At 43.1% G+C, this 1,153,433-nt stretch overlaps 2 protein-coding genes across 10 annotated transcripts; both read right to left on the reverse strand.

Annotated features, from left to right (window-relative positions):
- Nucleotides 1–116,533: 116,533 nt before the first annotated feature.
- Nucleotides 116,534–733,075, reverse strand: CHD7 (chromodomain helicase DNA binding protein 7). Of its 9 annotated transcripts, none has more exons than XM_033933452.1 (39): nucleotides 732,829–733,075; nucleotides 664,893–664,938; nucleotides 620,482–622,290; nucleotides 557,719–558,134; nucleotides 453,252–453,384; nucleotides 404,763–404,900; nucleotides 389,833–389,898; nucleotides 381,354–381,409; nucleotides 373,861–373,975; nucleotides 366,451–366,534; nucleotides 348,900–349,037; nucleotides 348,682–348,803; nucleotides 348,121–348,364; nucleotides 324,045–324,221; nucleotides 322,636–322,779; nucleotides 285,460–285,715; nucleotides 278,471–278,681; nucleotides 263,536–263,731; nucleotides 263,084–263,251; nucleotides 249,732–249,911; nucleotides 248,320–248,430; nucleotides 247,985–248,190; nucleotides 233,392–233,591; nucleotides 232,444–232,603; nucleotides 224,447–224,536; nucleotides 223,588–223,691; nucleotides 207,527–207,656; nucleotides 207,359–207,431; nucleotides 206,738–206,795; nucleotides 191,965–192,190; nucleotides 191,502–191,710; nucleotides 190,681–191,352; nucleotides 170,995–171,152; nucleotides 147,795–148,022; nucleotides 140,637–141,080; nucleotides 126,847–127,068; nucleotides 121,990–122,130; nucleotides 120,601–120,705; nucleotides 116,534–118,434 (listed from the first exon to the last, which is right to left on the reverse strand). In XM_033933452.1, exons 3-39 carry the CDS (start codon nucleotides 622,111–622,113, stop codon nucleotides 117,523–117,525), a joined length of 8,925 nt encoding a protein of 2,974 aa, XP_033789343.1. In that variant the 5' UTR covers nucleotides 622,114–622,290; nucleotides 664,893–664,938; nucleotides 732,829–733,075; the 3' UTR covers nucleotides 116,534–117,522. The 9 variants fall into 9 exon arrangements, with proteins under 9 accessions (XP_033789343.1, XP_033789338.1, XP_033789339.1 ...); XM_033933447.1 differs by having other exon boundaries at nucleotides 170,995–171,155; XM_033933448.1 differs by having other exon boundaries at nucleotides 117,523–118,434; nucleotides 170,995–171,155; nucleotides 732,833–733,075.
- A 187,257-nt stretch (nucleotides 733,076–920,332) lies between these two features.
- On the reverse strand, nucleotides 920,333–1,081,228 carry RAB2A (RAB2A, member RAS oncogene family). Its single transcript, XM_033933793.1, has 8 exons — nucleotides 1,080,924–1,081,228; nucleotides 1,065,406–1,065,477; nucleotides 1,038,439–1,038,506; nucleotides 1,030,272–1,030,354; nucleotides 1,006,822–1,006,914; nucleotides 997,394–997,505; nucleotides 943,759–943,827; nucleotides 920,333–921,625 (listed from the first exon to the last, which is right to left on the reverse strand). The coding sequence occupies exons 1-8, from the start codon at nucleotides 1,080,967–1,080,969 to the stop codon at nucleotides 921,533–921,535; spliced, it is 636 nt and encodes a 211-aa protein (XP_033789684.1). The 5' UTR covers nucleotides 1,080,970–1,081,228; the 3' UTR covers nucleotides 920,333–921,532.
- Between the last annotated feature and the right edge of the window lie 72,205 nt (nucleotides 1,081,229–1,153,433).

Consider the following 1,153,433-nt stretch of genomic DNA (forward strand, 5'->3'; position numbering starts at 1 on the left):
AACTGAAGATGATGTCAGATTTAATGTGTCGCTGGTTATTGTTGGCCAAGTAAGGATGCATGCTGGATGGGAATTAGAAGCAAATAATCTCTCAGTGACTGTTTATCCTTGAGGGATGGAAAAGGTAAATGCTGAGGAAAGGAGGAATCTGGGAAAGATAAGCCAGGATGAGAAGCAAGGGAATAGCATTTGGAGAGAGGAAAGGTGTGAGAAGGAGGGAAAAGCATAAGAAAGAGCCACTTTAGAGAAAGAAAGTGAGGGACTGGAAATGTGTAAATTATGTCTGGAAGGGGAGTGAGAGGATGAAAATCATCTAGAAAGAGGAAGAAAAAGGAATACCATCTGGAAGGAGGAAAGGAACAGGTATGACGAGGCAAAAAGTGGCTGTTTATAGGAAATGAAAAAGTGTAGAGGGAAAGAGTGCCTTGAATAATTATTTAATACTGGGGGAAAAAAACTATTAGATGTGATACCATTTAAAAAGTGTTTAAGGCTGTTTAAATCTCTGACCTAAACTACTCAACTAAGGGTTCCTTTTACTAAGCTGCGATAGCGGTTTTAGCGTGTGCTTAGCGCGCGCAGAATTGCCGCGTGCGCTAGATGCTAACGCCAGCATTGAGATGACGTTAGTTCTAGCCGCTTAGCACGTGGGGCAATTCTGCATGTGCTAAAAATGCTATTGCAGCTTAGTAAAAGGAGCCCTAAATATTGCTTTACTAAGAATATTTTATGAATGACTTATTTAAATGAAACATACTCAAAACACAAGTCCGACCCCCATCCTGAAATCTCCCAGTCCCTTCTTATTTTATTACCCTTCCACTGAGACTTGAATACACATAAGGCCTACACCAGGTAAGAGTGCATGAAAAATAACAATATATTTATGCACCCTCAATGCATAGAAATACTGCAATTTTCAAGAAAATAAAAAAAGCATTTCCTTCTGCTAAAGCACTGTTTTACCTATGGAAGTGTCTTTTAAAATTGCTTTTCCTGGAGCATGTTAGGATCCTGTTTGAATCCACATTATGTCCACATTGTTTTTTGTTTTCTCAGGGTTTCCGCAGCTGGCATCATGCTTTTTGCAGGTATCTGGGTCTCGCCGTGTCTTGTCAGATAAGACGGACATTTCAGCCATCATGCTGTGGCTTTCTTCAGGGTATGCTGTGAAGTCTGCAGTTTGTCTTTATATAGTAGGTCCTCAAACCCAATTGGTTGGAGATTGAGGTGAATGAGGCAGGAAAGTCTGTTGGTCATTTATTTGAATTTTGGTGGGAAAGTCAGTTGGTCAAAAATTTGAATTTTGGTGGTAAAAATCAGTTGGTCTTTTTTTCCCATTTTTTTTTGTTGTTGATATAATTAAGCAGATTATTTTATTTATAATATTTCTTTATTGAGCAAACCAGTACATACAAAACATAACAGAGTAAATGGACACCTGAATGGTGATTCTGAGGGATTAAAGGCTTGACTCCTGTTTCATTAAAAGGAACAGATCACTGTAGGGTAGCCTGCCCTTTGCATTGTGAATTGAATGGCCTGAAAAAGGACAATCGCCCATGCACCTATGCCAAAATTAATTTATTTTGTATTCATAGATATTACTTATAAAATCTTGGGTTTTAGGATCCAGTTCATGACAAAACCAATTTATTTAAATAATAATTTTCAAATCATTCAGTCGTAAGATACATCCTCTGCCTGCTCAGTGATGCTTTCAGTACTACAGTGCTCCCCTGCGAATTTGCAGTCCGCGGTTCGCGGTCCCGGTTATTCGCGGTATTTTCAAATCACAAAGGGGAGGCAGGAGAGAGCAGCCAAAGTGCCGGCGAGTGAAGGAAATCACTCGCTGTATGCTCCGACCGCCTCTTCATGTACTAAAGTCGGGCCTCACCAATCAGGAGCTGCTTTGACACAAAGCTCCTGATTGGTGAGGCCCGACTTTAGTACAGGAAGAGGCGGTTGGAGCATACCGCGAGTGATTTCCTTCACTCGCCGGCGCTCCGGCTGCCCTCTCCTGCCTCTCCAGCTGCCCTCTCCTGTCTCCCCTGCCTAAAAACCGTATTCGCGGTTTTTTCAACATTCGTGGGGTGTCTTGGAATGGAACCCCCGTGAATATCAGGGGAGTACTGAATATACCTGGTCCTGAGTTGGTTTTAAAAAAATATTTATTAACATTTATTAACACCTTAATTTATTAACATTTATTAATGTAGCTACCGTACTACATTATTAGTGCTATAATTTCTTCATATTTTCTGTAAATACATAAAGTATTCCACCATTCATGATATGAAACTTTAAAATTATTTTTCCAGTAAAGAAAATCATAAAATCAAATAATCTAGAATAGGTGGGGTGTACTGCAATATTAGTATCGGATGACTGAAGTATAACAATTTTCTAAGTTCTGGGAACAGATACAGCAAATACATTAGAGATAGTATCTCAGATTTGAGACCAGTATTGGGTTAAATTAGTACAGAAGAAGATCATTTGCGCCAATGTTCCAGGTAGCTTGTTGCAAGTCCAGCACATATCAGGTGTTTTCCGTGAAAGTTTTCCAAGTTTAGGAGTCCAGTAAACATCACTAATAATAAAACCCTAAGCGCGCATGCGCACTCCTACCTGCGTGATCCATGTTCTGTAGCTCCGTGGCTTCTTATGCACAGTAGAAGGAGTCAGCGGTAGTTTCTTCTGTGCATGCGGAGGCACATTATGTAGGGACGCATCGAGGTGACTCCCCCCTCCCGCCCTCACTCCATCTAACACAGCGCGGCCCGTGGTCTGGCCGGCTCCCTTACAATTCCTTTCTGAAGTTATTTTTAAGTTCAATGCTGCCGCCGCCGTGGCTCCTCTCACGAGCTGCACCTGCGTCGGAAGCCTCTCTGACATCATATCAGAGAGAAGGCTTCCGATGCAGACGCGGATTGTGAGAGGAGCCGCTGCGGCACCTTTAAACTCAAAAATAACTTCAGCAAGGGACTGTAAGGGAGCTGGCCAGAAACAAACAGAAATGCTGCTGCACAGGGAAGTGGAGCGGGAGGGAATGCTGCTGCACAGGGAAGTGGGGTGGGGGGAGGAAAATGCTGCTGCTGCTGCTGCACAGGGAAGGGGGGGAGGGAAATGCTGCTGGTGAGAAAAGGGGGCTGGGGCTGGAAGCTGAAAGGGAAAAGATGGGAGAAGGGGGCTGGGGGGGTGGGTAAAAATGGATTTGGAGCTGGGGCTGAAAATAGAGGACATGTGAGGGAAGGAGGCTTTACTAGCACCCGTTAATGTAACAGGCTTAAACACTAGTTATGTATAATAAAATAAGAAGATTGCTATAAAGCTGCAGATAAAGGAGGGCGAATAGATTTACGGTAGTCCAAAATTTTCCCCACTCTGAAGAGGTTAATTGCACGCCCTACTGCATATTCCAATAATGGTCAATCCCAGACCACTTTTTAGAAGCCTGAAGGATTTTATGCATAATGGACACTGATTTTGGTGATTATAAAAGAGAAACACAAATGGAGGTAATATGTGGATATTACCAGAGGAAATATGGATTTTAGTCCAAAATTGAGTTAAAAGAGACCATGTTGATATTTGTGAAGGATGTAATTCATATTTGGGCCTGTTTTTTTTAGTGTGGGTCAGTCTTGAAGTCTGTCATTATCTTGTGAGGTGATGTGTGAATAGACTGTGCTAAGTGGGGCTGACTGGATTACTACCCATCCTAGCACCTTGCCAGCTGAATGAGGAGCAGCATTGTTTGTTAGAAGAAATAATTATCCAATGAACAGGTTACAATTATATTTCACCGGTAATCTGACTGAAGAAAGCTTCTTCACATTCTCCTAATGAGGACGACCTGCCCAAGAGACCATTCTGCTTTGCTACAGCCTCGGCATATTTCACTCGGATGAGGTAATGGGCCTGCAGATGAGGTAACCTAGGGCCTGATTTACTAAGCTTTCCCCACCTTCCAAACTCCCCGTAGACACAGAGTGAGAGAAAAGCCTCAGTAAATCATGCCCTGCCCTGGAGCTGGAAGAGTTTACCATGTTATTGTTCCTGTAAACAGGGAGGTTGCTCCCCTAGGACTCTCGGAGACAGCTGGCTTCTGTTGTTGTCCACCCTCTGAGACTAGTAGAAGAGAAGGACCAGTGGGAGTTGCTTGGGACTAACACAGCATGTCTGGCCTTTTAAAGGGACCAGATCGCTGAGCCCTTGTCAGAATTACACACACCATGGTTCCCGAAATCATGAATGCAGATAATGGGGCTGACAAAAGAGGTACTACATGCATTGTATACTGCAGTTAAGCCTTGCCTTGCTTTGATAAGAAAACAATGAGACCCCCTAGACTTCCTATTACCAGCTCATAATCCCCAGTAATACCCTCTCTGGAGGGCATTGGATAGGTCTGTTTTTGCTTATTTTTGTTCTTCCCCTGATGGCACAGATCTATTAATGGTTTAACAAGTACCTGAATCCATCAGAGAGGCCTTCTTTCTTTTGCCTATTTTTAAATAATTACTCCAGATTTGATTTCATATACATATTTTAGATTTGAGCTGGCCATAGAAAACGTAAAATTGGCCAGAAATATACACAACCAGCAGACACGTCTTCTCAAATATTCATCTGTATATGTAAGCAGAATTTTTTTTTATTTGTTTTCAAAGCATTTGATAAGGCAACCAAATCAGTTTGGTTCTTTGTCTTGGTATTATTTTCCCTGTACACTGCTTCCAGGAAGCTTTGTGACTCTGGCAATCTTACTCTGTCTAAACCTGAGGCTGTCAGGTTCTACTTTGCTTTGCTGCTTCCAGAGACACATGACCTGTCCAAAAATGGCACCTTGTGGCACAGAGACATTTTCAGATTTATTTATTTTTAGTATTTATATACCACTTATAGCCTAACGTGGTTTACATTCAAGTACTCAAGCATTTTTCTCTATCTGTCCCTGTTGGGGGAAGAGTAAAAGCCCCTGGTAAGGACTGTAGCATTTTCGGAAGTACTACCTATCTGCAGAAAGGGAAGAACAGCTATCCTACAGACAACTGCAATATGTGACTCGGAACCTAATGTAAAAACAAAAAACATTTTAGATATACAGTCCCCGGGTTAAGAATGAGTTATGTTATTAAAATTGTTCTTAAGTAGGATTTGTATGTAACTCAGAACGTGTAGATTTTAAGATTCTTGCTGTTTACCTCTGCTCCTAGCTGACAAAAGGGCCAATGTTCCCTCTAAGGTACTTTTAGCTTTTCTTTTCTTTTTCCACCAGACCAATAACACACACACACTTCCCCACAGAGGATGAGGATATAGTTTTCCAGATAAATTATTTCATACTTAATGCTCAGGAATTATAGGGATATTCAGACATCCACCTCAGTACTGTAACTTGTGGTGGCAGAAATCTTCATTACTCCCAACCTGGTATTTATCGTTTTTTTGCTATTGTTATTTTCTATTTTGCTTTTTTCAACTCATATTTCTCTTATTCAATTTCTAGTTATTTCAATAAATAAATACTTCATAATAAATGCATTCCCATCAACATAACTGAATCTAAAGTGGGACTTAGCTTTTAAATTGTAGCTGTAGATATGTAATTTGTAGTTTATAGTTCTTATCTCCTTGCCGACGCGTTACGCAAATACTTCATCAGAACGGGGAGATCTCGATCTATCATTTCTATTTTCTTCTCATAGCCGCCAGCCTCTAAGGTACAGCATGAACAACCACACGCTATTCTTAATGTGGCCATGTAGTATTATTCCTGCATCTGCTGCAGATGTATAGGAGTCTATGCCACTGGAAATACTGCTCAGTCCCCTTCTTTGTCTGCCCTTGTCAGCATAAAAATTCACAACTTTCTCACAATGAATGAGATTGGTCTAAGCTCGCTTGTTGTGCAGGCACACAGTGGAGAGGAGATAGCTGAGGGGGGATAGGATACAGGTCAACAACATACTGAGTGCAATAGAGCGGCAACGTTCCTCCAACATCTGGAGGGCACCGGAAGTGAAAATCAAATGAAGCCATAACCACATTTGTAAGTACAAGTCGTACTTAAGTTGGACATTTGTAACTCAGGGACTGCTTGTATAGATGTGCAGGGGAACATACTTATTTATTTTATTTATATAACTTTGATCCTTAATACTTGACATGGCACAAGAGAGTGATTTTCAGAAAAAGCTCCCCCTGGCTCAATGTACTGTGCTACAGACACAAAGGCTGTAGCTGAAAGTCACATATAGGTAGGGTTGCCAGATTTTCCTATCAAAAAATCCGGTCCCCCTAGACCAGGGTTCCCAAAGTCCCTTCTTGAGGGTCGCAATCCAGTCGGGTTTTCAGGATTTCCCCAATGAATATGCACTGAAAGCAGTGCATGCACATAGATCTCATGCATATTCATTGGGGAAATCCTGAAAACCCGACTGGATTGCGGCCCTCAAGGAGGGACTTTGAGACCCCTGCCCTAGACCCAAGCCCAGGCCTGCCCAGTTCTGCCTATCCAACCCTAATCCCACCCCCAGTCCCGCCCTCACCCCGCCTGCTCTTGTCCATCGCTCCCTACTTTTGTCCACAAATCGCATTGGGTGGGGAAGTAGTCCGCACATGCACGGATGTCGTGTGATGACGTCGAACGTGCCCTTGACATCCGCATCTGCGCGGACTTCCTCCCTGCCTGATGTGATATGAGGAGGCTTTTCAAAACCCAGACAAAGTGCTGGGTTTTGAAAAGCCATCCAGACCTCCGGACAAGTCCTCAAAAAGAGGACATGTCCGGGGAACTCCGGACTTCTGGTAACCCTACATATAGGCCAGGGGGAGCTGTTTCATTACTTTTTTTTGATGAATGCCCTTTTTCAAATTTAAGATGTTTCAGGAAAGGGTTGCTCAATGCAATCCGCTAACTGAGGTGAAGAATGAGCTAGAACTATCCTCCCCCCCCCCACATACACACACACTCCTCCAAGGCACCCAAAACAGAAGGGCCTCTTCAGAGTTTCAGTCAGGGAGCAGGGGGTTCCCTCACTTAGAACACTGGTGGCTGCCTCAAGAATAAAAGAAAGCAATCTATGCTTCAACAACTGAGCAGTACACAACAAAACATTGTCATAAAGCAATGCACAGTCATCCATTTTGAAACTTAAGAAATGCAAACCTTATTATGACCTTTTGGAAATCAATTTGGGACCAAATTAATTCACTTCAGGGGTATTGCGGATCCAAGTGAGCTGAAGGACAGCTGCCAAATATCTTCCTATTCAAGGCCATAGCATAGAGTTACCAGATTTTCCATCTGGAAAATCCAGACCCCTGGACCCGCCCCATCCCACCCCAGTTCTGTCCTGTCACACCCCCAACCCCGCCCCTGCCCCTCCCCCCCACTACCTTCTCTCATTGGGCAGGACTCCTGCACATGTGCAGATGCGACTCAATGAAGTGCCTGGTTTTGAAAAGCCGTCCGGACCTCTGGACATGTCCTCAAAAGGAAGACATGTCCAGGGAAATCCAGACGTCTGGTAACCCTACCATAATACTGCTGATCGGTGTGTGAATTACATCCACCACTGCTTTCAAACTTTTTTTCTTGGGCATATCCTAAGGGAGGTGGGTATTTCCAAATAAATTCTCATCATCTATTGAGAAATGCCTTGTCCTTCAAGCATGCAGCTCTTCCCATCATTCGCTTCCCCTTTTCTGTCATACACTTGGGTAGAGAAGGAAAAGGGATTGCGACTTGTATACTGCCTTTTTGTAGTTACACAGTCACACATATACATATAGTTTACATATACTGTATTCAAGTACTTATTTTCCTGGGGCAATGGAGCATTAAATAACTTGCCTAGGGTCACAAAAAGTGGGCAGAGAATAGCAGAAAAAAAAGCCAGAATGATGAGGGCCAACCCAGAGGTCTCCAGGAGCCGCCATTGGCCCCCAGGACTTGCCCTATCCATATACCAAGAGGGAAAACTGAACAAGTTGGATTATTATAGTATAGAGCCCTGCGTAGAAACTCCATGCTAATTGAACGACTGGCCTCAGTCATAAACTCAGAATGTAGATAGTCTCTCACCAAGCACAGAATAAGTAACCAAGAACTGGAAATAGAAACACAGCATATAGACAAAATTAAACGGAAACCCAAAGAAGCCAGACTGCATGCAGAGAAACAGAAAAAGAAGCACTTCATCCTGTACTGTGCAAAATATAGAAAGCCCGTGTAAATTCCCAAAATGGACATGTTCTGATCTCTAAACTGAAAATAAACTTCTTTTTTTTCTACCTCTTTTCTCTGGCCATTTTCTTTTCTTATCGTGCTGGTCCTCGTCTATGGTTTCTCTTTTTACCCTGTTTTATCTTAGCTCTCTTTTTTAGGGTCTCCAGTCCACTTGTCACATCTTCGCCCCCTTCCTGTCTTCTTTATTTCCTCCCACCTTAGATATTGATATTTTCCTATCAGCTTTCTTCCATTTAGGGCGCCTTTTACTAAGGTGCACTAGGGCTTTTAGCGCACGCAGCAGATTTGCACGCGCTAACCCCCGCGCCACGCGGCTAGAGCTCACGCCAGCTTAACGCTGGCGTAAGCATGTAGCTCGCGCTATTCCACGCGTTAAAGCCCTAACGCAGCTTAGTAAAAGGAGCCCTTAGTTTCTCTTCCTATTCACTCTTCCTTCTTACTATACAGTCCTTAGTAATTAGAAATAAATATAAACAATTAATTTAGAAGACTAGCCAGCAGAAGCTAGCAAATGCACACTACATGGTCCTGCAATACTATCATCAACATTACACTGGACTTTGGGCATATTTATATGTTTCACAGACAAAGGAGTATCTGTGATTTTTTTTAATTAAAACAGAAAGGCTACTATCATCAAATTTCTCTCTTCAAAACACATTTTTCACTACACATCATTCCCTTCCCATGTATTACTGTGGCTTTCAGTAGGGCTAACTCCCTATAGACTAGAAGCTATTTTTCTCTATTTTTTCTAATACTTCTGGCTCACAAATTAACCCTTGCTTTACCCATGAACAGTAGGCTTAAATTCACATTTACACCTCAATCCTCTCTTTGTACTCCATCAACCTACAGCTTTCCAGTCCTTACCCCACCTCTCTCTCTAGCCTCTTATTCCTCAGTCTTCCACTAGCTCTGCCTCTGTGTCCAAAATCTCTTCCCCAAATTCACATCTCCAATTCTTCTCTCGCTCCCCCCCCGCCCCCACATCCAGTTTCTGCTTCTCTCTCCATTGCACATCCAGTATTTCTTTCCTGTTTCCCTCTCCCTACCCTATGTCCAGCATCTTCTCTCTCTCTCTCTTCCCTCAGTATCCAATATCTCTCCTCCATGTACAGCATTTCTCCTCTGTCTATGCCCTGTGTCCATCATTTTGCCTCTGCCTCCTTAGCTTAGCATTCAGATCCTTGTACGACATAGCGCTGAGCTACTTGACGGTCAAGATTCCTCTGTATGTGCTGAGCAGGTCCATCCGCTCCCAGGATGAAATACGCCTCAAAACACCCCCCGGCTGTGCCCTACAACTGCAAACCGCCAAACGACGTTCTTACTCCCACTTCATACCGAGCCACTGGAATCGACTGCCCCCGCAGATCAGATCCTTTGAACTTTAGGAAAGCAATAAAAACATACCTCTTCACCTAACTCCCCTGCCCATAACCAAGGGATTACGAAAAATGTATATTGGTACTAGGTTCCAGTATGTGCTGCGTTAGTATAAAAACTTGAATTGTAAATTCTTCCATGGTAACTATGGAAATTTAACCTGTAAATTGCACACTATGAGGCTCATAACTGAAATGGAAATGCATCTTAAAACTCGCCCAAGTAAGCACTTGGACGACCTAAAAGACAAGTTGACCAAGTGCCGATAACTGAAACGTCTTTTTAGACATATACAGGGACATTTTAGTTACAGAAATGCCTCTAAATGCTGCTGTGCGCCCAGAGTTGAAAGGGGCATTTTTGGAGGAGTGGTGATGGCAGGATTTAGGCAGGACATGGGCTGACTTAGACTCAGTCGTACTGCAGAGATAATCGAAAGTTTTATACAAGGCTGCATGGACGGAACTTATACGTAGTGACTTAGGTGATCTAAAACCAGGTCTAAGTGCCCAGAAGGTATCCAAAGTGACCAGATAACCACTGCAGACACAAAGTACAGACCCCCCACGTACTCCCCCAGTGATCACTGACCCCCTCACACCGCCATAAAAATCAGAATAAAAATGTACATACTTGTCTCCAGAACATCAGCACCTGCTTTAGGAAAGCCTAGTAGAGCTGCACAGAGGTCTCTTAAGTAGCCTGGGGGGATGGGCTAGTGAACCATAGAGAGAAGGACCCAGGCCTATAAGCCACTCTAACCACTACATTCATGGTGGAAAATGTGAGCCCACCAAAAAAACTCAAAACCTTACTGTACTGCCATATAAATGCCACCTGCAGCCATAAGAGCTATTGGGGTTATAGACAGATGGGTATAGGGGGTTTTGAGTTCACTGCTGTCTGGGTGGCATCACATTGCTGGTCCCTTCCACGTCCAAAAGGTCTTGTTCTGGGCATTTGGGAATTGGATGAATATTTGGACGAGAATGTGGTATAAAGATAGACATAGTGGTGGTCTGGACGATTTTTGAAAAAAGTATACTTTGGACATATTTTTCGAGAATGGACATTTGTGCCCTGCCGATGTGGGGTAACTATCACCCTATGTCCAAATCGGATTTAGACTTATGTTTTCTGTTCAAAATATTTTTATTTATTTCATAGATATAAAATAGAAAAAAATTCTTATTGTGATATGATGTACTGAAGGGAGCTGTCATTTGGTTTTTCTTGTTAGGCTTCCTAGACTTATGTTTTGATTATGCCCCTCCACATATATTGGTATTAATCTCTAAGGTGTGTCCTGTTAGAATAATAACTTGTATTGAAAAGACTTATAATGTAGGATAACTACCATCTTTCCCCGAAAATAAGACATACGCAAAAAATAAGCCCTAGTCAGGATTTGCCAGCAGCGCTCCCCCACCCCCACCCCCCACCGTGCAGCCATCCTTCCCTCCCATCTGAACCGCTGACCGCAAGGGAGCCCTACATACCAGTACCTCCCTCCAAATCAGCATCGGGCCAGCAGCACTCTAAACAGGCTGCTTTGGCCTTGTCCACCAGTGAATTCCCTCTGCCGCGTCACTGATGATGTCATATAAACCAGGCATGCACCAAATAAATACCAGGAAAAAAAAACCTTCCCCTATAACCTTTCCCTTCTTCCCCTTGAATTCTCCACTCCGTCTTTTGTGCCTTTGTGCATACGGATTGTGAAAAATTGCAGGCGGACCTTAGGAAATTGGAAGACTGGGTGTCCAAATGGCAGATGAATTTTTTTGTTTGTTTGTTTTTTTATTATAATTTGAATAATATATTATCCAATAATACAAAGGAAAAAAAGAGAATCTCCAAACAAAGTACATAATACATCGTACATAAATCCTTTTTAAGCCCACTAAAAGGGGAGACAGGATACTATATTCAACAAAAAAGGTAGAAGAAAAGATAAAGGAAATAATTCTCAGTTCACCTTCATGAACCTTGTATCATTCCTTACTATAATAGGGATGCTTTCCTCCTCTATATCTTACCGATGAAACATACAAATAAGAAAATTATACTTATTTTTGCTCACAAGCAACTAAGAATTGTTGTAATTGAATGGGATCCCAAAAAAATATATTCAACATCATGTAACTTAACTCACGCATTTACAAGGAAATTTCAAATAAAAAGATGCCTCTAGAGCCAGAACTCTTAAGTTCTAACCTCAGAAACTCTTTCCTTCTGAATTGAGTAGTTCTAGACAGAGACATCAGGAAAAATCCTGACTAAATCACCACAAAACTTGGTTAGCCTGTTTTTAAAGTAAAGTTTCATGTTTAACATTTTATCTATCTCACTCATGCATGTTATTACCAGGGTGGACCGACTCTGAATCACATCTTGAGTATCTTCCAAAAATTCAGTTAAATTAATTTCTGTTGTGACCAGATGGTCCACCTCTTGGGCAGATTCTTTTTTTTTTTTGAGGAACATAATAATAATAATTTATTGGAAAATTCTCCACATTGGGCAACCCCAGTATTTCTTTAAAAAAAATTTTTAACAAAATATCAGGTGATAACAAGTGAGTTATAGGGAAATTGACCAAGTGGAGATTTCTCGCTCTATGCATATTTTCCATGGATTCTATTTTACTCTATATATCACAGTAGAATCTTTAACAGCAGAGACTGAGACAGCTTGCAATGTATTACATCGAGCTTCCGTTACATTTAGACGTTTGTCCAAGGCAGATGAAATTTAATGTGGACAAATGCAAAGTGATGCACATTGGGAAGAATAACCTGAATCACAGTTACCAGATGCTAAGGTCCACCTTGGGGGTTAGCGCCCAAGAAAAGGATCTGGGTATCATTGTAGACAATACAATGAAACCTTCCGCCCAATGTGTGGCGGCGGCCAAAAAAGCAAACAGGATGCTAGGAATTATTTAAAAAGGGATAATTAAGAAGACTAAGAATGTTATAATGCTCCTGTATCGCTCCATGGTGCAACCTCATCTGGAATATTGCATTCAATTCTGGTCTCCTTAGCTCAAGAAAAATATAGTGGCACTAGAAAAGGTTCAAAGAAGAGCAACCAAGATGATAAAGGGGATGGGAACTCCTCTTGTATGAGGAAAGAGTAAAACAGTTAGGGGTCTTCAGCTTGGAAAAGAGACGGCTGAGGAGAGATATGATTGAAGTATACAAAATCCTGAGCGGAATAGAATGGGTACAAGTGGATCGATTTTTCGCTCCATCAAAAATTACAAAGACTAGCGGGCACTCAATGAAGTTACACGGAAATACTTTTAAAACCAATAGGAGGACATTTTTTTTTCACTCAGAGAATAGTTAAGCTCTGAAACGTGTTGCCAGAGAATGTGGTAAGAGCAGATAGCGTAGCTGGTTTTAAGAAAGGTTTGGACAAGTTCCTGGAGGAAAAATCCATAGTCTGTTATTGAGAAAGACATGGGGGAAGCCACTGCTTGCCCTGTTTCGGTAGCATGGAATATAGCTACACCTTGGGTTTTGGCCAGGTACTGGTGAGTTGGATTAGCCACAGTGGGAATGGACTACTGAGCTTGATGGACCATTGGTCTGACCCAGTAAGGCTATTCTTATGTTCTTAACTACACAGAAGTATGCATTTGATTCCACTGAAAAAGATACTCAACATGTACTGCAAAAACACTTATCAGCACAGTTCCATTATACTTTCAAAGAACCCCAAACTTCCTGGACATAAAACAGTTAAATCTACAATTTATAAATACCTAACTATAGAAATTCACCATATAAAGAAGTTCAAATTAAGCTCACCTTTTTGGGTTGCTTTTAAACGTTAATCCCCTAATCATGGGCTTGTTGATTTTAAACTGTAGGGCCTGTTTAGTAAATGTTAGCACAGGTGTTGTTGTGTGTAACTATTAACATGAAATTATGCCAATGGCTACTGCACACTAAGGGCTCCTTTTACTAAGCTGCGCTAGCGGTTTTAGCGTGCACGTAGCGCGCGCTAGACACTAACACCAGCATTGAGCTGGCGTTAGTTCTTGATGCGTAGCGCGAGGTTAGCACACACGGCAATGCAGCATGCGCTAAAAACGCTAGCATACCTTAGTAAAAGGAGCCCTAAAATCAGCTAGCACAGTAGAAACCTGTGGAGGGGCATAATCAAATGGAACGTCTAAGTCCGTTTTCGTCTAGGTCGCAAGTCGTCCAAAGTAAAAATCAGCCAAGGACACATTTTCGAAAAATACGTCCAAATTTTTTTTTGTTTCGAAAATCGTCTAAGTATACGTCCTGCCCATCTGATCATCCAAGTCGCTAAATCGTCCATCTTTATACCACATTTTCATCCAACTTTTCATCCAAGTCAAAAATACCTAGAACAAGCCCTGTTGGGCATGGGGAGGGGTCTGCAAAGTGATGGACTGCACACCCAGACATGGCACCTAAATAGTGGGGTACCTTACAGGGCACTGCTGTGAACTTCACAAAAAGGGTGCCATGTCTTCTCCTCACTACAGCTCCCTTATAGGTCATGGTGAGTCCCCCCCCCCAACCACCTCCAGGATCCCTTAGACCCACTTATCTACCACCACAATAGCCCTTTTGGCTGCAGGAGCCACTTATATGCCAGTACAAAAGGGTTTTGGGGGTGTATAGGGGAGTGCACATGTTTAAGTATCAATGCAGTGATTACAGGGGCTTATGGGCATGGATCCTCCTCTCCATGGGTCCCTAAGCCACCCCCAAGATGGCTTAAGCTGCTTCTGTGCTGGACGACTAAGCTTTCCTATGCCAGGCTGCCAGGTGATGATGGTCTGGAGGCTGAATTTTAAAGGTGTGATTACGATTTTTATGGAGTTGGGGGGATGGTGATCACTGGGGTAGTGAATGGGGGTCTACATTATGTGTTTGCAGTGCTTATCTGGTGACTTTAGGTGGGTTTTTATGACTTAGACCATGTTTTAAATGGTCTAAGTTACAACGTCCAAGTTCTGTTGATCCTGTGCTGTATAATTTTTGGTTATATATGCAGTACGACTAAGTCTAAGCCGGCCCACGTCCCACCCAACTCCCATCCTCGACACTCCTCCTGAAATGCCCCGTTTAGCTATGGTCATTCAGCGGCACTATGAAGGCCTAGGTCGTTTAGAAATACATTCAAAACCCGTTTTTATTATTGGCACTTGGACGTATTTTGACAATGTTCGTCCAAATGCCGACTTAGGCTGGTTTTTGGACGTTTTTCTCTTTCGATTAGTGTTTTATTGAGATATCTTTTAAATTGGCATCCTTTAAAAGTTGGAAATGAGAACAAAGTTGTTCTGAGTGAAAAATGAATTTTGTCTAAAAGAACAAAATGTTTCATAAGATAAATAGGTGCAATACCAAATAGTGTTTTATAGCATAAACAACCAAATTTGAATATTATTCTGGCTTCAACCGGTAACTAATGTTATTTCTTATAATACGGTGTAATATGTTCAAATTTCTTCAAACCAGATGGCAATGTGGTATCAGACTCTTGCAGCAGCTATGTCTACAATTTTGCTAAGAACCTGTTTATTAGGCTTCAGCCATGTGTGAAACAAATTTCCTCATGCTTTCATCTAATTTTCTTGCCCTATTCCTATGGAATAACTTCCCTGCTGATCTGCAAAATAGCTCCGCTCTGTCCCTCAAGTTCTCTTTTGCATCGTACTTGCCTAATCCGCCCACCAGCACTTGCTTTGCAGCATGTCATCTTGCCAAAATGTAAGGCAACTTAGCTAGGCAAGTGTACGCCATTTTCTTTTGTTCCTCAATCTTCCTTCCCCAACAATCTTTCCCTCTCTTCCATCCCTTCTTACTCCACTAGACTCTTCCTTCTCATTGTCCCCACTAGCACCGCTACCACTGGGCCAGGCTAGACCAGCCAGCAATAGGAAGACAGCAAAAGGGGATTCTGGAGTAGACAACTTAGAGGGAAATTGTAAAATTAGGTGTCCCCAATTAGCTGCTGAAGGGCACGTGATAGGAGCCTATTCTAGAACAGAACCTAAATGTCAAATCTTTTTTTTATTTATTATCTCTGGAAAAGAAAGTGACGTAATTGCAGGTAAACAACAAAAATTTTCAATGATTTACTCATGAAACAAAAGATATCCACAAAATGTGTATTCTAACTGAGGAATAAATTAGGACACCTGCAGAGATAATCGAATGTTTCACGAGACTTCCTGGATGAAACTTATATCCCCAGTGATCACTGACCCCCTCACACTGCCACAAATATCAGAATAAAAAAAAAATACATACCTGTCTCTGGAACATCAGCATGTGGTATAGGAAAGCCTAGTAGAGCTGCATACAAGTTCTAACCACTACATTCATGATGGAAAATATGAGTCCACCAAAACCTCCCAAACCCTACTCTACTTCCATATAGGTGCCACCTTCAGCCATAAGGACTATTGGGGTTTTAAACAGAAGGGTATAGTGTGTTTTGGGGGGCTCACCATAAGCTATAAGGGAGTTCTGGTGAGATGTCTATGTGGCACCCTTTTTGTGAAGTTCACAGCAATGCCCTGTAAGATGCCCCACTGCTCTGTTGACATGTCTGGATAACCAGTCCATCACAACGCCGGCTCCTCTTATGTCCAGATGGTCTTGTTCTGGGTGTTTGGAACTTAGACAAATTTTTGGTCAAAAATGTGGTATAAAGATAGATGTACTGGCGGTCTTGACGATCAATGGCCTGGACATCCAGATAGAAGATGATTTTTGAAAAAAAAATATTTTAGACATATTTTTGGAAAATGGACATTTTCCTCCCTGCCAACTAAGGGCGTCTAGCGCCATACGCCCGATTTGGACTTAGACGTATCTTTTGATTATGCCCCTCCACGTAACCTTGAGCTTTGCTTCAGGTACTTTAGATTTCAAGCTCGCTTGAGCAGGGAAATAGTTTGTGTACCTGAAGGTAACTTACCTCAAGCTCAGGTTGGTAAATCTTTTCACCTCCCCCCTCCCCCGGCTTTGGGAAAGTAAATTATTGTGCTGTTTTGGAAAGATAGAGGAAAGGGCTAATACTGAAAACTGAAATAAACGGCCAGCAAAGGAGAGCAAAAGATACAAGCTGTAATCTGATACATCAGTGAGGAACTACAGTAAGTAATTGTTGTATCCAGTAGGGGCAAAAAATACAATTTGCTAATGTCCACTGCTGGGAGAAGAATATACCACTATTGTTTACAATGTGGAGGGGCATTTTTGAAAAGGACATCCAAGTCTGACTTGGATGTTTCCTGCTAAATATCCAAAGATGTAAGCACAGAAACATCCATTTTCGAATGGGACGTCCAAATTTTTTTTTCTACATTTTGGCTGCCAAATACCTAGACCAGGGGTGTCAAAGTCCCTCCTCGAGGGCCGCAATCCAGTCAGGTTTTTAGGATTTCCCCAATGAATATGCATGAGATCTATTTGCATGCACTGTTTTCATTGTATGCTAATAGATCTCATGCACATTCTTTGGGGGAAATCCTGAAAACCCGACTGGATTTCGGCCCTCGAGGAGGGACTCTGTCACCCCTGGTCTAGACTGTAAGGATGTCTAAAATCATAGTTCCACCCCGATGGCAAAAGGGGCTAGCAAACAAGACACTGAGGACAAGTAACCTGGAAGAGCATGGCCAAGCGTCAGAATACCTTGGGTGATAGGAGGCAACCAGAAGTGGCCAGAAGGACCTTAGTCACCAGAAGTGGACAGGGAGATCCAAGTGACCAGTGGTGACTGGAAGTGATCAGAAGGACCTGAGTGGCCAGTAGTAGCTAGAAGGACCCAAGTGACTGGTGGTGACCAGAATTGATCAGGACTAAGAACAAGTGCTCAGAGTGAGAAAAGTGAAGTGGGAGTACAGGGTTGTAAGAGACCAATTTCAACAAACACATAAATGGTTTGGGTTGTTACACAGAAAGTCAGTTTATCAAGAATCTCAAAAACATACACAGGATGGAGGCTTGCTAATTTGTGGGACTTTACCAGGTACTTGTGACATGAACTAGCAACTGATAGAAACAGGATACTGGGTTAAACATATCCTTGATCTGGCCCTGCGCTGTCACCACAGAAAGGAAGTATATCAAAATTATCCATGAGTCCCTGCCACAAACAATGGGTGCTTTACAGAGCTTGTCAACTTGTACCTAAGGTATTATGAATACCTATAATCAATTCTGTGGTGCTATGCTCCAATACAGAGATCTTTGCTATGAATTAGAACTCTGCTGAGTCACACTTGTTCTAATTAGATATTTACATGTCTAAACGTGCCCAGATTCTTGTTAAGTACCCAGCTGATGCAAGATTATCAAATATGTAAAGTTTTTGGTCATAAGAACCATCAAGACTGTTCAGAAAGCATTCAGGAGGACATCAAAAGGTTGACCTCTAGTCTCTTTGGAGCCCAGCGTTCCATGAAAAGCAACAAGAGTAACATTGAAAGACATTGTTGTGGTTTTGCAAACCATAACATACAGGACACAACCAGTCATCTAGGATGGAGCTATCAACACATCAGCAACAGTGCTATCAGAATGGTATAAAAGGCATCAACTCAGCCCATCAACAACATCCAACCTGATTTCATCCTATCTGTCAGGGCAATAACAACTCGCAGATCTTTGTTGGAACATTATATATTGTCACAGCCAAGCTGTTCCCCAAGGGCAGACTTATTTTATCACAAAGACCATAAGTCAAGCTTTGTAATTGCTTTCCCTTGGGTAACAATCAGGTGGCCTAATTGAGTGCCATACGGAACTGTGTGTTTGTCTTAACTAAGACCCGATTACTTCCATATGGCATTTTAAAGAACTGATATTTACTTTCATTCTGTGGCATTCTAAATGTTTCACGTTACTCTTTGTTTCTGTCTTTATTCGTTTGTTTGTCCATTACTCTTGTAAATAGTTCTTTGTTCATGTCAATATATTTGTCTGTGTTTTTTTATTTATATCCTGTACAATCTAAGTATTCTCAGCAACTTCCTATGGGCAGAATGCAGCAGAAGAAAGACCCCCCACCATCCAGAGAGAGGCAGCTTTCAGCCCTCTCTGCTGCGGCCCACTGCAGTCTTGGGAGGACTGGTGGGTCGGAGAATGAGAAGCTGCAGCAACACCAGACCTGACATAGGGTAAGAGAGGAAAGGAGGCAGCTCTGGATATTTTGCCAGGATCACTCATAGTGGTGTAGTGAGGAAGGTTGCCGCCCAGGGTGGTGGCACCTGGCCGAACCGTGCGTCACCCCTACTCGTCGCCGCTGCTTGGACGTTCTTCCCCACTCTTCTCTGCTGCTTGGGCACCCACAACTCTTCCCCACCCCTGCGTACCTCTTGAAATATTCACCAGTGCGAACAGCAAGTATAAGATGCTGCTCAAGCAGGCGAACATTTAGAAAGGTATGCGGGGAGTTAGAGAGGTGCCAGCGTCGGTGCACTCCTGCTAAGACGGCACCCTAGGTGGTCCACCCCTCCTTACTCTGCTACTGATCACTCATTGATAACTATTGTCCTCCTACACATGTAAACAATGATTTTAGAAACCAATATGTACACCTGTGAACCTGCAGCATGCACATAGCTTTGAAGGGCCATGGTGTAAGGTGTGGTTTGGACAGGACCAAAAAGTATTCATGTACCGTGTTTCCACGAAAATAAGACCTATCCCGAAAATAAGCCCTAGCATGATTTTTTAAAGATGCTCCTAATATAAGCCCTATCCCCAAAATAAGCCCTGGTTATGATAATGTGGACTTGATAAATATCTTAATGTTTAGTATATATTTTACTTTGAAAAGTGTGTAATTACCTGTAAATTGTTATATTTCTGTAACAAATGAATAAATTTATAAATTAAAAAAAATACATAAATAAGCCCTGGTTAAGACTGACCCCCTAAGCCCCTCCCCCAATCTACCCCACCCCCAAAATGTCCCTGACACTCCCTGACTCCATCCCTGACACTAGTGCTGCCCGATTCGCTGAAAATTTTTGATTTGTTTATTCAGCAACCGCCGCCCCAGTGAGACCTGACATACCTCCACTCCGAGGCTTTCTTTTTTTTTAAAATTCTTTATTCATTTTCAAATTTACAATAAGTGTAACAATATATCCAAACAAATTAACAATAAATATAACACTTAATAATCATCAATGGTACAAATAATATGCTCTTATCTCCCACCCTTTCTTATCATATAATCAATACCTCATACAATATGTAACAATAAATTTACCCTCCCCTCCCCCCCTCACAATCAAACTTGTAAATTTAAGGGAAAAAAAATAAAGCAGCAGTGGCATCAGCGCTCTGAACAGGCTGCTTCATGGCCTTCCCTGCCGGGGCCTTCCCTCTGCCACCTCCCTGATGTCATCGTCAGTGACGCAGCAAAGGCAAGGCCCTGACGGGAAAGGCCGTGAAACAGCCTGTTCAGGGTGCTGCTGCTGTTTTTGGATGCCTCGGAAGTACGGAATGTCAGCCTCACTGTGAGAGGGTCGGTGGGGGTTTATGCTGCACAGGGGGATGGGTGAGAGGGGAGGAAAGATGCTGCACATGGGGTGGTGGAGAAAGGAAAGAGGAAGAATTGGGGTGGAGGAGAGGAAGGGAGAGATGATTGTTGTACATGAAAAAAAATAAGACATCCCCCCAAAATAGAGATAGAGCTTTTAAACTGAGATGTGGGGGAAAGCCGACAGTCACCCAGAAGCGGATGATTCGGTGTGAGGTATCCTTGGAGAATACTATTGAAACAGGATATTTAGGGAGTTCTGGTAGAGAGGTTCCAGTAATGGTGAAAGAAAGCCAGGAGGGTTTAAGAGGAAGGCAGAGTAAAAGACTCAAATTTTCCCTGTCTTCTCAGCACTATAGTGTAATAACACCAAGCACTGTCGAAACTAAGCAGAAAAACTTATCTGTGATCTAATCCAGCTATACCGCTGCTGCTTGTTTCACACACACCATTACCCTGACAGGGAATCCCCGTTTCGCCGGTCAAGGCTGCATCAGGGGATAAATGACCATACTCCAATTACAGCGCTCTCACACGCTGCAACAAACTTGGGTTAATCCACACCCGGTTTCAGGAAAAATGGTGCTGGTACACACAAACGCTCAGGCAGAGCCTCAAATCGAGGCAAAAAGACTCCTCCCTCATGAAGGGATTCGCCAATCAACTCTCAAAAAAAGGACGACCTAAGAATATTGTTAGTTCTTCAGGGAAGCTCATCTTCCACAACAAAAAACACTCCCACTTATAGCGATATAGTCAATCACAACTCAAGTAGGAGGGATACAACATAGTGGAAAATGTAAAAGCCCAACCCCCAAAAAACAGCTCTTTGAGAGTGCTTTCAACTCCTAACTCCTTTCATCTTGGGTTGTGCATCCCCAACCCTATATGTCAGGTCTGTCGGTCGAAGTTAGATTGCAAGCTCTTCCGAACAGGGACTGTCCATAAATGTCATACGCCTTTCAGCACTATATAAGTGATAAGTAGTAGTATGGTATTTATCTGCCTTCATATTTCTATGTTTCTAAGATTTGTCTTTGTACTGGAGCTCAGTAAATGAGGATCTCTATGTGTATAAGTAACCTGCCAGCATAATACCTTGCAAAACTATAGTGTTAAGCAGCCTCCCCAGACCACATGTGTTATCAGTGCTATTACATCTGGCTCCCGATGATAATGATTACACCCTTTCTGTGGCCAAAGCTACTAAAGATCATACATAAGACAGAGCACAACATAAGTAGGAGCAACCACAGGATGTGCATCACCAAGCTCGATTTTAAAATTACATGGCTTTAGCAAGCTACCTTGCAATTGGGTTGTTATTTTTAGGAAAGCACAAACTGAATACAGCAAAGTTAGTCCTGTATGAGTATGTGTGCTTCTCGTTGGCAAGATGATTGCAAAAAAATGTTTAGATGAAACAAAGCCACAGGCCAATATTATTTTATGAAAGCATGCAAGAAGAGGCAGGATTCCCATGAATTCCTACGATGAATGAAATATTATCATGTTATCATAGTTCTGTATCCTACTCAATCAACATTCTGAAGAACAGGCTTGGTGTTAGATGTGGTAGAAATGATTCCTTTAACTAAAATGGGAGATGTGGATTGTTTGGGGGGTGGGGGGTTGGTGAAACAGAGCATTAAAATTAAAAATAGTTCCCTGAGAGCCCATAACAGTCAGCAAATCCAAAGGTGCTGACCATAGTGAGTAGAATCTGACCCAGAAACTTAATGTCAAGTGTAATCCAGGTGCTAGCATTGAACATTCGGGTCTTCTCTGGCCAATATGCAGATCAGATAACTGGCTGGATACATATATTCTAGGCAACAATTTTATCGAATAGCTTTCTTAAGATAGTAGCAGTATTACTCATCACACAAAAATATCTTAAGATAACTACTTACAGACCTTGGCGTTACTGCTATGTGTATTTAGTTTTAAAGCACCAAGATCTTCATCGGTCTCAACTTATTCAAAATCTTCAAAAATGTTTTAAATTTACTTTCATCTTAAAGCATTTCACTTTAACCACTTTAACTATAGATAGTTTAAGTACTTGTCTTATTTGTAGCGTGGCTAGGGGATCTTCTCCGACATAGAATTATGTTTCGCCAAAGGCAGTTTCTAATTCTACTCGTTCTACCCACATATAAAAAGTCACATGGACATTTTATTATGTACATTGCATGATTACTTGTACATGATGTATCCGAGGTAGAATAATAAACATTCTTAGCCAGGTATTATCTTTATATTTGGGAGACAGGTTAAGGAAGAACTAAGAGCAGGGCAAAAAATTCTGTATAGTGATGATATTCAGCTGGTACAAATCATACATGTGAAGGGGTTTTTTTCTTTCGAAAATCGTCTAACTATACGTCCTGCCGATCTGATTGTCCAAGTCGCTAAAACGTCCATCTTTATACCACATTTTCGTCTAACTTTTTGTCCAAGTCTAAAACACCTAGAACAAACCCTGCTGGACGTGGGAGGGGTCTGCAAAGTGATAGACTGAACACCCAGACATGGAGTACTTTACAGGGCACTGCTGTGAACTTCACAAAAAGGGTGCCATGTCTTCTCCTTACTATAGCTCCCTTATAGGTCATGGTGAGCCCCCTAAACCACCTCCAGAATCCCATAGACCCACTTATCTACCACCCTAATAGCCCTTATGGCTGCAGGAGCCACTTATATGCCAGTCCAAAAGGGTTTTGGGGGTGTACAGGGGAGTGCACATGTTTAAGTATCCTCTCCATGGGTCCCTAACCCACCCTCAAGATAGCTTAAGCCTACTCTGTGCTGGACGACTAGGCTTTTCTATGCCAGGCGGCCAGTTGATGATGGTCTGGAGGCTGAATTTTAAAGGTGTGATTAATATTTTTATGGGGGTAGGTGTGGTCGGTGATCACTGGGGTAGTGTGTGGGGGTCTGTTTTATGTGTTTGCAGTGCTTATCTGGTGACTTTAGGTGGGTTTTTGTAACTTAGACCATGTTTTACATGGTCTAAGTCACAACGTCCAAGTTCCGTCGATCGTGGGCTATATATCTTTCGCTTATACATGTTGTACGACTAAGTCTAAGTCAGCCCACGTCCCGCCCAACTCCCGCCCTCGACATTCCTCCCGAAATGCCCCGTTTAGCTTTGGTCGTTCAGCAGCACTATGTAGGCCTAAGTCGTTTAGAAATATGTCCAAAACCCGTTTTTATTATTGGCACTTGGACGTATTTGGGAAATGTTCGTCCAAGTGCCGACTTAGGCCGGTTTTTGGATGTTTTTCTCTTTCGATTATGAGTCCCTTAGTTAAGGCCTGCTAAATAGCCATCCTAAACTAAACAGATGGGCTTTGATTTTATAAACAGCACCTAACGTCCAGGTGCCGATAAGCGCAACTGTCAATCATCTGCTAGGCACTGTTTCTAGAATCAGATCTGGCCTAAATGAATGCATTTAAGTCCTATCACGTCCAAAATCTGCCCAGAATCCGGCTCTAACCACACCTACTTTCTGGTAGGCGCCTCAGTCGACGCCTACCTCGTTAGGCGGTACACCGTCAAAATCACACCAGAATTTGGTGCGCTGACAATCCTGCAGTGACATTTGAGCGGAGGACATATGCATGCCACCGCTTCCACTTTCCATTAAGTGCTGTGAGGGGATGTGTAGGGGAACCCCCCAAGTACACTGAAAACTCCCATTTTTCTTTTTGTTTTCGCTATTGGGAAGTTTTCAGTGTAGGGGGTTCCCCCCCCCAACGGGAGCACAAGGACTTATAAATGTAGTGGGGGCTTCCCCCCTCACAGTGCTAACAGAAAGCCTTAAAAGCAGCAGAAGCGGCAGTGCACATATGTCCTGCGTGCAAATGTCTGTGTGGGATTGTTAGAAACATAGAAACATAGAAAAAAGCGGCAGAAAAGGGCTATAGCCCACCAAGTCTGCCCATTCCAAGTATCCCCCCCCTGAATTTACTCCCTTAAGGATCCCACAAGAGTATCCCATTTTTTCTTAAAATCCGTCACGCTGCTGGCCTTTATCACCTGGAGTGGGAGTCTGTTCCAATGATCTACCACTCTTTCGGTGAAGAAGTACTTCCTGGAGTCGCCATGAAACTTCCCTCCCCTGATTTTCAACGGATGCCCTCTGGTGGTCGAGGGTCCCATGAGCCAGAAGATATCATCTTCCGACTCGGCTGTGTCTGTGCATGGCCGTTTGGAGGAGGATGGGCAGGGGAGGACTTCAATGGCTGGGAGGGTGTAGATGGGCTGGAGTAAGTCTTAACAGAGATTTCGGCAGTTGGAACCCAAGCACAGTACCGGGTAAAGCTTTGGATTCTCGCCCAGAAATAGCTAAGAAGAAAAAAAAATAATAATAATAATTTAAATTGAATCAGGTTGGACAGACTTGATGGACCATTCGGGTCTTTATCTGCCGTCATCTACTATGTTACTATGTTACTATGTTACTATGTGATGTATTTATACGTTTCAATCATATCTCCCCATTCTCTTCTTTCCTCGAGTGAGTACAGTCGCAATTTCTTTAGTCTTTCTTCATACGTGAGATCCTTGAGCCCCATGACCATCCTGGTGGCCGTTCGCTGAACCGACTCGATCCTCAGCACGAACTTTCGGTAGTGTGGTATCCAAAACTGAACACAGTACTCCAAGTGTGGCCTCACCATGGCTCTGTACAACGGCATCATAACTTCAGGTCTCCTGCTGATGAAACTTCTGCAGATACACCCCAATATTTGTCTTGCCCTGGAGGAAGCCTTCTCCACTTGGTTGGCAACTTTCATGTCCTCGCTAATGATCACTCCTAGATCACATTCCTCCGTGGTCCTAACCAAGGTCTCACCATTTAGTACATAAGTTCTACGCGGGTTTCTCTTGCCCAAGTGCATTATCTTGCATTTTTTAGCATTGAAGGCTAGCTGCCAAGTATTTGACCATTGTTCCAGCAGCAGTAGGTCGTGTGTCATATTATCAGGTAAATAAGCATCTGCCTACTATGTTGCAAAGTTTGGTGTCGTCGGCGAACAGTGATACCCTTCCTCTAAGTCCTTGCGTCATATCTCTTATGAATAAGTTGAATAGAATAGGGCCCAGGACCGATCCCTGTGGTACTCCACTGATCACGTCCGACGCTTCGGATGGGGTACCGTTCACCACCACCTTCTGAAGTCTGCCGCTCAGCCAATCCCCAATCCATGTAGTTAGAATGTCTCCTAATCCTATCAATTTTAGCTTGTTCAGTAATCTTCGATGAGGGACGCTATCAAATGCTTTGCTGAAGTCCAAATATACCACGTCCAGTGACTCTCCCGCGTCCAGTTGTCTAGTAATCCAGTCAAAAAAGATAATCAGATTAGATTGGCATGATCTACCTTGGGTGAACCCGTGTTGGTGTGGATCACGTAGTTTTTCTTCATCTAGGATTGTGTCAATATGCTGTTTGATCAGCGTTTCTATGAGTTTACACACTATAGACGTGAGACTCACTGGTCTGTAGTTTGCTGCCTCTGTCCTGCAGCCCTTTTTGTGGAGTGGGATTACATTGGCGGTTTTCCAGTCCAAGGGGACCCTTCCTGTGCTTAGGGAAAGATTGAAAAGAACAGATAATGGTTCTGCCAGGATTTCTCTTAACTCCCTGAGCATTCTGGGGTGTAGGTTATCCGGTCCCATGGCTTTGTTTACTTTGAGTCTTGATAGTTCGTTGTAGACACTATTGGGCGTAAATTCGAAATCTTGAAATGGGTCTTTCTGGTTATCTCCTGTCTGAAGCTGAGGACCAGCTCCCGGTGCTTCGCGGGTGAATACTGAACAGAAGTATTGGTTTAGTAATTCTGCCTTCTCAGAGTCTGATTCTGCAAATTTACCGTCCGATTGCTTCAAGCGTACTATCCCATCTTTGTTTCTTTTCCTGTCACTGATATAGCTGAAGAAAGATTTATCCCCTTTCTTAATTTTCCGTGCTAGCTCTTCCTCCATTCGGAGTTTGGCCTCTCTGACTGCTGTTTTGACAGCTTTGGATCTGTCTAGATAGTCCTCTTTTGCCCCCTCTCTGCCTAAATGTTTGTAGGTGATAAATGCGTCTTTTTTCTGTTTAACTAGTTCTGAAATTTCTTTACTGAACCATTGGGGTCTTTTGTTTCTCCTACGTTTACTTACTGTCTTTATGTATCGGTCTGTTGCTTCATGTAGTATGGACTTCAGAGACGACCACATATCCTCCACGTTGTCAGTTTGTGCTTGTTTATGTAGTTCCTGATGGACAAAATCTCCCATTCGGTTGAAGTCTGTGCCTCTAAAGTTGAGAACCCTTGTTGCTGTGTTTGTTTTTGGGAATCCTTTTTTGAGGTTGAGCCATACCATATTATGGTCACTGGAGGCCAGTGTGTCTCCTACTGAGACTTCAGTGACACTATCTCCGTTGGTGAGGACCAAGTCTAGTAACGCCTGGTCCCTGGTGGGTTCCAATACAATTGCTTGAGACGTGTACCCTTTATGGAGTTTAATATTCTTTTGCTGCTACCCGTAGTCGCGGAGAGTGTGTTCCAATCTGCATCTGGCATGTTGAAGTCTCCTAGCATTACTGAGTCCCCGCGCAGTGTGATATTCTCTATGTCCTCGATTAATTCCATGTCTTTGTCCTCCTGTTGCCTGGGAGGTCTATATATCACACCAAGGTATAGGCATTTTTCATTCCCTCTGGCCAGATTCATCCAGAGGGATTCCCCAGTGTATCTAACATCTGTGATTCTGGTGGTTTTGATGCTTTCCTTAGTGTATAGCGCTACTCCTCCTCCCAATTTACCCACTCGGTCGCAACGAAGTAGGTTGTACCCTGGTATAACCATATCCCACCCATGTGATTCCGTGAACCAGGTTTCGGATATCGCTATCACATCAAGATCGGCGTTTGTTATCTCTGTCTCTAATTCTAGAATCTTATTGCCCAAGCTGTGTGCATTAATATACATAGCCCTCCATATCTGTGAAGAGTTTACCTTATTAGTTAGTGTGGCTCCTGAAAACTCAGTGATATTTCTCCCTGACTTATTGTGGGTATCATTGGTACTTACCTTAGACTTGGTAGTGTGAGTGCGACTTGCCTCCTCAGGGTGGTTTCTTACTGCTCTGGGATATAAGTATGTACCCTCCCCCAACTTACCTAGTTTAAAGCCCTATGGAGTAGGCGGGCCAGTCGATGTCCAAATACGTTTCTACCTTTTTTGGTTAGGTGGAGTCCGTCTGGTCCTTGTAGTCCCTGGAGCGTCTCGCCGTGGTTTAGGAATCCAAAGTTCATTTCTATGCACCATTCTCGAAGCCATTCGTTAGTCCGTCGAATACGCTCTTCTCTAGCTCTGCCTTTGTTTCTTACTGGAAGAATTGACGAAAAGACCACCTGGGCTCCTATCTGCTTCAACTTCTTTCCCAGCGCTCCAAAATCTCTGGGGATGTTCTCTGTGGTATTCCTAGCAGTGTCGTTTGTGCCTACATGAATGAGAAACATGGGAAAATGATTATTAGGTTTTAGAATTTTGTCTAGGTTAGTGGTAACATCCTGGATCCTGGCTCCAGGGAGACAGCAGACCTCTCTTGACTGCAAATTAGGCCTGCAAATCGGTCCCTCGGTGCCCCTTAGCATGGAGTCACCAATGACTACCACTCTTCGTTCCTTCCGAGGGGGCTGGTCTACATGCTCTGGATTTGACGTTGTCAGCTGGGTATCTTTGTGAGTCTCTTCTGCAATTTCCTCGGTGGTTCCATCCTGTAAGATCTTATATCTATTTCTTAGAGTTAGCTGTGGTATTGATGAACGGCTATCCTGTTGAAGAGAAAAAGAAGAAGAAGAAGAGAGTGAGAATGAGGTGGGTTTGTTTCGCTTGCCCGTAGAGGAGGTTACTAATTGCCAGGGGCCAGCATCTCCAATCATCTCCTGTACTCCAATCGTTGTGTTTAGTGCTGTAGGTTTGGGCGTGTCGAGAATGGACCTGTCGTGGGTTCTCTCTGTGATGTGTGACAGTTCCAGGATGGCGTCGTCGATGAAGGCCTCGTCATCCCTTATGCTCCTCAGGCGCGCTACCTCCTCCCTGAGGCTCAGTAGTTCCTGCAAGATATCCTCGCCTAGGTTTCCCAGCTCCTCTGTCTGCGTAGAGACTGTAGTGCCCTTTGAGAGGGGGGGGGGGGAAGGTCTCGGTCTGCACTGAGACCTCTGCCCTCTGAACCATGTTGCCCTCTGCCTTCTGTGTACAGACCTCGACCGTCCCCTGGGTCCCTCCGGATGCTGGAGTGTCGATCTTGATGGTAGCTTTGGTACTCCGTGTCCTCCCTGCCATTTCCAAGTTAGAGGAATTTAGTTCTGTAAAGAGAAAGATGAAGATAGAGATATTTAGTTCTGTAATGAGAAAGATGAAGATAGAGATATTAAAGATATCAGAAAGTTCAATTTTTATTTTTTTATATATATATATATATATATATATATATATATGGGGTCTGAGAGTGTAAGAAAGTGTATGGGCGTGAGAAGAAAGGATTGACTATCTGGCTGAGAGTGTAAGAAAGTGTATGGGTGCGAGAAGAAAGGAGGAAGAGTTGGCATGCCAAAGTCTGGCGCTCTTTTGACGGGTCACCCATTAGGCACTTACTAGATCACATGTGTCAAACACAAGGCACGCGGGCTGAATCTGGCCTGCCTGGCCTTTTTATGTGGCCCGCAGCAATGTTCTCGAACTGCCCCTTTTCACAGCCTAGCATGTCCTCCCTCCTGCGTCAGTCCGATGTTGCCGTCATGCCGAAAAGTCTGCTGGCTTTGGCAGTGTTGTCTGTGGCTCTCTCTCCTGCCTTCCATCCGCTGCGGTCCACCTGGGCAGAAACAGGAAGTTGCGTGTCATTGGAGACAGACGTGGCAGGTGAAAAGCAGGAGGGGGAGCCACATACACCACTGCTGAATTGCTGAGGCCTGCAGACTCCTCAGCGTGGCGGTGACATCGGACTGGCGCTGGAGGGAAAGCCACCGGACTGTGAGGAGAGAGGGACTGGCGCTGGAGGGAAAGGCATGCTGGGCTGTGAAGAAAGCGAGATGAAGGAAGAGAGGTTGGACCTGGGGTAGTTTGGAGAAAGAGGGAAAAAGATACTTGAAGGGAGAACCGTTGGGACGATAAAGGGAGAAATGGTGGACCTGGGGGGAAGGAGGGAGGCAGGGTGGCAGACAGGGGAGAGATGGGATGGGAGGCAGTTGGGAAGAAAAAGGGAGAGAAGTTGGATCTGGAGATGGAAAATTGGTAGGTAGCTGAAAATTTAAAAAGGAGAAGGATGAGAAAGAGGGTGAGATTTGAGTGGACAGAGGCAAAAAAGGAGAAAAATTGAAAGGGAATAATCAATATACAGTATTAGAGACAGGGACTGGAGCAAGAGAGGAGGAGAAAAAAATGGACAGCAGACACTGGAAAGAGAATTAGAAAATAGACAAAATCAGAAAGAGAAACTGGGACTAAAAGCAAAATGACCAAACAACAAAAGGTAGAAAAAATAATTTTATTTTCTATTTTGTGATTACTATATGTCAGATTTGAAATGTTAGACAGAGCTGGTGTTAGACAGCAAGCATGAACTAGGACCTAAAAGAGAAGAAAAGTCTTTTTTATTTATTTTGTAGCCGGCTTGGGGTTGGAGAGGTTGTATTCTTATACTTCTACTAAGACTAACCCCCTCCTTTGCTGGTGCGCAGCGTGGGTTTTGGCGGTGGCGGTGATTGATCCGATGCTCACATAAGTCTTGTGAGTGTCGGAGCTGGCGCTGGGGCCCATGCTGTGGCGTCGGCAAATGGGGTATCTTAATAAAAAATCTGGACTTAGCCTGTGTGTTAGATTGCGGCCCCTTATGTGATTTGAGTTTGACACCCCTGGACTAGACAATTTTTTGAATTGTTTTTTTTTTTTTATGGCACTATCAATTAATGGCACTGATTAAACTAAATTGATTAAGTTAGGTGCTGATCTGGGCACCTAACTTTAGGCATCTTTTAAAAAATCAGGGCCATAGTGCTGGTTTAGTCAATGCACTATTCAATATTCAGCACCAGTTCATATACAGTATATGGATTGTGATGCAGAATACTGTATATAGATTAAGTTAAAACACCAGTGTTTACCTTAAGCCGGTGACTGTGCTGGCTGAAAATATATCCCTATCTGTATGACTTATACTGCAAGATTGGCCCAAAGATGGGGGGTGAGAAAGCAAAATTGGCTCAGCACACCACAACCCCTTGAGCTGACTCTGTTCCAGGTACTCATCACCCATCATCCTATATAAAATTACCCTCAACCTGACAGGATAAAGTTGTGGTAGAGACTGACTACTCTTTAAATTAAAGTATGGAGATATACGACATCTAATCACACACAAAGCATCGATATATGAAAAAGCCATTTGCACTAAAAGCTTTCCCATCCCTGAGTGCCTCTGCAAAAGAACAGAGCAGCTTATTTGAATATTCATGGATCAAGTCGCTGAACTTCCACGGCTCAAGAACTTACCCAGCACGATGATCGGCAGTAATGGAAGGCTAACATGTATGAAAAAAGAAAAACAGAAGTATTCCCATGTATCCAATCTACCTTCTCTTTAATTGCTTAACATCTGCCTTGCTCATTAAAGACAGACAGTGACTGCTCAGATGGAAAGGGGCACCTTTGTATTACATGGAGGAATCAGAACTCAGCCCCCCTCCCCCCCCCCCCCAACCAATGCATGGATGCCCTGAGAGTTCAAATACTACCACAGAGCAGGCAAGCTCGGCAAGAGAAGGGGAGTTGGGACACGGAGACTCATCTGTCCAACGCATGAGTGCCAAGATCATCCTTCAAAAGGACACCACCTTGAACACAGAAAGAGAAAAGCAAACGGCAAACTGTCAGAGCGACACACGCACACCCTGCATTTCATATGCTCGGCGGCCAGGCAAAGACATCACTCACACGGCTCTCAGCTGAACAGTTCATACTTGGCATCAGTTTCTCTGAGAGCACCCCGCTTACAACGGTGGGATAAGGCGGACTATAAATATTTGAAAGAAATAAATGTGTTTGGGATGTGATGGATGCGGGTAGTGTGATGTGATTGAAGGAGCGATGCACTTCACGAAATTTTGTGTATAATTGTTGGAGTGACATGGCACAGATATGTATAATAGTGAATAAGGCAGGATCTTAACTGTCTAATGACACATCACAGTACTCACCCCTCTCCCCTAATTCTATAATCTTGCACATATATTTTCATGCTTAGCTTGCAAAACTGAGTGGTAGGTTATAGAATACTAACAATTATGCGCATAAGTTAATTGGTAAATTAGGGACTTATTGGTAATAATAGCCAATATTAGGTGATAATTAGAGTTAATTGGCTCTAATTTTGCAGTTGGATGAATCCCTGCACTAATCGGGGACGCATTCAATGTGAGTCACTGTTAAGGCCGGTTATTTTGCTGTTAACCTGGGTTATTAGTAATTAATGGCTCCTTTTACTAAGCTGCGTTAGGGCATTAATGCGCGGAATAGCGCGCGCTACAATGCCGCACACGGTAGACGCTAATACCGGCATTGAGCTGATGTTAGTTGTAGTCGCGTAGCTCGGGGTTAGCGCACGCTAATCTGCTGCGTGCGCTAACCCCGAGCTACGCGGCATTAGCGTCTACCGTGTGCGGCATTGTAGCGTGCGCTATTCCGCGCATTAATGCCCTAACGCAGCTTAGTAAAAGGAGCCCTAAGTCTGATCACATAAAATGGGACCTATTCTAAAATAGCATGAGTTAGTGGTAGCATAACCCATCTTAACAGTAGCCCACATTGATAATGTCCCCCCCCCCCCCTTGGTTGCTATTCTCGAAATTTTCTGATCAATATTCAAAATTATTTAACCGGCCAGAAACAGCCGCCGACTAGTTAAATCGCTTCTTCGGAGCGATCTACTAATTTTCAGAGACATTTAACCGGCTCTCTCTGCTTAAAACTAGTGGTTAGCACCTAAGCGAATGCTGGCTGTTTGGGGGGAGCTCCGGGGATGGAGTCGGCATTTGGCTGGTTAAGTACCAATATTCAGCACTTAACCGGATAGGGTAGCCATATAAATGGGACCACATAAAATACAGTCCTATCTTTATGCAGCAACCCATGGCCAGTTCAGTGCTGATTATCAGCTTAAGTTGCTATTAGGGGCATTTTCAAAACACTAAGACATTCAAAAATACGGGCATAAATTGTCACTTGGATGTCCTAATCGCCAAGATGTCCAAGTGACGATTTTCAAAACAGTCTTTCTGGATGTCTTGCAAGGCACCCTAGCAGCTGTGCATCGAAAGGAGGGGGCGTGTTGGAAACATGTTCTGGGTGGGTTTTGGGTGTGCTTAGACTTGGATGTCTTGCGGCGATAGTCAAACCTTTCCCAAAATGTCCTGGACGGAACATAGACGTTCTGAGCTAGACCTGTTTTAAAAGCGTCTAAGTGCCAAAAAGGTGCCCAAACTGATCAGATGGCCACTGGAGTGATTATGTTATGACCCCCCCCTCCCCCCATATTCCCCCAGTGGTCACTAACTACTGAAGAGATTAAGTTACAACCCTCTCACACTTCCTTAGTGGTCACTAACCCCCTCCCACCCAACAAAGATCTGAATGAAACATTATACTGTTATTTTCTTGATGCGGGTTTAGGTACGATACAATTTCACAAGGAGACAGGATAGTGCATCAGTTCTTGTTAAATAATAGACAGTGGTACTATTACTTAGTGTAACGGTTGAATTTTGAAGAAAAAAATTTTAATTTAATTTTTTATTTGATCATAGTTTAATCTCCTCCTGAGGAAGCCACTTTTGGTGAACCTTAGGTCTAAGTCAAGGAGCAGTCAAGCCATGCTTGAGGAGCAGTTGAGTCGCATCAACACTATCAGCACAAATCACTTTGCACCTTGAAGCATAAAAGAGGGGGAAAAAAAAGAGATATCCTGCCAGGCCACTATGTAGCAACAATGTACCAGTAAGACCAGTTACTTCAAATATAAAGATAAATGCTACTGTTTTTCAGTCTTATTCTTCAAGCCAGCGGAATTTAATTCCAATCTATAAGTAACTGTCATATTAAGACAACAATGATGGGACTGAAGAGTGTTATGATGGTCCCAAACTTGCTCTCTTAGCGGCACCATATTTGCAGTAGACAAGAGGCACTGAGCACTTTTCACATTTAATATAACCTTTTATTATCATCACTTTTAGAGTTTAATTTGAAAAGGAATATGCTGATTTAGTGATATTTATATGTTTTGAGCATATTAATTACTAGTTAGCCTTCCCTTCCTTTAAGGGAATTAAATCTGCTGGGAAGCTCAGTCGATCTTTTGTTTTCAAGTTTGTAGAGATCTGGAATGAACTTCCTGACTCCATTAGGCTTTTAGGCCAGCTGCAATTATTTCATAAATTCCTGAAAACTTTGTTGTTCTCACAATTTTTAAAAGGTTTAACTATAGCCTCAACAAAATGATAATATTATAGTTATTTTTCTTATGCTTTTCTTATGTGCTTTAGTTTTTAATTAGTTCTTCCTTCTCCTACGTTTTCTACTATGTACTCTAGTCTTAATTATATGTGAACCGAATCAAACTCCACTGGGAGATGACCCAGTATATAAACCAAAGATTAGATTAGATTATCCTCCTATTGGTATTTAGTTCTAGAACAACTGCACCTGGTATGGTAAAGTCTAGTAGAGCAGCATACAGGCAAACTAGACACATGCCTTACGCCCAAAAGTTTAGGGGGGCCCTGTCAGATATGCTCACAATCATGTTTGACTCTACTATCCCACAGGCATAAATGCAACCATATCTAAGAAACTAGAGCTGATGCGGTCTTTCCAATGCAATTTTCTGAATCAGCGCCCCAAATAACCCCAGGAAAAGGTCAAAAACCCCAAGGCACCAAGAAAAAAATTTATTTTTGTTGGTCTGTATAATGAAATAGAGGTTTCAGTATAGCCGCTGAGGCCATTTTTTTGAATCTATACCTAAATTTATTGTTGTCAATGAGGCAGGGAAAGCACAACCCACAAGGCAAAAAACAATACTGATTTGGTGCTCAAAAATAGGGACAGTGTCTCTAATGTCCGAATGGGTGCCCATTTGGGAAGTAGCAATCATCAAATGGTTTGGTTTAATATAACAGCTAAAGGGGAGGATGGCCACACAAGACCCAAAAGTCCTGGATTTCAAACATGCAGACTTTAATAGCATGGGGGAGCATCTGAAAAAAAGAGCTGACAGGATGGGAGGACCTAAGAGAAGTGGTCCAAGCTGAAAGGAGCAATAAAAATGGCTACTGACCTTTATGTGAGGAAAATAAATAAAAACAAGAGAGAAAGGAGACCGATATGGTTCTCCAAATTAGTGGCAGAGAAAATAAAGGCAAAAGAGTTGGTGTTCATGAAATATTAAAAAAAAACTCAAGAAGAGTACAGAAAGGAATACTAGATGACACTGAAAGAAGCCAAGAGAGAGATTCATCTTCAAGTGAAAGAGAAAATGCTAGAAATTAAAAAAGGAAGCAAAAATTTTTTCAGGAATATTAGTGAAAGGAGAAAGACAAAAATGGAATTGCAAGACTGAAAGAGGCTATGAACTGCTATATGGAGAGTGATAAGGAAAAAGCAAATATGCGAAACAAATACTTCTGGGTTCACGGAAGAAACCCCCAGAGAAAGACTGTGATTGGTGGGCAAAGTTACACGTGAGAGCAGAATGGATACTGCACCGTTCACAGACAAAAATGTTTATGAACAACTTGAAAAATTGAAGTTAGACAAAGCCATGAGACCGGACGGTATCTATACCAGGATATTGGGAGAGCTCTGAGAGGTTCTGGTGGGTCCTTTTAAAGATTTATTTAAGAAATCCTTAGAGACGGGAGAGGTTCTGTGGGACTGGAGAAGAGCGGATGTGGTCCCTTTTCACAAAAGTGGTCATAGAGATAAAGCGGGAAACTACAGGCCAGTAAGCCTCACTTCAGTTACTGGAAAAATAATTGAAGCGTTGCTGAAGGAAAGGATAGTGAATTTTTTAGAATCTAATGAATTACAAGATCCAAGGCAACATGGTTTTACTAAAGGTAAATTGTGCCAAATGAATTTGATTGAAATCTTTGACTGGGCGACCAGAAAATTGGATCGAGGATGTGCGCTAGATGTATTTTACTTAGATTTCAGCAAAGCCTTTGACATGGTTCCTCATAGGAGGCTCTTGAATAAAGACAGATGGAAGTTAGGGCCCAAAGTAGTGAATTGGATTAAAAACTGGTTGCCAGGCAGACGCCAGAGGGTGGTGATTAATGGAATTTGGTCAGAGGAGGGAAAGGTGATTAGCGGTGTGCCTCAAGGATCGGTGCTAAGTGCAAAGTGATGTATTTGGGGAGTCAAAATCTGAGGGAGCAATATGTGCTGGGAGGTGAGAGGCTAATGTGTGCAGACGGGGAGAGGGACCTTGGGGTGATCGTGTCTGAGGATCTGAAGGTGAAGAAAAAGTGTGATAAGGTGGTGGCTGTAGCCAGGATGCATGGCTATATAGAAAAAGGAGTAACCAGCAGAAAAGGGAGGTGTTGATGCCCCTGTACAGATTGTTGGTGAGGCCACATTTGGAGTATTGAGTTCAGTTTTGGAGGCTGTATCTGGTCAAGGATATAAGAAGGCTTGAAGCGGTCCAGAGGAAGACAACGAAAATGGTATGGAGTCTGAGCCAAAAGAAGTACGAGAGGAAACTGGAAGACCTGAATATGTATACTCTGGAGGAGAGAAGGGGCAGGGAAGATATAAAACAGACATTTAAATACTTTCAAAAAATAATATAGGACCAAATCTTTTCCAGAGAAAGGAAAATGGTAAAACTAGAGGGTACCTAAAACAAAGAAATTGACCCTTGGAGATCCACAGAGCAGAAAATCCAAGAGAAACAAAAACACTGAGGAGTGACAATGTTCCTGAAATGGACTTTATTCAAAATTTAAAAGTTCCAAAAGTCAACATGAACAATCCACCTTAAGGATCTAGTCCGCTGAGAGCGTAGGACCCAACACGATTCATGTTTCGACAAGATAGTCTTCTTCAGGGGGCCGTGATACTTCTATGGTAGTAGATACGTGGAATAACTAATCAATCCAAAAGCAACAATTGTGTGGAAATTCACAGAGAACGCGCTGTATAAACCATAAGCAATAAAGAATTTGCAGGAGCCAGTCAAGAAGCCGAGCAGCGCCAAAGCAGCTCCTGCTCGGTGTCGCTCAGCGGCTGAAGAAACCAGAACTCGCGGCAGCTATCGACCAACCGGGTTAGCAATAGGGCAGGAGCGCGGAAAGCTCACTCCTGCCCACTGAACCTCTGGACCACAAGGGATCGGCAGATCAGGTACAATGGACAGGGCAGGGAGGGGGACAGGGTGTAGAGTCTGGGACCCCCCATTTTTGGTCCCCCAAATCCCTGTTTATATTCGAATATATACAGTAGCTTCGATGGCAACGCCAGTAGTTGGAACCTAAGGACAGTATCGGGTAGACTTTACAGTCTATAACTCAGAAATATCAAAGAAAAATGGTCAATTTAACCCTTTAATTGGCAAATGATGAAACAGCTGTTTTACATAACTTCATGTTCAACAAGAGCAACAGTACCAAGTAACAGACATTTGGAGATGCAGATCTCCCACAAGAGCCATAGAAGACACATGTTGCTTCTGAGCAACAATGCCAAATAAAGGGTTAAAGTAATCATGAATTTATAATGCATGTAACAAATGGGCAGACTGGATGGACAGTTCAGGTCTTTATCTGCTGACATTTACTATGTTACTCAGGTTACTTTTCTGGAAGTTGTAGGGGTTAGTGAAAGGTCAGAAAGAATTCCTTCTATCCCAGTGGAACTGCTGCACAGGCAAAACCTTAGCATTCTCCACACTGGCTTGAAAGAGAATGGCTTTTGCAAATGATAAAGCATTCCACAGTTCAAAAGATAGCCTGCTAGCTTTCCCTTTACTAATGACCTTCTGACAGTACATGGATTCTGCATAATGCTGATCCTTAAGCACTTTAAATTGCCTCCAAGCCTCTTTTTTTATGGGACTTCCTCTTTGCTTGCTTATTCACTTTGATGACACAACAAGTCTCCTTGAATTCCCGAATTTGCTACATTAGGCATGGTTTCTTTCAAATAGGTTTTCAAAGAGAAATCTTGAGAAAATCAGCATTACTCTTTCAAATTTACATTGTTTCCTTTGGAATCTGAAATATGTTTTCAAATCGAGCTGTTCGAAACCTTTGGGAACTGTCATTTTAAAAATAAGAAGTGAGGTTTTGTGCTGTAAATGGATCACTACTGTCTGAAACCACAGTGACTGTGGTTTAACTTAATATGGCCATTTTTAAACCACACTGGTATCCTACTCTGTAGCTTTTCAGCTCATAGTTCATTACGAGAGGCCTGAGGGAGCCATGATGGGATGAGAGTTGCCTCGGAAGCGCTAAGCAAAATAAAATGAAAGTGGGGAATATACCAATAGAAAAAACTTTTGTGTGAAAAACATTCACAAATATAACCCAACCTTTTGTTAAAAAAATATTTTGTATGGTCATCATAGAGAACAAGATTATTATAATGGATTCATCAAAGCTATGAAACAGTTTTATCTTAATCATCGCACAGAAATGTTTAAAGTACTGATGTGTCTGTACAAAAAAAATACATAACAAAACAAATTACTTATCTGGAAAATCTTTCAAATGAAGTACATGCTCATATATACCCCATAGCAGATGCCATCAAACTAGAAATATGAAGTCCTCAAAAAAGACCATGTTTTGCATATATAGCTTCTTTTAGGAGGTCCTGATAATATAGTTTAATTATAAATCAGAGTTAAAATGAAAACAAGAATAATAATACCCTCTAATTCAACACTAACACTGACCTAGCTGATAAAACAAAAGAAGGCCAGCCTAATAAATCATGACATACCGATAATCACCTCAATGCAGTCAATCAGCTACGTGGCAAAAAAGCAGCCAATCAGTTCAGACTGAATGCCACCAATACAATTTGTCCAAATTACATCTGCATTTATAAATATACTTGCCATTCAATATCCCAGTTGGGACTTTTGGGGGCAGTAGGCTGCCACATATAAATTCAGCATTGTTCTTTAAGTGGGGAAGCAACAGAGAACAGCAAACAGGGCACCTAGTGTAAAATGAAAAGGGTCCAAGCAGATAAGAGAAGCCTGCACTCAGGGACTAAACTGAGAAATTTTAAAAGACATGAAGCAAAAGGACATCAAAAGTTAAAAAAAAAAATAATGGGCTTAATATTCAAAGGATATATGCTTTGAGGCCCTTTTACTAAAGGTTAACACACACTAATGGAACTAGCGTGCACTAAATGCTAAGAAGCCCAAAGGTATATACAGTATTCCCCCGAAATTCACGGGGGTTCCGTTCCAGGAAGCCCCGCGAATTTTGAAAAACCGCAAATATGATTTTTCAGCTGATCGAAGGCAGGAGAGGGCAGCTGGGGTGCCGGCAGGTGCTTAAATTGTACTTACGAAGCTGGGAAGATTTTCTGACTGCCTCTTCCTGGTACTAAAGTCATGGTTACACCAATCAGGAGCTGCTTTGATACGCCAGATAGCATGTCAAAGCAGCTCCTGATTGGTGTAACCATGACTTTAGTACCAGTAAGAGGCAGGCAGAAAATACTGCGAATTACTGAGTCCGTGATTTGCGGGGGTTTAGCGTACACATTAACCCCCCTCTTCTAGTAAACCGCGCTAGCGGTTTCAGTGCAGGGATCCACGCTGAATGGCCCACGCTGCTCCCGATACTCATAGAGTTCTTATGAGCGTCGGGAGCAGCGCATGTAATTCAGCACAGATCCCGGCGCTAAAACCCCTAGCGCGGTTTAGTAGAAGAGGCCCTAAGCTTTAGTTTTTTCAAGTTTCAAGTTTATTATAGCTTGATATACCACTTTAAATACCAAAGCGGTTTACATCATACAAAATTTTAAAAAGCAAAAAAGAGAATAATTAAAAACAGGGGGAAGGACATATTTAGACACAAAAATTCAGTTGGCAAGACATGAAGTAGGAGGAGGGAAATGGGAAGGGTTACAATTCTTAAAATAAAATGAGGAGGTAATGGACAATATGGAAAAGGAAAAGACTCAAACGAACCCTTTCATCTAAATCTCCAATGCATCCTTAAAGAGACATAGCAAATGAGGTTTAACGTGGATAAGTGTAAGGTGATGCATGTTGGTAACAAAAATCTTATACACGAATACAGAATGTCCGGTGCACTACTCATAGAGACCCCCCAGAAAAGGGACTTGGGAGTACTGGTCAACAAGTTGATGGAAGCCGTCTGCACAATGCGCAGCGACGGGGAAAGGGCCAACAAAATGCTAGGAATGATTAAGAAGGGGCTCACAAACAGATCAGAGAAGGTTATCATGCCGCTGTACCGGGCCATGGTATGCCCTCATCTGGAATACTGCGTCCATCACTGGTCGCCGTACATGAAGAAGGACACAGTACTACTCGAAAGGGTCCAGAGAAGAGCGACTAAAATGGTCAAGGGGCTGGAGGAGTTGCCATACAGTGAGAGATTAGAAAAACTGGGCCTCTTCTCCCTTGAAAAGGGGAGACTGAGAGGGGACATGTTCGAAACATTCAAGATAATGAAGGGAATAGACTTAGTAGACATAGACAGATTGTTTACCCTCTCCAAGGTAGGGAGAACGAGAGGGCACTCTCTAAAGTTAAAAGAGGATAGATTCTGTACAAATGTAAGGCAGTTCTTCTTCACCCAGAGAGTGGTGGAAAACTAGAATGCTCTTCCAGAGGCTGTTATAGGGGAAAACACCCTCCAGGGATTCAAGACAAAGTTAGATAAGTTACTGCTGAACCAGAACGTACGCAGGTAAGGCTAGACTCAGTTAGGGCACTGGTCTTTGACCTAAGGGCCGCCGCAGGAGCAGACTGCTGGGCATGATGGACTACTGGTCTGACCCAGCAGCAGCAATTCTTATGTTCTTATGAAATGGTTAGAATTAGTCTCCCGTCTTAGAGTTATTGGGAGGGTATTCCATAATGTCAGTGTAACTATACTGTAGAATAATCGGACCCCCACCCCCACCCCTTCCCCGTACCTGAATGTTGGCCAGACGGACAGGTGCCAAGCCCGCCCGTCCAGCAGGCCAGCCGGGTCCTGAATGGGGCCAGATTGGCCCAGGTGGAAGAAACCCCACCCACAGGTGGGGCCTGAAGCGCCTGGGGCAATCAGACATCAGATTCAAATATCAGGGAATTTGTGGGGGTGCGGAGAGGAGGGCGCAGGGAAAGCGCCATTACCCCAGGCGCCTCTTCCCTTTACTACGCCACTGAAGCCCAGTATCCTGTTTCCAACAAAGGCCAACCCAGGTACCTAGCTAGATCCCAAGTAGCAAAACAGATTGTATGCTACTTATCCTAGGAATAAGCAGTGGATTTCCCTAAGCCATTTCAATAATGGCCTATGGACTTCTCTTTTAGGAAATTATCCAAGTCTTTTTAAAACCCCGCCAAGGTAACTGATCTCGCCACATTCTCCGGCAACAAATTCCAGAGTTTAATTACACATTGTGTGAAGAAATATTTTCTCTTGTTTGTTTTAAATCTACTACTTAGTAGCTTCATCGCATGCTCCCTAGTCCTAGTATTTTTGGAAAGAGTAAACAAGTGATTCTCTTCTACCCACTCCATGCCATTCAGTACTGTGCTCAAAAGGAAATTGTCCTGTCCTTTTTATCACCCTTCTTTGTCACCCTTCTTTCTCTGTACCTTTTCTAATTCCGCTATATCCTTTTTGAGATATAATGACCAGAATTGCACACAGTTTTGGTGGTGTGGTCGTATTATGGAGCGATACAAGGGCATTGAATATTCCTGAAACGTACATATCTTCTGGCTCCACCCTTGCTCCCCCTCTCCCCCCCCCCCGGACTGTCCCATCACTGCCCAGATTGTTGTGGTCAGACTAGATATTTATGACGCTTCCCATTTAAATGCTGCTCAGCATCAGCAGATGATTTGCTCAGCATGGTTTATCCAGGCAGGGCATTTTCAATAGGATGTCTAAGTCTGATTTTGGACATTTTCGGAAAGATGTCCAGAAATCCAGCAGAGAAAATGTTCATTTTCAAAACAACAAGACGTCTATCTTTTCTTTTCTTTTTTTTAATGACTTATCAAGACATTTTGGCCCCTAGTTCATCTATCTTTTCTGGCCATTTTCGAATACAAAGATGTCCAAATGAAAAACAAGCTATTGGGACATCCAATCAGCCAGCATTTTTACTGGCCACACAGTTGAGCAGAACAGAGGGGCACTCTAGGGGGTACTGCAGTGAATGTCACATTAAAAAATCCCAGGTACACAGGTCACTATAACTTGCTTATATTGTATGGTGAGCCCTCCTTAATTCACCCAAAACTTACTTTATCTACCTGTACAGTAGCCCTTATGCCTGCAGGTATAATCTATTTATTTATTCAATTTTTTATACCGTTCTCCCGGGAGAGTTCAGAATGGTTTACATGAGTTTATTCAGGTACTCAAGCATTTTTCCCTGTCTGTCCCGGCGAGCTCACAATATATCTAATGTACCTTTTGTAGGTATAGTAGGCTTTGGGTGTGTTTTAGGAGGGCTCACCATACAATATAAGCAGATTATAGTGACATATGTAACTGGGACTTTGTATGTGCTGTTCACTGCAGTACCCCTTAGAATGCCCCTCTGCTCTGCTGTGCTCAGCTGTCTATGTGGCCATCTAAAGCTATAACACAGGTTGGAATGTACTGGCTTTTTTCACATCTTTGGGTGGTGGGAGTGGATTGGTGCCCACCAGGAGAGTAAGTGGGGGTGATGTCTTAATCCCTGGTCCGTTTTTGTGCTTTTTGACCCGTATTTGTTTTTGAAACAGGTCTAGCCCCAAATGTTTAAAAGAACATAAGAATAGCTTCACTAGGGCAGACCAATGGTCCATCAAGCCCAGTAGCCCGTTCTCATGGTGGCCAATCCAAGTCCCTATTATATGGCCAAAGACCCAATAAATCTCCCCGTTAAGAAAAATATATACTGGACGGTGGAGTGGTGTATCTGAGGTTTTTGATGCATTTGAATGTAGAGAAATGAATGAAATGCTTGAATTGAATTGAATGAAATCTTGCAGCATCTTAGAGTAAAAAAAACTTCAAGACCGATCCAGGGCAAGCACTGGTTTCCCGCATGTCTTTCTCAATAACAGACTATGGATTTTTCCTCCAGGAAATTGTCCAAACCTTTCATAAAACCAGCTACGCTATCCGCTCTTACCACAACCTCTGGCAACTCATTCCAGAGCTTAACTATTTTCTTGAGTGAAAAAATATTTCCTCCTATTGGTTTTAAAAGCATTTCCCTGTAACTTTGAGTGTCCCCTAGTTTTTGTAATTTTCGACAAAGTGAAAAATCGATCCACTTTTACTCATTCTACTCCATTCAGGATTTTGTAGACTTCAATCATATCTTCCCTCAGCCGTCTCTTTTCCAAGCTGAAGTCTTTCCTCATACGAGAGAAATTCCATCCCCTTTTTCATCTTGGTCGCTCGTCTTTGAACCTTTTCTAGTGTCGCTATATCTTTCTTGAGATAAAGAAACCAGAATTGAATGCAATACTCCAGATGAGATTGCACCATGGAGTGATATAGAGGCATTATAACATTCGTAGTCTTAACCATCCTTTTAAAATAATTCCTAGCATCTTTTTTGGCTGCTTCCACACATTAGGCGAAAGGTTTCATCGTATTGTCTACAATGACACCCAGATTCTTTTCTTGGACGCTAACCCCCAAAGTGAATCCTAGCAACTGGTAACTGTGATTTTGGTTATTCTTCCTAATATGCATCAATTTGCATTTGTCTACATTAAATTTAATCTGCTACTTGGATGCCCAGTCTTCCAATTTCCTAAGGTCTGCTTGCAATTTTTCAGAATTTGCATGCATTTTAACAACTTTGAACAGTTTAGTGCCATCTGCAAATTTAATCACCTCACTCATCGTTTCAATTTCCAGATCATTTATAAATAAGTGAAATAGTACTGGTACCAGTACAGATCCCTGCGGCACTCCACTGTTTACTCTCCTCCACAACTGGACTTTGTCACCTATCCATGACTCTTTAATATTCTCAGCAGCCCTAAATGGTGCTCTGGACATTTTGTTAAAAGTTTTGATTATACCTGCAGAATGTCCAAGTCTTAGGCCCGCCAAAACATGCCTCTAACATGCCCCCTTAAAATTTAGATGCATTGGAAATAGAACAACCAAAAAGACGTCTAGAAAGTCAGTTTCGAAAATAGTCACTTAGATGTTTTTAAGATGTCCAAGTGCCAGTTTATGCTGTCTTTTGGACATCTATCTTTTTTGAAAATGAGTCTCCTAAGATTAGTTGAAAATAGGTCACAAATTTATGAGCCTAGAAAAGGAACATAAATTTAGGAGCTCAGCTTTTTTTAACTATCAGGCCCAATACTAGCACATTATACAGGGCTGGTGTTAGATATGCTGGGGCCCAGGGTAAAAATTAAGGAGGGGCCCCCAGTTGCTCTCCAGGGGGCCTCCGTGGGCCAGGATGTCCTTCTTTTCTCCTTACCCTGTTCTGAAGCCCCCTCCTTCTCTTTTCTCCTTACCCTGTTCTGAAGCCCCCCTCATCTGCAAAGGGGTCACTGGTGCAGCATCGATTATCTAGCGTTGCTCCTGGATTCCTCAGCACTGTTTGCCGCAGCACTCAGTCCAAGCAGAAACAGGAAGTTGCATCAGAGGGAGTGGACCATGGCAGGGGAACAATGGTGAGGAATCCACAAGCAGCGCTAGAGAATCACTGCCATGCCAGCGACCCCTTTGCATTTTAAAAGGTATGGGGTAGGAAGAAGGAAAGAACATCCTGACCCATGGGAACCCCCTGAAGCTGTGAGACCCAGGGCAGTTTCCCTGTTTGCCATCCCCCCCTAACTCCAGCCCTTATATTATACAAGGAATAGTAAAAAGAGGAAAAGTTGTTTCTACAAGGAGAGCTTCAGAATGAGAAGAAAGGGAAGGGGAGGAGAATCAGGATAGAAAGGCAAAGAAGTAGTTCTAAAATTCTGCTCATCTGTCTGTGACTCCTTTTACTAAGGTGCGCTAATGGATTTAACACACACTAATGATTGGTATGTGCTAAATGCTGGTTGCGCAAAGGAGCTTTTGCACTCTTTCAGTGCTGTTTGCTGGAGGGCCGGTGTCCAGCACTGAAACCTTTTTGTTCACTTCAGAATTACAGTTTACGAGTACCGCGGTTTACGAGGGTTTTGCAAGACGAGCAAAACATTTGTAAAATGTGCGACTCGTAAACCGAGCTTGATTCGCTATATGAGCGTGTCCCAAAGTAAAGCATCCCGCATCCCCCTCTCCATACCATGCAATGCACGCACACCGACTGCAGATTTTCTTTCTGATTCTCTTCCACTTCAGTTTTGCCTTTTAGGGTGTCCAACTTGCTGCCCCGTGTGGCCCGCTCGAGGGCAATGCGTTTGTTCCCTCTGCTGCCCCTGGATGATTGCCTTCTTGCCGGCTCCCTCCTCCTTGTTGTGGTGTTCGCTCGGGGCCATGGGCGTCAGCTCCTACATGCCTCCTGCGGCTGGCCCGGAGACACTCCCTCTGACGTTGCGACGTCAGAGGGAGGGCTTCGGGGTTGGCCTCGGGGGCCACGTGGGAACCGCTGCCTGCGGCTTAGAATGAGCACTGTGGCAAGAAGGAGAAGAAAGCCGGCATGAAGGTAGGCACCCGCAGCACAGGGAGGGCTTCCGGGTCAGCCGCGGGGGGGGCACGTGGGAACTGCTGCCCGTGGCTATGAACGAGCTCTGCAGCAAGAAAGAGGAGAAAGCCGGCATGAAGGTAGGCACCCACGGCACAAAACGAACGAGGCCCCAGTGAGGTTGTTCGGCTGTGGAAAGAGCCCCAGTTCTGTTATGTTTATGTCAGTCGCTGGCAGCAGTAGCAACGAATTGTCCGAGTCTTCGTTATATCCTATGGGGAGCTTTGCTTTGATAAACGAGCAGTTTGGATTACCAGCATGCTCCTGGAACGGATCATGCTCGTAAACCAAGGTACCACTGTACTTGTTTTATGGTTTCTATTTCCATTTGGTTCTACGTACACCTAGTACAATTTGCAGTTACGACCCCTGAGGAAGGAGTGTTTCTTCGAAACAGGGACCGTGTCAGGTCCCAGCGTTTTTCAAAAGAACCATTAGTTGGAAACAACATTTGTTGACGTTTAATCAAATTCCTGACTTCAGTACATCATCTCGGCAGTTTCCTTTTTGTTTTTGCTAAACGCTAGGAAGCCCATTTTAGTCCTATCGGCATCTTAGCATTTAATGCACGCTAAATCTGTTGCGCACCGTAGTAAAAGGAGCCCTATACTTTGTCATGACTGCTGTTTTTGAAGTGAAGATTGTGTCTATTTTGCATTGTTAAAGCAGGTTTTTAATTTATTCCAGTTTAGGTCCTGGGCTCAGTTCCTCCCTTTCCACCAGGATTCTTCATTGTCCTTTGAGTGTCCTATTGGCAGGTCTTTTGCAGTTTTCCCCCCCATTTGAAACGGCAGGCCCCCTTGCAAATCTCTTTTGTGCAGTGCCCCCGGGGCCACCCTCACACCCCGGGCGAGAGGTTAGCGGCACAGAAATTCAGACAATGTCTGGCAACATTTGCCATTAGTCTTTGTGCAATTAGAAAAAAACCCTCTAATTTTAGAATATACCTAAAACAAAAAATGTGCAGTGTGTGATCTTCATAAAGGCCGATTACTTAAATGACCAGAAATATTGAAGCTGAAGTAAATGGAAGTACTTTTGAGCACATCGCCGCTTTTTCCCTACTCCCACTGTTCTGTCAGCTTTCCTTTCTCAGGAGAAGCAATGAGCTGTAGAAGACAGGAGAAACAGCTGTGCACTCCAAAGCCATTCCTCCCGCTCTCCCTGTGCTTTCGCCTGGCACAAGCTGTTCTTAAACAGACAATTGCTGAGATGAAGAACGGCCGAGCAGCATGACAGAAGGGAGAAGGAAGTGCAGGTAAAAAGTGGACAATGCTTTTATCAAGGGCCTCCTGTCCCTCCTCACATGTTTCTTTCAGTCTGAGGCTGCCTCCAGTGTAGAGAATGACACAGGGACAAATTTATCCCCTGCAGGAACTCAATTTCCCCATCCGATTCCCGTGAGTTTTGATGCTGTCCCTGTCCCTGCCCCATTCCTGCAAGCTCTGCCTTAATTGCACAAGCCTAGAACACTAATGATTTTAAACATAGCATAACGATATACCTGTATACCGCAGCTAGCTCTCAGTTCTGTGCAGTTAACGGAATAGAGATACCGGACGTCCACACCTGAAACAGGCTCCACAAGATCATCCTGACAAAACAAAATTTTTCCTAGCCACCCCCAAGGAAAAAATCAAAAACACCACAATACAGCTGAAAGGAATGACCTTCCCCCTAGAACCCACCTTAAAAATACTGGGAGTCATCCTAGACAAAAACTTATCATTAGAAAACAACACAGACCACATCGTCAGGAAATGTTTCATGGTACTTTGGAAACTCCGTACCATAAAAAAAAAAAATTCTTCAATGACACCTCCTTCCGCCTACTAGTACAATCCTCCATTCTCAGCATCCTGGACTACTGCAACATTATCTATCTGAGCGCCACAAAGAAAACCACCAAGAGACTAAAAACGATCCAAAACACCGCCATTCGCCTCATCTATGGCCTGAAGAAATGGGAACACATCACCCCATACTACAACCAACTTCACTGGCTGCAATTCGATGCCAGAGTTCTTTTCAAATTCGCATGCATATGCTACAAATCGATAAATGGTCTTTCGCCAAGATACATCACTCCCCACTTAAATCTTCACTGCACCTACAAGAAATCCCGCAGAATTCAGCTATTCGCATTCCCTTCGCCAAAGCATTGTCAACTCAAAAGATTCCTAGATAAAACACTCGCCTTCCAAGCAGCCAAGATGAACCCATGGCTATCCCAAATGATACTCGAGGCCCCCACCTACCTCGACTTCAGAAAATCACTCAAAACCTACCTTTTCAGCAAACAAGACCCTTAACCGACCCTTCAGATAATCTCAGGGCCCCCTACCAACTCTTCTCCTTCACGAGAGCTCCTATCTCCCCCTGCTTCTCCTACCCACTTCCTTCCTCATCCACCAAGTCTGACCAAATCCGTTCTAAATCCGATAAATTCGTTGTAATTAACTCTGCCCTCTTCATCTACGAAGTTGGCTAACTTGTTGTAAATTTCCTTTTCATCTGCCAATTTTTGGCTACAGTTGTTGTTAACCCGATAAATTTGTTGTAAATCTACAAGTTCATGTGGATCCTAATCTAACTTAATGTAAACCGCCTAGAACTCGCTGGGTATGGCGGTATATAAGAATAAAATTATTATTATTATTATTATTATTATCCTCCTACTTCATTTGAATTGGCTCAATATTTTCACTCAAACCTGCACAATCTGACATCAGGAAGCTGACGTCAGAGAGAAGGCTTTTGGGTCAGCCATGCATGTGGAGCCACTGCCACTTCGCTGCAACAAGTGCTGCTGAAGGCAGGAAAGAGCAGTCCAGCTGGACGGCCCTGGCACGAGCAAGTAAGGGAGAGAGGGGACATGATCTGGGACAAAGGGAGAAAGGAGGGGGGAGGAAGGAGCGCATTGGGACATGGGAGGGGCACGATTTTGGGACAAAGGCTGGGGGGCACGAACTCAGGACAGAGAAGGAAGGAAGGGGGCATGAACTTGGGACACAAGGGAAGGATGAAGGGGGCACTAACTTGGGATATAGGAGGGAGGGAATAGAAAGGGAGAATTGTTGGTCATGGGGGTGTGAGTGAGAGGGAAAGAGATGGTGCACATGGGGAAAGGAAGTAAGGAAAATTGGGAATAGAGAGAGAGAGAGAGGAGTGAGGTAGAGATGCATAGGGAATAGAAGGATGAGAGGGAGAAATGTTGCATATGGTGGTGGAGAGGGAACAGAGGAACAGATTGAAGGGGATGCAAGGGGGAGGAAGAGATGGAGTGATGGAGGGAGAGATGTGGCATGGTGCTGGAAAGGAGTGATAGAAGGAGAAATGGCCATGGGGCTGGTGGACAGTGGTGAAAAATGCTGCACATGATCCAGGGGATGAGAGGAAGAAATGTTGGATGTGACAGTAGAGATGCACCCTGGATCTCTCTCTCGCTCTCTCTCTCTCTGTTTCACCCCTCCCTTAGAAGCAAGGGAGGGAATGAAAGAAAGATAGATGGACAGTGAGAGAGAGGGAGATATGTTGCCAATAGGTGTGGAGGAGAGAGGAAGAAAATTTGGAATCATGGAGGGACAGAGAGAGATGTTAATTTAATAATGTATTTTTAATGGGTATAATTAATGGGCAGACTGGATGGACCATTCAAGTCTTTATCTGCCGTCATTTACTATGTTACTATGGTTGGAGGAGAAGAAGCATGCAGGAGGCAGAAAGAAAGAAATATTAGATGCCCAGTCAAGAGGAAGTGCAACCAGAGACTCATGAAATCACCAGACAACAAAGGTAGGAAAAATGATTTTATTTTCAATTTAGTGATCAAAATAGGTCGGTTTTGAGAATTTATATCTGCTGTCTATATTTTGTACTAAATTTGTCTATTTTTCTATAGTTGTTACTGAGGTGACATTGCATATTTTAAAGTCATCTGCCAGTGTCATAGTGAGGGAGGTTGGCACCTGGGGTGGTGGTGCCCGGTATCGCTGTGCTATGTGCCCCCCATTCTTTCCTGCCACCCTGCCTCCTCTTCCTCACTGCTTGGGCACCCTCTCCCCACCGCTTGAGCACCCCCCATCCCTGCGTACCTTTTGAAATGCACGCCTGTGCGAGCAGCATCTCCCACCTGTTGATTACGCCACCGTTGGCTCTCTTCTGATGTCACATCCTGGTCCCGCAACCAGGAAGTGACATCAGGACAAACCCAATGCAAGCAGCAAGTACAAGATGCTGTTCAAGCCAGCAAACATTTAAAGAGGTTTGTAGAGGAGTGGAGAGGAGGAGAGGCGCCAGTGACCTCCCCCAAGACAGCACCCCCCCCTTTACTATCCCACTACTTGAAACTATAGGGTCTTTTAACTAGACTGTGCTAAAATGTGGCTAGTGCTATTTCCACTTTTTGCAAGGTGGTAAAATAGCCCCATTAATGGCCACCCACTAATTTCTCCATTAGCGCTTGGCCATGACCTATTTTCTAGGTGGTAAAGGCTTACCTACTAATCCTGGCCTGCACTAATTGGTTAGCCTGTAGTGGTGTAGCTGTGCTAACCAATTAGTGTAGAACATGCCTGCTCTTCATTTCCAAACATGACCCTAGCGCTTAAAAACACATTTCATTTTTCAGCATCATTTTGAAATATTGGTGCTTGATGCTGTCCTCTTCCTTCATCTCTCCTCTCCTCAGCATCCTGACCCTTGCGGCATGCTTACTGTTGTGGCCCTTTCTATCAGCCTGGTTCTTCAGGATGCCGAATCTTATGAGATCTTGCAGCACTGCACTTTTACTTGCTTGGACAACCTGTTCGAGAATGACGCGATGACAAATTTTTCCCCGTTCCCACTGGAACTCATTTTCCCGTCCCGAAGAGTTCTTTTCCTGCCCCATTCCTGCAAGCTCTGTCCTCATCTGCACAAGCCTCAAATAGTTTAAAATCATAAGTGTTCGAGGCTTGTGCGGTTAAGGCAGAGCTTACAGGAATGTAGCAGGGACAGTGCCAAAACTCGCAGGGATGCGACAGGGAAATTGAGTTCCTGGGGGGCCAGGGAAAAATTTGTCCCCGTGTCATTCTCTACAACCTGTACACTGTGGCAGGACCATAATGCCTTCTAATTTGCCATGGCTATGTGCGTAGAAGGGCAGTGTTCACATGTGTGCTAATGTATATAGCATCCAGCCTGCACATGCATCAGCTATTAGACAGATAGATAAATACTTTATGCTTTATAATCATATAATAAATGTTATCAGGTATGTCTTACTGTTCAAGACTGTCATAGGCAACACTTGGCTAATCAAAGTTTCTCACCTTAATCCACTCATCGTACCTAAGACCAAACCTGAATCTAGTTGTTCTCATAGGTAGCGGAACACTGCTTGGTTTGGGGGAGGGTCCCAGGAGCGACACCCTAGCTCCGCGGAATCCTAAGGTGCAGCCTGTCCCCAGCTCCTGACTCCCCACCCACCTCCTCCCGGCGCTGTACTTTTAAATCTTCAGGCAGCCACTACGCAGTGTGAGCGAGCAGGTTTGCCCCTGGAAGTAGAATGAAGTGCTCCGGGGCAGGCTTGCTCACTGACACTGCGCGGCAGCTGCCGGAAGATTTAAAATTAGAACACCAGGAAGCGGGTGGGCACCAATCTTTGGGGAGGCCATGGCCCCTGTGGCCTCCCCCGTTCTGACGCCTATGGACTTTCTCCTACAACAGTGATCTTGTGGTGATATAGGGTCGGAGCAACCTTTGATGTCCTTGTTGTCATTTCAGCAAGGAATATGTCTTTCAAATTTTGTCAGGATAGCAAAATGATGAGCTCAAGTTGAAAGTCTTGGGGGTGGGAGGAGGAGGAAGTAATTAAAAATGTAAGAGCGTCAGTGCTGAGTTTAAGATGTATTTTTTTTGTAATTACCCTTTCACCTTTCCATCGGACAGCATGTGTATACTAAGTAGACATGTCTTAGCAGTACTGCTCTCGGGGGTCTTCAGATCAAGCTGAACATTGTGGGCAGTGCTGTGCGGCAGGGAGGTTGAAATGCATCCATTTCCAGGGAGGTTACTTTGCCTCAGTTTGTGATAACATATTTTATACACAGAAAGTAAAATTGTATTCATTTTATTTCAGGGTTGGGTTTTTTGGGGCTTTCTATATTTTCGCTGTTTGCTTTGTGATAAAGAGGGGAAGTAGCAGGTGGGAAAGAAGAAGAGATGCCTATGTAACCCAAACCGTGATTGGTAGGGAAACCATCATAAATTATGGATCTCTAACAGCTGCCTCCAGCTCGTCATGTGTTCAGTCTGTCTCCATTGTCCTTTTCTAGGTTGGAGATGGGGGGAGAGAGGAGGGGGAAGGAGGGAGGGGAAGCAAAACCAGTTTGAAATATACAGGATGAACATCATTGCTTGGGATCTCAGTGGCTACCCAAACAGAGCGGTGCTTTCCAGTACAAATACTCTATTGGAAACCAAATGTTTCATGTAACTGATACTGGCTCCCATGAATAGAGAAGCGCTTGTCCGGGGAGGATGGGGAAAAAGAAGAATAATGGGGGAGGGGGGGTTCAGGCGATGTTTGGTACTAGTGAGAGCTCTCGCTGCTGTGGCAGGAACAGACACTCTCCAGGAGAACAAGGCCAGCTATTGTTCCAGTGCACACTGGTTTGAAAGATAAAGAGGATGAAATTGTTTCTCTTCATTCACCACAGCCTTCATGCTGGAGCCACTTATACTCAGTATTTACGAACTATAGGGGATCAAAAGACAAAATGTTCTTTGGTCATTATCTTGCTTTCAAAGCAAACATACTGTGCCCTACCTTATTATTCTTGCCCAAATTTAAAGGGGCAGTATGTATTTCAAATGGAGGGGAGCGGGAGAAAGTGGAAGTTTGGCAACCACAAAATAAAACACAGACATTTGTTCGAGGGTTTGACACCATCATCCAACACAGAATACTAAAGGCGTAACTGAAGAACACGGAGAAACAAGCAGCAAACGTGTGGGAAAAAACACTTTGGGGGTCTGAGATTCATGAGTAGGATCCAAGCTATGAGCCGAGATATCCTCTTGGCCTTTTGGCTTAGACTGGGAACCTGGGTGTTTAAGGCCTTGTACCTGCCACCCCCTTCCCTCTGGTGGGTCCATGATAATGATACAACTGTACAACTATTGCTAAAACAGAAGACGTAAAAGCCCAATTTTTCATAGAACTGCTTAGAATAAGAAATGTCCAATTTGGGACTTTCAAAATAAGCAAGGTGTTTTACAAAAGACTCACTGAACATAGAGCCTTCTGTAACATTCCTTTAAGGCAAAATGTTTATTTGGTGGTACATACAGTAAAAATAGTCATTTTACAAAAATGCATCCTCAAAAGAAGAACAGCACCACCAGGCAGATGCTAGCATTTCCATGAGCAGACAATGGACACGTGTAAGTGTTAGATTTCACAAAACTGGATGCCCATGGTTAGCTAATTGAGGAATCAAGCTACAAAACACTAAATTTTTCACTTTTTTTCAGGTAGTTTTAAATACCAGAAAGGTAAGCATAATGGTTCTCTCAATTATGTCGCCAACATCTGAGTCCAAATGATCAGCTAGCTCACATTTGTGACTCAGAGCTGGTATAAATAAATGCCAGTGAATGCAAATGACAAAATAGCAAATCAATGCATACTTTTCAGCAATATATCACAAAAACTTACTTATGGTGAAGTGGGTAACTAAATGAATTCCAATAAAAAAAAACCACCACTTTAAGATCGCAAGACAACTGACCTAGCACTGGTCTAAAACTGGAAGCCCTGAGGAAGCAGCGCTATAGCCGCGAAATGTTGGCAGCATTAAGGACCTCGATAGAAAGATTAAGATCTACACAAGTTAAATTTGTTTAAGTTACACAAGTTCACAAGTTAAATTTGTTAAAAATCTTAAGTCCTACAAATAGACATGTCATTAGACCCAAATTCTGTAACCAGCGCCTAAAGTTAGGCACCTATTTGGGAGGCGCCCAACTAGATAGGCGCCTATCTAAATTGAATAACAAGCTCAATTAAGCTTTTTAATCAGCACCGATTGAAACATAGGCGCCTATCAAGAAAGCGCGATTCTATAACAAGGTGCCTCTAAAAATTTAGGCGCTATGCATGTTAGGTGTGGACGTGGCTACGTGTTAGGCGCCTTCTTACATAATCACTGCTCTTAAGCGTGCTTAAGCACTTGCATGGGCGCCTAACTTTTAGTTGTGCCTAGACCTGGCCTATTTAATGAGCGCCTCCAAAATAGGTGCCGCTCAGCGTGATTTACTAAACAGCACCCAATTTTACTTGAATCGCGTTGAACAGTGCCTATAGCGGCGCTTCTTATAGAATTTACCCTTAAGTCACTACTGATGAAAGTTTTTTTGCTGATGATGTGGGCAGAGGAGGTAGAGCGTTAATAAACTCAACCACAAGACCTGAGGCTTTTTCTTTCATCAGCTAGAGACTCTGAGCCCCTTAAAGTGGTGTTTTTTTTAGATTGGAATTACTTTTCAGCAGTGCATTTTTTTCTAGCAAAAAAGGTGTCGTACTCAAATACCAGGCCATTCTTCAGGGGTGGACTGATCACTGAGGGACCCACCCCACACTAGCCAGCCCCCTATAAGTAGCCACAGAATACATGAAAAGACAGCTCTAAGGGCTTGATTCTCAATACAGCGTCCTGATTGTAGATGGCGGTAGCATCCTACCGCCATCTAATGGACCGATCGGGACACACTTTTTTTTTTTAAAAACTCAATGCGGAAAATGACGCCTGTAATGTAGACATCTGACTTACGCCTATTGAAACACCTAGGCATGCCTACGGATGCCTAGGTGCTTCCATAAGTGCAAGTCAAACCAAAAATGTAGGTCTATAAAACATTGGTTTACATTTAAGGCATCTGGACAAAAAATAATCTGGACACAGCGATCAGCACGTGGTAGGCACTCGTTTTGCAGGTACCTACCACAGTGGGTGCTGTTTTCAGAATCAGGCTCTAGGCAGCAAATTCTATAAATGGTGTCCCATTTGTAGATAGTGGTAGGTGTCCTACCGCTGTCTAACCTGCCAAACAGAATGCACGTTTAAAAAAAAAAAAAAAAAACATCCTGAAGCAGGCTGCCTATATTGTACACATCTTCACAAGCCTAGGGAGGCACATAGAGCCGCCTAAGCTCACCCAAGGCTAGGCGTGGGCATGATTTTGCCCAGACATGGCCTTAGGTGAGCTTAGGTAGCCCTAGGAGTCTTCCTAGAGCAGTGATAGGCGACTGAAATGTAGGCCAGCAAAATGCTGGCCAACATTTCAAATAGATGTGGCCGTTGAACTGATCATGGCAAGGGAATCTACCTGCTGTGATCAGTTTAGTGGCCACAGAAGGGAGCCCGTTCCTCCCCCCCCCCCACACACACACACAAAGATTACTGGCAGGAAGGATATCTAGTCTCTTCCACTGGAATTCCCGAACATCCTACCACTCCCCCCCCCCCCCCGAAAGTCTGCGGCAGAAGGAGTGCCCAATTCCTCCTGCTGCCACCCCCCAAAGATCCCCCGGCAGGAAGGATGTCCAGTCCCTCCTGCTGGAAAACCCCCAAGCAGGATGAGTGCCCAGTCCCTCCTGCCAGAACTCCCCACTGAAGATCATCAGTAGGAGGGATGCCTAGTTCCTCCTGCCAGAACCCCCCCATGGGAGTGACCTAAGGGATCTGGCCAATCAGCATCTTAGTCCACTCCCAGCGCATCCCAGAATGCACTGGGAGAGAAGCCTAAGATTCCAGTTGACCCAGGTACCTAAGGCCCCTGCTATGGGAGGGGCCTTAAGCGCCTGGGCCAATCAGGGCCTTAGGTCCCTCCCTGGTGCATCCCACAATGCACTGGGAAGAGGCATACCACTATTCAGTAGAGGCAGGCCTGCCGGCCGGAGGGAGAAAGCTTCCCTCCTGCCAGCCAAATTAAAAGAGATACTGTGGGTTCGGGAGGGTTGGGGTGCATGCTCTTCAGCGGGGTTCCAGCAGGAGGGACTGGGCATCCCTCCTGCCAGGGGATGTCTTGGGGTGGGGGGTTTCCGGCAGGAGGGAGTTGGTATCCCACCTGCCAGAGGATGTCTTGGGGAGGTGACAGCAGGAGGAATTGGGCACTCCTTCTGCCGCGGACATTTAGGGGGTCCAGCAGGAGGGACTGAACATCCCTCCTGATATTGGTCTTCGTGAGGGGCTGGGTTCCCTGCCATGGCCGCTAAACTGATCTCAGCAAAGAGATTACCTTGCCATGATCAGCTCAGCAGCAACCTGATTTTCTAACCGGTGCCTATGACATGAATGCCAATTAGAGAATCGTGGTGTTAGTCGGGCTTAGGCATCTGTCGTGAAGACGGACACAATTCCATATAGGACGCCAGTGTATGATTCTCAAAAGCTGCTTAGGCGGCTTCTGAGACCAGGCATCCTACACGGAATCCAGCCCTAGGTGTGCAGAGCCTGAGCTCTTTTATTAATTCTTGGGGATCCATGGGTCATTTTTATCAAGGAATGGAAAAGATGCCGTACTCAGTACCCCCTCAAATGAAACCCTGCTTTTCAGGTCCACATCAGAACTTTTACACATGTAAGCTTGCTATTTACATGTACGCTTGTCGCACATTCTTCTAGAGTAGCTTCCTAAACATACTCAAGAAAAGCAAAAACCTACAAGCCAGAATGCAGACTGTTTTCTATTATATAAAATGTTTTCTTCAACTAAAGACAGGGGAAAAACTCCATTTGGGGGAAAACATGTTTAAGGAAAATTCTGAGCAAAATTGCCCAATGTACATTTTGTAAAATTCATAAATAATGTACCTTTGGGGGAAAAAATTCTGGGAGTCACACTAGACCGACATTTAACAGTAGCAGAAGACACGAACTTAGTGGTACAAAAATGCTTTTTTACATAGTGAAATTAAGAACCATAAGAAAATATTTTGATCCTTTATTGTTCAGACTATTGGTGCAGGCATTAGTTTTATCTATTTTAGACTATTGTAACGCCATCTATTTAGGAGCACCCAAAAAAATTCTAAGGAAATTAAGGATAATTCAGAATACAGCTGTTCGATTGATTTTTGGTTTAAAAAAGAACAACCATATTAGTCCTTATTATCGTTTACTTCATTGGCTGCCTTTGGAGGCAAGAGTATTATTCAAATTTTCCTGTATCTGCTTTAAGCCGATATCGGGACTGTCTCCAGCTTACCTTTTTCCTCATTTTGTGTTGCATAGACCATCAAGAGAAACTAGAAACTTCTACTTATTTGCTTATCCAAAAATTAATGGGTGTAGATATAAGACCTTCTTAGATAGGATCCTAGCATTTCAAGCTGGTAGGCAACAATCTTGGTTAGGTAAATGTATTTAGCAAGCTATGTTATCCTATTGCAGTTTTCGGAAATTAAGACCACTTTGTTCGATAAGTTTATTACTTGGTGAGTTTTATTATTGAAATTCTATTTTACAAATATTTGCATTTTTTACTGTATTATTGTATTTCACTGATTGTCCAGTTCTTTGTAGTGTAAACCGCCTAGAACTCTTGGTTAAGGCAATATAAAAGAATAAAGTTATTAGAAGTATTTTCTTTTCCTGTGGATAAGGACTTGTATACTGTACTTACACAACCACATTCAAAGTAGTTTACATACAGTTACTCAAGCATTTTATATTTCTGTCCTGGTGGGCTCAAAATCTATCTAATATACCTGGGGCAGTGGAGGATTAAGACTCGGCTTGCCTAGGGTCACAAGGAGCAGCACAGGGTTTGAATCTACAGCCTCACCCACAACCTCAGGGTGCTGAGGCTTTAGCTGTAACCACTGCACCACACTCTTCCATTCTTGAAGTAACAGGAAAATAAGGGGCCCTTTTACTAAAGCTTAGGCATGCTAACAGATATTAGCGTGTGCTAAGCGCCACATGACCCATAGCTATAGAATAGGAGCGCACTAAGCTTTATTAGAAAAGGCCTCTAATTCTTGGGTAAAAGACACACTATTTTCATGTTGCACAAGCAGGCTTTTGGTCTTATTTTTGCCTGATTAGTAAATTGGCCCTGTCCCCAACTACTACAAATAAAGTCATTTCTCAATACCAGTTTCTCCTCCTTATCTGCTTTCTGACCTACTAACAAAGTTACTCTAGAATCCAAGGACTGCTGTTTCTTTGCACAAGGTTCCACTATAGGTGTCTCCTTAATACAGTTCAAAAAGAAGCATCCGAGAACCATTTCAGCACATACAGTAACTGCTGAGATGGCAAATGAATCAGTGCAGCTCTTTTCTTGCCAGGGCTCCACTGTCTTCCAGTAGATTCAAGATGGCTGACTTGGCAAATGGTCTCTGTTTGATTCCCAAGAGCCAGAATATTTGAAAACTGGAAAATATTTGTCAAACGTTCATTCAGATATGTTTTCACAACACTTGAATGATTGCCAGTTTTTTCCCTAGTTATGAGATGCACAAGAGTTGACTGATTAGTATATGACACTGCAGACATATCATTTGTTTCTTTAGTCCTTTGCCCAGAAAATTGTTACATAAATTATATCAAATAAACAAAATAAGAATTTAAAAAAAATCTTTATTTGAGTGTGCTCCCTTTAACAAACAGATCTATACATTTTTAATCTAATACTTTTTTGAAGCCAGTAGCCTCACAGGTGTTCCTGAATAATTCATTCATTTCAAATGCCATAACTCAACTAATAGTCAGTGGCATAGCTAGAGGGGTAAAAAGATCACAATGGGGCTGATATTCAGAGTGATTTAAGTGGGTCACTTAAATCACCTATCGGCAGCCATTTGCCAATATTCAGCAGCATTAAACTGGCCAGTGCTGCTGAATATCAACTCTGACCAGCTCAAAAAGGTGGGTCAGACAGGTGCAGGCTGGGGTCAGTGCGGGGGAGGGGGAAGACTTATGTGGGAATTGATGATATTCAGCTGGTTATAACTAGCATAAGCTGTCCTAAATTCACCCACTTATCTTATACAGGCCTCAGCTGAATATCATCTTGGGGCTTGCATAAGTAATTTTATGGGCTTTAAAAAAAATCTCCCGTGCCCTCTCCTGCCTCCTAACAATGCTCCGCCTCCTCCTCTCCCTCCTCAAACTCTGCCCATGTCAAAGTCCCCCTCTTCGCCTGCCCATACCTCTCCAATATGTAGGTAGGCCACCCCGGGACTACCAGCACACCTGTGGTCCAGCACAGGTCTTCGGGGCCAGGAGTGTAGCCCCCTTGCAATGGCCTTTCAAAATGGCTGCCACAACCCAAGAGTGCCCAGGTGACAGAAAGCCAGTGATGCTAGCAGTATTCAAATCCACTTTTCAAGCCCACTTTTTTGAAGATGCTTTCAACTCTTAACTCCCACTCACTGTCAGATATGAGTACATATACCCAGCATATCATTCCTTCTACCAGAAACTCCCCAACCTTGAGATGTCCTGTCTGTCTGTCCAAATTAGATTGTAAGCTCTTGTGAGCAAGGACCGTTTTTTGAATGTTAAATGTACAGCACTGCATCCTTTCAGTGCTATAGAAATGATAAATAGTAGTAGTAGATGTACCTGCCCTAACAGACAACAGCAGGAACAGAGTAGCCTAGTGTTTAGAGCAACAGCTTCAATCCCCTGAGGTTGTGGGTTCAAATCTTCCACTGTTCCTTGTGACCCTGGGCAATTCACTCAATCCTCTATTACCCCAGGGTATGTTAGATAGATTGTGAGCCAACCAGGACAGATAGGGAAAATGCTTGAGTACCCGATTATAAACTGCTTAGATAACCTTAATAGGCAGATACCTATTATAGTAAAATGACCTGACATATATCCCATCTACTGATAGTCCAGGCACATCTCAGGGTCGAAGGAAATATATAATATATACTATTCTAGGGTTCCTGAGGATTCTAGCACACATTCCTAGATCCCAATTACAAGGACCTGTGCCTTAGTCTCTAAGTCTTTCAGTTTCCAAAATAGCACAGATTTGAAGTTTAAGAGGAATTCTAAAGAACCGTATTGCACTGCTCCCCACAGTAACAGGCCATTTGACTTAAAGAAACTGTGTGTATCACCTACTACCCTTATTACTGCACTGCATACGCCTTTCTGCGCTATAGAAATGATTTGGATTTTTGAGAGTGAAGTTGAAATTGCATTTTGTTTATTATTGTGCATTTATTAGGGTTACCATATGGCTCCGGATAAAAGAGGCCAGATTGAGACATCCGGGTTTTACTTCCACTGAAAGCAATGGAAGTAAAACCCAGATGCCTCAATCCGTCTGCCTTTTTCTGGAGCCATATGGTAACCCTAGCCATTGAGCCTACTGCCTCTGTCACATTGTGACTTTAGTAAATGGTCAAAAAGTGACTTTAGTAAAAGGTTCAGAACAATAAAATTAGTGTTATCTGAGTTATTGGGTGAATGGATATATAAGTCTGAGAGGAACTGCTCATTTGGTCTCCTGTGTAAGCCAAGCCTGACCCTTGTCCCAAACTAATAAATATTATTTATATGCAGGATTACTCACCATCCAGGCACCAGCTAGGCAACTACTTTAGGGCCTCTTTTACCAGGCCGCTGTAGCAATGCTTCCATAGTAAATGCACCAAAGTCCATTCAATTCCTACGGGCTTCAATGCACTTAACGCAGAAGCATCACTTCCCCTGTTATACTGTACCTACAAGTGAAGAAGTCAGTGTGGTCAGTGGCTTCAAGTACTTTGAAAGCCATCACATGAAGATTTCAATATAAATGTCATTCCTACAGCTAGCTGGCAAATGAAGAATTTGGTGCTCATGAAAGTGTGAGAAAAAAGGTGTAAAGGTTTTAATGTGTTGACAGCAGGTGTCCCCAATTGTTTTCCTCTGATTTTCTTCAATTTTGGATTTTTTTTATAAAGCATACAATATTCCCACACTAAAACACTAGCATTTTTTTCTCCCTCCATCCCACTCCATTGACTTTTTTTCAACTTTGCAACCTTGATAGGAAACAGAGAGTGGGAGTAAATGGACAATACTTGGACTGGAAAAGCATCACGAGTGGAGTGCCGCATGGTTCGGTGCTCTTCAACATATTTATAAACGACCTGTAAATTGGTACGAAGAGTGAGGTGATTAAATTTGCAGATGATACGAAGTTATTCAGAGTAGTGAAGATGCAGGAGGATTGCGAAGACCTGCAACATGACATAAATACGCTCAAAAAATGGGCCGCGACATGGCAAATGAGGTTTAACGTGGATAAGTGTAAGGTGATGCATGTCGGTAACAAAAATCTTATTCACAAATACAGTATGTCCGGTGAAGTACTTGGAGAGACCCCCCTCCCCCCGAAAGAGACTTAGGAGTATGGGTCGACAAGTCAATGAAGCCATCTGCGCAATGTGCGGTGGCAGCAAAAAGGGTGAACAGAATGCTAGGAATGATTAAGAAGGAGATCACGAACAGATCGGAGAAGGTTATCATGCACAGCATGCCCTCACCTGGAATACTGTGTCCAGCACTGGTCGCTGTACATGAAGAAGGACACAGTACTACTCAAAAGGGTCCAGAGAAGAGCGACTAAAATGGTTAATGGTTTGGAGGAGTTGCCGTACAGTGAGAGATTAGAGAAGCTGGGCCTATTCTCCCTTGAAAAGAGGAGACTGAGAGGGGACATGATCGAAACATTCAAGATAATGAAGAGAATAGATTTAGTAGATAAAGACAGGTTGTTTACCCTCTCCAAGGTAGATAGAACAAGAAGGCACTCTTTAAAGTTAAAAGGGGATAGATTCCGTACAAACTGGAACGCTCTTCCAGAGACTGTTATAGGGGAAAACACCCTCCAGGGATTCAAGACAAAGTTAGACAAGTTCCTACTGAACCAGAACTTACGCAGGCAAGGCTAGTGTCAGTTAGGGCATTGGTCTTTGACCTAAGAGCCACCGCGTGGTCTGACCCAGCAGCGGCAATTCTTATGTTCTTATCTTAAAATTCTTAAGCAAGTTTCTCTCCCTTCCCTCTGCTTCCCTCCCCCAAGGTCCAGCATCTCTCCCCCTCCCCGTCTGGCACTTTGTCATCCGTTCCCCACCCCACAGGAGTCAGTCACATCTTCATTTACCCCATACTCATCCTGTGTAGGTCCAGCACCTGTTCATCCCCCCCACCCACCCCGCTAAGTGGATCAGTCAGCTCTTCCCCCCCCTAAAGCCTGAACAACCAAAAAGTTGGAACTCTTCATTCCCTCCCCACGCGGGTCCAGTACCTCGTCACCATTCCTTCCCCTACAAGTATACAAATGCACATGGCAGGTCACTGGCACAAGCAGCAGCAAATACAAGCTGTTTTTGGGTCTGCCCTGCCAGGGCCTTTCCTGTCCTGCATCCTGCCCATGAAGCAACTTCTTATAGGCGGGGTTGGCCTGGAGACAGCCTGTATTTAGTGCTGCCTATGCTGGTGACCCGCCATTACCAGCAGGGGAATGGATAATGAAGAAGTGTTGTTGGACCCATGGGAGGCAGGAATGAAGGAGTACCAGACTTGTGTGTAGAGATAATGGAACAATGCCAGAATTTCAGGGATGACAAGTTTATTCATTTCCCCTGCAGTAGGGGGCAATTCATTTGAGGGAGCAATGTGCTCCTCAACTCCCTTCCCTCCAAACTACACCCATGGTTACAGAATACAACTTTGGCATAAACCCACATATCATTATTCTGTGCATTTATATGTGTAAGGCATGAACAAATGTTAAGTGCTTGGTTTATACAATTGCATTTCAGAAGAAGCCCAAGGCCTGCTATGCACAAAGACCCCCCACCCTCCCAGCTAATTTCAGCATCTAGTATAACAGGGTGAAAGGTGGGAGGTGGGCAGGGCAGGGTCATGTGACCTCTTTTTTTGACTTCACAAATATGGTAACCCTAGCTCTGACACACAGCAGGCAACTGAGCCTGAACTTCTCCCAAGGGACCAGGCTAATCCAAAACTGCTGCCTCTCATCTGGAAGAAGAAAATCCAGGTCCCCTAGTAAGATATAAACTAGAACCCTTCAGAGAGGATGTGGTCTTTATCTGTAAAGAAGAACTGCTATGAGGAGCAGAAACAAATTAAGGCCATGGATGACGTTGTAACAGGGTTGCCCTAGCCTTGAAGATAGAATGCCAACTATATGCCAACTTTGACAGATCTTGCTTCAACGTACCTTCCATCAGAATACCTGTGCCTGCTAACCAGTTCTTCTACCGTTCACTGCAGATATGTTAATACCCATTTGTGACTTTAGGCTTTCTTTTCATAGATTCTGCAAAGCATGTGTTCTTAGTCACATTCTCTATATGTTGTAAGTTATTGATCCTATAGCTTTGTGTTTTGATCCTATAGGGTAGCATGTTATTGACTCTGTAATGTACGTATCTCTGTTCCTGAAAATGTTGTGTATGTATCCTTGTAACTTGTTCTAGGCTGCTGGGGAGGATGGACTATAAAGAATAAATAAATATGGCATTCCTAGCACATGGGAAGGGCTTACCTTAAACAGAAGTAGGTTGATTTGGAGCTCCAGCAGCTTGCCTTTAAAGATTTCTTTGTTCTTTTTTTCTGGAGACTGTACTTACAGTGAGGGGAAGGAGTGTAGCCCCCCAAAAAGCTGGTTGTTCTGGTCCTGGAGAAGGCAGCCAGTCTTAAACCATGAGTTTATACTTTGGGGCTGTTTCAAGATTTGCTCAGAAAGAAATAAAGGAACATTTTATAGATAGGATTTTTTTAAAAAACTGCATTGGGGGAAAGGGTGCTGTGCTTAAGTTAGAGGAGGTTTCAAGGTTTTATAAAAATTTGATGGTAATCAATTATCTAATTTCTAAGCGAGTTTACAGAACTTGAAACTTTGAGGAGCAAGCTTCGAATCAAGGCCAAGACAGCTCTTCAGTACAAGTACTTCAATGGCCCCTCCCCTACTTCAGCTGAACACTGCTTCTGGGGTGTGTCTAGTAGCAGCGCGGTGGGGGGGAGTGACAATATACAAACATCCTCTATCATTCACACACACTTACCCTCTTCCACAGAGCCCACACAGTAACTTGTTTATATATCTTTTCAACTCATTTACAAACCTCATCCATTCACAATCATAAACCCACACAGATTATCATATGGCTCCACAAAAACGGAGGATGGAAGTAAGGAGGACAAGTAGAGATATCTGGGTTTTATTTCCATTGCTTTCAATGGAAGTAAAACTCGAATGTCTCAATCCGTCCTCCTTTTTCTGGAGCCATATGGTAAGAACATAAGAATAGCCTTACTGGGTCAGACCAAAGGTCCATCAAGCCCAGTAGCTCGTTCTCACAGTGGCCAATCCAGGTTATTAGTACCTGGCCAAAACCCAAAGAGTAGCAACATTCCATGTTACCGATCCAGTGGCTTGCCCTATGTTTTTCTCAATAGCAGACTATGGATTTTTCCTCCAGGAACTTGTCCAAACCTTTCTTAAAACCAGCTACGCTATCCGCTCTTACCACAACCTCTGGCAATGTGTTCAAGAGGTCAACTATTGTCTCAGTGAAAAAATATATTTCCTCCTATTGGTTTTAAAAGTAGTCAAACCTCAGTTTGCGAGTAAAGCGGTTTGCAGTGTTTTGCAAGACAAGCAAAACATTTTTGCAAATCGTGACTTGCAAAACGAGCATTGACTGGATTTGCGAGTCCCCCCGCCCGCGAACCGGCATCACCCACAAACGCCGCCCCCCCTTATGAACACCCCGTCCCCCCGCGCAAACCAGCATCCCCCGCCCATCCAAACTGAAGGCTTACCCCTAATCTGGCACCGGCATGCATCACAGGAGGTGCCAGTGCCCAAAGATCGTGCTGCTTGCTGGACTGGGCCTTGAGCATCTGCGCATGCTCAAGGCCTTCTGGCTGCCGCCTCTCTCCGAGATTCTCAGAGAGAACGAGAGCCAGAAGGCCTTGAGCATGCGCAGATGCTCAAGGCCCAGTCCAGGAAGAGGCAGGATCTTCAGGCACCGGCATCTCCTGTGGGTTGGTGCTGTATGCAGATTGGGGGGTAAGCCTTCAGTTTGGGCGGGCAGGGGATGCCGGTTCGCGTGGGGGGGGCAGGTATTCGCAAGGGGGGGCGATGCCGGTTTGCAAGGGCGGCATTTGTGGGTGGGGGGGTGATGCCAGTTTGTGGGGGGGATGTGGAAGCGCACCAGTGGCCTCAGGGGAGGGGGGTCTTTTGGGAATGTGGTGGGGTGGGGTGGGGTGGAGCAGCACCAGTGGCCGTGGGGAGGGGAGGTGGAACGAATCAAATGAGTTTTCCTTACTTCTTTTGGGGAAACTCGCTTTGGTATACAAGTAATTAGGTTTACGAGCATGCTTCTGGAACAAATTATGCTCATAAACCAAGGTTTCACTGTATTTCCCTGTGATTTTGGGGGGTGATTTCAATGTCGCCTAAGACGCTTCCCTGGACAAATCTCACTCGCCTAGTGGGGGGGGGGGGGAGGGTGGCTGAGGCTAGAGGTCTCCCCCAGTTGTATCAACTTTTGGATCTCTTGGATGTTTGGAGACTCTTGCACCCAAGGGTATGGGATTATATCCATCTCTCCCGCACTCCCGCCACTCAATCTCGTATTGACTACCTATTGCGTTCGCGTTCTCTCTTTTCTAGGGTACGACGAGTGGAGATTGGGCCTTATGCGATCTCAGATCATGCCTGGGTGTGGATGGACTGAGACTCGGGGGAGGGGCATCATCCACCAGGCTACCGGGCTTATCCTTTATGGCTCCAGGATGATCCTAACTTTTTGCCCTATCATATGAAGGCATGGAAGGATTATCAATTCCATAATTGTCAACATGTGGAGGACTCGGTTTTATACTGGGAGGCGGCAAAGGCGGTTCTCTGGGGGGTTATTATTAGTTATCTACGTAGAGTTCGGAAGGCGCAAGATAGGGAGTTGTTTCGTTTGTCGAGACATTCTGACGAGAGCGCAGCGTGCTTTTGGTCTTTACCCTACCCCGAGTAATAAACAGAATTTGCTCTCTTTGCAGACGGCAATCAATGAGATCCTACATTAATGGGCTTCTAAGTCGCTTGCTTATTATAAATACTATTTCTATGTTCATGGAAATAAAGGGGGGAAACTTTTGGCCCGTTTGGTCTCACAGAGGAAGAGCCACAAGAAGATTCTGCACCTTTCTACTGCCGAGTCCGTTCGGGTCACTAGTGATACTGCCATCTTTGATTTCGACATTTCTATGCAACTCTTTATGCTCCATCTACAGATTTGGGTCTCCCTGGGGAATTCTATTTAAAGGGACTTGCTCTCCCCTGTCTTACTGAGAAACAGAATGCCCGGCTGAATGCGCCTGCTGAGACCAGTGAGGTGGAACTCTTAATCACACAAAGTTCTACTCTGAAAGCTCCAGGGGTCGATGATTATAGAGCCAAATTCTATAAAACTCTAAATTCTGAAATTGTGTTGCCGCTTGCTAATATGTTTAATGTGATGATCAGTGCTGAAGCTATGCCCGAACACCTTAATGTGGCTCAGATCATAGTTCTTCTGAAACCCGGGAGAGATCCTACTATCCCAGAATCCTATAGACCTATCTCACTACTTTTAGCAAAGATCCTGGCTAATCGATTGGCACGGTTTATGCCACTTCTCCTTCACGAGTCTCAGATCGATTTTGTTCAGGGTCACTCAGTGGCGAAAACATGCGGAAAATTTTGACGTCCCTGGACTATAGCTCTAGGGTTGAGTTGCCTTCTATACTTATTATTTTCAACGCTGAAAGGTGGCGACCGCGTTCAATGGGACTATTTGTTTGCTACTTTGACTAAATATGGCATTCAGGGCCTTTTTGGCTCAGCAATCCGTGCACTCTATGCTACTCCCCAGGCTGCTATGTGGGTTAATGATTGTAGATCCTCTCTATTTGAGATTCATATCAGAACCCGTCAGGGGTGTCCTCTGTTCCCTTTATTGTTCATATTGGCGCTTGACCCGCTTCTCCGTGATTTTTATTTGAACCCGGCTATCAAGGGTGTTCAGCTGGGGACTAAGAGCTTTCGTGGACGATCTTTTGGCTCTTTTGATTGGCCCTTATCACTGTTTGCAGGCTCTTTTGGAAACTATTAGAGAATATGGAGACTACGCCGGCTTCTGTTTGAATCTGGTCAAGTCGGAGGCCTTACCTTCCTCCCCAGCCTTGAAGGTTCAGTGGGGCGCTTCCTTTCCTCTACAATGGGCCCCGAGCTCCTTTCAATATCTGGGGGTCTATCTTTCGGCCTCCACGACTCAGCTTTATTTACTCAATATTTCTAGACTTTTGGTTGATATTAGGGTCCAGCTTGAGGTCTGGGGTGACCTCCCTCTGACACTGATGGGCCGTATCGCCTTAATACACATGGTGGTTTTCCCATGTTGGTTGTATGTGTTACAGTCTTTGCCACTTCGTTTGTTGAAGAGGGATCTTACGTGTTTGCACCGTTTATTATCGCGTTTCTGCTAGAATTCACATAAGCCGAAAGTTTGCTTTCAATATTTGGTGGGTGGCTGGACACAGTGGGGCCTTGGACTCCCTGATTTTGGCCTTTACAATGAAGCATGGTTACTTTGACATCTGATAGATTGGCTGCTGGGTGAACAACAGTATACTCTTTTGGATTTTGAATGTGCTTTCTATGCCCCTCATTCTTTGTCTAGCCTCTTACATTTGCCTACTAAGGAGCTTCCCGCTGAGTTCTGTGCGTGTGTTCTTTTGAAATCCATGCGCGCGGTATGGGGGAGCTTGATCGGTAGATTGGGACGGGACCGCCATCAACTACCTCTTCGTGGGAACTTGGTCTTTCAGTCAGGCCGGGATAATCCTGCTTTTCTTAGCTGAGATGCTCGCAGAATCAGTCTCGTGGAACATCTGTTGATTGCGGAAGGTTGTTTGAAACCCCTTGTTGCTTTTGGGGATCGCTTGGGTGGGTGCTGGGGTGATACTTTTGCCTATTGTCAAGTTAAACATTATATTATCTCTCTTCCACAGGACCAGCTCGCACAGCCGATGGGCAAGCGCCTTTGAGCTTTTTTTGAAGGGGTGGCGGCTCATTTTACTTCGGTGTCAGTGTTGTATGGGGACTTTTGGAGTTTAATGGCCCCAAGGATATCTCACGGATTCAAGGGAGCTGGGGTCATGAACTTCACAGGCATCTTACCCATTCAAATATTCTGAGTGCCCTGGATTATACAAGTTTTTTGACAGTCTATAGTTCATTATTTCCGGGGCTTATTTTTGAGACCAATTATGGGTACGGTGGAGCATTTGGTCCTTAACCTGCCTGGGCTTTCCGTGCCTTCCTAAGGGGGGGTCCCCTATAGTGTCGTAAGGTGTGTCTTCTTACTCGCAAATGCATTTTGCAATCCTGGAATGTTTCCGAGCCTCCCTCTTTTTGGACCTGGAGAGCTTTGGTGCATAATTTAGCCACGTGGGAGGCCCAAGAGGCAGTTGGTCGCCCTCATCGCCAGCATCGTTTTCTGCTTGTGTGGGGAGTCTATTTGGATTCCTTATCTCCTAGAGATTGTAGTCTCCTTTTGAATCCTCTTGCTTAGCCTTGTTGATGTACATTGCACTCACACCTGGGATCGATCACTGTAGCCTTTTCTTTTTTTGGTTGGGGGGGGGATTTTTACTGTAGCTGCCAAGAGCCACCAAAGCACGGGCTTTGGCATATTAGAGATCTGTTGGTTGTTTTCTGTAAGTTTCTTGGGAAGGGGTGATTCTGTTCAGGGCTTGTGCTACTTGGGGAAGGTTCAGGGGAGGGGACAGGGGTTTTCTACTCTTGTTCTCTCAAAATAACACGACAAATTTTATATTGTTGGATGTTACTTCCTTTGACTTTGTTGTATTCTTTGTTGTTTCCCAGTAACTTCATCGAGTTTCCCCTAGTCTTTGTAATTTTTGATAGAGTGAAAAATCGATCCACTTGTATCCGTTCTTTTCCACTCAGGATTTTGTAGACTTCAATCATATCTCCCCTTTGCCGTCTCTTTTCCAGGCTGAAGCCTTTCCTCATACGAGATGAGTTCCATCCCCTTTATCATCTTGGTCGCTCTTCTTTGAACCTTTTCTAGTGCCACTATATCCTTCTTGAGATAACCCTAACTTGCCAAACACACACACATACCTCCTACTTACTCATGTGCACTCTGAAACAAATCTGACCCAGCCTCTATTTACAGTACACCTATGTACACAACCCACACATAACCCCAGAAACTCTACACCCAGACACCACAACACCCACCTCCCACCCCAATGTAACCGCTCCACTTAGCATTTTCACTGGTACTCAATAAAGTATAGTAAATTGTTATTAAATGTCCCATTTGGGCAAGAGAACCAAGATAAATTCTCAGTCAGAATAATAACTGTACGTTAATGGCCTCACAGTAAAGAATATTGCGCAATCAATATATGAATAAAATATACTGCATTCAGTCAAGGATCTCTTCAAGAAAAAAAAGGTTGATGCTATTTTAAATAACTCTGCTAGCACTAGCTAGCAATGGGACCTTCAAGGTGTCTGACATAGGTTGTTAGTCCCTGTGATATTGCAGCATGATACATAAATCGAAGCCTTAAAATCTGCAACAGAACACTGAGAACGAGTTTTGTTTTTCAGACAATTTCAAATTCCCTTCTTACCAACCTTAGCCATATGCTTCTAAACACTTCTTTCTTTAAAAACTGCTGACTGTATAAATCCTAATATTTCTGTACAAAATTGTAGGGTGGTCCTTTTCTATTATTTTCCTTTTTTTTGTCGGAAGATACTGGGGTGCGGCTAGTAATTAAAGCAGGTGTAAGAATGTTCACTAGGTCCAAGACTGAACTCTTAATGTGACAGAAATATATTGTGCACTGTAACCAGTTTCTCCTGATTATTAACCTTGAGCAAGGCAACCTATAAATCATCGCTGAAACAGCTGGTGTTCAGTATTGCCCCAAAGGTGTATGATTACAATCGTCTTATATATATCTCAGTATGCAGACATGAAAAATTCATTGAAGGGCCTAGTGTTGTAGGACGTATTGTAATGAATTTTCACAAAAACATAGATCATGCTTAAAACAGGTGCTTGCTTATTATAATGTACCCATTTATATCTTTTTCCAGTCCCTTACCCATCGCTCAGCCATTTTATCTTGAAGCCAGGCATGATACTTCTCAATTATATGTGAAGCCCTATTCTGAATAGGACATCTTGGTTGGGGGAAAGGATGTCCAACATTTACCCCCTCTCCCTTTTACAAAACTGTAGCATGGTTTTTAGCGCCGGCTGCTGCGGTGACAGCTCTGATGCTCATAGGAATTTTAGGAGCGTCGGAGCGCTTACCGCTGTTACGGTTTTGTAAAAGAGGGGGGGGGGGGTCAGACTTAGGGTTCCTTTTACTAAGCTGTGCCTAGGCATTAACACACAGAATAGCGCGCGCTACAGTGCCGCATGTGCTAGATGCTAACGCCAGCATTGAGCTGGTGTTAGTTCTAGCCGCGTAGCGTGAGGTTAGCGTGCGCTAATCTGCTGCGTGTGCTAAAAACGCTAGCGCGCCTTAGTAAAAGGAGCCCTTAGAGCTGCATTTCACCAAAAGCTTGCTGAATGTACAGACTTCTGTGAATTTATGTACACTCATCTCCCCAAAATCCAGTTGGAAAAAAATTGTGCCAGGAAATACACAAGTAAGTGGGAGTCACAGGAAAGAAACAGGTCGTCGCATACCTTTGTAATTATTGGTATTTTACACCACTTGCACTAAACTAAAGCTTAATTTTGTATATGGAGTCATCATTCTGAGAAGGATCGACTCGGTTTACAGCAACTAAATAAACAGGGAATGATTTACAAATGATAAATAGAAGATAATAGCAAAATTTCAAAAGAATTAATTTTCAAAATGTTTGGCAAATAGAGTAGTTTTTAAAGATTTACGGAAAAATTGAAACGAACTGGAACTCCTTAAAAAAAAAAAAAAGGGGGGGGGGAGATCATTCCAGAGTTGAGAGAGTTTAAAGACCAAAGATTGACTGAAGATCTTGACTCCTTTAATCCCTTTTTTAGAAGGAAGGGAGAGTTTAAATTGTTGGATACCTCTTGCAAAGTAGAATCGGTAAACATTTCAAAGTAAGAGGATTAAAGGTACCATGTAGAATTTTAAAAGAAATACAAGCGCATTTAAATTGAATTCTAAAATAAACCGGGAGCCAATGAAGACTCTGAAGCAAAGGGGTCACATGGTCAAATTTACGTTTTCCAAAAATCAGCTTCGCAGTGGTATTCTGAATTGATTGTAATCTATGAAGACAAATTTTTGTAATGCCGAGGTAGATAGCGTTACAGTAATCAAGACGTGATAATATAATTGGTTGAACTAAGAGATGTACAGAGATGTGCTGGTTTGTTAGCACTTTCACATGTATTTGTTCTCATTGTGCTCCTAGTACTGAATGTCATGTACTGAAAGATGTGTTTCCAGTCCCCACAGTTTACAGCAGCCTCAAGTGTCTTTTTTTTTTTTTTTTTCAGGGGCCTATATGGCTACCAGGAGGTAATGCAACTTCTCATAGGACGGAGCCTTCTCCCGGTCTGTCTTATGCTTGCAAATGAGGGTACCCATTACAGATGGGGTGGGGGGGAAACATTGGCTAGATCAGGGCTGCCCAAGTCCAGTCCTCGAGATCTACTGGCAGGCCAGGTTTTCAGGATATCCACCATAAACATGCATGAGAGAGATTTGCATACCAAGAAGGCAGTGCAGGCAAATCTCTCTCATGCATATTTATGGTGGATATCCTGAAAACCTGGCCTGTCAGTAGATCTCGAGGACCGGACTTGGGCACCCCCGGGCTAGATCATGCTGCAGCAAGAAGAGGTCTGGGAGAGCATCTAGGTAGGAGATCCTCACAAGGTAAAGCCTTATTTATTTATTGAAGTAGCTTTGCGATGGTATGTTAGTAGTGGATTTGAATTTTGGTGTAAATCACTTGAAGATCTCATAAGAACATAACAGTTGCCATACTGGGACAGACCGACGGTCCAAGCCCAGTATCCTGTTTCCAAGAGTGGCCATCCCAGGTCACAAGTACCTAGCAAGATCCCAAGGAATAAAAGGGGGAGAGTGTGGCACAGTGGTTAAAACCAAGCTGCTTCTGGGCAAGTCACCTAATCTTCCCATTGCCCCAGGTACAATAGAGAGAATGTGAGCACACCAGGCAGACAGGGAAAAATGCTTGAGTAACTGAATAAATTCATATACAGTGGTGCCTCACACAACGAACTTAATTCGTTCCAGGAGCAAGTTTGTTATGCGAAAAGTTCGTTATGTGAAACGCGTTTTCCCATAACAATACATGTTAAAAAAAATAATTCGTTCTGTAGCATAAAATATGCTAAGATGACATAAAAAAAGATAAATTTTTGGTTATTATTTTTATTTAGATACATCTAAAACATAATTGTTTTTTAAAACAACACACATTTTTTAAATTTAAAGACAGACTAAGTAGAGTCTAATTTTACAGTGAGAGAGGGCAGAGTCTCAGCGGCAAAAACTGGGACTTAACTGTTCATTTTTTTTTTTTTCTACCGTGTTTCCCCGATGATAAGGCAGGGCCATCAAATAAGACAGCCCCCCCTTTTTAGAATAAAATGTAAAATAAGGCACCCCCCCCGCAAATAAGCCACCCACCGATACCTGCGCTTACCCGAATCGGGTGGTACGGTGGGTGACTCCGTGTGGTCCCTGGCACCCCCGACACGATCGGGGCAAGAGGGAGCTCAAGCCCTCTTGCCCCCCCGACTCCCCGACACGATCGGGGCAAAAGGGAGCTCAAGCCCTCTTGCCCCCCCGACTCCCCGACACGATCGGGGCAAAAGGGAGCCCAAGCCCTCTTGCCCCGCCGATTCCCCAACTCCCCGACAATATCGGGCCAGGAGGGAGCCCAAGTCCTCCTGGCCACGGCGACCCCCTAACCCCACCCTGCACTACATTACGGGCAGGAGGGATCCCAGGCCCTCCTGCCCTCGACGCAAACCCCCCTCCCCCCAACGACCGCCCCCCCCAAGAACCTCCGACCGCCGCTCCAGCCGACCCGCGACCCCCCTGGCCAACCCCCACGACACCCCCAACCCCCTTCCCCGTACCTTTCTGTAGTTGGCCAGACAGACGGGAGCCAAACCCGCCTGTCCGGCAGGCAGCCAACGACGGAATGAGGCCGGATTGGCCCATCCGTCCCAAAGCTCCGCCTACTGGTGGGGCCTAAGGCGCCTGGGCCAATCAGAATAGGCCCGGGAGCCTTAGGTCCCTCCTGGGGGCAGGGCCTGAGGCACATGGTCGGGTTGGGCCCATGTGCCTCAGGCCCCGCCCCCAGGAGGGACCTAAGGCTCCCGGGCCTATTCTGATTGGCCCAGGCGCCTTAGGCCCCACCAGTAGGCGGAGCTTTGGGACGGATGGGCCAATCCGGCCTCATTCCGTCGTTGGCTGCCTGCCGGACAGGCGGGTTTGGCTCCCGTCTGTCCGGCCAACTACAGAAAGGTACGGGGAAGGGGGTTGGGGGTGTAATGGGGGTCGGCCAGGGGGGTCGCGGGTCAGCTGGGGGGGCGGTCGGAGGTTCTTGGGGGGGGGGCGGTCGTTGGGGGGAGGGAGGGTTTGCGTCGAGGGCAGGAGGGCCTGGGATCCCTCCTGCCCGTAATGTAGTGCAGGGTGGGGTTAGGGGGTCGCCGTGGCCAGGAGGACTTGGGCTCCCTCCTGGCCCGATATTGTCGGGGAGTTGGGGAATCGGCGGGGCAAGAGGGCTTGGGCTCCTTTTTGCCCCGATCGTGTCGGGGAGTCGGGGGGGCAAGAGGGAGCCAGGCGGAGAGAGGGCAGTTAAGCGCAGTGCCTGCGCGGAAGGATGCAGCTCGGGCGACTTCGTTGTGTGAAACGAAGTTCGTTGTAGGGAGCAAGACATAAAGTTCGTTGTGTGAAGCGTTCGCTGTGCGAGGCGTTCGTTATGCGAGGCACCACTGTAAACTGTTCTGAGCTCCCTTTGGAGAACAGTATAGAAAAGTGAATAAATAAAACAGATTTTGTGCTGGTTGTCCTAGGAATAAACAATAGAATACCCCATTCCATCATAAAGTATATTAACACTATAACAGGAATACTATTGAGTTTTTATTTTATGTGGCAATCTACACTGCATTTGGAGTTTATTTATTGGCACACCATGTAGGTAAATAGTCAATCCTATGGAGTAGGACATGGGTTTCTTTTTGGCACTGTGGTTACAATGTATGGCTATAGTTGTGACACTAATTGTTGGGCCTGCAAGGCCATAACTAGGAATGTATTTCTTAATTCTATTATATATCAGATGCCACTCCCAGCTGTGAGCTATTTCTTTACTCAATGTGTAATTAAACTCTGGAATTCATTGCCTGAGAATGTGGTGAAAAGAAGTTAGCTTAGCAGGGTTTAAAAAAGGTTTGGCTAATTTCCTAAAGCATAAACCCATAAGCCATTATTAGCAGTGCTGTACAGTAGTGATAAGTATTCAGGTAGAATATTTTCCAAAGACCTGACAATCTAAATTAGTACCTGAGGCAATGGGCAATAGTGGCTCGATCCAGTTCGTAAGTGGTGTCAGTGGCAAAAGTGGAATTAAAACTTACATTTTCTAGGTTCTCAGCCCATAATTCTTGCCACCACCAGGCTACTTCCTCTGCCTGCTACAAAGTATATTTGTTTATTTATATTTGCTAAAAATGCCTTCTTTACAAAAAGTAAGTCAAAGCGTTATACAATAAAGAGGAAGGAAAGAGGAAAAGAACTCCATTATATGAAAGAAAGGTTTCTACACAATCATACTTAAAAGACAATAACGTATTTAAAATGTTCCAGATTGAAGTCACTTGTTGAGCCGTCCTCTCATCACATGCACTCTATGCTCACTCTTGCCTGGGATTCAGGCTAGTAAACTGAAAAGCATTCATGAAAAGCTTGGCAAAACAAGTGGGTGTTTAATCGTGGATGATGCAAACAGAGAAAACTGAAGACAGAAGCTTTCTTGAATTCAGATATACAGTCAAACCTTGGTTTGTGAGCATAATTGGTTCGGAAACCATGCTTGTAATCCAAAACACTCGTATATTAAAGTGAATTTTCCCCATAAGAAATAATGGAAACTCAGACGATTCGTTCCACAACCCAAAACCTTTAATACAAATTCTATATGTACTCGTATTACAAGACTTGGCTCGTTTAGAACTGTCACTACACTCTTGCAGCATCAGAGAGAGAAGAACCATCGGCTCAGTTGTGATGTGTGTATACTGTATAGCAGTGGTCTCAAACTCAAACCCTTTGCAGGGCCACATTTTGAATTTGTAGGTACTTGGAGGGCCGCAGAAAAAATAGTTAATGTCTTATTAAAGAAATGACAATTTTGCATGAGGTAAAACTCTTTATAGTTTATAAATCTTCCTCTCCCCCCCCCCCTGAAGGCCTGTATGTTCCTCCCTTCTTTGCAGCGTCCTCCAGCTTCCCCCCTGGCCTCCCGGTCTTAGTTTCAGTTAATTACCGCAGCCTGCAGAGAAGATCGCCGGTGCTGTAACGTTCCTTGCAAGCTGCCATTGGCCTTCGAAGCACATTCCCTCTGCCGCGGTCCTGCCGCTCTTCTGACTTCAGGGTCAGGATCGCGACAGAGGGAACATGCTGCTGAGAACGACGGCAGCCTGCAAGGATCGCTACAGCACCGACGAATCTCTCTGCAGGCTGCGGTAATTATCTGAAGGTAAGAGCGGGAGGCCAGGGTGGAAGCCGGAGGACTCTGCAAAGAATGGGCAGCACTAGTACAGACAGCACTAATACAGACTGCGGGCCACAAAATAGTACCTGGCGGGCCGCATGTGGCCCCCGAGCCGCGAGTTTGAGACCACTGCTGTATAGTATGTACTTGTATTGCATGACCTTGCTTATTTAGAACAGTCACTACACTCTTGCAGTGTCAGAGAGAGAAGAACTATCGGCTCAGTTGTGATGTGTGTATATTGTATAGTATGTACTTGTATTGCATGACCTTGCTTATTTAGAACAGTCACTACACTCTTGCAGCGTCGGAAAGAGAAAAACCATCGGCTCAGTTGTGATGTGTGTATACTATACATACTTGTATTGCAAGATATTGCTTGTATATTAAGTTAAAATTTAATAAAATGTTTTGCTTGTCTTGCAAAACACTTGTAAACCAAATTACTTGCAATCCAAGGTTTTACTGTACTTTTTTTTTCCACTGGGGAGCCATTCCACACATAAAAGACAATGCCATGTGTGTCACCCTAATCCTTTTCCTATAGGAATTTCCACTTCTGAAGGGGCCTGAGGGCCCTTATATATTTTTCCCAGGCCCTCTGGAGGACTCCAGGTTTACCTGCTGTAACAGACAAGGGAGGACCTCATGAATGAACAAAAACGTGACAATCGTGGAGGCTGCATTTATGCCACATGACTGACATACAGATCAGTGATGCTATCAATTAACAAGAAGTGAGGGAACAATTTCCATGGTGTGGGAAACAATGCTCTTTGCCTTCACAATGTTGGCACACATTCACCAAGTTCTGTAAGAATAACTATGTGTGTATGCTCTATATTTTGGTATACCTCAGTGTGTGCATGATTTGGGATTAGGTGCTACATGCAAATTGTGGCTCATGATGGGAGTACAAGGTCGTATCTTTCATTATGAATGACCTGATCAAGACATTTTCTGTTGTCCCTCCCAGTTCCAGGAAGATCTTTGTTTCCCATTTCTTCATGTTGCTAAAATCATCTGTAGTACCTGAAGATTGGAGGGGGGCCAATGTTACGTCAATTTTTTAAAAGGGTTCCAGGGGAGATTCGGGGAATTATAGACCGGTAAGCTTGACCTCAGTGCCGGGCAAAATAGTGGAAACAATTATAAAAAACAAAATTGTGGAACATGTAGACATCATGGGTTCAGCCGAAGGAGGTCTTGCCTCACCAATTTGCTTGACTTCTTTGAAGGTGTGAATAAACATGTGGATAAAGGCGAGCCGGTTGATATAGTGTATCTAAATTTCCAGAAAGCTTTTGATAAAGTTTCTCATGAGAGGCTCCGGAGAAAATAAGAGAGTCATGGGATAAGAAGCAATATTCAATTGTGGATTAAGAATTGGTTATCAGACAGAAAACAAAGGGTAGGGTTAAATGATGTAGTATCTGATGGAAAGCTGCCTGAGTTTTCACGACTGCAACAAAAATTTGGTATTGCTAAAACTCAAAGTTATAGCTGGTTGCAGTTGAAGCAGGCCATTCAGGAGGGGGTTCCCTGACTGGAAAAATCTTAAATATCAGTATAGTTTGCCGTTCCTGTGCTTCCAGGCAGATTTCCTGGGTCACCAGGCCACTCAGTGGTATAAATTAATATCAGGATTTTTGAATAAGAAACCATAGACTGGTCTTCGTGACATTTGGAGCATTGAGATAAAGCAACAGATTACTGCATCTCAATGGCCACGAATTTGGACTTGGAGGATGAAATGTACGGTGTCTGGATCTATGACACAACCTCAAATTATGAGACACTAAAAGAAAGTCCCCAAGGGTCTTCTATATATGATATGATATGATGCTTATAGTCTGCCAACTCCCAATAACTATTGTAGGTTCAATCTGGATTAACAAAAAAAGATTCTAATCAAAAATTACAAATATGACTTCTGAAACTTTTCTGAAAAGCTACTTGTTTGATCTGAGACGTGCACCTTCAGAGCACATGTAATAGTGAGTAAGGCTATTACAGCCTATGAGCAAAATAAGAAGGGGGGGACCTGAAAAACTATTTTTGAAGGTTTCTGCTACACCCTGTAATCTAATCTAATCTAGTCTTCAATTTATATACCGGGTCATCTCCCATCGGAGCTCGACTCAGTTCACATGTGATTAAAACTAGAGCACATAAGAAAGAGAGCATATAAGGCGAGTGAGGTGATAAAATTTGCGGACGATACAAAGTTATTCCGAATAATGAGAACACAGAAGGATTGCGAAGACTTACAATGAGACATAAACATGCTCGAGGAATGGGTCGTAAAAGGGCAAATGAGATTCAATGTGGATAAGTGCAAGGTGATGCATGTCGGTTATAAAAATCTTATATACGAATACAGGATATCTGGTGCAGTACTCGGAGAGACCCCCCAGGAAAGAGACTTGGGAGTACTTGTAGACAAGTCAATGAAGCCGTCCACACAATGCACAGAATGCTAGGAATGATTAAGAAGGGGATCACAAAAAGATCGGAGATGGTTATCATGCCGCTATACCGGGCCATGGTGCACCCCCACCTGGAATACTGCATCCAACACTGGTCACCGTACATGAAAAAGGATATAGTACTACTCGAAAGGATCCAGAGAAGAGCGACAAAAATTGTTAAGGGACTGGAGGAGTTGCTGTACAGTGAGAGGCTAGAGAAACTGTGCCTCTTCTCCCTTGAAAAGATGAGACTGAGAGGGGACATGATTGAAACATTCAAGATAATGAAGGGAATAGACTTAGTAGCGAAAGAGAGATTGTTCACCTTCTCAAAGGTGGAGAGAACAAGAGGGCACTCTCTAAAGTTAAAAGGGGATAGATTCCGTACAAACCTAAGGAAGTTCTTCACTCAGAGAGTGGTAGAAATTTGGAATGCTCCTCCAGAGGCTGTTATAGGGGAAAGCACCCTCCAGGGATTCAAGACAAGGTTAGACAAGTTACTGCTGAACCAGAATGTATGCAGGTAAGGCTAGACTCAAATAGGGCACTGGTCTTTGACCTAAGGGCCATCATGTGAGCGGACTGCTGGGCACAATAGACCACTGGTCTGACCCAGCAGCGGCAATTCTTATGTTCTTGATGGCTGCATTCAAAAAACAGGCAATGACAGGTCGCGGCCTGGGGTCCCCGTGGCATATATTGCCGATTTTGTGTATACTCTCCACCACAGCACGTGTACCTCCCAGCTCCAGGCCCACCTTCTCCAGCAGCTACTGCTCCACTATGGCCTACAGCTCAGCATCGCGGATTGTTTCAGGCAGGCCAATAATGCGCATATTGTTTCTGAGCCCTCTATTCTCCTGGACTTCCAAGCATGCAGTAAGTGTGGCACATTGAGTCTCGAGGGCCTAAACGTGGGAAGCAGCTCGGCCAGCCTAGTCCTCCTGCTCTAACAGCCTGTGCTTCAGCTGAGAGATCTGTAAACCCTGTCTTTCCACGCAGTCTTTAATTTCATCCACTGTCCCGCCATTGATATGTGCCAATTAAACACGCACAGTTGCTGCAGAAACACTGAAGAAGCACTGGGCACTAAAGATCACAGATTCACCGGTGCATAGCGACAAAAAAAGAGGTTTAAAGCGGGGGAGTGATGGAGCTCGGGCAGTGAGCCACCATTCAGCTATGTGTCATCACGTGACCCCCGGGACATCTCAGCTTTCTGACAAATTTATTTTTCTGAAACTAAAAGCTGTACATTTAAATAGCTGTCCCACTAGAATGGAATCAATTTCCTAGCCCAGTTAGGTTTCTAACAGAGAGTAACAGAAAGGCAACTAAAGGCCCTCTTGTGTTCACAAACATTTTCTTGATTAATGGTCATAGTAGCTGAGCATTTGTTGAGATGAGCTATGAGCATGTAGTTTGCTTTGTGGTGGTTATGCCTAGCTGTATTTGAGGCTTAGCTCCAGATTTTGGGGTCATTTTTGCTATGCATGTGATGTCATGATAATTTGCATTTCTAAGTTGTCCTCTCCAATTGTCCTGGGCACTGGCTAAGCTCTTTGAGTAGGGTACCCTGACCATGATGTACCAAACCAAGTTCAGTTTTTCAGGCTGGGCATAGGCCAGGGCCAGACTAACTCCAATAGGCCAAAGGGTCCCTTCCTCTGGTACCAGTTCATTTTACCCAGTCTTTTCTCAGTTGAAATAAATTAAGTCGAAACTGATAAAAATTCACAATGTTAGCTGTACTTGAAAATCTGGGTTGTATTTACAAACTTCCAAAACTATTTACAAAAGGCACACAAAACAAATCTTCAGTCATGGTTCTAGCATTTGTCCTTTCAATAAATCCCTCTTCATGTTCCCAGTCTCCACTCAGCTATTCCTTTTATTGTCTGAGAGAAACCACTCAGGGTCCCACCCTCGTTCCATAGAGTGGGGCCACTTCTTCCCCGCCATGCTTAAACCCTCAATCTGGACTCTGCAATAAGCAGAGTTCTATGCACTCTTTTTCCAAGCTGAGATTGGTATTCACTTAGTCTTTCTCTGTCCCCTCCTGACAAATCCTTTAGTTCAAGGCAGTAGCGTAACTTGCAAGATGGGAGTCCAGGGCAGAGCACCCCATTGTCTGGCCACAACACACCCTGTGTGTGGCTGTCTGTTCTGCCAGTACCCTGCCCTGGAGCAGGAAACTGACATCAGAGGAAGTGGGGATCAGTGGAGAAGATGGCCACACACAGGCATAGACCTTTGACCACTCCAGCACTCCCAGCCTCCCTGCACCTGTGGTAGATACCCTATCCCTACCCCATCCTTGGTATGTGACTGGTATTTACCGAAGAGGATATACACAGCATACCGGAACCCATCAGGCTATATGCTGGAAGTGAAAACGGGAAACTGACAAGGTTAATGGTCAGTTTAGAAGAGGTATGCAGGCAGATTGATAGGCTCAAGAGCGATAAATCCCTGGGACCGGATGGCATACATCTGAGGATCATCAAGGAACTGAAAGGGACCATAGCTGAACTGCTTCAACTAATAGCCAATCTGTTGATCAAAACGGGAAAGATTCCGGAGAACTGGAAGGTGGTGAATGTTATGCCGATCTTCAAAAAAGGTTCAAGAGGAGACCCGGGAAACTACAGACCGGTGAGTCTGACCTCAGTACCGGGAAAGATGGTGGAGGTGCTGATAAAGGACCGCCTCATTGATCACCTTGACGGACAAGGTCTGATGAGGACCAGCCAGCATGGTTTCAGCAAAGGCAGATCTTGTTTGACAAACTTGTTGCACTTCTTCGAGGGAGTGAACAGGCAGATAGACAAGGGTGACCCGGTCGACATTGTATATCTGGATTTTCAGAATGCGTTTGACAAGGTTCCGCATGAACGACTACTTCAGAAAATTGTGAGCCATGGAATCGAGGGTGAAATACTCATGTGGATTAAAAACTGGCTGGAACATAGGAAACAGAGTGGAGGTAAATGGACAATACTTGGACTGGAAGAGCATCACCAGTGGGGTGCCGCAGAGCTCGGTGCGTGGACCCGTGCTCTTCAACATCTTTATAAATGATCTGGACATAGGTACAACGAGCGAGGTGATTAAATTTGCGGACGATACAAAGTTTTTCAGAGTAGTGAAGACGCAGGGGGGTTGCGAAGATCTGCAATGTGACATAATCAGGCTCGAGGAGTGGGCATCGACATGGCAGATGAGGTTCAACATGGACAAGTGTAAAGTGATGCATGTTGGTAACAAAAATCTCATGCACGAATGCAGGATGTCCGGGGCAGTACTTGAAGAGACCTCCCAGGAAAGGGACTTAGGAGTTCTGATCAACAAGTCGATGAAGCCATCCGCGCAATGTTCAGCGGCAGAGAAAAGGGCGAACAGAATGCTAGGAATGATTAAGAAGGGGACCACAAACAGATTGGAGAAGGTTATCATACCACTGTACTGGGCCATAGTGCACCCTCACCTGGAGTACTGCGTACAGCACTGGCCGCCGTACATGAAGAAGGACACAGTACTACTCGAGAGGGTCCAGAGAAGAGCGACTAAGATGGTTAAGGGGTTGGAGGAGCTGCCGTACAGCAAAAGATTAGAGAAACTGGGCCTCTTCTCCCTCGAACAGAGGAGATTGAGAGGGGACATGATCGAAACATTCAAGGTACTGAAGGGGATAGATTTAGTAGATAAGGATAGGTTGTTCACCCTCTCCAAGGTAGGGAGAACGAGAGGGCACTCTCTAAAACTGAAAGGGGACAGATTCCGTACAAACATAAGGAAGTTCTTCTTCACCCAGAGAGTGGTAGAAAACTGGAATGCTCTTCCGGAGTCTGTCGTAGGAGAAAATACCCTCCAGGGATTCAAGACAAAGTTAGACGTTCCTGCTGAACAAGAACGTACGCTGATAGGGCTAGTCTCAGTTAGGATGCTGGTCTTTGACCAGAGGGCCGCCATGTGAGTGAACTGCTGGGCATGATGGACCACTGGTCTGATCCAGCAGCGGCAATTCTTATGTTCAAGGTCTCCTTGGATCTGTCCTTTGTGAGCCACTCCTCAGCCCAGGGCCACTTCTTTCCTGCCAAGCTGAATTTACAATTCACAGTTTTGCCTCTGTCAATCCCACTCTTATCCTCATTCCACAGACTGTTGACACTTCCAGGAGTCCCCTTCAGTACTCAGGCTCTGGCAGGAGTGAGGATAAATCCCTGCTTCTTTTCATTATGCCTCCTTCAGGCTGGGTCCTCTAACTCCACCCACTTTAGTGACTTCCAGAAGAATCTCCCACCTCCTGCTCTGCAGCTGAGGCATTCTTCTAGAGGGGGGGGTGTCACATTAGCTTATTGAAAATTTTGTGTAAGTTGCTTTATTATAGGATGATTTTATGTATTGTGTATGGTTTTATTTTATTTATCAGAGTATTTTCTTCTTGATTTTACATATGTTTCTTTTGTCCTCCACCCAGATACTTGATAGGCAGATAACACACGTCTTAAATAAATAAATAAATAAATAAATATTAGTATGTCTCGCTGATCTTTTAATTACATTATATCCTTCATCTGGAGATACCCAAAGTTCCTGACTTTTTAACTAATGAATGCTTTAGAACAGAGAGCCTCAAGTGAATTAGGGACAATTATTGCTAATGATTTAAAGTGGCAGTAAATAATGCATTAAGGCAGCTGTTATGTATGAAAGCAACAGTTCTAGATATTTATTTCAATTTTTCAGTTTCTTTTCTTAACTGGGAAGTGGGATTGCAGAAAGCTGACAGTCTTACCATATGGGAACTAAAGGCACTGCCCCTTCTTACAATACAGCTCCGACTGGGGGTGTTGGGGGGGGAACCCGCTCACTTTACTTAATACTGTTCGCGCTGCCGTTGGGGGTGTGTGGGGGGTGCAACCCCCCATATTATACAGAAAATTTAACTTTTTCCTAAAAAAATCAGGAAAAAGTTAAGTTTACTCTATAGTGGGAAGTTCCAACCCCCCAAGCACCCCCAATAGCAGCGTGAACACTATTAAGTAAACGCCCCACCCCCCCACATCCCCCGTTGGAGCTTTTTAAAATTAACTTTTCCAGTGGCGCGCTGCCATCTTGCGCCCAATTGTCTGGGCTCAAATGTCGGCACGGCTTTGTCCCACACGCGAATGACTGTGAACAGTAAGAATAGATAAGCTTGAGCTTGAAGGAACACAATATTATTCCAGAGAGAAGGAGCAGTCACAGAAAAAATAGAAGATCTCATAGTGTTTATATATTTTAGTGACGGAACAGAGAAAAGATTTTGAGCTGATGATCAAAGCGGAAGTGGTAGTTGGTTCCAGCATTTTGCTAATTGATATTGGATGGATAAAGTAATTTGCCTGGTAGGCTGTATATTGTTGTATGCTGGCAATTTTAAATGGAAAAGACTGCTGGTGAATTCAGTGGCATAGCGAGGGTGAGTGGCGCCTGGGGCAGTGGCGCCCCTCCCACGCCCCTTTCCCTATACCTTTTTAATGTTGGCTTGAGCAGCCACCAACTTACTATCCGCGTCGACTTCGGCGTTCTCTCTGACGCCACGTCCTAGGCACGGGCATCAAGTTGGTGGCTGCTCACACCAAAGTTAAAGAGGTGTGGAGGAAGGGAAGGGGCGTGCATGCGGCAGGGGGAGGAGAGGAGAAGGGGTGCTGGCACCACAAGCAAGATGGTGCCTGGTTTGGATGCCCCCTTTCCCCCCCCTTACTATGCCACTGGGTGAATTATCCTGGTGTTGGATGGTCAATTCTGTTAGGTAGTTGGGGGCGTTGCCTGTCAGGATCTTAAAAGAGGTGATGCCTAATTTAAACTTGATCCTTGTGATTATGGGCAGCCAATGTAGTTTCATATAGTAGAGCTATAGGTGTTCTGATTTCCATAATCTGTGTATATGAGTCTTACTGTTGCATTTTGAACTAGTTGTAGACGTGATAGCAATATTTTAGAGCAAAGAACTAGTGTTACAGGAGTCTAGTTGAGATAGGATTAGGGATTGCAATAAGTTTCAGAAATCCTCTGTTTCAAAGTATTTTTTGATGGATATTAGCTTTCTCATCACAAGGAAAGATTGTTTTATTTTTGATTGTCCGTGGTGGCTATCAATTTCTACTTCTAAGATTTGGAATTGTAGTTCTAATGGAAAGTCTGTGTCATCTACTGTAATCCTTGAAGTGTAGAGTGGATTAGTTGAGGGTCCTAGCCAAATGAATTTGGTTTTGTTCTTATTTACTTTGAGGCGGTAGGTTGAGATCCAGTTTTCTACGATGTGGACACGTTTTTGGACAGTGCTGAGGGTGCTGGCTAATGCAGCCATTACAGGTAGCATGATTATGTTGTCTGCAAAGGTGAAATGTTTTATTTGTGCAAGATCTAGGTTGACTCCCAAGAATTGCATCAGAAGGTTGAACACTGATGGTGGAAGTGGGGATTCTTGGGGTACCGTGCTGGGAGGATGTCAGCTGTCAGAAAGTTCACCATCCTTATGTATAGCATAGTGCCAAGTGGTTAGGAAGCCTTGGAACCAGGAGAGGTCTGGGCTGCTAAATCCAAAATCGCTGAAGATCTCGGACACTTGATAAAAGTCTACTAGGTCAAATGCATTGATTAGATTGAATTGAATTCTAATTGCACTGTGAACCTTGATTAGTAGTTTGCTGTACTTTACTAGTGCTGCGATCACTATCTCTGTGCTGTGATTTTTCCTGAATCCCAGTTGTGATATTGAAGCAAAGTATAGCCTTACCCCTCATAGGGTGAACACTGCCTTACTTTACCCATAAATTTTGTGGTCGTCTGTCACTCAGTGCTTCCCTAAGAAGAACAAAGTACATAAAAATAGGGGGGGGGATAATTGGAAAACAATAAATAGGTTTTGCAATGCAAGGAAAACAAATCTACAATTAATTATTATAAATGATCACTGAAGGACTCAAAACCACAGGACTTGAGGAGCTTAATTAAGATGGCCGCCTGAACTCGTTCAGCAGAATGCACACGAGCCTTTTTCCTTACCTATGGTGAACCTGGGCCGCAACAATTAACCAGCCCGATGGACGCGTTCGTCGAGCATGGGCCTGGAGGAGATCCGGGTGAAAAGTCCTCGGCGCGAGGTGGGGGCATATTGGAGAGCCCCAGCACCTCTTTCGAGGAGACCAGTCTCTCGCTGGAGGAGCGTAATACTCCGGTGCAGCCACTCCCCCAACGAGTGCAGCAGGAAGTGGGGAATGAGGGGAGCATAACAGCAACCTCCAAGAGCTGCGAAGAAGATCAAGAAGAAGAACTGCGATTAGGAGACTGTCAACTGCTTCATTTTTACAACCGACGCCGCGAGGCAAACTAAGTCTGGCAGAGGAAATAATGACCTGAAATTTACCTATACTATGGCACCCTTGGAAAAGCCTACAGTAATTGACTTAAATTCTATATGGGAAGCAATTGCCACATTACAGCTTTCCTGGGGACTTAATTTCAAATGTTTTCCACTCATTGTTCTGCTATATTAACTGAGACATTAACTTTGCAACAAAAGGTGGACAAATTAGAGAAAAAAAATCAACTGAACAAGAAAAAAAATTGGAAATTCTTGGAACACAAAATCAGCTCCTAATGAAAGAAAATGGTAATATTAATTTCAAGATGGAAATTTTGGAAAATATCACACGGAGACAAAATTTAAGGTTGATTAATTTTCCTAAATTAACAACTACTTCACCAATAGATATGTTTAAACAATATCTTTCAGAGATTCTGAAAATCCCACAGAACTCTTTTCCATCTATTTCTAAAATTTATATTTCCTTGGGAAAAAGAAAACTCTGGAAGATCACCAGGAACCGGAATTAGATCTATTGGACTTGACAAACTTAATAGAAAAATCAGACTCAGAATAGATTACGTTTGCTACATTATTTGTGCAATTAGCCTTAGATTCAGATAGAGATTGGTTATTGAAGCTGTTTTTTTAAATACAAAGATGTCTTGTTTCTGAATCAAAAAATAAGAATGTACCCAGATGTATCTAAATTAACGCAAAAAAGGAGGAAACAATTTTTGCTTTTGAGACCCCAGGTTTTGAAACTGGGAGCTACCTTTGTATTAAGGTTCCCTTGCAAATGTTTGATTAATTTCAAGGGTGCCAGATACATAAGAACATAAGAATTGCCATATCCGGATCAGACCCTAGGTCCACCAAGTCCGGCGATCTGCGCACGCGGAGGCCCCGCCAGGTGTACCCTGGCATAGTTTTAATCCCCATATCACTCAAAGCTTCTCATAAGGAGATGTACATCTAGCTTACCCTTAAATCCTAGAACGGTGGATTCCGCAATTACCTCTTCTGGGGGAGCATTCCAGGTGTCCACCACTCGTTGCGTGAAGCAGAACTTCCCGATATTTGTCCTGAACTTGTCCCCCCTTAGCTTCAGTCCATGTCCTCTTAACCGTGTCACATTGGACATTGTAAATAATTTTTTTTCCTGCTCTATTTTGTAGATTCCTTTCAGTATTTTGAAAGTCTTGATCATATCCCCTCGCAGTCTCCTCTTCTCAAGGGAGAACAATCCCAGTCTCTTAAGTCATTCCTCGTATTCCAAGTTCTCCATACCTTTATACACTTTTTTTTATTCTACACAGCTGACGAGATTTATCCTAGAAAATGAGGTGAAGTCTGCAAGTACCCCTGTCAATATTCAGGAATGAATGCTCAAAGAAGTTTAGTTTAGATCCACTTCAGGCTACCATTATTTTCCTTAATAATTGAATATGAATTATATTGAATATGAAAATTATATTTAATATGAATAATTATAGAATTTCAAGTGATGTATTTAAGTTAAAATGATGTTACTTTTTGTTACACTTGATATAAGTTATAAAAATGAATAAAGAATATAAAAAAAAAATTGAGGGAATAAAATAGTCTTCGATTTTTATGAAACTCCTCCTTTATATTATTGTGGACTATCAAAAAGTTGAAATTTATCTAATTTACCTTGTTGCTATATTTCCTTTTTACTGATATTAGCTGGATACTGTTGATTTCATATGATTATTATTGTCATAAAAAATTGAAACTTAATAAAGATTTAAAGTAAGATAAATGATCACTGAAGACATATTGGATTGTTTTAAAGTTTTCTTATATATAGGAGATACAAATTTCTTGGTTCTCTCTTTTTTTCATGTTAATTTAATATCTTCCATGTTTCTGTAACAAGTGTAATCTTGTGCTATGTTTATTGGAAAATGAATGAATTAATAATTTTTTTAAAAAAATTCTCTTATATATTTTTTTCTCTAGAAACCCTCACTGAATCCATCTTACAAATCTAAATACATGAAACAATATCAGATAAGTATTATATTATTCTGTTTTTCTCTCAGATATGCACTTTTATTTCTAAAAGTTTTTCTTTGTTAAAGAGCTGATTCTTTGTACTTTCTTTTTTCTCATTGCAGGAAACCAAGGATAAAAAAGTCACAAAGCTCAGGAAAGTATACATGTATAGTCCTTTTTATTTTCTTACTTCTTTTTCTCTAATTTTCTCTCTTGTAGCCTGTAGTGCACTTCTCTTGGTAATTCCGTTTTCCACTTTTCTTTCATTGGAGCTCATATCCTGTATTCGTCTTTCCTTTGGGTACTTACTACCTATTCTCTAAATAACTCAAAAAACGAAACCTGCCTCACTAAATTCCCATTTGCCTACCTGTCTAAATAAATAATAATAATAATAGTCCCTTCTAAAAACCTCCCAAACCTCAGTTTCAAATTTGTATACAGAAATAATTTTCTTTTAAAAGGTAAGTACACACCAAGCTTCAATTAATATTAAATTCAGCCAGGCAGCTTAATAATTACAGTATATTTAAAGGTTGTCACAAAACTCTGCCAGGATTGCATATACCTCATTCATTGAAAATCCACAGAAAATTATTATATTAGTCTATTAGGAACTCCAATTAAAACCAACACCCAACAGTTTAGTACAAAGCTTAGAACCCTCACATACACTTCATCAGGGTCATTACACTCTGTGAACCCTGAACATTAAACTAAATGCTGTCACACTTTGCTGAATCTTACCAAAATTCAGTTAAATTATGGATACCATTTAACAAGCCGCTAGAGCATCTAAAGATCCCATCCAACTGCCTAACTTGGCAGAGAGAGAGAGAGCTATGCTGTCCAGAATTCCACAGGTGACATATGCAGCTCTGAATCCTTAAAGTTACAGAGACGGGCTAGTCTCCCCTCAGATAATTCTAAACATTTTCTTTCTGTTTTTTTCCCCTGATAACTTTTAATCAACTTTTAATTACGGTGGTACCTTGGAATCTAAACTTAATCCATTCCAGAACTCAGTTCGAGTTCCGAAACGTTCGAGTTCCAAGACAATTTTTCCCATTGAAAACAATAGAAACGGCATTAATCCGTTCCTGGGTCATAAAAAAACTCTACAAGATCAGGCCTACCTGGCACAAACAGCAAGATCGGGACCCCTAGCAGCAGAGGCAGCAAGATCAGGATCCCCAGCAGCAGAGGCAGCAAGATCGGGATCCCCAGCGGCAAGACAGCAAGATTGGGACACCCAGGTGTTGGCCCACTCCTGCCGGACTCACCCCAACTCGCATGCTCCCCCTGAGGCCACAAGCGCTGCTATCACCTCCTCCCCTCCCCCCCCCTCCCCCCCACTGACCGGCCCTGTCCTTACCTGTGCGCCACCGGTGTTAGAAAGTGCCTGCCACTGGTTTTCTGCTAGGCTGCTGCTGGTCTTTGAGCATCGGCGCATGCTCAAGGCCTTCTGGATCTCACCCTCTAGGCCCAGCAGCAGCCTAGCAGAAAACCAGCGGCAGGCACTTTCTAACACTGGTGGCACATGGGTAAGGACAGGGCTGGTCAGTGGGGGGGTGGAGGGGGAGAAGGCGATCGCGAAGGGATGGAGCAGCGCAGTGGCCTCGAGGGGAGCAATACTGCCGGTTCCTGGGGTTGGTGCAGGACATTCAGATTCCAAAGCAGAGTTCGGATTCTGGGGCAAAATTTGCTTGAAGATTTAGTTCAGATTCCAAGTTGTTCAAGTTCTTGGGCGTTCGGATTCTGAGGTAACATAGAAACATAGAAACATAGAAAAATGATGGCAGAAAAGGGCTACAGCCCATCAAGTCTGCCCACTCTACTGACCCATCCCATTAAGTTTGAGTGCTGATGACTTAGTTCCCTAGCTCGACCCTCGCAGGGATCCCACGTGGATGTCCCTCTATTCTTAAAGTCGAGCACGCTGGTGGCCTTGATCACCTGCATCGGAAGTTTGTTCCAATGATCCACCACCCTCTCTGTGAAGAAGTACTTCCTGGTGTCACCACTAAATTTCCCTCCTCTGAGTTTAAGCGGGTGCCCCCTTGTGACCGAGGGCCCCTTGGGAATGAATATGTCGTTTTCCACCTCGACATGACCTGTGACGTATTTAAATGTCTCAATCATGTCACCCCTTTCCCTGCGCTCCTCTAGAGTATAGAGCTGCAGTTTGCCCAGTCTTTCTTCGTATGAGAGACCCTTGAGTCCGGAGACCATTCTAGTGGCCATCCGCTGGACCGACTCGGCTCAAAGCACATCTTTATGGTAATGTGGCCTCCAGAATTGCACACAGTACTCCAGATGAGGTCTCACCATGGTTCTGTAAAGTGGCATTATGACTTCAGGTTTGCGGCTGACGAAGCTTCTCTTGATACATCCCATCATTTGCCTTGCCTTGGATGAGGTCTTCTCTACTTGTTTGGCAGCCTTCATGTCTGCACTGATGATTACTCCCAAGTCCCGTTCTTCTGAAGTCCTAGCTAGTGCTTCTCCATTCAAGGTGTATGTTCTGCATGGATTTCTGCTGCCGAGATGCATGACCTTACACTTCTTAGCGTTGAAGCCCAGCTGCCATGTCAAGGACCAGTTTTCCAATGTGATCAGATCCTGCGTCATCCTATCCTTGAGATTGTTTTCACAGATATTACACAGATATTACACAGATATTACACAGTTTGGCGTCGTCGGTGAACAGTGCTACTTTACCCTGAAGCCCCCGGGTCAAGTCCCTTATGAATATGTTGAAAAGGGATGGTCCCAGGACTGATCCTTGCGGCACTCCGCTAGACACCTCCGATGTCTCAGAAAGGGTGCCGTTGACCACCACCCTCTGAAGTCTTCCACTCAGCCAATCATTGACCCATGCAGTTAGTTTCTCACCCAACCCCATCGATTTCATCTTGTTTAATAGTCTACGGTGCGGGACACTGTCAAAAGCGTTACTGAAATCCAAGTACACTATGTCCAGAGACTCTCCCGAGTCTATCTTTCCTGTCACCCAGTCAAAGAAGCTGATAAGATTGGATTGGCATGACCTGCCCCTAATGAATCCATGTTGACAGGGATCCCTCAGATTTCCCTCATCCAATATCGTGTCTAATTTACCTTTAAGTAGAGTTTCCATGAGTTTACACACTATTGATGTGAGACTCACTGGCCTGTAATTCGCAGCCTCTGCTCTGCAACCCTTTTTGTGCAGAGGAACAACGTTGGCTGTTTTCCAGTCCAGGGGGACTCTCCCCGTACTTAGGGAGAGATTGAAGAGCATGGCTAACGGTTTTGCCAGAACATCGCATAGCTCTCTGAGCACTCTTGGGTGCAAATTGTCCGGTCCCATGGCTTTGTTCACCTTGAGTCTTGACAGTTCTCTGTAAACATCAGCTGATGTGAACTCAAACTTCTGAAATGGGTCTTCCACACTTTGCTTTGCTTCCAGCCGTGGCCCGTGCCCTGGTGCCTCGCAGGTGAAGACTGAACAGAAGTAATCATTCAGTAGTTTGGCTTTATCGGAATCTGTTTCCACATAGTTCCCTTCTGGCGTTCTAAGGCGTACTATCCCGTTTGCGTTCTTTTTCCTGTCGCTAATGTACCTGAAGAAGGATTTGTCCCCTTTCTTAATGTTCTTCGCCAGAGTTTCTTCCATTCGAAATTTTGCCTCCCTGACTGCTGTTTTGACCGCTGCAGACTTTGTCCTGTATTCAATGTTTGCTTCTTTTTCCCCCGTGCGTTTGTATGAGGTACCACTGTATTTGTAACCACTGGTTACATTAGTAATCCTTTTATCATTTTGGCTACTGGCCAATAATTGGTCACATCAGAAGGGTTGAGTTTTGGGTTCTTGGGAATGTGCGTTAAGATAATTCCTCTTCCTGATTTGGAGTAAAGACTTTTTTACGTGATAGTTGAGCTATTGGGTTATATTTCCTATGGTTGTTGGGCTAGCTGTTTTGATCAGGTAAGGTGGGCTGGTGTAGAAACTGCAGTATGCTTTGGAATATTTTAGGAGAAGCCATTTTGTAACTTTGACTCTAATCTCTTCAAACTCATTCCAAGATATGTATGCTGTTGTTTCCATAGGTGGTGGTGTTGTGGTGGGTCTAACTGGACTGGTGGGGGGGGGCATAGCTGGTCTTGTGTGGCTTGAATCTTTGTTTTAAAATAGCTAGTTCTGAGGCTGTTAGAATAGAGGAGTTGTCATCATTTGTGCTCTTGTTCATGTTGGTTCGGTTATTTAATATTGAGAACAGTTTGTTGATTTTAAGATTCTATTGTGTTGATCTGTTTAGAGTAGTACTCTTTCTTCTTTTGCGTCAGTAGAGATGTATATTCTAGGATTTTCTGGCACAACTTAGTCATGTTTACATCAATAGTGCTCAGCTTGTTGGCAAGCTCTTTTCAGGAACATAAGTGCTGAGTCAAATCACTTCTCTGATGATCTTTGGATTCTTTTGCTGTATTTGAGTGGGGCTAGTTTGTTTAGAATTTGTTCACTGATCATTTTCCAATAGTCCAGGAAGAACAAATAGTAATGTGTTATTTATTTCATTCCACGAACACGCCTTCCTCAGGGGTCCAATGGTTTGCAACCTCACATATAAAGAATTGGACTGAAAACAGTCTATTGTCTTTAAACATGTGAGCAAAGAATGCCGCAGACAAGCTGAAGTAGCAAAAAAATGCTATATTCAGTTTTTTTTTACAGAGGTCAAAGCAGATGACTTTAAAATATGCAATTAGTAACAACTATGGAAAAATAGACAAATATAGAACAAAATATATACAGCAGATATAAATTCACAAAACTGACACATTTTGATCACTAAATTGAAAATAATATTATTTTTCCTACCTTTGTTGTCTGATGATTTCATGAGTCTCTGGTTGCAATTCCTTCTGACTGTGCATCCAATATTTTTCTTTCTACCTCCTGCATGTGTCCTCTCCTCCGGACCCCATTCCCTTCCCCAATCAATATCTCTCTCTCTCTTTTTCTGTCCCTCCATGAGTCCAAGTTTTCTTCCTCTCTCCTCCACCCCTATTGGCAATGTCTCCCTCTCTCTCTCACTGTCCATCTGTCTTGAGAAATCCATCCCCTCTACTGCCACATCCAACATTTCTCCCTCTCTCAACCCCCAGATCATGTGCAGCATTTTTTACCACTGCCCACTAGCCACATGCCCATTTCTCCCATCATTATGTCCAACATTCCTCCCCCTTACATCCCCTTCATTCTGCCCTTTCCATCACCATATCCAACATTTCTCCCTCTCATCCTTCTATTCCCCACACATGTCTACCTCACTCCTCTCTCTATATGCCCAATTTTCCTTTCTTCCTTTCCCCATGTGCACCATCTCTCACACACACTCATGCCCATCAATTCTCCCTTTCTATTCCGTCCCTTCTGTGTCCAGTGCTCATGCCCCTTCCCTTTCTTCTGTGTTGAATTAGTGTCCCCTCCCCATCCCTGCCTTCTAGCTTTGTCTCAAAATTAAGTTGCATGCCGGGGATCCCTGCCTGTCCCGCCTGCCTGCGCTCCCCCCCCTGAAACCGACCCATCCACAGAAGCCACAGGCACCACTAGGATCCCTGCGTGCCCCGCCCCTCCCCCAAAGCTGACCCAGCCACAGAAGCCTTAGGCACTGCCGGGGATCCCTGCCGGCCTGCTGCACACACCCCACCCTCAAAGCTGACCCTGTTACTTCATTGAAGCCAGAGTCGCTCCATCCTTTCCCAGCAGCAACTCAGCAGTGACGGTGTGTGCAGCAATTCAAACGCTGCACATGGCTGGCTCATAAGCCTTCCTTCTGACATCAATTCTGATGGAGCAAATGTTCCGGGTCAGCTACGAAGTGTGTGAGTCACTGCCTGCGTTCCTACATGGAGTGCTGCTGGGAAAGGAGGGAGCACGGAGTGCTGCTGGGCTGGAGGTTGAAGTCTCCTATGATGAAAGTGGAGTCATATTGTACCATGGTTCTTTAGATGATGTCTGAGAACTGTGGTTCAGCTTCTAGTCACTTTCCAGGAAGGATGTAGAATAATATTCAGCAGAAGGGGTGTTGCGAAGTCACTGTTTATTTTTACCATTAGTAGCTCTAGTGAGGTGAGAGATATAGATTCCATGATTTTGATGTACAAAAATTATTTGTGCAGTATCTCCAGGCTGCCGCCCCTGTGACCAGTTCTTGATAGCTAGGTGAATTTGTAATCTACTGGACAGAGTAGCTGTAATCTGGGGTCATCTTGAATTGGTATCCATGTTTCAGTTAGGAATAGAAAGACGGGTTATAATTCATCCAGCAAATCTTTTATGATTTCAGTCTTGTTGACCACTGATCTCGTGTTAACATATCCACATGGGATTGAGGTGAATACAACTTCATTAGGAATGGTTGGGATTCTTATTAGGTTGCCCGGGTTTCTCATAGAGATGTGATTGTGGCGTGGTTTTGGTATCGTACTGGGTCAGGAACGGTTGAGTGGAAGGTGACAGAGGGTAGTGGCCAATGGAGATTGCTTTGAGAAAAGGGATGTCGTATGCCTCAAGGTTAAGTTCTTGGTCTATTCTTTTTAACATTTTTGTAAGCAATATTGTAGAAGGGCTATTTGGCATGATTTGCCTCTTTGCAGAAGATACTAAAATTTGCAATAGAGTAGATACCCCTGATGATATGGATAACATGAGGAAGAACTAGTTAAGCTTGAGGAATGATCTAAAATTTAATACTAAGAAATACAAGGTCATACATTTGGGCTGCAAAAAAAATGAGAAAATAGTGCAGTTTAGGAGGGTAAAGAACTTTTGTGCACCTAAGGGACTGGGACTTAGATGTGATAGTATATGATGATTTTAAGGTGGCCAAACAGGTTGAAAAGGTGGCGGCAAAAACTAGAAGGATGCATAGGGAGAGAAATGTCCAGTAGGAAAAAGGTGTTATGCCCCTGTATAAGACTCTGGTGAGACCTCACCTTCAAAAAGATATAAACAGGATGGAATTGGTCCAGAGGAAGGTTACTAAAATGGTCGGTGGTCTACGTCATAAGGCATATGGGGACAAACTCAAAGATCTCAATATGAATACTTTAGAGGAAAGGTGGGAGAGGGGAGATATGATAAGAAATGTTTAAATATCTATGTAGGCAAAAAAACTAAGAACCTAGAATTGCTGAAAGCCCTTATGGCAATATACTGTACTAGAAAAAAATCAACAATCAATATGGGGAGAGTAAGACCCCTCACCATAGGGTACCCAATTGAGGAAGAGTAGTACAAAACCACAACGATATATAACGAAACTAAGATATATTATAAGAAAGAGACCTCAGTACTGAGGAACTGTAATAAATCAAATTTCTAACAGTATACCCCGGTCTGACAACTCATATATGTTCAACCTCTAAAGCCTAAATGAGTTTGCCCCATACATCATAATGTCTCTTCCTATATGTGACACTAATAAGTGGAAAAAAAAATCAACATAATTGTGTTATTTTGTATATATTGTCCACTCTCTTAAATTTTCTATTGGCTGCAAAAGTAATTTGCAAAACACAATTAAAAAAATGTCAAAATATCAGACTTGTTTATCTTGAAAGTCTGATATTTGGATATTTTGGATCACAGCAGGGGTATTTCTCTGCCCAATCAGCTGAGCAGGCAGGACTCCCCAAAGTCAGGACTTTGGAGAGCACTGCTGGCTCAGCTGATCGGGGATAACTTCCCCACCGCAATCAGTTTATGGCTGCTGTAGCCTGAGTTTAGGATCCCACAGTGGTATATATAGGTGACTGAAATGTAGGCCTGGGTTTTCCGGGCCTCAATTTCAGGTGCTTATCTTGGCTGAATTTAGGCGTGATTCTGTAACCAGCACTGTTGTGTGATTGACACATGATCGGTGGCTACTTTTTTGGCAGCCACTCCATTGGTGCTGGTTACAGAATCTGGCCCTTACTGATCAGGTCAGTCAGACAGGAAGGCAAAACAATTAGCTATGCTGGGCTTGCTTGTTCTTATGTACTGTATGCTCACTGACTGGTAATCCAAATGGCAGATGAAATTTAATGTGGATAAATGCAAAGGGATGCACATTGGGAAGAATAGCCCAAATCATAGTTACCAGATGCTAGGGTCCACCTTGGGGATCAGCGATTTGGGTGTCATTGTAGACGATACACTGAAACTTTCTGCCCATGAGTGATTGCGGACAAAAAAGCAAACAAGAAGCTAGAAAGGGGATGGTAAACTTGACTAAGAATGTTATAATGTCTCTTTATCACTCCGTGGTGCTATGTTACCTTGATTATTGCATTCAATTCTTGTCGCCTTATCTCAAAAAAGATAGAGTGGAACTAGGAAAGGTTCAAAGAAGAGTGAAAAAGATGATAAAAGGGTTGGAACTCCTCTTGTATGAGGAAAGACTAAAGAGGTTAGGGCTCTTCTGCTTGAAAAAGAGACTGCTAATTAAAATCTACAAAATCCTGAGTGGTGTAGAACGGGTACAATTGGATCGATTTTTAACTTCATCAAAAATTACAAAGACTAGGATACATTCAAAGAAGTTACAGGAAGATACTTTTAAAACCAATAGGAGGAAATATTTTTTCACTCAGAGAATAGTTAAGCTCTGGAATGCATTACCAGAGGATGTGGTATGAGCGGTTAACATAACTGGTTTAAAAAAAAAATGGTTTGGACAAATTACTGGATGAAAAGTCCATAGTCTGCTATTGAGATAGACATGGGAGAAACCACTGCTTGCCCTGGATTGGTAGCATTGATTGGTAGCATGGAATGTTGCTACTTTTTGGGGTTTTGCCAGGTACTTGTGACCTGGATTGGCCACCATGAAGACAGGATATTGAGCTAGATGGACCATTGGTCTGACCCAGTATGGCTATTCTTATGTTCTTAACACAGTGGTAGTTATGGTTTTAGTGCCCAATTTTGTGGGCAAACTATGCAAAAATAAATTTAGCATATGAACTACCCGTGCGCAAAGTCTTGCATAGATACCAGCACACAGCACATTTATATCCATGCTAATGTAGTTATTCAGTACAGATGCAGAGAAGTGTTAAGTAAAGCAAAAGGTTGAGTCAGGATTTGGTGCCTGTTTCTTCTCTTTACTGTGAGCATATAAAAATTAAAAACTTTTTCTCCATCTCATAAAGAGCATGGGCAAAAAGGAAAAAAAAAAAAATTAGAGCTGTGTGCTGGAACAAAGAGCAAAGTGCATTGTTTGTATTGTGGTTCATTTTGTAACTGCAGTTGCTTCTTACTTTCGAGCTCATGCAAAAAGCATTATAGTGGGTTTAACCTGTTTTTACCAACGGTTGTACTTCCTTGGCAATGTAGAAATGGTTTCAGAGCAGTTGTTAACTCACACGGAAACCATTACCGCAGACTGCATTAAAATGCGTGTTAGTGTGGTCATTAAGTATTCCCCATTCATGCAAAAAAAAGTTTCTGGCACATGTTATATACAAGGAATCATTTTGCTAGACGTTGGCTAAATAGAAGGGTTGGTTGAGAAACATGAGTGTTCAGCAGTATCCCTTCCACTACAAACCACCTACACTGCTCTCGATTTGGTTTCTGCAGTAGCACCCATCAATTGTAAAAAAATTTTTAAAAACTGCCTGGTAGTCTAGTCATCCCCCACCTGACCCAAATCCCCTTCCCCTGATATTACAAACTTCCCCTAGTAGTCTATACAGTGCTAACCCGTGAATTCGCAGTCGGTGGTTCATGGTCCCAGTCATTTGACACACAGCTCCTGATTGGTAAGGCCTGACTTTAATACAGGAAGAGGCAGTTGGAGCATACAGCGAATGATTTCCTTCACTCGCCGGCGCTACGGCTGCTCTCTCCTGCCTCTCCCACTGCCCTCTCCAGTCTCCCCCACGAAAACCGTATTTGTGGTTTTTCAAGATTCGCGGGGGTTCCTGGAACAGAACCCCTGCGAATATCGGGGGAATACTGTATCTGTGTCTACATCTATCTAATATAATAAAACCCTAAGCCACGCATGCGCACTCTTACCTGCGTGCTCCTGTTTTCCGTGCGCTGTTGGTCCCCGCAGGTAGGACTAAGCATGCGCGGCTTAGGATTTTGTTGGCTTCAGGAGGCTCTTAGTGTCTGCAGGCTGCGGCAGAGGGCAGATGCAAGGTAAGGGGTGCTGCTAGACAGGGGAAGAGACAGGGGGAGAGAAAAAGGAACGGAGGCCTACTGCTGGATGGGGGAGCAGGAAAGAGGTGCTAGGGGGGAAGAAAAAGGAAGGGAGGCCTACTGCTGGACAGGGGGACAGGAAAGAGGTGCTGCTGGACAGGGTGAGGATTAAAAAAGGGAGAAGGGGAGCAGTGAAGGGGTGGTGGTGGATAAGGGGAGCAGTGAAGAGGTGGTGGTGGACACAGGGAAGGTAAAAGGAAGGGAGAATGGGTGGACAGCCAACGAAAAAGAAAGACAGAAATACAGAAAGCGGCTAAGGAGAGAGAAAGCGGCTAAAGAGAGAGAGAGAGAAAGAAATAAAGACACACACACATAAATATATTCTAGCACCCGTTAATGTAACGGGCTATAAGACTAGTGTCCTTATATTCTGCTATCCTCTTGAGTGCCAATACAGTTACAAAACAAGAATAAAATTGTACACTTGTTAACCGAGTAACCATAAGTTCAACAAATTAACAGTAAACACGATCCAGGGAATAGAATAAGTTAATTAGTCAAATGCTTGGAAAACAGATAGGTCTTCAGCTGTGTTCTAAAATGTTTACAAGAGCACGCTGTGAGCAACAGTGTTCGAAATTCTTTATTGTGAAAAGCCGCCTGAAACGCTAAAGTATGATTAAGAAATTTCTTGCTTCTGCAACCCTGTACAGAAGGGAACTTAAACAGGGCATGGGTTTTTCTACTGTGTTTGTATGAAGCTATAGAAAATCTATTTACCAAGTAAAGGGGGGCTGTACCGTATAAAGCAGGGGTGTCAAAGTCCCTCCTCGAGGGCCGGAATCCAGTCGGGTTTTCTGGATTTCCCCAATGAATATGCATTGAAAGCAGTGCATGCAAATAGATCTCATGCAGATTCATTGGGGAAATCCTGAAAACCCGACTGGATTCTGGCCCTCGAGGACCGACTTTGACACCTGTGGTATAAAGCCTTAAAACAGAAACAACCCAGCTTAAACAACACCTGTGCATCCGTAGGCAGCCAGACAATAGAACGATGTGACATGGTCATATTTCTTCAAACCATAGAGCAGTCTAACCGCTGTGTTCTGTATTAATACAAGTCTCACTAGTTCTTTTTTGGTGTTACAATAGTCGAGAAGACTCAGTAATAATGATTGAACCAGTAATCTAAAGGCAGTAAATTCAAAATAAGATCTGATTGTCTGTAGTCTCCATAAGGTAAAATAGTCTTTCCAGTTGATTTTCTCAAAAAATGTAAGTCTCCCTCCAACTTAGGAATCAAGGAAACTCTTATATCTTGGCATCCCAAGTCCTCTAAATTTTCTTCACACTTCTACCTCTAACCCTCTGTTGTAGTTCCTTCCTATTTCTCCTACTGTAAACCGCGCCGAGCTCTACGAACATGGAGATGATGTGGTATACAAACCTAAGGATTAGATTAGATTAGCTTTTACATACTACTGCATCTATCTGAATTTTCATAGTAAGATGCTGATCTAAAACAACTCTTAATATTTTAAGTAGTCAGAACATTCTTTGGAAGCTAAAAAAGAAAGGTAAACTAATTTATTAAATATATTTTTTTAAAAAGATGAGCTTTCAACAATTTACAAACTATGGGATAAACTAATAGTCTGAATTTGTTTAGGTAAGACATTTCTATACCTGAGATACTTGATATTCAAATCTGCTTGAAAAGAATTACCTTTGATCTCAAACCCCTGGGATTGGGGAATTGCAAAGCGAAACAAATTTCTTAACGCTGTAGATCTTACTCTAGATCAGGGGTGTCAAACTCAATTACATAAGGGGCTGAAATCTAAAACACGCTGGCCAAATTTTTTATTAAGATACTTAGGGCTCCTTTTACGAAGGCGCGTTAGGGCTTTAACGCGCAGAATTGCATGCACTAAAATGCCATGTGCACTAGCCACTACCACCTCCTCTTGAGCAGGTGGTAGTTTTTTGGCTAACGAGCCCTATAGTGCACGCTAATCCAGTGCAGGCGCTAAAAATGCTAGCACACCTTCGTAAAAGGAGCCCTTAGTCTTAGTAGAAGTAAGATCATTCCTTACCCTGAGACACCATATCACACACCTCCTCGTGCATTAATCAGGTTATGAAAATAACAGGAAGCACAAAACAAACTATAAGCAAAACACGAGGCTGCACGGTCAGGTGCTTGAACATGAGAGGTCCCTAGTAAACACCGAGACCCTAGGCATTTACTCAAACTGTCTTAGGGCACTGCTTATCAATCCAAGCAACCATAATGCACCTATGGAGATTTCCTCAGGCAGTTTTGAAACCCCATCTGGGATCCTGACCCACAGTTTGGGTAGTTCTACCTTCGGGCCACATATGCTAAAAGTGTCTCTGTAGAATTCTTAAGAAAGAAAATGGTTCCCACCCCTTCTCCTGGTTTCAGTGTTGTTATTACAGTCCCTCAGTTATTAAAAACCAAAAGATCTCTTGCATCTGTAGTTAAAGGGCTTGCAGCTTTGAATGCCGGGCCTGAACTGGAAAAGTGAGGCTGAGAGGCTGCTGCTTCCCGCGGGAAACTTGTGCTCTCAAACACACGCCCCGGAGCCTTTCAAACCAGGACACTTTTATTGCACCTCTCCCATAATTTGATCCCTTCACATCACAACACACCAGGGATTGTGGGAGGTGTAGTCTCCACAGGGCCAGAACATTAAACAAATCTCATGAAACTAAGTACCGCCAGGCTAGTAAGGCACCATGTGACGCAACTCAAGCATTGGAAGCGGAGGCAGGGAGCAGTGTGCAAAGCAGGGAGGATCCGGCACACTCACCACCACAGGCCACATATAACATCCAGGCAGGCCGGATTCGGCCCATGGCTCTTATGTTTGACATTTATGTTTTAGATGCTGACCAGGGAACAACTATTATTGATTCTTGGAAGATAGTGACAACACTCAATGTAATAGACTATGTTGGCATAGCCTTGGAGCAGTACAAATACAGTGAAGATGATATGGGTTCAAACGTACACTTTATGAGTCCATGAAAGATATTGAGATCTGTTTTTCTCCACATTATCTTTTATTATTATTTATTAAGTCTCAGTTATGTGTGTTTGAATGGTGTTCCCAACCATACTTAACATTTTCATTTAACATAGTATTTTACAGCTATGTCCATATAGATTTTTTTGTGTTATCTTGGACAATGAGACATTGCATATGGGAGTGGAATGAAAAAATGCCATGGAGGAGTAGGGAGTGGAGAAAGATCTAGGATAGAAGGGAGTGAGGATGCTGTACAATGGAAGGGAGAGAAGAGAGAAATGCTGGACCATAGTAGGAGGAACCAATGGACAGCAACCACTTGAAGAATAATTTGCAGGGACAGGAAAGCAGAAAAAGAGAGAAACGGAAACCAGCTTGATGGAAAAATAAATCTTCAGACAACAAAGGTACAAAAAGGAATTTATTGACAAATATGTTAGCTTTGAGAAATGTATAGAACAGATGTCTTTGTAATGTGTATCAAAAAAGGAAATGCATTTCCAGTTTTATTTCTCCAGTATGAAGTACTTGTTTTGGTTGGTGGGGATCCCCAAACACCACCAGCTGAAGATCTCCTCCAAAAGGTGGCCAGAACTTACCTCCACCAAGCATAGCAGTTGGTGGAAGCATCTGTGACTCAGGGACGCTGCTGCTGCTGCCTGCCAAGCTTGGCAAAAGCAACACCCAACCACCTTCAGAGGAAGTTCTCAGATGAAATAGCTTGAGGGTCCTCAGTAGCAGGCGTATTTATATTTTATATTTACATTAGAGGCTCTGGCAGAGACCCATTTACAAAGTATGTATTCTTCCCAATTAATATTTCCAAATTAATAAAGCATCTTTGCTTATTTATAAATGGGTCTCTCTACAAGAGCCTTTAATGCAGTTGTATAATTAAATGAAATAACTACTTCTGAAGTTTATGGGGATGGATTCAAATTCCAGTGGGGACAGGTTTGAATTCTGTCCCTACACAATTCTCCACAGCACCTCTGTTTCGATTCCCAGCCGATTGCTTAGCTTACTCCGTGGGATATCAGCATCTTCTTTGTTGTTTTCATGAACATCAATTAAAATAAACAATTATAGTCAAGATTACCACAAAGCAGTCTTTGCAGTAATCTTGATTGTTTACATTCAATACCATAAATACAAGTTTCAATTTGTATGTCAGTACCTGCATGAGCAATTGGCATTATATGGACTTTACACATTTTTTAGATTTGAATTTTTATGTCAATACATTCTCATTGCTTCGCAGCTCCTCTGACATAAAGAGATGGTTTGTTCCATCTTTTTGTTTTTGGACTCACCATACATATACAAAAATGGTATCAATGAATGTAAACAAATTATTTTAATAAGTCAAGATTACCACAAAGCTATATATTTGCAGTAGTCATAATTGTATAATTAACTTTTATTTACAATCATTGATAGTATTTTTGTAGGTGTATTTATATATCTCATTAATCTATGTAATTAATAGTATACATTATGTATGTTTATCACAGACTAATCCCCTGTTACAGCCACTTGGGTGAAGCATGGCCATGTCAGGTTTCTGTTTTTAGAAAGCAGTTGCTTACCATAACAGGGACAGTAGGCTGATATTCTCACATATAGGTGATGCCATCCATGGAGCCCAGTATAGACAGTGTAAAAGTATATTGTCACTTTAAGCTTTACAAAGCTTTAAGACTGCCCGCACCATGCATGAGTGCTTTCCCGCCCAACACCATCACACGAGGTAATCAGTTCTATGCCAAGTGAAGAAGCCAGCCAGGGGAGGTGGGTGGGATGTGAGAATATCTGCCTGCTGTCCCCAGATAACGCCTGTTATGGTAAGTAACTGTGCTTTATCCCAGGAGAAGCAGGCAGCATTTTCACATATGGGACTCCCAAGTTTACAAAATGGGATAGGAGTGAGTGTTGGCCTCTAAATAAAACACCAAGGGGAAGGTCTCCGCTCAAAAGGCATATATGCTGTCCTATTCAAGAAGGCAGAGCAAGGGAAGAAAAGAACAAGAATAATAAGAAGCATACAACCCATCCTCCAAGAGAGGAAAAGGTATGAAGGTAAGAATAAGAACATGAAGGGACGCTCTAACAAGAAGAGATGACCTCAGAATGGCAGGCAAGTCTGAGTTTAATGAGAAAGATGCCAGGACTGGAGAAAAGTAGAAAGGGTAAGAGAAAAAATGGCACATATAGCAGTGCCAAATGAGCAAATCCCAGAAAGCCATTCATTTCCTCTTGAGAAGACTAGAAATGAGGAAAAAATAAAAAATTGGAAAAAGAAAGACAGGATGGTTCCCGTTGAATAGACTAAATGTTGTAGGATGAAACTGGGAACAAAAGCATAGAAAAAGAAAGAAATTATATACTATGGTATTAGCAGAGAACTGAAAAGAAAGACTGATTGAAGATTTGTCATTTATGAACAGTTCTGCCAGGAGTCTGTGAGAGAGCTCTGGAATGTCTTGTAAGGAGAACAGAGCTAATGGAAAAAACCCAGAGGAGAAGCAGTTCTTCTCATAATATATGTTGAAAAGAAAACAAAGGAGAACTAGTTGAGAGAGGACTGAATCAACAGTAAACTGGAAATAGACAGCATGAAATGCTCCCATTAAAGCCGTAAGGTTTGAAAATGTTACAGCGCAGAATAAATGAATTTTGTAAAACATATGTGAAAATTCAAGCTGGATTTGAACCCAGGTCTTCACAGTCCGACAGTCCTGTTAATCATTAGGATACCTCTCTGCTGTGAAATATCAGGCTATAGATTGTACTGAGAGAAACAGAGTATAGAGCTCAGACATCGGAATGCTAATAAAGAGAAATAGAACTTTTTCCCTTGAAAGAAATGGTAACCAAGAATGTGACTGCCATCAGAAGAGGAATACAGTATAGTCCAGAATGACCAGATGGCTGGAAAATTAGTTATGAAGATGAGACAGAAAAAGGCATAGCCCTTGGGATGGGAACCTGAACCTTGGAGATTTGATCCCAATAACAGAACTTTATGTCCGAGTGAAGTTTTAGAAATGGATAGACAGAAGAAATTCTACATGACTTAAGCGTGATCACAGGAGAAGCTCGGTGTCTGAACTCGCAACCCAAGGTGCTGAGGTTCAAGTCCTCAATATTGCACATTACTGTCATTAAGAACATAAGAATTGCCGCAGCTGGGTCAGACCAGTGGTCCATCATGCTCAGCAGTCCACTCACGTGGCAGCCCTTTGGCCAAAGACCAGTGTCCTGAGACTAGCTTTACCTATGTGTGCATTAGAGGGTGCTTCAGAAAAGGTTGTATAGAAGCGAGAGAGGTGGTCAAGGTCATCAAAGTATGTAGGTAGCTGTGAAGAATTAGAAAAGTTATAAAAACCTGACAATCGTAAGGGAAATTTAAATGCTACTAGGATTAGAGCTCAAATCCATAGGACCACATTTCAATGAGATGAACACCTAAACCATTTCACTATACTAATGGCTGTGGTGAAGGGAGAATGGGGTCATAACCAAATGAAGAAGAAAAATATAGTTGTGATGGCATATGAAGGCCAGTAATGGAAAGAAAGTATGCTATGTGTTTTAAGAATAGAAAACAGCACCACTGAAATTAAAATCCAACATAGCAGTCATTGGAAATTTGGAAAAAGAAGTACATAGGAATAATTAATTGGGCAGTTTTGAAATGTTAAGTTATTGCCCAGAATTACAAGGCGCTGCAATGGGAGTTGAACTCAGAACCACTATTCCACTGTCATCTTGAAGCTGGAAATCACACACTATTAGTCACAGAGTCAGAATATATTGTGTTATGTGATTCTTTATGATTTTTAGAGGTCCTTTTCTGAGAGCCGATGGCTGGATTATGTCCTATTTAGTAGTTTCCCCATTCTGCCTTGAAAAAGAGTTCGAAACGCGTTGGCGTTGAGGGGATTTAATGCAAGGCTGAAAACTAAGTACATTTAATTGAATGACTAAAGAATAACTAAGAAAAATATGTAATTATATGATTGCATATGAATATTGAGCGGAGGTGCCATAGGGTAATATGAGGAAGTAACTCTTTCAAACTATGTTGTTTGTAGGGCAATCTGATATCCCTAAGGACCTCTAAAAATCATAAAGAATCACATAACACAATATATGCTGACTCTGTGACTAATAGTGTGTGATTTACGCTTGAGTATATAGAAAGAAGAATACTATTATAAGATGGATCTTGAAGATGGGACATTAGATCCTTTGTTATTCTGTTGTCCATTGATACTTGCTTTTTGGAAATCAATATGGGGTCAAATAAATAGTTTGTTAGATAATCCGGTGGCATTATCTTATGATACTGTATTGTTTGGCATGTCAATGAGGGCTAAGAGCCAAATATCCTCTAATAATAATAAGCTTCTACTTATTATGACAGGGGTTGCCATACAACAGATTACGAATTGGAAAAATTGGGATAGGCTGAATTATAGCTTTTGGTGGAACTCTTTGTGTCACATATTTAAAATGGAAAGGGTAATTGCCATGCAGCAGGGGAATTTTAAGAAATTTCAGGTTATTTGGGAGCCATTAACAAGATACTGTAAAGATTGAAATTACTGCATAGAATATTTTTTTTTTTCCTTTTGTTCAAACACGTCCAGGGTGGGGTGGGTGGGAATATTTTATGATTTCTTATGCTTATGAATAATTGTTGGGTATAAGGGAGGGGGGATATTTGATACAAGTTAGAATTTGATGCTATATTAAGTGATGTTAAAGTATAAAATAACTGTATTTTATGTTACTCTTATTGTGAGTTTTAAAAATGAATAAAGATTTTTTTTTTTTTATTTAAAGAACCTCAGGGTGGTGAGGCACCTAGTCTAAGCACTAGACCACTATTCCACTGAATGCATGGCAGGTTGTAAGTATGTACATAGATAGGTCAGAGAAAAAGTCAAAGGCCCAAATAGCCATGACAGGGAAAAAAATACTCCAGTATTCTAGTGTGTCACAGAAACTGTACCAAAAATTGGATCTTGCTGAAGTTTCCAGAGAAAGGAGCGCCATAGCAAAAGTAATGAAGGGGTCAGCAAGGAAGAATAGAATGAGGAAAAGCAATGGATAAAAAACTCAACTGACCTGAAAGGAGAAAAGTGCCAGTGAGGGCATGATGTAATTTGAGACATGCATAGAGTCACAAGAAGTAGGACCCAGATGAATAGGGGCAGCTCCAACAGTGAGGCACACCACTCTTCTGGGGTGAGGTTGTTTTTTTTAAAGAGAGTAGTAAAAAAAAAAAAAAAAAAATTGTGAATAATGGTGGCTATACTTAATAATAGTGAGCCATGAAGCAGAAGAATATGTAACAGACAGAGAAAAGAACTGAACTGTAAATAACGTAATAGCCATTCCTGATAGAAAATAGAAGAGGAATGGAGAAAACTGAGACGATAGCAGTATGACATGCGACATAATAGACCAAAATAAATACGAGACTTGAAAAGTGACTATCATCCTTAATAGGATGTGGTAGTGGCCTCCTACTCTGCTATAGACACTACCACACCCCAAGTTCATTAGAATAATGAAGGAATTGAAATTTTCTATTTTTTTTTTTTTTTAGGGGAGTATATAGAAACCTCAATAAAATATGGAGAACATAATATTGATCTATTTGATAAAGATAGTAACATGGTGGCATCAGTCTGATTTTGAAGAGAGAGGAAAGTACCTGCAGATGCACAGTGATAGGGAGAGATATGTTCTGGCCAAAAAACATAACATCTGTGACAAATAGGGAAGAGGCAATGTACGACTCTCCTAGAGAGATTCATTGATATTCAATGGCTCAATGAGGTGTGCTGTAGGCCACAAAACTTTTAAAGAGAAAAGTCGTGTGGAGCATGCAGAAAGTTGTGAGCAGTCGTAGCAGAGAACTTGAAAAACAAAGTAAGCCACTTATAGGTGCTACACCAGAGTAGAGACCGTTGCCCAATGGATGAGAAGATCCAAACTAAACAGTCTCCACACCTTGAGTGGAGCCCTCAGTACAGCACCTTGACATGGTGAGAAACCATATTTTATGATGGGTAGAAAAATCATCTTTACAAGTTCTACTCTCTGATGGATTCTCGGTGGAAGCGGATATAAAGAAGCAGCAGAGGTGTTTTATGATTAGTAAGCTGTACACCGATGAATGAACACCTCTGACGTACAGGATTGTTCAACTATGAAAAAATCTATAGCCACAGTGGAGTCTATGTAGCCGACTGAAGCCTGGAGATTCTAACAGGTGAAGAAATGGAATATGCTGTTTAAAACCAGCCAAATTTTGTATGAGCTGTTTGAGATAAAATAACAGTAGTTGAAATGGAGAATTCTGTTAGCCAACATATAGGACTGGGAAAGACAGCATCCAACCATAACCTTAGTCCAGCCGTCAAGTCCTGGCGGTGTAGTGGCATAGATGCTGGAGACTTCCAAGTGAATTTAATCAGCAAAGATTAATGAAAAGGGAATGGTGGCATAGTGGTTAGAGCTACAGTCTCAGCATCCTAAGGTTGTGGGTTCAAACCCCTCAATGCTCCTTGTGACCCTGGGCAAGTCACTTAATCCTCCGCTGCCCTAGGTACATTAGATTGTGAGCCCACTGGGACAGATAGGGAAAATGCTTGAAGTACCTGTATGTAAACCCCTTTGAATCCCTTTTCCAGCATTCAGGATGCCTGCAGAACAAAATAAATTGGATTGATACGAGTACAATTCAGAAGATAAGGCCTCTGTAAGACAGCGACTACTGGCATGCACTAAGCTAGGATTTAGTGTTGTGGTTCCTGAATCAAGTTGTTGCTTATACATAAGGGGGATTGAACAAACACCATAACATAGAACATGTGTTGTCTGCACTGGCAATCCTCATGTGAGGATCTGCACAGGCTGGGCCTTGCCACACTGATACATAGGTATACATGTCTGTAACAGAAGAGCTTCAGGAAACTGATTGTGCATTGCCACCAAGATGGCTTACCTGTTACAAGGACCACAGCTGAGGTATAGCACTATGAGGTAGTTATTGCATTGTGGAAGCACTAATTTTTTTATTACACTATTTTTGCAATTGAGAATGAGACTGAAGTACCTCACTGGATTCTCAAACAGGTGTGGTAAAAGGAGTAAACTTATTTTCTTAAAAAAAAAGGAACTGAAATTAATAAAATACTGAGATTGCAATATACAAAAACTTTTTGAGCCAGCTTTGTTTCAATTTCATTCAGCAGAGCCACCCCCCCCCCAAAACAAAACAAAACCCCCCAAAACAAGAGAGATGAGAAGTCCACCACCACCACCACCACCACACACAGGACAGACCATAAATAACTTTCCAATTAGTTCTGAGCTCTATGAGAGCTGTTGCAGCCTAACACTGTCAAATGCTTCACACACTGTACCCAACTGACTTCTACTTATCATGAAAATCAATAAAATTTTAGGAGGTAAGAGGCTAATCACAGAGGATGACTAGTTACAAAGAAAAGGCAGAGACATCATTGAGGTCCAAAGCAATGAAGTGAAAATTAGGAAGACTACACCAATATTCTGTCTTCCTCATAAGAGACTACTGGAAAATAAGGGGGAAAAAACCCCCCTTACTTTATGATAGTCCTCCTGTTAAACAGCTTTTATATGTAAAAAAAAAAAAACCCCAAAACCCATGCACTTGTGAATTATATCTGCTGAAGAAACAAATCTTTATTTTTCAATGGAAAAGTCATTCTAAAAAATGAGACTGCTTACCTGTGTGTGTGTGTGGGGGGGGGGGGGGGAGGAGTGGGGAGGGTTCTTTTTCAGAAAGATTTGATGTATTTAAAATTGAGAATTGTAGATTATGCAGGTAATACAACTAAACATACATAATAAAATACTAACAAAAGAAAAACCAGACAACACACATGCATACATACAAACTAACACACTCACAAGCATTCATTATAGGCTACAACAAAAGTATGAACAGTGAAAAGTGTACTGTCACTAACTTCTAGTCTTGACACCACCCATGCCATTCATGCTCAAGTGCCTTCCTGCCCAACATCAGCTTGCAGGACCATCAGTTAAATAAAAAAGCTAAGAAGTCAACTAGGGGAGGTGGGAGAGTTGTGAGAATATCTGCCTGCTGTCCCTGGATAACACCTGTTACAGGTAGATAATTGTGCTTTATCCCAGGACAAGCAAGCAGCATATTCTCGCAGATGGGACTTCCTAGCTATTTTGAAAGGGATGGAGGGAAGTTGGCACTTATACAGAGAATACATTTTGTAGAACTGCTTGGCTGAACAGAGAATAAATTTTGTAGAACTGCTTGGCTAAACCAACTATCCCATCTGGAATGAATCTCCAGACAATAATAGGATGTGAAAGTAAGTATTGAGGACCAATTGGCTGCTTTACAAATGTTCTCAATATGAGTGGAACAGAGAAATGCAACTGAGGCTGCCATTACTCTAACTTTTTGTGCTGTGACACGACCTTCCAACAGTAGCCCAGCCCGAGCATAGCAGAAGGAGATACAATCCACCAACCATATAAATTGTTCTCTTGGTAAAAGGAGTTTCTAACCAGGAAGATGAGCAGGGCACAGAAGTTTATCTTGTTTGGCCGAATCTGTAGGCTGAAAGGTGGGCAGATGAAGCTCCTGATTAACATAGAAGGCAGAAATCACCTTCGGAAAGAAGGAACCATCTGAAGTGAAACACCTGACTCTGTGAAACGGAGAAATGGATCCCTGCAAGACAGGGCCTTCAATTCAGAGATCCTTCTTGCCAAGACTATGGCAACAAAAAATGCTGACTTGAAAATAAGGTCTAGCAGGGTAGTTTCCAAAAGAGGCTCGTCAGGAGCACAGGCCAAACCCTTCAAGACCACCTTGAGGTACCAAAACAGGAACAGTCTGTGCAGTGGGGGAGTCTCAGCCTGAGAGGCCCTTCAAAAACTGAATGATGTCTAAGTTAGAAGCCAGAGATTGAAAGCCACTCTGAGTCTGCACTTTGAGAGATGAGACTGCAAGTCCCTTTTCAAGGCCAGCTTGCAGGAAGGTAAGGATCTCCGGAATGAGATCTTTCTCTGGTTCCACCTGCTCCTTGGCTCATCATAACTGGAAGATCTTCCAGGTTTTAGCATAAGCAACAACCATTACTGGTTCTTGGCCCTGAGAGTCATAATCACAAACCTCCAAATAATCTTTTCAAATCAAGGCCATATGCTCAAGAGCCATGCTGTAAGGCCAAAACGTTGCGGGTTCTCAATTGGAACCAGGCCTTGACTGAGAAGTCCCAGATGAACAGGCAACTTTGTGGGTATGCCTCTCTGTAGATGCACCAGGTTGGGTCCAGTCCAGGACCACCAGGATCACTAGACCATGATGGGTCGCTCTCCTACAGATGATCCGACCCACCATGGCCCACAGTGGAAACACACAAGCAGCTTTTTGGGCCAAGGATGGACTAGGGCATCCATCCCTTTACTTTCCTCCTTGACTCTGTCTGTAGAAGTGGGCTGCTTTCGTATTCTTGGTCATGGCCATGAGATTCATGCTGTTTGCTCCAAGTATGGACTATGAGGGAAAATGCCTTTTGAGATAGAGACCACTATCTAGGGTCCAGGGTCTGCTGGCTGAGAAAGCTAGCCTGTACGTTCTCTACTCCTGTCACGTGGGCTGCTGAGAGAGCCTGCAAGTGAAGTTCTGTCCACAGGAACAGCATCTGAACCTCCAAGGAAAGGGCCGCATTTCTGGTGACCCTAATTGTTTACATAAGACATTGTGGTTGTGGTGTCTGAAAACACTCTGACTTGCTTTCCCTGTCAGGAAAGAGTGCAACTGTAGAAAGGCCAACCGAATGGCTCTCGGTTCCAGACAATTGATGGACCACTTACTCTAGAAATGGTGACTGTAGCAGAGGGCCCCCCAGCTGAGCCTGGCATCAGTCATCAGGGTCACCTATGCATCAATTCAGCGTGGCATGCCCCTCACCAAGTTTGCCCTTTGGAGCCACCAATGCAAGTTGTGCCTCTCCTCCGCCATCCAGGAGAGCCACATCTGGAAGGAGTGATGTTGTGGAGACCATCTTGATAGAAGGGAGTGCTGAAGGGGGTGCATATGAGCTCTCACCTAGGGCATCACTTCCAAAGAGGCTGCCATCGAGCCCAGCACCTGCAGATACTGCCAGGCCTTGTGGCTCAGAAGGGTCAAGATCACAAGGACCTACAACCTGAGCTTCTGTTTACATGGCTTGGAAAGAAAACCACGGCCCTGTGTCCAAGAGGACTTCCAGTTATGCTAAACATTGAGTCAGTTGAAGATGACTTTTCTGAAAGTTGTCTATCCAGACTCACCACCTGCTGGACCATGCGCTCACAGTCTGTCAGTGAGGGGGGCCCTGATCAACCAATTGCCCAGGTAAGGATTCACCTGGACCCCCCATTCAGCGAAGGTAAGCCGCTACAACCACCATCACCTGCATCAATAAAAACTGTTTGAATCTAAAAGGTGTGGAGATCCGTGGCCAAACTGAAGGGGAGCGCTACAAACTGGAAGTGGCATTGATGCATATGAAATCTGAGAAGTTTATTAAAAATTTATCCCGCCTTTTCAAAATTACAAAGCAGCTTTACAACAATAAAAAGCAAAAACAGGGTAATATAGACACATTAAAATTAATAGCTAATTAATATCCATAAAGACAAGTACAAAGTCTCACAAATCAAATTGACACGTAAGGAAAAGGGTAAAACTGCAATAAGTTGGGAGATAAGAATTAAGGATGTGAAGTTATGTCTCTGTCAAATCCAGAGAGACAAGAAATTCTCCTGGAGCTACGTTTCTATGTGAAAGCAGGGGGGGGGGGGAGGGGGAGAGGGACACTTTCAGGGTCTAATTTACAGATTTCAAATCCAGATCACCATCATCTGTCGCCATACCTGTTCCTTGGATACTGGACCCCGAAATGGATCCCACATCATCTACCATCACAGAAGAGCCCAGTGAAAACAAAGGCATGGAAAGAGACTTCCAATTATCCCAATCCTACTCTGAAGGGTCACTGACACTAGGAGCCAGTGTGGTATGAGACAGGGACACCTGTTTGGGAGAAGGATCCCCTTCAGGAGGAGTATGCGTGCCCATAGGCAGCACAGTGTTTCCCAGTCCTGCTAAATAGTCTTTCTATAAAAGGCTGACAAAAATCTAAGAAGTCTTGCATTGGGGGACCTGAGGCTCCTTGCAAAACTCCAGACTGGAGAAGAGAAGATGCACTTGCATTTCACCCCATCGCTGCTCGGTTCATCTGAGCAGGATCTCTTCCCCTTTGACCAGTTCTTCTGGGATTGCGGGGGTTACAAGGCTTTGGAAGACTGACTGCAGACTGAGCCCAAACCTCCTGCCCCTTCCTCCCATGGCACATGAAACATGGCCGCTCCTCAAATGGCAACTCTGTGCAACTGATGCAGGAACTGGGACTAGAAAGGCCTGGGCCCTCCAGCAGAGGCAGTCACTTGCAAAAATGAGTTTTGAAGCAGAAAAAAGTTAAATCAGATTGCTAAAAATCCAAGATGGTCACCGAAAAAAAATCACAACAACAACAGGCCATTGGAGCTACATGCAAAAATTTTAAAAATAGAGGAGAGGACCTGAGTACTAGCCCCAGAAACCACTAAAACTCCACATTTCAACCTCCCCCCCCCCCATGTTCCCCATAGGAAATAATGGGAGAACTCACTGTGACTTCAGGTGCCTGTTTGAATCAGCCTGGCTGCAGGGAAAGGATTTCTGACTCAAAAAATGCTCAGATCCTTAACTGCTGAAGGAAATCTGGCTGCTGGCTGACTGGACCACAATCACCGACTCCCAACCCTGGTATTCCTCACAGAGTGATGGGGGAAGAAATTACACAGCTGGCTCCCTGATATCCCTAGGGTTCTTAATCAGGGGCCACACAGCTGTGCTCAAGCCTCTGAACGAATCAGCAGGTGAGCCGCTTCCAGGGGGATGGACTCCATGCCCTGCCTCCCAGGAGGATGGACCCCCAAGCTCCTGAAGAGACCCAAAGCAGGCTGGCTCCACAGGAACTTTGAGAGATTGGTTCTGGGAGCAGCAATCCTTCCACATGGGACTGCATCCTTTCACCAGCGGAGTATATCTGAGCAATGGACCCATGAGCACTGAAGTATAAAGAACTTCAAAAATCCGATGGAAAAAAAATGAAAATAAAGGAAAAACCAGAGCAGAGCAAAACACACTTTCTGAGTTTGCTTGCAGAAGGAAGAACTGAGGAAGTTGCTGTGTTTCACTGCAGAAGGGGAGGAGTTTCTAAGCTCTTAAAGGGATATCATTCTGCAGTTTGTGTGAAATGGGAATCAACAGCAAAAAGTATGGACTCCTGTGTATCCGCAATAGAAACACCCCTTAAAAAAAATGGTGCAGGAGGAATTATTTTTTTTCATTCTAGTCTTGTGTCCAGGCTGCTGACAGATATCCACTAAACCTCAAGGGATTGGAGGACCTCTCTGATGAAGAATGGGCCAGAGGGGTAATTCAGGCCATTAGTCTGTTTTATCGTCATATCCTAGAATGGGTGAAATGCCTTGTGGTGGCAATGCATGAGAAATTCAAACAAGTTTAGTTAAGAATGTAAAAGGGGTATGAGCCAATTTGCATCTCTCAGCAAAATATCACAGCGAACATAAAAGTCTTAAAAATTTAGGGGATCCTTTACTTCTCTTAGTGCACACTAACCTTTAGTAAAAAATAAAGCTCCTTAATTTGTAATAAAATCTGATGAGTTTCCTGATCCTTCCAGGAAGTGTCTCATTCTCAACAAGCGAGGTATCTTTTCTAAGAAACATTAAAAGTAGTAACTCTCAACAGGTTTTAACTAAGGGCCTCCTTTTACAAAGCCGCGGTAGTGATTACTACACGGCAAATGCACTTAAGCCCACAGGAATTGAATGAAGTTTGGTGCACTTGCCACAGGGGAATTACTACTGCAGCTTTGTAAAAGGAGCCCTAAATCTTTCCTTTAGCAAACTTGCAGCTGTCACGCCTGTCATGTCTCTCTTCTAATTAAATCACATTAGCTTCCAAAAACCAATAGAATCACTTATAAAATCTTACTACTCACATTCAGAACAAAAATCTTACATTCTCCGGGATTCATTGATAGGTTAATTATTCTGTATTGCTCTCCCATAATTCTCCAATCTAGTAATCAACATCTCCTAAATATCTCTTCTTTACATCAACTCTTCTATGATACAACCAGAAAAAAAGATTTTCTCAGTCATAGCTCCAACTTTTTGGAACTCTCTACCTCTATATCTACAAGCAGAGACCCATAATGACAAATTTAAAACAAACTTAAAAACATTCTTATTTAAGGATGCTTATGATCCGTAATTCTCACACTTTAATGACGAAGAAAGAACATATCCCTCCCTTATTTGTTCTACTATCCTATCACAAAATGTATTTCACCCCCCTTTCCCATACATGACGATGTATTTTGTCACTGTCTATGTTATAGTTATGTCATCCTGATTTTAAAATTTTATACTCTAGCTTTGTACACTGCTTAGACAACTTTTTAAGTGGTATATCAAATTTTAAACTTGAAAAAACTTGAAGCTTGCACTATATTTTTTTGTCATAGAAAGAAATAGTATACCGTATTTTTCGCTCCATAAGACACACTTTTTTCCACCAAAAAAAGTGAGCGGAAATAAGGGTGCGTCTTATGAAGTGAATATACAAAAAGAAAAAAACAAAACAAAACACCCCAGCGGTACCTTTAAATGTTGGAGGTTGGTGAATGGCTGCCTGCTGCTTGTCGGGGCCCGCAGCGTACAAGCCTGGGCCCGGACACTTCTCTAATTGGGCAGGTCGCTGGTGCTTTGCTGGGCTGCTGCCTGCTGATTACCAGCACGTCGGGGCTAGCGGCGCACAAGCACGCTGCTGCGTGTGCAGGTGCCACTTCTGAATGGCTGCTCAGTTCTACCACTAGACCACCAGAGGGGGGGGGGCAGGATAGAAAGCCTGGCAGGGAGGGAGGACAGCATGCAGAACCTAGCAGGGAGAATTTAGTTCAGAATGTTTTTCCCTTGTTTTCCTCCTCTAAATCTAGGGTGCATCTTATGGTCGGGTGCATCTTATGGAGTGAAAAATACGGTAATTATAAGACTTGGATTTCTTAATTTCTGAAAGCATGTCCAAAGTTAAATCTATATTTATTTTATTTTATTGTTGAAAAACAGTAAGCCGGTTTTACATTTTTACAGCACAAGCACTGAAATGCTGTAAAGTTTTAGGATTTTTTGAGAAAAAAAGCTTATGCTGATTTTGTTTACAGTAAAGCTGCAAATGGCAGCATATATAAGAAGAAAATAAACCATTCAGTCTGTTCTCTACAGGTTTACTCACCAACTCTTGATTTAGGGTGCTTCTATATTAAAAAAAACAAAAAACTTTTACAACATTTAGGTCACTATATATCAGAACAAGAGAGGGAATAGTTAGGGAAGGGAACTCTGTATGTTCATTTATTAAAGCAAAGCTGTAATATCTTAAACATATCAAATATGTAACAAAGACAAATTTCAAACTTGAATTTTAAAACAAGTATCCCTAAAATATTTCATTACTGTAGGAATGTACATTGTGAACACACATTCAGTTTATTGGGGCCTAAAAATTTTAAATGTGTTTAAATCTCATTAGGAAGTCCATCAGGGCTAGGGTACTGCTGTGTATAAAAGGGGGTATTGCTGAATAGGGAAATAATATAACCATCAGAATTTATCCATGTTACAACCAGATGCTGTGGTTATTATAATGCTATTCCTAGTATATGGATGCGTTAGCATGCGCTAAAACAGCTAGCGCACCTTAGTAAAAAGAGGGGGGTCATATTTCTAAACTTGTTTAGGCACCTACAAATAAGGTTTTCTTTCTGGCTAAGTCTATTTTCAAGTGCTGTTTAAAAATGTACTAAAAATGTCTAAAAATCATTAAAGAATGAATACTATGACTTTTTAGGTAAGTGCCACCAAGCTATTATTTCCGCTTTAAAATCTGTGCATCCTTTAGCAATTGGAAAAAAAAAATAATTTATAACTTCAGGTAAAAAACAAAAACACTGTACTAATAAACATCCCACCTCGTCAAATAAAGTGCAGAATATCCATAGACACTTTCGTTTTTATACATTCAGAACTCAGCAGATGTAAGAAATGACCATAAGCAGCTAACTACAGCTTATTTTCTTTCTATGTTGAATTCCCTTGTCACTCATGTTCCTTCTAAGTGGAGCACATGAGCAATTGCTCATACATTCTAGGAGCGTTGCTCACAGATTTTACATGGTCGTTCATAAAAATACTTGTAAATCTGTTTTTTAGAACTTGTCACTCAGACACACAAAAAAAATTTGCACACACCTTGCAATCCTTACGAGGGCATATTGCTCATCGCTATCATGCTATTGAGATATTCCTTCAGGATACCTATTTATTTGTTCTAGACAAGTGGAATGCTCGGGAATAAAGTATTTAAAAAAAAAAAAAAAAATCCCTGCTAGGGTAAAATCCTATGGATGTTCAAACTTGCAAGTAGTATTCTTTACACAAACCAAATTTGTGCTAGAGCAGCCCCTGTTTTGTGTCCAGACATGATGAGCACATGGATTCTTGCCCAGAAATAGCTAAGAAGAAAAATTTAAATTGAATCAGGTTGGGCAGACTGGATGGACCATTCGGGTCTTTATCTGCCGTCATCTACTATGTTACTAAAAAAACAGTGATCTTATGCTACTGCATTTTCTCAAATATCAAAAGGGTATAAAATCAATAGGTGTACAGAAGAGCTTTCCAAACCAGAATATCAGTTTTCATTTTATGGCAGCTGTTTGGCACAATGGTGGCTGGCAGCACAAATACTAGTTTGCTGGATATAAGAATCTGCAAGCTGTGCCTGCCAGAGTGCATTATTGTACCACTGAACCATAGATATGTACGGTAACTTCAATATTGTGCATTGTAAAACTTTTCTTTTGCTTTTGTCGTTTAGCTTGCCATAATATAGTTTCTTCTCCACTAGTTACAGTAAGCTACACTGTAATAAAAATCAATGCAAAGACATTCAATAGCACAGCAGTAAAAGAAAAACCAAAGAAAGCATAGCTAACACCATAGAAGAGGATATGATCAAGAAAGCATACAAAAGCCATAATACTGTATTTGCTTCTATTGTGAATACAAAATATAAAGGAGTGAACACCAGGCGTGAATTTGGTCTCCCTAGACACATCTACATTTCCCTAATTACATCACTGCATATCATGGGTCACTTTTATTAAAAGCATCATTACTACAGTTGTCAGCAATTTACATCTTATCTTACATGATAGCAGTTTCCAAAAGAAAAAAAAAAATAGACATCACAAAAAAATTACATTTACAAAGTCATGTGTGTAAACTTCAAGGTTAGTTTAGAATTGAGGTAATGCTGTTTAGCTTTGTGGCTAAAGTAACAAAGTCCTTTAATAAAAATAAAAAAAAAGGTACCTGATTTATTTTTAAATTTAATTTTTGTTTCCACCAGTGCATTACAAGATGAGACAATTAAACTGTAGGGTTTTTATCATTCTGTAACAACAAACTTAGCAGTGGGTTAATATTTTTTTTTAAAAAAAGGTACTCTTCACATTCAACAGCTGCCTTATTATTGCTGTGTCTCAGAACAGAGACATTCACACTATCATGGAGAGATTGTCAGTGGGTGTACATAGGTGGGTGGGTGCGTGCGCGTGTGTACAGTAAAAAAAAAACCAACAAAAAAAAAACCGAGCACGTGTGATATGTAATGAAAAAATTTCATCTTGACTTTCACAGCAAACAAACAAAATAAAAACGAATTAAATATATAACTTCATACTTCCTTTCAGCAGCATTTTTTCTTCTATTTGCGCCACTTGTTTTTATGATTATGAATTGCTGCTTTTAATACCAATGGTACCAAATGAAAAACAAAACAAAAACAGCAGCGCATTATGCAAATTTCCTTAAAAACACATGATCAGCTCCCAGATTTCATCTCTCCCAGGGATAATAAATAATGCACTGCACAATACTTAATGACCAAGATACCTTTTGACACATTTGTATAACATGACTTGGACATTTTTTTTCTTTTTCTTTTTTTTTTTGCTACACTATGTTACAGAACAGCTTATAAAAACTAGGTATGGACATTTACTGTGAGTGTAAACAGTAGGACTACCACTTGTCAAAAGTTTAAAACACTTCAACTGTAACTGGTACTTGTTATTCATCATTTTCATTGTTGTCTATTTCATCCCCACCATTAAGTGAGTCTAATTCTTCACCCTGTGCTATTTCATCTTCTAAAATGGATGAATCTGCAGTTTTATCAAGGCTTTCCTCTGCATCACTGCCTTCCACAGTCTCTTCCTCCTTGAGGGAGGATTGCTCAGCTTTGTCAGCAACCTTCTCTTCACCGGAGCCCATTGCATTCTGAAGCCCTGCTAGTGCTGGGAAACCAGGCAGTGTCAATCCTCCTAGTCCTGGAGGTAGAAACATGGATGGATAGAACAGGCCTGGAGCCATGGTGGACAGTAGGAAAGGATTAAAGGCCAGAGGGTTTGTGGGCAATCCAGTAGCAGCAGTAATAGATCCACTTGCAGAGTCAGTAGCAGAAACAGTGTCTGTGCTTTGCTCAGAGTCTTTAGTTTCATTTTCATTTCTCTTCTCATCCAATTTTGAAGTGCCATCTTCAGTTTCTCCTTGGCTGGAAGCTGTAGTGGCATTTCCAGCAGCAGCTGTCAGTGGGTTATTCAACAAACTACCTAGTCCAAACATGCTGGGCAATCCTGCCATACCTGGCAGCATAAGAGGCAGCATGGCAGCTGGATTTTTAGAATCGCCTCCAGCAGCAGCAGCTGTTGTAAGTCCGGGAGGGAAGCCCATTAGACCTGCAAGTTGCAAAGATTGCAGATTCTGGAGATTTTGAAGGCTTGCAAGATCCATTCCAGCAAATAAGCTGTTCATCAGTAGTGGATTGATTCCTGAAGTGGAGGCAGCAGCAGCAGCAGCAGCAGCTGCTGCTGCTGCTTTGGCAATTTCACTTTTTGGCCTTCTTCCTCTCCTGCTTGCACCTTCTTCTCTCACAACTGGTCCTGTGAGAAGGCGGTCAAACATGGACTCGGGAACAAAACCCTGTTCATAAGGAAACAATATTTGCTATACTGTGAATCCAGTATTTCATTTACCAAGCATTATTTATGTTATATAATTCTATGTATTAGAGTTTTAGGTAAACATAAGCATGAACCAAAAGATCCTGTAGAATATTTGTTTTTGCTATATAAAAGTAAACACATCGTTTATTACAGTGTATTTCAAACTATGTGCCGGGGCACACTAGTGTGCCTCCTGAGATTCCAAGTGTGCCGCAGCACACTGAGGAGGAAGAGAGGCACCTGCCAGCTGACTTGCCTACGCGGTACGGTGCAAGCACTGCATAGTGCTACCCAATTCGCTGAAGGCCTGCATGTTTCCCCCTTCTCTCTAGCGTCCTCCGGCTTCCCCCTGGCCTCACCTTTAAAGCTAATTGTGGCAGCCTGCAGAGGATCACCAGTGCTATAGCGAACCTAGTAGGCTGTTGTTGGCCTCCGCAGCACGTTCCCTCTACTGCGGTCCCGCCCCTCCTCTGTTGTCAGGGACAGGACCCTAGCAGAGGGTACATGCTGCGGAGGCTGACAGCAGCCTGCTAGGTTTGCTACAGCACCGGCGATCCTCTGCAGGCTGCCATAATTAGCTTTAAAGGTGAGACTGGAAGGCCAGAGGGGAAGCTGGAGGACACTAGAGAGAAGGGGGAAACATGCAGCCTTCGGGGGGGGAAGGGGGCCCTGGTGTAGAAGTACATGGAGGGAGGGAGGGAAGGGGGGGTCCAAAGAGATGTGCATATGCCGGACTGAAGGTGGGGTGGGGGAAGGGAAGGAAGGAAGGAAAGAAAATTGTTGTAGGAATAGTGAGAGTGATGAGAGAGGGAGAAATGGACATGGGGAGGAGGAGAGGGAGAAATGGTGCATAGGGAGAGAGCATGTTGGGTTGGGGGGTGGGAAGGAGGAATGTCACTCGAGGGAAGAGGCAAGGAGAGAGAAAGCATGCAGGAGGCAGAAAGTGTTGGACTCATGGACAGGGCGAGATGGATGGGGAAGACAGAAAGGAGGGAAGGAGAAATGTCATACTCGGGGGAAGGGGAAGAGGGCAGAGAGTTAAAAGTTGGACTCATGGAGAGAATTTGGTTGGGGAAGAGAAGGAGGCCTGGAGAAGCAGCATGCAGGAGGAATAGAGAAAGAAATGTTGGACTGGTGGAAAGGAGGGAGAAATGTTGGACTGGGAGGGGGGCCAGAAAGGAAGAAGGGAAGGGAGATGGACTGCAGGGGGCAGAAAGGAGGAAGGAAGAGCAAAATGTTACACTGGGGGGGGGGGGGGGAGGAGAGAGATGACTAAAGAAAGGGAGAGATACCAGACCAGGGAATGAAAGGGAAGGAGGGTGTCTCGTAGCACTATAGAAATAATAATAATAGTACTAGTTGTAGTAGTAGAGAGATGCCAGATTATGGGGAAGGAGAGGACAGAGATGCCAGACTGGGAAAGGGGGAAAGGAAGGAGAGAGGTGTTAGACAAATGGGGGGGGGGGGGAAGGAAGGAGATGTCAGACCATGGAAATGGGGAAGGAAGGAGAGAGAGATAGGAAGGAAAAGGAAGAAATGGAAAAGTAGATTTTGAGAGGAAAGCAGAAAAATGAAAAAATTGAATGTTAAGTTAATGCCAAAGATGGATGCAAGGCAGTTAACCTTTCACACTTTATTGCCAGCAGTGTCAAACTGCAGTTCTGGAGGAGCACAAAGCAGACAGCTTTTCCGATGATTCTTAAAAATGTATACAATATATATTTTCATGCACTGCCTCAATTGGATGTAATTATACCTCATGAATAATTAGACATTTTGAAAACCTGATTGATGTGAACCACTTCAGGGCCTCTTGCTTGGTTAGTATAGTCTCACTGTAATAATGTTTTACTCTTCTGGATAGTAGGCATACCTCTTGAATGATAATCTCAGCCTCGGATACTCTGAGAAGCAGAAACCAAGCTTGCAATTGAACACTTGCACTGACTAGAGACTGGTGCCAAACACTGCATAAGTTGCCTAGCCAGCTTTGAGAAGTGTTACAAGGTTAAACCTCCCAAGGCTGACAGATGGTGAATCTTTCCTTAAGTGTAATTGATTTTGTGCAAGAAAGCAATGCCCAGTGTTTAGACTTGCTCTTAGGATGATGAAAAAAAGTCTTAATTCCTGCCACACAACTTACAGATTGCTTCACAATATCTGTCCAATCTGGAGCCACAGCATATTCAGGATTTTCCTCCAGCCACCTTGGAAGGTCCTTCATTGGAGGAGCCATAGCTCCTCCCATCTAATGAAAAAAAAACACAATAACCCTTAACACAGATCATAAAAATAGTAATTTTTAAAAAAACCTCCAGAAATCTTGCACATTAAAAATAAATTAGAAAATCAACATTTCCTCATATTAGAAGTCCTTTTGAGAGACAATAATATAAACTTGTGTAGGGACATAATTGAAAGGAACGTCTAAGTCCGTTTTCGTCCAAGTCGCAAGTCATCCAAAGTAAATAACAGCTTAGGACACATTTTCGAAAAATACGTCCAAATATTTTTTTTTTTTTTCAAAAATCGGCCAAGTATACGTCCTGCCGATCTGATTGTCCAAGTCGTTAAATCGTCCATCTTTATACCACATTTTCGTCCAACTTTTCGTCCAAGTCAAAAACGCCTAGAACAAGCCCTGTTGGACGTGGGAGGGGTCTGCAAAGTGATGGACTGAACACCCAGACATGGCACCTAAATAGTGGGGTACCTTACAGGGCACAAAAAGGGTGCCATTTCTTCATCTCACTACAGCTCCCTTATAGGTCATGGTGAGCTCCCCAAACTACCTCGAGAATCCCCTAGACCCACTTATCTACCACCCCAATAGCCCTTATGGCTGCAGGAGCCACTTATATGCTAGTAAAAAAGGGTTTTGGGGGTGTATAGGGGACTGCACATGTTTCAATATCAATGCAGTGATTACAGGGGCTTATGGGCATGGGTCCTCCTCTCCATGGGTCCCTAACCCACCCCCAAGACGGCTTAAGACGTCTCTGTGCAGCACGACTAGGCTTTCCTATGCCAGGCTGCCAGGTGATGATGTTCTGGAGGCACAATTTTCAAGTTGTGATTAATATTTTTATGAGGGGGGGGTCAGTGATCACTGGGATAGTGTGTGGGGGTCTGTATTATATGTTTGCAGTGCTTATCTGGTCACTTTAGGTGGATTTTTGTGACTTAGACCATGTTTTAAATGGTCTAAGTCACAACATCCAAGTTCCGTCGATCCTATGCTGTATAACTTTCGGTTATACATGCAGTACGACTAAATCTAAGCCTGCCCACATCCCGCCCTGGACACTCCTCCTGACACGCCCCATTTAGCTATGGTTGTTCAGCGGCACTATGAAGGCCTAGGTTGTTTATAAATACGTCCAAAACCCGGTTTTATTATCGGCACTTGGATGTTTTTGACTGATGATCGTCCACGTGCCGACTTAGGCCGGTTTTTGGACGTTTTTCTCTTTCGATTATGAGCCCCTTATTGTTTAAGAATGCAAGCAGAAGTGATAAAAATGAACACTACCTTCTTTCCATTTCTTTTATTAACAACCGGCACCCTCTCCTCACCAGTCAGGGTGTTAATATCCAGTTTATTAGGATTTCGACATCTGTGTCGTTTCTGCTTCGGCTTCTGAAATGGGGAGAACAGCACATCCGCACTCTTCTATAAAAGAAAGTAAGGTAGCTATCATTTGACAACTATTCAAGTCAAGCAAAATGCAAACCTAATGTTGTAAACAGTTAGATCACTGTCAAACCCAGTCCAAATGCATTCCTTTGATGTGGTGGTCCTTTCAGCAGCAGCTCAAACTGCTTATCATATAACCCTATGGTATAACAGCTGCTCATCAAGGCTTCCAGTTTATCTCTTAGTACATAATTTTTAAAGCCTGATATTGCAGAGTATATTAACAGTGACAAATGTAAAAAGAAAATACAATTTACCCAACAAGTAAAACAAAATAAAATGAATCCAACCAGTAATAATGGTTTTAGTTTAGTTTAATTTTAGCTTGTTTTAAAGAAAGATTACGTTCTTACCTCGTTAATCTTCTTTCTAGTAGATAGACACTCCATTCCTGAACCTGTGGGTAGTCTCCCCTTCTCGTGAGAATTCTTGTAGGGAGCTTCATTAGCATTTTTTTGCTCCACCTCCAATCCTTCTGGGCAGTCCTTCAATTCCTGAGTTTGTGTCAAAGCAGATGGTCAGCCCTGGAGAGGAAATAGAATAGGAAGGGGTACAGGGAAACTTCCCGAGAGACAAGTCTGTTCTGCTCATATCATTAAACATATAACAGGTAAACAAACTTAACCATTTACAATACATAAGGTGAAAAACAAGTCACCAACTTGAGTGCTACCTGCACTAAGAGTGTGGGAGTTTTTATAGATCTCCCCCCCCCAAGATTCTTCAACAAGGCAGTCATGTCCTCTATCCTTGTCAAGGCTGGACAAAGGAAAGAAACAAGATGTCTGGATTCCCCTGCACCTCTGAGGCAGTAAGCAGGCAAATGAACATCTGACAGGACAGGCTTCAGGAATTAAGTGTCTATCTACTAAAGAGAAGATTAACGAGGTAAAAACCTAATCTTTTCTTTTAATACGACAGATACTCCATTCTTGAACCTGTGGAACATATCAAAGCAGTCCCCCAAGTTTAGGATGGAACAAATGAATCTGCTGTCAGAACTGAAGATCCAAAAGCTGTTTGGCCACCAGGTCCACTCTGTGAAACTTCGTGAACATATGGAAAGAAAACTAACTGGCAACTGTACAGATTTCTTTCGGATGAAGATTCCATCCATGAGGAGCTATGCTTCTGGTAGAGTGTGCCTTTACTGATATAGGCAAACATTTTCTACTTCCAATCTAGGCTGAAGAAATATCCATACGGATCCATCTTGAAATGGTGGCTTTCAAGGCTGGAAAACCTTTACAGGCACCTTCAGCCAATAAGAACAGATGATCTAACAATCAAAATTAATTTGTAACTCCTAGATTCCACAGTAAGAGTCTGCACACATCCAGTTTCAACACCTGATCACTCTTTCTTGACCCAAATAATAATATTCTTTTATAGCGCCATAACCAGTAGTTCTAGGCGGTTTACACAGAAGAGAAACTGCATAGTCAGCGAGAGTACAATCACACAATAAATACACTAGTTATAGTCTTAAAAACTCCTAAGTTAGGTAATAAATTTGTCAAACAAAGTAGTCTTAACTAATTTTCGGAAAGAACAATAAGGCAATTTATTCAAGGTTGCCTTGGGGGAAGAATACCCCTGTTCCATGTAGCCCTTGTTAATCATGTAAGCTTCAAACATCATATTGATGAATTCATATTGATGAATCCAGATGGCCCCTGCAGACGCTCTTGAGCTCCTTTCTGGGGTTTGACAGCCGCATCATGGCTGCGTTTTACCAGGGACACCCTTAAACTGCTTCCAGTTTAAATCTGGACTTTTCCCCTCACACTTGGACCATATGGGCACTAACACCCCTCAGAGGGACTAGATGAGGCTAAGCCAGTGGCTCCCACTCCCCCTCATGTGCTGCACGGCACATGGAACAAGGACAATCTTCAGATGGCCATCCACTTCAAACTTGTCATGAATCCAAGGTATCCTGGCCTGAGGAGTCCATCACACTTGTTTTTAAGCAAAACTGAGGTGTTTTAAGGCAGATTGGAAATCCAAGATGGCCAATGTGGTGGTGATTTTAGCACTAAAAATGGCCCAGGGAAGCTAAACAGGGGCTTAAAAAATAGTGATTTTAGGATTTTAGAGGTGGGGGAACCTCTAGCTCTTCTAACCATAGAACCTAAAAAAATTAAAAAACCATCAATTTTAAAGCAACTCCCCCCCCCCTCCAATTTTATTTGTCAGGCTGTACCATGCTATGTGCTGGGAGATGCAAGTGTGAAAACTGCAAACAGCTTACAGGCAGAACCTCTGCCTCAACAAGCCTGGAATCTGGACTGCTTGTGACTTCTGACTGCCTCTTGGGCCCAAAAAAAATGACTGGAGACCTCAACCCCCACCAATCATATGCATGCAAATGTGGGGAGGAACACAGTTGGCCCCCAATCCTGGAAAACATACTATGGAGCCATTCATCCTGTACTCAAGCCCACTGTGGATGAACCTGGGGTGAGCTTGCTCCCAAGGGATCCCAAACCTTTATTGTAGGCTATCCAAGTGGGTGCACTGCAAAGCAGTCTGGGGCGGGAAATAATTTGTCCCCATGTCTTTCTCTACGTCTAACCTTTGGAATACAATATGGATTGAGATGATCTTTCAAGTCACTTTGGAAATTTTCAGATCTTGGTAAAGGAGGTAATAAAAGAATCTCTTGCTTGTGATTCAGAATCTAAAGTGCATAAAAGATAAACTATTGGATCCTAGTAAGAATATGTCTCTCTTCATGCAGGGGTTACTCCTATACACTAAGAAACCTGCATTGTGGCCTGGCCCTGTGTTACACTTGGAAGATCCTTGCAGTACCACTGAACATCTAGCGGAAGTAGGCACACTGATGGGGAGGACTCATATGTTCCTGTTATGAGCATGAGAGCTGATGCCAAAGGCTTTCCTTCTAGAAGCTAAGTAGAAGGTTATGTTACAATCAGTGAACACGATGATGTTTGTGCTGGACAGAAAAATCCTGCCCCTTCAAGACTCAAACTTCAGTCATTCCATAGGAGAGTAGAGACTACGTTCAGAGGATGATCTATTTGAACTCAGAGTCAATTTTTGTGCAGAAATCAATAATCACTATTTCTTCACAAGCTGGAACCTCCTTTCTGTTTCATAATGGTTATGAACTCAATATAGTATTTTTGGACTTCCAGAGACATCATTCTGCAGTGCTTGCATTCAGTTTTATTAAGATCTGAGCCCATACAGATGAGACCTAGAATAGGTGTCAAATTTTTGGACCTTCTTCTATTCTGAGGACTTTGACAAAATCCTGACTTGGTTTGTATTGTGTTCCAGGGGAAGATGAAACCCTCCCAAAATAAATGTAACACAATTTTCTTTTGACAATGGCAAAAGACAGAAAAACTCTTGAAAAATCAAAGCTTTATTTTTACATCCATTCAGCAGACTGGAAAAAAAAAACAACTGAGGGGACCAAGATTGCTGCACATGCATGTTTAGAATTTTACATTAATTCTGAGCTCTGTGATAGCTGTTCAATTCTGGCACCATGCGATCACATAACTCAACTATATACTTGATTATACATTGCTTGTCCATGCTGAAAACATTTAGCATGTTCCAGTCACTTATAAAAGGATTATGCCTTTACACCTCAATTTGTGTGTCTAAAAGAACTATTCATCCTCTTTCTAAAATACCCTTGTCTTTTCTGAAATTATTATATCCTGGTAAGCATAGAAGCTAACTTCTCACAGTAATTGGGAGTGCTAAACCCTATAAAAATTACCCCTCCCCGGACACAATCAAGGAGTATGATCAATAGTGGAGGTACTCAAGCACCTACAGTTCTGGCTACTATGCTAGTAGGGTACCTCCCTGTCCTGCTCACTGAATTGTGATTCACCAGGTAGAATCCTCCTCCTCTCATTGGTGCTCCCTATCATCCTGGACAAGTCACTTTACCCTTCATTGCCACAGGTAACACAGCAACTCTAAGTACTCTGGGACAGGGAATTAACAACTTTACCTCAATTTGTATCTCATGCTGAAAATCCAAAGTGTGCAGGCTGGCTATGAGGCAACAGGAAGGGGGAGTACTGCCTCAAATTATTGTAGTGTGTCAGGAAATATCAGCTTCAAATCATTAATTTGGATTTGAGCTATACATGTATGGCATGCCTAATTATACAGCCTTTATTATTACTCTATTTCCCCCTCTACAAAGAAATAAAATCTTATCAAAGCAATAATCAATTTCAGCCACAACTATCATCAGTTTTTAAACAAACATAAATTTAAAAAATATTGACAGTATTAAAATTTAACAGCTTTTGAATTTTTCTGTAAATACTTCCTTTACATTGTAATTGATAGACTGATTCCTTTTAGCACTGGAACAGAAGCATGGAGGAAAAATAAGTGCAATATTCTCTCCAGCCTGTTTGAGTTTCAGTGCATTTCTTTTAACAAATATTGCAACTTGTCTCCTAATGTATTTCTTCCCCCTGTTTTAAAATAAATGATATAAATATCCCCCAACAAACTTGCTCCACACCAAGTACAGCTGAGCTAAATGTAGCCATCCAGATGCTAGCATAATCTGACAATCTGACAAGCCTCTCTTTGTATCAAACCAAGGTTAAACTGCTCCCCCCCCCAGCGAACCATATTATATAGTGTCCATGCAAAAACTTTAGCAAAACCCTCTATACTTACTGGTACATAACTCGGCATATCAATAGTGTAAGAAGGATGTAATTTAAGCCATTCTACTAAATCCTTGTTTTTAGGGGCCTCCTCTCCCACAAGCCTGGTCCTATCTTCTAAATTAATTACTGGGATGCGGGTGTCTGGGTCCAGCTGTCCAGGAGATGGAATGTTTCTTGTTGGTGGGGTCTCTAGATCATCTTCAAAGGCTTTGGTCACTTCAGCATCCTCCTATAAAAATTAGTGTTATGAGTCTTCATTTAAAAGAAAAATGTAATAGCTTTAACTTGACATCAGGAGAAATGATTGCTAAACACACAGCAATGTAAAAGTTTTCAAAACAGTTACCAAATATTTCAAAAAGTTACCAAATATTCTACTGGATCTTATAGGGTGAAGCAGAAAAAGTGCTCAACAAATGTTACCACAGTGCCTAGAAAACACACCATAGCACCCAGGATTTTGCAGGATACACAGGGAGGAGCCTAAGACACCTAAGACCAGGAGAGGGGCCTTAGGCATCTGAGCCAATCAAGTTCTTAGGCCCTGCCTTGTACATCCAAGGATGCACTGTGAAAGGGAAGGCCTGCCATTTTGGAGTGGTGGGCCTGAAAGCAGGAGGGACTGGGCATCCCTTCTGCTATCATCTTAATATACAGGTACAAGGGTGGTTCGGGATGTACAGGGGTGGTTAGGGGGGCTTCCGGTGGAAGGAGGGAGTTGGAAGCTCTCCTGCCAATTTTTTTGTAATGTCAGGAACGAGAAGGGAGAGGGATTAGGGGGTCCTGGTGGTGGTGGTGGGGGGGTCAGAGAGGTGAGGAGAGAGGTCAGATTGGGGGGTCCTGGTGGGAGTTCAGTTGGGAGGGTCATGGCAGCAGTCGAGAGTGGGCTTCCCTCCTGCTGATTTTTATTGAAGTATAGGGAGGAAGGTACTATGGGGGAGGGGGTCACATCGGCAAGAGGGAGTGGGCATCCCTCCTGCCTCTATTTTAGTTCTGGGATCATTGGGGGTGGGGGGACAGTCATCATGGGGGGGGGGGCTTGGCTGACTTTTTTTTTTTTAATGGGGACAGATATTGTGCATGTGTAACACACGCAAAATCTGTGCCATTAAAAAAAGAAAAAGCCCCAACTGCTGAGTGGCAGGAGGCTGCTTTGGGGCTTCCACAGTCACTCAGCTGTTCCGGCTTCTCCAAACCAGATCTGCACATGTTGGGAGAGCTGGTTTCTAAGTGAGCGATCAGATGGGATTATGACTGCCCTCTGCAAAACTCATCTGCATGGGCAGCCGTATGAACATCGATCACTGTTTAGAAATCGGGCAAAAAACAAAACAAAACCCCACAGTGACCAGCATGGTCTTAGTGACTGGGAATCTAGCACAGAGACTGGAGACAGATCAAAGGTATATATGGGGATAAAGTGGGTGAAAATGGGTATGGTGAGAAATGGAAACTAGTGGGGAGCTGGGCCAAACTAACAGATAAAGCAAAGATACAATCACTTCAGGCACTACTATCACAGAAGTGCTAGTTGTGTGTTCTTGCTGGTACCTGACAACAAATACTAACAACACATAAGATGTAGAATTTGAAAATTACCTAAATTAGGCCCTAAAGAAACTATGACAGAACTCTGAAAGCAGCTTCCCAAACTGCCCTCCTCCCCAATTCAACTTTGTTGGAGCAGGTGGTGAAGGCAGAGGGTTTGAGGCAAGAACTAGCAGCTGAGAGCTGTTTTTGGCCTGGCTACTACATCCAAGGAATAATTGTCAAGGCCTGCTTTAGACAACTCTTATACAGTCTATTCTTATTATTTGTAGTTGTGTGGTTCCCGAAAATGTTTGTGAACCACAAAATCACAATAACCTCAAAACCACGGAAACTGAATAGTGGATCCTATTAGGAAAACAGGGTTAGGTTGCTGTATGGGATAACACTTGAAGTACCTGTAATTTACTATCCGGATGCTTGGAGGCCATATCTGGAATCAAAGTCCGACTGTGAGATGAAAGTGAAAGCAAAAAAGCTGTTTTTTAAGGACCGGTCCACAAATATGTGAACACAGCAATGCGATTGGGGTATATTGATCGCAGTGGATTTAGACGGATTAAGTAGTAGTCGGTTAAATTATAACCATGTGGAGGTATCATGCAAACAGGACTTTAAAGAGCAAAGATCAGGAGAGAAAGTGCGGACAGGAGCAATCAGGAGAATGTCATACACATAATAGGTTGAAATACATGTAACTGAACAAGCAATGTCAAGGAGCTGAGCTCAAGAAAATATTGGAAGAAAAGTAGAAATAGCATTGAGCTCTGAGGGATGCCACACTGAAGTAGTAATAAGGAAGAGTGAGAAGATGGAATACAAATAAATAGATCACAGATGAAAAGAACTGAATTAATTTAAGACTGTTCCCAAAAGCATACAGATTAAAAGTAGAGGAAAGATCTAAGGAAATGACCATTGCAAAGCTGCCTCCATCAAGAATACTGTGGAGTTCATTGAGTAAGCCAAAGGATATGATAACAGCAGTTAACGTAGATGGGTTTAAAAAAGATTAGGTCATGTTCCTGGAGGGAAAGTCCATAGTCTGCTATTGAGAAAGATATGGAGTAAGCCAATGCTTACCCTGTGATCAGTAGTATAGAATGCTGACACTATTTGGGTTTTTGCCTGGTATTTATGACTTGGATTGGCCACTGTGGAAACAGGATACCACTAGATGGACCATTGGTCTAACCCAAATGGGCTATTTTTATGTTCTTAATTAAGTGTTTCAGTGCTATGACCAGGGTGGAAACCAGACTGTCATGGGTAAAGGAATTCAAATGTTCCATGTAATTAGGAAAAATTATATGTTCCAAAATTTTTTGATATAAAAGGGAGATTAGAAACTGGTCTTTGGTTAGATAGAACTACAGTCAAATGGGAGCATGCCCTATATAATGGGAAGGCCTTCAAAGACTTCCAAAGTCTCTTAAGAATGTGATTCCCATCTGCCACTTCCACTTGAAACATTGCTGAGGTAACCACAGTCCTTACCTCAGCCCTTACCACAGAGGTCTTTTCCCCTCCTGAGCCCAAATTCTTCCCTCTTCTCTGGGGAGTTTTCCTTAAAGCTGAACAATGAGGGGAGCTCTTAGGGCTCCTTTTCTCCCAGCACCCACAGGTCCTCCAAGGAAGATACAGATGGCTGTAGGGCCTTATCCCCTACTGAGCCACTGCTATCGCCTCTACATTTTGAGAATGTGCACAGTAGTCTCAGGCATCCTATCTCCTGGGGATCCTCCATGGCCATGGGGGTAGGGAGGGATTTGAGACATCTGCTGTGGGGAGAAAATCCCTGCTGAGACCTGCTTGATAACATTCTGAAATGGCTTTCAGTAAGTGTGATGCCACTCAATATTGGGACATCAGCTGGGGAAAACAAACCCCATCTGGAGTCTCTCATGTTGTCCACATTCTAATGTCCAAGTCAAAATGGCCGCTGGTCCTGACAAAGATGAAAATGCCATGTGGACTGTGATGCAATGAGAGAGCACCACAGATTTTGTTGGTATGATCCTGGAAGTCAAGGCTCCATCACATATAGTGCAAAAGGAATAGACAATGCTCCTTACCACCAGCTTCCGCAGTCATCACACCACTTGTAGCTTACTGAGAAAACACTCCCCTTGACTAGTCCCACTGGAGCCTGAGTCACAGCTCTTCACTACTGATGAACACCCTGTCCAGTAGTATTACACAACAGGCAGATGCTCACATGATAGCACCCTCCTTTTAAAAAAAATAACTTTCTCTTGCAGCCAGGAAAAAGTCAAAGCTTCTCCCCCCCCTCTTTATGTTGTAAACTCAGAAATGGTGTAGCTGTTCGTGTGTGTAAGGTGGGGAGGGGGGAAGCAAGCAGAGTACACACATTCCACCCCTACCCTCCATATTGGCAGGGGTCCTATGAAAATTTCTGCAAGACCACTGTGCTGAGCACAAGCTCTTAGGCCAGGCTAGAGTCAGGGCTCAGGAGAAGAAAAGACCTCTGTGTATGACTGAGGTAAGGACTGTGGCACAAACCCAAGAGCAGACAGCCAAAGGACTCGACTGCATAGAGCACAGGCCATGTACTACAACCTGGGAGTCAAGCCTGCTATAACAGCCCAACTTATACCATCTCCTAGAAGTATTGACATGCTGAAGGCTGCCAGCCTGTAAAGGCCTTTATACCGGAGATATCACTGGAAGAGATCAGTTTTCTACCTCCATCTGCTGGTAAAGAGAGACAACCCATTTGCATGGACTGCCCTAGAAGGATGAAAAAGCACAGTTACTTACCTTAACAGGTGTTATCCAGGGACAGCAGGCAGATATTCTCACATATAGGTGACGTCATCAACGGAGCCCGGATGCGGAAGCCTAGCAAGCAGACTTGCTTGTAGAAACTAGAAGTTTCGAGTCATCTGCACCGCGCATGCATGAGTGCCTTCCCGCCCAGCGCAGGGCGAGTCTCCTCAGTTCAGATAGCTAGCAGAGAAGCCAACCAGGGGAGGTGGGTGGGTTGTGGGAATAGCTGCCTGCTGTCCCTGGATAACCCCTTACCCGACCCTTGCCCGCTAAGATCTCTTTTTTCATACCTTTACTTCCTGCTCACCGTACTTCCTGCTCACCCTTATATTGTACCTGTTCCATGCTTACATATATTAATTTTATCTGTATCCGCTGATTGTACCCATTCGCTGATTGTCCAGCCCTTCTTTATTGTAAACCACCTCGAACTACTACGGCTTTGGCGGTATATAAGAAATAAAATTATTATTATTATTATTCTCACATATGGGTGACCTCCAAACTAACCAGAATGGGATGGTGGGAGCGTTGGCAACTTAGGAGAATAAATTTTGCAATACTCTCTCTGGCCAAAATGGCCATCCCGTCTGGAGAAAGTATCCAGACAATAGTGAGAAGTTAAAGTATGAACCGAGGACCAAGTAGCAGCTTTGCAAATTTTCTCAATAGGTGTAGATCTGAGGAAAGCTACTGAAGCTTCCATTGCTCTGACTTTATGGGCTGTGATTCGACTCTGTAGTTATAATCCAGTCTGGGCATAGCAGAAAGAGATACAAGCAGCCATCCAGTTGGAGATGGTAAGCTTAGATTGGATGTCCCAACTTGTTTGGATCGAAAGAAACAAAAAGTTGAGGAGCAGTTCTGTGTGGTTTGGTGCGTTCCAAGTAGAAGGCCAAAGCATGCTTACAGTCCAGAGTATGAAGAGCTGATTTTCCAGGGTGAGAATGAGGCCTTGGGAAAAACACTGGAAGAACAATGGATTGGTTGAGATGAAATTCTGAAACCACTTTAGGTAGGAATTTAGGATGAGTATGAAGGACCACCTTGTCATGATGGAAAGTGAAAGGTGGATCAGCAACTAAAGCTTGCAGCTCACTGACTCTTCGAGCAGATGTGAGGGCAATGAGAAACACCACTTTCTAAGTGAGATACTTCAGATGAACCGTAGACATTGATTCATATGGAGGCTTCATCAAGTGAGCAAGAACCACATTGAGATCCCAAACTATTGGAGGCGGTTTGAGAAGAGGTTTGACAATGAAAAGTCCTTTCATGAATCTGGAAACCACCGGATGAGCAGAGAGGCTGAGATGGGCTGAGATGGATTCGGATCGATGTAGACTTGAGGCCAGAGATGGATAAGTGCAAAAGATAATCTAGCACAGAAGATAAGGAGGAATGTTGAGGCTCCTTATCGCGAGAGATGCACCACGTAGAAAATCTAGTCCATTTTTGGTGGTAGCACTGTCTAGTGGTAGGCTTTCTAGAAACCACTAAAATGTCTCTTACAGGTTGAGAAAACTGAAGAGGTACCAAGCTGTCAGGTGTAGAGACTGCAGGTTAAGATGAAGTAGAGATACTTGACACTGTGTAAGCAGAGACGGAAAAACTGGCTGAAGATATGGCTCCCTGCTGCTGAGCTGAAGTAGGAGCACCAAGGTTGTCTCAGCCACCGAGGAGCAATCAGAATCATGGTGGCATGATCGTTCTTCAACTTGACAAGGGTCTTGAGAATGAGAGGGAACGGAAGGAATGCCTGTAATGCGCTCCCGAGAGAGGTGGTGGAGAGTAAAACTGTGACTGAGTTCAAAGAAGCGTGGTATGAACACAGAGGATTTAGAATCAGAAAATAATATTAAATATTGAGCTGGGGCCGGTGATGGGCAGACTTGCGCGGTCTGTGTCTGTATGTGGCCGTTTGGTGGAGGATGGGCTGGGGAGGGCTTCAATGGCTGGGAGGGTTTAGATGGGCTGGAGTGAGTTTTAACAGAGATTTCGGCAGTTGGAACCCAAGCACAGTACCGGATAAAGCTTTGGATTCTTGCCCAGAAATAGCTAAGAAGAAAAAATTAAAAAATTTTAATTGAATCAGGTTGGGCAGACTGGATGGACCATTCGGGTCTTTATCTGCCGTCATCTACTATGTTAGGAAGAGATTCATCCATTCCAGTAGGAAAGCATCTGCCTCGAGGCGATGAGGAGAATATAGCCTGGAGCAGAACTGAGGCAGTTTGTGGTTGTGGGGAGCTGCAAAGAGATCTATCTGAGGTGTTCCCTACTGTGAAAAAATGTGATGTAGAGGCGAGGAATGGAGTGTCCATTTGTGAGATTGTAGAAGACGATTCAAGTTGTCTGCTAAGCAATTGTTCGCCCCTTGGATGTAGATGGCTTTGAGAAAGGTGTTGTGATGGATTGTCCAGACCCAAACCTTCAGAGCTTCCAAAGGGAGGAAGATCCTGTCCCTCCCTGTTTATTGACATAGTACATAGCAATTTGGTTGTCCGTCCTAATGAGGATTACCTAGTCGTGAAAAAAATGTTGAAAAGCTTTGAGAGCATTGAAGATTGCTCTGAGTTCCAACAGAATGATGTGACACCGACGATCCGTACTGGTCCAGTGGCCTTGAGTATGGAGACCATCGAGATGAGCACCCCAAGCATAGGTCGAGGGATCTGTTGTGAGGACCTTCTGATGGGGGGGCGGTTGAAACAGTAAGCCTCTGGAGAGATTGGAAGAGAGCATCCACCAGTGGAGAGACTGCTTCAAGGAAGGAGTGACTGCAATGTGTTGAGAAAGTGGGTCGCAAGCTTGCTCCACTGAGTTGCCAGGCTCCACTGAGGAATTCTGATGTGAAGTCTGGCAAAAGGAGTCACGTGTACTGTGGAGGCCATGTGACCTAGTAGTATCATCATGTGTCTTGTTGAGATTGAAGAGCGGGAAGACACTGCATGACAGAGTTGAAGGAGAGCTTCCAGATGTTGTTGCGGAAGGAATGCTGAGTTGGATAGTGTCCAGAACAGCTCCGATGAATTGTAGGTTCTGAGAGGACTGAAGTTGAGATTTGGGAAAATTGATTTTGAACCACGTAGTCCATTGGGTTGCTACAATAACCCCCTGAGATGTGGAATCCTTGATGAGCCAGTCGTCTAGGTAGGGAAACACCTGAAGACCATGGTTCCTTAGAGCTGATGCTACCACTACTAGGCACTTGGTGAACACTCTGGGAGATGAAGTCAGGCCAAAGGGTAGCACTCTGTATTGATAATGCAGATTCCCCACCCGAAATCTGAGATATTGACGGGAGGCCGGATGAATGGGAATATGAGTATAAGCCTCCTTGAGATCCAGAGAGCATAACCAGTCATTCTAATCTAGAAGGGGATAAAGGGATACCAGGGACAACATGCAAAATTTTTCTTTGACTAAAAATTTGTTGAGAGCCCTGAGATCCAGAATGGGTCGCAGATCACCAGTCTTCTTCGGAACAAGGAAATAACGGGAGCAAAACCCCCTGTTCTGCTGCTCCAAATGAACTGGTTCGATGGCATGGAGACGAAGCAGAGCTTGAGCTTCCTGAAGAAGAAGGGCGGTCTGGGATGGACTGGAAGGATACTCTCTTGGAGGAAGCTCTGGTGGAACCTGAGTGAAATGAAGAGAGTATCCTTCCCTGATGATTGACAGCACCCAGAGGTCGGATGTAATTATCTCCCATCGGTGATAAAAATGATGGAGATGACCTCCAATGGGGGAAGAGATGACAGAGACATAATGGTGGAGGTTATGCTCTGTATTAAACAGTCAAAAGGCTGCGCAGCCTTAGGTGCAGCAGAAGGTTGAGATTTCTGTTGCTTCTGATTCTGCTGTTTCTTGGGAGGCGGACAAGTGTAAGGAGCCGCTATCAGAGCAAAATGCCTCTGGAAAATAGGAGGACGGTGCGCAGGCTTGGCAGGAGCTGGTTTAGGCTTTGGTCTGACAATAGAAGCAAAGGTTGTTGTTTTTTTTTAATTCATTTATCATTATTTCAACAAAATAAGCTTATTGAACAAACAAAAGCTTTGCCAAATTAAAATATACAAAGAAAATAGAATGCTCATTCAAAATTCAAATACATACTAACTTTTGAATAGTCCACATTAGAGAGAGAAACGATTCACATTCATTGGGAATGAAAAAAAAAATAAAGAGCTAAAATAACAAAATCAAATGGTAGCTCGCTGTCTTCATTTTAAATCAGACCAGTAAATTGGAGTCAATTGGAACTCTGCATTGTCACTCCCTTCCCTTCCAAAAAATACTGCAATTGGGAAGGCTCATAAAAAACGTAAGTATTCTGATCCAAGTAAATAACACATTTACAAGGAAAACGCAACTGAAATTTTGCCCCCAAAGTTTTAACATTCTCTTTCAGTTCCAGGAATCTTTTCCTCCTTGCTTGAGTTGTTCTTGAGACATCAGAAAATAAAGAAATTTTCCCATCCATAAAGGAGACTTCTTTCAACCTAAAGAATAGGCAAATAAGCGCTTCTTTATCTTGAACAAATACAAACGTCCCAAGAAGCGTTGTTCGAAATACAACTTCTCCCTCTGAGGTTTCCAAAATTCTAGATATACTGATAGAGCTTAAATCCACATTAGATTTAACAGCTTCTGAGGAGGAAGGCTTTTTAACAGAACCAGTATAAAATATATTTTATGTAGAGGAGGAAGCCCTTCTTCGGGGTATTTGAAAACTTCTTTCAGAAATTTATAGAACAAATCTTTGCAAAGGATTTTTCATGTTCAGATAATTTCTTGATGGCAGCCTCGATAGATTCACCAAAGAGGTCATTGCCTGCACAAGGAATATTAGCCAAGCGGTCCTGAAGATTGAGGTCCATGTCTATGGTAAGAAGCCAGGCTAGGCGGTGCATTGCTACAGAACAAGCAGTCACCCAGGCAGACAACTCAAATACATCATAATTAGACTGGAGAAGATGTAATCTGAGTTGTGACAGAGTAGCTATGACTTCTTGAAATTCGAAGTGCTTTTGTGTATCTAAATAACTGAGAAATTTTAGAAGAAGATCAATGAGGAACTTGAAATAAATGACAAAATGAAAATTATAATTGAGGACTTTAGAGGACATCATGGAATTTTAGTAAAGGCGACGTCCAAACTTGACCATGGTTTTCCCTTCCCTTCCTGGAGGAACAGTAGCATAAACTCTGGAAGGATGGGATCTCTTCAAGGATGACTCTACAAGCAGGTACTGATGAGACAACTGCAAATTCTCAAATCCTTTGCAATGTAGAGTTTTATACCTGGAGTCCAACTTGCCTGGAATAGCGGGAATTGCATAAGGAGTCTCCAGGCAGCGTGTAAAAGTCTGAGACAAGAGCTTATGAAGGGAAGCTTAAGTGACTCTGCAGGAGGTTGAGGCAAATGAATGACTTCGAGGTACTCCTTAGAGTATTTAGAACCAGCATCTAACTGAAGGTCTAAGTCAGCAGCCAGCTGACGAAGAAAAGAAGAGAAAGAGAGCTGATCCGTTAATTTTAATGCCTTGCCTTGAGAGGGGCTCGAGGACTTCGAGGCAGCCTGGGTCGAAGATGAAGCTTCGGCAGAAAAATAATCATGAAAAGAATAAGGAGACTTGGATGAAGCAATAGAAGCCGCTGAGTCCTCGAGGTCTGGAAGCAGAGACCTCGATCGAGGAGTCGGAGGTTTAGTAGAGCTGGAAGGTGTCGATCAAGGCTTAGTTGAAGAAGGATGCTCCTTAGAAGAAGAACTATGCCTGCAGGTATGCCTCAAGGTAGATCTCGATTGACGACAAGAATGGTGCCTGGAAGCAGGTCTTGAAGATCGAGGAGACTTGGCTTCGGAGATGGAAGCAGACGTTGCCACCAAGGAATGGATAGGGCTAGAAGCTGTGGATCGAAGCTCAGGAGGCTTGGTGGAGGAATCTCGAGGCACTCCCAAAGACTCTGCTCCTTGTATAGAGTGTGAGGATTCCTATCGAGGCACTTGCAAAAAATCTACTCCTTGCTTCGAGTGCATAGATGCCAGACCAGACACTCGCTAAGACTCTGCCCCCTGCATAGAGTGTGTAGCTTCAGCCAGAGGCATAAGAAGAGGCTCGACCTCGCGGGAGTCTGCAAAATGCCTAGGTTGGATTAGAGTAGCTAGCTTCGGTCCCATATTAGTTAGGAATTGAATGAACTGCTTCTCTAACATGGTCTGGAAAGAAACCGGCAAGGATGGAGCAGCTTCTGAAACCGGACTACCTGCTTTGGTTGGAGGTTCCAAAGTGGCAGTGGAAATGTGCTTCGACTTGGAAGTCTTAGCAACCTTGATGACCACCGCTGGAACTTTCTGCTGAGCCATCTGACCTGAGGAACCAGGGGAAGATACAGCAGGTGTACTCGAAGCAAGAGCCGACGCAAACGAGGAAGGCTTGATGATGCTCGAGGTCAGAATCGTGGAGGCAGGTATACCCTCGGTAGAAGGTGGACTCGAGGCTGCTTTCGAAGACGAGGGTGTAACTGAAGAGTCCATCTCAAAAAGCTTCTCCACTAAAATTTGACGACATTTAGGGGCACGAGGTTGAAGAGTAGCACAGTGCTCGCACGACTTCAGTTGATGGCCCGGCCCAAGGCAGTTGAGGCACCGACGGTATGGGTCCATGAGGGAAATCACACACTGGCTACACTTCTTGAAGCCCGTTGCTGGTCGGGACATAGAAGGAAAAATAGCCGCCGCAAAGTCGAAACCCCTGGGCTGCGACTGGGCGGTCTGCCCCTCCAGTCGACTGGAAGAAATGAAATTTTTTTAAAAAAAATTAGAAATAAAAGAAACAAAAGAACACAGCGATTTGTGAAGAAAACTAACACAAACCGCGGTGAGAGAAGGCAAGAAGTAAGAAAGTTAAACACAGAGAGTCAAAGACAGACTTCTCAGCTCTGCGGAAAACTGAGAACTGAGGAGACTCGCCCTGCACTGGGCGGGAAGGCACTAGCGCATTTGCGATGCAGTTGACTCAAAACTTCTAGTTTCTACAAGCAAGTCTGCTTGCGAGGCTTTCGCATCCGGGCTTTGTCGATGATGTCACCCATATGTGAGAATAGGCTGCCTGCTTGTCCTGGGATAAAGAATTATACTTGATCGAAGAATGACAACTTCCCCTGGGCTGCAGCTGGGCGGCCTGCCCCTCCAGTTGACCGGAAGAAATGAAATTTTTTTAAATAAAATTAGAAATAAAAGAAACAAAAGAACACAGCGATTCGTGAAGAAAACTAACACAAACCGCAGTGAGAGAAGGCATGAAGTAAGAAAGTTAAACGCAGAGAGTCAAAGACAGACTTCTCGGCTCTGCGGCAAACTGAGAACTGAGGAGTCTCCTCCCTACACTGGGCGGGAAGGCCAGCGCGCATTCGCGATGCGGTTGACTCAAAACTTCTAGTTTCTACAAGCAAGTCTGCTTGTGAGGCTTCCGCATCCGGAATTGTCGATGACGTCACCCATATGTGAGAATAGGCTGCCTGCTTGTCCTGGGATAAAGAATTATGCTATCACCTACACTATTCAATATATACATAGCTTCCCTCAGCTACTACCTGGATAATCATGGCATAATTTCATACAGCTACGCAGATGACATCACTATTCTCCTACCCTTCGACCAACCAGAATCCATCATGACAAGCACAATACAAAAAACACTCGAATCAGTTGCAATTTGGATGACAGAGCACAAATTAAAACTTAACCCTGACAAAACAAATTTCATCCTACTAGAAAATAACAAAACTCCAACATTAACTAATCTTGTAATAAATTTGTTCTCATACCCACTACAACCTACACTAAAATTGCTTGGAATCATAATTGACAGAGGCTGCAATATGCAACCCCAAATTAACAAAATAATAAAGGCATCGTTTATGACCATGAGAAATCTAAGAAAAATCCGCACATTCTTCGAAAAGAAGCAATTCCTTCTATTGGTACAATCTCTTATCCTTGGGATGATAGACTACTGCAACATACTATACCTACCATGTCCCGCGACCATGATAAGGCAACTGCAGACAATACAGAATATAGCCCTAAGACTTGTCTATTCACTAAAAAAATATGACCATATCACAGAGGCATACCATGACTCGCACTTGCTTCCAATAGAAGCGAGAGTGCACTTCAAATTCTACTGCTTACTTTACAAGGCTATCAACGGAGAAAGCCCAACCTACTGGAACAACCGACTAAATCAATCCTCCTCAACCAGACACAGAAGAACCCACTCACTATTCTCTCATTCATCATCCAAAAATGTCAAACGAAAAAAACTTTATGACAACCTAATAGCCTCCAAAGCAGCTAAACTGGACAGACAAATCACCACCCTGTTATCTTCAACTACAAACTACAACATCTTCAAGAGAGATACTAAAACCATACTCTTCAAAAAACACATAAAACCTATCCAGCATGACTAATCCCACCCCAACATCCAACACTCTCTATACCCTTAGTACTTTCTAATATTCTTCTATTTACCTAATGTTATCTAAAACCACATAATTCACCTCATTCTTATCTCCTAAAGACTTCTACTTCCAGTTGGTAACTCTTTACCCGTTTTTTTTTTTTTTATTACCTTAAAAATTTTATATCGCTTATTCTATTCTTTCAAATTTTGAATGTAATTCTTGTTTTTAATTTGAATGTAATCCGCCTTGAACCGCAAGGTAATGGCGGAATAGAAATCACTAATGTAATGTAATGATCGAAGAATGACAACTTCCATGGCCAGTTCCTTTATTAACAAATAAAAATACTGTATTTGTACACCTTTCCAATTTTAGCTCAGGTTTATTTACAGCAGTTTTTTTGGTCAAATATAGCATATCCCTTCTCCAATGTACATATATGTACAGAAGCAATTGGAGATAAAACACGATTCACCCAAGATCTCAAGAAGGGTCAATGAGTTAAGCTACTCCTTCCTCAAATGAGGTTGAGATGATGACTATGCCAGAATGTTTGCAGCAGATAATGTGGGCTTGCAAAGTAAACGAGTGATTAGAGCAATATAATCTGTGATTTAAAAAAACACATTTAGCTTGTATGTTTACCATTTACTTTATAGCCCTAGCAAGTCACTTACACTGCCTACAATGAAACTTGAAGACTGTAAGCTCTTCATAAAACAGATGCTCATCGGGTGATTCTTTTTGTGCAGTGCTGTAAACATTGCTGGTGCCAGATAAATTAATGTATTACAGACACCACTGAAGATGACAAGCTGTTACAAACCTGCCTAGACTTGTTTGAAAATACTTTACAATCATAAAAGGCTTCAAAAATCTGTGTTGGTTATTGTAGGTAGCACTTTATTTTTTGATGGAATAGATGGTTTGTGAAATAATGTTAAAAGTAGTATAATTCAATGTTAGATAATATTTTGTTCAACTTACTGTAGTCAATGATATCCGTTTGTTGCTCATGAACAGCACATCAAGCCCTTCTACATTTTTCCTTCTTCCTCGCCTTCTCTTCATAGGAGGTTCTCCATCAATTAAAGAACCATTCAGCAGATGCCTTGTGGGTGTGCGAGACAGACCTGCTTGTAGCAGCTCCATTTGAGTTTTAAAGGCATCCGACACTGGTGTGGAAACATTAGGCAAGATAAACTTGGGAGTAACAGATATAAAATTTGAGGTAGAACTTGTTACTTCTCTAGAGGCTTTTGATAAATCCACAACTTTTTCTTGTCCATTTTCTGAGACCACCTGAGACTCTCGCAGCTGAGCAACCATCTCCATAAGATTCCTCCTCTTAGCAGCTCTTTCAGCCTCAATTTCAATCTTCCTTCTCCTCCTCCTCCGCTGCCGTGGAACTGTTAGAGTGAGTGCATTTTCCTAGAGAAAAATGTGTTTATTGTTATTGAGATATTATAAATGTATTGAGATATTATAAATATTGAGATATAACTGTAATATTTAAAAATATATTTCATTTACAACTTTATGCAGTACTTATAATCAAAGTGTATGTACAATCTCAAAGTATTAGGAAAATGAAAGATACATCCAAATCCAATCCAGGAATTCCAGAAAAGGGAAGTCGTTGAGTCATAGATGACAGGCAGAAGGAAAAAAGTAGGATCAAATACATCAAAGACTACACCAGAGGAGGTTCAATGAGATGAAATTGGATGCTTATTCCAAGTGTATACAAGGAGGGGAGGTTAACAACTGAAATATTCAGCAACAGATATTAGTACATTATAGTGAATACAGTTTCTGTGTTTATGAGTCTTTAAAATTAGATGAAGATGGAGCTACTAAAATTAGTTTCATGCAGCCTTCTCTCTTCCAGCAGATTTGGCATGAGAATTTCAATATAGCACTTACAGTGATCTAGACCTTCAAGAGCAAGGATTTTGTGGGTTCACTCTTTCTTGGAGCTCCATTGGACCAGGTGGAGAGCCAGCCTTTAGGTAAAGGGTACAAAAACTGACTAGCTCAGATTCCTTCCCTCTGTTCCTCAGAGCCTATTTCCCTCATTCAGCTTTTGAGAATATGTATGTGTGCAGGATGGTCTGAAGAGTACAGGGATAACACTAACACCTGATTAAATTTAAACAAAAAACAAAGGAGAGTTGGATTTAGTAGAAGCAGGCCTAGAGGATGGAAGGTTTTCCAAGGTGTAGTGGTGTTAAATAAGTAGCAACTCTTTAGAAAGGAACAGCAAGCTGCACCACAAAATGTTACAGCAGACTGAGAATAGCAGTGCTGCTCAGCCTGAAGAAGTTGACACTCAGGTCTTGCCATGGAAGACCTCTGCTGCCAATCTGAGCAGCACAGGGCAACAACATAAAACAGCTTGGAAGAGTTTCCTGCCATAAAGAACAAAGGCAGAAGGGGATTTTTTTTCTGGGTTGGGAAGACACACTGCCTTTCTGCTTTATGGCAGCAGGAGAAAGGTCTGGTGTAAAAGGAAGCCACTCTATGGCATGGGAACAAGATACTATAAGAATGCCTCTCCTGTCTTTCATGGGCACTGGGGACAAGTTGATTCCCAAGGTAAGGTTCTTAGGTGTGGTGGGATAGTTCTGGGCATCCTTCTCTCCAGAGATAGTATTATTAATGCATTGGGCATTCTGTATAATGGGGTCTCCCCCTGGTCTATAAGCACACTGTAGATCAACTGAGAGTCTAGAGAACACTATGGGCAAGATAATGTCCCATGAATATCTAGAGGATAATTCCCTGGTTTCAGCAATTTCTCAGGAATCACTGAGGGACACTCCTGTAGAAAAAAGTGACCTCCTTAGAAATAGAGTTTGCTGTGGGAGTGGACCCCGATTTTTGAGAGTTCTATCCTTGATTATGCAAGCCTTGGTTAACATGGGGATATCAGAGGAGTGAATGGCTAGTAGAGACTGCACTCTCTAAGGGTATTGCACTGGAAGAGATCAGAAAGGGATTTCTGATCACACAGGGCAAAAAAGGTAACCATCAAAATGGAGTGGAAGATGTAGGATTGTGGGCTGAAGGCGGGAAGATCTGTGAATAGAATGTATCCCATATCCATTGAGGAAGAGACATTCCAGTTGCCTAAGGTATATGGCTTGGTTTTAGCATGGTATTAACTGCAACAGGATTGACCTCTGTCTCTGTGGAGAGAGTAGTGACTTAAAAAACCTGCAGAGCAGGCACAGAGCAGCAATCCTTTGAGGTTTCTGCCACGGCTGCTTTGAAAATGCATCTTGTTGCATTCATCTATGGAGATTGACACCAGCCCCCTTCCTCTCTCCTACTATTTATTCTTTTCTTCCCAACTTCTGCTCTCTTCTCTTTCCTGGCCATAACTGTAGCTATTTTCATTTCTGAACACAGTTTGTTAACCATTTGATCATTTTTATTGAAAAGTAGTATATTAAGAGCTTAACAAACAAACATGTGGCAGCATGGAGAGGTTACATGACTAGAGTCTTTGAACTGGATGCAAAAACTCCCACAGGAGATATAGTAGAGCCATCAGCAGATTTGAAAAATATGATGCAATTGGAATTGGGCTTGGCCCTCTTGGCAGACATGCTATGTGTGTTATGTTGGCAAAGAAAGTAGCAATGACTGACAATTGAAACTGTAATAGAAAGGATGAATCTTTGGATGCAGCAATTTAAATTAAAGCTTAATTCTGACAAAACAAAATTTTTTGTAGCATCCCTTAGTAATATCACTCATGAACCTTCTATTAAAATTCATTTAACATTTTACAAAAGTCACCCTACGATTAAAATATTAGGAATCATTTTAGATCAACATCTCAATGAAAAGTCAGATAGAAGCCGTTGTACGTAAAAGTTATTTTACTTTATGGAGATTGCGAACAATTAGGCCTTACTTTTAATTTTCTGCTTTTAAGCTACTGGTTCAATCACTTTTACTGAGTCTCCTTGATTACTATAATATCGTTTACTTATCAGTCACTAAGAAAGAGCTATCAAGACTATCATTAATTCAAAATACAGCAGTTAGACTGATTAACGGATTGAAAAAAATATGACCATGTAACGCCGTTTTATTATGAACTTCATTGGTTGCCTATGGAGGCTCGGATTTTGTTTAAGCTGGGCTGTTTTTGTTATAAGGTTCTTTATGGCTCAGCCCCAATCTATCTGACTGATAGCTTCATTATAGCCATACATAAAATTAGTAGAAAAACACATACTTTGTTTAATTTCCCGCCCGCAAAAGGTTATAAAAGTAAGAAATTCCTTAATCATGTTCCAGCATTCCAGGCAGCTTCTCATGAAAAGGAATTTCATTCATTGCTGCTTTCCACTGATTCTTACAAACATTTCAGGAAAAAATTGAAAACCTATTTTTTCCTTAAATATTTAACTAATTAATCCATTCTTTCTAAGTAATATGTTATAATTAATAATTTTTTTTAAACCGGAAAGAACTTTTGGTAATGCGGTTAACAAGTACATTATAATGTAATGTAATTCAGAGGTTATTGTGGTTCTGTTTACAAGACATGCCTAAGCAAACTTGCTTTTTAGGACAAGCTTCTGTTTAGGAAGACTTGGGTGAGCTGAAAATTCCTAGGCCCCAGAAGGTTAAACAGAGGACTACTGGGTCCTTTTCAGGTAGGAGCCACCAGAGGAATTTCTGCAAGTGTCAGCCAGGGAAGCTTTGCAAAAAGATTAGTTCCCAAGTAGGAGTTACTAGAAGAGGTGGTAGAGAGAATGGATCCATGAACTTTTGGGGGGCCCATATTTTGGTGACACGTATAAACATGTGGCTACAAGCAAATGGCTACTGCAGTTCCATCAAAGATGGGCTAAAGTCACTGCAGACCAGTGGGTCTTGGAATTGTAAGGAATGGTTATATATTCTGAATTTAAATATCAGCTTTCTGTTGGCTTTATAATTACCCTTCCTACCAATCTAAAAAGAGGAAGTAGTGATGGCAAAGCTGCAACAACTGAAGCAGATAGATGTGGTGTTACTGATGTTGCTGAAGGACTGGGGCCGAGGTCAATATTCTATTTGTTTTGTGGTCTCCAGAGAGGAACCCTTTAAGTCCTAAGATTTTACATGGAAACTGTGATTTGTAGTGGCAGTGGTAAGAAAAGGTGAGTTTGATGCCCCTCTATTTTAAGTTTGTACCTGCACATTTCCATCAGGGTAAAGCATAATAGCTTTCTAAAGCTTGCTGTTCTAGAAGAGTAATTCCAATTTTGAGATGGCTACTGCCTCAAGTTGATGATGGTGGTAATTGCTGCTGTGGTCTTTCACAAAGGGGCAATATTAGTAAAGTCTGCAAAGAAAAGCTGGACAGTGACCTCCATTGTTATCGCTCTGCTGCAGGAGTAACTTAATAGTAGGATTAATACTATGTATATTTTAAATACTTTCTAGTAGTTTTCTGATCTATAAAACATTTAGATTTAAAGAAATGAATTTGCTACATTTGTAGTGATTTTTCTCTGGCACTTTATATTATTTTATTTAGGGGTCAATCCTTGAAACAACCCTAGTGAAACGTGGATCTATGTCAGAGCCCCGTACAGCTATGAATTTAAGATGTTATTAAACTAATTATAAGTGAAATGGAATTAAATTATATCTGAAATTATATTTAAAAGAAAAAGTACATAGTTAAAAATCAGAGGTGGTCGGAGTCTGACCAATGAGAAGGCTAGCTACATTGAAGTCTGCACTAGAGAATGACACGGTGACAAAATTCATCACCGTTCCCGTCCCTGCGGATAACTGCAGAAAACCATCTTCATGTCATTCTTTAAGGAGAGAGGGAAGAATCAGAGTATAATTGGGCACAACCACTGACCCGCAAGCTTTGCTTTGAAGAATGTTGGTGTAGAAGGACTGAGGTTGAAATAGACACTAGAAAATGACATGGGATTATTTCCCGCGGTTATCCACGGGGACAGGAACGGTGATGAATTTTGTCACTGTATCATTCTCTAGTCTGCACCATCTTTGAATGATAAAATATTAACTCTAGGGAGGAGCTTAGGCAAGATGGCGTCTTGAAGTCTCCGCAGTAACGCCGTTGTGCTAATAACTGCAATATGGTGAAAACGAAATCAAAGACCCGGGTTTTTCCATCTGAGCCTGGGTCAGGGAATTTACCTGGTTCGATGGATCGTTTTGTGGAGCATGGATCCTTGGCAGTACCGGAGGAAAATGCTTCGGCGGGAGGAAGGATTGCCAGACCTCATTTGAAGCTATCAGCTTCTCTCCGGAAGTTCGAAGCTCTCCGACGCAGCTGCAATTGCACTCGTCACCAGACGAGGCGCCGAGGAGCGAGAGCGAGGAGTCTCTGCTTGGTGGTAGTGGCCGATGGAAGGATTCCATGGCCTCAGCAGAGCCTCTGTCACCATCCTTTGCATCGAAAAGGAACAGCTCAACATTGGAGGTAGATGGGAAAGAGGAACTACCTGCTATTCCTTCAAATATGGACTCTGTGAGTAGAGAACTTTCGGGTTTGCAAGCTCCATTAACTTTGTTATCGAAACCGGCTGTAGTAAATTTGGACACTATTTGGGACGCGATAGGAGCGTTATTACAGGCATTGGGTAACCAAATACAACAAATTTCTTCCCAATGTAAAGAGATACTGACTGATTCGACTGAAATAAAAGGAAAAATTAAAGTTCTGGAGAATAAAGTTAGTGAACAAAATAATTGTTTAGAAATAGTAGAGGCCCAAGGACATACTTGGATTAAAGACAGTGGGAATATCCACTATAAATTAGAGACTATGGAAAATATTGTCAGATGACATAATTTAAGGATGATAAACTTTTCTAAAATGATATCTATACCAGCAATTGACATGTTTAAGAGATATCTATCTGAAGTGTTAAAAGTTCCAGAAACCTCATACCCACCGATCTCAAAAATATACTATATCCCCTCGGGGAAGAAGAAAAGTTCACCAGCCCAGCAAGGTCTATCAGTAGACAGTCTGGACTTAACAAATTTCCTTGAAAGATCGGAAGTTGAGGCAGTTGTTCCAGCAACATTGTTAATTCAATTGGCATTGGACTCTGACAGGGAATGGCTACAGAAATTATTTTTCAAGTATCAGAAAGTTTTATTTTTAAATCATAAAATTAGCATGTACCCTGATGTAGCTAGGGTTACCCAAAAGAAGAAATGACAATTTTTATTGTTACGTCCTCAAGTACTACAGTTGGATGCTAAGTTTTTCCTAAGATACCCCTCTAAATGTTTAATTATATTTCAGGGTGTAAGATATGTGTTTTTCGAACCCAATTAATTGTCTAAGTTTGTTTTTGGAAAAGCGGTGGTAGTCTCAAGTATTCCCCTCAATGTTCAACCAAGTACTTCGAAATAATTAAGAAGGATCCACAATAGGTGCCGTTTTTTTTTTCTTTCCTTAATAGTTAATCATATGAAAATTAAATCTGTTTTATTTTAGGACTCCTTCAACTTTGTGGACTAAATAAGAAAGTGATAATTAGAAGGTATTTCCTGTATATTTCTTTTCTTTGGAATATTTTGTACCTTGTTTTCTTAATGATATGTTTATTTCATCATGTAAAATTTAAATTTCAATAAAAATTCAAAATATATATAAAATAAAATGGACTCTATTGATCTTTTGAAAGTATTTGAAAGTGCTTGACTTTATTGAAGCTACTGTGCTGGAGAAAATAAAGAATTTTGAATACTTGCTAAGAATTCTTCTTGAAATAAGGAATATAGAAGTGAAGACTATTTACAGGATATTGTATTTAAGACAGAACATGAAAATGTGTAAAGTCCTTTGCAGGGCACTATATAGGGATTAAATTTTCTCTCCCTAGTCCTAAGTAGAGCAATACTCTAGAGGCTAGAACATATAGACAAGGTTCAAATTATGCTGCTCCTTGTGATGCTGGGCAAGTCATTTCCTTCTACTGCCTCAGATACAGCTTAGATTGTAAGGCTACCTGACAGGAAAATTTGTGCATTTGCTTGTATGTCACCTTTTGTATTTGAGAAAGGCAAGTATTTAAATCTCAAATCCAAGCTCCCAAACTCTCACACATACACCAAAGTTATAAGATGAGTGTATCATGCCTTTGATAACTGAGGAGATGCAGTAATGTCCTCACTGCCACTGAAGTTGCCTTGACCGACTAAGGAGAGCTCTGCAAAGCTTCTTTTCGGTAAGGGACTGTCCACAGTAGCTGGTGTATATCCAGGGATGAGCCCTTGGAAATCAAACATCTGGCGCCTATTTATTGGCCACTTTCCTTTCAATACAGTTTCACAGATGTTGTCTAACCGGTTGATCATTACTCGGTCCTGTGAAAAGAAAAGACAAATAATGATTTTTTTTTTATAATCTGGAGCTAATTATTCAATTAACATGTTTCAGTGCCACTGCTGAATGTTTACAGAAGCCTAGAACTGGCTTAACTACAAACTAAAATGAGAGCAAAATAGGCTGGATATGGGTGACTGGAGAGTGGCAGATTCTCGTGTTAACTTGTTTACATGCAAAATAGTCAATTATAAGGGTATATAATATTTACAAGAAAACTCCTCCAGTATTTTTTTAATACAACAAAATGAGAACATTTTCATCCTTCTGAGCGATCATTCATACTTGGAAGCAGGAAAAGAAAAATTTCTGCTTTTAGCATCCACAGCTCTGATGCCTCAGATCAAAACAGAATGGATCTGAAGTTCTGTCCCAGAAAGTGTGTCCTCATTAGTGTCACTGCTGATGTTCATCAGCATGAAACCTAGAGATATTTATTGAATGTCAGTTTTTATTCTTATTTTATATGGACATTCAGTTGAGGACGGGCTGGGGAGGGTTTTGATGGCTGGGATGGTTAAGATGGGCTGGAGTGAGCTTTGATGGAGACTCCAGTAGATGGAACCTAAGCACACTACTGGACAGGGCTCTGAGTTTCTGGCCCAGAAATATCTAAGAAAAAGGACCATTTAACTAAATTAGTTTATGAAGCATGTATGGTTGGGCTGGATGGACCACTTAGGTCTTTATCTGCCATCATTTACTATGTTACTATTCCACACCTATCAACATATCAGATTGCAACAAAGTATGCATAAATATACACACACACAAAAAACAACCCCTAATTTAAAAACTTGGACACTAGCAGTGACTTATTAAGGGGGGGGGGGGAGTGCCCCAGGTACCATCTTGGTGGGAGCACAGGCATCTTTCCTCCTCTCTAACACCCAAACCTCTTTGTTTCTTTCGCTGGCCTTGGCTCACCCTCTGAAGTCATTTCCTCATCCAGGACCAGCATCAGAAGGAGAGCTGAGGCCAGCAAAGAGCCAGAGAGGTATGGGAGGGGAAAGGAAAGTGCGTATGCATGGCAGCAGGGGGAGGGGGTGGGCGAAGAGGGTGCAAGGCACCGTCACCCTGTGCGCCTCCTACCCTCACTATGCCACTGGACACTAGACTCCATAGCCCCCCCCCCAACTAACTATGAATTTTTTAAAGTTTATTTATCGAGTTTAAAAAAATTTAATTCTTGATAATTGTTAACATTTACAGTCTTGGTTTGAGTGCATTCTATTTTGAAATGCACTGGAAACTGCCCACTTTACTAGTGTACAGAGAACAGAATCCAAAAGTCACTAGCAGATAGCAACATTTCCTAAGTTATCCAACCCACAGAACTATCATCAATTAAAAAGAGAAAGGGGGCATAAAGGATCATTTATACAGAATCTAATTCAATAAAAATTTTTACACATTGTCTGACTACATTGTTGTAATTAATTTATTGTTTCTAAAAGCCCATTTTTTATCATACAAATAGGAACCCTTTTGTGACAACACACTTACCCTAATATATGAATTAAGAGGCTGAAGTATCATAAAGGATGCATTGTTCTCAGTAAAGAGACCTCCTATAACCTGGATGTTATTTCAAGTCTTCATCCTGAATGCATGTAGTGCAATCATTTACTTCAAACATCCTTCCTACCTCAAATGTTGTGTATTAATTTATTAATTTAATTAAAAAACTATGCATTAACTAAGAGTATACACCTATCTTTTGTTTAATTAACAAATCTATGTATTATTAATTTAATTTTAATGTCCAAACTTTATTCAAATTTATTCAACCTACTGATATAATAGTAAATTTAATTATGATATCTAAACCTAAAATCAATTTATTCAATTCATCAAATATATTTCCATGTGTTAAAGAAGAACAGTGTAAAAGAAACAGATCACACTCATATAGAACAGTTACTTACCCATAACAAGTGTTAACTGAGAACAACAGGCAGTTATTCTCATGTGGGTGACATCATCCACGGAGCCTGATATAGACAGTGCTAAAGTGCACTGTCACTTTAAAAAATATTCACAGTCTTGAGACTGCCCATATTGCACATGCACCAGTAACTTCCCACGTGACATTGGCTCATAAAATATTATGAAGCCAACTAGGGGAGGTGGGAGGGTTATCCTTGGATAACACGTTACAGGTAAGTAATTGTGCTTTATCCTAGGACAAACAGGCAGCATATTCTCACATGTGGGACTCCTTAGCTGAAATTAATATTTTTTATTTAAGTATTTATATACCACTTACAGTCTAAGTGGTTTACATTCTGGTATTCAAGTATTTTTTCCCATCTGTCTGGGTGGGCTCACACTCTACCTAATGTACCTGGGGCAATGGGGGATTAAGTGACTTGCCCAGGGTCACAAGGAACAGCATGGGATTTGATCCCACAACCTCAGGGTGCTGAGGCTGTAGCTCCAACCACTACACCACACACTCCCCTGGAGGGTAAGTTGGATTCTAAGTGGAGAATACATTTTCGAGAACTGCTTGGCTGAACTGATTATTCCATCTGGAATGATTCTCCAAACAGTAATGGGATATGAATGTATGACTGAAGGACCAAATGACTGCTTTACATATGTCCTCAATGGGAGTGGAGCATAGGTGAGCTACTGAAGCTGCCATTGCTTTGACTTTAGGTGCAGTGACCCAACTTTCAAGTGACAATCTAGCCCAACTATAGCAAAAGGAGATACAGTCTGCCAGCCATATGACTATGGTTATTTTGGTGACAGGAGTTCCAAGTCTGTTTGGATCGAATGAGAGAAATAGCTAAGTGAAAGTCCTGTGAGGTTTGGTGCAATGCAGATAAGCCAGAGCTCGTTTACAGTCCAATAAATGGAGTACAACTTCACCAGGTCTTGGAAAAAAGGAGGACAATAGATTTGTTTAGATGAAAGTCACCTGGAAAGTAATCATCTTAGTATGCATCACATCTGCAGACCGAGCTAGTGAACTTCAAACATTTGTTTTAGACCCACCTTATACAACTTTCTACCATGATAGAGTGGTTCTTCGCACTCATCCCAAGTTTCTCCCAAAAGTAGTCTCTGACTGTCATCTAAAACAATCTAACCAGTCTTTTTTCCAAGACCTGGTGAAGCTGTACTGCATACATTGGACTGGTTTCCCCAACTAGTGGAATTGGAGGAAAAGCATACAGAAACTTGTTTGTCCAGTTGAGAAGGAAGGCATTGGACTCCAGGCTGCTGGGAGAGTAGATTCTGGATCACAAGACTGGGAGCTTGTGGTTGTGGAGGGGAAGCAATAAGATCCACTTCCGGAGTTCCCCAATTTTCAAATATTTGTTATAACACAGTCGAGTTGAGAGACCATTTGAGATGGTAGTAGGAGTCTGCTTAACTTGTCTACTAGGACATTCTGTTTCCCAGCAAGATAGACAGCTTTGAGAAATATGTTGTGCAGGATTTCCCAGGACCAGATTTCTCTTTCTTCTTGAGACCCTGTGCCTCTGTTTGTTGACATAGTACACATGGCTACTTGGTTGTCTGCTCAAATAAGTACAACTTGATTGAGGTGGTGATCCTGGAACATGTGAAGAGTATTGTGGATTGCTTGAAGCTTGAGGAGATTGATGTGGAGAGTTTTCTCTTGAGAATTCCATTTGTCCTGAGTATGTAGAACGTTGAGATGGGCTCCCAACCCAGCATGGAAGAATCTATTGTCAATATCTTGTGATGGTTTGGAGTGTGGAAGAGAAGATCTCTGGAGAGATTGGTTGCTAATATCCACCCATTGAAAGGACTGGCGAAGAGATGGGTACTTGTATTTGTTGGGATAACTGATCGATGGATGGAACAACAGAGTCCTTTGAGAGATCTTGAGATGCAGGTGAACAAATAGAACTACAAGCACTGTGGAAGCCATGTGTCCTGGAAGCTGCATTATATGACATGTTGTGAGACACTGAAGAGATCAGACTTTTTGACAAATATTAATCAGATTGTTGAGCCTCTGTTGTGGTAGAAACACTCGAAACTGAGTTGCATCTAGGAAAGCTCCTATAAACTCTAGAGTTTGAGTAGTCTGTAGATGGGATTTCTGATAGCTGACTTCAAATCCTAGGAGTTCTAAAAGTTGTACTATTGGTAAGTCTGAAGAGGTGTTGGGGCCTTGATGAATCAGTCATCTAGAATTTAGAGGATGACATGGTGACAAAATTTGTTCCCACCCCCACAGTTAACTACAGGAAACCATCCCCATGTCATTCTTTAAGGAGAGAGGGAATAATCAGAGTATGAACGAGCACAACCATTGACCCTCAAGTCTTGCATTGAAGAATGCTGGTATAGAAGGACTGAGGTTGAGATAGACACTAAAGTATGACTCGGGATGGTTTCTCGTGGGGACGGGGATAGGGGAAAACATGTAGACCACAGGAGCAGAGGCATGCAGCTACTACCACAAGCATTTTGTGAACACTCTGGGTGCCGATGCCAGTCCAAATGGAAACACCTTGTATTGGAAATGCCACTCGAAAACATAGATATTTCCTGTGTAATGACAGGAATATGTGTATAAGCTTCTGTGAGATCTAGAGAGCAAAGCTAGTTCTTCTGCAACAGTGGTAAAAGGGCCGCCCCAGAGAGAGCATTTGAAACTTCTCCTTCACTAGATATTTGTTGAGAGCTTGGAGGTCCAAAATTGGACGGAGACCTCCATTTTTTTTATATGAAGAAATAGCTTGAGAAGAACCTTCAGTCCCTCTCCTGAGGAGGTACCTGTTCAATGGCATTGAGTTGGAGGAGAGTCTTGATGAAGGATAGCTTCTTGATGAGAATTGAAAGATGACTCTCTTGGAGGATGATGTGGAGGTTTGTTTGGGGACCCAAAGTGCATAACCCTGTCTCACTGCATCGAAGACTCAACTGTCTGTTATGATGTGGGCCCAGTGATGATAGAAATGTGTGAGTTAACCTCCTATAGGAAGGGTCTGTGATGGGGTCCTGGCTAAGCTCCCTAGAACGGAGTCAAAACAATGACCGAGATTTCTGCTGAGATTAGGGATTGTGATTTTTCCTTCGAGGAAGAGAAGGGTCTGAAGGGATGCCATAAGAGTCTCCATCAGATTGGTCTCTATGATGTTAGGAGTGTATGGACAGATCAAAAATTTAAGAAACTGCTGAAAACAACTCTGTTTGTGGAGATATTCTCTTGATTGAATTATGGTTCTGACTGTAAATGCTTCAGATATGTTTATCTACAGTATGTTTGTGTTAGTTATATGCTGATTATGGTTTTTTTTAATGTAAACCACTTAGGTTAGCAATTTAAAAAAATAAATAATGATCAATGTCATATCTCAGAAATGAAGAATGCCTGGAATGATGTCAAGGTTATTTGCTTGCATCGTGAAGTGGAACGAGGAGGACTGCCTCAAGAAGTGCTTTGAGATGCTCTTTGTGTTTAACCTAGAGTGCTCAGAGAATGATGAAGAACTGTGCTTCCTGGATGATCTTCTAGGTACTAATCAGTGCCAATGTGGAGTTCGAGATCTGTCTCTAGATGGCAGCTGGGAGCTATGCTCACACTGGACTGGTACCGAAGCAGTAGAGACAGGTACCTGCATCGGTTGCTTGTGTAATAGTTCAACCAGCTCCTTTTATAGGATTTGTTGGATCAGATCCTGCAAGGGGAGCGCAGGTACCAGAGTAGTAAGTGGTACCAAGGGTGCAGAATGTACTTGGTGTCGAGGCGTTGGTGATCTCGAAGTTGAGGCATGCTTCTGAGGAGACACCAGTTGAAGAGATGAAGATTGGGGCTTGATGTGCCATCCCTTTGTATGCGTCGATGGTGTGGACACATGAGATGACACCGAGATATGCCTTGGGGAAGAAAGATGCTTATGCTTCTTAGCTTTTTTTGTGTACCTCTCTTATGAAGGCTGTGAAGGTGGGGATGTCATGTGAAGGGTACAACCGGTACCAAAGCCGATGTCAAGGATGTCAAGGCACACCGGTGTCTGAAGCAGCAGCCATACTTGGGTATTCCTGATGTTGACCCGAAAAGTTTATCAAACTGGAGTTAGTGAACTCTGAGGGACCGCTTCTGGAAAGCAGAGTAGCATGTGTAAGAATCTGGTTGGAGTTGGGGACCAAGGCACTGAAGAGACAAATTGGGCAGATCAGTGACTGAAATAGTCTGGTTACACTGAATGCACCACTTAAATCCACTTGGAGCCCTGGACATGGAGGGAAACACCGCTGCAGCTAGATTGAAGGACTCAATGGTCCCTGGGAGGTCAAGTGAAAGTCAACCCGAAAAAAGCTCAACACTCTCAGCTGGAAAACAGGCGGCATGATGCTGAAAGGCCTAAATTGGAAAAAAATTTGAAAAATAAAACCAAATTGTGTAGAAAAAGAAAATATGATGAAAACAAAATTGCTGAAAAGAGTGGGAAGGCAAAAAATATGGAAAAGTCCAACACACTTGGAGAGATTCCAAGAAACACAAGGGCAAATTTTATAAGAAGCGCCCAAAAGTTAGGCGCAGAAGTAGGCACTGTTCAGCATGATTCAAATAAAATTGGGTGCTGTTTAATGAATCACGCTGAGTGACACCTATTTTAGAGGCATCCAAGAAATAGCCCAGTTCTAGGCACTATATAAGCGCTTTAGGTGCCTATATAAGCGCTTAAGCACGTTTAAGTGCAGCGATTCTGTAACAAGGCGTCTAACATGTAGCCATGCCCATGCCTAATGTGCATAATTCCTATTTTTTTGAAAGCTGCCTACGTTTTTAGAGGTGCCTTATTGCAGAATTGCTCTTTCTTGATAGGCACCTAAGTTTCAATTATTGCTAATTAAAAAGCTTGATTGAGCTTGTTGATCTATTTAGACAGGTGCCTGATCCAAAACACCGCTGTTCGCCTAATATTCGGCTTGAAAAAATGGGACCATGTCACCCCTTTCTACCACAAACTTCACTGGCTACCACTTGAATCCAGAGTCCTATTTAAATTCGCCTGTTTCTGCTACAAAACAGTCTTCGGCCTAGCCCCACACTACATTAACCCACACTTCATCCTGAATCACAGAAACAAGAACTCCCGCAGAATCCAGTTATTTGCTTTCCCCTCCCTAAAACTCTGCCACTCCAATAAATTATCCGACAAAACCCTCGCCTTCCAGGCCGCCAAGCTAAACCCATGGATAACCCAATTAATCCTCGAGGCTCCAAACTACCTCAGCTTTAGAAAACTACTCAAAACACACCTCTTCCAATGCCACGATACTTAAAGGTCCCCCCAAAGATCCCTCAATACCCCCCCTCCCACTCTCCCCTTGCCCTCCCCCCTCCCCCCTACCCCTTTTCCCCAATGTCTTCCTCTCCGCTGTCTGCATCCCTGCTTACACCAACACCCAACTCTATGCAATTCTGTTCAATCATTACTTAACTGTTCACAACTATGCTTAATTAATGTAACGATGCATGTTCAATTATTACTTACTATACATAACAATGTTTAACTAATGTAACGATGCATGTAATTATACTCAATCAATGTAAATCCGCTCAACTAATTCATAACCGCATGTAATCCTTGTTTAACTAATGTGAACCGCCTAGAACTCACTGGGTATGGCGGTATACAAGAATAAAGTTATTATTATTATTATTATCTAGATTAGCACCTCTGAAATAGGTGCCTAACATTAGGTGCCGGCTACCGAATTTGGGCCACAGCTTCTTAGCTCCGCGGAAAACTAAGAACTGATGGTCTTGCGAGCCTACGTCGGGCGGGAAGACACCAGCACAAGCACAGTACAGGCAGTCTTGAGACTTTGAATATTTTTTTAAGTGACATACACTTTAACACAGTCCATACCAGGTTCCGTTGATGACATCACTCATGTTAGAATATGTTGCCTGCTTGTCCTAAGATAATATCCCATTACCTCAAGTGTTTATTAAAGCAAGCATTTAGCTTGTGCCTTTTTCCAAGGCATATTACCTAGATTCCGAGATCTTCAGGGCAGGAACTTATTAGTAACATAGTAAATGACAGCAGATAAAGACCTGAACGGTCCATCCAGTCTGCTTGCTACTGTCCTTAGGTTCCAACTACTGGAGTTACCATCAAAGCCCACTCCAGCCTATCTAAAAAACATCTTGTCATTTGCAGGATACAGATCATAAAAGTCTGCCTAGTGCTGTCCTCATGTTCCAAATTACTGGAATTCCCATCATAGCTTTTCCCAGCTCATCCTAAGCTGAACTGCCATATACAGGATACAGACCATGCAAGTCTGCCCAGTATCAACCTTAGTTCTTCAATTTATACCATTCATTTTCTAATTAGAGATCCTCTGTGTTCATCCCATGTTTTTAAAAAAATTCTGCCACCATATTCATTTCCATCATCTCCCTCGGAAGGGCATTCTAGGCATCAACCACCTTCTCCGTGAAAAATAATTTTTTAACATTACTCCTAAGTCTATCACTTCAATCCATGCCCTCTAGTTTAACCATTTTCCCTTCTCTGGAAAAGATTTGTTCCTATATTAATATCTTTCAAGTATTTATTGTATAATTTTTTTCTCCAACAGTACTGGTGTACAACACTATATAAAATAATGAAATAATATCTACATTTATATATGTATAAGAACACAAGGATACATGCTGGGTCCATCAAGCCCAGCACTGTTTTCTCCAAAAATGACCATTCTGGATTAATTGGACATACTGAGTAGATCTTAATGGAGAAATCCATTCCCTGTTGCTTACTCCTATGCATATCTACTTGGCTTATAATTAAGGGACCTGTCCTCTAGAAATGTATATGAATCCCAAGTTCAGCTATACTATTAACTCTGGCCACATGATCTTAAGCCAGTTTTCACAAACAGTCTTGAACGCTCAAGGCTATTTGGAAACTGACCATCCAAACTGACTTCGCAGGTCCTTGAATGTCAATTTTAAATATGCCTTGATAAAAAAAAAAACAGATAGTGATAGCCAATTTATTAATTTTGAGAAACATTAATTTTGAAAATGAAAGAAAGAACATTTAATGGCTATAATTTTATGGCTTTGCTATTCTTTGTTTTTGTTGGAAGTTTGGCCTGAAGGAAAGAGGGAGTAATTAAGTCGTACTAATTTGTTTTCCATGAATTCTTCACATGTGTGAGTTTATACTCCCCTACCAGCAGATGAAAATAAGAATTGCTGGTTTGATGACATCATCCTATAAGAGGGCCTGTAAAGCCCTCTCTCTCCCAGTATTCCTATACCAAAGTCAAAACATTCTACAACTATACCACCATAAAGCAAGCAACCCAACCTCATCTTCGCCTAAACTGTACAGAACCACTCTCCTATGCAGGAAAAATAACCTGATCTGAAAACATGAGGTAAAGGACTGAAGACCCTTCGATAATGCAGACAGGCAAGAAACAGACTGAAGAGCATCAAGAGATGGGTTCTGGACTGGTATGAATGAATTCAATGGAGGCAAATTAGAAAATCTAATTTTCTATCCTTTATCATCCTTCCAGACTAGATCAGATATGTTGGATATTCCCAAACCATTCTTCTGCTGGGTGGGATATTGACAGGTCTGTTTAACATGATCACGCCCAAAGGCTGCATCACTCTTAGTCTGCAAGTCAAAATCATAATCATAATGTTTTGCATGCTTCACATGAAGCTTTACACATATGCTGATTGGATGGAGTGGCGGAGTAGCCCAATGGTTAGTGCAGTGGGCTAACTACTTGGGGAACTGGGTTTGATTCCCACTGTGACTCCTGGGCAAATCATTTAACCCTCCATTGTCCCAGGTACAAAAACAGATTGTGAACCCACTGGGGACAGAGAAATTACCTCAGAAAGGCAGTATACTAAATCCTTGACCTGCGTTTACTCCTTTAATCCAACGAGCAATTGGGCCTTGGAAGTTGCTTCTCTTGACTTTTGACCACTGAATAAAACACTAATTGATTTGGTCTGCAGGACAATAAGAAAGGAGAAATTAAATCTTGCCTTCTATTTTGCTTTCCTTGTGATCTTGAGCAAGTTACTTAACCCTCCAATGCCTCAAGTACAGACAGACTGTAAGCCCTCAGGGCAAAGAAAAATACCTACTCTACCTGAATGACGCTTGCCTTGAGCTACAACTAAAGGAAAAAAAAAAAAAAAGATATGAGCTAAAAATTAAAAAAACGGATCAGACCAGCAAAAGGCTATGGTCACATTCAACTATTGCAGCAGAATTCAGACATCCAACACATGCAACTTTCCTATCTCTGATCTCTCAAAAGGATGGCAGTGGAGAAGCAGCTTAACAGTTAGTACAGTTATCTGTGAACCAGGGCTCAAATTCTACTGATCCTCCTTGTGATCTTGGGCAAGTCACTTAACTTTCCACTGTCTCAGGTACAAACTTAGATTGTAAGTCTTCAAGGGAGAAATATTTACTACACCTGAATGTAACTTGCATGGAACTGTAATGGGGTGTATGACCCATCATAGGAAGTGAGCACCCTGGAGGGAAAAATCCTCAGGAATAGACCAGCGCGGGCATCAACAGGTGATTGAAGTTAGTCCCCTGGTCCATCTGTATAGTTTGGTCTGTCCCAGTATGGCAATTCTTATATTCTTATGTAGCTTAACAGATAATTGATGAAAGTATCGGTTTAGTTTTATTTATAGGCTCTTCAGCCAATTAGGAAGAGGACATTACTTTGGTAGGATTTTTTTCTATTTTATCTTCTCTTTCATCAGGTGCAAGTACTTCTGAAACCACTATATGACTAGGAAACTGTGTTGCCAAACCTGTTGCTCAGGTCAGACCTTCTGTATCTGTGCAGATATAAGGTGTTACCCAAGCAGAGAGGGTGGTTTCATGTGCAAGCTGATTCAGGAAGTAAAGGAACAGAGAGGAGGTGGAAAGATTGAGAAGCATCCCGCAAGAATGAGAGATACATTAATGATTCCTCAAATATTTCCAGCAGTGAGGAAGAAGAGGCCATGCTGAGGGAGAACAGCTGAACTCAGATTATAGGACCCTGCAGGATCAATGCTGTGACTTTACTTGCCCTTGAACTGAAGAAATGGTTTGCAGCCCTGGAAGTGGAGGAGATGAGAGAATACAAGGGAGAGGAAGGACCAATGCTCAAAATTCCCAAAGTTGCTGGATCTATGACCACTAGGAGGTGAAAGGTAGAGGTGGTTGGTGATTCCCTTCTGAGGGGTAGAGAGGTGTCCATCTACTGAATAGACATGATGTCCCAGGTATGCTTTCTGTCTGGTGCCAAAATTCAAGATGTTATAGAAAGCTTGCCGACTCTCATCCAACCTAATCCAAGTTTCCAAGTTTATCTAAAATTTGATTAAATTGTTTTTTCTGAATTTAAAAGCAATGTACAATAAAAATAGGGGAGACAAACAATTTATTAGGGAAACACTGACTTACTTTGGACAAGAGGAAAGTAATGAGAGGAACTACAATCAATATAGGAAAGAGAATGAAGAAGGGATAAGACATAGAGGAATTACATCGAAGGTGCCTTGCCTGTATTGTGTTGATGTCAACTGAATCTGGGTTGATAGTTATTTAAAGGTGTCCCTGAATAGGTAACTTTTTAATTTCCTTTTAAACTTGTCAAGGGTTTTTTCTTCCCTTACCTGGGCCGGTAGTAAGTTCCAAATTTGAGGAGCTGTAACTAAGAAAAGCGTGTTACACTATGTTAATTGTTCTCAAGGATGATATTGTGAGAAGATTTTTATCCTCTGATCTTAATAAAGTACTGTACAGATATTTAAGGTTCATTTAATAAAATACTGCTAGTTTTTTTATACAAAGTATCTTTTTATCAATGTATCATTGCCGAGTGTGAAAACAAAAGTTACAGCTCCATTACGCAAAAATTGTAGCAAAGTTAAATAAAAAAACTGCTTTACGTAATCAGTGGCTTTGGGTGAGCCCAGGATGGGCTTAAAAAAATTTTTTTTTAATGATTTTCTGATCAAGCACAATCAAATTCAAGGGAAAAACTTCACTTCACACAGTTTTTCCAACTTTAGGCTTTCCTGGACAACCCCAACATTCTATCATGGGGAGTGAGGACCCTGGAGGGAAAACCCATTAGCAACAAACCTGCACAGGCATTAACAGGGGTTTCAAATTAGTCCCCTGGCATCTATACAGTTGGGGTGAAGAACAAGACCCTGTGTTAGGAGGTTGTAGCTTAACAGAGAGAGATACATAGGAGATGGCAGGGGGATTATCTTGATATAATTCCCCAAGTTGGATAGCAAGCTAGAACTATTCATTAGTTGATTGGACAGAAGCATTAGTATCTCATTTGTTGACAGATTAAGCCAGGGCAAGGGGGGAGGTGGTCTCTTATGTCCAGACAGAGCAAGAGAACAAGATGTGGTGAAAACCCCCCCTCAAGGGCTCTAACAAAGTGATAGATAGTTCATTGAAAACCCTGAGCTCACCCTGATTGAGAAAGGGGTTTTCAGTAGAGACTGTGAACCCGGCTGAGCCCAATAGTTGGGAGGTCAATCTCTCCTGCTTACATAGGGGATTTTAGAGCAAGGGTTGTTTTTATCAAGAATTACAGTTGACTGTGAATGGACACACGGCCCAAACTTTTGGATGGATGGCAGATCGTAGGTTGATATTCAACTCACACCTTCAGGTGGGTGTTAATGGCACCTCAGGGAAGGGGGGATTGGTGTGTGTATGTGTGTGTGGGGAGGGGGAGTTGTGTCAGGAACTGCTACTGAAAAGGAGGGAACTAAATACAAATCTCTCCAGTGAACCAATTGATTAGAAACATAGAAAAATGACGGCAGAAAAGGGCCATAGCCCATCTAGTCTGCCCACACTAAAGATCCCCTTCCCTAAATTTATTCTCCCAGATATCCTGTATCTCATCAAGTCTGCCTATTCTGATGACTCTCCCCCCACTATTACCCTCTTAGAGATCCCACATGCGCATCCCATTTATTCTTAAAATCTGGCACGCTGCTGGCCTTGACCACCTGCACAGGAAGTCTATTCCAATGATCAACCACTCTTTCGGTGAAGAAATACTTCCTGAAGTCGCCATGAAATTTCCCGCCCCTGATTTTTAGCGTATGCCCCCTTGTGGCCGAGGGTTCTTTAAGAAAGAAAATATCATCTTCCTCCTTGATACGACCGGTGATATACTTAAATGTCTCAATCATGTCTCCCCTCTCCCTACGTTCCTCGAGAGAGTACAGCCGCAATTTATTCAGCCTCTCTTCATATGAGAGATCCTTGAGCCCTGAGACCATCCTAGTGGCCATACGCTGAACCGACTCGACTCTCAGTACATCTTTACGGTAGTGCGGCCTCCAGAATTGCACACAGTATTCCAGATGAGGTCTCACCATGGTTCTGTATGGCATAATGACCTCAGGCTTTCGGCTGACGAAACTTCTACAGATACATCCCAACATTTGTCTAGCCTTGGATGAAGCCTTCTCCACTTGATTGGCAGCTTTCAGGTCTTCACTAATGATTACTCCTAAATCGCGCTCTGCTGTGGTCCTAGCTAAGGTCTCACCATTTAGGGTGTAATTCCTGCACGGATTTCTGCTGCCAAGGTGCATGACCTTACATTTCTTAGCATTAAAGTTAAGTTGCCAAGTCGAGGACCAACGTTCCAACAAGAGTAAGTCTTGTGTCATACCTTCGGGCAAAGTGCTATTACCTACTATGTTACACAGTTTGGCGTTATCTGCGAATAATGTTATTTTACCTTGAAGCCCCTGAGCCAGGTCTCCTACGAATATGTTGAAAAGAATCGGGCCCAACACCGAGCCCTGCGGCACTCCACTGGCTACTACCAATGTTTTGGAGAGGGTGCCATTAACCATCACCCTCTGAAGTCTACCACTTAGCCAGTCGTTGACTCATGCAGTTAGTGTTTCTCCTAATCCCATTGATTTCATCTTGCTTAATAACCTACGGTGTGGAACGCTATCAAAAGCTTTACTGAAGTCCAAGTACACGACATCTAAGGACTCTCCCAAATCCAGTTTTCTGGTGACCCAATCAAAGAAGGTAATTAAATTGGATTGGCAGGACCTACCCTTGGTAAATCCGTGTTGGTGGGGATCCCGTAGATTCTCTTTGCTCAGAATCATATCTATTTCATGTTTAATTAGCGTTTCCATGAGTTACTCACTATCGATGTGAGACTCACCGGTCTGTAATTTGCAGCTTCTGTCCTGCAACCCTTTTTGTGCAGTGGAGTGACGTTGGCCGTTTTCCAGTCTAAGGGTACTCTTCCCGTAGTTAGGGAGAGATTGAAGAGCACGGATAACGGTTCTGCTAGGACAACACACAACTCTCTGAGCACCCTGGGGTGTAGATTGTCCGGTCCCATGGCCTTGTTCACCTTGAGTCTTGATAATTCATGGTAGACATCGCTGGGTGTAAATTCGAAATTCCGAAATGGGTCGTCCGAGCTTTGCCTTTTCTTCAACTGTGGACCGGACTCCGGAGCCTCGCAGGTGAAGACTGAGCAGAAGTATTCATTTAGAAGTTCTGCTTTATCGGAATCTGATTCTACATAATTCCCTTCTGGTTTTCTAAGGCGTACTATCCCGTCTGTGTTTCTTTTTCTGTCGCTAACATACCTGAAGAAGGATTTGTCTCCTTTCTTAATGTTCTTTGCTAGATTTTCCTCTATTCGAAGTTTGGCCTCTCTGACTGTCGTTTTGACTGCTTTAGACCTGGCTATATAGTCTGCTTTAGCCTACCTTGTCCCAGATTGTTTGTAGGAAATAAATGCTTTTTTCTTACTTTTGACGAGGTCCGAGATCTCCGTAGTGAACCATTGGGGTCTGTTGTTTCTTCGTCGTTTGCTCACTGTTTTTATGTAGTGGTTCATTGCTTCGTGAAGGATAGATTTCAGGGTTGACCACATCGCCTCCACGTCCTCGGTTTCAGCTTGGTTATGCAGTGCCCCATGGACGAAATCTGCCATGAGTTTGAAGTCAGTGCCCCGAAAGTTGAGTACCTTTGTTAACGTGTTCGATCTAGTGTAACCTTTCCTGAGGTTGAACCACACAAATTTCACCCTGGACAAAAAGGATGACACTGGCCTGATTGTCATTCCATATTCTGATATTACCAGGAATGATTCTTTATGTGAAAGCCTGCAATTTTGAAATCCTCTGTGCCAAACCAATGACTGTAAAGAATGCCTTTCTAAGGGGGAAGATTCTTGAGTGTCACATCTCCTTCAGAGGCTTAAAGGGCAGCTTCCCTATCTCCCTAAGAATCAAACTAGAACATAAAGATATGAGCATATTACTCCATATCTCCGCAACTACATTGGCTGCAAGTTGTATTTAGAATTCAATACAAAGCAATTATGTTATATCACCAATTTTTATATAGTAAGATCCCTGAATTTTTTAAGAGTTTGATGTCTGGTATCAACTATTCAGATCATCGCGTTCTGAAAGTTCAGCATTGCTGAAAACGAAGGCTAATCCTACATATGTGGAAATGAATGCCATGACTTTCACATGTGCAGGAGTTAAGTTGTGGAATAGCCTTGTTGGTCAAATTCAAAAATGTAGACAGGAACTCATTTAGGAAAATGTTAAACACACAACTATTTGTAGATGCATTTCTTTGAGCAATTGACCTTATGTAAAGATTGAATCTGTCTGTTTTTGTTCCTATCTTGTTCTGGTTTTTTATAATATTTTATGTATGTAACTTTTTGTAAACCGTTTTGGAAAAAAATGGTATAGAAATTTTAAAAATAAATAAACAGATCCAAAGAGGCACTAAAGGCCTTCTGGGAAGTCAGACATGCATACCATATTATGACAGGCTGCTAAGGATCAGCAGTTCACCTGTCCTCACAAACAGGCAAAGGCTGATACCTAAAAAATGAGGGAACTTAGGATCAGCCCAAAATTTTCCTGTAGAATAACCAAAATCAATGCCACAAATGGTGAAAACTCCTGTTCCTGGCATCATGATTAATATCTTCCTTGCTTTAATAATGGAGGCTGATCTTTTCCTGGCTTGCAGGACAAATCAATATAAACTTTAATGAGTAGCTCCTCTTCCTCATGTACATCATTTCAAGAGCCAGGCTATAAGGATCAGCCCCTCTACCAGACACACTCTTGTTCATTACAAACTTTAGTGTCTTCGACACACAAAAATATCATGACCTGATCCAGTCTGAAGCCACAAGGATAACCAGTTTGGAATGGTTCTTGATCCTCTGGAGAACCTTGACTAACACAAGCTATTAGGAGAGGGGGAAGAAGGAGAGACAGATGACCATCCCAAAGCCAAGGCTGCATTAAAGTGTCCAATCCTGAAGACCTTGGTTCTTGTCTCTAGCTAAGAAAGCTGAAAATTATAGAATTCCCTCAGATGGAATCAAGTCATACAAGGGCTGACTTCTCTCCTACCACTTCACTAAACAATGAAAGAAAAGGCCGAGTTCATTAACTGCCATTCTCCTAGATTCAGGGTTTCTGCTCAGAAAATGTATCTGAATATTTTCATCATTGCAATATGGGTCAGCAAGAGAGCTGAAAAATTCTACTCCATCCAAACTAGAAGGAACTTCATTTCTCCATCTACCTGACAACTAGGGGGTCTCCCCTTACAGCTTCATGTGTGTCATTCATCACATTATTAGAGGAACCCCAAGAAGACTCCTTTGAACCATGCGCATAAATGCCAGGACAGTAATCTGTATCACTCTTGCCTCTAAACAATTTATCATCCCTCCTTCCTCCGGGGTGGACTATAAAGCCCTATGAAACTTTACAATAAAAATATTTTCTTCTACAACTTGTCATGACCATGACTAATACAGGAATATCCATGTTCAGGTGACATCATCCATCAGGCAAGGCTAGACCTACCTTTCCCTCAGAAAAGCAGCCACCTTGTCAAGAAGCCTTGAGACCATGCAAACCACCAAACAGCAGTACCCTCTGAAGACATCTTATATAGGCTTCAACAGGATTAGGATCCAAGCTCACAGCTGCTTAGGTCAAGACTTGAAGATAGTTCCAGGACCTGAGGCTCTCTTCAGGTGGAGCAATTTACACATTGAAATTGCAATTTGAGGGGACTCTCCTGTGTTAGAAAAAAATCGCTCCCCTCTCTCTGTATCAAAAAATAACTTCCCCCAGATATACCTGAAGCATTCAGCTTGCTTATGGATAAGGTAACCCATACCTATCTCCAACTTTAGAAGGAATTAAATCAAAATGGAATGTTTGGTTTACAAAATCTTAGGTCATTGTCCTGAGGAACTAACCACTCTGCTCAGTTTGTTAGGTTCTAATATTGATCACTGCAATATATTTACCTATACTTAGGTTTTCCCTCTGTTAAAAATGTTAAATTTAAGATTTTGGAGTTTTTTTTACAAATTCTTTTATGTATCAATCTGTGAAATTTTGGAATTATTTACCCCAGGAGATTCATTGGCATTCATGTTATTTTCTTTTTCATAGGTTACCAAAATTATATTTGTTTTTAAAATATTTAAAAATTTTCTAAAATTTTATTTTATATTGTATAGTACTGATTATTGTATCAGTATCTTTGTTATCCCGCTCTGAACGTCTAAAGAGGGATAAAGTGAGTAATAAGTCCTCTAACCTAACATAACTCTGGCAGTTGTTGCTCAAATTTCTGCTACTTACTATGCTCAGATCAACAAATCAGGATAGATCCTCCCGCTCCCCTCCCCCAACTAACAACCCTTAAGGAGAAAGCTACCCTCAATTTTAAAAATGTCTGTGAAACTGTAACCAGCCCAAAATTTACCCCTCAAAATTTAAAGTGGCCTCCTGGAACCACAATTATCAGGAACCACTGATGAATCGCCCTGCTAGGAATGTGGAGGGAAGCCTCAGAGTTTTAAAAATGCCAGGAACTCTCTTTGAATACAGCAAACCATTATCAAGCAAAGTTCTCTATCCAAAAATGTAGAATTTGGAGGTCTCTATTTCCTGTTTCGGAAGAAATATTCCGCAGCATAGTACTAGGTTGCTCTTCAATGAAGGCTCTTGACAAAGTATCCAAAGGCAAGGAAATAACACTCCAAACGAAAATCAGACTTGTCCATGCACTCATTTTCTCAGTGATTAATTACGGAAGTGAAAGCTGGACACGAAGGAAACAAGACAAAAAGAAGATTGACTCTTTTGAGCTTTTGTGCTGAAGAAGGATTTTATGTGTGCCATGGACTGCCAGAAGAACTAGCAAGTCAATTCTGGAAGAGATCAAACTGGCTATTTATTTGATTGGTTTTATATCCCATCCTCCTGAAGAGCTCAGAACTGCTATTGTATGATACTCAAAGACCAAATGATGAAGTTATGACTGTCTTATTTTGGTCACATTGTCAGAAGAGAAAAATCATTGGAGAATAACATTATGTTTTGGAAGATCGAAGGAACCAGGTGAAAAGGGCAACCTGCAATCAGATGGCTGGACATGTTGAAAACAACAATAGGGATGACGCTGGAGGACCTTACCAGCCTAGCACAAAACCAGCCTTTTTTTTGATCTGTAATTCATCAAGTTGCTAGGCTCGAACATGAGTTGATGGCACCTATTTCCTGTTTCAAGTCCAAAATGGCCCCACACCGTGCCTTCTTTCTTGATATGAAAAATAAATGGCATATATAGCACCACTAATTCCATCTGAAACAGATGCTCCAGCTTCTCTTTGGCTGCCTTTTTGGTTAGAGGAGGGGGAGAAACTGATGAGGAAACTCCATGAAAATTAAATAAAATCTTCAGAAATATTTGCCCAGCTTTTCATTTGTGGCACAAATCTTCCACTGCTGCACCTGAGTGGCAGAATCTTCAGGCTGTGCAGTGTTTGCCATGTTCAGCCTACACTGACATAGCCTGACCTAGTGCTACACTACTCCCCAAGTAATCGCTGCCTCCTACTCACATTTGGCACTATAAGACAAGTGTCCCTCCCCCAGGCTGCTTTTGTCTTATTTTTGTTTTCTTTAATTTTACTATCAATAAACACCCTTCCCTTACTGTCTCTGATCCCCTTCTACCTCTGTCAAATGTAAGAGGAAACTAGAGGTACACTGGAAGTTCTCAGGAACAGAAAGGTAGGCAAGGGAAAAAGAGCTGGGTCCCAAACCACAGTTTGTTTCCCCTGGGCCTAGAATATTTATTTATTTTAAAAAATTATATCCCACACCATCTCTAAGTATGAGTGGGTTACAACAATATATCCACAATAAAATAGAAACATTTCAACAATACAAAAAAAAAAAAAAAACCCCAGCCTGGACCAAAGTTCTCCTTCATAGTCCTGATGTTCACTGTGTGTATGTAGGGGGTGGGGGGAGGGAAATGGTCCCCTTCAGTTGCCCTTAAGGATTTCTGCTGCCTCATGTCCTACGCTGTCGCTTCAAATTTGACTCACCACAAACTAACCAAGGTTGGAGAAACAGTTTTATCAGTTTGGTGAGGCTTGAGATTTCACACCAGCCAATAAATGTATTCATCCACCCGACAGCTGTTTGGTGAAATATGACCATGTCAGCAACCTTGTTTAGACATGGGAGTTAAGTGTGGCAAATAAAGATGGTTTTTCATATGGTCTGCTTCTCTTCTGTTTTTGATATTAATGGAATCATAATAGGTTTCTTTTTTTACTTGGGACAATGAAGGGTTATGTGAATTGTCCTGGATCATAAGGAGCCATAGTGGAAATCGAACTTTGTTCCTCATTTAAATATTCCTCCACCTCAAACAATTATGTATATATTGTCAGATGTCAGCCCAGTGGTTCTGTCTCCATTTTCTGGTAGAGGAGTGTAAATCTGCACAATGAAGAAGGGTTTAGTTTTGTCCAGTGCCTCAAATCTGATTTTTGTTTTTGGTGTTTGGAAAGGGAATGATACAGGAAGCATTCTTGATGCTGTAACTTTTTGTGTGGTCTATGTTTTTATGGTAGACTTTTTTTCTGGGGAATTTATCATTAGTTTATTTCATAAAGAATGCACACCATGAGGATAGTAGTAGAAAACTCACCCCCCACCCCGGTAAATAGTGTATTTTGGTAAACAGATAGCACATTCCTTTAAATCAATTATCTACCTTGCTATACTGTACATTATACAGTAGAAGTCCAAAAATCCAGACTGCTCTGGATTTTCAGATTCTCAGGCAGTACTTTTAAAATTCAAATGTAATGATTAAAGAAGAGATGAACAAGTCAATTTTGTTGATTTATTCACTAATAAAAATAGAATGCTTGAATTTTTACAGGGAAATATACAAGAAACTTAGAATATTATGTCTCAATGAGATACACAGACCATATTAAGAGTCATAGAAAACAGGTATTTTACTGTAAAATTTGTTTTAAATGTTCATTTTTTTTTTACTGTAAAAGCTCCAGCATCACCGCATCTCTCTCTTTCCCCAAGAGTCCGGATTGCAATTTTAGAGTCTGTTTTCTCAGATGGTTTGGATTTTTGTATTTGTACTGTATCATGAACACAAAATTAACATTTGCACTGAATGAGCCCTATTTAGTAATCATTTTTCTTCAGCACTCAGAGGGAAGACCTGACAGCCATGGAAGGCATTTCTTTCTGGTTCATATAACTGTTTATTGCTGATATCCTCCGCCATCTAAAATCCTCATGTGCTCACTCTTTTCTGCTGGCTCTTCAACATTTGGAGCCACATGCTGTACCCATTTCTCCAGCAATTTTAGCCAATCACTGTGATACTACTACTAATCTTTTCTATAACACTATATCCAAATGTGGATTATGGGTAATGTGCAGTGTGTCTGAAGAGCTGCATAAAGCTAAGTCAGCAGTACCTGCCTCACCTAAAAATACTGTATTTATTGTGCAAAGGAATAAGGGCTAGATTCACTAAGCAAACCAATCATGTACCGATCAGTTTGCGACCCCTTTGCGACCCGATTTCCCTCCGACCCGATTCACTAACCTATGTCCCAATCATCCTCTGATCCATGCATGCAAATGAGGAGGAACGACATTGAAATGATGGCAGGCAGTGATTTACAAACAAAAACCCTGCAACACTGACTGGGCTGGCCGATCACAAACAAGCAACTGTTGGGGACCAGTCGTTCACTACTTTCCGACTGCCATCTCGTGCTCTGCCTGCTGTCTATCCCGACTTTCCAGCTCTCTGCCCCCGACTCTCCTGTTCTCTCTGCCACGATGTTCTCCTGCTGCCCTGCTCTGCCCCGAATCTGCTCTCCTGCTCCTTGCCTCGACTGCCTTTCTCTCTGCCCCCGAATCTGCTCTCCTGCTCCTTAAGCCCCGACTTTCTGCCTTTTTCTCTGCCCCCAAATCTGCTCTCCTGCTCCTTGCCCCAACTCGCTGCCTTTTTCTCCTGCTGCCCTGCTCTGCCCCGCCCCAAATCTCCTCTCCTGCCGCCCCAAATCTCCTGCACGGCTTTCTGCCCCAAGCACTGCCCTGCCTTCCCCTGCAGTGCGAGCCCATGGTTTTAACCCGCGGGTTTAAAGCGGGTTAAAACCATGGGCTCGCTGGGCTAGTAAAAGTAAAAAAAAAAGTTGTGGCTCTTAGATGCATGCACAGACCATCTTCAGATGGTCTGCGCTTGCGTCAGGATCGCACACTAATGATCCGTGTGGTCGGAGGGGGGCATTCCTCCGATTGCCCTCGTTTTAATTTGTTTGGTGAACTGGTTAGGCCTGCACGGATTGGCCATGGAGAGTCAGGTTAGTGAATCTAGCCCTAAGTCTCTATGGCTGCAATCATGACTGAATTTCAGAACCTTCAGGATTTGAATAAAGACAAAAATGGCAAGCACTTCCCCCATACATAGGAATATTAAATTAATTATTTTTTTAAAATTGATATCCAGATCCATTCAGCTTCAGTGACTGGCTGCCTGCATCTTTAACACATGCTTCATTGTTCACATGCTTTGAGCATCAACACATGTATGTGAGGTATGCCTAAATGCCAATGTATTTGTATTGAAGACTTCCTGTGAATGATACTGGTTAATAATTCTGTTTGTTTTGAGTTTTTTTGCAGTACTTTTAAGTTGGACAAAAAATGTCTTTGAATGTTAACTGGTTTCCCTCAAGCAATTGAAGCAAAACACAGCAAGATGTTGATGGCCTAAGATTCCTTGGAAAACATGTTTAAAGTTTGACAGTGTGAATTTTATAAGCATTTTAATTTGATTTTGATGAACTATTATTTTCTTTTGTAGTACACCTTAATCATCACTTAAAAGTCCATCTATCACTATATGAGTTCTTTTTACATTTTTACAGTGATTAAACTCACCATTGACAGAAGCTTTGATTCCAGGTCAGGGACTGCTACCAGCACAGGTTATGGGCACAACTACATATATTTTTCAAATTTAATTTATAGTTTATTTGAAAAATAGTATAAAGTCTTAATCTTGAGGTGTTTTTAATAAAATTTATAGATGATAAAATTAAGCCAAAAATTGGTTTAAAACAATTTTAATGACCCAAAATATCCAGGAATTTATGGGTGAAAATCAGGTCAAAAAGTAAAAATGGAGGTTCTTAGTATTTTTTTTATATTACAGTATTTGTAATTTTTTAAATTTTACTCTGTTTATATGCTTGTAACTCTGAATGGCTTTTGCATTGTATTTAATTTATCATTCTTTCTGGATCCAAAAGACAAGGGCATGTAAATCAAAAATAGAAACAGAAAAACAAAGGCAAAACTTGTTTTCGGATATTTAAATTTACTGAAAATGTATAAATGTAATAATATGAATATGTATTTGTCAGATCTTTCCTAACAAATTGTATACAATGTAATAAATCAGAGCTCTAAAGTGTTGACCAAGGGGAAAAAAGGCAGACACTCAATGCTGCACCAACCTTGGGCCAAAATGAAAAGGCGAAAGTCCTTTCATGAAGCATCTGAGCTAGCGACTGGTCTCCATCCTCCAAGTAAAATCCATCACGGGTTTCATCTCGGGCAGTGCTCAAGGATGCATTGCTTTCTTCATCAAAATTCTTACCTTGAGAAACAGTCCCTGCTGAGGAACAGATCACTAGGCATTAATACACAGAGACCCATTCACCACAACCAAGGCTGAGGAATTGCTGCCAACAGATTTAGAGGAAAATGGCTCAAAATTAGGATGTGTCTACTAAGGGAAACAAATATTTGATAAGTAAGACAGCTAACAAAAAAAACGTACAGGTGGCATATTCTTACAAATACTTCAAATTCCTGCATCACACAAGACCAATTACACACAGACAAGAATCAAACAAGTTATGGCGGTTATAACAGAAGCTCTATTCTTATTCTGGACCAGAAGAGGTGCTGTGCAAGGGCTTCCAGGGACAGAAAGATTTTCACTGGTAAGAATTTGCTAGGAAATTGCTTTTAAACTTGGAAAAGGTAGATCTAAAATTAAACAGGTAAGCTCAAGGACTTTATTTTAAATATATTACTCACTTAACAAAGAAGTTTAAAGGATAGTTTTTCTTTGCACATAAAGCACAGTTACTTACCGTAACAGTTGTTATCCAGGGACAGCAGGCAGCTATTCTCACATATGGATGACGTCATCCACAGAGCCCGGATGTGGACAGCCTTGCAAGCATACTTGCTTGTAGAAAACTTCAGAAGTTTCAAGTCAGCCGCACCGCGCATACGCGAGTGCCTTCCCGCACAGCACAGGGCGAGTCTCCTCAGTTCAGATAGCTAGCAGAGAAGCCAACCAGGGGAGGTGGGTGGGTTGTGAGAATAGCTACCTGCTGTCCCTGGATAACAACTGTTACAGTAAGTAACTGTGCTTTATTCCAGGACAAGTAGGCAGCCTATTCTCACATATGGGTGCCTCCAAGCTAACCAGAATGGGATGGTGGGAGCGTTGGCAACTTAGGAGAATAAATTTTGTAATACTCTCTGGCCAAAATGCCATCCTGTCTGGAGAAAACATCCAGACAATAGTGAGAGATGAAAGTATAAACCGAGGACCAGGTGGCAGCTTTACAAATTTCCTCAATAGGAGTGGATCTGAGGAAAGCTACTGAGGAAAGCTCTGACTTTATGGGCTGTGACTCAACTCTGTAGATGTAATCCAGCCTGGGCATAGCAAACAGATATACAAGCAGCCATCCAGTTGGAGATGGTATGTTTAGAGATTGGATATCCCAACTTGTTTGGATCGAAGGAGACAAAATGTTGAGGAGCAGTTCTGTGTGGTTTGGTGCACTCCAAGTAGAAGGCCAAAGCACATTTAGTCCAGAGTATCAAGAGCTGATTCTCCAGGGTGAGAATGAAGCTTTGGAAAAAACACTGGAAGAACAATGGATTAATTGAGATGAAATTCTGAAACCACTTTAGGTAAGAATTTAGGATGAGTACGAAGGAGCACCTTGTCATGATGGAACAGAGTGAAAGGTGGATCAGCAACTAAAGCTTGCAGCTCACTGACTCTTCTAGCAGATGTGAGAGCAATGAGAAAGACCACTTTCCAAGTGAGATATATCAGATGAGCCGTAGACATTGGTTCAGATAGAGGCTTCATCAATTGAGCAAGAACAACATTGAGATCCCAAACCACTGGAGGCGGTTTGAAAGGAGGTTTAATATTGAAAAGTCCTTTCATAAATTTGGAAACCACCGGATGAGCAGATAGGGGTTTCCCTTCAATAGGCTGGTGGAAAGCCACAATTGCAATGAGATGGACTCGGATCGATGTAGACTTGAGGCCAGAGGTCGATAAGTTCAAAAGATAATCCAGAACAGAAGATAAGGAGGAATCTTTAGGCGCCTTATCATGAGAGATGCACCACGTGGCGAATCTAGTCCATTTTTGATGGTAGCATTGTCTAGTGGTAGGCTTTCTAGAAGCCTCTAAGATGTCTCTTAAAGGCTAAGAAAACTGAAGAGGAGTTATGTTGAAAGGTACTAAGCTGTCAGGTGCAGAGACTGCATGTTGGGATGAAGTAGGGATCCTTGACTGTGTAAGCAAAGACGGAAAAACTGGTAGAAGGTATGGCTCCCTGCTGCTGAGTTGAAGTAGAAGGGAGTACCAAGGTTGGCTCGGCCACCGAGGAGCTATCAGAATCATGGTGGCAAGATCGTTCTTCAACTTGACAAGAGTTTGAGAATGAGAGAGAATGGAGGGAATGCATCCAGTAGAAAAGCATCTGCCTCGAGGTGATGAGGAGAATATATCCTGGAGCAGAACTGAGGCAGTTTGTGGTTGTGGGGAGATGCAAAGAGATCTATCTTAGGAGTTCTCCACTGCGAAAATATGTGATGAAGAGGTGAGGAATTGAGTGTCCATTCGTGAGGTTGCAGAAGACGACTCAATTTGTCTACCAAACAGTTTTTCACCCCTTGGATGTAGAGAGCTTTCAGGAAGGTGTTGTGGAGGATTGCCCAGTCCCAAACCTTCAGACCTTCTTGACAAAGGGAGGAAGATCCTGTCCCTCCATTTGTTGCCATAGTACATGGCGACTTGGTTGTCTGTCCAAATGAGGACTACCTGGTCGTGAAGATGTTGAAAAGCTTTGAGAGCATTGAAGATCGCTCTGAATTCCAGCAGATTGATGTGACATTGATGATCCATACTAGTCCAGTGGCCTTGAGTACAGAGACCATCGAGATGAGCCCCCCAAGCGTAGGTCGAGGAATCTATCGTGAGGACCTTCTGATGAGCGGGCGTTTGAAACAGCAAGCCTCTGGAGAGATTGGAAGAGAGCATCCATCAGCGTAGAGACTGTCTCAATGAAGGAGTGACTGTAATGTGTTGAGAGAGTGGTTTGCAAACCTGCATCCACTGAGATGCCAGGGTCCACTGAGGAATTCTAAGGTGAAGTCTGGCAAAAGGAGTCACATGCACTGTGGAGGCCATGTGTCCTAGGAGGACCATCATGTGTCTCACTGAGATTGAAGAGCGGGAAGACACTGCATGACAGAGTTGAAGAAGAGCATCCAGATGTTGTTGAGGAAGGAATGCTCTGAGTTGGATAGTGTCTAGAACAGCTCCGATGAACTCCAGATTCTGAGAGGGCTGAAGTTGGGATTTGGGGAAGTTGATTTCGAATCCCAAGCTTTGTAGGAACCACGTAGTCCATTGGGTAGCTACAATAACCCCCTGAGATGTTGAATCTTTGATGAGCCAGTTGTCTAGATAGGGAAACAACTGAAGACCATGGTTCCTTAGAGCTGCTGCTACCACCACCAGGCACTTGGTGAACACTCTGGGAGATGAAGCCAGGCCGAAAGCTAGCACTCTGTATAGGTAATTCAGATTAGCCACCCGAAATCTGAGGTACTGACAGGAGGTTGGATGAATGGGGATGTAAATATAAGCCTCCTTGAGATATAGAGAACGTAACCAATTGTTCTGATCTAGAAGGGGGTAAAGGGACGCCAGGGACAACATGCAAAATTTTTCTTTGACTAGAAATTTGTTGAGAGCCCTCAGATCCAGAATGGGTCGCAGAGCGCCCATCTTCTTTGGAACTAGAAAGTAACGGGAGTAAAACCCTCTGCGCTGCTGTTCCAGAGGAACTTCCTCGATGGCACGGAGACGAAGCAGAGCTATAGCTTCCTGAAGAAGAAGGGAGGTCTGGGATGGATTGGAAGGATACTCTCTTGGAGGAAGCTCTGGTGGAACCTAAATGAAATGAAGAGAGTATCCTTCCCTGATTATGGACAACACCCAGAGGTCGGATGTAATGGTCTCCTATCGATGGTAAAAATGATGGAGATGACCTCCTATGGGGGGAAGGGAGGACAGAGGCAGAACGATGGAGGTTATGCTCTGTTTTAAACAGTCAAAAAGGCTGCGCAGCCTTAGGTGCAGCAGAAGGCTGAAGTTTCTATTGCTTCTGCTGCTGTTGTTTCTTGGGAGGTGCTCGAGTGTAAGGAGCCGCCCTTGGAGTATAAAAAAAGCGCCTCTGGAAAACTGGAGTAGGGCATGAAGGTTTTGTAGTAGCTGGCTTTGGCTTTGGTTTGACAATGGAAGCAAAAAACCTTTCGTGTTCAGACAATATCTTAATGGCAGCCTCTATAGATTCATCAAAGAGGTCATTGCCCTCACAAGGAATGTTGGCCAGATGGTCCTGAAGATTAGGATCCATGTCAATGGTGCGAAGCTAGGCCAAGCATTGCATGGCTACAGAGAAAGCAATGGCCCTAGAAGACAGTTCAAAGGCATCATAAGATGACTGGAGAAGATGCAATCTGAGTTGTGACAGAGTAGCAGTGACTTCTTGGAATTCGAAATGCCTATGTTGATCCAGGTTCTGGAGAAAGCCTGGAAGAATATCAATGAGGAACTTGAGATAAGTAACAAAGATAAAATTGTTGTTGAGGACTTTGGAGGACATGATAGCATTTTGATAAAGACGACGTCCAAACTTGTCCATGGTCTTACCCTCTCTTCCAGGAGGAACTGTAGCATAGACCCTGGAAGGATGGGTTCTGTTCAAAGAGGACTCCACAAGGAGGGATTGATGAGATAACTGTGAATTCTCAAACCCTTTGTAATGTAGAGTTCTATACCTCGAGTCCAACTTGCCTGGAACAGCAGGTATAGCATAAGGAGTCTCCAGACATCGTTTGAAAGTTTGAGACAAAAGCTTATGAAGAGGAAGCTTAAGTGATTCCACAGGAGGTTGAGGCAGATGCATGGCCTCAAGATACTCCTTAGAGTATTTAGAGCCAGCATCTAATTGAATTTCCAGGTCATCAGCCATCCGACGAAGGAAGGAAGAGCAGGAGAGCTGATCCGCCAGGGCCTTGCCTCGAAAAGGACTCGATGACCTGGAGGCACCTCGAGTGGAGAACAAAGGCGAAGCCTCTCTGGAGAAGTGGCAATCCAAAGAATATGGAGACTTGGAAGAGGCTGATTTTTCTGGGTCTCCAAATGGCAACCTCGATCGAGGAGTTGGAGGCCTCGAAGAGCTGGAAGGTCTGGAATGAGGTCTAGATGAGGAAGGCTGCTCTTTGGAAGGAGACCTGCGCCTCAATGAGGGCCTCAATCGACGACGAGAGTGATGCCTGGAAGCAGGCCTTGAGTAGGATCGAGGAGACTTTGCCCTATGTATGGAAACAGGCAATGTCGCTGGTGAATGAATAGGGCTAAAAGCTGTAGATGGAAACTCAATGGTTTGGATCGAGGAATCTCGAAGCACTCCCAAAGACTCTGCTCCTTGTATGGAGTGTGAGGATTCCTGTCGAGACACTCACAAAGAACTACTCCTTGCTTCGAGTATGTAGATGCCAGACCAGACACTTGCAAAGACTCTGCTCCTTGCATAGAGTGTTAAGCTTCAGCTCGAGGCACAGGCAGGGACTCAACCTCGCGGGAGACTGCTGATTGCCCAGGCTGGATTACAGGAGGTATTGTTGAGGCAGAACCATATTTGCTCAGTAATTGAATAAATTGCTGCTCCAACATGGTCCGGAGAGAAGCCTGCAAATGTGGACCGCGTCTGAAACTGGACCACTTGCTGAGGCTATAGGCTTTGACTTGGAGGTCTTGGAGAGCTTGAGGACCACCTCCGGAACCTTCTGCTTAGGTATCTGACCTGAAGGGGACTCAGGGGAAGATAAAGCAGGTGTACTCGAGGCTAAAGATGATCCAAATGAGGAGAGTCTGATGAGACTCGAAGTCGGAGTCGTGGAAGGAGGAGGACCCTCGCTAGAAGGTGGGACCGAGGCAGCACTCGAGGTCAAGGGTGTCACTGAAGAGTCCATCCTGAAGAGTCTTTCCACTAAAACACGATGACATTTAAGGGCTCAAGGTTGAAGAATAGCATAGTGCTCGCATGACTTAGGACTATGGTCTGGCCTGTGGCACCAGCGGTGTGGGTCCGTGACAGAAATCGCACGCTGGCACTGGCTACACTTTTTGAAGCCCATTACTGTCCAGGACATAGGAGGGAAGATAGCTGCTGCGAAGTCGAAGCTCGGAGGCTGTGGCCTGCCCCGCCAGTCAGTTAACGAAGAAAAATAAAATAAAGTCTTCTTTTTGTAAAAAAATAAAGAAAGTAAAAGAAATAAGGAACACAGCGATTCGTGACTAAAAAGAACACAAACTCCTGTGAGAGAAGGCACAAAGTGAACAAAGTTCAGCGCAGAACATCAAAGTACAGACTTCTCGGCTCCGTGGAAAACTGAGAACTGAGGAGACTCGTCCTGTGCTGGGCAGGAAGGCACTCGTGCATGCACGGTGCGGCTGACTCGAAACTTCTGAAGTTTTCTACAAGCTAGTATGCTTGTGAGGCTGTCCGTATCTGGGCTCCGTGGATGACATCACCCATATGTGAGAATAGGCTGCCTGCTTGTCCTGAGATAAAGTCTCTTACAGTTCACAGGCTAGCTTTTAAGTGGGCTATTTTAAAGTTACTATAGTATCAGTATACAGCACAGCTAACAGGCACAGGAAGCCTCAGTTTAGACTTTAATTCCCACCCACCTACCCCAACTCTCATGCATCCTGGCCTGATCTATTTAGTTTAAGGGCCTATAAATCAGTAATTAGCTCTTAGAAATAGTTTACTTAGATCCACACAGGGGAACCTACTAACATTAAAAAATAACAATAAAAACAAAATATTAGTTTAGCCCAACATATAACTAGCAATCTAAGGGGATTTTAGTTTACACAGTCCCACTCCCTTAGCAACTTAAGAAATCACTATTATTAAAATGTAGGCTGCAGTCCAGCAGCGAAATGGGGGCTATCTATTCTTTTGCACTAACATAGAAACATAGAAAGATGACGGCAGAAAAGGGCTATAGCCCACCAAGTCTGCCCACTCTACTGACCCTCCCTATCAAGTCTGAGTGTCTTATTAGGCCTCTGTAGGGATCCCACGTAGATGTCCCATTTATTCTTAAAGTCAAGCACGCTGTTGGCCTTGGCTCCTGCTCCGGAAGCTTATTCCAGTGCCCCACCACTCTTTCCGTGAAGAAATACTTCCTAAGGTCACCCCTAAATTTCCCTCCTCTGAGTTTGAGCGGATGCCCTCTTGTGGCCGAGGGTCCCCTGAGTAGGAAGGTGTCATCTTCTACCTCGACACGACCCGTGATGTATTTAAACGTTTCAATCATGTCTCCCCTCTCCCTGCGTTCCTCCAGAGTGTAGAGCTGCAGTTTGTTCAGTTTCTCTTCGTACGAGAGACCCTTGAGCCCCGAGATATTCCTAGTGGCCATCCGCTGAACCGACTCGACTCTAAGCACATCTTTGTGGTAATGTGGCCTCCAGAACTGCACACAGTACTCCAGGTGAGGTCTCACCATGGTTCTATACAGTGGCATTATGACCTCAGGTTTCCTGCTTACGAAACTTCTATTGATACATCCCATCATTTGTCTTGCCTTGGATGATGCTTTTTCCACCTGATTTGCAACCTTCATGTCTGCACTGATGATCACTCCCAAGTCTCGCTCTACTGTCGTCCTAGCCAACGTTTCTCCATTTAAGATGTAGGTTTTGCACGGATTCCTGCTACCGAGGTGCATGACCTTACATTTCTTGGCGTTGAAGCCCAGCTGCCAAGTTGCGGACCAGCTCTCCAACGTAAGCAGGTCCTACGTCATACAATCCTGCAAATTATTTTCCCTTACTATATTGCATATTTTGGCGTCATCGGCGAATAATGTTACTTTACCCTGAAGCCCTCGTGTCAAGTCCCTTATGAATATGTTAAAAAGGAGTGGACCCAGGACTGAGCCCTGCGGGATTCCGCTGGTCATTTCCGATGTTTCAGAGAAGGTGCCGTTGACCACCACCCTTTGAAGTCTACCACTCAGCCAATCTTTGACCCAAGTAGTTAGCGTCTCACCTATCCCCATTGATTTCATCTTGCTTAAAAGCCTGCGGTGTGGGACACTGTCAAAAGCTTTACTAAAATCCAAGTACACTATGTCCAGAGACTCCCCGGAGTCCAGCTTCATTGTTACCCAATCAAAGAAGCTGATGAGATTAGATTGGCATGACCTGCCCCTAGTGAATCCATGTTGATTGGGATCCCTCAGATTCCCCTCCTCCAAGATCATGTCTAACTTGCGTTTAAGTAGTGTTTCCATGAGTTTACACACTATCGATGTGAGACTCACTGGTCTGTAATTCGCAGCCTCTGCTCTGCAACCCTTTTTGTGCAGAGGAACGACGTTAGCTGTTTTCCAGTCCAGTGGGACTCTCCCCGTCCGTAGGGAAAGATTGAAGAGCATGGCTAATGGCTCTGCCAGGACTCCGCACAGCTCTTGAGCACTCTTGGGTGCACTTTGTCTGGTCCCATGGCTTTGCTCACCTTGAGTCTTGCCAGTTCGCTGTAAACGTCAGCTGGTGTGAACTCAAAGTTCTGAAATGGGTCTTCCACGCTTGGTTTTGCTGCCAGCTGAGGTCCGTGTCCAGGTGCCTCTCAGGTAAAGACTGAGCAGAAGTATTCATTCAGTAGATTGGCTTTGTCGGAGTCCGCTTCTGCATAATTCCCATCCGGGGTTCTAAGGCGTACTATTCCGCTGGTGTTCTTTTTCCTATCATTAATATACCTGAAGAAGGATTTGTCCTCTTTTTTAATGTTCTTTGCTAGATTTTCTTCCACTCGTAGTTTGGCCTTCCTAACTGCTGTTTTGACCGCTGCAGACCTGGTCCTGTATTGACTGTTAGCTTCTCCTTTCCCCGTATGTTTGTATGAAAGAAATGCTCTTTTTTTGTCCTTGATGAGGTGCGAGATTTCATCCGTGAACCATTGAAGTTTCTTGTTTCTTTGTTGTTTATTTACCGATTTTATGTAATGGACAGTTGCCTCCTGTAGGGTCAGTTTCAGGGATGACCACATAGCTTCCGCATTATCAGTTTCCTCCTGATCCTGTAGCGTTTGCGGGATGAAATCTCCCATGCGTGCGAAGTCCGTGCCCCGGAATTTGAGTACCCTCGTTAAATGTCACATGGTTGATTATTTCCAAGTTGTTGAGAAGTTTTATGTGCGTTTTTGGTGCAGAGAGCTCCTAGCACTCAAGGAACGAGTCCAACTTCTGAAGGCTAGCACAGCAGACAAACAGGTTTATAGTGGAGGCCTACAGGGACATAGTAGCGAAATGCCATCTCGAGTCTGGCCACCTCTGTGCTGCCATGGAGGAGAAAGGTCTTCTGAAGGGAGAACATCGGCAGGAAGTGATCCTATAGGCAGGACCTGCAATCCAGGGGATACAATATCCTTTTACACAGAGAATGCTTCTCCAGGGGCTTCTGCCCAGGAGGGAAGGGTTAGGATTAGAGAATGATACAGGGACAAATTTTTCTCCATCCCATCCCCATGAGCTGTTTTCCTGTCTCTGCCCCATTCCTGCGAGCTCCATCCTCATCTGCACAAGCCTCAAACACTTTAAAATCATAAGTGTTTGAGGCTTGTGCTGTTAAGGCATAGCTTACAGGAATGGTACAGGGACAGGATGGGGAAATGAGTTCCTCTGGGGACGAGAACAAATTTGTTCCAGTGTCATTCTCTAGTTAGGACAGCCATTGCAGGTGGAAATTCCATCATTAGGCATGTAGATACCTAGGTAGCTGGTGGACATAAAGATCACTTGGTCACTTGCTTGCCTGGTGAGATAGTGGCAGACCTCACAATCACCTAGATAATTTTAGACAGTTGTGGGGAGAAGCCTGCTGTTTTGATACATGGGGGTACCACTAACATAGGAAAATGTGGGACTGAGGTTTTGGACGCTCAATATAGGCTCTTAGGTAGGAAGCTGAAATCCAGAACCTCCAGGGTAGCTTTTTCAGAAGTGCTCCCCTTTCCATGCACAGAACACAGAGTATGGAGCAGTGGTTACAGCTACAGCCTCAGCACCCTGAGATTGTGGGTTCAAAACCCATGCTGCTCCTTGTGACCCTGGGCAGTTCACTTAATTCTCTACTGCCCCAGGTACATTAGACAGACTGTGAGCCTGCCAGGACAGATAGGAAAAAATGCTAGAGTATCTGAGCTCCTTTAGGAGGATGGGCTAAAAAAATTGAATAAACATATGGATGAGGTAATGGTGCAGAGAGGAGAGTTTTAGATTTGTTAGAACTGGTCAACATTCTGGGCTCTACCTTAACTAGGGTGGAATCAGGCTGCTGAAATCAATGTTTAAAAAGAAGACAGAGCAGTTTCTAAACTACGTGTAGAAACAGAGGTTAGGCTGATAGTCACTCAAAAGAGCATGATTCGGAGCAAGTTATTTTTAAAACAGGGCAGATAGTGAGGTTGCAATAGAGACTGTAGTAGATCAGGTGTCTTTAAAACACAGAGCAGACAGATTTTAAAGATTGAAAATTATCAATGTCAACTGTCAATGTCAACTGTGAATAGGAACCAAAAACATTGTTTGAAGTATTTGTATGCAAATGCAAGAAGCCTAAGTAACAATGTGGGAGAGTTATAATACACTATATGAAAAGATAGATATAATAGGCATCTTTGAGACCTGGTAGAAGGAAGATTACCAGGGTACAAATTATATCATAGTAATAGGGTAGATTGGAATTGGTAAAAGCGTAACATTAAGGAGGGCCTTGAATTGAATAGACTAAAAATTCTATAAGACAACATATACCTTGGATTCCCTATGGATAGAAATTCCATATGTAAAGGGGGAAAGAATAGTGATAGGAGTGCACTACTGTCCACCTGGCCAGAAAGATCTTGCAATTCATAAAAGACAACTTAGTAAGCAGAACACAGATGGCGCCACCGTTCCACTAAACCAGGCATGTCCAACTTCGAACAGGTCATGATCTACTTTTTCCGGCCAAAAGTGCCGGTGATCTACCACCGTGAAAATTAAGTTTCAAATTAAATTTTAACCCAATAAAGTTGGAGGATTTCCCCCTCCCCATTTTTAATGAACCTTCTGTCATTTACTTAGATGTGATCAGCTGTTAAGCAAATTAAGCAAAAACTAAACAGAGACGAAGATTCAGTAAGAACTGCGAGGGGAAATGGAAAGTACAGTATCATTTTTCTTTAACTTTTATTTGTGTTAAATTTAGGTCAAGTATTGATCCAGGCTGATCTTGCACAATCTTTAATATTTCGCTCTTGCTCATCAGTGAGACGTCTGAGCCTGCATTTCATCCACCAGCTTTTTGAAGTTGGGTGATTATTGCATGAGGGCCAGTCTAAGGGAATCCTGGAAATGTTCATTTGTCATGTTAGAATGTTGTGTGCTCTGTCATTTTCAGATAGGAAAATGCAGATTTACACAAATAAGTTGAACCGAAACAGGAGTGTACATCTTCACTGCATCTTCTCAAGTTGGGATATCTGTTTCTAGGCACTAGCTTCCAAAATGATTCTTGCTCAGGACGGGTCTTGAGAAAAATGGTCATTTTTAAGGGTTAATATTTCATTTTCAAGAGTTGGCTTGTTCAATGAGTAATTTTTACTGATAGAAGCTGCAATTTCTTCAATGTCCACATTTACTTTGAATGGGTATGACAAGTACTCCACAACTGTTCAATTTTTGGGAAGTCACAGAATCTATTTTCAAATTCCTGGATAACAGAACAGATTTCTGTCACATACTTCTCGTTCTGAAAAACAAAATTTAGATATTGTTCCAGAAGGTCCTGCGTATTAGGAAAATGATCAAAAGTGTTGTTTGCAAGGTCAGTCATCATTAGTTCAAATTTGCTCTTGTAGGAAAAACTACTCATTATCTCGCCAATGAATTTGTTTTACCTTGTAGTTCAAGGTTCATATCACTTAGTTCGCCTGTAAAGTCAGCAAGAAATGCCAGATCACATAACCACTCCTCATCTTCCAACTCTGCTTAGTCATCTCCCCTCTCCTTCAAAAAACTTATTTCATTCAGCAAATCACAAAATCTTTGCAGAAATTTGTGCCTACTTAGCCACCTTACATCTGTGTGCAAAATGATTTCCGCTGCCCCTTCATCAAAAGTAAGATTGAAAAGCTGTCTCTGAAGTGATCTTCCACGAACTGAATTTACAATTTTTAAAGTGATGTCCATGACAGTCTTTGTATTGAGTCTCTTGCTTGCCAAAGCTTGCTGATGAATGATGCAGTGGTAAGAAAGGAAATCTGGGAATTCGTCATGCTGTCTACAAAGGACCATGAAAGCCTTAACCTCACCTGTCATTGCTCTTGCTCCATCAGTAGTGATGGAAACAAGTCTATGCAATAGAATATTACACTGTCACAAAAGAATGGAAAGAACTGAATATTTCCTGACTGGTAGTTCTCCCTTTTAAAGAAATCATTCCAAGTAGTTCTTCTTTAACACTGAAGTCTTCAAAAACCATCCGGATAAAGACTAGTAACTGGGCTATGTCTCTTATGTCTGTAGATTCATCCAGTTAGAGTGAGAAAGTAACATATTTTGAAACATCCTCCAACAATTGTTCAGTTGTGTCTCCATACATCTTTTCTATTCGCCGCATGATGGTGTTTCTTGAGAATTGTACATCTTGAATAGCAGCTATGATCGCTTTCTTATTTTTAAATCCTTCAAAAAGATTGTCAGCTGTTTAAAGAAAACAATCTTTTACAAATTCCTCTTCAGTGAAAGGTCTGCATTTCTTTGTGATCAGGTTGCTGACCTTGAAGGATGCTATAGTTGCATTGACCGAATGTGACCTTAGCTTCACCATCAACTGTTGCTGAGTAGCAAATTTCGATTTAAGTTATTTAAGCTTCAGTTTACGAATTTCACTTTTGGGTGGAAAATCAGCATCAAACTTATTGCTATGCAGAGCCTTATTTTGGGCAAGGATACTGGAGCATCACAAATTAGAAAACAATACTTGTCTTTCACCATGATGAAGAAGTAGTTCATTTCCCATTCATAATGAAAGTGGTAGGTTTTGCTCTTCTTTGGAACACTCATCTACGTTATACTGGGATGGCTGGATGTAAGAAGGCCAAATCTGCTAAGTTAGTATAAACACTGGCTGAATCTGGTCCAAAACTGTCACTGTCCCATAGTATTAAAGATCAACAGGATCTGAAGATCTCTGGATGATATGCAATACAAGGACTGGAGATGCAAAAACCACACATGCAGTTCTAAAAGTAAAAATAAGAATTCATCATACTGGCACCAATAATCAAATATCACCAAACAATCAGAAAAAAACCCTCAAACACCTGTCCAGCAAACCAGATAAAATAAAATACCGCCAAACCAGTTCAAATACCACCACACGCGATTTAATAAATTCTGCACATAGGCCCTGATTCTCCAAAGTGCATCCCGATTTAGGCGTCCTACAGCTGTCTAATCAGCCAATTGGGATGCACGTTTTTAAAAAAAAAATGCTCCCCAGGCAAGCCTGAAGGCGCCTCCGGGAGCCTAGGGAGACCCGCAAGATGCCTAAGCTCGTCTAAGGGTCTTAGGCTGAACCTAGGCGGCCCTACGCGTCTCCCTAGTAGAGAAGAAGCTTAAAATGTAGGCCAGCAAAATGTTGGCCTACATTGTAAGTAGACGCGGCCGCTATACTTATCGCCAGTCACAACAGGGTTTGGATGGGGGACGCCCAGGGTAAGCTACAAACCTAGCCTACAAACTCCACTTAAGAATTAAAGGGCGCTCTCAGTGTGAACCATCAGCAATGGGAGCAGAAGCTCCGATACTTCACTTCTGGGTTGAGGCGGGAAGCCTCCACCACCACACCATCATTGAGCCCCCTATGTGTATATGATGAAAAACACCTGCAATAAGGCCCTAAATAAATAATACAATCTAAGCAACCCCGTGAGCAAATCAAACTCAAACGGTGGGATTATAACCTGAGCGACCCCCACACAAACCCTGCCAGCCGAAACCCGCCAAGCTAGAAATGAAGCAATAAAGGACAATATCAACAAATGCTCAAATACAATCACAAATAATACTTATCTGAACCAAACTACCACGAATGAAAACACCAGGAGCCAAAGTTCAACCACGCTGGTTTCGGGGAGGAGCCCTTCTTCAGGAACCTAGCCCCCGACCAAAAACCAAAAAACAAAGAAAAAATGCAAAAACGCGAAGCGGGACGGCTGGAGGGAGGGAGCCGTCCCGCTTCGCGTTTTTGCATTTTTTCTTTGTTTTTTGGTTGGGGGCTAGGTTCCTGAAGAAGGGCTCCTCCCCGAAACCAGCGTGGTTGAACTTTGGCTCCTGGCATTTTCATTCGTGGTAGTTTGGTTCAGATAAGTATTATTTGTGATTGTATTTGAGCATTTGTTGATATTGTCCTTTATTGCTTCATTTCTAGCTTGGCGGGTTTCGGCTGGCAGGATTTGTGTGGGGGTCGCTCAGGTTATAATCCCACCGTTTGAGTTTGATTTGCTCACGGGGTTGCTTAGATTGTATTATTTATTTAGGGCCTTATTGCAGGTGTTTTTCATCATATACACATAGGGGGCTCAATGATGGTGTGGTGGTGGAGGCTTCCCGCCTCAACCCAGAAGTGAAGTATCGGAGCTTCTGCTCCCATTGCTGATGGTTCACACTGAGAGCGCCCTTTAATTCTTAAGTGGAGTTTGTAGGCTAGGTTTGTAGCTTACCCTGGGCGTCCCCCATCCAAACCCTGTTGTGACTGGTTGTGCCTTTTTGTTGTTACTATTTCAGGATTTTTGGCATATATATTGAGTGTAGTGTTGTGTGTGCTATACTTATCGCGGCAAGGGATCTCTCTGCCACTATAAGTATAGCGGGCCACGGCCCCCTGACCAGGAGGGTGCCCAAATCCTCTGCCCGAAGACGCACCCCCCCCCGACACTACCGACCGCCCCCCCCCGACATTACCGATCTCCCCCCCCGACAATATCGATAGCTGGCAGGAGGGTGCCCAATCCCTCCTGCCCGAAGACGCACCCCCCCCCCCCGATACTACCGACCGCCCCCCCGACAATATCAATAGCTGGCAGGAGGGTGCCCAATCCCTCCTGTCCGAAGATGCACCCCCCCGGCGCTAACAACCCCCAAACCTCCACTCCACCAAACCTGTTCTTAGATGGGTCTTGCACGTCTTGAGCCAGCAGGCACGCCTCGTCGAAATGAAGCGGGCCCGCCCCTTCCCGGCCCATCCCGCCGAAGCCTAAGGCCTGATTGGCCCAGGCTCTAGAAGCCTGGACCAATCAGGCCTTAGGCATAGCGGGTCCGCCCATCCCCACTAAGTCTAAGGTCTGATTGGCCAATGTGGAGCCAAGTGGGGATGGCAATCTACCTCTGACCCTTCTGTGATCTACAGGTAGATCGTGATCTACCTGTTGGACATACATGCACTAAACCATTGTTTTTGGCCCCTAAATCACTTACCCATCACGAATAAAATTTAAAACTTCATGCATCATATACCAAATAATTAATGGAAACTCAGCGGCTCCACTCATCCAACTCTTCTCAAATGCATGGTCTACCTCACACAGAACCCTTAACAGGATACTACTGAACCTCCCTTCAACAAAGAATCTCCAATACAAGCAAATTTTTCACTCGATGCTCACCTTTCTTGGAGTGAAAACCTGGAATGACCTTGCTGAAATAACCAGAACAGAACCCAACTAAACCACATTCTGGAAAAAAAATGAAAACCAACCTCTTTGACACTTAAACTTCTCAGATCTTCCCTTGCCCCATGTTTCCCCTTTTCTCCTTCCCTACTCTCTTCACTCCCTCTCTCTTTTCTTTGTAAGTCACCTTGAGCCTGCTTAGGTTTGTGCGATGCAGAAATAAAAGATTAGATTAGATTACACATTCCTACAAACAGGCAATAATGGTAGCCAAACAAAAATATTACACAATCAAAATTTTAAAAAAGCACCAAACACAGCCATTCTATACAAAACTCTTAAATCACTCAATACAAATCACTCAGCCCATATTTCGTTAGACCAATTACCTACCACTCAAGAACTGGCAAATCATTTTTATGGGAAAATGCATATGTTGATAAACACCCTGCAAACCCCTGCCCTCAGTCACTATCACCCTGCAAACTCGCCAACCCTGTTACTTCCTTGCAGCTTCTTATCGAGCTTCTGACCTCCATCTCTTGTGGAATTTCAAATACTCTTAGGCCAATTACTTCCTCTAATAACCCCATTCTTACTCCACTCCTTAAAACAATCCTTAACCTCATTACTTCCTTACATTTTTTGGATGATAACTACTAGCCTTTCAACAGGCACATGTCCGCAACCTTGGAAAGTAGCTACCTTGCAAACTATTGCCCAGTTGTTAATCTTCACTTCCTAGCCAAGGTCATGGAGGCCACTGTTCATATACAATTACTTGATTTCATTACCAAAACTAATATTCCTCATCCACATCAAACTGTTTTCAAAAGGCACCGTAATAGTGAAACTGCCTTACTTGGCATCACCACTTTAATCTTTAGGGTCTTTGATAAACCTAAAACTGTACTGATGCTATCTCTTGACTTATCTGAAGCATTTGATCTTATAGATCATGAAAATATTCATTATGTGTTTCAGTTGGTGGAGGATGATCAAGTCCTTTGCTCAGCTGACAGATGACTTTGGTCTTCTATCTACTGATGGATTTGCTTAAATGCAGATTCATCATTACCTCACCTCCCTGTCATCTTGCCATTTAACGGCTTCTTGTCAGGAGTTGTTGTCTACGGCATTCACCATTGGCTCCCAGCTACCCATTCCGCTTAAATTTCATCATTGCCACCTGAAAGATGAGTCCCCTTTGCTTGACCACTCTAGATTGTGAGATGCCTGGGCTCGTGATCTAAACATTATATTGCCTGATGATGTGATATTACAAGCTGTTAGAAAATTGTATGCTTTTCGTAACTATACTATCTTTTGGGAACAACATTATAAGTTGGTCTTAAGTTTGTACATCTCTCCTAAGAGGGCTTATCTTTCTGGCTTTTGAGTGTCGGCTGCCTGTCTTAAATGTCACTTAAAGCCGTTGTTGTAATGACCACTAGTGTTTGTTTATATTAATCCAGCCACTTTAGTCAACCAAGATATCCTCCTTAAATATATGCGGTCTGGATATATCCGCATATATTTAAGGAGGATGTCTTAAATGTCAGGCACCTCAGGCTGGCTTGGGACATATGTTTTGGACCTGTCCTATTATTAGGTCTTTTTGGGAAGCCATATTTTTGTTTGTGGAGTGATTCTGGCACGTTACTATACAACGCTCTCCGTTGTTTCTTTTTGGTGCTTCTCTGCATTATTTTCCCCGAAGAAGGGGGACTGCTGCTTTCCTTGTGGCTCTGAAATGCATTCTGCTCAAGTGGCTGGAAGTGGAGGCGCCTGATTACTCCCTTTGGCGGTGTTGTATGATCACGCTCCTGAGCGTGGGAATGAGGGGATGTGCTGGATTTTTCCTCTCTCCAAGGTCGCTCTTTTCAGCACATTTGGGAGCCCTTTTGGAACACTATGGCTCCCCTGGCACATAGCCGCTTACTAAACTGCTTATATTTTGTTTCTTGCTCTCCCTTTGTGTCTCTGGATGAGTTTTTGTACCTGTCTTCACAAATGGTTAATTTTATTGTCTGTAGCCCAAAGGAGGATCGGGGGGGGGGGGGGGGAGGGAAGGGTTCGCTTGGGGGGTTGGTGTTAGAGTTGTATGGTAATTTCTATGCCAAAATGTGAGCTTGTTCTTTGTATTCTATTATGCTCTTGTCTTTCCTTGTTGAGCTCAATAAAAATATATTTGACAATAGTCGTGAAAATATAAGAATAGCCTTACTGGGTTAGACCAGTGACCCATCTAGCCCAGTAGCTCATCCTCACAGTGGCCAATCCAGGTCACTAGTACCTGGAAAAAATCCAAATAATAGAAACATTCCATGCTACCAATCCAGGGCAAGAAGTGGCTTCCCCCATGTCTGTCTCAATAACAGATTATGGACTTTTCCTCCAGGAAATTGTCCAAACCTTTCTCATAACCAGCTCACAATTAAAAAAAAAAAAAACAACCTAAAACAAAAGCAAAAATAAAATAAATCCCCCCAAATTACAAAAAGCTGTAGTGAGACATACCAGCAACCTCTGGATCTCTGCTCTAGCTCTCAAGTAGCTGCTTTAATTATTAGGCTATTCCTCCACATGGATATGTGTGGCCTTTTTATAATATGAATGTTCCTCAACTGCCACAAAGACATCCACATCCCTCATTTTGCCCCATTCACAAATTGGACATTTCAGTTTGTAAAATGGATTTTCATGCTGGATGTTCCAGCTCATGGATGTCCATCTCACATATATTTTAAACAGGCTAAAGCATGTTCTAAAACACACATGAGATGGGCATCTATGCATGATGTAGATCCGGATGTCCTTTTTAAAATGCTGCTCTACATGTTTTACAGATAGCATACTAAGGTATGGAAGGAAGAGATCAAAGTTCATGCCCAGTCCTTTTTCTTCATTATTTATCCATCCTATGATTTCTTGAAGCTTTCAAATATCTTCTTCTGCTATAGTATTACATGTTAAAGCATACCAAAGAGCTCTTAGAGATGGATGACTAACTTCATAGCTTTTCTTTTCTATTATTGGAAAACGAGTCCCCTCTTGGTTCTAGATTTGGATCAGTGGTGTAGCAAGGGTAAGAGGCGCCCATGGAGGTGGCATCCCCTGCCCTGTCAGTTCATGCCAGTGCAAGCAGCTTCTCCAGCCTGCTGTTCGCACCTGTGTTGGCTTGCCCTGTGACATTACTTCCTCGCCCTGTGACCAGGAAGTGATTTCAGAGGGGAGCCAGGCCAGAGAAGTTGCTCATGCTGGTGAAGATTTAAAGAGGTATGGGGGGAGAAGGAAATGAGGGCAGAGAGGTGCTGGCATCCCAACCAAGATGGCACCCAGGGTAGTCTGTCCCCCCCCTTTACTACAGCACTGGTTTGGATATAGAAATCCATCACCTCTGGGCTCAGCCTATACTGTTCTTTCTCCCATACAATGTAAAATGAAATACAGCATTGTATCTGTTTTCATTAAGGTCCCTATCAATGCTTAGTGTGCAATACCAGTTATTATGTGTTATCTACTGCAAAGTCCATTGTGTTAAATGTGTTTTGGACACACACTATTTGATAACATTATACTCTGTGCTAAGTCTTGTTAAATAGGGGCCCAAGTTATCAAAAATGCATAACCAAGTATATAACTGGAAAATAAAGAGAAGCAAATAAAACAAGCCAAATCAAACATATCCCAGATCAGTGCTTCTCAACCCAGTCTTTAAGACACACCTAGTCCCATCAGGTTTTCAGATTATCCACAATGAATATGCATGAAAAAATTTTCATGCATTGCTTCCTCGGTATGTAAACCTCTCACATACAATACATATTCATTGTGGAGATCCTGAAAACCTTATGTGACTAGCTCTGCTTCAAGGACTGATTAGAATCTAGGGCAACCCAATCAATACAGAATATATTCTATTATATAGCCGATGACTTGTATTTGCTTGTTCTAAGCAGACTATTCACTTCTATATGTGGATTTCATTCTAAAGAACATTACAAAAGGAGATCACCACAATACTTATAGCAGCTTATGTAAAAATATTTATATTGCTAACTTTACCTTCAGCTTGCGATGACTCTTCAGATTTGTCATCATCATCAAGTCTGTCTTCATCATCCTCTTCTGAACCCTTTTCAGAAAGGTATTTTGGACCTGGATCTGGAGTCATTACCACATCTTGTGTCTCACTTTTCAAGGCAACCACTTCATGTTTACTTTCTTGTTTAATTTTTTCTGAAATATTTCTCTCTTTTCCTTCCTCTTCTTTGAGTTTCTCTTTTACCTCCAAATCCTCAGACTGCTGAGTCATAGTTTCTTCCTGTTCTATAGTTTTTTCTTCCTGAATTGATGCCAATGGAACAACAGGAGTTGGGCTACAGACTGGGCCTGATGGATTTAGCAAAGGCACACTACCATGCTGCGCAGCACCTCGGTTTTGAGCAAAGCTTTTATGTGCATCTAAAAAGCAGAGATCAGGATCATTAAGGATGTGGTAATCAGTTCTACTGACTCCATGTTTAGCAGCACCAATCAGCAGGTCCCTGTCATGTTTGCCACTCTCCCACCATTCTGGCAGATCCAGGCTTGCCTGACACAGTTTTAGTCTCTCAGCTAGTTGAGGGTGCCGCAGAACCTGTTCTCGGATCTTCCGTAATAGCTCTATGCGGTATAGGGTTCTAGAGGCACGTTCTTCAGTGATTGGTTCAATCATAGTGGAAAGATCAGAGAATTCTGTGAGCAATACAAAAAAGAGTTTATATTAAAGATACTGGCCTTTATGCAAACAGACACTGAAAAAGTGACATCTGAATTAAACAATCAATCCTTGCATTTTCCTGCACTAAATGTTAACAAGAGGTTTTCCTAGTGATGAAATGTACCTTCATCCCTTTTAGTTGACATGCAGCATACTTGCTTGCACATGGTGACAAAACAGTTGAAATATTTCTCCAAACTCTCATCTGATTTCTTGTCAAGTCTAGCAAAAGCTCTGAACTGATTCCAGTCAAAATGCTGACTAACTGGATCAACAATAACCCCAAATGTTGATACCACACGATAAAAATCTGCTTCTTCTCTCCTTGTCCATCTGAAAGAGGTAGTAAGGGAACAGAAAAGAAATTTAGGTAAATCAACTATTGTTTAAAAAAAAAAAAAAAGAAGAAAAAGATGGCATGGCTCAAATATCTGAAAAATCTGCACTGTTATTAAAAAAAAGAAGAACTTTAAGCACAAAGAACACATTTGTAGCATATAATTTTTAACTCCTACAGTCAGAGCAATTTGGGGAGGGGTGAGGAGAGGCATAAGGTTGGAATAAAGTTGTAATTGGCTCAAACTCACTTTTGGCGCTTTTCTGTTATTATTGCTTCCCTTTCTGCCTCCAGTGCTCTAACTTCCTCTCGAGGTCGTCTCCTCCTCCGGTCAGTCTTCATTAAGGCTTCCTGTCTCATCTGCTGCCTCTTATAGCTGCGCTGGTAAGCAGTAATAAGTCGGCGTAGACGAGTTGTCAGTGTTGAAGTGTTAGGCCAATAGAGTTGTCCTATCTCAGCACTATCACTCTGCTTGCCTACAAAAGCAATGGGCAAAAGGATGAGAGGGACAAATATAATAATCCTAAAGGATTTTAGGAGTACTGTCAGTGCACTTTATCCTAAAATGAGGATTACAATCCTATCAGAGGAAAAAAATGTAAAACAGGTATATTCAGATCAGATGCTCCTGTAAAGATAGTCTACTTGACCAAGCAAAGGAAAATAGTACTAAGAATAATATGGTTTCTTTAGATGATACAACAAGGATGCTAATAATTGATGTCCCTTTTTGTTTCATTCCTGAATAGTTTTACATTTTAAAAGCTCCACCTCCTTATAACATAACAACATAAGAATTGCCACTGTTGGGTCAGACCAGTGGTCATCATGCCCAGCAGTCCGCTCATGCAGCGGCCCTCTGGTCAAAGACCAGCGCCCTAACTGAGACCAGCCCTATCAGCATACGTCCTTGTTCAGCAGGAACTTGTCTAACTTTGTCTTGAATCCCTGGAGGGTGTTTTCCCCTATGACAGACTCTGGAAGAGCGTTCCAGTTTTCTACCATTCTCTGTGTGAAGAAGAACTTCTTTACATTTGTACAGAATCTATCCTCTTTTAACTTTAGATAGTGCCCTCTCGTTCTCTCTACCTTGGAGAGGGTGAACAACCTGTCCTTATCTACTAAGTCTATCCCTTTCAGTACCTTGAATGTTTCGATCATGTCCCCTCTAAATCTCCTCTGTTCAAGGGAGAAGAGGCCCAGTTTCTCTAATCTTTCGCTGTAAGGCAGCTCCTCCAACCCCTTAACCCTTAGCTTTTTCCCATGGCTATAAATATCTATAGAATCAAGGCACTGCAGATTTTCACTAGACCTCCATAAAGATTCTTGATATATATAAAACATTAAAACATCAAATGCCACAATTATAAAAAATAAAATTGTGGAACACGTAGACATACATGATTTAATGAGACGGAGTCAGCATGAGTTCAGCCGAGGAAGATCTTGCTTCACAAATTTGCTTGACTTCTTTGAAGGTGTGAATAAACATGTAGATAAAAGTGAGCCGGTTGATATAGTGTATCTAGATTTTCAGAAAGTTTTTGATAAAGTTCCTCACGAGAGGCTCCTGAGAAAATTGAAGTGTCATGAGATAGGTGGCAAAATTCAGTTGTAGATTAGGAACTGTTATCGGATAGAAAACAGAGGGTAGGGTTAAATGGTCATTTTTCTCAATGGAGTTGAGTAAACAGTGGAATGCCGCAGGGGTCTGTACTAGGACCGGTGCTATTTAACTTATTTATATGAGATGATCTGGAAATTGGAATAAGCGAGGTGATTACATTTGCAGATGACAGTAAACTGTTCAAAGTTGTTAAAACACATGCTGATTGTAAAAAATTACAGGCGGACCTTAGGAAATTGGAAGACTGGGTGTCCAAATGGCAGATGAAATTTAATGTGAACAAATGCAAAGTGATGCACATTGGGAAGAATAACCTGAATCACAGTTACTGGATGCTAGGGTCCACCTTGGGGATTAGCACCCAAGAAAAGCACAGTGTGATGAAACCTTCCACCCAATGTGTTGCGGTGGCCAAGAAAGGAAACAGGATGCTGGGAATTATTTAAAAAGGGATGGTTAACAAGACTAAAAATGTTATAATGCCCCTGTATTGCTCCATGGTGCGACATCATCTGGTCTCCTTATCTCAAGAAAGATATACTGGCGCTAGAAAAGGTTCAAAGAAAAGTGATCAAGATGATAAAGGGGATGGAACTTCTTTCATATGAGGAAAGACTAAAACGGTTAGGGCTCTTCAGTTTGGAAAAGAGATGGCTGAGGGGAGATATGTTTGAATTCTACAAAATCCTGAGTACAATGGGTACAAGTGTACAATGGGTACAAGTGGATTGATTTTTCACTCCATCAAAAATTACAAAGACTAGGGGACCCTTGATGAAGTTACAGGGAAATACTTTTAAAACTAATAGAAGGACATTTTTTTCACTCAGAGAATAGTTGATAATAATAATAATAATTTTATTTCTTATATACCGCTATACCATAAGTTCAAAGCGGTTTACAACAAGATACATACAGTCAGAGCATGAGATGTAAGGGAAAAAAACAAGTCGAACTGGGATACAATTACAATGGAAGAGAACCGAGTTGGTTTGAATCTAAAGGATGTATATAGTCAAAGATTAAGATACAAGGGGAAAACAATTTGGGTTGGAATACCATTACAAAATAGGAAAAGCATGAGTTAGTCTAAGATCTAGAGATTTGGGGATTGGGAAGAGGATAGCTGAGGGGGATTGCCCAAGGTTGTGGTAAGAGTGGCTAGCGTAGCTGGTTTTAAGAAAGGTTTGGACAAATTCCTGGAGGAAAAAGTCATAGTCTGTTATTGAGAAAGACATGGGGGAAGCCACTGCTTGCCCTGAATCGGTAGCATGGAATATTGCTACTCCTTGGGTTTTGGCCAGGTATTAGTGTCCTTGTGCAGCACCATAATTTAACACTCCAGAAGATGAAATAAGATAACTTACTAAATGTCTCTAGTACCACTGCATCTCTCTTCTAGATTACTTTCAAAGGGGGTAATTTTATAAAGCATTTCCATGTATAAAGAAGGTTTTACATACAAAAAAGACTGTTAGAAAGTTTACATTGGCTCACAGAATCAACAGTTCAGTAAAAAAGCTAAGAAACCAACTACAGAAGGCAGATGGGTTGTAAGAATATATGCCTGCTGTTCTCTGAGAAAACCTGCTAAAGATAAGTAACTTCGCTTTCTCCAATTAAAAGCAGGCATAAGTTCTCACATGTAGAATTCCCAAGCTGCCAGGATCATGTCTCTAGAATAGGTTTTAACACTGAATAAGCATAAGCCTGGCAAAACTCAATTGGGCTCAGATAGAGAAAAAATTCTGTAGAACTGCTTATCCAAACCAACTCTCTTTTCTGGAGTTATGCTTCAAACAATAATGAGAAGTAAAGGTATGGATTGAGGCCCAAGTGGCCACTTTGCAGATATCTTCAGTAGATGCAGAGCAGAAATGAGCTACAGAGGCAGCCACAGCTTGTACAGTGTGGAATTGTTACACGGCCTTGGAGCGTCAGTCTAGTCTGAGTATACGTAAAAGACATACAGTCCACTAGACGAGTGGAGATGAATCTTTTGGAAACAGCAACCCCTAGCCTATTAGGGTCAAAGGGAGGACTTTTTGTGAGGTTTAGTTCAGCGAGCATGCTTGCAGTCCAAAGTGTGAAGGACTGTTTCTCCGGGATGAGTATGTAGCTCTAAAAAGAAAACAGGCAAAACGACAGATTAGGGAGGAATTTGGAATGTGTTCATAGGACTACCCTATTTTGATAGAATCTTGTGTAGAGAGGATCTGGAACAAAAGTCTGAAATTCCCTCACATGGTGTGCAGATGAGAGAAATATAAGGAAAATGAGTTTTGAAGAATAAAATGTAAGCAGTTCAAAGGAAGAACAGAAAAAACCACAATGAAATCCCAAGCAACAGATGGAGGCTTGAGAGGTAGGTTTATGCAAATTTAAGGGACCAATGATAGCTTGCATTAAAACTATATTGATAAGATTAGTTCTAAAGTCATAATAGCTGCAAGCACTTGAGGTAACCTTTCCCCATAATATGCTATATACCAGAATGGTTGCTAAGATATACAATTGAGTTATCAAATGTAAGGAGAAGCAATGAGGGAGGAAGTGACATCATCAGCAAAGATGGCTGCCTGACCTCAAGGTTCTGTCTTCTGGCCACAATAATTCCCCCCAAAAGCTGATTTTTGCTTGTCCCCTGCTTCCCCTGGGGTTGTCAATGGCCCCTGCATTTCATGGCATCGAAAAAAAAGGATGGAGGGAGACCACCAAAAGTGCCATATGCCTGAAAAATTCTTCAAGTGTCTTACGCGCACAGTTAGGCTGCAGGATGAAGGCAGGGAACAGACCTGTGAATCAGTATTCACCGCAGAAGCTGCCTGCAGGGCCTCTGATACTAGTGGAGGAGTTATGAAGCCCCTTGAGTAGCACCTTCGATTTAGTCGATCATACCATCCTAATTGACTGTTTGGAGTCAATTGGTCTCTCTGGCAATATGTTAAAATGGTTTTGAGGCTTCTTGACTACATGTTCGTACCGAGTCTACAGCGATAACAATCTATCCACCAGCTAGGTAAACTCATGTGGAGTCCCGCAGGGCTCCTCCCTATCCCCCACTCTATTCAACATTTACCTAGCTCCTTTGGGGAATCTACTGCAAAGCTTAAAAGTCAAATTTTATATCTATGCTGACGACATCACCATAATTCTTCCCCTAACAAGCCTGACTTCTGAGACCAAGAATCACCTGGCATTAACTTTAAAGCAAATTGAATCATGGATGGCCGAATTCAAACTCAAACTCAACTCAGAAAAAACCAAATTCTTCCTGGCAAGTCTGAATGACAAAATAAAAGATACTTCAATTTCCTTAAACGGTCAGATCTTTCCTATTGCTGACTCCATAAAAATTCTGGGAGTGACGCTGGACTGCTACCTTACTTTTGATGTTCACACTGAGATACTGGTTAGAAAAGGCTTCTCGGCACTGTGGAAACTAAGAACCATCAGAAAGTACTTTGATGCAGCATCATTCTGTTTACTGGTGCAATCTTCCATTTTAAGTTTGCTAGACTACTGCAACATCATTTATCTAGGGTCCTTCAAGAAAACCATCCAAAGACTCTGAATCATACAAAATTCGGCAGTTCGACTGATTTTTGGTATAAAAAAATGGGAACATATAACCCCCTTCTACCAAGAACTTCACTGGCTGCCCCTGGAAGCAAGAGTGTTGTTCAAATATGCCTGTCTATGTTTCAAATCCATTCAAGCCCTGGCCCCCATTTACCTGGTTTCCCACTTCAACTTGGACTATTCCACCAGGCCTACTCACAGGGTACATATGTTTAGCCACCCAATATTAAAGGCCTGCCGATATAAGAGATATCTGGACAGATCTCTTGCTTTCCAGGCAGGCCAACAGAATGGTTGGCTGGGCAACATCATTAAGCACGCCTCATCCTATCTTAACTTTAGAAAACTAGTTAAAACAAACCTCTTCAATCGCTTTGTAACCAAGAACTCTTAATGCCTTACCATGAACGCTTCCTACACGTACTCGTTGCCTCTACTCTATGCTTAACACTTGACTTACTCCCACTCTACTTGTAACCGCCCTTCTCCATTTGTACTCGACGACGTCTTTGTAATTTCTTTTCGCTGATTGTCCAGCTCTTCTTGTTGTAAACCGCCTCAAACTACCATGGCTTTTGCGGTATATAAGAATAAAATTATTATTATTATTAAATAAGGCAGATCTCCGTTCCGGATCTACAACTATATAATTTGGCTTGCCTCCTTCGTCATGTGGGAGATTGGTATAATGCAATGGCCCATTTTTCTTCTTTGGAGATGGAACGTGCCTATTGTGCTCCTTTAAATCTCTTTTATGTGCTTCAGGCCCAACTGCAATTGCTTCCTGGCCATATTCGCTCCACTGGAATTTTTCAAACAGCTCTGGTCTGTTGAAAGGATCTTGCCAAATTGGGGGGATTTGACCCTCAATGTAGCAGTCTTTTGCCACTCTGGGATACTGGAGCCTTTCATCCTAGAATGGACTCTGCAGTTTTTAGGCAATGGGATATGTGCATTTTCACACTTCTTCATCAAGTTCTGACGGAGGAGGGTAGGTTACGTCTGTTGGGTTTTTTCAGTGGAGAAAAGGATTCTTGGCCAGAATTGTTTACCTATTGACAACTTGAGGTTCTTGCCCTGTGCCTCTCTTTCGGACACTATGGTTCAATGCTTAGAAGACTTGTTCTCTCTAGAGCAGTGGTCTCAAACTCATGGCCCGGGAGCCACATGCGGTCCGCCAGGTACTATGTTGAGGCCCTCGGTGTGTTTATCATAATCACAAAAGTAAAATAAAACAGTTTGTCTCTTTAGCTATAAATTATAATATTATTAAGACTTAGCCAAAAGGAAAGATTTATAAACTATAAAGAGTTTTATCTCATGAAAAATTGTCATTTCTTTAATAAGACATTAACTATTTTTTTCTGAGGCCCTCCAAGTACCTACAAATCCAAAAGGTGGCCCTGAAAAGGGTTTGAGTCTGAGACCACTGCTCTAGAGGAAGTGGTTCAGTTGTCTATTTCCCTGCTTTATAAAAAAAATTGGTTCAGAAGTTGCCCCCACGGTCACTTTTGGAGCTGCTGGATAGATGGTCTGCTGACTTGGGAGCGGTTTTACCCGTGGGTGAATTTCATTGTCTTATCCGTTTATTTTATTTTTTTTTTATAACATTTTGAAATTAATTACAAGAACAACTGTTAAGGAAATACAGAAGTAAATTGTAAGAATAAAAACAACAGGAAAAGAAAATTACATCTTTCTTAGACCCCCCAACAACGACCTTGGAGGGGGGCTCAGGGAAAATAATAAGTAGATTATCAATTTTCAAATATAATTAAACAGGAATGGCATAACAGGATATCCCGCTATCATATTTAACTGTTCTGTAACATTAGACACTTCAAGTTACCAGCCTCTTCATATCTATAAATGCTTTTAGTTGTTCTGGAGTAAACAATACATATTTTAAACCTAAGGGCTCCTTTTACTATGCTGCGATAGCTATTTTAAGCGCATGCAGCATTTTAGCGCGCGCTAAACCCGCACTATGCGGCTAGAACCAACGCCAGATCAATGCGTCTTGTGTGTGAAATTCAGCGTGCACTAAAACCGCTATCGCAGCTTAGTAAAAGGAGCCCTAAGTATTTTACCAAGCACTTACAAAGATAAGACAAAGGGATCACATCTGGTCTCATTGCAAGAAATAATTTTCTACGATCTTGGGTTTGTCTAATCACATCTGGAAATATCCAGATTTTTTTTACCATAATATAACTTCTGAGAATTCCGAAAAAACAACCTAAAGATATTATTAACATCCTGCTCAAATACAAAGGACACCAATAAGGTTGCTCTTTCAGAAGTTTCTGTAATAGTTGATTCCAATATGTCTGTAATATTTAAAAGTAATTCATCTGAATTATTTTGTAAATTCTCTGAAGTGGATCCCATTTCTTTTTTCACCGGCAAATTCAAATAGATAGGGTTAATAGGAGGTATATTTTCAGGTGAAAAACCTAATCAAATATTTTCTAAGCAATTCAATAGGAGTCACATTCAGAGAACCTGGAATGACCTTATTGAAACGAACATAACAGAACCCAACTATACCACATTCCGGAAAAAACTGAAAACCAGCCTCTTTGACACTTGAACATCTCAGATCTTTCCTTGCCCAAATGTTCCCCTTTTCTCCTCCCCTTCCCTCTTCACTCCTCTCTCTTCTCTTTGTAAGTCGCCTTGAGCCTGCTTAGGTATTGTGCGATGCAGAAATAGAAGATTAGATTTGATTAGAGATTTAGGAAAATACAAATCTCAAATTCAATCTGTGGTTGTAATTCTCAAGTTGTTCAATCTTTCGATTAAGTATAACTTTTTCTTTTATTAATCCAATTGTTTCTTCTTGCAGTTTATCAGTTCTGTCTGCAACATTCTTCATCTGTAGAGAAAATTCATCCCTTGTCCCATCTAATTTCTTCCCCAGAGCAGTTACAGTACTTACTAAAGTTGAAACTTCATTAGATCTGGCAACTGAAGTGTTCAGTGTCTGGAGAGCTTCCCAAATGCTCTCCAGTGTTATTGCCTTCGGTTTTTCAAGCCGGGTGATAGTATCTACTACCACTCCCAGCTCTCTCTGCTCCTTCTCAGCCAAGTCGCCCTTGCCGGGATCCACCATCAGTGCTGTGATGGGAGCAGGACAAAGCAGAGGTACAGAACCCAGAGGGAATAGGGAGATGTTAAAACCCAGGTCCATATCTTCTGCGTCTCCTTCTGCCAAGGTTACAGCAGACTGACCTCCGGATACTTGCGGGATTGAAGCAAAACCAAACTCTCTGATGGAACGCTGAGCAGGTGAGAAGGTTCTGGCTGCCAAGGGATCAGGCGGAATGCTTCCCTTTCTTTTTGAATGTGGCATTTTGTAAGGAAACAAAGATGCTCAGAGTCAAAGTCGGAAGCATTTCACTACACTGCCACCATCTTGGACCGCCCCCGGCAACTTGTCTTATCCGTTTAATTCCCACTTGGATGGTATCTGCAGAATTATGGGAATGTCAATTCCATATAATGTATTGAGCTTATGTCTCACAACAACAACTTTATTTAATGGGCGGGGTTTCCTCTGATCTTTGTGGACAATGTAAGGAGGCTTCCAATACTTTTATACATTCACTTTGGTATTGTCCTAAAATAACTGGCTATTGGAAGGAGATTCTTAGCTACTTGGGGGATATTTTACGTCAATCCCTTACTCTTCTTCTTGATGGGATACTGCTGGGGCAGGTGTGAACTCTGCAGGTTAGGAGGCGGGAAGCCCAGCATTGGGTCCTGAAAGCTTCTTCAATTTGGGACCCAGGCGGAGGCTCTCTCTTTTTGGCACTGGAGAAATCACTTACATACACTGCTGCTTTTTTAATTTCGGGCTTTGAACTTAATTTTTAATTTTAATTTATTTATTCAATTTTCTATACCGTTCTCCCAGGGGAGCTCAGAACGGTTTTACATGCATTTATTCAGGTACTCAAGCAGTTTTAAATGCTTTAAACATGCCTTTAAATGCTCTAAACATTTTTACTCCATTTGAGGTCCATATATTCATAGGCTGTCTCCACGTACAAGCAGTTATTTTCTCAATAAGCTGGGAGAGGCTGTCATGCATTCCTCTCCTGCTTTATTTTTGCCTCATATACCTGGGACCTGATAGTTGGGGTAGGGTGAGAGTGCTATGGGATGGGAGGAAGGGGGCAGGGAGGTGGGATCGGGGGGAAATTAAGGTGTATTTGAGGGGGGAGGCAGGAGGTAGTTGTTTGTGTTCCTGCACATGTCTGGGGGTCATTTAGAAGTATTTGGTGAACAGTAGGAGGGGGAAGGGAAGAACCAAGGGGGGTGCTATGTTTGCTATTGTAAAACTTGATGATGATACTCTGTCTCATCTTGTTATGCTGTTTTCTGATTGAAGTGCTATGCACGCTCTTGGTTTCCATCTTTGTTTGTAACGGTTAATAAATAGAAAATTGTTTGAACTAAGGCAGATCTCCAGGAATTGCTGACAGAGGTTAAGACGGAGATCTCCACAGTGATGACCCAGGTTAAAGACCTGGCTAAAATCGGGTCCTTAATTAACAGTGTAGTTTTGGATGGCCGCCTGTGAGAAGTTGGCAACTGGGGCTCAGCAAGGCTTAGAGGAAGTGAGGTCTGAGTTGCATGACCTGATTGATAAAATTGAGGATCATGAAAATTGGGCCCACCGAATAATCTACAGATTTGGGGAGTCCAAGATATGAATGAGTACAAAGATGCGAGAGAAGTAATGACCAACCTGGCCAGATAGCTGATGAAGGACAACAACCTGGACCCTGACATCAAGAGAGCTCATAGAGCTCTGGGGCTTAAGACATCAGATGGGCCCTACGATATTGTTGTCTGTCTTCAGAGTTTTGTCATCAAAGAGTGACTCCTCCGCAGAGCTAGGGACCTTGGACGAGGCAGGGGTGCCCTCTTTCCCTGATTCTTTTTTCCTTGGTTGTGGAGCTCCCCTGGCCTAACGTGGGCAGTAGAATCCCAATATGGTAGGCATCCAGACCCCCAGGGGGAATTATAAGATCAGCCTATTTACTGATGATATTTTACTTTGACAGAACCTGAAAGGTCTTTGAAGGCGGTTGAGGAGGAATTGTTGTATTACGGTAGACTATCAGGATTTCGGGTGACCATGACCAAATCAGAGTTGTTAAATGTTACTTTCTCCCCAGATCATAAGAGGGCCCTGCGTCATCTATTTCTCTTCCATTAGGTGAAAGATGCTATGCGTTATTTGGGAATTCATTTAGGCTCTCCTTTCCTTCGCCTCTATGACTTAAATTATGTACCGACTTTTTGGAAAAATGGTGAAGAACTGAATACTTGGAAAAGGGTTTTCTTCTCATGGCTTGGTAGGATCGAGGTGGGCAAGATGATGATTTTACCCCAACTTCTATTTCTCTTTCAAACACTCATGATTTGGGTAGATAGGGGAAGGTGCTTGAGCCTATGCAACGACAGCTCTTTGCCTGTGTGTGGGCCTGCAAGCACCCGAGGATCTGTGGGAGGGTATTGTGTCTACGCAAACAGCTGGATGGCCTGGCTATGCCACCTCATTTGAAATACTATCAGGTGGCCCAGCTGTGGACGCTTCTAGAGTGGAAGGTTCAAACCTGAAAGCCCTGGGTAGCTATCAAACAGGGCGGGGATGATTTGATTCCCCTACTGCATTTGACTTGGCTTCCAGGTGGTAGGAAGTATATGGGGGTCTGGAAGTTGTGGCGACCGCCCTGTGGGTCTGGTACTTTGTGGAGTGTCTGGCACTGTAAGGGACACGACACTCTTGGTATACTCCACTTTGGTTTAATCTCAAATTTGTTCCAGGTGATAGAGCAGGGGTCTTTCGTAGGTGGGAACTTAAGGGGTTGGTCTGTGTGGGGCAATTTATTGATATGGCTGGGCGGAAGGTGCAACCCCTTTGGGGACCTCCAGAAGTATGGCTTGAATCTTAGTGACTTGTTTCTCTACCTCCAGGTGAAGGACTATATCCAGTGAGCGGGGATCTTGAGAGAACTCACTGGGGGGGAAATTGAATTTGAGAAGCTGTTGGGCCCCGAGGTGAAAAAAAGGCATGATTTCCACTATACTGTATATATGCCCGCCTCAATAGTAGATCTGATGTGTCCCTGAAATATATGTCTGCCTGGGAAGTGGATTTGGGAATGACATGCAAGCCTATGTTGGGTGGGCACTCGCTCATGCGCGGTAAGGGCAGTCACAAAATTTTAAAAACTTAAAGTGGTGATACACTTTTAATACTGTCCACACTGGGGCTCCTTGGATGATGTCACCCACATGTGAGAATATGCTGCTTACATGTCCTGGTATAATGGGAGTTACACTAGACTTGAACTTAACCTTTAACACACATCACTTCATTAGTGAAAATTTTTTTCTTTAAGATGAGACAACTGAGGACAATTAGACCAGCCCTGATCCAGTCCAGTTTCAAGTAGCACAATCTGTCCTAATACCATACGTTGGCTATTGCAAGTCATTATATTGTGGCATTACAGAAAAAGAACACAAGAGACTACAACTACTACAAAACATAGCTATAAGACTAATTCTCAAAAGGAATCGATATGAGAGGGCAAGTCTACTATTAGAACAACTGCACTGGCTGCTGATGAAAAAGCAAATCCAGTTCAAGATAGCCTGCATGGTAAGCAAAGTGATCTATAGAGAAAACTCAGAAGTACTAACTTCTGATATTAAAGTCCCACACTTCTCCTTCAATTCACGTGTATCGCAATGCTTCAAACTATCCTTTCCTCAACAAGTTTGGTGAAAGATGATATTTGAGGTTACCTTTGAAAACCAAGGATTTCGCATTTGGAACAAACTACCAGAGGTGTACATCAGGGCTCAGCGCTCCTTTTCAATATTTGCATGGCCACTATAAGTCAATTGTTTCCATCATTGATGGTTGATTATTGAATATATGCAGATGAAATTATCTTTTTTTTCCCAGTAGATTCATGGGGAAAGGAATTGGAAAAGGTTTTGAATAACTATATGGAAAATATTGTTGAATGGATGGGAGAGTGAGACGATGCTGATAAGACAGAACTGATATTTGTTGGGAAGGTTGATCAAGATGGGTAGCCAAAGGAAATAAAGGTGATGGATGAAGTCCTTTCAGTGAGACAGTCAATGACAATCTTAGGAGTTACACTTGACTCAGGTTTAACAATGAATCATCAAGTGGCTAAGACTATGCAGACATGTTTAGCACAAATACACTTATTGTATCGAGTAAAATCAATATTGGCCCCTTTTGACTTCCACACTGTGGTGCAGGCAATGGTCTTGTCGAGGTTCAACTACTGCAATGTCCTGTATCTTGGAGTGATTAAGACAAGGTACAAGGCATTGCAAGTGGTACTAAATGCTGCAGCCAGATTGATTACAGGAGCACCAAAATAGGCTCATATTACACCTTACCTTTGACAATATAAGACTGTTATGATTTGTCATCAATTTTTGTATGGAGTAATTCAAGAGTGTTTTAAGGATAGGATGACTGTATCACCCCAAAAGAGCTTTGCACTCTGAAAATTCTGCTCTGCTGAGGGGCAACGTTAATCCAAAAGTTGTAGAAACTAGTGTAAGGACTTTTTGTTGTGTCTGGGTAAAACTATGGAATTTGCTAGTAGGACAGTTAAGGAAATGTGCTGACAGAAGAACTTTTAGAAAACTTTTAAAAACCCAATTGTTTGTTACTGCTTTTTTATAGGGTTTGATTTATTGTGCATCCAATTTGGATGTTTTATTTGTCTTTTGTATTGTTTTAAGAATTACCGTATTTTTCACTCCATACGACACACCCTAGATTTAGAGGAGGAAAAACCAAGAAAAAATATTCTGAACCAAATTGTGCCTCTGAACCCAGCCCCCTAGAAAAATAAATATACTGCAGCAGACAGATTTTGATTACTAAATTGAAATCCTGCCTTTGTTGTCTGGTGATTTCTGGTTGCATTAGATAGTTTTTTCTTTCTTTCTTTCCTTCCTTACTTCCTCAGGCCCAACAATTGTCTCTTTCTATTCCCTCCCTCCTTCTTTCCTACGTCCTGAGTTCTTTCCCCTTTCTCCTCACTGCCTTCCAGCCTTTGTCCTTCCTCCCTACCACAACAAAGCCTGCCTGCCTTCCTCCCTCCCTCCCTCCCATCCACACCGAAGTCTGCCTCCCTCCCGCACCAAAGTCTGCCTGCCTTCCTTCCTTCCTGCTGCGCCGATTCCTCCTCCCTGGTCTGCCGCTCGCCCACTGCTGCCTCAACTCCACAAAGGGAAGGACTGGCGGCATGCAATTGGGCTCACAAGCCTTCCCCCAACATCAATTCTGACATTGGAGATAAGATCCGGGCCAGCGTTGGGGCAAGACTTGTGGGCCCAATTGCATGCCGCTGGCCCTTCTCTTCATTTCCTGCGGCAGCGAGCGGGTACGAGGGCAGTGAGCAGCACCAGCCATGGTGGGAGGCCGATGAGCAGCAGCAGAATGCCAGGGGGGGGGGGGGTGTATTCGCTCCATAAGACGCACCCCCTTTTTGGGGGTGGAAAAAGTGCGTCTTATGGAGCGAAAAATACAGTATGTATGTTTAATTTATGTAAACTGCCAAGGGTTAGATGGTATAGAAATTTTAAAAATAAATAAATACCTACCTAAGAAAACCTACCTTGACTTCTGGAAGCAACTTAAGACATATCTCTTCTCTCTATAGCCACTTTCTATCCTTCATCTTTTAACAACCACTCCTTCCTTCTAGCAATATAACTCTAAGAACTTGATCTAAATCTTATTGTAAATCGCATAGATTCCTTGCAGAAAATATAAGACACTGCTTTGTATTGTATACAACTGGGCAATATTTTAGGAGCTTATTTTATGCAAAGCATATAAGTACCCATTGCCTTTATAAAATAGATGCTTTTTAAAAAATGTTTTTGGCACCCTGTTATGAAATTACCTTCAAAAATCTAATTGCATTACAGAAGGGCCTAAAGGCTGGATTCTATAAAGTGCAGGATGCTAATCAACTGATAGGCACCCTTTATAGAATCCCACCAATTGGCACCTAGGCATGCTTAGGCATTGCTAAGCATCCTAGAGGTAGGCGCCAGTATATCAGGCCAGGTTTTACTTGGCCTAATTTAACAGTGCCTAACTCAGATGCTTAGCGATGCCTAAGTCAACCACACCTATTGTCCACCCCTAACAACGCCTACTTTTCAGATAGGCATCATTAGGTGTTGGAGGGCGCCCTGACAAGCGTCGTTAGGTATCCTAAGAATTCGGTGCTAAACTCTTAATTGTTAATTTAATTTTTTCGATTGGCTGAAAACTGGTGCAGTCAGTTACCACACCAATTTAAAAAAAAAAAAGTTGCACTTGGATTCTGAAGTTAGGTGTTCTTGATTCGGGCACCTAATATAGGTGTCCTATAGAATCAGGCCCTAAGTGTGTGATATATCAGAGTAAGCCGGAACTACCACTACCACAAATTTATGAGCACAGAGTTCACCACCATAGCACAAACCCCAAAGACTTCAATCTGTCCCCTCTCTGAATACCCCTGTCCCTTCCCAGTGTACCTCACCCCTGTGCATATGGGTATCTCTTGGCTCACCATTACCCAGAACTTCATTATTCATACCCATCTCCGAGCATAATATTCAAGAAAGGATGTGAACACTACTACTCCAGGAAAACCTCACCATGTCTCAATAGTTCAGAAAATGAAACAAATCCAGTTTTCCTAGGCCTACACATCTTTTCACAACCCTGAAGCCTTACCTGAGACATCCATTTCCATGACCTCCTCTTTATCTTCTAGTGGAGAGTTTGCAAATTCCTACAGAAAAAAATATATATATTTTGACATTATGTTTTTGTGTTTATTTTCCTAAAAGTAAAACTGCAAAAATGATCAGTAAGACTTTAGTGAAAATGCAAGTAGAGTCCAACTGATTCAGTCAAGGTCCTACATATTTACAAAAAATTCTTAGTGGTTCTTGGTTTTGATATTTTGGTGTGGTCTCATTTGCATTTTTAATTTCATCAGTACTACCTGCACTAGCTTCTCTAATTACAAGTATCTTACTTTTTGTTCTTCATAGTTTATTGGATTATAATACAGGCACTATGAATGCTATATTGCATTATGGCTCTTTTTCAGCCTGAAGTGGCCCTCATATGAGCATACACTAAACTTTTATTTTGATGTCCAAGATTTATAACTATATTTAATAGATTTAGTTTGCAACTTCTGTTTTTGAACCAATTTGTACTTTTGTTTCTGACAATAACAATCCTTCCATAACAACTTTAAAAATTATGCATAACTTTCGGTCTCAATCACAGCATATATATGTGCAAACAGGAAGATATAGGAGGAGTAGAACATTCAAAACTTACATCAATTTCATCTTTAAATGTGATTCTGGCTGGCTTATATTCTGGATCTTCATCTTCCCGATCAAATTCTCCCCTATACAATTGCAATTATGAAGATTAACCACCATAACAGAGCAACAATACTAGAAATCACCCACCATGAACTCTCCATCCCTCTGCCAATCTTACCCATCACCACCATCTGCTAGAATATCTGTTCCCCTCTGCTCAGCTGCTATAGCCTTCGCATCAGGCATTCCAGCCCTTTCCAAAAAACACAAGGTAGGGTCAGCTCTGATAGAATTGTACTTCTCATAACCTGGAAAAAAAAGAAAACAAAATGCAATACACTTCCCTGTTATGGACAGTATATAGACAAAACATATAAACTGCAGTAAATGTGCTACATTTTCACTAGGGGAAAGCAAAGTTAACGTTTGTTTCTTTATCCTCAAACTATGGCAAATTTGTTTTAAGGAATCAACATATCTGAAATGACATCTTGTCATGTTATCTAGCCAGATTCTCTCTTTAGTGTTGTACAAGTCACCTTTTGCAGTCTCTGATATACTGGCTCTCAACCCTACTCTCTTAGGATAGTCACAATAACCATTTATGAAATATCATCATATGCCGAGCCATTCTGGATATCTTGAAATTTAGACTGGCTGTGAAACTGTGACGTAGATACAGATAGACCTGGGTGGGTAGAGACCCATCCAGCAATGGTGCCTCACTCTCCCCTCTTCCTTTAGCAGCCTGGCATCTGCCCCCTCTCTGAATTCTTCCATTCCTTCCCTGTGTACCTCAGAGGTATCTCAGCAGCTGCAGCAATTCATTTTGCTGCTTGCACCAGCCCCCATAGGCTTCCTGTTTCCTCACTGGTGGTATGCAGCAGACAGAAGCCAGCAGGAGCTGGTGCAGGCAGCAAAGAATCGCTGCAGCTACCAAGATACCTCTGAGGTACACTGGGAAGGATAGAGGGAAAGCTGAGCTAGAAAGGGTGAGTGATCTAGCTACACCACTGCTGTGCAAGCCCCAAGGACAGGGTTTGGTTAAGAGGTTTTCAAAATCCAACTGAATATATATTTACTTTGTATCCTCCTACAGTAGCTACTTGCTTGACTTTTGTGGGCAACAAACGGGTCATCACATGCAAAACCAAGTTCTTAGACCATGTATGTGTATGAAAATGTATTAGATATATATATTCATAACAAATATCCTTAAATAAAAGGTAGGTACACAGCTGACAGGAGCAGGACTTCCAGAAAGCAAGGTTCAAGGTTTATTAACATTTGATTTATCGCTGAATCTGTTTACAAAGCGATGTACAATATAAAACATAAAATATAGATATACAATATTAAAACTCAATAACATTAGTTTAGGACAGGACAAACTTGAGGCGGAGGGAAAGAAAGGGAAAAGATTACATTTGTCTTAGTTAGGAAAACAAAAAGGGAAAAAACATAAGGGAAAGGGTTGGATTAAAAATTAAAATGCTAAGAAAAATAAAAAAATTAAAAATTAATAGCATCTTTAAAAAGGTGTGTTTTCAAAGATTTTTAAAAAGAATGTAAATCTCTTTCAATTGCAATAAATTGAGGAAGAGAATTCCACCATTGTGGGCCCATGACAGAGAACATATCTGCTCTTCTTGTTCCTATTGTTTTCAAAGAGGGTATGACTAATAAATTTTGGGAAGATGATCTTAAAGAGTGAGAGGGATTATATGGAATTTACATTCTTGCTATAAACTGAGGTTCATTGTAAATTAAAGTTTTGAATGTAAGCAGTAAAACCTTGTATAAAATACGATGGCTTATAGGAAGCCAATGGGCATCGATTAATAAAGGAGTAACGTGGTCAAATTTCTTTGCATTGTAAATCAATTTAATAGCGGTATTTTGGATAATTTGAAGACGTCGTTTTTCTTTTTGAGTGATATTAATTAATAGAGAATTACAATAATCGATCTTTGTTATAACTAAAGAATGGATGAGAATGTTACGGGATTTAGGTTCCAAAAATTTAGCGATGGATCTTATTAGTCGCAATTTGTAAAAACAAGATTTAACTATATTATTGATATGTTCATGGAAAATCAGTTTATCATCGATTATGACTCCCAGAATTTTTAGATTATGAACAATCTCTATGGGATTATTGTTTAGGATAAATGGGGTTTTGAGAGTTAAATCGTTTTTCCAATTAAAGATCATAATTTTTGTTTTATTGATAATTAACGCCAATTTATTCAAGTTTAGCCAATTATGTACTAAATCAAGTTTTTTATTTATAGACAGTATGTCTTCCTGGTTTTCGGGATCAAAAGGGAACATTAATTGGATATCATCAGCGTAAGAAAAGGCGGTAAAACCAATAGATTGACAAAGACTCAACAATGGGGAAATAAAAATATTAAATAAGAGTGGTGATAAAATAGAACCTTGAGGGATGCCGAAGGATGTAGAGTAGGGAGTGGAGTATTCATTATTAAACTTAACTGAAGAGACTCGATTAGAAAGGTAAGAAGTGAACCAGTCAAGGACTTGATCGCAAATGCCTATTGACTCGAGTCGACTGAGTAAGAGATCATGATCGACTGTATCGAAAGCGGCAGATATATCCAATGAAAATAGAGCGACCGACTTATGATGATCAAGAAAATATTGGATGTTATTTGTTAAGCCGATCATGGAATATTCAGTATTATGATATTTACGGAAGCCAGTTTGGTTAGGGTGCAGAACATTTGTTGTTTCAATGAAGTCAGATACTTGGCATTCGACAAGATACCACACGCAAGGCTCATGAGGAAACTACAAAGACATGGAATAAAAGGGGATATACTAAGATGGATAGGCAAATGGCTGGAGAACAGATTGCAGAGGGTGAGCATAAATGGGAAGTTCTCCGACTGGGAGAAGGTGACGAGCGGCGTGCCCCAGGGATCAGTTCTTGGGCCCATCTTGTTCAATATCTACATAAATGACCTAGAAGAGGAAACAACAAGTAACATAATCAAGTTTGCAGATGACACAAAACTATGTCGGGCAGTTGGGTCGCAAATAGACAGTGATGCACTTCAAAGAGATTTGAACCAACTGGAGAAATGGGCGGAAAAGTGGCAGATGAAATTTAATATAGAAAAATGCAAAGTGATGCAGGCAAAACAAAGAACAAGAATATAAAATGTTAGGTGTAACATTGGGCAAGAGCGAACAAGAAAGGGACCTGGGGGTACTGATAGACAGGACCCTGAAGCCGTCGGCTCAATGTGCAGCGGCGGCAAAGAAAGCAAACAGGATGTTGGGCATGATAAAGAAGGGCATCACGAGTAGATCGGCGGATGTCATAATGCCGCTTTATAGAGCAATGGTCAGACCACACTTGGAATACTGTGTCCAACACTGGTCTCCCTACCTAAAGAAGGATATAACCCTACTAGAGAGGGTGCAGAGACGAGCCACAAAACTAATAGAAGGTATGAAGAATTTGAGTTACGAAGAACGCCTCGAAAAACTGGGATTGTTTACCCTCCAGAAGAGAAGGCTGCGAGGAGATATGATAGAGACTTTTAAAATACTAAAAGGTTTCGACAAAATGGAGCCAGAATCTTCGTTATTCACATTGTCAACAGTGACTCGAACAAGAGGTCATGGACTAAAACTTAGGGGAGGCAGACTCAGGACTAATATCCAGAAGTTCTACTTCACACAGCGAGTGGTGGACGCCTGGAATGCTCTCCCGGAGGAGGTTGTGACAGAGACCACCATTCTGGGATTCAAGGGCAAGTTGGATGCACATCTTCTTGCAAATCACATTGAGGAACAAGGGTGAACAAGGTGTCCATTAGAGAACACCTAGCTTGGCCTCCGCGTGTGCGGGTCGCCGGACTAGATGGACCTAGGGTCTGATCCGGTGAAGGCATTTCTTATGTTCTTATGAGAAGAGAATAACATGGTGACTGTTTCTTGCAGCTAGCCGCGGGTAACCCACAGGAATGGAGGGGGGGAGGGAGAAATCAATTGGCTGCCACGGGTATGGTGACAAGGGCATTCACCGCCCCCTAGAGCAGTAAATGGCCTTGTCCCCGCAGTAAAGAATATGCCATGAGTTGCCTCCCTTCTTACCCTTCCCGGTCAGCAGTCACCCTTGTGATTGCAGCAGCAGCACCCCTCATGGATCCAATAGCCCTCACACCTTCCCTGACTCCGCAAACACCGGTGGCAACCCCCCCCCCCACACACACACACACAACAAATCCGCGACTCTCCTGCATCGGCCCCTCCCACCTCCCCAGCCTACCAGAAAGCTTCCTGCACAAGCAGCGCTGCTCCAGGAAACTTCTTGCTGCCAAGTCCTTCCTTACAATATAACTTCGGTGGCAAGAAGGTTCCCAGAGTAGCGCTGCTTGTGCAGGTAGCTTCCAACTGGCTGGTAAGCTGGGGCTGGTGAGACAGAAGGGGCCGACGCAGGAAAGTCACGGGTTTGTTGTGTTTTTTTCTTTAGCCACCAGCTTTCAGGGAGGGAGGGTGTGAGGGCTGTTGGATCCACGATAGGGAGGGAGGGGTCTGCTGGACTTGCGGGGGGGGGGGGGAGGGAGCTGCTCCCACACCTGCGGAGGGAGAGGTTTGCTGGAGCTGCTGGATGGCTGGAGCTGAAGGGAAGGGAGATAGTTACTGGATCTGGTCTGGAGATTGGATGAGAAGGGAAACAGGTGCTGGGCCCATGTGGTGGGTGGGGACAGGTGCTGGGCCCATGTGGTTGGTGGCACAGAGCTGGAGTGAAGGAAGATGTGCCAGACACATACCTGGGCGCTGAAGAGAGGGGGTAGAGGTTTAGACCCTTGGGAATGGGGCTAGAGGGAAGGGAAACAGATGCAGTACCTGCAGGGAGGAAGAGAAAGGAAAGAGAGAGAGAAAAGCTGAACCAAGAGAATGGAGTGAGTAAAATATTGAACATAGTAGAGGGAGGGAGGAAAGAGTGTGAGACACACATTGGTGTAAGGGAGTAAGAGGGAAAAAGCTAGACACAGGGAGATATACAAAAATAGGAGAGATGGTGTGCGTGGATAGGAGCATAGGAACAGGGACAAAAAAGGGGAATGCTGCATGGGGGTGGTATATGAACACACAGGGGTAATGCTAGACATGGGAGGGCATATGGATACAGAGAGAAGATGACTAGACATGGGGGAGAATAAGAATGCAGAAGGAAGATGCTGGGCAGGGGCACATAGAGGAGTTATACTATAAACAGGGAGGGGATCATAGAATGGAGAGATGATGAAGGCAAGGAGATGGGCACAGGGGAAATACTAGAAAGGGATGTATAGGAAACATAGAGAAGGGAGACGCTGAACATAGGGAATAATATATACACAAAGACAGAAGATGGATAGTGAGCATGGAGAAAAAAGAAATGACAAATGGTTAGGAGACCTGGCAAGTGAGTTGAGAAGATAAAAGAAAACGGAGACCAGCACCTGAGATCAACATGATTTGAAGAATAAAATGATGAGATAATAAAAGGTAGAAAAAATAATTTTATTTTCTATTTTGTGATTAGGATATATCAGATTTGAAATAAGCATCCTGCTTGAGCTAGTGTTTCAAGTTTCAAGTTTCAAGTTTATTTATTCTTGATGAATCGCCTATTTAAATTGCTAGGCGATGTACAATAATAATAACATATATTAATAAATGAAACAAGTACAATGTTAATGGTGACATAAAAACAAATTTGTTGTTAGTTAAAATTTAACACACTTAACAAACTGAGTGTAGACATAAGTTTAAAATAATTTTGTGGGTAAGACATACAAGACATGTGTGGTTAAGAGGGGGAATAGTTACAATTTTTGATAGAAGAGAAGAAAAAACATAAAAGGGAAGAACAAAAAGGGAGGTTATAATAGCTGTTTTTAAAAAAAAAAAAAAATAAAATAAAATAAAAAAATAAAAAACCAGGTAACGGTTAAAAAATAATCGATTTTTCTTTGTCCTAAGATCCATACGCATCTTTAAAGAGAAAGGTTTTTAACGTTTTTTTAAACAGTGTTAGGTCTTTTAGTTCTCTAATGTATTGTGGTAAAAGATTCCATGAATGTGGGGCCATAACTGAGAACATGTCTTGTCTTCTAGTTCCTATCATTTTAATTGAAGGCACGGAAAGAAGATTAAATGAAGATGAACGAAGTGATCGTGTTGTACTATATGGAATAAGCCATCTGTTAATAAATTGGGGTTCATTGAAGTTTAAGGCTTTAAACACCAAAAGCAGTAATTTAAAGGTGATACGATGGCTTATAGGAAGACATAACTGGGGACTGCAAAGCCCAGGCTGTGCTTCTTTAGCTTCCAGCTGGCTTAGGGCTCTCTCTGACCAGGGGGTAGTTGCCCTAACACTATTCCTGCCATGTGTGACTCAAATATTCTGTTAGCTTGATTTTTCTATGTAGCATAGCATTCTGTAGTAATTTGACTTTAGTTTTCTCGATAGTGGAGGGAATATTTGTAAGGGGGAGGAGAATGGAGACAGGGGCTTTGTTGATACTTGCTCCGTATTATTTGTGGTTTATAAAATGACAATTGTAATAAAGTAAGTTCAGTATAAAATCATAATTATTTGAGGCTTGTGTGGACGGGTTCAAATTGTTTGTGGGGACAGAGACTGAGCTCACAGGGATGGGGTGGGGACGGGGTCAAATTTTTTCCCCACATCATTTTCTAGTACTGAGTACCAGCACCTTTTTCATTACTCGATGACCCATGGTCCCCAAGTATTTATAAAAAATCTCTGGTTCTGAACACTCAGTGCTGCCTTTTCATATATTCTGTGGCTGGTTGCAGGTAGCCTGGCTACTGTGGGATGGGTCCTTCAGTAATCATCCCACTCCTGAACAATGGCCTGGTATTTGAGTATTAGTACCTATTTTGATTTAAAAAAAAAATACACTGGACAAGAGAGACATGAAGCTGAGTCAACCAACAGAATCTATCCCAGAAACTACTGAAGAGAAGTTAAGGCACTGAGAACAGCCAGTGGATTTTTCTTTTCCTTTTTAAGTCAGTTCACTTTTTCAGGAGTAGGTCAAGGTGAGTTACATTGGGATATGCTAGTTACTACCCTATCCCTGGAGGATTTACAATCTAAGTTTATACTTGAGGCAATTAAGGGTTAAGAGACTTGTCCAAAATCATAAGGAGAATCTTAGAGACACTGCAAAACTACATTTAAAATTCAGAAGACTGGTAGTGCTAAATCTCATGTACATCTGGAAAGTGCAAAAGTGGCATTGTGAAACTCAAAGGTGAAGAGGAGGCATATGTAGAAGCTGATAAAGAAAAGACCAAATTGGTTTACAGATATTTCTGTTCTGTGTTCATAGCTGAAGCGCTGGGAGTGGGACCGCAGAAAATAAACATGAATAAGGATGGAGGAGTAATAAACCCTGATCGATTTTCAGACGGTGTGTTCATGAGGAGCTAGCTAAAATAAAGTTAGACAAAGCAATGGGGCCGGATGATGTACATCCTAGGGTGTTGAAGGAACTTATGGAAGTTCTGGTAGCTGCGCTGACTGACCTTTTCATCGAGTCCCTAGAGTCAGGCGTGGTACCAAAGGGCTGGCGAAGGGCAGATGTGGTCCCTCTAAAAAAGTGGAAGTAAGGAAGAAGTAAGGAATATAGGCCGGTAAATCTGACTTCTGTGGTAAGCAAATTAATGGAAACACTTTTAAAACAGAGACTGGTCAGGTTTCTGGAATCTTGTGGATAACAGAACCGAGGCAACATGGATTCACAAGAAGTAGGTCTTGTCAGACAAATCTTATCAATTTCTTTGACTGGGTGACCAGAGAATTGGATAGAGAATGTGTGCTAGAAGTGGTGTATTTAGATTTTAGCAAAGCCTTTGACAGTGTTTCACACAGACGTCTAATAAATAAATTGAGTGCCCTCGGGATGGGTACCAGATTGACGGGCTGGATCAAGAACTGGTTGAGTGCAAGGTGACAGAGATTAGTGATCACTGGAGGTCACTCTGAGGACAGGGATGCTACCAGTGGTGTGCCTTAAGGTTCTGTTCTTGGGCCTGTTCTTTTTAACATTTTTATAAACAATATTGCTGAAGGGCTGTCGGGTAAGATTTGTCTCTTTGCGGATGATACAAAAATCTACAATAGAGTAGATATGCCGGATGGTGGGAATAACATGAAGAAAGACCTGGCGAAGTTTGAAGAATGGTCTGAAATTTGGCAGCAAAAATTTAATGCTAAGAAATGCAAGGTCATGCATTTGGGCTGCAAAAACCCAAGGGAACAGTGCAGATTAGGAAGTGAAGATCTTATGTGCACAACAGAAGAGTGAGACTTGGGTATGATTGTATGTGATGATCTTAAGGTGGCCAAACAGGTTGAAAAAGTGACAGCGAAAGCTAGAAGGATGCTAGGTTGCATAGGGAGAGTTATGGCTAGTAGGAAAAAGGAGCTATTTATGCCTCTGTATAAGACTTTGGTGAGACCTCATTTAGAATATTATGTACAATTCTGGAGGCTGCACCTTCAAAAAGATATAAAAAGGATGAAGTCGGTCCAGAAGAAGGCTACTAAAATGGTATGTGGTCTTCATCATAAAGCGTATGGGGACAGACTTAAAGATCTCAATCTGTATAATTTGGAGGAAAGGCAGGAGAGGGGAGATATGATAGAGATGTTTAAATACCTACATAATGTAAATGCGCATGAGTCAAGTCTCTCTAATCTGAAAGGAAACTCTGCAATGAGAGGGCATAGGATGAAGTTGAGGTGATAGGCTCCGGAGTAATCTGACTGTAACCTCTTTGCTGATTGTCCAGCGCTTCTTGCTGTAAACCGCCTCGAACTTCTATGGCTTTGGCGGTATATAAGAATAAAAATTATTATTTATTATTATTAATCTAAGGAAATACTTTTTTACAGAAAGGGTAGTAGATCCATGGAACAGTCTCCCAGAAGAGGTGTGGAGACAGGCACTGTGTCTGAATTCAAAAGGGCCTGGGAAAGGCAAGTGGGATCTCCTTGAGAGAGAAGGAGATAATGGTTACTACTGATGGGCAGACTAGATGGGCCATTTGGCCTTTATCTGCCATCAAGTTTCTATGTACATTTTAGCAATATTCACACCATAGTCATCTGAAGACCAAGAGGAGGATAGAAAGCTGGCAGAGGTGATCAGAACTGAAATCTGGCAAATGACTAGCTCATCTGAGGCACCTGTATGTGTCTAAGCTGGCTTATATGAGGGCACCATGCAAGTGTGTATACAATTCAGGCATGAGTTTTGCAAATCTGTACCAAGATCAGCACAGATGGCCTGCAAGTTTAGAGTATGTTTGTGGCATTCTGACAGAATTTTAGAGCCAGTGAGGTGGTATTTAGAACAGCCAGTGTGCCAGCAGCCTCCCCATAGCTAGGCTACAGATGACCCTTATACTTGCAAATCAAACATTGTATATTTTGTACCAACCTCTAACTTGCAAAAATGCCAAATACTGTAGCATTAAGGGCAGCATTTGGATAAGCAGAATTAACACTTGTGGGACACCTGCTGACTATTATCCGATGCTGCTTATCCACATTGGAACTAACTTGGTACCCCTCCGAATGGATCAAAAGTGACTTTGTGGTTCTGTAAGAGAAGGTGAAGTAGTCAGATGTGCAGGTGGTAGTTTCATCCATCCTCCCTGTTGAGGGTAAAGGCCAGGGCAGAGAATCTTGCATCCTGGAGATGAATGCATGGCTACATGGATGATGTCATCGAGAGCATTTTGGCTACCTGGACATGGGATGATTATACAAGGACAGCTGAGCAGGGATGGTGTGCATCTATCAAAGAAGGGAAGAACTATCTTTGGCAGCAGGCTGGCTAATCTACTGAAGGTTTTAAGAAAGATTTGGACAAGTTCCTGGAGGAAAAGTCCATAGTCTGTTATTGAGAAAGACATGGGGGAAGCCAGTGCTTGCCCTATATTGGTAGCATGGAATATTGCTACACCTTGGGTTTTGGCCAGGTACTAGTGACCTGGATTGGCTACCGTGAGAAAAGGCTACTGGGCTTGATGAACCATTGGTCTGACCCAGTAAGACTATTCTTATGTTCTTATGATGGGGCAGGGTGGTCAAAGCTCCCAGGTGAATATAAGCCCTCAGGTAAGTAAATCACTAATACCTCTACACGGATGGGAAAAGAGGGCAATGTCTGGAAAGCAGTATATACGTACTAATGCTCGAAGTATGGTAAACAAGATTCTGGATCTAGAAGCTGTGATGGAAGAAGATGAGTTGGATATAGTGGTGATCACGGAGAACCATGACTGGGATGTAGTTATACTAGGCTATAATCTGTTCAGGAAAGACAGGGTAGGTAGAAATGGAGGGGGAGTAGCATTATATGTTAAAGATCAAATTAAAGCCACACAATTACAGGATCTGCAGGGCAAAGAAGAAGCACTGTGGATCAATTTGGAAAGAGAAAATGATGAATATATTTACATTGGTGTGATATACAGGCCTCATTCACAGACGGAAGAAGTGGACATAGATTTAATAGTAGACATTCAGAATATATCTAAAGAAGGAAAAGTTTTACTAATGGGTGATTTTATCATGCTGGATGTTGATTGGGGTATCCCTATTGCGGGGTCTTCTAGAAGTAGGGAGATCCTGGATTTTCTACAAGAACTGTTCTAGCAGTTGGTAATGGAACCCACGAGGGATGGGGTCATACTGGACTTAGTGCTTACAAACAGGGAAAGTGTTTCTGATGTTACAGTGGGTGATCATCTGGCATCCAGTGATCACTGCATGATATGGTTTAGAAAGGTATAGAGAGGGTTCATTCAAAAGCAAAGGTTCTAGACTTTAAAAAAAAATAACTTTGTTCGAATGGGGGATTACGTCAAGGAATTGTTGTCTGGTAAAAGGGGAAGACAAAGACTTTTAAAAAGATATATTAGCGATTGAAAGCAGTGTAAAAGTGGCATTCTGAGACTCAAAGGTGAAGGGAAACTTAAAAGCCATCTTTTTAAGGACGCCTTCTCGATATAGCTTTGAACCCAACCATTGATCTTTGTAAGACACAAAAGTTATTCTCTTATCTTTCCTAAACCCCCCTTCTTGTTCTTACCTTGAGTGTTATCTTTTCTTTCAACAAATGTAGTTTCTCCCCGCCTAACCCAATGTTCCTGTACATTTGGTAAACCCAAAACAATGTTTATGTATTTTATCATTGTTTAGTTTTTATTTTTGTATTTCGACTAGAAACCTTGGAATAGGTGATTATATAAAATTTTAATAAAACTTGAAACTTGATGTAGAAGCTGATAAAGAAAAGGCTGAATTGCTTAACAAATATTTCTGTTCTGTGTTGACGACTGAACTGCCAGGAGCAGGACTGCAGAAGACAAACAAGAATAGGGATGGATGAGTGGTAGACCCTGATGGATTTTCAGAGGGTTGTGTTTCTGAGGAGCTAGCTAAATTAAAGGTAGACAAAGTGATGAGGTTAGATGGTGTACATCCAAGGGTGCTGAAGGAACTTAGGGAAGTTCTGATGGCGCTGCTGACTGACCTTTTCAATAAGTCACTCAAGGCAGGAGTGATACCGGAGGACTAGAGAAGGGCGGAGGTGGTCCCTCTACACAAAAGTGGAAGTAAGGAAGAAGTAGGAAATTATAGGCCGGTAAGTTTGACTTCTGTGGTAAGCAAATTAATGGAAACGCTTTTAAAACAGAGAATGGTCAAGTTTCTGGAATCCTGTGGATTACAGGACTGGAGGCAATATGGATTCACAAGAAGTAGGTCTTGTCAGACAAATCTGATCAATTTCTTTGACTGGGTGACCAGAGAATTGGAGATATTGGTTACAGAATTATAACACCATTTGAAGTGCGTATGAAATTCAGAATAATTCTCAAAATGGCAACCCCAATTGACCTCTAGGATATAACTTTATTCCATGAATTATAAATCTCCTGCACATGTCTCTTCACCAAGGTGGGGGGGGGGGGAGGGGGAGGAGGGATGAGATATATTAGGTATTATAGCTTATTTTTCTTAGCATCGGTTGTGAAATAAGATATGAAATGAGTTAATGTATTGTTTTGTACACAATTGTATAACTAAGATTGTTTTAATTGCATTATTTTCAATAAATAAAAAAAAAACAAAAAAAAACAAAAGTGGAAGTAAGGAAGAAGTAGGGAATTATTGGCTGGTAAGTCTGACTTGTGTGGTAAGCAAATTAATGGAAAAAACAAAAGGAATTGACCCCAAAATATCCATTGCAAATGCAAGCAGTGTCTCACTTCCGGTTCACCACACAATTTTTCCCACGTACTCACCTTTATAGGACCCCCAGGGACCCCTGAAGAAGACTTTATTTGTCGAAACGCAGACCGTGTTGGGTCCTGTATCCCTAGCGGACTAGGTCCTTTAAGGCTCTTATGTGGATGATTTACTTTTATGTGGATGGAATTATTTTATGTGGATGATTTTAGTGTACCTTTGGAACTTTGATACTTTCAAATAAAGTCCATTTGGAAACATCGTCACTCCACAGAGTTTTTTTTATTTTCTAAGCAAATTAATGGAAACACTTTTAAACAGATAATGGTCAAGTTTCTGGAATCCTGTGGATTACAGTACCAGAGGCAACATGGATTCATTAGAGGTAGGTCTTATCAGACAAATCTGATCAATTTCTTTGACTGGGTGACCAGAGAATTGGATAGAGGATGTGTGCTAGATGTGGTGTATTTAGATTTTAGCAAAGCCTTTGACAGTGTTCCACACAGATGTCTAATAAATAAACTGAGTGCCCTCAGGATAGGTCCCAAAGTGACAGGCTGGGTCAAGAACTGGTTGAGTGCAAGGTGACAGAGATTAGTGATCACTGGAGATCACTCTGAGGAAAGGGATGCTACCAGTGGTGTGCCTTAAGGTTCTGTTCTTGGGCCTGTTCTTTTTAACATTTTTATAAACAATATTGCTGAAGGGCTGTCGGGTAAGATTTGTCTCTTTGCGGATGATATAAAAATCTGCAATAGAGTAGACACCCAGGATGTTGTGAAAAACTTGAAGACCAACCTGGCGGAGCTTGAAGAATGTTCTGATATCTGACAGCTAAAACCTAATACTAAGAAATGCAAGGACATGAATTTGGACTGCAAAAACCCAAGGGAATGGTACAGATTAGTGGGTGAAAAACTTATGTGCAGGACAGAAGAGCAGGACTTGGATGTGATTGTATGTGATGATCTTAAGATAGCCAAACAGGTTGTAAAGATGATGGCAAAAACTGGAAGGATGCTAGGATGCATAGGGAGAGGTATGGCCAGTAGGAAAAAGGAGGTATTGATGCCCTTGTATAAGACTTTGGTGAGACCTCATTTAGAATACTGTGTACAATTCTGGAGGCAGCACTTTCAAAAATATATAAAAATGATGGAGTCGGCCCAGAGGAAGGCTACTAAAATGGCATGTGGTCTTCGTCATAAGGCGTATGAGGACAGACTTAAAGATCTTAATCTGTATACTTTGGAGGAAAGGCGGGAGAGGGGAGATATGATAGAAACGTTTAAATTTATTTATTTATTTTATTACTTATATACCTCTTATATCTTAAGTGGTTTACATTCAGGTACTTTATCATATTTCCCTATTTGTCCAAGTAGGCTCAAACTCTATCTAGTGTACCTGGGGCAATGAAGGGATTAAGTGACTTGCCCAGGGTCAAAAGGAGCAGCGAGGGATTTGAACCCACAGTCTCAGGGTGCTGAGGCAGTAGCTCTAACCCCTGCACCACACACTCCCTACATAATGTAAATGCGCATGAGTCGAGTCTCTTTCATTTGAAAGGAAGCTCTGGATGAAGTTAAAAGGTGATAGGCTCATGAGTAATCCAAAGAAATAGTTTTTTACAGAAAGGGTGGTAGATGCATTGAACAGTCTCCCAGAAGAGGTGGTAGAGACAGAGATTTTGTCTGAATTCAAGAAAGCCTAGGATAGGCACGTGGAATCTCTTAGAGAGAGGAAGAGATAATGGTTACTGCGTATGGGCAGACTGGATGGGCCACTTGGCCTTTATCTGCCATCAAGTTTACTAGGCTTTACAGATCACAATGCATATATTCCTATGCAAACCACAAAAATAGAAGTACAGTAGAACATCAATTATCCAGACTAACCTCAGCAGAGAGCAGTCCAGATAATCAAAAATCTTGATGATTGGACATTATTTTTTTGCTTTTAATAATTGTTTAAAAAAAATACCGTCAGCGCCCCCCCCCCCCCCGACAAGAAAAGGAAGCATCCACCTTTCCTCTCCGAACCAACCCCCTCCCGAACCCAGAAGAAAGACCCCAGGCCTACCTTGTTTCCTTACTGGTCTAATAGTACGCTGGGGCAGAAGCGATTCCCACTTGCTACTGCCCATGCTCTTTCAGTGATGAAAATAGCTGCCAAGACTTCCAGTAGCAGTCTCATGAGGCTATGAGTAGCCTCGCAAGACTGCCGCTGGAAGTCTTGGCAGCTATTTTCATCACTGAAAGAGCATGGGCAGAAGCGAATGGGAGTCACTCCTGCCCCAGTGTGCTGCTAGACAACAAGGGAAACAAGGTAGGCCTGGTATCCTTCCTCTGGGTCCAAGAGGGGGGTTGATGGTGTCTGTTCGAAGAGGGAGGGAGAATGCTCTCTTTTCTTGTAGGATTGCTGATGGTGGGGAAAGTCTCCAGTTTCGGGCAGGGGTGGGTGGGTGGGGGGTTGAGGCTAGTTTGATGGCAGAAGCAGAGGAGGAACATTAGTGGGAGGGAAAGTGATAGGAATGGTACTTCAGGGGAACTCAAATATAAACTGAAATCCCTGAAGCAATCTGGACAATTGGATATCCAGATAATCAGCTTCTATAAAATCAGATCTACAGAAATACATCCTAAGTATAATACAGCTTAACACCTAATATTTACTCATGTAAGTTGTATGCTACATTAAAATCCAAATAAAAATTTGTAAAGAAACCTAACGAATTTACCATCTTACTGTCTTGACATTTTTCAAGTAAATTTTCAACCCCTCCCCCTCACGATCCCTTAAAGATTATTATCACAGGGGTTCCAGATCTTCTTTTTTGAACCTCAGTATTAATTGGGACATGGAAAAATTGAAACCAATATTTTAATTAGCTCCTTTATGACCTCTATATTTCTGCATTCAGTCCATGGCATCTACTTCAGTGCGTCTACCTAGCTTCAATACTGTTAGCGCCTGTTACCCCTATCTCATCACTAGACTGTATGTGGGTTACATATAAAGCCTTCAAACCTGTCCTGGGCATTAAATTTAGGATGATTTGCGTCAGTAAGACCACTCCTCTTCAGCTTTTTTGTTTTTTTGTTTGTTTTTAACTGGCCAAAACTATATAGAAAATGGCAGGTTCCAACAGTGCATACAGGAAAATGATTTTTTTTTTTAAATAAATAAGACTAGTCACTCCTGAGCTAAGTCCATGTAAATTGGAGCAGGCCTGTACAAGAGAGAATAGCACAATTCAGTTAGGGTCTATAGAACACACTACTCTCCTAACTGCCATAGAGCCTCAAGCCAAACTGTAATCATGAAAGGTTTTAAAAGCCATCATTCTCCCCTTTAGTCAGGCTGGGCTGTTGAGAATACCTTGGCGACCTCTGGAGAATTGGGATTATAATCAGGAATCGCTCACTGTATATATCATGCCAACTCTGCATCCCCAGCCTTTTCAAAGTTAACAAGGCTGCATCCTACTCAAGGGAGCCGGGGGTTCTCAGTGCTGACATTTGTGAAATATTGCTTGGAACAAAGCCCAGGAGGCACTTGTACAGATTAATAGCAGAGGTTAAGCCCACCATCCACTTTGACACTGGTTGGCAGGGAGTTAGTGAGTAAAACAGCACTGGAAGCAAAGTTTTATAGAGATATATATTGCTACTTGGTTATTATAATAAACAAAATATGGCCATGTTTTATTTACAGCCAGGAAAAAAAAATATTTTCTTCCTACATATTAAGCAAACATGTAAAAACAGCATCTGATATTGAAAGCTCATCTTCACTCTAGCACAGTGCAGCAGAAACCAATAGCTCTTCTCTATTTCAATATATATGAAACACTTAGATCCAAGCATAAAAATCATACAACATATCTGTTCTCACATTGAGCTGTCACATACCATGTTTAAAGATGCCAATTAAAAGGGATTTATCTGCTTCTCTGTCCCACCAGGCCGTAGGAACCTCAGCATGAAAAGGTTCGGGTATCCAAATATCCACCTCACTGCAGAGACAATTGTGTTAGTGCATGTAGCCAACTTACTCCAGATACCTCCTTTAAACTTCCGGAGAGAAGCACGGAAGAAGAGAGCAAAAGGAAAGTGAAAACTGCTTTCTGGGATGGTAGAAGAAGGATAGGTATTTTATATCCTGTAAATTTAACATGCCATATTATTTTGAATTATTCCTATGAAGGCACCTTAAATTTCTATATCTCCAAAAGGCAAAAATCCAGCCAAATGGTGGCATTCTATTTTAAATATCCTTTCCAACAGTAGAAAAATCTATCATGCCAATTTACACTAATGGCCTCTTATATTAATCTGCACTAGCAGTTTCTAGTGCGGGGAGCCGTGCTGAATGGCCCATGCTGCTCCCGACGCTCATAGAGTTCCTATGAGCGTTGGGAGCAGCGCAGACCATTCAGCATGCCTCTCCACACTAGAAACTGCTAGCGCAGTTTAATAGAAGAGGCCCCAAGTGTAGTTAATACTGTAGCAAATTTTGGGAAAAAAATTAAGACATATGTACAGATATATACATTAAACAAAAATAAAGAAAAAATATTTGGCCAATTCAGAAGACTAATCTTAAACAAAGCCTTCTCCCACCATACAACCATATCCCCAAACCAGTTCATAGATAACATGAAAGCAGATGAAGGAATATGAAATCCTTCTTAGGGCAGCATGCAACAGCAGAGCCAAATGACAGCGCTCACTATGATTAGGAAGAGAATAAATCTGCATTTTCACCAACCTTGAGTCGGCACCCTCTAAGATTCTTTCTGCCTGGTCCCCTATGACTTCTTGTCTTAGGTAATACAGCATGCGGACACGCAGCAGGACCCTGAAGAGTAAAGACGAAGTTGGGGTGGGAGGAGGGTGAAAAAAGTTCTCAACTTCAAGACTGTTTGCCAACAGTAACTTTTGGCAGCTGCTGCTGTTCATCCATCATCCTGCCAAGGCTGATTAGCCATGCTGTATGGTAGGCTTGAAGCATGACAGATGGTGGCACATAATCACCTCTGTGTGGTGCTTTCTGCTGGCTTCCAACAGGCCTGCCTGGCAACCACTTATACTGCACAGAGCGCGCCTGGGTTCAGCCCAGCCCAGGCACATTTATTTAGTCCTACCTAGCACAGCTTGTGAAGTTCAGACACGTACCACACCACTGCCTCTGAAGTATTGAAGCAAGTTTGTAAACAACTGAGCAGATGGCTTTCAGTAACTGTTCTGCTTCATTATCTCATAAAATTTCCTCAGCTGCTGCCTTAATGCCATTTTTGGAAGCGCATCAGAAGTTATAAGAATAAACAAGATATAAAACCTGGTTTTACTACCTTGCAATAAACCCTCAATATGGAATGCCAAAGGAGGAGAAGGAAGGGGGAGACAAAGGTTCTTTGGCCCAGATCAAACAAAACTTTTTTGCTTCCATCTCCCCCAAATCTCTCCATTGCCCAGGAATGGTAAATCTACCCCACTTCCATACTTACTATGTATATGCAGTAGAAGTTTTAAGAGGTAAGTGAACTAGGAATTATTAAACAAAATAGGAAGAATATTCAGAATATTCTCTTAAGTTAGACATGATTCCAGACACTCTGTGGACTAGTTCAAGCCCTTAAGCAGCAGCAGGCAATGAATATCCCCAATGTTTGATATGCACAAAGAGTATACTAGATAAACTGTGATCTAAGAACACATGTTTATGTGCTGGGATTTATCAACCACTTTTATGAAGAGATTCACCTAAAGCGGTGTGTTACCCAGCAAGTGCAACCTCCATCCCTTAAGAGATTACATAGTGAAGTGGCACAACACCACTTCTGCAATGCACACTTCATATTATGTGCCACACACTAGGCTATCCTTTGTATTTACAGCATCACTCTCGACTTTACCACTCTGTCTTTATTCAGGCAGGAGACAATTTGAGGTTGTGGGTGGACATTTTAATATATTTGCTATTAAGCTGGGAGAAAGCACGGTTACTTACATAACAGGTGTTATCCTGAGACAGCAGACAGATATTCTCACATGTGGGTGACTTCATCCACGGAGCCCGGTACAGCCAGTGAAAAGTGCACTGGCACTTTAAGAGTTCATAAGCTTTAAGAATGCCCGCATCGCACTTGCATGAGTGCCTTCCTGCCTGACGAGGGCTCGTGGTACCTCAGTTCCATAAGAAGCTAACTAGGGGAGGTGGGAGGAATGTGAGAATATCTGCCTGCCATCTCTGGCTAACACCTGTTATGGTAAGTAACTGTACTTTATCCTAGGACAAGTAGGAAGCATATTCTCACATGTGGGACACCCTAGCTTACCGCAATGGGATGGAGGAAGAATTGGCCAATAAGAAGAAGAAAATAGATTCTGTAATACTACTTGAGACCATCTCATCTGGAATAGGATTCTAGACAGTAGTGAGATGTGAAAAGTGGAGGACCAAGTGGCTGCTTTGCAAATTTCATCAATGGGAGTGGATCGTATGAAAGCCACTGAGGCCGTTATCACTTGAACTTTGTGTGCCATAACACAACCCTCAAGTTCAACCCAGCCCGAGCATAGCAGATGGAAATACAGGCTGCTAGCCATGTGGAAATAGTTCTCTTGGTGACTGGTCGGCCCAGTTTGTTGGGATCAAAGGAGATGAACAGTTGAAATGAAGTCATGTGTGGTTTAGTCCTTTGAAGGCAGTGTGCCAAGACATGCTTACAGTCCAATGTATGAAGTGCTGCTTCTCCCAGATGAGAATGAGGCTTTAGAAAGAAGACTGGAAGCACAATAGGATTGATTCAGATGAAATTCTGTGACAACTTTTGGAAGGAATTTAGGATGAGTGCATAGAACCACCTTGTCATAGTGAAATACTACATATGGTGGGATGGAAACCAATGCTTGAAGTTCACTAACTCGATGAGCAGAAGTGACTGTGATCAAGAAAACTACTTTCTAATGAGGAACTTGAGATGAATAGATGCTAGTGGCTCAAATGGTGGCTTCATCAACTTGGTAAGGACTATATTAAGATTCCAGACAACTGGAGGCAGTTTCAGCAGAGGTTTGGAGTTGAAAAGAGCTTTCAAAAACCTAGAAACCAGAGTGGCCAGAGGTTTATCATTGACAGGAGCACTAATAGCACAGAGATGTACTCTGACCAAAGTGGTTTTTAGGTCAGAAATGGAAAGCTGGAGAAGGCAATTCAAAACTGAAGAAAGTGAATATGAAGGTTCTGGGTGATGAAGAGAACAACAGGAGGTAACGTGCCCACCTCTGTTGATAGCATTGCTGGGTAGATGGTTTTCTGGATGCAGCAATAATGGCTTGAACAGGATCAGAGATGAAAAATCTGTTGAAGTTACATCAAAAGGTACCAAGCTGTCAAGTGTAGAGACTTCAAATTGGGATGTAACATGGATTCGTGACTCTGTGTGAGTAGAGATGGAAAGATCTGTAATGGAATCGGATCCTTGACAATCAGCTGAAGTAGAAGAGAGAACCAAGGTTGTCTGGGCCACCGAGGAGCTATCAGGATCATGTGGCTGATTCTCTCTTGAGTTTAGCCAAGGTCTTCAGAATGAGAGGGATTGATGGAAATGCATTTAAGAATTTGTTCATCCAATCCAGAAGAAATGCATCTGCCTCGAGACGTTGTGGAAAGTATTGTCTGGAGCAAAGTTGAGGCAGCTTGTGATTGAGGAGAGATGCAAACAGGTCTATGTGAGGAGTTACCATAACTGGAAGATGTGATGGAGTACTTTGGAGTTGAGAGTCCACTTGTGTGGCTGGAGAAATCTGCTGAGCTTGTCAGCCAGAATATTCTGTTTCCCCTGAACATAAACAGTATAGCCTTTAGAAACATGTTGCGAGGAATTGCCTAATCCCAGAAGCATTGGACTTCTTGACATAGAAGAAGAGAGCCCGTACTGCCTTGTTTGATGTAATACATTGCAACTTGGTTGGCCATTCGAACTAGATCAATTTGATTTCATAAGAATATTCTGAAAAGTGACAAGAGCCTTTTGAATGGCTTTTAATTTCTTGAAGGTTGATATGCAATGATTTTTCTTGCGAATTCCAATAACCTTGTGTCTTGAGGCCATCCAGGTGAACACCCCAAGCATCTGTGGTGAGAACTATTTGATGTGGAGAAACTTGAAAAAAGAGACCCCTGGAAAGATTGACAGGGTTCATCCACCACTGAAGATATTTTTGAAGTGATGAAGTGAGCTTGATCTTCTTGGATAAGGGGTCGGAGGCTTGAGACCACTGAGGCACCCTGAGATGTAGTCAAGCGAAGGGGGTAATGTGGACTGTGGACACCATGTGACCTATAAGTCTCATCATCTTTCTGGCTGGCAGTGTTTGCAAAGTGGAGACTTGATCACAAAGATGAAAGATGTTGTCTTGTCTCTGTTGAGGAGGATAAGCTCGTAAATGATTGGTATCTAGTATGACTCCTATAAATTGGAGATATTGAGAGGGCTGTAGCTGAGACTTTGGAAAGTTGACTTTGAATCCGAGCTATTGAAGAAGATCTATGGCCTTTTGGTTGCTAAGCAAATTGCCTGAGGAGATGTGGCTTTTATTAGCTAGTCGTCTAGATAGGGAAACACTTGGAAACCATAAGACAGGAGTGTTGCTGCTATAACCACCAGATATTTTGTGAAAACTCTTGGAGAGGACGCTAGTTCAAAAGGGAGAACTTTGTATTGGTAATGCTGATGAGCTATTCGGAAGCAGAGAAATTTCCTGTAGTCTGGATGAATGGAGATGCGCATATATGCCTCTTGGAAGTCTACAGAACATAGCCATTCATTTTGATCTAGAAGGAGATATAATGTCACAAGGGATAACATGTGGAACTTTTCCCTGATGAGATATTTGTTGAGATTTTGGAGGTCGAGAATTGAGCATAGACTTTCCGTCTTCTTTGGAATTAGAAAATACCTGAAATAGAACCCTTGGTTTTTCTGAGTAGGAGGAACTCTCTCTAAGGCATTGAGTTGTAGCAAAGTGTCTATTTCCTGAAGAAGGGACGCCTGCTGAGAGTAAGAGAGGACTCTCTTGAAGGGTAGTTTGGAGGAATGGATTCAAAATGAAGAGCATACCCCTCCTCTAAGATTTTTAAGACCTACGTATCATTGGTTATGAGAGTCCATTGTGGGTAAAAAGATTGAAGACGACTTCTGATGGGAAGAGGAAGAGGCTGTAAAGGTATTGTGTGGTCTATGACCTTTGGAAGCAGGTCAAAAAGAATGAGCTGGATTTGAGTCGTGAATGTTTGTTGCTTTTCAGATTTTTGCTGCCTCTGTTTCTTCTGAGGTGGTGGTTTGACTGAAGAAGAAGCAGGATACCATCTCTTATAAGTATAAGAAGATGATTTCTGAGCAGGCTTAGTGGATTGGAACACCTTGGTTTTGTTAAGAGTATTCCAACTCTGTTCACGCAGAGTAAGCTTTTGTGTGGCAGACTACTTTTTCTCCAAAAAGCTCTTCTCCTGTACATGGAATGTTGCCAAGCTGTCTTGTTGACTGATGTCCATATCGAAGATTCATAACCAGGCCAGGTGCCTCATAGCTATGTCAGGATGTCAGTTTGAACGCGTCAAAAGCAGTGTGAGCTATGCACTTTCTGGTTTGCAGCAGGGCATGAGTAATGTGTTTGAACTCAGGAAGATGAGCTGGTGGAATCTACTGCTCAAAAACCGATATCAATTTCACTAACTGCTTGAAATAAAAGGACATGAAAAAACTGTAGGGAGTGTGTGGTGCAGGGGTTAGAGCTACAGTCTCAACACCCTGAGGTTAAGGGTTCAAATCCCTCGCTGCTCCTTGCGACCCTGGGCAAGTCACTTAATCCCCTTATTACCCCAGGTACACTAGAAAGAGTTTGAGCCCAATGGGACAGATAGGGAAATATGATAAAGTATCTGAATGTAAACCACTTAGGATATAAGTGGTATATAAATAAAATAAAATAATCTGTTGGATAGCATTGAATTTTAATATAATCGATAACAAAACTTGTCCATAGTTCTGTCTTCACAACTTGGAGGAGCTGTTGCTCTGGAACTAAATGACATTTTAAGAGTGGATTCTAAGAGCAACAATTGATATTGGAGCTGTGGTTTATCAAACCCTGGACATGCAATAATCCTTTATAGCAAGTCCAGCTTCCTAGGAGCAATAGACTCTGATAGTGAAGTCTCCCATTTTTTTTTTTTTTTAGAAGAGACTACTTCAAAAGACTGTGAAGTAGCAATTTCAAAAGCTCTTTGGGGGCTCATCAAAGTCTAATGCCTCCAGCAAGTCAGCTCTAGGTTCAATGTCTTCTTCTAATTTTATAGGACGCTCCTTACTCCATTGCCTGAGTGATCATCTCCTAGGTGATGGTGGAGATGGTTCTGAAGGTATTCCATACAACTCAGGTGCTGATAAATTAGTCTCCCATTCTGTGTCACTATGATCTGGAAGTAAATCAGAGTACTGATCAAGATTTGGAGAATCTCTGCGATGACAACCTAAAGCTGAAGATGGAGATCGTGCAGTGATGATCTAGCCAATGCATACTTCGAGGTGGAATATTTAGATGGAAAACGTCGATGTTTAGAAAATCGTTGATGCTTCGATGTTTTGAAGAAGCTTTCCGGTGTCTCGATGAAGACCTTCAATGCCTTGATGCAGAATCTCGATGTGCTGAAGGACGTCAATGCCTCAATGTTGACTGATGTTCCAATGAAGATGATTGCTGGTGTAGGGAAAGAGAGCGTTGATGCCTTCAAGAAGCAGAATGACGCTCCAAGGGCAAGCGTTGACAACTTCAGGAATGTCAATACGAAGCAGAGCGACATTTAGGAGCAGACTCCAACATAGCACCTTGTGGCCTGTGAGAGCTACGCTTGAGCTGGGCTGGGCTAGTACTGGTGAGGTCAGTGTAGACCAGTGGTCTCAAACTTGAGGCCCGGGGGGCCACGTGCGGCTTTCCAGGTACTATTTTGAGGGCCTTGGTATGTTTATCATAATCACAAAAGCAAAATAAAACAGTTTCTTGATCATATGTCTCTTTAGCTATAAATTACAATACAGTATTATTATTAAGACTTAGCCAAAAGGAAAGATTTATAAATAAAGAGTTTTACCTCATGCAAAATTTCTTTAATAAGACATTAACTATTATTTTTCTGAGGTCCTCCAAGTACCTACAAATCCAAAATGTGGCTTTGCAAAGGGTTTGAGTTTGAGACCACTGGTGTGGACACTGGCATGGAGATTAGTTTGAACATGTCTCCAATCTCTCTGTGCAGAAAGTCATCGACCCTGGATCGAATATCTTGCACTGATATCTGAGACTGAGGGGGTATCAATGGTACAGCAGGATATCTAGGGGTGGGAGACTTCGAAAAGGATGCATGCCCCATAGGAGACACAGCCTGTACTGAAGGAGAACACCGGTGTCGAGGCTTGGCCTTCGTCGAGGGACTCGATGCTGAAGAGGCATTTGATGCCGGCTAGGAAGTGGTCGGCTTCTTAGCAGGCTTACCAGAGGCAGGAATGGCCGATGCCGGCACCGTCAGTATCAAGGATTGAGACTTTCCTCCATAAGTGAACCGAAAATCTTTTCCTTCTGAAGCTGACGGGCCTTCAACAAACACTTCTGAAAGGTAGGATGATGAATGCAGGAGTCCACCCGATGTTCAGGCCCTAAACACTGGATACACCAGTTGTGCAGGTTGGCAATGGAAATATGCCATGGACACCGACAGCACTTTTTAAACCTGCTCGATGATTGACATGGACAAGAAAATTTGAGCGGCTAAGTTAAACTCAATTTTTGAAAGAAAAAACCACCACCCAAAACGAGACGCCAGACCTCAAAGAGGACTAAGAAAAAAATAACGAACCAAAATAAGTTTTTAGGGGCTTTGTGTTTTTTTTAAACTAAACAAAAAAATACGAACAAAACAAAACTTCAAAGAAAAAAGTTGTGAAACTATATTTCACATACGATTGCGCTGAGGGAAGGCAATGCAGCACTAGAAAACATCACTTCTTCACTCTGCAGAAAACCGCGCGCCGTTGTCTTGTGGTGTGGTGCATGTACACCACACCACATGCAGTCTAAAAGCTTATTAATTCTTAAAGTGTCGGTGCACTATTCAATGTCTGTACTGGGCTCCATGGATATGAAAAATCTGAAAAGCAACAAACATTCACGACTACATCACCTACATGTGAGAATATGCTGTCTGCTTGTCCTAGCATAAATGATAGTATGGATGATTAATATAAGGGCTATAGTATATGATTATATATATATATATATGTGTGTGTGTGTATATATATATAAAGATTTACTACATATGAGTATAGCAAGCAGGCAAATCCCTCAGATTCTTTTTAAAAAGGACAATTACTGAGGGGCAAAACAAGCATTTGAAAATATTATCTACACCACACCCCTCAAAGTAACAAAATACCATCTATAGTGTTCAAAATATTTGAACACCTACACTAAAATGCTTCTTAGCATTTATCAATTCAAACCTGAATTGGATTCTTCTTCCAGTTTATGTATGTATGTATGTATGTATGTGTGTGTGTGTGTGTGTGTGTGTGTGTGTATGTATATATATATATATATATATATATATATATATATATATATATATATATATATATATATATATAAATAAATCAAAGCAACATAAGAGAACAAATTATTTAGAATATGATTGTGCAATCTACTTACTTGTTACAGTGATGTTTGAGGTGTTTCTTGTAGCTGTCTTCTTGGAATAAGGTGTCTGGGTTGCAGCTTGTCAGCCAGTCTGCATGTTGCAGCATGGGCTGAGCACTCTGTATTTTCACCTTCTTTCCTTTTCTCCCCCGGGGCACTGGAGCAGAGAGTCCTGCCAATAAATAAAACAGAATGTTAAAAAAAGAGGATAAACTTGAATTTTATGCTACGTATGATTTCCTTCCTTAGACTAGAACTTATCTTCATCGATGTCAGGAAACAACTTTGGTTTCCATGATCTCTGGCATAAATATCTGGTGACTATTGGCTCAAATTCTACCATGGTCAGGCTCAGATTTTCATCTATTAGAGATGTAGACATTATAATTTCGGAATTTCTCTCTCTACACAAATGTACAGAAAACTTCCTAGTTGAAACAACAACATTGCTACTACTGCATTTTTTCTTACATACCCTCAGGATTCAAACATTGATTATTTTTCTTAACAGTTTTACAAGCCATGTCCCTCCCCAACGTTTCTCATTCTCTCACTGCATTTTATCCTGTCACCATTTTCCCATTCTAAGTAGAAACACCCCCCCTCCCTTGACTCCTCACACCATAACCCTCATCACTGCTGATTTTCTTTTCAAGTTCTATTCAACTTTTCTTATAACTACTCAAAAGGCTGATTTCCTGAATATCTATAATGAAAACTGATGTGAGGTTTTGCAAATATTTGGATGAAGAATCAGGTTGTTGTCGATATTTTGGTTTTATTGAAAACCAGACCTGATTTTTCTTCATTCTCCAGTTTTATTGGTGACTTGACTTAGCAAGTACAATTCACCAGTTACTGCTGATACTCTAGAACACAAGTGACAGGTGTACCACTACAACTGGAACAGATTCTTTTGAGTTCTCATTGACTACACTGTACTGTTATCACCAGCCCCACCTGAGTGGTTAAGCAAGGCACGTGTCTGCCCGTCTTCTGTTGGTGTGATGAGATCCCAGATGAAACGTTTGATATTTTCATCCCCTTTGTAATGGTTCAGACAGTAAACCAGGATGGCACGACAGATGGTTTCTACATCCTGTTCAGTTAGTTGCCGTTTGAAGCGCCCATGAGAGAGTATGTCTGTCCATCGACCCCAGCTGACAAAAGACCAGTATTTAATGAATTCTGAGATCCAAGAATAGTATTTATTCTTCCCTGTATTGGAAAGGCTTTAAAACATGCTACTTAAGTAAATTTCCAGCATTTTATAATATACAGTATAGAAAATTATCTTCCTGCTCCCATTTATGAGAAAAATTCCCAAGTTTCTTATAAGATTAAAATGCAGATCAGACTTTATGTGTGAGACTTAGAATTACTAAGTGAGGCAATTTCTGTAAAACATGGTTTGAAGTACTGACCCCTCTGTACTACAGTCAGATTTGGCTTTCAGGATTCTCACAATTAACATTCATTATATTTGTTAACATTAGTCTGCAAACTACATATACCAAAATACAGAAATTATTCTGAAAACCAAACCAGGCCTGTTAGTTTAGGACTACCATCTTGGAAGCCCAGATTAGATGTATTCCAAGTATCTGTAAAGGTGGAAACAAGAGCAAACAGCATCCAGCATGATTAAAAAGAGGCTACTAGAGCCAAAAGAACATCTTTGAAGAACTGGAAAAAGGATCCAAATGATTAGAGATGTTAGATCCAAATGATTAGAGTTGTTAGTTAGATGCAAAGCATTGATAAAGGTGGTTAAAAGAGAATTTGAAGCAAAATCTCATAGCAATAACATTTTTGTGTATATCAGAAGTAGAAACCTGTAAGGGAATCTATGGGACTATTAGATTATAGAGGCAAAAGAAACACTCAAGGAAGACAAAGAAACAGCTTAGAGATTGAATTATTTACTTATGTCTTTACTGCAGAAGATGTAAAAGATTTACCTTAACAAGAAATGGTTTTCAAAGGTGACAATGCGGAGGAGACGATGAACCTAGAAAATATACTGGTGAACCTAGAAGATGTACTCAGCCAAATTGACCAATTAAAGAATAGTAAATCACCTGGACTGGATGGTATGCATCACAGGGAACTGAGAGAACTCAAACATGAAATTGCTAATCTGCTCTTAGTGATCTGTAACCAGTTAAAAATGTCCATAGTACCTGAATATTGGAGGGTAGCCAATGTAACACCAATTTTTAAAAAGAGTTCCAAGGTGACCCGGGAAATTATGGACCAGTACACCTGACTTTAGTGCTGGGCAAAGTAGTTGAAACTATTGTAAATAATAAAATTACTGAACACATAGACAAACATGGTCAGCAAAGCCAAATTATGCTTCACCAATTTGCTTCATTTCTTTAATGGCATGAACATACGTGTGGATAAAGGTAAGCCAGTTGATGCAGTATCTAGATTTTAGAAAGCTTTTGACAAAGTCCCTCATGAGAGAGTCTTGAGAAAATTTAAAAAGTCATGGAACAGGAGGCAACATTCTATTGTAGATTAGAAATTGGTTAATGGATTGAAAACAGAGTGTAGTGTTAAACGGCTATTTTTCTCAGTGGAGGAGGGTGAAAAGTGGAGTACCAAAGGGATCTGTTCTGGGAATGGTGCTAATTATCATATTTATAATGATCTGGAAATTGGGAAGACAAGTGAGGTGATTAAATTTACATATGACACAAAACTATTCAAAGTTCTCAAAACATATGAGGACTGTGAAAAATTGCAGGAAGATCTTAGGAAATTGGAAGACTGGGCCTCCAAATGGCAGATGAAATTCAATGAAGACAAATGAAAAAAATGATGCATATTGGGAAGAATAATTCAAATAATAGTTACTTGATGCTAGCCATCTTAGGCGTTAGCATCCAAGAAAAAGATCTATGTGTCACAGACAATACTTTGAAATCTACTGCTGAGTGTGAGGCAGAAGTCAAAAAAGCAAACAGGATGTTAGGACTCATTAGGAAAGAGAATGAAAATAAGACAAAGATTATTATAAAGCCTCTGTATTGTTCTATGGTGTGATCTCACCTTGAGTATTATGTCTCTTTTTCAAGCTGAAGAGCCCTAATCTTTTTAGTCTTTGCTCATATGAGAGGAGTTCCATCCCCTTTATCATCTTGGTCGTTCTTCTTTGAACTTTTCTAGCACCACTGTATCTTTCTTGAGATAAGGAGACCAGAACTGAACGTAATACTCCAGATGAGGTTGCACCATGGAGCCATACAGGGACATTATAACATACTTAGTCTTGTTAACCATTCTTTTTTAAAATAATTCCTAAAATCCTGTTTGCTTTTTTGGCTGCCGCCACACATTGGGCGGAAGGTTTCATCGTATTGTCTATGATGACACCCAGATCTTTTTCTTGGGTCCTAACCCCAAGGAAGATCCTAGCATCCGGTAACTGTGATTTGGGCTATTCTTTCCAAAGTACATCACTTTACATTTGTTCACATTAAATTTCATCTGCCAATTGGACGGCCAGTCTTTCAATTTCCTAAGGTCTGCCTTTCTGTAATATTAAGCCTATTTCTGCACAATATATTCTTTATGCAATCACTCTTGGCTGTCATTGTCATTAATTTCACTTCCTACTGAACCTCACGAGAGCATTGAACCCGGAACCTGGCGGATTATAAGGCCACCACCTTCATATTGGGGGCTTGTCTGCTGCAACTCCCCCTTGCAAAACCTTACATTTTGGGAGCTGTCCCAGTTCCTTAAGAAGATTTTCAGCTAGGTAAGTAGAATTTTATTTTTCCTGTATGCACTGTGCATTAGGTATGATTATATACTATACAGACAAGGTGAGAAATGGTATTTTACACTCATAAGTCCTTGTGCAGTTTTGATTGATGATTGGTTATAGACAGAGTGAGATAGGAATCAAAAGACCTTGTGCATTCCTTAAATTGGATGAAAAGTTCCATGCATTCTGGGTTTTATACTTGGTGAGATTTTCCTTATCAAAAGGCTCTGTATTAATCTTTGATTTTTATTTTACCTGTGCCTGCTTCAAGGTGGTTTGCATTTTATGATTTGCTGTTATAGGCTAGTCAAAATGTGTTACATGTAAGAAAATTTTATTTAATATTTGAGCTGCTCTGAAGAGAAAGCTAGAGAATCTGACTGTTTTGGATGTGGTACGAACTTAAACAGTCACTCAATTAAGACATCTCACATGTGTACTAACAACTTTACTTTTTGTAACTTTGTGCTTTTAATTCTATTTCCTGTCAGTCCCTGCCCTGATGAAGGACCAGTTCAGATTGGGCTGGAACTGGCAGCTGGCAACTTTGTTCTTCTAACAAATTTCCTATATTTTTCCTGCTAAACTTCTGCCTGTGGATTTCAGGTATTATGTTCAAATCTGTTTTATTATGAATACAAAACAACAAAGAAGACAACAAAGTCAAAGGAATGAACTTCCAACAATACAAAGGTTGTCACGTTGTTTTGGGAGAACAAGAGAACCCCCCCACCCCCGTCCCCTGAACCCTACCCAAGCAGCAACAACCCAAACAAACCCTCCCCCTTTCCCACGAAGCATACAGATGACAACCAACAAACTCTGATATGCCAAAGGCCCTTGTTCTGGTGGCTCTTGGCAGCCGCAGTAAGAAGCCCCCCTCCCCAACAAACAAATAAACAACAAAACAAAACAGAACAGAACAAAAAAAAAAAGGAAAGGCCTGCGATGACCGATCCCGGGAATGAGTGCGATGGACCTCAACAAGGCTAAGCAAGAGGATTCAAAAGGAGATTGCGACCTCGAGGAGATAAGGAATCCAAATAAACTCCCCATACAATCAAAAAGCGACGCTGGCGACAAGGGCGCCCAATTGCCTCTCTGGCCTCCCACGTGGCTAAAGAATGCACCAGAGCTCTCCAGGTCTAAAAAGAGGGAAGCTCAGAAACAGTCCAGGATTGCAAAATGCATTTGCAAGCAAGAAGACACACCTTACAACACCAGAGGGGACCTCCCCCCCCCCCCTTAGGAAGGCCATGAAAAGCTCCAGGCTAATCAAGGACCAACTGCTCTACGGTACCCACAATTGGTCTCAAAAATAAACCTCGGAAGTAATGAACTATGCCAAAAAGCTTGTATAGTCCAACAATCCCAAAAGGAATGAGTTAAAGTATTGGAATTCTGGCCACATTTCAGGCAGAGGGGAGAGTCAATACCTCCTATTTTATGCAATTGGACTTGAGTATAATAGACCCTATAGTTTTCAAAGTGGAGGCATAAGTGCAGTCTTTCTGCTGGTGCCTATCACACTTTGCCTCCATTTTTCTACCTATCACTAAAGTCTCCCTCCTCCAAGTGGGAGCATTTCAAACTCAAAGGCTACACATTTAGATAGGGTCATTTTTATAAATATATAAGCAAGGCCCACGTACCAAAGCAGACTTCTGCAGCCTCAAATATGGATGCTTTCGATTTTAAAGAACTCATAGCAATTGTACAGACATATTTTGAGAGAAATGGAGGTCCATATGAAGGTGATTTTCCAAAAAGCACATGGTACAATATTCAAAAACAAATGGTTAATCATTCTCAGAAAGAAAACAAATAAACAAAAGTGCCTTTTCATCCAAGGTCTATGTAGAGGACTCATTAGCATCAGACAAAAAAATAATGACTTGGCCACTCAGTGCCATTATTTATCCACGAACTTAGATGAGACACAAATTAATATATCCATGCTACGAACCCAAATTGTTCAAGCTACAAATTCCTTTTTAGCTGTAAATGAACAATTAGAAGAGGCTAAGGCAGAATTGAAATATTTGAAATTCAAATGTGCCTCACAGGGACAGGTTCATGCTGTCTCCTCACAGATTTCGCCCTCTGCACCTGTGGCAAGTCCACCATATAAGATATGTAGTCAATTTATAGAGAAACAGAACACAGAGACAGCTCAGGGCCCAAAAGGAAGAATTAGAAAGAGAGAAAATTAAATGGGAGCAGGATAGACATACAATGCAGTTAGAATTGGACAAAGAGTGATTTGACAGCCAGGAAAAACAGTACTAGCGCATAGGGATGTTTTGACTCTCTGTGTCCAAATACCAAGGTGACTCAGGCCTTCACAGACCTGCCCGACTCCTTTCACACATTTCTGACATAATTTTTCTTTTTTGTAATATAATCAGTACATAGTTATGGTCTCTCGAGTGCCATAATAGTTGTGTGTAGCACACAAAAAAAGGTCTCTCTTTTGAATGTTCTATTAAGTGTATGAATATTGTCTCTCTTTTGCCATACATATACCAGGTAAATGCATTGCCATACTCAGTACAGGCAACATGGTCTCTCTTTCTATCTCTCCTTTGGATCACCTCACTGGGGTTCAGCCGTTGGATACCTGGACCCCTTTCAAGCCGGTGTATCCCTCCCTGTACGTGCAGACACCATTTCATTCCAAGGGTGAACTTTACCAAAGAGACCAACAGCTCCTGTGCAGACATCATTTCATTCCAAGTATGCACCTCATCAGTTTAAAGAGACTGACAGCTCCTGCTGGACTAATTCATCTTTCTGCTCCCTGACTGCAAAGCTCTCCTACTCTTCTACATCCTCACATATGTTGTATTACCTCGGAGATGGATATTTTTATTTTCAGCTGTTCTTTCCACAAAATGTTTCCTGTTTGTTGGATCCCCAGGTACATGACAGTACCTTCCTACGAACACTTTGCTGTACAGTTCAAGCTATTTACTGAATACCTGGTGTAGTCATTCACCTCTATCCTCCATCACTATTAATGGGATAACCTATTCCACACCTCTGGTAACCAATGATACTATGGACATTCCAGACTTTATTGAGGTGCTTGGACTGATTCTACTCAATATGTTTGTAAGCAACATTGCTGAAGGGTTAGAAAGGTTAGCCTTTTTGCGGATGATACCAAGATTTGTAACAGAGTGGACACCCCAGAGGGAGTGAAAAACATGAAAAAGGATCTGCACAAGTTCAAAGAATGGTCTAATGTCTGGCAAATAAAATTCAATGCAAAGAAGTATAGAGTAAAATTCAATGCAAAGAAGTGCAGAGTGATGCATTTGGGGGATAGAAATCCAAGGGAACTGTATATGCTGGGAGGTGAGAGGCTGATAAGACCAGATGGAGAGAGGAACCTTGGAGTGATTGTGTCTGAAGATCTAAAGGCATCTAAACAGTGTGATAAGGCTGTGGCTGTAGCCATAAGGATGCTAGGCTGTATAAAAAGAGGAGACCGGATTGTTTATTAATAAGTTATACTACTTGAATGGGACAAAGAAGACAGACAGACTAATTCCATCTACCATTCCTGTAAGTATCACACCTTCCTTATCAATTAAGCTTACCATTGTTTCAAACAGTTTCCAAATTATGAACAGAAAGATACTGGGAAATACAGTAGATTCTATTTTTAGAATAAGATTTCAACCTATAAAATCCTCCTCTCTTGACCCCCCCCCCCCCCCCATTCTCTCTCTCTCTCTGTCTCTTCTTTTTGCCCTTACAGCACCTATTCAGGAACCTGTCTTTTCTCTCACATTCATAAGAGCACAGAAGCACCTACATAATAGAATATCTTTAAGTATCTTTCTTATAAATATAGAATATCTTTATGTATCTTTCTGTAATATTAAGCCTATTTCTGCACAATATATCCTTTATGCAATCACTCTTGGCTGTCATTGTCATAAATTTCACTTCCTACTGAACCTCATGAGGGCATTGAACCTGGGACCTGGTGGACTGTAAGGTCACCATCTTACATATTGGGGGCTTGTCTGCTGCAAAACCCCTCTACAAAACCTTACAGTTACTTTAAATTTTTGGGTATTCTGCTTGCCCCCTCTACTTCCCAATTATACCATCTAAATGTAGAGAGGTTGTTGACAAAATCAGACAACCAACTAAAACAGCTGGAAAGAAATCCCTCTATCTTTGATAAGGTGAATTGGACTTGTCGAAATGATTGTGTTTCTACAATGGCTTTACACATTACATACCCTACCACTTCAATTGACTGCAGTGCAGGCAACACAACCGATTAGTCTCTAAGTTTTGCTGGGCTGGAAAAAAACTGAAAGTCCAATTTCATTATTTGATGTGAGGCTGGTCACATGGTGGTTTGGGATTGCCCAATCTAAAGTACTATAATATACATTGTTCTTTGAGACACTTGAGAGATTGGATATATCATTGGTAGCACTTCATATCAATGACAATGCTCCATATCAAGTCAAACACTTCTGCAACTTAAAAAAGGGCAACTTCCACAATATTTGCAGGAAAACTTGATCTTGAATGGTATGTGGGTGGCATGGGAAGTCCTGGTGTGGAAACTAGGCAGAAATCCCTTAGTCACAGATCAGCTTACAATAAGATGTAACCTGACCTTTATAATGGGATTGGAGAGCTCCACCTTTAAAAGTTAGGCATTGAGGGGTTTTCAGAAAATAGAACACATTTTAAATGAGGAAGGTGTTCTCCTAGCATTTGAGCAGTTAAGGCAACAAAGGGGGCTTAAAGGGGGAGATTTGCTTGCTTATTGGCAACTGAAACAGCATATTCTCTAGATTAACACTCATTAGAATTAAAGACTGAAGAACGTCTTCAGGCATTCTTTGATGACAGACGGCAGAAGGTTTGTCTGACAGTCAGTATCATGGTGCAACTCAAATGTGAATTCCCAAGTCTTACATCATGTGCACTTCCTTTGACTCCTATGAGTTACAACAAGGTGTGCATTATACCTTCTTTAATAGTCGCACCCTGAAGCGCTTAGGTTTGCTGAGCACTTTTTAAAAAAAAATTTTGCAGCAAACATTTTTTAGCAGATGACCTCCTACCTGGTTCAATATAAGAATGGAACCCCTCAATAGTGTTGATGTCAGAAATTGATAGAGAACTCTCCTTGTTTGAATGGAGTTCTGGTAAAGGTAGAGTATATCCTTAGTCCACCCCAGTCAAGCTAATCACTGAGTGAACCTCCAGTGAATGTGGATGGAGGTTGTAGGGCATTGATTAGGCTTTGTAGGATGTGCCAATAAGTTGAATGAACTTTTATTAAGTAGGAGTCTGAGATGTTTGAGAACGTTGGCTTCCAGGGCGCTTTGGAACCAGAGCTGTGGAAGACTTTGATGGCATAGTGTAGCGCCCTTTACACAATGTAGTCGACTGCTTAAGGTCATGTGACTTGGAGGCTGAGGGAGAGGTCATACAATAACCTTTACTTGTGATCTTCTGTGATCTTCTGTTTTTTCAATGTGATCACGAAAAGTCTGTCTTCCATGCAAGGGGAATTAGCAAGGCGGTCCTGAACAGCGAGTTCCAAGCCTGACTCATGAAGCCACGTTTGTCGTCTCATTGCAGTGGACAAGGCTGATGCTCTGGAAGTTACACCAAAAGCATCAAAGATTGATCTTGACATGAATGTCCTGGTGTCAAGGAGATCATGCAAAGTTTGGTAAAAGTCAGGAAGCTGGTTTACAGGAATGAATTGTTCAAAATTAGAGAAGCATTGAACTAAGTGCTTAAAATAGAATGTAATATAGAAAGCATAGTTGAGGATGTGACTAGTAAGCATTGTATTTTGAAATAGCTTATGACCAAACTTATCCAAAGTATGACTTCCCGTACTTGGAGGTGTAGTAGCATATGATTTGAAGCTCGACAGATTCCACCAGAAGAGATTGATGTTGCAATTGTGGCCTTTTAAAGCCAAGATATGACTACACCCTGTAAAGGGAATCCATTTTGGAAGGAACCACTGGTATATGCAGAGGGTGGTCTCCCAGTTTTTCAACATGAAGCCCGATATAAGTTCATGGATTGGGAATTTTTAAACATTCCCTTGGGAGCTGCTCAAAGTCAAGTGCATCAATAAGTGCAGCTTTTGGCTCTGGCTTAGATTCCGTATGCACATAAAGAGTATGACCCATTTACCTTATGAACATGGCGAAGGAAAGGTTCTCTGGTGGTGACCTACGTCTAGGTGGAGGAGGAGATGCATCAGACAAAATGTCCATAGGCCTTGTAAAAACTATTCCTCCAGAAGGAGGAGCAGTGCAGTATGGTGGCTACGGTACCGATGATAGCGCTAGGATGGATTCCTTACTCTCCGACATCGATGAGGAGGAAGTGCTCCGATGATGGGACCTGGAACTGCATCAAGGAGGAGACTGAGATGTGGTATCCTTAGGCCTCATAGAGCCATGCTCGGGCTGGGCCGGTACCGGAGGAATCAATGCAGCAGTTTGCTTCAATTGGCCTCAAAGCATCGCTGCTAGCTCCTGTTGAAGCAGCTCTTGCATTTGCTGCTGATTAGTAGGATGCAGTACCATGGATGGTACTAATAGTACAGGGTGCCAAAGTGTTGGTGACCTCAATGTCGAGGTGCGCTTCAGAGGTGAAACTTCCTGTAATGATGGATAGCAAGACTGCTGTTGATGCCATTTGGCATGTACCTTATTCGAAGCTATAGATGCCGGTGTCGTTTGGCAAGGTGAGGCATGTAAATCCTTCTTAGCCTGTTTACTTGATGGTGTCAGCATCAGTACCGAGGCAGCTGACATCAAATGATGCAGCGAATGTGGTAGTGACTTCAACGCTGTGTCAACATTGGGTGTTGAGGACATCTGTGATGAATCTTGGGGTTTAAAAAGTTTCTCCTGTTGCAGATGTCGAGCCTACAAAGAACATTTTTGTAACTTTAAAAAATGTTGACAAGAGTCTACCCGGTGCTCACGACCAAAACACTGAAGACATCAATTGTGTGGATCAGTGACTAATATGGCCCTATTACACCGAGAACATTTCTTGAAGCCAGAAGGTTTTATTATCGAGGGAAAAAACATCGATGCGAGATTGAAGGAATCAATTTTTCCTCCGAAGGTCGAGTGATTTCACGACCGAAAGTGTCAACAGCGCTGGTGGGAAAACCAGCTGAATTAGGGCTGAAGGCCCAAAAACAAAAAAGTAAAAAAATTTCAGAGTCCAAGAAAATAAAGTAATATCAAAGAATAAGAAATTAATGAAGAAAATCAATACAAAAAAGGAAATAAAGTAGCTCAACTGGAGAGACTCCAACGTCACGTCATCTTAATTCCACGGAAAACTAAGAACTGATGGTCCTGCGAGCCAACATCAGGTGGGAAGGTGCTCGTGCATGTGCAGTATAAGTAGTCTTGAAATCGGACTCTGTAGATGTCACCCATCTGTGAGAATATGCTACTTGCTTGTCCTGGGATAATAGGCTTTTCATGAATTGAACTATCAAGGTATGCACAGATAAAGGCTTCTTGTTGAGGAGTGAGTGGAATGCACTGATAGCACTGAGATGAACTCTTGAGTTGGTTTTTAAACCAGAATTAGATAAAGAAGGTAGTCTAATATTGATGGAAGTGAGCAGGTGACAAATTCTAGAGAATGCAATGCACACCAGGAAGAAAATCATGTCCACTTAAAGCAGTAACAGTGCTGAGTAGAAAGTTTTCTAGAGGCTTCTATGACAGCAGATACTGCAACCAAGAGGCAACATGAGTTTACAGTACATGTTTAGAGAAACTATGCTGTTAGAGTTAATGAGTGTGGGGCTGGAGATGAAGGATAGATCCCTCGTTCTGAGTGAGTAGTGTTAGAAACAGTTGCAGTTTCCATGGTTTCTTGGCTGTGAGCTCTAGGAGTGGAAATCAAATCTGATGCGATAGAGGCGTCATTAGAGTCATGGTGCCCCAATCCTAGTGAAATTTGAGAAGTTTTCCCTATGAAAGGGATTGGAGGAAATGTGTAAAATGGAAGTCATTCATTGTACCGAGGGGGAAGTGAAGAGATTTATGTCCATTTTCCTCCAATGAGAGAAGATCTGACACAAAACAGACATGTTGAGAGACCATTCGTGAGACTGAAGTCTGCTGAGTCTGTAAGCCAGAATACTGTTTCCCCGCTAAATAAACCTCTCTGAGAAGTATTCCACGAGCAGATGCCCAAGTTCAAATGTTTATTGCTTCTATACAAAGGGTGTGAGTTCTTGTAGAACATAGCAACTTGGTTGTCTGTACGAACAAACTCTACCTGTTGAAGCAGATGGTCCTAAAATGCCTTGAGAGCATTTCCAAGTGCCCATAACTTGAGACTAATGTGTATGGTTTGTTCGTGGTGAGATATGCCCTGAGACCATCTAGATGAGCCCCCCCCCCCTCAAACCTATCATATAAGCATCTATGGCTAAATTTTTTTGATGCTAAGGAGGATGGAAAAGCAGACCTTGTATTAAAGAGTTGAAGAGTGTGCCGTAGGTCCATGGTTACATGTATTGGAGCAGAGAGAGATCCCGTGGCTTGGAACCACTGCGTTGATAAAGCTCACTGTGGGATCCTGAAGTGAAGGCATGCAAACTGGGTCACATGAATTGTCTATGCCACAGTTCTTCAACTGCCGGTCCGCGGACCGGTGTCAGTCCACAGAAATTACTCTCGGTCCGCGCAGGACCGGCAAGATCGAGGAGCTGTAGTTCGCGTTGGCCCAGAGAGATAACGGGGAGCCTACGACAGCCATGCTTTCTCCCCTCCCAGCGGCTCTCCTTACTTACAAGCGCAGCGATTCAGGAAGGAAGCCTTGGAGCTTTTGCTGAGTCAGCCGCCTCTGATGATGCAACTTCCACTTTCCTCAGAGGTGGTGCGACCCAACAAAGTACCCGAGGCTGCCTTACTGAATCGCAGCGCTGGCAAGTAAGGAGTTGCTGGGAGGGGAGAAAGCTGCTGGGCATGGAAAAAAAGGAACAGCTGCTACTGGACCTGGAGAGGGAGAAGGAAAGATGCTGCTGGGAAGGGAGGAGGGAAAGGAGTCTGGGAAGCTGCTGGGCAAGGGGAAAAAAGGGACAGCTGCTACTGGACCTGGAGAGGGAGGAGAGATGCTGCTGGGAGGGGAGGAGGGATAGGAAAGGGAAGAGAGTTACTGCTGGACAGGGGGAGGAGGGAAGGGAGAAGAAAAAAGGAAGGAAACATTTCTCTGCTAACCCCCTTTCCAGCATCAATGTCTCTCTACTTTCTCATTCCTCTCTCTCCCCTTTCCTCATCTGATCTCTCCATTCCACACTGACCCCTCTTCCCCTCCTGTAATCTCCCTGCCAGCTGATTCCTTCTCCCTTCCCTCCTCCCTCTATCTAACATTAACTCTCTTCCCATCCCTTTCCCTCCTCCCCTCCCAGCAGCATCTCTCCTTCTTCTCCCCTCCCTCCTCCCTCTATCCAACATTAACTCTCTTCCCATTCCTTTCCCTCCTCCCCTCCCAGCAGCATCTCTCCTTCTAACTCCCTCCAAGTCCAGTAACAGCTCTCCCTTTATCCAGCAGCTTCCCAGCCTCCTATAGTGGCTTCCTCCCCTTCCAGCAGCTCTGAGTACTTACCTGCAGGAAGTTGCCGGTAAATCACTGCCCTGGCAAGTAGGAGAGCTGGTGGGAGGGGAGACAGCCACTGTAAAGGCTCCCCAGGATCTTGCTCGCACACGCTGACCCTCTCCCTCCGCCTGAACCTGTATCTGCAGCTCTCTCCATTCTACTTGCAAATTCTCCGCAGCCCTCTTCAGCAACTCGGCAGGGGCGGTGATCAAGACAGGTTGCCAACATCGGGACCTTCACTCTCTGAGTCCCGCCTATTTTGTTTTAACTTCCTGTTTCCTCAAAGTTGAAGCGAGTCGTATCAATAGTCTCTGCTTGGCCGGTATGACTAGACTCAATACCTTAGTGGTCTGAGACATCATCTGGGAAGCTGGTGACTTCTTAGCTGGCTTACCTGACAGAGCAATAGCCTATGACACCGGCATGGAAGGAGGTACCTCAAACGATGGTGATTTCTTCAACGTTGATGGTTTGGACGGTGTCAATGGTACCTGTGAGCCCTCCATGAATAAGGCGGCTTTTAATAGAACTCTTCTGTAGTGTCGAACAGTGCATACAAGACTCCACGTGATGGTCTGGGCCAAGGCACTGAATACACCACTTATGTGGGTCTGTTAAATTGTGCGCTGGCACATGTCACACTTTTTGAAACCAGTCAACGGACAGAACACGGAAGGGAAAATCGCCTCACCCATTGAAAGTCGAAGGATAAGGCGAAAACGAAGGCCCCGCTGTAAGAAAAACCAGCAAAGAAAAAGTAAAAGAAAAAAGTAATTTATTCTTTTTTTACGTTTTATTAAGAATATAAGATAAAGAATAAAAGAAAAGACAAAAAAACATGCAAGCGGGAAGGCAAAAAAAAAATCCGCAGAATGTTTCACACATGACTTCGTAGCACCACGGATAACTGAGAATTGAGGAGCCGCATACCTACGTCGGGCGGGAAGGCACTCACGCATGTGCGGTTAGTCGCGAACTTTCTAAAGTTCTTACAGTGCAAGAGAGCTTTAGCAGCTGTCCATACCAGGGCTCCATGGATGATATCACCCACATGTGAGAATATGCTGCCTGCTTGTCCTGGGATAACCTGTTTACAGCGCTGCCTATGCTGACAGGCTGCCGCTGCTGCTTCAGGTAAGTGAGGGGGATCCAGGAGGCCAGACCCATGTGGAAGGAGAGGGGGGGCAGACCTGGGGTGGAGGTGGACCAGAAGTGTGTGCTTGGAGAGGTCCCAGTAGGTCCAGGGAGATAGATGTTATGGATGCTGGACCCATACATGTGTGTGGGGAGAAAGTAACCCAGACCAGAAAAGAGGGTGGGAAGGGAAGAACAGATTCTGGACCTACAAGTGGGGTGGGGGGATGATAGAGGGAGAGTGAGGTAGGAAGAGAGACAAAATTATTTTTAGAGTAACTCTCAAGCAACCAGAAACTGCAGTTATCTGGCATCTACCAATTCCCATGGGTGCCGGATAATAGTTTACTGTACTAATGCTAGTGTAGCTACTGACCAAACATCCAGCCTTATATATCATCTAATTATGTGAGCAACTGAATTTCCATCAGAACTCCTGGTTTTTAAATGTGCTTGCAGTCCTCTTAACAGATCCAGTTACTATCTAGTACAACTTTTGTTTAAACACCTTTTCTTCCAGGTTCTCCAGCCTGCCAGACACATCTTGCTACATATTTCAACTTGGACTTTTAGCTATGACCACCATACCATATCCCCACTAAATCCATTACCCAAATTCTCCACTCCCTTCATGAATGTCTTACTACCAAATTTACTAACTAATAGGACAGCTACCACATTTAGTAAGTTGGAATCTACTATTCTCCAAGGAACTGCCCTAGTTCTGACTTTATTTTGGTACATTTAATGTAATTCAAAATGGCATAAAAAGTAGGACTACAAATGCATTATATTGTCAGTACAGGAGTGACCAAAAATATGCATGAGCATTGATTAAAATTTAATATCTTAGTTCACATATTAGCATGACATGCATGGGGTATATCCTCCAAGAAAATCCATCCTCTGATGGTAGTTCTTACAAATAATAACCTACAAAAAAGGGCTCACAACTATATTCCAAATTACAAATGGAATTACTCTACTGACCCATAAACTAATAGGTTTTTTTCAACCCTGAAGCACTCGCTCCTTGCATAGCCCTGTGATTTGTCTTGGGGGCGACGTGGCTTGATACTTGGTTTTTCCTCTGAGTCACTTTCCAGATCAGAAAATTCCATCAGCTCATCCTCCTTCACAGCACTGTAGAGTCTGGTCTGCTTTCTTACCCGTGGTGTGTCAATAACCAGGTTATTCTGCATAGGATAATGAAATAGTTCATAATCTTTCCCGTTTGTAAAAAAAATAAAAATAAACCTCCCTCCCAAATGCACACACATCCCACATCAAATAAATAGTAAAGGAGCTTTTAATGCTGTCCTCACCCTGCCATTTAAAGCATCAATGTCCAACTCTGCCTTCTTAGCCCACTTTTGCCAGAAATTTGGGTCATCCAGGGAAATGTCAGTTCTGTTTCCAGATGAAACAAAGCTGGCCTGGAAAATGGGAAAACAAAAAGCCACGAGTCAAATTCATCCCCTTTTTATTATAGAATACACAATATTATAGAATACACTATGCATTTTAAACATTTCTCCCATGGTTACTATTGCATTGCAGAATGCATATGTCATCAAGAACATAATGCAAGGATACAGGAAAAATGTATCAACTTAAAAGGAGACTCACACCAAAAACAAATAGGGGCCACTGCAAGTAGAAGAGAGTCTACCAATGACATCTATAAGGAGCTGGAGGAATACAATACTAGAAAATCACAACTTCCTCTTGCCCGTGAACACTGTGGCTGTTACAACTGTTTTGGCCCAGTGTTTCCTGCAGCTTTGTTCCTGATATCTGGAGGGTGACTGCAGCAGCTTGCTGCAGTTGGTGGGTCACCACTGACAGGTGGTTACCCTTGGAAATTTCTTTAGGAGCACCTGAGGGCAATTAAGAGCATGTCTGGGTGTGAGATATCTGCTGGAACAGATACTCAAGAGCATGCCTTGCTTTTTTTTGTAGGAGAATTCACTATGTAAGTTTGGCACATGGTTTTATTTTTGGTTGTGGAAGATTGCTTTATTAATTGCTCACTGATATGAAATTCTCAGCAAGTTCCAACAAACATACAGTATATGATCAAGCTATATAAAATGCAAGACAGCCTTCTCAAAAATGCATTTTCTTTCTTCCTTTTTTTTGTTTTTTGTAAAATCAAGAAAAGCAAACATTAAAGTGATAGAAACAACACATTCCATTTATTTTGGTCTATAACTTCCTGTTTTTCTATGAAAGTGAGCAAGTGTTGGAGACAAGAATGTAATCTGTTGTATTTAATCATACACACGTTTATTTTTTACATTGCAAATGATTTAAATTACAAATGTTAAATGTTAAGGTAAAAATGTTTGAAATGCTTTAAATTAAGGAAGATTCATTGTGGCTTCTGTCTGCCATATTTGAATCTCTTTGGTATCCATATCCTTTCTAAGACATGCCAGACATACTGGTAACTCACACACAGAAAACAGCAACCCTAAACAAAATTCTCACAGAAACAAAGATGCAGCAGCCTTTAAATTTCATTACTAAGTTCATGTAGGATATCAAATTATTGCCTATGTTTTCTCCTTTGCTTTGTGCTACATGTTTAAATTCTGCTATCCAGTGCATTATATTATGATCCCAAGTGCATCATATCATGAGGTACAGTTGTAGTCAAGCATGCAAGAAATTACAGTATCTTCAACATTTCTATAGCACATCAAGCACAAATACAAGCCAGTTTGCATGTTACCTTAGCAAAAGTTGAACCCTTCCCTTCAGACTCTATAGTAATGGTGTGAGTCCGTCTTAGAAGAATCTGATCAATGTCCTCTTCACAAAATTTGGACCCTTCATCTTCTTCATCCATAAGAGCACCATAGGCTCCTTTTCGTAGAAGATCTTCTATTTCTTTCTTGGAAAGCTGCTGTACCTTACAAACACAGAACCCCCAACCCCAAAAAAATTACTATCAAACACATTAAAAAAATAAATACAAATTTAAAAAAAACATGGAGAAGGAAGAGATTTTCCAAGGCTGATAATTTTATCAATTTTGAGATTTATGAAAGAGTACACACACTATTTTTACAGCCAAAATATAAACTAAAGAGAGGACAATAGATTTTTGGGGGCTGAGGGAGAGAGAAGGAACAATTTTCTTTATTCTATGAAATCTAATACTGACAGCATAAGAACATAAGAAGTTGCCTCCGCTGAGGCAGACCAGAGGTCCATCTTGCCCAGCGGTCCGCTCCCGCGGCGGCCCATCAGGCCTAATTGCCTGAACAGTGTCCCTGACTAATTTTATAACTGCCTCTAATCCTCTAATCTTATCCCTATAACCTACCTCTACTCCTATCTGTACCCCTCAATCTCTTTGTCTTCCAGATACCTATCCAAACCTTCTTTGAAGCCCTGTAGCATGCTCCTGCTTATTACATCTTCCGGTAACGCGTTCCATGTCTTTCATTTTATTGTGTATTTTTTTCAGTAATCACTATTTTCACAAGGAACTGCCATAAGTTTTCCTTTCTAATACATTCGTTTCACTTCCATTGCTCAAGTGCCACCAACAGTTCAAGTTTTAAGGATATCCCTAATGAATGGAAAATTTTCTTGCCTGCCACCTTCATGGTATTCAAATCTCTCTTGTGCATATTCATTATTGATATCCTGGAAATCTAACCTATTGGCAGCCCTCAAAGGACTGTGAGTGAAGACCAGGATCTAGCAAGTAGTTCATATGTGGACATCATTTTTTATAGCCAATCCAATAAATTAATATCCACAATTGAGAGCCAATTGTCTTTTCTTTCTTTCTTTTTTTTCTGGAAGAGGGCACTAAGTGAGTAGGAAAGATTTTCTCTCTAATGCTGTAATCATCAAGGCTTGCTGTAAGTACCGCAGGTACACTCTTGAATAGAGCTGTTCAATCATTACATTATGAAGCAATTTCAAACCTTACACTAATGTTAAAAGGGAGCACTTTTCCCTTTGAAACTGCTCATACACATGCTAATTTGGTTTTATTTGCAGAATACTAGCTCTGTATAAGCTTATATTCTTTTGAAACTGCAAGAATATTTGCATCAAGTGGTAATCACGTAGCAATCCTACTCACAGAAAGCTTATTCTGTATGTCTTCGGCTTCTGTGGTAGATGGAGACGCGGGATCAGAGTCGTCCTGCAAGTCAGAATCCTGTAACAATGAGGGAAACCGGTGCTTGGAGCGGTACCGTTCTGGTATCGGGGTCTCGGAGTGTTTCCTTTTACGAGAGACCTTACCAGAATTAACAGTCATCCTGTCTGAGTGTCTGGATGAAGAGATGTGATGCTGGGCAGATGGAGACCAGTATCAAGAAGAACGATGCTTCGATGCCAGGGTTGCAGAACTGGATCGGCGTGTGCCTTCCTTGTGTCGCACCGATGGATTATCGACGGTGCCTGTGGTCGGTGCCATGATATGCTCAGGCTGGACCAACACCAGAAAAGTCAGCGTCGGGAGCAATAGGTGGAACTGGTCCCTGAGATCCTCTCAAAGCAAAGCATCAAGCTTTTTCTTCAGAGTAAGCAATGGTACTGGAGGCTTCGTCGCTGGTACCTTAGGTGCTGTGACACGTTCCAGCGAAGATGATGCCGATGTTGAGGTACTCCTTGATAAAGGAATTGGTCACTTCCGGGACTTGTGCAAGGTCAGCATGACTTGGCTCGATGCCTTTGTGACCTGCGTCCCTTATAGAAGGGAAAGGCTTCTTAGCTGGCTTACCCAAGGGTATGGTGTATTGCCTCTACCGGTGTCGAAGTCTTTGGTGTCAGCGCCTTCAATATCGACGGTGTCGATGCAGGCTCTCCTTCCATGACGACACCAAAAAGCTTCTCCTGTTGCAAAATGCGATTTTTAATAGTCCTCTTTTGCAAGGATGAGCAGTGCTTGCATGTTTACACACGATATTCGGGACCCAAACACTACAGGCACCAGCTGTGAGGGTCCATTAGTGAAATAGCGCAGGCACAGCGACCGCACCTTTAGAGACCCATCATCGGGCAGGACATGGATGGGAATACAGCCTCAGCGAGATTGAACTCGTTGACTGAGGAGGACGAGTTGGCCCCGCAGGGCCAAAACATGCAGATGGCAAAAAGAAATGAACTTTAAAAAAAAAAAAAAACTTTTATTTTAAAATGAAAAGGAAAAAAAATGAAAGAAATTATGACAGGAAAAATCCAAAACCGCGAGAGTGGGAAGGCAAAAAAGGATCAACAGCTGTTGAAACACGACTTCTTAGTTCCACGGAAACTAAGAAACTGAGGGACCATGCACCTACGTCAGGCAGGAAGGCACTCACGTATGCACGGTGCGGGTTATCGCGAACTTTCTGAAAGTCTTAAAATGGCGATGCACTTTTTTTTTTTCAGTTCAAATGTTTTAGCATTTTTAAAGTGTCTGTATCGGGGCTCTGTTGGTGACGTCACCCACATGTGAGAATATGATGCCTGCTTGTCCTAGGATAATACAACTAATGGCATTACAATAGGCAGATACCAACTTTAATTTTGGTGGCACCAAGCCCTTGAGTAATTTGTCTATTTTTTTTTGTTTGTTTGTTTGTTTCTAAAGGCAGCCTAAAACTGAAAGAAATTGACCTAAGAGGCTGGAGTTGGATTCTAATACTCAAAGAAATTTTGAAAGATTGACTAGCCAAACTTGCTGTCAACGTATGAAGCTCTGTTCCATTCAGTAGTGGGATATGAATGAAAGAACTGATGTCCATGTTGAAACTCTGCAAATCTCCATGGAAGGTTGCCTCATGATGGGGGGCGGAGGGCAGGAAACAGATGCCTTGACTGGGAGATGGGACCTGGGTTGTGAGGAGAAAATAAACATAGGATGGTCACTAGAGAGAGATGCTTTGGGTGGGTGAGAGAAGCAGGCATTCGGTGGGCAGGTAGAAGAGTGAGAGAACAGCAGACAGGATGGATAGGTGGGAGGTGAAGGTTCAGAAGTGAACAAAGAGGTGCCAGAAAAAAGGAAGAGATGCTGGAAATAGAGAATAGAAAAACAAAGAAGGAAGATGGTGACCATGGATGAAGGGGATAAATTGTGACAGTGGTGGGGAGAGAAGGAAAGAAATGGTGAACCATGGATGGAGGGAAGTGAAAAGATGAGGCCCATGGAGGGGAGGGGAGATGGCACATGGACCGAATGGTATACATCCCAGAGTGCTAACAGAATTGAAAAATAAACTTGCAGAGCTATTGTTAGTAATTTTTCTTTGAAAACCAGCATAGTACCGGAAGATTGGAGGGCGGTGAACATGATGCTGATTTTTAAAAAAGGTTCTAGAGGTGATCTGGGAAATTATAGACCAGTGAGTCTGACGTCGGTGCCGGGCAAAATGGAATAGACCATAGGCAGCAGAATGTTTTTTTGTTGGGGGGGGGGGGGTCTGCAAGCTCCGCCCCAGACCCCGCCCCCATATTAGTACTATTGTAATTGTAATACCATTTTTTCCATTCATTTTTCAAATATACACACACAATATAATCTTATTAACAATACATAATGGTTAACCACAAAATTAAACTATGCAAAGCACATTGTATGTTTCTCAACATTCATTCCTACCAGAACACCTGGCCTTTGTCACACATGCAGAACACAGATAATCCCTATGCAAATAGAGGATCACAAACTAAAAGTACTAATATATACAAATAAAACCCTAAGATGCAAGACTGCATGCAGTACAACCCCCAGAGAAATAGAAACAAATGCATTTCTTCCTGAACAGTGCAAAATATAGACAGATGTAATTTTTCAAAACTGACACAATTCAATCACTAAATTGAAAATACAATCATTTTCCTTACCTTTGTTGCCTGGTGATTTTGTTTTTTAAACCATCTTTCTCAGTCTCTGGCGGCACTTCCTTCTGTCTTTGCTCTTAACTGTGTATCCAGGGCCACCTTATCCATTTGCTATTTTTCTCTCCTTCACTTTCTGCCAAACATCCATCTTGAGCATTAACTTTTAACATTCAACTTTCTTCCATTTTTCTGCTTTCTTCTCAAAATCTACTCTTCCATGCCTTCCCTTCCATTATATCCATGTGTACCATCTCCTTCCTCTTTCTTTTCCACTACTCACATCTATCCATAAGAAGCATTTCTTCTTATCTCTTCCCTGTCACACCCATTACAGTGCACCATCTCCTCCCTCTGTCTCCTCTTCCCCTCCATCCCTATGCACCATCTCATCCCTCTCCCATGGTCAGACATCTCTGTAGTCCACCTTCCCCCCCTCCTTACCATAGCCTGGAATTTCTCTCATCTCCCATAGTCTGGCATCTCTCTCTCCTTCCCTCTCTCTTCCAGAGGTCTAACATCTCTCTCCTCTCTGCGGTCTGGCATCTCTCTCTCTCTCCTTCCCATTCCAGTGGTCTGACATCTCTCCCTTCTTTGGGTCATCTCTCCTCCCTCTTAGTGTAACATTTCTCCCTCCCTCTTCTCCACCATTATGTCAACAATTCTCCCTCTTTCCTCCATATACATCATCTCTCTTTCCCTTTCCCTCTCACGCCACACACCTATGTACAACACTTCTCCGTTCCTTCCCCCCCACCCCTACCTGCAGCATTTATTTCTCTCCTTTCCCACTACTCTACCTGTGCAGCATCTCTCTTTTCCTCCTTTCCTAACCCCCCGGCCCGTGCATTTGTCCTTCCCAACCCTCTCCCAGTACGTGCAGTATCTGTCTTTCCCAACCCCCTGAGCATCCTTCCTGCCTTCCCAATGCCTTCCACCCTATACCCAGCCTCTCCCTGCCAGGCTCTGCACCCAACCCCCTCCTCCCTCCCTCCCTTGTCAGGCCCTGAACCCAGCCCCCCTCCCTCCCCATCAGGCACTGCATCCAGTCCTCTTCCCTCCCCTGTCATGCTCTTCACCCAGCCCCCTTCCTTCCCTCCCTCCTTGCTTCCCTCCCTCCCCTGTCAGACTCTGCACCTAGACCTCTGTCAGACTTCACATAGCCTCCTTCCTTACTTCCCTCCCAACCCCTGTCAGGCTCTTCACCCAGCCCCCTCCTTCCTTCCCTCACATCCCCTGTCAGGCTCTTCACCCAGCCCCATTCCATCCTTCCCTCCCAACTCCTGTCAGGTTCTGCACCTAGCCCCCTGTCAATCTTCACCCAGCCCCCTTCCCTCCTAACCCCTGTCAGGCTCTTCACCCAGCCGCCTTCCTCCCCTCCCTCCCCTGTCAGACTCTGCACTCAGCCCCCTGTCAGACTATACCCAGCCCCCTTCCTAACTTCCCTCCCAACCCCTATCAGGCTCTTCACTCAGCCCCCTGTCAGGCTCTTTACCCAGCCCCCTTCTTTCCTTCCCTCACATCCCGTCAGGCTCTTCACCCAGCCCCCTTCCATCCTTCCCTCCCTCCCTTGTCAGGCCCTGCACTTAGCCCCCCTCCCTCCCCATCAGGTACTACATCCAGTCCTCTTCCCTCCCCTGTCATGCTCTTCACCCAGCCCCCTTCCTTCCTTCCCTCCCAACCCCTATCAGGCTCTTCACTCAGCCCCCTGTCAGGCTCTTTACCCAGCCCCCTTCTTTACTTCCCTCACGTCCCGTCAGGCTCTTCACTAAGCCCCCTTCCATCCTTCCCTCCCTCCCTTGTCAGGCCCTGCACTTAGCCCCCCTCCCTCCCCATCAGGTACTACATCCAGTCCTCTTCCCTCCCCTGTCAGACTTCACCCAGCCCCCTTCCCTCCCTCCCTCCTAACCCCCTGTCAGGCTCTTCACCCAGTCCCCTTCCTTTCCTCCCTCCCCTGTCAAACTCTGCACCCAGCCCCCTGTCAGACTTCACCCAGCCCCCTTCCTTCCTTCCCTCCCAACTCCTGTCAGGCTCTTCACCCAGCTCCCTTCCTTCCTCGCCTCACATCCCCTGTCAGGCTCTTCACCCAGCCCCCTTCCATCCTTCACTCCCAACCCCTGTCAGGCTCTGCACCCAGCTCCCTTCCCTCCCAAACTCTGTCAGGCTCTTCACCCAGCTCCCTTCCTTCCTTCCCTCCCAACCCCTGTTAGGTTCTTCACCCAGTCCCCTTCCTTCTCAGGCTCTGCAGTGTACCCTGCCCCATCCTCCTACCTCCTCCTAGTCGGTGGCAGCTGATTTCTTCTACTGCTGAGTGGCAACCAGCAGGAGCATGCTTTGGCACTGCCTGCTCGGCGCTCAGCGGCTTCTTTGATTGGTTCACGAGAATTCATGGGAGCCAATCAATCAAAGAAGCCGCTGAGTGCCGAGCAGGCAGCACCAAAGCACACTCATGCTGGTTGCCATTCAGTGGCAGAAGAAATCAGCTGCCATCATCTGGGTTAGCAGCAGACAGGAGCGTGGATCAAATTTTTGGGGAGACCATGGCCCCTGTGCCCACCCACCCCGTTCCAGCGCCTATGGTAGAGATTATTATAAAGATCAAAATGACAGAACATATACATAAGCATGGATTAATGAGAGAAAGCCAATATGGTTTTAGAAGGGAAATCTTGCCTCACCAGTCTACTGCATTTCTTTGAAGGGGTGAATGAACATGTGGATAAAGGTGAACTCGTTGATATTATGTATGTGGATTTTCAAAAGCCATTTGACAAAGTATCTCATGAAAGATTTCTGATGAAATTAGAAAGTCATGGGATAGGAGGTAATGTTCTGTTATGGATTAAGAACTGGTTGAAAGACAGGAAACAGAGTGGGTTTACATAGTCAATATTCTCAGTGGAGAAGGGTACATAGGGGGTTCCCCAGGGGTCTGTGTTGGAGTGCTGGTATATGAGCCCTCAAAAGACGTTATAACAAGTCTTTCCGGTTTAGCCGGCAGTTGATCACATGCTCATAAATTAATACCGACTATAGCAAATGGTGACAGCCCAGTGATCACCTTAACAGCCCATCATTAAACAGATTTATTTTCATTGACTTTTACTACAGAATAATGTCCGTTAAATTTATAATGTTTTACGCAGGTTTCAAGCTTTTACATCAGTAAGCATTCATATCTATTTGATCATTTTTATTTTTCTAATTTTGTTTATACCATTTGTTTATTTAGATTTTGATTGTTTCACCATAAGGTATGTTGGAATATGCTTTTTTCATTTTTACAATCTTCTCTTTTTCCTTCAAAATGTTGTCTAAGAGCTTTTTATGTACATTTTTAATGTATAGAGGTTATTTGAAAACACAGTGCTTTGTATTGCGGATAAGGTATTAACACCTCAATCCATAGACTTTTGAAAAAAATGTTAGGATTTGATTTGGCTTTCTTTCTCCAGAACTCCAAATGTGATATTCACTTTTTATACTAGAACACATGTAGCATGTAATAATTATTCATTACAATATGTTTTTTGCATTATTAGTTTTAGTTTATTACATTATGGTTTGCACAATAATGGTACATTCATAAGACTTCTATGTTCATATCTCAAAGGTACCATGGTTTTATTAAGGTTTTCCCATATGTTACAATGTACTAAGTATGTAACCATTATTAAACATAGGATGTTTTGTGGTTACAATATTGCAATATAAGTTCATTTGTTTGACACTGTTTTTGATTAAAAATCAATAAAGAATTTAAAAAAAAAATAAGTTCATGCTTATCATTTTATGTCTTACAATTTCCATGTGCCCATTTTTCAACATGAGTTGTGACTAAAATTATGCTTTTCCTGTAGCAACATGTGTCATGTGTTTTCATAACCATTTTCAAATTTATTCAAGTATTAGACAATTGTTTTATGCTACAGGTATATCCCCCCATGGGTATTTGTTCCCCTCTTGCCTTCTCCCTTTTCACCCCTCTTCTCTCCCCTTCCCCTTTTTCTCTTTTCCCCTCCTTCCACTTCCACTCCTCCATACCCCACCTCTCCCCCATATCCATTCCCGACCATCCACCCTACCCACCCTTCCCTATACCTCTCCCCATTCACTTCCCCTTCCCCTCCTCCACCTCTTTTTTCCATATCTTTCCCAACTTCTTCTGATGAGATGTTTATAATTATTTTATTCTTTAAACATATGTAGTCTTTTTAAATCTTGGTATATATATATTTAATATATTAATATGATGTTTTTGATGTTTTATATAAACGATGTCTCATTATTTTAATATTTTATTATAATTTTTAATTTTGTAATTATATATGGGTTTTAAAAAATTATTTTATGTTATTTTATTATTTATTTTATTAATTTATTTATTTAAATTATTTATTTTATTAATTATTTTTTGTATACTCTCAGCTGAAATTATATGTACTGGCCCTGCTGGATTTGGTTGACATGAGACACTGGTTGTATTGACTTATAAATAATACTATCTTCCCGCTTATTAACTGTAATATGTACAACTAGTCTGTTTCATGTTTAAGTTATCTTTTGTATATTTGCATATATGTATATTTGCATATTTATAATAATTATTTGTATACTTTGTATATTTATTGTGAAAAATGTAATTAAAAAAAAAAAATTATTTTATGTTGTAGACCCTGAGGCAGGCCTCATGGCCGAAACATTTCTGTGTCGGGTCTTGAGTGAATAAAAGGATTGAGTACCATAGGTCGCCTCTTTTGTTTTTCTTTATAGAGCAGACTCCAACACTAGAGACTGATGTTGCAAGCTGAGGATTATCAAAACCAGGACAAGTCTGTATTCTATAGAGTCTAGTTTATCGGGAGCCACTCGGATGGTAAGAGGTGTCTCTCAGTTTCTAAAGAGATCATCTTTCATGAATGTATGAAGAGAACTCTGATGCACTCTTTAGGCCATTCCTCATAGTCTTAAGAGTTCCATTAACTCTGCACAGAGCTCCTCCTCAGACTCCATCCTAAAAGGGAGAGCCTGATCAATCTGGCATATAGAACTTGTGAAAAAGTAGCTTTCAGCTGAAGATCTACGACATGGAGGAGGTGGAGAAGGATCATATGGCATAGTAACAAATATAGTAAATGACAGCAGATAAAGACATGTACGGTCCATCCAGTCTGCCCTATAATTACATGCATTATAATTTCATATTGAATTGTCTTTTTTCTTTGTTTCCTCTGGGCCACAGTCCTTAGAAGTCCACCCAGTACTGTCCTGAGGTTCTAACTACTGAAGCTATTGCTGAAGCTCACTCGAGCCTATCCAAATCATTTACTTTGCAGGATTCAGACCTTGAAAATTTGCCCATTCATATTCTAGTTAGACATCCTCTGTATTCATCCCACGCTTTTTTGAATTTCGTTACCATATTCCTCTCCACCTCCCTTGGGAGAGCATTCCAGGTATCTACCACCCTCTCCATGAAAAATAATTTTCTAACATTACTCCTAAGTCTACCACCCCTCAACCTCAATTTATGTTCTCTAGTTTTACCAATTTTCTTTCTCAAGAAAAGATTTGGACTTATATTAATACCTTTCAAATATGTAAATATCTATCATATCACCCTTGTTCCTCCTCTCCTCCTAGAGTATACGTGTTGAGGTTCTCTAGTCTCTTCTCATACCATTTTCATAGCTTTCCACTGGACTGCTTCAAGTCTTCTTATATCCTGTGGCTTTCAAAACTGAACAAAATACTCCAAGTGGGGCCTCACCAATGACCTGTACAGGGTTATCAACACCTCCTTTCTTCTGCTGGTTAAACATCTCTCTATGTAACCTAGCATCCTCCTGGCTACAGCTACCACCTTGTCACACTACTTTGTCGCCTTCAGATCCTCAGACACTATCACCCCAAGGTTCCTTGCCCTGTCCATGCATATCAGCCTTTCATCTCCCAGCTGTAGTAGGATTTATGGTTCACTCAGCAGTTTTATAAACACGTTACGTCTCTGTTAAGTTGTCTAGGGAAAACCATAACCTCTTATCCAGGTCCAAATATCATGGTCTATTTATACGACACAAAACCCAGGCTAATGAGAAATATCTTTATTATGAAAATAGAAAAATATAATTCACAAGCCAGCTGCAAAATCTAAATATTGTTCACAAAATATCTGATTACACAAATGAAACTCAGTACCTAATTATCACAATCTAATCGTTAGACAATTAAGTATTTTTACTTGTTAAACACACACTACACAATTCCTTATAATAAAAATCCCTGATTAGCAACTGATTATATTATCACCAATGGAGCTTTTCAACCCTTATCCTTTATCACAAGTGATCCTTATCTAACCCAGCTGTTAAGAGTGTAAATTCCGTAATCTCACCTTAGGATCAGCCGCTCAGGCGAAATTAGGTGGAAGGGAAAACTTCTTGGTAGCTTTGGAAGACGTCAGGAATCTTGTTGTTAAGGGTACACGTGTTGACAATCCTTGATGAGGCTATAAATCATCCGCAAACAAGTCCCGTTCCGTGCTGAGTTCAGAGCCGTTTTAAAAGTCTGAATTTCTCTCTCTTAGGCAGAGATTCACAGGAGGTAACTTACAGGTCTAATTATTGAAAGAAAAAGTTTACATATAGAACATCTGTGAGAAGATCTGAGCTTCCTCGCACCTTATCACAGACTAACTAATTAATTAATTAGCCCTCTTTCTTGTATCTCATCAGATGACCTCCTCGGACCAATCCAGAAACAAAACTTGGATGAATAGCCTTTCTGTGGAAAGTATCATATAGGTTGGTAGACCCAGGGCCGTTAGACAGATAAGAACAGGATAATTTCTTCAAGATTCACACTGTCCCATTATGAAAGCACAGATAGATGTCCTTGCATAGCAACATTCTGGTACATACCCATAATGCATCAGGCAGAAACAGCAAAGCTGTGTACTTCTTTCTTCATGCTGGAAAAATCTCTTGTTCAGCAGAAAGATATCTTGAGAATGGTTCAGGCTGTGATGACATCAGAGAGGCCTAACCCACAGGTGTGAATACGGAAATATCCGTACACAGCACATAAACCTCCCTCAGATTTCTGCTCCCCAAATGCATCACTCTGCACTTCTTTGCATTGAATTTTAGTTGCCAGACCATTCTTCCAACTTTTGCAGATCCTTTTTCATGTTTTCCACTCTCTCCGGGGTGTCCACTGTAAGATTCAACTGAAGAGAAACCAGGAAGGTCATGATGGGAACGTGGTGAGAGATCGGAATCAGTTTCATTGAAGTATTTTCTTGTAGCAGTCAAGAGTTGACCGTGAGTCAAGAGTTGAAAATGTGTCAAGGGGAATCATGCTCTCTGGATGATGCAGCATGCATCCAGCATCTCTAGGGTGTTGATGCTCAACATTGAGGAGTCTTGGAGCATTTCACGGATCACTTCAATAAATCCTCATACTGGGCTAAGGCTTGTGCAGAGGACTCAGGAGCCTGGGTATGTTGTGACTGCAGTAGCCCTGCAAGCTCTTGCTGAAGCAACGCTCAAAGCTGCTACTATATCAATGGCACCAGTACCAATGTATGCTTGTGACAGAATATTTATAAGCTCTTATTTAAATTAACAATTTTTTCCAATCTTCTAGAAAATGGAATAAAATGTACTATAGATGGTATATAAACTATATAAGATCTATGGAACTGATTCTGAGCTATGCTGGCGCCAATGTGGCCACAAGGGAAACTTCAGACATATGTGGTAGTCCTGTCCGGTTATAAAAATTTATTGGCAGAAAGTAGGGCAACTTCTGGTTACCATAACACAGAAACATTGAATGCCCCAGTGCCTGTATATTCAGTAGAAGAGCATAAATTGGCAGCCTTATTTACAGCAGTGCACCTGGTACTCGCAACTAATTGGAAGTGCAAAGAGGAGCCTGATCTGCAATAGATATGTAATAAAATGGACTATTTGCAGCTAATGTCCAAATTGACTGCCATGAGATGTAGCGCATTATGAATATACCATAAAACCTGGGACGTATATATCACCTGGATAGGTGCAGGACCACTGATCTGTGGAACGATATTGCTAAATGGGCTTAATATCATTTGCTTATGGTTTTATCTCTGATTGGGAGAAGGAGGGTTAATATGCTCTGCGTGTGTTGGTCTTATTTCAGTATGATAAGATGTAATTGGTCACTGATATTCTTATTAAGCTGACCAACTTAAGCAAGCATTTTCAATAAACTTTTGGAAATTTAAAAAAAAGAGAAGGCGCTTGTGACACTGAGTGTCAAGGCATTGGGGACCTTGATGTCCGAGGCATACCTCTGAGCAGACATTAGCTGGAAGAATAGCAAGTGATTCTCTCTGCAGTAACACTTTGACTGCATCAAGGTAGTCGAAAACTGGGAAGATGCCAAGGCAGGTCTGGTAGTAGACATGCTTGTGTTTCCTAGCTTGCTTGCACTGTATCGACTCGGTACAATGACAGTCAGTGCAGGCATTGATGTTGGTATCACTTGCACGTCAGGTTCAGAATCCCCAGCCGTGGTCGATGTTCCCAATGTGGTACCAAAGTACTCTTTGAATTGTAGCTTGCAGGCCTTGAGTGATGAGAGCAGAGGGTGCAAGAAATGTCTTGACACTCAGGACCAAGACAAGGAACACACCAGTTGTGTAGATCAGTGCCTGAAATGGTCCTGTTGCACCAAGTGCACATCTTGAAACAATTAGGCGCTTTTGACATCGAGTTAAACCGCCAACAGAAAGTCAAAGGCCTCAAGCAGAACTCAAACCAAAAATGATCCGATGTTCCTGGAACGGAAAAGGCTTGAAGGAGCCTAAAAACAAATAAATCAAAAAAACTTGAGAAAACTCCAACTAGAAGTGAAAAAACTGAAAGAAAACAAAAAAAGAAAAAGTTGACACCCAAAAAAGGCAAAATTTGACACACTGAGAACTCTGAAACGCAGCTTATCAGCTTTGTGCAAAAACTAACTGCAGGTCCTGCAAGCTGACATCAGGTGAGAAGGCACCATTCATGTGTGTGGTATAGGCAATCCTTAAAACTGAAAGTAACCATACACATTTGGACTGTATGTACCAGGTTCCTTGAATGACATCACCCATATGTGAGAATATATATCTGTTTGTCCTTGGAGAAATAGCTATATCCCAGGGCAGAAGCTCAAGAAAAACATGCCATGAATTGTTCTTTTTATTCTCACCCCATTTGTAGCATTCTCTCTTCCACTCATGGACTGCAGCACAGCTTTATCCAGACCAAGCTTTAAGCTAGCCTTGTCAAACATTTCCCTTTCATAAGAATTCCTGGTTATCAGCCTGTAGATTTTCACTGCTTTGCTCTGTCCTATTCTATGACATCGAGCTTGAGCCTACAAACAGATATCACAAATGTAAAAATCACCTACGTAGAAAATCTATTGTACCTACAACTGGGAGGTTGGGGGGAGAAGACAAACAGGAATTCTGGCTTCTAGTACTGTTATCATATTAAGTTACATAGAAATCTTAGCTGAAAAGATTTTCAAAAATCATACATTAAATTATATCCTAGAATTTAGGCTTCTGGGACACCAAACACTAAAACTCTTCTCAAATTTTCTCAGAATTTAGCTTAACAGTAAAGCATGAAGCAAAACAGGAAAAAAAAGTTTACCTGAAGGTCATTTTGGGGGTTCCAATCTGAATCAAAGATAATGCAGGTATCAGCAGCAGTAAGATTAATGCCCAAGCCTCCCGCCCTTGTACATAGTAGGAAGACAAATCTATCCGAATCTGGTCTTGAGAATCTGTCAATAGCTGCCTGACGAAGATTGCCCCTTACTCTGCCATCAATGCGTTCATATGGGTACCTGAAATAAAGGACCATGACAACAGGCATTGACACCACTTTGCAAGATACATTTCACAGGCTTCCAAAATTTACCCACTATTTCTCTCCTCTAAAAGCACGTCCATGCCACCAGGGGAGCCCCAGCAAAATGATGGATTTACCTAACCACAGGTCAAAGAACAGAAACAAATTTTAACCTACATTTACAAAACACATAAAGCATGAGCAGAACTGAATTCCTCCTACCTTTCTGTTTTACGGAAAGCAAAGATGCAAATGGAAGAAAAATAGCTGACACGGTAAAACGGGGAGACAAGACATTTTTTAGATATATTAGTGATAGGAAGAAGTGCAAAAGTGGCATTGTGAGACTCAAAAGTGAAGGGGAGGAATATGTAGAAGCTGATAAAGAAAAGGCTGAATTGCTTAACAAATATTTCTGTTCTGTGTTCACGGCTGAAGCGCCAAGAGTGGGATCTCAGAAGACAAACGTGAATAAGGATGGAGGAGTAATTTTATTTATTTATTTATTTAAAAATTTATATACCATTCAAAACTAAACGGGTTACATAATTTACATACACAGTATTTAAAATGAAGACATAATAAAAGCAAATACATGATAAAATAGACGTGTAATAAAATAAATATACATACAATAGACCCTGATCGATTTTCAGAGGGTTGTGTTCGTGTGCAGCTAGCTAAAATAAAGGTAGACAAAGCAATGGGGCCGGATGGTGTACATCTGAGGGTGCTGAAGAACTTAGGGAAGTTCTAGTAGCTCTGCTGACTGACTTTTTCAATGAGTCTCTAGAGTCGGGGGTGGTACCTGAGGATTGGAGAAGGCCGGATGTGGTCCCTCTTCACAAAAGTGGAAGTAAGGAAGAAGTAGGGAATTATAGGCCGGTAAGTCTGACTTCTGTGGTAAGCAAATTAATGGAATCGCTTTTAAAACAGAGAATGGCCAAGTTTCTGGAATCCTGAGGATTACAGGACTGGAGGCAACATGGATTCACTAGCGGTAGGTCTTGCCAGGCAGGCAAATGGAACGATTGGCTTAGTAACATTATCACGCTCTCCTCATCCTACTTTAATTTTAGAAAACTGGTAAAAACGAGTTTGTTCAATCGATTTGTAAACTAAGATTCTATACTGCTCTGCTTATTCAACCAGTAACCCTAAAAACTATATAGTTTTCCAATTCTTTCATTATGTAAGATTGTATTGTTGACTTTGATTGTAACCTCTTCGCTGATTGTCCAGCGCTTCTTGCTGCAAATCGCCTCGAACTTCCATGGCTTTGGTGGTATATAAAAATAAAATTATTATTATTATTATTATCAGACAAATCTGATCAATTTCTTTGACTGGGTGACCAGAGAATTGGATAGAGGATGTGCGCTAGAAAGTTCTGTTCTTGGGCCTGTTCTTTTTAACATTTTTATAAATGATACTGCTGAAGGGTTGTCCAGTAAGTTTTGCCTCTTTGTGGATGATACCAAAATCTGAAATAGAGTAGATACCCAGGATGGTGTGAATAACATAAAGAAAGACCTGGCGAAGCTAGAAGAATGGTCTAAAATTTGGCAGCTAAAATTTAATGATAAGAAATGCAAGGTCATGCATTTGGGCTGCAAAAACCAGAGGGAACGGTACAGTTTAGGGGGTGGAGAACATATGAGCACGATGGAAGAGAGGAACTTGGGTGTGATTGTATGTGATGATCTTAAGATGGCTAAACAGGTTGAAAAAGTGACAGTGCAAACTAGAAGGATGCTAGGTTGCATATGGCTAGTAGGAAAAAGGAGGTATTGATGCCTCTGTATAAGACTCTGTTGAGAACTCTTTTAGAATATTGTGTACAATTCTGGAGGCCGCACTTTCAAAAAGATATAAAAAGGATGGAGTCGGCCCACAGGAAGGCTACTAAAATAGTGTGTGTTCTTCTTGATAAGTCGTATGGGGACAGACTTTAAGATCTCAATCTGTATACTTTGGAGGAAAGGCGGGAGAGGAGAGATATGATAGAGTTGTTTAAATACCTACATAATATAAATGTGCATGAGTCAAGTGTCTTTCATTTGAAAGGAAACTGCAATGAGAGGGCATAGGATGAAGTTAAGAGGTGATAGATTCTGGAGTAATCTGAGGAAATACTTTTTACGGAAAGGGTGGTAGATGCTTATAACAGTCTCCCGGAAGAGGTGGTAGAAATAGAGACTGTGTCTGAATTCAAGAGGGCCTGGAATAGGCACTTGGGATCTCTCAGAGAGAGAAAGAGATAATGATTACTGTGGTTGGCCAGACTAGACGGACCATTTGGCCTTTATCTGCCATCATGTTTCTATGTTTTCACTCCAAGGAAGTGAATCCCTTTACTGGTTCCATGAAAAACTACAGATGTCTATATGACTTATCTACTTGATCTTCCATCTTTATAGCCACACTCCACCAGGAAAAATGTATACATAAATGGGAGGTGATTCTATAAACATTGGCCAAATTTGGGCACTAAAATGCAGGATGCCGAGTATGAATTCTATATCATCTGGTCACACAGATTCCATTATAGAACAGAGCATAAGCTGGCATTTGATTTGCTAATATTTAGGTGCTATTAATTATGCCAGGGGTACCTAACCATTGGGCCATGGGTGTGCTGAACCGGGCTGCACAGAAATTTTTATTTTATTTATATTACAGGCAGTCCCCGGGTTTTGACTGGCTCCCTCCTCCCAGCTGTACTTCTATTCACAAAATCACAAGCAGCGGCTGTTGGCCATGTGTAGGAACTGCGGCCATGGCTTTGTGAAGAGAAGTGTGGCTGGAACGAGGGAGCCAGCCAGAACAGGTAAAACACATATGGGAGGGAGGCATGAACTTGGGACACAGAATAGAAGGAGGGAAGAATGAAGAGGAACATGTTCAGACATGAGCGGTGAGGTGCATTGGGACACAGAAGGGAGGGATCACAAACTTTGGACACAGGATGGAAAAAAGGAAGGCAGAAGGGAGTGGGCATGAACTTGAGAAACAGAATGGAGGGGAGCATGAACTTGGGACATAGGATGGAAGAATGGAGGGAGGGAAAGAGATGCTGAGGTGGGGGGAGGGAATAGAAAGGGAGAATTGTTGGGCATGAGTGTCTGAGTGAGAGGGAAAAAGATGGGGAAATGAAGAAAGAAAAATTTTGGGGCATAGGACTGTAGTTGCAGGGAAACATGCTCAGGGCTCCCACTGATTCTGCATTATGGTAAGTTTTATTAATATATTGTACATATTACAATATAATAATAAAGTGCATAATATAAAATATAATAATTACATTTACATTATATATGTAATAATTAGATTATAGATTATGCATTTTATTATGTGCTTTAATTTCACACACACACACACACCCCCACGGTCCATGCAAAAACTGTTTTGCATGAAACCGGTCCCTGGTGCAATAAAGGTTGGGGACCACTGACTTATGTCATGTAAAAGACAAGCATAAACGTTAGGCATGTAATTTATAAAATAATGCAAGTTGCACACTAAAGTGCAACATTTATGTGCTGTGTGGGACCTATCCACATGCCACCCTCATGTACACCCCTTTGCAGTTGCGTGCTAAGCTTGTAGTATACCTCTTAGCACCCATTTGGCACTTACAATTATATTTGTAACATTTATACACTAAGTGTCCGCATGTTATAATCTTAGCATGCAAACAGTGCTTACATTTAGGTGCTAAGATTATAGAATTAAGGCGATACTGTTACACAGATACCTCCTGGGCCATGACATTTCTATTTGCCAACCTACTACTGGTGACAGATTTCACCAGTAGTGGGGTGGCAACAAGAAATGTCACACTCATTCAATCATAAATGATTGGCCAGTCCAATGGTCTCACCTCCTCCACAGCCTATTAAGTATGAAGGAGTAGCAGGGCACTTGAAGTGCTTATTGTTTCTCCCTCCTATAGCTCATTATCACCATGGTCTTTGCTCAAGAGCAGGGGTGTCAAACTCAATCACATAAAGGGCCGAAATCTGAAAAAAAGGCTAAGTCGGGGGCCAAATTTTTAATTAAGATACTTAGGGGTCCTTTTATTAAGGTATGCTAACCGATTTAGCGCACGGTAAATGTGCACCTTAATAAAAGGACCCCTAAGTGACTAAGGCTTAGTCTTAGCAGAAATATAGGGTTACGTCTCCCACCCCACACGGCTCTGTGATGTAAACAAAATAAATATTGTAATCACAAAACAGAAAATAAAATTATTTTTTCTACCTTTTGTAGGTCCCAGGCTCTGGTTGTCTTCTGATAACTCGCTTGCCAGGGTCTCCTGCCCATTTGTCGTTTTCTTCTTTCTCCGTGCTAACCATCCATCTTCCATTTCTGTCCTCCCCTTCCGTTTCCCTTCCCTCCCTCGGAGATCTGGCATCCTTCCTTTTTTCGTGTCCATATCCACAGCTGCAGCAATGGACCCTCACCATCCCCAGATCCACCATCTGTCCTTTTCTCAACTACCCTTTCATCCAGCATCTCTCCCTCCTTCCCCACCACCCCAGGGTCCACTATCTCTCCGTTTCTCTTCCCAACTACTCTCCTATTCAGTATCTCTATTCCCCCCTCCACACCATCCCTTGTGTCCAACTTCTCTCCCTTTCTGTTTCTTCCCTCCCTCCCTCCATCCCTTTGCCCACCATCTCTCTCTCTCTCTCCTCTGCTTTATTTCTTACCCACCCCACCCTCCACTCAGTCCAGCATACGCACATATGGACCCCTCCTTCTCTCCCTCCAGGTACTTCTACACTAGGGCCTGCCCCCGTCCTGAAGGCCTGCATGTTTTCCTCCCTTCTTCTTCCTGGTCTCACCTTTAAGTTTGGCCCGCCATTCCTACCCTCCCTCCATCCCAGCTTCCTGATCTCCTCTGACCCGCCGGCACGAACCACTGCCACTGCTACTCTTCACTCGCGTCTGCCTTCGCCTGGTTTCCTCTTCAAAGCAGCCTGCTGAGGATTGCTGGCCAGTTGTAGCGAATCTCGCAGGCCGCTGTCGTCCTCGGTAGCACGTTCCCTCTGATGTGGTCCCGCCCCTCCTCTGACGTACGGGATCACGTCAGAGGGAACGTGCTACCAAGGTCAACAGTGGCCTGCAAGGTTAGCTAGAGCCGGCCAGCGATCCTCAGCAGGCTGCTTTGAAGAGGAGATCAGGCGAAGGCAGACGTGAGTGAAGAGCAGCAGCGGCAGCGGTTCGTGCTGGCAGGCCAGATTTAGTATAAAGTTGAAAATGTCTGGCGGGCCAATTTTTAACACACCGTGGGCTAGATTTGGCCCACGGGTCATAGTTTGACATGTCTGCTCAAGAGCAAGGAAACAGAGGGGCAGCCAGCAGACTTGTGTCTTCCAGAGAACTGAAGGAGAAGACAAACCCAAAGGAAAGTGGAATGAAGGACATATATCTGGGGCTCTGTGCCACTGCAGGCAGGATAAGCTGGAACAGAAGGAAAAGTGAAGAACATAAGTAGATAGGAAAAAGAAGCTACCTTTCTTTCTTTGGGACATCTAACTGCATATTGAGATGTCGGGCATACCATGTATCTAGAAACACTATAGAATTATATGTTTCTTTTCTATTATTTCCTTCATGTATAAACAAAGGTATGAAAGAACATCCTTGCATAGCCAGTAAAATATTTCCTTCTGCAAGCTAATACAGAAAGAAGCACATGAATTGGTGCTAGAAATAATGGTGCTGGGTCCGCTTGATAACAGTGATCATAACATGATCAGATTTTATATAATTCCTGGAATAAATCCACACAAGAAATGCAATACAATAGCATTTAACTTTAAAAAAGGAGACTATGATAACATGAGAACAATGGTTTTAAAAAAAACAACAACCTTAGAAGAGAAGCTGCAAAAGTCAAAAATTTATATCAGGTGTGGATGTTATTCAAAAATACCATCTTGGAAGCCCAGTCTAGATATAATTCATGTATTAAAAAAGGAAGAATGAACACCAAATGGTAGCCGGCATGGTTAATGAGTGAGGTGAAGGAAGCTATTAGAGCTAAAAAGAGAATCCTTCAAAAAGTGGAAGAAGGACCTGACTGAAAATAATTGTACACTGCACAAGGAATGTCAAGTCAAATACAAGGCGAAGAAACCTTGAAAAGAAGATTGCACTGGAAGCAAAAACACAACAAAAATATTTTAAAAGTATATTAAAAATAAAAAGTTGGGAAAAGAATCAGTTGAACCACTAGACGATCGAGGGGTAAAATGGGCTCTCAGGGAAGATAAGGTCATAGTGGACAGATTAAATTAATTCTTTGCTTTGGTGTGCGCCGAGGAAGATATGGGGGAGATACTAGGGCCAGAAAGGTATTCAATGATGATCCAGAGAAACTCAAACAAATCTCTAACATTGGAAGACATAATGAGCCAATTTCACAAACTGAACAGTAGCAAATCACCTGAATCGGATGGTATATATCCCAGAGTGCTGATAGAATTGAAAAGTGAGCTTGCAGAGCTATTGTTAGTAATTTATAATTTATCCTTAAAATCCAGCATAGCATTGGAAGACTGGAGGGTGGCTAACATGACACAGTTTTAAAAAGGGTTCCAGAGGTAATCTGGGAAATTATAATCAGTGAATGACATCAGTGCTAGGCAAAATGATAGACTATTATAAAGAACAAAATGACAGAACATATACATGAGCATGAATTAATTAGAGAAAGCCAGCATGGATTTAGTCTAGGGGAATTTTGCCTCACCAATCTGCTGAATTTCATTGAAGAGGTGAATGAACATGTGGACAAAGGTGAGCCGGTTTATATTGTTTATTTGGATTTTCAAAAGGCATTTGACAAAGTACATCATGAAACACTTCTGAGGAAATTAGAACATCGTGGAATAGGAGGTAATGTCCTATTAATGATTAAGAATTGGTTGAAAGACAGGAAACAGAGTATGTTTAAGTGGTCAATATTCTCAATGGAGAAGGGTACCATATATAGTCAAATATAAACCGATCCAAATATAAATCAAGGTAACATTTCCACACCCCCAAACCCCCCCCCAAAAAAAAACAAAAACAAAAAAAGGTTGACTCAAATATAAACAGAGATTAGAAATTTGGGTATGTGTCATTTGTCAGGGATCATGCCATAATCAGTAATTTTTCAGCTGGGTCGTTTTGAGTCCAAAAAAATTGAAAGAGAGCTACCAAATATCTTCCAACTTGGGGCCACGACACCAACCAAGGATTCTGGACTTTTATCCCCATTAGAACCTGGCCTCAACCACATATGCAGAAAACAGAGAAAAAACACCCCTCTTCAAATATGAAACCCACAAAGAACATTAATGTACACAAACGAAACCCTAAATGCCAGATTCTGCATACATTACACCAAAAGAAAAGAAATGCATTTATTCCAGAAAAGTCCAAATATAAAAACAGATGTAAATTTTCAAAATTGACATATTTCAATCACTAAGTTCAAAATAACATTTTTCCTACCTTTATCTGGTGATTTTATTTTTCTGATCATCTTGTTCCATCTGTGCTCTTAACTCTGTTTCCAAGGTCTCCCCTTATGCACATCCATCCATCTTTGGCACTGATTTTCATATTCTGTTTTCTTCCATTTTTCTGCCTCCATCCCAGATCTATCTCTCTTTCCAACTCTTACCCTCCATCTCTCTCCTCTCTCCCCCTTTCATCCGTCCACGTGTACCATCTCTTTCCTGGTTTCTCTTCTCTCTAACTTCCATCCGTCCATGTGCACCATCTCTTTCCTCTTCTTCCACTTCCCTCCATTCATGTGCATCATCTATTCCCTCCATCCGTGTGCCATTTCCTTTCTCTTTCTTCTTGCCTTGCCCTCCCCTCCATGCACCACCATCTCTTTCTTTTCCCCTCCATCCATATGCCTCCATTCCTCTACTCTCTACGCCCTCCCATTCAGCATCTCTTCTTTCTTCCTTCCTCTCCCCGGTTCCACCAAATGCTGTCCCCACCTGGTTCCAAAGCCCCCCTCACCTCGAAAACTACAAGGGGATTGCCAGCACAGCAGTGATCCTCTTTCGCTGCCCATGGCCTCCTCTGCACGGTTCCTTTGCTGTGGTCTGCTCAATTGGAAGCAGGAAGTTGCTTCAGAGGGGGATGACTGCAACAAACAAACAGTACAGAGGTGGCCACAAGTGGCGCTGGAGAATATAGGCTTAGGCACTTCTATCCTCTACTACCCGCTACCCCTTGCCTCAGACTTACATCTGCTCTTATGGTTCTGCTCAGAAGTGGACGCCAATGCACTGTGTAGAGCTGATGTGGGGCCTTGAGCATCTGCACATGCTCAAGGCTTACTGGATTCTCTTAAGAAACCTGGAGAGGGCGGGAACCAGCAGGCCCTTGAGCATGCACAGATGCACAAGGCCCCTTTCCAGCCCAGTAGTAGATTTAAAACAAACTGGAGATACTGGCCTCTCTTAATATCTTAATTCACTCTTTAGTCATTTCTCATCTTGATTACTATAATTCTCTTTACCAAGTTATTTGTCAAAATGAAATGATATCTACAAGTAATACAAAACACAGCCGTAAAACTTTTATATAAGGCAAAAAAATATGATCATGTTACTCCTCCTTTTATAGACACTCATTGGTTACCCATTACCCATCACTTAACATTTAAGATTTTACTTTTTACATTTACATCAAGACTAGAACATTTTCCGGCTTTCATCGACAGACTACTACTGCCATACATTTCTCCAAGGACATTACACTCCAATCATCAGAATTTCTTATCTAACCCTTCGTAAGGTCACACAACTCGTAAATCCATCTTCTCTGTTTTCAGACCATCTCTGTGGAACCCTATGCCTTAAATCTTTCTTGTTAAAGAATGCAATGCTTGAGAAAAATAAATAAATCAAGACTGGAACAATTTTAAAACATTTCCCCTCCACTCTTTTTTCTTTTCAAATTATATTGTACTTCTCCCTCATCCCTTATGTATCCTGTTGTTTGATTTTTAGGTTTTCCCTTAATGTCTTTGAAAATATACTTTCTTATTATAAACCACTCAGACTGCTGATGGGCGGTATATCAAATTAAAAAAAAACTTGAAACTTAATTAAACTCTGGAATTTGTTGCCGGAGAATGTGGTGAAATCAATTAGCAAAGCAGGGTTTTAAAAAAAGGTTTGGATAATTTTCTAAAAGAGAAGTCCATAGGCCATTATTGAGATGGATTAGGGAAATCCACTGCTTATTCCTTGGATAAAGAGATTAGGTTCTTACCTTGCTAATATCTTTTCTAGAAAACAGGTGTGTCATTCTGGACAAAGTGGGTAATCTCCCTATGGCTGTGAACCCTTGCAGAAGGAATCCACTCTGGATTTTTAATGTAATCCTCCTGCTTCACTAAGAGCTCTACTGCTACCTATAGTTAGTCCCCAAGCAAGCAAGTCCCTTCCAAGATTAAGTGAAGTAGGGATATGAGAAAACTCCACCAAATAACAAATCTGCTCTGCTCAAACAAGGTAATATAAGAACTATGACCAATTAAACAGAGTAACAAACATGCTAGCAGAAACATCAAAGGAGCTCAAATACTACCCCCAAAAATACTAGTAATAGACTGCTCTTCAATGCCCAAAGGGCTGACTGGCCTACAAGTGACAGACTTGGAGTAAACTATTTTTAAAGATACAGAAGGCAAGCGCAGGAAATAAAAGGAAGGACTGGGGTCCAGAATAACACACCTATCTACTAGAAAAGATATCAGCAAAGTAAGAACCTAATTTCTTTTTCTAGTGCAACAGGAAGAGCTGACGCTGGCATGACAGTAGCTTGAGGGTTGCTGCTCCCGCCAGGACTTGGGAGTACTGGTTGACACGTTGATGAAGCCGTCCGCTCAATGTGCGGCAGCGGCAAAAAGGGCGAACAGGAGCTAGGAATGATTAAGAAGGGGATCACGAACAGATCGGAGAAGGTTATCATGCCGCTGTACCGGGCCATGGTACGACCCCCACCTGGAATACTGCATCCAGCACTGGTCGTCATACTTGAAGAAGGACCACAGTACTACTCGAAAGAGTCCAGAGAAGAGTGACTAAAATGGTTAAGGGGCTGGAGGAGTTGTCATACAGTGAGAGGTTAGAGAAATTGAGCCTCTTTTCCCTTGAAAAGAGAATGAGAGGGGACATGATTGAAACATTCAAGATAATGAAGAGTATAGACTTGGTAGTTAAAGACAGGTTGTTCACCCTCTCCAAGGTAGGGAGAATGAGATGGCTCTCTCTAAAGTTAAAAGGGGATAGATTCCATACGAACATAAGGAAGTTCTTCTTCACCCAGAGAGAGGTGGAAAACAGGAACGCTCTTCTGGAGGCTGTCATAGGGGAAAACACCCTCCAGGGATTCAAGACAAAGTTAGACAAGTTCCTGCTGAACAAGAACGTGCGCTGGTATGGCTAGTCTCAGTTAGGGCACTGGTCTTTGACCAGAGGGCCGCCGCGTGAGCAGACTGCTGGGCACGATGGACTGCTGGTCTGACCCAGCAGTGGCAATTCTTATGTATGTTACAGCCATTCTAGACAAGTGGGATGTACAAAAGTAGTCCCAGAAATCTAGGGTGGGATGATTGCATCGGCACGTAGCACTGCGTACCCAAAGGCAGAGTCCTCCCACTCTTTAAAAGTTAGCAAATGTATGTAGAGTGGACCAAGTTGTCACCCTACAAATCTTCCCAGAAGAGACTGCCCTAGATTCGGCCCACAATGAAGCCATACTTCAGATTGAAAGCACCTTAACGGAAACAGGGGACTGTTTCCTACAAACAAAATATGATGATGAAATGGCCCTCCGAATCCCCCTGGAAATCATGGCCTTAGAAGCTGGCGTACCTTGCCTAGCTAGATTAGTCAGCACATAAAGATGGTCAGAGAGCCTAAACTTGCAGGTGACCTCCAGATATCTCAAAAACACTCTTCTCACATTCAACATCTTTAAAACCAGGTTCTGTTTCTTGGAACCTGTAGACAGGAATGCTGGGAATCGAACTCCTTGACTGACATGAAATGCCAAAACTACCTTCAACAGGAAGGAAGGACTCCAGTGTCAGACCTAAGGAATGGCTCTCCACAAGAAAGAGTTTGGAGCTCCAAGCCCCATTTCGCCAAGATCACAGCCACCAGAAAAAACTGTTTTGAGCGTCAAATCCATTAGTGACACTTCCTTCAGCAGCTTGAACTGAGCTTGGCTGAGATCCCTAAAACCATGGTAAGATCCAACAAAGGGAATGAGGCCTGGTCTGGAGGTCTACTGTGTAGTGCACCCTTCAAAAAGCCAGCACAGATTTGCAGTCTCGAGCCCTAAATCAGAGCCTACAACTAGGACTCGAAAAACAACTTTGTCAAGACCAGCTTGGAGGAAAGCCAACAGCACAGAAATCAGAACTGAAAATGGCTCCACCTTCTCCTGGGCACTCCAATGCTGGAAAGTCTGGCATGCCTTAGCAAAGGCTGAGACAAGAATTGGTTTCTCAGACTGGAGGAGAGTGGCAACGACCACATCTGAGTACCCCTTACGCACTAACTCTTCGTATTCAAGAGCCATGCCTTAAGAACAAAGTGATCCAGATCTTCTAAGAACCCTGGACAAGAAGATCTGGATGCAACTGTAGCCCGAGACTGGGACCCATCCAATGACACACCAGATCTGTGTAACATGGTCTGCATGGCCACTTTGGAGCTATGAGAATGACCGTTTCCCGATGACTTGCAATCCTTTGAAGGATTTGACCATTCAAGGACCATGGGGGAAAGATGTGCAAAAGTACACTCTGCAGCCATGGCTGGACCAGAGTGCCAGACCCATGTTTACGAGCTTGCATCCTGGAGTGAATAACATGTCTGTCTTTTTGTTCTTTGCCATAGCCATGAGGTCGAATTGTATCCGACCCCAGCGGCAAACAATGGCTTGGAATGCTGTCTGACAATGTCCACACTCCTGGATCCAAGGTCTCTCTGCTGAGGAAATTGGCTTGGACAATATCCACTCCCACTACGTGCACTGCCAAGAGTGCCTGCATATGACATTCCACCCAGGGAAGAGCAATTGGGCCTCCAGGAACAGATGGGTACTTTTGGTGCCTCCCTGGTGATTGAAATAGGCTACTGCAATAGCATTATCCAGAGGCTCTAGGTCTGCCTTCAGGTAGGGTCTTGAGTCAACGGTCTACCACACATGACCTGACATAAGATCCTCAGACCCTTTTCTAAAGACAAATATCCCTTAAAAGGAAGTCTGCTGAGAGTAGCTTTGGAAGTGGAATTCCCAGCCCATTGTCTGATCCAGAGCATTCTGCAGGCAGAGATCAAATAAGCTGAAGCAGCATTCATGGCATTAATGTCATGGAGAGCATCTAAAACATAATCAAGTACAGACAAGAGGAGTTGAGGTACAAGCTATTTGCCCTCGCGCTCCAGAGTTCACAGCCTGGAAAGATAGGCATGTGTTTTTGACTCCAAAGTCAATGCCTTGAAAAGCTCTTGAGAACTATATCCACTCGGTGATCCTGAATATCTTTGAGCACCATATCACCCTCCCTCGGAAGAGAGGTGCACTAAGTAATCTGTGCAACCCAGGAGTTCACCTGAGGCTGAGTAAACAGCTACTGGCACTCCTGTGCCATAGGATACAGCTGAGATATGCTCTCACTACCTTGATAGACCCCTCTAGAGAACCCCCACTGCTCTGTAACTAAGATATTAACATCAGGATACCAAGGAAATGTAGAAGACTTATTCTTCACTCCACTCACAAGGGAGGAAGAAGTAGAGGGGACCAGCTGAGAGTTCAAATTTAGCTATTTTAGGGACTCAGAAATGAGATCCAGCAGAGCCGAGGGTTTGAATAGGCATCAAGCCACAATCATCTACAGGATCCAGAACCACTATGGGATCCCAAGTGCTAGACTGTGGTCCTGCATCCCCCGATAGATTTGGCGCATCTTGAGACAGTAAAGAAATTGTGAGTCCCATCATCAGAAAGAACTCCCAAACCCTGACTAGTGGTAGATGACAAGGCAAAATCACCCTGAGAGGCCTTACCCTCACATAAGGTGCCATAAGTGCTGCTATCTTTTGCTTTGTCAGGATGGCTTTCCTGAAAAGCTTTCCACATCAAATTGAGGGCTTCAGGGGAAAAAATCATAATAGCAGATGACTTTAATTCATGTCTCTCGGGCTCTGCAGCATCCGCACTCTTCCGCGTAGAACTGCCACTGTTTCTGGGTCAAAAAAAGATCTGAACCAATGGGATAGCCACTCGTTCCTCGGCCCAAGAACGTAAAGCCGGACACTCTCACCTCTCCTTCCCATGCAGTGCACATGTGATGCAAGTATGCTCCTCTGGCACAAATTTGGGCATTCATGGCATGAATTAAGGGCAAAAGAGCCCCAGGACTCCATTCCCACCAGTTTTGAGGCAAAACGAGAAGTTTTGGAGCTGCAGGAAACTTTTTTTAAAAAAAGATTGCTAAATCCAATATGGCCACCAGCTGAATTAGGGCACCCAAAAACGCTCAAAAAACGGCAAAATAAAACATAAAAACTGGTGAATTTAGGATTTTAAGGATGGGGAACCATAGGGGAACAAGTACAAAACACCAAATTCTTGATTTTCCGATTCTCCCCGATGCACCTCATAGGCTGTAACAGCTTTACTCATTGTGACCTGTGCTGGCAACATGCTGCAGCCTGCCTTAGTCCTCAATAGTAGCTAGAAAAGGAGAAGACATCACTGCCTAATGAAGAACATTCTCTAATGCTGGATCTTTGGGATGCCAGTCGGATACGGTGTCTAACTGAGCCTTCTACCCGCAAAAGACCGACAGATACGCAAAACTGGGAGGGAGAGGCGAAAACATAGCTGGCACCCTGCAAGACACTGCTGAGTCTCCTACGGATGCCTGTCAACCTGCGCTCAAACCCCTGCCAAGCAGTAGGTGAGCAACACTAATCGGGGATGGCCCCAAGCTCCAAAAACACTTCTGCAGGCTGGCTAACAGGTACCACAGGGGATTGGCCTGTTAGCTGCTTCTTCTCCACACAGGCAGAGCTGAACCCTGGAATTAGGAAGCTCTGAGCACTGAAAACTGAAAAATAGGCAAAAAAGAACAACTAAAAAGGAGAATAGAACAGAACCACTTCTTCCGGCTTGCATGCAAAAGGAAAAACTGTAGACAGCAGTAGAGCTCTCAGTTAAGCAGGAGGGTTACATAAAAAAATCAGGAGTGAATTCCTTCTGCAAGGGCTTGTGACCATGGGGAGATTACCCGCTTGTCCAGAATGACATACCTATTGCACTAGAAAATCTGTTTTACTCCTTGGGATCTTGCCAGGTACTTGTAACCTGGATTGGCCATGGTTGGAAACAGTATATTGGGCTTGATGGATCATCTGTCTATCCCAATATGGCAGTTCTTAAGTAAAGAAAGGGAAGCCAGATTCATCAGGAGCATCAATTTAAAAATTAAATAATACAAACAGGAAAGGCATGTTACTATGATTTACAGTTTCAAGCTGACAATTTCTCATTCTTTCTGGAATGAAATGTTTTGGTGGCCGTGTTAGTCTACTCTTCAGCATAACGTCTAAAAATAAAACAAAAACAAAGGAAAAAGATAATACCTTTTTTATTGGACTAACAATGTGGGTACTGTTTCCCTCACCTTCTTTGAACAAGGTAGTCTTCCAAGATGTCCAAACACCGCACCATCTGTGAGAAGATAAGTACCCTGTGCCCACCAGCCTTTAATTTGGGCAGCAGCTTGTCAATCAGCACAAGCTTGCCAGCAGCCTGAATCATAGCCTGGAGCTGAAAATCTGGAAGATCTGTGTTGTGCATTTCTTTGAACTCTTCCAAAATTTTCTCTTCAGCACCTGCAGAGATTGGACAGACTTGAAGTGTGCATTGGAAGGTATTTAAAAAAAAATTCTGTTACTGACCCAATGTGCTTGTGCAAACATATGTTAAGCATTAGGCTGATGCAGTACCATAAAATACCACAAACACTGAAACATACACACATGAGGAATCAAAATCCATGAGCACAGAAAGAGGCAAAGCCCTATCTGAATTATTTTCTAAAGAAATGAAAATCTTTCATAACCAATGAAAGTCTACCACAGTAAACTAAAGGAAATAAAAAACAGCTCTGGTAAATAGAACTGGGTCAAACGGGAAGATTCTCAAACCTTAACCCTTCTGTACACACCTTGGTTCATTTTGACCCCAGCCTGACTTCTTTGCTTAGTTGCTTACTTATAAATTGTAATTTTGATTTCAAATTCCAGGTACCTTTTCAGTAGTAACAGACAATACGTTTCCTGTCGTTTATGATAAATAGAGCTTTTTAATTTTTATGTTTTAACCTAGTTTAACGTGAGTATACTGATTATACACGCCTGGGGCCAGATCGACCCCCACAGGTTTATGAAGGCAACATTGTCAGCAATAGAATACAGCAATGAAAAAAGTCATAATGTATCACCAAATCTCCAAAGTAATGCCCATCAAATGAGATAAGAGAAGTTGAAAATGTGTGAAAATATTTTGTTAGGTTTTGCTGTAAAAGAAACACTGCTAACAGCCATTTTTACAACATTTGTACAGTGAGTGTGTTGAATAAGAGAAGAAACATTTTTGAAACATTACCGGAACTTCACCGGTTGTGCTGTAGGCCTAAATATACATTTTATTTAACATAAATGTTTCACGTGAGTGCCATCACAATGAGAATTTGCTAAATTATTAAACTGAAGCAACTTTCAGTGCTTATAGGCAATGGGGTCAAAATGATCCCAGGTGTGTAAAGTTGTCGATAATTTAACGTATGCATGGAAGAGTTAAGCATGTCTAATGTGCTCGCTAAACCAATTCCAGACGGTTTAGTGTGCATGTATTTTAGCGGCGAAATACCAAACATATTACTGTGGTCTTTTCTGAATTTCCTAGCAATCTCTGATTCTGCCATGCAAATATAGTACAACAAGGTCATTAATATTAAAATAAGTACTCCAATCGATTCTCTATCATCATCGAGTGTTTCCCTAATCACATTCTCCCACATTTGTGGCCAAAATTGCTGACAGGTCTAAGCTGACATAGCCTTACTTTCTGATCAATGCCTGAGCGCCTGGGCCAATCAAAGCCTTAGGCTCCTTCATGACTGCACTGGGAAGGGGCAGGCCCACCATTTTGTAAGAGGCAGGCCTGCTTGTCTTACTGGATAAGCATTCCTCTGGCTGGACTTTATCAATAAAGTAGGGGGAGCAGAGGGGGGGTGTCATCAGAGGGGCAGGAGGAGTTGGGCAATGGGGGGAGGGAGTGGACATCCTTCCAACTGTGAGGCGTGAAAGCAGAGTAGGTAGTAGTGTCAAAGAATTGTGTGATGCCACGGGAGGAAGTGGGCATGGCTGCGATGGGGGGAGGGTAGTAGTGTTGGGGGATTGTGTGACGTGGGAGGAGGGAGTGGGCATCCCTCCCACTGCCAGGAGTGGGTGTCCAGACTTGTGCGAATACAGTGGGAGAGCGAGGCATCTCTCCTGTTGATCTTCGATTTGGTTTTTGTTTTTTTATATGCGGGTATATTCTGTGCTTATGCTATGTAAACATCTGTGAAACTCATTTGCATGTGGGGTCTTTGGAAAATGACTCGTCTTTTTATAATTTTTTCAGAAGGCGTTTGACAAGGTTCCGCATGAACAACCACTTTGGAAAAATTGTGAGCCATGGAATCGAGGATGAAATACTCACATGGATTAAAAACTGGCTGGCGGATAGGAAACAGAGAGTGGGGTTAAATGGACAAAACTCGGACTGGAAAAGCATCACAAGTTGAGTGCCGCAGGGTTCGGTGCTTTGACCCATGCTCTTCAACATATTTATAAACGACCTGGAAATTGGTACGACGAGTGAAGTGATTAAATTTGCAGATGATACGAAGCTATTCAGAGTATTGAAAACACAGGAGGATTTCAAAGACTTGCAACGTGACAAAGACGCTCGAGAAATGGCCCACGACATGGCAAATGAGGTTCAATGTGGATAAGTGTAAGGTGATGCATGTCGGTAACAAAAATTTTATACACGAATAAAGGATGTCCAGGCGGTACTTGGAGAGACCCCCCCAGGAAAGAAACTTGGGAGTACTAGTTGACAAGTCGATAAAGCCGTCCGTGTAATGAATGGCGGAAGCGAAAAGGGCGAACAGAATGCTAGGAATGATTAAGAAGGGGATCACGAACAAATCGGAGAAGGTTATCATGCCGCTGTACTGGGCCATGGTATGCCCTCACCTGGAATACTGCATCCAGTACTGGTTGCCGTACATGAAGAAGGACACGGTACTACTCGAAAGGGTCCAGAGAAAAGTGATTAAAATGGTTAGGGGGCTGGAGGAGCTGCTTAGAGAAACTGGGGCTCTTCTCCCTTGAAAAGAGAAGACTGAGAGGAGACATGATAGAAACATTCAAGTTACTGAAGGGAATATACTTAGTAGATAAAGACAGGTTATTCACCCTTTTCAAGGTAGGGAGAATGAGAGGGCACTCTCTAAAGTTAAAAGGGGATAGATTTCGTACAAATGTGAGGAAGTTCTTCTTCACCCAGAGAGTGGTGGAAAACTGGAATGCTCTTCCGGAGGCTGTTATAGGGGCAGGGAATTTAATAGCTCTTTGCCTGCTCCATTCCTTAAATCTTTTTAGCCTGCTCTGTTCATTTTCCCTTGACCCAGTGTTATATTTCCCATCGCTCCCTAGTGAGCTCCAATGCACTCTTCCCTAGCTAGTTGCCATTCCATTTAGGTTTGGCTCACACATCACTTTACTGATTCCCAATTTTTACTCTCCTCAATAGGCGAGACTACCTTTTCTTTGTAGATTAAACTCATCTTCAGTTTGAGACTTCCCATTGACCACAAGCTTGGATCACTTCCCTGCTCTTCTTTCCTTGGCTCCAGGCACATTCCTATTTTCTAGGACTGCTTCTTCATTCCCTTTTGCACTGCAGCACATCCCCTAGCACTCACAGATTCCACACCAATTGCCTGAAAAGTCCACATCAGATTCTTTGCCACATGCTCACCCTGAGCTCTGGATCGCAGTTTAAAAACTTAAAGATACATGCTGAGTGCGATAACATGTTGTAGCAGCTCAGGGCATAGGAATGTTCCGGGCTGCCTGCAGTATATTGCTCCAGTGGCCAAGGAACAAGCGACCAGCTCAAAGAGCTAAGTTGAGAGATTGGAGGTGGTTGAAGAGTTTTACCAAGAGCATAGAGGAATGCAAGGATTCAGCATTTAAGCAAGAAGAAAGCCAGAAAGCCAAACCAAAAAACACACAAGTTTGTGAGACAGCATGTCCCTTCTCCCTTACTACCAAACAATGTCAAAGGTCTCCTGCTATCTCTTTCTGCTGTTGAGTTACTTCTTTAGGAATATTATTTTTTAATTTTTGTGAATGGGGTCAGTGCTACTCTCCATTTCCCTCAGTTGAATCTCTGACAATATCAGAGTTGCCAAGAAAAATTAAGTTTTAAAATGGAGATTTTCAGTTCATGGTCCTTCCATAACCTCTTCCCCTTTCCCCATTCTTATTTATTCCCAATGACTACAAGTTTGGAAGAAAAGAAAAGATATCAGAAGCAACCCAAAACTTACCCATAAGAACAAAAGAATAGCTTTACTGGGTCAGACCAACGGTCCGTCAAGCTCAGTAGTCCATTCTCACGGTAGCCAATCCAGGTACTTGGCTAAAACCCAAACAGTAGCAACATTCTATGCTACTGATCCATGGCAAGCAGTAGCTTGCCCCATGTCTTTCTCAATAACAGACTATGGACTTTTCCTCCAGAAAATTGTTCAAACCCTTTTTAAAACCAGCTGCACTATCCGTTCTTACCACACCCTCTGGCAATGCGTTCCAGAGCTTAACTATTCTCTGAGTGAAAAAATATTTCCCCCTACAAGGGGTCCAAAGAGACTCAGACTAATAATACAAGTCACCCAAAATAAAAACAATGTTAATGGTCAGCTGCTATCTTTGATATATTATCTCAGATTGTATGCACAATTTGATAACTTTATGTAATATATATAAATTATTATAGCATATATAATTCTTTGTAACATGTTTAACTCTATACAGAATTCTACCGTGTTTCCCTGAAAATAAGACCTACCCTGAAAATAAGCCCTAGTCGCTGGCAGCAGCGCTTCCCCTGCCCCTCCCCGCTGCCCCTTCCATCTCTCCCCCGCCAACCGCGAGACCACAATACTTTGTAACAAACAGCCACGTTGGCAGCAATATAGACAGACTGCTTTGTGGGCTTCTCTCGGGCGTTCCATGTGCTGTGTTGCTGATGACATCAGTGATGTGGCAGAGGAACGCCCGGACGGGAGAAAGCCGTGGGGATGGGAGGGAGGGATAAAAGCTACAAGGGTTCTGCTGCACAAATGATGGAAGGGAGGGAGGGATAGAAGCTGCAAGGGTTCTGCTGCCCAAGGGATGGCAAGGAGGGATAGAAAGATACTGCACAAGGGGATGGGTAAGAGGGAAGGAAAGATGCTGCACATGTGGAGGAGAGAAAGGAAATAGGAAGAATTGGGATGGAGGAGAGGAAAGGAGAGATGATCATTGTATATGAAAAAAATAAAACCTACCCCAAAAATAAGACCTAGTGCCTTTTTCGGCCCCAAATTAATATAAGACAGTATCTTATTTTCAGGGAAACACGATATGTAACAATATGCTGCTTGTAATCTGCATAGAACTCTAATTAAGGAGGATTCAGTGGAATATAAGATTATTCACGTCTGTCCCCGGCAAGATGGTTGAAGCACTGATCAAGGATAGCATGGTCCGGCACTTGGACGCACACGACTTGATGAAACCCAGTCAACACGGATTCAGGAAAGGGAAATCATGTTTGACGAATTTACTCCAATTTTTTGAGACCGTGAACGAGCAAATTGATAGTGGGAAGCCGGTGGACATAATATACTTGGACTTCCAGAAAGCGTTCGACAAAGTTCCACACGAAAGACTTCTCAGGAAACTACAAAGCCATGGCATAGAGGGGGATATACAAAGATGGATAGGCAAATGGCTGGAAAACCGAAAGCAGAGAGTGGGCATAAATGGGAAGTTCTCCGACTGGGAGAAAGTGACTAGTGGTGTACCCCAGGGCTCGGTACTTGGGCCGATCCTTTTTAATATTTATATAAATGATCTGGAGGAAGGAACATCCAGTGAGATCATCAAGTTTGCAGACGATACAAAACTATGCCGGGTGATCAGATCGCAGGAGGATAGAGAGAAACTCCAGAGCGACTTGTGTCGGTTAGAAACACGGGCGGAGAAATGGCAGATGAAGTTCAATGTGGAGAAATGCAAGGTAATGCATTTAGGCAATAAAAATAAGGAATACGAGTATACAATGTCAGGTGCAACTCTGGGGAAGAGTGAACAAGAAAAGGACCTGGGTGTACTGATAGATAGGACCCTGAAGCCGTCGGCACAATGTGCGGCAGCGGCAAAGAAGGCAAATAGAATGTTGGGCATGATAAAGAAAGGAATCTCGAGTAGATCGGAGAAAGTTATAATGCCGCTTTATAGGGCAATGGTCAGACCACACTTGGAATACTGCGTCCAACATTGGTCTCCCTACCTAAAGAAGGATATAAAACTGCTGGAGAGGGTGCAGAGACGAGCAACAAAACTGGTGAAGGGTATGGAGAAACTGGAATACGAGGACAGACTTATAACACTAGGATTATTCTCCCTTGAGAAAAGGAGACTGCGTGGGGATATGATCGAGACCTTCAAAATACTGAAAGGAATCGACAAAATAGAGCAGAGAAGATTATTTACATTGTCCAATTTGACACGGACTAGAGGACATGTAATGAAGCTAAGGGGGGACAGGTTCAGGACTAATGTCAGGAAGTTCTGCTTCACTCAGAGAGTGGTTGACACCTGGAATGCCCTCCCAGATGAGATTATTGCGGAATCGACCGTCCTAGGCTTCAAGAGCAAACTAGATGCATATCTCCTTAAGAGAGGCATGTAAGGATATGGTGGACTATAAATTACGACAGGTGTACACCTGGCAGGGCCTCCGCGTGTGCGGATCGCCGGACTTGATGGACCGAAGGTCTGATCCGGAGATGGCATTTCTTATGTTCTTAACATAACAAATCCCAGAGAAGGGGAAACCAAACTTGCCTCAGTCAAAAAAAGAGTTGGGAGTTTCCTGTGAGCAGAACTGGAGGATATATACATAAAAGAAAACTCTTCTCCAGCCTAGGAGGAAGAATTTAAAAAACTATGCTGCCCAAAAAGCATGCAAATTAATATACCAGTTTTTTCTCTATCTCACCCACTCTAACCTTAATCTAAAGACATCTCATGATCACACTACCAAGAGGAGCTTTCTGTTCAAATTTTAATTTTGCTATTCACCAGGGACGAATATCATCCCTGAAATTAACAGAAAAACATCTTTCACTTTCTTCATGGAGTCACCATCAGATCCATCTTGATCACCTAATTTCATGTTTATCATACTAGCCATCATTATGTGGGCCAGATAACAAAAATGTTTATGAGGCAATAGAAATACCAGACCTTACTTTAAGGAACAGGAAGTAGGACCTACCATTTATCAAGTATGGATGATTACAGCACTTTCTTAGTTCCATCATAGTATTCAAAAGGTTAGGTACATTAGCTTGGCCACCACCTTTGGAGAGGAATGCAAAGTTCTTCTCCAGGATAGCACGATAATATTTCTTTTGAATATTCGTGAGCTCCACCTCGATAATGGTTTCTTCTTTTGGGGCCAGATTCTTTTCTACATCTTCTTTCAGGCGTCTCAGCATCATTGGCTTTAGAATGCCTTGGAGCTTTTGTACCTAGAAAGCAGATCTTCATTAACTAAATTGATTAAGCAATCCTTATAGAATTCTCTTTCATGCACTATTACTTCTAAAACTATTACAGCAAGATTATTAGGTCAATATAAGGCATTTATCAGACTACATTTGTAGTACCAAGTTCAGACATCGGCACCCCATCCTCAATAAGACCATTCAAACAGGGTTGAGTCATTAAGGAAATAACAAATTGAAATTTGTGAAAACAAATTGATATTTGTATAGTACTACCAGATGAGAGCAAAGCATTAAAGGGACATACAGAAGACAGTCTATGCTTTTTGTACATACAAACAAGGAACACAGTAAAATATATAGTATGGGGTCTAGTTAAAACAGTGGGACTAGCGACAGGAAGTGAGGTCTCTTGAGAAAGCTTAAGAGCTAAGATAGCAGGTACAAGATGAGGGCTGCCCTACCTAATTAAGCAATTATTCAGGAAAGGATTATCATTGGACACAATCTATGTAAGATAACATGTTGAAAGATTATACAGATTGGGGTTACCAACCAAAAAAACTGGAGAACAGATTAGGTTGTTACCTCGATAATCTTCTTTCCAATAGAAAAGCACATGAGTTCTGTAGCTGTGGGTAGTGTATCTTCACCTGTGAGGTATACAGAAGGCATCTACATTTTGAACTCCACTTTGTGCATCATCAGGTACTGCCCTCTTTCCTCAGTTTGTACCAAAGCAGAAATAACCCCTGAAAGAGGAGAAACAGGGAGGTGCATGGGAAACCTCCCTGATGTCAAACTTTTGCTCTGCAAGAAAACACAACTCATTAACAAGTGCAACGTAGCATCATAAAGGTGGAACAAAAACCACCTGAGTGCAACCAGCATTAGCACTTGTTCGGCTCTGACTGTCAAGATCAATCCTGTACAGACACTCCTGTCTCTTTGAAACCACAGCTTCATATGGTTTCATCTTGCATGAGTGCGATAAAACAAGCCTCTGCAGTCACATACCTGTTTGAGGCTAAAAGCAGATTACCCTGAAAACTGATAGGGCAGGCTTCAGGGTTCATGTGCTTTTCTACTGGAAAGAATATTATCAAGGTAAGAATCTAATCTTTCATTCCAGTGTAAAACGCACATGAGTCCTGAACCCCTGGGATGAATCTAAGCAGTTCCTCGAGCTTAGGGTGGGATAGAAGAACCTGCTGCTAGCACCGCAGACCCAAAAGTGAAGTCCCTTTGTGCTGCCATTCCAACCTGTAAGACTTAGCAAATGTATGTAGAGTGGACCACGTAGCTATCCTACAAATCTCGGGCAAAACCATTCTGGACTCCACATTTCTGGTGGAATGTGCTTTCAAGGAAATTGGTGGACGTTTACCACATCCTATGTAAGCAGAGGAAATTGCTGACATATCCATATGACAATCTAGGGCTTTGAGGACAGCCTTCCTCTGCATCCAGAGACCATTAAAAGAAAGAAAAGATCTGACAACTAAAAATCATTTGTCACCTCTAGGTGACTCTTATGACTTCTATCCATGCTAGTATTTTGTCCTGCTTCTTTACACCTGTGGCATGGAATGCTGGTAGTTGATCTTCATGATTCATATGGAACATCGACACCACCTTTGGAAGAAGGGAGGAAATCATATGCAGGGACACTCCTGGCTCCTGAGGAATGGTTCCCTGCAAGACAAGGCAACACCAAACAGAAAATCTAACTGAAAAGCAGTAAGGTGACAAAACGAAGAACAAAGAATGAAAACTGCAGTAGTGATGTACAGGAGGTCAAGACTTTATTCATAAAAAACATAAAACAGTTTGTTTCCAAAAGGACTGATAGGACCGGACCCTACACGGTCTGTGTTTCTGTGAAACACTCCTTCCTCAGGGGTCCTAATGTGAATAAATGAAGAGTAGTGTACAGATATATGTATAAATGACTCTGGTGACAGCAAGAAGTCAACCATTTTAATCAAATTCACATCGATTAATACATTCAAGTAGACACACAATGTTTAGATTATTTATGTTTGTTCAATATTTCAATATTTCATTCATGATTATTTAAAAATTATTTCATATTATTCTAATTAAATTCATACTGGTCAAATATTCAAATACACATATTAATGTTTATTGAGCTTTTTCACACCATGTAATCACATCCAATTTATATGGGTATGCACTCACATTGTTTTCACACTTTTATTTCACCTCATATAAACTTTTTAAAATATTTTCATTGCCATCTCAACACTAAAAGTCCAACACATCATCCACAGATTGGAATGCATATCACTCACCTCTCCTCTCTCTAGTTATTTCCCTTACACTACCCTTAAAATCATGCATATGCTTAAAATTGTCTTTATACATTCATTCAGTCTCCTTTATATCCGTAGAACCACTCTCCACATTGTTCTTTATTATTCACTCACCATTATTAACCTTTCAACAAGGTGCCTTCACCTCATAATGTTCTTTTTATAACACATATAGCAGTGCACTAACAGCTATCCACTAATAAGCCTTACCATCACTTATCTATTTACAAGCCTGCCCTTCTCTCATGGTCTCTATTTTTTTTCACCAAAACATTCTCACAAAGTTTTTTCCACATTGTGTCTTCTTCACATTACACAGCTTTTGTATATTTTCAAACACCAGGCCTCGGGTCTTTTTCACGTTTTCAGCAGTGCATTAATGGCTCTCCATTAATAAGCCTTACTACTCTCCATTAATAAGCCTTACTCTCCATTAATAAGCCTTTCATCCACTTACAAAACTGTTCATTTCTTATTTTTTTTCTTTAGCTATTATTATTATTATTTTTTCCATACTTCTTTTCAAAAACTAGTGTTCTTTTTAGTTCCTTTAAGTTTTTAATTTTTAATACTTTGTGGTTCTCATATCGAGGTCTGGTACTCTTTTGACATCATTACACATCCCTTCCTTTCTTTTAAATACTGTTTTCCCGTGGCGTTCTTCCCTTAGCCTTTCGGCCTTGTATCACGTTGGAGTATTAACGGTTAATCACTGATAAGTTCAATACCCTTATTTTTCTTTTTACTTCACTGAATCCTTTTTTACAACTGTTATTTATAATATAGTAGTCTGTTTAGTTTATTCATTCTCTAAGCTTATTATGCTTTACAAACCCCACTTTAATACCACAGGTTTCCTTACGGTATCACGTCCTTTTCTCCCCCTATCCTTTTGATTCATTTTTTATTTTCTTTCTTTTGGTATGCACTGCACTATAAGTTGATTTCAAATGTCATAATATGATTAAATATATCATTACACACTTTATCGTCACAAGGCTATTTTCCTGTTATTTTAAAGCTTCACTGTAACTTTCTCTTTCATATGTTATACACAGACCGGCTTTTAGCTATCACAGTTTGCCTGCCTAGCTCCTTTTTATTTTATTTTTTTTTCAATTTCTTTTTAACTGCATTTCATCATTGTGATCCCGATATACTTACTTATTTTTTTCTAATTTGTTTTGTATGTCAATGCTCATTCACATATACAGTACACTGTTTTTCCACTAAACCTTATTTTCTTTGTTTGCTAAATACATATTTGTTCTAGCTGTTTCCAGTTTTTATTCAGTTGTTATCCACAAGGTCACACTGTTCTGATAAGTGTTAGGTATGTATTTTTTATAAACATTTTACACTCTTTTCTTTTCTGCATCCCACATTTGGTTTTTGGAATTTATCTTGTACACATCCCATCACTTTTACCATTAGGTCCACATATCTATTAATTTCATATTGATGCTCACTATCACTTGCATTCTCTTATTTTAAATTCCAAATATTAAGCCAGATTAAACATTAATTTCACAAAAATGTTAATTATCACGCTCTATATCGAATCACTTTAAATATTAATTTATATAATGCTGACCATTACATTATATCCTTGCACATGAATGTTTTACTTTTCCAGTATCCTTAAATTCTTGCTGTTACCAGAGTCATTTATACATATACCTTTACACTACTCTTTAGTGCTGCTCGATTCACGATTCGAATCGGTTCACCGATTCACTTCGTGTGAATCGATTCGAATCAATTTAAATTTAAAAAAAAAAAAAACCGGCTTCCCGATTCAGACCCTCTCCCCTCGCCCCCTAAAGTAGGAGCGGCAGCACTGCTCTTGCTGGCTGGCCGCTGCCGCACCTGTTTTAGAGGGCGAGGAGGAAGGATCAGTCGGGAAGTGCTGCAGTCCGGCTTCCCTCCTGGCCTCCCCTCCGAAAGACTGCCCCCCCGAAGGACTGTCCCCCGAAAGACTGTGCACCCCCCCCCCCGGGAAGGCCTCCGTGTTGCTCCTGGCCTCCCCGAACCGTTTACCTCATTGCTGGAGCCTGCAGCCGAAGGTCGCGGTTACAGCATCTTTGTGCTCTGAGCTGTTTCCTCTGCTGCGGTCCCGCCCTCCTCTGATGTCAGAGGCAGGATCGCAGTGGAGGAAACAGCTCAGAGCACAAAGACACTGTAACCGCGATCTTCGGCTGCAGGCTCCAGCAATGAGGTAAACGGTTCGGGGAGGCCAGGAGCTACACGGAGGCCTTCCCGGGGGGGGGAGGTGCACATTCTTTGGGGGGGGGGCAGTCCTTCGGGGGGGCAGTCCTTCAGGGGGTGGGACAGGCCTTGGTGGGTGCAGGCAGTCAAAGGGGGAACAGGCCTTTAAGGGGGGGACAGGCCTTCAAAGGGGGGACAGGCCAGGGATGGTGGCATAGGCCTTCAGGGGGGACAGACAGACCTTCGGGGGGCAGTCTTTGAGGGGTTCAGGCCTTGAGGGGTGCAGGCCTTTAAGGGGGGTGCAGACTTTTAAGGGGGGGGGACAGGCCTTCAAAGAGGGGACAGGCCAGGGATTGTGGTATAGGCCTTCAGTGGGAACAGGCAGGCTTTCAAGGGGGGGAACAGGCCTTCAGGGATGGGGGTACAGGCCTTCGGGGGGGACAAATCTTCAGGGGAGGGGGCCCTGGTGTAGAAGTACACGGAGGGAGGGAAGGGGGTTTCAAAGAGACGTTCATATGCCAGACTTTGGGAGGAAGAAATAATGGAGGAGGAGGGAGAAAGATGATGGACAATGGGATTTAGGGAGGGAAGGAACAGAAAGGGAGAGAAGTTGGACACAAGGGATGGTGTGGAGGGGGGGGATAGAGATACTGGACAGGAGGGTAGTTGGGAAAAGAAGGAGAGATGGTGGACCCTGGGGTGATGGGGAAGGAGGGAGAGATGCTGGATGTAAGGGTAGTTAAGAAAAGGTGGATCTGTGGATGGAGATGAAAAAAAAGAAATATGCCAGACCTCCGGAGGAGGGAAGGGAAACGGAAGGTGAGGACAGAGATGGAAGATGGATGGTTAGCATGGAGAAAGAAGAAAGAAGGAGACCCTGGCAAGCAAGTTAACAGAAGACATCAAGAGCCTGGGACCAAGAAGATTTGAATAATGACCACACAACAAAAGGTAGAAAAATTAATTTTATTTTCCATTTTGTGATTACAATATGTCAGATTTGAAACGTGTATCCTGCCAGAGCTGGTGTTAGACCGCAAATGTGGGCTAGGATTTAAGAGAGAGAGGAAAAGTGTTTTTTGCTTGTTTATTTTGTTTACACCACAGCAGCAGTGTGGTTAGGAGAAGGCAAAGGGGGTGAAGAAGCTATAAAATAAACCCACCAGGATGTTTGAAAAAACACCCAATTGGGCAAGAAAATAGAATCGAAAAACCAATTCAGTAGGCTGAATCAAATCGAAATTTTTTTCCTAAATCGGGCAGCACTACTACTCTTCATTTATTCACATTAGGACCCCTGAGGAAGGAGTGTTTCTCCGAAACATGGACCGTGTCGGGTCCGGTCCTATTAGTCCTTTTGGAAACAAACTATTTTATGTTTTTTATGAATAAAGTCTTGGCATCCTGTATATCACCACTGCAGTTTTCATTCTTTGTTCCCTGCATGACAAGGCTTGAAGCTCTGAAATTCTTCTAGTGGAAATGATTACTACCAGGAAAACCATCAGCGTGGCCTCCTGTAGGGGCTCACATGTGGCCTTACTTAAGATCTTGGAACCAAATAGGAGAAAACTGCCTTCACACCAGTGAACAGCAAATACAACAACTGGTCACCTTTGTTGTTGTATTTGCTGCCTTAAGGTTCCATAAAGGACAAGTTTGACGCACAGGCGGACACTCCCTTCAGAAACCTGAAAATATCCGGGTGAGAGGCCAAGGAACCTCTCTCTAATCGAGCTCAAAAATAAGACAGACTGGTCACCTGGACTTTTAAGGAACTAACTGCCAAGTCCTTCTCTAGACCTTGCTGAAAGAATGAAAAAATTGCTGCTATTGGAGCCCTAACCAGCTCTATCTGCTGTTCCGAACACCAGTATTGAAATAATTTCCAGGCTTTCAGCTGCTACTGTGGCTGGTTTATTGGAGTGAATGTGGCTATTATCACCTCTGAGTACCCATTTTGTACTAAGGGCGTGTGCTCAAGAGCCATGCCCTAAGTCCAAAGCGTTCCAGATTCTCTACGGTGATTGGGCCCTGCAAGAGCAGCGTCAAATGAAGAAGGAATCTCAGACGTTGGTCTCTTTGCAGCCGGACTAGATCTGCGTACAATGTGCAATGCAGCCAATCTGGAGCCACAAGGATCACCAGCCATTGATGGCGTCACTATCCTTCAGATGAAAGCCAAGGTAGGAACACATACAAGAGATCCCTGGCAGGCCAAGGTAGAACTATTGTGTACACCAGTGCTTCCCTGCTTGCTCCTTCACTTAAGTATTATATGTTTGTCAACTGAGAAAGTCAGCCTGAACATTCCTTACTCCTGCTAAATATGCTGACAAGATGGCTAGCAGATGGTTCTCTGCCCAGCAAAATAATAGCTTGGCCTCCAATTTTTAACGGTGCACTCTTGCTGCCTCCATGTCTGTTGATATATGCCACTGCTGTGGCATTGTTCAAGATGACTGACTGCTTTCCTTTTCAGTCTCCTTGAAGGCTCGTAATGCCATTTGAATGGCTCTCAGTTCCAGTCTGTTGATGAACCTTATTCTCTATGAAGGCTCCCAGCAGCCCTGTGCCGGATGACCTCCACAATGACCTCCCCCATGTAGAGGCAATCTTTTGGACAGTGTTTCTGGCCTTAGCCACCATCAAAAACTATGATGGGCTTCCATTGTCCACGCCAAGGGAATTTCTAGAGAATCCAACTGTGGCGACTAGTGGGATAAAGTGCCCTGGAGAGGTTTAAGAACATAAGAATAGCCTTACTGGATCAGAACAATGGTCCATCAAGCCCGGTAGTCTAGGATTGTTACTGTAGCCAATCCAGGTCACTAGTACCTGGCCAAAACCTAAGGAATAGCAACATTCCATGCTACCGATCCAGGGCAAGCATGGCTTCCCCCATGACTTTCGCAATAACAGACTATGGACTTTTTTTCCAGGAAATTGTCCAAACCTTTCTTAAAACCAGATACGATGGTACTAGTACCCGTGGTACTAGCTCTATGGTCGCCATCATCGACCCCCAATACCTGTAGATAATGCCACACTGAGGGGGCTGGCATTGCCATAATTTCTAAAATCTGTTGTCTCAACTTTTGCTGCCAAGCCTCTGGAAGGAAGACAAGGCCCACTGCTATGTTGGATACAATCCTCAGATACTCCAGGGTTTGAGAGGTGGACTATTTGCACCACTGCCTTATGGCCCTCTTCTTGGGACGACACTCAGATGAGCCAGTCATCCAAGTATGGATGCACTTGAATCCTGGCTCTGTGCAAATATGCTGCTGCCACCACCATTATTTTGGTAAACATGTGTGGCACTGTTGCTAGTCCAAATTGGAGTGCTGAGAATTGAAAATGTTTCTCCAGCTCATGGAATCTGGAAACCTTTTGTGAGCTGGAAAAATGGGAATATGCAAGTAAGCCTCTGTCAGATCCAAAGAGGTTATGTATTTCCCTAGAGTAATAAGGCAATAACTGATCTTACTGTCTCCATATGCAACTTGCTTTTTAGGCTGCATTGAGTGACTAGAGATCCAGAATCGGTCTCCAGTCGTTCAAATCTTTCTTTGGCATGATGACGTAATAGAGTATCTGCCTGAGCCCGATTCGGCATCCGAGACTTCTTCCACTGCTCGGATCTGTAGCAGCCATTTCACCATTGCTCATACCCTAGCTGCTTTCTCTGGCCTCCCTACTGGGGAGTTTATGAAAAAAATTTCGAGGTGGCTGAAAAAATTTGAGCTTGTATTCCTCTCAAATGATGTCCAGCACCCACTGGTCCATGCAAATTCATTCCTAGGCCTCCCAATAATCCGCCAGTCTTCCCCCTTTAAAGGGAAGATCGGAAAGAGATTTGGCATTATTGGGACTTTTTGGGGTTGGACGCTGAATGGGTACCTGATATGGAGTTTCTGCCAGAGGCAAAAAACCTCTGCCTAGACCCTGGAAATGACCTCTGAGAACAGAAGTTCGTCGAAGACTGCCGAAGCTGCCTGTAGCCTTGAAAGGAGCCACAACATGTCTCTTGAGGCACATGTTGCTTAATATCCGAGACTTATGATGCCTGTCCATCACACTGGTCATGAAGTTGTGGGTAGTTTGCTCAACATGGCTTTAGAAGCCAAATCTCCCGCCATTGTTTGATTCAAAGCATCCTGCAGGCAGATGCTTTGGATCACTTTGCTTGTGCCTCAAAACACATCATACATGTTGTCTGTGACATAATTCACCCTCAACAGAACCGCTCAGGGTAGGCACGTGCCTCTGAAACTTGAGCCTGGTGCAGCATTCTAAGGCATGTGCATCTCAAGAAGGAAGCCACTGTTTCTGCCTTAAGACCCAAAGCAAAGGCCTCAAATTATCTTTTGAGAATCAGATCCAGTCTGCAGTCCTGTGCATCCTTCAAAACCAAGCCACCTTCACTGGGAAGAGAAGTACGCTTTGTGACCTGTGCCACCAAAGAATCCACCTTGGGTGGCATGAACAAACAATTCTCCAGAGGGGGGGGGGGGGGGGGAGGAGGGGGAATGCAACCAGAACCCACAAGATCTCCCTACCAGTACGAAGCCCAAATACAGTCTGCGCTCATACAGTTCAGTTAAAACCCAGTGAGCAGACTCCCAAGGGCCGAACCCTGAGTTGATCCAAGTGATAGGCAGGCTGATCAGACAGGTGCCTTGCAGCAAGGGTAGCCAGCCCAGCTAGAGACCTTAGAACACTGAATCTGCAGCTTCTCTCAGGAAGAGCTGTCCCAGAATTACTGGGAATCTCTATAGCACTCAAAGCCTCTAAGAAAAAAAATGTCAGATAATATACGAAAACAAGAAATTTAGTAGGGAAGATGAAAAGACACCTTCTAACTCGCTTGCAAAAGGAAGATACTGAGGAGAGAAAGCATAGCCCGGTGATGCAGGGAGATGGAGTTGAAAAAGTAGATGATGCCTTCTGTATAGCACTACCTACAGCTTCAGGACTCATGTGCTTTTTGCACTGGAACTAATATTACAGTGGTGCCTCGCATAAAGAACGCCTCGCACAGCGAACGCTGCACACAACGAACTTCATGTCATGATTCATACAACGAACTTCGTTTCACACAACGAAGTCGCCCGAGCTTCCACGATCGCTGCCGATGTATTGCATCCTTCCGCGCAGGCACTGCAGGCAGTTGTTAGTCACTGCGCTTAACTTAAGCACGTATCGCGGCAATCGTTCTTCATTACGAATTAAATCACGCACGCACGTATCACGGCAGTCGTCCTTTTAAGATAAACTCAATATTTTTTATATATCATGGCTTCTAAAAAAAGCAGGAAGGTGATTTCTGTTGAAATGAAACGGGAAATAATTAGAAGGAGTGAATGTGGGGTAAAACAGTGTGACCTCGTCAAAGAGTTTGGCCTCAGCAAGACCACCATTTTCACCATTTTGACAAATTAATCTTTTTTTATGTCATCTTAGCATATTTTATGCTGCAGAACGAATAATTTTTTTAACATGTATTGTTATGGGAAAACGCGTTTCACATAACAAACTTTTCGCATAACAAACTTGCTCCTGGAACGAATTAAGTTCGTTGTGTGAGGCACCACTGTATATGTAATGTTTCAGAAGGCACTGCAGTCTGAAGACTACAGAAAGCTTGCAGGTCATCCTTTTACCAAATAACAATGAAAAAATCATCTAATTTTATCTGTGTCTCTTAGTTCAGCACAGAGCTTAGATTAATAGTTATATGTTTATGTTTATTGTTTAGGCTTGATAAACTGAATTAGCAGTCTAGCAGATCAATATTGTTTACAAAAGGTAGAAAAATAAAAAATTAGCAATGAAAAGAAAGTCAAATAGAAAGAAAAGTTAAAACAGTTAAAACAACAAGTGCGGAAGTATGTAAAGCACAAGTCACATAATACAGTGTGTAATTCTGGTAGCTGTATCTCAAAAAAGGTAGCAAAATTAGAAAAGGTACCGAGAAGAGCGACAAAAACTGATAAAAGGAATGGGATGAATTCCCTATGAGGAAAGGTTAAAGCTGCTAGGGTTCTTCAGCTTGGAAAAGAGATGGCTTAGGGGTAGTATGATATAGGTCTATAAAATACTAAGTGGAATGGAAAAGGTAAACGTGAATTGCTTGTTTACTCTTTCTAAAAATACTAGGACTAGGGGGCATGCCATGAAGCTACTAAGTAGTACATTTAAAACAGACCGGGAAAAATATTTCTTCACACATCGTGTAATTAAACTCTGGAATTTGTTGCCGGCGAATGTGGTGAAAACCAGTTAGCTTAGCAGAGTTTAAAAAAAAAAAAAAAGTTTGGATAATTTCCTAAAATTGAAGTTCATAAGCCATTACTGAGATGGCTTGAGGAAATTCATTACTTATTCCTAAGATAAGCAGCATAAAATCTGTTTTACTACTTGGGATTGATACTTGTCACCTGTATTAGCCATTGCTTCAAGCAGGATACTAGGCTTGATGGACCTTCATAAGAGCATAAGAATTGTTGCTGCTAGGTCAGGCCAGTGGTCCATCGTGCCCAGCAGTCCGCTCCCGCAGAGACCAGTGCCCTAACTGAGACCAGCCCTACTTGCGTACATTCTGGTTGTCTTGAATCCCTGGAGGGTGTTTTTCCCTATAACAGCCTCTGGAAGTGTATTCCAGTTTTCTACCACCCTCTGGGTGAAGAAGAACTTCCTTATGTTTGTACAGAATCTATCCCCTTTTAACTTTAGAGAGTGCTCTCTCATTCTCCCTACCTTGGAGAGGGTGAACAACCTGTCTTTATCTACTAAGTCTATTCCCTTCAGTATCTTGAATGTTTCTATCATGTCCCCTCTTTTCAAGGGAGAAGAGGCCCAATTCTCTAATCTCTCACTGTACGTTCCTCCAGCCCCTTTACCATTTTAGTCGCTCTTCTCTGGACCCTTTTGAGTAGTACCGTGTTCTTCTTCATGTACGGCGACCAGTGCTGGACACAGAATTCCAGGTGAGGGCGTACCATGGCCCGGTACAGCGGCATGATAACCTTCTCTGATCTGTTCGTGATCCCCTTCTTAATCATTCCTAGCATTCAGTCTGTCCCAGTATGGCAATTTTGTTATTATATAATTCATTCCAACCTCCTGGCATAAGAGCATATCATCATCCAAACCGGGGCAGACTGATGGTCCATCTAGCCCAGTATCCTGCTTCCAGCAATGGTCAATACAGGGAAAATCCCAAATAGTAGCAAGATTCCATCCTACCAAATCCCATGGACAGGCGTGACTTTCCCCATGGCTAGCTCAATAACAGACTATGGACTTTCCCTCCATGAACTTGTCCAAACCCCAATTATGTTACCCACTGTTACCACATCCTCTGAAAACAAATTCTGAAGCTTAACTATTTGTTGAATAAAAAAATATTTCCTCCTATTTGCATTGAAAGTATCATCATACAAAAGTCATTAAGTGTCTTCTAATCTTAATATTTTTACAAAGAATAGTCAATTCATGTTTATACATTCTATACCGCTCAGGATTTTATACTTTTCATAGCCCACCCCAAAATGTTTTTCCTCTTAACTGAAGAGTCCTAACCTCTGAAGCCTTTCATGATATGAGAGTTCCATCTTCTTAATCATTTTGGAAGCTGTTCATTGAAACTCTTCTAATTCCACTGTATATCTTTTGAGATATGGTGACCAGAACTGCACATAATATTCCAGGTGAGGTCACACCATGGAGCATACAGAGGCATTATACCATTCTTTGTCTTGTTTCCAGCCCTTTCCTAATAATTCCTAGCATTCTATTTTGTTTTGTTTTAGCTTCTACCACACACTAAGTGGAAGGTTTCAGCATATTGTCCACAATGACAATCCTAAGGTAGTGTTGTTCTTAAATAGCCACAGATACACCTGGTTATTGTTGTAGTCTCTATCATCTCTTTTAAAATTTAATTTTTTTTAATTTAAAAGAGATGAGAAAGACTACAACAATCCTAAGGTAAAATATAACATCAGATAGCTATGATCTGGATTATTTTTCCCAATGCGAATCACTGAGTGTCCACATTAACTTTCATCTGCCATTTGGATGCACAGTCTTCCAGTTTCCTAAGGCCTTCCTGAAATTTTTCAGTTTGCATGAGTTTAACCACTTTGAATAGTTTTGTCTCATCTGCAAATTTTATTCACCTTACTCGTTCTCATTTCTAGATCATTTACAATTTTTAAATAGCATCAGTTCCAATACAGATTTCTGGGGCATGCCACTATTCACCCTCCTCCACCGAGAGAAATGGCCATTTAACCATACCCTCAGAAGTTGATTCTCTAAAGTCACCGTGCATTTAACGATGATGCACGGATTTCACCCCGATTATAAAAATGGCTCACCATTGTTTTTTCCGTGCTTTCTAGCAGCCTCCGATTGCACTATGCAAATGTAGTACAATTAGGTCACTAATATTAAAACTCTAGTCCAACAAGGTCATTAATATTAAAATTACCTCTCCAGGCAATTCTTAAAAAGGAACACCCCTCCATTTATAAGGAATCGAGGCTGATATTTACTGGCAGGTATTTACTGAGCTGTTGAAGCTTTACTTTCCTGTTACATAGAAACATAGAAATAGACGGCAGATAAGGGCCACGGCCCATCTAGTCTGCCCACCGCAATGACCCTTCCCCACCTAACTCAGTGAATAGATCCCACGTATCTATCCCATTTGGCCTTAAAATCAGCCACGCTGCTGGCCTCAGTGACCTGAAGTGGAAGATTATTCCAGCGGTCAACCACTCTTTCAGTGAAAAAGAATTTCCTGGTGTCACTGTGCAGTTTCCCTCCCCTGATTTTCCACGGGTGCCCCCTGGTTGCCGTGGGACCCTTGAGAAGGAAGATATCTTCCTCCACTTCGATGCGACCCGTGAGATACTTGAACGTCTCGATCATGTCTCCCCTCTCTCTGCGTTCCTTGAGTGAGTAGAGCTGTAACTTATCCAGCCTTTCCTCGTAAGGGAGATCCTTGAGACCCGCGATCATCCGGGTTGCCATTCTCTGGACCGACTCTAGTCTCAGCACATCTTTTCGGTAATGCGGCCTCCAAAATTGCACACAGTACTCCAGGTGTGGTCTCACCATGGATCTATACAATGGCATAATGACCTCAGGCTTACGGCTGACGAAACTCCTGCGTATGCAACCTATGATTTGCCTTGCTTTGGAGGAAGCTTGCTCCTCTTGATTGGCAGCCTTCATGTCCACACTGATGATCACTCCTAGGTCACGCTCTGCTTCAGTTCTTGTTAGGATCTCGCCATTTAGGGTGTAAATCTTGCATGGATTTTGGCTGCCCAGGTGCATGACTTTGCATTTTTTGGCATTGAAGCTGAGTTGCCAGGACCTAGACCAGCGCTCCAGTAGTAGTAAGTCGTGCATCATGTTGTCGGGCATTGAATTTTTGTCTGTTGTACTCTTGGCCACTACATTGCTTAGTTTGGCGTCATCAGCGAATAATGTTATTTTACCTCGGAGACCTTCTGCCAAGTCTCTTATGTATATGTTGAACAGGATCGGGCCCAGGACGGAGCCTTGTGGCACTCCACTGATTACCTCCGTCATTTCGGAGGAGGTGCCATTCACCATTACCCTCTGAAGCCTACCCTCAAGCCAGTTCCCAATCCATTTCGTCAACGTGTCGCCCAATCCTATAGAACTCATCTTGCTCAGCAACCTGCGGTGTGGTACGCTATCGAATGCTTTGCTGAAGTCCAGGTATACGATGTCCAGGGACTCCCCAACATCCAGCTTTCTCGTCACCCAGTCAAAGAAGCCGATCAGGTTAGATTTGCAGGATCTCCCCTTAGTAAATCCATGTTGACGGGGATCACGTAGATTCTCCTCGGTCATGATCGTATCCAAGTGGCGTTTGATTAGAGTTTCCATTAGTTTGCTCACTATTGATGTGAGACTCACCGGTCTGTAGTTTGCTGTTTCCATTTTGGAGCCTTTCTTATGAAGTGGAATGACGTTAGCCATTTTCCAGTCCAACGGGACGTGACCTGTACTAAGGGAGAGATTGAAGAGCGCGGATAGCGGTTCCGCCAGGACATCACACAACTCCCTGAGCACCCTGGGGTGTAGGTTGTCAGGCCTCATTGCCTTGTTAACCTTGAGCTTTGACAGCTTGCAGTAGACACTGCTGGGCATAAACTCGAAATTACTAAATGGATCAGCTGAGTCAACCCTTGTCTGCAGCTGAGGACCAAGTCCCGGCACCTCGTGGGTGAAGACTGAGCAGAAGTATTCATTTAACAGTTGGGCTTTTTCCGAGTCCGTTTCTGCATAGTCTCCCTCTGGTTTCCTGAGGCGTACTATCCCACCTGAGTTCTTGTTCCTGTCACTGATATACCTGAAAAAGGATTTATCTCCTCTCTTTATGTTCCTTGCTAAAGACTCCTCCATTTGGAATTTGGCCTCCCTAACTGCTGTTTTGACTGCTTTTGACTTGGCCAGATAGATTTCCCTGGAGTCCTGTTTCCCTGATTGTTTGTAAGAGATGAATGCTTTTTTCTTCTCCTTGATGAGGTCCGAGATCTCCGCAGAGAACCATTGTGGCTTATTGTTCCTACTCCGTTTACTTACCGATTTAACATAGCGGTTTGTTGCTTCCTGTATGGTGGCTTTCATAGTTGCCTACTTCTAGGGAGATATACAATATTATTCTGTGATGATTAATATATCTCTACTTATTATTATCACAGCTCTTATAAATAAATACTAATAAATATAATAATATTATTATAGTGAAGTGTTCAGACCAATACCCGTGAATTCTGTGGTCTCACCGAACTGGGGTACTTTGGGACCATCATAACACTTCTCTTGTCCCTTTGCCAGCCTCCTTCATATATATATATCTCTTTCAATGAGTCTTATTGTGTATACTTATATAAAATATCAAAGTACACTTATCTTGATGACTACTTCTTTAGGTCTGGCCTCTTTCTCCTTAGTATCCAGCTTCGGTGAGATTAAAGTGCTTAATTCTTAAAGTGCTTGTGCTAATAATGCTTGCTGTTATCATCCGTGCATGTTAAAATTGAACTAAAGCCCGGCCCCCCGACTCGAGTTTCGGGTCCTTCGTCAGGAGGGGTCCCTGTTAAAAACACAAATTTAATTACAACCTAATTAAAACTTATGAATCTACACGGTACTAAATCTTTATATATTAGTTTGAAATTCTCTTTACTTGTCTCTTGGACTTAACTATTAAATTCACACATTTTAACGTACCTATTCAGCTTACTTCTTCTGGGTGACCTACGAAAAGAGCACGCTGAGGATTTACTTTTTGCTTGCCTTTTATATCCTCCATATTGTTTTTTAGTCCCACCCCCTATAGTCACTGAATTCCAACCGGATGTGACGTATCGATCTTATTCTACGATTACAAATTTAGCCAATCTGTTTCTGAATTAAGACCATATGGATGCATAGTATTTTTATTGAAGATGAGTCGTTGTTCTTTCTGCAGCAAGCTCTTTGTGATATCCCCTTCTTGAAAATCTAAATGTATCAAGACCGTATATTTTAGGTCCTCCAGAGAGTGCGATTTTTGTAGCCAATGGGCTACTAATGGGGCAGTAATTCTTTCTTTTCTAATATTACTCAGATGTTCAGTTATTCTTGTTTTTATCATTCGACTGGTCTGACCAATATATGGGAGGCCACATGGACACACTATGTAATACACTACTCCCTTTGACTCACAATTTGTATCTGTTGATAATACGAATTTTTCTTTGGAGGCTGGAAATAACACAAAGGATTGCTGCAGAACATATTTACATAAGCAACAATGTCCACATGGTTTATGTGGAGGCAAAGAGTTATTTTTGAATTTCTTGTTACCCTTCTTGTATTTCAACATTTCCCCCAGGTTCTGGGATCTTGAAAAAGCAAATTTCGGTTTTTCTATTAAAGCTGGATAATATTGGACTATAGGCCAGTGTTTTAATATGATCTGTTTGATTGCATTACTATTGTTTGAGTATGGCAATACACAAACAGTATGCTGTTCTTTAATTTTGGTTTTTGGTTGCATTAACCAGGATCTTTGGCAAAACTTCGCCCGTTTCCATGCTCTCAATTACTTTCCTGGGATATCCTCGATCTAAAAATTTTTTATACATTATCTCTGCTTGTTTGTCAAAGTCTTGTGTGTTCGAACAAATCCGTTTTAAACGCAAAAATTGCCCTGTTGGTATACTATTTTTTAAAATCCGTGGATGGTAGCTCTGATATTGGAGGAGATTATTACGATCCGATGGTTTTTTGTGTAGACTGGTAGATATCTCATTATTCTGAATGAAAATTTTTATATCCAAAAAGGACATCTGATTTTTATCTATATTATATGTAAATTTAATATTCTGATTTTTTTGATTCATTTCCTCTAAAAACTCTTTCAATATGTCTTGGTTCCCAGTCCACACAAAAAACACATCGTCTATGAATCTCCTCCAACATCTTACATAGCGAAAGTGGTTGGATCTGTACACAAACGTCTTCTCAAACTCTGTCATGTAAAGACAGGCTATGGTCGGGGCTACCGTAGCCCCCATAGCAACCCCTTTAATTTGATGGTACACTATATCTTCAAATTGAAAATAGTTATCAAAAATAACTATTTCTGCTAGCTTTTCTAGCATTTTTTTCTTTAAATTTGAAATTTGCAATTTTGGTATGTAATTCTTCACTATTGAATAGGCTCCTGATTGGGGGACGTTTGTGTACAAAGCCACCACATCCGCTGTGACTAAAATAGTGCCTTCCTGGAGGGGATGTTGAAATACATTATCTATTGTTTGCAAAAAATGCATGGAATCCCTTATATATGATTTTGCTTTTGTTACATATTGTTTTAAATACCCATCTAAATATTTTGATAAGGGTTCCAAAATGGATCCTATCCCGGCTACTATTGGTCTGCCGGGTGGGTCTGTACTAGATTTGTGCACTTTTGGAATAAAATATATTCTAGGAGTTTTAGGGTATTCATTAGTCAAAAATCTAAATTCTTTCAAACTGATAATATCTTCTCTCTTTGCCTCCTGTAGTATATTATCTATTTTTTGTTTTATGTCTGTAGTCGGGTTCTGTATTAATATCTTATAATACGACTCATCTGTCAATTGGTGTAATGCTTCCTGTTTATATTTGACATAATCTTGAATGACTATTCCGCCACCTTTATCTGCCCTATGTATGATTATAGATTGATCTGTTTGTAAATCTTGTATTATCTTTTTTTGTTGATATGTAAGATTAGATTTTAATCTTCTATTTTGCGACTCTAAATTCTTTACATCCCTCATTACCAAGTGTTCAAATGTCGTTATTAGAGGGTCTGGGGGTCCCGGTGGTAACCAGGAAGATTTATATGTAATTCCTTCTGGAAGAGATGCTTTCTTGGGAGTCTTGGAAAAAAACCTTTAATCTTAACGTTCTAAACAGTCTATGTAGATTGGTATATGTATCGAATCCGTCATACTTAGTGCTGGGAACGAATGACAGGCCCTTCGATAGAATTTCTCGTTCTTGTTTATTTAATCTACGTGATGATAGGTTAAAGATCCCTTCATTCATTGTGGGATCCCCTTCTTCGGTTTGTTGGAACTTCTTGTGCCTATTTTGGGCACTTCCTGTATGGGCGGTTCCATAGGAAGAATTCTTAAAAAAGAATCTGACAAGATGTTAACTTCTCCCTTTTTAGGGGGTATTTTGGCCGGTATATATGCAGTGTTTTCATTTTCTGATGATGAATCGCTCGTGGAATATCAGAGCTACCATCCACGGATTTTAAAAAATAGTATACCAACAGGGCAATTTTTGCGTTTAAAACGGATTTGTTCGAACACACAAGACTTTGACAAACAAGCAGAGATAATGTATAAAAAAATTTTAGATCGAGGATATCCCAGGAAAGTAATTAAGAGAGCATAGAAACGGGCGAAGTTTTGCCAAAGATCCTGGTTAATGCAACCAAAAACCAAAATTAAAGAACAGTATACTGTTTGTGTATTGCCATACTCAAACAATAGTAATGCAATCAAACAGATCATATTAAAACACTGGCCTATAGTCCAATATTATCCAGCTTTAATAGAAAAACCGAAATTTGCTTTTTCAAGATCCCAGAACCTGGGGGAAATGTTGAAATACAAGAAGGGTAACAAGAAATTCAAAAATAACTCTTTGCCTCCACATAAACCATGTGGACATTGTCGCTTATGTAAATATGTTCTGCAGCAATCCTTTGTGTTATTTCCAGCCTCCAAAGAAAAATTCGTATTATCAACAGATACAAATTGTGAGTCAAAGGGAGTAGTGTATTACATAGTGTGTCCATGTGGCCTCCCATATATTGGTCAGACCAGGTACGTTAGATAGATTGTGAGCCCACCGGGACAGAGAGGGAAAAATGCTTGAATACCTGATTGTAAAAACCGCTTAGATAACCTTGATAGGCGGTATATAAAATCCTAATAAACTTGTAAACTTGTAAACTTGAATGATAAAAACAAGAATAACTGAACATCTGAGTAATATTAGAAAAGAAAGAATTACTGCCCCATTAGTAGCCCATTGGCTACAAAAATCGCACTCTCTGGAGGACCTAAAATATACGGTCTTGATACATTTAGATTTTCAAGAAGGGGATATCACAAAGAGCTTGCTGCAGAAAGAACAACGACTCATCTTCAATAAAAATACTATGCATCCATATGGTCTTAATTCAGAAACAGAATGGCTAAATTTGTAATCGTAGAATAAGATCGATACGTCACATCCGGTTGGAATTCAGTGACTATAGGGGGTGGGACTAAAAAACAATATGGAGGATATAAAAGGCAAGCAAAAAGTAAATCCTCAGCGTGCTCTTTTCGTAGGTCACCCAGAAGAAGTAAGCCGAATAGGTACGTTAAAATGTGTGAATTTAATAGTTAAGTCCAAGAGACAAGTAAAGAGAATTTCAAACTAATATATAAAGATTTAGTACCGTGTAGATTCATAAGTTTTAATTAGGTTGTAATTAAATTTGTGTTTTTAACAGGGACCCCTCCTGACGAAGGACCCGAAACTCGAGTCGGGGGGCCGGGCTTTAGTTCAATTTTAATATGCACGGATGATAACAGCAAGCACTATTAGCACAAGCACTTTAAGAATTAAGCACTTTAATCTCACCGAAGCTGGATACTAAGGAGAAAGAGGCCAGACCTAAAGAAGTAGTCATCAAGATAAGTGTACTTTGATATTTTATATAAGTATACACAATAAGACTCATTGAAAGAGATATATATATATATGAAGGAGGCTGGCAAAGGGACAAGAGAAGTGTTATGATGGTCCCAAAGTACCCCAGTTCGGTGAGACCACAGAATTCACGGGTATTGGTCTGAACACTTCACTATAATAATATTATTATATTTATTAGTATTTATTTATAAGAGCTGTGATAATAATAAGTAGGGCTTTCATAGTTGACCACATTTCTTCCACGCTATCGGTTTCTGCTTGGCTTTGTAGCACCTGGTGAACGAAGTCTCCCATTTCTTTGAAGTTTGTGTCCTTGAATTTAAGGACCTTGGTCAGTGTGGTAGATTTAGTGAAACCTTTTCTGAGATTGAGCCATACCATGTTGTGGTCGCTGGAGGCCAATGTGTCGCCCACCGAGACCTCTGTGACACTTTCTCCATTGGTAAGTATCAGGTCTAGGATTGCCTGATCCCTTGTTGGTTCCAACACCAGTTGCCTTAGTCTTGCTCCCTTCAAGGAGTTTAATAGCCTCCTGCTGCTGCCTGAAGCAGAGGAAAGCATGACCCAATCCACATCAGGCATGTTGAAGTCACCTAACAATACTGTGTCCCCACGCAAGGTGATATTCTCTATATCTCCGATTAATTCCATATCTTGGTCATCCTGTTGTCTTGGGGGTCTGTATACTATGCCAAGATACAGGCATTTGTCCTTCCCTCTGGCCAAATTTACCCAAAGGGATTCCCCAGTGTATTGTACATCTGTGATTCTGGTGACTTTAATGTCATCTTTAGTATATAATGCTACACCTCCTCCCATTTTTCCCTCCCTGTCCCGGCGAAGCAAGTTGTAACCCGGTATGACCATGTCCCACCCGTGGGAGTCTGTGAGCCAGGTCTCAGATATCGCCACCACATCCAAGTCGGCATTTGTCATTTCTGTTTCCAGTTCCAGGATCTTGTTTCCCAGACTGTGGGCGTTGACGTACATAGCCCTCCATGTTGTATGTTTGTTATGTCTCAGTGGGGACATTCCTGCTAAAGCAACTAGGCCACCTTTAGCATTATTTGCATGTCCCGTACTCTTCCTAGACCCAGAGCTGCAACGTGCACCTTTCCCGGACTCCCCATACCCAGAACTACAGTTTATGCCTAACCCAGACTCAGAATTGTGTGTACCCCTGTGGGGGTATTCCCTCTTGAGCAACTTGACTTCCTATAATACAGTTTGCAGTGTGTATTCTGTCGCTGGACCCAGGATTACAATGTGTACTTCTCCTAGTCCCAGAATCACAATGTGCACCCCTCCTAGATCCAGAATTACAATTTGAACTCCCCTTAGACCCAGATTTACAATGTGTACTCCCCTTATTCCCAGCATAACAATGTGACCCAGAATTATAATGTGACCCTGAATTATAGTGTTTACTTACTTTAGTCTCCCTTACTTTAGTCTCAAGAAGAAATTGGTAGCTTAGCTCGTCAAGTAGGTTGTTTGTGCCAGTACCCTCCCCCAACTTACCTAGTTTAAAGCCTTGTGAAGTAGGCGGGCTAAGCTGAGAGTGCCTGAGAGCTGATTGGCTCAAGCACTGATAGGAAAATAAAGCAACTTAGATCTGGCACTAGCCCTGATTCCTTGTAGCCCAAAGAAAGCCTGGTAGTCTAGTGCCTCCCCCCACTCCAATTGGAAGATTGGCAGGAGGGATGGCTTTTTTTTTTAATGGGCACAACTGTTGTGTGTGCACAGCACACACACAAGAGCTGCGCACATAACACTCCCACCCCCGACAGCCTCCCTACCACACAAGCCTTGCAGTCTAGGGGGCCATCCCCTCAACCTTCCTCCAGCAGCAAGATTCCCCCCCCTGACAGTCTCCCACAGCCCCCCCCCCCCCACCATACAAGCCTCATGGTCTAATGGGCTTCTTCCTCGCCCGAACCCCTCTTTTACCTTTTTTAGAAATCTGGCATAAGGGAAGCTCTTCAAAACAGGGCCTGTTTGGTGCACCTTGGGATGCACTGGGAGGGAGGGGTCTAAGACTCCAATTGGCCCAGGTGCCTAAGGCCCCTCCCATAAGAGGGGTCTTAGGTGTCTGGGCCAATCAAGGCCTTAGGCCCCTCCCCAGTGCATCCCAGGATGTACCAGGAAGAGGAACAACCACCATTTTGAAGAGATGGGTCTGGCAATTTGAGGGAGGGAGCTCCCCTCCTGCTTGTCTTCTAAAAAGGTACGAATGGGTTTGGAGAGGAGTGTTGGCCCACTAGACCACCAGGCTTGTGTGGTGGGAAACTGTCGGGAGGGGTCGGGGGGAAGCTTGCTGTTGGAGGGAGTTACAGGCGCAGTTTGTGTGTGTGCTGTGCACACACAACAGCTGTGTCCATTAAAAAAAGCAGCCCCTGATCTCCTTGCTTGTCAGTTCAGGAAATGAGAGAAGAGTCTGCTTTTTTTTATTTTTTTTTGACAGGCAGGAGTTGGAGCTGTACTACCAATTTTTTTTTCTGAGCACAGCTTATCCCCTCCCTTTCAGGCGATTTTCTGCACATATAGCATGCATATAATTTGCATGCTATGTGCTGAGAATCGCCAGTAAAACAAAATTGCTCCCCCCACAATTGTATTTTTTTTACCATGGTGTTAGAGCTTAAGAGAATCTGCCCCTCAGTTTTCTATTCCTTAACAAGCTCCTAATCCATATATTCCATTCACTGTTCCCTCTGAATGGGAGTCCTCCAACTACACTGCTGCCAGTGGGGATTGGGTTGTCAATCACTAGGGACACCGTCAATATATAAATGAGGCAACCAATTCACTAGTGAATGTATAGTTGAGGGTAGACCAAATCACTTATGCATCAAGAAAAAGGGTCACTCCTCTATTAAACCTTCAAAAGCTGAATACCAAATGGATTTAATATACCTTATGGCAAATATTACTGAGCTGTTGAAGCTTTACTTTCCTGTCAGAGCTTGAGCCCTAACTGGCTCAGGCACTGACAGGAAAATAAAGCAACTCAGATCTGCCACCAGCCCTGATAATATGCTCACATAATATGCCACCAGCCCAGGTAATATGCTCAGACTTGAAGGCAAAAACAAAGGGCGAACCTCAAGAATATTGCCTTACCACCCAGTCATCGAATATGTTTTGAATAATGTCAAAAATCTTATGTTTGCTGTAAAAAAACAGTGAACGATTTTCATATAAATCATATGCTTAGGAGGCACAGCACTTATCTTTATCAATGGTTCCGACAGATAGAGCCCATTTCGTTCCTGCATTAGGGAACCGGAAAGTAAATTTAATCTGCTGGTAAAGGTGGTGTTCATCTCTGAAAGCATAAAAATTTTTACATTAATTGAAAATGCTCAAATTGTGCTTAAATAACTCATTCACAAAATCACCAAATAATTTTTAGAAAACTGTTATAGGCTAAAGGAAGGGTACCTGCTAGGATTTTAACGGCAACTTCATGAGTGTTCTTCCATGCTCAACAGCAAAAGAACGCCGCCGTTGAACTTCAAATACCAGGAAATGGAACCTATATCATCACAACCCAATGTGATAACGTCGGAACACAAAGCACTCACGAGAAAGGGAACAACAAACTTGTGAAAATTTTTTTAAAAAGCAAAAACAAAACCTGTTTAGGCTTTCTTAAAATGAAACGGCTGAACTACACCGTCGCTGTGAATTGTCAGTGGAAGTGCCCACGTCATCACAACCCAACTTAAACTAATCAAAGAGCAGATTGTCATTGAGGATAGGAAAAAAGAATGAAAAAAATAGAACAAAATCACTGCAAAGCACTACAGAAAAGCCCTCCACTCGATTTCATTGTTTAAATCTTCAAGGTGTAGGAAGCCTAATTTAAAAATCCAACGTTGCTCTCTGATGCATAACTGTTCTGCTGCATTCCTGCCCCCAGGGCAAGGTAAGTACTTCCAGCACTGAAAATTTCAGAGATCACACCAAATGTTGGTTATCACACCAATGCTGGGCCAATCGGGCTTCTAACACTTAAGTCTACTCAGATGCTCCCCAATGCGAACTTGGATACTTCTTGTGGTCTGTCCCACATATATTTTGTCGCAAGGGCACCGAACTAATTATCCCTTGCCTATCTCCCTTTCCCTTCCCCTCCCCCCATGCAACAGTTACTGGATCTTTTTTGTAATTATCACTGGTTTACCATATAATTGCTAACTAACTCTCTGCACCTACAATGTATAAATCGCCCTGAACTGTCTTCTTGATATGCTGTAACCTCGATGTTAACTTCGCTGTAACCTTGATGTAACTTCACTGTTAATGTACAGTCTCTTATCCTGTAAACCGCTCTGAACTGTTTTGTGGTATTGCGGTATACAAAAATAAAGTTATTATTATTATTATTATTATAATGTAGACAACCCCACTAGTTTGACAATTGGAGATAACACTACTGCATCTTTTGATTACCCATCCAGGTATATGCATTTGATGCAATGGTGTGCTGAATTGGCATACTTTGAACTTGCCACTTTGCACATGTTGCATGTCCCAAACTTACTGGAGAACTGGTCATGCTGCTGGAGCTAAATGGAGCTTTCATTAGATGGTGTCTTAGATTATGTCCTTTGGAGTAAGCAAACCGAGGTGGCTGTTGAAACATTGAATGATACTGTAACACACTCCAATGTGAATTGATAATTTGCTTAATTTTTAAAGCATTATGAGAGTAAGGCAATACACATACCATTGAGGATTCCATGGATTTAGCAGTAGATTGCAACAGAATGTCATGCTGAGAATAGAGGGCTCTCTTATATGCCTTCCTGATCACAGTTGTTGGGTACCCCCTCGCCGTAAAATGACTGATCATTTCGAGTGCAGGGCTTTTCTGTAGCGCTTTGAAGTGATTTTGTTCTATTTTTTGCAGCGATTTTGTTCCATTTTTTCATCCTTCTTCCTATCCTCTATGAAATTATGCTCTTTGATGAGTTTAAGTTTTGACAGCTCCAACGTCATCGTGTTGGATCATGATGACATGGGTACTTCCATTGGCAATTCACAGCGGCGATGTAGTTCAGCCGTTTTCATTTTAAGAAAGCCTAAACAGGGAAGTTGCTGTTCATGTGCTTTTTGTTTTTTAAAAAATTTTCACAAGTTTACTGTTCCCTTTCTGGTGAGTGCTTTGCGTTCCGACATCATCACGTTGGATCGTGATGACGTGGGCTCTATTTCCTGTTATTTGAAGTTCAGCGGCAGTGGTTTTTTGCCGTTAAGCTTGGAAGAACACTCATGTTATGAAGTTGTCATTAAAATCCTAGCAGGTACCCTTTCTTTAGCCTATAACGGTTTTCTAAAAATTATTCGGTGATTTTGTGAATGACTTGTTTAAGCACAATTTGAGCATTTTCAATTAATGTAAAAATTTTTATGCTTTCAGAGACAAACACCACCTTTACCAGCTGATTAAATTTACTTTCCGGTTCCCTAACGCAGGAACAAAACGGGCTCTGTCCGTCGGAACCATTGACAAAGATAAGTGCTGTGCCTCCTAAGCATATGATTTATATGAAAATCATTGACCTTTTTTTACAGCAAACATAAGATTTTTGACATTAATCAAAACATATGCGATGACTGGGTGGTGAGGCAATATCCTTGGGGTTCACCCCTTGTTTTTACCTTCAAGTCTCTGAGCATATTACCTTTTGAAATATTTGCCATATGGTATATTAAATCCATTTGGTATTCAGCTTTTGAAGGTTTAATAGAGCAATCACTAGGGACAGGCAGGTTCCCTGGGGTTCGACTGAGCTTGCCTGTTCCTAGTTACTGAAAATGCCAAAGAAGCAGCACCTCTCCACTGGCAGGACTGTAGTGGAAGACATCAGCTCACCTTAGAGCAACGGAGATTCCATGACACTTTAATTTTCTCTGGAGTCTCTCATGAGGGATTTTGTCAAAAGCTTTCTGAAAATCTAGACACATTATATTAACCTGCTCACTTTTATCCACATGTTTATTTCAAGCTTTCAAAGAAATGAACAAATTAGTGAGGCAAGACTTCCCTTGGATGACTCTGCCCCATTAAACCATGTTTGTCTGTGTATTCAGTAATTGTATTCTTTATAACAGTTTCCACTATTTTGCTTGCTTGCTTGCATGTTTGTGTGTATTATATTACAGTACTCCTCCGATATTCACGGGGGTTCCCGCGAATGTTAAAAAAATGCAAATACGGTTTTTAGCAGGGGAGACAGGAGAGGGTAGTCGAAGTGCCGGCAAATGAAGGAAATCAACTGCGGTATGCTGCGACCACCTCTTCCTGTACTAAAGTAGGGCCTCACCAATCAGGAGCTGCGTGTCAAAGCAGCTCCTGATTGGTGAGGCCCGTCTTTAGTACAGGAAGAGGCGGTCGGAGCATACTGAGAGTGATTTCCTTCACTTGCTGGCGCTCCGGCTGCCCTCTCCTGCCTGGTCATTCGCAGTCGGAAAATACCTTGAAAGACCGGGACCGCAAATCGCAGACCGCGAATTTGCGGGGGAGCACTGTATTAGATTTGTAAACTGCTTTTTGGTTATCTAAAAAATTCTTGCAGTTGTTGTAGGATGACTTTTTCCAGGATCTTTGATAAGAATGAAAGATTTGAAACTGGTCTAAAACTGCTTGGTTGATCGGGAGTCTGCACCAGGTCAGACCATGACCAGTTTCCAACTCAAAGGAAGGTCTCTAGACTTTAGGGCTTCACTGATTAGAGGAAGAATCGATTTTAGGAAGACTTCTTTAACCGATAGCAGATTTGTTGGGCAAAGGTCTAGGGTTGAGCCTGAGGGGTGTCGACTGTTTTGTTCAAGTCAGCATAAGATATTGTTTTAAAATGACTGATGGTATCGGTCCCTGAACTAGTACCCAGTGGTGTCGGTAGGAGCATTTTGCAATGATTTGACATTCAAGTCTAGGCTAGAGTGGATTTTGTGTATTTTCTCATGGAAATAGGTGGATAATTTTGTTTGTAGGGAAACGGTAAAGAAATTTTTTTGTTAGAGCAAAGAAACTTCTAGATCTATTTGGAGCCTTTAGTAATAAGTTGGAGTAGTAAGTCTTTTTTTCTTCAAGGGTAGCTGATTTGTAGTCTTCTAGCAGATTTTTTGAAAGGGATTTCTCTTTGTGGTTTCTCGTTTTATGCCATGTTTTTTCAGCTTTCCTCACCTCTTTTTTTCAACTTCAGGTTTTTGGTGAACCATGGAGATGATTTCTGATATGTTGATTTGATTACCTTTGCTTTTACCAGCTACTCCTTTGTGCCATGCTGAGGTTGCCTCTTCCAGGGAGTTTCTCATAGGTTCCAATTCTTTAGTTAGTTTGGAAATGCCAAGAGAAAAGAACTCGGGGTTGACTGAGTCAGGATTGAGAATTGTTTTGACTTGGGATTTGTCCTTATACATGATTGGCTTGACTGACTAGGAGATCAAATGTGATGAGGTAGTGGTCAGACCATGATACTGGGATATTAGTGAAGTTAGTCAATTTTTGGCCTTGTAGAAGGGCATCTAGGATGAAAATCAGGTCTAATATGTTACTTGAGGACAGTGTGGGAGAACTCACCATCTGGGAGAAGCCTAAATCCGATAGTATTTATTGTAAAGTCTTGCAGTGCTCCTGTAATTACAGGATAGTTTTGAAAATTAAAATCCACTAGGACAATTATCTGTTTGTGGGATACCACCAGCTTACTGGTGATAGCTAGTAGCTCTTCTAGAGTGCTCATAGCTGAATAGGGTACACAGTAGATTAAAACAAAGATTAATTTTTTGTCATGGCCTACTGAGAAGATAACACTTTCACAAAAAAGAAATCAATGTCAACTATGAATGTAGGCAGAGCTGCTTTAGTTCAAAGGAGAAAGTTCAAACTGAACTGGAGGAAAAGCCTCAGACATAAGCCCTCCCACCACCACAATGGTGGATAGAGGTGGTAGGGTGGTAACCTCACTGGCAAAAACCTCCGTTTTACTCCCAAAATAGAAAGCTATAAGCAGGGCTGTCTATGCGTGGTAGATAGAAGAAAAAACTTTCCACTTATCTCTGTTGATCGGTACACCGACGATGGCCAGCGTTTCACTAACTTGCTGCCTCAGGGTGTATCAAAGTCCGATCAAAACTAGGGCCAGAAAAGAAAATTACATCAATATACTGGACTTAAGCAAGACTTCACGAATTACTTACGAAGCCACTATGACATACCTTATAAGCAGGACGCCGTAACCTCTCATCTGATCAAAAAGATGGCTGCACCATAACTGTACCGGGTTTTGAACTCCCGGGGAATGATGTCAAACCCTGGAAGTGGTTGTGCTGTAAAAATGCTGACTGAGTTACTGACAAAGAAACTGACAAAAAGAAAGGATATTGCGGTCTGAAAAGAAAACTTACTGCTGAAGATAGTTTGTCATGTAATTTTATTTTTATTTTTATATTATATGTTGATTTTATTATTTTCATTTTTAATTTTTAAATTTACTATATCTCAAGCAAAAAGGGAAAAGTGACAATTTGATCTTGATACGAAACTTGATACGAAACTTGATACTGAAAAGTAATTTAGACACTGACACCTTTGACAAAGAACTAGCTGACACACAGAAAAAGATTGATTCTTTCAGAAGTAATCTTCAAAAGAATAAAATTCAAAAATTCAAAAGAGACGAGGAAGACTACACTAAAAAAAGAGTATATCCCTGGTTAACCAATCCACCAAAACAAAAACGAAGAGAATTTGAATCCTCAGACACGTCAGAAGGGGGATCTATATCCAATTCAGAAGAGGATTTTTTAGAACAGGACAATACCGGAGGAACAGGACAGAACAAAACAAAAGGAAAACAAAGAGGGCGGACCACGAAACAACCCATTACACGAGCACAACGAGACAAGTCGAACAGGACAAAGAACAAGTAGTATTCAATCTTTCCTCATATACTTTGAATCAAACTGAAATTTCAGTTTTGTCCCGCGGTCTCACATTTGTCCCAGTCCAGCCTCTACAAACTTTCAAATTACGAATTGACATAGAAAAGTTCTTTAGAAAGCTTCACCTTAAAGAATATTTTTCTGAACATTCCTTTAATAGCACTGACGATTCTGTCATCAGCAAGAAATCTACTTGGACTCCTCCGACATCTCCTAGTCCCCATTTGATGTTATACAAGGAATTAGTTATTAGAGATGTGAAGAAATTTACCAACAGAAGAAGGAAGAGATATCAATCATATAATTTATCACGTGAAGAATTCATAGCGTTAAAGCAACTTAGAACAAACCGTCAGATTAGAATTTGTAGGGCGGATAAAGGGGGAGGTATTGTGGTTCTAGACATGGTTAAATACAAGGCTGAAGTGTTCAGGCTATTAAATGTATCTACAGATTATAGAGAGCTTAATGTAGATCCCACCCCTAGTTTAGCCCTAGAAATACAATCTCTGACATATTTTGCTTTAGAGAGTGGTTTTTTGACCAAGAAGGAGTATGAATATTTAAATGTGGCAAATCCAAGGATCCCTGTATTCTATGCCCTACCAAAGATTCATAAGGACATAGAAAACCCCCCAGGGCGACCTATCGTATCCAGCAGAGGGTCCATTCTCGAACCCTTTTCCTCTTTTGTTGATATGTTTCTTCGACCCATAGTAACTAAAGGATTCTCATATTTACGTGACTCTTCTCAATTCCTAACAAAACTTTTAGAAATTACTAATCCAGATGACATAACTTTTTTTGTCACGCTTGATGTGAAATCATTATACACCATCATCCCTCAGGATGAAGCCATTATTATTGTGGAGGAATTTTTTCAAAACGACATGAGTAACAGCAGAATCCCTATTCATCTCATAACACAATTTTTGACTTTGGCCATGAAAAAAAATTATTTTAGATTTCAAGATAAATTCTTTCAACAGATTTCGGGAGTAGCCATGGGGGCGACCATGGCACCCTCAGTTGCCAACCTTTTCATGCAGAAGTTTGAGAACGTGTGGATTAAGAACAACCCCTTTTCAGACAAGATTCTTACATGGCTACGCTTTATTGATGACATCTTTGTCATCTGGATAGGTTCTAGAGAAGAACTAAACCAATTTTACATTTGGTTAAATTCGAGACATCAAAAAGTAGAATTTAGCATGGAGTGTCATTCAGATTCTATATTTTTTCTGGATGCAAGTGTCTCTAAAGAAAAAAGTTCCATTCAGACTACAGTCCATAGAAAAAGTACAGACAGGAACACATTTCTCAGTTTCTCCAGCAACCATCCTACAGCACTGAAACGAAGTTTGCCGACGTCACAGTTCTTTCTGTACAGACGTCTATGCTCAGACATTTCAGACTACAAATCCAAAAGCAAGCAATTGTACACCCGGCTAAAGAACAGAGGGTATCCTTCAACTGTATTGAAGAAAGCCTACAAAAGGGCAAAGTTTATAAACAGAGACCTTTTATTTCTCCCTAGAGATAATGATAATGAGCTTATGGAGAATATTGTTACATGCGTTTTAGAATACTCCCCCAACATCAATGGCATTACAAGGATCTTACGTCACCACTGGGATGTAATGGAATTGCATCCAACATTCAGTGACACCCATCTAAGGATGGCATATTCCCGCCAAAAGAATTTTAAATAACTTTTGAGCCCATCCGATCTCACAGAGCCACACTCAACCATTGCTCAATCCGCTGGCCATTTCAAATGTGGTAAATGTTCCACCTGTCAAATAACACAGGAACTTAGAGACTTTTTTGTTCATCCAAGTTCAGGTCAATCTTTCAAGCTAAAACACACAACTTCATGCAACTCGATCTTTGTGGTTTATGTTTTTATTTGCCCTTGTCCTAAAATCTACGTGGGCCAGACCACTCGCCCTTTTAGAACACGGGTCACGGAGCACAAAAATTGTATTCGGAACAATAGACTCCAAGCTCCTATGGTCACACACTGTTTGGAACATAACCATTTATTTACTGATTTGCAATGTTGTGTGATTGATCAAATTATTGACAGTTGCTTTGACTGACAACAGTGACTTATGCGGGCTGAACAAGCATGGATTTATAAACTGAACAGCGAGGAACCGAATGGGCTCAATCAAAAACTAGAGTGGAATGTTTTCTTCTGATCGTTTTCTTTTGGTCCTTCTGACTTTTTACTGTTGGATTGTAATGCGGTGTCTGTCAGATATTGTCACTTTTCCCTTTTTGCTTGAGATATAGTAAATTTAAAAATTAAAAATGAAAACATTAAAAATGAAAATAATAAAATCAACATATAATATAAAAATAAAATTACATGACAAACTATCTTCAGCAGTAAGTTTTCTTTTCAGACCGCAATATCCTTTCTTTTTGTCAGTTTCTTTGTCAGTAACTCAGTCAGCATTTTTACAGCACAACCACTTCCGGGGTTTGACGTCATTCCCCAGGAGTTCATAACCCGGTACAGTTATGGTGCAGCCATCTTTTTGATCAGATGAGAGGTTACGGCGTCCTGCTTATAAGGTATGTCATAGTGGCTTCGTAAGTAATTCGTGAAGTCTTGCTTAAGTCCAGTATATTGATGTAATTTTCTTTTCTGGCCCTAGTTTTGATCGGACTTTGATACACCCTGAGGCAGCAAGTTAGTGAAACGCTGGCCATCGTTGGTGTACCGATCAACAGAGATAAGTGGAAAGTTTTCTCTTCTATCTACCACGCATAGACAGCCCTGCTTATAGCTTTCTATTTTGGGAGTAAAACGGAGGTTTTTGCAAGTGAGGTTACCACCTCTATCCACCATTGTGGTGGTGGGAGGGCTTTTGTCTGAGGCTTTTCCTCCAGTTCAGTTTGAACTTTCTCCTTTGACTAAAGCAGCTCTGCCTACATTCATAGTTGACATTGATTTCTTTTTTGTGAAAGTGTGTTCTATTATATTATTGATTTTTCACATATCCGAGTATTTTGTGCTACTGAGAAGATAAGACATTCTATGGCATGTAATACTACAGAATTGATAAGTCGAGGGTTTATAGTGGATCTAATAATGGCACCTACCTCTCTGTTTTTTTTTGTCAGGACGGGAGCAGGCAAGTGCTTGATATCCAGTTTGGCATAACATACTCAGAGTAGCACCGTCATTATCTTTTAACCATGTTTCTGTGATCGGAAAACTATCCAACTTTTTATCTGTAAGGGCATCTGTTAAGAGTGATATCTTTTTTATTCACTGATCTGGCATTAACCATAGCAGCTCATAATGTGCATGCTAGAGGACTTAAGGGTATGGTAGGGATTTTTTGGACCACAAGCTAGCCCTGGCTTTAGTTATATTCCAGCGGAGATTGTTCCCTAGGTCTTCATATTTACCCTGACATGTGATTATTGGAATGAGAAAGCACATGGAATGAAGCTACTCTTTGGGTTTTTGCCAGGTGCTAGTGACCTGGATTGGCCACTGTGAGAATGGGCTACTGGGAAAGCACATGGAAGCATGGAATGTTGCCACTCTTTGGGTTTTTGCTAGATACTAGTGACCTGGATTGGTCACCGTGAGAAAGGGCTACTGGGCATGATGAAGCATTGGTCTGATCCAGTAAGGCTATTCTTATGTTTTTAAGTCCAATAATTAGGAAAATTACCTTTTGTTCTGTTGTATGGTGTAGTCTCTAAGAGAGCTTGAGCATAGTGTCCAGCTTGGTCCTCCTTGGTGGGGCCCTTCAGTGGGGGACCTCATGCTTGGCAGCCCTTTAAAGGGCTGAATAGTAGGGCAGGAGATCTGCTGTGGGAGAGGCAGAGTTTCCCACTGAAGAAAATCGTTACAGTGCAGTAAGGGAGGACAATTAGGCCTCCCTTCCCCCTCACTGTGCTGAGCTGTGATCCCACACCAGTTTGCTAGGCCCTTTAAAGGGCTGAAGAGGAGGGCAGGAGATCTGCTTTGGGAGGGGGCAAGGTTTCCCACCAAAGAAAGTCATTCCAGTGCAGTGAGAGGGGGATTTATTTCTAAAATCTCTAGACCACCTAACTAAGCGGTTAACAATTAAAACATTCATAATAGTGCAAGGACAGTACAGTTACAAATGCATTCAGTTACATCACAATCATATAGTAATTTAGTCCACTTAAGTCATGTAAAAAGCTCAACAGATATATGTATTATCCATCCCCACTGAATAGGGTGCGGTAATCACAATTCAGGTTTCTTATCAAATATGCCTACTAGCAAAGTTTCAGAGGAATGCCTCCACATACAGTTGTGTCTTCAACATCTTTCTAAACTGGTAATGGTCAGAACAGGTCCTCAGAATGCCAGGGAGGGAATTCCATAATTTTAACCACGCCACAGACAACAATGTCATTATGGATTTGGCATACCGAACAGTTTTCTCCTTCATGGAAGTCAGTCTCATAGTACCCTCAGACCTCGGATTCCTCCTCAGCTGGTATGCTACCCACAGAGATTGAAAGTTCAATGGAACAAATCCATACTCTGATGTATTACTGACAACATTTTATAACAAACCCTTTGTGCCACTGGAAGCCAGTGCAGCTGTTTTAGCACAGGGGTAATATGTTTTCTGCATGAGATTCCCCAAATCAGCCTCTCAGTAGATTTCATCCCCTCACTCTGCTGGGCTGTCTATGGTACTTTGTGTGTCTAAGTGCTTTGAAAATGAGCATCATTGTGGGCATGAAGATAAAAATTACATTAGTTACATTAAGGAAAATTGGAATTTTAATTGTACAGAACTAGATCATCATGCAGTTTGCTGTTATGTAACTAGATTGCACTTTGAATCAACTTATTCAGACAGGCCACAAATATGTCACGACTTTCACAGTATAACACTCCCAATATGACCCTACTCAGTGGCCCAAGAGAGCTACTTGGAGGGCTATTCCTTCATTGCCATTTTAGGCCGGTGGCCTAACTTAGGCCAAGAACCATCTTCTTCCCATTTGCAGCATCTTGAAATTTTATAAGCTGTTTGAACTCTAACAAGGTCATCTTTACCAGAGCTGGGCCCCTTGCTTCCCCAGTAGAGTATGTGGAGGAGACATCATCAGCAGATCTTATAACATAACTTTATTCTTCTATACCGCCATAATCAAACAATTTCTAGGCGGTTTGCACAGAAGAAGACTGGACAATCAGTGAAATACAGATAATTAAAATACAAGTTTTTTAAATATGTTCAATGTAAAATTTTGATTAACAGTAATATCCACATTTAGGACATTTTGGACAATTCTTGCCTAAACCTCATCTTTATGGCATGATTTGTGGTTCTATCTGACATGGGCATGCAGGCTTCATGATTCTGCTATGTGACCGAAGAATGCCCTTGCAATATGAGCACCGATTTGTCCGTGGGGAGGACCCTCGGCTGAGGAGGAAAGAGAAGGGGGCACATTTTAGTTAGACAAAGAAAGCTGCTGGAGTAGTTTGGGGCTTGAATTTATACAACCTAGTGTAAACTGGCCCACAAGTTTATCAAGAAGTCTCCTCGTGCAGTGCTACTTGGGAGAGCGTGAGAGACTGTCTGAATTCACAGAGCAAGGAACTTTTTCTCTGAAAGACCAACAAAAGACTTACAGCTGGCATTTATCATCTTGCAAGACCTGGTACATCAGCAGTGCAGTGATCCATCTAAGACTAGCAGAACATGGGAACACCTCTGGCTAACTGCCTGAGAAGAGAAATTCTTCACATTCTGTGGAGATGCCCCTCTACCAACTAATGGTGAGAGCAGGAATTTTTTCTACTGTTCAGCTGGTTACATAGGAATATACGGCAGTTGCCTAAAAAGGAAAGGTTCATGGGACGTGGTAATTAGTTCAGTGATAAACCTTAGCTGTGTGCTTTTCTGTCTCTAGGAAAACTGTTTCTTTATTCATATTCTGTGTCTGATCCCGATTTGCTAAGTGTTTGCGCATGTTGTCTAGCAGTGCTATAAGTATACCTATATTTTTATGCATGTATCGAATTCTTAACATTGTTGTATGCCCAAATTTTAGTTTTCTATGATATGCTAAAATTCTGAATAAAAGCATTATTTTCATCACTTGGTGTGACTTATCCAAGTGAATAAGGAAGCAAAACGTTTATTCTCTTGCTTTGTAATTTAGTGCTTTTCCCTAGACACGAGAGCCATATAACTTAGGACTAATTGCTTATAATTAGTTTATAGCACTAATTACTACTCCTACATACTGCATGTATTAACTTTCTCCAACAGCTTTTTCACAATTATGTTGAAGGCAATTTTATATCACAGATCACCTAAATATAAAAGGCAAAGCTATTTTATAAAGACATATAGGGCCAATGGTGCTCATTTTCAAAGCACTTAGACACACAAAGTTCCATAGAAACCTATGGTACTTTGTGTGTCTAAATGAGTCCCATTGTGTCTTTATAAAACACCAGTACAAATTCTGAATATGTATAAGTGTACACATGCATTTTATAAACATACATAAATTGTAATTCTGCCTGTGCTCCAAACTCTATCCCTGAATATTCCTATACCCGTCACACACAAAAATTATTAATGTTTTATGCAGAGAAGCTTTGAAATGGTACAAATTAATACATGATTATCTTTTCAGAAAACCCAAAACAAGTTTACGGGATATCTGGAGTATGGAAATAAAACAAAATATATCTGCTACTCAATGGCCCCGAATTTGACTCGAAGGGTGCATTGTACAGCATCTATGAGACAAACTGTACTTCCATTATATAGAATATTTTGGACACCGGTAAGATTGCAAAAACTTGATAATACAAAATCTAATAGATGCTGGCATTGCTATCTTGAAACGGGGACATTGGATCACTTATATTATTGTCCATTGATATTTAATTTCTGGAAATTTATTTGGGACAAAATCAATTTTGTTTTAGGGGTCTCTATTCCATTATCATATGATGTGATTCTATTTGGGACATCCCTGAGGCCTAAAAGCATAATTGATGATAATAAAGATAGGCTTCTTCTTATAATGACTGGAATGGGCATATAACTGATTACTAGAAATTGGAAAAATTGGGATCGTCTAAACTTTACATTTTGGTGGAAACACTCTGCTTATATTACCGGTAAGAAAAACTGTTAGCAGAGCAATCAGGAGAAACTAAGAAATTTAAAGTCCATTGGATTCATTTGTAAAATACCTTAAGGTTTAGTTAGTTAACTACCAGATTCAATTTATCTTTATTATTCTCCACATACATCCAGGATGGGAGGGAGGGGGGAGGGAGGGTTGGGTAAATTGATTATTCATGATTAAGCAATGCTGTTTACTGATTATTGAATGTTTAAATGTTGCACTTCTTATTTGCTGTATAAAATCAATAAAATGAAAAAAATATTAAGCAAAAATGGCATATCACCAAATGCATACAGAATATGTGAAAAATCAATGTATCATCCCTTCCCCATGCCTGAATTCCCCAATTACACATATATTTTTCAATGCAAAACACTTATCTTAGGCATACACATTTACACACAAACTAGCAAACAAAACAACAGAAAAATATACATTTTAAAGAAAATAAGTTAAACACTCCTCCTGCAGTCAACAGAACACATCTCAAGTATTATAATGCCTTTTTACATGACTGCAAACCAGTCATGTAATAACTTTTGGGATGTGGTCACTAATGGCCTACTGTGTAAAGGACAAATATATCACCATCTGCGACTCCTATATGGCCCCTTCACCACTATTTAACAGAACAAATCCCACCTCTTATCCACTCAAGCTATTTTTTCTAGCTTTGAATTATAAATTGAAAATGAAGATTTGCAGCATATAACACACAACTTCCTCATGCATATTCTTCAGCTTCTTATCTTACAAATCCAAAGAAATTTATCCTGAACTATTTCAGTAATAGTTTAGCTAAGTACCTATTACTAATTAGAACATACTTTTTACACAACTATTTACAAGCCTGAATCAATCATTTCCTACAACACACTTCTTGCTACAAAAAGGTCCAGAGTCACAGTCAGCCTTGCCATTCACTAGCTAATTTTATCATGTTTGGGTTAAATTCACCTGTTCTTCTGTTTTCAGATCACCAAACTCTTGCATGAAGGTACTTTCTGAAGGGAAGCGGCCTGGTTCCAAGAAATTAAGCAAACTAAAAAGCTCTTCTACGGTGTTCTGTAAAGGGGTACCAGTCAACAGTACTTTGTGTTCCTGAAATAAAGAATTTGTATACATACATTAAGATATGTCAAACAAGTGGACAGAACAAATCTTAAAATTCTGAATGCATTAAACAGTACTGCACAAATGCATCCCAAGTCTTACAGCTTGAGATGAATTAATTTTAATCTTACCATGCTAATGTAATTTTAAAAGTTTTTTTGTAATATCGCTGTCTGTATACAGTCTCTTCCTCTTTAAACCGCTCTGAACTGTTTGTGGTATTGCGGTATATAAAAATAAAGTTGTTATTATTATTATTAATTCTACTAACAAAGGTGATACTATCTCTGCATGCCTGTTCAGAAACAGTTGCCTCTGGCACCTCCTTTCCACTATGTCAAAGAGAATAGCAGCACTGCCCTCAATGGAACAGAAGCTCTAAAGCAGGGGTGTCCAACCTTTTGGCTTCCCTGGGCCGCATTGGCCAAAAAAAATGTTTCTGAGGCCACACAAACGCACAAATGTTGCAGCAAGACAGAGGAGGGAGCCGGCAAGATGGTAAACACCCGGGGGCAGCAGAGGAAAACACAGCCTCGCTCTCAACCGGGGCCACACAAAATACTTCACGGGGCCGCAGGTTGGACACCCCTGCTCTAAAGGGAGGGGTTCAGTGGAATGGGAAATGCAAGGGGGCTTACTGGGCCACCAAGCACATGACATGTGAGCAGCAGAAAAGAATCCAGAGTCCACAACAGTTTGTTGTTGTTCAAGAGACAAGTTGGGGGTCATGGTGCCACTTGCAACACCAGGGATCTTGGGCTATCTAAGGTGAAAAGTTGCAAATCACCTCAGATGATTTCTATGCTCTTACACAAATAGTATATATAAAAATAAAGTGCTAAATATTGTTTTTTTTGTGCAAAACACAAATTGAGTTCAATTTCATTCAGCATTTTGCATGTCTGCTGCACTATCCTTGATCTTCTAGGGCTATAAATTCTCACTGCTATCAGGAATAAGATTAGTATGGGAAAATCAGGAGTAAACCACTGCGCTAAAGGATAGTGCAGCTTACTGCAGTTGGGCATTTGAGGGCTAGTGGCAGCATATTCAAGTAGCAGAGGTGTTTCCCTCTTTTTGAAATAGCTGAAGGGTGAGAGTAAGGAGGGAGAAATCTGGGCCAATGCCTCAAGAGAGCACCATTTAAAACATTGAAGTGTCATTTAGACAACCTTATCCTGGAACAAAAATTCAAGCAAGCAGAAATCCCATTTCCCTTTAAAATGCAACAGCAACAAAACAAGGACACTGACCAAGCCCATCATTTTAAGCCCCTCCAGCAGCTTGCAGTTGCGATTCTTCAGCCTATGTGCCTCATCAATCACCACACAACGCCATGGAATGTTACGCAGTTCAGGGCAGTCTGTCAAAATCATTTCAAACGTAGTGATGATGGAATGGAACTTGTAGGACCCCTTTATCGGACGCCCCTTAGTAAAGCAAAAAAAACCCAAAACAAAAACATTAAATACTCCAATTATTCAAATGCCATATACTATTTTGCATCCAGTGACTGGCTAAAAAATGCAATTATACCTTCCTACTGAGATTTTATCCAAATTACAGCAAATTATTATTCTGGTAAAATGGAGTTGCTTACCTGTAACAGAGATTCTCCACGGACAGCAGAGGAATGCAGCCACACCACGGTGACATCATGCTGACACTGTGTGCTGGAGAGCTCTCTTATAACAAAAAAAATCGTTAATGACTTTTCTGTTTCTGCATGTAAGTTTCTGTGCTGTCACATGGTCTCGCCCATCTTTATTCTATTCCAGAGTAGCACTGCCAAATGACACCCCCCTCCCTTGATTCTATTCCAGAGCAAAAGATATTAACAAGAGAGAGATTACGTCCTTACCTTGATAATATCCTTTCCAGGTGTGTCATTCTAGACAAGCGGGCTATCTCCCCATGGTCGTGAGCCATATACAGAAGGAATCCACTATGGATTTTTTTCTGGTTCCCTCTTACTTCACAAGGTGCGCTACTGCCACCTGCAGTTAGTACCCAAGTACTGAAGAACTCCATTGACATTATGTAACAGACAAAAATGGGAAATTTCTCCAAACAACTCAACTGTTCTGCTTAAACATAATAACACTTGAACACTGAACTAACAAGTTAACAGCCAACAGAAGCATCAAAGGAGCTTAGGTAGTACCCCTGTAGACACTAAAATATATTATATGGAATTCTTCAGGGCTCAATGAGCTGACTGGCATCCAAGATACCTCTTGGAGAAGCAGAAACAGAATGAGATTGCTCTAGCTTCCGCCCACAACAAAGCTACACTTCTAGTCAAATGCGCCTTCATGGAAACAGGAGACTGCTTCCCATAGACAATGTAGACTAACTAAACAGCCTTATGAATCCATCTGGATATCATGGCCTTGGAAGTGGGCACGCACTTGTAGCCAAATGAGTCTGCACAAACAGATGGTTAGCGAGCCTAAACTCATTGGTGACCTCTAAATAGCAGAGAAACATTTTTCCCATGTCTAACTTCTTCAAAATGTGGTCCTGTTTCCTAGAACCTATAGTTTGGAAGACAGATAAACGGACCTCCTGATTAACATGAAATGTTGAAACCACCTTCAGCAGAAAAGAAGAAACATTGCAGAGGGAAAGGCTCTTTACAAGATAGAGCTTGGAGCTCCGAGTCAGCTGCTTCCAGACAGCTTGGAGCTCTGAGACAGCTGCTGCCAGGAAAATCGCCTTTAGCATCAAGTTCAAAAGAGAAACGTCTTCCAGAGGCTCGAACAAAGCCTTCTAGAGGCCTTTGAGAATCACATTAAGGTCCCATGAAGGGAATGGTGGGTTGATCAGTGGTCTAATGTGGAGAGCACCCTTCAGAAATCTGACGGTCTGGATGAGACACTAGCATAGGTCTATAGTCCAGAGCTCTAAAATGACAGATCCAAGCGACTTGGACACGAAGTGAAGCCACGGTGAGGCCCTTGTCAAGGTTCACTGGGAGAAAAGTCAACACCACTGAAACTGGAGCTGAAAACAGCTCCACACATTCTTAGGTGCACCAATGCTGGAAAGTTCTCCACAGCTTTATGTAGGCAGAAACTGTAGTTGACTTCTTACACTTGAGAAGGGTGGCAATGACCATGTCTGAATACCCTTTGGGCTCTAATGCCTCACGTTCAATAGCCATGTTGTAAGAGCAAAGCGATCTGGATCCTCCATTCACATCAAACCCTGTGAATGCAGGTCTGAATGCACCTGCAACCGGAGAGCATGGCCTGTTTGAAGATGCAAACAAAGAAAAAACTGCAGACAAGAGTACAAGATGTCGGCTGGGTTTATTTAAACAAATATATAATGCAGCTAATGTCATCACCTTTATACAAACCTTTATACAAACTCATCTGCAGTTTTTTTTCTTTGTTTGTTTTGATTGCGCTTTACTGCAGACAGATTTGGATTGTGCTTTTATTTCTGTTTGAAGATGCATCAGATCTGCGAACCAAGGCCTGCAAGGCCAATCTGGAGCCACCAGAATTACTCTTCCCTGATGAACTGCGATCCATTGAACTTGGTTTATCATGGGCCAGGGAGGAAATACGTATAACAGGATGTCCTGAGGCCAAGGCTGGACTAGCCTGTCTAGATTCTTGATGCCAGGTTCAAATCTTCAGCTGAAGAAATGGACTGCTTTCTTGTTTTTCGCCGTAATCATTAGGTCGAATTGGGGATGACCCCACCACTAGACAATGGACTGATACGCTGCCAGTGATAGCATCCACTTGCCCAGATCCAAGGTCTGTCTGCTGAAGAAGTCAGCCTGAACATTGTCCATGCCCACAACATACGCTACTGTCAGCCCCTGAAGATATTGCTCTGCCCAGTGAAAGAGCATGCGGGCCTCTAGACACAGAAATGCACTTTTTGTGCCTCCTTGCTGATTTGACATTCACCACCACTGTCACATTGTTGGAGAAGACTCTGACCACTTAACCCTAGCCTAGAGAGTCTTCTGTAATTTCTTCAGGGACACTCGGATTGCACACAGTTCCAGCCTCTTGATCGACCACCTTTTCTGAGAGGGCGTCCAACATCCCTTAAGTGGTCGTCAGTTACAATGGGCTCCCTAGCCCAGGAGATTGGCATCGGTCATTACAACTACCTAGGAATCGATCTGCAGAGGTATGCCCTTGGAAAGGGACTGAGGACGAATCCACCAGTCCATACTGGCATGAGCCTCCAATGTCCATGGCAGAGACTTCTGCAAAGCGTCCGTATGATGAGACCAGAGAGAAAGCAACACCTTCTAGAGAGGATGCATGTGGACTCTCACCCAAGGCACTACATCTATTGTAGCCGCCATGAACCCCAGGACTTGAAGATAGTCCCACACCAATGGGGCAGACTTGGTCAAGAGACTAGAAATTTGGGATCACAGCTTCAATCTGTGTGTCACTGGTAGAAAGATTCAGCTGGTCACCATGTCGAATAAGACTCCCAAATGCACCAGGGATTGAATCGACATCAAATTGCTCTTTTGGTAACTCACAAGCCCAGCCCAGATCCTCCAGGACTTGGATCACCTGATCCACCGTGAGCTGACCCTCGGACAATGAGGGGGATCCGATGCAAACTCATGGAAACACTAATCAAACGTAAATTAGACGCAATCTTGGATGAGGAGAATCTACGGGATCCCAGTCAACACGGATTCACCAAGGGTAGGTCCTGCCAATCCAATCTCATCACCTTCTTTGACTGGATAACAAAACAGCTAGACTTGGGAGAATCCGTGGACATCATATACCTAGACTTCAGCAAAGCTTTCGATAGTGTCCCGCATCGCAGGACACATGGGTCAATGACTGGCTGAGTGGCAGACTTCAGAGGGTGGTAGTTAACGGTACCCTCTCTAAAACATCGGAGGTGACCAGTGGAGTACCGCAGGGCTCAGTCTTGGTCCCACTCCTTTTCAACATATTCATAGGGGACCTAACTCAGGGGCTTCAAGGTAAGATAACGTTATTCGCTGACGACGCCAAGCTATGCAATATAGTGAGAGACGGCAATTCACCCGATAGTATGACACAGGACCTACATTTGTTGGAGCTTTGGTCCTCGACCTGGCAGCTGGGCTTCAACACTAAGAAATGCAAGATCATGCACCTCGGCAGCAGAAATCCGTGCAGAACTTACACCTTGAATGGTGAGACCTTAGCTAGAACTTCAACAGAACGAGACTTGAGAGTGATCAGACATGAAAACTGCTGATCATGTGGAGAAGGCTTCATCTAAGGTAAGACAGTTGTTAGGTTGCATCCGCAGGAGTTTCGTCAGCCGGAAGCCTGAAGTCATAATGCCATTATACAGAACCATGGTGAGACCTCATTTGGAATACTGTGTGCAATTCTGCAGGCCACACTACCGAAAAGATGTGCTGAGAGTAGAGTCGGTGCAACGGATGGCCACCAGGATGGTCTCGAGACTCAAGGATCTATCGTATGAGGAAAGGCTGAAAAATGTGCGGCTGTACTCACTCGAGGAACGTAGGGAGAGAAGAGACATGATCGAGACGTTTAAGTATATTACCGGCCATATCGAGATGGAAGAAGAGATTCTCTTTCTCAAAGGACCCTCAGCCACAAGAGGGCATCCGCTCAAACTCAGGGGTGGGAAATTTCATGGCGACACCAGGAAATATTTCTTCACCGAGAGAGTGGTTGATCCTTGGAATGAGCTCCCGGTGCAGGTGATCGAGGCAAAAAGCGTGCAAGAATTTAAGAGCAAATGGGATGCCCATGTGGGATCCCTTAGAGGGTTAAGCCAAGGGAACCTGTCACCAGGAGTGGAATCCCTAGGATAGTAGACTGGGGGTGGGTCAATAGAGTGGGCAGACCTGATGGGCTATGGCCCTTATCTGCCATCATCTTCTATGTTTCTAACCAGTCATCCAGGTAGGGATGTGCCCACAGTTCCATCTTGTGCTGGTGAGCTGCCCTCACAACTCTCACTTTGGTGAAGGTGCAAGGAACTGTTGCCAGCCCAAAGAGTAGATAATGATTTCTCAGAATATGAAATCTGAGAAACTTCCTGTGCTCTGGGAAAATAGGGATATGCAAGTAGGCCACTGTCAGATATAGAAAGGCTAGGATCTCTACCAGCTTCACCACTGCTATGACAGATCAAACCACTTCCATGCGAAAGCGCAGAACTCAGTGCTGCATTGACGTAAGGTCCAGGATGGGTCTCCAATTGTCGGAGGCTTTCTTTGGAACGATAAAGTATATGGAGTATCTGTCTGAGTCCGAGTGTTCGGGTGGCACCGGCTCTATAGCGTGAACTTTTTCTGCCTTTTCTGGGCGACCTCCAGGAGAATCCACAAACCAGTCCATCAGAGGCCAGGCAAATTCAAGCTTGTAGCTGGAATGAATGATGTCCAGTACTCAGCGGTCAGATGAAATCTGACTCCAGGCCTGCAGAAACTCTGAGACCAAAATGCAGAGGGACCTCCCTCAGCCTGGCATCACTGTGACTTCATGGAAGATGGAGCAACTTAAGAAGCGGAGGCCTGGTTGTGCCTGGGACCAGAAAACCTCTGCCTGTATCCCTGGGAGAATCTTTGTGACGTGGAATTGGAATACTGACAAAATCACCTGGAGCCACGAAAATTAAAGTGCCCTGATCCTCTCTAGAGGATCTAGGTTTGCTATCAGACGGGGCAACGGTCCACCACATAATTCATGAAATCAATCAGGCCCTTGCCAAATAACAGTTGCCCCTTAAAAGAGAGTCTGGCAGAGTAGCTTTAGATGTAGTCACCTGCCCATTGTCTGATCCAGATCATTGTGCGCACAGAAATAGAATAAGCTGATGCCTTACCTAGGACATGAATAATGTCATACGGGGCATCAGCTACATAAACCACATCAGATAAAAAGTTGAATGAGGTTCATCACCCTCGTTCTCCAAAGTACAGAGTCTGGACAGACAATCACCTGTGACAAAGGACGCCGCCAAGGCAGCTTTGACTTCCAAAGCCACTGCCTCAAAAAATCTCCTATGAACTACATCCTTTCGGCAGTCCTGCATGTCCTTAAGCACCACTCCACCTTCACTGGGCAGGGAGGTGCGTTTAGTGACCTGTGCAACCAGGAAATCCACTTTAGGCTGACTAAGAAGCTGCTGACATAGTAACATAGTAAATGACAGCAGATAAAGACCTGAAGGTCCATCCAGTCTGCCCATTATTTATACTCATTAAAAATACATGATTAAATTAACTTGTCTTTTCTGGGTTATAGACTGTAAAGTCCACCTGGTATTATCCTAGGTTCCAAATGCTGAAGTTGCTGTCCAAGCTCACTCCAGCCTATCCAACCATCCTATATGCAGGATATCTACCATAAAGTCTGGCTAGTAACATCCTCATGTTCCAAGTTAGTGGAGTTCCCATCGATGCCCTCTCCAGCCCAATCCTATACCAAATCATCATACAGTAGAACCTTGGTTTACGAGCATAATTCGTTCCAGAAGTATGCTCGTAAACCAAATTGCTCGTATATCAAAGCGAGTTTCCCCATAGGAAGTAAGGGAAACTCGCTTTGATTCATTCCACCTTCTCCTCCACCCCCCCCCCGAGGCTACTGGCGCTGCTCCATCCCCTCCCCCTTGAGGCCACCGATGCTGCTCCATACCCCTCCCCACGATCCTACATCCCCCCCTGAGCACCGCAACGACATCGCTTACCCCGATTGGGCACCGGCACCAGCACCAATGCACAAGAGGTGCCGGTGCTCGAAGATCCTCCCTCTTCTGGCCTGGGCTGGGCTGGGCAGTGTGACGAAGATTCTCCCTCTTCCCTGTGCTGGGCTGGACTGGGCTTTGAGCATTTGCGCATGCTCAAAGTCTTCTGGTTTCGCTCTCTCTGAGATTCTGAATCTGAGAATCTTGGAGAGAGCGAGACCAGAAGGGAGGCTCTTGAGAGTTCGTTCCGGAGAGTCCCACTGCTCCAAGATCATAGGAGGACATAGGAGGAGCCGGCTGAGTGGCTAAATCCAACTCACGCAGAGATTTTGAAATAAGATCTGGCAAGGATTTATTCTTAAATGCAGAACCATGGGATTGTCCCCTGGTTCAAGCGCCAAAGCATTATCTAAAGTGCCTATATACAGTACTGGGCCACCTGCCACATGAGGGGCATCCCCCAAAATAAGGGATCAGCAAAATGATCATCATCATCCTTATCTCCGGGATAGAGGTCTCCCATGTCCTGAACAGCAACAGATTGGGTAGAAGACGTGTCTTGTGAGACCATAGGATAGGCGTGTCTTGTGAAACCATAGGATAGACATGCAGGAAATAACCCACTTGTCTAGAATGACACACCTATTGCTGATGAAACAAAACTGAAGCGCAGGAGAAGTTCGGCTCTCATGAAAGACCTTCCACAAAAATTTCAGAAAGTCAGAGAAGGCATTCTGATTAGGGAGCGCTGAGTCACCCTGAGATTATTCTGCATTGCATTTCTTGGGCAGCGGGGCATCTGCATCCTTATGAACAGAACAGTTACTATTTCCAGGCCCTGAATACAGATATGGCCGCTCCTATGAGCTAGCTGCCTTTGCGCAGCATGTGGCACAAAGATGCTCCTGAGGCACACATTTTGCACAATCCTGGCATGTATTTGGGGTAGCAGAGCCCAAGGATGCCATCCCAACAAGTTTTGAGGCAAAAATTGAAGTTCTGGAAATGCAGGGAACTTTTGAAATAAAGATTGCTAAAATTCCAAGATGGCCACCATCAAGAAATCCTCGCCTAAATTGCAATTTAAACAAGCTAACCAAAGTGTGGAGGGGGGGGGGACGACCCAGGGGCACATACAAGAACCCTCAAACCCTCAACAACCTATATTTCGTACCCCCCTCCCCCCGATTCACCTCAGAGGCTGTAACAGCCTTACTCACTGTGACCTGTGCTGGCAATGTGCTAAAGCCTACCTCAGCTCTATTATAGTAGCTGGAAATGAGAAGAATCAATGCCTCAATCTGGAAATGCATCTCCATTGCTGATCTTTGGGTTGCCTAACCGCACCTCCACTCCTGTGGACCGATGGGCGTGCAAACAAAGAAGGGGGGGAAACGAAAATGCAGCTGGTACTCTGCTGAGCCTCCTATGAATGCCAAACAGCCTGCTCTTGAACCCCTGCAAAGCAGTAGGTGAGGATAAAAAGCGAGGATGGCACCGAACTCCAAAAATGCTTGTGCAGACGGGAAAACAGGTACCACCAAGGATTGGCCTGTCAGCTACAGACCAGAGTCTGCTTCTTCTCCACACAGGCAGAGCTGGAATCAAGGTGAAAGCTCCAAGCACTGAAAATATCAAGTAAAGGTTTAAAAAAATACAGAATAAAATAATGAGAGAGAAAACAAACACTCCTTCTGGCTCACATGCAGAAGAGAAAAACTGCAGGTGGCAGTAGAGTTACTAGTGAAGGAGGGATGCCGAAAAAAACCTGGAGTGGATTCCTTCTGCATATGACTCGCAGCCCTGGGCAGATAACCTGCTTGTCCAGAATGACAAACCTAGTGCACTGGAACAGGTATTTGAAGATCAGATTTCAGCTGCTGTCTGCCGTCGAATATGGACACCGGATGTGTTTTTCCTTAAATGTTTCTTCTCTTTCTTTAAAGATTGTAGTACATCCCCCTTACCTTCTGTACCAGTTATTTATTTATACGTATATACTTTGTATTTAATTGTATAAAACTGTTTTGTTTTGTCCCCTGTTTTTAAAATGTTTTACGCATTGAAGTGTATTTGACATTGCGTGTACAACAAACCTTAATAAAACTTGAAACATGTTTTGTTTTTATTTTTCCCTATTCACTGAATCTTATTTATTTTGATTTCTTTTGAGTTCCATCCTGCAACAAATATTCCTTTGCTGGGGAACTCCCATAGTGGATCTCTCTGCTTCTCCAAAAAAAAAAAAAAATGCCAAACGCACCACATTTTGCTCTTTCAAGCCATAGCAAGGGATGCTTTCTCAATTCATTGGGGGCATAGACTTCTCTATGCCTTTCCACTGTTTCCTCTCATTTCCAGAGTACTTCAGAAAGTTACCAGAGACAAGGCTCTTGTCATTCTCATTGCTCCTCGTTGGCCCAGACAAATCTGGTATCCACTCCTGCTGGACCTTCTGGACACCTCCCCATTTCACCTGGGACACCATCCATCTCTTCTCTCTCAGCAGAACGGTCAACTACTACATCCAAATCTCCGCAGACTCAGTTTGACAGCCTAGAAATTAAAAGTTTGCTCCAACTCATCTCCCATTTTCTTAACCTGTGAAGACATTTCTTCTTGCAGCAAGGCATCCTTCCACTAGAAAATCTTACCAATCTAAATGGAAATGATTTTCCATCTGGGCGCAGGATCCTTTTCACTGTCCAGTTGAATATATTTTATCATATCTTCTACATTTATCAAATTCTGGTCTCAAATCCAAATTCTGTCAGATTTCATCTAGCAGCTATCTCAGCCTACCATACTTTGGTGCAAAGTAAACCAGTTTCCCATCAACCTCTCATTTCTCGTTTCATGAGAGGTCTCACTAATCTTAGGCCTCCATTACAAGACCCTCCTCCAGCGTGGAACCTGAATTTGTTTTTAGATCAATTAATGCAGACCCGTTTTAAGCTATTAGGATCTGCTTCTCTTACATTTCTTAAATGGAAGACAGCCTTTCTCACAGCTTTAACTTCATCCAGAAGAGTTAGTGAACTTCAAACACTAGTCATGTATTATCTTTATCTCCAATTTTTTCCTAATAGAGTACAATTACGAACTCATCCCAAATTCCTGCTTAAAGTTGTCACGGATTTTCATCTGAATCAAACTATAACTTTGCCATCGTGTTTTCCTCCTCCGCATTCCTCTCCAGCAAAGCAATCTCTCCACACGTTAGACTTTAGAAGAACATTACTTTTTTACCTCAAGGCAACTGATCAATTACGCCAAACAAACCAGCTCTTCATTTCCTACAATCCATCTACCCAAGAAAAACTGGTATCAAAAAGAGCTCTTGGAGAGCACAATGCATCAATTTCTGCTACACAAGAGCATACCTCCAACCACCTGGTTCAATTGGGGCCCATAAAGTATGAGCTACAGCTTCTTCCATTGTAAATTTAAAGTCCATTCCCATTCAGGATATCTATAGGGCTGCAACGTGCCCTCAGTAAATACCTTTACGAAGCACTATTGCATGGATCAGAGCTTAGCACAAGATGTACATTTTGGTCACTCAGTCTTACGGAACTTGTTTGCACTATGACTCTTTTTACCACCTACCATCTACTTCTTCAGCTTGGGACTCACCAACAAGCATGCCTATATATCCCCTGCTTGTCTCTAGAGAAAACAAGGTTGCTTACCTGTAACAGGTGTTCGTAGACAGCAGGGGAATGCAGCCACACTTGCCCGCCCTCCATCCCCTTGACTCAAATTCTGCTCATTGCTAGAGATAAATCTGACAGGCTGAGGGGAAGGGCACATGCCCAGTAAGCTCAAGCTCAAAAGCTTACCTAGCTTGGGGAGAGCACTAGCACTCAAGTTCAGTCAGAGGACTTCACCAACAAGTGTGGTTGCATTCCCCTGCGGTTTACAGAGAACATCTGTTACTGGTAAGCAACTTTGCTTTCTCTCATTTATAATATGGTAAAATTTGAAGGGGAACTTTTTGATTCATAGAGAGTACATTGTGGGGTTTCCTCAGAGATCTCCACTTCCTCCAGTTATGTTTAATATTTTAATGTTGACTGTGTAGGATTAAGATTTGTAAAGGCTAAATATAAATAAATTGTTGAAAGGAAATCATTAGGAAATTAAACAATGGAATAGCTTCTTCTCTCTCTTTTGGATGGTAGTGTTTCACAGGTGGCTGTATGTGTTTCAAATTTAATCCCTATATTTACTTCATGGATATTTATTAGCACTAAAGAAAATAAGTAGAAAGATCTACTGGGGGGAAGAAACTTAAAATAAAGATAATTATCTTTATGGTGCCTGGAATCAGGTTATAATGACACTATGTTTATTATAGCATCTGCAGGATTGGGTGTTGGGTTTGGAAGATTTCAGGCCGATATCCAGAGAATTGGACTCTTTGCTCTGTGGCATTTTCACTCTTTATTGCACATAGACACCAAATCAAACCTCATAATGAGACCAAGCATTTTCTTGAGGCCCATGAGATCCCTGGAAAGATTTGTTGGTGAACTGACATCAAAACCTCTGTAGCAGTGACCTTTTGCCTCTAAGAAGGAATGTGGAATCTAGCCCAGGCTTAGACAAGATGTTATTTTGAAGATGGAAAGAGCTGGGTATCTTCTTGGTGGAACACTTACTCAGGGAGGATGGACATATTTATTCTTTTGAGGATCTACAAGAAAGATTATCTCTAAGGCAAGAAAATTATTTTGCATATATACACCTTTGACATTACTTGATGGGGCTAGATCGACAAGAGCTGCACTCTCTCTTGGGCAACATATTAAGGGCTTTTTTGAAGGGGAATGCACTAGGTAGGAAGTCAGTCTCAGGTCTTCATAGAACACTGTGCACTCTGGTACCTTGTAAGGATTATGGCCCTCTTAAAGAAGCCTGATTTAGGGATTTGGGACATCAGATGGAATGCGTAGACTTTCAGAAATTAATCAGGGAGGTCCTCAGGACAGTATTTGGTGCTGAACTGCAGGAATGTCAATATTGGGTTTTACTTAGGGCCGTGTCTCTCAAACTGTGTGTCATGGCACAGTGGTGTGCCTCGAAGAGATTCCAAGTATGCCACAAGAGAGTCCCAAATTTTTTATTATAAAATTCCCTTCATAAGTATACACTAGAATAGAAGATATGTACATCACGTGCACAAGAGTCTGTCAGTATTATGAGTGTCTGTGTGCTAAGGATACAACCGCCCAGACAATAATCATTTTTTGACATGATTGGTCCTTGAAAACTTAGGACAAGTAATTTTAGTTTTATTTTTTCATGCAATAGTTTTCCTAACTTGAGCAACAAAGAAATCAAGGCTTTGATATTGTTTCGATCTTCCTATCTTTGCAAACTTGAAGTTTCAGCTCTGACAGAAATTAAATTTAAAAAAAAGAGAGAGAACGACTGCAGATAGTGCATGATGAAATGTGTGTTTGCTTATCAATTATCAAGCCGTGTTTTGAATTAATTGGCACAACAACAAAAAATAAGCACATCCATCGCATGGATCTGCAACTCTATTTTATCTACTTTAGTTTCACCGTTGTTACAATTACTCATACATAGCTTATTGCATGTGTTATAGTAATAATAATAACTTTATTGTTTTATACCGCCATCACCAGTAGTTCTGGGCGGTTTACACCAAGAGAAGCTGTACAATCAGCGAGAGTAAAATCATATAGAATATACTAGTTACAGTTAGGTAATGAATTTGTTAAACAAAGTAGTCTTAACTGATTTTCGAAAAGAACAATAAGACATAGCATGATGGATACATTCTCCTAACCAGGATTGCAATTTGCCTGGTTACATAGAAAAATAGAATATGACGGCAGAAAAGGGCCATCGGTCCAACAAGTCTGCACACTCTAAGAACCTTCCCCCCTAAGCACTTCCTTGAAATGAGCCTACATGCTTATCCCATTTTTTCTTAAAATCAAGCACGTTGCTGGCCTCAATTACCTGAAGTGGAAGATTATTCCAGCGATCAACCACCCTTTCGGTAAAGAAATACTTCCTAGTGTCATCATGAAATCTCCCACCCTTGATTTTTAACGGATGCCCACTTGCTGCCGTAGGTCCTGTAAGGAAAAAGATGTCTTCTTCTACCTCAATACGGCCAGTAACATATTTGAACGTCTCTATCATGTCTCCCCTCTCTCTGCGTTCCTCGAGAGAGTATAGCTGTAACTTACCCAGACGTTCTTCATATGGGAGATCCTTGAGGCCCGAGACCATCCTAGTGGCCATTCGCTGAACCGACTCCATTCTCCATTGATAACGTGGCCTCCAAAACTGAACACAATATTCCAGATGAGGTCTTACCATGGACATGTAAAATGGCATTATAACTTCGGGCTTCTGGCTGACAAAACTTCTACGGATGCAACCCAGCATTTGTCTAGCCTTGGATGATGCTTTCTCTACTTGATTGGCAGTCTTCATATCTTCACTGATGAATACGCCTAGGTCCCGTTCTGCAACAGTTCTTGCTAAGGTCTTACCATTCAGGGTGTAAGTTCCGCTGCCAAGGTGCATAACCTTACACTTTTTGGCATTAAAATTCAGTTGCCAAGTTGCAGACCATTGTTCTAGTAAGGGTAGGTCCTGCGTCATAGTGTCTGGCACGGTGCTTTTGCCCACTATGTTGCACAGTTTAACATCATCGGCAAATAATGCAATTTTACCTCGAAGTACCTGAGGCAGGTACCGTACAAAGATGTTATATAGGATTGGACCCAAGACCGAGCCCTGCGGCACTCCACTGATCACTTCCGATGTTTTGGAGGGAGTACCATTGACCACCACCCTCTAGAGTCTTCCACTGAGTCAGTCTTTAACCCATGCAGTCAATGTTTCTCCTAGTTCCAATGAACTCATCTTGTTCAATAACCTGCGGTGTGGGTCACTATCAAAAGCCTTACTGAAGTCCAAATACACAACATCCAGGGACTCTCCCATATCTAGCTTTTTTGTTACCCAGTCAAAGTAGCTGATTAGATTGGATTGGCAGGATCTTCCCTTTGTACTCAAAGTCAAACCTTTTGGACTGATATTAATGGATATTTAGGAAAAATATTGGAATGTTTTACACCATATACAGTACTTGGAAAGGAGTAATACAGATAAGTCCCTGGGTTAAGAACACCCAACTTACATCGAACTTGTACTTATGAACTGGGGTCTGAATCTCCCTTCCTGTGCCAATGCACCCCTCTTTCTCCCTTCGTCTCAACGTGATCATCTTCACTTCCATGTCCCAATGCGCCCCTCATCGTCCCCTATGCCTCCCTCCCTCCTCTGGCCGGCTCCCTCCACCCAGCCACTTCTCTTCACAAAGTTGTAAGCGGTGGCTCCTAAATGCTGCCAATGGCTAAGTCAGAAGCCTTCTCTCTAGGCTTCCGGGTCAGCCATAGGCCACATGCAGGAACTGCGACCATGGCTTTGTGAAGAGAAGTACAGCTGGGAAGAGGTATACAACTGCGGGAGGGAGGCACAAACTTGGGACACAGAATAGAGGGAGGAAAGATGAAGAGCGGTTGTTGGGACATGAGAGAGCAGGCACGTTGGGACACAGAAGGAAGGAAGCGAGTACAAACTTCGGACAAAGGACAGGAAGAAGGAAGGCAGGAGGGAGGGGGCATGAGCTTGGGCCATAGGTATGGAAGAATGAAGGCAGTGAGGGGAAAGATGCTGAAGTGGGGGAGGGAACAGAAAGGGAGAATTGTTGGGCATGGGTGAGTGAGGGAAAGATGGTGCACATGGGGAAATGAAGAGGAGAATTGTTGGGCATAGGGATAGGACCGTCTAGTTAAGGGGTAGGAAATTCTGGTCCTCAAGAGCCACAGGCAGGTCAGGTTTTCAGGATATCCACAATGAATATGTATGAGATGGATTTGCATGCACTGCCTCCTTGAGATGCAAATCTATCTCATGCATATTTATTGCATATATCCTGAAAATCTGACCTGCCTGTGGCTCTCAAGGACCGGAATTGCCCACCCCTGGTCTAGTTGCAGGGAAACACGCTCAGGGCCCCCACTGATTCTGTATTAATATACTGTATATATTATAATCTAATAAATAGAAATAAAGTGCTTAATATAAAATGTAATTAAATTTACATTATATATACACTATTTAGATTATATATTATACACTTTTATTGATTATGTGCTTGAATCCCTCCCCCACCCCAGTTTGTGGAAAAATGGCCTTGCATGAAACCAGTCCCTGGTGCAAAAATGGTTGGGAGTCGCTACCTTAAAGAGAAGGGGCAAACACATTAATCCAGAGGCAGTAGGTTGGAATTTTTAAAAAACCCACCCAAACTACCCCAGAAAAAAAAAGTGCTTTGGAGGGGCAGCACAGAGAAAAATATATTGTTTATGGGGGGGAGGGGGGAGGACAGCAGAGAGGGCATGCTGTGTCTAAGGGTTAGATTCACTAAGCCCACCAATTAAGTTCCAACTACTTAGTGACCCCTTTACAACCCAATTTCCCTCCGATCCGATTCACTAACCTCTTTTCCAATCATCCTCCGATCCACACATGCAAATGAGGGGGAACGGCATTCAAATGTAGGCAGGAAGCGATTCACTAAAAAAACATGAGTGACACCGACTGGGTTGACTGATCCAAAAATAAGCGACTGCCGAGGACCAGTCGCTCAGGTCCTTTCCGACTGCCCTGCCTTCTGCGGTCCTGCTCTCTGCCCCATCTGCTCTCAGCCCGATCTCCTGCTCTTTGCCCCATCTGCTCTATTCCCCATAGTGCAAGCCCGTGGTTTTAACCCTCGGATTTAAAGTGGGTTAAAACCATGGGCTCACAAAAAAAAAGTAAAAAGCTCTGCTGGGCACAGAGGGCCAGCGCATGCGCAGACCATCCACAGATGGTCTGTGGATGCATCGGGATCACTATTCAACGATCCCTGCAGTCAGTTGGGGACATAAGAACATAAGAAGTTGCCTCCGCTGGGTCAGAACAGGGGTCCATCGCACCCAGCGGTCCGCTCCCGCGGCGGCCCATCAGGTCCATGACCTGTAAGTGATCCTTTGTCTAAGAACCTTTAATCCCCATGTTTCTTCTGTCTATACCCTTCATGATCTTATCTCTACCTCTATCGATATCCCTCAATCCCCGTATCCTTCAGGAACTTGTCCAATCCCTCTTTGAATCCCCTTAATGTACTCTGTCCTATCACATCCTCCGGAAGCGCATTCCAGGTGTCCACCACCCTCTGATTGAAGAAAAATTTCCTAGCATTGGTTCTAAACCTGTCCCCTTTCAGTTTCTCCGAGTGCCCCCTCGTTCTTTTAGTTCCCAATAGGATGAAGAATCTGTCCCTTTCCACCTTTTCTATGCCTTTCATAATCTTGTAAGTCTCTATCATGTCTCCTCTGAGTGTTCACTTTTCTAGGGTGAAGAGCTCCAGCCTTTCTAGCCTCTCTGCGTATGAAAGATTTTCCATACCTTTTATCATTTTGTCGCTCTTCTCTGAACCCTCTCAAGTATCTCCATTCCCTTCTTTAGGTATGGTGACCTATATTGGACACAGTACTCCAGTTGTGGTCGTACCATCGCACGGTATAGCGGCATGATGACTTCCTTCGTTCTGGTCATAATACCCTTCTTAATAATACCCAACATTCTGTTTGCCTTCTTCAAGGCTGCTGCGCATTGTGCAGTTGACTTCATTGTTGTGTCCACCAGTACACCCAAGTCTCTTTCAAGGTTACTTCCCTCTAATACTAATCCCCCCATTTGGTAGCTGAACATCGGGATCTTTTTCCCTATATGCATGACCTTGCATTTCCTTACATTGAAGTTCATCTGCCATTTATTCGCCCACTCTTCCAGTTTGTTTAAGTCCCTTTGTAGGTCCTCACACATGATTCCGATCGCCCTCATTTGCATGAGGGCGATTTGTGAATCAGCCCCACGGACACAGATCGGATTTGATCCATGCCCTTAGTGAATCTAGCCCTAAGTGTATGGAGAGTAGAGAGAGGGAATACTGGATCTGTATGGTAGGGATCAAGTGAGGCAGGGAGGACATGCTAGCAAGAACTCCCTATGTGTGTCCAAGAGGAAGACCTATTGGTTGAGGAGGGGGGTCAAATTTGGTTGTGCATGGTTTTCGACTTATACATAGGTCACACCAATTTTGGCCAATTTTAGTCCCAAAATTACCCTTGACTTATACATGAGATCAACTTATAATCAAGTATATGGTACATGATCTTATATAAACAGATCTTTACAGGTTGTCATATTTACATATCCCTCCAATACAGGAGATAACATTCAAGACAATACTGAATCTGTTGTTTCCTATCAGGCAGCCCAAAATCGAAATTCTCTTCCTCCAAGTTAAACAAGTCAGTCAGTAGCCTTTTCAGAACAATTAAAAACTTCACTTCAAAAGTTGCTAATATTTAGTAGTTATATTTTATTAAGATTCATTCATTGATTTGAATGTTTCAAAACTTCACTTCAAAAGTTGCTAATATTTAGTAGTTATATTTTATTAAGATTCATTCATTGATTTGAATGTTTCTTTTATTGATTTTTTTTATATCTAAGAAAGGATATTGTGATTTTCCTAGTAAATAGCTCACATTTTGTTTTGCAATCTGCCCTAGACCAATTAACTCGAAAGTAGCAGACGATACAATAAGGGGCTCATGATTTAAAAAAAAAAAAAAAAAAAAATGTTCAAAGAGTAGCCTAAGTCAGTACTTGGACGATCAAAAAGACAGGCTAAATATAAATAAATTGTTGAAAGGAAACCATTAGGAAATTAAACAATGGAATAGCTTCTGCTCTCTCTTTTGGATGGTAGTGTTTCACAGGTGGCTATATGTGTTTCAAATTTAATCCCTATATTTACTTCATGGATATTTATTAGCACTAAAGAAAATAAGTAGAAAGATCTACTGGGGGGAAAGAAACCTAAAATAAAGATAATTATCTTTATGGTGCCTGGAATCAGGTTATAATGACACTATGTTTAATATAACATCTGCAGGATGTGGCACAGGGAAAGCCCCGACGGGAGAAGGCCGCTGCCAATGCTGCTATTTGGAGGGAGGTATGTCGGTCTCATGGTGGGAGGATCGGCGTTGTTCAGCTGTGCGGGGGGGATGGTAGGGAGGGGATAGAAAAATGCTGCAGAGGAAAGGCACAAGGGGGTGGGTGAGAGGGGAGGAAAGATGCTGTAAATGTAGGAGAGAGAAAGAAAAGAGGATTGGGGTGGAGGAGAGGAAGGGAGAGATGATCATTGTATATGAAAAAAATAAGACTTCCCCTGAAAATAAGCCATAGTGCATTTTTTGGACTCAAAATTAATATAAGACACTGTCTTATTTTGGGGGAAACATGGTAGTTGCACAAAGTCACCATGAAGGAGGGACTGATGACAGCTCCAGTTCCCCACTCTACTGGACCACCAAGGCAGTACTGGAGGCCCACGGTGGGTCCAGAAAGGGGGGCAGACTGTCTGTCTGCACAACTGAACCACCAGGGCAGTACTGCAGGCCTGCAGTGGGTCTGGGAGGGGGGGGGGGCTGTTCAAGGAAGGAGGGCAGATTGGCTGGCTGTTTGGCTGCAGAGCAGGCTGACAGGACACCAGGGAAGGGAGGAGGAGGTCACTTCTGCCCTGTACCGGTACTTGAATATAAACCACCGGTTTATATTTGAGTAGACCTTTTTTCCTCTTTTTTTTGGGGGGGGTGGGGAAATGTTACCTAAGTTTATTTTCGGATCGGTTTACAGTATATTCGAGTATATAAAGTATATGTTGTGATACAGGAGGTTAAAAAAATTAGGTTTTTACCTTAATAATCTTCTTTCTTGTAGATGTGTATAGTAGACCTGAACACCTAGGGTTATGAGAGAATGACACGGGGACAAATTTGTCCCCGTCCCCACAGGAACTCAATTTCCCCATCCCCGTGAGTTTTGTCACTTTCACTGCCCCATTCCTGTAAGCTCTGCTTTAATCACACAAGCCTTGAACACTTATGATTTTAAAGTGTTTGAGGCTTGTGCAGAAGAGGATGAAGCTTGCAGAAATGGGGGAGGGACAGGAAAAGAACTTGCGGGGACAGGACAGGAAAATGAGTTCCTGCAGGGACAGGGAAAAATGTGTCCCTGTGTCATTTTCTATTATGCATACCAACCCTCAAGTTGTTTGCAGAATGATATCACTCATCTTTCAATTCCACCTCTTTCCCAGTAGGCTTGCTCCTGCTCCCTTAGTTTGTACAAAAGCAGTCAAGAACCACTGTAATAAAAGACATACCCTGAAGGAGGGCAATGGGGAAAAATCCCCCACACTATACTTCTGTTCTGCTCTGAAACAAGTAAAATATTATCAAAATTATACAAAACTGCATGCAACCGGCACGGACATTTAAGGAGCTCTTAGCTACTTGCACGTCTTGCTAAGAAGCAAAATCTCAGACTTGGTATCTCTTTTTCTTTTCAAGCTTAGCTGAGAGGCAGAAAAATTATTCAGTCAGACATAAGACTGAAATTGAAACCAAAGGCAGGTGATGCCCCTCCATAGAGTGGAGCTTCAGGACTAAGACACCCCTCCCTCAACCGTAAGGGCTAGCATCGATCGTCAATATCTCCCAGGAGGGTATATGGAGTGCCATGTCCTTTGAGAGGGAAGCTGTTCCTCGCATCTGGTGTCTATGAATGCAGTGGCTAAAATGAGTCTGCCTGAGGAGACCAGTGAATAGGAGAGTCTTGAAGTGGTCTCATGTGTGCCCAAGGGACCACCTCTAAGGCTGCTGCCATCGACCACAGGACCTGTAGATAATATCACACCATCAGAGCCAGATCAGGTCAGATATCTGTTTCTAGAGTTTCTGTCTACATGGCTCTGGAAGAAAAACCTGGCCTATAACTGTGTTGAACAGAACTCCGAGGTACTCCACGCATTGGGTCAGTTCTGACTTCTTGAAGTTGATTGTCCATCCCAAGTCCTGAAGGAGTTGGACCACTCTCGAGACTGCCAGTTTGCCCTATTCCTTGGATGGGACCCTGATCAGCCAATGTTCTAAATATGGATATACTTGGATCTGTGCCTTGCGCAGGTACGCTGCTATCACCACCATCATCTTGGTAAAGGTGTGAGGTGCCGCAAGGCCAAAGAGGAGAGCGGAAAATTGGAAATACTGTTCCAGTACATGGAACCACAAGTACCTCCTGTGAGCCAGAAAAATCGGAATAGGCCTTTATCAAATCAAGGGAGGCAAGAAATTCTCCAAGTGCCACCGCCGCAATGACCAAATGAAGTCTCCATGAGGAAGTGCAGTACTTTCAGCAAAGCACTGACCAACTGAAGGTCCAGAATTGGCCTCCACTCATCTGAGCCTTTCTTTGGTACTATGACATATATGGAGCATCTGCCCAAGCCCGAGTCTTTATCCGGAACTGTCTCTGTGGCATGGAAATTCAAGAGCTTTTACACCATTGCCCAGATTCTGAGCGCTCTCTCCAGCTATCTGGCCAGCCAGGAAATCTAGAAGAACTCAGTCTTGTAACATTCTAGAACAACCTCCATGATCCAATGATCTGCACTTATCTGTGCCCAGTGCTACACTCAATGTCATTTCTTCAGGAGCACTGGTGGATCCTGGTAATTTAAATAAGCATTCCACAACAGGCTCACAAAATCCAGGATGAAGCCTTGCACAGGAGGTCTCAATGCCCCCAGCAGGAACTCTCTGAAGGTCCTCCTGGGCTCTATGGCATTCATGCATCTGCACTTAGCCAATTCTCATTCAGAGGGCTCTGGATCAAATTTCCTGTGGATCCCCAGCCCTGGAAGACACAGAGGAGGCAGAGCCTAAGGCCCGTGGCACACATATGCTCATTAGCCAACCATCCTACACAAACTTGGCATGACACAGGGATAGAAAGGTCTGAGGAGTTCATCCTTATCAATTTTAAGCAAAATCAAGGGGTTTGGAGGGAGACGGAGGCTTTAAAAAAATCCAGACGGCTGCCACCAACAAATTTGTGCCAAAAACTACAGGAGAAAGGGTTTTAGAGGGGGGGGTCCTAGCTCTGGCCCAGAAACCCTCTAATTTCACCTTTCAGATCCCTCCTTGATTTTCTCCTTAGGCTATAATAGCCTTACATACTGTGCCATGTGGTGCCTGCCTGCCTCAGTTCAGAAGTGCAGCTGGAACAAATGGAGAAGAACTCTGCCTCACAAACTCAAACCATGAACTTGGTCTTCGGGCTGCCAGTCAGACCGATGTCAGATTGAGCCTCAATCCTTGGAAACTCTCTCACCGCGAAGGGGGGATGACCACGGAGTTGGCCTGATATTAATCCTGGCCAAACCGGAAAGGAGCCAAACAGCCTGTGCTCGAGCTCCTGACAAATCAGGGATGCCACAGTAGGAGAAAGGAGCCACAATGCCCAAGTAGTAGTCTGGACAAGACATCCTAAGTGCCATTGTATACCTTTTATTTCTTATTTCAAAGAGCTATCAGCTGCTGCTCTCTCCCATTCAAGGGATGACCCCCGAGCTCCAAATATATTATAGCAGGTTGGCTAGACAGATGTCCCTGAGGGCTTATCCTGATAGAAACAGACTTCCGCCTTCAGGAAAGGGAACTATGATGCCATGAGACAAATGGTAAAAACAAAACTCAAGAACAGCTCCAGAAAGGCACAGACGGTGGACCAAGCCTGGACCTTATTCAAGGACACGGTGAGCAAAGGCAAAACTGGTATATACCCAGATTTAGAAAAGGGTGCAGAAAGAATTGAGCAAAAGACCCAGCATGGCTAACCAATAAAGTTAAGAAGGTGATAGGAGATAAGAAAAAATCCTTCAGGACATGGAAAAAGGATAAAACCGGGGAAAATTGGAAAGAGCACAGGAAACATCAAAAAGAATGTAACCGCGTGATCAGAATAGCAAAGAGAGAGTATGAAGAGAGACTTGCAAAGGAGGCACGGAATTTTAAACCATTCTTTCGATATGTGAAAGGGAAACAACCGGCGAGGGAGGAGGTGGGACCCCTGGATGAGGGTGACAGGAAGGGAGTGGTAAAGGAGGAAAAGGAGGTGGCGGACAGATTAAACACGTTCTGCCACTTAGAACTTAGGGTATAGCGGTATATAAGAAATAAAATTATTATTATTATTATTCTCGTCAGTCTTCACGAAAGAGGACACATCCAATGTGCCAGAACCGGAAAAATTCTTCAAGGGGGACCAAGAGGAAAAATTATCGTGCTTGGAGGTAAGCCTCGAAGACGCACTCAAAAAGATAGATAGGCTAAAAACTGACAAATCTCCTGGCCCAGACGGAATCCACCCAAGAATACTAAAAGAGCTTAGAGTTGAAATAGCGGAGTTACTGCAGCAGATTTGCAACCTATCCTTGAGAACAGGGGTAATCCCGGAAGACTGGAGGATAGCGAATGTTACACCTATCTTCAAGAAGGGATCCAGAGGCGACCAAGGGAATTATAGACCGGTCAGCTTGACCTCGATTTCGGGGAAGATGGCTGAATCATTGATCAAGGACAGTATCAATGAGCATATAGAGAAAAATAAGCTGATGAGAACAAGCCAGCATGGTTTCTGTCCTGGAAGATCTTGCCAAACGAACCTACTGCACTTCTTTGAGGGGATAAGCGAACATTTGGACAAAGGTGACCCCATAAACATAGTATACCTGGACTTCCAGAAAGCCTTCGACAAGGTACCTCACAAGCGTCTGTTAAGGAAACTGTGGAACCACGGGGTGGAAGGGGACATACACAGATGAATCAAAAACTGGCTGGCGGACAGGAAACAGAGGGTAGGAGTAAAGGGACACTATTCTGACTGGAAAGGGGTCACGAGTGGAGTCCCACAAGGGTCAGTGCTGGGACCACTGCTATTCAATATATTTATTAATGACTTGGAAACAGGGACAAAGTGCGAAGTTATAAAATTTGCGGATGACACAAAACTCTCCGGTAAGGTTAGATCTGTAGAGGAATATAAAGAACTTCAAAGGGACCTGAACAAACTGAGTGAGTGGGCAAATAAATGGCAGATGAGCTTTAATGTAGAGAAATGCAAAGTCATGCACATAGGGAAAGGAAACCCGATGTACAACTACACGATGAGGGGGGAGGATATTGGGGGAAGGCAACCTAGAAAAGGACTTGGGGGTTTTGGTGGATATAACAATGAAACCGGCGGCACAATGTGCAGCGGCCTCGAAAAAGGCGAACAGAATGTTGGGAATTATCAAAAAAGGTATCACTACCAGAACCAAGGAAGTTATCCTCCCGCTGTATAAGGCGATGGTGCGACCCCATCTGGAGTACTGCGTTCAGTACTGGTCGCCGTACCTTAAGAAGGATATGGCGATACTCGAGAGGGTCCAGAGAAGAGCAACAAAAATGATAAAGGGCTTGGAAAACCTTTCATATGCTGAGAGGCTGGAGAAGCTGGGGCTCTTTTCCCTGGAAAAGCGGAGACTTAGAGGGGATATGATAGAAACTTATAAGATCATGAAGGATATAGAGAAGGTAGAGAGGGACAGATTCTTCAGACTGGTGGGGGCAACAAAAACAAGAGGGCACTCAAAAAAATTGAAGGGAGATAGGTTCAGAACAAATGCTAGGAAGTTCTTCTTCACTCAGAGGGTGGTGGACACCTGGAATGCGCTTCCAGAGGAGGTGGTAGAGCAGAGTACGACTTTGGGTTTCAAAATGGGATTGGACAAGTTCCTGAGGGAAAAGGGGATTGAGGGATACAATTAGAGGGTTACTATACAGTAATACATCACTTACAGGTCATTGACCTGAGGGGCCGCCGCATGAGCGGACTGCTGGGCATGATGGACCTATGGTCTGACTCGGCAGAGGCAGTGCTTATGTGCTTATGTGAGTCTGTCTTCTCTCAGGCAGAGTTCCTAACAAGAGAAAACCTCTAGGCACCGAGCCTTGAATTTAAACAAGAAAAAACCTGAAAATAAAACAGCAGATCAGAAACACATCTGAGCATCTTGCTTGCAGAAGAAAATTGAGAGGCAGATGCAAGCCTACTTGGAAGGAGGCAGAGTTGAAAGATGAGTGATATTCTGCAAGCAAGGACTACTATACATTGCACTGGAAGTAACTGTTAGGAGCTAATAACATACTACAAAGGCTGGAGATTCTGAACATTATGCAAACCTGAAAACTATGATGGTAAGTGATCTCAGGTAATGGCTGATTAGCAAAATTATGATCCCAAAGCCACCATCCTTGTATCAACCAGAAAATATATACATGAAATATATTCCTCAAAAAGCAATTCAGTAATTTGTTTAAACCAGAACTGGCAAACATCTAAGACTCCTCTGTTTGTAATCCATTACTTCTTTCACAGACTATCACATGGCCACACATAAAAGCTGAATATACTCAGCTATCCAGAATACTTACTGCTGATGCTACTGAAATAAGGCTTTAACATCTTAGTTGTCAAAAAAGCCTTCTGGTTGTTGATTCTTTCTATCCAACCCCAATCACTGGCAGCAAAGTATTGCATTATTTTTACCTGTGAATCTTTGAAGTACATTTCATATGTTTGAATGGTCCGACGGCTAGCTTGACTCCCATGATACACAACCACATTCAACTCGGTCCAAGTGCGGAATTCTCTTTCCCAGTTTGGAATTGTGGACAGAGGAGCAATTACCAGAAAAGGACCATGGATTCCCTTCAAATATATCTCATAGAGAAATGTAATGGACTGGATAGTTTTTCCTAATCCCATTTCATCTGCCAAAATGCAGTTGCGCCTGAAATCAGAAAGACATTAAAAAGTTACCCAAGCATGCAGAAGAAATGGATTCCTTTACTTGCACAATTTCCAGAGACACCACTTCAGACAATGAAACAAGATCTTTAGTGAGAACAACTAACAGAACACAGCAGGAAAGCCTCAAAGATACTGTTCTATACTAAGCCACATAACCACCAATATGAATAACAAAAGTTATTTTAAATGTTAATTTTGGTTCTGAATGACTGGTAAATTCCAAACAATTAAACTAGGTTATATAGTAAAGCTAGAAAAATTCCCAAAACAACTGCCAAAAGTAAAAAGTTTACATACGTGTTGTACCAATTGAATAGAAGCCAGTTCACTCCCTCCAACTGGTATTCCCTGAGTTTGTTATTGTTTTTATACTCCCTGGAACTCTCTGATTTCTTCCACTCATCAGCAGGAGGTCGTTCCTGTTTCAAATACAGTCAATTCCATTAGTTGTTTCCAAAAAACAAATTACTCTACTATTTTCAAATCAAGTACTGTTTACTGTTACCAATTCTTACCACATGTTGCGTTGCTGGTTCTCTAGACTTCAGATTCTCAAATTCTTCAATCTTAACTTGATCTATATCTTGCTTCAGTTCCCAAGTGCTGTCTTCATAGGGAAGTGAGCACCATTTTACCAAATAATGAGTCACAGGCTACATTTTAAATGAAAGAACAGTAATTTCAGAAAAAGTAAAAAAATAAAATCCATCATTATGCTGCTTCGCCACATAGGTAATTTTGAAGTACAGCTTTTTAGAAATATTTTACATGCATATGCCAATAGGAATAAGTTAACTTATTAGGTTGTTTCCTAACATCTAAACATCAACGTTTTTAGTGCAAAGTTTGATTTGTTAGCTGTAGAGGCCAACAAACTGCCTTTTTTTAGTTTCAGACAAAACTAAAACTGTCACTAAAACTGTCTGAAAGCTTTTGGCCTAAACCAAAATTACAGCTGAAAATCATCACCTGGTTACAGCCAAATCTGAAAACTCAAGTTCAGTTATGTAAATATAAACAAGTGAGGGCCACTATTAAGAGCTTACAGTTTGCATCTGTCTTCTAAACCAGTGGTCTCAAACGCGTGGCCCAGGGGCCACATGCGGCCCACCAGGTACTATTTTGAGGCCCTCGGTAAGTTTATCATAAACACAAAAGTAAAATAAAACAGTTTCTTGATCATATGTCTCTTTAGCTATAAATGACAATATTATTATTAAGACTTAGCCAAAAGGAAAGATTTATAAACTATAAAGAGTTTTACCTCATGCAAAATTGTCATTTCTTTAATAAGACATTAACTATTTTGTTTCTGAGGCCCTTCAAGTACCTACAAATCCAAAATGTGGCTCTGCAAAGGGTTTGAGTTTGAGACCACTGTTCTAAACCTACAGTATCGAAGCCAGAATATAATTATGTAAATAATGAATGGAGAATTATGTCTTATCTGATAATTTTCTTTTCTTTAGTAAGCAACACTGTTCTGAACCAGTGGGTGTTAACCCTTCCTGCCAGCTAGCAGAGGTACAATAAAATGAATTCTGCCAGTGACATCACCAGCATAAGCTACAGTGATCCCTGTAACAATCCAGTATGCATCTGCACAAGCAGCAGAAGTTATCTTTTTAATGCACCCATTTCCCATCAACCACTGCAGCTGCAATAATCAAGCAAGCAAACCATCACAGAGTGACACTTCTTACTAGTGCTGCCCGATTCACAATTCGAATTGGTTCACCGATTCACTTCGGGTGAATCGATTCAAATCGGTTCAAAAAAACAAAAAACAAAAACGGCTTCCCTATTCGCACCTGCTTTAGAAGGCAAGGGGGGAGGGTCATTCGGGAAGTGCTGCTGTCGGCTTCCCCCTGGCTTCCCCACACTATTTACCTTCCAGCCGGAACAGCCTGCAAGCAAGATCGCAGTGTTAGTGATCTTAGTACCGCTTCGGAGCTGGTTCCTCCATCGCAGTCCTGCCCCTCCTCTGACGTCAGAGAAGGGGCAGCACCGCAACTGAGTAACCATCTCCGAAGCGGTACTAAGATCGCTAACACTGCGATCTTGCTTGAAGGCTGTTCCGGCTGGAAGGTAAACAGTGTGGGGAGGCCAGGGGGGGAAGCGGAAGGCCAGGGGGGTGGAAGCCGGACACCGGGGGGAGGGGGAAGAGTGAGCAGTCCTTCGGGGTGGGACAGGCAGGAAGGCCTTCAAATGGGTGGGACAGGCTTTCAAGGGGAGACAAGCCTTCAAGGGGGGGAGGCAGGCCTTCAAAGGGGGGACAGGTCTTCAAGGGGGGGGATGGGCCTTTAAGGGGGGACAGGCAGGCCTTCAGGGGTAGGATAGGCTTTCAAGGGGGGACAAGCCTTCAAAGGGGGGAGGCAGGCCTTCAAAGGGGGAGGACAGGTCTTCAAGGGGGGAAAGGCCTTTAGGGGGAACAGGCAGGCCTTCAGGGCTGGGATAGGCTTTCAAGGTGGGGACAAGCCTTCAAGGGGGGAGGTAGGCCTTCAAAGGGGGACAGGCAGGCCTTCAGGGATGGGATAGGTCTTTAAGGGGGGGAACAAGCCTTCAAGGGGGGAACAAGCCTTCAAGGGGGGAGGCAGGCCTTCAAGGGGGTACAGACCTTCAAGGGGGGACGGACCTTCAGGGGAGGGGGGCCCTGGTATAGAAGTACACGGAGGGAGGGAAGGGGGAGGTTCAAAGAGATGTGCATTTGCTGGACTTTGGGGAGGAAGAAATGGGTCTGAATATAGAGGAGAGGGAGCGAGGAAGAGAGATGATGGACAATGGGATTTAGGGAGGGAAGGAACAGAAAGGGAGAGAACTTGGACGCAAGGGATGGTGTGGAGGGGGGATAGAGATACTGGATAAGAGGGTATTTGGGAAAAGAAAGGGAGAGATGGTGGACCCTGGGGTGGTGGGGAAGGAAGGAGAGATGCTGGATGAAAGGGTAGTTAAGAAAAGGTGGATCTGTGGAGGGAGATGAAAAAAAGGAAAGATGCTAGACCTCCTGGGGAGGGAAGAGAAATGGAAGGGGAGGACAGAGATGGAAGATGGATGGTTAGAACAGAGAAAGAAGAAAGGAGGAGACCCTGGCAAGCAAGTTATCAGAAGATAACCAGAGCTTGAGACCAACAAAATTTGAATAATGACCAGACAACAAAAGGTAGAAAAACTAATTTGATTTTCTGTTTTGTGATTACAATGTGTCAGATTTGAAATGTGTATCCTGCCAGAGCTGGTGTTAGACCGCAAACGTGAGCTAGGATTTAACAGAGAGAGGAAAAGTCTTTTTTGTTTGTTTACACCACAGCGCCAGTGTGGTTAGGAGAAGGCAAAGGGGGGGTGAAGAGGCTGTAAAATAAACCCACCAGGTGTTTGAAAAAAACAACACCACCATCCAATTGGGCAGGAAAATCAAATTGAATCGAAAAACCAATTCAATAGGCTGAATCAAATTGAATCAAAATTTTTTTCCTGAATCGTTCAGCACTACTTCTTACCTTACATATACCAGGATATAGCCAAATCAAGGGAGCCTGTATGGCTGTCAATCATAAAATGAATCCTTTTTATTTATTTTTTGGGGGGAGGGGGAGGAGGTTGCACTACAAAGGAAGCACAGAGCACACCAAGAACCCTGGGGCTAGGTTTTCAGAACATTGTCGCTAACTAAAGAAAAAAAAATTAAGACAGACAATTTCTACTTTCTTAGCATTAGCTCTACTGTTCTGAACCAATGGGATGTACCGAAGCAGATCTACGGGGCGGAGGAAGACCCCTGAATAACCACTCTGTCAAAAACTGAATGGGCTCTGCCTAGCAAGTCGTCTATAGTGCTTAGCAAAGTAATGAAGCAACAATAGTCACTGACCTGCAGATCTATTATTCTTCTTCTATTCATACACTTTATATACCACCCTGCACACGTAGTTTGAGAGTTGTTTATAAATCAACTAGTTTTACATAGCTAGACAGGTGTCCCTAAGGGCTTATCCTGCTAGAAGCAGACTTCCGCCATGTGAGTCTGTCTTCTCTGAATAATATGTAAAAGGGAAATATCCCTGAATAATATGTAAAAAGGAAATATCCTATAAGAAATATACTATCTGGGCTCTGCCCAGCAAGCGGCTTCAACCCTAGTAGGGTAGGGCTTAGAGCCCAAGGCACTGGATGATTTTTGCTGAAAGCAGACTCAATAGCCACTTGAATCCACCTCACAATGGAAGCCTTTGAGGCCACTTGGTCCTAACAAGAAGCATGGAAAGATACAAAAAGGTGGTATGAGAAACGAAACTCATTTGTCTCCTCCAAAAACCTGAGCAGCATCCACCAGGCATCCATCTTGTGAAGCCTCCAATCCTCTGCCAACGATCCCTGAGACACAAAGGAGGGCAAATAAACCTCCTGATGCACATGGAAAGGAGACACCACCTTCGGGAGAAAGAATGGTACCATGAGCAAGGGCACAGAATCCTCTGAGAAGGAGAGATAGGGATCCCGACATGACAAGATCTGCAATTCTGAAACTCTCCTAGCAGAGATGACGACCACCAATTCTTGATGGAAGCCAAGCACTGGGGCTCAAACTGAACCTAAGACAGCACCTAGAAGACTAGACTGAGGTCCCAAGAAAGATGAAGAAGGAGTGCAGATACACCACCCCCTTCAGAAACTGGAGCTACCTGTCTAGGCAAAGCCAGAGATGTCTTACACCTTCCCTTAAATCTGGACAAATTAGCCTCTTGGACCCTTAAGGAGCTCAAGACTATCTCCTGCTACAAAAAAACCTAGAACATTAGGAACTTGAGTTCTTCAGGGAGATAAGGGCTGTTCCCTGCACCAGAATACAAATAAACACAGTTTAGTAGGGTTTAAAAAAAGGTTTGGATAATTTCGTAAAACAAAAATCCATAAGCTAATATATTACATGTCTTCTATTCTGTCAATACCTTTCGGTTCTAAGCGGATTACAAAAGAATTGGTCTGGGCATACCCAGTGAGATTATAAAATAGATAATTAGAAGATTACAAGATAGATAATTAGAAGAAGCATTAGGATCTGGTGATATATTGAGAAGGTTAGTTTGACTTGACAAATTTCCTGAATAATTTGGTTTTTAATTCTCTCCTGAAGATTTTGTAGTTGGATGTTGTGATCAGCAGGTTAGAGATGTGGTGGTCTAGTTTCGCTGCTTGGGTGGCTATAGGCTGTCACACATTTTCCTTGGCTGAATGTGTTGTTCCTGATTAGGCGATTGTTTAGATAGATTGGTCCATCGCCATTCGGGGCTCTGAATAGTGTACAGTAGAATTTGTATATGCGTGCTTTTACAGGGAGTCAAGTGTGTGTCTTGGAAGGCAGTGGTAATGTGGTCATATATTTTCAATGAGTATATCAGTCTGAGGGCTGAATTTTGCACAGTTTGTAATTGTTTTATCATGTTGGCAGGGCATGACAGGTATAGGATGTTACAGTAGTCTAGAACTAGGGACTGGACCAGGAGTCTGAATTGTTTTTTGTCAAAGTATTTTCGGATTTGTCTTAAGTTGCACATGATTGTGAAGGCTTTCTGGAATGTTTTGTCTATCATTATTCCCAGCAGTTTTAGATTGGGTTGCAAGGGGTATGTGATAGAGTTTATTTCAAAGTTTGTTATGATTGGGGTTTTGTTTTGTTTTTGTGAGAAGTAGGAATTTAATTTTGTCTTGGTTCAGCTTTAGTTTGTGGTCTTTCATTCATTCTGTCACTGTTTCTAGTGTTATTGTAGTATGTTTGTTGTATTGGAGGTATGTTGGTCGAAAGGAAGGAGTATGGTGATGTCTTCTGCGTAGCTGTATGAAGTTATGCCTAGTTTGTCCAGGCAAGCACCGAGTGTGGCTTTGTAGAGATTGAAGAGTGTTGGAGATAGAGGAGAGCTTTGGGGGACTCCGCAGTGGTTGGTCCAGGAATTCAAATTTTCTTTGTTTGTTTTATCTCTATCTCCTGGATTGAAGGAATCCTTGAAACCATGTGTAAACTCTACCTGTGATTCCTACTGCTTCCATTGAATATTAAGATAGACTTGGGGAAAATCCACTGGTTACTCTTTGGGATCTTGCCAGGTACTTGTGACCTGGATTGGTCACTGAAGGAAACAGGATATGGGCTTGAAAAACTTTCAGTCTGTCTCAATAGGGCAATTCTTATGTTCTTATGACTTCCTGGAGCGAAGCAGGGTAGAAGCCACTGCAGGGGAGAAACCTGTGCTCCTCTAAATGTTGCCTCTAAATGACTATACTGTAAGCCAAAAGAGATATGGATCTTCCATCCCTACCAGTCCTTGCCAGAGCAGACCCCAACCTTGGTCAGCAGATGCTAGAGATCTGCAAACCAAGGTCTGTGAGACCAATCTGACACCACCAGCAAGACCAGATGAGGATGACTTGCTGTCCTGAGCAACAAGCAGCCAATGAGAGGCCATGGAGTGAAGATATTAGGGAGGTTCCCAAATGGCTGGGTCCCTCCTGTTATTGGCTCTGAATGCCATCAACTCAAACTGGAGGCGGCCCCCAGTAGTCCATAATGAGCTGGAAGGCCTAAAGCCACAGCTCCCATTCTCCTTGATCCAGAAAAGAGTAACTGAGATAGTCTACCTGCACACTGCAATATATACCACTGAAATAGCCTGTGGCATCTCTGCCAACAGATTTGCTTCCTCCAGAGCTTCTGCCAGACTCCCAATTCCACTCTGCTTGGTGATGAATGTCGCCACCATGGCAGAATCAGACATCACTCAGACCATGGTCCCTTCCAAGAGCTGATGATATTCCTGCAGAACCAGACGAACCTTCCGGGTCTCCAGGAAGTTTATGTTTTTATTAACATTTGATATACCGCTTAAGCATATTACAGATCTAAGCAGTTTACAATAAAATATAGGTACTTAGAACTTCCCTAACTGTCCTGAAGGCTCACAATCTAGCCAAAGTACCCGAGTAAACAATTATTAAAATAGAAAATATCATAAGCTGACCTCGCTAATTAGAGAGTTGCACGGGGACAGAAACCCCATCCGTCCCTACCCATCCCCCCATAAAAGTTCCCCGTCCCCATAAAAAGCAGCAACCACCTCTGACAGTTTTGATCTTTTTGTAAGTCCTAGTTTATTAAAACCAGTGTATCTCAAACTGTGTGCCTCCTGAGATTCCAAGTGTGCCGCAGCACATCGAGGAGGAAGAGAGGCGCCTGCCAGCTGACTTCCTGATGTAATACATGGCGAGCGCTGCCCGATTCGCCGAAGGCCTGCATGTTTCCCCCTTCTCTCTAGCATCCTCCGGCTTCCCCCCTGGCCTCCCGATATCATCTTTAAAGCTAATTACAGCAGCCTGCAGAGGATAGCCAGTAAGTAAAATGATTTTATTTTCAATATAGTGATTGAAATGTGTCAGTTTAGTGAATCTGCTATATATATTGTGTATATATGAAAAATGAATGGAAAAAATGCAATTAGTACAGGGGATGGGATCTAAGGCAGAGCTTGGGTGAGACTAGGGAGGTCTGTGGTTGGGGTACTCAGTTGATATTTGTTAGACTTAGGGGGATAAGTTGATGGGTCAAGACGCCTTGACAAGGTGCCCTATACCACACACCCAAGATAGTGAGCTCCCCAACTTAGATTTGCATCCGTGGTGATCAACATCCACTGAGGAGGAACCAGAAGGACCTCTCTCAAAAAGGTCACTAGACTGCCATCAGGCCAGACTAATCCTTGCCCAGGGCATAAGCAGGAGCAAACAATGAAGTACCGAGAGGCTGGTGACCACCAGAATAATAGGGCCCACTGTAGAAAGCACATGGCACTGCCTCCAGAGTTGTAACCATGGAGCCCAGAAGCTGCAAATAAATTTTGTCTCTGAGATAGCAAAAAAGGTGGTTTATACACAACTTTCATTTTGCAGAACAAATTTTAGCATTTGATCCTCATCAGTCAGGTTTCTGCCCTCACTATAGTACAGAAACCATTCTTACTGCAGTACTCAGTGAGGTCCTTTCATATTTGGATCAAGAGTAGATCACTCTTGCAGTATCTCTAGATTTAACAGTGGCTTTCAACCTAATTAATCACTCTCTTCTATTATCTCATCTGTCTTCCTGGGTATATCAGGAACCTTGATTCTTGGCTTGGTTCTCTTCTTTTCTAATAAATCAGTCATAAGAACATAAGCAATGCCTCTGCTGGGTCAGACCTGAGATTCATCATGCCCAGCAGTCCGCTCACGCGGCGGCCCAACAGGTCCAGGACCTGTGCAGAAATCCTCTATTTATACCCTTCTATCCTCTTTTCCAGCAGGAAACTGCCCAATCCTTTCTTAAATCCCAGTACCGTACTCTGCCCTATTACATTCTCTGGAAGTGCATTCCAGGTGTCCACCACACGTTGGGTAAAGAAGAACTTCCTAGCATTTGTTTTGAATCTGTCCCCTTTCAACTTTTCCAGATGCCCTCTTGTTCTTTTATTTTTTGAAAGTGTGAAGAATCTGTCCCTCTCTGCAGTCTTTTACAGTTTCCACTTTACTTGAGAAATCTACTACCAAACATCTGAACTATGATGTACCTCAAGGATCAATCTTATCACCATCTCTATTCAATCTTTTTCTAAATCCTTTGGCACTACTAATTCAAGAGGTTGGAATATCATTTCATATATCCATAGATGATTTTCTGCTTTTTTATACTGATTTTCACAATCTTGACATTACACCACTTCAGAACTGTCTAATTTGTCTATATCAGGGGTAGGCAATTCTGGTCTTCGAGAGCCACAGGAAGGTCAGGTTTTCAGGGTATCCACAATAAATATGCATGAGATAGATTTGCATCTCAAAGAGGCAGTGCATGCAAATCCATGTCAAATTGCATTGAGGGATGGGGGTGCTGCACAAGGGGATGGGAGGGAGGGATGGATAAGCTGCTGCACAGGGAGATAGGAGGGATGGATGAATGGAAAGCTGCTGCACAGAGGGATGGAAGGGAGGGATGGATAAGCTGCTGCACAGAGGTAGAGAGAAAGAATTATTGGACATGGGTTGGAAGAGATGAAAGGAGAGATACAATAGAGGCATAATGAGGTGAGGGAGAAATTCTGCATATGGTGGAGGAGAGGGAGACATGCATGGAGAAGAGAGGAAGAAGTGTTGGACATAGGGTAGAGGGAAGGAGAGATAGAGCCCTGGCCTCAGAATCCCCACATTGATACGAACCAGAAATCACCTTTTCAAGAAAAACCCCCAAAAAGTCAACCACGATTCTCTAAAGCCCTTGCCCCCTGCCAACCTTCCCAACGCTGCCTCTGACTCTCTCACCCCAGTCCTGACACTTTATTGCAATGCCAGATCCGCATGCAACAAGACCCAAATCTTGAAGGACCTTCTTGACGATCTCGACCCTGGATTCCTGTGCATCACGGAATCATGGATCGCCAAAGACGATCTATTTACACAAAACAAACTCCTCCCCCACGGTTACCAAGGTCTCTTCTCTCCCAGATCCAATTGAAAAGGAGGCGGACTGGCACTCCTCTATAAATCTTTCTTTGATGTCCAGCTCCTCGAGAAGGGCAGTCACGCCTCTCTAGAATATATGCTTGCCTCATTCAACGATGAACTCTGCACTCACCCACTGGGTATCCTGTTACTATACCGCCCACCTACTCCTTGGATCAACTCCTCCAATCTCGTCTTTGAGGCCATAACAAACGCCTTCCTTAAATTTCAAAGACTACTGATCGTTGGTGATATTAATCTCCACCTTGACGATACCATCATCAAGGACACGATTGAATTTAACAACTTCCTTACCTCTCTAGGTTTCCCCCCACCTGCCTCTTCTCCAACCCATGAAAAGGGGCACACACTAGACTTCACCAATTTCCTTGATCTTACCACTTTCAAAACTTCAACCGACGACACTCGCTGGGAATAAGTCCCTTGGTCTGACCACTTCTTAGGGGCTACCTGTCTCCCAATCCTAAGCCTACAGATTCTGAATCCAATTGGCACAACTGGATCTCCCTCTCCGAATCTACCACTCCCTTGCTCCAATATCACATGATGCACCGGGAGGCTCGCATTCACCATAAGAGAAGGCCTGGAGCAGGAGGAACTGAGCACCCCTCCTGCTCCCAACTTTTCAAAGGTGCGGGGATGGGGGTGTACCAGGGGATGAGTCGGTTCGGGGGAATGTCAGCGGGGGGGGGGGGGGGTTCCGATGGCTGGAGGGAATTGGCAGCCCTCCTGCCATTAGTTTGTTGGCGGTCAGCGGGCGGGCGGGTCATCTGGTGGCAGGAGAGAGTTGGCAACCCTCCTGCCATATCTAAGTTTGGGGGGGTTCGGTGGGGGGTGCCGATGGCAGGAGGGAGTGGGAATCCCTCCTGCCGTTTGTTTGTGGAGGGAGGAGGAAGGAGCACTGATGGCAGGGGGGAGTCAGCATCCCTCCTGCCATTCTTTTTTAGAGTGGTGGGGGGAGGAAGGGAGCCCTGACAGTAGTGAAGCCCTGACAGCAGTGACAGCTTCTCCTGTAACTACTGTCAGGGCTCTGCCCCAACTCAATCGTCCATTGAGCAATTGAGTCGGGGAGTTTGCATGCAAAAGATTTGCATTTCTTTGCAAATAATTTGCATGCAAACTTAATAGTGAATCAATCGCTGCTGGAAAATTGGCCAGAGAATTGGCCAACAGCGATTGAGTCGCTATTGTTAGTGAATCTAGGCCTAAATACACTTTTTGATAGATGCGTCAAATATAAAAAACATAATGCAAACATTACGAAAACTTGTGGTATAAAAATTGCATGTAAAAGACAAAAAAAGTTACCTAATGCCCCCACTCAGGCATAGGCAATCCAAAAAGACAGATAACACCAATAGAGCAAAGAACTCCAGAACCAACACCCCTTTTTACACACAAAAATGGCAACATGCACATTTAAACTCATCCTAGTCCTACTACTGCTCTCCCTACTCATAGAGAAATGGAAAACTGCAGGATACCACACACATTCTATACCCAATCCTCACAACACACAGACTGGTTCAACCCAACAGGAAAGTCCAAACCCCCAGAACCCTGACACCTTGTCCATCATCCAACTACGAAAACATTCTCACAATCTGGGGAAAAAGACCCCCAACAAAACCTAAGACAAGACCACAAAAACTTCAAACACCTTCCAGTACACTAATCAATACACTAACTACTCACCCTCTCATAAAATTCACATCAATAGCATGCGCATTTATGAATATACGATCTATCAACCCAAAGACAGAACTAATCAAAGACTGGCTGATCAAAGATAATCTAGGTTGCCTCTTCCTAGCCGAAACCTGGCTCACTTCTGACTCAGACCCTAGCATTACTGAATTCTGCCCAAACGGATACAAACTAAAGCTAGTATGTAGAGAAAAGAGAAGAGGAGGAGGTCTAGCAATCATTGTAAAAAACAACTTCAACATTAAAGTCCTAGCCATGCACTCCACCCCCCATCTAGACCTTCTAGCCTGCCAACTTTCTGACAACACTCTCACAGGAACTCTGAACTGCCTTCCCTGCTATGTCACACCAGGAAAATGGAACACCTCTAAACAAGAACTCGAAGAATTTATCCTCCAGCATTCCCTCTCCTCCACACATAACCTGATCCTAGGAGACATCAATCTCCACTTAGAAGACCACACCTCCAAACAAGTAGCGGACATTCTTTCATACCTCAACATCCTATCTTACCAGATACTCAATCCCGAACCCAAGCATGAAAAGGGCCATCAACTTGATATAGCCGCTTACACTTCCCCCAACCTTAACACACAAAACATCCACATCACCAACGGCTCATGGCATCCCACCTTATGGTCTGACCATTACAAGTACACCTTCACAATTAACTGGGTGCAGAATAACAACAAACCCACGCCACACACAACAAGCTTCAAGTCCAGAAAGAAAATCGAACCTACCACATTCTGGGACACAGTAGACCCAGAAATAGACTTAAACAATCCCAAAGGATTCATAAACACCTGGTGCTCCACAAGTGAATCCGCTTTAAACAAATTAGCACCACTAAAAACAAAAAATAAAATATGCAGACCATCAGACAAATGGTTTGACGCCGAACTCCTACACCTAAAAAGACAATGCAGACAATTAGAAAGGACATGGAAAAAACAGAAACAAGACCACACCAAAACAGAATGGAGACACCAAATCAAACAATACAAAATCAAACTGAAGGAAAAAAGAACAGACTACTACTCCAAACTCATTGGCACCGATAAACCGGACACAAAAAAACTTTTCAACCTTGTCAGAAATCTCATTGATACCAAACCCCACCTCGCCACCCTAGGAAACCAAACTCCAACAGCCTCCCAACTAGCGGACCATTTCAAACACAAAATCATCACAATCAGATCCACATTCAACAACTCTCGAAACATCTTAGAAGAGATACTAACAAAACCCACAAAAGACGAAGCCACCTCAGCAGATAGGATCTGGACCGACTTCCCAACAACACAATGGTCAGACCTAGACCGGCTGTACAAAAAATACAGCAAATCTTCATGTGATTTGAACAATTGTCCTCCTTATCTACTATCTACAGCGTCCACTAAATTCACAGCTGGTCTCACGCTATGGCTGCAAACCACCCTAAGGGAAGGTCAGTTCCCTCCGGAACTTGGCGAAATCATAATTACTCCCATACTAAAAGACCCCAAAGGCCCAATAGACAGCCCAACAAATTATAGACCAATCGCTTCTATACCTCTATACGTCAAACTCATAGAGGGTCTAGTAGCACAATATCTTGCCAATTACCTAGAAGACCACCACATCCTACACCCTACTCAATCCGGATTCAGAACCAATCACAGTACTGAAACACTTCTGGTTTCCCTACTAGACATAACCCGTCAGCACCTCAGCAAAGGAAATAAGTTACTAATCATCCAACTTGATCTTTCAGCAGCATTCGACTTAGTTGACCATTCCATACTACTCCAGATACTAGATGCCATAGGAATATCAGGTAATGTTCTCAACTGGTTCCAAGGATTCCTCAAAACAAGATCATACAGAGTCAAGTCAAATGATCTTCTATCCGACTCATGGTCAAACCCCTGCGGAGTTCCACAAGGATCCCCTCTATCGCCCATACTTTTCAACATCTTCATAGCATCCCTAGGCACGGCCCTAAATGCCCTAAACATTACATCCTTCAGCTACGCGGATGATATAACCATCCTCCTCCCCTTCGACATCCAAGACCCCACCTCCAACGGATGCCTGAAAACAACATTGGAAACTGTAGAAAAATGGATGACGAACCACAAGTTAAAACTGAATGCGGAGAAAACCAAATTCCTATTACTAGAGAAGGAACAAAAACCATCCCTAACAGAACTAGATGTAAACACAATCAAATATCCAATACAGAATACTCTCAAAATTCTGGGATACACCTAGACAGAAGCTGCACAATGCAAACACAAATACACAAAACCATAAAAAAAGCATTCTTCACCATGTGAAACCTAAGAAAAATAAGATAATTCTTTTCCAAAGAACACTTCAAGATCATTGTACAATCCCTCATACTCAGCTCCTTAGATTACTGCAACAGCCTCTACCTACCTTGCCCAAATACTATGATAAAACAACTACAGACCGTTCAGAACACAGCTATCAGACTCATCTACTCGCTCAGCAAATTCGACCACGTCACACCCGCCTATGTAGACTCTCACTGGCTTCCGATAAAAGCAAGAACTCAATTCAAACTCTACTGCTTACTTTTCAAAGTAACCCATGGTATGGCCCCCAATTACCTGAACAACCGTCTTTGCCACTACCGACTACCCAGATCAAGAAGAACTCAGAATCTTTTCACCTTCCCCCCTCATAATGGTACCCGACGTAAGAAACTTTACGACAGCCTTCTAGCAACTCAGGCAGCGAAAATTGACCCCACCATCACCAAACTGATGATCAAAACAACAGACATCAAAGCGTTTCAGAAAGAAATCAAAACATTTATTTTCAAAAAACACGTCCTTACTTAATATTCCCCTCCCCAATCGCACATGCACTCTCCCCAGCAAATAACAAACTAGTCATCCCCTTGAACCTCATTTACCAAAAATATCCAAACTCCTAAATAAGCATCTCCCTTAGGAATCCATTTAACCTTCTCCTAAATAAGCATCTCCCTTAGGTATCCACTTAACTGATTCCTTCAAAGTTAGGTACCTTTCTTCAGTTGCCTATATTGTTTTCCCCACTGAACCTTGCAACTACTTGAACTCTGTCAAGTTATTCTATCGATAAATCCAGATATCTTATACTTGCATTTCAATACCACAACCTGTAATTTACTTAAATCGTTGTAATGTAATTCTCTCGGTAATGTCCTGATCTCTTTTAATTGTAATCTGCTTAGAACCGCAAGGCACAGGCGGAATAGAAATCACAAATGTAATGTAAATGTGTGCGTGAAAGGTATAATGCATGTGTCAAATATAAGAATTGCAATGTGAACATAGTGTGAACCTATGTGATAAGAATCACCAGTAAAAAACAAGAGATTATCTGGGAACAAAAAATGTGAATATGAGAGGCAGACAGACTTCAAAAAACGCTGTGATTGATAAATAGGGTTGCAAACTAATAAGTAATGAGCAAATAATAAAGTTGTGAAAACACAAACAAAAAAACTATTTGGTCACAAAAGAAAACAAAGAGTAATGTGGGCAGCCCAAAGATCTATAAAAGCGCAAACTAGGAGACACCAAAACATTAATGACTGACTAAATGAAAAGGAAAAAGAAAAAAAAGCCATGGTGTACACAAGTGAGAACAAAAGATATAAAATCCTGAAAAACTGATAAAGAAAAAGGACCCTGATAAGCACTAAGGCATCCAATCTAAGGGCTAGATTCACTAAGCAAACTGATCGTGTACCGATTGGTTTGCGATCCAATTTTACTCCGGCCCGATTCACTTACCTCTCTGCTGATCCAATTCCAATCCGCGCATGCAACTGAGGGGAACGGCATGCAAAGTAGGCAGGGACGTGATTCGCTAAACAAATCTCACAAACCAACTGGGCTGGCCGATCAACACAAGAAGCTACTGCTGGGGACCAGTCGCAAATGTCCTTTCTCACTCTCCAGCTCCATTGCCGCCCAATCTCGCTGCCTTTACTCTACAGAAGCCCTGGGGCCAGATTATGGGGGAGAGCAGTGGCTGTTGGCCGCATTCCTTTTAGTTTAGGGATTGTTTAGCTCCTCTCACCGCCCTGCTCTCTGTCCATCTCCTACCTTTCAGCCCTGACTTTCAGCCTCGCCGCCCCGACTCTCCTCTTGCCACCCTGCTCTCTGCTCTGAATCCAAATTCCCCTTGCTCTCTGCCACCCAGACTGATCTCTGCTGCCCAAACTCTCCTGCTCTCAGTGCAAGCCTGCGTGTTTAAAGCGGGGCTGCACTACACAGTGCACTGCAGGGAAGGTGGCAGAGAGCAGGAGAGTCAGGGCCAGTGAGTTAGCCTTTTAAAGAGGGTGCATATCATCTACAGGGAAAGTAGATGGTCTGTGCATGCATCAGGATTGCACACTAGCAATCCGTGTGGACGGAGGGACATTCCTTCGATCGCCCTCATTTTAATTTTATTGTTTTGGGAATTGATCGGGCCTGTATGGATCGGGCATGGAGAGTCAGGTAAGTGAATCTAGCCCTAAGTAGTTAATGAGCCAATTAAGGGTCTTAACAAGCGATAATTGGTACTTAGGCGTCCGAAGGACGTAGATGCAGCCACAATTTCATGGATACCCATGTTTAAAACTCGCACCTAACTCAATAGGCCTGGGTTTGGATAGGGCGTGGTTTGGGCAATGACTCAATTTGGGCATTCTTTGATTCATTTACATAACACTGAGCGAGCTAGGGCATCCATATCATGCCTATATTGTAGGCGACTGAAAACCAGATCTACTTTTGAGCTTAGTTTGGACTTCAAATAGGTCTGAGTTCTATGGACGGAACTTAGGCATAGTTTGGACGTCCTTAATGCGATCTGCGAAATAGCTCTCTGGGTTTTAATTTTTGCTTTAAGCTGCTCAAAATACATTTAATAAGGCACCACATAAACTGAGCACATCAAAACAGATATATTGCATGCAAAACCTATTTTGTGGACAAATAGCAATGTTATTTGCTAATTAGAGGAAAAGATCCATTAACTGAAGTACAGCACATGAAAAACATAGCTTTAGTTTTCTTGCTACCCTTTTTTCTGACTAAACAGTGCTCCAATCAGCTCATTCTTGAAAGCAAAGAAAGCACATGACAAAAATATATAGACTGCATACATAACTTCATTTGCAAAGCTTAAAACCAGAAAAAAAAACCAGATACAGACCTTATGGCTTCTACTTCATTGCAAATGGAGGTTTGCAGCTGCACAATGGTGACCTCATTGTAAGATCATCAAGGTGCACTTTTACAAGGTAGAATGCCACAATTAAAATATGTGCTGGGGAGCTGGTTGGGATTTGAACTTATGACCTCTGGAATTGGAGCACAGGGCTTTTATTTATTGAGCTATAGCAGCTTCCAGGCAGGTGTCTCTAATTGCCCTGTGATATGACAGCACAGGGATTCCAAGGTATGTTTCCTGTAGAATTTTCAGTCCATTCGATTCAAGGCCCTCCTTAACATATAACGCTATGTCTCCACCAATTCAATCCATCCTATCACGGTGATATAATTTGTATCCTGGTATGATAGTGTTCCATTGGTTATCTTCATTCCACCATGTCTCAGAGATGCCTATTATATCTTTTCATTTAGAGAAATATATTCTAACTCTCCCATCTTGTTTCTTTGGCTTCTGGCATTTGCATTCAAACATCTCAAACAATGTTTATTGTATCTGTCACTGGCAGAAGTCAAATTTCTCTACCTTCACTTGCTGGTAGGAAGGGATAACATCTATTGGATCAGAACAGTAGAGCAGATGCTAACAGACTTTTACCTCCAAGCAAAATAGCCTCCATAAACATGGACTACAACTAATTAAAACTGACATTAAAAGCCACAGTGCTTTTACAGTGGCTGGCTTTGCACCACTCTCAGAGTGGCAGCTGATGTCATAACTCCTCAGAGAGACTAATTCCTGAGGAACTTATTTTCCTGCTAAAAGTTTCTATTGAAAGCATTTATTTGGAGCACTCTATTTTCCATATAAACTACTGCGCAAAATCAGGGCAGGAGTGATGTCCTAGTCATGGCAGCCATTTTGAAAGCAGTTGGGATAGGCAAAAATAACTGGGAACAGCTCCTGTCCTAACTATACCCCTAGACCTTCAAGGATTGTATGATAGGCTTGGTGAAGCCTATGGAGGAGGGGGGGGGGGTAACTCTTATCCAAGTGAGAGGGAGGGGAACAAAGCACATATTTTTGGCTTTCACTTAAACACATGGTCATGTTCAGCCCCAAAACATGGATAAAAATTAAAGTAACGTTTTGGCAGAAACCAAAATCTTGCAAAAAAAAAAAAAAAAGGATTCTGGGTTAGTTTCAGTGCTGAAACCGAAATTCAATTGGCCTCTAATTAGCTGAAGCATTTCATTTTCACAAAAATTTCATTGGGCTATGAAGCCTGTTTGCTTGATCATCAATATCTCTCAGCATTTAAAGGATATAATCAAGAGGTTTAAAGGAAACTTTTAAAACCTGTCAAATACTAACCCCAGAAGAGTTAAGAAAGATTATAGCTATGGTCAGGTTACTGGAAATGAGATCAATGTTTTTAGAACACCACCTTACACAATGACATAACGTAGCCTATAGCTAAGATTTACTATGACTTTGTCTGCTCATACAAAACACAAACCTTGCTTGAAATCAGCAGGTGGATTCTCTTTGCTCTTCATTTCATCATTTTGCACATCTTCTCATAGATTTTTTCCTCATGAATGACGAATCACTAACATTTAAAAGAAAAAAAATAGCTGTGCACTTTTTCCTTACCTCACCATTATCATCAGTGCTCTGAGCAACATCCAGAATTCGATCAACTTCCACATAATCAGGATTAAAGAGCTCATCTTCAATCTGTTGGGGGAGGGGCAATTAAAAATAAAGAGCTGTAAACAACACCTGATCTTTTATTCCCTCTTCCCTGATAGGGTTTATATTCAGCATAAAGAGGTTATGTACTTACCCTGGTAAGCTCTTTTCCAGTAGATAGGTGAGACATTCTAGACAATAGGGTTATTTCCCCCATACTCGCATGCTCTGCAGAAGAAATCCGGATTTTTCACTCTGCCTCTGTAGTACTTCACTAAACAGTTTAGCGCCCTCTACAGTCAGTACCCATGCACCGACAGGCAACTATGTGAAGCAGAGGCACCTGTAATAACAGGCTACACAAAGTGTTCTGCTGAAAGTAAGGAAACAATACCATTAACCGCCAACACAGGCTCCAAAGGAGTGCAGCACAACTCCCCAAGAAAAGAAACATATAAATAAATTCTTCCCAGCCCATAAGGGCTGAGAGGCCTCTAAGGAGCAGCTTGGAGAATCATAAGCAGACTGAAACATCCACTCTGCAAAATTTGGAAACGTGGGGAGAAAAGACAATGTTGCTGCCCCACAAATCTCCTCAGGAGAAACAGATCCAGCTTTGGACCATGAAGAAGCCACACTCCTGGTAGAAAGCACCTTGCTGGAAACAGGGGAATGTTTCCTAGAAAGAATGTAGATTGACAAAATGCCTATACGGATCCATATGGATATCATGGCCCTAGAAGCGCTTAATCGAATGAGTCAGCACAAACAGATGGCCAGAGGAAAAATTCATGAATGACCTCCCATCCATGTAGGAGAACCCTGCGCACGTCCAGAGACTACAACAGGCGGTCCCGAGTCGAGGAACCTGTCGGCAGAAAGACAAGCAAACACACTGCCCGCTCAATATGAAAAGCCGAAACAGCCTAGAGCAGGGGTGCCCACACTTTTTTGGCTTGCGAGGTACTTTTAAAATGACCAAATCAAAATGATCTACCAACAATAAAAAAAATCATTTATATTCGGGGGGTTTTTCAAAGAGGTCAAGGCAGATGACTTTAAAATTTGCAATGTCACCTCAGTAACAACTACCGTGTTTCCCCGATGGTAAGACACTGTCTTATTTTTTTTGGAAGGCCAAAATATGCTCTAGGGCTTATTTTCGGGGGGATGCCTTATTTACCCTTTCATGTCCCCTCTGTATCTCTATCCTTATTCAGTAGGTCCTGCTTACCCTTTCTCTTCTTTGTGTCACTATCTCCATTTTCAGCTTTCCCCCCTTTTCCTTTGTTACTGCACCCTGTAGCTAGAATCTTTCCACCCTCCCTCCACTCCGGCCCAGCCCAGTATGAAATATTTCCTTTTGTTTCCCTCCCCTCTCTCTCTTCTGCTCCCTCACCCACGAGTCCTGCATCTGGCCCTCTCCCTTCTACCTGCACCTGGCAACACCCCCCTGCTCCGCGGCTCTCTTCAGCAACTTGTCAGCAGCGGTGATCAAGACAAGCTGTCGACATCGAGGCCTTCCCTCTACGAGTCCCGCCTTTGTGGAAAAAGGAAGTTGAAACAAGCGGGACTCGCAGAGGGTAGGCCCCGACGTCAGAAGCTTGTGTCGATCGCTGCTGCTGAGTTGCCGAAGAGAGCCGCGGAGCAGGGGATGTGGCCGGAAGCAGGTAGAAGGGAGAGGGAGATAGGAAGGCTGTAGATCTCTGGAGCATGACACCGACCCCGGCCAGGATGATTTCTTTTTCAGGCGTGCATCTTACAAGTCCGGCGTCGCGGCGGGAAATAGCCATGCTGAGCAGTGAGCTCAGCACTACACAGATGAAAGCCTTGCTTGCTGATTGGTCCGGCGGCACGGCCGCCGGACCAATCAGCAAGCAAGGCTTTCATCTGTGTACGTGCTGAGCTCACTGCTCAGCATGGCTATTTCCCGCCGCGACGCCGGACTTGTAAGTTGCATGCCTGCGTGACACACTACCGGAGCCACGGCAAAGGTGGAAAAGAGCCGCATGCGGCTCTGGAGCCGCGGGTTGCCGACCCCCGCGGTAGACGGAGGGACCACACGGAGTCATCCACCGTACCACCCGATTCGGGTAAGCGCAGGTATCGGTGGGTGGCTTATTTGCGGGGGGGGGTGCCTTATTTTACAATTTTTTCTAAAAAGGGGGGGCTGTCTTATTTGATGGCCCTGCCTTATCATCGGGGAAACACGGTATACAAAAATAGACAAATATACCCCCTCCCTTTTTACTAAACCGCAATAGCGGTTTTTAGCGCAGGGAGCTGCGCTGAATGCCCTACCCTGCTCTCGACACTCATAGGCTCCTTGCGCTAAAATCCGCTACTGCGGTTTAGTAAAAGGGGGCCATACTGCAAAATATAGACAGCAGACATAAATTTTCAAAACGGACACATTTTGATCACTAAATTGAAAATAAAATTTCATATTTCCTACCTTTGTTATCTGCTGATTTCATGAGTCTCTGGTTGCACTTAATTCTTCTGGACTGTGCATCCAATATTTCTTTCCGTCTTTCTGCCTCCTGCATGCTTTGTCTCCTCCAGACCTCATTTCATTCCCCAACCAACATCTGTGTCCTTCCACGAGTCCAACTTTTTCTTCCTCTCTCCCTGCCCCCTCCCCTTTCTTTCATTCTGTCTCCCTGCCCCTTTCTTTCTTTCATTTTCTCTGTCTTTCTGTCTCCTTGCCCCTTTCTTACTTTCTTTCTCTCTCTGTCTTTCTTTCTGTCTCCCTGTCTTTTCTGTCTCCCTGTTCTGTCTCCCTGTCTGCCTCACTGTTCTGCCTCCCTGTTCTGCCTCCATGTCTTTTCTGTCTCCCTGTCTTTCTTTCTTTCTCCCCAAGCAACTGCTGGGGCTGTCATTTGAGAACAGGCCCCAAAGCTACCGCCGACTTCTGGGAACACCACCGACTTCTGGGCCCCCAAGCTATCGCAGATGCCGCCATTGCCGAGTTTTTCATTTTCCGACACTACAACAGGCCAGCAGCCTTCTCCCTAACGTAAATTCTGATGTTGGAGAGGAAGTTCCGGGCCAGCCAGGCAGCGATTAGCTGGCCCGGAACTTCCTCTCTGACGTCAGAAACAATGCAACACCACAACACCACAAAAACAGTAATACATGTCCTCTAATATTGCGCAAAATATAAAGACAGTAGATGTAAATTTGAAAAAACTGATTCATAACAATCACCACTTTACAAATTAACAAATAAAAATAAAACAACTAATGAGAAATAAGAAAATACTATTTTATTGGACTAATCCCCAGAAGCTCGGTCCCCATCCCCACAAACCACCTGATTCCATCCACACAAGCCTTGAATTGTTTTATATTGAACTTATTATATTAAAGTATAAAAAGAAACAATATTCTGTACAATTGTCAATTTATAAATCAGCGTCTTCTCCCCACTCTCTCTTCCCCATTTCCCTTCAGCGTCCTCAGCCCACTCTCTCTCCACTTTCCTTCAGCGCACGCACATAAAAACAAGCAAGTAATTTTATATCATTTTCATTCTTTTCATTCATAGAAATTAAGGTCTAAATAATGCCAGTCACATAACAAAAATTATTTTACAAAAATAATTCCCTGCACAGTCAAGCCTGCAAGGATTACTAGATGTCTTTTAGCAGCTCCCCTCCCTCCCTCCCCCTTACCTCCGTGGCCAAGTCAAAATGATCTACCAACAATAAAATTTTAAAAATACAAAGCAGACTGTACGCAGAGAAAATGTTAATTATCATTTATATTCCGCGGGTTTTCAAAAAGGTCAAGGCAGATGACTTTATGCAATGTCACCTCAGTAACAACTATACAAAAATAGACAAATATACCCCCTCCCTTTTTACTAAACCGCGATGGCGTTTTTTAGTGCAGGGAGCTGCACTGAATGCCCCACACCGCTCTTGACGCTCATAGGCTCCCTGCACTAAAAACCGCTATTGCAGTTTAGTAAAAGGGGGCCATAGTACAAAATATAGACAGCATATATAAATTCTCAAAACGGACACATTTTGATTACTAAATTGAAAATAAAATCATTTTTCCTACCTTTGTTTGGTAATTTCATCAGTCTCTGGTTGCACTTTATTCTTCTGACTGTGCATCCAATATTTATTCCCTTCTTTCAGCCACCTGTATGCTTCCTCTCCTCCAGACCTCATTCCCTCCTCCAACTTTTTCTTTGTTTCATCCTGCCCCCTTCTTTCTTTCTCTCTCCATGCCCCCTTTCTTTCTGTATGTCTGTCTTTCTCTCTCTCTCTCTCTCCGTGCCCTATTTCTTTCTTTTAACCTGCCTCCTTCTTTCTTTCTCTCGCTCCATACCCCATTTTTTTCTTTCTTTCTTTGTTTCACCCTGCCCCCTTTCTTTCTTTCTGGCTCCCTGTCCCCCCACCCCCTTTCTTTCTTTCTCCCTTTCTCCCTGCCCTCCCCCATGCCACCGCCATTGGGAAACATGCTGCTGCCACTGCGGAAAGGCTGCCACTGGCCATTGGGAACAGGCCGGCGCCGAGTTCGCCCTGCTTCTCTTCCCCGCGAGGCCGACCAACTCTCGCTGCCAGACATCAATTCTAACGTACGAGAGGACGTTCCAGGCCAGCCAGGCAGCAATTGGCTGACCCAGAACGTCCTCTCCGACGTCAGAATTGACATCAAGCGGCAAGACTTGGTCGGCCCTGCGGAGAAGAGAAGCAGGGTGAACTCGATGCCGGCCTGTTCCCGATGGCCAGTGGCAGCCTTTCCCCGGCGGTAGCCTATTCCCCGGATTGTGGCAGCTGTGCACCCCCTTGGGGTGTGCACCCAGGGCGGACCTTCCCCCCCCCCCTCCCTTGGTACGCCACTGCAGGAAGGATCAAGCAGAAAGAGCTCCAAATTTACTTCAAACGCAAAAATACCCACAAAGGGGACAAAACTACATTGAATTTAAGAGAATAAAATGGGGAGAGCAGAACACACAGCTGCAGCCATGCATGCAGAAGGAAAGACTGTAGAGGGCGCTAAACTGATCAGTGAAGTACTATAGAAGCAGAGCGAAAAATCCAGAATGGATTCCTTCTGCAGAGATGCGAGTATGGGGAAATAACCCTATTGTCTAGAATGTCTCACCTATTGCACTGGAAATATTAATATTTTGGTTCAGTGCAACATCAAAATTCTATTCAACAAATTTAAGTATATTAATTGAAATGCTACAATTTAGCAGGACTGCTCTCTCTGTGAGGGAAGAAGACTTCAGACTTTGTTAACTAGGCCTCTTAATTGCCAAGTGAAACCTTTTACTGTTTAAGAATATTTTAAATGAAGTGTGAAATTACAATTCACTAATGAGCAATTGAAAATGGGCTTAAGGCATGCCACACAGCATTCTTGAGAGATACAGCTTGCAATAAAGAAATTAGAGCAGTGTACATTAAGTGCTGTTTTATATTATTAAGTAATTATTTGACTGCTTTTTAAACAAGATTCAAAAGGATGTCAATTTTGTAAATGGAAAGCACATAATTCTTGGAAAACTGAAGGTTGCTTCAGTGTATTCTGAAAACTAAGGGAACCTAATACAGTGGTACCTCGGTTTACGAGTGCACCAGTTTGCGAGTGTTTGCAAGACGAGCAAAATATTTGCAAAATCGGCGCCTCAGAAACCGAGCGTGCCTCGATTTGCGAGCGGCGCCCCCTGCGATCCGGCACCCTCCCCCTGCGATCCGGCACCCTCCCCCCCGCGATCAGGCACCCTCTCCCCTGCGATCCGGCCCCCCCCTGCTGCGATTGGGCACCCCCCCGCCGCTTCTTACTGTCATCGGCCTCCTCTTCTTGCTGGGCCTTGAGCATCTGCGCATGCTCAAGGCCCAGCAAGAAGAGGAGGCCGATCTTCGGGCACTGGCACCAACGCATAGGACATGCCGGTGCCCAGATGACAGTAAGAAGCGGCGGGGGGGGTGCCCAATCGCGGCGGGGCATGCCCAATCGCGGCGAGGGGGTGCCGGATTGCGGGGGGGGGGGGGGTGCCGGACCACAGGGGGGGGGCCTTCGAGGGAAGTAATGCCGGTTCTCATGGGGGGGGGAATAGAACAGCGCCGCTGTTCTCATGGAGATGGGAACGTATCAAAGCGAGTTTCCATTATTTCCTATGGGGAAACTCGCTTTGATAAACGAGCATTTTGGATTACAAGCATGCTCCTGGAACGGATTATGCTCATAATCCAAGGTACCACTGTATTTGCTCCTAACTCTTTACTGCCCTCCACATGACTGGAGAAGTAAATAGGAAAGTAAAAACCAGTCAATTTATTTTTCCTTTTTTAATATTAAAAACAAAAAATTCATATGGTGCAGTATTTAAAGCTACAGCCTCAGCACCCTGAGGCTATGGAGTTTTAAACCCACGCTGCTCCTTGTGACCCTGGGCAAATTACCTAATCCCCCCATTGCCCCAGGTACATTATATAGATTGTGAGCCTGCCGGGACAGACAGGGAGCAATGCTTGAGTACCTGAATAAATTCATGTAAACTGTTCTGAGCTTCCCTGGGAGAATGGTATTGAAAACTGAATTAATAAATTCTCAAACTGCAGTCAGGTAAAGCTCACTTAAATTGATTGCTTCCTCCCTAAATAAAAATCTTCACAAAGGCTCAAAATACCAGCCTTTGACTTACTCCTCTCTTGAGAGGTGTTACATAGAAACAGAGAAACATGAAGGCAGATAAAGGCCAAATGGCCCATCCAGTCTATCCATCCACAGCATCCACTACCCATCTCCTCTCCCTAAAAGATCCCATGTGCCTGTCCCACATTTCTTAAATTCAGACTCTGTCTTTGTCCCCCACTACCTCTACTGGGAGACTATTCCATGCATTTACCTCCCTTTCTGTTCATGAGATCTTAAATATGCAAACAGACAAATATTACCATTGAAATCTCAAAACTTATAAATGTGATTTTTCATTAAAATCTTGAAATATAACACCATTTTCTACTGTTATCACCACTTTTTTGATCTTAAAAATATTTGGATATAATATGAAAGACTTATGAATGGTAACTCTGGTAATAAATGGGCAGTTTGTGCAAAACATTTTGACAGTATCAACATCTCTTCCCTATCCGACAAAATAAAAGCAAAAAAGATTTGTAGACTCTTTAATGGTCAAAAGGAAAAGAAAACAATAGCAAGTAAGTAGAGGGCTGAGAAACCTCTTGTTTACACATAATTTTAACAATTACAGTAACCATTTTCTACATGTAAAAAACACCTGCAAGCACAACTTAAATGCTCCAAAAGGTTCTATATATTGACATTTGAAAGAATTTTACATAGAAATTCTAAGTTTTCCATATGATCCAAATACCATACCTCTGAAAGGAATTTGTTTTGACCCTGCTTTGCTTTGTATCGTTTAATCTTTTGATGTATTCTCTTGTCCTTCCCCAATTCTTCTACAGTTGCCCAGTGACAATGAAGAAAAGAGCTTAAGACAATTAGAAAAATAAAAACATTAATCCTCAGTATTGTGTTAACCTCTGAGAATACTAACAAGCAACTCCTGTAATAATAATAATAATAATTTATTGTTTATATACCGCTAAAGCCAAGGTAGTTTGAGGCGGTTTACAATAAAGAAGAGCTGGACATACAGCGAAAAAAAACAATGAAGTCTTTGAGTACATGAATGTTTGTACAGAGTAAGGTAACATTGTAGGGGGGGTTTACAATAAGAGTAAGTCGAGGCGATTTACAATAGGAAGAGCAGGTCGTACAGTGTGGTGTAAGCAGTGAAGGCTTTGGGACTTCTTGGTCAATAGGAAGTAGATCGAGGCGATTTACAAAGAAGGGTAGGTAATACAGTGTGGGATAAGCAGTGAAGACTTTAGGAATTCTTGGTCACAAATCAGTTGAACAGGTTGGTTTTAATTAGTTTTCTGAAGTTGAGGTAGGATGAGGAGTGCATGATGGTGCTGCTTAGCCAGTCGTTCTGTAGACTTGCTTGGAAGGCAAGGGTTCTGACAAGGAATCTTTTGTATCGGCAGGTTTTTATTGTAGGGTGGCTGAACATGCGTATTCTGCGTGTAGGCCTGGTGGAGCAGTCTAGTTTGAAGTGGGAGACCAGGTACAGAGGGGCCAAACTGAGAATGGATTTGAAACAGAGCCAGGCAAATTTGAACAACACTCTTGCCTCCAGGGGCACCAGTGGAGTTTTTGGTAGTAGGGGGTTATGTGGTCCCATTTCTTTAGGCCAAAAATCAGTCGCACTGCTAAGTTTTGTATGATTCTAAGTCTTTGAGTGGTTTTCTTGAGTGACCCCAGATAAATAATATTGCAATAGTCAAGTAGGTTTAAGATGGAGGATTGCACCAGTAAGCGGAATGATGTTGTGTCGAAGTACTTTCTGATGGTTCTAAGTTTCCATAGTGTCGAGAAGTCTTTTCTGATTAGAAGCTCTGAGTGCATATCTAGGGTGAGATAGCGGTCCAGTGTCCCTCCTAGGATTTTTATGGTATCGACAATAGGGAAGTTCTGTCCATTCAGGGTTATTGTGGTAAAGAGGCAATTGCTGTAATGTTACCATGCTACTATGTAAAATCAGTATAAGAGGAAAAACAGAGCTACTATTTCTTGGGGAAGGGGGGGGGGGAGAAGGAGAAAGGGTAAATCCCTTTCCACATTTCTTGAGATTAAAAAAAAAAAGAAGAGATTATGTACTTACCCTGGTAAGCTCTTTTCCAGTAGATAGGTGTGAGATTCTAGACAGCTGGGTTATTTCCCCATACCTGCATGCTGCAGAAGGAATCCACTCCGGATTTTTCACTCAGCCTGTGGTGTACTTACTTCACTGTGCAGTTTAGCACCTTCTACAATTAGTACCCAAGCACAGAGGAACACCCAAATATATGTGAAGTAGAGGCACCTATAGCAACAGGCTAAACAAATTGATCTGCTCAAAAGTAACTAAATAGTACCATTAAACGTCAACACAAGCTTCAAAGGAGCTCAGAAACTACTCCCCAATAAAGGAAACATATATACAAAGTCTTCCAAGCCCTCAAGGGCTGACAGGTATCCAAGAATCAGCTTGGAAAAGCATAAACAGACTGAATACTATAAGCAGGCACAGGAAGAACAGTGCGGGGAGTCTAGAATGTCTCACCTATCTACAGGAAAAGAGCTTACTAGGGTAAGTACATAATCTCTTTTTCCAGTGCAATAGGTGAGACATTCTAGACATCTGGGATGTACAAAAATAGTCCCCCAAATAACTAGGGTGGGCTTGCTGCGCCGGCCCTTAGGACTGAGGACCTGAAACCAAGAACTGTCTTGCAGCTACATCCACACTGTAGAACTTGTCAAACGTGTGAAGATAAGACCACGTTGCCACCCTGCAAATCACCTCAGGAGAAACAGATCTAGCTTCAGCCCATGAAGAAGCCATACTCCTGGTAGACTGCGCCTTGACGGAAACAAGGGACTATTTCCCAGAAACAGTGTAGGTTGGCAAAATGGCCTTATGGATCCATCTGGAAATCATGGCTTTAGAAGCAGGAGCACCTCACTTAACTGAATGAATCAGCAAAAGCAAATGGTCAGAGATACGAAACTTTGGTAACCTCCAAATATCACAGAACAACTCTGCACACATCTTCAAAAGGCAATCCTCTGTCCTGGAACCTGTAGACTTAAAAAGGCAGGCACACACACTTCCTTAACAACATAGAAATCCCAAACCACAGCAGGTCGGCTTGTTTTGGCATTTGCCTGGAAACAACCGGCATTTCGAGTATTGTTGACTAAAGAAGAATGGCAACCAGAAAATGGTCTTGAGTATCAAATCCAAGAGAGAAGCATTTCGAAAGGGTACATAAAGAACCTTGGTAAGGCTAGATGGCACCAGGTTAAGGTCCCAGGAAGGGCAAAACTGCTTATCTGGCAGTCTGACATGAAGAGCCCCCTTCAGAAAATCAGCAACATCAGGATGAGACATCTACAAGGACCGACGCTCCTGGGATCTAAAAACAAGAGAGAGCACCAGGCCACCTGGACCCAAAGATAAGTCACAGAGAAGTCTTTATCAAGACCACTTGGACCTGCAGAGAAACTACAGTACAGCCTTTATTCAAACCAGCCTAAGAAAGGTGAGATTGGAACTGAATATGGATCCACTGGTTTTGGGCGCACCAATGTTGGAAGGCATTCCATGCCTTAGCTTAAGCTGACATCAAGGACGACTTCTTAGATTTGAGAAGAGTATCAACAACCAGGGCAGAAAGAAGGACTCAAGAGTCCACTCGCAATTTGTATCAACAATTCTTCAATCCAGACCATCGACAAGATAAAAATTCTCGGCGTAATCTTAGATAACAAACTAAACTATCACGACCAAATTAATTCTGTCGTCAAAAGCTGTTTCCACAAGTTGCGTACGATTAGATCTTTGGTCAATTTTTTAGATGCTTCTTCCTTGAACACTAATACTTTCGCTGATAATATCAAAACTGGATTATTGCAACACACTTTACAAAGGCATCATACAAAAGGAAATTAGAAAATTACAAATAATACAAAATACTGCAATAAAAATTATCACAGAAAAAGAAAATTTGATCACGTCACACCTTTATTTAAAAGCGCGCATTGGCTCCTTATCAATCACAGAATTACCTATAAACAGGAATTAATTACATTTAAAGTCCTATTATTCAAAGCTCCACTATTCCTAGACAGAGTCGTCATCTTAAAAATTCTAGGAGTGACTCTTGACTGCAACCTTACCTTCGAAACTCACACCGACCTTCTGGTCAGAAAAGGCTTCTCCACCTTATGGAAGCTAAGATCCATCAGAAAGTACTTCGACGCTTCCTCATTCTGCTTACTTGTGCAATCCTCCATCTTAAGTCTACTCGATTACTGCAATATCATCTACCTGGGATCTTTCAAAAAAACCACTCAAAGATTGCAGATCATCCAAAATTCGGCAATCCGACTGATCTTTGGACTAAAAAAATGGGAACACCTAACTCCCTACTACCAAAAACTCCACTGGCTACCCTTGGAAGCAAGAGTGCAATTCAAGTTTGCCTGTTTCTGTTTCAAATCCATCCTTGGTTTGGCCCCCCTATTCTTGGTACCCCATTTTATCCTAGACCGCTCATCCAAACGCACTCGCAGAACCCACCTGTTTAGCCATCCAACTATAAAGGCCTGCCGCTACAAAAGATATCTAAATAGAACTCTCGCCTTCCAAGCAGGTCAGCTTAATAATTGGCTGGCCGACATTATCTCAAGCGCTTCATCCTACCTAAACTTCAGGAAACTACTAAAAACTAATCTATTTACCCGATTTATATCCTAAGACCTCTATGCCCAACCTATGGCCTCTTTTTACCACACCGTATCCTGCTTACCCTTTTAAACTGTATCTTCATCTGCTGATGGTACCCCCTCTGTTTTACCTATATGCCATATTCACTGACTGTACCCCCTCTGTTTTACCTATATGCATATATTCACTGACTATACCCCCTTTGTTTACAAACATTCTTGGATTGAACTTTACACAGACTGTCTTGCCCTTCTTTGTTGTACCTATTTTCTCAGATTGTACCATATTCGCTGATTGTCCAGTCTTTCTTCGTTGTAAACCGCCTCGAACTACTATGGCTTTGGTGGTATATAAGAAATAAATTATTATTATTATTATTATCCTGTATAATCCCTTCCGTACCTTATGATCCGTGGATAAAAATCTTCTCATAATCCCATCCTTACGAACTATAAACACTAGGCAAAACACACTTTTCTCAGTTACTGCTCCCCAAACCTGGAACCTATTACCAGCCCTGGTAAGGGAAGAAAAATTCCTTTAATAGTTCAAATAAAAGTTAAAAAGCTACCTATATAGTGATGCTTTTAATTTATTTGGTTTTGTAATTGTTTATTTATAACAAAGAACCTCAGACCACCACAGCAGTGGGAGGGCTGGGAGGGAGGGATCCCTTGGCCAACGAGGGAGCTCTGTTTAGTTAGTCTGCTAAGCAAGGCTGAACATGTAGACCCATCTTTCGCAGTTAAGCCACCCCTACCATCATCACCTTGGTGAAGGTCAGAGGCGCTGTCGGCAGCCCAAAGGGCAGGGCCAAGAACTGGCAATGCTGTTCCCAGAACATGAAACTACAGAAATTTGCGGTGGGCCAGAAAAATGGGAATGCACAATTATGCTTCTATTGCACTAACTGAAGAGAAAATCCAGAATAGGCCTCCAATCGTCTGAGCCTGAGTCCGAGAGGTTGGTTGGAAATGGCTCTATAGGCTGAACATCTAGCCAGTGCTGAATGGTTGCTTGAACTCTGAACACTTAATCTGGCCACCCCAAAGAAGAATCCACAAACCAATCTGACAGGCCTGACAAATTCCAGCATGTAGCCTAACCGAAAATTGTGCAAGACCCACTGGCCTGATGTGAGGCACATCCAAGCAGGAAGAAATGCTGAGAGATGCCCCTCCCCCCTATCCACAGAGCAGCATCCTTCAGTTTGTTGGCCTCATGTCTTTCTGGTAAGGGGTGCAGAATGGGAGGTGAAAGGCTAGGAATACCTGTAGCCCTCATACTATCATCAGGAGCTCTGTGAAAATCTATGCGACATGACGCTTATGGTCTGGAGTGCCATGAGCCATGAAAATTAGAATGACCAAAACCCCAAGAGGGCTTGAGTCCACTATCAGGTATGGACTTAGGGCAATGTTCTATCACAAGATCCATGTCATCATCCAGGCCTTTGCCAAGCAACAAGTGCCCCTTAAAAGGTAGCCTAGCTAATATCACCTTTAAAGTGGAATCACCAGTCCACTATCTGATCCAGAGCAATCGTCGGGCCGAGAGCAAATATGCTGATACTTTTGCCAAAGCTCTCAAGATGTCATAGAAGGCATCCACCATATAATCTGGTCCAGCCATCAGATGTTGAAGAGGGGAAACCACCATTGCACTTTCCAGTGTGTGCCACCAAGAGAGATAGGTGCGTGCCACAAAGATGTCACCAAAGTAGCTTTGATACCTAAAGTAGCTGAATCAAAAGGTTTCCTGAGGACCGCAGGCATATGGCAGTTTTGCATATCCTTCAACACTACACCACCCCCACTGGGGAGAGGGGTCTGCTTGGTCATCTGCACCACCAAAGAAGCCACCTGGGCTGACTCAAAAGTTGCTGACACTCTTGTGCCAGAGGAAACAAGCATGACAAAGCTCCAGAAATTTGCAGAGCATCCTCTGGAGAGTCAAACTGCTCCGCGACCAGAATACCCATATCCAGATGTCAGTGCACACCACAAAGCCAGGAGGAAGAAATGGACAGAGCTGGCAGAGGAACGAAGTTCAATTCCTACAAAAACTCAACAATAAGGTCCAGCAGAGCTGAAAACTGAAATAAGCTCAGAAGCGTAGAATCCACACCAGGATTCAAGACCCCTGGATTTAAGACCGCAGATCCAGCATACAATCCCTGATTTCCCGTTCTGGGAAGCAATGAACCAACAAACAAGGGATCGGACTTTTTATCTTCAGCAACCAGAGTATTTATATACCCTAGTTAGAATTCTGAGATCCATCCAAGATAATAGGCTGGTTCTTCCTTCAGTCAACAGGGCAAAATGGGAATCAACAAGAAATAAGACTTTATATTTCATTGGTCCTCAATTATGGAATCATTTACCACATGAATTGAGGTTGGAGGTAAATATGCAAGCATTCAAGACTAGACTAAAAACATTTTATTTTTGTGAGGCATTTGGTAAAGATTCTTCATTATCAGAGATAATTCATATATATTGAGGGGAAAGGGTCTTTGCAATGTGAATCCTGTGATTTTAATGGCTAAAAGACATTTAGGTTTATTTTCGGTTATATAGTGTGGTATTTGTGTGTGAATGTAATTTATTTCTTCTTTAAAAGTCTTGAGGTCTGTCCTATTTTAATTGGAGTTCTTTTCTACATTTTATAGATATTGTAAACCGCTTGGACCTGTCATATGAATGAGCGGTATAACAAGTTTTAATAAAACATAAGAGACATAACCTCTGGATCCCTCAGAACAGGATCAGAGAGTGCAACAGCTGCAAAAGACTGAGGCGAGGATGTGCCCAAAGGCATCATGCCTCTCTTCCTCGCTGGCATCTTGCAGCAGTCTGTGACACACTGATCTACCTCTACAGTCAGCACTGCTAATCTTTATCCAATTTATCAGCTTTTAGATATATACTGCTCCTGAATTTAAAGCACCCACAGGCTTCTTAGTGGCATTGGACACAAGAAGTGCATTATAAGTTTGCTATGTAATCAAGAAGGGAAAATATTTGGATATCTCTTTTTTAATTTAAAAAAAAATATTTTCTGTTTCCAGAAGCAACATGCATTTTTAAATGACAGCCTATACACTGATGGAAGACTACATAAAACAAATAGAGTACAAAACCATGAAATGCCTCTAATATCAAAGAACCTAGTTTTAACTGATAAGAGTTTTTATGGAAGCTTGTCTAAAATGTATCAATATACCCACTTGTTGGCTTTTCCTTCATTTATACTTTGATAAAATTATTAAAAGATGAATCACAGTGCCAGTATTTTCCTTAATTGAGAAATAAGCATTTGTTTATAAAGCCATCAGTTCAAACAGATTAACAAACTATCAGCTTCAAAGCACAAGTCTGAAATGATATAAGGTCAACTTGACTAAAAATTGCCTACACCTCCTATAAGGAAATGGAAGCAATCCATTGATAAATGTTGCCTGTATTTTATTTCCTAGTAGGGCAAAGCTGAAAAGAACTGGGGTCAGTATATATTACAATTCACTTACAAGTTTTTGTATTTTACATAGAACTCCTCTACTTCCGCTTCTTCTCCAGACTCCATCTACAACAAAATCACATTAGGTGATACAAGATGTTTAAAAAGTATTCATCAGGATATTAAATTCTTGAGTATTCCCTTCTATTAAAACAAAGAATATTCACAAAAGGTAACAGGATATAGAAAGGAAAAAGAAAAAATAAGTGTCTTAGTGGAGGCTGAGAAAGAATGGGCAAGGAGTCTCTTGCATCACCTTTCCTGCAGAAAGGCTCTGCTTACTAAATCATCACGGTTATGAATCATTTTAACTCCTCCTTAACCACATGCATTTTCATTCACATCAGCCTGACCTCGACTGGCTTTCTGCCAAACCACAGTATTAAGCAGACACCAAGTGTACCATTTTCTCAGGCAGCAGCCAATTAGTAACTGTATCCCTGAATGCCTTATGCATTACTGTTGGCTAGTTATTGATAACTTTACATTATGGGGCTTAAGTGATAATAAGTACATCCCCATATAGTTAGCATATATATACTGTATATAACTATATACTGTATAAACAGAACCTCTTGTAGTAGGATTTTAGCACACCATGTCAACGTGTGCCATAGAATCAACGTGGGAAAGAAAAAATGCCACTTGTTAACACAGATATTTATCTCTCGTCTTAAATGAAGTGAAGGCTTGAATATAACTAAAACCTCTAAAGCACCCCAGCCATATAATTAAAAAATAAAAAATAAAAAAAATCTGTGCTATACAAAAAAAACCACACTCATGGTAATTATGTTTTTGTCTTTTTTTTAGGTGGTAGGACCATCATAAGGGCCAGCAAGTCATGTCCAATATATGCAGCAACTTCACTTACTGCTGCTTCTATAGCTATTTATTTATTTACTAGTGTTTAAGCCCGTTACATTAACAGGTGCTAGAATAGATGTGTAGACTTAAAAGACCACAAAATCTACTGAACACTTACCTTGTGAGCTTTAATATCCTTTGTATGGTTGATTTCCAGACTTTAAACAGTTTTCTGAATTTTAAGTATTTTTTTTTTAATTTGTTGTTGGATGCTATGGGCCTCAAAAATTGTTTGCTTTTCCCATTTTTCCAGCAGACCTCTGTACCACTCACACATCCCAATCAAGTTGCCTCTGCCGGAGGGGCATGTAGCTGCAATTAAAAATTCCAAAATGCCTCACAAATCTCCTCATCTCGTGTGATCCTTCTCTCCCGCACCAATCTCAATGGCACTATTTTCTTCCAAAATGCTCCCCCTCCCCAACTAACTATTCATACAAACATGTAGACCGACGCCTCAGTTACCCCAAACTCCCCTCATCTAAACATAACACACACTTTCGAGACAACCCAAGAAACCCTGACTAACCCAAGGGTCTAAAAGGAATGTCTGGTGCTCAGATTGCTTCCATGCTTGGTTGTTATATTATACTGTGCATGTGGAGGCACGGAGGCATGGAGTTTCAAAGTGTGGATGGGCAACTAAGGGTTTTATTATTATTGTTATGAAGATTAAGAAAATTTGGTTTTTGCTTTATTTAATGTCATATATCTATAAAATTTCCTTATACACAATATTCCTTGTGAATATTCTGTTGAATTTGGTAATAGTTTTGCTGGCACTATTTTTTTAGGCACATTGAGTGCTGGCACTGGGTTGTTGGTTTTTTGGCACTCTGAGTGCTGGCACTGGTTTCTTAGGCACACTGACTGCTGACACTGGTATTTTAGGGACACTGAGTGCTGGCATTGTTTTTTTAGGCACACTGACAGCTGACAGGTTTTTTTAGGCACACTGAGTGCCGGCATTGGTTTTTTTAGGCACACTGAGTGCTGGCATTGTTTTTTTTAGGCACACTGGCAGCTGACACTGGTTTTTTTAGGCACACTGAGTGCTGGCACTGGTTTCTTAGGCACACTGAGTGCTGGCACTATTTTTTTTAGGCACACTGACTGCTGGCACTGTTGTTATTTTTAGGCAAAGCAAGATCATTCCTTGCCCTCTACCAAGCACACCCCTCCCCCCAAAGCAAAGCAAGATCACTCCCTGGCCCCCTCTCCAGCACTTCCTCTTTACCCAAACCAATGCAAGATCAGTCACTGCTCCCCCAGCACACTCCCTTTTCCCCAAACCAAAGCAAAATTGCTCCCTGCTCCAAGCACACAGCTTTTGGCTTATCTGAGAAGTCTCCCATTTTTTGAAGCAGCTCTGGCAGGGTCCAATGCAGGATCCTTGTAGCGAAAGGGAAACCGCCGTAGGCTCCTTAGTCAACTGGAGGAAACAGCCGCATGCAAACCGCCACGGGTGCTAGAATAGATGTGTAGACTTAGGCATTTCTTTCTTTCTTTCCGTCTCTCTCCCTGGCCCCTTGTCTGTCTTTCTCTCTGTCTCTCTCCTTGGCCACTATCTGTCTGTCTGTCTTTCTTTCTGTCTCTCTCTCCTTGGTCGCTATCTTTCTTTCTTTCTGTCAGTCTGTCTCTCTCTCTCGCTCTCTCCTTGGCCACTGTCTGTCTTTCTTTCTGTCTCTCTTTCCTTGGCCGCTGTATTTCTTTCTTTCTTTCTCTCTCTCCTTGGCTGCTGTCTGTCTTTCTTTCTGTCTGTCTGTCTTTCTTTCTGTCTGTCTCTCTCTCTCCTTGGCCGCTGTCTGTCTGTCTTTCTTTCTGTCTCTATTTCTCCTTGGCTGCTGTCTGTCTGTCTTTCTCTCTCGTACCTACCTTGTTAAAATGAAGCAGCTCTGGCAAGGTCTGACGCAGGCTCGTTGTGTAGATAGGAAACCGCCGCACACAAATCTCTGCAGGCTCCAGCTGGAGGAAGCTTGAGGAAACCGCCGCACGTGCCGCAAACCGCCACCGCATGTGCTGCACGCTGTATTGTGCAAGTCTGACATGGAAGCATGGATCACGGAGGCAGGGATCATGGTGTTTGAAGTGTGCATGCGCGCTTAGGGTTTTATTATGATAGATTCAATTTTCTATACTGTTCTTCCAAGGGAGCTCAGGACAGTTTACATTAATTTATTCAGGTACTCAAGTACTTTTTCCCTGTCTGCCCTGGCAGGCTCACAATCTATCTAATGTACCTGGGGCAATGGGGGGATTAAGTGACTTGCCCAGGATCACAAGGAGCACCATGGGTTTGAACCCACAACCTCAGGGTGCTGAGGCTGTAGCTTTTACCACTCTCCCCCTTAACCGCTACCACACTCTTCCAGCATACAAAGATGAACACACATTTATAAGAATTACCATGAGTTATTTTTTCAATACCACAGGGGTTTCTTTGAGAGGGGTGTGATTTATTATATGGCTGGAGTACTTTAGAGGTTTTTCTGACTTATGTTAACAGGCAAGTTATGGAAAGAAAACTTTTTAAAGAATCAAATGGAGGTCCCGATTCACAAAACAGCCCACCGCGTGTTTTTCCCCTCGATCACTCATTTTCCTACCTGGCCATACAAATTTATAAAACCCCATGAAAATAGCCAAGCAATTGATTCACTGACATTTGCTTGGCTATTTTGCATCAGATTTTATAATTCTAAAACCTGCGTAGACCTGTCGGTAACTGTGTTACCAACAGGTCTGCCTGGGTTTTTTTCTCCCATGGCACAGATATTTTGTGTGTATTACACACGCAAATTATCTGCCCCATTAAAAAAAATATGAAAAAAATCCCCCACTGCTCGTAATGACCCTCCCCCAACAATTGCTCCCCACCCCAAAACAAACGACAACCCACAAATGGCAGGAGGGATGCCCACTCCCTCCTGCCATCGGCCCCACCCCTGCGCCAAAACAAATGGCCAACCAGGGACTTCCTTAGGCTCCTTTCTAAGGAAGTCACTGATTGGCTCAGGTGCTTCAGGCCCCTCCCAAGGGAGGAGCATGAGGCATCTGGGCCAATCAGGGCACTAGGCCCCTCCACATGCATCACATGATGCACCGGGGAGGGGCCCTAAGGCCCACTGGCGTAGCAGGCCTTGTGGAGGAGCAGGAAGTGTTTGTGTTTCCTCCTGCTCCCAACGCAAGGTATGGACACCGGGGAGGATTGGCCACTGTGAGAACGAGCAACTGGGCTTGATGGACCATTGGTCTGACCCAGTAAGGCTATTCTTATGTTCTAAGAATTTCCTAACATTACTCTTGAGTCTACCATCTCTTAACCTCAGATTATACCCTCTGGTTTTTACCATTTTCCTTTCTCTGAAAAAGATTTTGTTCTACATTAATACCTTTCAAGTATTTGAACGTCTGTGTTGGGACTGCGAGGTGCATGTCCAGAATCTAGAAGTAAAATTTCACCGCCACCTGGGGAGCCGCGAGTACTGGGACTGCGAGGCGCACGTACCAAACTGGGGGTGGCCACCTAAAGCTTGAGCTCCGCGGGACCCGGCATTCATTTTGAGAAAAATCACGCTATTGGCTTGTGGCCAGCCTTCGGAGGAGAAGAGAGCAATTTAGAAGAGCAGCCCACTGGGGTGGTATGCCAGATGGCTTACCTGCTTGGGATTTAAACAAGTTTTGCTTATTGTGCTTCCCCTCACGGCCCTATGGCGGAAACACCACGTGGATGCTGGACGGTTTGCCTGCTCGGGATTTAACAAATCTGGAAGGCTCAGCGGGAAAACTCTCCAATTTTTAAAAATCTCCCTTGGATACACCATTCTTTTCTATCTGCTGCCAGTGAGTCTGAGGAACCCCTTGGGAATGGGAGAGCACTCCACCACTCACCGACGCTACAGCCGCTGAGCCAGCTGGAAGGCTCAGCGAGTAACCTGTCCAATCTTAAAAATCTCCCACTTTCCTTTGGCTCTGTCATTTTTTTTCTACCTGCTGCAGGTGCGACTGAGGATCTCCCCGGGCGTGGGAGAGCACTCCACCCCTCTCTGACGCTACAGCCGTTGAGCCACCTGGAAGGCTTAGCGACAAAACCCCTCCAATTTTAAAAATCTCCCACTTTCCTTTGGCTCTGCCTTTCTTTCTACCGGCTGCTGGTGCGACTGAGGATCCCCTCGGGCATGGGAGAACATTCCGCCCCTTACCAACGCTACAGCTGCTGAGCCAGCTGGAAGGCTCAGCGAAAAACCCCTCCAATTTAAAAAACCTCCCACTTTCCTTTGGCTCTGCCTTTCTTTCTACCAGCTGCTGGTGCGACTAAAGATCCCCTCGGGCGTGGGAGAGCACTCTGCCCCCACGCTACAACCGCTGAGCCAGTTGGAAGGCTCAGCAGAAAACCCTCTCCAACTTTAAAAAATCTTCCACTTTCCTTCGGCTCTGCCATTTTCTTCTACCTGCTGCCGGTGCAACTAAGGATCCCCTCGGGCATGGGAGAGCACTCCGCCCTTCACCGATGCTACAGCTGCTGAGCCAGTTGGAAGACTCAGCGGGAAACCTTTCTAATTTAAAAATAAAAATCTCTCACAATGAAATCTATACTACAAAAACATACACAAGCTTTCCTACTGATTACCCTGCTCCTAACCAACTGGAAGGTGGCAGCATACAACATCTCCCCAATACCAACTATTTCAAATACTAACAGAATTCACCACCCAGCTAAACGTATCAGAGGGGACAGACACATAAACTATCAAACCTGCATTCATCACCCCTTCACATCAACAGAGAGTAGAAGACCAACAAACCCTTACAAGACCAAACCACAACCTCACAACTACAAACAGTACAAAACACAGCTCTAAGACTTAGCTACTCACTGAGGAAATATGACCACATCACAGTGGCATACCTCGACTCACACTGGCTCCCAATACAAGCAAGAATACATTTCAAATTCTACTGCCTACTATTACGGAGATAGCCCAGCCTACTGGTACAACCAACTAAATCAAACCACAATAACCAGAGATAGGAGAACCCACGAACCATTCACGCACCCTCCAATCAAAAACGTCAAACGAAAAAAAATGTACAATGCCCTCCTAGCCACCCAAGCAGCAAAACTAGACCACCAACTCTCCAACTTACTGATATTGACCGCAGACTACAAAACCTTCAGAAAATAAATAAAAACCCTGCTATTCAAAAACTCCATAATGACAAACTAAGCAAGATCCATCTCAAGTCCCATTTGCAATCCACTTCACCCTTTAGCACCTACGAAAATGTCCAGACAACTCCTAATATACTCCTAAATGTCATGACAACTCATATGTAATCCGCCTTGAATCACAAGGTAATGGCGGAATAGAAATCACTAATGTAATGTAATGTAATCTCCCCTGTCCCTCCTTTCCTCTCTAGGGTATACATATTCATGGCTTCCAGTCTCTCCTCATACATCTTCTGGCACAAACCTCCTACCATTTTAGTCGCCTTCCTCTGGACCACTTCAAGTCTTCTTATTTCTTTGGGGATAGAGGGGTACACCTGGAATGCGCTTCCAGAGGATGTAATAGGGCAGAGTATGGTACTGGGGTTTAAGAAAGGATTGGACAATTTCCTGCTGGAAAAGGGGATAGAGGGGTATAGATAGAGGATTATTGCACAGGTCCTGGACCTGTTGGGCCACCGCGTGAGGTGACTGCTGAGCACGATGGACCTCTGGTCTGACCCAGCAGAGGCACTTCTTATGTTCTTATACGGTCTCCAAAATTGAACACAATACTCCAAATTGGGCCTTACCATGGACTTGTACAGGGGCATCAACACCTTCTTTCTTCTACTGGTCACGCCTATCTCTATACAGTCTAGCATCCTTCTAGCAACAGCCACCGCCTTGTTACACTGTTTCTTTGCCTTTAGATCTTCAGACACTATCACCCCAAGGTCCCTCTCCACATCTGTGCATATCAGCTTCTCAACTCCCAGCACATATGGCTCCTTCCAATTTCTAATCCCCAAATGCATTATTCTGCACTTCTTTGCATTGAATTTTAGTTGCCAGATATTAGACCATTCCTCTAACTTTTGCAGATCCTCTTTCATGTTTTCCAGTCCCTCCTCAGTGTCTACTCTGTTACGAATTTTGGTATCATCCTCATAGAGGCAAACCTTTCCTTCTAACCCTTCGGCAATATCACTCACAACTATGTTGAACAGGATCGGCCCCAGCACCAATCCCTGAGGGACTCCACTATTCACCTTTCCCTCCTCCGAGCGAATTACATTAACCACCACCCTCTGGCATTTGTTCATCAACCAGTTTCTAATCCAGTTTACCACTTTGGGTCCTAACTGCAGCCGGTCAAGTTTGTTCAAAAGCCTTCTATGAGGAACCATGTCAAAGACCTCATCTTGTAACATATATGTTGGTCATGCGGTAAGTCCAGTGATAAAAATAAGAACAGGTTCTTTTGAGGTACGAGATATCCGGCACAACTCCAAATCAATAATCACTAAACCAATATAGCAAGAGAAGACTTCATTAGCTCAACAAATATCAACCCTTCCTACTAAAAGTATTATAAGGTTGATATACCACAAATAAAGGATTTGAGCACCATAAAGTCTTGAATATAAACCAAGACGATATTTCCTCCCCCTCCCACCAAAAAAAGGTGGGGGGATGTCAACATGAATATAAACCGAGGGTTTGTATTCCAGCATTCCTCCCCTTACTTCCATTTCCTAGGTTAGCTGACATTCCCTTCCTCCTGTGTTAGCTAATGTTGACACAAAAAGGATTGCAGCATGCCAGCTTCTGTCCTCAAAACTTTGTTTCGAAGGTAGCAGGAGCCAAGTAGGTCTTGAACATGAACAGATGATTGCAGTCAGCTAGTTAGTGCACGGTCTTGACCCTTATTTCAGCGTTAGCAGACTTGGAAAAAGAAGGTAAGGGAAGGAATGCTGGACACCATGGGGGAGGGGAGGTTCAAACAGTGGCGTAGTGAGGGAGGGTGGTGCCCCTACACTTCTGCACCACTTGGGTGCCTCCCTCCCCCCGGCGTATCTTTTGAAATGCTCACTGGCGCAAGAAGCATCTTCCACCTGCTACCCGTGCTGGAGTCTGCTCCCTTTTCAAGTCCCATCCTGATCCTGCAACCAGGAGGTCATGTCAGAAGGGAGCCGATGCCGGCTGGCGTGAGCAGAAAGTGGAAGATGCTGCTTACGCCAGCAAACCTTTAAAGAGGTAGGCAGGGTTGGGGGGTCGGAGAAGGAAGAGGAAGAGGTATGCTGGCACCCCCTGCGAAGACAGCACATGGGGCGGTTCACCCCCCTCCCTTACTAAGCCACTGGGCCCAAATATAAACCAAGATGCAATTTTTGATGGGTTTTTTGTTTGGGGGGGGGTACAAAAACTCCTAGTTTATATTCAAGTATATATGCTATGCATTAACTGTTAGGACACTATTCATAAAATACCATTGAGGGATCCTCCAGAATTTATCATGCCTTAAGAAATTAAGAGGTTCAACCTAATTTCAAATCTAAATACAATCATTAAAATGACTGAACCTCCAGAGGGCTCAAAATGTCTTTTTTGTTTAGACAAGCAATACCTGTTTCTTGGTCATACGGCTACTAATGATTTTCTCGACAACAGGGCCTTCAGCATCAATTGCTTCCTGCGAAAATAATTAAGGAAAAAAGAAGAAGAATGTTTATTTTCCTTTTACTCCCAGGATCAATTTTAGTATTTTATATCAACAATATTCCATTATATAAAGACCTTTGGTAAAGAACTGTTGAAAGGTCACTTTGGTCAGCCACAAAACTTAGAGACTTGAAGAAAGCGACAGGTATATTTAATTCAGCATATGCGGACCCCTGAGCCCCCAAGCTGGCAGCTTCAGAAGTCCCGAAACCAGGAAGTTACAGTGATATTTATACAATTTTCTGGCTATACAACTGATTGCTAGAAAAAACTTCTCACGTGTTACTTTTCTTAACAATCATTGGTCCTTAACAGGTCATTTATCTAAGCCCTGCAGTCTTTCTGTTACATGTCCAGGAGGGCGGAATACAATATTGTGTATGCTGAGATAACCATAAGAAGCTAAAACGCCCAGCTAAAACACCTAGTGTAGGCAGGCTAGAACATGAGATAAGTCAGGTCTGCAATTAAACATAATTCAGCATTTTATTAAAGAGAAAACTTAGTTCAAGACTCAAGAAAACCAGTCCCAGACTCATTCACTGTAATACAGTAAATCATAGACACAATGAACTGAAAACACATTTTGTGTTCTAACTTTTGGTACTCTGACAACAGTCTTAACATTTCTCTTCACTTTGAAACTGCTTTGTTATATGCTGCTACTTCATTCTCAAACTTAAAGGAGATAAGAAAGAAAAAACAAATAAACAGCTACGTCAACGTTGTTTGTGAGAAAGAAAGGCCATGAAATTTATCTTGCATAACATGATTTAGAAAATATCCTTTACAGAACCTAGAGAACAACAAAATATAAAAATGTACTATAAGCATGAACAACCTACCAAAACATTGGACATTTCATATAAGTACCCACTGAGATTTCAGCATGGACAGACAAGACAGACAGACTACTTGAAAATTTGGAGTTTGCAATTCAGCTATAAAAAAAAAAAATAAGCTGCTCTCTAGGATTGATGTACTCAATGTATATGAGAGCCATTTTTATGGATTATAATTTTGTATAGACTTTCTTTTTTTATATAATTCTTTATTAATTTTCAAGTCAAGTTCTAAAGTGCATTAGAATTTACATACAAGTATCATAAACAGCACTTACATTCAATCAATAACAATACAAACTATATTTCCTCCCATTTCCTTCCACTATATCCAATCAAGATAGAATACAAAATATATTTCCCCCCCACCCTCCCAGGATGTATGTGCAAATCAAATAGAAAATAAAGGCACTATACAATTAATCAGAGTTAACAAAATTTGTTAATGAACCCCATGTTGTTTTAAATAATTTATTATGACCCAATATATCTGAATTAATTTTTTCATATCTATAACATAAACATAAAGTTTCCCACCAAAGGGAAAAATTAAGCCTGTCCCAATTTTTCCAATTCTTGGTAATCATTTGCAAGGTAATCCCAGTCACAATAATTAAAAGCCTGTTTTTAAATTTATCTAATGGAGGTTTAGTTTTCAACAATGAACCACAGATTACTACATCGTAGGACAATGGAATCGATATTTCCAGAATCAAATTAATTTGTCCCCATATTGATTTCTAAAAGTTGAGTATCAATGGACAATAGAACAACAGATGATCCAGTGTCCCTATTTCAAGATGACAGTGCCAGCATCTATTAGACTTTGAACTATCTAACTTTTGCAAACGAACAGGGGTCCAAAAGATTCTATGTAACAAAAAGAACCAAGTTTGTCTCATAGATGCTGACGCTGTACATATCATCCTCCAAGTCCAAATCCGTGTCCACTGAGTAGCAGAAATCTGCTGCTTTATCTCAATGCTCCAAATGTCTTTTAGGCTTTTTATTCAAATATTCAGATATTAATTTGTACCACTTAGCAGCCTGATGCCCTTGCAAATCTGTCTTGAAACACAGGCCCGGCAAGGTATACTAATTTTTTAAGTTACGCCAATCAGGGAACCCCTTTTGAATGGCCTGCTTCAACTGCAACCATTTATAAGCTTGACTTTGAAATGCTGAATGATTGTTGAAGTTGTAATAAATTTAGCATTTTCCCATTTGAGATCACATCATCTAAAGTACGTATGCCTGCCTGCAGCCAATGCTTCCAGAGGATTTTAGATTCGCCGATTTGTATCTTGGAATTTAATCACAGAGATTGGCATTGACACGTGGATTGTTATATTGGAGTAGGTGATAAATTATTAATAAATTTTAATGTTTTCCAGGTAGAAAAAAGAATACTATTGTCGTCGTATATTCTAGGCAACTTGATACTCAAAATATGGCTCAGACGTAATGGGGACATGAGATGAAACTCTAATGGGATTAGGTGAAACACTTACAGCATGGGTTCACGATTGGCTGAGTGGTAGACTTCAGAGGGTGGTTGTTAATGGTACCATCTCTAAAACGTCGGAGGTAGCCAGTGGGGTGCCGCAGAGCTCGGTCTTGGGCCCGATCCTGTTCAACATATTTGTAAGAGACATGACTCAAGGGCTTCAAGGTAAAATAACATTATTCGCTGATGATGCCAAACTATGTAATATTGTAAATAACAGCAATCTGTCCGACAGCATAACGCAAGACCTGCTTTTGTTGGAACAGTGGTCCTCGACCTGGCAGCTTAGCTTCAACGCTAACAAATGCAAGGTCATGCACCTTGGCAACAATAATCCGTGCAGAACATACACATTGAATGGAGAAATCTTAGCAAGGACTGCCGCAGAACGGGATTTGGGGGTGATCATCAGCGAAGACATGAAAACGGCCAAACAAGTGGAGAAGGCTTCATCTAGGGCTAGGCAAATGCTGGGTTGTATCCGGAGAAGTTTTGTTAGTCGGAAGCCCGACGTCCTAATGCCTTTGTACAGAACCATGGTGAGGCCTCATCTGGAGTACTGCGTACAATTCTGGAGGTCGCATTACCGCAAAGATGTGCTGAGAATCGAGTCGATACAGCGAATGGCCACTAAGATGGTCTCGGGGCTCAAAGATCTATCATACAAAGAAAGGCTGAGCGAATTGCGGCTATACTCTCTCGAAGAACGTAGGGAGAGAGGGGAAACCGTGTCGAGCTCCATACTCATGGAGATGATGCGGTATATAAACTTAAGGTTTAGATTAGATTAGATTAGACATGATTGAGACGTTTAAGTATGTCACTGGTCGCATCAAGGTAGAAGATGATGTTTTCCTTCTTAGGGGACCCTCGGCCACAAGAGAACACCCGCTGAAAATAAAGGGCGGGAAGTTTCATGGCGACACCAGGAAGTACTTCTTCACTGAAAGAGTGGTGGACAGCTGGAATAAGCTCCCAGTACAGGTGGTTGAGGCCAGCAGCGTGCCAGTTTTTAAGAACAGTTGGGATGCGCATGTCGGATCTCTACGAGGGAAAAGGTCATCAGAGAGCGATTAACTAGGGGGGTGGGTCAATGGAGTGGGCAGACTCGATGGGCCTTGGCCCTTTTCTGCCGTCACTTTCTATGTTTCTAATATCAGCCAGTCCGGTAGATTCTCCATGAGTTCAGGAAGGATCCAATACATACCCTGCCACAATATGAAGGCTTGATGATATCTATAAAAATTTGGATCATTTACCCCCCACCCTCACCGATTATGAATTTTGCAGATATAAGGCTATTTTAGCAGTTTTACCCAGCCAAATAAATTTTGTAAGAATCCCATTCAATTTTTTAAAAAAGGATCCTTGAAAATAAACTGGCAACATACTCATTTGGTAGCAAACTACAGGCAAAATCATCATTTTGATGGTTTGGACTCTACCCCTCCAAGAAAGATGTAATGGGTTCCAATGCTCACACATTTCTTTGACTTTCGATAATAAGGATTTTTCATTTACTATCATTGTATCTTCCAATGTTCTTTGGATCATAATACCCAAATATTTTGTACCCTCTTCCTTCCAAAGGAATGGGAATGGATCAAATAAGCCTTTTACACAATGCACATTTAATGGAAGAACCTCTGATTTGCTCCAATTTATTTTGTAACCAGAAAATTTGCCAAATCAACCAATCAATTCCAGTAAATATGGGATGGTAGATTCAGGATTCTTCAAATGAAGCAAGATATCATCTGCATAGGCCAAAATCTTTTATTCTCAACCTGCATATGAAATTCCCTGTACACTTCTCCCTCCGTATTCGCTGTGATAGGGGATTAACAGAACCGCAAATACAGAAAAACTGTGAATAACTTTTTCATATGTTATTTGCTGTTTTCTATTAAAAACCTTTGTGAATGTGGTGTAACCATGAATAACAAGGTGGGAGACCTGGTCTCTTCCTCAAGGAGAGGCAAAACACGGTGAAGAAAGTGCTAGGAATCAGCAATTTTTCTCTGTAAATGCTTGGAATCAGTGATTTCTCTATACAAGCTGATGTAATTTGGGGGAGGAGCCAGCAAGCTAAAAACTGTGAATAATCGAAACCTCGAATGCTGAAACCGTGAATACAGAGGGAGAAGTGTATCTCCTTTGCCTGCTGAATGGACAACAAGGGTCCCAAAACAATATCAAAAAGCAAAGAGATAAGGGACATCCTTGTCTAACTCCCCTCTTCAGACAAAAACGCTCTGAAAATGTATTACTGTATTTTTCGCTCCATAAGACGCACCTGACCATAAGACGCACCCTAGATTTAGAGAAGGAAAACAAGAAAAAAAATATTCTGAATCAAATTCTCACTGCCAGGCTCTGCACTCAACCCCACACTCCTTGCCAGGCTCTGCACCCTGACCCCCCTCCCTGCCAGACTCTGTATCCTGTCCCCCCTCTGGTGGTCTAGTGTTAGGCCAGGACAGGGCAAGCTGGGACAGGGCAGACCCGGACAGGGCACAGGGTAAGCCGGGACAGGGTACAGGTCAGGCAGGGACAGGGCAGGCAGGTTAGTAGAAGGCAGGCAGGCCTAGTGACCTGGTGGCAGGCAGGAACCCCCAGCAGGCCACTAGGCCTGCCTGCCACTAGGCACACCAAGACAGGCAGGCAGGCCTAGTGGCAGGCAGGCAGGGCTCCCCTAGCAGGGCCCCCCAATAGCACCCCCACACCGAGACAGGCAGGCAGGCAGGACCCCCCTCCTTACCTCAATTCCACGGTAATACCTCCCACGGTCCAGCGCTGTAGGGAAGGAGATTTCAGCTTCCTGCCCTTTCATCCAGCTGACTCCCGAGCGTGAGTCAGCTGGAGGAAAGGGCAGGATGAAGTCAGCCGGAGGAAGGGCGTGGAAGAGAGATGTTGCTGCTTCACCGGCTCTTTCCCAGTTCTGATGTCGACGGGAGTCCTCGCGTTTCAAGGAAGGCAGTGGCAGTATTTAACCTCTGCACCATCAGAGGTCCTTCTCTCTTTTCTACAGCGCCGCTGGAGCTGAAAACTTTTTTTTTGTCTGCTGTGGTGGTTTTATACTGCCTTCCCCCGTTGGTGCCAAAATCAGGGAGCTGAAGAGATGTGCTTCAGCAACTCTTCCTCCGTGCCGGCGTGGAGCGGTGCTGAGGGTAAGCTTGTAGACAGCTGAAAGCTCCTGCCCTACATCGCTGGACCACAGAAGGAATTAAGGTCCGGGGAGGGGTTGGGTATACGCTCTATAAGATGCACCCTTATTTCCAACTAATTTTTTTTGGGGGGAAGTGTGTCTTATAGAGCGAAAAATACGGTATTAATATATATGGCCTCTTTTACAAAGCTGTGCTAGCTGCTGTGCTGCGCTAATGGCCCCAAAGCCCATAGAGACTTAAAGGGCTTCAGGGCTGTTGCTGCGTGGCTTTGTAAAAGAGGCTGATAATCTGGCAGAAGAGGAATTATACAAGGTTTGAATCATTTGAATAAATCTGGTCCTATTCCAAACCAATCCATTGCTTGATACATGAAAGTCCATTCTATACAATCAAAGGCCTTCTCTGCATCTAAAGAAACAGAGAAGGCCTGATTATTCATTGTTTTTGCTAAATTTAGCATATGATATGCCAATCTAGTATTATTTGAAGAATGTCTTTGAGCAACAAAACCCGTTTGGTGCAAACCAATCATATAAGGGAGAGCCTTGGCTAGTCTTAGAGCCAATAATTTAGCCAGAATTTTCCCATCCACATTAATTAAAGAAATAGGCCTGTAGTTTGAAACCAACATGGTATCTCGGTTTTGCTTTGGCAAAACAATAGTTAACGATTCTACCATAGTACCTGACTTACAACCCTTAGTCAGTTGTGATTGATAAAATTTAAAAGATGAGGTAATAGTAAATTTTGAAAAGATTTAAAAATCTCCACTGTGAAACCATCACTACCTAGAGTGGATCCAGCTATGAGAGATTTCAATGCTGACTGGAGTTCTGTACATGATATAGGCGCAAGTTTTTCTTTCACTTACTCAGGAATTTTTGGCCCATTAATTAAGTTTAAAAATTCTCTTCGTTCAATTTCTTTATTTGAATAAAGCTCAGAATATAAGGCTTTATAATAATCCCAAAACTCCAATATGGGTATGAATTTTACCTTTTTCATTTTTAATAGCCACAATCTTTACTTTTCTTTTTTTTTTTTTTTGTTTTAAGATAATTAGCCAATAATCTTTCAGCTTTATTCGAGTTTCCATAATACAGAGCCTGCTGAGAAAACAAATCTTTCCTAGCCAAATGTGAGGAAATCTCATTATATTTAGCTTTCCACATAAGAACATAAGCAATGCCTCCGCTGGGTCAGACCTGAGGTCCATCGCGCCCAGCAGTCCGCTCACGCGGCGGCCCAACAGGTCCAAGACCTGCGCAGTAATCCTCTATCTATACCCCTCTATCCCCTTTTCCAGCAGGAAATTGTCCAATCCTTTCTTAAACCCCAGTACAGTACTCTGCCCTATAACATCCTCTGGAAGCGCATTCCAGGTGTCCACCGCACGTTGGGTAAAGAAGAACTTTCTAGCATTCGTTTTGAATCTGTCCCCTTTCAACTTTTTGAATGCCCTCTTGTTTTTTTATTTTCTGAAAGTTTGAAGAATCTATCCTTTTCTACTCTCTCTATGCCCTTCATGATCCTGTAAGTCTCTATCATATCCCCTCTAAGTCTCCTCTTCTCCAGGGAAAAGAGACCCAGTTTCTCCAATCTCTCAGCGTATGAAAGGTTTTTCATCCCCTTAATCAGACGTGTTGCTCTCCTCTGAACTCTCTCGAGTAACGCCATATCCTTCTTAAGGTATGGTGACCAATATTGGACGCAGTACTCCAGATGCAGACGCACCATTGCCCGGTACAGCGTCAGGATAACTTCTTTCGTTCTGGTTTTAATACCCTTCTTGATTATACCTAGCATTCTATTCGCTCTCTTAGCGGCTGCTGTGCACTGTGCCGTCGGCTTCATTGTCATGTCCACTATTACCCCCAAGTCCCTTTCTTGGGTACTCTCATTCATTAACATCCCTCCCATCGTATAATTGTACCTCGAGTTTCTGCTTCCCACATGCAATACTTTACACTTCTCAACATTGAACTTCATCTGCCATCTCGCTGCCCATTCCCCTAGTTTGTCCAAGTCCCTTTGCAAATCTTCGCAGTCCTCCTTTGTTCGAGCTCCACTAAATAGTTTGGTGTCGTCCGCAAATTTTATTATCTCACACTTCGTTCCTGTTTCTAGATCATTTATGAATATATTAAAAAGCAGCGGCCCAAGCACCGAGCCTTGCGGAACACCACTCGTGACCTTCCTTCAGTCTGAGTAGTGGCCCTTCACCCCTACCCTCTGTTTCCTACCCTCTAACCAGGTTCTGATCCATCTATGCACATCTCCGTCCACCCCATGGTTCTTCAGTTTCCGGAGTAGACGTTCATGAGGCCCTTGTCAAAGGCTTTCTGGAAATCTAGGTATATGATATCTATGGGGTCTCCTCTGTCCATCTGTTTGTTAATTCCCTCGAAGAAGTGCAATAAGTTAGTCAGGCATGATCTCCCCCTGCAGAAATCATGTTGGCTGGTTATCAGAAGTTCGTTTTTTTTCAAAATGTTCATCGATGTTTTCTTTTATCAGTGCTATCAGGGCTTGCAAAGTATTTTGTTCCCATTTCAAGACCAATTGTGACTCTAAAGTTAAAATAATTTGTTCCAAATTGGAAAATTCTAATTTTAGTAATTTCCTAATATGCGCCGAATATGAAATTATCCTCTCATTGTAGCTTTGACAGCATCCCAAATAGTTTCCAAAGAGATTTCCTCTGAGCTGTTGAATTGAAAATATTCATTCATTTTCATTTGAATTTCCTCAAGAAAGTTTGAATCTGCAAGCAATGTATTATTAAACCTCCAAACAGGTCTATTAGAATCTGCTTCGATAAACTGATAATCTATCCAAATTCCAGCATGATCCGACAAAAGAATCGGATCTATGCTGGATTTGGTTACCTGATTAATCAAATGGTCCGAAACAAAAAAAATAATAAATTCGTGAAAATGATTTATAAACTTGAGAGCAAAACAAAAATTTTCGAGCATTGAAATGAAAAATCCGCCATATATCCTTTAATCTACATATATGTACCAAATTGTCCAGACCTAATGATTTTAATTGTCTACTCGGTTGTTTATTTATAATTGGATCCATGACAGCACTGAAATCTCCGGTTACAATTAAATTAGTCGTAGCCAGTGACAGAATTGTTTGTTGGAGTTTTTTTAAAGAAATGTGCCTGATTAGTATTTAGGGCGTACATATTAAAAAGCATCAGGGTATCTTTTCCTGAAGTCATACTAATATAGAGCTATCTACCCAATGGATTAGCTCTAAAGTTATCAAAGTTAGCAGAGACAGTCTTGTTAATCAGGATTGCCACACCTGCTTTTTTACCTACTGCTGGGGCAAAAACCCCCAATGTTTTACCTATCCTTTCTCCAATTTGGCTGCCTCAATAGCGGACAGATGAGTTTCCTGAATGATTGAGTCCATTTACGTTTAAATAGTATAGTTTTAAAGCCATTCTCTTTTACCTATGAGTACTATCAAATGGAAATATAGCATTCTTTTTGCCAAAATTAAAACTAATTGTGCCACACACATCCAGAATCCTAAACTAAAATCCTCCCTCCCTCCCCTAATCCATCCCATTAAGTATCTCATAAACTTGGGTGCGCGCATACCAACTAGCAACTACCATCCTCCCCTAGGTACCCTAAAACTTCCCCAAAATTAATCCTCCCTATTTAATAATTAATATTAACTAAATTGTGATTTCCAATTATTACACTATCACACAATTCCAATAATGTTATTAAAAATTGAATACTCAACTGAACAGTATACAATATAAATCATTTAGCCCCTCTAGCAGTGAAATAAAATAATTCATGAAACAATACCCTGCTTTGACCTTAAAGTAGTATCACATTCGATGTACATTTGATATAAAATTATTACTTCATTTAAAATAATAAATTACATCCTTGAAAAAGGAAATTATCTCAGGAACCACTATAACCACCCTAGATAATATGTATAAACTTATCAAATAAATAAAATTAAAACCTCAGTTGGTATCATAACTTAATTAAATATACTGACAGGTCCAAGCTTTCATAAAAATTTATGCTACCTACTATTAAGAGATATATAATAACATTCAATTAATTATTCCTTTGTTAATATATTCAATCACACCGAAACCGATCACAATACCATAACAATTAACTCTTTTACTTTCCAATCATAACTATCCTAAAACACTCCCATCCCAAATAACACTATACCTATTTGTCCATTCATACAACCAATTACCACTACTATTCATCCATGTATCCCACAGCATTTTAAATCAAAGCCTTATTTACATATAATCCTTTTCCCCCATGTTCAGCCTGTCAACAAATCTACAGCTTGCATAGACTTTCAAAAAAGATTCCTGTACCTTGCACAGTCCACTATGCAGTCCTTTCTTTATTTTTGGTGTTCACCTTTTACTGCTGATCCGTTAGGCTTTTCTTTGTTTTGCCTTGTATATTAATGGCATGCAGGTTACTGCCATTCTTGTTTGTGCATGAGCAGTGCAACATAACAAAACAAAAAGACGACCCAATATTCCACAGCGAAAACAATCCAATGATAGAAACAGAAGACTGTGGAAGTGGATGTTCTGAAAGATGATTTCTTAGCTCTTCACAGTAAAATCATAAAAATACAAATATAAGTCTAAGTTTGTGGTACATATGTGATTGTCCAACTGGACCCTACACAGTCCGTGTTTCGGTGAACAAGCCTTCCTCAAGGATCCGGATGATATAGAATACACAGATGTACATGTCTTTGAGCAGATGGCTTTGAGACAAACAAAGTGGAGAAAAAAATCACAACTTTATGGATAACATCTGTTACAGGTAACTGTGCTTTATCCCAGGACAAGCAAGAAACATATTCTCATATGGGTGAGCTCCATGCTAACCAGAATGGGATAGGGGGAAGATTGGCCTTTAAGAAAACAAATTTTGCAATAGTGCTTGGCCGAAGTGCCCATCCCATCTGGAAAAAGATTCCAGACAGTAATGAGAGGTGAAAGTTTGAACCGAGGACCAAGTAGCAGCTTTACAGATCTCAATAGGGGTAGAGGGGAGAAAAGCTACTGAAGCTGCCATAACTCAAACTTTATGGGCTGTGACACAACTCCCCAGCCTGAGCATAACAGAATGAGATGCACATAGCCAACCAATTGGAAATTGTTCTCTTAGAAACAGGATGACCTAACTTGCTAGGATCAAAGGAGACAAAAAGTTGAAGAGATATTTTAAGTGGCTTTGTCCTGTTGAGATAGTAAGCCAATGCCCGCTTACAATCCAGAGTATGAAGAGCCGTTTCTCCTGAATGAGAGTGAGGCTTAGGAAAAAATACTGGAAGAACAATTGATTGAGATGAAATTAAGTGACGATCTTAGGAAGGAACTTTGGATGAGTGTGAAGCACAGCCGTGTCTTGGTGGAACACTGTAAATGATGAGGGATCTGAGATCTAAAATAGGTCGGAGACCTCCTGTCTTCTTTGGGACTACAAAATAACGGGAGTAAAACCCCTGGTTTGGATGATCCGCAGGAACCTTCTCAATAGCATTGAGGAGGAGAAGGGAATCAATTTCCTGAAGAAGGAGGGAGGACTGATGAGGGTTCAAAGCAGACTCTCTTGGAGGATGATCTTGAGGAACAGTGAGAAAATGAAGAGAGTAACCCTCTCGAATGATCTGTAGAACCCAGAGGTCTGAGGTGATTAACTCCCAACGATGGAAATAAAGTTGAAGATGACCCCCAATTGGCTGAGGGAGGGGCTGATTTAATGGGATTGAACTATGCTCTCAAGCAGCCCGTCAAAAAGACTGGGCCAATTCAGCTGGAGCAGACACTTGAGGTTTCTGAGGGAGTTACTGCTTCTGTTTCTTCTGTTGTGGCCGGGACAGAGCAGGTTTGGCCAAAAATCACCTCTGATATGAAGAGGAGGGCTTGAATGGTCTTGATGTGGCAGGCTTGGATTTAGGTTTAAGCAAAGCATTCCAATATTTTTCGTGGGCTGAGAGCTTTTTACTCTGGTGGTTTGGGATCTCAATGTGGTTCTTGCTAAATTGGTGAAGCCTCCATTTGAACCAATGCCCAAAGCTCATCTCAAATTCCTTACTTGGAAAGTTATCTCTCTCATTTCTCTCACTTCAAACAGAAGAGTCGGTGAACTTAAGCGCTAGTGGCAGATCCACCATTTACAGTGTTCCACCATGACAAGGTTCTGCTTCACACTCATCTGAAGTTCTCCATTGAGTCTCCAAACATGCCAGTAACCCTGAGCCAGGCTAATCTCCTCATGGTCAGACATAGAAGAAGCCCTAGAAGGCAACTTAAAGGCATCATAAGCAGACTGAACCATGTACTGCCTTAATTGAGTGAGGGTGCGAACAATGTGCCAGAAATCTTTCACTCAGTGAGATGGAAGATATTTTTGAAAGGCAGGTAATTGCTTTACTAGATGTTTCAGGTAGCATGTGAAATAGCAATTGTAATTAATGACTCAATTCACCAACATGGAGTTTTGGTAAAGATGTCTCCCAAACCTGTCAAAGTATGTCCCTCTCGACCTGGCAGGACTGAGGCATAAACTTTGGACGGGGTAGACTTTTTCAATGTAGACTCTACCACCAAAGACTGATGAGACAGTTGGTTTGACAAAACTGGGACTGGGAATAATACAGTAGAGAGTCCTGTTTCCTAGGAGCAACAGGAACAGAGAGAGGAGATTCCCAATTTTTATGAAGGGTTTCTCTCAGGATCCCATGCAAAGGAAGTTTAGTAAGTTCCTTAGGAGGTTGATCATAGTCCATGGTTTCCACAAATTTGGCACTATATTTGGAATCTGCCTCCAGCTTGACAGATAGTTCCTTATCCAACTGTCTAATGAAATGTGTGAAGGATGGTCTCTCCATAGGGGATGTCTCTCTAGGAGGAGTCTTAGATGGAGATTGTGGCTCAGGAGAGTCATAAGTCTCTGTGGTTGAATGAGAAACGTCAATATTGGAATCCATTTGAAGATCAGAGTCATTGAGCAGTGACGGAGAATGATACTACACTTGGTCCAATGAGGAAGGCGATGCAGGATGTTTACATTTCTCTGAACATTTAGAAGCAACACGTTTGGACTTACAAGAACACTTGCTGGACTGAAAACGTCAAGGAGAAGAAGAGTGATACTTCAACAAACTGGAACTGTGTCTGGAGGCACGATGCTTCAATGCATGGCTGTTTGATGACCGGTGTCGAGAGCCATCATGGTGAATTGAAGAAGCAGTGGTGGTACCGGCATCCCGTGTGGTGTGACACTCAGGCTGGGCCAGTACCAGGGGAGTCAGTGTTGGGGTAATGAGTTGAAACATATCCCCATACTTTGTGGCTTCATCGCCGGTACCAACGGTGCTATGACTCATTCCAGAGGATGACTTAGATGACGATGTACCCCTTGATTTGGAAACAAGTCGCATAGGGGGTCTTCGCTTGGTCAGCATGACTGGACTCAATGCCATAATGACCTGCAACACCGTCTGGGAAGCTGGTGGGTTTTTAGCTGGCTTACCAGAAGGAGTGATGACTTGCGATACCAGAGTTGATGTCAGTGCATCGGACATCGTCGGTATCTTCGACATCTATGCATGCAATGCATCCACTCCCTCCATGCTGACACCGAACAACTTCTCTTGTTGTAGAATACAGCTCTTTATGGTGTGCTTCTGAAGAGCAGAACAGCGTGTGTAAGACTCTAAGCGATGTTCCGGGCCAAGGCACTATATATACCAGTTGTGGGGATTGGTGATGGAAATTGTCCTTTGGCACCTGCCATACTTTTAAAACCCCATTAGCGGGTGAGACATGGACAAGAAAACCACCTCAGCCAAACTGAACTCAATTGCTGAGGTAAAAAGGAGGCCCCACCATCAGATCACCTGAAGGTGAAAACGGAGGAGAAAAAATTCTCCCAAGTTATCTTTTTTTTTTTTTTTTTAGAGAAAAGGTAAATGAAAAGAAAGAAAGAAAATAAACGAGTGAGCGGGGAAGCAAGGGCTGAAAACTAAAGGAACGTTCAAGAGCACGACTTCTTAGCTCCGTGGAAAACTATGAACTGAGGAGCCATGCACTTACATCAGATGGGAAGACACTCGCGCATGAGCGGTGTGGTCAGTTGCAAACCTTCTAAAGTTCTTAAAGTGCCAAACTTTGAATACAGGCTGTCCAGTTGGGTGCACTGCCAAGCAGTCAACCCCCTGGAAACAGTCTCTCCACCTTAGTCTGCAATCTCCCGCAGCCAGAGCTGTCCCCCAAGGGGATCCTCTACAGCACAAAAAATAAATCACACAAAGTAGTGAGAACATACTGAAGTTAAAGAAAAATAAACACAAACAGAAAAAACTAGCTCCTATTGTTTCAGCTTGTAGAAAGACAACTGGAAGTTGGGAGAGCAGTTCCAGCTGGGAAGAGAGGAGGAGCAAGACTATGCAAATGAAGCTTCCTATAAGAGATCTCGTAAAATAGGACCAACTATCCAAGAGTTCAGGAATAGAGTGGGGTAGTACAAGAAAGACCTTTTCTTTCTCTGTCCCTTAAAGCCAGGACCTAGTAGTAAATCTCACACATCCATTAATTTAAGGAAAAACAACAATGCAAAACAGCTGCTAACAAGAAAGAACATTTTTACTCAGTCACAGGTAAGCATACCCACTATTACTGTTTTACAAACCCACCCATTTAGCTACTGGAAATCACACAATTGATCACCAAGCTTAACATGGACAAAATTGACATATATAAATTAAAACACATATGCTTACACATTTGATTATGAGTTAGGAAAACAAATACTACAGAGAAAGAATAGAAAACAAAACAAGATATAATTAATCATTTCCACAATAATACATACAAGTTTTGCAAAAACTGTTTTGTCATTTACGTTCCACAAATAATGGTGTGTGCCCACTGTGTAGTATAGGACAGTAATCTCATACCAGGGTTCTTACATAACTGAACAGCAGGGGAAACATTTTAAGTAGTTTATTAAAGCCAGTTTATTAAAGTTTATTTGGAAGCAATTTGGGAGTATACTTTGTATAGAATCTATCTACTCCACAAAAGAGAGTCATATTTACCACAGATTGAGAGGTGAGGTTGGGGTGAAAGCCAAGGTTTACATTTCAATGCATGGTGTTGAATTTGTATGATCTCCAGACACAGAATACACACACTTCACAACTAAGCTGGGTTTCATTCAATGGGGGAGATAATTTTTCATCAAAATTCAAGTTATCATATTTTTTAGAAGGAACTAACCTGCTGCTCTGACTGTGACATATTTGAAGGAGATTCTCTTCCAACAGCATCTGCATCATCTGCTTCCTCATCAGAAATCTTGAACTCCAAATCTTCAGTGTAGCGCTTTCTCTTAACCTGCCTGCTGGAGCGTCTCTTCTGGAAATTTCAAATTAACATTCTTTATAAGATTAAAAGTTCAATCTGCTGAACCATCACACTGAAATATTTCATGTTTTAGTTTTAAAAGCGCAAAAAAGCTAAGTTAGCAGGTGTTCGCTGAGGACAGCAAATATATATTCTCATATGTGGGTGACATCATCCACATATGAGACATTAGATACATAACAAGTGCACTGTTACTTTAAATTTTTAAGACAATGCCTGGATTGCACGTATACTGGTGTTCCCTCACCTGACGTCGGCTCATGAGATCATCAGTTCAGTAAAAAACTAAGTAGTCAACTAGGAGAGATAGATGGGTTGTGAGAATATATACCTACTGTCCTCTGAGAACTCCTGCTACAGGTAAGTAACTTTGCTTTCTCTGAGGATAAAGCTGGTTATTCTCATACATAGGACTCCCAAGCTGCCAGGATCATGACTGTGGAGAAAAATCAATTTATATATAAACATGAGCCTGGCAAAACTAAAAAGGGTTGGTTGGCATTTAGGTATTAAACATTTTGCAGAACTGCGTGTCCAAACCGGCTGTCTCTTCTAGAGTTTCGCTCTAAACAGTAGTGAGAGGTAAAAGTATGAACTGAGGATCAAGTGTCTGCTTTGCATTTGTCTTCAACAGCTGTAGAGCAGAAATGAGCTACTGGCAGCCACAGCATCAGCCCAGTTTGAATATATGTGAAGGAGAGATGGTTCTCTTGATAACTAGAACTCTGAGTCTGTTAGGATCACAAGCAAGAAAAAGTTGGAAGGATTTTCTGAGGTTTAGTCTGTTCTAGGTAGTACACTAGAGCACATTTGCAGTCCAAGGTACGTAGAGCTGCTTCGCCTGGATGGGAATATAGTTTTGAGAAGAACACCTGTGCAGACGGCATAATGATCATGCTACCTTTAAAGGCTGCATTAGCCAACACCCTCGTCAAAAAATGTGTCCACGTCATAGAAAACTGGACCTCAACCCACCACCTCAAACTAAATAAGAGCAAAACCAAGTTCCTTTGGCTAGGACTCTCAACTGACCCACGCTACACACTAAGAGCTCCTTTTACTAAGCTGTGATAGCATTTTTAGCGCGCGCTAAACCCACGCTACGTGGCTAGAACCAACACCAGCTTAATGCTGGCGTTAAGGACTAGCGTGTGCAGCAATTCAGCGTGCGCTAAAACCGCTATTGCAGCTTAGTAAAAGGAGTCCTAAGGATTACCGTAGACAGACTTTCCATTAGAATTATAATCCCAAATCTTAGTAGTAATTGATAACCACCCATCCATGAAGAACCACATATAATCAATAATGAAACAATCTTTCCTTCTGATGAGAAAGCTAAGATCCATAAGAAAATACTTCAAAACAGAGGCTTTCTGAATTTTAGTCCAATCCCTAATCCTATCTTGACTAGACTACTGAAATGTAATACTTGTTTTTTGTTCTAAAACATTACTATTGTGCCTACAACTAGTTCAAAATGCAGCAGTAAGACTCATATATGGCCTATGGTAATCAGAGCACCTACAGCCCTATTATATGAAACTACAATGGCTGCCCATAACCGCAAGGATCAAGTTTAATTAGGCATCACTGCCTTTAAGATCCTGAGAGTGAATGCCCTGCCTACCTAACAGAGTTGGCCATCCTACTCCAGGGTGCCTCCAACAGATATTCCACCATCTTTTCCACTTAAAATTCCTAGCAAGCAACAATATAAAGTCTACCAGGCAAATACCTTATCTATCCAATATCAATTAGCAAAATGCTGGAACAAACTACCACTTACACTACAATCCTGTCACTACTATCTCAGGTTCAAAAAACTTTAAAAGCATTTCACAGAAAGGGTGATGGATGGCTGGAATGCCCTCCTGAAGGGTAGCAGTGGAGAGGAAACTGGTGACGGAATTCAAAAAGGCATGAGATTTAAACAGAGGATCTCTAATTAGAAAATTAATGTTATAAGTTGAAGCCTGCATGAGAGTCGCTCTGCCTCCCCCCCCCCCCCTCCCAATGTCTTCCAGACATGCTGCCATCACTGATAGGCTCGGGGATCTTCAGGACAGCGTCACCACCACAGGAGCTGCCCCAACAAACCTGAATTGCCATTGGAGGAGCGAAGCAAGTTGCGGCCATCATGGGGAAAATCACTTCACACACACACCCTCACTCCCCTCCCCCCCTCATGTCCTCTAAGCATGCCGCCATTTAGGGCAGCACACCATCTAAAGCACAAGCCAAAGGCATGTTTCTTAACGCAGTTCTCGGCACAACCCTAAGTCAACCAAAACCTCGACCACCAATAAGGTAACTCTCTCTAACCTTCTGTCACTTAAAACTAAAAACAATCTCTACCACAAACTTAAATCCTGGTTCTCCTGCACAGCCAGCTTCCTGCTGAACAAATCTTACCTCTCCTATACCTTGTTAGCCTAATTGAAGTCCAGTCCACAGCTACCACAAACTGGACCATATCCCCATGATGCACCACCAAGCAAGGACCCAAACCCCAAAGCTCTACCTCCACATCATGGGAAAGCCACCCTCATCACCAATATCCCATTCCCGTTCTCAATTTCAAGTGTGAGACCAACAAAAACCCATTTAAGACAACCCCCTTTTAGAAACCATGCAGACTTAAGATATATACCAAATATCCATTAGCCAACACAAGAAACAACCTCCAACCATATCCTCTGTATGTACAACACTAAGTCTGAAGTCAACAAACCGTTTTTCTTAAAGAGCTGATCCTATTCCTAACCAACAACTTTGGGCTCAACATCACTGAAACCTGGCTAAAAGCCCCTAAAAGTCCTAAACTGCCCCACCTCTGCCTGCAGGGATATAGTATCATGCACATTTGCAGGAAGAACAGGCAAGGTGTTGGTTTAGCCATTGTTTATAAAAAGCTTCTTCAATATTACCTTGATTGACTCCGCTACCCACTCTGACCTCAAATATATAACATGCAAACTCAAGAGACAAGCCTAATACCACCACCATCATCATCTGCGTCTTACTGACATCATCATCTGCGTCCTCCTGGACCTTACTCAAGCCACAATACTCACTTTCAAGAAATTATCTCGAGTCTATTCTGCCAATACACCAGACTGCTCATACTCAGAGACATAAACCTTCCCTTTGAAGCTTCTGATAACAATGACATCTACTACTTCAAAACACTTCTTGAAGACTGCCAAATACTGTATATACTTGAATATAAGCTGATATTTTTGGGGCAAAAAAAGGGGGTCTCAGCTTGTATTCAAGTCAGCATCTACTCCCCACCCCCAACCCAGACCTGTTGCAGGCCTCCACTAGGCCTGCTGCAAGACCTGGTGGTCCAGCAGTGGGCCAAGACAGAAGGGATCCCTCCCACCTCCTGTCCTGGCCAACTGTGATGACCTCCCATCTCCCCTGTGTACCTTAGAAATCCCTGGTAGTTGAGCAGTGGGTCAGAGCAGGAGCGGTCTTCCTGTGCTCCTGCCCCTTGCTGAGTTGCTAGATGAATGGCTGCTGCATTACTATTCAAACTTCAAAACCTTCTGCAAAATCTTACACATCCCTACATGGAAACTCCATCTTGCCACTCATAAATCTATTAATTTCCTCATGGTCCACCTCGACCAGAAATCTCAGTAAACTTCTGATGAACTCTCTCACAACAAAAGGCCTCGATTACAAATGTATTTTCAACACTATGTTTATGTACATCGGAATAAAAGACATGGAACAACCTCCCAACAGCCATCAGATCTGAACCAAACAACCTCGCATTCTGAAAAAATATTAAAGACTTCTCTCTTCAACACCATATTCAATACAGAAAATGACCCTTGAGCCTTCAAAATACCTTTCAACCTCAATGATGCTGTATACACTGACAATCACACAACCTTGAACTATGAGTTACCTCCTCATTCTACCTAGCAGCACCACTCTAACAATACTTGTTTATCTCTTCCTGTTTTGTACCATTTCTCAAGCTGTATTGTAATGTATCTTCTGTAGCATCCTTAAACTGTACAAAATTGTATCTCATTAAATTGTACTGCAAGTCGCCTTGAACCTACTTAGGCACAGTTTGACCCATAAAGCACAGTTACTTACTGTAACAGGTGTTATCCAAGGACAGCAGGCAGATATTCTCACATGTGGGTGATGTCATCCATGGAGCCCCAATACAGAGAGCTTTAAAAGTACATTGCCACTTTAAGACCTTGAGAAAGTTCATGAACTGCCCGGCACATGCACAAGTGCCTTCCTGCCTGACGTAGGCTCGCAGTACTTCAGTTCCATAAGCAAGCTAAGAAGCCAACCCGGGGAGGTGTGTGGGTTGTGAAAATATCTGTCTGCTGTCCTAGATAACACCTGTTAAGTTAAGTAACTGTGCTTTATCCCAGGACAAGCAGGCAGCATATTCTCACATGTGTGAATCCCTAGCTTACTAGAATGGGATGGAGGGAGTGTTGGCCATTAAGAAAATTAATTTTGCAATACTGCTTGGCCAAAGTGACCATCTCGTCTGGAAAAAGATTCCAGACAGAAGTGAAGAAAATAAGAAGAAACACAAGCACTGGCAAGTTAGATGCAAAGCATTGATAAAGACAGCTATGAAGAGAAACTTGCAAAAGAGGCAAAAACTCATAGCAATTTTTTTTAGGTTCATCAGAAGCAGAAAACCTGTGAGTGAATCTGTGGAACTGTTGGATGATCAAGGAGCGAAAGGGGCGCTCAGGGAGGATAAGGCCACAGCGGAAAGACTGAATGAATTCTTTGCTTCGGTCTTTACGGAAGGAGATCTACCTGTACTGGAAATGGTTTTCAAGGGTGATGATGCGGAGGAACTGAAAGAAATCTCAGTGAATCTGAAAGATGTACTGAGCCAAATCGACAAGTTAAAAAGTGATAAATCGCCAGGACCGGAAGGTATACATCCCAGGGTACTAAAAGAACTCAAACATGAAATTGCTGACCTACTGTTAGTGATCTGTAACCTGTCGCTAAAATTGTCTGTAGTACCTGAAGATTGGAGGGTGGCCAATGTTATGCTGATTTTTAAAAAGGGCTCCAGGGGAGATCTGGGAAATCACAGACTGGTAAGCCTCACTTCAGTGCCGGGCAAAATAGTAGAAATAATTATAAAAAATAAAATTGTGGAACACGTAGACAAACATGATTTAATGAGACGGAGTCAGCATGGATTCAGCCAAGGGAGATCTTGCCTCACAAATTTGCTTGACTTCTTTGAAGGTGTGAATAAACATGTGGATAAAGGTGAGCCAGTTGATATTGTGCATCTAGATTTTCAGAAAGTTTTTGATAAAGTTCCTCATGAGAGGCTCCTGAGAAAATTGAAGTGTCATGGGATAGGTGGCAAAGTTCCGTTGTGGATTAGAAATTGATTATCAGATAGAAAACAGAGGGTAGGGTTAAATGGTCATTTTTCTCAATGGAATAGAGTGCCGCAGAGGTCTGTACTGGGACCGGTGCTATTTAACTTATTTATAAATGATCTAAAAATTGGAACAACGAGTGAGGTGATTAAATTTACAGATGACACTAGACTGTTCAAAGCTATTGAAACGCATGCAGATTGTGAAAAATTGCAGGCAGACCTTAGGAAATTGGAAGACTGGGCGTCCAAATGGCAGATGAAATTTAATGTGGACAAATGCAAAGTGATGCACATTGGGAAGAATAACCTGAATCACAGTTACCGGATGCTAGGGTCCACCTTGGTGGTTAGCACCCAAGAAAAGGATCTGGGTATCATTGTAGACAATGCGATGAAACCTTCTGCCTAATGTGCCAAAAAAGCAAACAGGATGCTGGGAATTATTAAAAAAGGGATGGTTAACAAGACTAAAAATGTCATAATGCCCCTGTATCGCTCCATGGGCAACCTCACCTGCAGTATTGCGTTCAGTTCTGGTCTCCTTATCTCAAGAAAGTTATAGTGGCACTAGAAAAGGTTCAAAGAAGAGCGACCAAGATGGTAAAGAGGATGCAATGCCTCTCATATGAGGAAAGACTAAAACGGTTAGGGCTCTTCAGCTTGGAAAAGAGACAGCTGAGGGGAGATAGGATTGAAGTCTACAAAATCCTGAGTGGAGTATAACGGGTACAAGTGGATTGATTTTTCATTCTGTCAAAAATTACAAAGACTAGGGGACACACGATGAAGTTACAGCAGGGGTCTCAAAGTCCTTTCTTGGCAATGTGTTCCAGAGCTTAACTATTCTGTGAGTGAAAAAAATTTCCTCCTATTGGTTTTAAAAGTATTTCCCTGTAACTCAGGGATCTCAAAGTCCCTCCTTCGGGGCCGCAATCCAGTCGGGTTTTCAGGATTTCCCCAATGAATATGCATGAGATCTATGTGCATGCACTGCTTTCAATGCATATCCATTGGAATATCTTGCATGCTGGCATTCAAACTTGGAAAAGATTATTTCATTGCATTTCTTTTTTTTTTAGCTCAGCAAAATAAGTTAAGGTTTCAAACAAAAAGTGCATTAGACTAGATCAGTATTTTAGGTTGCATTTCAGGGCATACGATCAGATTAGGGCACAAATAGCTGTTGAGGAAAGACTCTGTTTGGTGTTAGTTCCATCTTGCCCACCCAAGGCAGAACTTTTTGATTTATAGACTCTTCAGCCAACCAAGAAAAGGGCATTGCTTTGTTAGGATTTTTCTGCTCTTTCTTTTTTCTTTCAAGTGTAAGTACTTCTGCAACCAAAGTATGGCTGGGACACATTGTGTCACCAAAGCTGGTGCTCAGGTTACAGCTTCTGTCTCTATGCAGCCAGAAAATGTTATCCAGGCAGAGGGATTGGTTCCATGTGCAAGCTGTCTTCAGCTTGAATCCCTCATGAAGGAAGTAAAGGAACTGAGAGGGAAGGTGGCAAGACTGAGACACATCTATGAGAATGAGAGGTACATCGATGAAATGGTTCATGAGGTGTCAAAGATTTCCAGCTAAGATTATGGAATCCTGCAAGATTGGTACTATGACTCCACCCATCCTTGAACTGAAGAACCGGTATCCTGCCCTGGAAATGGGAGAAATAAGAGCATCTCAGGGGCAAGAAGGACCAAAGCTTGAAATCCCAAAAATTACTGGATCCGTGATCACTAGGAGGCGTAAGGTAGTTGTGGTTGGCAATTCCCTTCTGAGGGGTACAGAAGCATCCATCTGCAGACCAAACATGATGTCCTGGGAGGTATGATGTCTGCCTGGTGCTAAAATCCAAGATGTTACAGAAAGTTCGTTGACGCTTATCAAGCCTGATGACTATTATCCGATGCTTCTCATCTACATTGGCACTAATAATATTACCAGATATCCCTGAGAACATATTGAAAGTCATTTGTGGCTCTGGGAGAGAACATAAAGCAGTCAGGTATGCAGCTGGTATTCTTGTACATCCTCCCTGTTGAGAGTAGAGGCCAGGGCAGAGAAGCATGTATTCTATAGATCAGGGTTTCTCAACCTGCAGTACGCTTACCCTATGGGGTATGCGGACCACCTGTTGGGGGTATGCGGGCTGACCGCCGCTTGCCCCCGCCCGATTTAATTATCCCCCACTGGGAAGGGAAGGGCCAGGCGCATGCAGCGATTGCACAGTGCTGGCCCACAAGCCTTTCCTCCAAAGTCCAGGCCAGCCAATCGGAGTTAGAGTTGATGTCAGAGCCGGGTGCGGAGGATGGAGGAGGGTGGCCAGATGGGGCAGTGGCGGTGCTCTCGCTGAAGAGTAGGAGGCGGTGCAGTTGCTGTGCCTACTGGGGGAGGGCAGTGAGCGAGAGCAGCAGGAAGTCACATAGAGTCTGCCGCAGCCCCAGTGTGGGAGAGTTTGCCACCATGTCAGCCTCTACCGCGAAGTGTATGGGGAACCAGCAGTGCAAGTTTACTGGTGAACAGCTACCACCTTGAGCGTTCTTCTTTTTTGAGGTGGAACTGTCATCCCTTCCCCTCCCCTCTGCTTCTTCGGATAGAGCGGGACAGGTGCAGGCTTTGCCTAAAATTCCTAACATATAAGTCCTTGGCCTGAGATGAGAGGGACCCTTGGGAAGGGAATGAGAGGCTGCGAGAAGAGATTTTTGGGGCAGGGACCCTTGGGGCTGAGAAGGTAAAGAGGTTGGTAGATTAGGGGACTCGGGTTGGTGGCACTGGGGGACAGAAAAAGGGATGAGGCAGGAAGGCAGGGGAGGAAAGAAACTGGTAGATGGGGGAGGATCCTTGGGGCAAAGCAGGGGGAAAACTAGATGGGGAGGGGGGCAGAGGAAAGGGATAAAGCTGGCGTATGGAGGGTGTTTTGGCAGACGAAAGGAAGAGAGCCTGCTAGGGATGGGGTTTCAGGCTCCAAAGTTGGGGGAGGGAGACAGTCATGGCATGGAGCTCTGAAATGTGTGGAGGGAGGTAGAAAATGGGCCCCTGGAGTCCACTATACCGGTATGATACCGGAGAAGGTTCTGCTGGACAAAACAGAAGCTTTTCCTGTGGGTCTGTCTCATTTTGGCAGGACTACTAAAAGAGCATCCTCTTGGCTCCTCCCCCCAGCATTTTCTCTGTGGAATTCCATTAGGAAAACTTTGGCATGCAGCCGGAAAGAATAGTTAAAAATAGCACAGCAGGCCACAAATAGTCACCAGGTTAGTACCTAACTTTCCAAATATCTGGCCTAAAAGCTTTTAATTATTAGTGTGGTATATTTTATGTCTGATTTTTGAAACTGGTCTTTGCTTCCAGTGTGCTTTGTGTTTTTTTTTAATTTTGTGGTTACCATTATGTATTAATAAGATTATATTGTGTGTATATGAAAAATGGATGGAAGAAATTGCATTCCAATTAGTATTATTATTATGGGGGTGGAGTCAGGGGCGGGATTTGGGCAGGTTTGGGGTGAAGTTTGGGCAGGGGTACTCGGTTGGTATTTGTTAGGTTTAGGGGGTACTTGGATTGAAAAGGTTGAGAAACACTGCTACAGATGAATGCATGGCTAGGTGGATGATATCGGCGAGAATATGTTGGCTTCCTGGACTACAGGATGATTTTCCAAGGGTTGCTGAACAGAGATGGTACGCTTCTATCAAAGAAGGGAAGAAGTGTCTTCGGCAGAAGGCTGGCTAATCTACTGAAGAGGGCTTTAAACTAGAAGCGATGGGGCAAGGTGATCAAAGCCCTCGGGTGAGTATAAGCCATCAGTTAAGTAAATCACTGAATATCTCTACAAAGATGGTAAAGGGGGCAATGTCTGGAAAGAAGTACAGTGGAAAGAAGTAAATGCACGTTGGTTAAGCGCATGCTTCGGTTATCTGCAGCATACCATGGTCCAGGTTTTTTTACATTAAAGTCAATGGATGTAAACTCTGGATACTTGCAATTCCAATAAGCACCCAATCCGCTTATGTTAACTGATGTTATAGGTCCCACCTCTATTAGTTCAAGTTGCGTTCACTCCGGTTAAAAGCAATCACGTTCTTACGTGGATGAGCCACGTGTTTCGGAACAGCAGTCTAGGCCTGGCCTGGTGTTTGAAGTTTCAGAACTGCACCATGGCTTTGCATGAACAAAAATCATTGTCTTTGGCTGAACGTGTCCACCATGCTGGACAAAATTCATTGTCTTTGGCTGAACATGTCCATGTCTTAAAGAGACTTGACCAACGGGAGAGTCAGGTCTCTATTGCAAAACATTACAGCGTTCCATTCTAGCCAGATTTCTCAGATTTAAAGAAAAAAGCAAGCCATATTGAAAGACTGGCAAAACAACAGCAATTCTACCAGAAAACGGAAATGATTTGGGAAGGCTGGAGATATTGAACAGGTGTTGCTGCGATGGTTTGCTGAAGCTAGAAGTTGACAACTGCCAATCAGTGGGCCTCTGCTGATGGAGAAAACAGCACAGCTATCTAAAGACCTGGGCGTAGAAGACTTCAGAGCAACAAACAGATGGTTGGAGAGGTGGAAAGTTCGTAACAGCATAAAATTTAAGAAGCAGCATGGTGAAAAACAACACACGGATGAGTTTGGTGCAAAAAGATGAGCCATGGTTGTGTTGCTATCAGTCAATGAACTTCTTCTACTAAAAAGACAATGCAGACAATTAGAAAGAAAATGGAGGAAAAACAGTCAAGACTCCACAAGAGCAACATGGAGAAAACTGAACTGAGAATAGAAAAAAAAAAAATCTAAAGAAAAACGAAAAATATACTACACAAACCAAATAGGAGAAGAAACCCAAGACACGAAAAAACTATTCTAACTACTAAAAGAACTCACAGACACCAAACCCTACCTGACAAGCAACAATGTCCCCACACCCACAGCCACAATCTTAGCAACGTTCTTCAAAGACAAAATCGCAACCATAAGATCCACCTTCAATGGAACACCTATGCACCTAGAAGAGATCACAACACCCTCCATAGAAATAGAAGCAGTTGCAGCAGACAGAACATGGTCCAACTTCTCACCAATACTATGGTCAGCCTTCAACAAATTCTACAACAAATATAGCCATGCAACTTGCGACCTCAACCACTGCCCCCCATACCTATTGAAAGCCTCCAGTACACTATTTCGCACCCTACTCTTGCAATGGATGCAAACCCTACTAACTGATGGCCTTTTCCCACAAGATCTCAGCGAAATCATCATCACTCCAATCCTGAAAGACCCCAAAGGAGAAACAGACCAACCATCCAACTACAGACCAATAGCCTCAATACCACTTTATGTCAAGCTAATGGAAGGACTCGTAGCCAAAGTCCTAAACTCATACCTAGAGAATCACAACCTACTCCACCCAACACAATCAGGCTTCAGAACCAACCACAGCACTGAGGGCCTGATTCTCTAAAAGTGTGTCCCGATTTTAGGCAGCTGTAGGCGTCCTACAGCTGTCTAATCAGCCAATCGGGATGCACGTTTTTTTTTTAAAAATGCTCCCCAGGCAGGCCGCCTATATTGAAGGCGAGGCCCGCAAGACACCTAGGCCCTGATTCTGAATAGGACGCCCGGGAGAGGCGTCCTATTCAGAATCGGCCTAAACTAAACCCCGATTCTGTAACCGGCATCCATGTTACAGACGCGGGTTAGAGAAACGGGTTAGATTAGATACGGCCCGCTACACATATCGCGGCAAGGGATCTCTCTGCCGCTATAAGTATAGCAGGCCGCGGCCCCCTGACCAGGAGGGTGCCCAAACCCTCTGCCCGAAGACGCACCCCCCCCACTACCGACCGCCCCCCTCCCCCCGACAATATCGATAGCTGGCAGGAGGGTGCCCAATCCCTCCTGCCCGAAGACGCACCCCCCCGGCGCTAACCCCCCCCCAAACCTCCACTCCACCAAACCTGTTCTTAGAAGGGTCTTGCACGTCTTGAGCCGGCAGGCACGCCTCGTCGAAATGAAGCGGGCCCGCCCCTTCCCGGCCCATCCCACCGAAGCCTAAGGCCTGATTGGCCCAGGCTCTAGAAGCCTGGACCAATCAGGCCTTAGGCATAGCGGGTCCGCCCATCCCCACTAAGTCTAAGGTCTGATTGGCCAGAGGGTTTGGGCACCCTGGTCAGGGGGCCGCGGCCCGCTATACTTATAGCGGCAGAGAGATCCCTTGCCGCGATAAGTATAGCGGCCGCGTCTATTTACAATGTAGGCCAGCATTTTTCTGGCCTACATTTTAAGCTTCTCCTCTACTAGGGAGACGCGTAGGGCCGCCTAGGTTCAGCCTAAGGCCCGCCTAAGGCCCTTAGACGAGCTTAGGCATCTTGCGGGTCTCCCTAGGCTCCCGGAGGTGCCTTCAGGCTTGCCTGGGGAGCATTTTTTTTAAAAAAACGTGCATCCCGATTGGCTGATTAGACAGCTGTAGGATGCCTAAAATCGGGATGCACTTTGGAGAATCAGGGCCTGAGACTCTACTTGGCTCACTCATGGACACCGCCAGACAACACCTCAGCACAAGCAAAAAATTGCTAATTATCCAACTAGATCTCTTCGCAGCCTTTGACCTGGTAGACCATAACATCCTTCTACAGATACTGCAATCAATAGGAATCAGTGGTAAGGTACTATCGTGTTTTAAAGGATTCCTAAAATCCAGAACATATAGAGTTAAAACAAACAAAGAAAACTCTGAGCCATGGGCTAATCCCTGCGGAGTACCCCAAGGATCACCTCTTTCTCCCACACTCTTCAACCTATACATTGCCTTCCTCAGCTCCTACCTAGACAAACAAGGTCTAACCTCCTACAGCTATGCAGACGACATCACCATTCTCCTTCCATTCGATCAACCAACACCATCCATGACAGACAAAATACACAGAACACTTGAAACAATAGCAACTTGGATGAAAGACCACAAACTAAAACTAAATCCGGATAAAACAAACTTCATCCTACTCGAAATTAACAAAACTCCAACCGTAACAAGCCTTGTCATAAACTCTACAACATACCACATCCAACCCACTTTAAAACTTCAGGAGTACTAATAGACAGAGGCTGTACAATGCAGCCACAAATCAACTATGCAAAAACTATAGCTATTAATATGAACAACCTATCTACTTTCAATAAGACTTGGCAGAGAGTACTAGATTTTTGTAACATTCCTCACATTTGACTTGTAATATTATCTGACATAATTGAAGATACTCACAATATTATTCACTAGTATTTTAGCCCGTTACATTTACGGGTGCTAGCTGTCTGTATTTCTTCCCCCCCCAACTTCCCCGTGCAACAGCCACAGCAGCATTCCCTCCCCCTCCATGTCCCTGTGCAGTAGCATTTCCCCCCCACCCTACTTCCCTGTACAGCAGCATTTTGATCCCCCCCACTTCCCTGTGCAGCAGCCACAGCAGCAACATTCCCTCCTCCCACACCACTTCCCTGTGCAGCAGTAGCATTTCCCTTAACCCCCCTTCCCTTCCCGCGGTTCTGCCCCTACGCACACACACTACCCTGTGCAGCAGCAGCATTTCCCAGCCTTCCCTGTGCAGAAGCAGCATTTCCCCCACATACACACACACTTCCCTGTGCAGCAGCAGCATTTTCCACCCTTCCCTGTGCAGCAGCAGCATTTCCCTGCCTTCCCTGTGCAGAAGCAGCATTCCCCCCCCCACACACACACACACACTTCCCTGTGCAGAAGCAGCATTTCCCGGCCTTCCCTGTGCAGAAGCAGCATTTCCCCACCACACACACACTTCCCTGTGCAGCATCAGCATTTCCCCTACACACATACACTTCCCTGTGCAGCAGCAGCATTTCCCGGTCTTTCCTGTGCAGCAGCAGCATTTTCCCCCGCACCCTTCCCAGACGCCGCGTTGAAATTGATAGAAAAGCGCTGCACCGCACTACCGCTGGCTTCGGCATCTTCTATCCACTGCGGCCAACCCTAGCGGAAACAGGAAGTAGTCAGAGAGGGCGGGCCACAGTGGACAGAAGACGGCGAGGCCAGCGTTAGCGCAGTGCAGCGCTTTTCTCTTAATTTAAACGCGGGTGAGCCAGCCAGAAGAAGGAGGCTTTGGCGGTGGTGGTTTTGGCGGTGAGTGAAGGTGAGAGGGGGGGAGTCACCGGCTGTGCTATGTGTCACCGAGTTGCCTAGCTGCCACATCCGCACTCCTGCTGGCCACGGACCTACTGATCACAGATCACAGAAGCACGCAGGTAAGTGCGCATGCACGGCTAGGGTTTTATTATATAGGATTTTTACCATGCTAGGCTACTGTATAACATTAAGCACTTCTTCTTACTACTGCAAGACTGAAAATGTTTTTCCTTATTTCTTATTGGTTGAATTTTTGTGTTTTGTTTATTGAAAACTTCAATAAATATTATTGAACAAAAAAAAAAAAAAATCATTTGCAGTCATGAGAAACCTGAGGCAAATCAGAAAATTCTTCGACAGAAAACAATTCCAACTCTTGGTACAATCCCTAATCCTAGGTCTAATAGACTACTGCAACATATTATAACTCCCATGCACAGCAACCATGATAAAGCAATTACAAACAATACAAAACACAGCCCTAAGACTGGTCTACTCACTGAAGAAATATGACCACATCACAGAGGCATACCACGACTCACATTGGCTCCCAATACAAGCGAGAATACACTTCAAATTTTACTGCCTACTATTTAAAGCAATAAATGGAGAAAGCCAAGCCTATTGGAACAAACTACTAATTCAATCCACCTCAACCAGACATAGGAGAACCCATGCACCATTCACACACTCTCCAACCAAAAATGTCAAAAGAAAAAAACTGTACGACAACCTCCTAGCCACTCAAGCTGCAAAACTCGACCCACAACTCTACAACCTATTGACCAGAACCACAGACTACAAAACCTTCAAAAAAGAAAAGCCCTTCTTTTCATAAAACCGAACTAACACCTGCATCTACTACATATGAACTTCTCAGATGTAATCCTTAACAATTCAAAGAAATGTACAAACTATTCCCTAAACACTTCTAATATCCGGACAAACCATTTGTAATCCACCTTGAACCGCAAGGTAATGGCGGAATAGAAATCCTTAATGTAATGTAATGATATGAACCATGCAACATTTTCAACGCCAATGAGAAGGGCCTGTACTGGCGTGCCATCCGTGATGGAACATTGGCTTTCAAACGCAGCGAAACTGTTGGCTTCAAAGTGCCAAAGGAATGATTGACATTGCTGTTCAGTTGCAATATGGACGGTAGTGAAAAGCTTGAGCCACTGGTGATTGGGAAGAATCAAAATCCTCGGTGCTTCAAAAACATTAAATACCTGCCTGTTGAAAATGAAAGCAACAAAAACGCATGGATGACAGCGACACTGTGGATTGAATGGTTGCAGAAGCTTGACAATCTGATGAGAAGGCATAGGAGGCACATTGTAATGCTGTGTGATAACTGTGCAGCACACAGCAATGACGTACGACTAACCAACATCAAACTCATGTTTCTTCCGCCAAACACGACCTCTTTGATCTAACCAATGGCCAAGGGATAATCACAAACTTCAAATGTCATTACAGGTTGTTCGTCCTAAGATATGTGATGGAAGTGATTGATGCAAGCAAGGAATCCAGCCACCGAGCTGCTGAGCTCGCGAGAAAAATGGCAGTGCTCGACTCTCTTCACATGGTACGGGAGGCGTGGCGTCGAGTCTCATCATCATCGATTTCAAATTGCTATCGACGGGTGAGCTTCATTCATGCATCTGATGAGACAACTGAAGCTGACACTTTGTCCATTGAACTCCCAGTTGGACTCTTGCCACAAGAGTTTGAGCTGTATGTCGCCATTGACAACAATGTGCCCACATCATCTGACAGCACTAATTCTGATATCTGTACAGTCATAAAGGACACTGAAGACAACCAAAAGTCTGCTGAGGACGGAGATACTGCTGCTGTCATCATGACTAATGAAAAACCTGCAGAGACTATTTCCTTCTCAGACGCGCTGAAGTCCCTACACATGCTGCGTTGTTATCTGGAGATAAATGGATGTTATGACTATGGACAATTTTACAGCATGAGTAGTCAGATACACAGCCTGAATCGGGCAATCTGTGTGCAGAAAACAATGACTGATTATTTCAGTAGAATGTTGGTTTAAAAAAAGGTTTACAGTATATTGTATTAGACGGAACAGTGCTGTTTCTATAACTGAACCGTGTTAAATTGTATTCAGTGTGTTTTTTGCTGTTTAAAAGTTTTATTGCATTTGACTACAGCGTACTGTGATTTTTCATGACTATAAAGTGGTACTCCAATTAAGCGCACACTTCGTTTAAGCACACGTCGCAATCCGGTCCGGAGGCCTTGCACTTAAGCGGAGTTGACTGTATATACTAGTGATCAAACTATGGGAAACAAGAGTCTTGATTTAGAAGCTGTGATCAAAGAAGATGAGTTGGATAAAGTGGCCATCACGGAGACATAGTTCACAGAGACCCATGACTGGGATTGTAGTTATACTGGACTACAATCTGTTCAAAGAAAGACATGATAAGAAGAAAAGGAGGGGGGAGTAGTGTTACATGTTAAAGATCATATTAAAGCTACACAATTGCCAGAACTGCAGGGCAAGGAAGAGGCTAAATTTGGATAAATTTGTAAAGAGGGAATAGTAAATATATTTACAATGATGTGACATACAAGCCTCCTTCACAGACGGAACAAGTGGACAGAGATTTAATAGTAGACACTCAGAATATATCTAAAAAAGGGGTGATTTTACTAATAGGTGATTTTAACATGCTAGACGATGATTGGAGTATCCCTATTACAGAGTCTTGTAGAAGTAGGAGATCCCAAATTCTCTGCAAGGAGAACTGTTCCAGCAGTTGGTAATGGAACCCACATGGGATCATACTGGACTTAGTGCTTACAAACGGGGAAAGTGTTTCTGATGTTACCGTGGGTGATCATCTGGTATCCAATGATCACTGCATGGTACGGTTTAATATTAAGATGGGTATAGAGAGGGCTCATTCAAAAGTAAAAGTTGTAAACTTTAAAATAAACTTTGGTCAGATGGGGGATTGCGTAAAGAAACTGTTGTCTGGATGGGAATGTCTGGAAAGAGTAGAAATGCAGTGGACAAAACTGAAAGGAATTATTGTAAGGGTGACAAACAATTTTGTGAGTCAAGTAAGTAAAAGTAAGAGGAAAAAAAAGAAGGTCACTTTTGTTCTCAAAAGTAGTGGCTGAGAAGGTAAGGAATAAGAGGTTAGCTTTCAAAAACTAGAAAAAAATCGCAGGTAAAAATATCTGGAAAATTTAAAAAGAGGCTGGTTGAGTAGTTAGGAAAGCAAAATATACAAATGGAAGAAAACATAGCTGACAAGGTAAAACGGGGAGACAAGACTTTTTTAGATATATCAGTGATAGGAAAAAGAGCAAAAGTGGCATTGTGAGACTCAAAGGTGAAGGGGAAGAATATGTAGAGGCTGATAAAGAAAAGGCCTAATTGCTTAACAAATATTTCTGTTCTGTGTTCAAGGCTGAAGTGCCAGGAGCAGGACTGCAGAAGACAACGCGAATAGGGATGGAAGAATGGTAGCCCCTGATCGATTTTCAGAGGGTTATGTTAGTGAGTAGCTACCTAATTAAAGGTAGACAAAGGGATGGGGCCAGATGGTATACATCTGAGGGTGCTGAAGAAACTTAGGGAAGTTCTGGTGGCTCCGCTGACTAATCTTTTCAATGCTTCTCTAGAGTTGAGATGTGGTCCCTCTCCACAAAAGTGGAAATAAGGAAAAAGCTGGTAAGTCTGACTTCTGTGATAAGCAAATTAATGTAAATACTTTTAAAACAGAGAATAGTAAAGTTTCTGGAATCTGGTGGATTACAGAACCGGAGGCAACATGGATTCATTAAAGGTAGGTCTTGTCAGATAAATTTGATCAATTTCTTTCACTGAGTGACTAAAGAATTGGACAGAGGGAGTGCGCTAGATGTGGTGTATTTAGATTTTAGCAAAGCCTTTGACATTGTTTCACAAAGAAGTCTAATAAATAAACTGAGTGCCTTTGGGATGGGCCCCAAAGTGATGGGCTGGGAAGACGACAGATCAATGGAGTGGTCAATGGAGATCGCTCTGAGGAAAGTGATGTTCCCAGTGGTGTGCCTCAAGTTTTTGTTCTTGAGCCTGTTCCTTTTAACATTTTTATAAGTGATATTGTTGAAGGACTGTCGAATAAGATTTACTTCTTTGCGGATGATACCAAAATTTGCAAGAGTAGACATGCCGGATGATGTGAACAACATGAAGAAAGACCTACCGAAGCTTGAAGAATGGTCTGAAATGTAGCAGCTAAAATTTAATACTAATGCAAGGTCAAGCATTTGGGCTGCATAAACCTGAGGGAACAGTACAGTTTAGGGGGGATGAAGAACTTATGTGCATGATAGAAGAGTGGGACTTGGGTGTGATTGTATGTGATGATCTTAAGGTGGCCAAACAGGCTGAAAAGGTGACGGCAAAAGCTAGAAGGATGCTAGGGTGCATAGGGAGAGGTATTGCCAGTAGGGAAAAAAGAACTATTGATGCCCCTGTATAAAAAGTCTGATGAGGCTTCATGTAGAATATTGTGTGCAATTCTGGAGACCACATCTTCAAAAAGATATAAAAAGAATTGAGTCGGTCCAGAGTAAGGCTACTAAAATGGTGTGTGGTCTTAATCAAAAGACGAATGGGGATGGACTTAAAAATCTCAATCTGTATACTTTGGAGGAAAGGTGGGAGAGGGGGAGATATGATAGAGACATGTAAATACTTATGTGGTGTAAATGCACATGAGTCGAGTCTTTCATTTGAAAGGAAGCTCTGGCATGAGAGGGCATAGGATGAAGTTAAGAGGTGATAGGTTCAGGAGTAATCTAAAGAAATACTTTTTTACAGAAAGGTTAGTAGATGCATGGAACAGACTCCTGGAAGAGGTGGTGGAGACAGAGACTGTGTCTGAATTCAAGAAAGTGTGGGATTGACATGTAGGATCTTTTAGAGAGAGGAAGAAATAATGGTTACCGTGGATGGGTATACTGGATAGGCCATTTGGTCTTTATCTGCCATCATGTTATGTTTACATTGAACAACACTCTTGCCCTCCATCCCACTCAATTTGAATTCCACTCAAATCACAGCACAGAGGTTCTGTTATTGATGCTAACCACCAAAATCAAGCAATACTTGAGTGTAGGCCATCAGGCAATCCTCCTTCAATTTTATATATCGGTAGCCTTCGACTCAATCAACCACCAACTATCACTAGCCAAACTCAATGAAACAGGCATTGTAGGAAATGTTCTGAACAGGTTCAAAGACTTTCTACAAAACAGAAAATATCTTTTCTACAACGATGAAGTGTTTTCATAAAAACTATCAAGTGTTCTATGGCGTACCGCAAGGATCACTGTTATCGTCGATTCTTTAAGCTTTTCTTGAGCTTGCTAGGCCATATCAAATCCAACAACAATGAATGCATATTTTCATATGCACATTACATTCTTCAATTCATCCCAATTAATCAGGACTCTTAATGATACAAGGCTGATAATATCAAATGGAATAGACAAAATACACAAACAAAATAAAAAATAGGACTTAATGACCTAATCGTCAGAGAATCTCCTAAGCTCTCAGATGCCTGCACTGATTATTCAAGGTTTTTAAATCAGCTATTGCAGCAACAAGGTATCTTTCATCGAGCTGCGAGCTGCATTTGTAAACTTTTTTTTAAAGTGCTATATGCTGTGCCAACCAATAAAGTGCTGTATAACGTGCTACTTATTAAAATAACAATGAGCTATGATCTTAATGACCGGCACTTATCTTTTTGTTTCTGCTCTTGTGCAGTTACTGGTCTTCGTTGTTCCGTGCAGCTATTAACCCTACGGGCCCCATTTCACCTACTTATCGGCTTCTTCAGGGGTCTTCCAATATATATTGGAAGACCCCTGAAGAAGCCAATATATATATTGGAAGAAGACGATAAATATATTGGAAGAAGACGATATATATATTGGAAGACCCCTGAAGAAGACGATATATATATTGGAAGAAGCTTTTAAAATCCTACCCGGCATCCTCCCTCCTCTAATCCCTCCATCTTGGAACTCCCCAACAGGCCCACCCAAAAACTTAAACTTCCCCTCACTAAAAGGTATTCTCTTTGCGGGAAAATTGGGAAAATCTCTCTTCTTCAGAATTACAGGGCTTTGGAATAACCTTTCTACCCCACTGCGGACTCAGGTCTCCTTCCAACTATTACGTAAGCAACTGAAAACCAGTCTTTTCCCAAAACCTTACGCTCTCCTTCCCTCCTATACTCAATCCACCAAACTCAATGTGCTATTCTTTTCCTTTATTAAGCTCTTGTAAACCGTGCCGAGCTCTATATTCATGGAGAGGATGCGGTATTTAAACTTAAGGTTTAGTTTAGTTTAGATATCCTGCAAACAACGAAATGTTTGGATAGGCTGGATTGAGCTTGGATGGGAACTTCAGCATTTGGAACCTAGGACTTTACAGTCTTAAGGCCCAGAAATATCAAAGAAGAGACAAGTTAATTTAATTATGTATTTCTAACATATGGGCAGGTTGGATGGACCGTCCATTCAGGTCTTTATCTGCCATCATTTCCTATGTTACTTTACTATAAGAACTTACACTGGTTGCCAAAACTCATGTCACCTTCAAACTATCATGCATAATGTTCCAACTTTTCTATATGTAAAAACCGCTGAACCGCTCATAATCTTATTTATCAGTTTCTGGTCTACATCAACCAGAAAACTGAAATTGCTTCAAATACTCCTCCCGTCAATCAAAGGGATTAAATACAAACACATATTCGACTCTCTCTTCGTATATCTTGGCACCAAGATTTGGAACAACCTCCCAGCTGACATCAGGATGGAAACATTCTACAACAGATTCTGAAAAAAATTCAAAACAACTAACTTGAAATACCTAATGACACTAAACCTCACACTCTACTCTAGTGCTATACCAGTATAGTCATAGAATCTCCATTCTCTCTTCCTTATTTCTCCATTCATAATTCTACCCTCCTTAAACTGCTATAATGTAGCTATACATTCTGTAATTCCTTATATTGTAAGTCACCTTGAACCTGTTTAGGTATAGTGCGACTCAGAAACACTATGTCTCCATTTTAATGGGAAGAACGTCACCCTTTGCCTTATAAAGCCAGTAAAGAATGTGCTCTCTGGCGGAAACTTACACTTTTGAGGTGGAGAAGAATTGGAAGGTATGCATAAGAACATAAGAATTGCCATCTCCGGATCAGACCCTGGGTCCATCAAGTCCGGTGATCCGCACAAACGGAAGCCCGCCAGGTGTACCCTGTCATAGTTTTAGTCCCCATATCACTGTATGCTTCTCAAGGGAGATGTGCATCTAATTTACCCTTACCTGTATCACTCTATGCCACTCTTAAGGAGATGTGCATCTAGTTTACCATTAAATCCTAGAATGGTGGATTCTGCAATTACTTCCTCTGGCAGAGCATTCCAGGTGTCCACCACTCGCTGCGTGAAACAGAACTTCCTGATATTCGTCCTGGACCTGTCCCCCCTCAGCTTCAGTATATGTCCTCTTGTCCGTGTCACATTGGACATTGTAAATACCTGCTTTCCCTGCTCTATTTTGTCGAATCCTTTCAATATTTTGAAAGTCTCAATCAGATCCCCTCGCAGATCCTCTCGCAGTCTCCTCTTCTCAAGGGAGAACAAGTCGTTTCTCATAGTCCAGGTTCTCCATACATTTCACTAGCTTCGTTGCTCGTCTCTGCACCCTCTCTAGCAGTTTTATATCCTTTTTTGATGGTATGGAGACCAATGGACGCAGTATTCCAGGTGCGGTCTGACCATGGCTCTGTAGAGCGGTATTATAACTTTCTCTGATCTACTCGTAATTCCCTTCTTTATCGTGCCTAGCATTCTATTTGCTTTCTTCGCTGCCACACATTGCGCCAACAGTTTTAGGGTCCTATCTATCAGTACACCCAGGTCCTTTTCCTATTCGGTCTTTCCTAGAGTTTCACCTGACATACTATACTTGTGACCTTTTTTTCTGCCTAAATGCATCACTTTGCATTTTTCCACATTAAACTTCATCTGCCATTTATCTGCCCACTTCTCCAATTGATTCAAGTCACTCGGGAGTTCCTCGCTGTCCTTCTGCGATCTGATTGCCCAGCATAGCTTTGTGTCATCTGCAAATCTGATGATTTCATTGGATGTTCCTTCTTCTAGGTCATTTATGAAAATATTAAACAAGATGGGTCCAAGTACCGAGCCCTGGGGTACACCGCTAGTCACTTTTTACCATTCTGAGAACTTCCCATTTATGCCCACTCTCTGTTTTCTGTTCTCTAGCCATTTCCCTATCCATCTTAGTATATCTCCCTCTATTCCATGTCCTTGTAGTTTCATGAGAAGTCTTACATGTGGAACCTTGTCGAACGCTTTCTGAAAGTCCAAGTATGCAATATCCACCGGTTCTCCACTATCAATATGTCTGTTCACTGTCTCAAAAAATTTAAGTAGGTTCGTCAAACATGATTTCCCTTTCCTGAACCCATGTTGACTGGCTCTCATCAGGTCGTGTGTGTCTAGGTGCCGGACTATGCTATCTTTGATCAGTACCTCAACCATCTTTCAGGGACAGATGTGAGACTCACAGGTCTGTAGTTGCCTGGCACTCCTCTCGATCCTTTTTTAAATATCGGCATGACATTCGCTATCTTCCAGTCGTCCGGTATCTGTCCTGTTTTGATTGACAGGTTGGCAAGTTTTTGCAATTGTTCTCCGATTTCAAATTTCAATTCTTTTAGGACTCTCAGATGAATTCCGTCCGGTTCAGGAGATTTATCAATCTGGTGGTAAATCTGGTCCAAGTCCACTTCTACTGTGGTGAGGCTGTCCTGTACGACTCCCTTGAACACTTTCACTGTGTCAGGTATTGTTGTGGTGTCTTCCTTTGTAAAGACAGACGCAAAGAAGGAATTCAGTCTGTCTGCAATTTGTTTGTCATTCTTGATGCACCCTTTTCCTCCCAGGTCGTCCAGCGGTCCCCTTTTACGTATTTAAAAAAGGGCTTGAAATTTTTGGCCTCGCGCTATTTTCTCCTCGTAGACCTTTTTGGCAACCCTCACCACCTTGTGACATTTTTTTTGATCATCTCTATGTTTGTTCCAAGCTTCAGATGTTTTCGTGCATTTCCATGTCTTAAAGGAGTCCTTCTTTTCATTTATGGCTTCCTTCACCTCTTTGGTAATCCACGCCGGCTCTCTTTTGCCTTTGATTTTCTTTATTTTGGACATCCGCAGAATGTAGAGGCTTTATGCTTCCATGATAGTATTTTTCAGTAGGGACCATGCCTGTTCCACCGTTATGACTTTGCCCATCTTTTTCTTGATCCGTTTTTTCACCATGGCTCTCATGCTGTCGTATCTTCCCTTTTTAAAGTTTAAAGTCGTGGTTGAGGTTTTGGTACCTTTCCCTTTCCCGACATCAAGTTTGAAGTTGATCATGTTGTGATCGCTCGTCCCCAGCGAAACCGTGACTTCTACTTCCTTTGCAGGACCCGTAATGCCATTTAGGATCAAGTCCAAGGTGACGTTTCCTCTCGTCGGCTCTCCTACCATCTGCTCCAGAAAGCAGTCCCCTAGCACTTCCAGGAACTTTGCCTCCTTGCCACAGTTAGAGGTTCCCAGGTCCCAGTCTATCCCCGGGAAATTAAACAAGAATGTAAGACAGGTAATGTCATAATCTTGGGGGATTTCAATTTCCTCTATCATTTCCGAGTCTGTCTCCTCCCTCTGTACCGGCGGTCGGTAGTAAAGGCCAATCTTTATTTCAGCATCGTTGTGTCTGGGAAACCTGATCCAGAGGGATTCCAGCTTCTCTTTCTCTTCCGCCATAGTCTCTCTCACGGATTCTAATCCTTCCCAAACATATAGGGCAATACCTCCACCTTTTTGCCCCACTCTATCTTTTCTGTACAGTTTGTATCCCTGTAGTACTGTGTCCCATTTGTTTTCGTCATTCCACCATGTTTCTGTTATGCCAATGATTTCCAGTTCGTCGTTTTTTGCTATTGCTTCTAACTCTCCCATTTTGTTTCCCAAACTTCTAGTATTCATATACATGCATTTGAGTTCCCTTTGTGTTAACTTCTTGTACTTTCTAAGCTTAGCAGTATCTACTGTTTCTTCCACGGTATCCTTTTCTGCTGCTGTGTTGTCTCCCTCATTTGCTTTGTGGTCGACCCCTCCTGTGTCTTGAGTAGTTGTCTGTAATTCCTTCTATGGGGCATCCTGTCGCCAGGGCCATCGACTGGTGGTCGACTGTCGGCTTTTCCCTGTCCTTTAGTTTAAAGCAGGGATCTCAAAGTCCCTCCTTGAGGGCCGCAATCCAGTCGGGTTTTCAGGATTTCCATAATGAATATGCATGAGATCTATGTGCATGCACTGCTTTCAATGCATATTCATTGGGGAAATCCTGAAAACCTGACTGGATTGTGGCCCTCAAGGAGGGACTTTGAGATCCTTGTTTAAAGCCTTCTCTATGGCCCTCTTCATGTTGCCTGCCAGTACTCTTGCTCCTTCCTTGTTGAGGTGCAGTCCGTCTTTTCTGTAGTACTTGCTTTTTCCCCAGAACACCATCCAGTTGCGCATGAAGTCAAAGCCTTCCTCTTCGCACCATCGTCTCATCCAGGCGTTGATTGCTTGCAGTTCTCCTTGTCTCTTTGCATCCGCTCTTGGTACCGGGAGGATCTTGGAAAAGGTCACCTTCACCTCCATACGATTCTTTTTCTGACAAATTTGGCAGATCTTCAACGTTGTTTGAGATATCTGAATCGGACTCCTCAAAATACTCTCTTCCAGACAAATCTGGGAGTGTGCATCGAGGAGCACCGAGGCAGGGGTTGATGCTCTGACCCAGGAAATAGCGTTGCTGCCTATGACGACGCATGCTATAAATGAATCTATGCCATCCCTGATGCTCGACATCAAGCAAGAGTGTGTGGCCTCATCCTTTATCGATACCTCAGGGTGGGCTGACGCAGGTATGGATGCCTTTAAAACCTGTGTAGAGAGTTGCGCAGGGACAGAAATCCCACCTGTCCCTGCCAAAATCCCATCCATCCTCATGAGGAATCCCTACGTCCCTGCAAGAAATCCCCTCCGTCCCTACCCATCTATCTCCACATAAAAGTTACCTGTCCCCATAAAAAGCAGCAATTACTTCAGAAAGTTTTGATTTTTTTTAAGCCTTAATTTATTTAAACCAACAATAAAATACAATAATTTTTTTAACACCCCCCTCCTTTTTGTTAATACTCCCCTCCTCTCTATAAAAAAATATTTTTAGTAATAATCAATGAGTCACAAAGCAAGGATGCACCTAGGAAAAGGGAGCATCATAAACACTGCAGTGAGCATTAGAACATTAATATACCCATTGTTAAACTGAAGCCAAATTAATACAGATCGATCCTGCACAGACAACGCTAAAAGAAAACAGTCCTTTTCATACATACAGAACACAACCTCCCTACCCCTCACACTGGACCACTTGTTTCCTTGTCACCATCACCACACTCTCCCTACCACTGATCCTGTCACCATCATCTCTGTACCCCCTTATGCTGTTCATGTCACCAGATTCTCTCCCTTCCCCTTCACCCCATCCAGCCTACCACTTCACTCTCCCTACCTTTCTCTCTGCCCAAGGTGAAAGGCTATCATCTTGGCTGGCCTGTCTCCCACCTTATTCTCTAGCCTGTCATCCCATGACCATGTCACCATTGCCTCATTCTCCCTATCATTCATGATGGTCATCACCTGTCCCTTTTGCTAGTTCTCATATTAGCCATACTGCCTGTTAACTTGTCTCTGCTGTCTTGTGCCCCCCTCCTCTCCCTGTCACCTCACTCTCTCCCTTCATGTTAAATCTCACTCTTTCTTCTCCTCACCCTGGCCTGCCCATCACTTCCCTCTCCCTTCCCCCTAAGCTGTCCCCCACAATCCCAAGCCCACCCCTGCCTAACCTGTGAGCCAAATTGACTCTTTTCTCTTTCCTCCCCTACCTGTCACATGCATGCCAAGTCCCAGCACCCACCAAGCCTTTCCCCCTCCCTCACTAACTTGACCTCAGCAGCACTAGCCAGCTCCTGCCAAGTGATTTGGCAGGGGGAGTAGGCCCTCTCCCAGCCAGCCACCCCAGTGCCCAGGAGCTGCAGCCACCTTCACCACAGCAGTGGGGAGTGGTGCTGCCCGATTCGAATCGGTTCATCAATTCACTTCAGGTGAATCGATTCAAATTTTTTTAAAAAAATCAGTTCCCGATTCGGCTGACCCTCCCCCCTCGTTCCCTAAAGCAGGAGTGGCAGCGCTGCTCTTGCTGGCCGGCCGCTGCCGCAACTGCTTTAGAGGGTGAGGGGGGAGGGTCAGTCGGAAAGTGCTGCTATCCGGCTTCCCCCTGGCGTCCGTTTCCCTCCCCTGACATTCGACATTCGGCTTCCCCCCCCAGGCCTCCCCACACCGCATACCTTCGAGGAACAGCCTGCAGATAATATCATAAGTGTTCGAGGTTTGTGCAGTTAAAGCAGAGCTTACAGGAATGGGGCAGGGAAGAGATGGCGCCAAAACTCACGGGACAGGATGGGGAAATTGAGCTCCTGCAGGGACAGGGACAAATTTGTCCCCATGTCATTCTCTATTACCAACCACTTACATTGTTTGTATGTAAGGGAAATAAAAAAGGCAAGGAGTTTGCAGTTAAATACCAATATGAAATAAAGAAAAACCATATATGTGGTGATGAGCTGCCACAAAAAGACTAATGCAATATCTGATCATTTCTAACTTGCAAATCTGTAAACCCGACCTGTACCTTGATGATTTGTAGACCACTAGTATCTGAAGTAGAATTCTGCACAGAAATTAACACCTAATCTAGTATTAGACTGAAAAGTAAATACATTTAGTTTACTGTGAAGGGAAACTGGGACACTGGTGATGTGCAATTGTTTTCAAAGCAACAAACTGAAAACAAAGTGGGTCAGTAATGAGGCCAACTGTGTGCAGCTTACATTCATTCCTAGGATACAGATTTGCTTTATTATTTAGGTTTCTATATGGTGTCCTAACTGAGAGGGGACATAATCGAAACATTCAAGATATTGAAGGGAATTGACTTAGTAGAGAAAGAGATTGTTTACCCTCTCCAAGGTGAAGAGAATGAGAGGGCACTCGCTAAAGTTAAAAGGGGATGGATTCCGTACAAATGTAAGGAAGTTCTTCTTCACCCAGAGAATGGTAGAAATCTGGAATGCTCTTCCAGAGGCTGTTATAGGGGAAAGCACCAAGAAAAGGTTAGATAAGTTCCTACAGGACCTGAACATACACAGGTAAGGCTAGACTCAAATAGGGCACTGGTCTTTGACCTAAAGGCCGCCACATGAGCGGACTGCAGGGCACGATGGACCGCTGGTCTGACCCAGAAGTGGCAATTCTTATGTTCTTATATAGCACAAGATTAGAAACACCACAAAAGTTATATAGTAAATGGAGACAAAAACACCAATACAGAAAAATTAAAACAAACAGCATAGTAACTTACCTGTAACAGATGTTATGAGGACAGAAGGCAGATATTTTCACATGTTGGTGACATCACCCACGGAGCCCGGTACAGACAGTGTTAAAGTATACTGCCAGTTTGAAAATTTTTGAAGTCTCAAGACTGCCCGTAATGCACATGTGCCGGTGCCTTCCTGCCCAGCATTAGTTCACGGGACCATCAGTTCAGTAAAAAAGCTAAGAAGCCAACTGGGGAGGTGGGAGGGTTGTGAGAATATCTGCCTTCTGTTATAGATAAGTAACTGTGCTTTATCCCAGGACAAAAAGGCAGCATATTATCACATGTAGAACTCCCTAGCTATATTAAGTGGGATGAAGGGAAGTTGGCTGTTAAGTGGAGAATAAATTTTATATAACTGCTTGTCCAAACTGTCTATCCCACCTGGGATGATTCTCCAGAAAGTAGTGGGATATAAAAGTATGAATTGAGGGCCAAGTAGCTGTTTTATAGAAGTGAAATGTAAATGAGCTACTGACGTTGCCATTGGTCTCACTTTATGTGCGGTGATATGACTTTCCAGCAGCAGCCCAGTCCAAGCATAGCAGAAAGAGATACAGTCCAACAGCCATGGTTCTCTTAGTGACAGGAACTTACAGTCTGTTAAGATCAAATGACAGGCACAGCTGAGTAGAACTTTTGTGAGGTTTTGCTCTATGCAAGTTTACAGTCTAATACATGAAGTGCTGCTTCCCCAGGATAATGTGGTTTTGTAAAAAAAAGATGGGGAGAACTATGGCCTGGTTCAGATGAAATGCTGAGACGACCTTTGGAAGGAACTTAGGATGGGTTTGAAGATCTACTCTATTAAAGTAGAATGTGAATGGATGATCTGAAACTAGTGCCTTAAGTTCACTAACACGATGTGCAGATGTGATGCAGATTAAAAATGCTACCTTCCAAGTGAGGTGTTTCATAGATGAAGATGCCAATAGTTCAAAAGGGAAGCTTCATCAAAGCTGAAAGTATGACTTTATGATCCCAATCAACTGGGGGAGGCTTAATTGGTGGTTTAGTATGCAGAAGCCCTTTCATTAATCAGGAGATCAAAGAATGTACCCGATAGAAAGGTTTGGCAAATTTCCTAGAGGAAAAAGTTCATAGTATGTTATTGAGAAAGATATGGGCTTGCCCTGGATCGGTAGCATGGAATATTGCTACTCCTTGGGTTTTGGCCAGGTACTAGTGACCTGGATTGTCCACTGTGAGAACGGGCTACTGGGCTTGATGGACCATTGGTCTGACCCAGTAAGCCTATTCTTATGTTTTTATGATAGTACTTGTTTATCAAGAGGTATGTGAAAAGCGCTAAAAGCACTGAGATGAACTATGACTGAATTTGTTTTAAGGCCAAACTTTGACAGATGGAGGAGATAATTAATGACTGAAGGTAGAAGTCATGTGTCCAGTTGTGATTACACCAGAGTTTGAAATGAAATAGGTGGAAAGTTTTCTGGAAGCTTCAAGAATGGTTGACACAGGAACAGAAAAAGTAAAAGCATACACTCATTGAGAAAGATACACCATGCTGAGAGAGCCAGCGAACATAAATTAGAATGGAGAAGATATTCTTTTTTCTGTGTCAGCAAAGTTGGAAAGATTTGAAATGTGATGGGTTCCTTAACATTAAGTTGAAGGAGAATGAACCACGGTTGCTGGGTTCATCGAGGTGCTATGAAAATCATGGTGGGCTGTTCTTGGAGAAGTATGAACAGAGCTTTCAGAATGAGAGGTATTAGATGGAACACATATAGAAACTTGTTTGTCCAGTCAGGAGAAATGCATCCAACTCTAAGCGATTGGGAGTGTAGATCCTATAACAAAAACAGGGAAGATTGTGATTATGAAGGGAAGCAAAGAGATCTGTGGAGTTCCCCAATTGGCAAATATTTGATGAAATGATCTGCAGAGAAAATAAAAGAGGAGGTGGAATTGCCATCATAGCCAGAAACACCGTAAACCTAAAAATACAGGACAAAACAACCAACCCATATATAGATCTACTAGCCTTTCAACTTTCAAGCACTTCACTCAGAGGAACACTAACATGCATGCTCTGCTACATAACCCCAGGTAACTGGAACACAGCAAAACCAATATTTGAAGACTTTATATATCGAAACTCACTAACGACAACCTAGCGTTAGGAGACCTCAACCTCTACCTTGAAAACCAATCCTGCAAACAAGTAGAAACCTTACTATCATACCTCGAGGCGTTAACATACAAAATCCTAGACCGTCAACAAACACACGAAAAAGGACACCAACTCGACATCGCAGCCTACATGTCCCAACAACCCACACAAACGTCAAACGGAAAATGGAACCGTTCCCTCTGGTCAGATCACTACACTTACTCCTTCGAAATCAACTGGACCAACAACAAAAGCACTCTAATTACTCAAAAAATAACTTGCAACTCATGCAAACATATCGATTCCACTATATTCTGGACAAAGCAGATACCATAATTCAAGACTACACTCCCAAAGACTTCAAATCACTTCTAAGTACAGCAACCTTGGATGAACTAGCCCCAGAACAACCCAAAACCAGAATCCACAGAAAATCAGACAAGTGGTTCAACAATGAACTACTCCTACTCAAAATGCAATGCAGACAACTAGAAAGAAAATGGAGAAAAAGCAGCCAGGAATCCACAAAAACAGCATGGACAATAATGAACCAAAAATACAAACAAAAACTGAAAGAAAAAAAGAAAGACATACTACACAAAGCAAATAGGAGAAAGACCCCCAAGACAAAAAACTATTCCAGCTACTAAAAGATCTCACAGACACCACACCCTACCTAGCCAACAGCAACTCCCCCCTCCCTCAGCCACTCTCTTAGCCACATTCTTCAAAAACAAGATCGCAAACATCAGAGCTATGTTCAATGGAATTCTCACAAACATAGAAGAGATCTCACATCCCCACACAGAGAATCAGTTGCAGCAGATAGAACCTGGTCCCACTTCTCACCCATACAATGGTCAGACTTCAACAAACTATATAATAAATACAGCCATGCAGCCTATGACCTTAACCACCTCCCCCCATACCTATTGAAAACCTCAAGTACACTATTCCGCTCCCTGCTCCTACAATGGATACAATCTTTACTCAAAGATGGACTTTTCCCAAAAGACCTCGCAAAATCATCATAACTCCGATACTAAAAGACCCCAAACAACAACGGACCAACCATCCAACTACAGACCCATAGCCCGAATCCCACTGTACATCAAGCTGATGGAAGGCCTCGTAGCTAAAACCTTAACCTCATGTCTAGAAAACCACAACTTACTCCACCCCACACAGTCTGGCTTTAGAACCAACTACAGCACTGAGACCCTACTAGGAACACTCATGGACACAGCTAGACAACATCTCAGTACAGAGAAGAAAATCCTGATCTTACAACTAGACCTCTCCTCAGCCTTCGACCTGGTAGACCATGACATCCTCCTACAAACACTAGACTCCATAGGAATCTCAGGCAAGGTACTCTCATGGTTAAAAGGCTTCCTACAATCCAGAACCTAAAGAGTTAAAACAAAGAAAGAAAAATCAGAAACATGGTTCAACCCCTGTGGAGTTACCCAGGGATCACCTCTGTCTCCCACACTATTCAAGCTATACATAGCTTCCCTCAGCTCCTGCCTAGACAAACACGGCATAACCTCATACAGCTAAGCAGATGACATCACCATTCTCCTCCCCTTCGACCATCCAGAGCCCACCATGACAGGCACAATACACAGAACACTCGAAACAGTAGCAACATGGATGACAGAACACAAACTAAAACTTAACTCTGACAAAACAAACTTCATCCTCCTAGAAAACAGCAAAACTCCAACCTTAACAAACATAGTAAATAAACTCGATCTCATACCCCATTCAACCCATGCTAAAACTTCTTGGAGTACCGATTGACAGAGGCTGTACCATGCAAACTACAAATCAACAAAATAATAAAAGCATCATTCGCAACTATGAGAAACCTAAGACAAATTCGAAAATTCTTCGACAGGAAACAATTCCAACTTTTGGTACAATCTCTTATCCTTGGACTAATAGGCTACTGCAACATATTATACCTCCCCTGCCCAGCGGCCATGATAAAGCAACTACAAACAATACAAAATACAGCCCTAAGATTCATCTACTCATTGAAAAATATGACCACATCACAGAGGCATACCACGACTCACACTGGCTCCCAATACAAGCAAGAATACATTTCAAATTCTATTTCCTACTATTCAAAGCTATTAACGGAGACAGTCCATCCTACTGGAACAACCGACTAATTCAAGCCACCTCAACCAGACACAGGAGAACCCACTCACTATTCACACACCCACCAACCAAAAATGTCAAACGAAGAAAACTATATGACAATCTAATGGCCACCAGAGCAGCAAAACTAGACAGACAAATCACCAATCTGCTGTCTTCGACCACAGACTACAAAACCTTCAAAAAAGAAACTAAAACTCTACTCTTCAAAAAATACATAAAATCTATTTAGCATGACCAGTTCCTTCCCAAGCTCCACCTACCACAGTGTCTACTCCTATCAAATCTAAAATGTTCAAATTACCCAACATGTATTACCTTAATTTCTCGACAATTCTTATGTAATCTGCCTATTTATCTTGTAACTTCATGACAATTCTTATGTGATCCGCCTTGAACCACAAGGTAATGGCGGAATAGAAATCACTAATGTAATGTAATGTAATCTCTCATGAGGTTGTAGGAGTCTGCTCAACTTGTCTGCCAAAACATTCTCTTTTTCTGCCAGATAGACTGCCTGTAGGAAAATGTTTCAAGGAATCAAGTTTAAGTTTCAAGTTTATTAAAAAGCTTGTTATACCGCTTATATAAATTTCTAGGCGGTGTACAGCAATAATAAGAGAGAGAATCTTTAAAAATTACAAAACAATTTAGTATTAAAATATTAAAAACAAGACAGTGTTAATTAAAAAAACACACCAAAAAACCACATTGATAAAGAATAAGAAGTTTATTACATACAAATAGGAAAGAGGGAAGAACTACAATATTTAAATAAAGCACATTTAAGGGCAAAAACAGTGGGTAGGGAGAGAGACTGTCATCAGTTTAGTCCTGAAAAGGACAGTTTTATCCGAAAGCATCCTCAAATAATAAGGTTTTGAGTTTTACTTTAAATTGCTTTAGAGAAGATTCCATCCGCAAATGTAAAGGCAATGAGTTCCATAAAGTAGGAGCGGTAACAGCAAAATTATTAGATCTCAAAGTGTTCATCAATTTGAGAGATGGTACAACTAAAAGATTCTGTGATGTGGAACGAAGAGATTTAGCAGGATGATAGGGAATAAGGAGACGGTCAATAAATGCTGGTTGATTGAACGAACGAGTAGTAAAAGTTAATAATAAGATTTTGTAGCTAATTCGGTGTTCGACCGGTAACCAGTGAGTGTCAATCAAAAGGGGTGAAACATGATCATATTTCCTAGCACCATAAATGATTTTAATAGCAGTGTTTTGTACTATCTGGAGACGTCTTATTTCCTTTTTGGTAATGCCCTTATAGAGGGCATTACAGTAATCTATACAAGAGATGACTAAGGAATGAATTAGTGTATTCAGGGACGAGAGATCTAACAGTTTGGAAAGAGAGCGAATCATTCTGAGACGGTGGAAACATTTCTGAACCACCGTACTGATGTGATTATGGTAAGAGAATTTAGAGTCAAAGGTAACTCCTAAAAGTTTCAGGGTGGATACCACTTTGATTGGGAGAGATTCGAATTTCAAGGGGGCCTGGAGAGTTAGCCCTTCTGTAAAGGGGAAAATCATCAGTTTGGATTTATTAATGTTGAGTGATAGCATATTAGAATCAAGCCATAGTTTGATTTTTTCGAGTTTTAGATTGATTGAGGCAACTTCTCCAATGTTGTTCAAGTCGATAAGGTGTATTAGTTGTACATCGTCGGCATATGCGAAGGTGGTGAAGCCAATAGATTGGCCCACCGTCAGAAGAGGGGACAGAAGGATATTGAAGAGGAGTGGGGACAAAATAGATCCTTGAGGAATCCCGTATTTAGTAAAGGAAGGTTCAGAAGAATTGTTAAAGATAACCTTGGATGATCTGTTTGAAAAGTAAGAGGTAAACCATTCCATGACTTGACCTGTTATTCCTATTTCATGAATACGGGAAAGTAATAAGCTGTGATCAATAGTGTCAAAAGCAGAAGAGAGGTCTAGAGAGATAAGCAGGACTGAATGGTGGTGGTCAAGATGATAAAGTATTTTTGTAGTTAAGCCCAACAAGGAAAGTTTCGTAGAATGTTGAGGGCGAAAACCAGTTTGATAAGGGTGTAAGACTTTTGTTTTTTCAATGAAGTCTGAAAGTTGTTGAAACACAATCTTTTCAGTAAGCTTGGCTATGAATGGAATATTAGCTATTGGGCGATAGTTGGAAAGTTCCTGGGTACTAGATTTGTGATTCTCGACAGTTGGGAAAATGATTGTTTGTTTCCAAGCTTTAGGTATGTGGCCTGATGATAGGCTAGAGTTGACCAGATCTTTAACATATGGACCGAAAAAAGAAAAGAAACGTTTCAAGAGAAAGGGAGGAATAACTTCAAAAGTAGTTCCTTTTATATTAAGAGAGTTAAGACATCTTTGGATTTCCTGTAAGGATGGAAGAATGAAGCTAGAACATTTAGAGAAAGACAGATTAGAAGTTGTAGAATCGGTAAGGTCTGTGACAATGCTGGAGTTGGAAGTATGAGTGAAATTCTCCCGAATTCTTTGTACTTTGTCTGCAAAGTATATTGCAAGAGCTTGTGCCGACAGTGTTTGAGTAGTTTTATTTATTTCCTTTTTCTTTGATGTTAGAGATTTGACTATAGCAAATAGTGCAGAAGTATTTTTTGCTTTGTTAATTAGCTTGGAATAATATTCTTTTTTTGCCTTATTGATTTCGATCTTATAGTGGGTTGCGTGTTCCTTAAACTTATTAAGTTTGATGGATGTTTTATTTCGTCTCCATTTGCGTTCAAGGGAGCGTAGTTGTTTTTTAATAAGATTCAGACTGGTTGAATACCAGGGGTTTTTCAATGTTTGCGGGGAAAGTGTAAAAGTAGTTATAGGAGCAAGAGAATCTAGAAGTTTAGTGATGGCAAAATTCCATTCTGAAATTTTATCGTCAATAGAAAGACAGGACAGTCTATCTAGAGTGAGATCAAAGTTAGATGTAAGAGAACCAGCATCCAGTTTATTATAGTTCCTAGAAACAATTGTTTTAGGCTTTGGTTTTGAAGTGCTATCTATAGTTCGTTGTTGAAAAGAAACTAAGAAGTGGTCGGCCAAGGAACTTGTATAGTAGGAAAAACTTGAAAAGATCTAAAGAAAGATGCTTGGACAAGAACCATGTCCAGAGTGTGACCTGTGATGTGTGTAGAGTTATTTAATAGTGACCAGAGATCAAGATCTCGTAGAAAAGTGAGAATTTCTAAAGTAGAAGGGTTGCTAAGGTCATCAAAATGAATGTTAAAATCACCTAAGATGACGGGGTTGACAAAAAATCCAAAATGGTAGATTGAAGATGCGTAAGAGTTAGAACGCTAAGATATAAAAGCAGATACTCTTGTAGAGGGGAAGTTTTAAGCCTAACCTCCAGGTATTCCAATGTGCTTTTATTAGGAGAAAATTCAAAGACTGCTTGTAAAGTGAAACGATAAATAATAGCTAAACCACCTCCTTTTCTTCCCTGGCAATGATTGTATTGGTAGGTGAAGCCTGGTGGGCAAGAAAAGGTCAGGTAACATTCTTCCCCTTTAGATAACCAAGATTCAGTAATGAAGAAAAGATCAAAGTTGGAAGTGGCTACAGAGTCATGTATCAAGTGGTGTTTTGTTTTGAGAGATCTAGGATTGATGAGGCCTATTTTTAGGGCTTTCCTAGGAGTAAGTGCAAGTATATTATTGGTTTGTATTATAGTTAAGTTTACATGTTGTTGGAGAACAGAATTAGAAGTAGAGTAAGAAGTAGTCCCTAGGTGACGGCCCCAGTGTACGGGAATTTGGAGATGGGTTAGAGACATAACTGCCAGTAGATGGAGAAGAAATAGTAGGTTAAATCGGGGTAATTTAAAATTAAGCAAAAATAAAGGGGAGGCACACGAAGGAGCGCACTAAGGAGCCAGATCTGCTCCTTAAGCGCGCTCCTTTGGCGTGCGCTGCAAAAGGGGCAAATAAATAGTGCATGTACCGGCACGCTTTAGAGGTGGGCAGGGTCAGCAGCACCGCTGCTTCGCGGCGGCAGAAGTAGAGTTCGGTGTCAGCCTGAAAACAAAAAGCACAATTACAGGTCGCATACCAACAGCCACAAGGGCAGACAAACAGGAGCAGCAGGCAGCTAATGTGAGCTAAGTCCGGTGGGTTAGTGGAGGATAAGAACATCGGTAAGCGTGCGCCGCAAAAGGGGCAAATAAATAGTGCATGTTCCGGCACGCTTTAGAGGTGGGCGGGGTCAGCAGCGCCGCTGTTTCGCGGTGGCAGAAGTAGAGTTCAGTGTCGGCCAGCACGCTTTAGAGGTGGGCAGGGTCAGCAGCGCCACTGCTTTGCGGCGGCAGAAATATAGTTCAGTATCAGCCAGGACCAAGTTCAAGTTTCAAGTTTATTTGTTCTTGATGAATCGCCTATTTAAATTGCTAGGCGATGTACAATAAAATAACATGTAATAATAGATGAAACAAGTACAATATTAATGGTGACATAAAAAACAAATTTGTTAGTTAAAATTTAACACATTTAACAAACTGGGTGCAAACATAAATTTAAAATAATATGTGGGTAAAACATACAGGACCTGTGCGGTAGGAGGGGGAATAGTTACAATTTTTGATAGAAGAGAAGAAAAAAACATAAAAGGGAAAAACAAAAGGTGGGTTATAATAGCTGTTGTTTTAAAAAAATAAAAAAATAAAAAATAGAAAACTCGGTAATGAATAAAAACTAATCACTTTTTATTTGTCCTAAGATCCATACGCATCTTTAAAGAGAAAGGTTTTTAACATTTTTTTAAACATTGTTAGGTCTTTTAGTTCTCTAATACTGTATATTGTGGTAAAAGATTCCAAGAATGAGGGGCCATAACTGAGAACATGTCTTGTCTTCTAGTTCCTATCATTTTAATAGAAGGCACTGTAAGAAGATTAAAAGAAGATGAACGAAGTGAGCGTGTTGTGCTATATGGGATAAGCCATCTGTTAATAAATTGGGGTTCATTAAAATTTAACGCTTTGAACACCAAAAACAGTAATTTAAAGGTGATACGGTGGCTTATAGGAAGCCAATGAGATTTAATCAACAGAGGGGAAACGTGATCATATTTTTTAGCTTTGTAAATTAGTTTCACGGCGGTATTTTGTATAAGTTGCAGTCTTTTTTTTTCTTTTTGTGTTACATTTATAAGAAGAGAATTGCAGTAATCCAATTTAGTCATTATTAGGGAGTGAATGAGAATGTTAATGGATTCTGGCTGTAAGAATTTTGCAAGAGAGCGAATCAATCGAAGTTTGTAAAAACATGATTTAACGATATTGTTTATGTAGTTGTGATAAGAAAGCTTATCGTCAATCACAACACCCAATATTTTTAAAGAGGTAACCTGTTCTAAGTTAGTGTTATTAATAGCGATTGGAGAACTCAAAGTTATATTATTTTTCCAGGGGAAAAATATCGTTTTTGTTTTGTTAATGTTTAATGATAATTTATTTGTGGTTAGCCAATTTTTTATTGTTTCCAGTTTATTGTTAATAGCAACAATGTCATCATTACTATTTGGGTCCAATGGATGAATAAGCTGAATATCATCCGCATAGACGAAGGCTGTAAAACCTAGGGATTGTGCTATGTTTAGAAGTGGTGAAAGAAATATATTAAATAGCAGAGGAGATAATTTTGAGCCTTGAGGGATACCATACTCTAATGAATAACTTTTGGATGTGCTATTATTAAATCTAACGAAGGAAGACCAGACTTTTATTGCTTCCTGGAATAGAGGGAGAGATCCTTTTCCTCCTTGTTTGTTCACATAATACCTGGCTACTTGATTGTCTGTTCAAATGAGCACGACTTGGTTGAGGAGGCGATTCTGAAATGTGAGAAGATCAGTGTGAATTACTCGGACCTGATGGAGATTGATATGGAGAGATTTTTCGTGAGGCTCCCAGCTGGCCCGAGTGTGGAGGCCATCGAGTCTTCCAGCTGGCCTGAGTGTGGAGGCCATGAGGTTCTCTGAGATGTAGACAGGCAAAAGGAGTTACATAAACAGTTAATGCCATGTGGCCCAAACGACATATCATTTGACATGTAGTGATGGTCTGAGGAGAGGAGACTTTGCAGCAGATGCCAGTCAGAATGTGTAGTCTATTCTGTGGGAGATATGTACAAGCCTGAGTTGTGTATAGAACTGCCCCGATGAACTCTAAAGTCTGAAAGGGCTGGAAATGGGATTTTTCATACCTGATTGCAACTCCCAAGAGCTCTAGGAGATGTACTTTTGAGGAGCTAGCTAGAAAAACTGACTGCAGTGATGCAATCTTGATCAACCAGTCATCTAGATAAGGGAACACATGGAAGCTGCAACAATGGAATGCTGCATCAACTACTGTTAAACATTTTGTGAATACCCTGGGTGTTGATACTAGACCAAATGGAAGTACCTTGTACTGGAAGTATTGTGTTCTGACTTGAGATCCAGACAGTGAAATCAGTCATTCTTCTCCAGAGTGGTAATAAGGTTCCCAGAGAAACCATGCAAAATTTTTCTTTTAAGAGGTATTTGCTGAGAGCATGGACATCCAGAATTGGGCGGAGACCTACGAGCTTCTTTATAATGAGGAAACAATTGGAATAGAACCCTCAGTCCCTCTCCTGGAAAGGAATTTGTTCGATGGCATTGAGCTGGAGGAGGGCTAAGAGTTCTTGATGAAGTAGCATGTCTGATGAGAGTTGAAAACAGACCCTATGGAGGAGTGTTTGGAGGTGTTTGTTGGAGATGAAGAACATGACTTTGTCTTATTATGCTTCGAACCCATTGGTCTAGGACAGTGGTCTCAAACTCAAACCCTTTGCGGGGTCACATTTTGGATTTGTAGGTACTTGGAGGGCCGCAGAAAAAAATAGTTAATGTCTTATTAAAGAAATGACAATTTTGCATGAGGTTAAACTCTTTATAGTTTATAAAACTTTCCTTTAACAGTTTTACCTTATGCAAAATTGTCATTTCTTTAATAAGACATTAACTATTTTTTCTGCGGCCCTCCAAGTACTCTATTTTTTCTGCAGCACTCACATTTAAAGTTTAATATCTTTTCTTTCACAAAACTGGCACATTTCTATTACTAAATTGAAAATAAAATCATTTTCCTACCTTTGTTTGGTAATTTCATCAGTCTCTGTTTGCACTTTATTCTTCTGACTGTGCATCCAATATTTCTTCTCTTCTTTCAGCCTCCTGTATGCTTCCTCTCCTCCAGACCTCATTCCCTCCCCCAACTTTTTCTTTCTTTTTCTATGTCTGTCTTTCTCTGATTCCTTGTCCCATTTTTTGCTTTGTTTCTGGCTCCTTGTCTCCCCCCCCCTTCTTTCTTTTTTCCTTCTGGCTCCCTGTCCCCCCCCTTCTTTCTTTTTTCCTTCTGGCTCCCTGTCCCCCCCCCCCCTTCTTTCTTTTTTCCTTCTGGCTCCCTGCCCCCCCCTTCTTTCTTTCTTCCTTCCTGCCCTCCCCCATGCCACCGCCGCCGGGGAATAGGCTGCTGCTGGCGCCATCGGGAACAGGCCGAGATCTCCACGGGGACGACCAACTCTCACTGCCCGACGTCAATTCCAATGTCGGAAAGGACATTCCGGGCAGCCAGGCAGCGATTGGCTAGCCAGAACGTCCTCTCGACGTCAGAATTGAGGTCGGGCGGCGAGAGAAGCAGGGAGATCATAGAGCATGGTGCCGGCGGTGAGAAGGGAAGGGAAGCAGTTGGGCACCCCTGCTCTAGACGAGCTGCGAGCCGCACTATATGAAGAACAGTGGAGGGTGACCAGTTGTGCGGACCGCCCCCTCCTTGGTACGCCACTGGAGCAGCAGCGTGTCTTGCCGGCTCATTCCATTCAAAGCCGCGGGTGGCGGCTCCTTGCGAGATCTGCGCCTGCGTCTGAAGCCCTGATGTCAGAGAGGCTTCCGATGCAGGAGCGAATAGCGCAAGGAGCCGCCAACCCGCGGCTTTGAACGGAACGAACCGGCCAGACCCGCTGCTGCTCCAAAAGGAAGGAATTATCCAGTCCAGACTGCGGGCCGCAAATAAAACTTGGAGAGCCACATGTGGCCCGCGGGCCGCGTGTTTGAGACCGCTGGTCTAGGGCTATTATGGATCAACATTGATGAAAATGAATGAGGCAATGCCAATGGATAGAGTATGAGGTAGAGGTTGTTGAATGGTGGCTAAGTTCTCTGCAAGAAAGTCAAAAAGACTGCCGAGTATTTTCCTATGTCTGGTTGAGACTTCTGAGGCCTTTGTTGTTTAGATTGCCTTTGAGTAGGTGGTTTAGAGGTAGAAGCTGATGGTACTTATCTTAATTGAGAAGGATAAGAACAATGTTTAGGGACGTAGAAGCGCTTATTTGGCTGAGACTTGGTGGTTTTGGACACAGACAATATTGCCATGGAGTGCTCATGTCTGGTAATGATCTGGGTAGCTTCTTCTATCTTTTCTCCAAAAAGTTCATTTCCGATACCAGGGTTGGCAGCTAGATGTTCTTGCACATTAGAATCTAGATCAAATACTTGGAGCCATGCTTGCCTCCTCATAGCAACTGATAGAGTAGATGCTCTGGAAATATAATGTAATAATAATAACTTTATTTTGTATACCACAATACCATAAGCAGTTCAGAGCGGTTTACAGAGGAAGAGACTGTACACAGACAGCAATGTTACAGAAAATACTTTCAATTACATTAGTAAACCAAAAGTAATAAGGTATATCCAGAAGAATGTCAGAGATACAAGTATTTCGGAGATAAAACAGGCAGGAAGGAGTCAGAAAAATTTATCATCAAGAAGCATTGAAAACAGATCTGGCCATGTATTTTCTAATCTCAAACAGATTATGAGCAATATGTTGATAGTTGTCCAATTTGTTATGTGGAATAAATTGGTCATAATGTGGCTGTAAAGAGCAGGGGTGGCGCAGAGGACAGGTGCCAGCGCCCCCACCAAGATGGCATACAAAGCAAACTACCCCCCCCCCTTACTACGCAGCTGGCTCAGAATTCTGCTAGTTGGCATAGAATTTTGGAAGAATCTGCGAACAAACTTGTCGAGAGTCCTCCCTTCTCTTCCTGGGGGTGTGCTAGCATATGTTCCTGTATTACTGGTTCTCTTTAAAGCAGATTGTACCAGGAGGGACTGATGTTGAAGTTGTTGTTTATCAAAACCTGTACATGACTGAACTCTGTACATACTTACATGGGAGCCTCTCAGTTTTTAAACATTGCTTCTTTCATGTGCTTGTGAAAAGAAAGTTAACAACATTCTGGTGGAACTTGGTCAAAAATCAATTGTGTCTAAGAGCTCTGCTCTAGGTTCAGTCTCTGACTTCATCTTGATGGAGAGAGCCTGCCCAAATTCTCTGATGAATATTTAGAATGATAAATTCAGGAGGCAATGCCCTGTGGGGTGGTGGAGATGGGTCTGAGGAGATGCCATGTGATTCATCTGCTGAAAGACTTGGATACTCTGAAGAGGAATGCAAAGAAAGATCAGAATTAGTCTTCAATGCCTGGCATGGAAGTATGATGATGTCGAGACTGGTGTCAAGACAAATGTCGAGTACATGTGTGTCGAGGAGAATGTTGGGAAGTTCTAGAATCTATGTTCTTGAGATGAGCACAAAGAGGAGCTTCAATGCCTCGATGATAGACTTCCTCGATTTCAAGCACCGATGCTAGTGTGGAGTCCAAGGCCAGGCCTTGGATGGTCTCTTAGCACTCTGCTCAGACTGGGCTAGTACTGGTTGCACTATTGGCAGGGCTTGTACTGCCCGATCCTGCAACATTTCAGGCAATTCTTTTTGCAGAACTTCTCGTATTTGGTCCTGAAAAGAAAGCGCTAGTGCTGTGGATGTCATTGGTACAGAAACTGCAGGCAATATGGAGATATCAAGGCTTTTGTGACCTCAAGGATGAAACACCATATGCAAGGATGGCAATCTAACCTCCTGGCATTGGATGCTTTGAGTGCATGGAAAGATGCCGATGCATGCCTAGGTGTCGAGACATGTTTCAGAGGGGATGTATGCCTTTGCTTCTTAACTGTCTTACTGGCTGCCCTCAATGCCTGGAGCAATGGTGATATCAAGTGTGGAGTCGATTATCGGTGCTATCTTTGATGGGTACTACAGATCCCAGTATATCAGCATCAGAAGTGGTAGATATTCTCAATGCTCCAGATCCAAAATGTTTTTCAACTTGGAGCAGTCTTGCCTTCAGTGATCTTGGTGGTCAAGACCAAGACACTGAAGACACCAATTATGTGGGTCAGTGATTGAAATGGTCCTGTTGCACTGAGTGTATTGCTTGAAGCCACTGGAAGGCTTTGACATTGAGGGAAAAACTGCAAACACAAGATAAAAGGAATTTAGTGTCCAGGAAGGTTGAGTAATCCAGCACCTGAAAAAGTTTTCAAGCTGGGAGCATCAACTCAAGATTCAAAAGGTCAAAAGACCCAAAAATAAAATATTGAAAATAAAAATAAAAATCTTTAAAATAAACAAAAAAGGAAAGAAATAAACAGGAAAACTGAAGAAATTAAAAGTGGGAAGGCACAAAAAACAAACAAACCCCCCCCCCCCCAACTTTGGCAAGCTTTTGGAGGAGTTCCAAAAGAACACAGCTTCTCAGCTCTGCGGAAAACAAAACTGATCTTGCGAGCTGACGTTGGGCAGGAAGGCATCAGCGCATGTGCAGTACAGGCAGTCTTGAGACTTCAAAAAATATTTAAAGTGACAGTATACTTTAACATTGTCCGTATCAGGCTCCAAGGATGTCACTCACATGTAAAGATATGTTGCCTGCTTGTCCTGGGACAAAGCACAGTTACTTACCATAACAGGTGTTTTCCAGGGATAGCAGGCAGTTATTCTCACATATGGGTGATGTCATCGACGGAGCCCATATGCGGAAGGCTCACAAGAAGACTTGCTTGTAGAAACTAGAAGTTTCGAGTCAGCCGTACCATGCATGCGCGAGTGCCTTCCCGCCCAGCGCAGGACGAGTCTCCTCAGTTCAGATAGCTAGCAGAGAAGCCAACCAGGGGAGGCGGGTGGGTTGTGAGAATAGCTGCCTGCTGTCCCTGGATAACATCTGTTATGGTAAGTAACTGTGCTTTATCCCAGGACAAGCAGGTAGCCTATTCTCACATATGGGTGACCTCCAAGCTAACCAGAATGGGATGGTGGGAGTGTTGGCAACTAGGGGAATAAATTTTGTAATACTCTTTGGCCAAAATGGCCATCCCGTCTAGAGAAAGTATCCAGACAATAGTGAGAGGTGAAAGTATGAACCAAGGACCAAGTAGCAGCTTTGAAAATTTCCTCAATAGGTGTAGATCTGAGGAAATCTACTGAAGCTGCCATTGCTCTGACTTTATGGGCTGTGACTCGACTCTGTAGTTGTAATCCAGCCTGGGCATAGCAGAAAGATATGCAAGCAGCCATCCAGTTGGAGATAGTACGCTTAAGGATTGGATGTCCCAACTTGTTTGGATCGAAGGAGACAAAAAGTTGAGGAGCAGTTCTGTGTGGTTTGGTGCATTCCCAGTAGAAGGCCAAAGCATGCTTACAGTCCAAAGTATGAAGAGCTGATTCTCCAGGGTGAGAATGAGGCCTTGGGAAAAACACTGGAAGAACAATGGATTGGTTGAAATGAAATTCTGAAACCACTTTAGGTAGGAATTTAGGATGAGTACGAAGGACCACCTTGTCATGATGGAACACAGTGTAAGGTGGATCAGCAACTAAAGCTTGCAGCTCACTGACTCTTCGAGCAGATGTGAGAGCAATGAGAAACACCACTTTCCAAGTGAGATACTTCAGATGAGTCGAAGACATTGGTTCAAATGGAGGCTTCATCAATTGAGCAAGAACAACATTGAGATCCCAAACCACTGGAGGTGGTTTGAGAGGAGCTTTGACATTGAAAAGTCCTTTCATGAATCTGGAAACCACCGGATGAGCAGAGAGAGGTTTCCCTTCAATAGGCTGATGGAAAGCAGCAATTGCACTGAGATGGACTCGAATCAATGTAGACTTGAGGCCAGAGGTGGATAAGTGCAAAAGATAATCTAGCACAGAAGATAAGGAGGACTGTTGAGGCTCCTTATCGCTAGAGATGCACCACATAGAAAATCTAGTCCATTTTTGGTGGTAGCATTGTCTAGTGGTAGGCTTCCTCGAAGCCTCTAAAATATCTCTTACAGGTTGAGAAAACTGAAGAGGAGTTATGTTGAGAGGTACCAAGCTGTCAGGGGTAGAGGCTGCAGGTTGGGATGAAGCAGAGATCCCTGACTCTGTGTAAGCAGACACGGAAAAACTGGAGGAAGATATGGCTCCCTGCTGCTGAGTTGAAGTAGAAGGGAGAACCAAGGTTGTCTCGGCCACCGAGGAGCAATCAGAATCATGGTGGCATGAGAGTTCTTCAACTTGGCAAGAGTCTTGAGAATGAGAAGGAATGGAGGGAATGCATACAGGAAGCGATTCGTCATTCCAGTAGGAAAGCATCTGCCTCAAGACGATGAGGAGAATATATCCTGGAGTAGAACTGAGGCAGTTTGTGGTTATGGGGAGCTGCAAAGAGATCTATCTGAGGAATTCCCCACTGTGAAAAAATGTGATGTAGAGGCGAGGAATGGAGTGTCCATTCGTGAGGTTGCAGAAGACGACTCAAGTTGTTCGCTAAGCAATTTTTCACCCCTTGGATGTAGACAGCTTTTAGGAAGGTGTTGTGGCAGATTGCCCAGTCCCAAACCTTCAGAGCTTCTTGACAAAGGGAGGAAGATCCCGTCCCTCCCTGTTTGTTGACACAGTACATGGCAACTTGTACATGTCCGTCTGAATAAGTACGACCTGGTCATGTTGAAAAGCTTTGAGAGCGTTGAACATCGTTCTGAGTTCCAACAGATTGATGTAACACTGACGATCCACATTGGTACAGTGGCCTTGAGTACGGAGACCACGAGATAAGCGCCCCAAGTGTAGGTCGAGGAATCTGTTGTGAGGACCTTCTGATGGGGGGGGTTTGAAACAGTAAGCCTCTGGAGAGATTGGAAGAGAGCATCCACCAGCGGAGAGACTGTCTCAAGGAAGGAGTGACTACAATGTGTCGAGAAAGTGGGTCGCAAGCCTGCATTCACTGAGATGCCAGGGTCCACTGAGGAATTCTGAGGTGAAGTCTGGCAAAAGGAGTCACGTGTACTGTGGAGGCCATGTGACCTAGTAGCACCATCATGTGTCTTGCTAAGAATGAAGAGCGGGAAGACACTGCATGACAGAGTTGAAGGAGAGCTTCCAGACGTTGTTGCGGAAGGAATGCTCTGAGTTGGATAGTGTCTAGAACAGCTCCGATGAATTGTAGATTCTGAGAGGGCTGAAGTTGGGATTTGGGAAAGTTAATTTAAAATCCCAAACTTTGTAGGAACCACGTAGTCCTTTGGGTCACTACAATAACCCCCTGAGATGTGGAATCCTTTATGAGCCAGTCATCTAGGTAGGGAAACACCTGAAGACCATGGTTCCTTAGAGCTGCTGCTACCACTACCAGGCACTTGGTGAACACTCTGAGAGATGAAGCTAGGCCAAAGGGTAGCGCTCTGTACTGATAATGCAGATTCCCCACCCGAAATCTGAGATATTGATGGGAGGCCAGATGAAAGGGAATATGAGTATAAGCCTCCGTGAGATCCAGAGATCATAATCAGTCGTTCTGATCTAGAAGGGGATAAAGGGACGCCAGGGACAGCATGCAAAATTTTTCTTTGACTAGAAATTTGTTGAGAGCCCTGAGATCCAGAATGGGTCGCAGATCGCCCGTCTTCTTCGGAACAAGGAAGTAACGGGAGTAAAAACCCCTGTTCTGCTGTTCTAAAGGAACTGGTTCGATGGCATGGACACGAAGCAGAGCTTGAGCTTCCTGAAGAAGAAGGGCCGTCTGGGATGGACTGGAAGGATACTCTCTTGGAGGAAACTCAGATGGAACCTGATTGAAATGAAGAGAGTATCATTCCCTGATGATTGACAGCACCCAGATGTCGGATGTAATTATCTCCCATCGGTGATAAAAATGATGGAGACGACCTCCAATGGAGGGAAGAGAGGACAGAGACAGAACGGTGGCGGTTATGCTCTGTTTTAAACAGTCAAAAAGGCTGCGTAGCCTTAGGTGCAGCAGAAGGTTGAGATTTCTGTTGCTTCTGATTCTGCTGTTTTTTGAGAGGCAGAAGAGTGTAAGGAGCCGCTCTCGGAGCAAAACACCTCTGGAAAATTGGAGGAGGGTGTGTAGGCTTGACCGGATCTGGCTTAGGCTTTGGTCTGACAATAGAAGCAAAGGATTTTTTATGTTCAGACAATTTCTTGGCGGCTGCCTCGATAGATTAATCAAAGAGGACATTGCCTGCACAAGGAATATTAGGGTCCATGTCAATGGTGTGAAGCCAGGCTAGGCGGCGCACTGCTACAGAACAAGCAGTCGCCCTGGCGGATAACTCGAAAGTATCATAAGAAGATTGGAGTAGTTGTGACAGAGTAGCTATGACTTCTTGAAATTCAAAGTGCTTTTGAGTATCTAAATAGCTGAGAAATTTAGGAAGAAGATCAATGAATAACTTGAAATAAGTGACAAAATGAAAATTGTAATTGAGGACTTTGGAGGATATTGTGGCATTTTGGTAGAGGCGACGTCCAAACTTGTCCATGGTTTTCCCTTCCCTTCCAGGAGGAACGGTAGCATAAACCTTGGAAGAATGGGATCTTTTCAAGGAGGACTCCACAAGCAGGGACTGGTGAGACAATTGCGAATTCTCAAATCCTTTGCAATGTAGTTTTATACCTGGAGTCCAACTTGACTGGGACAGCAGGAATTGCATAAGGAGTCTGCAGACATCATGTAAAAGTCTGAGACAAAAGCTTGTGAAGAGAGAGCTTAAGTGATTCTGCAGGAGGTTGAGGAAGATGCATGACTTTGAGATACACCTTAGAGTATTTAGAACCAGCATCCAATTGAAGGTCCAGGTCAGCAGCCATTTGACGAAGAAAAGAAGAGAAAGATAGCTTATCCGCTAATGCCTTGCCTCGAGAAGGACCAAGGCAGCCTGGGTCAAAGATGAAGCTTTGGCAGGAAAATAGGCATCAAAAGAATAAGGAGACTTGGACGAAGCAATAGAAGCCGCTGAGTCCTCGAGGTCTGGAAGCGGGGACCTCAATCGAGGAGTTGGTGGTCTAGTAGAGCTGGAAGGTGTAGAGCGAGGCTTAGTTGAAGAAGGACGCTCTTTGGAAGAAGAGCTATGCCTTGAGGTATGCCTCGAGGAAAGTCTCGATCGCCGGTGAGATTGGTGCTTGGAAGCAGATTTTGAAGATCGAGGAGACTTCGCCCCGGAGATGTAAGCAGACGTTGCTACCAAGGAATGGATAGGGCTAGAAGCTGTGGATCGAAGCTCAGGAGGCTTGGTGGAGGAATCTCGAGGCACTCCCAAAGACTCTGCTCCTTGTATGGAGTGTGAGGATTCCTGTCGAGGCACTTGCAAAGAATCTGTTCCTTGCTTCGAGTGCACAGATGCCAGACCAGACACTTGCAGAGACTCAGCTCCCTGCATAGAGTGTGTAGCTTCAGCCGGAGGCATAGGAAGAGGCTCAACCTCGCTGGAGTCTGCAGAATGCCCAGGTTGGATTAGAGTAGCTAGCTTCGGTCCCATATCAGTTAGGAACTGAATAAATTGCTTCTCTAACATGGTCTGGAAAGAAGCCAGCAAGGATGGATCCGCGTCTGAAACCCGACCCCCTGCTTTGGCTGGAGGTTCCAAAGTGGCAGTGGAAATGTGCTTCGACATGGAAGTCTTAGCAACCTTGATTACTACCTCTGGAACTTTCTGCTGAGCTATCTGACCTGAGGACGCAGGGGAAGATACAGCAGGTGTACTCGAGGAAAGAGTCGCTGCAAACGAGGAAGGTTTGATGAGGCTCGAGGTCGGAGTCTTGGAGTCAGGAGGACCCTTGGTCGAAGGTGGAACCGAGGCCGCTTTCGAAGTCGAGGGTGTGGTTGAAGAATCCATCCCGAAAAGCTTCTCCACTAAAATCCGACGACATTTAAGGGCTTGAGGTTGAAGAGTAGCACAGCACTCGCATGACTTTGGTTGATGGTCTGGCCCAAGGCACTTGAGGCACCAACGGTGTGGGTCCATGAGGGAAATCGCACGCTGACACTGGCTACACTTCTAGAAGCCCTGTGCTGGCCGGGACATAGAAGGAAATATAGCTGCTGCAAAGTCAAAGCCCACGGGCTGCGGCCGAGCGGCCTGCCCTCCCAGTCGAACAGAAGAAATTAAATAAATTTTTTTTTTTTAAACTAGAAATAAATATAATAACACAGCGATTCATGAAGAAAATAAACACAAACCGCTGTGAAAGAAGGCACGAAGTAACAAAGTTAAACACAAAGAGTCAAAGACGGACTTCTCGGCTCCGCGGAAAACTGAGAACTGAGGAGACTCACCCTGCGCTAGGCAGGAAGGCACTCAAGCATGCGCGGTGCGGCTGACTCAAAACTTCTAGTTTCTACAAGCAAGTCTGCTTGCGAGGCTGTCCACATCTGGGCTCTGTGGATGACGTCACCCATATGTGAGAATAAGCTGCCTGCTTGTCCTGGGATAACAGTATTTTTCCTTTTGATTATCTTTAACCAGCAAAGGTAATACTTAACAGAGGACTGAAGGGGCATATTTATGTTTCCTGTAAAATCTTTAGGTTATGGTTATGGTAAAATCTTTAGGTTATGGCATTCTAAACAATCAAGGCTTGATGTTTGGAAAGAATGTCTTTACCTGAATTCCCTGATCATCTTCCTCTTCGGGAGAAACTGGTGGGGTCTTCTCTAAATCTGAATGTTCAGAACCTTCCAATTTCCCTTTGTTAGCCTTTTTCTTCAAAGCACTTGTTTCCAAATCAGGCTTATTACTGAAATGCAAATTGTTCCAATGAGTATTTTACATTTAAATATTGAACTGCTGTTCTAAAAGTTCCCCAGTAAACGCCAGTACAGCAAGTTTTATTCTTATTACATACCATACCACCTATTCCTTATTTTATGTTCTGCAAGTTAGAAATTTACATATAAATGACAATGAAAATGACTACACTCCTCTGTTTGCACAATATATGTGAACATAGAACTTAAAATGTGGCTATATTTGAAAACAGGTACACATTTTTGTGCGACATCACAAATTCACAGTGCTTACTGCAACTTCAGCAATAGGAGAAGAGTAAATTCAGACAGTTTTGCTGAACATATTTCTACATATGCCTGCATAACAGTAAGGACCACAGAATGACCATTTTGGATCAATAAAAAACCATGACTGCTCAGATCTGAATTGAACTCAGAAATTGGGTTAAACCATGTACAGATGTGCAGGAAAGATTTAGAATCCAAGGTACAAGAAACCAAACAGATGCAATTTCCCCCCCACCCCTACACTGAGTTGTCATCTAAAGTTTATTTAAGGATCCAACAAGGGTCATGTTTCAGCAGAACATCTGAATAAGGTCTATTAAGAAAACATTAAAATTATTAACAAATGTAAACTACAAAAAAAATGAAAAATTCTTATTTAGAAATTTAAAACTTAGAAGAAATTAGCCAAAGATATAGAAATAAATTTGAAAATATATAAATTTGAAACATCATAATGAATTCTTACTGGTACTCCTGGGGGTACCGATGTCAGAGCTATGCACTCTCTAGGTAGCCCAAAATTCAGTGATCAGAACTTTGTTTAGGCTGGGAAGACGTGAGCACATGACAGAGTGCTATGTGAGTTTGTATTAGTTGAGGTTAAAGCCCATGGAGGAATCCAGCAGGAAGGGGCAGCAAGGTCTTGCCAATGTCTGGAAGAGGTAAAGCACACTGAGGACACAGACCTGCGAACAGAGCAAAAACTCAAAAAGGGAAAGTCTGCAATCCTAGTGGGAGACTCAATCCTAAGGCAAGTAGATAGCCACATAGCAGGAGGGAGAGAGGATCAGCTAGTGACATACCTCCCAGGAGCAAGAACAAAAGACATCGTCGACAAAATTGAAAGGATCCTAGAAGGAGCAGAGACAGAAGAGACTGCAGTGATGATCCACATTGGGACAAATGATGTCAGCAGGAGAGACTACAACAGGAACGCACTGATCGAACAGTTCAAGATTCTGGGAAGGAAATTGAAGATGAAGACTCAGAAGATAGCATTTTCAGAGATCCTACCAGTACCGAGGGCAGATGTAAAGAGGCAGACGGAACTACAATCAATAAATGCATGGTGAGGAGATGGTGCGAGGAAGAGGGGTTCCACTTTGTGAGAAATTGGACAACGTTTTGGGGCAAGAACAAGCTCTTCAGGAGAGATGGACTACACCTGAGCACGGCGGGAACTAGACTTCTAGCAAACGTCAGGAGAGGAATAGAGCAGGCTTTAAACCAAGAAGAAGGGGAAAGCCGACAGTCGACCAGGTGTCGATGATTCGGAAGAAGGTATCCCGAGAAGATACTGAGTGGGAAAAATGCTGGGAAGACACAACGGACAAACAACAAGAGTTGACGGAACAAGAGGATAATAAAAAAAACGTAGCACAGGGGGAAGACAGAACGGGCAAAAAACAAGAATCGACAGGTCAAGAAGAGGATGATAAGAAGACCGAAGCACAGGAAAAAAAATGAAGACAAGAAAATACCAGGACTTAAATTGCATGTATACTAATGCAAGGAGCCTAAGGAACAAAATGGGAGAATTAGAAGTCATGGCCAAAAAAGAGAGCCTAGACATCATTGGGGTCTCTGAAACATGGTGGAATGAAGAAAAAAAATGGGACATAATACTGCCGGGGTACAAGCTCTAGCGCAAAGACAGGTCAGATCAGAAATGAGGAAGAATAGCCCTATACATAAAGGATAATATACACTTGACCAGAGTGGACACAGTGGCGACAACCGACAAATTGGAATCACTATGGGTTAAAATACCAGGAAGAAATGGATCCGAGATAAAGATGGGCCTGTACTATCGTCCACCTTGGCAAACCGAAGTAAACGATGAAGAAATGGAAGCTGAGATGAGGAGAGAAAGCACAGTTACTTACCGTAACAGGTGTTATCCAGGGACAGCAGGCATATATTCTCACATGTGGGTGACGTCATCTACGGAGCCCCGATGCGGAAGCATTTTCAAGCAAACTTGATTGAAGATTTAAGTTTGCTCTGCTGCTCCACGCATGCGTGCCTTCCTGCTCCACTAGGGGGCGCATCCCCTCGTGGTCTCCAGTTCACTTAACTAGCAAAGAAGCCAACCTCGGAGAGGTGGGCGGGTTGTGAGAATATATGCCTGCTGTCCCTGGATAACACCTGTTACGGTAAGTAACTGTGCTTTATCCCAGGACAAGCAGGCATGATATTCTCACATGTGGGTGGCCTCCAAGCTAACTGAAAAGGGATGGAGTTAAGTAGGCAATTTAAGCAAATAGATTTCGCAAAACCGATTGGCCGAATCGGCCATCGCTCCTGGACAGTGAGTCCAGACAGTAGTGGGAGGTGAAAGTATGAACCGAAGACCACGTGGCAGCCTTGCAGATTTCCTCGATAGGTGTGGACCTGAGGAACGCTACGGAGGCTGCCATCGCTCGGACCTTGTGTCCCGTTACTCGACCATGCAGCGCGAGACCAGCCTGAGCGTAGCAGAAGGAGATGCAATCGGTCAACCAGTTGGACAAGGTGCGCTTGGAAACTGGGTGACCTAACCGGTTTGGGTCGAATGACAAAAACAATTGCGGGACTTTCCGGTGTGGCTGAGTGCGTTAGAGGTAGAAGGCCAACGCTCTTTTACAGTCAAGAGTGTGGAGCGCCACCTCTCCGGGATGAGAGTGGGGCTTGGGAAAAAACACAGGCAAGACAATGGACTGATTGAGGTGAAAATCAGACACTACTTTAGGCAAGAACTTTGGATGAGTGCGGAGTACCACCTTGTCGTGATGGAATACCGTGAAGGGTGGGTCCGCTACCAGAGCCTGTAACTCACTAACCCGCCGAGCGGAAGTGAGCGCAAGCAGGAAAATTACCTTCCATGTGAGGAATTTTGGATGGCATTAGGGGCTCAAAGGGAGGTTTCATTAGTTGAGCCGGAACCACGTTGAGGTCCCAAACCACCGGAGGAGGTTTGAGAGGAGGGTGGGCATTCAGGAGACCCTTCATGAAGCGAGAGACTAAGGGATAGAGCGAGAGGGCTTTCCCTTCCAGGGGCTAGTGAAAGGCCGCAATCACACTGAGGTGTACTCGAATGGAGTTGGTCTTTAGGCCGGAGTGAGATAATTGAAATAAATAGTCAAGGACCAGAGGGACGGGGACCGACACCGGGACCTGGCTGTGGGAGGAGCACCAGGTTGAGAATCTGGTCCACTTTTGGGAGTAGCAGGTTCTCGTCGAGGTCTTTCTAGAGGCCTCCAGTATCTCCTTGACTGATTGAGACACGGGGAGAGAAGTCAGGGGGAAAGAAACTAAGCATTCAGATGAAGAGATTGAAGATTGGGATGTAACAGCGAACCCTGACCCTGTGATAGTAGAGAGGGAAACCGAGGCAGAGGCAGTGGATCTCTGACACTGAGTTGAAGTAGAAGGGAAAACCAAGGCTGGCGTGGCCAGCGAGGAGCAATCAGGATCAGGGTGGCTTGTACTGTTTTCAGGTGGACAAGCGTCCGCAGGATCAGAGGAAATGGTGGAAACGCGTACAGGAACCTTCCCTCCCAGTAGAGGAGGAAGGCGTTGGCCTCGAGCCGGTCCGGGGAGTACATCTGGGAGCAGAAGAGAGGCAGTTTGTGATTGTGGGGGGATGCGAACAGATCTATTTGGGGTGTCCCCCACTGTTCGAACACCCGTCGTAAGGTCTGAGAGTGCAGTGACCACTCGTGTGGCTGGAGGAGGCGGCTGAGTCTGTCCGCCAGATAGTTTTGTTCTCCTTGTATGTACACCGCTCGAAGGAAGGTGTTGTTGGAGATTGCCCATTTCCAGAGGCGCAGGGCTTCCCGGCAGAGGGGCCAAGACCCTGTTCCCCCTTGTTTGTTTACGTAGTACATTGCTACCTGGTTGTCGGTTCGGATGAGAACCACCCGGTCGTGGAGCAGATGTTGAAAAGCTACAGCTGCGAGATAGATGGCCCGAAGCTCTAGCACGTTGATGTGGCTGCGACGGTCCTCTGCTGACCACATCCCTTGAGTGCGTAGGCCATCCAGATGGGCTCCCCAAGCGTACTCCGATGAGTCCGTGGTGAGCACCTTGTTGTGTGGGGGGGCGAGGAAGAGCAAACCTTTGGAAAGATTTGAAGAGTCGGCCCACCAGCGGAGCGATCGTTGCAAGGAAGGAGTCACTGTCACGGGGCGATCGATCGAGTCCCGATCTTGACGCCATTGAGAGGCTAGGTTCCATTGAGGGATTCTCAGGTGGACACGGGCGAATGGTGTGACGTGGACGGTGGAGGCCATGTGGCCTAGTAGAGTCATCATCTGTCGAGCTGATACCGAGGATAGCAGTGAGATCCTTCGATTCAGATTTACTAACGCCTCTAGACGTGGAGGGGGGAGGAAGGAACGGAGGCGAACCGTGTCCAGCGTGGCCCCGATGAACTGCAGGGACTGCGAGGGGCTCAGTTGGGATTTTGGGAAGTTTACCTCGAACCTCAGACTCTGTAGGTAGATAAAAGTCTGTTGGGTCGCTGAGATAACCCCTTCCCTGGACGGGGCTTTGATCAGCCAGTCGTCCAGGTAGGGGAATACCTGAAGGCCCTGGGAGCGTAAGGCAGCTGCGACCACCACGAGGCACTTGGTGAAGACCCGGGGTGACGATGCTAGGCCGAAGGGGAGGACTCGGTATTGTAGGTGCAGGTCCCCTACTTGGAAACGCATGAACTTGCGGTGAGCGGGGTGCACTGGAACATGTGTGTACGCCTCCTTCAGATCGAGGGAGCAGAGCCAATCGCCTTTTTCGATCAGGGGGTAGAGGATCGGTAGGGAAAGCATCCAAAATTTTTCCCGTACCAGAAATTTGTTGAGTCGTCTCAAGTCTAGTATTGGGCGTAGGTCTCCCGTTTTCTTCGGTACCAGGAAGTAACGGGAGTAGAAGCCCTTCCCCCGTTGGTCGGGGGGAACCTCCTCCACTGCTCGCAGGCGAAGCAGATCTCGAGCTTCTGAGGTAGGGGTAGTAGCGTTCGGTTGGGAGGGCACTTCCCTGGGGGGCTGTCTGGGGGAATGGCTCGAAAGTTGAGAGAGTATCCTGATGAGATCACGCCAAGGACCCATGCGTCTGACGTGAGTTGTTCCCAGTGAGGGTAAAAAGCTCTGAGGCGGCCCCCGATAGGCAGGGAGCTTGGAACTCTGGCGGAGGGGGTCAGCCCCCTTCCGCGTATCCTGTCAAAAGGACGGGGATGGTTTGGTAGTTGTAGGTGGTTGGGATTTGGGTGGAGCCCGGTGATGGGCTTGCGGACGCCTGGGCGGAGGCCGGGAGAAGGCAGGAGTGGATTTTTGCGGGTAGCGGTGCGGAGGGGCCCTGAATGGCCTGGACACGGGTGGTTTTGGCTTTTGCCGGACAAGGGAGGCAAATGAGCGTTCGTGTTCAGAGAGGCGTTTTGTAGCCGCCTCGAAAGTGTCGTCAAACAGCTCTTTTCCCACGCAGGGGAGGTTAGCCAACTGGTCCTGTAAGTTGGGGTCCATGTCGACCAGGCGCAGCCAAGCTAGTTGGCGAATGGCGATAGCAAAGGCTGCCTCTCTGGAGGAGAGTTCGAAGCCATCGTAGGCCGCGTGGAATAGATGGAGGCGTAGGTTGGAGAGGGACTCTACAAGCAGGCTAAACGCTCCTTGGCGAGAGGCTGATAAGTCAGTTTCAAAGGTTCTCAGTAGTCCGATGAGGTGTTTGAGGTAGGATGTGAAGGTGAAAGTGTAGCTTTGCACCCTAGAGGCCATCATCGCATTTTGATATAGTCTCCTGCCGAACTTGTCCAGGGTTCGGCCTTCCTGACCTGGGGGGACCGTGGCTGAGACCCGGGAGGGGTGAGCCTTTTTCAGGGATGATTTTACCAGCAGCGACTGGTGGGAGAGCTGTGGTTGTTCAAACCCCGGGTAGGGTACCGTACGGTACTTGGCCTCCATTTTGGAGGGGACGGCTGTGACCATGTAGGGGGTCTCCAGGTTCCTGAAGAAAGCCTGTTGGAGTACCGGATTAGACGGTAAGCGAAGGGACTCTCTGGGCAGTGATGAAATGTCCAGCTCCGCTAGGTACTCCTTTGAGTATCTGGAGTCGGACTTGAGGTCTAAGTCCAAAGCGTGGCCCATGTCCTGGACAAAGCGAGTGAAGGATGGGCGGGATGTTCCCGAGGCCCCGTGTGGGGTCGGTGAACGAGACATCCGTCGGGTGGAGAAGGACGGGGAGGCTTCCCTCGAGTATCGAGGTTCCCGCTCCGATCCACGTTCCGAGACCGGGGAAGCACTGTGAAAGTGTTCCGGGATCGGGGATCTCCGACGTCTCGAGGAGCCCCTCGGAGACGATGCCGGGATTCGGGGTACCGATCGATGTCGAATCGGTGACCTCGACCCGGACTCCCTCGGTGAAAGCCTTACACCTCGGATTGGAGCCCCGGTCCGAGGGGGAGTTTGGAGGATGCGTGGGTTGGAGAGTGATAACTCCGCCACCCTGAGCTGTCCCGTACGAGGTGTAGGGGAACGGCCTCATAGAGTGGGGGAACTCCGGGCCTTCTTGGAGGTATGGCGGTTCGAGGTTTCTGTCGGTTTAGCACGACGTTTGCCCTGTGGCGGTCTGTGGAGGGAGAGCGCCTCGGGTGCCTCGGCGAGGAGTCAGAGGAGGATGAGATGTGGCGAAGCTTGCGCACTTTTCCCCGAGGTGGCTCGACGCGAGGCTCAGGCTGGTCTGGCACATGCGGGGTCGAGATCGAGGTCGGTTGTAGATGGGCCATTGCAGCGGACAGCTCCGACGAGATCATTGCTCGGAGTAGGTCCTGGAAGACAGGCACGGACAGCATCGAAGGCATGTCCACTGTCTCGGTGCACTCCACCGGGGGCGACCTCGTATCAGAGTATTCCCGTGTGGTGGAGGCACGGCCCAAAGGCTTGGAGGGCTTCACCGGGGCTGTAAGCATGGAGCTTCCGCCATGCGTCGCCGGTGTTCCCGAGGTTGGTTTCTTTGCTGGTAAAGAACCTGAAGAGGGAAGAGGGGACTTACCCAGAGCCGAGGCTTTCTGTTGTCTCGAGGACTTCGGAGTCGAGTCTCGAGGCGATGACGAGGTATTCGGGGCCGAGGTCAAGGCTGGGGCCGACCTCGAGGCCGAGGTAGAGGGTTGGTCTGGGGCGAAAAGATCCGCCATGCGGGCTTTCCTTCGATGGAGGGCCCGGTTCTGGAAGGTAGCGCACTGGGGGCAGGAGTCGGTTGGATGAGCGGCCCCCAGGCAGAGGATGCACCGACGATGCAGGTCTGTGATGGAAAGAAGCCACTCGCACCGGGTGCACTTCTTAAAGCCGGTCAAAGGCCGGGACATAGAATCGAAAGTGGCCGCGGCTCGAGTAGCCACGCAGCCACGGGGACCCGGAAGCCTCCGGGTCGGTCAAAAACGAAGCAGGAATCAAGTTGAAAAGGAAAAAATTCGCGCACAGCAACTTAATCGAGAAAAACAAGAAAAAATCGCGGTGCTAGAAGGCAGTTAGGGCAGAGCCTGAAAAAACACGACTTCTAGGCTCAGCGGAAAATTTTGAACTGGAGACCACGAGGGGATGCGCCCCCTAGTGGAGCAGGAAGGCACGCATGCGTGGAGCAGCAGAGCAAACTTAAATCTTCAATCAAGTTTGCTTGAAAATGCTTCCGCATCGGGGCTCCATATATGACGTCACCCACATGTGAGAATATCATGCCTGCTTGTCCTGGGATAATGCAAAAATGGTAACATCATTGTTATGGGAGACTTCAACTATCCCGGGATAGACTGGAGTCTTGGAAACTCAAAATGCGCTTAAGGAAACCGGATTCCTGGGGACTATTCAGGACTGATTCATGGAGCAGCTTGTCAGAGAACCGATGAGAGGGAATGCCACTCTGGACCTAATCCTCAATCGGCTAAGAGGACCTGCAAAGGAAGTGGAAGTAGTGGGACCATTAGGTAACAGCAATCACAATATGATCCAGTTCAAAGTTGAAGTAGGAATATCGAAGGGGAAGAGAACTTCAAGAAAGGAAACTACGAAGCGATGAGAGAAATGGTAAGAAAGAAACTTAGGAACAGCTCAAAGAAATCACAGACTGTGGAGCAAGCCTGATCTTTATTCAAGGACACGGTGAACGAAGTGCAAAATCTGGGTATCCCTACATTTAGAAAAGGATGCAAAAAGAACCGAACAAAAGACCCGGCGTGGATAACTAAATAAGTGAAGAAAGTAATAGGAGATAAGAAAAGATAATTCCGGATGTGGGAAAAGGACAAAAACGGGGAAAACTGGAAAGAGCACAGGAAGCATCAAAAGGAATGTCACCAAGTGGTTAGAAGAGCATAAAGAGAATACGAAGAGAAGCTAGCCAGGGAAGCATGAAATTTCAAACCGTTCTTCAGATATGTTAAAGGGAAGGAGCCAGCAAGGGAAGAGGTGGGACCGCTGGATGAAGGAGATAGAAAGGGAGTGGTGAAGGATGAAAAAGAAGTGGCGGATAGACTAAACATGTTCTTTTCATCAGTATTTACAAGAGAGGACACATCCAACGTGCAGGAACCTGAAAAGATCTTCAAAGGAGATCAAACAGAAAAATTAACATCCATGGAGGTAAGCCTTGAAGACGTACATAAGCAGATAGATAGATTAAAAACTGACAAATCTCCGGGCCCGGACGGAATCCTAAAGGAGGAAATAGCGGAACTACTACAGCAGGTTTGTAATCTATCCCTGAAAACAGGCGTGATCCCGGAGGATTGGAAGATAGATAATGTTACGCCTATTTTTAAAAAAGGATCGAGAGGTGACCCGGGGAACTATAGACCAGTAAGTCTGACTTTGGTTCCGGGGAAGATGGCGGAAGTGCTGATAAAAGACAGCATCGATGAGAATCTAGAAAGGAATAAACTGGTGAGAACAAGCCAACATGGCTTCTGCAAGGGAAGATCGTGCCTAACGAACTTATTGCACTTCTTCGAAGGAATTAACAAACAAATGGACAAAGGGGACCCCATTGACATCATATACTTTGATTTTCAAAAAGCCTTTGACAAAGTACCCCATGAATGCCTACTACAGAAACTGAAGAACCATGGGGTGGAAGGAGACATACATAGATGGATCAAAAATTGGTTGGCGGGAAGAAAGTAGAGGGTAGGAGTGAAGGGCCACTACTCAGACTGGAGAAGGGTCACGAGTGGAGTTCCACAGGAGTCGGTGCTTGAGGCGCTAATGTTCAATGTATTTATAAATGATTCTAGATCGAAGTGCGAAGTTAGAAAATTTGCAGATGACACCAAATTATTTAGTGGAGTTAGGACTAAAGAGGACTGCGAAGATTTACAAAGGGACCTGAACAAACTAGGAGAGTGGGCGAATAAATGGCAGATGAACTTTAACGTGGAGAAATGTAAAGTCTTGCATGTAGGAAACAGAAATCCGATGTACAGCTATACGATAGGAGGGCTGGTAATGGGTGAAAGTAGCTTAGAGAGAGACTTAGAGGTACTGGTGGACAAAACAATGAAGCTGTCGGCACAGTGCGCAGCAGCCTCTAAGAAGGCGAATAGAATGCTAGGCATAATCATAAGAACATAAGAATTGCCGCTGCTGGGTCAGTCCAGTGGTCCATCCTGCCCAGTAGTCCGCTCACGCGGTGGCCCTCAGGTCAAAGACCAGTACTCTAAATGAGTCCAGCCTCACCTGCTTATATTCCAGTTTTGCAAGAACTTGTCCAACTTTGTTTTGAAACCCTGAAGTGTGTTTTCCCCTATAACAGATTCCAGAAGAGCGGTCAAGAAAGGTATTACAACCAGAACGAAGGAAGTTATCCTGCCGTTGTATCTGGAGTACTGCGTCCAATATTGGTCGTCATACCTTAAGAAAGATATGGCAATACTCGAGAGGGTACAGAAAAGAGCGACGAGATTGATAAAAGGTATGGAAAAACTTTCTTATGCTGAAAGACTAGAGAAACTGGGGCTCTTTTCTCTAGAGAAGCGGAGGCTTAGAGGGGACATGATAGAGACTTACAAGATCATGAAGGGCATAGAGAATGTGGAGAGGGACAGATTCTTCAAACTTTTGAATACTACAAAAACGAGAGGGCATTCGAAAAAGTTAAGAGGGGACAGATTCAGAACCAATGCTAGGAAGTTCTACTTCACCCAAAGAGTGGTGGACACCTGGAACGCGCTTCCAGAGGGTGTGATAAGTCAGAGTAAGGTATTGGGGTTCAAGAAGGAATTAGATAATTTCCTGAAGGAAAAGGGGATAGAGGGGTACAGATAGAGGATTACTATACAGGTCCTGGACCTGATGGGCAGCCGCGTGAGCGGACTGCTGGGCATGATGGACCTCTGTTCTGACTGGGCAGAGGCACTGCTTATGTACTTTATGTTCATGGCCTCGAGTCCAGTATAGAAAGACCCCATGTTGATGATATGAGGATGAAAGTTCCCATGATCTGTGATCTAGGAACACCTGCTGAAGTAATCTTACTATTGATTCAATACACACACATTATGTGTTGCTCACATTTTCATATGAATTTCTGTCTATTGGAAGAAAAAATGTATCTCCAGTTCCAATTTCTCCTTGTCTGTTGGTGTAGACTAGACATGGCAAAATCTGGCCCGCCAGAAAATTACAAATTTGCAATTAAGCTAGCCTGCCAGCAGATATTTTTTTACCCAATCAGGTGCAAGCGCTGCATCAGCTGTAGGCTCAAGTGGCTTCCCAGTCTCACATTAAAGCAGCCTGCAGAGGATCGCCGGTCAGCCGTAGCAATCCTAGCAGGCTGCCATCGGCATCCACAGCATGTTCCCTCTGCCGCGGTCCCATACATCAGAGGAGGGGCGGGACCGTGGCAAAGGGAACGTGCTGTGGATGCCAATGACAGCCTGCTAGGATCGCTACAGCTGATCGGCGATCCTCTGCAGGCTACTTTAATGCGAGACCGGGAAGCCGAGAGGGAAGGAACAGAGGACCAAACCTTAGGCCAAAAGGAAAGATGCCAGAAGGGAGGGACGAAGAAAGAAGGAGACCCTGGCAAGCGAGTTATCAGAAGACAACCAGAGCCTAGGACCACTACATGATTTCAATAATGACCAGACAACAAAAGGTAGAAAAAATAATTTTATTTTCTGTTTTGTGATTACAATATGTCAGATTTGAAATGTGTATCCTGCCAGAGCTGGTGTTGGAAAGCAGGCGTGAACTAGGACCTAAAAGAGAGAGGAAAAGTCTTTTTATTTATTTTGTTTACATTACAGAGCCGGTGTGGGGTTGGAGAGGTTGTAATCCTATACTTCTACTAAGACTAAGGGGTCTTTTTATTAAGGTGCATATTTAGTGCATGCTAAATCAGTTAATGTACCTTAATAAAAGGACCCCTGAGAATCTTAATTAAAAATTTGGCCCCTGACTTAGCCTATGTTTTAGATTTTGGCCTCTTATGTGATTGAGTTTGATACCCCTGGTATAGACACTATCATAGCACTGTTAGATAGGACTCATCGATTTCTGAATTAGATTGGCAAGCAATAGTAGAGTTCTGCAAAACAGCTCTCAGCTTGATACAGTTGTTGACCACATCGCCTCAGCAAAAGTCCATTTGTCCTGTGCCATATGAAAACACTGAGCTCCCCAGCTGAACAAACTGAAGACAACACAAACTACTCCAGTTTATCCAATAAAGTCATCCTGGCTTTCACTTAAGTCATCCACAGGAGCTAACATACATACATTGCTGGAGTGGTTTTGCATGTGCTCTTGCCCAGGTCAAACATCCAGGATTACCACTGATGCCAGAACCTATATATAGTCCAATGCACAAGAATTCAGGGCTAAAGAGCAGGTTAATCTGCAACTGAAGTTTGCATTTCCTAATATTTGGAGAGGGTGGAACCTTGCCTGTCCAAAGTATCTAATCTGGACTCACAAGTACTCTAAAAACAGAGGTGGCAAAGTTGACCACCAAACCTATAGACTGTAAGAGATTCACTACATGGAGAGACCCTTGATAAGAAGACCCTTGACAAGAAGAAGTCAGGATCAATCAATAATCAAGATAAGAATGGATTGATTTATTTGCAGTGGAAAAATACTACTGCCAAGACAATGACCTTTGAAAGAGTCCTGAGAGCTATGACCAACCAGAAAAACATCACTGGAAGGGTAACGAGCAACCAGGACTGCAAAACATAGGAACCTCTGATGAGAAAGCTTGACTGGAACATGAAAGTAGATCTCTCTGAAGTCCAGAGGAGTGAGGATTCACTAGGTTAAACTTAAGCTATTACTGAATGAAGAGTTTCCGTTCTAAAGTGAGACACATAGAATAGGATGAAAGGAACCGCTCCTTTTCCTGGAAAACAAAAAATAGATTGTATACCTTTCAAGATCTCAATCACCCTTGAGAATTGGTGTTGCTGCATCTAGAATAAGCAAGGACTGCTAGGTGTATCTTAATGCTTTCTGTTTTGGAAAGGTTCTTCAAGGGGACTCTGAAAATGAATCAGCAAGGGAGGTGGGAAAATTCTGAAAATGTGACCACTGGTCCACAGTGATTCAGATCCTCTCATCGAGAAACCTGGCAGGAACCTGCCTATCAAGTTCCCCAATATATACAAATTCAACCTAACGTCAACTGAAAATTTTAAATGCATCTCATATCATAAAAGAGTTATCAGCAGTGACTTCACACAAGCACACAACCTTGTGGCTTGCTTGCACTCTTCAACGGCTCCTAGTATATCCACATTTCAACAAATTCACCTGTACACTGTGATGGCTAATGGATCATTTGTGATGAGAGACATTTTAAAATTTTCAACTGATGTTGGGTTGGATTTGTGATGTAGCCTTTACACAACAAGTTAATCATAGATTCCATCAAGGTCCCAAGGCATGGACCTAGATCCCATCATTGTTGGGTGGTGTATCTTTCACTGCTAATAAATATACGTTTTTTTAAAAAAAAGGACCTGGGCAAGGGAATTAAATAACTTGCCCTGTTCCTCTCATCTCCTTGAAAGGAAGACTACTTCTGTTGTAAACAAAGGCATTAGACGAGGTGGAATGGTCTGGTCTATAGCATTACATGTGCTGAAACAGCAATATGCTCTGAGCAAACTGAAAGAAAGGCCAAAGTTTATCCTCAGGTAAATGATGAGTCAAAGTCTCCCAAATCTTTCACCAATGTTGCCTTATTAAGGCAGAACATCAACACCATCTTGGGCAGAATGGCTGGAACCATCCATGGGGACACCCCCACTTCTGTAAACCACAGGAATGGGTCTAAACATGACAAGGCCTGAAGCTCAGAAACCCGATAAGCTGAGGCAATTGCTAGGAGAAAAAAACAACTTCAGCATCAGATCCTTGAGAGAAGCCCTTCAAGGGCTCGAAGAACCAAATTCAGATTCCACTGTGCACAACTCAGATAGAGGTGGCCAAAGTCAGCCTGCTCCTCTTAAGAACCGTACAATATCTGGATGTAAGGCCAAGGAAGAACATTATATCCAGCCTTGGAAACATGCAAACTCTGCTACCTGTAATTTTAGAGACCCAAGGCCAAACCCTTAACCAGAACACACTGAAGGAACATAAGAAAGTAAGACACTGAAGCCAAGAGTGAAGCTACTGCTACCTCAGCACACCAAACCCTAAATATCCTCCACAATCTAACGGAAGATGAGGAGATTAAGCATTTCCTACCATACAATAACATTGTAATAACCACATCCAAATATCCCTTTTGCCTTAGGCCCTCCCTCCCAGTGCATTCCAGGGGCCTTAAGCACCTGGACCAATCAGAGAGCTAGGCCCCTTCCTGGTGTATCCCAGGATGCATTGGGAAGGGGAAGCCTGCCATTTTGAAGAGGTGGGCTTGCAAGCAGGAAGGAGAGAGCATCCTTCCTGCTGGTCTTCAAAAAAAGGTACGAAAGGGCTTGGAGGTGGGGACGGCCCACTAGACTACCAAGCTTGTGTGGTGGGGGGCTTTTTTTAAAAAACAGGCATAGCTTTTGTGTGTGGGTTGTGCACATATACAACAGCTGTGCCCATAAAAAAAAAAATAGCCCCTTCTTTCCCTGCTTGCTAGTTCAGGAAGGGAGAGCAAGGGATGCTTTTTTTTTTTTTTTTTTTTGAACAGGTAGGCAAGCAGGAGGAACTGTGCTAGCATTTTTCTTCTGAGCACAGCTCTTCTTCCCCCCTTACTAGTGATTTTACACACACACATAGCATGCATATAATTTGCATATATCAACATCTGACATATTAAAATCACCTATTTGAAGTACTTCCCCTTTTACAGTTATATTTTCAATGTTTTCTATTAAATCTCTGACCACTTCTGTCTGCAAAAGAGGCCTGTATATCACACCAGTGTAAATACATTTTCCATTCCCTCTTTCCAAATTGACCCATAGTGCTTCTTCTTTACCCTGTTGATCTTGCAATTGTGTGGCTTTAATACGATCTATATAACGCCACTCCCCCTCTTTTTCCAATCCTGTCTTTCTTGAACAGATTATAGCCCAGGATAACTATATCCAAATTGGTGAACCACGTCTCCGTGATCGCCACTAAATATGGCCTATCTAGTCTGCCTATCCAAGCCATCTACTATCCCTTCATGTGTACTTATCCAAAGCTTTCTTGAATTCAAATACATTTTTTGTCTCCATCACCTCCACTGGGAGGCCATTCCATGCATTCACCACCCTTTCCTTGAAAAAGTATTTTCTGAGGTTTCTTCTTAGTCACCTTCATCCTATGATCCCTCATTCCAGAGCTTCCTTTCAATTGAAAGCAACTGGTCTCATGTGCATTTTGCCAAATAAGTATTTAAACTATCATATCTACCGTCCCACCTTTCCTCCAAAGTATACAGATGGAAATCTTTAAGTCTGTCCTCATACAATTTAGGACAAAAAAATTTTCCATTTTAGTAGTCTTCCTCTGGACCAATTCAATCCTGTTTACATTTTTTTTTAAAACATGTGGTCTCCAGAATTGTACACAATATTCTAAATGATGGCTCACCAGAGTATTATAGAAGGGTATCATTACCTACTTAAAGGAGAGCCATTGCCCTAATCCCTAGAGAACTCTGTCCTCTATGTTTGAAAGAAAAGTCCTCCTGAAGCTAAACACATGAATCTGGGAAATCTGGAGGCTCCTGAGCCCTCTTGAACAAATAAGCTTATTGAGAAGAAGCCCAAATTCAGGGGGAAATGGAGCAACGGGCTCCAGTGCTGGAAAGCAGAAAAACCGAATGAGAATCCTGACCTGCAAAAGGCATATTCTGAAGAGGCAGAAGGTGTGTACAGGAATCCAAAATGGCCAACCATTCCCAAGCTGCCTGAACTCACTCAAGCAAGTTCCTGCAATAACACTGAAGCTTCCCCTTCAAGTGCCAGAATCGCAGATGGAATTTGGGTCAGGGCTGTGCTCTCCATCAGCCACCTCCAGCTCTCTGTGTGGTGAAAGGAGACACACTGGTCACTATCTCAAAAAAGATATAGCAGTCTACAAAATCCTGAATGATTTAGAATGAGTACAAGTGGATCAATTTTTTACATCATCAAAAATTAAAGACTAGGGAACACTCAAAAGTTACAGGGAAATAAAAAGGACACGTGTCAGGCTCCCAATATACCTGAATTAGCCCACTTTTATGCTGTAGGGTGATTGTGGTTATCATGTGCAGCTGAAAGTTTAAAAAGTCTGCATGTGTAACACACAAGAAACCCCCAAAATGTACGCAAGCCTCCCAAGCCTCGAAGCAGCTACGAACCCCCTCCATCCCACCCAGAAGCAACAGCGTGGCAGCAGTCCTAAGCCCCAGAGCCCTCCTCCCTCATGCCCCTTAGTGGCAGCTGTGTTCTGCTGACCGCTGCACTTTGGGTAAGGAAGAAAGGGAGGGAGAGAGAGTGCAAGCAAAGGGGTTCATGGCTCAAGACCGCCACTTCCTTCTACTACTTCGGGGCTTGAGGGAGGAAGGAGGGTTTTCGGCTCAGGACCACCGCCATTCTGGTGCTTCAGGGTGGGAAGGAGATGGGAGGGAGAATTGAGACTGTGTTAGACAAGGTTTCTAGCACACTTTCCATTAACCAGAAAAACAGCTATCTGGTATCCACCAATCCCCATGGGTGCTGGATAGCTAAGATTCTACTGTATTTGTTTTGCAATGCAACCCTTATTGAAATATAAATTTGCTAAAAAGTGAGGATATCTTGTGTGCACGGACCATGATATACATATATTACAAGGCTAGAAAATGTATATGAAATAGGTGTTGCGCTGGTCATTGATGGCTTTACCACTACTGGTTTCCAAATGAACAAACCAGTATCCCCATCGCCATAGGGGCCACGCCCAATAGCCATGCAACAACAGTCGCTGGGATTCATTTCCACAGGCTCCCAAGCCTGTTTGTGGGTTTCTTTTCCACAGGATCCCAAGCCTGTTTACATTATGGTTTACCTTGAAAAAGGGATTACATTTATTTATTTAGATTTATATCCCATCCTCCTCAAAGAGCTCAGAATGGGTTACAGTTTGCATTAACAGTGTTACTGTATAGGATTTACATACAGTGTATTGCTTTATATCTTCACATAGGATTACTTACTGATGCTGGTGAAAGGTTGAGGGAGTGACTAGGAAAAAGGTAGGTTTTTACAGCTTTTCTAAAATTAAGAAGTCCTTTAAGGGCTCTGATATGAGGAGGTAGGTTGCTCCAGAGGTTTGGTAATAAACAGTAATAGGATTGTTTCCAGGCTGTCTGGAGTTAAAGGGAGTGTCCTGATGGTGTACATAGACGTATTTCATCTTTGAGCGTATTTCATCTTGGGAGCATAGAGAGGAAGTTTGTCTGAGAGTATTGGGTGTCATGTTGTAGAGCAGGGGTGCCCAATAGGTCGATCGCGATCGACCAGTAGCTCGCCAAGGCAAAGTGAGTCGATCATCCAGGACTCCCTTTGTCTTGGCGATCTATCGGGCCGATCAATCTTCCTCTCCCCGAAGTCAATTCTGCCGTCGGAGAGGAAGTTCGGGCCATCCAATCGCTGCCTGGCTGGACGGAACTTCCTCTCCGGCGGCAGAATTGACGTCGGGGAGAGGAAGATTGATCGGCCCGAAGCAGAGAGAGCATGGGGCGGCGTTGGCTTTGGGGCCAGTTATCCATTGGTGGCGTTTGGGTCCTGTTCCCCGATGGCAGCGGCAGTGGCTTGGGGAAGGGCACGGAGAAAGAAAGAAAGGGGGCAGGCAGGGAAACAGAAGGAAAGAAGAGAAACAAAAAAAAAGAAAGGGGGCATGAAGAGAGAAAGAAAGAAAGGTCAGGGAGAGAGAAAGAAAAAGTTTGGGGAGGGAATGAGGTGTGGAGGAGAGGAAGCATACAGGCTGAAAGAAAGATTGGATGCACAGTCAGAAGAAAAAAGTGTAACCAGAGGACTCATGAAATCACCAGACAAGGTAGGAAAAATTATTTTATTTTAAATTTAGTGATCAAAATGTGTCTGAATTTATATCTGCTGTCTATATTTTACAATATGGTCCCCTTTTACTAAACCGCAATAGTGGTTTTTAGCTCAGGGAGCCTATGAGCGTCAAGAGCAGCGCTGGGCATTCAGCGCAGCTCCCTGCGCTAAAAACTGCTATTGTGGTTTAATAAAAAGGGAGGGGGGTGGGTATTTGTCTATTTTTGTATGGTTGTTACTGAGGTTACAGTGCATAGAGTCATCTGCTTTGACCTCTTTGAAAAAAACCCGGAATAGGAATGATAATTAACAATTCTATGCGTACAGTGTGCGTTGTGTTTTTTAAAAAAATTTATTGTTGGTAGATCATTTTGACTTGGTCATTTTAAAAGTAGCTCGCGAATCAATAAAGTGTGGGCACCCCTGTTGTAGAGGGATTTATATGCCAACACTATGCCTTTGAAAATGCAGTGTTTGGTTATGAGCAGCCAATGGGCCGGTATCAGTGCTGAAGAGACTGGGTCATAGGTTTGTAGGTTTTTTCAGTAGTCTTATTGCTGCATTTTGAACTTGCTGTAGTAGTTTGTTGTTTTTTTACTGTAAGAATGTTTCATTCCTTTCTACTTTTTATCTACTTATCAACTTTCTATCTAGTTCTTTCATTCCCTAGCTCTCATTTCCCATTCATCTGCTTCCCATTACATTTCTATCCTCTATACTCACTGTCCTCCTTTCACTCATCTCCTTGACTCATCTACATAGACTCCTGCACATACCATATTTCCCAGAAAATAAGATTTACCCCGAAAATAAGCCCTAGCATGATTTTCGTGGTAGGTCTTAATGTAAGTCCTACCCCCGAAAATAATCCCTAGTCACCGGCAGCAGCAGTGTCGCCTGTCGCTGCGTAAACCCCCCCCCCCCCCGCCCTACTGACCCATCTCTCCCTCCCATCCAAACCGCGAGACAGGAATACTTTATAACAGCATCGTCAGCAATCTACACAGGCTGCTTCGCGGCCTTCTATCTCCCAGGCGTTCCTCTCCCACATCACTGATGATGTCATCAGCAATGCGGCAGATGAACGCCCAGGATAAAGAAGGCCGCAAAGCAGCCTGTATAGATTGCTGCCAACACTGTTATACAGTATTCCTGTCTCGCGGTTCAGATTGGAGGGAGAAATGGGTGAGGGGATGCGTGTGGCGGTGGGGGGATAGAAAGATGCTACACGGGGAATGGGAGGAAGGGAGGGATACAAGCTGCAAAGGATCTGTTGCACAGGCGGATGGGAGGGAGGGATAGAAAGGCACTGCACAAGGGGATGGGTGAGAGGGGAGGAAAGATGCTGCATATGTGGGGGAGAGAAAGGAAATAGGAAGAATTGGGGTGGAGGAGAGGAAGGGAGAGATGATCATTACATAAAAAAAAAAAAAGACATCCCCGAAAATAAGACCTAGTGCCTTTTTTGGGCCCCAAATTAATATGATAGTGTCTTATTTTCGGGGAAACACGGTAGATCCACCATTCCTAGTATATACCCCTCCTTGTCCTCAAATGTATGTCAAACAAAGGCAAGAGAGATGTCATAAAACAACCAAGGGGTACATTTATTAGCAAATAAATGCACTAGGACTTTTTGTGTTATCACAGAATTAATGTTCCAACTAGGATCCTGGTTTCGGCTATCTGGAATGCCTTCTTCAGGGGACTAAACAAGGGTCATTCCATGTCAAGTGGACCAGGAGTCCACGCTCGACCCCCTTGAAATCCAACCAAAGTTTACAGGGGTGTTGGCTATGGTCTCAAATGAAACTCTGCAAAATTTTTTGGATCTATCTCAATTTGGTCAGGAGCTAGGGGTGGTTGAACAAAAGCAATCAATCCACTCCCATGCCTCGTGTGACCTAAAATGCCAACTTTGCTTATGCACTGTGGCAGAAGGAAACTACCTAGGAGTCTGAAATTTTGCAGTTTGGTACAACACATTGGGGAAAGTTTCTGTGCCAAGTTTGGAATCTTTTGCAAATGTGCTTCTATTTCTACAGGTCAGCAAAGTAGGCAAAAAAATTCACGAACAATTTTTGGCAAAGTTTGACTCCTTACTGCTGCTGGTAGGTAAGTCACCTGAGGGTACAACTTTACCAGCAGACAACCATGAGGTACTTCCAAGATTTGCAATACGAGCCTTTATACTGAAATGAAGCTGAAGATATGACCATTCAAAAAATATGGCTTTATGCATTTATACAAATTTTCACTGTTTTTCAGATTCAAATATCTCTAATGTGTAGGTTTTTTCACCACTGATTCGAACAGAGACAATCTTTTTTGCCTGGGCATATTCTAGAGATTTCATCGTCTTCATAAAAATCCAAGACTTTCTGTGTAATCTGCTGAGTAAGCACTTTTCCTCTCTTTGTTGCTGGAACAGCAAGAATGCCACCCTGCTTTTTCAACTTCCTGGCCTTTTTAACCGTTCTTTTTGAAATGCCAAATTCCAAAGCAGTTTTCTCAATAGTTCAGCTGTGTGGAGCAAGAGTGAGAATTTGTATTTTCTCCCTATTACTAGATAGTTCCAACTTCTGCTACAATTCAGTCAATAGAAGGTCATAGTCAGAACACCTTTTACATTGGCCACTTTCTGGTTCTGCTTTGAAATCAGCTGGAGTTAAGTCAACAATAATTGCAATTTGGTCTTCAATTGCATTATGGGCTTAAGAGAGTTTGCGTTTAGCATAACTTAAGGAATTTTGCTTGCTAATCCGTTGAAACTAGAGGAGAGATTCCTAATGATGAAAAGCTGGCATTGAGGTTTTCAGATGCATTGGTAGGGTCATCACTGTCAGAATCAGACTTAGGGCTACTTAGATCTTGCAGTTTGACAAGCAAGTCTTGCCTCCATCTTGGGCAAAGCTTTTGGCCTGGTTTAAACTCGTGCTTTGTGATAGCTTTTAAATGATCAGCTGCAGGATGATCAATTGGGCGTAGACCTTTGATATTGCTGTGATTCTGTTTTCTGAACGGATTATAGCAGTTTTTCTGTAGAAATTCAAACTTCATCAGAATCAAGGCTTCATGATGAGTACAGATATTAGATTCCATAGACAAAGTAGAAAGCTCAGAGCGTCTTTTAATTAATTCTTGGACAGGCAAAGAGAAATCAGAAATAAATTTCAAGCAGCTTTCTCCAGAATAGAAGGTAGATAGTTTCTAGCACTCAGACTATCATAGATTCCAATAATGCAGGGCTCTAGCTTATTATTACTCTCTATAAGATAAGAGTCACCTAAAAATACAGAATAAAACTAAGTATGAGAACTCAATGAAAATAGAGCAAAGCAAGTTGTACATGTCAGCAAGTGTAGAGTAAGTTTCCAAAATCCACACAGGCATAGCCTAGTTAACTAGGGAAAGAACCAGATGCTGCACAGAAAGAACAGCTGGAAAGCAACACGCTAAAGGCAAGCTTTGTCAAATAATGAAGTCCTATGGTGTTATAAGGTCATGATGACCCTTAAAGCCAGACTTGTTCACACAGCCACTGTGCTGTGACAGTTGCAAGTCAGAACATGTTCGGAAAAGCTGCATGTATCAGACATACTACTACAGCTATGCGTACATTCTTGTGAATCACATGATTATGTGTTTGGGCTTCACACAAGTAAGTAGTTTTTGCAAGCCAATGCATGTTTTGACTGTCTTTTTGCATAAGTGCACAGTAAGTTTGTAAAATGCTGAGCATATTACGAGATAAGTATTTGTGGTTGGGAAAGCTTGGTTATGAGTTTTCAGATCAATATAGTTCCACTGCACATTCACAATGAAGTGCCAATGAACCTTTAACATAACATGTTTACGTAAGCAACTTTAAACCATCAATTCTCATCAAAGAAAGATCGGGTCCAAGATGAAACAGGATAGCTTCTGTAGCAAAAAACATGCTCTTTCAAATGATATTTTTTTAAAACCTACACATTAGAGATATTTGAATCTGAAAAACAGTGAAAATTTGCATAAATGCATAAAGCCATATTTTTTGGATGATCATATCTTCAGCATCACTTGACTGTAAAAGCTCATATTGCAAATCTTGGAAGTACCTCATGGTACATGTCTGCTGGTAAAGTTGTACCCTCAGCTGACTTACCTACCAGCAGCAGTATGGAGCCAAACTTTGCCAAAAATTTTTGTTTGTGAATTTTTGTGCCAATTTTGCTGACCTGTAGAAATGGAAGCACGTTCGCAAAAGATTTCAAACTTGGCACAAAAACTTGCCCCCAAGTGTTGTACCAAACTGTAAAACTTCAGACTCCTAGGTAGTATCCTTCTGCCACAGTGCTTAACCAAAGTTTGCATTTTAGGTCACACGAGGCATGGGAGTTGATCGATTGCTTTTGTTCAACCATCCCTAGCTCCTGACTAAATTGAGATAGATCCAAAAAATTTGCAGAGTTTCATTTGAGACCCTAGCCAACACCCCTGTAAACTTTGGTTGGATTTCAAGGGGGTCGAGCGTGGGCAGTTTCCAGTATTGGTCCACTTGACATGGAATGACCCACAAGTAAACAAGTACTGGCTTGTAAACGAACATACTCACAATTTTTTTGGGGGGATGCACACACTGTTAGTGATGCTGACATGCTTTGCAGCCTGTTTTAATTGTGATTACGTTCATTTACCGGTTTACTTGTTTAGTCCCTTGAAGAAGGCATTCCAGATAGCCGAAACTGGGATCCTAGTTGGGATATTCATTCTGTGATATCAAGTAAATGTATTAGGATTTTTTGTGTTAATAAATGTACCCCTTGGTTGTTTTATGACATCTTGCTTGCCTTTGTTTGTTTGACATATTTGAGGCAAGTCTTCCCTTTTCTTGTCTGTAAAATGTTTGGTAATAATGGGTTCAACAAGGCGTAGTTAAGCCTATCAATTCTGAGTATAAATCTATTTTAATACCTGGAAAATACGAATGGTACACAAATTTTATACATAGCAACTAACTGATAAACCCAGTGCTGCCTTCACTGGAGAACGATCAGCAAATGAAGTACAAAATATATAGTACCAATCACTAAACTCATTCACCACCAGAACCCCCCCCCCTCCCAGATATTACAATAATAGAACATTTAAAATCTTTGACAAGCATAAAATATCGATTTCAAATATGTTTATTGAAATTTTCATCAAATACAAAACGCAAGTAAACAATAAGAGTGATAAGAACAATGAGGCCGAAGCTGGACAAATCCTCGGTACATCATAACACCTTATGTAATGCAACAGTAAGAGGATCAGGTAGAAGCACCAGGCAGTCCAGGCAAGGGCAAAATGGCAACCTGGAGAGGAAAGAAAAGAAATGAAAGAGCAGAGAAGGAAGAAGAGAAAATTATGGAAGTAAGAAGAGAGCAAACAGTCAGAGATAATGGAAGAGGACAGTAAAGGGTCGGGCATCCCATACTACAATGAAGTAGTAGAGTAACGAAAGCGTGAGGAGTGTGGGTGAAGAGGCAGAGACGAGGAGAACATCAACAGCTATATAAAGATATAAGTAATAGGATCCCAAATCTTAGACACGATAAGTTGTCTATGAGAAAATTCAGCTGCTTTTAGTTCATAGGAATGTATCAGAAGTACAGTATTCCACCAAAAAGTAATATTAAGGGAGTCCGCAGATTTCCAGTTATGTAAAATCAGTTGTATTGTAATAGCAAGCAAGGTATTAAGTAGAGACCTTTGACAAGGGATAAGGCTATCTTCAATAACTAAAGCCCAGAAAATAAGGACATCCAGAGAGAAAGATGCTCGTATCGGTAAGAGTCGCTGAATGATGGGCCAGACCTGAGACCAAAAGGCAGTGAGAACAGGACATGCATAAATCATGTGGCGAAGGTCTCCTAGTTTGGAATGACAATGCCAACAAGTGTTGGAATCCCGGAGGCCCGCATGGAACAATCTGTTAGGAGTCCAAAAAGCCTTATATGACAGAAAATACATGGATTGGGAAAGGCTTTAGGAGGCTGTGGGGCGAATAATCTTGCAAAAGTAATAATCCCAGTCTTTGTCCGTACCACTCCATGTCATGTCCTGAGACCAAATATCTGTAGATTTTCGCGATCTGGGGAATAAGTAGGATTGCAGAGCCTTGTAGAAACAGGACATAGAGTGGCCTAGGAGTACACTTAAATGGGAGAGTGTCGAAAAGAGGGATGATTGAGGAAAGGCAAAGATTGAGGGTGAACATTTTTTTTCAAACAATGGGAGAGTTGGAGCCATCGAAAACATTCCAAAGGAGGGAGGGCAAATTTGTCCATAATCCGGGAAAAAGATAGAAGGGAATTATTTTCCATAACTTGATCAAGCGTCCAAATACCCTTATCAATCAATGTACACCAATGGATAGGACGGTTCCCAATTAAGAAATTGGAGTTATACCATAATGGAGAGGAAGTGGAATGTAACATCCTTCAGTTACGCAGACGACATAACTATCCTCCTCCCCTTCGAAACCCAAGACAACTCCGCAACTGGACACTTGGAAACAATACTGGACGAAGTAGAAAAATGGATGACAAACCACAAATTAAAACTAAACTCGGATAAAACCAAATTCTTAATGCTTGAAACGGACAAAATCCCATCCATAACAGACCTGGAAATCAAAACTACCAAATACCCAATCCAGACCTCCCTCAAAATCCTGGGAGTGCTGATAGATAGATGCTGCACTATGCAGACTCAAATCAACAAAACTACCCAAAAAGCATTCTTCACAATGCGCAACTTACGAAAAATAAGGAAATTCTTCGACAAAGAACACTACAGGATCATTGTTCAATCCCTGGTACTAGGACTTGTGGACTACTGCAATATCCTATATCTACCATGTCCTACAAAAATGATCAAAAAACTACAGACCATTCAGAACACGGCTCTCAGACTAATCTATTCCCTCGGAAAATATGACCACATAACTAACGCCTACCTAGACTCACATTGGCTACCGATTAGAGCCAGAATCCAATTCAAACTATACTGTCTAATCTTCAAAGTACTCAACGGTACAGCACCTGCCTATCTAATCGATCGCCTACACCGTAACCTTCCACCCAGAATAAGAAGAACACTGACACCATTCTCATACCCACCACTCAACGGCACTCATCGTAAAAAGCTTTACGATAACCTCATAGCAATGCATGCAGCAAAACTCGAACCCTCCATAACCAGATTGTTAACCTCAACATCTGACTTCAAAGCATTCCGCAAAGAAATCAAAACGCTACTTTTCAAAAAGCATATTCAAAACACCTAATCTCCTCTTCCACATACACCGACCAGGTTACCCACTCCCTGACACCATATCCTCAACCGACCAAAAAAAAATAAAAAAAAACCTAACTCATCCTACCGATTCATATTACCTACCAACGCCTGGAAAAAGATTTGATATGTAATGTAATATAACTGCTTTCATCCAATGTTACCAATGTTACCAAGTCTATACTCATTCTGTAACTATGTCTTACCCTAAATGTCACGTACCCTCCTGGAAATGTCCAGCTTCTTCTTATGTAATCCGCTTTGAACCGCAAGGTACAAGCAGAATAGAAATCACTAATGTAATGTAATGTAATGTAATATGATCGATTAGTGTGAGAGATGGAGTCAAAGTGATGTATGGCATGAACCGTGGCACTTATAGTGTCGAAGGTGATGGAGAAAACACAGAAGGAGGAGCGTAGGGCAAGCAAGATAGTGGAATAGGATGAACCAAATGTTGTTCTATAAGGACCCAGGCCGATTGATGGTTATCCAAAGAAGAAGCATGCAACCAAATGGAACTGTATCGAAGGAAAGCCGCTAGATGATAAAGAAAAAAATCCGAAAAGCACATTCCTCCATCCGATTTAGAGGATTTAAGTATTTTAAGGGCAATACGAGGGGTCGTTTTGCACCAGAGATAGTCAGATAGGTTACGTTCTATAGATTTGTAGAATGCCCTTGGAACAAGCTTAGGAAGCATAGAGAGATAATAGTTAACAATAGGAGCAATTGTCATTTTTATAGCCTCCAAGCGCCCCCACCATGAAAGAGAGAGGGGGGACCAGCGTCGTAAGAGCTTATTCACTTTAGAAGTGAGGGCAGTAAGATTAAGCGACATCATAGTATCTCTATCCTGATGAAAGAGGGTTCCAAGATATTTTAGAGAGGAATGAGCCCAACGGAAGGAAATAAGTCCACAGTCTGAAAGATACATGGCATTATTCAGAGGCAGAATTTCAGATTTATCCCCCGAATGAGATGAAAACGAGGAGACTACCTGGAGCAATACAGGAATAGAAGAAGCAATCTGTGAAAGAAATATAAGCAAATCGTCAGCATAAGCCAGGGTTTTAATTAGATGGGGACCAACAGGAATGCCAGCAATGTTCTGATGATGACGAATAGCAATGAGAAGAGGTTCAAGAGCTATGTTGAAAAGAAGAGGAGACAGTGGACAACCCTGATGGGTCCCCCTGTGAAGGAAAACGGGAGCGGAAAGAGAGTCATTAATACGTAACCTAGAGAAGGGTTTAGAATATAGCAATTGAACCCATCGAACAAAATCATCATCACAGCCAAACCAGCGAAGGGAGGCGAATAAATGAGTCCATTCCACCATGTCAAATGCCTTCTTCTCATTGAGAGAAATAGCTACCATAGGAGAAGAGGAAGAATGCGCAATATCTATAACTGCATGGAAGGTACGAGCATTATCACCAATAAAACGGTTTTTCATAAATCCAATTTGATCGGGATGAATAAGAGAGCCTAAAATTTTTTCTAATCTGGAGGAAAGAACTTTAGCTAAAATTTTACTATCCGTATTAAGAAGTGAGATTGATCTATAATTGGCAACTTTAGTTTCATCCCTATCAGCTTTGGGTAACACGATGATATGAGCTTCCACAAAAGAACCCTGATCATCAGGGGAAGAGAAGAGATAATCATACAACAATTTCAAAAAAGGTATTAACACTGTAGAGAGAATTTTATAGAGTTCTATGGGGTATCCATCGGGTCCAGGAGATTTATGTGAGGATAAAGAATGAATAGCATCCAAGATTTCGGATTCTGTAATTGAAGCGCCCAGGGCATCCATTTGAGAGGGAGACAAGGAAGGATGGGGAAGATCTTGAAAGAACTCAGGGGCAGAGGAAGAGGATGATAATAAGGAGGATGTATTTAGTTTCTCATAAAAGGCTGCAAAGAGTGCAGATATGGAGGCATCATCAATGACAGAAATACCATCGTCCCCCACAAGGGCAGCAACTTACGGTTAGCCAGATATTTGGCCAGATACCGACCCGATTTGTTGGCAGACATATAGGTGCCGGCTTTAGAAAGCAAGAAATCTTGTTGAGCTTTAGTCCAAGATAGAAGATTATAATCAACCTTTTTTTGTATTAACTCAGGAGAAGAATGCGGTAATAGGCCCTGAATTTGCTGGGATTCTAAAAGAAAGATGTCCTGCTCCAAAGTAGTCAAGGCAGAGGATTCGGCTTTCCTTTTCCACGTTGCATAGCTGAGAATTTCTCCCCTAAGGCTCACCTTGACAGCTTCCCAAATAGTATTAAAAGAGGACACAATCAATATTGTTTTGAAAAAAAGCAGAAATAAAGCTACAAATCTTTTCCAGCAAAGCAGATCTGAAAGGGAAGTATTCAAGCTCCAGTGACGCTTAGGACAAGTATGTTGAGCTTCAATATGTAGACCAATAGGAGCATGATCCGAGAGAATAATAGGATGTATTACCGAAGCCTGAACCATAGGAAGCAGCGATTTTGACATAAGAAAAAGTCAATTCTGGAGTAAGATCGATGCAGGGCAGAGTAAAAAGTAAAGGATTATTCCTCAGGATGTAGCAGTCTCCAAGGGTCGCAGAGACCCAGATCCTGGATAACGTGATGAAGTTCAGACCACATTTTCGAAATGCGGAACGGAGAAAGGGATTGTCTATCCAGAAGAACATCAAGGGGAAGATTGAAGTCGCCCCCCAATAATAGAGGGTGATCAGAGACTTCTAAGAGGTTCTCTCACAGGGAAATCATAAAGGAAGGCAAGAACACATTCAGGGCATAGACATTCACAATGGAAAGCATCAACGAGCCCAATTTAATAGTAGCCACTATCCATCTACCCTCTAAATCCGTAGACAGTCGCAGCAGATAGAACCTGGTCCCATTTCTCACCTATAGAATGGGCAGAGTTCAACAATCTTTATAATAAATACAGCCATGCAGCCTGTGACCTCAACCATTGCCCCCCATACCTACTGAAAAACTCAAGCATATTATTCCGTTCCCTACTTCTACAATGGATATACTCATCACTACTAGAGGGTTATTTCCCACAAGAACTTAGTGAAATCATAATAACTCCGATATTAAAGGACCCTAAAGGAGCAAAAGACCAACCATCCAATTACAGACCCATTGCCTCAATACCATTGTACATCAAACTGATGGAAGGTCTCGTAGTAAAAACTTTAGCCTCTTACCTAGAGAATCACAACATACTCCACCCCACACAATCGGGATTCAGAGCCAAATACAGCACGGAGACACTACTAGGAACACTAATGGACACTGCAAGACAACACCTCTGTACAGGCAAGAAAATCCTGCTGATACAACTAGACCTTTCTGCAGCCTTCGACTTGGTAGACCACGACATGCTTCTACAAACTCTCAATTCAATAGGAATCTTAGGCAAAGTACTTGCATGATTCAAAGGATTCCTACAATCAAGAACTTACAGAGTCAAAACAATGCAAGAAAAAATCAGAACCATGGTCCAACCCCTGTGGAGTTCCCCAAGGATCACCCTATCACCTTCACTATTCAATATATACATAGCCTCCCTCAGCTACTACCTAGATAATCATGGCATAATTTCATACAGCTACGCAGATGACATCACTATTCTCCTACCCTTCGACCAACCAGAACCCGTCATGACAAGCACAATACACAAAACTCTCGATTCAGTTGCAATTTGGATGACAGAGCACAAATTAAAAGTTAACCCTGACAAAACAAATTCATCCTACTAGAAAACAACAAAACTCCAACATTAACTAATCTTGTAATAAACTCGATCTCATACCCAATACAACCTACACTAAAATTGTTAGGAGTAACAATTGACAGAGGCTGCACCATGCAACCCCAAATTAACAAAATAATAAAGTCATTGTTCATGACCATGAGAAATCTAAGAAAAATCCGAACATTCTTCGAAAAGAAGCAATTTCTACTATTGGTACAATCTCTTATCCTTGGGATGATAGACTACTGCAACATACTATACCTACCTTGTCCTGCGACCATGATGAAGCAATTGCAGACAATACAGAATACAGCCCTGAGACTTGTCTATTTCCTAAAAAAATATGACCATATCACAGAGGCATACCATGACTCGCACTGGCTTCCAATAGAAGCGAGAGTGCACTTCAAATGCTACTGCTTACTTTACAAGGCTCTCAACGGAGAAAGCCCAACCTACTGGAATAACCGACTAAATCAATCCTTCTCAATCAGACACAGAAGATCCCAATCACTATTCACTCACTCATCATCCAAAGATAATAATAATAATAATAACTTTATTCTTATATACCGCCAGCAATCTTGCGACTTCTAGGCGGTTTACAATAAGAGAAACTGTAAATACAATAAAGGGAAACTGTACATATGACGAATTAAAGAGTATAGCAGTGTACATTTGATAACATTAATAATGTTAACGACAGTTTGTGTGCTGCAAGGCCGGGAGGTGCCTAGCTATTTATACAGAAATAGAAATGATCCGTAGATTGAATGTTCATAATTAGTGATTAGCGGTTAGGGTTACCAATTTACAAGTTCAGGTATGTGATTATGTTGCGAGGGGGGCTGATGTTCCGGGTCGTTACCTAGGTATTTCAAGAATAGGTAAGTTTTTAGGTGTTTCCTGAATTCTTCATAGTTGTTTGTGTACGCAATTAGTTTTTCTAGGTCTTTACCTATAGATACACAGGTTAAAATGCGGCAAATCGCCGGGCCCAGACGGGATCCACCCAAGGGTTCTGAAGGAACTAAAACAAGAAATAGCGGGCACAATCCAGCATGTTTGCAACCTATCCTTGAAAACTGGAGAGGTACCAGAGGACTGGAAACTGGCAAATGTCACACCTATCTTCAAGAAGGGATCGAGGGGTGACCCCGGGAACTACAGGCCGGTGAGCCTGACTTCAATTACAGGGAAGATGGTGGAAGCTATGATCATAAGAACATAAGAACATAAGAAGTTGCCTCCACTGGGTCAGACCAGAGGTCCATCTCGCCCAGCGGTCCGCACCCGCGGCGGCCCATCAGGTCCACGACCTGTGAAGTGGTTTCTGAATACCTCTACAACCTACCTCAAGTTCTATCTGTACCCCTCTATCCCCTTATCCTCCAGGAACCTATCCAAACCCTCCTTGAACCCTTGTACAGAGTTCTGGCCTATCACATCCTCTGGAAGTGCGTTCCATGTGTCCACCACCCTCTGGGTAAAAAAGAACTTCCTAGCATTTGTTCTAAACCTGTCCCCTTTCAATTTCTTCGAGTGACCCCTAGTGTTTGTGGCTCCCCACAGTTTGAAGAATCTGTCCTTATTTACTTTCTCTATGCCCTTTAGGATTTTGAAGGTTTCTATCATGTCCCCTCTAAGTCTCCTCTTCTCCAGGGAGAACAGACCCAGCATTTTTAACCTGTCAGCGTATGAAAAATTTTCCATACCTTTTATCAGTTTAGTCGCCCTCCTCTGCACTCCCTCGAGTACCGCCATGTCCTTCTTGTGGTACGGCGCCCAGTACTGCACACAGTACTCCAGGTGCGGGCGCACCATTGCGCGATATAGCGGCATGATGACTTCTTTCGTCCTGGTTGTGATACCCTTTTTGATGATGCCCAGCATTCTGTTTGCTTTCTTTGAGGCTGTCGCACACTGCGCCGATGGTTTCAGTGATGTGTCCACCATCACCCCCAGGTCCCTTTCAAGGTTACTCACCCCTAGTAGTGTTCCCCCCATTTTGTAGCCGAACATCGGGTTCTTTTTCCCTACATGCATGACCTTGCATTTCTGTACGTTAAAACTCATTTGCCACTTGTTTGCCCAGTCTTCCAGTCTCGTTAGGTCCCTTTGCAGGTCTTCACAGTCTTCCGTGTTTCTAACCCTGCTGCAGAGTTTGGTGTCATCAGCAAATTTGATAACCTCACATTTTGTCCCCGTCTCCAGATCGTTTATAAATATATTGAACAGTAGAGGTCCCAGCACCGACCCCTGCGGAACTCCGCTCGTGACCCATTGCCAGTCTGAGTATTGGCCTTTTATTCCAACCCTCTGTTTCCTGCCTGCCAACCAGTGTTTGATCCATCGGTAGATATCCCCTTGCACCCCGTGATTCCACAGCTTTTTATGTAGCCGTTCGTGAGGTACCTTGTCGAAGGCTTTTTGGAAGTCAAGGTAAATGATGTCTATGGATTCCCCCTTATCCATCTGGCTGTTTATTCCCTCAAAGAAGTGCAGCAAGTTCGTGAGGCACGACCTTCCCTTGCAGAAGCCATGCTGGCTCGCCTTCAGTTGTCCATTGTTTTCTATGTGTTCGCAGATTGCATCCTTTACCATTGCTTCCATCATCTTTCCCGGAACCGAGGTCAAGCTCACAGGCCTGTAGTTTCCCGGGTCACCCCTTGATCCCTTCTTGAAGATGGGCGTGACATTTGCTATTTTCCAGTCTTCTGCGAGCACATCGAGAGAAATGGCCTACTGAGAACAAGCCAGCACGGATTCTGTAAGGGAAGGTCATGCTTAACGAACCTTTTGTACTTCTTTGAGGGAATAAGCAGCCAGGTGGACAATGGGGAACCCATAGACATCATTTACCTCGATTTTCAAAAGGCTTTCGACAAGGTGCCACATGAAAGGCTGCTTGGGAAGCTGTGGAACCACGGGGTGGGAGGGGAAGTGCACAGATGGATCAAGCACTGGTTGTCGGGTAGACTGCAGAGGGTTGGAGTAAAGGGACAATATTCTGACTGGCAGGGAGTCACGAGCGGTGTGCCACAGGGATCGGTGCTGGGGCCGTTACTCTTCAACGTATTTATCAATGACCTGGAAAAGGAGGCAAAGTGCGAGGTTATAAAATTTGCAGACGATACCAAACTGTGCGGCAGAGTTAGATCCAGGGAGGAGTGTGAGGACCTGCAAAGGGACCTGGACAAGCTGGAAGACTGGGCAAACAAATGGCAAATGCGCTTTAACGTGGAAAAATGCAAGGTCATGCATATAGGGAAAAAGAACCCGTTGTTCAACTACAAATTGGGGGGTGGATTGCTGGGAGACAGCAGTCTAGAGAGAGACTTGGGTGTGCTGGTGGATGCATCACTGAAGCCATCTGCGCAGTGTGCAGCAGCCTCGAAAAAAGCCAACAGGATGCTGAGCATCATAAAGAGGGGCATAACAAACAGGACGCGGGAAGTCATCATGCCATTGTATCGAGCGATGGTGCGTCCACATCTGGAATACTGCGTTCAATATTGGTCGCCGTACCTCAAGAAGGACATGGCGGTACTTGAGAGAGTACAAAGGAGAGCAACAAAACTGGTAAGAGGGCTGGAACACTGCCCATACGCTGAGAGGTTGGATAGGCTGGGGCTCTTCTCTCTGGAAAAGAGGAGGCTCAGGGGAGATATGATAGAGACCTTCAGGATCATGAGGGGCATAGAGAGGGTGGATAGGGAAAGATTCTTCAGGCTGAAAGGGACAACAGGTACGAGAGGGCATTCGGAGAAACTGAAGGGAGATAGGTTCAAAACAAATGCAAGGAAGTTTTTTTTCACCCAAAGGGTCGTGGACACCTGGAATGCGCTACCGGAGGAAGTGATCAGGCAGAGTACGGTACAGGGATTCAAACAGGGATTGGACGGATTCCTGAAGGATAAAGGGATCGTGGGATACTGAGAGAGGTGCTGGGATGCAACATAGGTATAGAAAGCTAACCAGGTAATAAGTATAGAAACCCAACCAGCTCGTGCATGTGCAAGACCGAAGGGTTAGGACTTCGATGGGAAGATAGGACTCAATGGGAAACCAAGGTGGCAAGGGGGCCCCTTCTAGTGATTCAGACAGGTCGCGACCTGTTTGGGCCGTCGCGGGAGCGGACTGCTGGGCAGGATGGACCTATGGTCTGACCCGGCGGAGGCACTGCTTATGTTCTTATGAGTCTATGTGGTCTTTCATGGTTAGACTTTGGTCTAGTATTACTCCTAGAATCTTCATCGTTTGTTGAATGGGGTAGTTCAGATTGTTAATGTGTAATGATATTGTCGTGTTATGTGCGTGTGGCGTGGCTATGAAGAATTTAGTTTTATCTGGATTGAGCTTCAGTTTGAAATTTGTGGTCCATTGTTCCATCATGTTTAGCGCTTCAGTTGCTGTGGGGGTGATTTCGGAGGGAGACTCAGTAAACGGGATTATGATTGTGAAGTCGTCTGCATAGCTGAATACTTTTATGCCTCGCTGGGTTAGCTGCGTGCCTAGTGATGCTATATAGATGTCAAACGAAAAAAACTTTATGATAACCTAATAGCCTCTAAAGCAGCTAAACTGGACAGACAAATCACCACTCTGTTATCTTCGACTACAGACTACAAAGCCTTCAGGAGAGATATTAAAACCATACTCTTCAAAAAACACATAAAACCTATCCAGCACAACCAATCCCAACCCAATATCCAACACTCTATTTACCCTTAGATCTCTCTAATACTCTTTTTATCTACCAAATGTTATCAAAAACCCATAATTTCAACCAATTCTTATCTCCTAAAGACCTCCACTTCCCTTTGGTAACTCTTTACCCAATATATATTACCTTAAAAATTCTATGTCATCACTTATTCTATTCCTTCAAATTTTGAATGTAATTTTTGTTTTAGTTTGGATGTAATCCGCCTTGAACCGCAAGGTAATGGCGGAATAGAAATCACCAATGTAATGGAATGTAATAATTTGAACGTTTGTAGAGTTCCTAAATAAGATAGAAACACCCCTTTTCTTGTGTACAGCAGAAGAAAATATATGAACTCCATACCCCGGAATTTTGAGAAGGGAGCAATCTCTAGAATTGAGATGGGTTTCTTGTAATAAAAGAATGTCATAATTTTTGGATCTAAGATAGTCCATAATTTTTTTGCATTTAAGGGATTAATACCGTTGACATTCCATGAAGCAAATTTAAGGGACGTCATAGAGATACTGAGAGAAAGAAATAGTAGAAATGCTACAGCACAGGATGCCCGACCCGCTAAAGGTTACATCAGAACAGCAAGAGATACCGATATGAGAGCAAAGAAAATGATGAAAAAATCCTCTCCAGGAAGAGGAGGAGAAAAGAGGACAAACCAGATTGTCAAACAGATGATTGCGGAGCCAGAGAGGCCCACCTCCTAAACAAACATGAAAGTAGAATCAGTCTACATGGTATACAACATAGTATAACACCCAAGAACCGAAGCTCAGAGAGCACCAAGTAACAGTATAATAGCAGAGAAAAAATCTGAATGCATATTTAGCAAAATACGTTATAGCCAACAGACCGGCTTTCAACAAGTCTCACAAACAAGCAAAACAATGGAGAACTCGCAAACTTGAAAGAGCATGTCAGGTAAATACTGTCGTTGCAGAAAAGGAATACAGAACCCAGGAAATCAAAAAAAAAAATTTACTTTCTTCCTACACCTGGGAAGAGGGGTGTGAGGAACAGATCACATCCTTCAAAAGAAAAAACACTGCAGAGTAATAGGGGTGACATATGAAACAAAGGGGAAAAAAAACACACGTGCAACCCTTAGTCAGCACACCCACAAACCAGAATAGCAGATAGTAACAAGATGCCCATAGTACATATGAACATTGAAAGTACAAAGGAGAGTAATAGAAGTTATGCATCATAAAGAGTACATACCACCTATGCCATAGGAAAGAAAATACAAGGTGATAAAGTGTAATTAATAGGCATGAAATACATACAAAGTAAAAAAGGGAAAGACAATAATCAATCTATACACTTAAAAAATACATAACTGCATCAAATCTGGAATAAATATGAGGGAGAGGGAAAGATATATTCAATGAAATATGCAAGATTGTGAGTAAGGAGACATTTGAATTTCATATGGAGAGAGACCAGAGACAACCAACAGTAAAAAGAAGAAACAGCAGGGAAACTAGGAGAGAAAACTATGGACCAGATATAGAGGGAGATGACAGAAGAGACAAAAATCAGTAAAAGGGCAATATAGAGGCAAATCATTCATTTCATAGCATTGCAAAATATTAACAGTGAGAAAGCCCCCACAAACAATGAAGGGAACACATAGTATGTGTGTCCAGATGCAGTTCCAATGGTTCCTCAGTCCACCCCACCCCCACAATCACCACCCAGACATACACATACCACCATGCACACCACACACACCCCAACAGCCCCTCCCCCCTGCCCCAAATACAGATGCAACCCCCTAGGAGACAATCCCATAGTCTACCCCCCAACCAACTCCCCCTCCCCCACCAGAAGACCCCAAATCTGTATCCCCTCAAAAGCAGAACAAGAACAGAGCACAATAACCAGTCCCAACCACCAGCAGTATAATAGTGATCAGAGCCCAAGGTCCTGGAGCCCCCTAGACTGAGATGTCTTCTAAACAAAGATAACTACTCTGGTGCCCAGGATCCAAACCTTAGGCCTCATCCAGGAAGCCCTGAAACAAGATGGCTCACTTGAACTCCTTAAAGGCCATAACACTGGACCGCCAGGGAATGGAGCTATCCATGAAAGGCCCTAGCAGGCGATAGCAGGCTGGTACATTCCATACAGGCACTAGGTACAATGAACAGATCTCCAGGCCCTGCAGAAAGCAGAACCTGGCAATCAGGCACCCAAGCAGTCCACTAAAAAAGGACAGGAAGATCCACAAGTCCAGCTGACCAGGAACAGTAATCAAGTGGGAAGCCATTCCACAAAAGCTCAGGCCTCATCAGCCGTGACAAGGTTAGCAGTCTTACCGGCATGCCAGGCTTTCAGTTTGGCCAGAAAGATCAAGGCAAATTGAATGCCCTTGTTATGCAGGTCCGTGCAGAACGGGGCATGAGCTTGCGCTGGGCCGCTACTCGGACGGAGTAGTCATTGAATACCAGCACCTTGGATCCTTCGTATTTCAGGGCCCCCACCTTCTGGAACATCTTGGGGAGAAGCTTTGTCACGTCAGTTGGTATAACGGGCTATGGCCGTGCGTGCTTGCCCCTCACCCAACGGCTGTGCACCAATGCAGTGGGCCCGCTCACATTCAAAGTGCACCGTGCTATCAGCCTGACACAGTTTCTCTGGCAGCCACTTACTAAAGATCTTGTACAGGTCCTGGTCTATCACCGCCTCGGGCAGCCCCACTAGACAAAGGTTGTTGCGCCAGCTCCAATTCTCGTACTCCTCCAATTTGTCAGCAAGATCTGGTAGGTAGGCTGCATCATGTGACCCCTGGCCTCCAAAACTGAACACAATACTCCAAGTGCAACCTCACCAATGACCTATACAAGGGCATCAGCACCTCCCTCTTTCTGCTGCAGATGGAACAACAAGGTGGAGCCAAAGGATGGAGGAAACAAATTTTATTACAGAACCAAACACATCCTGTGTTTTGGCAAGTGCCTGCATCAGGGGTCAAATTGTTCATTAAAGCAGTACAGCACTTCCTATATAAAAACAACAGTATCAATTATTAGAACAAGATTTAGAGTACTGGCAATCAACGATCTCAAAGTCCAAATGTTGCTGGATAAAATGCTGTACTGCAATGACAAACAATTTTAACCCCTGAACAAACATTAGCTGTGCCCAGTCCTTTAATAAAATTTCCTTCCTCCATCCATTGGTTCTGCCTTGTTGATCCACCTGTGGCACACGTCACTGTCATTACTCTATGTTTGGTTTGTGTTCCTGTATCCCTCTGGTCTGCTTTGCAAAGTACAGGCAATTGGCAATCCTAGGACTCAAGATCATCGAAATCCCTCAGTCTTCCAGGGTGAGTTCTGGACTGGTCTAGTAGAACTCAAGTGAAGGAAATCAAGAAAAAACAATTTCACTTTTATCCTGATAGACCAACTTAAACCAATGGGATGCACCAAACCTTTATACTTGCAGGTTAGGAGGAAGACAACCCCCTCCAGAACTGCCCTACCAAAGGAACTGTTACCTCATATTCCAAGAATCAACCTTGCAAAGCCTGACAAAGGAATGTAGGGAGGACCATGACACAGCCTTACAAATCCTCCAGTTCTGCTGCTTTCACCTCAGGCCAGGGCACAGCAAGTGCCCTGGTGAAGTGGGCCCAAAAATCCTGATGAGCTCCTTTCCCCTTAAGAATATAGGCTGGCTCAGTCAAATTAATCTAGCACACAACTGAGGACTTTGAAGCTGCATGTACTCTTTGAGGACTATGAAACACAAAGAGATGATCTGATATCTGAAAAAGATTAGTCACTTCCAAGTGGTGCAGAAGCACTCAGTAAATGCACAGCTTATAGAGTGCCAAAAAGCTGTTAAGAAAAACCACCTTGTTGCTATGAAGAGAGAGAGATCATTTTGACAAAAAGGAAGAATCATCATTACACAAAAAATATCAGAAGAGAAGGGCAAAAAAGGGTCTCTAAAAGAGTGTAATATTAGCTCAGAAATCCTCTAAACTGAACAGCCAAAAGTGTAAAATCATAAGCATATAAGAGTTGCCATACTGGGAAAGACTGAAGATCCATCAAGTCCAGTATCTTGTTTCCAACAGTGGCCAATTCAGGTCTTAAGTATCTGGAAAGATCCCAAGGTGAAAAATAAATTTTATGCTGCTTATCCTTGGAATAATCATTGGATTTCCCCAAGTTCATCCTAATAATGGCTTATAGAATTTTGTTTCAGAAAATTATCCAGACCTTTTTTAAACCCTAAGCTAACTGCTTTCACCACATTTTCCAATACAAATTCCAGAGTTTAATTGCACTTTGTGTGAAAAAATATTTTCTCTTGTTTACTTTAAATCTACCACTTAGTAAGCTTCATTACATGCTCCTCAGTCCTAGTATTTTTGGAAAAAGTAAACAAGTGAGTCACATCTACCCATTCCACTCAATATTTTATAGACTTCCATCATATCTCCCCCAAGTCATCTCTTCTCCAGGCTGGTGAGTCCTAGCCACTTTAGCCTTTCCTTATAGAGAAGTAATCTCATCCCTTTTATCATTTTTCTCACCCTTCTCTGTACCTTTTCTAATTCTACTATTTTTTTTTTTTGAGATGTGGTGATCAGAATTGTACACATATTTGAGGTGTGGCCACACCATGGAGGGATCCAAGGGCATTATAACATTCTCATCTTTGTTTTCCATTCCTTTTCTGATAATTCCTTACATTCTATTTGCATTCTTAGTCTCTGCCGCACACTGAGCTGAGGGTATCAATGTATCCTCAATGATGACACTTAGATCCTTTTCCTGAACAGTGACTCCTAAAATGGAACCCTGCATCATGTAGCTATAATTTGGGTTTCTCTTTCCCACATGCATCACTTTGAACTTGCTCACATTAAACATCTGCCTTTTTTATGCCTAGTCTCACAAGGTTCTCTTGCAATTTTTCACAATTCGTTTGCAAGTTAACAACTTTGTGTCATCAGCAATCTCACAATTATTCCCATCTCTAGATCAATGATAAATATGTTAAGAAGCAGCAGTTCCAGCATAGACCCCTAGAGAATGCCACTATTTACCCTTCTCTATTGAGAATATTTACTATTTAACTCTACTCTGTCTTCTATCTTTTAGCCAGTTCTTAATCCAAACAGGACATTTACCTCTTTATCCCATGACTTTCTAATTTACCAGAAGACTTTCATGAGGTACTTTGTTAAATGCCTTTTGAAAACCCAAATACACAATATCAACCAGCTCACTTTTATCCACATATTTATTCACCCCTTCAAAGAAATGTAGTAGATTGGCAAGGCAAAATTTCCCTATATTAAATCCATGTTGGCTTTGTCTCATTAATCCAGGCTTATATACTGTATATGCTCTGTAATTTTGTTCTGTATAATAGTACCTACCATTTTACCCACCACCATCAGACTTATTGGTCTATAATTTCCTGGATCACTTTAGAAACCCTTTCTTAAAAAACTGGTATTACGTTGGCACCCTCCAGTCTTCCGGCATCATGCTGGATTTTAAAGGAGACTCGCTAGAGAGGCTAAAAGGGAGATCTGGTCAAAGTTGACAACACCAAGTTAAGGTATGAGGGTCATTTCATAAATAATACACACTATTTTTTTTTAATTTACATGGTGGTTGTTTTTTTTTCAAGTATTTCTTTACAATCCTTCAATAGAGTCTCCCTGCTTTGCAATGACTGAGTCCCAACATCCGGGAAGCTTCATTATTCCATCCAAGACACCGTTTTTATTCAGTTGCTGAATGGTTCGGGTACTGGCGGAAAAAAGCTCTTCTAGAGTTGAAAAACGATGTCCACGCATAGGTTGTTTCAACTTTGGAGAAAGGTCGAAGTCTGGTGGACTCATGTCTGGACTGTAGGGATCATGAGATAACACCTCCCAACCGTATTTGTGTAGTTTTTCAATGACGACATTCTCTATATGCAGGCGAGCGTTGTTGTGAAGAATGAGTGATCCAGCCAAGAACAATTGAGGTCGGGTTTCGTGCATTTTTCACAAAAAATCATGATAATACACTGCTGTGAAAGTTCTTCCGCTTGTCGAAATTTTTTTGGCCATGGGGAAAATGGAGCTCTCCAACTCATCATTGAAAAACTAAACAAATACAGTGCAGACATGAGTCCACCAGACTTCGACCTTTTTCCAAAGTTGAAACAACCTATGTATGGATATCATTCAGCATCTCTGGAAGAGGTGTCTGGTCGGGTCCACATAATACTAGAACCAGTTTTTGGATTTCTATCATTTTTTATGTTTATTATACCTGTTTTTATGATTTTATTTTTTTATTAAACTCCTGCACCTTGTACATTACACTGCAGTTTTGGCTTTGTTTTTTGCTTTGCATCTTCACCTGCAGTTCTTGTTGGGTTTTTTTTGTCTTCCCAGTTTACAAATGCAGAATGCATGTAAGCCTCCTGAATGGAGATGTGGACACAATAAACTCAAAATACAGGATTTGAAGTATACTGATTTTAGTAAAATGAGAGTACTGAAGAGTGAGCTATTGGGGATAGGGAGAATATAAGAAAAATGGAAAGACAAACTCAAAGGAGATGTAAAAATGGCAACAGAACTTTTATGTAAGGAAAGTCAATAAACGTAATTGGATTCTCTAAAAAGAGTAGCTGTAAAAAATAAAGGCCAGAGTTAGCATTAAAGGCATACAGAATGCCAGGAAAACAGAGAAAAGAATACAGAGAATAACTCGGAGAAGTGAGAAAAAATATAGCAGGCAAAAGCACAGGTAGAAGAAAAAATGGCTAAAGATGTAAAGAGAGGTCACAATAATTTTTTCCAAGTATATTGGAGAAAGGAGTAAAGCTAGAAATGGAATTGTGGGACTAGATGTTTAGAACTACTACGTAGAAAATGAAGAAAAAGGGGCATGCTAAATAAATACTTCTGTATTCATTGAAGAAAATCCTGATGAAAAGCCTCAGTTGGCTGACAAAGGTATATATGGAAATGGGCTATAGATAGCACACCAGTCACAGAAAAAAGTATTTACTAACAACCTGAAAACCAAAGTGGAGAAAGCTATGTAACTGGACAAGATATATCCTGAGATTCTGAGGGAGCTCACAGAGGTTCTTGCAAGTTCTCTTAAAGATTTAATATATTTTGGATATGGTAGAGATTTTGTAGGTATTGGAAAAGAGCAAATGTCTTCCTCCACAACAGTGGTAACACAAGTTAAACTACAGGCTGAAAAGCCTCACTTTGGTGGCTGAAAAAATAATAAAAGCTCTGCTAAAGTAAAGGATAGTGAACTTCCTGGAATCCAACTAGATCACACATGTCAAACACAAGACCCTGGGTCCAAATCCGGCCGCCTGATCATTTTATGTGGCCCTCGGTGACTGCGTTACATCTAAGTGCCTGGCTGTGCAGCCCCGGTCTCAGTGATGCTCCAAGCTCCTCACCATGAAGCCTCAGTACTCATTTGTAGGCATAAGGACCCAGTCCCAGTGTATAAGCTAGATTGGAGCAGGGCGCTCCACCGAAGTGCTTGACTTGATTTAATAGAAAATTTGGCCATCGACTTAGCCTGTGTTTTAGATTTTAGCCCCTTATGTGATTGAGTGTGACACCCCTGAACTAAATGAAAGATCAGAAAGATGGTTTTATCCAGGGAGAATCATCTCAAACAAATCTGAATGATTTCATTGAATGGGTAACAAGAACTGGATTGAGTATATGCACTAGAAGTAGTCTACTTGGATTTAAACAAAGCTTTTGATGGTTTTTCTTGGAAGACTCATAAATAGCTGGCCCAGACATTCTGTCCAATGTCAGAATTTTCGTCAGGGGTAAGACTTCTGGGTTGGTGGCGTGCAATCATTGCACCCACCTGGCCTTTCCCAGCAATTCGTTCCGTGCCGGCTCCCTCGACCCACTGCTTAGCCAGGAGTCCAAACCCCCCGCCACTGCTGCTTTGTTGATGTATCCTCACAGAGGCAGCAGCGGGAGGTAATTGAATTCAGCAGGTGGGCGGGCTTAGGGGGGGCAGAAGAGGACAAAGACTGGAAGGCAATGAGGGAAACATAGGAGGGAGGGAGGAAAGGACAATTGTTGGGCCTAAGGGGGGGGGGGGTGAAAGAGGACAAAGGCTGGAAGATAGTGAGGGGAACATAGGAGGAAGGAAGGAAAGGACAATTGTTGGGCCTGAGGAAGGAAAGAAAGAAATCACCAGAAAACCAAAGGTAGGAGAAATTATTGTATTTTCAATTTAGTGATCCAAATATGCCAGTTTTGAGAATTTATATCTGCTGTCTATATTTTGCACTATATTTGTCTATTTTTCTATAGTTGTTACTGAGGTGTCATTGCTTATTTAAAAAGTCATCTGCCTTGACATTTGTGCCCTGTCCCTGCCTACCACTAGACCACCAGAGGGGGGACAGGGTACAGAGCCTGGCAAGGAGTATGGGGTTGGGTGCAGAGCCTGGAAGGAGAATTTGGTTCAGAATATTTTTTTTCTTGTTTTCCTCCTCTAAATTTAGGGTGCATCTTATGGTCAGGTGTGTCTTATGGAACAAAAAATATGGTAAACATGGCAGACTGAAATTAGGACCGAAAGTAGAAACTGGTTCACTGACAGATGACATTCAGAAGAAAGAAATGTGCCTAGTGGAGTGCCTCAAGGATCTGTATTGGAGCCGATTCTAGGTTGAGAAGCACCGGTCTAATGTTTGGCAGTTGAAGTTTAATGTGAAGAAGTGCATAATGATGCTTTTGGGGGATAAAAATTCAAAGGACCTGTATATACTAGGGGGCAAGAAACTGATAGGCATGGATCAGGAGAGGGATTTTGGGATGATATGTGTCTGAGGATTTCAAAGCTGCAAAACAAGTTTGTAGCAAAATTATGTGAGATTGCACAGAGAGGAATAACCAGTAGGAAAAAGGAGGTGTTAATGCCCCTTTTCAAGTTGCTCATGAGGCCCAACTTGGAATACTGTGTTCTGTTCTGGAGGCCATATATCTTTTCCAAGAACATAAGAAAATTTGATGTGGTCCAGAGAAAAGTGACAAAAATAATATCAGGATTGCACCATGAGATATATGAGAAGAGATCTGAATATGTATACAGTACCCTTAAAGGAAGAAGGGAGTGAGAAGATATGATATGGACATCTAAATATTTGAACAGAATTAATCTACAACAAATCTTTTCCTGCAGCAGTAAAACTAGAGGGCAAACTGATGTTGCAAGGTGGTAGACTGAGGAGTAACTTCAGTGATGTATTTGGGGAGTAGAAATCTGAGAGAGCCATATATTCTGGGAGGTGAAAGGTTGATCCACACGGATGGGAGAGGGAACTTGGAATAATAGAGTCTGAAGATCTGAAGATGACAAAACAGTGTGAAGGTGGTATCTTTAGCCAGAATGATGCTAAGCTATATAGAGAGAGGTGCAATCTGCAGAAAGAGAGATATTGATACCCCTGTACAAGTCATTAGTAAGGCATCATTTAGAGCAGGGGTGCCCAACGCGTCGATCGCGATCGACAGGTCGCTCGCTCAGGCGACCCCAGTCGATCGCAGAACGGGTTCCCTTCTTCCCTTCTCTTTTTTCCCCTCCTGACTGGCCCGCTCCTGAATTCTGCTGCTGCCTCCGCTGCTCAACATTTAAAAAAAAAAACAAAAAAAGGCTTGGAGAACTTATGCTCCGGGGGCTAACATGTGCTTGTACCAGCTTCCCTCTGAAACCGGAAGTTATGTCCGGGGAGGGGGAGGGGGTAAGAAGGGAAGCCGGCACGCACATGTTAGAGCCCTGTTCGCGGGCTAAAGCGGGAGACAGGTCAGTGAAGCTTGCGATTTGCTCTTCTTGCTGCCAAGTCCTGCCTACTTTCTGTTTCCTCAAAGGCAGGACCCGGCAGCATTTTTCCCAAAATGTCGATCTTGGGCCGATCAGCCTTCCTCTTCCCGACCTCAATTGTGCCGTCGGAGAGGAAGTTCTGGCCAGCGGAACTTCCTCTTCGACGGCAAAATTGACGTCGGGGAGAGGAATGCTGGTGGGCCCGAAGCAAGGAGAGCTTGGCCGGCGGCGGGCGGCTTTGGAGGCCTGTTATCCGATGGCAGCGGCAGAAGCAGTGGCTTGTGGGTGGGCAGGGAGGGAGAAAGAGGGCAGGCAGGGAGACAGAAGGAAAGAAGAGAAACAGAAAAAAAGAATGGGGGCATGAAGAGAGAAAGAAAGAGAGGGCAAGGAGAGAAGAAGAAAACGTTGGGGGAGGGGAATGAGGTCAGGAGGAGAGGAAGCATAAAGGCTAAAAGAAGGGAAGAAAGATTGGATGCACAGTCAGAAGAAGAAAGTGCAACCAGAGACTCATGAAATCACCAGACAAGGTAGGAAAAATGATTTTATTTTAAATTTAGTGATCAAAATGTGTCTGAATTTATATCTGCTCTCTATATTTTACAATATGGTCCCCTTTTACTAAACCGCTATAGAGGTTTTTAGCGCAGGGAGCCTATGAGCGTCGAGCGCAGCACTGGGCATTCAGCGCAGCTCCCTGCGCTAAAAACTGCTATCGTGGTTTAGTAAAAAGGGAGGGGGTGGGTATTTGTCTATTTTTGTATGGTTGTTACTGAGGTGACAGTGCATAGAGTCATCTCCTTTGACCTCTTTGAAAAAACCCCAGAATAGGAATGATAATTAACAATTGTATGCGTACAGTGTGCGTTGTGTTTTTTTTTTTTAATTTTATTGTTGGTAGATCATTTTGACTTGGTCATTTTAAAAGTAGCTCGCAAGCCCAAAAAGTGTGGGCACCCCTGATTTAGAGTATTGTGTTCAGTTTTGGAGGCCGCATCTAGCTAAGGATATAAGACAATTTGAAGTGGTCCCAAGGAAGGTGACAAAAATGGTAGGGAGTTTGAGCCAAAAGACATATTTGAAAAGATATACTCTAGAGCAGGGGTGCCCACACTTTTTTGGCTTGCTAGCTACTTTTAAAATTACCAAGTCAAAATAATCTACCAAAATCCCCTAGGCCCTTGCCAAAAAGCATCTGCTCCTGAAAAGGAAGCCTGTTTAGTATAGAGGTAGCATCTCCTGCCCACTGAGCATCCATTGAGTGGAGACAGCATAGGCTGAGACCTTGCTCATAACTCTGATAAGATCATTCAGAGCATCAGCAATATAATTTACCCCAGAGGGGAGCTTCTGGGAATCTTCTCCATCTATCGGGTCATAGGCTTAAGACAGGCAAGTATAAAAGTGTGTGCTACAAAGGGAGATGTGAATGCCACCTTAATACCAAGGGCCAAAGCTTCAAATTGACACTTGAGGAGCAAGTCCACTTTGCAGTCCTGAGGATCTTTTAACATCACCCCTCCTTAACCAGGGAGGAAGGTTTATTTATTTAGTTTTATATCCCGTCCTCCTAGGAGCTCAGAACGGGTTACAGCAAAACATTTACAGTATTTGAAGGTACATGAAAAGGTACATTCACAATATCCATACTAAACTAGAGACATGAGGAAGACTCGTTTAGTGACCTGCGCCACCAGCAAATCCACTTTCGGCTGAACAGCCGCTGCAAATCTGGTGCCATTGGATACAGTTTGGCCATAGTTTTAGCAACTCAAAGGGATCCCTCTGGCAATTCCACATAGCGCAAAAATATAAAATCAAAATCCACTCTTATGCAGATGACATCCAGCTGCTCCTCCCCTTAGGCGAAAACCGGCCATCCCAAATTGCTAACCTCGAACTCTGCCTCACTGACATGAAAACTTGGATGTCAAACAACAAGCTTCAACTTAACGCCTCCAAAACCGAACTCCTATGGATCAGAAACAAAAACACCAAATACCTACGACCTACACTAACATGGGATTCCACTCGACTAACGGCAGCAGATCAAGTTCGCAGCCTGGGAGTAACCCTAGACGGACACCTATCCTTATCCAACCACATATCCCAAGTAGTCTCCACCTCCTTCTACTACCTTCGCCAACTGAAAAGGATCAAACCCTACATCTCCACACCAGACCTCGCCCAACTCCTATACGCATATGTCCTCTCCAGAATGGATTATTGTAACTCGCTATTTAACGGACTAACCAAAAATAATATCAAACGCCTCCAACGGGTCCAAAATGTAGCCATCCGCCTCCTACACAACCTCAACTACCGCGATTCCATCTCCCCGGCACTCCATGCTGAACACTGGCTCCCAATTAGCCAACGCTGTACTTTCAAAGCCCTGACAATTGCCCACAAGAGAATCTACTCCACCACCCCCTCCTACATAAAATCCAAGCTTCCCATTTACAACCCCACTCGCACCCTCCGCTCAAAGTCAGAGATACGCCTATGCGTCCCCCCCGGAAGATCCCTGCTCACAGAAACTGCCCACAAACGATCCTACAGCCACTTCATTCCACACCTCTGGAACCAACTCCCCCCCCAACTTAGACAACAGAACTCATTATTAACATTCCGTAAATCGGTAAAGACCCTCCTCTTCAATTAAAGATCTCCTCTGTCTCTCCCCCCCTTAGGCCCCACCCTCCACTCTCCTATCTCCTTCCCGAAATTCCAGTATGACCCTCTCTTACTCTATCCACTAACAAATTGCTTATAACTTTCCCTTAAATTAAACTACTGTATTTCCCCCTTCTCTCTCTCTGCTTACTCTCCCTGTATTTAATTCTCTCCAAAAACTATAAATCCAATCACTAAACCTGTTGTACCACTTATATGTCTAGTTACTCCCCACTGTGTATGTTCATTTGTAAACCGTTCTGAGCTATTGGGAGGACGGGATAAAAATCTAAATAAATTAAAAAAATAAAAATTCCCAGTGGTCAGTGACTAGCTTAGTGATGTCCGGATGTGAGGGGAAAAATGCAGTCGGAGTCATAGAACTGCTCATAACTAAGCATTGAGAAGAAGCCGACATGACTTCCAGCTTTAAACTCTTGCAGCAAGATGGAACTAATGATCAAAAGCAAGAGGCCCTGAACAACCGACAGACTGTAGGGTGTTCCCCTGATCCAGTATCATCATCACTACCTCATGACCACTGTCCTCCTGCAAAGGAATCAGACTCTGCCAGGAAAACTTCATCCTGGGACAAAAGTGGCATGGAATCAGACTTTCTATCCTCCCAGTCCATTACAGACTGAACTTCCTAGTCCAAATATGCCATCTCATTTGTCCAGGGCATCCGTCGCAGGGGAAACACCTATGTCACCGCTAACAATCACTCAGAACCCTTGGCAGTTTAAATAAGCATTCCACATAAGGCTTACAAAATCCAGCATGAAGCCTTGCACTATGGGACCTCAGACTCCAGCAGGGACCCCCGCCAGTCCAGGAGGGTTCTAAGTAATTGTTAACAGTGGCTCCTCTCTGGGGTAAATTACATTGCTAATACTCTGTATGATCTTATCAAAATTGTAAGCAAGGTCTCGGCCTATGCTGTCTCCGCCCAATGGGTGCTCAGTGGGCAGGAGATATTACCTCTAAAGCCCCCATGTGACTGTGCTTGGCCAATATAGATTTGGAGGGTCTTAGAAGGGGTCTCTTCCTCTGGGGACATGCCTCCTATAGATCACCAGCCCTGGAGGATTTGGAGGGCCTGAGCCCAAGGATCCCGTCTCCTCCCCCACATACTCCACCACGCATGGGACATGGACACTCCTTGGCTGGCCATCCAGCACAAATCTGGCATGATATAGGGTGAAAGGACCTGAGGAGTTTTTAAACAAAATCAAGGGTGTTTGAAGCAGATGGAAGCAAAATAAAACAAAGATAATTTAAAATACAAGATGGCCTCCACCAGGAAAATCATGACAAAAAAAGGCCCTTGGAGACACTGTCCCCCCCCTCCGATTTTCCCCATAGGCTTCAATAGCCTTACACACTGTGCCATGTGGATCCTGCCTGCTTCAGCTTAAGATTTTAACTGGAATCAATAGGAGAAGAAATCTGCCTCAGATTCACTGGATGAACTTGGTCTTCTGACTGTCAGTTGGGGAAGGATCATGTAGCTGGCCCAGCTGAACTGCGGAGGACACCCACACAACCTATGCTCAAACTCCTGACTGAATCATGGATGCGAGCAGCTACACGGGGAATGGCCCCTGAGCTTTATAAAATTCCAGTAGGCTGGCTAACTAGATATCCCCGAAGGGCTGATCATGCTAGCAGCAGACCTCTGTCGTGCGAGTCTGCGACTTCTCCCAGGCAGAGTTCCCACCATGTGGGAACCTCCGGGCACCAAACCTCCAAAGAACACTGAGCAAAAATATCCAAATATAATAAAAAACAGAGCCAATCAAAAACACTTCTGAGCAACATACTTGCAAAAAACCAACTGAAGGGGCAGGAGTAGCTCCCTGGGAAGAAGGAGGGGTTGGAAAACATGATTGACAGTTTTCTGCAAGCAACTTACTGGTTGGGATACAAGACCCTAACATTCAGGACCACTAGATACTTCACACTAGAACTCTCAAGAAAATGAATGGTATAAATTGAACTACGGCAGACTTGCATGGTCTATGCCCCATATTTGACTATTCAGTTTAGGATGGGCTGGAGAGGGCTTTGACGAGAACTCCAGTAATTTGGAAGATGAGGAAGGTGCTGGGCAGACTTTTACGGTCTGTATTCCACAAATGAAGAGATGGTATGGATAGGATAGAGTGAGCTTCGATTGCAACTCCAGTAGTTGGAACCAAAGGACAGTACTGGGCAGACTTCTATGGTCTTTGACCCAGTAATATATATTAAAAAAAGGCAATTCAATTTAATCATGAATTTATGGTGAGTATAACTATTGGGCAAACTGGATGGACCATCTGCCATCATTTATTATGTTACTTTTTCATGGAAAGAGTAGTGGATGCCTTGAATGCAGTGGAGATGATGGAAACAAAGTGATGTAATTACAAAATGTGTGGGAAGTGGATAGGGACAGATTCTTCAGACTGAAGGGAACAACAGGTACGAGGGGGCATTCAGAGAAACTGAAGGGAGATAGGTTCAAAACAAACGCAAGGAAGTTTTTTTTCACCCAAAGGGTCGTGGACACTTGGAATGCGCTACCGGAGGAAGTGATCAGGCAGAGTACAGTACAGGGATTCAAACAGGGATTGGACGGATTCCTGAAGGATAAAGGGATCATGGGATACTGAGGGAGGAGCTGGGATGTAACACAAGTATAGAAAGCTAACCAGGTAATGAGTATAGAAACCAAACCAGGTCGTGCATGTGCAAGACCGGAGGGTTAGGACTTCGATAGGAAGACAGGACTTAAATGAGAAACCAAGGTGGCAAGGGAGCCCCTTCTGGTGATACAGACAGGTCGTGACCTGTTTGGGCCGCCGCGGGAGCGGACTGCTGGGCAGGATGGACCTGTGGTCTGACCCGGCAGAGGCACTGCTTATGTTCTTATGTTCTAAGTGAGGTCTGTGCCCCATATATGGCAAGAAAGAAGGACGGATTAGAACAGACTCCTATAGCAACTCCAGTAATTGGGAAGTAGGGCCAGGACCAGGCCGACTTTTGCAGTCTGAGCCCTGAAAATGGCATGGAAAGATTAGAATCAAGTATGTGCATTTTATACCACATTCATATTGTATGGTATGATTGCAGGTACTGAATATCTGAGTGGGGGAGAAGACATCTTAAAGTGGAACTCAAGAGTTAAATAATATTAGTAATACTATTAGATCACTGACTTAGCATCATGCATTGATAATGAATGTGACTGTTGAGCAGACTGGATGGACAATGCAGATCTTTATATGCTATCATTTACTATGTTACTAAGTATGCTTTTGAGAAATTGTGAGAGGACAGAAACTTCATCTTATCTCCTGAGGAGATCACAAAGCACTGGGGCTCTTTCCAAACCCACAGGTTGCATTGATCCCTTTGAGATTCAAAATAGGCTGAAATGTCCCAATCTTCTTGAAGACAACAAAATAAATTACAAATTGCTTTGAACGTTCCCTCATCTAGTGATATATCAAGCATTTTGTAACACAGTGGATGAACACAGAGAGAAAATAGTCACACAAAAGTCCACAATACAAAGAAACTGTAAAAGGCTACAGATGGAGCAACGAAGCGAAGACACTTTCATATGGAATCACCTTTATTTGAAGATCTGACAGCTTGTATGTCAGTGAATGCAAGAGTCATAATCTCACAAGTCAGTGCACAAATCCTCCAACAGAAAATGCATATACTGTAATCACAACAATGAGTTTCAGAGAAATACATCCTGCATCATGCGCAGAGTAGTAACAGGATTTGCTTTTCCTGCTGGAAGATTTGTGCCCGATTTGCGTAGGCATTTGCCGAAACATGGGCTGTGTTGGGTCTTACAATAAAGGTTGCTTCCCTATGAAAGTGTCTTCACTTTGTTGTTCCATATGTGGCCTTTTACTCTTTCTTTTAAAGATAGTAGATGATGACAGATAAAGACTTGTACAGTCCATCATAGAAATCTGCCCGGCACAGGCTTTTCTTCCCAATTATTGGAGCTGCCAAACTGCTTCTCCCCCACCGAAAGGCAGGATTAGCATACCCAGATCCTGCCTAAACAGTCCCTCTCTTGCTAAGCTTGCTTGACCCCTCTGCTGACTTTTCTGAGGGTTCCTCCCCCAAAGAAAAGCAACTTTACTCCTTCAACAAGCAGTAGCAGCTGCCAACAGGGACACCTAAATTTTTTCCCACCAATGAGCAGAGGAGGGCCTGCACAAACAGTAATGGGCCCTGATAAAGAAGTGGCAGGGGGGATTTTCAATCATCAAAATCATAGTACAAATTTTGGCAGTAAGTCTCCTACAAGATTAATCACAAGGATAAGGCCCACAGCACAAAACTCTGGGAATCAGAACCAGAAGAAGAAAATCCTGCTGCACCAATCTAATTGCAGCATATGCTAGAGGCACAGAAGATTCCTGACTCCACCACTCCTTGTTTCATTGATATCACAATCTTCATACAATAAATGTAAAACCGCTTAGACTGACCCACAGAAAGACAACATATCAAATCCCATTACCTTACCTTATCTTCAATGTCTCTGCCTCCATCTGCAGGTAAGGAGACATATCCCCATATGTCTGGACTCGTCTAGGATAAGGAATTTGGGTTTCCTATGACAAAGGGTGTAAGGACTATAAACCATTCTCTTGACTGCATATTCTTAATTTTAACTTTTTGAATATATCTATATTTGTTCTTAAATACTGAAAGTGTTTCACTGACATGCCCTACAGCAAAACACAGCGAAGATGACCAATGGAGTTGCCAACTTTATTAATTCAATAGGACCTATTGAATTAATAAAATTGGGGTCCTATTGAATTAATAAAGTTGGCAACACCATTGTTCATCTTCACTGTGTTTTTCTGCATGCTTTATTCTGTGAAGGTGTTCTCTTCTGTTTGTTTTCACTGACATACCCAACATACTCTGCAAACTCCTATTTTAATGAATTTTGATTATTATTTTTAGGGCAGTAGAATGTGAAAAAGTACAAGGGCCTGAAGTCTTGCACATTCTTGGGCAACATTCTGGGGAAGGGGGAACCTACTCCAGAAAGATGAGCTTCACCGTAACCAGAGTGTAACCAGGCTGTTGGCATCAACATTTTAAAAAGGAGATACAGCTTTTAAATTAAAAACTGGGGGAAGGCTGACAGTCACTCAAAAGTGCATTGTTTCAGAACATGGTATCTTTAAAAGATATCACCAAAATAGGGAAGATAGGGCATCCCAAGAACTAGGTTGCAATAGAGACCATAGTTGAACAGGTGTCTTTAAATACAGAGCAGACAGATTTTAAAGATTGAAAGTTATCACTGCAAATGCCAGAAGCCTAAGAAACAAGGAGAGTCAGAATATATTGAACTAAATTAAAAGATAGATATAATGGGCATCTCCGAGACCTGTGGAAGGAAAATACTGTCATACCAGGGACGCGGCAGAGGAAATCAGGCCAGTAGAAGGACGCGAAGCAGCGTGTTTACTGTGCCTCGGACGCTGCTGGAGCCTGGAGGTTTGTGTTTGTCTCGCGGTTGGAGATTTGGCTGGGAGGGTCAACGGGGGTTTCGGGTGTGCCGGGTAGGGTCAGTGCCGGAGGGGAGAGTCACGGCGTGTTACCTGTCGCCGGTCGTTAGAATAGAACCTAAGCCGCATGCATATTCTTACCTGCCACGGACATACGGATCAGGGAACACGCAGGTAAGAGTGCGCATGTGCACTTAGCTTTTTATTATACTAGATTTGATATAATCTTAAGCTTACACAGGAAATCCAATGTGTTAGCAGTTAACTTTCAAAAAGGAGACTATGATAAAATGAGGAGAATGTTGTGTTTGTGTTTTTTCTACCAGAGGAGCAGCTACAAAACCAAAAATTTACATCAAGCACAATTGCTACTCAACAGCATCCTAGAAGCCAAACTAGATATATTTCATGTATTAAAAAAGGAGGAAGAAAGGCTAAATGACAGCCAGCATGGCCAAAAAGCAAAGTGAAGGAAGCTATTAAAGCTACAAGAAAAATTTTCAGAAGAAGAAGGATCTGACTGAAAATAACAGAAAGCTGCATAAAGAATGTCAAGTCAAACACAAAGCACTGATAAGGAAGGCAAATAATAATAATAATAATTTTATTCTTATATACCGCCAAAGCCGTAGTACTTCGAGGCGGTTTACAGCAAAGAGGGGCTGGACAATCAGCGAATAGGGACAATCAGCGAAATAGATACAATTTAAATAGGTAAGCAGGATATAGGTACAATATATAGATACAATGTATATAGGTAAGCAGGAAGGCATATGAGATCTTGGAAAACGAGAGGTTGGGCATAAGAGGTCTTAGGATCAGTTAAACAGGTTTGTTTTTAATAATTTTCTGAAATTTAGGTAGTATGAGGAGCGTGAGATAATATTGCCCAGCCAATCATTTAGTTGACCTGCTTGGAAGGCAAGTGTTCTGTTCAGGTATCTTTTGAAGTGGCAGGCCTTTAGTGTTGGATGGTTAAACAGATGAACTCTGCGTGTGGGTCTGGATGAACAATCTAAGATAAAATGGGGACCCAAGTATATGGGGGCCAAGCCAAGAATGGATTTGAAACAGAGGCAGGCAAACTTGAACTGCACTCTAGTTTCCAAGGGCAGCCAGTTTTCTATAGAGGCAAAAACATAGTAAAAACTTTAGGTATATTAGAAGCCAGTACAAGAAAAAGTTGAACTGTTAGATGAGCAAGGGATAGAAGAGGCACTCAGGAAAGAAAAGGCTATTATGGAGAGATTAAAGGAATTCTTTGATTCTGGTTTTCACCGAGGAAGATGTGGGAGAGATTTCAGTGTCAGAGAAACAAATCTGTTTAAACCGTGAAATGTAATTTATTAAAAAATTTATTACTTGCAAACATCCAACAATTCTGAGCGCGTAACAATAAAACATACTTAATGTAAATATCACAAACAAAACGTAATTAAACTGTCATTAGCAGCCATGCTCATCAATCATAAAAACACAAAACTGCATCATATAAGTAACGTTTTCCCAAACTCATTCACTTACAAAAAACATTTCTTAAACAGAGTTTTTAACCATTTTCCTGAACTGAAGTAGACCAGAAACACTTATTTCCAATGGCAATGCATTCCACAATATTACTCCCTGCACAATTTGACAGATTCAAGAGTAGCCTGGACCAAATGGTATATGTCTCAGAATACTGACAGAATTGAAAAATGAACTTGCAGAGCTATTGTAAGTAATACTGGAAGACTGGAGGGTAGCCAATGTAACACCAATTTTTAAAAAGGATTCCAGAACTGATCCCGGTTTCAGTGCTGGGCAAAATGGTAGAGACTACTATAGAGAACAAAATTACAAAGCTTATTGGTTAAAAGATAGAAAATAGAGTAGGGTTAGATCAGTGGTCTCAAAATCAAACCCTTTGCGGGGCCACATTTTGGATTTCTAGGTACTTGGAGGGCCGCAGAAAAAAGAGTTAATGCCTTATTAAAGAAATGACAATTTTGCATGAGTAAAACTCTTTATAGTTTACTAGCTGATGCCCCGGCGTTGCACGGGTATTTAATTATAGCAATAACACTGTAAATGGATTCAAATAAAGATACTTTATAGTGGTGAATGAAATTATTTTTTTACAGCTTAATAAAAAGTACAATATTCAAATTATAATGTGAAATATTTGACAAAATGAATACAATACAACTAACGCAAAACGTGATTATAAACAACAATTTTAGTTTCATCTCCTGGAGCAAGAACATATAAATTATTGGGTGAACCCAGCCTTGAGCAAGCAACATAGAGTTGTGGGCCGCGAGACCCCCAGAACATATCACCCCAGGTAGTGAGGGATGTGTAGACCAAGTTTCGTTCAAATCGGTCAAGCCGTTTTTGAATTACAGTGAGAAAGGCAGCTTTTTACATTTTTTCCATTGACATGAATGGGTGAAATCTGATTTTCTGTTTGTAGCTCCGCCCACGTGTGCAGGTGGGCCGCGAGACCCCCAGAACATATCACCCCAGGTAGTGAGGGATCTGCATACCAAGTTTCGTTCAAATCGGTCAAGCCGTTTTTGCATGATCACGGCACATACACACACACATACATACATATACACATACATACCTCCGATTTTATATATATATAGATAAAACTTTCCTTTAACAGTTAAAAGGAAAGATATATAAACTATAAAGAGTTTTACCTCATGCAAAATTGTCATTTCTTTAATAAGACATTAACTATTTTTTCTGCGGCCCTCCAAGTACTCTATTTTTTTCTGCTGTGACATCAGAGAGGCTTCCGATGCAGGAGTGGATAGCGCAAGGAGCCGCCAACCCGCGGCTTTGAGCGAACGAGCCGGCTGCTGCTCCAAAAGGAAGAGGATGGCCTCCAGACCACGGGCCGCAAATAAAACCTGGAGAGCCACATTCGGCCCGTGGGCCGCGTGTTTGAGACTGCTGAGTTAGATGGTCAGTATTCTCAATGGATAAGGACAGATAGATTCCCCAAGGATCTGTGCTGGGACCAATACTTTTAAATATATTTAAATGATCTAAAGATGGGAACAATTAATGAGATGATTAGTTTGCTGATAAGTTATTCAAAATTGTTAAATCAGAAGAGAATTGTGAAAAATTGCAAGAGGACCTTTCAAGACTCAGCAGAAGACATTTAATGTGAGCAAGTACAAAGTGATACATGTGGGAAAGAACCACCCAAATTATCGTTACATGGTATAAGGTACAACATTAGGAATCACCACTCAAGAAAAGGATCTAGGTGTCATCTTTGATGATTAAAAAAACAAACAAACAAACTGTGGATGTTCTGAAAGATGATTTATTATTCGCTCTTCACAGTAAAATACAAATATAAGTCTAAATATGTAGTACACATGTGATTGTCCAACCGGACCCTACACGGTCCGTGTTTCGGCGAAAGGTACACAGATAAAAATATGGACTAAAAGCAGTGTACATGTCTGAGGAGATAACCGAAAATATTGTCTCAAAGCCATTTTCGGTTATCTGCTCAAAGACGTGTACACTGCTTTTAGTCCATATTTTTATCTGTGTACACTATATCATCCAGAACCCTGAGGAAGTCATGTTCACGAAAACACGAAACGTGTAGGGTCCGGTTGGACAATCACATGTGTACTACATATTTAGACTTATATTTGTATTTTACTATGAAGAGTGAATAATAAATCATCTTTCAGAACATTCACATCCACAGTTTTTTTTTGTTTTTATCATTGGATTGTTCTAACTGTGGAATATCAGGTCTTCTTTTTGTTTTTGTTGTGTTGTCATCTTTGATGATACACTGAAACAGCTAAGATAGAAAATAGAATGTTAGGAATTATTTGAAAAGGAATGTAAAACAAAAATGTCATAATGACTTTGCATCGCTCCATGGTGCAACTACACCTTGAATATTTATTTATTTCAATTTCTACCCCATTGTCCCCAAAGAGCTCAGAAGGTGTCTCCTATGACCCCTGTAAACATACATAGTATACAGCAGGGGTGCCCACACTTTTTTGGCTTGCGAGCTACTTTTAAAATGACCAAGTCAAAATGATCTACCAACAATAAAATTTTAAAAAACACAAAGCACGCAGAGAAAATGTTAATCATCATGGGTTTTCAAAGAGGTCAAGGCAGATGACTTTATGCAATGTCACCTCAGTAACAACTATACAAAAATAGACAAATATTCCCCCTCCCTTTTTACTAAACTGCAATAGCGGTTTTTAGAGCAGGGAGCTGCGCTGAATGCCCTGCGCTGCTCTCGATGCTCATAGGCTCCCTGCGCTAAAAACCACTATTGCGGTTTAGTAAAAAGGGGTCATAGTGCAAATATATAGACAGCAGATATAAATTCTCAAAACGGACATATTTTGATCACTAAATTGAAAATAAAATCATTTTTCCTACCTTTGCTGTCTGGTGATTTCATGAGTCTCTGGTTTTACTTTATTCGTCTGACTGTGCATCCAATATTCCTTCCCTTCTTTCAGCCTGCTGTATGCTTTCAGACCTCATTCCCTCCGCCAACTTTTTCTTCCTCTCTCCCTGCCCCCTCCCTTTCCTTCTTTCTGCCTTCCTTTTTTTGTGTCTGTCTCTCTTCATGCCCTCTTTCTTTCTGTCTTCCTGTCCCCCTTCTTTCTTTTGTTTTCCCTTCTTTCTTTCTGTCTCCCTGCTCCCCCTTCTTTCTGCCTCCCAGCCTGCTCCCAAGCCACTGCTGCCGCCATCGGGGAACAGACCTCCAAACCACTGCCGCCTTCATGGAACAGGCCTCCAAACCACTACCGCCCCAAGCTCTTCCTGCTTCCCCACACAGAAGCATCAGGCTGACCAGATTTCCTCTCCCCGACGTCATTTCTGAAGTCAGAGAGGAAGTTCCGGGCCAGCCAGCCAGCAATTGGCTGGCCCAGAATTTCCTCTCCGACGTCAGAATTGATGTTGGGTGGGGAAAGTTGGTCGGCTCGGCACTTCTGAGTCGGGAAGCAAGTAGAACACGAAGGCAATGCAATCAACTCACGTTGCCTTCGCGATCTACCAGTCGATCGCGATCGACCTTTTGGGTACCCCTGGTATACAGTATAGTTAACAGGTTACAATTTACACTAGATTTGCCATAATTTCAGCACAAGTTTCCGATACAAGTTTTTTCCTAGCTAGACACATATTAAGAGTCTAATCCTATATAATAAAACTCTAAGCGCGCATGCGCACTTAGAGTTTTGTGATTCCTGGCTCCATGAGGTGTGCCTCTGTGCCGAATTTGATTTTCGAACATGGAGGCAGGCCAGAACACGGAGCAACTCCCCCCTCGCCGTCACTCACCGCCAGAGTGCCGCCTCACTGCTGCCGCTGATTCGGAGGGGGGGGGGCACAGGCGCACCTGCCAGCATCTTCTCACCCTCCTCACCCGCCCACCGCGGCTCCTCTCTCGAACCGCACCAGGCGGGGATCAAGAGAGGAGCTGCGGCGTCGGCTTTCAATTGAAACACAGACGGGCGGGCGGCCCGCAGACAGGAGGCTGCCGAAACCGGAAACGAAGCTTCCCGGGGGGGAGGGGACGGCAAGCGACAGCAAGGAGGGAGTGGGAGCCGGCCGCAGAGGCTGTCGGTGCCTGCAGGCCGCGGCGGCTTTAGGCAGATGTCGATGGAGGGTAGACAAAAAATAAAGGAGGTAAGGGTTGCTGCTGGACATGGGAAGAGGTGCTGATGGATGGGGGGGGCAAAAAAAGGAAGGGAGGCCTACTGCTGGACAGGGGGAACAGAAAAGAGGTACTGCTGGACAGGGGAAGAGGTGCTGATGGACCGGGGGAGGGGGCAAAAAAAGGAAGGGAGGCCTACTGCTGGACAGGGGGAACAGAAAAGAGGTACTGCTGGACAGGGGAAAAGGTGCTAATGGACAGGGAGGGGGCAAAAAAGGAAGGGAGGCCTACAGCCTGACAGGGGGAGCAAAAAAGAGGTGCTGATGGACAGGGGAAGAGGTACTGATGGACAGGGGGGCAGGAAAAGGAAGGGAGGCCTACTGCTGGACAGGGGGAACAGTAAAGAAGTTCTCTGGACAGGGGAAAAGGTGCAGCTGGACGGGGGGGGGGTAAAAAAAGGAAGGGAGGCCTACTGCTGGACAGGGGGGGAGTTAAAACAAGGGGAGAAGGGCTGCTGCTGGATAAGGGGACCAGTGAAGGGGTGGTGGTGGACACAGGGGAAGAAAAAGGAAGGGAGAATAGCTAGGGGGAGCAGGCAAGGGGTGGTGGTGCACAGCCGAGGAAAAAGAAAGACAGAAAGAAAGAAATACAGAAACAGGCTATGGAGAGAGAGAGAGAGAAAGAAATACAGACACACACACACACACACACACTCACTCACACTCTAGCACCCGTTAATGTAACGGGCTTAAAGACTAGTATACAATATACAGTTTACCAGTTACAATTTACCTTGGTTATTCTTACAGTGCAAGTTTTCCAGTACAAGTTTTATCCGAATTGATACACAGACAGCTTATAGGATGGATATGCCATAGTTATAATACAAGGTTTTACCTTATAAACTTTACTTATGTGACACATACCGGGTTCTGGTACCAATGTACATTTCTTTATAGTCCATCGGTCAATGGAAAGGGGGCTAAGTGAAGAGGTATATTTTTATTGCTTTCCTAAAGTTGAAGAGTCCTTCAAGGGATCTGATCTGCAGGGGCAGTCGATTCCAGCGGCTTGTTATGTAGTAGGAATAGGAACGTTGTTTGGTTTATTGCAGTTCCAGGAGACTACCAGGGGACGTTTTGAGGCACATTTCAGCCTGGGAGCGGAAAGACTGGTTTAGTATGTATGGAGGAAGCTTAGCTATCCTATAGCCTAGTGCCATGTTGAGCAAGGATTTGAACACTAGAATCAGGCCCTTGAAGACACGTTTAGCTACGGGCAGCCAGTGAGCCGATGTTAGAGCCTGTGAGACAGGGTTGCGGGCATGGAGGTTTTTTAGAAGCCTGATCACCACATTTTGAACACACTGAAGACGATGTACGCTCTTTGCCTGAGACTGTTGAATAGCAAATTGCAATAATCCATGCGGGAGAATACTAAGGCATAGAGTAGTTTGGCAGTTGGACTCTGAAAAGTAGTTCCTTATTTTTCAGAGTTGTCATAGGTAGTAATATGAGGGTAATGCTACCTGGGAGATATGGTCGGAAAATGACAAGTTGCCATCAAGGTGTATTCCTAGGCTGTGCCTCTTGGTCTTTCGCAGTTATAGTAGTCAAGTCCCAGCACAGCGAGGGACGGGCACAGTCGCAGCATTCTTTGCAGATCCAAAGGAGTTCTGTCTTGGAGGCGTTCAGTTTTAGTTTGTTGAATATTGTGTGCAATTCTCTGTTCCTTTTATAATTCTGATATATCTTTTTTGAGATGTGGTGACCAGATGGCAATAAAATGATAAAGAGGATGGATCAACTTCCCTATGAAGAAAGGCAAAAGCAGCTAGTGCTCTTCAACTTAAAGATATGGCTTGGGGATTAAGAGTGTTAGCCAATTATAGATTGGATTCAGGAGAGATATGACAGAGGTCTATAAAATACTGAGTAGAGTAGAACAGATAGACATAAATTGCATGTTTACTCTTTCCAAAAATACTAGGACTAGGGGGCATGCAATGAAACTACTAAATAGTAAATTTAAAACAAACTGGAGAACATATTTCTTTACTCAACTCAAACAAACTGTGGAATTCATTGCCAGAAAATGTAGTAAGAGCAGTTAGCTTAGCAGAGTTTAAAAAAGTGGTCGGATAGATCCCTAGAAGAAAAGTCCATAAGGCATTATTAAGATGGACTTGGAAAAATCCCCTGCTTATTTCTAAGTAGCAACATAAAATATGTTTTACTCTTTTGGGATCTTGCCAGATACTTCTGTCCTGGATTGGCCACTGTTGGAAACAGGATACTGGGCTTGATGGGCCTTCAGTCTGCCCAGTATGGTAATGCTTATGTCTTTTGCAAAGAAGTGTATTTACATAAGAACAGCTTTACTGGATCAGACCAATGGTCCACAGCCCAGTAACCTGTCCTCACAGTGGCCATCAGTACCTAGCAAAAACCCAAATAGTAATTCATTCAAGAGAAGCGTCTCCTTTTAAACATTTGTTTTAAATCACATCCACTCTTTTTTTTTAATTTCAAACTGCCAGCCCTTCAGTAACACACTACAGTAGTTTACGGGATATTCATAAAATTCATTTTAATGTTTACAAGATATTCTGGGTTACGCTCATTTATCATCTTTATATCTGCATTCTATTAGTCAAGTATAGGATATGAAGGCTCCATGCACAAAAATCAAGTGCATGCACAACTGCAGTTTACATAACATATACCTTCTTGAATACTGTATTCCAAGATGACTCCAAACTCCAGCACAATATACAATTATGCCAGAAAAAATCCTCCTAGATGCAAGAGAAGCAATAAAAAATGCACAATGTACTTAAGAAAAAAAAATGAATTGCTGAAACAGGGCATACTGCTAATTTAACACTCTGTAAAGCAAATCAATTTTAAATTTAAAAGAAAAATGCAAGCTCTCTCACTTTTTTTTAACCTACAATAACTGCAAAAAGAAATTAAGTGAATATTTTCTAAAACATTTGAGTTTTATTTTCAACTCTAAAAGACCCAGAATGAGCAGCAGCAACAGTCAGAAAAAAAACTCAAGTTTCCCAAAAAAAATAAAACCCCTCATGTTACACACAAGGGTACTCTTCCCAAATGTCCTTGTGTTTATCTTACACATGCCCAGAAGTCTCCCCTACCATGAGGCTCTATTTCCAGCATTTATTTCCGCTCTAACTGCCACAAATTATACAATGCTCCAGCTGAACACTGGGCCCCTTTCCTTTCATCTGCACGCCAAGAGCAATCAGATTACCGTGGTAACCAGTGGTCACATGACCAGCACCTGCTCTTTTGGCTGGATGCCACTGACTAAAGCCATCTGCTTCCCTCAATCAGCTTTCAAACATTTGCAACACCTGCGCTGCTGTGTTCTGTGGTTTCTTTTTATCAAATCAGTGCAAAAAGGAAAAACTTAAACCTCTCTCAAATTTGGTCAAATCAAAGTTTGGCCTTGGCAAGGGAACCTGAACCAATGCCAGGTACAAAAAGTTGACAAAGTGATGGTGCATCCTAACACTGGTGACCTCTGCAAACAGCATATACATTTTAGTGATATTGGGTGCCAAGTGCGTTGTCAGAAGGTCTGCAGCAGGCTTAAGCTTCCAAGGCCAGCACAGCTCACACTGGCTAAAAGGAAATGTGTGTACACATTACCAATTCTCTCTTCTCCTTCCAGATGCTGGCTATCCTTGTCCAAAGATGAACACCTCAAAATTGATCATCACACAAGGGAGGAAAGGAAGAAGAACTGACTGCCTGTTCTATGAGCTTAAGCTGAAAAGATCACAGATTTCTCCTCCTATGGCTTATACAAACTTACAGAAACAATCTCCTTAGCTTTGCCCTACCCTACATGCCAGATAGCTTATCAGATACACTTTAAATGAGTTGGACGATGTACCTATTGGCAGGAGGAAAAGTAGGATTTATGAAAGGACAGGAGACTGAAATAAGTAGCTGCTGGCTGGTTTAATTCTCTCCAATCCATCACCATCCCAGGAAAGAAAATTCCTTGCAACCAAAAACAATGTACAGTACATTCCATTCTTAAAAGATAAACAGGCACACTTCCTGGTGGTGACATCAGTTGACATTGCCATGTGGTGGAGCTTTCCTGACCCAAAAGAAAACCAAAACTTGATTGGGCATTCTGTTCTAGTCTATGATTTTTAATCTACCTTAATAGATTCAAGGCACAGTAAAGTCAAGAAGTCAGATATAACAGAAGAAATATAACATTAAATAAGAATAATATAAAAACCAAATCAGTTACTAGTCAAATCAGAAAAAAATAAGATTGGAATTATATTCCTATCCAAATTAGATAAATTCAGACTTTCATATCCTGTAATGGAAAGGAATGCTCCAACACTATGGCCTAGATTCTTAAAAAAAAACCATGGGCTGCTATCGCAGCCGTTCTAGTAGCAAATTTAAAAAAGCAAGTCATTCTCCAAAAAACACTCATGTAAATGAGGTTGGAGGAGAGTAGCGAAGACTCACTAAATTTGCATGTGCCCATATTCAATCTCTCCCGCTGCCTGCCAACATTCCCCCCTGCAGCGGGAGAGATGCCCATTCTCTCCCACTACCACACAAAACACTTCCTCTGCAGCAAGAGAGATGCCCATTCTCTCCCACTGCCACACAATACGCCTCCCTGCAGCTGGAGAGTTGCCCACTCTCTCCCGCTACCAAGCAAACCCCTCCCCCTGCAGCAAGAGAGATGCCCACTCTCTCCTGCTACCAAGTGAACCCCTCCCCCTGCAGTGGGAGATATGCCCACTCTCTCCCGCTATCAATCGAACACCTCCCCCTGCAGCGAGAGTTCTCTCCCGCTATCAATCGAACACCTCCCCCTGCAGCGAGAGAGATGCCCACTATCTCCAGCTACCATGCGAACCCAGGCAGCAGGAGAGATGCCTATTGAAGGGGCCTTAAACAAATTGGGCCAATCAGAGCCTCAGGCCTCTCCCCAGGATGCACCGGGGAGGGGAAGGCCCATTTTGGAAGAGGTAGGCCAGCTGGCCAGAGGGAGTAGGTATCCCTCTGGTCAGCCATCTAATCAAAGGTATGGGGAAAGGGGACAGAGGCAGGAGAGGGTGTTGTGATGCAGAAGGAGAGAATGGGCATCTCTCCCACTGCAGGGTGGGTGTTGTGTGGCAGCGGGAGAGAATGGGCATCTCTCCTGCTAGGGGCAGTGTCACTTCTCAAAATGGCTTTTCTAGCAGTCTCTGACACTGCCATGCTGGTGTTTTTAAACAGTGCTGTCACTGTCACTTGGACCAGTCATTGATTTTTGTCGCCAAAAGCTGACACCGCTCTTGGGGAACAGTGGATTCTTTCAAGTCGCTGAGCCAGAGTGCTCATTTTAATGTTGAAGAGCCCATTTGCATGTCAGTTTCGGAGACTGCTAGAAACCTCACTAAAAACAAAGATAAGCCGTTTTGATAATCTGCCGCTAAAATGCATGCAGGCTAAACTGTCGGAAAACAGTTTAGCAACAGCATTGAAATTTTGAGAGTCTGGGCCTATGTGTTTTAAATCATTCTTCATTGTTGGATATCCAAGGACTGAAATGAAACATAGCATGAATAAATGGAAATCTCAAACGCTGAATAAGGTTCAAAGATTTAAAAATAAGAGTAGCTATTTTGATTTTAATTTTAATATGTTGTTCCACAAGTAACTATTGCAAAATTTTCAACAATGGAAAAAAGCTTTTTCGTATCTACCTAACCCATAGTTCAGTCTAGCAGAGATATTTTGGAGCAGTTGCAATTTACACAAGAGATTCCTACTCAGCAGTGATAGCTTCTCCCCATCTCAGCATTTTTTTTTTTATCTGCATGGACAACAGGACACTTGCACTCTGCTTACCTCACTTAAAGTTAAATATTTTTACTTCTGGTAGCATAAGAAAGCATCCTCAAAACTTTTTTTTGTCACAGAATAAGATTTAACATCCAGGCTATATCCCCCATAAATCAGCAAACAGCTTTCTTTGCAGCTCTCCTGCCTGCCTGGGAACCACATCAACTCAAGCGGCAGTAAAACCCAGCAGTCTGCATAACAAAAAATTCTTCCTCCCACCCAACCTTTGCGACCATTGAGGGGAGCAAATATGAGCAAAAGCTTGCACTCATCAAATGAACAAAGCACAGAGAAACTTTATTTCAAATAAATAGCAATCAAGTAGTTCATATCAGTTCTGTAAACCTGCCAAACAAAAGACAAGTGACAGATTTCAATGGGAGACAAGGTTAGTAAAAACTAAAAAAAAGTCACTCTTTGGTAAATATGCCCTGGCTGTAACAGCCAGGAAGACTCCAAACTGTAGTTAAACTTGCTCAATACAGTACTTCTGCCAGGTATATTCTACATCTCTTAGATCAGATGACAATCACAGTGTATGTGGTTGCCTTTGATATACTCCATATGCACCCACTTCCATGGTATATCACGTAATAGAATCAAACATATCAGTCCCGATGCACCAGAATCCTTTATCGATGGGAATAAGACATTCTTTCCAATGGTGGACCCAGTCAGCAAACTTTTCTAGGATATCAGTTTCAGACCCCACATCATCAATTAGCTCTCACCCCTATTTTTGCCTCTAAGCTAGGCATCTTAGTCTCTGAGAGAGCGCTATATAACAATCAACTTGACCTCAGGGCTATCTGATATGCCCTCAAAGCATTTTTGCCTGGAATAAACAGCAAAATATTTCTCATTTGAACAGATAGCCAAGTAGCAATGCGCTATGTGAACAAACAAGGAAGGACAGGATACCTCAAACTCTAACAAGAAGTGATGTAAATATGATACCTTGTCCTGTCTTCAGCAATCAACATATCTTCCTGTGTTGCTTTCATATTCAACAGGCAGGCGTTTAATGTTTTTGAAGCACCGAGGATTTCGATTCTTCCCAATCACCAGTGGCTCGAGCTTTTCACTACCGTCCATATTGCAACTAAGCAGAAATGTCAATCTTTCCTTTGTTACCTTAAAGCCAACCGTTTTGCTGCATTTGAAAGCCAATGTTCCATCAGGGATGGCACGCCAGTACAGGCCCATCTCATCGGCATGAAAACGTCGCATGGTTCATATCCATCAATGACTGATGGCAACACTTCCATGACCCATCTTTCTGCACCAAACTCATCTTGTTTTTCGCCATGCTGCTTCTTAAAGTTTATGCTGTTATGAACTTTCCACCTCTCAAGCCATCCATTTGTTGCTTTGAAGTCTTCTACGCCCATTTCTTTGGATAGCTGTGCTGCTTCCTCCATCAGCAGAGGCCCACTGATTGGCAGTTGATGACTTCTATCTTCAGCAACCCTTCGCAGCAATGCTTGTTCAATGTCTCCAGCCTTCCCAATTCTTTTCTGTTTTCTGGTAGGATCGCTGCTGTTATGCCAGCCTTTCAATATGGCTTGCTTTTTTTTGTAAATCCAAGAAATCTGGCTAGGATGAATGCTGTAATGTTTTGCAATAGAGACCTGACTCTCCCGTTGGTCAAATCTCTTTAAGTCATCGATACGTTCAGCCAAAGACAATAACTTTTGTCCAGCATGGTAGACACATTCAGTCAAAGACAAAGATTTTTGTCCACTGGACACCATGGTGCAGGTTCCGAAAGTTCAAACACCTGGCCAGGCCTAGACTGCTGATCTGAAACACGTGGCTTATCCACGTGAGAACATGATTGCTTTTAACCAGAGTGAACATAACGTGAAAAAATAGAAGTGGGACCTATAACATCAGTGCGCATAAGCGGATTGTATGCTTATCAGAATTGCAATTATCCAGAGTTTACGTCCATTGACTTTAATGCAAAAAATAAATAAATAAATAAAACCCCAACAAAAAAACAGAACCATAGTGGTAGGCTGCGGATAACCGAAGCGTGTGCTTAACTGACGTGCACTTAGGTGGAGTTGACTGTATATAGAAAATGTGTCAAGACAAGGCTCAAATGATCCTCATAGCTCCTTAATGGCCCAGACAGGTTTGGTTTCTCTAAACTGTTCTCAAAGCAAATAAACTAATATATACTTCTAAGTCATCAACTAATGCTCCTAACAGCAACATGGGCAACTTCATCCCAACCTGCTCATACATTTTCTAATGGTGTGATTGAACAGAAAATGTTAGTTTGACTACCACCTTCTGCAGAAGTCCTCACTGTAGATCTTCCCCAGTTGCTATTAGGCTAAATGGAAAAGATTTGTTCAGTGTTCAAGACAACGGGCTTTGATGCCTTCTTTTGTCCAGTTCTACTAGTCCTAGTGTACCTTTTCTACCTGTCTCAGTCCAGACTTAAAATTAACTCAGTAAGTCTTCATGGTAGGTCATAATGGTGAAAAATGCTCTGAAGGTTGAACTCTTTCAACTAATCCTCTCGTATCCTATTTCACGATATTTCATTAAAATGCATCCACTGCTAAAGACACCTTCACTAACTAGGGACCTCATCATCTTTGTGCAACCTCCATTTGAACCTCCTGGTAGGGCATTTCACTTGGAAGACACCGTTGTTGGTTCCTCTAACCAGCCAGAAGAGTATGTGAACTTCAGGCACTGGTAAACCCCTTTAAGTTTTTTCAAGCAAGATAACCCTGTTACCCAAGTTCTTCCCCAAATTAACTTCAGAGTTCTATCTATCACACTATATTCTTTTACTCTGCCCCTCACATATCACCTACTGAAGAAACTTTGCATATGCTAAACTGCAGAAGATCACTTCTCTATTATTGCAACTAAACTGAATCAATTCCCTGTTCATCTAAATAGTAGTTTGCAACATTTTTCCATCCTAAAGCGTCAGCACAATGAAGGGAAGGAAGCCGATCGTCCCTCTCACTGCACCAAGACTCCATTTCAAACTTGCATCTTTGATGGGAAGCCCCGCCCCTTCTCCCCAGAGCCTGCCTGCTTATCTTCAGCCCTTTAAAGGGCTCGGGGCTCCAGCATTTTTCCACTCCAAAACTTCAGCACAGTTAGATAAAGGGAAACCAGATTACCCCCCCCCCCCTTCTCTTCAGCCCTTAAAGGGCTCTGGGCTCCAGCGTTTCAATTCTCTATCTTCAGCAGTGTCCCATCTCATAAAGCAAACTTCTTTCAGGAATCTGCTGCCAATCATATCAATCCGCTGATTTTAGCTTTACACTCTCTTGATTTCCCCCTAATTCAAGAGCTAACATGGCCGATGTAACAGGAAAGATCTTAGCCTTACTGGTCCTCTACTTACTAGGTACAAGAAGTCTGATATCAAGAGCTTTAGCATTTGAATCAATTCAAACTCACTTTACATGGGACAGAATCACCAGGTCTGACAAATCTTTGTGCCCCTCTCGCCACCTTCATGACTGCACGGAAATAGGCCCCTTTCCAATCCCTGTGGTTAACTCTTCCCACCGTCCCTTAAGACCAATGCACAGATGACTTCTCCTAAAAAACCTATGACTCTCAGAGCCTTTGGCTCCTCTAGATCATTACAAGCTATCTGGAGCTTACCTGAACATTCGTTCAGTCAGGAATAAGGCACAATTGGTCAAAGACTGGCTGGAAGAAACCCACCTGGATATTCTACTTCTAACTGAAACATGATTAATCTCCAACCAGGATATCATCATACTACTTTTAGACTACAAAATTATCCCTTTATCAAGAAATTAAAAAAGAGGAGGTGGTTTGAGTTCCAAGTGTTAGACTCCAAACTGACTACTGACCTGGAAATTCTCTCCTGTAAAATATCTAAAGAGGATTGCAAAGACAACTTGATCGTCACAATATTTTACATTCCCCCCAACAAATGGCATCTAGCAAAAGAGGAATTCTATGAATTCCTCCTTGCAAACTCAGTAGCCGGTATTTACAACTTTATAGCTGGAGATGTTAATTTACACCTCGAACAGGCAGACAATTCCAACGTAAACTTCCTTACATCATCAGGGTTTTCCAAACCATCCCCAGCTAAAACCCACCAGAAAGGTCACCACTTAGATCTGATCACATTTCTTTCTAATGTCCCAATGACTAAACTAAACTAAACCTTAAGCTTATATATCGCATCTTCTCTATAAAGACAGAGCTCGACACGGTTTACAAGAGTTTAAGAAAGGAAAATATGATAAGAATTAGTGGTTATATAGAGAGCAGTGGAATTTACATTTTTGAAAATAGCCATGTTTTCAGATGTTTTTGAAATAATAGGAAAGAGCCCAAATTACGCAGCTGGACAGGAAAGTTATTCCATAGCTCAGTAATTTTAAAGTAGAGAGATTTCCCTAATTTTCCAATATAGTTAATGCCTTTTAACGAGGGGAAAGATAATTTAAGTTTTTGGAAAGATCTGGTAAATATCAGGTCTCACAGAGTTCCAGGTGAAACCCGATCCAATACTCCCTGGTCGGACCATCTCTTATGCAATTTTGAATTATGCTGGATTAAAAGACAACCTAAAACGAAACCAAGGAACAACTTCAAAGAGAAAACTATTTGCACAAGAGGACAGCTAAACCCAGTAAAATTTTGGACACACTATGGAAAAATTATGTTCTTATTATGTTCTGTTAATTTTCTTTCCTTTAGACGCAGCAGATGAATCCAGAGACCAATGGGATAGCAAACATTTACCAGCAGGCGGAGATAGAGAAACTGAGTAACAGGTGGTCCTATTAACTGGCACTCATCCTGTATCTTCAGTATAGCTCCTTGCCCAAGCATCCATAACCATCAATAGGCATAGCATGTAAAAAACTTCTTTCCCATAACAAATCTCAAAAGGCAATAATACAGAATACAACCATCAATAATAACAAACTTCGAAAGTTGCAAAAGAAAAAACCCGACAGACAATATCCAGAAAGGATGGGGCTCTGGATTCATCTACTGCGTCTAAAGGAAAGAAAATTAACTGGTAAGAACATAATTTTTCCTTCCTTAGCAACAGCAGCAGATGAATCCAGAGACCAATGGGATGTAGCAAAGCAATCCTCAATCTGGGTGGGAAGCAAACACTGCCTCTGCAACAACCGAAGCACTAAACGCATCCACCGCATGCGCCCCCGCATCTAATCGGTAATGTTGAGATAAAGCACTCTCGGAAGACCAAGTAGCCACGAGACAAAACTCCTCCAAGGAAAAAACCTCTGGACCGAGTCCAAGAAGTAGCCATCGCTCTGGCGGAATGGTCATGAAGTTCTTTCACCAACCGCTTCCCTGCCATCAAGCAAGCGTAAATAATGTCCTCCTGGACCCATCGATGGAGGCTTTGGACGCCGCCATACGTTTGAGGCGCCCCTTGAAGAATACAAAAAGGTGATCTAAACCAGTGGTTCCCAACCCTGTCCTGGAGGAACACCAGGCCAATTGGGTTTTCAGGCTAGCCCTAATGAATATGCATGAAGCAAATTTGCATGCCTATCACTTCCATCATATGCAAATCTCTCTCATGCATATTCATTAGGGCTAGCCTGAAAACCCAATTGGCCTGGTGTTCCTCCAGGACAGGGTTGGGAATCACTGATCTAAACAACTAAAAGTCGTTAGAAACCTACCTCGTGGAGAACGCTACGCACTTTCAAAAAAATGGAGGTAAGAAAAGCACGTCTCCCTATTTCTCCTCCCAGGAAGAAGGAAGGAAAAGTGAGTGTCATAAAAGAAAAGATGACCCTCCTTAGAAAGAAATTGTGGTACCGTCCAAACTTACACCCCAGATTTTGTAAATCAGAAAAAGGAATCCCCGCCGAACAAGGCCTGCAACTCAGAAAACTGCCGAGCTGAAGCCATGGCCACAAGAAACCCCGCGTTCAACGGCACAGCCCTTTAGAGTCTCAAAAGACAAGGATGAAATGAAACCTTCAGTAAACTGCGAAGAAGTACCTTAAGACTGTACTCCAGACAGGGCTTTCTAACAGGTGTACGAATATACCGTACTCCATTTAGGAACTGAACTACATGAAGCTGAGAAGTAAGCGAAGAGCAATATACCTAGCTTTGTAACAAGCTAAGAATAGCACTTAAAGCTGAAGGGAATTGAACGCTAAGCCCTTGGCAATATACTTGTGCTAAAAAAGAACTCTGGAAGGGTGCAAATGTTTAGAAGTACCCAAGAAAGGAAAAACCTCCAAAAGGAAACAGAAGCCACAGGTGAAGACTTCTGTATCGCCTGGATAAGAAAAGAAACAACCTGCTTCGCATAACCCTTACACGTCAGCCATGACTTTTCAAAAGCTAGGTCATAATACCAAAGTAGTACGAATATCCATTTTGAACGGACCCTAGGTGAGCAAATTCGGAGATACCAGGAAACTCAACAGTCCGGCTGTCGAAAGACTCATCAGATCCGCATAGCAAGGATGGCGCTGCCAATCCAGAGATTCTAGTTTCAAGTTTCAAGTTTATTAGGATTTTATATACCGCCTATCAAGGTTATCTAAGCGGTTTTTACAATCAGGTACTCAAGCACTTTCCCTCTCTGACCTGGTGGGCTCACAATCTATCTAACGTACCCTGAAAGCGAGCTTGAGATGGCAAATCCAAGCCATCATCAGCCAGGGGAAAACACTGGAAAAAGAGAAACCAGAGGTGAGAAAGAAGCCACGCTGCTACCCCCTCTGACTCCCATTCCCTGTGCCCGCCGAAGAAGCTAGGAAGCTTAGAATTTCGAGACGACGCCATGAGGTCTAGTTCCAGGAGATCTCACTTCCATAAAAAGAGCTGGGATGCCTGAGCCAAAATTCTCAATATCCAGGATGTAGAAGATTACATTATTAATAACATTTACACTTTCTAGAGTGTACACAGCGCTGTACACTGTAACATACAATAAATGGGCCATGCTCAGATTTCACGGAGAGAAAATCTATCCAAACTCTTTTCCTGACCCATAAAATGATCTGCCAACAGAAGAGGAAGATGAGGGTCCACCCATTGAAGTAGAACCACAACTTTACCCACCAACTGAGTACATCACCTACTGCCCAGGCTGTAGAGAAATACCCCCATCATAATACTGACTGAAAAGACCTTCAGCGTCATTCCGGAAGAATGGTCTGAAGCTCCAGAAAGGTAGCCTGACCATGCTCCAGAGTAGAAGAATGAACAAGTACTGAGTCGCCCGGGATGTTTGGTGACCATGAGCTAGTCCAGCAAAAACCGAGGCATGCCTTTCAAAAGAGAAATCTCGTTGAGCCACCAAATCATACAGAGTGATGCTTGAGGAGCCTACCAAATAATTGGAGCACTGAGATACCGGGAACCACCGGAACAAAAGCAACTGCTGTAGCATTATAATGGGAAAGCAAGCCGAAGTTCCCAGTGGAGTCAGCAACATGGATCCTAGAACCTGTACAGAATCCATACTCTTGGTCATGGTGACCGAATTAGAATGCAAATCTGATACTGTGACCCATCGCCCTAGCCTCTGGGAAGAAACACATTTCTCTCCTATATGAATAAAAACATCTCCCCGATATACCTATAAATAGTACAGGAGAAAAGAGCGCTGTGCAAATTCAAAGATTCAAGTCCAAAGAACTGAGGAAAAGAAACCACCCTTTTCATGTCAGTCAAATGGCCCGACTGGAAGGCGTCCGAATCAAGCAGTCAGTCAAGAAGAAATTAGGTGAATCGCCTGGTAGTGCCAAAACGGTACCACTGCCCACATTTTCTAAAATGTTCGTGAAGCCTTGGGTAGGCAAAATGGCATGTGCCAAAACCGAAAGTGCTGCTTCAAGAGAGGCAAGCAAACCTAGTGCCGACTCGGAGTCCATAGTGAAAATGTAAATATTCTCCTAGTTTTTCTGCAGAAATGTATAACCCTGAGAAACTAATTCAGCAGAATGGAATCCAGCCTGCCCAATGCCCCCGTCTTGGGCACCATGCAGTAAGTGGAACAACGTCCCTTAGTTCCTGAAGAACTACAAGAACTGCCCTGAGGACCAGTAACACTTAAAAGGGAAACACAAAACATAGACACTCCAAGAACGAACCGGAAACCTGAGGAGGATGCAAAGTTGCAAGCATCCTGAAAAATGTTCACAGCCCCCTGACCTGACATTATAGCGTCTTCCCCCTCATGAGAAAGCCTGAAGAGTCATTGGAAGAAGTCAAGATCCTCTCAAAATGAAGTGCAGAAGGTCAGGGAACGGTAGGATGAGAACTGTAGGATCTGTAAGAAGAAAGAAATTCTCCTAGGAAAAATCAAGTTTCGCAATGTAAAGAGGAGTATACTGGAACCATAAAAACAGTACTAACTCCATGCAATGTGAGCGAAATACGTATGTCCTTTAAAGTGAATACGTACTAGACGCAATCAAGATGCTGCATCTACCGGCCTGTGGAAAACAGCATCCTAACAAGTATCAGACAGAGCTCACATCACTAATGAGAGCTTCAGGGATGAGGCTAACAGCCACATAGCGCGTGCTCCTATGCGAGTTTGACAGAATAGATAACTGGCTCCTGGGTTAGAAGGAGCTGTACAGCCTTTCCTGTCTGGTCAGAGGGTTCATCTAGCATGTGCCATGAGACAATAGTGACAGGAAAAACCAGCGTGATAAGCATGGAAATCTGAAGTCCAGGCCCCCTCAGAAATAGAGAAAGAGAGTCCTGGCCGCAGGAAGATGCGAAGTGTCATTATGCCCATAGAGACAGCCCGAACTTGGAAACTGTTTGTACTACCTTTAGGCATATATACTATGCCACTACTAGACACATGCAGCGCAGCACAGAGGCCCAAATAAGGACAGTTACCAACAGACAAAGGCTCAATCTGCAAGGACCCCAAGAGAGACAATGAGATACCCGTGTGAAATACAGGGCACTATCTTACTGCTTATCTCACTGTGCCGTGATTTGCCTTATGTCGACCCAGTCCAGAGACAAACCGAGACTGGGTGACCTAGCACAGGTCAGAGGCTCTCTGGTAATCCCCTTGAGTGCTAACACCAGAGTTTGATTAAACATGCATCTTCCTTCAAATGAATACAGCCAGAACACAGACATACACATATAAATCTGCCCAAGCTTGTCCCAAAGCTGGTGAAACACGTACAACTTGTCTGAACCGGAAAGGAGAGAAGCCGCAGCAAACCCTAATCAAAGTCAGCTGGAAAAAAACTACCCGAACGCTGCAGCTCTCCCGCCATCACCAGAGACCCAAGCGTGTGCCTTATTCTCACCAACACGTGGCCGCTGCATCAACGCTCCTAGAAACATAGTCGGATTGAAGCCCCACAAAATTTATCCTGCCGTGGCCTGCATAGAAAGAAAATCAGACTCGGGGAATAACTAGAACAGTGCGGTGCTTCCCACAGTGCCGGAAAAACATGTCCCATCTCCATCCCAGCACCTGCACAATCAGCTTGCACATAGCCGTGACAAACACCGACGAAAGAGAGCCTCGGAATAAACAGGACTACTACTGCTGCACTGAAACCCAACAAGGAGAACAAGTGCGAGCATGAAATCGCACCGCTACTGCCGCGCTGTAATCAACAAGGAAACCAAGCGCGTGCATGCAAAGGGTGGGAAAGTCCCGGCTCCCTCAATGGATTTCTAGTCATAAAACTTAGCCTCAATAAAATATCCATTCCTTAAACGTACTAAGACTCCCAAACAGAACCTGAAGCTCAAACAACAGTAAAAAACACATACATACTCACAAGCTTGTTGTTAGGGCCGGTTGAAGCCAGTAAGAGCTGGTTGTGCAACACTTAACAGAGCAGAATGTAGCAAATGTGGTCTCCCTTTTTTTTTTTTTAAACAAAGAAGGGAAAGAAGAAAAAAAATTGAGACCTAGTCAGGCCCTCTAGCGATGGAGGGGCCCAGGTGTAACCCCTAAAGCCGGCACTGTTCAGCCAGACACCCCTGTCTCACTGAAGAGAAACCTCAACAGAAGAAATAAAATTGCCATCTCTCTGAAGAGAAACCTCAACATGAGAAAATAACTATCCAGCCACAGCCAGAATCCAGGAGCTAGTTGAATAGTGACCATCACCTGCTGGGAAATAGAGCATACTGAAGATATAGGAGGAGTGCCAGCCAATAGGACCACTTGTTAATCAGTTTCTCTATCTCCGCCTGCTGGTAGATGTGTGCTATCCCATTGGTCTCTAGATTCATCTGCTGCTGTTGCTAAGGAAAGCCTAATTTCCAACCCAGCTTTTGACCCTAACTTCATTTTAGGATGGAAAACTTTACTGATCAGATCTTCCTCTCCTTCCGACTTCTGGTTCAATCACTAATCTTGAGCATCCTAGATTACTGCAATATTATATACCTAGGATCCTTTAAAAAAAAAACATCAAACGCCTAAGAATAGTTCAGAATGTTGCCATTCGCTTCATTTACAATCTCAAAAAATCATATCATGTAAGCCCTTATTACAAAAAATTGCACTGGCTGCCGATGGAGGCAAGGATCATCTTCAAATTTGCTTGCCTCTGCTTCAAAACCTTAACAGACTCTTCTCCAATCTACCTGTCGGATCACTTTGAACGTTCAGGCCCCACCTGCACACGTAATGCCCACCTGTTTGCCTTCCCATCCCTAAAGGGCTGTGTCTGCAAAAGATTCCTTGACAGATCTCTGGCATTCCAAGCAGGCAAATGGAATAAATGTCATACCACTCTCATTTCTAACTCACCCTCCTACCAAACTTTCAGGAAATCAATCAAAACCTATCTCTTTGATAAATTTCTCTGACTCTCTCCCTGCCTTGTAACCCTGCCTTGTATCTCCGACATGCCTCCGGATATCCTGACTTCTCCCGACTTGCTAAGTTAAGCTGATTGTCTTGTTTGTAACATTGCTGTCTATGTACAGTCTCTTACTCTGTTAACCGCTCTGAACTGTTATGGTACTGCAGTATACAAAAATAAAGTTATTATTATTATTATCTTAAACGACATAGCCCCTCTAAAAAAAATGTTTAAAAAAAGACAACGTTTTATCAGACAGCTGGTATGATACCGACTTAATGGTCTTAAAGTGAGAATTCCGCAAATTGGAAAGAATATGGTGTAAATCAGGGAAAGATGAGGATAGACTTACTCAGCGACTAAAGGTTGAAGAATACAAAATAGTCATGAACTTTTCAGAATAGTCAATTCTTTGCTTGATATTGAATTTCACAAACACTCCAATACAGACTCCCCACCCACTGCAGCAATTTTAGCTGACTTTTTCACTAAAAAAATCCACAATTTGAGATCGTCTCTTGCAGGTTCAAGCACAGAATTACCTATCACACTTACTGCCTTAGATAAAGAAGGTACAGCTGTTGACATGATCTGGAATCACTTTGAAAACCCAGACTGGAGTCACTTCCTCAAGCTATACTCATAATATGTAAAATCCAATTGCCTACTGGACAACTGCCCACCGACTAATATGAAAACAGCTATCTCCTTCAAGGCTGAACTTTTTAACTGGGTTTCTTGGTGCATTGCGTACCAGTAATTTCCTGGAGGAACTTGGCCATATCCTTGTGACTCCTATTGTCAAAAACCCAACGGAGTCCATTTCCTTGACGGCCAACTACACACCCATTGCCAACATACCATTCTATCTTAAACTAATAGAAGGTCTGGTTAACATCGATCTCACGAAATATTTAGAGAAGTTCAGCATTCTACATGATTCTCAATCTGGCTTCCATACAAATTAAAGCACTGAAACAGTTTTAGCCTCTATGACTGACCATCTTTTCTATTTGTTTTCCCGGGGAAAAAGCGCACTGGTACTGCAGTTCGACTTGAGCAGTGCCTTCGACCTTGTTGATCATGACATCCTGCTTAGGTGCCTTGATTACATCGGCATTTCCAGACAGGTACAAAATTGGTTCACAGGATTCCTAAAAAAATGTACTTACCAGGTCTACAGCAAAGGAATCTACTCTCAAGCTTTGTCCAATCCCTGCAGAGTGCCACAGGGCTCCCCACTCTCCCCCTCACTTTTCAATATCTACATGGCATCACTGGAAAATATGTTATCCGATTTAAAACTAAAATCGTACACATACGTGGATGACATAACAATTATTATTCTCATAACCTCATTGATCCAAGAGACAGAACAATTCATCTCATCTGTCCTTACCAAGGTAGAACATTAGACTTTGCATTCCAAATTAAAACTGAATCCCGAAAAAAGCAAGATTTTCTTGGCAAGTCCCAATAACAAAGATCGTGAACACCTCCTTGAGACTAAATGGATCAGACTACCCAATTAATCCTACAACCAAAATCCTTGGCATCACCCTGGACTGAAGCCTGACTTTTGAAGATCACACTAACGCTGAAGTCAAAAAATGCTTTTTCACTTTATGGAAATTTCGTACCATTAAACATTATTTTGATTTCTTCTCCTTTCGATTGCTGGTTCAATCCCTGCAATATTATATACTTGGGAATGGATCTCTCAAGAAAACCATCAAATGACTAAGAATTGTCCAAAATGCTGCAGTCCATCTCATTTATAGCCTCAAGAAATCAGACCATGTAAGCCTGTATTACAAAAAACGACACTGGCTGCCTGTGGAAGCAAGGGTCATTTTTAAGTTTGCTTGCCTTTGCTTCAAAATCATGACAGGTTAATCTCCAACCTATCTGTCTCGAATTCTCAGGCACAACTAATACACGCAGTACCTACTTGTTCGCTTTTCCATCCCTAAAAGGCTGTACCTACAAGAGATACCTCGATAGAACATTATCATTCCAAGCAAGCAAATGGAACAAATGTTTAACCAACTTCATCTCAAATGCACTTTTGTACCAAATGTTTAGGAAGTCAATCAAAACTTTTCTGACAAATTTCTCTGACCCTACTTTAACCTTGATGTACTTCCAAAACACTTCCAGATAAACTTGACTAAACTTAACATGCCAATGTAATTTTAAAAGTTCTCTGTAATGTCACTGTCTGTATACAGTCTCTTCCCCCTGTAAACCACTTAGAACTGTTTGTGGTATGGCGGTATATAAAAATAAAGTTATTATTATTATTATTAACCTGGCCCATCTCACTGAAATGTGCACTATATCCACTGGGTTTCAGATGGCATCAATTTCTGTTATTCTTAAATTGGAGAAGTTTCACCTTATAGGATCTGAGTCCATCGTCTCCTTGCAAAGATGACATCTACAGCCAACTTAAGAACCACCCCTCTCATTCTATCTCCTGGCACCTATTTGAAGCAGGAAATATATGTGTTGTGCGTAGCTATTCTACGAATATAACACAAAAAGACCAATAATTGGCAGTTATTTATGCAAATCGTAAGCACTATTCAACAACAGACACCAAAGTTGTTTAGCATATACTTATGAGAGAGTGTACACGTGGGGTGGAGCATGAATGGATGATAGGTGTGTCATCGAGTGACATGCACAATTTATATAATACTAACACAGCTGTGTATGCACACTTAAGAGGTACCATCTTACATGCTCAATGTCTTGGAATAATGAGCTGTCTACTAAAGGGCCTGTCACATCAGGAGTACCTTGGGGTCATTATTGTCACTAACCCTTTTTAATCTGTATTTGGTACCTCTAGCTAAGAAACTGGACTCCTGGAACATAAAATTCCATGTCTTTGCCGACAATATTCGCTTAGTATCTGTAGGGAAAAATCAAGAGGAAGTGATTTTTTATCTTAATGTTAAACTGACTGAGTAGTCTCACTGAATAACCAAAAACTATCTCATTCTGAATGCTGAGAAAAGTATTGCCATGTGGCTCTCTCACAATCATTCCGATCTAAGAACGATGCCCAAAATTGAAGGTAAAAGATTAAAGATCCAGCAAGAGATCACTACGTTAGGAGTACATTGCAACTCAGAAATAAGTTACAAACGTTAAATAAGCCATGTAGTGAAAATGTGTTTCTATCATTTAAGAATGCTATACCAGTTACAACCAGTCTAGACAAAGGAAAATCTTACAAAACTAACCCATGTCTTTATCACTAGTCAGTCGTTTAGACTATTGCAACACACTATTGCTGAGACTGAATAAGGCCAATGTATCTCACCTCCAACTTATTCAGAACACAGAACCGGACCACGCAATAATGATCATATAATACCAGTCTTGCTCAAATTATACTGGTTACCCATAACAAAAAGGATCACATTCAAACTGTTCTGCTTAATCTATAAAGCATGGCATCTCTCCTCTCCAGAGTACTTTCACTTTTTTGTGTAGAGGGGCCACATGTACTCTTCTCCAGTCCTCCAGTACCATTGCCGACTAGGATCTGAAGAACTGAAATGAGAGACAGAAAACCACAAACAAACATGAAAAAGAGAAAAAAAAAGTCTGCGAGTCCCTGGAGTGGACAGTGGTCCACAGAGCTCATATCTCTCTGTGAGGTATGAAAATCACTGTCTCTGGTGAACAGGACTGGTTTTAGACATTTGTGGGCCCAGGGCAGAAACTAAGAAGAGAGCCCCTCGGATCCCCTCAAAACCCATTGCTGTTCCTTGATTTATTTTGAACAAGTCACTTATTCCTCCATAGTGCTACTGACTAACATGCAATGGGAATTGAATGAGCTTCTTCACATTTAATCAGTAGCACAGCTTTGTAAAAGGAGCCCTTTGAATGCAAGCTCTCCATGAACAGGAAAGGCCAGATTCTGTAAAAGACGTCGAAAAGTTTTAACACCAAAGTACATTTTTACAATTTCTTGTTATACTTTCAGGCTAATGCAATTCATTCTTAGCCTAATTCTTAATATAGGCCTATTGCTCATGTTATACCTTGCTGGATATAGTGTGGGCATGTCCAAGCGTACATTCAGAGCAGGTTGCAAAACGTCCATGGAAATGATGCAGTCTGGGCATGCTTGTACTTGGGCATAATGGATGCTGCCTGAAATGGCTATATAAAAGCAGTTCACACATAGGGATAATCTTCATAACGTGTCTTTCAGTTCAGGTGTATTTTGATGCTTCAAAGTATTGTATTGTCTATGTAAGTTAATTAGGAAGCCAGTTAATTATTAATTGCTATGGGATGATTTGTGACAACAGAAATGTCTTGCTGATGTTGTAACAGCTTTGATACATTCTCTACATTTGTGGCATGGACACACTTAAGCCTCAAGTCTCGACTTGTTAAGAAAGCATATGAGCTGTACTTCGGTTGCAAGATTGGTGATCAAGACAAACCATGGGCGCCTCACATTTGTTTTGCAAGATGTGCCATCGATCTTAGAACTTGACTCCAGTGTACTTGGAAGTCAATGCCATTTGCTATCCCAATGAAATGGCATGAACAGAAGATTCATTTGACAGGCTGTTACTTCTGTCTGACAAATGTATTTGGGTTCTCTAGTAAAAATAAGAAATCAATTGAATACCTCAATCTTTCTTCATCCATGAGACCAATGCCTCACGATGACAATCTTCCGGTACCGAAACCACCAGAGAAATGGAGTTTAAATGAATTTGAAGTGTACCATCCAAGCACTAATATTGACATTGATCCTGATTTTGAACCATGTAGGTCTGGTGAGCCTCGTCATATAACACAGTCAGAATTATCAACTTGATCAGGGACTTAGATTTGGCAAAAGCAGAATTATTGGGTTTAAGACTGCAGGTATGAAAATTTCTGTCTTTCGAAGCCGCCAAGACTATTTAACAAATTTCTTTACACAGGTTGAAAACCTCTGTATCTGCATTGACATTAAAGGGTTGTTCCCAGCTTTAGGTTGTAAGCATGACCCACAGGAGCGGATTCATCAGTGTTTATCCTCAATGCTGTTTTGTTACACAATGGCAAAGTCTATCCATCAATAGCTATTGGCTATGCTGCACACATGAAAGATATAATCTTGTTAAAATGTTTATTTTATTTTTATTTTTCCTCTAACTCTACTTTTCACTTCTCTATTACCCTCCAGGTACTTTAGTTAGATTGTGAGCCTTCGGGACAGTAAGGGAATTTTCCAAGTACCTTTCTTATTTCTAATCTTAATGTATATTTTCTGTAAACCGCTTAGAACCTAACGGATGTAGCGGTATATAAGAAATAAATTACATTACATTACATTACATTACAGTACTTAGGGGAAAAAACTATCTAAATATTCACATGGAGCGTCTAAATATCTAAATATTCACATGGATAAACTATCTAAATATTCACATGGATCCTCACAAAAGGAACAGTTCAGTGTTAACAGTACCACGAGAAATCAGGTTAGATTCAACCAGGAATAGAGCTTTCTCTTATGCAGAACCACCCTCTTGAATTCTGTTCTGTCTGAGTTCCATGAAGGACTATCATATTACGCCTTTTGAAAACAACTGAAGACTATTTCACCAATATTAAAGACCTTAACTAATCACGCTCATAGGTCTCTTAGTATATTTTATCAGGACAGTAGATCCAATCAAAATTTCAAATATGTGTAACTGTACTGCTGATTTTAGATTATTATTTTGACAAACTTAGAATTTATAAACCACTTAATACACTGAGGGGCTCATAATCGAAAGAGAAAAATGTCCAAAAACCGGCCTAAGTCAGCACTTGCACTTATTTTGACAATGTTCATCCAAGTGCCGATAATAAAAACGGGTTTTGGATGTATTTCTAAACGACCTAGGCCTTCATAGTGCCGCTGAACAACCATCGCTAAACGGGGCGTTTCAGGAGGAGTGTCGAGGGCGGGAGTTGAGGGGACCTAGGCCGACTTAGATTTAGTCGTACTGCATGAATAACCGAAAGTTATACAGCACAGGATCGACGGAACTTGGACGTTGTGACTTAGACCATTTAAAACATGGTCTAAGTCACAAAAACCCACCTAAAGTGACCAAATAAGCACTGCAGAACAAACAAACCAAAAACTGCAGATTTTGTACACGATGCAGGCAGTCTTTATTGAGACAAGTTAATCTTTTGATTAAAAACCTTTAACCAGGTAAGGGACCCAACACGGTCCGTGTTTCGGACTAACCTTCGTCAGGGGTCCACTTTTGATAAAAGGGGAAAATTATCAAAAGAGAAAAGAGCCTTGGACAAGTAGCAATAGTTGACACGCTAGGAGGACCGTCAGAGTGGCATTTGAGAAAGTCATGAAAGACTTCTGAGGAAAACAGAAAGTCATGGGATAGGAGGATATTTATCAATGCTAGAGATAAGAATAACTAGTGAGATAATCAAACTTGCTGATGATACAAACCAAAAGAGGATTGTGAAAAATTGCAAGAGGACCTTGTAAGGTTGGGCATCAAAATGAAATATGACGTTTAATATGAGCAAGTGCAAAGTGATGCATGTGGGAAAGATGAACTCAAACTATAGCTACGTTCCACGTTAGGAGTCACTGCCAAGGAAAAGGATCTAGGTATCATCATACGTTGAAACTCTCAGCTCAATGTGCTGAAGCGGCTAAGAAAGCAAATAGAATGTTAGGAATTATCAGGAAAAGAATGGAAAACAAAGATGAAAATGTTATAATGTCCTTATATCTCTCTATGGCACAGCTGTACCTTCAATACTGTGTGCAGTTCTGGTCACCGTATCTCAAAAAAGATGTAGCTGAATTAGAACAGGTACAGAGAAGAGCAACGAAAATGATAAAAGGAATGGGATGACTTCCATATGAGGAAAGGCTAAAGCAGCTAGGGCTCTTCAGCTTGTAGAAGAGATGGCTCAGAGGTAATATGATAGAGGTCAATAAAATACTGAGTGGAGTGGAAAGGATAGATGTGAATTGCTTGTTTACTCTTTCTAAAAATCAGATAAAGCTACTAAGTAGTAGATTTAAAACAAACCAGAGAAAATATTTCTTCACACAACCTATAATTGAACTCTAGAATTTGTTGCTGGAGAATATGGTGAAATCAGTTAGCTTAGCAAGATTTAAGAAAGGTTTGGATTAATTCCTAAAAGGGAAGTCCAAAGGCCATTATTGAGATGGCTTGGAGAAATCCACTATATTCTTAGGATAAGAAGCATAAAATCTGTTTTATTACTTGGGATCTATTTAGGTACTTGGGACCAGGGTGGGCCACAGTTTGAAACAGGATACGGGGCTTGATGGACCTTTGGTCTGTCCCAGTATGGCAATTCTTATGTTCTTAGGTTAGGGTTAAATGGTCGGTTATTCCCCAGGGGTCTGTGCTGGAACCACTGCTTTTTAACATGATTATATATGTTCAAAAGATGGGAATAACTAGTGAGGTAATTAAATATGATGATGACTCACAGTTGTTCAACATTAAGAGAACCTTGTGAGACTGAGTATCAAAATGGCAGATGATGTTTATATGAACAAGTGCAAAATGATGCACGTGGGAAAGAGGAATTGAACTATAGCTAGATGATGCAAAGTTCCACATTAGGTATCACCACCCAGAAAAATGGTCTAAGTGTCATTGTTGATGATACAATGAAACTCTCTGCCCAGTATGCAGCTGCAGCTATGAAATAAGTAGAATGTTAGGAATTATCAAGAAATGAATGGAAAACAAAAATGAGAATGTTATGATGCCTTTGTAACGTTCCATGGTGGAACCATGCCTCGAATACTGTGTGCAATCTCAAAAAAGATGTAGCAGAATTAGAAAAGGCACAGAGAAGCGTGACAAAAATTATAAAAGGGAAGAAACAACTAGGGCTCTTCAGCTTGGAGAAGAGATGGCTCAGGAAAGGTACAATGGATGTTTATAAAATATTGAGTGGATTGGAATGGGTAGACATGAATCGTTTGTTTATCCTTTCCAAAACCACTAGGACTTGGGGTAATGCAATGAAGCTACTTAGTTGATTTTAAAACAAACCAAAGAAAATATTTCTTCACTCAATGTATACTCATAATTAAACTCTGGAATTTGTTTGCAGAAAGTATGGTAAAAACAGTTAGTAGGATTTTTAAAAAAGTTTGTTCATTTCCTAAAAGAAAAGTCCATAAGCCATTATTAAGATGGACTTGAGAAAATCCACTGCTTTTTTCTAGGATAAGCAGCATAAAATCTGTTTTAGTCTGTTCGGATTTGGCAAGGTACTTGTGACCTGGATTGCCTACTGCTAAAAGCAGGATATTTGGGTTTGACTGGCCTTCAGTCTTTCTCAGTATGACAACTCTTATGTTCTAACAGTCTGAAAATCATTCAAGTATACCCACTTCTATGCCTAAATTTTTCTTCTTCTGTGGTCCTACTCCCAGCCCTTCACCTGAAAAGAAATATCTGTTAAAGAGTTCAGCTTTATTTTCATTTGCTTTTACATATTTCTTCTCTAAATCCTAACTGTTCCAAATGAAGGTGTCATATACAGTAGAATCTGTTAACCAGTACTTGGTTAACCAGCACTCAGCACTCTCATTCAACTGGCAAAAAAAAAAGTCACTGGGGAGAGGGGGAAGCATCCCCCGAAGCACCAGCCAACACCAACAGCAGTCCTGAGCCGCAAACCCACCTCCCTCCCTCAAGCCCCGAAGCAGTAGAAGCAGCAGCAGTCCTGAGCCGCGAACCCCTGAAGCACCAGCACAGCAACACTCCTGAGCTGCAAAGCACCCCTCCCTCCCTCAAGTCCAAAAGCAACATAAGCAGGCAGTGGTCCTAAGCCACGAACCCCCTTGCTCCCTCCCTTCTCTTCCTTATCCGAAGGGGCAGTCAGTCAGCAGGAGGCAGCACTCAAAACAGGCTGCTCGTGGCCAGCCCTGACAGGGCCTTTCCTCTGACGCATCCAACAAGGAGAGAGATTGCAAATGATCATATTATTCCTAGAACATTTCAAACAGCAAATTAAATACAAACCGCTATATTTACAGTGCTAGAGGGTTTGTGATCTCTGCTATGTGCGTGATGTTGTGTCGGAGGAGGGAGTGCCTCGTTCTTTCCAGGATCTACAGGCGGAGGGTCTCTTGGAGGCTCAGGATTGGCTTTTCTATCGCCAGGTGTCTCATTATCTCCACTCAGTGGATGCTGCTACCTTGAACAAAGACTGGGCGTACGTAGTGTGTGAGACTTTGACTTTGTCCTGTCGGACTCGGATTAGTTTATCCTTCCATCAGGTCAGTTTGGGCTGCTTCGCGGCCCCTTGGGACCCTGAGGTGGTGGTGGCTGTGTGGAACCAGGATCTCTCCCCATCTGAACATATCACAGGCCAAGGGATTTGTCTTCTGATAAAACACCTTCCTCGACTGACTCATTCTGTGGTCCTGCAGGAGCAACACTTCAAGTTTCTTCTGCGACTGCACGTCTCCCCATTCCGGGCTTATGTTTCTGGATATGCCTCACATGCTCGGTGTCCTCGGTGCCAGTCCACTCCTGCAGGCTTGCTTCATATGTTCTGGTCGTGTGACCGTATTCAAACCTTCTGGTCTTTTGTAGCACTGTACCTGCAGTCTGCTCTGCGCAAACAGATTCCCTTGAGGGAAGACGTTGTGCTTTTTTTCTCAGGGGGCTCATTTAGGATTGTCTAGAGCAGTGTTTTTCAACCTTTTTTGGGCAAAGGCACACTTGTTTCATGAAAAAAATCACGAGGCACACCACCATTAGAAAATGTTAAAAAATTTAACTCTGTGCCTATATTGACTATATATAAAGTAATTCTCTTGAATAGGAATCAAATAAACACAGAGAAAGTATTTTATAATGCTGCCACCGCCAACAACACCATTGGCGGCGGTGGCACTCAAGTGGCTAAAGAGCCGCAGTTTGCCGGCCTAGGGACAACACTGGAGGGTGGCCAGCTGTGCACCCCCTTGGGACGTAAACCCGGGGTGGGGCAGACCGCACCCCCCCCCCACCCTGGTATGCCACTATCTGTACCTCACTCCCTCCCTATGACCAAAAATTCTCCTTTCTTCTATTCCCCGTGTACACAACCATCTCTTTCCCTCCCTTCCTCTCTCCAAAGTCCATGCCTTCTGTGTCCAAACACTCATTCCCTCCCCCACCTCAGCATCTCTTTCCCTCCCTTCCTCTCTCCCAAGTCCATTTCTTCTGTGTCCAAAAACGCATTCCCTCCCCCACCTCAGCATCTCTTTCCCTCCCTTCCTCTCTCCCAAGTCCATTTCTTCTGTGTCCAAAAACGCATTCCCTCCCCCACCTCAGCATCTCTTTCCCTCCCTTCCTCTCTCCCAAGTCCATTTCTTCTGTGTCCAAAAACGCATTTCCTCCCCCACCTTAGCATCTCTTTCCCTTCCTTCCTCTCTCCCAGGTTCATGCCTTGTGTCCAAAACGCACACCCTCCCCCCTTTTGTGTTCCGTGTTTGCCTCCCAGACCATCTTTGCAACTTTCTCAGCAAAACGAAGCTCAAGCCGCGAGGCTTGTCTTCTGCTTCCTGCCTGCACTGCCGCGCACAAATAGCCGAACGGAAGTATTCTCCGACGTCAGCGCTGACGTCGGAGGGTAGGCTTTGCTTAAGCCCTCCCTCCGACGTCAGCGCTGACATCGGGGAACGCTTGCGATCGGCTATATGTTAGCTGCAGGGCAGGCAGGAACAGAAGACGAGCCTCGCGGCTCGAGATGTATTGAACTCCGCGGGTTCCCCGTCCAGCTCTCTCCTGTCCACGTGGAGCGGACCGCCCCTCTCCCTAGACTGGTGGTACTGGCCTGATGGCGGCACACCAGGCAACATCTCGCGGCACACTAGTGTGCCGCGGAACAGCGGTTGAAAAACACTGGTCTAGAGGGGGCAACATGTTATTGCAAAAGGTTTCTTTGTTAGCCCGGAAGTGTATCCTTTTGTTGTGGTGCCAAGCAGATGTGCCTACCTTAACTATGTGGAGAAATGAATTGTTTACTCTGTTAAAATTTGAATACCTGAATGTTCGGAGGGGAGGTACTGGGCCCTGGAGGAAATTTAGGAGAATATGGGCTCCCGTTTGGGAGGGATTGTCCCCAAGAGCTCATAATTCTTTATTGAACTTTTGACACTGGAGTGTGTGAGGTGGGGGTGGGGATTCTGGTGGTATGGGGGGTTGGTTTTTGTGGGTCTTGCGTGAAGGACGACGTGAAGGACCTGACTGTTTCTGCTTTTTGTCTTATTCATTATGGTTGGTATGTTGTACTGCTTGATTTTGTATACTTGAAATAAAAAAACTTAATAAAAAATGATTGAAAAAAAATAAATAAATACTAACCGCTTTTAAGAAGCGATCCCCTCCCCTGATGTTATACCCTTCCCCCATCTTCCCTCCCTTTAAAATTGTTTTCTTTTTACAGATGTATTTATCAACTTTCCTTTTCCCCTTCATTCTCAAGCTCACGTTTGTACTTGTAATTTGTCCAATTAATGTTTACACTTCTCCCCCCCCTTTTTTTTTTTATAATAATTTACTTTTAACCTTTCATTGTAAACCTTTCATTGTAAACCGGCCAGATGTCTGTCGATGGTCGGTATATTAAAACTTAATAAACTTGAAACTTGAAAACAAAGCACGAGGGGAGATCTTTTTCAGCAGCCCATTGGTTAATACATTATAGTACTTGTAACCTGCCACATGCTTCAAAGATGTTCAAGTGCAGCTAACAAAAGAGAAAACTAGGAATTCATAGGAATAAACAAAAGACCAAATCAAAAAGTATTAGTCAATTCTTTTACAACAGAAATATATGAAATACAATTTTTATTTGTTTTAACCACTGCGCCACATTCTCCTCAGTAAAGGTGCTGGGAGAGGACTTCCAGAGAGGGAGAGAACTTCACTGGTGTTTGTTGGGAATTTGCTTTATATTTGGGGAAATAAAGAACTGGGTTTTTTAAGTTACTTTGCTTATTTAGCAAAGCCAATTCAGGGAATAGTTATTCTGCATTTAAAGTCTCTGTTACAATTCCACAGACTAGCATTTAAAGGTATCATTTTATAGTTTACCACAATATCAATTACAGAACACAGCTAATAGTCACAGAAACCTTCAGTTTAGAGATTAATTCCTTCCCATCCATCCCAAGTCTCATCTCTGATTTATAGGCTCTTGAACCAATTAGGAGGCTAGAAAGATAATTACAGCATCTCTGCCAGCCAGTAATTAGCTCTTAGAAATTGAGTCTACTTAGGTCCACAGAGGTAAACCTACAGCTACTAATAAATACTAAGTACTATATATGCTCCACTATATTGAGAAATTTAGTCCAAAAAATCCATTCAAAAACCCAGTCGGCTAATCTATAGGAAACATCTGTAAAAGCTTAAAAAAGTAAAACAAAAAAAAAACACAACCCCCCCCCAGTAATTCCGTCCCCACCCCCTGTCAGCAGCATTGCAATTCCCGCCCACTGGCCTTGTACCTTTAATTCTCAAATGCTTCCCATACAGCACAGCGCTACAGCAGTACACCATATTTTCCTTTATGCTGGGAAAAAAGCTCCTTTCCTCACCCCAGGAAGATTGTGACCAATGAGTTCCAAAAGGAACTGCAATTTCTCCTTCTCTCCTCTCTCTCAGCAGTGCTAGAGGGCAGATCCTTCTACTCTTCTTCCTGACCAGGGAACAATCTGACCAATCAGCACTAAAAGGGGTAGAGAACCAAGAAGAGACTGTACATCTTTCAAAAGGCTTAGCTCCCACTCAGCCTAAAATTCTACTCTTTCCTTTGTGATGTCATCAGTCTGTGCGGGGCAGGATGTATGGCGACTTGGAGCCAGTCCAGCAAAGACCGAGGCAAGCCAATGAAAGGAGTAATCTCGCTGAGCCACCAAATAACATTGAGCGATGCTTGAGGAGCCCACTAGAAACTACAAGCGCAGCCTTGAGACACAGGGAACCCCTGGAACAAAAGTGACTACAGCGTCCCCATGTGACAGCGAGCCGAAGTTCCCAGTGGAGTCACCCCCAAAGGTCCTAGAACCTGTACAGAATCCCATATTCTTTTTCTTGGTGACTGAAGAAGGCAAACCCGAGACTGTAATCTGGTGCTCCAGACTCTGGGAAGAAACACATTCCTACGGGAACAATATCCCTAGATAGTCCAATTAGTACAGGAGAAAAGAGCTCTTTGGAAACTTAAAGATACACACCCAAAGAATCAAAGAAAAGAAATCACCCAGGTGTGCCTGACAAATCTACCTTGCCGTAAGACAACCGAATCAAGAAGTCGTCTAAGAAAGAAAGAACCTGAAATACCTGGATGCGCCAAAACGCCACGACTGCCTACATTGTCTAAAATGTGCATGGAGCCGGGGCTAGTTCAAATGGCATCTGCCGAACTGATAGTGCTGTCAATGATGGCACAGCGAATACACCAGTGATATGACGGTCATATGGGGATATGGAAGTAGACCTCTGTGAGATCTGTAAAACACTCCCACTGTTGCCCCACTGCAATAATCGATCTTACAATTTACTTCCAGAAACATCTAACCTTGAAAAACTAATCAACTCAAATGAGATACAGCCCCTGACCGACCGATCCCCCCCTTTATGGACACTACGAAGAAAACTGAATAAATTCACTTGCCCCTTTGTTCTAGGGGAACAGGAACTACCGCCCCATGTTCCTCGAAGCCTTGAAGGGCACCTTGCACCCATATCACCTTAGGCTGCTCAATATACATTGAGCCCAATACACAGCAAGTCTCAGAAAGAATCAGGAAAGGGAGAAGAGTATTCAAAGTTGATCAGACATTCTCTCGTCTCCCCCTCTCCCCTCCCATAAGAAACCTAAAGTGTTGACAGACCCCACGCAAATGACGCACGGGAGGTCAGGGAACGGGCTGGACAAGAGATGCAAGTTCTGTATGAAAGAAAAGAACCGTCCTGAGCAAACTCCAGGTTTGCGGTGCAATAAAGAAGAGAAGGATAAGATAATGGCTAACCTGGACCGTACAGAATGAAATTCCAAAAAACAGGGTCGGGAGGGCTAGGAGGAAAAACAACTCCACAAAAGCCTCTCCCCGTTACTAACGGCTCTTAAAGTAAAGACACCTTAAGGGAAAAGTAGAAACAATACAGTGCCCCTAGGAAAAGTATACGTACCCGGATGTCTGAAAGATAAGACACCCATTCCAAAAGAGAAACTTCATGGAAGATTCAAACTGACATATAGCCCTGGTTCCCCCTTCTGAGAGTCGCCCGGTGCATCGCTGCAAGTTTAAATGAACCCTCGAACAACAGAGAAAAATAGGGGGGCTGAGCACCATACGTCAGGAGAAGATGGTAGCCTCATAAGTCTGATTAGTATCCTGTAAAACACAGGACCTTGCATCACTCCTGAAAACAATAAAACCTCGTCCTGCCTGTAGGAAAAGGCAATGCGCCACCCGGCTACCCCACTCCATCCTTAGAGTGCAGCCCACCAGGAAACCTAGCACTCAAGGCAAAAAATTATTTCTATAGCACTAGCAGACACCCGCAGCGCGGCCCTAAGGCGCAAAGAAGAGGAAAACAGACAAACTGCAGAAGCACCATACAGGGACCCCGGGAGAGAGGAGGATAGATCCGAACCAAGACCCGGATAACCCCCTGTTGCTGACCTCAGTCAGTGACAATTTGACTGCTGCCACCCCAGTGCAGGAACAAGCTGCAACCCAGGAGCCAAGCACACAATGTCACTCCCTCTCCAGCGCCCTCAGACCATTCAGGATGGCTCCCATGCCAGAAAAAGCAGATAGGCCCAAACAACAGCCTCGGGAGAGAGTCCAACTACCGCATTATCAGCAACTGCAACCCGCAGACGTGGCTATGTCCAGAAACCGGGAGATCACGGAATGCGCAGCGAGAGGTTAGATGCTGAAACAGACACCAAAGACACCGCGACGCTCCCGCCAGTGTCGGAACACAAACGCGAGCCTCCGGCCCACCAAAAGGCACTGGATCCACAAACAGTGACCAACTGTGCAAAGGAAACACAGCCGCAGGATACGCTGTGCAAATAGCAGCCTCAGCGACCAGGCCGTAACTGCCAGGATTCTCCCGCCCACGCATGAGGACAAGCTCGCACTCCCCGCGCGCGGGAAGGCACCGGCTCGTTCAACTGAGCCCAAAATACATATCTGGAGCCCTCCATCGAACATTTCCACACATTCCAAAATTTAACAAAGCTTAGCATTTGAGAAATAAATCATCTAATTGTTGAACCACACGACCACACAGCTGCAGTTTCCCAGAATTACAAAACATAACATCAACAACAAAACCCGCAGCTCTAAGACAACGTCAAAAACTAAACTCACAGCTCCAACACCACCAGAAAATATAACCCGCAGTTGTAACAGAAAAAAAAAATACTCACAACCTGGTTGACAGGGCTGGTAGAACCGATAGACACCGGTTGAGCCCACAGACAGGGCACAATCATATATAGCAAATGCGGTCTGTCTCTCTCTTTTTTTTTTTTTGTTGTTGTTGTTGTTGTAAGGGAAAGAAGAAAAAAACAGAGACCCAGTTAGACCCTCTATCACTGGAGGGAGGGTGAGGCAGGGACCTGGGTGGGCCCAGGTGTAACCCCTAAAGCCGGCACCATTCAGTCGGACACCCCTATCTCACTGAAGAGAAAAACACTCAACAGGAGAAATATAATGGTTGTCTCACTGAAGAGAAAACCTCCACAGGAGAAAAGCATGTCACAGCCACAGCCAGAATCCAGGAGCTGGTTGAATAGCGATCATCACCTACTGGGAGATAGAGCATACTGGAGAGGCAGGAGGAGTGCCAGCCAATAGGACCACCTGTTAATCAGTTTCTCTATATCCACCTGCTGGTAGTTGTGGGCTATCCCATTGGTCTCTGGATTCATCTGCTGCTGTTGCTAAGGAAAAAGGGGATATGAGGAAAAGTCAGAGACTAGCGGCTGCGCTGCGCTAACGGCCCCGAAGCCTATAGAGATTTCAAGGCTTTGGGGCTGTTGCCGCTAGCAAGGCTTTATAAAAGAGGCCGTAGGTCTCTGTAACTTGAAAAAGAAATGGCCGAGGGGAGATATGATAGAAGTCTATAAAATACTAAATGGAGAGAAAATGGTAGACGTGAACCACTTGTTTATTCTTTCCAAAAATACAAGAACTAGAGGGCACACAATGAAGCTACCAAGTAATAAATTTAGAACAAATCAGAGAAAATATTTCTTCACCAATGACATGGGGACAGAATCTGGCCCTGTGGTTAACCACGGGAAACCATCCCCGTGTTATTCTTTAAAGAGAGTGGGAAGAATCAGAGTATGAATGGGCACAGCCACTGACCTCAAGCCTTGCTGGTATAGAAGGACTGAGGTTGAGATAGACACTAAAGAATGACCATATGATTTTCCATGTTTATCCGAGGGGACAGGGAGAAATTCTGTCCCTGTGTCATCCTCAGACTCCATAAGCCATTACTGAGATGGACTTGGAAAAATGCACAACTGTTTTTCTTAGGATAATTTTATTTATTTAATTTTTTAGCCCGTCCTCTCCAAAGGAGCTCAGAACGAGATATAAAATCAGGTACTCAAGCATTTTTCTCTATCTGTCCCGGTGGGCTCACAGTCTATCTAATGTACCTGGGGCAGTAGAGAATTAAGGGATTAAGTGACTTGCCCAGGGTCACAAGGAGCAGTGCGGAGTTTGAACCCACAACCTCAGGGTGCTGAGGCTGAAGCTCTAACCACTACACTTTTGGTATATTGTCAAGTACTTGTGACCTGGATTGGCCAACTCTGGAGACAAGATTCCGAGCTTGATGGACCTTTGGTCTGTCCTAGTATAGGCAAGACTTATGTTCTCAATATGAAAAGTGTTTCACCATTATGCTGCCTGATACATTAATGTAAGCAAAATAGATCACCTTATTTTTACATCACTTCATCTCTTTTTTCACTTATCACATCACCAATGATTTGACCAATGACAAAATCACCGAAGCTAAAGCATTTGCCAAATAAGGAACTGGTCTGATGAAGCAGAAATAAATATTACCAAGCTAAGACAACAGTGCCAATTTATACGTAATATACAAGAACCAGCCCAATTGATTTAGGTCTTAAACAGTTGTCCTCGTCTTTGAAAATTCAGAAATACAGAATCTATCAATGTGCAATGTTTCTCAGGGTCCAAGTCCTTATTCTCCTTGAAGTTTTCAAGTCAACCTTAGCTCACCCATATCTGGTTAAGCCGCCACATTTTGGCATACAAAATCTCTGTGCAATAAACAGACTGTTAACCTGATTTGTTAATCTGAAGTATGTTTTTAATCCTAATAAAATACAGGTTTGTTTCTTTAGAAACCAATTTGAATTAACTAGCACTAACTTTGCTCTCATCTGGAAGTTATATACTTCCTAAATGCTAGCTACAATTTGAAAACCAGATTCAGATGTTTGGATACAATTCAAAACAGTTGTAAGAAATTTTATGTAACTAATAGCAAAATTGGCTTTCAATTTATTACCACCATCCCCCTATCTGTGCTTTAGTTTGAGCATTTATACACAATATATTTACAGGTCTGTTAGCTTCAGAGTTTCCAAATTTGCATTTATGAAAGGAGGGGAGTATAGAAAGGACACAGATAAGCACATAGTTGCAATCTGTATTGCTACCCTTTAACTGCCAGCCTGCAATTGAACTTTACAAAGCCTGTGAGAGCTCTTCAACCTCACTGCTACCGTGTTTCCCTGAAAATAGGCCCTATCCCAAAAATAAACCCTAGCATGATCTTCAGGGTGGGTCTTAATATAAGCCCAACCCCCAAAATAAGCCCTAGTCCCTGGATTTGCCGGCAGCAGTGCTTCCCCCCATGCAGCCGAACCCCCACTGACCCTCCCATCTTTCCATTTCTTCCTCCCGTCTGAACCCTGCCAACTGCGAAACCTACATACCTCCCTCCACAGAGCAGCATTGGCAGCACTCTACACAGGCTGCTTCATGGCCTTCCACCACTGGGGCATTCCTTCTGCCACATCACTGATGATGTCATCAGCAATGCGGCGTATGGAAGGCCACGAAGCAGCCTGTTTAGAGTGCTACCAATGCTGCTCTGTGGAGGGAGGTATGTAGGTTCGGATTGGAGGGAGAGAGGGAAAGGTCAGCGGGGGTTCAGCTGTGTAGTGGGGGGGGGGGGGAAGTAGGCTGTCCAAGGGTTCTGCTGCAGCTACACGAAAGGGAAGGATAGAAGCTAGGCAAGTGTTCTGCTGCACGAGGGATGGGAGGGAGGAATAGAAAGATGCTGTGCAGTGCACAGTGAAAGGGTTCTGCTGCACAGGGGGATGGGAGGGGAGGAAAGATGCTGCACATGGGGGGGGGGAGAGAAAGGAAAGATGAAAATTTGGGGTAGAAGAGAGGAAGGGAGAGATGATCATTGTACATGAAAAAATAAGACCTGGTGCTTTTTTTTGGCCCATGGGGAAACACGATAGCAAGTGACAGACTGTAAAATGTCATTGTTCTCTCTATGACTACATTCTTACATTAGTTCAATTAAGGCAGGAAGAACATGCAACAGTCCAAAATATAGTAGCCTTGATGGCTACAAGTAGTGCTACGAATGAGTAACTCCTGGGTGTAAAGTCCCAATGGTATAGCCTTTTGCTGAAGGATGTAGGACACCTTGATGGCTGTCTTAATCCACTGCACTATAAAGGACTTTAAAATCATGTCTCCTCTGCATGGACATTGAAACAAGATGAAAAGCCGATCCAGATTGTTACCCAGTATGGCAAGAGTTTTCTGCAAATTTTGAATTTATAATAATACTTCCAGGAAGATTCATAAGATCCCCCAACTATAAAGGTCAGGGAAAATATAATCCAACTCACATGAATCTGGATGTAGGATAAGGATGTTCTGCCACCACAGGTAGCCCTTACTCTAAATATCCTCCTTTTAGGATCAAGCTATAAGACAAAAGGAATCTGGGTTCTACATGACACTTGAGCCCTGCCTCAGCTGGTCCAATCCACCTGGAAGAAGGAAACCTGCAAGGCGGCAAACCAAGATCATGTACCAAGGTAAAGGCTGTCAAGGCCAGTTCAGGGCTACTAGGATAACAACAAACAGCTATTGGGCCACTCTCCAGAGAAATCTGATGAGGGGCCAGGATGTAAACATGTTATTGAGGCTCCAATTATGGATACAGCTGCACAAGGATATTGCTGCTGGTTAAGCTGATCTCCTTTTGCGACCAAAGAATAGTAGACATTTTATATTCAGCCATGACACCAGCAAATTTAGCATGGAGAACCCCAATGATCCACCTGATTCTCAAAGGCCACAGGACTCAGTTTCTACTCCCTCAGAGCGCTACAAGGTGCCACACAGCCCATCAACAAAGCTGGCCAGCTTTCAACACCACTCCAGGTTCTCATCTGTTATGTACTCTACCATAGTAGCACTGTCAAACATAGTGGCTTAGCAAATTCCCTTCACACTGACTCAGACTGTGACCAGAGGCCCTGAGTAAGCCAGCTGAGGCAATGAGCCCCCATTTCAAGAGGCTTACATCTGTGAGGCGAATCTCTTTCAATTGAGAGGAGGCTCTGGAATGAGGAGACAAAGTATGAAGGTGAAATAGCTTCAGAAAATACTGTCTCATGGAAACAGCGGTGAATGCTTGGAACGGCCTCCCATTAGAGGTGGTGGAAATGAAGAGTTTCTGAATTCAAGACAGCTTGGGACAAGTATGTTGAAACTGTAAGAGAGATGGGGGATAGTGGATAGCATGACTGGGTAGACTAGATAGGCCATATGGTATTCATCTACCTTAATTTATCCCTGTTTCTATGTGAACATTACTACCCAATTGGGAGGGTATAGAATAATCCCCTTGAAATATTGGGCTGGCTTGACCACCACACCAAGCTCTTCCAAAAACAGCCACGTAAAAGAAGCAGCACATTAAAATCCTGAGAATGACGAGTCCAACAAGGCAGCAGTGCCTTATGCAGATGGCATGTGGGCACTCACCCTAGATACCACCTCTAACATTGCCACAATGGACCCAAGTAACTGGAGGTGGACCCAAGTCAAAGGGGCTTACTGTACAAGAGATTCCCTGCTTGTGGTGGTGTGCTGCTACCACCATGATCCTAGAGAAGGTGTGGGATGCTGTGGCTAGAATGAAGAACACTGCCCTAAACTGAAAATGCCTGCTGAGAATACATCAATAATAATAATACTCTTAGCGCACATGCGCACTTCAATGTTTGTGGCTCCATGCGTCCGTCGCTCCGTGGCCGGCAGAGAAATTATACAGGGTAGCAGAAAGTTAGTAAAGTGTGCGTGAGCGTGCACGGCGCTTATGACGCGTGAGGTGCGCACGTTCCATTTTCTATGAGTGGCGGTTTACTTTACATCTGAAAACACACCTGTTCCTAAAGTATCTAGACAACTGATCTCTCTCCCCTCTATAGCGATTAACTTGTTCTATTGATCACTCTCTCCTCAAAAATGGATTTCCTGTCCTATTAACCCTCTTTCTTCCTCCCCTCTTAAAGTCAATCAATTTGTACCTTTGCTTAATCTTTGTAAACTGCATAGAACTTCACGGTATTGCGGTATATAAGCTGTTATTATTATTATTATTTACTTCTTCCAGCAGCGGTTATTTTGTGCCGGTGGCCGTTTGCTGCTTGATTTAAAAAAAAAAAAAAAAAAAGGTAGGTGGGAGAAGGCGCGCAATAATTTACATCCTTAATATTCCCCCGACATCACAGACCTCCATCGACATCCCCCTGACATCTCCATACACACGGAGAGGGGCCAAACAGACGGGACTGACAGAAAAAGTGGCAGTGAAAGACACAGAAGGACAGAGAGCCAAACAGACGGGACATTGACAGACTGACAGAAAAGGTGGCAGTGGAAGACACAGAAGGACAGGGAGCCAAACAGACGGAACATTGACAGACTGACAGAAAAGGTGGCAGTGAAAGACACACAGAAGGACAGGGAGCCAGGGAGAGAGATTGAAAGAAAAAAAAAAAAACAGACAGCTGACAAGGAGAGAGAAACACACAGAAAAAAAGACAGACATACAACGGCCAAGGAGACAGTCAGCAAAAAAAGACATACAGTGGCCAAGGAGACAGCAAAAAAAGACAGACAGCGGCCAAGGAGACAGTCAGCAAAAAAAGACAGACAGCGGCCAAGGAGACAGCAATAAAAGACAGACAGACATACAGTGGCCAAGGAAACAGACAGCAAAAAAAGTCAGACAGACAGCAGCCAAGGAGACAGTCAGCAAAAAAAGATATACTGTGGCCAAAAAAAACAGACAGCAGACAAGGAGAGAGACACAGAAAAAAAGACAGACATACAGTGGCCAAGGAGACAGACAGCAAAAAAAGACAGACAGACATACAGTGGCCAAGGGGAGAGACAGCAAAAAAAGACAGACAGACATACAGTGGCCAAGGAGAGAGACAGCAAAAAAAGACAGCTAAAATAATACATACAGTGGCCAAGGAGACAGACAGTAAAAAAAGACAGACATACAGCGGCCAAGGAGACACACAGAAAAAAAGACAGACAGACAGCAGCCAAGGAGACAGACCGAAATAAAGACAGACAGACAGCAGCCAAGGAGACAGACCGAAATAAAGACAGACAGACAGCAGCCAAGGAGACAGACCGAAATAAAGAAAGACAGACAGCAGCCAAGGAGACAGACCAAAATAAAGAAAGACAGACAGACAGCGGCCAAGCAGACACACAACACGGTAAGTTTTCAGTAAATATGTTTAACTGTTAAGTCTGCACATCTATTCTAGCACCCGTTAATCTAACGGGCTTAAACACTAGTAGCTATATAAAAGGGTTTTTGTGCCTTCCTGCTCACAATCTGCAGATAAGATTTTATAAGGTCCAGACAACTTAAAAACCTGATCAAAGCCATGACAGATCATGACGTCTCTGAGCAAAAGTGAAATTCTGATTCGTTTTAAATCTAAAACAGAATAGAATAATTTACCATTTTGAGGGATAAAGTGAATTGAACACTGGCTTAGAAACGTGGAGGGGCATAATTTTAAAAAAACGCCTATGTTCCTTTTTGGCCTAAGGCCCTAAACGCTGAAAGTAGCAGCAGGGAAAATGTCCATTCTCAAAAAAAATGTCCAAAATGAGGTGGGCTTTTTTTGAGAATAGCCTACCTCTACGTTCAGCTGTTTATATGCCCAGACTACCACTACATCTAAACTTACAACACATTATCAACCCAAATACAGTCTAAGCCCCAAATGCCCAAAACAAGACTTTTTAGGTGAAGGAGGGGCCAATCCTTCACCTAAAAGCTGGATTCTGTAACCGGCGTCTATCAAAAACAACACCGGTTACAGAATCCGCGAGCCCCCCCAACCCCCTTAAAATACAGGCAGGATGGATCGCAGGCCCTCCTGCCCACAACACACCCCCCATGAACGCCCCCGATCGTCTCCTCTGAACCCCGTGACCCTCACCCCCACCCCCTCCTTGACTTAAGAGAAGTTGGACGGACGGGTCCCAAGACCGTCCAACCAGCAGGCCCGCCATCCTCCGAATGGCAGGCCTTAGGGCGAACGGGCTTGGGACCCGTCCATCCAGCCAACTTCTCTTAAGTCAAGGGGGGCGTCAGGGGTGGTCGAAGGGTCGCGGGGTTTGGGGGGGGCGGTCGGGGAGGGGTTGTGGGCAGGAGGGCATGGGATCCCTCCTGCCCGTATTTTAGGGGAGGATGGGGGGTTGCCATGGGCAGGAAGGTTTGGGCTCCCTCCTGCCTGTATTTTAAGGGGGGCTCGCTGCAGCACACTAAACCTGGTGACCATGGCTCAGGGCATCTGGAAGTGCACAGATGTTGACACGATGATGTCATTCACTTGTGTGATGTCATCACGTCAATGACCACACATGTGCGAAGGCACTCCAGATCGGGCCCTGAGCCACCAGTGGGGGGTGCTGGAAGGGTAGAGGCATGGAAAGAATGAGAGGCACTGGCGCCAGCTGACTGCCTATAGGATGTTGCTCTCTTCCTCCCCATCTTACAGCACACCTGGAATCTCAAGTGGCACACAGTTTGTGATACACTGGTCTAGAGGGACACTATGGAAACTACGATTCAAACAGCAAGAACCCTACACATTACTAGTGGGGAAATTTGGCGTAAAATGAAAAATTTTGCACAAAAATTTGGAAATTCTATGCACAAGTAACACTGATCTCCAGGTTCCACCTTGCCCAGTTCTCTCACGCTCCAATTTAACTTCAGGTTCCATCTTCCCCACACATTCATTTCGTTCGAACCCTCTTCCTCCCAGCTTTCTCTGCCCCCTAGCTCTTTCTCTCCCTTTTTAGCCCCTAATCTTTATCTCTCTAAAATTATTTTTCTCTCTACCTCCGCATTACAGTGTTTTCCTCCCAGATAATATGACATAAACAAGCAGCTGTGCGTCAGACCACTTCTTCCTGTGCTGGCCTGGGCCCACTGCTTAGCTGAATCACGAGGAACTCTGTGCAACAGATAAGCCCAGGCCAGTAGAAGAGGAGGAAATGGTCTGATGCGCAGTCGCTTGTTTCTTCCTTATATCACGTGATTCAAGAAGACAGGGTAAATCATGGTGGGACAGGGGGATTTGTATGAGCAGTCTATGGATGTGTACTGCAAGGGGAAGGAGATCAGATACAAGATATTTTTTTGTTCTTTTCCCTTCCCTGTGCAGAATTCTGCATGGCAATTACAGGATTCTGCACAAATCTGCATTGTGCAGTGGTGCAGAATTACCCCAGGAGTAACCCATGAATAGGCAGCACTATAATTACTATACTGGACCCTAAAACCCAAAACATTTTTACAAGTAAAACAGAACAAGTGGAACTTCTACAGATCTCAACACAAACTATATGCAAACAAATATCACCCCTCAGTCATCTGACAACACAGATAGACCCTCAAATACAGAACAAGGGATCCCAAATTAGAGACAGAAATATGAAGACAAAAATTGAACTGGGACCCCAAGAAATTAAGATCTGCATATACTGCCACACTAGGAAACCAAAAATAAATGCAATTCCTTTTTGTACTTCTCCACGAAAGCTCTTTTCAATATTTCTCAGGGAAACTATTCACATTAACACTTTCATATACCCTGAGTTTCACACATTAATTGAAACCGCACAGACTTTAGAACCACAGAGACACAACTCCAGGCTCAATATACTCATTGCCCTAAGCTTTTAATGTGTCATCTTCTCATCGGTTCTATATAACATTTATATAAAGTGTTTTCAAACTTAATTTGGTACATAAGAAACACAGCTTTGTGGTCTTGAAAGCCAGGGTTAGAGCTAACATGTTTCGCTTCTCGCTTTTTCAAGGCTATTACCTTTTACACCATCAACATCTTTCTCAACCATCTCTTCCTTTTGTACTTAACATAATACAAATGGCTCCTTTTACAAAGCCGCGCTAATCCGGTGCGTGCGATAAAACCGCTAGCGCGGCTTTATAAAAGGACCCTATAAACATCTGCGATACAAAATTTTTAAGGCTAACATATTCTAGTTAATTCAAAATAAAGCACTTTTTTTCTACCTTTCTGTGTCTGGGCATTTTATTTATCCATCACATTGGTTCCAGTCTATCTTTTCCGCTTTCCTGTCTTCTGCTAATTCTGTTTTCAGCAGCTGCTGTACATTTATTTTTTCTCCTCTTGCCTCTTGTTTTGTTACATTCCTTCACTACACCTGTCTGACATATCGATCTTTCTTTTAAAGCTCTATCCTTCAGTTTTCTCTTTTCTGCCTCTATCTGCTCAAATTTCATCCTCTTGTTACATTTATTAATTTATATAAATTTAGATCCCATCCTCCCCAAAGAGCTCAGAACAGGTTAAAGTTTACATTCACAGTGGTACAATATAGGGTTTACTTACATACAGTGTGTTGTAATATATCTTCACCTAGGATTACTTTACTGATGCTGGTGAAGGGTTGAGGGAATGACTATGCAGAAAGGTAGGTTTTTATACCTTTTCTAAAGTTAAGAAATCCTCTCTGATATGAGGCGGTAGGCTGTTCCAGAGGTTTGGTAAGAAATGGGAATAGGATCATTTCCATGCTATCTGGATTTGGAGGAAGTGTCCTGATGGTGTATGTAGGTGTATTTCATCTTGGCAATGTATCGCTCTCTTTGGGGTGTAGAGAGGAAGTTTGTCTGAGAAGTATTTGGGTATAAGGTTGTAGAGGGATATATATACCAACACTAGGCCTTTGAAAATGCAGCGTTTGGTTATGGGCAGCCGATAACAGTGCTGTAGAGCAGTGTTTTTCAACCTTTTTTGGGCAAAGGCAGACTTGTTTCATGAAAAAAATCACGAGGCACACCACCATTAGAAAATGTTAAAAAATTTAACTCTGTGCCTATATTGACTATATATAAAGTAATTCTCTTGAATAGGAATCAAATAAACACAAAGAAAGTATTTTATAATTACTTTATTATGAAATATTAAATAAACAGAATAGTGAAAAATTATAAAATACTTTATTCAGTGCGAAACCTGGGCCTGTTTGGCTGAACACAAAGCTGATATTCTGGCTGGAATCGAAGAAAGACACACACGTAGCTCTTCGTCAACAGCTCTCAGTCTCTCTCTGTATTTGGTTTTTATAGCATACAAAAATAGACAAATATACCCTCCATCCTTTTTATTAAACCACAATAGCAGTTTTTAGCGCAGGGAGCTGCGCTGAATGCCCAGCGCTGCTCTTGACGCTCATAGGCTCCCTGCGCTAAAAACCACTATTGTGGTTTAGTAAAAGGTGACCATATTGTAAAATATAGACAGCAGATATAAATTCAGAACTGTGCATAGTAAGTGAAGGGAAGTTTTCATCTCTGGGAATTTACCCAGTTATTTGGGCAAATTCCTTTGAAAACTGTGGTAATACTGCCTCCACTTTGCTAAATTTAAAATAAAATCATTTTTCCTACCTTGTCTGGTGATTTCTGGTTGCACTTTCTTCTTCTGACTGTGCATCCAATCTTTCTTCCCTTCTATCAGCCTGTATGCTTTCTCTCCTCCACACCTCATTCCCTCCCCCAACTTTTTCTTCCTCTCTCCCTGACCTTTCTTTCTTTTTTTCTGTTTCTCTTCTTTCCTTCTGTTTCCCTGCCTGCCCCCTTTCTTTCTTTCTCCCTGCCGTTCCCCAAGCCACTGCCATCGGGGAACAGGACCCACCAATGGATAACAGGCCCCAAAGCCGACACCGACGCATGCTCTCCCTGACGTCAATTCTGCAATCGGAGAGGAAGTTCCGCCCAGCCAGGCAGCAATTGGCTGGCCCGAACTTCCTCTCCGACTGCAGAATTGACGTCGGGGAGAAGAAGACTTATCGGCTCGATAGATTAAATCGCCAAGACAAAGTGAGTCCTGGGTGATCGACTCACTTTGCCTTGGTGAGCTATTGGCGCCCCTGACTCGGGCCCCCTGTCAGCTCCGGTCCCCTGAATGCAGGACTGGTAGCACTGCCCTGATGGCGGCCCTGCGGCACACCAGGCAACATCTCGCGGCACACTAGTGTGCCGCGGAACAGCGGTTGAAAAACACTGCTGTAGAGACTTGTAGGTTTTTCAGTAGGGCTTGTAGATTTTTCAGTAGTTTTATTGCTACATTTTTAACTCGCTCAAGTCATTTGGTGTTTTTTGCTGTAAGAACGTTCAATTCCTTTTTACTTTTTATCTACTTATCAACTTTCTATCTCTTTCTCTCATTCCCTAGCTCTCACATTTCCCATTCCCATTCCCATTTATCTGCTGCCCATTACATTTCTACCATATTCACTGTTCTCCTCTCACTCATCTCCTTACCATCCCTCCTATAGACTCCTCCAATAGATCCGCCATTCCTAGTATATAGTATACCCTCCTGGTCCCTTGCTCCACCTTTGTAACCCAGCATTTACTCCCTCCCTCTCTCATATCCAACATATCTTTCTCTTCCCCTTCTATCCCTCAGTCCATCTCTCCTTCATCCTATCTTGCCCCCTCCCCTCCCCAGAGTTCATGTCACTATCCCGCTCCCTCAGCCCTCTCCCATCCAACTTTCCCTCTCCCTCCCCCAAGTCCATCTCTCCCTTCTTCCCTCCCTCAAGTCAACATCTTTACCTCTCTCCCTATCCTGACATATCATTCCCTTCTTTCTAGGGGTACTTGAACCCAATATCTATCCTTTCTGCCTCCTGTTTTCCACAGTCCAGCATTACAAACTTTCTCTCCCCACCCATGAGACTGTGATCTGGCACATACACCCCCCCCCTTCCATCCTCAAACCCTTAGCCACAGGTCTACCTTTAATTTGTTTCCAATGTTGCTAGGTGGTAGCATTAATTCACACATGCTGCCCTGCCCTTTCTGTTTCCGCTGGGCAGGCCACAGTAGAAAGTAATGTCAGAAACGGTAGGTCGCAGGGCAATGTAAGTGAATCACTGCCACCACCAGGCAACTTTTATGACACATTAAAGGTAAACACGGGGGGACGGGGTAGAATGGAAGAAGAGTTGTTGGGGAAGGAGTACGGTGAAGATAGTTGATATGCAATAAGACTGGCTGACAGCAAGATGCCACTCCCAGAAAAATGCCGCCTCTGTTGGCCTCATTATACGGCTGCTTCTTGGCAGGGTCCCCTTGAGGACTGCCACTAGATCACCATACATTGCACAAGCTCATTTCCGTCTTAGAGTAATGAGCACGAAACATGCTACATCAGCCCAATCTACACCATCTGCTGGAAGTAGAGAAACTGCTCAATTCCTGACATTAACAGTGATATCACTGAACGAGTTCAGTTTCTTTACCTCTGTCTGTTGGTAGGGGAACACAACCCATTTGCCTAAACTGATTTTGCAGGATACATTAAAACAAACAACAACAAAAAAAAGGATGTGTACTGTTTTGGGCATAATTCTCACATCATGGAGCCTGACCTCTCTTAAGTTTGAAATCCCTCCTCTCTCCCTCCCCTCCACCAACTCCCAAGTTTCTATCCTCCTCAGGCATGCCCTTTCTAGCAATATCCACATCCAATCATGTCCAGCTCTGTCTCGTCCCAACTTAGCTTAAACTCTGCTTTACTTTCCCCTAATAGGTTTAGCCCCTGGCCCTCTCTACCCCTTCTCCAGGGTGGACACCTTCCAGTTTTCTCTATGCCCTTACTCTTCTCCTCTTTCCATACTTTCCAGTACACTTTCTCCTCTGCATTTTTCCCTTCCCCCTCAAAAAACCCTATTTCTTTCTGTAGCTAAAGGTCTCCAACCCCCCACCCCAATCAGACATACCACCATCTCTCCATCTCCCCCCCACCCTCTCCCAAATTAACCCTTGGGCCTTTTTTAAAACTGGCAATAGCCTGACCACTCTCGAATTCTTGAGCTCATGGTCATTCCAAATAGGTCACAATTTACTAGTAATAGGTTAGCAATTTTTATGTTACAAGTTTTTCAGGATTCTTGGGCAAATACCATCTGGTCCTGGTGATTTGCAGCTCTTCTGTCACTTTTGTCTAAGTATACCCCCACCCCAACATCCTCTCTAGTAAAGCCCAAGGCAAAAAAATTATTTACCCTTCCCCCCCTTTTTACTAAGCTGTGTTAGAGGTATCTACAGGCCGAAGTGCTAAATGCTCTGACACTCATAGAATTCCTATGAACGTCGGAGCAGCATCAGAGCATTTAGCAGTCCGGGTCACAGTAGAAACCTCTACTGTGGATTAGTAAAAAAAAAAAAAAAAGGGAGGGGTAAATTTAGCTGCTATTACCTTTTCCCTCCTCAACACTCCATTCTCCTTTTACCCCACGGTTGTCTAGTGCTTCATCCTATTTAGGGTTACTGTATGGCTCCAGAAAAAGGAGGATGGATTAAGACATCCATGTTTTACTTCCATTGAAAACAATGGAAGTAAAACCCAAATGTCTCAATTGATCTTCCATCCTCCATCTATATATGGTAATCCTAAATCAATTCCCTCCTGGGCAGATTGTTTCAGAAGTACTTAATGTTTTCATTTCAATTTTTGCCTCTGTAGCAAGCCTTACTACTTTTCTACATTTAACTTGCCAGAACTTGTATTCATTTTTTTTTCTTAATTTGCTTTCCATTTTCTGAAGGAATCCTATTTGGTTTTCACTTCCTCTTCCATCTTACCAACAAAATGCTGACCTTTGACTCTTTTTTTTTTTTTTTTTTTTTTATACATGAATATATTTTATCTGGACTTCAAAAATGGTCTTTTTAATAACACAAGCAAAATAATCCAATGGGACTGCAGTAGTATATCAAACAACAAACAAAAAAGAAAACTGCAAAAATGATATACAAAGATGCCAAGTCTTTAATCAAAAAGCAAAACTTTACTTTAAACACAATACTTGGAACAATGAACAGTTTGCATTCAGAATATGGTCCAATTGTGTGGAAAACCAGGACCCGACACGGGGTCCTAAAAGGTATCAAACCCACTTTCAAGGGAAACATACGGATTACAACTGGATAACGAAACAATTTAGTGGACTGAAAAACGAGTCGGGTAAGCTCCTTCGAAATGCAATGTAGAAAGCCTCATGCAAACTTTTGTTCCTGGCAACTCCTTTTAGTTTGGGGGTTTTTTTTAAAACAATTTCTTTATTTTATCAGTCTACCTTTCAAAATTAAGCACTACTGCAATAGACTTTTCGATTCTAACCTCTAGCAATGACAAATTTGATTATTATTTCAATCAGTACTACTTAGCAGTACTTCTTTTTAACTAATAAATACCTTCCACCTGTCAGTCAAGACCAAATCTAGGGGAAACAAAGTTCATGCTCAATCTCTAAAGCAAGCTTTTTTTCATTGAAGGTTACAAATGGATTCCCTTTTTAGGATGACCATGCTAATTATTCAGATGTCTGAATGCGTATTGTCTAAGTGTGCATATTTTGTTTGGTTTTATGTAACCAACCTTGTAATCCAAGAATCCCCACTAAATTATTAAAAAAAAATAACCACTTCAAGCTTGAAACTCTTATAACACATTTTTAAGCTATACTTTAGGTATACTCCAACAAGACAACACAGTTACACTTAACACACTTACCCAATCTTTTTGCTGCTCTTGGATTTTGGTGTTGTGAGTTTTGCTTTCTTTTCCTTCGGCTCTTTGGGGACCTTAGGGGCTCTAGGAGCCTTTGGCTCCTTCTCCTTGGGTTCTTTTGACTCCCTGGGCTCTTTTGTCTTTGCTTTCTTTTTCTTCTTTTTCCCTTCCAAGGAACAATCCAATAAACTGCCAGAAAACTCTTGTTTGTCTGGAACACTAGGAAAACCCTCCTGACCAAACCCTTTGCTGCTACCCTCTACAGCAATATGATTGTTTTTCTTCTTCTTTTTTTTCTGAGGTGGCTGTTTCTCCGTTGAAAGCAGAAAATCTTCACTTTTCAATAGTGGGGCATTTGGACCACTAACTCTGGTCAGATCCGGCACTGGTTTGTCTAGAAAAGTTTCTGACGGAGAATGCTGAAATACACAAAGAGACAAAAACAACTAAGTCATAATATAAAAATAAAAAAATGCAATGGTCCAATTTTCAGCTATGCTGAGCCTAGAGAAAAAGGCATATAGGGAAGTTTATCTTTCACAGTCTACTTAGAACACTAAAGCAAAGACCCTACAACCACTGGTGGATTCTAGAATACTAAGCAGACTAACTGTAAATGTAATATAACTGGATAACTGCCAGCAAAAGAAGCAGATAAAACACAAATCACACTAAATATTTATGTTAGGTCGACTCCAATGCTATGTGCTGTCCTAGACTGTGGGCTCACATTTTGCTTTCACTCAATATATCCATTTTTTAGAATCAATGAGCAGAATGGAAATAGTGGAAAATAAAAGAAGGAAAAACAATGGCAAAAAAGCCTATACACAGACTGCACAGCTCTAGTCCCTTTAACTCAAAAGATCCTCTGTGTGTTTTAAAAAAAAAAAAATTTAGATATTACTACTATTACTACTTATTTCTATAGCACTATCAGACGTAAAATACCAACATTGTCTCAACTACATCCACTCAAAAGTTGGTCAATGTACCCACTACTCCCCCCCCTTTCTGTGTATTTAAAACACATTTAACTTCAACTTAGATTTTTGGTAGGGGAAGAATAGAAATTCTAATATAGTGGGTCGCATTAGATTGCTATAAAGGCCATAAATTCAGGACTAGAGCATTACTCTATCGCGCAGAGCTTTCGAGCAGGATTTTTCTCAGCCTTTGATCCACATTCTTTGACTTAGGATTCCTAGGGACCCCTGAGGAAGAAAGGGGCGTCGAAACACGGACTGTGTTGGGTCTATAGTTCCCATTTTATGGGTCCTAGACATTTTATTATGTGGATTTTATGACTGTATCTTCAATAAAGCCTGCATCTTGGACATCTTCTCCACAGCGTTTTTGTTTTTGGTTGCTCTTTGATTCTGTGGAGTATCAAGGATCAATTTCTGTTTGTTTGAATAAATTCAGGAGTAACAGAAAAAAACAAAACAAATGAAATTAAGGTAAATACCTTTTTTATTGGACTAAATGCATTTTTTGGATTAGTTTACAAAGGTAATACCACTTCTTCAGATCAGAAGTAATATAGGAAGCAATTACTTACAGAAAGGATGGTTTAATATCTATATAGATCAGACTCCCAATAAAGTTGGTGGAGATAATATAGAGTAAGAGTTCATGTACATGTATACTTGAATATAAACCAAAATTTTAGGGCCCAAAAATGGGGATCTTAGTTTATGTTTGAGTCTTCCTGACATTTCAGTCCCCCACCCCAGTGACTAAAATTGCTCCTACCTCCTTTTCTGATACCAATGCTATAAGCTGTGCAAGTGTGAGGCCGTAGCCCTTTCAGGACCAAGGGACATATTTGTCCCATAACTTTAAAATCCTATAAATTTTGATTGGGATAGTCTAAATTTGATATGTACGGATTCCATATGATACTGCCTTTATGTAAACAAACTGGTTCCGACATTCATTCATTAGCTTCGTTGCCAGATTGACAAGGAGATTCACTTGCCACACTGTCCATAAGCCAGAAGTGTGATTTAAAAAAAAAAAAAAATGATATTTCACAAAAAAAAAATCAATTTTTTGGCATCTGCAAGCCCTTTTTACCATAAAAATGTCGTCAAAACCACAAAAATTGGCCTACGATCCTTATGGTCCTGAAAGGGTTAAGCAAACTGTATATGTTCAAGGCAGTGTCTTTCAATTTTAGGAATTCCTTATGATGCAGCCGAGTTGGCTTTGCCACATCTGAAAAAATCTAGACTGGTTGACCACAAAACTGAACATCCTTCTTACGAAAATACATCTTAGGAATTATATTTTTTTTTTCCTGTTCAGTTGATAAAGTTACCAAAAGGGTATCCCTAGAAGCAATATCCTCTTGAGAGGTTTCAAAAAAGCAGTCAAATCTAAATTAATGGCTACTTTTATCTTGGGTTCCACTAACTACACCAGCTTGAGGTATAGAAACAATCAGAAAATAACATTTCCTCTACTTTATCTTATTGTAATGCCGCCTTACAGTATCTATGCATTATCTCAGGTGACAAAAGTTAACAAATAGGAAAACTCAGTATACGTATAGTCTTAACATGAAGACGATTCTTAAGAGATTTCAGTTGTCTAATAATCAAACTATCCTTAATAAAAGCAGTAGTGGCAGATTGTATATCCTATACTATAAAGAGAACAATAATTGTTATGTTTGCTGGAAATTTTATCTTGAAAACGGCTCTTAAGGATTTTGATGACATGGGGAGAGGTTACATTTTAGGGTACCAGAAAGCAATTTAGCTAGGTGTCAAGTTTTGGAAAATTCATGGGGAGAGGGTTCTTTTGGGGAAATGAACAAATATTTGGAGCAGCATCAGAATGAGGCTTGGAACACACTAAAACTGTTAGAGCACCAGAATGAGGTTTGGAATGCACGGAGAAAGTCTATTGGAACACCAGAATGCAGCTTGGAATGTACAAGACTGCTGGAGCTCCAGAGTGAGGTTTGAAAGGCCACTGGAGCACCAGCATGAGGCTTATAACACACTGAGAATGATTTCAACACACAATCTGAGGAAAAAGACAGGAGGGAAGTTTGGTAGATAAAACCATCAGGTTGGGCACTTGAAAAAAAAAACAACAACAAAAACACACACACAGTTCACAAACACAAAGGAGGGAACGCCACAACCTCAGGAAAATTAGGTTGGGCACTTCACACAAACACACAGGAGGGCAGTTCAATTCACAAACACGCAGGAAGAAGGAAAAATTATGTTCTTACCTGTTAATTTTCTTTCCCTTAGACGCAGCAGATGAATCCAGAGACCAATGGGATAGCTCACATCTACCAGCAGGCGGAGATAGAGAAACTGATTAACAGGTGGTCCTATTGGCTGGCACTCCTCCTGTTTATCTAGTATAGCTCCTTGCCCAAGCATCCGTAACCATCAATAGGCATAGCATGTAAAAAACTTCTTTCCCATAACAAATCTCAAAATGCAATAATACAGAAAACAACCTGCCATAATTACAAACTGCGAAAGTTGCAAAAGAAAAAACCCGACAGACAATATCCAGAAAGGATGGGGCTCTGGATTCATCTACTGCGTCTAAAGGAAAGAAAATTAACTGGTAAGAACATAATTTTTCCTTCCCTAGCAACAGCAGCAGATGAATCCAGAGACCAATGGGATGTAGCAAAGCAATCCTCAATCTGGGTGGGAAGCAAACGCCGCCTCAGCAAAAACCAAAGCACAAAACGCCCCTACCACATGCGCCCCCACATCCAAGCAGAAATGCGGAGAGAAAGCACTCTCGGAAGACCAATTAGCCGCGAGACAAATCTCCTCCAAGGAAAAAACCTCTGGGCCGAGCCCAAGAAGTAGCCATCGCTCCAGCGGAATGGTCATGAAGTTCTTTCGCCAACCGCTTCCCTGCCAGCAAGCAAGCATAAAGAATGTCCTCCTGGACCCATTGAGCGATGGAGGCTTCGGACGCCGCCATACGTTTGAGGCGTCCCTTGAAGAATACAAAAAGGAGATATAAACAACTAAAAGTCGTTAGAAACCGAGCTCGCAGAGAACGCTACGTACGTATCAAAAAATGCAGTGAATAAAAGCACTGCTCCCAATTTCTCCTCCCAGGAAGAAGGAAGGAAAAGCGAGCATGACATAAAAGAAAGGATGACACCCCCCTAGAAAGAAATAGTGGTACCATCCGAACTGATACCCCATATTTCGGAAATCAGAAATAGGAATCCCCGTTAAACAAGGCCTGCAATATAGAAAACTGCAGAGCTGAAGCCATGGCCACAAGAAACCCCATGTTCAACGGCACAGCCCTTTAGAGTCCCAAAAGACAAGGATGAAATGAAGCCTTCGGTAAACTGAGAAGAAGTACGTGAAGATTGTACTCCAAACCGAGCTTTTTAAGAGGCGCATGAATATACCGTACTCTGTTTAGGAACTGAACTACATGAAGCTGAGAAGTAAGCGAAGAGCAATATACCTAGCCCTTGTAACAAGCCAAGAATGGCACTAGATGCTGAACGGAATTGAAAGCTAAGCCCTCGGCAATACACTTGTGCCAAAAAGGAACTCTGGAGTGTTTCAAACGTTAAGAAGCACCCAAGAAAGGAAAAACCTCCAAAAGGAAGCAGAAGCCACAGGAAAAGACGTCCGTAGCACCCGGATAAGAGAAGAAACAACCTGCTTCGCATAACCCTTACACGTCAACCAAGATTTTTCAAAAAAACTAGGTCGTAATACTAAAGTAGTACAAATATCCATGTTGATCAGACCCTAGGCGAGCAAAGCCGGAGATACCAGGAAACTTCTTAGTCCGGCTGTCGAAAGACTCATCAAATCCACATAGTAAGGATGGTGCCGCCAATCCAGAGATTCTACAAATACTGTGCCCGGAAAGCGAGCTCGAGATGGCAAATCCAAGCCATCATCAGCCAGCGGAAAACACTGAAAAAGAGAAGGCAGAGGCGAGAAAGGAGCCATGCAGCTACACCCTCTAACTCCCACTTCCTGGGCCCGCCGAAGAAGCTAGGAAGCTTAGAATTGCGAGACAAGGCCATGAGGTCTAGGTCAAGGAGATCTCACGTCCATAAAAAGAGCTACAACGCTTGAGCCACAAATCTCAATATCCAGGATGCAGAAGATTACACTATTACTAACATGCACACTTTCCAGAGCGTACACAGCGCTGTACACTGTAACATATAAGAAATGGGCCATGCTCAGATTCCGCGGAGAGAAAGTCTATCCAAACTCTTATCCTGATCCATAAAAGGAGTCCACCCATTGAAGCAGACCAACTTCACCTGCCAACTGAGTACAACACCTACTGCCCAAGCTGTAGAGAAATACCCCCATCATAATACTGACCAAAAGGACCCTCAGCGGCAATCCGGAAGAATGATCTGAAGCTCCAGAAAGGTAGCCTGACCCTGCTCAAGAGTAGAAGAATGAACAAGTACTGAGTCGCCTCTGAAGACCAGACTCCTGGAGCTGAGGATGGAAGCCACCAAGCTCCCCAACCCGACAGCCCGGGATGGTCGGTGGTCATGAGCTAGTCCAGCAAAGACCGAGGCATGCCTTGAAAAGAGAAATCGCACTGAGCCACCAAATCATACAGAGCGATGCAGGAGGAGCATACCAAATAATTGGAGCCCTGAGATACCGAGAACCACCGGAACAAAAGCGACTGCTGTAGCGTAAGAAAGGGAAAGCAACCCGAAGTTCCCAGTGGAGTCAGCAATATGGATCACAGAAAATGTATAGAATCCCATACTCTTGGTCATGGTAAGCGAAGAAGAATACCAATCTGAGACCGAGACCTCACGCCCAAGTCTCCGGAAAGAAACACATGTCTCTCCTATATGAATAAAAACATTACCCCGATATACCTATAAATAGTACAGGAGAAAAGAGCGCTGTGCAAATTCGAAGATGCACATGTAAGGAACTGAGGAAAAGATACCACCCTTTTCGTGTCAGTCAAATGGCCCGACTGGAAGTCGTCCGAATCAAGCTGGCAGTCAAGAAGAAATTAGATGAATCGCCTGGTAGTGCCAAAATGGTACCACCGCCCACATCACCTAAAATGTTCGTGAAGCCTTGGGTAGGCTTTGGCATGTGCCAAAACTGAAAGCACTGCTCCAAGGGAGGCAGGCAAACCAAGTGCCGATTCGGAGTCCATAGAGAAAATGTAAATATACTACCATGTTGTCTGCAGAAATGTGTAACCCCGAGAAACTAATTCAGAAGAATGGGATCCAGCCTGCCCAATGCCCCCGTCTCGGGCACCATGCAGTAAGTGGAACAACGTCCCTTAGTTCCCGAAGAACTACAAGAACTGTCCTGAGGACCAGTAACACTGAAAAGGGAAACACAAAACATAGAGACTCCAAGAATGAACTGGAAACCTGAGGAGGATGCAAAGATGCAAGCATCCTGAAAAATCTTCACAGCCCCCTGACCTGACATTATAGCATCTTCTCCCTCATGAGAAAGCCTGAAGAGTCATTGAAAGAAGTCAAGATCCCCTCAGAATGAAGTGCAGAAGGTCAGGGAATGGCAGGATGAGACTGCAGGATCTGCAAGAAGATTCTCCTAGGAAAATTCAAGTTTCACAATGTAAAGAGGAATATACTGGAACCATGAAAACAGTACTAACCCCATGCAACATGAGCGAAATACATATGTCCTTTAAAATGAACACATACTACACTCATCAAGATGCTGCATCTACTGCCCCGTGGAAAACAACAGCATCCTTACAGGTATCAGACAAAGCTCACATCATTAATGAGAGCTTCAGGGATGAGGCTAACAGCCACATAGCGCGTGATCCTCCACGGGTTTGATAGAATAGGTAACTGGCTCCTGGTTAAAAGGAGCTGTACAGCCCTTCCTGTCTGGTCTGGGGGCCCGTCTAGCATGTGCCATGAGAAAATGGTGACAGGAGAAACCAGCGTGATAAGCATGGAAATCTGAAGTCCAGGCCCCCTCAGAAATGGAGAAAGAGAGTCCTGGCCGCAGGAAGATGCGCAGTGTCATTATGCCCATAGAGACAGCCCGAACTTGGAAACTGTTTGTACTACCTTTAGGCATATATATCCTGTGCCACTACTAGACACATGCAGCTCAGCACAGAGGCCCAAATAAGGACAGTTACCAACAGACAAAGGCTCAATCTGCAGGGACCCCAAGAGAGACAATGAGATACCTGTGTGAAATACAGGGCACTATCTTACTGCTGATCTCACCGTGCCGTGAGTTGCCGTATGTCGCCCCAGTCCGGAGACAAACCGAGACTGGGTGACCTAGCACAGGGCAGAGTCTCTCTGATAAACCCCTTGAGTGCTAACCCCAGAGTCTGATTAAACAAGCAGCTTCCTTCAAGGGAGTACAGCAGGAACACAGACATAGACATATAAAGCTGCCCAAGCTTGTCCCAAAGCTGGTGACACACATACAACTTGTCTGAACCGGAAAGGAGAGAAGCCCCGGCATACCCTGACCAAAGTCAGCTGAAAACAAACTACCGGAACACTGCAGCTCTCCCGCCATTGCCGGAGACCCAAGCGCACGCCGGATTCTCACTGACACGTGGCCGCTGCATCAACACTCCTAGAAACATAGTTGGATTCAAGCCCCTGCAAAATTTACCCTGCCGCGGCTTGCATAGAAATAAAATCAGACTCAGGGAATAACCAGAAGAACGGCCCACAGCGCCCGAAAAAGCATGTCCCATCTCATGCTGCTATAAACCGGCACCTGCACAATCAGCTGCACATGGCCATGACAAACACCGATGAAAGAGAGCCTCAGAATAAACAGGACTACTGCTGCATTGAAACCCAACAATGAGAACAAGTGCGAGCAAGAAATCGCACCGCTACTGTTGCGCTGTAACCAACAAGGAAACCAAGCGCGTGCATGCAAAGGGCGGGAAGTCCCAGCACCCTCCACGGATTTGTAGTCATAAAACTTAGCCTCAATAAAATATCCATGCCTTAAATGTACGATGACTCCCAAACAGAACCTGAAGTTCAAACAACCGTAAAAGCCAGACATACTCACAAGCTAGTTGTTAGGGCCGGTTGAAGCCAGTTTGCAGGAAAAGCATGGCAGAATGTAGCAACTGTGGCCTCTTTTTTTTTTTTACAGAGAAGGGAAAGAAGAAAAAAATTGAGACTCAGTCAGACCCTCTAGCAATGGAGGGAGGGTGAGGCAGGGACCTGGGAAGGCCCAGGTGTAACCCCTAAAGCCGGCACCGTTCAGCCGGACACCCCTGTCTCACCGAAGAGAAAATCTCAACAGGAGAAATAGCATTGCCAGCTCACTGAAGAGAAACCTCAACAGGAGAAACAGAATGGCAGTCTCACTGAAGAGAAACCTCAACAGGAGAAACAGAATGGCAGTCTCACTGAAGAGAAACCTCAACAGGAGAAACAGAATGGCAGTCTCGCTGAAGAGAAACCTCAACAGGAGAAAATAAAGTTCCAGCCACAGCCAGAATTCAGGAGCTAGTTGAATAGCGACCTTTTCCTGCTGGGAGATAGAGAATACTAGATAAACAGGAGGAGTGCCAGCCAATAGGACTACCTGTTAATCAGTTTCTCTATCTCCGCCTGCTGGTAGATGTGAGCTATCCCATTGGTCTCTGGATTCATCTGCTGCTGTTGCTAGGGAAAGTTAGGCTGATAAACCATGATTTCAACACCCACCCACCACCGTACAGCACATACGAGTCCATACCACAGTTCTACAGCAACTACCAACTACATCCCTTTTTATTCCAGTTTAAAATCCCTCAAAAACACAACATAATCATTGATCATATAAACTTTTGCCTAACATCTGCCGTATATACTCAAATATAAACCGATCTGAATATACACAGAGATATCCTTTTTTCCTCTTCAAAAAGGGGGGGAGGGAAAGGTTGACTCGAATATAAACCAGAGGTTAGAAATTTGGGTTATCATGGTGAGCCAATCTATAAAGAATGCTCACCTTCCCTCCCCATCAGCTATCTCCTAAGTCACTAAACATAATGCATATATTCCAAAATTAACATATTTACAAGGTCCTTACTTAGGAAAATGCAACTACAAGCAACCACAAACTTAAATAAATATAGATAAAAATCAAACTTCCTCAAGAAGCCATGGGGGTAATAATAAAAAAAAAAACAACGTCTAAAAAGTGTCCTAAGTGGCTACTTGGACGATCAAAAAGCCTGATCGTCCAAGTACCCATAATCAAAGCTGGTTTTTAGACGTATGTAAAACCAACTTAGGTCTTTCCCCTGCCTCTAGACGCACAGAGAGAAAAGCGGTGTGTTTAGAGGAGGGGAAAGGGCGGGCTGTGGGCGGGAGGTGGGCCGACCTACACCTAGGCGTACAACAGGTATAACCAAAACATTTTAGTCGGCACTTAGACAAAATAAAATCAGGTCTAAGTGCCGAAAAGGGGCCGCTGAGCTGATGGCCGCTGGCGCCATCAGTTCAGCGGCCCGACAACCTAACTATCGCGGCAGGAAAGATGCCTCATCTCCCCTACCGCGATGCCATCACTCTTCTACCCGAACTGCCGCGACCCGCGGCAGTTCGGGTAGAGGAGTGATGGCATCGCGGTAGGGAAGATGAGGCATCTCTCCTGCCGTGATGCAGCACTCCCCCCCCACACACACATCGGGGCAAGAGGGAGCCCAAGCCCTCTTGCCCCAGGCACCCGCGGCACCCCCGACACGATCGGGGCAAGAGGGAGCACAAGCCCTCTTGCCCCTCCGACTCCCCGACTCGTTCGGGCCAGGAGGGAGCCCAAGCCCTCCTGGCCCAGGCGACCCCCCCCCCCCCCCCGACGTTACTGTTCGGGCCACGAAGGAGCCCAAGCCCTCCTGGCCCAGGCGACCCCCCTACCCCCACCCCCCACTACATTACGGGCAGGAGGGATCCCAGGCCCTCCTGCCCTCTAGGAACCCCCCTCCCCCCCCCCAACGTCCGCCCCCCGAACCCCTGATCGGCCCCCCCGCCGACACGCAACCCCCGGCCGACCCCCACGACACCCCCACCTCCACCCCCCTTCCCCGTACCTTTTGTCAGATGGCCGGACAGATGGGTGCCCAAACCTGCCTGTCTGGCAGGCAGCCACCGGCAGAATGAGGCCCACAGGTGAGGCCTAAGGCGCCTGGACCAATCATAATAGGCCCGGGAGCCTTAGGCCCCTCCTGGGGGCGGGGCCTGAGGCACATGGGCCCAACCTCACCAAAAATATAACAGCTTGCATAATGAAACTCCAATCCTGGGCCTTCTCTGTACAAATGAAACTGAATGAGTCCAAAACAAAACTACTCTGGTTTGGCTCAAAATTAGATCAGTTACCCACGCTCATTGCACTACCTTCTGGTCCCACACTGCAGATCGAATTTTCAAGCAAAGTTTTGGGCATCATTATTGACGCTACACTTTCCTTTAATGACCATCTCAACTCTCTGGTAAAAAAATGTTTTTTTAGTCTTCATAAGTTGAGGAAAGTGAGATCCTACTTCCGCCAACAACATTTTGCTGTCCTAGTACAATCAATCATTCTTTCCAGACTGGACTATTGTAATTCCATCTAAATAAGTCTAACCAATACAAATCTTCAAAGACTTCAGCGGATCCAGAACAATGCGACTAGGTTGATCTTCGCACAAAGCAAATTTGACCATGTTTCCCCACTTCTATCAAAACTTCACTGGCTTCCGGTGATTTCTAGGATTCATTTTAAATGTACCTGCCTAATATTCAAGATCCTACATGGCATTCTTCCTCCCCTAATTCCACTATCCTGGAATTCTTTGAGACCTGACACTACCAGATCCACCCACAAACTCAAACTATGTTTCCCCTCGTTAAAAGGCATCATGTATGCAGGTAAATTAGGGAAATCCCTTTTCTTCAAATTCACTGAGATTTGGAATTAACTCCCTGCCCCGCTGTTGAACCTAGGCTCATTCCAATTATTCCAAAAGCATCTGAAAACCTGGCTTTTCTCCAAAACGTAAAGCTATCTATTTAAAATGTAAAGCTAGCTATCCTCCTCATAACCTCTAATTTCTTATTAAGTCCTTCCCCCATTTATTGAATTTACCTGTAAACCGTGCCGGGCTCTATCTTTATGGAGATGATGCGGTATACAAACTTAAGGTTTAGTTCAGTTTAGTCTGGGCTTTCACAATGGTATTTTTAAATAACATCCATGCTTGCAACTGATCCTTAACGCTTCTTTTTAACCATTTTCCTCATTTTATCATAGTTGCCCTTTTGAAAATTAAACGCCCCCTACAGTAGATTTCTTTTGCGATGTTACTCCCGGTATCAGCTCATATTTGATCACGTTATTATCACTGTCTCCCAGCGAACACTTGGAGAATTCAAGATGGCATTAGCCTAGTAGGATATATGAAGCTGCTCAGGGCTAACTCTTAATACTTTACCTAAAAATTGTTAACCCATTTCTCTTGTTTGGAGATGGCCCCAAAATAGGGAGTTATCCCACCGAGCCTCTTAAATGCCCCAACAGGAAGCAGCAGTTAATTTCTACATACTTTGCTTCTTCAAAGTCAGTGTCTCCATTTACTGAACTACTTGACAAGGAAGCTTTGGTTCATTATCTTCTGGATACATCTTCTGGATACATTCCAAATCTGAATACATGAAGCCATCCCTCTCTGCCATACATCAGATTTGAGCAGCTGCAGAGACTAGAATCCCTTAGTGTGAAACACTGTTGAGCCAATCAGAATGGAATCCAGTGGTGCTGTCGGCTCACTGTTTTGTCAACTGTTTCAAGTATTACAGTGTCTGGAGCACTAATTGGGAGCGAGGAGGTAGTAACTGCTGTGCCCGCACAGAGACAATATTCTGTAGTTGTAGTTACTGGGCCAAAAAAAGCAGTCCACATTTTGGAAGAATCCAGATCAAAGAGACAGGTTCCAGTATCAGTAATCAAACTTCACACAATCTGGTCTGCTCTGGTGCAGTTGGAGGTCTGTTTTTAAGACTTCTGAAAATCTTTCTTCAATATTTGAAAAGTTGGAAGTTAATATGAATAAACAGGAGATGAAGATAAAGTTAACAGAGAGAACTGAGAAAATGGAGCAAATTTTGGAACAATATGTGTTGTCTAATAACATGATACAGGACAACCCAATTTTTCATTATAGATTAGAAATTATAGAGAATAAAGAACATAAGAATAGCCTTACTGGATCAGACCAATGGTCCATCTAGCTCAGTATCCTGTCTTCACAGAGGCCAATCCAAGTCACAAGTACCTGGAAAAAAACCAAATAGTAGCAGCATACATTGCCACTGATCCAGGGCATGCAGTGGCTTCTCCCATATCTGTCTCAAAAGCAGTTTATAGACTTTTCCTCCAGGAACTTGTCCAAATCTTTTTTAAAATATTAACCGCTCTTACCACATCCTTTGGCAATGCATTCCAGAGCTTAACTATTCTCTGAGTGAAAAAAATATTTCCTCCTATTGGTTTTAAAAGTATTACTCTGTAACTTCATCGAGTATCCCCTAGTCTTTGTAAATCTTGATGCAGTAAAAAAATTGATCCACTTGTATCTATTCTACACCACTCAGGATTTTGTAAACTTTGATCATATCTCCCCTCAGCCATCTCTTTTCCAAGCTGAAGAGCCCTAACCTTTCTAGTCTTTCCTCATACGAGAGGAGATCCATCCCCTTGGTCGTTCTTTGAACATTTATAAGATAGATCATTGAATTTTAGATATTTGTGAACTTCCCAAACATAGCTTGGAAGTATCAAGGAACACTTTCAAGAATTTATTTTTTTTTTTGGGGGGGGAGAGATTTAAAATATTAAAACTTCATCCTCCTGGTTTGCCTTCCAACCTCTCCCATCGCACTTTTAGTGTTGGTGGGTCCTCTTCTGCTGCTACCCTTTAGCGGTTGGCGCACTCCAGGGTTCTATCTTAGGATCTCTTCTCTCTCTACACCTCTTCCTTCGGTGTCCTGATCTCCTCCTATGGCTTCCAGTATCACCTATATGCTGATAACTCCCAAATCTATCTCTCTACACCTGACATTTCACCTAAAGTCCAAAAAAAAGTTTCTGCCTGTTTGGCTGACATTGCTTAAATTAAAAGAAGTTTTAGAATTTGATATATGAAAACCCGATGAAAGAAAAACTGCTTACCTGCGTTTTGCTGTCTCAATGCTATTATTGAGCAGTGCAGGGATCTGAGGGTTTCATATGATCCTATATTGGCTGTTTCAGTCAAGATTTTCACAAGTTCGTGTTCTGTCATCTAAAACTAAACATGTCCAACACTGAGCTGCTCCTCTTTCCTCCTAAACCCTCTGCTCCTCCTCCTCTGTTCTCCATCTCCATACTATCATCATTCCAGTTTCCTCTGCGTGCAATGTCGGAGTCATCTTCAATTCCGATCTCTCATTTTCTGCGCACATCCAACAGACTGCTAAGGCCTGTCAGTTCTATCTTTACACCAAAAAGGGAGCCAAAAGAGGCCTCAATGACAAGACAATCAAGGCACAACAAAAGAGTCATGAGAAGATGTCAATAATTCAGCCACTGATGTGCAATTCAAAGTCCACTTTATTTATAGTAGCACTGCAAGGACTCGAAGACTCAACACTGACAGTGTTTCGGCATCTATGCCTTTGTCAAAAGTATCACATAAATAGAGCATTCAATACAGGTCAAATTTAGAAGCGAGCCATTGAGACTCTTGACTAAGGTATAAATGCCGAAAAACTGTCAGTGTCAAGTCTTTGAGTCCTCACAGTGTTACTATCAACGAAGTGAATTTTAAACTGCACACCCGTGGCTGAATTATTGACGACATCTCCTCATGATTCCTTTGTTGTGCTTCTAGCTCTACAATACTACCAGGACTCTTTTCCACACTCTCATAACCTAATGCTTAGATTACTGCAATCTACTTCTAACTGGTTTCCCACAGTGCCGCCTCTCCCCCCTGCAATCTGTGCAAAACTCTGCTGCACAACTCATCTTCTACAAACCTCACTACACCCATGTCACTCCTCTCCTTAATCACTTCACTGGCTCCCTATCCACCTTTGCATATAGTTCAAGCTCCTATTGCTGACCTACTAGTGAGTTCATTCTGTTGCCCCTCAATATCTCTCCTCTCTTTTTTTTCCTTATACACCTCCCAGAGAACTCCATTTCTCAGATAAGCTGCTCTTAGCTGTACCTTTCTCCTCCACTGCCAATTTCAGACTTCATTCCTTTCATCTTAGCTGCCCCTATGCCTGGAATAAATTACCTGTTTATCCACGATGCCCCTTCCCTTACCTTGTTTAAAAGCAGACTGAAAACCCACCTTTTTGATATAGCTTTCAATCCATAACCCTACTCCCTAATGCCCTCCAAACCAGCCAGCAGATTAACCGTTCCCCTTAGCTGTATCCTTGACATCCTGTTTGTTTGTCTTGTCTATTTAGGTTGCAAGCTCTTTCAAGCAGGGACTCTCTTCTTTATGACTCTGTACAGCGCTGCATACGTTTGGTAATACTTTTGAAATAATAGTAGTAGTAGTAGTAGTAAATGCTACTTTGTGCCTTTGAAATCTCAGCAGGTAAACACTGAAAAACCTACCATATATACTCGAATATAAACAAGATTTTAGGTCATATTTCCCTGCTAAAACTATAAACTGACCAGTACTTCTGCTTGAAAACAATCACTGCAGGTCTTCTGCACATCACAAATTTGAGTAATACAGTTCGTCTTCTTCATTATACTTAACAGAGCCTGGAAATTTTTTCAAATCGCCCAAATAGTACTTCAGAATACAAACAGAATATATTTGTATTTATTTATATCCCACCTTTCCCAAGGCGGGTCACAATAGAGTACATACACAAACAGAATCACATATAGTAGAACAAATTGAACATGAATAAAACATAGTAGCGATAATGTAAAGTGTCCTAAAATTACAAAGAGGCTACCAGAGCCTCGCATCAAAAAACTATAAATCAAGTCCCAGATTTCATCTTACAGAAGAGGTATTTTTTCAACATTTTATTAAAACTACTCAAACATTTGCTGTCATAAACATCCCGGAAGCTTATTCCAATCCCGAGGACCCACACATGAAAATATCCTAGCTCTAGACACAGCTAGCCACAACTGTTTCACTGTTGGACTATGTAGGTTATCATGAGTCACCGAGCACAACATGCACTGTGGTTCATATGACAGAATGCTATCCATCAAATGTTTCGGTGCCTTATTGTGTATACAAAGATACACCATGAATAGTAATTTATAAAAAATTTGATGCTCTAATTTTAACCAATACAAAGATATATAGCATTCTGTCACATGATCACTCTTTCTTAATCGAAACAGAGTTCGAACAATCGCATTCTGGGCTACCTGCAGCACACTCAGTGCTGATGCAGGTATATCCAGAAGCACTAAATTGCAGTAGTCTAAGCATGATAATACCACACTCTGCAAGACAGTCCTACACATAGAGGCAGACAAATATGGGTGCAAACTGTTCAACAGACACAATTTTAAAAATACCACTGCACATACATGCCCTCTGAACATTAGACACGAATCTAATAAAACCCCTAAATATTTTACCTCCGTCGATATTGCAACAGTAGTGCCTGATAGGTCGATTTTATCAGGAAGAGCATATCCCAATGAACGAACAAAACATATAATCTTTGTTTTCTGAACACTCCATTTCAATCTGTTACAATTCATCCAAATATTAGTCTCTATCACCCTCTGCAGCCACTGAACTGCCTTTCCAAAGTCCCCATCAATAGGGAACATAAACTGATCAACATCCACATAAAGCAGATACGAGACCTGCGTGGACCGCAGCAGTCTAGAGGAGTATGAGATAGAGTTTAAACAAAACAGCTGAGCCCTGCGGCACACCAGTGGTAACTTTCCGCCGGTGGGACAATACACCATCTACTAAAACTTCTCGCTGCCTATACTAAAACTACTCCAATTCCACAACCTTTCAGTCTATCAAGTAAAATAACATGATCCAACGTGTCAAACGCTGCCAGATAATCTCATTGTCAAGACCACTTCGTACTTCAACCAGCAATGACACCAGTAGGGTCTCAGTGCTGTGATGCTTCTGAAAAGTGTACTGGCAATCATCTAAAATTCCATGGTCCCGGAGATACTTATCCAGCTGCAAATACACAAGTCTCTCCAGAACCTTCCCCAAAAAGGGCAGTGAAGCTATAGGATGGAAATTACTGATCACATTATTTCCAAGTTTCTTATCTTTTATTAAAGGTTTTATAGTCGCAACTTTCAACAACTCCGGTAGCTCACCCTCTTGCAACATCAAGTTCATCATTAGTGTCACACTCGGTGCAATCCTATTCCCCAAACAAATGTCACCAGTGGAAATCATTGGATGACATGCGCCTATGATCTCACCAACAGTCGTTAACTCCACCTGTTCAAACATATCCCACCTTCCAACCACCACAAAATCCGCCCTCCAATCTGCTGTATTTGCAGGTATTGTCTGCACAGTCAGCGCAACCTTTCTTAAAAAGAACAGATTGTGAGTTAATCGGCAGAAAATGAACAAGACAGATTTTCCACAGCAGCATTTACACTTAACCGATTAACCACACTGAATAACTCATGAGGGTGGTTGACTACCCTGTTTATTTTTTCTCAAAAAAACCTTTGTTGCGCCATTGTTCCATAATCTTAAATTCCATCAACTTCACTTGATATCTCTCTCTCGCATCCTCAGATCTAACACTCCGCCAATCTCATTCAAGCTTCCTCAATTCCCTACAAAGATCCCTCAACTCAGGGGTCCACCACTGCTTATTTCTATGTCCATCCCGTACTACTACTTCATGCATGGGCGCTATCATTTTCATCGTAGTCTGTAACGAAAGCAGCCAGTCATCTAACGCAGCCTTGGGACTGCTCATTTCAAGCCTGCTCAAACATGGTTCCCATTACCACCATAAGACAACCCCATCAATATATGATCTAACACACCTCACAGTTCTCACCTTTTTGTTTTGCCCACAGTGTCTCAGTCAAACTCCATATCAACCATTAAAAGGGAATGATCAGTCCAAGGCTAAAATTCAATTTGCAAACTGCTAACCTCCACTAGCTCCTGTGGAGTAAAAACAGATCTAACATATTACCCGTGTGTGTGTGTGTGTATATATATATATATATATATATATATATATATATATATATATATATATATATATATACACACACACACACATATATATATATACACACACACACACACACATATATATACACACACACACACACATATATATATATACACACACACACACACATATATATATATATATACATACACACACATACACACACACACACATATATATATATATATACATACACACACATACACACACACACACATATATATATATATATACATACACACACACACACATACACACATATATATATATATATATATATATATATATACATACACACACACACACATATATATATATATATATATATATATATATATACATACACACACACACACATATATATATATATATACACCTCCAAGCAAAATATCAAAATATCCTCTGCACCTATGTACTTCAGCTGATGAAAAGCTAAAAGCCACAGTGCTTTTATGATAGCCGATACTGCATCACAACATTTGGAGCGACAGCTGATGTATGGTCACAGAGAGGCGAATTCTTAAGGAACCTATATCCCAAATTTACATTCCAGCTAAACTTTTTGTATCAAAAACATTTATTTGGAGCACTCTGTATACCATAAAAACTACTGTGCTAGATCATAACTGCATTAGAGTAGCTCCCCCTCCCAACTACCTTATTATCCTTGGTAGTCTAATAGTGTAGTCAGAGCAGGAGTGATCCCCCATTACTCTTACCATGTCACTTCTACTCTCAAAACAGCTGATACGACTTCTTGTTGCAGTCTTAATGGCGTAATGTTTAGAGCTATAGCCTCAGAAGAACTCTGAGGTTGTAAGTTCAGACCATGTGCTGCTTCTTGTGACCCTGGGAAAATCATTTAATCCTCCATTGCCCCAAGTACATCAGATAGACTGTGAGCCCACAGATAGGGAAAATACTTGACAGATAGGGAAAATACTTGACAGATAGGGAAAATACTTGACAGATAGGGAAAATACTTGAAGTACCTGTAAGTAAACTGCTTTGAGTATGGTTATAAAACTACAAAAAGGGGGTATACAAGTCCCAATTCTTTTCCCTTCAAGATTGGGAAGAGAAAGAAATAGGACAAAGCACATATTTTTGTCACAAATTTTCAGCTTCCACCAAAAATGCACGGTCTGTTTCAGTCATAACTGAAACCACAGCTTTAGCTCTACAGCCAGAAACTTGGCAGAAAATTGATTGGGCTAGTTATGTCATCGTAAACAAAACTTGGTCGGTCTCTAGTTTAAATATCCATTCATTGCTCACTGACTGCGCATTAACATACAGTACCTGTAAACATAGCACTACACCCAACTATTATTGCAACTGACTTCTGTTATGAGGACAAAATGCTACCATAAACCATCCCCCTCCTACCTAGGCCATTTCCTGTTAACCCAACACAAGAATTATTCAAAGCACCAGTTCTTCTTATTTGTTCCCAACCAGACAAGCAACAAAACAATCAATACAACAAAACGCACAAAAACAGGAATTTTTTTTTCTGAATTTACTACTTGCTTCAATGGAACGTGCCATCAAGTTTAGCACATTTACCTGCATTGGAAATAATTCAATATGCAAGTCTCTTCCATGAAATTGCATGGAAATTAAAATAAATTGCATTTTGTCCACACCAACACAAATATTAAATAAGGAAGAAAATGCAATGTGAAAAAAAAAATGTACATGAATTCAAGTTAAAAAAAATAAAAAACAGCAAAGTAGAGTAAGATTGGCACACATTACACTGGGACTCAGTTTTCATCACTGCAGAATACCACTTTTTTTTAAAATCATTTTTATTAAGGAGTCAACAAGAGAAACAAGCGAAGTACATGGATAAAATAGCAAATAGAGGCAGCAACAGAGAAGAATACAATGTTCAACGACAAAAGCACTTAGCACATCAATAAGACGCAGAGATATCCAAGAGCAAGAACAGTCCGTTTCTCTCATCAGCTCCATAAATTTTCAATATAGTATACCCACCCCAGGAGTCCCCTGCTCGAGGGACAGCACTCACACCGCACTAGTCAAACCAGCCATACCCGCAAACATACACCACGCACACACCCTATTCAGTCACTTCCTACCCCAATTCTGGAAACCAGAGTTAACCGTAGGAATACCTTCCACAGGGCCAAATAGGCCAGCACCTCAGGGTTGGAGGAACGTTTATGATAGCAAAGCTCAAAACGTGCCAGCTCGATCATCTGATGAAACCAGCAATCCAAAGGGATAGGCCCTGCTTGAGTCCAATATTGTAATATCAGGCGTTTAACCGTCAACAAAGTCAGATAAATAAATAGCCTCTGAGGGACAGTGAGGCTTTGCTCTTCCAACAAGGTCTGGTCATCAAGAAGCAACGTTTTGTAATCCCACTCTATAGTGCGCTGCAGAACTAAGCGAAGCTGCGCAAAGGAGAAGTTCCATAGGGAGAGCTCAGGACACTCCAAAAAGGAATGCAGGAACGTCCCAGGAGCCCCTCTGCATTTGGTACACACAGACTTCTCCCACAAACCCAGGCGAGCACCTCGTTCTTTAGTGATGTAAGCCCGGTGAAGGATTTTAAATTGGGTTTCCTGCCAAGCCGCGGATTTCACAAATACATGCAAGATTTGAAAAAGTTCCAAAAAGGATTCAGGAGTGTACTGTGTAGCCAGATCCCGGTTCCATTTATCGTGTAACAAGGTCAGATGCCCCTGAGAAGCAGAAGAACGAACCACCCTGTACCAGACCGAAAGAGAACTCAGAGCAGCCGGTACACACACCATACTGCAAACAAAGACTCTAATAGTAATGGCGAGCTTGTAAATAGGCAAAGAATTGAGTTTTGGGAATGTCCCACTTGTCCTAAAATTGGGCAAAAGAATCAAAAAACCCCGAAGCCCTGTCCAGCATATGAGAAAAAGTCAAGGCCCCCTTTGAAGCCCAAGCAGCAAATGGGGAACGGCCTAGTCCCGGGGGAAAGCTGGGATTACCCTGAAGTTGCAAAAAGGGAGAAGCCCATGGAGATCGAGCCTGCGCCCGACGCCATCACCACCAAGCCTGGCAAAAAGGACGCAAAAACAGCAATTTGGATGGCAATGCTCCCCCTACACCACTAGGTGCATGCACAAGATTCAAAAAAGTAAAGGGTGCACACCAACCTGCCATCCATCCCAACGGGGAGAATCTAGCCACCCCCGTCACCCCCTCATGGACAAAGCACATTAGAGCCGCCACATTATACGCACGAACATCAGGGAGACCCAGGCCCCCCTCCGTCTTAATAAGTGTCAGCTTCACATAAGCAATACGCGCCACTCAATGGCACCAAAGAAACGCGGAGAAGAGAGATCAAAGTTTGTAGATATCTCGCTGCAACACTCAGAAGGGTACCGTTTGTAGAGGATATAACAATTTAGGCAATAGGATCATTTTAATCAACGCCGCCCTCCCCAATAGGGACAGTGGGAGATCCCGCAGAATACCACTTTTACTTCTATCAAGGTGGTGTAACACTATAGTCCAGAGGCTAGCAGAAGCCCAAAATTCCCTAAACAGGTTGAGGATGACAAAATTGGGTCACATGATCTATGTTGATTTCCCCCACGTTTGATTATTGAAAAGTAAAGAAAACAGTTAGCAAAGCTATAACATAAAGTGGCACTCCTCATGAGAGATTAGTGTGGGAAAAGAATAAGGCCTAGAAGAGAATGTCAGAACAGCTGCTGTAGTGAATACACCACTCTTTCCTTAGGTATCATGGGTATAAAAGAACATTTACTAATGTGTTTGTAAATGCAGCAGGAGAGGTTAATCCAAATGCCTGCACGTGTCAACATGTCTGCATCAAGTTCTGATTATGGAGCTCTGATTCAGAGGAAAATGTTCCAGACTGTGCTAACCACAGTATAATCAACTGTAACACAATTATCCTGGAGGATCAGCTTACAACTACCAGTAACCCAAAAAAATCATATTTACATACAACCAATTCAAAATCTGTAGTTTTAGGAAACTCTGATCACAGGTGCGGCTCTTCAATTAGGTGAGTAAAACTGTACACACATAGGGTAGAGGTTCTGCCCTGTGCATTCAAGCCAATTCTGCCTTGTATATTAAGCCACATTCAAAATATTTTTCAAAAGGCTTTAGGGGAGTTGAGCAACGAGCTCTAGAAGTGCTACAGTAGGCTTTCTACTTATACTTAAGTCTAGTTGCTGCTCTTGGTGTGACTGAGTACATTTTTCCAATTTGTGAAGTTCCCTTCTTATGATTTGTTTTAAATTGTAGACCTCTTCAAACTGCTAGTCAGAAGATGGCAGTATAGCAAGCTATAAATAAATTAAATGAAAAATTCAAGAGAGAAAAGTATTGCTACTTATAAACTGGTATAGCAAACCAGTTCCCAATCAAGGAAGACCCACCAGATTCTCATGGCCCCCCTGCATCAATCCAGGTATGGACATGAGGAAATGAAAAAGTTCCTTTCATTATATTTTTTTCCAAGCAGCTATATTCTACTGACAGGGGAATAAAGGTTTGCTTAAGCAGCCACCCAAACTTTCTTATGCTGCCTAATGTTGTAGTGTACCCCGTCCCCTCAGGGGGATGAGGGCCTGGGGAGATGAGGACTTGAGCCTAGTGCCTCCACAAGCTATCACCTGTGGAAGATTGATGTGGCTTTAAAAATAAAAACAAAAAAACTTTTGGGCCCCTTATTAAGTGATGTGGCCAGTTTACCAGTAAACACAATTGTGGATCATTGGAATACTATTTTGACACAGGCCATAGATTGTATTGATCCTGTGCAAATAATTAAGATCAAACAAATGACTGAAGCTTTACCCTGGTTTAATGCTGGGTTGAGGAAATAAAGGCATGAATTGAGCTAAGAAGAGTGAGTGTTGAGAGAAAAAAAAGATAGTGATAACCAATAGTTTGCAAGTTCAATCTCAGAACTGCTTCTTGTGACCCTGGGCAAGTCGCTTAATCCATTGCCCCAGGTATATCAGTCAGATTGTGAGCCTATCGGGACAGATAAGGAGAAATACTTGAGTATCTGAATGTAAACCACTAGGCTATAAGTGGTATATAAATACTAAATATAAAAAATATTGGTTAAGAAATATGGACAGCTTTGTTGTTCCTCTGCTGACCATATCGGTTAACAAAAGTCTGAAACGTGGTTATTTTCCTGATGAATTGAAAATGGCCGCAGTGTGTCCAAAATTAAAAATCCCAGTCTTGGGTTAGTCTCCTTATAATTTCCATCCTGTCACATCATTACCAATCTCTTGGCTAGAGAAATCAGCATTTGGACATTATAATGATTAATTTATCACAAACTAAATGTTTGGATTCATTTCAGTACAGATTCCAGAAGGAACATAACACTGAAAGGTTATTAGCTGCTACAGATGGAAAATATATAAAGGACTGAATCAGCATGTAAGTTATTTACTGGTATTCCTAGATATTTTTGCAGAGTTTGATAACCTTGATCAACAGATATTGCTGAAAGGATTAAAAGTGGTATTAGAGGAATGATAAGATTGGTTTGTCTCTTATCCTGCTAATAGGAAACAAGTGTTAAGTGGATAACCCTTTTTTCTTGTTTAAGGATAGTTACTACTGGAGTACCACAGGAATTGGCATTCTTAAGCATATTGTTTAATTTGTATTTGCCACCATTATGCTGAATTCTTCAAACATTTGGGTTATCCTATCATATGTGGATGATATCCAATTTTTCTACTGGCAATACCTATTATCCCTGAAGTAGTTACCCAGTTGCAGAATATTTTTTATGCGATATCATTATAGATAACAGAAAATAGATTGACTGAGTGTTTCAAAGACTGAATTGTTGCTGGTTTCACGGAATCCCACAAAACCTATCAGGTATCCCAATTGCAGTCTGTCGTAAAGTAAAAACTCTAGATGTAATACTAGATACTGACTTGTCCTTTGATCACAGATTCAATCAGTAATTTCAAGCTTATTTTTTAAACTACAATTACTAAATTACATTTGCTAATTCCTCAAAAAGATTTTCAAAATGTTCTACAGTACATTGATGATAAATGGACTTGATTATTGTAATGTTGAGTATGTGGGATTGCAGTCAACACATTCAATCTTTGCAAGTAGTTCAAAACTCTACAATCCGCCTTTTATCCGACTTGTCTATATATGATCTTATGTCTCCTTATCTGATGAGATTGTGTTGGCTATCTATAGCAGATCATATTAGATTCAAATTGACACAAGAATGAACATCAAGCAATTGAAAGAAGCTGTGGAAAATAGGGAAGCATGGTGAGGACTGGCCTACAGGGTATCCAAGGTTCAGACACGACTGAATGGATAGTAGTAGTAGTACTAAACTATTCAAAGTTTATTTATGTATTTAAAACATTATTAACCCGCCTTTATCCAAGGCAGCTCACAAGTTTCCATACATAGTAAAATCAACATTTTAAAAGGAGACATATATCATTGTATCTTCAGCAGGACTACTTCTGAGCAATTATCAAGTAATATCATTCTTCAATTTAGTGCACAACTTTCCAATAAAACATAACTCAAAAGAAGCTTTATATTTACTTTAAAAAAGCTTGGACAAACAGATGGGTTTTAAGCAATTTCCTGAACTGCAGAAGACTTCCACAAAAACATAACGTTCCGGGCAAAGCATTCCACATTGATGGTCCGGCTATAGAAAACCAGGAACTCTTAGTTCGTACACAATGAGTATTATTGTCTCTTTTTGTGTCCAACAACCTGTGATTCTCAGATCTCAACTTCCATGGTAGAATGTACAACATCAACATTTTTTCAGATAGTATGTAGATTGTGAAAAATTGCAGGCAGACCTTAGGAAACTGGAAGACTGGGCATCCAGTGGCAGATGAAATTTAATGTGGACAAATGCAAAGTGATGCACATTGGGATGAATAACCCAAATCATAATTGCCAGAAGCTAGGGTCCACCTTGGGGGTTAGCACCCAAGAAAGAGATCTGGGTGTCACTGTAGACAATACGATGAAACCTTCTGCCCAATGTGCGGCGGAAGCCAAAAATGCAAACAAGATACTAGGAATTTAAAAAAGAGATGGTTAACAAAACAAAGAATATTATAATGCCCCTGTATCGCTCCATAGTGCGACCTCACCTGGAGCATTGCATTTAATTCTGGTCACCTTATCTCAAGACATAGAGGAACTAGAAAAGGTTCAAAGAAGAGCGACCAAGATGATAACATAAGAACATAAGAATTGCCGCTGCTGGGTCAGACCAGTGGTCCATCGCACCCAGCAATCTGCTCACATGGCGGACCTCTGGTCAAAGACCAGCGCCCTGAGACTAGTCCTACCTGCGTACGTTCTGGTTCAGGGGATGGAACTTCTCACGTATGAGGAAAGACTAAAAAGGTTAGGGCTCTTCAGCATGGAACAGAGATGGCAGAGGGGAGATTTGACTGAAGTCTACAAAATCCTGAGTGGTATAGAACGGGTACAAGTGTCTTAAATAATGGCTATTTCAAAAATATTTCTTATAATCTGGTGTATGGAAAGCATGTTATATTTTTATATCTTCCCTAGCTATAGTTAGGCTATTTTAATTTTGTTTTCTACATCAGACTTTAAACATAAAACCTCTGGTCACTAACGCTTCCGAATATGAACAAATCGGTTCCCGACCAAAAACTTCACAAAAATTTTGCACCTGGTCACAACCACAGAATCGGGTGCCGATCAAACACAGCCCTGCCCATTTTCTTTTGTTTGCGTATATGTACCTAACAAAGACACACATGTATAGTCTCACCTTGTAATCAATCAGTCTCGGTAAGACATGCGTTCATTCGCTGTGAACGCTCTGTGCTGTATTTTGTTTGTTTTTACATTAATTTTGCAATTAAGCATGGCCTCTAAGCATGGGAAAAGTTGACAACAGACGAACTCGCTGAACTCCAACATGAGCAGCATAAGGTGCTCACTGAGGAGCAGTCATGAGAGGAAGAAAGTGAAAAGGATGAGATTAGAAGTGATTTGTTAAAAACCGTCATAGAAAAATGGAATGAGTGCCAGGATTTCTTTGAGAAGAGCCATCCCAACAAAATTGTCACAAACAGAGTAATGAACATGATGAACGATCACATCGTCTCTCATTTCCATAAAGTTTTGATGCGCAGGAAAAGACAAGTCACATTAAATCGGGTATTGGTGAATTCTGGTTCACCAGCTAAACGGATAAAATAAGGAGAAACCCTTGACTCAGAAGAAATCACAAGAGAAAACACCTGAAGGAGAATGTCCCACCATTGCAGAGCCGGACTCTCCCTTCAAACAGTAGCCTCCCCCAACCCCCACTCATCTTCCTCCATACTTCCTTCATGCCAGAAGTCAACTCATGCAAGGTTAGCTTTCTTTGTTCAAGGTTTTTACATTTAGAAACATAGCAACATGATGGCAGATAAAGGCCAAATGTCCTGTCTAGTCTGCCCATCTGCAGTAACCATTATCTCTTTCTCTCTCTGAGAGATCCCACATGCCTATTCCAAGCCCTTTTGAATTCAGACACAGTCTATGTCTCCATCACTTCTTCTGGGAGACTATTCCATGCATCTACCACCCTTTCTGTAAAAAAGTATTTCCTTAGGTTACTTCAGAGCCTATCACCTCTTAACTTCATCCTATGCCCTCTCATTGCAGAGTTTCCTTTCAAATTAGTTTACTATTACACTGTGCATTCTATGGTATGAGTATAATTAACTATTTTTGTGCTTAAAAATCTTTTTTAAAAAACAATATTTACATACAGTTTGTAGGGTCTGGAGTGGACTAATTGTATTTACATACAATCCAAAGGGGAAATTAGGTTCGGGTCACAACCAAATCAGGTTGCGACCAAAGTTTTGGAACTAATTATGGTCACGACAAGAGGTACCGCTGTACGTAGACAATAAAGTAAGTGCTATTGGTATTCTACCTGGAAAGGAGTGCAAGAGTAACCCAAAGGTTAGTGCAGTGGGCTAAGAACCTGGGGAATTCGGTTTGATTCTCACTGCAGCTCTTTGTGACTCTTGGCAAGTCACTTAACCCTACACTGACCCAGGTATAAAAGTTAAATATTGTTAGTCCATTAAGGGCAGAAAAGTAGATGCATATAATAAATGTCAACCGCTTTAACCAACACAGAAAGGCAGTATAATCAAATCCTGTAAAATACAAACATAGCCAAGCATTGTGGTGCTAGGGACAAAGAGAGTGTTGCAATCTTGCTATTGGTGAGGAGTGATATATACAAAACATGAAGCCCATTAATTTTCTTAACATAACCACAGGCCTCCCTCAATGAGCACAAAAAAAATGTGCCTAACGCAGCTTAAAAGTGTATGGCGAGATAAAACTTAGAGAGCTGCCATACTAGAACAGATCAAAAGTCTATCAAGCCCAGTATTCCGTTTCCAACATTAGCCAACCTGCATTACAAGTACCTGGCAAGATCCCAAAGAGCAAAACAAATTTTGTGCTGCTTATCCTAGGAATAAACAATGGATTTCCCCAAGTCCATCTTAATAAAGATTTATGGACTTTTGTATTAGGAAATTATCCAAACCTTTTTTAAACCCTGCCAGCATAATTACATGTTAAGTGATGAAATATTTTCTTGAGTTTGTTTTAAATCTACTACTTAGTAGCTTCATTGCATGTCCCCTAGTCTTAGTATTTTTTGAAATATAAACATGCGATTCACATCTACCTGTTTCAATCCACTCAATATTTTATAGACCTCTATTTTATCTCTCCCTTGTGACAACTCTTCTCCAGGCTGAAAAGCCCAAGCCACATTAGCCTTTCCTCATAGGGAAGTCGTCCCACCTCTTATTTTTGACACCCTTCTCTGTACCTTTTCTACATCTTTTTGAAATGAGGCAACCAGAGTTACACACAGTATTTGAGATGCAGCCACACCATGGAGCGACACAGGGGCATTATAACATTTTTATCTGTTTTCCATTCCTTTCTTGATAATTCTTAACAATCTACTGCTTTCTTAGCCACTGCAGCACATTGAGCTGAGGGTTTCATCATATCCTCAACAATGACACCTAGATCCTTTTCCTGGGTGGTAACTTCTAATGTAATACCCTGCATCATGTAGCTATAGTTCAGGTTCCTCTTTCCCACATGTGTCACTTTATACTTGCCCACGTTAAATGTCATCTGTCATTTTGACACCCAGTCTTCCAAGGTCCTCTTGCAATTTTTCACAATTCTCTTATTTTAACAACTTTGAACAATTTTGTGTTATCAGCAAATTTAATCATCTCACTAGTTATTCCCATCTCTAGATCAACAATAAATATGTTAAAAAGCAGCAGTTCCAGCACAGACTCTTAAGGAGCCCGCACCATTTACCCTTCTCCACAGGGAATATAGACCATGTAACCCTATTCTCTGTTTTCTATCTTTCAACCAGTTCTTAATCCATTATAGAATTATTACCTCCTATCCCATGGATGCGCTCAGGTGTCCTGTGGTAACTGCAAAATTAGTGCATGCTAAACTGGGTGCCCCCAAAAATTTGTACTGTATTTTTAAGTGTATGTCAGGGGATGGAAAGTGGGCATTCCTATGCTAAACAGTGCACAATGTGGACATGCTAACCAGGGCTGTGGAGTCAGACAATTTTGGGTATCTGATAAGTGGGTACAAGAAACTGAGGAGCTGGAAGATTTATCTACTGACTCCACAGCCCTGGTGCTAACAGTCCGAAGAGTCCGTGGTCAGGACCTTGCGATGCGGAGGAACGAGAAAGAGCAAACCCCCGGAAAGATTGGAAGAGATGGTCCACCAACGGAGCGAGCGTCTCAAGGAAGGAGTCACAGTTATAGGGGAGGAGACTGGGTCCCGATCCTGACGCCACTGGGAGGCCAAGGTCCACTGAGGAAGCCTCAGGTACAAACGGGCGAACGGAGTGACATGGACCGTCGACGCCATGTGGCCGAGCAGAATCATCATGCGCTGCGCCGAAACTGAGGGCAGCAACGAAACCTGGCGACTCAATCGAAGCAGGACCTCCAGCCGTGGCGGGGGGAGGAACGAACGGAGGCGAACCGTGTCCAGCACGGCCCCGATAAACTGAAGGGATTGAGCCGGGCACAACTGAGACTTGGGGAAGTTCACTTCGAACCCCAGACGTTGAAGGAAGATGATAGTCTGTCGGGTCGCTGAAATAACCCCTTCCTTGGAGGACGCCTTGATCAGCCAATCGTCCAGGTAGGGAAACACCTGCAGCCCCCGAGATCTCAGGGCTGCCGCGACCACCACCATACACTTCGGGAAGACTCGAGGGGACGAAGCCAGTCCAAAGGGGAGGACCCGATACTGGAGGTGCAACTCCCCCAACCTGGAACCTGAGGAACTTGCGGAAGGCGGGATGCACCGGAACATGAGTATATGCTTCCTTCAGGTCCAGGGAGCACATCCAGTCCCCCGATTCTAACAGAGGGTACAGGACTGGAAGGGACAACATACGGAACTTCTCCCGGACAAGGAACTTGTTGAGCCTCCGGAGGTCCAGAATGGGGCGTAAGTCCCCTGTCTTCTTCGGGACCAAAAAGTAACGGGAGTAAAACCCCCGTCCCCTTTGGTTCGGGGGCACGGGCTCCACCGCCCGAAGGCTCAACAAGGACCTGGCTTCCGACAGGAGAAGAGGAAGCTGGTCTCGACAGCCAAGAGAAGCCCCCGGCGGATGTTCTGGCGGCATGGCTAAGAAGTTTAGCGAGTAACCCTCGGAGATGATCCGGAGCACCCAAGTGTCCGACGTGATCTCGGCCCAGGCTGGAAGAAAGGCCTGCAATCGGCCCCCGATAGGAAGGGGGTCCTTTGACAGTGCGGAGGGGGCCCGCCCCCAACCGCGTATCACGTCAAAAAGACGGAGCCGGTTTAGATCCCCCTTGCGCCTGAGGCTTTGGTTGGGACGCTCTGCCCTGCTGAGGGGGACGCCGGGGCGGAGGCCTCGAGAAAGCCGGCGTCGACTTCTGCGGGTATCGCCGCGGAGGAGGTCTAAACGGCTTCTGCGGCGGGGCCCGGGGTTTAGGACGGACCAATGAGGCGATAGAGCGCTCATGTTCAGACAAGCGTTTGGTCGCCGCCTCCAAGGACTCATCGAACAACTCGGAGCCAACACATGGAAGATTGGCCAGACGTTCTTGCAAGTTCGGGTCCATATCCAGGGTACGAAGCCATGCGAGACGGCGCATCGCCACCGCAAAGGCGGATACACGAGAGGCCAACTCAAACGCATCGTAAACTGCGTGAAAAAGGTAGAGACGCAGCTGAGACAAATTGGCCATAAAGGTACCAAAATCCCCCTTATGGGAATCCGGCATGACCCCATAATACCTGGGCAACGCTTTCACCATCTGCCTTAAATAGAATGAGAAGGTGAATGCGTAATTAAGGACCCTGGCAGCCATCATGGAGTTGGAATAAAGGCGACGACCAAACTTGTCCAGGGTCCGTCCCTCCCGCCCGGGGGGGACCGCAGCAGAGACCCTAGAAGGCTGAGACTTCTTCAACGGCGACTCCACCAGCAACGACTGGTGGGACAGCTGTGCCTTATCGAAGCCTTTGCAAGGGACTGTGCGGTACTTAGACTCCATCTTTGATGGAACCGCTGTGACTGTAAGAGGGGAGTCCAAGTTCCTCAGGAAGGTCTGGTGGAGAACCTTGTTGAGAGGCAGCCGAGGACTCTCTCTGGGGGGAGAGGGCAAATCCTGCTCCTCCAAAAATTCCTTCGTGTATTGCGACCCTGATGCCAGATCAAGGTCCAAAGCCCTCCCCATATCAAGCACAAATCTCGAAAAGGAGGAGGGCTTCGAAGGCGGAGAGGGAGATCGAGAAGCCCTCGTCGCCAGGAAGGAAGGGGAGGCCTCACGGGAGTAACGAGGTTCCTTACCCGTGCCAGACCCCGAACCCCAAGAAGCCGCACCAAGCGACCTCGACGGGGTCGGGGACCGCCCATGCCCCGAGGAACCCCTGCGGGAAGTCCCCGGGGTATGGGGCACCGAGGCACGCCCCTTCCGTCTCGGCGAAGAGTCCCTCGAGCACTCAACCTCGGAGGAACGGAAAAGCCTCGTATTATCGAGGCGGAGCTCGGAGACCCGTAGGGTCTCTGCCCCGGTCGGCGAGGAGCGAACGCGTCGTCGAGGAGAGGCCCGTTGACGTTTGGGCTTCCTTGACCGACGCTTCGCCCGAGGCCGACCCGAGGGCGAGGAGCCCCGGGAGGACCTCGACGAGGACGAAGAGGAAGAGATCCTCCGAACCCTCCGCACCTTGTCCCGAGGCCGCACGCTCCGCTCAGGCTGGTCAACCGAGGTCGAGGGCAAGGTCGGGGCCGAGGCCGAAGCCCCCCCGGGGGCCGAAGTCGAGGGTACCGAGACCGAGGCAGCCGACGCCGGGGCAGCCGAAGGCGGCTGGAGGTGCGCGAGGGCACCGGACAGCTCCGAGGTAATGAGCGCACGGAGTAAGTCCTGAAAGGCGGGAATCCCCATCATAGTCGGCAGATCCGGGGCCGGCGGGTGCTCCCTCGAGGGCGACCTCGGTCTCGAGTATTCCCGCGGGACACCCAACTTCGACGCTCGGGGCGGGGCCGAGGACGACCCACCCGCCCCCGTCGATGAGCCCTAGGATGGCTTCTTCGAGGCTGGAACAGAAGAAGGAAGTGAGGACTTACCCGTCGTCGACTTCGAGGTCGAGGACACAGGCTTCGACGAAGCGGGCTGTCGGGGCAAGGTCGAGGGAGTCGAGGCCGAGGTCAAGGCCGGGGCCGAAGCCGAGGCCGACGTCGAGGCCTTCCCCGCCACGGGGTCCACAGCAAAGAGCTCTGCCATACGAGCGTGATGGCGTCGGAGGGCCCTTTGCTGAAAAGTAGAGCACCGAGTGCAGGAGTCGGTCGGGTGCTCAGGACCCAGACAAAGTAAGCACCACCGGTGGGGATCGGTGATCGAAAGAAGTCGATCGCACCGGGTGCACTTTTTAAAGCCCGTCAAGGGACGGGACATGGACACAAAAAACGGCCGGGAACGAACGAGGTCCCGCGGCCGCGACTACCGGGAGCCCCCGGAGCCGAAAGAAAAATCTTTTTTTTTTTTTTTTTTTACGAAAACCTAAACACAAACAAAAATAAAAAAAACAAAGTAAGCACAGCGACCGAGAAAGAAACACTCAGCCGCGATGTCAGAAGGCAAAATAGAAGAGCACAAATTCCACAGGGTTTCTGGCTCCGCGGAAAAGACTGAACTGAGGACCACGAGGTGGGGATGCACCCTCTAGTGGGCAAGAAGGCATGACATGCGTGGTGCAGCATAGCAAACTTGAAACTTCAATCAAGTTTGCTTGAAAAGCTGTCCGCGCTGGGGCTCCGTAGATGACGTCACCCACATGTGAGAATATCATGCCTGCTTGTCCTGGGATAATGTTCAGTACTTTATCTCAGAAAAGGCAGTTCTGCAAATATAGTAGCCAGTTTAGTTTTCGAGAAATCCACAATGAATATACATGAGAAATTTTCATACACTGTAGGCAACTCTCTCATATGCATATTCATTGTGGATATCCTGAAACCCCCAACTAGCTTGGTGTGTCCAGAGGACTGGATTAAGAGCCCCCTGCATTAGAAGAATACTTCTAATCACATGTATACCACATATCCTCACCACTTAAGAGAACACAAAACAAATATTGAAAACACAAACCCCAAGAAGCCAGAGTCTCCTGGAAAATAAGAATTTCCAACCAAAATGTGCAAAACATGAAGATAAACAACCCATAGCCCAAAGATGACAAAATAGACAGGAAAACCTATAATCCTGGGGAAAACAGCAGTCATGTGTCATATCCTGCTTAAGACGAACATTATCAGAAGCAATAAAATTCTTTCATTTTTTCTACTTAAAGTCTTTCCCTGTACCACTTCCTATTGTTTTAGCAACAAACATGCAAATGTCTCATGCTTGACAAACCAGAATTTCAAAATACATACAAAATGGAACTTCTGACCTTCCCAAACATCAGTACTGTATAGGTCGGCTATTTAGAGAACAGCAGCCATAAGATTATAGGCACATTACCAAATTTATATCAGCCATAAAAAAATAGAAATCATCCCACCGAGATACTGTATCATCCCTGCACGGGCGTAGGGAAGAAAAGCAAACAGGAAGGAATAAAGTGTCAAAAGGACAGCAGTCACATTAGGCTAGAAACTGTACATGTTGCAGAGTGCATTTCAGTCATGGAAAAAGATGAGGGAACATCAGGATACAGGAAGTGTCATGAAAGTCAATTTCCTTAACAGCTGATGCAAACAGTAACATCTCAACAAGAAATGTACTGGCTAGTCCAAGGCTAGAGCTTAGAAAAGCAATTGGGAATGGGTAAGTTAAGGAGGAAGAGAAGCTATAGTCTCTGAAGTTCACATCAAATACTAAAGTACAGTAGACTCTCAGTTATCCGGCACCCATGGGGATTAGTAGATGCTGGATAAATGTAGTTTCTGGTTGCTTGAGAGTTACCATTAAAAATAGTTTTGTCTCCCTTCTCACCTCACCTTTCTGATCTGAGTCACTCTCTTTTCCTCTATCATCCCACTAACCCCACTTGTAGGTCCAGCATCTGTTCCTCCCTTCCCACCCTCCTTTCTGGTCCGAGTCTCTCTCTCTCCCCCCTTCTCTTCCCCTCCCATTTATGGGTCCAGCATCCATCCATATCCCTCCCCTTCACCCTGAAGGTTCAGCATCCATGTCTCTTCCTCCCCCCCACATACACACTTTTGGTCCACCTTCCCCCCTGGGTCTGCCCTCTCTCCGCACGGATAGAGCCAGTATCTCTTACCTGCAGCTCTCCCGAAGTAGCAGCGCTGTAAACAGACAGCTTGCGGCCAGCCTCAGCAGGGCCTTTTTCTGCCACATCGAAGTGATGCAGCAGAGGAAAGACCCTGCCATGGATGGCTGCAAGCTGCCTGTTTACAGCACTGCCTCTGCATACCAGCTGCTGGAGGAAGGGTGGATTGTCTGGTCAGGACCATCTGCCAACTGCTGCTTCATGGGCTGGAGGGAAGGAGGGGTGCTTGTCGGGTCAAGATTGTCTGCCACTGCTGTTGCTTCAGGGACTGGAGGGAGGGAGGGGGGATGTCAGGTAAAGACTGGTTGCCGCTGCTGCTTCAAGGGCTGGAAGGAGGGAAAGATGGGGGGGGGGGTGTTTCAGGTCAGGACTAGTTGCTGCTTCTTCGGGAGCCTGAAGGAGGGGTTGTCAGGTTAGGACCGGCTGCCACTGCTGCTTCAGTGCTGGAGGTAGGATGACTGTTTTTTTGCCAGTTAGTTGAGAGTGCTGGTTGGTTAAGTACCAGTTAACTGGGATTCTACTGCATTGTTTTTGCCCAAAGACATTGGAATTTATCAGCATACACATAAAAGGACTCCACTGGTCCACTACAGAAATACGGCATCTATTCCCATCAAGACCATGAGAATGAAAACAGACTATCCCCATTGGGCCAGAAGGAGATAGATAGCTGTCTGCTCCAGCTCTCACTCCCACAGATCCAGAAAGCTGTCTGCTCCAGCTCTCACTCCCACAGATCCAGAGAGAGGTTGAATCTCAACCTGAACATTGTCTTTACCAGCAACATGGACCACCAACAATGCCAGGAGGTTTGTCTCTTACTCACATAGATAGGCCACTACCATCACATCAGGCAACAAAGGAAGGAACTCCAAAGCCAAGCAGATTGCTCGGGTTTCCAGGCAACTGATGGACCAAGGGGCCTCAAGCAGCGAGTCTCCTAGCTGAGCAGATTTACATTGGTGATCACTACCACCCAAATATCGTGATACCCTCCATCCTTAAAGGATGTGCCTGGAATAGTCTCACCAGGACAGGCTGCATCAAACCCTGAAAGACAGGTGTCCACCAAGATAGGAGAGGAGAGAAAGAGAGAAGAGGACATTCTTTTTCTGAGAGGAGAAGAGTAGAAGACATATCTTTGGGTAAGTATAATAATAATAATAATAATAGATTTATTTATATCCCGTCATACCTTTACAGTTCAAGACGGTGTACAATAAAAGGTGCTGTAAGGACAGCGGGGTAACATCAATTAGATTAGGGAAGGTGTAGATAGACAGTTATGAGATGGGGAGGCATAGGGAAGGAGGAAGGAATGTGTAAAATGAAGTGGGTGTAGCATAGATTTGGGGGATCAGGTAAATTTGTCAAAAAGGTGGTTTTTTTGTGATTTTCTGAAAGAATGGTATGTTAGAGAGTTCAGGATTAGGTCACTTAAGGTGTTGTTCCAGATCCCTGCTTGAAAGGAGAATGTCCTATTGAGGAATCTTTTGAATTTGCATCCTTTGGGGGAAAGAAATGAGAACAGTAAAGTTCTGCGTGAAAAGCGGAGTTTGTCCTGCAGGGTGAGGTGTTTCAGGAGGTAGGTGGGAGCATAGCCGAAAAGAGTCTTGAAGCACAGGCAACCGAATTTGAAAATTATTCTGGCCTCTATAGGTATCCAGTGAAGTTTCTTGTAGTATGGGGTGATCTGTTCAGATTTTTTCAAGCCGAAGATCTAATCTAATCTAATCTAAACCTTAGGTTTGTATACCGCATCATCTCTACATTCGTAAAGCTCGACACGGTTAACAAGAGTTAGGGTAGAAAGGAACTCCAGTGGAGGGAAGAGACAAAATGAAGAGAAAATTTAGAGGACTAGAATAACCAGAGAGGGAAGAGGAGTCGAACAGCAGTGTTCTGGATAAGTCTAAGTTTCTTGATGGTTTTTTTGCGAGATCCTAGGTAGATTATGTTGCAGTAGTCCAATGAGTTTAGGATTAGAGACTAGACCAGGGGTGGCAAAGTCCCTCCTCGAGGGCTGCAATCCAGTTGGGTTTTCAGGATTTCCCCAATGAATATGCATGAGATCTATTAGCATACAATGAAAGCAGTGCATGCAAATAGATCTCATGCATATTCATTGGGGAAATCCTGAAAACCCAACTGGATTGCGGCCCTCGAGGAGGGACTTTGACACCCCTGGACTAGACCAACAGTCTGAATGATGTGAAGTCGAAGTATAGTTTTAGTGTGCGCACTTTCCATAGTAAGTAGAAGCATTTTTTGATTAGGGTGTTGGTATGGGTTTTGAATGTCAGTTGTTAGTCTAGGGCAGGGGTGGGCAACTCCGGTCCTCAAGGGCCAGAGTTCAGTTGGGTTTTCAGGATTTCCCCAATAAATATGCACTGCTTTCAATGCATATTCACTGGGGAAATCCTGAAAACCCGACTGGATTCCGGCCCTCGAGGACCGGAGTTGCCCACCCCTGGTTTAGGGTGACTACTAGGATTTTGATGGTAGGGTTAATTAGGAAATTTTTTCCATTTAGGTTGATAGCAGATTCTATTGGTTTGTTTGTTGGTGAGGCCATATATATTTTGGTCTTTTCCAGGTTTAGTTTTAGTTTGGATTTTGTTGGTCATTGTTCTACTTGGTTGATGATAGATGAGACAAAGTGACAGGTTTTGGATGAGAGTGCTGAGATGGGGATGATGATTTTGATATCATCTCCGTAGATGTAGGATTGGAGGTTTAGTTTGGATAGTTCCTGGCCTAGGAAGGATATGTATAGGTTGAATAGGGTGGGAGATAAAGGGGAGCCTTGAGGGGCACTACAGGGGTTAGTCCAAGACAGGGAGTATGTTTGCTCACTGATGACTTGGTAGGATCAGCTTTTTAGGAAGCCTTTAAACCAGATGAGAACATGACCCGAGATACCTATGGCGTCTAGACAGCTGAGTAGGTTGTCATGGTCCACCAGATCGAAGGTGCTGCTAAGATCGCATTGGAGAATGAGTGCGTGGTTTTCTGAGCTGAGTAGTTGTGCAATGTGATCTATGATGGATGCTAAGGCTGTTTCGGTGCTGTGGTGTGAGCGGAATCCTGACTGGTATTCGTGAAGTATTGAGTGTTATCTAGGTAGTTCGTAAGGGCAGCGTTGATCAGACCTTCCATCATTTTGGTGAAGAAGAGGATGTTGGCTACTGGTCTGTAGTTGGATGTTGTTGATATGGGGTCTTTGCGGTTCTTTATAGCACAGTTACTGTTAACAGGTGTTATCTGGGAACTGCAGGCAGATATTCTCACATTTGGGTGATGTCATTCACAGAGTGCCTTCATGCCTGATGTAGGCTCATGGTATCTCAGTTCAGTAAGCAAGCTAAGAAGCCAAACCAGGGAGGTGGGAGGGATGTAAGAATATCTGCCTGCTGTCCTGGGATAATACCTGTTATGGTAAGTAACTGTGCTTTATCCTAGGACAAGCAGGCAGAATATTCTCACATGTGGGTCTTCCTAGCTTAATAAAATAAAATGGAGGGAGAGTTGGCCATCAAGAAGAAATTAATTTCTGTAATACTGCTTGGTCAAAATGACCATCTTGACTGGAATATGATTCTAGACAATAGTGAGATGTGAATGTGTGAATTGAGGACCAAGTAGCTGAAGAGTGAAGTGAGGGATGAGACATTTTTACATAGTTGAATGGGAGCATCTTGACATTGTTGAGGAAGGAATGCTCTGAGTTGCACAGTGTCCAATACAGTTCCAATGAACTGTAGAGTCTGAGAGGGGTGTAGCTGGGATTTTGGGAAGTTGATTTCGAACCCCAAACTTTTGATGGAACCAAGTAGTCCATTGGGTCACTACAATAACCACGAGATGTTGAATCTTTGATGAGCCAATCGTCCAGGTACGGGAAAACCTGAAGACCATGGTTGCGCAGAACTGCTGCTACTACTACTAGGTGAAAACTCTGGGAGATGATGCCAGGCCGAAGGGTAGCACTCTGTATTGAAAATGATGATTTCCAACCCGAAATCTGAGAAACTTGCAAGAGGCTGGATAAATGGGTATGTGAGTGTAAGCCTCTTTGAGATCCAGAGAGCATAACCAATCCAGGGGAACTTCCTCAATGGCACAGAGACGAAGCAAGAGCTTGAGCTTCCTGAAGAAGAGGAGTGGTCTGCAACGGATTGGAAGGATACTCTCTTGGGGGAAGATCTGGTGGAACCTGGATGAAGTGAAGAGAGTAACCTTCCCTGATGATTGTGAGGACCCAGAGGTCGGATGTAATGAGTTCCCATCTTTGATAGAAATGATGGAGACAACCCCCTATGGTAAAAAGAGAGGACAGAGGCAGAACAATTGAGGTTATGCTCTGTGTTAGATGGTCAAAAAGACCGAGAGAGGCCATGGGTGCAGCAGGAGTCTGAGGTTTTTGCTGTTGATGCTGTTGTTTCTTAGGAGGCGGCCTTGAATAAGGTGCTGCCTTCTGAGGAAAACACCTCTGGTAAGATGGAGTAAGCCTAAAACCCTTAGCAGTGGAAGGCTTTGGCTTTGGCCTGATTATGGAAGCAAACGACTTCTCATGTTCAGATAAGCGCTTTGTACCTGCCTCAATAGTCATCAAACAACTCATTGCCCTGGCATGGGATGTTAGCCAGTTGATCTTGTAGATTCGGGTCCATATCTACAGTGCAGAGCCAGGCCAGTCGGCACATCGCCACTGAGAACGCATCACCACTGAGAACTCTAGAGGGCATTTCAAACGCATCATATGCAGCTTGTACCATATGCATGCGAACTTGGCCCATAGTATGATGCATGTGTTGAAACTCGAAGATATTTTGAAAAAATCAGGCATGGTGTTGACCAAATGCTTCAGGTAAGATGTGAAGACAAAGTTGTAGTTCAAAATTCGGTTTGTCATCATTGAATTTTGATACAGCCAACGACCAAACTTGTCCATGGTCTTGCCCTCTTGGCCTGGAGGGACGGTGGCATAAACTTTGGCAGGACTGGTGCTTTTTAAAGAAGACTCCATGAGAAGAGGCTGATGGGATAATTGAGATTTCTCAAATCCCGTACAAGGAACCATCTTGTAGCAAGATTCCAACTTTACTGGCACAGCAAGAACAGAATATGGTGGGTGTATCAAGATTTCTTTTGAAAGTTTGAGAAAGAATGACATTCATGGGTAACTTGAGACTCTCTAGGAGGATTTATTTTTTTTATTTTATTTATTCAATTTTTCTATACCGTTCTCCCAGGGGAGTTCAGAACGGTTTACATGAATTTATTCAGGTACTCAAGCATTTTTCCCTGTCTGTCCTGGCGGGTTCACAATCTACCTAATGTACCTGGGGCAATGGGGGGATTAAGTGACTTGCCCAGGGTCACAAGGAGCAGCGTGGGTTTGAACCCACAACCCCAGGGTGCTGAGGCTTTAGGTTTAACCACTGCGCCACACACTCCCCTGGCATACACATACACAGGCATACACAGTTCTTCTAAATATTCCTTAGAGTATTTAGAGTCACATTCCAAAGTGATGTTGAGGTCTTTACTCATTTGGCATAGAAACTTGGTAAAGGATACCGGATCTGAACAGGTATGACCTCGTTGAGGAGAAGGTGATTGGGAACCCCTCAAGGTACCTCTCATAGCAGAGAAGGAAAGTGAAGCCTCTCTGGAGTATTGATACCTGAGATCTGAGTTCATAGGCAAAGATGACCCACTTTTGGAATGTGAAGAAAACCTCGCAGGAAAAGAACTCGACTGACGAGAATGGTGAGGCTCCACAACAAATTTCCTCGACAAAGGAGTTGCTGGTCTCAAAGAGTCTCAATGCCTGGATAAACGAGACCTGTCTTGAGAAGAAGACCTAGTTCTCAATGAATGCCTCGACAAATAATGTGCAGAACCATGCCTCGAATTACGGTCCTGTGATTGAATCAGATTCAGCCTCGAAGATGAATGGCGAGGAGTCTTCATCCTGTGCCTCAAAAAGGGCAACACCTTATGTGAAGAGGTAGGACTGGAAGTTGGAGATAGACGTCGAGATACTGATAAGGACTCAGCTCCTTGTATAAAGGTATCTCGAGGCACTCTCAAGGACTCGACTCCTTAAATAGAATGTGTAGAATGATCTCGAGGCACTCTCAAGGACTCAACTCCTTGGATAGAATGTGTAGGTTGAGCTCAAGGCACTTTCAAGGACTCGACTCCTTGTAATACTGCTGAGTGCTCAGGCTGGACTGCAGGAAGCAGAGTTGAGGCAGGAGTTAATTTGGCAAGCATGTTACCAAACTCCTGATGCAGAATAGTTTCCAAGATATTCTGCAAAGCCGGTACCAAGACCACTGAATCTGGTACATTTGGTTTGGCTACAGTCTCCAAGGAAGACAACCTCAAGGAAAAATGGTGCCTTGATTTTGAAACACGTTTCCTGGGCAGCCTCGGAACCACAGGTTCTAAGGGTGGCATGTCCGTAGGAGTTGGCTGAGCTATCTTACCTGAGGGAGACAGTGAGGATAACGACTCCTCAGGAGAAGATTTAGCTAATTTCCCCGAAGACAAGGACTTCCCCATCGAAGAAGGTTTAAGTGAGGTCGAGGTTAAAGGTTTTTGCCCCATAGAAGACTTTGCTGGAGATGAGATAGAAATCGGGGCTGGAATCGAGGTCAAGGCTTTAGGTAAAGGCCGATCCATGTCCCCGAAGATTTCTGGACTCGCTTTTGAAGTGTAGCACACTCCAGAAAATGGTCAGGTCCTAAACACTGTACACACCATTTATGTGGGTCAGTGATGGAGTTCGCGCATTGACACTGGCTACACTTCTTGAACCCTGTGACTGGCTGGGACATGGAAGTAAACACAGCCTTGGCGAAATCAAAGCCCACAGGCTGAGGCCGCAGAGTAGGCCCCGCTGTGAAACAAACGAAAGAACTTAATTTTTTTTTTTTTTTAAGAGACGAGTAATTAACACAGCGACCATGTAAAATAAAATATACGAGCCACAATAAGAGAAGGCACGAGTTTAGAACTAACTTTCACGCAGAACCTTGAAATGAGGGCTTCTCGGCTCCGCGGAAAACTTAGAACTGAGGAGATGCATACCTTATGTCGGGTGGGAAGGCACTCGTGCATGCACGGTGTGGCAGTCACAAACTTTCTAAAAGTCTGCTTGCAAGGCTGTCCGCATCAGGGCTCCGTGGATGATGTCACCCATATATTAGAATATGCTGCCTGCTTGTCCTGGGATAATGCATATAAGAACTTGGCTGACCAATCCAAAAGAAAAGCATCTGCTTCCAGATGTCGAGGAGAGTACTGCCTAGAACAGTATTGAGGCAATTTTTGATTGCAGGGAGAGGTGAACGTCACGCCAATTTTCAAAAAAGGATCAAGAGGAGAACCGGGCAACTACAGACCTGCGAGTCTTACGTCTGCCCATGGAAAGATGGTCGAAGCACTGATTAAAGATAGCATAATCCGGCACTTGGATACACACGACCTGATGAGAGCCAGTCAACATGGCTTCAGGAAAGGGAAATCATGTTTGATGAATTTACTTCAATTTTTTGAGACAGTGAACAAAAAAATTGATAGTGGAGAACCAGTAGACATAATATACTTGGACTTCCAGAAAGCGTTCAACAAGGTTCCACATAAAAGACTTCTTAGGAAACTACAAAGCCATGGAATAGAGGGAGTTATACTGAGATGAATAAGCAAATGGCTGGAGAACAGAAAGCAGAGAGTGGGCAAAAATGGGAAGTTCTCAGACTGGGAGAAAGTGACTAGCGGTGTACCCCAGGGCTCGGTATTTGGGCCCATCTTATTTAATATTTTCATCAATGACCTAGAAGAAGGAACATCCAGTGAGATCATCAAGTTTGCAGTCGACACAAAGCTATGCCGGGCAATCAGATCGCAGAAGGATAGCGAGGAACTCCAGAGTGACTTGTGTCAGTTAGAGAAATGGGCGGAGAAATGGCAGATGAAGTTTAATGTGGAAAAATGCAAAGTAATGCATTTAGGCAGAAAGAACAAGGAACATGAGTATAGAATGTCAGGTGCAACTCTGGGTAAGAGCGAACAAGAAAAGGACCTGGGTGTACTGATAAGATAGGACCCTGAAACCGTTGGCACAATGCGCGGCAGCAGCAAAGAAAGCAAATAGAATGTTAGGCATGATAAGGAAGGGAATAAATGCCGCTTTATAGAGCAATGGTCAGACCACACTTGGAATACTGTGTCTAACATTGGTCTCCCAACCTAAAGAAGGATATAAAACTGCTGGAGAGGGTGCAGAGACGAGCAACGAAGCTTGTAAAAGGTATGGAGAACTTGGAATACAAGGAACGACTTAGGAGACTGGGATTGTTCTCCCTTGGGAAGAGGAGACTGCGAGGGGATATGATCGAGACTTTCAAAATACTGAAAGGAATCGACAAAATAGAGCAGGAAAAAAAAGTTATTTATAATGTCCAATGTGACACTGACAAGAGGACATGGACTGAAGCTGAAGGGGGACAAGTCCAGGACAAATATCGCTGCTTCATGCAGCGAATGGTGGACACCTGGAATGCTCTCCCAGAGGAGGTTATTGCGAAATCCACCGTTCTAGGATTTAAAAGCAAACTAGATGCACATCTCCTTACGAGAGGCATAGAGGGATATGGGTGACTAAAATTACTCCAGGAGATGGCAGTTCTTATGTTCTTATTTGAGGACTTCCCCATAGTGAGAAAATGTGGCATAGCTCTCTGGAGTTGAGAGTTTTAGATGAGAAGTTTGATTGCAAAGATGCAGCAAAGTGTCCTGTCTCTGTTGAGGAAGAAAAGCTCTTAGCTGAACAGAGTCGTGAAGGGCTCCTTTAAATTGTAGTCTTTGAAAGGGTTGGAATTGAGACTTTAAAAAGTTGACTTCGAACCCTAGTTGCTGAAGAAACATTATTGTCAGCTGTGTGGTAGAATGTACTTCCTGAGGTAAGGTAGCTTTTATTAGCCAATTGTCCAGATACATAAATACTTGTAATCCATGAAGACGAAGATTTGCTGCTGCCACTACGAAGCATTTGGTAAAGATTCTTAGAGAAGATGCTAGGCCAAATAGCAGAACTTTGTATTGAAAGTGTTGATGAGCTACCCAAAATCATAGGAACTTTCTGTGTAAGCCTCTTTGAGGTCTAGAGAGCATAGCCAGTCAGATCTAGAAGGGGATATATAATGATCCCAGAGATAGCATGCAAAACTTTTCTTTGACTAGATATTTGTTCAGGTTGCGGAGGTCAAGTATGGGATGAAGACCGCCTGTCTTTTTTGGAATTAGGAAATACCTGGAGTAGAACCCCTGATTTTTCTGAGGAGGAGGAACTACTTTTATTGCATGTAGTTGAAGCAACACTTTGATTTCCCAAAGAAGAAGGGTCGTCTGTTGTGAATTGAAAGAGGACTCTTTTGGAAGATGATCTGGAGGTATTGATTTGAAATGAAGAGAGTAACCCTTCGTGATGACTCTGATGACCCAAGCATCTGTTGTTATGAAAGCCCAACGTTGATTGTATAATTGCAGTCGACATCTGATAGGTTGAGGAAGAGGCTGAGTAGGTGGAATATTGGCCATGCTCTCTAGAAGCACATTAAGACTGTGCTGATTTTTGAGGGGCTGACGTCTGAGACTTTTGAGGGTGTTGTTTTTGCCTTTTCTGTGGTAGTGGTTTAGCAGCAGAGGAAAACACAGGGTATTGTCTCTTGTATGAGTAGGGCGTTATCTTGAACTGCTTTAGCTGGCTGTGATTTAGTTTTCACCCTATTTTGCGAACTCCAACTCTGCTCGTGTTAAGTGAGCTTCTGGGTAGCTACTTCTTTCTACCTGATCCCCAAAAAGCTCTTTACCTAGACATGGAATATTTGCTAAACGATCTTTGAGGTTAATATCCATGTCCAAAACATGTAGCCAAGCTGTGCATCTCAAAGCCACCATCATGGCGGATGCTCTAGATAGCATCAAAAAAAGGGGATTTTTGGGGTAATAAAAAAGTCTTTAAAAAATTTGTTATGTACACTAGTGTCACAGCTTATAAATAACTCAATATAATGTATAGCTAATAAATTACTCAAACTGTTCACATAGCACCCCAGCTTATACCCAAACTTCTCCCAAGAGATATATTAACTAGGAGATTGAAATATCATATCGAGGCTGCAAGCTCAGTACATACAACCTCTTATAACATATATATTATTTCAGGTCCTTATCCTGAATTGGTAAAATGCCATATAATCATTTACGTCAAACCTCCATCCCACCCTTAAATATGAACTTTATTAGTATCCAAGATTAAAATTGTCAAAATTTATTTTTGTTTTCATGCCCTAAGGCAACACTATATTTCAAAAATGGAAAAAATGAAAAATCAAGAATGAAAGAATATAAACAAAATTGTTTGTATATACTACATCAACAGAAGAAATAGCAACACTTATCTTAGCTGGCCTTTTGCCAGAACCAACATTGGTAAGTATTTCAACAAATACCTGACGCTCTACTTCATCCAGAGCGTTTCAGCCAAGCCAGCCTTCATCGGGGATTGATATAACTGTTGCTGAACTGTGAAGAACAAGCATAACATATGCACCCTTACTAAAATACCATCATCCTTACTAAAATATCATACCATCATCTACTGTCTTCTCCAAAATACCCTTATAGTCAGACAACAAACACCCCAGTTAAAATACTTCAATAAAGAAACCACAATAAAGAAAACTCTACCCTGTCCCAACATTCAACAAATAGACAGCCTAAATGTGACAAAGAGTGAATTTAGTGAAAACTCCACAAATGGTTGTTTCATATCGACCAACAATGTCATTTGATTCCCAGAATACAAAATTAAGCCATTCCCACCAAAACTGCAACCCGCACCCAGTTTATGTGCTGAAGCCCAAACAGATTACATTCCCGTGTCGGCGTGTTGGTCTAAACAACAGTGTTTAAAAGTTACAAAGATTATACACACACCCAAGAGAAGCCGACGAACTGACTACATCAAAGAATAGAACTTTACCTTCGTGCTCTATACTTTCACTGCGTTCCTGCTACAATGATTTTGTGGATACAAAAATGGCGTCGGTGACGCAAAATTTAAATGAAGTAGAGGAACCTAGTACCGAACTGTCATGATGTCAAGACATTAGAAAATCACTAAAAGGGGCGGACCCACATGAAGCTGGTAAAAAAAAAAACAACTTCATTTGATCACCAAAATAAGTATCAGAGAAAACTTTTGCTTAGCACTGCAGGATTAGCCCAACGTAAACAACCACCATTAATGTTAAAAACAATGAATTACCGATGCTGAATTTAAAAACACGCCACAACAGGTAAATAAAGTGATCCTTACTATCCAAATCACAGGATGTTTACACCATCAGTCAGAACAGGTAAGTCAAAGGGTCCTTACTATCCAAATCACAAAGAGTAAAATAAAAACCCTTTCTTCTACTATACCGCACAGAATAAACTGCTCATTCCACACACGCCAGAACGGGCGAATCAGAGGGTCCTTACTATCCAAATCACAAAGAGTGCAATAAAAACCTTTCTTCTATTTTACTGCAACAAATAACCTGCTCATTTCAAACACCACACAAAATTTTTGAACAATCCATAACCACGCGCCAAATACCTGACGATTCAGGGCTGAACAAGCCATGGCCAAGCCACAAACTTGATGATCAAATCAAAGGTCCCATTCTCTATTTAGGCCTGAGGGAATCAGCATGCTCAGATTAAATATCCAATGCTGCTCCTTTCTCAATAGAACTGCATTCAAGTCACCACCTCTTTCAGATAGTGACAATCTCAAGAGCCACGAATCTCAAATCATCAAAAGTGTGGTTGGCTTCTAGGCAATGAGACACTATAGGAGCTGCAATGTCACCTTGCCTGTGTCGCGACCGATGTTCAATAAGTCGCAGTTTCAAGATGTGTGTGGTCTTGCCTATATAAACCAACCCACATGGACACCAAATGGCATACACAACCTGAACTGTTAAGCATGTCGACTGATGGTGTAAACTAATAGTGTGCCCATTCAATTGTAATGTGTGACCTAAGAACGAGCAACTGCACAGACTGCACTGTCCACATGGAAAATGGCCCAAAGGTGTATCTTATCTGTAGATTCAGGTCTAATTCGGAGAAAGGAGAGTGACATGATCTCTTTTCGATTTCTACCTCTGGTGTAGGCAAACTGTGGAGGGTCCTGAAATATATTGTGAACTTGTGCCACATGCTAGAACTTCAATATGCTCCGCCTTATTGTTTGAATAGCAGAAACATACAGGAGTACACAAGTGGTAGGCTGGACGTGGATCTCTCCTGAGGGTGTAAAAGGTACGGTAAGTTCTTTCTACCCATTTAGCTCGTTTATATGTCAGTTTTATGATGGAAATTGGATAGCCTCATGCTAAAAATCTCTGCTTGAAATTCAAATTCATCAACTGATGAACAAATTCTCCGTAATCTGAGGAATTGTCCAACCGGGAAATTTTGCCATAAATGAAGTGGGTGATGACTTGTGTAATGTAGCAAAGTATACCTATCTGTGGGTTTTCTAAAGATAGTATATGAAAAACCCTCAGGGAGTCGTGTAATCAAAAGATCTAGGAAACAAATTTGCTGTGGATGAAACTGAAAAGTAGACTTCAGATTGGCATCACACTGGTTCAACCACATGATGAAAGCCTCAAGTTGGGCACCATTCCCCCACCATACAATAAAAACTTCATCAATGAAATGTTTCCATAACAGTATATATGACCTCAAAGGGGTAGTTCGTAAAAATATTTCCTCAAATGCGCCAATGTACAAATTGGTGACATCCAGGGCAACCATAGCCCCCATGGCAGTTCCATTTATTTGTAAATAATAACAATCTTGAAACAAGAAAAAATTATTTTTTAACACAAATTCTAACAGGGTTACAATAAATGATGTAGGAGGTTGAACGGGAATATTTCTGGTGCCAAAAATCTAGCGAACCACTTGTAAGGCAGTCACAAAGTTTCTTAAACTTAAAGTGACAGTTTTTTCATACTGACCATACCAGGCTGCAAGGATGACGTCACCCACATGTTGAATACGAGGCCTACTTGTCCTAAGATAAATATTATTTTGCTCTGAGCTTTGATAGGTTTGGGGAGAAAAGCTAAATTGTAGGTTTCTTTCTATAGACAGTTTAGATCTTAAAAGAGCAAACTTTACTTAGCTAGTCTCATTAGAATAGCCTTTTATAGTTCTACAGTTTTGTAAGGTTGAACCTACTGGCCGGCAGAGCTCCGAAGTCTCAATGCATAGTTGAGACAATGGTGTAGGAATGAGGGATTTAGATTTGTTAGGAGCTTGTTCCGAAAGGATGGACTCCACCTTAACCAGGATGAAACCAGGTTATTGGCGCTAACGTTTAAAAAGGAGATAGAGCAGCTTTTAAAATGAGATGCAGGGTAAAGCCGACAGTCACCCAGGAGCGGATGGTTCAGTGTGAGGTATCCTTGAAGGATACTATTAAAACAGGATATTTAGGGAGTCCCAGTGAGAGGTTTCAATAATGGTGTTAGAAAGTCAGGCGGGTTTAAAAGAAAGATAGAATAAAAGACTCAAATTTTCCCTGTCTTCTCAGCAGCCTGTAGTTACAAGGAAAAAAAAACACATACAAATGCTAGAAGCCTAAAAATTAAATAGAAGAGTTAGAGTATATAGCACTGAATAATGAGGTAGATATAATAGGCATCTCAGACACCTGGTGGAAAGAGGACAATCAAAGGGACACTGTATTACCTGGGTACAAATTATATCACAAGGATAGAGTGGATCAAACTGGAGGGGGGGTTGTGCTGTATGTTAACGAGGGAACTGAATCAAATCAAATAAACATTCTGCATGACATAGATAGCAGTGTGGAATCCATATGGATAGAAATTCCATATGTGAAGGGAAGGAATATAAAGGTAGGGTTATACTACTGTCCCCCAGGATAAAATGAGCAGACAGATGAAGAAATGTTTTCACAGATTAGGAAAGCCGGAGAATTGGGCAAAGGTATAATAATTACCACTGTAATAGTTGGAAAGAGCACAATAATCACTACAGTTCAAAAGGTAGCCTGCTCCAAAAACAACATGCAAAATGTGCTCCTAGCAGATGCTTATACATCTAAAAATAGAAAGCCAACAAAAATAGAAAAATGAGAAAAAAACCTGAGTTGTACTTCAAGGGTTTTGGGGAAAAAAAACTCTAATCCTACTCTGATGAATTATCCCTTTTTAAAAAATAAAAAAAATCTTTATTCATTTTCAAACTTACAATAAGTGTGACAATATATTCAAACAAATTAACAATAAATATATCACTTAATAATCAACGGTACAAATGATATGCTCTTATCTCCCACCCTTCCCACCTTTTCTTATCATATAATAATAATAACTTTATTTTTGTATACCGCAGTACCAGAATAGTTCAGAGTGGTTTACATGACAAGAGACTGTACATCTACAGCGAAATTTACAAATAAGTCAATCAATCAATATAACTTAGCGAGTCGGGAGCAGGCAAGAAGGAGATAGAGAGGTTATAAACAAGTCAATCGGCGTGGCTTAGGAAGTCGGGTGCAGGTAGGTGGGAAGTGCAGGTAGGGAGAAGGCAGGTAGGTGGGAGGTGCAGGAAGGTGGGAGGTACAAGGCATAGTTAAAAGTAGAGTTACAAGGAGGGCGGGAGTCAGAGATATTTGTCAAAGATATAAGTTTTGATTGACTTCCTGAAAGTTTGGTAGGAGGGAGAATTAGAGATGAGAGTGGATAGACATATGTTCCATTTGCATGCCTGGAACGCCAGAGATCTGTCGAGGAATCTCTTGTAGATGCAGCACTTTAGGGACGGGAAGGCAAACAAGTGGGCGTTACGTGTGCGGGTGGGGCCCGGATGGACAAAGTGATCTGATAGGTAGATTGGGGACGAGCCTGTTAGGGTTTTGAAGCAGAGGCAAGCAAATTTGAAGCTAATCCTCGCCTCCATAGGCAGCCAGTGCAATTTTTTGTAGAAGGGGTTTATATGGTCAGATTTTTTGAGATTATAGATGAGTCGAACGGCTGCATTCTGAACGAGTCTTAAGTGTTTGATGGTTTTTTTAAATAAACCTAGGTAGATATTACAGTAGTCTAGGATGCTCAGGATTAGTGATTGGACCAGTAATCGGAAGGAGAAGAAGTCAAAGTAGTGTTTGATGGTGCGGAGTTTCCAGAGGGTACCAAAACATTTTTTAATCTGAGCATTGGTGTGGGCTTCGAAAGTAAGGCAGCGGTCCAGGATGACTCCAAGGATTTTGATTGTGGGGTTAATTGGGTAGTCTAACCCGTTAAGTTTCAGGGAGGTGTTTGTTAGCTTGTTGTTGGGACTGGCCAGGAAAATTTTGTTTTTTTCTGGGTTCGGCTTTAATTTGAATTGAGTGGTCCATTGTTCTATCTTGGTGAGGATGGATGAGGTGAATTGTTCAATCTCTTGTGAAAGCGAGGTAATGGGAATGATAATAGTGATGTCGTCTGCGTAGATATATGATTTTAGTTTTAGGTTGGATAGCATATGACCTAGTGAAGCCATGTAGACATTGAATAGAGAGGGTGAAAGAGGGGAGCCCTGAGGAACTCCGCAGGGATTGTGCCAGGGTTGGGAGAAGGTCCCATTGAAGTGTACTTGGTAAGAGCGGTTTTTTAGAAATCCTGTGAACCAGTTTAGGACCTGACCGGAGATGCCGATGGAGTCAAGGCATCTGAGTAGAATGTCATGGTCAACCAGGTCAAAGGCACTGCTCAGGTCGAACTGGAGTATCAAGGCACTTTTTCCCAGAGAGAATAAGTGGAGGAGGTAATTAGTCAGAGAGGCTAAGACAGTTTCTGTGCTGTGATTTGGGAGGAAGCTAGACTGGGAATCATGGAGAATGTTGAACTTTTCAAGGTGGTTCATGAGTTCGTGGTTGACTAGGCCTTCCGTAATTTTTTGGAGTAGCGGTATGTTGGCGATGGGTCTGTAATTGGAAGCTGAAGAGGTAGAATCCTTGGGGTTTTTTATAATCGGGGGATACAAGGATGTGTCCGAGTTCTTTTGGGAAATGGCCGGTGAACAAGCAAAAGGATATCCAGTTGAGGAGTTCAATTTTGAATGAGGGAGGGGCAGATTTCATGATGGAGGGGGGACAGCTATCTAGTAGGCAGTTTGAATTTGCATATTTGGAGTAGAGCTTGAGGAATAGGTTCCAGTCTGGGCTTTCGAAGTGGTTCCAGGTCATGTCTGCTATTGAACTATCAGGTCCTAGGGTCGGTTGGTTGATTGTAAGGTCTGTGCTGGGGATTATGAGGGACGATTTCAGAGTGTGAATTTTATTGGTAAAATAGTCGGCTAGGGTAGTGGCGGAGGGTGGGAGGTCTGAGTTGGAGCGTTTGAATTGGTCAATATCGAATAGTGAGTTGACTATTTTGAAAAGTTCTTTGCTGTTCAGTGAGGGAGTATTGATTATTTGGGAGTAGTGTTTAGAGCGCTTTTCTTTGATGATTCTTTTATATTCTTTGACTTTTAGTCGCCAGTTGAGTCTGGCATAATCTGTCTCGGTTTTGCGCCATGTTCTTTCTAATTTATGTACTTCTCGTTTTAAAGTTAATCAAATACCTTGCACGATTTGTAATAATAAATTACCCTCCCTCCCCCCTCATAATTGAACTTGTAAACTCAAGGGAAAAAATGTCCTCTAATCAGTACAATATTTTGTTAATGGCTCCCACACATCTTGAAATTTCTTAAAACACCCTTTCTGTATTGCAATAAATCTTTCCATTTTATATATATGACATAGAGAATTCCACCCAAAATTATAATTTAGTCTACTCCAGTTCTTCCAATTATAAGAATTATCCCTAATGGGGCACTGCTCCTTCAAATCTGTTCAGATAAAGCTGTATAGATGAATCACACAGTCAACTTGCACCAGGATAAGCACTTGTAAAGGCACAATGCAGTTTACCAAAAGTCAGTAATCAAAAGCAAGGACTTATCTGTTCCCATTGAAACACAACACAACCATCCAGCGCTCCTGAAAACAAACACCAACCTCTAGCACTCCTCAGGGCTGTCACATAGGAATTCAACTGTCCAATACACCTGACAAGGATGATCCCTGTTTCGCGCCTTGGCTGCATCAGGGGTTTTAATGTGATCCTTCTGAATTCAGCAGGATGCTAACAATCCAAGGTGCGATTCTTAAAGCAGTTGAGGAGCAAAACAGGGATCATCCTTGACGGTTATATTAGAAAGGTTCAAAGAAGAGCAACCATGATGATAAAGGGGATGGAACTTTGGAAATCTGTCACATTAATATTTTTTGACTGTTATTTTCTTTTTTTTCTTCTTCATATTTCTTTTAGTTTCTGTTAACCGAGTCGAGCTCCTTTGGTGAAGACTCAGAATACAAAGCTAAGTTTTATTTTAGTTTACTTATTTTAGTTTAGTTATTTTATTTTAGTTTAGTTAGTTTAGTTATGTCTGAAGTGTACAAAATTCTGAGTGGAGTATAATGGGTACAAGTGGAGCGATTTTTCACTCCGTCAAAAATTACAAAGACTAGGGGACACTCAAAGTTACAGGGAAATACTTTTAAACCCAACAGGAGGAAATACTTTTTCACTCAGAGAATAGTTAAGCTCTGGAATGCATTGCCAGAGGTTGTGGTAAGAGCAGATAGCATAGTTGGTTTTAAGAAAGGTTTGGACGATTTCCTGGAGGAAGAGTCCATAGTCTGTCATTGAGAAAGACATGAGGGAAGCCACTGCTTGCCCTGGATTGGTAGCATGGAATGTTGCTACTATTTGGGTTTTGACCAGGTACTAATGACCTGGATTGGCCCGTGAGAACGGGATACTGGGCATGATAGACCATTGGTCTGACCCAGTAAGCCTATTTTTTTGTTCTTATGTCTTTATCTGCCTTCATTTTTCTATGTTTCTGTGAGTCCATGCTTATACATATGTTTATTAATTTTGTTCTTTATAGTAGTGTCTACTATTTTGCCTGGCACCAAAGTCAGGCTCACTGGTCTATAATTTCTCAGACCACCTCTGAAATCCTTTTTAATAATTAGAGTTACATTGGCACAATTCATGCTGGATTTTTAAGATAAAATTACTAATTACTGTGCATGTTCATTTTTCAATTCTATCAGTAGTATAGGATGTATATGAGGGGATGCTGAAAAGTTCTCAGCCCAACCAACTTCCTAAATTCTGAGCCTTATTTTGTTACTGTAACTGAAAAATTATCTGTTCCGACATTGTTTCAGATCAATTGAACCATATCCACGCCATTCTCGTTTTGGTTGGGCTGAGAACTTTTCATCAATCCTTCATACCAACTGGCCCAGGCAATTTGCTACTCTTCAATTTGTTATAATTGCCCCATTCCAATACCCAATTCCAGGGAAGCATGAAGAAGGAAAGAAGCAACTACTATGGAAGTAGTGAAGAACAAAAGAATAAGATAAGACAAAGAAACATTGTCTATCCAAGACCACCAGTGTGCCATCCTGGAACTATAACATAGAACGAGGGTCAATAAGATTAATATAACATAGCTGACTAATGATAGAACTGTCAAGAAGGCTGAAAATAGATACGGAAATTTAATTTGTTGAACAAAATTGAAAACAGAATAGCAGAACCCAAGGCATTTGAAGAATTTGGGGCATGCAGGTAGGAAATACAATTAAGGATAAATACCTACTCTATAAGGCTAGAATCAAACAAACTGACCCACATTCATGGAATTTGAATGCAGAGAATATCCATCAAAAGTGTGCCTCAGCTTGAATTCATTGTGAATACAATCAACTATGGACACATGCAAACCAAGAGTCCTCTTACAAGAGAAGCAATATGAAATCCTTAAAGGGAATGCCACACCAAAAAAACAGAGGCAATGAGATATCTAGAAATCCATCGAAATAAGGAAAACACTGTTGGAATTATCCAACAGAATGAGAGAAATAATGGCAGATAATTATTGAGTGCTACAAGTGAAACACAGAATTAAAACAGAGAATGACCACCAACCGATGACTATGGGCAAATCTGTAGCAGGAAGCAGAGTAGAGGGTGCTGAAACAGAAGCTACCCAAGCAGCACTGACATTGATGTCAAAAACTGCTGCTGCAATGTAGCAAAGCCAGGGACTATACGAGTTACAATCAGAGAACCACAGCAATTGCAATTGAAGCATTTACTGCATCAGCTGCTGTCAAGAAAGGCAAGTGGCAAAGAGCCATCAAAGATGCAACCAGTGTAGATGTTCCATATAGGTGGGTGCCTTAGAAAGAAACAAAGAAAAAAGATGAAGACAGATAAAGACCATATGGCCTTCCAGTGTCTATACAAGAATAGGAGACACTCAATGAAGATACATAGAAATACCTTTAAAACAAATAGGAGGAAATATTTTTTCACTCAATGAATAGTCAAGTTCTGGAACTCATTGCCTGAGGATGTGCTGACAGAGTTTAGTGTAGCAAGAGTATAGTGTTCCTGGAAGAAAAGTCCATAGTCTACTATTGAGACAGACAAGGGGGAAGCCGCTGCTTGCCCCAGGATCAATAGCATGGAATGCTGCTACTATTTGGCTTTTTGCCAGGTACTTGTGACTTGGATTGGCCACTGTTGCAAAACAGGATACTGGGCTAGATGGACCATTGTTTTAACCCAGTATGGTTATTCTTATGCAATCTTCCCTTCTTCTAACTAAAGGCTAAGATACTGACATAACACAGCTTAAAAGTTGGAGACATACAGTACATTAGATAGATTGTGAGCCCACTGGGACAGATAGGGGAAATGCTTGAGTACCTGATTGTAAAACCGCTTAGATAACCTTGATAGGCGGTATATAAAATCCTAATAAACTTAAACTTAAACTTTAACCTTTCTATACCAATCTCAGCTTGCTGTAACTGGTGCTCTAATGGTAGGCATCAAGAGTAATACAGAACTGAATGCTTCCAGTCAAGGTACTTCCACAAACACTGCCTCAAATTCTCACTAGGAAATGGCACCTCTGAAAGTACTCTTGACAGAAGGAACTCTTGCAGATTTAGTTATTTACCAGTATTCATTTATTTAGCCTGTTCTCCCAAAAGAGTCCAGAACAGGTTACAGGAGCACATACATAGTATAGTTAAGACAAACATGAACAAATCATATTTGGAAGCTAGTGGTACTATGACCAAGTTATGGTAAATAAAGAATATCTGAGATACACTAGGTAACTATTCATGTTAGAGTAGAAATAAACAGTCGATATACAGTATATTAATTTACTACACATGCTGTGGTGAAGAACTTGTGCTATTGGCATAGTTGAAAAGTTTATCCAAGATCAGTTAAGCTTGGTCTTTACATGGAGCTGGATTTGTGAAGAGGAAGGTTTTCATTGCCTTCCTAAAGTTCCATAGGTTGTCCAACTCTCTGATAGATGGAGGGATGAGGTTCCATAGTTTGAGCATAAAGTGCGAGTAGGCGCACCTGCAGGCTGATTCTCTTTTGAGGGCGCTTCCAGGGTTAGGGACAGCCATCTTTCTTTCTGGGATCTTAACGGTCAGCTTGGGTTATAGATTGGTAACTAGGGAATCATATAGCCTGGTACCAATTTCTTGAAGGTTTTGAATGTCAGGACTAGGGCTTTGAAGATACAGTATTTCTTGATAGGCAGCCAATGAACAGATGCTAGCGCTGGGGTGGCTTGGTCATGGATGTTCAAGTTTTTTAATAGGTGGACTGCAGCGTTTTGGACGCATTGGAGGCAAGATAGGTTTTGGCAAATAGCCCTACTAGTAATGAATTACAGTAGTCCATACGAGACAGCACGAAAGCATATAGTAACTAGCAAATTCAGATTCTGAGAAGTACGTACAGATGCTCCTCATCTGGCAGAGGTTGTAAAAGGAGATTGACACTATTTGGGAGACGTGATCCTTGAGTGATAGATTTGAGTCCAGTAGTACTCCCAGGCTGCGGACGCTATCTTTGGCTGAGAGGGTAGTATTTCCACAAGCAAAAACTGGAGCGAGGGTACGTGTAGTTTTGTGAACCTAGAGGAGCTCTTTTTTGTGTGTGTTTAGTTGTAGTTTTTGGTCATCCAATTCTTTATTTATTTTGGATAAACTGCACTGTACTTTCTTGATTTGCTTGGTTTGATTTGGACCCAGAGGAAGGTAGAGTTGGATACTGTTGGTGAATGAATAGATTTGGATATGGTGTTTTTCTGCATATATGTTGAAAAATAGCAGAGATAGCAAGGCACCCTGTGGCACACCATAGTTAAGTGGTTTTGGTTCAGATGTGGTCTGGCCTAGTAGTACTCTCTAAGTCAAGATCTTCCACTTATGATGGAGGAGAACATCACAGATTCCAATGTGCTTCAACTTGAGACCACTGGTAGGATAATGCCCATTGAGGATGCCCGAGGTAAAGATGAGCACATGGGACCACATATACTGTAGAGGCCATGTGGCTGAGGATTCATAATATGTGACATGAGAAAAGTTTCAAGTTTATTAGGATTTTATATACCGCCTATCAAGGTTATCTAAGTGGTTTTTACAATCAGGTACTCAAGCATTTTCTCTATCTGTCCCGGTGGGCTCACAAACTAACGTACCTGGGGCTATGGAGGACTGAGTGACTTGCCCAGGGTCACAAGGAGCAGCGCGGGGTTTGAATCCACAACCCCAGGGTGTTGAGGCTGTAGATCCAACCACTGCGCCACACACTCCTCCATATCCTTCCTGGCAGAGCTGAAGTAGTGTGGTGAGTTTCTGCTAAGGGAGGAAAGCACACATCTGGTTTGTGTCTAGTGTCACTCCAATAAACTCCAAAGTTTGAGTGGGCTGTAGGTGGAATTTGGGATAATTGACTGCAAATCCCAGAAGTTTGAGAACTTGAACTGTTGCATTTAAAGCTTGCTGAGTCTGTTAGGGTGTGGATGCTTTGATGAACCAGTTGTCCAAGTAAGGAAAAATGTGGAAACTGTATGAGTGAAGAATTGCTGCCACTACCACCAAGCACTTGGTGAACATTCTGGGTACTGATGCCAAGTCCAAATGGAAGCACCTTGTACTTGAAGTGGCGTGTTCTCAGATGAAAGCAAAGATATTTTCTGTGAGCAGAAGAATAAAAATATACTTCTTTGAGATCTAGAGAACAGAGCCATTCTTTTCTAAAATAAGCAATAGGGTTTCCAGAAAAAGCATCTGCAACTTCTCTTTCACCAGATACTGATTGAACACATGGAGGTCTAGGATTGGGCAAATTCCTTTGGTCTTCTTCGGGTTAAGGAAGTACCTTGAATAGAATCCCTTGCCCCTCTCCCACAGCGGAACTTTTTCTATTGCGTTGAACTGAAGGAGGGCTGAGTGTTCCTGGTGAAGGAGGGCTTTCTGATGGGAGTTGAAATGAGACTCTCTTGGAGGTTGGTTCAGAGGTTTTTTCCGCAGATGAAGGGTATAGCCCTGACTCTCCACTTGAAGGACTCATTGATCTGATGTTATGATGGTTCTTACTTGCTTTCATCAATTTCTTCTTTCTGAAAAAATATATATTTAATTCCATGTATATTCTTATCATAGAAATTGAATAGATCTTTTGCCGTCAATATCTGGCTGCCAGTCTCTTGGTTGTTCTACCAGTTCCATCACAAGGACATTTTTCATGCCTTGTACCAAAGAAATTCCATTGTGCTTCAATACCAAAATCACTTTTATAGTTGCACAGATTGACAACATTTTTGTAGTTCTTATATTGAGCACCTGATCCATCACTAAGTGGATTCTAGTGTCTTTCCATTCTTGTTTCCAAAAACTCAACCAGCTTTTGAATAAATACATGAACGGATATTGAGTCATGTTGCATGCAATCTGTAATGATGCAAACATCTATAACTTGAATGACGTGAGTTTTATCAATATAGTAAACAACAAAAGGGGTATAACGTGGCTTTTAAACTGGTTTTTAATGATTTCAAGTACAGTGGTGCCTCACACAACGAACTTAATCCGTTCCAGGAGCAAGTTTGTTATGTGAAACGTTCGTTGTGTGAAACGCGTTTTCCCATAAGAATACATGTAAAACAAAATAATTCGTTCTGCAGCCCTACATTTCCCTCCCTCCACCTCACCTTATATGCAGAGTTTGCCAGCTTTCTTTTTCACCCAGCCGCACGCTTTCAAAAAGCTGTGCACGCGCAGCTGCTGAAGTTGATCAATGTTCTCCTCTCCTGCAACTTCCGGTTTCCGGTTGCGTCAGAGGAGAAGATTGAACAACAGAGCATGCGCCAATGTGCTGCTCTTTGAAAGTGTGTGGCTGGCCGAAAAAGAAAGCCGGAAAACTCGGCATCTAAGGTAAGGTGGAGGGAGATGATGGAACACTGCATTCAGACAGGAGGGTGCTGCTGTTCCCGGCTCACATTAGGAAGCGGCGAGAGTAGTTCCGCCCCCCCCCCCCGGGCCCCTCGGGCGACTTCGTTGTGTGAAACGAAGTTCGTTATAGGGAGCAAGACAAAAAGTACGTTATGCGCAGCGTTCGCTGTGCGAGGCGTCCGTTATGCGAGGCACCACTGTATTCACTTTGATGCTTTGAAATTAAGTGGTGACTTATCAGCTTCCAAATTTTGTTTGCAAGTTTGCTGATAAAATCATCCACTGCTAATTTGTCTCTAATGTTTCACAATTATGGACCCACTGTTTGAATTCAATTGATTTAAGGATTGGGATCCAGATGAATGTTTCTACCAAATAAGCTATCAATGCTTTCTCACCAGGAGCATTTTGGCATTGTTGTAGCATGCAATCTTTGGCATTCAAATCACAAACTATTTTTTTTCCATAAGCACTTTGAAGCTGTCCTTGATCTTCACGCCTTGCAACATGGTGTTTAGTGCAAACAGACAGAATGAGTACCTGATGCACCAACAGTTATACACCACTTTGGTCTCACAAAATTTTGAGAAGCCAATTTTAGCTCCATATTTCTCATGATATGCCACATACATTTCTTTTCTTTTCTTTTTTTTTTTTAATTCTTTATTTATCATTTTAAGATTTTTAACAAAATCAGACATTTTGTACAGAAAGATTGTCAGATCAAACACAAAATAATAAGAAATAAATTTACAAGATATTGAAAAATTCTAATCATACAATCTCAAGTCCTCAATAATGTGATCCAAGATATAAATGAGTGAACTTTAAGGAAATCAATTAATAAATTCTATACAAGAAAAAAGGTATCGAATGACTGGATTAAGGAGTTTATTCTATTAATCAAGTCCAATTGTTGTTACTATTATATTGTTGTTGTTGTTCCTTCTTTTTCCAAACGTTTCAGAGTCAAAAAAGCTGTAAGTTGAGCTGGTTCAAAAAACCCATATTTATTATCTCGATACCTTATTATACATTTACATGAGAAGCGTAAAAAGAAAATACCACCCAGCTGTATAACTCCTGCTTTCATCAGAAGAAATTGACGCCTACGATTCTGAGTTTCTCTACTAACATCTGGAAACATTTGAATTTTCAAACCCAGAAGAAATTCTTTATTCTTGTTCTTAAAGAACATTTTAAAAATCCAATCCTTATCTGGCAACAACGCCACAGATAGTAAAAGAGTTGCTGGTTTAGCCAAATCTTTATCTGATGTTTCCAGGATTGCTGTCAAATCTTGTTGAAGGTCTTGTGTTTCCTGTTTCTTATCCTTCGATTACTGATCCCTTGTTTTAATAGGCAAATAATATACTCGAGTGAGAGGTGGCAATGATTCCTCAGGAATATTAAGTATCTCCATAAAATACCTTTTTATCATCTCCCTCGGGTTTATAGATAAGATTTTAGGAAAGTTCAGCAATCGTAGGTTATTAGTCTGATAGTTATTTTCCATGGTTTCCAATTTCCTTCTAATATGCCACATACATTTCTTTTATTTGCTCAACAGCAAGTATTTTGTTTTTGTACTATAATTCCATCGAGCTTAACAGAAATGCGGTCTTTCTTGGCAGGACAGATTCTGCTAAACTCATCATCTTCATAAAACTGCCGTATTCTATCAACCACTTCTTTTGGCAATTGCTTGCAAACTATTAGATGAGGTGAGACAAATACCCTGCTCATTCTTAATTTTGGGGGGCATCTTTACCATACATTCTGAAACTCCAAACTCTGATGTTAATGCTTTTATTGACCAACTTCTTGGGGCCAGAGTCAATATTTGAACTTTTTTTGATCAGATATTGCAATTTTTTTTTTCTTCATTTCTTCAATCAAGTCCAATATAGTCTTGACACAAGGTGCATTCTGTGCTTTGGCTTGACTGTTAGACATCCTGAGCTGCTTGTCCAGCAACAGAAATTATCTTGTGCTTTATCACAGTTTGCACTCATTTAATTTTTCATTTTGTATAACCCACTTTATCTCTACTGGCAGTCAGAGCTAGCCTTCAAAGACCACTGAAAAATCAGATATTGACATCAAAAGATCTATTCAATTTATGTGATAAGAATATACAAGGAATTAAATACATATTTGTTCACAAAGAAGAAATTTGATGAAAGCAATAAAAATTTCAGGAAAAGAGATGGAAAGAAAACAGCATAATAGCTGGAACCAGAGAATAGCTCAATTTGTGCCACTTGATTCAAACACCATTCATGTGAGCAAGGTTTCAAATTATACTACCTACTTTGTAGCCAAAACTTTGAGTATTCACACTATAAAGCCATGCTTGAGAATATTGCAGCTGCTCCCTTATTATTATGTTGCATGTATGTATGTATGTATGATAACAAATGGCGGACTGGCAACATTGCTGAAGTATCGGTTGAAGAAAATGACGTCTTGATAAAGTTTATGTACCCACATGGCCTTGCTAGTTCGTTTTACTGGCCTAAAAGACAAGACATTTGCTGAGTGCCAGAACACCACCTTATTTCTGTACTCTCTGTTCCATCGGTTACGTCATCTGGTCAACAATATCAGTTTCCAGAAACTATTTTGGCAAATGTGGTACATAAATTCAATAAAATGCAATGAATAAATAATAAAAGCAGTCAGAACTTCGGTTTGGGAACCAAGAGAAGATACCTACCTTAGGATTGGGAACCTAGGTTAAGCTGCCCAATCATTTGGCTTGGGAGCCAGACAAACACCCACTGAAGGCTTTGGAACCTCAGTGAAGAAATCAAAGCTACAGGCTTGGGAATCTGAACCAAAAGACCCACCCATGATTGGTATTACACAGCTATTGGATGTGACTTCTATGGTGATGAGGTTGCTGGTTCAAATTTCTTGAACTATTTATTTAAAACATTTATAGACCACTTAATATCTATGCAGTTTCCAGCAGCAAACATTCATAAAATTGACCATAAAACATATTAACATAAAGACAACAATCTCTATCATCCCATTATATATAGTGGTGGTATGTCAAGGCAGTTGAAGAAGAAATATCATTCTCATTACATGTAGGCATCAACAAACAGTTGTGTCTAATAACTTCTTAAAGTTAGCACAATTCATGCATAATCTTAGATGTCTTGGTAAGTTATTCCACAAATGTACCCCAGCAATACAAAACATTCTTGTTTTTGAAAGTACACCTCTTTCCTTAATTGCTGTTAATCTCATGGCTCCCTCAGATCTCGACGTCTTAATCAATTCTAGTGTTGGTGTTAGGTTCTGAGCATTGGCTCATGAATGAGTGATTTAAAGAATGTCACTCTACAGACAGACAGGCAGTATACGTATGGAGCCAGGTTAAGGAGCTACAGCCTCTCTCCGTGAAACAGGTAAACTAGTAGTGGCAATGCCACCATGGACCAATGCAATCAAATATTTTCCTCATAAATGCAAAACAGTTTATAACTTGAAGAGCTGAATATATTTTGATGTTAATGTATGCCATTACTAAGGAAACTTCCATAGCCTTTGACCCTTTTTTCAAGCACTGTTTGCTTGAAACAACTTTTTCAGACAGACTGAAACATGCTCTTTCTAATAGAGTTAGTTTGAAAATGTTTCCAGAAATTATTATTATTTTTTTTTTTTAATAAAAGCTAGTCAAAAATACCCAATTTTTGACATTTTTTGAAAAAACACAAGCTTTAAATTGAAAATATAAAGTAATGAGATCAGCTTAGAAGTTGAAATCGTATATTTGAGAACAAAGTCATGTCACAAAATGGACAAAATTTTACGGAGATAGCTTCATTATTACAGGAGCCACAGAAGGTTAAACTTTGAAATTTTTTAAGATGGACCATTTTTTAAGCTCACTTTGAGACTTTTTACATACATCAGTTTCAAAATGAAAATCTGCATTAATTCCATTGAATAGATCAAAAAAAGTTGTATAAGATGGCCAAGTTTAATTTGTTTTGCAATGGCCAAGGAAATATTTTGACTCAAAGTTGCTAAAATTATACAGGGATACTTACTGTACATGGTCATAGTATGGTATCAAACAAGGGACAAGTATTCCACTGGTGGATTTTAAACTTTACTAGAGGTTGGGTCATGTATGATTAAGCATACAAAGTTTCATCAAAATCCGTGATGGTGAGGTAGGGCACTTTTCTAAAATTAGACCACACACACACACACTGTAGAGAATTTTAAGATCAAGTTTGTTAGGTTCAGTCAGGGATCAGGTTGAAAAACCAGACCCAATTTCAACATAGACATGCGTGCTCACAGATCACCCCCACAAAAAGCTTTTACCATCAAGTAATTAGGCTTCTAAGACAGGGCTACTGAAATCCAGTCCTTAAGGACTATAGGCAAGCCAGGTTTTCAAGTTATCCACAATGAATATGCATGAGAGAAATTTGCATGCACTGATTCCTTGTTATGCAAATTTCTCATGCATATTCATTGTGATATCCTGAAAACCTGGCTTGCCTATGGACCTCGACAACTGGAATTGAGTAGCCCTGTTTTAAGGTATATTACAAAACCAAGAAATTACTACTTTAAAAAAATCAAAATAACCACAACCAGGGCTATCACACCAGGTGGACAAAACTGCAGACCTCCTAGCACATTAAACCATCATTTTAAGTCAGATTTTAGAAGTATTGAGGCTGAAAGAGAAAGACATCACAAATAACCCCTTCCTGGGTGTCCTTTTGTCCAGCAAGTGCCCTGACCAGTCTATACACATAGCTGCACAAAAATAATCCCAAAGTAACTTTAGCACAACCACCACAAAAGCTATGTTCATTTTTAAGCCTGATTTTCAAACAAAATGTATTAAAGGGCTGGAAACTCAAGAAAGAATAACACAGTTTTACTAGAGATGGTTTTTTATTAGCACTATTTTTCATACTGTAAAAGCAAACAGATAACTTCATTTTCCTGCAGCCAAAAGCATGGATTCAGTTTTGTTCTGAACTTTTCAAAATTGAGGAAGTCAAATTAACAAGCATATAGCCGGTACAAGGACGTCATTTTTAAAGCACAAAAACCACAGCCTTGGGGGGGAAAAACACAGATTCAAAACAATCCATGCTATGTTGTGTATACAAGACTGATCCAAGATCAGAAAAATAAGCTGCAAGATATACCTATTTTTGTTAACAGATATGAGGTCTAGGTTAAAAGTCATTGGATCTGTTGTGTGTGTGTGTTAAGTCTCATGTCTCTCTTGTACAAAAGAAAAGTTGCATTTGCATAAATTCTCAATTACGCTAAAAGTTACGGGGGGAGGGGGAGACCTACTATGGTCCCTCCAAGAGCAAAACTTTCTGAATGTACCAGCATATCCAAATTTAAGTCATTGAAGGTTATCCTTCATTTATGCCTTTGCAACTATATAGGACAGTACTGCAGATTTATTAAAATTCTAGAAAGTCACTAAGGGCTCCTTCTCACAAAGCTGCAGTAGAAGTTTCTACAACTTGCCAGGGAAGTAAATGCTCCGACACTCATATTAGCGTCTATGAGCGTCAAAGCATAACCTCTAACATGCTTTAGTAAATGCCAGCGTAAGTTTTAAAATTAAAAGTTTGATTTGATTAACTTTCTCAAGCCAGATATTGCCACTTTAGGCCTGCTTTAGTTGATATAGATTTGCTTTACAAAGGTTCAGCAATTAGCTCAACCCAAACCTTCAAGTTAGTTATCTTTCTTCTTTCTCAGACCAAATTTAATATACAAAAAATTCACCACAATAATACACAACTGCTTCACAGACATATTACCAATGTAACTTCCTGTTTAGTAAACCATAGTGTCTATCTTACAAAATCACTGTAATGCATGCATGGCAGGAAGTTCAGTTTGTTTCTTGAGAAAAGTCTCGGCCAGTTTGGTGCATAAAAGCCACAAAGATAGCAAACACACAGGGAAACCACTTACAATGAAGCAATCAGTATAAGAATTCATGCAGTGTCTTTGTGACAAATTTTCAATATACCATTTAAAGTGGAGTCATTTTTAGTGAGAAACTTACCTGATGGACAGGCACTTTCTGAGGTGTGTTTTGGGGTGACTGGTGAAGTTGTGTCCATGGCTGATGATGAGAATGTGGTGGTGGTGAAGACTGGTGATGTATTGTAGGATGAGGCTGCAAAGGAGTACAAGTTGCCAGCTGAAAAGATGTCTGCTGACCAGGGTGCTGCTGGCCAGGTATAAGTCGCTCTTGTATTGCCTGTGGATCTGCATGGCCAACGCCAGGACAACCATTTGGTCTCATATGCCCACCCATCTCCCTTGGTGTTGAAGACATGCCTAAGAATGGCTGAGACTGTTGCATGCTTCTAGGGCCCATATTCCTCTGTCCAATCCCCATGTTCCCAGGGGTCTGGTGTGGAGGCTGAGGATGGGGTATATTTGGGTAATTTCCAACCTCTAATGGTATTCCAGCACTACCAGGCCTAACTTGTGGAGGGGGGGTGCCTGCTGGATTATTCATTGCTTTCAAAGGTGACATGGGAGGTGGAGAGGCATAGGTTCCCTGAGGCTGTGAAGGATGCATAGTTTGTGTGTTCATTTGGTTAAGTGAGCCACTGGGATGCATGGGCTGCTGGTGCATTAGTCCTTGACCACTGTTTGAAGGAAATCCTACAGCATTTGGGTATCTAGGTACTGATGGATTTATGGGGGTACTATTAGTAAGGCCTAAATTCTGATTCATCCCTGTATTGTTAACTAATCCCTGATTCAGGTTACTACTGTAAGGATACCGCGAATACTGCCCTGAGTTGTTTATAGTAGGTGAGGGTACTGCCTGGGTCCGAGAATTAAAATTAATGGTCTGTGGCCTAACAGCACCCTGCTGAGGAGGATTTGGGGAAAATCTAGGGTTGTGGGCAACAGGTTCCCCATGAAGAGTGGAGGAGGGGTGGTGATGAAATTGCTGGACAGAATGACGCAGAGAAGATCCAATGCTGGGATTTTGCTGGGGCACATGAGACAAGTGGCCTGGTCCTGAGGTGCCAAGAAATGGATTTCCCTGATTAAGATTCTCTTGACCTTGAGAAAATTGGTTCATTCTCTGCTGCTGTGACTGACTATGCTGCTGCATTGAAAAATCTCCACGAGCCATGTAATTTCCCATCTGTTGAATGTGCTGGGGGTGGCCTGAACCTGGGGGACCAGAGGGTGCTGATGGCTGCTGCTGATAAGGAGCCCTCACTTGGTCCGACACCTGCACAGCCCTCGATCCCCACAGAGAACCACTGTCCACAAACGGTTGTCCATGCCTTTCATTCTGCATGCCAGGATATACTCCCATCTGACCACCACCATGGGGAACTGATGGGCTGTGATACTGAGAGTGTGGAGATGCTATGCCATTCCCAGGGGCATTTGTCATCATTCTGCTAGGCTGATCCATCAAATGCATTTTCTGAGGTTCATATTGGTTATAATGATCAAAATGGGTCAGCTTTGCTTGATTCTGATTTGTAGGGGTATGATGCAGAGGCGACTGTAAAGAACCAAATCCTTGATCCATGGGCATTTGTTGTCCCATAGGATTTACTGCATTTTCAGGATAGCCACATTCTCCAAGACCATCAAGCCCCTCACTGAAAATATTTCCATCTTCACCAAACAAGCTCATCATTCCCGGATCTGCCATGTTATTAAAGCATGTGGCTACTCAGAGCCACAAACAGAACAAGCTTTGATGTGCTTCACCTCACTGAGGTGTTTGTCTTCAAAAGACTTTAATCCTCAGCTAATCTCCTCCATGTCATTCCATATTTCTTTAATTCTTCTGGACTGTGCAGTGTCAGGGAAAGCCTGTATACAGGTCCTGCAAAAGAAAGGATGAGCAAATTATTAAATTGACAGATACAAATATGAATGCTTCAACTACATTTCGGGTTCTGATCTTCATCTCCAACCTTCCTCAAAGCAGCTCTTTCTAAATTCTGATAGCTTAAAAAAAAAACACTCATTACACCTTGTATCAGAAGCTTTATAATAATGGTTTACTCATAGGGCAAGCTAAACTCAAATCTTAACCTTATATTAATTCATTCATTACAATTCCAAGCTTTCCATTCTTGGATGGAACAGAACAAAAGAACATAATATGCAGCCAAAGCATCAGCTGCCACAGTAGGCAGACAGATGTATGAATATAGCCAGGCAGCCCATCTGCTGGATGAAAGCTCTGAAAATGCTCTGGTTACCAAGAGTGTCTTTACCCTTATTCCCCTGAGCAGTGTAATCAGATGAGCAAGCAGCAGCATTAGGGGCCATAATAAGCTAAAGTTAGCTAAAACAGCTACAGGACTGTGCAACCATCAGGAAGGAATATGAATGCCACTCATTCAGAAATCAAACAACAATAAAATTTAACTAGCACAGAAGTAGGGCTTAGCAATTAAAGCTTTAAATAAATTACCATAAAACAAAATTACCATTAAACTTTCCATCTTTCTACTACTGCAACTCCATCTATATAAGCCTAACTAAGAAAAACCTCCATAGACTTCAGCTAATTCAGAACGCCGCTGCCAAGCTTATTTTCGCAAAAGGCAAGTTCGATCACATTTCCCCACTCCTCTCTAAGCTTCACTGGCTCCCAGTATACTCCAGAGTCCTCTATAAATGTGCCTGCTTAGCCTTCAAGATTCTACATGGCGTCCTTCCTCCCGTTATCCCACTCTTCTGGAATTCATCAAACCCGCTCTCTTCTAGACCCTCCCAAAAACTGAAACTATCTTTCCCATCTATAAAAGGTATATCCCGCGCAGGAAAACTTGGAACATCCCTCCCCTTCAGAACCACGGAACTCTGGAACAACCTCTCATCCCCGCTCAGAAATTCTAGCTCCTTCCAATCCTTCCGTAAATGCTTGAAAACTTGGCTCTTCTCAAAAATCTAATCTCCTCCCCTTCTCTAGTACCCTGCACCTCTCTATCTTCTCAGTCCCTCTCCTATATCCCTTCTTTGTAATTCCTTTCCTCTTAACCTCTGTAAACCGTACCGAGCTCTGCGCATGCGGAGATGGTGCGGTATACAAACCTAAGGTTTAGTTTAGTATCTTTACACTATTCAATTACGGTATGTTTTAAAAAAATGATTTAACTAGCAAGCAAAAATAATTTAAAAGCTTGTAATACTATAGAGCAGCAGCATAAACAGTATTTTTAACATTGATATGGCCCCCATGCCTACTGCAGATCTATTCTGGACCAGTATTTCTCTCTGGCAGGCAAAGGAAGTTCAATCACTGGGTTCCTCATTCACCTCCCTTACCCCCCTCCCCCCCCTGCAAAGTAGTAACTAATAACATTACAGGACCCTTTCATGACTACATTCTAACACAGACATGAGCAAACTACAACCCACTGGCCATATCTAGCCTTAGTTTTTTAATCCAGCCCACAGACCCACCCCCCCTTTAAATTGTGCTGGTCCAGCGGTGCACAAGGCAGGCGTGAGCTTTTAGTGCTCCAGCCTGGGCCTGCACCGTTCCCTGAATGGCTGCCGTCAGTTCTCGCGGGATGGGTTCCCGTGGGAATGGGAAAAATTGCAGCCAGTTTACCGCGGGAACAGGAGCAAGATCTTGTAATCACCCCGTGGGAGCGATAAAAAAATCATACTCCCACGGTTAAAAAAAAATTGCACCTGTGTCAGCATCTCCTCCCCAGCTCTCCTCGTGCCTATTTTACCTTCAGGAGTCAGAGCCTCAGTCACGCCATGAAGAAATATCTTCAGAGATCTGCACCTAGGCTTCTGCTGAGTCCCTCTCTGAGGTAACTTCCAGTTTTGCAAAACTTTAAGTATGCAACTTGCAGTTTTACAAAACTGAAAGTTACATCAAGGAGGAACTCGGCAGAAGGAAGGCCTTGGTGTAAGCCTCTGAAGATATTTCATTATGGTGTGGCTGATGCTATGGCTCCTGAAAGTAAAATAGGCATGAGAGAAATTAGGGAGGATGGTATTCTGTGTCAACCAGAATGAGGGGGGGGGGGGGGGCGCGTTTGCCACTGGTGCTGTTAACCCACATGGCGGGGCCGCTGGAATCACAGGGTGGGGGGAGGGAGCAAAATGTTGCCAGCCACACTCCCACATTCACACAACACACTTCTTTGTTGCTGGTTTACCCGCCAGTAAATGCAACTCCTGCAGCACCCGCACTGCTATTTGCAGGGCTTTGTGGCTTAGTCACTGCCAGGGACTCCCTTGAAGCTCAAGTACTTTGCCAGGGTCCCCCACATGATCACTGCCCCTCTGGCAATCTCTCACAAACCCCATTCATAGCCAAGGCCCTGCTGGAAGAAAGGTGTGCACCGAATCAGCATAACTTCCCCTCTCAGCAGCTGGCACATGAACTAACAGCTGCCACAACCATTGGGACCAAGCTAGACTGGAGCCTCTCTCTTCAGCAGCCCAAGTCCTGCTGATCCCAGAGTGCTCAAGCTGCAGGCACTTCCGGGCTTAGCAGAGGCCCAAGGTTCTACACCTCAGATTTTCTGTCTTGTTTCTGCATCCATCCTTGCTGCCTTCAGCCAGCATTAGGACCCTGCCCAGCAGTACAGGCAGGGCTCCAGCACCAGGAGCCACTTTTTGCTCAATGTGGGTTCTTTTTTTAACCTGGTTATTGCAACAATGGGAGTGACCAGTCAATGGAAGCCCATGGTGGGGAGAGTAGAGAACAGGGAAAGTCTGTTGATACTGCCTTTCAAGGCCTGGAAGATCTGACAGCATTAGGTCCCCTCAAAACTGACTGTGGATATGGACATTCTGTAGAATGCTGTAGTCTAGAGCAATGGTTCCCAAACCTGTCCTGGAGGACAACCAGGCCAGTTAAGTTTTCAGGATAGCCCTAATGAATATGCATGAGAGAGATCTGCATATAATGGAGGTGCCAGGCATGCAAATCTGCTCCATGCATATTCACTAGGGGTATCCTGAAAACCTGATTGGCCTAGTGGTCCTCCAGGACAGGGCTGGGAATCACTGGTCTAAAGAGCCAACACAAGGTATTCTTCAGTTTTGCTACAATTTCTTTTAACTCATACATCGAGGATTGAAAATGTAGAAAAATCCATGTAATAGTCTGGTATTTCTCAACAAGTGACAGGATATTTATGATATGGAAAACAGAAAATCTGGAGAATACACACAGAAAGTTGAATTTTCCTGTTGCCATATTATTAGTCCTGATTTGACAAAAGTTTTGAAGGTTCCTGTGACAAATATGTCTCCTATTCAAAAATATATATTACCGTATTTTCACGCATATAACGCGCGCGTTATACGTGTTTTTACAAACCGTGCATACCCTTGTGCGGTATTCGCGTGAGCGCGTTGTACAAAATTTTTTTTGCATAGTTCCCCCCCCCCCCCGACAGCCGATTCACCCCCCCACAGGACCGCTCGCACGCACCCGCACCCCCACCCCGAAGGACCGCCGACTCCCCGACACGATCGGGGCAAGAGGGAGCTCAAGCCCTCTTGCCCCCCCGACACGATCGGGGCAAAAAGGAGCCCAAGCCCTCTTGCCCCGCCGATTTCCCAACTCCCCGACAATATCGGGCCAGGAGGAAGCCCAAGTCCTTCTGGCCCTGGCGACCCCCCCCCCCCGCTAGTTTTTCGGGCCAGGAGGGAGCCCAAACCCTCCTGGCCACGGTGACCCCCTAACCCCACCCCGCACTACATTACGGGCAGGAGGAATCCCAGGCCCTCCTGCCCTCGACGCAAACCCCCCTCCCCCCAACGACCGCCCCCCAAAGAACCTCCGACCGCCCCCCCAGCCGACCCGCGACCCCCCTGGCCAACCCCCACGACACCCCCACCCCCCCTTCCCCGTACCTTTCTGTAGTTGGCCGGACAGATGGGAGCCAAACCCGCCTGTCCGGCAGGCAGCCAACGACGGAATGAGGCCGGATTGGCCCATCCGTCCCAAAGCTCTGCCTACTGGTGGGGCCTAAGGTGCCTGGGCCAATCAGAATAGGCCCGGGAGCCTTAGGTCCCACCTGGGGGCGGGGCCTGAGGCACATGGGCCCAACTCGACCATGTGCCCAAGGCCCCGCCCCCAGGAGGGACCTAAGGCTCCCGGGCCTATTCTGATTGGCCCAGGCACCTTAGGCCCCACCAGTAGGTGGAGCTTTGGGACGGATGGGCCAATCCGGCCTCATTCCGTCGTTGGCTGCCTGCCGGACAGGCGGGTTTGGCTCCCGTCTGTCCGGCCAACTACAGAAAGGTACGGGGAAGGGGGGTGGGGGTGTCGTGGGGGATCGGCCAGGGGGGTCGCGGGTCTGCTGAGGGGGCGGTCGGAGGTTCTTGGGGGGGGCGGTCGTTTGGGGGAGGGGGGTTTGCGTCGAGGGCAGGAGGGCCTGGGATCCCTCCTGCCCGTAATGTAGTGCGGGGTGGGGGTAGGGGGTCGCCGTGGCCAGGAGGATTTGGGCTCCCTCCTGGCCCGAACAACTAGGGGGGGGGGTCGCCAGGGCCAGGAGGACTTGGGCTCCCTCCTGGCCCGATATTGTCGGGGAGTTGGGGAGTCGGCGGGGCAAGAGGACTTGGGCTCCCTTTTGCCACGATCGTGTCGGGGAGTCGGCGGGGCAAGAGGGGAAGCAGCAGGACACCGGTAGGAGCTTCTACATGTTGGGAGGGGTCGGGAGGCTGTGGGGATGCGAGCGGTCCTTCAGGGTGGGGGTGCGTGCGAGCGGTCCTGCGGGGGGGGATGCATCGGACGTCGGGGGGATGCATCAGGCTTTCAGGGTGGGGACAGGACTTCAAGGGGGAGAGGAGAGTCGGGGCGGGCGAAAGAAGAGTCAGGGTGGCCAGAGGAGAGTCGGGGCGGGCGACTGGAGAGTCGGGCAGCATGCGTGGTATACGGGTGTGCGCGGTATACAAAAATGTCTGTACATAAATTTGTGTTTTCCGCGCGCTATACCCGTGTGCGTGTTTTACACGGGTGCGTGTTATCTACGTGAAAATACGGTACTTAACCTTGGCAATATACATATGAAACTGAATGAAGACAGGTAGACCTTTAGATGTTTCTATAATTCTGGAACTGTTTGATGATATTTCTGGGAGATCTTTTTTGTTAATCTTCTTTGTTTCTCTGCAGGACACAATCTATATTGAGACTTTACTACTGTACAGAATGGGAAATGTGTCTTTCATGGTTGATAGAGTGTCAGTGTTTCCTGATTATGTAGACACAAATGTGGTGGAAGTTTTTGACTTTCTGTCAATCAGGTCTGGATGTGGGAGCAAATTTTCAATTGTGATTATCCTGAAAAATGTTTTATTTCCTACCAAGGAAATACTGTAGATATATTTTTATGAATCCTCACATCTACAATATTTCCTTGACGGTAAAAGGATCTCCAGACCTGCTCCCATTGCTCCTTAGAAAGGTCCTATGAATGAATTTATTAGGTTTTTCTCTCTCATTTTTTTCTCTAATTTCCTTGTATTACTTCAGCCTCCTGTGGATTTACTAATATCTTGGTTTCTCCTCCAGCTTGTGGACTATAGTATGTAAATTGTTTCCTTTGTTGACAGCATCGAATGGAACACGATCGTTTAATATTGTTCAATTTTTCCTGCCCTGTGATGATTGGCTCTTTAATGCGTGATGTCACTTATAACGGTTTTTAAGCGCGTCCCACGCTCCGCTCTGTTAGCTCTGCCCTCATTCCATCCGGCTAGGACTTATGCCACTGACTCTTATCTATGGGTTCCTGAGGAAGGGACGTTGTGTTCCCGAAACCAGGCTTGGTTGGACTTGGTATACAGGGGTGCATCGATTTTCCCCCTGCTTCTTCTGGATGATCTATGAAGACTACCTGAAGCTAAGTCCGTTGTCATTTTTCTTGGGGAGTTGGCTGGGAGGGGGGTTCTCAGAGTGGTCTCTTTGACTTATTTCATCCGTGTTTTACTAGTCACTTACTGTGGTTTGATTCACACTTTTGATTTAAAGCACACATGAGGTACCCAATGATGGTGTGTAGACAGGGGCATGGTTGCCTCTGCCTTGCTGTGTGAAGCGCTGGAGAATTTCTCTTTTCGCTGACTCCTCACACTAAGGTTACCCAATTTCACTAATATTTATTTCATTAGCTTACTTTGAACTTGTGTTTGTATTCACAGAGGTTCTTTGTCATTGAGTTACCACTCTCAGAACCTTTTGACTAGTTCTGCCTTTTTGTCGGTATCCTTTGTTATTTAGCCTAGTACAATATGTACATTGAATATTATTTACTGGATTGCTATGTAAAACTTTTTCTTTGAATGTGTAATTTTAAGTGCTAATAATAAAAAAGATGGGAGGTACATAGAAGGAACCAAACCAGTGCCTGAGACCAAAAAGATTTGAAAAATAAAATGATCCAACAAACAAAACAAAACAAAAAAAAAAAAAACCACCTTTAATTTTCTATTTTGTGATTAGAATATATCAGATTTGAAATGTGCATCCTGCCAGAGCTGGTGTTGGATATAACTGGGGACCACAAAACCCACTAACAGGCTGTGCCTTCTTCAGCTTCCAACAGGCTTAGGGCTCTCTCTGGCCAGAGAGGGCACTCTCCTAACACTATCCCTACCATGTGCAATCTTTATGTTTTGCACAATATAAGATAAAATGGCTATTTCTATTTCTTTTGTTTTGTACTACATGCAAGGTGTGGCTTCTTGGAATTTTGGTTTCACTTCTCATTTTTGGTATTTGTGTTGTGTGTGTGTGCCCAAGGTATTCCGTTAGCATGATTTTTCTATGCAGCATTTTGTAATAACTTGGCTTGTTCAATTATCTCAATAGTAGAGGGGATATTGGAGGTGGGGAGGGATTTTGTTGATCCTTGTTCTGTATTTGTGATTTATAAAATGTCAGTTGTACAGAACATTGTTTCTTTTTATAACTTTAATAAAATGATTTAAATATAAAATCATAACTATTTGAGGTTTGTACAGATGGTATCAGACACTAGTGCGCCCCGATTCACATCGATTCACCAATTCATTTCAGGTGAATCAGTTCGAATCTATTTAAAAAAAAAATAAAAAAAAAATCGGCCTCCCTATTCGGCGACTGACCCTCCCCCCCTCGCTCCCTAAAGCAGGATCGGCAGCGCTGCCTCTTGCTGCCGCTCCTGCTTTAGAGGACGAGTGGGGAGTGTCAGTCGGGAAGTGCTTCTGTCCGGCTTCCCCTCTGGCCTCCCCTGATGGCAGAGGAGGGGCGGGACCGCAGCAGAGAGAAGGCAGCTCGGAAGACCCGATGGCAGCTTGCAAAGATCGCTAGCACTAGCGATCTTATCCAGGCTGCTGAAATTAGGTAAATTGATGCCGGGAGGCAAGGGGGAACACGCAAGCCTTCTGGTGGGTACAGTCCTTCGGGGGGGGGGTTGCACAGGCCTTCCAAGGGAACACGCAGGCCTTCTGGCGGGGTGCAGTCCTTCGGGGGGGTATACAGGCCTTCAGGAGGGACAGGCAGGCCTTGGGTGCAGGCCTTCAGAGGGGACAGGCCGGCCTTCAGGGGTGGGGTGCAGGCCTTCAGGGGAGTATAGACTTTCAGGGAGGGGACAAACCTTCAGGGGAATGGGCCCTGGTGTAGAAGTACACGGAGGGAGGGAAGGGGGGTTCAAAGAGACATGCATATGCCGGACTTTGGGGGGAAGAAATAATGGGTCTAAAAATAGAGGAGAGGGAGAGAGATAAGAACATAAGAATTTGCCTCCGCTGGGTCAGACCAGAGGTCCATCCCGCCCAGCGGTCTGCTCCCGCAGCGGCCCTCCTGGCCCATCACCTGTGCAATGGGCCTTGACTATTCCTATAACCTACCTCAACTCCTATCTGTACCCCTCAATCCCCTTATCCTCTAGGAACCTATCCAAACCCTCTTTGAAGCCCTGTAACGTGCTCTGGCCTATCACGGCCTCCGGAAGCGCGTTCCATGTGTCCACCACCCTCTGGGTGAAAAAGAACTTCCTAGCGTTTGTTCTAAACTTGCCCCCTTTTAATTTCTCCGAGTGCCCCCTTGTACTTGTGGTTCCCCACATTGTGAAGAATCTGTCCCTGTCTACCCTTTTCTAGGCCCTTCAGGATTTTGAAGTTTTCTATCATGTCTCCTCTAAGTCTCCGCTTTTCCAGGGAGAATAGCCCCAGCTTTTTCAGCCTGTCAGCATATGAGAAGTTTTCCATACCCTTTATCAGTTTAGTCGCTCTTCTCTGGACTCCCTCAAGTTCCGCCATGTCCTTCTTGAGGTACGGCGACCAGTACTGGACACAGTATTCCAGATGCGGGCGCACCATTGTACGGTACAGTGGCAAGATGACTTCCTTCGTCCTGGCCGTGATACCCTTAATGATACCCAACATTTGGTTTGCTTTCCTTGAGGCCGTCGCACATTGTGCCGACGCCTTCAATGTTGTGTCTACCATCACCCCCAGGTCTCTTTCAAGGTTACTTACCCCTAGCAGTGATCCGCCCATTTTGTAACTGAACATCGGGTTCTTTTTCCCTACATGCATGACCTTGCATTTCTCTATGTTAAAGCTCATTTGCCACTTTTTTGCCCACTCTTCCAGTGTCGTCAGGTCCCTTTGCAGGTCCTCACAGTCTTCCGCGGTTCTAACCCTGATGCAGAGTTTGGTATCATCCGCAAATTTTATAACCTCACAATTTGTTCCCGCCTCTAGGTCGTTAATAAATATATTGAACAGGAGCGGTCCCAGCACCGACCTCTGTGGAACTCCGCTCGTGACCCATTGCCAGTCTGAGTAATGGCTCTTTACTCCAACCCTCTGTTTCCTGCCTGCCAGCCAGTTTTTGATCCATCAGTGGACATCCCCTTGCACCCCGTGGTTCCATAGCTTCTTAAGCAGCCGTTCGTGGGGTACCTTGTCGAAGGCTTTTTGGAAGTCAAGGTAAATGATGTCTATGGATTCCCCTTTATCCATCTGACTGTTTATTCCCTCAAAGAAGTACAGTAAGTTTGTGAGGCATGACCTTCCCTTGCAGAAGCCGTGCTGGCTCACCCTCAGTTGTCCATTGTTTTCTATGTGTTCACAGATGCTGTCCTTAATCAGTGCTTCCATCATCTTTCCCGGGACCAAGGTTAAGCTTACCGGCCTGTAGTTTCCTGGGACACCCCTTGAACCCTTTTTAAAGATGGGCGTGACATTTGCTATTTTCCAGTCCTCCGGTATCTCCCCAGTTTTTAAGGATAGGTTGCATATTCGGCGAAGTGGTTCCGCTATTTCATTCCTTAGCTCTTTGAGTACCCTTGGGTGGATGCCGTCTGGGCTCGGTGATTTGTCGCTCTTTAGTCTGTCTATCTGTCGGAGGACATCCTCTTGTCTTACCTCTAGTTGGAACAGCTTTTCATCCTGGTCCCCATTTATGATCTCCTCGGGTTCTGGAATATTGGATGTTTCCTCTCTCGTGAAGACTGACGAGAAGAACTTATTTAACCTGTCAGCTATCTCTTTTTCCTCCTTTACCACTCCCTTCTTGTCTCCATCATCCAATGGTCCCACTTCTTCCCTGGCCGGTTGCTTCCCCTTTACGTACCTGAAGAATGGTTTGAAGTTTGTTGCTTACCCCGCCAGTCTCTCCTCATATTCTGTTTTTGCTTTCCTAACCACTCGGTGACATTCTCTTTGGTGTCCTTTGTGTTCCTTCTGGTTTTCCTTTGTTTGGTCCTTTTTCCATTTTTTGAAAGATGCTTTTTTGTCACTTATCGCCTTTTTCACTGCATTTGTTATCCATACTGGGTTTTTTGTTCGATTCTTTTTGCACCCTTTCCTGAACCTGGGGACGTACAGGTTCTGTGCCTCTTTCACCGTTTCTTTGAGTAGGGACCAAGCTTTTTCTACGGACTCCATCCTCCCTGAGTTGCCGCTGAGTTTCTTTCCCACCATATTCCTCATTGCATCGTAATTTCCTTTTCTGAAATTGAGTGCTATTGTTGTGGTTCTTATCACCTTTGATGACCCACTTCCTAGCTTGCATTGGATCATGTTGTGATCGCTGTTTCCTAGTGGCGCTAGTACCACCACCTCCTTTGCGGGTCCCCCTAGTCCGTTGAGGACTAGGTCAAGAGTGGCATCTCCCCGTGTTGGTTCCGTGACCAGCTGTTCCATGAAACAGTCCCTCGTAGCCTCCAGGAATTTGGTCTCCCTCGTGCAGTTTGAGTGTCCAATACTCCAGTCTATCCCAGGGTAGTTGAAGTCCCCCATCACCACCACACTTCCGCTTTTGCATACCTGTCTCAATTCAGCCTCCAGGTCCTGGTCGATTGTTTCCGGTTGTCCAGGTGGGCGATAGTACAGTCCCAATTTGATGTCTGCTCCAGTTCCCCCTTGTAGCTTGACCCATAGTGATTCCAAGCCGTCCGCCCTTACTGTTGTTTCCATCCTGGTTGAAGGAATGGAGTCCTTTATATATATCGCTATTCCTCCACCCTTCTTGTGTGTCCTGTCTCTCCTATAGAATTTGTACCCTGGTATGACCACATCCCATTTGTTGTCCTCAGTCCACCATATTTCTGTGACTCCAATTATGTCCCAAGTCCTTTTTACTGGCTATGACTTCCAGCTCTCCCATTTTGGCTCTTAGGCTCCTAGCATTAGTGTATAAGCAATTTAAGTCCCAGTTGTTTGCCTTCCTCGCTGGTTCTCCTCGTGGTTTGGCGCTTCTGCTGACCCCCTCATGGGTCGCCAGCCCCCGAGCCTCGTTACGTTCATCCTTCCTGCGGTGCGTCTGTGTCATCCTCAGCCTGCTTCCCCATGTTTGGATGCCCCTCTGGTTCTTGTTGTTCCCTCTTAATTCCGCTTGCAAGGTTCATTTGTGCTTTGGGCCCCTGCATTGCGTCCTTGGGTCCATTTTCCATAAGTTCCCACTCAGCCCCGAGCCCTCTTTTACAATTTCCTGATTTAGTATCCTTGTTTGATACTTTGGTCCGATGTGTCGAGGTCAGATCAACTATCGACGTTCCCCTTCTCCTCAGTTTAAAGCCAAGTCTATGCAGCTCTGGATGTTGCGTGCCAGCATCCTCATCCCAGCCGTGCTCAGGTGCAGTCCGTCCCTCCTGTAGAGCTTGTTCTTCCCCAAAAAAGTTGTCCAGCTCTGCACAAAGTGGAAACCCTCCTCTTCGCACCATCTCCTCAGCCAGCCGTTTATTGCCTGCAGCTCGGTCTGCCTCCTTGCATTTGCCCTCGATACTGGCAGGATCTCTGAGAAGGCTATCTTCCTTGTCCTCAGCTTCAGTTTCCTCCCCAGGATCTTGAACTGCTCAGTTAGTGTAATCCTGTTGTAGTTCCTCCTGCTGATGTCGTTGGTTCCAACGTGGATTACTACTGCTGTTTCCTCCGTCTCAGCTCCTACCAAGATTCTCTCATTTCTGTCGATGACGTCCTTCGTTCTTGCCCCCGGGAGGCATGTCACTAGTCGGTCCTCTCTCCCTCCTGCTATGTGACTGTCCACTTCTCTCAGGATTGAGTCTCCCACTATGATTGCAGATTTCCCCTTCCTCAGTTGTCTCTCTGGTCTCAGCTCTGTATCAGTGGCGCGGTCCGCTAATCCCTCCTCTGGGTTTTGTTGGGTCTCCACCTCCTCTGCCTGTCCAGATCCTCCGCAAGGTCCTACTCCCATGGCGTCTGGTGGATTCTGTCCTCCAACTGTTGGTACCCTTCTGATTTGCTGGTGGTCCTGTGCCTCCACCATCCTGCAGGCCTCCTCGATGAATTTCTCGAGCTCTCTAACTTGCTCCGTGATGTGGCTCTCTCTGGTGGTATCCTCAGTTGTCCAGCACAGTTCTTCTATGGTGCGTAGTCCCTCCAGCTCCTGGACCCTGACCTGCAGTCTCCAGACCTCCTTCCTCAGGCTATCCAGTTCCTGGCATCGATCGCATATGTACGCCTGCCTCCCGGAGGAGAGGTAGTCATACATATGACACTCGGTGCAGTACACTGGGTAGCTCTGCTGGGTTCCTGCAGCCGCCATTTCTTTTTCCTTGCTCCTATGATCCCTCGGTGATTGGGAATGGTGCCCGGCGTGCAGCTAGCTGAAAGAGTAGAGAGAGAGAGAAGAATGAGAAGAGAAGAAAAGTACCTTGGTTTTATTTTTTAGAGTTAGATTTGCTGCTAGGCTGCCTGGGCTCCTTCTCAAGGCTCCTTCGCAAAGGCGCTCTCCCTAAGGCGATGGGATTTAGGGAGCAAAGGAACAAATCTTTTTTTTTTTGTCTCTCTCTCTCCCTTTTTCTACCTCTTACTGCGAATAAGTACTTGCTCCAACAATGTCACCCTATCCCTCACGTTCTACCCCTTCCCCTCCCCCCCTCTTTCACTAAATTTTGTAACTTCTCCCCTCCTCCCCTCACTTTCCTCACTATCCAGTTTGTCTAGTCTATGTCATCTATGTTCACTTTAGCTTATAACATTTTTAGCCTATACAAAACATTGTTAACCGGCCAGATATTCACTTGATGGTCGGGATATTAAAAATTAATAAACTTGGAAACTTGGACACAAGGGATGATGTGGAGGGGGGATAGAGATACTGGATAAGAGGGTAGTTGAGAAAAGAAAGGGAGAGATGGTGGTGGGGAAGGAGGAAAAGATGCTAGATGAAAGGGTAGTTGAGAAAAGGTGGATCTGTGGATGGAGACGAAAAAAAGGAAAGATGCCAGACCTCTGGGGGTGGGTGGGGGGGAGGAAGGGGAGGACAGAGATGGCAGATGGATGGTTAGCACAGAGAAAGAAGGAGACCCTGGCAAGCAAGTTATCAGAAGACAACCAGAGCCTGGGATCAACAAGATTTGAATAATGGATCCAAGATATCCGCAATGGAATGACTGTGTGATGCTCACAGAATAGTTTCCCCACTTTACCTTCACGCTACGAAAATGCCGAAGAGAAGGGGCAGGAGCGCTGCTGGAGCCTCGCGACGCTCAGACACCCCTCCTATGGCGACTATTGATGAATTTCTGAGGCGCTTACAGCAGGAGTGAGTTTTGTCGGGAATTTCCCCGCTGGAGGTTCCGGCAATGAGTGAGGCGGCAGTGACCCTCCCTGGGCTCAAGGCAATGTTGAGCCCCGACGCAAGGTTCCCGCCTCCACAGCCGCAGGGAGCCAGCTCACCGCGGGACGACAGTCTATCTGAAGAGGTGGATTCTCTATCCCGGGAGGCTATTTTGAGCTTGGCTCCGGACGAACTTAATCCTGGGGCAGAAACAACGATGGAGCAGCCAGACAAACAAGGCAGAAGAGAGAGAAGCCCTGTGACTGGGGAAACTCAATAAATACAACCAGGTACATTTGCTTCTTTAAAATCTTCTAATGTTACCCTGGATTCTATTTGGGACCTAGTTGCAAGCCTGGGACAGACTGTATCCCCACAAATACTAGAATTGGAAATAAAAGTTTTGGAACAAAAGGAGGAATTTAAAGTTGTTAAAGAAGATACCTCTTTATTGAAAACTAAAGTGGACACTATTGAAAAGGAATTATTAGAAGTAAAATAGGTGCAGGGTACTTTAATTAGAGATAACACTAATTTAAGAAGGAAAATTGAAAGTATCTCTCGTTCAATCTAAGAATTCTGAACTTTGCTAAAACTTCAATGATATCCGCAAAAGAGATGTTGAAAAAATATCTAATTGAAATATTAAATATTCCTGAAGATATGCTTCCTCCTTTCCTACAAGTATTCTATCTTCCAATTAAAACAAAAAGAAGAATCTTCTCTGTTGGTACAAAACTAGAATTCTCAAATGGACGCAACATCAATCTTGGAAACATCTCTCAAGGAATTAGTAAAACCCGCTACTCTTTTACTCACAGTGGTATTAACACCTGATAAAAATTGGTTACTGAAATTGTTTTTCAAAAATAGAGATAAAGAATTTCTTGGACATAAGATACAGATGTTCCCAGATGTGATGAAGGAAACCCAAAAACGTCGATGTCAGTTCCTGCTCCTTAAACTAGGGGTAGCAGCAGTGGGGGGCATTTTCTTTCTGTGATACCCATGTAAATGTATTGTAAAATATAGATCAAATACATATATACTTATTGAATCAACTCAGCTGACAGGATTTCTCTCTATGAAACGCCTAGAAGGGGATCCAATAACACCAAGTTAATATTTAAAGATATTCCTGTAACCACAGTCAGGAAATTGTGAATTTGTTGTTTAATTGGATGTGATTCCATTTTCCTTATTTCACTCACTAAGATTCTTTGATCTATATATATAATGGACTAAAGACTGATTAAGAAAACTATTTCCTTTTTATTTTATATACGTTTATTATATATTGTAATGTCTTACTCAATATTCTGAACAAGAAGTTATTTCTTGATTTGTTTTGGTGTTAAATACAAATAATTTAAAAAAAAAAAAAAGATTTGAATAATGACCAGACAACAAAAGGTAGAAAAAAATCATTTTATTTTCTGTTTTGTGATTACAATATGTCAGATTTGAAACGTGTATCCTCCCAGAGCTGGTGTTAGACTGCAAATGTAAGTTAGGATTTAACAGAAAGAGGAAAAGTTTTTTTTGTTTGTTTACACCACAGCGCCAGTGTGGTTAGGAGAAGGCAAAGAGGGTGAAGAGGCTATAAAAGGGGTGAAGAGGTTATAAAATAAACCCACCAGGATGTTTTTTAAAAAACCACCCAATTGGGCAGAAAAATCAATTCAATAGGCTGAATCTAATCAAAATTTTTTTTTCCTGAATCGGGCAGCACTATCAGACACAGCTCACAAGGACAGGGCAGGGACAGGGGACAAACTTTGTTCCCATGTCATTCTCTAACAATCATAACAGACCACCACTGGTTTTTCAGTCACAAAAACTGTGTGTGAGGGGGTAAGGAAGCAAAATGTACCTATTTATATAGCCAGCAGCTTCTGAAGCAAATTCTAATTAGATAACAGGGGAGTTAAACAAAAAAAAGAAAGAAAAACACACTCTGGGAGATTTAACACATTCTAGTTTCTCGAGTTTTAATCAGCCCATCATCATGCTGAAGAACCAACAAAGCATTTAAAAAGAAAGAGATGGAATCTCAAACATTCTTGGAATTTGTTGTTTTCCCTTTTCAGACAACCCATATGCATTTAAAAGCATCTTAAAGAAACTCCAATAAAGTTGAAATAATGGCAAAATGCATTCTGAGAAAGAATGATGGTATTTTACTTTTTTGTCAAGTTTTAATGACTTGCTCTACTTTTCATTGTGTGTGATTTAAAATTGAATAAGTCACACCGGGACATACAGCAAATGCTGTCTTACGTTTTTAGGGCCAGTTTTAAATTTTATGGAGGGGAAAGATGAACCTCAATTTGTTTGAATTTTTGTTCAAATGTATTTAAATTGCCTATTGAAGGAAAAAAAATCCAGCAGAGAACTATAAGGTATATGTGTGTGGGGAGGGGGGGTCAAGATCCATTCCCACTGAGAAAACTGCAGGATCAAAGGAAGGTATGCACACTGTAAATTAATATGAAGCTAAATGAAGAGCGTGAGGTTATGTAAACTATAATATGCTTTTTTCAGAAAAGGTTAGAACAAATTAAGTTACTCAGCTGTCGTAGGTGTTGCCTATGAACTTGAATCCCCATGCATGGGTAGCCATCAAAGTAGCGCTATAGAAATAATTAGTAATAGCAGCAATCTAGCTTGGCTTAGGAAACAATACCTCGGCAACATTTCCAGAAGTGTTTGGACCATCTCACTGCACATGCACGCCTGTTCCCACCTGCTACTGATGGGCGAGACCTCTACAATCTACTACTAGTAAAATGGGTAGGAAGGTTGTGAGGATTGAAGTCTTGCTTTCCTTGGAGAACACCTACTACAGATAATTTTACCTTCTCCAAAGACACGCAAGACTGAATCCTCATTCTTGGAACACCCTAGCTAAAGGCTGCCCTCAACATCACAGAGAAGAAGACAAGAAGTGATGTCACAACAGGCAGATATCAATATCTTTGGTGACAATCATTTTATTCTTTTATGTTTTTTTGGGGGGGGATGGTAGTCTGCAGCTGAAAAAGAATAGCCTAGGAAGGATAAGTTCAAAGTAGAGAATGACATGGTAACAAAATTTGGTCCTATCCCTGCCTTATCCCCTTAGGCCCGGTCCCCACCCCATCCCTGAGGTGTCCTTCCTCATTTGCACAAGCCTCAAACACTTATATTTAAATATTTTTATTAAAGTATAAAATGAGACAATATTCTGATCAATTGTTTGTAAATCACAAATAGAGTCTTCCATTTTGATTTGGCTTTGGTACAATTTTCCTACAAATTTGGTTGCCTGCATCTTAACATCATATGGGAAGATAATTGGTAGAAGAGAACCAACAAAGTGTAGTGGATGAACAGGAAAATAAGTGCCTATTAAATGATGGAAATGCTCCTTGATGCCAGCAATGATGGACGAATCTTTTGCATTAACAGTAAGATGCTTAAGCAACTAGGGATGTGACGGAAGAACATTGCAGGTAGTAGGAATCTGATCAGCAGACAAGACTCTTGTTGACACATCAAAGGCAGACAAGACACAAATGATGTCATTTAACAGTAGTTCATTTAAATCCAAAAGCAGCTTCTGCAACAATTTTAAATCATTGAATTCAGTTGCCAGTTGTCTTAAGATGTGCTACGTTTGTATATATTGATACTACCATTTTATAGATGCTGGTCCATGTAGTTTGAACAGCCTGTTTAAAGCTGTCTCTAAACCCCAAATAAATTCTGCAGGACTTTTTGGCCACATCTGTCACATTGTGCAGCTCTGCAACTCTATGGAAACTTATCTCAAGTGGGCTACTGACACAGATGTAGCTGTAACTCTAACATTATGAACCATGACAGGAGCCTCTAAAGTCAACCCAGTCTGAGCTTCAATGAAAAAATATATTCTGCCAGTCAAATGGAAAATATGTATTTGTCAAGAGTGATCGTCATCCTGTTTGTGTCAAAAGAATCAAAATACTGGGTGGACTTTTATCTGCTTCATATAGAAGGCCAAGCCTATCGTAGTCCAAAACTTATGGCATATGTTCTAGGAAAAAAGCTGGAAGGATTAATAACTGGTTAAGGTTGACAACTTTAGGAAAAAGCTTTAGAAGGGTACTGTTCTGCACCCATTTCATGCGAGCAGTTTCTTGTATAAAACAAATATACGAGTGTTTGTTCAAAAATGTATAAACAAAGTGTGCTCTATGGACTCAATCTCCCAGAGTGCATAGCTACTCCCAGAGGGTGTGACTGCAGCATGCTGGAGTCCGCCTTCTTCTTCAGTCTGGGAGAGAACAGTATCCATTTTGTGAGACCAGATGGCTGCATGAAAATTTGGGTCTAACATTGTCTCACTAGGTTTTCACCCTTTATTTTCTGATAACCTAATATTATTTAGGTTAAGTATCTAAGTCTAGAGCAGTGCTATTCCCCACAAGGTGTGTGGACACACTTCCAGCTTCCCCTTGGACAAGGATGTGCTGGATGAGTGAGAAGATTCTGTAAACAAAGTTGAACTGCCTTGAAATCATCAAACTGTGAGTGTTTATTCTTTACTTCAAGTTATTAAAGAAAGCTGTTCAAAAAACTACAGAGTTTGGATGATAGCACTAAGATTACACAAGTAGAGGTTAACTGAATGGGAGCCTCAGACAATTGCCAGCCTAACTCAGTGAGTTCAGCAGTGCCTGGCCATTTTGAGGAGTCCCTACATTACAGTGAAAAATCTGTGGTAAAGACTTTTTAGTTACATATAACCACTATTTTAAAAAATTAGTATAAAGGAGATCAGGTACTAGTGCTTGGAGCTCATTAACCCTGCAAGCCAAAAGTAATCCCCAAAGTATTTCAAGTAACCCCTTCAAAGTCAGATATTTCAAGTGGCAGATATCTAGCAGATCAAAGGGAGCTTTCATCAGCAGGGTAAGGTCTCATGACACTGTCAGAGGCTTGATGAACAGTTTCAAAAGTAACAAGCTCTACATGAAGTGAACTAAAGACTGTACAGAAATGTGTTTAACCTCTACCTCATAAGCAGTTCCAACTGCACTAACATGAACCCTTAACAAATAGGTCTTGAGAAATGCCTCTGATAGATGTAATAGATATTCAAGCAGTTTTTTGTAGGGAAAATGAATAGATCTCTACCTCATTCACAAACCAAAGCTCTTCTACTTAAAAACCATATGCTCTCTTAATGAAATCCTTCAGGCAACTAAATAGACCTGTAAGACACCATCAAACAAGTTCAAGAAAGATAACATCAATCTCTCAGCATCAAAGCTGTGAAGTCTTGGGACTATGTTGGGATGCAATAGTGTGCCCTGTTCTTGCTTGATCAACACTGGAAAATGATCCAGTCTCAAAGAACTTCTAACGGAAAGGTCCAGCAAAAGCAGAACTTTTTGCCTCAGCCAATAAGGGGCTTTGAAAATCATGGCTCCTTGAACTTACTTTAGTTTCAGAATGTTCTTCACTATGAGGAATTTTTGTGGGTATGAGCACAGAAGATATTCCCCTTCAATACAGAAGGGCAGGTATCCAAGGATAATTTGTCTTATGACCCTATCCTGTAGTACAGTGTTTCTCAACTTCTTCAAGCAAAGTACCCCTAAGCCTAACAAATACCAACCAAGTACCCCCACCAATCTCCGCCCTAGACCCGCCCAAGCTCCACCCCAGACCCACCCCCATAATAGTACTAATTGTAACATAATTTCTTCCATTTTTCATATAAAGTATTCCCCCAAAATTCATGGGGGTTACATTCCTGTAGCCCACGCAAATTTCATAAAACTGCAAATACTGTAAACTCGCCTCTACATCACCCACATCATTCCCTTCTCTGGGGTCCCACCCTCTTCCGAGGTTGCTTCCTGTTTCTGGAAAGGTGTACAACTGTTGTGGCAGAGGAGACGAGCACCAGAGAAGGGAATGATGCGGATGATGTAAAGGCAAGTTCTGGGTGATGGGAGAGAAGGTCGACTGACAGAGCTTGCAAGAAAGAAACTCCTCCACTGTGTGACTGACACCATGGGACAATGTGCAAGGGAAAAGAGAGGAGTTGTGCTCACGCGACTGTTTGCTAGAAGGGAAGGGGGAGGAACTATGCTCACTGCAGAATGCACGCTGACTGAGGGCAACTGGTATCTATGACTGGAAGCGTTGTAGGTTGTGGAAAAACTCGCAAATTACTGAGTCCGCAAATCGCGTACTGTGAATTTGCAGGGGTATACTATACATACAATATAATGGTAATACATAATGGTAACCACAAAATTTTTAAAAACCACAAAGCACCCTGTAGGCAGAGAAAATGTTAATCAGCATTTATATTTTAGGGGGTTTTTCAGAGATCAAGCAATCAGTTAACAACTATAGAAAAATAGACAAATATAGAGCAAAATATAGACAGCAGCTATTAATTCACAAAACTGACACAAAACTAAATTGAAAATAAAATTATTTTTCCTACCTTTGTTGTGTGGTGATTTCCTTCTGACTGTGCATACACTCTTTCTTTCTTTCTCCTACATGCTTCCTCTCCTCCAGACCCCATTCCCTTCCCCAACCAACATCTCTCTCTCTGTTTTTCCATGAGTTCAACTTTTCTTCCTCTCTCCTCCACCCCTATTGGCAATGTGTTTCTTTCTCTCTCTCTCTCACTGTCCATCTGTATTGAGAGATCCAGGCATCTCTCCCAGCCCCTCTACTGCCACTAACAGCGGAAGCTGGAGTGGCCAGCTTCCCCGATGCATACCTTTCCTAACCTTCAAATACCAATCCAACCCCCTCCCAAAAAAAGACACGTAGACCTGAGTGGAGAAACCTGGCCGCAGCCCTGTTTATTGTAAAATAAACATATTTAAATAACATTTACATATAGTAAACAACATATACAAACATCATTAAATAACAGTTTATCTAATTAAACAGTTTATCTAATTAAAAGATTTATAAACTATAAAGAGTTTTACCTCATGCAAAGTTGTCATTTTTTTAATAAGACATTAACTATTTTTTCTGCGGCCCTCCAAGTACCTACAAATCCAAAATGTGGCCCCACTAAGGGTTTGAGTTTGAGACCACTGGTATAGAGGGAGTGCACTAGATGTGGTATATTTAGATTTTAGCAAAGCCTCTGACAGTTCCACACAGGTGTCTAATAAATAGTGCCCTCGGGATGGGCCCTAAAATGATAGCCTGGGTCAAGAACTGGTTGAGTGGAAGGTGACAGAGGGTAGTGGTCAATAGAGATCTCTCTGAGGAAAGGGATGTTACCAGTGGTGTGCCTCTTTGCGGATGATAGCAAAATCTGAAAGAGTAGACTCCCCTGATAGTGTGAATAACATGAGGAAGGACCTAGCAAAGCTTGAAGAATGAACCGAAATTTGGCAGCTAAGATTTAATGCTAAAAAATGCAAGGTCATGATTTGGGCTACAAAAACCCGAGGGAACAGTACAATTTAGGGGTTGAAGAATTTTTATGCATGAAAGAGGAATGGAATTTGGATGCAATAGTATGTGAAGATCTAAAGGTGGCCAAACTGGTTGAAAAGGCAACGATGAAAGCTAGAAGGATGCTAGTGTGTATACGGAGAAGTATGGTCAGTAGGAAAAGGGATGCATTGATGCCCCTGTATAAGACTCTGGTGAGACCTCATCTAATATAATAAAACCCTAAGCCGCGCATGCGCGCTCTCACCTGCATGCTCCCGTTTTCCGTGCGCTGTAGGGCACCACAGGTAGGAGTGCACATGCGCGCTTAGCTGTGGCAGTGGCCAATTGACAGAGGCAGCAAACACGCCGCGACTCCCCCCTCCTGCCCTCACTCACTCACCGTCAGAGAAACGACCGCATTGGACAGCGAGGAGGTCATTGGGAGTGCTGGCGGTGGACACGTGCACAGAATTGGCACTCAGGGGCAAGTAAAATGGGAGACGGGCCTTAAACCGCTGGCCTACCTGCTATCCACCTCGCGCAAACCTAAATCCAGGAAAAGCGGCACTACCAGTAGAAGTTTATTGTTAAGATTAAAGGTGCTGCGGCGACTCCTCTCATGAGCCGCACCTGCGTCGGAGAAGGCTTCCGACGCAGGCAGCAATCGTGAGAGGAGCCGCGGCGGCAACTTTAAACTTAAAAATAAACTTCTACCGGTAGTGCCGTTTTTCCTGCTGTGCCCTCTCGATCTCCTTGACCACTGTGAGTGCGATGGTAGGCCACACCGCAAGAAACAAAGGGGGGTGGGGTTGGGGGAAATGCTGCTGCACAGGGACCTGCTGCTTAGAGAAATGGACGCAGGGGGAAATACTGCTGCTGTTACTGCACAGGGAAGTGAGGTCGGGGGAGGGAAATGCTGCACAGGGAAATGAAGGGGGAGGGAATGTTACATATGGAGCAGGGAGAGAGACAGATAGAAATAAAGAGAGACAGACAGTGGGAGGGAGGGAGGGAGAAAGAAAGGAAGAAAGACACAGGGGCAGGAAGAGGGACAGAAAGACAGACAGAGAAAGGAGGTCAGGGAGAGAGAAATACAGCAGGAGGTAAAGAGACAGAAAGAAAGACAGACAGCCAGACATCTATTCTAGCACCCGTTAATGTAATGGGCTTAAAGACTAGTTTAGAATATTGTGCCCAATTCTGGAGGACGCACCTTCAAAAAGATATCAGCAGGATGGAGTTGGTCCAAAGGAAAGTTACTAAAATGGTTGGTGGTCTTCATCATAAAATATATGGGGACAGACTTAAAGATCTCAATAGGTACACTTTATATAGAAACATGATCTAATAGAATCTTCTATTTGTGCTTCGCTCATAACTATACAGGCTCAAGGCGACAGTAAAGAGAGGCAAGAGGGGAGAGTGGAGGAAGGGGAAAGGGAGAGAAGAGAGGGTAAAGGAGATTAAGTATTGAACAGATGGGTTTTCAGTTTTCTTCGGAAGATGATGTGGCAAGGTTCAGTTCTGGACTTTCTGTAAGGCCATTCCAAGTTTTTACTCCTAGAAAGGTAAGCATGGAGTGGAAAACTCGTTTATAGTGAAGATCTTTGGTGGATGGGAGATTAAAGGCCTAACGGCCCATCTAGTCTGCCCATCCGCAGTAACCATTATCTCTTTCTCTCTCCGAGAGATCCCATATGCTTATCCCAGGCCCTTTTGAATTCAGACACAGTCTATCTCCACCACCTCTTCTGGGAAACTGTTTCATGCATCTACCACCCTTTCTGTAAAAAAAATATTTCCTTAGATTACTCCGGAGACTATCACCTCTTAACTTCATCCTATGCCCTCTCATTGCAGAGTTTCCTTTCAAATTAAAGAGACTCGACTCATGCGCATTTACATTACGTAGGTATTTAAACGTCTCTTTCATATCTCCCCTCTCCTGCCTTTCCTCCAAAGTATACAGATTGAGATCTTTAATTCTGTCCCCATACGCCTTATGATGAAGACCATATACCATTTTAGTAGCCTTTCTCTGGACCGACTCCATCCTTTTTATATCTTTTTGACGGTGCAGACTTCAGAATTGTACACAATATTCCAAATGAGGTCTCACAAAAATCTTATACTGGGTCATCAATACCTCCTTTTTCCTACTAGCCATACCCTATGCAACCCTTCAGCAATATCATTTATAAAAATGTTAAAAAGAACAGGACCAAGAACAGAACCTTGAGGCACACAACTGGTAACATCCCTTTCCTCAGAGCGATCTTCATCGATCACTACCTTCTGTCGTCTTCCACTCAACCAGTTCTTGACCCAGCCCATCACTTTGGCACTCAGTTTATTAGACATCTGTGTGGAACACCATCAAAGGCTTTGCCAAAATCTAAATACACCACATCTAGCGCACATCCTCTATCCAATTCTCTGATCACCCAGTCAAAGAAATTGATCAGATTTGTCTGACAATACCTACCTGTATTGAATCTATGTTGCCTCTGGTCCTGTAATCCACAGGACTCCAGAAACTTGACCATTGTCTGTTTTAAAAGTATTTCCATTAATTTGCTCACCACAGAAGTCAGACTTACTGGCCTGTAATTCCCTGCTTCTTCCTTAGTTCCACTTTTGTGGAGAAGGACCACATTCACCAGTCCTACGGTACTACTCTTGACTCTATAGACTCATTGAAAAGGTCAGTCAGTGGAGCTACCAGAACTTCCTTAAGTTCTTTCAGCACCCTAGGATGTACACCATCCAGCCTCATTGCTTTGTCTACCTTTACTTTAGCTAGCTCCTCACGAACATAACCCTCTGAAAATCGATCAGGGTCTATTACTCCTCCATCCCTATTCACGTTAAACAATTCGGCCTTTTCTTTATCAGCTTCTATATATTCCTCCCCTTCACCTTTGAGTCTCACAATGCCACTTTTATTCTTCTTCCTATCACTAATTTATCTAAAAAAATGTATGGTCTCCTCATTTTACCGTGTCAGCTATTTTTTCTTCCATTTGCATCTTTGCTTTCCTGACAAGACCAGCCTCTCTTAACTGTTCCATATATTTTTGCCTGTCTTCCTCTTTCTGCAATCTTTTGTAGTTTATGAAAGCTAAGCTCTTATTCCTTCTCAGCTACTACTTTTGAGAACCACAGTGGTCTTCTTTTCCTCTTACTTTTACTTACTTGCCACACAAAAAGTTTTTGTCACCCTTATAATCGCTCCTTTCAGTTTTGCCCACCGCATTTCCACTTCTTCCAGACAATAATTCCTTGACGTAAACCCCCATCCAAACAAAGTTAGTTTTTTTAAAGTCTAGAATCTTTGCTTTTAAATATGCCCTCTCTATACCCATCTTAATATTAAACTGTACCATGCAGTGATTACTGGATGTCAGATGATCACCCTCTGTAACATCAGAAACACTTTCCCCATTTATAAGCACTAAGGAGGAAAAGCAATCAGGAAAGATATGATAGAGACCTAAGTGTCATAAATGCATGAGGCAAATCTCTTTCATTTGAAAGGAAACTTCAGAATGAGAGGGAATAGGATGAAGTTAAGAGATGATAGGATCAGGAGTAATCTAAGGAAATACTTATTTTTACAGAAAAGGTGGTAGATTCGTTGAATAGTCTCCCGGTAGAGGTGTTGGAGACTATTCAACTCAGACTGTGTCTGAGTTCTAGAACATGTGGGACAGGCACATGGGATCTCTTAGGGAGAGCAGGAGATAATGGATGCTGATTTGGCCTCCTCCGCCTTCATGTTTCTATGTCTGTCTGATGAGCGAGTTGAACAGCCAATCTCTGAAAGCTTTTACAGTGCTCCATATGCTGATAACACTAGATGTCTTATTGATTAATTCTTTCCTGAGCAGACCACACATTCTGGATATGGAGCCCATCTAGATGATTTCCCAAGCCCAGCATTGCCAGTTTGTGGCAAGAGCTGAAAGCGTAGCTGGTTTTGCGAAAGGTCTGGACAATTTCCTGAAGAAAAAGTCCATAGTCTGTTATTGAGAAAGACATGGGGGGAAGTTGCTTGCTTGCCTTGATCAGTAGCATGGAATTTTGCTACTCTTTGGGTTTTTATCAGGTACTAGTGACCTGGTTTGGCCACCATGAGGACGGACTACTGGACTTGATGAAGCATTGCTCTGACCCAGTAAGGCTATTCTTGTTTTTATGTCATTAAGAATTATTGAATTGGAAGGGGATTCCTTTTGCCAAATTGGACTGCATCATTTGAGATCTCAAATCTATCCTAGGTCAAACCAGTCAGGTTTTCAGCATATTCCTAATGAATATGCATGAGATTTCCATATAATGGAGATGACAGGCATGCAAATTTGTCTCATACATATTCATTAAGGATATCCTGAAAACTTGACTGGCTGGTGATCCTGCAGGACTTTAGAAAACCAATGCCACAATCAACTGGTAACAGACAGTGGCGAAGAGAGGGTAAGAGGCACCTGTGGCGGTGGCGCCCCTCCTCACCTGCCACGCACACTCCTTCTCGTTCCCCGTATCTTTTTAACTTCTCACCAAAAGCAACATACCCATGTCAGTGTCAGCTTGCCCTTTGATGTCACTTCTGAGGCATAGGACCCAGAAGTGATGTCAGAGAGAGCACCAATGCTGAAATGGTCGCAATGTTCCGCGCACCGGAGAAGTAAAAAAGGTACAGAAGTCAAAAAGTGCACACCTGCGGTAGGAGGGAAGAGCAGGGGGGGCCCCAAGAGGAGGGTTGCCAACATCCCTAGCTAGATGGCGTCCAGGGCAGATTCCTCCCCCCTTACTACGCCATTGGTGACAGATATGATATGCTGAAGATTCCCTGCAGACCAAGTCCTCAGGAATTTTAGAGGACTTTAAATAGAACTTTCTTTCCACTAAAAGGGGAGGGGGGAAGATGATTTGCTTCTTTATACATTTATACTTTTTGAGGTATCTGACACCCTAATGTATCTTTTTCTTTTTTTTACATTACTTGATACACAGTTCTTCTACATAAAACATCAAAACCGTGGACAACAATTCATGTCGACAAGTAGCTAGATCTCCCGAAGGGAAAGACTGTATATAATGTCGAATCTGAAAATACACAAATCCATCATAAGGTACTGTATATCAAATTAATTTTGTAATTGGTCAAAGGACTTAACAGTCCCATCATCCGCCACTAGTTAGAATAAGTAATGAATCCCCCTTGCTTCCCATCCAATAAAGTATCAATACAAGGAGGAAATGAAGAGGAGACACGAGTCGAAATACCATGAAAATGACAAACCCGCTTCAAAGAACCATGTAAAACAGTATGAGAAAAGGTTCCCGGGTGTCCAGAAGGAATAGCATGTAAAAATGAACTAAAATAAAAAGTCCAAAAACAGGAAAGTTCCAAGGGAGTATTAGTAAAGTAAGTGGTGCCCTGAAATAAATCATTAATATGGCGCATTCCGCAACCAACAATCAAAAAGTGAAGATTCAATAAGCCTACCCTCCCCCCCAATACCACGGTAAGGCCACTCTCCGATAAGAAAGACAAACTCGTTTACCAACCCAGAGAAAGTATAATTATGAACTTTAGCGATAATCACGTGGGGCCGTTGTCAGTCGTCCATTTTGTACCCTAGGCGGTGTGCCCGTTCCAGGCAAATGGGGCCCATGCCAGCAGGAAGAGGCAGGTCTGCTTGCAGCCACTGCTCAATTGTAGAAACCAGGCAAGCATCATAAATAGTCTCCGGCAGCCCTATAAAGCAGATATTATCCCTAAGGGAGCAATTCTCCAGGTCATCTAACTTCGCTGCCTGTAGCCGAAGTTGCTCCCTTAGGGAATCCAGGCCCTCCTTGTGTGTCATTGCCCGCACCTCCAGCTCTCCCGTATGGCGAGATACCTCCAAAAAGAGAATTTCCAAGCTGGACAATTGCCCAGAGAGCTGGCTAAGTTGTGGTTCCAATGCCTGCACTACTGCAGCAGTAATTTCCTGGGCTGAACCATGCAAGAAAGTAGGCAAATCCCCTGCAGGGCCCACCATCAGGCCTGCCAAGATTTCTCACGGTCTCTATCCTTTCACAGAGTTTTGGAACTCATCGGGGTTGCTATTCTAAGTAAATATTTGTCCATATAGAAATGATTATCAAATCTAAGGCGGCTGGGCTCCAAAAATAGTTTAATTAGAGCGGATGAGGCCCGGTGAACAGGAGCTCAGCACGAACGTGTCCATCCTAGATCACCACATCACGTGACTCACCTGAACCCAAACTTATAAAGATGTGTAAAAGTATCAGCCCAGACAGGGAAGAATTTAAAGGGAACTTGTGTACATGCACACATGATCAATGAAAAATTAATCACACAATTGGTATATAGGTGCAGCAAGACTTGTGGCAAAACAGCTCAGGCTTATGACAAAAGCAGATGAAGTTAAGTCAATCAGGTTGATACATGTTTTTCCTTTTTGTCCAATGGTAGGGATGGGGTGGTAGCAGTAGCACTTTCTGCCCTCATCAGTTATGCTGCAATCAGGAAATGACTTCTGCCAATGCTATACAAATAAAAGACTAGCAGGGAAGTAGAGAGAACCCAATCACAACTTTGTTAAAGGGTAAAGAGAATCAATACCACCTACACTTCCCAAGCAACTACTACAGTACAGCAGTCTTCCTGGGTCAAGACTCCTGCTTTCTATTCCTTTTCCAGTTGGCCACATGATTACCCTTCCTAGATTTCATTTTTAATGACCAATCTCGCCCATTCCTTTAGTTATCATATGAGTAGTGCAGAGCAAGAGCAAACTTTTATTTAAGCACTTAGATGGTTTTCATAAATGAACAGTACTCTATATGGAGCTGTTTGATGTGCATATGGTTGAGAGACGGCTGGTACGGAAGAAGGACAAACACTCAGGTCTCCAGAAATATTATATACCAGTTTTACACTTACTCTGGTAGGTTGAACAGTGGAAAGCCTCTAGTTTACTTCTTCATAAGAGGTTAAACATTCTATAAACAAGATGGTTGGGAAGATTCTAAAAAGGCAAAACTTGACAGCATTCCCATAATTTATAGATATATTTACAAATAGTCCAAAGTATGTGGTTTTACAACAAACTGACTTTGCAATCAATGCAACATGCACAAGTTTTAAAGTGGGAAAACAAGAATTATAGAGTAATTAATGCATTGGAACAGACAGCCAGCATATTTGACTTAGTCAACTGAAGGAACGGGAAAAGAAAACAATATATACGTAATTTTTAAAAAAATTTTTTTTGCTATCTACCTAATAATGATCTCCCAAACAAGTACATTCACCTACAAAGCCAACAGTAAACTATGGGAGGATTTAGGAGGTGGAGCCCAGCAGAAGCACCATGCTGAGGCACTGAAGAAGCCAAGCACAACTGATTATGCTCTTTAAGGCACATGAGGTTTGTACACTTAAAGCAGTCATCACTGATTAACTAACTGATCTGGCAATTTCCTACATTCTTTTGCATTTAAAAAGGGATTTGAAAAGCTGAATGTAGAACCCTTTTATATTCCATGTGAGGTTTAGGACTGCACCCTGTTCTCACTTATTTGGATAGAAAGGAGGCAGGCCCCTTTCAAACAGGCTTCTCTTATGCACACTATCAACTATTTTTTTTTAACTCCTTCAAGCTTAGTCTACAGCTGAAAATAATTTATCTGTTCCCTTTGCAAGAGCACAGCATATGTGATGGGGGTGGGGAGCATCCATCATGAATAAGCTAAAGCACAAAGACAAGCTAAGCATTACAGGATCCAAGAGGGCAGAGGTCACAGCAGTAAACTGGAGGTTTGCACAGGGGTTCTGGCTGTTAATGTGTCTGCTTTTTTTTTTTTTTGCATGCTAAGAAAGAGAAAAACCATAAGACCTGGCATGGAAATACTGTGTTTGCTCCCTTCACCACTACCCTTCACTCCTTTGCATTGGGCAGTACAAAACCTAAGAAGATCTTCTACTAAATACATCTATGTCAATATCAGATATATTACAGGAAAGCTACCTACAAAGCATAGCTATTTTTAAAAGCATAAAGAAACCTGCATGAAAAAAGCAATGAGCAATATTAGCATGAGCTATTAGTACAAAATTACCTTTGCGGTTATAAGATTTCCCCAATATAGGAAGTGAAATTAATTTAATTTTTGGCATGTTTCTTCCATTTACAGTACTGTACTTCCAAACACAGGACGGAAAATACTATGTGCTTGAGTGCAACTGACTTCAACTATTCTCATCTATTGAAAATCTAACCTATATGCAAACAATATTCTTTATCAATCTTTACAATTTTCTACAATTTTTTGATGGATCCTCAGAAGGCTGATAAAACTTAATGCAGGGATATAATGTATTTACAACTACCTACAATCAAGATAGTATAATTTTTTTTAGATATTCATATCTATAAACCTCAAAACGATCTATGAACTTCATTGTATCAAAGTGACAAACAGAAATATCATATATACTCGAATATAAACAGAGGCATCCCTTTTTCTCTCCCAAAAGGGGGAAAAAAGGTTGACTCAAATATAAACCGAGGTTAGAAATTTGAGTTATCAATCTATAAAGACTGTTCACCCTCCAAGTTTCAAGTTTATTATAATATTTGATATAATCGCAGTATCCAAATCCAATGCGATTTACAAAATTAAAAGTAGGTAAAATAAAAAAATAAATAATTTTTTTTTACAGCAAACAGGGCATTAAAGACAATTATGACATAAAAACACTACAGAAAATGAGGGAGAAAAAAAATGGATTAAATACAATATAAAAATAAATGAAAGGGTGGGTAAGGAAACAGAAGGTTAGGGGACGGTACCCACTTAAATTCTACTTAACAGTGTTCCTTGTCCAGATAAGTTCAAAGAAAGAAGTAGTGTGATTAAGAAAGATCAGTTAAAGGCATCCCTAAACAGCCAGCTTTTTAGTAAGCCTTTGAATTTAGTAAGTAATTTTTCTTCTCTTATATTGAGAGGAAGAGTGTTCCAAATTTGTGGAGCTGTGACAGAAAAGATCATATCCCTCCTTGAGTAAATAATTTTTAGTGAGGGAGTTACCAGCAAGGATTTTTCTTCTGATCTGAGAGATTTTACAGGCGTGTATGGTATTAAGAATCTTTCTAAAAATACTGGGGCTCCCTCCTCATCAGCTATCTCATAAGTCACTAAACATAATACAAATATTTGTGATGAATATATCACAAGGCCCCTACATAGGAAAACACAACTACAAGCAACAACAAACTTAAATAAATGTAGACAAAAAATCAAACTTAAACCTCAAGATTGGTAAGATATGCAGTTCAAGAGAAACTGCACTCTACACTTTGGAATATAAAAAGAAAGCAATGCAAATTTACAGTAAAACTGCACTTTGTTCATGAAATTTTTTTAAAAAATGTTTTCTATCTTTGTTTTCTGGCCATTTTATTCATATTTAGCTCAGTTTCCATCTGCTTTCTTCTGTCTTTTCTTAATCAGTGTATCTGCCTCTTCTCTCCTTCCTGTCTTCACTTCCTCTCCTACATCCATCTCTGACTTTAACCTTTTTCTTTCAGTTTTCCTTCATTTATTTTTCTGCATCTCTATCTGCTTCTGTTTACAGCTTTCCATCTCCCTCATCCTATTATTCTTAAGTATGTTTTGCTAACTCTTCCCTCTCTCCTCCTTTCCAGCATCTTCTCTTTCCCCCTTTATTTTCACTCTTCTTACCAGTATGTCTTGCCTCCTCCATCCAGCATATCCTCTCCCCTTCTTTCCTCAAACACCTCATCTCTCTCTCTCTCCCTCCACCTCCATTCAAAATCTCTCCCCACACCTTTTATGATTTGCTTTTTATTTTCACTCTTCTAATCAGTATCTGTTTTGCCCCCTCTATACAGCATATCCTCTCCCCTCTTCCTCCAATACATCATCTCTCTCCCTCTACCTGCATCCAAAATCTCTCCCCATCACCTTTTATCATTTGCTTCTTCCAAAACTACCTCCTTGGGGCTCTGTGGAATGGAGTCATGGGTCAGGAGCAGGTCCAACATGAAGGCAGCTGATTCCTCCCGCCTGCAGCTGCAGCAGTTCTCCATGATGTTTGTCAACCACCAGGAAGAGGGGAGAGTGATGAATCAGTGGCGCGCATCCAGATTGTGAGCAGCCCTGCCTTCAGTCCTGGTCCTGCTAAACCATCTGGCAATAATGAAAGCAGACGCCGTGAGGACCTTCCCTTTTGCCAAATCGCTAGGCTCTGCCAGTCTTGATCCCACCCCTCAAAATCAGGAAGTAACTTCAGAGGGCGAGATCAAGATCAAATTGAAAAACTTGGGACCTATGAAGAACTTGGCTGCTAAAGTGGGACAATAAACCTGTTTGTTTCAATGCTTATATCAGCCTTCTGAGGATCCATCAAAAAAATTGTAGAAAATTGTAAAGAATTGATAAAGAATATTGTTTGCATATACGAGGTTAGATCTTCAATAGATGAAAATAGTTGAAATCTTTGGACTACCTAACTACAATAGCCATGCTCAAGGAGTAATCTCTAGTGACTGCAACTGACAGCAACTTTTATCCTAACCATAAGAACCAGTCCTCAAAGGCCCTCCAAGCCTTTTGAGTCACTGTTAGGCATTACAATTATAACCTTTAATCAGCCAAACATACCTATTATACCAATTTCATTACTAACTCGCAGAACCTCTCTAAGGAGTTAGAATATTTTGTTGTTTAGATGAAAACTCCTTCATTAGTCCAATTTTAATACTTTCTGAGCATTCTCTTGGTACTTTTTTTTTTAACACAAAAAGTTACCATTCTTCAAGATTCTATTAGCCAGGTGAATTCCCAGATCTCACCTTTTTTCTCCCCTGGTCAGTCCTGTCGCTCCTTTGACAGTCTACCATCCCTCATTTTGTCTAATACTATTTCTCACATGATCTCACAACATGCCAACTTAACCTTCTTCCCTCCAGCTGGATTGTTATTTTGCTATGGTCTTCTATCCCTTCTTCTATACCTGCTTTCAACTAGTTTAACCTTGGATGCAGTCTCTGTACTTTTGAAGGTGGCTATAGTTAGGCCAATTCTCAAAGATCCCCTCTTGACCCCTACATAACTACAAATTACTGTCCAATCTCTAACCTTAATATATACAAAATTACAAAAAAACAAAACAAAAAAAAACCCCAGCAATTGAACAACTCCTAGCTTAGGTTGATAAGGTATCAGTAATCCATCCCTGGCAAATAGGATTCAGGATCAGTCACAGCACTAATTTCATTTCACTCTAAATAAAAGGGGCATTACACTCCTTGTCTCACTAGATTTCTCAGCTGCTTTTGGTTTGCTGCTTCTTCTTTTACCCATCATTCAACCAACACAAACAGGTGTTTGGAGACCCAAAACTCATTTGTGACTTCCAAATACCACAACAAAATCCTGAGCATATCCAATGACTGCAACACCCAGTCCTGTTCCCTTGAACCAGAGGGAGAAAAGGTAGGAAGACAAACCTCCTGGTTATGTGGAAGCTAGAGACTACTTTTGGAAGAAAAGAGGAATGATGCACAGAAACACACTGGAATCCATGATCCTAAGAAAAGGATCCCAGAAGAATAAGGTCTGAAGCTCAGAAACCCTGCGGGTGGAAGTAATGGCCACCAGGAAGACTGCCTTAACAGTGTGATCCATTAAGGACGCTTGCTCCAAGTGCTCATAAGCCAGAGACTGGAGCACAAGATTGAGATTCCAAGTTGGACAGGGTAGCCGCAGCAGGGGCCAAAGTCTCAGAGCGCCCCTCAAAAACTGGACAACATACAGATGAGCGGCCAAAGAGCCTCGCAAAGCTTAGGGTCCAGACAGGATAGACCAGCGATCTGAACCCTCAGAAAGCCGACAGCCAGTCCCTTTTCCAGTTCGTCCTGAAGAAACTCCAGCACCAGAGGGATCTTCATGCTTCTGGACACACCATGACTGATAACATTTCCAAGTTTTCGCATAGGCTGCCACAGTTGACTTCTTTTTGCTGTGCAAGAGAGCAGCAATCATGCCCAAGGAATAGCCTCTGCAGACTAGGGCCACACGCTCAATAGCCAGGCCACAATACCAAAGCGGTCCAAATCCTGAAGCGCAACTGGACCAAATGCGAGAAGACGAGAATAGCATGGAAGTCTGAGTCCCTGGTCCAGTTGCAGACGGACCAGGTCAGCATACCATGGACGCCTCGGCCAGTCTGGCACCACAAGAATCACCTGGCCCATGTGCGCCATGATTCTTCTCAACAGATGGCCTATCTTGGGACATGGAGGGAAGACGACCCTCCAGTGGCCAAGGTTTCACCAGTGCATCTAATTTAATCTCTTAGTCTTATATACCAAATTATCTCCTATAATTAGGGGCTCGATTCATTTTACATAATTAGATTACAAGAAGTCCATTAACACTCGTTGGAGCTATTACCTAGAAAACGATGGAACATAGTGTTTTGCTGCCGGGTTTGCGAAGGCGGCTGAAGAACCAATCCACTTTCTTGTTGGCCACTGACACTATGAGGTCGAAAGTCCCCACTAGTTCACTATGCAGTTGATCACCCTCTGGGACAGGGACCATTCCCCAGGATCCAGAGAGTCTGCCGGCTGATATAATCTGCTTGGATGTCATCTATCCCTGCCACGTACGCAGCTGAAAGCGCCATTAAGTGGTTTTCCACCCACTGAAAGGAAAGCTAGGCTTTTGTGCACAGAGAGGTGCTGCTGGTGCTCTCCTGGTGATTGACGTAAGCTATTGCCGTGGTATTGTCTGAGAAGTCACGCAGGACCCGATTCTGGACAAGACGCTTGAAGTGAAGGAGTGCCAACCGAATCGCTCAAAGCTCCAGGCAATTGATCGACCACCGACTCTGAACTGGACTGTCTAGGCAAAGAACGCCCCAACCGAAGACCCTGGCATCCATTGCCGGGATAATCCATTCAGAGAGCGGAGGGGGAGACCCCAGGATAGGGAAAGAGGATGCAACCACCAGGCTAGACTAGAAAGAGCCTCTGTTATTCAGGGAAGCCAGGCATACAACGGATCCCGCTATGGAGTCCAGCAGGAAATAAGTGCATCCTGCAGTGGGTGCAGATGAGCCCTGGCCCAAGGAACCACATTGATCATTGCTACCATAAACCCCTGGACCTGAAGGTACTGCTAGGCAGTCGGGGCTGGAGAGGCTAGAAAGTCCCAGATCAACCAGTGAAGCTTCTCCTGGTGAAAGACAGGCAGGAACACCTTATTCTGAGCTGTGGCAAAGTAAACCTCCAAGTATTCCAAGTCCTGCATCAGGTAGCGGTGACTCTGAAGTTGAACACCCAACCTAGGTGTTGAAGCAGCTTGACGACTTGGTGAACCGCCTGACATCCCTCAGACTCCGATGAAACCCTGATAAACCAGTTGTCCAGATACAGGTGGACCAGAACTCTAGAGTGTGTGCAGGTGGGCTGCCACCACTACCCTGGTGAAAGTCCTGAGTGCAGTTGCCAACCCGCACAGCATGTGGAACGACAGGTATCTCCTGTGATCCGGAAAGATGGGAATATGGAGATAAGTCTCTATCAGGTCCAGAGAAGCTAAGAACTCTCCTGTAACCTCTGAGGCGATCACCGAGCACACCGTTTCCATTCTGAAACAAACTTTGAGGGCCGCAAGGACTGCCGTCAGGTTCAGAATTGGTCATCTTTGGAGCCTCTCTTTGGCACGATGAAGTATATGAAGTATCTTCCCGAGCCCAAGACATGCTCGATGGCCACAATGCTCAGCAACCTTTGGATCATTGCCTCTACCCAGGCCGCTCTGACAGGAGCCAATGAAACTCGAGTTTATAATCATCCCAAAGAATATCCAAGACCCAGCGGTAACAGGTGATGGCCCTCCATTATGCCAGAAAGGCCAAGAGCCTCCCGCCAAACTGTGGATGAGCAGCTACAGGCCTAGCGTCAAAACTGTTAGTGAGCTGTGGCTTAGTGGCCCCCTGTTGATTGCTGGCAATGGGAAATGCTGAACCTCTGGTTGGCTGCCCTGAGGAGCCCTCATAGTATTAACGGGAATGCCTCCCAGTGGTCCTTGAGCATCTTGACAATGTCCAGATGATCAGGGAAGGAAAGAGGCAGCCTGCGGTTTCTCACTACTCATAAAAGAGCAATCTGCAGCAGCTGACTGCCCAAAATTCAACTTCAAATCCTGGAGGGATTCAGAGATCAAATTGAGCAAAGTTGTGGGTTTGAAAAATCTCAACACCATGGGATCCTCACCCAGATCCAGAAACCTCACGGGAGAGGACACCGGAGGCGGCACAAAAGGTGCCTTTTTCTTGGCCAAATAAGCCCGGTACATCATGTTAATAAATCCGACATCTCAGGCATCAGCTACCACCTGGGAACTATCTGTAGAACTTGGAGGACTTGTGCACGTTAGATACCAAATCACAGCTGTGTTTCACCAGGGCCGCAAAGGCTCTGTCTCCAGAACCCACTTTTGACTTTTTGGGCTGCCCCCAGCTGGAGAGAGCAACAGGACCCCTTTCAGGGGTCAAGGGAACTTGGGCTGACATTTCGATCTCCTCCTGCAACACAGCGCACTTGGAACACGGTCACTCTCTGCACAGCCATCCATCACAAATAGGGCATGAATCCAAAATATCCTGCCCTTTGGGAGTCCATCTGAGTAGTCTTCATGCAAAAACGAAGCTTATAAAGGCAAAAAAATAACTTTAAATTCAAATCGGGAAAATCCAAGATGGCCACAGCAGGTGTACTTTACAGAAAAAAATAAATAAATAAATTGCCCGGAAAAAGGGCAGGAACCCCCCCAAAGCAATTTGTGGGGAGAGGGGAAGTAGGGCTAACTCCCAAACTGCCCAAAACTCACTTTTGAAGACCCTCCCAAAATCACTAACTGGCTGTCAGCCCTGTACTCACTGTGCCATGCTGTGCTGGAAGCTGCAGTAAAGGAAGCTGAAACAGCTTACAGGAAGATCCTCTCCCTCAACCTGCCTTATAACTGGATTACTGGTCTTCTGACTGTCCATCTGTCCCGAGTTCCATGGCCAGGGACCTCCTCCACCCCCGAACAAGCCGCACACTCACTTGGCAGAGGAATGTAGTCGGCCCCAATCCCATATTCCTCCACGAAGCCACAAAGCTTGCGCTCAAACCCACTAGTGCAGTGTTCTTCATCCGCAGGGTTAGCATATGTTCTTCAGCCACTGGTCCACACTGCAATTGATGCGGTGTTTCAAGTTTTCAAGTTTTATTAGTGCATTTGATTAATCGCCTATTAAAATTACTAAGTGATGTACAAAATCCAATAAAGAATAATAAAATGAGATTAACATTTAACAATATAGTTACATATAATACAAACATGAGTTGGGAGGAAGAAAATTAAAAGTTACAATCTTAAATTTTTGGTAGAAAAACAAAGGAAAAAAACAAAAGGTAAGGGGTATTTAAACCATAACACTGTTAAGAGCATCTCCAGAAAGTATAAAAGTTTCAAATATTAAAAGCATCGTTAAATAAATAAGTCTTTAAGAATTTTTTAAATGTTGTGATGTCTTTTTCAGTTCTAATGTATTGTGGTAAGGCATTCCACCATTGAGGTCCCATCACTGTAAACATATCTGATCTTCGTGTTCCAATAATTTTCAGAGAAGGTACTGAAAGCAGGTTTTGTCCAGATGAACGAAGTGAACGTTGAGTACTATGTGGGATTAAGTATCTAGATATAAATAAAGGTTTATTAAATGCTAGTATTTTAAAAATGAGTAATGTTATTTTGAAAGTAATCCTATGACCGATTGGCAGCCAATGGGCATCTATCAGCAAAGGTGTAACATGGTCATACTTTCTCGCGTTATATATTAATTTGATGGCCGTATTTTGTATTAATTGTACTATCCTTTTTTCTTTCTGGGTAATATTGAGAAGAAGTGCATTACAGTAGTCGAGTTTTGATATTACTAAAGAATGTATAAGTATCTTGATCGAAGTTAGACTGAGAAATTTAGCAATTGAGCGAATCAGTCGTAATTTATAGAAACAGTTTTTAACAGTTAGAGAGATGTGTTCATGATAGATCAATTTATCGTCTATTGTTACTCCGAGGATTTTAACAGAGGAGACTAAGTTAAGTGGGATATTATTAAGGATAAAAGGATTTGACAGAGTTAAATCTTTTTTCCAAGAAAATAACATTGATTTAGTTTTATTTATGTTTATCGCTAATTTGTTTGTATTAAGCCAGTTTTGTACTATTTCCAATTTGTGGTTGATAGATGTGATTTCTGTGTTATTTTCCGGGTCCAAGGGATGAATAAGTTGAATGTCATCTGCATAAGAAAATGGAATAAAACCTATGGACTGGCAGATACCTAATAATGGAGAAAGAAAAATGTTAAAAAGTAAAGGGGACAGAATAGATCCTTGGGGGATTCCGAATGAGGAAGAATAAGTTGCGGATTCGCCATTATTAAACCTGACCAAGGAATTATGGTTTGCAAGATACGAAGTGAACCAGGAAAGAACATTCTCATTTATGCCAATTTCTTCTAGCCTATTTAAGAGCAGATTGTGATCTATAGTGTCGAAAGCAGCAGAAATGTCTAAAGAGAAAAGAATGACGGATTTATGGTGGTCTAAGAAGTATTGAATGTTCGATGTTAGACCTATTAAAGAATACTCTGTACTATGAAATTTTCGAAATCCTGTTTGATTAGGATGGAGAGCATTAGTAGTTTCTATAAAATCAGAAAGTTGGTTAAAAACCAATTTTTCTGTCAGTTTAGCTAAGAATGGTATATTGGCTATCGGACAATAATTGGATAGTTCGTTGATACTAATTTTATGGTTTTTAAGAATGGGAGTAATGATTGCAGTTTTCCATTGGGATGGGACTGGAGCAGTAAGTAGACTAGTCTGGTGTTATCTTTGGGCCGGCTCCCTCTTCCTCCCTGCCGTAGTACACAAAGCCGCGAGCAGCGGCTCCTATGCATGTCCTGCGCCTGAACCGGAAGCCTTCTCTCTGACATCACAACGTCAGAGGGAAGGCTTCCAGATGAGACGCAGGACACACGAGGAGCCGCTGCCCATGGCTTTGTGCACTGCAACAGTGAGGAAGAGGGAGCCGGACCGAAAATAACACCAGTGGTGGCATATAACAGCCAGGCGGGAGCAGGCCAGAAGGTAAAGCACAGCATGAAGGGAGGAAGACAATAAAGGTAGGGGAATTATTTTTAAAAAAAAAATTTTGTGATTGAATTGTGACAATTTTGAGAATTTACATCTGCTGTCTGTATTTTGTACTGTTCAGGAAGAAATGCATTTGTTTCTTTTTCTCTGGGGTTGTATTGCTTGCAGAATCTTGCATCTTAGGGTTTGTTTGTATATATTAGTACTTTTAGTTTTTGGTCCCGTATTTGCATGTGGTTATGTTTTCTGGTAGGAATGAATGTTGAAAAGCATACAGTGTGCTTTGATTAGTTTAATTTTGTGGTTAACCATTATGTGTTGTTAATAAGATTATATTGTGTGTATCCTGTATATGAAAAATGAATGAAAAAAAATGGTATTACAATTAGTAACAATATGGGGGCGGGGGGTCTGGGGCAGAGACTGAGCGGAAATGGGCAGGGCCTGGCCCACAATTTAGCTCAGTGTACTTCAACCGCCACAAAATAATTATTTTATTTCCACCAGTCCATAGGTCTCAAAAGGTTAAAGAACACTGCACTAGTGGACCAACCTGGGAAACAGTCCCTGAGCCCGGATCTGAAGTACAGGCTGTCCAGATAATGCACTACCAAGCAGCCAACCCACTGGAATCAGACTTTTTCCTCAAAGTCTGATCTCCTGCTGGAAAGAACCTCTGCAGTACGAAGACACAAAGCACGAAAAATACAGACTTTAAAGAAAAATAAACACGAGCAGAAAATACTAGTTCCTACTGTCCCGCTTGTAGAAAAACAACTGAATCCCTGAGGACAGTCCTGAGGTAAGAGAGGAGGGCCTGAAAAACTTATGTAAATGAGCTTCCTACAAGAAGTCTCGTGACTGGGGATGCATAACTAAGGTGACCATACATCCCGTTTTGATCGGGACCATCCCTTTTTCAGATCGCCTGTCCCATTGTCTCCACTCACAGCTTTGGGACGCTGAAATATCCCATTTTTAGAGACAGCGTCCCGAAGCTGTGAGTGGGGACAACGGGACAGGCGATCGCAGGAGAATGAGCTCTCTCCCTGCTTTTCCGCCTGCCACCACAATAACCGCAGGAAAGGCATGTCCAAGCGCCAGCCCAGAAGCCTTCTCTCCAACACCAACTCTGATGTCGGAGAGGAAGTTCCGGGCCAGCCAATCACTGCCTGGCTGGCCCAGAACTTCCTCTCCGATGTCAGAATTGACGTCAGGGAGAAGGCTTCTGGGCCAGTACCTGGACATGCCTTTCCTGCGGTTGTTGCAGTGGGCAGGAAGTAGCAGCGGGTGGCAGACCGAGGGGGGAGCAGAAGAATCGGTGGTAGGCTTCGGAGGGAGGGAGGCAGGCTTCAGAGGGAAGGAGGCAGGCTGTTGGTGTGGCAGGGAGGGAGGGAGGCTGGCTTCGGGGGAGGGGGTGGGACAAAGGCTGGAAGGCAGTGAGGGGGAAATAGGAAGGAGAGAAAGAGGCAGAGAAAGCGGGGGGGAGGGGGGGTTGTAAGCAGAAGAAAGACTAGAAAAGGAAGGCCTGGACCAAAAAGGAAAGACAGGAGGCAGATGTAGGACTATGGAAGGTTCAGACAAAGGGGGAGAGACCCTGAGGAAGAACAGAGAGATGCAAGATCATAACAAAGGAGGAAGAGAGTAAAAGGGAGACCTGGAACAAAGGTACAAAGGAGAACTGACACAGGATCTGGGGAAGGAGAAAGAAAGAGAAAGAAAAATTGGATGCACAGTCAGAAGGAAGTCCAACAAGAGACTCAGGGATTTGGGTGGGGCTAGGGCAGGATTGGGGGTCAGGACTGAAAATTAATAGATGTCCTGTTTTGATGAAACAAATAAATGGTCACATTATGCATAATCCACTTATCCAGTAATAGAGCGGGATTTTACAAGAATGGGAACTTGGAGGAAGTTGACCTTGAGGTCAGCCCTAGGAACCCTCAAAACAGTCAAATTCTAGACCACACCAATGTCTCCCATAGACAGTATTAGAGTGTACTCACAGAGCTGCCATGTGCTGAGTCTGTATCAGGGATATGGTCCCTTCTTTCTTGTAGCACCGTATGCCTGGAACAGGCTGCCTGAATCAATACTTCGTGCTCCATCCTTGACAGTGTTCAAATCCAAGCTAAAAGGTCCACTCTTTTGAAACTGTTTTCAACTCAATTCCCACTCACTGCTGTCAGATACCTATGCCCACTGTATCATTTCCTCTACCATAATCTCCCCAACCCTGTAATGTCCTGTTTAAATTAGATTGTAAGCTCTTCTGAGCAGGGATTGTCTATTGTATGTTAATATGTACAGCGCTGCGTACTCCTTTTCAGCGCTATAGAAATAATAAATAGTAGTAGCTGGAAAATGAAGAATTTTGGCCTCTAACAAGCAAGAATGGTCTCCTGCGGCTTGTCTCTTCGGGCTGCCTCTGATTCGGGTTAAGAAGCCTGAGACCCCAGACTTGACATGCTTCTTCAGGGAAAAACACAACTGACAACCACCAAGCCTCCCAGCCAGTTATGGGTCACAATAACCCGAGTTTCAGCACCTGAACTTCATAGGGGTGAACACTGATCCCAAGGGGCCGATCTCTGAGCTCCAAGTGTTCGGGCAGGCGTCCAGGCAGGTGCTTCCTCAGAGGGGTGGCCCACCTGGATACAAACCCAAACGTCTGAATCCTCCCCCAAGGAGAGCTGTCCCAGGACTACTGGGAACCACTTAGCACAAGGAAGCCTTTTAAGAAAAGATCAGATTTAAAACCCAAAAATAACAAATCTAATGCGGAGCAGATGAGATGACACACTCAACTCGCTTGCAGAGTTAAAACTGAGGAAAAGAAGCACTGTCAGAGGAGATGAGGAGCTGAGAAGAAAATGATTGACATTCTGTGCAAGCAACTCACAGGTGGGGGGTTGACAACTCATCTGTAAGGAATGATATTTGGTTTCCATAGGAATTGATTGTTGAATTACCTTATGAAATAACTGCAAGAGAACTGAAGCAGCATCCTGAATGTCTGCCATTGTGAAGGTTGAAGAGTAGGCAAAGGCTCAGTGTGACTGTAAAGTCGAGGAGCAGTGCTTAGTTTTGGCTAGCTGTTTTTGGATTTTTTTGCACTGCAGTTAAGGCAGGGATTCATACACAACTGTCTTAGATGAATTCATGGAGTCACTTAAACATCTGGAAGATGGTGTAATCTGAGAGTACTAAAATGGCTTAGCCAACTTAACAGACTCCAGTGCTGCTAAACAACTAGTTGAGGACTGCTTCCGCTTGACAACCTTACCCTTCGGCATCGGGAGAAGTTGAATGCCAGTGCTGTGACCCTTCAGTACTAAGGAAGAGCCATTAGGATTGGAAGTAGGAGCAGGAGATGCAGTAAATAACATCCACTTGTACCTTAGCAAGTCTCCTTGGGTCAGCACAGGATTGCTCCATTATCTAAAACAAAGCTACTGCTTTTTCTTTGAGAATTGTGTAGCGAATAGTAGAAAAGAAAAAAAACTGAAGCAAAGCAGGAAACACATGCTCAACTGTGATTGGTTCAGAAATTGTCTATCAAGCTAGAGAGAGAACATCTGGGCAGGCAATCCACAGAGACAGACTACCAAGTGTGTGTGTGCATTATCCTGTTCCACAGAGAAATGAATCATCACATCTATTTAAGACCACTTACCAAGAAAACAATTTCTTTATAATTTGTACTTTGTTACATATACACTGCATAATATTCAAGCATTTCTATATCTTATTAAAATCTCCTATCTCAGACTTCTATTAAGATATGGCATTTGAACTGCTTACTAAGATGCTGCATAGACCTGTTTACAAATCTATGTGGACTGCTCTGTTGCATATACCTTTGGCATTGCCCCTAAATATTTTAAGCTCGCCTTTCATGTTTTTACTGCTAGTCGCCTTTTGATGGCAGCTACATGGAAGCAGGTCCACCCACCTTCTCGGCGGCAATGTCTTTGTAAATCGCACTTTATTTTTTGCATGTCTAAGTTGACAGCCCTTGTGAATGATCGTACATTACTTTTCTTTAAGATCTGGAACCCTTATATAAAACGGACTATTACTCTTCCAAAGTCATGCTAAACACATGCAATTATCTCTCCATGACGATCTACCTATGGTCAGTGAGGTGAGAGGGCTGGGGGGATTTAGACATACTCATGTTTGGAATTTGTCTTGTACAACACATATAAATTGTTGGACTTGGTTTGCTGATACATTATGTTAGCTGTATTGCTCTTGAAAAATCATAAATAAATAGTGCAAAAAAAAAAAACACAACTCGAGACTTGTCATAGCCAAAAGAACTACATTCAACCCTTTAGAAAAATGATGCCCCTTAAAATACATTACATCACCCTCACACTCAAGTAGCAGCAACAGATTATTAAAAATGTGGTATGTGGTGTTTTATGTTGTGCATATCCCCCTTGGCAGGAAAATAAAGCCCTCCTCAGGGATTTTGCATATTCGTTTTGATTTCTCAACTGAGTGTCACTTGCTGTCAAATCAAAAACTTTTTTTTTTTAAATCCTAGGAATGCATTTCAACACTCATCATTGTTCACACAGCTAAAGAATCTATGGAGAAAGGTGAGGAAAAAGCAGAAATGATGAACAAATACTTCTGTTAACGGAAAACAGCTTTGAACTACTAGGACCACTGGTAGTTGGCAAGGGTATACAGTACCTTGAAAAAGCCTCCACACCCTTGTACATTTTTCACATTCTGATATCTAAAAAAATAAAAATAGAAAGAATTCAGAATATTAAACAGGAGTTTATTTCACTGATCTACAAACATATTAATTTTCAATGTGAAAGAACATACATGAAGCTACACATAAGATTATTAATCTTAAACTATAGAAACATCCAGTCATTAAGACAGGGCTTGACAAATCCCAGGCATCAGGTCACCATAGTGACTAGAAATTGCCCTCTGGCAACTGGGATTTTCTTGCCCTGTGTGTGCATTTTTCTAGCACAGAACAGAAGCTTCCTATTCTGTACCATGCAGCTCTGAATTTGAGCTTCCTGAAGATAAGAACTAGCTGGAAGCATGGAGTGGGTGTAAAGGGCTTTGGGCATAGCCGACTGGCTTCCTGTGTGGTAAACTAGTTGCAGATTTAGAGTCAGAGAGTTAGAGAGAGAAAGAGAAAGAGAAAGAAACACGGTGACATTAAGAATGCATAATAGCCATACTGAGGTAGACTGACAGTTCATCTAACCCAGTATCCTGCTACCAGCAGTGGTCAATACAGGTCACAAGTACCTAGCAGAATCCCAAATGGTATCAAGATTACATGCTGCTAATCCTAGCTTTGTCTTTTCCCATTTCTACAAGTCTCAAAAGAATATGAACTTTTCTTCCAGAAACTTGTCCAACTCATGTTTCAAACCCAGATACTACTACGATTAATTTCTATAGTGCTGCCAGATATAAGCAGCACTGTATGTTAACATTTATTTATTTTATTTTTTCAATTTTCTATATCGTTCTCCCAGGGAAGCTCAGAACGGTTTACATGAATTTATTCAGGCACTCAAACATTTTTCCCCGTCTGTCCCAGCAGGTTCACAATCTATCTAATGTACCTGGGACAATGGGGGGATTAAGTGACTTGCCCAGGGTCACAAGGAGCAGCGTGGGTTTGAACCCACAACCCCTGGGTGCTGAGGCTGTAGCTTTAACCACTGTGCTACACTCTCCCACCTGTAAGAGACAATCCCTGCTCAACAGAGCTTACACTAACTGCTGTTACCACATCTTCTGGTAATGAGGTCCAGAGCTTAATTAATCATATTTCGTATTTGTTTTAGACGTATTACCAAGCAACTTTGAGTGTCCCCTAGTTTTAGTACATTTTGCAAAAACAATCAATTCATGTTTACTCATTCTACATCACTCAGGATTTTGTAGACCTCTATCATACCCCCCCCCCACCCCCCGCTATTTTCTTTCTAAGCTGAAGAATCATAACCTGTTAAGCATTTCCTCATTTGAGAAGAATTTCATGCCCTTAATCACTTTTTGCCCTTCTTTGAACCTTTTCTAATTCCATTAGATCTATGAGATGCAGCAACCAGAACTGTACACAATACTCAAGTTTCCAAGTTTATTAAATAGTTAATTCTAGGCGATGTACAAATTGTTCAAAAATTTAGGTAACATATCATTTAGACATACAATAATTTGGGTAAGAAAAGTAAACTTATTTAAACAGATATCAATACATTTAGATGAGATATTTCTACGTATAATAATAAAACAAAAGGGAAGTTATTTAATGGTTACATTCATTGTTAAATTCATAATTCAAGGGAAGTACATTAGGAAGGGAGACACTGACGATTAACGAAGAAAATTAGATTGGCATTGCAGAAGATTTTAATCATTAAAAGCATCTGTAAATAGAAAACTTTTAAGTTTGGTCTTAAATTTGTCTAAGTTTTTTTCTTGTCTTAAGTAGAGTGGGAGATCATTCCAGGACTGAGGGGCTGTTATAGAAAAGATTGTATTGCGCCTTGTGTTAATAACTTTTAATGAGGGGATAGCTAATAGATGTTGATCTTGTGATCTGAGAGATCTAGAGGTAGTATAAGGTATTAAGACTCTAAAAATAAAGGCAGAAGTTTTGAATTCTAAAGCTTTAAAGGTAAGTAAGCATTGTTTATATGTAATGCGGTGTGCTACCGGAAGCCAGTGTGCCTTCTTGAGTAATGGTGAAACATGATCAAATTTTTTGGCTTTATAAATAATTTTAATGGAGGCGTTCCATGACATCACATCATGGAACGATACAGAAGTATAGTATTCTTTGCCTTATTTTCTATCCCTCGACTAATAATTCCTAGCATTGTTTTTTGTTTTTTTTGGCTGCTGCCACACACTAAGCAAAAGATTTCAGCATACTGTCCACAATGACACCCTGAGAGATAAAGAAATGCAATGGGATGGAAGGTCAACAGTGATGTATAATATCAATAGTATTAGGCAAGTTGGACTATGTCTATCAGATTATAAAATTAGCTGCTCTTCGGAATGGACATTGTAAAATTTTACAAAACATGGAAACATAGAATGTTTACCAAGATTGGAAATTTCAAGATGATGTACACAAGGCTTCATGTAGTTGAGTTTGTTCATGGGAATTTATCTGATAATGACCATTTAGTTCTATATGTAAAGTTCTCCTTTATGAATCCCTCTACTTAGAAGGGGAAGATGGGATGGGGAAGGAAAGACAGAATGTGATTGTATTTCTTGATGTTGATGTAAAACATAAGGTGTACAATTTTTATTCATTTCATTTTTCCCCAGTAAACATTGAAAATTTTTTAAAAAGCTAGATTTACAAAGCTTTAGCTAGTGCTACAAAAGAAAGGACCATCTACTAAAACCAAGTAATTTAGGATAAGTATTCCACCAACTTTGCAGAATTGGATGGTATAGTTCTGCCCCACCCCCCCTCCCCCACACCCCTACACACACACACACACCTTTTTTTTTTTTTTTTTTTTAGGCACAATACTCAGTTCAAGTTCCAATCCAATCTTTGGTTTTATATAACAATTCATGCCTTCAACAGGGCTCAACTCGGTTAACAAAATATTCATAAAACGTGTAAAGAGTTGGACAAGACCTCAGTTTCTATAATCATTAGTTTGAAGCAGAGAAATCAGTCAGAAATTTCTGAAATACTGGGACAGACCAAAAGTCATCAAGTTCAATATCCTATTTCCAACAGTGGCCAACCCAGATCATAAGTACTTGGCAAGATCCCAAGGAATAAAACAGATTTTATGCTGCTTATCCTAGGAATAAGCAGTGGATTTCCGCAAGTCCATCTCAGTAACAGCTAATGGACTTCTGTTTTAGGAAATTATCCAAACCTTTTTTAAGCCCTGCTTTCACTATATTCTCTGGCAATGAATTCCAGAGTTTAATTACATGATGAGTGAAGAAATATTTTCTCCTCTTTTAAAATCTTCTACTTGGTAGCTTCATTGCATACCCTCTAGTCCAGTGGTCTCAAACTCGCGTACTATTTTGAGGCCCTTGGTATGTTGCCATTGTTTTGGAACTTTGCGCGCTTCACTACTGTAACCTCGCACAAGCACTTTCCTGCATCTGTACGCGATTGTGAGGCGGAGTGGACAATATGCATGTGTACGTAATCTTGTGAACTCTTGCGAAATTCGGCACCTCTCCTGGCGGTAACTGCTTGATGTAAGATGGCGGCTGTGTCCTTTGCTGGAGGAGGTGACAGCTGAAGGCGGTTGCAGACACGACCACTGGACACTTAAGGCACAAGTTTTCCAGGCACAAGTCGGATATTGATTCTCCCCTCTACAAAAAAACCTAGAGGACTACACCAAAATCTTGTCTCTTGCAGTTGATACTTTAGATTAGAATCTAAATCACAATTTTGCATGAGGTAAAACTATAGTTTATAAATCTTTCCTTAATTGCATCTGATAATTTCAGCTATACACAGCTGAAAGCAGTGCAACATGCAGAAAGTGAAAAACTATCTAAAATTCACTTTCTGCATGTTGCACTGCTTTCAGCCGTGTATAGCTGAAATTATCAGAAGCAATTAAGGAAAGATTTATAAACTATAACAAGTTTTACCTAATGCAAAGTTGTCATTTCTTTAATAACACATTAGCTATTTTTTTCTGTGGCTCTCCACGTACCTACAAATCCAAAATGTGGCCCTGCAAAGGGTTTGAGTTTGACACAGATGCTCTAGTCCAGCGGTCTCAAACACGTGGCCCACGGGCCGAATGTGGCTCTCCAGGTTTTATTTGCGGCCTGCGGTCTGGAGGCATCATTCTCTTCCTTTTGGAGCAACAGCCGGCTCGTTCGCTCAAAGCCGCGGGTTGGCGGCTCCTTGCGCTATCCACTCCTGCATCGGAAGCCTCTCTGATGTCACAACATCAGAGAGGCTTCAGATGCAGGCGCGGATCTCGCAAAGAGCCGCCACCTGCGGCTTTGAACAAACGAGCCGGCTGTTGCTCCAAAAGGAAGAGAATGATGCCTCCAGACCGCAGGCCGCAAATAAAACCTGGAGAGCCACATTCGGCCAGTGGCGTACCAAGGGAGGGCTGTCCACTGTTCTCTTCCCTGCAGGGCCGACCAACTCTGGCGGCCCGACGTCAATTTTGACATCGAGAGGACGTTCTGGCTAGCCAATCGCTGCCTGGCTGTCCGGAACGTCCTTTCCGACGTTAGAATTGACATCGGGCAGCGAGAGTTGGTCGGCCCCGTGCAGAAGAGAAGCAGGGAGATGGCCTGTTCCCGATAGCGGCAGCAGCAGAAGCCTATTCCGCGGCGGCGGTGGCATGGGGGAGGGCAGGAAGGAAGGAAGAAAGAAAGAAAGAAGGTGGGGTGGGGACAGGGAGCCAGAAAAAAAAAACAAAAAATGGGGCACGGAGGAAGGAAGAAAGAAGGAGGGGGGACAGAGAACCAGAAACAAAGCAAAAAAATGGGGCAGGGAATCAGAGAAAGACAGACAGAGAAAGAAAGAAAAAGTTGGGGGAGGGAATGAGGTCTGGAGGAGAGGAAGCATACAGGAGGCTGAAAGAAGGGAAGAAGTATTGGATGCACAGTCAGAAGAATAAAGTGCAACCAGAGACTGATGAAATTACCAATCAAAGGTAGGAAAATGATTTTATTTTCAATTTAGTGATTGAAATGTGCCAGTTTTGAGAAAGAAAAGATATTAAACTTTAAATGTGAGTGCTGCAGAAAAAATAGAGTACTTGGAGGGCCGCAGAAAAAATAGTTAATGTCTTATTAAAGAAATGTTTTATAAACTATAAAGAGTTTTACCTCATGCAAAATTGTCATTTCTTTAATAAGGCATTAACTATTTTTTCTGCGGCCCTCCAAGTACCTACAAATCCAAAATGTGGCCCCGCAAAGGGTTTGAGTTTGAGACCACTGCTCTAGTCCTAGTATTTTTGGAAAACAAAATAATTCACATCTACTCTTTGGAAAACAAACGATTCACATCTACTCCACTCAGTATTTTATAGACTTCTATCACATCTCCCCTGAGTTGTCTCTTCTCCAGGCTGAGTCCTAGTCACTTTAGCCTTTCCTCATAAGGAAGTCATCCCATCCCTTTTATAATTTTTGTCACCCTTCTCTGTATCTTTTCTAATTCAACTATATCTTGTTTGAGATGCAGCAACCAGAACAGCACACAGTATTCAAGGTACAGCCACACCATGGAGTGATACAAGGGCATTATAACATTTTTATTGTTTTTCCATTCCTTTCCTGATAATTCCTAACATTCTATTTGCTTTCTTAGCCACCACCATCACACACTGAACTGAGAGTTTCAACGTATCCTCAAAGATGACACTTTTTCTGGGTGGTGACTCCTAATTTAGAACCTTGTATCACGTAGCTATAGTTCATATCCCTCTTTCCCACATACATCACTTTGCACTTGTTCACATTATAAATGTCATCTGCCATTTTGAAGCCCATCTTCCGCTATCTTCAAAATCCTCCCCTACCATATTTTACATGTATGCATTTTCTTTATAATTTGTTGTATATCCTTGCTTTACTTCTCTACTTTATTCCTAACCTTACCTTCATGGAGGTAGGATTGGAGGAGGCAGTCGTCCAGGAGGTATTTACCGACAAGGGAGGTATTTAAGGGGGGGATGATGTATAGGCCGATGTAGGTATTAAAACTCAAATAAGCCGCAGCTAGTAACCTACATCAGAATTTCCTGCGGCTTATACAAAGGAAATACGGTATATACTAATTCTCAAAATATGGGAAACAAGATTCTGGATCTAGATGGATCTAGAAACCGTGATGGAAGAAGACGAGTTGGATATAATTGTGATCACAGAGACGTGGTTCACAGAGAACCATGACTGGGATTTAGTTATACCGGCTATCTGTTCAGGAAAGAGTAAGGAAAGGAGGGGGTAGTAGTGTTAAATGTTAAAGATCATATTGAAACCACACTATTGCAGAATCTGAAGGGGAAGGAAGAGGCACTGTGGATCAATTTGGTACCTCCTTCACAGACAGAAGTGGACAGAGATTTAATAGTAGACATTCAGAATATATCTAAAAAGGGGAACGTTTTACTAATAGATGATTTTAACATGCCGAATGTTGATTGGGGTATCCCTATTGTGGGGTCTTCTAGAAGTAGGGAGATCCTGGATTCTCTACAAGGAGAACTGTTCCAGCAGTTGGTAACAGAACCCACGTGGGATGGGGTAATACTGGACTTAGTGCTTACAAAAGGGGAAAGTGTTTCTGATGTTACAGTGAGTGATCATCTGGCATCCAGTGATTACTGCATGGTACGGTTTAATATTAAGACAAGTATAGAGAAGGCTAATTCAGAAGTAAAGTTTCTAAACTTTTAAAAAACTAACTGTTTTAGGATGGGGGATTATGTCAAGGAATTGTCTGGAGAGTTAAAATGCAGTGGGCAAAACTGAAAGGAGTTATTGTAAGGATGACAAACCTTTTTGTGAGGCAAGTAATTAAAAGTAAGATGACAAGAAGACCACTTTGGTTCTCAAAAGTAATAGCTGAGAAGGTAAGGAATAAGAGGTTAGCTTTCATAAACTACAAAAGATCAGAGAAAGAGGAAGACAGGCAAAAATATCTGGGAAAGATACAGAGAGGCTGGTCGAGTAGTCAGGAAAGCAAAGATACAAATGGAAGAAAAAAAAATAGCTGACACGGTAAAATGGAGAGATAAGACTTTTTTTTTTTTTAGATATATCAGTGATAGGAAGTGCAAAAGTGGCATTGTGAGCCTCAAATGTGAAGAGAAGAAATATGTAGAAACTGAAAAAGAAAACTGTGATTTGGAATGGCAACACGAAGGAAATCTTAGGGGAAAGAAGGGACAGAAGTTTGGATTTGGAAGTCATAAACCAGAAGGAGAAAGAGACAGAGGGACAAGAAGCCTAAATCCTGAAAGGAAGAATAAGAGTAGTTCTCCAAGAAGGGGGTTGGAGAATGAATTCCTAGCCTCCATGACAGGTAGTCCTATTGGCCAAAAAGGAAAGAGAATCCACTCTCACCACACGGTATCCTCAGGAAAAATAGTTGGAGCCTGAGAAGAAGAGGGGGAAGAAAATCCAAGGGCAAAAGTCTGTTCTTGTCAGCATTTGTTCCAGGCATGGGAGCTTGCTCCACCCCTTTCTACAATTTCAGATGCTGCTGAATTTAAAAACAGCACCTAACGGTGTGCCGTCTAATGCGCAAGTCAAAGGCGTGCGCCTTTGCGTGGCATTTTTGTTTGGGGCCTTTGTCAGGGACTCTCAGATCATCGCTTGATTTGTCAAGTAAGAGTTTATCGCTGACTGTTCTACAGCACTATTTTTCTTTTTATCTTGTCTCCAAGTTTGCCAGCAAAATGTATTTTCCACAGAGTTAAACAACCTAACACTAATGCGATCACATCATAAGTAAAAACTTTCTAAAATCAATTTACCTTCAAACTAATACAGCAATAGTGATTTCCTCACATCACAAATTTTTTTTAAAAAAAAAGCTTCCTGAAAGGAATGAGCCTTCAAATACTTACGAAAAGATAGAAAAGATCTGAACCGAACATTGTGAAAGGGCATTCCACAATTGATGACGCACCACACTATGGGCTCCTTTTACAAAGGTGCGCTAGTGGTTTTAGCGCACGCTAGCTGCTACCACCTCCTTTTAAGCAGGCAGTATTTTTTTTTGCTCGCGTGCACTATAGCGCACTCTAATTTTGTGCATGCGCTAAAAACGCTAGCACACCTTAGTAAAAGGAGCCCTAAATCCGAGAGCAAATAGTTAGCTTAGCAATAGATCATAATGAAGGCACTTCTAGCAGTTGCTTAAACTTGGAACGCAAAGAACGTGAAAGTTCATATGGTACAATTAAAGTAACCACTGCTTTTGGCAGGGTTTGATGCAAGGACTTACTCTAAACACCAGTATCTTAAACTGAATTCTCCAATCCACTGGCAGTCAATGCAATTTGGCCAGCAAAGGAGTTGTTCACTACAAGAAATACCTCCAATAACCCTTGCTGCCACTTTCTGGGCCAGTTGCAAAGCCCTTTTAAAGATTTTTTTTTTTTTTTTTTTTAGAAGTCCACAGAAAAGAGCATTACAGTAATCCAGATTGGGTAATAAAAAACATTGTATATCCTGTTGAAATTTTTCTGAAGAGCGCAAATCTCGCAATTTCAATACCAAATAGATCTTAAAAATCAGTGGGACTGCAAAATGTTAAGGAGGAATCCAATAACACCCCAAACTTTTAATCTCTTGCTGTATCGGGAACAACCACCATCATACACAAAATCCGAAGGGGCATCCAAAATTCCAGAGGTCGATAACCACAGAATATTCATTTTAGAAATGTTTAAATGAAGACAATTCATCGACATCTAAGTCACAATGGCATCCATATAAGATGATAATAATTGGAAACCCTGAACACAATCAGCGATAAAATTAAAAAATATAAAAAAAAAAAGAAACTGCAGATCATCCACATATAATCAGTATTGAACTCCCAGATACAAAAATAAATTACTGATTGGTGCCATAAACAAATCAAATAAAATTTCTGATAGGGAGGAACCTTGAGGCACACCACAGTTCGAAGGAAAAAACTCTGATCATATACTCCCACCAGTCACACAAAAGCTCCTATTAGTAAGGAATGAACTAAACCATTTAAACATTACATTAGTGATTTTTATTCCGCCATTACCTTACGGTTCAAGGCAGATTACAGAAGAGGATTTCTGGACATGTCCAGAGGTGTTACAGAGTTGAGCTGGTTGCTTCAGAGGATTGATATGTTTCATACAATGTTAGTTAGTCTTCATGGATTTCTTGAATAGCAGGGTTTTTATTTCTTTTCTGAAAGTTTTATAGTCTGGGGTCATGCTTAGTAGATTGGAGAATTGGTGGTCTAGTTTTGCTGCCTGTGTGGCTAGAAGGCCATCATATAGTTTTTTCCATTTGATGTCTCTGATTGGAGGGTATGTGAATGGTGTTTGGGTTCTCCTGTGTCTGGTTGTGGTAGTTTGGATTAGGCAGCTATTTAAATAGGCTGGGCTGTCACCATTTATGGATTTAAATAATAGACAGTAGAATTTAAATAGTATTCTTGCTTGCATTGGGAGCCAGTGTGAGTCAAGGTATGCCTTGGTGATGTGGTTGTGTTTTCTTAGTGAATAGAGTAATCTCAGGGCTGTGTTTTGTACTGTTTGTAGTTGTTTTATCATTGTTGCGGGGCAGGGGAGATAGAGGATGTTGCAGTAGTCAAGGAGACCTAGGACTAGGGACTGAACCATGAGCTGAAATTGTTTTCTGTTGAAGAATTTTCGAACTTGCCTGTTCCTGAAATCCCAAATGAACGTAACTCTTCCAAGAGTACTACATGATTCAAAGTGTAAGCATGTTTTCTTGCAGGGGCCCACATGAATGGAATCTGTTACCTCTGTACACTTGAAAGCAAAGTAATTTTGATGTTTTTATGAAGTTACTAAAAAGACATCTATTCTGTAACATGAAATATGGATATTAAGACATTGTGATGGTGTAAACGCTGGTCGCTTTCTTCTTTTGTGTCTCCTATATGTATTTTATGTATATTTTATTGTGTATGTTTCTACTGTGGGTCGCCTTGTGAAAGGGGGGTTATAAACAAAATAAAACAAACTAAAAAAAAAAACCTGTCGAATGTTGCAGCAACATCAAGAGACACTGGTAAATAGTGTTTCCTCTTATCGAATTCTTCACGAATCTCCTCACAAAGTGATAACAAAAGCAACTCTATATTGTGGCCTTTATGAAATCCAAACTGGAAATTGTCCAAACAACCTTGAGAGGCCACAAAATCTTCTAATTACTGCAAAAACGACCTTCTCCAATACTTTAGACATAAACATCAAATTTGAGATAGAACAAAAATGTTCCACTTTCAAAGCATCTAAAGAAGTACTTTTAAGAAGAGGACAAATTGCTGCCTGCTTTAGCATATCTGGAATATAAACAGCAGTCAAGGAGCTGACTCCAAAGATGGTGTTCTTAGCTTACAAAGCCTTAAACACAGTTGTTGAGCATGGATTCAAAGGACAATTAGACAAACTATAGTCTCAATAGTTCGAACCACATCTGCCATACCAATTGGCAAAACTTGGTCCACACTTTTCAAGTTACTTCATTAACATGCTCTACCTGCAGCAGAGGCACACTTCGCAGCACTTATCTTTGACAAAAAGTAATCTGCAAATTGATCGCAAGTTGGAAACCTATTCTTGAAAACATCTCCTTAAAACCCTGAAGCAATCAGCTCATCAAAATAATGGGGTTTTTTTGTAGTCAATACTAATTCTTTATAACCAACTAAAGCTACAACATATACCTCCCATATAAATGAATCAGAACGTTTCCTCCACCGACATTCTAATCTCTAAAGGCCCCTTTTAGCTTGTCTCACCTCCGCAGAGTACAAGGGGTTATATCTCCTTCCAGTACTCTGCACTGTTTGAAGGGATGCTAATTCATCCAAGGTAGATTCTAAAGACGAATGCCACCATTCCACCATCTATGATAGTGGTATATCATCCACCACCAACTTTGGAGTCCACATATGTTTCAAAACCTTAATCTCAAATGGGGGATGCTTATGTTTCACCACTCGTTGCTCTAAAGCAGTCTCTCTCAAATTGTATGCCCCAGCCCAGTGGTGTGCCCCAAAGAGATTCCAGGTGTGCCATGAGATATTCTAGAATTTTTCTTTATTTTTAACAATTACCTTCATAAGTATTCACTAAAATAGATAACATATACTTTATTTTAAAAATTTTTATACCGTTTAAGACCTAAACGGTTTATATAATGTTACATACATAAATTTATAAAAGAAAATAAAAACACATGGCGTAAAATGGGTACAAGTGAATCGATTTTTCACTCTGTCAAAAATTATAAACACTAGGGGACACTCGATGAAGTTACAGGGAAATACTTTTAATATCAATAGGAAGAATTTTTTTTCACTCAGAGAATAGTTAAGCTCTGGAACGCGTTGCCAGAGGATGTGGTAAGAGCGGATAGCGTAGTTGGTTTTAAGAAAGATTTGGACAAGTTCCTGGAGGAAAAGTCCATAGTCTGTTATTGAGAAAGACTTGGGGGAAGCTGTGGCTTAACCACAACACTACACACACCCCTTTTTTTTTCCTACAAAAATCACCCTATTTCATCTTAGATCCAGCCTTGCTTTGGTAGAATTAAGTTCCCATACATCATTTTCATGCACAGATACACTATGTTATACAGAGCCATCTTTGGTGTCCTGTTATGGTTGTGTAACATTCAAATGAGCTAGAGACGTGACATTATACAATGCAGCTAAGCTTGTTGGGCTTACCATGCTTTTAGCTTATGATGCATCTTGCTTTGCCATGTACTTTTATAAAGGATCCCTCAAACTGGATGATGTTAAGTTGTGCTGTGTTATTTACTGCATGCAAACCTAGACATGCAAAAGTATCACCTTGCAAGAAACCAGGATCATATCGAAATGTCATGTTAGAAGTGTGTTGAGGCAGAGATTTTGGAAATATGCCTCGTCCTATGACACCAATATGCCCTTTATGGTTTACAGTGGCTACCTTGCTGGACAGGTCCTGGCTTATCCTGATGTTTTATTTATCTTGATGAAACTATGACTTAGACATCCTAATTCCATCTTTTCCCTTCTACAAAATAGCTGGTGGGGGAGGGGGGTTCTATTGTTTAACAGACATCATTTCTGTTTTCTTGTTGTGTTCTTATAAGTTTTTCTTGATTTGTTTCACATTTATTGTTATTTTTGGGTGACCATTTATTCTAGGTTAACAATGAATTAGAATCTTGGAGCGCAGGAATTTATGATGGTTCTGAATGCCACAAACCATCAGGTTTTTATTCTGGTCAAGTGGCTTACAGTCTATCATTGATTTCTCTTCAGAAGATCAAGAATTAATAAAAAGACACACTGCACTTTTCAAAATTATCTGTGGAATCTTGTATTTGTTCTTACCATGAAGCTTTGGTTCAGACCAAATTTGAATTTCTATGGAAATCCTGTTGTAATCCCTTCAGGAAGCAGAATCACAGAAATGCAGCTGAAAACCTCAATGCCAGTGTAGCACCCCTTAGTTTCACCACAACCCTGTCTTATCACACAGAAATAGAAAATATGTCACAATGGTCTATTATTCTGAGTTGAAATCCCCAAGACAAGGCTCACTTCTACCGAATTGCTACTTAGGTTTTAGGAACTTCAGGGTATGTATAGTCTCCAGCAAAATACCAGCAAGGAAAGAGACTGTTAACTTATATCTGTTACTTTAAATAACAGATATAAGTTAATAGTTTATTGCACAAAATAAGCTTTGTTCATAAATTTCCTTTTAATGAGATCTTAGTTAAAATTTCCTTAAATATATTTTAAAGTATCTATAACAATTCTATTCTATTTAAAGTGCTCAAATAATCTTTTTTTATTACTTTTTTGCAGGTCAAAGTTAGATAAACCTAGAAATTATTTAGGTAAATATTCTTTTATAAAATTTCTTATACCTTTTTATTTAACTTATCTCTAAATTCTGTAACATTGAAACTTTATCTTTTCTCTCATAGGTGAACATTCAGATAAGTACCCCTTAGTTTCCTTCTTTTACCTCTGTGTCTTCTTCACCCTTTTCTTTATTGTGTTTTTTCTTTGTTAAACTTTAATAATTGTTTCTTTTCTGTGCAGGAACCTACTGAAGCTTCTCAGGTAAGTGTTACTTTAACAAAATTAAACCTACTGTGTGCACACAGGAAAATAAAGTTAAAAGGCTTTCTTGCATTGGCTAGTATTTGATGAATTGCCGAAAGCGGGAACACTTGTAAACACTGGAACTTAAATCTGATGAGCAGTCCACTCCCGCGGCGGCCCTTGACCAGAGCCCTAACTGAGTCTAGCCTTACCTGCGTACTTTCTGGTCTAGCAGGAACTTGTCTAACTTTGTCTTGAATCCCTGGACGGTGTTTTCCCCTATGACAGCCTCTGGAAGAGCGTTCCAGTTTTCCACCACTCTGGGTGAAAAAGAACTTCCTTATGTTTGTACAGAATCTATTCCCTTTTAGAGAGTGCTCTCTCATTCTCCCTACCTTGGAGAGGGTGAACAACCTGTCTTTACTACTAAGTCTATTCCCTTCATTATCTTGAACGTTTCAATCATGCTGGCTGGTCCTAAGAACATAAGAATTGCCGCTGCTGAGTCAGACCAATGGTCCATCCTGCCCAGCAGTCCGCTCAAGCGGCGGCCCCAAGGTCAAGACCATTTGGAGCACTGAACCTAATTCAGAGTAGCTTTCCAAATCAAAGAATTCTTCTTTAAACTCTTCATCTACCTTTTCCTTAATTATCCTTTACCAAATCCTAAAACTCAGAAGTTGCTTTAAAATCTCCTTGAATTATTTACTCCTAAATCCAAAACATTAACCAAAAGAACTACCCTTTTACTACGCAAATCAAAACCCTGACTCTAACCATGAAAGACTGTTGAGAATCCCACATGCACACACTCTCAGAATTTCCATGTGCACACTCTCTTAGAATTCTTTCCAACACTCATACATCATCCAAACATTTTCCAGGAAAAGGGCAAACAGAATGCTAGAAATGATTAAGAAGGGGATCATGAACAGATCAGAGGAGGTTATCATGCCGCTGTACCAGGCCATGGTATACCCTCACCTGGAACACTACGTCCAGCTCTGGTCACCGTACATGAAGAAAGACGCAGTACTACTCGAAAGGGTCCAGAGAAGAGCGACTAAAATGGTTAAGGGGCTGGAGGAGTTGCTGTACAATGAGAGATTAGAGAAACTGGGCTCAAAGCCTCAGAATTTATTTGCTGTTTTAAGCAGCTACTTCAGGGCTTTTCCCCTCCAAGTGATTTTTTTAAAACAATTTTTACACTTTGTTACACTGGCTTTACACATTTTAGCATTTCTCCTTAAAAAATTCAGCGGGATAGCAGGCAAAATTCCTTGAGTTATGCCAAGCATAAATTCAGTGAAGTCCAAGATTCATGGGATAGGAGGCAATGCTTTGTTGTAGATTAGGAATTGGTTATTGGACAGAAAACAGAGGGTAGGGTTAAAGGGCCATTTTTCTCAATGGAGGAGGGTAAATAGTGGAGTGCCACAGGGATCTGTACTGGGACCATTGCTATTTGACATAAATGATCTGGAAATTGGAATGAGTGAGGTGGTTAAGTTTGCAGATGAAACTAATCTGTTCAAAATTGTTAACACAATTCAGACTGATAAATTGCAGGCAGACCTTTAAAAAACTGAAAGACTTAGCATCCAAATAGCAGATGAAATTTAATGTAGACAAATGCAAACTGATGCACATTGGAAATAACTCAAATCATAGTTACTGGATGTTAGGGTCTAACTTACGGGTCAGCACCCAAGGAAAAAAATCTAGGTATCACTATAGACAATACGTTGAAACCTTCCACCCAATGTGCAGTGGCAGTGGCCAAATCAGCAAACAAAATGCTAGGAATTATTAGAAAAGGGATGGTAAATCAGCCTAAGAATGTTATAATGCCTTTGTATCACTCCTCACCATGAGTATTGTGTTCAATTTTGGCTACCATATACAAAAAAAGATCAGAATTAGAAAAGGTTAAAAAGAAGAGTGACCAAGATGATAAAGGGGATGGAACTCCTCTTGTATGAGGAAAGACTAAAGAGGTTAGGGCTCTTCAGCTTGGAAAAGAGATGACTGAAGGAGATATGATTTAAGTCTACAAAATCTTGAGTGGTATAGAATGGATAAAAGTGAATCGAATTTTTACTCCATCAAAAATTACAAAGACTAAAGGACACTATGAAATTACGGGGATATACTTTTAAAGTCAATAGGAGGAAATATTTTTTCACTCAGAGAATAGTTAAGCTTTGGATTGCATTGCACTGCCAGAGGATATGGTAACAGCAGTTAACATAGCTGTATTTAGACAATGTTTGGTTAAGTTCCTGGTATTGAGACCAATATGGTGATCGGAACTTGTAACCTGGATTGGTCACTGTGGAAACAGGATACTGGGCTAGATGGACCATTGGTCTGACCCAGTATGGCTATTCTTATGTTCTTAAGGGGCAATCACTAATCAATTGCAGCTGTTAGTGAAGTTACACAGAAATACTTTTAAAACCAACAGGAGGACATTTTTTTTCACTCAGAGAATAGTTAAGCTCTGGAACACGTTGCCAGAGGATGTGGTAAGAGCAGATAGCATAGCTGGTTTTAAGAAAGGTTTGGACAAGTTCCTGGAGGAAATGTCCATAGTCTGTTATTGAGAAAGACATGGGGGAAGCCACTGCTTGCCCTGTATTGGTAGCATGGAATATTGTTACACCTTGGGTTTTGGCCAAGTACTAGTGACCTGGATTGGCCATCATGAGAATGGGCTACTGGGCTTGATGGACCATTGGTCTGACCCAGTAAGGCTATTCTTATGTTCTTATGCTGATGTTAAACAAGAACCAGTGATAATGTACCAACTATGACCTTTTGCTGAAAGAACTGAAGCAAATGTTGGAACTTTCCAACCATAAGGAAAAATACAAATTTGGACCCTGGCAGCAAATGCCTAAGTCATAGTTTCATCAAGATAAATAAAACATCAAGATGGGCCAGGACCTATCCATCAAGGCAGCAACTGAGCTGTAAAGGGCACAATGGTGTCACAGGCCCAAGACATGTTCCCAAAATATCTGCCTCAACACACTAACATGACATTTTGATATGACATCACAGTTTCTTGCAAAGGTAATACTTTGGCATGTCTAGTCTTGGATGTTGAGTCTTGCATGTAGTAAATAACACAGAACAACTTAACATCCATTTTGAGGGGATCCTTTATAAAAGTACACAGCAAAGCAAGATGGTAGCTAAAAATATGGTAAGCACAAGCTTAGCTGCATTGTAAAATGTCACATCTCTAACTCATTTGCATGTTATATAATATGGCACCATAAAAATTGGTTTCCATTATCGACCACCGGGACAGATTGAGGAAACAGACAAAGAAATGATGGAAGAAATTAACCGTGGATGTAAATCAGGAAATGTAACGATCATGGGGGACTTCAACTTTCCGGGGATAAACTGGGAACTGGGAACGTCAAACTGCGGCAGGGAGATAAAATTCCTGGAAATGATTGGAGATTGCTTCCTTGAACAAATGGTGGAAGAACCAACAAGAGGAACTGCAATCCTGGACTTGGTCATAAATGGCATAACTGGAAGAACAGCGGATGTAGAAGTTACAGCTCCGCTGGGGACAAGTGATCACAATACGATCAATTTTACCATTGGCATCGGAAAGGGGAAACCAATCAAGACTCAAGCCACAACCTTTAACTTCAAAAAAGGGAATTATGACAGCATGAGAACCATGATTAGTAAACGGCTCAAGAAGGGGAAAGCAGAAATTCAAACGGTTGATCAAGCATGGTCCCTACTGAAAAACACCATCACGGAAGCACAAAATCTTTATATTCCGCAGATATCCAAAGCAAGGCGAAAAAAAGATCAAAGGAGAACCAGCTTGGTTATCTATAGAGGTGAAGGATGCAGTGAGGGAAAAGAGGAACTCGTTTAAAAAATGGAAATGGGAAAAAACAACAGAGGCCTGGAACTGTCACAAAATCGACCAGAAAAAGTGTCACAAAGCAGTAAGAGATGCCAAAAAAGTCTATGAGGAAAAGATAGCGCAGGAAGCCAAAAATTTCAAGCCCTTTTTTAGATATATAAAAGGAAAAAAACCAGCAAGAGAGGCAGTGGGCCCTCTCGACGACCAAGGAAGAAAAGAGGGAAAATGCTTGAGTACCTGATTGTAAAACCGCTTAGATAACCTTGATAGGCGGTATATAAAATCCTAATAAACTTGATAAACAGATTGCTGATAGGTTAAATTCATTCTTTGCCTCTGTCTTCACAATTGAGGACACTACAACAATGCCAGAAACAGGGAGGATATTCAACGGGGACATAGAGGAAAGTCTCGCAACAGTAAATGTGGAGTTGGATAGGATATACTTTCAGATTGACAAACTAAAAAGTGACAAATCCCCTGGACCGGATGGAATTCACCCGAGAGTATTAAAGGAGCTTAAGGTAGAAATTGGAGAACTATTACAAACCTTAGCCAACATGTCAATTAGAACCGGGCAAATACCAGATGACTGGAAGATAGCAAATGTCATCGCAATTTTCAAAAAAGGATCAAGAGGAGAACCAGGTAACTACAGACCTGTGAGTCTCACATCAGTTCCTGGGAAGATGGTTGAAGCACTAATTAAAGATACCATTGTGAAACACCTGGAAAATCACAACCTAATAAGAGCTAGTCAACACGGCTTCAGGAAAGGGAAATCATGTTTGACAAATTTACTTCAGTTCTTTGAGAAGGTGAATAAACAAATTGACAATGGAGATCCAGTGGACATAATTTACTTGGACTTTCAGAAAGCGTTTGACAAGGTCCCGCACACAAGGCTTATGAGGAAACTACTAAGTCATGGAATAGGAGGTGATGTACACAGATGGATCGGCAATTGGCTTGACAACAGAATGCAGAGGGTGAGCATAAATGGGAAATTCTCGGACTGGGAGAAAGTGACTAGCGGTGTGCCCCAGAGTTCAGTTCTTGGGCCCATCTGGTTCAATGTTTTTATAAATGACATGGAGGAGCAAACAACAAGCAATATAATCAAGTTTGCAGACGATACAAAACTATGTCGAGCGGTTGGCTCTCAAAAGGACTGCGAGGATCTTCAGAGGGACCTGAACCAGCTGGAGAAGTGGGCGAAAAAATGGCAGATGAACTTTAACATAGACAAATACAAGGTGATGCATCTGGGTAAGAAAAACAAGGAACATGAATACAGGATATTGGGTGTGACATTAGGAAAATGCAAACAAGAAAGGGACTTGGGGGTACTGATAGACAGGACCCTAAAGCCATCGGCTCAATGTGCAGCGGCGGCTAAGAAAACAAACAGGATGTTGGGCATGATTAAGAAGGGGATCACGAGTAGATCGGAGGACGTCATAATGCCACTTTACAAACAATGGTCAGACCACACCTAGAATACTGTGTCCAACACTGGTCTTCATACTTCAAGAAAGATATAACCCTCTGGAGAGGGTGCAGAGGCGAGCCACGAAACTAGTCAAAGCTATGGAGAATTTGAACTACAAAGAATGCCTCGGAAAACTGGGACTGTTCACTCTCGAAAAGAGAAGACTGCGAGGGGATATGATTGAAACTTTTAAAATATTAAAAGGATTTGACAAAATAGGCCAGGAAGCAGAACTACTGACTTTTTCAGATGTGATATGGACAAGAGGTCATAGCCTGAAGCTGAGTGGCAGCAGGTTCAGGACAAATGTCAGGAAGTTCTGTTTCGCACAGAGAGTGGTGGACGCTTGGAATGCTCTTCCGGAGGAGGTTGTGACAGAGACTACTGTTTTGGGTTTTAAGCGCAAGTTGGATGCACACCTCCGTGCAAATCATATCGAGGGATACGGGAAATCCGAGTCTCCAACAGGGAGCACCTAACTGGGCCTCCGCGTGTGCGGGTCGCCGGACTAGATGGACCAAGGTCTGATCCGGTGAAGGCGTTTCTTATGTTCTTATGTATAACTGTTTCCATGCATGCAAGTGATGTATGTCTTTAGGACCTTAATTCTGACTAAAGCAAGGCTAGGTCCAAGATGAAACAGGGTGATTTTTGAAACATAAAAGATGCTCTTTCAAATGACAAAGAAAAATTTAACACAATAGAGATATCTGCACCCAAAAATTGGCAAAACATTTGCATAAAAAATTGATATCACATCTTTATGTCATTATACCTTTGCTTGCAGTTGGCTGCAATGCTTCCTAGTACAAATCCTAGATGTAAATCATGGGTCAAAATAAGCTATTGAAGTAGGCCTTAAATTTCTTATTGTAACATTTTCCTCATAGTTTGCTGGCCCATAAAAAAGGAGGCTTGTGTTACAAGGTTCCAAACTTTGCAGAGGAACTTAGTACCAAGGGTTGTACTAATAAAAAAAAAAAAAAAAAAATTCAGTCCCATTCACAGGTTTTGTTAGGCTGCAGCGCCTTAACAATGTAGCTCTTTTGTGTTATGCAGAGGATGGCACTCTAAAGGTGACTTCCATTCAGCTACCTGTAGGTCTTGAACCAATAGAGACACAGCTAAGAAAAACTTTGCATGATTTAGTTTAAGACCCTAGTGAATGTCCACACAAAATTTTTATTCAATTTGAAAGCTATCGAGTGCACGATTTTCAAAATTGGTCTACCTGATGTAGAATGCGTGTGTGCACATTACTTAAGCATTTCTACCTAGTACTTTGAGCAACACTGCCATCCCTTCCCCACCCCATCAAGTTATATAAGCTCCCAACAACCAAGAATTTCATTAACAATGTATTCAAACAAGTACTCTCTTACAATTAATCTCTGGTCCATAGACAGAGGGGCATAATCAAAAAATACATCTAAGTCCGTTTTGGGCCTAAGTTGCTAGTCGCCCAAAGTCGGCAGTGTCTAAAGTCCATTCTCGAAAAATACAATCAAAATATTTTTTATTTTTGAGAATTATCTCCCTGCAAGTCCAGCCGTTTAATTGTCCAGACCACTAAATCGTCTATCTTTATACCCCATTCTCGTCCAAAAATTTGTCCAAGTGAAAAACGCCTAGATCAAGACATTCTGGATGTGGGAGGGGCCAGAAAAGTGATGGACTGGACACCCAGACATGACAACAGAGTAGTGAGGCACCTTACAGGGCACTGCTGCAAACTTCACAAAAAGGGTGCCACATAACCATCTCACCAGAACTCCCTTATAGATAGATCATGGTGAATCCCCAAAACACCTCCAAAACCTAATAATAATAATAATAACTTTATTTTTTCTATACCGCCATAATCTTGCGACTTCTAGGCGGTTCACAGTGAAGAGAGCTGTGTGATCAGCAAATTGCAGCATACAAATAGGGAAGATGTCACTGAGCAGTCAGTGATTACAGAGTACAAATTAGTAAGAAATATAATATTAACATGTTACAGTGAAGGGGGCTGGATAGCCAGCGAAATTCAGAATACAAATGGTGAAGAAGTCACTGAACAGTCAGTGAATACAGAATACAATTAGTGAAAATACGCAGTATCAACATGTTGAGTAATAGTTTTTAAAAGGGGGGGGGGGGAGTTGTCTGACTAGGAAATAAATCTATTGAACAGAGCGGTTTTAATTTCTTTCCGAAAAGCACCATAGGTCGACCTGGCTCTATCGATGAAATTGCCTAGCCAGGTTTGCTGTCTACCAGCTTGACCTACCTATCTACAACCCCAATAGCCCTTATGGCTGCAGGTGGCACCTATATGGCAGTATAGTAAGGTTTGGGAGGTTTTGGGGGTGCACATGTTTCACCATGAATGTAGTGGTTAGAGTGGCTTATGGGCCTGAGTTCTCCTCTCTATGGTTCACTAGCCAACCCACCAGACTATTTAAGCCATCTCTGTGCAGTTCTATTAGGCTTTCCAATGCCAGGTGCTGATGTTCTGAAGGCAGATATGTGAAGTTTTTATTACGATTTTTATGGCAGTTGGGGGGGGGCAGTGATCACTGGGGGAGTCTGTGGAGGTCTGTATTTTGTCTCTACAATGGTTATCTGGTCACTTTGGACACCTTCTGGACACTTAGACCTGGTTTTAAATCGCCTAAGTTGTTATATATAATTTCCGTCTTGGCAGTCTCGTTAAACTTTCGGTTATACTTGCAGTAAGTCTAGGTCGTCATGTCCCGCCCAAATATCGCCCTCACCACTCCTCTTAACACGCCCCTTTTAGCTCTGGGCTTTCAGTAGCACTGAAAAGGCCTAAGTCATTTTTAGATACATCTAAAACCTGGTTTGTTTATCAGTACTTGGACGACTTGTCTTACTGATCATCCAAGTGCCGATTTAGGCCGGGTTTTAGACATATTTCGATTATGAGCCCCTTCGTACTTAGTAAAGGCAGAGAAGAATTCTAATTCTTTGTATAAGTGACTGGGCTGTAAAAAGCATTATCTATGAGTCAGTCACATCCCAGCTCAAAAAATTCTCTATAATATACTTAAAATATGCAAGCAGTATTTGTTTTCCTTTTTTATTATACAGGTCACTAAAAGGTACTTGCATTTTGCAGCATATAAAATAACATGGTTTATTAAACACAGTCAAAATTTTCAGTAATTCTTTTCTATGCTTGTCAATAAGAAACATCTGGACCACCTTCACCATTCCAATATTATATAGTTTGCCTACTTCAGTGACTACATTTCAGTCACATTGTCCAAATGTGTGTGCCTCTGTTCTATCAGAATTCTCTGTTTCCCATACCTTGCAAAAAGTTATATCCCTTACTAAATCCCTCTGCACTCCAAAATGCAGTACTTTCACTTCTAGTTTAGCAAGTTATAAGGGGACATACACAGCCACTGAAAATACAATATAGCCAGACAATGTGATCTCATAAGCTGTCTCTGCTGCAAGAACTGAGCCTAAAAGGAGGTGGCTTCCCCAATGTAATACGAGTCTATATATATTTTAACACCTTCTTTTCACCAAATTCAATTAATTTATAGTTTATTCACTGCATCTATGTTTCAAACAGAGAATGACAAGGTGGCTGTTACCCACGGGTAACCCGCCGAAACTGTGGGGGAGGGGGAGTGCTCACTGCGGGTACAGGAACAAGGCCATCCACTGCCCCATTGAGCGGTGAATGGCCTTGTTCCCGCAATTAAGGGAAGGTACATGGGTGGTCACTGATCGCGCGCGGCCCCCTCCCTCCTTATCGGCCAAATCTATCTTCTGTATCTCCCTCCCTCTTATCTTTGCGGCGCGTTTTAGGTTTAGAGAGCAACTTGCTCAAGCTGCCAGAGTCTGCCTGCAGTCGCGTGCATCTGTGGGTAAAAGCTTCTCCTCTAACGCAACCAGAAGTTGCATCAGAGGAGAAGCTTCCACCCACAGACACACGCAACTGCAGGCAGACTCCGGCGGCTTGAGCAAGTTGCTCTCTAAACTTAAAACGTGTCACAAAGGTAAGGGGGAGGGAGGGGGATGTTAGGACTGCATAAGAGGTGCTGAAGGGTGGTGAGGTGGCAAGAGGGAAGAGTGGTAGTGGAAAGTAAAGGAACAGACGCTGAAGTGGGGTGGAGAGGAACAGATGCTGAAGGGAAGTGGGGAGAAGACACTGAAGAGAAATAGGGAAGACGCTGGAGGGAAATGGGGAAGACAGAGTGGGGACCGAAATGGGGAACAGAGAGTGGGGAGAAGACAGAGATGCCAGTCTATGGGGGGAGTAGAGAGAAGATGGATGCCAGACAAATTGGAGGGGGTGAAGGGAGAGGCACAGTAACAGAGCAAATGGAAGTCACAGAGAGAAGACAGACAGTAGATGGAAGGAATTGAATGAGAAGATGAGGAAAGCAGAAACCAGACAACAAAAGGTAGAAAAAAATTTCTATTTATTTTATTTGCTTTAAGATAAAGTAGTATATTAATTGAGTTGATAAAAATTTATAAACAAAGCCCTGCCAGCTGAACATCTCTTTCTCTAGTTCAGCAGCCAGAATTTTGATTTATAAGGAAGGAATAAGCTACATATTATAGTACTGAGGCTTTATGGATGTTGCGGGGATAGTAGTCGAAGGGACGGGACAGTGGTTGCGGGGACGAGGACAGTAGTCACGGGGGTGGGGACGGGGCGGGGACAAATGTTTTCCCCGTGTCATTCTCTAGTTTCAAACTTAATCCCCAGTAGTATATTTAAATTACTAGAGCTGCACAAAAGCTTCCAAACACAGAATATTCGTTCTAAAGTTTAAAAAAACTCTTGTCACTAAATACAAAACACTCCTCATTCATGATGCAAAACATGTGCAGTATTTTAAATCCTTGACCTACATGAATCCAAGTAAATCAGGATGTTCTGTATTACCAGCCTTACTTAAGTCATACTCCAATGTATATATAAGACAGTTATGAACAGTTGAAAATCAGCATGGTGTGCGTCTTTTATTCCAAAGGGTTTGGTTTAGTAAAGCTCATTATCTGTCCATAAGAAGTAAAAAACTTGTTTAATCATTACATTACATTACATTACATTACATAAGTGATTTCTATTCCGCTTGTGCCTTGCGGTTCTAAGCGGATTACATGTTAGAAGACTGGACATTTCCAGTAGCATTGCAGTACATATAAACAAGAATGCGTTAAGTTACAATTGTTGTTCTGGACTTTTCCAGGATAAATTGGTAGTAGATAGTAGATAGTGATAGGTTGTTTAGACGAATAGAGATAATATTGTCCGGATTCTGTTGTTTAGACGAGTAGAGATAATACTGTTCGGATTTGGGTGTTGCTGGTGGTGGTGTTTGGGTAGTCATGAGAGCATTATCTTAAACTTTTGTGAGGTTATGATGATGGGAAGTGTTTTTTGAAGAGATGAGTTTTGATTTCTTTTCGGAATGCTTTAATGTCTATTGATTTGGTCAGTAGATTGGTGATGGTAGTATCGATCTTTGCTGCCTGTGTCGCTAAAAGGCTGTCATATAGTTTCTTTCGTCGTGTTCCTTTGAGAGGGGGGTGAGTGAATAGGCTCTGGGTTCTCCTTGATCTGTGTGAGAGGTTACGGTGTAGTCTGTTGTTTAGGTAGCTGGGTGCTGTTCCATGTATTACCTTGTATAGTAGACAGTAGAATTTGAACTGAGATCTTGCTTTTATTGGTAGCCAGTGTGAGTCTAAGTATGCTTTGGTGATGTGGTCGTATTTGCCCAGTGAGTAGATGATTCTGAGGGCCGTGTTCTGAACTGTCTGCAGTTGTTTTATCATGTAATTTGGGCATGGTAGGTATAGGCTGTTACAGTAGTCTACAATACTCAGTACTAGGGATTGTACTAATATCTTGTATTGATCTTTGTTGAAGAATTTTCTTATTTTTCTTAGGTTACGTATTGTGAAGAATGCTCTTTGGATGATTTTGTGGATTTGAGACTGCATTGTGCAATTTCTGTCTAGTAGGATTCCCAGGATTTTGAGTGTGCTTTGCATTGGGTACTTGATTGTGTTTACTTCTAGTTCTGTGAGAGAAGGTTTTTTTTCCCTTTCCAGTAGTAGGAATTTAGTTTTCTCCGAGTTCAGTTTTAGTTTATGACTTGACATCCATTTTTCTACCGTTTCCATTATCATTTTCAGGTAGTTTGTGGATAAGGGGTCTTGAATATTAAAGGGGAGGAGGATAGTTATATCATCTGCGTAGCTGAATGATACTGTGTTTAGGGCGTCTAGGGTTATGCCTAGGGATGCTATGAAGAGGTTAAATAATATGGGTGATAATGGTGATCCTTGTGGTACTCCACATGGGTTTGACCATGGGTCGGATATGTGCTCTTTTGATTTGACTTTGTATGTTCGTGTTTTGAGGAAGCTTTGGAACCATTTGTGAACATTACCTGAAATTCCTATTGCGTCTAATATCTGGAGTAGTGTGTGATGGTCAACTAGGTCGAATGCCGCAGAGAGATCGAGTTGAATGAGAAGCAGCTTGTTTCCTTTGCTGAGGTGTTGTCGGGCAATGTCTAATAGTGATACCAATAGAGTTTCTGTGCTGTGGTTGGATCTGAATCCAGATTGTGATGGATGTAGTATGTGATGGTCTTCAAGGTAGTTGGAGAGGTGTTGTGCGACAAGGCCTTCTGTTATTTTAATGTATAGAGGGATTGAAGCGATTGGTCTATAGTTTACAGGATTATCTATAGGACCTTTGGGATCTTTTAGGATAGGTGTAATTATGATTTCTCCTAATTCCGGTGGGAAATGACCTTCACTTAGTGTTGTTTGAAGCCATAGTGTGAGGCAAGCTTTAAATTTGGTGGAAGCTGTTGCTAGTAAGTATGAGGGACAGTTGTTCAAGTCACATGAGGATTTGCTGTATTTTTTGTAAAGCCTGTTCAAGTCTGACCATTGTATCTTTGGGAAGTTTGTCCATATCCTGTCTGCTGGGATTGCTTCATCTGTTTTGGGATTAATTCGTATTTCTTCTATGTTGATTCTTGAATTGTTGAATGTGGATCTGGTTGTGATGATTTTGCGTTTGAAGTGATCCGCTAATTGGGTGGCTGTGGGTGTTTGGTTTCCTTGGGTGGCGAGAAATGGTTTGGTATCGGTGAGATTTCTTAAGATGTCAAAAAGTATTCTTGTGTCTGGTTTTTCTGTGCTGATGAGTTTGGAGTAGTAGTTTTTTCGTTTTTCCTTCAGTTTGGTATTGTATTGTTTGATTAGGATTTTCCATTCATCTTTGATGTTGTTGTGTTTTTGTTTTTTCCATGACCTTTCTAATTGTCTGCATTTTCTTTTTAGTTGTAGAAGTTCGTTGTCGAACCATTTATTAGATGGTCTGTCTATTTTGTTTTTGTTTTTTATTGGAGCAAGTTCGTTTAGTGTGGATTCACTGAGGGTCCTCCAGCTGTTTATGAATTCTTTGGGGTTGTTGGGGTCGATTTCGGGGTCGACTGTGTTCCAGAATGTGTGAGGTTCTATTTTCGGTCTGAATTTGATGAGTGTTTTCTTTGGGGTGGGTTTGTTGTTATTTTGAGCCCAATTGATAGTGAATGAATATTTGAAATGGTCTGACCATAGAGTAGGGTGCCAGGACCCGTTTGAGATGTAGATGTTTTGTGTGTTTTGATTTGGAGATGAGTAAGCTGCTATATCAAGTTGATGACCTTTTTCGTGTGTGGGTTCTGGGTTGAGAATTTGATAGGATAAAGTGTTGAGGTATGAGAGTATATCTGTTGTTTGTTTGGATGATTGATCTTCTAAGTGGAGATTTAAGTCTCCGAGGATCAAGTTATGTGTGGAGGAGAGTGAGTTCTGGAAGATGAATTCTTCAAGTTCTTGTTTTGAAGTATTCCATTTACCTGGTGTAATGTAGCAAATAAGACAGTTCAGATTTCCATTGAGTGATTTGTCAGATATTTGGCAGGCTAGCAGATCAAGATAAGGGGTGGAGTGCTTGGTTAGTACGTCGATGTTGAGATTGTTTTTTGTTATGATTGCTAGTCCTCCTCCTCTTCTGTTTTCTCGACATACTACTTCAAGTTTATATCCTTTGGGGCAGAATTCTGTGATGCTTGGATCTGACTCAGAGGTGAGCCATGTTTCGGTTAGGAAGAGACAGCCTAGATTGTCTTTGGTCAGCCAATCTTTGATTAATTCTGCCTTTGGGCTTACGGATCTGATGTTCATATATGCGCAAGCAATTGTAGTGTATTTTGTGGTTGGTGTAGTGGTTGTATTGATGATAGTTCTTGGTGAGGTTTGGTATTTTTGTGTGTTTGAGTTAGGTTTTGGTGGGGGTCTTTTTCCCCAGATGGTGGGGATGCTGGCTTGGCTGGATAGTGGGCATGGAGTTAGTGTTCTAGTGGTGTGCAGTTTTCTGGTATGTTGAACAGGTCTGTGTGTTGTTGTTAGGATAGGGATGGTTTGTATTTGGTAGCCTGTGGTTTTCCATTTTGCTATAAATGTGGCAATTAGTATGAGGGCAAGAATGAGGTTGTGTGTACGCAGTGCCATTATTTTTTTTTTTTTTTTTTTTTTTTTAAATTTGTGAGGATTGCGGTTTGGTAGTTATTTGAGTTGGTTGTGAGAGTGGATGTATGGGTTGTGTTCTGAATTCGCTGGAGAGGTGGTTTGAGAGGCAGGGGCTCTAAGAGAGAGCTGAGTCCTCCTGCTTGCACGGCGTCGGGCGGAGGAAGGAGGGACACGATGGCAGAAACTTCCTCCTTCCTCTGCCTAGGAAGTCGCTGGGTGGGGGAGGCTTTCGGTGGCCCTCAAGGGCTGAAGAAAAAGTCCGACTCAGAAGTCGGTCTGCGTTCGGTGATCCGCGGTTGCTGGAGCGGCAGGGGCTCTAAGGGAGAGCAGAGTCCTCCTGCTTGCACGGCGTCGGGCGGTGGAAGGAGGGACAAGATGGCAGAAACTTCCTCCTTCCTCTGCCTAGGGAGTCGCTGGGTGGGGGAGGCTTTCGGTGGCCCTCAAGGGCTGAAGAAAAAGTCCGACTCAGAAGTCGGTCTGCGTTCGGTGATCCGCGGTTGCTGGAGCGGCAGGGGCTCTAAGGGAGAGCAGAGTCCTCCTGCTTGCACGGCGTCGGGCGGAGGAAGGAGGGACAAGATGGCAGAAACTTCCTCCTTCCTCTGCCTAGGAAGTCGCTGGGTGGGGGAGGCTTTCGGTGGCCCTCAAGGGCTGCAGAAAAAGTCCGACTCAGAAGTCGGTCTGCGTTCGGTGATCCGCGGTTGCTGGAGCGGCAGGGGCTCTAAGGGAGAGCAGAGTCCTCCTGCTTGCACGGCGTCGGGCGGAGGAAGGAGGGACAAGATGGCAGAAACTTCCTCCTTCCTCTGCCTAGGGAGTCGCTGGGTGGGGGAGGCTTTCGGTGGCCCTCAAGGGCTGAAGAAAAAGTCCGACTCAGAAGTCGGTCTGCGTTCGGTGATCCGCGGTTGCTGGAGCGGCAGGGGCTCTAAGAGAGAGCTGAGTCCTCCTGCTTGCACGGCGTCGGGCGGAGGAAGGAGGGACACGATGGCAGAAACTTCCTCCTTCCTCTGCCTAGGAAGTCGCTGGGTGGGGGAGGCTTTCGGTGGCCCTCAAGGGCTGAAGAAAAAGTCCGACTCAGAAGTCGGTCTGCGTTCGGTGATCCGCGGTTGCTGGAGCGGCAGGGGCTCTAAGGGAGAGCAGAGTCCTCCTGCTTGCACGGCGTCGGGCTCTAAATATGAAATTCTTTGGAAATAGCAACTTTGCACGAAAGCAAATCAGCCTGCAAGTCTTGAAATGAGCAAGGGGAGTTGAAGGCACCACAATTCTGTAACAATCACTTACATGTTTACACAGCAACTACATGCCTAGATATAGCACACTTATCTGTAAAAAGTGTTATCCAGGGACAGCAGGCAGATATTCTCACATATGGGTGACATCCATAGAGCCCCAGTATAGACAGTCCAAAAGTGTACTTTCGCTTTAAATTCTTTAGAACTCTCGAGACCACCGTACCGCACATGTGAACGTGCCTTCCTGCTCGACGTAAGCTCGCAAGACCATCAGTTCAGTAAACAAACTAAGAAGTCAAATAAGGGAGATGGGAGGGTTGTGAGAATATCTGCCTGCTGTCTCTGGATAACACCTGTCACAGGTTAAGTAACTGTGCTTTATCCCAGGACAAGTAGGCAGCATATTCTCACAGGTGGGACTCCCTAGCTACTATGAATGGGACGGAGGGAAGTTGTCAACTAAATAGAGAATAGATTTTGTAGAACTGCTTGGCTGAACCAACTATCCTGTCTGGAAATAGTCTCCAGACAGAAATGGGATATGAAAGTATGGACTAGGGACCCATAGTCTGCTTCATAAATGTCCTCAATGGGAGAAGAACTGAATGAACTACTGAGGCTGCCATTATTTTTACTTTGTGTGCTATTAACACAACTTTCCAGTGGCAGCCCAGCCTGAGCATGGCAGAATGATATGCAGTCTGCTAACTATGGAGAGATGGTCCTCTTGATTACAGGAGCTCCTAGTCTGTTAGGATTAAAGGACAAGAACAGATGAATTGTAGTTTTGAAAGTCTTAATTCAAAGTAGACAGTAAGCTAAGGCAAGTTTACAGTCCAATGAGTTTAATACAGTTCTCCCAGGATGAAAATGTGGTCTGGGGAAGAAGGAAGGAAAGTCTATAGACTAGCTGAGATGAAACTTTGAGACTACTTCTGGCAGGAAGTTGAGGTGAGTGAAAACAACAACTATCATAAGAAAATGTTGTATAAGGTGGATAAGGTATCAGAAATTGGAATTCAGTGACTCAGTGTGCAGAAGTAATACAAAGTGAGAATACTGTCTAAGTGAGGTGCTTGAGAGATGAAGTCATAAGTGTTTCAAATGGAGGCTTAATCAAGTGGAGAGGATAACATGTAGGTTCCAAGCAACTAGAGAAGGTTGGATTGGAGGCTTTTACATCATGAGCCTTTTCATGAACCAAGAAAGCAACAAATACAGTATGTAGCCAGAGAGAGGTTTGGTGCTCAAAGGTACACAAGTCACTGATAGTCTTGAGATGAACAGATACTGTACTGAAGTGTTTTTATTCAGTCTATTTTTTTTTTTGTATTAGTATGAGAGAGATGTGAAAGGTAATCCAGCACTGATGATAGAGGACATATGTTTGGAGCCGCACCCTATAGGCAACATCAGAAAGTAAAATGTGTCCACATGAAGCAGTAGTATCACCATGCGGAGAGATATGTGTAGGAATTTATGGTGGTTGACACTGGGACAGAGAGATGGAAGTTATTACACATGAGGAGTCAGGAACCAGGATGTAAAGTGCCAATACTGTAGATTGGTAGGCAGAAGGGATCTTTCACTCTGAGTCAAGACAGTTGAAAAGTTTGAAAAGGAATGGGTTCCTCATCATTGAGTTGATGTGGAGATCCCCAAGTCAAGTAGATTTGATGAAATAGAGATGAACTGAGTCACTACTCATAAGGTTGAAGGAATCTATTAAAAATATCTGTTAGAGCTTTCTGTTTCCTTGTTAGGTAAATTTATTCAGATATAGGATGTGCAGGAGCACCCAAGAAGAGAACTGTATCACCTGCTGACAAAGAGACTCTTCCTCCTTGCTTGATTATGTAGTAGATGGCTATCTGAGTGCTGTGTTGATCAGAATTAGTTGGTTCAGGAGACAATCTTGGAAGGTGTGAAAGGCAGTAGATGGAATATGAAAAAAAATGTTGGATGCGCTTGACCTGAAAACAGGCTCCAAGAGGCTTGAAGGCTCAAAAATGAAAATAACTAAATTAAAAGAAAATTAAACTGAAGAGCAAAATTGAAAATAATAAAGAAATGATGAGGTAAGGATAGCAAAAAAAAAAAAAAGGAATTGGGAAGGAAGAAAAATAGCGCTCTTGGAAGTCGTCCAAGAAAACAGTGATTTCAGCTCCACAAAAGACTGAAAACTGATGGCTCTGCAAACTGACTTTGGGCAGAAAGGCTCCAATGCATACATGGTGCGGGCAGTCTTGAGACTTAAAAATTTTTAAAATGGCAGCACAGTTTTTCACTGTCCCTACCAGGATCTGTGTGGATGATGTCACCCACAAATGAGAATATGCTGCCTAAGGAAGAAGTTACCAAAGTGGACCACCGTGAAGATGAGTCATTCATCATAAGAGTCTCATTGCATAAAATTAAATTCAGTGCTAAACTAGCACAACTTGTGGTAAAATAACTCAGCTTAACAGTAGTCTACTTTAACAACTTCTCCCAAAATGATTTTGGAAGGTACTTGGATACTGAATATTAATAGCCTTGTTTGAAAATCGTGTATGCAATATTTACAACTGCTATCCTCTTCGATCTATTGTACTTATCTGATGACAGTTCTTGAAAATATTCAACTAACTTTTAAATAGCTAATTCTGGGGCAGGTCCTGTGGTTCAACCAGCAATATCAAAACGCATTCTTGGTCAGGGTGTGCTACCCATGCCAGAATCTTCACTCTAGATCTACAAGGGAGCTTGCATCATCTGGACATGACAACCTGGGGTGGACAGACAAGAGACACTACCAGATTCTATTCACCCTCAATGATTGTGGATTAAATAAAAAAGTGTTATTATCTGTTGCAGGGTCCATTTTGTACAATGGGGTCTGCAGCAGGTAATACAGGATAATTACATTATTGATGTCCCAAGTAAACATCCCTGAAACCCAAAAATCTTAAATTCACAGTATTTTTAAAGCCTTAAAGATTTACATTTTAAAATGGGGGAGGGGGAGGGAGGAATTTAAGAGACAATTGCACAGTATGAAGATTTAAGAAATCATTTCATTACATGAATAAGATAAGAAGTCTGAGCCAATTTATTTCTAATGTCTATGAAATATGGCCTATGTTTGATACACAAAAAAGGGACAAAGACAAGGTTACAGGAAGGGCTATGAATAGTAAAGCATGTAAGCAGCCTGAGGGTAGTGAAGCTCAGTCCTATGATGCATCACTTCAGATGACAAAGATGGATGAGGACTGAAGGGAAGCTACCACAGGAGGTATAGCTGGAGAGAAAAGCATATATGCAACTCTATAAAAAAGTTTTGTATGCTTAATACAACACAATACAATTTGATGTGGCTTACAAAAAAGAAGCAGAATATTCCCAGAAATTACTACAATATATTTTCCTTGATTACATAAATTTTTTGTTGCAACATATTTTCAAAACATCACATAAGTCTTATATTGAAGATATTCTATATTTTATCACCTTTTCTGTACTAGATGTTTTATGATTTTGTAATCCAATTTGGGCAGTTTTGATAAAGCTGAATATAAGTAACAAGTGTGAGAATACAGACCATATTTTTTGTTTTTTTAAGCAAGTGATAAAGAGAATAGCTACATCGAACCAAGGATACCACATTTAATCAAGTGGGGAGGAGGGGGAGTAGAATTTATTCAAGTTAAGAGGCTAAGCACGGATGGGAAATATTTGGAAAACTCAGGCAATAGTCAAAATATTATACAAGACGAAACAAATATCTTCTTGTCTAGGTATTTGTCTATTATGAATTTTCTTCATTATATTGGCTGTGTGAGATGCTTTTGGCAAGGGAGAGCTAGGAGCATTAAGATTTCTTTGGCTTTTTATTTTTCTCACCCTCACTTCACAGCTCTCTGCCTCTTCTCCAGAGTAGGAAGCAGCACTAGGCCACAGAAGCTCCTCTTAGTCAGGGCCTATCACAGGCAGCAGATGCCTTTGGAGCCTGGGCAAGTAGCAGCTCTCATCCAGCCTATATCCCATTGGAGGCAGCAGACCTATTCTAGGTAGGTTTTCAAAAGCAGTGGCAGCTCTCATCTGGTTTGATCTTGCAGTTTTATACACCTCCATAATGTGCAAAAGCAACTTTCCAAATTTGGTAACACAAAGTCCAAGAATTTTCCACCTTTAGTAAATATAAAGACTGAACAAATAATACATGTTACCACTGTGATTACAATGCAGTTCATGACTTTGGGGAAAGGAGGAGACATGTATTTGTTCTGCTTTTTAGAGCTTCAGATTCAAATTGGAACCAATCTATACTGTTGCATCATGATACTTCAATCAACTATCCAGAATTGGGACTGAATTAGAAAATGAGCATAATCACTGCTATTATTGTCCTTGACCCAGGGCCATAGACCATAACTTCCTTTGGAATTTAACATGCATACAACTTCACTTCTACTACTATTATTACATTACATTACATGGGTGTCTTCTATCCTGCCAATACCTTTCAGTTATTATTGTTTTCTAGAGCACTAATTTTATATACCACCCTATTCATGAAGTTTAAGAGATTACAATCAATGATTAGCTTAAGATTAACTTTACATTAAAATACATTAATAATCAATATAAAACAGCCAAATATTAAACATCTAACAAAACATTAATAATCCCCATGGAGAGGGGCCTAAGGCCCTGATTGGTTCATATGCCTAAAGCCCCTACCAGGGGGTATCCGAGTCAGTCAGGGCCTTAGGCCCCTCCCAGTGCATCCCACGATGCACAGGGAAAAGTAAAGGTCTGCCATTTTGGAAAGGTAGGCCTGCGGGGAGGAGGGACTGGGCATTACTATCTTCTTCAGGAAAGAGGTAAGGAGGTGGGTCGGGAGGAGCTGGATGGCTGAGGAAGGAGGGAGTGAGCATCCCTCCTGCTGATATTTTTCTAAGAACAGGGCATGGAGAAGGGGAGAGTCAGCAGGTGGCACCTGTAGGCAGGAAGGAACGTGCAAACCTCCTGCTGATTTGTTTTCTAAATACAGAGAGTGTGGATCCTGGCATGGGGAGGAGGTTCAGAAGGGGGGGCGGGCAACCGGAGGCAGGAGGGAATAGACATCCCCTCCTGCCCCAGTTTTTTTTTTTTTCGAGGGCCATCTTTTTTTTAGGGGGGGGGGGAAGCGCAGCACTTTTTTTTTTTTTTAAATGGGGACATCTGTGCCATTAAAAAAAAGAAAGAAAAAAAGCCCGAACAACAGGAGACTGCTTTGGGGTTTCCCCTGCTGCTTAGCTGTTTGGCCTTCCCCTGCTGGCTCTGCACATGTGCAAGAGTCACTTTCAAGATGATCAATGGGATAGGATTATGGCTGCCCTCCACAAAACTCATTTACATTGGAAGACATTTGAACATCGATCGCTCTTTTCAAAATCAGCCAAAAAAAAAAGAGTCAACCCACAGTGACCCACATGGTCTTAATGACTGTTTTCAGTGCATCCAGCTTCATGTCTCTAAGAGAGTTTAAATGTTAAGTAAACATTAGCTTGGCAAAAAACGAAAAGGGTCAGAAGGAAAGTTAGCTCTCAGGAAGTGAAAAGATTTTGCAGAACTGCTTGTCCTGACTATCTCTTCTGGAATTCTGTTCCAAACATTCATGAAAGGTAAATGCACATATTGAGTACCATGTGACCACTTTGCAGATTTCTTCAATAGAAGCAGAATGGAAGTGAGCTACTTAGGTAACCATAGCCCACACATTGTGGGCTATAAAATGGATTGTCAGCCCAGCCTGAGCATACATGAAGGAGAAACAGCCTGCCAACCAAGTTAAAATGGTTTGCTTTGTAACAGCAAGCCCCAGTGTTAGGACTGAAAGCTAATTAAGGGCTAGATCAGACATGGGCAACTCCGGTCCTTGAGGGCCGGAATCCAATCGGGTTTTCAGGATTTCCCCAATGAATATGCATTGAAAACAGTGCATGCAAATAGATCTCATGCATATTCATTGGGGAAATCCTGAAAACCCTATTGGATTCCGGCCCTCAAGGATCAGAGTTGACCATGTCTGGGCTAGATTCACTAACCTCATGGATCCGATCTGATCTGTTAGCGATCTGATCCGTGAGGTTGCCAGCCGCCTGATTCATAACAGGATCTCATGCAAATGGGGGCGATCAGAATCACGCCCCCAATCGAATGCACAAATCGCTGAATAGCGATCCCGACGCATGTGCAGACCATCTTCTTTGCCTGTAGATGGTCTGCGCATGCTTACAGAGGTTTTGAATTTAATTTTTTACTTTTTTACTTCGCGAGCCTGTGGTTTTAACCCGTGGGTTAAAACCACGGGCTCACACTGCAGGGAAGGGCAGGAGAGTCGGGGCAGAGAGCAGGGCGGCAAGAGGAGAGTCGGAGCAGGTAAGCAAGAAGAGAGTCGGGACAGAGAGAACAGAGAAGTCGGAAAGGACCTGAGCAACTGGTCCTCAGCAGTCGCTTATTATTTGATCGGCCAGCCCAGTTGGTGTCCCTCATTTTTTTAGTGAATCACTGCCTGCCTATATTTGCATGCCGTTCCCCCTCATTTGCATGCTTGGATCGGGAGTAAGGTTAGTGAATTGGGTCGGGGTCGCTAAGTGATCGCAAAGTGGTTGGGACACGATCGGTGTCCTTAGTGAATCTAGCCCTAAATGCTTAACTGAATGTTCATTGTATTCTGATTATTTTGTTCTTTGTAAGTCCCCTGTGATAATAATAATAACAACAATAATAATAGTTTATATACCGCAGGACTGTAAAGTTCTATGCAGTTTACAATAGTTAAAAATACTACAAATTGAGTAAAACTTACAAAGTTAAAAACTAGTAACTAAAAACCTTAAGATCAGTTATTGTATAAGATTTTGCAAATCAGCTACCTAAGTGCTTCAAGAACAAATATATTTTTAGATGTCTCCTAAATTCCTCATAAGTATTAGTAAGCGAAAGCAATTTTTCCAAATCTTTACCCCATAATGTTGCCTGAAACAAAAAAGATGTTGATGATATTTTTTAAGTTTACATCCTCTAACTGGTGAGGAAACAAAATTCAAGCGTGCGCTTCTCTTGTGTCTATTGGTTGAAAAAGAAAAAAGGTCAGTTACATATTTAGGAGCTAACCCAAATAAAACCTTAAAACAAAAACAGCCAAACTTAAATTTCACACGCGCCTCCACTGGTAGCCAATGCAGAAGTCGATAAGAAGGTGTTACATGATCGAATTTCTTCAGCACAAAAATCAACCTGACTGCCGCGTTTTGCACCAATCGTAATTGCTGCATATTCTTCTGAGAAATTGCTAAATAGGCGATATTACAGTAATCTAGTTGACTTAATATAAGGGATTGTACCAAAATTCTAAATGATGAAACGTCAAAATATGCTCTAATGGACTGAAACTTCCAAAGAGTAAAAAAAAACCTTTCTAACCAAAGAGTCCACCTAGTCCTGCATTGTTAGACCCTGATCCAGTATTACGCCTAAAACCTTCATAGTAGATTGAATAGGATAACTAAGTTTATTGATACACAATAATGTTTTAGTATCAAACGGGTGTGATGAAGCTACAATTTTTTTTTTTTCTGAATTAAGTTTCAGTCTAAAATCAGTCATCTATTGCTCCATCAGGTTTAATACCTCTGTTGCTTTAGGGATGACTTCAGAAAGAGAGGTAGCAAATGGAATAATGATTGTAAAATCATCTGCATAACTAAATACTTTTATTCCCATTTGGGACAATTGCTCACCTAATGATGACATATAGACATTAAAAAGCAATGGGGATAATGGTGACCTGCATGGGTTCTTAACTTTGTAAATCACCTTGATCCTTTATAGAGCAATCCACAAATCTTAGATTAGATACATATAGCTGGGAGGACTTCCTATGAGGTTTGATTTGGTCCAAGTGGTATGCTAAAGTATGGAGCATTGCTTCTCCAAGATGTGTGTGTGGTATTGGAAATAAAACTGGTAGAACTATGGATTAGAAACAGAGAAACATGATGGCAAATAAAGGACAAATGACGCATCCCATCAGCCCATCCACACCATCCATTATCTCTTCCTCTCCCTAAGAGATACCATATGCATGTTCCACACTTTCTTAAATTCAGGCATAATGTCTCCAACAACTCCACACATCTACCACCCTCTCTATAAAAAGTATTTCCTAAGATTATTCCTGAGCTTATCGCCTCTTAACCTTATTCTATGCCTTCTCACTTGAAAGAGATTTGCCTCATTTGTATTTATGCCACGTAGGTATGTAAACATCTCTATCATATCTCTCCTCTCCCACCTTTCTTCCAAAGTATAAATATTGAGATATTTTTGTCCGCCCCCAAACGCCTTATGGGTTATTCCATGTCAAGTGATCAAGGGCTCCCTGCATGACCATCACGGATTTTGATAAAACTTTATGCACAAAGTCCCACATGTATCAAACGAACTTTGGTAAAGTTTTAGTTTCGCCTGTGGAATATTTGTGGAGATATAGCCATTTGTTTGACCCCATACTGCAATGACATACAGTACGACAGTGACATTCTGACAACTTTGAGACACAATATCTCACGAGCTATGTTTCCAAAAAAAACTGAAACTTAGCTACCCTGCACAACTTTTGGAGCTCTATTCAGTGCTACCAATAATAATTTTTGTCGAGCACTGAGTGAATGGCTGAATTACAGTAAACTTGGCCGAAAAAATTAGTGCTCCAAAAAAAGTCAAAGTTTGACATTACTTAGCTCCCACAATAATTGAGTAATAAATGCGAAATTTGGCGCATAATGTCTCAGTACAACGTTGTTTTCAAAAGTACAATTTCAACCTCCAAGCTCTTTCCATTAGTTTACAAATTAAGTGTAAAGTTGCTAATTTGTGTAAAAAGGCCAAAAATAGGGTATTTTCAGCCTGCTTTTACAGAAAAATACCTTTCAGAAACTCTTTCAAATCAGTCTCATTAGAAAGAGCATATTTCAAACCCCCCTAGAAAAGTGGGCTTCATTTTTCAACGCAGGTTAACAATGCCCGAAAAAGGGGGACAAAGTTGGGAGATGTCACCTTGGCAACGGCCTACGTTTCAACTTACAATTATGTCACTTTTCACACTGTTTTTCCCTGTTTATTTTTACTCAAGCTTTGGGTACAATTATGGTGTTCTTAATTAATGATTATTCCTAACTAGAAATTGAGGTGATAATTTTGTTGCATGCAGATCACAAATTACAACTTGTTTTCTTTTTCAGATCCACATTATTATTAATTCAGTTTAAAATGGATGCCAACAAATCGACTAATAATAATCCTTTTCTGCCAGACTGTGCCATTGGGCAAAAATTGTTGTCAAAGTGTCATGACGGCACATTTTATTCTAAAAAATGTGGGCTCATTTTTTTACATAATTTGTCAACCGATGAAAAATTGCTTATCACTCGGCGCTCTGAAGTTGAACTGATGGATAAAGACCAAATCTGCCTCCACCACAAAGCAAAGTATCTCAACAAATACGAATTAAAGCAAACATCGTGTTGTAATCCATTTGAAAAGAAAAATCACATTGTTCAAAGTGGATTGTTAAAAGTCGATCTTGCCATGTCTAATGATTTTAGAAAAGTGGCAAAAATAAATATCAAGCCAGGTCAGAAACTTTGCAGTAGGTGCAAAGCCCAATACGTTTCAATGAGTGAAGCTACTGCAGCATCTTCATCTTCAGACGATTTTGATATCAGCATCTCCGATGCAGTTGATCAAAGCTTGACTGCTTTAGGAACCTCTCCATTGAAAATTCGAAGGTTAGCTAGTAGAGATAAAGCCAGCTATGTGATACGAAAAATTGAACGTGTGCAGAATGTGATAGCCAAGAAGATTACATCTGTTGCTGGAGTTTCAGCTGAAGAAGTTGGGCCGTCTCGTCAGTCTGTAGAATGCAAGTTATGTGAAGATTACACTGACCTCATTGAAGAAATGAAAACGAAAATTGCAATATCCAACAGGTCAATGAAAGTTCAATTATTGACGATGGCCCCAAAAAGTTGGTCAATAAAGGAAATAGCAATGAAGTTTGGTGTTTCAGAGCGCATGGTCAGAACAGCCCAAAAAGTAAAGAAAGAGAAAGGCATTTGTTCTATACCTGATGCAAAAATTGGCAAGTCCCTTCCAAAAGAAATTGCAAATAGAGTTCAAGATTTTTACGAAGACGATGAATTCAGCAGAATATGTCCTGGCAAAAAAGATTGCATTTCAGTCCGCCTCAATGGTTTAAAAGTACAAAAGCAAAAGCGGCTGCTGTTGTGTAATTTAAAAGAGCTGTACGTGGCGTACTGTAACAAATACGGAACTGAAATTGGTTTTTCCAAATTCTGTGAGCTCAGGCCAAAGTGGTGTGTAACCGTTGGTGCATCAGGTGCACACTCCGTGTGTGTCTGCACGATACATCAAAATGTAAAGCTCATGCTACAAGGCGCCAATGTCAAAGAGAACTACAAAGTTCTTATGGAAAAAACTGTGTGCGACCTAAATGTCAAGGACTGTATGCTACAACGATGTCAAAACTGCCCTGGTGAAGAAGCACTAACAGCATACCTGGAAGAAATATTCAAGGATTTAGATCCAGAAGAATCAATAGAATTTAAGCAATGGGTTCACGCTGACCGTGAAACATTAGAAACAAGCGTACTAACCATGGACAACTTTATTGAAAGACTTGCAAGCAAGATTTGGAAGTTGACAAGCCACCATTTCATTTCAAAACATCAAAGTGAATATTTGAAGATGTTGAAGACAGGCTTAAAAGAAACGGAAATGATCGTTTTGATGGATTTCGCAGAAAATTACTCATTTGTTGTACAGGATGCCGCCCAAGGCTTTCACTGGGAAAATTCACAAGCTACGGTACATCCTTTTGTTGCATATTACCTCAATGAAGTGGGCACATTGCAAGTTGTAAACTGTTGCATTATTTCTGATCATATGCAACATGATACGATATCTGTACACGTGTTTATTCAAAAGTTGATCGAATTTTTGGTAACTCAAACAAACATTACCAAAATATACTACTTCAGTGACGGCTCAGCTGCACAATATAAAAACTACAACAACTTTGTGAATTTGTGCAATCAAAGAAATGATTTCAACATTGAGGCTGAATGGAATTTTTTTGGAACTAGCCACGGAAAATCACCCTGCGATGGAGTTGGTGGAACAACTAAACGACTGGCTGCCCAGGCTAGCCTCCAAAGACCATCAACGGATCAAATATTGACGCCAAAGGATCTATTTAACTTTTGTGACCAAAATATACACGGAGTTAAATACATTTATGTTCCAAAAGAAGAAATTGAAGAAAGCAAAAAGTTTCAAGAAGAAAGATGGCATGAAAGCAGCACAGTAGCCGGTACCAGAGAGCACCACCAATTTGTACCAGTCGACTCAAACTCGGTTCGTGTCAACAAAGTTTCAAATGACACAATAAATTTTGTCGCCAAAATTTCTGATACTGCCATTCCAAATTTGAAAGTGTCCGAAATCTTTCCTGGTTGCTACGTTGCCTGTACTTACGATAATCAATGGTGGATAGGCAACGTTGTTGAAGTCTCAATTGAACAAAATGATGCATTGATAAAATTTATGCATCCTCACGGTCCAGCTCATTCGTTTTATTGGCCAGAAAGGCAAGACGTTTGTTGGGTTCCTCATCTGCATGTTTTGTGCCCCTTCAGTTACATCATCCGGCCGCCAATATCAATTTCCAGAAACTGCATTGAAGAAAGTGGCTCAAAAATTTAACAGAATGTTATAAAGATTGCTGGCATTTAAAATCAAAATGGACTTCACTTCGGCTTGGGAACCATATAAGATACCCAATTTAGGCTTGGGAACCTAGGATAAGACACCCTAATCATTGGCTTTGGAACCAGAAAGATACCAATAAAAGGCTTTGGAACCTTGACAAAGAAACCAAATGCGAGGCTTGGGAACCTGGACGAAGTGGCCCACCCGTGGCTGGTATTGCACAGCTATCGGGCGTGACCCCTATGGCGATGGGGTTGCCAATTCAAACTCTTGAACTGGTAGTGACAATGTCACCATGGACCAACGCAATAGAGTAGTAGTAATACTACATCAATACAAAACTGTAACTTTAAAAATGACAGAACTATGTTGAAATAGAGGTTGTTGCCGTGGCAACGTCTCCCAACTTTGTCCCCCTTTTTCAGCCATTGTTAACCTGCGTTGAAAAATGAAGTCCACTTTTCTAGGGGGTTTGAAATATGCTCTAATGAGACTGATTTGAAAGAGTTTCTGAAAGGTATTTTTCTGTAAAAGCAGGCTGAAAATACCCTATTTTTGGCCTTTTTACACAAATTAGCAACTTTACACTTAATTTGTAAACTAATGGAAAGAGCTTGGAGGTTGAAATTGTACTTTTGAAAACAACATTGTACTGAGACATTATGCGCCAAATTTTGCATTTATTACTCAATTATTGTGGGAGCTAAGTAATGTCAAACTGACTTTTTTTTGGAGCACTAATTTTTTTGGCCAAGTTTACTGTAATTCAGGCATTCAATCAGTGCTCAGCAAAAATTGTTATTGGTAGCAATGAACAGAGCTCAAAAAGTTGTGCAGGGTAGCTAAGTTTCAGTTTTTTTGGAAACACAGCTCGGGAGATATTGTGTCTCAAAGTTGTCAGAATGTCATTGTCGTACTGTATTTCATTGTGGTATGGGGTCAAACAAATGGCTATATCTCTACAAATATTCCACAGGTGAAACTAAAACTTTACCAAAGTTCGTTTGAGACATGGTGGACTCTGCATATGAAGTTTCATCAAAATCCGTGATGGTCATGCAGGGCACTTTCCAAGAATCTGATCACTTGACATGGAATGACCCTTATGACTCAGACCACCATCCATTTTAGTTGCCTTCCTCTGGACTGACACCATCCTATTTATATATTTTTGAAAGTGCAGTCTCCAGAATTGTAAACAATATTATTATTTTTTTTTTTTAACTTTATTAATTTTCAACATGTGTACAAAGTGCAGAAAATTATTAAACAAACAACATAATAAACTGCACTTACAATGAAACAGGAAATAATATAAATACTAGTCTTTAAGCCCGTTACATTAACGGGTGCTAGAATAGAGTGTCTGTCTGTCTGTGTTTCTTTATCTCTCTCTCCTTGGCCGCTGTTTGTGTCCTTCTGTCTCCCCCCCCCCCACCTCCCCCCCCCCGAGCAAAGCTGTCTGCCCCCAGCACACACTCCCACCCAAAGCAGCCCCTTTTCCCTCTCCCTATCTCTCCATGGCCCCTTCTGTCTCCCCCCAGCACACCCCTCCCCCAAAGAAGCCCCCTTTCCCTCTCCCTATCTCTCCATGGCCCCTTTCCCTCTCCTTCTGGCCCCCTGAATTAATCCCCCTGCATACCCTCCCTCCATCCCGGCGTCTTCTGGCCTGCTCCTCTTCAAAGCATGCCGCGATCGTGGTGGCCGGCCCCAGCAAACTTCGCAAGCCGCTCCCCAACCTGGAAGCACGCTCCCCCCAACGCGATCCCGTGCATCAGAGGGAACGTGCCACCGAGGCCGGAAAGTGGCCCGCGTGGCCCGCCAAAGCCGGCCATGATTGCAGACTGCCCCGAAGAGGATCAGTGGCAGCGACAGCAGCGGTGAGCGAGTGCGGGAGGTATGGTCCAGCTTGCTTCGGGTTGGTGAGGTGAGGGCGGGAGGTCTGTTGTGCTTCCTTCGGGTTGGTGAGGGCAGGAGGAGGGGAGTGGCCAGAGTGATCATTGGCCGGGTTCTAAAATGGAACACGGCCACGGATCACACACCACGGCCGCAGTAATCACGCTTTTTTAAAAGCGCATGCGCCACTAACCTTTTATTATATAGGATATATTCCCCTCCCCCCTCCCTGGATATGTATTGAAATCTTATAGGAATTAAGAGTTCTTCCACTTAATCGGATCTCATAAACTCAATTAATGGGCTCCATGTTAATTTAAAATTTGTTATGCCCCACTCTTTCTTGAATACATTTTTTCAAATTTATAGAATAGACACAAGGACTCCCACCAAAAGGAAAAATTAAGGTGGTCCCAATTTTTAGTAATCATCTTTATGGCAATCCTTATCATAATAATCAAAAGTCTGCATTTATATCTGTCCAACGGAAGTTTAGCATACAATAATGTCCCACAAATAACCACCTCATAGGACAACGGAATCCTAGTTCCCAGTATGAAATTAACTTGTGCCCATATCAATTTCCAGAAATTGAGTATCAAGAGACAATAGAACAAATGATCCAGAGTCCCTACATCAAGATGACAGTGCCAGCATCTATTAGACTTTGAACTATCTAACTTTTGCAAATGAACTGGGGTCCAAAAAATTCTATGTAATAAAAAGAACCAAGTTTGTCTCATAGATGCACATCTCATCCTCCAAGTCCAAATCCATGGCCATTGAGTTACAGAAATCTGCTGTTTTATCTCAATGCTCAAAATGTGTTTCAAGCTAGTTTTTGGCTTTTTATTCAAAAATTCAGATATTAATTTATACCACTTGGCGGCCTGATGCCCTAGCAAATCTGTCTAGGCTCGGCAAGCTATACTGATCTTTTAAGTTACGCCAGTCAGACAACCCCTTCTGAATGGCCTGTTTCAATTGCAATCATTTATAAGCTTGTGATTTTGAAATTCCGAATGATTGTTGCAGTTGTAATAAATTTAGCATTTTCCCATTAGAAAACACATCCTCAGTCTAAACCGTTAAATTTTAGCTGCCAAATTTCAGACTATTCTTCAAGCTTCACTAGGTCTTTCCTCATGTTATTCATACCATCAGGGGTGTCTACTCTATTGCAGATTTCGGTATCATCCACAAATAGGCAAATCTTACCAGGCCCAATAACTGAACCTTGAGGCACATCACTGGTAACTTCCTTTTTCTTCAGATTAATCTCCATTGACCACTAACCTCTGTTACCTTCCACTCAACCAGTTCCTGACCTAGTCCATCACTTTGGGGCCCATACTAAGGGCACTCAATCTATTTATTAAATGCCTGCGTGGAACACTGTCAAATGCTTTCCTAAAATCTAAATTCACCACACCTAGCGTACTTCCTCTATCCAGTTCTCTGGTCACCCAATCAAAATTGATCAGATTTGTCTGACAAGACCTGCCTCTAGTGAATTCATGTTGCCTCAGGTCCTGTAATCCACTGGATTCTAGAAATCTCACTATTAGGTGTTCATTTGGATAGGAATCTATCTATGATTAATCAAGTTGATACATTGGTGAAAATACATTTCTTCATGCTTTAGAAACTTAGAGTGATCAGATTGTATTTTGACGACAAATCATTAGATTGTTAGTTCAGTCCTTCGTCTTGAGTACTCTGGACTAGTGCTGCCCGATTCAGGAAAAAAAAATTTGATTTGATTCTCCTGCCCAATTGGGTGTTTTTTTTCAAACATCCTGGTGGGTTTATTTTATAGCCTCTTCAACCCCCTTTGCCTTCTCCTAACCACACTGGCACTGTAGTGTAAACAAAATAAACAAAGAAAAAAAAACTTTTCCTCTCTCTGTTAAATCCTAGCTCACATTTGCAGTCTAACACCAGCTCTGGCAAGATATACATTTCAAATCTGACATATTGTAATCACAAAACAGAAAATAAAATTATTTTTCTACCTTTTGTAGATACCATTTTTGAGTTTAAGTTCAAACACAAAGAATTACAATAATCGAGTTATGATATCAACATCTAAACCACCAATGCAAAATGATGTTCAAAAAATTAAGATTTTACCAATCTCAACTGTCTCATTACATACATGGTTTTCTTCCATAAATTTATGATTTGATCCTTGTATTTCAAGGAAAGGTCCAAAATAATCCCTAATATTTTGGTTGGTTTTTCAACTTTAAGAGAAGCTCCAGATTCCAATGTAATGACTGTAGGGGCCAAAGGTAATTGATTATTAAACCATAAAACTTTTATCTTATTTGTATTTAGTTTTAGTTTACAGGACAAAGCCCATCTTTCATGTTTTCTAATACAATCCCTGATCTTAATATTGACATTTTCAATATCCCTATACACTGAAATTAACCAAAAAATATAATTAGCATAAGAAAGCAAAAGATCTTCACCCAACAGAACCAATGTCTTCAATTCTTTCAACTTTCTGACCATTTAATTTCTTTGTTAACCCAATAGATATGTCTGTGTATTACATTATAAGGGATATATTTAGCTATTAGAATCAACTTTTTTAAGATCACTTGTTTCTAATGTTACAATTTTGTTGGTACTGGAACATAGTAGCTTTTATAGATCATGTTTCAACTTTTATAGATTATGTTTCAAAACTGGATTGAGACTGTTCAATCAGCACATTAGACCAAACAGGAGGCTGCTTTCATCAGCCAATCACAATCCAGATGTCTAAGTGACATGGCAGCTATAAAAAGCACAGGCCTTTTAGGTTTCATACATTTTCTGCATCAGCCACGAACAAGACTCATAGCCAGATGTTGGAGGAGTGTGTTCATAAATCAGTGATGAGCAAGGAAGGATTTTTGTGCCGTCAGAACACCAGCAAAGTTAGCTGTAGTCACAGTGCAGTAGTAAAGGTTGTACAAAAGAAGAAAGCAATGGATTCAGTGGTAGACAAGCCTCGGTCCAGATGTCCACATGCATGAACATCACGCCAAGACCACACACTTACGACGACACATTTCATTGACCAATCACCAAGTTGACCTTGTAAAGATATGCTCCCACAATGTAATCTTTGGTGTTTACAAGTGTGTATATTTGATTCTCGTTTTGGGTGCAAGAGATCCTGAGCTCAATCCTCAAAGGACCAGTGGAAAGTAAATTAATGACAATTATAGCCAATAGTGGTTGCATAAAAAATATATTTTGTAGAAATAAGCTTAATATTATAGAGGTGTAATGCTTGGAAGAAAGATACACCATACATATGCTTGGTACTAAAGTACAAAAAGATATTCTATTATAGAGCTGCTTCTGTGCATGTAGAGGAAAACATATGGCTTTCCCAGAACAGAGACTATGGTCTACCTGCATGAATGTGTGTCTTGGGCCTAGAGAATGGGTGCATAGGTGTGAAATAGGCAGAGAAGGAGAAAGAGGCAAAGAGAAAAATCAGCAAGAGAGGAGGCAGCCAGAGAGAGCCTGTATAGGTATGTGCGACGCACAAATGGTAGATTAGATTAGAGAGGGGGTAGGGCTTTTAACTTGTATTTTTCCAGCATCTTTCTCTGCCATCCTTAATTGATAAGGAAGGTGTAACTTGTTCTGAGCTCCCAGAATAACGGGATATAAATCTAAATAAATAAATAAATAAATAAAAAGTAATGGTAGGTGGAATTAGTACTTGTATGTCTGGTTTCTTTATTCCATTTAAGTAAAATATTTTCCAGGCTTGGTTAGATACCGGTATTTAAGATATGTGGATTTTGCACAGGAGCTTTAAGTGCTGCACTGACATGCCCAGCAAGTTTCCAGGCAAAATGTGCAGTTTTGTAAAAGTAAGGAACTTTAGAAAATAAAAATCACAAAATTTGCACCAAAACAGTGATATTTTTCACACTTCCAAAACTCTAAAAATGGTGATTTTTCAGGAGGGGGAATACAGGGAAACATTCAGAAACATTCAAAATGCCTTTTCCAAACCTCCCTCGATGTCTATCACAGGGTGTCAGCCCGTGTACTCACTGTGACCTCACAGGATCAGTGTTGCAGCCTGCTTTCAGCTCTCTCACAGAGGCTGGATAAGAAAATTAACTGCCACAATGCTGGAAAGTGTTCAGGAAAGATGATCTTTGGGCTGCCAGTCAAACTTCTACGTCTGACTACACCTCAACCCTGCAGAGCAATGGATGCGCACCGGTATGGGCAGATATGAGATAATGCAGCCAGAAAACACTGCCGAGCCTAAGAGTTCCTAACAGCCTGTGATCAACCCCTGATTAACAGTAGGTGAGACCACAACAGGGTTTGCCCTGATCTCCAGAGAAAACTATGCAGGCTGGCTAAGTACCCAGTGGGATCAGCTACAGACTGAAGTCTGTGAATTTTCAAGCAGGCAGAACTTCAAAATCACTCCAAGCACTAATCTACCGAAAAGGGAATAAAATTACATCAAATTTTTTTTTTGGGGGGGAAGGCGGGGTAGGAGATGGATTAGGGGTTGGCGCCTGGCACAGTGGGGGGCCTCCATTGGCAGAAGGGAGTGGTCATCCCTTCTATCATTTTTTTCTCATGCTGGGAGGGGGGGTGTAAGTCACCAATGCCGATTCGTCGGGGAACTTTTTTGTTTCATTTTTTTAATGGAACAGATATTGTGCCCAGCATCTGTGCCCATTAAAAAAAAGTGCTGGTAAGACAGGTAAGCAACTGGTCTTGACCAGTCACTATCGCTTTTTTTGATTGCTTTTTTTTTGTGCGTCACCAATCGATGTTAGTGCATCAATTGCTCGGGTAGTTTCATGGGGTTTTAATATTAACCCTAGCTAATTTGAATGGCCAGATCAGAAAATGGACGATCGAGGGGGAAAAGCACATGGTGAGCCATTTTGTATATCAGGTCAACAAGTGAGATAGTTGCTAAAGCAGTCAAAACTGGTTTAGCGACAATCGCTGACTTAGTGCATATCTAGGCTTCATTCCTTTCACAGCAGCTGGTGGGCTGATCTCTGAAGAGTAAAATAAAGCATACTTGTAGCATTGTCATCCATGTGCTTCTCATCAAGGATCTGAACTTGGAATTTGCTAAGTGCCTGACTTAATCTCAAATATCTCTACTGACTGGAAATAGATTTTGCTACTTAATATATTTTTTTCTAGGCTGGAGCACTGAATAATATTAATTATTGGTTTTTAAACTGATTTGAGAGATTTTCTAGACTGGAACACTAATTGAGATTTAAACTGTGCTGTTTATTTGTTTACCTATAGTTTAACTGCTATGTTTTCTAACCTAGACCCCCCTGTCCCCCTGGAAAAAAACCCATAAACAAAGCAACCCCAAAGGCTTAACCTCCTTTTTCTGACTAGCTCTTATATTAGAGGAGATAGCAGAATAAAAGACAAGTCAGTTTGAAAAGTAAATCTTTTATACTGCTGGAAAGGTTTATTTCACATTACCAGACTAGAAAATAGCTTAAAGTTTTAATGCCCCGATTCTGTAAATTGCGCCTAACTTGAGGTGTGGTATAGGCGTCTGATTTAAGTGGTTAACGAGCGATTTAAGAGTCTTAACAAGCGTTAATTGGGACTTAGACGGAGTTAGGCATCAGGTAGGCGTTGTCAGAATATAGACGCGAGGTAGACGCAAATTTTTAGGAAAGTCGCGTCCAAGTATGTAGACGTGGGTGTAACAAGGGCGTAATGTAGGCGTGGTTAAGGATAGGCACCAGATAGACGCTAGCTGGGCGGCAGACTGCGTCTATACATCGTGGAAATTGTAGGCGAATGAAAAGCTGGTCTAAGTGTGGTTTCTGCTTGGTCTGAACTCCGGTTTCTATGGGCAGAACATAGACATGCTTTGGGCTTCCGAAATGATATTTTCCACATAGACTTCAGGAATCTTGTTTTTTCCTCTTTTTTTCCCCTCCTAATAGAATGAATAATCCACCATATCAAAGGGCACATCAATACAAAACATATTGCATGCAAAACATAGTACTTTTCTGCCCAAAACAGTAATATGATTTACTAATTACAGCACCTTTGGCTTTCCTGCTTAAAAACAACCCTCTTTTTTCTCACCAAACAGTGCTGCAATCAGCTCTTTCTTGAGAGCAAAGAAAGAACATGAAAAAGATTGCACACATTACTTCATTTCTCAAAGCTTAAAAATAGAAAAACCAGATACAGACCTTAACATGCATTTTCCCTCATTGCAAAATGGAGCTGTTCAGCTGCACAAAGCTGACCTCATTGTGAGATCATCAAGGTGCACTTGCAAGGTAGAATGCCACAAGTAAAAGACAGGCTGGGAGTTTAACTCACAACTTCTGCAAGATCAGCACAGGATTTTAACACATTGAGCTACATCAGCTTCTAATCAGGTGCATCTCACTGCCCAGTCGTATCATAGCTGACTGACCTGCCTATGTATCATCTGATTAGCTATCATATCACAACCACCGCAAAGAAAGCATTTCTGGCTTTCCAGGATAATGTGCCTCATTGTACCTTGTCCATTGTCTCCAGGTAACCGTTCAAATCCCACCCTTACCTTCACTCATTTTAACAGCTTATTAGCTGTCATAACAGAGTCTAGATGGTAGACTTTGCTGTTTTTTTATCAACTGAAAACAAGAATAAACCCGAAAAAAATGGGAGCTAAACGAACTGAGAATACAAAAGACTCCCAAGCCCCAAGACGTAAACTGTGATCAGGGGTAGAGGCCGCCCACTCCCTTTCCAGGAAGGCTTTAGGTGCGTAGGAGAACGGGATAATACATGGAAACACAAGAGACTATACTGTAATGATGGGCTGCACCTTACTATGGCAAGAAAAAGAATTCTGTCTGAGAAATTCAAGAATATGTTTCTAGACATTTAAACTAGAAAGTGGGAGTGGCGTACGTATGCAGGTCATTTCCAGTGGCCACCCCCAGCAAAAGACAAGATATGATTATACTAAAGATAGCAATGAAAACAACAATATTAGCAATTCACTTCATAACAATACAACAGGAAATGAGACAAACAATACAAAAGAGTTTAAGTAACAAAAATCAGAATCTGCAAGCCCTAATGTTAGAAGCAGACTTGGATATTGTTGCTATCACAGAAACATGGTTCAGTGATTACTATGGATGGGAGACAAACATACCAGGCTATAATCTTTTTAGGAAGTACAGAGATGGTCGAAAAGACGGAGGAGTAGCTCTCTATGTAAAGGCCATTATCCAAGCGACTGAAATGTAGAGGGTCCTGAGGAAAGGAAGAAGTGATATAGATCGATTAAAAAAAAAAGAAGATGGAACTATCTACGTTGGTGTTGTCCACAGACTTCAGAATCAATTGCAGCAAATTTAGATATCTGCAACCAGATATTTATTAAAGTTGGGAAAGAAGGGGGAGGTGCTATTGCTGGGAAATTTCAACCTGCTGAATATGGACTGGAAAGGGCAAATTCTGTAAAGGATGTCTAAAAGTTAGGCATCATTTAGACGTCCAGCAGCACAACATTCAGCACGATTCTCTTAAGCATAGACGCACAATAGAAAATCGGATTCAGCGGCACTCAGCGAATTTAAGCGTGTCTATATAGTTAGGCATGCTTTATAGAATCGTCTTTTAGGCGTCACATAGATGTCTTCACGTCTATAACGTTATCACGTTAGCATTATGATATCATTAGAACGGCAATTTTATTTTGTTTTTTTACATTAAAATTGTATGCAGTAAAACAGCATGCAGAAGGTGGCCCAATTTCACAGACCCACCACTGTTATATTTTATCTTTTAATTATTTATATACCACTTATATACTAAGTGGTCTTACATCTGGCTACTTTACCATATTTTCCTTCTGCCCTGGTGGGCTCAAGGGGATTAAGTGGCTTGGCCAGGCTTACAAGGTTTGAACCCACAACCTCAGGGTACTCAGGTTGTAGCTCTAACCACTACACCACACACTCAGATATTAAGCCACATGTCAATTCAAAAGTCAAGCTTATATCCTCTTGATTTATAAGAAGTCATTTCTCTAGAATAAATATCAAACATGTACCTTTCAACACTTGTCCAGTTCCTCTTTTGGCATCTGTGTTCCTCAATCAAAACACATACTAAACCTTCTATTTTTTGGTGTAAAGAGAACTCCTTCATAATAATGGAAAATTAAGTTTAATAATGCATTACTCAAGTAAAGCACATGATAAAATAACCTCATTCCCAAAGAGAAACTCTACTCATAATGGCTGTGGCTCAGAGCAAGTATACATGTTTAATGCACAATCTTGACATCAAAGTGACATCATCAATATGCACCTAGAAGGCAGATTGTCACTAACAAAATAATAATATGTGCTGGGGTACCTGACCATACTAGGGATTTGAACCCAAGACCTGTGGAAGATGGAAGCAGTGCCTTTAACCACTGAACCACTTGTGCTTCCTTTTAGGCAGGGTTTTCTGCCATGTGAGATGATACCTTAGAATAGATCATAGCCATCTCAGGGTAAAAATAAGTTTCCCTCTGGATCCTGGAAAGGGCAGAGTGCAAATGTAAATGGGAGGGGTTGTGTGGATTTGAACCCATGACCTGTGGAAGATGGAAGAAGTGCCTTTAACCACAGACCCACAGGAGCTTCCTTTTAGACAGGGGTTCATATTTTTCAGTGACATTCTGCCATCTAGGTGAATATTGTCACAATGATGTCAAGATTGTGATTCAAACATGTCTACTTGCTCTGAGCCACAGCCATTGTGAGAATGGTTTCTCTTATTTTCTTAAACTTTGGGAATGAGGTTTAGTATGCAATATATTTTTGTGTGTGTGTGCTTTGCTTAAGTAATGCATTATTAAAAATCGTTTTGTATTATTCTTAAGAGGAGTTCTCTTTACCCCAAAAAATAGTTTACCTATATGTGGATGCTTAAGTGGCTTTTAAGTCGCATCCAACTAACTCACATCCAAAAGCAGACCTGGTTTTGCAACATCTACATTTTAGGCGAGATTGTAGACACGTTAGATGCCGAGTAGCATGCGATTCTGTAAATGGATGTCCAAATTAAAATCACACCTATCCCGTTAGGCGCTGCCTTTGCCGATGGGCACCTATGAAATTCTGGATGCCTATTTTGTGAATCGCGCCTTTGGACGTCTAACTTTCAATTATTGCTTGTTAAAGTTGTTAATTGGGCTTATTATCCAATTTATTTGGACATCCACATTATAGACACCTAACTTTAGGTGTCCTTTACAGAATTTGCCCCTAAAGTTCAATCTGCAGAATTGGAATGAAGTAGAGAGATCATGGATGTTTTTCAAGGGGCTATGCTCAGAAAAATGGTGCTAGAACCCACAAGAGAAAAAATTATGCTGGGTCTGGTTCTCATAAATGGAGAAAATATCTCTAATGTCCAAATAAGTGCCCATCTGGGAAGTAGCAATCAAACGGTTTGGTTTGATAGAACAGCTAAAGTGGAGGAGGGTGGCCACACAAAACTCTAAATCCTGGATTTCAAATGTGGGGACTTCAATAGTATGGGGGAGTATCTGAAGAAAGAGCTGATAGGATAGGAGAACTTGAGAAATGGATAAGCAGTGGTCCAAGCTAACGAAAGATTAGGTTCTTACCTCTGCTAGAAATCTTCTTTCTTGTAAATCCAGGGAGGCCAGAAACTCCCCCAGCACCACTAAAGCAATGACGGACTGCACCGTCTCCATGCGGAAGCAGGGCACCTTCAGGGCCGCACTGACTGCTTTGAGATCTAGGATCGGTCTCCATTGTTTGGAGCCCTTCTTTGGACCGATGAAGTATATCAAGTATTTCCCGGAGCCCAAGTCGCCCTCTGACATGGGCTCAATGGCCACAAGATGTAACAGTCTGCAGACCGTGGCCTTCTTGGGGCGGCCTGCAGGGGAATCTAGAAATTACTCGGAGAGAGGATGGAGAAATTCCAATTTGAGTCTGTCACAGAGTATCTCCAATACCCAGCAGTTGGATGTGACAGTCTCCCATTCCACTAGGAAGGCATACAGCCGCCCCCTGAAGCGCAGGAGAGGGTCTGGGGGCCTGGCATCAGAACTGTTTCTTAGGGGGGCTGCTGGATGTCTGTTTAAGGAGTTGACGGCCAGGACCCTCCTCCCCCCCCCCCCCGAAACAGGGCCTGGAGAACCTGAAGAGGAAGGACCAGCATACTGGCAAGGACGTTAGAATGGACGAAAATTAGAATGCCCCAACTCCTGGCAGGACGTGGCTTATTTCCGGGCAAAGCCTTTGGCTTGCGGTCTTACATACTTACCATGAGGTCATCCAGACCCTGGCCGAACAGAAGTTGTCCCTTAAAGAGGAACTTGCTCAAGGTGGCCTTAGAGGAGGAGTCCACAGCATCCTCTGGGTGGGCATTGGTAAAACCGCACACCATGGGATAAGCACATTTCAGGAGACCCTCCGGGTTATCCCAAATCTCCAACAAGATATGAACCATATCAGGGTTATCAGGAAAAGAGGCAGTTGGCAGCCTCTGATCACTCATGAGAGAGCATTCCTCCTGGAATGGCTGATCCGGAATCAGTTTTAATTCCTGCAGAGATTCTGAGATGGGGTCCTCCAGATGAGCAGGTTTGAAGAACCTGCGCACTGTGAGATCGGCAGCCAGTTCCCAGGACTCACACAGATCCTGATCGCAGAGCTCTGCCAAATTTGCCAAAGATGGTCACCGTTAAGAATTTTGTGCCTAAAATTGCAAAAACAAAAAAATAACCCGCTTACTAAACTTAAATAAAGGCAAATTTAGGATTTTGAAGGTGGGGGAACACAGGGAAATATTCAGAAAACCTGTTTTTATCAGACTACCCCCTCCCCTCCAATTCACCTCATAGGCTGCAATAGCCTTATTCACTGTGACCTGTGCTGGCAATGTGCTGCAGCTCTTTACAGTAGCTGGAAATGAAAAGAATCACTACCTCATGCTGGAAATGTCTCTTCAACACTGATCTTCGGGCTGCCAGTCAGACAGAGTATCTGACCATATCCCCACCCCCGCTTACCAACGGACACACTAACAGAAGGAGGAGGGGAGGCAAAAAAATGCAGCCAACACCCTGTGAGACACCACTGAGCCTCCTACGGAAGCTTAACAGCCTGTGTGTGAACCCCTGCTAAGTAGTAGGTGAGAAAAAAAAAGCAGGGACAGACCCGAGCTCCAAAAATACTTAAGAAGGCTAGCTAACAGATACCACCATGGATGGGCCTGTCAGATACATACCAGAGTCTGCTTCTTTTCTACACAGTTAGAGCTGAAACCAAGGTAAAAAGCAACGAGCACTGAAACACCAAATAAAAAGAAAAAGAGAGCAGAACAGAAACACTCCTTCCAGCTTGCATGCAAAAGGGAAAAACTGCAGGTAGCACTAAAGCTCCCAGTGAAGTAGGATAACAGAAAAAATCCAGAGTGAATGCCTTCTGCATATGGCTCGCAGCCGTGGGGAGATAACCCGCTTGTCCAGAATGACACACCTATTGCACTGGAAATAAAATTTAAAAAAATTCAGCAGCATTTGTGAGTTCTGACTTGTAGTCTACATTGATTAGAGCAGAGCCTTCCTTTTGTCAGTACAGGGAAGAGAACAGTGAAGTTGCAGACTTATTCAAAGCATCTCATTCTATGCCAGCCCAGACAACACTCAATGATTTATTTTGCCAGTTTTCAAAGCTAGAATAGACTCTGGTGGGATATGTGATAGAGCTTACCCTGAACGACATCCAGATGGTTTCCTATCTGACACCAGAATGAACACCACTTACACACAGATGTCACTTTCAAATCAATGTAGCACAAATCTCAAGAAGGAAGATGCTCTTAACCGTGTTAGCAGTTTATCACTGTAAACTTCCCAGATGGCATCTGCCGATGATGAGGTACATCAAAAAGAATAAACCTTGGAAACTAGGCCTGTTTAAAAGGACTGCCCACATTGCAGAGAGTAGAAACATAGAAAAATGATGGCAGATAAAGGCCAAATGGCCCATCGGGTCTGCCCATCCGCGGTAACCATTATTCTCTTTCTCTCTCCAAGAGATCCCACATGCCTATCCCAGGCCCTTTTGAATTCAGACACAGTCTCTGTCTCCACCACCTCTTCTGAGAGACTGTTTCATGCATCCACCACCCTTTCTGTAAAAAAGTATTTCCTTAGAAGCTAAATTAACTTTCTTTGATGGAGTGGCCATTCACCTAGATGGCACAGGGGTCCTCCTGGGCTAAGTTTCAACATATGTAGGGGGTTATACCACCTACAGTAGTCACTTTGGATGGGGTCTTGGCTGCTACAGAAAGACTTAAACAGACCTTAACACAAGCTGGCAACATTTTGGAAGTTACAAATGAATTTTTTTATAAAACCACACACACAACACTACTGCTAGTGCTTCATCTTTCTATGTTTACTTGGGTTTCTGTCAGGTACTTATGACCTGGATTGGCCACTGTTTGAAACAGGATACTGGGCTAGATGGACCATTGGTCTGACCCCAGTATAACTATTCTTATGTTCTAACACTTGTCTGCTAAAATAATGACTTTTGTAGAAATATGGAAGACTTGACATACTGGAGAAACAGCTGGGAAAATTGCAGGCTTGTGCTGTTTTGATTACAAATTAGAAGAAGGTGCATAGAATGTTATGAGAACACCAGCAGGTAACTGAAGTCTGTAATTTTCAAACATATTCTCCCTTATTTCTCCAAGTGGTATGATGAAATGTTACTTTATTTTTTCAAAGGAAAGCTGATAAACGGATACTTTGAATAACCCTATGAATATTTAGGTGTACTCTACTAGGGGCTCTGTGCGTTTCCCGTGGTATGAATGTTTGCTGTGCCGTGTTATTTATTTTATAAATGTGTTACAGGTCACTATGGCAGCAATTCCTTCCCTTTCAAGTGTTTTTTGGTTTTTTTTTACATCAGCATTGTAAATCTCCAGGATCATAGATGGCGCACGGGGAGTGGACACCGCTGTGCTTATCCACGTGGGAACAAATGATGTGAGCGGGCGGAAGTATGACAGGGAAGAGATGAAGGGCCAGCTCCGCTCACTCGGAAGACAACTGAAGATCAGGGAGGTGAAGGTGGCCTTCTCTGAAATCCTCCCTGTACCAAGAGCAGATGGAAAGAGACAAGGGGAATTGCAAGTGATCAACGCCTGGATGAGAAGATGGTGCGAAGACGAAGGCTTCGACTTCGTGCGCAACTGGACGGCGTTCTGGGGAAAAAGCAAGTACTACAGAAGGGATGGACTACACCTCAACAAGGAAGGAGCAAGAGTTTTGGCAGGCAACATGAAGAAAGCAATAGAGAAGGCTTTAAACTGAAGGACAGGGGAAAACTAACAGTCGACCACCGGTCGATGGCACGGACAACAGGATGCCCCGACGTAGGAACAAAGGACTACTACTCATACACAAGAGAGGTCGACCTCACAGCCAACAAAGGAGAACAAGCAGGAAGGGACAACTCAGACACAGGAGGGGATGACCACACAGCAAACATGGGAGATAACACAGGAGCAGTAAAGGATACCGTAAATGAAACTGTAAGGACAGCCAAGAGTAGAAGGTCCAAAAAGGTAACACGAAGGGAACTTAGATGTATGTATACAAATGCTAGAAGTCTAGGAAACAAAATGGGAGAACTAGAGACGATAGCAAGACATGAGAACATGGATTTCATTGGCATAACAGAAACATGGTGGAATGAAGAAAACAAATGGGACACAGTACTACAGAGATACAAACTATATAGAAGGGATCGAGAAGGGCAGAAAGGTGGAGGTATTGCCCTATATGTTAAGGAAGGAATAGATTATGTTGGAATGATTACAACAGACAGGAAAGAGAAGCTGGAGTCCCTCTGGATCAAAATTCCTGGTCACAATGGCGCAGATACAAAAATTGGCCTTTACTATCGTCCCCCAGGACAGGCGGAGGTCACTGACTCAGAAATGATGGAGGAAATCAAACAAGTATGCAAGACAGGCAATGTAGTTATATTGGGAGACTTCAATTTCCCAGGAATAGACTGGAAACTAGGAGCCTCCAACTGCGGCAAGGAGGCCAAGTTCCTGGAGGTGCTAGGGGATTGCTTCCTGGAGCAAATGGTAAAAGAGCCGACAAGAGGCAACGCCACCTTGGACTTGGTCCTAAATGGTCTCACCGGACCGATAACAGAAGTAGAAGTCATGGTTCCACTGGGAACAAGTGATCACAATGTAATCAACTTTAAACTTGACATTGGGAAAGGGAAACATGCCAAAACCTTAACCACCACCTTAAACTTTAAAAAGGGTAAATACGATTGCATGAGAGCCATGGTAACAAAACGACTCGAGAAGATGGTGGACAAACTTGAAACAGTAGATCAGGCATGGTGCCTATTGAAAAATACTATTGCAGAAGCACAAGATCTCTACATTCCGAGGATTTCCAAAGATCGGAGAATTAAAGGCAAAGGAGAACCGGCATGGCTTACCATACAGGTGAAGGAAGCCATAAAAGAAAAGAAGGACTCTTTCAAAAAATGGAAATGCACGAAGACAACCGAAGCCTGGAACAAACATAAAGATGAACAGAAGAAATGTCACAAGGCGGTGAGGGATGCAAAACAGGACTATGAGGAAAAAATAGCCCGGGAGGCCAAAAACTTCAAGCCCTTCTTTAGATACGTGAAAGGGAAAAAACCTGCAAAAGAGGCAGTGGGACCCCTGGACGACAAGGGAAGAAAAGGGTACATCAAGGAAGATAAACAAATCGCAGACAAACTAAATTCCTTCTTTGCGTCCGTCTTTACGAAGGAGGACACCTCAACAATACCTGAAGCGGAGAAACTGTTTACAGGAGAAATAGAGGACAGCCTCACCACAGTTGAAGTGAACTTAGATCAGATATACTACCAGATCGACAAACTTAAAAGTGACAAATCCCCTGGACCGGATGAAATTCACCCGAGAGTCTTGAAGGAATTGAAGGTTGAAATCGGAGAGTTGTTGCAAAAACTTGCAAACCTGTCAATCAGAACTGGTCAGATACCAGACGACTGGAGGAAAGCGAACGTCACGCCAATTTTCAAAAAAGGATCGAGAGGAGAACCGGGCAACTATAGACCTGTGAGTCTTACGTCTGTCCCCGGCAAGATGATTGAATCACTGATCAAGGATAGCATAGTTCAGCACTTGGACACACACGACTTGATGAAACCCAGTCAACATGGATTCAGGAAAGGGAAATCGTGTTTGACGAATTTACTCCAATTCTTTGAGACCGTGAACAAGCAAATTGATAGTGGAAAGCCGGTGGACATAATATACTTGGACTTCCAGAAAGCATTTGACAAAGTTCCACACGAAAGACTTCTCAGGAAACTACAAAGCCATGGCATAGAGGGAGATATACAAAGATGGATAACAGGAAGCAGAGAGTGGGCATTAATGGGAAGTTCTCCGACTGGGAGAAAGTGACTAGTGGTGTACCCCAGGGCTCGGTACTTGGGCCGATCCTTTTTAATATTTATATCAATGACCTGGAAAACGGAACATCCAGTGAGATCATCAAGTTTGCAGACGACACAAAACTCTGCCGGGCAATCAGATCGCAGGAGGACAGTGAGGAACTCCAGAGCGATTTGTGTCGGTTAGAAAAATGGGCGGAGAAATGGCAGATGAAGTTCAACGTGGAGAAATGCAAGGTAATGCATTTAGGCAGTAAAAATAAGGAATACGAGTACAGAATGTCAGGTGCAACTCTGGGAAAAAGTGAACAAGAAAGGGATCTGGGTGTACTGATAGATAGGACCCTGAAGCCGTCGGCACAATGTGCGGCAGCGGCAAATAAGGCAAATAGAATGTTGGGCATGATAAAGAAAGGAATCTCGAGTAGATCGGAGAAAGTTATAATGCCGCTTTATAGGGCAATGGTCAGACCCCACTTGGAATACTGCGTCCAACATTGGTCTCCCTACCTAAAGAAGGATATAAAACTGCTGGAGAGGGTGCAGAGACGAGCAACTAAACTAGTGAAGGGTATGGAGAAACTGGAATATGAGGATCGACTTAAAACACTGGGATTGTTCTCCCTTGAGAAAAGGAGACTGCGTGGGGATATGATCGAGACCTTCAAAATACTGAAAGGAATCGACAAAATAGAGCAGAGAAGATTATTTACATTGTCCAATTTGACACGGACAAGAGGACATGAAATGAAGCTAAGGGGGGACAAGTTCAGGACTAATATCAGGAAGTTCTGCTTCACACAGAGAGTGGTTGACATCTGGAATACTCTCCCAGGGGAGATTATTGCGGAATCGACAGTCCTAGGCTTCAAAAGCAAACTAGATGCATATCTCCTTGAGAGAGGCATATAAAGATATGGTTGGATATAAAATAAGCCAGGTGTATACCTGGCAGGGCCTCCGCGTGTGCGGATCGCCGGACTTGATGGACCGAAGGTCTGATCCGGAGATGGCACTTCTTATGTTCTTATCTTTTGTAACCAAGAAAGCCATGAAAAGAAAGTTAAATCATCAGACAACATGGTTCTTGAACGATTTCCAAGAGGCTGTAACAACTTTTTAGACTATTCTGCTAGTTGCATCCCCATTGGAACCAGAATGCAACTGGACCTCATGTCTTCACATCAGGTCTAAGAATGTACTGTTCTTGAGTAGTAAAATATAAAAATCAGAAAAATAACATGTATATCTTAAAGCGTTTTATTCTTTCCAACCCAAATAGAAATTGGAGAATTAAACAAAAGTGGTCAAGAACATCTGGCTGCCTGGAGGCAAACTAACTCTCTAAAAATGTTAATGGAACGGTGTGAAATTTGGCATGAGGGGAAAAACAGCAATAAGACAAGTTCAAAAACAGGTCAAATAAAAACTACGGGTTCCAGAGATAACTCCCTCCAAAGTGACCTAATGCATCTCTATGGGAGGAGTTCTAGCTTCTGGCTCATACAAGTGGGCAAAGCATGCAGAATGGGATATGACATTTTTTCCAAGCCCTCTGCATGCAATTTCGTGTGTTGGGAGGTTGGGTGAATTTCCATGTTTGTTTGTGTGTGTCTGTATACATGTGTGCCTGATCAGGAGAGGATCAAAGTGAATCAGTGTATACCGCATATCCTCGAATATAAACATATTTTTGGGCCAAAAAAAAAGACCCAAAAATAAAGGGTCTCTGTTTATATTCGAGCCACCTTCCAATAATGGTACTTTCCCCCACCCCCTGATGCTCTCTCATGCCCTTCCCCCCACAAAATGACCGGCATGTCTATTCTTCAATATCTGCTGCTCCCTGCCCCAGACCGATATCGCACTTACAGGTCTGATTCTCTGGAAACCCTCGCCGACATTCTGTGATGGTGCTGGCTCCTGCCCTCTCTGGGATTCTTGGAGTCCAGCAAGTCTTGAGCATATGCAGAGCGCATCGGCAACGGTTTCCAGAGTATCGGGCCTGTAAGTGCGATGTCAGTCTGAAGCAGGGGGGAGTAGGTAGTAGAGGATAGGATTTCCCAAGCCACTGTTCTTCAATTCTCCAGCACTGCCGGTGGCCTCCTCTATACTTTCTGTTTCCGCTAGGGTGAACCCCAGCAAAGGAACGTTGCAGAGGTGGCCAGCTGGCACTGCAAGAGAACCACTCCCATGCTAGCAACCTCTTTGTAGCTTTCGTGGTGAGGGAGGCTTCAGAACTGGGTGGAAGAATATTTGATGGAACCGGGGGGGGGAAGGGAGAGAGCAAGAAATATGCTGAATGGGAGGGGCAGAGAAAAGAGGAATGGGGACATGGATGGAGGGGAAAGGAAGGAGATGGTGGCACATGGCTAGAAGGAAGTAGAAGAGGAGGGAAGAGATGGCGCACATGGACAGCGAGAAGGGGAAGAGATGGAGGCAGAAAAATAGAAGAAAACTGAATATGAAAATCAGTGTCAAAGAAGGATGTAGCGCAAAAAAGTGAAGGAAAGGAAAGAAACAAATGCATAAGGAGGCCTTGGAAACAGCATTAATAAAAGATGGAATAAGATGACCAGAAAAATAAAAAATCGCCCGATAAAGGTAGGAAAATGTTTTTTTCCAATTTAGTGATTGAAAAATGTCAATTTTGAAAATTTACATCTGTTTTTATATTTTGGACGGTTCAGGAAAAAATGCATTTCTTTCTATTTCTTTTATGGCGTACTGTGTGCAGTCTGACATATTAGGATTTTGTTTGTGTACAACAGTACTTTTAGTTTGTGGGTTTGTATTTGAAAAGGTTTTGGCTGTTGGGAGTTTTTTTTCTGTTTACTGCATGTGTGACTGAAGCCAGGTGTTCTGTTGGGAATAGAAGTCCAGAAACTTTGGTTGGTGTCAAGGCCCCAAGTAGGAAAATATTTGTCGGCTCTCCTTTCAGCTTTTTTTGGATTTGAAACAGTCCCAACTGAAAAATTAGCGATTACTTATGGCATGATCCCCGACAAACGACGTTCACATACCCAAATACCTCGGTTTATATTCGAATCAACCCTTTTTTTTTTTTTTTTCCCCCCTCCTTTTTTGGGGGAAAGGGTTACCTCGGTTTATATTCGGATCGATTTATATTCAAAATATATATATATATATATATATATATATATACACATACACACACACTGCACATTTTGGAACTGCTTCTCCCACAGAAATTAATTGGGCTTTTTTTTTTTTTTTTTTTTAAGGTGGGTTCAATCCCTCCCCTTCTACCACTGCCACTACCTTGTGTAGAACTTCACTTCAACAACACAAAAAACTTTCACCATAATCATTCTCCCTTCCTGTGCCTGGAGCTGCCTTCCAGCCTTACACCCTCACTGCCTTCCCATTGACTGGATCTGCCAGTCTCTGTTGCTAGTTACAATGAAAGGAGATTTGGCAGGCTCACTCAAACTGCTATGCTTTTTGGGAGGGGGTAATATAGATCTGTACGGTCTATCCAGTCTGCTCAACAAGATAAACACATAAGATACGTCATATTATATACTGTATGTGTCCTTGCCATTTTCAGGACACAACCATAGAAGTCTATCTGCCTATAATACTATGAGATAATAAAATGCAAACATACAGTGTGTTCCAGATTAAAATAAATAAATAAATGAGCTTTTACATACTTAAGGCCATCTTTAAGAGATCTGATGCCTAATAAAACTAAAATTAGCATCTTCTGTAGAGGTCACATGACATCTATCTAACCTGAAAACCATACTGGAGAAGATAGCCACAATTTTAAAAAGATGTCACATTTCTGCTTTTTTCGCTCTGAATATCGCACATGCAACTAACTTCAGCTTGCTATAATAAAACAGACTTCCCTTCCCTCCTACTTTCACTTCATTCCAGACTCAAAGCCCACTTCTTTGAAGATGCTTTCAATTCCAAACTCCAGCCCATCTTCTAAGCACCAGTATCTGTCTTATCATTCCCTCTGAAATTCCCCCAACTGAGCACAGTTTATCTGTTTTGACTAGATTGCAAACTCTTTTGAGCAGGGACTATCTCTTCCGTGTTTTGATATACAGTGCTACATATGTCTCGTAGTGCTATAGAAATGATTAGTAGTAGCAGTAGTAGTAAGGTAAGATGAGTTATTCTGATCCAAAGTCTGTCACTTGCTGAAGTAACACCCTTTAATTCGGGGTCTCTCTCTTATTCGAGTGTTAAGATGGCAGAATGAAAGCCAGGTGATAAGCACAAGACTCATGTCTCCAATGCTAATAAAAGGATATAAGAAATGGTTTCATTCTGGATCATTGTTAGAAAAATAAGGTCTCAATTCCACCAAATTTCTTGTATTATTTGGGTTACCTCAGGTAATATATCTTCAAGGCTTATCCATGTATATAAATGTTTAAAAAAAAACCCAAAAAAAACCCAAGGCTGTGGAGTCGGTAGATAAAACCTTCAACTCCAACTCCTTTATTTATGGTTATCTTCACTTTGACTCCGACTCCTTTATTTATATATCTATATAGGTTTTATAGTACATGCAAGGTGTGGCTTTTTGGGATTTTGATTTACCCCCTTTTTTACAAAAGGTGCGCCACACACGCGCTAAATGCTAAAGTGTGCATGTTATCCTATGGACGCATTAGTGGTTAGTGCACGCGTTGATTTAGCGTGCGCTAAATCAACGCTAAAATGCTTAGCGCACCTTTGTAAAAGAGGGCCCTAATTTATGTTTATCATTTTTGGTCACCTAGTATGGATTTGGCATTTGTGTTGTGTGCGTGTGACCAAGGTATTCTGCTGGCATGATTTTTCTACGCAGCATTTTGTGGTAATTTGGCTCGTTTAGTTGTCTTGATAGTGGAGGGGTATTTGTGATTTATAAAAATGACAGTTGTATAGAATATTGTTTCCTTTTATACTTTAATAAAATGATTTCAATATAAAATTACTATTCAAAGTTTGTGCAGATGGGATCAGACAGTTCACAGGGATGGGGCAAGGACAGGGACAAACTTTGTCCCTGTGTCATTCTCTAGGTGCCACTTTCACTAATATAAATATCATAAAATATATTGCAAAGAATTATAAAAGTAAAGCACATCCTGAAAAAAATGGGTTAATCAAGTCTGTGAAATAAGAAGTTTAAGCATTATAATATTTGCATGATATACAATTTAACTGAATTAGGAGTCCGAGTCGGCACATTTTCACAGACTTCAGTAACCAAAAATTGTTTCCAACTGTGACCCTAGGACTCCAACTCCACAGACCTGAAAAAACACACCGAAATTTCACAAATCTAGCAGCCATAATGCTACTAAAGCAGGTTGGACTGGATTCTAGGCCTGCTGCCATTGATATGGCTGCCTTCCATTATATTGTTGGGTTTACATGATTAAGAGCTGGTGCTGCTTCCCACTCCCACCCCTGCATGAAGGTGGAGAGGGTGTATGGCTTATCTCTCTCCCCTTCTGTCCTGGAACCTTCATTACCAAAACCTCTACACCCCCACCCCAGGCTATTTGACCTCTTTATGCAGGCCATCTTTCTTTGCTGCAGACATGTGTAAAGGAAGCTTCACACTGGTTGTGTGGGAATTTTTATCTCATGGTCCTGGCCATCTTTTCTTTTAGCAGTAGGCTGAAAGGTAGGTGATGTCATACCAATGCCATCTTTAACATGGCCTCCCTTGCTCCATCAGATCCAAAAATTATTTCTCCTTTCTAGAGCAGTGTCTCCCACCCACCTTCCCCCCACTCCCCTGTCCAGTTTGACAGGCTGTTGCTTTAGTTATAGGGACTCTATGTACACCCGATTTTATCTGCTGAGACCAGTTTGCTGAGTTTTGTTATTGGGGGACAGGGAACTTAACGATAAACAAGGGCTGATGCTGAACTGGAGTTATCATTTGGAGTGCCTGAATCTCCTTCAGCTGTCTGAACTGTTAACTGAAATGAAGCTTAGAGGATCAGTTATCCTGTGACAGGCTGTCTGAAACCAGGGCAATGGAAGGCTTTTGTTGTTGGGTGGTGGCAGTGGGAGTAACCCTAGCACCCATCGTATACTGGAGGGGATAAAAGGAACAGACTACCATTAAGGCCAGTTTTTGTTTGTTAAGGGTTAGATTTAGCTCTAACTGTTCAAAAGCCATAGTCCTTCATAACTCACACCACCACTTATGGTGATATGCAGTCAGATAAGTGCCACCTGCCAATATTAATACAGCTGGTACAAACAACAAATCAAAAGAGCAGACAAACTCTGGAAAAAATGTTTCAACACAGAAAGGAATGCCATTCAGCCAGCGAGAAAGCCAAAGTGAAACAACCGAAAATGACAAAACTTTCCTATCAGGACTATCTATAGCTACATTGATGCCATTCCTCTTGTTCACTATCTGAACATATAAAGGTAAACCTCATTTCCATCTAATTACATAATATTAAGGCTCTTCCATATTAAAACACATCACCATCTTGCTTTTGATCTTAATGGCATTTTTATATTATTGCTACCTGGTTTGATACTGAAAAATTTCAGATTACCTCCCTTACATCTGAAAATCTATATAGTTGTAGGACTACAGCCATTACTAGAAAGAACACCATGCTAACTTTAAAATGTTGCTCTCTTACATATTTTTACAGGTGTACTTAATGTAAATTTTATGCAGTTTTAACTTTAATGCCATTACGTAAAATGACACTAGACTAATAGGTTTGATGGAAAGAGGTCAAACACAACATCTTCAAGAGCCAGAATGGACCTGTTCAAGATATGAATGTATTCAAGTGGCCATGCAACTTGAAGTGTTAATGACCTGAGTTCTTGACTAACAGAACATTTCCATTCCCTTTATCAGCTGCTTTTATTTAATTTAAATCATAGAATGTCAAACCATCTATACATATTAAAGCATGGGAGTTTACTAGAAGGAACATTATAACCTCCACATTTTTCTCAAAGCAAAGCACAGATATTTGTAGGGACAATTGGAAAATGAGAATTAAATCATTCTAGATCAATGGTTTTGCTGTTTTACAACATGCACCCCATTAAATTATGAACAAAATAATACATTCTTTTATGCCCAACATTTCTGGTTTTGCAAAGCAAAAATAAAAATAAAAACATGGCAAGTTCAAAGTGTGTCTTCCACATCAATCAAATTTTAAAAAAAAGAACATATCAAGTTTTAGAGCTATTAACTTTTGCAAGAGTTTGTAATGAGAAAAGCATTTGAAATGTCACTTTTACTGGAAAAACACTGCAAACAAACCTGCTGTCAATTTTTTTCCTAATGATAATCTAATCTTACAAGAAGCAAAAGCTTCTGCTATACAGAATCCAAAGCAGCTCTGGTACACATGTGGCATCAACAACTTTAAAAAAAAAAAAAAAAAAAGGAACCATAAATGAAGTCATTTTTTAATCCCCTTATTATTAACCATGTAAACTAAGTATTATACTACAGGTGAATGTTTCAATATTCATTATATGTACAAAAGTATACTAGAAGAACACAAACTCAGTGCAAACATGTTTCCAAGTCTATTAAAGCTTAAAGACTGTTGCACTTATTACAAAGCCTAAAAGGTAAACGTGCTTTAACAATCCTGTACAGAATTTTGTACTAGATTTCCCGAAAAATTAATTAAAATATTCCTTCCACATAAAAAAAAAACAACATACTACTGTAATATAATAGCTTATTTAGTTAATGCCTATCAATGTCCAAAAGAAAATGGGGAAAAAAAACCAAACTTATGGAAAAAAAATAGCATCTGAACAAGAAGAAAAAACTACACACTTTCCTTGGGAGGAAGAAGTGGCGATCAGAGTAATAAATGCTAAGCTTGGACGCTCCTCCTGGTTACAGCCTGCTCCAAGCAGCCAGCCAGTTAGCCTTTCAGTCTTTTTATCATCGTTGTCAATGAATGGGCTCCAGTCAAATTAAAGGTGCCATTTTAGGTTAAGGGCTGGAGAGCCTCTGTTGTGCAACAGCCAGACAAAAACACCATCAAGTCTCCAGTTCCACGGGTTGCTGGCGCTGAAGAATTAAATTTATTACCAAAGTTCACTTCAGCCCTACAAGGAAACATTTCCATGCACCCAAAATAGTCATAAAATATCCAACCCCTAACGGTTTTTCTCCCATAGGGAGATATGGGCTTCCCCGATTGGAAAGGTCACCGTCCTTTCGAATTATTACTGTCAGCAATGGATGCTCCTGAATAACACAGCAAAGAAATAGGACCAGGGATATTCTCCAGAGCGTTTCTCGACACACAGAAAGGGAAAGAAAAAAAAAAATAGAAAAGAAGGAAGGAGGGAAACATTTGTACAAGCCAAGTAATAAGATTTTTCCAATTAAGCCTGTTTAACTTTTCCTATGCTTACCCCACCTCCCCCCCAGCACCTCAAAATCGCCTTAAAATCCATGCACCTGAAATACGGAAAACGTATGAAAATTAATGGCTGATCTAAAATAACTCACGTCGAAAGGACAGGAAAAGTAAGCCAAGAGTTGTACAGCGGCGGATCTAATCATTCTAATTGAAAGGAAACCCCCGCATGCATTGCTACTTTTCCTTTGTCCATTGTTTGCAACGGGGGAAAATAGTTTCAAGAAAGGCGTGAGCGATCTTTGGAAGTGACCTCGTGAAAACCAATCCGATCGCCAGGGTTTGTAGGATCGGTTTTTTTGTCAAGTCTCCGGTTTCATATCAATACTTTGAAGGGTGATGCAAAGCAAAAAAAAAAAAAGGAGTTAGGAGGCGAGTAGGGGGGGGGGGAGTATGCCCACACACCAAGAGGGTCCTGGTCAGAGCTATCAGCATAAATGAAGTCAATGTAATGATGGCTGCGGCTCCTTCTCCCCGAGACTCGCCAACAACCTTCCGCTTCTCTCTCACCACAAGAAAAAAAAAAAAAAAGACAGATGCACATATACAAATATAGTGGACCTACCATCCCTCAGCCCAGATCAAGCAGATCCAGGATCGAACAGTGAGAAGATACCCTCACCGATACCCTTTTTCATCGTGGTCAACTGGACAAAAACAACCTCCCCCCCTCGCTCCCCCTTATTTTCTCCTATTGACCGGTTGGCCTTATCCCACTTCTTTTCGCCCTTAAAATCGCCTTCATGGAAAAATAGGAAAAACCCACCTGTGCTACAAATCCAATCCACCCCCCCCCCCTCCCAAAGGAAAAAAACAAACAAACAAAATACCAAAAGATAAACCCACTCCCGCATCCGATGTGCAAGTGGATAAAAAGGAAAGAGGAGTTTCCTTAGGGTTAGGCTCCTATTATGCAGAAGCCACCAAGATGCCCCGATCTGTACATATGTAGGTGTCCACCTCCCTCCTTTTTGCTCTCCTTGGGTCTTGCCGGGCAGCAAGACCCTCAATACTCTTCCCGCACCCCCCCCCCCTCAAATACCTATCTGTCCTGGGCCCCTCCTGCTGCCTCTCTGTACTTTCCAACCCACTCCTCGGGACAAGGCACCTCGTGTCTCTCTCTATCTCCCCCCCCCCCTATTATATTATATACACACACAAACACGTATACACACTTCCTCCGAGATCGAAATATTATACAACCCCCCACCCCATCCTCTTCCTCCCTCAGCAGAAAGCCAGCACGTACATCCCACAAGTCAACTAAACAAACCTCTTCCTTCATACTGTACAACCCAAAGTGAGCGCCGAAGAAGCTACAGCAAAAGCTTCACTTTGTGCGGTGGCAGAGCTCAGCCCCAGTGTGGCCCGCGAGACAGACAGAAAAGACCCATTGTCGCGATTCTCAACAAGCTTTATCGCGATCCAGCCCCCTCCCACGAACTTTTTCTACGCTTCTTCTTCCCCCCCCCCTCCCCAACTCTCCTCTGCCCTTTATATTTTCTCCTCAGCCAACTTTTCTACTATAAACTTGTGCTTCTTACTAAACAGGAAAAACACGCACACTGAAAGGGACACCAGAGTTCTCACCACGCAACAAAACAAACAATAAAATAAAACGAGACTCCCCAAGATTATAAACCGGGCATCTGAATCAGGTCCCTTCGTCACAGCAAAGCCCAGGTGTGTTTCTTCGAAAGCCAAGGTCACTAGAAAAGGAGCTCGAGAACACCGTAGAAAGTGCAAAAATCAACACCACAGATAATGAATAGAACAAGTCCATTACCCCCACATCCTTCAAAGTTTGTGTACAGACCCCCTTTCCCTCGGGCTCCGCCACAGAGCCACACCGGGCGCTACTGTAACCTGAGCGTCGGGCCGGGCTCGCACCCACCAACCTGCTCCACCTCCAACTATTACTTACCTACTTTGTTTCGCCGGCTCCTTCGCCTCGCTCCAGCCGAAATGTAACGAAAACCAAAACAAAAGAAACGAAAAGAGCACACAGTCCCACAGACAGACGCGCGCACAACTCTGGCCAGAGCGCTCACGGCTCACACGGGATTTCTCGGGCAATCCGTCGCCCTTTCCTTCACCCTGCCCTGCGTCGCCCCGGCTCTTTCCCTCAGGCTCGCTGCTGGCCGGCTTCACGTCTCTTCTCTCGCTTTACTTTTTTTTTTTTTTCCTTTCCCCCACCCCCTCCTACTCCTCCCCCCCAACCCCGTGCGTCTCCGCGTCCCGTGCGCTCTCTCTTCGCTCGTTCTCCTTTGTGTAATTTCACTCAATTCAATTTTAATCCGAGAGTTTCCGAGCGCGCGCACGCACACTGCCTCCCCCCCCCCCCCCCGTTCACTTCTACTACTACTACTACTACTACTACACAGATCAGCCGCTGTCACCAACCCATGCCTTCCCCACACCCCCCCCCCTCTTTCCCGAAACACCGCGTGCGCGCGCACGACTATCTGACTGACGCACGAACAACGCGTCCGCAACGCCGCTTCCTCTCCCTCCGCCTCTTTCTCTGACGTCATCGAGAACCCGGTATAATTTATGCAAGAATTCGGGCATTGCCAGGAGGTAGGAGGAGTTAAGTTCATTCATGCGGTGAAGAAGGGTAGAAAAAAAATAGATATGCTCTTTCTCGAAGAAGAAAGCGGGTGGGGGAGGGAAGATGAGGGTGCCTAGAAAATGTAGCTACTCCTTTGTAGATGATGTCTTGCGCCTTACAACTTTTTTTTTTTAACTTTTGTCTGTTATATATGCATGAGGGTTTTAAAATGATTAACGTGTACATCCTGAATGTTTATAGGCTGAATCACTTCTTTGGGCGGAGAGCGTGACGGATACAAGGAGCGCATGTTATTCAAATCTTTACTATTGCTGAAGAAAAAAATAAGATAAATGTTACTTTTTAGGGCAGTGCAAATTTATCAGGAAACGTAGCTAAACATTCTTATATATATATTTTTTTTAAAAAACTACTGCTTACCAAAAGTTTAATTATTACGCCCATCTAATTCAAAATTTGAGTTTGTTTTACCTATCAAACTGACAGTGCGGAGGTGATGGGTTAAGGCTTCCCATGGGCCAATGCGCAGAACCTAACACTAGCGCTAGAGCCAATTAGCGCCACCGTTAGGTTTCAGAGGATGTTCTAAGGCACCAACGCTGGATACAACGTGCATGCCAAAAGATAGCCACAAACACCATTAAAACTACAGTAGATGTAAATGAGGTCAACAGCTTCTCCTCAGGTTCAGAGAAACAGCATTCAAAAAAAACAAACAAACAGTGCTCCAACCCCAGAAATGTAACACCAGCACGGAGCTGGTGTTGAGTTATTTAAAGCGAGGGTTTCTCAAAGCAGGATCTTTTCTGAAATCCAGAATACGATGATATCTAAAACATTGCACAGAAAAATGTTATTATCCACATTGAAGATAAACTGGTCCTTGAGGAAGTATGTCAGAAAATTTACTTCCTTGGCTGCAGTGCCTTAGTGAGGGTGAGAGGTGCCTAGGGCAGGGGCGTCCCTCCCCTGCCCTCTTCTCTGCCCCTCCACTCTTTCCCCACCCTGCTGCCATGCCGTCAGCTCTTCCTCCAACATCACTTCCTAGTTGTGGGACCTGGAAGTGATGTCAGAGGGAGAGGCGATGCTGGTGCGAGTAGCAGGTTGGAGTTGCTTCTCGCGCTAGCAAAGAGCTAGAGGTACGGTCAGGGGAAGTGAAGGCGCGTGTGACGGGGCAGGAGTGGGAAGGAGCGGAGGACGTGTGCCGGCTCCCCCACCAAGATGACATCTGGAGCGGACCGCCCCACTCCTTCTTACATCACTGCTTGGGTGTTAGGTTGAAAAATGTGACCCATCTCACTGGTCTGTAGATCTGGTCCTAGCTCTCAAAATAAGCCATTGCAGATGTGACACACACACCCACCCCCAGAAAAAATGCCTCTATTGTAAAAACAGTGTGGAAGATTTTTCAGGTGGTCACTGAATTTTAACTGTGGCCAGTGGCATAGTAAGGGGGGGCAGACTTCCCCAGATGCTGTCCTGGTGGAGGATGCTGGCCCCTCTCCGCCACCCATGCTATGCTCGCCCCCACCACCACCACTTTAAATTTTCAACAGCGTGAGCAACTACTCCTTGCAATGGCCTGGCTCACCTATGAAATTATTTCCTGGTCGCAGGGCCTGGACGTGATGTCAGAGGGAAAGCCAACACTGGCACAAGCAGCAGGCCGGAGAAGCTGCTCACGCTGGCGAAGATTTAAAGAGGTACGGGTGGAAGGGAGAGCCCGAGTGTGGCGTGGTGGTAGGGGGAGAGAGGAGGGCGCTGGGAGTGCCTCCTACCCTTGCTACACCACTGACTATGGCTAGAGGAGATCTTGTAGGGTTACCATATGGCTCCAGAAAAAGGAGGACTGATTGAGACATCCAGGTTTTACGTCCATTATTTTCAGTAGAAGTAAGGAAGACAGATTAAGACATTTGGATTTTACTTCCATTGAAAACAATGAAAGTTAAAACTGGATGGCTCAATCCATACCTTCTTTTTCCGGAGCCATATGATAACCCGAGGAGTTGGAGGCCCTTTTCCCAGGAGCGAGGAGAGAGGTTATAAAAGTGACCGAGGACCTGATGGGACCCTGCAATCATTTTGGATGTTGAAGCAGTCTTTCCACTTATCTTCCAGAGACTGAAATCCATACATGCAATTACAACATTATATTTCCTCTTTTCCTAGAACTGCATTACAGGAGGATATTCAGGACAAATTATTGGTTCCATCATAAGTTTCTACTGGAACTTGCAAGACAGCTGGATTATGTAGCATTAGCGACCAAATGGTCTCAAGATGTACACAAGCTGCTTACAGCAGATCACTTGAAGAACAGTGTGAAGCTCGGTGACAAGCTCTTGATATCTGCTACTGAAAAAGAATGGTATTATAAATTTCTTACACGAGCCTATTTTGCACCGCACAGGGCATATCGGGCAAGTCTGAGTTCTACGGACTATTGTCCTAAATGTGCTGCACCATATGCCACTTTGGGGCACATGTTTTGGTCTTGCCCGGGTATAATGACTTATTGGTGTCGGATGTTTACCCAAATTGCCCATTTTTGGAACTGTTCATGGAGATTTTCTGACACATTTCTTTTTACACTAAAAATTTAATTGCTTCTGGTCTGGGCAGGTGGTGTGGCCTTTGTGAGAAAATCTATCTTAATGGGTATTAAAGCTATCCTTCAATGCTGGCTATCACCTAAGACTCCAACGACAGCGCATTGGCAGACATTGATGATACAGATGGCAGGATTCAAACGTCAATCTATTACAAATATGAACTCTAGACAGGGTACTTTGTTTCTTCAATGTTGGCTGCCGTTCTGTGCCACATTGACACAGACTGCCAGAAGCAGATTGTTGAACTAAACCACACTATTGATGTTTGAACCACTTGTTATGGTAGCTGTTCCTGGGTGGGGAGGAGAGGGTTGGAGGGGGGGGAGATTGGGTATTTTGATTTGTGTACAATTGTTGATTTGTAGTTTGGTCTGTTTTCTTTAAATTTAATAAAAAGATTTAAATATAAAAGTGACCGAGTAAGTATGATCCTGGCTTTTGGTTGTTCCTTTTCCCCTGCCAGAGCCCTGAGACTAAGGGGGACTCCTGAAGAAGTATGGGAGGGAACTGAGAAAAACAGAACCAGTGTATCTCCTGTCAAAGCCCAAGACCGAGGGAGACTCAGAGTAATTTGGGAGGGAAATGACAAGACTGTGTAAATAGTGGGGACTAAAGGAAATTGGAAGCGACAGGGGGAAATCTGTTAATAGAACCAAATTGTCTGCTGTTTCTTGAACATAGTAACATAGTAGATGACAGCAGATAAAGACCCGAATGGTCCATCCAGTCTGCCCAACCTGATTCAATTTAAATTTTTTCTTCTTAGCTATTTCTGGGCAAGAATCCAAAGCTCTACCCGGTACTGTGCTTGGGTTTCAACTGCCGAAATCTCCGTTAAATCCTACTTCAGCCCATCTACACCCTCCCAGCCATTGAAGCCCTCCCCAGCCCATCCTCCACCAAACGGCCATATACAGACACAGACCATGCAAGTCTGCCCAGTACTGGCCTTAGTTCAATATTTAATCTTGTTTTCTTGTTCTAGACCCTTTGTGTTCATCCCACGCTTCTTTGAATTCAGTCACAGTTTTACTCTCCACCACCTCTGTTGGGAGCGCATTCCAGGCATCCACCACCCTCTCCGTAAAGTAGAATTTCCTAACATTGTCTTTGATTCTACCACCCCTCAACCTCAAATTATGTCCTCTGGTTTTACCATTTTCCTTTCTCTGGAAAAGATTTTGTTCTACGTTAATACCTTTCAAGTATTTGAACGTCTGAATCATATCTCCCCTGTCTCTCCTTTCCTCTAGGGTATACATATTCAGGGCTTCCAGTCTCTCCTCATACGTCTTCTGGCACAAGCCTTCTATCATTTTCATCGCCCTCCTCTGGACCGCTTCAAGTCTTCTTACGTCCTTCGCCAGATACAGTCTCCAAAACTGAACACAATACTCCAAGTGGGGCCTTACCAATGACCTGTACAGAGGCATCAACACCTACTTCCTTCTACTGGCTATGCCTTTCTTTATACAGCCCAGCATCCTTCTGGCAGCAGCCACTGCCTTGTCACACTGTTTTTTCGCCTTTAGATCTTTGGACACTATCACCTCAAGGTCCCTCCCCCCATCCGTGCATATCAGCTTCTCTCCTCCCAGCATATACAGTTCCTTCCGATTATAAATCCCCAAATGCATTACTCTGCATTTCTTTGCATTGAATTTTAGTTGGCAGGCATTAGAGCATTCCTCTAAGTTTTGCAGATCCTTTTTCATATTTTCCACTCCCTCTTCGGTGTCTACTCTGTTACAAATCTTGGTATCATCTGCAAAAAGGCACACTTTTCCTTCTAACCCTTCAGCAATGTCACTCACAAACATATTGAACAGGATTGGCCCCAGCACCGAACCCTGAGGGACTCCACTACTCACCTTTCCTTCCTCCGAGCGACTTCCATTTACTACCACCCTCTGGCGTCTATCCGACAGCCAGTTTCTAACCCAGTTCACCACTTTGGGTCCTAACTTCAGCCCTTCAAGTTTGTTCAACAGCCTCCTATGAGGAACTGTATCAAAGGCTTTGCTGAAATCTAAGTAAATTGCATCTAGCATATGTCCTCGATCCAGCTCTCTGGTCACCCAATCAAAAAAATTCAATCAGGTTCGTTTGGCACGATTTACCTTTTGTAAAGCCATATTGCCTTGAATCCTGTAACCCATTTGATTCAAGGAAGTACACTATCCTTTCTTTCAGCAACACTTCCATTATTTTTCCAACAACTGAAGTGAGGCTCACCAGCCTGTAGTTTCCTGCATCATCCCTGTGACCACTTTTATGAATAGGGACCACATCCGCTCTCCTCCAATCCCCAGGAATCACTCCCGTCTTCAGAGATTTGTTGAACAAGTCTTTAATAGGACTCGCCAGAACCTCTCTGAGCTCCCATAGTATCCTGGGATGGATCCCGTCTGATCCCATCGCTTTGTCCACCTTCAGTTTTTCAAGTTGCTCATAAACACCCTCCTCCGTGAACGGCGCAGAATCTACTCCATTTTCTTGTGTAAGTTTGCCAGACAATCTCGGTCCTTCTCCAGAACAGAAGTATTTGTTTAGCACATTTGCTTTTTCCTCATCACTCTCCACATATCGGTTCCCAGCAACTTTTAGTTTAGCAAGCTTTTTGGGATTTTTCCTGGTGGAAGAAGAGGGTGAACCCACTCGCTAATACTTCTTTTCTCCAGGTGGAGGCACCGAGTGAGGGACCGATGGAGACTGCCTTCAGGTGACTCCAGCCAGGTTGGGCCTTGGATCCCAGATCCACCCTGAAGGGGGCATTACACAGATTTTTGGTGTTTTGGCTCCCTGCTCCCCAGTCTGACTAGGCATATGCACACAAGCTGGCATGTTACTCCCCCTTAACTTCCCAATGCTCAACACTAGCAGCCTGCATATAATTTACATACTATTAGTGTTGAGCATTATTAAGTAATTTTTATGTATTTGATATATAGCCCATCCTCCCAAGGGAGCTCAGAATGGGTTATAAATCAGTTACTCAAGCATTTTCCCTATCTGTCCCAGAGGGCTAACAGTCTATCTAATGTACTTGGGGCAATGGAGGATTAAGTGAATTGCCCAGGGTCACAAGTTGCTGAGGCTGTAACTCTAACCACTACGCCACACTCTCCTCCATCAGTGTTGTAACTATTTCCCAGCGTTGTATGGAACAGCAGTGAAATTTTGAGCATTGGACAGCTAGTGCAAATGAGTTGTGAAACTGGAAATAGCGCTGGGGCTTATGCTCAAAACTACCACTGGCCATAACATGCCATTAACACCAGGTTTGCAAGCAGGTTATATAGTGCCAAATACTCATTGTGTTCAAGCACCAATGTTAACATGCACCAAAGATGGCGATAAATAGAGTGGAGAGGTGGCCTAGTGGTTAGAGCAGCTGCCTCAGCATCAAATCAATACCCACTTCTGCTCCTTGTGATTCTGGGCCTTGAAAATCCTGGCTTACATTTCCAGTGCCTACCTTTGCTGGAGGACCACCAGCCAGTCAGATTTTCAGGATTGCAGAAAGCAGATTTGCATGCCTGTCACCTCCATTATATGCAAATCTCTCTCATGCATATTCAGTAGGGTTATCCCAAGAACCCGACTGGCTGGTGGTTCTCTAGGACAGGGTTGGGAACCACTGCTCTAAACAGTGCCGTTGCATGATTAACACACAGTCAGTGGCCACTTTTAGGGCAGCTGCCGATAACGGCGCTGTTTATAGAATCTGGGCCATAGTTTCTGGACACGTCTTGTTAAAAACACTGCTAATAACAGAACATAAAATAAGACATGCTGGGTCAGACTAGGGCCCATCCTATGTCTGATTGTGGCCAGTCTGGATTACATATCCCTGGGAGATTTTCAAAAGTAGATCTATTTTTTTATTATTGTTCATTTCCAGAGGTAAATGATAACTCTTCTGCCAAGTATGCTTGACTAATAATCAGGTCAATATTCAGCTGTGATGGCTAGTGTTTTGTTTAAAAAACCCAAACAAATAAACTCCAGCTGCCACCGTTGAATAAAATCCAGATATTCAACACTGCTATCTCAATAGCAGCAACATCTCTGCACAGAAGTATTTGGAGCAGCAACAGAGGGGCAAACCCAACTGACATTTCTGGTTAGGGAAGAGATTAAAGTACTGGGGATAATCGTTGACGCAAAATTATCATTAAAATCACACATAGCGAGAGTGGAACAGATTGCATATTTTACAACTGAAGAATTTTTTGTCAGGCTGGGATTTCAGACAAGTGTTACAATCCACGATTCTTTCAAAGCTTGACTTTTATAATGGAATCTATCTAGGGCTTCCTTCTGTCCGATTGAAAGCACTGCAGGTTGTGCAGAACTCAGCAGCTCAGGTTCTGATGGGAAAATCCCGCTTTGAGCACATTACTCCAGTTTTAAAGACACTGCATTGGATCCCAGTTATATTTTGAATACAATTTAACATTTTGAAAATAATTCAACAAGGGATTTACAAAACTATACCTGACTATTTGAGAAAATGTTTGATAATGTATAGACCGGGTAGAGCATTAAGACTGGAAAATTATGTTATTAGATGTACAAAAAAGGGACAAAGTTAAATATGCCAATACTAGAAAATCCTGTTTTTCAGTTGCAGGTCCAGTTTTATGGAATGAGATACCTGGAGCAATACAATTCTATGAAAATGTTTTACAGTTAAGGAAATTGCTTAAAGCATACTTCTTTGTCCACGCTTTTAATTGATATTAGTAATCTATGCCTAGAAATGAGATGGCAGAACCTGATCTAGAAGAAAAGTTAGTGTAGAATTCTGATTTCTTTGTAGCGGGGTTAGAATTTTAAGTGTGGCTTTGTAAAGTCTGATGAAAGGAGTTTTGTCTAATGATATTATGAATGGGATATTGTGAGCTGCTTAGTTTATTAAGCGAATTAGAAATATTTTATAGCAAAACTGTTTATTGGTCAAAAGCACAGTCAAAACCAACAGAATAATAATATAGCATAGACCAAATTTTCCAAATCATAAAAACCACTCCCTCCCCCCACCCAAAAAAATAAATAAATAAAAATTATAAAAGAAAAGGCATGGAGCAGCAGAAGAGCAAATGTCACAGACAATTCAAGAAAAAAACTACACAGTCAAATATTCAATACATGGCTATGAGCATACCCGGTCAGAGAGGCCCAAAAAGGCTCCCAAGTAAGTTGTAATTGATGACCCTTAACAGAGTCCATCTCAGGAATGTCACAACGTTCCATCTTCAATTGATGAATCATCAAGGATCGCCAATGTGCCAAGGTAGGAGGATGCGCATCCAGCCAATGTACTAGAATAGCTTTCTTTCCAAACAGTAAGGCACACTTCAAAAAAGAGTGTAGGCCTCTCGGAACAGGATGAGCCAAGGCTGAAATAGTGAAAAGCATCTTGGGATGATGCAAGCAACGTGTTTTCCAAAGCTGAGCAATGATGATGATGAAGAATCTTCCAAAATCGCAAAACAACTGGACAAGAATAAAACATATGTTCCAAAGTTGCATTCACTCCCCCAAATTTAGGACAACAGGAATCCAGACGAAGAGCAGCACAATATGCCCTTGCAGGGGAAATGTAAACCCTCATAAGCAGTTTATATTGCAATTCAATCAATGGAATGGAAGCCCAGGATTGCCTAAAAGACTTCAAAGTGCCCTTTAGCAATTCTGCAGAAATAGGGGTCCCCAAATCCACAGACCAACCCTCACTCAAAGAAGCAAAATCAAATCCAGGGGCCTCTTCCAATAAAAATTTATAATGGAAGCGCAGAGGAATCATAGACTGCGCCTCCAAACAATAAGCTTCTTTCAGAGAGTCAAAATCAGACTTAGTTAAGGTTATAGGTGGCAAGGTACGTACATAATGTTGCAACTGCAAATAACGTAATACATCATTAGGCGTAAGCCCATATTTCTGAACCAAAGTTTGATATGAACGCATCTGTCCAGCTGAGGTAAGTACGTGGTATAAGTAAACTAAGCCTTTGCCGGACCAAGAATCAAACAGGGACTTCTCCATCCCAGGACGGAATTGTGGATTACCCTTAATTGTCGATAAAGGGGAATTGACTGAAGAAAGTTTCAAAAATGAACAAGTTCATTGCCAAGCCTTACGAACCAAATAGTAAACAGGATAACTAAACACCACAAATTGCAAGCACTGATCTGGAGATTGAGGCAGAGCAGGGCGAGCAGCAGAGATAGCAGGGCAGCATTCGGGGCGAGCAGGCAGGAGAGATTGCAAGACAGAGAGCAGGGCTTCCAGTCGGAAAGAGGTTTTCGACTGGTCCCCAGCAGTTGCTTCTTCAGGTGATTGGCCAGCCCAGTCGGATCGGAAATTTGTTGTAGTGAATCAGGTCACTGTCGAATTTGCATGTATTTCACCTCATTTGCATGCAAGGATTCCAAGCAGATCGCAGGAGAGGTAAGTGAATCAGGCCAGAGGGAAATTTGATAGTTAAGTGGGCGCAAAATGATTGATACACAATCGGTTTGCTTAGTGAATATAGCCCAATGAACGTGCATGAGGTTGATTTGCAAGCATTGCCTTCTTGGCATGTCAGTCTATCGCATGCATAGTCATTATGCATATCTTGAAAACCAAACTGGCTGGGATGGCTGGTTAAATCGCACATAATGGCTATCTGCGTATATTTAGCAGGAGATAACCGGTTATCCCTGCTGAATATTCACAGTTAGTGCCAGCTATCTCAGGAATAGATCATACTTAAGATCTGATATTCAGCGCTAACTAGAAAGATTAGTGCATAAAGGACCACATAAATAGCTGTCCTATTTTTATGCGCTAGCCGATGGGGAGTTAGTGCTGAATATTGGCTTAACTGGTTATCATTTGGCAGTCAAAAGTAAAAACAGATGTTCAATGCCAGTCACCAGAAATGGCCCAGCAATGAAAATCTAAGTTCAGAGGCTGTCAGCGCAGGTAAAGCCCACCACCAGCTGAAAATTGTACTATATGGATTTAACTAGTTTTATGGATAAATCTGAAACTGTGACTTGTTTCACCATGATATGAAATGTTTCTTTTGCCATAGACAAGATCTCTTTGAGACAAAAAAATGTGGGGTTTTCCTGATTTAGAGCACAGGAAAACATTTCTATCAATGAAGCAACAGGTAATGGCCCTGTTAACAATTTTATAGATGCAAAGAGATTAGAGCACACTGTTCCAGTAATATAGGTACAGAAGTTTTCCAGTTAGAATTTTGTAATGGCTTTCTTTACCCTCTTTTACAAAGTTGTGATAGCGGCTGCCGCATGGCAAACGCTCCAATGCCCTTTCAAGTTTATTATTATTATTAGTTTCTTGATACACCATCAATCAAACATATTTAAACAGTTTACAATAAAATTAGTTATATAAATAAATTCAAACTTTTTTTTTTTAATTAAAGGGTTTTCATAGACACTACTTAAATAACTAACATGAAACCAAGAGGATGAGGGTGGAAGAGAATACATCGTTACATTAAGAAAAAGTAAAGAAAAGGGGAAACACAATAGGCCCTATGGGCGTTGGAGCAATTACCGCAGCAGCAGACACTACCGCAGCTTTGTAAAAGGAGCCCTTAGTTCAGTGGCGTACCTAGGGTATGTGGCACCCGGGGCCCATCATTTTTTGACACCCCCCCCCCCCCCCATGTAAAAAAAATTTTTTTTTTTTTTTTTTTGCAATAACCATGAAATGGAATAAATGGTCAGAATAGAAACAGGCAGTGAAAATTTTCTTTTATTGAACCTCATATATGTAACCATTATTCCAAACATAACATAACATAAATTATGTCTAAATTGTCATGACATTAGAAGTACATATGGAGTAGTTGCAGGTGATGCTTGGGACAGTTCTGATTGTGTTAGTTCGGTTTTATGTGTTTTTTGAATAGAAGGGTTTTTATTTCTTTTTGAAGGTTTTGCAGTCTGTGGTTGATATCAATTGGTTGTAGAGTTGGGGGTCGAGTGTTGCAGCTCGAATGGCTAGGAGGTTGTCGAACAGTTTTTTTCTTTTGACGTTTTTGGTTGGAGGGTGTGTGAATGGTGCACAAGTTCTCCTATGTCTGTTTGAAGTGGATTGAATTATTTAGCTGAAGAAATTAGTTACCCCCCATTCCACACACATTAATTCTCTTCCATTTTTGTTCCCATTATAAAAAACACATTGACACGCTGCCACCATCACCACTAGGAACACCTCACTGGGTAGGCCAGCTATGCTATAAACTTTATAAAACACATTATTATATTTTCTTATAAAGCACATATTTTAACTGACCTCTCTGACATCCTCAGCCTTTCCATTCACAAAAATAGAAGGAAGAAAAGTTCCCATTTCCTGCTGTCTCATGTCCCCGGCCTATACAATATTTTTTTTCTGCAGACCCTTCAAAAGTCTGACCAAATCCTCGTTTCACTTGCATTATAAAGTACTGAGGATGCCATCTCTCCCCAATCCCAGGTCCTAAAGTCTAAGACAGTAGCGCAAACTAATGCTGCCAGATACAGGAAAAAAAAATTTTGATTCGATTCAGCCCTATTGAATTGGTTTTTCAATTCGATTTTCCTGCCCAGTTGGGTGATTTTTTTCAAAACTCCTGGTGGGTTTTATAGCTTTTTCACCCCCTTTGGCTTCTCCTAACCACACTGGCGCTGTGGTGTAAATAAAATAAAGAAACAAAAAGGACTTTTCCTCTTTCTGTTAAATCCTAGCTCACGTTTGCAGTCCAACACCAGCTCTGGCAGGATACACATTTCAAATCTGACATGTTATAATCACAAAACAGAAAATAAAATTAATTTTTCTACCTTTTGTTGTCTGGTTATATTTCAAATTTTGTTGGTCCAAGGCTCTGGTTTTCTTCTGATAACTTGCTTGCCAGGGTCTCCTTCTTTCTGCATGCTAACCATCCATCTGCCAACTCTGTCCTCCCTTTCCATTTCCCTTCCCTTCCCAGGAAGTCTGGTATCTTTCCTTTTTTTCATCTCCCTCCACAGATCCACCTTTTCTTAAATACCCTTTCATCCGGCATCTCTCCCTCCTTCCCCACCATCCCAGAGTCCACCATCTCTCCGTTTCTTTTCCTAATTACCCTCCTATCCAGTATCTCTATCCCTCCTCCACACCATCCCTTGTGTCCAATTTCTCTCCCTTTCTGTTCCTTCCCTCCCTAAATCCCATGGTCCATCATCTCTCTCCCTCTCCTCTATTTTCAGACCCATTATTTCTTCCCCCCCCAAAGTTTGGCATATGCATGTCTCTTTGAACACCCCCTTCCCTCTGTGTACTTCTAAATCATGGTCCCCCCCCAAAGGCCTGTCCCCCCTTAAAGGTCTGCCTGTCCCACCTTGAAGGCCTGCACCCCCCTTGAAGGCCTGTCCCTTCCCCTTGTAGGCCTGTCCCCCCCTTGAAGGCCTGCCTGCCTGTCCCCCCTTGAAGGTCTGCACCCCCCGAAGGCCTGCACCCCCCGAAGGCCTGTCCCCCACTTGAAGGCCTGTCCCACCCCCTTGTAGCTTCTCCCCCCCCCCCTTGTAGGCCTGTCCCCCCTTGAAGGCCTGCCTGCCTGCCTTTCCCCCCTTGAAGGCCTGTCCCCCCTTGAAGGCCTGCACCCCCTTGAAGGCCTGCACCACCCCCCTCGAAGGCCTGCACTCCCTTGAAGGTCTGCACCCCCCCCCCGAAGGCCTGTCCCCCACTTGAAGGCTTGTACCACCCCCTTGTAGCTTCTCCCCCCCTTGTAGGCCTGTCCCCCCCTTGAAGGCCTGCCTGCCTGCCCTTCCCCCCCTTGAAGGCCTGCACCCCCTTGAAGGACTGCACCCCCCCCCCCGAAGGCCTGCACCCCCTGGAAGGTCTGCACCCCCCCGAAGGCCTGTCCCCCCCTTGAAGGCCTGTCCCACCCCCTTGTAGGCCTGTCCCCCCCTTGTAGGCCTGTCCCCCCTTTAAGGCCTGCCTGCCTGCCTTTCCCCCCCTTGAAGGCCTGCACCCCCCTTGAAGGCCTGCACCCCCCCTTTGAAGGCCTGTCCCCCCCCCTTGTAGGCCTGTCCCTCCCCTTGTAGGCCTGTCCCCCCCCTTGTAGGCCTGTCCCCCCCCTTGTAGGCCTGTCCCCCCCTTGAAGGCCTGCCTGCCTTTCCCCCCCTTGAAGGCCTGCCTCCCCCTTGAAGGCCTGCACCCCCCTTGAAGGCCTGCACCCCCCCTTGAAGGCCTGTCCCCCCCCTTGTAGGCCTGTCCCCCCCCTTGTAGGCCTGTCCCCCCCTTGTAGGCCTGTCCCCCCCTTGAAGGCCTGCCTGCCTTTCCCCCCTTGAAGGCCTGCACCCCCTTGAAGGTCTGCACCCCCCCAAAGGCCTACACCCCCCCCCCGAAGGCCTGCACCCCCCTGAAGGCCTGCCTGCCCCCCTTGAAGGCCTGCACCCCCCCCCCCGAAGGCCTGTCCCCCCTTGAAGGCCTGCCTGCCTGCCTGTCACCCCCTCCCCCTTGAAAGCCTGCTTGCCTGCCCGCCCGCCCCACCCTGAAGGCCTGATGCCCCGACCCACCCCGAAGGACCGCTCGCCCCCCTGGCCTCCCCGCACCACCTATGAACAGCCGCAGCAGGATCGCGAAGTCAGCGTCAGCGATCCCTGCGCTGCTTCCTGTGCCACGGTCCCGCCCCTCCTCTGACGTCAGAGGAGGGGCGGGATCGCGGCGCAGGAAGCAGCGCAGGGATGCTGACGCTGACTTCGCGATCCTGCTGCGGGCTGCTTCACAGATGGTGCAGGAAGGTCAGTGGGGCGAGCGGTCCTTCGGGGGTGGCAGGGGACTGAACGGCAAGGCCGGGAACACCCCCTTAGGGCTGGTACCCGGGGCGGCCCGCCCCCCCCTAGGTACGCCACTGCCTTAGTTATTTACCTATAATGTTTTATTTTAATGAATTTCCCTTAAACTTCAGGGAATTAGTTGTCTTTATTGCTATTTACTTGGGGGGATTGGGGGAGTTCTGAAAATACTTTTAAGTATGAGGCTTGTAAATTTGTTCCTTTCCTTTTCTCCTCAGGTAAGGGAAGGAAAGGAAAGGTAGAGGAGAGAGAGATGGCAGACCATCGGGGAGGGAAAGGAAGGAAAGAGATACTAGATTGGGGGGAGGGAGAGAAGGAAAGAAGGGAAGGAGATGAGAGATGCCAGAACATGGGGGAAGGGGAGAGGAGAGCGGGAAGGAGAGGAGATATATTCCAGATTGTAGGGGGAAGGGGAAGAAAGATACCAGACAATGGGGAGAGGGAATTGTTAGGTATTTCCTTGACTTAGGGGCTGTTGTGCAAAAAAATTACTGACACACTAAAGGTGCCTTGAACTGAAAAGGTTTGGGAACCACTATTCCTGTACAGGTTGGCGGTAATATACTCCCATTATTGTACTCTGCCCTGTCACCCTTGGAATTTCTAACTATACAGATTCCAGATTGCAGGGTTTTTTTTCCTTCAGAACTTTTATCTTGCTCAAATCTCTGTCATCCATAACATACTGTATCTTTTAAATAAATATAGCAGTACTATTCCACCAATTTGTTTTGCTCTGTTGTTTCAACATAATTTATACCTGGTATCAGTGACCTGTTGGCTATCCTCTTTCCGCTAAGTCTCCAAAATATTTATTATGTCATATCATTATTTAGTGCCAAGTATTTTAACTCTCCAGTTTTATTCTTTAGACTACTTTCATTTACATATGCACATTTATAGGGTTTTTTTAAGTCCACAACATACTATTAGCAGATAATATAAGCAGTTGATGAGCTCTTTATTTAAATTCATTCATGCTATTTCAGCCCTTAACACACCCTTTATTAAAATATTCTAAGTTCCTTTATTTGCAAGGATCCATCCATTGAAGACACCTCCCTTCAAACCATTTGCTTCCGGAGAACTATTGCTTTCCCTATGTTCTAGTTTAAAAATTGCTCTATATCCTTTTATGTTAGCACCTGTTCTTTATCTTTTTATTGTTCATATTATTAGCATCTGTAGCAGATGCTAATAATATGAACAATAAAAAGATCCTGGTTAAGGTGAAGCCCATCCTGTTGGAACAAATTCCCCCATCCCCATGTTGTCCAGTTCCTAATCAAACTCAAGCAGCCTCCTCTGCACTGTATTCAGTAAGTGGTGCCCAAAATTAGGCACCCAAAAGATCTACACTAAATTAGTATTGTCACACCTGTGCCCTCAAAGAGCGTAACGGGCAGTCAGGTAGTGACATGTTGCTCCAATCTGGCGTGGTCGCTATAGAATTAGGGTGCCTTTCAAATTGGTTACCACTAGGCAGACGCCTTTCTTAGCTTATCTCCAAGGTTCCTTTAAAGAACACCACAGCTAGGCAGGTTAAGAAAGGGGAGAAATCCTTTTTTAAATACGTTAGCGACAGGAAGACGAACACAAGCGGTATTGGGCGCCTAAAGAAACCTGACGGTAACTTTACAGACTCGGACGCAGACAAAGCAGAACTACTCAATAACTACTTCTGCTCAGTCTTCACCTGCGAAGCACCAGGATCCGGACCTCAGCTACAGACAAAGGGGAGCTCAGAGGACCCATTCCGGGATATGGAATTTACCGCGAGCAACATCTACCACGAGCTATCAAAACTAAAAGTAAACAAAGCTATAGGCCCGGATAATCTACACCCTAGAGTACTTCGAGAATTGAGAGATGTCCTGGCAGAACCGTTAGCCGAGCTCTTCAATCTTTCCCTAAGCAAAGGAAAAGTTCCCCTGGACTGGAAAACTGCCAACGTTATCCTGCTCCACAAAAAGGGATGCAGGTCAGAGGCTGCTACGATGAGTGAAGGCGGCAGTGGTGTTTCTGTGTATATCTTCTGCCTCTATAGACAATGCTGCTGTTGGTCCTTGCCTGCTTGCGATCTGCCCGCCGGCTCCATTTAATTCTGCTCGCTGCCGCAACTCCAAAAGAGCCAGGCGTGTGCAGCAATTGCACTCCGCTGGCCCATGGCCATAAGCCTTCTCTCCATCAGAATTGATGTCGGGGGAAGGTATGGACCAGCGGGTGCAATCGCTTGCACGCGCCTGGCCCTTTTGGAGTTGCAGCGGCAGCATGGGGGGATGTGTTAAATGGAGTCGGCTAGCAGCGGCGGCGAGCAGGGGGTGAGTAGCGGCAGGTGGAATCGGTAGCAGGTCGGCTTGGGGGAAGGCAGGCAGGATTCAGGGGGAGGAAGGGAGGATCCTGCAACACTTGCCATGAGACTGGACCCAAAGCAGCACAGCATTTCTTCTGCTGCCATCAGACTGCTGCACGATTAAAAAAAAAAAAAAAAAAAGAGAGAGAGAGAGATCAACTGTAGGCAGCCTGAGAGGAGAGCTGATGGAAAGCAGGCAAGGAGTGAAGAGTGTGGATTTCACGACTAGCATTGAGTGCTGGGTTCATGCCCACAGGCAGCACCCAACTTAGACATGGATATGACATTATTCTATAACATTGAGTCTAACTTAGGGAAAGTCCCCCTGATCTGCCCCATACTCCTTTCATAGCTATTTCCCTATTGAATTGCACACTATGGGCTAGATTCACTAAAGCCCCCTTATGGTTCTGATCCGTTTCTGAGTCTTGCTGGGCAACCCATTCACTAAAGGCTCCCCATGCAAAAAGACCTAATCGGAAACATGCCCACCAGCGATCCCACAGATAGCTGAAGACCGATCACGACGCATGCGCAGACCATCATTGATGACTATACATGCGATCCACACATGCGCCGCTCTCCTGCACCAGTGAGGTCAAAACAAAGGGGGAGGGGTGGCAAAGTAATGGCAAGCAAAGGCAGACATGGTCGAGGGCTGAGCCGGGCCTGATCTTGTCTCCCGACGGAACTTGCTTCAGGCTCTTTTAAAAAAGCCGAGTGGGGGGGGAACTGCCAGAATACGGAACAGAACACAAAACCCGCCCCAACTCTCCTGCTCTCTGCCGCCCTTCCCCGCAGTTTGAGCCCGTGGTTTTAAAGCGGGGCTGCACTGCGGGGAAGGGCAGCAGAGAGCAGGAGAGTCGGGGGCGGCGCTTTTCCCCACAGACCCAATGGTTTAGCAGACGGAGAAGCAGGCTTGCTGCTTGAACACACGAGGCATGGCAGGGCGGCAGAGAGTAGGGTTTTTTCAGGGCTGCAGGGCTGGTATTTCAGGGCGGGAGAGAGCAGGAAAGGAGTGAGCGACTGGTCCTCATCAGTCGCTTGGTTTTGGATCGGCCAGCCCAGTCGGTGTGCCTGAAAAATGTGGGTGAATCGCTGCCTTCCTAGATTTGCTTGCTATTTCCCTCATTTGCATGCGTGGATCGGATCGACCAGGTTAGTGAATCGGCTCGGGGTCACAAACCGATCGGTACACAATCGGTTTGCTTAGTGAATCTAGCCCTTTGAAATTTAGGCATGGGTGTTATAGAACAGTGACTAGGGCAGATACTTGCTGAAATCCAAATTGCTGCCAATTAACATTACATTACATTAGAGACTTCTATTCCGCCTGTACCTTGCAGTTCTAAGCGAATCACTATTGAAGATGGCTGGACATTTCCAGGAAGTTACAATTTTAGGGTTAGAAACATAGAGAGGCTAGGTTTCGAATTAGGGTTAGATACAAAGTAGTTACAGTTTAAGTCAGTGGTTCCCAACCCTGTCCTGGAGGAACACCAGGCCAATTGGGTTTTCAGGCTAGCCCTAATGAATATGCATGAAGCAAATTTACATGCCTATCACTTCCATCATATGCAAATCTCTCTCATGCATATTCATTAGGGCTAGCCTGAAAACCCAATTGGCCTGGTGTTCCTCCAGGACAGGGTTGGGAATCACTGGTTTAAGTAACAATTTAGGGTTAGATGCATAGTGGAGGCTAAGAGGGGAAATTTAAGGAAGAGGTGAAATTTGAGGATAACTTGTAGGGAGGATGGAATTTAGGGCTGGTTACATGAAAGAGTATGCAAGGAGGGGGATGTTGCGGGGGAGGGGGGATAAGAGGACAGGATAGTTTCTTTGAATAACAGAGTTTTGATTTCTTTTTGAAAAGTTTTAAAGTCGCTTGTGTGTCAACAGGTTAGATATGGAGGGGTCTAGCTTTGCAGCCTGCGTTGGTAGGAGGCCGTCATACATCTTCTTGCATTGAGTGCCCTTGAGTGGTGGGTAGGAGAATGGGATCTGTGTTCTCCTTAGTCTGGGTGTGAAGTTTCGGTTTAGTCGGTTGTTCAGGTAGGTGGGTGCAGTTCCATTTATTGCCTTGAATAATAGACAGTAGAATTTGAATTGAATTCGGGCTCGTATCGGTAGCCAGTGTGAATCTAGGAAGGCATTGGTGATATGGTCAAATTTTTCAATTAACCACAATTGGTTGTTTGTTGTTTTTTTTAACATTTTTATTATTTTATTTAGTTACAATAGTGTAATACATTTAGATTGAAAATAACAAAATATAACAAAGAATACACTATCTCAAACAATAATTTTATAGAATCATAGCTATACCCAACCCCTTTCCGTCAATTATTAATATTGACAATATTAAACATCTTTAATATGAAGAATTAATTTCTATATTTTCATTACCTTTCCCTACCCTACCCTACCCCCCCCCCCATCCCATCCCAGATGTGTAATGAAAAACTCAGAAGGGAACATATTATCTTTTAATGTGAAACAGCAAATAAAGCCAATGGACTCCATATTTTGTTAAATAAAACACTAAACCCTAAACATTCTGCGTTCATTCTCTCATATTTGTATGTATTACATATATTTGTCCACCAAAATGTATATTTTAACCTGTCATGATTTTTCAATTTGTTGTGATCATTTGAACCGCAATTCCAGTTAAAATCAAGAAAAGACGACTTTTAAATTTATCAAGGGGAGGTTTAACATGTAAAATAGTACCACAGATTATTGCTTCATATGTTAATGGAATATCTGATTCTAAGATTATATTTATTTGTCCCCAAATTGACTTCCAAAAACCAAATATCAGTGGACAAAAAAATAACAGATGATCGTCCCTATGTCAGTATGACAGTGCCAGCATCTATTTGATCTAGAACTATCTATTGTTGATGTTTGACACCTTGTTAGCTAATTAATTTGCACACACTTCTACCCTGGATGTCCAAATGTAGGCAACAAAGATCAGTTTTTGAATGGAACAGGAAGCATTTAGAGGTTCTGGATTTAAATTTCCGACCTGAAAAAACCTAAAATTAGCCTACATAACCTCCCTCCTGCACCTTCTTAAGCTCTTGGTACCCATGTGAATCATGACAGCTGGCTCCTCCCTAACACTTTGTAGGATTCTATATAGCTGAAGCCGTACCCCAAGAACGGAAGAAAAGCCATGATGGGTCACACCCGTGGTACAGCTACGGGGTAGTACCTCGGGGGCTCATGCCCCCAATTCTTGACAGGCTCTCCCAATGACAGTGCATATGCTGTTCAGCATTCCCTCCACCCCACAACCTGTACAGCCCAGTGTGTTTCTCCCTTTCCTCCTTCCCATGGTCAAATGTCTCTTGCACTTTCTCCCATCCCACACGCTGTCACAGCAATTCTCCTGCACCAGCTCTCAAGACAGCGTCACTTCTAGACGGCCCCGGAAGCTTTCTCTCTGTTCAACTTCATAGGCCGGCAAGATGCGAAGCTGGCTGGAGAGCTAGCATGGGAGAACTGCAGCAGCAGCAGCATGTGGGGTACAAAACTCTGGCCTACATTTCTGATGCCTACCTGTCACGCAAGTCATGATTCTGTAAATGGCACCACAGCATGCTTGACATGTGATCGGCGGCGCTTTTGTAGGTGGCTGCCAATAGTGGCGCCATTTGTAGAATCTGTCCCTTTGTCTAATTGGGTTGGCCCCCCTCTCTTTTCTAATTTCCTTCTGTCAGTCTTCTAAATTATTTTTCAAGTTTACCTTTACATAAGAACATAAGAATTGCCATTGTTTTCCATTTCTTTCCTGATAATTCCTAACATTCTATTTGCTTTCTTAGCTGCCGTCACAATGACTCTTTAATTTGGAACCCTGCATTACGTAGCTATAGTTCACGTTCCTTTTTCCCATATGCATAATTTTGCTCACATTAAACACCATTTGCCATTTTGATGCATTGTTATTTTCTTTTCCTTCTCCACATCTGTCTGGGTGGCACTGATCCTTCTTTTTATGTTATTTTTTTACACTTTTCTCTTCACAGTGTTTACCCTTATTCTCCCTTTCTTTCATCCTCTTCTTAGTCTCCTTCTTTTCACTTCTCATTTACCTAACACCTTTTTTCCTTCTCTCTCTCATCCCCTATCCAGTACTGCTAATGCTCCCTCTGTCTTCCTCCTATCCTGGTCTCCTATCCCCCGGCCATCTTTCATCCAGTTCCTAGTCTTCCATTTTAGTCTGCTGTACTCACCCTTTGAGTCCTCACCTATCCGGCCTCCACTACCTCTCATCCCCTCACCAGCCCCAGTTCCATCTCTGTCTCTCCTTCTATTTCTTGCTTCCAGGCAATTTTTCTCTTACCCTCTACCCCTCTCTTTTACCTCTTTTTCACCCCATTTCTACCCTCACTCAGCACCTTCAAGCCCTATCCCTTTCCTCTAATATACCTCCCCATACCCCACCTTTTCTCAATGCCTCCTCTCAGATCATTTACATTTATGTCTCTTGATGGTGGGGAGGTGGGGGAGTATAAGGCTGAAGGTTCACTTAAGGCAGTAGTTCTCAAACCCGTCCTGGGGCAACCCCCAGCCAGTTGGGTTTTTAGGCTATCCCTAGTGAATATGCATGAGACAGATTTGCATATCTGCCACTTCAATTATCTGCAAATCTTTCTTATGCATATTCATTAGAGATATCCTGAAAACCTAACTGGCTGGGGGTCCCTCAGGACAGGTTTGAGAACCACTGACCTAGGGAATCACCCTTGGGCTGACCCTGGATAACATTTCTGTACTGTGACATAGTGCAATAGCACCATGCATTGCAAATGCTGTTTTGCATGTGGCTGACATCTAATAACTGTGCAAAAAATAAAATAAGTCTACAGCTTAGTCATAGGCGCAGACACACCAGTCATTATTGTTGTATTGTGATTGGAGATCTTATGCTCTTTACAAACAGCAACATATTGTTTTAATTTAACTTTTGGGTGCACAAAAGGTAAAACAACCCGCTTGCTCCATCCTGCTGCAACAGCACTGTCTGTTTTCACTTTACATCCAATTGAGATGCATTTTTATGATCATAGTTATTCCCTGGGATGTTTCTAAACTGAGATTTATTTGCTTTTTAAGCCACAACCTAAAAAGTTATAGACCTTTGTATGCCTCAAGAATACATGTTGTATCCCTCTATGTAACTACTGCATCATGGATTTGCCCATTAGTTCTCTATAAACCAGTCTGCACAGGTGGCGAGTAGACGCATCACCACAATTTTTTTTTATTAGCTAGTCTAGTGTGAAAAAAAGGGCATACACACAGATGTAGATGGTCTGTTCAGTCTGCAAAGGATTGCAGTTTGTTGTCATGTGTTTAATGTGTAGGATAATTTTCATGTCTCATTGCTTAAATATTTGCAGTTACAAAGTGGTAGGATAAACAGAAAATAATGATGTGCTGTATCTGTTATTGTAAATGTGTTTCTACCTCATCCTGTTCCAGATTGCCTGGTGCAGATTTATCAAACCTTGAATACATAGTTTAACACACACACTCACACTCTTTTGGCTTACCATACAGTTTCTTATATCCTACAATTTTCTGCTAGGAATCATTGTGGTTTACAATTTAGTTACAGGACACATGGTTGACATTACAGCAAAGCGTTCAGATCTTAGACAGGTAGGTTTCAAGGGGTTATAGAGAGAAAAGACGTGTCTGTAGCATTTTCCTGAAACTGTAATAGGTGGGGCGTTGTCGTAAGGGCAGCGGCAGGCTATTCCAGACTTTTGGTCCTTGGTATGCGAAGGAAGTTTAAATTCAAATTGCCAAATACAGGTAGCTCATTTTGGGGTCCTTTTATTAAGGTACACTAACTGATTTAGTGCGCACTAAATGCCAAGGCATCCATTATATCCTATGGGCATCTTAGCATTTAGCGCGTGCTAAATCAGTTAACGCACCTTAATAAAAGGACCCCTTTATTTGGGCCATAGTGCTAGCATTTCTCGCAATGTTAAATACCCACATTTTAGGCAATTTTCAAAACTATGGGGTAGAGGCAAAACCCATTAGTAGTAACACCCCCAAATTTTGCACTGTTCTCAAAGGAAAGATAGAAACATAGAAAATGACAGCAGAAAAGTCTGCCCACTAATGACCCACCCCCTAACTACCTCCATGAAGAGATCCCACATGCCAATCCCATCTTTTCTTAAAATCTGGCACGCTGCTGGCCTCAATTACCTGTTGTGGAAGATTATTCCAGCGATCAACCACCCTTTCAGTGAAGAAATATTTTCTGATGTCGCCGTGAAATTTCCCACCCCTGATTTTCAACGGATGCCCTCTTGTTGCCGTGGGTCCTTTAAAAAAAAAGAGATCTTCTTCCACCTCGATACGGCCCTTGACATATTTGAATGTCTCGATCATGTCTCCCCTCTCTCTGCGTTCCTCGAGTGAGTACAGCTGCAACTTACCCAGTCATTCCTCATACGGAAGATCCTTGAGTCCTGAGACCATCCTGGTGGCCATTCGCTGAACCGACTCAACTCTCCGCACATCTTTTTGATAATGTGGCCTCCAGAATTGTACACAGTATTCCAGATGGGGTCTCACCATGGATCTGTACAACGGCATTATGACCTCGGGCTTACAGCTAACGAAACTTCTACAGATACAACACATGATTTGTCTAGCCCTGGGGGGGGAAATTCTATAAATGGTGCTAAAAAGTTAAGCACCAAAATTCTGGGTGCTAAGCTAGTATTCTATAATGGCAGAGTTACATGCCAAATCTGTTACTGAACAATAGTGAAAGTAGGCAGTTATGCAACAAACTTTAGATGCAAGCACTTATGCCATGTCTATTGCTGGCATAAATGTTGGCCCCTAAAAGCAACAGTTAGGCGCAACTATTCTATAAAGCAGGCACAGGAATAATCGGAAAACCCCTGACACGCCCATGCCCAGCCCATAAGGGCCAACTTTTCAAAATGATTGGGGGTACTAAACCCAATGGAAACTACCGTATCCCTGGACACAGTCAAGTTTCAAGTGTATTTAAAATTTGTTATACCACCCAATCAGCTTTCTAGGCGGTGTACAAATTCGTAAAAACAGAAAACAAACTTTAACTGAAATACAAGTTTAAGCTGATATTACATCACCAAACTATAACAATTAATAACTTTTAAAAACAAGAAACAAAAGGCAAAAGGCAAGAACTACAATAGTCAAAGTAAAAGAGAACAATTAAGGAAAAAACAATAGGAGGGGCTGCTATAAATAACGTTAAACTCAATAATATTTGCGCTCGATTGCCCTTAAAAGGACAGTCAAGAGTTTGCTCAATATTGGGAGTGATCAAGTGCCTACAGCATCCACAGAGTTGGCTCCCATATTAATGCTCCCTTTATTTTAAAAATTCCTACAGCCCCCACCCCCCTAAACCTAGGTGGTTTCCAAAAAACATACACAATATAAACCATCCTACAACTAAAATCAAACTGTCTTAACATCTGCACATTCAGTGATACCTAATTTAATTAAATACACTGGGATTAAATATGGGGGGGGGGTCACTCCTGAGCACCTTTGTAGTTTACTGGACACTAAGAAAATGCTGTAGGGCAGTCTAAAGAAAGAAAAATTCTGGTTGTTTAATATATTAACCCCCTCTTCTACAAAACTGCGCTAGTGGTTTTTAGCACAGAGAGCCGCACTGAATGGCCCGCGCTGCTCCCAATGCTCATCGAGTTCCTATGAGCATCGGGAGCAGCGCGGGCCATTCCGCGTGGCTCTCTGCACTAAAATCCGCTAGCGCAGTTTCGTAGAAGAGGGGGGGGGGTAAGACATTCTATCATGTATTAATACTTAGAAATATAAGATCTCCTTGTCTTTTTCTTATTGTTTTCTCTAAGGTATTGAGGACTTCTTAAGAGTTTAAAAATATGAATAACTATAATACTTAAAATTCTAAAGGCTACCTATTTTAGGGTATTCCTATTTTGTTTCTTCTTTATTAGATATGGTAACCATATTGCAACAAGTGGATCCTTGTGGATTTATTTGAAAGTATATAAATAAAAAAATAAAAACATCTGCACTTCTATCAAGTTTCAAGTTTCAAGTTTTATTAGTGCTTGATAAATCGCTTATTGAATATCTAAGCGATGTACAATTCAAATAAAATAGAAAGACAAATACAATGACTTTAAATAAAAACATACTGGGTTAACATACATGAATCGTGAGGATTGGGGGGGAAAGTTACAATATGTTTGTAGAAGAAAAAATACATTAAAGGGAAAATAACTCAAGGAAGGGAAAAAAAAAAATATTGTAGGATGTCAAGCCTAGGGACAAAAAAATTCTAAGTCTGGGGGTCATATATTAAAAGCATCCTTGAAAAGATAAGTTTTTAAAGCTCTTTTATAAGAAATGAGGTCCTTTATGTCTCTTATGTACTGGGGCATAGAGTTCCACAAAAGAGGGGCAATAATTGAAAACATGTCTTGTCTTCTAGTTCCAATTATTTTCAGGGATGGAACTGTTAATAGGTTGTTTGAAGCTGATCGGAGGGTCCGTGAAACGTTGTATGGAATGAGCATTCTAGTGATGAACTGGGGTTCATTATAGGTCATAGATTTGATAACTAGCAGTAATATTTTGAACGAAATTCAATGGATAATAGGAAGCCAATGAGAGTCTGTCAGCAGAGGGGTGACGTGGTCCAATTTTTTGGCGTTGTAAATTAGTTTGATTGCGGTATTTTGGATAATTTGTAACCTCCTTTTTTCTTTTTGTGGTATGTTAAAAAAAAAGGGAATTGCAGTAATCGATTTTGGAAATGATCAACGAGTGAATCAATATGTTGATGGACTTAGGTGTAAGGAACTTAGATATAGAACGTATCATACGTAATTTACAAAAACATGATTTTACTGTATTCCCTATGTTTTCATGAAATGAAAGCTTGTCGTCCACGATAATACCTAAGATTTTTAACGATGAAACGGAATCTAAGAGAATGTTGTCTAGGACAAAGGTAGTGACAGTCTAAATGCAACAACAAATAACTGTGGGTTCCTTTTACTAAGGTGCACTAGCGTTTTTAGCGCATGCAGGAAATTACCGTACGCTACACCGCGCGCTACACTTCTAGAACTAATACCAACTCAATGCTGGCGTTAAGGTCTAGCGCGTGCTATTTCGCAAGTTAAAGCCCTAATGCGGCTTAGTAAAAGGAGCCCTATGTCTTCAATAATCTTGTAAAGCTAGCAGGTTCTACACAGTTGCACGCTGTAGATCTTAGGCACTCAGGGATAAATTCTATATATTTTGCTTAAAGAAACTGGTGCCAAAAAGGTCAGTGCTTAGCACAATTCTATAAACCACCTCTGAAGCAGTTTATAGAATCACACTTAGTGCCTGTCCACGTGATTAACATTTAGGCACAGGCATTTATGCCAATGAAAACCAGACCTAAGTTGTGCGTGAATCAGGCATGTTCTATAAGAATGTGCCTAACTTTTAGGAACACCTACCACCCACCCATTCTCCTCCCCTAGCCATACCCCATTTTGAGATCCACTACTAGAATTTGCATGCACCTCTTTATAGAATATGCTTAGAAAGTTGTGCGTGCGTTAATTCTAATTAGTGCCAATAATTGCTTAATTGGTGATTATCGGTGATGATTGGCTTGTTAAACAGATTGTGTGCAAATTGGCAATGTGCACAGATTTAAGTGTGCAACATTGGCTGCAGTATTCCAATTCTGGCCCTCAGCGTACAGAACAGGGGCGTAAATCAGTTATGTGTGCAAATGCTAATTAGGACCAATTAGTTTTTGTGAACATCAATTAAGTGCTGATTTAGCACCAATTAGCTAATTATGGGGTCTTTTTACTAAGACGCGCTAACCAGTTTAGCGTGCGCAAATGCTAACACGCCCATTATATCCTATGGGCACATTAGCATTTAGCGTGCGTTAATCAATAGCGCACGCTAAATTGGTTAGCGCGCCTTAGTAAAAGGACCCCTATGTTATGTACATAACTGATTCTATTCTATAACTGGGTGTGCAACTGCACATCTATCTTTCAACACCATTTATAGAATTTGGGGGATTGCCCTTGTAACCCTGGTCTCTCTCCCAGTGAGTGAGTGTAGGGTTACACCCTTTTCAGGTACTTTTTCTTTCTATAATTATAAGAGATTTCCACCAGCTTTTCTGCTAGTAGTTTTCCTGTGAAAACATGTGAATAAACTGACACCAAGGTTCACAAACCCTTTAGCACAGTGGTCTCAAACTCAAATCCTTTGCAGGGCCACATTTTGGATTTGTAGGTACTTGGAGGGCTTCAGAAAAAAAATAGTTAGGTAATGTTTTATTAAAGAAATGACAATTTTGCATGAGGTAAAACTCTTTATAGTTTATAAATCTTTTCTTTTGGCTAAGTCTTAATAATAATATTGTAATTTATAGCTAAAGAAACATATGATCAAGAAACTCTTATTTTACTTTTGTGATTATGATAAACATACCGATGGCCTCAAAATAGTACTTGGCGGGCCGCATGTAGCCCCCGGGCTGCGAGTTTGAGACTACTGCTTTAGCACATACTAAAATGGCAAATAATGCATGCTATCTTGTTTGCAGAATTTGCCATCCTAGCATACATTATTCATCTGTCATAACCTTTGGTGCAATGTCTGTGAAAAATCAGGTAATTAGCTGCATGATTATGTAAATCAGCAGTTGATCATCTTTGTTCATGAGGCAAAATAATGTGTGAATATCACTGCACCAGTGTTTCCAAAAGAAGAATTAATAAAATCTTTATGTCTGAGAAGAAGAGATTAAGACACCGGTGACCCCTGTCCAAAGACAGGTGTAGGAAGAGCTAGTGGGTGACGGTCTGCTATGAAACATGGTAGGATACAACACTGAAATTTTAGGGGAGAACCACACATCTGAAAGTCAATACTGCTTTAGGAATGACATGCCAAAAATATGCATGCTAATATGAGTACTAATATAAGAACTTATTTTCTGCACTTTGCTGTATCAGTTCAAGGCAGATTAGAAAAGAATGTCAAACTAGATATTATTGTGATGTTATAAAACCCAACAAAAGTAAAACTCAAAACGAAATTTTTTAAAATTTAAAAAACAAGTCTTTAAATCACTGTACCAATGGTTTCTCTCCCTCAGGTGTCCTTCAGGCCCATTAATTTAATTGCATTCATGATTTCCTATGGGGGAATCCTCCCCCTCCCCCAACCCAGATCTCTGAATCCAGGATGATGATCTGGTCCCAATCAATTATGGGCTTCTGTTACAAAGCAAGCAAGCAAGGTAATTGTTCCGGAGCATTTATCTTGCTGGTCTGCAGTAAAAATTTCTACTGATGCTTTGTAAAAGCCGGTTCATAGACAACCCCGTGAAAGACAAAGGCGCACGCCAACAACTGAGCGCAAGACGGAGGTGCGCGCCGAAGAAAATTACAGTTTTTAGGGGCTCCGATGGGGGGGTTTTGTTGGGGAGCCCCCCAGTTTACTTAATAGAGATCGCGCCGGCGTTGTGGGGGGTTTGGGGGGTTGTAACCCTCCACATTTTACTGTAAACTTAACTTTTTCCCTAAAAACAGGGAAAAAGTGAAGTTTTCAGTAAAATGTGGGGGGTTACAACCCCCCAACCCCCCCCCCACAACGCTCCCACAATGCGGCGCGATCTCTATTAAGTAAAGTGGGGGGATTCCCCCCCACGCCCCCCCCCCCCCCGTCGGAGCCCAAAAAACAATAATTTTCTGTGGCGTGCGCCTCCGCGCTGCGCTCAATTGTCTGCGCACGCCTTTGTCCCGGCACGCTTTTGACCTGACACCGTAAAAGCCAGTGTATAATAGAAAACACTTTGTACCTGAGTAACTTGTAAAATTCAGAATAGGAACATAGAAGATTCACCATACAGGATGTGTTTTTATGCCACATAATTGACATTCTGAAATTATTCTTAATATTCTAACATTTATGATATGGCCCCCCAAATCTGGAATTCACTCCCAATTAATATAAGGGAAGAAAAATTACTTGGTAAGTTTTAAAGTCTCCTAAAAAGCTGGCTTTTTAAGGATGCTTTTAACTGAGTTATATTTATTTTATATCCTCAAGATACTCGTTAGAGTAATAGTAAGGTCGATAAGCGAAAATTGAACGGGTAACCTTTCCCCCATCCTTTTGTTTCATTACCTCACCCTTTTTTTATTTGATTTATAAATTGTATTTAATCCTTTTCTCCTTCCGTGTTTGTCTGGTACACAGGCGTGTTAATTGTCTCGTCTGAGTAATGTGTTTTTTCTTTTTTTACCCCAATTTTACTAGTACTTGTAAATTGCACTGAATTAAGATTTTGCGATCAAAATCAAATTTTTATTAAACTTGAAACTTAAACTTGACTACAAATTTGTTGTAGCCAAGAGCTATATAAAGAGAGACATTTTGGATCCCTACATCAGTGCCCATCCACTAGTTACCAGGAAAAATTTAAGGTATGGGGGGCCTTTGGGAAGGTGGGAGAGCCAGGCTACATTTGGGGGATGGGCTTCTGGGTAGAAGAGCATACCTTGGGGGCCCTGTTAGAGTTCACTATTAAGCAGTGGCTTAGCGAGGGAAGTTGGTGCCCGGCCTCTCCATGCCATGCAACCCCTACTCTAACCCCACCATGCCATGTGCCCCCGTGTACCTCTTGAAAAGTTTCCACCTGCTGCTCGTACCAGCCTTGGATTCCTTCTGATGTCATATCCTGGTCCCAGGAAGTGACATCAGAAGAGAGTTGAGGTCGGTGCAAGCAGCAGGTGGAAAATGCTGCAGGGGGTGGAGAGGAGGAGAGACGCCGGTGCCCCTGCATAGATGACACCCAGGACAGATCAACCCACCCCCTACCCTTTCTATGCCACTGCTATTAGGGAAAGGCTTAATTGTGTTTGTGTGTGGGGGGGGGGTTACAACAGGGTCTTTCTGTTGGGGGATGTGTGAGAGACTACTATTTTTTAAAGGTGCTGATCCCTTTAAGAGATAGCTCAGATTAAGTATCAGGCTGCAGCTTGGTGTTGTGCAAACCTCAGGATAGTATTTGCAGAGTAATTTGCATAGTAATGAGATGTTTTGCATCTCATTACTATGTACCCCATGGTGACTTTAGTAATGCTGCATTAGTGCCTTTTAAGTTACTTTAAGAGGCAAATAACATGAGTTGCATGTAGCCTGATTACTTCCTCCCCTTAATTATCTGTTTGTAGTGGTGCCACGTCATGCAATCTATCTTGGAACAAACTAGGCAAGACTTTATCCCCTTGGGAATAGATATGTGGCACAGTCATAGAAAGCCCAGGATTTCATGGAATCTGTGATGCATATACCAACTATACAGAACACTAAGATTTCTAACAAGATGAATTTAAAAGGAATTTATACATGTCAAAACCCCTTTTCACTATCATCTGTAAACCAACACCAAACAGATTGTAGAACAATTGACTATTGTATCAAGCTAAATCTGTATTCCCGGAAGTTGCAGTCATCTTTAACAAGGATGTGTTATATCCAAGAGCAAAAGTGAAGTGTCAAACCAAGATCAGTTTCAGAGTGAGCAAGAAGCCTGATCAAACTAGCTGCTATAAGACAACCCAAACCCTTCTAAAACCACATAAAAACTGCACTTTTACAAAGCTTTAGAACAGAAACACATGTCATGGATGTCTAGCAGTTTCTTTGTTTAAAAAAGTAGGGACAGCAGACACAGCATGACCCAAAGAGATCTTTCCAAACCCTCCGAATGCTTGTGAATATGTTTATCTGTTTCTGTCCCTGACAAGGAGAGGGGAAACAGACTGGGCAGTTTGAATAGAGGACTAGAACAGTCTGATTTGGAAATAATAATAAAATTAAATCAACCTTCAAGATGTCACTGTCAATAGATTTAAAAGATTTTGGGTCCGTTGCACATTATTGTAATCAATGTGGATATGTTTTTGAGATTGTTTGAAGATTTTTGCAAAAGAAAAAAGGAAAGTCAAGAATATTGTAGTTTCCACAGCTCTTTTATGTTTGGATTGCTCCTTTTCCTGTGGAAAATTGCGTCTTCCCTTTATTTGCTTTTCCTAAATAGATTTGAAAGGACTGAACAGGCATTGCTCCATCAGAGTGGTTAACGTAGATGGGTTTAAAAAAGGTTTGGACAAGTTTCTGGAGGAAAAGTCCACAGTCTACTAGTGAGACAGACATGGGGGAAGCCACTGCTTGCTTTGGGATCAGTAGCATGGAATGTTGCTACTATCTGGAATTCTGCCAGGTACTTGTGACCTGGATTGGCCATTGTGGAAACAGGATACTCGGCTATATGGACCACTGGTCCCAGTATGGCTACAAATATGTTCATATGTGCACCATTAGTTGGCAATGTGCTGCTATATGTGGCCTGGAGCCAGAGTCGTAGTTTGGGGGGGGGGCGGGGGGTAGACCACCCAGGGTGCCATCTTCACAAGGAAGGGGTGCAAGTGCTGACATCTCTCCTCAACTCCACCCCCACCCCCTGCGTACCTCTTTAAATGTTTGCCAGGGCTAGTAGCATCTTCCACTTGCTGCTCATGCAGGCGTTGACTCCCTTCTGATGTCACTTCCTGGTCACACAACAAGAACATAACGTCAGAAGGGAACTAATGCCAGTGCAACAGGTGGAAGATGCTGCTTGCACCAGCGAACATTTCAAGAGGTATGTGGGGGAGGGGGGTAGCGCTGAAGCGGCAGGGAAGAGTGGGGGAGGGTGTCCAAGTAACGGTGAAGAGTGGGGAGCGAATGGCGCAGTGATGCCATTGCCCCAGGCACCAACTTCCCTTGCTACGCCACTGCCCGGAGCATAGAGAGCAGGAACAAAGTGGTTTGAAAGGGGTAATTTCTTAACTGCTATGTGTTAATGTAGCAGTATAACAGCGGAATCTGGATAGGCCCGCTACCTACATATATTTCAAACCTTTAACCCCTCCCTTACCTTATCCCACAAAAACTCGACAATAATTATGGTGAAAAATAGCCGCAGCCCTGTTTATTGGTCATAACAGGTTGTTAAATAACATAACAATGCATAAACAGTATAAACATTATAACACAAATTATTTCGAGCTACCGTAAAGACAAGTTATGCCCCCGACCCCGCCATGAAGCAAGAATCTGATGGGGTGGCATGTCCCCCACATGCCCCACTAACCCGGGTCACCTGACCCACCAGGCACGGCTCCCAGCCGGCCCACCGCTCATCCCCTGATGAGCCCAGCCAGTAGCTCGAGATACCGCCAAAATATCCCAACTCACCCTTCTCAACCCAAAAGCCAAAGGGTGGGCGGGCGGGAAAGCCGCCTTGGAGGACCAGAAACGCCCTTAGTCCTCCGAGGCCCGACTTATAAAGCCTCCCCCCTCCCGACACCCTCCGCGGCCACAACTAACCAATGGCAGGTCTTCCCAGCGGCAGGAAGACCTGCCGACCAATCCCCTGCCTCCTGATCCCCCCAACGGCCCCGCGTCTCCGACGGGCTACCACGCGGGCCTCCCAGCTCCGCGTTAGGTACGCCCATCGAGACGAGCTCTCGGGCTGCCTATAACAGCGGAATCTGGAGAGGCCCGCTACCTACATATATTTCAAACCTTTAACCCCTCCCTTACCTTATCCCACAAAAACTCGACAATAATTATGGTGAAAAATAGCCGCAGCCCTGTTTATTGGTCATAACAGGTTGTTAAATAACATAACAATGCATAAACAGTATAAACATTATAACACAAATTATTTCGAGCTACTGTAAAGACAAGTTATGCCCCCGACCCCGCCATGAAGCAAGAATCTGGGGGGTGGCATGTCCCCCACATGCCCCACTAACCCGGGTCACCTGACCCACCAGGCGCGGCTCCCAGCCGGCCCACCGCTCATCCCCTGATGAGCCCAGCCAGTAGCTCGAGATACCGCCATAGGGCCTGTAAACCCATACAGGCCCCCCCCCCCCAATGAACAGAGCTGCGACTAAGATAGCGCCCAACGCTCACAACCCGACAAGAAATCGTCCAACAGCAAATCCCAGCCTACGTCCGACAAATGTACCCGATCCCTCGCAAACAAACCTAAACATGACACATCCACCCAGTCGTGTCATAGTTGCACCCCCCCCCCCTAGACTCCACCCATCGCCCTACCTGACGGTTGACCTTGCACAGACCCCTGGTCCATCTCCGGGACTCCAGCCTGCGTGGTCGAGGAATAATGTCCGACCACAGCAGCGTCGTGCCCGGGAACCACTCCAATACCATCCTGAGATCACCCAGAATCGTGTCAATCAGGTGCTTCCCCGTCTGGGAATCCACGTCGTTACCACCCAAATGCAGCAGCAGGACATCCGGACGACGAGGACGACGACGGAAGTCAGCCAGCAACGGTAACAGCTGATGCCACCTCATGCCCTGCTGACCCCACCAGGACACGCGAATGCCCAAGTGCTGCAGACCCAGGTGCTGACCCCCAGGCCGGATCGCGGCACGCTCTCCCGCCCAGTGGACGAAGGAGTGCCCGACAATCCACACCGTACGCTGTCGCCGTACCGCATCTGCAAGGCAAACCCAACAATCAAATCCAGCCCTAAATCATAACACAAAATTCTGGTTAGTAAAGTGTCAGTCCTGAGCATGCACCAACCAGCTATAGCCACCCACTTCCCCGAGACCAAGGAACCCATCAGTGGAAACATTAACTGAGCAGCCCAACCTAGGTCCCTCCCTGATCTAAACCTCGTGCCACCCCTTGAGGCCTAATGTAACTCCTGTAACAGTCCGAGGACCAACGTCCTAACCGTTGAATCCCTTCACCTGGCACCCCTGCCAGCAAGGCGCTAGTGGCAGCCCCAATACAAAATGAATGAGTACCAAAGTGCACCGGGTCCTCACCACATCGGCGCAAAACTAGATGCAGCACGGCTAAGAACTGATAACGAGTAAGGGGCCCGCCGTCTTCATGCAACAACAAGGCCAATCCCAAAGGAGGACGAACCGCCATATAGGCACACAGAGCCGTAACCGGGCAAGTAACACCCACTATTTTATGCAACACCACCGTACGGCCCCTGCCCAGCTGGTCCGTCTTGGATCTGGCAAGATATAAACTAACGGTACTGTCACCGCACTGTACATGCCGCAATAAAAGGCCACGCACACCCACCGAATCAGCAGGGTGCACAAGTAGCTCCGCGATGCGGAAGGCTCCGAAAAAAGCTAGCGAAAACACAGCAGTGAACAGCAGCACCTCGTATCGGGACCGAGCCACCGCCGGCAACTCCCCGATCAACCTCCTCAACAAGTCATGAGAAATTGGCTGCCGTGCATCGGGTTGCTGCGGCGCAATCCTAGCCATAGCCGTCAGAAGTTTACGCACTAGGAAACCTGAGGACGGGCAACGCCACCCCAAGGCCCTGGAGAAGAATGTAAAACCAGCTAAGTGGCCAGCCACAACTCCCCGCGACAAACCCTCACGATGCGAGTCCTGCACAAATTCCGCTAGCAGGGTCTCAGATACTGGTCCCGGGGACCAACCCCGGGAAGACAGGAAGGCGACGGAATCCAGCATTGTAGAAAGTCCAGGTGGTAGGAGCCACCGACTGTCTCAGCAAGTCCCAGAGCCCTTCCCGACCAGGCTCCATAAATGATCTGGCATCTGCAACCCATGGAGCTGCGCGTCTGGAGCCAGCCGACGAAACTGCGAAAAGTTAAAGCGAGAAAGAGCATCAGCAATACAGTTGCGACTTCCTGGCACATGCCTAGCCCTAATGTACAAATTGAGCCGCAAACAACGCAGAACGATCTCACGCATCAACTGATTAACCTGCAAACATTTTGCGGCATGCCAATTGACGACCTCCACAACCCCCATATTATCGCACCAAAATATCACGCGCTTATTACACAGCCGAGCAGGCCAAAGTTCGCAGGCGACCAGTAGCGGAAAAAGCTCCAAGAGAGTCACATTACGCGTAACCCCACTCCGTTGCCAGGCTACAGGCCACGGCGCTGCACACCAGTCCCCCTGGCAGTAACCGAGGCCACCAGCCGCATCAGAGTAGAGTTCCAAATCCAGGTTAGACAACTCGGGCTGTTGAATCGGAAGTGTGCCATTAAACCGCGTAAGGAACACGACCCACATCCTGAGATCCGCCCGAACACCAGCCGATATACGCACGAAGTGGCGACGATCACGAACACCTGAGGTGGCCGCAGCCAGTCATCGAGCAAAAGCCCACCCCATAGGCAGTACGCGACACGCGACACGCGAAGTTAAGAGACCCCAGCAGTGATTGAACGTCTCTGAGGGTAGCCTTGCGGGACTCCGCCATCCGAGAAATCTGCAACAACAGGAGTTTTACCTTGTCCAGTGGCAACCTGGTAACCATAGCTACGGTATCAATCTCAATACCCAGAAAAGTAAGCACCGTAGTTGGACCCTCCGATTTTTCTGCCGCCAAAGGAATAACGAAAGCAGCAGCCACGCGTTCAAATGATGCTTTCAAGCGGGAACACACCGCAGATCCCGCCGCTCCGCACGAAATGGAGCAGCCCATCGGTAAACAACGATCGTAATAGAACTCACCCTCGAATCGAAAACCCAGCAGCGGATAAGAGGAGGGATGGACAGGCAAAAGCCGGAAGGCAGCCTCAATGTCCACCTTTGCCAGGAGAGCACCACACCCAGCCTGCACAACAAGATGCTGCGCACAATCAAAAGACGAATAGCGAACTATACACAGGTCACGAGGGATGCCATCGTTGACAGAGCGGCCCGAAGGCCGGGACAGATTGTGAATCAAACGGAACTTACCAGGGTCTTTCTTGGGAATAATAGCCAACGGGGAGACCATCATAACCAAGAAAGGCTGCTCCCGAAAAGGCCCCGCAATGCGCCCCAGCCCGATCTCCTCCTGCAATTTAGACCGAACCACCTCCCGTAGGCTATTCACTGAGGAAGCATTGGGAACCCGCACTGGAGCCACCGGCTTCTCGTACGGTATGACAAAACCCTCATCAAAACCTTTTTCCAACAATACTGCAGCCCTCCGATCACTATAACAGCTCAACCACGGCCGGAGGGCCCCCACCTTAATCGGGGTGGGCACCGCAGAGGAACCCACCTCATTTTGCTGGCCCTGAGGACAAGGCCACTCCTTTTTTAGGGCATTTAAGCGCTGAGTGACCCTGCCCACACAGCGAACAGGCGTGCCGGAATCTACAATCCAGAAATGGACACGTCGCTTTGTTGAACTTCCAGCAGAGGTCATTCCCTCCTCCAGAACCCTGACCCGGTTGCCCAGCGCCGACTCGAAAGGAACGATTCACACCTGTCGATCCCTGTTGCATTGATCGTGCCGCAACGCCCGCCGCAGCGCACCCAGGTCTAGCCATATGCGTTAACCACAAATTGATATCTTGGGTACCCCAAGACATGTGCCTGTTTTCTTCCATCTTATCTCGAAAAGCCTCGTCATAGTTGAGCCAGGCCCAACCACGGAAGCGCTGATAAGCGTCAAGCACAGAATCCATGTACGCCAAGAGCAGGCCATAATCCTGAGGACGAGCCTGACCCCATACGCTGGCTAGTCGAAGAAACGCCCGCGTCCAGTTGACCATATTACGGGAGACCTGACCCAATTTAACCTTGCCCTCTTCCCTCTTACCCTTCTTTTTACTCCTACGCTTCCTGCCCTCTAAGAGCCGAAACACATCGATGCACGCTCGCTTTCTAATTTTCCGACGCAACCCTCTAGGTACCTTCTCCCAAAGCTCGGTGAGCGCCACCAATGCCGGAGCACCCCTATCCTGACTCTCCTGCCCCGCCTGCTCACCCAATGCCCTCGACCGAGATCGGGAGGAAGACGAAGAAGAAGTGGAGGTTAAAGAAGAAGAAGACGATGAAGAGGAGGAAGCCCTAGCCCTTCGCTTGCGCTTGCGCTTACTCTTCCCCTTCCCCCTACCCCGTTCCCCACACTCAGTAGCCTCTAAGGCCATGTTACCCATGTCCTGTGCTCCTCCAGCAATGATCGGTACTCTCGACTCTCCAGCAGCGCCATCCGCAGCAGCTACCATGTGTGGACCCTGCTGTCCGGACAACGCCGAGGTTCCTCCGCCAGTAGCGCCATCCGCAGCTACCACACGACCAAGTCCACTCCGCCCGGGCTCCGCCGTCCGAAGTCCTCCGGAACTCTGCACCTGCTCCTGGGAAAAGGTGGCCACAGCCTCACAACCCACTGAAGAACCAGCGAAAACCTGTGAAGAAAAATCCAAACAAGGACCAGACAACTGCACAGCACCAGCAGGAAGAACCCCATAGGGAGCCCCAGAACCCCCCGCTCTCCCGAGAGCCCACCAATCAGCAGGCCCACCGCCGCGACCAACCCCACGGCCCCACGCAGATGCAGGATCGGACATGCCAGCACCCCCCAGCGGCCAAGGCACAGGACTCCAACCCGCACCCCAAGACCCCGAAGCCCAGGGAGGCCAGAAGGGAGAATGAACAGGGGGCTGGAAGATGCTCTGCGTTGGAGCAGTGACACCCATGCCCAAACCACCAACAGGAGCACCCAAGCCACCAACCTCGACCGTCCCCGAAGTCGCCAGTACCCTAAACTGGACCTCTCTCTCCGCCGAACCAGCAACCGCACCCCTACCCAAGAAATGTTCACCAGTCTGCGTACCCGAACAGGCAGGTACCACTGGTGCTGTATGCAGCACATCCGGCTGAGTCAACACAGCAGCACGTGGCTCCGGCCCAGCCACACCCGACACCTCCCCCGCGGTCGGCAATGCACTCCCCGACGCTGCCACAGCCCCAACCCTGATAGAACTACCCGACCCAGCCCCTTTACGGGCCCTCCCGCCGGACCTTGTGGTTTCCAACGGACCCCCTCCTGCCCCCAGCGCAATCAATACCCTAGCAACCGCACGAGAACGCCTCGGCGGCAGGGAATGCTCCCGGTTCGGCGCATTACTCACCGGCTCTTCCTCCTCGTCGAAGGAGCTACCCGCCGCGAAGGAGAGCTCGGCCGCACCGCCCCCGGAACCCGAACCCGACTCCATATCCGAAAAGCCGCCTCGGAGGACCAGAAACGCCCTTAGTCCTCCGAGGCCCGACTTATAAAGCCTCCCCCCTCCCGACACCCTCCGCGGCCACGACTAACCAATGGCAGGTCTTCCCAGCGGCAGGAAGACCTGCCGACCAATCCCCTGCCTCCTGATCCCCCCAACGGCCCCGCGTCTCCGACGGGCTACCACGCGGGCCTCCCTGCTCCGCGTTAGGTACGCCCGTCGAGACGAGCTCTCGGGCTGCCTATTTCTATGATGCAGAAACTGATAGTGCTTCTCCCATTGAAATGCATTGGGCCATATTTTGGTGGAGCTTATTTCTCTAGACCCCCTTGTCCAATTCAGCTCATTTTCTAACTTCACATGTCTCTGGTCCAGTTTTTTCCCCCACAACAAATTTGGTCCTGTTCTGTTAAATTTTCAGAGATTTAATTTGCCCCAGGCAAACATTCTCAACCCCCTCATTTATAATTTGTTGGATTGGAAAGTGCAAAAAGAAAGGGATATGGCATCCCTTGTTTTGGGGATGGAAAGAAATATAACAATAATTAGATAGGTCAACATGTGTTTCTAAAATCAGAATGAGCATGAAGAAAAAGGAAAATTAAGGCTTTTATAATAAACTCTCTTATAAATAAGAAGACCCACTGAACATTTCCTAAATTTCACATTATTGTCAATATTCTATTATGGTGGACAACTTACTTGCTATAGAATAGGTTAGCTTAATTAAAACACTTCAAATATTCCTGTTACCATCCAATGCTTCCAGACTAGCCTTTCTCCGCCAATTTGAATCTTGGAGTTTACCCATATAGATTGATTTGTAGATTTGTAAATTGGAATAGATGTTAAATTGCTTACATACCGCAATGTTTTCCATGTATCGGCTAGTATTCTGTTGTCCTTACTGTAGCTAGGCATTGTTTCCCTTATATTTATCAGTTTAAGGTGTAGGGAGGGGGGGTATTTTATTATTACATATTTTATATGATAATGGAATATATGGTTGGGAGGGATGGGAAAGGGGAAGGGATAAGAATTTATGTAATGTACCAATGATTGTTTGTAAGTGATGTATTAATTGCTACTGTGAATGAATATATTTAACACTTAATGTAATTTTGAAAATGAATAAAGAATTTAAAAAAATAAATAAAACACTTCAAATATATGATGACCTATGCTCTCATCTTACATACAAGAACATGATTTAAAATGGAATGCAAACCAAGACAGAGATGATAGAAATGCATGTATAAATAGGGAGTGGAGGAGTAACCTAATGATTGAATCAAAGGACTGGGAAGCCAAATTCAAATCTCACTGTGAAATTCAAATCTCACTGCCACCAGTGGAGTGCCGCAGGGTTCAGTGCTTGGACCTGTGCTCGCCAACATATTTATAAACGATCTGGAAATTGGTACAACGAGTGAGGTGATTAAATTTGCGGACAATACAAAGTTATTCAGAGTAGTGAAGACGCGGGAGGATTGCTAACATCTGCAACGTGACATAAACACGCTCGAGAAATGGGCCGCGACATGGCAGATGAGGTTCAATGTGGATAAGTGTAAGGTGATGCATGTCGGTAACAAAAATCTTATGCACGAATACAGGATGTCAGGGGCGGTACTTGGAGAGATCCCCCAGGAAAGAGACTTGGGAGTACTGGTCGACATGATGATGAAGCCGTCTGCGCAATACACAGCGGTGGCGAAAAGGGCAAACAGAATGCTGGAAATGATTAAGAAGGGGATCATGAACAGATCAGAGAGAGTTGTCATGTCACTGTACCGGGCCATGGTGCGCCCTCACCTGGAGTACTGCATCCAACACTGGTCACCGTACATGAAGGACACGGTATTACTTGAAAGAGTCCAAAGAAGAGCAACTAAAATGGTAAAGGGGCTGGAGGAGTTGCCGTACAGTGAGAGATTAGAGAAACTGGGCCTCTTCTCCCTTGAAAAGTAGAGACTGAGAGGGGACATGATAGAAACATTCAAGATACTGAAGGGAATAGACTTAGTGCAGGGGTCTCAAAGTCCCTCCTCGAGGGCCGCAATCCAGTCGGGTTTTCAGAATTTCCCCAATGAATATGCATGAGATCTATGTGCATATACTGCTTTCAATGCATATTCATTGGGGAAATCCTGAAAACCCGACTGGATTGCGGCCCTCAAGGAGGGACTTTGAGATCCCTGACTTAGTGGATAAAGACAGGTTGTTCACCCTCTCCAAGGTAGGGAGAACGAGAGGGCACTCTCTAAAGTTAAAAGGGGATAGATTCTGTACAAACGTAAGGAAGTTCTTCTTCACCTCTTCCGGAGCCGGTTATAGGGGAAAACACCCTCCAGGGATTTAAGACAAAGTTGGATGGGTTCCTATTAAACTAGTACGTAAGCAGGTAGGGCTTATCTCAGGGCACTGGTCTTTGACCCGGAAGCCACCGCGGGAGCGGACTGCTGGGCTCGATGGACCACTGGTCTGACCCAGCAGCAGCAAATTCTTATGTTCTTAAGTCACTTAAACTTCCATTGCTAAGGTACAAATGGGAAGGGCAATTCTAGAACTGGGGGCATGTAGTTACACACACTTAGCATGCTTATGTGCACAGAATATTTATTTATTCAATTTTCTATATCCTTCTCCCAGGGGAGCTCAGAACAGTTTAGATTAATTTATTCAGATACTCAGGCATTTTTTCTGTCTGTCTCAGTGGGCTCATAATCTATCTAATGTACCTGGGGCACTAGGGGGATTAAGTGACTTGCCCAGGGTTACAAGGAGCAACGTGGGTTTGAACCCTCAACCTCACCATTGAGGCTGTAGCTTTAACCATTGCGCATAAGTGCTTCTTACAGCACTTATGTGCATAAGTGCATTATGCACTATTCTATAAGGTAGTGTGTAAGTGCTTTAGGAAGGAATTCTGTAAATGATGCTCAATATTCAGTGCCGGAAAAAAATGGCACTAAGCATGATTCTATAAAGGATGCACACCACTTATAGAATCAAGCTTTGTGCTGATTTCCACACCTAACAGGTGCCAGAATTACGCCTGCTGAAACCTAGCACCCAAGTTAGGCGCTTTCTGGAAAATTCTATATAGTTCACCAATGTAGGTGTCTAACTTAATTGTTTAATAGACTTAATTGGTGCTAATTGACAATTAGCACATCGTAATTGACAAATTGCACTCAGTTGAATTTTAGGCACCTAACTTGGGGCTAGATTCACAAAGCAAACCGATCCTGTACCAATCGGTTTGCAACCCCTTTGCGACCCGATTTCCCTCTGACCAGATTCACTAACCTCTCCTGCGATCCACTTCCGATCCGTGCATGCAAAGTAGGCAGGGATGCAATTCACTAAACAGAAGAAGGAAGACTGATTGGGCTTGCCAACCCGAATGGAAGCGACTGCTGAGGACTAGTCGCTTCACTTCTTACCGACTCTCCTGCCCTTTAAAAACCACGGGCTGGAAATGCACTTTTGTAAATTGCATTGCCAGCCCGTGGTTTTAACCCACACACCCCCTGCGCCGATGCCCCCCGCACTGATCCCCACGCTGATGCCCCCTCCCCTGCGCTGATGCCCCACAAAAGGCAGGAGAGATGCCAACTCCCTTCTGCCATCTCAAACCCGTCCTGGCTGGGCCCGGCCCACCTCCTCCTCGTACCTTGAAAATCGTTGGGAGCAGGAGGGGTGTTCAGTCCCTCCTGCTCCTCCAGCCTCCTGCTCAACAATGATGGCTTTAGGCAACACCCCGATGCATCATCTGATGTCATATATAGAACTGGGCCCACTGAGACCGTATTCTATTACAACATGCACAACTTTTCACAAAGTCTCTGACATACCCATGGCCATGATCTTTTGTACATGCTAGTACAGTTAGGCAACCTGCCTTGTAGAACAGCGTGCAGCCAGATGTGCACAAAGATAATGAGTGCTGATAAATTCACTAATTGGTTGTTAGCACCCAATTATTGATAGTTAGGGGCTCATTACTCAGTTAAATTGTGCATGCATCTTGGGCATGAAAATCACAAGGGAGGCCTAAGGAGCAGGAGGGACCGGGCACCCTGACGGGTGGGCTGATCAGGGGATTAGGCCTACGGAGCAGGAGGGAGTGGGCATCCCTCCTACTCCCAACATTTTAAAAAGGTACAGGGGGGTTGGTCTGGCCGGCCCGACCATGGGTGGGCTGGTCAGGGGATTGGGCCTACGGAGCAGGAGGGACTGGGCACCCCTCCTGCTGCCAACATTTTTAAAGGTATGGGGAGGGGGTTGGTCTGGCCGGCCTGACCACGGGTGGGCCAGTCGAGGGTGTGGTGGGCTGGTGGGGGGGAATCGGGCCTATGGAGCAGGAGGGACTGAGCACCTCTCCTTTTGGGAAACAATGGTAAAACTATCATGACTCTTAAGTCTGTATGCTGGTTGTGCAATAAGGAAGTTCAGATGATTCACCAGCAGTTAATAACAGGGAACCTCCATGATGTAATTTCCTGCAATCAGGGTTCATGTGTTATTTCTCTCCAGAAGTTTCCTATGTAGTGTAGTAACAATTTTACTAGAACTTTCTGAGAGATGTTTTTACATCCAGCATGTGGATTGGAATATGGGTATAAAATTCAATGAATTTTCATGTTGACTTAATTCAATTATCAGTCAGTCATATTCAATTTAAGGTGACTTGTCATGTTTGTATTTTTTTAATGTTCAATGTAGAATTTTATTTTTTGTATAATGATTGGAATGTTGTTTGTGCAGATTTACGAGGGCTGTTCAAAAAGTATCAGACCTTTATTCATAAAAAATACTCATATTCATATACAACAATCTTATACTAATCTCCTTCAAAGTAGTCCACTTGGGCTGCCACACACTTCTTCCAATGGTTCTGCCACTGTCAGAAGCAGCACTGGAACGCCTCTTTTGAGATTGTTACTATTGGTCCGTTGCATTCTGCATGATGTCTTCTCTTGACTGAAATCTGGTCCCTTTCAGGGTCGTACCCATAAACCCAGGACTCATCGCCAGTGATCACTGTGCTGAGGAAGTTGGGATCACTGTTCAGTCTCCAGCATGTCCTGTGCGATCTCCAAATGGAGTTGCTTCTGCTCGATCGTTAGCAGCTTTGGCACGAACTTCGCTGAAATTATGAAGTCCAAATCATCAGTCAAAATGGATCCAACCCTTATGCTTGCCTCATCTGCAAGTTCTCTGATCATGATTCGATGATCCTGCATCATCAGAGTCCTCACTTGGTCAATGACGATCTCATTTCTGAATGTTGAGGGCCTACCAGAACGTGCTTCACTCTCCACTGATGTGCGGCCATCTCTGAAGTGGTTGTACTACTCCTTTATCTGTGTGGTGCCCATTGCTTCGTCCCCAAAGGCCTGTTGAATCTTGCGGATCGTTTCCACTTGGGAATCGCCAGGCTTTATACAAAATTTAATGCAATAGCGTTGTTAAACTTTTTCTATCATTTTGTCAAAAATGAAAATCGGACCGCACTCACTTACACTTCCTCACTCGTTAGCGGTCTGCCGGCGACTGACAGCTTCTGTAGGCAGGAAAAAATTCAAGCATGCACATTAGGGTCCCCTACATACATGCACCAAACCACGCCTCCCTATCTTTATTTGTTTACGCAAGAAAAATTAAGGTCTAGTACTTTTCGAATAGCCCTCGTATTGTGTATATGATGATGTGCTCCGCTTTGTGAAAGGCGGACTATAAATAAAAATGTATAAACCATAAATTGGATTTCTGGATATTTGTAGCTCTAAATGTTCAGACAAAATCATTATCAAGCTGTATAAAAAATGTGGAGAGAATAATCTGTTGAGGTATCAGTTACCATTTTCAATTTAAAAAAAAAGATGACCAATTATTTGGTTTGAGAAGAATTTGTTCATCAATTAAGCATTTGAAAATGCAAGCCAAGGATATGTGTGCCTGATTTTAACAGTGAAGGTACTCTGACGGTGATCAGAGCTGCCTATAGACAGGCCTTGTTTGTCAAGAGTGACCTCTGAGGATGGAAGCATCATTAACATGTATATAATCACTTTTTACTACTGGATTTTTGCATTTAGGTACAATGGGCATTTTACTGTCCCTGGAGGGTTTACACTGAGGACCAGATTCTCAAAAGTCACCATGCATTTAACGATGGCGCTAAGCACCTCCTAAAAAAATCCCTGCTAAAAACTCAAGATATGGACAGAAATTTGCTGCTTAAAGAGGTTGGATTTTCTGTGTATTCTTATTAGTTTTTGATTGGAGTATTTTTAGTTATTTTCAAAAGTTAATTTTGTTTCTAAATTATTTAAGGAGGATCAGGGAGAGGGTAGTAAGATTCAGGCAGCACTGGGGCAGGGGAAATATGGTCAAGGTAAATATCAGAATAGGCTGATACAATGCAAGCAGTTAAGGATGAGGGTAGGTCTCATCAGTTACCGTAGTTAATATTCCCTTATGATATACAATTCAAACATTTGGAGGAGAGGGACAATATGGCACACTGGAGGACATGCTGGTCCATGCTTTTGATGACTCCTTACCTTGCTGCTGTTCTGTAATTTTTGTCTTCTATTTGTTCAAAAAGACATAAGAGGGTTTCCCATGGCCTTTACTGGGACACTCATGGATGATATACGTAACAGGAAAAAAATATACATTTAAAGCACTTACAGAGAAATTGGTGAAGAAATGCTGGGGGCTGCTCGGGGGATGGGCCCATGCACAGAGCAAGAAGCTTGGGGGAAGTTACACAATAGCAGTTGTCTCATTAAGAGCTCTAGGTCTGTTATTGTGAGCTAAAGGAGAGCAGAGAGTTCAAGGCAACACATGGAATTGGTAAGGAAATGGTGTATTGCTGAGTAAAAATTTGTATGTTTACTCTAGAGTTTGTGTGTGTGTGGAAAGAGTGGATATTTTTGAAATAATATTTCCTGCAAATGTTTGATTCTGTGAGAAATGCTGCAAATTAAACTTGCTTAAGGGCTGTTGAGCTGAGGTGTATACTGAGAAAGCTGTAAAGCAGGATACAGCTGAGTGTGTGAATGGGGGCTGCTCAGGATTTAGATCCTTCTTTAGCACTGAAACAGTGATAGCTGCACTACTGGACTACTTAACAATAGAGAATGACACAGGGAAAAAATCTGTCCCCGTCACCGCCCCACCGTCCCCTTCACCGCCCCATCCCTGCTGTCCCCTTCACCAAACCCACCATCCCCGTCCCTGCAGCATCCACACTTCCCTCTTGCTACCTCACCGCCCTTCAGTGGCCCGAGAATCTCCCGCCCTCCCCCTTACCTTCACGGCGTAAAGAAACTTATGGGAGGGAAGACACGTGGTCGCTGATCGCATGTGCGGCCCCTTCCCTCCCTACCTCTAGCCAAATCTGTCTCCCTCCCTCCCCTTTACCTTCGTGGCGCTTTAGAAAAGAAACTGATGCTGGTGAAGCCTGCCTGTGCCACTCTGCGTGTGTGGGCAGAAGCTTCTCCTCTGACAATTGTCATTTTTAAACACAAATAAAACAGAGCAAGGTTCAACAAAACCCATCTCCCCTCCCTTTCACAAATATCCCCTTCTATTGTGAAAACTGAACAAACCAAATTACTACATAGAATGCTACATAGAAAAATCAAGCTAACAGAATACTTTAGTCACACATGGCAAGAATAATGTTAGGAGAGTGCAATTAGGGTAACTGCCCCTTGGTCAGAGAGAGAGAGAGCCCTAAGCCAGCTGGAAGCTAAAGAAGCACAGCCTGGACTTTGCGGTCCCCAGTTATGTCTAATACCAGCTCTATCAGGATACATATTTCAAATCTGAAATATTCTAATCACAAAATATAAAATAAATTTATTTATTTTTCTTTTTGTTGTCTGGTAATTTTATTCTTCAAATCACATTGGTCTCAGGCTTTGGTTTTAGGTTCCTTCTGTCTTCATCATGGCATGGCTGGCTCCTGTAGGTAAAATAGGCGGAAGAGGAGCTGGGGAGAAGATGCCAAGTCTGACATGGGCACAATTTTTTTTACCACAGGAGTAAGACTGTTCACCACTCCCACGGGGCGGTAAAAGGTCTTGTTCCCATTCTTGCGGTAAACCAGTTGCAAATGTCTCCATTCCTGCAGATTTATTGCAGTGACCCACAGTCCCCTTGTCATTCTCTACTTAACAAGCCTATTAAGTAAAGGCAGAAGTGCACTGGTGCTCCAATTAGATCTTAGTAGCGCCTTTGATCTTGTGGATCATTCTACTTTATTAATTTGTTTGGATGCCCTGGGCCTTCAAGGAAATGTGTACTCTTGGTTTAAAGGTTTTCTGGAGTCTAGATTGTACCAAGTTAGGTTTAGGACCCACCTTTCTTCTATTTGGAAAAACCCATGTGGTGTTCCCAAGGGATCTCCACTTTATTTAATGTTTATCTTTCATCACTGGGCTCGTGTTTGAGTAGTCTGGATGTAGGACTGTTTAGTTATGCTGATGACATTACTATTGTCATACCTTTTACTTCAGTTTTATCTCAGATTACCACTGAAGTTGAAATTGTAATGAAACAGATGGATTCTTGGATGCAAAAATTTAAACTCAAACTTAACTCTGGCAAAACAAAGTTTTTTGTGGCGACCTCTAGTAAAATTATCTTTGAACCTTCCATCAGTATAAATTCAACTCTGTATATAATTCATTCAACGATTAAAATTTTGGGAGTTATTTTGGACCAGCATCTTATAATGAAAGCTCAGATAGATGCTGTAGTACGTAAATGTCATTTCACGTTATTGAAATTACGAACAATTAGATCTTATTTCGAATCTACTGCTTTTAGACTATTGGTTCAATCGTTATTACTGAGTCTTCTTTGATTACTGTAATATCATCTATCTGACAGTCACTAAGAAAGAATTAGCAAGACTTATAATAATACAGAATACAGCGGTCAGAATGATTTATGGCCTGAAGAAATATGACCATGTCACACCCTTTTATTGCAAATTGCATTGGTTGCCTATGGAAGCTGGGGTATTGTTTAAGTTAGGCTGTTTCTGTTATAAGGCTGTTTATGGTATAGCTCCTTTTTACCTAGTCAACAGATTTTCTTTGGCTTCATACAGACACAGTAGAAGAACTCATCCTTTGTTTAATTTTCCATCTGTCCAGGGTTGTAGGAGTAAGAAACTTCTTAATCATACTTTGGCATCTCAGGCAGCTCTTCATGACAATGAATTTCGAATATTATTGCTTAAAACCCGTTCTTACAGATATTTTAGAAAACAATTGAAGACCTATCCTTTTTCTAAATATTTGACTGACTAACCATCTTATTTTATGTAATATGCTTAAGAACATAAGAACATAAGCAATGCCTCTGCTGGGTCAGGCCTGAGGTCCATCTTGCCCAGCAGTCCACTCACGCGGCGGCCCAACAGGTCCAGGACCTGTGCAGTAATCCTCAATTTATACCCTTCTATTCCCTTTTCCAGCAGGAAATTGTCCAATCCTTTCTTAAATCCCAGTACCGTACTCTGCCTTATAACGTCCTCTGGAAGTGCATTCCAGGTGTCCACCACACGTTGGGTAAAGAAGAACTTCCTGGCATTTGTATTGAATCTGTCCCCTTTCAACTTTTCCGAATGCCCTCTTGTTCTTTTATTTTTTGAAAGTTTGAAGAATCTGTCCCTCTCTACTCTCTCTATGCCCCTCATGATCTTATAAGTCTCTATCATATCCCCTCTATGACTCCTCTTCTCCAGGGAAAAGAGACCCAGTTTCTCCAATCTCTCAGCATATGAAAGGTTTTCCATCCCTTTTATCAAACGTGTCGCTCTTCTCTGAACCCTCTCGAGTAACGCCATATCCTTCTTAAGGTATGGCGACCAAAACTGGACGCAGTATTCCAGGTGTGGGCGCACCATCACCCGATACAGCAGCAGGATAACTTCTTTCATCCTGGTTGTAATACCCTTCTTGATTATACCTTTTATAATCTTTTGTAAACTGCGTTAAACTTCTGGTTACGCGATTAATAAGCACAATATATGTTATGTTATGGTAGGTCAAAAATGTATTTGATACTGCTGGTTCTCATGATTTATTGAGATTTCTAAATTAAGTTTGGAGTTATATTTTAAAGGAAAATTTATAAGAACTTTTATAGTGTATTTCAGAATTTAAACTGAATTTTTGTGACTCCTATTGCAAAAAAGAAGTACTAAGTACTGGAAAATAGAGAGTGTTAATTCTTTCACTGTAAGACACGCTTTAACACGCAGCTCCTGATTGGTGAGGCCCGACTTTAGTACAGGAAGAGGCTGTCGGAGCATATCGCGAGTGATTTCCTTTACTCGCCGGTGCTCCGGCTGCCCTCTCCTGTCTCCCCTGCTAAAAACCGTATTCACGGTTTTTCAACATTCGATGGGGTTCCTGGAATGGAACCCCCCTGAATATCAGGGGAGTACTGTAATAGGAAATCCTTCCTTTTCTGCTGTTTTTCTTTGGAAATATCAGGAAAAATTCTTACTGTTGAGCCAAGGAAAGAGTCCTTCATGTGCCTGAAATAAGAGCGAAAAACTAAGTCCTTATCAAACTGCAAGGCGAATGTCACTATAAGGGTAATTCTCTCTGTTATTACATCCAGGGAACTTTCCAGAAAGTTTGTCAGGTCTAATTTACTCTCTTGTATCTCAAGTTCTCCTGTTGGGAGTAGAAGCAATTTGTTTCCGAGTACCCATAGAGATACTCTGATCTCTTGTTATTGGTGGCAGGCCTTCTTCCGGGATTAACAGAATCCCCTCACCATTTCCAAAGGAGAAATCACTGGAGATTTAGGGAAATTTAGTAATCTCAGATTATTCCTTCTCTGTTTATTCTCCATGTATTCTAACTTTTTCTGGATAACAACCCTTTCTTTTGTAATCTCAGTCTCTAATGATTTTATTTGAGAGATTTGTTCTTCATGTTGTTTAATAATTCCAGAATGTTCCTTCAGAGTTACTCCTTGTGCATTAGCCTGGGAGCTAGTAGCAGCACAGTCAGAACGCACCATATTAACAGCTTTTCTAAGGTTGGAGTCCATAGTGGTTATGGCCTTCCACAGGTCGTCCATACTGACTATCAGGCTTAGTAATCTCCCCAAACTGTTCAAACGAAGCAGGTAGTATCTCACCCATTCCTGCAGCGGGAGTTGTTGGTCCTGACGCGGTGGTAGCTTGTACTCCCTTCTCTCCGGACCTTAGCAGCTGCTCACTTCCCTGGGACAGCTGGTCTACCTCCTCCAATGCAGGATTCCTGCTCCCAGGTTGGGAAGGTGCCTGCCTCTGGATCGGGCTCAAAGAAGCCTGATCAACACTAAGGTCTCACTCGGCATTCCTCCCGAAGTCTGGGGAGCCTTCGTTGGCTGGCGCGTCTATCCAGCATCCAACGTCATCTGCTTCATCGGCTTGGGGCTCGCAGCCGCCAGAGGTCCTGGCCATGTAGCTCCCTTCCTTTTGCCAATCGCGAAGAAATTCAGTGCTGTGAAGAACAAGCAGCACAACTCTGAAGAAAAAAAAAAAAAATCAGCAAGCAGTTTAACAAACCGCTAAAGAACAGCGCGTGAGTATGAATCAGATGGCGGCAGCACGGAGCTCAGCGCTACACGTCCGTCTAAGTCGCCATCTTGGATATCCCCCAAGGATAGTGATTCTTTTTAGCCTGGTGGAGTATGCGACACCACAAGTACGGGCTTTGGCCTGCTCCAGCAGCAGCCCTATACAGGAAGCCCTTCCTCTTCACTTGGGGCTCTCCAGTCAACTAGTGGGTAACAAATCACTGGTAAAGGAGTCAATGGGGAGTGCAGAGAAATCTCCATTAGAGAATGGCACGGGGACAAATTTTTCCCCATCCCTGCGGGAACTCATTTTCCCATCCCGTTCCTTCAAGCTCTGTCCTCATCTGCACAAGCCTCAAACACTTTAAAATCATAAGTGTTCGAGGATTGTGCAGAGCTTACAGGGATGGGGCAGTGACAAAACTTGTAGGGAGGGGGAAATTGAGTTCCTGTAAGGACGGGGAAAAATTTTCCCCCGTGTCATTCTCTAGTCTCCACCCAAGAAGCAGTTTAGGGGATGCCTCTCCTGATGTTGGCTCTACTTCAGCACCAGTGAGCAAAAAAATAACCAAGGAACTTGGGGTGTTACTCTTCAATTTATTTGAATATTCTAGCAACTCTTAAGCACACTCCCCATAATATTTAGCTGGCAGTGGTCAGTGTATTTTTACACACTGATCACTGCTGGCTCAATTATCCAGTGAATATATTCAGTGCTGGGCCATCACACTGAATAATGGCCACACTGTATCTTCAGTGTTTACATGGGCTCTGGGTGTAAAGATTACGTTTAAGTGTTGTTGAAAGTCAGTTTGAGGACTAGAGGCAAAAGCTGGTGAAAGTGAAAGTTAAGGCTCATTGGGTTCAGAAGACTGACTGGTTAAACTAGGCTGGTGCTAAGATAAGAAAATTATACATCATAGACTGGAGAACTACTCTAGAACAGTGGTTCCCAACCCTGTCCTAGAGGACCACCAGCCAGTCGGGTTTTCAGGATAGCCCTAATGAATATGCATGAAAGAGATTTGCATGTAATGAAGATGACAGAAGTGCAGATCTGCCCCATGCATATTCATTAAGGCTATCCCGAAAACCCAACTGGCTGGTGGTCCTCCAGGACAGGGTTGGAGACCACTGCTCTAGAGCAGGGGTGTCCAACCTCTGGCCCGAGGGCCGAATGCAGCCCCGTGAAGTATTTTGTGTGGCCCCGGTTGAGGGCAATGCAGTGTTTTCCTCTGCTGCCCCCGGGTGTTTACTATCTTGCCGGCTCCCTCCTCTGTCTTGCTGCAGCGTTTGCACATTTGTGCGGCCCCAGAAACATTTTTTTTCGGCCAATGCGGCCCAGAAAAGCCAAACGGTTGGACACCCCTACTCTAGAGGGTTAAAGCTGTAGCTGTTCAACTTCCCAATCATTCTTGTTTTCTCCACTAAAGCAACAGCACACATTCCAGTAAGTTTTTTTTTACTGGGAGATACACTGAGAGTGAGCCTCAAAGACAAGAGAGATTTCTTTGGACAGTGCATGTGAAAGGCTGTACATAAAAGTCTACTTACATATATATATATATATATATATATGTAAAATCAAAACAGAGATTACATCTTTTGAAAAAATATCTTCAATATGTGATCTTTTATTTCTTAGATCTTTAAAACTGCAAACTGTAGAACCATGTTAGGTTTCCCAGGACCATAGGAAACCTTTTTTGACATGTCCCACCACCAATTTTAATTTCTAATGAACAGAACTCAGAATTACCAAACATTTACTTATTCTTAGAACATTTTCAACATTCTTCTTTGGACTGAATTTGACAAGTTCAGGCTATGCTTGAGGCTGGTCTAACACATAATTGTGTTGAAAAGGATTGTACATCTAGGATATGGAGGTATTAGATTAGGATTATGCCCTCTTGGATGAAATGACCCATTCTTTGTGTCTTTTTGAACATTCAGACCCTAGGCAAGTGCCTGTCTTGCCTTACCCTTAATCCTGCCCTGGAAACAGGCCTCTCTTTCTGTAAGGGAACCAGACCTGCAATCCATATGCACCAGATCAGCAACCCATGTGCTTTTTGCCTTAAGGCTCTGAGGAGTCCTGAAGTGAGAACCCATCTCTGTCTAATTACATCTTCATTACTGTTCCCTTAACTCTGATTTTATACTTTCCTCCAAAAACTAGGTCTACTTCCTCAGAGAAAACCACCCCTTCATTAAGTTTCAACTAACCCTGAATGTTCCCTATGCAACTAGGCCCATTATGCGTCCTGGTACGTACAGATGCTCTTTTAGAAAATAAATAGAACACTTGACCCTAACAAAATCAAGGCAATTTATTGGAAGAGATTCCCAAATTTGTATTCATACAATTTCTTAACATGGGTACATCTGAGTAATTTGTACAAATATATTCAGGTAGCAGGTTATGCAAATCAAAATTTAAAGTTCACTAAAAGTGAAACTTGCTGCTTTAAAGGCGTTAGCAGGCATGATAAATCAATATGTTTATAAACAACTTATGTTTAGTTGATAAAATAAAAATGGCATTTGAAACATTTTTGGCCGCCTGAGAAATCGGCAGACGGTATTTTGAAGGCAAACTAAGCCTAACCTTTTGTTTACCAAATTCAACAGTTACTGAAAAAGTATTTGAGGAAAAAAAAGAACCATACCAACAGCAAATGACCTTTAGGCCGAGGAGAACGTAAAACCATATTTATGTAAAGAATGAAAAGATCACACTGCCTATTTATTTTCAAAAAGAATTCAAGACAGGCCTCAGAAGCAGCAACTGCAGCTTCTTCACACAAAGCGCGCCAGCTTAGATAAAGCGTCCTTGGCCCACACCACACAAGACATTCCATTCCCGGGAGAACACGCTTCTCCCTTTATGACGTAAATAAAGAGGTATCACACACATTTTAAGGTTCTTCATTGCTAGCTCCATTTGGCCTGATATTCAGCCAATTGAAGCAGAGAGCGAAAAATTAAAAACCGCCCCCTTATAAGACAGTCCTCTGGTTTGTTTTTACTGCTGCGGACACGCGCCTCGAGAACAGCCTCTTGGTCCTTGAGCAAGAGTTGTAAGGTTGTTGAGGCGAGCGCTGTCCGAAGCTGTAGCTGTTTTTCCCCTCCCCCCAGCTCCCTATGAGAGCGGATAAGGGCCTATGATGGAAGACTGATGGCTCTTCGTAAGGTGCAGATAGTGGAGGAGAAGGCGGTAATAATTAGTCGTCCTGCAGATGACCAATGAGACGGACGATTATTAAGAGTGACAGGTCTGATTTATAGTCACCTAAGGGGCTCCGAACCAATCCTGCTTCTGTAGGGCAGGGGCCGCCCCGGGTGCTTGGATGTCACTTTCTTCCCTTCCCCCCTTTCCGACCTCGGCTGCAGCTGCTAATTATCAGTCCAGAGAACAAGTCTTCTTAAAGGGACAGTGTCGTGTGTGAAAACATGTTTCCTGTTCTCAGTCCTCTGAAAGATGCAAGCGCGCGGGAGGTGAGGCAGGCTGGCTCCGCTTAGAGAAAATGCTGCGAAAACTGTTCCTGTTTAAGTGACCCGGAAAACACTGGGCAGCAACCATATGGACACAGAACTCTCGTTTTCTGTTTTGTTTTTTTTAACAGTATAAGAAAAATCAACTTTTGTGTTCCAAGAAGATCGTATCCAGATCTTTAAAAATAAAAATTCTCTGTTCTGTCATATATTTTTTAAAAGGCTTGGGCTACTACGCAAATTGCACGATAGTTACCACTGTTTTCCTCTTTGTATCCCTGCGGCATGGCTAGATCTGATACAGAGTAACAAGCACTAGTAAAAATTCAAATTGGCTTCTCTGTCTCCTATTCTGTGAATGCAAACCATTGTCTCGGTATCAAGTCCTGGGAGCAATGGTGCAGCTTGGTGTAGGCTAGGCCAGAATGGGCCCAGGCCAGGCAGAACAATTAAGATGACAGAGATACCAAGAGTGGCCCATCCCAAAGCTCAAGATATATATATATATTTTATTATTATTATTATTATTGAAATTATAATTTTACATGATGAAACAACTGTTTTCACAGCTGTTGGAAAATCACAAACAGCCTGTGGCTTCAAAAAAACAAAAATCTGTAGATATCTTGTACAAAAGGGATAACACCATCTTAGAAAGATGCCCCTATAGGACCAACTGAAGTAAGAGGAGGGGAAGGAGTGGATCTTCCACTTTCACTCAAGCACTGGACACAGATAGTTCACATGTGAGTATAGGAGGCAACTTCATCTGTATATGTTTGTCCATAGGACCTGTTGACTTAGGGGTACTTAATCTTTTCATCTTCCTTCCGTTTAACCATTATCAGAAAATCAAAAAGAGAATACCTCAAAGAAGAATAATACATTTAAATTCTTAGATCTCTCCAACTACTTCCGGCTCCCTCCAGCTCTTGGACTCCTAAGGGCCTCTTAGGGCAAACCCCGTGGCCATGCACCACAGGTGCTTCCTTTTTTGAAGGTGATGTTCCGGCTGTGGCGGATGACATCAGAAGACGATTCCACTTTAAGCTCCACCCTCACAGCCACAAAGGAGTCCAAAGCTCAAGCATGGTACCCTAAACACTCCTCCAAAATATTTCAAATTTAGTGGAACAGTGTACATTCACCTCTTCTCTCTCTCTTATTTCTAAATAGCTTCTTTATTGTGAGTTGAGAGGTAGAGGTGGTAATGGTTATATCATAAAGCCAATTATCTTAACAGTCTGTGCTAGCTTTAGCTGGACTTTGGAGTAATCCAGACCATCTGGAATTTTATTTAATCAAACATATTGCGTAGGAAGTAATGACACTTTATATTTAGAATTGAAGAAAATCTTTAAAAGAAAGCAAGACAGATAAAATATTTTCATAAAAGGATGCTGATAATAAGGTTGCCAGCCTCAGTCTTCATCACTTATTCTTTTCCCAAACAATAGTTTCTTGATAATAGGCATTTTGATCATCCAGGTCATGTTCTTCAGGTTCTTAACTAAGTCTAAATGCTGATCCAATTGTATAACAGTAAGCTTACATACTGCATTCCTGGCCCATCCAATCAATAAGTGTGATTTGCAACAGTTTAAAAATATACAAATGCAACTTAAAAATAACCATCCAACCACTTTCTTAAAATACATAATACAGCATAGTAAAGGGGTAAATCTATAACAATGCACCTATATTTAGGTGAGTAAAGGGTATGTATAAGGAACTTATTAATATAAAGGAATGTAAGTCTGCTCAAGTCTTCAAATTACAGTAGACTCTCAGTTAACCGGCACCAATGGGGATTGGTAGATGCTGGATAAATGTAGTTTCTGGTTGCTTGAGAGTTACTATTAATACCCCATACTATGCCATACCATAAACTATTCCAGACAAATTACCGGACATGTGGTAGGCAAAGCATGGGCGTACTGAGATGTGGTGTGACAGGTTTATACTTAAATTTCTGCCAGAAATTGATTTTATTTTCATTTTTATTTAAAGTACAGTATTTCTTAGATTTTTTTTTCTGGTTGCTTGAGTTCCGGTTAACAAAGAGTCTACTGAAATGTATGCATAATTTATAATATTCTATTATTTACAGATGTATCTGTACACAATGCCTATGTTCCATCCAAATTCTGTCCATGTATGCCTACCTGTCAGATATGCATTACAGGATAGTTTTTAGGTGGCAAGTATATGGTGATATGTACAAGTAAGCATTGTAATCATTCATGTGTGTTTTCAGCATGTAATTGTTGGACTCTTCTTTAAAGAATTACCTCATAAATACATATTTCAAAATACAAATTCTAAATAGCAGCAGAGATTTTGTAAGCTCTTCCATTTTTTGGGGAGGAAGCCATCCTCTGACAAAAATAAATCAAGAGATTTATATCTGTATCTTTTGCTACAATGCTGCATGTGGCAATAGATTAAGTCCTTGAAACAGTCCACTTTATCACGTTGTGTGTGATCAGCTCAGTTTTCCGGGTTGGGTAGAATCACTCACAGTTTTTGCTCAGTGAAAATGGAATGTTCTAGCTAGACAGAGTCACCCCCTCCCTTCCCTCTTCAAGCATGACATCAATAGGTCATTACTTGCTCATTGTCTGATGATGAAGAATCCATTTTCAGCAAACTGAGAGGGTTAGGAAGTGAATCTGATAAGAAAAGTGAGCAGATACAATCTGGAAGTCACCAAGCAAGAGCCAGATATGGAAGCACAGGATTCTAATTTGGATTTTCTCAACTAGAGAACAGAGATAGGACATGAAGTAATCAGTTTAAATTGCAGCCAGGGATATACAGATTAGACTTTAGGAAGATCTTGTAATGATATTAAGCACTGGGATAGTTATCTAGGGAGTTTGTGGAGCTCTGTGGTTAGAGATTTTCAAGGACAGATTAGACAAGCATCTGCCTGGGTTAGTGCAGCATTTGGAAAACCTATGTGGATCTGTTGCTATAAATAATCTTGAGTCACACAGGATGTTTCTGTGCAGAGGGGGTTGTGGGAAGAAGAAACCTGTCCCACATTCAAAGTAGCAGCAGGGAATGTGTAATTAAACAAAAGCATTTCTGTTCAGCTACATATAGTGACATTTTCCTCAGGGCTAGATTAGAGTAAAGGCAAACAAGGCAAATGGCTAGGGCCCAACAGTTTGGGGGGGCCTTGTCAGATATGCTCAGGATTTAGGAGCTAGGATTGCCAATGTCTGGATTTTTTCAGGATTCTGCAGATTTGTAAATGTACTGTCTTAAAGTCAGATGGCTAAAGTGTTTAGATATTTTTCAAAGTTTATAGCTCTCCAATCCTCACCTCCCCCTCCTAGTGCAGAGACTGTGATGGGGATCCAGCCAATGAAAGGCTGTACTAGGCATAGGAAGAAAGAGCTTAATTGCTGTGGATGAAACTGAGCTCTGTGCAAAGCCTAGGAGAGAGCCAGTGGAACCAGTGAGCAGTATCCTTGGGGGAAGGGGCTTACTGAGAAGAGGTAGGAATGTGAGAGGAATGAAAGGAAATTTGAAGGGGCTGCTGCTACAGGCTTGAGAGAGCATCAAATTTTACATGAAGGCGGGCAGAGCTGGTTGGGGGAGGGGGTACTGGCTAACCCTACTATATGGCTCCAGAAGAAAGAGAACAGATAGAGACATCTGGGTTTTACTTCTATTGAAAGGAATGGAAGTAAAACCCGGATGTCTCAATTTGTCCTTTTTCTAGAGCCATATGGTAATCCTAGTACTGGCTGAATGAGAACAGGAGCCGAAATAGCAGCACAGCACCAGTGGAGTGCATGTATATGGGCAGCCGCTGAGGACCAATGGGTAAAAGAAACCCTGATCACAGAGTCCACTATGGTCCAACATTTTCCTCTCCTTGGTCTGCTTCCTTCCCCACCCTCACCAGCCCAACTGCTTCCTTTCTGGTGAAGAAAAAAGTGGCATAAAGCTAGGAAGCAGCTGACTAAGCAGAACTGTTGATGGCTCTGTTGGTCCCTCTTCACATTTGGACTTCTTGTTTCTGAGGTGTGCATAGACAGTGACTGAGCATTTATGCTGTCTTCTTATGGTTTGTTGTTTTTTTTTGCTGGAAAGTGGCTTGCCTTTAAAGGGTAAGGAAGTTGTGCTGCTCAACTGGGGGAGCAAGGGTCCAACTGGTCTGGGATTGGAGAAAAGGACTGCTTTGGACCGGTGGTGGTGGTGTTGGGAGGTGGGGGAGGGGAAGGATGCCACTGGACTAGAAGGGGGGGCTAGGGTTACCAGACATCCGTGAAAACCCGGACATGTCCTCTTTTTAGAAGACTGTCTGGGTGCCCGTATGGACATTCCAAAACCCGGTAGTTTGTCTGGGTTTTGGAAAGCCTCAGCCTCCCGGCCGCATCTGGAGGGCCTCTAAGCATGTACGGATGACATCACATGCCCTCCAGCTGCGGCTCGGAGGTCGGAAAAGAAAGATGAGGCATAATGGGGGCTTGGCTGGAGATAGAATTGGTGGGGCTGGAGGCAGGGCGGGGTCATGTGTCCGGGCTTCTTTGTGCAAAAATCCGTTAACTCTAAGGGGGGATCATCTACAAAAGTTTGCTCAGGGTCCCAAAAGTGGTTAAGGTGGTCTCGTATGTCTGAAAATAACAGGCTATATACATATGCATGTGTTTGCCTGAAGGGTGAGAGTGCATGCATATGTATATGTCTGAAGAAAGAGAACTGTACTTCCAGTGCTAAAAGCACACGAGTCCTGAACCTGTGGGTAGTGCATCTTCACCCACGGGGGATGCAGAAGGTATCATCTTACATTTTCAACTCCACCTCCCTGCATCACTAGGCTGTGCCCCCTCTCCTCAGATTTTTCCTTTTGCTAGTGAGGAGAAGGTGGCTTTTTCATCTGCTCTGCCAAATATTTATTTTGGAGGGGTATTAAAGGTTTTTTTAATAGGCTTTGGGTGCTTCAAAGCTCCCCAATAATCTTGAGTCAGCTTTGCCTTGGAAATGCTGCAGACTCAGGGTTCTGAATTCTCTAGCTGGCAGACCACCCTTGCTGCAGACCACCTGTCTGGTCTGCCTGCCCTAACACTTGGATCAGCTCAGGGTTCAGCCCCTGGGAGTCTGCTTACCTGGTTTTGTTTTTGGGCCTCGTGCTGGTCAGGAGACCTTGTGGGTGCCAGTTGACACCCCTTGTGGAAACTAGAGGGGGGTGGAGGGTTTCAGGCTGGTTCAGCCTGTATAAAAGGCAGCCTAAAGAGACAAGCCCCTTGATATTCTGCTTGCTTGTCTGAGGCAGAAAAAGCTTTTTCTCTATCCAGCTACAGTGTAAACTGATGCAGGCAGAGCACATGATAGTAAAGTGAGTACAGTCCATTACTGTCTATGAGAGACATCTGGGTGGAGTTGAATTGGGAGTTTTGAGGAGTTTCTGAGGCTTCCTTGGTTCCCCTTCCCTAAAATCCATTTTTTTTACATTTTTGTATGTTTTTAGCTCCTCCGGGCCATTTATGGCACCAAAATCGCTGCCACAGTGGCCATTTTGGATCTTCTGATTATATTTTAAAATCCTCTTCCTGTTTCAAAACACCTTGTTTGGGTCTAGAATCAGTCAGGATGGTCTCCACAGGTGGTTTAACCACTGTATCATGCCAATTTTGAGCTGGATGGGCACCTAAGGAGCAACCATGCTGGGGCAAGCGAGAGGGAAAGGTGTGAGCATTGTGTTTAACTTCCCTGGGACCCTTCAGAGGGTCAGAGTCACAGAAAGCTTGAGAAGTGAGACATAAATCCCTCCTAGAGCCCTCTACTGGCGATTCAGCTCTGCCAGTGAAGCAAAAGTGCGCAAACACCACTTTTCAGGAAGGTTCCCTGAGGGAGTCCTAAAAAGGTCCTTTGGGGCTCAGGTCAGGTTTTTTACTCTGATTTTCTGGCCCTCTTGTATGAGGCCTATGTAAAGTACAAACAGTCTCTAGGCCCAGCTGGTTAGCACACAAGAGAGTTTATCTGTCTTAATTTTGTCCTTGTCCAGGCCTCAATCCCTCCTATTTTTATTTATTTATTTATTTATTTTTTTAAAGCTATTTTAAATTTTTATTATTGTAAACTGACCAGTGATGGTCGGTATATCAAGCTATAAATAAACTTGAAACTTAAACTTGATGGGAGCTTGAGGTCCAGTCAGAGAAAGACTGGGATGATTGGGGATGTGAGTCTACGCTTCTTCTCTCCAGAAGTGCCTCCTCAGTAAAAGACACAGGTTCTCATGGGGGTGAAGACAGCCAGGAGGCTGTAGCAGCCCTGGACCAGGGAGAGGATCCAACATTGTGCAGGCTCTTTAAGCCATCTGACTTTAATTAAATCATTGCAGTCTCTCTATGGGAACTGGATATGGAGATTCCGCAAATTGCCTTGACACAGCCCTCACTGCTGAGCAGCTCCAAGACCCAATCCACATTTTCCCCTTTGCATCCTAAGATTACTATGATGCTGACTGAGCATTGGGAAACATTGAGGGGCCCTTGAGAGGACTAGGACGATGTATAAGCTGTATCCTATTGATCCTGAATTCCAGCAACTGTTTATCCCACCTAAGGTGGATTCCTTGGTGGCACAGGTTACAAAGTGTACTTTGCTTCCCAGGATCACAGACTGGATCTGATTCTCAAAAAGCAATTTGAGGCCTTGGCTTTGGGTTTTAAGGCAGTGGCTTCCTTTGTGGTATGTGCCTACCATAAAATGCTACACCAGGCTCCAGTTTGGAGGTGAGCGCCTACCCCCAGACAGTTCTGTCGGGGATGGATTGTGTTGCAGACTCTATGTATGATGTGTTTAGAATCATGAGTAAAGTGTCTGCTTACTTTATTTCTGCCCGCAGGATGCTTTGGATCAGACAATGGACAGAAGATTTGGCTTCTAAATCCATATTGAGGAAGCTGCCTTTTAAAAGACAGATGTTTTTTGGCAAAAGGCTAGATGACTTGTGACCAGTGTAATGGACAGGCATCCTAAATCTCTCCTAGATAGAAAGCCATGTTTTCCTCGAGAGTCAAGTCGTGGCTCCTTTTGAGGCAACATACGGTCTTAGCACTCTTCGGCAAACTTCTCTTCACAGAGGTAATTGCACTGGAAAGAAGATTATCAAGGTAAGAACCTAATCTTCCGATGTGTGTGATGTCCATGTCTGTATATCTGATGATTGAGATCTATGCATGCATTTGCACATGTGTTATGTCCTTTCCTCTAGGGTATACATATTCAGGGCTCCCAGTCTCTCCTCATACGTCTTCTGGCACAAGCCTCCTATCATTTTCGTCGCCCTCCTCTGGACCGCTTCAAGTCTTCTTATGTCCTTCGCCAGATACGGTCTCCAAAACTGAACACAATACTCCCAAGTGGGGCCTCATCAATGACCTGTACAGGGGCATCAACACCTTCTTCCTTCTACTGGCTACGCCTCTCTTTATACAGCCCAGCATCTTTCTGGCAGCAGCCACTGCCTTGTTACACTGTTTTTATTGCCTTTAGTGTCTGAAGATCCTAGTAGAGCTGTAAGCAGGTCTCTGGGGTAGCCTGGTGGGCAGTGCAGTGGACCTTAGAGGAGATCCAGATCCATATGCTACCCTAACTAGTACACTTGTGATGGAAAGTGTGAGCCCACCAAAACCACAACAGACTGCCATATAGTTGACACCTGCAAGCATAAGAGCTACTGGGTAGTGGACAGGTGGTACAGTAAGCTTTGGAGGAGTTTTGGAGAACTCTCCATATAATATATTGGTGTTATGGTGAGATGTGTACCTGGTACCCTTAATGTGAAGTTTACAGCAATGCCCCTTAGGGTGCTCCACTGCTTTGCTGGTATGTCTGTGTGGCCATCCTATTAAAAATGATGACCCCGTGCTTGGTATGGTGTTTGGATGTGTGTAGATGGCTAGTATGGATGTTGTGCAGTATGCTTGTCTTCGGATATTCCCCTGGGTGATTGATATGGTGTATGGAAGTGTATGGATGGTTGGTGTGACTGTTGTGGTGTGCATTCATAAGAGGTTTGAGAGATAGGGTGGCGGTTTCTGTGGGGGTGGGGATAGGGGGGGTAGCCTCTGTTACATGTTTGCTGAGTGGCATAAGAAGACAGCTTGCTCAGCATACTCCATGGTTTGATCTGTCCAGGGGAAGGGGAGGTATTGGTGGGGTGGGAGGTTTGAATAGGGCTTGTTGGGGGGTAGATGGGGCACGGGGGGATTTGGGTTGGGGTGTGTGAAAAACAAACTTACCTTTTGTTGTACTTCTTATTTTCTATGGTTTGTTGTGCTACTTGTTTACTGTGTATGCTTATTTGTTGTACAACAATAAAAAACGATTTACATTAAAAATGATGACCCCCCTCCTACATGCAAATGGCTTATTTTGGACATTTTTAATTTGGACCTTTTTTTCGATAATGGTAATAAAATTTAGACATCTAGCTGGAAAAAAACATCTAACTTGGCCATTTAAAAAAAAAAAAAGAAAGATAGACATCTTGTGGGTTAAAAAATGGACATTTTCTCCACTCGATTTTTGGGCGTTTTTCTCAAAACAACCAAGGTCGGACTTAGACATCCTATCAAAAATGCCCCTCAGTGCTTTACTTTAAAAATGTGGACTGCAGTGGGTAACTCCACTGAACCAAATGTACCTGTGTACATACTAAGTGAAGGGAAAATTTTAGTCCATGGAATTTATCCAGCTAACTGCTTAGTTGCCTGGGCAAATTTATTTGAAAATTGACCTAATACTGCCTTCACTCTGCCTACATCCTGATTAAAGAATTTCCAAAAGGGCCTAGAGGCACACTATTTGCAGTGTGAATCACCCAAGAAGCACAAACACATAAGTAGGGCAGGGCTCATTTCCCCTCAAGTCCAAAAGAAGTGCTGTCAGAGGATTTCCAGAGCCACTGATAACAATTTGCTGGGAAATTGCTTTTAAACTTGGGGAAAGGTAGACTTAAAGTTAAATAGGTAAGCTCAGGGACTTTATTTTATTTTAACTACTCTGCTTATTTAGGCCCAAATTCACTATCCCTCCAAACCGTGTGCAATCCGTTTCCGTTTGCATGCCGGCCGACAAATTCACTAAAGTCCTGCATGGATGATCGTTAACATGCCCCCTACCCACGGCCAGGATCAGTAGAGAGCGATCCCCGCTCATGAGCACACCCTGACAGTAGTGACAGGAGAAGCAGCCTCCTGTCACTGCTGTCAAGGCTCAGCCCCGATCTCTCCTGCCTGCCCTGCTCTGCCCAGATCTCTCTTGCCTGCTCCCGGACTCTCCTGCTCTCTGCCGCCGTTCCCTGCAGTGCAAGCCCATAGTTTTAAAGCGGGCCTGCACTGCAGGGATCGGCGGCAGAGAGCAGGAGAGACCGGCAAGCAGGGAAGAGAGATCGGGGAAGAGCAGGATAGGCAGGAGAGCCTACACTAGTCCCACCCACCGGCCCGACACATCAGCCCTGCCCGACACCCCCCCCAGGCCTCGATCTCTCCTGCCTGCCCTGCTCTACCCCGATCTCTCCCTCGCCCGCCCTCAGCACGGCACGGCCTTCGCCCCCCTCCTGGCACGGCCCACCCACCCCGACACAAAAAAGTTGGGAGCAGGAGGGGTGCTCAGTCCCTCCTGCTCCTAGGCCTCCCACCCCTGGTCGGCCCAGGCGGTCTGGCCCACCCACCCCAGTACCTTTAAAATAGTTGGGAGTAGGAGGGGTGCCCGGTCCCTCCTGCTCCTTCCGACAAGGCTCCCATTTTTGGGAGTAGGAGGGGTGCCCGGACCCACCTGCTCCTACGCCAATCTTCGGGAGCAGGAGGAAAGTCCGATCTGATTTGCGCATGCAAATGAGGGGAAACGACATGTAAAGTAGGCAGGCAGCGATTCACTAACCAAAAACTTGAACACCAACTGGGCTGGCCGATCAACAAACAAGCGACTGCTGTCTGCCCCGATTGCCGCCCTGCTTCTGCCCCGACTCTCCTGCTCTCTCTGCCTGACTTTCCAGCTCTCTGCCCCAATCGCTACCCTGCTTCATCCCCGATTGCCGCCCTGCTTCTGCCCCGACTTTCCAGCTGTCTGCCCCCAACTCTCCTGCTCTCTGCCCCGACCGCCGCCCTCTGAGCCAACAGCAGCATCAGTCAGCTGCACATGCTGCCTTCGGCAGCCCAGAATCTTTGCCTCTGTGGGGACAGGAAGTTGCCACTGAGGGAAAGCTTCCAGGGCCTCCAAAGGCAGTGTGGTGCAGCTGGCAGCCCAAAGACTGGAAGTGGCAGCCTGCCTTGGAGGAGAAAAGGAGAGGTACCCATCTCATGGCACAGGGAGACCAGGGAGCAGAGCATGTGATCAACCAAGCATAAATGCAACAGCTTCCATATTGTATTTTTTTCTTCCTGTCCAAATGCTCACGACAACACTTTTTTTTTTAAATACGAAGGTCTCGATTTCATAATGTGCCATAAGTTCTCTTCTCCTGCTATACACTTATTCTATGCCTACCCATTTCATGGTGCTGCCACCCCAACTTATCCCCCCAACCCTTGCCAACAGAGTAATGTAACAGTTTGGGAAGGTAGAACCTGCCCTTTTGAATATTAGCCCTCTGACCACCCCCAACATGCCACCATTCTTAAAGTAGTAAGTCAACCGGAGCAAATACACTGCTGGTGAAAAAGCCAGGTATTTTCCCTGGGATCCCTGACTTTCAATGTTATACCCAATTAGGGGAAGGAAGGGAGGGGTAAAGGAGGAAGCCAAATTGGGAGGGAGGAAGAAAAGAAGGAAATCCAGGGAAAGGAAGGAACAGAGGAGAGAGATTTGCCAGACCATGAGGTGAGGGAGGGAAGGGAAGCAGAGGAGAGAAATTCCAAATCACAGAGGGAAGGAAGAGAGAGATTGAAGGGAAGGCAACAGAGATGCCAGACCATGGGGTGGGGGCAGAAAAGAAAAGGAAAGAGAAAGGTGAGGATAGAGAGATGCTCGATCATGGGGGAGGGATGGAGAAGAGAGAAGAGAGATTTCATAGCAGGGGGGGAAGAGATGGAAGGGAAGGAAACAGACTATGGGGTGGTGTGAGAGAGATGGAAAGGAAGGAGACAGAGATAACATACCTGTGGACAGGAGAGGAGAGAGATGCCAAACTATTGGGGGGAGGAAGAAGGGAAGGAGAGATGGAAGAAATGCCAAACAATAGGGTGGGGAGGGAAAGAAAGAAAGGAGAGGAAAGACATGCCATAACATGGCAGGAGGGAGGAGGGGTAGAGAAAGGAGAGAGAAAAATGGAGAGGGTGAATCTGTAATGAATCATGTAAAAAGGAGAGAGGGCAGAAGCTGGATGAAAGGGGGAGAGGGTAGACAGTTTATGGAAGGGGCAAAGAAAGTGGGCAAATGCTGAATGGAGGGAAGAGAGTAAAGCGAAGATGAGGAAAGCAGAGACAGAGCTGATAAAAGTAAAAAAAATATATATATTTTCTTTTATCTTTAGGATAAAGTAGCATTGTATCTATGTTGCGAAATATAAATAGGAAATGGAAATAAGGTGATCTTTCCATTGGACTAGTTTTAATATATTTTTGGCTAACATTTGGAAACCAAAACCCCTTTTTTCAGGTCAGGAAAGGATATCATAACTGCAGTATACTGTACTGACCTGAGGAAGGTCTTGGCCTCTAAAAGTTAACTGAAAAATGTATTAGTCAAATAAAATATTATCTTACTAGTCTTTAAGCCCTTTACATTAACGGGTGCTAGAACATATGTGTGTGTGTCTGTCTTTATTTCTTTCTCTCTCTCTCCTTAGCTGCTTTCTTTCTTTCTGTCTTTCTTTTTCCTTGGCTGTCCATCACCACCCCTTGCCTGCTCCCCCTGTCCATTTTCCCTTCCTTTAACCTCCCCTGTGTCCACCACCACCCCTTCACTGCTCTTCTTATGCAGCAGCAGCCCTTCTCCCTTTGTTTTACCTCCCCCCTGTCCAGCAGCACCTCTTTCCTTCTCCCCCTGTCCAACATTAGTCCTCTGTTCCTTTTTCTTCACCCCCCCTGTCCATCAGCATCTCTTTCCTTCTCCCCCTGTCCAGCAGTAGGCATCCCTTCCTTTTTTATCCCCCCCTCCTCCTTCTTATCCCTATGATACTCTTACCTTGCTCTGCCCCTGATCAGAGGTTCCCGACAGCCGCCCAGTTGCACCCATTGGAAAAGTTCCCACTGCCATATCCCGCACCCCTCCTGACGCAGCTCCCGCTGTCCTTTCTGTCTGTCTCTGTCCCTGGCCCCCTTTGCCTGTCTGTCTTTCTGTGTATCTCCCTGCCCCTGTGTCTTTCTTCTTTTCTTTCTGTCTCCCTTCCTCCCTCTGTCTGTCCAAAGCAGCATTCCATCCCCCTCCATTTCCCTCCCCCCACACCAGTTCCCTGTGCACCTGCCCCTGTGTCTTTCTTATTTTCTTTGTGTTTCCCTTCCTTTCTCTGTCTGTCTGTGCAAAGCAGCATTCCCTCCCCCTCCATTTCCCTCCCCCCCACCAGTTCCCTGTGCAGCAGCATTAGCGTTTCCTCTACCCCCCCTTTCCCTTCCCGCGGTCCGGACTACAAAGGTGGTGATTCCAGCAGCGCTTGCATCAGTGTCCACACGCTGCTTCGGGTCCTTCTACTGCCCTGATTTACTCTGGCACGTCCCTGATGACATCATCAGAGACGCGGCAGAGCAAATCAGGGCAGTAGAAGGGCCCGAAGCAGCGTATGAAGACTGATGCACACGCTGCTGGAATCGCCATTCGGGCCCGCGGGAAGAGAAGGGGGTGGGTGGCAAAGGAGGAACGGAGATCGGCGGCGGCAGTAGGAAGGAAGATCGTCGTCTGGCTGCAGTCCGGCTTACGCTGCTGGAATCGCCATTTGGGTCCGCGGGAAGAGAAGGGGGTGGGTGGCAAAGGAGGAACGGAGATTGTCGTCTGGCTGCGGTCCGGCTTGTGTAGAGCAGGGAGGCTGTGACGTAATAAGCGAGCAGGTGGTGACGTAAAACGCGCACATGTGCACTCGTGTTTCCGCGACGGATCAGGGAACACGACTTTTGAGTGCGCATGCGCGGTCTAGCATTTTATTATATTAGATTTTCCATCTTTTGCTTTATTTCTATTTGTTAATTTTTAAAGTGGTGATTGTTATTTGTCTTTTTTTTCCCAAAATTTACACCTGCTATTTTTATATTTTGCAGAGTATTAAGGAACATATACAACTGTCTGGTTTCTTGGTGGTTCAGTTTAACTTTTGTCTACATATTTCATAATTTTAGTTTGTGATTACTTATTCCACCCTCCTGGGTGAGGGTGTATCTGTGTAGAGACAGGAGAGTGTGGCGAAGTGGTTAGAGTTACAGCCTCAGCACCCTGAGGTTGTGGGTTCAAACCCCATGCTGTTCCTTGTGACCCTGGGAAGTCACTTAATTCTTCACTGCCCCAGTTACATTAGTTAGATTGTGAGCCCTCCAGGACAGATAGAAAAATTTGCTTGAAATACCTGTATGTAAACCGCTTTGAATAACAAAGCTGCCAAAGGTCTCTGATGTTTGAGAAGGAGATTTCAAGACATGCCTTCAACTCCTCCCAACCCTGCCCTGAACCTCACCTCACCAAAATTCTGCAGACCAGAGCTCCAACAAGCCATCTCCCCCTTTGGCAGCAGGGGATGTGTTAATAAAACATCGTCTGCTGCTGCAGGACCAGTGTTGAAACAGCAGGAGAAGACATCTTATTAATGCATCTCCTGCTACCAATGGATAAGGTCGCCAATTTTTTGACAGAGAAAAACCTAACACTCCCACTGCTCTATGCCTCTCTCTTGCTCCACCTTTACTCTTCCTTTGTCCCATCCCAAGTCCCTTGGACATCTACTGTTGCACCCTACCCCACTTACCTCTCTACAATCAACTGTTCTCCACATAATCTAGGATTTATTTAAACAAACACTGTCTGATGTTATAGCAAACTGACTTTATTATGACAAAAAGATCTTTGATTAAAAACCTTTTACCAGGTGAGGGACCCAACACGGTCCGTGTTTCGGACTAACCTTCGTCAGGGGTCCGATCAATAACGATCTGAAAGAGACTGCCCGAGTGAAAAAGTCTGCAGTTTTTGGTTTGTTTGTTCTGGATTGTTTTTCACTGCAGACAGTTGAACCTTGGTCTTTTTCTTGGCTTTGGTTTGTTGCGTTATAGCAAACTAAAATTATATTAAACTTTTCATGCCTCTCAGTAAGGCCAACACACAAACCCTCCACTCCACTGTGCACAAACATGCAAAAATACACTTGGAACCTTACTATACCATAACAGCACTAACTCCTAGGACTCAAAGAGTAACCACCTTATGCATGAAAAGGAAGCACTGTAAATATTACAACAGGCATTACAACACCAACACACCACCTAGTGAAAATAGAGAACAAATGGGATTGCTACAGATGTCTACACAGAAATGACGTACATGCTAACAGAATACTGCATTTTGGTTACACATGCAAAGTACTCGTGTACCTAGACTCTCGGAGGGGCATAATCGAAAGGAACGTCTAAGTCCGTTTTCGTCCAAGTCGCAAGTCGTCCAAAGTAAAAAATAGCTTAGGACACATTTTCGAAAAATATGTCCAATTTTTTTTTTTGTTTTGAAAATCGTCTAATTATACGTCATGCCAGTCTGATCGTCCAAGCCGCTAAATCGTCTATCTTTATACCACATTTTCATCCAACTTTTCATCCAAGTCAAAAACGCCTAGAACAAGCCCTGTTGGACATGGGAGGGGGTCTGCAAAGTGATGGACTGAACACCCAGACATGCCACCTAAATAGTGGGGTACCTTACAGGGCACTGCTGTGAACTTCACAAAAAGGGTGCCATGTCATCATCTCACTACAGCTCCCTTATAGGTCATGGTGAGCCCCCCCAAACCACCTCCAGAATCCCCTAGACCCACTTATCTACCACCCTAATAGCCCTTATGGCTGCAGGAGCCACTTACATGCCAGTACAAAAGGGTTTTGGGGGTGTATAGGGGAGTGCACATGTTTCAATATCAATGCAGTGATTATAGGGGCTTATGGGCATGGTGCCTCCTCTCTATGGGTCCCTAACCCACCCCCACGACAACTTAAGCTGCCTCTGTGCAGGATGACTAGGCTTTCCTATGCCAGGCTGCCAGATGATGATGTTCTGGAGGCTGAATTATACAGGTGTGATTATGATTTTTATGGGGTTGGGGGGGTCGGTGATCACTGGAGTAGTATGGGAGGGGGTTGTATTATGTGTTTGCAGTGCTTATCTGGTGACTTTAGGTGGGTTTTTGTGACTTAGACCATGTTTTAAATGGTCTAAGTCACAACTTCCAAGTTCCGTCTAGGCTCTGTTGTAAAACTTTCGGTTATACATGCTCTATGACTAAGGGGTCCTTATATCAAGCTGTGGTAGGGGTTTCACATGCATAAGACTGCGTGTTAAACCATCTGCCATGCTAGCCGCTGACGCCTGCATTGAGCAGGCGTTAGTTTTTTAGCTGGCTGTTTGGGTTAGCGCGTGATGAAATGTTTGACTTGCTAACCCCGCTAGCACGGCTTGATAAAAGGACCCCTAAGTCTAAGCCTGCCCGTGTCCCACCCAAATCCTGCCCTCGACACTCCTCCTGAAACGCCCCATTTAACTATGGTTGTTCAGCAGCACTATGAAGGCCTAGGTCATTTAGAAATACGTCCAAAACCTGGTTTGGTTATCGGCACTTGGACTTCTTTCGTTTATGATCATCTAAGTACCGACTTTGGCCGGTTTTTGGATGTTTTTCTCTTTTGATTATGAGCCCCTCAGCAAATATGAAACAAGGGACCACAGATCAGTAATGGATATATGAAGGCAAAAAAAAAAGTAAACTTCAAGAGATGCAAATTTCTTAGATCTGATATACTCCAATTAATAAATTAAAAATAACATACTTTTTTCTACCTTTGTAGTCTAAATATTTTATTTTTTTTATTCAATTTGGTCCAAGTATCTCTTCTACTATCCTCTGTTCTTCCTATCTTTTCAGGGTTCATGTGATATTTCTTCTCTCTCTATGTACTCTCTGAATCCCTATTCATCCTGTCCAGCATCTTTCCTCTGTGTTCTTGTTCCTATCCCCCCCATGTGGGGTGGAGGAGTAGTGTACTGACCAGTGCAGTGGCCTGAGAACCTGGGGAACTGGTTTCGATTTCTATTGCATCTCCCTGTGACTCTGGGCAAGTCACCTAATCCTCCATTGCCCCAAATACACAACAAGTACTTGTATATAAATGTAAACTGCTTTGATTGTAAACACAGAAAAGCAGTATATCATGTCCTATCCCCTTTCCTTCATTATCTGACCTATGTTCAGCATCATTCCAATTTCATCCCTTTTTCATTATTGTCCCTCTATATCCTGTACCTATGCTTACTTCTTGCTCAGCATCGCTTCTCTATGCTCTGCTCCTGTCTTTTTTCTTCTCTTCCTCCTGCACTCCCCCTACCCTGGGTCCACCATTACTTCCCTTCTCTGTTTCTTGTCCCTCCTTGCAGTCTGGTATATTTCCCTCTCTCCCTCCATGGATTCATTGTTTCTCCTTTTCTGTTCCACCCCCCTCTCCCCCCCAATCTGGTCTCTGTCTCTTCCCACCTATGCTCCCTCCCCAGGTCCAGCATCTCTCCCTCCCTCTCTTCCCCTCCTCCATTCTGGACTCCCTCTCTCTCTTCTTTCTTTTTTTAAACCATTAGACTTCATGAATCTCCTGTACTGTGTACTGTGTATAAGAATATGAAGAGCCTAATTGAAGTGCAGAGCCAAGAGAAGCAGACTGAGGCAGTGCAGCGAATAATGAGATAAGAACTGGTGGCTGCTATATGGCAGAAAATAAAAAAAGTGGAATCTGAATACACCAAAGGGCAAATTAACTAAACTGGAGGAAAAAGCCTCAGACGTCCTGTTGTGCACAGCTTCAATATTTAAAATGCTGACACTAAGACTGACAGACTGGGGTGAGCTGTGGAAGGGGATATGATAAAGAGATAGACTAGGTGAAGACTGGAAGAAGTGGTATGAGAGAAACTGATGGGAACCCAGGCTATGGTAATAGGTGAAACAAAGAGACAATCACCTCTTTGCTTTACCTATCTAAAGAGTGCTGTCACACAACTGACAGCATACTTTGGAAGGGAAGCTATTGACTTCTGCCTCACAAACTTGATAGTTCAATATTTATAGGTTACAATTACTTTTAAATCTCTACCTATACTTTGTATTCTTTGATTTCTGTGTAGTTCAGCGCTTGATATGAACGTATTGAAGGAAAAAAGGAAGGAATGGCGACTGGCCTGATGTCAGGGAGGGAGCAGCAGTGATACATAATGCAAAACTGGATCCTTCAACCTGAAATGAGGCTGGGAGTAATGTGGATACCAACCAACTCTCTCAACCCTCAGAAAAGGAAGGCTTGGCTATTGCTCTTGAGGGACATTCATCACTCATCTGCTGCCTAACCAGAAGTTAAATGGCACGGGGACTAATTTATCCTCGTCCCGTCCCTGTTCTGTCCCATTCCTGAAAACTCTGCCTTAACCGCACAAGCCTCAAATTCTTATGATTTTAAAGTGTTTGAGGCTTGTGCAGATGAGGGCAGAGCTTGCAGGAATAGGGCAGGGACAGAGGTCCCAGGGATGGGACAGGGATAGAGAGATCCCACAGGGATAGGGAAAATTTGTCCCCGTGTCATTCTCCATTCACACTGAGTTATACCAAGATCTGAGGTCTGCATCCTATTTCCTGAAGATTGTGGCTATAATGGTTGGGCAGCTGGAAGATTAAGAAGAAGATAAAGAGGGTTAATCCCCTCCTTGCAAAACATAAATGAAAATCTGTGAAAGACTAGTTTGATGTACAGTACAGTAGGTTCTACTTTAGAGCTGGATTTTTCATGAAACATAACAGATCTGTGTCTAGGGGCACTTATATGCTGCATGGAGTGCTGCATAACCCCCATCTTCTCCCTTTGTGCATTCCTCTCATGCTTTTCTCCCATTTGCAGCAAGATTCCGAACCTGGATGCATATGAGGTATAGATCTAACCCTGCTTGAGGGTCAAAGGAAATTTTAACCAAAATCTTTTTGCACTAAAAAAACAACAACCCTTCAAACAAATAAAATCCTTCCTTAAAAGTAAATAATGAGATGGTTGTGATACAGAAACCAATGACACTTCCGCAGCTAATTTAATCTAATAACTTTCAGCATTCAGGAAAGCTCTACTTGACTGTATGTATCTGCATTGTATTTGTGTACCTATTAGTTTGATATTCTGACAACATTGCAGCTAATTAAGACTGTAATTTCCAGTGCAACATGGTTTATTTTCCCTGCTCTTCGTCCATCAGATCATGCGCTGCAGGAAGGGCTATTTTAGGATTGTAGAAGATGCCTGGTGTAATGGATCTATCTGCACACCTCTTATTTGACACAGTGTGCATGTGTCAGAAGCACTGCCATATAAATATTCATCTATTTTAATTATAATGCAGGACTCAATATTTGGGTTTTTTTTCCAAGAGGTCTACCTTTTTATTTTTTACTCATATTTGAAGAACTTTTTCCTGCTGAAGGTTTCTGTTTTGGAGGAAGGGGATCTACCAGCCATCTGTACATTTAGCATTAAAGGTTCCATTGAGAAATACATGAATAACCATTACACTCCTAATGAGAGAAAATGGTTATATTAATAATAAGTTAGAGATATTGCAGAATGCAACACGGAGAGAGAACATCAGATAAATTAATTTTCCAAAATTACCTACAGCTTCTGCCCTTGACTTGTTCAAGAGATATCTTTCTGAGGTCTTAAAGGTGCCTGAGTACATCAATACACCCATTGTAAAACTAAACAAGCCAGACTAGTACAGATCAATCCTAACAGAAAACCATGTATTTTCGAACACACAGAACACAGAAAAATATCTTCGCCTAGTATGTAATCACAAACTAACCCTTCCCCTTTTACAAAACTGTAGTGTGGTTTTTAGCCATGGTGGTAACAGCTCAGATGCCAATGCTAAAAATGCTCTACAGTTTTGTAAATGGGGAGATAGAATAAAAATACGTAGACAAAGATTAAACTGAAGCACCAAGAAGCTGGACTCTGCATACAATGTAACACCACAGAAACAGCAATGCATCTCCCCTAATAAAAAAAAAAAAAAAAAAATAATAATAATAAATATAATTTTTTTCTACCTTGTCTTTTCTGGTTTCTGCTTTCTTTATCTTCTTGTCACTCTCTTCCTTTCATCCACTGTCTACCCTCGCTCTGCCCCTTCTATATGGCATCTTCTCTCCTTCTATTCACCTTCCAGAAACTTTATGCCTCCCCCTTCCATCTCTCCCACACCACCATGGTCTGGCATTTCACTCTCTCCTCTCCCTTCCCCCCACTTCCATTAGCATCTGCCCCTTTGCTCACCCTTCACCATGCTTCCATACCACCCTGACCCCCTTTCTTATCCTTCACCATGCTTCCATACCATCCTGATCTCCTTTCTCACCCTTCACCATGTTCCATACCACCCTGGCCCCCTTTCTCTCCCTTCACCACCCTTCCATACCACCCTGACCCCCTTTCTCACCCTTCACCACCCTTCCATACCACCCTGACCTCCTTTCTCTCCCTTCACCACCCTTCCATATTACCCTGACCCCCTTTCGCACCCTTCACCAACCTTCCATACCACCCTGACCCCCTTTCTCACCCTTCACCATGCTTCCATATCACCCTGACCCCCTTTCTCACCCTCCACACCCTTCCATACCACCCTGAACCTCTTTATCTCCTTCCACCACCCTACTATGCTTCTTTCTCTCTCCATCGAAATCAGCAAGGTCCCACGATGACGACTACTGCTGCCCCTGCTCCGGAAGAGGTGAATGACGTCGGAAGGGGGCTGGGCCAACAGATGCAGGGAGTTGCGGCAAGGTCCCGCGATGACTGCGGCTGCCGGTCCACCCCCTTCCGACATCACTTATCTCTTCCGAAGCAGCAGCAGCAGTAGTCGTTATCGCGGGACCTACGTGCACTTCAGCGTGGCTGCCGTATTTATGCTCTGGAATAAATACGGCAGCCATGCTGAGGTGCTGTTTTCAGAAGCGAGCTTCTGGACCCGGATTGTGCACTCCCTTGGAGCATGCACCCTGGGCAGACCGCTGCCCCCCCCCCCCCCCTTGGTACGCCACTACTACCTTACGGTGTAAGCAAAAGAAAAGATTTCTTTATCATTTTTATTTAAATATTTCCTTTACATGTTTATGTTGCCTATACTGTTTATTTTTGTATATGATGTATTTTTGAATCATGTTAACTTGAAAATTTAATAAAGATAAAATAAATAAATAAATAACCATTACAATTGTGTGTGAGTCTGAGAAAGTCACTCCGTTTTATGCTGCTAACTAGAGACTGACACGGAGACAAATGTATCCCCGTCTCTGCGGGAACTCTTTTTCCCATCCCATCCCCACGAGTTCCTGTCCCTGCCCCATTCCTGCTAGCTCCGTCCTCATGTGCACAAGCCTCAAACACTTTAAAATCAAGTGTTCGAGGCTTGTGCAGTTAAGACAGAGCTTGCAGGAATGGGCACGGATTGGAGAAATTGAGTTCCGGTGGGGGAGTGGGGAAAAATTTGTCCCCGTGTCATTCTCTACTACTAACACACATAGAACATTGGAAGGAATTGTGTGAAAGGGGGCTTGTACCTTTCCAACCAGCCATCCTTCTGGTTTCAAAATAACTCAAGGAAGGAAGTAGGGACAAATTTGCTTCCTAAAAGAAAAAGAAGCATCAGGTCAATATTTTTGGCCAGGTGACCTATCCATGCACTACCCATTGCTTTACTACCAAACACAGAGGCATCTGAGATTTATCACTATTCACATATTTGTGTGTCCATTTCTTCCCCTCCTTGACTTAGAAAATATTAAGAAAATACATTTCTTTACAAAATTTGAGTTTATATCAGAATAGTATGTGATAACCAGGGTCCAGATATAATTTCTTTCATGTAGGTCTTCTGTCTGTCTGTCTCATACACATATCAAATTGCATGAATTATGGAAGCATTTTTGTTCTAATAGAGTGACATGGCGAAAACATATAAATAGAGCAAATTATGTCAAATCTTTATTTTTCTGACCCTTTTAAATCACAAGACTGTTAATTATTTCTTCAAAAGTCAGCTGTCTTGCAAGTTCATAGTAGATAAAATAGAAAGGTGTCTTGACCCACAATATAATGACTGCAGGTTTTGATGAGTACTAGCTTGCTGCTATAGTCACTGGCAGCGTGCAAAAAAAAAAATCCATAGGGTACTGCTGCTGGAGGAAGAGAATAAGATATGTGTGTGGGGGGTGGGTGGGGGTGGGGGTGGGGGGAGGTACCATGGTGTTGTCACTACAGCAGCAGTGGATATAAGCTTCTAGAAATAATAATAGTAGTAGTAGTACACAGTAGAGATAGTCTATCATTTGCAAAACATGAGACTCATCAATGATATATCCCATATTGTTGTTTGTCATTAAAAAGGTTCCATGTGCTTGAAACTTCCAAATACTTAAGCGAAGGGATGTCCAACACTGCCATACACCCAAACAGCGAGAGAGCATGTTGTGGGTGTGTTTTGGGCGGGACTGGAAAGGCCCAGAATCAGGATGTCCAACAGTGATTACTGAAATGGAAGAAATGTCCAAGTCTAAAAAGAAGGACATCCTTATTTAGGCCTGTTTCAGGAATGTCCAGGGTATATAAATATGCTCTGAATAAGCAGCTGCCACTACAGAGATTAAGACCTCCTTAGTACCCCAGCGGTTGCTGTTCCCTTCCCGTTCCCCTGAAAGTGAGAATGAACAGGGATAACAGACTCCATATATATCTTTGTATGGTTTGATTATTTCTGGATGCGTTATTGTTCCCCCATTGCATCCTTTCTGTTATATGTATCATGTTTGATGTCCAATCTCCTTTTCTACTTCCATTTTCTTTTGTTGTTTCAAATTTTCAATAAACACATTTTTTAAATGAAAATGATAACAGACTGCATGACAGCTTCAGGTATTATGGGCATTCTTAATAATACAAGAAGCAAGCCTGGTGCACATTCAGGTACAGTAGGTATTTGTCTGTTCCTGGAGGGCTCACAATTACAAAATAAAAGAGCTAAAGTAAGATTTGAACTTGGGTCCTTTGGTTTACAGTCCAGTGCACTAATCACTAGGCTGCCCCTCAGCTCTGCATGAATGTTTATGTTTATGCAGCTCCTGATTGGTAAGGCTGGACTTTAGCACAGGAAGAGTCGGTCGGAGCATACAGTGAGTGATTTCCTTTACTCACCGGTGCTCCGGATGCTCTCTCCTGCCTCTCCAGCTGTCCTCTTCTGGTTGGCGATTGCAGTCAGAAAATACCGCAAATGAGTGGGACCGCGAACGGCCGATCGCGAATGACTGGGGAAACATTGTACACTTGAAGGTCAGTAAGAGGAGTTTGAACTGTATGCGAAAATGGACAGGGAGCCAATTAAGTGATTTGAGAAGAGGGATAATGTGGGCATAGTGACATTGTCGGAATATGAGGCATGCAGCAGAGTTCTGAATAGATTGAAGGTGAGAGAGATGGTTTAGCGGAAGGCCAATGAGATGCAGGTTGCTGTCGGCTAGGCGAGAGGTGATGAGGATATGGATGAGAGTCTTGGCAGTGTGCTCAGAAAGGAAGGATCTGATTTTAGTGATATTGTAGAGAAAGAAACTACAGGTTTTGGCAGCCTGTTGGATATGTGAAGAGAACGAGAGAGAGAAGTCAAAGATTACCCCAAGGTTGTGAGCTGACAAGACAAGGAGGATGAGGGCGTTGTTCACAGAAACAGAGATCAGTAGATGAGGAGAATCAGGTTTATGTGGACAGATAAAGGAGCTCAGTCTTGGCCATATTTAATTTTAGATGGCAGTGAAACATCCAGATAGCAATGTCAGACAAGCAGATTGAAACACGGGACTGAATGTCTGTTGAGATTTCAGGTATAGAGAGATAGATCTGTGAGTCATTAACATAGAAGTGATACTGAAAGACATGGGAGGAGACTAGATCACTGAGGGAAGAAGTGTAGATGGAAAAAAGAAGTGGTCCCAGGATAGAGCCCTGAGGTACACCGATCGACAGCAGGATAGTGGTGGAGGAGGATCCACCACAGCTTACGCTAAAGGTGCTCTAGGAAAGATAATTACCATATACAGTATACATACTCATCCATAAGTCGAGAAATTTTGACTTAAAAATTCTCATCAATAAACCAATAGCAAGGTTTGGTTATATAGGTTAGAGTTTTTTTTAATGCCAATGACTGTCATTTTATTCTGAGGCTTTTTTCTCTACCTGCTACTTTTGCAGATAGATTGTTATTCACTCTCTCTGTCGTTTTAATCCTTTTCAACAGTAAAATACTGTAAAGTTAGTATTGTTATTCTGTTGAAACCCTTATTGTTTGCAGTCATACCATAGCACCATAGTACCATAGTACCATAGCACTTTTGCTATGCCTAACTTCATGGACATATGTCTGCTGTGCTGAAGTTTCTTAAGATATAACCAGTGCTATATATATACCCCTAGTGTGGGAGGAACACTTAATTCAGGGTGAGCTTAAACAATGTTCAAATTAGAGAGTTGCACAGGACAGAAATTTTACCTATTCCCAATGAAATCTAACCCATACCCGCTAAGATCCATTCTATCTCCACCCACCGCCACAATTAATATCCTTCGTCCTCATAGGAGTAAACACATTTATTTACTTGTTCACAATGCTCTGTTTTCTCCCAGTCCCAACAGAGGGCCAAATTCTCTAAAACTGCCATTAAAATCCTGTGGGTTGCTATGGTGCCGGTAAATTGACTGATTTGAAAACAGTGATTGATGTTTAAATAATTTTGCATGCAAATGAGTTTCACGGAGGTCCACCGTAATCCCATCCGATCAGTCACTGGAGAAAGTGACTAGCACATGCGCAGAACCAGCAGGGGAAGCCTCAAACAGCTGGGCAGCAGGGGAAGCCCTGAAGCAACCTCCTGCCACTCAGAAGGCTTTCGACAAGGTTCCGCATGAAAGACTACTTCGAAAAATTGCAAGCCATGGAATCGAGGGTGAAATACTCACGTGGATTAAAAACTGGCTGGCGGATAGGAGACAGAGAGTGGGGGGTAAATGGGCAATACTCAGACTTGAAAAGCGTCACCAGTGGAGTGCCACAGGGTTCGGTGCTTGGACCTGTACTTTTCAACATATTTATAAACGACAGATGAGGTGATTAAATTTGCAGACGATACTAAGTTATTCAGAGTAGTGAAGACGCAGGAGGATTGCGAAGATCTGCAACGTGACATAAACACGCTCGAGAAATGGGCCGCAACATGGCAAATGAGGTTCAACGTGGATAAGTGTAAGCTGATGCATTTCGATAACAAAAATCTTATACACGAATACAGGATGTCTGGGGCGGTACTTGGAGAGATCCCCCAGGAAAGAGACTTGGGAGTGCTGGTCGACTAGTTGATGAAGCCATCCGTATAATGTGCAGCAGGAACGAAAAGGGTAAACAGAATGCTAGGAATGATTAAGAAGGGGATCACAAACAATTCGGAGAAGGTTATCATGCCCCTGTACCGGGCCATGATACGCCCTTACCTGGAATACTGCGTCCAGCACTGGTCGCCGTACATGAAGAAGGACACGGTACTACTCAAAAGGGTCCAGAGAAGAGCGACTAAAATGGTTAAGGGGCTGGAGGAGTTGCCGTACAGCGAGAGATTAGAGAAACTGGGCCTCTTCTCCCTTGAAAAGAGGAGACTGAGAGGGGACATGATCGAAACATTCAAGATACTGAAGGGAATAAACTTAGTAGATAAAGACAGGTTCTTCACCCTCTCCAAGGTAGGGAGAACGAGAGGGCACTCTCTAACGTTAAAAGAGATGGATTCCGTACAAACGTAAGGAAGTTCTTCTTCACCCAGAGAGTGGTGGAAAACTGGAACGCTCTTCTGAAGGCTGTTATAGGGGAAAACTTCCTCCAGGGATTCAAGACAAAGTTAGACAAGTTCCTGCTGAACCAGATTGTACGCAGGTAGGACTGGGCTGTTAGGGCACTGGTCTTTGACCTAGGGGCCACCGTGGGAGCAGACTGCTGGGCACGATGGACCACTGGTCTGACACAGCAGCGGCAATTCTTATGTTCTTAAGCTGTTTGGGGCAAAAAAAAGTTGTTGGTTTTTTTTCTTTTAAATGTCCAGAGATGTGCATGTTACACACACACAATATCTATGCCCATTAAAATAAAAAGTTGTGTTGGGACCCCCCCCCCCCTGACGATGGACCCTTTCACCTATACCCCCAAATTAAAAAAAAAAAAAATCAGCAGGAGGAAAGTCCACTCCCACCCAAACCCCCCACCTTTAGATTGAAGATCAGCAGGAGGGATGCCCATTCCCTTCTGCTGCCAGGGTCCAGTTACAAACCCCCAAACCCTCTCGCAAACCCCCAAACCTTCCTGTGAACCCCCAACCGCCCATGCAACCCCAAACCCCCCACAAACATCTAAATTGAAGATCTGTAGGAGGGATGCTCACTCCCTCCTGCTGGCAGGTCTGCCTCTTCAAAATGGCGGGCTTTCCTGGTGCATCCTTGGATGCATTGAGAATTGCCTAAGATTCTGATTGGCCCAGGTGCCTAAGCCTTTCCCATAGGAGGGGCCTCAGGCACCTAGGCCAATTAGGGCCTTAAGCTCCTTCCTGGTGCATCCTGAGATGCACTAGGAGGTGCCTAAGATTCTGATTGCTTCAATCACCTAAAGCCCGTGGGCCAATTAGGACCTTAGGCCCCTTTCCAGTGCATCCTGGTATGCACTAGGATGGGACTAAGACTCTAAGTGAGGGTCTTAGGCACCTGTGTCAATCAGTTTTAGGCCCCTCCCAGTGCATCCCAGGATGCACTGGATAGGGGAAGGCCCGCATTTTGAAGAGACAGGTCTTCCAGCAGGAGGGAGTGGGCATCCCTCCTGCCGAACTTCAATTTAGAGGTACTGGGGGGGAGGGGGGGTTCGAGGGTTTTCAGGGTGGTTAGTTGTTTGCGGTAGGGCCCCAGTGGAAGGAGTAGTGGGCTTCCCTCCTGCCGATCTTCAATTTAGAAGTACTTGGGGGGTTCAGGTGTTCACAGGGAGGTTCATGGCGAGGCCCTGGCAGCAGGAGGGAGTGAGTATCCCTCCTGCTGATCTTCAATTTCAGGGGTGGGGGGTCCGGGTAGCTGAGGCAAGAGGGTGTGGTCCATCATGGGGGGTCTCAGTACAACTTTATTATTATTATCATTAATTATTATTATTATTATTGGGGGGACATGCACAACTTCTGTGCCCATTCCAATAATAATAAAAAAGCTGCTGTTCGGGGCACTTTTTTTTTTTTTTACATTACTAGCACCTCCAGATCTGTCAGATATTTCAGATGTTAAAAACCGACGCTTCATTTTGTGCATCATTTAGGCATCAATCAGAGTACTCATTTTAATATTGATGAGCTTGTTGTAATCTATTTACCGGTACTTACAATTATCAGAAGCTGCTACAAACCACAGAAAAGACCACAATTTGCCATTTTGGGCATCAATAGCTGAAATAACTTCAACATTAAACTGGTTTCTCATTGATCATTAAAGGCATGGTGAGTTTTGAGCATATGGGCCAGAATCCTGTGGGTTGTTATTGGATGGTAAGCACAATTCAACCAATGAGTGTTCCAAGCCTCAGTCTGATGTTCCAGATTCCTCTCTGGGCATTCCTTCTGGTGCGCCAACTGCCACTATCCATATATTCAAAGCCTCATTCCGGTGCTCCATTTGCCTCTCTCAGTTCAATCCAAGCCTCATTCTGGAGTCACCAGAGATTTTGACTACACTCCCACAGGAATCCCAAGGCAACTTCTTCTTTTTTTCTGCTTTGCTGTCCAGTTTTGAATTTAGGGTTTTTTTTTTTTTACTCTCTAATTATTGGGCAAGATATTGGGCAGGCCAACTGATCCACAAACAGGGGGTGATGCAAATGAGGGCGATTGGAGGCAAATCCTCCCACTGACCGCATGGATCGCTGGAAAGTGATCCTGACACGTGCGCAGACCATCTTCTGTGCCTGTAGATGGTCTGCGCATGCGCTTGCTCTCCTGCCGGCTCACCTTTTCATACAGGTTTGCTTACTTCTCTCCCAATCCCATTGCAGACTAATGGCCTGCTGCCCCCCAAAGAGCATTGTGATCTGTCTGTACCATCTGTGAGGATGTTAAGGCTTTCCTCTTGCAGAAACAGTGTCTTTCACTGCATCGGCCCCTGGGAGTGGAACAATCTTCCAGGATACATTCGCCAGCAGTAAAATGTTAAGAACTTTAGGAAACTGCTGAAAAGACATCTGTTCTGTAAATTAAATATAGGGTCTGAGTTTGGTTGAAGGTGGAGTGATGACTCTTGAGTGCTGAGTGCTGGTCACGGAGGTGTTCAATGATCTGGTTTGTTTTATTTTATTTATTGATGTCTGTTATTGAGGCATCGTGTATGACTTATGGAATTTTAAATTTTGATATATGTGTGGGTTTAGCCAGTTTTGGCCTGAAATTAAATTTGTCGTTGATGTAACATGTATGTTATATGCATTTTGATTTGATATGCAAGTATGTAATTTGTTATATTGTGTCTCTGAAGTGTTTTGTATGATAAATGTAAATCTTCTATTTTGTATGTTAATATGTAACTCGCCCTGGATAAGGTCAGGTGAGAAATAAACAAAGAGCAAAAAAGGTGCGCACAATCATCCCTTTGACCCTCGACATTCGAGACAGGAAACTGCGTTTGCAGAAGATCTTTTGCACAGCTTCAGGGAGTGAATCGGCCAGTTCTGCTTTGCATGCATGCTCAGTCTCAGATGCGGGATCTTGTACCCGATCCCCCATCTCCTCCCATGCTCACAGTATCGTTTAGTGAATCTGGCCCATTTATTTATGGAAAAACACAGCAGCAATAGGAGCACAGCGCAATGTTGATGCTGCCTTCGCGAGCCTATGGTTTTAAACCGTGGGTTTAAAGCGGGGCTGCACTGCAGCGTGTTCTGGAACAGAACAGAAAACGCCGTAGTGCACCCCGCTTTAACCCGCAAGTTAAAACTACAGGCTCTAAGGGCGGCAGGATGGCTTCTATTTTGGCTTTTCTGGTATGGAGGGTGGGTGCTGTCAGTCCAGAGAGGCAGAGCGGCAGAGACATGAGCGACTGGTCCCCAGCAGTCGCTTCTTTGTTGATCAGCCAGCCCAGTCGGTGTTGCTGTTTTTGGCTAGTGAATCGCTGCCTTCCTACTTTGCATGCCATTTCCCCTCATTTGCATGCGCGGATCGGATGATGATCAGCAGAGAGCTTAGTGAATCGGGTAGGGAGGAAAATCGGGTCGGTATTTAGCCCATTGTTTACCGCATTATAAAAACCAAACATAAACATACTGGCCGGAATTCTGTGGGTTCTGCAGGATTCCCCCTATTCTCATGCAGCTCTCTAGTTCAAATTAAAGAGGGAGGTGTGTAAGTGAGACTGAGGAGTGATAAAAATAAATAGTAGTGATTAAAGTCTATAAATGTTGTGGCTTTTTGAAAGCTTGTTCGGAGCATGTACATTGAGAAGAGAGCATGCCTGCTGAGAAATGTGTATAATTATTATCAGATGACTTGGAGACAGCTACCGCTAAAAACCATTTGACTGGCTGATGGCTCAAGCAGTAGGTTCAAAGAGGAAGTTTAGCTGAGATCTGTTGAAAGAGTTGGTGAGTGAAATTGTTTGCTTTTACATCTTATTACATAAGTCAGTGGCAGTTTATACTTCTTTGCAAAAGTAAATTTTAAACTGTCTTTTCAAAATCAACATTTCACAAGATAAATTCTCAGATCTGTAGGATACCTTGGAAATAGATTTTTACTTCTGTTTTCAGTTCCTCAGGTCTAGTACAGTGGATCTCAAACTTCTCCTAGGTTAATCAACTGACCACATTTCAGGGAATCCACAATTGATGTGCATGAGATGTACATGTATGTTGTCTTCACTACAAGCGAATCAGGTCTAGTTTCACATGTTGTAGGATTCCCCTGACCTGTAATATCTTGTCCTTATCATTAGTACTTAGAAAATCCTTGTATGAGAAACTACTCAACAAAAGCGACAAAACTGAGCTGAAGTACATTTTCAGTTGTTCTAGTTGTGCTTTGTGTGTCAAGCTTAATTAAGAGCACATTTCAGTACTTCCAAACTACCTGGAAAATGCTTTGTGAGGGGCTGGATAGCATCAGCATACATCTGTGAAGGTGTGGGGGGGGGGGGGGGGTGGCAATACATGTGGACAGAGCTTAGGCAGGGAACAAAAAGGACCAAAAAACTCCCACAGAGAAAACTAAACAGGACAAAAGGAATGGGAATGTCCATGCAAATGCTCCAGAGTGACAGCAGCAAGTACTTTATTGTAGCTTCTGCAGGACATGGATGTATTTCCCACTGATGTGTGCATCTTATAGAATACTATGAGATGCATGCATAGTTTGACGCATTTATGTGTGTTCATTCATACAAGTCATTGAGCTAAGTGGGCGCCTGTATATTTTGGCACATCAGTGAAATCTGGGTGTCCAAATGACGTTAGACAATTGGCACAAACTGCACTGTATTTTAACACCTAAATCTGAGTACCAATTTATAGAATTGCCACCTTTATGTTTTATCTATATGCTGGTCTACATATGAATATAGAATATTTTTTAATTTGATTTTTTAGCCCCTTGGAGCAGTGAATGGTCTTGTCCCCGCAGTTAAGGGACGGAACACGTGCAGTCACCAATCACGCATGGCCTCCTCCCTCCTTACCAGCCAAATCTATCTTCTGTATCTCCCTCTCTCCCCCTTACCTTTGCAGCGTGTTTTAAGTTTAGAGAGCAACTTGCTTAAGTTGCTGGAGTCTGCCTGCAGTCGCATGCGTCTGTGGGTGGAAGCTTCTCCTCTGATGCAACCGGAAGTTGCGCCAGAGGAGAAGCTTCCGCCCACAGACACACGCGACTGCAGGCACACTCCAGCGGCTTGAGCAAGATGTGCCGCTAAAATGTGCCGCAAAGGTAAGGGGGAGGGAGGGGGATGTTTGGAATGCGCGAGAGGTGCTGAAGGGTGGTGAGATGGAGTGAGGGAAGGGTGGTGGTGGAAAAGAAAGGAACAGACGCTGAAGGGGGTGGAGAGGAAAGGAAATGGGGAAGAGAGAGTGGGGAGAAGACACTGAAGGGAAATGGGGGAGAAGACGCTGAAGGGAAATGAGGAAGACAGAGTGGGGAGAAGATGCTGAAGGGAAATGGGGAAGAGAGAGTGGGGAGAATACGCTGAAGGGAAATGGGGAAGACAGAGTGGGGAGAAGATGCTGAAGGGAAATGTGGAAGACAAAGTGGGAAGAAGACACTGAAGGGAAATGGGGAAGATAGAGTGGGGAAAAGATGCTGAAGGGAAATGGGGAAGAGAGAGTGGGGAGAATACGCTGAAGGGAAATGGGGAAGACAGAGTGAGAAGAAGACGCTGGAGGGAAATGGGGAAGACAGAGTGGGGAGAAGACGCTGGAAGGGAAGAAGACAGAGATACCAGACTATGGGGGGAGTGGAGGGAAGAAGATGGGTACCAGACCAATTGGTGGGAGGGGAGGGGTTGAAGGGAGAGGCACAGTAACAGAGCAAATGGAAGACGCAGAGAGAAGACAGACAGTGGATGGAAGGAATTGAATGAGGAAAGCAGAAACCAGACAACAAAGGTAGAAAAAAATTTCTATTTATTTTATTTTATTTTTTTGCTTTAGAATAAAGTAGTATATTAGTTGGGTTGATAAAAATGTATAAACAAAGCCCTGCCAGCTGAACATCTCTTTCTCTAGTTCAGCAGCCAGAACTTTGATTTATAAGGAAGGAATAAGCTAAATATTGCAGTACTGAGACTTGTATGGATGCTGCGGGGATAGTAGTCGCAGGGATGGGGACAGGGTGGGGACAGTGGTCGTGGGGACGGGGTAGGGACAGTGGTTGCGGGATGGGGACAGGGCAGGGACAGTGGTCGCGGGGACGGGGCAGTGACAGGGACGATGGTCGCGGGGATGGAGCGGTAATAGGGACAAATTTTTTCCCCATGTCATTCTCTACTCACAATCTATCTAATGTCTTGGGGCAGTGGAGGATTAAGTGACTTGCTCAGGGTCACAAGCAGCAGCATGGGGTTTGAACCCATAACCTCAGGGTGCTGAGGCTGTAGCTCCCTCTAAACCACTATGCCAATGAACAAAATATCAGTTTTGATATACAGTATATGTTGTCACTGAAAGACAGATGCCAGAAATGAGTACAGGCAGTCCCAAGGTTAAGAATGAGTTATGTTTTTAAAGCTGTTCTTAAGTCGGATTTATATGTAACTCAGAACTTGATGGCTGCCATCAGTTCTCGCAAATCCCACCATTTAGGAAGAGGCGCGGGGCCATGCTGGATGCTGAAAAGATCACTCCTGCCCTGCACCACTGGCCACGAGATTGGAGGAGGCAGCTGGGATGATTTTAAAAGATACGGGGGATGATTTATAGGGGGTATGATTTTAAAAGGTACAGGGGGGATGATTTACAGGGGTGATGTCTTTAGATAGGCCGCCCCATTTAAGCAAGCCACACCCAGTACTCATGTTTGTAAAATGAATCTATAAGCCGCGACATATCATTGGGGAAATACGGTTACTCAGGTACTGCCTGTACAAAAACAATGGTTGTATACAACATGTGTTAGATGTACAGTTTAATTGGTAGGACAGAAGTGAGAATTTCTGTAAGTTTTGCTCCCCTTCAAGATGGCCAACAGCACTTTCTGAGTAGGAAGGCTTTTGTCCAGTGGTGTACCAAGGGGGAGGGGGGGGGCAGTCCGCCCTGGGTGCATGCCTTGGGGGGATGCACAGCCGGCCAGGTCCGGGTCCTCCTGCCCTACTGTGCAACTGGACCTGCACCTCCTTCCTTTCCCCCAGTCTGTGCCGCTGCAGTCTTACCTCCCCGCTGCTGCTGCTAATTGCCGACAAGAAGTCTTCTTTCCGACGTCAATTCTGACATTGGAGAGGACATTCCGGGCCAGCCAATAACCGGAGGAAAGGAAGGAGAAAGGCTTTTTTTCCCCCGCAGCAGGGAGGGAAGGATGTAGGCAGGCAAGCTTGGCTGGCTTTAGTGTGGCAGGTATGGAGGGAGATAGGTAGGCAGGCAGGCAGGCTGGCTTTGAAGGTGGACAAAATCTGGAAGGCAGTGGGGGACATAAGGAGACACTGGGGGCACTAAGGACACAGGGCAGAGGCACTGGAGGCACTAAGGACATGGGAAGGAGGCACTGGGGGCACTATGGACAAGGGAAGGAGGCACTGGGAGCACTATGGACACAGGACAGAGGCACTGGGGGCACTAAGGACATAGGACGGAGGCACTGGGGGCACTAAGGACACGGGAAGGAGGCACTGGGGGCACTAAGGACATGGGAAGGAAGGAGGGAGGGAATAGAAAGGGACAATTGTTTGGCCTGAGTGCAGAAAGAAAGAAATGAAAGAAAGGATACACAGTCAATTAATAGATGCCCCCTTTTGATGAAAAAAATAAATGGTCACATTACCTCTGACTTACTTTCTCTGCAGCAGAGTCAGCAGCCGCGCTGAGGTGCAGGAAGGTCCCGCGATGACTTGTCTGCCGGCTCTGCTCCGGAAGAAGTAAGTTACGTCGGAGAGGGTGGGCCTGTCAGATGCAGTCATTGCGGAACTTTGCCGCAACTCCCTGCATCTGCCGGGTCCACCCCCTCCAACGTAACTTACTTCTTCTAGAGCAGAGCCAGCAGACGAGTCATCATGGGACCTTCCAGAATGTGGCTGCCGAGTCCGCTCCAGAGCAAGTACATTGGAGTGAGATGGACTGGCAGCCAGCAGCTACAGTCATCATGGGACCTTTCTGCATGAAGGGAGAGAAAGGAGCAGGACTGATGGAATGGAAGAATGGTGGAGGTAAAGAAAGGGGGCAGGGTGGTATGGAAGGGTGGTGCTGATGGAATTGATGTACAGAGAAAGGGGAGAAATATAAGGGGGAAGGATATTGGAGGGAAAGAAAGGGAGCAGATGCTGATTGAAGAGGGGTGGATGGAGAGAGAAAGGGCAGACATTGGATGGTAGTGGGGACCTATGCTGGATGGAAGTGCAGATGGGAGAGATAAAGGAGCAAATGCAGGAAGGAAATGGGAGGAGAGAAAGAAGGGAGCAGACACTGGATGGAAGTGGACAGAGAGAGGAGAAGGTACTAGATGGAAGGGTTAGAGAAAGAGGGTACATGATGGAAGAAGGGGATAAATAAAAGGAGGGCACATGAAGGGGAGAAAATGATAGAGTTAGGAAAACACTGGAAAGAGGGAAAGAGGTGGCAATCTTTAGGTAGACAGTAAAAAAGGAAATTGATGAGAGGGTAGTAAGAATGTAATCTAGACAGATGCAGAAAATAAATTGAAAAGGAAAATGAGGGATAAAAGGGAAAGGGATTGCAGAGGAGTGGTGTGGGAAAGGGAAGGAGAAGAGAGAGATGCCAGACCAATGGGGGTGAAAGGAGAGATGGAAGGGGGAGGCATACAGTTTCTGGAAGGGGCATAGAAGGAGAGAAGATGCTATATAGGGGAAGAGAGATGGTAGACAGTGGATGGAAGGAAGAGAGTTACAAGAAGATGAGGAAAGCAGAAACCACAAAAGACAAAGGTAGAAAAAAATGTTCTATTTATTTATTGCTTTAGGAGACATGTGTCACTGTTTCTGTGTGCAGAAACATTGTATCAGAGTCCAGCTTCTTGCTGGTTCAATTTAACCTTTGTCTATGCATTTCTATTTTATCCCCCCTTTTACAAAGCTGTGGAGCGTTTTTTAGCGTCAGCCGTGGTGGTAGCAGCTCTGATTCTCAGAATTCTATCAGCGTCTGAGCTGTTACCACTTTGGCTAAAATCCACACTACAGTTTTGTAAAAGAGGGAGGGGTTAGTTTGTGATTACATATTCCATACTAGGCGAAGGTGTTTTGTGTGTTCGAAAGACATGGTTTTTTGTTAGGATTGATTGCAGGATTGATCTGTACTAGTCTGGCTTGTTTAGTTTTACAATGGGTGTATTGATGTTGTACTGCTCATTGCAATATGTAATATGCTGCCTTTTCCTAGGTACTCATGTGTGACGTGTGGATTGTTACTAAAAATCATGTTTTCATACAGATGGGGAGGGGGTGTCAAAAAATGATGGACCCCGGGTACGCCATATGCTAGGTACGCCACTGCTTTTGTCCCTTTTATTTTTACCTCTATCATAGAAGGAAAGAAAAATAATGGAATGATTTGGGTGTGGAAAGAAGTTCCCTCAACTGCACCTCTCTATGATGGATTGATGTCCCTTTCTATGCTCTGATTCAGCAACTCAGCCTGGTGTCTCATCACTTGGAGCATTGCTTGAGGCTGTGGAGATGACTTTCTTGGCCCTTGAGACATCTTTGAGCTGAGACTTGTGACAGCCATCCCTGAATCCAGCTGTGTAGTGTTAAGCTCTGGTGGGAAGGCTTCCTCATTGGTAGCTGAAGATGGGAGTGCGGTGCCATCACTGCTGAGTCCCTGCGGGGGGCCAGAATAACTTCCTCAGATGGTGGGGGAAGTGCACCTGAAGCAGCAACTGAAGTTTCCCTCTGTTTCTCTTATTGGTCTCAATTTGGATGGCTGCTGAAGAACCAGGTAAGTTTCTGAATTTATAAACAATTCTCATCTCAAGCCACAGTAAATCAAGTACAACAGCTAGAGTTAAACAGATAATTGTGTCCAAACAGCTGAAATTAAGATAAATTCAGTTTTAGAATGAAGAGTAACTTGCTTCTCCCTAATAAACTTGAAACCTTGGAAAAATTCTGCATACTAATAGATCTCATGCATATTCATTGGGGAAATCCTGAAAACCCGACTGGATTGCGGCCCTTGAGAAGGGACTTTGACACCCATATTCTAGGGTCTGCCTATTCCGTAGTAAATGTTACGTAGTGGGGAAAAATGTGTTATGGCTCTCAGACCAACCTCCTTGTATTTGGCTGTGGAGGAATAAGCTGCATGAAATGATGAGATGGGAAGCGAGGGAAGTCGCAGGCTCTCAAAAATGACTCAGGACTTTGCTACAAGTGTGGACTCCTTATTTGCAGATTTTGAGCCCGAGGGGCCGTTCTATTTTGAATACTTTATGATGTGCTGTGTTCTTTTTTGTTTTGTTGCCTTGGGTTGCTCCTGTTTTCTGGTGACCTCTTCTGGAGGGGGGGGGGTCTGGGATGGGGGGAGGGTTGGGAACTAGGGCTCTTATTTGAATTGTTTGTCTTGGTAACATAGAAACATAGAAACATAGAAACATAGAAGATGACGGCAGATAAGGGCCATAGCCCATCAGGTCTGCCCACTCTACTGACCCACCCCCAAACCTACTATCCTAGGGATCCCACTCCTGGTGACAGGTTCCTTTGGCTTAACCATCTAAGGGACCCCACATGGGCATCCCATTTGCTCTTAAATTCTTGCACGCTGTTTGCCTCGACCACCTGCACCGGGAGCTCGTTCCAAGGATCAACCACTCTCTCGGTGAAGAAATATTTCCTGGTGTCGCCATGAAATTTCCTGCCCCTGAGTTTGAGCGGATGCCCTCTTGTAGCTGAGGGTCCTTTGAGAAAGAGAATCTCTTCTTCCATCTTGATACGGCCGGTAATATACTTAAACGTCTCGATCATGTCTCCTCTCTCCCTACATTCCTCGAGTGAGTACAGCCGCAAATTTTTCAGCCTTTCCTCGTACGATAGATCCTTGAGCCCCGAGACCATCCATCAGTTGTACCGACTCTACTCTCAGCACATCTTTTCGGTAGTGTGGCCTCCAGAATTGCACACAGTATTCCAAATGAGGCCTCACCATTGTTCTGTATAATGGCATTATGACTTCAGGCTTCCGGCTGACGAAACTCCTGCGGATGCAACCTAACAAATGTCTTGCCTTAGATGAAGCCTTCTCCACATGATCAGCAGTTTTCATGTCTGCGCTGATGATCACTCCCAAGTCTCGTTCTGTTGAAGTTCTAGCTAAGGTCTCACCATTCAAGGTGCAAGTTCTGAACGGACTTCTGCTGCCGAGGTGCATGATCTTGCATTTCTTAGCGTTGAAGCCCATCTGCCAGGTCGAGGACCAAAGTGCCAACAAATGTAGGTCCTGTGTCATACTATCGGGTGAATTGCCATCTCTCACTATATTGCATAGTTTGGCGTCGTCAGCGAATAACGTTACCTTACCTTGAAGCCCCTGAGTTAGGTCACCTATGAATATGTTGAAAAGGAGCGGGCCCAAGACTGAACCCTGCAGTACTGTACTGGTCACCTCCGATGTTTTAGAGAGGGTACCGTTAACTACCACCCTCTGAAGTCTGCCACTCAGCCAGTCATTGACCCATGTAGTTAGTGTTTCTCCCAGCCCCATTGACTTCATCTTGCTCAACAGCCTGCGATGCGGGACAAGATGAAATGGTACCCTGTTTATTGTTCTTGTATTCAATAAAAAATATTTTCAACTAAACTTAGCAAGTACTGCAACACTAGAGAAATAGAAACAGACCCCGCCAAAATTAGCCACTTCCTTTACTATGGCTGTTGGGGATCCTGAAGCCCTGTCCTCCTCCTCCAGACTGGCAGCCAGAAATCTCCAAACGCAGTGTCTCTGAGTTGCAGAACTCAGAGATCTGGTTGCTGAAATGGAGAAAGAAAACTTCAGCTGGTGGGGCTTGGCGGTCACTACCAGATCAGTTACGATATTTATATTTTGCATTTGGGCAGGGGCATGGAGAAAATTTGTGCCCACCCACTTTGGACTTTGCCATTCTCCTCCCCCCCCCCCCCCAAACAGCTGTCTGGCTGTGCAACTAAATACAATACAAAGAGACCTGCGATGCACATATCCCAAAGCTAACATCTTCCACCTAAATTCAAAATAAAAAAACATATATTTACTTTTGTTGCTGTTTTTCTAGGCGCCAGCCAATTTAGATGCCATATACAGAATTCAGGCCTTAAGAGTTCAGGAATGCATTCAAATGTACTTGAACACATTTCTGAATGAGCTCACTTTCTTAAGATTATTCTTGTATTGTCATTGGAAATTGCATAAATAAAAAAAATTATATTGTTTTCACTGACATACTGACCTTTATTATATTTGACGGTCAAAGTTGAATATATGAAATGCATGATATGTATGTGGTTGCAATGCGAATAAAATATAAAAATTAATTGAAAAAACTATTTGCATTAGTATACAAATAAGTGTATAAGTGTTTAATGCAATTCACTCACATCAATCAGCTGTTGAACAAACATCAAATGAAATATCAGAAGCTAAACATTTGAATGCTGTAAATAAAATCCTCAAGAACTTCATTAAAACGTATTATTATTCAAGAGGTGCAGTTCATACATAATTAATGGTGTTACGGAATAGTAAACAATTAATGTGGCACCGTAAGTAGGCCTACAGGGAGTTGTTAAATGATACTATTTTGCACTTAACGACTGAAATCAACAGGTAGTAATAGTTGCAAAACATTTAAAATTATATACTGCAGATACTTCCTTTAATTTAGTTGGCAAATTATTGCAAATTTTCATGAAGTCAGCAGCAACAACAATACGTGTCATTTCCCTTTTCTTTGGTCTTTTTTAGTGGATCAGTTTGTTCTCATGAGACCATTTGACATCCTATGCAATGCATAATATGCATCCTGCACTAGAGATATTTAATGCCACTCAGCTTATGCCATCTACTCAGTAGGAAAAAAAAAATTGTGGGAACAATGTTGCTTCCCTGTGGCATAACTACAGGTGGGCCTAGGTAGCTCAGGCCCACCCAGCGGTGGTATCTCATTACCCTCTCTCTCCTCTGTCAGCAGCCTGGCATCCGCTCCTCTCTCTGAATCCCTCCCTGTCTATCCTCAGTATACTTCAAAGGCATCATCATCAACAGCTGTGATTCATATTTGTTGTCTGCACTGACCTCTGCTGCATCCCATCTTCACTGATGTAATTTCCTGTTTCCACACTGATGGGACAAAGCCTGAGGAGCTGGCTCGGGCAGTAAATATGAATTAGAGAATGACACGGTGACAAAATTCATCACCGTTCCCGTCCCCGCAGATAACCGTGGGAAATAATCTGCAGGGACGGGGACGGTGATGAATTTTGTCACCTTGCCATTCTCTAATATGAATTACTGCTGCTACAGCAACATCACAGAGGTATACTGGGGAGGGTCTGGAGGGTTTCAGAGAGAGGGGGAGTTGTTGGTCATGAGTGGGGCGGGGGAGAGTTGCAGCCATATTAGGACCAGGGGCAGAGGGGGTGGGAGGGAAGCAAAAAGGAGAGTTGTTGGTTGTGGAGGTGGAGGGGAAGGTAGCTATCCCCCCACTGTACTTTATATATCCATGGAGGGGGGAGTTGTGGGAAGGGCAGGGAAAAATTTGAGCTATGGAGGGGTTAGGAAGGACCCCCGCAAAATAGCAGATTTGGCTATGCAACTGCTGCCTTCTACAGCTTATTGGTTTGCTCACAGCAGGAGGTGGAACAAAGCTATGGCAACTGCAGCTCTGAAGGGCTCTGATCCTGATTTGAAAGACATAACATGTCAGCAAAAGAGGAAGCACCATTGTGTTAACCCTTGATTGCACCAATTACAAAATAAGTACCTGTATATAATATGTAAACCGCTTGGATTGTAACCACAGAAAAGCGACACGTCAAATCCCGCCCCCTTTCATTTTTAGGTCACTTACCCTAGTTTGCCCCCCTCTTGCTATGCTCTCCTTTCATTCTGTACAGCTTTAATAGCATTGTTTTGAAATGTACTGTGATGCTGCCAGCAGCAATTGGATCCCTTCCTTAAATTGCTTACAACCCGCACCTATATTGTAAACAGATTGGGCATATTCTATAACAGAGTGCCTAACTTTTAGGAAAGCTCCCCTCCTCCCCTGGCCACACCCATTTTTGAGATGCACGCACTAGAATTTATGTCCACCACTTTATAGAATACATTTAGAGAGTTGTGTATGTAACTTCTGATTAGTGCCAGTTGTTGTTAATTGCTACCATCTATTCTCTCAGTATGACTGCTGCTATTATTAAAAGTCAGGATTTTTGTATGGATTTTCATTAGTACAATGTTTTCACTGCATACCTATTACCAGGGCAGGATTAACCAATAGGCTAAGTAGGCACGTGCCTAGGGCCCGAAATGGTCAGGGGTTCCCGATGAAGGAGGGCATCAACAGTTTTTTCCAAACGGTGATGGGCCCCTCCTGCATCGATCGGCAACGCGGCCCCCCCCCCCCCGATTGGCAACACGAGCCCCACCCCAATCGGCAACATGCCTCCCTCCCCCATCGACGGAAAGTAAGAAAAGCAAGCAACACGGGTAAGAAAGGCAACGGGAACTGTAATTGTGCAAGCGGTGCTGCTTGCCCTAAGCTTCCCTCTGACACAGCTTCCTGTTTCCGCATGGGCGCATGGTGGAGTGGGGCAGGGCAGGGGGCCCAGTGTACTTGTGTGCCTAGGGGCCCTCAATGAATTAATCCTGCCCTGCCTATTATATTTCACAAGAAAACTCTGGAAACTTTTTCATACTACAAAGGGGCACTACAGGACTCCATTTTATTTCTATGGTAAATTTTCACAGTAATCCGATTTTATGCAGACCTGAAACTCTCTACAATCTTCACCTAAGTCTCTCAGGAACTCACTTATAATAATGCTACACATTTTCATAAATGTCATGAAAAAGAAAGTTAGACACGGACTATTAATTTACCCGCTTTCGTTATTCTCACTATCTCAATGCAGAGGAAGAGCTAAAGTGAAAATTAAACAATAAAATGGAGGAAAAAGGTCTCAGAGCCCCAACTCCAGCAGTAAATTTTAGTGAGAGAGGCTTTATGGGCAAATACTTCAAAGGCATTAAACAACAAAAAAAAATCCTGTAATAATTCACACTCAGATTTGGTCCCAACAGTGGCCAGTGTTTCTTTGAACTGCTGCTTCAGGGATTGCAGGGACCAATCTTAGCTGACACCATTTTGAAGTGTTTCGATTTTCAAGTGAGCATGATTTCTAAGCTTGGTTCCCGTAACCCCTGAAGCAGCGATTTAGCAAAACGCTGGCCACTCTCGGTGGGACAGAGTCTTCAGTTAAAACAGATAAGTTATGTCTGTGTTTCTAATTTTTTTTTCAATGTAATTTCTGCATTATACAGTTTTTTCTTAAACCTATGAAGTAATTGCCTATAAAGCCTCACTAAACCTTACTGCTGGAAGTGGGTCTCTGAGACATTTTTCCTCCGTTTTATTGTTTAATTTTCACTTTAGCTCTGTCTCTGCATTGAGAATAATGAATATGGGTAAATTAATAGGATCAGTCTAGCTTGCTTTTTGATGACAATGGGAGAGTTTTGTTGGTAGATAGTTCATTTATTCTTTCCCTTCCTCTTTAGTTCTTACACATTTTTATAAAGACAGTTTAATTTAATTCATCATAAGAATTGTATACTTCTAATAGAAATTGGCAATGAAGCACAGAATTCAGTAGGTCCTGGATGTAGCATTTGTAGGGTCAATGGTATGTAACAAGTCTTTATGCCATCTTATATTGCCACTATGATGGCATCAGCAAGAACAGATTATGTAATGACTGTCCTCTACTTTCCATCCTTCAGAGGTAACATTTGAACACAGAGCTCGTAAAAGTACTTCTGTTTCCATTAATTAGACTTCAATTGTTTTCTGGTTTAACTTTCTTCTCATGAGGCTTGACAAATCCTACAAAGCTCATTCTAACTGTAGGGTCACATCTACTAGCAAATTTTATAGACAGTTTTGAAATCCCCTGGACACTAGTTATAAAGTCACAGTAAAAGGTCGGAAACAACTGATGGGCTTTTTGCTAACTTTTTAAAATTATTTTACTGCTTTCAGCAAGTTCCTTCCTGTAACCATATGCTTAGAGACTAGAAAGATGGGAACTGCTGCTCACTTTAGAGAAAGTCAGCATTGAAGGGACAAAATGAATGTCATACACGTGTGTGTAAATATTTAGTTTTGGGATTACAGAAGGTCAATTTAGGGAGCACAGACTTAAACTAATTATGAGTACAAGTACATATCAACTCAAAGGAAGTATTCTTCATTGTAATCGAACTGGAATAGTCTCCCATGAGAATGAATATAGGCATTTACCCCTCATTCTGTAACAGGTGTGTGTAAATTTATAGACTACCACCATTTATGTGCATAAGTGCACACATACATGTGTAAATGACTGCAGTATGTTTGATCACTATTCTGTAATGTTTGATCACTATTCTGTAAAATGTTATAGAGCGTAATTGTTTGAAGGGCATCCACATGGGTAGAGCTTAGGTAGAGCATAAGCAAAGCTTAACTTACATAATACTGTGAATTAAGGACAATATTCTATACAGTAGACCCCTGCGAATTCGCGGTTCACGATTCGCAGACTCAGTCATTCGCAGTATTTTCTGACTGCCTCTTCTGGTCAGAAAATACAGTGAATGACTGACCAGCCAATCAGCCTTCCTATATAAGTTAGTGCCCCCTTCCTCCCTGCCGCGTTGAGCCTGCTTACCCGTCGATTTCTCCTCCTCTTCCCCTGGTCAGCCTTCTGTACAGCTAAACCGCCTTCTGCACAGCCAACATCACCTCCTGCCAGCCTAAATATTGTTTTTTAGCACCTGCTGCCATCCCTACAACCCTCTCCTGCCTCCGTTCCACTCCTAAACCGCATTCATGGTTTTTTGAAATTCAGGGGCGCTCCTGGAACGGAACCCCCCCCCCCCCAATTTCAGGGGAGTACTGTATGTGATGCCTAAAAAGGTCTGACGCTTAGCGTGTTTCTATAAAATACCTCCGAAGTTATGTGCAGTTTTTAAAGAATCACGCTTAGCGCCTGTATATATGACTAGCATATAGGCACATCCATTTAGGCCAATGAAACAAAGCTTAAATACCCGCACCTATATTGTAAACAGATTGGGCATATTCAATAACAGTGTGCCTAATTTTTAGGAATGCTCCCTCCTCCCCTGGCCACACCCATTTTTGAGATTTATGCACTAGAATTTATGTCCACCACTTTATAGAATATATTTAGAGAGTTGTGTACATAACTTCTAATTAGTACCAATTATTGTTAATTGCCAATTATCAGCACTGATTAGCTTGTTAAGCAATTAAGTTGCATGCACAAATTGTTAATGCACATCAATTTGCAGTCACAGTTTTGGTCACACTATACATAATCAGGCCCTACATGCATAAATACTAGTGTTGATGCCCCTGTATAGGTTTTTGGTGAGGCCACACTTGGAATATTGTGTTCAGTTTTGGAAGGTTGAATCTGGAGAAGGATATATAAAGACTTCAAGCAGTCCAGAGGAAGGCTACAAAAATGGTAAGGGGTTTGAGACAAAAGAAGTATGCGAAGAGACTGGAAGACCTAACTGGAGGATAGGAAGGACAGGGGAGATATGATATGGACTTTTAAATACTTGAAAGGTATTAATATAGAACCAAATCTTTTCCAGAGAAGGGAAATAGTAAAACTAGAGGGCGTAAATTGAGATTGCAAGGAGAAAGACTTAGGAGTAATGTTAAGGAAATTCTTTTTCACAGAGACAGTGGTGGATGCCTGGAATGTTTTCCTGAGGAAGTGGTGGAGAAGAAAATGGTGACAGAATTCAAAAAGGTGTGGGATAAACACAGAGGATCTCTAATTAGAAAATGAATGGTATAAATTAAAGAACTAAGGGCTAGATTCACTAACGTGCCTCTCCGTGCCCGATCCATGGCTGATCCACGGCAGGCCAGACAATTCATGAAGGGAGAATATTCAAATGGGGGCGATCGGAGGCACGCCTCCATCCGACTACACGGATCGCTGTGTAGTGATCCCAACGCATGCTCAGACCATTTACTTTGCCTGTAGATAGTTTGTGCATGCATTTACTGTCCTGCCTGCTCATCCAAGCCCTAAGGAGTCCTGGTCTGCATCAACAATTCCTTATGCATGTCGGGAATATAAGGTCTCTGCGTATGCAGATGATATTTTGCTTCATTTGAGGAATCCTGAATCTATCATCCCGCATTTACTAGATTTAATTGACAGATTTGGAAAATTTTCTGGTTATAAAATAAATTGGAGTAAATCTGAGGTTCTTCCTCTAAATGTACATTGTCCAAAAGGATTATTTAAATCATTCCCTTTTCTATGGAAAGAAGAGGGTATAAAATATTTGAGAATTTGGATACAAAAAACGTTGGAAGATACGATGAGGGTAAAGGTCTCTGAAATGTGTGAGCAATGGAACCCAAATGGAGTCCAAATGGTTAAAATGATGATTCTGCCTGTGGTTTGCCACCAAATGGGTATGTTGCCAGTTTATTTTCAGGGGTCTTTTAATAAGAAATTGAATAGTATTCTCACCAAATTTATTTGGCTGGGTAAAACTGCTCGTATTGCTTTAGTACCTTAAAAAAACCCAATTGCGGCGGGTGGGGTAAATTTCACAAACTTTTATAGGTACCATCAGGCCTATATATCGCGTCAGGGTATGTTTTGGATCCTTCCTGAGCTCATGGAACATCTTCCTGATTGGCTTTACTTGGAATGGCAACTCATGTCTCCAATGTGATTGTGTCATGTTTTAAGTATTAAGTTACCCAGATATACTAAGGATAATAGTATTTTATTTGACACCTGTAAAACTTTGAAATTTATTAACAGCTTAACAGATATTCCAATAGAGAAGTCTACGTGTCAATCTTTATGGCTAAACTCCAAGATTCAAATTGGCGAGTCTAAGATTGCCTGGAAGCACTGGATACAGGCAGGTATATATACACTAGGTGATGTTACTAAACTAAAACTAAACTAAACCTTAGGTTTGTATACCGCGCCATCTCCACAAGCGTAGAGCTCGGCACGGTTTACAGGGTTAGATTGAAAAGGAGCTACAATGAAGGGTTATAGGAAAGGAGCTAGGAAGATAAAGAGGGACAGGGTACCAAAGAGCGGGAGGTGTTAGATTTTTGAAAAGAGCCAAGTTTTCAGGTGTTTGCGGAAGGATTGAAGGGAGCTTGAAATTCTGAGCGGGGATGTGAGGTTGTTCCAGAGTTCTGTGGTTCTAAAGGGGAGGGATGTTCCTAGTTTTCCTAAGCGGGATATACCTTTTGCAGAGGGGAATGATAGTTTCAGTTTTTGGGAGGATCTAGTGGAATTAGGGTTAGAGGAGTTCCAGAAGAGTGGGATAACGGGAGGGAGGATGCCATGTAGGATCTTGAAAGCTAAACAGGCACATTTAAAGAGGACTCTGGAGTGAACTGGGAGCCAGTGAAGTTTGAACAAGAGTGAGGAGACGTGGTCGAACTTGCCTTTAGCAAAAATAAGCTTGGCCACGGCGTTCTGGATTAGCTGAAGTCTATGGAGGTTTTTTTTAGTTAGGCTTAAATAGATGGAGTTGCAATAATCCAGTCTACAGAGGATGGTGAATTGAACAAGGACGACGAAGTGAGAATGATGAAAGTACGATCTCACTTTCCTCAGCATATGAAGACTAAAGAAGTATTTTTTTACCAAGAAGTTGAGGTGGTCATTGAAGGAGAGAGAGGAGTTTATGATGATGCCAAGGACTTTGCTTAAAAACTCAAGCTGAAGAGTGGAGCCGGAAGATAATGGGATGGAGGTGGGTAAATGACCTAATATTGGGCCGAGCCAAAGTAGTTTTGTTTTGGACTCGTTCAATTTCATTTGTACAGAATGTGCCCAGGATTGAAGGTTCATTATACATGCGGATATGTTCTCAGCGAGGTTAGTGAGGTTCAAGTCGGTCTCAAGGAGGATGAGGATATCGTCAGCATAGGTGTAGAGAGTTTCCAGGGGGGATAGATGAAGGAGTTTCAAAGAGGACATGTAAATATTGAAAAGGATAGGAGAGAGGGGTGAGCCTTGCGGGACTCCACATATCGGCTTCCAGGGAGGGGATGAGGTACCGTTTATGTTAACGGTGTAGGAGCGTAAGCGTAGGAATTTCGAGAATCAGTCTAGGACTGTGGAACTTATGCCTATTTCAGAGAGTTGGAAGATTAGGATATCATGATGGACGACGTCAAAAGCTGCGGAGAGGTCGAATTGTAGAAGTACAGCGAATTTGTTGCAAGAATGAAGTTGTTGTACCTTAGAGATTAGTGAGGCTAATAGGGATTCGGTGCTGAAGTTGGGTCTAAAGCCGAATTGGTGGGGTAGGAGAATAGAGAATCTTTCTAGGTAGGATGAGAGTTGAGTTATACCAAATGGGAAAATGCTTGATTTTTCACGACTGCAACAATCATTTGGTATTTCAAAGTCTCAAAATTATAAGTGGTTGCAGTTGAAGCAAGCCATTCAGAAGGGGGTTCCCTGATTGGCGAAATCTAAAAAATCAGTATAGCTTGCCGGTCCTATGCTTCCAAACAGATTTCTTAGGGCATCAGGCCGCCCAGTGGTATAAATTAATATCTGGTTATATGAATAAGAAACCAAAAACTAGTCTTAGAGACATTTGGAGCATTGAGATAAAGCAGCAGACTTCTGCGTCTCAATGGCCACGAATTTGGACTTGGAGGATGAGATGTACAGCATCAGTATCTATGAGACAAACTTTTTTTTTTTTTTTTTGTTTCATAGAAGTTTTTGGACCCCAGTTAGTTTACAAAAAGTAATAGTTCTAAGTCAAATAGATGCTGGCACTGTCATCTTGATATAGGGAAACTGGATCATCTGCTTTTCTTTGTCCCTTGATACTTAAATTTTGGCAATCCATTTGGAATCAAATCAATAAAATACTGGAAGCTCCAGTAGCATTGACATATGATATAGTGCTATTTGGCACAATAGTGAGGGCCAAGAGTCCAATAACTTCCCATAACAACATGACAGGAGTTGCCATACAACTCATTCTGAAAAACTGGAAAAATTGGGACAGGTTAAACTATAGCTTCTGGTGGGAATCCTTGTGCCAAATATATAAATTTGAATGTATGAGAGCAATACAATTGGGATATTATGAGAAATTTAAGGATGTTTGGGACCCATTGACAAAATTTTGTAAAGATTGATTATTGGTTTTGGCCCTTTAGTTATACACATCCAGGATGGGTGGGTGGGAGGGGGTTATGTAATTAATTTATTCTTTGATTCCAAGGTTGATTATTTTGAACATTTGCATTATATTAAGTGTTTTTAGGAAGGGTGGGTGGGGATGGGGAGGGGGTTATGTATTTATTGTATCATTTGAAGGAAGTGAGTGCTGTCTATAATGTTAATTGATTGATAATATGTTGCACTTTGTGCTGGTTTTAAAATGAATAAAGATTTTTAAAAACCTCCCCAAAAAAACAATTCCTCTCCATGACTACTTCGCAAGCACAAAAACATTTCTCCTGGGGTTAACGGTGCTCAAGTTCACTCAGCCCCGGTGAGTCCCCACAGCTAAGCAGGCATAATTATTGACTCTCCTGCTCTCTGCCGCCCTTCCCCATAGTGCAGCCCCACTTTAAACCCACGGACTCGCACTGTGGGGAAGGGTAGCAGAGAGCAGGAGAGAGCAGGGTGGCCAGAGCAGGAGATCAGGGCACAGAGCAGGGTTTTAGCACAAGCAACTGGTCCTCACCAGTCTCTTGTTTTTTGATCAGCCAGCCAGTCGGTGTGCCAGAAGAAAGTTTAGTGAATCGCGTCCTTCCTGCTTTGCATGCCATTTTCCCTCATTTGCATGCACAGATTGGGATTGGATCGGTAAACAGATTAGTGAATCGGGTCGGAGGGAAATTGGGTCGCAAAGGGCTCGCAAACTGATCGGTACACGATTGGTTTGCTTAGTGAATCTAGCCCTAAGGCCGGTACTGGGCAGACTTGCATAGTCAAACTGGTCTGACTGTGGTTTGAGAGCTCATGAGAGTCATGGTTGGGAAAAGCGTCCCCTCCTGATGAAGCACTGGTGGGCGAAACTCGAGACGGGGGGGGGGGTGTCCACTCATCAGGACATCAAATAGATATCACAAGCACTATTAATACTTATGAGGTTGCCAAAGTATGTGCTGCTACCACAATGGACATCCAGATACTGTTCATTAGAGCTGGCGGCAACTTTTGCTGTGTTCATTCACTAGGCACTTTGATTGTGGGTCTCAGCACTTCACATTATTCATTTAAATATTTATGTTGATTAGGGTTGAATTACTTACTGTGATGAGTGTGAAGATAAATCATATGGGGACAGACTTAGAGAACTTAATATGTATATTCTAGAGGAAAGACGGGAGAGAGGGGCTATGATAGAGACATTTTAGTAGCTCCATGGCGTTAATAATGTACAGGAAGTGAGTCTTTTTCATATTAAGGAAAATTCTAGAAGGAAAGGACACAGGATGAAGTTAAGAGGTGATAAGCTCAGGAGTAATGTAAGAAAATACTTCTTCACAGAAAGGGTGGTAGATGCATGGAATGATCCCATAGTGGAAGTGGTGGAGATAAAGGATTAGATTCACTAAGCAAACCGGTTTGTGACCCCTTTGCGACCAGGTTTCCCTCCGGCCCGATTCACTAACCTCTCCTATGATCCACTTCCAATCCATGCATGCAAATGAGGGGAAACGCATGCAAAGTAGATAGGGACACGATTCACCCCCCAAATTTTTGAAACTGACTGGGCTGGCCGATCAATCCAAGAAGCGACTGCTGGGGACCAGTCGAAAATGTCTTTCCAACTCTCCAGCTCCATTGAAGCCCTACTTTCTGCATGCCCTGCTCTCTGCTGCCCTGAATCTCTCCTGCCTGCCGCCCCGATGCTCTTCCCCGATCTCTTCTGCCTGCTCTGCCTTGAATTGCTGCCCTGCTCGTCTCCGTATTTCTCCTGCCTGCCACCCCGAATCTCTCCTGCCCTTCTCCGCACTGCGAGCCCGTGGTTTTATCCTGAGGGTTAAAACCACGGGCTCGCTGGGCTACAAAAAAGTAAAAATAAGTTAAAAAAAAAAAAAAGTCACGGCTCAGAGCGATCTATGTCGGCCAGATGAGGGCTACGAGCCAATGAACATCAATAACTGGGTGTTGACAGTCTAATGTTACTTGACACCAGTTTGAATTTGTTATTCTATACAACTGCATGCTCAAATCCCATAGTGCACCATCCCAAATTGGGTGTGGTCATGGGAGGGGCATGGGTGGGTCAGAGGCATTCCAGAAATCTGTGCACATTGTTACAGAATACTGTGAATGTGTGCCAAAGCTGGGTACCCAGGGTGCCATATACTGAATCTGATCCTGAACAATAGCCTAACAAGGCATAGAAACTTAGAACATGATGACCCGTGTAGTCTTCCCTTTCATGTTGCCCCTCAGCTCTACAGTCCTTTCCTCTCTCAAGGCCCTTTTACAAAGTTGTGGAAGTGCACCGAAGCCCACTCAATTTCTATGGGCTTTGGTGCGTTTACTGCCTTAGAATCGCTACCACAGCTTTGTAAAAGGGACCCTCGCAGATTCTTTGTGCTTCTTTCAAGCATTCTTCAGTTCTGATAGTTTCCTTGTTCCCACTACCTCCACTGAAAGGCCGTTCTGCTGAGCCCACCATTCTTTCTGTAAAGAAATATTTCCTCACATTTTTCATGAGACTACCTGCTTTCACTTTCATCCTACCATGTCCTTCCAGAACCTACTGTATATTGAACAAAGCCTATTTCTTGTGCATTTATTACTTAGAGGTAATTAAGGCTGCACTAATCAGTTAGTATGCTAAAGATGTCAGTGTGCTAGCTGGTTAGCACATTCAAGCCCATTCTCTGAACCTGTCATACCCCTCTAAAAAAAATAAAAACAATACCATGTGCTTAGTGAATGTATTTTCAGTGTTAGAAGTGCCATCACTTCCTTGGGGAGGAAATTTAACCCATATTTTATGGCATAAAGAACAGCGTTTGATATTCAAGCTACAGACACTAACCCCAGCAGGTCTCAATAGCGAGCTCGAATGGGAAGCCTTCTTGTGACTTGTTTTCATCTGTTTTTGACCTGCCTTATAGCGCTTCCTTTTTTAATAGCTTCAGGAGGTTTCATTTTTGTTAATATTTTTGGGCTAACGTGTTTTTGACATTTATTTTCTTACAAATTGCCCTGGTGATTTTGTCCCTATTGGTGGGTGTTTTGTGACGTCATCACATTTTTTTGCGTGCTGACGGATTTTTCTTTTGAATTTATTTGAAGTCGGCGTCTGTTTCACCGTTAAACCAAGCCTGAGAGTGTTTTTGAGGAATGCCCTCCTTTTTGAGAGGTAACTAGCATTTGAAATGCCTTTTAAGTTATTTTTCAGTGCTATGCTAGTGTACAATGTTTGTTAAAGGATCTTAGATTCTATCTAGTAAGTGATTTTTGACTCTTTTTTCCATTGCTGTTCCTTTAGCAAAGAACAGTTGATTATATTGCTGGCTGGTTTACTAACGCAGAATAACGAAAGGTACCACGTCGAAACCAAGAAACCAAGTTTTAGCTAAGTTATTTTTTGCACATATTTAACAAATTTGAGATATTCACCATTATATTCTTTGAAAAATGTTTAAAAATCAGCCTAAAAGTATGAAGGCTTAAGCAATGACTGGATGGTGAGGTGGTTGGAGGGTTTTCTCTCCTTTTTTGCCCCTCTATGTCTCTGAGCTATCCTATCATATGTAAAGCTGGTATTGACAGACTTTTCTGTTTCTTTATGGGCAGTGTTTTTGGATATATATAGTGAATGTATCAGGCAAGACTAATACAGAATGCTTTAAGGCCATTTTTGCTGCAATATGCGAATGTTTGCACCTAATGCAGCATAGTAAAAGGGTTCCTTATTTATTTATTTATTTATTGAGATGAGATTTATTAACCACCTTTCTAAAGAGATTCACCCAAGTTTGTATGTAGTAAGTACAGTTTAATATAAAACATACAATTTAAAATTACCAAGTATAAGCATAAATACAATCAATAAAGTAAATTTGAAAATGATAAATTATTCCCTTCATCAGTCTTCTACTCTTCCATTAGCCCCTTTCTTTTTCAGATATCTGCATTGACTTGTCCACAGCTCCCTTCCCAATACCTTCCTCATCCACCCCTTCTCCCTTCAGGCCATTGTATTCTGCTGTCTGACTTCCTATTGGTTGTTGTACTTTTCTTTCCCTGGGCTGCCAGTCATCATACCTGCCAGACATCTACCTTAATTGTTCCTGTAGGCATTAGGGGGGGTGGGGGTGGAAGTTTGAACTATTGATTTGATTTATTCATTCGATATACACATAAGCCTAAAGTATTGTGATAATAGAAGCAGAATGAAGCAGTTTTGGTGAGATGGCAGTGGTATGTATATGTGTATCTGAAGGTGTAAAGAGAAAGCATTTCAAGATTGGCATTAAAACACATAGAGGGGCATAATCAAAAGGGACGTCTAAGTCCGTTTACGTCCATCTCGCAAGTCGTCCAAAGTTAAAAAGAATCTAAGAAACATTTTCGAAAGAGACGTCCAACTTTTTTTTACGTTTAAAATCGTCTAATTATACGTCCTGCCTATCTGATCGTCGAAGCTGCTAAATCATCCATCTTTATACCACATTTCCGTCCAACTTTCCGTCCAAGTCCAAAACGCCTAGAACAAGCCCTGTTGGACGTGGGAGGGGTCTGCAAAGTGATGGACTGCACACCCAGACATGCTACCTGCTGTGAACTTCACAAAAAGGGTGCCATGGCTTCTCACTACAGCTCCCTTATAGGTCACAGTGAGCTCCCCACACCACCTCCAGAATTCCATAGACCCACTTATCTACCACCCCAATAGCCCTTATGGATTCAGGAGCCACTTATATGACAGTAAAAAAAGGTTTTGGGGGTGTATAGGGGAGTCCACATGTTTAAGTATCAATGCAGTCATTACAGGGGCTTATAGACATGGGTCCTCTTCTCTATGGGTCCCTAACCCACCCCCAAGATGACTTAAGCTTGCCTCTGGGCTGGACGACTAGGCTTTCCTATGCCAGGCGGCCAGGTGATGATGGTCTGGAGGCTGAAATTTAAAGTTGTGAATAAAATTTTTATGGGGGTGGGGGGGTTGGTGATCACTGGGGTAGTGTGTGGGGGTCTGTGTTATGTATTTGAAGTGCTTATCTGGTGACTTTAGGTGGGTTCTGTCTAAGCTCTGTTGTAAAACTTTCGGTTTTACATGCTGTACGACTAAGTCTAAACCAGCCCACGTCCCACCCCACTCCCGCCCTCGACACGCCTCCCAAAACGCCCCGTTTAGCTTTGGACATTGAGCGGCCCTATGAAGGCCTAAGTCATTTAGAAATACGTCCAAAACCCATTTTTATTTTCAGTGCTTGGACGTTTTTGAGAAATGTTCATCCATGTGCCGACTTAGGCCGGTTTTTGGATGTTTTTCTCTTTCGATTATGAGCCCCATACTGTATAGTTGGGACAGTTGTTGGCATTTGAGGCTTTAGGGCGGAGGGTGGGTGATACTTGGGGAAATCATTTCGCATATGTGCAGATTTTCCAATATGCAAAGTCCCTTGATGGAGCGCAGTTGAGAAAGGGTATGGGAGCTCAAATCTGGGAATTTTTTCCCATGGAAAGGGATTGGCGATTTTCGGTTTCTGGGATTTATAAAAAAATACTTGCATTGCTGCCCAAAAATAATTTTATTAAGTACCGTCAAGCTTGGAAGTTGGATCTGACGGCACCCTTGGGAAATTGGAGCATTGTGGCCACTCTCCGGCGCATACCCCTTCTGACGCAGAGTGCCTGATTTAGAGAATGCTCATATAGAGTAGTCATGAGAGCATATTTTACGCAGAAGCAATTATATTATAGTGGAGGCACTCAATCGCCCGCGTGTATAAAAGATGGTACGGGGAAAATTCATTTGGTCACACTTTGTGGAACTATCCGAAAATACAGCTATTTTGAAGAAGGATGGTGGCCTATATTTCGGTGCTTCAGCACAAGCTCATGCCATGCACGGCACTCTCGCATTTTTGGACATTCCAGAGGCTTTTGGGTGTCTTAATAAAAGTGAATGTATGCTCTGCCTGAAAATGAGTTTGATAGCTTATAAATGTATTTTGCAGAATTGGACAATGGTAGAACCACCAGCATACTGGCATTGGCGCAACTTACTTCACCAATTGGTGAGCTGGGAAGCTAGGGATGCTCGGGGAAATGAAAACGTAAATTGCAATTTTTACTCATTTGGGACTCATATTTGCAATCAATATCCCCCAGATGCCATAGTTTATTTTTGAACATGTTAGATTATTAGATATGTATTAACAATAATCACAGCTCTAATAAAGAGACTTCTTAATAAATATTTGTGTGAAAAACTCAGACCCTGAACCCGTGAACTGGTAATAACACCAACTGAGGTTCAATGGGGGACCATCATAGTTTCCACTGTCCCCTAATACCATCCATATATATAGAAACAATGAATGCAACAAAGCACTTATCTGAATCAGATGGTATTGCGCTGGTATAGAATCCCAGAGGAGTTAAAGTGACTCGTGCGACTAAAAACAATTCTTGAGTTGATTGTAGATAATTTCACTCTAATGACCCTGTCCCCCCGACTCGAGTTTCAAGTCTTCTTCAGGGAAGGACACAGTTAGTGGCACAGTACATCAGAGAGGCAACAATATCAGAAACAATGAATGATATTGTTGCCTCTCTGATGTACTGTGCCACTAACTGTGTCCTTCCCTGAAGAAGACTTGAAACTCGAGTCGGGGGGACAGGGTCATTAGAGTGAAATTATCTACAATCAACACAAGAATTGTTTTTAGTTGCACGAATCACTTTAACTCCTCTGGGGTTCTATACCAGCGCAATACCATCTGATTCAGATAAGTGCTTTGTTGCATTCATTGTTTCTATATATATGGATGGTATTAGGGGACAGTGGAAACTATGATGGTCCCCCATTGAACCTCAGTTGGTGTTATCACCAGTTCACGGGTTCAGGATCTGAGTTTTTCACACAAATATTTATTAAGAAGTCTCTTTATTAGAGCTGTGATTATTGTTAATACGTGTTACGTTATTATCACAGAGGAATATAGATTTTCTCTCCATTATTGACGAAGATTATTAGATATGTCTGGCCTGTCCAGGGCCTGGATGATAGGGAGGTGTGAGGTACCCCAAGCATTGGAGGGGGAGGGGTCTGGGTGGGAGGAGGATAGTAGGGGTTTGGGGAAGGGATTTTGGTTACAGTTAGGTGGGTGGAGGGTTGAGATTCACTTGTAGGGTGTAATAATTCATGGGATTGTAAGGTTTTTTGTGTGTTTTTAGTTTTATGACTGGCCCTAACTCTGTCTAGGGGAGGGGTGTTGAGGGGGTAGGAGGGATGGTTTGGCATTTTTCTGAGAGGTCAAGGTTGATGTCTGGGACTTAGTGTTTTCTTTTCCCTTTTCGGGCCTTCCATGCATATGTTTGAATTTACAAGTTTATGTTTACATACAACACAATCCTGGGGGCTGGGGGGGGGGGTAAGATCGTGCTTGTAATTATGTACAAACTTTGATGGCTTGGCTCTTGTTGTTTTTTATGCAGATGCCTGAATGGCGGTACTTGCATTTATTGTTTTTGTTGCTCCATGTCATCAATAAATATGTTTTTCATTGATGTAAGTTGGGGAATTGGGGAGGGGGTTGTGACCTTGCTTCTCAGGGCTCATAAGAGTCCAGGATCCTGAGACGGCTGTGTCCGGATTCTTCTTAATAGTTGGGATTGGGGATAGTTGTAACATAGTCACTTTGTTTGAAAAACTGATGATGATACTTTATTATTTGGTCTGTTCAAATTCTGTTTATGTCGCAGTTACCATTCTATGGATGGCTTCATTTATATTGTCTACTTTCTTTTTATTATCACCATTAAAAAAATGTTTAAATCTAAAACACATAAAGAACATTGTTCTTATATGAGTATTTATAAAACTCTAAGAGTCTCTTTTATTAAGACGAATAGCATGGGCTGGTGTGGTAAATGCACCGAAACCCACAAGGATTGAATGGGCTTCGGTGCATTTGCCATGTGGCATTTGCTACTGCGGCTTTATAAAAGAGGCCCTAAATCAAGGTGATTTACAACCAATGGCATACAGATACAGTGAGTTTTTCCTTCCAGAGAACTAACAGTCTGTGGCTATCTGAGTCAATGGGAGATCAAGCAGCTTATCCATGGTTACAATCTTAATTTAACATAATTTAATTTAATTATATCCTGCTTTATCCCAATAAGTTTAATGTAGTGTGCAAACGTCAAACTCCCACAGCATTTAATTCTAATTCATCTCTAAAATTCTCAGTAATCAAAACATCCAAGATCCAATTACAGATACTTTTGAAATAACCAAGTTTTTAGTTGTTTTCTAAAATGACACATAATTATTCAAATTCCTGATGCTGTCAGGCAGCTCATTATGGTACAGAGGACCACTAAAAGAGATCATCTTATCTGGCATAGATTTATAAACATAAATTTTTGACAGAGGAAAACAATATTTTTAGTCTAAAGACGATCTGGTTAACAGCTGGGATGAATTTAAAAGTGTCAGTGTAGGTATATAAGTTGGGGCCATGCCTCACATCATTTTAAAAGTAACACACAACAATTTAAATATCATGGGAGCTTTTAAAGAAATCTAGTGAAAGCATATCAAATATGGCATAACATGTTTCCAACTTTTCCCATTTAAAATAATTTTCAGAGCACTTTTATGAATTGCCAGTAGCCACGTTTCTTGCTGTTTCATTATTCCCATGTAGGTTAGATTAGCACAATCCAATTTTGGTAGAATTGTGGAGGGGCATAATTAAAAAAAAAAAAACCCGTCAAAGTCCCCTTTTGGCCTAAGGCCCTAAACCAGGGGTCCCCAAAGTTCCTCCTTGAGGGCTGAATCCAGTCGGGTTTTCAGGATTTCCCCAATGAATATGCATGAGATCTATATGCATGCACTGCTTTCAATGCATATTCATTGGGGAAATCCTGAAAACCCAACTGGATTCGGCCCTCAAGGAGGGATTTTGGGGACCCCTGCCCTAAACGCTGAAATTAGAAGCAGGGAAAATGTCCATTCTAAAAAAAAAACGTCCACAAAGAGGGCATTTTTGATAATGGCCTGCCTCTATGTTCAGCTGTTTTAATGCTCAGATCACTACTATGTCTACACTTAAGACACATTATCAACCAAAAAAAAGCCTACGTCTCAAATGCCCAAAACCAGACCTTTTAGGCGAAGGAGGAGCCAGTCCTTCACCTAAAAGCTGGATTCTGTAAGCGGTGTCTGTCAAAAAGAACACTGGTTACAGAATTCACACCCCACTCAGCAACAATCACGGAAGGAAAGATGGCTCATCTCCCCTGCTGCGTTCCACCCCACCCCCCATCGGATCGGGCAGGAGGGAGCCCAAGCCCTCCTGCCCCGGTGAAACCCCCTAACCCCCTCCCCCCGACACCCACTAAGATACGGGCAGGAGGGATCCCAGGCCCTTCTGCCATCGACGCACCCCCTGATCGCCCCTCCGAACAACCGCTCGGCCCCCCCCCCCGAAGCCCGAGACCCCCCCCACCTGCCGACCCCCTCTCCATACCTTAACAATGTCCCACAGGTGAGGCCTTAGGAGCCTGGGCCTGTGGACGGGGCTTGAGGTGACTGGGCTAATCAGGCCCTAAGGCCCGCCATTCTGAAGATGGCGGGCCTGCCGGACGGGCTTGGGACCCGTCCGTCCAGCCAACGTTGTTAAGAGTAAGTAAGAAGAATAGAAGGCTGTTTTGGTTCTCAAAAGTAGTAGCTGAGAAGGTAAGGAATAAGAGCTTAGCTTTCATAAACTAATAAAGATCACAGAAAGAGGAAGACAGGCAAAAATATCTGGAAAAGTTAAGAGAGACTAGTCGTGTAGTCAGGAAAGCAAAAAGCAAACGGAAGAAAATAGCTGACATGGTAAAACAGGGAGACAAGTCTTTTTTAGATATATCAGTGATAGGAAGAAGTGCAAAAGTGGCATTGTGAGACTCAGAGGTGAAGGAGAAACATATGTAGAGGCTGATATAGAAAAGGATGAATTGTTTAACAAATATTTCTGTTCTATGTTCATGGCTGAAACGCCAGGAGCAGGACCACAGAAGACAAATGTAAATAGGGATGGAGACGTGGTAGACCCTGCTCGATTTTCAGAGGGTTGTGTTCATGAGCAGCTAGCTAAAATAAAGGTAGACAAAGAGATAGGACCAGATGGTGTACATCCAAGGGTGCTAAAGGAGCTTAGGGAAGTTTTGGTGGCTCTACTGACTGATCTTTTCAATGAGTCTCTAGAATCAGGAGTGGCACCGGAGGACTGGAGAAGGCCGGATGTGTTCCCTTTCCATAAAAGTGGAAGTAAAGAAAAAGTAGGGAATTAGAGGCCAGTAAGTCTGACTTCTGTGGTAAGCAAATTAATTGAAACACTTGTCAGACAAATCTGATCAATTTCTTTGACTGGGTGACCAGAGAATTGGATAGAGGAGTGCGCTAGATCTCGAGTATTTAGATTTTAGCAAAGCCTTTGACAGTGTTCCACACAAATGTCTAATAAATAAACCGAGTGCCCTCGGGATGGGTCCCAAAGTGACGAGCTGGGTCAAGAACTGGTTGAGTGAAAGGCTTTAAATGGTTAACAAATAAACAAATTACAGATCATCCTTAAACAAACAATTTCAGATGTCATAACATTTCTGAAATAAAAAAGTTTTGAAATCTTTGTGGAGCAGATAATACGAAGCCATTCCCCCTGTGCAGCAGAAACCCTGACGATGCCGCCAACCCATCCCCCTGCACAGCAACTTTCCATCTCTCCTTCTCATTCCCCCGTGCAGCAGAACCCCAATGACCCTTCCACTGCAAGGCCAACATACCTCCATTCCAAACAGCAGCGGCGACAGTACTGAACATACTGCTTCACAGCCTTTCCTGCCGGGGCCATCCCTGTGCTGCATCACTGATGACATCATCAGTGACATGGCAGAGGGAAGACCTTGGCGGGGGTAGCCTGTTCAGTGTTGCTAGGGATGGGAAGAAGGGATGGAAAAATGCTGCACATGGGGGGGGAAGCGATGTCGCCGGTGAATGTCGGGGATATTTGGGAGGGGCTTCGGGGGTCGATCCAACTAGGGCTTATTTTTGGGGTAGGTTTTATTTTTGGGGAAGCACAGTAATATCAGTAAAGACTGCTTATTCTATACGTGGTACCTGAAACAGCAGGTGCCAAAAAATGGCTTCTGCTACATGTCAATCACATTCAGGTGCCACAGAGAAAGCACAGTTACTTACCGTAACAGGTGTTATCCAGGGACAGCAGGCAGCTATTCTCACATATGGGTGACGTCATCGATGGAGCCCGGATGCGGAAGCCTCTCAAGCAGACTTGCTTGTAGAAACTAGAAGTTTTGAGTCAACCGCACTGCGCATGCGCGAGTGCCTTTCCGCCCAGCATAGGGCGTGACAGCTCAGTTCAGATAGCTAGCAGAGAAGCCAACCAGTGGAGGTGGGTGGGTTGTGAGAATAGCTGCCTGCTGTCCCTGGATAACACCTGTTACGGTAACTGTGCTTTATCCCAGGACAAGCAGGCAGCCTATTCTCACATATGGGTGACCTCCAAGCTAACCAGAATGGGATGGTGGGAGCGTTGGCAATTTAGGAGAATAAATTTTATAATACTGTTTGGCCAAACTGTCCATCCCGTCTGGAAAAAGTATCCAGACTATAGTGAGATGTGAAAGTATGAACCGAGGACCAAGTAGCAGCTTTGCAAATTTCCTCAATGGGAGTAGATCTGAGGAAAGGTACGGAAGCTGCCATTGCTCTAACTTTATGGGCTGTGACTCTACTGTGGAGAGGCAATCCAGCCTGGGCATAGCAGAATGAGATACAAGCAGCTATCCAATTGGAGATGGTACGCTTAGAGATAGGATGTCCCAACTTGTTTGGATCAAAGGAGACAAAAAGTTGAGGAGCAGTTCTGTGTGGTTTGGTGCGTTCCAAATAGAAGGCCAAAGCACGTTTACAGTCCAGAGTATGAAGAGCTACTTCTCCAGGATGAGAATGAGGCTTCGGAAAGAACACTGGAAGAACAATAGATTGATTGAGATGAAATTCCGATACCACTTTAGGGAGGAATTTTGGATGAGTACGGAGGACCATCTTGTCATGATAAAACACCGTGAAAGGTGGATCAGCAACTAAAGCTTGCAGCTCACTGACTCGTCAAGCAGAAGTGAGGGCAATGAGGAACACCACTTTCCAAGTGAGATATTTCAGATGAGCCTTGTCAATTGGTTCAAATGGAGGCTTCATCAGTTGAGCAAGGACAACATTGAGGTCCCAAACCACAGGAGGTGGTTTGAGAGGAGGTTTGACATTGAAAAGTCCTTTCATGAATCTGGAAACCACCGGATGAGCAGAGAGAGGTTTCCCTTCGATAGGATGATGGAATGCAGCAATTGCACTGAGATGGACTCGGATCGATGTAGACTTGAAGCCAGAAGTTGATAAGTGCAAAAGGTAATCCAAAACAGAAGATAAGGAGGAATGTTGGGGCTCCTTATCATGAGAAAAACACCACATAGAAAATCTAGTCCATTTTTGGTGATAGCATTGTCTAGTGGTAGGTTTCCTAGAAGCCTCTAAAATGTCTCTGACAGACTGAGAAAACTGCAGAGGAGTCATGTTGAGAGGTACCAAGCTGTCAGGTGTAGAGACTGCAGGTTGGGATGAAGCAGAGATCCCTGACTCTGTGTAAGCAGAGATGGAAAAACTGGTAGAAGGTAGGGCTCCCTGCTGCTGAGTTGAAGTAGAAGGGAGTACCAAGGTTGTCTCAGCCTTCGAGGAGCAATCAGAATCATGGTGGCATGATTATTCTTTAACTTGACCAGAGTCTTGAGAATGAGAGGGAATGGAGGGAATGCATAGAGGAAGAGATTCGTCCATTCCAGAAGAAAAGCATCTGCCTCGAGGCGATGAGGAGAGTATATCCTGGAGCAGAACTGAGGCAGTTTGTAGTTGTGGGGAGCTGCAAAGAGGTCTATCTGAGGTGTTCTCCGCTGTGAAAAAATGTGATGAAGAGGTGAAAAATGTAGTGTCCATTCGTGAGGTTGCAGAAGACGCCTCAAGTTGTCCGCCAAGCAATTGTTCGCCCCTTGAATATAGACAGCTTTGAGGAAGGTGTTGGTGGTGGATTGCCCAGTCCCAAACCTTCAGAGCTTCTTGATATAATACATGGCGACTTGGTTGTCCGTCTGAATGAGGACTACCTGGTCATGAAGAAGATGTTGGAAAGTGTTGACAGCCTTGAGGATCGCTCTGAGTTCCAATAGATTGATATGACACCGATGATCCATAATGTTTCAGTGGCCTTGTGTACGGAAACCATCGAGATGAGCGCCCCAAGCGTAGGTAGAAGAATCTGTTGTGAGGACCTTCTGATGAGGATGCGTTTGAAAAAGCAAGCCTTTGGAGAGATTAGAAGAGAGCATCCACCAACGGAGAGACTGCTTCAATGAAGGAGTGACTGTTGTGTGACGAGAAAGAGGGTCGCAAACCTACGTCCATTGAGATGCCAGGGTCCACTGAGGAATTCTGAGGAGAAGTCTGGCAAAAGGAGTCATGTGTACTGTGGAGGCCATGTGACCCAGAAGTACCATCATGTGTCTCGCTGAGATGGAAGAGCGGGAAGATACTGTATGACAGAGTTGAAGAAGAGCTTTCAGCCGTTGTTGTGGAAGGAATGCTCTGAGTTGATAGTATCCAGAACAGCTCCGATGAATTGTAGATTCTGTGAGGGCTGGAGATGGGATTTGGGAAAGTTGATTTCAAATCCCAAACTTTGTAGGAACCAGGTAGTCCGTTGGGTCGCTACAATAACCCCCTGGGATGTTGAAACTTTGATGAGCCAATCGTCGAGGTAGGGAAATACCTGAAGACCATAGTTCCTTAGAGCTGCTGCTACCACAACCAGGCACTTGGTGAACACTCTGGAAGAGGAAGCCAGGCCAAAGGGCAGCACTCTGTATTGATAATGCAGATTCCTCACCCGAAATCTGAGGTATTGATGGGAGGCCGGATGAATGGGAATATGAGTATAGGCCTCCTTGAGATCCAGAGAGCATAACCAGTCATTCTGCTCTAGAAGGGGATAAAGAGATGCCAGGGACAACATTCGAAATTTTTCTTTGACCAAAAATTTGTTGAGAGCCCTGAGATCCAGAATGGGCCGCAGATCGCCCGTCTTCTTCGGAACAAGGATGCAACGGGAGTAAAAACCCCTGTTCTGCTGGTCCAGAGGAACTGGTTCGATGGCATAGAGACGAAGCAGAGCTTGAGCTTCCTGAAAAAGAAAGGCGGTCTGGGAAGGATTGGAAGGATACTCTCTTGGAGGAAGCTCTGGTGGAACCTGAGTGAAATGAAGAGAGTATCCTTCCCTGATGATGGTCAGTACCCAGAGGTCGGATGTAATTGACCTCCATCGATGGTAAAAAAGGTGGAAATGACCTCCTATAGGGGGAAAAGAAGGCAGAGTCAGAACGGTGGAGGTTATGCTCTGTTTTAAACAGTCAAAAAGGTTGAGGAGCCTTAGATGCAGCAGAAGATTGAGGTTTTTGTTGCTTCTGAGGCTGCTGTTTTTTTAAGAGGAGGGCGATTGTAAGGAGCCGTCCTCAGAGCAAAACGCCTTTGATAGATAGGAGCAGGGTGTGTAGGCTTGGCAGGAGCTGGTTTTGGCTTAGGTCTGACAATAGAAGCAAAGGATTTTTCATGTTCAGACAATTTCTTGGTGGCTGCCTCGATAGATTCATCAAAGAGGTCATCGCCTGCACAAGGAATATTAGCTAAGCGATCCTGAAGATTAGGGTCCATGTCAATGGTATGAAGCAAGGCGACGCATGGCTACAGAGCAAGCAGCTGCCCGGGCAGACAACTTGAAGGCATCATAAGATGACTGGAGGAGATGTAATCGGAGTTGTGATAAAGAAGCAAGGATTCTTGAAATTCAAAGTGCTTTTGAATATCCAAATAAGTCAAGAATTTTGGTAATAGAGAAATGAGGAACTCAAAATAAGTAATAAAATGAAAATTATAATTGAGGACTTTAGAGGACATCATGGCATTTTGATAGATGTGACGTCCGAATTTGTCCATAGTTTTCCCTTCCCTTCCAGGAGGAACGGTGGCAGAAACCTTGGAAGGATGGGACCTCTTCAAGGAGAACTTGACTAGCAGGGACTGATGAGATAACTGTGAGTTGTCATACCCTTTGCAATGTACAGTTTTATACCTAGAGTCCAATTTGCTTGGAACAGCTGGTATGGTATAAGGGGTCTCCAGGCATTGACCAAAAGTCTGAGACAACAGCTTGTGAAAAGCAAGATTAAGTGACTCTGCCGGAGTTTGAGGGAGATGCATGACTTTGAGGTACTCCTTAGAGTATTTGGAACCAGCATCTAATTGAAGATCCAAGTCAACAGCCATCTGACGAAGAAAAGATGAGAAAGATAGCTGATCCGCCAATGCTTTTCCTCGAGAAGGACTCGAGGACGTTGAGGCAGCCTGGGTCGAAGATGAAGCTTTGGCAAGAAAAAAGGCCTCAAAAGAATATGGAGACTTGGACGAAGCAATCGCAACCGCTGCATCCTCGAGGTTCGGAAGTGGAGACCTCAAGCGAGGAGTCGGCGGTCTAGTCGAAGTAGGAGTAGAGCGAGGCTTAGTTGAAGAGGGACGTTCTTTAGAAGAAGAACTATGCCTGGAAGTATGCCTCGATGAAGGCCTTGATCGTCGGTGAGAATGGTGCTTGGAAGCAGATCTCGAAGATCGAGGAGACTTCGCCTCGGAGAGAGAAGCAGCCGATGCCACCAAAGAATGGATAGGACTGGAGGCTGTAGAATGAAGCTCCAGAGGCTTGATGGAGGATCCTCGATGCACTCCCAAAGACTCTACTCCTTGTATAGAGTGTGAGGATTCCTGCCGAGGCACTTGCAAAGATTCTGCTCCTTGCTTCACGTGCTTGAATGCCAGACCAGACACTTGCAGAGACTCTGCTCCCTGCAAAGAGTGTGTAAGCTCAGACTGAGGCAAAGGAAGCGGCTCGACCTTGCGGGAGTCTGCTGAATGCCCAGGCTGGATGAGAGGAAGAAGCATCGGTCCCATATTAGTAAGGAACTGAATGAATTGCTTCTCCAACATGGTCTGGAAAGAAGCTGGCAAGGATGGATCCGCGGCTCAAACCGGACCACCTGTTTTGGCTGGAGGTTCCACCGAGGCAGTGTAAATGTGCTTCGACTTGGAAGTCTTAGGCACTTTAAGCACCACCACTGGAACTTTCTGCTGAGCTATCTGACCTGAGGAAACAGGGGAAGATATAGCAGGTGTTGTCGAAGAGAGAGCCGCTGCAAACGACGAAGGTCTGATGAGGCTCGAGGTGGAAGCAGTAGAAGCAGGAGGAGTCTCGGTTGAAGGTGAGGCCGAGGGCGCCTTCAATGTCGAGGGATAGGAGGAAGAATCCATTCTGAACAGCTTCTCCACCAAAAGATAACGATGTTTAAGGGCTCGAGGTTGAAGAGTAGCACAGCGCTCACATGACTTCGGGTAATGTTCTGGCCCAAGGCACTTGAGGCACCAATGGTGTGGGTCCGTATGGGAAATTGCACGCTGGCACTGGCTACACTTCTTGACAGGCTGGGACATAGAAGGAAAAATAGCCGCCGCAAGATCGAAGCCCTTGGGCTGCGGCCGAGCGGCCTGCCCCGGCAAACGGACGGAAGATTGAAAAAATTTTTTTTTAAAAAAACTAGAAATAAAAGAAATAAAGCAAGAACAGCGATTCGTGAAGAAAAAAATACAAACCGCAGTTCAGAGAAGGCACGAAGTAACAAAGTTAAACGCAGAGAGTCAAAGACAGACTTCTCGGCTCCGCAGAAAACTGAGAACTGAGGAGACGTGCCCTGGACGTGGTATATTTGGACTTCAGTAAAGCATTTGATAGCGTCCCTCATCGAAGATTACTGAACAAGCTGAAATCGATAGGATTAGGAAACACTCTAACTACATGGATTGGGGATTGGCTGAGCGGTAGACTTCAGAAGGTGGTGGTGAACGGTACCCCATCCGAAGCATCGGACGTGATCAGTGGAGTGCCGCAGGGATCGGTCCTGGGCCCGATTCTATTCAACTTATTCATAAGGGATATGACGCAAGGACTTAGAGGAAGGGTATCACTGTTCGCCGACGACACCAAACTTTGCAACATAGTAGGCAGATGCTTATTACCTGATAATATGACACACGACCTACTGCTACTGGAACAATGGTCAAATACTTGGCAGCTAGGCTTCAATGCTAAAAAATGCAAGGTAATGCACCTGGGCAAAAGAAACCCGCGTAGAACTTATGTACTAAATGGTGAGACCTTGATCAGGACCACGGCGGAACGCGATCTAGGGGTGATCATTAGCGAGGACATGAAGGTTGCCAATCAAGTGGAGAAGGCTTCCTCCAGGGCAAGACAAATGATGGAGTGTATCCGCAGAAGTTTCGTCAGCAGGAGACCTGAAGTTATGATGCCGTTGTACAGAGCCATGGTGAGGCACCACTTGGAGTACTGTGTTCAGTTTTGGAGACCACAATACCGAAAGGACGTACTGAGGATCGAGTCGGTTCAGCGAACGGCCACCAGGATGGTCATGGGGCTCAAGGATCTCACGTATGAAGAAAGACTAAAGAAATTGCGGCTGTACTCACTTGAGGAAAGAAGAGAACGGGGAGATATGATTGAAACGTATAAGTACATCACGGGACGCATTGAGTCAGAAGATGATATCTTCTAGCTCATAGGACCCTCAACCACCAGAGGGCACCCGCTGAAAATCAGGGGAGGGAAGTTTCATGGTGACTCCAGGAAGTACTTCTTCACTGAAAGAGTGGTGGATCATTGGAACAGACTCCCACTCCAGGTGGTAACGGCCAGCAGCGTGACGGATTTTAAGAAAAAATGGGATAGTCAGTGGGATCTTTAAGGGAGTAAATTCAGGGGGGGATACTTGGAATGGACAGATTTGGTGGGCTATAGCCCTTTTCTGCCGCTTTTTTCTATGTTTCTATGTTTCTACGCTGGGCGGGAAGGCACTCGCGCATGTGCGGTGCGGTCGGCTCGAAACTTCTAGTTTCTACAAGCAAGTCTGTTTGCGAGGCTTCATCATCCGGGCTCCGTCGATGATGTCACCCATATGTGAGAATAAGCTGCCTGCTTGTCCTGGGATAATTAAGGCTACCGGCGCCTTATGATGAACTTAGGCACTGGTAATGTAGGCTAGGGGTTTAAAGGCCTACATTTCCGGTGCCTAGGTTCATCATAGAATCGCATCTAGTGGCGTTCAGTGACACTTATGGCCAACTCTGCCCCTAAACACACCTACTTAGGCATGCGGAATCACTAAGCACCACTAGGCACCCGGGTATTAGCCGTCAGTCCTGGGAGACACCTGTGGGTCTCCTTCCCTTTTACTCTTCCTTCCTAAGATTTTATTGTAATCCTTCCCTATCATTCTTTCCTTTTGTTTCTGGTCTTGTTTGTTATTGTTGGTCTGTCTGTTTTTGCCCCCTCCCATTTTAATTTTATTGTAAATCACTTAGGGGTCCTTTTACTAAGGCACGCTAACCAATTTAGCACATGCAAAAGATTAGCACGCACTAAATGCTAACGGGCCCATAGAATACAATGGGCGCATGAGCATTTAGCGTGCGCTAAATCAGTTAACGCGCCTTAGTAAAAGGACCCCTTAGATCTTAACTTTGGTTTTATATTGGCCATATTTCAAATAAATTGAACTTGAACTAGTGGCACCTAGATTTAAAAAGAAATTTTTTTAATTGGCTTTCAAAGCCAAAGAAAATAATAAGATAGGCACCGGTAGGTGCAATCTAAGTGTCTGTCGGTGCCTAACTTTAGGCAGCCCTTGCAGAATTTCCCTCTTTGTGCAAATAGCCTACATTATTTTAGAAAAGTGTGCACACTTTAATCTCCACAAGGATCCCCTCTATCCCCTACTCTTTTCAACCTATACATTGCATCTCTCGGAACATACCTAGATAATCTAGGCATCACCACCTACAGTTATACAGATGACATTACCATTCTCATACCTTTTGATCAATCAAAGACCACCATGACAAACACACTACACCGAACACTAGAAACAGTAGCAACCTGGATGAAAGATCATAAACTGAAACTCAACACAGACAAAACTAAATTCATCCTCCTCGAAAATGACAAGTCCTAACCATAACCAATATAGAAATTAACACAATCAATTATCCCATTCAAACTACCATAAAACTACTAGGAATGACTATAGACCGATACTGCACCATGCAACCACAAATAAATAAAACAATACAGAAATCCTTCGCAGTGATGAGAAACCTAAACAAGTCAGGAAATTCTTCGAAAAAACACAATTCCAATTTATAGTACAATCCCTAATCCTAAATCTACTAGATTACTGTAACATCCTCTACCTCCCATTCCCTGCTACAATGACTAAACAACTACAAACAGTCCAAAATACATCTCTGAGACTCATCTACTCATTGAGAAAACACGACCATATTACAGAAGCATACATCAACTCACATTGGCTACCAATCCAAGAAAGAATACTATTTAAATTCTACTGTATGTTATTTAAAGCCTTAAACGAAGAAAGTCCAACCTACCTGAACAACCGCCTCATCCAACCCACCTCAATCAGACATAGAAAAACACACACCTAGTGGCGTACCTAAGGTTAGTGGCACCCGGGGCCCATAATTTTTTGACACCCCCCCATGTAATAAAATATTTTTTATAATAACCATGAAACTGAATAAATGGTCATAATAGAAACAGGCAGTGAAAATTTTATTTTATTGAACCTCATAAATGTAACCATTATTCCAAACATACCATAACATAACATAAATTATATCTGAATTGTCATGACATCAGAAGTACATATGGAGTAGTTGCAGGTGATGCTTGGGACAGTTCTGATTGTGTTAGTTCGGTTTTATGTGTTTTTTGAATAAAAGGGTTTTTATTTCTTTTTTGAAGGTTTTGTAGTTTGTGGTCGAGGTCAATAGGTTGTAGAGTTGGGGGTCGAGTGTTGCAGCTCGAATGGCTAGGAGGTTGTCAAACAGTTTTTTTCTTTTGACGTTTTTGGTTGGAGGGTGTGTGAATGGTGCGTGAGTTCTCCTATGTCTGGTTGAGGTGGATTGAATTATTTAGCTGAAAAAATTAGTTACCCCCCCCCCCATTCCACACACATTAATTCTCTTCCATTTTTGTTCCCATTATAAAAAAAACACTGATAAGTTCTCAGAAAAAAAATACATTAAAATAAGAAGTGAAAACAAAGGCCCCTACAGATGAGAACATAACATAAGAATAGCCTAACTGGGTCAGACCAATGGTCCATCATGCCCAGTAACCCATTCTCATGGAAGCCAATCCAGGTCACTAGTACCTGGTCAAAACCCAAAGAGTAGCAACATTCCATCCTACCGATCCAGGGCAAACAGATGTTTCCCCCATGTCTTAATAACAGACTATGGACTTTTCCTCCAGGAATTTGTCCAAACCTTTCTTAAAACCAGCTACGCTATCTGCTTTTACCATAACTTCTGGCCACTTCATTTTTAAGCTGAGATCTTTCCTTCCAAACAGAGACTTTGCTAGATGTCAAATACAGCACAAGGTAACTTCACACGGACTTAGCTGTGCAGGAAATGTGAATCTCCTCATACACCCATCATATAGTGCAAAAATGTGCAAAGGTCTGTTTTTTTCTTTCGATCACTACATAGACTAATGCCACACAAGCAGCGCTGTTACAAACATATTCTGTAGGTCAGTGCTAAGGTTAACAAAGTTTCCTTCCTTGGACCAGAAGGAGATAGTGACAAACCACTGGAAGAGATCCCAAAACAAATACCCAGGAACAACACCTAAAGACCCACTCAGTGTGTGAACCAGTTGAGTGGAGTGGACTAACTGGGGAGTGGAAATGGGCCCGGAGTTTGCTCAGCAGAATTTCCCAGATCACCTCTTCCTCTCAACACATTGACACGCTGCCACCACCACCACTAGGAACACCTCACCAGGTAGGCCAGCAATACTATAAACTTTATAAAACACATTATTATATTTTCTTATAAAGCACATATTTTAACTGAACTCGCTGACATCCTCAGCCTTTCCATTCACAAAAATAGAAGGAAGAAAAGTTCCCATTTCCTGCTGTCTCATGTCCCCGGCCTATACAATATTTTTCTTCTGCAGAGAGCAGACCCTTCAAAAATCCTGACCAAATCCTCATTTCACTTGCATTATAAAGTACTGAGGATGCCATCTCTCCCCAATCCCAGGTCCTAAAGTCTAAGACAGTAGCGCAAACTAGTGTTGCCAGATTCAGGGAAAAAAAATTTGATTCGATTCAGCCTATTGAATTGGTTTATCGATTCGATTTTCCTGCCCAATTGGGTGTTTTTTTCAAACATCCTGGTGGGTTTATTTTATAGCTTTTTGACCCCCCTTTGGCTTCTCCTAACCACACAGGCGCTGTGGTGTAAATAAAATAAAGAAACAAAAAGGACTTTTCCTCTCTCTGTTAAATCCTAGCTCACGTTTGCGGTCTAACACCAGCTCTGGCAGAATACACATTTCAAATCTGACATATTGTAATCACAAAACAGAAAATAAAATTAGTTTTTCTACCTTTTTGTTGTCTGGTTATTTTTCAAATCTTGTTGGTCAAGGCTCTGGTTGTCTTCTGATAACTTGCTTGCGAGGGTCTCCTTCTTTCTTCTTTCTCCGTGCTAACCATCCATCTGCCATCTCTGTCCTCCCCTTCCGTTTCCCTTCCCTCCCCCGGATGTCTGGCATCTTTTCTTTTTTTGTCTCCCTCCACAGATCCACCTTTTCTTAACTACCCTTTCATCCAGCAGCTCTCCCTCCTTCCCCACCACCCCAGGGTCCACCATCTCTCCCTTTCTTTTCCCAACTACCCTCCTAACCAGTATCTCTATTCCCCCCCCCTCCACACCATCCCTTGTGTCCAACTTCTCTCCCTTTCTATTCCTTCCCTCCCTAAAACCCATGTCCATCATCTCTCTCTCCTCTATTTTCAGACCCATTATTTCTTCCCACCCAAAGTCCGGCATATGCACGTCTCTTTGAACCCCTCCCCCTTCCCTCCGTGTACTTCTACACCAGGGCCCCCCTCCCCTGAAGGCCTGTTCCCCCCTTAAAGGTCTGCATCCCACCCCTGAAGGCCTGTCCCCCCCTTGAAGGCCTGCCTGCCTGCTCCCCTTGAAGGCCTGCCCCCCTGAAGGCCTGTCCCCCCCTTGAAGGCCTGCACTCCCCCTGAAGGCCTGCACCCCCCCCGAAGGCCTGTCCCCCCCCTTGAAGGCCTGCCTGCCTGTTCCCCTCGAAGGCCTGTCCCCCCCTTGAAGGCCTGCACCCCCCGAAGGCCTGCACCCCCCCGAAGGCCTGCACCCCCCCGAAGGCCTGCACCCCCCCGAAGACCTGCATCCCCTTCGAAGGCCTGCCCCCCCTTGAAGGCCTGTCCACACCCCCCCCAAAGGCCTGTATCCCCCCGAAGGCCTGCACCCCCCCAATGGCCTGTCACCCCCCCCACCCGAAGGCCTGCCTGTCCCCCTGAAGGCCTGTCTCCCCCCCTCTACAAGGTCTGCCTGCCCGCCCCACCCTGAAGGCCTGCCCACCCCACCCTGAAGGCCTGCTGCCCCCTCCCCCACTACCTCGAAGGACCGCTCGGCCCCACCACCACCACCACCACGAAGCACTGCTCATTCCCCGGCCTCCCCGCTTCATTTCCCTGGGGAAACAGCCTGCAGCAAGATCGCGCGATGCCAGCGATCTTTGCTTGCTTCAGCTGTTTCCTCCGCCGCGGTCCCGCCCCTCCTCTGACGTCAGAGGAGGGGCGGGACCGTGGTGGAGGAAACAGCCGAAGCAGGCAAAGATCGCTGGCATTGCGATCTTGCTGCAGGCTATTTCCAGCGCGACACCCGGCACCGGGGGGGGGGGGGGGAACCGGACCGGACCGAGAGCACCCCCTCAGGGCTTGGCACCCGGGGCGGACCGCCCCCCACGCCCCCCCCCTTGGTACGCCACTGCACACACCCCATTCACACACCCCTCGATCAAAGAAGTAAAACGGAAAAAACTATACGATGGCCTCCTGTCCATTCAAGTAGCTAAACTAGATAACCAAATCTCCAATCTACTGATAACTACACCAGACTACAAGACATTCAGAAAAGAAATAAAAACTATACTCTTCAATAAATTCCTGAAACAGCCATAACTTCAGAAAAGAAATAAAGACTACATTCTTCAAGAAATTCCTGAAACAGCCCTAACTTCAAACTTACCGTCCTTCCCCCCTCCCTCTTCCCGCCACATAGAAACTACATAACCTACTCATTACCTCTCTAGAAAGGACAAATGTTCTTCTATTGTAACCCTCCGTTTTTTTATCTCTTTTGTAATCCGCCTTGAACCGCAAGGTAATGGCGGAATAGAAATCTCTAATGTAATGTAATGTAATTGTTATACCTGCTGTTGTCACTGCTCAATAAAAAAGATTTCCATTAAAAAAAGCCTGGAGATTTCTAGAATGTTCTTCCACACATGGGCAAGAGTTTCCATGTCAGTGTCATTGCATGGAATCACCTCTGTTCTGTATAAGGTTATTAGTGGGAGAAAACACCTAGAGGCGGAACGAAGGTTTTATGAGCCTTGGTATACTGTGGTCCTTGGAAAGAATCTGTTACAGCTAAGCAATGTTACTTTCTCCATGGACAAGCAAGAGAACACTCTCACATATAGGAATCATAAAAAGGAAAAATGGAAAAAGACAATCCCCTGGATGTTCAGCCTGCAACAATAAGCATTTTGCTGACTGCCACTGGCATTATGCCTGGATAGTCAATGCTGGGCTTCAGCATAAGCCAAACCTCTTAAAGCACATGTGACAAACAGATGGCTCGTGGAACAAATACGGCCTGCCTGGCTGTTTTATGTGGCCTGTGGTGACTGTGCCGCAGCACAGGGCCAATGTTTGGATGGAGCAAACAGGGCAGCTGCCCTGGGTCCCAGTGCTCTGGGGGGGGGGGGGCCCTAGTGGGTTGGCATCTCCACCCCCTTCTATCCATGCCAGTCTGACGTCTTCCTCTCCTGGTCTTGCAGACACATCCATTTTTTGTTAGAGGGGGCTGCCGTCCCTAAAATTAATTCTTAACCGCTATTTGCAGCCCTTCCCTGTGCTTTCCTTTTGCCATGGTTCATCCAGGGGGAAACAAGAAGTTGCGTCATTGGGGAAAGAAAGCACAGAAAGGGGCCACATGCAGCGACTGAGAATTACTGCCGAGGCTATAGGTCCCCTGCAACAAAAATGGATGTGTCTGCAAGACTGAAGGTGAGGATGATGGACCAACGCGGATAGAAAGGGGAGGAAATACCAGGCCAGGAAGCCCCTTGGACCAGCTTCTTAAGTAGAATGGGGGAGGCTGGGGTGGGAAAGAAGGGAAGGGGAAGAACTTATGATGCTGGAAATAGAAGGGAGAGTAAGATAGTGGGCAACGGTGCAGAGCCAGGATGGAAGGGGAGGAGGGTAGAGAGAGATATGATAGACTGCCTTTTCTAATCTGGATGTTCTCTCTTGGAAGTTCATTTAGGACAGGTTCCTGAAGAAGGATTATTTCCAAAACTGAATCAATTGAACCATCTTTGTTTCCTGGAGTACAGCTTTTGCAATTGGACCCCTTGTGAAACTTGTTTGAGGAGTTCCTGCTTTTTGTAGGCCATCCACTTAAGTTAAGTCTTTTTACTGCTTTTTGGATAGACTGTGCAGTTATTCTACCTTGTTGTTAGTTAATGTGTTACTGCAACTTTATATAATGTTGTATGATTTATCACTGTTATTTTGATTCACTACACTCGAGTAAGATTCTATGATGGTGTGGTGTGCTGGGTTGTTACCCGCGCACAGATTGAAGGATTGAACGGTTCCCGTTCATTTGACTGACCAATCCACACTGAGATCTTCTCACTACAAAAAAAGTTTTTATTATTATTGATATTAGTGTTATATACATATATATATTGTTGTAGTACACGTTTTTCTGCCTCAAGCTAGTAACATCTAGAACTCTTCTGTTCACAATATTAGTGCTGTTCTAGTACAATCGGGGCTTTTATTTTGATGTAGGGCAGAAAATGAAGGAGAAAAAATCAGCACATGGATAAGAAAGTCTTGGAGACAGAGTTAAGAGCACAGACATAATGCAACCAGAGACTGGGAAAAGATGATTGAAAAATAAAATCACCAGACAACAAAGGTAGGAAAATTTTTATTTTCAATTCAGTGACTGAAATATGTTAGCTTTGAAAATTTACATCTGCTCTCTATATTTTGCACTGTTCAGGAAGAAATTCATTTGTTTCTATTTCTCTGGTCTTGTACTGCAGGCGCTGGATGTGATGTATTTAGATCTAGATATTAGCAAAGCCTTTGACAGTGCTCCATACAAATGTCTAATAAATAAACTGAGTGCCCTTGGGATGGGCCCCAACGTGACAGACTGAGTTAGGAACAGGTTGAGTGGAAGATGACAGAGGGTAGTGGTCAATTGAGATCACTCTGAGAAGCATGAGATCCTACGAAGAGCCATACTGAGTTAGACCAATGGTCCATCTAACCTAGAATCCTTCTGCTAAGACTAAGGGCTCCTTTTACGAAGGCGCGTTAGCGGTTTAACGTGCGTGATAGTACACGCTAATTTGCCAGTCGTGCTACCGCCTCCTCTTGAGCAGACGGTAGTATTTTGGCTAGCGCGGGGGTTAGCACGTGCTAAAAAGGTGCGTGCGCTAAAGCCGCTAACACGGCTTCGTAAAAGGAGCCCTAAGTATCTTAATAAAAAATTTGGCCCATGACTTAGCCTGTGCTTTAGATTTCGGTCCCTTATGTGATTGAGTTTGACACCCCTGACTTAAAGATACTGCTACTTATGTGGCCCAATTTTACATGGTTTATTTATGCGGCGAGGGGCCAAATATCAGCACTTAACCCAACTATGCCCCAGAAGGCCCATCAGTTAACTGCTTTTGAATTCTGTGCTATCTGCTGGTTATTTCACTGGAGATAACTGGTTAACTGCTGCTGAAAACGACCAGTGATTTATTGATTTATGACTGGGCTTTATTAACTGCCTTTATGAAGAGAGATTCACCCAAGGTATGTACAGCAAGTTTTGTTTTTTAAATCAGGTACTTATTTTCCCTATCTGTCTTGGTGGGATCACAGTCTAACCAAAGCAGCTGGGGCACTGAAGGGTTGAATGACTTGCTCAGGGTCACAAGGAGCAGTACTGGGATTGAAACCACAACATAGGAGACATTTTTTGAAAATAATTGGGGGGGGGGGGTGCGCTCAACTCATAACTCACAACAAATTTCCCTTCACCCAGCAAAGAAAAAAAAATGGGAAACCAAAATATATTATCTGGACAAATCAAAAACTAGGGTCCAGCCACTCCCTCCTTCCCCTCCCAATGTGTCAGCATCTACTCTTTCTCCCTCCCTCCACTCAATTCATTTATAGCTCTTTTCTCCAACCAGTACCTCTTTTCCCTCAGCCCACCTACATCACACTCTATTCCCCCAATTTTTTTCATTTTTCCCTGTCATCTTCTTCCCCCCTCCATACTTCTTAATTTTTCTCCTCCTGCACAGGCATAATTTGATGCTTTATATTTGGGGGAAGGGAATTTAATTGCTCTTGGCCTGCTCTACTCCCTAAATCTTTTTAATCTGTTTTGCTTCTCATTTTCCCTATTTCCAGCCTTCTAGGAGTATTTCCCTCCACTCCCCAGCAAGGTCCAATACACTTTTCTCTAGCAAGTTGCTATTCCATGCAGGTTTGGCTCACCCATCTCTTTACTGATTCCCATTTCTCACTCTCCTCTACAGGTGAGATGTTCTACAGGTAGATTTAACTCATCTTCAATTTGTGACTTCTCATAGACTACAGGCTTGGATCATTTCCTTGCTCTGCTCTCCCTGGCTTCAGGCAAATTCCTGTATTATGGGACTGGGGATTAGATTCTCATAGATTCAGGTTATAAAATGATGAGCTGCTATCGCAGCCGTTATTGTAGCAATTTAAAAAAAGCGAGCCGTGCTTCAAAAAACACTTATGTGTAAACATTAGATAAATCTGCATGTGCCCTCAGCAGTGGGAGAGATGCCCACTCCCTCCCGCTGCCAAGCAACACCCCCACCTTGCAGCGGAAGAGATGCCCACTCTCTCCTGCCATGTCGCACAATTGCCTGACACTGCTAATAACCAAACCCCCCCCCCCCCAAGCAACACCTGGCAGCGGGAGAGATGCCCACTCCCTTCCGTTGCCGCCTCTCCCGTTCCTCCGATGACCCCCAACCCATCCCCCTTACCTTGTTTACGATGGCTACTCCTGGGATGCACCATGGAGGGGCCTGAGGCTCTGATTGGCTCAGGTTGTTTAAGGCCCCTCTTATGGGGGTTAGCAATGTTGGGTGATTATGCGACGCAGCAGGAGAGAGTGCCTACATGCCTACCCTTAGCTTTGGAAGCCCAGCAAAGATCATAGTTTGAAACCTGAAAGATTACATGGGACAATAATGTGTTCTGGGCTGCCTGCAGGATATTGCTCTAGTAGCCACAGAACAAACATCCAGCTTAAGGAGCTGAGTTGAGACCTGGGAGGCTGTTACAGAGTTTTACCAAGAGCAAAGAGGGGAGTAAGGATTCAGCAGTTATGCAAAGAGCCAACACGCAGAGTTTGTCAGACTGCCTGTCCCTTCTCCTCCATCCCCAGCTGCCAATGGTCTCCTGCCACCTCTTTCTGTTGCTGCTGTGCTGCTTCTTTAGGCTTACATATCCAGTGCCCTTGCCACTTCTACCTTCTGTGGTATGTAATGGGGGGGGGGGGGGGAGAAATATTTTTAATTTTTGTGAGGAATGGGAACAGTGCTACTCTCCATTTTCTTTTGGCTCAATCTCTGACCATAGCTCCTCTCAATATCAGTTGCCAAAAGAAAGTAAGTTTTAAAAAAGGGACATTATCAGGTCATGGGATTCCATGCTTCCACAACATCCTCCCCTTTCCCCATCCTTCTATTGAAATACCGTATTGACCCTAGTGACCACAAAGTTGGAAGAAAAAAGCAGATACCAGCAGCTACCCAAAACTTACCCAGTTCAATTAATAATATTACTGTATATCTCCCATCCAGTGACTCTTGTGCTCACTCAGTTGCAGCTGATGTATTTGAACTGTGAACATAAATATCTTTTTGTTGCTTGTTCTTACTTTTCTTTTTCCCTAGTCTCACCCCTCCTGCCACTTCCATCCCTTTCATCACCCCTTAGTGCTTCTTCCCTGCAACCTGATCTCTCTTCTCATAACCCTTTTCTCAGTTTATCTCCCCTACTAGCCCCCTCCTCTTTGAATCCCACAAAGTTCCTCTCCCAGACCTCATCTGTTTCTCTTTCTTTAGCCCATCCCTCACCCACTTCTCTTTGTATTACAGCCCATGCCCCCTCCTCCAGCTTATATTCACTTCTCACCCACTTCTCTTTGTGTTGCAGCCCATGCCTCCTCCCCCCTGCTTACATTCATTTCAATTCTGTTCTCCCTTTCACATCCATATCTTTTCCTGTGCCTACTCTTTCCTTTCCCTGCTTCTCTATCAAATCCTCATTCCTTTCTCATTGCCTCCCTCAGCACGTCTTCCCTTCTCCATGGTACACCAAAAGCAGGAAGCCTGTTTGACCTACACTGCAGCTCTCCTTTGCTCCCTGCTATTGTTATTAGCCTATTGCTCAGACATTCCTTAGCTCAGTGTTTTTCAACCTTTTTTGGGCAAAGGCACACTTGTTTCATGAAAAAAATCACGAGGCACACCACCATTAGAAAATGTTAAAAAATTTAACTCTGTGCCTATATTGACTATATATAAAGTAATTCTCTTGAATAGGAATCAAGTAAACACAAAGAAAGTATTTTATAATTACTTTATTATGAAATATTAAGTAAACAGAATAGTGAAAAATTATAAAATACTTTATTCAGTGCGAAACCTGGGCCTGTTTGGCTGAACACAAAGCTGATATTCTGGCTGGAATCGAAGAAAGACACACACGTAGCTCTTCGTCAACAGCTCTCAGTCTCTCTCTGTATTTGGTTTTTATAGCATACAAAAATAGACAAATATACCCTCCATCCTTTTTATTAAACCACAATAGCAGTTTTTAGCGCAGGGAGCTGTGCTGAATGCCCAGCGCTGCTCTTGACGCTCATAGGCTCCCTGCGCTAAAAACCACTATTGCGGTTTAGTAAAAGGTGACCATATTGTAAAATATAGACAGCAGATATAAATTCAGAACTGTGCATAGTAAGTGAAGGGAAGTTTTCATCTCTGGGAATTTACCCAGTTAACTATTAAGTTATTTGGGCAAATTCCTTTGAAAACTGTGGTAATACTGCCTCCACTTTGCTAAATTTAAAATAAAATCATTTTTCCTACCTTGTCTGGTGATTTCTGGTTGCACTTTCTTCTTCTGACTGCGCATCCAATCTTTCTTCCCTTCTATCAGCCTGTATGCTTTCTCTCCTCCACACCTCATTCCCTCCCCCAACTTTTTCTTCCTCTCTCCCTGACCTTTCTTTCTTTTTTTCTGTTTCTCTTCTTTCCTTCTGTTTCCCTGCCTGCCCCCTTTCTTTCTTTCTCCCTGCCGTTCCCCAAGCCACTGCCACTGCCGCTGCCATCGGGGAACAGGACCCACCAATGGATAACAGGCCCCAAAGCCGACGCCGACGCATGCTCTCCTTGACGTCAATTCTGCAATTGGAGAGGAAGTTCCGCCCAGCCAGGCAGCGATTGGCTGGCCCGAACTTCCTCTCCGACTGCATAATTGACGTCGGGGAGAAGAAGACTTATCGGCTCGATAGATTAGATCGCCAAGACAAAGTGAGTCCTGGGTGATCGACTCACTTTGCCTTGGCGAGCTACTGGCGCCCCTGCCTCGGGCCCCCTGTCAGCTCCGGGCTCCTGAATGCAGGACTGGAAGTACTGCCCTGATGGCGGCCCTGCGGCACACCAGGCAACATCTCGCGGCACACTAGTGTGCCGCGGAACAGCGGTTGAAAAACACTGCCTTAGCTAACCAGTATGCTGCAGAGGGAGGCCGGACCAGTAGCTCAGGAGACATCAAACTTCTCTGCTGCTTTCCCCTGCAGCCTATTGGTTGGCTAAGGACTGTTTGATGAATGGTCTCTCCTAAGCCATTGGTCCTGCCTCCTTTGCAGTTTATTGGCTGGCTAAGTAATGTCTGACCAGTAGGCTGCAAGGGAAGGTGGGAGCAGTAGCTGATGAGGAAACACAGCCTTACTTCCTGCTTTCCCTTGTAGCTCTACATCCAGAGAGGGTTACCAGACATCCGGACAGCTTTTCAAAATCTTCTGGCAACAAGCGATGTCGGGATGGTATTTGCGCATTGCGGTGATGTCACACCAGCGCATGCGTGAATGCTGTCCAACATCATTTGTTACTCATTCAGGTCAAGGGGGGTGGGGCTGGGGGTGGAATGGGGTGGGGCCAGCCAGAATGGGGTGGACTTGGGGGCGGAGCCATGTGTTCGGATTTTCCATTTTGAAAATCTGGTAACCCTACAACCATAGGATTTCAGCTCTGATGTCTGAGCAGTGTTGGAAAAAATATTGGGGGTGCTCTAGCAACCACAGAGCTGGCGCCTATGACTAGGGTTACCATATTGGTGAGAACAAACACATTGGGCTAGATTCACTAAGGGCATGGATCGGATCCGATCCGTAAGTGATCCGATCCGATCCATGTCCGGGGGGGGGCTGATTCATGAATCGCCCTCATGCAAACAAGGGTGATCAGAATCACGCCCCCAACCGACCACACGGATTGCTCTCCAGCGATCCCAATGCAGGCGCAGACTATCTGTAGATGGTCTGCACATGTGATGGCCTTCTGTGCCTGGCAGAGCTGAAAAGAAAACTTTTTTTGTTTTTTACTTTTTTACGAGCCCGTGATTTTAACCCGCTTTAAACCCGTGGGATAAAACCACAGGCTCGCACTGCAGGGAAGGGCAGTCGGGGCAGAGAGCGTGAGTTTACAGGGTGACAGAGAGTGGAGAATCGGGACAGAGGGCAGGAATTGTCAGGGCGACAGAGAACGGAGAATTGGGGCAGAGAGCAGTAGTTGTGAGCAGGGCGGCAAAGAGTAGAGAATCGGGGCAAAGAGCAGGAGTTAGGGCGGCAGAGAGTGGAGAAACGGGGCAAAGAGCAGGAGGTAGGGCGGCAGAGAGTGGAGAATCAGAGCAGAGAGCAGGAGAGGGCAGTCGGAAAAGACGTGAGCGACTGGTCCCCAGCAGTCACTTCTTTGTTGATCGGCCAGTCTAGTCGGTGTTCCAGATTTTGTTTAGTGAGTCGCTGCCTGCCTGCTTTGCATGCCGTTTCCCCTCATTTGCATGCGCGGATCGGATCGGATGATCGGCCACGAGGTTAATGAATCGGATTGGAGGGAAATTGGGTTGCAAAGGGGTCGGGACTTGATCGGTGGGCTTAGTGAATCTAGCCCATTGTCCTGTCTCCACTATACCTCTGTCCCTCTCCCACCATGCACCCACTCCACAGTACAGTCACCTTGCCCTGTTTCCTGCACACTTTCCCTGTCCCCAACAGAGGAGAAAAAATAAATTGAGCCTGCTCGGCCCCCCCCCCCCCCCCCCTAAACTGAGTGCTCTTGGGAACCACCAGAGGCTGTAGACAGGGCAGGATCAATTCTTCGAGGGCTCCTAGGCACACAAGTACATTGGATCCCCTAGACATGCCCCGCCCCACTCCCTGCACCGCCCACACCACACCCCCATTTATTTACCTGTTTTCTTATTTACTGCTTTATTTCTACTTGTATTTCTTTTATTATAAAATTTAAAACAAACAACAAAGATTACCATTCCAGTGCCAGTTTTAGTTCTATGCAAGCCCCAAACATCTCTGAACGAATCCCCCCTTCCTTTCCTTCCCATCTATTGCCCAGGACATTAACTCTGACAACATGGAACAAAAGAAGATCAGCAGACAATAAGGAGATTCAAATCAGGTTTATTCAAGGTGCTCTCAGGAACCATGCCTGATGCATTTCACCAAACAAGACTGGTCAATGCTAAAAGAAAACCATGTCTTTCATACACACAGAACACAGAACCACCCTCACCCAGTATGAAATAAGTAATCACAAACTAAATCCCCCTCTCCCCATTTTATAAAAGCATGGAAGAGGTTTTTAGCACTGGCTAAATTTTCTGTGCTGTTCTGACAATCATAGGAATTCTATGACCATCGGAGCAATACAGAGCATTCAGCATGCTGGCTTGTGCTACAAACCGAAAGAGCGGTACAGTTTAGGGGGGTGAAGAAACACTGGTGCATATCCCCCAATACTGAACAAAATATAAAGATATCAGATGTAAATTTGAAAAAAGAGAAATAATATCACTTTACAAATTAAAAATAAAACAAAAAATAGAAAATAAGATAATACCATTTTATTGGACTAATACATTTTTAATTAGCTTTCAGAGGAAAAACCCTCTTTCCATAGGTCAGTAAAGTTTACTGCTGTTACAGTATCCTGTCCTGACCTGAGGAAGGAGAATTTGGTCTCTGAAAGAGTAAAAAATGTATTAAAATTAGTCCAATAAAACGATCACTGTATTTCCATTTTCTATTTATAAACATTTATCAACACAGCTACAATACTACTTTATCCTAAAGCAATAAACTAAAAAAAAAAAAAAAAGAATTTTTGTCTACCTTTGTCATGTGGTTTCTGCTTTCCTCATCATCTTGTCATTCTCTTCCTTCCATCCATCTGCCCCTTCCAGAAACAGTCTGTCTCCCCCTGCCATCTCTCCACCTGCCCTCCCCTCCACCTTGGTCTGGCATCCATCATCTTCCCTCTGTTCCCTCATGGTCTGGCATCTCTCTCCTTCTCTCCCCCCTATGGTTTTTAGCATCTCTCTCTTCTCATTTCCTCCACTCAGATCTGATATCTCTATCTCCTTCCCCGTTCTCTGGCATCTCTCTCTCCTCTCTCTTCCCTTTCCTTCTCTGGTCTTCCTTCTCTATTTTCTGCCTCCGTCTAAATTAAATTATTTCTTACTATTCAGTCCTCTGTTTTCCTCTTTAGTTTCCCTCTACCCACAGCATGCCACCCTTTTCCTTCACCCCTCCACTATCTCACCATTCACCTTTCTTCCTGATTTTTTTTTCCAAACGGCAACAAGTAAGATTGGCAATGGGCCTCCCCTCCGGCATAAACGTCACTTAAGATCAGCATTGGTAACGGCCCGTCTCCATTCACCTCGCCTTTTTTTTTTTCCAACCGGTGATGGCACTTAAACATGAATTCAGACACAGTCTCTGTTTCCACCATCTCTTCCTCATAGGAAGCGCTCCCTCCCTTCGTGACTCCCATCATAGCTGGCATATAAATCACTTTCAACTCAACCAGAGTAAGAAATTTAATTCTGAACTTAATACTTTGCTCTTTAAGGATGCATACCTCTTTAAGGTTATGTCATGCCTTTGCAGCTTGCTTGGGAAGTTCCTATAATTACATGTATTTCCTCTCCATATTTATTGAATAGATTAGATAGATAGCTCTGAAGGCTTTTCTAAGGTAGTATATTCAAGGAAACTTGAAGACATAATTTTTTTGGTGGGTGGGAAAGGGGAGTGCACTGGCAATCTTAAAGTGCTTTTCCTATAATGACAACAGTGCACCCAAGCTCTTGATTTCACCAGGCTCTTTACACTATGCTCATTCCCTCTCACTTTTTCCTTTTATCACTCTTTTCACCCCCCCCCCCCCCCACTATCACCTTTTTAAAAATTCACCCTCTCCATTCAATGAGCAAAGTTTGCAGATGGAAGAGAACAGGGGGCCCGCTGAAGGAGGACAAACAGAGAGCAGCTGCCCTACCGTCTCCCTTCACCTTGCCTTTTTTTTTTTTTTCCAAACTTCAACGGCATTTAAGATTGGCAATGCCCCCCCCACACACACTTCAACAACACTTAGGATCGACAATGGGCCCCTCCTCCCTTGCATCAGAGGGAAGCTTTGGGCTGAGCACCGCGTTGCCGATCTTACTTGCTGTTGATGCTGGAGGGAGGGGGGCCCATTGCCGATCCTAAGTGTTGTTGATGCGGTGGGGGGGGGGGGCTTTGCCAATCTTAAATGTCATCGTAGTTCTTTAATAGTTAAAAGCACAGAAAAATAAAGTCACAACTCCCTTCTATCTGTGCCGGTCTGTTGTCTTCCTCTCCTGGTCTTGCAGGCACATCCATTTTTGTTACAGGGGGCTGTTGTCCCTGGCATCGATTCTCAACCGCTATTTGCGGCCCCTCTATGTGCTTTCCTTTTGCCACGGTTCATCCAGGTGGAAAGAGAAAGTTGCGTCATTGGGGACTGACCGCGGCAGAGGGAAAGCACAGAAAGAATATAGAATCTGGGCCTAGGTGCTATTCTATAAGATGGCGCCTAAATGTCATACAGCATAATTGCAAGGAGGTGTACAAGTGGATGGAAAATGTACGGGACCATGGGCATGCCTTCCAGTTACACATGTAGGGGTCAAAATTCAGCTGTCAGCGGTAAACATTTTGCTCACCAACAACAGTGTTATTCCATTATTCAAAGCTGGAACTTGTGCAGGCTCCAGTTTTGAATATGTAGTTATTTTAAAGCCGGCTAATACATAGCCACTTAAGTTGATATTCAGCACTTAAGCAGACATGGGTTACTGCATAAAAATAGGACAGGGTTTTCTGCAGTTCCATTTATGTGGCATGCAGCGGTTGAGAATTACTGCCGAGGATGGCAGTCCCCTGCAACAAAAATGGATATATCTGCAAGCCTAGAGGTGAGGATGATGTTGGACCGGTGCAGATAGAAAGGGGAGGAAATGTCAGGCCTGGAAGCCCCCTGGACCAGCTTCTTAAGTAGAATGGGGGAGGCTGGGATGGAAGAGAGGAAAGGGGAAGAACTTATGATGCCATAAACAGAAGGGGGAGAGAGAGAAAGATAGTGGGCAACAGTGCAGAGCAGGGATGGAAGAGAGGAGGGAGGGAAATAACAGGCTACGGGAAGGGGGGAAGGGAAGGAAGGAAATGGACCATGGGAAGGGAGAGAGAAGGAGGGAAGGGAAAAAGGTGAGCGAGAATGCCAGACTGCAGGAAAGAGAAAATAGTGATACGAGAACAGGGGAAGGGGGATGGAAGGAGAGAGATGTCAGAGCACAAGAAGGGGGAGAGAAGGAGGAGAGAGAGATGCCAGACCACAGTAGGGCTAGAGATGCCAAATTGTGGGAAGGAGAGAAAAAATATGCCAGACCATAGGAAGGGGGGAAACAGAGATGTCAGAACACATTCCCTGTTTATTTAATTGCTGTAAACTGAGTTGAGCCTTCTCAGAATGATGACTCGGTATACAAAGTTAAGATTTTGTTTAGTTTAGTTTAGAGAGGGAAGATATGGTGCACAGGAATGGGAGGAGTGGAGAAGGGGAAAGAGATGAAAAAAAATGCTGTTTAGGATTGATGAGAATAGGGGAAAAGGAGGGAAGAGATAATAATAATAACAGTTTATATACCACAGGACCGTGAAGTTCTATGCGGTTTACAATGATTAAAAGGTGTTACAGAGGAGCACAAGTATGGAGAGGAGGGGAAGACATGGAAAAATAGATTGAGAAGGAAGCAAAAAAATGGAAGAAAGTTGAATGTTAAAGATTAATGCCAAAGATGGATATATAAAGATGGATATAGGGCAGAAAGTGAAGGAGAAAAAATCAGCACATGGATAAGAAGATCTAGGAGACAGAGTTAAGAGCACAGACAAAAGGAAGTGCAGTTAGAGACTGGGAAAAGACGATTAAAAAATAAAATCACCAGACAATGATTTTAAAATCACCAGACAATGATTTTATTTTCAATTCAGTGATTGAAATATGTTAGCTTTGAAAATTTACATCTGCTCTCTATATTTTGCACTGTTCAGGAAGAAATTCATTTGTTTCTATTTCTCTGGTCTTGTACTGCAGGCGCTGGATGTGATGTATTTAGATCTAGATATTAGCAAAGCCTTTGACAGTGCTCCATACAAATGTCTAATAAATAAACTGAGTGCCCTTGGGATGGGCACGAATGTGAAAGACTGAGTTAGGAACAGGATGAGTGGAAGATGACAGAGGGTATTGCTCAATGAAGATCACTCTGAGGAACATGAGAACGTAAGAGCCATACTGGATCAGACCAATGGTCCATCTAACATAGAATCCTTCTATTAAGACTAATGCCCTGTTTAACTAAGGTGTGCTAAGCGTTTTAATGCACGTTTAGTGCATGCTAAATCCACATGCGCACTAAACGCTAACGCGTCCATACACTAACATGCACTTGTTAGTGTTTAGAGTGTGGTTAGCACACACTAATATTTAGTGCACACTAAAATGCTTAGAGCACCTTAGTAAAAGGAGCTCTAAGTATCATAATAAAAATATGACCCCTGACTTAGCTTGTGTTTTAGATTTTGCCCCTTATGTGACTGAGTTTGACACCCCTGCTTTAAAGGAAGAGATGAAAGAATGGAATGAGACATTAGTTAATATCTCCAGTTGATTGTTATAAACTACGAGGTACATAATCGAAATGAAAATATGTCTAAAACCCGCCTAAATCGGCCGACCAAACTTAGTCGTCCTAAAGCGATAATCAAAAGTTTGTCGAGACTGCCTAGACGGAACTTAATCATTGTGACTTAGGCGATCTAAAAACAGGTATAAGTGCCCAGAACGTATCCAAAATGACCAGATAACCACTGCAGGGAAAAGGTAAAGACCCCCCCCCACACTCCCCAGCGATCACTGCACCCCCCTCACTGCCATAAAAATCGGAATAAAAACGTACATACCTGCCTCCAGAACATCAGCACCTGGCATAGGAAAGCCTAGAAGAGCTGCACAGAAGTGGCTTAAGTAGTCTGGGAGGTGGGCTAGTGAACCATAGAGAGGAAGACCCAGGTCCATAAGCCACTCTAACCACAGCATTCATGGTGGAAAATGTGAACCCACCAAAAAAAACCCCAAACCCTACTGTACTTCCATATAGGTTCCACCTGCAGCCATACAGTCTATTGGGATGGTAGTCAGGTGGATATAGTAAGTTTTGCGGGGCTCACCAAGACCTGCAAGGGAGTTGTGGTGAGATGTTTATGTGTGACCGTTTTTGTGAAGTTCACAGCAGTGCCCTGTAAGGTACTCCGCTACTCTGTTGCCATGTCTGGGTGGACAGCCAATCACTTTGTTGACCCCTCCCAAGTTCAAAAGGTCTTTTTTTAGGCGTTTTGGAATTGGATCATTTTTTTGGACAAGAATGCGGTATAAAGATAGATGACTTGGTAGTCTGGACGATCAAACGGCTGGACATATAATTAGACGATTCTCGTATCCTCTTCAAAGAACGGATGGTATAATTCAGTGTTATATATGTTAGGGCAGCAAGTTCGCCAATCAGAAAGGAAATGGAGAGATTCCACTTCAGATGAGCTAAAAAAGAAAATGTAGAGAAATTACTAGAGTTTGTCAAACTGAAATTTTAAAAAGCAAGAGAGAACTTTTTAATAAAAAATTAGAGGAAGCTGGAAATAATTCTCATCAGCTTTTTAAACTAGTGGAGGGATTAACTAGTTTGGTTGTTTCTGATACATATGAATTGCCGCTGTTGGGTCAGATCAGTGGTCCATCGTGCCCAGGAGACCGCTCATGCGGCGGCCCTTGGTCAAAGACCAGCGCCCTAACTGACTAGCCCTTCAGCAGGAACTTGTCTAACTTTGTCTTGAATTCCTAGAGGGTGTTTTCCCCTATGACAGACTCCGGAAGAGTGTTCCAGTTTTTTACCACTCTCTGAGTGAAGAAGAACTTCCTTACGTTCATACGGAATCTATTCAGGGAATCACAGAATTTTTTTATGACAAGGTGTCTAAATTAGTTGCAAACAGCTCTTTATTTTTCTATTGCTTAAAATAAAACTGGTGAAGTAGTTATTAATCTGAATGGGAGGAGTGAAAGAACTTGAAACTTGAATAAACTCAAATACTCTCCACTAGTTATTAACTAAGCTTCAGCACTATAATATATTAGTGCCCACGGAAGAAAAAGCCTCAGTATTGGGTGAGTGTTAGGACACTACTAGTGCTGCCCGATTTGCCTATTCGAATCGATTCATCAATTCACTTTCGTGAGTCGATTCAAATCGATTATTTTTTTTAATTGGGCTCGCCGATTCAGTGACCAACCCTTTTCCCTGTACCTTCGGGCTTCCTAAAGCAGGAGCGGCAGCACTCTAGCAACAAACAGTCTGTCCTAAGTGCTGCCTCTTGCTGGCCATCAACTGCCACTGCTGCTTTAGGGGGCCAGGTGGGAGGGTCAGTAGGGAAGTGCTGCATAGGTGCCAATGATGGGTACCTTTGGCTTCGTGGATTTATGGGGCCCCCTAAAGCCCGGAATTTTCCCCCTTATCTCTAGCATCCTCCGGCTTCATCCCTGGCCTCCCGATCTCACCTTCAAAACTAATTATTTATTTTATTTCTTCAATTTGTACGTCACACATACCTATACAAGCTCTAGGCGACATTACAGAGGAAGGGGTTAGAAGAGGGTACGGAGGACTATGGAGATCAGGAAGGAGTGGAGAGGAGAGAAGCATGTAGAATATTTCATAGAAATTCCTAACTTTACATATAGGAACACCATCTATGTAAATGATCTCTAAATGAATTAAAGTAATATGTAAAAAGGAATAGAAAGGAGGAACCGTTAAATAATAGAATTCAGTTAATAAAATAAAAAGAATAGGGGTAAAAACAATGAAATAAAATTTAAAATAATTCATAAACTGGAAGAAAAAATTGAAAAACAAAATCAAATAAGTCTGGCAGAAGTCCAATTTCCTGAAGCAGCTCTGTTGCCTCAGCATATTTTAAATAATCCCAATGGCAAAATGGTGGGGTCCATCGCTTGAATTGCGGGGATGAAGTTGAAAAAAAGGAAAGATTCTAGACCTCTGGGGGAGGGAAGGGAAATGGAAGGCAAGGACAGAGACGGAGAAAGAAGAACACAGCAAATGGGCAGGAGACCCTGGCAATCGAGTTATCAGAAGACAAACAGAAACCAGAGCCTGGGGCCAACATGATCTGAATAATGACCAGAGAACAAAAGGTAGAAAAAATAATTTTATTTTGTGTTTTGTGATTATAATATGTCAGATTTGAAATATGTATTCTGCCAGAGCTGGTGTTACCGCGAACGTGAGCTAGGACTTACAGAGGGGAGGAAATGTCTTTTTTGTTTGTTTATTTTGTTTATACAACAGCGCCAGTGTAGATAGGAGAGGGGTGGGTGAAGAAGCTATAAAATATACCCACCAGGATATTTGAAAAACCCACCCAATTGGGCAGGAAAATCAAATCGAATTATCTTAGTAGGCTGAATTGAATCGAATCAAAATTTTTTTGCTTGAATCAGGCAGCACTAGACCTTACCACCACCGCATCATCGGCATACAAAACTTTTGTGTTAGCATTAATAATATGCAACTCTATTTTATGAAAGATTGTGATGCTAAATTTCTCATTATTATGCGCCCCCAGGTTCAATAATGTTAGGTCAACGATTGTTTTGTGACTGCCTATCATTACCTCAGGACCTTAGAACTGAGATTGCCTGATGTCGATATCGACTCCGACGCTGTTCTTGGCGACACCGTACTTCTCGACACCAGCAGTACTGTGTTGTCTTCTGCTGTTTGAGTATGTGGACTTCCTTCATTGGAACTCAGGTCACACTAGCATTGAGTCAAATCATGCTGACCTTGAAATAGTCTTGTAAGTGCTCGCTCCCGAAATTGAGGAGTGGCTGGATTAGGCCTCATTCTCATGGGACCGGAGTGCGACACCGTGGGTACCGGTGACAACATCAATGGTACCAGTGTTTGTATATGTCCCATACCTGGTCTTGTGAAGTGCCTTGTCCTTGATTATCTCGGCACCAGACCTTGACTCCGATAGAACCAGCAACAAAGCAAACGGTACCGGTGTTTTTTTCCTTCAGTCTCAAAACCTTGAGCTCCACTTAAAGTTCAACTCATGCTACTTTTGATGCAGTCCCGTATGTGACCTATCCTGATCTGGGCTCGATGTCAATTTCATCTGTATGGGACGGGCCAGCGATACTGATGGTACTGATGAACAGTCTCCAGTACCAGTGTTTTTCTTTGCAACTGGGACTCAGCTTCACCATACTGTTTTCATGAAGTTTCATCACCACCCGGTTACGACCTCATCCATATGGGACAGGAATGTGACACTTCTGGTACCGAACAATTGACTAGCGGTACCGGTGCTCTCCCTTACGTAACAGATTGATAACTTGATATGGGAGGACTTGGGTGTGTGTGTTTTATCCTTTATCCACTCGGTGTCTGCAAAGCAGCGGTACCAGTATTTACCAAACACAAAAGATACACAACTTGCTTGGGGAAGAATTGGGTGAGCACTTTCTGATGCTGGTGTCAACCAAAACTTTTGCCTGTGTCAACATCGATTCTTCCGGTGCTACTCTGGTCTGAACCTTCGACACCAGTTGCATCTGCAGTGGAATCGCCATCGGTGTCACCATTTCTTCAGGTTTGACTTCAGCTGCTCACATCATTGTCTTCTGCTGCTTGACTCTGCTCCTTCAGTCTTAACAAATATTTTAGGGAACTATAAAAAAAAAATTCCCTTTTTAAAGGAATCTTTTCTCTTAAGTTTAGAGTCTTCATTTTTTCCCCTTTTCAGAGGTTTCTATGAGACTCATTTTATACAGAGTGATTCCTATTTCTGCATTTGATATACCTTAACTTCTTTGTGAATTGCTAGTGCAATCTACCTTGAAAATGTCTTAAGGATCAAGTGTATATATACATGCTGGTGAGGGCAATATTCAACTCATGTCAGCCTTTTTTGATGTGTTTCTTTGGAGCATATCCTCAACATTAAGACTTTCGTTTTGGTATTGCTATGGACTGAGAGTCGACATTCCTACTGTACATCGAATTAATATACAGTGTCGCCTTCCCCTGCTTGACTCTGCCTTCTCAGTACTTGCATATTCTTAGAAGCATCAATGACCACTGACTGGAACTAACAAGGGTGGAGAGCCTATCAGTTAGTTTTCTCGTCATTACAGTTTTGTCCTTGATTTTGCTGCGATACAGGATGAACCAGGTGTATTCATTTCTCATTCCACTGTTCCACTAATGTTGCAGGGTGTCTGCTTGGGAATATCCATACTCTTCCTCAGTTTCTTACAGTCCTTTATACTTCATGCTGGAGGTTTGGGAGTGGCTGTAGGGGAGGAGGAGGCCACTCAATTCTTTTTAGGATAACTTTTCTTCTCCTGGTTTTCATCACAGCATTTTTTCCTTTAGCCTTTTGGTCTTGGGATTTTCGTCTTTCTGCTGCTATACGGCTCTTGACATCTTTCATTTCTAGGGGTCTGGCATTTTTTCTCCTTCCCACTTGATTGGTTTTCACACCTTTCGGTTCTGCTGTTATTTTCGCACCCAGGTGCAGTATTCTTGCTCTTCCCGAGTTTTCGCTCTTTGGATTTCAGGGAAGCCTCTTCTTTCCTTTCATTCCTTAGGGCTTCCTGTATGTGCTTGCGTTTTTTAGTCACATAGCACAGTTTGCATTATCAGGCCCTTCTAAAGGCCTCACATCTTTTTTCATATTAAAAAGGAGTGCTTGCGTTTGTGACTCCACCACTCTGCCATCTTCGGATTTTTTTCTTTTCCGGTATGACTACTACCCTTCAATTTTCACGGTGATTCTACCAAGGGTCTCCAGAATTTGGCCTTTTTCTCTGAGAGCATTTCTTATTCTGAACTTGCTCTTCTTTGCATGTTTACATTTTAACATTTTTTGCTTGGCACTTGAAGGTTTTCAGGTCACATGACTTTCCTGTGTCCTGGAGCACTACTAGCAAGACTCTATCTTTCCCTTTCCACTGTCCATGTGACACCACTGGCAAGGCTACTTCTTTGCCCTCTTCAGTTGACCTTTGCTTATCAGTGGTCTCAAGTGACGGATCGTCTCTCACAATATATATTGTGACATAATTTCTTTTGCAGTCGCTTCGATGGTGGATGACCTCTTCCAATATCTCCAGAGGCCTCCTTTTTCACTTACCCCCCTCATCACAAGGTCATCATGATGGATGCATCCTCGTATGCCTGGGGGGGTTCATATGGACGATCTTCAGACTCAGGGTCTTTGGATGTCAAGAAGTGGAAATTTCATATCAATTTCCTGGAGCTCAGAGCGATTTTTTATGTCCTCAAGGCATTCCATCATCTTATCTGGTCCCAAGTCTTCCTCCTTTGCACAATCAAGTAGCGATGTACTGCATCATCAAACAAGGAGGCACGGGCTCTCTCCTGTTATGTCAGGAGGCCCAGAAGTTCTGGACTTGGGCAACCATTTGCACCTAAAAGCTGTCTATATTCAAGGGGAGAAGAATTCCCTAGCAGACAACCTAAGCAGAATTCTTCAGCCTCAAGAAGGGACTCTCAACTCTGCAACTCTCCAGTCCATCTTTGCTCAATGGGGCCTCCCCCACAAGTGGACTTGTTTATGGCTCTTTACAATCACCAGTTGCCCCAGTTTTGCTCTGGGCTTTACTCTCCTCTCCGCCTGGAAGTAGATGCCTTTCTCCTGGATTGGACAGGCCTATGTCTATATGCATTTTCTCCAATCCCTCTCACCTTGAGATCTCTGTTCAAGCTCAAGAGTGAAGCAGTCACCATGATTCTCATTGCTTCATGGTGGCCCAGGCAAAATTGGTTCCCTCCTCCTTCTACTTCAACTCAGTTCCAGGGAGCCCATACCTCTTCCAATATGTTCTACTTTGCTTATAATGAGTCAGGGATCTCTTCTGCATCCCAACTTGCCATTACTATATCTGTCAGCTTGGGTTCTCTCGGGAAGAATCCACTTACCTTACATCCCTCTCAGCCTGTTCGACAAATTCTTGATTCATCCAGGTAACTAGCCACTCAACAATGTTATCAACAAAAGTGGACTAGTTTCTCTTCCTGGTGTCTCCTTCATCATCACGATCCAACTTCTTTATCAGTGGATTTGGTGTTGGATTCTCTGCTTCATCTATTTGTTTCTGGTCTTAAATCTACATCTGTCAGAGTCCATCTCAGTGCTCTTACAGCTTTTCACACACCAGTCGCAGGAACACCTCTTTCTGCTCATCCTTTGATCTCCAGATTCATAATAGGGTTTTTCAATGTGAAACCACCTCTCTGGTCCCCCACCTGTTGTCTGGGACCTTAATGTGGTATTTTCCAGGTTGATGAGGCCACCATTTGACCCAATGGCCTCAGATCATCTCAAGTTTCTTACCTGGAAAGTGATCTTCTTTATTGCTCTCAACTCTGCAAGGAAGGTCACTGAGTTACAAGCCTGAGTAGTAGATCCACCCTTTACAGTTTTCATCATGACAAGGTGGTTCTCCGTACAAATCCAAAGTTTTCTTCTGAAAGTTATCACTGAATTTCCTCTTAATCAGTCAATTCTCCAGTGTTTTTTCCTAAGCCTCATTCTCATGCTGGAGAAACCGCTTTACATACTTTGGATTGTAAATGGGCTTTGGTCTATTATATTGACCGGACAAAGCCACATCGCACATCTCCTCAACTGTTCCTCTCTTTTGATCTAACCAAGTTGGGGGCATCCTGTTTCCAAGAGAACGATATCCATATGGCTGACTGCCTGCATCTTGTTCTGTTATGCTCAGACTGGACTGGCACTGGAGAGTCATGTCACAGTCCACAACATTAGAGCTATGGAAATCTATAAAGTTGCCTCCTGGTCCTTAGATCATACATTCACTTATCACTACTGTCTGGAATCTTTCTCCAGACGGGATGGGCACTTCGGTCAATCTGTATTAAAAAAATTATTTTCCTAAAGGCCAACACTCCCACCATCCCATTTCTGTTACCTTGGAGAATATGCTGCCTGCTTGTCCTGGAATAAAGCACAGTTACTTACTGTAACAGGTGTTATCCAGGGACAGCAGGCAGATATTCTCACAACCCACCCAACTCTCCAGGTTGGCTTCTTAGCTAGCTTATCTTAACTGTGTGACTGCGCGCCCTACGTTGGGCGGGAAGGCACTCGTGAATGCATGGTTCGGGCTATCATGAACTTTCTAAAGTCTTAAATTGGCAATGCATTTTTAAAGTGGTCCGTGCCAGGATTCCGTCGGTGACGTCACCATATGTGAGAATATCTGCCTGCTGTCCCTGGATAACACCTGTTACAGTAAGTAACTGTGCTTTGCTGCGGTTTTTGAACAATATAGGACTTGCTAGAAGTGGTTTAAAAGAAATAAAACCAATCGATAGTAGCATTAAGCCCGGTTGGTTGCATAGAGTTAAGGGTAAAAATCCAGAACTGTTCTTTGCATTGGAGACTTAATTTCCTATTAACTCTTTGGACTTGGGAATGTGATCTATTACCACACATTTGGATTGGTAAAAACCATGTGCATATGAGGTGCAATGTTGTACTAAGGGATCTTGTGTTACCCCTCTGGTATGTGCACAGTGATGCTCGTCTAGTCTTACTCGTAGCTGTTGTGAAGTTTGCCCTATGTACAATTTATTGGTATTAATGCAGCTTCTTCTACAGAAGTATGGAAGACTTTTGAAGAAACATAACAAAAAAATCTATTTGCCAAGTATGTTTCTGGTATTCATTTTTCAGCTAGGATTTTATTTTTAGTTCCTTATTCAATCTTAAGCAAGTGTAGTAAAGTTTGTTTGTTGTTTGCCACTAATAACTTACATTATTAACTTGTCTCTCCAGTCTGAACCTTTAAAGAAAGCAGTAATTACTCCAATTCTACAAAAAAGGAAAAAAGAAAGATGAAGGCTACTCTACATAAGAATTGCCTTACTGAGACAGACCGAAAGTCCATCAGCAAATAACCTGTTTCCAGCAGTGGCCATCCCAGGTCCCAAGTACCTAGCTAGATCCCAAATAGCTAAATTGTAGACCTGTGTCTAACATCAAGTTTAGCAAAAATGTTAGAGAAAGAAGTACTAAATCAATTAAGTGACTTTATAGAAAGAAATATTATTTACATTTTCAGCAGTCTGAATACAGATGCAACCACAACAGGAGCACATTGCTATCTGCCATTTTGAAATATATCCTGGTGTAGACTGATCAAGGCTTTGATGTGCTGTGGGTGCAACTAGACCTCAGTGCTGCATGCATTCAATACAGTATCTCATGACAAATTGCTTGTCCATTTAATAATCTATAGGCTTGGATTCTCAAGTTTATTAGGATTTTATATACCGCCTACCAAGGTTATCTAAGTAGTTTTACAATCATGTACTCAAGCATTTTCCCTATCTGTCCCGGTGGGCTCACAATCTATCTAATGTACCTGGGGCTATGGAGGATTAAGTGACTTGCCCAGGGTCACAAGGAGCAGCGTGGGATTTGAACCCATAACCCCTAGGTGCTGAGGCTATAGCTTCAACCACCGCACTATACACTCTGTTCTGAATTGGTTTGTACCCTATCAGATCATTCTTTTATCAAGTGGAATTGTGTCATTTCATCATTTAAGTGTTTAGAGGAATCTTTCAGGGATCACCCATGTCTCCTTTGTTATTCAATTTATACTTGACTCCTTTAGCCCATTTATTGCAGAATATGGGTGCCAATTTCCTTTCTTTTATGATATTCAGTTGTTAGCTTTACTTTATCTTGGAACTTAATTCCAATTTGGAAAAGCTGAATGACTGGCTTTTTGACAATGAGCTAGTCCTTAATATAAAGAAGTCCTCAGCCATGTGGATTTCTAGAAAATCTCATCTCTATTAATGGTTCTGTCTATTCAGGGCAAATCTTTGGCGCTAGAGGACAGATTTATCTCTTTGGGATTCCTCTTTGATAATCAATTGAAATTTCATTTTCAGATCAATAAGGTTGTTAAATTGTGTTTTTACAAGCTGTGCATGATTCAAGTATGACATTTTTTAAACCAATGTAATCTGATTATGGTAGTTCATGCCCTAATTGCAAGCAGATTTTAATACTATAATTCTTTGTTTCAAGGTATCACCCAGATGAGCATAAAAAGATCACAGTTGGTTCAAAAAGCACAGTTACTTACCGTAACAGGTATTATCCAGGGACAGCAGGCAGATATTCTCAACATGTGGGTGATGTCACTGACGGAGTCCCCTAGCGGACGTTTTCGCAAGCAGACTTGCTTGAAGACCTTCAAGCTTGCGATTGGCCCGCGCATGCACGCGTGCCCTTCCTGCCCAACCTAGGGCATGCGTCTACTCAGCATGGCCTCAGTTCAGATAGCTAGCAAAGAATCCAATCACAAGAAGATGGGTGGGTTGCGAGAATATAGAAACATAGACATAGAAACATAGAAGATGACGGCAGAAAAGGGCTACAGCCCATCAAGTCTGCCCACTCTGCTTACCCACCCCCTTTCTATGCCCTAATGACCCAATTTCCTTATCTTGACTCTCGTAGGGATCCCACATGGGTATCCCATTTATTCTTAAAGTCTGGCACGCTGTCTGCCTCGATCACCTGCACTGGAAGCTTGTTCCAATGATCAACCACTCTCTCTGTGAAGAAATACTTTCTGGTGTCGCCATGAAATTTTCCGCCCCTGAGTTTGAGCGGGTGCCCTCTTGTGGCCGAGGGTCCCTTGAGAAAGAAAATATAATCTTCCACTTCGACACATCCCGTGAGGTACTTAAATGTTTCGATCATGTCTCCCCTCTCCCTACGTTCCTCAAGAGTGTAGAGCTGCAATTTGTTCAGTCTCTCTTCGTACGAGAGACCCTTGAGCCCCGAGATCATCCTGGTGGCCGTCCGTTGAACCGATTCAATTCTGCGCACATCTTTACTGTAATGTGGCCTCCAGAATTGCACACAGTACTCCAGATGAGGTCTCACCATGGCCCTGTACAACGGCATTATGACTTCAGGCTTTCGGCTGACGAAACTTCTATTGATACAACCCAATATCTGCCTTGCCTTAGATGAAGCCTTCTCCACTTGATTGGCAGTTTTCATGTCTGCACTGATCATTACTCCTAAATCTCGTTCTGCTGAAGTCCTAGTTAAAGTTTCTCCGTTCAAGAAGTACGTCCTGCATGGATTTCCGCTTCCGAGGTGCATGACCTTACATTTCTTAGCATTGAAGCCTAGCTGCCAGGTTGAGGACCAACTTTCCAATGTAAGCAGGTCCTGCGCCATATAATTCTGTAAACTGCATTCACTTACTATATTACATAGTTTGGCGTCATCGGCGAATAGTGTTATTTTACCTTGAAGCCCTTGAGTCAGATCCCCTATGAATATGTTGAAAAGGAGTGGACCCAGGACCGAGCCCTGTGGCACTCCACTGGTCACCTCCGATGTTTTAGAGAGGGTACCATTAACCACCACCCTCTGAAGTCTGCCACTCAGCCAATCATTGACCCATGCAGTTAGTGTCTTTCCTAACCCCATCGATTCCATCTTGCTTAGCAGCCTGCAGTGTGGGACACTGTCAAAAGCTTTACTGAAGTCCAGGTACACGACGTCCAAAGACTCTCCCAAGTCCAACTTTCTTGTTACCCAGTCAAAGAAGCTGATGAGATTGGATTGGCAGGACCTACCCTTGGTGAATCCATGCTGACTGGGATCCCGAAGATTCCCTTCATTCAAGATCGTGTCCAATTTGCTTTTAATTAGTGTTTCCATGAGTTTGCACACTATTGATGTGAGACTCACCGGTCTATAATTCGCAGCCTCTGCCCTGCAACCCTTTTTATGCAGAGGAATGACATTAGTTAATTTCCAGTCCAGGGGAACTTTCCCCTTACTTAGGGAGAGATTGAATAGCTCAGCCAACGGTTTCGCCAGGACATCGCTCAATTCTCTGAGCACTCTTGGGTGCAAATTGTCTGGTCCCATGGCTTTGTTCACCTTGAGTCTTGCCAGTTCACTGTAAACTTCACCTGGTGTGAACTCAAAATTCTGAAACGGGTCTTCTGTGCTTTGTGTTGCCTTCAACTGCGGACCATGTCCCGGTGCCTCACAGGTGAAGACTGAGCAGAAGTATTCATTCATTAGTTCGGCTTTATCGGAATCTGCTTCCACGTAACTTCCGTCCGGTCTTCTAAGGCGTACTATCCCGCCTGTGTTCCTTTTTCTGTCACTAATATACCTGAAGAAGGATTTGTCCCCCTTTTTAATGTTTTTTGCCAGAATTTCTTCCACTCGAAGTTTTGCCTCCCTAACTGCCATTTTGACCGCTGTAGACCTGGTCCTATATTCTACTTTTGCCTCTCTTTTCTCCGTGCGCTTGTAGGAGAGAAACGCTTTTTTCTTCTCCTTAATGAGGTGCGAGATCTCCGCGGTAAACCATTGGGGTTTATTGTTTCTTTGTCGTTTATTTACTGATTTTATGAAGCGGCTAGTTGCTTCATGTATGGTTGATTTCAGTGTTAACCACTTAGCTTCTACATCATCGGTCTCCGCTTGGTCCTGCAGCGTCTGATGGACGAAATCTCCCATGCGTGCGAAGTCTGTGCCCCGGAAATTGAGTACCTTTGTTTTCGTGTTTGATCTAGGGAAGCCTTTCCTAAGGTTGAACCATACTATGTTGTGGTCGCTGGAGGCTAGCGTATCTCCTACTGAGACCTCTGAGATGCTTTCCCCGTTGGTGAGTACCAGGTCGAGGATTGCCTGGGCCCTAGTGGGCTCCGTTACCATTTGTTTGAGACGTGCTCCCTTTATGGAGGTTAAGAGCCTCCTGCTACCGCTGGTTGTCGCTGAAAATGAGTTCCAGTCTGCATCAGGCATATTGAAGTTCCCTAGCAGTACAGCTTCTCCTCGTAGAGTGATATTCTCTATGTCTTCAATTAATTCTGCGTCCATGTCTTCCAGTTGTCTTGGGGGTCTGTATACCACACCTAGATACAGGCATTTTTCTCTGCCTCTTGCCAGGTTTACCCAGAGGGACTCCCCGGTGTACTTGACATCTGTGATCCTGGAGGTTTTGATGTCCTCTTTAATGTATAGAGCTACCCCCCCTCCTAACCTGCCCTCTCTGTCCTGACGAAGTAGATTGTAGCCCGGTATAGCCATATCCCACCCATGTGAGTCCGTGAACCAAGTCCCTGGATAACACCTGTTACGGTAAGTAACTGTGCTTTACTCCAGGACAAGCAGGCAGCATATTCTCAACATGTGGGAGACCTCCGAGCTAACCAGAATGGGATGGAGGGGGAGTTGGCAATTTAGGAGAATAGATTTTGCAAAACGAACTGTCCAAAATGGCCATCATGCCTGGAGAAAGTATCCAGACAGTAGTGTGAGGTAAACGTATGAATTGAGGACCAAGTGGCAGCCTTACAGATTTCCTCAAGCGGACTTGAGCGGAGGAAAGCAACAGACGCCGCCATCGCTCTGATCTTGTGGCCCGTGACTCGACCCGGCAGGGAGAGATCAGCCTGAGCATAACAGAAAGAGATACAAGCGGCCAACCAGTTAGAAATGGTCCGCTTATAAACGGAGCGACCCAAGCAATTTGGATTGAAGGAGAGGAACAGCTGGTGAGCAGAACGATGAGGAGCGGTGCGCTTCAAGTAGAAGGCCAGCGCACACTTACAATCAAAAGAAAGCAGAGCCACTTCTCCAGGGTGAGAATGGGGCTTCGGAAAAAACACAGGAAGAACAATGTATTGGTTGATGTGAAACTCAGAGACTACCTTAGGCAAGAACTTAGGATGGGTACGGAGAACCACCTTATCATGATGGAAGACAGTGAAAGGTGGGTCCGCTACCAAGGCATGAAGCTCACTGACCCGACGGGCAAAAGTGAGAGCAATCAGAAACACGACCTTCCAGGTAAAATACTTCAATTGAGCCCGTGCTAGCGGCTCGAAATGAAGTTTCATCAAGCGAGCAAGGACCACGTTAAAATCCCAAACCACAGGAGGAGGTTTAAGGGGCGGATGAACGTGGAAAAGGCCTTTCATGAAGTGGGAAATCACAGGATGAACAGAGATAGGCTTCCCGTCAATCGGCTGATGAAAAGCAGCAATGGCACTAAGGTGGAATCGAACCGAAGAGGACTTGAATCCAGCGCTAGACAAGTGGTAACAGATAATCCAGGACAGCAGATAAGGAGGCAGATAGCGGCTCCAGCTGCCGAGTAGCACACCAGGAAGAAAAGCGGGTCCACTTCTGATGGTAACATTGGCGAGTGGACTCCTTCCGAGATGTCTCCAGAATGTCCAGCACAGGCTGGGAGAACTGGAACGAGGGCATTAAGTCTCGAGGAACCAAGCCGTCAAGTGCAGAGACTGTAGGTTGGGATGAAGTAGAGAACCTCAACTCTGCGTAAGCAGAGAAGGAAAAACAGGGAGAAGAAGAGGCTCCCTGGAACTGAGTTGCAACAGAAGGGAGAACCATGGCTGTCGGGGCCACCGAGGAGTTATCAGAATCATGGTGGCACGCATGGACTTGAGCCTGACGAGAGTCTTCAGAATCAGAGGGAATGGAGGGAACGCATACAGAAACAGGTTTGTCCAATCCAGCAGAAAAGCATATGCCTCGAGCCTGAGAGGGGTGTAAATCCTGGAATAGAAGCGGGGAAACTTGTGAATGAGAGGGGACGCGAACAGATCGACATTCGGAGTCCCCCAACGAGCAAGGGTCAAGGAATGGATGGACCACTCGTGAGGCTGCAGAAGACGACTCAACTTGTCCACCAGACAATTGTGCTGGCCCTGAATGTAGACCGCTCGAAGAAATATGTTGCGGTGGATGGCCCAATCCCAGAGCTGTATCACCTCCTGGCACAGGGACAGGGGCCCCCTGCCCCCCTGTTTGTTGATATAATACATGGCGACCTGGTTGTCTGTGCCTATCAGCACCACTCGGTTTAAAGCAGGTGACAAAAAGCTTTCAGGGCGAGGAAAATCGCTCGAAGCTCCAGCAGATTGATGTGACAAAGGCGGTTGGCACTGGACCAAAGACCCTGAGTGCGAAGACCATCCAGATGAGCCCCCCAAGCATAGGCCGACGAGTCCATCGTCAGGACCTTTTGCGGAGGAGGAGCATGAAACAGAAAACCTCTGGAAAGAATGGAAGAGAGCATTCACCAACGGAGAGACTGTTTCAACAAAGGAGTCACGACAATGACAGGGTCCCGATTCTGGTTCCATTGGGATGCTAGAGTCCATTGAGGAATACGGAGATGAAGTCTGGCAAAAGGAGTCATGTGAACCGTGGAGGCCATGTGCCCTAGGAGGACCATCATGAGCCGAGTCGGGGCCAAAGACAGATGGGCCACCATCTGGCATAAACAAACAAGGGCCTCCTGACGAGGCCGAGGCAAGAAGGAGCGGAGACGAACCATGTCCAGAACCGCTCCGATGAATTCCAGAGACTGGGACGGACAGAGGTGGGACTTGGGAAGTTCACCTTGAAGCCAAGACTCTGAATGAGTAAGATGGTCTGATTCGTCACTCGCAGAACTTCGTCGCGCGAGAACGCTTTGATCAACCAGTCATTGAGGTAGGGAAACACCTGCAGGCCGCGGAGACGCAGGGCTGCAGCTACCACAACTAGACACTTCGTGAAAACCCTCGGAGAGGCCGCCAGGCCGAAGGGAAGAACACAGTATTGGAGGTGGAGATCCTCCACCCAGAATCTCAGATACCGGCAAGAGGCCAGGTGTATCGGAATGTGCGTGTATGCCTCCTTGAGGTCCAGTGAGCACAGCCAGTCCCCCTCGTCCAAGAGGGGGTACAAGGTAGGAAGGGTGAGCATTCTGAACCGTTCCCTGACCAGAAACTTGTTCAGAGCACGGAGGTCCAGAATCGGATGCAGATCCCCCGTCTTCATGGATACCAGAAAGTACCGGGAATAAAATCCGGTATACCACTGGTCCGGAGGAATCTCCTCGACCGCCCGAAGGCGAAGAAGGGCCTGAGCTTCCTGCAGAAGAAGAGGCAGCTGAGACCGGGCAGAAGGAAACTCTCTTGGAGGAAGGTCCGGGGGCACGTGACTGAAGTGAAGGGAGTACCCCTCCTGGATGATGGAAAGTACCCAACTGTCGGTAGTAAGACTTTCCCAATGGGTATAGAAATGATGGAGACGACCCCCGAAGGGGAGGGGGGAAGGCTCCAGGAAGAAGGGAGCCTGAAGGCTCAGACTGGAATTGTCAAAAAGACAGCCCAGGCTTCGCCGGAGCCGGCGGCTGGGCCTTAGCTTGTCACTGCTGCTGCTGTTGCGGCCACTTCGAAGGAGGCCGAGAGAATGCAGGAGTAGATTTCTGTGGATACCTCCGGAGAGGAATTTTGTATTGCCGAGCCGGATGGGTCTTCGGCTTAAGTCTCACCAGAGAAGCAAAGGACCTTTCGTGTTCTGAGAGGCGCTTGGTGGCTGCCTCTATGGAATCATCAAATAGCTCATTACCCACGCAAGGGAGATTGGCAAGATGATCCTGGAGATTCGGATCCATGTCCACAATCCTGAGCCAAGCGAGACGACGCATGGCGATTGCAAACGCCGTGACCCTCGAGGACAACTCGAAGGCTTCATAGGACGCCTGAAACATATAGAGGCGGAGCTGGGAGAGGGTCACCTCGAGGCGACGAAATTCCTGACACTGAGAATCCGGCACCTCCTCCTGGAATGAGTGGAGGGCGTCCACACAGAACCTGAGGTAGGATGTGAAGATAAAGTTATAGTTGAGGATACGGTTCACCATCATTGAGTTTTGATAAAGACGGCGACCAAATTTGTCCATTGTATGGCCCTCCCTGCCCGGAGGGATGGCAGCGTAAACTTTCGAGGGGTTGGACTTCTTGAAGGAAGACTCAACCTCCAAGGATTGGTGAGAAAGCTGAGAACTCTCAAACCCCTTAACTGGGATCATCCGGTAACAGGATTCCAACTTGGAGGAAATGGCCGTGACCACATAGGGGGTCTCCAGGTTCCGGAGAAATGTTTGCCGGAGAACCTGGTGCAATGGCAAGCGCAGCACCTCACAACACCCATTTCCGATCAACATGATCAACACCCATTTCCGCCAGGAATTCCTGGGTATAACGGGACTCAGACTGGAGGTCCAGGTTCAAGGCCCTACCCATTCCAGAGATGAAACGAGTAAAGGAGGAGTTTTGAGAAGAAGACTCATCCCCCTAAGGAGACCCCGAGCAAGATCTGGGGGCAGCCGAGAAAGAGGGAGAAATTTCCTTCGAATAATAAGCCAAGGTCTTGGAGTCCAGCGAATGGGAGATCGAAGAGGCTCGACTAAAGTGTCTGGGGGGCGTCGAGAAATGACCCCGTGCAAGGTGGACCAGGGAGGACCCCAGAGTCCAAGGAATCAGCTGGTGGAGCCTCGGAGAAGACAGAGCAAAGGAAAATTCCTCCACCGGTTTCAAAGAAGACCCCTTAGAGACTGGCATCTGCCTTGATGGGGAACGCAAACTAGAGCCCAACTCGAGGACAAGGGTGTGCCTGGAAGGCTTTGCGGTTTGAGACCTGCCCCGAAGGAGTGGAGAAGACCGTAGCTTTGTAGGAGGGGCAAGCCTCGACATAGTAGCGGGCGAAAAGCGGGCCCCTGTCCTGGATCCTCGAAAAGTCACAGGTGACTCGGAGGATGAAGAATCGCTCGAGGGATCCCGATGAGTCTTGCGGCATGGCCTTAAGCATGTCCTCGAACATAGGCACCGAGACCATAGGCTGTTGGATCGTAGGTGCAGCAGTGTGCTCCTTTGGGGGCGACCTCGAGAAGAGTATTCCCTACGTAAGGAGGCACACTTAGAATGATGTCTCGAAAATGCCGACGAGGCGGCACTGACATGAGACTCTGAGGCAGGCTTCTTTGCCGGCACACCTGAGGAGGAAAGAGGAGACTTACCCAAGACTGGAGTAGCAGGAGAAGCCGAGGTGGGAGCCTTTGAGGCTGAGGGGGATTTCGAGGCCGAGGACTTCGAGGCCGAGGCACCCAACGAGGGCGCCGAGGCTGAGCTCGAGGCCTGTCCTGCAGGATCCATGGGGCCAAATAGTTGGAGAATCTTGGCCACCCTCCGACGAAGAGCCCGTGGTTGCAAAGTCGCATAACGTGGACACGACTCAGCGCGGTGCTCCGCACCCAGGCACTCCACACACCAACGATGAGGGTCGGTGATGGAGATAACCCGGTTGCACTGAGTACAGTTTTTAAACCCGGAACGAGGCCGGGACATAAGAAAAAGGACGGCCGCTGCCCCGCGAGGCCAGGCGGCCAGAACAAGACCGGTGAACCAGGACAAAAATATACGAACGGAAAAAAAGAAAAATAAAGACGCGGGCACAGCGACTTAAGTGAAAGTAACCAAATAAGCTGCAGTGCAAGAAGGACAACGAGATCGCATGAAGCAAGGGAGCAGTGCTTCTGGCTCCGCTGAAAATATAGAACTGAGGCCATGCTGAGGAGACGCATGCCCTAGGTTGGGTGGGAGGGGCACGCGCGCATGCGCGGGCCAATCGCAAGCTTGAAGGTCTTCAAGCAAGTCTGCTTGTGAAAACGTCTGTTAGGGGGCTCTGTCAGTGACATCACCCACATGTTGAGAATATGCTGCCTGCTTGTCCTGGGATAATACCTCTACTCATCTTGTAGCTAGAATAAAGCCAATGCATCATGTTATTCCTATTTAGTTTGATCTTCATTAGCTGCCAATTTAATCAAGAACCATGTTTAAGATACTATATTTAGTACTGAAATCTCTGAAGACAGGTGCCCCCCAAAACCTCTCTGTGATGTTTATTTATTTAAAACATTTTTAATCCGTCTTTATCCAAGGCGGCTCACAATATTTCAAGGCGGCCATAGGTATTTCAAGACTTGCACAACATAAAGATCCTCTACATCAGCAAACAGAGTTCACTTTATTGAATGACCCAGCATGGACCGTGTTTTGGCAAAACGGTGTCAGGTCAAAACCGCGGAAGACAAAGGCGCGTGCCGACAACTGAGCGCAACACGGAGGCGCACGCCGAAGAAAATAACTGTTTTTAGGGGCTCTGACGGGGGTGTGTGGGGGGGAACCCCCCACTTTACTTTATACAGATCGCGCCGCATTGTGGGGGCGTTGTTAGGGGTTTGGGGGGTTGTAACCCCCCACATTTTACTGAAAACTTCACTTTTTCCCTAAAAACAGGGAAAAAGTTAAGTTTACAGTATAATGAGGGGGGTTACAACCCCCCCAAACCACCCACAACGCCGCCGTGATCTGTATTAAGTAAAGTAGGGGGGAACTCCCCAACAAAACTCCCCGTCAGAGCCCCTAAAAACTGTCATTTTCTTCGGTGCGCGCCTCTGTCTTGCGCTCAGTTGTCGGCGCGCACCTTTGTCTTCCGCGGTTTTGTCTATGAACCGGCAAAACAGCGCCTGCTTCAGGAGTCCATACAATTTCAATAAGATGAAATAATAATAATAATAACAGCTTATATACCGCAATACCATGAAGTTCTATGCGGTTTACAAAAGATTAAGCAAAAGTACAAATTGACTGACTTCAAGAGGGGAAGAAGAAAGAGAAGTAATTAGACAGGAAATTCATTGTTGAGGAGAAAAGTGATCAAAAGGACAGTAGGTCGCTATTGAGAGGAAAGAGATAAGTGGATCAGTTGTCAAGATGTTTTAGGAACAGGTGTGTTTTTAGATGTTTCCTAAATACCTCATAAGTAGAGGGCGAAAGTAATTGTTCTAGGTCTTTACCCCATGATGCTGCTTGGTGTGAGAGAAGGAATTCATGGTGTTTTTTCAGTTTGCAACCTCTCACTGGGGGGGAAACGAAGTTGGAATGTGAACTTCTCTTGTGTCTGTTAGTTGAGAAGGAGAAAAGGTCAGTAATGTATTTGGGGGCAAGTCCGTGTAATGCTTTAAAGCAGAAACAGGCAAATTTGAACTTTACGCGTGCCTTCATCGGCAGCCAATGTAGCTGCCGGTAGTAGGGTGTCACGTGGTCAAATTGTTTTAGTCCAAAGATTAGTCTGACTGCCGCATTCTGCAACAGTTGTAGGTGTCGCATATTTTTTTGGGAAATTGCCAAATAGGCGATGTTACAGTAGTCAAGCAGGCTTAGTACGAGGGATTGGACTAGGATTCTAAAAACCGATGTAACAAAATAAGCTTTAAGGGATCTGAGTTTCCAGAGAGTGAAAAATCCCTTTCTGATTAAGGAATCTACTTGGTCTTTCATGGTTAGGCATTGATCCAGAGTTACACCTAATATCTTTATGGAGGGCTGGATAGGGTAACTAAGGTTATTGATACAGAGGGGTGATTTAATGTCAAGTGGATGTGGTGAAGCAATGAAAAAAGTCATTTTATCTGAATTAAGTTTGAGTCTAAAGTTTGTCATCCATTGTTCCATCATGTTTATAGCTTCTGAAGCTTTGGGAATAGTTTCGGAGACAGAATTGGTGAATTGGATGATAATCGTAAAATCATCTGCATAACTAAATAGTTTTATCCCCAGCTGGGTTAGCTTCGTGCCCAGTGAGAACATGTAGACGTTGAAGAGCAATGGGGATAGTGGAGAGCCTTGGGGCACACCGGATAGATTGCTCCAGGTGTCGGAAAGCTCATAATTAAAACGAACCTGATAGGTGCGGGATATAAGGAAGCCACGGAACCAGTTCAGCACCTTATCCCGGATACCAATGGCATCTAGGCATTGCAGCAGTTTCATGTGGTCCACTAGATCAAAGGCAGAACTCATATCGAATTGCATTATCAGGGCATTAAGGCCTTTACTAAACAGTAGGTGCAAATTGTCTAAGATAGCCGCAATTACTGTCTCCGTACTGAATAATGGCCTAAAACCAGATTGAGTTTCATGGCGGAGAGAGAATTGATCAAGATAACCCATCAGTTGGGTGTGAACCAATCTCTCCATAATTTTTATAATAAATGAACAGTTAGCCAAATTATATGAACTCTCAAAAAAGTCTTTACAACTTTAGTAAACAGATATGCGCTACATTTGTGCTGTTTGATGTGGAAGAAAACGCTGTCCCAACACAAGCGTAGTGTATATTTGTTTAATAAAGTTGTCTGGCCTTTTTTGAGAGTTCACATAATTTGGCTAACTGTTCATCTTATTGAAATTGTATGGACCCCTGAAGCAGGTGCTGTTTGCCGAAACACGGTCAGTGTCGGATCAATCAATAAAGTGAACTCTGTTATCCCAATCCAAGAGGCCCTTGGTGCTGTTTTCAGTACACTGAAGGGAAAGACATGCCTCATTGGTGCACTTTTGAGGACAAAGCAGGCAGTGATGTTGCTAGGGGCAAGGCTTAGCTGCAACTACTGGGAGACACTGCCATGCTCAGTAATGGATGGAACAGGAGCGCTGAAAACAGCTGTCAGGTAACAGGAGATGTTTGCTGAAATGTTGGTCTGATGATTATTTCTAAATGACACATCTAATATGGACTTTCACATCACTGGGATGCTTATAAAGCCTCTTTGAGGGACCGTTGCAGGGCCTTATGCTGCTGGCTGATGAGCAGTGGATTGGGCTCCAGGGATGCCTGAAGGTAGCTGTAATCTTTTGTGTTTTTAATTATCTATTTTATTTTGGGTCCTGGGTTCAGGCTTCAGCGGCATTGGAAAGCAAGATGATGAGACAAGAACCAGGTGGTGCATAAAAATATATTTGTAAAAGCCTATTCCTATAAAGTATACAAATATAAATTAGATTTAGAGCTGCTTCTGTGGATAAGAAAATGTGGCTGTCCTTCTGATAATGGCTGAGGAGGGATGTATGTCTGTGTGTGGGTGTATGAGAGAGCAAAACAGAAAGAGCCTGTGCTCTGCCTGAATGGTGTGTGTGTCTGAATGGTGGGTGTATAGATGTGAAGAGGAAAGCGCAAGAAAAAAAGGGAAAAGGGAGATCAAGGCGCTGCAGCATGTCTTTATAGACTTGGGTTTGTTCTAAAAATAATATCTTCCAGTATCTTCCTCTGTCACAATTTGGTATTTGTTTGAAACAATGGCTCTTAATCGACAAAAGTGACTCTTAAAGAACTGAAAGCTGGAGCTATTCTATGTCTAAATTCCTTAAACACCTGTCCTTATCACATCTTTTGAAAGTCCATGGCTTTGCAGGATACTTCCCAGCATTATACAAAAGTTTGTTGTTGTTTTTTTTTTTTTAAATCTATGTACTAGTCTTTTAGGAATAATTTAGTGGCATTCTAAGCAAAAAGGTCTTTTGTTAAACTGAATGGGCAGGGGCCATTCAGTCTATCTGCACTAACATTCCCAGGGTCAGATTTTTTTAATACTGTGCTTCCCCCAAAATAAGACAGGGTCTTATATTAATTTGTACTCATCAGTGATGTGGCAGAGAGAAGGCCTCTGCGGGTAAGGCTGTGAAGCAGCCCATTCAGAGAGCTGCTGTTTTGGAGGCTTCAGAGTGGAGGTATGTCAGTCTCAAGGTGGTTGGGTCGGTGGAATTCTGCTGCGCAGAGGGATGGGAGGGAGGGATATAAAGATGCTGCAGAGGGAAGGCTCGGCCCCTGCGAGGAAGGCTGAGAAGCAGCCAATTCAGAAAGCTGCCATTGTTTTTGGAGGCCTTGGAGCTGCTGCATAAGGGGATGGGTGAGAGGCAAGGAAAGATGCTGCACAAGGGGGGAGAGAAAGGAAAGAGAAAGAATTGGGATGGAGAGGAAGGGAGAGACGGTTGGCAAATCGGGCAGCACTAGTGTCAGGGATGGAGTCAGGGAGTGTTGGGGTGGCTTAGGAGGTCGATCTTAACTAGGGTTTATTTTTGGGGCAGGGCTTATATTAGGAGCATCTTTAAAAATCATGCTAGGGCTTATTTTCAGGGAAACAAGGTATAATATTCTAGAATCCTTTGAACATAAGAATTGCCATCTCCGGATCAGACCCTGGGTCCATCAAGACCGGTGATCCACACAAACGGAGGCCCCACCAGGTGTACCCTGGCCTAGTTTTAGTCCCCATATCACCGTATGCTTCTCAAGGGAGATGTGCATCTAATTTACCCTTACCCATATCATTCTATGCCACTCTTAAGGAGATGTGCATCTAGTTTACCCTTAAATTCCAGAACGGTGGATTCTGCAATTACTTCCTCTGGGAAAGCATTCCAGGTATCCACCACTCGCTGCGTGAAACAGAACTTCCTGATATTCGTCTTTGACCTGTCCCCCTTCAGCTTCAGTTTATGTCCTCTTGTCCATGTCACATCGGACATTGTAAATAACTGCTTCCCCTGCTCTATTTTGTCGAATCCTTTCAGTATTTTGAAAGTCTCGATCAGGTCTCCTCGCAGTCTCCTCTTCTCAAGGGAGAACAACTAAGTCGTTCCTCGTAGTCCAGGTTCTCCATACCTTTCACTAGCTTCGTTGCTCGTCTCTGCACCCTCTCTAGCAGTTTTATATCCTTCTTTAGGTATGGAGACCAATGCTGGATGCAGTATTCCAGGTGCGATCTGACCATGGCTCTGTAGAGTGGTATTATAACTTTCTCTGATCTACTCGTAATTCCCTCCTTTATCATGCCTAGCATTCTATTTGCTTTCTTCACCGCTGCCGCACATTGCGCCAACGGCTTCAGGGTCCTATCTATCAGTACACCCAGGTCCTTTTCCTGTTCGGTCTTTCCCAGAGTTACACCTGACATGCTATACTTGTGTTCTTTATTTTTCCTACCTAAATGCATCACTTTGCATTTTTCCACATTAAACTTCATCTGCCATTTATCTGCCCACCTCTCCAATTGATTCAAGTCGATCTGGAGTTCCTCGCTGTCCTTCTGCGATCTGATTGCCCGGCATAGCTTTGTGTCGTCTGCAAACTTGATGATTTCACTGGATGTTCCTTCTAGGTCATTTATGAAAATATTAAATAAGATGGGTCCAAGTACCGAGCCCCGGGGTACACCGCTAGTCACTTGTTCCCATTCTGAGAACTTCCCATTTATGCCCACTCTCTATTTTCTGTTCTCTAGCCATTTGCCTATCCATCTTAGTATATCTCCCTCTATTCCATGTCCTTGTAGTTTCATGAGAAGTCTTACATGTGGAACCTTGTCGAACGCTTTCTGAAAGTCCAAGTATACAATATCCACCGGTTCTCCACTATCAATTTGTCTATTTACTGTTTCAAAAAATTGGAGTAGGTTCGTCAAACATGATTTCCCTTTCCTGAACCCATGTTGACTGGCTCTCATCAGGTCGTGTGTGTTTAGGTGCTGGACTATGCTAACTTTAATCAGCGCCTCAACCATCTTTCCAGGGACAGATGTGAGACTCAGAGGTCTGTAGTTGCCTGGCGCTCCTCTTGATCCTTTTTTAAATATCGGCATGACATTCGCTATCTTCCAGTCGTCCGGTATCTGTCCTGTTTTGATTGACAGGTTGGCAAGTTTTTGCAATAGTTCTCCGATTTCAAATTTTAATTCTTTTAGGACTCTCGGATGAATTCCGTCTGGTCCAGGAGATTTATCACTCTTAAGTTTGTTGATCTGGTGGTAAATCTGGTCCAAGTCCACTTCTACTGTGGTGAGGCTATCCTGTACGACTCCCTTGAACACTTTCACTGTGTCAGGTATTGTTGCGGTGTCTTTCTTTGTAAAGAAGGAATTCAGTTTGTCTGCAATTTGTTTGTCATCCTTGACGCACCCTTTTCCTCCCAGGTCATCCAGCAGTCCCACCGCCTCCCTTGCGGATTTTTCCCCCTTAACTTATCTAAAGAAGGGCTTGAAATTTTTGGCCTCCTGCGCTATTTTCTCCTCGGAGACCTTGGCAACCTTCACCGCCTTGTGACATTTTTTCTGAGCATCTCTATGTTTGCTCCAAGCTTCGGATGTTTTCGTGCGTTTCCACATCTTAAAGGAGTCCTTCTTTTCATTTATGGCTTCCTTCACCTCTTTGGTAAGCTACGCCGGCTCTCTTTTGCCTTTGGGTTTCTTTTCTTTGGACATCCGCGGAATGTAGACGCTTTGTGCTTCTGTGATAATATTTTTCAGTAGGGACCATGCCTGTTCTACTGTTATGACTTTGCCCATCTTTTTCTTGATCTGTTTTTTCACCATGGCTCTCATGCTGTCGTATCTTCCCTTTTTAAAGTTTAAAGTCGTGGTTGAGGTTTTGGTATCTTTCCCTTTCTCGACATCAAGTTTGAAGTTGATCTTGTTGTGATCGCTCGACCCCAGCGGGACTGTGACTTCTACTTCCTTTGCCGGTCCTGTAATGCCATTTCGGACCAAGTCCAAGATGACGTTTCCTCTCGTCGGCTCTCCTACCATCTGTTCCAGGAAGCAGTCTCCTAGCACTTCCAGAAACTTTGCCTCCTTGCCACAGTTAGAGGTTCCCAGGTCCCAGTCTATCCCCGGGAAATTGAAATCCCCCAAGATTATGACATTACCTGTTTTACATTCTTGTTTAATTTCCTCTATCATTTCCAAGTCTGTCTCCTCCCTCTGTCCTGGCAGTCGGTAGTAAAGGCCAATCTTTATGTTAGCATCGTTGTGTCTGGGAATTCTGATCCAGAGGGATTCCAGCTTCTCTTTCTCTTCCGCCATAGTCTCTCTCACGGATTCTATTCCTTCCCGAACATATAGGGCAATACCTCCACCTTTCTGCCCCACTCTATCTCTTCTGTACAGTTTGTATCCCTGTAGTACTGTGTCCCATTTGTTTTCGTCATTCCACCATGTTTCTGTTATACCAATGATTTCCAGTTCGTCATTTTTTGCTATTGCTTCTAACTTTCCCATTTTGTTTCCCAAACTTCTAGCATTCGTATACATACCTTTGAGTTCCCTATGTGTTTCCTTCTTGGACTTTCTAAGCTTAGCAGTATCTACTGTTTCTTCCACGGTACCCTTTTCTGCTGCTGTGTTGTCTCCCTCCATGGTACCCTTTTCTGCTGCTGTGTTGTCTCCCTCATTTGCTTTGTGGTCGACCCCTCCTGTGTCTGAATAGTTGTACGTAGTTCCTTCTTCGGGATATCCTGTCGCCCGGGCCATCGACTGATGGTCGACTGTCGGCTTTCCCCTGTCCTTTAGTTTAAAGCCTTCTCGATGGCCCTTTTCATGTTGCCTGCCAGTACTCTTGCTCCTTCCTTGTTGAGGTGCAGTCCGTCCTTTCTGTAGTACTTGCTTTTTCCCCAGAACACTGTTCAGTTGCGCACGAAGTCAAAGCCTTCCTCTTCACACCATCGTCTCATCCAGGCGTTGATTGCTTGCAGTTCCCCTTGTCTCTTTGCATCTGCTCTTGGTACCGGGAGGATTTCGGAGAAGGCCACCTTCACTTCCCTGATCTTCAATTTTCTTCCGAGTGAGCGGAGCTATCCCTTCATCTCTTCCCTGTCATACTTCCGTCCACTCACATCATTGGTTCCCACATGAATAAGCATAGCAGTGTCCTCTCCCCCAGCGCTATCTATGATCCTGGAGATCCTGTTGGCCACATCCTTCACTCTTGCTCCAGGCAGGCAGGTGACGATTCTATCCTCTCTCCCTCCTGCAGTGAGGCTGTCCACATGACATACGATGAAGTCTCCCACAATGATCCCCATATTCTTTATTCGGGGGTTCCTTGGGGGGTCACAAGTCGACATCCATGGTAAAGGACCAATCTTCTCCCTCCTGCGGTACTCCTGAGGTTGATTTCTGCTCTTCGGGTGGGGGACGTCCCCATTCAGTCTCCCTCTTACTCCTGGTGTGCGATTGCCCCTTATCTCTGCTTCCGTCTCTCCAGAATTTGCAGTGGTGTCTTCTCTTCTCTCGTCCAGGCCTTCTTCCTGGGATGTTCGGGTACAGTCCTCCACATGCTGTTGGTGAGCTTCCTCGATGTATCTCTCTAGCTCCTTAACCTCGTCGTTTGGACTGTACTCCACTAGAAGCTTCTCCTGTTCGCGGACTTCTTCTTCAAAGGTGAGGAGTTCTTTTAGTCCCAGTACTGTCTCCTTTAGCAGCTGGACCTTCCTTTTCAAGCTATCCAGCTCCATGCAATGACTGCAAATGTATGCCCGAATCCCCGAAGGGAGGTAATCATACATGTTGCAGACGGTGCAGAAGACTCGAAAGCTCATCTTCTGGCTTCCTTGGGCATCCATCTCTTGCTCCCTTCCTGAGTTGTCTGAGCGAATCAGTTGTGAACCTTCTGTCACTGTCAGCTGGATGTTTTCTGGCTTCCTGTTGTGAGTCTGCTAGTGTTACTGTGTTAGAGCTAGTGAGTGCTCGTTTCCCCTCTGAGTGTGTGGTATGTGAGGGAATGTGCCCTGTCGGGTTGGGCCCATGTGCCTCAGGCCCCGCCCCCAGGTGGGATCTAAGGCTCCCGGGCCTATTCTGATTGGCCCAGGCGCCTTAGGCCCCACCAGTAGGCGGAGCTTTGGGACGGATGGGCCAATCCGGCCTCATTCCGTCGTTGGCTGCCTGCCGGACAGGCGAGTTTGACTCCCGTCTGTCCGGCCAACTACACAAAGGTACGGGGAAGGGGGGTGGGGGTGTCATGGGGGGGTCGGCCAGGGGGGTTGCGAGTCGGCTGGGGGGGCGGTTGGAGGTTCTTGGGGGGGCGGTCGTTGGGGGGATGGGGGTTTGCGTCGAGGGCAGGAGGGCCTGGGATCCCTCCTGCACGTAATGTAGTGCGGGGTGGGGGTAGGGGGTCGCCGTGGACAGGAGGGTTTGGACTCCCTCCTGGCCCGAACAACTAGCGGGGGGTGGGGTCGCCAGGCCAGGAGGACTTGGGCTCCATCCTGGCCCGATATTGTCGGGGAGTTGGGGAGTCAGCGGGGCAAGAGGGCTTGGGCTCCCTTTTGCCCCGATCGTGTCGGGGAGTCTGGGGGGCAAGAGGGCTTGAGCTCCCTCTTGTCCCTATCATGTCGGGGATACCGCAGTTGGCTGGGGCAAGAGGGCTTGAGCTCCCTCTTGCCCCAATCGTGTCGGGTGTCGGGACCGCCAAGAGGAAGCAGCAGGACACCGGTAGGAGCTTCTACATGATGGGGGGGGGGGGTCGGGAGGCTGTGGGGATGCGAGCGGTCCTTCGGGGTGGGGGTGCGGGTGCGTGCGAGCGGTCCTGCGGGGGGGGGGGGGGTGAATCGGACGTCGGGGGGGAAACTATGTAAAAAAATTTTTGTACAACGCGCTCACGCGTATAACACGCAAGGGTATGCGTGGTATGTAAAAACCACGTATAACGCGCGTGTTATATGCAAGAAAATACGGTAGTAGGCGTAAGCAATTGTTCTAGATCTTTACTCCATAATGCTGCCTGATGAGAGAAAAGGTGTTGATAGTGTCTTTTGAGTTTACATCCTCTGACTGGAGGGGAAACAAAGTTCGAATGTGAACTTCTCTTATGTCTGTTGGCTGAGAAGGAGAAAAGGTCGTTATGTATTTAGGGGCTAGACCATATAGTACTTTAAAGCAGAAACAGGCAGCCAATGCAGCTGTCGGTAGTAAGGTGTCAAATGATCAAACTTCTTCAGCCCGAAAATCAGTTTGACCGCTGCATTTTGCACCAATTGTAGTCGTCTCATATTCTTTTGGGAAATTGCTAAATAGGCAATGTTACAGTAATCAAGTTGATTTAGTAAGTGGGATTGTACCAGGATTCTAAATGCTGACATATCAAAATATGCTCTAATGCAGGGGTGCCCACACTTTTTGGGCTTGCGAGCTACTTTTAAAATGACCAAGTCAAAATGATCTACCAACAATAAAATTTTAAAAAAACACAACGCACACTGTACGCATAGAAAATGTTAATCATCATTCCTATTCCAGGGTTTTTCAAAGAGGTCAAAGCAGATGACTCTATGCACTATCACCTCAGTAACAACCATACAAAAATAGACAAAAATATACCCCCCTCCCTTTTTACTAAACCACGATAGCAGTTTTTAGAGCGCAGGGAGCTGCGCTGAATGCCCAGCGCTGCTCTCGACGCTCATAGGCTCCCTGCGCTAAAAAAACTCTATTGCGGTTTAGTAAAAGGGGACCTTAGTGTAAAATATAGACAGCAGATATAAATTGAGACACATTTCGATCACTAAATTTAAAATAAAATCATTTTTCCTACCTTGTCTGGTGATTTCATGAGTCTCTGGTTGCACTTTCTTCTTCTGACTGTGCATCCAATCTTTCTTCCCTTCTTTTAGCCTGTATGCTTCCTCTCCTCCAGACCTCATTCCCTCCCCCAACTTTTCCTTCCTCTCTCCCTGCCCTTTCTTTCTCTCTGCCTCCCTTTCCTTTTTTTCTGTTTCTCTTCTTTCCTTCTGTCTCCCTGCCTGCCCTTTTTCTTTCTTTCTTTCTCTCTGCCCTCCCCCAAGACACTGCCACTGCCATCGGGGACCCAAACTGCCATCGGGGACCAGTACCCAAACCGCCACCAATAACAGGCCCGAAAGCCGACGCCAATAACACGCCCAAAAGCCGACGCCGCCCCAACCTCTCCCTGCTTCGGCCGACCAGCATCGCGAGGAACTGTTGGGGGAAATGCTGCCGGGTCCTGCCTTCGCGGAAACAGAAAGTAGGCAGGACCCGGCAGCAAGAAGAGGAAATGCTTCACTAACATGTCTCCCGCCTTAGCCCGTAGCGAACGCTTGCTTCAGGGCTCTCTACATGTGCGTGCAGGCTTCCCTTCTCCCCCCCTCCCCCTCCCCGGGCATAACTTCCGGTTTCGGAGGGAAGAGAAGAGAAGCCTGCACTCACACGTTAGAGCCCGGAGCATAAGTTTGCTAGGGGCTGAATCTCCAAGCCGGTTTTTTTGGGTTTTTTTTTAATGTTCAGCAGCGGCAGGCTGATCGGCCCGTAGATCAGGACGGCAACACGAGTGCGATCGACTCGAGTTGCCTTCCTGAGCTACTGGTCGATCGCGATCGACGCGTTGGGCACCCCTGCTCTAATGTATCGAAGTTTCCAGAGAGTGAAAAAACCCTTTCTGATTAAGGAGTCTACCAGGTCCTTCATGGTTAAGCACTGGTCTAGTGTTATACACAATACCTTCATAGTAGATTGAATAGGAAAACTGAGGTTATTGATGCATAGCGGTGTTTTGGAGTCAAGTGGGTGTGGCGAAGCTACAAAAAATTTTGTTTTTTCTGAATTAAGTTTCAGTATGAATCAGTCATCCATTGCTCCATCAAATTTAGTGCTTCTGATGCCTTGGGAGTAATTTCCGAGAGAGAGTTAGTGAATGGAATGATGATCATGAAGTCATCTGCGTAACTGAATAATTTTATCCCCAGCTGGATCAATTGTGCACCTAGTGAGGACATGTAGACATTGAAAAGCAGTGGGGATAGTGATCCTTGCGGTACGCCAGATGGATTGCTCCAGGATCGGAGAGATCGTAATTGAAGCGTACTTGATAGGTACGGGACATAAGGAAGCCTCGAAACCAGTCCAGCACCTCTTCCCTAATACCAATTGCATCTAGGCATTGTAGCATTTTCCCATGGTCAATTAGGTCAAAGGCAGAACTCATATCAAATTACATGATCAGGGCATTAAAGCCCTTACTAAACAAGAGATGCAGATTATCTAAGATAGCCGCAATTACCGTCTCAGTACTGAACAAAGGTCTAAAACCAGATTGAGTTTCATGCAAGAGAGAGAACTGATCATGATATTCCATCAGTTGGGTATGTACCAATCCTTCCATGATTTTTACAATAAATGGAATGGATGCTACTGGTCTATAGTTGGTTACCTTACCAGTGCTGATGATTCTTTGCTATTTTTTGGAATTGGGGTTATTATTATGTGACCATTATTAGTGAGGAATTTTTCATTTTTTAGGTTATGGGCTAAGTAATTCAGCAAAGATAGTTTAAATTGTAAAGGAGCTGCTTTCATAATTTCTGGGGGACATGAATCCAGACTGCAGTATGATTTAGAGTATTTGTTATATAGTTTGATATAATTATTCCTTTCTAAATCTTGAAAGGAACATAAGAACATAAGAAGTTGCCTCCGCTGAGGCAGACCAGAGGTCCATCTTGCCCAGCGGTCCGCTCCCGTGGCAGCCCATCAGGCCTAATTTCCTGAACAGTGTCCCTGACTGATTTTGTAACTGCCTCTAATTCTCTAATCCTATCCCTATAACCTACCTCTACTCCTATCTGTACCCCTCAATCCCTTTGTCTTCCAGGTACCTATCCAAACCTTCTTTCAAGCCCTGTAGCGTGCTCCTGCTTATCACATCCTCCGGTAGCGCGTTCCATGTATTCACCACCCTCTGGGTGAAAAAGAACTTCCTGGCGTTTGTTCTAAACCTTCCCCCTTTCAATTTCTCTGAGTGCCCCCTTGTACTTGTGGTTCCCCATAATTTGAAAAATCTGTCCCTGTCTACTCTTTCTATGTCCTTCATGATCTTGAAGGTTTCTGTCATGTCTCCTCTAAGTCTCTGCTTTTCCAGGGAGAAAAGCACCAGCTTTTTCAGTCTGTCAGTATATGAGAGGTCCTCCATACCCTTTATTAGCTTAGTTGCTCTTCTCTGGACTCTCTCAAGTACTGCCATGTCCTTCTTGAGGTACGGCGACCAGTACTGGACACAATACTCCAGGTGCGGGCGCACCATTGCACGATACAGTGGCAGGATGACTTCCTTCGTCCTGGTCGTGATACCCTTCTTAATGATGCCCAACATTTTGTTTGCCTTCCTTGAGGCTGTGGCGCACTGCGCCGACGCCTTCAATGATGTGTCTACCATCACTCCCAGGTCTCTTTCAAGGTTACTCACCCCTAGCGGTGATCCCCCCATTTTGTAAGTGAACATCGGGTTCTTTTTCCCTACATGCATGACCTTGCATTTCCCTATGTTGAAGCTCATTTGCCACTTTTTGGCTCACTCTTCCAGCGCTGTCAGATCTTTTTGGAGATTTTTGCAGTCCTCCGTGTTTTCAACCCTGCTGTATAGTTTGGTGTCATCCGCAAATTTAATAACCTCACATTTTGTTCCTGCCTCCAGGTCGTTAATAAATATATTGAACAGGAGCGGTCCCAGCACCGACCCCTGCGGAACTCCGCTCGTGACCCATTGCCAGTCTGAGTAATGGCCCTTTATTCCAACCCTCTGTTTCCTGTCCACCAGCCAGTTTTTGATCCATCGGTGGACCTCCCCTTGCACCCCGTGGTTCCATGGTTTCCTTGTATGTTAGCTATTTGATGATCATTAGTGTCATTTGTCGAATAGTTGTTTCTTAGGTTTTTAATTTTTGAATCGAAATGCTGTGCTAAATCATTTACTGAAGGTGGTTTAATATTGTGCATGAGTTGAGTGTGGCGTCAAATAAGTTTGTAACCAAGTTGAACAGCTCTTTTGTATTGATTCCTTTCGAACTAGTGCTAGATAAGTTGATTTTAGACAAGTAGAATGCTTTACATTTGTCTTTTATCAGTTTGTAGATTTTTATGTTAGATCTCCAGTTGTTACAGTCAAAAATTACAAAGACTAGGGGACACCCGATGAAGTTACAGGGAAATACTTTTAAAACCAATTGGAGGAATTTTTTTTTTCACTCAGAGAATAGTTAAGCTCTGGAATGCATTGCCAGAGGTTGTGGTAAGAGTGGATAGCATAGCTGGTTTTAAGAAGGGTTTGGACAATTTCCTGGAGGAAAAGTCCATAGTCTGTTATTGAGAAAGACATGGGACAAGCCACTGCTTGCCCTGGATCAATAGCATGGAATGTTGCTACTTTTTGGTTTTTGGCCAGAAAGTAGTGACCTGGATTGGTCACCATGAGAATGGGCTGTTGGTCTGACCCAGTAAGGCTATTCTTATATTCTTGTGTGTATGGCTATACCAGGTATTGTTCAGTAAATACAGTAGTTTGTTTATCAAAGTGATCTTTGGAAGGTAGATGTCATGTACCCAGGGATCCAAAGAAAAATAAACATTTTGTGGAAAGAATAGATGAAAAGAAAGGTGTCCAGCTCCGAGGAAGTATAAAATATGTGAGGTAGTAGGTGAGTAGGAGAGCTTGGCCATCAGCGAACAGGAGGATGAGTTATTCCAGCAGGAGCTGTCAGACCCTTTAAACTGAGTTTCACACTTGAAATGAAATGGTCTGCACACTAATGCTGATAGTATCTGCTTATAGTGGACAAGATTTCTGAGAAGTTTCTGAGGTATAAGGACAAGGACCAGGCCTGGTCCATAACTGGTTGACTTTTTAAAATTCCTACTGCTTCCACTGAAGTTCTGAAACAAAACTTAACATATCAAGCTGTCCTTACCTAGCATGATCTGCTTTTTGAATTAACACATTGAAACTAAATATATCCTTCCATAAGAGATTAAAAACCCGGGGGGGGCGTGGCTTGGACGCGCATGAAGACGGTCGGATAATAGGAGAGCTCCGTACAAAAAGACCTTGAAAGAATTAATAAGTCGTAAGAAATTGAAGAATTTATAAAAATCTAACTTGTCTCATGAGTAATAAAGAAGAAAAAAAGATGGCAACTGGAAAACAGAACAAAAATGACTTTGCGGTATCGGGTAGCAGTAAGAGAGCAAAACCTGAACAGGAGAGCGGATTAAAAATGCCAGATGTAGAGGTTATGAAAGAACTAAAAGAAATTAAAGAAATGCTCTCAATTATTACTAAAAAAGTTACTGATTTAACGGAAGATGTCTCTACCCTAAATAAGAAGATGGATTTGTTAGAAATAAAATCAAACAACTTAGAAGAAAGAATGTTGACAGTAGAGGAAGAAGTAAGATATAGCCAAACGGACAGGAAAAAAATTGAAATACTCACTAAAGAGCTGGAAGATTATTCGAATCGCGAAAGAAGAAGTAATGTCCGTCTGATTGGCTTGCCAGAAGGAGCAGAAAAAGGAAATCCGGTTACATTTATTGAAAATTTATTACCCAAGTTACTTCCGTTACAAACAAAGTTTCCCATAGAGGTTGAAAGAGCACATAGAGTGCCGTTAAAAAAAGCAGTAAATCAACACGGACCAAGACCATTTATTTTTAAACTATTGCGGCACCAACAGGTCATGGAAGTATTACAGCTGGCAAAGAAAAACAAAGGTTTGAAATATCAAGACGCATATATTCATCTTGTACCGGATTTCGCTAAAAGTACAGCTATAAAAAGGAAGAAGATGCTCGATTTAAGACCAAAGTTAAGAGAATTAGGAGCAAAGTATGGATTAGTCTACCCTGCTAACATGAAAGTGACTATTGGAAATAAAACTTTAACTTTCGATGATGCAGAGAAATTGGAAAATTTTATTCAAAATCAAGATATTCCAATGTCTTCTTAATTTTAATGATACATCTTTCATTTCTATATTTAGATAAGTGAAATATATTTTATTAAAAAAGATTATTTTTGTTTTATAATGGAAAGATAGCAATGATTTGAAAAATAACGGTATAGAATGTTTTTCAATCAACTCAAATATTCTATTAACGATATTCTTGAGTGGAATTGAATGAAATCAATATTCCATAATGGAAGAGTTAAACATATTAAGTGATGTTACAATATACTAAGTTAAAAGATATAATATAATTTGTAAGCCCAATGGCAGTGAAAGTCCCAATATGTATATGTGAAGTTGCTACCAGTCGTCTCAGTCAGTAGAAACAGTGATACGGCATTTCTCTAAGTGGATTATTTATGTAAATTTGGAAAAAAAACCGGAAAGATTTTAATTTCTAGTGAAAAGAATTTATTGAAATTTCATTATAATTCTATAACCTATAAAAGAATATTGTTAGTTTTTAGAATGTATATGATGGGAATATGATGATTATGTGATTAATAATTAAAATAATTAAATAAGATGTTTATCGGGCGGGTGGTTTCTCCTGTTGGGGAGGTTACTATGGAGACACATGCTAAATATATTGATAGGAATGGTTTAAAAAAAAAAAAAAAAAAATTCCGGAAGAAGAGAACGAGAAAAAGATAAAAACTCATATTGAATTCAAGAAACTCACATTCCCGAAAGACAATGCGAAAGGAACTACGAACAATGGATATAACATAATCACCGGAAATACCAATATAGTTTCAAAACTAATGGAAGTACAACCAAATGACATCGATACATCATATAATTGTTCTATATTTACTTTCCAAAAAAAAATACAATGGATTAAATCCCAGCTCTTGGTGTCTTTTGGATTATATCGGGAAATGAAGAAAGAAGAAAGAAGAGGAAACGGAAGATTAGAACAGAATACTACTTACAAGAACAAAGTTTGACTAAAACATATTCGTTAATCCCTTTTTATAAAGGGATTCTCCTCTCTTCTAGACATATATAATATAACCTAAAAGGATAGTGACATATGAGGATGGTGTGTGCTTCTGTGGTGGTTTCTTCCATGGGGGAGGGCTCTCTGCTCGTGAATTCATCAGACACGTATCATTGTGTTCCCATCATACTTATAATATGATAGTAATATATAAAATGAAATATAGGTTTTGCTGATTAGCTGTTTTTAAAGGTTTTTAAATGTAATAATATCATATTAACAAAATAGTAAATAGAAGTACAACAAAAATGAAATTAATATCTTTTCTTTTAGATATATTCTAAGTTTACAAGGATATAATTATAGAATATAGAATCTTAGGATTTTTTTCATAATTGCAATAAATTTGAATTGTATTGTATCATCAATATAACAATATATATTTAATATTATTTATTTGAACTTTATCTTAAATATTTAATGACTTAATTGATATTTTATAATAAGAAAAGGTCTTTATGGAGTGTTTTATTATCGATCTATGATGCGTGATTCCAAGTATACACAATTTTTAATTAAAAGGGTGGGTGGGGAGGGGGGGAGGAAAAGGAAGGTGGGGAAAAATAATATAAATTTTAGGGATAAGGATTTAAAAATAAGAAATGAAATTTATGTTAAATATGTGCAGATGTCTGATCAAAAATTTTTTATTAAAATTCAAATCAAAATTTATTTAATATATTAAATGGCGATCAAAATTTTTTCCCTTAACGTCAATGATCTAAATCACTCAATTAAAAGGAAAAAAATATTAAGTTTTCTTCAAAAGCAAAATGCGGATATTTACTTCCTGCAAGAGACACATCTTGCAGGGTTTGAATCTAATAAACTAATTGGGGGTTGGGTTTCCAAATGTTTTTTTGCTCCTGCTTTAGGGAAAAAAGCGGGCGTAGCTATTCTTATAAATAAGAAATGTATAGCAGACTTTAAGTTAATAAAATTTGATTCATTAGGAAGATGGGTACATATTAAAATGGATCTGAGAAATACAACCCTGGATTTATTCAATTTATATGCTCCTAATTCAAATCAAATGGAGTTTTTCAAAAATATTCAACAGATATTACTACCACTGGCTGCTTCTAATTTAGTAGTAGCAGGAGATTTCAATGCTGTAATGGATCCTATTTTGGATAAAAAACCAAGTAAAATTATGAAATCTTTAGGATTAGACAATTTAATACAATCTTGTAATTTAGTTGATATATGGCGTATCCTTCATTTTAATGATCGGGAATATTCTTTTTGCTCACAGGTCCATAAATCATTTTCAAGAATTGATTATATATTTGTTTCTAATAATATAGCACAAAAAGTAATAAAAGCAATTATTGATCCTATTATTATTTCAGATCATGCTGGTGTGTGGATTGATATACAGAATGATATATCAGCTTATTCTAAACCAATTTGGAGATTTGATAATGCTCTACTTGCAGACATGAAATTTATAGAAGATATTAAAATAAAAATACATGAATTTTTTCAAATTAATAATTCGGATAATATAAATATTGAAATTTTATGGGATGCTTATAAAGCAACAATGAGAGGAAATATTATATCATATTCTGCATATATGAAAAAACAACTTAAAAAACAACTTATAGAATTGGAACATGAAATTAAATTATTAGAACAAAAATTAATTGATAAATGGGAATATGATATTTTGCAGAAATTATTAAAAATAAAAGTTAAATATAATGAGATTTCTTCTCAAATTATAAGGAAAGATATGTTCAATCGACAAGTACAGTATTATGGAAATTCAAATAAAGCTGGAAGATTATTAGCAAATTTCATTAAAGCAAAAAAAAGAAAATCTAAGATTATAGCAATTAAGGATAAACAGGGCAATACACACACTAGCAATGAAGATATAATAAAACAATTTCTTGATTTTTATAAGGATTTATATACTTCTGATACTTATGAAAATAAAGAACATGATGGTATAGAATTTTTAAAATCATTTATTGGACCAAATATTCCGGATCATATAAAAGGAAGTTTAGAAGAACATATATCTTTAAAAGAAATAGAAATAGCATTGAAAGCTCTTAGAGTTGGATCCGCTCCAGGTGGAGATGGATATACTGTTGAATTTTATAAAACATTTCAAAATATTTTATTACCTTATCTATTAAATTTATAGCAATATCAAATAAATAATGGAAATATATCAGGAACTATGGCTGATTCTGTTATAATTGTCTTGCCAAAACCAAACAGGGATCCGACATTGATAACAAATTATAGGCCTATATCTTTGATGAATGTAGATGCTAAATTAATTGCTAAAGTGTTGGCTATAAGATTAGCAAAAGCTCTTCCTTTTATCATTGATGTACATCAAACAGGATTTGTTGCTAAAAGACATTCTTCACATAACACTAGATTAGCATTTCACTCTTTAAATTTAGCAAAAAATTTAAATGATCCAGCTTTTCTAATATCATTAGATGCAGAAAAAGCATTTGATAGAGTGGAATGGAAGTTTATGTATCAAACTTTAGAATGGTTCGGTGTAGGACCTGGCTTTATTAAAATGATTCAAACATTATATAGCTCCCCTGGAGCAAGATTAAATATAAATAATAACTTATCTAATAAATTTAACTTGCTAAGGGTTGTCCTTTATCTCCCTTACTATTTGATATCGTTCTGGAACCCTTATTAATTGCAATAAATCAAACTAAGGGAATAAAGGGAATCACATTTTCTAATTGGGAATTTAAATTATCTGCATATGCAGATGATATTTTATTATATTTAAGAGAACCAGAAGATACCATTCCACATCTACTTAACTTAATAGAAAAGTTTGGAAAAATTTCTGGTTATAAAATCAATTGGGAAAAATCTGAAGTTCTTCCAATTAACATCCATTGTACTAAGGGATTATTTGACTCATTTTCATTTAAATGGAAAGATGAAGGAATAAAATATTTAGGTATTCATATAAAATCTACAATTGATGACACAGTAAAAGAAAATGAAAAACTTTTATTAAAGAAAATAACAGAAATGTGTGAGCAATGGAATCCTTTACATCTTTCTTGGTGGGGAAGAGTCCAAACAATTAAAATGATGATTTTACCTGTGGTTTGTTATCAAATGAGTATGATCCCAATATTTTTTCAGGGGTCATTTTATAAAAAATTAAACAGTGTGCTTACAAAATTTGTTTGGTTTGGGAAAAGACCCAGAATCGCTTTAGCATCATTACAAAAAACAATCAAGGAGGGAGGGGTAAATTTTCCAAATTTCTATAGGTATCATCAAGCCTATATATTAAGACAGGGTATGTATTGGATCCTCCCAGATCTCATGGAAAATATACCCGATTGGTTATATTTAGAATGGCGCCTCATGTTCCCTTTACATCCAGAACATTTCATTAGTATAACAATGCCTAAAAGATATAAAGATCACAGAATTCTAATAGATACATGGAAAACATTAAGATTTATAAACAATTTATCACCAGATCCATTGGCTAAAACATTAAATCAATCTATTTGGATAAATTCCAGGATCAAAATTGGTGGATTTAAAATAGTATGGAAACAATGGATAAAAGCAGGTATACGTACCTTAAAAGATGTAATATTAAATGGATCACTGCTTAGTTTTTCACAATTGCAACAAAAATTTGAATTAGACAAAACACAATATTTTAAATGGATGCAATTGAAGCAGGCTATTCAGGAAGGGTTCCCTGAATGGAAGAATCTTGACACTCATTATAGTTTACCAATCCTTTGTTTTCAAGCGGATTTTCTAGGACACCAAGCCGCAAAGTGGTATAAGATTATATATGGATTTTTAAATTAAAAAAAAAAAGGACAGGACTTAGGGACATTTGGAGTATTGAGATAGGACAGACAATTTCTGCATCTCAATGGCAAAAATTTTGGTCCTGGAGAATACATACTACAAGGTCAGCATCTATGAGTCAAACATGGTTGTTTTTATTACATAGAATTTTGTGGACCCCTACGAGATTACAGAAATTAGATAGTAGTAGATCTAATAGATGCTGGCATTGTAAGATAGAAGTGGGGACATTGGATCATTTACTATTCTTTTGTCCCTGCATTAATTCCTTTTGGAAATTAATTTGGCCCCAAATTAATAAAGTATTAGATAATCACGTTGGACTATCATATGATACAATATTATTTGGAACAGCAATGAGAACACAAAGTCCGATATCAGCTAACAATAAAGCACAGTTACTTACCGTAACAGGTGTTATCCAGGGACAGCAGGCAGATATTCTTAACGTATGGGTGACGTCACCGACGGAGCCCCGGTACGGACATTTTTACTAGAAAGTTCTAGTTGGCCGCACCGCGCATGCGCGAGTGCCTTCCCGCCCGACGGAGGAGTGCGTGGTCCCCAGTTAAGGTAAGCCAGCTAAGAAGCCAACCCGGGGAGGTGGGTGGGTCGTAAGAATATCTGCCTGCTGTCCCTGGATAACACCTGTTACGGTAAGTAACTGTGCTTTATCCCAGGACAAGCAGGCAGCATATTCTTAACGTATGGGTGATCTCTAAGCTGACAGAGAGGGAGGAGGGATGGTTGGCCATTAGGAAAATAAATTTTGCAACACAGATTGGCCGAAGTGTCCATCCCGTCTGGAGAAGGCATCCAGACAGTAGTGAGTAGTGAACGTGTGAACTGAGGACCAAGTGGCCGCCTTGCAGATTTCCTCTATAGGTGTGGAACGGAGGAAAGCCACAGAAGCAGCCATAGCTCTGACCCTGTGGGCCGTGACAGCACCTTCCAGTGAGAGGCCGGCCCGAGCGTAACAGAACGCAATACAGGCAGCAAGCCAATTGGACAGCGTCCGTTTAGAGACAGGACGACCCAGACGGTTAGGATCGAAGGTCAGAAAGAGCTGAGGAGATGAGCGGTGAGCCCTGGTACGGTCAAGGTAGTATGCAAGGGCACGCTTACAATCCAGCGTGTGCAATGCCTGTTCCCCAGGATGAGAATGGGGTTTTGGGAAAAAGACCGGCAACACAATGGACTGGTTGAGGTGAAAGGCCGAAACCACCTTGGGGAGGAATTTAGGATGGGTACGCAGAACCACCTTGTCATGGTGAAAAACAGTGAACGGTGGATCGGCGACCAGTGCATGCAGCTCACTGACCCTCCTGGCAGAGGTGATGGCAATGAGGAAAAGCACCTTCCATGTTAGAAATTTGAGCGAAGTTGTAGCAAGAGGCTCAAAAGGAGGTTTCATGAGGGCTGATAAAACCACATTCAGGTCCCAGACAACAGGAGGAGGCTTCAGAGGTGGTTTGACATTGAAGAGGCCTCTCATGAACCGGGAAACCAGTGGATGAGCCGTGAGAGGTTTTCCGAGGATAGGCTCATGAAACGCGGTGATGGCACTGAGGTGGACTCTGATTGAGGTAGACTTGAGGCCAGCCTCGGACAGAGAGAGCAAATAGTCCAGTACAGTTTCCACCGCCAATGAGGTGGGATTGTGATGGTGCAGGAGACACCAAGAGGAAAACCGGGTCCACTTCTGATGGTAACATTGGAGAGTGGCAGGTTTCCTGGAGGCATCCAAAATGCGACGGACAGGCTGAGACAGATTCCCTGGAGAGGTCAGCCCGAGAGAAACCAAGCTGTCAGGTGGAGGGAAGACAGATTGGGATGTAGTAGAGACTGATGCTGCTGTGTAAGTAGAGTAGGAAACACAGGAAGAGGAATGGGCTCCCTGGAACTGAGCTGAAGCAGGAGGGAGAACCAGTGCTGTCGGGGCCACCGAGGAGCGATGAGAATCATGGTGGCCCTGTCCTTGCGGAGTTTGAACAAGGTCCGCAACATTAGAGGCAGTGGAGGAAAGGCATAGAGGAACCGATCCGTCCAGTCGAGTAGGAATGCATCCGGGGCCAGACGATGCGGAGAGAAGAGTCTGGAACAGAACTGGGGCAGCTGATGGTTGTGAGGCGCTGCAAAGAGGTCCACCTGCGGAGTGCCCCAGCGAGTAAAGATGGAGTGGAGTGTGGGAGGGTCCAGAGTCCACTCGTGAGGTTGAAGGATGCGGCTGAGATGGTCGACCAGGAAGTTCTGTTCGCCCTGGACATAGACAGCCTTGAGGAAGAGATTGCGGGCTGTGGCCCAGGTCCAGATGCGGAGGGCCTCCTGACAAAGGAGGCGAGATCCGGTGCCGCCTTGTTTGTTTATGTAGTACATGGCGACTTGGTTGTCTGTGCACAGGAGAAGAACCTGAGGGCAGAGAAGGTGCTGGAAGGCTTTGAGAGCATAAAACATGGCTCTGAGTTCTGCGTTGATAAGAGGACTGAGGCCTGTAAGGTCGTGCAGGTGGAGTCTTCTTTTTAGGCTTAATCAGCGTGTCCCATCTGGTCTCATGAGCCGAAAGTTTTTGTGTTGTGGAATCTAGAGACTCTCCAAAAAGTTCATCACCAAGGCAGGGCGCGTTGGCGAGGCGGTCTTGGTGGTTTATATCAAGGTCAGACACCCTCAGCCAGGCCAGGCGTCGCATGGCCACAGCCAATGCGGAGGCTCGGGAAGTGAGTTCGAAGGAATCATAAATCGAACGCACCATGAATTTTCTGAGCTGAAGGAGGCTGGAAATCTGTTGTTGGAAAAGCGGGACCTTACGCTCAGGAACGTATTTTTGCAGGGCGGAAAGTTGTTGGACCAGGTGCTTCATATAAAAGGAGAAGTGGAAGGTGTAGTTGTTTGCCCTGTTAGCCAGCATGGCATTTTGATACAGGCGCTTTCCAAATTTGTCCATTGTCTTTCCCTCTCTGCCAGGAGGGGTGGAGGCATAAACACTGGAGCCCTGGGATTTTTTCAAAGTGGACTCTACGAGGAGGCTCTCATGGGGCAATTGGGGTTTATCAAAGCCCGGAATAGGGATGACTCGGTATAAACTGTCCAGTTTTCTGGGGGCACCCGGAACAGTAAGGGGGTTTTCCAAATTTTTATAAAACGTTTCCCGTAGGATATCATGTACGGGCAGTTTAAGAAATTCCTTGGGAGGTTGGTCGAAGTCCAAGGCCTCTAAAAAAGCCTGGGACTTTTTAGAGTCGGACTCTAGTGGGATTGACAGAGCCGCTGACATCTCCCGAAGGAATTTCGTGAAGGAGGATTGCTCAGGCTTGGAAGTGGTATCAGCCATGGAGGGTTCCTCATCTGTAGAAGAGGCATCCTCCTCGGTACCGAGTGGGGATTGCTCCCATAAGTCTGGGTCCCTGATAGCAGGCTCAGTATGGCGGGTTTTAGAAAGGGACTTGCCAGAGCGCATGGATACGGTACCGGGAGATGAAGACCGGTGTCGATCCCTGTCCCGGGAGGAATGGTGCCGATCACGGTCCCGAGAAGACCGGAGTCGATCCCGGGCCCGGGAGGGGTCCTCCGCAGTGCAAGTCTGAAGCGCAGGCTGGGCAGATAAGACCGGCATGGAGGTGTTCATCGGTACCGAGGGGGTGGACACCGGTGGGATGGTGCGAGGCTCGGGCCGGTCTGGTACCGGAAGGAGCGGTGCCAGCAGGGTCGGAAGGAGTTGTTGGAGTTGCTGCTATAGCTGCTGCTGTAATTTGTCCTGGAGGATGGCCGAGATGCGGTCCTCCAATGGGGGCACCGGTACCGTTTTAGTTTTCTTTGGTACCATAGGTGCTGCTCGACGCTCCGGCGATGAGGAGGCCGATGACGAGGCACTCACCGAGATCGGAGCGGAGCGTTTACGGGATCGGCGGGACGTCGGAAGGACCGGTGTCACCGCTGTGGCTGGAGGGCGCTCCAGGGAAGTGGGAGGCTTCTTAGCCGGCTTACCTGGCGCTATCGACCCCGAAGAAGGGTCAGGCGGTGTCGATATGGTCGGTGCCGATTTAGGCGGTGCCGTCGACGCCAGGGCCGGATCCATGGCAGAACCGGTGCCGAAGAGGATATTCTGCTGGATTTGCCGGTTTTTAAGTGTGCGTTTCTTGAGAGTAGCACAGCGGGTGCAGGTGTCAGCCCGATGCTCTGGACCCAAACACTGTAGGCACCAATTGTGTGGGTCAGTTAGAGAGATCGGGCGTGCACACCGCTGGCACTTCTTGAAGCCCGGTTGGGGGGTCATGAAGGGAAACACGGCCTCCGCGAAATCAAACCCGGAGGCTTGTATGATTACAACAGGCCCCGCCGGGGCCGGTTGAAAAAACCAAGAAAAAACACGAGGTTTTTTTTTTTTTTTTTAGCAGAAAAAATAAAGTCGTAAGGAACAATTAGAAAAAAAAGGATCAAAAAAAAAAGCGCGAGCGGGAAGGCAAAAAGAGAGTTTTCAACAACCGTTGAAAGCACATGCGTCTTCTTCGCTCCACGGAAACGAAGAAACTGGGGACCACGCACTCCTCCGTCGGGCGGGAAGGCACTCGCGCATGCGCGGTGCGGCCAACTAGAACTTTCTAGTAAAAATGTCCATACCGGGGCTCCGTCGGTGACGTCACCCATACGTTAAGAATATGCTGCCTGCTTGTCCTGGGATAATAAACTTTTATTAATTTTAACAGGGGTCGCCATTCAGCAAATTACTCAGAACTGGAAAGATTACACTAAATTAAACTACACTTTCTGGTGGAATTCGACTTGTCATATATATAAAATGGAAAAAGTACTGGCATTACAACAAGGTTATATTAAAAAATTTAATAAAATATGGGGACCATTGACAAATTTTTCTAATGATCAGATATCATAGCACATATATAGAACATATAAAAAGGGCAGGGAGGGGAAATTATTGTAATAATATTTAGATATAAAACTCTGATAAGGGGGGGGTTAATTTACAATGTAAGAACAATTATTAAAAATTTTCAAGTGTTTAATATAAATTAATGTAATACATGTATTTCACTTGTTGTAAGAATTTTAAAAAAAAGAATAAAAAATATATTGGAAAAAAAAAAAAGAGATTAAAAACCCAACTATGGCCATTTTTATTGATACTTTCTTTTAGGATAATTTTAATGATTTTCTTCCTAGAGATATCTAGCTGAATGTTTTGCAATCTGCCTAAAACCTTAATTGGTAATTTGCAGACTATAAGTACTATTTGTATCTACTTCACTTCTGGAGGTGAAGTAAAACAATGCACTAATCTTTAGCACAGTTTGCTGCATTTAAAATAATTCAAGCTGCAGTTCATTAGCAGGCATTTTGATAATTGCCAGTGACAAATTCCACCTAGTCTCTGTGGTGTGTGTGTGTGTGACAACCACAGGGCTGGAGACAGTGTGTGACAAAATCATTACTTTAAAAATAAAAAGCAACAGAGACATTATAAGTAGTTTATGGATGTCTGGGAGCCATTGGAAAAATTTTTTAAGGAGTAATTGTTGATTTTCCCCTTTTGATGATACACAGCCAGGGTGGGGACTCTGGGGAGATACTTTTAATTTGAATGTAATTGCTGGATATGTAGAAAGGGGGGGATGATATATGTATTTGTTATAAAATATTATTTGATAGAATTTAAGTGCTGTTAAAGTGTAAAATGATGGTATAACATGTTGAACTTATTTTTTGGCTTTAAAATTGCTTTAGGTTTTATGAGGCACAATACACCCATTGCAATGAAAATTCTTGGCCAGAAGGAATCTCCAGAATAGAGATTTCTCTGGAAGCAGATACACGTGTGTCCGTAGTCAAGCCAACAGATACCACTGTTAATGGCAAGACTTCAGCACAGATACCACTGTTAATGGCAAGATTTCAGCTCAACAGTGGGATATAAGGTGCACATTCACCTTCCTGACTGCTAGGGGGACAGGGCTACACTACTTTCTTTGGAAAATATTGATGGGAGGTGGCACAGGACACATCTTTCTGCCCAACTTGGCAGCCCTTCAATGGAACTCACACCACCGATAACTGTGAGAAAACTATGGTTTGGCACCGATTCTGTTGTGCACTATAATTTTTGGTACACTGGAAATAATCAGCACCAAACTTGCAGGAAACCACTATGCTGAGATTAGAGCAGGTTATTTGATTGAGCTGGAAATCTAACAAGTGGGAATTGGCATGGCATAAGGCAAAACTGGGATTAATAGGTGGCCATTTTTTGATCAGAAATATGTAAAAATAACTTTTGTATATGGATAACATGAACAGGGCTGACAGAGTTAGGTAAACACCCTCAGGTATGAAGTCCTAAAATAAAAGATTTAGAGAAAGAAATGTTTTCTTTGCAAACCTCAAATACTTTGAACAATTATATTTGCAGCAGACTACAGCAACATTTAAAAAAATGTACACCAGAATCCCTCATTTTGCTCTGGAACTTCTGTCTTCCTCAGTGAGGATACCATCCCCTTTGCAAGCTCTTAAATTATCACAGAAGTAACCTCCTGACCTCTGCAGTGTTCTGCAATTCCTGGCAGCTGTGTGGCTCTCCTTTGTCTCTGCCAGGGCTCAAAATAATAAATTTCCTGCCTTTCCCCAGGAAACTAGTATTACATATTGTGTTTACCAGAATGCAGTTTTATTGGTCAGGATGGAAGCCAGTATTCTGGGTTAGGATTAGTTCGGAAGCACCAGCTCTAGCGAAAACTAGCTCGGGTCAGAATTGAAATTTTTGACAGCATCTAAGGCGGTCAACCAGACCTGGATCAGATCTCTGCTCCTCTTCTGTTTATCCTATAGATCAATCAACTACAGCTTCCCTGAGTAGTGGCTAGTTAAATTAAATCTTGATTGACATATATAATTTCTGCTTCTTTTCCTCATGTGTTGTTTTCTGGTACAACTTTTACAATTGAAGAATTAATATCAAAAACCTAAATATATGTTTTTCAAAAAATGAATTCATATCAGAAACAGACTTCCTTTATAGACAACCATAGGATGTGTAAAATTTGCATTAAAGGACATTTGTTCTTAAGGTATATGATATGGGGGGGGGGGGGGGGGAATTCCTACACTGGATAGAATTCTTTAAAAATCTCCCCCAGAAAACAGCTTTTCATACTTAAGCTTTGGAACTCACCTCTTCAATTCTCTGTACTACCTTTTTTCACATAAACTAGTTAGGCTTGGGTCTGTGGCTGACTGTAAGTACATTTACAGGAACCATATGACTAGGGTTACCATATGGCTCCAGAAAAAGGGGGACTGATTGAAAGCAATGGAAGTAAAACCCAGATGTCTTGAAGTAAAACCTGGATGTCTCAATCCATCCTCCTTTTTCTGGAGCCATATGGTAATCCTATGTATGACTCTGTAGGGTTGCAGTATCTTTTCAGATATCAGGGGAAGGCTTCTAGAGTAGAGAATGACACTAGGACAAATTGTTCCTCATGCTGGTGAGTTCTTTTCCTGTCCCTGTCTCATTCTTACGAACTCTGGCCTCATCTGCACAAGCCTCAAACATTTTAAAATCATAAGTGTTCGAGGCTTGTGCAGTTAAGGCAGAGCTTACAGGAATGGAGCAAGGACAGGGACAAAACTCACTGGGACAGGATGGGGAAATTGAGTTCCTGCGGGGATGGGGACAAATTTGTCCCCGTGTCATTCTCTATGGGGTAAAGAGTAATTGTCTGGAAAAAAGGATTATGGGAGTAATTCTGTGAGAAACAACTTAGATATACTGTATTTTTCACTTCATAAGATGCACTTTTGCCACCCCTCAAAAGGGGGTGGAAATGTAAGTGCATCTTATGAAGCAAAGATACAAATTTGTTAAGTCCACTGCTGCCGCATCTTTTAACCCCCCGCCACATATTAAAACACCACCACATTTTAAATCCCCCCCCACTGCATCTTTAATCCCTCCCACCTGCCCGCCTGTTGTCATCATACCTGGTGGTCCAGCGAATTTCCCTGCCAGAAGTGCAGAGATCAGGAGCAAGCCCTCCATACTCCTACCTGGGCCCATGCCGATCTCCGAATGGTTGCAGTCAGCTCTCGTGGGACTCGTGAGAACTGACTGCAGCCATTTAGAGATCGCAAGAGCACAGAGGACTTGTTCCTTATTTCTCACCTTCTGACCTGTGCACCGCTGGCTGGCTGAAAAAAATGAGAGCTAAGGAGGGAGGAATTAAAAAAGGTACCAAGAGGGTATGATTAAAGGTACGGGAGGGGGGGGGGGGGGAGGGTGTGTTGGGCCTACTTGCCTGACACTAGGCCTGCCTGCTCTGTGCCCTGTCCCGGCCTACCACTAGACCGGGGACAGGATACAAAACCTGGAAGGGAGGGGGGACAGGGTACAGAGCCTGGCAGGGATAATTTGTTTCAGAATTTTTTTTTCTTGTTTTCCTCCTCTAAATCTTATGGTCAGGCGCATCTTATGGAACAAAAAATATGGTAAGTGCCAAGAAGGCACACCAATGGTGGCTTTCTAGTCATTTATATATGTTAAGTAGCCACTAACATACCTACATGTCCTCATATAGAATACAGACTAATGGAAACAAAATGCCATGATGATGGTGCATATTTTGCTAGTGGACATGTGAATGGGTAAGAACATAATAGCCTTACTGGATCAGACCAATGGTACATCTAGCCCAGTACTCTCTCTTCACGGAGGCTAATCCAAGTCACAAGTACCTGGCAAAAAACCAAATAGTAGCAGCATTCCATGCCACCAATCCAGAGCAAGGAATGGGATGCACAGGTGCGTGTGTGTTAGATACCGACTCAGGTTCGAATCTTAGCGACTTGAATTATAGATCCAAAAAGAAGTTAGTTTTGTGCTAGTCCAAGGTCCTCCAGTGTCATCCTCATAGTTGTCTTCAACATATCCAGCCAGGATGACAATTTCTTACTCCAGGATTGGTGACACTATATTGTCAGTGGGGGGGGGTGTGCAAAGTTTTGAAATGTCTTACCAAGAGTTCTATGCTTATGCGCAGTCAAGTGGGGTTTCAAGAAATTGTTGAAAATGCAATTTTTGTAACTGCTTTCTTATGATGAGATATTGTGATGTAATTACCTGCAAATGCTTTATTAGATCCAGTCTGCATCTTATAGCTTTTTTAATGTATTGAACATGTATGTGCTGTCTAATATTTATGATTGTTGTTATGTAAACCGTATAGGATTTAGACAGTATATAAATTTTTAAATAAATAAAGTTGCAGGATGCCTTCTTCACCTGTTTCCTTCAATCTTCCCAAACATGATGCCTCCCTTCTAATGGTGTGACCAAAATAAGACAGTCGTAACTTCATCATGTGGGCTTCAAGTGACACAAATCAATTTTGGGAGAGATTCAACTGTCCTGACAGTTCACAGCACACATAAAATTCTTCTCCAGCACCAAAGTTTAAATGAATCAATGGAGATGCAAGGTACGTACATAATTTATAGAATACTATATGCTCCCTGCTAATCTCCCCAACCATGCCTCCGATTCTCTCACCCCAGTCCCGACACTTTATTGCAATGTCAGATCCGCATGCAACAAGATCCAAATTCTGAAAGACCTTCTTGATGATTTTGACCCTGGATTCTTGTGCATCACAGAACCATGGATTGCTATTTACTCAAAACGAACTCTGTTCCCACGGTTACCAAGGCCTCTTCTCACCCAGACCCAACCGAAAAGGTGGCGGCCTGGTACTACTCTACAAATCTTTCTTTGACATCTAGCTCCTTGAAAAGGGCAGCCACCCCTCACTAGAATATATGCTAGCCTCAGTCAATGATGAACTCAGCCCTCACCCACTGGGTATCTTGCTACTATACCGCCCTCCTACCTCTTGGATCAAGTCCTCTGATCTAGTCCTCGAAACCATAACAAACGCCTTCCTTAAATTTCAAAGATTACTGATCATTGGGGATATTAATCTCCACCTTGACGACATCACCAGCAAGGACGCGATTTAATTTAACAACTTCCTCTCCTCTCTAGGTTTTTCCCCCCCTGCTCCCTCTCCAACCCATGAAAAAGGGCACACACTAGATTTCATCAGTTTCCTCGATCTTACCTCTTACAAAACTTCAGCCGATGACGCTCGTTGGGAACATGTCCCTTGGTCTGACCACTTCTTAGGGGCTTTCTCTCTCCCTATTTTCATGTCGCATCTTGGGGCCCCATCCTGTTCCCCCAACTCCATTACCTTCCGCAAAAAAATTATGAGCGATCTGTTCTGGTCCAATTTCCTTAAACATCTCTCTTCCGTTCCCAAGCCCACAGATTCAGAAACCAATTGGCACAACTGGATCACCCTCTCTGAATCCACCTACCACTCTCTTGCTCCATTATCCACTAAAACCATCTCCTACCCCCGTAAGGCCCCCTGGTACCTTCCATTTCACAGAGAACTGAAGCAGAAATGTTGAGCTTTGGAGCGCAAATGGAAAAAATCAAACTCCCCTACAGACAGACAGACCTGGAGGGTCAATATTAAGCTCTACAATACAATATTAAAAAAAGCTAGGAAGAACTACTATGGAGACAAGATCTCCAGATCCAACAATCAGAACAGTGCATTGTTTAACATCTGGCGCTCCCTAACCTCCAAAAACGACTCCACCCCGCCCCCCTCTTCTCCATCAGCTGATGTTCTTGCAAAATTCTTCTATGAAAAGGTTACTTCTCTAAGATGCTCCTTCCCGACTACAGTCTCCTACAAATCACTGGTGCCCACCGATTCCATCCCTACACTACCTATCTCCAACCCCATCCCAGCTGACAGATCTTGGACTACCTTTAAGCTCATCTCCGAATCGCAGGTCCTTAAACTCTGCCTCAAACTAAAAACTTGTACCTGTTCCTTGGACCCATTCCCCTCCTACCTATTTGAGAAAATTCCCACACAGGCCATCACATCTCTCACCAAACTTATAAACTCTGCCCTTCTATCGGGCCTATTCTCTTCTGAAATGGACACATTGCTCTGACCCCACTACTGAAAAAATCTGATCTAGACCCCTCCACCCCATCCAGCTACCGTCCAATAGCAAATATCCCTCTCCTAACCAAGAAGCTAGTCTATTGTATCTTCCCAACTCTCGTCCTACTTAGAAAGATTCTCTATTCTCCTTCCTTACCAATATGGATTCAGACCCAATTTCAGCACCGAATCCCTATTGGCCTCACTCATCTCTAAGGTTCAACAACTTCATTCCCGTAATAAGTTCGCTGTTCTTCTTCAATTTGACCTTTCTGCTGCTTTTGACGTAGTCCATCATGATATTCTAGTTTCCCAACTCTCCGAGATAGGCATCAACTTCACAGTTCTAGACTGGTTCTCAAAATTCTTACGTTCCCGTTCTTACACCGTTAACATGAACGGCACCTCATCCTCCCCCTGGAAACCAACATGTGGAGTCCCGCAAGGTCCACCTCTATCTCCTATTCTTTTCAATATCTATATATCCTCTCTGAAACTCCTCCAACTATCCCCCCTTGAAACACTTAACACTTATGCTGATGACATCCTTGTCCTCCTCGAGACCGACTCAAACCTCACTAACCTCTCCGAGAACATATCCTCGTGTATATCGAACCTCCAAAACTGGGCCCTCACTGTACAAATGAAACTAAATGAGTCCAAAACAAAACTACTTTGGCTCGGTCCAATATTAGACCATTTACCCACCTCCATCCCACTGTCCTCTGGCCCCACACTACAGCTTGAGTTCTCAAGCAAAGTTCTGGGCATCATCGTGGACTCCTCACTATCCTTCAATGACCACCTCCACTCTCTGGTAAAAAAATGCTTCTTTAGCCTTCATATGCTGAGGAAAGCGAGATCCTGTTTCCATCAAAAACACTTCGCCGTCCTTGTACAATCCATCATACTCTTCAAATTAGACTAGTGCAACTCTATCTACTTAAACCTAACTAAGAAAAGCCTCCTCAGACTCCAGCAGATTCAGAATGCTGCAGCTAAGCTTATTTTCGGAAAAAGTAAATTTGATCACGTCTCACCACTTCTGTCCAAGCTTCACTGGCTTCCAATAATCTCCAGGGTCCACTTCAAATGTGCCTGCCTAACCTTCAAGATCCTTCACAGCATTCTTCCTCCCGTTATTCCACTATCTTGGAATTCCTCTAATCCCAATTCTACCAGATCCTCCCAAAAATTAAAACTTTCCTTCCTGTCTATAAAAGGTATATCACATGCTGGAAAACTAGGGACATCCCTCCCCTTTAGAATTACCGAGCTCTGGAACAACCTTACATTCCCTCTCCGAAATTCGAGTTCCCTCCAACTCTTCCGAAAACATCTGGAAACTTGGCTTTTCTCAAAAATGTAACACCTCCCCCCTCTCTGATACCCTAAAATCCTCTATTCCTCCTTACTCTTAATCCACAACCATCCTTTGGAGTTCTATTCTATCTTAATCCTGTAAACCGTGCCGAGCTCCACGATCGTGGAGAAGATGCGGTATACAAACCTAAGGTTTAGTTTAGTTTAGTTCTAGCACACACCTAGGAGTGAGCATTTACACTAACTATAAGGTTGGTATTAAGTTACTATGCCTTACATTTAAGCATGTTTTGGGCCACTTGTGCTTTACAGAATAAGCTTTAACTAGGCACCCTAACTGGCACCTTCAATCGGAGCATCAATATAGGATGACCGCCCCCCACCTATTACAGGGAATAATTGATAAGATGCTATCAAGCACTTCAATGCAACAGAGCAACAATAAACAAAGGAGAACCCAGAACTGTTACATTTTCTCTCAGTTTCCAGTAGCTAAAGCTACAGCAAAAGGTGTATATCATAAATTGGACATATATTCAAAAAGTAACTTTAAACACAGGATTTTATTTTGTACTTTTATGACCATTGCATTTTAAGCAAATAAAAAAGACCCTAAAATACAAAACCCAAAACAGGAGAATATGAGTAGTGTGGGGGTAAAAAGCAAGTTCAGTTTTGGCATGTTTCAGGATTTTCAATGTTTGATTTATTGTCATGCTTCTTCCTTCTCTCCATCCCATTATAGATGAGATGTTTACCACATATTAGAGATTACAGGTTGTTACTTAAAGAAACCTTTACAGTTACTGTACATATAAGGTTGAAAAACTGTCTGCATCAAATAGAGTACTTACAAATTAAGTGAGCTGCAGCCAAATAATAGTACTGTTCTCCGAGAGAAATTAAGTCTTCATAATGTTGCTATTTCATGTGGATATTAATTCCTCTTTCCATTTACTATACTGTTTTTACCTACAGTATTCAATAAGGCAAACGGCCATTTCTGAAGAGATGATGGCAAACTTTTGGCAGTAAGTAGATCACACACAGCCTCCAGTAATATACATTAAGCATTTCTTGGACATAAACAAACAAAAAAAAAGCCAATATTGAATATGTTTAAAAATACAGCATCCAAGTAATTGTAGATGATGCTTTTGTAGTTTTTAGGCTCTAAACAGTATACAGAATTTATGCAAATTTTTTAAAGACTTCTAGCTTGGCAAGTATATCCAAGCATGTAGTTATTAAACTATATATACAGAAAGTTAATGATAAATACAGAATTAAGAGAGTCCTTCTGTTTTTAATAGACTGGAAAACCTATAGTAACTTCTTTTTTTTTTTTTTTTTTTAAGACAGCTCTACAATATTAAACATTAGGTAACCACAGCAGCTGAGGAAACCTAGCTACACAAACTGACTAAAATACTCAGGATGACTTTGTAGTGTTTAATACAATTCAGTTTGTAAGTCAAGGGCACAAGACAGAACATTTAACAAAAATAATCACAATCAATTTACCTAGAAATCAAATGTAAATAGAGATGAATGCAATCTCCAAAATTTGTCTCTTTAAAGTGAACATTAACCATTTATTCAAAGTTATACAAGAATTTGAAGGATAAAGTCTTCTGGGACATAGAACCATCTTGCAATGGACTCCATATCTTGAGTTCAGCTGGAGTGGGGAAGGAGAAAAATTGAAAGACCCCATTTGGGCAGCTCAAAAGTAAACACACACTCAACAGCAACCTCCAGAAGTATGTCCTCCTTGACTGCCTGAAAGTGATGCATTGGTAGCAGCATGCTGAGGGCCGATTTTAATACCATTTGCCTGCAGGGGGAAGAAAACCAAAATTAAAAAGAATCCTTTTTCATCATATATGGCAATATATTTCCTATAAATAAGAATACTGGTACTAGGATATAAAAACTGTATACAGTAGTACCTTGGATTACGAGTATAATCCGTTCCAGGAGCATGCTCGTAATCCAAAATGCTCGTTTATCAAAGCGAGTTTCCCCATAGGAAATAATGGAAACTCGCTTTGATGCGTTCCCCCCCCCCGAGAACCGGCATTGCTCCCCTCGAAGGCCCCCCCCTGCGATCAGGCACCCCCCCTGCCTCGAACTGGCACCCCCCCGCCACGATTGGGCACCCCCCCGCCACGATCGGGCACCCCCCCGCCGCTTCTTAACCTCATCTGGGAACTCTAGAAGATCGGACTCCTCGTCTGCTGGGCCTTGAGCATCTGAGCATGCTCAAGGCCTGCGAGTTCACGTTCAGAACGTGAACTCGCAGGCCTTGAGCATGCTCAGATGCTCAAGGCCCAGCAGACAAGGGCCGATCTTCAAGAGTGCCCAGATGAGGGTAAGAAGCGGCAGGGGGGTGCCCAATTGTGTCGGGGGGTGTGTGTGTCGGATCATGGGGGGGGGGGTGGTGCCCAATCGTGTCGGAGGGGGTCGGATCGTGGCGGGGGGAGGGGGGTGCCTGTTCGAGGCAGGGGGGGGGTGCTCGTAAATCGAGCCATGCTTGGTTTCCGAGGCACCGATTTTGCAAATGTTTTGCTCATCTTGCAAAACACTCGCAAACCGGTGCACTCGTAAACTGAGGTACCACTGTATATCACTTCCCCCCCCCAAAAAAAAAAAGATTAACAGTAAGTTTTCCATCATTTCAATGATGAAATTTCTAGAAAGTTTAAAGTATACATTAGGGGAGTGAATTAGACATTTTTTAATGCTTCCAATTAACCTTACATCTGAGATGAACAAACTTTTTCCTGGGAGCTACATCTGTGGCTCTTGTTGCACCAAGGTCAGGGGGTTCTCCCTATCCTATTTCTCCTTCCCCCCCTTACCCAGAAATAAGCAAACAGTCAATTACAGCAGATTAAAAACACAATATTCTCTTATTTAATACACTGAAATAGAGGTTAGCAAACAAAAGCAAAGCAAAAAGATGTAAGAAAATAAACTTATTCCAACAGAACTAGTGAAGACTTACTAAAACTCAGCAGCATGGCTTTAACATGCCCAAATTGAACATCTGTTAAAATAGGAATAATTCCAAAGCAGCATTAGGGCGGATATACAAACTGTGTGGTAAGGGGGAAAGGGCAGGCAAGAGTGTATGGTGTGGACATGCCTCAATATGCCACTCCACTGACTAGGTCTCTCCACTATTCATTTCTATATTGAACTGTTTGATTCTCCTATACTTCTGTCCCATGCTTTAAGAGCAATTGTGTTCCACATATTGCTGCAACCTGTTTTCTCTTTAGACCAATTACAGCAGTTCTGATGGTGGCCAAAAACTCCAGTGCTGTTTTGCCTGACATTTCCTTTCAGCGACTGCAGGAAGACTTGACTGCTCTATCTTTCACAGCACCTGACAATGCTGTTCATTGCCAAGGCAGTTAACACGCAAATTTTGTGCTCTTCCATCCCACATTTCCCAGCAGTTCTGCCCATTAGCTGCCACCAAGTTTGCAAGCTTACATACAGAGACAAATACTTGTAGAGGTATATAGAATGCTCTTCCCTTGCAACTATGGTGAGCATTGTTATTTAGAAATGTCTCTTATTCAGCAAATTACTTTATAAAATAATCTTAATCAGTTTATTACTGTAAGCCTTGCTTTATGTATATGGTGACTGGGAGCATGTTAAGGTGAAAAGGATTAGCCAATTCAGGCTTTGTCCTATTGTATGCATTGGAATGCAATCCTGACTGTCCAAATGATTTCTCTATGAGTAAAAAGTTCCACCTAGTATCTTTCTAAGATGTATGAATTTAAAAAAAACCATCACCCATGCCATTTTTCATATCTCCCTTGACATCTCCTTAAAAAATGTGCTTACACAGTAAGCTTATAAGCCTTCTCTTCTATCAGAAAACAGGGTAAAAATAGTTGTCTGTCTTTAAGCATAGAATGCAGTAAACTGGGTCTGTCTCATCTTGGAGGTGTCTGGTCACCTTTATGCATATGGAAATCTTGGTAGTCATCTATTTTAATACTTCCAAAATATGTCTGACTTGTAGAACTTCAAATATAATTTATATATCCTTCATTTCCAGAAAAGTGAACTGCATTCAGGTTAGGGACTGCGCCTTTAAAAATGCGGTAGAGCATAGATTTCTTCCTTGGCCCTCATGTAAAAGACTTTCCTTTCTTTTATTCCCCTGGATCAGCTTTATTAAATAGAGATCTTTAATAGAAGTGGTAATCAGTTCCAGTGATTTGCTCTTCTGGCCCTTCCACATTATCTCAGCTTTCCAAGACTCACACTGGCTCCCAGTACAAGCACGCATACAACACAAATTCTACTGCACCCTATTCAAAGCCCTAAATGGAAATGGACCAAGCTATCTGAACAACCGCTTAATCAGGAAAAACACATCCAGACCAAGGAGAACTCAAACACATTTTACCCACTCCCCAATCAAAGGCATGCAAAGCAAAAAAAAAAAATAAAAAATATATATGACTGTCTACTAGCCACCAGAGCAGCAAAAATAGACCACCATCTCTCAAATTTGCTGACCACGACGCCCAACTACAAAACATTCAGGAAAGAACTGAAAACCAATCTATTCAAGAAATTTGTTAAATGATCTAACCAAACCGTATCGACCATTCCCAGATCTCGACGCATACTATAGCTATCAACCTTATAATCTCCCTGGGAATGCCCAGGTTAATTTCTTGTTGTAAACCGCCTAGAACTGAAAGGTTTTGGCGGGATAGAAGACATCATTGTAATATAATGTAATGTAATGTAACCGTAGGAGAGATTTCACTGGCAAGGGGTGGGAACCTTTGCCAGCACTTACAGTACATATGTAATGTCAGTATAAGCAATTCTTAGGCATGCAGGAAATTGAATAGAGTTAGTATGCAGGGGTTGCATTTAAATGATGTTTAGTAACCATACTTTATGTACATAATGAAAGAAGCTATCTGTATTTATGAGTTGTGTCAGAGCAAACAAAGTCCCTTCTTTACAAGACTTTACTGCTGTAATGATTTGGAAATGGAAAAAGCTAGGACTATAGATACGAGTGCATAATATACTATAAGTTCCAAAAGTAGAAAGGGGGAGTTTATCCCCACCTACAAACCAGGACACTACAGAACTCTTAAATGGTTAGAGCAGGGGTGTCGAACTCAATCAGAGAAGGGGCCAAAATCTAAAATCCAGCCTAAATCGCGGGCCGAATGGTTTACTGAACAGTCATAAACTGACAATGTTAACCAGAAATGTGAATTTAAAATGAGTGGAACAATCTTTTCCTTAACAGTGCTGTTAACCAACTCACATGCTATCAAGCAAAACAGTAATATTGGTATCAAGCAAAACAGTAATATTGGAATGTACCTAAAATGCTCATTGTTTTGTTTTCTGGCTAGATGTCCGACACCGTTTTCCCCGTATCAATGAGTCAATGTTCGGTTTTATTTCTTGGGCTGTAGCAACCCGCAAAACAGCATGGAGGTTGTCATTGGTAATGCGTGATCTGTGCTTGTTTTTGTTCAGATTCATTATTGAAAACATCTGTTCACAAAGATAGGTGCTCCCGAACATGGATAGAATACGGGCAGCATGAAGTCGGAGCTCTGGCATTGAGTCAGGGGGCAGTAGAGGGTAGAAATCCTCAATTTCAACATCCTGAAACCTTGATTTCAGGCCACTGTCAGACTGAAGCTCGATTATCTCCATCTGAAGGTGATGGGGCACATTGTTGACATCAACTGTAAAAGGATTGGCAAAGATGTCAAAGCCAATCGCTGCCTGGCTCTTCCTCTCCGACGTAAGAATTGACATAAGAGGTGAAGTCTTGTGAGTCCAGCGCTTGTACATTCCTGGTCTGGCTCGTGAAAGCAGGGAGAAATCTGCATGGTGGCTTAGGGGGTAGGGAAAGAATCGGGGAAGTGGAGAAATTGGCACGATGGCTTGGGGGGGGGGGGGCAGGGGGGTGATAAAGAAAGAGAGACAGAAAGAAAAGGGGAGGGGCAGAAAGAAAAAAAATATTGGATTTATAGTCAGAAGAAGGAAGTGCAAACAGAGACTCATGAAATCACCAGACAAAAAGGTAGGAAAAATGATTTTATTTTCAGTTTAGTGATCAAAATATGTCTGTTTTAAGAATTTATATCTGCTGTCTATATTTTGCACTATGGCCCCCTTTTACTAAACCGCAATAGCGGTTTTTAGCGCAGGGAGCCTATGAGCATCGAGAGCAGCGCAGGGCATTCAGTGCATCTCCCTGCTCTAAAAACCAGTATTACAATTTAGTAAAAAGGGAGGGGGTATATTTGTCTATTTTTGTATAGTTGTTCCTGAGGTGACATTGCATAGAATCGTCTGCCTTGACCTCTTTGAAAACCCGCGGAATATAAATGATAATTAACATTTTCTCTGCGTACAGTGTGCTTTGTGGTTTTTTTTTAATTTTATTGTTGGTAGATCATTTTGACTTGGTCATTTTAAAAGTAGCTCGCAAGCCCAAAAAGTGTGGGCACCCCTGCTGTACAGTCATTTCTTGTATGACTGGATGAGCTATATTTATCTTTTTTTTTTAGTTGTTTAAATTCATGCAGAAATAAATGGCTAGATTGAAATAATGACTTCATTAATGCCTTTCCCTTTTTTAGACCTCTATACCATTTGAAAGAGGGCAAATACTTCTTAAATTTAGTAAAAATATTCTGGTACAAGTGTCAAACCATAAAAAAGGAAGTCATATTGAGCATTGGAAAATAATAATAATAATTAACTAATAAAAATAGTATACATTTAGGGCTCCTTTTACTAAGTTCCGATAGTGGTTTTAGTGTGCGCTTAGCGCGCGGAGGAATTGCCATGCGCGCTAGATGCTAACGCCAGCATTGAGTTGGCGCTAGTTTTCCTACATAGCGCAGGGGTTTGCGCGCGCTAAAAATGCTAGCGCACCTTAGTAAAAGAGGGGGTTAATTTTCCCCACCACCAAATTTCCCCATCCCGCCCCACCCGGCTACTTTTTCATGTCACCCGGCTGAAAAAAATTTCTGGGGAGAACACTGCAGATATTAGACCATTCCTCTAACTTTTGTAATCAATGCAATCCTTTTTCAAATTTTCCACTCCCTCCTTGGTGTATACTCTGTTACAAATCATTGTATCATCCGCACAAAGGCAATCCTTTCCTTCTAACCCTTCAGCAATGTCACTCACGACCATATTGAACAGGATTGGCCCCAGCACCGAACCCTGATAGAGTGGACCTGAAAAGTTTTTCCTGTTTAATAAGTCGAGTCTTCAAAGAACGCTTTTTAAGAGTGGCACAGCAGGAACAAGTGTCAATCTGGTGTTCAGGACCAAGATACTGAAGGCACAAACTACATGGATTAGCGTTAGAGATTGCCCTGTTGCAACAAGAATACTTCTTAAACCCACTGGAAGGCTTGGACATCGATGGAAAAACAACTCCCACAAGGTTGAAGCACTCAATTGTAGTGGTAGTTGAATGAACGAGATCCCAAAAATCGATTGATGCAGCTGGCCTGCTAAGAGGCTGAGAGAAACCTGAAAGCCCCAAAATCGAAATGGACATAAATTTGATAATTTTAAAGAATAGTACTAAGGAAATGAAATAATGAAGAAAATGAAGAGAAAAAAGTATGGGAAGGCAAAAAAAAAAAAAAAAGATGAAAAATCACATGTTTGGAGAGACTCCAAAACACAACTTCTTAACTCCACAGAAGACTAAGAACTGATGGTCCTGTGAGCCAATGTTGGGCAGGAAGACATGCGTGCATGACCGGTATGGGTGGTCGCGAGTCTTCTACAGAAGTTAAAGTGACAGTACATTTTTGCATTGTCTGTACTGGGTTTTATGGATGACATCATATACTGCCTGTTTGTCCTGGGATAAAGCCTGGTTCAAACCCCACTATTGCTTGTGACTTTGGAAAGTCACAGCCTTCCATGGCTTCAGGTACAATTTGTTAGCCCTCCATGGTCCGGTAATAACTACTGTACATAAATATAACTTGCTCTGAACAACAACTGAAAAAATGTGAGCAAAAAAATTAAAATAAAGATTTCTGTATCTGTCCATACTGGATAGATTTGGTGATTTGGTAGCACTGTTAGGCTACAGGTGATGCTCAGGTGAGCCCTACAGCTGTCTCCTCTGTCCACAGTTGGGAGGACTTAATATTAGTGGATCTTGCTACCCTCACAAGTTTGTGTTTCAAAGGGTGTGAAATATAGCCCTCCTCTACCCTGTTTTCTTTACTTCTGCTCAGTATCTGGAAGCACAGAGTCAGCAGTATAGTATTCAGGACTTCTGATCTAGAGTTTCCATTCTGGGGCTCACAAATGGTTTCCACCTCTTAAAGCTCTCATGCTGAAGTCAGGGCAGCAAGGATCTTGAGCTGGAGACAGAAGCAGCTTCCTGCCAAACTGGACAGCACCTCAGCTACTAAATGGGTGGATTGGTTGTCTTACATAAGAATTGTCACTGCTGGGTCAGACCAGTGGCAGTTCTGGGGACAGATGAAGCAGCAGTGGCTGTGAAAGAACAAGACCTGTGGTTTCAGCATTGATTATTTGGCAGGCTAGTAATATTGGTGGTGATAGGTGGGTTTTATGAGATAGAAACCAGCTGGAAACATCCTATGGGTCATAGCTTGCCCTTCTCTGCCTCCAATGAAGAAGATTCTTCTACTTTCTTTCAGCTAAGGCCACGACAAATACTTGCACTGAACTGTGGCCAGCTGCACTTTAAAATGCAAGTTAACATGATGTTGGCAAATTGACAAATCCTAAGCCAACTATTTTCTGTACATGCAACAAATGATTGACAAAATGGAAAGAAAGGCATTACTTTTACTCCAAAATATTTCAGCATTGTTTATTAAGTTTTTAAATGTATGCCTTCCTAACAAATAAGTGTTGATTTTTCATCAGGACTGCTAAAACACAAAGCTAGTGCACGCCAAGCAGCTCTACTTGCCTGTGTTGAATCAACTGCATGAGCTAAAGGCATACAAGTGTTCTGTGTCATCAATAATTTCTATGATCCCCAAAGACATGGCAACTTGCCAGGAAACCACACATGGTGTAGATTCTTCATTCATCAACTTCATACTTATGTCCTAACCCTCACTCCCTCAAGTGGATTTTACCTAAAAATACAGCACTTTGAGAAAAGTAATACAGTAGCTTCAGAAATTAAGCTCTTAAGGAAACTTTACGTCACAGTAAATGTCAGATTTATAGTACTTGGCAGTTGCTCTGCAACAGTAGTAGCCTTGGGGTTTCTGGCACTAGCTCAGTTTTGAGAGCAGCTGATGTGGTTTTTCACCGCACTCTTGGACTCCTCTTTAATAAAAAGCATGCCCTATGGCTCATTGGTTTTTCCTCTTCGGGGCTGGCTGCAACTTCTTGAGGAATCATGAAACTAGACTTGGCACAAAGTCAAACTAATAGCATGGACTGTTGGCACTCAACAGCATAGTGTAATCAAAACTCTAGTAAAGCACAGCGAGACAAGTAGCTGCTGCACGAAACATGAGAGAAACAAGAAACATGCATTTTTAAACTAAAGCCTCAATTATTGTCCAATTTAAACTGCATTTTAGAATGTGGTGAATGCCTTTCTAAATCCCCTGATTTATCTTTTTAAGTCAGTTTACAATCTGATTTTCATTCTTCTATATTTCAGGAAAAGGAATATCCCTCTCCCACCGGAAAACAAAAACTCTGCACCAATACCTCTTTTCATATGAAGTCTCTTATTAGCAGTTCCTTATACTCTCAAGGAGAAAAAAAACTTAATTTTTTAAATTTCTGCTCCACATAATTTTTCCATCGCCCCTTACAAATTTTCAGTAGTAAAGGCACCATCACAAACCTGCTGCCAAGTCCACCCTTAGAAAAACTGTCTCACAATGACCTGTGCACTAATTATAAACAAATCTGGTAACAGGTTCACAGTTGGCGTGGTGGACTTGAGAAAATGCATGGGGATGGGGGAATCTGCTGTTTATAGTGGAAATGGAGTTATTTTGCTGAGGTCTTTTTCTCCACTATTTTTTAGTTGATTGGTTGTATGTCCACACAGCATAAACTGGAGCAGTTGATTTTTGCTTTTCTTGGTTTTACTGCTCTCTCTCTTTTTTGAATTGATTTTGGGAGGGGGGGGGGGTGTAAGACAGTTTCTCAACTTCTTCAAGCCAAGTACCCCCTAAGTCTAACAAATATTAACCGAGTATCCCTGCCCAAGCTCTGCCCCTGACCCCACACCATAATAATAATACTAATTGTAATGCAATTTCTTCCATTCATTTTTCATATACACAGAATATAATCTTATTAACAATACATAATGGTAACCACAAAATTAAAAAACACATACGCAGCAAAAATGTTAATTATCATTTATATTTGTTTTTTTTCAAAGAGGTCAAGGCAGATGACTTTAAAATATGCAATATCACCTCAGTAGCAATTATAGAAAAATACACAAATATAGTGCAAAATATAGATAGCAGATATAAATTCTCAAAACTGACACATTTCGATCACTAAATTGAAAATAAAATCATTTTTCCTACCTTTGCTGTCTGGTGATTTCATGAGTCTCCGGTTGCATTTCCTTCTGACTTTGTACCCAATATTTTTTTCTTTCTGCCTCCTACACGCTTCCTCTCCTCCAGACCTCATTCCCTTCCCCAACCAACATCTCTCTCTGTCCCTCCAGGAATCCAACTTATCTTACTCTCTCCTCCACCCCCACTGGCAACATATCTCTCTCTCTCTGTCCTTCTCTCATTCCTTCTCTTGCTGCAAAGGGAGTGGGGGGGAAAAAAAAAGAGATCCCGGGCAAATCTCTCCCCCACTGCCTCTACTGCCACATCCAACATTTTTCCATCCCTCATTCCCCGGATCATGTGTAGTATTTTTCACCATTGCGTACCAGCCCCATGCCCATTTCGTCTTCTATTACCTCTCTTCAGTACCATGCCACATCTCTCCCTCCATCACTATGTCCAACATTCCTCCCCCTTGCATCCCCTTCAATCTGTCCCTCTCCACCACCACATCCAACATTTCTCCCTCTCATCCTTCTCTTCCCCAAGCATCTCTACTTCACTCCTCTCTCTCTATGCCCAGTTTTTCTCTTTCCCTCTCACTCACACCCCCATGACCAACAATTCTCCCTTTCTATTCCCTCCCTCCCTTGCCCAAGTTAGTGGCCCCTTCCTCCCTCTCTTGTGTCCCTAATTCATGCCCCCTCCCTTCCTTCTATGTCCCAAGTCTGTGCCCCCTCCCTGCCTTCTAGCCTTTGTCTCAAATTAGTGCCCCTCCCATGTTCAAACGTGCTCCTTCCCCCACTCCATTCTCCCTTTGTCCCACGTTTATATCCCTTCTCTCCATAACTTGCTCGCTGCAGGGCAGCACTCGCTCCCTTCAGGGCTGTCCAGCTCCTTCCTGCCTTCAGCTGCACTTGTTTGTAGGGTCACGGGCAATGGCTCTTGCATGCTGCATGTAGCTGACCTGTATGCCTTCCCTCTGATGTCATCTCCAACGTCAGAGGGAAGGTTTCCAGGTCAGCCATGTGCAGCGTGCAAGAGCTGCTGCCCGTGTCCTTCCAAACAAGTGCAGCTGAAGGCAGGAAGGAACTGGACAGCCCTGAAGGGAGCGAGTGCTGCCCTGCAGCGAGCAAGTTATGGAGAGAAGGGCTATAAACGTGGAACAAAGGGAGAATGGAGTGGGGGAAGGAGCACGTTTGGACATGTTAAGAAGGACTGTTAAGGTAATTGGAATCCCCGGGTGACCCGGAAGGCTTCCCTCCAATGTCAGCTCTGACATAAGAAGGAAGCCTTCTGGGTCAGCTTCGGCGATGCAGCTGGATGGCAGGAAGGAGAGCATAGGTTCGCCGGCAGCAGCGGTGATTGAGGAGGAAGGGGGCAGGGATCCGCGCAGTGCTACATATCCCCCACAAGTGGCTCACATACCCCTAAGGGTATGAATACCGCAAGTTGAAAAACACTGGTGTAAGACATCCAATCTTCTCCCCTGGCATGCTTTCTCTCTATTTTATAAGATAGGAAGAACAAACTGGTAAAGAAAATAATGCAGTAAGATACTAGAATGTCTCCAGAGAAAGAGGGTACAGAAGGCTCAACAACAAATTGAGTAGTTGTGTACTAATGTATTTATCTTTATTAAAAGCATATATACTGCTTTATAAACCAAAAAGTTTTGTTTAAAGTGGTATTAAGATAGTCTTGTTGCATCCAAGAGGAACAGCTTAAAACTATACATATAGAAAGCAATATGAAAACTCAATGTTATATTGTTTTTAACAAATGGTCTGGCACTGAATTCTAGAGTTTAATTATACTTTGAGTGAATAAATATTTTCTAAGATTAGTTTTAAAATGTACTATTTTATTGCATGCACCTAGTCTTTTTTCTTTTTTTAAAAAAAAGAGTAAACATGCAATTCACATCTACCTGTTCTTCACTGAGAATTTTACAGACCTCTATTATATCTCCCCTCAGCTGTCTCCTCTCCAAGCTAAAGAGCCCTAGCCACTTTAGCCTTTCCTCATAGAGAACTCATCCCTATCTCCTTTTCGTTGTCCTTCTCTGTACCTTTTCTAATTCTGCTATCTTTTTTGAGGTGTGACGATCAGAACTGCAGACAATATTTGAGGTATGGTTACACCATGGCGCAATACAAAGGCATTATAATATTCCCATTTTTGTTCTCATTTCCTCTCCTAATAATTCCTAATATTCTATTTGCTTATCAACTTATCAACACCCAGATGCTTTTCCTGGGCAGTGACTCCTGATGTTGAACCCTACATCATAAAACTATAGTATGGACGCCTCAATATTAAATGTCATCTGCCATTTGATTGCCCAGTCCACCAGTCTCATAAGGTTTCCTTACAATTTTTCAAACCTCTTATGATTTAAGAATTTTGAATAATTTTGTGTCATCAGTAAATGCGATTTCCTCACTTGTTATTACTGTTTCCAGGTCATTCACAAATATGTGAAAGAGCTGCAGTCTGGTCCTGATCCCTGTGAAACCCTATTATTTACCATTCTCCAGTGAGAATGTTGATCATTTAATCCTACTCTGCTTTCTATCTTTTAACCAGTTCTTAATCCACAATAAGGCACTGCCTCCCACCCATGACCTTTTTATTTCCTGAAGTTTCTTTCATGAGATACTTTATCAGATGCCTTCTGAAAATCCAGATATACAATATCAACCAGCTCACCATTATTGTGAAAGTATGGGAGAAAAAACCATGTAGCTGTTCTACAATTTTCTTCAGGGGAAACTGCTCTAGACTCTGCCCATGAGGAAGCTACATTCCTAGTAGAATGGGCCTTTATAGCCACTGGCGATTGCTTTCCGCTGTCAATGTAAGCTGAAGAAATCATTTGAATCCATCTAGAAATGGTCACTATTGAAGTCAGCCAGTCCTGGCAACTGGTATCTGCTAGCACAAAGAGATAATCCAACAGGGGACGAATTTGATTCCAGTGGGGATGGGCAGGGACGGGTTTGATTCTACAGGGGATGGGCGGGGATGGGTTTGATTTCTGTCCCCGTACAACTCTCTAATCTGAGAACCTGGCCCCTTTTTAGATGGACCCGGTCTGCATAACAGATATTTCAGCCTGTCCAGTGCAATAAGAACTACCAGGTCTGGATGCAATATTATTCTTTGAAGGACTCCACCTATCATGGGTCATAGCAGAAACACATACAAAAGCCCTGTCTGTGGCCACAGCTGCACTAGGGCATTCAGATTGATGCTTCCTTGTTCGTATCTTTGACTGAAAAACCAAGTTGTCGTTTTGTTGGTTGCTGACACCATGAGGTTGAACAGTGGGCGCCCCCCACTGACTCACAATGCTCCGGGAACTAAAGTCTGTTTGCACATTGCCTACCACACGCTCCACTGCCACCCTTACCTTGATACCCTACATATCAGGCAATCCATCCAGGTATGGATGCACTTGTATCTGCTCCTTCCAGAGGTATGCTTCTACTACAACCATCACCTTGGTGAAGGTGCGTGGTGCTGTGACCAGCCCAAATGGAAGGGCCGAGAACTGGAAATAGTGTTGCAGATTGTGAAACCTCATGAGCCGGGAATTTGGGGATATGCAGATAGGCCTATCAAATCCAGTGAGGCAAAAAATTCCCCCAGAACCACGGAGGCAATAACTGACCTTACAGTTTACATGTGGTAACACATTATCTTGAGTGCTGCATTGACCGATTTCAGATCCAGAAATCAGCCTCCAGTCTTCTGAGTCTCGTTTGGGCACAATAGAGTAGATGGAGTTTCTGCCCGAGTCTGATTCTTCGCCCTAGATGGCTTCTATGACTGATAGATCCAGTAGCCTCTTTACTGTTGCTCGGAATCAGACCACCTTCTCTGGCTTCCCCGCTGAAGAATCTACAGAGATCTGGAAGGGGATGAAAGAACTTGAGCTTGTACCCCCTCCTAAATTATTTCCAATACCCAGCACCTGATGCAATCTTCACCCATGCCTTCCGGTAAGCTGACAATCTTCCTCCTATCCTTGGAGGTACGGCTCCTGACCTGGCATCAGAACTGTTTCTTTGGGGCAACTGTGGGGCGAGATCCTGAGAACTGTGATGCTTAGCACCCCCAAATCTCTGTCTCAAGCCTTGAAAAGGTCTCTGGACTGAAAGCCCTCCCAAGTACTGGTGAAAGTGCCAAGGGCCACGAAAATTAGCTCGACATAACCCCCTAGGGCAGGGGTGCCCACACTTTTTGGGCTTGCGAACTACTTTTAAAATGACCAAGTCAAAATGATCTACCAACAATAAAATTTTAAAAAACACAAAGCACATTGTACGCAGAGAAAATGTTAATTATCATTTATATTCTGGGTTTTTTTTCAAAGAGATCAAGGCTCCCTGCGCTAAAAACTGCTATTGCGGTTTAGTAAAAGGGGGCCATAGTGCAAAATTTAGACAGCAGATATAAATTCCTAAAACGGCCACATTTTGATCACTAAATTGAAAACAACATCATTTTTCCTACCATTGTTGTCGGGTCATTATTCAAATCTTGTTGGTCCCAGGCTCTGATTGACTTCTGATAACTTGCTTGCCAGGGTCTCCTTCTTTCTCTGTGCAAACCATCCATCTTCTATCTCTGTTCTCCCCTTCCGTTTCCCTTCCCTGGAAGTCTGGCATCTTTCCTTTTCATCTCCATCCACAGATCCACCTTTTCTCAACTAACCTTTCTTTTTTTTTTCTCTCAACTACCCTTTCATCTACCATCTCTCCCTCCTTCCCCACCACCCCATCCATGAAGGCCTGCATCCCCTCTCGGAAGGCCTGCGTGTTTCTCCCTGACCTCCTGCACATCCATTTACCTAATTCCAGCAGAGAGCAGCCTGCAGAGAGGATCGCCAGTATTTTAGCAATCCTTGCAGGTTGCAATAGGCCTCAGGAGCCGTCGTCCCGCCCCTCCTCTGACATCAGAGGCAGGATCATGGCAGAGGGAAGACAGTTCCTGAGGCCTATGGCAACCTGCAAGGATCGCTAAAGTACTGGCGATCCTCTCTGCAGGCTGCTCCCTGCTAAAATTAGGTAAAGGGATGCGTGGGAGGCCAGAGAGAAAGCCGGACACCACAGCACAGAAGAGAAACCGCATGGCACAGAACAGAAGAGAAACCACATGGCTCCGCAATTGACTGGGGTTGCCTGAGTGATCGACCGGTTGATTGCGATCGACTTATTGGGCACCCCTGACCTAGGGGCACTTGGTCTGCTGTCTGGTAAAGACTTTGGTAAAGGCATGGACGATCTTATGGCCAGTGTGCAGGATTGTAAACCAAAGAGCAATTGACCCTTAAAAAGCAATTTGGTCAGTGTAGTCTTAGAGGATGAATCTTTCACCCACTGTCTGATCCAAAGCATTTCATGGTTGGAAATAGCATATGCAGAAACCTTGCTCAGGACCCTGAAGAGATCATATAGAGCATCTGCCACAAAACTGGGGATCCGTGTCGGCATCTGTCCTGGAGCACAACTTGAATGGCAAGCATGTGCGACATACAATGCTGCTGCTGCAATCTTCAACCCCACTGCCGCAGTCTCAAATTGCCTCTTAAGGTCAAAGTCCAGCCTGTGATCTTGTGTACCCTTCAACACCACTCTCCCTTCACTAGGGAGGGAGTACAGTTGGTAAACTGCACCACCAGAGAATTCTCCTTGGGCGGAACAAACAGCTGATGAAATTCAGTGTCCATCAGGTAAAGCTTTGCCATGGTCTTTGACATACAAAAGGGCTCCTCCAGAACCTCCCAATGGTCTGTTAGTATTTTAGTAATGTCCGGATGGGAAGGAAAGCATTTGTTCTGAGCTTTAGTGCTGCTCATAAGTGAGAACTGGGCCGTAGAGGTCTGTGAAGGCTCTATCGTTAATTCTTGAAGAGACTCAGTAATAATCTCCAAAAGCACTTTAAGCTTAACAGACTGCGCACAGTCGGGTCCCTCACAGAGATCCAGAGTAGAGAATGACACGGGGAGCGATCCCCGCAGGGAGCTGCGGCGTGGCTGTGGTTTGGCTGCGGGTTATGGAGACTCCAAAGCCAAATCGCCGCAGACACGGGGACAAAAGTTTTCACCGCCCGCAAAAACGGTGAAAAGATTTGTCCCCGCAGGCCAATGTACCCCCTTCTAGGAACCGCTATTTACCTGTGTTTCACCGTGCTCCTCATTTGTCAGATCAACCCTTCCTGCCAATAGGACCCGCCCCCCCCCCCCCGACGATCGCCGGCAGGAAGGTGCTCAGCCCTTCATGCCGACAGAACCAGCCCTCCCCAACGATCGCGGCAGGAGGGTACCCATCCCCTCCTGCCTACCCCAACAGCCCCCCCGACGATCGCAGCAGGAGGATATCCAACCCTTCCTGCCAGCTCCCCAACAGCCCCCCTATGATCACTGGTAGGAGGGTGCCCAACCCCTCCTGCTGGCCCCCCCAACAGCCCCCTATATCGCCAATAGGAGGGTGCCCAACCACTCCTGCCGGACCCTCCCCCAACAAACCCCGCCATCCCGAAACACCACCCTTAGTCTTACTTTCCAAGTTGGACCGGACAGCTCCTCGCTCGTCTGGCCAGCAGGCCTGCCTCCGTCCAAATGAGGCGGGCCCGCCCCTCCCCTCCCCTGCCTAACCCACAGGATCCTAGGGCCTGATTGGCCCAAGCACCTAAGGCCCCTCCTATAGCGGGAGTGGCTTTAGGTGCCTAGACCAATCAGGCCCTAGGATCCTGTGGGTTGGGCAGGGTAGGGGCGGGCCCGCATCATTTGGACGGAGGCAAGCCTGCTGGCCATACGTGTGAGGAGCCGTCCGGTCCAACTTGGAAAGTAAGACTAAGGGGGTTCCGGGGTGGGAGGGTTCGTTGGGGGGGGGGGTCCAGCAGGAGGGGTTTGGTACCCTCCTGCCAGCGATCTTAGGGGAGGCCATTGGGAGGACCGGCAGGAGGGGTTGGGTACCCTTCTGCTGCGATTGTCGGGAGGGCCGTTGGGGGGGTCTACAGGAGGGGTTGGGTGCCCTCCTGCCGTGATCGCTGGGGGGAGGGGAGACTTGCAGCCGTAGCCGCGGTCACTATGCTAATCACGGCAGGGAGATCTTTGCCGCGATTAGGTACAGCAGCCGCGTCTACTTACCATGTAGGCTAACATTGTAAGCATTAAAAGTACATGTCGTGTTTGTTTTTGTATAGTTATTAACTAATATTTAACTAAGTTTTAAAGTTTTAAAGAATGTTTCCTTTATACGTAAATAAAGAAAAGTATATAAAATCGTACCCGTTTGAGGCTTTTATGTATGCAGCGGTGACGGGGCGGTGAATGGGGTTGCAGTGGCGGTGACGGGGCGGTGAAGGGAATGGCGGTGACGGGGCGGTGCAGAGGATGGTGAGACGGGGACGGGGCGGTGACGGGGACCAATTTTTTCACCGTGTCATTCTCTAATCCAGAGCTGCCACCTGGTCGGGATCTGACTTCCAGGCATGAAGCTGAGTCCCCTAGTACGATCCAGACTGAGACAATAAAGGCATAGAAACAGAATTTGCCTCATCCTTGTCTTCTTCTGACTGTAACCCCATATCTTGCGCATGGCTCTGCTGTGGGGAAAATGAGTCCTCAGAAAGAGGAACCTCTGATGCTACCATCGCCATGACCACTGTAATTTAGATTCAAACAATTTTTATTGATGATACAAGATTACAACCATGAAAACAGCTGAAAAATACTTAGCAAAACAAGAACAGGTACAGGAACTGCAAAGGACAATATTTTGAATATCAACTGTAATTTAAGCACACTTTGTACATCATACTTATAAATTCTGGAGCAAAAGCCAAACCAGGATGCTCAGAGGGCCCTTGCAGGTGCACCCGTGTTCCACTTGGGGTTTAACGGCAGGTGCATGGCTGCACTTCGCCGGGGATGCACTTTCGCCATTTCCCAGCTCCAGCCAGGCTTTTTGACCTAAAACTTCAGCCATCTGGGACCCCATGCCAGCACGAGGACTAGAGGGGTCTAAGCTAGTTGCCCCTACCCCCTCTCATGTGCTGCGTAGCACACATATAGTCCACAGCCAGCCAGCACAAATCTGGCATGAATCCTTGGTATCCTGGACTCAGGAGTCCATCTAGACTGATTTTGAGCCAAATCGAGGTGTTTTAAGGCAGGGGTTTTTATTCCAAAATCAGGAAATCCAAGATGGCTGCAGTAGCAGCGATTTTAGCATCAAAAACGGCCCATGGGAGCTAAATAAGTGGTCATAAAATTTGGGGAATAGGATTTTAGAGGTGAACTCTGTCCTTATCCCTAGAAACTTTTAAAATTCATTTTCATTTTTGGAGACATCCTCCCTCATAGGCTGTCACAGCTTTACTCACTGCGCCATGCTGCAAGCTGCAAAGGGCTGAAACAGTAGCCAGAGAACTCCTACCTCAGACAAGCCTGGAAACCAGATATCTTGCTTCTTCGGACTGCCCCTCAGACTGAAACCTCAAATCCCACAAGACCCTGCATGAAGTAGTGGGGAGAAAATGCAGCCAGCACCAGATCCTGGTGAAAAACCGCCATGGGGGCCACTCAGATAGTAAAACTGAGGAGTTACAGGACATCCCAGAGTGAGGGGAGGCAGAGCAGAAAAATGTAAATGAGGCTTTCTACAAAGGATCTCGGGATCAGAGCTTCACAACCCACCTGATGCAGAATGATATGCCTATTACACTGGAAAATATGTTTATTTCCCTCCGATATTCAGCTGGTAGTGTCACTAGCTAAATCAGCCCTAGATATTTGTGCTGGGCCATTTGCAGTCACTAGTGCTGCCCGATTCAGGAAAAAAAAAATTTGATTTGATTCTGCCTATTGAATCGATTTTTCGATTCGATTTTCCTGCCCAAGTGGATGTTTTTTTTCAAACATCCTAGTGGGTTTATTTTATAGCCTCTTCACCCCTTTTATAGCCTGTTCACCCACTTTGCCCTCTCCTGGCGCTGTGGTGTAAACAAAATAAACAAACAAAAACACTTTTCCTCTCTCTCTTAAATCCTAGCTCACATTCGTGGTCTAACACCATAAAATAGAAAATAAAATTATTTTTTCTACCTTTTGTTGTCTGATCATTATTCAGAACTTATCGGTCCCAGGCTCCGGTTGTCTTCTGACTTGCTTGCTTGCCAGGGTCTCCTTCTTTCTTCTTTCTCCGTGCTAACCATCTATCTTCTGTCTCTGTCCTCCCCTTCCGTTTCCCTTCCCTCCCCTGGAGGTCTGGTATCTTTCCTTTTTTCGTCTCCATCCACAGATCCACCTTTTCTGAATTACCCTTTCATCCTTCATCTCTCTCTCCTTACCCACCACCTCAGGGTTCACCATCTCTTCCTTTCTCTCCCGAAGAGATCATAAGTGGAGATCAAGACGAAAAACTGGTGCATATAGAGATAAGCCATGAGGAGGTCCTCAAACAGATAGACAGACTAAAAAGCGACAAATCACTGGGCCCGGACGGAATCCACCCAAGGGTTCTAAAAGAGCTAAGGAACGAAATAGCGGAAACTCTCCGACAAATTTGCAACTTGTCCTTGAAAACTGGGGAGATCCCGGAGGACTGGAAAATAGCAAATATCACACCTATCTTTAAAAAGGGATCGAGGGGTGACCCGGGGAACTACAGGCCAGTAAGCCTGACTTCAGTCCCAGGCAAGATGATGGAGGCACTGATAAAGGACACCATCTGTGAACACATAGAAAAAAATGGATAACTGAAAGCGAGCCAGCATGGCTTCTGCAAGGGAAGATCGTGCCAAACGAACCTACTGCACTTCTTTAAAGGGATAAACTGCCAGATGGACAAAGGAGAACCTGTAGACATCATCTATCTCGATTTCCAAAAAGCCTTTGACACGGTACCCCATGAGCGGCTTCTTAGGAAGCTGTGGAGCCACGGGGTGGAAGGGGACGTACACAGATGGATTAAACACTGGTTGGCAGACAGAAAGCAACGGGTTGAAGTGAAGGGCCACTACTCGGACTGGCGGAAGGTCATGAGCGGTGAACCCCAGGGGTCGGTGCTCGGACCGCTGCTGTTCAATGTATTCATAAACGACTTAGAAGCGGGGACGAAGTGTGAAGTTATAAAATTTGCGGATGACACCAAACTCTGCAGCAGGGTTAGAACCACGGAGGAATGTGAAGACCTACAAAGGGACCTAAACAAACTGGAAGAGTGGGCAAGTAAATGGCAAATGCGCTTTAATATAGAGAAATGCAAGGTCATGCATTTAGGGAAAAAGAACCCGATGTTCAGCTACAAAATGGGGGGATCAGTGCTAGGGGATAGTAACCTTGAAAAAGACTTGGGTGTGCTGGTAGATACTACAATGAAATCAACGGCACAATGTGCAGCAGCCTCAAAGAAAGCAAACAGAATGTTGGGTATTATTAAGAAGGGCATTACAACCAGGACGAAGGAAGTCATCATGCCACTGTATCGTGCGATGGTGTACTGTGTCCAGTATTGGTCACCGTACCTCAAGAAGGACATGGCGATACTTGAAAGGGTCCAATGAAGAGCGACAAAAATGATAAAAGGTATGGAGAACCTTTCATACGCAGACAGGTTGGGAAGGCTGGTGCTCTTCTCCCTTGAAAAGAGGAGACATGATAGAGACTTTCAAGATCATGAAGGGCATAGAGGGTGGAAAGGGACAGATTCTTCAGATTATTGGGAACCACAAGCACAAGGGGGCACTCAGAGAAGCTGAAAGGGGACAACTTTAGAACCAATGCTAGGAAGTTCTTTTTTACACAGAGGGTGGTGGACACCTGGAATGCGCTTCCGGAGGTTGTGATAGGGCAGAGTACACTACGGGGGTTCAAGGAAGGATTGGATAAATTCCTGAACGATAGGGGGATTGAAGGATACAGATAGAGGTAGAGATAGGTTTTAGACAGAGTATGGATAGAAGGATAAAAGGGATTAGAGAAGGATCACATTACAGGTCATGGGCCTGATGGGCCGCTGCAGGTGTGGACTGCTGGGCACGATGGACCTCGGGTCTGACCCAGTGGAGGCAACTTCTTATGTTCTTCCTAAATACCCTCCTATCCATTATCTCTATCCCCCCTCCACACCATCCCTTGTGTTCAACTTCTCTCCATTTTTGTTCCTTCCCTCCCTAAATCCCATTGTCCACCATCTATCTCCCTCTCCTGTTTTTAGATCCTTATTTCTTCTATCCTTCCCCCCATCTCCCCTCTCCATGATCTTCCCCAAGTCTATTTCCCCCCTCCACCAAGTTCATTTCTCCCATCTATCTTCTCCCCATCTCTCCTCCAGTCCACCAACTCCCCATCTCACCTCTCCCTCCATCTACCATTTTTTAATGGCACTCCTAAGCCCCCACCACCACCAAACCCCCGCACCTTTCCCAAAGAGAGTCCGGAAGAGGTCTGTCGGTGGCGGTAGCGATCCACTCCTGCCGTCTTCTCTCCACTGCGGCCTGCCCTCAGTGAAAACTTCCTGTTTCCGCTTGGGTGGCTGAATGGAGAGAAGACGCCCAGAGTAGTAGCAGGATAGTGAATTGAATTCGCTACTGCCGCTTTTGCCTGGCCAGGAAGGAGAGGAGAAAGCCTTGCTTGCGGGAAGGGGAGAGCCGTGCTGCCCCGATCTGCACCAGCGATCCGTTTGGGCTTCCCCTCTGCCACCGGAGTCCTTGCTTCGATGTAACTTTCGGTTTTGCAAAACCGGAAGTTACATCAGAAGCAAGGACTCCGGTGACAGAGGGGAAGCCCGAATGAGTCTCTTGGAGCAACCTGCAGGATCGCTGGTGCTATAGCGATCCCTGCAGCTGCCTGTCATCCTCAGCGGCACGTTCTCTCTGCCACGAACCTGTCAGAGCAGGGGCAGGACTGTAGCAGAGAGAACGTGCCGCTGAAGATGATGGGCTGCTGCAGGGATCGCTATAGCATCAGCGATCCTGCAGGCTGCCGTATTACCTGCTTAAGATAAGAGTGGGGAAGCTGGGGGAACATGCAGGCCTTTCTGACTGACCCTCCGCCCTCAAGCTGGAGCGGTAGCGGACGGCCAGCAAAAGGAAGCACTGCCGCTACTCTTTAGGAAGGCACGGGGGAAGAGTCAGTCATCGAATCAGGAGGCTGATTTTTTTTGTAAATTGAATCGATTCAAATCGTGAATTGGACAGCACTAGCACCAAGTGTAGAAGCCACTTGAACTTAATGATCATATAGACTGGAATTCTATCATCTGAATGTTTTATATCCATCTTTTGTACATGGAAGCTTTTCTGAAGCTTAAAAAAGTTTATTTGTATATAAATTTGTTGTGTTTTTGTTATGTCATCATGCTTGTTCTTCATTTGCAAGGATCACAAAGTCTGCCTTGTGCATTTAATGCTTTGATATGCTAAGATGTTCATTAACTTCCAATATGGGTTCCTAAGGAAAGTTTATGAAATGGGGTGCCTTGCTTGACCTAACAAATTGACTGGAAGCAGACAAATGGATTATTTGTGTGAACGTGCACTACATCAGCATGAACTTTTTGTAAATGTTAAATAGGGTCTGTTTCTGTTTGTTTATATTAAACTGTACTGAGTAACATTTTCACTAGATTTTGGAACAATTTTGTGAGCATGTTTTGGAACACTTAATAGATTTGTGTCATTACGAGACATAACTTAACTTAAACCTCGCAGGATGTCCTTTTGTTCTTTCCTTTCCCACCATCTTTTTATTTTATAGCAATGTAACCCTTTCCCTTTTTCCCTCTTGTACCTGGTGTAGGTGTCTATGGGATTCATCTTTCTATGTATTTGTGTTTGTAACTCCCACAATGTTACTGTTTTTAATTTTTAAAATTGTAATGATGTAAATTGCTTTGGAAATGAAAAGCGATATATCAAGTCATAATAAATTTAAAACTTGAAACTAGACCGATGATATGTGAAAGAGCTTAGACTGAATGGCCATTATGGCACTTTCATTAGAACTCAGCTCACACTGGGCTGTATACGAGAGTGTATGCTCTTACTCTGATGGCCTCCTCCTTCAAACAATACTTGCTTTCTAAATCGATCCTTGAATTAGTTCTTGGGTATTGATGGAAAAGACAGATATTTTCCCTAAAAGAGAGGTTTTTTTTCTTCCCTTTTTCATAATTCACAAAGCCATATACTACTGTATGCGTTGATGTACAAACCCAATATACAGGTTGCCATTGGGGTTTACCACCCTTTAAATTATCATTAGACCACTCTAATTCAATTATTCTATAAGTAGAATACTAACAAAGTTTATACGTTTGTACTTTATCACAAAAGCAAAATCATATTCAGAACTAAAGGAAAAAGTTACCTCATTATTAATATCAAAGACTCCTTCTTGTATTTTCTCATAAATTTCTTTTGCTGTATTAATAAATGCCTGCAATGTAACAGAAGAAATCTAGGGTAAGAAATATAATAATAATAAAAATAAAATAGCAACATTTCAACCAGCTATACAACAGAGACAGTCTAAATAGAAAGCTACTGTCAAACAACAAGAACATTATATCAGTAACCTTTTCCAAAAGGAGACAGTCAGGTTTGGGGAAAATGCAAGTTTGGAAAAAAAACAACAAAAAACCCCAAAACAAAATAGATTGCTTATTAACATTTATTTTTTGCTTCCAATTTAGTTATGTCACTTTAGAATCTACAACTCACCGATCTCCACAAAAGATATAACAGTGTCTCGCAAACTTTTCCGGCCGGCAGCACACTAAAACCAGTGCCCTGGTCGGAAGGCACCAGGAAGTCGACGCGATGACATCAGGTGCATGCGTGATGTCATCACGTCAATGTTCGACCATCTGGCCGCGACCCCACCGTTACAGGGATCTGGGAGGTGCGGGAGAAGAGGAGAGATGCCGGCCAGAAGGAGAGTCAGCTGCGCCGGCCGACTTCCTACAGAACGTGCCTCTCGCCGCGAGAGGCACGTCCTGTAGGCAGGAAGCCGGCGTGAATGACTCTCCTCCTCGCCAGTGTGTCGCAGCACACCAGAAATCTCAGGAGGCATACTGGTGTGCCATAGCACACAGTTTGCGATACACTGATATAACAGAAGGTCCAGCATCATAACCAGAAGCAGACAAACTAGCACATTACTTTCAAGAAAATTCAGAATCGAGAGGACATCATTCACACATGACCCAGTAGACAACATGGATCTTTACCCAACTAAATACACCCCCTCTTTTACTAACACGTAGTGTGGGTTTTAACACTGGCAGTGGCAGTAACTGCTCAGATGCTCATAGAAATTCTATGAGCTTCGGAGTAGTTACCGCCGCTGCCGGAACTAAAACCCGCACTAAGCGTTAGTATAGGAGGGGGGACAATGAAGACAAAGGGATCCCCAGCTGACAGATGCTAGTCAAAATTCACCTCTGTCAACAAGAGATCTCAGACTGTCTGAAGAGAATATCCATAAATCACTGCTACTTAGATATCTGTCTAGCTAGCCTGCTAACTCATGTCCCCACTATTTTTTTTCTGTTATGGCTGACAGACCTAGTAAACAGATGCTTAAAAATAGACTCTATCCCAAAACAGTATCAGCTTTAGCATTGACACCCGTACCTAAAGCTGCAAACCTTGACTTGACCAAGGTAGAACACTTCAGGCTGGTAGTGGGGATTTCATGGCTTGCCAAATTACTAGAATTCTGTGAAAGTACGAAACTAACTAAATTCAAAGACCAAACAGATGAATTCCATAAATTACAACATGGCTTTAGACCAAGGCACAGGACCAAATCTCTGTTACTTGAACTAACGTCTAAAATAAGATATAAACTCAGCAGATGCAAACAATCTATACTGCTACAATTTGACATCTCTGCAGCGTTTGATGCAGTAGACCACTCTCTCTTACTCCTCAAATTAAATGAACTTGGGAGTACAGTATGCTATAACGGTTTTCATAGTTCTTAAAAAACAGAACATATGAAGTTTGACAAGACGACAAGAGATCCCAGCAATGGAAGGTCAACTGTGGTGTTCCACAAGGCTTACCACTATCACCAGCACTATTTAATACAATACTATTTAATATTTATCTAAGAGCACTGGGAAATAACCTACTCTTGACCCAGGATCACATCTTCTCCTACACAAATATCTTCATTCTCTGTTTAGCCAAAGAATCCTTCAATAACACCCTAAATTACCTGAAAAATAATATTGAAGACCCAAGCGCATGGATGATGAGAAACTCCCTCAAAATAAACAAATCTAAAACAAAAATATTATGGTTCAGAGATTATAACTCACTACCAAGCACAGAAATGGAACTGTTCACAGATGTGAGTCTAAAGATAGAAAATTCCTCCAAAGTACTGGGAGAATTACACTAGACTCGAACTTAACCTATTTAAGACAACTGAGGACAATTAGACCAGTCTTGACTGAGACCAGTTTCAGGACAGTAGCACCATCTGTCCTAATACCTTACCTGTATTGCAACTCACTATACTGTGGTATTACAGAAAAAGAATGCAACTACTACAAAACATGACCTGACAGGATTTGAGCTGTAGCTTGCTTTCAGCTCCCTCACAGCAGCTGGATGGAAAATTCACTGTCACAATGCTGAGAAAGGTTCTCTAAAGCTGATCTTTGGGCTGACAGATTACACCTCCACCCCTGCAGACCACTAGATGAGCACTGGGATGGGTGGAGGTGTAAAGATGCAGCTGGCACCCTGTGAGATACCACCGAACCTCCTAAGGGCGCCTAACAGCCTGTGCTCAACCCCTGCTTAACAGTAGGTGACCCAGTCTTTCCTCTGAAGCTGTTCCTCCCTCTCACCCGAGTGTCAAGAGGGTGGAACCTCTGCAGAGGAAAGGCTCAAGGTTGGTCTAGGCAATTTGTTCCGTCCTCCGCTCCTGGCAAAGAGGTAGGATTTGACCCCTAGAAAAGGGGAAGAGACATGCTGGATGGAAGGGGAGGCGACACATGACTCTAGCAGGTACCCCTGCTCTGAGGACCCCCTCCCACTCTGTGACTCCAGTGCCTCATCCTCTTCTGATCTCAGGTCCTCCCTCTGGTGACTTCAGGGCCCTCTCCTTTCCCAGCCCCTTCCTCTGGCGATCAAACCTCATCTCTTTGCCAGCAGTGAGAGTCAGAGCAAACTACTTAGGCTGACCCAGAGCCTTTCCTCTGTAGTTGTCCCGCTCTCTGACCCACTCTTTATACGAAGTTGTGTCAGAGGGTGGGACAGCTGTAAAGGAAAGGCTCAAGATCTGCCTAGGCAGTTTGTTCTTTCCACTGCTGCCAGCGAAGAGGTAGGGTTTGACCACTGAAGGAGGGGGATAGACACACTGGATGGAAAGGGAGGGGGACAGACTTGTTGGATGAGGAAGACAGGGGGACAGACATGCTAGAGAGAAGGGGAGACAGGAGAACAGATATACTGGATGAGGGAGACAGGAACAGACGTTGGATGGAAGGGGAGGGGGGCATACACACTGTATGAGGGGGACAGATATGCTGAATGGAAGAGGAGGGGTTCAGACATGCTGGATTTAAGGGGAATGGGACAGACACACTAGACAGTATTGGGGAGAGAGAAGGCAGACTGGATGGAAGTGGGGAGTGAGAGAAGAGAATGAAAGGGGGCAGATGCTGGTTGGAAGGGAGAGACAGCATGGACAGAAAGAAGGCACACATTGGATGTAAGAAAGAAAGAGAGGGGCAGATGCTGAATGGGGGTGGGGGTGGGTGGGAAGGATTGAGTTAGTGAAATAGGAGAGTCAGAGCGAGAGAAAGAAATGGTAAACTGCAGGGAGACACAGTTAATTAAAAAATGCAGTAGGAAAAGCCGAGAGGAAAAAAGAGAAGATAGGAGAGAAAAATGACAAATGGACAAAGATAGTTTAGGAGGAGCCAAGGAAAACAGAAACCAGAGACTGGGACCAACACAATTAGAAAAAGTAAACGGTCAGACAACAAAGGTAAAAACAATGGAATTCATTTTTAGTTTAGTATATATTTTGCATAGTACAGTGGGACATGCATCACTTTTTCTTTCTCTGGTGTTGCACTGTGGCTTCTTGGGGGTTCAGTTTAATGCTTTTATACATATATTTAATTTTTGGTTAGTTATTCTATACTGTGTGAAGGTCTGTCTGTGGTCTGCGTATATGAAAGAGATATGGTTTTCTGTTAGCATTAACTGTGCAGGATGGATTCGTACTAATTTGGCTTCTTTAGTTTTCCAATAGGTGTACTTATGTTCTAGTATCCATTGCAGTGTTTGGTGCTATATTTTCCTAAGTAGGTCCTTGTAACATGACTCATGGATGTTACTGTTATTATGGTAGAGCTGTTCTTCAGGTCCTGGGTGACATTTGTAGTGCTCTGTGTAACTTCACAGTATGCCTATTACTGGATTTTGGATTTAGATCACACCTTTCTCAGTAATAGTTTAAGGAAAATTTCATTCAGGTACAATAGGTATTTTCATTGTCCTGGAAGGCTTACAATTTAAGGGTTCCTTTTACTAAGCAGCATAAAAGCATTTTACCGCAGGCCGGTAAGGTAAATGCTCCAACACTCATTGAATTCCTCGGTTCTTAATAAAAACCAAGCGTAAGTTTTGTACATGATTAAATGGATGGCTAAGCGATTTGTCCAAGATTTCAAAGAGCAGCAGTGACATCCCTGGTTTTTGACCTGCAGTTCTATTAGATACAGCTAATATAGATAAAAATTATCATCTATATTAGTTGTACCTAATCTTTGGTAACTCAACCCCTTACTAAAGGGTAGCAAAGCTGAAGCCTGGTAGCCATTTGTCAACATACCAAAACACTGATAAGTTTTTGGTTGCCAGTAACCTCAGGAATTGTGCTAGTGCTGCTGAATATCACTGTTTACATGGACAATAGGTAAATACTGGACTGGCAAACTTAAAATACCCCTATATATTTCTAGAATACTTAAAATATTATTCCGTTCAATATGTTGTTTTTATGAATATTTTGATTTTTTGGGGGTTCATAATTCTCTGAAGTGCATACCATCAGTAACATAAGTACTGCCTCTTTTTTTGTTTAGAGTGGTGCTTATATAGTGGGAGAGCAGTGTTCTTTTTAAGCTACACTAACCATCCAGTATCTGAATTTTACTCAGAGTAGTTACAGTATAAACTACAGGTAAATAAGTAGGAAAAGCATGCAGAGTATGGCTCATGGAATTCTTTCCAATTTCCCCGTAAGTGTGAATGTGTGCGAGATGTATCTGAAGAAATGCTCACAAAGTAAGGTAATTGAACATTTTTGCTCATGCCAACTTGGTCCTCATGTTTGCTTTTCTCTGTGAAATGTAGAAACCTGGTCAGCATGCCATACAAGTTGTACTTTTATTGCTATTCTTTCAATCAAAATAGAAGTTAGAAACTCCCTACTATAGGCTTAAAATATTCACTTCTAATGCCCATAAAATTGCAAAATCCATCTTTCTGCTTTGAACGGGAAGATGCAGGAAAGATAATTTAGACTGCAGGGACGGTGAGCGGAAGGGGATGAAAAATACACTTCACTGCGGGCACAGGAATGAATCTTTGTCTCCATGTCACTCTCTAGTCTGAAGTGATTTTGAATACCAGGGATGAAGGCATAATAATTCTTCTCTCAATCACTTCTCCAAAAAGGTAGCTGACAGTTATGAATGTGAAGGTGGATATGCTAAGAGGAATATATATATATATTTTTTGCAGTATATGTGTTTTTCCATTGCAAAACAGGAAATGCACATATGTCAGTCATTCTATATCAAGTGGACCACTTCTCTTAAATAGGTTCATGCTATGGACCCGTCATTGCTACTTATGTGTATGTTGATTTATAAATGTAACTTTTTTTTATATGTAAATCTAAAATTGCTTATTGTCTCCTTGATCTGTTTTTTTTAGCATGTGAAATAAACTCCTCCTACTTTACTCTATTGATCTGCCTAAAGAAAAATAACATTCCAAAAATTTTATGTCAAAGGTGAGGACAATACTTAACAATGTAAATAAAACAAACTATAAATGCAAAGGCTTTGATATTCATTACCTTAGGTCAATGTAATGCAAACTATGTGCTGTGGCAGACTCCAGCTATGCCGTGAGATGCCGGCAAGGAGGAGATGTGCCGGTGCTGGCTGAAAGCTTACAGGATGTGCTTCCTCGCTGGCTTCTCTCCTCCTCTCCCCGCACCTCCCTTCCTCCAGGATCCCCTACCGGCAAAGTGAGAGGTTCAGGGTAGAGAATGACAAAGTGGCTGATACCCGCGGCTTGCCATGGGTATCCCGCCAAAATGGGGAGCAAGAAAATAGTCGTCACCGTGGGGACAAGGCCAATAGTCTTGTCTCCGCAGTGAAGAGAACAAGATGTGCGATCACGATCACGCAGTCCAGGAGCCCCCTCCCACCCGATCGCCGCGTCCTGCCATTTCCCTCCCTCCCCCTCACCTTATGTGGCAAATTTAATTGTTGTTATCCAAGCAGCACGTACACTTTCAACAAGTCGCGCACGGGCGCGGCTGCTTCAGTTGAATCCTCCTCTGACGCAACCTGAAACAAGAAGTTACATCAGAGGAGAAGATTCAATCGTACGTGACTTGTTGAAAGCATGTGTGCCACTGGGAGAACAATTAAATTCGCCACATAAGGTGAGGGAGGGAGGGAGGGAAATGGCAGGACACGGCGATCGGGCAGGAGGGGGCTGCTGGACAGCACGATCCGTGACCGCACGTGTTCCCTCACAGCAGGAAGGAGGGAGTGAAAGGGAAAGAGATGTTGGACCAAGTGGATGAAGAGCAAGACAAATATTGAAAAAGGGGAGGACAGGTAGGTGAGCCAGATGCTGGAAGCGGTAGGAGAAAGAGGGAAAGAAGCTAGATGGGGTTGGAGAGGAGAGAGAGACACATTGGTGTGGAAGAGGAAGAGAGGGGAAATCTGGACACAGGAAGGTAACAGAAACAGAGGGGAAATTATGCGCATGGGGGGATAGGAACAGATACATAAAGGGGATATACATGGGGGGGGGGAATTATGTGCATGGGGGCATAGGGACAGAGACATAAAGGGGATATACATGGGGGGGATTATGTGCATGGGGGCAGAGACATAAAGGGGATATACATGGGGAGAAATTATGTGCATGGGGGCATAGGGACAGAGACATAAGGGGGAGATACATGGGGGGAATTATGTGCATGGGGGCATACGGACAGAGACATAAAGGGGATATACCTGGGGGGAATTATGTGCATGGGGCATAGGGACAGAAACATAAAGGGGAGATACATGGGGATGGTATATGGACACAGGGGGGAGGCAATGCTGGACACAGGAGTAAACAGATACAGAGGGGAGATATTAGAAATGGGAAAATAGGAAAAAGGAAGGGAGGTGGTTTGTGCGGATGGGATCAGATGGTTTGCAGGGATGGGACGGGGACTGAGCTCGCGGAGATGGGGTAGGGACAGGGACAAATTTTTTCCCTGTGTAATTCTCTAGTTCAGGGTCAGAGGGCCTTTGTGCATGCGCGGACGTGTTGGCTGGCTGACAGCTTACAGGATGTGCTTCCTTGTCAGCATCTCTCCTCCTCTCCCCATACCTCCCTTCCTCCAGGATCCCCTACCGGCGAAGTGAGAGGTTCAGGGCCTTTGTGCATGTGCGGACGTTAACGTGATGATGTCACACATGTGCGTGATGTCATCGTATTGATGTCCACACACTTCCAGATGCCTTCCGGCCATGGCACCGGGCTTAGTGTGCTGTGGTGCCAAAGAGTTTGTGAGACACTGCCTTAGGCTGTAAAATTTAAAGAACCTTTCACATAAAATGTAGGATATTTGACAGAAGTAATTCACATCAGACTATTCAGAAATTGAACATAAAAACTGTAAGTTCCAAATAAAGATGTATGAGTACTGTGCACATACCCAACAGCAATGTTGGGGATATAAATCAAATATAAAAAGTAAACAGAGATCATGAAGATAAGAACTCATATTTCTCCTTGTTTCCACATTGGAAGCATTTTGCCGTTGAACTTGCCACCAGAGCTTTGTTTCCTAATTAACAGGACTGATATGTTTTCACCTTTAAAGGCCTTACAGCTCCCCAGAGTAATCAATCTACTGCAGCTCAATTATTGCACCAAGTACACACCACCGCCAGCAAAGAAGCCCTGAACAACTGTGGCAGGCACAGGAAGATATGAATATGCATAAACTCTAAGTGGGTGATCGAATCATCAGAGGGTCATGAGAATTTGCGGCAAAATAATGAGAAGAATTAATCATTCCAGATTCATAAACCACTTAGGAAACGAGTAGGTTTTTCAAATGGGTGTTAGCGTCGAGAAGGAGGAACTGGCCTAGAGCCAATTATAAATTGATTCACATTCCTCAGAAATGGAAGTTTTCAATTTAAAAAAAAAAGAAAAGAAACGAAACTTCATGTGTGTTTCCGATTAACATATCAATTATTGCAATGGCCTAACAAAATAGGCTAATTAAAAACCCTGTTCAATAGCTCCATAAATTCACCCAGCTGAGATTCCTTCTGGGGCAGTCACTTGTTCGCATTAACTAAAACATTAAACAGGGCCATGAAAACTGAAAATGTGTTATGATAACTTCATGTAAACAAGTACTTAACAACTGGCATATGCAGGAAAGCATTATTGCTTGTTATTTGTGCTCCCTAATCCCGCTTGTTTAATTACTATAAAATCCACACAAATTTGAGAAAATTCCAAGAGCACAGTTTACTTTAGGTCAACACGATTATGTCCTGATTTATGAATCCAGCCCCCTCCATAAAACTCAGAAGTGACTGTGCCAAAAGGGATTACTGTAACAGCTGTATTTAATGGTACAGCACATTTAGTAGCTAGTTATCAAGAAATAAATCTATCATGGATAAAACATATAAGTTAACATAAAATAGCAGCACTGAAAAGTTTGTCCCAGTAGTCATTATTTATCCACAAATTGAAGCAAATTATTCTTTCTAAATAACAGATGTAATTCCTTGGCAATAGTGGGTACTAGGATTCAGATGTTGACATAAATGTGGCCTATAATAGCACTCTTGCCTACAAATGTCTACTATCCAGAGTCAGATGGGTAAACTAATTTATACCACATTACAGAAAAAACATTATCAGGTTTTCAGGATATCCAGAATGAATACATAGGAGATAGATTTCCATACCAAGGAGGAAAGTACATGCAGATCTTTCTCACATATATTCATTGTGGATATCCTGAAAACCTAATGGAACTGGATGCGCCCTGAGGACTGGATTGAGCATTGCCTAGAGCTTATGGTATTTGAAAGGGAAAACAATAATGCCTTCAAGAAATCTTCATATTATATTTTTCAAATTCTACTGATCTTAATGATGATGAATTACAGAAATTTTCTAAAACTAAGTAGAAGCCAGAAAGTCTTGCTTGTATACTGTATATACTCAAATAAACAGATTTGTGGGGCAAAAACATGGCCCAAAATTGAGTCTCAGTTTATATTTGGGTCAGTGCTCACCCACCTCCCTCCCAGACTTGTTGCATGCCTTCCCCCAGGGCTTTCCCTAAGCCCTAGTGGTCCAGTGGTGGGTCAAGACAGGAGAGATCCCTCTCGTCTCCTGTCCCAGTTGACTCCAACAAATCCCACCCTCCCTCCCGCCTTCCAGACTTTAAAAAAAAACAAAAACAACTAACTTTAAAGTCCTGATGATCCAGCGGTGAACTGGGGCAGGAGTGATCTTCCTATGCTCCTGTAGTGTAGAGTCACTATCTGAAATAGCTAGTGCTTTAGAGCACAGTTCTTCAACCGCCGGTCCGCGGACCGGTGTCGGTCCGCAGAAAATTTCTGCCAGTCCGCGCAGGGCCGGTGAGATCAAGTCGGCAGTTAAATTTCCTGCCGACTGCGGTTCCTCCCAACTGCGGTTCCTGCTGACTAATGTTCCTCCCAGTCTCAGGCGATCAAGATAGGCTGTCAACGTCGGGGCCTTCCTTTCTGAGTCTCGCCTGTTCGGAAACAGGAAGTTGAAACAAAATAGGCGGGACTCAGAGAGTGAAGGTCCCAACGTCGGCAGCGTGTCTTGATCGCCGCCCCTGCCGAGTTACTGAAGAGGGCCACGGGGAAGTTGCGATTAGAATGGAGAGAGCTGCAGATTCAGGTGCAGGTGGAGGGAGATGGTCAGCGTGTGCGAACAAGATCCTGGGAAGCCTTCACAGTGGCTGTCTCTCCTCCCACCAGCTCTCCTATTTGCCAGGGCAGTGATTTACCGGCAACTTCCTGCAGGCAAGTACTGAGAGCTGCTGGAAGGGGAGGAAGCCACTGTAGGAGGCTGGGAAGGTGCTGGATAAAGGGAGAGCTGTTACTGGACTTGAAGGGAGTTAGAAGGAGAGATGCTGCTGGGAGGGGAGGAGGGAAAGGGATGGGAAGAGAGTTAATGTTGGATAGAGGGAGGAGGGAAGGGAGAAGAAAAAAAAGGAAGGAGGGTAGGGAGAAAGAAAAAAGGAAGGAAACAGCTGGCAGGGAGATTACAGGAAGGGAAGAGGGTCAGGGTGGAATGGAGAGATCAGATGAGGGAAAGGGGAAAGAGAGGAATGAGAAAGTAGAGAGACATTGATGCTGGAAAGGGGGTCAGCAGAGAAATGAGAGAGGGATAAAGATGCTAGATCTGGTGTAGGAGAGATAAAAATGAAGAAGGCAGTGAAGCTGGAATGAATGATGTAAAAAGGAGAGAGGAGGATGGACAGGGAAGAGGGGCATAGAAAGAAGTCAGATACATATGGAAGGGGAGAGGGCAGACATTGGATGGAACGGGCAGATGCTGGAAGGAAAAGAGTGAAAAGAAGATGAAAGCAGAAACCAGAGACAACAAAAGGTAGAAAAAAATAATTTTATTTCTATTTTGTCATTAGAATATATCATATTTGAAATATATATCCTGCTAGAGACATAACTGGGGACAGCAGTATTCTGTTAGCATGATATTTCTATGTAGCATTCTATAATAACTTGGCTTGTTTAGTTTTCTTGATAGTAGAGGGGATATATGTGAAGGGGAGGGGAGACAGGGGTTTTGTATATTTGTATTTATAAAATCACAATTGTTCAGAATATTGTTTCTTTTTATACTTTAATAAAATACGTTCAATATAAAATCATAATTGCGGCTTGTGCAGATGGGATCAGATGGTTTGCGGGGACCGAGCTCACTGAGAAGGGGCGTAAACGGGGTTTTTAAATTTTAGTCCTAATAGTTTGCCGGTCCACAAAATAATTCTTTTATTTCTGCCGGTCCACGGGTGTAAAAAGGTTGAAGAACACTGCTTTAGAGGGCAAGGGGGGGAGGGTCATTCGGGAAGTGCTGTCCTTCATGGGGGGGGTTGTACAGGCCTTCCGGAGGGGTGCAGTCCTTCGTGGGAGGTTGTACAGGTCTTCCTGGAGGGTGCAGTCCTTCGTGGGGGGGGGGGGTTTGTACAGGCCTTCAGGGGGGGACAGGCAGGCCTTGGGTACAGGCCTTTAGGGGGGACAGGCAGGCCTTGGATGCAGGCCTTCAGAGGTGGGATGTAGGCCTTCAGGGGCCGACAGACCTTCAAGTGGGGACAAACCTTCAGGGGAATGGGCCCTGGTGTAAAAGTACAGGGAGGGATGGAGGGAAGGGGGGGTTCAAAGAGATGTGCATATGCCGGACTTTGGGGGGAAGAAATAATGGGTCTAAAAATAGAGGAGAGGGAGAGAGATGATGGGCAATAGGATTTAGGTAGGGAAGGAACAGAAAGGGAAAGATGGTGTGGAGGGGGATAGGGATACTGGATAGGAGGGTAGTTGGGAAGGAGGGAGAGATGCTGGATGAAAGGGTATTTGAGAAAAAGGTGGATCTGTGGATGGAGACGAAAAAAGGAAATATGCCAGACCTCTAGGGAAGGGAAACGGAAGGGAGGACAGAGATGGCAGATGGATGATTAGCATGGAGAAAGAAGAAAGAAGGAGACCCTGGCAAGCAAGTTATCAGAAGACAACCAGAGCCTGGGACCAACAAGATTTGAATAATGACCAGACAACAAAAGGTTGAAAAAAATCAATTTATTTTCTGTTTTGTGATTACAATATGCCAGATTTGAAACATGTATCCTGCCAGAGCTGGTGTTAGACCGCAAAAGTGTGCTAGGATTTAACAGAGAGAGGAAAAGTCTTTTTTGTTTGTTTACATCACAGCGCCAGTGTGGTTAGGAGAAGGCAAAGGGGATGAAGAGACTATAAAGGGGTGAAGAAGTTATAAAATAAACTCACCAGGATGTTTTAAAAAAAAACAAACACCCAATTGGGCAGGAAAATTGAATTGAATCAAAAAATCGATTCAATAGGCTGAATCGAATCAAAATTTTTCCCCTGAATCGGGCAGCACTACTCTCCAGGATGTGAAGGGAAAATGAGTTTCCTTGGGGTTGGAGAAAAATATGTCCCTGCATTATTTTCTACTTACCAGTTCACAGAAATCAGGTTTGGAATTGCTGATTAACAGACATTTACATAATCTTAAGTGATCAAGAAGGTGCTCATGAGATATCAGGATTCTCTCGATTTACATAACATATTGGAGATAAACAACCAGGACTGATATGTATAACTGAAACACTTACCATCCTCTAATAACTCAGTCATTCAAAAAATTTGCTCATAATCATCCACCTTGAGCACGTTGAAGGGGAGGAGGGACTACATTGATTTATAAGGAATTTTTAAACATCTCTTTAGCAAATACTTTTAGCAATAAAGAAATAGAGGTGATAACATAAGGGGTGATAACAGGATTGAGCTCCAGTGTGGAGTACTTTATGTGCCAGAGTTAAGGTTTTGCGTTGGATACAAGAAGAGATGGGGAGCCATGAAAACATGCCAGGAAGGAGACAATGTGGTTGTGTCAATGAGCACAGAGGATCCTTACAGAAGTGTTCTGAACCATCTGCAGTTACTTAAGGGCAAAGGGTGGAAGACCGAAAAGACAAATGTTGCAGTAGTCAAGGAATGATGTTACAAGAGTGTAAATATGACAGAGGGAAAGGAAACAGGTGAGTACAACCAAAGAAATGTGGATACTGAAAGAAAGAGTTGTAGATCTAAAGTCACTACAAGGTATTTCATAGAATCTATTACGGTTATAGAAGAGACTCATAATGTAGGACCTGTAGAGGGGTAAGAGATGGAAGGTGACCCAAAATGCCACAGTTTTTGAAGGATTCAGAGTAAGTTTAATAGAGAGAGTTATCTACAGTGTCTAGACGTTTTTGGAGGATTGAAAAGTCAGGAGCAGTGGGATACTGGGCAGATATCAAAAGAATGTCGTTGGCACACATGTAAAATCTGACAAATGAAGATTGAATTAATGATGTCAAAGGAATAAGAAATATGTTAAAGACAGGTGGGAAAGGTACTGAACCCTGGGGAACCCCTGAGGTGAAGGGAGCATTGAATGAGGTGATCATCTTTTAACACAAATTGGAAAGTAGGCACCTTGAATGAGCCTGGAGGAAAGAGATAAAGCACAGTTACTTACCGTAACAGGGATCATCTGGGGACAGCAGGCAGATATTCCCACAAGTAGGCAGCATATTCTCACATGTGGGTGATGTCATCCATAGAGCCCAGTATGGACAGTATGAAAAGTGAACTGTCACTTAAGTTTTAAGAAACTTCATGATTGCCCACACCATGCATGTGCGACTGCCTTCCCACTCGACATAGGCTCATGGTACCTCAGTTCTGTAAGCAAGCTAAGAAGCCAACCAGGGAAGGTGGGAGGGATGTGAGAATATCTGCTTGCTGTCTCCAAATAACACCTGTTACAGTAAAGCAACTGTGATTTATCATAGGACAAGCAGGCAGCACATTTTCACACGTGGATCTCCCTAGCTGAACATAATTAGATGGAGGAAGAGTTGGCCATTAAGAAAAAAATAAATTCTGTAATACTGCTTGGCCGAAATGACCATCTCATCTTGAATAAAATTCTAGACAGTAGTGAGATGTGAATGTGTGAATTAAGGACCAAGTAGCTGCTTTGCAAATTTCATCAATAGGAGTGGAATGTAAGAAGGTTAATGATGCTGCCATAGCCCGGACTTTGTAGTTCTTTTGGTTATAGGCTTCCCAATCTGTTAGGATCAAAAGAGACGAACAGTTGAGGTGATGTCCTGTGTGGCTTAGTTCACTGTATGTAATAAGCCAAGAAGTATGAAGAGCTGTTTCTCTAGGATGAGCATGCAGTTTTGGTAAGAAAACTGGTAGCACAATGGACTGATTGAGATGAAATTCTTTGACAACTTTTGGGAGGAATTTAGGATGGTGCGAAGAACCACCATGATAGAATACTGTGAATGGTGAGTCAGACACCAAGGCTTGGAGTTCACTCACTCTACGAGCAGAAGTGAAAGAAATAAAAAAAGGCCACTTTCTAAGTGAGAAACTTGAGATGAGTAGAAGCCATTGGCTCAAATAATGGTTTCATTAGAGTAGCTAGGACTACATTAAGATTCCAGACAACTGGAGATGGCCTGAGTGGAGGTTTGGAATTGTATAGACCCTTCATAAACCTATGAGGATGAGAGGCCAGAGATATATTGTTGACTGGAATGTGAAAAGCATTAATAGCATTTAGGTGAACTCTGACCGAAGTAGTTTTTAGTCCAGAATTGGAAAGATGGAGAAAATAATTTAACACTGATGATAGAGATGAAGATGGAGCAACTTGGTTGTGGAAAGTACACCAAAGTATTAAAACATGTCCACTTCTGTAGGTAATATTGCTATGTTGAAGGTTTTCTGAAAGCAGCAATAATGGATTGTACAGCTCACAGAGATTAGGATCTGCTGAAGACAGGCAGAAAGCTATGAGGTGTAGCGATTTCAGATTGGGATGTAAAAGAGATCCCCGACTGAGTGAGCAGAGATGGAAAGATTTGCAAGGGAATTGGATCCTTGGTAGTCAGCTGGAGTAGAAGGGAGTACCAAGGTTGTCTGGACCACCGAGAACCTTTCAGAATCATGGTGGCCGATTCTGTCTTGAGTTTGGATTGGAGGAAATGCATATAGGAACTTGTCTATCCAATCCAGAAGAAAAACTTCTGCTTCCAGATGGTGAATACTGCCTGAAACAGTATTGAGGCAATTTGTGATTGTGGGGAGAGGCAAACAGATCTATCTGAGGAGTTCCCCATAGTGAAAAGACGTGGTGATACACTTTGGAGTTGAGAGTTGTGTGGTTGAAGAAATCTGCTGAGTTTGCATGCAAGAGTTCATGTTGTCTGCTAGATTGTCCGTGCGAACCAGGAAGACTTGATTGGATAGGCTGCTCTGAAAGGTTTGAAGAGCATATCGAATTGCTCTGAGTTCCAATACGTTGACATGGAATGTTTTCTTTTGAACAAATGACCTTGCTTGTGAAGACCGTCCAAGTAAGGCCACATCTGTGGTGAGCACGTTCTGATGTGGAAGGATGTGAAATAGTAGATCTCTGGAAAGATTGGTCGATTCCATCCATCCCTTAAGAGACTGACAAAGAGATGAGGTGACTAATATTTTGAGAAAAGGGGTCGATAGCCTGAGACCACTGAGAGGCTAGGGTCCATTGAACTGGTGTGAGATGGAGTCTTGTCAGAGGGTAACATGGACTGTGGATGCCATGTGCCCCAAGAGCCATATCATCTGCCTGGCTGAAATGGACTGTAGACAAGAAACTTGCTTGCAAAGGTGGATCAACGTGTCTTTGTTGAGGAAGGAAAGTCCGTAGCTGCATAGTATTGAGAAAGGCTCTTATGAATTGCAGTCTTTGTTGAACTGTTCCAGAAGCAGACATGATGGGGGTCTTTGAAGATAGAGCAGTGACTCCAAAAACTATTATCATACACAAGTTGTTTTTTTTTAATTCTTTATTCATTTTTAAACTTTCAACAAGCAAATTATAATACAACTAGTGTTTTAGCCCGTTACATTAACGGGTGCTAGAGTAGATGTCTGTCTGTCTTTTTTGTTTTTTTAATTTGTCTCTCTCTCCTTGGACGCTGTCATTCTTTCTGTCTGTGTCTTTCCCTGGCCCCCTGTCTGTCTATCTTTATTTCTAACTCTATCCTCTTCCCTCAATCCTGCATGTGGCCTTTTTTCTTTCTCCTCCTGGACGACCAGGGAAGAAAAGGGTACATCAAGGAAGATAAACAAATCGCAGACAAACTAAATTCCTTCTTTGCGTCCGTCTTTACGAAGGAGGACACCTCAACAATACCTGAAGCGGAGAAAGTGTTTGCAGGAGAAATAGAAGACAGCCTCACCACAGTTGAAGTGGACTTAGACCAGATATACTATCAGATCGACAAACTTAAAAGTGACAAATCCCCTGGTCCGGATGGAATTCACCCGAGAGTCTTAAAGGAATTGAAGGTTGAAATCGGAGAGTTATTGCAAAAACTTGCAAACCTGACAATCAGAACTGGACAGATACCGGACGACTGGAGGATAGCGAACGTCACGCCAATTTTTAAAAAAGGATCGAGAGGGGAACCGGGCAACTATAGGCCTGTGAGTCTTACGTCTGTCCCCGGCAAGATGGTTGAAGCACTGATCAAGGATAGCATAGTCTGGCACTTGGACGCACACGACTTGATGAAACCCAGTCAACATGGATTCAGGAAAGGGAAATCATGTTTGACGAATTTACTCCAATTTTTTGAGACTGTGAACGAGCAAATTGATAGTGGGAAGCCGGTGGACATAATATACTTGGACTTCCAGAAAGCGTTCGACAAAGTTCCACATGAAAGACTTCTCAGGAAACTACAAAGCCATGGCATAGAGGGGGATATACAAAGGTGGATAGGCAAATGGCTGGAAAACCGAAAGCAGAGAGTGGGCATAAATGGGAAGTTCTCCGACTGGGAGAAAGTGACTAGTGGTGTACCCCAGGGCTCGGTACTTGGGCCGATCCTTTTTAATATTTATATCAATGACCTGGAGGAAGGAACAACCAGTGAGATCATCAAGTTTGCAGATGATACAAAACTATGCCGGGCAATCAGATCGCAGGAGGATAGAGAGGAACTCCAGAGCGACTTGTGTCGGTTAGAAACATGGGCGGAGAAATGGCAGATGAAGTTCAATGTGGAGAAATGCAAGGTAATGCATTTAGGCAATAAGAATAAGGAATACGAGTATACAATGTCAGGTGCAACTCTGGGGAAGAGTGAACAAGAAAAGGACCTGGGTGTACTGATAGATAGGACCCTGAAGCCGTCGGCACAATGCGCGGCAGCGGCAAAGAAGGCAAATAGAATGTTGGGCATGATAAAGAAAGGAATCTCGAGTAGATCGGAGAAAGTTATAATGCCGCTTTATAGGGCAATGGTCAGACCACACTTGGAATACTGCGTCCAACATTGGTCTCCCTACCTAAAGAAGGATATAAAACTGCTGGAGAGGGTGCAGAGACGAGCAACAAAACTGGTGAAGGGTATGGAGAAACTGGAATACGAGGATAGACTTATAACACTAGGATTGTTCTCCCTAGAGAAAAGGAGACTGCGTGGGGATATGATCGAGACCTTCAAAATACTGAAAGGAATCGACAAAATAGAGCAGAGAAGATTATTTACATTGTCCAATTTGACACGGACTAGAGGACATGAAATGAAGCTAAGGGGGGACAGGTTCAGGACTAATGTCAGGAAGTTCTGCTTCACTAAGAGAGTGGTTGACACCTGGAATGCCCTCCCAGAGGAGATTATTGCGGAATCGACCGTCCTAGGCTTCAAGAGCAAACTAGATGCATATCTCCTTAAGAGAGGCATATAAAGATATGATGAACTATAAATTACGCCAGGGTACACCTGGCAGGGCCTCCGCGTGCGCGGATCGCCGGACTTGATGGACCAAAGGTCTGATCCGGAGATGGCAGTTCTTATGTTCTTATGTTCTTCTCACTTCCTTCCAACGTCTGCTCCCCCTGTCCTCCACACTTCCATTCGGTGTGTCTCCCTCTCTCTACCCCTTCCATCTACTGTTCACCCTCTGTCTTGCCCCTCTCTTCTCTTTCCATCCAGTATCCGTCCTCTCTCTCTCTGTTCCATATGTCCTCCCTCCATCTCCTCCTTCATTTTCCCTTGGTATGGCATACCTTCCTCCTTCCCTCCAAGCCATTCTCTCCCCCTCTGCTCCCTTTCCTCATTTAACTACTTCATTGGTCAGCAACAGCATTCACAATTCATTGTTGTTGCTGGCTTCAGGTCTTTCTCTCTGGCCGGTCCTGTCTTCATGAAAACAGGAAGTAGGCAGGACCGGCCAGAGAGGAAGGGCTGAAGCCAGCAACAGCAGCAAATTGTAAATGCTGCTGCTGCCTGAAGCACCCGAGGCAGACGCTTCTCTCCCCTCCTAGCCCAACCCCCGCTGACTCTGCGACCCTCCCAGCGAGATGACTTTAATATCAAACCTCCCTCCAGTGTTGGCAGCCGCAGCAAGCTAAACAGGCTGTTTCGGGCTTTCTCCTGCCGTTGAGTCCCTCTGTCGCGTTGTACAAATTTTTTTTACATAGTTCCCCCCCCCCCGACATCCAATTCACCCCCCTGCATGACCGCTCGCATCCCCACCTCGAAGGACCGCTCGCACGCACCCGCACCCCGAAGGACCGCTCGCACGCACTCCCACCCCCAGCCTGAAGGACCGCTCGCACCCCCACAGCCTCCGGACCCCCCCCATCATGTAGAAGCTCCTACCGGTGTCCTGCTGCTTCCTCTTGGCGGTCCCGGCCCTTCTGTGAGCCCTGCACCTGTGCTGCTTCTTCCGGTGTTCCCGCCCTTTCTCTGACGTCAAGCCCTCTTGCCCCGCCGACTCCCCGACACGATCGGGGCAAGAGGGAGCTCAAGCCCTCTTGCCCCAGTCAACCGCGGCACCCCCGACACGATCAGGGCAAGAGGGAGCTCAAGCCCTCTTGCCCCCCCCCAACTCCCCGACTCGATCGGGGCAAAAGGGAGCCCAAGCCCTCTTGCCCCGCCGACTCCCCAACAATATCGGGCCAGGAGGGAGCCCAATCCCTCCTGGCTCTGGCGACCCCCCCCCCCGCTAGTTGTTCGGGCCAGGAGGGAGTCCAAGTCCTCCTGGCCCTGGCGACCCCCCCCCCCCGCTAGTTGTTCGGGCCAGGAGGGAGCCCAAACCCTCCTAGCCATGGCAACCCCCTATCCCCACCCCGCACGACATTACAGGCAGGAGGGATCGCAGGCTCTCCTGCCCTCGACGCAAACCCCCCTCCCCCCAACGACCGCCCCAAGAACCTCCGACCGCCCCCCCAACCGACCCACGACCCCCCTGGCCGACCCCCACCCCCCTTCCCCGTACCTTTGTGTAGTTGGCCGGACAGACGGGAGCCAAACCCGCCTATCCGGCAGGCAGCCAATGACGGAATGAGGCCGGATTGGCCCAGCCGTCCCAAAGCTCCGCTTACTGGTGGGGCCTAAGGCGCCTGGGCCAATCAGAATAGGCCTGGGAGCCTTAGGTCCCTCCTGGGGGCGGGGCCTTGGACACATGGTCGGGTTGGGCTGCGTTCAAGGATCAACAGTGGCTATCATGCACAGGCCACAATTTGAATCTTGTGTTGATTCATGGACTGAAGCACAATGATGAATCCGATTCTCCAGTTGCTGATGTAAATGGGCTGATAAATCTTGCAAAAGACACAGTCGCGCATGTCAAGCATTCAAGAATGCATCACAAGCTTGAGACTAGCCTTAAATAGGCTGTTCCAATGAGATAGAATAGCATCTATAAAATGCTGGAATCAATATCTCAAAACCTACCACATCTTAAACAACTGGCTAATGAGTATAGGGATAAAAAACTTCAGAGGCTACTTTTGGATTTGAATGAAGCACTATTAAGTGTGTCTTGAACAACTTTGATGCGGCAACAACTGTCTACTGATAAGACACCTACCCTCTGCAATGTCCTTCCAACACATGCTCAGTTGTTCAAACATCCAGTGGCGTACCAAGGTGGGGGGCGGTCTGCCCCGGGTGCACAGCTGGCCATTCACCGGGGAATAGGCTGCCGCCGGGGAAAGGCTGCCATTGCCGATATCAGAAAGAAACCGCCGCCGAGTTCTCCCTCCCTGCTTCTCTTCCCCGCGCGCTGACCAACTCTAGCCGTCCGACGTCAATCGCTGCCTGGCTGGCCCGGAACGTCCTCTCCGACGTTAGAATTGACGTCGGGCAGCCAGAGTTGGTCAGCCCGCGGGAAAAGAAGTAGAGAGAATTCGGCACCGGCATGTTTCCGATGGCCAGTGACAGCCTTTCCCTGGCGGTGGTGGCAGCAGAATGTTTTCCAATGGTGGTGGCATGGGGGAGGGCAGGGAGAAAGAAAGAAAGGGGGGGGGAGACAGGGAGCCAGAAAAAAAGAAAGGGGGCAGGTGAAAGAAGGAAAAAAAATGGGGGGAGAGAGAGAAAGAAAGACAGACATACAGAAAGAAAGGGGGCATGGAGAGAGAAAGTCAGACATACAGAAAGAAAGGGGGGATGGAGAGAGAAAGTCAGACATACAGAAAGAAAGGGGGCATGGAGAGAGAAAGAAGGGGCAGGGTGAAAGAAAGAAATGGGGCACGGAGAGAGAAAGAAGGGGCAGGGTGAAAGAAAGAAATGGGGCACGGAGAGAGAGAAAGACATACAGAAAGAAAGGGGCATGGAGAGAGAAAGAAAGAAGGGGACAAGATGAAACAAAGAAAAAGTTGGGGGAGGGAATGAGGTCTGGAGGAGAGGAAGCATACAGGAGGCTGAAAGAAGGGAAAAAATATTGGATGCACAGTCAGAAGAATAAAATGCAACCAGAGACTGATGAAATTACCAAACAAAGGTAGGAAAAATGATTTTATTTTCAATTTAGTGATCAAAATGTGTCCGTTTTGAGAATTTATATATGCTGTCTATATTTTGTACTATGGCCCCCTTTTACTAAACTGCAATAGCAGTTTTTAGCGCAGGGAGCCTATGAGCGTCGAGAGTAGCGTGGGGCATTCAGTGCAGCTCCCTGCGCTAAAAAACGCTATCGTGGTTTAGTAAAAAGGGAGGGGGGAATCTGTCTATTTTTGTATAGTTGTTACTGAGGTGACATTGCATAAAGTCATCTGCCTTGACCTCTTTGAAAACCCGCGGAATATAAATGATAATTAACATTTTCTCTGCGTACAGTGTGCTTTGTGTTTTTAAAATTTTATTTTTGGTAGATCATTTTGACTTGGCCACGAAGGTAAGGGGGAGGGAGGGAGGGGAGCTGCTGAAAGACATCTAGTAATCCTTGCAGGCTTGACTGTGCAGGGAATTATTTTTGTAAAATTATGTTTTGCTATGTGACTGGCATTATTTAGACTTTAATTTCTATGAATGAATAGAATGAAAATGATATAAAATTACTTGCTTGTTTTTATGTGCGTGCGCTGAAGGAAAGTGGAGAGAGAGTGGGCTGAGGACGCTGAAGGGAAATGGGGAAGAGAGAGTGGGGAGAAGACGCTGATTTATAAATTTACAATTGTACAGAATATTGTTTCTTTTTATACTTTAATATAATAAGTTCAATATAAAACAATTCAAGGCTTTTGTGGATGGAATCAGGTGGTTTGTGGGGATGAGGACCGAGCTTATGGGGATTAGTCCAATAAAATGGTATTTTCTTATTTCTCATTATTTGTTTTATTTTTATTTGTTAATTTGTAAAGTGGTGATTGTTATATATCAGTTTTTTCAAATTTACATCTACTGTCTTTATATTTTGCACAGAATTAGAGGACATGTATTACTGTTTTTGTGGTGTTACATTGTATGCAGAGTCTGGTTTCTTGGCTGTTCAGTTTAACTTTTGTCTACATATTTCTATTTTTAGTTTGTGATTATTTCATATTGGGCAAGGGTGTATCTGTCTGTGTGTATGAAAGGGACATGGCTTTCTGATAGCATTGACTGTACAGGATCAATTGACTGTGCAGGATCTGGTTTGTTTAGTTTTACAATGTATGTGTTGGTGTTCTAGTGCTCACTGCAATGTTTTAAGATGCTGCCTTTTCCTAGGTACACTCTTGTGCGATATGTAGATTGTTACTAAAAATCATATTTTTCATATAGATGGGGGGGGGTGTCAAAAAATGATGGGCCCCAGGTGTCACATATGCTAGGTACGCCATTGCAAACATCTGACTGTTACTGCAACAGATTCATCAATTGTTGCTGCCATAAAGAAGAATTTTGAACAGTTAATTAACATTTCCTGGTTCATCCATTGCATAGCATTGCTTCCCTTTTACATCCATGTCTGAAAAATAATCCAGTTATTTTCCCACAAGATGCAAAACAGAGGCAATCATATCTTTGAAGAGGTTGTACCAAGAAGTTGAAATGGAAGGCTCGAGTTCAGATTTGGATCTATATTCCCTAGAGATCATCACTGTGGGCCAGGTCCCTCCAAAAGAATGAAAATGGATGCAACCGTTGGTTTCCTGAGTGACTTTTATGAAACAATGTCTCCTCAGAAGGCTGCTGTTAATGAGGTGGATAGTTATCTATGTTTAACTGATATTGATGCTGATGTTTTGAGATTTTGGAAAAATAAGCAACAAAGCTGGCCAAAACTAACAAAGGTTGCACATGTGATCCTGTGCATTCCAGCTACCAGCACATCTTCAGAGAGGGCATTCTCTATTGTGGGAAGGACTGGAAGAAAGGAGAGCTAGACTGAATCCAGAGATTGTGGATGATTTGTTGTTCATCCATGGATTAAAAAAATCAGGACTGTTAAAAAGTACAGGTTAATAGAAACATAGAAACACGATGGCAGATAAAGGCCAAATGGCCCACCTAGTCTGCCCATCTGCAGTAACCATTATCTCTTTCTCTCTCTGAGATCTCCCATGTACCTATCTCAGGCACTTTTGAGTTCAGACACAATCTCTGTCTCCACCACCTCCTTCTGGGAGACTGTTCCATGCATCTACCACCCTTTCCGTAAAAAAGTATTTCGTTAGATTACTCCAGAGCCTATCACCTCTTAACTTCATCCTATGCCCTTTCATTGCAGAGTTTCCTTTCAAATGAAAGAGACTCAACTCATGTGCATTTACATTACGTAGGTATTTAAATGTCTCTATCATATCTCCCCTCTCCCTCCTTTCCTCCACCAGTATACAGATTGAGATCTTTAAGTCTGTCCCCCATACGCCTTATGATGAAGACCACATACCATTTTAGTAGCATTCCTCTGGACCGACTATCCTTTTTATATCTTTTTGAAGGTGCGGCCTCCAGAATTGTACACAATATTCTAAATGAGGTCTCACCAAAGTCTTATACAGGGGCATTAATACCTCCATTTTCCTACAGGCCATACCTCTCCCTATGCAACCTAGCATCCTTCTAACTTTCGCCATCACCTTTTCAACCTATTTGGCCACTTTAAGACCATCACATACAATCACACCCACGTCCTGCTCTTCTGTCGTTCTTCATCCCCTAAACTGTACTGTTCCTCGGGTTTTTGCAGCCCAAATGCATGACCTTGCATTTCTTAGCATTAAATTTTAGCTGCCAAATTTCAGACCATTTTTCAAGCTTTGCCAGTTCGATCAGTATGATCTCTTCAGTTATAGACCTATAGCAAATATCCCATTATTTGAGAAAATACTGGAGAACATTGTAGCTGCTCAATTCATAGATTTCTTGGAACATAATATCTTCCATCCTATTCAGTTCAGTTTCATGAAAAGTTTTGGTACTGATATTTTTTGGGGGAAACTTCAGTAAATGAGATTAGATTAAGCAATTATAATTCAATGTGAACACTTAGGTAGGCAATCCCTGGTGTGAATCCTTCACCTCCCTTCACTCTAGGCTGTCTTGGAAGTCCTCAGTTCGTATCAAAGCAGATGGTTAGCCCTAGAGTAGAAACATAACAGGGAGGGCTAAGGGAACACTCCCCGAGAAATAAGTTTTTTTTGCTCATTTCAAAACATTTAACACAAAATAATTAACTATTTAACATACATAACAAGGTGTAACAAAAAAGCCATCTACCTGAGTGCAACCTGCACTAATAGTCCTGGAGCTCTCAATGATACAGTAGCTCGGACTCTGACCTCTTTGATTTTCCTGCTGTAGAATCTACAAAGAGGTCTGGGAGGGGATGAAAGAACTCAAGCTTGTACCCCTTCTGAATCCCTTCACAACAGCAATGGTCTTCTCTGTCCTGGCCCCTGTTAAATAGAAACAAGATATCTTGCAAACAGGCATGTCAGACACAGAAAGCAGGCTAATTAACATCTGACAGGGCGGGCTTCATGACTAATGTGCCTATTTACTAGAAAGAAGATTATTGAGGTAAGTACCTAATTTTCCCTTCTAGTGCAATAAGCACATCTTTATCAATTTTTAACACTTGGGTGGGACAGATGAGCCTACAGAAAGAACTGAAGTCCCAAACATGGAATCCAATTTGGCTGCTACATCCACCCTAAAAAACTTGGTGAAAGTATGGAGGGAGGACCATGTGGCTGCTCTGCAAATTTCTTCAGGGGAAACTGCTCTAGCCTCTGCCCAAGAGGTTGCTACTTCCCTAGTGGAATGTGCCTTTAAGAATACAGGCGGTTGCTTTCCACTCCCAATATAGGCTAAAGAAATAGTCATATAAATCTATCCTGAAATGGTCACTTTTGAAACCAGGTGGCCCCAGTAGGTAGATCGTGCTAGCACAAAGAGATGATTCAACAGACAGAACTCATTTGTGACTTCCAGATACCGAAGCAACACTCTGCGAACATCCAGCAATTTCATGACTTGGTCATTTCTTCTTGAACTCCAAGGGTGTGAAAGCAGGTAGCTGTACTTCCTGGTTGACATGAAAACTTGAGACTACCTTGGGCAAGAAAGAGGGGATTCTACACAGTACTATCACATTCTCTGAAATCCTGAGGAAGGGTTCTTTGCAGGATAACGCCTGTTGTCCCAACACTCGTTGTGCTGTGACAATCACCAGAAACGCCGTTTTAACCATCAGTTCCATCATGGATGCCTCCTCCAGAGGCTCATACGGAGCCTTAGCGAGAGCCTACAGGACGAGATTAATACTCCACATATAATAGAGGCAATATATGCAAATTAATCTCATGCCTATTCATTGTGGATATCTTGAAAACCTGACTGGCAAGGGCGTACTCCAGGACTGACTTGAGAAACACCAACATAGGCCACCGCCATTGCATTGCACCTCTCAGTTCTGCAGACAAGTTCAGAGTGTCTTCAGGGCTAGACGAATGGTCCTCAGCTCTAGCTGTTGATCAATCACCTCCTCTGAGCTTCTGACCAAAGCCTCTGCAAGGGATGCCCCATGCACAGCCCTCTCCAACTGTACAGGCTGGCATCTGTCATCAGTATGACCAAAGTGGAGAGTGAAGCAGCACTTCCAAGAATAGAGACTGAAGCTCCAGCCACCAGTTCAGACTGCAATATTCTTCTGGAGGGGCATCTGCAACACATCTGTTTGCAGAGACCAATAGGATATTAGCACATTATCTATATATATTTATCACCTCTGTAAGTTGCATTTTGACCACTTGGACTGTGACACACAATATTAATTTACCTTCTATAACTTGACCAGTTGAGTCTACTCTACACCAAGTAACATAGTAGATAATGGCAGATAAAGACCCGAATGGTCCATCCAGTCTGCCCAACCTGATTCAATTTAAATTTTTTCTTCTTAGCTATTTCTGGGCAAGAATCCAAAGCTCTACCCGGTTCTGTGCTTGGGTTCCAGCTGCTGAAGTCTGTCAAAAGTTTTCTGAAAGTCTAGATATGCTATATTAACCGCCTCACCTTTATCCACATATTTATTCACACTCAAAGAAATGCAGCAAATTGGTAAGGCAAGTAATCCCTTGGCTGAACTCATGCTAACTAACTCAGGTTTGTCTATATGTTCCGTAATTTTATTCTTTATAAAAGTTTCCACTATTTTGCCCAGTACCAAAATCAGACTTACCAGTCTGTAATTTCCCAGATCACCCCTTTAAAATCAGCATTATATTATAAAGTTCTTTAGGTAATTGCATACTGTTTATGTTTATTGTTTTATACAGCTGAAAATTCAAGTTACTCAATTTACATTACATTGTTGGACATTCTAAATAGCCTTTTATATTTCAGACATATATCAAAGCAGTTTAGAAATGATAAAACTATAAAATTTCTAATAAGGAGAAAAGAAAAAGGAGAAAAATAGAAAAACCAGTGCATGTTATGAATTTAAAAAAATAAAATGCTTCTTTTGCAGTGAAATTTACATTCATTATGAAATAATATACATTTTTAGATGACAAATCCACTTGAGCATAGCAATCCTAAGATTTTGTTCTTCAATCTTTTTACACCTATGGATCGGCGGAAATAAAATAATTATTTCGTGGACCGGCAAACTAATAAGACTGAAATTTTTTAAAATCCCATCGCTGTGAGCTCGGTCCCGTTAACCATCTAATCCCATCCGCACAAGCCTCAAATAGTTATGAATCAAGTATAAAAAGAAACAATATTCTGTACAATTGTCATTTTATAAATATAAATAATACAAGGCAAGGATCAACAAAACCCCCGTCTCCCCTCCCCTTCACATTTATCCCCCTCTACTATCAAGAAAACTGAATAAGCCAAATTATTACAGATTATTACACAAATATCATGCTAACAGAATACCGCAGTCACACATGGAAGGAATGGTGTTAGGGGGAGTGCAACTAGGGCAACTGCCTCCTGGTCAGAGAGAGCCCTAAGCCAGCTGGAAGCTAAAGAAGCACTGCCTGGGCTTTGCACTTCCCAGTTATGTCTAACATTAGCTCTAGCAGGATACATATTTAAAATCTGATATATTCTAATCACAAGATAGAAATAAAATTATTTTTTTCTACCTTTTGTTGTCTCTGGTTTCTGCTTTCATTGTCTTTTCATTCTCTTCCACCAGCGTCTGCCCTCTGTCTCTTCAATCCAGCATCTGCCCCTTCCATCCAATGTCTGCCCTCTCCCCTTCCCATATGGTATCTGCGTTCTTTCTATGCCCCTCTCTCCTACACCAGATCTAGCATCTTTGTCCTTCTTTCCTTATTTCTCAACTGACCTCCCTTCCCAGCATCAATCTCTCTCTACTTTGTCATTCCTCTGTCTCTCCCCTTTCCCTCATCTGATCTCTCCATTCCATCCTGACTCCTTCCCCTACTCTAATCTCCCTGCCAGCTGTTTCCTTCCAATTTTCCTCCTCCTCTGTCCAGCAGTATGTTCTTCCTTTCTTCCTCCCCTTATCAACAGTAACTCTCTTCCCTTCCCTCTGTCAGCAGTATCCCCTTCCCCTCCCTTGTCTAGGAGTACCCTTTCTCCCTTTCCTCCTCCTCCCCTTATCCAACAGTAACTCTCGTCCCTTCCCTTTCCCTTCTCCCCTGTCAGCAGTACTCCCTTCCCCTCCCTTGTCCAGGAGTACCCCTTCTCCCTTCCCTCCTTACCTCTCCAGCAAATGTTTCCTCTATGTAGGCTAGCGGCAGCTGTGTGCTTTTAACTGCGGCACACAGCTGCTCCTCAGCAGTATTTTAGCCACGGTTTCATGAGGCAGCCTCGGAGCCTTTGGTAGGCCGGCCCACATCGCATCATCGACGCGGCCGGCCTAGCAAAGGCCCCAGGCTGTCTCATGAAACCGCGGCTAAAATACTGCTTAGGGGCAGCTGTGTGCCAAAGTTAAAAGTACACAGAGCTGCCACTGCTGGTCTGGGGGTGCGGAGACAAAGGCAGGAGCAGGAGACATACATGGCAGGAGTCCCGGTGGTGGAAGGCAGGAGTCCCGGCATAGCGACGGCAATAGAAGTTGCATGTCAACTGACGCCGGCACCTTTTGTTGCGGCGGGGACCCGAATCCTTCACAGACCAGCAAGAATTTTTTGCGGATCGGCGGTTGAAGAACTGTGCTCTATATCACCCAATATACTATATCTATCTATCTATCTATCTATCTATCTATATAAATATATATACACACAAGACAAAATGGTTATAATCCAGAACTCAATTCTTTAACAAAGGGCTCCTTTTACTAAGCTGCGCTAGCGGTTTTAGCGCACGCTACGCCACCATTGAGCTGGCGTTAGTTCTAGTCATGTAGCGCGGGGTTAGTGCGCGCTAATATTCTGTGTGCGCTAAAAATAGTACCACAGCTTAGTAAAAGGATCCCAAAGAGTTTTCAGTATTCTGTGACTCAAAATGGAACACTGTACTTTACATAATTTTCTTCCCTTGTCTTCCAACTAGAATATATTTTTGCTTTTTTTGTTGTGTTTTCTATTCAATTCCATTAATTTGTTTTATTCCTTCCAATTCTTTTGTTACAACTGTCTTGCTCCTAGAGCACCAAAGAGCCATGTAATTACGGAGGCAGTCAGGACATCCTTTCCCCAGAACATAAAAGTCGAGGTCATTGCACTTTTAAGGCTCGAGTCCCTGCATGAGAAAAGTCAATGTACATGACCAACTGCTGCATCTTAAAAAATAAAGAGCAAAATCTTAGCCAGGAGGAAAAAGCTAACTGCTTTTCCAGAACCTTCTAATATCCTGCTACCATCCTGTTTTCCCCCTATCCTTCATAGGCAGATGACAGATTCCTTTTTTCTCATCTGACTACTTTTTTGGGATCCTGAGCAGACCAATGACCACAGCTCCAGCCTCGACTCATGCACTGCCACTTGTTTTTTCAGCCTGCAATGGCTGATCACTGCTATAGCAGTTTTTAGCAATTGCCTCCTGCATCTTTTATGTGATGCTTCATTGGAAAGAATGATTTCTGCAGGTCATCTGTAGATAACAGCCTTATATTTTATACATGGTCACAATGTTCCTGATCTAAAGCATTTGTAATATATTGTTAAATATGGGGGTAGGAATAAACAATTTGTTTTAAGGTCTCACAATGAGTAGTGAGAGGGAAATGAAACTACGTAAATAAGGTCTCTTAGTTTTATAGTACCATATTCTAGATAACAAGACACATTAGGCCACACAGCTTTACCAATAAAGAAGTTGCCCTGATTTTAGCAATTCAGAAAGCCGCGCCAAAGTACACTCCTACTTGGTACCCATCAGCGGCTGAAGCTGGAACTCATGGCAGTGACCGACTGGGTTAGCAGCGGGACAGGAACGCAGAAAGCTCACTCCTCATTGCTACACCTCTGGACCACCCAGCAGCAGAGGAGGTACAATGGACAGGACAGGGAGAGGGGACAGGGTGGAGAGCCTGGGAGGGAGGGAGGAAAGGGGGCTGGGTACAGATCACTTATATTTGAGCAGGCAGCATATTCTCACATGTGGGGACTCTCCAGCTAACAAATAGGGTTGGAGGAAAATTGGTTTCTAATTGGAGATTAACGTTTGGAGCTGAACAGACTATCCTGTCTGTTAAGATTTTCCAAACAGTAGTGGGTCATGAATGTATGAACTGAGAACCAGGTGGCTGCTTTGCAGATATCCTCAATAGAAGTGGAGCGTAGATGGGCTACTTAACTTGCCATTGCTCGCACCTTATGTGCGGTTACATGATCCTCTAGTGTCAGACCAGTCTGAGCATAGCAGAATGAGCTACAGTTCACAATCCATGTGGAGATAGTTCTCTTGGTTACAGGAGTTCCCAGCTTGTTTGGGTCAAATGACAGCAGCAGCTGAGCAGAAGTTATGTGAAGCTTGGTTCTATCCAAGTAGCAAGGTAGAGCATATTTGCAGTCCAATGTATGAAGCAGCGCCTCAACCAGGGTGAGTGTGTGGCTTTGGAAAAAATACTGGAAGATTGATGGACTGGTTGAGATGAAACTCTAAAATGACCTTTGTTGGGATAAAAAAAAAAAATAGTATAAAGTGGATCTGCTCCTAGTGCCTGGAATTCACTGACTCAGCGCGCTGATATGAGAGCAATGAGGAAGACCACTTTCCAAGTGAGGTGCTTGAGAGATGAAGAGGGAGCTTGTGATTGTAGGGGGAAGCAAATAGGTTCACTTTTGGGGTCCCCCAAGTCACAAGGACCTGTCGCAACTACCCTGGAATAGACTGGAGTATTGGACACTCAAACTGCGCGAGGGAAACAAAATTCCTGGAGGCCATAAGGGACTGTTTCATGGAACAGCTGGTCACGGAACCAACATGAGGAGATGCCACTCTTGACCTAATCCTCAACGGGCTAGGGGAACCCGCAAAAGAGGTGGTAGTACTAGCGCCACTAGGTAACAGCGATCACAACATGATCCAGTGCAAGCTAGAAATAGGAACATCAAAGGTGAAAAGATCCACAACGACAGCACTCAATTTCAGAAAAGGGAACTACGAGGCCATGAGGAAAATGGTGGGAAAGAAACTAAACAACAGCTCAGAAAAGATGGAGACCGTAGAAAAAGCCTGGTCCTTACTCAAGGGCACGGTGCACGAAGCACAAAACCTGTATGTCCCCAGGTTTAGGAAAGGGTGCAAAAAGAATCGAACTAAAAACCCGGCGTGGATAACAAATGCAGTGAAAAAGGCGATAAGTGACAAGAAAACATCATTCAGCAAATGGAAAAAGGACCAAACCAAGGACAACCAGAAGGAGCACAAAAGGCACCAAAAGGATTGTCACCGAGTGGTTAAGAAAGCAAAAAGAGAATACGAGGAGAGACTGGCGGGGAAAGCAAGAAACTTCAAACCATTCTTCAGGTATGTGAAGGGGAAGCAACCGGCCAGGGAGGAAGTGGGACCCTTGGATGATGGAGACAGGAAAGGAGTGGTAAAGGAGGAAAAAGAGATAGCCGACAGGTTAAACAATTTCTTCTCGTCAGTCTTCACGAGTGAGGACACATCCAATATTCCAGAAACCGAGGAGATCATAAATGGAGACCAGGATGAAAAGCTGGTCCAACTAGAGGTAGGCCGAGAGGATGTCCTCCAACAGATAGACAGACTGAAGAGCGACAAATCACCAGGTCCGGACGGCATCCACCCAAGGGTACTAAAAGAACTGAGAAATGAAATAGCGGAAACACTTCGCCAAATATGAAACCTATCCTTAAAAACTGGGGAGATCCCAGAAGACTGGAAAATAGCAAATGTCACACCCATCTTTAAGAAGGGATCAAGGGGTGACCCGGGAAACTACAGGTCGGTGAGCTTGACCTCGGTTCCAGGAAAGATGATGAAAGCACTGGTTAAGAACACCATCTGCGAACACAGAAAAAGGTGGACAGCTGAAAGCAAGCAGCACGGCTTCTGCAAGGGAAAGTCGTGCCTCACGAACTTGCTGTACTTCTTTGAGGGAATAAACAGCCAGATGGATAAAGGGGAATCCATAGACATCATTTACCTTGACTTCCAAAAAGCTTTCGACAAGGTACCTCATGAACGGCTGCTTAAGAAGCTGTGGAACCACGGGGTGCAAGGGGATGTCCATCGATGGATCAAACACTGGCTGGCAGGCAGGAAACAGAGGGTTGGAATAAAGGGTCATTACTCAGAATGGCAATGGGTCACGAGCGGAGTTCCACAGGGGTCGGTGCTGGGACCGCTCCTGTTCAATATATTTATTGACGACCTGGAAACAGGGACGAAATGTGAGGTTATTAAATTTGCGGATGACACCAAACTCTGCAGCAGAGTTAGAACCACGGAAGACTGTGAAGACCTGCAAAGGGACCTAACGAGACTGGAAGAGTGGGCAAGAAAATGTCAAATGAGTTTTAACATTGAGAAATGCAAGGTCATGCATGTAGGGAAAAAGAACCCGATGTTCAGCTATAAAATGGGGGGATCATTGCTAGGGGTGAGCAGCCTTGAAAGAGACATGGGGGTGATGATGGACACAACATTGAAAGCATCAGCACAGTGTGCGACAGCCTCAAAGAAAGCAAACAGAATGTTGGGTATCATTAAAAAGGGTATCACGACCAGGACGAAGGAAGTCATCATGCCGCTGTATCGAGCAATGGTGCGCCCACATCTGGAGTACCTCAAGAAGGACATGGCAGTGCTTGAGGAAGTCCAGAGAAGAGCGACTAAACTGATAAAAGGTATGGAAAACTTTTCATATGCTGACAGGTTGGAAATGCTGGGGCTATTCTCCCTGGAAAAGCGGAGACTTAGAGGGGACATGATAGAAACCTTCAAAATCCTGAAGGGCCTAGAGAAGGTAGACAGGGACAGATTCTTCAGACTGAGGGGAACCACATGTACAAGGGGGCACTCGGAGAAATTGAAAGGGGACAGGCTTAGAACAAATGCTAGGAATTTCTTTTTTACTCAGAGGGTGGTGGACACATGGAACGCGCTTCTGGAGGTTGTGATAGGCCAGAGCACACTACAGGGGCTCAAGGAGACCTGGATAGGTTCCTAAAGGATAAGGGGATTGAGGGGTACAAACAGAAGTAGAGGTAGGTTATAGAAATAGTCAGGAACCACTTCACAGGTCATAGGCCTGATGGGCTGCCGCGGGAGTGGACCGCTGGGCACGATGGACCTCTGGTCTGACCCAGTGGAGGCAACTTCTTATGTTCTTAAGATGGAGGTATTGAGTGACCACTCATGCGGTTGTAGAATTCTGCTCAATTTGTCAACACATTCTGTTTTTCAGCTAGGTAGACTGCTTTCAGGAAAATGTTGCAATGGCCCAGGACCAGATCTGGATGGCTTCTTGGCAGAGACGAGATCCTGTTCCACCCTGCTTGTGAGCAGGGAGAATAGAAATATGTGTACACTTCTTTGAGTTCTAGAGAGCATAGCCAGTTATTCTTTTCTAAAAGAGGCAATAGGGTTACCAGGGAGAGTATACAAAACTTCTCTCTTTCACCAGGTACTAGTTGAGCGCACAGAGGTCTAGAATTGGGTGAATTCCTCCGGTCTTCTTCGGGATAAGGAAGTACCTTGAATAGAACCCCTTACTCCTCTCCTGCAGTGGAACTTTTTCTATTGCATTGAGTTGAAGGAGGGCTCTCTTATGGGAGTTGAAACAAGACTCTTTTGGAGGGTTTCTTCCGCAGTTGAAGGGCATAACCCTGACTCGCCACTTGAAGGACCCATTGATCTGATGTTATAAGTATTCAGCACTGTTGGTAATGGATGAGCCTGCCTCCTATTGGGAGAGTCTGAGGTGAGGAATGAGATACATCAGCTAAGCTCTCAAAGAGGGAGTCAAAATAACTGCAGCTGCTTAGGTTGAGTAGGCGCAGAAGTTTTCTGTTACCTTTGTTGCCTTGGGCACCTTCAGGTAGATGTTCATGTAGACCTAGGAACCTGACAGTATTTAGTTTTGAAATAATGAGGAACACCTGTAGGAGCTTGAAAATCGCTTAGGCTGATGAGAAAGCTGAACCTTCGAGGAAGACAGAGCAGTCATACAATCTTTTGAGTCACCGCCTCTATGCAATCTCCAAGCAATCATCACCTGTACAGGGTATGTTGGCAAGATAGTCTTAGAAACACAGAAATATGATGGCAAATAAAGGCCAAATGACTCATCCAGTCTGCCCATCCACAAGATCCACTATCTCCTCCTCTCCCTAAGAGATCCCACATGCTTGTCCCTTGCTATCTTGAATTCATATAGTCTTCATTTCCACCACCTCCTCTGGGAGACTATTCCACGCATCTACTACCCTTTTCTATAAAGTAGTATTTTCTTACATTACTTCTGAGCCCATCACCTCTTGTACACTGAACACTGGCATCTAGATCTGAGATTCTGAGCCAAGCCTGTCTGCGTATAGCAATGGAAACTGCTGAGGTTCGATAGGCTACATTGAAGGCATCAAATGTAGAACGTGCCATGTATTTCCTGGTTTCCAGGAGGTTAAGCTCGAGATGCCGATAAGCCAAGAGATGTTTAGAGGGGTATGTATTTGTCATAATTGGACATCCTCTGGACAAGAGACTTCATGTAGAAGGACATATAGAAGGTATAATTCAGGATTTTGCTCATGAGCATGGAGACCTGGAACACCCTGTGATCAAACTTATCCAGCCTACTGCCTTTTCTGCCAGGGGAGCACTGGCATAGGTTCTGGAGCTGTATGCTCTCTTTAAAAAGGATTCCACCACTAGGGATTGGTGTTGCAGCTGTGGTTTGTTGAATTCAGGAACAGATTAAAGCTTGTAAAGATAATCCAATCTCTTTGGAATCACTGGTACATGAAGGGGGTATTCCCAGTTTTTGAGCAAGGCCTCTTTCATGAGGTTGTAGTGCTTGGGCAACTCCTTGTAGTCAAGTGCTTCTCTGAATTCTGCAGTAGGTTCTGTTTCAGACTCCATTTTAATTGGAATATGCTGCCCCATTTGCCTGATAAACTTGATGAAGGACAGACTGGCCAAGTCTGAACAAACGGTGAAGCTGAATCTGGAAAACTGCCATCAGAGAAATCACCATTATACGCCGACATGCTAGAAACATGAAGAGACAAGTCACAATCTGGAATGGTCATGAAAGCGATGAGGGGAGCACTTAGTAGGTCGTCTGGTCATGAAATGATGACTAGGATTAGAATTACAACCCTAGGCACAGCGTTGATGTGGCTGTTAGGAAGGCCGTCAAGAAGAATGTCAAGAATCAGATGATGTACTCTGCCCCCTGATGATGTGGGCATAGATGCAGGTGATAGGTGCATATTATCGACACCCTCTTAAGCATACATAACGCACGTGCAGGAGTCTATAAGTGGTGGTCTGCGGTATCCCACTTACCTTGCTCGGACTCAGTCGAGGCTAGGGGCATTGACAGGATTTAGCACAGTGGGCGACTAAAGAAGTTTGGCTAGCCCATTCCACAGAAGCATATTCAGATGATCCTGGAGATAAGGGGCTTAGATGGTACATATGGTTCCCTGTTGCTGGAGCACCTGTGCGGTAGGCAGCACAAAGTGAGCTTGCTGCTGTGAAGATAGTGCTTGTGCTGTGAAGATAGTATCTGTGCAGCATAAAATCCACTTGTTGCTGCACAGATACTGGAAAATGCACAGAGTGCGCACATGCAGAAGTATCTGCCATTGTCTTTTCAATGGAGAAGACATTTGTGATGCAGGAGCATGGGAAGGAGAACATGGGAAGGAGGACAGTGCTTGTGCTTCTTAACTTTCTTAAGCGGTTCTCCTGATGGTGGCAGTACCAAAGTAGCTGAGGTAGAGCTGGATGTTGAAGTCGACAGCCCTGGTGTAGGGCTGTGAAGAGGAGCCTCAGATTCAGATTTGGCCATTCTTAATGCCACTTCAAAACTGACCTGAAAATCTAAAAATTATTGAGGAGTAAATGACCCAGAGAGAAAAACCGCCAACATGAGGTTCCTCAGTGAGGAGTGGGAGGCTAGAAGGCAGAGGCCTAAAGGGAAACAGCACTCCCTTCCATAATACTGGCAAATAAATTTAAAGAAAAAAATAATACGGTAAGGAACAAAACATTTGCAAATAATACACACCGAAAATAAATGTGTATAAAATACATGTTAAAAATACATATAATAAATGCTGAAAAGGAAAGAGTGTAAAAATATGGCTTCTCCGCTCCACAGCAAACAAAGAACTGATGGTCCTGTGAGCTGGCAGCGGGTGGGAAAGCACCAGCGCATTTGCAGTACGGGCAGTCTTAATTTTTTAAAGTTACAATTCACAAGATGGTCCGTGTTGGGTTCCGTGGATGACTTTGCCCACATGTGAGGATATGCTGCCTGCTTGTTCTGGGATAAACAACATATTACCACCCAATGAGTGAACAAAAGGCAATAGATATACAGTACAGCAGAGGTGTCCAACCTTTTGGCTTCCCTGGGCCGCAATAGCCAAAAAAAATTTTTTCTGGGGCCGCACAAACACGCAAACGCTGCAGCAAGACAGAGGAGGGAGCTGGCAAGATGGTAAACACCCGGGGGCAGCAAAGGAAAACACTGCATTGCCCTCAACCGGGGCCGCACAAAATACTTCACGGAGCTGCAGGTTGGACACCCTGCAGTACAGCTTTCAATACTAGAAAGAAATGGAAACAAATGGTCAAACTAATTAGCGTATGTACCAAGACTATGACTAACTTTCACTCCCTTCATCATGTTAGAATTTAGTCACAAAACAAGTTAGTTGGTACATAAATTTTATCAGATACAAGTTATGCTCAACTCAGCAAACAAGCTAAGGAATAACAAAGCAACAATATATGAAACTAAATTGTATCCAAAATTTGATTTAAAAAAAGTCAGTAGTCAGCAAAGTAAAACCACCTTGCGCATACTGTTATGGAAAGGTGGCATATAATAATAAGTTTAAGGCACAAACAGACCTAAAGCAATCTGTTTCATACAGCCCAAAACAGTGATTAGGATTCTGCATGTAACATACTGCCATCTTGTGGCAAAAAGCACTATAAAAGCATAAAATGTAAGTCAAGGATTTCCTTCTGTAGAACTACCCAAATGACCTGGAATTTAGAATTTAGAGCATGGTAGGATCAGCAAACAATGAATGTTCACACATGTGCATCTGTATGAACTACATACACACACACCTTATTGGTTTCCAAAACCTGCTTTCCTAGTCTCCTCAAGCAGAAAGCAGCAAGATGTAAGAGACAGCATTACTTTTATATTCGCTGTCCAGTGCACTGTGACCAACTTCCCCCTCAGTCAGTCCAACATTACAATATAGGGTTTAAAAAAAAAGAAACTGTTAGGGTCTGATTCTGTATAGGACGCTGGTCTCGGTAGCCACCTAAGAAGCAGCTGAGAATCGTGTACTGGTGTCCTATGCAGAATCATACCTACCTGAAAGGAAAGACACCTTACAAACCTCCCCCACCCCCGATTCTCTAACTGGCGCCCATGTCAGCCACCTATCTTTGCCAAGGGATCCCTTGCCTTCAGCCTATGCGCAGCAAGCAGGAATCTCCGAAGCCTTGACTTCAGGGAGTCCTGTCAGCTCAGCTGATCGGGGATTCCCTTGCTGTGATCAGCTCAGCCGGCTGTGTCTACTTTTCTGATGAAATATAGGCCAGCATTTGGCAGGCCTATATTTTAAATGTCTTATCGCAGCTCTAAGGAGACGGTAGGGACACTTAAACTCGCCCAAGGCCACTTCTGGACAAAATGATGCCCATGCCCAGCCTTGGGTGACCTTAAGTGTCCCTACATGTCTCCCTAGACCCGCAACAAACGCTTACAGCGTAGGTGTCCTTCTTGGCTACAGTTTTTTTCAAAAAACATGTGTCCTGATTGGCTGCCAGATGGAAATAATGTTAGGAATAATCAGGAAAGGAATGGAAAACAAAATGTCATAATGCCCTTGTATCGCTCTATGGTATCGCTCTATGGCCGCACCTCGAGTATTGTGTGCAGTTCTGCTCACCATATCTCAAAAGATATAGCAGAATTAGAAAAGGTACAGAGAAGGGTGACAAAAATTATAAAAAGGATGGGATGACTTCCCTAAGAGGAAAGGCTAAAGCAACTAGAGCTCTTCAGCTTGGAGAAGACAGCTCAGGGGGGATATGATAAACGTCTATAAAAAAATGAGTGGAGTGGACTAGAGTGTATCGCTTGTTCATTCTTTCCAAAAATACTAGGACTAGGGGACATGCAATGAAGCTACTAAGTAGTAGATTTAAAACAAACCAGAGAAAATAAATTCCTTCACACAATTAAACTCTGGAATTCATTTCCAGAGAATGTGGTGAAATCAGTTAGTTTAGTGGGGTTTAAAAAAGGTTTGGATAATTTCGTAAAAGAGAAGTCCATAGGCCATTATTGAGATGGCTTGGGAAAATCCACTGCTTATTCCTAGAATAAGTAGCATAAAAGCTGTTTTACTACTTAGGAACTAGCTAGGTACTTGGGACCTGGGTTGGTCACTGTTAGAAACAGGATACTGGGCTTGATGGACCTTTGGTCTGTCCTAGTAAGCCTGTTTTTAGAATCAGCTGCTTAGTGCCTAATGTAGTTTAAATCAAAAGTGTTATGTTTGAATATTCTACATATTTACTATTATCTTTTTTTTTTCCTTCCCAGTTTTCCCTCAAAAACTATCCCTCGAAAAGCACGTGCAAGTGGCTCTGGGAACCCTCACATAGGCTGATGGGATGCCGCTCTTTATGTTATCCTGCAGCACTGTTCTCTACAGCAGTGTTTCCCAGCTTCTTCAAGCCAAATAAACCCTAAATCAAATAAATTTCACCCAGATACTCCTGAGCTCTGGTCACAAAATAGAAAATAAAATGACTTTTTCTACTTTTATTGTCTGGTCATTTTATTATTCCAATCAAACTGGGGTCAATTCAGCCATTAGGCGGTGAGTGTTTTGCTTGCTCACAGCCGACAGTGTTATTCCCAGATATTAAAAGCTGGAACCCGTGTAGGCTTTGAATATTGGGTTGTTTTCAAACTGGCCAAGATAAAGCTGCTTACATTAATATTCATCACTTAAGCAGCAATGTGTTACTGCATAAAAATAGGACAGACTTTTATGTTGTCCCATTTATGCGGTAAACCTGGTCACTTAAGGAATGAATATCAGCTCTTAAGAAACCTAGTGCTCACTTGACTTGGAACGTCCCCAACATAGCTGGCTTTGAGTTCTGTACTAACCTCAATATTCAGCAGCTGAATATTAGTGGCTATCCCCAACCAAGCGATTTAACTGGTCAGCGGCATGCTAAATCACTTTGAAGATGCTAGGAATTATTAAAAAAAGGATGGTTAACAAGATTAAGAATGTTATAATGCTCCGTTAAGTATTGCTTCATGGTGCGACCTCACCTGGAGTATTACGTTCAATTCTGGTCTCTATCTCAAGAAAGATATAGTGGTACTAGAAAAGGTTCAAAGAAGAGAGACCAAGATGATAAAGGAGATAGAACTCCTCTTGTATGAGGAAAGACTAAAAAGGTTAGTGCTCTTCAGCTTGGAAAAAAGAGATGGCTGAGGGGAGATATGATTGATGTCTACAAAATCCTGAGTGGAGTAGAACGGATACAAGTGGATCGATTTTTCACTCCGTCAAAAATTACAAAGATTAGGGGACACTCAATGAAGTTACAGGGAAATACTTTTAAAACCAATAGGAGGAAATATTTTTTTACTCAGAGAATAGTTAAACTCTAGAATACAATGCCAGAGGTTGTGGTAAGAGCGGATAGTGTAGCTGGTTTTAAGAAATGTTTGGACAATTTCCTGGAAGAAAAATCCATAGTCTGTTATTGAAACAGACATGGGGAAAACCACTGCTAATCCTGGATTGGTAGCATGGAATGTTGCTACTCTTTGGGTTTTTGTCAGGTAATAGTGACCTGGATTGGCCACCGTGAGGATTGGTTACTGGGTTAGATGGACCATTGGTCTGATCCAGTAAGGCTATTCTTATGTATCTGGTTGTGTTTTCTTTTGTCTTCTCTTGACTAAACTAAACTAAACTAAACTAAACCTTAGGTTTGTATACCGCATCATCTCCGCAAGCGCAGAGCTCGGCACGGTTTACAGAGGTTAGGAGGAAAGGAACTACAAAGATGGATATAGGAGAGGGAATAAGAAGATAGGGAGGGAACAGGGTACTAGAGAACGAGGGGTGGAAAGAAAGTTCTGTTCATTTGACATTTCTTCTCTCTCCATGTCTATCATCCATCTCCCTTTTTCAAGTCTCTATCTTTCCCCATTCCCAATAACTTCCATCTCTGTCTCTCCCTCTCCCCAGCCATGCAGCATCTCCTCTGCATGTTTCTCTCCCAGCCATATATCATCTCCTCTGCATGTGTACCATTCCCTTGTCATGCAGCATCTCTCTCCTCTCTCAGCCATGCAGTATGTCTCTTCTCTCTCAGCGATAAACAACAAAAAAGAAGGGTTTAAAAAAAAAAATGACCGATGATTGAAGATATCCCATTCAACTGGCTCACAAGGTCTGTCTATGAATGTTTGAAGGGAGTCTGAGGTCTTTTTTCCTTCCTTTATTGGTGGTTTACAGTCAACATTTGTGATGTGAAAAGTATAATACTATAATAACAGCAATGTCTGAAGTGGTTGGATTGAAGTAAAGACAATATTTAGATAATTTGACATTATTTGAACAACATTTTTTTGAAATGATCATTACTCCACTTTTTTGTTATCGCTTAAGAGCGTGTAGAGTTTTTGTTGTTTTTTCTCTTCTCTCCCAGCTATGCGGCATCTCCTCTCTATATGCATTGCTTTCTCCCCTTCAAGCCATCCAGGATATCCTGTATCTCTCTGTTTCTCCCCCCCCCCCGCCCTCGCAAGGCAGTATCTGCTCTGTCTTCCTGCCCCCCTTCACCATCCAAAAATCAGTCCCCTCTCTCTCTCCTTCATCGAACACTGTTTCTCTATCTCCTGCCACCATCTAGCATCACTCCTCTGTATTTCTGCCCTCCCACTACTGTCCTCTTTCTCCTATCCCTCACTATTCAGCAACATCTCATCGTTCTTCCCCTTACCTCACCATCCAGCATTACCCTATCTCTCTCTAATTCCCCATCAATCACTACCCTTCATCCATTTCCCTCTTCTTTTCCCTCCACTACTAACATTGCCCAATGGTGACAGGTCAAAAGCGCACGCCGACAAAGGCGTGACGACAACCCAGCGCAGACAACTGAGCGCAAGGTGGAAGCGCGCCGAAGAAAAACAGTATTTTAAAGGGCTCCGACGGGGTGTGTGTGGGGAACCCCCCCCACTTTACTTAACAGAGATTGCGCCGGCGTTGTGGGGGGTTGTAACCCCCACATTATATTGAAAACTTCACTTTTTCCCTAAAAAAGAGGGAAAAAGTTAAGTTTCCAGTAAATGAGGGGGGTTACAACCCCCCAATGCCGGCGCGATCTCTATTAAGTAAAGTTGGGGGGGTTCCCCACCAACACCCCCCATCGGAGCCCCTTAAAATATTGTTTTTCTTCGGCGTGCTTCGGCCTTGCGCTCAGTTGTCTGCGCTGGGTTGTCGGCGCGCCTTTGTCGTCACGCGCTTTTGACTATGAACCTTGCCCATTATTTCTCTTTCCTTTTCCTTTTCCACCTCCAGTCACTCATTCCTTCATCAACACCTCCACTCAGTTGTTTGCTCACAAACTCGCCAATCTTCCCCTCCTTGCTACCCCACGACTTGCTTGCCTGCTGCTTTCCCATGTCTTCAGTGGCACGAAGAAATAGAAACTGCATCTTCCCTTCTCTGCTGCCTACCTATTCACTCAGCCGTTGTAAGCCAAGTATCATGGCTGCAACCAAACCAAAATGAGGTGTAGGGCCATAACCTTTTGCATACTGATGGCAGCTTTTGCCTCTTCTGCCCCTTCAAAACATAAAGATATATCATAGGAGGCAGGACAGGCAAGAGCCAACAGTGATGCACCCAAGAGGCTTTTTGCCTCACTTTGGTTTGTTTGTGGCTATGATTTTTTTATTAATTTAATTTAAAAATCTCTTACTCGCTACATCCTATAATTCTGCATAAATTACACGATTACGTTCACAGTTAAAATACAAATATTCAAAATTTAACTTACAATACAAAAGATAAAAAAAATCAAATCTGCTTCCAAAACAAATTTTAGAGCAAAGCACAGATCATTCTGAAAAATATTGCACAAACAATTCAATTTCTAGCAATTTCCTAAAGCTTAATAAAGTAGACACTTTCTTTACTTCAAGTGGTAAAGTATTTCACAGCAATGTGCCTTGAACTGCTATCATGGAATCATGACACATTCCTAATCTCACCTGTCTCAATGAGGGCACTTCCAAACAATGATGTTCCTTAGAGCACAACTTCCTAATGGGGTTGATACATATTGAAAAGTTGGTATTGGTAGTTGCGTATGGATCAACTTGTAGATCAAACAAAGCACTTTAAATTCAATTTGGGCAGAAACAGGCAACCAATACAACAAACAAAATGATCAAACTTCGTAGCACCAACAATAAATCGTGTCGCAGCGTTTTGTACCAATTGTAATGCCCGAACATATTTTGGCAAACCCAAATAGAGGGCATTGCAATAATCAAGAATTGGTGTCAATATTGAACTTATTACTGTCTGAAATTCTCCTACTGGTAACAGATCTCTCAATTTCGTGACATTTGGAGCATTGAGATTAAGCATCAGATTACTGCGTTTCAATGGCCACAAATTTGGACTTGGATAATGAAATGTACGGTGTCAGCATCTACGAGACAAACTTGGTTTTTCTTATTACATAGAGCTTTCTGGACCCCTATTCGTTTACATAAATTAGATAGTTCCAAGACTAATAGATGCTGGCATTGTCATCTTGAAGCTGGGACTTTAGATCAGGGCTGTGGAGTCGGTAGATAAATGTTCCGACTCCTCAGTTTTTTGTACTTCAGACTCTGACTCCAGGTACCCGAAATTTCCTCCGACTCCGACTCCTCGACTCCACAGCACTGGTTAATTTTCAGATCGTTAAAATGGAATGTCAAGTTGAGAGAAATGAGCATTTTCGACACCACCTTCTTTTTGCTTTTAATCAAGATTCTAAGGCCGCAGAAGCTGCTCGCAACATTTGTGCTGTGTATATAGTGGGTGCTATAGCTGAAAGAATCGCTCGTGATTGGTATGCCAAGTTCAAAAATGGAGTCGATAGATAAATGTTCCGACTCCGACTCCTCAGTTTTTTGCACTTCTGACTCCGACTCTGACTCCAGGTACCCAAAATTTCCTCCGACTCCTCAACTTCGACTCCACAGCCCTGCTTTAGATCATTTACTGCAGTTTTGGAGGTCTATTTGGGACCAATTAAATAATTTATTAGAGAATCCAGTGGCTTTATCTTATGATACTATTTTATTTGGTACACTTATGAGAGCTAAAAGTCAATTATCTGTGAGAAATAAACTACTTTTTGTAATGACAGGGGTTGTCATGTAGCTTATTTTAAGAAATTGGAAATTCTGGTGGGAATCCCTGTGTTATACTTATAAAATGGAGCGTTGCATGGCCGTACAACGGGACGCTTTAAGAATTTTATGGATGTTTGGGAGCCATTGGCTAAATACTGTAAAGAGGAATAATTAATTAAATTTTATAGACAAGTAAACATACACATCCTGGGGTGGGGGGTAAGGGAAGGGAATAGAATTGAAATTGATTTTAGGATTTTATATATAGTTTCATGAAGGTTTTATTATATTTGTTTATTAGTTGGGAGGGTGGGGGGAATTTCATTGTGCAGTAGTATTTGTAAGTTTTGTTGCGCTTATTATGTAATGTGCAAATATGTGAATCATTTATTGCGCATTTGTAGTCTGAAAAATCAATAAAGAATTTAAAAAAAAAAAGAATTGGTGTCAATATTGAAGTTATTACTGTCTGACATTCTCCTACTGGTAACAGATCTCTCAATTTCCGAAGAAGCCGTAATTTGAAGAAAGCTCGAGGCACTACTGACTTTACCTGCGGTTTAAATGACATAGTGGAATCCAAAGTTACTCCCAGGTATTTACATGTTTGGGAGACAGGCACTTCTACATTGTCTAAAGTTGACACCGAGGGAAAAAACAGGATGCTTTGAACAGCTAATACACAACACCTCTGTTTTATCCGTGTTCAATTTCAGATGATTGTTATCCATCCAGCTCTTGATGACAAAAAACAGCAATCCACCTTTCTGATAGCATCAGGCATGGATGTTACCGGCACCAAGAACTAGATATAATCAGCATAAAGCTTGCAACTAACTCTTAGTTCTTGTAACTCATGGCACAAAGGAAGCAAATAAATGTTAAACAGCACAACAGATCCCTGAGGCACTCTACATGTCTGCGGCGGCCAACCTGATTTTGCTCCTGCCTCAATATGGAACATTCTACCAGCTAAAAAAGAGGTAAACCATTGCAGTACTAAATCACCAATTCCCAAATCCTGCAATCTCTCAATCAGTTTCTGATGTATAACCGTGTCAAACACCACAGAAATGTCCAAAAAACTATCAAGAATGCTTCATCCTATCCAATCCTCTGTAAATGATGTGAGAAAGGCAGTGGGCAGGCAGGTAAGCAAGTGGTAGCAGAAATGAGAAGGCAGCAGTTGCCACAACCTTCTTGGGAACCTATGCTCTTTAACTAGCTACAGAAGCTATAGCTGTCTTCCCTCCAGCCTCAGCAAATCAACCGCATGGCACATATGATGCTATCCAGAACAGGGCTTCAAGTCAACTGTACCCAGTGCTTTAGATTAATCCAAAGAACCAGTCTAGCTGAAAATACAATCAATCAAAAAGTGGCGATAGTCCTATTTCACATCTGAACACTTAAATATGAGAAACACATTGCCTTGAATAAAAGGAGAAAAGATATTTGGCTCTAAAGTCTTTATCAGCACAATCATTAAAGACATTCAAAGTGTGTGTGTGTGTGGGGGGGGGGGGGGTGGCTGGCTGGCAGGCACAATAGAAAAGCAGCAACAGCACCAAGCAATCAATCAATCTAGGATTGGGTTCCAGAGAGACAGCTCTCCCAGTGTCCAAAGGAGGGAGGGATCCTTGAAAGTTTCTCTGTAATAACAAGGAGTCAGATTTCAATAACTTGGACTGAGCTATAAACAAAATATTTTGAGTTCTGGAGAGATCTAGCTCATATCTCAGAAACAGGAAGTAAAGGAGCAGGACTTATCACAAACCATCCCATAATCCTAAATTCAAACTTGGCAGCAAGAACAAGGATGCATTAATGAGAGATATGCAATTTAGTTCATTTGCTATTTTATGTTAAATTTCATAAGAAAAATCACACAAACATAGCTATACCTCAGAGAGGTGGGTCATTATTTTGGCTAAAAAAACTAGGGATTTGTTGTAAAAATTTTCATGCATAAGTCATCTCAGGAACTATTTGCAAATTATTCAAATTGTCTAATAAAAATATCTTTTGATAGCAGCACATTCTCACATTGGCCTCTGTGTTAAAGGAATCGATTTGTTCCTATGGATTAATACAGATAAAACAGATAAGTAACTGTAAACTTGTTAAGAAATTGAGTTCCCCCTCCCCCAACATACAACAGTATGCACAATTTTTAAAAACTGTATACACTTCTCTTTCCGTATTCGCGGTTTCAGCAATCGCTGTTTCGATTATTCACGGTTTTCAGCTTGCTGGCTCCTCCCCCCCAAATTACATCAGCTTGCATTGAGAAATTGCTGATTCCCAGCACTTTCTTCACTATGTTTTGCCTCTCTTTCAGGAACAGGCCGGGTCTCCCACCATGATATTCGCGGTTTCACCATATTCACGATGGTTTTTAATAGAAAACAGTGAACATATGAAAAATGTATTCACGTTTTTTTCTGTATTCGTGGGTCTGTTAATCCCCTATCACAGCGAATAGGGAGGTAGAAGTGTATTAGTAAATAATTTTTTACTGAAACCTGTTCAAAATAAAATACAGTGGTGCCTCACACAACGAACTTAATCCGTTCCAGGAGCAAGTTTGTTATGTGAAACGTTCGTTGTGTGAAACGCGTTTTCCCATAGGAATACATGTAAAAAAAAATAATTCGTTCTGCAGCCCTGTTTTCCCATAAGAATACATTTAAAACACAATAATTCGTTCTGCAGCCCTACATTTCCCTCCCTCCACCTCACCTTGTATGCGGAGTCTGCCGGCCCTCTCCCTCACCCAGCCGCACGCTTCCAGAAAGCTGTGCACGCGCAGCTGCTGGAGTTGGTCAATGTTCTACTCTCCTGCAACTTCCGGTTTCCGGTTGCGTCAGAGGAGAAGATTGAGCAACAGAGCATGCGCGCGTGCGCTGCTCCCTGAAAGCGTGCGGCTGGCCGAGAAAGAGGGCCGGAGAACTCGGCATCCAGGGTAAGGTGGAGGGAGATGATGGAACAGTATTTCATGGTACAGTATTACTATTTGTTAAAAAGGAAATAATCTTTTGATGTTTTCTGGATTTTTTTTCGTTAGCTTAAACATGGCTTAACTTGCTGTAAATGGGTCAGGTCTCGTAAGATAGGACCAGAGAATTGGGTCTGGGTAAAACCAGGATTTGCAGGATCTCCAGGATCCTCATGGACTTGTATTGAGATCCTGGTAATATTGCAGGATTTCACGAATTTTCCAGGACCCTGGTCCACCTTAACAGCAGACCTCCTCTTTTTTTGATTGCCACAGCTGCTGCTCTGCATTTACTGGAGTCCCCTACACGCCGTCTTCTCCTTCTCTGCATGGGTGCTGCTGTTCCCGGCTTCGGCGAGAGTAGTTCCGCCCCCCCCCGGGCCCCTCGGGCGACTTCGTTGTGTGAAACGAAGTTCGTTGTGGGGAGCACGACAAAAAGTTCGTTGTGCGCAGCGTTCGCTGTGCGAGGCGTCCGTTATGCGAGGCACCACTGTACTGTATTAAATAACTACGGCAATGACTTCTGGTTAAGCTATGGAGCACACTGACATTACTGGTGCACTAACTGGCCAGCAGGAGTAAGTTTCACATTAGGGCATGCTAAGCCTATTTGCTAGCACAGCATAGTAAAAGGGCCTTTAAAAGTAAGGGCATAAATAAGTACATAAATATATAAAATACTGTAAATCACCAATATTAAAAAATAAGATCACAGTATGCTAAGCACCATGTAGGACATGACACTGCAAAGATCCTCTGGTTTTATGCTAAAGTACACTTTTCAAGGATGCCATCTTGGTTTTAATATTTTTTTTCAACTAAGCCAGTTTTCCCTTAGTTGATGGTATTTTGCTACGATTTTCCAATGGCCATTTTTTTCACAGCATTATTGATAAACTTCAGGTCTCTGGATTAACTGTAGGTGTCACTTGTGACAGTCATAGAACTGATTACCCTACTTTTTGCTCCATAAAATGCACTTTTTTCACCCAAAAGTGGGTGGAAATGTCGGTGTGTCCTATGCAGTGAAGATACAGCGAGAATTGATGGCAGCCATTCAGGAAGCGGTGCAAGCCCAGGCGGCAACATGGAAATTTGGCTCCTGTCCGTACCGATACACGCTGGACCACCAGGTTATAAGGATGTTTTTAAAAAGGGGAGTGGGGGGCTGTTTTTTAGGTATGGGGGTGGGGGGGTGTTTTTAAAAGGTACGAAGGGACGGGGGTGTTTTTAAAAGGTATGGGGACAGGGTGCAGAGCCTGGCAAGGAGTGAGGGGGGCTGGGTGCAGAGCCTGGGTTCAGAATGTTTTTTCTTGTTTTCCTCCTCTAAATCTAGGGTGCATCTTATGGAGTGAAAAATAAATCAGACAGCACTTGGTAGATTCTAGATCCTTTAGCAATTTAAACAAAATGTACATGAAAGCACAGTTACTTACCGTAACAGGTGTTATCCAGGGACAGCAGGCAGATATTCTTAACACATGGGTGACGTCACCGACGGAGCCCTCGGTACGGACCTTTTTAACTAGAAGTTTCTAGTTGGCCGCACCGCGCGTGCGCGAGTGCCTTCCCGCCCGACGGAGGAGTGCGTGGTCCCCAGTTAGTATAAGCCAGCTAAGAAGCCAACCCGGGGAGGTGGGTGGGACGTAAGAATATCTGCCTGCTGTCCCTGGATAACACCTGTTACGGTAAGTAACTGTGCTTTATCCCAGGACAAGCAGGCAGCATATTCTTAACACATGGGTGACCTCCAAGCTAACAAAGAGGGAGGTGGGATGGTTGGCCATTAGGAAAATAAATTTTGTAACACAGATTGGCCGAAGTGTCCATCCCGTCTGGAGAATGCGTCCAGACAGTAGTGAGTAGTGAACGTGTGAACTGAGGACCAAGTGGCCGCCTTGCAGATTTCCTCGATGGGCGTGGAGCGGAGGAAAGCTACAGAAGCAGCCATAGCTCGGACCCTGTGGGCCGTGACAGTTCCATCCAGTGAGAGACCGGCCCGAGCGTAGCAGAAAGCAATACAGGCAGCAAGCCAATTGGAAAGTGTCCGTTTGGAGACAGGGCGACCCAAACGGTTGGGATCGAAAGACAAAAAGAGCTGAGGGGATGTCCGGTGAGCTCTGGTACGATCAAGATAGTAAGCAAGGGCACGCTTACAATCCAGCGTGTGCAACGCCTGTTCCCCAGGATGCGAGTGAGGCTTAGGGAAGAAGACGGGCAGCACAATGGACTGGTTAAGGTGAAAAGCCGAGACCACCTTGGGAAGGAATTTAGGGTGGGTACGCAGAACAACCTTGTCATGGTGAAAAACAGTGAAAGGTGGGTCGGCAACCAGTGCATGCAGTTCGCTAACCCTCCTGGCAGAGGTGATGGCAATTAGGAAAAGCACCTTCCAGGTAAGAAGCCTGAGCGAAGTTGTGGCAAGAGGCTCAAACGGAGGTTTCATGAGGGCTGAGAGAACCACATTCAGGTCCCAGACGACAGGAGGAGGTTTGAGAGGCGGTTTGAGATTGAAGAGCCCTCTCATAAATCTGGAAACCAGAGGATGAGCCGTGAGGGGTTTTCCGAGAATAGGCTCATGAAACGCAGTGATGGCACTGAGGTGGACTCTGATGGAGGTAGTTTTGAGGCCAGCATTGGACAGTGAGAGCAAATATTCCAAGACAGTTTCCACCGCTAAGGAGGTGGGTTCCTGACGATGCCGGAGACACCACGAGGAGAATCTGGTCCACTTCTGATGGTAACATTGGAGAGTGGCCGGTTTCCTGGAGGCGTCCAAAATGAGGCGGACCGGTTGAGATAGATTCTCTGGAGAGGTCAGCCCGAGAGAAACCAAGCTGTCAGGTGGAGCGAAGACAGATTGGGATGCAGTAGAGACTGATGCTGCTGCGTAAGTAGAGTAGGAAACACAGGAAGTAGAATGGGTTCCCTGGAGCTGAGTTGGAGCAGGAGTGAGAACCAGTGTTGGCGAGGCCACCGAGGGGCGATAAGAATCATGGTGGCGTGATCCTTGCGGAGTTTGGACAAGGTCCGCAACATCAGAGGAAGTGGAGGGAAGGCATACAGGAACCGATCCCTCCAATCGAGCAGGAATGCATCCGGAGCCAGACGGTGAGGAGAGAAGAGTCTGGAACAGAATTGGGGCAGCTGATGATTGTGAGGTGCTGCAAAGAGGTCCACCTGCGGAGTGCCCCATCGAGCAAAGATGGATAGCAGAGTCGGAGGGTCCAACGTCCACTCGTGAGGTTGAAGGATGCGGCTGAGATTGTCGGCCAGAGAGTTCTGTTCGCCCTGGATATAGACCGCCCTGAGAAAGAGATTGCGGTCCGTGGCCCAGGTCCAGATGCGCAGAGCCTCCAAACAAAGGGGGCGAGATCCGGTGCCCCCTTGCTTGTTTATGTAGTACATGGCGACTTGATTGTCTGTGCACAGGAGGAGGACTTGAGGGCAGAGAAGATGTTGGAAAGCCTTGAGGGCGTAGAACATGGCTCTGAGTTCCAGGAAATTGATGTGATGACGACGCTCCTGTGGGGTCCAAAGTCCCTGGGTGCGTAGATCTCCCAGGTGAGCTCCCCACGCGTAGGGGGACGCATCTGTGGTGATGATCATAGAGTGGGGGGGCAGATGAAAGAGTAGACCCCTGGAAAGATTTGAGGAGTTCAACCACCATTGGAGAGATTGCTGAAGAGAGGATGTCACAGAGACGGGATGAGAAAGAAGATCCGAAGTCTGTGACCATTGGGTGGCGAGAGTCCACTGAGGCGTACGAAGGTGGAGACGTGCCAGAGAAAGGACATGCACCGTCGAGGCCATGTGACCCAGGAGGACCATCATCTGTCGGGCAGGAATGGAGGGATGCATGAGCACCTGACGGCAGAGATGGAGCAGGGTCCGCTGGCGATCGGAGGGGAGAAAGGCCCTCATCAGCGTGGTGTCCAGAACTGCTCCAATGAATTGAAGTCGCTGGGTGGGAAGCAGATGCGACTTGGGGTAGTTGATCTCGAACCCCAGGAGGTGGAGGAGAGAGATGGTGTGATGAGTAGCTTGTAGCACGAGTTGAGATGAAGGTGCTTTCACCAACCAATCGTCCAAGTAGGGGAACACCTGGAGGTTGTGAGACCTGAGGAAGGCCGCTACCACTATAAGGCACTTGGTGAAGACCCTGGGGGAGGAAGCGAGGCCGAACGGTAGCACCTTGTACTGATAGTGGTGGTGCAGTACCTGGAACCGCAGGTAGCGGCGAGAACTCTGATTGATGGAGATGTGAGTGTAGGCCTCTTTGAGGTCCAGGGAACATAGCCAGTCGTGTTGAGAAAGAAGAGGGTAAAGCGTGGCAAGGGAGAGCATTCTGAACTTCTCCTTGACCAGACACTTGTTGAGATCCCTTAGATCGAGAATGGGACGGAGGTCTCCCGTCTTTTTGGGAACCAGGAAGTAGCGGGAGTAGAATCCCTGACCCCTTTGATCTGGAGGTACTTCTTCGATGGCGTTGAGAAGGAGGAGGGATTGAACTTCCCTCAGGAGGAGGGGGGTTTGAGATGAGTGTGAAGCAGACTCTACGGGAAGGTTGTCTGGTGGAAGAGTCTGGAAGTTGAGGGAGTAGCCGTGGCGGATGATGTTGAGGACCCACTGGTCCGACGTGATGACTTCCCAACGGCTGGAGAAAATGGTGAGACGACCCCCGATAGGCTGTGGAAGAGGCAGTGAGGGAGGATGACTGGCTATGCCCTGGAGAGAAGAGTCAAAAGGGCTGAGACTGTTTAGCAGGCTGAGGCGGCTTAGAGGGTTGAGTGGCCTGAGATCGAGCCTGGGCATGGTGCTGCTGTTGACGAGGTCGCCGAGATTGTTGGGGGGGCGGATTGAGTGGCCTGGCTGAGAACCTCCGCTGGTAAGAAGATTGAGGCCGATAGGGTCGAGCAGGCGGAGCCTTCTTTTTTGGCTTGATCAAGGTGTCCCACCTGGTCTCATGGGCCGAGAGTTTCTGGGTGGTGGAATCCAGGGACTCTCCAAAGAGTTCATCCCCGAGACAGGGGGCGTTGGCCAAACGATCCTGGTGGTTGACGTCCAGGTCGGAGACTCTGAGCCAGGCTAGTCGACGCATGGCTACAGCCATGGCAGAGGCCCGAGAGGTGAGCTCGAAGGAGTCATATATTGAGCGGACCATGTATTTTCGCATCTGGAGAAGACCAGAGATGTGTTGTTGGAATAGCGGGACCTTGCGCTCAGGAAGGTACTTCTGAAGGGTAGACAGTTGTTGGACCAAGTGTTTTAGGTAGAAAGAAAAATGGAAGGAGTAGTTGTTTGCCCTGTTGGCCAGCATGGCATTTTGGTAAAGCCTCTTGCCAAATTTGTCCATGGTCTTACCTTCTCTGCCAGGAGGGGTAGAGGCATAGACACTGGAGCCCTGGGTCTTTTTCAAAGTGGATTCCACTAAAAGGGACTCATGGGGCAATTGAGATTTGTCAAATCCAGGTATAGGGATGACCCGGTAAAGGTTGTCCAGCTTACGGGGGGCTCCCGGTACCGTGAGGGGAGTTTCCAAGTTCTTGTAGAACGTTTCCCGTAGGATGTCATGTACGGGAAGCTTGAGGAACTCCTTAGGAGGTTGCTCAAAATCTAAAGCCTCTAGAAAGGCTTGAGACTTTTTCGAGTCAGATTCTAGTGGAAGGGATAGGGCAGCAGACATTTCTCTCAGAAATTTAGTGAATGAGGACTGCTCCGGTTTAGAGGTGGCATCGGGTGCCGATGGTTCCTCATCAGATGAGGAGGGATCCTCCTCGGTACCGAGGGGAGTCTCCTCCCACAAATCAGGGTCTCTGACCTCTGGTGCATGTCGAGACACCGGGGTGGAGGGCGCGGTGTGGCGAGTCTTGGACAAAGACTTACCAGAGCGCACTGAAACGGTACCAGGGGAGGACGATCGGCGTCGTTCTCGGTCCCGAGAAGAATGCCGTACCACCTGGTGCCGAGAAGGATCCACATTGGTCTGAGAATGAACCACCGGATCGGCGTGAAGTTGTTGAGCCGAAAGGATCGGCATAGAGGTGTTTACCGGTACCGAAGGAGTGGACACCGGGGGCTCGGTGCGGGGCTCGGGCCGGTCTGGTACCGGAAGGAGCGGTGCCAGGATAGAGGGTAACAGCTGTTCAAGTTGTTTCTTCAACTGTTCCTGAAGCTGAGCTTTGAGAATGACCGAGATACGGTCATCTAGGGGTGGCATCGGAACCGCTTTCTTTTTCTTCGGTTCCTTGGATGCCGCTCCACGCCCCGGCGATGAGGAGGCCGATGACGAGGCACTCACCGATATCGGGGCGGAGCGTTTGCGGGACCGGTGCGATGCCGGTAGGGACGGTGTCGCCACCGTAGCTGGAGGGCGCTCGAGGGAAGAGGAAGGCTTCTTAGCCGGCTTACCTGGCGCCAGAGACGCCGATGTGGGGTCGGGCGGTGTCGAAGTAGACGGTGCCGATTTCTGTGGTACCGCTGTCGATGTCGAGGAGTCCATCGCCGACTCGGTGCCGAAAAGAAGAGTTTGTTGGATTCTTCGGTTTTTAAGCGTTCGTTTTTGCAGAGTGGCACAGCGGGTGCAGGAGTCTGCCCGATGCTCCGGACCCAGACACTGCAAACACCAATTGTGTGGGTCAGAAACGGAGATCGGGCGTGCACACCGCTGGCACTTCTTAAAACCGACCTGCGGGGGCATGAAGGGGAAGATAGCCTCCGCAAAATCGAAGTCCGAGGCCTGTATAATGGCAACAGGCCCCGCCGGGGCAAAAACGAAAGAAAAAGGAAAAATGAAAGTTTTTTTTTTTTTTTTTTTTGCAAATCAAAGAAAAAGTAAACCCGAAGGTAAAGAGAGAAAAAATTAGGAAAAAAACGCGAGCGGGAAGGCGAAAAAGTGATTTCAACGGCCGTTGAAAAAATACACGCGTCTTCTTCGCTCCGCGGAAACGAAGAAACTGGGGACCACGCACTCCTCTGTCGGGCGGGAAGGCACTCGCGCACGCGCGGTGCGGCCAACTAGAAACTTCTAGTTAAAAAGGTCCGTACCGAGGGCTCCGTCGGTGACGTCACCCATGTGTTAAGAATATGCTGCCTGCTTGTCCTGGGATAAATGTAAATACTTGCATCTGTTTCTGCATAATCCATTGGTCTATGAATAATCTATGCTTTTATCAAGGCATTGCTTTCTTCAATGTTATCCTAAAATGTCAGACTTAAAAGCTGAAGAGTGCATGATCTAAGCATTGCACTGACACATTTTGCCGAATGCACAGGTGAGTGTGTACATGAAACTGAGATAATGTGAAAATGTAGGTAGTAAGTAAATGGGTGGGATGATGAGAGTATGAAGGGAGGGTATGTGTCTATGTGCTGCTAGGCGGTGTCTATATGAGCTCCTTTTCTCTTATCTTTTTTCCTCTAACCCTGTTAATTTTTCTTCCCTTTATCTTCCTCCTTTTCACACTCCTTTCCCCTCTCCTCTCATTAGTACCTCTGCAAGCCTGAGTCTGCTTCATGCTTTGCAGGAAAGAAATGGGAAGAACCCCATCAGAACTTCCACTATTGCAGCATCGCAGATCTGCTTCTAGTCCTTCTGGCAGAGGAGGAGGAACCCATCTGGCATATCATCTAAATCAGGGTCTCAAAGTCCCTCTTTGAGGGCCGCAATCCAGTCGGATTTTCAGGATTTCCCCAATGAATATGCATGAGGTCTATGTGCATGCATTGATTTCAATGCATATTTATTAGGGAAATCCTGAAAACCCGACTGGATTGCGGCCCTCAAGGAGGGACTTTGAGACCCCTGATCTAAATCAAATCACTGTGAATCTGCTTTAGGATTCCTCTACTGATGAGGGGTGGGGACTTCATGAGCATATAAGTCACGCCATTTGCTGCTGGATATGCATATTTATGGATGGACCACCTGACAAACTGTCATAGCAGCTATTGACAAGAGTGTCATTACTGCAACACACTAAAATGAAAGAAAAAATTACCTCCTCTACATTGGAAGCAGTCTTTGCGGATGTCTCCATAAAGATAAGTCCATGTTCTCGTGCAAATGCTTCACCCTCTTCTTTTTTTACTTCCCTTCTGGATTCCAAGTCACTAAAATACAGAGAAACAAATATACTATTTGAGGCAATTTTATTCCAACCTTTCTAAAAGATTTTCAGAAGGTGAAATGTTAAAACGCTAAGGAACTATTCAATAAAAACTGATTCAGTAAATGAAGACCAATTCAGTAAATGAAGACCACCTTCCAGTTGCAGTTATGTTAATGAATGACCAAAAGCCAGTGTGGCAGTATATACCGTATTTTTCAGACCATAAGATGCACATTTTCCACTCCCAAAAAGGGGGTGCATCTTATGGACCGAATACACTGCGCCCCCCAGTAACTTTTTTTTGGGTGGTCCAGTGCGGTCTCTGGGATGGCTACCTGTGTCTTTAGAAGAGCGACGCACAACGCAGAAGCGCGACCTTTGTGCTTCCTGCTTGGTCATGCCGCTCTGTGATTGGCTGCAGCCAGTAACTGACTGCAGCCAATCACAGAGCGGCATGGGACCAGGCAGGAAGCGCAAAGGTCGTACTCCTGTGTCGCTCTGCTAAAGACACAGGTAGCCGTCCCAGAGACCGCGCTGGACCACCAATAAAAAAGGTACCGGGGGGGAGGGGGGCTACGGGTGGCTTCGGACTTCTGGTGGCTGCGGGTGGCTTTTGGGCTTCTTGCGGCTGCGGGCAGCTTTTGGGCTTCCCAGCACCAGATCACCAGACACCCCTACATGTAGAGCAGGAAAAACCAAGAAGAAAAAAAATTCTGAATTAAATTTTTTTTTTTTTTTTTGGTTTTTCCTCCTCTACAGGTGGGGTGCGTCTCATGGTCCGGTGCGTCTTATGGTCCAGTGCATCTTATGGTCTGAAAAAGTAAGTTTTAAATAAATGAAATTAAATTAACAGAATGAACAAATCAAGAGGTAGAATCAGCTTAATAGGAAATATCAGATTATCTCATTCCCCTGCAGACCTAGTGTCAAAGCAGCTTTCTGTACCTGTACTACTTCTACTACTTAGATGTACCTAGCACTGTATACAAAGTGTATGACTGTCCTTGCTCGGTAGCGCTTACAATCTATTAACGCAAAAAAGACATAGCAGGGATTAGAGTTACATTAATTATGGGAATGATAAAAACATACAGGTACTGAACAGGCAAATAAGAGATTAAGAGTTGAAAGCAGCCTCAAAAAAGGAAAGAACATACTTCCTGCCGACTTTTCCCTTGAATTTCTAAGCACATTTTTTCTTGTTTCATACAACACACTCGTTGATCAAGAAGCAGGAATCATATTTAAGAATCAAACTAATATATAGATTAGGCAAACTGCATTTTTATGCATGCTGAGAGCAGGGGCATGAAAGTTATAGGCCCATAACAGAGCAGAAAGATATGTCCTGTGTACTATGCAACCACGCTCATATCATATTGAATTTAAGGACAGCAATAATACTGAATGTGTATTAAAGTGTTCCGAAATGGGTCATTTTTACCTTAAACAGTAAGCTACCAAATAAGACAAATTCAACAGTGAAAAGGGGAACAGTCAAGCTCAGACACCGGACAGGGAACCTGACAGGTTACAGGTTCCCATTTTATTGAACATGAGGATTATTACAGTTAGGACAGGCACTTCAAGGTAGCTTTCCTGTTGCTAAGCACCACCATCACACCATCAAATTAAGCTAAGGTCAAACACCCTTTGCTGGGACAAATTTAGGATCCATGTAAGGAGAGAACAGAAAGAAGATGGGTATATTTTAGTAATTAACTTAAGACATGTTGAGAATTAGAATGCAAGTGTTCTTTTCAGTATGACCTGATGAAATGAATAAGCAAAGATGGTTAAAATGCCTTACCAAATGTTATAACTTTGGAGCATACTCTAAGAATCTAAACTCTGTGCTTTACTTGTTTTATAAAATGGCAAAAAATAAGCTGTCATTTCACAATGAACTTTTATGCTCCAGCTTGACCTGATGCTCAAAGAACAGGAGTACTTCCTATAAATGAACCCAACACTCTAAAGAAAACACAAATTTTTATGGCCGTGTTATCTGGGTGCTCAGTTTTAGGCTACTGAAACAAGTATGAGGAAGGCATACACTTGAGAAGGGCAGGGGACATTTCAAGGATGTTGTTAAAGCCAGGGTGGAATGCCTCACCAACACGTGGGTGTTTACTGCTCAGGACTGCCCTAGGAAGAGAACTAATTGCTGCAAGGATCTCAGCACTTCAAAAACTGATGCTGGCAACAAAAGGAAGAAAAGTTGAAGTGGCAGAAGCAGCATTCCAGACTATATAAACGGATCGAATCAACTTTGGATGCCCATCTCTCTTGGAGAGAAAATCTGAAGCTAAAACAGTCAGTCACTACAGGATCGGGCTTATCAGCCCCCTTTATACTCAAAGATATGAAAATGGACAACCTTTCATCATGTCTGTGAATGACTGCTGGTGTATTTTTGTCTTGTTTGAAAATAAAAACATAAGAACAGACTTACTGGGTCACACCAATGGTCCATCAAGTCCAGTAGCCCGTTCTCACGGTGACCAATCCCCAATACTATAGACTATAAAGTGTCTGCTCTTGACTTCACTTCAAGGTTGAGAAGCCTCTGTTTGAGGATCCATAGGAGAGAGTAGTGCAGTGGTTAGAGCTACAGCATAGAAACATAGAAATAGACGGCAGATAAGGGCCAAGGCCCATCCAGTCTGCCCACCCTAAAGTCCCTCCCCTACCATTGCCCTGTGAATAGATCCCTCCTCTTCCTTTGCCCTGTGAATAGATCCCACGTGACGATCCCATCTGGCCTTAAAATCAGGCACGCTGCTAGCCTCGATCACATGTAGTGGAAGACTATTCCAGCGATCAACCACCCTTTCTGTGAAAAAGAATTTCCTGGTGTCAGCTCGTAGATTCCCTCCCCTAATTTTCCACGGATGCCCTCTTGTTGTCGTGGGACCCTTGAAGAGGAAGATATCTTCCTCTGTCTCTATGCGGCCCGAGAGATACTTGAACGTCTCGATCATGTCCCCCCTCTCTCTGCACTCCTCGAGTGAGTATAGCTGCAATTTGTTTAACCGTTCCTCGTATGGGAGATCCTTGAGTCCTGAGACCATCCGAGTGGCCATTCTCTGAACCGACTCCAGTCTCAGCACATCCTTGCGATAATGCGGTCTCCAGAATTGCACACAGTATTCCAGGTGGGGCCTCACCATGGATCTATACAATGGCATAATGACTTCCGGCTTTCGGCTGATGAAGCCTCTGAGGTTGTGGGTTCAAACCTCGCATTGCTCCTTGTGACCCTGGGCAAGCCACTTAATCCTCCACTGTCCCAGGTACATTAGATAGATTGTGAACCCACCGGGACAGATAGGGAAAATGCTTGAAGTACCTGTATGCAAACTGGTTTGAGTGTGGTTATATAACTATAAAAAGGCAGTATACAAGTTCCAATCTCTTTTCCTTTGTGCTTACTCCATGTTTTCCTCAACTCCACTCTCATTCTTGCCACCAAATATTTCTACTGGAAGGATTGTTTCATTCATCTATCATTTCTTCTGTGAAGAAATATATTCTAATGTTACTTTGTTATATTAAACTAGATTCGTTGGGGCTACATGATTAAAGCCCCCTAGGTAAGTAAAGCATTAAATACCCCTACACAAATAGGAAAAAGGGGCAATGTCTGGAAAATAGTATATACTAATGCCCGTGTATGAAAAATAAGATACTGGATATAGAGGCTGGGATGGAAAAGGCTGATTTAGATTTAGTGATGATCATGGGAACCAAGACTGGAATATAGTTATAAAAGGCCATTATTTGTTCAGGAAAGACAGAATAGGAAGAAAAGAATGGGGAGTGGCATTATATTTTATTTAAAAAACAAAACACACAACACACCAAAAAATATTAATACTCTTATATCTCAAAAATCTATATGGGTTACCACAAACATGCATTAAAAAACAAACAACCTGACACATCAACACTATAACATCGTAAATAAAACCATTCTAACAGTCTACATACTAAACTTCAATACAATTCTGAATACAGCAACCACAATTTTCTCCTTTCATAAATTACCAAAGGCCTTCTGAAAAAAGTAAGCCTTCAAACACTTACAAAAAGATAGAAACAAAGGAATCTGATAAACATTATCTGGAAGTGCATTCTACAACCACTAGACTAAAGGTCCTTGAACACAATTTTAAGACCTACAGGGTAATAAGAGGCACTGTGGAAAAAGGGAATGAAAATTTTTATATTGGTGCGATATACAGGCCTCCTTCACTGACAGAAGTAGACAGATTTAATTGAAGACATTTAAAATATACCGTAGCTGTTATTGGGGAAGTTCTACTAACAGGTGATTTGAATAAGCTAGATGCTGACTGGGGTATCCCTACTGTGGGGACTCCTAGAAGTAGGAACATCCTGGACTCTTTACAGGAAGAACTATTCCTGCAGTTGGTAATGGAACCCACATGGAATGGGGCCTTACTGGACTTGGTGCTTATGAATGGGGAGAGTGTTTCTGGTGTTATAGTGGTTGATCATTTGGCATCCAGTGATCAGCAGATGGTGCACTTTAATATAAAGACTGGTGTGGAGAGGGTTCATTCAAAAGTAAAGTATCTAGACTTAAAAAAACACAAAACTGTTCAGATGGGGGATTATGCCAAAGAGTTGTCTGGATGGGAACATCTGGAAGTAGAATAAAAGCAGTAGGCAAAAATGAAAGGAGCTATTATTCTTAAGGCAAACTACCTTTTTGTAGGGCAAGTAAGAGAAAAAGAAGGCTGCTTTGGTTTTTAAAACTATGAAAAGGTAAGGAAAACCAGGTTAATCTTCATGAACTACAAAAGATTGCAGAAAAAGATGGGGCAAAAATATCTGGAAAAGTTAATAGAAGCTGGAAAAGTAGTCAGAAAAGCAAAGATGCAAATGGAATAAAAATCTAGCCAACATGGTAAAACACCTTGGAATCCCTATGGGTAGAAATTCCACATGTAAGGGGGGAAAAGAATAGAGATAGGAGTGTACTACTGTTCGCCTGACCAGGATGAACAGATAGAAACATAGAAATAGACGGCAGATAAGGGCCACGGCCCATCAAGTCTGCCCACCCCAGTGACCCTCCCTATCTATCTTTGCGGATAGATCCCACATGTCTATCCCATCTGGCCTTAAAATCTGGCACACTGCTGGCCTCAATAACCTGAAGTGGAAGACTATTCCAGCGATCAACCACCCTTTCAGTGAAGAAGAACTTCCTAGTGTCACTGTGCAGTTTCCCGCCCCTGATTTTCCACGAATGCCCCCTTGTTGCCGCGGGACCCTTGAAGAAGAAGATGTCTTCTTCCACCTCGATGCGGCCCGTGAGATACTTGAATGTCTCGATCATATCTCCCCTCTCTCGACGTTCCTCGAGTGAGTAGAGCTGCAATTTCCCTAACCGCTCCTCGTACGGGAGCTCTTTGAGTCCCGAGATCATCCTGGTGGCCATTCTCTGGACCGATTCCAGTCTCAGCACATCCTTGCGGTAATGCGGCCTCCAGAATTGCACACAGTACTCCAGGTGCGGTCTCACCATGGATCTAAACAGTGGCATAATGACTTCAGGTTTACGGCTGACGAAACTCCTGCGTATGCAACCTATGATTTGCCTTGCTTTGGATGAAGCTTGCTCCACTTGGTTTGCAGACTTCATGTCTTCCCTGACAATCACCCCTAAGATAGATGCTAATATGTCATCAGAAATTAGGGAGGCCAACAAACTCGGTAACACAGTAATAATGGGTGATTTCAATACCACCAGGAACTTAAATTCACAGGAAAGAGTTGGCAGATCTCAAAGAAAGTGATATATCAGCTCTCTTCTGCAAAAGGAGACAGCCAGGCTAGCAAATCTTCCATATCAGTGGAGAAAAAAAGACCTCAAAACCCCACAGGAGCTTCACCAAACAGTCCACAGCTGTGCAAAAGTTACCTCTTTGTCATCATAGGTCAAAAAACACTCAATATAACACTTTAGCCAGTCTGACTTCTTCCTCAGCTGTAGTCAGTCCTATTCAAATATATGGGACAACATGAACAATTTCATATACATCATCCATATAGTATGCCAGTCAAAAAATAGTTCACATTTCTACTGTCACTTTCATCTGCTGCCAGTCCCAAACATGTTCTATCCCAATGGGAGACCCTATTTCGCTGAAAAATCATGATTCATGTCAATGTAATGTTCCACTAACAATTCCATGTTTGTTTTTTTTTTTTTAGAAGAGACAGTGTCTGTGTTCAATTAGTTGAGTCTTTAGTTGGCGAGAAGTTTGCCCAATATATAAAAGATTGCAGGGAAAGATCAGCAGGTATATCACATTGCAAGAAGTATATGACAATGTCAGATTATAAACTAAGTTTTTGAAGATATAGAATGCTGAAATTCAGAGATTTCTATCATCATAGCACATACCAAGAATCAGAAATGTGGTAATTGCTTGTTATGTGCTATGATATCAGAAAACTCTCAAATAAGATCTAGGACCCAGCAGTCCAAGGAAATTTTCTTCTACTCCCACCAGATTGCCGACAGCCTCCCGACAATGTGCAGCTGCTGATCTGTTGTCATTGTTAATTCTTGGAGGTTGTACCAATGCAAAATTTGCTGCCATGTGTGTATGATAAACAGCAAGTAAAGCCAACTTCTGGGGCCATAGTTTGGGCAGAAAAGGAGACAGCTATGAAGGAAATAGATATTTATGAAATATACAAGTACATACATAAGGTAAATTAGGAATTATTAGAAAAGGGATGGAAAATAAGACTATTATTCCATGGTGTGACCTTGCCTTGTATATTGCATTCAATTCTAGTCACTATATCTCAAAAAGATATAGTGGAATTAGAAAAGGTTTGAGGAAAGACTAAAGAGGTTAGGGCTCTTCAGCTTGGAAAAGAGACAGATGAGTGGAGATATGATTGAAGTCTATATAATATTGAGTGGTGTAGGAAAAGTAAAAGTGAATCGATTTTTTACTCCATCAAAAATTACAAAGACTAGGGGACACTCAATGAAGTTACAGGAAAGTACTTTTAAAACCAACAAGTGGAAATATTTTTTCACGCAAAGAATAGTTAAGCTCTCAAGCTCATTGCCAGAGGATGTAGTAACAGCAGCTAACGTAGCTGTTTTTAAAAAAGATTTGGACAAATTCCTGAAGGAAAAGTCCATAGTCTGCTATTGAGACAGACATTGGGGAAACCACTGCTTGCTCTGGGATCAGTAGCATGGAATGTTGTTATTGTCTGGGCATGGTTTTGCACAGAAGTAGCCTTGGGCAAGCTTAGGAGGCCCTAGGCCCCTGAAATGTAGGCCTGCAAAATGCTGGTCTACATTTCATATAGATGCGGCTGCTGAGCCAATCACGGCAAGGGAATCTCCCTGCCATAGGAATGTCTCAGGAGGGGGGGCGGCAGGAAGAATTGGGCACTCCTCCTGTTGTGGACATTCAGGGGTGGGGCTGCTTCAGGGGTTCTGGCAGGAGAGAATGGCCATCCATCCTGCCGGGGGATCTCTCGAGAGGGTTTTCCCCCCCCTGCCGAGGCCACGAAACTGATCACGGCAGGAAGATTCCTTTTCCGCAATTAACTCAGCGGCAACGCAATTCTCTAACCGGCACCTGTGACATGGACGCCGATTAGAGAATCGTGATGGTTAGGCAGGCTTAAGCATCTGTCCATGAGGACAGATGCGATTCTATATAGGACGCCCATGTGCGATTCTCAAAAACCACCTAAGCAGCTTTTAAGACTGGATGTCCTATATAGAATCCGGCCCTTAGTTCATAAAGTCACATATGCACCTACTGTATGCTTCCTCTTTGTTTGAAAGAAAAGTACGGAGATAACGGGGATGGCTATGAAAGGGGGATTCCCTGAAAAAGCCTTGTGTGAAATACAGACTCTGTGTCGAAAAGTCTTCCCCTAGCTACTTGCACTATGAAGTTTAAAAGATGAATATATACTGTATTTTTTGCTCCATAAGACGCACTTTTTCCGTCCCCAAAAAGGGGGTAGAAATAAGGGTGCGTCTTATGGAGTGAATACCCATCATCCCCACCCCGTTACCTTTTTTTTCATTCCGTCGCCTTCCCTCGCTAAACGGGGCTGCCTGTCTGGTCCTGGCAAGCAGTGATGGCTGACGCGGCTCGAATTCTCATCCCTTGCAGCAGAGCTTGCTTGCCTGGGAGGGGGAGGCCTGCCTGCGTGCCCTGTCCCTACCTGCCTGCCAGCCACTAGGCCTGTCTGCCCTGTCCCGGCCTACCACTAGACCACCAGAGGGGGGACAGGGTACAAAGCCTGGCAGGGAGGGGGGGGTGACAGGTTACAAAGCTTGGCAAGGAGTGTGAGGTTGGGTTCAGAGCCTGGCAGGGAGAATTTGGTTCAGAATGTTTTTTTTCCTCCTCTAAATCTAGGATGCGTCTTATGGTCAGGTGCGTCTTATGGAGCGAAAAATACGGTAAACTATTATATGCTTGAAGTGATTATTAAAGTAATAAAAGTTAAACCAGTTAAAGAAGATTTGAAATTTGACTTTATAGTTTTGGGAGACCAATGACAATTATGGTGCATTAAGTCTGCTAGGTAAAAGGCCTTTTGAACATCTATATGGCTAAAGAGTGATTATTTTATGTAGTTTATGGAACTCTTCATATAATCTTGAATGTGTGTTAATGTTATCCTTTATAAAATAAGCATAACATAAGCGCCTTTCTGTTACTTTTACATTTGTGCCCCTAACCGTTCAAATCTTCTTGTGAGAAAAGCTGTGTAGAGTAGGCATTGTATTAAAACAAACACACAAAGCAAAATAAAATACTCCTCATATTTCAGGATCTTTACTGCTCAAAATTTTACATGATTAAAAGTCATATCATAGGTTACATATATGCTGGAAATATACATGGCAAAGTTCCTACGTCTGCACATTTCAGTACAGAAAATGTTTTCAAACTGTTCAAGCAGAACTTTTGCAGTTCTTTAGAGATTTTGGAAACAGTAGATTCTCTCTCAAGAGTTACTGTTCTGCCATTTCACCACTTGTAGAGCAAGAAATGATTTACAAAAAAAGCTTCAAGGAAAGTTTACAAAAATGAGGCTTGGCAAAATATAAGGGCAAACTGCTCTCTGCTTGCTATGGCAATCTGAGGTGAGGCACTCATAAGTCCAATTGAGCAATCAGCATATAAAATCTGAACACTTGCTATTTGCCCAATAGTGTGGAAGATCTCAATTTTTAAAACCATAAAGCCACACTTTAAATGCCAGAATACTAACAATTTTCCTACCTTTTATTACCGATGAGCATAATTACCATGTTGGAATTAGAATGCTGGCGAGCATCTTCTAGCCAGGTCGTCAAGTGGTTGAAAGTGTCCCTCCTAGGTATGAGCAAAAATCATACAAATACATTATTAGCACCAATATATTTAATTTAAATTATAAAGACAACAAAAGAAAAAGAATATGGAGACAGATAAGGGCTATAAGTTAGAGAGCTGCATGAGAATGCAGTAGATGGGAACTCCACATCCATGGGGATCCCGAAGGATGGAGGCACCTTGAGGGGTTCCCATGTGTTACCTCAGAAGTGCCTCCTGCCCTCCAGCCGCACTTGCCCCTCCACAAAGCCGCATGCAGCATTCGTAGCATGCTCCTGAAGCCAACCCAGAAGCTTTCCTCCGGCGTCAGAGCCGATGTCAGAGATAAGACTTCCGGGTCAGCCACATGCAGGAGATGCTGCTCACTGTCTTGCGAAGAAGCAAGTGTGACTGAAGGCAAGAAGGAGGACCACCTGCAGAAAGAAGGGGGAGCAAAGCCTTGTTTCCGTGACATTTTTACTGAAGATGTGACATCATTTGGGATCCTGACTTACAGCTTGAGAAGCAATGCTATAGAAAGTAGGAAAATCAGACACTAGTCGTTATCTAACACAAGCTCTATCAGAGGTCAGAAATAAACTAGGTGGTTTTTAGGGGTATGTAGAAACCTTTCAGTCTCATGAGACTTGTTCGTCCATTTCAAAATTCTGAAGAGGTGATGAATATATGCATCTGATTTATCATAATAGTTATAGAGAAACTCTGTTAAGAAACTTAACTTTACCAACAAACAGGATAAATCAAATCACACAAACGGGGAATCTCAATGCTGAGGGTTATCCTGCTTTTATTTAGTTCTTGGTCTACAAATATAATCCATATAGTATATACTGGGGAACTGACTACTAAAGTTTTGAAGAGCTGCTCACACTGTCTCTCAAAGATGCATATACTGGCATTAGGGCTAGGCAATTTCAGACTTTATGTTATGTATTTGATTTGTGTAGTGAATTCAGAAGTTGAAATTAGCAAATTGGATTCACAGTTGAGATTGGAGTCATGTCTCATACCTGGTTAAAATCTTGTTCTGAGCCTTAAAGAGATTTTATGCACTCAGACCGTATTTATCTTATTCATGTTTTAGTTTTAAATGGTATGATTTACTATAATTCACTTTTGGCATGCAGTAGGGTGATTTTTATTCAAAAGCTTCAAATGTAAGAATAGCTATACTGGGTCACACCCATGGTTCATCTAAACCAGTGGCCTCAAACGCGCGGCCCGGGGGCCACATGCTAGTACCCGGGGGCCAGGTACTATTTTGAGGCCCTCAGTATTTTTATCATAATCACAAAAGTAAAATAATACCGTTTCTTGATCACATGTCTCTTTAGCTATAAATTACAATATTATTATTAAGTCTTAGCCAAAAGGAAAGATTTATAAAGAGTTTTACCTCATGCAAAATTGTCATTTCTCTAATAAGACATTAACTATTTTTTCTGAGGCCAAGTACCTGCAAAACCAAAATGTGGCCCTGCAAAGGGTTTGAGTTTGAGACCACTGATCTAAACCAGTATCCTGTTTCTAACAGTGGCCAACCTAGGTCATAAGGCTGGCTGAAAATCAAATAGTAGTAACATTCCATGCTACTGATACCAGTGCAAGTAGTGGCTTCCCCCATGTCCGTCTCAATAGCTGGCTATGGATTTTTCCTTCAAGAACTTGTCCAAACCTTTTTTTAAACCCAGATATGCTAGCTGCTGTTGCCACATCCTCTGGTAACGAGTTCAAGAGCTTAACTATTTGAGTGAAAAAATATTTCCATGTAATTTCACCGAGTGTCCACTAGTTTTTGTACTTTTTGAAAGAATTAAAAGTCAATTCACTTTTAATTGTTCTATACACTCGGGATTTTGTAGACCTCAATCATATCCCATCTTTCTAAGCTAAAGAGCCCTAACCTCTTTTGGCCTTTCCTCATATGAGAGGAGTTCCATTCCCTTTATCATTTGGGTTGCTCTTTGAATCTTTTCTAATTCTGCTGTATCTTTTTTTGAAATATGACAACCAGAACTGAATGCAGTATTCAAGGTAAGGCCACATCAAGGAGCGATATAGAGGTATTATATAATCTTAATCTTATTTACCATCCATTTCCTAATAATTCCTAGCATCCTGTTTTGGTTTTGGCTGCTGCCACAAACTGGAAAGATTTCAGTGTCCTGTCTACAATACTACTTAGATCTTTTTCTTTTGACTCGGTGCTCGGGCCGCTGCTATTTAATATCTTCATAAATGATCTAGAAACAGGGACGAAGTGCGAGATAATAAAATTTGCGGACGACACCAAACTATTTAATGGAGCTCGGACTACAGAGGACTGCGAAAAGTTGCAAAGGGACTTGAACAAATTAGAAGAATGGGCGGCGAAATGGCAGATGAAGTTCAACATTGAGAAATGTAAAGTATTACATGTGGGGAGCAGAAACTCGAGGTACAACTATACAATGGGAGGGATGTTATTGAATAAGAGTACCCAGGAAAGGGACTTGGGGGTAATGGTGGACATGACAATGAAGCCGTCGGCACAGTGTGCAGCGGCCGCTAAGAGAGCGAATAGAATGCTTGGTATAATCAAAAAGGGTATTACAGCCAGAACGAAAGAAGTTATCCTGCCGTTGTATCGGGCGATGGTGCGCCCGCATTTGGAGTACTGCGTCCAATATTGGTCGCCGTATCTTAAGAAGGATATGGCTTTAGTCGAGAGGGTTCAGAGGAGAGCAACACGTCTGATAAAAGGTATGGAGAAGCTGGGTCTCTTTTCCCTGGAGAAGAGGAGACTTAGAGGAGATATGATAGAAACATAGTAACATGATGGCAGATAAAGGCCAAATGGCCCATCCAGTCTGCCCATCCACAGTATCTACTAACTCCTCCTTGCCCTAAGAGATCCTTCATGCATTCCTCACATTTTCTTGAATTCAGACACAGGCTTCGTCTCCACCACCTCTACTGGGAGACTATTCCAAGCATCACCACCTTTTTGATGGTGTTTTCTCTAGAGTTACACACAGTATTCCAAATGAGGCCTCACCAGAGACTTATACAATGGAAGTATCAGCACCTTTTTCCTACTGACCATTCCTCTCCCTATGTACCCGAGCATCCTCCTGGCTTTGACCGTTGCCTTTTCTACCTGTTTTGCCAACTTGAGATGTCAGACACAGTCACCTCCAAATCCCGCTCTTCTTTTGTACATAGAAGTACTTCACCCCCTATACTATACTGTTCTCTTAGGTTTTTGCAGCCCAATTGCATGGCCTGCATTTTTTTTGCATTAAATCTTAGTTGCCAATTACTGGACCATTCTTCAAACTTCACTAGATCCCGACTCACGTTATCCATACCCTAAAATAACTCTAACTGTCTACCCGATTACAGAATTTGGTACCATATACAGGAAGTTCGGTGGAGATTCCCAGAGACTTATAGGATCATGAAGGGCATAGAGAGAGTAAAGAGGGACAGATTCTTCAAACTTTCTAATAATAAAAGAACAAGAGGGCATTCGGAAAAGTTGATAGGAGACAGATTCAAAACAAATGCTAGGAAGCTCTTCTTTACCCAACGTGTGGTGGACACCTGGAATGCGCTTCCAGAGGACGTAATAGGGCAGAGTACGGTACTGGGGTTCAAGAAAGGATTGGACAAATTCCTACTGGACATGGGGATAGAGGGGTATAGATAGAAGATTACTGCACAGGTCCTGGACCTGTTGGGCCGCCGCGTGAGCGGACTGCTGGGCACGATGGACCTCGGGTCTGACCCAGCAGAGGCATTTCTTATGTTCTTATGACTCATACGGCGGACCCTAGCATCAGGTAACTATGACTTGGATTATTCTTCCCAATGTGCATCACTTTGCATTTGTCCACATTAAATTTAATCTGCCATTTCCAACTGGTGGAGACAGAATTAAACAGTTCTCTGTCTTATAGGATGGTACTCTCCCTAGTCAGCCAGTATTCTCTACCACCAGCAGGTGAATGGTTAGTCTTTCACCGGCTCCTTTCCCTCATATGCCACTAGTCTCCATACTAGTACTTCAGAAAATAATTCATGACTCAACCCATCTCATTAGCCACCCAACTTGGCCTGGTTACCACTGCTGTTAGCAGTAGCACAAGACCAGTCTGTTCCTCTAGGACAAGGTTCGGTAACCTGCGGTTCTTTGACTACATAGCTATAGCTATTCTGTTGTGGGGATCCCACGATGTGTACCTGTCTCGTGGTTGTCTCCTATTCAAGCAGCCCACGTGTTTCTTCACAAACTCACGGTTCAAACATGCTGCCCACGGCTGACTTAGCCGACTTCCCTCTTACCAACATTAGCTATTCAGGGGCTGGTGTCAGAGGGAAGCCTTCTGGGTCAGCCCATGCAGTGTGTTGGAACTGTTGCTCACAGTTTTGTGAAGAAACATGTGTGGCTGTCTGGAAGGAAGGAAGGAAGGAGGAGGCTACCTCTAGGAGACAGGTACACACAGGGGAGAGGGGCACAAACTTGAGGCACAGAAGGGAGGGAGGAAGGGCAAACTTGGGACACAGAATGGAGGGAGGGGGCATGAACTTGGGGACATAGGAAGGTAAGGAAGGAGATGAGGTAGGGAGAAAATAGAAAGGGAGAATTGTTGGACATGGGTGTTTGAATGAGAGGAAGAGAGAGATGGTGCACATGGGGAAAGAAGAGAATTGTTGGGCATAGGGAGGAAGAGAGAATTATTGGACATGGTGGTGGGAGAGAAGTGGGGTAGAGATGCATGGGGAAAGGAGAGATGAGGAGAAATGTTGGATGTGGTTGAGAGGGAACAGTGGGACAGATGGAAATGGATGCAAGAGGGAGCAATGCTGGACATGGTGGTCGAGGAAATGGAAGGACAAATGTAGCATGGTGCTGGAGAGGGGTGATAGAAAAAGAAATGTTGGGCATAGGGCTGGTAGGCAGGGGTGAAAGATGCTGCAAAGGGTCCAGGGGATAAGAGGGAGAAATGTTGGACATGAAACAACTCTGTACAGAAATACAGTGCCAAAATTCTCATTAAATTGTTTCTTAATTTTCTGTAAGTACTTGAAGTTTTGTTTTTGTGCAAAATGCATATATACCCATATCACATTAAAAAAAATGTATCTCAAACCCCCTTCTCTACCAATAGCAGCTCTTTGTAAATTTTGGATCAAACATTTAGGATAAAATGATTCCTTGCTTTAAAAAGATTGCAGACCCCTGCCTTAGAAGTAAGAGCTCAGACACCTGGATGTTCATTACTTGCACTTTACTACATGGATATTGGAAGGTCAATAATTGATACTCTTCTGGTGACACAGCTGATAAATGATATCAGCTGATTCCTGAACACAATGCATGAGAGGATCTTACTAGTATAAGTGATCCTGATATTCCCGCTGGTGCAAGGGGGTGAGGAGTTAATCCAGTACCCCCAGAAACTTAATGGATCTTTTGAACCAAGGGTCTGAAAGTCATCTCAATCTGCTTTAACCTCAGTGCAATTTTTTCTCTCTTTTATTGCTATATGCTTGACTTTGTTTTAGGTCTTTTCTATTCAAAATAGAAACATAGAAAGATGACGGCAGAAAAGGGCCAAGGCCCATCAAGTCTGCCCACTCTATAGACCCTCCCCTTAAGATTAGCCAATGTTTTGCCCTGACCCACGTAGGGATCCCACATGGGCGTCCCATTTATTCTTAAAATCTGGCACGCTGCTAGCCTCGATTACCTGTACTGGAAGCTTGTTCCATTGATCAATCACTCGCTCCGTGAAGAAATACTTCCTGGTGTCGCCGTGAAATTTCCCGCCCTTGAGTTTGAGCGGGTGCCCCCTTGTGGTTGAGGGGCCTCTGAGAAGGAAAATGTTATCTTCCACTTCTATACGTCCAGTGACGTATTTAAATGTCTCCCCTCTCCCTGCGTTCCTTGAGAGTGTAGAGCTGCAAATTGTTTAGTCTTGCTTCGTACGAGAGACCTTTAAGCCCTGAGACCATTCTGGTGGCCATCCTTTGGACCGACTCGACCCTCTGCACGTCTTTGCGGTAATGTGGCTTCCAGAATTGCACGCAGTATTCCAGATGAGGTCTCACCATGGTCCTGTACAATGGCATTATGACAGCAGGCTTTCTGCTGACGAAACTTCTACAGATGCAACCCAGCATCTGCCTTGCCCTTGAGGAAGCCTTCTCCACCTGATTGGCAGATTTCATGTCTGCACTAATGATTACCCCTAAATCTCATTCCGCTGAAGTCCTGGTCAAGGTCTCCCCGTTCAAGGTATATTCTATTCTATGCCTATGTACACTTTTTTAATCATATTGTAAATTGCCATGATCACTGGTTGCCAGGCAGTATATAAAGTTTTAATAAACTGTAAACAATAATTGCTGCTTGCCCATAAGCACATACAAACGAATTTGACGTCTTTGCATCCCTTGCTCCTTTCATAAATCTTGAGACAAACACACGTCCTTTACTTATCCACCAGTTACGGCCTGGGATCTAAATATTATCCTCTTTCAGCTCATAAAATCACTATTTATATAAAAACATACAAGTTGCTACACTGGGAAATTGAAGGTCGATCAAGCCCAGTATCCTGTTCCTAACTGTGGACAATCTAGGTCACAAGTACCTAAACGTTATCTTGGAGTGATCCTTGATTCTCAACTAACATTAGCTTTATATACCGGATCTTCAGCCAGAAAGGAGCTCAACTCGGTTAACAGTAACTAAAAAAATACTTTAAAAAGTAACAATCAGAAAATATTAATGACTAGTTTCCAAAGTGTTTGGCAAATAAAATAGTTTTTAAAGATTTACAAAAAAGTTGAAAAGGACCAGGACCCCTTAAAATAAGAGGAAGTTCGTTCCATAGTTGAGAAAATTTGAAAACCAAGGATTGACTGAAATTCTTAACTCCTTTGATTCCTTTCACTGAAGGAAGGGAGAGTTTGAATTGTTGGGTGCCTCTTGCATAGGAGAATCTATAAGCATTCCATAATAAAGGGACAAGAGGGATGAAGATACCATATAAAATTTTAAAAGTATTACATGCACATTTTAAAAGAAATCCTGAGATAGACCGGAAGACATGTCAAATTTACTTTTTCCAAAAATTAATTTTACAACACTATTTTGTATCAATTGGAGTCTTTGAAGGCAGCTCTTTGTTATGCCGAGATAAATAGTGTTACAGAAATCTAGTCGGAATAATATGATAGATTGGACCAGAACAGAGAAGTGTTGTTAGTGGAAAAGGTTTCTGACCTTTCTCAACATTCGAAGGCTAAAAAAAGCACTTCTTGACAAGAAAGTTTATTTGATCCTTAAAAGATAAGAGAAGAGTCTACGAGAACTCCCAATATCTTGGAAGAGAACTGGATCTGCAGGGAGACCCTGGAATCCAAAGTTACAGTTGGAGGAAGACAGTCCAATTTTGGGCCTAGCCGTAAAAGTTTTGTTTTTGCAGCATTTAGCTTCATCTGGACAGACATAGCCCAGGCTTGGATTTTGAAAATACAATGATTTATTTTAAAGGCTGGGTTAGTGAGATCTGAATCAATCTCAATTAATTTAATTTGTCATCCGCATAGGTGAACAGTGTTTCCCAAGCTGACAACTTGTAAAGGTTGAATAAAGAGATTGAACAAGATTGGGGAGAGCGGAGAACCCTGAGGGACCCTGCAAGGGGGCCGCCAGGATTTTGAGATGTCACCTTTAACGTTAACTGAATAGGAACGAGACAATAAGAATTTAGAGAACCAGTCGAGAACAGCCTGATTAAGACCGATGTCTGAAAGTAAATAAAGCAGAATGTCGTGATGCACTACATCAAACGCTGCAGATAGATCAAACTGAAGCAAAATAGCATATTTGTTTTGTAATCATAATTGTTGAAAGTAGGGAGATGAGCAAGGTTTCGGTGCTGAAATTTGAATGAAATCCATGTTGAAATGGTTGAAGTATTGAAAGATAGTAAGTTGACTAGTGACAATTGATTCTATCATTTTTTGTCAACAAAGGTATGCTGTTAATTGGTCGATAATGAGAGGAAATGGTAGGATCTAGATCTACCTTTTTTAGAAGAGGGGTGAGAGTTATTTGCTCCAGGGAATGTGAAAATATCCGTTTTCCAGTGAGTAGTTCAAAAGAGTGGTTAACCAAGTTACTGCTTGTGAGGGAATATTAGCAAATAGATATGATGGAAAAGGGTCCAGAGAGCATTTACACTTTCTCATCTTTTCACACAATTTAGAAATTTGGACACTGGATTGAAAGAGCACAAGACTTAACAGCTGAGGAATTAGTGAAAAAGTGTTATAATGGTTTTGATTGTTCTTACATGGCTGTACGCAGGAGGTCATGTTAAATGGTAGATGTTCAGCATGACGAGTTGTTAAAACTGGTGTTCCACAGGGGTCTGCCTTGTCTGCTGTGCTCTTCAATGTTTATCTTTGACCTCTATGTATATTGTTATTTGATCTTGTGGTATCTTACCGGTTATATGCAGACAACAGCCAGTTCTTTTTCTTTGTAGAGAGCATAATGGATGAAGCTAGTGAAAGATTAAGTGAGATCATGTTGAGAATAAGGGATGGACATGAGCAGACTGAGCCTCAATATATCAAAAATGAAAGTGATGTTATCCAAAAATCTGAATGATTTGTCATTGGCCCCTGTTCAAATTCTGGGCAACGTTTTGCAATTTTTTGTGGAGATACGTCATCTTGGAGTGATCCTCGATTCTCAACTAACATTTTGATCACTTGTACAGATGTTGATAAGAAAAATGTACTTCAAGCTGCGAATTGCAAGTAATCTACTATTATCTGTCAGGTGGTGACTTTAAAAAGGTCCTTCAGTCAATTTGGTCTCAAGTCTAGACTACTGCAATATAGTGCTACTGAGTGTTCCATCCACTGTATTAACAGCAATACAGGTTGAACAGAACTCTGTCATCTGCACATTATTTAGGTTATCAAGGTAGAGTATAGAGTGAGGTATAAATTGTTGTTGATAACCTATTTTGTATGAATGCCTGCCTCAGGCATATTCATAGCGGATCTGACTCAAGGGCTTCAAGGTAAAATAACACTATTCGCCGATGACGCCAAACTATGTAATATAATAAGTGAATGCAGTTTACAGAATTATATGGCGCAGGACCTGCTTACATTTGAAAGTTGGTCCTCAACCTGGCAGCTAGGCTTCAATGCTAAGAAATGTAAGGTCACGCACCTCGGAAGCGGAAATCCATGCAGGACGTACTTCTTGAACGGAGAAACTTTAACTAGAAACATAGAAACATAGAAAAAAAGCGGCAGAAAAGGGCTACAGCCCACCAAGTCTGCCCATTCCAAGTATCCCCCCCCTGAATTTACTTCCTTAAAGATCCCACAAGAGTATCCCATTTATTCTTAAAATCCGTCACGCTGCTGGCCTTTACCACCTGGAGTGGTAGTCTGTTCCAATGATCCACCACTCTTTCGGTGAAGAAGTACTTCCTGGAGTCGCCGTGAAACTTCCCTCCCCTGATTTTCAGCGGATGTCCTCTGGTGGTCGAGGGACCCATGGGCCAGGAGATATCATCTTCTGGCTCGATGCGTCCCGTGATGTATTTATACGTTTCGATCATATCTCCCCGTTCTCTTCTTTCCTCGAGTGAGTACAGTCGCAACTTCTGTAGTCTTTCTTCATATGGGAGATCCTTGAGCCCGACGACCATCCTGGTGGCCGTTCGCTGAACCGACTCGATCCTTTGCACGTCCTTTCGGTAGTGTGGTCTCCAAAACTGAACACAGTACTCCAAGTGCGGCCTCACCATGGCTCTGTACAACGGCATCATAACTTCAGGTCTCCTGCTGACGAAACCTCTGCGGATACACCCCAATATTTGTCTTGCCTTGGAGGAAGCCTTCTCCACTTGATTGGCAACTTTCATGTCTTCACTAATGATCACTCCTAGATCACGTTCCTCCGTGGTCGTAACCAAGGTCTCGCCATTTAGTACATAAGCTCTACGCGGGTTTCTCTTGCCCAAGTGCATTATCTTGCATTTTTTAGCATTGAAGCCTAGCTGCCAAGTATTTGACCATTGTTCCAGCAGCAGTAGGTCGTGTGACATAGTATCAGGTAATGAGCTTTTGCCTACTATGTTGCAAAGTTTGGCGTCGTCGGCGAATAGTGATATCCTTCCTCTAAGTCCTTGTGTCATATCTCTTATGAATAAGTTGAATAGAATTGGGCCCAGGACCGATCCCTGCGGCACTCCACTGATCACGTCCGACGCTTCAGATGGGGTACCATTCACCACCACCTTCTGACGTCTGCCGTTCAGCCAATCCCCAATCCATGTAGTTAGAATGTCTCCCAATCCTATCGATTTTAGCTTGTTTAGTAATCTTCGATGAGGGACGCTATCAAATGCTTTACTGAAGTCCAAATATACCACGTCTAGTGACTCTCCGGCGTCCAGTTGTCTAGTAACCCAGTCAAAAAAGCTAATCAGGTTAGATTGGCATGATCTACCCCTGGTGAATCCATGTTGGTGTGGATCACGTAGGTTTTCTTCGTCTAGGATTGTGTCAATATGCTGTTTGATCAGCGTTTCTATGAGTTTACACACTATAGACGTGAGACTCACTGGTCTGTAGTTTGCTGTCTCTGTCCTGCAACCCTTTTTGTGGAGTGGGATTACATTGGCGGTTTTCCAGTCCAAGGGGACCACTCCTGTGCTTAGGGAAAGATTGAAAAGAACCGATAATGGTTCTGCCAGGACTTCTCTTAACTCCCTGAGCATTCTGGGGTGTAGGTTATCCGGTCCCATTGCTTTGTTTACTTTGAGTCTTGATAGTTCGTTGTAGACGCTACTGGGCGTAAATTCGAAATCTTGAAACGGGTCTTTCCGGTTATCTCCCGTCTGAAGCTGAGGACCAGCTCCCGGTGCTTCACGAGTGAATACTGAACAGAAGTATTTGTTTAGTATTTCTGCCTTCTCAGAGTCTGATTCTGCAAATTTACCGTCCGATTGCTTCAAGCGTACTATGCCATCTTTGTTTCTTTTCCTGTCACTGATATAGCTGTAGAAAGATTTATCCCCTTTCTTCATTTTTCGTGCTAGCTCTTCCTCCATTCGGAGTTTGGCCTCTCTGACTGCTGTTTTGACAGTTTTGGATCTGTCAAGATAGTCCTCTTTTGCCCCCTACCCGCCTAAATGTTTGTAGGCGATAAATGCGTCTTTTTTCTGTTTAACTAATTCTGAGATTTCCTTACTGAACCATTGGGGTTTTTTGTTTCTTCTACCTTTACTTACTGTCCTTATGTATCGGTCTGTTGCTTCGTGTAGTATGGACTTCAGGGACAACCACATATCCTCCACGTTGTTAGTTAGTCCTTGTTTATGTAGTTCCTGATGGACGAACTCTCCCATTTGATTAAAGTCTGTGCCTCTAAAGTTGAGAATCCTTGTTGTTGTGCTTGTTTTTGGGAATCCTTTTCTGAGGTTGAGCCATATCATATTATGGTCGCTGGAGGCCAGTGTTTCCCCTACCGAGACCTCAGTGACACTATCTCCGTTGGTGAGGACCAGGTCCAGTAACGCCTGGTCCCTGGTGGGTTCCAACACCAATTGCTTGAGGCGTGCACCCTTTATGGAGTTTAATATTTTTTTGCTGCTACCCGTGGTTGCAGAGAGTGTGTTCCAGTCTGCATCTGGCATGTTGAAGTCTCCTAGTATTACTGAGTCCCCGCGCAGCGTGATATTCTCTATGTCCTCAATCAATTCCATGTCTTTGTCCTCCTGTTGCCTGGGAGGTCTATATATCACACCAAGGTATAGGCATTTTTCATTCCCTCTGGCCAGATTCACCCAGAGGGATTCCCCAGTGTATCTAACATCCGTGATTTTGGTGGTTTTGATATTTTCCTTAGTGTATAATGCTACTCCTCCTCCCAATTTACCCACTCGGTCGCATCGAAGTATGTTGTACCCTGGTATAATCATATCCCATCCATGCGATTCCGTGAACCAGGTTTCAGATATCGCTATCACGTCAAGATCGGCGTTTGCTATTTCAGTCTCTAATTCTAGAATCTTATTGCCCAAGCTGTGTGCATTAACATACATATAGCCCTCCATATCTGTGAAGAGTTTTCCTTATTTGACAGTGTGGCTCCCGAAAACTCAGTGATATTTCTCCCTGATCTATTGTGGGTATCATTGGTACTTACCTTAGACTTGGTAGTATGAGTGCGATTTGCCTCCTCAGGGTGATTTCTTACTGCTCTGGGATATAAGTATGTACCCTCCCCCAACTTACCTAGTTTAAAGCCCTATGGAGTAGTCGGGCCAGTCGATGTCCAAATACGTTTCTACCTCTTCTGGTTAGGTGGAGTCCGTCTGGTCCTTGTAGTCCCTGAAGTGTCTCGCCATGGTTAAGGAATCCAAAGTTCATTTCTATGCACCACTCTCGTAGCCATTCGTTAGTTCTTCGAATACGCTCTTCTCTGGCTCTGCCTTTGTCTCTCACTGGAAGGATTGATGAAAAGACCACTTGGGCTCCTATCTGCTTCAACTTCTTTCCCAGCGCTCCAAAATCTCTGGGGATGTTCTCTATGGTATTCCTAGCAGTGTCGTTAGTGCCTACATGAATGAGAAACATGGGAAAATGATCATTAGGTTTTAGAATTTTGTCTAGGTTAGTGGTAATATCCTGGATCCTGGCTCCAGGGAGACAGCAGACCTCTCGTGCCTTCAAATTAGGCCTGCAAATCGGTCCCTCGGTGCCCCTTAGCATGGAGTCACCAATAACTACCACTCTTCGATCCTTCCGAGGGGGCCGGTCTATGTGCTCTTGATTAGATGTTGTCGGCTGGGTATCTTCATGAGTCTCTTCTGCTATTTCCTCGGTGCTTTCGTCCTGTAAGATCTGATATCAGCAGAACGAGATTTAGGAGTAATCATCAGTGCAGACATGAAAACTGCCAATCAAGTGGAGAAGGCTTCATCTAAGGCAAGGCAGATATTGGGTTGTATCAACAGAAGTTTCGTCAGCCGAAAGCCTGAAGTCATAATGCCGTTGTACAGGGCCATGGTGAGACCTCATCTGGAGTACTGTGTGCCATTCTGGAGGCCACATTACAGTAAAGATGTGCGCAGAATTGAATCGGTTCAGCGGACGGCCACCAGGATGATCTCGGGGCTCAAGGGTCTCTCGTACGAAGAGAGACTGAACAAATTGCAGCTCTACACTCTCAAGGAACGTAGGGAGAGGGGAGACATGATCGAAACATTTAAGTACCTCACGGGACGTGTCGAAGTGGAAGATGATATTTTCTTTCTCAAGGGACCCTCGGCCACAAGAGGGCACCCGCTCAAACTCAGGGGCGGAAAATTTCATGGCGACACCAGAAAGTATTTCTTCACAGAGAGAGTGGTTGATCATTGGAACAAGCTTCCAGTGCAGGTGATCGAGGCAGACAGCGTGTCAGACTTTAAGAATAAATGGGATACCCATGTGGGATCCCTACAAGGGTCAAGATAAGGAAATTGGGTCATTAGGGCATAGACAGGGGGTGGGTAAGCAGAGTGGGCAGACTTGATGGGCTGTAGCTCTTTTCTGCCGTCATCTTCTATGTTTCTATGTTACTATCCAGAAGCTGGAAAAAAGGGGGTGGTTTAATGATAATTTTGAAAGATTCATTTGATTTTAGCAGGTTGGACTCCAAATCAACGGAGGATCTTGAAATTTTGACCTTCAAGATCTCAAGTATTCACTAATAACAACAAAATTTTATATTCCCCCTAAGAGATAGATTAACGCTAAAGAAGATTTCTATGAATTTCTTGCAACAAATACATTGATAGGATCATATAATCTTTTACTGGGAGATATAAATATACATTTAAGTAGTTGATATCTTCTCTATACTAGCTGCGTTGGGATTTTTTATACCCTTACCAGTAAAAATTCATCAAAAGGGTCACCAATTAGATTTGGTCACCTTTTCAATGAAAGACGTGACTTGGCCGAAAAGCACAGTTACTTACCGTAACAGGTGTTATCCAGGGACAGCAGGCAGATATTCTTAACACATGGGTGACGTCACCGACGGAGCCCTCGGTACGGACCTTTTTAACTAGAAGTTTCTAGTTGGCCGCACCGCGCGTGCGCGAGTGCCTTCCCGCCCGACGTAGGAGTGCGTGGTCCCCAGTTAGGATAAGCCAGCTAAGAAGCCAACCCGGGGAGGTGGGTGGGACGTAAGAATATCTGCCTGCTGTCCCTGGATAACACCTGTTACGGTAAGTAACTGTGCTTTATCCCAGGACAAGCAGGCAGCATATTCTTAACACATGGGTGACCTCCAAGCTAACAAAGAGGGAGGGGGGATGGTTGGCCATCATGAAAATAAATTCTGTAACACCGATTGGCCGAAATGACCATCCCGTCTGGAAAAGGCATCCAGACAGTAGTGAGTAGTGAACGTGTGAACTGAGGACCAAGTGGCCGCCTTGCAGATTTCCTCGATGGGCGTGGAACGGAGGAAAGCTACAGAAGCAGCCATAGCTCGGACTCTGTGGGCCGTGACAGCACCTTCCAGTGAGAGACCGGCCCGAGCATAGCAGAATGCAATACAGGCAGCAAGCCAATTTGAAAGTGTCCGTTTGGAGACAGGACGACCCAAACGGTTGGGATCGAAAGACAAAAATAGCTGAGGGGATGTACGGTGAGCTCTGGTACGATCAAGGTAGTAAGCAAGGGCACGCTTACAGTCCAGCGTGTGCAACGCCTGTTCCCCAGGGTGCGAGTGAGGCTTAGGGAAGAAGACGGGCAGCACAATGGACTGGTTGAGGTGAAAAGCCGAGACCACCTTGGGAAGGAATTTAGGGTGGGTACGCAGAACAACCTTGTCATGGTGAAAAACAGTGAACGGTGGGTCGGCAACCAGTGCATGCAGTTCGCTAACCCTCCTGGCAGAGGTGATGGCAATTAGGAAAAGCACCTTCCAGGTAAGGAGCCTGAGCGAAGTTGTGGCAAGAGGCTCAAACGGAGGTTTCATGAGTGCTGAGAGAACTACATTCAGGTCCCAGACGACAGGAGGAGGCTTGAGAGGCGGCTTGATATTGAAGAGCCCTCTCATAAATCTGGAAACCAGAGGATGAGCCGTGAGGGGTTTTCCGAGGATAGGCTCATGAAACGCAGTGATGGCACTGAGGTGGACTCTGATGGAGGTAGTTTTGAGGCCAGCGTTGGACAGCGAGAGCAAATATTCCAATACAGTTTCCACCGCTAAGGAGGTGGGTTCCTGATGATGCCGGAGACACCACGAGGAGAATCTGGTCCATTTCTGATGGTAACATTGGAGGGTGGCCGGTTTCCTGGAGGCGTCCAAGATGAGGCGGACCGGCTGAGATAGATTCTCTGGAGAGGTCAGCCCGAGAGAAACCAAGCTGTCAGGTGGAGCGAAGACAGATTGGGATGCAGTAGAGACTGATGCCGCTGCGTAAGTAGAGTAGGAAACACAGGAAGAGGAATGGGCTCCCTGGAGCTGAGTTGGAGCAGGAGGGAGAACCAGTGTTGGCGAGGCCACCGAGGGGCGATGAGAATCATGGTGGCGTTGTCCTTGCGGAGTTTGGACAAGGTCCGCAACATCAGAGGAAGTGGAGGGAAGGCATACAGGAACCGATCCCTCCAATCGAGCAGGAATGCATCCGGGGACAGACGGTGAGGAGAGAAGAGTCTGGAACAGAAGAGGGGCAGTTGATGATTGTGAGGTGCTGCAAAGAGGTCCACCTGCAGCGTGCCCCATCGAGCAAAGATGGAGAGCAGAGTCGGAGGGTCCAACGTCCACTCGTGAGGTTGAAGGATGCGGCTGAGATTGTTGGCCAGGGAGTTCTGTTCGCCCTGGATATATACCGCCCTGAGAAAGAGATTGCGTTCTGTGGCCCAGGTCCAGATGCGCAGAGCCTCCAAACAAAGGGGGCGAGATCTGGTGCCGCCTTGCTTGTTTATGTAGTACATGGCGACTTGATTGTCTGTGCACAGGAGGAGGACTTGAGGACAGAGGAGATGTTGGAAAGCCTTGAGGGCGTAGAACATGGCTCTGAGTTCCAGGAAATTTATGTGATGACGACGCTCCTGTGGGGTCCAAAGTCCCTGGGTGCGGAGATCTCCCAGGTGAGCTCCCCACGCATAGGGGGATGCATCCGTGGTGATGATCATAGAGTGAGGGGGTAGATGAAAAAGAAGACCCCTGGAAAGATTTGAGGAGTTCAACCACCATTGGAGAGATTGCTGAAGAGATGATGTCACAGAGATGGGATGAGAAAGAAGATCTGTAGTCTGTGACCATTGGTTGGCGAGGGTCCACTGAGGTGTGCGAAGGTGGAGACGTGCCAGAGGAAGGACAAGCACCGTCGAGGCCATGTGACCCAGGAGGACCATCATCTGACGGGCAGGAATGGAGGGATGCAGAAGCACCTGACGACAGAGGTGGAGCAGGGTTTGCTGACGATCAGAGGGGAGAAAAGCCCTCATTAGTGTGGTGTCCAGAACTGCTCCAATGAACTGAAGTCGCTGGGTGGGAAGCAGATGCGACTTGGGGTAGTTGATCTCGAACCCCAGGAGGTGGAGGAGAGAGATGGTGTGATGAGTAGCCTGTAGCACAAGTGGAGACGTAGGTGCTTTCACCAACCAATCGTCCAAATAGGGGAACACCTGAAGGTTGTGAGACCTGAGAAAGGCCGCCACTACTATAAGGCACTTGGTGAAGACCCTGGGTGAGGAAGCGAGGCCGAACGGTAGCACCTTGTACTGATAGTGGTGGTGCAGCACCTGGAACCGCAGGTAGCGGCGAGAATTCTGATTGATGGAGATGTGAGTGTAGGCCTCTTTGAGGTCCAGGGAACATAGCCAGTCGTGTTGAGAAAGAAGAGGGTAGAGCGTGGCAAGGGAGAGCATTCTGAACTTCTCCTTGACCAGACACTTGTTGAGGTCCCTGAGATCGAGAATGGGACGGAGGTCTCCCGTCTTTTTGGGTACCAGGAAGTAGCGGGAGTAGAATCCCTGACCCCTTTGATCTGGAGGTACTTCTTTGATGGCATTGAGAAGGAGGAGGGATTGAACCTCCCTCAGGAGGAGGGGGGTTTGAGATGAGTGTGAAGCAGACTCTACGGGAAGATTGTCCGGTGGAAGAGTCTGGAAATTGAGAGAGTAGCCGTGGCGGATGATGTTGAGGACCCACTGGTCCGATGTGATGACCTCCCAACGGCTGGAGAATATGGTGAGACGACCTCCGATTGGTTGTGGAAGAGGTAGCGAGGGTGGATGACTGGCTATGCCCTGGAGAGAAGAGTCAAAAGGGCTGGGATTGCTTAGCAGGCTGAAGAGGCTTGGAGGGTTGAGTGGCCTGAGAACGAGCCTGGGCATGGTGCTGCTGTTGACGGGGCCGCCGATGTTGTTGAGGAGGCGGATTGAGTGGCCTGGCTGAGAACCTGCGCTGATAAGATGACTGAGGTCGATAAGGTCGGGCAGGCGGAGCCTTCTTTTTTGGTTTGATCAGGGTGTCCCACCTTGTTTCATGGGCGGAGAGTTTCTGGGTGGTGGAATCCAGTGACTCGCCAAAAAGTTCATCCCCGAGACAGGGGGCATTGGCTAGACGGTCCTGGTGGTTGATGTCCAGGTCGGAGACTCTCAGCCAGGCCAAGCGGCGCATGGCAACGGCCATGGCAGAGGCACGGGAGGTGAGCTCGAATGAGTCGTATATCGAGCGGACCATAAACTTGCGCAGCTGAAGAAGGCCAGAGATGTGCTGTTGGAACAGCGGGACCTTGCGCTCCGGGAGGTATTTCTGAAGGGCAGACAGCTGCTGAACCAAATGTTTCATGTAAAATGAAAAATGGAATGAATAATTATTCGCCCTGTTGGCCAGCATGGCATTCTGGTAGAGCCTCTTGCCAAACTTGTCCATGGTCTTACCCTCTCTGCCAGGAGGGGTAGAGGCATAGACACTGGAGCCCTGAGTCTTTTTCAAGGTGGATTCAACAAGAAGGGACTCATGGGGCAATTGAGACTTGTCGAACCCTGGAATAGGGATGACTCGATAGAGGTTGTCCAGTTTACGTGGAGCCCCCGGTACCGTAAGGGGATTCTCTAAGTTTTTGTAAAAGGTCTCCCGTAGGATGTCATGCACGGGGAGCTTGAGGAACTCTTTAGGAGGCTGTTCGAAATCTAAAGCCTCCAGGAAGGCTTGGGACTTCTTTGAGTCAGATTCTAAAGGAAGGGACAGGGCTGCAGACATTTCCCTCAGAAATTTAGAAAATGAGGACTGCTCCGGTTTGGAGGTGGCATCGGGTGCCGACGGGTCCTCCTCAGATGAGGAGGGATCCTCCTCGGTACCGAGAGGGGTTTCCTCCCATAAGTCAGGGTCCCGGACCTCTGGTGCATGTCGAGACACCGGGGTGGAAGGTGAGGTATGGTGGGTCTTGGATAAAGATTTTCCAGACCGCACCGAAACGGTACCAGGAGAGGAAGACCGGCGTCGATCCCGGTCCCGGGAAGAATGACGCACTGCTTGGTGCCGAGGATCCGATGTGGTATGGGAGTGCACCACTGGATGGGCATGAAGCTGCTCAACCGAAAGAATCGGCATGGAAGTATTGATGGGTACCGAAGGGGTGGATACCGGGGGCTCGGTACGGGGCTCGGGCCGGTCTGGTACCGGAAGGAGCGGTGCCAGGATAGTGGGCAACAGGTGTTTGAGCTGCTGCTGCAATTGTTCCTGGAGTTGAGCCTTTAAGATGGCCGAGATACGGTCATCTAGGGGTGGCATCGGAACCGCTTTCTTTTTCTTCGGTTCCTTAGATGCCGCTCCACGCCCCGGCGATGAGGAGGCCGATGACGAGGCACTCACCGAGATCGGGGCGGAGCGCTTGCGGGACCGGTGCGATGCCGGCAAGGTCGGCGTCGCCACCGTAGTAGGAGGGCGCTCGAGGGAAGAGGAAGGCTTCTTAGCCGGCTTACCTGGCGCCAGAGACGCCGATGTGGGGTCGGGCGGTGTCGAGGTAGACGGTGCCGATTTCTGTGGTACCGTTGTTGATGTCGAGGAGTCCATCGCCGACCCGGTGCCGAAGAGGAGAGTTTGTTGAATTCTTCGGTTTTTAAGGGTTCTCTTTTGAAGAGTGGCACAGCGGGTGCAGGAGTCCGCCCGATGCTCCGGACCCAAACACTGCAAACACCAATTGTGTGGGTCAGTGAGGGAGATCGGGCGTGCACACCGCTGGCACTTTTTAAAACCGACCTGCGGGGGCATGAAGGGGAAAACGGCCTCCGCAAAATCGAACCCCGAGGCCTGTATAATGGCAACAGGCCCCGCCGGGGCAAAACGAAAAAAGGGGAAAAAAGCAAAGTTTTTTTTTTTTTTTTTTAAAGCAAAGAAAAAGAAACCCGAAGGCAAAGGAAGATAAAAAAAATGGAAAAAAGCGCGAGCGCGAAGGCAAAAAGTGGTTTCAACGGCCGTTGAAAAAACACACGCGTCTTCTTCGCTCCGCGGAAACGAAGAAACTGGGGACCACGCACTCCTACGTCGGGCGGGAAGGCACTCGCGCACGCGCGGTGCGGCCAACTAGAAACTTCTAGTTAAAAAGGTCCGTACCGAGGGCTCCGTCGGTGACGTCACCCATGTGTTAAGAATATGCTGCCTGCTTGTCCTGGGATAAATTCAGTTATGCAATTTTGAACTTTGCTGGCAGGAAAAACAGCATCTTTCAAAATTGGATAATAAAAAAAGTAAAATTAATAGAGGAAGTATAAATCCAACAGAATTCTGGTCCCATTACGAGCTAAGTCCTAAAGGTGAGGAGGACTCAAATTTTCCAACAAGATGGAAAAAGTTCAGTAAGCAAGTATTAGATCAAATAGCTCCATTAAAAACGTATAAAAAGAGACAGAGATCCTCCAATGAATGGTTTGATACTGATCTATTGGTTTTTAACAGGAATTCAGAAAACTGGAAAAGATTTGGTTGAAATCAAATAGGGAGGAAGACAAGGTAAATTGGAGACTTAAATTAAAGCACTATAAATTTCTGGTTAAAGAAAAACGTTCAAAACATTATGCACAGAAAATAGAGTCAGCCAAGATAAATAGTAGAGAATTATTTAAACTGGTTAATAACTTAACCGATACTATACTGGTTTTAAAAGCGGATAATGAATGCTCACCGTCTCCTGATACTCTTGCAGAGTTCTTCAATAATAAAATTTTAGATTTGAGAGCAACTATGATGCTTCACAACTTAGTTACTTGGAAGATGGCTCAAGGGCTGATATGTCCTGGGATCATTTCCAAGCCCCAGACTGGCAACAGTTTTTAAAGTTGTTCAATAAATATGTCAAATCGAACTGTTTGCTGGATGATTGTTCCCCAAACGTAATGAAAAATGCTTCATCTACTTTTAAAGCGGATTTATTTAAATGGGCTACTTTTTCTTTGACTGTTTCCTGATGAATTGCGTCAAATTTTGATTACCCCTATTCTTAAAGATCAGAAGGTATCAATTGCCACAAAATCCAATTATAGACCCATTACCAAATTACTGGAAGGTTTAGTTAATTTATAATTAGTAAGTTATTTGGATAAATTTAATATCCTTAATGACCATCAGTCAGGATTTAGAAGAGGCTATAGTACGGAGACCGTCTTAACTTCAATGCTTGATTGTCTTCATGGTCTATTTAGCAAAGGCACTAGTGCCTTCATTCTTCAGCTAGATTTTAGTAGTGCCTTTGATCTAGTAGATCATGAAATATTGTTGAGTTGTTTAAACACAATAGGACTTTCAAGAAGGGTCTGGAACTGGTTTCAAGGTTTTTTGAAGAAAATATCTTATCAAGTGATTTGTGATGGTAACTAGTCTCATTCATGGAGCAACCCATCTGGTGTGCCCCAAGGTTCTCCGCTATCGCCTACCTTATTCAACATCTACATTTCCCCTTTAGGACATTTATTATAGAGTTTAAATGTAAAATTTTATATATACGCAGATGACATTTCTATTTTAATCCCTCTAAATAATTTTACCACTGAAATTTTAAACCAGATATCTTTTATTATGACTTAGATAGAAGAGTGGACAATTAATTTCAAACTGAAACTCAATACGGAAAAGACCAAACTTTTCTTGGATAGTCACAACGACAAAATAACTAACTCATTGCTTCATCTTAATGGTCATGACTACCCGATTATTAAATCTATCGATATTCTGGGAGTCACACTAGACCAACATTTAACACTAGCAGAACACAAGAACTCAGTGATACAAAAATGCTTTTTTACATTGTGGAAATTAAGAACCATAAAAAAATATTTTGATCTTTTATCGTTAAGACTATTGGTGCAGGCATTAGTTTTATCTATTTTAGACTATTGTATCATCAGCTATTTAGAAACACCCAAAAAAATTCTAAGGAAATTAAGGATAATTCAGAATACAGCTGTTCAATTGATTTTTGGTTTAAAAAAAGAACCATATTAGTCCATAGTATTGTTTACTTCATTGGCTACCTTTGGAGGCAATAGTATTATTCAAATTTTCTTGTATCTGCTTTAAGCTGATATTGGGATTGTCTCCAGCTTACCTTTTTCCTCATTTTGTGTTGCACAGACCATCAAGAGAAACTAGAAACTTCTATTAATTTGCTTATCCAAAAATTAATAGGTGTAGATATAAGACCTTCTAAGATAGGACCCTAGCATTTCAAGCTGGTAGGCAACAATCTTGGTTAGGTAAATTTATTCAGCAAGCTATGTTATCCTATTGCAGTTTTCAGAAATTAATTAAGACAACTTTGTTCGATAAGTTTATTACTTAGTGAGTAGAATTTCAATAATAAAATTTTACAAATATTTGCATTTTTTACTGTATTCTTGTATTTTGCTGATTGTCCAGCTCTTTTTAGTGTAAACTGCCTAGAACTTTTGGTTATGGCGGTATAAAAGAATAAAGTTATTATTATTTAGCAATACATAGATTGTCACCGCGGTACCTATTAAAGGTAATCACATACCAGACTTCACTCTTAAAGTTACATTCTGCTGGTAACGGTGATTTGGTGATACCATCTAGAAAGGAGTTGCTGTTGCAGACCATGAGGGCTGCAACATTTTCATGTGCAGGACCAGCAGAGTGGAATAAACTCCCAGGTTATATATGTCAGCAAGGGAATCTTGGTTCATTTAAACATTTGTTGAAACATCATCTGTTCTGTCAGATGAAATATAGGTACTAAGAGAGAAGACAATATAGTGGGTATTTGTGATGTGTGGGTAAGTATTGAATGTGAGGGTGGGGTGGGGTGTTTTTGATGTGTATGTTATGTAGGACAAGGCAATTAAGGCAAGTCTTTGTTGTATTTATGTATATTGAATGTGGGTTGTTGGGTTGTTGTGTTTTTTTTTTTTTTTTTTTACTATGTATGTGTTTTTGGAACCCGCTTTGTATAAAGCAGCATATAAACAAAAACCAAAAACCATAAATGTGTATTCTGCCAGAGCAGGTGTTAGGTCCTAGCTCAAGCTCACTGTCTTAACAAAGAGAGGAAAAGTCTTTTTTGTTTATTTTGTTTACACTACAGCGCCGGCATGGAGCTGAAGAGAGCAAAGGGGGCTGGGTGAAACATCCTATTGGGTGGGAAAGTGAATCAAATTGAAAAATCAATTCAATAGGCCAAATTGAATCAATTTTTCCCTGAATCAGGCAGTACTACTAGGGAGGTCTCTCTTTTCCACAAACTATGACTTAGAGCTAATCAGTTTCCCTCTCCAGCTGAGGGCCAAAGAGAAAATCTCCTCAAAGTGAACCTGTCTATGCTATCCTATTAAGAGATAAACATATCTGTAATGGCAACCATCTTTCCTTTGCAGAACCCTATGGATCCTTATCAGTAGACATGAACAGAGAACTCCTATGCTGAAGTGTGATCACATGGTTACTCCTTGGTGGCTTAAAAGCTCGATGGTCATGAGACATTAGCATAAATTCAAACTTAGACCTAGTATTGGTTTTGTTTATAGCATAACAGTAAGTCTTTTTCCTGTGTAAACCATCTTTAAGTGAATAAGGCAATTAGGGGTCCTTTTACTAAGGCGCGCTAGCCATTTTAGTGCATGCAAAACGCTAATGCGTCCATTATATTCTATGGATGTGTTAGCGTCTAGCGTGCGCTAAATCAGCTAGCGCGCCTTAGTAAAAGAGGGGGCTAGATTTACCATTATACACTGACAATTTTTGGCCTGTGAACTCACTTCTCATGGCCCCAGAATATACCATGTGTACACAAATCTCTCACCTTGTAATGTCATACACTAATAATGCCCCGGCTGCACCTCTGTAGTATGATCTTGTGATGGAACGAAACGACTCCTGCCCAGCCTACAGAAAGGGAAGAAGAAAGGAAGAAAGCCTTTGTTTTAATTCTGTCTCACACATTTCCAAAATGATGAACACAATTATTCTTATTAGTTGATTTTTCAACTTTTGGTGGCATAAATGAGCCTCACTAAAGCTGAAAAAGGGAGCCATGGATAAAGACCACTGTAGGCACTCCAATTTTTTTTTCCCCTTCTTCCAGAAACAAGACCTTTAAACCTTTTTTTTTGGCAATCCCTGACAACCCAATTTACTGAATGGCTTCACAATACATGAATCATTATTAGAGCACAGAATGGACTCCTAGCAACTAAGCTCTGAAGACAAATCTGAAAGGAAGCAAATAACCCAGAGCTTCGCATTTGAATTCAATATCCCGCTCCCTGGGGCAGCTGTTGACACTAGAATAAATAAAGCCCATTGTAAATAAATGATGAATGACATCTTTACGCCCACCATCTGCTGGTGTAAAGGTTGTCGGAAGGCCAAGGATGCAGATTTTATTCATTATATCATAAACCGTAGCCAGTTTTCAACAGTCTTAAGACAAAATTCCCCCTGTAATCATTTCATTACAAAAGAAACCTTCACAAAATGTTTTCAAATTTAATTTTATATCCTAAATTATACTGCTATACACAGTCAGCACTACACTTAATCTATTTCCTTTGTCTTTGATATATAATGCTTGTCAAAAGGCAGCAGGATGTAAAAGTCATCTTTATGTTCTCTGGTGAAACAGACACCAAAATTTCTACATAAGCATGGATCCTTTGTTCTTTCTTTGTGACTACTGAAGAAGCACCATCCTGCTCCATTGGCTTTTCAGCTCAATCAGAATCTGCCCCAACTAGGGTTACAGTTTCCTGAACATTTATGCACACCTAGCCAGGGTTTTTTCCTACTCCGGTATTTTAACCCCTCACATTCTAGTCAATGAAACCACAGCAACTTTGGTAGGGTAAAATGAACTGTTTCCTTCTAGAGCCCAGCACAAGTATGCTAGTCAGTCAACAGGGGTTCATTGTTAATAAACTGCCTTCAAACCTACTCCTCCCCTTCCCCTCCCCCTCGCCTGTGAACAATGCCTACACTGCATCCCCTGTCCAGGCTGGTCTTATACAGACTCAGGAATGGAAGCAAATCTCTGCTACCCAGCTGACCCTAACAGCAGAAGCTAGACTCGGAAATGAAAGCCAAGTTTCTTACCTGCTTGCGCTACTCAGCTTTGTTTTTTGTTTTTAACATAATGAGTTATCAGTTGTACTGAAGTTCAACACATAGGCCTTTTTTTCTATATGATTTATCAAAAAAGTGTAAGGATACTGCATTTTTCCTGATCTTTCAAAAAAAAAAAATAATAATAAAAAAAAAAATATATATATATATATATATAATTTTAGAATTTTCTGAAGAAAGCTATCAATCTGAAATGTTTCATGATGGCTTTTGCCTTCCACAAGGTTCTTTTTTCACTAGAGGTCCTTTTCTCACTATGGGTTTGTATATCTGTTATACTGTGTAATTTTTGGGTTAGATCTCAGACTACTAATCTGCAGATAAAAACTGGTATAATGGTAATATAATGGTAATGTACCCCATTCTGAGACATTAAATAGAATTCATGTACTGCTACTACTTATTTTTATAGCGCTGTTAGATGTACATAGCGCTGTACATTAAATTGTAAGCTCTACTGAGTAGGGACTATCTAACCAAAAAACAGGACAAGTAGAGGCGGGGTTAAGGAGTTTCTCATGCACAGGTATGATCCCATCAAGTAGGCCAGAACTTAACACAGTTTAAACAGCTTATAATCAAATTTTAAAACAAACTGGAAAAAATATATTTTCACTCATGTATAGTTAAGCTCTGGAACTCATCAGAAAATAAAAGCAGTTAATGTGCATTTAAAAAAAAAGATTTAGACAAAATCCATTAACTGTTAAAAGTAGAACTAGGTAAGGCCCCTACTTATCCCTGGGAGTCAGAAACATTGAATCCTGCTACTTTTTGGGGATTCATCAAGTACTTGTGACCTGGCTTGGCAATGTTATAAAGAGGACTAAGTTGACCTCTCCTCTGGAGCAGTATGACAATTTTTATGTTCTTATGTTTGTGTGCCTCAGGGGACATGTGGCATGTTACTTGCTGAATAGTCCCTTCCTTATAAGGCCACTTGTTTATCTTAAACTACTGTCAGACCATTTGGTGCCCCACCATACCACTAGCTAGGGTACCAAATCTTCCCAACCAGCAAACATGGCTATGTCAGAACAGTAATACACCAGTGTGCCTCCAATTGAATTGTACAGGCCACTGCATTCATCTCTATCTCTGTATTCCACATTCGGTTCAGGTAACCTGCTGTAACATTTGAAAATTGCCCAAGAATATGTTATTCAGCACTATTCAAATTAGTTGTACAAATTACAAAAATAACCATTACACATGAGAGGGCGGGCTGGTGCAGCTCTATCACAGATGGCAGAGTAAGTGGCTGTCCTCCTCCTCTCCTTTTCTTATTTATCCATCCCCCCACCCCCACAACTGCCTTCCTCATGCTCCTCCCCAATCCCAAATAGCCTCCCCAAATCTCACAAATATATCCCACTGTGGGACTAAACTCTATCTTTGATTTTCCCATGAGTTTGGTTCTCTCAGTATGCCCCATTTCTCACCCTTCTTTCTTCATTGGAATTTACTAACCGCTTTTTCATGAAGAGATTCACCCAAAGCGGTTTATAATATACTGAATAGTAATCAGGTACTTTAAGTATTTTCCCTATGTCCTGGCAGTCTCACATTCTAACTGTGTACCTGGGGCAATGGAGGGTTAGATGATTTGCTCAGAGTCACAGGAAACAGGCTGGAATTGAACTCAACCTCAGGGGCTGAGGCAGCAGCTCTAACCACTAGGCAACTCCTCCCCTTCTCAATATGCCCCTCTTTCCATCCTTCTTTCTTGTTCTCACCACATGTTGCCTCAGCAGCTTTTACAGTGTCCACTCTTAACTGGAGCTACAACAACTAAAAATATTTCTTTTTACTTTATTTTCATTAGTTCAAATCATAATGTACAAGTATCCAATTGTTTGAGCAAACTGGAAGGTAACTACTATTAAGAACTATACAAATACATAATAAACAACATTAATCATGAAAATAAGAGACATTAAGGAAAATTCGATATTCCTTCTTAAACCTCATAAAGGGTAAGGGGAGTAGAAAAAAAGACAAGAAGATCTTATGGAAGTAACTTAAGAAGTTTTTTAAGACAAAGGCCTAACATGAATTAACCCCTGCTAACCTTCTTAATACACAACTTAAGTTCTCCTCTCTGGGAATCATTTCATATCAAGAAATGTCTTCGACTGGTCCGGATGACCTCTGTCTCCCCAAAAAACAAACAAACCCCAAACAACTTACTTAATATCATAACATTGTTCCATCAAATTTAACTAAACATTTATACAGATAACAAAAAGATAATCCAGTATTTTTAGTCTGCTGCCTCTAGCTAAAAAATGTTTCTCTTTTCTTGACTTAAAACTTTGTACAAGATAAATCCAGATTTTTTTGGTATGTAAATTATGAAAGTAAAGTTTCATCACATGATTCAAATCTTCTTTAAGTTGCACCCTTAAGAGCTTTTATATCTTCCATTATTTGATGGAACCGATTAGCACATTCCACTTTCAGACCCTCCATGGTCTTTGCCAATTGATCCACTTTAGGAGACAAAGAGCTAGATGCACCAAAGTCAGTGATCGTCACTAAACTAGTTTTGACTGCTTTAGCGAGGATCGCATTTGCCGACCCGAAGCACAAAATGGCTCATCGCGTTTTTCCTTTCGATCGCCCATTTTCTGATCTGACCATGCAAATTAACTATTTAATATTAAAACCCAATGCAAACTACTTGAGCGATTGATGTACTAACATCGCTTGGCAATGCACACAAAAAAGCAGGTTCTAGTGATAAAAAAAAAGTGACTGGTCAAGACCAGCTGCTTATCTATCTTACCCATAACTTCTTTTTTTTAATGGGCACAGATGCTGTGCATATGTTACACACACACAAATATATGCAATTAACGTATTTTCACGTAGATAACGCGCACCCGTGTAAAACGCGCACACAGGTATAGCGCGCGGAAAACACAAATCTATGTACAGAAATTTTTATATACCGCGCACACCCATATACCGCGCATGTTGCCAGACTCTCCCGTCGCCGCCCGACTCTCCTTTTGCCCGCCCCGACTCTCCTCTGGCCTCCCCGACTCTCCTTTCGCCCGCCCCGACTCTCCTCTCCCCCTTGAAGTCCTGTCCCCACCCTGAAAACCTGATCCCCCCCCCGACGTCCGATTCACCCCAACGCAGGACCGCTCGCACCCCCACCCCGAAGGACCGCTCGCAAGCACTCCCGTCCTCTTGCCCCAGCCAACCGCGGCACCCCCGACACGATCGGGGCAAGAGGGAGCTCAAGCCCTCTTGCCAAAGCCAACCGCGGCACCCCCGACACGATCAGGGCAAGAGGGAGCTCAAGCCCTCTTGCCCCCCCCCCCGACACGATCGCGGCAAAAGGGAGCCCAAGCCCTCTTGCCCCGCCGACTCCCCAACTCCCCGACAATATCGGGCCAGGAGGGAGCCCAAACCCTCCTGGCCACAGCGACCCCCTACCCTCACCCCGCACTACATTACGGGCAGGAGGGATCCCAGGCCCTCCTGCCCTCAACGCAAACCGCCCCTCCCCCCAACGACCGCCCCCCCCAAGAACCTCCGACCGCCCCCCCAACCGACCCGCGACCCCCCTGGCCGACCCCCACGACACCCCCACCCGCCTTCCCCGTACCTTTGTGTAGTTGGCCGGACAGACGGGAGCCAAACCCGCCTGTCCGGCAGGCAGCCAACGACGGAATGAGGCCGGATTGGCCCATCCGTCCCAAAGCTCCGCCTACTGGTGGGGCCTAAGGCGCCTGGGCCAATCAGAATAGGCCCGGGAGCCTTAGGTCCCTCCTGGGGGCGGGGCCTGAGGCACATGGGCCCAACCCGACCAGGGGGGTCGAGGGTCGGCTGGGGGCGCGGTCGGAGGTTCTTGGGGGAGGGCGGGCGTTGGGGGGAGGGGGGTATGCGTCGAGGGCAGGAGGGCCTGGGATCCCTCCTGCCCGTAATGTAGTGCGGGGTGGGGGTAGGGGGTCGCCGTGGCCAGGAGGGTTTGGGCTCCCTCCTGGCCCGATATTGTCGGGGAGTTGGGGAGTCGGCGGGGCAAGAGGGCTTGGGCTCCCTTTTGCCCCGATCGTGTCGGGGGGGGGCAAGAGGGCTTGAGCTCCCTCTTGCCCCGATCGTGTCAGGGGTGCCGCGGTTGACTGGGGCAAGAGGACGGGAGTGCGTGCGAGCGGTCCTTCAGGGTGGGGGTGAGGGTGGGAGTGCGTGCGAGCGGTCCTTCAGGGTGGGGATGCGGGTGCGAGCGCGTGCGAGCGGTCCTTCCGGGTGGGGGTGCGAGCGGTCCTTCCGGGTGGGGGTGCGAGCGGTCCTGCGGGGGGGGGGGGGTGAATCGGACGTCGGGGGGGGGGGAACTATGTATAAAAAATTTTGTACAACGCGCTCACGCGTATACCGTGCAAGGTTATGCACGGTTTGTAAAAACACGTATAACGCGCGCGTTATATGCGTGAAAATATGGTAATTTAAAAAAAGCCCCCCCTGCCGATGACAGCCCTCCCCAACATCCCCCCCAACGAACCAGCACCGGGGACTGATTTCCCCCCCCCTCCGGTAGCGAAAACGGCAATGCCAATGGAGGCCCCCCGTGCCAGGCAACCCTTCTGAACCATCCCATATCCTACACTCTTCCCCCCGCAAAAAACAAACAAACAAAAAAAAAGAGACAGGATGGATGCCCACTCCCTCCTACCACTGGATGCTCCTCCGAACCCCTCAAAACAATTTCCTGAGATGATCATAGCTACCCTCCTAAGATCTAAACGACTGTTGCAGCCTATACCAAGGCTTGGAAAATGTTTTTGTGCTAGTATGATAAGCAGGATTTGGAGCCCATTGGGGCTACGATCTCAGTGGTCCTGGCGTTTCTTGAGGCCATCATTGAGAAAAGGTCTGGTGATTAGTTCCCTCAAAGTGCAGGTGGCAGGCCTCTCATGCGTTAGGGCTCGAGTGGAGAAAATTTATTTAACTTGTGGTAGGGCTGCTTCCTCTGATGTCAGAGAAAGGGCGGGACCGCCTGAAGAGGAAGCAGCGCAGCACAGGACTCTGAGAAGGGGCAGGACCGCCGGCAGAGGAAGCAGCTGGGCTGGCATCTGGAAACAAGGTAGACAGCTTCTCCATGGGGGAGGGGGGAGGCTGTGGGGGTGCGAGCGGTCCTTCGGGGTGGGAGTGCGAGCGCTCCTTCCGGGTGATGAATCGGGCGTCGGGGGGGAAACTATGTAAAAAAATTTTTTGTACAACGCGCTCACGCGTATAACGCGCAAGGGTCTGCGCGGTACGGAAAAACCACATATAACGCGCGCGTTATATGCGAGAAAATACGGTAATACTTCAGAAGCTTACTGGATAGGAAAGAGCTTGTTTCGAGATAATTACAATTGAAATATGTTCAACTTGTAGTTATGTAAGAATTTGTTCTGTTCAGAAATATAATTGAAACAGGTTTTAATTTGTGGTTATGTTGGTTTTTTAAGGATTGAGCCTTGAAAAAGCAAGCTAGGCGAAACATGTCGGCTTTGACATCCCTTACTAGTGCTGACATCTCTAACTAAGAAGACTTAGCCATATTTTAAGCTAAGTATTTATCCTTATAAGAAAATATAAAATAGAAATATAAATAAGATTAAGCTCTACAAAGCAGTAAACAGACCCGATGACGAGCTGACACATAAAGCTTAGGACAATGAAAAGTTTGAGTCCTGAGTGGTGACACTGAGGGTTGGGTAAAACTACCACAAAGTGCTTTCATAGCCTTAAGAAAGTTTGCATTTTGGCTATATATTGAATTGAATGAATTAGCACTTTGATAAAAATTATACACTAGTGCATTGATTTGAAAATTTGTAATAGAGCACCCCTGATGGTATGGATAACATGAGGATGGTCCTAGAGAAGTTGAAGAATGGTCCAAAACTTGTCAGCTAAGATTTAATGCTAAGAAATGCAAGGTCATGCATTTGGGCTGCAAAAATCCAAGGGAACAATACAGTTTAGGGGGTGAAGAACTTTTATGCACGAAAGAGGAGCAGTACTTGGATGTGATAGGCCACCTTTAGATCATTACGTACTAACAGGCTGAAAAGGTGATGGCGAAAGCTAGAAGAATGCTAGGGTACACAGGGAGAGGTATGGCCAGTAGGAAAAAGGAGGTATTGATGCCCCTGTATAAGACTCTGGTGAGACCTCATTTTGAATATTGTGTACAATTCTGAAGACTGCTTCTTAAAAAAGATATAAACAGGATGTAATTGGTTCAGAGGAAGGCTACTAAAATGGTCACTGGGTCTTCGTCAAAAGGCATATTATCTGTCCCAGACTTAACGATCTCAATATGTATATTTTGGAGGAAGGGCAAAAGGAGAGAGATAAGATATGTTTAAATACCAATGTGGCATAAATGCACATGAGGCAATGTTCTTTCTTTTGAAAGGAAGCTCCAGAATGAGAGGGCATCGGATGAAGGAGGAGCAGGAGATAGTGGATGCTGTGGATGGGCAGACTGGATAGGCCATTTAGGTCTTCATATGCTGTCATGTTTCTGTACTTCTAACCTTTTTGGACTATAGCACTGGTGAGCTTTAGTGCCATTTGAGTCACTAATGCTACGCCTACCCCCAAATTCTGTTTGCCTTTCTCTTATTTTTTCATATTTAAAATTTCATCTTTACTTACAGATTTCTCAATGTATTTTGCAAATTACATTTGTTTAGAATTCATAGGCTCAATAACCAGAACTTTTGATGAATCTTGGAATAAATGTATCTTAATAAATCTGTTTACCAAATACTTGCTGTTGCTTTCATGGTAAAACTACATGTGCAGTAAATTATGTTTGTTTAATGGGCCTCTGTTGTACTTACTGTGTCCCATATCTGAAGTTTAATCTGTTTCCCATCAATTGTTATCATCCGTGCACCAAATTCTACACCTAGAAAAGAAGTTCAATAACATTATTAGTCAAGTTAGTGAAGTGAATTGAAAGAGAGGTAACAAAACAGAAACTGCTTATTGCCTTAGAATACAAGACCAAACAAAGCTTTGAAAATAATAATAATAAAAAAAAAATCTTTACTCACAAAATAAAAATTTGATTTAAATCTAACCCTTAGGATTTATATCTTGCCTTATTCTCAAGGTGTCCCAAGAAAGCCAGAAAAACACTGGGAAATACAATAAAGCACATTTTAAAGTTTACAATAATAAATAATTTTGTGGTAAGTTTTCCTGATATTGTTTGATATTATTGAATGGTAATTCTTTTCTTTTCTCTGAACCAAAACAACTCCAGGACTTTTTAAATCAAGGAAAGTTAAAACTTGGCTGTTTTCCCCAAATTTAAGTGCTATTTAAGACTAGCTGCAGATTACTTTTGCTTCCTTCACCTTTTGGTCTTCTTTTCCTATGTTTTCTAATTGTAAATGAAAAGCTAATACATGGTGGTTATTTAAAATCTTTCCTGTTTAATTGCTAATTTCTTTAATCACTGATATATGAGGTAATGTGTATGTGTATATATATATATATATATATATATATATATATAAAATTTAAGAAATTAATTTTTTTTTTAACCCACTTTCCTGAATGAAATATTTGTTAAAAAAACATTTTTAGCTGTCTTTGAAAAATAGGAAGATTGTCTTTTAATATTCACTAGTACAATTCCAAAAGCTTGCAGCCTGAAAAGGAAAAGAGCCGCCCTGTATTGGTAGCATGGAATATTGCTACATCTTGGGTTATGGCCAGGTGCTAGTGACCTGGATTGCCCACTGTGAGAACGGGCTACTGGGCTTGATGGACCATTGCTCTGACCCAGTAAGGCTATTCTTATGGTCTTAATATTCGCTTAAAATGTAACCTTAACAGATGGAACAAAGTGTATAATTTGAAGCTCATATCATTTTATTTATTAGGATTTATTTATTGCCTTTATAAAGGAATTCACTCAAGGCGGTCTACAGCAAAAATAAGTCAAACATAAACAATAGACAATTACAGTAATAAAAATATTCAAATTATAGTACAAAGTACAGCATAGTATGCTAAATTACGATGTCAATACAATATGCAATAACACATTTTAGTAAACAGGGTGTTAGCAAAAATGGAGTATATAGATGTTTTATGTTTATTAGACATTTGATATACCGCCTTTCAATCTTGGTAATCAAAGCAGTTTACAGAGATGAATAACCAGAGATGAATAAGAAAGGACCTACAATCATTAATAGGAAAACAGAGCGAGAGGGAGAGAGAAAAGAGGGCAGCAAGGGGAAAGAAATGCTACCCACAGTTATTGCATCAATGAACCCCAAAAGGTCTGGGATAAGATAGATAGATAAAATAGATTAACAGGAGTAAGAAAATAAGGGGACTAATTTGATAATCTTCTTTCTGGTAACAGGGCATATGCGTCCTGACAAGTAGATTAACTCCCCATAACTGAAAGCAATGCAGAAAGAATTCTCTACAATTTCTTAAGAACATAAGCAGTGTTCTCCCCAGCGCGTTTTAGTCGGGCGCACCGCCCAGCTAATTTAAGTGAGCGCCCGGCTGTCATCTCGGCATTGTATCTCTGCCCGGACTGATTGCAGCGACATCGACCCATGCACTTGTCAATGCGAGCCACACTCCTTTATCCTGAGCAGAAAGTAAGTGTGGCTGTACTGGGAAGAGGAGGGGGTACTTCAACTACTTCCAACTTTGCAGGATTTCCGCAAATCTTTTCAGCGCACTTCTCTACTTCCAATTCGTCGCTGAGATCGCTCGCAACACACCACACTGCATTTCTTGTCGGGTGACCCGCCCTCCTTTGACATTAGTTCCTCAGTGGTAGAGAAATTGTGGTGAGGGTGAAGGGCTACCGGAGAAGGAAAGTTGCGGGATTAGTGTTGAATAATCTTAAATATGAGTTTGATGGAGGAGGGAAGGTTTGAGGGAAAGGTGGAGACATGCTAGTAGCTAGCAGACATGGGCAAACTACAACCTGCGGGCCAAATCCGGCCCATGGCTGCAGGAAGGGACTAGCCAGTGTCGGCGCTCGTCAGCCAGTGAGTGAGGCCCGCAGAGACTCTGTGGGAAAGAGAGTGAGAAAGCGTGAGCGAGCGAAGTTAGTATTCCGTGGCTCTGTCTGTCGGACCCTCTGACATCATGGGGCGGAGGGAGCGAGCGAGTGGTATACAGCGCTCCTGTGCGGCTTTGACGAGTGGATCTGGATCGGGCCTCTCCAACTTCTTCATCATGACTCCTGACAACAGTGATTTCCTCTCTCCTGAGGCTGCTGGGGTGAATGTGAACATGCTGCCTCAATCGTCGGTGTCCTTGGACTGCCTCTTCTTCGGGGACCGACTCTTGGCTGTTCGGATCTTGACCTTCTCTTCCTGGCATCCGTTTCTCTGGTCTGCTTCCTGCTGTGGCCCATTGGGGAAGGTCCTGCTTTCAGCCGCCTCTTGTCACAGCCATCATAGGAAGATCTGGTCAGAATTAATGACTTAGGCCAGCTTGCTGTTCCGACAACACTATTTTTATTGAGTTTGTTTTAATTTTTCTTTTATTTACTCTGTTTGATTATAATTCATATATTCATCTTATTACTTACTATTTATTTTTTGTAATTATCTCTAACTTTCCTATCTCCAATGGAGTTCCTTTCCTAATTTATCTGTATTTTATTGTAAACCACTTAGAGCTGTAATATGCTTAAGCGGTGTTTTAAATGTTAATAAAACATAAACATGGGCTGCACGCTGAGCGCCGAGGACAAGGCGGCCGAGGTGAGGAGCAAGATCAACTAGAGCCTGCATGAGGATAGCAAGAAGGCAACCTGCGAGGTCAAGCTCCTACTGCTGGGTAAGAGACATCTGCCATGGCGCTCTCAAAGACTTCTCCCTCCCTCCCTCCCCTCCTTCATGAGGGTGACGCCAACGCTCTCCTCTGCTGTCAACGGTGACACAGGAAATGCGGCTCTTTGTGCAGCCGAGCCTTCCTCTACACACCCTTTTGCTCGGTCGCTACAGCGCCAGAAAGTTTGCCAGAGCCCCCGATTCACCCCTTCCTTCCAGCTGACCCTGGGTTGGTTTAAAAAAATAGGTTTGGACAAACTCCTTGAGGAACAATCCACAAACTGTTATAAAACAGAATGGAATCTTGCCCTCCCCCTTGTCACCCTGCACCCCACCCCAGTTGCCACGGTCCCTCTGTCAAATTTAAGAACCCATTGTGGCCCACGAATCAAAATGTTTGCCCACCCCTAAGCTAGATGAAGAGAGAAGAAGAGATGGCAGGGTTCCTGGGGAGAATCCAGTTTAAATGTGCTTGTGTTATTTTCAAAATTCTTTATGGCATTTTCACTCCTCTAGTTCTGCTATCCTGGAATCTTTATAGATTCTCTTTCACAAGGGGTGACCAACAACTCAAATTATCCTGTCCTTCTAGCAAAGGTATCAAAGGAACCAAGATCTTTGGCCATTCTTTGACCTTCATGTTTCTTCAACTTTGGAACAATCTTCCACTCTTTTTAAGAAGTTCTGTCTCTCTTCCTTTTTTTTGTAAGTCTTTGAAAACTATTCTGTTCGCTAAGCACTTTGGTAATTAATTTCATCTCGGTTTTTTTCCCTCTCTCTTCAGTCCTTATTGGCCTAAACTAACTACTGTAAACCGAGATGAGCTTTTCTGGATTGAAGTCTCGTTATATAAAGCCAAGCATTAGATTAGATTAGAGGGGAGTCGGGTCCCCGAATGAGTATGACTTGGTATCTTTGATAAAATATCTTGTATTGTTAATCTGAATTTCTTATTTGAAACAGAGAATATGAAGACAGGTTGTTCACCCTCTTCAAGGTAGGGAGAACGAGAGGGCACTCTCTAAAGTTAAAAGGGGATAGTTCCATACAAACGCAAGGAAGTTCTTCTTCACCCAGAGAGAGGTGGAAAACTGGAATGCTCTTCTGGAGACTGTTATAGGGGAAAACACCCTCCAGGGATTCAAGACAAAGTTAGACAAGTTCCTGTTGAACCGGAATGTACGCAGGTAGAGCTGGTCTCAATTAGGGCACTGGTCTTTGACCTAAGGGCCTCCGCGGGAGCGAACTGCTGGGCACGATGGACCACTGGTCTGACTCAGCAGCGGCAATTCTTATGTTCTTATGTGCTTGTGGCATACCTTCTTGAATATTTCTTTCTTTTGCTTTTTTTTTTTTTTTTTTTTTTTTGGGGGGGGACTGAATTGCTCACAGCATTATAGTTTGTTTTTTTTCTTGGTCTCATCTTCTGTTACTAGCTAAGGAAGGTGCCTAGCCTATATGAATTGAGAGAGTGAACTTAGTCCAGTTCTGAGGCTTGTAACAAGGACATAGTGAGAGAAAATATTACATTGTCAAAGAGAGTGAGAGAGACAGTGACCTGGAAAAAAGGTGAGAACTCAAAATGTTAGCAGAAGGAAGATAATGGGAGAAACCTGAAACAAAGGGGAGGCAGAAGAGAGGGGGCAGATGTTGAACTTAGGGATGTAGAGAGGGAAGAAAGAGACTGCAGAGAGGTGGAAAGATTCTGGACCAAGGAGAGAGGGAGGAAGGAGAGAAAGACCTGGAAGAAAGGAGAACAAATGCTGGACATTGGGGGGGGGGGGGGAGGAGGTTATAAGCAGAAGAAAGACAGAGGCCTGGACCAAAGGGGCAGACTGGATGGGCTATTTGGTCTTTATTTGCCATCATGCTTCTATGACATGAGGCATATGCTGGAATATGGGAGGTGCAGACAGAAGAGAAAGGGGGGGAGACCCTGAGGAAGAACAGAGAGATGCAAGATCATAACAGAGGAGGGAGAGAAAGAGAGACATGTTGCCAATAGGGATGGTGGAGAGAGGAAGAAAAGTTGGACTCATGGAGGGCCAGGGAGAGATATTGGTTGGGGAAGAGAATGAAGTCCGGAGTAGAGGAAGTGTGCAGGAAGCAGAAAGAAAGAAATATTGGATGCACAGTTAGAGAATCATGAAATCAACAGAGAAAGGTAGGAAAAATGATTTTATTTTCAATTTAGTGATCAAAATGTGTCGGTTTTGAGAATTTATATCTGCTGTCTATATTTTGCACTATATTTGTCTATTTTTCTATAGTTGTTACTGAGGTGACATTGAATATTTTAAAGCCATCTGCCCTGACCTCTTTCACTCAGAGGGTGGTGGACACATGGAACGCGCTCCCGGAGGCTGTGATAGGCCAGAGCACGCTACAGGGGTTCAAGGAGGGTCTAGATAGGTTCATAAAAGAAAAGGGGATTGAGGGGTACAGATAGAAGTAGAGGTAGGTTATAGGATTAGACAGAAACCACTTCACAGGTCATGGACCTGATGGGCCGCCGTGGGAGCGGACCACTGGGCGCGATGGACCTCTGGTCTGACCCAGTGGAGGCAACTTCTTATGTTCTTAAAATAAAACAAATATAAATGATAATTAACATTTTCTCTGAATACAGTGTGCTTTATGCTTTTTTTTTTATTTTGTGGTTACCATTATGAATTAATAAGATTATATTGAGTGTACATGAAAAATAAATGGAAGAAATTGCATTACAATTAGTACTATTATAATGGGGCTGGGGTCAGGGGCGGGGCTTAGACTGGGGTACTCGGTTGGTTAGACTTTGGGAATACTTGGCTTGAAGAAGTTGAGAGCCACTGGTCTAGATGACTATGGAGTTCACTCAGTAAGCCACAGTAATGATTCTCCATGGCAAATGCACCAAAGTCCATTAAATTCCTATTGGCATCAGTGAATTTGCTGTAGCAGAATTGCTGTCTTAAAAACTAGATTGCCAGGGATGCAAAGCATTAACTGATTCAACGTGAGTTTGAAGTTGGTTGAATACCACTCTCAAGTACGGTAGTTTTGAAAGAAATAGAAAGTTTGATATTGGCAGTAGTTATTTGGAATAAGAGGATCTGTATTAGTTGTTTTCAAGGGTGGCTTAAATGCTACTAGAACACTGCCTAATGGCCTCTTTTACAAAGCTGCGCTAGCGGCCCCGAAGCCCATAGAGATTTAAAGTGCTTCAGGGGTGTTGCCGTGCGGCTTTGTAAAAGAGGCCGTAAGTGTCAAATCTTAAAAAAGAAAGTCATATTGAGCATTGGAAAATAATTAACAAGAACTAATAAAAATAGTGCACATTTAATTTCCCCCACCACCAAATTTCCCCGTTCCACCCGGCTACTTTTTCGTGCCACCTGGCTGGACAAAATTTCTGGGGAGAACACTGCATAAGAATAGTCTCACTGGGCCAGACCAATGGTCCATCTAACCTAGTAGCCTGTTCTCATGGTGGCCAATCCAGGTCACTAGTACCTGGCCAAAACCCAAGGAGTAGCAATATTCCATGCTACCGATCCAGGGCAAGCAGTGGCTTCCCCATGTCTTTCTCAATAACAGACTATGGACTTTTCCTCCTGGAACTAGTCCAAACCTTTCTTAAAACCAGCTACGCAATCCGCTCTTACCACATCCTCTGAGTGAAATTTTTTTTTTGCTCCTATTGGTTTTAAAAGTATTTCCCTGTAACTTCATCGAGTGTCCCCTAGTCTTTGTAATTTTTGACTGAGTGAAAAATTGATCCACTTGTACCCGTTCTACTCCACTCAGGATTTTGTAGACTTCAATCATATCTCCCCTCAGCTGTCTCTTTTCCAAGCTGAAAAGCCCTAACCATTTTAGTCTTCCCTCATATGAAAGGAGTTCCATCTCTTTACCTTCTTGGTCACTCTTCTTTGAACCTTTCTTGAGATAAGGAGACCCAGAATTGAACGCAATACTCCAGATGAAGATGGAGCAATACAGGGGCATTACAACATTCTTAGTCTTGTTAACCATCCCTTTTTAAATAATTCCTAGCATCCCGTTTACTTTTTTGGCCGCTGCCGCACATTGGGCAGAAGGTTTCATCGTATGGTCTACAATGATACCCATTATCCACATGTTTAATCACACCTTCAAAGAAGTCAAGTTCAGCTCCACCTTCTTCCTCAGTGGGCTGAACTGCATCTCTTTAGTTTGTACCAAAGCAGTCAATGACCACTACAATAGGAGACATAAGAAGGAGAGGTACGGTGAACTTCCCTGACAAGACACTTTTGTTCTGCTCTGTAACAAGTATAATGAACAATGTTAATCAAAACATATCATATAAAACAAATTCACCTATCTGAGCGCAACAAGCACTAACATTCATGGAGCATGTATACTCTCAATTTCATTTATAATGATAATATGGAATTATACCACCTGACTGGTATGAGAAGATCTCAAGTTCTGGACAAACATATACATCCAAGACTGTACGCAAGCAAATAACTGCACTGATAGGACAGGGCATCCAGTCTGCTTATCCGCAGTAACCATTATCTCTTCCTCTCCCATTCTTTCTTGAATTCAGACAGTCTTTGTCTCTATCACCTCTTCCGGGAGACTGTTCCACGCATCTACCACCCTTTCTGTATTTCCTTAGATTACTCCTGAGCCTCTTAATTTCATCCTATGCCCTCTCATTTCAGAGCTTCCTTTCAAATGAGACTCAACTCATGCGCATTTAGGTATGTAGGTATTTAAACATCTCTATCATATTCCCCTCTCCCGCCTTACCTCCAAAGTATACAAACTGAGATCTGTAAGTCTGTCCCCATATGCCTTATGACAATGCACCATTTTAGTAGCCTTCCTCAGGACCGACTCCATCCTTTTTTAAATCTTTATGAAGGTTCAGTCTCCAGAATTGTACACAATATTCTAAATGAGGTTTTACCACAGTCTTATTCAGGGGAATCAATACCTCCTTTTTCCTATTGGCCATACCTCTTATACACCCTAGAATCCTTCTAACTTTCGCCATCACCTTTTCAACCTGTTTGGCCACCTTAAAACCATCACGTACAATCACACTCAAGCCCCACTCTTCTGTCGTGTACATAAGTTCTTCACCCCCTAAACTATACGTTCCCTTGGGTTTTTGCAGCCCAAATGTATGACCTTGTATTTCTTAGCATTAAATTTTAGCTGCCAAATTTCAGACCATTCTTCATTTTGCTATGTCTTTCTTCATGTTATTCACACCATCCAGGGTGTCTTCTCTATTGCAGATTTTGGTATCATCTGCAAAGAGGCAAATCTTACCCAACATGACTTCAGCAATATCGCTTATATAAAAATGTTAAAAAGAACAGGCCCAAGAACAGAACCTTGAGGTGTATCACTGGTAATATCCCTTTCCTCAGAGCGATCTCCACTGACCACTACCCTCTGTCGCCTTCCACTCAACCAGTTCCTGATACATAACTTTGGGGCCCATCCCGAGAGCACTCAGTTTATTTATTAGATGCCTGTGTGGAACACGTCAAAGAACCTAATCTTCCTTTCTGGTGCATAGGGCATATGAGTCCTGACAAGTGGGCTGTATCAAATCAGTCCCTTGAATCTAGGGTGGGTCTGATAAACCTGCCCTTAACACAGAGGACCCAAAAGCGTCATCCTTTTGTGCTGTTACATCCACTCTATAAAACTTTGTAAAGATATGACATGTGGACCATGTAGCCACTCTACAAATCTTCTTGGGCGGGATCGCTTGGGCCTTCACCCTTAAAGAATCTACACTTCTTGTGGAATATGCTCTCAAAGATATTGGTGGCTGTTTACCACAGCCAATTTATGCTGACAAAATCTCCATGCAAATCCATCTGGAAATACATGCCTTAGACTCCTGGTCATATTAGTTAGGATAAAAACATGATCAGATAACCTAGTGCAAAAATATAAAAAAAAAAAAAAAATATTATTTTTATTGATATTTGTTATATTAATAACAAAACCATCAGGAAAAATATAAAGTAAAACAATACAATCATAAAACAAATAGTTTCATTCAAGTCCATATAACTGAAGCCGAACATTACTGGATTTTCAAACAAAAGTTTAGAAAGAAAATTGCTAACCTGATAGCAGGCAAATAAGGCCTTTACCTTTTTTTTTGTCATTACTTCTCTATTATTGATTTGGATAGGGTTGAGATGATGCAATTGTTATCGGATGGGTTGAGAACAGACATGAATTGGTCTAATTTTAAGTCCCCAGACTGGTTTCTTTTTTGCAAATTATTTAGGAAGTATACTAGATCCTATTGCAGACTTGATAATTGTCCTCTCGATGTATTGAAAAATGCATCTTTTAAGTTTAAAAGTGAATTATTTAAGTGGATTACTTTCTTATTTAATGAGGGACGATTTCCAGAAGATCTTGGCCACATTGTAGTTACTCCCACTGTTAAAAATTCAAAGGAGTCTATTACTAGTAAAACTAATTATAGGCCGGTGGCTAGTATCCCATTGTTTGTGAAACTTATGGAGGGCCTGGTAAATGTTGAGTTGGTTAATTATTTGGAAAAATTTAGTATTTTGCATGACTATCAATCAAGTTTCCGTGCTGGGTTCAGTACTGAAACAGTTATTGCATCGTTATTGGAGTACCTTCACACACAATTTAGCTTAGATATAAGTGTTTTGATTCTGCAACTAGATTTGAGTAGTGCATTTGACTTGGTCGACCATGATTTGTTATTGATTTGTTTGGAGACCATGGGAATCACTGGAAATGTTCACAGATGGTTCAAAGGATTTTTATATAGTAGATCATATCAAGTTTATTCTACTGGGAAATACTCATTTACCTGGAGTGCCTCAGGGATCCCCATTGTCATCTACTCTTTTTCAATATATATTTGATCTCTTTATCTAACCTCTTGCAACAACTGAAAGTCAAATTCTATATCTATGCGGATGACATTACTGTGTTATTGCCTATATCATCATTTTCTGAGGACGTAAAAGTCCAAATTGCTGAAATTTTGACAAAGGTGCAACTTTGGATGTTTAGATTTAAACTTAACTCAGAAAAAAAACAAAATTTTTTCTTGCCAGCCCAAATGATGTCATTTCAGATAAACAGGTTCTAATCAATGATCAAATTTTAGTTAGATTGTGAGCCTTCGGGACAGTAAGGGAATATCTAAGTACTTATTTTACTTATAATTTTAATGCACCCTATTGTCTATTTTTTCTGTAAACCGCTTAGAATCCTAACGGAGTTTAGCGGTATATAAGAAATAAATTAAATTAAATTAAACTTTTGAAACTGTTCCTTCTATTAGGATCTTAGGGGTTACATTAGATAGACAGTTAATATTTGAAGATCATTCTGACCTAAAGATAAAATGATGTTTTATGATCCTTTGGAAACTCAGAACCATCAAAAGATATTTTGATTCAGTTTCTTTTAGAATTTTGGTGCAGTCTTTAATTCTGTCTGTCCTCGATTATTGTAACACTGTCTATCTTGCATCATTCAAGAAAAACTTACAACATATTCAACTAGTACAGAATACAGCAGTTCGTTTAATTTTTGGCCTAAAATAATACGATCATATCAGTCCATTTTATCAGCAATTATATTGGTTGCCCTTTGAGGCACGTATTCTTTTTAAATTTGGCTGTCTCTGTTTTAAATCTCTTTTTGGTCTGCTGCCAGGATATCTAACCTCTCAATTTCATTTTTACACCTCATTAAAAAACACTTGTAATAAGTTAATGTTTATGTATCCTTCAGTTAAGAATTGTCATTACAAGAAATTTCTGAATAGGACATTTGCTTTTCAGCTAGGCAAATTGAACTCTTGGTTAAGTCCGCTTATCTGTCAAGTGGATTCTTATAATGTTTTTAGAAAATTTTTAAAAACACATTTGTTTGATAGGTTTAACTTTTTCTTTTATTCTTACCTGATATATTTTTTTTTACTGATTGGATTTTACATGTTGCATTTTACCTAATTTTACTTGATGTATTTTTCACTGATTGTATAACTCTTCTTTGTTGTTAACCACCTGGAACTCTGTGGTTGGGCGGTATACAAGAATAAATTTATTATTATTATTACAACCTAAACATTAGTATCTGCATTTTTAAACAGATTTATCTTTCAAAAAAGTCTCCAATTGTAACGGATCCACAAATACATATTTGTCATTTCCATAAGTAATGAGATACTTACAAGGAAATTTAGGAAGACGCTTGCTCTCCACTGCCAAAACTTTAGATATGGACAGTAGGAAACTGCTTCTTCCTAGCTTGTGTCTGTCTAGATACATCAGGAAAAATTTTTATTTTTGCCCACAAAACAAAGCCTGTTTTTTTCTCAAAGTATAACTTAAGAATACATTGCTTTTCAATTTCTGATTTAAGTACCACCAATAGGGTGTCTCTTTTTTCTATCACATCTGCAGGTGGATCTTTGCCCAACAGAACAACAACTGGGCCTCCAGTCTTAATGGAGCACTTCTGGTGCCTCCCTGCCAGTTGACATAAATCACCTTGGTGGCATTATCTGAGAAAATCCTGACTTTTTGCCTTCTAGGGATCTCCCCAGCATCTGTATTGCCAGCCGTATGACTTTCATCTCCAGTCTGTTTATTGACCACTTCCTCTGAGAGGGCATCCATTGGCCTTGAACTGGATAGCCATTGGAATGACCCCCCTCAGGCATAAAGGCTGGTATCTGTTGTATCACACTAAAGTTATAAAGAGAAATAAAATACATAATCTTACTAGTAAAGCCTAAAAAATATAGAGTATAACCAGAAAACAAGCTAAGCACTTTAGCAATTATATCAGATACTGCACAAATTTCAAGTGGAGAAAGAAAGACCTCAAATTTTGCTCCGAGTCCCAACTTCATGAGACTGAATATATTTTATATATAGGAGCTTCTCCAGTCATTGGTCAAAATACTCCACTTTAAGTATACCACTCTATTGCAGTCTTCAAAAAAATTGCAAAAAAAGGCATCCAAGCACAGTTTTCATAGACACAATCCCATATCATTCACAATTCGCAATCATAACAGTTGAAAATAAAACAAAAAACAAAGTGCAGCTGCATTATTTATCTCGCATTCATTAAAAAAGCCCAACAGCGGCCCTGTTTCGTTTCCAGATTTATCAAGTGAGCGGAGATAGCATAAGCATGACCCCGATTATGTCATATACAGCATCTTCTATATAGTCAACTCCCACCATTACCAACTGGGGGGGTAAACGTCGTCAACTTCCGTAGGAGTCCGATATAATCTGTTATGGCAATCATGTATCACGAATGAGGCTGCCGCTACTGTTGCCTAAATTCCCAAGTCCAAGGCCTCAAATTGCCTTTTGAGGACAACATCTATCCTGCGATCCTGTGGTTCATTTAAAATGATATCTCCTTCAGGAAGTATGCTTGGTAACCTATGCTACTAACGAATCCACTTTAGGCTGAACAAACAGTTGCTGAAATTCAAGAGCAATGGGATAGAGTTTTGACTCATTCTAGCAACCTATAAGGAGCCCTCCAGGGTCTCCCAACGTTCCTTGACTAGCATAGTGATGTCAGGATGCAAGGGAAAAAATGTAGGTGGACCGCAGGACCGTGAAGTTCTATGCGGTTTACAATGATTAAAAGTGCTACAAATTGAGTAGAACTAACAAAGTTAAAGGCTAGTGACTAACAGCTCTAGAGATCAGTTGTTGTGGAATAAGATTGCACAAATCAGCTACCTAAGTACTTCAGGAACAGATATGTTTTTAGGCGTTTCCTAAATTCCCCATAAGTAGTAAGCATAAGCAATTGTTCCAGATCTTTACCCTATAATGCTGCCTGATGTGAGAAAAGATGTTGATGTCTTTTAAATTTACATCCTCTAACCGGTGGAGAAACAAAATTCAAGTGTGAGCTTCTCTTATAGTCTATTGGTTGAGAAAGAGAAAAGGTCAGTTATATATTTAGGGGCTAAACCGAATAGTACCTTAAAGCAGAAACATCCAAACTTAAACTTCACACGTGCCTCTATCGGCAACCAATGCAGAAATCGGTAGGAAGGTGTTACATGATTGAACTTCTTCAACCTGAAAAATCAGCCTGACCGCTGCATTTTGCACCAGTTGTAATCGCTGCATATTCTTCTGGGAAATTGCCAGATAGGCGATATTACAGTAATCAAGTTGACTCAGTATAAGGGATTGTACCAAAATTCTAAATGATGAAACATCAAAATATGCTCTAATGGATCGAAGCTTCCAGAGTAAACCCTTTCTAACCAAAAAGTCCACCTGGTCTTTCATGGTTAGGCCCTGGTCCAGTATTACACCCAAAACCTTCATAGTAGATTGAATAGGATAACTAAGTTTATTGATCCACAGTGATGTTTTAGTATCAATCGGGTGTGACGAACCTACAAAAAAATCTTGTTTTTTCCCGAATTAAGCTTCAGTCTAAATTCAGTCATCCATTGTTTCATCAAATTTAGTACTTCTGTTGCTTTAAGAGTAACTTCAGAGAGAGAGAGGTAGCAAATGGGATAATGATCGTAAAGTCATCTGCGTAACTAAATAATTTTATCCCCAGCTGGATCAATTGCGCACCTAATGATGACATGTAAACATTGAAAAGCAATGGGGATAATGGTGACCCCTGTGGAACGCCAGATGGATTACTCCAGGTATCAGAGAGATTGTAATTAAAACGCACTTAATACCTCTCCTCTGATACCAATTGCATCTAAGCATTGTAACAATTTCCCATGGTCCACTAAGTCAAAGGCAGAACTCATATCACATTGCATAATCAGGGCATTAAGGCCCCTACTAAATAAGAAACGTAAATTATCCAAGATGGCCGCAATTACTGTCTCAGTGCTAAACAAAGGTCTAAAACCATCAATTAGGTACGTACCAATCCTTCCCTGATTTCTACAAAAAAATGGAATGGATGCTACTGGTCTATAGTTAGTTACTAATGCTAATGATTCTTTATGATTTTTTGGAATTGGGGTTATTATAATGTGACCATTATTAGTAAGGAATTTTCCTTTTTTTTTTTTTAAATTATCGGTCAAATAATTCAGCAAAGTTAGTTTAAAATCTAATGGAGCTGTTTTCATAATTTCTGGGGGGCAGGAGTCCAAAATGCAGTATGATTTAGTGTACTTGTTATATAATTTGATATAATTATTCCAATCTAAATCTTGAAAGGAACTCCAAATCATATCTGCTGGTATTTCATTTCCTTGTATGTTAACTATTTGATGTTCATATACGTCATTTGTTGAACAGTTATTTCTTATGTTTTTAATTTTAAAATCAAAATGCTGTGCTAAATCATTTGCTGAAGGTAGCTTAATATTATGTATGAATTGAGTGTAGCGTGTGGTATCAAATAAATTTGTAACCAAGTTGAACAGTTCTTTTGTATTGATTCCTTTTGAGCTAGTATTGGATGAGTCAATTTTGGATGAGTAAAATGCTTTACATTTTTCTTTTATCAATTGTTTGTAGATTTTTATGTTGGATCTCCAGTTGTTCCGGGCTGACAATTTTCCCGTTTTTTTCAAGATCCTTTCCAATCGTCTTACTAATTGTTTCATTTTTAAAAGTTCAGTGTCAAACCATTTATTATATTTATTTGAGCAGCTTTTACTATTTCGTTTAGGGGCAATTTTATCTAAAATGGATGTGCTAGTTTTCATCCAGTGATCCCAAAAATCAACCCCTTCTCCTATCTCCACTCGTAATTCATATTGTGACCAATATTCCTCTGGATTGATATGACCCCTTGTGAGATGTTCTTTTTTATCCTTGGATGCGTTTTAGATTTTAAATGAGTCCAGATTAAATTAAAATAATAAGTAAAATGATCAGACCAGATATCGTGACACCAGATACCATCAGATAGAGAGATGGAAGGATCTAAAATCTCCTTTGTGGACATAGCTACCACATCTAAATAATGGCCTTTTTCATGTGTTTGTGTGGTTAAAGGGACATTATAATTAAGCAAAGATAGAAAGTTTTAAAATCTTTTGCATCTGGATTGTCCTCTTCATCTAAATGTAAGCTTATGTCTCCTGCAATAATATTATATGAAGGAGTAATTGAATTATGTAGAACAAATTCACAAAAGTCCTCTCTAGCTTTTGGCCAACTTTTTGGTGGGACATAAAATAATATGCAAGAAAGGGATTCTTCTAGTTCCTTATTACTAATTTTACAGGCTAATATTTCTAACTGATTGGTCATTTTGGAATCCAATAGTTCAAATCCTTCCTTAAAAACAACTGCTAATCCTCCCCCTCTTCTGCCATCATGATTTAGCATGTGAATTTTAAAATTATCTGGTAGAAAGTCATTTATTATTGGATCCTCTTCAGACAATAGCCATGTTTCCATTAGAAAAAAAAAAGACAGGCTATTTGCTTGCTGATGATCCAATCTTTGATTAAAAAAGCTTTATTCCTAACTGATCTAGTATTAAGATATGCACAAGGAACAGGAGTGGATGTGATAGGTCTAGTAGATGTAATGGTTCTGATAGGTTTTACTGCATTGATGTTTTCCGTTACTTGTAATTACATTAATATGATTTACTCTATCTTCCCATTGGGTTAATTATAAGCCTAATAGATACATCAGGATAATGGACTGAGTGTAATTGTGGATAGAGTGAATTAACATCCTTAATGTTACTGCTTATTAAATAGTTCAATAAAATCAATAGGAAATTCATGTTTGCAGATTAATATATCTCCTTCCTGTCACAACAGCTATATTGATTTCGCCTATCACTCCCAATTTCTAGGTTATTTGACACTAATCAGACAACTCGATCCTTAAAATGTAGCCAATTTCAGATAGGAATGATTATGTTAAGGGAGTTAACTCTCACGACCCAAATCTCACACGCATTTAACAAACCAGCAAGTGCAGAGTGCAAAATCCTCAGCTTAATTTTTCACCCAACTCACAGTTCAGTACAGTGAAGTACAGAGTATAGAATCTTGATTAACGTCTCTCCTATGATCACGGTCCAGCAAATAAAGAGCAAAAGTCTCTAGATTTTGAGTTCCGCACGGCTTTCCGCAAAGGGGCGCGCTAAGGCGAGCGCCTGCCTTTGACTTGCGCCTTATGGAAGATCACAGCTACTCCAAAATATGGCTGCCAGACTAATCTACTGGTGGAAAAATTTGAGAGAGTTACCCTGCTTATGTTATGCTAGTAGATCTGTGCTAAGTCAAGTTTGTTTTAATATTAATTCTCCCATTTATTTTAATGTACAATACTTTGAATTCTATGTTTACATAGATACATAGAAACATAAAAAATGATGGCAGAAAAGGGCCACGGCACATCAAGTCTGCCCACTCTAATGACCCACCCCCCTAACTTCTTCCCCTAAGACAGGGGTATCCAATGTCGGTCCTCAAGGGCCGCAATCCAGTCGGGTTTTCAGGATTTCCCCAATGAATATGCATGAGATCTATTAGCATACAATGAAAGCAGTGCATGCAAATAGATCTCATGAATATTCATTGGGAAAATCTTGAAAACCCGACTGGACTGCGGCCCTCGAGGACCGACATTGGACACCCCTGCCCTAAGAGATCCCACATGCCTATCTCATTTTTTCTTAAAATCTGGCACGCTGCTGGCCTCAATTACCTGCAGTGGAAGTTCATTCCAATGATCAACCACCCTTTCGGTGAAGAAATAATTCCTGGTGTCACCATAAAATTTCCAACCCCTGATTTTCAGCGGATGCCCTCTTATGGCCGTGGGTCCTTTAAGAAAAAAGATATCATCTTCCACCTCGATACAGCCCATGATATATTTGAACGTCTCAATCATGTCTCCCCTCTCTCTATGTTCCTCGAGTGAGTATAGCTGCAATTTACTCAGCCTTTCCTCATACAGGAGATCCTTGAGTCCTGAGACCATCCTGGTGGCCATAAGCTGAACCGATTCAGCTCTCAGCACATCTTTTTGGTAATGTGGCCTCCAGAATTGTACACAATATTCCAGATGAGGTCTCACCATGGATCTGTACAACGGCATTATGACGTCGGGCTTCCGGCTGACAAAACTTCTACGGATACAGCCCATCATTTGTCTAGCCTTGGATGAAGCTTTCTCCACTTGATTGGCAGTTTTCATGTCTTCACTAATGATCACTCCTAAGTCTCGTTCTGCTGCAGTCCTAGCTAAGGTCTCACCATTTAGGGTGTAAGTTCTGCACGGATTTCTGCTGCCAAGGTGCATGACCTTACACTTTTTGGCATTGAAGCTTAGTTGCCAAGTCGAGGACCAATGTTCCCCAGTAAGAGTAGGTCCCACGTCATACTATTGGGCAATGTGCTTTTGCCTACTATGTTGCATAGTTTGGTGTCATCAGTGAATAATGTTATTTTACCTTGAAGCCCCTGAGTCAGGTCTCTTACGAATATGTTAAACAGGATCGGGCTCAAGACTGAGCCCTGCAGAACTCCACTGATAACCTTCGACGTTTCGGAGAGGGTAACGTTAACCACCACCCTCTGAAGTCTACCGCTTAGCCAGTCTTTGACCCATGTAGTTAATGTTTCTCCTAATCCCATCAAACTCATCTTGCTCAATAACCTGCGGTGTGGGATGCTATCAAAAGCTTTACTGAAATCCAAGTACACGACGTCCAGGGACTCCCCCATATCCAGCTTTCTTGTTACCCAGTCAAAGAAGCTGATTAGATTGGATTGGCAGGACCTTCCCTTTGTAAATTCATGTTGATGGGATCACTTAGATTCTCCTCATTCAGGATCGTATCTAATTTATGTTTAATTAGTGTTTCCATAAGTTTACTCACTATTGATGGGAGACTCACCGGTCTGTAATTCGCAGCCTCCTTCCTGCATCCCTTTTTGTGGAGTGGAATGACATTAGCTGTTTTCCAGTCCAACGGGACTCTTCCTGTACTTAGGGAAAGATTGAAAAGCACCTGCGCCAACTGAGATACATATTACAACTTTAGGAAAATACTAAAAACTATTGTTCAAGATCACAGATTAGAAATCTTTTTGTAAACTGCATCGAATCCTTGTCTTAACTTGTGGTATAGAAGAAAATGTATGGTATGATATGGTAGCAGAGGTCTTTGGGGTTTAAGATTTAATTCCTACAGTGAATCTGTAATAATCTCCAGCAAGGTTGTTGGCTTGAAAAAACTAAATAGCATCAGGTCTTCTCCTTGGTCAAGGGCCACCGCTGCCTTTTGACTAATGGCCTCTATTTGGACCCCGTATCTCCTAAGAGTGAATACACTTGTAGATCAGTAAGAAGAGTTTATACTGCATGCGGAAATGGATAGGGAGCCAATGAAGTGATTTGAGGAGAGGGGGAATGTGGACGTAATGATATTGGTGGAACATGAGGTGTGCAACATAGTTCTGAACAGACTGAAGGGAAGAGAGATAGTTTAGCGGAAGGCCAGTGAGAAGCAGGTTGCAGTAGTCTAGGTGAGAGGTGATGAGGGTCTTAGCAATGCGCTCAGAAAGGAAGGGTCTGATTTCAGCGATATTGTAGAGAAAGAAATGACAGGTTTGGGTAAGTTTGTTGGATATGCGAGTCAAAAATTACTTCGAGGTTGCGAGCCAATGAGACAGGGAGGATGAAGGCACTGTTCACAGAAATAGAGGACGGGGAAGAGGAAATAGGGTTTAGGTGGAAAGCTAAGGAGCTCAGTCTTTGCAATGTTTAATTTTAGATGGGGGTAGGCTGCATTTAGATGGGGAATTTGGGCTGCAAAACCTGGGGGAGCAGTACAGTATATGAGATGACTTCTTCTATCCACTGAGAGACTGAGTTCAAGAAAGCATGGAACAAGCACAGAGGATTTCTAAGGGAAAGAAAGGGATAGTAGATGGCATGGATGAGTAGACTGGATAGGCCATATGGTCTTTATCTGCCTTCATGGTAAGATGCTAATATTGTTCACATAATACAATGAAACATCTTAATAGGTAGCCAAGGGGGCAAGTGCAATTGAGATATAAATGCCGGGCAAGATATGAGTTATTGCTCATGTAAACAAGTCATATATTGGAAAAGCCACTGTGGCTTTTAGTGCCTCTTATGAATAAGAGTCCAAAAATATCACACTTAGAGAAAGTTTTTCTGGACTTTAATGTAAGAAATCCTGGGTAGGAAATATCTTCATAGTGAGATTTACTCCACATGAGCAAGGAATGTCAGAGATCTGTAGTATTTGCCTCTTCTTCCAAAGATGACTACTGTGGAATAAAATCAGGACCTGGGTAATCCAAAGATACTCAGATTTCATATGGTAAAGGAGGGAAATATGTCCTCCTTGTACTTTATAACCTGAAGTAGATAGCATAGTATTGAATCTTGAGAAGAATGAGCCCATTATTGAGAGACCTGCAGCAGCAGGTTCTGGACACTTCAAATGCCTTCTACAAGAATGAGTGAGGCTGCTCTGGTACAAGCAGAACAATAAACAAAGAAAATACATCTGCAAAGAACCAGAAGAGATGCCAGAGGAGGACTGGAGTCTATGCTATGATTGATGAACAAGACATTTTTTTCTAGTTCTCTACTAGGTAGTTCGGTGTACTAAATCTCTGGTCTGCATCAAAACTATCTCAACCTGTACTGGCAATGCCTTTACATCTGTGCTGGAAGTGCACAATGCCTTTACATCTGTGCAGCTAGACAGTTCAGGATAGACATGTGCTTGTTTGTGCTTAGAAGCCACACCATTAAGATCGACAGTGCTTTAGGTTGTCAGAGGTTGCAGTTCACACTTAGGCCTATGCAATTGCATTCAAGTCAACCATGCTTTAGATTGAGACATCTCAGTTGAGACTTATGCTAACTTGAAGAAGCTGTAACACAGGGAAATTAAAGGCAACATTCACAGAAGAGAATCAGTTGGAATGTGCAGAATCAGGAGATCTCTGCACAACTACAGAGTTACCAACTAGCAAAGGAACACCTCAGATGCTTTCCCACAGTGCTTACATTCAGCATAATTATAAGTTTGGGCCCAGAGAAGATGTCTAGAGTAGGTGTTAGAAAGTCAGGATTTTTCTAATGCACTGAGCCCACTTTGTCCGATATAATGTAGGTGGGGGGAGGGGGGAACCAACAAAACGATGAAATTTAGTCATACTTGTTTACTTTATTTCTGCTAACTTCCTACCTTCAGATTGAGGTAGACACACTGACTTCTCAAAGTAATATCTCTGATATAAGGCCTGAAGCTTTATTGAAAACTCCAGTGCTTTTCCTATCTCCAGAAGATGGTAGGTTGTTCAGGCCCATGCTCCTGATACCTGGCATAGCTCCTAGATGTGAAGGCTAAGGCCACACCACTTGGTAAAGTCTTAACAGTTTTGCTCCCAGGGTACCAGTTTACAGACTGGACTTAGTACAGCATGGAGCATGGTGCAGCTTGACAACAAGGAAATAAATGCACTTATTTAAATTCAAAGGTTGAAAAATAAACAACTTGTATGCAGTCTAAGGACAATCTCTTCAAATAAAAACAAAGCGTTCTTCTCTGTTTGGCAAAAAAGAACCGAGGAGAGTTATACATGGTCAAAACTTACAAAAATCATTCTCAGCTCTGGAACAGCAGTTGCAACTTGTTGACATGATGACATCACCCATTTGTGCACTTAATTACATCCTGCTCACTAAGAATTCATAAGCTCATCTACCCCAAAGTAGTACAAAACCAGACACAGGAAGAGTCTCAACCAGGCAAGGCTTGCTATGTTAAATAGTCTTTATTTTACATCATTTACTATGGGCTAAGGGGCCCTTTTACCAAGCTGCACTAGGCTCTAATGCATGCCTAACACAGCTTAAAATGGTATACTGTGGGACGTGCTCAGATGTCCTGCAGCAATTGCCAAACTGGTGCGTGCTAACTGCATGCTAAAAAAAAAAAAAAAAAAAATTTTGAGGGAGCATGTCGGGGGTAGAGAGCGGATGTTCCTGCACTAATCAGTTAGTGTAACTACATTACTGCAGGCTAACTGGTTAGTGAAGGACAGAATCCTTACCACCTACAAAATGGGTGGAATAAGTGCTCATATGATAACATTTTTTAAATGGCTGAATGCTAAAGGCAACATTAGCACATAGTCAAGCCATTCATACAAAAAAATATAAAAAGGTTATTTTTATGACAGCCGTAAAAATTGTCTTAGTGTGCATGAAAAACCCTCAAAAAAGTGCATTAAGGCCACTTTTTGCTGCAGCTTAGTAAAAGGACCTCTTAATTTGCTAAGATTTCCCTCCTAGACACAGAATGAAAAAAGAAAACAGCTTTAACAAGACCAATATGCCCTTAATTTATACTGTGTGAGAATTACTTTTCCATACCTAAACACTATGTTAAATCTTGAATGGTATCTACTTGTTTGTTTCAAAAACATTTCACTTCGGTAAATTAAGCTACACTGCCATCTACCTGACTCTTACACAGCACTGCAAAAAAACTTGATTGGAAATCAGCATCTTCAGTGAGTTAACAAGAGCTCTCTGTCCTTCACATTCCTAGATCAAGCTTTCATGTTAAGCTGAATGCTCGAAATAGCCTGTTCTTAGACCAAAAAGTCTGCAGACATAGCAAGAGTAAGGTGGCTCTTCTGAAAACAGTGATCTGGCTAAGGGTCTTAAGGACCAATTTTATCCTCACATCAAAAGATAACACATCCAACTTGCACTAAGCATTACTTATGGACAAATATTAGATCTGAATATTTCAAAATATAGGATGAAAGCCATTACTACAAGAAAAAAAAAATCAAAACAAAACTTTTTTTTTTAAAATTCTAAATTTGATACTTTCACTCCATTGATCTCTTAGAGATCCTTTTACTAAGGTGTGCTATCATTCTTTCTGAGAAGAGAGAAGAGGACAATTCTCTGGATAAGTGTACATTATTTTGCTCTTGAACTTTGATAACATCATACCGGGTATCATCTATATGATTTTGTTCAATAATAACTAAGAAAGATATGAACACATCTAATTAACATAAAAAAACAGAATGTGTTGCTCATAAACAATTAATGTTTTCCAATGTTAAAGTGTATAAAGAGAGGTTTAAGCGATTGTAATACATCTAGCAGTGTTTTTGTTGGGTTTTTTTGTTTAAATATCTTTATTGAATTTTATAAATCAATACAACAATTGATCTAATGACATTTAGGACCTCCCCCCAACAAAATTTTGGGAGTACAACCAGAATGAAAAGTCAGTTAGCATGTAATCTAAAAGAGCCCAAACCCTCTTAAAATATCAAACTGAACATCACCTGAGAGCAACACTTCTTCATATTTACACATAAGGCAAATTCCCACCCATCATGCAGGAAAAGAAAACTGTACCATTTTTCCATTCTGATGAAACATGCTTAATCACTAGACCCATAAGAATGTCAAATAATTTGGAGTTATATTTTTTAACTAAATGCGATAAGATAGCTGAACGTAAAATGACAATGTTGAAAGTCAGCTCTATATAGAATCCAAAGATTTCTTGCATTCGTTGCCAGACTTCATCCCAAAATATTTTAACAGCATGGCATCCAAACAACATATGATAAAATGTGCCTATATTGGCTTTACAAGTCCAGTATAAATTAGATCCATGTGCTGACAGCCTAGAGACCCTATAAGGTGTCCAATATGTTCTATGAGCAACTTAGAATAAAGATTGTATTAATGATGCTGACATTGTAGGTCGACACACTTTAATAAAACAAAAAAAACAAAAAAAAAAACCCAACCTTTCCATACAGTATCACCAATTTCCATTCAGAAATCATGTTCCCACAACTGCTGTATAGTAATACATGCATTTAGGGCTCCTTTTACTAAGCTGCGATAGCGGTTTTAGCACGCGCTTAGCGCACGCTAAAACCGCCGCACGCGCTAGACCTTAACGCCAGCACTGAGCTGGAGTTAGTTCTAGCAGCATAGCGCGGGTTTAGTGAACGCTAAAATCCTGCGTGCGCTAAAAACACTATCGCAGCTTAGTAAAAGGAGCCCTTAAACTCTTAAATTTAACTTTTCGATAGACCGAAGAGGCTTTTTTTGATTGTCCGAGACCTACACAAAAATTCCATAAACCTACATCTTTGTAACATGACTTTGCCAAACAATGCTTTAACTGCAACCACCTAAAAAAATTGTGTAGCAAGTAAACGATAGTCAGCACAGCTTATAATGACACGCAACACCTTCCTATCGACTTTTATACTTGCTTCTGATGGAGGCACGTGTGAAATTCAAGTTTGGTTGTTTTTGCTTCAAGGTACTTTATGGCTTAGCCCCTAAATACATAACAAACCTTTTCTCTTTCACAACCAACAGACACAAGCGAAGCTCACACCCAAACTTTGTTTCTCCACCGGTTAGAGGTTGTAAATTTAAAAGTCATCACCAACATCTTTTCGCATATCAAGCAGCATTATGGGGTAAAGACCTTGAACAATTGCTCGTGCCTACTACCTATGGGGAATTCAGGAAATGCCTAAAAACACATCTGTTCCTGAAATACTTAGGAAACCAACCTATACAATCTTAGTCCTCAACAAACGATCGCTAGAACTATCAATCACTAAGTCTGTACTTTGTTTATTCCATTCAATCTGTAACATTTCTTATCATTGTAAACCGCATAAAACTTCATGGTCCTGCGGTATATAAACTGTTATTATTATTATTATAAGACTACACTGTAGCTTCTTAACTGCTTGGATTTTTTGTGACTTATGTTTTTATATTTAAGACAGTCAAGGACCCTATAAGACTCCTGAGGAAGGCATTTTTATTTTACTGAAACATGGCCCATGTTGGGTCATTTTTATTGTATACATTATTTGGTTTCTAGCCTGTGGGTCACTGTATATACACCCTTTGTGGATTGTTTTTATGATTATTATTTTTAAGTTATATGAAAGCTTATTAAACTACAAACTGATACATCAGATCTTTTGTTCCACAATCTTTTTGTTGCTTTGTGGCAAAATAACTCAAAACAACATACCAAAAAGGAATCAATTAAGAACAAGCAAAATTTGACCCAAATAAATAGCCAGAAAGAAAACAGAGCTTGAAAATGGACAACAATGGATTGGGGCTTCCAAAAAAATAGCCTTCCTCCCCAATAAAAATGAATGGAAGATTAGGGGCTCCTTTTACTAAGGTGTGCTAGCGGTTTTAGCGCGTGCTACAATACCACGCGCACTAAACGCTAACGCCTCCATAAAGCTTGCGTTAGTATTTTTTGTTTAGTGCGTGGTTTGCGCGCGCTAATCTTTTGTACTTGCTAAAAATGCTAGCGCACCTTAATAAAAGGAGCCCTAGGTTTATACCTTCAATAAATCTTCTATTAGTCCCTGAAGGATTCCATATGCTAGGTGTTCAATCCCAACAGTTCAGGTATTGCAGAAATCTACAACTTTTATGAGCACATGCTCCATCCCCTTAAGTCTGAGAGTTAGTAAACAATCCCAGTTAAGTCCCAAAGCCAAGCACATACCTGAGCAAATCAATGACAAGGGTACCCCATCAACAGAAGTAATTCATGAAATGGTTTGCTCTGCAAAATTTTAACAAGTGATAAACAGGCACAAAGGCAACTCATAGAAACAATGTATCACTAACCTGCAGTGTGCACCCCAAGAAAGGCCTTCGGTAATGTATATACTCACAGAAACTCCCCACAGGATCTGCCAACTGGCTGGAAAAGCTTCAAACCTGTAATGAGAGTGACCGAGGCAGAAAGGAGCAGGCTACTCCAAACAACTGAGCGAAGACAGAGGGCGAGTCAAATGGAATCCTCCAGGGACTAACAGAAAGAAGGTATAAACTTAATCTTCCAGTCTGTTACATCCCTTCCAGATTCCATACACTAGGTGACGTAGCAAAGCCATAGTAGCTAGGGAGGGACAGATGAGCCTGTCCTCAAACTTGAGGTCCCAAAAATGGCATCAGAACGCGCTGCTACAACTCAGCAAAATCGAGCAAAAGTATGAAGATAAAACAAAGAAGCTGCCCTGCAAATTTCATCAGAATAAAATGCGCAAGATTTCCCCCACGACGCAGCCACACTTCTCATTGAATGCGCTTTAAGCAAGATCGAAAAGAGAAGCAGAACATCTGCAAAAAACTTCTGCATGGACTGCTTGCAGAAATTGTAACTGGGATTGCCTACTAACTCTCGGGCTAAGGGGGTGGAATATGTGCTCATAAAAGTTGTGGATTTCTGCAATACCCGACTGCGATTTGGGATTGAACACCTAGCGTATGGAATCTGGAAGAGACGTAACAGAAGGGCCCAAAAATACATTTCCAAGGGAGAAACAGTATTTGTATATTGCATTTGCTAGTACTGTATCACTAACACAGAGTTAAGTAATATAAACATTTTAAACTGCCTGCCCTCTCCTATCACAGACACACATGCAAAAGGGTAGGAAGTAATTTCACTAGGCATGCTGTACATGTTTTTCCAATCATCCACCTTAATTCTGCAGGACCTGCTTTCAGATATGCATTTTGTTTACTTTGTTGTAAATTCCATTGAGAAAACTAAGAAAGCTATATAGTTCAATCACTAATTTGTTATGTACCATGACACCTAGTGGCTGGACCATATAACTTGCTGCTAGTTATATGTACTGCTTCCCAGTGCTAGAACTACTTCTGCCTGGAGACAATATCATCAGCCTGTGGTTAAAAACATCTTTGAAATCTGCCGACAACTAATGGTTAGATATATGGTCTAGCATCTCTCTTTTGTCTCCTCTCCTTTCCCTAGTTTTCCTTTTCCCTCGCTCTCTCCCCCCCCCTCCAATTGGGTGCATTTTTCTCTCTCTACCATAAGAACATAAGCAATGCCTCTGCTGGGTCAGACCTGAGGTCCATCATGCCCAGCAGTCCGCTCACACGGCGGCCCAACAGGTCCAGGACCTGTGCAGTAATCCTCTATTTATACCCCTCTATCCCCTTTTCCAGCAGGAAATTGTCCAATCCTTTCTTAAACCCCTGTACTGTACTCTGCCCTATTACTCCCTCTGGAAGCGCATTCCAGGTGTCCACCACTCGTTGGGTAAAGAAGAACTTCCTAGCATTCGTTTTAAATCTGTCCCCTTTCAACTTTTCCAAGTGTCCTCTTGTTCTTTTATTTTTCGAAAGTTTGAAGAATCTCTTTCTTTGCACAGATGCTCAGGGATGTTCAAGGCCCCGCCCAATTCAACATACAGTGGATCGGCAGCAGTACAATCCACGAGTGTATGGAGGTCAGCAGCTCTGGGGGGGGGGGGGGGGTGCATGGAGGTCAGCGAATCTGCTGTGGCGACACCAACAAGTATATGGGGATCAGCGTCTAGGGGATGGGGACATGTATGGGGATAGTGGCTTCGGGGACATGTATATATTGTGGATAGCAGCTTGGAGGGGAGTATGCCCCTGTAGTTCAGCAGGAAGAGGATAGCTGTACCAAGTGGTCAGGTAGTAGCTCAAATATAAACCAAGACCCCCATTTTTGGGCCATTTTTCTGACCAAAAAAAAATCTCAGTTTATATTTGAGTATATACGGTATGCACAGCATAAATTTGCATACCAAGGATGCAGTGTATGTAAACCTCTCATGCACAGTCATTGTGGATAGCCTCAAAACCTGACTGGCTGGATATCCCCTACCTTAGTCCATTCTTTAGTTTCTTCTAAATTTGTTAGGTGGGGATGCCCAAGAGGCTTCTGCTAGTGTTGTGCTAAAGTCAGACTGTGGGTTCTCTATTTCACACAATACTGCAAGTTATCTATGTCCACTTCATTGTGATGTTCCTCTTTTGTGATCCAATCAATTCTACTTAAGCATTTAAGTTCCAAGACAAGAGCTTATCTTGGAGAACTTACCTATTGTAAGGTCGTGCACCGGTTGAAATCTCTTGTCTGTAAACTGTAATAATAAGCATGATTTTCCAACACCTAAAAAAAAAAATAAAAAACTACAATTTTTAAAGACATAAAACCTCTCAAATATGAACCTTAAACAAATATACATCAAACATTAAGGTGTTGATATTCAGAACAATTTAACTGAGCAGAAGAGGCTCCTGTCTTGTTAACCCACCTCCTTTACAAAGCCATGCTAGCGTTTTTAGTGCCGGCCGCCACGGTAACAGCTCAGACGCTCATAGAGTTCCAATAAGCGTCCGAGCTGTTACCGCCCTGGCCAGCGCTAAAAATAGCTTTGTAAAGGAGGGAGTAAATTACTTGTGCTGATATTTAGCAGCACCTAACCAGGTAGAGCCACTGAATCACTATGTAAACATGATTTTTGTTCCTGGACAGTACGTGTAATTTCCCAATTGCTCATGCCTAAAAAGTAAAGAATATATCTGTTATTTCCATAAAGCTCTGCTTCCATGACCAGGATAGTCAAATTTTGCAATTTACCTATTAGGGAGGGAGTTTGGTTGCTGTTACTCTTTTATTATATATGCTTGTTCTATTATTGTATATGATGCATTATTATTTGTTCTGTGCACCTTTGGGGTGCGCTGGTGTTGTATTTGCATCAATAAAAATTGTTTGAACCTAAAAAAAAAAAACCCACAAAAAACACTGAATTGTCATCTTTTCATTCTTATAAAAAGTAACATATGAACATAAGAACAGCCTTACTGGGTCAGACCATCTTGCCCAGTATTCAGTCTTCACAGAAGCCAATCCAAGTCACAAATACCTGACAAAAACCCAAATAGTAGCAGCAGTCCATGCCACCGATCCAGGGCAAGCAGTGACTTCTCCCATGTCTGTCTCAAGAGCTGACTATGGACTTTTCCTCCAGGAACTTGTCCAAAAGCCTAACCATGAAAGACCAGGTGGACTCCTTAATCAAAAAGAGTTTTCACCCTCTGGAAGTTTAAATCCATTAAATCATATTTTGACAACTCTGCATTCAGAATCCTGGTACAATCCCTCGTACTGAGTCAACTCAACTACTGTAACATCGCCTATTTAGCAATCTCCCAAAAGAATATGCGACGCTTACAATTAATGCAAAACGCTGCGGTCAGACTTATCTTCGGTCTGAAGAAATTTGACCACGTGACGCCATACTACAAACAGCTACACTGGCTGCCCTTAGAAGCTCGTGTAAAGTTTAAGTTCGCCTGCCTCTGCTTTAAAGTTCTTTACGGTCTAGCCCCTAAATATATAACCGACCTCTTCTCCTTCTCAGCCAACAGACACAAGAGAAGCTCCCACTTGCACTTCGTTTTCCCCGCCGGTTAGAGGTTGCAAACTAAAAAAACACCATGAACACCTTCTCTCACATCAAGCAGCGTTATGGGGTAAAGATCTAGAACAACTGCTCTCGCCCACCATTTACGAGGTATTCAGGAAGCGCCTCAAAACTCACCTGTTCCTGAAATATCTAGACAGTTGACCCGTTCCTCTCTTTCCACTCTATAACGGTTCTCTTGTTGACCAATCCCTTAACTTCTTTCAACTTGTACTTCATTAATCTTTTGTAAACCGCATAGAACTTAACGGTACTGCGGTATATAAACTGTTATTATTATTATTATTCTGAGAAATCTGTAGGGCTTGAAGACAGGATGAAGGAATGCCCAACAAAACAATGTTACAATAATCTAAGTCAGCCAGGACAACAGATTGAATTTAAACAAATGGTACAAACTTAGACAAATACATTTGTAACTTACTAAGCATTCGCAGCTATCAACTCGATTACATTTTGTACATAAGAGCAAAAGGTTAATTGAGCATCCAGAATCACCTCAAAATATTTTTCAGAAGGTGTCTTGAAGGTACTTAAAGGACGCCACCTCCTTATCTAGAGCTCTGACAAATTGTTTCATTAGGCCCAATTTGACATTCAGTGGTGGCATCCTTCTAGGGGTCCACCAGTGGTTTTCATTTGACATTGTTTCTCTCCACAGAGAGCTCGGTCTGCTGTGGCCAATCCCACTTTTGTTTCCTTGGTGTCCTAAAGGCAGAGACAGCAGAGTAACTTGGTAAAACTGCTTTGGAAACTAATCGATGGAGTCGATGCTAGAGACGAAGCTGACGTACATTAGGATTCTAATGCATGCCTAGATGGAGAAAGATGCTTATTCTTCTTAACCTTTTTACCAGCTGATTCTGAAGGAAGCAGCAGTGATGATGCCGATGTCAATCAAGGGGTCAATGATGGTGCCGGCTTTGATTTGATGGTGGTCTTTACTAGAGTTTCCAATGACCTGTTCTTGGCCAGATCCAAGTCGATGAAGCCGTCTGCGCAATTGCGGCCGCGGTGAAAAGGGCGAACAGAATGTTAGGAATGATAAAGAAGGGGATCACAAACAGATCGGAGGTTATCATGCCGCTGTACCGAGACATGGTACGCCCTCACCTGGAATACTGTGTCCAACACTGGTCGCTGTACATGAAGAAGGACACGGTACTACTCAAAAAGGTCCAGAGAAGAGCGACTAAGATGGTTAAGGGGCTGGAGGATTTGCTGTACAGCGAAAGATTAGAGAAACTGAGCCTCTTCTCCCACGAACAGAGATTGAGAGGGGACATGATCGAAACATTCAAGGTACTGAAGGGAATAGACAGTAGATAAGGACAGGTTGTTCACCCCTCCTGCTATCACATATATCCCACCTTCCTCGTCTTCTCTCCCCAGCCTCCCTTCCCACATCCCCAAACAGTAGCAGCAGCTCACTGTGTAACCTTTGCTAGCCCGCCTCCGATGAAAGAGAAAGTTGCATCATTGGATGTGAGCTCGACTAGCAAAGGCCCCGAGGCTGCCTGATGGATCACCGGCTCAGCAGTACCTCTCCTCTCCCTAGTGGCAGCTTAATGCGTGCTTTAACTTCCTCACACAGCTGCTGCTAGCGTTAGTTTATCCTCGGTTCCATCAGGCAGCCTCGGTGCTTTTGCTAGGCCGGTTCGCCTCTGACAAAAAAGGAAGTTGCATCATCAGAGGCAGTCCGGCCTAGCAAAGGCACCGAGGCTGTCTGATGGAACCGAGGCTAAACTAACGCTAGCGGCAGCCTGTGTGGGGAAGTTAAAAGCACGTAGTGAGCTGCCGCTAGGGAGAGGAGAGGTGCTGCTGGACAAGTGGGAGGGAATAGGAAGGGAGAAGATGTGCTGTTGGACATGGAGAAGGGGAACTGCTGGACAAGGGAAAGGGAAGGGAGAAGAGATGCTGCTGGACCTTGCAGGAGGGGAAAGGAAAAGGACTTGAAGGAGAAGGGGCAGGAAAGGAAAGGTGCTGCATGCTGGAGGGGAGGGTTAGATGATGCATGGGGAGAGAGCATATTAATTGTGAGTGGGAATGGGGATAGGAAATAAAATTGCTGCAGGATGAGTGAGAGTGATGAGGAAGAAATGGACATGGTGTGGAGGAGAGGGAGAAATGGGGTATGGGGAGAGAACATGTTTTGAGTGGGGTTGGGGAAAGATGGGCTGGGGGATGTGAAGGAGAGATGTCACACTTGAGGGAAGTGGCAAGGTGAAAGAGAAAGCGTGCAGGAGGCAGAAAGTGAGGGATTCATGGAGAGGGAGAGATGGACGGGGAGGGCAGAAAGAAGGGAAAGAGAATGTCACACTCAGGGGAAGGGGAGAGGACAGAGAATAAAAAGTTGGATTCGTGGAGGGGAGGGAATGAAGACTGGAGGAGAGGAAGTGTGCAAGAGGCAGAGAGAAAGAAATGTTGGACTGGTAGAAAGGGAGGGAGAATTGTTGGATGTGGCAGTAGAAGAAGTGGGAGAGATGCACCCTGGATCTCTCTCTTTCTTTCCCCACTCCCTTTGCAGAAAAGGAGGGAATGAGAGAAAGACAGTGAGTGAGAGGGAGACTTGTTGCTAATGGGGGTGGAGGAGAGAGAAAGAAAAGTTAGACTCATGGAGGGACAGAGAGAGATATTGGTTGTGGAAGGGAATGAGGTCCGGAGGAGAGGAAGCGTGCAGGAGGCAGAAAGAAATAAATATTGGCTTCATAGTCAGAAGAAAGTACAACCAGAGACTCATGAAATCACCAGACAAACAAAGGTAGGAAAAATGATTTTATTTTCAATTTAGTGATAAAAATGTGTCCATTTTGAAAATTTATATCTACTGTCTATATTTTGCACTATATTTGTCTATTTTTCTATAGTTGTTACTGAGGTGACATTGCATATTTTAAAAAGGTATTTGCCTTGACCTCTTTGAAAAAAACCAACTAATATAATTAAGATTTTCTCTGCGTACAGTGTGCTTTTTTAATTTTGTGGTTACCATTCTATATTAATAAGATTATATTGTGTGTGTATATATGAAAAAATGGATAGAATAAATTGCATTATAATTAGAACTATTTTTATGGGGGTGGGGTCTGGGGCAGAGCTTGGGCGGGGGTACTCATATGATATCTGTTAGACTTAGGGAGTACTTAGCTTGAAGAAGTTGAGAAACACTGGATTACAGAAACAGAGGCAACATGGATTCACGGTCTTGTCAGACAAATCTGAGTCATTTCTTTGACTGGGTGACCAGAGAATTGGGTAGAGGGAGGGCGCTAGATGTTGTGTTTGCAAAGCCTTTGACAGTGTTCCACACAGATATCTAATAAATAAATAAACTGAGTGCCTTCGGAATGGATCCCAAAGTGACAGGCTGGGTCAAGAAATGGTTGAGTGGAAGACGACAGATGGTAGTGGTTATTGGAGATCGCTCTGAAGAAAGGGATGTTACCAGTGGTGTGCCTCAAGTGGTGTGCCTGCTCTTGGACCTGTTCTTTTTAACATTTTTATAAGCGATATTGTTGAAGGGCTGTCAGGTAAGATTTGCCTCTTTGCGGATGATACCAAAAGCTGCAATAGAGTAGACACTCTAGATCAGTGGTCTCAAACTCAAACCCTTTGCAGGGCCACATTTTGGATTTATAGGTACTTGGAGGGCCGCAGAAAAAATAGTTAATGTCTTATTAAATAAATAATAATTTTGTATGAGGTAAAACTCTTCATAGTTTATAAATATTTCCTTTTGGCCAAGTCTTAATAATAATATTGTCATTTATAGGTAAAGAGACCTATGATCAAGAAACTGTTTTATTTTACTTTTGTGATTATGATAAACATACGGACGGCCTCAAAATAGGACCTGGCGGGCCGCATGTGGTCCCCGGGCCGCTAGTTTGAGACCACTGCTCTAGATGGTGTGAATAACATGAAGAAAGACCTAGTGAAGCTCGAAGAATGGTCTGAAATTTAGTAGCTAAAATTTAATTCTAATAAACACAAGGTCATGCATTTGGGCTGCAAAAACCCAAAAATGGTACAGGAAAGGTCTTGGGCGGCTGCCTAATGCCTGCCATAAGGGGAATGGGCACCGCCCCTCCCTCCTTCCCCCGCCCTTCTGTATCTGGCAGGGAAATGTGCAGAGAGTCCATAGCTTTAACAGTTAAAGGAAAGATTTATAAACTATAAAAAGTTTTACCTCATTCAAAATTGTCATTTCTTTAATAAGACATTAACTAATTTTTCTGCAGCCCTCCAAGTACCTACTAATCCAAAATGTGGTCCTGCAAAGGGTTTGAAGTTTGATACCACTGGCTTAGAGGGAACATGGGTACAGAGAAGGGTGACAAAAGTGATAAAATGAATAGGACAACTTCCCAATAAGATAAGGCTTAAGTGGCTAGGGCTTTTCAGCCTGGAGAAAAGACATCTCTATAATAATAATAATTTTATTTTTATATACCGCCAAAGCCGTAGTAGTTTGAGGCGGTTTACAATAAAGAAGAGCTGGATAATCAGCGACTATAGGTACAATGTAAAGTCATCAATTTACAGGTGGGCAGGATGCAGGAGGTAAAGAGGAATTGGGTAACAATTCGGTTTGTGTTGGAGAGATAAGGCTTAAGAGGTCTTAGGTTACAAATCGGTTAAACAAGTTTGTTTTTACTAATTTTCTGAAATTTAGGTAGGATGAGGAGTGCGTGATAATATTACTCAGCCAATCGTTCAGCTGACCTATGATAAGAGGTCTATAAAATACAGGAATGGAACAGGTAGATGTTACCAAGACTAGGGGTTATGCAATAAAGCTACTAAGTAGTAGATTTAAAACAAACCAGTGAAAATATTTCCTCAAAGTATAATTAAACTCTGAAATTTATTGCCAGATAAAAGTGGTAAGAGCAGTTAGCTTAGCAGGGTTTAAAAAATGTCTGGCTAATTTCTTAAAACAAAAGCCCATAAGCCATATTAAGATGAACTTAGGAAAATCCACTGCTTATTTCTAGGATAAGCAGAATAAAATCTGTTTTATTCCTTGGGATCTCGCCAGGTACTTGTGACCTGGGTTGATTACTATTGGAAACATGATACAGGGCTTGATAGATCTTTGGTCTGTCCCAGTGTGGCAACTCTTATGTTCTTATATTCACTCAGGCCCAGATTCTCAAAACTTTAACATGGTCGCTAAACTGGTTTCCTATGGTTTAGCCTGAAAGCATTTTAACAGTGGATTATCAAAATGGCTTATCTCAGTCTTTAGCGAGCTTTCTAGCGGTCTCCAACACTGCAATGCAAGTGGGCTCTTCAATATTGAAATGAGCACTCCTGGTGGATTCTTCAAAATCGCCGAGCCATTCTTTAAGTGCGGAGTTGGCTTTTGGTGACAAAAATCAGCGACTGGTCCGGGGATGCTGGTACAGTGAAAGCACTATTAAAAAGTGCATCTTGTGGCATGTGTTTTGACTGCATTATAGCCCCTTTGGCAGCATGAGAGATGCTGTTTCTCCCACTGCCAACCAACACACGCCACCAGTAGTGGGAGAGATGCAGTCTCTTCCACTGCTGACAGCCCCCTCCAGCAACGGGAGAGATGCCCAATGTCTCTTGCTGTCAAACAACAGCCCCCCCCCCACAAACTCCTCTCGGCAGATAGAGAAATGTCCATTCTCTCCAACCCAACCAACACCTCCCCAGCTCCCCTCTGCAGCGGAAGAGTTGCCCACACTCTCCCGCTGCCACGCAACCCCACCCCCATGTCTCCAATGAACCCCCCTTACTTTATTTTCAGATAACTAGCCGGAGGGATGCCTACTCTCTCCGGCCAGCTGGCCCACCTCTTCAAAATAGCAGGCCTTACCCTGATGCACTGGAGAAGGGCCTGATGCTCTGATGGGCCCGGTGGATCAGGGGAAGGCCTATTTTGAGGAGGTGGGCCAGCTGGCCGGAGAGAGTAGGCATCCCTCTGGCCAGCCATCTGAAAATAAAGTAAGGGGGGGGCCATTGAAGGTGGTGGGAGAGCTTGGGCAACTCTTCCGCTGCTGAGGGGAGTTGGGTATTTCCCCCGCTGCCGAGAGAAGTTGGGGGGGAGGGTTTGGCAGTGGGAGACATTGGGCATCTCTCCCGCTGTTGTGTATCCCCCCTCCCCCGTTTATTCTGCACATGTGCCCATCACTGTAACCAGCGATGGGCACATGCAAATTTATTAATTTTAGTATTTATATACCATCTATCAGGTTATCTAAGCGATTTACAATCAGGTACTCAAGCATTTTCCTTGTCTGTCACAGTGGGATCACAATTATCTACGTACCTGAGGCAATGGAGGATTGAGTAACTTGCCCAGGGTCACAAAGAACAGCAAGGGATTTGAACCCAGACCCCCAGGGTGCTGAGGTTGTAGCTCTAACCACTAGGCCACTCCTTCCTCCAAGGAAGGAATTTAGCAAGTCTTCGCTACTCTCCGCCAACCTCATTTGCGTGAGTGTTTTTTGGAGAATGACTTGCTTTTTTTACAGTCGCTAATGGCTGTGATAGCAGCCCGTCAGTTTTTTAGCGAGTTTTTGAAGATCTAGCCCTCACTTCTGCCTTTCCACTACCATCTTTGAAAATGGCAGTGTCCCTGCCCTTATTTGGGAGACTGACTCTACCATTTTCAGGAGTGAGCTAGGTTGAGTCACTAAAAATGATCGTTCACAAAATACTTGCAAATCTGGAAAATTGTTGGTTTTTAGAACTTTTTGCTCAAATGAAATTTTTTTTTTTTTTTTTAGAACTTGTCACTCACATGAGAAAACATTTGCATGCACACAGATAATCCTTAGAGGGAGCATTGCTCTGTATTTTTTCTAATTCTGCTATACCTTTCTGAGATGCGGTGACAAGAATTGTGCAGTATTCGAGGTGTAGCCATACAATGGTGCAAGACAAAGGCATAATATTCTCATCTTTGTTTTCCATTCCTTTCCTTATAATTCCTAACATTCTATTTACTTTCTTAGCTGCTTCTGCACATTGAGTGAGGGTTTCAATATATCCTCAATGATGAAACCTAGATCCTTTTCCTAAGTAGTGATCCTAATGTGGGAATCCTGTATCATATAGCTACAGTTCAGGATCGTCTTTCTCACATGCCTCACTTTGCACTTGCTCGTGCTGCTGTAGTAAACACCAGAACTTTTTTTGGTGTATCAGAGCAGTGGGGAGGGGTCTCAGGTCAGAGGGAGAGGCCATTCTGCAAAAACACAATTCCTGGTAGCCTATCAAGGCAGGCGAGTCAAGCTGGATTGGGAGGAAAGGAGGAGGAAAGGAGAGGCAGCAATACAAGAGCTGACCAGCAGCACAGAGAAACAAGTCTTTATTATTATTTATTTATATACCACTTATAGTCTAAGTGGTTTACATTCAGATACTCAAGCATTTTTCCCTCTGTCCTGGCAGGCTCATACTCTATCTAATGTACCTGGGGATTAAGTGACTTGCCAAGGGTCACAAGGAGCAGTGAGGGATTTGAACCCACAATCTCAGGGTGCTGAGACTGTAGCTCTAACCGCTGAGCCACACACTCCCCATACCACTTAAAAACAAATTGCTCGACATGGCCACATTTTGCCCATAACGGGCTGTATTAGGGGTCTTAATGTGAATAAACAAAAATATTAAAAATAAATTGCAATCAAAAACAAGCACGTCCATCGCATTGATTAGCAATTCTATTCTATCTACTTTAGTTTCACCGTTGTTACAATTACCTATACATAGCTTAGAACTTCAAAATTTAAATTTTTTTGTTGGTTTTGCAATTTGATAATTTCAATTATAATGTACCATGAAAAACATTTGCTCCTTTTAGTGTGCTGGAGCTAAAAAAAAAGTTTGAGATACACTGGTTAATAACATATATTTTTTGTACCATGAAAAACATTTGCTCCTTTTAGTGTGCTGGAGCTAAAAAAAAAGTTTGAGATACACTGGTTAATAACATATATTTTGAACTCTTCTTCAATGTACTTTACTTATCCCCCCTTTTACCAACATGGTAGCGCATATGTGTGTGTTATTTTCTTAGTCACTACGGTCCCCTTTTACTAAACTGCACTAGTGGTTTTTAGCGCAGGGAGCCGTGCTGAATGCCCTGCGCTGCTCCCAACGCTCATAGAGTTTCTATGAGTGCAGGAGCCGCGCACAACATTTTTAGAGGCTTTTTTTTAAGCTATTTCTAAGCTGTTTTGTAGAGTTTCAGGTGGGCCTGTTGTCTCAAGTGTTTCTTTCAAATTTTGAAATCGCTTGGTAAGTCTTCAATAATTTAAATTCTTTCTATGAAATGGATTCTTATGCACTCAAAGGACCACCAACATTTACCTTTTTCTAATACATTTTTTGGTCCTCTTACAGGAGTAGCCTAATGGTTAGTGCAGTGAGCTGAGAACCTGGGAATTGAGTTCAAGTCCTACTGCAGTTCCTTGAAAGTCAGGTAACCCTCCAATGCCTCAGGTTAAAAAAAACAACCCTACAAACACCACAGATGTAGAGACTGAGAAAGTACCTGTATAGCATATGCAAGTCACTTTGGTTGTACCACAGGAAGGCAGTATATCAAGTTCATGACCCTTTGTACAATTTTATCTTTACCTTTCATTTTGAACCCTTTCATGTTTGCATATTGAATTGTAATTTGTTTGTCCACAACTTAAATGCCTTTATGTGAACTTAGAACTTCCCAGTCGTGCATATAAACAGACAATCAGCAAGAATGTGTATTTCACCACCACATTATGCTGCGGGAAGAAAATTTTGGGCGAGTATATTTTTGCCAATTTTATTCAGTTTCCTTTGATTTGCTGTTTTGAATCTATTTCAATTTTGATTTTTTTACTCAACCACTTTTTTAAAACTTGTGCAGTGCATGTATTCACTTGAAGTTCTTGGCTTTCATTTCTTCTTAGTACATGTCAACAATAGATATTCATTCTTTTTACACTTCTCCCTCGTTATTCGCGGGGGATACGGGCAGAGCCGGACCGCAAATGACGAAAAAACGTGATTATCTGGCTCTGACCCACCCCCACCTCCTTGCCGCCTTCCTGGCCTTACCTGGTGGTCTATAGGGCTTTCGGGGCAGGAGCGATCTTCCTATGCTCCTGCTCCGTGCAGATCGCCATGAGGAAATGGCTGCTGTGAGTTCCTGTAGTCTCTCGAGACTACAACAGGAAGGCGGCAGGGAGGTAAAAAATATGTTTTTTTAAATTTTCCCCCTCCCCAGAAAAAAATTGCGATTATGTGAAATCGCGAGTGCAGAAACCGCGAATGGGGAGGGGGAAGTGTATTTTATTTATTCAATTTTCTCCCAGGAGAGCTCAGAACGGTTTACATGAGTTTATTCAGGTACTCAAGCATTTTTCCCTGTCTGTCTCAATGGGCTCACAATCTATCTAATGTCTGGGGCAATGGGGGGATTAAGTAACTTGCCGAGGGTCACAAGGATCAGCGTGGGTTTGAACCCACAACTCCAGTGTGCTGAGGCTGTAGCTTGAACCACTGCGCCACACACTGTAACCACTTTTTATGTATATTTATTTACATGGATGTTCATTTTATTACAATATGCTTATGAAGCATGATTTTCTCTCATTTTTATTTGTATGTTTTAATCTCGTTATCATATGCTAATTTATGTGTCATATTTGTTTTTGTATTTATTCACAGTTAAAACTCCAGATTATGGGTAAAACATGGCCCAAGTCGTGCATTTTGTTGTTTTCAAGTGTTGTGGTTAATAAAGACTGTTTTCTCTTCTCTGTGCCTCTAGTCAGCTTTTGTATTGCTGAAGGCTAAATGGGACAGCAGATTCATATCATGTAGGCTCTCTGTACGCTACCTCAGACCTGGCGAGATATATATATATATATATATATATATTATTGTCATCTTTTCTACATTCATAAGAAAAGGCATCCGAGATTCGGGGAGAGCGTGAGCCAGAAGGCCTTGAGCATGCAAAGATGCTCAAGGCCCAGCCCAGCGGAAAGAGGCAGGATCTTCAGACATCGGCACGTCCTGTGGGTTGGTGCTGTGTGCCGGTGTCAGATCAGGGTAAGTGTTTGGGTGGGCGATGCCGGTTCTCGGGTGGGGGTGGGGGCTAGGCTCACAAATCAAGTCAACACTTGGTTTGCAAGGCACAATTTGCTTGAGTGTTTTGCTTGTCTTGCAAAACACTCGCAAACCATTGTTTGACTGGCTGTACAATCTGGCTGCCAAAGTCCTGGGATAGTAATTTGTAATAAAAAAGAACAAAAACAAATTACACTTTTTAAAAAGATGCATTGATATCCCAAATACAAATCCCTAATAAACTTCAGTGAAGAGCAATGAAATAAGGGTCTATGAAACCTGTTTAAAATGCAAACACACTCAGGTAATGACTGAGAACTATGCTGAAACCTCAGCACCTCTTCAGCACTAGGTTATTCTCATAATTAAGAGGAACAGACAGAGGAAGATTCTCAAAACTTCACGATAAAACTAATGGGCTGCTAACCGAGGTCACTATTGTACCAATTTCAAAAAGACGAGTCATTCTCAAAAGACCCCTGCTTGCAAATGAGGTTCACAGATGTGGGCCTAAATGTCTTGTGTCTTATTTTATATGGGCTTGCTAAATTTACTTGAGATGAGTCGCTGATGGTAGCGATCAGCACATGCACAGAATACATCCGCATATGGGAAAAAAAAAAATCCAAACTCACCAAACCGAAGATCAGCAGGAGAGATTCCCACTTTCTCCCACCACACTCGCAAAACCTTCAGACACCCAATCCCTGGCAGCAGGAGAGGTGTCCACTCTCTCCTGCCGCGTCACACAATCCCCCCCGACACTACTACCTACCCACCCCCACCCCACAGCGGAAGAGAGGCCCACTCTCTCTCGCAGCACAATTTTTTTTCCCCCCCTGACAGTACTACCCATCCACCATTACCCCTGAAGCTGGGCCTTAAGCACCTGTGCCAATCAGAGCCTTAGGCCCCTCCCTGGCACATCCCAGGATGCACCAGGAAGGGGAAGGTCAGTCATTTTGTAGGAGGCAGGCCTGCCAGCCGTAGCAGGTAGGCATCCTTCTGGTTAGACTTTGTCAATAAGGTAGGAAGGGGCGGAGTCATCGGAGGCATGAGGGAAGTGGGCATCTCTCCCACTGTGGGGTGGGTAGTAGTGTTGGGAAATTATGCAGCGGGAAGGAATGGGCATCGCTCCCACTGCGTCAGGGGATTGTAAAACTCGGTGAGAGAGAGTGGGCATCTCTCCTGACTATTTTTAATTTGGGGTGTTTGGCTTTTTAAAAAAAAATTTGTGTAAGGGGAGACGGGGGCCTCTGAGCTGTCACGCCTTACTTTCCTGTCAGTGCACTCAGGCACTGATCAGAAAGTAAAGCTTCTACAGCTCAGACCTGTCGACAAATTCTGGCCACAAATGTAGCACGATGTTAGGGAATCACTCGAAGATAAAGAATCGCTCGGAGAGCTGGGCAACAAGAACTGCGGAAAGGTTCCAGGCAGCACGAGAATCAACCCTGTGTCCCAGGCGCCAACCAGAGTGCAGGCCCAGCCTGAGTTGTCACTTGGAATTGAGTGAATAATGCTAATAATGCAGTCACAGTCCAGTCCCAGGCCTTAGACATACACCTAGGCAAGCGAGCTTCAGTGTGATGGTAGCCCATTCCTTATTTTTTTTTATTTAGATTTATATCCCATCCTCCCCAAAGAGTTCAGAACAGGTTACAGTTTACATTTACAATATTTACATACAGTGTGTTGCAATATATTTTCATACAGGATTACTTACTGATGCTGGTGAAGGGTTGAGGGAGTGACTAGGCAAAAAGGTAGGTTTTTACAACTTTTCTAAAATTAAGAAGTCCTTTAAGGGCTCCGATATGATGAGGAAGGCTGTTCCAGAGGTTTGGGAATGGGATCATTTCCAGGCTGTCTGGAGTTGGAAGAAGTGTCCTGATGGTGTATGTCATTTAGGGAGCATAGCATTCTCTTTGGGTTGTAGAGAGGAAGTTTGTCTGAGAAGTATTTGGGTGTCATGTTATAGAGAGATTTATATGCCAACACTAGGCCTTTGAAAATGCAACATTTAGTTATAGGCAGCCAGTGGGCCGATATCAGTGCTGGAGAGTGCTTGTAGGTTTTTCAGTAGTTTTATTGCTACATTTTGAACTCAAAGTTGTTTGGTGTTTTTTGCTTTAAGAACATTCAATTCCTTTTCACTTTTTATCTACTTATCAACTTTCTATCTCCTCCTCTCATTCCCTAGCTCTCACATTTCCCATTCCCATTTATCTACCTCCCATTACATTTCTACCCTCTATACTCACTGTCCTCCTCTCACTCATCTCCTTGACAACCCTCCTATAGACTCCTCCAATAGATCCACCATAAACCCTCCTTGTCCCTTGCTCCACCCTTGTAATCTAGCATTTACTCCCTCCCTCTCTCATGTCCAATCTTCCCCTGAGTCCATCTCTCCTTCCCCCTATCTTGCCCCCTCTACCCTCCCCAGAGTCCATGTCCCTTTCCCACCCCATCAGCTCTCCCCCATCCATCTCTCCCAAGTCCATTTCTCCCTTCCTCCCTCCTTCAAGTCAATATCTCTCCCTTCCACTCCTCTCCCAATCCTTATATCACTCCCTTCTTTCTAGGGGGTCCCCTGAACCCAATATCTATCCCTTCTGCCTCTTGTTTTCCACAGTCCAGCATCACAAACTTTCTCTCCCCACCCATGAGGCTATGATCTGGCATCCCCCCTTCCCTCCTCAAACCCTGCACCCCAGGTCTACCTTTGTTTCCAATGGTGCCAGATGGCAGCAGCAATCCACACACGGTACCCTTCCTGTTTCCACTGGAACAGGCCACAGTAGAAAGAAACGTCAGAGATGGTAGATTGCAGGGCAGTGTGTGTGAATCACTGCTGCCACCAGGCAACTTTTACAACACATCAAAGGTAGACTTGGGAATGGGGGGTGGGGGATGGAATGGAAGAAGAGTTGTCAGAGAAGGAGGATGGCAGAGATAGCTGACGTGTAACAAAACTGGCCGGCAGCAAGATGACACTCCTAGAAGAATGCCACCTCAGTTGTCCTCATTATAGGGCTGCTTCTGGGAAGGGTCCCCACAAGGACTGCCACTAGATCACCACACTGAGCACAATCTTGTGACCTGGGAGTAAAGAGAACCAAAATGCTACATCAGCCCACTCTACACCATCTGCTGGAAGTAGAAAAACAGTTTCTGGACTGCTCAGTCTCTGACATTAGTGATGTCAATGAACAAATTCAGTTTCTTTACCCCTGTTTGTTGGTATATAACACAAACCGTTTGTTTAGACTGATTTTGCAGGATAATATTTTTTTAAGTAAGTATACTGTTTTAGGCATAATTCTAACATGACAGCGCCTGACCTCTCTTAGGTCTGAAATCCCTCCTCTCTCCACCCCCAAGCTTTTATCCTCCTCAGGCATGCCCTTTTTAGCAATATCAACATCCAAACGTGTCCAGCTCTCTCTCTCTTGTCCCAACTTAGTTTGAACTCCACTTTACTTTCCCCTAATAGGTTCAGCCCCTGGCTCTCTCTGCCTCTTCAAGGTGGACACTTTCCAGTTTTCTCTCTGCCCCCTAGTTCTCTTTCCCTACTTTCCAGTACACTTTCTCATCTGCATTTCTTCCCTTCCACTTCAAAAAAAACCCTATTCCTTTTTGTAACCAAATATCTCCCGCCCCCCCCACCCCCCAACCAGGCATACCACTATCCCTCCATCATCTCTCCCCCCCCCCCCCTCCTTTAACCCTTGGGCCTTTTTTAAAAACTGGCATTACCCTGGCCCCTCTTCTTAAGATCATGGTCATTTTAAATAGGTTACAATTTACTCATCTCCTGAAACCAGCAGCAGAGTCAAAGCAAGGCCAGGGTAGGGACCCGAGCTGACCGACGCTACCACTACTATTCCACGTCACTCGCTCCAACACTGCGGAAATGCAGCAAAGTACTACCCCGCTTCCCCCGCCCGGCTGCCCACTCACAAACAGATATGAAAGATGTACGAGAGAAGACAGGGCAGCCTCTGCTGTAGACTCTTCTTACCTGTATCTCCGATTATGATGTACTTAAAGAGGTACGCATACGCCATAGTCGCGGGCGCACTCTCGCTACCTCTCGTATCTGTGTATATATGTACGTGAACGCGCGTGAAAGCGGTCTCGTGCTGGGTCCGCTTGGTGCACGTGCAAGAGTCCCACGCTTCGTGCGCGCGCGCGCACCCGCCCGCCTGCTCCTCTTCTTTCTACTGGCAGAGCTAGGGGGGGTCAAGCTGTGTTTCCCTATGTGACTCCAACCCGCGCGCCCACCCTCTCGGGGTCTGGCAGCCAGAACCGGGACGTGGCGGAACAATGACGGCCTCCCTCCCTTCCGTTGGCCGATCCCGTGATGACGTCGCGGCAGCCTCCTTCTCGACTTGATCCGGAAGTGGTGGCGGCCGTGCCGTGGCCTTGTACGGGTTTTACAGGGTGTTGTTGGGTCTGAAAGATCGTTTAGTCTTGGAATTTTATAAAACTGCCGTTGGAGACTGTGATGTGGTAGTTGGGGGTGTTTTTGTTTTTAATTATTTTGGTTTGCTTGCATCACAGCTTATGGAATAGTTACTAGTGAGGAAACTAGTCAAGACATGTATTAGGCTAAGAAAGGTGTCACATGATATACTGTTGGGTCTTTTTTTTGTTTTGTTTCAAATAGTATTTATTGAATTTTTAAATTGTTACAATGCACAAGATTAATAAACATAAAGAGAATAGTAAACATATACATTCCTGATGGGGAGAAGGGGAAAAGATGCTGGGTTATAGGCCCCTCTGGAGCTATTTTAAGCTATGTGTGGAAGGAGGGGATGAGAGAGGAAGAAATGATAGGCCCAGAAATTGGGGGGGAGGGGGTAGATATGATGGGAGGGATGGAAGAGGAAAGGAGAGCGATTGGAGTAGGAGTAAAGAACAAAAAGGGAATGATCAATATATCAGAGACTGGTGTAGTAAAAGAATTTAACAAGAAAAAACTAAATGAATTGGCAGAAGACACAAAAAGGCAGAAGACAAACTGGGATCAACATGATGGGTAAATAAAAGGTATTTTATTTTGCATTTAAGTGGAATATGGTAGTTATCCCACCTAGGACAGTGTTTTTCACCTGCGATATGCCAAATCGGGAACAGAGGGGATGCAAGGTGGGAGAATATTGGACATGGTGCTGGAGAGGGGTGAAAGGAATCGGCATGGGATGGCTGGTGGGCAGTGATGAAAAATGCTTGCCCATAGTGACTAATCAGTACTAGTACTTTTTATGTATCTAATGTTGTATGAAAAGTTTAATTAGCATTTCCCCCCCCTTGGTTGTTTTTTTTAATAAGGAGTTTTAATGGATCATTTTGTGCTAAAAGAAAGTTCCTCTGCTGCCGGAAAAGGCTCTCAGAGCAATGAGCAACTTGAAGGGTCAGATGAGCCCTCTTCATCCAGAACAAAAAAAAGCTGTGATCATGAACACTTAAATGTCACTGCCACCAAAAATGAGAAAATATGATGAAATGTATTTTCATATGTATTTGCCTCAAACAAGAGCATTCCTCCATTATCTCTGTGTGTGATATGTGGTGAAACATTATCAAACCATTCAATGAAGCTTTCTTTGTTGAAGAGACACCTCACTACTAAACATCCTGAAGTAAAGAACAAATCAGTCAATTTCTTTAAGAGAAAATGGGAAAGCATGACAAAGGCAAGTACTGCTATGAAGTCTTATTCCACAACATCTAGTCAGGCACTCCAAACATCCTTTGAAATTGCACACATGGTGGCCAAAGCAAAGAATCCTCACACCATTGCTGAAAGTCTCATAATTCCAGCTGCAATTAGAATAACTGAAATTATGTTTGGAAAACCAGAAGTTGACAAAATAAAAATAATTCCACACTGATGATACCATCAGCAGAAGAGTTGATGACATGAAAGATGATATAGTAAAGCAAATATCAAAGAAAATAATCCTGCAAAAACAATTTGCTCTACAGATAGATGAATGTACAGATATCTCAAATTGTGCCCAGTTAATTATATTTGTCCGGTACGTTGATGATAAAGGTGAGGAGGGGATTATGGAAGAAATATTTGGTTGTAAAGAACTGGACATAACAGATAACGACATCTTTAATGTGTTAAATAAACAAATTTTAGAAAATGGATTGTCCTGGTAGTGGTGTGTATCTGTGTGCATAGATGGAGCAGCTTCAATGGTGGGCTGAAAGAGCGGCCTTATTGCTCGACTTAGGGCCTTAAATCCTTTCATAAAGTGGAATTACTGTATTATTCATCGGCAAGCACTTGCATCAAAATGACTCCCGGATTTGGGAATCTGGACTTGAGTGCTGGATCTGCGGATCTCTTTGGGGCTCCGGATCCTAGAGAAGATCTGGCTGTCAGGCGCTTGTTTAAGTTTGTGGCACTACTGGATCTCATTGCTGCATCTTTACTGGAGTTGAACGTGGATACCTAGCCTGCTCCTTTCATTTCTTCAACTTTTTCTCCCTGGCTCGGCAGCGTTTGTTTGTAATCTGTGACTTTTCCTGGCATCCGGATATGAGTTCATGTTCCAGAGCAGTTTGATTCTCAGGAGGGTCATTTATGGAAAGCTCAGGCTATGTCCAGCTTGCATGCTCGGGCACAGGCGCCTGGGCCAATCAGGCCCTATGCTCCTGTGGGTTGGGCAGGGGAGGGGCAGGTCCGTTTCATTTGGACCGAGGCGGGCCTGCTGGCTGGCCGGCCGGTACAAGAACCCGTTCGTCCAACTTGCTGGTAAGCCCCGGGGGGGGGGGTCCATTGGGGGTGTCATGGAAGGGGAGGTTGGGGCATTTTGTTTGGGGGGTTCGTGGGGGAGGTCCAGCAGGAGGGGTTGGGCACCCTCTTGCCGGCGGTCTTCGGGCGGGAAGGGTGTACCAGCAGGAAAGGTTGAGCACCTTCCTGCTGGCAATCGTCGGGGCAGGAGGGGTTGGACATCCTCCTGCTGAGATCATTGGGGGGTGAGTGGGAGGGGTCTACCGGCAGGAAGGTTTGAGCACCTTCCTGCCGGTAATTGTCGGGGGTAGGTGGAGGGTCTTTTGGCAGGAGGGATTGGGCATCCTTCCTGCCTCGTTCATTTAGGAGGTGGTGGGAGGGAAAACTGGCTGCCATGGCCGCTATACTAATCGCGGCAGGGAGATCCCTTGCCGCAATTAAGTATAGTGGTTGCGTCTAAAGTAACCTGGTTCTATAACCAGCGTCAGTAATATGGACGTTGGTTACAGAATCCGATTTAGTGTGGGCGGATGTTGGCCCGATTCTATATAGAATGCCCATCCTGGGCGTCCTATACAGAGTCCGGGCCTAAATGTTTCCCACCAGATGATATGGGAAGTATCTTTTGTTTTGTTAAAGGAACAAATAGTCGGTTTACATTTTTGATCAGTTTTCTAAAAATTTGGTACATTAAGAAGAGTATTGTTTATGAGTAGAATCTAAAAGTAGATTTAATATTAACTGGAGAGGATATCTGATGTTGTTACCAATGGTATTATATTTTTAAAAATTAAGAAAAAATCAGTTTGGGAATGAGAATTATGGGGAATGAAACGAAAAGTTTACTCTCTAGCAGAGGGGTGAAATAGTCTCCAGATATGCTTAAATTGTTGCAGGGAATGGGTCCAAAAGATTTACCCTCTCCTTTACTAATGTGTAGTGCGGGTTTTAGCGCCGGATGCGGCGGTAACTGCTCTGCTGCTCATAGAATTCCTATGAGCATTGGAGCAGTTACCACCGCTGCTAGCGCTAAAACCCATGCCACGCATTAGTAAAGGAGGGGGTTAATTAAGTATATAACTTTTCCAATAAATAGAGCTACTTCCTGGTATAAACAGTCATTAAGGCTTGGCTATTCTATAAGTTCATATGGCCATTTGAAATCTTTAATGAACAAATCTTTTGAGTTTATAGGAACAAAGCTTTGAAATGATCTTTCAACTGCACTAAGAAAAGTTTCTTCTTATTATATCTTTAGAAAATTATTAAAAACCTTTTAATTTTAATGATAAATTAATAATTTTGTATGGATAATATTTTTTAAATTGTTGTTATCCGCCTAAAATCTATTGTGAGAACAGTGTGGAATATAAATAAATAAGAACAGAATAGAATATTTATTTATTTTGTTTTCTATCTCGTTGTCCCCAAAGAGCTCAGAATGGCTTACAGGTTAAACATACATATTATATAGTTGACAGGTTATAATAAGACATATTTATAGAACAAGTTTACTATCCGCTATAATAAAACCCTTAGCGCGCATGCGCACTTCAATCTCCATGTCCTGTGGCGGCGTGCCACGCATGCGCAGTGCCTGCCTCAGCTGATTTTCTGCCTGATCTCTGACGCCGGCTAAATTCCTGCCTTCTGACTACGCTGCTGCTACCGGGACACCTCTTCTTCTCACCCCCGGACCAGCAGTGGCAGCAGCCGCGGTGTCATCAAGCTGCCGTGGGACATTTGCTAGGCAGGCCCACTTCAATAATGTGAGGCGGGCCGGCCTAGCAAAAGCCCCGAGGCTGCCTGGGCTAGTGGATGCTGGACAGGGGGAGCAGGGAAGGGAGAAAGAGTACTACTGGACAGGGGGGGAGGTAAAAGTAAGGGAGAATAGTTACTGCTGGACAGGGGGAGCAGGAAGTAAAGAAAGAAAGGCCTCAGCGCCCCATTGTGCTAAAAGTTTACACATCTATTCTAGCACCTGTTAATGTAACGGGCTTTAACACTAGTACAAGAATAGTATTACAGAGGCCCATATCTTTCATCCATTTCAGGATAAATGATCTACCAGGATAAACAGGCAGTATATTCTCACAGATGGGTGACGTCAACCATGGAGCCCCGGAATGGACAGTGTAAAAGTGTACTGTCACTTTAACTTCTTAGAAGTCTCAAGATCACCCGTACTGCGCATGCACGAATGCCTTCCCGCCCAACTTCGGTTCACAGGACCATAGTCTTCCATGGAGCTAAGTAGCAATGTTTTTGGAGTGTCTCCAAATGCACATTTTTTCTTCATTTTTCTTGCCTTCCTGTTCTTTTTTCCTAGTACTTTAATTTGATTTGATTTTCTTCAAATACTTTTGTTTTTTTGGGGCCTTCTGGCTCCTCTCAGCCTCTTTGCAGGCTGGCTGCATCGTTCGATTTTTGGGCTCCTCATTATTCGATCCCCACTACAATTGAGACCTTCAACCTCGCTGTCCAAGCCTTCCAGCAAGTTTAAAAAGTGAAGAGGAGAGATCCAAGATGGCAGTGATTGACTGAAAGCTGGATAGTCTTTCCAGAGTACTCTCTATTAGCAATTTACCTGATTTTTTTCACAGTTTCGACTGCGGTTTGCTTCAATGCTGAAGAGAAGGGGAAGAAGTGCCATAGGAGCTTTGTGGCGTCCGGAGAACCCCTCTCTAGTGACAATTGAGCATTTCCTGAGCCGCCTTCAATGGGAGTCTGTTTCATCGGGGTGTCACCCGTTAGACCCGATGACGCAAAGTGATGCCGTCAAGGAAGTTTCAGGGCTGGATGTCACGCTGAGCCCCGAAGCCAGAGACCCTCCCCCTCAGCTGTAGCATATCAATTCACCACGGGAATGTAGCACGTCTGAAGAGGCAGTTCCTGCTGACTGAAAGGCTCTTTCATCTGGGAGCTTGGTAGTGGATACCCCGAAGGATTTTTTGAGTCCTAAGAGGGATACTGCAGCTGGAACATTGATGGGAAAGGAGAAACAAGACGAACAAGCAGGAAATATGGAAGATGAGCCTTTGGCAACAATACACGATAGTTCCTTTATAGTTGAAAAGCCCGCTGAAGTTACTATGGATGCTCTTTGGGACCTAGTTATTAAATTGGGAAACTCTTTGAGTCTGCAAATTAAAGAGGTGGAAAAAAAAGTTTAAAAAAAACAAGACCAAGAGTTAAAACAAGAATCGACCTAGTAAAAAGTTACTATGGATGCTCTTTGGGACCTAGTTATTAAATTGGGAAACTCTTTGAGTCTGCAAATTAAAGAGGTGGAAAAAAAAGTTTAAAAAAAACAAGACCAAGAGTTAAAACAAGAATCGACCTAGTAAAATCTAATGTGGAAAAAAATTGAAGTTGAAGTAAAAGGGGTAAAACATTTATGGTTAAGGACAGTGTTAACCTAAGGTGAAAGTTGGAGATGATTGAAAATGGCTATCGAGCCAACAACCTGCGGCTGTTAAATTTTCTGAGGGTTCTCTCCATACCCCCTAGATAAATGTTAAAAAAATATTTTTTAGAAATTTTAAATGTTTCTGATGCATCGGAAGTGACGAATCAGAGAAAAGGCCCTGTCGGGGCTAGCTGTGAGCAGCCTGTTTCAGCACTGCCTTTGCTGACTGGCTGCCACTGCTGCTTCAGGGAGGGAGGGGGGTTTGCAGCTCAGGATCGCTGCTACTGCTGGTGCTTCGGGGCTGGAGGAAGGTGGGGGGAAGGTTCGCGGCTCAAGACCGCTGCTTCGGGCTGGAGGGAGGGGGGTTCGCAGCTTGGAGGGTTTGTGGCTCAAGATGTTTACCATTGCTTTAGAGCTGGAGGGAGGAAGGTGGGATTTTTGGCTTTGGGGCTAGAGGGGGGGGGGGTGGTTCACGCCTCAGGACTGCTGCCGCTGCTGTTTTGGGAGCTGGAAGGAGGATGTTTTTTTATTTTTTTTGCCGGTTGGGTGAGGGTGCCGATTGCTTGAGCACCTGCTAATTGGAATTCTTCTATACTAAAATTAACAGTGGTGCAGTCATGCTCTTTTTTTAAAATTATAGTCTGTTCTCTTTAGAAATGTATTTTGTTTGCCAACTATCCCTCCCTTTTATCAAGCTATGCTGCTGATCAGTGTGAGTTAAATGCGGAGCCGCCCATTCTAATCCTATGGGTGGATCGGCATTTAGCTTGCCCTGCTAGGCAGTGCAGCTTGATAAAAGGAGGGGTATATTTGTAATTTCACACTACAGCAACATATTGACTTGGTTTTGAATGACCCGGCTTAAAATAGTTTTTATTTTTTTGCACTTAATGACATCACAGCAGGATCTCCACAGACTGTTAGTGAAATTGTTGTACCTCATAATCACCAGTCAGGTTCTGTAACTTCAGGGGATCTGTGTAAACTTTCATTAAAATGAATTTTTGCCACTGAAACCTGACTCTTTAATGGTATCACAACAGGGCTCCTATTAATGCACTGAAACCATTATGAGATCAGTGAGACAACATTAAGTTCTTATTCAAGAAAACAATATGCTGGAGTAGGAAAGTAATAAATGCTATTTATATCACTTCATGTATTGCTTATTTTTTAAAAAAATGGCAGCCCAAAGCACTGATGTAATGGTTACAGCCCAGCCCAGCTGGGAAACTTAGAGTTCCAATTGAAAAGTTGGGATCAAACTCCTTCAGTTCAATATTCAGAACCATTTATGTGACTTACATTGGGTACTGATGGCATAGATATTTTCTTTTTAAATTCCTTAATACAATAGAGGGCAATTATAGAATAACTAGTCTTTAAGCCCGTTACATTAACGGGTGCTAGAATAGATGTGTCTGTCTGTCTGTCTGTGTTTCTTTATCTCTCCTTGGCCGCTGTCTGTATCGTCCCCCCCCCCCGAGCAAAGCTGTCTGCCCCCAGCACACACCTCCCCCCAAAGCAGCCCCCTTTCCCTCTCCCTAACTGTCTCTCCATGGCCCTCTTATGTCTTCCCCCCAGAGCAAAGCTGTTTGCCCTAAGCACACCCCTCCCCCCAAAGCAGCCCCCTTTCCCTCTCCCTGTCTCTCCATGGCCCCTTCTGTCTTCCCCCCAGAGCAAAGCTGTCTGTTCCCAACACACCTCCCACCCAAAGCAGCCCCCTTTCCCTCTCCCTATCTCCATGGCCCCTTCTGTCTCCCCCAGCATACCCCTCCCCCAAAGCAGCCCCCTTTCCCTCTCCATGGCCCCTTCTGTCTTCCCCCAAGAGCAAAACTGTCTGTCCCCAGCACACCTCCCCCCCAAAGCAGCCCCCTTTCCCTCTCCCTATCTCTCCATGGCCCCTTCTGTCTTCCCCCCAGAGCAAAACTGTCTGTCCCCAGCACACCTCCCCCCCCAAAGCAGCCCCCTTTCCCTCTCCCTCTGGCCCCCTGTATTGATCCCCCTGCTTACCCTCCCTCCATCCCGGCGTCTTCTAGCCTGCTCCTCTTCAAAGCAGGCCGCGATCGTGGTGGCCGGCCCCAGCGAACCTCGCAGGCCCCTCTCCAACCCGGAAGCACGCTCCCCCCCGACACGATCCCGTGCATCAGAGTGAACGTGCAACCGAGGCCGGAAAGCGGCCCGTGAGGCCCGCCAAAGCTGGCCACGATCGCAGGCTGCCCTGAAGAGGAGCAGCAGCAGCGCTGAGCGAGGGCGAGAGGTGTGTTTGAGCTTGCTTCGGGTTGGTGAGGTGAGGGCGGGAGGTGTGTTCGAGCTTGCTTCGGGTTGGAGAGGTGGGGGGCGGGAGGTGTGTTCGAGCTTGCTTCGGGTTGGTGAGTGAGGGCGGGAGGAGGGGAGTGGCTAGAGTGATCCCCGGCCAGGTTCTAAAATGGAACACGGCCATGGATCACACACCACAGCAGCAGGGATCATGCTTTTTTAAAAGCGCATGCGCCACTAATGTTTTATTATATAGGATGCACCTATATTTAGGAGCCTACTTTCCATACTAGCATAGCAGATCACATACACACATATAATTTAGGTTTGAGTACTTAGGCCAGCCATAGAACTAGTGCACATGCTCCAGCTTAAATTGTTAAAATTTACATGCATAACTGTGCACCCCACCCATGGCCTGCCCAGACTTGGACACTGTGCACACATTCTTTCAAATTATACTATAAAACTATAAAAACAATTAGTGATACGGCACTCTTCACGCACCACATTTTCCTTTAATGCAAACCCAGGCAGACATGCTAGCCCCCATACACCCTTCTCCCACCCAACAGGAGCATAGCCAGCATTCATACTGCACTCACACACGCACTCCCCCTTCCCCCCTTCCCCCCCGCTCCACCCCAGGGGCTAAAATCTTAGTTCAGCATTAGTATCATTAATTGTATGCCATGTGGCCGCCTGCTTTTTCTATGGTTACTTCTATTTTTGATATTTATGCATTCTTGAGCTGTCAGTGTTACTGCTGTATAATTTCACTTTATTGTATTGGATTCATGTATGTGCTCTCCTTACCACTGTCAATAAACAGTTATACAAAAAAAACCTATAAAAACAAACATAGATATGCAGCAAAACTGTTATGTGCTTGTATCATATGCTCATTGTGAACACGTGTGCATAAAGCACATGTTCAAGTTCTGTTCAATGCAGGCCCATTCTCAGCGTACACAAAACAATTGTAAGGGATGGCAGCAGAATAAGGGGTGCCCTTATTCTTTTCTTTCCAAAGATACCAACAAGTAAGGCCAGCATATAATACCCTTATTTATTCTGCCCGTAGTAAACTGAAACCTTCCCGTCCCTTTCTGTATGGGCTCGATGGTCGCATGTATATGACATCATGCGGTTGCATTGTCTGCTTTGCATTTCATGGTACGAGAAGCCGCAGAGCATCATGGGATTGCTATGTTGTATAAAAGCACTTGTAATACCAAAGTTTGTTTACCATATATGTTAATTGCGTGTACTATGGCATGCAGAGGACACGTATTTTGGTGCATTGTCGCTTAACCAGTGAGTGTCCATCTGTGTTTGTATCTGTCCATCTTACTAGCTATGTATCGGGGTCTGTATCTCATTGTGTTGTGTTCCAAACTTTACTGTTTCCCTATGCAGACAACGTGATGGACCTGGTACTGCTCGGATTGGCCTGCCCAGGACATCTTGTGTCCAAGACATCCTGTTTCTGTGCTACAGTGTCCAACGCTGAGAGAGCTGTTCTTTGTCAATGAAAACTAGTTGTTCCACCATTCCAAAGAAATGGACATTTTGAGGTGTATATGGGTGGAGTGGAGTGGGTAGCTAAGAGGAGTGAGAATAAATGTGGTACTGCATAGAGGGTATGTTCTTTTTTTTAAATAAATTTTGAATTAGCAATTTCATAAACATACATCTTATACATATATAACACAATCCAACATACATAATATTATATTTAACACAATACGAAATATACTATGTAGCCATACAATCATCCAAAAAAAGGAAAAAACATATATTATAACTCAAAAATTAATAATAAAAAATTAAAACATGAATCTTGAACAACAACAAAAAAGCTGCAGTCTCTTTATAGAAACAGAGGAGCCTAGAGTATTATTGTAGGTTCCTACAAAAGTTATCTAGCGGGGCCCATTTCATACAGAAACTAGCAATATTGTTATGTTTAATTTCTTCATATTTCCTAATTATATACAAGTGATTCCACCATTTGTTTAATTTCTTCTTATTTCTTCCTAATTATACACAAGTGATTCCACCATTTGTAAAAATTGAGATTAGAATTAGCTTTCCAATTGCAGGCAATATAATGGTTAGCCAGAGCCATCATAGTGTCAAAAATGTTTGAGAATTTTGATGGAATCGAGAAACCTGGTTCGAGGAGTACAAAATGATGGTTCTATAAGAGATAGAGATACCACTGTCCAAAAGGGTTATAGAAAGTATTCTCGGCCAAATGCTTGACCAGAACAGATGTACATTGGGGCACTTATAAAGAAGATGTATAAGGGAACCAGGCTGAGATTTTCAGGACCAACACTTCCCTGATGAAGGTATGATGATGGAGGGTATCTTCTGAAGCTGCTTCATGACAAAGTAGTCCTCATTCGGACAGACAACCAAGTCGCCATGTATTATGTCAACAAACAGGGCCTGCCTCCCTTTGTCAAGAAGCTCTGGAGGTTTGGGACTGGGCAATCCGCCACAACACCTTCCTCAAAGCTGTCTACATTCAAGGGGCGAAGAATTGCTTTGCGGACAACTTGAGTCGTCTACTGCAACCTCACGAATGGACACTCCATTCTTCGCCTCTTCATCACATTTTTTCACAGTGGGGAATGCCTCAGATAGACCTCTTTGCAGCCCCCCACAACTACAAACTGCCTCAGTTCTGCTCCAGGATATACTCCTCTTCACCTCGACGCAGATGCTTTTCTTCTGGAATGGACAAATCTCTTCCTCTACGCATTCCCTCTCATTCTCAAGACTCTGGTCAAGTTGAAGAATGATCATGCCACCATGATTCTGATTGCTCCTCGGTGGCTGAGACAACCTTGGTACTCCCTTCTACTTCAACTCAGCAGCAGGGAGCCATACCTTCTACCAGTTTTTCCTTCTCTGCTTACACAGAGTCAAGGATCTCTGCTTCATCCCAACCTGCAGTCTCTACATCTGACAGCTTGGTACCTCTCTACATAACCCCTCTTCAGTTTTCTCAATCTGTAAGAGACGTTTTAGAAGCTTCTAGAAAGCTCACCACTAGACAATGCTATCACCAAAAATGGACTAGATTTTCTACATGGTGTTTTTCTCATCATAAGGAGCCTCAGCATTCCTCCTTATCTTCTGTTTTGGACTATCTTTAGCACTTATCCAATTCTGGCCTCAAGTCTACATCTATACGAGTCCATCTCAGTGCAATGTGGCTTTCCATCAGCCTATTGAAGGGAACCCCTTTCTGCTCATCCGGTGGTTTCCAGATTCATGAAAGGACTTTTCTATGTCAAACCTCCTCTCAAACCGCCTCCTGTGGTTTGGGACCTCAATGTTGTCCTTACTCAACTCATGAAACCTCCATTTGAACCAATTGATAAGGCTCATCTGAAGTATCTTACTTGGAAAGTGGTGTTTCTCATTGCCCTCACTTCTGCTCGATGAATCAGTGAGTTGCAAGCTTTAGTTGCTGACCCACCATTCACGGTGTTCCATCATGACAAAGTGGTTCTTCGTACTTATCCTAAATTCCTCCCTAAAGTGGTTTCGGAATTTCATCTCAACCAATCCATTGTACTTCCAGTGTTTTTTCCAAAGCCTCATTCTCATCCTGGAGAATCAGCTCTTCATACTCTGGACTGTAAACGTGCTTTGGCCTTCTACTTGGAATGCACCAAACCACACAGAACTGCTCCTCATCTTTTTGTTTCCTTCGATCCAAATAAGTTGGGACATCCTATTTCTAAGCGTACCATCTCCAATTGGATAGCAGCTTGTATCTCTTTCTGCTATGCCCAGGCTGGATTACCCCTTCACAGTAAAGTCACAGCCCATAAAGTCAGAGCAATGGCAGCTTCAGTAGCTTTCCTCAGATCTACATCTATTGAGGAAATTTGTAAAGCTGCTACTTGGTCCTTGGTTCATACTTTCACCTCTCACAATTGTCTGGATACTTTCTCCAGACGGGATGAACAGTTTGGCCAAACATTATTACAAAATTTATTCTCCTAAATTGCCAACACTCCCACCATCCCCTTCTGGTTAGCTTGGAGGTCACCCATATGTGAGAATACCTTCCTGCTTGTCCTGGGATAAAGCACAGTTACTTACCGTAACAGGTGTTATCCAGGGACAGCAGGCAGCTATTCTCACAACCCACCCACCTCCCCTGATTGGCTTCTCTGCTAGCTATCTGAACTGAGGTGACGTGCCCTGCGCTGGATGGGAAGGCACTTGCGCATACGCAGTGCGGGCGACACGAAACTTCAAGTGTGAGGCGTCCGCATCCGGGCTCCTTCGATGACGTCACCCATATGTGAAAATAGCTGCCTGCTGTCCTTGGATAACACCTGTTACGGTAACTATGCTATCTCTACGACACAACTTTATTCTCTTAATATTTCTAAGTTTCTGGCCGATACTAGGGTCCAACTTGAGACATGGGGTGATCTTCCTTATAGCCATATAGCTATATAGCCCTGATTTGCATGGTGATTTTCCCCCATTGGTTTGGCGTGCTACAAACTTTGCCACTTCGTCTATTGAAGAAGGATCTTTTTTGTTTGAACCAGTTATTGTCTCGCTTCTGTTGGATGCTGGGTATCATTAAAAAGGGCATCACAACCAGGACGAAGGAAGTCATCATGCCGCTGTATCATGCAATGGTGCGTCCACATCTGGAGTACTGTGTCCAGTACTGGTCGCTGTACCTCAAGAAGGACATAGCAGTACTTGAGGGGGTCCAGAGAAGAGCGACTAAACTGATAAAAGGTATGGAAAATTTCTCATACGCTGACAGGTTGAAAATGCTGGGCTGTTCTCCCTAGAAAAGCGGAGACTTAGAGGAGACATGATAGAAACCTTCAAAATCCTGAGGGGCATAGAGAAGGTAGACAGGGACAGATTCTTCAGACTGTAGGGAACCACAAGTACAAGGGGTCACTCGGAGAAACTGAGAGGGGACAGGTTTAGAACACATGCTAGGAAGTTCTTTTTTACCCAGAGGGTGGTTGACACATGGAACGCACTTCCGGAGGTTGTGATAGGCCAGAGCACATTACAGGGATTCAAGAAAGGTTTAGATAGGTTCCTAAAGGAAAAGGGGATTGAGGGGTACAGATAGAAGTAGAGGTAGGTTATAGAAATGGTCAGGAACCACTTCACAGGTCATAGACCTGATGGGCCGCCGCGGGAGTGGACCGCTGGGCGCGATGGACCTCTGGTCTGACCCAGTGGAGGCAACTTCTTATGTTCTTATGTAGTGGGTAGATGGACCTGGTCTTCCCAATTTCAGTCTTTATAATGAAGCCTGATAGCTTAGGCTTCTGGAAGACTGGTTGCAGGATACACAGCAATATACTCCTTTGGACTTTGAAAGGGCTTTTTATGCACCTCATTCTTTATCTAGTCTGTTACATTTGTCCGCTAAGGAGCTCCCCGTCCTGTTCCGTCCGAGTGTTCTTTTGAAATCTATGCGCGCTGTGTGGGGGAGCTTGATAGGTAGATAGAGAGGGGACCCCCGAGTGATGAATCAGTTACCCATACGTGGGAACTCGGCCTTATTTCCAGGCCGGAATAACCCTACTTTTAATAGCTGGGCTGCCCATGGAATTAGACTTGTAGAACACTTGTTGACTAAGGAGGCGAGTTTGAAACCCCTTGCTGCTTTTGGTGATCGATTGGGTGGGTGCTGGGGTGATACTTTTGCCTATTGTCAAGTTAAACACTACGTTCTCTCTCTTCGTCAGGAGCAGATCGCACAGCCGATGAGGGAACGCCTTTGGGTTTTCTTTGATGGGGTGGCGCTCTGTTCTATCTCTGTGTCGGCGCTGTATAGAGCCCTTTCTGACTCTGCCAGCCCTAAAGATATATCGCGAATTCAGGGGAGCTGGGTCAAGAGCTTCATAAAGACCTTAGCCACTGGAACAATCTGCATTCCCTGCAGGGGGTCCCTCGATTAATAACGGGAACGATGTATAGAGAATGTTATGCTAGAGTTATTTATAGGGCCTATTATACTCAGGTCCAATTATATAAATGGAGGGTATTGATTCGCCCCTCTGTTTGAAATGTGGCCGCGATCCCAATACATTTGTTCATTCTTTTTGGGATTGTTAGACAGTGCAGGCTTTTTGGAAGTCCACAGTCTATTATATCCAGGGCTTATTTTGGAGTCCCATCTCGGGTACTGTAGAGCACTTGGTTTTAGATCTGCCTGGGGCTTTCTATGGCCTCCATAAGGAGGGTCCCCAATGGTGTCGTACAGTGTGTCTTCTCGCTCACAAATGAATTTTGCATTCTTGTACTGTTTCTGAGCCTCCCTCTTTTTGGACTTAGAGATCTTTGGTGTATAATTTGACCGCATGGGAGGCCCGGGAGGTGATTGGTCTCCCTCAACAATGGTGTAGTTTCCTACTTGTCTGGGGGGCCTATTTGGCTTCCTTATCTCCTGGAGGTTGTAGTCTTCTTTTGAATCCTCTTGCCTAGCTCGGCTGGTATTCCATGTGCGCGCTCCCAGGGTCAGTCACTGCCTGCCTGTGGGTTTGTTTGTTTTTTTTAAAAAGGGTGGGATCCTTTCTGAAGTGGCCCAAGGGCCACAAGAGTATGGAATCTTTGAGACCTTCTGGTCGCTTTTTGTATATTTCTCTGGAGGGGGACCGGGGAGGGGGGTTTGCATTGGGGGATTTTGGTGGGTGGGATGGTGGGGGGCTGGGTTTCCTATTTTTGTTGTTTCTGAAACTGTATTGTTGGATGCTGCTTTTCTTGATCCTGCTGTATTCCTTGTTATTTGTTATTTTTGCATTCGCAATAAAAAAGATTTTCACATAAAATATGCAATGTCACCTCAGCAACAACTAGAGAAAAATAGACAAATATAATGCAAAATATAGACAGCAGATATAAATTCTCAAAATGGCCAAATTTGATCACTAAATTGAAAATAAAATAATTTTTCCTACCTTTGTTGTCTGGTGATTTCATGAGTCTCAGGTTGCACTTCCTTCTGACTGTGCATCCAATATTTTTTCCCTTCTTTTTGCCTCCTGCATGCTTCCTCTCCAGACCTCATTCCATTCCCCAAGCAACAACTCTCTCTTTCCCTCCATGAGTCCAACTTTTTCTTCCTCTCTACCTGCCTGCCCCCTGCCACCCAACACACTCCATTCCCTCCCCCAAATTTAAACTTTTTTTTCCCTCTCCCTGCCCCTCCCATTTCTTTCTTTCTTTCTCTCTCCTTGCTCCCCTTTCTTTCTCTCTTTGCCCCCTTTCTTTTTCTTTCTCTCTGCCCCCTTTCTTTTTCTTTCTCTCTCCCTGCTCCCCTTTCTTTCTCTCTCTCCCTGTCCCCTTTCTTTGTGTCCTTCTTTCTCTCTCCCTGCTCCCCTTTCTTTCTCCCTGCCCCCTTTCTTTTTCTTTCTCTCTGCCCCCTTTCTCTCTCTCCCTGTCCCATTTCTTTGTGTCCTTCTTTCTCTCTCCCTGCTCCCCTTTCTTTCATTCCTTCTCCCCTCCTAGCCACCGCCACCAATTTCTCCAAGCCACCACCGCTGATTTCTCCCTGCTTCCCTGATGCAGCAACAGGTCAGGTGTGTGCAGCGATTGCATAAGCTCCCCTCCCCACGTCAATTCTGACGTCCGAGCGGAAGTTCCAGGCCAGCCAATCGCTGTCTGTCTGACCCGGAACTTCCTCTCTGACGTCAGAATTAACGTCGGGGGGGGGGGGGGAGAGAGTAGGCTTGTGCAGTCGGTGCACACACCTGGCCTATTGCTGCATTGGGGAAGCAGGGAGAAATCCCGGGCTCCGCGATCAACTCATGTTGCCTTCGCGATCGACCTTTTGGGCACCCCTGGTCTACAATGTCTCACCTATCTACTGGAAGAAATTTTATCAGAGTAAGTACGTAATCTCCTTACATATTTAGCAAATACTCATGACAGCCTCACAATGATGCACATAGAAAACATTTTATCTTTACAAGATTTCTAAAAGTTCATGATAAGACACAATAACCCCCCTCCCCCAAATTATCTCATCATACAAGAATCTTAAATACCTCCAATAATGAAATATCACCATTTAGTTATATATGTTAAGCCTCCTAATAAAAAATAGCATCTCAGATTAAACACATTGCACTCAAAGTCCAATAGTTATGTCTCAACCAGCCGGTGATCCTGCTGAACAATAAGGCTGTTACCCTCTCAAAAAGCCTAACCTCCCTTGGGAAGCTAATCCACAATTTTGGAATTATCAGAGAGATAAGGCATGAGCTCTTGTCCTATGCTGTGAAGTATAATTTACTAGAAGGAAGAATTAATGGTTTATCATTCAAGGAATGTAAATTGAGGTGAGGGTGTTGGAAAAAAATTGTCAAATAATAAAGTTAATGCAAACTAACCTGCTGGGTTTAAAAAAAGAAAAAAAGCATTGCATATTATATGATGAGTATACCTTTTTTGAGACAACATTAGAGGCATGATCCAGGTTGATACCAATACATTGTGTACCTTACTTTAGCAATAACAATAGGATTGAATTAAAATGTCATAATTAGGAATTTCTTCATTGCAATATCATACAGCAAAGAACACATCTGAATGAGCAAATCCTGGGCCCCTCTAACTGGGATAGTCATCTGTGAATTTAGATTTTAAATCAATTCTCAGTCCCCATCTTCCCATCATGGATCACATAGTACTAATTATTTAGTGCTATGGCTTTTTTTTTTATATATAGATAATGCAGCTTTTCCTTCCCTGCACTTTATTTTTTGTAGAGTGACATTTTTTTTTTCCAGGGTGGGGGATTGCAAGCATTATTGTACAGGCATAAAATAAATTTCAAATATCAGCAGAATAACTATTATGATTAACAGCGGCAGGGTGCATCATGTTATTCTCTGTTCCTGTGTAATACACATATTTCACTGCTCATGAAATAAACAGTTAGTCCACTAGGTGGAGAGCGTGCACCAAGTAAGTCACTACAAATAAATATCAATACCTGCTAGTCAACCCCACAAAGAGTTGAAATCATTAGCTTCCACAGCAATCCTTTCTTTTGTTGTATTGAACAATGTACTTTAGAACCTTATTTTCAAGTATCATCTCATTTTAAAAATTTATTTTTTCTTGGATGTAGTTTTACATGACTTGGAAAACTGCACTGATCAAAATTATTACCTTGAGCAAAACACGTCATTTAAAGGTCACTTCTGAAATTTTACCGATTCATTTGTTTCTGCAATGGCTGTCATTTCAGGTGCAAAGATTTACAGTTCTGGGACCTGCTGTGCAAACATGACTATAGTCTAGATATGTTTATAGATGGGGTTCCCTTATCACTCTGTTTCAGAAAATGATTAGTAACCTAAATGATTCAATGTTGTTGACCAAAACTCAGAATACTACTATTTCATTTTCTAAAGATGAAAAGGTGGCATATTTATTGTACCAAGATTTGCTTGAGTAATAAGGAATGTGTTATTCCTATTATCTTAACCAAAGGACTTAGCTCCAGTGTCTGCAAAAGACGCATAGTATTGAAACAATCATTTTAACCTGGCTCCATCTGTGTGGTATAAATTAGGAACTAGAGAAACTTGGCCTTGTCTCCTTTTAAGGCTTATTTGATGAACACCAGTGCAAAAAGAGGCTTTTTTTTAAGTAGGAGTAGCTATAGGCTGAGAACCAGAGAAATATTTGTTCAAATCCAGGTGACAATTCTTGCAATCTTGGGCAAGTCACTTAAGCCTCCATTGTCTCAGGCACAAGCTTAGATGATGAACTCTCTAAAGCAGCGGTCTCAAACACGCGGCCCACGGGCCGCATGTGGCTCTCTAGGTGCTATTTTGCGGCCCGCAGTCTGGACGCGATCAAAACAGCATTTCTCTTCCCCCTTCCCTTCCTTTTGGAGCAGCAGCGTGTCTGGCCGGCTCAGTCGATCGTTCCGTTCAAAGCCGCGGGTTGGCGGCTCCTCGCGCTATCCACTCCTGCATCGGAAGCCTCTCTGACGTCACAACATCAGAGAGGCTTCAGACGTAGGCGCAGATCTCGTGAAGAGCCACCACCCGCGGCTTTGAATGGAACGATCAACTGAGCCAGCCGGACACTGCTCCACAAGGAAGAGAACGGAAGGGGAGGGGAAAGAGAAATGCTTCTGCTGCATAGGAAAGGGGGACCCTAGGGAAATGCTGCTGCTGCTGCTGTACAGGAAAAAGGAGAGGGAGGGAAAGGGGAAGAGAAATGCTTCTGCTGCCCAGGATAGGAGGAAGGTAAATGCTGCTTCTGTTGCTGCTGCACCCAATTGGGGAAAGAGAGGGAAGGAAAGAGAAGGAAGACAAGGGAGAGGAGAGGAACAAGAGAAGCCAAGTTCATGGGAGGGAGGGAAGGAAAGGAGATATCAGACCATGGAGGGGGAGGGAGAGATGCCAGGGCATGGGGAAAGGGAAGGAGACAGATGCCAGACCAGGGGAAAGGAAGGAAGGAGGGAGAGAAAGGAAGGAAAAAGATGCCAGACCATGGAAATAGGACGGAAGAAGAGAGAGATAGGAAGGGAAGGTAAGACATGGAAACATAGATTTTGAAAAGAAAGCAGAAAAATTGAACATTAAGTTAATGCCAAAGATGGATGCAAGGCAGAAAGTGAAGACGGAGAGAAAAAAGTCAAAGGACAAGAAGGCCCTGGAAATATATTTGGAAGCACAGAAAAATAAAGTCACCAGCCAACAAAGGTAGGGAAAATGATTTTATTTTCAATATAGTGATTAAAATGTGTCAGTTTTGAGAAAGGAAAGATATTAAACTTTAAATGTGAGGGCTGCAGAAAAAATAGGGTACTTGGAGGGCCGCAGAAAAAATAGTTAATGACAATTTTGCATAAGGTAAAACTCTTTATAGTTTATATATCTTTCCTTTTAACTGTTAAAGTTTTATAAACTATAAAGAGTTTTACCTCATGCAAAATTGTCATTTCTTTAATAAGGCATTAACTATTTTTTCTGTGGCCCTCCAAGTACCTACAAATCCAAAATGTGGCCCCACAAAGGGTTTGAGCTTGAGACCACTGCTCTAAAAAGAGGGGCATTTCTATTATTCCTGAATGTAATTTTCCTTGAACTACTGTAAATAAGGGAACACAGGAGCCCAGGGGAGTGCTGGGCCAATTAGTGGCCTAGCAGAAGAAAAAAGCAGTATTGAAGGAGGAGCTGGCACTCAGAGGACAAGGCGGGCCTTCCAAAAGAGGGGGCCAATAGGAGAGGAGACAGCAGACAGCCAATCACTCAGACCGGCAAAAAATTTGAGCAAATTGAAGAAAGGAGAGTCGCTGCCTAGCAATAATAACCTGCACCAATTGGACACCAGGGAGGAGAAAAGCCCCAAGGGAGACTGGGAAGCAGGACAGTGAGAAGCCATGTGGCTGGAGAGAGAGGGAGCAGGCAGGCTCTGAGAGAGCAGCAAACAGCATGGAATGAGAAGGACCAGCCCAGGCAAGTGGGAGAGAAGCAGTCAAGCTGGAAACAGAAGAAGAGCCACAGGCTTGAATGAAGAGAAGCTGCAGACTAGAAAAAAAAGGGAGCTGCTATTGGAACAGAGGGGCTGAAGTGAGAGGGCCTGTTGGGGAGAGAGAGAGGAGGGAGCTGCAGAAGAAAGAGAGAGAGCCCAGTTGCTGAGACACTATGTTATAGGGGAGAGAGAGAGAGCCCAGCTGCAAGTAGGGGCTGCAGAAGAGAGAGAGAGAGAGAGAGCTGGCCGCAGAGACACTGTCCTACAGGGGAGAGAGAGAGAGAGCCCAGCTGCAAGCAGGGAGGAGAGTTGGGTATGAGACTCCTGAGGAGCAAGGAGAAGAAGCCCAAGTGAGCCCCAAGCAGCCGCACCCTGCTCCTCTGAAAACTTTGTTTAAGCCTGCCTTCTGAAAATTTTGCTTAAGCCCTAAAAACTCTGCTTAAAACCTGTTTTAGAGTCTGCTTATGGGGTTAGTGCTAGTTAGCCGGTGGTTGAAGTCGGTGCAGGAAGGGTGGGAACAGCAGATACTGCTGTTGGGTGGGAACAGCAGATACTGCTGTTGGGTGGGCTGATATTTTATTGTGTCCAAGAAATACTCAAATAACTGGGGGCCAATCCTGGATATGAAGTTGGTCAATGCAGCCCTGATAGTACCCCGATTCTGGATGGAGATTGTTTGGTCATTGCTTTGATGGTGCTGGGGGAATTTCTAGCCTCGCTGGTTTTAACAAGGCTTACTTATATAGTCCCATTTTTCCAGTTCAGAGGAGGTTCCTGAGATTCCATGTGTTGGAGAGACATTTCCAATTCTTGGTGCTCCCATTCAGTCAGGCAACAGCAGCTTGCACCTTTACCAAGGTGATGGCCATTGCGGCAGAAAGGGATCCAGGTGCCTCCTTACTTGGACAAAGTGACCAGATAACTACTGCAGGGACAAAGTAAAGACCTCCACACACTCCCCCCATGTTCACTGACCCCCTCATACCCCCATAAAGTTCAAAATAAAAATGTACATACCTGCTTCTGGAACATCAGCATCTGGCATAGGAAAACCTAGTAGAGCTGCACAGAGGTATCTTAAGTAGTCTGGAGGGTGGGCTAGTGAACCATAGAGAGGAAGACCCAGACCCATAAACCACTTTAACCAGTACATTCATGGTGGAAAATGTGAGCCCCCCCCCAAAAAAAAACCCCCTACTGTACTGCCAAATAGGTGGCACCTGCAGCCATAAGGACTATTGGGGTTGTAGACAGGTTGGTATAGTGGGTTTTGGGGTTGTCACCATAACTTATAAGAGAATTCTGGTGAGATGTTTATGTGGCACCCTTTTTGTGAAGTTCACAGCAGTGCCCTGTAAGGTTCCCCACTACTCTGTTGCCATGTCTGGGTGGCTAATCCATCACAATGCTGCCCCTCCCACGTCCTAAAGGTCTTGTTCTGGGCGTTTGGGACTTGGACAAATTTTTGGTTGAGATTGTGGTATAAAGATAAACATAGTGGCAGTCTGGACGATCAAACGTCTGGATGTACAGATAGACGATTTTCGGAAAAAAATATTTTGGATGTATTTTTCAAGAATGGACATTTTGCTGTTGCCGACCTTGGGCAACTAGCGCCCTACATCCAAATCGGACTTAGATGTATCTTTTAATTATGTCTTTCCATGTGTATGAATAATCTCTGCTTGATTGTGTTGTCTGACTTAACTACTATTTTGGAGCTCCTTTCCATTTTATACCTATGGACCGGCGGAAATAAAATAAATATTTTGTGGACCGGCAAACTACTAAGACTAAAATTAAAAACCCCTGTCTCCACCCCATCCTCGCAGCTTGGTCCCCGTCCAGTCTTCGTGAACTGTCCCTGTCTCCATCCTGTGTACAGGGAGTGGGGAAAGAGAGAGAGATCCATGGTGCATCTCTCCCATTCCCTCTACTGCCATATCCAACATTTTTCCCTCTCTCATCCCCCGGATCATGTGCAGCATTTTTCACTATTGCCCACCAGCCCCATGCCCAACATTTCTCCTTCTATCATCCCCCTCCAGCACCATGCCACACCTCTCCACCACCATATCCAATATTTCTCCCTCTCATCCTTCTCTTCCCCATGTATCTCTTCCTCACTCCTCTCTCTCTCTATGCCCAACAATTTTCCTCTTTCTTTTCCCCGTGTGCACCATCTTTTCCTCTCACTTAACACTCATCCCCAACAATTTTCCCTTTCTATCCCCTCCCTTGTGTCCCAAGTTCATGCCTCCTCCCTTCCTTCTGAGTTCATGCCCCCACTCCCCGCCTTCCAACCTTTGTCCCAAATTCATGTCCCAACGCCATCCTCCCCCACCTTACTCTCTTGTTCAGGGCCGTCCAGCCTCTGCCGAAGCTGGATCAGTGTCCCCTGCAAGCGCTTGTCCATCTTCCTTCCGGTTTGGCTGCTCCTTATCTTCAGCGCCAGCTGCACTTGTTTGTCGGGACAGAGCACAGTGGCTCTTGCACGCTGCATGCTGCTGATCCGGTTCTGGTTCCAGGTCAGCCACTTGCAGCGTGTATAAGAGCCACTGTGCGCTGTCCCAGCAAACAAGTGCAACTGGCACTGAAGATAAGGAGCAGCCAAGCTGGAAGGAAGATAGGCACGCGCTTGCAGGGGACACTAATTCTTCACGGACCAGCAGGAAATTTTTGCGGATTGGCGGTTGAAGAACACTGCTCTAGTAGATCAGGCGGAAGGTATATCAAGTATTAATAAACTTTAAACTAAACTAGGGGTGCCCACACTTTTTTGACTCGCGAGCTACTTTTAAAATGACCAAGTCAAAATGATCTACCAACAATAAAATTTTAAAAAAACACAACGCACACTGTACGCATAGAATTGTTAATTATCATTCCTATTCTGGGGTTTTTTCAAAGAGGTCAAAGCAGATGACTCTATGCATTGTCACCTCAGTAACAACCATACAAAAATAGACAAATACCCACCCCCGTCTCTTTTTACTAAACAACAATAGCAGGTTTTAGCGCAGGGAGCTGCGCTGAATGCCCAGCGCTGCTCTCGACGCTCATAGGCTCCCTGCGCTAAAAACCACTATTGTGGTTTAGTAAAAGGGGACCATATTGTAAAATATAGACAGCAGATATAAATTCAGACACATTTTGATCACTAAATTTAAAATAAAATCATTTTTCCTACCTTGTCTGGTGATTTCATGAGTCTCTGGTTGCACTTTCTTCTTCTGACTGTGCATCCAATCTTTCTTTCAGCCTGTATGCTTCCTCTCCTCCATACCTCATTCCCTCCCCAAACTTTTTCTTCCTCTCTCCCTGACCTTACTTTCTTTCTCTCTTCATGCCCCCTTTCTTTTTTTCTGTTTCTCTTCTTTCCTTCTGTCTCCCTGCCTGCCCCCTTTCTTTCTTTCTCCCTGCCCTTCCACAAGCCACTGCCACTGCATCGGGGAACAGGACCCAAACAGCCACCAATGGATAACAGGCCCCAAAGCCGACGCCGACCGCCCCATGCTCTCCATGCTTCGGGCCGACCAGGATTCCTCTCCCCGACATCAATTCTGCCGTTGGAGAGGATGTTCCGCCCAGCCAGGCAGCGATTGGCTGGCCCGAACTTCCTCTCCGACGGCAGAATTGACATCGGGGAGAGGAAGACTGATCGGCCCGATAGATCACCAAGGCAAAGTGAGTCCTGGGTGATCGACTCACTTTGCCTTGGCGAGCTACCGGTCAATCGCGATCGACCTATTGGGCACCCCTGTACTAAACTATTGCTAAGATGACAGTAGAATTTGAACTCGTGTGCATGGTAAGTAGTAAGGGGAAATATCTTAGCTGCACTGTGCATCCAATGTTGGGAAGTTTCTGTAAATGGAAGGCATGTTCAAGAGTTTCCAAGAGATGCTCAAGACAGCTTAAGTTTTTTTAGAACCTGAGGCCAAAGTGATTTATACAAGATGAAAAGGAGTCGGTAAGAGCAGTAGAATTTGAACTCTTATTTCTATAGTTCAAAGCTTAATCACTAGGTTATTCATTTTTCCTATAGTGGGCAGCTTGTATACCCATGGCAATGTGGACAAGATTATCTAGACCAGGGGTAGGGAACTCTGGTCATCGAGAGCCGTATTCCAGTCGGGTTTTCAGGATTTTCCATTGAATATGCATGAGATCTATTTGCATGCACTGCTTTCAATGCATATTCATTGGGGAAATCCTGACTGGAATATGGCTCTCGAGGACCGGAGTTCCCTACCCCTGATCTAGACAAACTAGATGGACCAGTTTCTTTTTTTTTGTGTCCATCTCTTAATGTTATTATCTTTTTCCTTTCTCTGCAAAGCTTCAACCATTGCTTCTGCAGCTAGACCATGTAGCCAAGACCTAGCTGTGGAATCAAATCCTTAATTCCAGATGACAAGGTACAATGCTTCTATCCAGCCAGATTCTTTAACTAATATTGGCCTTACTGCTCCTGGTGACGGCAGCCTTCCCAGTTTAATTGTGCCAGTAAAACACACATGACTGTTGTTTTCCTTTCTCCTTCTCCTCTTCTTCCTTGTTCTGGTGCCCTGAGGCTGTGTACCAGCTGCTGTGATTAGGCTTGAAAGGTACCTATGCCCTTTAAAATTGTCAGTGGAACTGGCAGGGAGGTAATACTCTATACAGCAGAATGACACTGCTTTCGCCTGGTGTCCTTTAGTGGAAGAATCTGCTAATGCATGCTTCCATTTTGGGGGGAACTTTGTCATTTATTTCATCGGGTTATAATAGCAAGATCCAAAAAGACCTAGACAATCTAGCACCCTTTATGGTTATGCAAATAATCCAGGAGGAGAATGTTTGCTCATGGTGTTGTCTGCTGTTGCAAACTGTCAACAGTCCTGATTATGTGGTTCTATTATAATATAAAAGAAGGTTTCATGAATTGGAAAAGTGACACAATGTATTTTTCCCCCCTTATTTATACTTAGCTTATGCCTTTTTTAGTAGTAGCCCAAGGTATTTCAGTAGTAGCCCCAAAGGGCTTACAATCTAAAATTAGGTACCTAACAATTGTGTGTTAAGGTAGTATTTTATAATGACATCTGGGTGCTCAGATTCCATTTAGAGGATAGAGCCTAAGGGCCAGATGCACAAAACTCCAGAACTGCATGGGAAAACACCAGCTTTTACAGTGATTCTCAAGTACCGATCAATGCTCAATATTGACATCATACAAATTATTTATACAAACTGTTAGCATTGAGCAAAGGTGGTATAAAGTGGAAGAATATGTCTGATGCATGTGCATGAGAGCTAAGGAGTGGGCACAGCTGTTGTACACACACCCAGTAGAGTGTTTGGCTATGGTCTCTGGCGCTCTGAGCAAAGATAGAAATAGTACACAAGGCCAAAAAAAAAAAGAAAACCCCTTCACAGACTTGCAGCTGAGTCCTCTTGCTATGGCAGTAGTTTGGAAGCTTTTTTTAAATTTTTGGTTCCATGATGATTTGGGATTCATCTGTTAGAAACGAGGAGTGTGTGGCGCAGTGGTTGGATCTACAGCCTCAGCACTCTGGGGTTGTGGGTTCAAACCCCGCGCTGCTCCTTGTGACCCTGGGCAAGTCACTTAGTCCTCCATAGCCCCAGGTACGTTAGATAGATTGTGAGCCCACCGGGACAGATAGGGAAAATGCTTGAGTACCTGATTGTTAAACCGCTTAGATAACCTTGATAGGTGGTATATAAAACCTAATAAACTTGATACACACACATAACAATACACACACACATAGTCACATATCACTTGGCAGCTCCTCAATATCTCTCCTCTCTTATATCTCCCTATACTCCTCCCCGGGAACTTCATTGGACAAGTCTTTATCTGTAACCACCTTCTCTACCGCCAATTCCAGACTATGTTCCTTTTCTCTTGCTGCACTATATGTCTGGAACAGACTACCTGAATTGGTATGTCAATCTCTGTCCCTTGCAGTATTCAAATCCAGGCTAAAAGTCAATTTTTTTGAGGTTGCTTTTAACACCTCACTCCAACAACTTTTTCTAAAGTACCCATGCTTAAGAAATTCTCTAACCCCTACTTGTCCTGTTTGCCTGTTTGAATAGATTGTAAGCTCTTCAGAGCAGGGACAGTCTCTTGAATGTTTTAATGTACAGCGCTGTGTACCTCTAGCACCGCTATAGAATGATAAGTAGTAGTAGTAATATCCCACACATGCACAGATTTAAAAAATGCTATTAGATTGCTCCACCAAGAAGTCACTCTCATGTTAGCACAGCTCCAGACATGCTGGAAATTTTTCAATACTAAAAGGTTAATAAGAACATGAGAATAGCCTTACTGGATCAGACAAATGGTCCATCTAGTCCTGTTTTCCATCTTCACGGATGCCAATCCAAGTCAAAATACCTGGCAAAAACTCAAATAGTAGCAGGAGTCCATGCCACCGATCCAGGGCAAGCAGTGGCTTCCCCCATGTCTGTTTCAACAGCAGACTATAGACTTTTCCTCCAGGAACTTGTCTAAACCTTTTTTAACACCAGCTACATTAACCACTCTTACCACATCCTCTGACAATGCGTTCCAGAGCTTAACTGTTCTCCGAGTGAAAAAATATTTCCTCTTATTGGTTTTAAAAGTATTACTCTGTAACTTCAGCAAGTGTCCCCTAGTCTTTGTAATTCTTGATGCAGTAAAAAATCAATCCAATTGTACCCATTCTATACCCCTTAGTTATCACTTTTCCAAGCTGAAGAGCCCTAACCTCTTTAGTCTTTACTCATATAAGAGGAGTTCAATCCCCTTTATCATCTTGGTCGCTCTTCTTTGAGCCTTTTCTAGTGCCGCTATATCGTTTTTGAGATAGGAGACCAGAAATGAATGCACTACATTAGGTGAGGTCGCAGCATTGAGCGATACAGAAGCATTATAACATTCTTAGTCTTGTTTGCTATCCCTTTTCTAATAATTCCTAGCGTCCTGTTTGCTTTATTGGCTGCCGCTGCACGTTGGGCAGAAGGTTTTAGCTTATTGTCCACGATGACACCCAGATCTTTTTCTTGAGCGCTGACCCCCCCCCCCCCCCCTAATGGTGGACCCTAGCATCTGGTAACTTCCCAGCGTGAATCACTTTGTATTTGTCCACATTAAATTTCATCTGTCATTTGGATGCCCAGTCTTCCAGTTTCCTAAGGTCTTCCTGTGTAAGAACATAAGAATATAAGAATTTCCATACTCGAACAGACCAAAGGTCCATCAAGCCCAGTATCCTGTTTCCAACAATGACCAGCCCAGGTCAGAAGTACCTAGCTAGATCCCAAGTAGTAAAACAGATTTTATGCTGCTTAATAATGGCCTATGAACTTCTCTTTTAGGAAATTATCCAACTTTTTAATCCCTGCTAAACCAACTGATTTCACCATATTCTCTGGCAACAAATTCCAGAGTTTAATATATATTTCCACTGTAGCAGCTAGCATTGTGGAGGAATACCATGCACTAAATGTCATGAGTCATGACTGCCGATAGCACAGTTGCACTTAATGTCTCCTCAAAAGAAGGCTGTGAGTGCAAGCCATGCTCTCATCAGTCCAGCAGTGTGGCTGTGGAGGCTGTTCCTCCTGAATTGTCCTCAACAAGATCAACCCCATAATCATATCCCCTTACAAGATTGGTCTCTCCAAGAAAGGCCCCCTCATCTGATCTGATCCTCCTGTTTACATGTTGCCCTGTCCCCACCCCCCCCAATGGGAGAGTATGGTGCAATGGTTAAAGCTATAGCCTCAGAGGCTTAGGGCGATTCTGTATAGGGCACCCATGTGCGATTCTCAAAAGCCGCTTAGGCAGCTTCTGCGAACGGGCGCCCTATATTGAATCCGGGCCTAGATTTATATTGCCATTAACAAACAGCATATTTGATAGTACTCAGCACAGAAAGCACACACACAGGTGGAAAAATCTCACTGAAATACACAGTTTAGTTTATAGATGTTCTGTACTACCTTTCAAAAGTGGTGTATATGTTAGATCTGAACAAAGTGTTTTCAGTAAAATGTCTAAGCAGCAAGGGTTTTGCTGTGTTTTTCTAAAAGATTGCATGCACAATGAAGAATAGGACAGATATAGCCTAAAGGATGACACCATATGTAGAAATAAGTATACAGATGAAGAAGCTGAAACAGTCACTCAAACCCTATTTCAGAACTCCATGCACACACTGCACAGATGCATAGGCAAATGTACATAGCTGCAATAAACAACTTGCTGAATAAGGAGATGATGGTTTTAAAGATATTCTCCTATAGAGAGATACTGACATGCATGTGTTATCTCAAAGGTTACATGTACCACTGAAGAGTGGTTAGTGATTTCTTACTATACCAGTCATGTTCTTGAAGTGTGGGGTTTCCCCATTGCAAACATCTGGTTCTGACCCTGAACTATAGGATTGGATTAGGCTGGTGCCATTCTGTGAGCAAATATTTTCTATTTCTCTTTTAGACATGTTGAATACATTATGGGGCTCATAATCGAAAGAGAAAAACATCCAAAAACCGGCCTAAGTTGGCACGGACGATCATAAAAAAAAAGACGTCCAAGTGCCGATAATTGAAACGGGTTTTGGACGTGTTTACAAACGACCTAGGCCTTCCCAGTGCTGCTGAACGACCAGAGCTAAATGGGACATTTCAGGAGGAGTGTCGAGGGCAGGATTTGGGCGGGCCGTGGGCCGTGCTAGACTTAGTCGTACTGAATGTATAACCGAAAGTTTTACAACACAGCCTAGACGGAACTTGGACTTTGTGACTTAGGCCATTTAAAACATGGTCTGAGTCACAAAAACTATATAAAGTGACAGATAAGTACTGCAAACACATAGTACAGACCCTCCACACACAACCCCAATGATCACCGACCCCTCCCCCATAAAAATCGTACTCACAACTTTAAATATCTGCCTCCAGAACATCAGCACCTGGCAGCCTGCCATAGGAAAGCCTAGTAGAGCTGCACAAAGGCGGCTTAAGTCGTCTTGGGGTGGGTTAGGGACCCATAGAAAGGAGGACCCAGGCCCATAAGCCACTGTAATCACTGCATTCATGGTGAAACATGTGCACTCCCCCCAAAAATCCCCAAACCCTTTTGTACTGCCATATAAGTGGCTCCTGCAGCCATAAGGGCTATTGGGATTGTAGACAGGTGGGTATAGTACGTTTTGGGGGTGTTTGGGGGGGGGGCTCACCATGACCTAAAATGGAGCTGTAGTGAGATGTAGAGAATGACACGGGGAAAAAAATCTGTCCCCGTCACCGCCCCGTCACCGGCCCACCATCCTCTGCACCGCCCCGTCACCGCCGTTCCCTTCACCGCCCCGTCACCGTCACCGCCATCCCTTTCACCACCCCGTCACCGCCACTGCCATCCCATTCACCGCCCCTGCCATCCCATTCACCGCCCCGTCACCGTCCCCGCTGCATCCATATAAGCCTTAGTACTATTACTTAGTACAGCCACTACCTGCCTGCCCAATTGATCCTAGTGTTTAGCCAGCTCTCTCCCTTCTCCTCACCTTAGTTTATAGGTTTTCTTTTTCGGCGACCTGCACGCTTTCCCAAAGAGCCGCGCACGCGCGGCTGCTCAGTGTTCAATCTTCTGCTCTGCTGCAACTTCCTGTTTCCGGTTGCGTCAGAGCAGAAGATGAAACTGAGCAGCAGCGGGTGCGCGGCTCTCTGATAGCGTGCGGGTCGCCGAAAAAGAAAATCTACAAACTAAGGTGAGGAGAAGGGAGAGAGCTGGCTAAACACTAGAATCGATTGGGCAGGCGGGTGTGAGCTGCGGGGACCGCGCGATCCTTCATGCCTCACTGCGGGGAACAAGACCATTCACCGCCCCGCGGGCGGTGAATGGCCTTGTCCCCGTCGCCGCAGCGACTGCTAGTTTTCTTCCCCGTTTTCGGCGGGTGACCCGTGGCTAAAATGCGGTGGCCGCGGGTAAACCGCCACCGTGTCATTCTCTAGTGAGATGTTTATGGGGCACCCTTTTTGTGAAGTTCACAGCAGTGCCCTGTAAGGTACCCCACTATTCAGGTGCCCTGGGTGTCCAGTCCATCACTTTGCTGACCCCTCCCATGTCCAACAGGGCTTATTCTAGGCGTTTTTGACTTGGACAAATATTTGGACGAAAATGTGGTTTAAAGATGGACGATTTAGCAGCTTGGACGATCAGACGGCTGGACGTATAGTTAGATGATTTAAAAAAAATATATATTTGGGGCGTATTTTTTGAAAATGTGTCCTAGGCTGTGTCTGACTTTGGACAACTTGAAACTTAGGCAAAAATGGACTTAGACGTTTCTTTCGATTATGCCCTTACTATATATCTGCTATAGGCTATCTATTTTGGCAAGAAAATAAAACTTACAGGCAGTAAAAGATTAAATGCAAATATACTTGTATGTGTCCTCACAAGCAACCACTTTTATTGCTCGTTTGTCCCATTTTGCTTTATGTTCTGCCTCTACTTTCATGAATGCAGATTACTTGTGTATAGATACTGTGTATATATAAGCAGTGAGTGTTTCTTTAACACAATCTCCCAGAATGCACTTCTGTATCCTCAGTGGACTGAACACCCTTTTTTTCCTGGTTGCTGTTCTTGTGTTAGGAGATAGCAGACTCCATTTTATTAATAATAATAATAGCAACTTTATTTTGTATACCGCAATACCACAAGCAGTTCAGAGCAGTTTACAGAGGAAGAGAGTAGTGCTGCCTGATTTACGATTCAAATCGATTCTCCGATTCACTTTTGGTGAATCAATTCGAATCGATTTACTATTAAAGAAAATCAGAATTACCGATTCGTTGGCCCCATTGCTACCGCCGCTTTTGCCTGGCCAGGGAGGAGAAGAGAGAGCCTTGCTTGCGGGAAGGAGAGAGCTTTGCTGCCCTGATCTGAACCAGAGACTTGTTTGGGCTTCCCCTCTGCCACCAGAGTCCTTGCTTCTGATGTAACTCCCGGTTACATAAGATAAGATCTGAATAATGATCAGGCAACAAAAGGTAGAAAAAATAATTTTATTTTCTATTTTATGATGTTAGACCACGAATGAGAGCTAGGATTTAAGAGAGAGAGGAAAAGTGTTTATTTGTTTATTTTGTTTAACCACAGCGCCAGAAGAAGGTAAAGTGGGTGAAGAGGCTATAAAATAAACCCACCAAGATATTTGAAAAAAACATCCACTTGGGCAGGAAAATTGAATCGAATCGAATCGGAAAATCGATTCAATAGGCTGAATCGAATCGAATTTTGTTTTCCTGAATCGGGCAGCACTAGTACACAGACAGCGATGTTACAGAAGGAACTTTCAAATTAGAGATGCACATGGATATAGGAGAGAACTGCTCCCCTTCTTTTTTTAACTTTTAGATTTTTCTAGCTGAAATAAAGCTTAGTGAGAGAAGTTGTTAGAGCATAGTACAGTGCTCCCCCGCGAATTCGCGGTCCTGGCCATTCACGGTATTTTCCGACCGTGAATGACTGGGCAGCCGAAGAGGCAGGAGAGGGCAGCCGGAGCGCCGGCAAGTGAAGGAAATCACTCATGGTACGCTCTGACCGCCTCTTCTTGTACTAAAGTCGGGCCTCACCAATCAGGAGCTGTGTGTCAAAGCAGCTCCTGAGTGGTGAGGCCCGACTTTAGTACAGTAAGAGGCGGTCGGAGCATACAGCGAGTGATTTCCTTCACTCGCTGGCGCTCCGGCTGCCCTCTCCTGTCTCCCCTGCTAGAAACTGTATTCGCGGTTTTTCAACATTCGTGGGGGGTCCTGGAACGGAACCCCCGTGAATATCGGGGGAGTACTGTATTACCACTTCACAAAGTGTGTGAAAATATATTCCCAGCTTGCCTTATTTCATATAGTTGCTGGTTGAGTGTAAATTCTGTGAGAGAAGAAATTCCTTAAGGTCTACTGAACTGTAAGTTTATTTTTTGTTTTAAGTTTATATTAAAGAAAGTTGTTTAAGGAATCACAGATTCCAACCTGGTAATATTATAGGCTACAGATCCAATGAGTTTAAGCTGCTTGACAATCCTCAGAGTTGAGATGAAAGGTCAGGAAACTTTTTTTTTTTTTTTTTAAATCTTTATTCATTTTCAAATGTTACATCAAGTGATTATATAATCTCAGTATGAATTTATATATATACATACTTGATAAGCTCATCTATTATTATTTAATTTAATTTTTAAGTAAAAATTGATATTACAATTCATATTAATATTTCAGAAATCTAAATTTATATATTTTTAGTTAATATAATATTATCCCTTCCCCTCCCCCCTCCCTTCAGAACCTCGATTTCTAAGTAAAGTTTTAATATAATTCCCCCCTTATCTTCTTATCAAATTTTAAACATGGGAAAAATTAATCATTCTTTACAGTATTCAGTTAATGGTCTCCATATTTTTTGAAATTTACTTATATATCCCTTTTGTGTTGCTATAGTGAGTTCCATTTTGTATATGTGGCATACTGAATTCCACCAGAATGTATAATTTAATCTATCATGTTTTTTCCAATTATAAGTGATTTGTTGTATTGCTATTCCAGTTAAAATAAAAAGAAGTTTGTTATTACTTGATGATATTTGACTTTTTTTTCTCATAGTTGTTCCAAACAATATGGTATCATATGTCAGGGCTACCGGATTTTCTAACATCCTATTAATTTGGGGCCAAATTGATTTCCAGAATGTTAAAATGAATGGACAAAAGAATAAAAGATGGTCTAATGTCCCAATTTCGACAATTTCAGGAAACTTTAAGTCAGGGGTGTCCAATGTCGGTCCTCGAGGGCCGCAATCCAGTCGGGTTTTCAGGATTTCCCCAATGAATATGCATGAGATCTATTTGCATGCACTGCTTTCAATGCATATTCATTGAGGAAAACCTGACTGGACTGCGGCCCTCGAGGACCGACATTGGACACCCCTGCTTTAAGTGAACAGTTTGAAATACATGGGTCTAATATGCAAAGGTAATTATGTATTGACTGGCAGTTGGTGAATGCACATTTGTTCAATCTGAATATTTAAAAATTATACAGATTGTATGCAATCATGTAAATTGCTAAAACATTCTGAGGTGAGGGTAGGTGAAAAAATGATTGAGATAGTGGCAATTCTCAGTTGCAATGCTGGTAAGCTTTGTTTAGGCCTTCGTCATGAACAGCGAGTCTAAAGGGTGCTGCAACAGTGACTTCACTATCCAAATACTGTATTTATACTGCTTCCTATAAGGATTAAGTTAAATTCAAATGCCGGTGTTTAACTTAACCCTTTAATTGGCAGATGATGAAATGGCTGCTTTATGTAACTTGATGTTGAGCAAGATCAACAGTGCCAAGTAACAGGCATTTCGCGATGCAGATCTCCCATAAGAGCCATAGGAAACACATGTTGCGAGCAACAATGTCAAACAGAGGGTTAAACTGATTATTGGGTTGGCTGAATATTGACTCCCAGTATTTTAAGGCTCTGTGAAAGGACAGTTATGTCTAATGGGTTTCAGTGTGCAGTTTTGTAAGTTTAAGTTACATTATATTACATTACATTAGTGACTTCTATTCCGCCTATACCTTGCAGTTCAAGGCGGATTACAAAAGAGCTAACTGGAAATTTCCAGTAACGTTACAATTGTTTTTTGGTTACAAAAGAGGTAAGATAGCTGGATAATTTCCAGGAGAACCTGCAAATTGGATAGTAAAATGACTGGACATTTCTAGGTAATATTACAAATAAGTTACAAATAAGATTACATTACATTTTAGGGATCTGTATTCTTGGTTGGTATTTTGAGGAGGAAGAGATTACCAGAGTGGAGGCTTTGGGAGGGGAATTTACCAGGGAAGAGGGGGAAGATTAAGGTATCTGGATAAATTTTTTTGAATAGCAGGGTTCTGATTTCGTTTCGAAGTGCACAGCAGGGGATATTAATATCTAAGGGGAATTTTACAAAGCTGCTATGAACAGCTTGCATGGGTGCACTAATGACAACTGCATGCTAAAACCAGCTAACATGGTTAAAAAAAAAAAAAAATAAAAAAATCTCACATTAGAGATTTTTGCCAATCTGGTAGTATTAAATTTTGGTTCAAGTTCATGTTTTATCATACATATTCTATCCAAAGATTATGAATCAGTTTGTTCTCTTATGTTAACCGAATCGAGCTCCAATTTGGGGATGATGCGGTATACTAACCTAAGTTTTAGATTAGATTAGTACGGCTTGGGTGGAACCTGGCTGGTCATGGGCAGAGATGTAGTGTGCTGGCACCGACAGGGATGTTACCTCAAGAGATGATGTTACATAGAAACATAGAAGATGACGGCAGAAAAGGGCTACAGCCCATCAAGTATGCCCACTCTGCTTACCCACCCCCTGTCTATGCCCTAATGACCCAATTTCCTTATCTTGACCCTCGTAGGGATCCCACATGGGTATCCCATTTATTCTTAAAGTCTGGCACGCTGTCTGCCTCGATCACCTGCACTGGAAGCTTGTTCCAATGATCAACCACTCTCTCTGTGAAGAAATACTTTCTGGTGTCGCCATGAAATTTTCCACCCCTGAGTTTGAGCGGGTGCCCTCTTGTGGCCGAGGGTCCCTTGAGTAAGAAAATATCATCTTCCACTTCGACACGTCCCGTGAGGTACTTAAATGTCTCGATCATGTCTCCCCTCTCCCTACGTTCCTCGAGAGTGTAGAGCTGCAATTTGTTCAGTCTCTCTTCGTACGAGAGACCCTTGAGCCCCGAGATCATCCTGGTGGCCGTCCGCTGAACCGATTCAATCCTGCGCACATCTTTACTGTAATGTGGCCTCCAGAATTGCACTCTTGTAGAATAGCCATATCCTTTGCTAATAAGAATCCCAGACCTTTCTGGACAATAGCTGCCCCCCAAACAGAATCCTCCCCTCAAAAGAACCTCCAACTAAAAGCATGCAGGGCCTCTAAGTCTTGTTTTAACAGAGAACATTATAACAATAATTCTATAACTTGCCACCTAAAGTTAGGCACTAAGGCCCAGATTCTATAAAAGATGCTTAAAATTAGATGGCTAAAAGAGCATACCTGGCAAATTTAAGCACCTAACAATTTTTTTAACCATCGCTGATAACAAGCTCAGTTGACTCAATAATTGGCTGCTGGCATTTACATCAGGTTCTAGCAAGTGTAATTCCAGTATCCAAAGTAAGGCACAAGATCTGTGCTTAAGCATTATTCTCTAAAGGGAGCACACCCTTAATAGAATAGTACTTCATACTGTTTGTTTTTTTTGGGGTGCCCCAATTTGGGCACCATGTGGAGGGGCATTTTCAATATGATGTCTGAATCCAAGTTTAAGACATATTCAGAAGTGCATCCAAAAATCAGGTAGAGAAAAATGGCCATTTTTTTTGAAGCAGCAAAACGTCTCTTTTTTTGACCATTTAAAAAAAACAAACAAAAAAAAAAGCAACAAAAAACAATCCAAAAGAAAAACACACAAAACAAGTCATTGGTATGTAGGAGGGAGGCCAACATTTTAAGTAGATTGGCCACATGGCCATCCCTTCAGAACAGTGGGGCACGTTAGGGGACACTGGAGATGAATGCTTGGCTAAGTGGATGGTGTCATTAAGAGCGTTTTGGCTTCCTAGACCATGGGATGATCTTCCAAGGGCTGCTGAGCAGGGATGGTGTGCATTAATCAAAGAAGAGAAGAAGTGTCTTGCCAGCAGGCTTGCTAATCTACTAAAGAGGGCTTTAAACTAGAAGTGATGGGGCAGGGTGATCAAAGCTCCCGGGTGAGTATAAGCCCTCAGGTAAGAAAATCATTTAATACCTTTACATGGATGGGAAAAGGGGGCAATGTCTGGAAAGCAGTATATACTAATGCTCGAAGTATGGGAAACAAGATTCTGGATCTAGAAGCTGTGATGGAAGAAGAGGAGTTGGATACAGTGGTGATCACAGAGACATGGTTCGCAGAGAACCATGATTGGGATGTAGTTATACTGGGCTTTAATCTGTTCAGGAAAGATAGGGTAGGAAGAAAAGGAGGAGGAGTAGCGTTATATGTTAAAGAACATATTAAGCCACACAATTGCAGGATCTGCAGGGCAAGGAAGAGGCACTGTGGATCAATTTGGAAAGTGGAAATGGTGAATATATTTACATTGGTGTGATATACAGGCCTCCTTCATAGACGGAAGAAGTAGATAGAGATTTAATAGTAGACATTCAGGCCCTGATTCTGTATAGCAGTCTTCTTCAACTACCAGTCCATGGACCAGTGCCAGTCCACAGAAATTTCCTGCCGGTCCACAGGGCCAGCACGTGCATCAGGCCCAAAACAGTGTTCTTCAACCGCCGGTCCACGGTGCGATTGATGCGGCGTTATCTTCGAGCCAGTTCCCTTTTCCTAACTGATTCAGTGCACAAAGCCACGGGCAGTGGCTCCTAAGGGCATCCTGCGCCTGAACCAGAAGCCTTCTCTCTGACGTTGCAACGTCAGGGGGAAGGCTTCCAGATAAGGCACGGGACGTGCAAGGTGCAATTAGTATTATAGGTAGCGGGGTCTGGGGTGGACATTGGGTAGAGATGGGTGGGGTCTGGCCCACAACTTAGCCCAGTGTTCTTCAACCGCTGGTCCACGGACCGATGCTGGTCCACAAAATAATTCTTTTATTTCTGCCGGTCCATAGGTATAAAAAGGTTGAAAAACACTGCTGTATAAGACGTCCGGGAGAGGTGTCCTATACAGAATCAGGCCTACACTAACCCCGCTTCTGTAACCGGTGTCCATGTTACAGACACCTGTTAGAGAATCAGGTTAATGAGTAGACGCGGCCGCTACACTTATCGCGGCAAGGGATAAGTATAGCGGCCTCCTGTCCGATCGCTGGTAGGAGGGTGCCCAACTCCTCCTGCCGGAACCCCCCCAAACTCGTAATCGCCGGCAGGAGGGTTCCCAACTTCTCCAGCCGGAACCCCGAAACCCCCCCAAACTCGTAATCGCCGGCAGGAGGGTGCCTAACTCCTCCTGCCGGAAAGCCGGACCCCCTCCAGACCCCCCATGCTAACGACCTCCCCCCCCAACTAACCTTTAAATATTGGTCGGCTGGACAGGTCTTGCTGCCGTCCAGCCGACAGGCCTGCCTCGTCGAAATGAGACAGGCCCGTCCCTTCCCGACCCATCCCCGCTAAGTCTAAGGCCTGATTGGCCCAGGCTCTAGGAGCCTGGACCAATCAGGCCTTAGACATAGCGGGTCCACCCATGCTCACTAATCCTAAGGCCTGGTTGGCCCAGGCTAGGCACTTTTAAAGTTTCTGGAATCCTGTGGATTACAGGACCGGAGGCAACATGGATTCACTATAGGTAGGTCTTGTCAGGCAAATCTGATCAATTTCTTTGACTGGGTCACCGGAGAATTGGATAGAGGATGTGCGTTAGATGTGGTGTATTTAGATTTTAGCAAAGCCTTTGACATTGTTCCACACAGATGTCTAATAAATAATCTGAGTGACGGGCTGGGTCAAGAACTGATTGAGTGGAAGGCGACAGAGAGTAGTGATCAATGGAGATCACTCTGAGGAAAGGGATGTTACCAGTGGTAGGCCTCAAGGTTCTGTTCTTGGGCCTGTTCTTTTTAATATTTTTAAAAATGATATTGCTTAAGGGTTGTCGGGTAAGATTTGCCTCTTTGTGGATGATACAGAAATCTGCACTACAGTAGACATGCCGGATGGTGTGAATAACGAAGAAAGACCTGGAGAAGCTTGAAGAATGGTCTGAAATTTGGCAGCTAAAATTTAATGCTAAGAAATGCAAGGTCATGCATTTGGGCTGCAAAAACTCAAGGGAACGATACAGATTAGGGAGTGAAGAGCTTATGTGCATGACAGAAGAGCGGAGACTTGGGTGTGATGTATGTGATGATCTTAAGGTGGCCAAACAGGTTGAAAAGATGATGTCGAAAGCTAGAAGGATGATAGGTTGCTTTGGGAGACGTATGGCTAGTAGGAAAAAGGAGGTATTGATGACCCTGTATAAGACTTTGGTGAGACCTCATTTAGAATATTGTGTACAATTCTGAAGGCCATACCTTCAAAAAGATATAAAAAGGATGGAGTCAGTCCAGAGGAAGGCTACTAAAATGATATGTGGTCTTCATCATAAGACGTAAGGGGACAGACTTAAAGATCTCAATCTGCATACTTTGGTGGAAAGGCAGGAGAGGGGAGATATGATAGAGATGTTTAAATCCCAAAATTTAACTACTAAATATTACTCACCAGAGATGGGTTACACTCCCCTGATAACCATTTCATAAACCAGTGGAGAAAAAGCCTCAAAAATTTCAATGCAGCAGTAAACAACTTCAATACTGTTTAAAGTCCAAGCTGCTTATGTACTATCACTGGCAAAAAACTCCACCACCACTGAAATGTAATTATCAAAAGGGTAATATACCCATCACTGTGCACAGGAAAAGCAAAAAAAGTTTTACTCAGCTTGGGACCATGGTCTGAAACGCCGTGCTGTACTGGTAGAAAATGTCAGGCCAAACTGTAGATGAAAACACCACGGAGGCCCGGGTATTGTTTAAACTAGGCTCTTTCTGTTACAAGGCTGTTTATGGTACAGCTCCTTCTTACTTAGTCAATAGATTTTCTTTAGCAGAGTGTGGTGCAGTGGTTAAAGCTACAGCTTCAGCACCCTGGGGTTGTGGGTTCAAACCCACACTACACCTTGTGACCCTGGGCAAGTCACTTAATCCCCCCCTTGACCCAGGTACACTAGATAGATTGTGAGCCCACTGGGACAGACAGGGAAAAATGCTTGAGTACCTGAATAAATTCATGTAAAACCATTCTGACTTCTCCTGGGAGAACGTTATAGAAAATTGAATAAATACAGACATAGTAGAAGAACTCATCCTTTGTTTAATTTTCCATCTGTCCAGGGTTGCAGGAGTAAGAAATTTCTAAATCATATTTTGGCATCTCAGGCAGCTCTTCATGACAACGAATTCCAAATATTGATGCTTACTACCCATTCCTATGGCCATTTTAGAAAACAATTGAAGACCTATCTTTTTTTTCTAAATATTTGACTGTTTAATGAATCATCTTATTTCATGTAACATGTTTACTTTTATAACTTTTTGTAAACCGCGTTGAACTTCTGGTTACGCGGTCAATAAGCACTGTTATGTTATGTTATATGATGGGTTATAAAAAAAAATGAGGCTAGTAGGGCAACAGCCCTGAGCCCCAAACCACCCTTTTAAATCAATCTGTGAGAGCACTGTTCCCTAAGCTAAGTAGAAGTTCTCTACTCTGAGTCCTGCTAGTGGGAGCTACTGTTTCATTATCACATGTTCAATAATGAGGAGCAGGCAAGATCTGCAGGACTCCAGGCAGTGAGGTAGTAAGGGGTGGGGCGGTCCGCCCCATGCGCCATCTTGGTGGGGGCGCCCTATGCCTCCCGCTCCTTCCTGACCCCCCCCCCCCCCGCCATGTGCCCCTTCCCTCGTACCTCATTAATTTTCCCGGCACGAGAAGTATTATGAACTTGCTGCTCGTGTCGGTGTGGCTTTTTCTGATATCGCTTCCGGGTCCTGCGTCTAGGAAGTGATGGCAGAGGGAGGGCCAACATGATGTGGGCAGCAAGTTTGTTATGCTGCAAGCACTGGGAAAATGAAAGAGGTACTGGGAAGGGAAAGGTGGGGGGAGGGGGAGGGGTGGAGAAGAGGGCAGGGGAGGTGCACAACCACCCTGGGTGCCACTCACCTTCGTTGCATCACTGACTCTAGGTAACCTGTCTCTAGCAATTGAAAGCACAATAGTGAAGCAACACCTTTCACATATTTATATGTGGAACAAATATTTGCCCACCAAAATGTGTAATTCAGTCTGTCGTAACTCTTCCAGTTACATGTAATCATCTGGATGGCTATTCTGGTCATAATCAAGAAGAGCCGGCTTTTATATCTATCTAAAGAAGGCTTAATATGCAATATTGTACCACAAATTATGGCTTCGTAGGTTAACGGGATTGATGACTCAAGAATAATATTTATTTGTCCCCAAATTGACTTCCAGAAATATAAATATGAGAGAATGAATGCGGAGTGTTTGGGGTCTAGTATGATATTCAATAAGGTATGGAGCCCATTGACTGCATATGTTGAATTGCAATGAATATCAGGTATCTCCCTTTTTACAGATTCCTTACACATCCGGGGGGGGGGGGGGGGGAAGGTGGAAGGATTTTTGGGATTGTTATCTATAATATACTCAGGCAGAGTACGGTACAAGGATTCAAACAGGGATTGGACGGATTCCTGAGGGATAAAGGGATCGTGGGATACTGAGAGAGGTGCTGGGATGTAACACAGGTATAGAAAGCTAACCAGGTAATAAGTATAGAAACCCAACCAGGTCGTGCATGTGCAAGACTGGAGGGTTAGGACTTCGATGGGAAGATAGGACTCAATGGGAAACCAAGGTGGCAAGGGGGCCCCTTCTGGTGATTCAGACAGGTCGTGACCTGTTTGGGCCGCCGCGGGAGCGGACTGCTGGGCAGGATGGACCTATGGTCTGACCCGGCGGAGGCACTGCTTATGTTCTTATATTGCAATAATATATGCATATGCAGCGTAATAGTTATGTGAGGAAGGGAGGGAGATTGGTAATGTATTAATTTTGTGTAATTTAAATGCTTTATGTATAATGCTAATGTTTAATATAGTTGTATTGCACTGTCAAAATTTGAAAATCAATAAAGAATTAAACAAAAAAAGCAGCAACACCTTTCATTGACAGCAGCGCAATTGGAGCATGCCTGCTCAGCTTAGAGCAGTGGTCTTCAACTCAAACCCTTTGCAGGGCCACATTTTGGATTTGTAGTTACTTCGAGGGCCTTAGAAAAAATAGTTAATGTCTTATTAAAGAAATGACAATTTTGTATGAGGTAAAACTCTTTATAGTTTATAAATCTTTCCTTTTGGCTAAGTCTTAATAATAATATTGTCATTTATAGCTAAAGAGACATATGATCAAGAAACTTTTATTTTACTTTTGTGATTATGATAAACATACCGAGGGCCTCGAACTAGTACCTGGCGGGCCGCGAGTTTGAAACCACTGGCTTAGAGGGAACAGTGTCTGCGAGTCAGTGAGCACATGAACCTGAAAGGGAAGGGGAGAGTCAAAAGCAACTCTTTGCTAAGGAAGCCAGTTTGTTTAGTGACTGCCCTGCAGCATCACACTGAGATTTCTTTTTTTTTTTTTTTTAATTCTTTATTTAGAACAGTGTTTTTCAACCGCTGTTCCGCGGCACACTAGTGTGCCGCGAGATGTTGCCTGGTGTGCCGTACGGTCAGGGCCGCCATCAGGGCAGTACCACCAGTCTAGGGAGAGGGGCGGTCCGCCCCACGTGGACAGGAGAGAGCTGGACGGGGGACCCGCGGAGTTCAATACATCTCGAGCCGCGAGGCTCGTCTTCTGTTCCTGCCTGCCCTGCAGCTAACATATAGCCGATCGCAAGCGTTCCCCGATGTCAGCGCTGACGTCAGAGGGAGGGCTTAAGCAAAGCCTGCCCTCAGACGTCAGCGCTGATGTCAGAGAATACTTCCGTTCGGCTATTTGTGCGCGGCAGGGCAGGCAGGAAGCAGAAGACAAGCCTCGTGGCTTGAGCTTCGTTTTGCTGAGAAAGTTGCAAAGATGGGCTGGGAGGCAAACACGGAACACAAAAGGGGGGAGGGAGTGCGTTTTGGACACAAGGCATGAACTTGGGAGAGAGGAAGGGAGGGAAAGAGATGCTGAGGTGGGGGAGGGAATGCGTTTTTGGACACAGAAGAAATGGACTTGGGAGAGAGGAAGGGAGGGAAAGAGATGCTGAGGTGGGGGAGGGAATGGGTTTTTGGACACAGAAGGCATGGACTTGGGAGAGAGGAAGGGAGGGAAAGAGATCCTGAGGGGGGGGAGGGAATGCGTTTTTGGACACAGAAGAAATGGACTTGGGAGAGAGGAAGGGAGGGAAAGAGATGCTGAGGTGGGGGAGGGAATGCGTTTTTGGACACAGAAGAAATGGACTTGGGAGAGGGGAAGGGAGGGAAAGAGATGCTGAGGTGGGGGAGGGAATGAGTGTTTGGACACAGAAGGCATGGACTTTGGAGAGAGGAAGGGAGGGAAAGAGATGGTTGTGTACACGGGGAATAGAAGAAAGGAGAATTTTTGGTCATAGGGAGGGAGTGAGGTACAGATAGTGGCATACCAGGGTGGGGGGGGGCGGTCTGCCCCACCCCGGGTTTACGTCCCAAGGGGGTGCACAGCTGGCCACCCTCCAGTGTTGTCCCTAGGCCGGCAAACTGCGGCTCTTTAGCCACTTGAGTGCCACCGCCGCCATCGGGAACAGGCCGGCGCCAATTTCTCCCTGCTTTTCCCTGTGGGGCCGGCCAACTCTCGCCACTCGCGTCAATTCTGACGTCGGAGAGGACGTTCTGGGCCAGCCAATCGCTGCCTGGCTGGCCTAGAACGTCCTCTCCGACGTTAGAATTGACGATGGGTGGCGAGAGTTGGTCGGCCCTGCGGGGAAGAGAAGCAGGGAGAACTCGGTGCCGGCCTGTTCCCGATGGCGGCAGTGGCAGCCTATTCCCCAGTGGCGGTGGCAGCATTATAAAATACTTTCTTTGTGTTTATTTGATTCCTATATATTTATATATAGTCAATATAGGTACAGTTAAATTTTTTAACTTTTTCTAATGGTGGTGTGCCTCATGATTTTTTTCATGAAACAAGTGTGCCTTTGCCCAAAAAAGGTTGAAAAACACTGATTTAGAACACGTTCAAATACAAGAAAATATACACACACACATCAAGAGCACCTCCGGTACCTCAACAGTACCAGCATCTAAGAACAGTGTAAACATTTTCCAGAAACACCCCAGTAAACTCCCCTGCATGATCCCCTCCCTCCCCTGCTCCCCCCTCCCGAAGAGACGGCTAAGACGCCCAAGATCCGAGCAGATTGCCCTGAGAATCCACCATGTAGCGGTGGCGCCATAGTTGGTGGAAAATGCACTTAAGCTCTTGGTGCGCTGGTATATTATACCCGCATCACTTAGCAAAATATATATTTCATGTAAAGATAAATGTTGGAGAGGCTGTGGGCATAAATGTACTTTCTTTCATATGTGGTGGGGCGTGTCCTTGGCTTGAGGTTTATTGGGATCAGGTCTTTGTCTATGTGGGTCATCTTCTCCAATGTAGGTTGGGGGTTCGAACAGAAACTGCATTATTGGGGGTGTCATTGGGGGGTGGAGGACATGCAGGATAAGTTGGGGCTTCTGGCTTTTATGTTCGCCAGGTTGGTACTGGTTTTTCATTGGAAGAGCCCTACAGTGCCTACTTTGCAGATGATGAAAGAGAAACTAGGTTGGGTCTGCGAAGATACAGACTCTCTGCTTTACTCACTCGCCGCTGGCAACAATTTGTGGATATTTGGGGTAGATGTCTTAAGGTGGAGGGCGGGCATACGCTTGGTCCCATAGCAGACACTGGTAATGGGGGAATTGGGCTACGAAGGGGCATTTGCTTTCATCTATGTCTATGAGATTTCTGATGTACCCTTCCTTGATAAGAGAAACACAGAAATATGATGGCAGATAAAGACCGAATGGCCCGTTCAGTCTGCCCATCCGTAGTGTTGATATAAATTAATAATCTAGGACACGAACATTGTACATTTTCAAACACTGGAACTGTATGGATCAATTTACAAGGCAATGTTTTTTCCCCAAACCCCATTCCTGATAATGTACTGTGGTTTTTAAAGTACAGCTGACGCAGTCTCCGTTTTAGGTTATTCATAAAAACGAGAACAGTGTGACCCATTTAAAATTGGCTCCTCAGAGAATATTAGCAGCAGTTTCTCGGTACTTCTATTTAATTCTGATGATAAGAACTATTTGCTAAAAAAACATTTATTTGTTGCCAGGAGATAGTGTTGTTACATTTATTTGCTATTACTACACCTGCTGCTGGAAACAAAATATTAAATTGATTCATGTTAGCAGCTGCTATCATTTGGATGAATATAGAACAGGCAGGAAATTCACTTGTACCTAATAACTAAATTGTTTAAAAGAGTTATGTTATTTTGGATAGCACTGCTTTCTAAATGCCTGTTTGCCATTACAAATATCATCTTCATACAAATGACCAAAACCCATGCGGTGTAATATTGCTCTTATTAGACACTTGCCACATTCAGTGTGCAGCTACCAAAGAACAGGATACTAGCACCATTGATAAGTATTGCTTCAGTGCTGCTTCATTAAGGATAATCATAACTAAAATACATCGGGACCAAATACAAGCTGAGAATAGAAAAATAAGTCAAATCATAGTTGTAATTATAATTTCCCATTGTATGGCACCCCCATTCTAGGTGCAAGTCACATAAGGGAAAAGACAGAGGGAAAGCTATACCACAAAAAAAAACAACCAAGAAGAAACCTCGGAAATGTAGAGGGCCTCAGATGAAACAACCAAGCAACGTCACATGCTCTTGGAAAAACCTTTATTTGAAGACCCAACACAGTCCATGTTTCGGCTCGTGCCTGCATCAGGGGTCCAATTCATGGAAAAACAAATAGATATTTAAGTTCTTCCCATGACAGTTCATATCTTGGTTCCTTTCTCTCATAAAGGTATCTCTTTTCCAAACTGAAGAGCCCTAATCTCTTTAGCCTTTCCTCATTTGAGAGAAGTTCTATTCCCTTTATCATTTTGGTCACACTTCTATGAACCTTTTCTTGTTCCGCTATATCTTTTTTGAAATAAGGTGACCAGAATAGAATGCAATGCTCAAGGTGAGGTCACACCATGGAGCAATAAAGAGGCATTATAATATTCTTGGGTCTTATTTACCATTCCTTTCCTAGCATTCTGTTTGCTTTTTTGGCTGCCACCACACATTGGGTGGAAGGCTTCAGCATATTGTCTATGATGACACCTAGATCCTAGCATCGGGTAGCTATGATTTGGATTATCCTTCCCAACGTGCATCACTTTGTATTTGTCCACATCAAATTTCGCCTGCCATTTGGATTCCCAGTCTTCCAATTTCCTAAGATCTGCCTGCACTTTTTCACAGTTCATATGTGTTTTAACAACTTTGAACCGTTTAGGGTCTGCAAATTTAATCACCTCACTCGTCGTTCCAGTTTCCAGATCATTTATAAATATATTAATTTTAATTTAAGTCAATTATTGAGCCGATTGAGCTTGTTAGGTGCCTAAATCGGCCAGTTATGCCAATTTAGTCACCTAACTTTAAGTGTCTTTTATAGAATCTGGACCTTGGTGCCTAACCTTAGGTGGCAAGTTATAGAATTGCTGTTATAATGTTCTCTGTTAAAACATGATTCAGAGGTCCTGCGTGTTTCATGAAAACTAACCAACCAGACTAGCCCTCCATGCATATTTTGTGCAATAACTTACCAGTTTCACTATGATATGCCTGACTCTCATTGCCCTTTTCCTGATATGTTGAGCCATTGTTATCAAATCACTAATATCTGGAACTGGGTGAAAGATGCTAACCAAGTGTGCCGCTGCCATGTTCTCACTACAAATCATGGGCAAGGAGGTAAAACTACTTATCACACTTCAGCTACTTACATGACCTCTTAATTAAGTTTAGAAAAATTTCTGTGGCCCTCCTCTATAACCATATGTATGCTGCCTTCCATCCTTCAGAGGTGACAGGGGATACCCTTAAAAGAGATGTTTTATGACCTACGGGGGTGTAGCTACCGATGAGTGAACCTACCAAAAAGCTCAGTGCAACCCAGTGGTAGGGGCTTCCTGTTGCTGGGCTGAAGTTCCCTCCTCCCAACCTGGTTCCCGGTTCACCACCACCTTTTTTCCTCCTTTCTTTTCCCTTTCTCTTCCAGCCACAACCCCTACCCTCCCTGCACCCCTCTCTCCACGTAGCACTCCAAACTTATGTTGGGATGCTGATAGAAACAACAATAAAGACAGATCACCTCCGACCAGCCCCAGACACCTTCTACTGTATCTGCCACATCCATCCTCCAATGATGGAGATATGATAGAGACGTTCAAATATGTAACTGGCTGTATTGAGGTAGAAGAAGATATCTTTTTCCTTACAGGACCTATGGCAACAAGAGGGCATCCGTTCAAACTCAGGGGTGGGAGATTTCATAGCAACACTAGGAAGTATTTCTTCACTGAAAGGGTGGTTGATCGTTGGAATGATCTTCCACTTCAGGTAATTGAGGCAAGCAACGTGCTCGATTTTAAGAAAAAATGGGATAAGCATGTGGGTTCACTTCATGGAAGTGCTTAGGGGGGGAGACTTGGGTCAGTGGCCCTTTTCTGCCATCTTATTCTATGTTTCTATGTTTCTAATGTATGCCATTATAGAATTTGAACATCATCCCTGTGGCCTAAGTGTTGGCACTCTTTCTTGAATCTACTCCCTTGTGTGTATCTGCTGACAGTCCAACAGGAGATCTATGTTGTGTGGGACCAGAAACATGTCATTGGGACTTTGTGGACCTTGATGTGCATATCCTAAGCTGTACAACTGTACACGTGTATGTTCTGTGCCCATAGTGACATGGATAGCCATGACTGTAGACAGCAATTTTGCTGTATGGCCATTGTACATAAATGGGCATGCAGCCATCAGGATACACATCGGTTACCCTCTCTCCCATGTATGGGATTACATATGCATTTCCCTTTCATGGTAGCCAAACATGTGTATCTTACAAGGGACCTTTTCAACATTGGGAGTGTGTGGTGCAGTGGTTAGAGCTACAGCCTTGGCACCCTGAGATTGTGGGATCAAATCCTGCACTGCTCCTTGTGACACTGGGCAAGTCACTTAATCCCCATTGTTCCAGGTGCTTTAGATAGAATGGGAGCCTGCCAGGACAGTTACGGAATAATGCTTGAGTACCTGAATAATTTGTAATCCACATAGAATTGTAGGATATGCAAAATATAAATTATTATTTTTTTAAAAACCTAGATGGTTGCTCAGGTAGAAATGCACGTGTAGTTGCATTTTGCCACTAAACACATGTCTTTCCTGTCAGTGGGGACCAGCAACCATTTGCATGTTTATGCTAGCATATTTCAGAAGCATGGACATTTATTTGCAATTGGAGAAGATGTTGAGTGAATTGGGCATTCAGCACTCTATTTACATGAATGATATCACATTATTGTTTCCAATTGGAGGTTCATTGCAGAACATGCGTTATTCATAAATGAAGTTTTTAGGAGAGTGAAATGTTGGATGGATAAGAATGCATTAACCTTTTCCTATCGTAATAAATTTTACATTACGCTGGTTCCAATCGTAATTATTTTAGCAAAGTTTTGTATTATTCACCATTATCATTTATGGCTATTGTAAACACAATGGCCCAATAGATGGGACAAATGATAGGTAGATGGTGTTCTGTATGTCCCATGCCATGGGACATACGATGGTAACAACATTTTTTGGAATGTCCCATCGTCCAGGACACACGGTAGGAAAAGGTTAAAGATTAATCCAGATAACCCAATAGCATCCATATGGGTGAATAGAAGACATAAAGATTGGTTCTCCATCCAGAGGGGAATGAGGCAGGAAAGTCCTTTGTCATGCATCTTATTTGTTTTACAGTAGTTTTGGACCCCTTGATATGAGAGATCATTCCAAACCCTGATATTAAAGGGGTAAGGGGTGTAACAGCAAGAATTTAAAATCTCAGCATTCGCTGATGATCTGTTTGTACATCTGACATTTTTTCATCGTTCCATACTGACGTCATTGGGAAGCACTGCAGAATATGCAAACTTGTTCAGGTTTAATTTAAACAGACATACGAGTAAGTTGTAAATTTTGGCAACAGTTTATTCTATTCAGGCCAGCTGGGGGGATTATTTTCCATTTAAATGGGCTCAGGAAAGCTTTAGATATTGGGGGATATAGATTCCATCTGACCCAAGAAAGATTTATTTCTCATACGTCCCTCAGTTATTACAATACACTAAGGGCTCCTTTTACGAAGGTGCGTTAGGGCCCTAACATGCAGAACAGCGCGCGCTAAAATGCCGTGCGCACTAGCCACTACCACCTCCTCTTGAGCAGTCGGTAGTTTTTCAGCTAGCGCATACTAATCTGGTGCGTGCACTAAAAACGCTAGCGCACCTTCGTAAAACGAACCTTAAGCAAAGGCTGGAGACTTGCAGAGCCCTTTATGTTCAACTGGGGGAATAAATTTATATCTGATGACATTGTTTCCAAAGTGGTGGTTTGCTCTTCAAAACATCTCTATTTGGTTGTTATAGAAGGACTTGTTAAGTGTGCAGAGAATATTATTTATTTATTTAAATATTTATGACCCTCAACATCCTACAATTCTGAGTAGGGTACAGTAAAACATACACAATAAAATCATAACATAAAAATGAACACAATAAAATTCAGCATTAAAATAATGTTCAAGGAAATGCTTTCTTGAAAAGAATAGTCTTCACAAGTTTCCTAAACTGCAACACATTAGTAGCATTCTTTACCTCAATGGGTAAGGCATTCTACAAGGACGCACCCTTTACTGTCATCATTGAGCGATGAACGCTTGAAAGCTTCACTACTTTAACTGATAGAACTTCAAGAAACATTTGACTCACAGAACGTAATAAAGAGCTTAACACGACTGGAGCATTATCACTCAATATCTTAGAAATTAAATATAATGTTTTAAACTCAATGTGCAAAGAAATTGGCAACCAGTTTTGTGGAGATAAAGTTTTAATGTTTCCCGATGTAGCCAGGTCCACACAGCTTAGGAGAAAAGTTTTTTTGGCATTGAAACCTTGAGCTGTTGGGATAGGAGCTTTTTTTTTTTTTTCCAATTCCCACTCAAGTGTTTGATAAATTTTCAGAGTAAGGAATACAACTTTTGGGATGCAATACATTTGGAACAGTTTCTTAAAGCTCATGAGAAATAGGGTTTTGCTATTTTTCTGATTAGGTAAAGGAGATAAGCAAAAATTTATTGTACCCATATACCATAGTTAGGAAATTGATCCTATATTTTTTCCTAGTTGTTGTGAATAAGAGTAAGGCACTTTCCTCTCATTAATATGGCACGGAGGAGATCGTCCAATATTTCAATTTTATTCCTCACAGAACAGAGGATTTTGCAGTATCAACAGCCTCTATATAAACCAAGCTATTATACGAATAAGGGGGCTGTTTCCTCACATTAAGTGGCCCATACCTCCCATATATACTGGAATATAGCCCATAATCAAACCACTCAGATAACAAATATACAACCAAACCACACAAACCTAACACAGCTCAAACACCCCTCCTTCATCTTCCGAAGTCTGCACGAAGAACAACAATTAGCGGAACATGTTGGACACTAGGACCCATGACCACATGAAGCAATGTTTTTAAAGCTAAGTGCATACTATTTATAACCTTTCTTTAAAAAAAAAAAAAAAAAAAAAAAAAAAAAAAAAAAAAGAGTGATTAAATATTAAATAAATTATATTAAAAATATATGTTGAGAAACGGACCAGTGACAATTGGATATATAAAGCTCTAGGGCTGTGAAAGTATTTTGAGCCTTGAGTGGTATCGCTGAGGTCCTGGATGAACTACTTAAAACTTTGGGTTGTGCTTGTGGATCCGGTGAGAATATATGTACCTGCCTGCTTGTAGAGCGTACATATATAATTCTTAAGCATATTCACTTTGGTTTTGCTCCAGAGTACAACACGTCGACAAGGCTATTTACACCTCATTAACAAGTACCTCACTAGTCCCCTGAGGAAGGCTTGTGCTGAAACTGGGATCCTAATTGGGACCACAGCAGTTGAGTGTTTCTCTTTGTTGGACTAATAAACGTGACTCATTTGGTTGTTTTTAGACATCTCACTTGCCTCTTGTTTGTGTTTTGTTATGGCATTATATTGAAACATTTAGAAAATGGAACAATGAATCAATTTATGAAATAAGATTTAAAGAAAGTTTAAGGAAAGTTTAAACATCACATGGATGTTTGGGATCAATGAGGAGTGCTGCCACATTGAGTTATATTGGGTAGTGTTCTGATGATCCATAAAAACCAAGTGTGATGTATTAAGAGTGTAATAGTATAACTTCAGCACTAAAGTGGAATACTACGGTGAAGATTGGTGCCAGTGTGTATTTGTGACTTGTTTAAACAAAGCTTTTAAATTCTTTTGAAATGTCAACTGTGATGTAATTGCTCTTAAATCTCGGTGAAGTATGTGGCACAAATCTTTGCCTGCTACAGAAAAAATCATGGCATGCAAATGCTAGACTTGATGAAGTGATAGAATCTCAAAAAGTCCCATATTCACTAATTGAAGTTGACAGAGTGGTCTATAAATACGCAAAGAAGATACAATACACAAAGGGTACCTCATTTCACAGAGTCTTATGGATCAATGTCAATGTTTTAAATTAAATATGCCCTTTGATGGGAAGCCAGTGTAACTCTTCTCAACAGGTGTAATATAATGCATAGCCCTTGATAACACATGTGCCATTACATTTTGAGCTACTGTAATGCACCTAGAGAGGATTGAGGTAGCCCCCATTAAATGCCCCCTCCCTTTTTTCTTTACAAAACTGCAAAAGCGTTTTGTAGTGCAGGCTGTACGCTGAATGCTCTGCGCTGCTCCCAACACTCATAGGAATTCTGAGTGTTGGGAGCAGTACAGAGCATTTAGCACGCCAGCCTGCCCTAAAAAATGTTTTTGTTGTTTTATTAAAAAAAAAAAAAAAAAAAGGGGGGGAGGGTAAATAAAACATTGCAATAATCATAATAAGGCATGTTAATGGAAAATTTGTCCTCATTCAGCAGTCTTTCAACTTTATAAAATACTGTTTAATAGCTTGTTTTAATCGAGGCTTCAAAGAATGCACAGAATCTAAAATTACTCCCAAAGTCATGAATTTCAGAAATCCCATTAAAAGAAAGTAAAAGAAGTGAACAATTGGAATAAGTTTGAGCTATTTGTAAAACTTGGGAAAATCCACTGCTTGTTTCTAGAATAAGCCGCATAAAATCTGTTTTACTCTTTTGAGATCTTACCAGTTACTTGTGACCTGGATTGGCCACTGTTGGAAACAGGATACTGTCTTGATGGACCATCACTTTCTCCCAATATGACAACATTTCTCTTTGCTGCTAAATTCTTTGTTACTGTTCTCTATGATTTATTATCTTATTACTAATCATCTCTATAGCATGCGCTGAACATTAAACATGTAAGAGACAATCCCTGCTTGACAGAGCTTACAATCTAATCAAGACAGACAAACAGGACAAATAGCGGTTAGGGAATGGCTGACAGTGGGAATAATATCTCATTATCTATGGTATCTGCCCACACATGCTAAATAGCCACTGTCAGCCATTCCATCAGAGACTGGGACCTATCAGCCTGTAAGCCTTTTAATAAAGGATTTTCACTTTGATTTGATTTATTTGCTTTATACTGTATACTGCTTAGTATTAAAGTTTAAGAATGGTTTACATGAGAAAGAAAATAATACAATCAAACATAAATCATATAAAATATAGTAACCTTAATAAAAACACAATGTCAAAAAGGAAAAATCTGCATAATTACAAACTCGAATTATCAGGAAAATAGTAGTAGTCAACCAAATCTTCAAAAGTTTCCAAAAAACTGAAAAATCAGTCGATCCAGAAAAAAAAGGAGGCAGAGTGTTCCACAAAAAAGGACCAGCGTAAGAGAAAGCTCAGTTACTGGAAAAGGTCAGTTTAACTGACTGTACAAAGGAAAGCTTCAACAAACAATGCTGAGATAATTGCAATTCACGATCATGCTTCCGAACCATCAAGTTATCACTGAGGTAAGATGGTAAACATAAGTTTAAAAGAAAATTTCCCAGAAATGGGTAACCAGTGTAACTTCCTCAGAAGTGGTAAAACGTGTTCGTATTTCTTTTTATAAATGATCAGTCAAGCAGCAGTGTTGTGTACTAAAGGTGGCATCTTTTCAGCCCAACCTTAGGAAGGCTTACATACAAAACACTGCAATAATCTAATCTACTAACAACAAAAGCATTGACTGATTTTAGGAGATTGTCTTTTGACAAAAGAGGTCTTAACTGGTGAATTAACCCGAGTTGAAGATAGCACAATCTTATTACAACATTGAACTGTTTTATCAAATTTCAATGCTGCATCACAGTGAACTCCCAAAGTTACAATTTCAACCCTGAGAGTAACTGGCATACTCTTCAACAAAGGGAGAAAAAAAAATAATCAATGAATGGTTTATCTAGATAGCCAGAGTGCAGCACATTTGTCAACACTCAAAAATAAGTCATGTTGATTCCAGAACTTGGATGGCTGGCTAGCAGTTGAGCTCCCTCCTCTGAGCATCATCTATTAAGCTTTAAAGTAACAATTTTTCTTCTAATTGAATATAAAATTCTTTAAAATGAAATCAACCAAGCAGAAGATGCAAGAGACTCCTGCAAAATCTACAGGAAAGATTAAAAGATTAAAGTAAGATCCACAGACTCCGAGTGGGAGTCCTCTGCCAATGGATGCAATAGAGGTTATGGAAAAATTGAGGAACATCAATTTATCTTTAATAGAGATGAGGAAGGAAATGAATCTCATGAACAACAAGCTGGATATAGTAAATAACAGAATGGACAAGATGGAAAACAGAATAGAAAAGATAGAACAGATACAACAGGACAACAAAGAAGATCATAACATATTAAAGGAAATGAATAAAAAAATGACTGATCTTGAAAATAGATCTAGAAGACAGAACATAAGAATATTAGGATTAAAGGAAGGAGCTAAGGGTAAAAATGTGATATCCTTCTTAGAAGTAGCAATACCAAAGATTCTGCCTCTTAAATTAAAAATCCCAATGGAAATTGAGAGCACATAGGATTGGAATGAAAAAATCTCATACTCAAGGAAAACCAATACCTGTAATATTAAGATTATTGAGATTCCAGCATATACTTGAAATTTTAAAAGCTGCAAGAGAAATATAAAATCTGACATATAAAGACTCCAAATTGCTCTTTGTTCCAGATTTTGCCAAGGAGACTGTTCAAGTAAGAAAACAATTTCTACAACTTAGACAACCTTTAAAATAACTGGGAGCTAAATATGGATTATATTATCCAGCACAAATGAGAATCACATATAAAGAAAAGTTCCATTAATTTGAAGATCCAGGAAAACTTAGAGTTTCTGTCATCTCTAGAAACACCTATGAACTAAAGTTCAATATATTGGTGGGAATTAAGTCTCTGATTTGAGAAATATTGAAATAACTGATTTTTTAATTTTTTAAGTTAATAATATATTTTGACATTAAAGATGGCTGCTCTAACTGTGTTTTAACTGAAATGGAACTAATAGAATAGTTATAATTTTAAACAAGAAGATTCTGCATCTGAATAAGAAATCCTTCTGATGTTGTTAATATATTCAAAATTTACCTGATGCCAGAAGAATCCGAAGATGGTTCCTGTGATATATGCTTCGGTTGAGACTGGATGGGATGAAAATGCCAATGAGATTCGTTTATGAGAGGCTGTATTGGTAAGGAAAGGGGTGGAGCAGTTCTGTGTGTCTGATGAAGTACGGCTTTGGTCCATCCTAAATACTTCGCCCCTGCTTACTGCCTTTAGTCTTCCAGTTCCGAGATCCCCACTCAGTCCTGGTTGGTGGTTGGGCAGAAGGATGGTCTCCCGTTGCTGGATTGGTTTTACATTGGAGCTGCCTCTGATGCCAGAGGAAGAAGTAGTCGGGTGGAGTGGTTGCGGCCAGTGAGGAGAGCCCTACATACCGGTACCTCCCTCCAAATCAGCGTCAGGCTGGCAGTACTGTAAACAGGCTGCTTCAGCCTTGCCCTTGTCCGCCGGTGAATTCTCTCTGCTGCTTTACTAATAACATCATCAGTGACGCGGCAGAGGGAATTCACTGGCAGACAAGGCTGAAACAGCCTGTTTAGAGTGCTGGCGGCCTGACGCTGATTTGGAGGGAGGTGCCGGTATGTAGGGCTTGCTCACAGTTGGCGGTTCAGATAGGAAGGAAGCATGACTACACGGCGGCAGGGTGCGGCGGCGGTGGCATTCTGCTCAAGGGATGGGGGAGGGAAGGATAGAAGCTGGGCAAGGGTTCTGCTGCACATATGTGGGAGAGAAAGGAAAGAGGAAGAATTGGGGTGAAAGAGAGGAAGGGAGAGATGATCATGCACATACCCTGAAAATAAGACCTAGAGCTTCTTCTATCAAACTGCGCTAGCAGTTAGTAGCACGATGAGCCGCGCTGAATGGCCCATGCTTCTCCCGATACTAATAGAGTTCCTTTGAGTGTCGGGAGCAGCACAGGCCATTCAGCGTGGCTCTCTGCGCTAAAGACTGCTAGCGCAGTTTGAAAGACGAGGCCCTTAGTGTGTTTTTTGGGCCCAAAATTAATATAAGACACTGTCTTATTTTGGGGGAAACACGGTATGCAATCTTCACAGATTGATGTTAAAAATATATTCGCTATCCTTGAGGAATCCACTTCTGAGTTAACACCAAGAACAACATTACTGATAGTTGTTTTCCAACAGGATTTGGACTCATTTATGAAGTTATACTTTAAGGGCCTCTTCTATTAAACTGCGCTAGCATTTTTCTAACGTGGGGAGCCGCGCTGAAGTGCCCGCGCTGCTCCTGACGCTCATAGAGTTCCTATGAGCGACGGGAGCAGCGCGAGCCATTCAGCACGGCTCTCTGCGCTAAAAACTGCTAGCGCAGTTTAATAGAAGAGGGGGCAAGTTTTCTAAAAATTTGTTTTATGGCAAAAGAATATTAAAGGAAAGGCATAACAAAAATAATTCAGAAAAGAAGGAAACAGTTCCTGTCCTTAAGACAAGAGGTAATATACTTGGGAGCATCTTTCTTATTAGCTTACCCTTGTAAGTGTATTGTGAAGTATACCCAAGTTAAGTATGTATTTTTTCTTCCAGACCATTTTAAATCCTTTCTGGAGCTGAAAAAGATAGCCTGAAGTTGACACAGTGAATTATAAGAAAGCAAACTTGTGTTATAGCCTTTCCTTTAATCTTTTGCCTTGTTGATTAAGAAATTTACTTCTCACTTATTTTGGCCTTAACTCCCCCTATTATCATTGTGGTCTAAGGAAGGATATACAATTATTCCATTTTCATTTTGTTTAGAATGATAAATATGTTACTTTATTTTTTGCTGAATTTCTCTCACAAGAAGTTTTATTTTCTTGTATATGGTGTTGAAAATTATAAATAAATGATTAAAAAAAAGAAAAGAAAATTAATACTCTAAAGCCCTTAAAGAAAAAACTGAAGGGAAAAAAGAACACTCTTTAAAATATGTTAAAATATATAAAAATATACTGAACTAAGAAACTTTTTAGCGGGAGGGGGAAGTGTCATAAAATTGTAACTTTCCTTGCAAAATATCAACAGGAATATTTTTAAGACAGGAGAGAGATTTCAGGTTCGAATGAGGTCACTTGCCAGAAATCATTTCTGGAATTGGATTTTGATTGACATGTCTGCAATTTAAGTGATTCACTAACCTTTCAAAATGCCAAAAGTCAGCAAGATTGTCTTGTGACAGCAATGTTTCATGTTGCATAGTATATCGCCTTTTTAATTATGTTGTACACCTATGTATCCTCTTTTTATTTTGCAACCAGATTGAGTTTTTCAAAATTCCTACCTAAAAAGTAATCAGAGAAAATACACGTATCTTCTTTTTTACTTTACATGCAAATATATTAGTACGTATAAGAAGTTGTATGCATATTTTTATTTTATGGATAACTAATTCACTAGCTCATGGTTCTGTTACTTGAGTGATCCTTCTTTTTTTTTTTTTTGGGGGGGGGGGGGGGAAATCATTTTTATTAGGGAGTCAACAAGAAAAAACAAGCGAGTTACATGGATGAAATATTCAAACAGAGGCAGCAACAAAAAAGAATACAATGTCCAACAACAGTAGCACTTAGTACACCTTATGACCCCAAAACAATTTTGTGAAACTTTTCTACATTTTGATTTCACTAAAACAATGGTAAAAAGTGGCCTTAGCACACCCTTGTGCAGGTCATTTTTTCTACTGGGGTAAAATGGCCAATGTTCCCATTTTTCTTATTAATGACCGTGCACTAATTTTCCTATTAGCGTGTGAACCTTACCGCCACCTATTTTGAAGGCAATAGGAGCTAATGTGTTAAACCTGCACTAATCATTTAGTGCATGACAATGCTCGTGTGCTAATTGATTAGTACAGAACATGCCCATTCTCCATCCTGAAATAAATGTTATTTTATAGTGCATGTGTACCGTGCTCAATTTACTGCGGGATGCCTCATTATGCCCCTGGTACACCATTTCTTGGTGCAGTAAGCATATGTTAATGTTTAGCACAGCTTTGTGAAAGGTGCTATAAGATATTTTCCCCATCAGGCTTTAAAAAGGCAATTCTATTATATAATCTAGATAGTTACAATGATATATACCATCTGAATATATGACAAAAAAAAATACTAAAACAAGGAAGCACCAAAAAGAATGCCACCGCGTAGTCAGAACAGCAAAGAGAGAATATGAAGAGAAACTTGCAAAGGAGGCACGGAACTTTAAACCTTTCTTTCGATATGTGAAAGGGAAACAGCCGGCAAGGGAGGAAGTGGGACCTCTGGATGAGGGGGATAGGAAAGGAGTGGTAAAGGAGGAAAAGGAAGTGGCAGACAGATTAAACACGTTCTTCTCATCGGTCTTCACAAAAGAGGACACATCCAATGTTCCGGAACCGGAAAAATTCTTCAAGGGGAACCAAGAGGAAAAATTATCGTGCATGGAGGTAAGCCTCGAAGACGTACTCAAACAGATAGATAGGCTAAAAACTGACAAATCGCCAGGCCCGGACGGAATTCACCCAAGAATACTAAGAGAACTTAGAAACGAAATAGCGGAGTTACTGCAGCAGATTTGTAACCTATCCCTGAAAACAGGGGTAATACCGGAAGACTGGAGGATAGCAAATGTTACACCTATCTTCAAGAAAGGAACCAGAGGCGACCCATTATAGAGGGGAATTATAGACCGGTCAGCTTGACCTCAGTTCCGGGGAAGATGGCCGAATCATTGATCAAGAACAGTATCAGCGAGCACATAGAAAAAAATAAGCTGATGAGAACAAGCCAGCATGGTTTCTGTACTGGAAGATCCTGCCAAACAAACCTACTGCACTTCTTCGAGGGGATAAGCGGACATTTGGACAAAGGTGACCCCATAGATATAGTATACCTAGACTTCCAGAAAGCCTTCGACAAGGTACCTCATGAGCGCCTTCTAAGGAAACTGTGGAACCACGGGGTGGAAGGGGACATACACATATGGATCAAAAACTGGTTGGCAAACAGGAAACAGAGGGTAGGAGTAAAGGGACACTATTCTGACTGGAAAGGGGTCACAAGTGGTGTCCCACAAGGGTCAGTGCTGGGACCGCTGCTATTCAATATATTTATTAATGACTTGGAAACAGGGACAAAGTATGAAGTTATAAAATTTGCGGATGACACAAAACTCTCTGGTAAGGTTAGATCTGTAGAGGAATGTAAAAAACTCCAAAGGGACCTGGACAAACTGAGTGAGTGGGCAGATAAATGGCAGATGAGTTTTAATGTGGAGAAATGTAAAGTTATGCACATAGGGAAAGGGAACCTGATGTACAACTACACGATGGGGGGGATGACATTGGGAAAAGGCAACCTAGAAAAGGACTTGGGGGTTTTGGTGGATAAAACAATGAAACCGGCAGCACAATGCGCAGCGGCCTCAAAAAAGGCGAACAGAATGTTGGGCATTATCAAAAAAGGTATCACTACCAGAACCAAGGAAGTTATCCTCCCGCTGTACAGGGCAATGGTGCGACCGCATCTGGAGTACTGCGTCCAGTACTGGTCGCCATACCTAAAGAAAGATATGGCGATACTCGAGAGGGTCCAGAGAAGAGCGACAAAAATGATAAAAGGCATGGAAAACCTCTCGTATGCTGAGAGGCTGGAGAAGTTGGGGCTCTTTTCCCAGGAAAAGAGGAGACTTAGAGGGGATATGATAGAAACTTATAAGATCATGAAGGGTATAGTGAAGGTAGAGAGAGACACATTCTTCAGACTGGCGGGGGCAACAAAAACTAGAGGACACTCAAAAAAATTGAAGGGAGATAGGTTTAGAACAAATGCTAGGAAGTTCTTCTTCACCCAGAGGGTGGTGGACACCTGGAATGCGCTTCCAGAGGGGGTAGTTGAGCAGAGTACAGTTTTGGGTTTCAAAAAGGGATTGGACGAGTTCCTAAAGGGTACGGGAATCCAGGGGTACAATTAGAGGGTTACTATACAAGACAAAATGCTCTTGAGTAATAGATCACTGCAGGTCATTGACCTGGGGGGCCGCCGTGGGAGCGGACTGCTGGGCATGATGGACCTATGGTCTGACTCGGCAGAGGCAATGCTTATGTGCTTAAGCTTAAAAGACATTTGGAGTATAGAAACAAAGCAGCAAATTTCTGCTACACAATAGTCACGGATTTGGACTTCGAGAATGAGATGTACAGTAGAGAATGACACGGTGACAAAATTCATCACCATTCCCGTCCCCGTGGATAACCGCGGGAAACCATCTTCATGTCATTCTTTAAGGAGAGAGGGAAGAATCAGAGTATGAATGGCCACAACCACTGACCCGCAAGCTTTCCTTTGAAGAATGCTGGTGTAGAAGGATTGAAGTTGAGATAGACACTACAGAATGACAGTCTCTGGTATCCAGAGCAGATATTGTGATGTCATAATGCCTCATTCCACCAGTGCCAAAGAGCCAATCACATCAGTGATGTCACAATGGCTTCATTATCCTTGGCTCACATAAGAATCAGAGTATGAATAGCCACAACCACTGACCCGCAAGCTTTGCTTTGAAGAATGCTGGTGTAGAAGGACTGAGGTTGAAATAGACACTAGAAAATGACATGGGATTATTTCCCGCGGTTATCCGCGGGGACGGGAACGGTGATGAATTTTGTCACCGTGTCATTCTCTAATGTACAGCATCAGCATCTATGGGACAAACTTGGTTCTTTTTGTTATGTATAATTTTTTGGACCCTTTGTTCGTTTACAAAAGTTGGATAGTTCAAAGTCTAATAGAGGCTGGCACTGTCATCTTGAAGTAGGGACACTGATCACTTGTTATTTTATTGTTCCTTGATATTCAATTTCTGGAAATCGATATGGGGAAAAATTAATATGATACTCGGTGTCTCTATGCAATTGACTTACGATGTGGTTTTATTTGGAACATTATTGAGACCTAAGAATCCAATTGACACATAAAAGTAGACTTCTGATTATGACGGGGGTCACTATGCAAATGATAACTAGGAAATGGAAAAACTGATAGGTTAAACCTTTCTTTTTGGTGGGAAACATTATGTTTGTATTACAGGTATGAAAGAATGAATGCAGAACAATTGGGAAACAATAAAAAGTTTAAAGAAATATGGGGTCCATTGGAAACATATGTTAAATAGTAAATTGATTAAATTGGTGAAATCCTTAATTCCTGGAATTTCTTAATTTTCCACACGCATCCAGTTAGGGAGGGAGGGAAAGGGAGGGTGTAGGGTAATTTGTTTTACTATTTGTTCAAGTACAAGTACTGTTAATTGTATCTGTATCATATTTGTTTGCACTTTTTGTAAGTCTTGAAAATTAATAAAGAATTTTTTTTTTTTAAAAGACAATTCTATTGTATAATCTAGATCAGGGGTGTCCAACCCGTGGCCCAGAGCCACATGTGGCCCAGCGAGGCATTTCGTGCAACCAAGCTCGAAGGCAATGTGGCGTTTTCCTCTGCCGCCCCTGGGTGTTTACTTTCTGGCTGGATTCCTCCTCCATCTTGCTGCAGTGTTTTTCTGCTCAAAGCCACAGGCAGCGGCTCCTACGCACCTCCCGCAGCTAACCTGGAAGCATTCCCTCTGACGTCGTGACTGGCCATCCAGACATGGCAACAGAGTAGCGGGGCACCTTACAAGGCACTGCTGCGAACTTCACAAAAAGGGTGCCACATAAATATCTCATCACAACTCCCTTATAGGTCATGGTGAGCCCTCCCAAAACACCTCTAAACCTATTAGACCCACCTGTCTACCACCCCAATAGCCCTTAGGGGTGCAAGTAGCACCTATATGGCAGTATAATAGTGTTTTGGGAGTGCACATGTTAGAGTGGCTTATGGACTTATGGGACAGGATCCTCCTCTCTATGGTTCACTAGCCCACCCCTCAGACCACTTAAGCCACGTCTGAGCAGCTCTACTAGGCTTTCCTATACCAGGTGCTGATGTTCTGGAGGCAGGAGAGCGAAGAGAGAGGCAGGAGAACCAGAGGGAGACGCTGGGAAGCAGGAGAGGAGAGCCGGAGGAGAGTTTTCAGCGGCGGGTAGCGGCGAGAGGAGGCTCCGCCCACCCACCGCGTCAGCGCAGCGTCATCGCCCGGGCAGAGGCAGGAGAGCGAAGAGAGAGGCAGGAGAACCAGAGGGAGACGCTGGGAAGCAGGAGAGGAGAGCCGGAGGAGAGTTTTCAGCGGCGGGTAGCGGCGAGAGGAGACTCTGCCCACCCACTGCGTCAGCGCAGCGTCATCGCCCGGGCTCCCCCTTAAGAGGAAGGGAGCCAACGGCGCCAAAGGCGAGAGCGCCTTTGCAAAGGGCCTCAAGGAAGGGATATAAACCTTAGCCGGTCTCTTAAATTCTACAACTAACTAATTAACCAATTGACTTCTATCTTTCTTCAACTTTATTCCAAATCTTTCTACCTTCTACCTAATCACCTCACTAGCACACTAACAAGCAGGTATCCTTAACTGACAATTAACTAACTACTCTTTCTCCCAGACCAAGAACAACTAAATACTTTTATCCCTAACCTCAAACACCAAACTGCCCCTATCCTATCCTAAACAAATATCTCAAATTATTTAAAAAAAAAAAAAAATAAATTAAACAAAAAAAAACAAAAATAATGATAAATAACTCTTTTGTATATGGCAGGTAGAACTAGAAGCAGCAAGACTTCTATCAAGACAGGCAGTTCAGTCACCGAAGGCTGGGGATGGCTACGGTCTTCGCACAGATGGAAGGGAAGTCAGGACTGAGGGCAGAGGTCTCTGTTCAGACCGAGGCCATACCCTCAAAGACGACTACAGTCTCCACTCAGACGGATGCAATAGATCAGCCAGATGTAAGCCTTTTGATAGAGCTGAGGAGCCTGAGACAGGAGGTTCAGCGCTTAAGATGCATCCGAGACGACAAGACCTTCATCGACGGTGTTATCCAGGAGCTGTCTCAGATCGCCGAACAGGAGCCTGACGGAGCCATCCTAGAGACACCCAAAGCATCTAAACCTGCAAACTTGAGACCAACCGTCGGAATACAGGAAGTGGCTGGAGATGCTGATTCTTGGCAGCTGGTTACTTCCTCCACTGGAAAACGCAGAAAACCTCATTCTGTTTCTCTCTCTCACATACAGGGCAGCTCTACATCGACACCACATATCCCCCTTAAGAACAGATACCAGCTGCTACAGGAGGGTCCTGACAATGAGGTACAAGAAGTGGTTGAGCAGACAGTTCCAGTTCCAGAGTCAACAGGTCGGCCCACCCCTAGGAAGCGAAGAGTTGTGGTCATCGGGAATTCACTGCTAAGGGGCACCGAGGGACCAATTTGTAGACCAGATCTGCAATCAAGAGAGGTCTGCTGTTTGCCAGGGGCCAGGATCCGGGATGTAACTGCTTGCCTGGGCAGACTCATCAAGCCCCAGGATCACTTCCCTATGATTCTCATCCACGTCGGAACCAACGACACTGCCAGGTGCACCCCGGAGAGCATACTCGAAGACTTCAGAGCCCTGGGAGAGAAGCTGAGGATGGATGCGCAGGTGGTCTTCTCGATCCTCCCAGTGAGGGGCAAGGGTAGTGCCAGGGAGGATCGAGTCCGGAGGGCGAACGACTGGCTGCAGGAATGGTGCAAGGAGATGAACTTTGGGTTCCTGTACCACGGAGAGGCACTGCAAGGACTGCTGGGACCAGATGGGTTACATCTGACCAGGAGGGGGAAGAACGTCCTTGGACACTGTCTAGCCCGCCTACAACACAGGGCTTTAAACTAGGTAAGTTGGGGGAGGGTACGGGCACAAACAACCCGCCTGACGAGCTAAGCTACCAATACTCTTTAAAGACTGAGCTAAGTAAACACTATATTTCTGGGGCACACTACATTTATGGGTCTAGGGGAAGTAAACATAGCAATTCTGGGTCTAGAGAGAGTACACACTGTAATTCTGGGCCCAGCGAGAGTGCACACGTTGCAAATTGCACTAAAGGAGCTCAAGTAGCCCAAACGGGAATACCCCCACAGGGTACACACATTACCGAGCCTGGGATAGGAGCACACTGTAGTCATGGGGAGTCAGGGACAGGTACACGCTGTAGCGCTCGGTCTAGGGAGTGTAGGAGACACGTGAATAATGTCCTAGCTGATAAAGAGGGATTGTCCCCACTGATATACAACAAACACACAACATGGAGGGCAATGTACGTCAACGCCCACAGTCTGGGAAACAAGATCCTGGACTTGGAAACAGAAATGAGGAATGCCGACCTGGATGTGGTGGCGATATCTGAGACCTGGCTAACTGACTCCCACGGGTGGGACATGGTCATTCCAGGTTACAACTTGCTTCGTCGGGACAGGGAGGGTAAAATGGGGGGTGGTGTAGCATTATATACTAAAGATAACATTAAGGTCACCAGAATCACAGATGTACAGTACACTGGGGAATCCCTTTGGGTAAATTTGGCCAGAGGGAAGGACAAATGCCTGTATCTTGGCGTAGTGTACAGACCCCCAAAACATCAAGATGACCTAGATATGGAACTAATTGGAGATATAGAGAATATCACCTTGCGGGGGGACACAGTATTGGTAGGTGACTTCAACATGCCTGATGTGGATTGGGTCACACTTTCCTCTGCTTCCGGCAGCAGCAAGAAGCTATTAAACTCTTTGAATGGAGCAAGACTTAGTCAACTGGTAATTGAACCAACAAGGGATCAGGCAATTCTGGACCTGGTACTTACCAATGGAGAAAGTATCACAGAGGTCTCGGTGGGTGAAACTTTGGCCTCCAGTGACCACAATATGATATGGTTCAATCTCAGGAAAGGATTCACGAAATCTACGACACTGACCAAGGTTCTCAAATTCAAGGACACAAACTTCCAAGACATGGGAGACTTCGTTCACCAGGCACTACAAAGCCAAGCAGACACTGACTGCGTGGAAGAAATGTGGTCAGCTTTGAAAGCCACCATACCACTATGTTAAATCAGTGAGCAAACGGAGTAGGAACAACAAGCCACAGTGGTTCTCTATGGAGATCTCGGACCTCAAAGAGAAGAAAAAAGCATTCATCTCTTACAAACAATCAGGGACACAGGACTCTAGAGTAGAATATCTGGCCAAGTCAAGAGCCGTCAAAGCAGCAGTTAGGGAGGCCAAATTTCACATGGAGGAGTCTCTAGCAAAGAACATCCAGAAAGGGGATAAATCTTTCTTCAGGAATATCAGTGACAGAAATAAGAACTCGGGCGGGATAGTACGTCTCAGAAAACCAGACGGAGACTATGTGGAGACGGACTCGGATAAAGCCCAACTGTTAAATAAATACTTCTGCTCAGTCTTCACCCGCGAGGTGCCGGGAATCGGCCCTCAGCCACAAACAAGGGTTAAACCAGTTGACCCGTTTAGTAATTTCAAGTTTACACCCAGCAGCGTCTACTGCGAGCTGTCAAAAATCAAGGTCAACAAGGCAATGGGGCCTGACAACTTACACCCTAGGGTGCTCAGGGAGTTGAGTGATGTCTTGGCGGAACCGCTATCCGCACTCTTCAATCTCTCCCTTAGTACAGGTAACATCCCGATGGACTGGAAGACGGCTAACGTCATTCCACTCCACAAAAAAGGCTCCAGGATGGAGATGGCAAATTACAGACCAGTGAGCCTCACATCAATAGTGAGCAAACTAATCAAACGCCAATTGGACAGGATCATGGACGAGGAGAATCTACAGGATCCTTGCCAACATGGATTTACTAAAGGAAGATCCTGCCAATCCAACCTGATCAGCTTCTTTGACTGGGTGACGAAGAAGCTGGATGCTGGTGAGTCCCTGGACATCGTCTACCTGGATTTCAGCAAAGCATTTGACAGCGTACCACACCGTAGGTTGCTGAGCAAGATGAGTTCTTTAGGATTGGGCGACACATTGACCAAATGGGTTGGGAACTGGCTTGGAGATAGGCTTCAGAGGGTAGTGGTGAATGGCACCCCCTCCGAAATGTCAGAGGTGATAAGTGGAGTGCCACAGGGCTCCGTCCTGGGCCCGATCTTATTCAACATCTATATAAGAGATTTGACAGAAGGGCTCCCAGGTAGAATAACATTATTTGCCGATGATGCCAAACTAAGCAATGTAGTGAGCAAAAGCACAACAGACAAAAATTCAATGGCAGACAATATGATGCATGACCTACTTCTACTAGAGCGCTGGTCTAGGTCCTGGCAACTCAGTTTCAATGCCAAAAAATGCAAAGTCATGCACCTGGGGAGCCGAAATCCATGCAAGGTTTACACCCTAAATGGCGAGATCCTGACAAAAACTGAAGCGGAAAGAGACTTAGGGGTGATTGTCAGGGAAGACATGAAATCTGCAAACCAAGTGGAGCAAGCTTCATCCAAAGCAAGGCAAATCATAGGTTGCATACGCAGGAGTTTCGTCAGCCGCAAACCGGAAGTCATTATGCCACTGTATAGATCCATGGTGAGACCGCACCTGGAGTACTGTGTGCAATTCTGGAGGCCGCATTACCGGAAGGATGTGCTGAGACTGGAATCGGTTCAGAGAATGGCCATCAGGATGGTCTCGGGACTCAAGGAGCTCCCATACGAGGAGCGGTTAAGGAAGTTGCAGCTCTACTCACTCGAGGAACGTGGAGAGAGGGGAGATATGATCGAGACATTCAAGTATCTCACGGGCCGCATCGAGGTGGAGGAAGATATCTTCTTTTTCAAGGGTCCCGCGACAAAAAGGGGGCATCCGTGGAAAATCAGGGGCGGGAAACTGCACGGTGACACTAGGAAGTTCTTCTTCACTGAAAGGGTAGTTGATTGCTGGAATAGTCTTCCACTCCAGGTTATTGAGGCCAGCAGCGTGCCAGATTTTAAGGCCAGATGGGATAGACATGTGAGATCTATCCACAAAGATAAATAGGGAGGGTCATTAGAGTGGGCAGACTTGATGGGCCGTGGCCCTTATCTGCCGTCTATTTCTATGTTTCTATGGTATGCATGTTTTTATTCCCATTTTTATGGTGTTGTGGGGAGGGGGGGGGGTCAGTGATCATTGGGGGAGTGTGTGGAGGTCTGTACTTTGTGTCTGTAGTGGTTATCTGGTCAGTTTGGATACCTTCTGGGCACTTAGACCTGTTTTTACATCGCCTAAGTCACAACGTATAAGTTCCGTCTATGAAGTCTCGTTAAACTTTCGGTTATACTTGCAGTACGACTAAGTGTAGGTCTGCCCATGTCTCGCCCAAATCCCGCCCTAACCACTCCTCCTAAAACGCCCCTTTTAGCTCTGGGTATACAGCAGCACTGAAAAGTCCTAAGCTGTTTTTAGATACGTCTAAAACCTGTTTCAATTATCGCCAATTTATGCGGGATTTTAGACGTATTTCTATTTCAATTATGAGCCCCATAGTGAAGAGACTGAATGAAATATTTGCTTTGGCCTTTATGGAAGAAGATGTAATAAATCTACCTGAACTAGAAATAGTTTTCAAAGGTGTTAAGATGGAGGAATTGAAAGAAATCTTGGTGAACCTGGAAGACATACTAAGCCAAATTGACAAGTTAAAGCGTGATAAATCACCTGGATTAGATGGTAAACATCCCAGAGTACTGAAATAACCCAAACATGAAACTGCTGATCTGTTGTTAGTGATCTGTAACTTGTCATTAAAATCGTCTGTAGTACCTGAAGATTGGAGAGCGGCCAATGTTATGCCAATTTTTTAAAAGGGTTCCAGGGGAGGTTCCAGGAAATTACAGACCGGTAAGCCTGAACTCAGTGCCGGGCAAAATAGTGGAAAAAATTATAAAAAATAAAATTGTGGAACATGTGGACAAACATGATTTAATGAGACAGAGTCAGCATGGGTTCAGCTGAGGGTGGTCTTGTCTCACCAATTTGCTTGACTTCTTTGAAGATATGAATAAACATTTGGATAAAGGTGAGCCAGTTGATGTAGTTTATTTAGATTTCCAGAAGGCTTTTGACAAAGTTCCTCATGAGAGGCTCATGAGAAAATTAAAGAATCATGGGATAGGATGCAATGTTCAACTGTGGATTAAGAACTTGTTATTGGACAGAAAACAGTGGAGGAGGGTAAATAGTGGTGTGCTGCAGGGTCTTTGCCTGGGACCAATGGGATCTTTGTTTTCAGTTTTTGTTTTATTATATTCAGGAGTTTATTATATTTATTATATCAAGAACAAAAATTGGTAACATCAGTGAAAAAACTGCTCATCAATTTTCCATGTAAGTTAGAGAGTTTAATTTGGGGGTCTACAAAATCCTGAGGGTATAGAATGGGTAAAAGGGAATCAATTTTATACTCTATCAAAAAGTACAAAGGCTAGGGGGACACTCAATGAAGTTATATGATAATACTTTTAAAATGAATATTTAAATTCTAGAATTCATTGCCAAAGGATGTGGTTACAGTGGTTAGCATATCTGTGTACCCACTGCTAACCGTCTTGGTTCGGTATTTTTCTTAATTATCACTAACTGTTCATTGTCTATTGTTTCATTTAATGCTGTATATGTCTGTTGTAATCCACCTAGAACTTTGGCTAGGGTAGAATAAAAATGTAGAAAAAAAAATCTGGGTTTAAAAAAGGTTCAGACAAGTTCTTGGAGGAAAAGTCCATAGTCTGCTATTGAGATGTACATGGAGAAAGCCACTGCTTGCCCTGGGATTAGTAAAATTGAATACTTGTACTATTTGAGATTCTACCAGGTACTTGTGACCTGAACTGGCCATTGCTGGAACAGATGGACCATCGGTCTAACCCAGGATGGTTATTCTTATGTTCTTATGTATCGTAACAATTCCTGGGAGAAATAAATAAAATTATAAATTGAAAAAGAAGGCCCCCTCACTGAAGTGAGTTCAGCAATGCAAAATGTCCAGTGAGGATATACTTATAATCAGACTTTTATCTTGTTGCAGACTCCCGGCTGTAACTATATTGTTGAAGTATGCACAATAAAATATTTCCTTTTATTATTTTAGATCCTTTATTTTCTGTCAAATCCTTGAGAATTATTCTGGTCAAAACTTTATTTAAAAAAAAAAAAATAATAAATAAATAAACAGAACATGTATGGTAGGAGTGTGGAGATCTTTTCTAGGATTTATGTATTTCCCAAGAGCTGACATCTAAATGTGAGCAGGCTCGGTGTGGTACCCTGCCCTTATTCAGCTGTGCATAAATTTATCTCCACATTTTAGTAAAGGGATAGTAAAGTTATGGCCTAATAACCTATGAAATGGGTGTTTGTGTGGTATTTTCTTTGTATATACTCCTGTCAGCAAATGTTTGAACAGATCCTAGTAGTGCATACACAATAGTTTAAAGGCAATGATAACAGCCTGGTTAGCAAGAGTTGTAAATCAAAAATTTATAATCAAAGACAGAGCAATTGATATTGAAGCGCTCATAAAAAGGTGACATGTCAAATGTACGCAGGACATTGGCGCGCCGACAATTCCGCCCTAACATTTGCACACAGGACTAATGCGTGCCTTACCGTTTGTGCTCTGAGGGGTGTGGCTTACCGTTTGCACTCTGAGGGGTGTGGGGGGAACCCCACCTCACTACACTTACAACTCGCGCTCTGAAGGGGGGTGTTTTACAACTCATGCTCTGAGGGTATGTGTGTGGGGAACCCCCCACTACACTTACAACTCACGCTCTGACCACTTACAACTCACTTCTTCTACCTCAACAATTCCCCTCCCTTCATTCATGCACTTGTCACTGCGTGTATTTGATGCAGTGGAATTGTCAGCGTGCCAATATCCTGCATGCTATTGATGATTTACCCATAAAAAAGAGTAATACTGTAAATACTATGGTATCAGTTGTCAACTAAGATTGTTAAAAAGCAGATACACATTTTTATGACTGAATCTAGATAGACAGAACCCCCCCCAAAAAAAAAAACCCACAAAAAAAACAAAAACAAAAAACCTGACTCTGGGACCAGGAAACATATAAGTAACAGAGAACTGAAAACAAAAATTCTACTTATTCTGATAGGTCTAAGTCAGAAATTGTCCAATATCTACTGATATTGTGTCAGGAGATTGCAGTTGTGGTGCAGGAGGCACTGCAGAATAACATTATCACCAAATCTGAGGCCAAATATTTATCCCAGGCCCCCAGCTGCAACCCCCACTTTTACACTGTACCCAAAATTCATAAAACTCTCAACGACCCCCCGGGTAGACCCATTGTGTTGCTCCGGGGTACTATCCTTGAACCCTTGTCTAAAATGGTTGACCATTTTTTGAAACCCCAGGTTGCTCAAGCTCGGTCTTTTGTATTGGACACCACCAACTTTCTCAATAGAATTGATATTATCCAGGTGCAGCAGTCCGATCTTCTGGTAACCATGGATTTGGAAGCTTTATATAGCAATATACCTCAGACTGAAGCCTTAAAGATTGTTGAACATCATCTATCTACGGGGCCTCACCATCGTATAACCAAAGCTTTCCTCATGCAATTGGCCACCTTGGTGTTACAAAAGAACTTTTTTGAAGTGCGTGGGGAGTTTTATCTCCAAACGCACGGGGTAGCCATGGGTACAGCCATGGCCCCCAGTGTGGCTAATCTTTATGTCACAAATTTTGAGGAACGTCTGTTATATCCATCTGCATGGATGATCCATATCGCCATATGGCTCCGCTTTATTGATGATGTGTTCCTTATTTGGACTGACACCAAGGCCAGGTTTTATGAGTTTCTGACTTGGCTCAACACTCTTGATAGGCATTTAAAGTTTACTGCCACGGTCAATACAAGCAGTGTCACCTATCTGGATACCAGGGTTAGCAAAGAGCAGGGTAAACTGGTTACTACTGTGTTTCGCAAACCTACGGATCGGACTTCATATTTACATTATACTAGCTGCCATCCTGTCCGGTTGCGCCAGTCGGTGCCCGTGGGGCAATTCCTCAGGATTCGTCGGATTTGCTCATCATTGAGAGAATATAAGGCTCAGGCAAAGGCTCTGTCTCTGCGTTTTAAGGCTCGTGGCTATCCTGAATGGATTATTAGAAGAGCGTACCATAGAGCCCGCTATGCTAACCCTGAATTGCTAAGGGCTCCTGTCATTCGCCCACCTTTAGAGCAACAGGTGTGTGTCATATCATTTTCCAATCAAGCCCACCAGATAGCTAATATTGTGAGGAAACATTGGCATGTTTTGGGACACCATACTATTTTTAAGGAGACCCCGTGTATCGCTTTTGCTCGTTCTAAGAACTTGAAGGACCTTCTGGCTACCAGGAGTCGGGCCCACAGTGGGGGCAGACATCAACCATGTGGACATTGTGACATGTGTCATTCATCTTTGTCAATTTCTACCTGGCAACATCCCCGGACCCAACGCACTTACCACCTCAGAGCGCAAACTTCGTGTGATTCTAAATGGGTAGTTTATGTCCTTATCTGCCCGTGTGGTTTGTGCTATGTGGGACGGACCAGCAGAAGTGTCAGGGTCAGACTGCAAGAACATAGAAGCCGGATCCGTACTGGATCTCAGTCTGCCCCTCTGGTACCCCACTGTGCTGATTTTGGTCACTGTTTTACTGACCTATCCTGGTTCGTGCTTGAGCAAGTCCCTTGGGACTTTAGGGGGGATTGACAGGCTCACCTGAATCTCAGGGAACAATATTGGATTTTTCAATTACAATCTGTTCAGCCGAATGGCCTTAACGAAAGTGTGGAATGGAATACCATTGTTTAATAGGGTTTTTGGCTCCTTCTGGATAGTGGATTTTGGATGCAGTGTGTGGTGTGCTTGCGTGTGTGTGTGGGGGGGACTCTTTTTGATTGCGGTGTTCCTATTGGTGGGTGTTTCTTTTTCCCTCCCCTTTTCCCTCCCCCTTCTCCTTCTTTTTTCTGTGGTGCTGATTGTGTTGAGTGCTGGCACTGTATGATTGGTTGGTTCGTGCATGATGTCACCTGTGGATCTGTTTTAGCCGGTGTGCTCTCCCTCCTGGGCACCCCGCCCTCCAGCCTTCCTCTCTGCTTGTGTTCTGTTGGGGGCCAGGTTCCTGAAGAAGGGCTCCTCCCGAAACCAGCGCGGTTGAATCTTTCCTCCTGGCGCGGTTTTTCCGTTAGGTGACAGTTTTGGATAAGTATTGTTTCTTTTGGATACGATTTTCACTTTTTGGTATGGTTTTTGACTTTGTTTTTGATTTTGTGTGAGTTTTTTGAGGGGGTTTGGCTGGCAGGGTTTGTGTGGGGGTCGCTCAGGTTGTTTGTGTTGAGTTTCATTTACTCACTTTGATTGTTGATTGGTTTGATTTCTGCACACACAGGGCGCTCGATGATGGTGTGCGGGTGGAGGCTTATGGCCTTAACCCAGAAGTGAAGTGTCGGAGCTGAGCTCCTATCACTGAGGGTTCACACTGAGAGCGCCCTATAACATCATATAATGTGACATGTTCTTTGACATATTACATTATATTTGGTTTGTAAGTTGTAAGCCAAGTTAGACACTTTGAGCTTCCCCCTCACAGACTTTGATGTGACTTGGTTGCCTTCCTTGTTTTTTCCAATATCTACTGAAAGCACAATCTATTTCTGGGACAAGGAAATAGTAGATAAAAGGACAAAAGTCTTGTTTCCTATTTCAACAATTAAAGTGAATCATTTTTGAAGCCACCCATTCCAGTTGGAAAGCTTATGACTATCCTGTAGTAACCTCGTTTCTGAGAACTGCTACATTTTCTGAATATATAATATACTACTACTGTTAATTACTGCTACTACTATTAAATATTTCTATAGCGCTACCAGATGCACGCAGCGCTGCAGAGTCACAAAGAAGAAGAAAACAGTCCCTGCTTGAAAGAGTTTACAATCTAAACAGCCAAGACAGACAAACAGGAGGTCATGGATATAGTTAAGGAGAACGGTTAATCTGCTGGCGGGGTTGGTGGGCAGAGGGGAGTACAGGACAATCAAGCCATTGTGACATCACTGATGAGGTTGGCTCTTATTGGTGGAATGAGGTATCACAATCTCAGCTCTGCTTCCCAAAGACTGAAACTCTTCACGCTGCTACTACTACTATGAATTATTTCTATAGCGCTACCAGACGTACACAGTGCTGTACAGAGTCACAAAGAAGACAGTCCTTGCTCGAAAGAGCTTACAATCTAAACAGCCAAGACAGAAAACAGGATGTCAGGGATTCAGTTAAAGAGAACGGTTAATCAGCTGGCTTGGTTGGAGGGCAGAGGAGTAGGGTTGAGGATTGAAGGCTATATCAACATATTGTCACACCCCCGGTACCGGGTTGTCAGAATGGCTACCGGGAGATGTGCAAAACACAGTCACTGGCGTGCCTTCACGGGTTGAAGGCCCTGCTGGTGCTAATATGAGGAGCAAAAATAAAGTTCAGAACAGCCTGGTTCTCCTCAGAATAATAAGTCTTTAATGCCTAACCCAGCTTCCTTCAGCCAGGTGGCTAATGCTTCAAAGGTAAAGGCAAAAACAAAAGAAACAAATGCAAACAGGACTTAGTCCTACATGAGACTGCACTCAGCCTTTCCTCAGGTAAGTATTACAGTCCTTAATCAGCTTGTTCACAAAAGAAAAGAACAACTGCAAAAACAGGAGCACATAGACTAGCACAGTCTTTGTAGCAGTCAATCATAAAAGTTCATTGCCTTCAATAAAGCACACTGTAGTTGCCTAGCTTCAATCAGGCCTCTCCAACCAGCTTCAATTAACTGGTGGAGATGGGGAATTGCTGAATCCACAATTAAACACTGCCAATAGTGGCCCCACAATCCCAACCCGAGGAGCTTCTGTGGATTCTCCCCACAATTCCCACTAGTGCTTAGTGTCCCAGTTCTTCAAACAGAGGAAAAGGAAAACAAAAACATACTTCCTCTGAAAGATTGCACAGTCCTTTAGCAGTGAGCCTGGTAATGCTC

This window comes from Geotrypetes seraphini, chromosome 2 (assembly GCF_902459505.1).
Source record: "Geotrypetes seraphini chromosome 2, aGeoSer1.1, whole genome shotgun sequence".
NCBI lineage: Eukaryota > Metazoa > Chordata > Amphibia > Gymnophiona > Dermophiidae > Geotrypetes > Geotrypetes seraphini.

Excerpts from the sequence above, each read along its gene's own strand:
- CHD7 (XM_033933447.1), bottom strand. The coding sequence starts at position 622,113 with ATGGCAGATCCGGGAATGATGAGCTTGTTTGGTGAAGATGGAAATATT. Across the intron at positions 373,976-381,353 it reads TATGTAAAATACAAAAACTT|CTCTTTTCTTCATTGTCACT; the intron begins GTAAGTGAATTG and ends AATTGTCTTAAG. Across the intron at positions 263,252-263,535 it reads ACCCCCAAAATGACCTTCAG|GCTCAAGCTCGATGTCATAG; the intron begins GTAAACTTTTTT and ends ATCTGTTTGTAG.
- RAB2A (XM_033933793.1), bottom strand. The coding sequence starts at position 1,080,969 with ATGGCGTATGCGTACCTCTTTAAGTACATCATAATCGGAGATACAG. Across the intron at positions 1,006,915-1,030,271 it reads TTAGTGTATGACATTACAAG|GAGGGACACTTTCAACCACT; the intron begins GTGAGAGATTTG and ends GCTCATACCTAG. Across the intron at positions 921,626-943,758 it reads TCTTTGATATTAATAATGAG|GCAAATGGTATTAAAATCGG; the intron begins GTAACTTTTTCC and ends TTCCCCCTGCAG.